We start from the raw sequence: 1,153,433 nt of genomic DNA, 5'->3' as shown, positions 1-1,153,433 counted from the left end.
GTTGTCAATTTAAAGGAAAGTAATTTAAGACATAGCAAATTGTTTGAACCCACACTTTAGAGACATCCCATAGGGATTTGTACTTAGTACAAGTATCAGTGGTTTTGAAATCCTGATACTTCTTAACAATCTCTTAATAAGTACATTTTGAATAACCATTAACTAAAACATGACCAGCAGTGATAGCAGAACAATAAACATTGATAGTTCTATAAGCTAGTCTTCTTGCAAACAATTCTGATAGATAGTTGGCTATTTCAACTACAGCAACTGAAATGGGATCAAAAATCCTTCTGACACACCAGCAAACCCATTTCTGCTGAGCCAATCTATATATTTTATGTTTTCCTGGTGCCAAAGATTCCTTGATGAGGTGTGATGCCTCTTCAGAAAATTTTGGTACTTCCCATAAATTCCTGAAATTTTCCAAGCCATCATTCTCAATTCCCCTTCTAGAACTAGTTCGGGCAGCTCTCCTGAAGAGCCTAGAATAATTTCCGGGAATACCGGTAGTAAGATTGGATAATCTACTAGCATTTCCAACAACATAGGGTACCATACTTGAGACTCCCAAAGGGGAGTCACAAGAACCAGTGAAACCTTCCAATTGTGAACCATTGCAGCTACCCGAGTAATCATTAAAAAGGGAGGAAAAGCATATCCTTTCAGAATCCTCCAATCTTGTCTGAAAGCATCCACCCCTGCAGATTCCGGATCCGGATGCCAACTGTAGAAAATCTTTAGTTGGGTATTGAGTCTGTCCGCAAACAGGTCTACCTGACATGGACCCCAAAATTCCATCAGACCTAGAAAGACTTCCCTGTTCAGACACCAATTGCTTGAGTCCCTGTGATTCCTTGAAAACCAATCTGCCTCCATATTGTTCAAGTCAGAGATGTGTTCCGCTTGAACCAAAATATTCTATTTCAGACAATAGTCCCAAAATACTTTCGCTAAATCTGCCAAAGCTTTCGATTTCAGACCTTCCAGCTTGTTGACATATCTTACTGCTGAAGCATTATAAATTCGCAAGAGAATTGAACATCTTGCAGTCCTTTGCAAAGCTTTTTCTTGCAAAGGTGCCTGCCAGAAGCTCTAAGCAATTTATATGTAAATTCCTTTCTTCTTCCTTCCAAAGACCACCAGTAGAAACTGAGCCACATTTGGCTCCCCATCTTGACAAACTCGCATCTGATTCTATGACTAGGTCCGGAAGAGACCCAACAATTGCTCTTCCATTCCATTCCATGATTCCATATTTTTTACCCACTAGTCTATTTCTTCCTTGCTTCCTGAGAGAGGGTTACTTCCTCTGAATAACTCAAGCTATCTCTTAGATGTTCACTCTTCTGATGCTGCAGCGCCAGATTACTCAAAGGACCAGGAAAAATGGCTTGGATTGTAGAGGATAGGAGGCCTATTACCCTCGCTAGATTTCAAAGAGATATCTTCCCCAAGGTTAGGATATTCCTTAACTCCTTTTTTATACATTTAAATTTTTCTCTTGGGAGTTTCAGTTGCCCTTCAACAGTGTCTATCATGAAACCTAGAAATTGAGTAAGCTAATTTGGAATTAGACAAGACTTCTGTCTGTTTACCACAAAACCTAGATCTTCTCAGAGGTTTTTTGCCAAAGTAGTGTGATCTTTCACTTTTGATTTCACTTGATCCATTAGGAATATGTCGTCTAGATAGATAATTAGACGTACCCCTCGTTCTCGTAGATAAGCTGCCACTGGCCTGAGGACCTTGGTGAAACACCAAGGGGCCAAAGAGAGACCAAAGGGTGGGCAGACGAACTCCTACATCTTTCCACCCCATCTGAAACGGAGGTATTTTTGGTGATGTTTGCAAATAGGGATTGTTAAATAAGCATCTTTTAGATCTAATCTTGTTAGCCAATCCCCCAGCTGAAAAACATCTCTTATTAGGTGTAGACTTTCCATTTTGAAGTGGTGGTACTCTACCCAATTTTTGGGACTCTTTAGATTCATAACGGGTCTCATACATTTCTCTTTTTTCTGCTCCAGAAAAATTAACCCTTTGTCGATTCTAGTGATTCCCTGATGGCGCCTTTCTCTAAAAGGTCTTGAACCTCTTTTTCTACTAGTTTTGATAACACTTTGTCGAATCTTTTGATTTCCGGGATATGGTCTTGAACAGGTTCCCCACAAAGTCTATCTAGTATCCCATAACAGTCTCCAATACCCAAGGGTCTTGTGTTATTGCTAAACAATTTTTTGCAAACTATGCCATTCTCCCACCTATTTTTATAGGGATAACAGAAGGGTCTTGACTTACCTGAGCCTCTTGAGTGACAATCACCTTGTGATCCTCTTCCTCTAAACCCTTTACCTGAGGGTAGAAACCTGTATAAGAATTCTGGGATTGGTAGAGGTTAGGTCTAAATCCTCTCTGACAGGAGGTCCTTGAATTTCCTTGCCCCAGGGCCGTTTCTAGGTGTTTTGCCAACCTAGGCGAGAATTGAAAAATGCCGCCCCCTCCCTTTTACTACCATCACTCTCTCCCCCTGTCATTCAGGTGTTGCAAAATAGAGGCCTTCTTTGGTGCCTCTCTATCTAGTCTGAACTGTCAAATCCGTATTAAAATAAGTCATCTGTGTCAATTGTTGCAGCTATATAAGTGTTATTGCCCTGTTCTGAGGGTATTAACTCAGTTATGCTATCATGGCCTTGAGGTGGGAGAACAGTAGGGCTACTGACCTCTTCCACCTCCAATCACACCCAACACAGGCAGATACCTAGGCATACGCAGAATCAAACCAACCCATAGAATGCTGCTTTATGGGGCGAGAAGGACTGGGCCGACCACAGAGGGATTCTAATAGAACCCTGCATGCCCAGGACGTGGCTCATTGACAGAGTTGCGTTCCTATGAGCTCGTCGCAGGTTGAGTTTTGGGAGAGGGATGCCCTATATCTTCGTTTCACAGTGGCTCCTTGATTTGCTGTGGCCAATAAAAATAAGTTTTCTGACCTATGGGACATGTGTAAGCCGCTACAGGTGGATGTGCGGGTGGCATTCCCAAAGTGTTTTTATCTTTTGTAAGCTGTACCCTAGGCTTGGCTTTTGTTTTGCTTTGTTCCATGCAAAATCTAATAAACAGTTGTTATAATAAAAACAGAGGGTTCTGAACACAAGCATCAGGCGAGTGTCTGAACTCCCAATGCCATTACTAAGGTTCACAGATATCGACAGCCCGTCAGAACCATGCTATTCTTAAAGATGTAGGCCACAGACACCAGAAGCAGGCGGAATCAGAGACTGCCATTACTACTGAGGGCTCCGAGCACAGGAATCAAGCTCCATGAAGTTAACAAATAAGTTCATCTAAGGGTTCCAGACACTGCCAGCATGCCAGAACCATGCTATTCTTAAAGCTGAGGGCCTCAGACACTGGCAGTAGGACAGAATCCCCCTGTCATTTAATCTGAAGATCCCAGACACAGGCAGGAGTCGAAAATCTCACTGCCATTAAAATTGAATATTACATGGGGGATCATCCCTAGCACTCGGCCTCTTGTCTCTATGTCCGCTTCCCTTCCCCATTAAGGTCTGCATCTCCCCTCATCCTACAACACCCTTCTCTCTCTCTCCCTGTCTCTCAGCGAGCTGCTCCTATCTCCCATTCATCTCTGTCCTCCACCGCCCCGTCAATTCAATATAATACGACCATTTCCCCGCTCCCTCCTCCTTTCCTGTTCAGCTCTTCCCCTCACACATACCCCCCCCTCCATCAAGCCTGTGCTTGCCGGAGCAAACTACAAGTCCCAGGATGCAAAACCAGGTTCCCCCACAGAAGGCGATGGACCGCACACCCCGCACCTGCTCGGTCCAGTTCCACACAGGCCACTTTGGATGCCTCTTAGTCCTGCAATGTACAAGGCCAAGCTCGACACAGGGCGACCCCTGATATTAAAGCACACTAACTGAGATCTGTGACTTTAGAGCTGTGCTGTGTGCAGAAGAGATGCAACTGTCAGGAGCTGTCTATAGATGAGATGGGCCAGACTGTCTAGTGTCGAGCTCTGCATGGAATTCTTCTAAGACTGTTTCTAGAGCTGTTTGCAGAAGAGATGTAGGATTCTTTAGAGCTGTGCATGCAACATTATGTGAATGTCTCTAGCAATATATATACAGATGATGTGACTGTCACGAACTGTCTCCTCTAGATGAGATCCAGACTGTCTAGAGCGAATAAGACTGTTTCTAGAGCTGAATGCGGATGAGAGATTCTTTAGAGCTGTACACGCAACATTCCGTGACTGCCTCTAGCAATGTATACAGATGTGACGTGACTGTCAGTAACTGTCTCTAGATGAGATGCCTCTGTCTAGAGCTCTGTGTGGAGTAAGACTGTTTCTAGAGCTGTATGGAGAGTGTTGGTAGATTGTTTAGAGCTGTCGAAGCAATTCTGCGCGACTGTCTTTACAGATGTATACAGAAAAGATATAAGATTGACTAGAGAGCTCTTAGTTAAAGATGTGTGAGAGTTTTTCTAGATCTGCATTCAGATTAGATGCAATAATTCTCTAGCACTGTCTATTCAGAGATTTCACTGTCTGGAGCTCTAAATGGAATAATTGTTGGACTGTTTCCAGTGCTGTTTACAGATGGTGTGAAAGCATAACAATTATGAAAAAAACGATGAGATGCTCTAAATGAGTTTTGCCGATAGTAACCCCGACATTTCACTGTCTCTCCGGTACGCTGTATTCTAACGAGCACAACACAAATAAAAGGGGTATATTTAGTTAACAAACGTTCACGCATGCATGTTTTTTGCCACCCTAACCCTTTTGCCGCCTTAGGCGGCCGCCTATTCTTGCCTAATGGTAGAAACAGCCCTGCCTTGCCTTCAGCCGGGGAATCGACCTCTTGATCGCCCCGCCCAACCAAAAACACGTCCGTCAAAGACCTTCTTAATCTCCCTTTGGGATTTTTGTAAGGAGCTAAGGGCTCCTACATACTTGGACATCTCCTTGATAAAGTCATCACTGAAAAGTAGCCCATTGTCTTTTGTCCTCCTTCATGATTGGCCAGTTCCACCAATTTGGAATTGGTTTTAAGAAGGATGCTCTTCCTTCTTTCAACGGATATGGCCTCATTGGCGTTGCCTAAGATGCATACTACCCTTTGAATCCACTGCCTTAGCTCTTCCACATTGAGGGCCTCATTATGATGGAGGATTTTCCACCTCCTCCGGGCCGGGGGAAGCCACCTCCGGCCCGGAGGAGGCGGAAAATCCTCTGCGGACTCACCAAAGACCCACCTCCGCATTACGATGGCTGGTGGGTCTTGGTTACTGTCCGCTGCTTTTCTGCCGCAGTCAGAATACAACCACGGCGGAAAAGCTCTCATTTGGCTGGCAGTGTCTATCAGACACCGCCAGCCAAATTAGGAAGCATTTGTAAACATGCTTTTCCGCGGCGGTTTTTCCGCCGTGGAAAAGCATGTGTACTTTTGATTTTGGGGGCCCGTTGCGGGCCCCCAGGGTGTTGGCGGGTGGGGGGTGCACATGGGGGGTACCTACGGTACCCCCCAGCATTTACTTGCACAAAGCGGCAGGCACCGCGCGGTGCCTGCCGCTTTGTGCATGTATATGTTAAACATGCACTTTTAACATTGCGGCGGGTGCTGCTTGAAGCAGCACCTGCCGCAATGTTAAATATCCAGGATGTGACCGCCAGGGTGGCGGTCACATCCTAATCGCACATGAGGGAACGCCGCAGCCCATGCGGACCCTCCCTCATCCTCTGGGGTCGCAGACGGACGCAAGTCCGTCCACGATCCTAATGAGGCCCTGAGTGTGCATTTGCCAACAATGGCCTCTTCCGTCTTGTCAGGGCCAGAAATGTCTAAAAGCCTGTCTTGGTACATACGTAATCCTTTATCTAGCCCTTTTCTGGGGTTTCAACCACCTTTACCAATGACGGCAATTATTTTTGGATCCAAATCAGGTGTATGAGTGACTTTATTAGCCAAGAGGGTTCTAGGGCATACTGATCTGAGGTGCAGTCTCACATCTTTAGCTATTTGCTTCCTTATCCAGAATTGCATGTAGTCTGCTACATGTGCAGCTAGGGACCATTCCGTTAAATCCCCTAAATCTTCTTCGTCAAACACTGTTTCATTGTTTGTCTTGGGTAAAAGAATCTCCGAACCCTCTAAGTCAAAATAAGATGAACAGCTGAGTTCAACTTCTGCGCTCCCCGAGGAGTCATCACAATGCACAACCTTATGTTTGCGAGCATTCATTTCTCTTGATTCAATAGATGGACCCTTTTCATGGTCCCCTTGTGTGTCCTCAACACTGCCAATTTTTCTAGGGGCAGACATTTTCTTTTAATCAGAGAATTTACCTTTTTTAAAGTTTGGTCCAGCTGGTTCGATATTCTCACGATTTCTAGAAGCCTTACCTCCTTTTATTGATAGGGGTTCCTCGTTAGCTGACCAAAATCTCTCATCATCTGAAGCTCTATTTTTATCAAGGCTAAAGGTTTCCAATTTTTTATCCATTTTTCTCTCCAAGTCTTGGGAGAATTTTTCCAGTAAAACTTTTAATTTGTTCTCCAGGCACTCTTTAGAGGTGCTAGGGATTCCTAGATTTCTAGGATCTTTGTTATTCATAGTGGGAGGATAGTCATGGGCTAAAACTGATAAATATGGCTAAAAACCAAGGTTAAAGGCAGTGTAAAATATAATGCTGTAGGTATTCACGAGTTATCAACTGAGAATCAGCTGTGACGGTGACAGGAGTAACTGTCAATGGGTAAAAATCATTACTACAGCGTACAATCTGTATGAGGCAATACGAATAATCCCAAATCTTTAAGATGGCCGCTGAGACCACGTAAAAAACAGAGTCTCGGCGACCGTCATAGTCCACTTTTTATTTCTATTTAGGCATGTCGGGCTGGAAGAGGAGAGGGCGTGGGCCGGAGGAGAATGCGTGCGAGTGCAGCTCACCTTGTGAGGCTGAGGCGTGAATCAAGCCAGGTGCGAAGCACAGCTGCAAGATCCTAGCCGCGTTCGGAGAGCTCCGGATGAGACCAGAGTGGGCGGGGTACAAGAGGAGCAGCGATGACTGGCCCACGTTCAGAGCATTATTACAGCTCCTAGCAACAGGGGTGAGCTGCGCTACCAGTAACCAGGGAGGTTACCATGGTGCGTGACTCGCCCTCTTCCGGGTAGACTGTAAGAATTTTATACTAAATCAAAGGGGTAAGGGAAAGAAAAAAAGCATGAGATAAAACCTGAAACAAACAAATTGTTAAACAAGTGAAGCAGAGACATTGCAAGTAATGTTATCGTATTAGAAGGATAGTACATTCATCAGCATAGCAGCTAAGAATTTAAAACAATTAAATGAAAAATAATATTAAATTATGTAATAAGAGAAGAAGCTACATACAATATACATACTTATCAGTGTAAAGCCAGTTAATAAGATCAAAGTAAGATCACAAAATAGTCATAAGGAGAGTAGGATGAAACAATACTTATCTTAATTGATGCAGCCAAAAAAAGAAGGAAATCTTATGTATGTTCTGACCTTTTATTTGGTTGACATTTTTTGTTTTACAACATTCTAAGTTCTTTAAAGTGGCTGTGGTTAGCTAAATAAATAAGATTGCAATAATATTAGCCTCTGTGTCTTTAATAAAATCCAGATTTTCTTACCATCAAGGATGGGGAAGATCTACATTTTTCACCGCCTGCTGGGCAGAAAATCTGGATTTTTTTAAGGACATGGAGGCTAATATTATGCAAATCTCCTTTATTGCCAAGGCTCAGCAGCAACAATTGAATAACATAGAACTTCAATGAACATTCCAATGTGTTATAAAGCCCCCCCATGACCAGCAATCTTCCTTCTTTCTTAGACTGCGAAGAGAAAGTTCAACGTGTAGAAATCATGAGTCCAATTGGAGACAGCTTTCCAACTTGTGGTCCAGAGGGAAAAGAGATTCCTATTCTGAACGAAAAAGAATAGAATTCCGTAATATCTTCCCAAAACATCAAAATTCATCAGAGAGGGTTTCAATTAAGAAGTGGTGGGATAATATTAGCCTCTGTGTCCCTAATAAAATCCAGATTTTCTGCCCAGCAGGCTATGAAAAATCAAAATTTTATGGCACGACTCGGAGGCCATATTATGCAAGTGCAAAGTGCATTGAGAACATTATCAATCACATTAGAGATTAGTCTAAAATAAAAATTCCTCAACATACTATCATTTGACTGCCACAAAAGTGATCCACGATTTCCGACGCACACTGTCAGCGGGTGCTCAGCGTAGGGGCCGGATCCAGGCCCTGCAAATTGGTGTGGAATCCTCTCATTTGACCAGTCTGCTGCCCTAAGTATTTCTCGCAGCCCCAAACCGAAAAAGTAGGCTTTAGAAGCCGATTCACCTCTGAGAGAGTGTGCTCCAGAAATAGAGGTGTCTACACCATTTTCATGCATGACTTCTCTCACCCCTCTAGCCAAGATTGGTGATGAAACTCCCTTATGACTTTGAGTTTTTCTCTTGTACTCTTTCAAACATTTAACCACACAGAGTCTTTCATTCTGAGGAAAGAAGGGGTAAAAGATAGAAGAGGACAAAGTTTTGGTTCTCTTTTTGAGATAACAATAAACACCCTCTGGTTAACAGGCCCTGCTGGAGATATCTAATGCTCTGACATCTGAAGTTCTTATGAACGACACTAGACATAACAAAACAGTAAGTTTAAATGAGATGTGTTTTAAAGAGAGAGTGGAGTTGTCGTCCGAGGAGGATAGAGTACGAAGTATAAAAGTAACGTCCCACAGGGTTGTATATTTAGCAATTGGAGGAGTAAGAACTCTCATACTTCTCATTATCTTTTTAGTTAGCAAATGTTGGCCGACAGAGGCGCCATTAACTAGGGAGTGACCCGCAGAAATAGCAGATCTATAGACATTTACGTTTCTTTAAGACAAGCCTGAAGTAAAGAGTTATGACAGATAGTTAATGACATGTACTAAATCAACTCAAACTGGATCGTAACCTCGTTGAAAACACCAGCAAACCCATTTGTTCCATGCCAGTCAAAATGATTTCCTTGTTCCGGATGCTCATGACTCAGAAATGAGTTTGAAAGCATCTGACGAAAGCCCTGGGTTTCGCCACTGTCTCCTGAAATCTTCCATGCCGTCAGGACTAGGAGACCCTGTTCTACGATAGGGTGAATGCCTCCTTCTGGACCCAGGAGTATTTCCCTGAACAAAGGAAGTAAAATTGGGAAGTCTACGCTCATTTCCAAATGATTGGAAACCATGCCTGAGATCCCCAGAGGGGAGATATCACAACTATGCTCTCTGTGTAATGTTGAGCGTGCAGGAGAAGACAAGGAAGCATTGCGAATGGTGGGAAAGCATAGGGAGCCATACCCCTCCAATCTTGGAGGAAGGCGTCTACCTTCTGAGCTTGAGGATCCGTCTCTAATTGAACAATGCTTTCAGTTGAGTGTTCAGCCGGTCTGCAAATAGGTCCATCCTGAAAGGACCCCATCTGGATTGTATAGTTAAGAACACTTGTCTGTCTAGTCTCTAGTTGCTGGAGTCCTTGAAATTCCTGGAGAACCAGTCTGCTACACAATTGCTCAAGCCAGGAATGTGTTCCACTATAACTGATATTCCTTTACTCAAACAATATTCCCAGAAACCCTTTGCTAGGTCCGTCAGGCCTTTGGAGTGGGGTCCGCCAAGTTTGTTGACATATCAGACTGCTGACACAGTGGCCATACATAACATTACACAGCATTTCACTGACTCCTGGGTGAAGCAGCAAATTGCAAATTAACCTGCCAGTAATTCTAAGCAGTTGATATGCAACTTCTTCTCATTAGTTGTCCAGCGTCCCCCTGTTGAAGAGCTCCCACATCTCACTCCCCATCTTTCCAAACTCACATCTGATTCTATTATTCCCCAAAAATGACTCTGCCATTCCATGCCTCCACATTTTTTAACCACCAACGGAGTTCGTTCCTTGATTCCTGGTCTAAGGAGATCATCTGGGAGTATGATTGAGTTGATCTTAAAGCCTCGACTTTTAGCCTTTGTAGTGCTCGATAGTGATGGGGTCCTGGAAAGATAGCTTGAATTGTGGAGGATAGAAGGCACAAGATCCTTGCTAGGATTCTTAGGGGGAAGGGCTTTTTGGCGAGTGTCTTCCTTAGTTCTTTCCTCACCTTCCTTACCTTCTACCCAGTAGTTTCATTTCTGCTTTCACAGTGTCTACCAGGAATCCCAAAAACTGTGTTTTTGACTTAGTATTGTACATGATTTTTTCTTGTTTATGACGAAGCCTAGGTGTTCTAGCAGTCGTATTGTGAGGTCTGTGTGAAGTGAAACAGTCTGTTTTGATTGTGCCATTATGAGGATATTGTTGAGATATATAGTTAGTCTCACTCCCCTCTCCCTGCGCCAAGCAGTGACGGGGCGGATTACCTTGGTGAAGCACCAAGGGGCAGAGGATAGACTGAAAAGGAGACTGCAAAATTGATACAGCTTTCCCTCCCATTTGAATTGGAGTAATTTCTGTGTGGTTTCCAGATTGGGATTGGCAGATATGCGTCTTTTAAGTCAAGTCTCGTCAGCCAGTCCCCTTTTTTAAAATGTCCCTTAAAAGGTGTATTCCCTCCATCTTGAAGTGATGGTAGACTACCCAGTTGTTTAAGTCTTTTAGGTTTATCACTGGTCTCTGTTCTTTGTTTTTCTTCTCTACCAGGAAGATGTTGCTGAGGAAACCTAAATATGTGCACTTGTTAATTGCCTTTTTTTAGTAAGTCTTTTACCTCTGAGAGACCAGATCTTTGACCTTGGATGAGAAAGTAATCTCTCATGGGCGTCTGGTTTGGAAGGGGATATCGGTGAAGTCTATCTTGTAGCCCTTCACCGTATTAAAGACCCAGGTGTCTTGAGTTACCAAATTTCCAATTTCCAGCAAATTGGTGTAATCTCCTTCCCAACTTTGGAGGGGTATCTGAAAGGTCTTTTGAAGTTCCTACCTGATGAAAAGGAACATTGTCTCCGCTCGCCTCTGAAGGGTCGTCTGTGGTTCCTCTGTCTCTGTGGGTAGAATTGCTGGGTGCCGTAGTTGTTGTTAAATCTGCTGCCATGGCCGATGAAGGGTCTTGAGGGTAGTAATTCACGGCCGGGGAAACAACCCCGCATTCTCCTGGCCCTGATAAAAACTCTATCCTGAAATACTTTTTTTATTTCTTTCTGTGACTTTTGTATGGAACTAAAAGCACCAACATATTTAGCCATTTCTTTAATGAAATCTTTAGAAAAAAACAGGCTTTGGGAGTTAGGACCTCCATCTTTTTTGGCTAATTCAATCAGCTTAGGGTCCATCGTTAATAGCACCCCTTTTCTTCTCTCCATGGCGATGGCAGTATTGGCATTGCCTATGAGGTATATTGCCCTCTGCACCCATTCTCTAAGTTCCTTAGGGTCTATTGGGTTATCCTCCAGGTAGGCTGACTTGGCCATCTCAAATATTTTGGTGAGTGGGCGACGTGTTGGGATAGGGTCCACTCCGGTGATAGTGGGTGTTTTATTAGTGGAGGATTGAACATTTCCTCACCAAAAGGGTCCAAGATCCCCATATCAGATCCCAAGCATTAGATGCCTCTTCTGAGCTCTCTGTTCCCCTTAGTTGTACTTCTTCCACATGTGTATTGATCCCAGAAGAGCAGGAGAGCTCCATCTCTGGTTCATAGCTGTCGTTGCTATCAATGTGGATAGGGAGCTCTGGGCCTTTATCTTGCCCATCCGGGGTGCCCGAGGCACCAGTCTTGTCACTGCCTTGAGAGCGTGATGAGGAGATGGAGGTTTTAGGTTTTTTGCGCCCTTTCCTTCATTTCCTCCTGAAGCCCTCTTTTTGGGAGTCTTAGCTGCTCCAGCATGTTTACTTGTAGAGGGGTGTGGTGCTACAAGAGAAAAGGAGTCTATTTTTTTATTCATGGTTTAGTCAATTGAGCCCAAAGCCTTCTCTGGAGCCTTATTAACTAGCTCCACTAATTTTTCCTCAATATTTAGTTGAGGCGGGGGCAGGAATTTTTAACCCCTTCGATGCTCATGACGAGCTCAGCTCGTCATGAGGTACAGTGGAGCTGTGCTCATGACGAGCTGAGCTCGTCATGACCACACCCGTTTCCAATGACCTTTAGCACAGGAGATGAAGATGTGCAGCATCCATGTGGTTAATGGAATTATAGTGAGAAGGGGGGTCCCTTGCAAAGGTATCTACCGAGAGAGTGGGTTAATTCTTACTACCGCCCCGTTTTTGAAAAAATGATATAACTTGTTTAAATGGTGCCTGACAGTAAAAACCTCTTTTTTTTTAAAGATGAAAAAACTGGTGTCTGGCTGTAAATCCGACCTAATTTTGACAGATTGTGTCGTGTGATCAACTGATCGGTCAGAAAAAAGGCAGTTACTACATCTACCAGTAATGTGTCATTTGAACAGTTGATGCTGATGTTAGGAAAGCCCGCATTTGCTTGAAAAAGGTTCCCAAGGTCCTAAAATGGCAGCCGGGCACGTCATATATGTGCGTGGCTTGCTGCCAAGGTATTTTCCTCAAATGCGCCCGTCCTTCTTCAGCGCGAATGATTGCGTCTGATTCAGCGGGAAACCAACCTGCAGACATCTATCACTATATGCTCATCTTGGCCCATTCACACTCTCACTCATACAAAGGTCAGTGGGGATCCAGTTTAAAGGGCTAAAAATGTAAGTTCATTTATTTATCAATTCTCCTATCTTTTACTGATCCAGAGCCATTTCATAACTAATGGATCGATTTTAGTTCATTAAGGTTTGGTGATTATGGCATAAGTCTCAATTACCTGATTTCTATTTGAATAACCACAGACTCAGGTACATTTTAAATGTTTATCTAAATTAATCATAAGAGTGGACAAATTACAGTGCTAACTCCATAATTTGGAAGAAGTAAGACCGGGTAATCACATTAGACTAAGATTCTGCAATAACGAGTACCTCAGGATAAAGAGGACAGAAAGAGAGAGCACATTGACACAATACACAGATTTTATATTTACCTAGGATAGAGCAAAAATTAGACCCCTCTGGCCAAGAGTTAACGAGTTCCCTTAGAAAGTTCAGGTGACAGGTACTTCAGGAAAGGATAGGACAAGATAGAGGACCTCTTCTGGATTCGACGCCTGCGTCTCACCCCTCTGTGATACTAACTTCCTCCGCGATTCTTCCATGATCTTCTTCGAATTCTATTACCTCCTCGATTCTTCTGCAATCTTCTTTTAATTTTATTTCTTGAAATTCTAAGTCTGCTTTTTCAGGTATTCGATCAGTATTCGGACAACATCTCGGTCTCTCAACATTCTGGATGTGACTGCGGATTCCTAATCTAACTAACTACTTCAATTATACCTTTCTAATGGCATGTACAATCCCTAAATGTTATAACTTTATGAAACTCTTATTTCTGATAGGACGAGGCTGAGGGGATGATCATCACACCATGCTAACTTGAATACTTTTCTTAAAGCTTATTGTTTTAAGTTACCGCCCATTAATTTGTTCTCCTGGAGAACTGGGCCTTATGGCCCTGGTGGCGCAGGCCACTCCTTAAATCCCCGAGATCATCTGCCTTGTCGAACAGAGACACAAGACACTCTGTTGGGCATAGAAAACCAGGTTTATTAGCTGCAGGCTAAGCACAGTTGTCCCAGAAGTACAGCGTACATTCTAAGGAGACTGCCACTTCAGTCCGTGGCGTACAATCTTTTATAGCACACATATTTACAACGTATACTCCCAGTATATACAAAACAAGCCAATAGGAAAAGTTGGAAAACAAGCTATCAAGTGTCCCAAATAGGCCCCTCTTTCAAACCCCGTGTGTCACTCCTCCCCACAAATTAATCAGTGATAGTACCAACAATCCAATTTGCAGGTGGCAGGGCGTATTTGTGTGCCTCAAAGGATAGTTGTGTAACAAGAGAATACAAGGAAAGAATAGCGAAGGCCAGTTGGATAAGATAATGTAAGGAAAGAATAGGAGAAGCCAAATAGTCAGTCGAGACAGGGATCAATCAACCCAGACATGGATTAATGAACTCGGCCAGACCCTGACATCGGTTTCGTAAACAAGGGCAGGGGGTTACTTTTTAACAGAAGAGACACGTAGCAGCTGGAAAAGGCAAAAACACTCCGTTCGCTGTGCTGCCTGAGTGAGGGCAACACAAAATGGCGACGGGACACAAAATGGCAGCTAAATACGGAAACCAAAGAACCTCAGACCCTCCATTTGCCATTACTCAGGCAAAACACAAAGGACTCGAGTTAATCTGAGCCGATGTTAATGGCCATGAGGTTGTCGAGTTGTTGCTGCAACATCATTTTAATGTTTTCTGTTTTCTGTGACACCGACCTTGGGACACACATGGTGGCACAAAGACCGCAGATGGCAGGGCCACACTGTAGACAAAGACAGCAAGAGAAAATGATGGCCAAAACCATTCCAAGGAAAGTTAATATCTTCCATCCCCAAGTGGACAGTAGTCCCCAAAACCATCCTATCACGGACCAATCTCATGTGTCCTGGTGTATAGACTCGGAAATTACATGCAATTTAGAGATGGCTTGGTATACCGTAGGGGCATTATCAGGAATATAAATGCAGCAACTAATTTAACTAATTTACAGACTCCTCCACGATCTGCAAGGACAATGTCTAGAACCATCCAGTTCTGCAAAGTCATAAGGCGATCTGCCTGAAGTTCGGCTGTCAGATTACTCAACGCTCCAGAAGTTACATTTATGGTAGCCTCAACTACGCAAACTTACTGTCTGATGTCTCTGCTGTTGGCCATTGGGCCCCATAAAGGAAGCAACCCTTTGATAAAATCACCTCCTTCTTGTCCTGCTGTGTCCTTAGCATCAATAACCCCTCTGCCTTGTCTTTTCTATGATGACCTGAAGGAGCAGTATATGTTGGAGGAAGAAGAAAAGCCACATAACAAGTTCCTGAAAAGTAGGTAGGAAGTCACGTATAGGCTCTGTCATGACAGACAAAATATGTGCCTTGTGATGGTACTAACGGTGAAGAAATCCGAGGTGAATAGATATATGTATGAGAACAAACACTCTTTTCCTGTTGGTTTTTAACATTTTGGCCATTTATCTGCAGACAGAAATTACCTTGATGCGCTACGGTCCAAATTGGTGGGGATCTCCTTCGTCTAGCCTTATCTGTAAGGCTAGTAGCATAACGAGTCACGTTCCAATCATCATATGCTTGTATCTCATCAACGGGAATCTTACTAATTTCAGCAATTCTAGCCATGGCCACTATTCCCTTTATCAAAGAATTATGACTAAAATCTGCTCCACCACCATATGGACTACCAGGAGGATATCGAAGTTGATTCTGATACACATTAGAAAACATGGCCAAATAGGCCCAAGCGGAGCCTTCGTAGGAAAATGGCATCCCTCTCTGTGTTATGGGGCATGAGCCCACAAACCCAACAGTCAGTAGTATTGCCTACCAGTTGATGCTGATGTAACAACTGGATAAATGAATTGTTGAAGTATTCTGTTCTTCTAATTTGGTCATGTTCCGGGAGTGTATGAAACTGATGTGGGGAGGCAGTAGTAGGAAAAGACAAGGAAACATAAGTTGGAACAGGTGCTTGCTGCATAGTGTGAACAACCCAACTCACACAAGCCAATAAAATACATGAACATATTAAAATACATAAGGTTATGCCACATAGACTAACCAACAATTTCTTATATTTATTTTTCATTTCTTGATTCTTTTCACTCTTTTCCACTTTACTATCCATTCTCTAAGGCGTTGCTCACGGCAATCTTCCTAGATCACTTAGCTGTGATTATTAGCCGTCCTATGACGCTGCACGTCCTGCAGACCTACTGTCACTACTCAGGTCACAGCCTAAGACGCCTACCGTGACCCTGCAACTTGATGGAAAGTGGAAAAAGACTTGTCTCTCAAAAAGTGTGATCAGAAAAAAAGAAAAAGGAAAAAGAAAGTTCAATTGTCTTTCATTAATCTGGATCTTAAGTTGTACTGAGTCTTATTAGATACCGTTTGTTCTCGAAACAAAGTCTCTGAATTTACTGTGTTCAATCGCAGATGTGATGGTACAGCTTCTTGCAGCACGTTGTTGCCTTCTTTCTCAGAGTCCGTTCGATCCAGGCGTGCACTACTGAAAGGTACAAACCGAGGGACCCTTTCGCCTTCACTGTCACTTATACCCTTACGGACCCACTGATCGAAAGGTAAAGGCAAAGGTACCCTCTTGCAGTGCACGCCATGGACCCAATTCTTCTTCCCGATGACCTTTACTGCTGTACATGTTGCTAGCAGAACTTGCCGAGGCGGGCCCCAACAAGGTTCCAGATTCTTTTTTCGCTGAAAATTCTTCAGGCAGACCCAGTCACCGAGTTGGATGGAGTGACCTGGATCTGCAGAGGCCTCCGGCAAAGTGTTTTGAAGCTGTTGGTGAAGAACACGCAATTTAGTGGTGAGGCCATGTAAATAGTCAATCAACATTGGATACGGGATGTCAGAGTACTTTTTAGGTCGAGGGACTCCCCAGACATTAGCTGGGCGCCCAAAAACTACCTCATATGGGCTGAGTCCTAAACGAGAATGTACAGTAGTTCTTGTGGATAAAAGTGCCAAAGGTAATGCGTCAGCCCAAGCAAGACCCATGCTGGCCTGAATCTTCGCCAATTTGAGCTTGAGAGTGTCATTATAGCACTCTACCAAACCTGCTGACTGAGGGTGGTTTGCCGCATGGAAGTTATGCCTAATACCAAGACCCGCACACACCTTCTGCATAATTTGGCCTACAAATTCACTTCCATTGTCACTCCAGACAATTTGCGGCAAACCAAACCTCGGGAAAAATTCCTTCAAAAGGACTTTGGCAGTAGACAAAGCAGTATTGTTCTTTAGGGGGTAGGCCTCTATCCATCTGGAAAAGGCACACACCACCACCAGAACATACTTGAGGTTATTACAATGTTCCATATGAATGTAATCAATGTGTAATACCTCAAAAGGGACATGGGGGAGCAAAATGACCTGCTGGAGTTGGGGTTCCCATTCCTGGATTATGCATTAAACAAACGATACAATGTTTCACCACATTCTCCGCACATTTAGGAATTCCTTCCTTCTGCCATACTGGAGCCAGAAGTTTTCATATTCCTTTTGCACTGATATGGGCTGGACCATGCGCCATAGTACATAGGCGTCTGGTAACAGCCAACGCTGATGTTCTGACAATTCCGTCCAACACTGTGTCGCGTCCAACATTCCCGTATTTTATCTCCACTTACTCAATTCCTTTTCAGTAGCCTCTTCTTGAATCATTCTCACACTTTCTATTGTGTCCTCACACATTCCTCCCTCTCTGACCCATCTTGCAGGGCCTGCAACACACATGCGACTCGTAGCATCTCTCGCTGTTTCTCTTGCTACCTCGTCTGCAAAAGCATTTGCGCAACCCACATCATCAATGATCTTCTTATGAGCACTACACTTCAATGTCACTATTTGGGTAAGCAAAGAAAGTGATTCGAGAAGGTCAGTTACCAACTGACCATGCTGTATCTTAATCCCATGGGAAGTAAAGAATCCTCTTTCCTTCCACAAACGACCAAAACTATGAGCCACGCCAAAGGCGTATTGGCTATCCGTGTAAACATTCACTCTCTTTCCCTTAGCCAACACACACGCTCTCGTTAGGGCAATCAGTTCAGATGCTTGGGCTGAATTCTGTGCAATGCGTGCTGTCTCCACTACCGTATACAAAGTGGTAACAGCATGGGCCACAGTCGTCTCACCATTAGGAAGTTTGAAACAAGACCCATCCACCCATAGGATCCCGTCCAGGTCCACAAGTGGTGTGTCTTTTAAGTCTATTCTGTCTTTCGTTTCCTCCTCTGTTCGGAGAAAACAATCATGCTGTTCTTGAGTGTATTTTTCTTTCGGAATGGGTAACAACGTTGCTGGATTCAAAGTATTACACCGCTTGATGTCTATATGACTAGCCAAAAGCATCAGCTCATATCCAGACAAGCGGGCACTCGAAAGATGTTGTGTTTTCGTTCTGTTCCAAAAGAGTATCCACTGCCTATGGGCCATAACAACAAGAGTGTTATCTAATACCAATCCAGTGGATTGATGAATGGAAATCGCTGCTGCTGCTGTAGCTCTGAGACAACTAGGCAATGCCTTGGCTACTGGATCCAATGTAGCCGAAAAATAGGCACATGGCCGTTGTTTGTCTCCAAATTGTTGTGTTAAAACTGACAAAGCGCAACCTTCTCTTTCATGAACGTAAAGTGTGAAAGGCTTATTGTAATCTGGAGTACCTAACACAGGGCTAAAACATAAGTCAGAAAAACTCATCTGACATTCGTCAGTCCAAGGAAGAGGTTGGGGTGTATCTTTCAGCGTAAGTGCCAACAAAGGTTTAGCCAACAAAGAACAATTTGGAATCCACTGTCTACAATAAGAGGTAATTCCCAGAAAGGCACGCACAGCCCTTTATGTGGATGGTACAGACATTTGCGCGATTGCTTGAATACGTTCTGGGGTCAATCGTCTTCCCTCTTTCGACAAGAGATGACCTAAGTAGGTAACCTCTTGGCGGCAACATTGCAACTTAGAGGGTGACACCTTGTGATGCAGGTCAGACAAATGACTCAACAATGAAACAGTCACATCCTTACACACATCCTCTGAATCAGCAGCAACTAACAAATCGTCCACATACTGAATAAGAGTGGCACCTGGGGGCAAAGTGAAAGCATCGAGCTGAGATTTCAAAGCCTGACTATAAATGGAGGGACTCTCACAATAGCCTTGAGGTGCACGTTTGAATCGGAAACTTCGGCCTCCGAGAGAGAAGCCAAACATATCTCTACTTTCTTCAGCAATAGGAATGCTGAAGAAAGCATTTTTGAGATCAATAACCTGAAGCGGGTATCATAGTGAGCAAGGCAGTGATATCTGGGACAACAGGAAACTAGGGGACAACAATTTTGTTGACCTCCCGAAGATCGATCACAAAGCGATATACAGGGGGCTGAGAAGGATCACTGCGTTTAAGTACAGGTAGAACAGGACTGTTGCAAACATTGCCTCTCGTTTCTTTGACCACACCCTTCTGAACCAGATCATAGATAATTGCCAACAAAGCTCGTTCACCATAATTGGAAATTTTATACTTAGGAATGCGTGGCAATTTAACATTAGGCTTAATAGTAACCACGTAAGGCGGAATCTGGAGCAGACCAACATCATTCGGACCCGTAGCCCAGAGCGTAGTAGGAAGAGAATGCAATTCAGGTGGGAATTGGTCCTTAGATAAATACATAGGAGAAACAAACTTCTCACCTAAGGTAAGATGTACATCAGAGTGGGAACAACACAATGTTGCATGAAGACGTTTCAACAAGTCCAAACCCAACAAATTCTCGCTGCAACCAGTCGTCATAATGAGCGGAGCCTCCAAGTTATAAGGACCAATCGAGATAGGCAAAGGACAAGAAACCGGGTTACTAACTGGGGCGCCAGAGAATCCTACAGAAACTTTAGTTAAGCCAGACAAAGGTGCCCCAGGGAGTTTGGAGTGAACGATAGAACTTTGCATTGCCCAGTATCCAAAAGGAATGGCTCTGAAACACCCAATGCAACAACTTCAACATAAGGCCCATTCTGCTCCACTGGAACTGATACGACTCCCTTACTTTGTCCATGGCTGTCCTAACTAGTGTGAAAATCCTGAGCCTCACTCTCAACACAATATTCGTCATTGTAATATTGCGCAGACTGAGTATTCTGCTGATCAAAATAATTCAGAGAATTCTGAGGGGGAAAGGAACGCTGTCTTTGGGACAACGTACCTCGCCCTCTACCTCTAGGTGTAGATTGAAAACCACCACGGCCTCGCGCCCCTGGGAATCCACCATTACACTGTAATAAAACCGGACAGCTATTCTTAAAATGACCTTCCTCTTTACAATAGGCACATTGATTAGGACCTAGCAATGGTCGCGGAACAAAAAGTTCAGGTTTTTGTAACAACCTCTGAAACTGGGGAGGCTGTTGAAACTGACGCTGAGCAGAACGAGGGGGATAAGCCTGTTGCAAAAGAACCTTCATTTTTAGTTCCTTAGTCTTCTTCTCGATCTTATCTTTTTCCTCCTTATCCCTATTCTCGTAATACTGAGCAGTAGCTAATATCTGTGCAGAGGAAGAAACAGCCCACAAACTTTCGTAGTCTTTCAACTTATGTGATAATTCTGGAAGTAAATTAAATGCAAATTTATCCACAAATAATCGCTGTCCACCTTCAGTACTCATATCTTGACCACTGTGGTCGATAAACGTCTCCTCAAAATGAGTAAAGATATCAGAGACACTCTCATCTTTCTTCTGTTTACACACAGCTAACTTATCCCAGTTAACACATAAGGCAGGCTTCATTGTTTTCATTAAAGTGATGATTCTACCAGGCAATTGTGTAATCAAATCATCTGGCTTAGCACCACCTACCTGTGCTGCAACTGCAGCAGTTATAGCAGCCCAATTACCACCTAAAGCTTGGTCATGGTCCTCCCTACGAATCCGAGCCCACAACGCTTGTGGAACTACATTCCCCATCGGCATATCAATATCGGCCAAATTCATAATACACGCATCAACAGTCTGGGACAGCTCTTTGTAATATCCAGCAGGATTTTTACGAGGGTCCGGTAAAGACTGTTTGAGCGCCAAAACTTCAGATCGTTTCCAAGGGACATGTACCCATACACGCTGGAAATGAGCAGGGACACGCGGAATATTGCCTGCCTGTGGAACCTCTTCTCTCCATACTGGAGGAACTTCCCTCATAGGATAATGTTTCATTTTCTGTCGAACTGCAGGATCAGGTTCAAGAATAGTCTGAGAAGAAAATAAAGCCCTGAAAGCGACAAGTGTCCTAACGGCATCTTCAACTTCAGAATCTACAATAAGACCGTTATCAAACTTAGCCTGCACGTCCAACAGGCCCTGAGGAGCTAGACCCAACTCTATGTACTCCCATCCTTTGACAAGATTGTCACACATAACATTAAAAACATATCTTTGTGTGGGTGCATTCCACTGGAGAAAGGTACTCAATATATCGGGCACAATATACTGTGGACCACTCATGATCCATTTGTGAGCAAGAGAGTCCAACGCAATTCGCTCGTCGGAACCTGGGATTTGACTACAGGACTGCCTTCGAGACAGAACAGGAGTCATGGAAAAAGACCCAAAGAATGGGGAGAGAAGGCCAGAAACAGTATCGACCAACCGTTTGCGAGCTGGGGGAGAATCTGACAGTAAAACTGTAGACAAGGTATTAAGCAAAGGAGGAGAAGGACTGATGGTTACAAGAGGAACCGAGGATAAAGGAGACTGAGGTACAGAAGTTGGTGGCAAAGGAGGCGGGGTGGCAATACAGGAAGGGGCAATTGTGGAAGAGCCGGATCAACTGGCTGAACAACAGGTTGCAACAATGGGGGTGCATGAGCACCAGGTACATAAGGCAGCGCCAATCTCAACAAATGGAACATTAAGGGATCTTCGTCAAGATCCTAACTCTGTGGAGAAGTAGGCAACACAGGGTAGCATCTATCTATTGCCATACGATGCTGTCTGTCTGAAACTTCAATCGCCTGATCAATCTCATTGTCTTTAAACTGCTGGGCAGCCTGTATAATCGTCTTATCTTTCGCCTTTCTATCTCTTTTTGCCTGCTTAATTTCTCTCTGCTTGGCTTCTTTACGCCAAAGGCGGAAAGAGTCAAACATTGCCGGCCGGGCTTTTCTTTTGAACAAGATTGCTTCTAAATTGTCCAATATATCAGGCTCAAAGCTACCATTTTGTGGCCACTGCAAAACACCATCTTTCTTCGTGTATCGGATCCATGCCTCGTTAAAGGCAATGGAGCCAACACCATGTATAGAATAGAGCTCATAAGTGGGAGTTCCAACCGGAGGAATCGGACAAGAGTCCTCGAGCCGGGAATCCCTATTTCAACCAAAACAACAAAACTTCCTAAATTTGCTAAAACCAGGCATCTTAAATTCACTGGTCCGTTTACCAACTTCAAGAGGTTTAAAGCAAATAACACAGCACAAACGTACTCACCCTTTAGCTTTGGCTATTGCAATGGTCGAATAACAAAACCCAAAAACAAAACAAAGAAGTGGGCGCTACCCATGTATACTTAACTAAGTGTTCTCTCACGCCAACAGAGGTCCGTCTAACGTCTGGCGATATCAGTCATCACCAAAGGGACCAAGGCAGGGCGGCAGTCAGGGCAGCAGTCGTCAGCAGACGTCAGAAAGGAGTAGCCGCGCTGCAAAAGACCTTCGGTCCACTTCGACATACAGGGGTCGCTTGATGTGGTTCGCGAATCCTCTGGACTTTTCTTGCGAGGCTTCTCATGACCCTCGGGCTGAACCGCTACCACTAAAGCCGCCCCACGTTGGGCGCCAGTTGGAGAACCGGGCCTTATGGGCCTGGCGGCGCAGGGCACGCCTTAAATCCCCGAGTTCACCTGCCTTGTCGAACAGAGACACAAGACACTCTGTTAGGCGTAGAGATCTGGGTTTATTAGCTGCAGGCTAAGCACAGTTGTCCCAGAAGTACAGCATATATTCTAAGGAGACTGCCACTTCAGTCTGTGGCGTACAATCTTTTATAGCATACATATTTACAACGTATACTCCCAGTATATACAAAACAAGCCAATGAGAAAAGTTGAAAAACAAGCTAACAAGTGTCCCAAATACGCCCCTCTTTCTAACCCCGTGTGCCACCCCTCCCCACAAATTAATCAGTGATAGTTCCGACAATCCAATTTGCAGGTGGCAGGACGTATTTGTGTGCCTCAAAGGATAGTTGTGTAACAAGAGAATACAAGGAAAGAATAGCAAAGGCCAGTCGGATAAGATAATGTAAGGAAAGAATAGGAGAAGCCAAATAGTCAGTCGAGACAGGGATCAATCAACCCATACATGGATTAGTGAACTCGGCCAGACCCTGACATCGGTTTCGTAAACAAGGGCAGGGGGTTACTTTTTAACAGAAGAGACACAGCAGCTCGAAAAGGCAAAAACACTCCGTTCGCCGTACTGCCTGAGTGAGGGCAACACAAAATGGCGAAGGGACACAAAATGGCGGCTAAATACGGTAACCGAAGAACCTCACTCCCAAACTTTATTTCCCACCCATAATTGCAAAAGTTATCAACAACAATGTATACAATTTTCACAGTTGTCCATTGAATCTCTGGGATGTTCAGCTGGTTCCCATTGTACGTTTAGTAAATGACCTTGGACAAGTCCCAAGACTTGAGCTCATTGCTCCGGAGTTGTTTCTGCCGCGCATGCGGAAACCTCACGTGGGTATCAGACCTTAGCGTTTCTAGGAGGCCCAAATACAAACTAATAGAGAGGTCAAAAAACAAAGTATTAGAATCAAAATCAAATGAATTCACTGTATACCACCTAACTCTACTCTAATCTCATCTAGGTATAACATCTTTTTATGCATTAACACTTAGTATATATCTTGTTTTAGTTTCAGCAAGGCAGATGCTTAGCGCGTGAGTTTCCAAACGCCCATGTTAATTGCTATTGCTCAATAGCAGAGTTTTCCCTCCAAGCATTGAGACCTCATGCAGCTGACGCATGCGCAGTACATTTTCTCATGTTAGCAACCAACTTTAATCACTCTCGGGTTACTTGTTAGTAAAACACATATGCAAGCTTCCTTCATCTAAAAATATACGTAATGTTGTGCAAAATTAGTATTACAAACATTAATACTTTGTTACAGGATTATGTGAGAGGATTACTTCCAAACAAGTCTCTTTTATATGAGTCCTTGCTCCATCATGTCGAGGGGGCCGGATTAGAATAGTTTGGGATGCGCGGGTCACTTCCCTGTGAGGAGTAGGGATCGCCGCAGTGGAGAGGATCGGCAAGCGGGAAGCGGTCGCTGTAAGAGGAGGTCGTGTTTGACTCATGGAAGCCGGTAGGAAGTTTAAATAATGCGAAACGACAGAGGTAAACTATTCCGGTTCAAAATGTAACCGGAGAGAATGGGAAGAGGGGGGTAGAGGAGAGGGATATTAACCCTTGGCCCCCTTAGTGCAATGTTGAACAGTGAGTTGATACAGAAGAGAAAAAATTGATGAAAAGGTTAAAGGCATGCATAGAGGATCAAGAATCATAGTAAATATATATCAGGTATCAAATATATTAGCCAAACAGCATACTAGGAAATCAAGAAATGTAAAGCGCTAAGCTTGCAGAAAGAGTACTTATTATAGAAGCAACAAAGAAGGAAGATGGCTGGTCATGGGGGGACTTTATAACACATTGGAATGTTCATTGAAGTTCTATGTTCTCCAATTGTTGCTGCTGAGGTGTGGCAATAAAGGAGATTTGCATAATATGGCCTCAGTGCTGTGCACATTTTAACTTAGGTAAGAGAACTTGTTCCTTAAAGTTTTTCCTGAGAAGTACCTCTTATCCTATTTTTAACTTCACACTTTTCACGCTTTAACACAGATCTATTCCTTAAGCAGGCCCAGACTGGCCATAGCGGGCACCGGGCAATCCCCCGGTGCGCCGCATGGGTGGGGGGGCAGTTTTGGGCCCCTGGGGGCCCTGTAACAAAATCGGCAGAAAACCGGCCCTGGCAAAGAGCTCGGCTACACCTCCAAAACCCCAGGTGGGGAGGGGGAGGCGGCTGAGCATTTTGCCAGGGCCGGTTGTGGTTCCCAGTCTGACGCTGTCCTTAAGCCCCCACACCTGCACTCCAAACGGCAGACAAGAAGATCTCTTTCAAAGAGCCCCCATTGAGGATGCCCGTTGGGCATTACAGCGCCGGCCCGAGAGGAGCAAATGCCCTATGATGGCACATGACACCTATCTAGGTGTGTAAGGGCATTTGATTCTTGCAGAGTCACTCCCCAAGCATTCCCTGCAGAACAGTCCTATTGACCTACATAGATATTCATACTTCATTTGGAACTGCATACTCTTTATACATTAATTCGGCAAATGCTCACATAAAATTCAAAACATCTAATTTATGGTATTTCCCACTATATAACACCAGTCACCACACTTTATATTGTGTTCAACCAGGAAAGGCATTTCCTTCTGATGACAATGATTGCTTACTCACCCAGAACAGTCATTCCTAAGTAGTCTTCATGATATGTTATCTGGCTCCTTGGTCTTCTAAACCATTTCCATCCAGTTAGGAAGACCAAATGGTATGTGTGAACTGTGACCTTTCATAAACTTTTTCCCACCTCTGAAACAAGATCAGCTTAATACTTCAAATGTAACTCGGCCTAGATTTACTATTCTTTGATGTGAGGCAACTCTGCTCCAAAGTTGCTGAGCTGCCTGCCTCAAATGGCATGGTGCATTTTTTTTCTCCCTTAGCTCTAGAAAACTTTTGTCAGCCATACACCAATGAACACACACTTGCGCCATTATGCAAATAGTTGCGGCCGGTGCAGGTAAGAGTGGTAGGGTGGGGTGAGGGGGAGTTGACAGACAATAATGATGAGGGAAAATAAAAAAATGTTTAAAAAAATAACCTTGCACTCACCGCATCACCAACTCAGTAAGTGGTTTTCTTTCTTATTTTTTCATTTCCCAGCCGCAACTGTGTGCAAGAGTGTGTGTGTTCTCTGGAGTATTGATTTCGTATTGAAAGGGATCCCTTCCAATACAATAAACATGCTTTAAAGCTTCTCCCACGTTAAATGTGTGTTGTATAGCACTTTTCTATCGTGACCTTTCACTTATCTTTTGGAAAGGCATGTAGAATTATTGATGCCCAGTGACAGGGGAGAGATGGGTTCCATTTTGCGGGGGACGTTAGATGTTGTACACTGCGCCAGTGATACACATCCACACATACGTTTTTATGTTATTTTCCTTGCTGTCCTTATCGGCGCCACCGTACTGAAACAGCAAACAGCTAGAAACAGCGGTTTAACATAATTCATCAGTTGAGGGGAATAAGGCCACTCCAGTCCTGGAGCCAACAGCGGTGTAGGAGGTAGCAAGAACATAGAGAATGCTTCCTTTTCTAAACAACAATGGCTTTCACTTACTCCCTCAGGACCTGTTTCGGGTACATGTCCTCATAATCTTGAAAATCCAACACAGCAGGGGATAGCAATCAAATGCAAGCACAACACAACCACAATAAATCGTTCTAACATTTAGGGCTTTTTATGTGGAATGATTGTTATGCAATGTCAAACAGTGAATTATTGCTTCCGTGATATTTCGTCCTGTCTGACCTTTTGCAATCCAGTTGTTTATATCTATGGGATTTTCAGTGGCTAAATAATTTCAAGAGAAAACACCAAAAGCCCAGAGGATGGCTAGAATTAGAAAAGAAGCATCATGTGCAGCATGACCATTTGAATACATATTTTAAAGGGACAGGCATACACAGTTGCACCGCTGCTGCGCAGTATTTTATCTGGCAAGGCGGCTTAATTAGCTATACACTTACCAGTGGTGTCTTTTAGTGCGTTTGTTAACGTGAAAAAGCAAACACTATGACACCATAAATTACATGACCAAACTGTCTCCTAAGTGTGATGCCACTAAAAACACGTGCCACGTATGCACTTCTACATTACCAAAACACGAGTGTAGTGATAAAGTAATGTGCTCACCAAAGTATGTACAATGTGTATATATTTTGGATCAATTTAGTTGTTTGAGTAATTAATTGCAGCATTGAAAGAGCCCCAGGTCTGCGTAGTGCGGAGGGGTGAAACGTGTGTTCATCCTAAACTGTCATCCCCATGAAGAAGGATGACATCTGCAGCAATTGCAATCAATGTCTATTATATTATACCGACGTGGAATGTATCAGTGAAAATGAGTGTGCCATTGACATTTTTTTATATACAATTGTAAAATTGAATGAATGCATTTAGGTGATTGTATTCCAATGTACAACATTGCAAGTTGCGTTCAAGATACAGTACCAGTGGTGCAACTAGAGCCAAATTTCGAAGGGGGGGGGGGGCTGAGAACATATTTCGGGGGGGGTTGAATTTTTAAGCAATAGTCAGAGTGGAGCTGCAGGGGCTCTTAGAAGGGGTGCAACAGCAACAATGCTTCATTAATATGCAAATGGTCTTTTAAAGATCTGTGAAGTGCTCGGGTGCGGCTGTGTGTGTGCCCGGGAAGCAGTCTCATCCCAAGCTGCCACACACGACGGGTGGGGGGGTTGTTGAAGCCCTTTGAGTCCAATGGGCGTTGTGCGCCTGTACAGTACCACAGCAAACTTTCTTCAATGCCAAGCCATTGCTCGATGCCCAGTTGCTGGAATAAAAGTATTTCTTATGTGGCATACTGCTGAAATATAGAAGATTATTGTGATTTGTTGTACTGTTTTCTTATTTAAACAGAATCTAAACTTTTTGGTCCAGATTTACTAATATTTCATGCAAAACAGCACAGCATCCAATTTTTGGTGCATTGCATGATGCAGGTGAGAAAAGACAGGAGAACAATATCTATTATGATTGTCCTGCTGCTGGCATCATCTCCTGTGCTGCTGCACAAAAAGGCTGCCTTAAGCGAAGCGCAGCATCGCACCATGATGCAAATGTGAGTGAGTGCGCAGGTTCTACCAGATGATTTGTACTGGACGCATACAATTCCAGTATATGGTCCCTTGTGTAGGGTATACAACCGTTACAACGCAACTTTTACAACGACCTACCATTACAACGCAACTTTTACAACGCAAACTATTACAACGCATTGCGCTGGGGGGCGCTCTAGGATAGGGAATAGGTTAATTTACTATCCAATAACCTTCCCTACTATCCACGGGGACTGGAGTTGGAATAGTAAATTAAACTATTCACTATCCAGCGCCTAAAAGCATTATGCGCTGTAATGGTATGCGTTGTAAAAACCGCGTTGTAAAGGTAGGCGTTGTAAAAGTATGCGTTGTAACGTCATACATCCCTTGTGTAGACAATTTCAGAAGGTTTCCACACATTGGATTTGTACTGTGCACTGCAGCACATATGAAATGAATCATTGTTTTAAAGAAAATGAACACATTTCCTTCCCCTTGTTTGTGCCTGCTTCAAGGAGGTGTTAGTTGTTGACGTAAACATGTTTTGCCTCTCTTGGTAAATAAGGCTTTGCTTCAAAACCTATGGGTGTCTGCATTGATTCACCCCAGTAAATCTTCCTTGCTGCAAAGTGGTACAAAACATTTTTTGTGCATTCGCCACTTCACATCATGCTAGCGCTGGCACACAGCCTCAGTAAATCTAGGACTTGGTTTAAAAAATTAGAGATTTGTATGTTTGCAGTCTCTAAAGGATGGGTGTGGTCTTAAATGGCCAAGAATCATTTCCCCATCTTCATGTAACAACATTCTCTTTGCAGCATTTGAGCCATCATTTCAGCCATCCAGTCACTTCCTACGTCATAGATTTTAAGATCTCAAATAGGAACATAAAGAGGCCTGTTATCCTTCCTTATATTTGGGTGACTTCTAGTCCCGCCTAGAAGTTATTTATTGGTTAAATGCATATTTTAAATAGCCCCTAACTATAAAGCAGAGTGGGATTTTATTTTGTTATATTTTTACTTTTGAACTATTTTGGTACTTTACACATTTTCTTAGATTAAGCCTGCCTGCCCTGTGCCATAGCTACCAGGGGTTGAGCTCAAGTTTAAATTGCTGAAACCTTTACTGGCCCTATCCAGAATAGTGCCATTATTATGTATGGTGCACTACCATCCACCCCAACTAATAATCCACTTTCTTACAGTCACCCACTTGCTTTTTGAAATTTTACAATTTTGTATCTTCATGTCTAGGTATGTATTGCTTTTCAGATCTTTTTTGTGAGTAACATACAACTAAACATAAATACAGATTGAACTTCTGCCGTGTGTATGTAAACCTTTTCAATTAAAACATTCTAATTTTAATTCATTTTGTACTATATTGTAAAATAAGTAGAGTTTACTTGATCGGACAGTGCATTTAATTCATGAACCAAATTATACTGCTCCATTGCTTGGTCACAAAATAGTAGACATACCACTGGGGAATTAAAATGAAACTCCAGTTCTCATATTAAATAACTCCCGGTTGTAAGCCAAAATAATTGGATTTAACATCCTTTCTCTCCAAATGTGTGTATTATATTGTAACCTTTGCAGTATTGTTTGCTGTGGCAGTTTTCACTGCGTAACTGTATAGTGCTCAGTACACAAAGCAAACATACAGTCTAATTTGTGGTTTCTTTGGCTGTTGCATATTAAGAATATTTATGTTGTGATGAATTAGTCAAGGAAAATAGTGCTCAAAATAAAGAACACCTTTAATTCACAGCCTCTCCAACATATGTGCTTTTGTAACAGGTCATACAAGTTTCAGTCTGAGCAACGTAACACCTACATTAAAGCACAATGAAAACTCTGATAAATTGCACAGTTAATTATGATTTTTATCACTTTTTCTTTGGTAAGGCAGCAACCTGAGACTTTGGAGTGGCTATTGATGGTGGACATGTTATGGGTTAGGCATGGTCCTGCATTTGTGGTGAAGAGGAGAATATCGTCGGCGTACGCATTCAGTTTGTGCAAGGCTGCAGAGAAAGGAATGCGTGGGATGAGTGGGTTCTCTCCATTGTAAGCAGGGGCTCTAGTGTTAGTAGAAATAGCATTGGAGAGAGAGGATATCCTTGCCTGGTGCCTTGCTTAAGGCTAAAAGTGTGGGTTAGCAGTCCATTAATATTTAGCCTAGCTTTAGGTTTGTTTAATAAAAGGAGAGGATCATTTTGGATGGGAAGGGGCCTAAATTGAAGGAGGTGAGCTTCACATGGAGGAAGGCCCACATATGGAAAGGGGCGACCAATCGGTCCCCCCGAACGTATGGTCGAGTACCACGATCCCCCCGGGAAGCCATCTTGGGCGGGAGGCGAGTCTCGGCTGGTATGCCCGAAGCGGCGTAGCCGGGGCGCGCCTTTTTCCCGCCCTAGAGTGGGCTGGCCTAGACACCAACACGGCCGGCCACGCCCTTGGAGGCAGGCGGGGGCAGGTTCACGCCCACCCTGAAGACGGATAAAAGGAGCGGAAGCCAACAAAGCATCCTCTTGTTCCTGTGCTCTGAAGCTGCACCTCCCCGCTGCACGTGAGCTCGAGACGGAACGAAGAGCAATTTTGACCCACCCACCAGCCCCTGAGGACAGCGATTCGTTGTAAATACAGTTGATATAGTATCTTTGGTTTTCTCTGCTTTCTTACAGGTTGTGATGATTGTCGTGATAGTTCTTAACAATGCAATAAAGATTGATTATTTTCAGTATGTATTGCTAATAAAGTAGTTTTGAACAAGGATTGATCAGTATTTACGCTTGATAATAAATGCTGTTTTGCTTTAGAGATCTTAGTAACTTAGGTAAAACTGTCGTATTTATTTTGGTCGGGCGGTAAGGTCATGATCGGTGAGCAGTAATTGGAAGATCCCTATGAGGGGGCGTCACCCATTACGGATGGGAGCGCGCGGGGGAGGTGGCCAATTGGCCCCTCAATGGGGAGGCGGTCCTGTCTAAGGAGAGGCCGCCGGAAGGAAAGGAAAGGTGGTCAAGGCCCCTTCCTGGATAGGAGGGGCTACGGCCCCTCCTGGGGAATTTCCCGGGGCCAGGACATCTGCGACGGCAGATGGGTAAGTTGTGTGGGGTGCGGGAGGGGGTTTACGCTACCTTTTAGACACCTCACACGAGTCCTCGAATGACCGTTAAATGGCGTCGAGTTTATTTGGGCCCCCGTCAAGTACAAAGGGAAATTGGTAAATGCACTTGAGGTACGCCTCTGTGCGGTCGCCCCTCTCACAAGTGAGGGGGTATTTCTGGTTTAGGGATCTGACACCGGTTACGACCTTGCCGTTGGCCCTTAACGTTAGGATGTACAATTTCAAGTCAAATGTTTTGTAGGATGTTAGTTCGGCTAGGAGAACCTTTGTATTAGAGATCTGTTAAGGTTAGCCAACATCGTAATGTGGAAATGAAATTGTACATTATATGAAACTGTTATTTTAATGTTTTCTTTTGTTTCATATTTTAATAAATACGGCCGGGAAGGGTGACTCCCTTCCCGCCTTCCAAAAGTTCAAGAACTGTTTCCGGTTTCCCAATTCTTGGGGATTGTGTTGAGAGGGGGTGGCGGGTATCTCAGCCATATGTATTTATTTATCATATTTATAGAGTGCACAGCTACTCAGAGGAGTGTCCTGGTGCTAGCGAAAACAGAGCGATAAAGAGGGAAGGCGTGTATAAGGGGAGGGGCCAGAGTTACTGCTGAAACAGCCATGTCTTCAATAATTTCCTAAAGTGCGGAATGGATGGCGCTTGTCTGATTGCTATCAGAAGTTCATTCCAAAGGTGAGCAACCTGGACTTGAAAGGAGCGCCCTCCTAAGCGGGCGCGATCGAATATAGGCAAACGCATCTGATGTTGGTGAGAGGATCTGAGGGCTCTACCAGGTGTGTAGTAACTCACTCTCCTCCTGATGTAGACAGCCCCGATACCATGTAAGGCCTTAAAGGCGATGGACAGGGCTTTGAACTGGATTCTGCGGCAAATGGGGAGCCAATGTAGATTCTTAAGATGGGGCGAGATTGAGTTCTCGGCCTCAACATCAGGATGGCTCTAACAGCCGAGTTCTGCACAACCTGAAGTTTACTGAGGAGACAATCTGGGAGACCTAGGTAGAGGACATTAGCATAGTCCAGCCTGGAGGTAATAAGGGCCTGAACCACAGTCCTTCTGTGGGAGAGGGACAAATGGGGGAGAAATTTCCGGAGCATTTTCAGGGTTTTGTAACAAGTACCGACCACTGATCGAACTTGGCTCTTCATGTTCAGAGAGTTGTCCAATTTAACCCCTAGGTTTTTGGCTACTCCCACAGAGGTCTGCGGGGGGAAGACATATTGGACGGCCACCACTCCCTCCGACACTCCGAACAGAATAAGTGGCAGGCCACTCGAACGCTAACCTCCAGAACCGGATGTGGGCGTATTCTCCCTCCTTACAAACGATGCTGTCGCGGTGGACCGGGGAGAATAGGCAACAGGTAGGCAAGAGCTTTATGTGCAAAATGCAAATAGTTTAAAAAACATCTCCTTGTTTAAAATAATTCAGTGCAGCATAAGTGTGGCAAAGCTATTAAAAATGCGCTTTCCGGTATCAAAATGCACTCTCCCCCGAGTGTCAGAATGCAATCTCACCCCCAGTCGCACGTCCGCAAGACTTTGTTGAAGGCCTTCTCTGACTCCAAGGCTATTGTGCAGGAAGGCTGGGTAAGGTTTTTTTTAATGATGTCACTAAGCAGTCTGATGTTGTCAGCACTGAATCTCCCCTTCATAAACCTGGATTGTGAAGGGTGTATGATATTTTTGAGGATAGGCTCAAGTACGAGAGCTAGAATTTTGGATACATTTTGCAGTCAATGTTTATAAGCAATATGGGGCTATCGTTTTTTGGATTGGTTGGGTCTTTCACTTCTTTGGGGATAACAGTTATAGTAGACTCAGCGGCAGAACCTCCAACAGTACATGTGGAAGAAAGGTGTTTAAAAGGTTTCTCTAGAGGAGTAATAGGGGGATGAACACCAAGTTTGAGAAAAGGAGGCTGGAAATCCATCCGACCTGAAGCCTGGCTCTCAACTACTTAATAGCATTTGTTGCGTGAGATCAGGTGTTCCAAGTATTGTTTAGCAGCTTCATTTAGTTTATAGTGTTTATTTTTTTTTAAGTATTCAAGGCATACTTCATAGGGAATGTTGTTACTTTTAGAGCATAGGGTGCAGTAGAATTGTTCAAACATGTATAGGATGTCTTTTTCGTTTGTTAAGGGGATGCCGCGTTTGTTAATTATAGAGGAAATTCTTGTTTTCTGACGGTTGGTTTTTAAGAAGGCCAGAATTCTGCTGGCTTTGTTTCATCCACAAAAGTTGATAGCTCGATATTTTTGGACTATAAGGTAGGCTTTATTGCTAATATTGTGTCATATTGGTATTTTAGTTTGGCAAGAATGTTTAATTGTGCTTTGTGCTTCGAGAGTTTAAGTCCTTATTCCAGTGTCTTTATTTTGAGTTCTAGTTGGTCAAGTTAATGTTTTTTTGCCATAGATTTAATCAAGTGACCTCATTTTGTGCCTTTCGTGGCATACCAAATGATTTGGGGATTGGGGCAGGTATACCTATTGAATTTGGTGTAGTTCTTGATTTCTTTTTTAACTGTTTCTGTAAAATCTGGGTCATCAGTAAGGAGATCATTTGTTCTCCATAGTTTGGTGTGTTTTGTTGCACAACAAATCTTTTAGGAGTGAAATACAAGCATGATCTAAGACAAGTTTTGGCTCTATAACAGGAGAAGAGAAGGCTGTGAAGTGTTGTTCGTCAACTAAGGTGTAATCTATTCAAGAGAAAGCATTGTGTGGATGTGAAAAGAATGTATAGTCTTTTCGGGTGGGTTAAAGAGTCTCTAGATGTCTTTTAATTTAAGAGACTTGCACATATTTAGCATCTGTTTATGAGATTTATTTGGTTTAAACTTACAAGCCGTGTCCCTGTCTATTATGACGTCCCTAGGTAAATTGAAGTCTCCTCCTAAGAGGAATCTATCCTGGGGCGACAGATGTAATTTTTTTACATTAATTGTCAGCCAGAATGTTGGAGCATCAATATCAGGGGCGTAGATATTCATTACTGTAATTTGAATATTGTCCTTCTGCATCTTATTGAGTAGCCATCTGCCTTCGAGGTAAGCCTCTGAGGAAGTTATTGTGAGGCAGGAGGATATGAAGATAAGGGTAATTAACCATTTTTTTTTGTCGGAGTTTGGTGCACAAGCGAACTCTCCAACCAATGCTTTCTTTAGAAGGTTAGTTTCCTTTTAGGCTACTTTAGTTTCCTTAAGAAGTACTACGTCCCCTTTAAGTTTGTGGGTGTAGTCAAGGATTTCTTGACGTTTAGTTGGGTGATTCTAACCTTTCACATTTAAGGATATTACTTTTACGTTGTACGTGTTGTAGATGTTATACCTGGTCTTGAAGAGTGGATCATAATGGGAGGGTTCATTGCTGGAGGTCTGTGTGTGTTAGGTGGAGGAAAAGGAGAGTATGTAGCCTTATGGGTAGAGCGGTCACCCTCGAAGCTGGGGAACTGGGTTCGAGTCTGGGCAGGGAAGCTCAACATCCTGTGATTGTGGGCAAATCACTTAATCTCCCCTTGCCTGACAAAAATGATTACGTTGATCTGTAATGAAAAGGATGCTCATGTAAAGCGCTCTGATCTGATACCGGATATCTTCAGGTTGAATTTGCGCTATATAAAACTGTTAAAAAAAAGAAGGGTTGGCTATTGGAGGGAGGTGGAATCTGGTATAGTAGGGAAGTGGTACAATTCGACCTGCAGGTAGTGATCCAGCTAAGCTTTCAAACAAACCCCCAAACCCGTCACACTTAACTCAGGAGAAAACTCATTTCTACTCATCGGTGGGGCCATTAACACCACGAGTCACACATTCACACACAACAATGCCCTTGAATCGGTGAAAAAGAAGGCGAGCTGCTGGATAGCAGGGTACCGACTTAGCCTAAAATGTATATTCTACACATCATATACATTTCACGAAATCATTTAAACTAGTTATAAGGAAAACAAACATCAAGCTACTCCGCTATTTTGGTTGATGGACCAACTAGTAGAAGTTAGTTGTTGGCGATTAAGACCAGCTCAATCACAGTATTCCCATAACTTTAACATTAAATTTTGTCATGACCTTTATTAAAATTAAAATAAAACAAACTCAAGTTTATATTTTCAATAGTTTATCTACTTTTCATTTAAGAAAGAAATTTGCATTTTTCTTTCAGACAAGCACAAACCTAAGCATTTATTTAGTACATGTTAAAAGTAATATTTAGAAAAGCATATTACCAATCGGTCATAGGCAAATGACAGAGCTGCATTAAACAGGTTCCCAAACTGTCTGACTCTCTAGTCTCCTCAATGCCTCCCTTCCAACATAAAATCTCTGCAATCGATCATCTTCTCTGCTTCATTAAAAATAAAGTCCGAAAATATTTCAAAGTCTCTAGCACCATAAAATTGTTCAAACCGACAGCATGTCGTGGTGCAAAATAAAATCCATGAAGCTTTTTCCTAACTATCTAACTCAAAATTTGAAACTTTTAGGGTCCATCGTCATTTCTGATTTGTCCAGCAGAGGGGTGGTGATGATCACCTCATGTACTCCTCGTTCAAACCAGTTCTATTCTGTAAATTCTGTGTTGTCACTCCCAAGGCTTTCTCATGATATCATTGCTTAATGTTTGTACTTGTTGCTCATTCCTTGTATCATTTGTTCATAATAATAATTGTTCTGCTTCCTTTCACAAGCTTTTAGATGCAGGCATCCTTTGGCACATTTCCGGTTTATAGGCAAGGCTGACCTTGACATCTCTTGCTCCGAGCATAGGCCATCCACTCACACTTCTCATATTCATCGCGCATGTGTATGGACCATCTTTCAAAGTTGTTTTTCTCATTTCACATAAACTGCCATTTTCAGACTAGGCCGCAGGGCTTAATGGGAACTAATGTGAAAATAAACACAACAGAAATTAGATTTAGAATGTTAACGCTTCTGCTTACCTCCCACTAGTCTCATTTTTTCCGGTTAGATGTTACCTTGCAAAAGGCACACAAATAAGCGTCAATTTACTGACCATCTGCTTTCTTTATTGCCACAAAAGAACATCTAATATAAGCACAAATATACACGTTTATTCAGTTAAATCTACAATTCCATAGCTCTTTATTAGAATGAATCGTTTGTTCATATCAGTATATTTATTTCTGCAAAACAGCAATTAGTTTTCCCATGTGTTGTGTCGACTTTACTTGCATTTTGTTGATTATTTTACATGCTTTACTCTATTAGTATTATTATGGCTATGAGAGATTAACTTTACAAGGGGTACACAAAAAATGTTGTCTCTCCCCTGCTCCATCAGCAGCAGAGATAATCCGGCAATAGTCTGCATTTGTTGCGCTCTATGCAGTAAATGCTGTCCCCAGGGAAAGGTTTTTATTATATTTGACACTGTCAAAAACTGTGAGCGGGCCTGGGGGTGAGGTGAAAGAATATATTCTGTTAACACCAGCCTCACTCTGCCAACAAGGGTCATCAAGCCAAAACCCCAAGTTATATTGGGGCTGGGTCCTGTGGGGGCATCAGACAGCTAAAGGCATTATTAAGGGGCCATCAACTCTGTTACCAGTGCTAACAACAAGAGGGGGCACCAAAAGAAAAGTAGCCAAGCCAGGAGGTGTTGGGAAAAGCCTGGTTAGACCAGAGACTTCCGGAAAGGAAATGGGCGGAGAAGTGGGAACACTGTTATCTTAAGGTTTTTGGTGGCACCGAGCAAAACATATTTGGGGGCCCATGTATGGAACAACTTTGAACTTTATTACCCATTTCCTGTTTATTGTAGCCCACATGATTCCAAAAAATTGTGTTATTCTTTAACAGTGTCACACAAAAACAGTTTCCCAGGACCTAAAAAACCACTGTGTAGACAGTCAGGTGTAGGAGCAGACATAGAGGGAGAGAGGTGTAGATAGAAAATAGAATAGACCGACGTCAACTAGAGAGAAGGTCACTTTCACTGGGCCCCCTGGAATATGGGGGTCCTGGGCGATTGCCCACTTTGCTCATGCCTTAAAATATCTTTGGAAAGCAGGTTGTGAATTGGTTTCCATGACAGACTCGATTTTTTTTTTAGGCAAGAATACATCGGAGCACACCCTCACTTATGTCTAGATACTCAGAAACAAAAATCACATTCTCTGCACAGAAAACAGGTAAGCAGGAAACCAATATCCCCTAAGAAGGGAATTATTACCCAAAAGATTGTTTGTAGATTTAGTTTGTTGGTGTAGAGACTTTATGAAAATGGTGGAAGCAACACATATGTCTTGCGTCATGCTCTGGGCTATCCTTGGTTTGAGTACCTCTAGGTATGAGAAAGATTGGTTGCAAATAGTTTTTATATTTCCAGCGTAAGACAGATTTTAGACAATATAGGAAACTGATGAGGTGGGATGCTATGTGCATTACAGAGCCAATATAGGAAGAGAGGGAAACAAAGGTGTGCCAATGTAGAGAGTCTAAATTGGCCCCAGATTTGGCAAATTACCTGGCTCCCATTACCACTACTATTGAAATTCTGCTTCGGAAACCAGATTTCAAAGGTTAACATACTCACTTTGTCAGACCAATCAACAGACTATTTCCTGAAGCCATGTCAAATAAATCTAATGCCTGCAGAGCATATCTCAATTGATCTAGAAGTGATGATTATATTTTTCTTAGACGAGATGTTGGTGACAGTACTTTTGCTTGCTAAGAAAGCAAGGTTGTGAAAAGGACTTACTAGATAGGTTCAAATTAATGACTTAGAATTATTTTTTTTGACCAATTCAGCGCACAATAGTTTACATGCTTCTAGTTGGTGGCCTTCAGGCAGGTGGGAAAACATCCAAGTTTTCACACATAATTACTCATAGGGTAAGCACAGTGCTAAAAAGAATATTTAATTTTGTTCAGCTTTAGCAGCAAGATATTATTGAGGACCAAAATTGCTATTGTCTTTGAGGACAATGAAGTTCACTCTATAATATTTGATACATTGTGAAACTTTGTTAAAGTTGAGATTGAATTGAATACAGTAAAAATTTCAGCTACTGTGACAATAATATATTGTTTCAGCTATCAACCTTTCAATGAATAAAATCATTGATTAAAAACATAGTTCGCAAATTTAAGACATATATGGTTCAATCAGACGAATAACATTATGGCTTATAGCACATAGGCAAATTCTTTCTGCTAAAAAGCTAATCATGATAGTCCATGTACAAAAAAGCATAAAATGAGCACAAAAAGCCCCATCGGCGCTGCACCAATATGAGCAATCAGTTAATAGGTCAGTGCGATCCGATGTCTTATTAAAGGACAATTGCAAAGAAGCATAATAACATAAAACATAATATCAGGTAAAGTGAAATCTAGCAACAGGTCAACAACCTTCAACACAGGGCAGTAATGCCTATGGGATCAATAACTACAAGTCAGCATCTTACTAAGGGCACGAGTACATAAAATCCATAAAAGAATGCAAAATATCAATCAGGTATTGCATCTATTTAATGCATACAGCGCAAATAGCACCCTGTTGAAAAAGCACATGTGCATGAGGGCATAAGCAGGTGCGGCTCCTCCTCTAAGACAGAGGAGCGTTGGACCATTGCTCTCAGAGTAGGAAAAAGGAAAAAGAAACTGATAATAACAGTGTTATTATCATTTTATTTTTTGAAGGTAAGGTGTCGGGTTAGGGCAGAGCGGGCTGGTGGCACAGGGATGGGGAGTGGTTTGTGCACACTAAGTGCATATGACGGCTAGGCTGGCCGTCTTGGGTTGGCCATACATTCATGCACACTCAGCATGTTCTCCATTGGGCTGTAATACCCTGCCTTGGTGGAGAACATGGACAGTCTCCCAGTGTCTGCCTGAGCGCCAAGCCACGGCGCTCAGACCAATCACAATCCTGCATTGCAGTGTTGTTTTTGGCTTAGCCTGTGTGCATCCTCCTTCTGGGTCGAAGCCACGATGGAGGAGACACGCCGGCTGACAGCTGTGAGGAGGTAAGTGGTGTTATTTTTTTATATTCTGCCCCCCCTCCCCACCACCACCATTCCCTACCAGCCACCACTGGACACAAAGAGGGATCCCAACAGCAGTGGACCCTCCGTTGTGCGTCATTCAGTTAATTCAATCATTAAAACAGCAGGCAACTCTTTCAAGCATGACTAAACAGCCATACAAATAAGCTGCAGAGATGAGAACATACTCATCCTCAGTTCTAAGGCAGAGTGACAGTGCAGACTTAAAACAATTAGCCTTATTTAGTTTAAAGCGGGGAGGAAGCCATCGCCTATGTGCGGAGTCATAGATAGTGCAAACGAGCTAAAAATGTTGAAGGTTATCCTTCCCTCCAAATTCACAATTGCAGTGATCGGAACCAACAGCAATCCTACAGCTTCTGACTAGCAAGTTACCCAGTCTGTATTTTATATACAATGGTCATTTAAGCTCAGTGTAAATCAGATACAGATAGAACATACAGGAAAGGCCATGGTCACTGCTGAAATAGTTACTCAATATGGACCCCAGCTTTAGCGCGATGTACTTCCTCATCTGCTTCAACTCATGATAGCGGGATTGAAAATCTGCCTTTCATTCTGAAAGATCTTTTGGAAATATGTGTAAAATCAACCTTTTAATTAGTGCACCACAGTTATACTATAAATATTTGTGAGGATAATGATAAAATGTACACTAACATTGTGAGTGCAGCTTTTTCCAAAATCTTATGTTTTCCCTCGAGGGTTTAAACATTTGCTCCACAGGCCCTAAATCTAGCATAGCAGCTACAAAGGAGAATCTAGTGACTTGTGCTGCAGACAGACCAACATTTGTTATTCCAAAGTTGCACACTCATCGCCCGGCTGCAGTACTGTTCTTTTTTTCTGAGATGAACAATCCACTGTTTACACCTTTCCTGTTTTTCCTGCATGTGGAAGATGCCCCTACCATTAAGAATCCTGGGGCATATTACCAACAACTAGCGATAATTTTTGTCTCTAACTTGTTTAGAGACAAAAATTATCGCCGCACATCGGCGATTTTTATCACAGATAAACCTTGCTATTAGCAAGGTTTATCGAAAATGCGATAAAAACGGCCGCAATGCATGAATATCGCTGAAAAGTCAGCGATATTCATGCATTATCGAGCAAATGCTCTTAGCCATGTTATCCACCTCCCATTGGATAACATGGCTAAGAACTGCTCAGGGCAGGTGTTAGCTTTTGGAGATATTCGCGCTTAGCGCGAATATCTCCAAAAGTTGGTAATAGGAGATAGCGATGTTAGGGACTGTTTCCAGTAGCTAACATCTTGGCACGCCTACTTTGCATGTCATTAGTGATAAATATCACTGAAATGCAAAGCGGGGCCCAAGATGGTCGCTATCTCCTATTAGCTGTCACTAACTGGTGTTAGCGACAGCTTGGTAATAGGGAGATAATTTTATCTCCGCTTTCTTGGCTTTTAAAGCCAAAAAAGCGGAGATAAACCCCCTTGATAATATGTCCCCCTGTTTGTTGTTCTCTGTCCTGCCACACTTTCTACTCTCCTGAATGTATTATGTCACTGCTTTCCTCCCCCACATTTGCCTTAGCTTTTGTCTTCAGCCAGCCATGACCCACTTATAATTTAAGTGATTCTGCAATCGCTGTACAAAATCTTGTCTTTAATTTCTTTATATTAGGCAACTTGTGACACACCCAATCACTTATTATAAAGAAATTATGTAGCCGCTCAACGGTAATACCTTATTACAGTTGTATTTTGACGTCACAAGGCCTGCCTGAGCCAACAGCTGAGGGGAACTTGTATTTTCTTCTGCTCTGATTTTCTAGCTGTACAAAGAGAAGGACAAACAAGATATTTATGGCAACATGTGCATTTGTTCCACTCCTTAGGTAATTGTATACAGGTTAAATTCGCCCTGCATGTTTCTACGCATTCCGAGCTACTTAAAAAAAAACCTCTGACCTAAGTTAAACTGATTGTGATTTCCTTTTGCAGCAATTATCTAACAGCTTTTTTGATGTGTTTAATTTAGCACTAGGGATTCTGGGGCATATTATCAAGCCTGTGCGCTAAAATTATCGCTGCTTTATCGGCCGAAAACGGCCGACAAAGCGGCGATTATGGGCTTGATAATATGCTATGTGGAATTCCAATCGAAGCCCATGTTAGATGTCTTCACATCTAACATGTGCTTCGATTGGAATTCCATAGAGCATATTATCAAGCCCATTATCGCCGCTTTATCGGCCGTTTTCGGCCGATAAAGCGGCGATAATTTTAGCGCACAGGCTTGATAATATGCCCTTCTATTTTTACTCTTTAGTTTTGCAAACATGCTCTCTCATTCATATGAAAGAGCAGCAAGGATTTAAGTGGTTTGTGGGAAAGATGATGGTATGAACACGTGTTATAGGGACCTGTACATGAGAAGACTTTTGCAAGTCACCATAGAGTTCCATAACCTTTTAAAATAACTCAGCCTTCAGCCTAGTTTCTCCATATGGACTTGTCACATCCTTATAATGTGTGACAGAGAGTACTTTATCTTATCTATAAAACATGGGATTCTGTAATCTCTGTTTAAAGATCTGTATCTAATTTCTTTACAATAAGCATCTTGTGATGCAGCCAGTCATCTATTATTGAAAAATGTTGTAGCTGTTCAACTGTTATAACGTATTACAGTTGATTTCTGACATCACAATGCAAGAGTCAGCAGCAGAGGGGAAAGGCAGGTCGTCATGGAGCATAATTAGGGCTCCCGGTTTTCCATTTTTATGGATTTTTACATATAAATACAGACCGAAAACAAGTTTTCCTTTATCTGTATTTATATATCAAAACCAGAAAATACTAGTACATTTTGCTGTGCTGCTGTATGGTGTCTCCCCCTTCAAAGAGGGTTAAGAGTTGTCAGCCCGGGCTGTGACAGCTTCCCGGGCACACACAGAGCTGCCAGCCGCACCCAAGCACTTCACAGGTCTTTGAAAGACCATTTACTTGTTAATGAGGCTTCACCTCTTTTAGAGCCCCTGCCAGAGTCAGATTAGGAGCCTCTATTCACACCATTGTTGTGTGAGTTGTAGCTCTTGCACCATGTTGTGAGCACGATTACAGCACGATTACAGCAATGGAGCATTTGGTGACAGGGTGGGACTTCGCTCCCTGATGGAATTAGCAGGTCTGGGAAGGAGCAGCTGCCTCTGGGGATGCAGAGCCGGTGCTTGACACGTGGATATAAAAAGTGCCCCCCTTTCTAGACAGCAAGCTATAACTGTTCTTCCCGTCTTGTGGTCCCTCTACAGCTGATCGCTTTTCCACTCGTGTGGGTACATCAGCTACCCTGTTCTGTGAAGTAATGTCCCTGAGAGCAGCAGTCACTGGTGTGTGGGTAATGTGACTGCAATCAATATGTGACTAGCTCTACTAGGACTCGTATTGTGAGGTGCACATTAGCAATGTAAATATTATGACGCCGGTACTACACTATAGAAAGTCTGATGTAGGCTTACCCTCTTGACCATCACTGTACAGTAGTTACATAAATTATTATTTACATTACCCTTGTATGAAAATATATTGGGGTAGGTTTTTGTTCTAAATTTTACAGGACGTTCTGTATGTGGAAAATCACTTTAAAAAATTGCGTTTTAGCAATTAACTATGTACGTCACACACCGTGCCATTTTATTTTCTAAACGCTTTCATAATATCTGAAAATGTTTGTTGCATTCCAACAGGCAGGCTGCATGAAGCGAAAATAAATGTTTCATTAAACAACACAGAGTGCATGTGCATTAAATAATTACAAATGATTTTTCCAGTGCGTCATTTCAGCACAATGCGTGCTGTCACTAACCAATCGGATGTCCACTGTAAGAATTCCGCCCAGGGAGAGGAAGGAACAAGGCCAGACTGCAGTATAATAATGACTGGTACCGCATTGCCCGCACAACCTGCTGAGTGGCAGGTGCTGGCTGTGCTGATGTCCATAGGGGACAAAGCTTAGCTAACGCAGCATCTGACATCTATACGTATGGATCTCTGTGGATTATTAACCTGATACAACTTGAAAACTGTCACTCTCTGTTATATCCGGATTTTGCAGTCAGCTGCAGCCACAGTACAACAGCAAAGCATTATTATTGTTAAGACACAAATAAACAATTCCCATACTAAAGGCTCATGCTGCTGCATCTATGCTTGATAGTTCCTGCGTCTGGTAATTGTTTTAGAAAAAATGTAATGGTGACCCTGTCCTGAAGTTGCCCTGAGGACACTGGATCAGCAGACTCTAGTATGTTTGTACATGCGCTCGAACGAAAATGCTTCTAAAGCGTGTCACGCATGACTTGCACTGTGTGCGTCAACCTGCAGTGCCAGGCGTGTTTTAAACAAAAACCGAATCATCACACTTAACACAGCTCTACACGTTTGTATCATGGCAATAGGCTTAAATCTTTTAAACAGAAACAAAGAGTGGTGGTTAAGTCCTACCCAACAGCAATCTTCCTTTCTCCCCAAGGAGGAATCTATTGACCCAACATGAGCTGTGTCCTGCCTGCCTCCGGGCCTTTGACAGAGATCACAAATTGGGGCTTATTTACAAGCTTCTTGCGCCGCTCGTACGTCACTCTTTGTTCATTTTCCAGGGTGGCATTAATCATTTCAGACATAGGGCACAATGCTGTTGTGTACTAGCCTGTCCCTTGACAGCTTGCTGGGGAGCAGTGCATCTTCTTACGTCACAGGGCATGGCAAACCTTTAGCAACAGACTTGTAATAGCCAAGACGCACCACATTTTCGATTCAAGTAGTGTTACAAGAAGCTTGTCAGTCTCCCTGGAACACGCTATGGGCAGACAAAGGAGTAATAAACAAGCATTTTCAATGCAATAAGTCTCATATTTACCCGAGTTTAAGCTATTGGCATTGTAAATGACAATGCCTTTTATTTATGTTTTGGTTTTTAAAACAGATAAATACAAGGCATTGCCATTTACAATGCCAATAGCTTAAACTAGCGTAAATGTGAAATTATTGCATTGCAAATGCTTGTTCTCTTCTGCACACACAGAACATGAATCCTCATAGTGATGGCCAGGGACAGCTTTAGCGCTGGTGGGGACAATTGGGTTGCAGCTGAAGACAGCGTGAGTTTCTCTCAGTGGGGCAGTATGGTGTTCAGTGAGGGGAGAGGATGTGGCATTCTGACGATGACAGAAACTGCAAGGCTCTGAGACAAATGGCTTGTTATAGCACTTTTAAGCACATTCGGGACATTTTGCAAATGGCAAAGTTTTCAGATGAATGTATAGTGTTGACCAATAACAACTGAGTGCATGTGTGCATTGCCAATTTAAATAAATGTGGAAAAATACTAGCTGTAGTGTCGTCTTTTGCTTGTGTCAAAAATAAATGTGGATAAATACAGAAAAAATGCCCGAAAAATAAATATGGAGAAATACAAACGGAAATGGCAAAAAAATTAATACCATAAAACCGGGAGCCCTAAGCATAATTAAACAGTTGTTTTGGCCTGTTCTGCAATTTGATATGTCTTTTTAACTCCTTTCCCTTTGGGTGCAGAGATCCTTTATTTCCTATCTGTTTTGTCAGACTGATCCCAGTTTCTCTAATATACATCTTATTTATTTAGTAGTTTTATGCAGCACTGACCTGTTAACACCAAATTGCCATGTTTCTGGCTTTTCTCCTCTTCTATAGCCTATTACCTGCATCTTGCTCAGGGTTTTATGCATTCACTCCTCCGGATGCCACCAGACTGAGAGTCATACCATCTGAATCAGAATTTCTACAGGCAGCTCTGCTTCTGATTAGCAAACATAAGAGGTAGATTCAAGCTGAGCCTGATTCATCCCTTGCAGAGACAGATGGCTGGTGCTGGCAGCAAGAGGAGATGGGCTTCAAATTGTGATCTAATTCCGCTGTGAGTGGGTTTTGCCTGAATACCAAAAAAATGCATCAGAATGTTTTCTTAACTTTGAACAGAAGTTTAGTGTACTTCCTATTTTCTTCTCTGTAGTTTGTGTTTTTAATATTACTGTATCAATTTCTTGAATATTCACATATTTGTTTTGCCAACATCAGATTTGTTTTAACAGTTTACTCATCATCCATTCTTAAAATACTACATATTATTCCATCTAGATTTTGCAAGATCTATTCTAATATGTGACGTAAGATGCAGCTAAATTAAGCACAGAAGATGGAAATGAAAAGAACATAGCCTAAGTGTGGAGGAGTAGGATAGGAATAATGCCCCATATGTCCATCTATATTGGATGTAGCACTGCTACTTAACAAGAGGTCTTTGTATTCTCTTCCGCAATGAAGAGGGAGAAGGGGTACTCTCAAAAATTCTTTGTGAAATGACCTAGTAAGCTTAAGGTGGCCATCTCAGTCCAGATCAATACTGTAGGAAATTGAGTTTGTTGCAAAGGATGTGAAGTCTTCACAAGTAATAAATCCACAAACGTCTTTTTACTGGGAACCAAATACCCCATTGTAGCATTTGTATCTTTCAGGGTAGTGAAGCAGAACAGATGAAGACCTACTCAGGAATATGGTACGGGCTAGTAACCCAAGCTCATTGCAGCCGCGGTCGGTAGTGGGAGTACCTGCCAGGTGGTGACGTGGGGAGGGGGAGGGGCAGAGTGGGGGGTAGTAAACTATGGATTACGGAGGTTTGCAGGTAAGTAAACATATAAATAAATAAAACAAATTTCATTGTGCGCACGGCACCAGATTTTGGCTCGTTGGTACACACAACAACACTCAGGAAATCATTGTCTGGTCAGTGATCATTTCCTTAAAAAGAAAAAGTACTTTAATTACACACACTACTCAATAAAATAAGCATTAATTTACAAATGTGAAAATCAGGTTGATGGAAATGCCTTTGGTGACACCTCATATCATGTTACGCCCTAGTGGGATCTGACCCTCATATATGCGCTGCCCCACACCTATAGTAGATGCAATATCACAATGAAAAAGGTGTCATTAGCAATAAAAACAGGACGACTGGCTTTGAAAGGGTGTCACCATATCAGTGAAAGCAGCCACATTTCACCATTCAGCATTGCACCACCATTAAAAGGACTAGAAACAACACAAATATTTAGAGCATTCAATGTAATTGTCAACTTTACCATTATTAATAAAGCTTTGAAATTAAAAATATGTCTGCAAGTATTTCTTTCACTTTTATCAAACTGCAACTACAATCACAAGGGACCCCTACAACACGTGAAGAATAAAAGTTCTAGCTCCAAGAGTGCTTGATATCAGGGCAAACCTTTCCTGGGTTCAGGAATTCAATCTCCTGGGAGAGGTAGGCAGAGTGCTTTTAGAAACAATCCTGAGCGGCTCCTGAAGCCCACCCAACACACCCAAAAGATATTGGTGGTGTACCTCTCCTTTTTGCTAATTTTAGCCTTTATAAGGGAGGTTTATGGGATTCTCCATAGGTCGATTTGTTAATATCTTATGAACAGCTCCAGAAATACCTTGACTGGATAAGTGGCCTTGCCCCGCATCCTTTTACTTTGTTTTATGTGCGCCTGTTCAAACCCAGGGCACTCACAAACATTCCTACCTCATTGAGGGATGGTTGGGAAGCACCAAGGCCCCCCCTAACCCTGGCTGGATCCCTCACGCCTGACTGTCAGCAACCAGCACCAGAGCCAGCCATTCCACTTCTGCCTGCCTGTGTGGAGTGCAGGTTGGGTGCTAGCCATGGCCACTCTCTGTCACCCAGACAAGGACATGGGGAGGGTCAAGGAGGCGCCCCAAGTCATTCCAGGAGCTCCTGCCTTTCCAGGAGTAGTGTTAGAAGTGTGGTGGCACTCAATTTGGATTATTTTGTTATGGGGGAATGCAGTCCCCTGGAGCACTGAAAATGATTTCAGACCAACGGGGCTGTGGTTCCTATGGCCAAAGCAGATCTCAGGTAGGGAGCTTCATGCACTGACCATCTCAAAGGCAATTGAACCAATCATGGTTGCATCAATCCCCGGGGCTAGGCTCTCCCTGGGGTAATCTTTCTCCATAGCTGCACTGTGCCATTCACTTCATTCTCTGCCTGGTTCCCTTGAGAATCAGGCTGCATCTTAGACCCATAGGGCATATTTACTGTTTTGGACTAATGTTGCTCCTGGTGGCCATCCTTGGCAACCAGGAGTGATTTCCTCAAGCCCTCAGGCCTGTAAAGGTGATTTTTGTGTAGAGCTTGGTTTTTAAGAATGACTGCGCAGCCCTGTCCTCTGCCTGCACTCCTAAGTTTATCTACTGCTATGGAGCATTTTTCACGGCCCCTCCTCAATACGCAAGCTGAACACCCTCAATTCCACATTCCCCAGGCCTCATGGTATTCTGGTCATCTTGCAGGGTGTCTGTATGTCAGCAGTAGAGTCAATGGCCCATATACAAAAGGTCCAGCAGAAAGTTCATCCCCTCAACTGTTCCTCTGGTGACATAAGTGGTCCGGCACCCCTGGCCCTGTTGAGACCCATCCTAGTTGTGGGGGCAGCTGAAGTCAAAGTCCTACAGTCCATTTTTTATGATTCAGTTGACTTCTATTTTCAGCTGGACATCCTTTCAGCATCATCGTTCCCAGCTCAAGTGTCTTCTCAACTGTCTCTTCCTTGTGCAGGGGTTTTTAAGTGGAGGTAGAACGTCCCAGAAGCCAGGCACCCTTCGCCAATCCTAAGGTGCCCCATCATCACTCCACTCCTGACCCAATCCTTCTGCACAGCATTCTGGTACAATCCAATATGGTAATTTCAAGTTTTCTGTGGAAAGTGCACCTCTGAAAACCTTAGCTCTGCCACTAACTGATACACTGCCTGATCCTTTAGCACCAACACTTCAAAGATGCGACTTTCTGTGTTGGCATCAGGCATTTGGCTTGAGTCCGACGCTCTTTAATGTTTACACAGCTCCCTTTATTAGGTTGATATCATCCTTTTAGATTGATTCAATCTCTTATGCAGACGATACGCAGCTTATTCTAGTCCTAGATAAAGACACTAAGGACTGGGAAGAAAAAGTTAAGAGCTGCCTATCAGCCACCTTTGAGTTCACATAGCCTATGGTACGCAAATCGGAACAGTAGTGTTTGGTTACTCACATATGTTAAATCAGTCGAAGCTATGAAAGTGCCATCTAGGTATAAATCACCCATCATTGTAATGCCCATCCTGCTTGGATAAATCCATAGCTCACTTTTCTTGTGTTACAGACAGCGCAGGGTGTTGAGCCAGAGGCATGTTTGGGGCGTAGATCAGAGTTTTGTCCGTGAGGTGACTTGTACGTTTCCATGCTAGGGATGTAGTGCGTATGGTGTTCATTTAATGTTTTGTCAAGTGAGTTCTGTGATGCGTCAGTATATATGCCAGTTCGATAGGATGGGGATGCCCATCTTCTACCGCGAGGTGTGGCATACAGCGGATCAGATGGTACCAATAGAACGCGTATTGCGCTAGAGCGCATAAATAATATAGGTATAAATCAGGAAGTGTAAACCCTCCTGAGGTGTATGGCAATTTCAGTGTGTGTGTAGATTTATTCTGGCTTGCTTCCATGACCATATTAAATTAACCAAATTTGTACAAAGGCATTTAAAAATAGGTGCTGGGGGTGTGATAGGTATGTTAGTAAAAAGGTAGAGTAGCTTAGGAAGGACTACCTTTTTCACAAGAGATATCCTATCTGCCAAAGACAGCGGGAGCGTGATCAAGCGGGCTACTTGTGTTTCTAATTTGTCAATTGCAGTGTCATAATTTGTTCGGAGTACTATTTCAGAATCGCAGTGAATCCAAATTCCAAGGTATTTGATGTGTTCATCCTGTCAGACTAGGGGGAAGTCCATGTGCATCTCCTTTGTATTTTCAGTGAGTGGTATGACTGCTGATTTGGACCAATTTATTTGAAGACCGGATTGCCTACTAAATTTTATATATTCCCTAAGTATTGGAGAGAGATTGATAGCAGGTTGTCTGACATACAATACCATATCGTCTGCATAGAGCTGAATGGCAATGGGACGTAATTTGAATTTTAAGGCCGTATGAGCATATTTCTGTCCAATTTTACAGGCTAACGGTTCCAAAGCAATAGAGAATAATAGGGGGGACAGTGGGCAACCCTGCCGTGTGCCGGGTTGTATTGAGATTGGATCTGATATATGTCTATTAAGTTAAGTCAAACCAGCTTTATTCGGTGTGAAATGTACAACCATAAAAGCATACTACAAACAAAGAAAATATCATATATATATACAAGAAAAGCAATTAATATATACACATTTTACAAAGTACCAATAGTTCACTAGAGGGAGCACACATAATTTATCACTAAGAATGTTAAAATGTCCTTCCCAAAAACACAGTTAAAATATATACACTTACTGAAAAAATATACAACTATATATACCATTTGAGATAATATTTCATGTATATTAAAATGTACTCATTCCACAAGGCTGTTTCTTAAATTAATTCAATGTTAAGCAGACCTAGTTACTCGCATCTGGTTTGTCATATAAGAATGCATCTAGATATGATAGTTCTCTTCTTTTCCTGACTGCTTTTACAATAAAGCGAATAACAGAATACACAGTTTTCATATTGTCCAGGCTACATAAAAATATAAAAGCCTGTTTGTAATCAATGAGCCTATTAGTTAGGAAAAGTGGTTTAAAGACAGCATTCATAATATCACGCTAGAGGGTACAAAATAATAAAAAGAACAACGTGGACTGTGGGGTGTTTCCATTGAACGGGCAGTTTGGTAAATTGTAGGACCACCTTTCTTTATCAGAGAATGCAATTAGGTAATGTAAAGTACCAAGTCTGAGCCTTATTAGGTAGTATCTGTGTTGGATGTTCCTTGCTAGGGTTAGATGTGTTTGTATACCCTCCACCAAGGGAATTTCACAGTAAGTGGTAGCACTTCGCTTCTGTCTTGTGTCATCATGTCAATCTTGTTCGCTGGCTAGAGTATTTCTCAGCTTCAGATCTTCCTTACTTATATCCAGAATAGACTCTGGATCTGTTTTGTTAAAGTTTATCATACAATATTTAAATAGATTAGAGATGTGCTCTAGCCAGGGAACTTTTTTACTGTGATCAAGGGCCAAACAGTCCTTTATAGATCCGTTGTAACTTTGGTCTTCTTTTTGGCCCATAACCCTCGCCAGAATGTAAAACCTGCGATATTTATAAATTCCCTAATATATGATACGGACAGTTCTTTATGTATTATGAAATTGGCTGTGGAATTCGGGATGGCAAATACTCTTTTTAAAAATGTATTCTCTTCTGTTTGTAGGGACGTAATATTTGCTCTCCCCCATATCGTTGACCCGTGGCATACACCCGTCACACATTTAGGGGCCGATTATGATTGCGGTTTTTCCGCATCCTCGGGGCCGGCGGAAGCCACCGCCGGCCCAGAGGATGCGGAAAAACCGCAGCGGACTGACCAAGGACCCACCGCCACATTAGGATGGCTGGTGGGTCCTGGTTTCCGTCCGCAGCTTTTCCGCCGCGGTCGGATTACAACCGCGGCGGGAAAGCTCTGATATGGGCTTTGAAAAGTGCTTTTCCGCTGCGGGTTTTCCGCCGTGGAAAAGCACACAGAGCTTCACTGCGGGGGCCCGTTGCGGGCCCCCTAGGTGAAGGGGGGGTGGGGGGTGCACATGGGGGGTACCTATGGTACCCCCCTGCATTTGTATGCAGAAAGCGGCAGGCACCGCGCAGTGCCTGCCTCTTTCTGCATGCAAATGCAAAGACTGCATTTTTAACATTGCCGCGGGTGCAGCTTGAAGCAGCACCCGCCGCAATGTTAAAAATAGAGGATGTGACCGCCAGGGTGGCGGTCACATCCTAATCGCACAGGAGGGGACTCCAAAGCCCATGCGGACGTCCCTTCCTCCTCAGTGATCGCGGACGGACGCAAGTCCGTCCGCGATCATAATCGGCCCCTTAGTTCTATATAGGTTGAGAATTTCCCTTATGGGTTTATTTCCCATTTTTGCTGCAAATCTGAAAATTCCTTCAATTATTCTTAGAAATTTCAGATTGCCTGAGTCGATATGTGGTTTCCATGAGTCCTTACTATTAAATAGAAGACCTAAATAAGAGAACATTAGAACTCTACCTATAACTACTACTCCAGCATGGTGTTTTTTTATGCTTCAACTTAGATTTCCCACATGTCATTACAAATGTTTTAGTAAGGTTTAACTTTAAGTCCTTATTTGACATGAATTCAGTGAACTTATCAATTAGATGTTGTAAGCCATTCGCTGTCCTTGATAAAAGGACAGCGTCATCAGCATAGAGTAAAACTGGAGTATTGAGTGTTCCAACTTTTGGGGTATCTGCATTTTCATTTTGTAAGTAGGTATCTATATTATTGATATATAAAGAAAAGAGAAGGGCACCAGTACACAGCCCTGGCGTATTCCCCTTGCAACTCTAAAATCCTCGGACATTCACCCTTTGTTCCATAACGTACTCTAGAGGTTAAAAATGTATACATTTGGGACAAATATATAATGATATCAGTGGGTACTCCTTGCTCATTTAGGGTTTGCCACGATTTGGTATGATTGATGAGGTCAAACGCACTTGTTAAATCTACAAAGCAAAGTTGAAGAGCACCCTCCTTAGCAAGGGTATATTTTCCTATAAGTAATTCCAAGTTTAAACACTGTTCTACAGTTCTAATTCCCCTTCTGAACCCATACTCATTCTCAGAAATAATATTATTCTCGTTGGCCCATTCTTCCAACCTCCCAAAAAGAATTTGTCCCATTAATTTCGAGGTTGAGTCCAGAAGGGATATGGGTCTGTAACAATTTGCCTTCCCTCTATCTCCTTTTTTAGAAATTGGTACAATAATGCTTTCTGCCCAAAATGCAGGCAGAAATCCCCTTATTGCGCTGTTAAAAACCTTTAATATGATCGGAGGCCAATAATCCATATTACATTTAAAAATATTGATGGGTACCCCATCTGGTTCAGCAGCTTTTCCGCGAGCAAATTTATGGAGGGCAGTTTTAATTTCTTCGGAAGTAATTGGTAAGATTTCTATGGGGTTGTCTGAGATAAAATTACTATTCTTTATTTTACACATTTTTAATGCTTCTGTATTAAAAATACTCTCAACGTGGGTGATCCAGTTTTCAGGGGGAACAGCTATTGCTATTCTCCCTGTTGCATTATCTTTAAAGAACGGGTGATCAATTGTTTTCCAGAATAGGGCTGCATTTCTTGTTTATGCGGCCTCTCCTAGGCTTGCCCAGGCATCCTCACGTATTTCACTTTTTCGTTGGTTTAAAGTTCCCCTATAATCCTTCCTTAGGGTACTAATTTTAACGTTATCCCTAGGTTTTAGTTTAAGGGCTCTTTTTCGAATCTCTATTTAATGTGGAGCATTCTCTATTAAACCATCCTGGGTTGCTATCACAAGCCTTATGCTTCTATTTAAGGGTTAAATCACCCGCTATCTCCATGGTGATATTACTAAAAGCGTTTACAGTTGCTACATCTGTTGAAGAGTTATTCATGCAGATATGATTCTCCTTTTGTATTTTCCCTTTTAGATTGTTTAAAAAGCTTGTTGGATCTACACTTGACCACTTAATGGATACTTCATTTTGTACTTGAGATTTTAGTTCTGGGTTTGAGGCTTTTCCCCTCAATTTTTGAGAAAGGTTAAGCCTCAACGTCAGTATTAGTGGATGATGGTCGCTATGCAATGTTACTGTAATTGAGCATTTTTCCATCTAACCCTTACATTTTATAGATATAATAAAATGATCAATACTTGATGCTGATCTACCTCTTACATACCTATGTTACAATACTTCTTCCTCTAGAATTTTGGTTTCTATAATCAATAGATTATATTTGGAAATGCTCTTATTTATTTCTTCCCCATAAGCATCATCTGGGAAGTGGGGTATTCGGTGTCCAAAGCAATTGCTGAATCCACATTGTTCACCTACCAAAATGGCAAAAGGTTCACAGTTAAAATCACCTGCCCAAATAAGTGTATACTCGCCTCCCAATTCTTTTATAAAAAGCTCTAGAACTTCCTCTAGGGCCATACTTACCATTGGTCTAGCAACATCAAAAATATTGTTATAAAAATGAATTAGCACTATTGTCTGTTTCCCTACTGAATAAAGTTGTATCAATTGATAATATTGTGACTTGGTATTAACTTCCTTTACTATTAGAGGCACAGTTACAGCTATTAATGTTGCTAAGCCTGCTTTTGCTCTCCCCCTTCTAGAGGGGCTAGCATTAGTACAAATTACTTTAAAACCATTAATAAAAAAAGGTTCAGTATTCCATGTTTCCTGGAACATAATTACTTCACATCCCTCTATCGTTTCAAGCCGGTCATCATTAGTTATCTTATTTTTAACTCCTGCTACATTTCAGGATATGATATTAGTAGCCTTGTGATTTTGTACAATTAGATGGTCTGAGGCAGCCCCCTCCATATCCCTAGAAGGGGTATCGTCCCTGCTAATAGGGGAAACATTTTGTACGGTAATGGGCATTTGTGGACATAAGCCACTACCTGGCTTGTTTACCATCGGACTGTGTAGTGGGGTTCAAACAACATCAATTTCTGTGTCCTTCCTATTTCAATCGATCTCACTTCAGGATTGTAGTAATTCCTAACTATTATAAGTGGGAACATTTTCCATGGATCTGTACACATTAAGGTTAAAAACATTTACTTTGTTGTTCTTATTAGTTATTCTATAAAAATGACCCAGCGGGACACTAGTTACATCTTCAACCATATTGGGATTCATCACTGCAACTTTATATGCAAGTATCTCCAACAAATCTCTTACCATTTCCCTGCTATGAAAGTTTATCACTATGCAAACTCCTGCACATTGTGTCTTGGATCTGCCCACCCATCTCACCCTTCTCAGCATTATAATGTTTCTTTGTAAGGCTTTCCTATCCATATTCGTATTTGCTGTAAACCAATATATCACTTTGTTTTTTAATGTCTCATAAGACTCATGCTTCTTATCCTCCAACCTAGTCACATTTTTGAGTATGATAACATATGGTGTCCCCTGCGGTCGAAGGTGTAAAGATGCTGTCTATTAACTTATATACGTGCAGTGGGTTTAGTGTAAAGGAGTTGAATCCAATTTAGCAGCATAGGGGTAGTTCAATACTCCTAGTCTAGTGAATAAATAGCTCCCTTCAATCGGATCAAAAGCCTTGGCTGCACTGAGTAGTACAGCCACAGCCTCCATCTCGGGATTGAGCTGATGTAAGAGGGCGAATATGGTGCGAAGATTATGTGCTGTTGACCTAGAGGGTATAAAACTAGATTGGACAGATAAGACAATAGCTGTCATAAGTGGTTGTAGTCTAGTTGCAATATTCTTGGCCAGTATCTTAGTGTCCATGTTTATTAAAGATAATAGCCGATATGAGTCTGCAGTTTCCGGGTTTTTATCAGGTTTTCGTAATATCACTATTAATACTTCACGCAGAGTGGGGGGGCATCTGACTGTGATATGCCTCGTCATACATTTCTAGCAAATATGGACTAAGTAAGTCGGAGAATGCTTTGCAGAACTCACCCGTATAGCCATCAGGCCCTGGTGTTTTGCCATTTGGAAGTGTTTTTATAGCAGCTTGTACTTCCTCAATAGTGATTGTCTGTGCAAGGAACTCACGCTGTCCGTCGGACAGCCATGCTAACACAATATCCTCAACATAGTCTAGTATCTCCTGCATGTGGGCCGTATTGCGTGTTTTTATATAAGTCACCATAGTTGTCCATAAATGTGCATAGAATGCTGCCAGTGTCATAATGTGTTATAATATTACCATCTACCATTTGTAGTTTCAGGCGTATATTATGTGCAAGTATGCGGTCCGGTCTGCCACCTCACCCATCTTACGTGCTGTGTGACGTGTTGTGATATATTTCAATTCATCGTCCACTAATTCGTTATATGTGTCTTCTTAATTTTGAATGCTTCCTAATATACCTGCACTTCGAGTGTTGTCGAATGCTGTTTTCAGCTTACGGATACGCGCCTCACATTGCTGCAACTGCGTGTGAATATCTTTAAGGATCCCTGCAGTTGTGCTAATGCAGATACCACGCAGGGTCGCTTTAAAGGCTTCCCAAAGAGTAGCTGCACAATCTACTGATTGTTTGTTGATAGTGAAAAAGTCCTCTATCGCTGTATGAATTGTTTCGGCATAGAGGGATTCCAAGAGAGAAGTGGCATTGAACCGCCATATAAATGGTGGTGGAATGTATGTCGGGACAAGCAGGGTTATTAGGACAGGTTTGTGGTCCAATAGTGTTTTAGGGAGGTGTCTAACATCCTGGGTCCATGTGCATGCTTGGTCTGTGAGCAACCAATAGTCTATCCTGGATCAACTATGATGTACAGAAGAGGAATGGGTACTTCTGTATGTCTGTGGGTTGTGCATGCACTATATGTGATGCATACAAAACTCTGCCAGTGTGCCTAATATCACAGCTGCAGCTTGTGGATGAGTCTCAGCCTTGGTGGTTGATCTATCACAAGTACTATCAAGTGCCACATTCATATCTCCGCCCCACAATAGCTGCAAAGGAGGGAGCTCTCATAACTTGGTGCATACATTCTCAAAGAAGTCAGGATCATCTTGTTTGGCCCATATGTATTAATGAGGCCCACTTTTGTACCTCGTAATATACTGGTAATTATGACGTATCACCCCTGTGTGTCTGTCAATGTTTGATCCAGCGAGAATTGCGTGCCTTTTCTGATCAGGGTCATCACACCTCGGACATATGCAGAGTAGGAGGATGATATTACTAAGTTAGCCCATCCCTTGCCAAAGCCCTCTGCTCTGCCCTAGATCAAATGTGTTTCTTGTAACAGGGCTATGTCTACATGGTGTCTGTCTAGGTATGCAAAGACTTGTCTGATTTTTCTTGGATTATTAAGACCCCGTACGTTCCAGGTGACAAGTTTCAAGGGTGTAGGGTTAGCTTTAGTGTGCATCAATGTATTTCTAGTTGACATTTTCGCATATGTCAGTGTGGTGCTTGGGTCGCCTATTTGTGGAGCTACATTGAACATAATTATACATTTCTCATGCACTCGTGCAGTAATAACAGCAGTTGAAAAACGTATAGTGGTGTGGTACAGTAAAATGCATAATTGTCGAGCCCTCCCAACTAACACCTCCACCCACTCCTCCCACCCCTCCCACTTCGTCATCCCAATTACAACGAAGACAAACCTCAAAAAACAGGAAAATACCCTACCCCCCACCCTTCCCTTGAGAAAATGTGAAGATAGTTGTGGGATACACAGGGTGATTAAGCACTTATCTGTAATGGTAAAGTGTCTCTGCCACTTAGTTAACTTGTGCATCTCAGTGGGCAGGCGGTAGGTTCATACATAATGATCTGCTACTCAATGCCCAATGCACCAGTTTGTTCCTCTTGTTCTCTCCTCTGATATTTCTGGCGTGAAAGTTGAGATCCCCTCAACTGCAGAAATTGGAGCACATCCTTCGGCTCATTGTAGATTGTGGTCTTTCCCCATCCGACACTTTCAACCTGGTTGGGTAGATCATTGCATATGGGATGTTCAGCTCTCGTAATTTCTTTTTAACAGACACAAATGGTTTCCGGGCCTCCTGGACAAGTGGTGTAAAGTCAGGCTAGATTGATATATCCATACCTTGATGCTTTAATTGTCCCAGTTCTCGAGCTTTGAGGAGTGCTGCATCCCGGTCCCGATAGTTTAGAATTTTTGCAATTATCGGACGTGGTCTGGCTCCCAGAGGCAGTGGCGGAGCACGGGATCTATGAGCTCTCTCAACGACGAAGACCTCAGTAAAACTATCTTTTCCTAAGAGAGTTATTAGCAGTTGTTCTATAATATAATGTTCCATGGGACTCGTGTTGGTCGTCTCAGCAAATTCCATAAGGCATATGTTACTCCGGCATGAGAGCGCCTCTAGATCTTCAGTCTTCGCCAACAGTGTTTCAAGGTGCTTGCTCATTTTCCCTTCTTTAGCATCCATTTGTTGTTGAGCATCCTCTGCTTCCGATATCCGGCACGCTGCCATATCCAGCCTTTCAGTGTGTTTGTCCAGGCGCTCGGACATTCGATCCACCCGGGTAGTAAGAGAGTCTATTTTTCCATCAATGGTATAAAGGGCAGCTTTTATCGAGGAAAACATGGCCTGCACATCCTCAGTAGCAATCCCACCAACCGTCTATGTCCCTTGTTGCGCAGCTGTGTGGTCATCAGGGTCAGTCTCAACCGTTTTTTTTGGTTCTTCAAAGTTAATTTTAGGTTGGCTTCTGTCTGGTTTGCCCATGATGCAATAATGCAGGAGGAGGCAGCCGGCACAGTACGTGGGTCAGGTGGTAGTGCGGGACTAGCAGAGCGCAGTTTTATAGTACCGCCTAGGTGGATGTCGCCCACTACCAACACTTTATGAATGTGATAGTAGGGGAAGCACAACAAGAAGCGGCCCTCCAGGGAACGGGATGTTGGTGATGGGGAAGTCCTCTGCGTCAGCGTCCCACCAAAATCACAGTTCCGAGCAGAGAGCCCTGCACCTCACACTGAGGCACGGTATGTGCAGGTCAGTGCCGTGGTCACACGACACCTCGATTTGAAGGATGATAGCCCCTGCCGGTATGTGCACTGTGAATGCTCTTTAGTTTGTGCCGCCCAGTATTCCCTCTTCCTGGGCTCCAGTAAGCAGACACCAGGCGCATGTAGTCCAACAGTGATGTTTGTTGTAGGGGGGGTCAAGGTGATTTATGGCCACCAGGGAAGAACAGAACTGTTCCAGAGGGGGTGCAACGTCCGCAGAATAGTCACCAGCAGTAGTGAGAAAGGCCAATCCAGTATGTGTCGCATGTGCAGCATTTGGTGCAGTGGTATTCGAAGTAGTGCTGGGCTCGGGAGAGGGCCCAGAGGCACCACATTGGGTGAGGAGCAAGGGAGCTGGCTGATATACATACTTGACGTCACCAGACCCCCCAGGCCGCTGGTGCATTGTTGCCTCGCAGAGAGCGCCGCTACCGGCGCCAGTCACAACAACACCCACAGAGGTCGCGTGTCGCATGGCCCTCTCCTCCGGCCACCATGGGCGAGCATCATCAGCAGACAAACGGCTCCAGCCCTCACAGCGGGCAGCAGCGAGCGCAGTTGACCACCCTTAGGATATTTTCTGTGGGATAGAGGTTCAGTGAGAGCGAGGCTCACACTCTCCGCATCTCGGCTCACCGCAGGCCAGGGCTCTCCACTCAGGTGGTATAGGCCACACTTCAGCCGATCTCTTCCAGGCTTTTTTCTGCACATTTTGGATGATCATTTGTTGTAAAAGTAGGACCATCGGATCAGAGTGATATTCAGATACTGCTTTCTTGTATTTCTGCCACAGTCGGGATTACGACGCAGGATAACTTCAGGATAGTTGAGCGCCCGAAGAAGCTCACTTAATCAGCGGCCATCTTCAGGCTTGGCTAGCTCTTCCCCTCCACCATTGTGTTGTTACCAGGATTGTTTTCGTCCAGGAAGGGGCACGTTTCTGTATAAAAACAATTTCTTGAGGCATTTTCCTCTACCTATGTGTGCTGCAAAATGCAGTACACAAAACAAGCATAAATAACGATATTTCTCCTCATTATGCCTCACCTGGGGATGCATAGCATTTTGGTGCATTCCCAGGTCTACCCGTGATGTTAAATCTGGGAATGTCCCAAAATCCATGGGTGTTGCATGGGAACACCCACACACCACCCATGGACTGCCTCCCTGGAGCAGAGTAACGCAGTGCAGCGACTTGCTCTACTTCAGATTTATCAAATCACTCAGGGCCCTTGCATGGCTTGAAAATCAAACTTTGTAGTTGAGTTGCACATGCACCCTGCTGCTTGGTGTAAGTGCAACACAACTACTTGATAAATATGGCCCTGCGTGTCCACACTGCCATGACAGCTGGACCAGTACAACGTTCAGATGTGGCAAACCTTTCCTGTTTCACTACAGATTTCAACACTTTAATTGCTTTCAGATGTCCTCATTTCCATGTGTCTGCTGTTTCAAATTATTATCAAAAGTGATATCTACATTTTAGGTTTACAGTTGCCCTGTCATTATCTATCTTGTGTTCTTACCAAAAGTTGTATGCAATTACCATGTAATATTATGTTTATCTAATTTTAGCAGGTTATAGAATTTCCCAAAAGTGTTTAATCTGTTATCAACCGTATGAAAAAGGATAGTTATTTTAATTTGATGATTGTACTTATGGATTGTTAACCCCTTCGATGCTCATGACCGAACGGTTCCGTCATGAGCATCGGTCGAGCTGTGCTCATGACGGAACCGTTCCGTCATGACCACGCCCGTTTTTATTAGGGCCCAGCACCGGGGGGAAATCTGCGCCGCACGGATGTGGTTAAAAAATAAACTCACAGAGTTCAAAAAACATTTTAATTCCAGTGTAAGCCTTAATCAGTATTTCCTAGGGGATGATGGAAGTTTAATTTTGTCTGTGATACTTATATGCTTATGTCAATAGCATGACATGGTTAAAGAGTTGCTCTTTGGCCCATGTGATCCACAGCATAAGTAGGTCAACAATTTAATACATGTGCCCTTATGACTTTGTTCTCAAGCCTCAGTCCATCTCCTGGATAAATGCATTTGGGATTAACATGCACATGCCACGCTGTGGATACTTTGTCTAAGCCAGTCCTACTTGAGAACAAAGACGCAAGTAAACCTGTCAATGGTGTATTTTTAGGGGATCCTTGAGGAGAGGGTTACCCTGAAACTTGTGTGGACAGGTCCTGTTGGGGGTACCATTGGAGGAGGCTTCCTGCTCAACCCACAGATACCCTGTGTCTTGGAGGCCATGGACGATGGGGAGTGTAGCTGGTTTGAGGGCCATTAGATGCTGCTGAGGAAGACCCAGGGAAAATAGGACTCATAGGATCCCAGAAAGAAAAGTATATCCTGGGTGCTGCCCAGCTTCCAGCTGCTGCAAAGAGGAAGATGGGTACTGGAGCTGCAATGATGCAATAAAAATGCGGCTCAGGAGTTAAGGGTTAGGAGTGCAGGCCATGAGCTCTCCACCATCAAAGTAATAGAAGTTAAGAAGTAAATACCAGAAACATTGCTAAAGTTTAGTGGCAAAGAGGCCTGAAACTAACACTAACGGTTGCTGTAGCTTGCCACCAGATGTACACTGCACAAAACCTCATCCATATCAGCCCAAAAGGCCTGAGATATCTATATTTGTTGCTTTTTTCATGGAAAAGCAGCCTGGAAAGTTCACAGTGCTGCTGACAAGAAAGGCAGTGCAAGCACTGAGTGATGTTTACAAATAACGAACCCTGGTGAGGATCAATGCTCCCCGATATAACTCCCATTGAACCTGGTTTGATCTGTTCCTGTTGCAGGAACAGGGCTGAGTCACATAAATTGGGTAGCACTTTTATAAAGAGAAGTGGGGGCACAATGGAAGCAATTTTCTGGATCCCTGCAGATTCCAGAGGTTTACGTCATAGAAATGCAAAGAAAATGTGTGATTTTTGGCAAAATTTGAAGATTGAAGGGTATTATGGATAAGAAAACATTTTGGGATCCACGTGGAGCTTGTAACACTAGACCTCTCTGGGTATCTAGTTTTCAGAAATGTCGGAGTCTAGTAGGTTACCAAAGGCCAAAGGTTCAGTCATACAGCATGGCAAATAGAGCAATCTTGGGATTTAGCTCCACTCTCCTGGACCATATGTAAAATAAACAAAGCAGAAGAATCAAATGTCCTCTCGGCTGCCATTGGGATGGGAATGTTTAGTCTTCAGGGGATCTCAGGATGGGTCAGACCCACTATACTATGTAATTAAAAAAATATTCCTGCCATTCAGCTGGCTTTATGCCCAAGGGGAAATTTGTGGGATAATAGGACTCACGTCTGAGCATACCCGTCCCACTCAAGGTGACAAATGCAAACACAACAGTTGATGGACAAACTGGAATGTCATAGTGAACAAAAAAATGATGGATTTAGGCCCAGATCTCTATACTGAGGTGAATGTATGACATTGTTCTGCATTCTGATAACCAACTGTTGTTTTTTCATTTGTCACCCCAAGTGGAACGGGTATGGTCAGACGTGAGTCCTGTGCTCTCCATGCCACTGGAATCAAGCTATCCTGGCTGATGAGGGCTGAAAGCCCGAAACCGGTCCTAGGATGCTTGTTTCCAGTCCAGGGAGGACCTGGCTTCACAGTTCCGGCTGGACTCTTCCCATGGGGAACAGGGTCAAGACTGATTTGCAAATGGGTGGGTTTAAACTGACTGGCATTGTGAGCAAAAAAATGATGGATTTAGGCTCAGATCTCAGTACTGGGGTGAATGTATGACATTGTTCTACAGTTTGTCCATCCACCAACTGTTGTTTTTGCTACTGTCATAGATAACATGATTCTTACATCTTGTAATGCTCATTGTCTTATGTAGAATTTTCTATTGACTGATTTAGAGATACTTGATTCTAATCTCTGTATAATCTGTGTGTGGTGTAAAGTGCTCCAAAACGCTACACTGGTATTGGTAGCACTATAGAACAAATGAAATGCATGTTCAAAACAACACGTTTCAGGATCTTGGGGGCGCCATCTTGAGCCTACCCGAGGGGCTGCTTATTGTGGGGGGCAATTTCAACTCGGTCTGCTCGGGGACCTTGGACAGACATCTGCCCAGAGATCTCCGAAGTTCGCAATCCTGGCTACCCGATTTCCTGGACACTATGGGGCTGATTGACTGCTGGAGGTTTATGCATCCTACCCAGAGTCAATACTCATTCCATTCCGGGGCACATGGTAGTCTTTCTAGAATTGACTATATCCTAGCTCTAGCGGCCCACGCGTCGGCAGTTTCTGAGGCCCGATTACTGGCGAGGGGCATCTCAGACCATTCCCCTGTCTGGGTGTCCTTCGACTTTGATATGGTGGTAACCGAACGGGTGGTCGCGGTCAATCCATGGTACTTCCGCAGCCCGAAGACGCGTGGACTCATGGCCAAGGCTATTGAGCTCTATTTTTCTGAGAACGCGGGTCGGTTGCGTCGGCCGTCACTTTGTGGGAGGCATTTAAGACGGTCTTGAGGGGTGAGGCGTTCTCCCTTATTGCCGACGTTCGGAGACGCAGAGATGCGGATGTGGTGCGTATCGAAGCTGAGATTTAAGATCCGGACTCCCAACTGGAAGTCGGCCCGTCACCGGAACTGCTCCATGTTCTCTCGCTTAAACAGTCAAAATATCGAGATACTGTCTCTGACGCTGCCAAGGTCATGGGTAGAGAGCAACAGGGTAGGATCTACGATGTCGGGGATAAGGCGGGCAAGCTCATCGCTTGGCTGGACAAAAAGGAAAGAGCTAACCGGGTGGTTCCAGAAGTGTTGGGGGAGGATGGCTTGACTGTCACCGATCCGAGTGCAATAGTCGAGACGTTCGCAGACTACTTTGAGGCCATTTACACCTCGGTCTCTGACCGGTCTTATACCGATTCCGGGGAGCTTTTGGCGGAGGTGGACCTCCCGTGTCTGTCGGAGACGGACCGGGATGACTTAGATAGGGACATTTCCGCAGACGAGATAGCCCTCGCCATTCGCTCCCTTAGATCTGGCAAGGCACCCGGCCCCAATGGTATACCAGTGGAACTTTATAAAATCAAACCCGATGTCGTCTCCCTGCCCCTGCGGAACATGTTTCTGGAGGCGCGGGAGAAGGGCATGCTTCCCCACGACCAGAGGCTGGCCACCATTGTGGTCATCCATAAGGAAGGGAAACCCAGAGACCTGTGCCGATCGTATCGTCCCATTTCTCTATTGAATGCTGAGCCTAAGATTCTGGCTAAATTGCTGGCCAACCGTTTGATTGGCGCGATTGGCGACTTAGCGCACCGGGACCAGTCGGGATTTATTCCACACCGCAACACTGCCCTTAACCTTCGGAGACTCCATGGAGCCCTCGCCAGGGCCCACACGCTCAGGGAGCCAGCCATCCTGGCATCATTGGATGCCACAATGGCGTTTGACTCCCTTGAATGGAACTACCTGTGGGCAGTGTTAGCGAAGTTCGGATTTGGTTCGGAATTTGTAGGGTGGGTCAAGCTTCTGTACGCCAGCCCGCTGGCCAACGTAACGGTCAATGGTCGTGTTTCCACGTCCTTTGCTCTCCACAGGGACACCAGGCAGGGTTGCCCCGTGTCGCCCCTGTTGTTTGCATTGGCACTTGAACCGTTGGCCGCATGGCTACGGCACCACCCAGATATACACGGAATACGTTGGTCCCCTGGATTCGAGGACCGAGTGTCGCTATATGCTGATGACATCTTGCTGTATCTCACCTCTCCTTATAAGTCACTTATTGTGGTGTGTGATGTGCTTCATCTCTTTGGCCGGCATTCTGGCTTGGTTATTAATTGGTCGAAGTCGCACCTGTACGTGCTGAGAGGGGGGACGCCTCGACTTCCAAGGGACTGTGGCATACAGGTCGCGAGACAGGGATTTAAATACTTGGGGATCTACATCTCAACAGACCCCAAGATACGCTACATGAACAATTTGCTTCCCCCCCTCGTCCATCTCCGACGTGACGTAGAGGGTTGGCGTAGACTCTCGCTCTCCCTTCTTGGGCGTGCGGCATTATTTAAAATGATGTCCCTGCCCAGGTTCCTGTATGCTCTACAAAATACCCAAGATCCGGTCCCAGCTAGTTACTTTAGGGAGATCGAGAGCTTGCAACGTGCCTTGCTCTGGGAGGGCAGGCCACGCATAGCTATTACGAAGCTTACGCTCCCGTGGTATGACCGGGGTATAGCATTGCCTGACATACGGAGATATTATTGGGCCTCCCAGTTGGACGCCCTTAATCACGGTCTCTCCGGTCCAGCAGAAAGCCCGGGCTATGCCATGGATCGGTGGCTACTGGATGACGGGAAATACCAAAGGGCGTTGTACTCAAGATCTCTGGATGGTCGAATGTCTGGGCCAACGAAGACAGCGGTGCACATATGGAGGACGAACACGAAGTCACAGGGGTGGAAGGATAGGCTTACAATGGCAACCCCTCTCTGAGATACTGGGTAAACTGTAGCACACTAAGGGATTCGACAAGTGGGACATGATAGGCATATCCAAGGTGGAAGATATGATAGTGAGAGGGGAGGTAAAATTTTTTGCTCTACTGCAGACGGAGTTCCAGCTGGGCGGAACGGAATATTTCCGGTACGCCCAACTGCGTCACGCACTTCTGGCAGTTATGCCTGAGGGCGAGAAAATCCCTGAATATTCCCCCTTGGAAGATAGGGTACTAGACGGCCATATGCCTGATAGCGCTATTTCCCTAATCTATAAAAAACTGATTAATGTCCGCACTGACCTCCTCCTGGGGGTGAGAGACCAGTGGGTGCGAGACGGGATAGAGCTCGATGACGAAGACTGGCAATGTGCGGTGTCCTCTCCCAAGGAAGTTGCTATTCCTGCCAGGCTGCGGCTGGTACAATTAAAAATTCTACACAGAGTTTATGTTACAGGTCCCAGATTAATACACATTGGGCATTCAGTGGATGGCCTCTGTAGGCGTGGCTGTGGCGCTCTGGCCACCTTTATGCACATGATCTGGGAGTGTAGTGCAATAGTCTCCTACTGGAGGCGGATACACATGGTTATGAGTGAGGTGACCGGGGTGGAAGTTCAGGCGGAGGCCCGGCGCTGCCTCTTGAATGTCTGGGGCCCAACTGATTACAATAATGCACAAACCCAATGGGTTACCCTGGGAAATATGGTCACAAAACGGGACATTGCATAGATGTGGGGTGCGACAACAGCCCCAAAGGTGGTACAGTGGAAGGCCAACATGGATTGGTGTATGTTCCGAGAGAAGACGGTGTATGTGCCCAGGGGTAAACCCAAAAAATGGCAGAAGATATGGGGGGCCTGGAATGAGTATAGGGGTGACATTTGCATACCACCTGATATCGCCCCACTGGAGGAACGTTTGACCCCATAACCCATAACTCCAACACGCGTTCTGGTTGCATAGCCATCCTGTCTTTCCCCTCCCCCTATGGTTCTACATATGAGTACTGTTTTTTACTGTAACTGTGGCTATTGAGCCTAGCCGACTCCAAGATCGGGCCCTGTTGCACAACTGTTTCAATTGCCTTACTTCTTAGCACTAGTTCTGGTGCTTTTCTTTTCTGTATCTGTTACTCGTTAAAAACAGAAAATTACAACCTTGGTACGTTCTAGTAACTTGCTCCTTGCACACTGGACTTCTGGTTAATGATATGCTGCCTAGCCTCCGGGATGTAAGGCTAAATAGCTGTGTGCACTGATTTGAAAATAAAGGTTTTAAAAATTAAAAAAAAAAAAATAGGAAGAGGTGCGAGGGTTGCTCACTATCTCCCCTACTGTAGTGAGGATAAGGGGTTAACTGCACACATTGCTTTGTTAGCATGAGTGAAAGATATGCTTAGATACCATTTTGCCGCTTTTGCACACAACACTACATGGCTCTGTTCTTGTAAATACACTGCTTGCGCTTCTTCACATGAGAACTGTCTGTTCTTCACATATCTAGGCATACACTGTGCTCTCTGTCTGCACAGCGTGTCCAAGGTCGAATAAAAATGTATGCTGTTAGTTCACGTTGATCAGTCCCACGCACATAGACATAACAGGAGGTGCAGCTTCCCAAACTAGAACTCGGGTGCTTTTAATATGGCATTGCATGCATGAAGAAGCACTTGGAGAAAACCTTTCAAACTACGAAGAGCTGTTTTTGTCCTGGGATGTGATTCACTGCATCTGATCTTGGAGGTATGGGGTCCCCCGTCAAAGCCTAGAGGTCTTCTTCTATTATTACTTAAAACTAGCTCCCAGGACGGGGAAGGTGGTAAAGGCGCTCTAGTCCTGTTTCCACCGTAATTATAATGTGATTGCCCCTTTTATGCTTTATGGAATTGTAACAATGCTGATTGTATTATTCTTTTGGATTTTTTTGTTAGTATTGGCGAGAGTACTGCATCTTAGAGCACGTTAGTTAAAATAAACATTTTAAACTATATCATGTCTCTGATTACTCACGTGGTGGACGAGTGTTAAAGCGAAAGAGTGTTCTTGATTCCCACTATTCCTGCGAGTTTACTAAGTCTCATGTTCTAGGTTGTCTAATCATTAGTAGCTTTGCTGTAGTACAGAGAGCTAATTTGACACTATAGCTAGCCAGGGTTCTAGGCACTGAGGTGTTTTTTTTGGTACACCACACTACACTGAGGGGCTGGTTTCCTGTGCATAGTTCTGTGCATGAGCCGAATCCCTGCAACATGGCACACCTAACATTTGGTCTGGTACTTATATTCAAGAGTAGTAGTGCTTATACTGGTCCACAATACCCTCGCTCCTGTTTCCGGAAAACAATTGTGATGGCATAACCTACCTATATAGATGAGTTGTAGGTTCATTCAAGCTTGAAATTTTAAAAGGTTCTTATTGTTATATTGAATTGCTAACCCTTTTTGTGCTGCCACACAAATAAGTAGTTATCCTTTTCTTTGCCATTATGGCTGTCGATATTGCTGCGCATAGTCTCGCACCACTCCGTCGTCATTTGACACAACATGGAGTGCCTGACGCAGGTGTTGCACTTATTTTTGTGGTTGATGCTAACCCAGCTTTCCAATTTGAGGTATTCTACTCTTGGGTTACCTTTGAGGCAGTGCCTCCCAGAGCAATAGCTGTAGCGTATCGGCCATATACGACACTTGAAGTTCCAATTTTGGCATGGCAGCATCGTATTTGGTTTAATGGTGCCCTCCCCCACACAGTGACTCTGGTCCGTTTAGGCCCTTTGTTGATCCCTGGGGCCACTTGGTCAGTTTTGGCTGGGTACACACCACATCCACGTTATCTAGCAGCTCCTGTAGATGAATTGCATTTTTTGCATACCTCCTTAATTGAGGTACATCGGGCTCTAGTTCAATAGGTTTCCTGCAATCTCCAGGTGGGGCACCTGAGGTTGCAGCGCAACCAGCTGGACCGGTCAGGATGTTGATTAGTCATGTCATGGGTAATTCGCTTATGGGCAAGCGTCCCCAGAATAAGGATGATTTACCTTACTGGCTTGCTGAGAAATGTGACCAGCTGGAAGCAGTGTTTCCTAATACTACGCCTGCGGAAAAACACAGGTTCCTTACAATTAGTTTGCAGAAAGACTTAATACCAGAGGTAACCAATTGTGAGAATTGGGGTAAAGTATTTGCAGCGGTGTATGCGAAGTGTTTCGGTGCACCTTCTATGACTGTGCTGCCCTCCGTGATTAAGCGTGTACAGGATGAGCACAGCCCGGAGCCAGCAGTTGAGTTGGGAATGAGGCTTGTCCGAGTGTTTGACATAGTTTCTGATCTCTTCCTTGCGAATGTTAAGGGAGATGCGGTTAACTTTCAGGTGTCTAATGCTTTTTGCCTTGTCCCGGAAGACACGAAACCCCGTGAGTTACCGAATATTATTGCTGAGGCTTATCAGACCATTGGTCGCAATAGTTTGGGTTTTAAGCCTTTTGCTAAAACACCAGCACAACAGCAAACTCTGACGGCGCAGTCTAATAAAGACAATCATACTGTTTTTCAAAAAAAGAATTGGAAAAATAAAAAACAGGGGAAGCAACAACAGAAACAAGGGTCACGTGAATGCGTCACTGATACCTGAGTCTTCTGAGCGCACTTACGATTTGCGCGACCGCACTAGAATTAGGTCTCCTGACAGGTTTCAGGTCCCTGATCAGTGTTCTCCTCGTTCTTTGCAGGAAATATCAGGTTCACAAGACGGTGGAAGAGATCGCCAGGATTGAGGCAGAGGTCAAGATGCCCTGCAAGGACGCGAGCAACCTCGTCAGACTGACGGTTAAGGAAAGCAGGACGATTTTCCTCGTCACCGCCCTCTTTTTCAGAAAAAAAAGTTGCTGAATTACCAGCAAGATATGAAACCCTGATGCGTACTCGTACGTTGATGATATTTATCTCACGGACGACAAATTATGGCCGCATCTTTGTCGCGTGGACCACATCATAGTGTTGTTTGCGGACAACAGTTACAAATTTAACTTTGCAAAATCACATATTGCAGAGTACACAGTGTTGTTCCTGGGCTATGAGCTCAACAAGGAAGGTAAAGGCTTGGCGCCTCACTTCTTGGAGAAATGTGCACGTTTGCATTCTCCTACAACTCTTAGCAGGGTCCCGCAGTTGCCTCTAAGGTGTACAAGGATGCCTTGAGGTCTTTGGGGGTGCAGGTCAAATTTTCATCTCCATACAGGCATGAGGGCAACTCAGTTGGGAAGCTAATGAACCGTTACTTAAAGCAATCCTTGACAGCTAGAGTTATAGGTACTGGCAGGAACTGGTTCCCCCATTTGTATAGTGTACAACGTGCACTAAATAATCTCCCTAGAAGATCTCTGGGAGGGCGGACCCCATTTGAAATGCTCTTTGGCATAAAAATGTTTGTCCTGGATCTTGATGGTCTAGACATGGCACAGAGGATTTATATCGTGCATGCCTTATCCCAAACCAAATCATGTTTTTAAACAGTTTGACTTATCAAACAGCCTGTTTTGGACTTGCCACTTCTAAACAAATAAATGCCCCTAAAACTCCTGATCTGTATGCTTATGAGACCTTGAATAATCATACAGATATGACCCTTGATGAGTTGCAGTCATTAATTGCAAATGCTTTATTTAATGTTTCTACTTTGGACACCCCTGGGTTGGTTGGTTTGGCAAACAAGTTCTGATTCTTGCCAACACCGTTTTCTGGGCAAGTTTCTTGGTTACACACAGGATAGACCTGATCCACGTTTTCCAAACTCCTATTTGGTTAAAACCTATTCAGTAGGAAAATTATGTCAAAATTGGTTGAAACACTTCACCCTAATGTCAGTTAAACACCATTGTCTTTTTTACAGATGTCATTGATTTGCAGTTTTTATAAAAGGGCCCGCAGGTCATAGATCGAAAAGATTTCTGAATGCTATTTAAAAGGAAATCTGGAAGCTGTCCGAACTTGAAGCAGCTTCGCGTCTAAGGGCAATAGACCAAGCAAATATAGAAAAAGTGCTTGCTGTCATTGATAATAGCATTAACACTCTGTTCTCCCACATTTACACACTAGACGATATTGTTTCATCTGTTGTGGATATGTTCATGATAAAGTGTCTGTTTTGTGCCATGGGCAAAATCAATTGCGTTCAATCATGCAGTTTGCTTGGACTTTGCAAACACTCTAGATGGGTAAGGTTCCTTGGGATCATATGACCACGTCATCATTATTTTGCCTTTTAACTTGACAGATAGACAACAGTTTATGTCCATGAAGGATGCAACATACACTCTATTACACAATGAAAAGTAAGATCCTTTTCCCTTTTCAGTACCTGAAACTGATTACGCAGTCTGGCTCATCCATGGGGTAATAACTTTACTATTTTCCTTGCTTAAATTTAGTTCATGCATGAAACATTACCCCCTGGGCCGATGAGAACCCCTTGGTACTGCATATCTTCACACAGTGTGGTCTTTGCCTTTCATATACAGATGCACACGGGATGACAAAGAGGTGTACTTGACTGGGTAATTGTGTGATTCCTCACCTGATCACTCTCTTGTGTGTAAGAATATACAATTGCACGGCGCTTGTAATTTAAAAGAACCAAATTTGGCTTGTGTTTTAAAGGATAATCCAGTACGAGCTATCACACCGACCTTCACACTGCTTGCAAACGGTATCTATTTGCTTTTAAATAGTGCAGATTGCTGCAGCATGTTAGCTTTCATCCCTTACACTGTAACCGTCTCACAACGTGTGGTTTGCTGTAAAAATGTGCTTTTTTCCACCGCTAAACAGGACACTCGACATCTCAAGTTGGCCTTCCATTCCGACCCTGAAAGCAGAGTTCAATAAATTGAGCAGAATAAGAGCACTATTGTCCCAAAAAGAAATTGCGCTCACATTTTCCCATGAAACATTTGTCCTTCACGTGGCCATCACCAGCGCAGAGGTGCAGGCACTTTTAACTACTGACCTCCCACTTCATTTCAGTGCCTTGATCCATACCATTTTCAACGCCTCTACTACTACAGGCTTGGCCCATTTTTTTAAACTTGTGGGTTCCAGCCTTGTGACTTCATTCCAAACTGTAAAACTGTATTTGGTGTGATACCTGCATTTTTTCATTCTATTTTTTCCAGCATCTTCGGCGCCTTTCCACTAAAACTTGTCTTGGCTGGGGTGCTGCTGTTAAAGTACTTGCTTCCAAATGGCTGCTCTCTCTGTGGTGCAAAACAGCAGAGACTGGCTGATGCAGCTTCGTAGTCGTATGCTTGAATGCTACGGTATTCTACACCTGGCCACTCCAAGCGTGGGTGTCTTTTATGTTCACCATAGCTCCGAGATATAGTGACTATTGTCAGTATATTTACACATGTTTTTTCATTATTGCCCACAGATTATGTTTGTGTACCTAGATACATTGTGATAAAGGAGCCCCTGATACCACTCTGTATAAATATAATTGAAAAACTTTGGATGGGATCTGACCACCACATGAATTGTACTTTGTGGGCCCTGCTGAAGGAACTGTTGTTCATAAAGTCCACTCCGAAACGCGCGTCTGAGCTTTCTGTTTGTTGTTGTATATTGATGGTTTGAAATATTTATTGTTTTGATTTTTGTAATTGATGGTTTTAAATATTTATTTTGTGATTTTCTGTAATCATGGTCTGTTGGATGTACTGTTCCTTTTTCTTTATTGAGGTATGTTTGGTGTGTCTGTGAGTTGTGGTATTGTTATGTATGTGATTATTTGGTATTATGTTATGGTGGGCTGCTCTAGGGGTTTTATGTATAGGAATGATTACATTTGTTATGATTGAATTTATATATATAACCCCCCAAAAAGTTATTTTTTGACAAAATAAATTAAGAAAATAATACTTTTTGTGAGACAATTATGTTATTCCAAGGATACTCTCGCCCTGGTCTGTCACGGCTGGTGCCGATTGTTCAGAGGGCGCTGCGAGTATTCCTCTGTGTCTTGGCCTCACTTCTGTCATCTTACTTCCGTTTTCGAGTGTGTAGTGCTGTTGGAGCGGTCTAAAGCTCCCAGCACACACACTACTTAACCAATGAGGAAACGAGTGCGCAGCGAACACCAGTTAGTCCTTGAAGCTGCTCCACTTGGTGTGTATGGCATCGCACTGCTCAAGGTTATTTTTATAGCTCATTGCATCGTAGTGTATCGCGCTGCTCACTGCTATTTTTAAACCCTTCTTTTAAACACCCCTCAACTGTATTCTGTACAGTTTTTAGCTTTTCATCAGTTTTAATGCTTGTGGTGGGTGGGGATTACTTACAGAAAGTGGGCGCTGCCTCTTGGTGCACCGAGGATACTCTCTCGCTGGTCCATCACGGCTGGTGCCGATTGTGCGGAGGGCGCTGCGAATATTCCTCAGTGCCTTGACGTCACTTCTGTCCTCTTACTTCCACTTGCAAGTGTGTGGTGCTGCAGGAGCGGGCTAGTGCTCCCAGCACACACACTACTCAACCAATGAGCAAACGGGCGCCAGGGGCTAGGACCCTGGATCTTTTGCTGAGCAGTCTGTTGTATATACTTCTGCGGAACTGTTAGACCTCAGAAGGGTTGCAGACTTGACTTGTCCCAATTCTATAGCAGTAGATGACTGCCTATGGAGTTGTAGAAGGGAAGTGGCAACCGTCTTGCACGCGGTAAACAAATTTATAAATTGTTGACAATTCAACTATGTTGGTACAAAAATAAACTATGCGTGCAGCGGGGAAATAGGCTCTGCAAGCCTATTGAGAATATAAGCAAAGAATACTAGATAAAAATCTGGTTGTTCCGGTGCACCTCTGCCAGTCACTCGAATTGAGTGTACTAAGTTAAACAGTAATATAAATCATATTACACAAACATTATCATCATCATTCCAATTTTAGCAAAGAAACAATTTCAAACAGTAAAGCAGAAATTGTCCTTTTAGTTTTGAATCAAAAGTCTTTATGTAAGTTCAAATAATTCAAATTTCAAATCCAGAGGATGAGATCCAAGAAAGTTCATGTTGAGTTTCAAATTATAAATCCCACTGCATTTCGGGCAAAAACAACACGCCCTTCGTCAGGGGAATCTGTACAAAATAACATGTACATGTCAGACAATCGTTTTTTTAAAGGCAACAGGCTGAGTAACATAGAGTCAATAGCCCCACATTAAAGAAAATACCTTGAGGTCATGAAGTGATAATAAGTTTAAAGGTTCAGAAATTAGGAGTAAAATGAAGGGACGTGATCATAGAAAAGAAAAAGTGGAAAGAGAGAGAAACGTCGAGGGTGCCGATTTTACTGTAGTGCGATAGTGAAACGAAACGTGCATAAAAGGTTCAAAGAGGCCAATGGATACCAGGTGTAATACAAGAAAGCAAACATGCGTGTTGAAATGACGTGAAATCAGAGGTGTGATGGAAATAGGTTAACAAATGTCAAGATTCTTACCGGGACACTCAACGTTACAAAAAAATCACTAGGCGAGCTTCTAGATCGATAGTAATCGTGAAGCTGTGAGAGAAACTATAGTTTAGAGAGCTGAATAGGGTTGCGTTATTGGGCTGTGAGCGGGTGCACAAAGTGAAACTGCTTACCAGATAAGTGACTTTAGTTTCAAACGGTGAAGGAGGGGTCAGGTCGATCTGCAGGAAAAAGATACGGCTCAAGTCTCCGGTAGTATGTGAGAGGACTGAGTAATAAGAGAGCCTGTAAATATAACTCACCACCAGAGTCAATAAGCGGTGCTCATAGTTTCCAAACGTCAAGAGCAACGTGTACCATGCGAGAAGTGCGAGGAGAGCTAGCGTTCATAGATTACAAGAGAAATAGAAAAAGGACTAGGTAAGCGTGAGAAAGGAAAAACTATGGCGGCCATCTTAGGTTAGTATAGTGAACTGTGTAAAGAAACAGAAGGAGTAAGCAGGGAGAGTTGATGCCACTAGAGGATGTTGCCAGCAATATTGTTGCTATATTGCGAATATTAAACATGCAAAATACAGTATAAATTCACAGTTAAGCAGTTTGCGCTTTCATCGTATTATGCAAAAATAGAAAACAACATTTGTGACTTAATACACATTGGTGAAAGAAAATTCCAAGAGGTTCAGTATAAATATCATAAATACAGTGAATGGTAAATACTACAGATGGTAAATTTGTTATTACTGAAAACAAGCCAGTTCAAATTTATCATTGAGACCATTTGGTGTAAGGGTTTGCATAAACCAGATCCAATTGCTTTCGCGTTGTGATAAAAATTTACTATTATCACGATCAGGACGCTGTTCAATAATCTCAAGAGCACCACATTTAAGTTGAGAAATATTGTGTCTGGATGTGCACCAATGTTGAGCTAAAGGAGAACTGATAGTATTAGTTCGAATGCGACTCTTGTGTTCAGTAATTCGAGTGCGTAGGGCTCTCTCGGTTTTGCCTACATAAAAAAGGTCACAGGGACATTTTATAAAATAGACAAGATGTTGACTGGTGCAAGTAGCATTAAAATTAAGGTGGATAGGTTTTCCAGATCTTGGGTGGTGTATCGTTTTACCTGTAATGATATTGTTACAGTTAGAGCAGTTCATGCAAGTCATCATGCCTCTGAAAGATTTGGTGGGTGAAGCCGATTTGGCTGGTGAGTTAAGAATCTCTTTTAGGTTACGTGCTCGTTTGTAAGCAAACATAGGTGGTTCAGCAAACATGTCTTTGAAATCAGGTTCAAGCTGTAAAAGCGACCATCTATTAAGTATGATAGTTTTTATTTTTTTGGAACAAGTAGAAAATGTCGATACATAAACCTCTCTTCTGGAGGAGGTTGGTTTGTTCTTCTTAATCATCAAGTCTGTGCGTTTGCAAACACTGGCTCTGTTCGCTGCTTCTTCGATGAGTGAGGTGGGTTAACCTCTTTCTTCGTATTTGTGTTCACACTGATCAAACATCTGCAGACCAGTTTGCTCATTAGAGTGGATGCGTTTGATACGTAAAAATTGTGAAAATGGTAGGTGACGCTTTAGTGAAAGCTCTGATACAGTAAAGCATTGTTGCGATCTGTTTTCTTAGTGTACAATGTGGTTTCAATCTGACCTTTTTTGAGCGTGACCATTACATCCAGAAATGGTATGTGATCGGATTCAATCTGATGGGTGAACTGAATGCGTGGGTTGATGTTGGTAAGTGTTTGGATAGAATCAACCAGAAGGTTTCGTGCACCTTGCCAGTTGATGAAAATATAATCTATGTATCGCTTGAATACTAAAAGATGTTCACACCAAGTCAAGATATTTTCAGTTTCAAATTTCATCATATATGTATTAGCGTAGCAGGGGGCTCCTGAAAAGCCCATGGAGGTACCATTGGACTACAGATAAAATCGGTCTTTCCATTGGAAGTAGCTATGAAATAGGCAATAGTGGAGAATTTCCAGCAAAAAAATCCGGTTGGCATTTATAGGATCATTGTTGAGTAGTGCCCATTTAATGGCTTCAATGCCCTCCATGTGGGGAATGGAAGTGTACAGCGACACAACGTCAACTGTGCAGAGCCATGTTTCGGTTTCAGTGGGTATTTGAATGCTGTCTAGGATGTTCAGAAAGTGAGTGGTATCCTGTATGTAGATTGGACTAGATTGTACAATTGGTTGCAAGAAAGTGTCTAGATATCGCCCAAGTGAATCGTGAAGAGAGCCACATCCAGATACTATTGGTCGCAATGGGGGGTTGCTGAGGGATTTATGAATTTTGGGTAGCATGTATAGTAGTGGTCTGCGAGGAAATTTGGTGAAAAAGAAGTCTTTCGTTTTCTGATTGATCCATTTCATATCCATAGCTTTAGTCAGTAAAGTGTCTAGAATTCTCAAAAATGTGTTGGTGGGGTCAGTCAGTAATGGAAGATAGGTGGGAGTATCTTCTAGCATTTCTTCTATTTTCAGGTCATATTGATGTTGGTCCATGATTACAAGAGCGCCACCTTTATCTGCTCAAGTAAAATGAAGAGTGGATTCATGTTGTAGAGACCAAAGAGCATCTTTCTCCCTTTTTGACAGATTTGAGTGGGGATGCAAGGAACAGGATGTCTTGTTGAGATCTTGTTTGACTAGGGTCTCGAAGAGATCAATGGTTTTGTGTGAAATAGGAGATACGAACGTGCTCTTGGCCCTGAATTCCTGATACTCACTCGTTACTGAAGTAGGTTGGGTGGTCTCAATGGTGGAAAAGAAGTGACGTAATCTAAGTTTTCTGGTAAACTTGAATAGTTCAATGTGAGGTTCAGGAGATCTAGTTGTGTTGGTGGGTACAAATGAACAACCTTTGTTGAGTACTTGTAATTGGGTAGGGGTCAGTTCACGAGAAGAGATATTCACGACTAATGTTTCTTTTTTCTGGTTGATTTTCCTGTATCTGTGACCTCGACGGGATTTTGCAGGATATTTCCTGAGGGTGGTTCGTTTGAGGCTGGACTGATGGATAAAAAAGCCTTGGACGGGTTATTTGAGTGTCTGTGACTGAGACTACTCTTTCTTCTGATGAGGCAGTTCCTGTTTTTCTCTGCCATGTTCTTTTTTGTGCGTAAACTTCAGCCCATGAGTAGACCTCGTCAAGTTTATAGTCGATCGTGTCACGACGGAATTTTCTAATTTTCCGTTCGTGAAGATCTTTGGCATAAGTAGCTTGTCGTGAATTGATATCTTCGAGAGTTGTTGACCATGATTCTGCTTCCATTCGTGAGGATATGGTTGCTTGTAACTCCTTGATCTCAGTCTCTAGACCAGTAAGTACTTGAGACAATTCTTCAACTATGAGGAAGATCAGATCGAGCGACACTTATTGAGGATGGAATACATTTGTATTGTAACAACAATTGTGTTGTTGGGCAGCAGTGCCACCGCCAGGGAACGACGGTTCCCTGGCGCAGCCCGCTGTCCACCACCGGCACAACTTTGTAAGTTGTGATACGGCAGACCGCCACTCTGTGCCACCATGACTGGTAATCAAGCCCCAACGGTTTAAATTTAAACTTCAGATCTGAATATAGATTTCAGATCTAAAGTTAGATTTTAGGTCTAAACTTAGGGCCTAATTTACGAATTTGACAGTCCATAGGACCACCAAACTCGTGGTGGGGGTGTGGCGGCCATCAGGGACCACCGCACCAGTGGTCTGACTTCAGTATTACCACTACAGTGGTCGGACCGCATTAGGACCACAAGGGATCCACGATCCCTGGCGTGGCGGTCTGAGGCCGCAATATGCTTGGCGGTGCTTCTGCACCGCCAAACCTATTAGGAGTTGACTGTCAGGTACCCCTTTCATTTCAATGAGACCACCATGTAAAGGGTGGTGAAGAGTTAACAAAGAGGGTCCTTTAGGCCCTTTGTTGCCTTAGGGCCTAGGGATGCATTTAGGGGGGCATACAGTGTGCCCCATATCTGCATGCACCCCCTGTTTCAACACAGCATGGACTTTACAGTCCATGCCTTGCTGGATCGCGCTGCGGCTGTCCCATGGCAAAGTCATCACCATCGGCAAGGCGCCACAGGATTCCTTGCCCGGATTACAACATGTAATCCAGCAGGCAGTCATCAGCGGAGTTTATTGCAGTGGAAGCTGGCACTGGCCTGGCGTGCCGCTCTGGTCCCACACCGCCAACCTCATAATCAGCAAGACTCTAGATCTAAACTTAAACTTCAGTCTTAAGTTAAACTTTAAATCTAAACTTAGACTTCAGTTCGAAAAAGTTTAACTTTAGGAATGAAGTTAGACTTCAGGTCTAAAATGAGACCTCAGATATAAAGTTAGTCTTTGGGTCTAAAGTTAGACTTCAGGCCTCAGTTTACTTTGTGAATCAGACCCTATGTTTTTTGTGATAATGTGATCCCCAAATATTAAAGAAGCATAGCTAATGTTATAGGAACAGGCCAGCTTAATGTCTGTGGGTGGGGAGACCTGGGGAAAACAGCACACGTTTTTGATGACTGCAGTTTATTGTTCATCATCAGACTTTGGCCCAGAGAATGAGTGAGAAAGGCAGAAAAAGGCAAGAAGAAGTAAGAAGCTAAAGACAGGAAAACAATAACAAACGGAAAAGTCAGGGATACATTTTTTTTACAAGAGTCAAAGTGAAAGGAAGTTGAGGGTGGTGGAAAAAAGAAGCATAATGTGAATTAAAACCTAGGTGTTCTGCAACCCCTGCATTTGGAATTGGGTAGTGCACCTAAGAAGAACTTTGGGCCATCTGCTTATTATATATTTATTCATAAAAAAATACGAATTAAGCACTGCATTTAGTCACAATTTTCTATTACACGGTAGTGCAGCATATATTCTTTATTCACATTAATTTACAGGTGCCGATTCAATTTATCCTGAAACCACCTTTTTGTGTTTTGTTTTTGACTTCGCCGCCATTATAGTAATCCATCTATCCATCATTCATTTCATCTTCAGTAATAAGAGTGGTTAATTTCCGGCCCTCAAGAGATTATCACCAGCTAGTACAGCTAAAATGCACCACGCACAATTACAGACATAAAAGGCTTAACACCCATTACTCAGAAAGAAGCTATAATTGCAGCGGCTTCGTAAAAAAAAGATGTGCCTACTGCTTAATAATTTGAGAAATGAAAACAGTTTTCAGCAAAGTGTCCTCAAAATTGAAAAGAACACATTAGTGCTGAAGATGTTCATATTTGTCAGAATACTTGCGAAAAAAGGCACAAACTTCTGCTAATTATGTTGAGTCAGCCAATTATCTTTGTTTTGTGTTTCTATGGCTACAGTCCAATGACGTAGGGAAAAGAATCTACATGTGGTACTATTCATCCACCTTCCTACTCAGCTTCTGTTAGGTTTTTGCATTTCCACAACACCAGCTGGTCCCTCATAGCTCAAATTATAATTTCGTAGGAACTGACAGACAGAGCAAGGACTTCTGAACTGCAACGGAGTCACTTAGGCATATGCGGAGTTCCATAGCTCCGTGGCTCGTAACAGTGCATACGTTTTTAAAAATATCAAGTAGCTAAATGTAGGGGGTAGTTATTCATTGTTTTAAAAAATGTTTTAGGTGGCATAGGGCAATAAGAGCGAATGGGGCTCATTGACATAATTATTGTCCCCTACTAAATGTCCTTCGACCAAACTGGCCTTCTTGGTGTCTCCACCAATTTAAAAAAAAAAAACAAGCCTTTGCACTGCAATTGGTCTCGCATTTGTTACAGTTAGAGCTGTTGGCGTTGAAAAGGGCAATGCATTTTACCATAGTTCCTTTATTTGCACTGGAGTGATTATACTTGCTTAGCACTATTGCTTTTGATATGACCTTGTGGCACTGGAGAACCCGAAAATAGGTAATAAAGGAGGGGAGACTAGAGTAATATGGTACCTGAAAAAATAAAGGCAACAACAACCTGGAAAATCAATCAATTATATCGTAAAATTGTATGGCTAGCCCATGTGATAACAGTTTGCTACTATTAATGACAAGTCACAATGACCTGTGATGTATTTACATTTCTGGAAAACAAAGCGGTCTCAGTTAACACGCTGCCGAAGAATACAACGAGAAGGTGAGAGATGGAGGGAGCTCTTGGGTGATAGCCACTGTTTTTAAAAGAAACATGTTCCTTAACAGTAGTTCTGTAGACTAGGGATCGTGTTTAGAGCGGTATGTTTTATAGACTTCTGAAAACTGGGGTGGACACCCTGGAGCTGCTGTAACATCCTTATATGAAGGCCACCCAGCACAGCTCTTAAATATCTTAGAATCTCCCATAATTGTCACTAAGCATGGGCGGAAAATCCGTTCCGCTCGCGGATTTCGCGGATTTTCGGTAAATTCGCAATCCGCGAGATTCGCGAATTTCCCGCAAAATCCGCGAACGGAAATCCGCGAACGGGGATAGGGTCAAAAGTTCAAGCTGACTTTGTTACTCTTTTAGAATGGCGCCAGCAAGCTGCCAGAGCCATTTTAAAATAGTTACAAAAGTCAGCTTCAACAGGTAGCTCTAATAGATAAAGTAAAGCAGGTGCTGCTCAAATTCAGTTACACAATCATTAATCACCCCCAAACTTGGGGTGATTAATGATTGTGTAACTTAATTTGACCTTCAACTGGAGCACCTGCTTTACTTTATCTATTAGTGCTTCCTGTTGAAGCTATTTCTAGCTATTTTAGAATGGCGCTGGCAGCTTGCCGGCGCCATTCTAAGTGGGGCTGAGGGCAGAAGGGCACAAAAGTGGGACAGAGGGCAGAAGGGGACAAAAAATGAGTGGGGCAGAGGGCAGAAGGGCACAGAAACAAGTGGTACAGAGGGCAGATGGGCATAGAAAACAAGAGGGTGGCAGTGATTAAGCAGGCAAGAAAAAAGCGTAGCGAAATTGCAAAGTGCCTCCCGAACACCCGCGAAAACCCGCGAACACGCAAAGCGCCTCGCGAACACCCACGAACACGCAAAAAAAAATCCGCAAATTCGTGCGAATTCGCAAATTTTGCGGATTACCAATTCGCAAATCCGCAAATTCGCGAATTGCCAATTCGCAAAATTCGCCCATGCTTAATTGTCACACCCCTCCTTCTGGAGCATCATAGAGCACTAAAACATTGACAACCATCATTAGTGTTGCAGAATATGTTTAACCATTGATGCCTTCAGATTTCTATGCCTCCTCTATTATTTTTTTTTTAAAGTTACCTCATGTAAAACGTTTAGCACCCCAGATCAAGAACCAAGAGAAAGGTACTGAGGCTTTCGTTAGACCTTGTACGTGGTAGGTGGACACACCTGAGTTTCCAGCGTAGATAAAGCTGGTCATCAATGCAAATTTTCAAGATTTTTCCTTGGTAAAACAAGAAAAAAACACCACATGAAGACGAAACTGACCAGTTGTTGGCAATGTTTTAGGTATAACACTATCCACCTAAATTCACCATCTTCTGGCATACACTTTCAATCGTAAAAGTTTTGTATGATACACAGATACCTTCCCAAGCCCTTAGTCTTGTCAACGTTATCATCATATGTAAAAACTATGGTATGTAACAAATGCTCTGCCAGCAGTGACTAAATATGAAGATCTATAGGCAACAAATTGATATAAAAATCAGAAAACATTACCCCAGATAGCCCTATATGCCCCAGGAAAACAATCCTATCTGAGAAAGGCATGCCAATAGGTTCAAATGTAAAAAAACAAGCGTTTGCAATGCAATCGGTTTCGCATTTACAAGCGTTGGAGCTATTGGCATTGTAAATGACAATGGCTTTTATTTATGAGTAGTTGTAAAAAAAGATAAATAAAAGGCATTGTCATTTACAATGCCAATAGCTTAAACTCTCGCAAATGCGAGACCTATTGTATTGCAAATGCATTCAACACCCGTGCAATAAATATATTTAAAAAAAAGGCAATATGAGAGAGCATGCCCTGCCTGCCACAGCAGGCAGGAGAAAGTTATTTGTGAAAATAGTGCCCGGAGTGCAAATTGCCATTGGTGTGCAGTGGAGAGAGGCCCTGGCTGAGGACTGCTGTGATGCAAGTTAAAGTCCACTCTCAACATCACTGATCCTAAACTCCCTAAATTGGACCCCAGAAGGGTGTCCCCATCCTTCAGAGCACAGTTGTGCTATTAAATTAGGTAACACTTGACTATTCTTAATAGTTCTCAAACTGCATGACTGCAGTACAAAGGGTTACACCAAAAACAATGGCACATTGTGTGCTCTAATGCATTCCACTCACATACACTTCGTAGGCCAGATACCAACCACCACCTTAGAGATTTCACTGTTTAGAAACGCAATGTGGCAACAGACAAGAACTGACAAACTGGACGGCATGAACGGGAGGGGGTGGGGGTAGTTGTGATACAAAAAATTACAGATTGCGGGAGGGAACGAGGAGAGACAGGGAAAGAAAACGGTTTTAGTAGTAAAGGGGCTGATAGCCTCGGAAGAGAAAAAAATATGCTATGGCAGTCAGGAGGCAGGACTAAGAATCCAAAATCCAATGAAAATGCAGGATTTTTCATTACAACCAATCAAATGTATGGCTGGAAAGTGGGCGGAGCTTCCCCCGCTATACTGTATACAGCATCGTTCACCAACACAGCGCATGCGCTGCCTAGGCGAAACCTAAAAAAAAAGTAGCGACCATGGGAACCACTTTTCATGAGAAGTAAACCCAAACAGTACATTCATGCATTCAACAGGTAGCGCTAGAGAGCTTTTAATTTTAATAAACCCCTATTAAGCTCGCTTGTGTTGGAAATAAGACTGCAAGGAAAACCATGACTTCTTTATAAGTGGCAACAAACCCGCCTAATAAGTATATGCCATTCACATCTGCCAAGTAAACTAAAGGATATAATATAAATGCTACAGTGGTTCAGATTCTCAATAAAATAAGAAGCATTAGTGATTTTAAACAATAGTCCAAATATATAAATAATAAAACAGTATCCTTCAGAAATGTGATCAAAAGATATTTTTTCTTTAGTAAGAAATAGTTTTGTGTAAATACACAACAGTACAAAAAGTGCTCCAGAGGTTACACAAACATATGTCACTAACAAAGACAAACTTTAGTGTAAACATAAATAATAATAGTGGCAAAAACAGGAACAATTATAAACAATAACAGTTTGCAGGATCAGAAAAACAAAAAAACACTCAATGTGTCCTCTGATTTTTTTGCCAGGGAATGCATCGACGGCGTTTCTACCATAGTCATTTAGCAAGTCATTATCAGGACAGAAACATTAACCCCTTCCATGCTGATGACGAACCCCAGCCGTCATGCACTACGGTGCTCGTGTGCTGATGACGGCTGGGGTTCGTCACAGCCCGCCCCTGTTCGTGTTGTTTACAGCACACCAGGGGAATCGCGGCCGCATGGAAGGGGTTAATGAAGCAACTGTCAGTCTCTCAAAAGAGCAGGAGAAGAAAACCCAGCCAACACGATAGCGCGATAGTCGGTAGTAAAACAATTAAAACAATCGCAAGGCAATCATCCTTGGCCAGAGAGAAACCGGGAGGCCGTTGAATACATAGATAATTTTGTACCTTCCTCAGTCCACTCTCACTACCTTCTGCTCTTAGATGCAAAAGCAAAAGCCCTTCATGTCTCCCCGCGTTCAGAATTACATAAGTAAACTAAAGGGCCATCTGCACTTCCAAGTTGTGAATATTCCAAAACATGGAGATGGAAAGAAGGGCAGAAGACCTTTTTATAAGACAGATGGAAATCTAGGGGCATATTACCAACAACTAGCGATAATTATCGCTATGTTGGTTTAGCGGCGATATTTTTATCGCCGAGCTGCAGCGATTTTTATCGCTTAGGAACCTTGCTATTATCAAGGTATATCTCCTAAGCGATAAAAATCAGCCGAAATGCATGAATATCGCTGAAAAGTCAGCGATATTCATGCATTACAGAGCTAATGCTCTTACCCTATCCACCTACCATTGGATAACATGTCTAAGAAGTGCTCAGGGGCAGGTGTTAGCTTTTGGAGATATTCGCGCTTAGCGCAAATATCTCCCAAAGTTGGTAATAGGAGATAGCGATGTTAACGACTGTTTCCAGTCGCTAACATCTTGGCAGGCCCACTTTGCATGTCATTAGTGATAAATAACACTGACATGCAAAGAGGGCCCCAAGATGGTCGCTATCTCCTACTAGCTGTCGCTAACTGATGTTAGCGACAGCTAGGTAATAGGGAGATAATTTTATCTCCACTTTCTTGGCTTTTAAAGCCAAAAAAGCAGATATAAACTCCCTTGATAATATGCCCCCTAATTCTATCCCAGTGATCATGAGATATGTGACCCTTAAAAAATGTTGTTCTTGTTAAATAATTTTTTTTAAAGCATAGGTTTCAAGATATTAGATCCGCACTGACCCGATTCTATTGTCAGGAATGACCACAACTAAAGAATAACCCTTACAGGACACCAAATAAAGGCCGCTGAATGCAGTGGGTTTGAATATTCTGAGACATCTCTCGGAACTCAGAATAGATGACCATAATGGCCTTGAGGGAAAGTAAAGTTGTTAAGAGTCATCAAAAATGACTCTTAATAACGGTTCCTATAGACCTTTCTAATCACTAAACAGGAGTTAAAAGAAAACACTAGGACGCCAAACTTAAGCAAAGACCGTAAGCAAAAGACACTGGTCTCCCTTAGAATATCAAGGGTACGGTGGGGCCAAAGGCGTCATAAAATAGCTCATTGACAACCAAACTAAGAGCAGAGATGAATGGGCGAAGCACCACCCTATAAGTTGGGGTGGTAGACATTTCCTTTGTGGGAAAATGATGTAACAGTTTAGTTTGAGATGGTCAGACTATCAAAACCATTTGGGCCAATGAAGGAATGTCTACCGCGTGGGCTCGAGACCAGTTACAAACCACCTCTTTTTAGTTGATGGGTTATGAAGAAAACTGCAATTTATTTAATTAGTGCCTTAAGATTTGATACACTCTGTGCTTTGCACCAGGAACATTAACCCGTTAGGCTATTTCGGAATGAGTCAAACCTATGACGGGACTGTAGAAATATCTCACCAGCAAATACATTCTACCCCAGATTTAGTTTTGAAAGTTCTGGATAGACAAAGCTCTCTGCAAGAGTTGTCTTAACCCTGCTTGTTACTTTAAAATGTAGTCGGTGTCCTATTAAGTAATCCAGACTCAGCTCCTCAAGACGCCTCCCCTCCTGACTCTGCACCACCCCCAATTCATTGGATCCCAGATTAAAATGTTTACTTTTAAAGCACACTATTAATGCCAGTGTGAAGGCTTATTTCACAAACCAATGCATAGAGGTACCAGTTCCGCACACCAAAAATAAAAAAAGTTTTAAAAAACAGGAGCATGAGACTTGTGTTCTGCATGATTTAATAGTACCGGTCAAAGAAAATATTCTCCAGGTAAGTGCACATCACCATAAAATCGCATCTTTTTTTTCTTTCATTTAGGTGAGCAGCCATTTTCCCCTCAATTGCACAGCGTCAGAGAAGGTACACATGCCATTTTGATTTTTCCATGTGTGCTGCACAAGGCAGCACACATGGAAAAAGCTAAAACGAGGAGAAATATTACATTTCTCCTTGTTTTGTCAACTTAAGACCAGGTTTTCCCTGGCCTTATTTTTGGCGCTGCCTCCTATGTACACCACCCTTGTACATATGGGGCAGCGTCAAAATCAATGGGTGTTGCGGTGAAATGACCACCGCAACACCCACTGCCCACCCCTTTTATGCTAACCATAGCTAACCATAGCATCAAAGGAAGACTTATTTACAAGGCAGCGTTAAGCCACGCTAAGTGGCCTAACACTGCCTTGTAAATAGGGCTAAGACCCTATCGCCATCACAGCATCGGTAGAAGTGACGATGTGGTGGCGAAAGGGGCTTGTACATATGCCCCACAGATTTTAACTGTGATCCCCAAACCAAATTATTCAACTGATACAATTATTTAAGCATTTATAAAGGCAGGAATCTGGGTATTACCATTAGAATTAACAAGCACAAATTATTGTCGTTTAAGGATTAGCCTACGGACATGAAAGAGAGAAAAGAAGGCAGGAACAACCCTGGGTAACAGCTAATCAGAAAGCACCTCACGAGAGCAGGAGTACACAGCTCAGTGTGCCTTTGCTATTCTCAAGTGTTTTTTACGAAAATTAACTTTGAAAAAAATATATATTGTGCTACATTGGGCTATATATATGTTAGAGCCCAAATTTAGCCCAAATGTAGCCCAATGTAGCCCAATGTAGCCCAAAGATGGCCACCAGAGACAAAAAAAAGCAAATGTATCCCAAATATCAGCTAGATGTAGCCCAACTGTATTAAGGTGTCGCTGAAAACACACATTACAGCTCCCCAAAAGGCAACTCTGCTCTTTAATATATATGCCCCACCTGGCACTAACCAAGATGCCCTATTTGAGGATATCATGGAAGCAATCTTTCAGATAATAGAAGATCGATCATACATGCCATACCTTATCATGGGAGATCTGAATGGAAAAATCTCAAACATTGAAATTGGAAAATGGGTAAACCTATATAAAGAAGAAACATTGGAAATGTCCATCCCAAAATTTCCTAAAGGTAAAAATTCAGCCAACAGAGGGAAATTGTTATTAGCATTATTGCCAAGACTAAATGGGACAATCTTGAATGGCAATGTGGAAGGAGATATACCGGCATCCTATACTAGACGGGGAAATGGAACTCTCTCAATTATCGATTATATAATCTGTGGAATGGATCTATTGGAGACAGTTACGCATTTGCATACAAACTTTATAGATGAGAGTGATCATGCACTTTTACATCTAACTACCCATTGGATGGCCATCCCTTCCCCACAAACCAGATAACATTTTATAATAGCACTATTGAAGTCAACACTAATCAGAGGCGGATTTTCTGGAATTCATCAACCTTGGTTAATATAACCGCACTGATTGCACACACTCAACTTCTAACTAATATACATTCAGACGATCCAATAACAAATTTTGAATGTATAGTTAATAAACTCAAGTGTGCTCTCTTAAAAAAGTTACGACAGGTCACATCTGGAAATAATAAGAACAACAATAAAAATAAAACCTGGAATTCATCGACTGCTAAAAATCTCAATAAACTCATTAGAGCACAATACTTGAATTTTTCAACAACAACTCAGGCAGAAATCAATAAACTAAAAAATCAATTACGAAGAGAGAAATACAATCATAAAAGAATGTTGCAGGACTATAACTGGGTCGATATTCAAATAGCTGCTAAAAAATATAACCAGCGAAAATATTGGTCTCTAATTGCTAAAATAACCGGAACAAAAAAGAAACTTCAAGCTATTCCAGTCTCACCTCAGGACTGGGAAATTTATCTGAGTGATTTATATAAGGCAAACCCAATCAAATCAGATGGAAAGGATGCCGATATTACTATGGAAAGGAACATTATCTCGATTACTAATACCTCAGCATTCTCCATTGCAAAGCATATTCGAAAAGCAAGAAGCACTGGCGCTTCAGGCCCTGACCAAATACCCATTAAGGTCCTTCAAGCTGACCCCAAGGAGTGGAGTCAGATGCTATCACCCCTCTTTAATTACATCTTCAAATCTGGGAAAATACCAAAGTCATGGCAGGGGAGTATCATTATTCCTATCTATAAAAAGGGGAACAAAAACACAGCTGGTAACTATCGCCAAATAGCGTTGATGGATGCTACAGGGAAAATCTTTGCTGCAGAAGTATTGGATCGACTAAAAGACTGGGCATTTTCACAGGGTCTAATACCCATGTTTCAAGCAGGTTTTAGACCCAACCATTCTGTCACCGATAACATTTCAATACTCCAGACCATTCTTGACAAATACACAGTACGGAAATCACAGTCAGTATATGCAGCATTTATTGATTATTCTACTGCTTTTGATCGTGTCGACAGACGACTTTATGGAACAAGTTAAGGAGGCTAGGTATTCCTGAACAACTGCTGCAGATTATTGTAAAACTCCATACCAAAACATGGTGTCAAGTCCAAATGGGATGTGAAAAAGGTTTGACTAAAACAATCCAAACGGCTAACGGGCTCAAACAAGGGTGCCTTTTAGCACCGATATTATTTTCATTATACCTTAGTGACCTGCCTAACCATCTACAACAAGGTTTAAGTTTGCCTCCAAAGATTGCTGCACAAAGCCTACACGCCCTGCTATATGCAGATGACATTGTGATGTTGGACCTTACGCCCTTTGGTTTGCAAAAGCTTCTAGACATTTTATATAAATATTCTAAGGACAACTTCTTAATCCCAAACTTAACTAAAACAAAAGTCGTTTCCTTTTCTGGCAGGAAACAAAGTGTTAAGTACTGCTGGAGGCTCGGCGGAGAAAAAGTTGAAGAGGTCGATGAATATACGTATCTCGGCAGGATCTTCTCAAAGAGTCTGAAAAATATAAAGCAGATAAACAATTTAAAAAGGAAATCAGAATTACATGCCGGGGCCCTTTCCAGACTGTATTCTGCTACAGGGAACAGGCATTTCTCTTCACTGCTAAAAGTATACAGAGTAAAGATTCCCACAGTTTTATCATATGCCACAGAATACATCCCAATCAAACAGTGGTCTTATATGGACCAAAAAGAAGGGAATATTTTGAAGAAAATCTTGAAGGTCTCTGAATCTACACCGGTGCAAGCTCTAAGACTTGAATTCTCAATTACAAGTTCCTATGCTACAGCTGTAGCTAATGTTATCAGGTGGGCTTACAATCTCCTTCATGCAAAAGATGGATCACTATGATACTTGCTAAAGATCGAGACTTTTGAACTAGATGCTTCAAAGCAAACATTCTTCAGGAATATGACCGCGGTATTCCAAATTGCTAAGATCAGTACGGATATTTTGCTTACCTGGTCAGCCTCGCAACTGAAACTTTTTTAAAATGTTTTACTCCTAAATTGAGTTTTGAACTCGATTTTGCACACTGTAGCAAATTATCTTTGTATAAACTTTACGTTGAGACATTGGAGTACAAGCATGTACAGACATACCTAGGGTTTTCCCTCACACATGGTGTAAGGAGGGCAATTACAATGCTGCGATTAGGTATTTTACCAGTGTTAACTTTCACATCAAGATGGACATCAGGTGGATCCCCATTATGTACTTTTTGTCAAGGGGGAGATCAGAACATCGAGCACCTTTTATTTGTATGCACAAACGCTAACGTAGTAACAGCAAGGTCAAGACATCTTGTTCCTATATACCGTAAATGTAGAATTTCATCAGTAAAAGAATTGTTATCTGTGTGCAAACAACCACCTAATGAATTTGTATGTTACAATTTCTATAAATTTTTAAAATCCTTTTTAACATTGTATTAATCTGTAATGAATCCCTTTCCCTGTAACCTGTTCTTTATATAATATTTGTGGTCCTCAGTTGAGTACCAAAACAAATAAAATTACTTTGACTTTGACACAGCTCAGTCAAGATATGCAGTGCTTGTCCTTGCAGTTCTTTGTAGAAGTGCCATGGTTCACTCATAGGCTGCCTCACCTCTTGAAGTGAAGATGGAAAACTTCTTGATGAACGCTCGAGGCATGGCAGGAAGGGATCAGTCTGCTCAGGAAGTCTACCCAAGTCTTGACTAGCAGATGTATAACTGAAAGTGATGCTTAACTAAGAGACTGATGAAGCACTCCCTGTTTAAAACACATTTAAAGGCGAACCGCACTGTACCCTGAGCTCCTGAACCACACATGCAGGAATGCAACTGCCTGCAGCACATAGTGTACGTGAGATGCAAGTAAAAGTTAAACGCAGCACCTGTTTCAGGAGCACCGGGTTCATGGCTGAAAGTATGTGTTAAGGAGCGCCGTGCACAACAAAATAAAGTCTTGGCCATCATATTTGAAAATACCACTCTGCATGCTACACTGCAATAATGTAAAAAAAATAGTGCTCCAAAAGAACAGATGATCAATTAAAGCGAAAGGAAACTGAATTTAGGGGCTGCTCAAAGTCAAAGTCAAAAGTTTATTTTGTTTCGGTACTCTTTCGAGGACCACAAAATCATTAAGAGGAAAAATACATAGTACATTTACATATAATTTACCTATAATTTAAAACATTTTCAAAGTTATTTTAAAAAATTTGTAAATCTTATTACAAACATATTCGTTAGGTGGAGAAGCACACATGGAGATGAAATCCCTTGCTTTCGTAATCCTACAGGACCGATATATTGGTTCTAGGCATGTTGCCCTAGCAGTAACAACGACTTTATTTGGACATACAAAGAGCATATGCTCTAAGTTCTGTTTACCCCCCGAACACAAGTTACATTGAGAAGAACTGTTTGGTTTCCAGGTGGAGGTAAAAGATAACAAAGGGAGAATACCCAGACGTAACATCATGATCGTACGCCTTACGCCATGGGTAAGAGTGTATTCCAGATATGGCAATATTAACTTATATTCTTGGGAGTCAGCATAAGGTTTGTACAAGGAAAGTTTAGTACAATGTAAATAATCTAACTCGTAACTTAATTTTGGTGAAAATGTTTTTAAAAATAGTTTGAGTTGGGCGGGAGTCCAAGAGGATAACATCTCTGCTTTTATTTTTGCTAAACTGAACGCCTCTCCCAGGTTTTTCACAAAAGTAGAGTTGATGGCATCCTCTCTGAAGATCTCGATTTTTAGCAGATGTCGTAGGGTACCCGCCTTAGCGTGCAGAAGGTTGTAGGCCCACCTTATGAGGCTTGCAATAGATATTGCAAATGCACTGGTGATCGTACATTCGAGTCTTAGGGCCTGTACAGGAGTTGAGTTGGAAACTTTCAATAGTTTTTTTAATGTTTTCCCTTCGTTTGTATCCATATAACTCCATTGTTTTAGGGGAATATGTTCTGAGGCGTAAGATAGAACCGGAGATATTTTGGCTCTGTATATTTTTATTAATGCTGAGAAGTGCCTACTTCCAGTCTTCCTATACAGGCGTGATATTGCGCCTGCGTGTAGGTCACATTTCCTTTTTAGATGGGTAATTTGCTTCCCGTTACTCAAGTTATGCGAGAAGATTCTTCCTAAATAAGTATATTCCTTAGTCTGTTCCAAGATCTCGCTTCCCAGTTTCCATTGGAACCTCACTCCTTTCTTCTTTTTTGTAAATGCAACTACTTTGGTTTTATTGATGTTTGGAGTTAGAAAATGATCTTTCGAGTATATGTATAAGGTGTCCAAAAGATTCTGGAGACCAAAGGGTGTCAGATCGAACAAAACAATATCGTCCGCATAAAGTAAACAATGTATTGGATGAGATGCCATTTTCGGTGGGGTGCTTTGCCCTTGTTGTAGATGCGACGGCAGGTCGCTCAGGTAGAGAGAGAATAAAATCGGGGCCAACAGACACCCTTGCTTTAGGCCGTTAGACGTATGTATTATTTTTGACATGCCCCTCTCGCCCCCCATTTGGACACGGCACCAGGTATTGCTATGTAGGTTCACAATTAGTTGCAGTAAAGGCTCTGGGATACCCATTTTTCTCAGTTTCGACCATAGCGTCGGTCTATCGACCTTGTCGAATGCTGTTGAATAGTCAATGAAGGCTGCATATATTGTTTGCGATTTCCCGGTTACGTATTTATCTAATAGAAATTGAAAGATAGCTATATTATCCGTAACCGAGTGGTGCGATCGGAACCCAGCTTGGAACATGGGGATTAGTCCATTTGAAAAAGCCCAAAGCTTTAACCGGTCAAGAATTTCAGCCGCAAAGATCTTTCCGCCAGAATCCATTAAGGCAATTTGTCTATAATTGCCAGCAATAGTCCTTTTTCCTTTTTTAAAAATAGGAATTATTGTGCTTCCTTTCCACGAGTTTGGAATGTTCCCTGAGTCGAATATGTAATTAAATAGTGGCGCTAGCATCTGGCCCCAAGCTTTGTAGTCGGCTTGATAAACCTTTATCGGGATCTGGTCGGGACCGGATGCACCCGTACTTCTTGCCTTTTTGATGTTCAAGGCAATTGACGCTGCCGAGGCCCTGGAGAGTTTTGTGTCATTGTCTTCCTTTTTCTGTTCAAATGCGTTTCTCGCCTTATCCTGCATGTTGGATTTATACAGGTCCTTTAGGAATGTAACCCAATCTTCTTCTGAGACGGGAATTGCTTCGAGCTTCTTTTTAGTTCCCGTCATCTTTGCAATCAAGGACCAGTATTTTCGTTGGTTACATTGCCTTGCTGCTATTTGGATATCCATCCAGTTGCGATCCTGTATCAGCCTTTCCTGTCTAGCACGTTGCCTCCGGATTTGGTTCTTTAATTTGTTTATTTCAGCTTTATATACTGGTGTTTTACACAGGTACTGAGCCCGAATCATCCTATTTAACATTTTAACCGTAGGCTGATTGCAGTTTTTGTGCTTGCTGACGCACTTTCTTAGTGCTGGTCTGACCTGTTTTAATTTGTGTTGTATTGCATTTTTGAGTTCATGTAGTACAATTTCATAGTTTTTGATAGGATCTTCAGAATAAATATTGGTTAACAGTTGGAATTGTGTAATTAATACTTTCAAATAGTCCAAGTTTTCTGCCTCCCAATAAATCCGACGCTGGACTGGATTAACTTCTATTATGGGCTTATTGAATATAGGGTCGGTCTGATAAGTGGTTGTAGGCGTCCAGAGTGTAGTTAAGCAGAGTGTGGCATGGTCACTTTCATCATTAAACTTGACAGACAAGTCGGAAATTTGTTCTCTTAGCTCATTCTCACATATAAAGTAGTCTAAGATGGAGGAAACTCCATTTCCTTGTCTTGTGAATGAAGCTGGCTTATCTCCATTTATATTTCCATTTAGGATTATCCCATTTATACTTGGGAGGAACGACAATAACAGGCTTCCTCTTTTGTCCGACTTCACTCCTTTCGGAAGTTGCGGGAGTGCTATTTCCAGTGATTCCTCCTTAAATAGCGATGACCATTTCTTTATTTCGCTATTTGAAATTTTGGCGTTTAGGTCACCCATCAAAATATACGGTAAATGATGTTGGTCTTCGAGGATGTTGGATATGGTTTCTAAGAGATGATCGAATAAGGAGTCATGTTTTTTACTTGGCGGTGCATAAATGTTGAAAAGTAATATTTTCTTATAAGTGTCAGTAGGCTGTAATCTGAGTTGAATTTTGATACATTGTAAATTGTGCGAATATGTTTCAATACTTTCTTGTGACCAGCTATAGTCTTCTTTCAGCAGGATTGCCATACCTCCTTTCGCGTGACCCCTTTTAGATTCTTTTGCTGGGTTGTCGTAGACATAATAACCTTTTTGCGAAAAGGAGGTGATTGACCAAGTTTCCTGCAGCGCTAATATATCTGGTTTATCTTTTGTTACATCTTTCATTTTATTGTGAGTTTTCCCGGCCATATTCCATAGGGATATTTTCAGACCTTTGTTAAACCTGATGTTGATGTAGATTGTCAATTTTATTGCCGTTTAATGCTTCTGGTAACCACGACCAAGTTTGTTGGTAATCTTCTTCTTCTTTTGGATTAATGTTCCTTGACCACACTGACCTAGCGCCTTGCCTTACTTGTATTTTTAATTTGTCTTTCCTCATATAGTTTAGTGTACATTCATCCCTTTCTATGTTAGGTATTTTATCAATAGGATGTTGTTTAGTTATTACGGTATTTTGCAAGTTGGTTTTGATGTCTGAGATTGAGATTACATCATATCCGTGTTTTTGTAGAATTTCTTTTTCTCTCATGATTAGACCCGGGAGAACTGGAGAGAAGAATGACACTTGTGTGAATTGAGTGTTTTCTATTTTTGGAAAGCTTACTAGGTCTATTTCTCTACTAGTCAGAGAAATCAAGGAGGGAATTTCTTGCAATAGCTGGACTATTCTTCCTCGATTGAGCGGGATATTATCTGTTGGAAAGAGTTCCTCGATAGTTAAGTGTTTAGATGTTGTTCTGTCCCACTGCCTTGTTATATGGTCTTGTAGATTTTTTAGGTTGACGATATTTAGCTCAAGTGGTTTTCTTACTATTGACTGGCAATATTCCTCTGCATTAGGATTCAAAGGCTTCGTCGGCGTAGTTGTTTTAGTCGGTGGAGTGATCTCCAAGTTAGCATAAGTATGTTTTTGAAATTTGAGTTTGTTCCCTTTTTTCTTATGAATTCTTCTCAGGGGGCGTCCTCGCTTTTTCTTGCCCACATTTTCTTTCACGTCAGTGATTTTTTCGATTTTTCCTGTCTGTTTGTTTTCATTGTCTTTGATATCATTCGGCAGATGTATATTGTTTTCGGTGGATATCTTACCATAACCAATTTCAGTTTCTTTATTGGAAAAGATGGGATAGTTTTTGAGACTTTTTTCTGAAATGTTTTCCTTTTCTTCACTGAAAAGCTTTTTTAGAGAGAAGATTATGGGTGGGTTTTCCTTAGACTGCAAATTCCTAAATTCACTCTCCTTTATTTTCGCATCTGATGTTTGCGTACTTACACTTTGCATTTTATGAGATCTTGAACTTTTTTTTTTTGCAACCCGCTTCAGATGGTACCCGGCTGACTGTTTCTATTTCCACAGAAGAGGCTATAGGTGACTCTTTTTTCTTTTTTTCTTCCACCAGATGTTTGAGAATGCCTATTTGAACGTCCAATGTGTCATCTGAGTTGGCTAAGATTTGGCCGAGATGTGTGAGAACTGATTCCAGAATATCTTGAAGGGAGAAGAGTACTTTGGACAGGGGTGGACAGGCAGCTGAGTGGGCCGCGTTAGGGAAATAAAGATTTGTAAGATTGGTTTGATTTGAGAACAGATTAGGTGATTTATCTGGGGAACTAGTGAATGGTTGATTTTTTCCTAGTGGAGACGTTAATTTCTGCTCTTCGGAGACCACATTAGCTGATTTGTTCTCCTGGTTTCTGATTGGTGTTATTTGCGACATTTCTAGAATCATTTGGGAGTACTCTTCCGAGGGCAGATTTCTTAGCTGATTTAACTCTGGATTAGGTGAATCTTGATTATTGATCCCTTGTTCAGCTAATAAATCTGACTGGCGTTCACTATCAATGGAAATAGAAATATGTTTATTTTCTTCTACCGATGTTCGAGGTGATGAGTGATTTTTCTCTGAAAGAGTAGAAAAGTATTTAGTTATGGCGGGTGTGTTGGTAATTTGGCCGGGTTTCAATGATTTATCCACAGATTTTCTAATGGCTGCATCTGTACCCATGCGTTTCATGTAAATTGTTCTTGAGCGCAATTTTTTCAGAGCCATCATTGAGGGGTATTGTGGACAAGTAAACAGGTGGGCTCAATCTCCTGAGGTCGATGTAAGAGGGGTGACCCGTCCCGTCCTCGGTCGTCCCCGGACGGCCACAGACGGCCCGCCCTTTGTCCGGGCTTGGTCCCGGGCTTGGTCCCGCGCGCGTCCCGCGTCGCGTGAGTCCACGCGGTGCTTTATGCGTGGAGCCGGTGGGCGTGTCCGTGGGCGTGTCGCCTGGGGGAAGAGGCTGCAGCTGCTCCAGGCAGGGGCAGCTGGTCCTCGCAGTCCCCCGGGCTAGCTGTAGTTCTTATTTACGCCCTTGCCTCAACCCTGGAGACTCAAGCTGGGAGCGACGGTCAGAGCAGCAGACAGCAGCTCTCGCTCGCACCAGCGAGTCCCTGGGGAGGCAGCAAAGCGGAACACGGAGATCTTGGCAATCCTTCTCTTCTGATAGCGCAGGCAGCAATACAGCAATTCCAATATCCTCTCAGTGAAGACAGCAGTCAAGTGAGTGGCGCCCGCGAAGCGGGGGTCACGAAGTAAAGTAGTGATTTCGCCGGTGGGCGTGTCCGTGGGCGTGTCGCCTGGGGGAAGAGGCTGCAGCTGCTCCAGGCAGGGGCAGCTGGTCCTCGCAGTCCCCCGGGCTAGCTGTAGTTCTTATTTACGCCCTTGCCTCAACCCTGGAGACTCAAGCTGGGAGCGACGGTCAGAGCAGCAGACAGCAGCTCTCGCTCGCACCAGCGAGTCCCTGGGGAGGCAGCAAAGCGGAACACGGAGATCTTGGCAATCCTTCTCTTCTGATAGCGCAGGCAGCAATACAGCAATTCCAATATCCTCTCAGTGAAGACAGCAGTCAAGTGAGTGGCGCCCGCGAAGCGGGGGTCACGAAGTAAAGTAGTGATTTCGCCGGTGGGCGTGTCCGTGGGCGTGTCGCCTGGGGGAAGAGGCTGCAGCTGCTCCAGGCAGGGGCAGCTGGTCCTCGCAGTCCCCCGGGCTAGCTGTAGTTCTTATTTACGCCCTTGCCTCAACCCTGGAGACTCAAGCTGGGAGCGACGGTCAGAGCAGCAGACAGCAGCTCTCGCTCGCACCAGCGAGTCCCTGGGGAGGCAGCAAAGCGGAACACGGAGATCTTGGCAAGCCTTCTCTTCTGATAGCGCAGGCAGCAATACAGCAATTCCAATATCCTCTCAGTGAAGACAGCAGTCAAGTGAGTGGCGCCCGCGAAGCGGGGGTCACGAAGTAAAGTAGTGATTTCGCCGGTGGGCGTGTCCGTGGGCGTGTCGCCTGGGGGAAGAGGCTGCAGCTGCTCCAGGCAGGGGCAGCTGGTCCTCGCAGTCCCCCGGGCTAGCTGTAGTTCTTATTTACGCCCTTGCCTCAACCCTGGAGACTCAAGCTGGGAGCGACGGTCAGAGCAGCAGACAGCAGCTCTCGCTCGCACCAGCGAGTCCCTGGGGAGGCAGCAAAGCGGAACACGGAGATCTTGGCAATCCTTCTCTTCTGATAGCGCAGGCAGCAATACAGCAATTCCAATATCCTCTCAGTGAAGACAGCAGTCAAGTGAGTGGCGCCCGCGAAGCGGGGGTCACGAAGTAAAGTAGTGATTTCGCCGGTGGGCGTGTCCGTGGGCGTGTCGCCTGGGGGAAGAGGCTGCAGCTGCTCCAGGCAGGGGCAGCTGGTCCTCGCAGTCCCCCGGGCTAGCTGTAGTTCTTATTTACGCCCTTGCCTCAACCCTGGAGACTCAAGCTGGGAGCGACGGTCAGAGCAGCAGACAGCAGCTCTCGCTCGCACCAGCGAGTCCCTGGGGAGGCAGCAAAGCGGAACACGGAGATCTTGGCAATCCTTCTCTTCTGATAGCGCAGGCAGCAATACAGCAATTCCAATATCCTCTCAGTGAAGACAGCAGTCAAGTGAGTGGCGCCCGCGAAGCGGGGGTCACGAAGTAAAGTAGTGATTTCGCCGGTGGGCGTGTCCGTGGGCGTGTCGCCTGGGGGAAGAGGCTGCAGCTGCTCCAGGCAGGGGCAGCTGGTCCTCGCAGTCCCCCGGGCTAGCTGTAGTTCTTATTTACGCCCTTGCCTCAACCCTGGAGACTCAAGCTGGGAGCGACGGTCAGAGCAGCAGACAGCAGCTCTCGCTCGCACCAGCGAGTCCCTGGGGAGGCAGCAAAGCGGAACACGGAGATCTTGGCAATCCTTCTCTTCTGATAGCGCAGGCAGCAATACAGCAATTCCAATATCCTCTCAGTGAAGACAGCAGTCAAGTGAGTGGCGCCCGCGAAGCGGGGGTCACGAAGTAAAGTAGTGATTTCGCCGGTGGGCGTGTCCGTGGGCGTGTCGCCTGGGGGAAGAGGCTGCAGCTGCTCCAGGCAGGGGCAGCTGGTCCTCGCAGTCCCCCGGGCTAGCTGTAGTTCTTATTTACGCCCTTGCCTCAACCCTGGAGACTCAAGCTGGGAGCGACGGTCAGAGCAGCAGACAGCAGCTCTCGCTCGCACCAGCGAGTCCCTGGGGAGGCAGCAAAGCGGAACACGGAGATCTTGGCAATCCTTCTCTTCTGATAGCGCAGGCAGCAATACAGCAATTCCAATATCCTCTCAGTGAAGACAGCAGTCAAGTGAGTGGCGCCCGCGAAGCGGGGGTCACGAAGTAAAGTAGTGATTTCGCCGGTGGGCGTGTCCGTGGGCGTGTCGCCTGGGGGAAGAGGCTGCAGCTGCTCCAGGCAGGGGCAGCTGGTCCTCGCAGTCCCCCGGGCTAGCTGTAGTTCTTATTTACGCCCTTGCCTCAACCCTGGAGACTCAAGCTGGGAGCGACGGTCAGAGCAGCAGACAGCAGCTCTCGCTCGCACCAGCGAGTCCCTGGGGAGGCAGCAAAGCGGAACACGGAGATCTTGGCAATCCTTCTCTTCTGATAGCGCAGGCAGCAATACAGCAATTCCAATATCCTCTCAGTGAAGACAGCAGTCAAGTGAGTGGCTGCTCTTCTGCCAAGAAACGGAAGTGACAAATTGCAGTGTTAACCACTTAGGAAGCAGTGACAGAAAGCGACACTGCACTGAACCAATGGCAAACAGTAGGTCGGAGCAGTTATTTTTTCGACTACAGTAAGTCTTCCAGACAGCGCATGCACGCTGCCTAAGGCTCAACCTAAAAAACTGCTGCAAAGTATGCACTTAATACCCTGGGGTTTGACCCTCCTCAACACTGATATGGTCACTCACACCTATCCCTCTCCCAGTGTTAGCTGGCATGTAGAGGGTGGTGGAGCATGTGGCACAAAAAATACATTAAGTAAAAAAAAACACTTACCTTTCTACAACGAGTGCAACATCCTCAATTGTCATCTATTCTCGATGCAAGCTCCCAAGTCAATCCCGTCCTGCTCTCATGCTGATTTCAGCACACTAATTGGAGGTAGTGGCCTGTCTCTGTATTCCACAGTGCAGTTAAGGCCTGCACTTACTCTGAACCCAGCTATCTTAAGACAGCTGGATTGAGAGGTTTAAAGTATGCATGTCTGGATGGCTGTTGCGAGACAGCTGGCCATAGAGACATGCACACTTTAAGCAAGTGCAAAGACAGCCCACCCTCCTCCCTGCTGCTATTCAGCAGCCTACGCCCCGTCCTGACACTCCGTTCGGGACAGGGTGACGAAAAATAAAATAACTTTAATTTTTCATCTTTCGGGGCATTTCAGTGGGACCACACCCCTGGCGACTCCACCTGCCCCTGACAACTGTGTGGTTGCCCTCCACAGCATGCTATGGGAGTAGCATAGCAAGATTCTCATGGGCCCTAATTCCAGCAAGGAAAGTGCCTACCGATTACATGCTAAAAGACACATATAATTTGTGTGACTTGGCCCCTAACAAACTTGAGATTTGGTGCCACTGCACCAGTTGCACTATTGAGAGCCACCCCTGCCTGCTGTGATTGATAGGCACCATTGCCTACTGCAGCCGGCCTCTTCTCATGTCTTACATCAGCATGTCCCAGCCAGGGGCATCTTATAGGAGGAAACAAAGGATTTTTCCACACATACATATAGGTGTAGGGACTGGGACATACATAGAGCACTACTTGCAGATGAAATTTGTTCCATTTTCACCAACTGCATATATAATGGCTAATCAAACCGTGCTTGAAGCGACTCTGCCTTTAGATTGCCACATTTTTTTTAAATAAGTCTTTTAAAAAGTGTACATATATAAACCAATGAAAATATTACTTCAAAAATTGTGCCTCTGGCATCACAACTATACAGCAAAGCTACATTAAAGTAGTTGTGATGTCCCATTTGCGGCCTGAGTTCTTTCATTGGGTACAGCACTCAAGGTACTTTCTTGGACCCAAAAGATACCAGGGCCATTATTATGTCTGTGGTGCGCAGTCCATATTGGCACACTGGTGCCCATGTAACTGGGTGTGTTTAATGCAGCCTGAGATAGTGTGCCCAATTATGCTAAATTTACTGTACCCAGTACAGCTGTGAACTCATGCCTGCACTGTGGAAAGTAAAATTGTGAAAGGAGTACTAGCTGTTTGAAGCAGCCGATCCACCTCATACTATGTGCGGATGGCATTTGAAAGGGAGGCACTGAACCCCTTGCAGGGGATGTCTGAGCAGTCCCTCATTGCTGTTGTCTCCTTCCAAAGGGTGCCCTCAGGGGTGCACCTACTCTGTGCCACTTGTACCTGACAAGCAATAAGTGAGCCTCCTGACTGACCCTTTGCCCACACTAGTCATACAGCATGGGTGCAGAGGCAAATTCTTTCCTCAATTGGATGGTGCCATACCCCCAATCAAATAAGGGAATACACACTTGTCATTGTGCAAAATGAACACTGGTGATATCTATAATATAGAAGGGACTCAAGCATCTGCAGTTCTATCTATAATACTGAAGTGCCTCCATGGCACAAACAGAAGATACACATGCTAAAGAAAGCACCTCACAAGAGCAGTACACAGCTCAGTCAAGATATGCAGTGCTTGTCCTCGCAGTTCTTTGTGGAAGTGACATGGTTCACTCATAGGCTGCCTCACCTCTTGAATTGAAGATGGAAAACTTCTTGATGAACGCTTGAGGCATGGCAGGAAGGGATCAGTCTGCTCAGGAAGTCTACCCAAGTCTTGACTAGCAGATGTTAAACTGAAAGTGATGCTTAACTAAGAGACTGATGAAGCACTCCCTGTTTAAAACACATTTAAAGGCGAACCGCACCGTACCCTGAGCTCCCGAACCACACATGCAGGAATGCAACTGCCTGCAGCACATAGTGTACGTGAGATGCAAGTAAAAGTTAAACACAGCACCTTTTTCAGGAGCACAGGGTTCATGGCTGAAAGCATGTTTTAAGGAGCGCCGTGCACAACAAAAGAAAGTCTTGGCCATCATATTTGAAAATAACACTCTGCATGCTACGCTGCAATAATAAAAAAAAAAATTGTGCTCCAAAAGAACAGATGATCAATTAAAGCGAAGGAAAACTGAATTTAGGGGGTGCTCTTCTGCCAAGAAACGGAAGTGACAAGTTCCAGTGTTAACCACTTAGGAAGCAGCAACAAAAAGCAACACTGCACTGAACCAATGGCAAACAGCATGTGAGAGCAGTTCTTTTATTGATTACAATAGGTCTTCCAGGCAGCGCATGCACGCTGCCTAAGGCTCAACCTAAAGAACTGCTGCAAAGTATGCACTTAACACCCTGGGGTTTGACCCTCCTCAACACTGACATGGTCACTCACACCTATCCCTCTCCCAGTGTTAGCTGGCATGTAGAGGGTGGTGGAGCATGTGGCACAAAAAAATACATTAAGTAAAAGAAAACACTTACCTTTCTACAACGAATGCGACATCCTAAATTGTCATATATCCTCGATGCAGGCTCCCAAGTCAATCCCGTCCTGCTCTCATGCTGTTAACCAGCATGAGAGCAGCACACTAATTGGAGGTAGTGGCCTGTCTCTGAATTCCACAGTGCAGTTAAGGCCTGTACTTACTCTGAACCCAGCTATCTTAAGACAGCTGGGTTGAGAGGTTTAAAGTGTGCATGTCTGGATGGCCTTCGCAAGACAGCTGGCCATAGAGACATGCACACTTTAAGCAAGTGCAAAGATAGCCCACCCTCCTCCCTTCTGCTATTCAGCAGGCCCCGCCCCGTCCTGACACTCCGTTGGGGACAGGGTGACGAAAAATAAAATAACTTTAATTTTTCATCTTTCGGGGAAATTCAGTGGGGCCATGCCCCTGCCGACTCCACCTGCCCCTGACAACTGTGTGGTTGCCCTCCACAGCATGCTATGGGAGTAGCATAGCAAGGTTCTCATGGGCCCTAATTCAAGCAAGGAAAGTGCCTACCGATTACATACTAAAAGACAGATATAATTTGTGTTACTTAGCCCCTAACAAACTTGAGATTTGGTGGCACTGCACCAGTTGCACTATTGAGAGCCACCCCTGCCTACTGTGATCGATAGACACCAGTGCCTACAGCAGCCAGCCTCTTTTCATGTCCTACATCACCATGTCCCAGCCAGGGGCATCTTATAGGAGAAATAAAGGATTTTTCCACACATACATATAGGTGTAGGGACTGGGACATACATAGAGCACTACTTGCAGATGAAATGTGTTCCATTTTCACCAACTGTGTATATAATGACTAATAAAACCGTGCTTGAAGCGACTCTGCCTTTAGATTGCCACATTTTTTTTAAAATAAGTCATTGAAAAAGTGTACATATATAAACCAATGAAAATATTACTTCAAAAATTGTGCCTTTGGCATCACAGCTATATAGCAAAGCTACATTAAAGTAGTTGTGATGTTTCATTTGCGGCCTGAGTTCTTTCATTGGGTACAGCACTCAAGGTACTTTCTTGGACCCAAAAGATAACAGGGCCATTATTATGTCTGTGGTGCGCAGTCCCTATTGGCACCCTGGTGCCCATGTAACTGGGTGTGTTTATTGCAGCCTGAGATAGTGTGCCCAATTATACTAAATTTGCTGCACCCAGTACAGCTGTGAACTCATGCCTGCACTGTGGAAAGTAAAATTGTGAAAGGAGTACTAGCTGTTTGAAGCAGCCGGTCCACCTCACACTGTGTGCGGATGGCATTTGAAAGGGAGGCACTGAACCCCTTGCAGGGGATGTCTGAGCAGTCCCTCATTGTCGTTGTCTCCTTCCAAAGGGTGCCCTCAGAGGTGTACTTACTCGGTGCCACTTGTACCTGAAAAGCAATAAGTGAGCCTCCTGACTGACCCTTCGCCCACAGCAGTCACACAGCATGGGTGCAGAGGCAAATTCTTTCCTCAATTGGACGGTGCCATACCCCCATTCAAATAAGGGAATACACACTTGTGATTGTGCAAAATGAACACTGGTGATATCTATAATATAGAAGGGACTCAAGCATCTGCATTTCCATCTATAATACTGAAGTGCTTCCATGGCACAAACAGCAGACACACGTGCCTGTTGTCCTGCAGGGCTTCTTACCGCAATATGGCCCTTGGTAAGCCTTATCTTTTTCATATAACATTGTTGTGCCCCAGCACATTTAACAATCACTCAACAACATCCCTACTATTTTTTGTTGCTTCTTACAAATTCCTGCTTCCTACTAGAAAATCTAAAGATTCTCTTTCCTAATTGGCCCAAAATACATTAAAAAAATTACCATCATACACCACTCTGCAAAATAATGATCGGAATTGGGGAACAATCAAGGTTCTACAGCAGCAAGGAGCCCTCTGTGATGGGCAAAAGTGTGGGAAGAGAAGGCAGGGCCACTCTGCAGAACACCCTTTATAATCTATCTTCACCTGTCATCGCCCAGAAGAGACTCGGCTGGGCCATCGCTCTAGGACATTTGAACCCCTCAACCATCAAGAAAGACCTATCACAGAGGAGGAAGATGAGCAGTGGTCAATTCCCCAACCTGCTCTTCGCCAAATAAAATGGTCTCCCTCTGTTCTTCAAGTTACCATGTTAACAGTACGGCCAATAGCCCTCTGATACTAGTGGTCAACAAACCAATAAAAAAACAACTGCTCCAGCAGAACTGATTACATACTCGCAGATGTGCATTTTGGAGTGATATTATTGATATGGAGGTTATAGAGAGAGGGATACCGCAATGCTTTGCATCCTATTTTAGAGCTTATCATTATAGTGGGTTAGCTCCAGATAGGCATTTACTAATGAAGGAATTACAAGCCACTAACAAAAAGTTATCTAATAAATGGGCAGAAGTGGAGCGCAACCCAGAAACTTTAGAATCTATCCATAGAGTTTTGTCTAGGGAGAGTAAAGAAATTATTGCCTTAACCACCAATGGCTGGAATACAAATGATCTGGCTAACTTCTACATTGCCTTATTTGACGTTTTAAGAGGGATATTTCAGAGAAGTATGAGACTAACCACAAACAAAACTAATGTAAGCTCAACAGGGAATGCAAAAAGGTTAAACTCAGCTTAATGCAGGCAATAAGGAGTAATGTCAGACATCAATAAAAGCCAGGAAGGCATGTAAAGCTACTGTAACAGTTGCCAGGAGAGAGTGGAAAAAAATAACTGACAGAACATAATTGAAAATCATATTTACAATGTGATTTTTTTAACCATTTTGCTGTGATATAAAAAGATAAGAGGCATATTTACAAAGATTTATTAAAGAATGTTATCCTGGGAGTGCACCTATTGCAAGCACTTGGGGGCACATGCATCAACCTAAAAACAGATCGCAAACGGGCTGATTGCGCACTTTTGCGACCGGTATTTAGGCAATTGGGATGCCTCAAGCCAAAACCCATTCCTATTGTAGGTAATCGCAATCTTTGCAATTGCCTAAATTGCGAATGCTTTTAGGGAATCGCAAATTACGATTCCCTATTGGGATGCATTAAAGCCTTTCCTAAATGCGACTTCACATTTAGGAAATGCTAATTACCATCAACTGCAAGTTGATGGTAATTTGTAAAAACTCTGAAAAATACACAAAATAGCATTTTCATATGGCGTACACAAATGCCCTTACGGCATTTGTGTGCAGCACTTGAGCATAGATGTCACATTTGGGGGTGCATCAGGGTGGCCTTTAAGGACCCCTAGCACCCTTCAAATTGCATTCGGATTTGGTACTCGCAAATTGCGAATGGCTTACCATTCATTCCTATGGCCTCCAGGCCCATAGGAATGAATGGGAAGGCATTCCTTAAATGCGAATCGCAATTTAGGATACACAATTAAGGAATGTGTAGGAATTGCAAATATTTTTGTACAACCTACATGCACATGCAATTGCGATTCCTTAATAGCGATTCCTTAATAATCGCTATTAAGGAATCGCAATTGCCTAGCTTGATGCATGTGCCCCTTGGTTCGGTGCATAAATAGCCCCTATCCATAAGCAAGGTGACCAAGGTATGACAACTATTTACAGACCAAACAGCCTGATCCACAGTCTGCCAAACGTCTTCTGTTACTTAATGCTTAATGCTTTATGTGCTTTATTAATGGATAGATGATGGTAACATCTCATCCAGTCTGCATGGTGGCTTTAGAGCAAACATAAGCACCATAGATCAGTTTTTTAGATTTTGCACCGTGTATTGGAAAACTGTAATCATACACTAGGGCAATCTGGATGTGGCCTTTATTGACCTCAAATCCGCTTTTAACTTGGTGCAACAAGGGAAACATTGGACTGTCTTAGAGTGGATGGGGGTCTCTAACAATATCCTGTCAATATAAATGCTCTTGCATAGTGAGAATTATGCACAGGTGTACTAGGGTGTACTAGGGAAATCAGGGTAAATTGACTGAATGTTACCCAGTTGAGAAAGGAGTGAGACAGGGATGTGACCTAGCCCTGATGGATTTTACTCTATATTTTAATTATGCAATTGCACAACTTTGTACTTGTGAAAATTATTCTCCAATTTTGGCTTGTGCATATTTAATGCCATGGATATAAAATCTGCCAGGTATTTTGGGATCATGTTCCATAGAACACCTGACACATCACACACTGACCAAATGTCCGAAGTGATCAGATATATGAAAATCCAAAATAGGAAAGTTGAAGTCAGAGAAGTGTTTCTGGGATTGTTCCCTTTAATGTGGAAAAAAGCTATTGACCTCTATTCTGATATTCTTAAAAATCTGGAAAGTGATGGACTCGACATTATGATGTGCGGCGCTCAAGGTTACGATAATGCTGCCACTATGGCTGGAATCCATGGGATTGTACAAGCTATTTTGAAAAGAAAGAACAGGAAAGCTATTTTTAATGGATGTGTGGACCATTCACTTATCTTGTGCGGCCAACACTCTTTTGCTGAAAATGCTTCGTGTGTGACTTTTTTTTGAACTCTTGAGACAATGTTTTCCTTATTTGCTTCTTCCACTCACCGATTGGATGTTTTAATGGACCACACTGGAGTCTCAGTGAAAAGACTATCAACAACATGCCGGAGTGTTCATCATGCTGCAGTAAAGGCAGTGAAAGAAAAATTTGATGAATGTGTGGCAGCAATTGAAGCTCTATGTGATCCAGATGAAAATGTAGACACAAGAGGTACAGCCCGAGGTCTTTTGCCTGCTTTCTGCAATTTCACGTTTCTGTGCTACCTCTACTTTTGGTGTGATGTACTTGAAGAAGTTAATCTTACACAGCTGTACCTTTAGACTAAGGGCTTAACTCTTGACAAGGTGGTGACAAAGCTAGAGATGCTAAGACTTGTTATGTACGAGCAGCGCAATTATCTAGTGGAGCAGGCAATTGAACAGGAGCTTTTAAAATCAGACCAACATGGAATTTCAGTAGAGAGCAGACCCAGGTTCAAGAAGAGGATGCTAGGTGAGAAGACAAGAGATGCTGGACTAACTCTGCAAGAAGAAAACTAGAGGGCGAAGCTTGAGTGAATTGATTGTTTCTATTCTGAACTCCACATCAGATCAAGAGCCATCAAGGAAGTAGCAGCCATGTTTGAGGCTGTTCAAGCCAAGAGTGTGATATCTGCCACTGAAGAAGAGTTACTGGTGTCCATTCCAAAATTGTCCACTTTCTATGACGAGTTATCCGAGGGAGAGCTTTTATTACAAAAAACAAGGCTGAAAAGGCACCTGAAGGCAGCAGAGATTGATCTCGAAGAAGCCAAAGACTGGTCAGTATTTGACGTTTTGTAATTTATAGCTGAAGGAGACTTCCTAGAATCTCTCCCATATCTCTCAGTGAGCTTTCTATTATTTCTTACGATCTGTGTGTCTGTGGCTTCATGTGAGAGGAGTTTTTCAAAGCTGAAGTTTATATAGAACTATTTGCGATCTACCATGGGACAGTCAAGGCTTTCTGATCTTGCAATATTATCAATTGAAAGTGATTTGGCGAAAGGAGTTGATTTCAATGACGTAATTAACAAGTTTGCAGCTTTAAATGCCAGGAAAGCAAAGTTCTGATTATTCGAGATTTAATTTGACATTGTAATTTGTACGGTTGCATACTATTCTGGCAGTTGCTAATTGTGCAAACCCAATACAGAAAGGTTACAAGCTTTTCGCCTGTAACAGTAAAATTTAAATTTCAATGTTAAAATAAAAATAAAAAAGGAAGTAACATATTTTCTATGTAGTTCTTAGTTCTTAACTTCTCACAATCTTTTACCTCCGACTTTGATTTCAATTTTTCTTCTATGGCCTTTGTAAATATAGCCAGGATCTAAATTTACAAATGTTACTAAGGATTCTGTATGGTCCCGTTATTTGGCACTGGCGGACTCGGAGGAGGTCCATGGGGTAAGTCGTGAGGGGGTGACACCAAGATTTATCGCAGGGGGTGATACCAACCCTAGTGATGCCGCTGCCACCTGCTGTATTTGTACTTGGGAATGAAATCGATATCTGAAAATGCCAACCTCAGAGTTATGTTGTACTGGCAGAGACGTTGATGCACACAAGAATTAGAGTTGTACCTTATAGCTCTGGAAGTGATTCTTGCCCTCAATAGGTAGTACAATGCTTTCATGGCTTGGTTATGTGAATTTACTGAGAAACAAATGGGATCAGCCTCTTTAACAAAAGAACACCTATAAGGAACAAATTGGAAGTACATGTCAGAGATTGGACTGTTTATCCTTAGCCTTCTTGGGCATTACATCTATATGATTGTATGAAAGCCACTTTGATTACATTACTTATTTACACTATTTATTTTTACTGATGGAAGAATTGAAATATGTAATAGCCCTAAGAATCTTGAAGATAGATATGCATGAATCTACTGTTTGCAGAGAGGCAAAGTTTTTACATAGTGCTTAGTGCAAACATGCTAAAGAGATGATTGTATAGAAGCACCTACTTATCACTTCGTAGCTAAGCAGTAGATTTCAGTCTTGCTTCTTGGCTGTGTCCTCTTATAAGTTAATTGTATGCTTTGAAGTTGTTATAAGTGACTTGTGCCTTTCATTACTCTGGTGGTGTCTTCCCTGTTGCTCAGCTAGTATGTGTGTTAGAATGCCTGATCACCTCATGGAATGTTTGGGTGCATAGCTTGAGTGAGAGTGGCAGTTGAGGGCAGGCAGGCTGAGCGACAGGGAGGTCGCTCCTGGTGGGGTTTACATTTCCATCTACTCATCTTCTCACCTTGAACTTGACCTGGAACTTAAGATTGAATAAAGCTATCCTGTTTTGTATACCTGGCTCCAGGACTTTCTATTTACAACACAAGTATTACCTTAAAGCATAGATGGAAATGAAACCACTGGTGATATCTTGGGACTCATGTTTTTATACTGCAGGATTTTATCCCAGTTGCACCAAATTTATCAAACTATTTCTCTTTTAAAGGTCATATTTTAAAACATTTTAGTGTGTTCTTATATCATGGTTGGTGGACCGGATTACATTTTTTATGCATGATCTTTTATGGTTTTAACTAACAAAAAAATTAATACTTTTTGATTCATCGATCATCAAGATTCACAGTAACTTAAACATAACTGCAGATTCCACAACAGGTCATTCTAAATACCTCCACAAAATAAATGAATTCTAACTCCTCAAAATGCAGACTACTATGGTTATAAAGCTATTATACAGAATAGTGTACACCCAAGAAAAATATTAAGGGCATGATTAAATGTTTGCCAATTTTTTCTGACCCCTGAACAAACCTCTGTAGGAAGGAGGGTTAGAATCCCAATTACAAGGTGCATTAAACACCTCAGCCTCTGCTAATGTTTTGCAGGTCTAACCTGGTAGCAGGATAAAAGAATTGAGTTTTCTTTGTCTGAATTTGGTGCAAAGCATAAACTCAGCTATATCTACTTGGTTGCACCAGAGGCTTAAAGCTTCAAGTATAACATCAATGACAGTCAACCATATGTTGCATCAGTATCGACATAGAGGAGTAAAATTGCAAACCATAAAGGTTTCTTGACATATTATTAAAGTTACAATCTCTGTCAACATCAGTTAGTCATACATCTATAATCAACAGAACATCATATGTGAAAATTATGCAGGCAATCAAAGGCAAATACAGAGCTGAGTTATTTTAGGATATTTAAAGATAAAAAAAGCAAAATATATTCTTTCTGTTCCCTTAAAGGGAACATTCCTATTGGTAGGATAAAGTTGTGGGCAAAGTCATCGAATTCATAAGGAGCAGATAGCAGCAAATATAATATCCCAAATAGAACCAAATATAGGTGCCAATCAGAGCAAAAAGAAATATGTTCCCTCAGAAAGCTATCTTTCTGAGAATGGTTAAGGAGAGCATGCAGTCTCAAAAGCAGGGAAATGGATGTCCTCCTCTGAAGGTGTGCAGAAGTAAGACTAACTGTCTAATACCAACAGCACGAAATTACAACAAAATATTTTTAGAGAGATACAGATCCTATAGTTCCCAAAAAGGCAAGAACTAATGCAAACTAATATTCATGATTTGCCTGATGTCGGACCACTTCTCATGGTTAAGACAATGCAGAATTTAATTTCTGCATCCTTCCTGGTTAACACAAATGACTATTCTCTCTTCTGTCACCCTTGCCTTACAGGTGCTAGAAACCACTCTTGTCTTGTTAAACCACAAAAATAATGACGTTTGCATAGAAATTTTACAAAAACAATACAGTTAGCAAGATCACAGCAGCTTGTGGTGCCTGGATTGAGAAAAAAATAATACGCAGTACACAACAATACAATATTTCGTTAAAATGAAGTAGGTCATCTGTGGCTAACAAAGACTGCTGCTAAATTATTGTGACAACACACTAACTATAGTTACCTAGTAATATTAAATCACTCAATATATTTGATCTAATTATACGATTTTAAGTGTAAATATGTAAACATAGATTACATGTGTTAGCATGTCATTTGAATGCAAAACAAAAAAAGGTGACACTGCACTACCAATTTCTGCCAAAACATTCTCCATTTTCCTTCAGGACAATTCGGAAACCAGATGTTAACCACTGTTGCTTACATCTAGATTTCTCCAAGTCCTTCAACTTATCAAATACACAACACTGCCTCAGTTCTATTTCCTCACATTTTCTATTCATCCTTCCCTCCTACTTTCTTGTCTGAATCTATTTTCCAGTTCATCAGCCTAAATCCCTTTGCCATAAAAATGAAGCAAATCACCCAAATGCCAATAATCAATTGGGGTTTAATTATAGCACCTTAAATCCCATTACCAATCCCACTAAGTCATTTGCCTACAGCACAAATATCCCTTCCTAATTGCCTCTCGTGTACCCGTCTCCATCAACACATTTAATCCTTTAGATAGCCGTGATATTCTCTACATACTTGTTGGTCTCCCTGCTGTACAGCATTGTTGGACGCGTAACATCTTACAAACTCCTCCTTCTTTTGCAAGCTGAATGCCCAAAGCAAGCCTATTATGCAAAACCATAGCTCTAATGGCAACCAATTCTGTATTCATAACTAAAAGGACACACGCCAAACTATTTGCACTCTATTCTAACTTGATAACTTTATATAATCTTAAGGTGATTCAAAATTACCCCTACAGAAGGAATTATAGCTCCAAAAATGTCTTCCACAACTTGAGAAGTGCTGCGCTTAGCTGTCCTCAGAAAACCAATTCCCTGATTACATCATTTACCTACATGATGCACCTTGGGGAACATTAAACCTAGGTAGCAGCTCTCAACCCAATTAGCAGGAAGCTTGAAATGCGCTTTCTTTCCACACACAGGAATGACAGGGTCATTTACAGCAAAAATCTGTTTTGTGTATCCTAAATCCTCGAATATATGTGGGCATTCACTCCAACTCATCATTTGGGGATTCCATACATTCTCCTTTCTTCTCTTGAGACATCATTTTTCAGGATGTTCCCAATCTAGATTCAGTGTTGGCTGTAGTCCAAGAGTTTCATATTTCTCCTCTTTCTTACCCCACAACCTTCACTTAATTCACTCTCTTCTTCAGATTTTAATCACTTTCTTCTATAATGTCTTCAAAACAATCATTAAAATCCTTTTCAACCTTACTCAACTTACAGGTCAATTGTTGTCTATTGGCTCAGGCAGTGTCAAGCTTAACTTGAGATCTGACAAAGTGCCACACAGTGTCTATATACTTAGCATTAAAGTGAGGATTCAAATGTTTATACATGGGCAGCTCAGAAAGGACCAAATCAGAGTTGAACAATAATATTTCAAAGGACTTTGATAATACAGGAGGCTCATCATTCTACAAGATATATCGTACGTGAGTGGAATATTGTTTAACACACAACTTGATTCTCATCTGGAATCACTGTTCTGAGGTTTATATTATATTCTTTCCTCTGCAGGAAAGGCTAACAATGTTGTCTAACACCGCATTGATCAATGCTTAACAAATAACCTGTATTTTCATCTGGAACCTGCCCCCTGAGCCTTTCATTATGTGTGTTCCTCTAGCAGGAAATGCTGTTACTGATTTTTCAACAACACAAGATTTATTTTGTAATCAGTGTTATCCAGCACTGCCTTGAACAATATATGTAAAGTGCTCTGATACCCGTGTGTCTTGCCAGCTCTATATAAAACTCCTTAAATAAATAAAATAAATAAATAAAATAAAATGGTAGGCCATGCCCCCGTCACAGGTACAGCAGATTGATGCAAACATAGCAATATTTTACATTCCTTAAATAAGAATACTCATGAAAAAAATAATTTAGAATCAAAACTAGGTTGTTCTTCTAAAATGTCATGGGTCGGTTCAGGTTTAGAAATGACTGTTACAGAACTCAAACTTATTAGTCAGCATATCATTAGAATTATAGAAATGATTGATACTATGACCACTATTGCTCCATACTGGTTTAGTGAAAGGATCAACGTGGTTTCTTGTAAATCAGACAGAATAAATGTAGGCCTAAAAAATAACAAGTTTTCAAGTTCAAGTTTCAAAGCTTTATTCGACAGCATTGTCATAAAAGCATTTTCTCCCTACTCTATACATAATAAATACTATATCTAATTGACAACAATTAAAATACACATTAAACATGAAGTGCTGTCGGAAGCAATTTCAAAACATACAACCTTTTAAAAAATAGAGAACAGATGCTAAAAAATAACATAAAACAAAAATGCTCTACGTATTGCTTCTACTTATGAAAATAATTATAACTGCAGACTAATTCACAATAAGTATCAAATTCAGTTGCTTCAAAGTCAATCCTTGATCCTATGTCAGTTTTTTTCAAAAGTGGCACTCCTACACTTCTACTGGGCATAGTCCCTAAGGTTCTTCAAAAAGTTCAATCTAAATGTGAGGTCATCCAGGAATGTCAGTTGACACCAAATTAGCGAAAATCAAAATATCAGAAAAAATCAAAGTGTGGCAGCTTTAGTTACAGAGATGCTTCAAAAAAAGGTTATTGATGTTAAGTCTCAGAGTTCTCAAATCAGCTTTGTTGTCAACAAAGTACGCCCAGTCACTTTTGAACAGGCACCCTCATTCCTCTTGATTGTCAGATTATTGAGTGTTCACTGTCGCTGTCACTTTGCTCACTTATCCCTGTCTCCTTGTAATGGTGTCTATAATGTGCCGCTCCTTGGCTACTTCTCAATTCTTGGCCCCCCTCTGATCACACTGCTTGTCCCTTCTTCAGGCTCAAAATTTGTACTTACAGCTTCTCAAATTCTGAACTCTGTGGCTACTCTTGGCATATTCACCACTGGCCTTCCATGTGTCTTGGGTTGACTTTGAGACACTTGTAAAAACTCTTTCTCTTCTCAATCTGAGCTCTCTGGTTGCACTAGGTTTGGCCCTTGCAAGTCAGTAATGACTGCCACCACTTCTTATCCAGCTTGTATCAGTATACAGGTGTGTGAGGAATCAATCCATTTCAGAATACGTCCATATTTAACAGCAGTGTTAATGACCAGGATGGCTTGATAGAGGCCATGCAATTGGGAATCCAAGCACAACTTCCTCATGTGTTCATTCAACAGTACCCAGTCTCCAGGACTGAGGTTATGGCACTATTCTTGCCTTGGAAGGGGAACCACCAACTCAACCTGGAAGAGACAAGATGCCCCACATCAGCCAGGCCTTTGCACCATATCATCAGTTATATATACAAGTGAATTTGCAGGCACAGTGGGAATTCTCATGGCTCTGCTCATGATAATTGTGTGAAAGGACAATCCTTTAGTCTGAACTTGGATAATTTCCAGACTCCTTCAGTCTGATCTTGGATACTTTCCAGATGCAACAGTACCAGTGGAAGTGGACCTGGTCAATTCATAGACATGGAGGCTCACAGTTTAGCAAGAAGAGACTTGAGTGTGCCATTTACCTGCTCCACTATGCCTGAAGCCTCATTTGTGTCACTACAGTGGAACCTCTGATCCACCTGCAAAACTGCACACAAAAGTTACCTCATAGTTTAACTAACTTCCACAATCTGATCCCAGATAAACTGAATGCCAAAATGAGAAATGTATTCTCTTGGCAATAATTTGGCTTCAGTAAGACTGGCATTACTCCTCGTAGGGTATGCTTCCACCATTCAAGAAGAGAATCAAATTATCATCAAGATATAATGAAGCCCATTGCATACATGGTACTTAGCATACCCGCATCTCGACAAAGTCAGGTTGCATGTGATTGAAGGGACCACCTGATCTCCAAACTTGGCTCATAAGGACTGTTGTACTCTTCCCTAAATGTGACTGTTGGCCTGTGACATACCTGTGACAGAATTCTACTGCAATGACTCAAAATCGGGGATTCAACCCTTAGGTTCTGAGATAAACCATTGAATCCCAAACTACAGCAGTTGCACCATGGAAATATATGGTGCAAGAGAGCTGTGTAATCGTGATTTATAACCGTTTATTGCACCAGTACCAGCGCCTAATGCCAGGAACTGACGAACCAGCATGATAGTGTATTAATTGCAATTGAACCAAAACTAGCACTAATGGGCTAAACGAGTAACATCACTGCTCCCTATTCTTCATTCTCCCTCTCCTTTTCTACAATCTACATCATCACTGGAAACTGCTCGGAAAATTGCTACCACTTGATGCAGTACCGTTAAAGAGATTCTGACAAAGCCGACAACCACCGGAGCAACCTTCAGAGAAAGTGAAACTGAGTGGCAGCGGCAATTAGACAGTTACCTACGGGCGGAAAGTTGTATATAGATATTTTGGTCTCCTTTCACGAACAGACGTCCACATTCATCCGTATTTCCCTTAGTATACCTTATATACTTTGTGCTCACTTATGTTCACGCTCCCGTCTAGCTCGTGATCGTCACCACAGACCACCGACCTATCAAACAGACCCCGAGCACCGGCTCCCTCAGCCACCTCAATCACCTCCATCGACCTCGATCTTTGATCTCGATCCCCCCGTTGGCCTGTCTACTCTTGCGCCGACATCTTTCCTTCACCCTCATACTCGATTCGATTTCACATCCCTTGCCGGTATCCCTCGCGGCCCCGCAACAGAATCGGTGCTCGATTCACGCGGATTCATGCAGATCATCATCGGCAGGGCAGAGCTCTTGTCAGGAAAATAAAAATAGAGGAAGAGAAAGAGGGAGAGAGCATCAGTGGTGTATAGCGGGGGTACAAACTAAAGTTTCTAATATATAGGAAAAGCCTAAACTCAACTCAGAGTTCCGATATGTGCACAGACAGAATTTAGGCAGAATTTAAGCCTGTGTTGCTGGAGTCTATGCTGGAGTATGTGTCGGTGTCTGGAATAAGAGCTGGTGAGCGTGCAGAGACAGCGCTGAGAGTTGAGCGCGTAAGGTCAGCATCAACATCGAGGTCGACAGGGGCGATCATAAAGGAAATACACGGATACCTCCAGGCAGCCTTAGCCTGGGGAGCCTGGAGAGCCTGGGGGGTGTAAAAAGGCCCCAAAGAAAGAAAAAAAGTCAAACTGAAAATATGTCTACTTAGCTACCAGGAGAGCAAGGGCATCCAAGATCCATATCCACATCAAAATTCATATCAAAATCGGGACCAAGACCAAGAACAAACAATACAAACAATAGAACCACGAGAAATCTCTATCACAGTCTCTATCCCTACGCTAGTAACCTTAAGCCTCCACGTTAAAGTAAAGTAAAATCAAGACAAATAATGGTTTTGGTGAAACAGACCCCAACATGCAGGCCTTTACACCAGGCTGGGCAACCCCCAGGTGAATCATTGGAGGCATCAGTTGCAACAGAAGGAGCGTCTGAATTCCAAGACGCACAAGACACACAAGATAATCATGAATCAGCAATCATCCAGAATACCCGGAGTTAAGAGGATTCTCTGAGGCCTAAGGAAGCCCAAAGAAGACCCGAAACCAGGGGGGCAAAAGCAAAAGAGAGCAGAAACCACGATAATCAAGGTAAAGAGACATATGGAGACAACCATAAGGATAAAGACAAGAACAAGGACAAGAACAAAGACAAGAAAGTCAAGAAAGATACACATCGTGAAAAAAATGATGAAAAGGAGTCTTCAAAGGAAAGAAAGCAAGGGAAAGAAAGAGGGAAGCGGAAAGGGAAGGATGCTGGGAAGGACCCAGGGAAAGATACATAAGGCAGCGATCATGACAATCATGACAATCAGGAATAAATGGCAAAAAAAGGCGAAACATTTAAAAGCAATTAAGAACTTGAAAGCTTCCGCCAAAACAACCGGTCAGTCTATAGAGCTTCAGCCAAAGATTTCAAATATCTTCGCCCCGCTCTCCAAAGAAGGGGTTGGTGAATCTCCTAAACCTACAACTCTTAGGCCTCCACCTGGGATCCTGGAGACCAACGGGCCAAACAGGAAGGACCTCATAGCCCCTGGAGCCACAGCTGGAGCAGATTCGAACTACGGGGCAAGACCAATGTCCGATCCTGGATCTTTGACATCAGATTATGATTTAGGAAACAAAAGGGTGAATAAAGCTAGAACTCAATCGAAAGGATCGGATAAGATCCCTAAGACCTCAAACACTAAACTAATTCCCAATCTCCCTTCTCCCCCAACAAAAGCTATCATACAATACTCTGAAACCCAAGCAGCTGATTCTGACTCAGATATTTACGAAACTGGGGTCTCGACGTCTAGTGAAATTAGTTACTCCAGCGACGATCTTAGCATTGATCCTTCAACCCCAGAACTCTCCGATCTATCAGACTTCACTGGCGCAAATAACAAGAAAGTGAACAAATCCGGTTCAGACAATACCCCAAGGAAAAAGCTGGGAAAAAGTAGAGACAGACAAAAAAGACACCACAAAGTGGTGCACGAAGAAACTACAGACCAAGGGAGTAACACTTAACAAACAAAATACATGGGAAAAAATCCAGCTCCAAAACATATATCAGATGCAGACCATCAATATATTGCCATAAATGAAACTATAGGAAGTGGTCATAACCAACAGGGACGCACAAGACCGAACAGAATACAAGTAGACCATGTCTAAGCGAAATACTCAGCTCAATTAAAAACTTACATGAAGAAGTAAAAACAAACAACAAGAAGAGTCAGACCTCCATACAAAAGCTACAAGGAGCGGTCAAAAAAGTAGGATTGAATTGCTCCGAGATATCAGAAAGGATGGTCGCTGTAGAAACACGTACTGAAAATTTAGAAATGGATGTTGCTAGCCTCCAAACGCAATGTAAGAGCAAGATTATATTATAAAAGAGTTGATGCTAAATGTTGAAGATCATGAAAACCGAGCTAGACGAAACAACCTCCGTTACCATGGAATAACTGAAGGAGTAGAAGGAAAAGAATTAAGGGCCCTTATGATCTCGCTCCTTAAAACCGCCTTCCCAGAACTTCAGTCATGGGAAATGGAGAGGGAGGTGCAGCGCGTGCATCGGTTTCCATTATTTCTCTCCAAGCAAACTTACAACCCTTCACAATACCCAAGAGCATTATTGATATACTTTGGGAACTTTCTGCTTCGTGAAGCCATATACAATCGCGCCGGGCCCAACACATAGGAAATACAAGGGGATCAAATGTTTTGCACAACCCGACTATGCTCATGCAACAGTGGAACGGAGGTGGAGGCTGCGTCAAATATTCACACCATTCGAGCAAACAGGAGCTACTGTTTTTTTGCAAGAACCATCCAGACTAAAAATCATTTTTAATGGCAAAACACGTAGTTTAACGAGCGAAATCCAGGCTCAGGCCTACCTCAAAGAAATTACTCTCTCAAGTAACTCCAAAAGAGAAAGACAGCAAAAACCAGCGGATAAGTAAGACCCAGAAAGTAAATGAAGTACTGTGCTCGGAACCTTGCTTAAGAGGAGGGACAAAATATGTGAAAAAGGGGAAAAAGGACAAAAACAGACAAAGGAAAATGGGAGACAAGGGGAAAAAAAGGGGGAGAGGGAAGGACGAGGGGAGAGGGGGGAAAGGGAAGAGGGAAGGAGGGGAGGGGAAGGAAGAAGAAAAAGGAAAAGGAAAAAAAAAAAACAATGACCAGAGCGAAAAGTGTGGGAAGAAAATGGGAGAAAAGAAACGATAAAAGGAGATAAACCAACAAAAAACTACTTGCAATACTAGAATGATTATATCAATATTCACTAAGAGACTGTGTAACTTTTTTTTTTTCTTTTCTTCTCCTCTCTTTTTTGTCACTCTAAAAAAATGTTTGTTATGTCTAAAAACACCAGGGTTTGGGAAGCAGGGTGGGCTGGGGCACACTGACCAGACTGACGTCCATACCTGGATCACCTCGGATTCAGGAAGCCTCAAGGGATGGGAACGAGGGGGGACGGGGAGAAGGTGGGTGGGAAGAACACAAAATAAATCAAATGAAGGGAAAAAATGACACATTCACGCTTAAAAACCACAACCAGAAATGAAAGAATTTAAGACAAAGACTAGTGCAGGGCTGTACCATAATTCTAAAAAAAAAATGGCCAAACTAAGGATCCTAACTATTAATATCTGTGGTCTCAATGATGTGAAAAAATGACAAAGGGTGGCTATTAGACTTAAGGCATTAGGTCCTAACTTCATATGCATGCAGGAAACACATGTGGAAGGGTCAAAGCAACAATTATTGAAAAATATGGGATATAGACTGATTATTTCTACAACGCAACCAAGTAAGACAAGGGGGGTAGCCATCCTTACAATCGGTGGGGGGCTACAGTTCAATAGGTTCACAGCTGATAAACTAGAGTGCTGGGCGATAACAGAATGCCTATTTGGTCAAGGGAAGAAAGTCACGATTTGCTCTATATATGGTACATTAACAGATGACCCTGAATTATGGATATTCATCTTAAATGACCTAGCTAACTGGCCACCGCCCTTCATCATATGTGGTGATTTTAATCTGAATCTTCCCCCAGACTGGCAATCAAAGCCAGATTTTCTATATAAAGGAAGGAAGCCAAAAGTTTTTAACACACTACAAGAAATATGTACCACACGTGGATTAGGGGACTGATGGCAAGCAAAACACCCCACAGATCTGGGTTACACATTTTTTTCACACCCCCATAAGAAACTAGCTAGGCTAGACTACATATTAACTTCCAATACAATCTCATCAGAATGCACAATAGAGAGACTTCCCCGAGTATTATCTGACCACAATGCACTGATACTTAGTATAGATACAGAAGGGCCTGCCAATAGTCAGAAACGATGGACTTTTGAGAGAGCTTTACTTCTGAATGAAGAGTATTGTCAATGTCTCAATAAATGGATCCCAGAGTTCCTAGAGTACGTTATGGGGACAGCTCCAATCAAAATAGTCTGGGACACCTCAAAGGTAGGAATAAGGGGAGTGACCTTAAGATTCTCCCTGAACCTTAACCGGGTAGCCAAAGAAGAAATGAAAACACTACAGGACAGACTAGTTAAATCAGAGGAAGATCTTATGAGGCCAGTACAAGAGGGCAATAAAATAGAAGAAACACTGGTTACAGTAGCTATCGCAAAAACAAAGTGGCTGATATCTTCACTAAAAAAGCAATAGAAAAAGCAATGGCAAACAAAGAACACATATACGAACTTAGTGAAAAAGTAGGACACTATCTTGCTGTACGAACAAGACAAGAAACTATGGCAAATACAATTAAAGAAATTAATGTTCCTAATAAAGGCCTTACACAAAATCAAACAGAGATAAGAAGCCCATTTCAAGATTACTATCAGGATTTGTATACTGAAACTGATAAAAATCAAAGTAAAATTGAACAATATCTAGAACAGTCTAATTCCTCAAAACTATCCATAGAAGACAGAGAAAGCTTGGCGAAAATTCCAGAATGGGTTGAAATTCTACTATCAATTAATAGCCTACCTCCCGGGAAAACTACTGGGTTAGACGGGATCCCTGTCAAATTTTATGTTAAATTTCACAAAACACTGAAGGAAATCATAACAACCTTAATGACGCATGTCTTCATGGTGGGGCAACCCGCAGGCTCTTGGGATCAGGCAAAAATTGCAGTTTTCCCAAAATAAAACAAGGACCCTACACAAATGGGATCCTATCGCCCTATAACATTAATCAACAGCAATTCTAAAATATACTCTAAATTGCTGGCAACCAGATTGGCGCAACACATACATAAAATCACTTCTCTGCGCCAACATGGCTTCATTCCGGGCCGATCAACTACTGATCCTGTTCAGAGGGTCATTACTCTCTTCGACATCACAGATGTGGTAGGCCCTAATACTATTAGATGCCGAGAAGGCCTTCGATAGGGTCTCCAGGACAGCACCTATGGACAGCAATGTCGAGGAGCGGTATTGGTAGCCGATTTATCAAAGCTACTCGTATGTTATACTCAAACCCCGAAACTGCTGTCTCAATAAACGGAGAGATGACCGGTATCGTCAGAGTTACCAAAGGGACAAGACAGGGATGTCCGTGCTCTCGGTTGCTGTTCACTATTTTTATTAATCCTTTCATCCTTAGATGAGAATATAACTTGGCGATATCACCAATCTAAACTATTAATGGCAATACTAAGACGCTAGCCTATGCGGATGACATAGCAATAGTTACCGGGGATCCCGGCATAGCTGTGAAAGCAATGGAAGAAGAAGCAAAACAATTCGGAGAAGTTTCAGGATATAAACTTAATCAGGGAAAAACCCTAATAGTAATTAATAATCATATTACATTTCATGATGATCGGGCAGTTACCAGTGCCATTTATCTCGGAGTGAACATAACATCAGACCTAGACAACCTGGTCAATATTAATTTGGAACCCCTTATAAACCAAACAAGCATAAATTTGAGAAGAATACATGATCTTCATTTGACCTTAGTGGGAAGATGTATCGCTATCAAAATGTTATACCTCCCAAAATTTTTATATTTCTTTCGGACCATTTGTTTAGATTTCACTCCACAATTATTACAGGACATAGAAACCTTATTTTCACAGTTCTTATGGAACTACAAAAAACCACGTAGGTCACTCAAATATATCACACTACCAAAAGAAAGAGGAGGGCTTGCGCTTCCGAATTTCAAAATATATTGGTGGGCCATGATCATACAGTATAGCCATATTCTTCTGACTTCGAATATTTCAGCAGAATGTGAGGGGACGATTCCGATACCGCAGGGTTTAATATTAGGTAACCCAACAAAAGCAGATCTCTGGCAACTAACCTACAATTGTTACTATAAAAAAGTACGATTTAAAACCCTAAGGGGTGTATATTCGGCCTGGAACAGTGTACGAAAGCTTTTGGGTATAGGGAGATTTTCCTACTACACTACATTAGTGAGGAATACCAACCTCCCAGAAACATTTAACGACGCATGCATGACAAGCTGGCAAAGGGCAGGGATCATTCAGTGTGGTAATCTCTATTCCAATATAGGATCTAAAACATATACTGAACTGAAATTAGAATTTGGATTAAACCAATCAGATTTCTTTAAATTTCTACAAATTAGAGATTTCTTAATGAAGAAAGGGGGAGGCCAGGCCAAATTTGGGAAAATCTATCTGATCTATACAATAATTCTTACCCCCACGATAAAAATTGGCTGTATATACAATGACTTCTTATCTGCCCTACCAGATGATATCGCAAAATTTATAACAAACTGGAAAGAAAAATTAGACGTGGTGGAGGATACTTGTGAGAAATCACTTAAGGCATCCCAACTATGCCTAACGACTGCCAACCTTCAATCCCAATACTATAAAACATTCTTCCAACTATATTATACCCCGAACAAAATTGCCAAATGGGGGTAAGGCAGAGGTACAGAATGCCCTCGATGTATTCATTATGAGGCAGATATTGTGCACATATTTGCAACTTGTGTCACACTGGGTACAATCCATAGGAAAATCTCCATTTTTTTATTCTAAAATCTTTAAAACACAAACTGAAATTACGACTGAACTAATACTTGGTCTAGATGGAGACAAGCAACCAAAGGAAATTCAAGGGCTTATATGTATTGCTACGTCTGTATTCAGATTGTGTTTGGCTACAGCATGGCTAGACCATAATCCTCCAGCTTTCGAACAATGGCAAGCCAGACTCCTGGCAACATATAATCTTGAAAAAGCTATATACGGAAAAAAGGTAGAAAGAGGCAAACTACAGGGTTGAAAATATGGGACCCACTAACACGTTGGATACAGAATCCGGTCTGATAATTCTTTTATTATATCATTTACTTTGTTTACAAATGTAGTGAGAACATTTATTTTATGTTCACTGTTATCATTTAGACACAAAAATGTCATTTATTATTTACCATGTTTTATTTTCTTTAATTACTGTTTTTCTTATGTATATCCTCAAGCTTAGGGGTGTGGGGGGTTGGTTGGGAATGTATATGCAATAGATTTTATTGCTTCATATGGATTTTTATTTGAAATCAGGGAGGGGAGAAAGTGGGGAAAAATGTATCAATAAAGATTTATTTAAAAAAAAATGGAAATATATGGCCATGGGGGGCATTGGGGCTCCATGGAGTCGGGCACACAGGTTGATCATCCACTGAAAAACACATCTTATTTTATTTTCTATGCACCCTGCTTTTATCCACCTCTCCCACTCACATTCTGTTGACTCATCCTTGAAACTCCTCATCACTTCCTACGCATCAGTAAGAGTCAACTAAAGGGTCATAGAAGTGTCATTACATTAATAAAATCCCATTTGCAGGTGCAAAACCCAGGAGCGCAATTTCTGGCAATTTCATCCATGACTATATAACCAGCAGTAACAAAATCATTCCCACTTTTGCCTGCTGCAAGCTTCACAACAGCTACTTCAGCAGGTACCTGCAATGATTCAAGGAGGCTCATAACATAATGTCCATTTCTTATTGGAGAACGAGACGAGTTCATGAAACACCTCCATGGGACACAATTGGTCTAAGTAGAGAACCACACCAAACCAGTACTGACTATCAGTGTAGACGATGGCTTAAATTGATATCTTCAAGGGGTCTGTTTGGCTAGATATTTCACAAATTTTAGAAAAATGAATAACAGGCCCAAATGAATGTTGGCCTAAGTTCAGCAGTAGCCAATACTAATAGTAGTCACGTCACTTTGAAAATTTACAGTGAAACAATCATCAAACAGTTATTTGAGCAAAATTGAATTAAGATTTACAAATAAAAATAAACTAATTATAAAAAACAAAGAAGCACAGAAACCGGTGTAAATAGAAAAATATATTCACTTTATATATTTGAGAGGGTACTAAGGAGTATATAAACAATGTAACAAGAAGGAACAGTATAGAATTGCAACACCTTCACTGTAACATTTTGTAACACTTTTCTTCTTTGTTAAAATTAAATACAAAACTGATAGAAGAAAAAGCGTGGGTCGACGTTTCGGTCTCATCTTTTCAATACTGAGACCATCTTCAGGACAGTACGTATATACAAGAGTTGACCCCTGATATCAAGTACAAGAAACCGTATTCAAATGTATACAGGTTGATTGCAATAATTTAATGTCGGATCTTTTTTATTATTTCTCGAAAGCACACCTTCTTTTCTTATTTGAATGATGCTTTCAACTCTCAACAGGATAGATTGAACAGGAAATCTTGGTGGATTGACAAGAGCGTTTATCTTTTTCGAGGTTTAGTTTTCTTATTCGCACATTCTGGAATCAGTCAAATTAATTTAACTGAAAACCTTAAGAAATGGCACAGTACTTCACAAACTCGACCGGCAGCAATTTGCACCGGTCGAGTTTGTGAAGACAAAAGGGTTACATATTCATATAGCCCAAGCTCTCAAGGGTATATTGGTTCTCCCACTTTGTGTATAATACTTAAATTGATATCGACACAAAGGCTCTGGTAAGAGGAATCAGTTCATCCACCTGTGCAGAGGTTACATTGAACAAACCTTGAACAAACAAGAGGCTTACACTTCACCTTTTAAAATGAAAATGGCAGAAGCTGCTTTAAAAATCATGCCTTGAACAAGAGCCGTTCACAAACAACATATAATCAGGCACTTCCATAAGTAGATCTTCAATATCGGGTCTTGGCTTGGTACACAAATCGGTCATATCGAGATAGTCATGATCAACTCTGTCATCATTTTAATCTGCAAAGGCAACTGCAACAAGGTGGTATAGTTGAGACAGAAGCACCTCTGGAGAGTGATGTTCTCTGCAGCGAGGATAACTTGCTCATAGTTTGTCGATCGGCTGCTGGTCTTGTGTTGTGTTCAAGTGTGGGTGAGAAGATTTTTGACAGAGCACAGAGCCATGACTATAAGAGGGTACCCATCACAATGTCATTACACTGCTAAATGCGGACACCAAATGCAGCCACTGCCTTTAGTCAAGTCAGCAGTACTGCAACTACTGTGTCTAAAGTGGCTGAAAATAGGCTAATGGATCTTTAGAATCTGTTGGATTTTGTGTTAGCACTGATAGGGAGCATCCTTCCCTCTCAGAGCAGTACAGTACAGATTCCTTTTAATAATCAGCCATTCCTAGAGCCAGGGTATGAGAGAGACTATGTCTTAACTCGAGGAAAGCATCCTCACACTCTTTATCCCATAGTAGCATATCAGACATCTCTTTGTGTGTTTACCTTTGTAGAGGCTTTTGCCACTAGAGAAAAGTTGGGAATTCACTTACAACAGTAGTCCACCATTCCTAGAAACATTCTGACTTGTCTCTGCATTTCAGAAGGGGTCATTTTTAATAATATTGTATAGGCTCTCTTTTGAGACACTATTCTTACTCATTTCTCAATATGATGCCTTAGAGTGAAGTCTCTTTTCTGACAGTACTGCAGTTGGGTTGGGAGCACCTTATGTTCGTATTCAGCCAAATGATTCAGTAAAGCAATCATTTCTTGTCTGTATGGTCCTCAAGTTGTTGACGTCACTATTAGATAGCTGATGTATTGGACCAGGACTGAGTTGCATGGCAACTGCAAGGTCTCCAGAATCTTTTTCAGAATCTGATTCAAGGACATTCTGTATACACCTGCGATACTTAGCACCATGCCAAAACTCTATTTTGGAACAGGAACACAAAAAGCAATTGACTGTGTTCATGCAATGGAATGGAAAAGAATGCTTGGCGCAGGCAGATGACTGTGAACAATTCAGCCCCGCAGAGTGTCTGAAACAATATTAGGGCAGGATTCTGTACCACAGGGCAACATGGGACAACCGCATTACTAATTTTTTGCCGGTCTTGCTTGACTCACCATTTCTTACTTGATTTCTGCATTCCCATGATTGCGGAGGTACGAGGGCATCTTAAAATCTCTTTTAAAATGCCCTGCTCAATCGATTCAATTACAGGGGATATTTTAAGTACAGCCTCTGGTGAGATGTTGTACTGAGGTATCAGAAGGAAGTCAGCATTTTGATTTATAATGAACATCAAAGGTTTGACACTGTTAATCAGACCAATGTCTTTGCTAGGGTAATCCCAGACTTCCTCTTTTATAGGGCTCCTTAAGTCAGGGGCCAAGTTTCCTTTTGCTGGGCAAAGCTGGATTTTGACTGCTTAACTTAACATTTGCATCCCTGTCGTGCGTTTGGAGTTCGACACCATCCGGTGTATAATAAATCACACTATGAATTTGCCACTAAAATAGAACAGGTAGCTTCAGTGTTGATTAAAAAGGACATGGGGTGGTCATTCACTTCTCTATCCACAAAAGGACAACTCTTTGATCTACCTCATAGGCTCTGGTAAACATGCAATCTTCTTCTCCTCTCATGCATCGCAATTGCAATTGGTCAGACCCTGAACCTCCGAAGCTCTTGTAGACTGGGTACTAAAAGAAACTGTCTAAATTCAGGAAAGGGTTCTATTAAGCTCTGTGGTTTGCATTTAGATTATACTGCATCAACTGGGCGTGTGGCAGGATAGGATTTGGAGGTCTTGGCATTTGTTCATTTGGGACTGGCCTGACATTCATATTAGGTACCCTTCTATCATATTGCAGTTGATTCAGAGTAGACCTACACTCCCCCTTCCAGTGACACAATGTGTTACAATAAAAACACAGCATTGTTTTTTTTTTAACATAGCTATATCCATACCTGCATTGAACCCCAACCGGCAGTCCTCATCCTTTAGCTTGTGGGACACTATTCCATCCATGCATCATCGGACCACCACCTTGATAGCCAAGTCACTGCATTCCAACACCAGAACCATTCTTCATCCTGACCGCATCTAGTGTTCTTAAAGGGATGTCAGTCTCTCATGACTATGACTCAGGAATGTCAGTTTCTACAATTGGCACGCTCTTAACAGGAGTCATTCCTGTTCAAACTCTTACTCCCATCTCTGCAAAGATATCAATTGTAGATAGGACAGTGGTCATTGTAACTACAGGCATGACGTGTTGCAGCAACAGTGGCATTATTTAGGGACATTGTCAAAGAGGCTAGACAGGGAGTTGTTGGCTTTAACTGGGAGCTGGAAGTGGAATTGATGGCATAATCTGTGGACCGGGATTGGAATAGGCACTAGTTGTGGATTAGGGAGTTGAACAGATGTTTACTGTAGAGGTGGATAGTACTAGGCACTCCCCATCCCCATCAAGGAGGCCCTGATGTACAGGTGCACTAGCACCTTCATCTGCAAATGGTGAGAGTCCCACAAATGGTAGATTTACCCCAGCTTGCTGAACTTAGGTGTGGGTGGAGTTAGCAGAGTTCATCAAAATGACAAAAAAAAATCCACTGTGCTATGCGGAGTTCGGCAGGTGTCAGAGTACGTTAGGTCAAAGCGTTCATGCTGATTTTTTGCACCAGGTGTTTGTCCTGCACTAAAAAATTAGCGTGAATAGCACCATGCACAGTGTAAGAGAGTGATGCTTCTTTCTCCCGCACAAGTAGATTTTGTACTCAAGTGGCAGCTTTTTTAAAGCGCATGGATGCTTCTCAACATGAGCGGAAACTACCATCCTCGACCACACGTGTTGAGAAATCTTGCTGAGAGGTGGTCTAGCATTGGATTTACCTCATTCACGCTCGCTAATTCCTTTATCATACATCAGAGTCCAATGCCCAGGCCTAGCTAAACTATGTTGTATAGGGGCAGTAGAGAGGCCAACTAGTCATTTAAGAAGTCACCACTGGAGTCAGTATCACTATTCTTACCTTTCTTTGTTTCAATTCCCCCACTATTGTGCGTTCCTTCTCCTCGTGTTTCCACTAAGCAATACAGGGTACATTCTAACTCCCTCAATCATATGTCTCCTTCACACCTTCTGTACTGCATTTCACTTAACTTCAATTCAACTAAAAACTCTCTTTTAGCCTTTGTCTAATATTGGTCTGGTCCCCTGGTCAGACCACTTTCTATCTGATTTCTCGTGGACTATCACTAATGCCGAACCCCTGGTCCGAGCTACTGTAAACCAGCATTTAGCAAAATTGATCCGCTTGCGTTTAATCAGGCCCTGGCTGCCTCTAGGCTGGCCCTCCCTGAGGATCTTGAGGGCAGCCTTGCAAGTATTTCAGACTGGGTAACTAGCGCTGTGGATACCTTAGCTTCTTCTCCTCCTCCCAGGCTTTCTAGAGAGTCACCCTCCAAACCCTGGTTCACCTCTGAACTTAAAGGGCTCATACCCGAATGCAAAGTGCTTGAGCGGAGGTGGCGCCGCAGCAATTTCTGTCTAGCGAATATACTGGAAATAAGGCAAAAACAACAAATCTACTACGAAGCCATAATTCTGGCCAAAAGGTGTTTCTACTCAGCTCATATTGACTCGGCCAACAACACTGCAAAGGAAATATTTGCTATTGTTCAGAACTTTACGTCCCCTACCGCCCAAGCAAATACATCCCCTACCACTGACTCCTGGTGCAACAATCTTTCCTGCTTCTTCAGAGATAAGATCTCTGCCATACAGGCATCATTCTCTTTTTACAACAATACCTTAGGGGCCACGTTGATGTAATCATTGGCTTCCCCTAATTACTCCTTTCAGTCCTTTGGCCCCGCCAACCTCTCTAACTCTCTTAAACTCCTAAAGAGCTGGAAGTCAGGCTCTACTTCGGACCCCTACTCTGCCAGACTGTTGGCCTCTGTTGCCGACACTATCAATGCCGAAGTAAGCAGTCTCATCAACTTATCCCTGCAGATGGCTCAAGTTCCGGATGCTTGGAAACAGGCCAAGATCCTTCCACTCCTACAAAAGCCTTTTTGGACCCTCTAAGCCAGGGGTCTCCAAACCGGTCCTGGAGGGCCGGATCCATGCTAGATTTTTGGGATATCTCCATTGAGATACATGTAGTAATTTTAAAAATCTGGCATGGATCCGGCCCTCCAGGACCGGTTTGGAGACCCCTGCTCTAAGCCCAGGGGATTACCGCCCCATCTCCCTCTTGCCAAGTTTAGCTAAGTTCTGGAAAAAGGTGGTGACTAAACAGCTCACCTAGTTTATTGAATGTGAGGGCCTCCTGCACCCAGCTCTGTCAGGGTTTAGGGCCTCCCACAGTACTGAATCTGCCCTGGTAGAGGTCTCAGAAGTCATTCGTGAGTGCTTAAACACTGGTGGGAGGGCTGCAATGATTTTGCTCAACCTGTCTGCGGCGTTTGGCACGGTCCAATACTCACGTCTTCTCATGCGACTTGCAGAGATGGGGGCCTCTGACACTGCTTGGAACTGGCTCAGGTCTTTTCTGGAGGGACGGGTCCAGCAGGTCTGGTTTCCACCACCTTCTTCCGTTCCCCAGTCAGTGACCACTGGGGGGATCTTCCCTTAGTCCCCTCCTTTTTAATGTTTATGTCACACCATTGGTGTACCTGGCAGAAGATCTGGGGGCAAAAATTATCGCCTACGCTGGCAATACACAGCTTCTTTTTACATGGGAGAAAAATACGGACTCAGTCGCTTCTGCAAAGCACTGTCTGTTGTCCGTTTTTAAATGGCTTGCCTCTGCACAGCTTAAATGCAACAAAGAAAAGACTGAGATCCTTCTCTTCAGGAATTTTCCTCCCAAGTTTAGGGACACTCTCTGGCCCCCTCTCTGGGGACACCCGACAATAATTTGGGGGTGTGGTTTGAAGAGAAACTTTCCTTCAACACCCAGATCAAGAAGCATGCCTGCACTTGCTTTGGCCTACTTAAAACACTAAGGAAGTTTCTCCCATTTCTGCCTAGAGCTGCGAAGGAGACTGTCATCCACGCCCTCTTTCTACCTAGGCTGCACTACGCCAACACTCTCTAAGTGGGCATGCCAGGCTACTTGCTGAAGAATCTTCAGGTGGTCCAGAATGCGGTGGCAAGGCTTCTCTTTGACTTGCCCTCGAGAAGCAGCGTTAGACACCACCTGCACTCATTACACTGGCTGCCTGTGGCCGCAGGGGTTAAGTTTAAATCAATGGTCATCGCCCATTGTGCTCTTACGGCGATGGCCCTTTGTGTCTGCAAAAACGCTTCTCTTTCTATGCACCAGTGAGACAACTGCACTCCTCTTCTCAACTTCTGGCTCTGGTCCGCCGTTTCAAATGCCAGAGGTTAGGTGGCAGCTCTCTTGCCCGGAATGCTTCCTTGGCATGGAGCACCCTTTCCTTTGCTCTACAGAACATCAAGGAACAATTGGCTTTCAAAAAGCGTTTGAAAACACATCCCTCTGTGTAGTTTCAGCTACCTCCCCTATTTTGGCTTTGCGCTGGGTCACTCCTGAGTATCTGCGCATGCTACAAAATTAAATAACATAAAAACAGCTGTAGAACCCACTTTTATGGCCCATGACTGGATGGGCACATCAGGCAAGGTAGGACTCACAGATGGCAGCAACCAGCAGCTGCAGAAGGGTTGTGGGAAGTCTTTGATTACTCTGAGACTTCAGAAACAGGAGGCCAGCCTGCAAGCCTTTGGTGTCACTCTGGGTTCAAGTGAGGTGGGTCCAGTCTTTGTCTTTAGCACAACAGAGATCAGCAGGCAGCAGGGCAGCTCATCAAAGCAGAAAGCAGTTACTTCAGGGCAGAAGTCAGACAAAGTGGCAATCTTTGTAGCACATCAGTGTTTACTCCTGGCAGTGTTCATAAGAGGCCCAGTAGTTTACTATCTTGCTAGGGTCAGATCCCCAGTACTTATACCCAAATGTGCCTTTGTAGTGGAGATGACTTCAAATCAAGCCCTTGAAGTGCACGTCTCCTTTCATCCATGACTGCAAGGCCATCCATGAGGGGCAGTCAGACATTTTGTGGGACATAGTACAATGCCTATTTGGATGTAAATGCCAGCTCCCCATCCCTCTCTCTGCCCAGGAAGAGCTATCAGAATGTAGATGAATGCAGAAGAATTCTCTGTCACACCCACCCTTCCTGTGTTTGTGGCTGTCTAGAAGGAATGCACAAAGTTCAGCTGTCACCCACCCCAGACGTGTATTGGAGACAGGCTGCAAGGCACACAGACAGTGAGAGCAGAGAAATGCCCACTTTCTAAAAAAGTGGCATGTCTAAAATAGTAATGTTCCATCCAACTTTAGCAATAAAAAGGATTTATCATTACCAATTAAAAATATAAAGCATGAGGAAGCTATTCCTTTCACATCAGGAACTACAGCTTAAAAGTGTTTTAAGGAATATCAAATGCTAGCCTAAGAGAGGAGTAAGCCTCACAGTAGTGAAACACACATTTTGCTGTTTGTCACTACCAGGACATGTAAAACTTTAAAGTACATGCCCTACCTTTTAGTTACACAGCACCTTGCCCTTAAACTACCCAGAGCCTACCCTAGTGGTAACCTATATGTAAAAAAAGGGAAGTATAAGGCTTGGCAAGTGGTTTTAAATTCCAATTCTTAGTGGCAGCAAATTGCACACTCTGGCCTTTCATTGGAAGGCCTGAGACAGGTTTGAAAAGCTACTTGTGTGAGTGCCACAATCACTGCTACAGGCTCACTAGTACCATTTAGATTGCAAGCCCTGGGTATGTGGTATACCAGTTAACAAGGAAATTATTAGTAAACTAAATATACCAATTATGCATACACCAATGTCACCATGTTTTAGGGGAGAAGCAGTCAAAACCTTTGGGGGAAGAACACCCTAAGGATTACAGATCTAACAGCTAAAATATGTAGGGAACTGCAATGACCATCTATTCGCAATGATCCTATTCCATTGTTCAAGCCTGATGCATGTGTGTAACCTGACACGGGTTGTCATAAATTTCACACGAGTGCCCTTGGTAGGTATTCTCACATAATTTCTAAGCAAGTCCCTTAAATCATATGCAACACCACTCAAAATGTAACAATTTCTATTGAAATAACCAGTGATTCTCAGCAAATCACAATTCAATCAATCAATCAGAGAATTTGTATAGCGCGCTACTCACCCTGAGGGTCTCAAGTCGCTTGGGGTGGGGGGGGTCCGCTACTGCTCGAACAGCCAGGTCTTGAGTTGCTTCCTGAAGGCGAGGTGGTCTTGGGTCAAGGGGAGGTGGGTGGGGAGGGAGTTCCACGTCTTGGCGGCCAGGTAGGAGAAAGATCTTCCTCCCGTTGTGGCTCTTCGGATGCGGGGGACGGCGGCGAGGGCATGGCTGGTCGATCGAAGCTGGCGGGTGGGAGTGTAGAAGTTCAGGCGATCATTGAGGTATCTTGGGCCTTGGTTGTGGAGAGCTTTGTGTGCGTGGGTGAGGAGTCGGAACGTGATTCTCTTGCTGACGGGGAGCTAGTGCAGGTGTCTCAGGTGTGCGGAGATGTGGCTGTGTCAGGGGATGTCCAGGATGAGTCGTGCTGAAGCGTTCTGTACAGTACAAAGGAGAGAACTGTTCACGAACAGTGGAGCATCCTCTGACGTAAAGACCAATCCCAGAGTGGAACACACTCCAATCAATCCAAAACAGAGTTGCAACTCGCAGCACCACACAGCAATTCTCTTACAACATTGAACTGCTTCAAACTAACAATTATTAAACAAAATTATACCTACTTGTCTGTTGCACTAAAAGAGAATCCAGGGTACACAAAAACTGTAGGGGGAACTAAGGAACAGCATCCCCCTGGTGCTACCACACACAGGAATTTAAATCTTATCCAGTGGTGAATCACTCTGACCAGTGCGGTGTGCTCCTTTGCACAAAATCATTAACCAAACACCACTCATAGTTAGTACACCCTATCAAAAAAGGTTAAAAGTCCCAAACTTTTGTCCCACTGATAGCGCTTCACAGTCCAACACCATAAATTTTAATAGACAAGCTACAAAATAATATACTAAATGATTATCCCAGGATCTTTATCTCTTTCAAAAAGTGTATTTTATTCCCTATACACATGCCAGACCCAAAAAGTAACACCTCAGAGTGGAGCCCTTCTGGACTCAAATTGGACACCACACCATGCAACACACTAACTCATCAAAAAATTTAAAAACGCAAAGCTTTAACACCACACAATTAAATGCATCACCCTTTTATGCTCACACTCCTAGGACATGGCAACCACTTCAGGAATGCTGGAACACTTCCAATTCTCAAAACCAGATCATGGAAATCTTTTGGACTGGGCTGGGACACTTTCTAACTGTCTCTGGGGAGACGTCTGACTCTCTGCACTTCAGTGACAATCATCCCCCGCTACCATCTTGATAACGTAATTATAGGATGATATTTGTACTGTGTGAATTTAACATGAAGTCCAAACTCAGTTACAGCTACTTGGATGGACCTTTTTGTTTAACTGAGGCTTAAAGGCTTAAAGCATCACGTAAAACAGCAAATCAATGAGTGATGTTGTATTCTTGAATTAAAACTCTTGATTCAGAGTGGCTGTGAGATGCAGGTTATGCAGGTTATTCGTTGTAGAAGATCCCATCCATCAACCAAGACCCACAGAATTAACTGACACTTCAACTTCAAGTATCAACAGATCTAACCACAAGTTAAACTATGACATAAGCACATTCTAATCACAGATTTAGACAAGAGCATACAAGTAGAAGACAAGTGATGATAGAACATTACCATAGAGAGGTGAACTACGGAATACCACACACCTCCCTTCCTTGACCATGTAGGTACATACTATACAAGAAATTAAATACATCAACAACTATGCATAATCATTGAGGTAACTGGGGCGTTTAATCACCCTGGATGATCATCAGATATTTTCCTTGCCATAAAGATTCTGAGGAAAATGACCAAGGAGAGAATAATCACTGCTTGATTTTGTATCACTCTTCTCATTCGTACCACACTTACCACTGAATTTCCCTTTTACCACCACAACCCTATTAAGGTTCCAAATGAAATGGTCCTGGGTTTTTATTGCATTTTTAAAGACTTTGATAACAATCATGGGCTTTAGGTATTTAGGAGAAGCACAAAAGAGACCAGGACGTTTAATTAGCCCCAATTTCCTACCTTTGCCTCGATTTTATTAGCAGATTTTTTTAGAATCAAAGTATTTTTTCATTTCCACCACCTTCCACTCCTCTCTCAATCGCACACCCTTGCCAAAAGTTGCCATCACAAACACTTTCTTTACCCCTGTATATGCCATATCTATTGACCCAAAAATGGTTCAAGTGTTAGGAAATCTACCACAAAAAAGTAGAAAAGGGGTTTTCCCAGTGGTGCCATGAGGAGTCATCCTATACTCTTCCACTTTCTTAAGAACTTCACCTTTCCATTCCAGAGATGAAGAGTATAGGATGACCCCTCATGGTACCCCTGGGAAACCCCCTTTTCCTCTTACAAAATATTATGGAATTGCTTGTTTTATTAGGCTTAGCGAAAGTGTTCAGTGCAATTGATCTAACCTCCGCATATCATCAGATAGAACTGGAGGAATCCTTCGGAGATTTCACGGCATTCATTACACCCTTTGGCACGTTTAGATTCATTAGAATACCTTTTGGTTTGGTGTCTGCCTCATCTGTATTTCAACGTGCCATGGAAAATATCTTAAAAGGTCTTGCAGGAGTGTGCATATACCAAGATGATATTCTTATATTTGGTAAAAATGTGAAGAACACGATGCCCGCTTAAAATCGGTTCTGAGGAAGTTGTGTGAATGTGATCTAACCATAAAAATGGAAAAGTGTAAGTTTCGGTCTGATTCTATAAATTATTTGAGTCATAATATAACGGTGATGGTGTCAAACCAATAAATAAGCTTGTGACCACTATCCAGAAAAAGAATTCTAATAAGGAGGAATTAATGACATTTTTGGGCATGGTTGAGTACTATGCTAAATTTGTTAAGAATTTTGCTGAATTAACCACAAACATGAGATCTCCTCTACGCAAGGGTGTGAGTTTCGAGTGGTCTGACCTGTGTGAAAGGCAATTTGCCTGTATTAATGATAGTTTAAGTGCTGCCCCTTCTCTTCAGAGTTTCGACACAAGGCTCAAACCCATTCGTATCAAGGATGCTAGTGAGAAAGGTTTGGGTGCAGTTCTGCAACAACATGGTCCCTCAGGGTAGAAAACCATTATGTTCTTATCGTGTAGCTTAAGGGATGTGGAGGCTTGTTATTCAGTTGTGGAGAGAGAATCTCTTGCTGTCTTCTGGGCTATAAAAAAATTAAAGACATTTCTGCTGGGTGTGGATTTTGAAGTTCGAACGGACCACAAACCTTTGGTGGAGATCTTCAACAAAAAAGGTCTAGATTTAATCTCTTATCGTATTACTAAATGGGTCATTGGGCTTCAAGAGTTTTGTTTTTTTCTAAAGTGCATCCCTGGGATTGAGAATGGAGTGGAGGATGGGCTGTCACGTCTTGTCTCTAAAGAAAGTCCTGAGGATGATAATGTGGATGCAAGCAATGAGTGGGTGTGTGTGTTGGACCATAGCTTCATATCAGAAGAGAGATAGCTTGAAGAAGTAGATGTAGATGCCACTCTCAATGAGGTGATGTCGTTGGTACAGAAAGTTTGGTCAAGTGTTAAAATCTGGTCCGATTTGACTAAACACTTTTGGTACATGCGGGATAAACTGTCTGTTGCAAATAAACTATTGTTTCATGGGACTTCATTGGTTCCACCCAGCAGCCTCAGAAAAGAATTGGTGGATTTAGCTCATGCTACCCATGCAGGTGTCACCAAAACTAAAGAAAGGTTGGGTATGTCATATTGGTGGCCCGGCATGGACAAGCTGGTTGAGAGGGTGATACGTGATTGTCTCCCTTGTACCTAAAGTGACATATCTAAATGTCCTCTGGTACAACCTATGGTGCTGAGGTGGTGTCCTTCACGTCTTTGGGAAGATATTGCTTTGGACATTTTAGGACCTGTTCACAGTAATGGCTCACAAGTATTTCTTTTAGTTATTTTGATATGTACTCTCGCTGGCCTGAAGTGTTTTTCATGTCAGTAATTGATTCAGCACATGTCATCAAGTGTTATAAGGAGTTGTTTTCCAGGGAAGGGGTGCCGGCGTCAATTTTAACAGATAATGGCGTTCAACTTATCTTAAAAGAGATGGAAGATTTTTTGTCCTTGAGTAACATAACCCATAAAAAAAATTCTCTTTATCGTCCCGAGGCCAACAGGATGGTAGAGAGGTGAAATAGAGTACTAAAAGAGACCATAGCCTTGGCTAAGTCTTCATCTCTTGAATGTAAATGTGAAGTTCTTAAGAAAGTGGAAGAGTATAGTATGACACCTCATGGCACCCATTGGAAAACCCATTTTCCTCTTTTTCATGGTAGATTGCCTAACACTTGTCTTGAGCCTTTTTGGGTAAATAGATAAGGCATATCCAAGGGTAAAGAAGGTGTGTGCATCACCGTGGAGAAACTAAATAGTAAATCTGTAAATTAAACTCAGTAAACTGTGTGCATCAGCGCTTAACAAAAAAAATGTACATAAGCATTGCATGAAACAGATGCTTGTCAAAAGCTGAGTGCATCAGCGAATGGAGGATAAGGTGTACACTCTTGAAGTGCAACCTTGAAGTTAATTGCATCCAACAAATGTTGGCATGTGTATCAACAGTTTATCACTTGGCTGTGCACAAATGTAAATGTTTAAAGTTCTTAATGACAGCTGTGCTCATCAGCGAATGAAAAATTAACAGTGAACTCAAGCTGAAATCAAAAACAAGCTGCAAATGCAAGCCACGTGATTCTGAGGCTCGACACACCCAATCACTTGACGATCCTATCAGAGACAAGCAGGAAGCAAATGCAGGATGAAGCAGAGCACATCCACTCACTGCGAAAACAGTGACAATGTCGAATCAGAGGAAAGCAGGAAGCAAACGAATGCGGGCCCCAGGGGAAGTAAGGTCGCAGACCAGTCTTCCCCTGGGGATTTCGCGCAGACCGGAAGGACAAGGTGTGGGGGTGGGGATTAGAAGGGCAAGGGGTGTGGATTTGGGAGGGCTTAAAAGGTGTTGGGAGAGGATGTTCAGCCTCTTCCGAACACCATTCAGAAAAGGGGGTGGTGATGAACAGAGTGTCTGCATTAAGCAGACCACTCTTAGCCAGTCCAAAGATCAGGGCTTGATCCATCACTGTTATTTAGCTCACTGCACCATCCCAGCTCAGAACCTGGCTATATGCAAATCAGTCTGTCCCTGGCCCAGTGCATCATGGGAACAGGGCAGACTAAACTACCAAGCCAATTCTTCACCAGAAAGGAGACAAGCTTCCGGGGAACGGTTTCTGGCATTTCAGCCGTCGTCGGCCCGGCTTGCTTAAATCCTGATGGTGCAGTGAGCAAGGGACTCATGTCTGAGTATACCCTACCACACCTATAGTGGCCAAAAACGATTCAGAAAAGGGGATGGTGATGAACAGAGTGTCTGAATTAAGCAGACCACTCTTACCCAGTCCAAAGATCAGGGCTTGATCCATTACCGTTATTTAGCTCACTGCACCATCCCAGCTCAGAACCTGGCTATATGCAATTCAGTCTGTCCCTGGGCCAGTGGATCATGGGAACAGGGCAGACTAAACTACCAAGCCAATTCTTCACCAGAAAGGAGACAAGTTTCCGGGGACCGGTTTCTGGCATTTCAGCCGTCGTCGGCCCGGCTTGCTTGAATCCTGATGGTGCAGTGAGCAAGGGACTCATGTCTGAGTATACCCTGCCACACCTATAGTGGCCAAAAACGATTCAGAAAAGGGGGTGGTGATGAACAGAGTGTCTGAATTAAGCAGACCACTCTTACCCAGTCCAAAGATCAGGGCTTGATCCATCACCGTTATTTAGCTCACTGCACCATCCCAGCTCAGAACCTGGCTATATGCAAATCAGTCTGTCCGTGGCCCAGTGCATCATGGGAACAGGGCAGACTAAACTACCAAGCCAATTCTTCACCAGAAAGGAGACAAGCTTCCGGGGACCGGTTTCTGGCATATCAGCCGTCGTCGGCCCGGCTTGCTTGAATCCTGATGGTGCAGTGAGCAAGGGACTCATGTCTGAGTATACCCTGCCACACCTATAGTGTCAAAAACGATTCAGAAAAGGGGGTGGTGATGAACAGAGTGTCTGAATTAAGCAGACCACTGTTACCCAGTCCAAAGATCAGGGCTTGATCTATCACCGTTATTTAGCTCACTGCACCATCCCAGCTCAGAACCTGGCTATATGCAAATCAGTCTGTCCCTGGCCCAGTGCATCATGGGAACAGGGAAGACTAAACTACCAAGCCAATTCTTCACCAGAAAGGAGACAAGCTTCCGGGCACCGGTTTCTGGCATTTCAGCCATCGTCGGCCCGGCTTGCTTGAATCCTGATGGTGCAGTGAGCAAGGGACTCATGTCTGAGTATACCCTGCTACACCTATAGTGGCCAAAAACGATTCAGAAAAGGGGGTGGTGATGAACAGAGTGTCTGAATTGAGCAGACCACTCTTACCCAGTCCATAGATCAGGGCTTGATCCATCATCATTATTTAGCTCACTGCACCATCCCAGCTCAGAACCTGCCTATATGCAAATCAGTCTGTCCCTGGCCCAGTGCATCATGGTCTGTTGACTGGGTATGAGTGTTCTGTTTAATTCAGATACTCTGTCCATCACCACCCCCTTTTCTGAATCGTTTTGTCCACCATAAGCGTGGAAGGGTATACTCAGATGTGAGTCCCTTGCTCATTGCACCATCAGGATTCAAGCAAGCCGGGCCGAAGACGGCTGTAATGCCAGAAACCGGACCCCGGAAGCTTGTTTCCTTCCCAGTATAAGGATTGGCTTGGTAGTTTGGTCTGCCCTGTTCCCATGATGCACTGGGCCAGGGACAGACTAATTTTCATGTAGCCAGGTTCTGATCTGGGATGGTGCAGTGAGCTAAAAAACGGTGATGGATCAAGCCCTGATCTGTTGACTGGGTATGAGTGTTCTGTTTAATTCAGATACTCTGTCCATCACCACCCCCTTTTCTGAATCGTTTTGTCCACCATAAGCGTGGAAGGGTATACTCAGATGTGAGTCCCTTGCTCATTGCACCATCAGGATTCAAGCAAGCCGGGCCGAAGACGGCTGTAATGCCAGAAACTGGTCCCCGGAAGCTTGTTTCCTTCCCAGTATAAGAATTGGCTTGGTAGTTTGGTCTGCCCTGTTCCCATGATGCACTGGGCCAGGGACAGACAAATTTGCATGTAGCCAGGTTCTGAGCTGGGATGGTGCAGTGAGCTAAAAAACGGTGATGGATCAAGCCCTGATCTGTTGACTGGGTATGAGTCTTCTGTTTAATTCAGATACTCTGTCCATCACCACCCCCTTTTCTGAATCGTTTTGTCCACCATAAGCGTGGAAGGGTATAATCAGATGTGAGTCCCTTGCTCATTGCACCATCAGGATTCAAGCAAGCCGGGCCGAAGACGGCTGTAATGCCAGAAACCGGTCCCCGGAAGCTTGTTTCCTTCCCAGTATAAGAATTGGCTTGGTAGTTTGGTCTGCCCTGTTCCCATGATGCACTGGGCCAGGGACAGACTAATTTGCATGTAGCCAGGTTCTGAGCTGGGATGGTGCAGTGAGCAAAAAAATGGTGATGTATCAAGCCCTGATCTGTTGACTGGGTATGAGTGTTCTGTTTAATTCAGATACTCTGTCCATCACCACCCCCTTTTCTGAATCGTTTTGTCCACCATAAGCGTGGAAGGGTATACTCAGATGTGAGTCCCTTGCTCATTGCACCATCAGGATTCAAGCAACCCGGGCCGAAGACGGCTGTAATGCCAGAAACCGGTCCCCGGAAGCTTGTTTCCTTCCCAGTATAAGAATTGGCTTGGTAGTTTGGTCTGCCCTGTTCCTATGGTGCACTGGGCCAGGGACAGACTAATTTGCATGTAGCCAGGTTCTGAGCTGTGATGGTGCAGTGAGCTAAAAAACGGTGATGGATCAAGCCCTGATCTGTTGACTGGGTATGAGTGTTCTGTTTAATTCAGATACTCTGTCCATCACCACCCCTTTTCTGAATCGTTTTGTCCACCATAAGCGTGGAAGGGTGTACTCAGATGTGAGTCCCTTGCTCATTGCACCATCAGGATACAAGCAAGCCGGGCCGAAGACGGCTGTAATGCCAGAAACCGGTTCCCGGAAGCTTGTTTCCTTCCCAGTATAAGAATTGGCTTGGTAGTTTGGTCTGCCCTGTTCCCATGATGCACCGGGCCAGGGACAGACTAATTTGCATGTAGCCAGGCTCTGAGCTGGGATGGTGCAGTGAGCTAAAAAACGGTGATGGAGCAAGCCCTGATCTGTTGACTGGGTATGAGTGTTCTGTTTAATTCAGATACTCTGTCCATCACCACCCCCTTTTCTGAATCGTTTTGTCCACCATAAGCGTGGAAGGGTATACTCAGATGTGAGTCCCTTGCTCATTGCACCATCAGGATTCAAGCAAGCCGGGCCGAAGACGGCTGTAATGCCAGAAACCGGTCCCCGGAAGCTTGTTTCCTTCCCAGTATAAGAATTGGCTTGGTAGTTTGGTCTGCCCTGTTCCCATGATGCACTGGGCCATGGACAGACTAATTTGCATGTAGCCAGGTTCTGAGCTGGGATGGTGCAGTGAGCTAAAAAACGGTGATGGATCAAGCCTTGTTTCCTTCCCAGTATAAGAATTGGCTTGGTAGTTTGGTCTGCCCTGTTCCCATGATGCACTGGGCCAGGGACAGACTAATTTGCATGTAGCCAGGTTCTGAGCTGGGATGGTGCAGTGAGCTCAAAAACGGTGATGGATCAAGCCCTGATCTGTTGACTGGGTATGAGTGTTCTGTTTAATTCAGATACTCTGTCCATCACCACCCCCTTTTCTGAATCGTTTCTTCCGAACACCAAGCACCACTGGGGGGACTTCAGAAGATTTTTGTGGTTGGTAGGTGGGTGGTGGGGGCAGAGGCTGATTTGTCGATCGGCGGGGAGAGGTTTTGTTTTGGCTGCGTGTTTCGAATTGTAGCGCAGGAACGTGTATGGGTGTTATGGGCTATGGTCCCCCTGCAAGGGTCAGCTGTTTGCGGTGCCGAGCGGGATGTGGGAGAGGCTGTGGGCGGCGTGCTAATCGGGCGGGTGAAGCGCCGGCCGGCAGGCATGTGAGGGGGCCGGTGTAGGGCCGCCGGGGCCCAGCGCACTTTGTATGTGGCTATGGCAAGTTGGGGTGGGCACCCTGTTGTGGAGTCCGGCGGGAGTTTGGGGCAGGGGGCGGCTCTGTGTACTTGTGCCGCTTACGCGTGGTGGCTTCCTGGCATGTGGGCGGTGTTACTTGCGTGGTCGGCGCTGTGCGGTTGGCGGCCCCCTTGTCGGGTGGGGCTCGCATTGTGGCGCAGGTGATTAGGATGGCCGTGGGGGGAAGGGGAGGGGAGGAGCGGGCGGGTTGAGGCATCTGCTGCGGGACCTGATACCTTCGCCCGGTATGCATTTTATTCCTTTGGTTTATGCAATTCTATGTAGTGTGGGCTCTACCCGACGGTCTCAGAGCGCTTCACAATAGGAACAGTAACAATGCAGGATGGGAAAGTCAAGTGAACAGAGTACAAGAACAAACGTTAAGTTACATGGATCAAAGGTGACAGGAGTGGGGGAACGTGGAGCAGGATCCAGCCATAATGTAATGTTAACGATGACATGAGGCTGCTGGACCCCCGGGGGCTCGGCGGAGGACGGGGCGTGCTGCTGCTGCGCATGTTTGGCGTAGATGGGCCTCCTATCACTGGCCTGCTCCCCTTTTGGGGGAGGAGCGGAGTAGCACGTGTCAGGAGTCGGTGCTGGGGAGGGCCTAGGGGGCTTAGAGGCAGGCTCTTTTCCTGCATGCAGTGGATTCGTGGATGTAGGGGTTGAGTTATTGCCAGTTAGGGTGCAGGACATCTCTGGGGTGTAGCTATGCTACGTACTGCAGGGGGTCTTGTTTTGGGTGTGCTGCGTGGGAGGCGGTTGGGGACAAAGAGGATGTTTGGGTCGCTGATTAAGGGTGAGGGACCGCCATGCACGGCGCGAGGCCCGGTGGTGCTCGGGCCTCACCTGGTTGGAGCGACCCGGTGGGGGGGTAACCAGTACTGGTATTGTTCCGGCAGATGGAGATGCCAGTGGGGCACACAACGGCCTCGAAACGCTGGCCAGAAGCAGTAGGGGGGGTCCACGGCGGCCTGCCCTCCAACGTGGGATCGCGCAGCTCGAACATTGCAGCCTTTCTGGAAAAAAAAATCAGTATTATGATCACAGTGTGTGACAGTTGACATGCGGCATGAAAGTCTGCTGATGAGTGAGGGGTTGCGGACATGGATGTGGGGGTATGCTGTGAGAATAGTGAGTGGGCTGGTGGAGTGCAACATGCGGTGCATATGAGGTGGTTGAGTGGGGTTGCTTGGGGGGGTCCAGTAATTAGTTTATTTTGTGTTGCTCCAGGAGACAGATACGGTTACAGGCGAGTATGGGGGATGACGACAGCGGGAATATCAGTGACTGAACAGGAGCAGGAGGTCTTGGATGGACTCTCAGGTATGGGTATATGGTTGAGGGCAAGGGGGAGCTGCGGGGGTCGTTGGCTGGGTTGCATTGGAAGGTGGTGGATACAAGGGGATGCAGGTGCTGCTACGGCAGGCTGCTGGGGTACTGTTTAGGGTCAAGTGACGGGTGGACATGGGACCGGACTGTGGTCCGACGTAGCACACATGTTGCTGGATTGGAACGTTAGGTTTGAGCGTGGTTGAAATTGTTTGCCAGGAGTGCCGGGAATACTCAGAACGAGAGGAGCACTTGGGGGCCTGAGGGGCCTGAGGGGCCGACTGCCCCACAAACAGTAATGGTAAGCGGTATCTGTTCTGAGTTTTCTGATTGGGTGCCATCAGGCTGGGGTTGACTTGCACAGGAGGATTTTAGACAATCCATTTGACAGGCAGGCGATCGAAGGGGCTGGGAAGCCCATCTCTGTGGTTCGAGGCTATGGGTCCATGGCGCTTAGTGTCATAGGGAGATGAGCCGGGAGTCCGGCGCAGAGGCCGGATTCTTCTGGAAAGGTGGGGGTTTTTTGCATAAGTGCGGGGACGCTGCAGCAGTGGTCTGTGGCTGCGATGGGGGCCCATCCGGGGGCCACGGACATGGATGGCTGACACAAATGCAGCGGATATGGAAGATTGGCATAAGAGTGGTAGGGCTTGAGGTTTGCGCTATTGGTGGGGCAGGCTTTGATTGATATACTGTCCCCATTCATTTAAGTACAGCATTATATAGCGGTGGCTGGACTCATGGTATCAGGGCTCTCTGCACGCAGGCTGTGACAAACTGGTGTGGATGGGGTGTGAGGCGAGTGGGGTTTTTGGGGGGCCTGGTGTGCAAGTGGCTTTATAGCATATCTGGTTGGTAGTGGTACACACGGGAGTGGGGGTTTGTAGGCTGGGTGTCTGGCCGGGGAATCTTTGCATGGGCGCGCAGAGTGCGAGACTTAATGTTGCATCTGGAGTGTACGGGACAGGGTAGGTAGGGATGGATTTTGGGATGTGTGGTGCGGGGAACCTGCGCGCGGGGCAGTGGCGGAAAGACTCTGGCGCTGTGCTATTCTCATGAGTTTCAGGGGTCCTGGAAGTGCATTAGTTTTCCCCTGGAGGCGGGTTTACAGTGGTCAATGTTGAGCAGCAGATGAATGGGTGACCGGCATTGTTGGCATGCCGTGGGGGTACATAATGGGGGCACCTGATTCTCAAGCTGGGTGACTTTGGTGCTTTGAGGCGCTTTTATGAGGATGGTTTGTCTGGATGTCTGGAATGGGGGTGGGTTTGGTGGTTACGGTTGGAGGGCAGTTTTCACGGGCAACGAGATTATTGTCTGAAGATTTAAGGCATAGGACTGGGGGTGTTGTTTTCCAAAGGAGGAAGGCGGGGTTTATTTCAGTTCCACAGGCCGTTATAGGCTTTCACATGAAGGGCTGCATACAGTGGCGCATGGTTTGGGTGTTATGGGACTGCTGCAGCATTGACAGACGGAGGGCCCTGCGGGGATAGAGAGGGAGCAGCTGCAGCATTCGGGGCTGTGGGTGTCCATCAAGGTGTTTCTGTGAGGACGGGGTGACTGGACACTTGTCGACCGGGGGCTAAGGGAATAAGGATACACTTCACGCAGGACTAATTATTCTTTTCTACTACAGGAGTTGGGAGTGGAGCAGGACCCCAGGCGGTCGCCTGGCGGGAGTGCCCCCCCCCCCTTGCTACTGGGCATGGACTGTCAGAAGAGGCGAACTAGCCAGTTGCACAAGGGCTGAAACATGATGAACAAATCTGGGGGATGTATGGCGTTTTTTTCTTTGGTCTGGATGTTTCACATTGTGTTATGTGGTAAGGAGTCGCCCCAATCCGAGGTTTCAGGTGGGAGACAGACGTATGCTGGGATTAGTGGGGCATGGTTCCCGCGATGATACATGAAGGCGGACATGGTGCAGGGAAGCAGATACTGGAGGCAATGAGGTCGCTGTGATGAATTGGGGCCTCGCAGCAGAATGAGTTGATGGGGGAGAGCTATTGACTGACAAAGGTACAGGTGAGGGGAGTGGGGATTGCGCTGGGAGGGGGGCCACCGGCATGGACCGGGTCGGCACCTTCCATAACAGTTACTGGTGCTTTTGGGTGCAGGCCCTGGTGGTGGATGGTCGTTCACCATGGGGGGGGGGGGTGGGGGGCTCTTGTCTTGAGCAAAGTTTTGGCCTAAATATTGCTGAGCGGTTTACGCGGGAGGAAGGCAGAAGGGTGGACTGGTCATGCAAAGAGAGGGGGGCAAGTGCCACAAACAAAATTTAGGTGCCATCGAATCTTATCTGTCTACAATGGTGGCGAGCAAGAGGGTGGATGGTCGTTCATCGTGAAGGGGACATTTGGCACTAATAAGGTTTGGGCCCCACATTCCTATCTATCTACATTGAAGGCAAGCAAAAGGGTGTGTGGTCGTTCCCCAATGAAGGGGCCCTCGTCAAAAAGCAAAGTTTGGGCCCTGAACCTACTGTTACATTGGTTGCATGCAAAAGGTGGATGGTCATTCACCGCGAAGGGGGCACTTGGCACTGGTTTGAGTTGGCCCAAGAATCCTGTCTGTCTACACAGGATGCAACCAAGAGGGTGGATGGCCGTTCACCAAGGAGGGGGTGCTTGTCGCAAGCAGAATTGGTCCCGAAATAATCTTCTGTTACGCTGAATACAAGCAAAGGGTGGATGGTCGTTCACCGCGAGGGGGGCACTTGTCACAAACGAAGTTTCGGTCACATTGAATTCTCTATGTTCACAGTGGAGGCGGGCAAAAAAGTGGATAGCCATTCACCTCGAAGGGGGTACTTGGCACTAACAAGGTTTTGGCCCGGGAACCCTTTGTCTATGCTGGACACCAGTAAAGGGTCGATGGTTGTTCTCCAGCCAAGGAGGCACTTGTTGCAAGCAAAGTTTGGCCCGATAATGGCTCTTATCGGTGTGCTCGGGATGCAGGCAGAGGTGGTGGATTGGTCGTTTACCACGGGGGGCACCTTTCACAGACGAGGGGTGGTTTGCAATATGTGATGTGGTCACGCGGTGGCGGGTCGTTCAACGCATTGGGGGGGGCACTGTCCCGGCCATGGTTTTGCACGATGCAATGTGCCCGGTAAATGGGAAACAGACACAGGTGGTGGATGGTCGTTCACCAGACAGGGGGGGGCTTGCTGTCACTGACATGGTTTGGCCCGGCAAAAGTTTGGTTACACAGGGTACATGCAAAGTGGCGTGGTCTTTCACGGAGAAGGGGGCACTCCAGACATGGGATTGCCTCGGATATGTTATTTGTTTGTGCAGGACGCATGGGGAAATGGTGGCTGGTCGGCCACTGGACGCCACAAGGTTGCGGACGCATTCGCTGCTCAGGAACTTTGGGTTCAAGTGATGCTGGGAATGTTGGCACCTTTCGCGATGGACGGTTGTGTATGTGTGTAAATGTATGTATGTTGTCCCATCAACAGTGAATTATATAGTACGTACATTTGGGTGGTGGATTGGTCTTCCACCGGGTGGCGCGGGGTCGGCGCACAGGAGGCGAAAGGTGCCTGGGGGTGGGGCAGTGAACTGCCCTACGGGGGTACCCTGGTTGGCGGTACTTTGGAGGGGTGGTGAGTCACATATGGGCGATCCACCCCTCGAGGGGGAGAACGGTACACGGGTGACTGATAGCGGGGCGCGGGAGGCAATGAAGGAAATTCAACAGAGGATGCTCGGAGTGCAAGTGAAGGTGAGAATGGGGAGAGGAAGGAGGTCACCGAGTGAATGGGGAAGAGTCAAACAGGTGAGATGGTTTTGAGAAGGAGGAATGGAGAATGAGTCGGCATGGGGTGGGGAAAGTACATTTATTGCATTTATGTACTATGTAATAAAGTCTAAAGGAGTGCAACCTTGTCCTAATAAAATGGCCTTTTACGCTTCAAGTAACAGCGTGGAGTGTGGTTCTTGCGCAAGAGCAGCAATCGGAGAAGATCTCGGTGAGGCCCACCGAAGAATGCAGTTGATCCGTGAAATACTAATGAACAGTGAAAATTCCAGGTACGGTATTTTCAATTTATTCAGCAAGCTGAGAATATGTACTGCACTCAGGCTGAACATGTAGCGCACGTCAGGAGAAATTTTATTTTTTACTCAGGCCGCGAATGGAACGCACGGCTGTCTCGAGAAAGTTTGAGTGCACATGTTTGACAAGTCCGTTGTGCTCACTATGTAAATGACGACATGTAAACTCCTCTAGCCAGCACTTTTATACTTCTACATGAAATATACTTTAAAACAGCTAAATGTGTTTAGGAAAGAACACACCAAGAGTCCTGCGCTCGCTATACGTAAGACGATGTGTAAATCAATCTTTTCGCAGTCATCTCAAAAGCGAGTTAGAGCGCGCAAAGTTATTATACGCTGGGTAGACTGATTATCGCTTTTGTATGGCATGCACACAAAGTCTGAAGCACATGTGCTATTTGTGCCCAAAAACAATAAAAGGATTATCTCTCACCGGATTTCCTCAAGTGAGGCTTGTCCTTGTGTTGAGATCTTCTTGAAGCTGCCGACTACGCCAGTGTTGTATTCTTGAATTAAAACGCTTGACTCAGAGTGGCTGTGAGAAGCAGGTTTATTCTTTGTAGAAGATCCCATCCAGCAACCAAGACCCACAGAATTAACTGACACTTCAACTTCGAGTATCAACAAGTCTAACCACTTGTTGAACTTTGACATAAGCACATTCTACTCACAGATCTAGACAAGAGCATACAAGTAGAAGACAAGTGATGATAGAACATTACCATAGAGAAGTGAACTACAGAATACCGCAAGAGAATCATATTTTGCCCCACAGTAATGACAGAGAGGCATAACATTGCAAACCATAAAGGTTTATTCACACATAAAAAAGGTTGCCATCTCAATCAAAAAACAGTTATTCGTAAATCAATAATCACCTGAATACAACATATGTGAATATAATGCAGGCAAGTCAAAAGGTAAATGCATTGACAATGCAGTGGATTCGTGGATGTAGGGGTTGAGTTATTGCCAGTTAGGGTGCAGGACATCTCTGGGGTGTAGCTATGCTACGTACTGCAGGGGGTCTTGTTTTGGGTGTGCTGCGTGGGAGGCGGTTGGGGACAAAGAGGATGTTTGGGTCGCTGATTAAGGGTGAGGGACCGCCATGCACGGCGCGAGGCCCGGTGGTGCTCGGGCCTCACCTGGTTGGAGCGACCCGGTGGGGGGGTAACCAGTACTGGTATTGTTCCGGCAGATGGAGATGCCAGTGGGGCACACAACGGCCTCGAAACGCTGGCCAGAAGCAGTAGGGGGGGTCCACGGCGGCCTGCCCTCCAACGTGGGATCGCGCAGCTCGAACATTGCAGCCTTTCTGGAAAAAAATTTCAGTATTATGATCACAGTGTGTGACAGTTGACATGCGGCATGAAAGTCTGCTGATGAGTGAGGGGTTGCGGACATGGATGTGGGGGTATGCTGTGAGAATAGTGAGTGGGCTGGTGGAGTGCAACATGCGGTGCATATGAGGTGGTTGAGTGGGGTTGCTTGGGGGGGTCCAGTAATTAGTTTATTTTGTGTTGCTCCAGGAGACAGATACGGTTACAGGCGAGTATGGGGGATGACGACAGCGGGAATATCAGTGACTGAACAGGAGCAGGAGGTCTTGGATGGACTCTCAGGTATGGGTATATGGTTGAGGGCAAGGGGGAGCTGCGGGGGTCGTTGGCTGGGTTGCATTGGAAGGTGGTGGATACAAGGGGATGCAGGTGCTGCTACGGCAGGCTGCTGGGGTACTGTTTAGGGTCAAGTGACGGGTGGACATGGGACCGGACTGTGGTCCGACGTAGCACACATGTTGCTGGATTGGAACGTTAGGTTTGAGCGTGGTTGAAATTGTTTGCCAGGAGTGCCGGGAATTCTCAGAACGAGAGGAGCACTTGGGGGCCTGAGGGGCCTGAGGGGCCGACTGCCCCACAAACAGTAATGGTAAGCGGTATCTGTTCTGAGTTTTCTGATTGGGTGCCATCAGGCTGGGGTTGACTTGCACAGGAGGATTTTAGACAATCCATTTGACAGGCAGGCGATCGAAGGGGCTGGGAAGCCCATCTCTGTGGTTCGAGGCTATGGGTCCATGGCGCTTAGTGTCATAGGGAGATGAGCCGGGAGTCCGGCGCAGAGGCAGGATTCTTCTGGAAAGGTGGGGGTTTTTTGCATAAGTGCGGGGACGCTGCAGCAGTGGTCTGTGGCTGCGATGGGGGCCCATCCGGGGGCCACGGACATGGATGGCTGACACAAATGCAGCGGATATGGAAGATTGGCATAAGAGTGGTAGGGCTTGAGGTTTGCGCTATTGGTGGGGCAGGCTTTGATTGATATACTGTCCCCATTCATTTAAGTACAGCGTTATATAGCGGTGGCTGGACTCATGGTATCAGGGCTCTCTGCACGCAGGCTGTGACAAACTGGTGTGGATGGGGTGTGAGGCGAGTGGGGTTTTTGGGGGGCCTGGTGTGCAAGTGGCTTTATAGCATATCTGGTTGGTAGTGGTACACACGGGAGGGGGGGTTTGTAGGCTGGGTGTCTGGCCGGGGAATCTTTGCATGGGCGCGCAGAGTGCGAGACTTAATGTTGCATCAGGAGTGTACGGGACAGGGTAGGTAGGGATGGTTTTTGGGATGTGTGGTGCGGGGAACCTGCGCGCGGGGCAGTGGCGGAAAGACTCTGGCGCTGTGCTATTCTCATGAGTTTCAGGGGTCCTGGAAGTGCATTAGTTTTCCCCTGGAGGCGGGTTTACAGTGGTCAATGTTGAGCAGCAGATGAATGGGTGACCGGCATTGTTGGCATGCCGTGGGGGTACATAATGGGGGCACCTGATTCTCAAGCTGGGTGACTTTGGTGCTTTGAGGCGCTTTTATGAGGATGGTTTGTCTGGATGTCTGGAATGGGGGTGGGTTTGGTGGTTACGGTTGGAGGGCAGTTTTCACGGGCAACGAGATTATTGTCTTAAGATTTAAGGCATAGGACTGGGGGTGTTGTTTTCCAAAGGAGGAAGGCGGGGTTTATTTCAGTTCCACAGGTCGTTATAGGCTTTCACATGAAGGGCTGCATACAGTGGCGCATGGTTTGGGTGTTATGGGACTGCTGCAGCATTGACAGACGGAGGGCCCTGCGGGGATAGAGAGGGAGCAGCTGCAGCATTCGGGGCTGCGGGTGTCCATCAAGGTGTTTCTGTGAGGACGGGGTGACTGGACACTTGTCGACCGGGGGCTAAGGGAATAAGGATACACTTCACGCAGGACTAATTATTCTTTTCTACTACAGGAGTTGGGAGTGGAGCAGGACCCCAGGCGGTCGCCTGGCGGGAGTGCCCCCCCCCCCTTGCTACTGGGCATGGACTGTCAGAAGAGGCGAACTAGCCAGTTGCACAAGGGCTGAAACATGATGAACAAATCTGGGGGATGTATGGCGTTTTTTTCTTTGGTCTGGATGTTTCACATTGTGTTATGTGGTAAGGAGTCGCCCCAATCCGAGGTTTCAGGTGGGAGACAGACGTATGCTGGGATTAGTGGGGCATGGTTCCCGCGATGATACATGAAGGCGGACATGGTGCAGGGAAGCAGATACTGGAGGCAATGAGGTCGCTGTGATGAATTGGGGCCTCGCAGCAGAATGAGTTGATGGGGGAGAGCTATTGACTGACAAAGGTACAGGTGAGGGGAGTGGGGATTGCGCTGGGAGGGGGGCCACCGGCATGGACCGGGTCGGCACCTTCCATAACAGTTACTGGAGCTTTTGGGTGCAGGCCCTGGTGGTGGATGGTCGTTCACCATGGGGGGGGGTGGGGGGCTCTTGTCTTGAGCAAAGTTTTGGCCTAAATATTGCTGAGCGGTTTACGCGGGAGGAAGGCAGAAGGGTGGACTGGTCATGCAAAGAGAGGGGGGCAAGTGCCACAAACAAAATTTAGGTGCCATCGAATCTTATCTGTCTACAATGGTGGCGAGCAAGAGGGTGGATGGTCGTTCATCGTGAAGGGGACATTTGGCACTAATAAGGTTTGGGCCCCACATTCCTATCTATCTACATTGAAGGCAAGCAAAAGGGTGTGTGGTCGTTCCCCAATGAAGGGGCCCTCGTCACAAAGCAAAGTTTGGGCCCTGAACCTACTGTTACATTGGTTGCATGCAAAAGGTGGATGGTCATTCACCGCGAAGGGGGCACTTGGCACTGGTTTGAGTTGGCCCAAGAATCCTGTCTGTCTACACAGGATGCAACCAAGAGGGTGGATGGTCGTTCACCAAGGAGGGGTTGCTTGTCGCAAGCAGAATTGGTCCCGAAATAATCTTCTGTTACGCTGAATACAAGCAAAGGGTGGATGGTCGTTCACCTGCAGGGGGACACTTGTCACAAACGAAGTTTCGGTCACATTGAATTCTCTATGCTCACAGTGGAGGCGGGCAAAAAGGTGGATAGCCATTCACCTCGAAGGGGGTACTTGGCACTAACAAGGTTTTGGCCCGGGAACCCTTTGTCTATGCTGGACACCAGTAAAGGGTCGATGGTTGTTCTCCAGCCAAGGAGGCACTTGTTGCAAGCAAAGTTTGGCCCGATAATGGCTCTTATCGGTGTGCTCGGGATGCAGGCAGAGGTGGTGGATTGGTCGTTTACCACGGGGGGCACCTTTCACAGACGAGGGGTGGTTTGCAATATGTGATGTGGTCACGCGGTGGCGGTCGTTCAACGCATTGGGGGGGGCACTGTCCCGGCCATGGTTTTGCACGATGCAATGTGCCCGGTAAATGGGAAACAGACACAGGTGGTGGATGGTCGTTCACCAGACAGGGGGGGGCTTGCTGTCACTGACATGGTTTGGCCCGGCAAAAGTTTGGTTACACAGGGTACATGCAAAGTGGCGTGGTCTTTCACGGAGAAGGGGGCACTCCAGACATGGGATTGCCTCGGATATGTTATTTGTTTGTGCAGGACGCATGGGGAAATGGTGGCTGGTCGGCCACTGGACGCCACAAGGTTGCGGACGCATTCGCTGCTCAGGAACTTTGGGTTCAAGTGATGCTGGGAATGTTGGCACCTTTCGCGATGGACGGTTGTGTATGTGTGTAAATGTATGTATGTTGTCCCATCAACAGTGAATTATATAGTACGTACATTTGGGTGGTGGATTGGTCGTCCACCGGGTGGCGCGGGGTCGGCGCACAGGAGGCGAAAGGTGCCTGGGGGTGGGGCAGTGAACTGCCCTACGGGGGTACCCTGGTTGGCGGTACTTTGGAGGGGTGGTGAGTCACATATGGGCGATCCACCCCTCGAGGGGGAGAACGGTACACGGGTGACTGATAGCGGGGCGCGGGAGGCAATGAAGGAAATTCAACAGAGGATGCTCGGAGTGCAAGTGAAGGTGAGAATGGGGAGAGGAAGGAGGTCACCGAGTGAATGGGGAAGAGTCAAACAGGTGAGATGGTTTTGAGAAGGAGGAATGGAGAATGAGTCGGCATGGGGTGGGGAAAGTACATTTATTGCATTTATGTACTATGTAATAAAGTCTAAAGGAGTGCAACCTTGTCCTAATAAAATGGCCTTTTACGCTTCAAGTAACAGCGTGGAGTGTGGTTCTTGCGCAAGAGCAGCAATCGGAGAAGATCTCGGTGAGGCCCTCCGAAGAATGCAGTTGATCCGTGAAATACTAATGAACAGGGAAAATTCCAGGTACGGTATTTTCAATTTATTCAGCAAGCTGAGAATATGTACTGCACTCAGGCTGAACATGTAGCGCACGTCAGGAGAAATTTTTTTTTTTACTCAGGCCGTGAATGGAACGCACGGCTGTCTCGAGAAAGTTTGAGTGCACATGTTTGACAAGTCCGTTGTGCTCACTATGTAAATGACGACATGTAAACTCCTCTAGCCAGCACTTTTATACTTCTACATGAAATATACTTTAAAACAGCTAAATGTGTTTAGGAAAGAACACACCAAGAGTCCTGCGCTCGCTATACGTAAGACGATGTGTAAATCAATCTTTTCGCAGTCATCTCAAAAGCGAGTTAGAGCGCGCAAAGTTATTATACGCTGGGTAGACTGATTATCGCTTTTGTATGGCATGCACACAAAGTCTGAAGCACATGTGCTATTTGTGCCCAAAAACAATAAAAGGATTATCTCTCACCGGATTTCCTCAAGTGAGGCTTGTCCTTGTGTTGAGATCTTCTTGAAGCTGCCGACTACGCCAGTGTTGTATTCTTGAATTAAAACACTTGACTCAGAGTGGCTGTGAGAAGCAGGTTTATTCTTTGTAGAAGATCCCATCCAGCAACCAAGACCCACAGAATTAACTGACACTTCAACTTCGAGTATCAACAAGTCTAACCACTTGTTGAACTTTGACATAAGAACATTCTACTCACAGATCTAGACAAGAGCATACAAGTAGAAGACAAGTGATGATAGAACATTACCATAGAGAAGTGAACTACAGAATACCACAAGAGAATCATATTTTGCCCCACAGTAATGACAGAGAGGCATAACATTGCAAACCATAAAGGTTTATTCACACATAAAAAAGGTTGCCATCTCAATCAAAAAACAGTTATTCGTAAATCAATAATCACCTGAATACAACATATGTGAATATAATGCAGGCAAGTCAAAAGGTAAATGCATTGACAAGTTATCTAAAAGGAATATAGGTAAAGCATACAGTTTCTGTTTACTTAAAGGGAAATTCCCTAATGCTAAGCTAAAGTTGCGGGCAAAGTCAGATAATTCATAAGGAGCAGGTGCCAGCAAATATAATATCTCAAATAGAACCAAATGAAGGTGCAAATCAGAATGAAAATATGTTCGCTCCAGAAGCTCTCTTTGTGAGCACAGTTAAAAGGAGCATGGAGTCTCAAGAGCAGGGAAAAGAAGGACTGGCTCTGTAAACAAATAGATGAAAGTCTGTCTAATACCAAAAGCCGAAAGCACTCAATTAAAATAAAAACATTTTGGGATACAACTCCTACAGATTTCACAGTGGCAGGAACCAATCAAAACTTACATTTCCAGTGTGCCTGTGGCCGGCCCACTTTCATGGCTCATGCTACACAGAATTACCCATCTCTGCTACCTTCATGGTTATCACACGAAAAAGTATTCTCACCCCTGCCTCCCTTCTCTCAAAGGTGTTCGGAATCACCATCCAGTTTGTTAAACTGCAACAATAATGACCTTCACATATAATTTGTAGAAAATACGAAGATCACTGCAGCTCTCAGTGCCTTAAACGAGAGAACTATTATACACAGCAGAATATAACATTTCGTTAAAATGGAGTCGGTCATCTGAGGCCTACAGCGACTCCTACTAAAGTACTGTGACCACACTCTAACTAGAGTTCACTAGTAATATAAAATCACTCAATATAATCGATTTAAATATAGAATGTTGAGTTTAGATATATAAGCAATGGTTATACATGTTAAACTATACCATGTTATTTGAACGTAAAAAGAACACTGCCCCACTAAACCTGGTATCATTTCACAGTAGGTATTTGCTGTAATATGCAGATTCTGGTGCAGTAAGCACCAAAATCTGCATGGTGTTCCCCAAGTACTCCAAATAGGTGCTCTTGATTGCAGCTGATAAATCCTGAACCCCGCGGAGTCGGTTTTTATTGGATGGGTAAATAGCACCTACTCGTTTGACAAAGGCATAATCAAAGCCTATGGGTATAGGTAAAGTCACCTTAGGGATTTAGACAAGCCCTGTGTTACTGTGCTTTGTCACACACAATGCTCCAAAATAAACTGTTAATATATTTACAATTCACATTAAGAGCACATTATTCAATGTATTCTGTGTTTTGGTGTGTTATCCTGCAAGCCAGAAATAGCTGCTAGGTTTTCAGTGCATGCAAACCCACAGTGTAATGCTGTATGCTATAATTATTGTCATGTTATATTTATATTTCCTGTTTGCTATATTATGCTGTTACAATACGGAATGTACTCCTGCAAATTCTAAGCAAACTTTATCATACTGTCAAAGCATTGATCAAAACGTGCAGATGTTATGAGCACTATAACATTAAAGCATGTGGAACAGTTTGTTCTTGCAAGTAATAAATTATCTCAGAAGGGCAGGATACGGCGCACTACCCACCCCCGATTCTACTATAAAATCACATGGGAAAGTATAACATATCTTGATTAAAAGAAAAAAAAAGCTTATGGCTTCCAATCATTCCTGGTAAACTGAACAACGCTGGACAGTATGCCATAAAATGAACTTTTCACAGAGAAATATTTCATGCTTCCACTAAAAACTAGCAAGGGTATGGTACAGGAATCATGAGTAGTAAATATCATTCTATAGGAATATCGATGACAAAATACGAAGGCCAAACCACTCACAAGCTAGATATATGTGTGTACTCCAAATACATGTATCTTACAAATAATTGAACAAAAATGGTAGGCTAGTATCAACGAGGTGTCACCTTTATAGTCCGACTTGGAGTTTGGGGGTGGAATTGTCTAATACAGGGGTCTCCAAACTTTTCTGTAGTGAGAGCTACTTCTGATCATTGAAAATCATCGGGAGCTACTAAAGGTCAAGCAACTCTTGTATTTGTACGAGAGACCACCCCATGCACAGCTTCATTGACTTTAAGCCTAATTTCTTGGGACCCCATACTGTGGTTTGAACAAAATGCCTAGAGTTCCATAGATGCACTGATAGGAATGACTTTGGATTTGTGTTGTCACCACACTAGTACTTTGAGGAGGCAACATGGCGGTTTAAGAGCTAAACAAATTACGCATGATATGATATTGGAATCTATCCAGGAGAGCGGCACTGAGGTGACTCTGTTACAGGCAGCATGGACTGCAGTTTACTGATTCCCCGTGGAGATCTAAATGAAAATATCAGATCAGCAATTAATGATTCTCACTTACAAAAGCGAAAATACTTTTCTTGTCTAACAAGTGGTTGTTTTCTTTTAATTACATATGACAAATTCTTCTCTGTTAGAAGATGTTGGCAGACAAAGAACGTGGACCTTTCCAAAAAACATAAAGGGTGGCAGAATGTGAAGCTAACCTAGGATGGCTGCATGAAAGCAGTGCTGCCTGCCACGCACATCTGAACAAACAGTTTGAACACACAGTAAGTGCACAGCAGATTCCTCGGAATAGAAGCTTGCTGCTGGTACTGCCTGGAGATGACGATCCGGTGAGTCGGCGTTAGCTGAGAAAGCTGCTCAGTGAGTGAGGGTGGTCTCAGAGTTTGGGGCTGTTGGTGAGCCTGGGGCTGTACATGTGTCTGGTGTGCCCTGTAGCCCAGCCCTGCTGCTGGCGCCCCAACGTCCCCTTAGCAACCGCAGATGAAAGTGTCTACCTGACACAGCATAAAGCACTGACAGTGTCTTTCAGCAGTGAGGCTTTTATAGATTTTCTAATTTCAGGTGGAATTACTACTTGCAGTATTCGTGTTCCCTTACATTCTCTGGTACAAAGGCACAACCAAACATACGAACTGCTCCTTCTTTAGAGAAGTGGGTAAATTAGGTCCCTTATTTCAAAAAAATAAAGAAGTGTGGAATACTTTCAGAGGTACAGTATTTTGAAACAGAGCCCTCCATTGAAGTGGGTGCTGTCGTGTTCGAATCCGCACACAAGGAGACATCAAAGTTTAAAAAGTATTTAGGTTTATGCTAATCCAATACTGAGCATGCAGCTGTGTATGTGTCATTCGGGTGAGCTGAGGGAAAATAGCTGCTCCGTTACCCATCATGTGTAGGACCGGGATCAAGCAACCGACACATAATTGCAAGGATCTCATATTTGCATGCCGGATGAAGCCTAGTGGACAATTAAAGGAGCATGACACCTAATATATTTTTTTATCACATACCACTGGAGTGACTTTGGATCACGCACCTCCCACTGTTCTTCCGTGCGACGAATCTTCTCGACAACTCCGGCCCACAGATGAGTAAACCGCAGCATGCACTGTACAGGAGCCCACTACTGCCAACTTGGAAATGAAAAAGAAGAGAATTAGATAAAGCAAAAAGAGAGTGGGAAAACAAACCGTGGTATAACATGTATACTGCTATGAAAAGAAAGGATACCGGAGCCTTTTGAAAAATCGCCTCAGACAGGGCCACTGATCCCAAAAGGGATATTTAATTTTTTATCCAATTCCAGGAATGGGTCTCTTAGTTTGGAAACATAAACTCATATGTGGATGTATCAGATAGGAGAAGAAGGCTCATTTGCTTAGTGCTGGGACAGAAAGTGTTAGTGACATGAAATTTGAGCTCAGTGAAACTGTGGCTGCTATAAAATGCCTCTAAAGCACCTGGGACAGATATGTTACCTAATGATTTATATCTGGCTGCCCCTCAAGTATGGGGCCCTCCTTCTTGGAAGTTGGCAGAGATTATTCCCAATTTTAACAAGCACTTACAATGCAATGGTCTAGGCTTTGCTAAAGTTTGAGCTATTGGCATTGCAAATGGCATTTTTTGTAATTTTTTTTAAACAGAAATAAATGGTATTGTCATTTACAATGGCAATAGGTGAGCATTAGAGAGTAGTAGAGAGTATTAGCGGACACAGAGCCACAGAGCCACACAAACACACACACACACAGCCACACACACGCACACACACACACAGAGCCACACACAGAGAGCCACACACACAGAGCCACACACACAGAACCACACACAGACAGAGCCACACACACACAGACAGAGCCACACACACACAGACAGAGCCACACACACACCCAGCTCTTTGCCCAGAAACGCCCCAGGTAACCGAGGCACGAAAAACCAGATCAAAAGCAGGTAACAGAGGCACAAAAACCCGGATCACAAGCAGGTAATAGAGACACAAGCAGGTAACAGAGGCACAAGCACGAAAAACCGGATCACAAGCAGGTAACAGAGGCACGTAAAACCGGATCACAAGAGGCACGAAAAACCGGATCACAAGCAGGTAACAGAGGCAGGTATCAGAGGCATGAAAAACCGGATCACAAGCAGGTAACAGAGGCACGAAAAACCGGATCACAAGCAGGTAACAGAGGCAGGTAACAGAGGCATGAAAAACCGGATCACAAGCAGGTAACAGAGGCACGAAAAACCGGATCACAAGCAGGTACCAGAGGCACGAAAAACCGGATCACAAGCAGGTAACAGAGGCACGAGCAGGTAACAGAGGCACAAAAAACGGGATCACAAGCAGGTAACAGAGGCACAAAACCCGTATCACAAGCAGGTAACAGAGGCACAAGTAAATAACAGAGGCACAAGCACGAAAACCGGATCACAAGCAGGTAACAGAGGCACAAGCACAAAAACCGGATCACAAACAGGGAACAGAAGCATGAAAACCGGATCAGAAGCAGGGAACAGAGGCACGAACACGGGATCAGAAGCAGGGAACAGAGGCACAAACACCGGATAAGAAGCAGGGAACAGAGTCACGAAAACCTGGATCACAAGCAGGGAACAGAGGCACAAAAACCGTATCACAAGTAAGGAACAGAGGCACGAAAACCGGATCACAAGCAGGGAACAGAGGCACAAAAACCAGATCACAATCAGGGAACAGAGGCACGAGCAGGGAACAGAGGCACAAACACGAAAACCGGTTCATAAGCAGGTAACAGAGGCACAAGCACGAAAACCGGATCACAAGCAGGGAACAGAGGCACGAAAACCGGATCACAAGCAGGGAACAGAGGCACGAAAACTGGATCACAAGCAGGAAACAGGGGCACAAAAACCGGATCATAAGCAGGGAACAGAGGCATGAGCAGGGAACAGAGGCAAGAGCAGGGAACCGAGGCACAAGCAGGGAACAGAGGCACAAACAGGGAACAGAGGCACAAGCAGGGAACAGAGGCACGAACAGGGAACAGAGGCACAAAGAGGGAGCAGAGGCACAAGCAGGGAAGAGAAGCACGAGCAGGGAACAGAGGCACGAACAGGGAACAGAGGCACAAGCAGGGAACAGAGGCACGAGCAGGGAACAGAGGCACAAGCAGGGAACAGAGGCACGAACAGTGAACATAGGCACGAGCAGGGAACCGAGGCACGAGCAGGGAACAGAGGCCCAAGCAGGGAACAGAGGCACAAGCAGGGAACAGAGGCAAAAGCAGGAAAAAGAGGCACAAGCAGGGAACAGAGGCACAAGCCCTGCCGAAGAGCGCCCTTGCTCACCTCCCGGCAGGGATATCCAGGGTCCGATTCCAACCTACTGGAGGCTAGGCAGGAGGAGCGCATCCTTGCAGTGTTGTTTAGGGAGAAGAGCTCCATGGACAGGCAGCCTTTATTGCTATTCATGGCTGGGTTTTAACATGCAGCCCTCCGCCTCACTTCAGTGCCTCATATGTCTTTACCCTACCCCCGGTCCCCGAGGGTCTTTGGTGGGGAGATCCAGGATGAAATCGCATGGGGGATGTTTTTGCAGCGTCTGAGCCTCGATCGCTGTCTTTATTTCAGTGAGCTGCGCTCTGGGCTGAAAAATAGTGCTTGCCCCTCCCCCCGTTGGCAGCCGTGTGCGACACAGGCCCAGTCCACCTGGGCAAAATCAACGGGAGGAGAGGGGGCCCAGAGCAGAGAATGAGCCTCCCCGCCAACACGAGGACTCAACTCCGGGGGAAGAGGGGTCACAGCAGACCCAAGCAGACAATCGGCAGGTTCGTCTTCACCCCCAAAGCATTAAAGACAAGTCAGCTGCAGTAGAACACAGGTCCTTGCAGAGGCCTTCCCAGGTATGGCCCAGCAACTCCGCACGCGGCTCGCAGGGCTGGCCCGCCTCAGGTGGGGAGCGAGTGATGCGCGGGGCTCTGCCACCGCCAATGAGGCCCCACAGGCCCTAACGCAATGCCCCTCACCAGGCCCAGCGAGGGGCAAGAATTTAGTACCTCACCCAGAGCCCGGTCAGATCCAAAGTGTGGGCTTCGCGGCAGCAGCGTTGCCGCCCTACACCGCCCCTCAACACCTCACGGCCTCACCAGCCCGTTTACCTAGGGGAAGAGTCAAGAGAGTCCCTCTGTCCACTGCCGACGCCTCACAACTTCCTCGCTCACACCGGCTGGTACGCAGGCCCCGCTCCGCTCTCGCAGCCGCAATCACCTGCCCTCCTTTCCCTCAGGATGTCTCATCCATGCAGGAGCAGGAGTTGGTGGTGTTTTGTCAGAAGACTCCTCAAGCGAGCTCCACCATGACACCACCACGTTTCTCAGAGGCGAGGCAGGAATGCCATGGAGAAACGTGCGACCATTTTGTGACTAGGGGGCATGTTTTTCTTTCTCTACTCTTCCCATTAGCTGGAATGCAAAATTCCAGCCAATGGGAAGAGGAGAGAAAGAACCTAAAAAACACCCCTCCGTATACGGGCTTGAACGGAGTGACGCCCCACTCCTCCAATGGCTGGCCTCCGTTTAGGAAGCCAGCCAATGGAGAAGAGGGGCGGGTTCAAGCCCCACTACTGAAAAACAAATTTTCTCGCCAGCAAGACTGCGCAAGCACAACCTTCACTAGGCCGAGACCTAAAAAGGGCCCACGCAAAGAACTAACTACACACCAATCAGTTTGATTGATGCACTTCAAGAAAGTTTCTGCAAACAGGTATTGGCTCATTTACAATCGTGGATACAAGACAATATATTATTGGATTTCCAGATGGGTTTCCGCAGCAATATCAGTACCATAGACCAGGTGTTTAGGTTTAAATATATATACTGGAACACTGCAGTGAGTGGATTTGCCTGCTACATTCAAACTTGCATCTATGGATACCTTACAGAGGGATCTCCAAAAAACTACCATACCTGAAAATCTTCTGGATATTCTTATTTGCCTTCATTTGGACAACAGTGCCAGAGTGAGACGGGGGAGAATGAGCTGCTGAAGGATTCCTTTAAAAGAGATTGAGGTGTCAGACAAGGTTGTGTTCATGCACAACCCTTTTCACTTTGTTTATAAATGGGGCAGTAGAACACCTGGTATGGGCAGGTTGCGACTCACCAAAGGTGGGAGGCAGAAGGGCTTCCGCCTTGCTCTTCACAGATGACACAGTCCCAGTATCGAAATCACCCCTGGGGGTTGCAGCAGTGGCTTAATGATTTTACGGCATTTGTATGTTGCTTTTATGATCCTAGAAATTGAAACAAAGCTTTTTCAATTGATGACTTAAAGGAGGATGACGCCTGATATATATTTTTTTGTCCAGGAACCACGGGGGTGACGTTGGATCATGCGCCCGACCATTCTTTAGTGCCGCAATCCTCAACAACTTTGGCCCACCGAGGAGAAATCCACAGGGTGCACTGTGCAGGAGCCCACGGCCAACTGGGAAAAGGCAGGTGGTGCAGGTTCTGCCAGGGTAGCTGTTCAATACTGCCTGCGCCACCCCATTTACACCCTACTAGTTCGGATGACAAATAACATTGTACTTTTCAACCCACCTTACCCTACCACATCTAAACTCACTTAAGAGGAGAAAGTTTGGGTGAGGGAGGGCAACGGCTATAAAAAAAGGCTGAAAAACCGTAAAAGATATTAAAGTGCTACAAAAATCTAAATACTGGCGAGGGCTATGCTCGGGACATTAGCGCGCTACAGGTTACTTGTGATCGACTGGTTGGACATAAATTCTGATTGCTTATAGGAGTGTTGGATGTGTGTCTAGAAATACAAAGTCTTGTGGGCTCGTGGCATGAGACATTGCCGAGTAGGTCACATTCACGATGTGCTTCTGCCAGAGCAGATAATCCAAACAAAATCCTACTGTTCCAAATTTGAAATGAAAGCCGCACAAATTACGCTGGAGAGTAGTGACATGCCGTTGATTGTTTAGCGGCTGTCCTCGTGAGGGAGTGTCTGCCTGCTGGGAAGACACACGCTTGGTGAAGAGTCTCTTCAGCCGGCGCTCAGCAAGATGGCAGCCCGTTCGGAGTGACTGCTGCTGGAGGACTGCCCTAAACGACTGCTGAGAGAGAGGAGCTGTGTCTGCCCATCTGGAGGAATGCAGCGATCCAGGAAATGACAGTATGGTGCCCTGCGCACCCGCATTTCCTTGCCAAAGATTGCCACAGCGGCAACCCGAGTGAGAGGGGCAGCATGACTGATTGCTTGCTGGAGGGTGCCGGTGAGCAGGGCCTAAGTGAAGTGGCGAGGCTGTGATCAAGGGAGGCACGTAAGTCGAATCACAGAGGTGGAGGCCCGTCAGCTGATCTGAGTGATAGGGCAGTGGGGCGCAGATCAGCCGCTGGCCCATTGTATGAAACATGGCCCTGGGGAAGAGGAGTCAGTGTCATGGGCCTGGCAGGCGAACGAATTGGCCAGCCCCACCGACCCTGGGGCCGGTGGGTCTTTGTTGCTCTGTTGATACTAGGGGACAGCAGTGGTGAATCGAGGATTGGGGACTCTTCCAGCCTCATCCTCACCCCTGCTATTTTCCACATGAAGGAGGTGGGTGCAGATGTCTTAGATGTCTGGCACATGGGCAGGAGGGGCTGTGCAGGAGGAACAGAGCCGCTCACTGGGTCAAGACCCAGAGCAGAGAGGGGTTTGTGGTGCTGCGGAGGTGCAACGGATTGTGACGATGAGAGTCACCTCTGTTCCTAACCAGTGATAAGGGCCTGAACTGCACCCTATCAAGCTTGACGGAGGTCAGGCAACATATACGACACCAGTCGCTGCTGTTGGCCATTAAGAATGTACCCTGGCCCAGCCTGAGGGTAGGGCCCACTTGGGGCCAAAGGAGGAGACTGGTCAGACCACCTCTGAGGGCCCGCCGGGGGAGTCACTAGGGAGAACAGGCTGCGCCTGCCAATCCAGTGGAGAGTGGGCTTCCTGGCTACCACATATGGAGAAATACCGAAGTCACACACAATCCTTGGACTGCCCTATACATGATGATCGCAAAAGGAACAAGTGATGGCCGAAATTCTAAACAATACAAACATTCAACCCCAGTCACAAAGTTCTGGGTATGCCCAGATGTGGGACCTGTGCTCACTGTGCCACTGGATTCAGCTAGCCTGGCTGGTGAGGGGTGAGTCCCCCAAACAGGTCCCAGGATGCTGGTTTCCGATCCAGGTAAGACCTGGCTTGGCAGTTCAGGCTGATTGTTCCCATGAGGAACAGGGTCAAGACTGATTTGCATATGGCTGGGTCCAAACTTGGGTGGAATGGTAAGCAAAAGAACCATGGATTAAACCCAGATCATTGTTACTGGGGGTGAATGTTTGCATTGCTCAGCAATCCATCCATTTTTGTTCCTTTTGCTATACATGATGCTGGCAAAAGATAAACACCCCAGCTGCCCCGCCAGGGAAAGCCAGGCCACTTCACAAAAGTCCAGAATCCACAGGCAGTGGCCACAGATGCAACACAACCCAAACCAAACACAGCAGTGCTGCTTCAAGCAATACAGTCCTGGAGAGATATGTTGGAAAATAAAATAGGAGAGGTATGCTCCGAGGTGGGACTTTTGTGAGATCTCCAGAAGGGAGTGACAGAACTCTGCACCGCTTACCTGGATGTATTATGGCATTAGAGCATGGAGAAACAACCTTCACTTTGTCAGATTTCTGGAGGGGGTGGAGGGAGCCAATATGCCATTGTTCCTAGCGACCTGGCTCAAGGACATCATTTCACCTAAACATTTCTCAGCATGCCTTGTCATTGAGCACGTGCACCTGGCACTAAGTGTAAGGCCGCCTGTCGGAGCACCTCCTAAACTGATAATAGGGAAGTTCCTCAACTCCCTGGATAGATATAGGATTCGGCGAGAGATGCGCCAAAAAGGAGAAGTCCGGCATGCAAATGCTAAAATAACGGTATTCCTGGACCACAGCTAGGAAGTCCAATGCATTGCCTAAGGTTCAATTTCGTTAAAGCCAAGGTCAGAGCCCTCCGAATACAGTACATGCTTCTTTTCCCTGCAAAACAAAAAGTTATTTACTCAGGAAAGACACAGTTCTTTCATACCTCAGAGGGCCTGGGTGGGGGAGAGGACGATTCTACACCCCAAAAGGCACCTAATTCGGCACGACAGCCAGCGTCACGCTCATTGTTCAGACTAAGGGTCCTAGGGCCGAGGAAATGCAGAACACCCTACAGCCTGAGAGGTGCTAGCCAGGGCAAAAAAACCATTGCTGGCATGAGAAACGTCCAGGACCAGGAGGTGACAGGGATCAAAGTTGAAAACACATCATTGGAAGCTCACTCAGACGCTGAAGAGGCCAGGCTGTCCTCAAGGTCTGAGAGCATGTACCCTTTGGCTGCTGAAATTAACGCCATGGAGCAGGATGCAGAGACTGGCCTACAAACACCACCAGACAAATTGCTAAATCTGGATGTGAAAAATTCTGAAATAGCCACTTAAATTCTGTCAGTAGGGGCTGACAACTGAATGTTTAATGCTCATGAACATTGTTACATGGGTTGAACGTTCTTAGGAACTACACTGTTGGACGATGAGTAGTTTCTTGAGGGGTGGATGACAGACCTCTCCATCTTCTCCGGCACACCTCTGTTTCTCCTGGATGAGGTGGTATGGTGCTTAGGAGAGGCTGATGGAGTTGGGAAGGGGGTTTTTTGGGGCATTATAAGTTATAATTGTGTTTTTGTTATTGTTTTTTGTTAGTCACGTTTGCCACTCAGGGGTGCAGACCACAAAGGGTACAGGAAGATGTCATGAGAGGGATCTCAGGTAAAGAACAATCTATATTATTTTTTCTCAGACAAATAAAAGGAAGATAATTTCAGATTTGTTCAAATGTGAACAAATCAGCATTCTCCCTCTACTTGCAAATAGCAGCAACTTTGGCATAGAGGTATGTTTTTACTTTCCTTGCTAAATACTCACTACACATTAGCTGATAAAAAGCCAATGGTAGGGAGCAATAGTAATTAGAAGATCAAACGTCTATGACTAAAGAACAGAAACATAATGAAGTTTAGGGGAAATCAATTAAAAGGTGAAGAGTAAATGGGAAAGAATAATCGAACTTGAGAGGAAAAAGTTTTTAACTAATTTTGAGTTTGAGGACTACACTCATTATTTTAAATACATTTGTGATAATTTCACCCCTCTCATAGCTGGAATTGGAAAAACCTGCTCTCTAGTTTCATGTACTATTTGTCTACATCACAACCTCCTGCTGATGCAGGCTCTTATGAAAAAGTTTGGGCTCCGAATTAGGAAGCAATGGACATGGCTTGGCTTGAGTTGATGTGACCTTACGGGGCCTAATTAACAAAGATAAATTTACACATTGAGGGCCTGACTTATATACTGCATATTGTAGTATTTAAAGTAGTAATACAGTAGTAATACTTACGTACTAACATCAATCAATCAATCAATCAATTCAATCAATTAATCAATCAGTAATCTTAAAAAGCGTCACTACTCACCAGTGAGGGTCTCAAGGAGCTCAGTGGGGGGTCGGCAGTTTAGTCGAAGATACCAGACACGAGAGAGAAAAGCAGCCAGGGAATTTAAAGCTGCACCGCCTGGACTAGTCACTTAAATCAATAAAAGAGGGATGTTGCCCACCTCAATGGTCAACTGCCCGTTGACCATCTGGTACAAAATAGTTTTACACAAGAATCTTTTGAGGCAACACATATATATAAGATAAATTATAATCAGTTGTACGTATTTCACATAGAGTTAAAGCACGTAGTTCTTCATTGTTGAAGTCAATCTTGACCATTATTGTGCATTTTTTAGAGTCGCAGCCAACGCGTTTCACCTAACAAGGCTTCATCAGGACAAGAAAGATATGATGTGCATCAAAGGAGCATTGTACGAAATGTACTTCTTCAAAGACAAAATGTATTGATCAGCAATTTCCTCATGTACTAATTAGTCTCACAAGTGGTACTTCCACTTCAGGTCAACCCTGGGCCCAGCAAAGAAAACATTTGGTCCTGGCACCGCTTTCACATAAATCCTAATGCCCCACACGTCTCCATCATCTACTACGTCCGATCCTCTCCTGATATTTCAAAGAGAGTGTCTGCCCACTACACCACGCTGTCCTGGGAGTGTTATCCCAGTACGGCATCTGTCATTCGTATTCAGTACTCCTGGCAAACAAGTAATTTTTTTGTTTTATTAGGGAAGAGGGCCACGTGCCCCCCTTTCCTGGGCCTACATTAATCCTGAGGACCCCATCCCCAATGGAAAGGCCTTATTATGGCCCCAGGGACCACAACCCCAGGTGCCTGGCCTTTTCCTTGTGTTTGGAAATATAGGCAGGCGGGGGCACAAGGCCCCCCTACCCGGTCTGACATTTCCCCCAAGGACTCAAATCCCCAGGGCCCAGACTTTTTGTTACATTCATTTGCTTACAGAGGGGATGTAGGAAAGTAGGATCTGCTTTCATGGTTACCCCCACTTTTTTGCTGGTTTCCTTGTGTCATTACGCGATAACTATCTCTAAACTGGCTGTTGCAAACTCTGTGTTTGGTATCGAACGTGTTGGAATCATAGCCCAATACATTAAACAGTGTTGGAGGTATGTTTTCATGCACTGTAATGCTCCTCCAGAAAGCCCTTAGTGCTCCCGGTACCAGCCTTCTAGACCTGAAGAGCAAACTATGGCTGCTGCCAACCAGAAACACGATTCTGCTCTTCTGCTGCTGAACCAAACTCAAGCAGGGAAAGGCAGAACAATGGGTTTCCTGTCACAGGTAGGTGTGACCACCTCCCATACAGGACTTAGTGTATTGGGCCAGGGTGGGGGCTCTTGCCAGCACCACTAGGTTGCTTTGAAGGGCACATTTGGTACCCTCCTTGCAATCTACAGTTAGAACCAGTTCAGGGAGGTATTGGCTCCCGCCCTGGCATGAAACTGGACAAAGAACATGGGGTCCAGACCCTCCTGTAGGATGGACCCCTGAATCCTCCCAACCCTTTCTTTCAGGTACTTAAGGGCTTACCTGTAAGTGGTTCCTTCGATTCATCGTGGGGCAAGATTCAGATCCGAAACCACTTCATCTTCAACCGTGTAGGCATTTTGGACTTCATTGGACTTCGCTTTGGGAACCGAGACTGCAACTGCGAAGGCTCCTATTGCTCCTGGTCTCGCGTCCTGCCAGTCTTCTGCATAATCTGTGCCTGTGCTCCCTATAGGTTTTTCTATAGGCATTTGGACATCCAAGACACCTGAAAGAATCTCCCTTGGAGTGAAGGAGTCACTCCCATGAATCTGCAGGTTGAAGGACCGGGTTTTTAGAACCCAGCGGCGTCAGGGAGAACGCCTGAAACCTTCGAGTTCCCCTGTCTTGGCAAACAGAGACACAGTATACTTCTTTATGACGTCAAAGACCAAAGTTTATTGGCTGCAACCAGGAACAGAGATCTACAAAGCACACATGGGTGGTTCGTCAGGTACTGCACAAATTCTATAAGCGGAGCATGGTCTTTTATGCTAAAAATCAAGCCACAGGCAACATTTCAAATTAGCATTCAGTGCATACAAACTGACCAATGACAGTGTAACATTTTGAAAGTAGCGAATGACGACAATCTCGGACTATCCCATTTTCCGTTGTCCAGCCCACCAGAAATGACCACTCACATTCCCAAGTTTCCTGTTTGATCAGGCCGGACAAACCCATCATAAAGCCTTCAACCCAAATCAATGATTATGTCGTAAAGGAAAGGCAGAAACAGATTAGAAAGGAGGGAGCAGTGTACCATAAACTCGGGCACGTCCTGCTCTTTGATCTCTATCAGACCAGCTGCTGAGCAAGGAACTGGCTCAGCGAGGTCGGCCTCGGGCAAGGAGTCAGTTCGGCCAGGTCACCCAGAAGTCAGCTAAGGCATACGTGTCTCAAGGACTCGTTCGGCCACAGTCATCGGGCCTATGTTAGGGCAACCACACAAAATGGCTGCCATATACAAAATGGAACCCGGAGGTTAAAACTATACCCTCAAATACAGAGTGTTCTCCTATATCGATTCATACGAAAACACTCAGACACGCTACTCTCGCCATTTGCGGTCTGCTGACACCAAAATCGTCCATTTCCGACAATCTTTAGTGAACGGGTTCGGAACCATCGAACCCAGTTCGCGAACCACGGAACCACAGACCCTCCTTTTGCCCTTACATAGGCAACAGACCCAAACCCATGTTAATCTGAATCCGGATCTATATTCATCAGATCATCGATATGTTGCTGTAACATCATCCTATTACTTAGTACCTCTCTCTGGACAGGGCTCCTTGCACACGAAGTAGCACAGAGGCCACAAATTACAGGAGCACACTGTACACAGAGACAGAACATGAAAAGGATTGCTAAGACCATCCCAATGACCATAAAATTCTTCCAACCCCAAGTGGATATCAATCCCATAACCATCCCATCAACAACCAATCTCCTTTGTCCAAATGGACAGAGTCGGAGATTTTATGTAATTTGGAAATGGCCTGGAAGACTGAAGGAGCGTTGTCTGGAATGAAAACGCAGCAGCTTGATTGAATCAGCGTACAAACTCCACCTCGATCTGCTAAATTAACATCAAGGGCAACTCTATTTTAAAGTGTCATGAGTCTATCCGACTGGAGCTCAGCAGTCAGGTTACCAAGGGCACAAGCAGTTTCGACTATGGTGGACTCAACCACTCTCGTCAACTGGCGAATATTCCTACTGTTAGCCATAGGTCCCCAGAACGGCAGAAAACCCTTAAAGAAATCTCCCAGTTCTTGTCCTGCAGTGTCTTCTTGACTAAAGACACCTCTAGCAACTCTCGTCTTATGGTAATCTGCCGCAGCTGTGAAAGTGGGAGGTAACAGAAAGGAAACAAAACATGTGCCCGAGAAGTCAGGGGGAAACCATGTATACGCTTTGTCGTAGCAAACAAAGTAGGTACCCTTGGCAGCTAAGAACGCTGGGGAAGACTGAGACGCAAATACATAAGTCTCAGCGCAAATACTCTTCCCTAACTGAGCCTTCGGATTCTTGCCATTGCCCTGCAGACAATAGTGGCCCTGATGGGGCACTATCCAAATCGGTGGAGAACTTTTCGCTCGCTGGTTAACACTCAGACTAACTCCATATCCAGTAACGTTCCAACCAATGTAGGCTAGTGTCTCATCTCTCGGAATAGTCTCATACGAGCTAATCCCTCTAATCATGTCGACAATGCCTTTAACTATAGCGCTATTCTTTGGGTTGTCTTTCAATGAATGTTGGGGGTAGACACTATGGGCGTAGATAAACATCGTTCGGTAAGCCCAAATCGAACCATGAAAGCTAAAGGGCAAAACTAAATAGGGAATACCCTTATCGGTTGTATGAGGCATCAAACCACAAATCCAGCAGTTTGTCGTATTCATCACTAACTGGTGTTGGTGTAAAAGTTGGATGAAGGAATTGTTAGCAAATTCCAATCGTCTAACTAGCTCATGCTCAGGCAAAGGATGGAAACAATGAGAAGAAATAGTAGGTGAAGGTGTAGGTTGCACAGTGGGATTAAACGTCATTTTAAAAGAAAATGTTACATAACCAGCTATAAATATCATAAAGCTGAATAGTAAAAATAAACAGGGTATCAAAAAACTTTTCTTCGATATTATTTAACATATTCTTTTTCTAAAAGTTAGTGTCTGTACAGGTCTCTCCAACTCAAAGAAATCCATCCTAAACTAAATGTGCTGCCCGTGGTGGTAGGTTGATTCTGCTCAGGAATGCCTCTGCTAACCCAGGAAGGCTGCCTTGGGCCAACAGAACCCTCGACCTAGTGTCTCAGGCTTGCACTCCCAAGACTGATGGCAACTGCGACCCTAGCAGCAAGAACCAGATGGCGGTTCAAGAAAAACAAAAATGAGTAGATCCTTGGTGGAGAGTTAACCTGCAAGCAGAAAAAAAATCGTCAAACTTTATTAGTCTTTATTTATTTGTCCGTAACTCTCGATCTCAAATTATAGCGGCTCTTTCCAGCTAATTCTTGATCAGCGAACAAAAGTTGAGGCTCTGTAGTGTCCAATCGGTCTGCAGGAGGTACTGATTCTTGCAAAATACTATCACTCTCTTTCTCTGAGTTTGTTCCAATCAGTCGAGCATCGCTGAACGGTATAAACCGTGGGACAACTTCCGTTTCAGAGTCTGCAAGTCCCTCCTGGACCCACTTATCTTATGGCAAGGGCAAAGGTGCCCTTTTAGTATGGGATCTGTGGATCCAGTTCCGCTTGCCTCGCACTCGGACCGCAGATCGTGTTGATAGGAGCACCTGGTAGGGCCCTGTCCAACAGGGCTGTTCGTTCTTGGTCCGCTGGAAGTTACGTACAAACACCCATGATCCGAGTTCAATAGAATGCCCTGGATCTTCTGCAGCTTGTGGAAGGCTGTCATGCACCTGTTGGCGTAAAACACTAATTTTAGTTGTCAGTTCACGTAAGTAGTCAAGCAACACAGGATACTCGAGGTCACTGAACCTCGTTGGTCTTGGTACGCCCCAAATATTTGCCGGGCGACCAAACACAACCTCATACGGACTCAAACCCATTCGCGAATGCACAGTCATTCTTGTGGACAAAAGTGCTAATGGCAAGGCATCTGGCCATTGTAAACCTGTGCTCTCTTGAATTTTGGCCAATTTTAACTTAAGATTGCCATTATAGCACTCGACTAAACCAGCTGATTTGGGGTGATTTGCAGCACGGAATTTCTGCCTAATTCCGAGACCCTCACACACTCTCTTCATAACTTGACCCACAAATTCACTCCCATTATCACTCCAGATAATTCTCGGCATTCCGAATCTCGGGAAAAACTCTTTTCTCAAAACTTTCGCTGTGGACAAGGCAGTATTGTCCTTAAAGGGGTAAGCTTCTACCCATCTAGAAAAGGAGCAAACAACTACTAACACATATTTCAAGTTGTTGCATCTCTCCATATGGATGAAATCTAGCTGCAAAGCCTCGAACGGATACGTAGGAGGAGCAAAATGACCAACTGGTGTTGGAGTTCCCTTACCAGGATTATGCATCAAACATACCATGCAGTTCTTGACCAAATTCTCTGCGCATTTGGGGATTCCCACATTCTGCCAAACAGGGGCCAACAGCTTGAAAATCCCTTTCACACTAATATTTGCCATTCCATGAGCCATTGTAACAAATGGAAGCACATACGCATTAGGCAACAACCATCTCTGATGCTCTGACAAATCAGTCCAACAACCATTCGAATCCAATCTACCCTTGCTTTCTCTCCACTCATTCAACTCTTTCTCTGTGGCTTCACCTTGAATGGATTTCACGCTCTCAATGGTATCTTCAAACATACTCTTCTCTGGAACCCATCTCGCTGGACCCGCAACACACATTCGACTGATCATATTTCTTGCTGTTTCTTTCGCAACTTCATCCGCAAACGCATTACCACGACCAACATCATCCGTAACCTTTTTATGGGCACTGCATTTCACAATCGCTACTTGCAATGATAACGTAAGAGATTCGAGAAGTTCATTCACCAATTGCCCATGCTGGATTTTCGTCCCATGCGATGTCAAAAATCCACGTTCACGCCACAAACGTCCAAAGCTATGAGCCACACCAACGCATACTGACTATCCATGTACACATCCACTTGTTTTCCTTTTGCCAACACACATGCTCTCGTAAGTGCAATCAATTCCGCTGCTTGTGCTGAGTTATATGGGACACGTGCAGCTTCAACAACCGTATGCAAAGTCATCACAGCATATGCTGCAGTCGTATCACCATTCGGCAACTTAAAGCACGAACCATCAACCCACAAGGCATCATCACAGTCAGGAAGAGGAGTATCCCCGAGGTCCACTCTCCCTTTCGTCTCTTCTTCGGTTCTTAAAAAACAATCATGCTGTTCTTCACTATCATCATCTGTCTCAAGCGAAATCAGCAACAATGTAGCTGGGTTTAAGGTATTACACCTTCTGATGTGCACATGACTCGCTAACAATGTAAGCTCTAACCCTGACAACCGAGCACCAGTTAAGTGCTGTGTCTTGGTACGATTCAACAAGGTATCCACTGCATGTGGAACCATAACCAAGAACGTGTTATCCACAACCAAACCAGCAGATTGTCGAATTGAAACAGCCGCTGCCGCTGTGGCTCTCAAGCAACTCGGCAACGCTCTAGCTACTGGATCTAAAGTCGACGAAAAGTACGCACATGGGCGTTGCTTATCGCCAAACTGCTGAGTCAAAACCGACAATGCACATCCCTCTCTCTCGTGGACATACAATGTGAAAGGCTTACTGTAGTCGGGAGTACCCAACACAGGAGCCGAACACAACGCATTGCGTAATTCAGAAAAGCTCTTCCGACATTCGTCAGTCCAAGGAATAGGATTTGGAGTATCCTTAACAGTAAGAGCTATCAATGGCTTCGCTAACAAAGAAAAATTGGGAATCCACTGTCTACAATAAGACGTGATACCCAAAAACGCACGTACTTCTCTCTGTGTCGTAGGAACACTCATTTTCGCAATAGCCTGAATTCTTTCTGGGGTCAGTTTCCTTCCCTCCTTCAATAAGAGGTGACCTAGGTAGGTAACTTCTTGTCGACAGAATTGCAGTTTGGAGAGAGAAACTTTGTGATGACAATCAGACAAATTACGTTATAATGACAAAGTGGCATCCTTACAAATCTCCTCAGTATCGGCGGCAACTAACAAATCATCAACATACTGAATAAGGGCTGCACCTTCAGGTAAAACCAACAAATCAAGCTGTGTCTTTAAAGCTTGACTGTAAATCGATGGACTCTCGCAATAGCCTTGAGGAGCGCGCTTAAAGCGGAAACTTCGTCCTCCTAAAGAGAATCCAAAGATATCCCTACTCTCCATGGCAATCGGGATGCTGAAGAAAGCATTCTTCAAGTCAATCACCGAAGTGTCACAACATATGGGGGAATATCTAACAGGCCCACGTCATTTGGGCTCGTAGCCCACAGTGAATCCGGTAACAAAGACAATTCCGATGGAAGACAATCTTTCGATACATACACCGGAGAGATCACATTCTCACCCAAAGTGAGATGTACTCCTGTCGGAGAACAATACAAAGTCGCATACAATCTCTTCAACAAGTCCAATCCCAACAAATTCTCATTAAAACCTGTAGTCAAAAGAAGGGGTGCTTCAAACCTACGAAGACCAACAGAAAGGGGCAATGGAGCGGAAATCAGATTCGTAACGGGGCGCCAAAAAAACCTACAGAAACAATATTAAAGCCAGACAAAGGTGCGCCAGGGAGTTTAGAATGCATAATAGAACTCTTCGTAGCACCAGTGTCTAGCAGAAAAGGCTCTGACACACCTGATGCAATCACTTCAACATAAGGTCCACTCTGATCTACTGGAACTGAAACAACTCCCTCTCTTTGTCCATGGCTGTCCTAACAATCGCTACCATTTGCTTCGTCACCTTCAACATAATAATCATCTACATAGTACTGTGCTGTCCTACCAGACGAATTCTGCTGCTGATCAAAACTATTCATCGAATTCTGCGGAGGCAAAGGACGCATATTCTGTCCGCGACCCCTACCTCTAGGCGCTTCTTGAGCACCTCTACCTCTCACACCAGGAGCACTATTCGCTCGTTGTAGCAAGACCGGACAACTATTCTTGTAATGACCCTCTTCTTTACAATATGCACACTGATTAGGGCCATACGGAAAACGCTGTTGAGAAGTCTCGTCTCTTTGCGAGTTTCTCGAATACTGTTAAGGTTGTTGATAATCACGCTGATTATTAACACGGGGTGGATAAGCTTGTTGTAGAAGAACTTTAGTCTTCAATTCCTTAGTCTTCTTATCCGCTTTCTCTAATTCATCCTTGCGTCTATTCTCATAGTACTGAGCCGTAGCTAAAATCTGCGCCGATGTAGAAACAGGCCAAGCACTCTCAGAATCCTTCAACTTAGTGCATAACTCGGGAAGAAGATTGTGCACAAATTTGTCGACAAACAATCTCTGGCCACCCTCAGTAGCCATATCCTGCCCACTATGATCGACAAAAGTTTCTTCGAACCGCGTGAAAAAATCTGACACAGTCTCATCTTTCTTCTGCTTACATGCAGACAACTTGTCCCAATTAACACGTGCTTCGGGCATCAAAGTCTTCATGAAAGTAATAATCCTACCAGGAAGTTCTGTAATAATATTTTCAGGCTTAGCACCTCCAACTTGTCTATCGTTTGCAGCAACAAGATTAAACCACAAATCACCCAATTCATTATCATGATCCGTATGTCGAATGACATTCCAGATGGGCTGTGGAACAACATTCCCAAACAACATATCTATGTCCGCCAAATTCATGACGCACAAACCCACAGTTTGCGTAAGCTCTTTATAATATCCAGCTGGATTTTTCCGCGGATCAGGCAAGGTCTGCTTAAGCGCTAGAACTTCAGCACGCTTCCAAGGAACATGTACCCACACTCTCTGAAAGTGCGCAACAACGGGTGGCTGAGCAGTTGCATCAGCAGGTCTTCAAACCGGAGGAACCTCTCGCATCGGATACTGACGCGCTTTTCTCCCAATTGACGAATCGGGCTCAAACAGCCGTTCAGAAGAAGCATTATTTCGAAATGACAATAACGACGACACCGCTCTCTCGATGTCGAGGAGACTCACAATCGTTCCCTTCGCACACTCAGAACGCAATCGAAACAACTCTTCAGGAGGTTTACCCACCTCGTCCATCCATTGGTCATGGAGGAACGCACACATGATCTCAAAAACATATTGTTGCTTAGGTGCTTCCCATTGCTGGAAAACATCCATGATACCCTCAAGATCGTACTGAGACGTGTACGTAACCCATCTATGTGCCATGTGATCCAAAACCACTCGTTCATCTGTATCAGGCAACTGACTACGCGACTGTCTACGCTCACTCACAGGAGACATACCCAATTGTCCCAACCAAGGAGTCAGGAAACCAGAAAAGGCAGCAGTCATCCGCTGTCTAGGAGAAGGAGTAGTCGGAAGAATAAGGGAAGACGAAACAGTATAGAAGAATCCAAAGTCGGAACTGAAGAAGTATTAGGGACAGGCATAGAAGTAGCAGTCGTAGAAAAGGGCAAAGTTGGCGGCCCTTGAGGAGGCTTCGCCAAAGGAACAGTAGCCAACGGAAGAGCTGGCTGTAGAGGAATCGCAGGAGGCAAAACAACCGGCAGTTGCACAGCCACCACTGGTGGCAGTGGTGCCGTAGCATACTGCGCATAGGGTGGAGGTGAATTTAACAGATGCGACATTAAAGGGTCTTTCGCAAGATCTTTCTCGTCTTTCTGCTCTTTAGGCGGCAAGACTGGGTAGCATCTATCTACCGCTAACTTCCTCACTCTAAGCATCTGTTCACTTTCTTGTTCTTCTTCATTATCTCTATACGCAATGGCAGCTTGCACCATTGACATACCTCGTTCTCGCTTATTCTTTTTCGCTAATTTAATTTCTTTCTGTTTGGCTTCTTTGGGCCATATGCGGAAAGAGTCAAACATCGCCGGCCAAGCTTTCTTCTTGAACAACTTCACCTCAAGGTTATCTAGAATTTCAGTTTCAAAACTACCGTAACGGGGCCACTGTAGGACACCGTCACTCTTCGTATATTTTACCCAGATCTTATTATAGCTAATAGGGCCCACACCATGTTTCACATACAAATCGTATGTAGGAGTTCCGATCGGAGGAACCAGACACGAATCCTCTAACCGGGAATCCCTCGATATACCACAACTAAACAAGTGTCTAAAACTGCTAAAACCAGGCATCTTGCTCACTAGTCTAGCTTCAAACAACAAGGGATATCTAGAAACGATAGGCTCGTGAATACACGAATCCCTTGGCTTTGGGGCCTGCAGGTACCAAATCAAAGCAATCCACTAAAGGGTACCAAACAAACTAAGGACTAGGAGACGCTCTGCTTACACTTCACTGAAATGTCGATGGCGTCACCAGAAAACCCGTCAATCGTCTCGCTCTACAAACGTCTAAGGCTCCAAAAAAGGGCGACAGTCAGGGCAGCAGTCCTTCGTAGCCGTCGGAAAGTGGGAACCTCGCAGCAAAGACTTTCGGACCACGACGACATACAGGGGTCGATGAAGTGGCTGACCTTCCTCCAGAATTTTCACATGAAGCTTCTCACGAACCTCTGGCCTGGACCGGTACCGCTGAAGTCGCCCCACGTTGGGCGCCAACTCACGGACCAGGTTTTTAGAACCCAGCGGCGTCAGGGAGAACTCCTGAAACCTTCGAGTTCCCCTGTCTTGGCAAACAGAGACACAGGATACTTCTTGATGACGTCAAAGACCAAAGTTTATTGGCTGCAACCAGGAACAGAGATCTACGAAGCACACACGGGTGGTTCGTCAAAGACTGCACAAATTCTATAAGCGGAGCATGGTCTTTTATGCCAAAAATCAAGCCTCAGGCAACATTTCAAATTAGCATTCGGTGCATACAAACTGACCAATGACAGTGTAACATTTTGAAAGTAGCGAATGACGACAATCTCGGACAATCCCATTTTCCGTTGTCCAGCCCACCAGAAATGACCACGCACATTCCCAAGTTTCCTGTTCGATCATGCCGGACAAACCCATCATAAAGCCTTCAACCCAAATCAATGATTATGTCGTAGAGGAAAGGCAGAAACAGATTAGAAAGGAGATACAAAGGTTGGAGCAGTGTACCATAAACTCGGGCACGTCCTGCTATTTGATCTTTATCAGACCAGCTGCTGAGCAAGGAACTGGCTCAGCGAGGTCGGCCTCGGGCAAGGAGTCAGTTCGGCCAGGTAACCCAGAAGTCAGCTAAGGCATACGTGTCTCAAGGACTCGTTCAGCCACAGTCATCGGGCCTATGTTAGGGCAACCACACAAAATGGCTGCCGTATACAAAATGGAACCCGGAGGTTCAAACTATATCCTCAAATACAGAGTGTTCTCCTATATCGATTCATACGAAAACACTCAGACACGCTACACTCGCCATTTGCAGTCTGCTGACACCATAATCGTCCATTTCCGACAATCTTTAGTGAACGGGTTCGGAACCATCGAACCCAGTTCGCGAACCACCGAACCACAGACCCTCCTTTTGCCCTTACATAGGCAACAGACCCAAACCCATGTTAATCTGAATCTGGATCTATATTCATCAGATCATCGATATGTTGCTGTAACATCATCCTATTACTTAGTACCTCTCTCCGGACAGGTCTCCTTGCACACGAAGTAGCACAGAGGCCACAAATTACTGGAGCACACTGTACACAGAGACAGAACATGAAAAGGATTGCTAAGACCATCCCAATGACCATCAAAATCTTCCAACCCCAAGTGGATATCAATCCCCATAACCATCCCATCAACGACCAATCTCCTTTGTCCAAATGGACAGAGTCGGAGATTTTATGTAATTTGGAAATGGCCTGGAAGACTGAAGGAGCGTTGTCTGGAATGAAAACGCAGCAGCTTGATTGAATCAGCTTACAAACTCCACCTCGATCTGCTAAAATAACATCAAGGGCAACTCTATTTTAAAGTGTCATGAGTCTATCCGACTGGAGCTCAGCAGTCAGGTTACCAAGGGCACAAGCAGTTTCGACTATGGTGGACTCAACCACTCTCGTCAACTGGTGAATATTCCTACTGTTAGCCATAGGTCCCCAGAACGGCAGAAAACCCATAAAGAAATCTCCCACTTCTTGTCCTGCAGTGTCTTCTTGACTAAAGACACCTCTAGAAACTCTCGTCTTATGGTAATCTGCCGCAGCTGTGAAAATGGGAGGTAACAGAAAGGAAACAAAACATGTGCCGGAGAAGTCAGGGGGCAACCATGTATACGCTTTGTCGTAGCAAACAAAGTAGGTACCCTTGGCAGCTAAGAACGCTGGGGAAGACTGAGACGCAAATACATAAGTCTCAGCGCAAACACTCTTCCCTAACTGAGCCTTCGGATTCTTGCCATTGCCCTGCAGACAATAGTGGCCCTGATGGAGCACTATCCAAATCGTTGGAGAACTTTTCGCTCGCTGGATAACACTCAGACTAACTCCATATCCAGTAACGTTCCAACCAATGTAGGCTAGTGTCTCATCTCTCGGAATAGTCTCATACGAGCTAATCCCTCTAATCATGTCGACAATGCCTTTAACTATAGCGCTATTCTTTGGGTTGTCTTTCAATGAACGTTGGGGGTAGACACTATGGGCGTAGATAAACATCGTTCTGTAAGCCCAAATCGAACCATTAAAGCTAAAGGGCAAAACTAAATAGGGAATACCCTTATCGGTTGTATGAGGCATCAAACCACAAATCCAGCAGTTTGTCGTATTCATCACTAACTGGTGTTGGTGTAAAAGTTGCATGAAGGAATTGTTAGCAAATTCCAATCGTCTAACTACCTCATGCTCAGGCAAAGGATGGAAAGAATGAGAAGAAATAGTAGGTGAAGGTGTAGGTTGCACAGTGGGATTAAACGTCATTTTAAAAGAAAATGTTACATAACCAGCTATAAATATCATAAAGCTCAATAGTAAAAATAAACATGCTATCAAAAAACTTTTCTTCGATATTATTTTACATATTCTTTTTCTAAAAGTCAGTGTCTGTACAGGTCTCTCCAACTCAAAGAAATCCATCCTAAACTAAATGTGCTGCCCGCGGTGGTAGGTTGATTCTGCTCAGGAATGCCTCTGCTAACCCAGGAAGGCTGCCTTGGGCCAACAGAACCCTCGACCTAGTGTCTCAGGCTTGCACTCCCAAGACTGATGGCAACTGCGACCCTAGCAGCAAGAACCGGATGGCGGTTCAAGAAAAACAAAAATGAGTAGATCCTTGGTGGAGAGTTAACCTGCAAACAGAAAAAAAATCGTCAATCTTTATTAGTCTTTATTTATTTGTCCGTAACTCTCGATCTCAAATTATAGCGGCTCTTTCCAGCTAATTCTTGATCAGCGAACAAAAGTTGAGGCTCTGTAGTGTCCAATCGGTCTGCAGGAGGTACTGATTCTTGCAAAATACTATCACTCTCTTTCTCTGAGTTTGTTCCAATCAGTCGAGCATCGCTGAACGGTATAAACCGTGGGACAACTTCCGTTTCAGAGTCTGCAAGTCCCTCCTGGACCCACTTATCGTATGGCAAGGGCAAAGGTGCCCTTTTAGTATGGGATCTGTGGATCCAGTTCCGCTTGCCTCGCACTCGGACCGCAGATCTTGTTGATAGGAGCACCTGGTAGGGCCCTGTCCAACGGGGCTGTTCGTCTTGGTCCGCTGGAAGTTACGTACAAACACCCATGATCCGGGTTCAATGGAATTTCCTGGATCTTCTGCAGCTTGTGGAAGGCTGTCATGCACCTGTTGGCGTAAAACACTCATTTTAGATGTCAATTCACGTAAGTAGTCAAGCAACACAGGATACTCGAGGTCACTGAACCTCGTTGGTCTTGGTACGCCCCAAATATTTGCCGGGCGACCAAACACAACCTCATACGGACTCAAACCCATTTGCGAATGCACAGTCATTTTTGTGGACAAATGTGCTAATGGCAAGGCGTCTGGCCATTGTAAACCAGTGCTCTCTTGAATTTTGGCCAATTTTAACTTAAGAGTGCCATTATAGCACTCGACTAAACCAGCTGATTGGGGGTGATTTGCAGCGTGGAATTTCTGCCTAATTCCGAGACCCTCACACACTCTCTTCATAACTTGACCCACAAATTCACTCCCATTATCACTCCAGATAATTCTCGGCATTCCGAATCTCGGGAAAAACTCTTTTATCAAAACCTTCGCTGTGGACAAGGCAGTATTGTCCTTAAGGGGGTAAGCTTCTACCCATCTAGAAAAGGAGCAAACAACTACTAACACATATTTCAAGTTGTTGCATCTCTCCATATGGATGAAATCTAGCTGCAAAGCCTCGAACGGATACGTAGGAGGAGCAAAATGACCAACTGGTGTTGGAGTTCCCTTACCAGGATTATGCATCAAACATACCATGAAGCATTGACCAAATTCTCTGCGCATTTGGGGATTCCCACATTCTGCCAAACAGGGGCCAACAGCTTGCAAATCGCTTTCACGCTAATATTTGCCATTCCATGAGCCATTGTAACAACTGGAAGCACATACGCATTAGGCAACAACCATCTTTGATGCTCTGACAAATCAGTCCAACAACCATTCGAATCCAATCTACCCTTGCTTTCTCTCCATTGATTCAACTCTTTCTCTGTGGCTTCACCTTGAATGGATTTCAAGCTCTCAATGGTATCTTCACACATACTTTTCTCTGGAACCCATCTCGCTGGACCCGCAACATAAATTCGACTCATCACATTTCTTGCAGTTTCTTTCGCAACTTCATCCGCAAACGCATTACCACGACCAACATCATCCGTAATCTTTTTATGGGCACTGCATTTCACAATCGCTACTTGCAATGGTAACGTAAGAGATTCGAGAAGTTCATTCACCAATTGCCCATGCTGGATTTTCGTCCCATGCGATGTCAAAAATCCACGTTCACGCCACAAACGTCCAAAGCTATGAGCCACACCAAACGCATACTGACTATCCGTGTACACATTCACTCGTTTTCCTTTTGCCAACACACATGCTCTCGTAAGTGCAATCAATTCCGCTGCTTGTGCTGAGTTATATGGGACACGTGCAGCTTCAACAATCGTATGCAAAGTCGTCACAGCATATGCTGCAGTCGTATCACCATTCGGCAACTTAAAGCACGAACCATCAACCCACAAGGCATCATCACAGTCAGGAAGAGGAGTATCCCGGAGGTCCACTCTCCCTTTCGTCTCTTCTTCGGTTCTTAGAAAACAATCATGCTGTTCTTCACTATCATCATCTGTCTCAAGCGAAATCGGCAACAATGTAGCTGGGTTTAAGGTATTACACCTTCTGATGTGCACATGACTCGCTAACAATGTAAGCTCATACCCTGACAACCGAGCACTAGTTAAGTGCTGTGTCTTGGTACGATTCAACAAGGTATCCACTGCATGTGGAACCATAAACACTAACGTGTTATCCATAACCAAACCAGCAGATTGTCGAACTGAAACAGCCGCTGCCACTGTGGCTCTCAAGCAACTCGGCAACGCTCTAGCTACTGGATCTAAAGTCGACGAAAAGTACGCACATGGGCGTTGCTTATCGCCAAACTGCTGAGTCAAAACCGACAATGCACATCCCTCTCTCTCGTGGACATACAATGTGAAAGGCTTACTGTAGTCGGGAGTACCCAACACAGGAGCCGAACACAACGCATTGCGTAATTCAGAAAAGCTCTTCCGACATTCGTCAGTCCAAGGAATAGGATTTGGAGTATCCTTAACAGTAAGAGCTATCAATGGCTTCTCTAACAAAGAAAAATTGGGAATCCACTGTCTACAATAAGACGTGATACCCAAAAACGCACGTACTTCTCTCTGTGTCGTAGGAACACTCATTTTCGCAATAGCCTGAATTCTTTCTGGGGTCAGTTTCCTTCCCTCCTTCGATAAGAGGTGACCTAGGTAGGTAACTTCTTGTCGACAGAATTGCAGTTTCGAGAGAGAAACTTTGTGATGACAATCAGATAAATTACGTAATAATGACAAAGTGGCATCCTTACAAATCTCCTCAGTATCGGCGGCAACTAACAAATCATCAACTTACTGAATAAGGGCTGCACCTTCAGGTAAAACCAACAAATCAAGCTGTGTCTTTAAAGCTTGACTGTAAATCGATGGACTCTCGCAATAGCCTTGAGGAGCGCGCTTAAAGCGGAAACTTCGTCCTCCTAAAGAGAATCCAAAGATATCCCTACTCTCCATGGCAATCGGGATGCTGAAGAAAGCATTCTTCAAGTCAATCACCGAAAACCAGGTGGCAGAAGCCGGTATCAAAGTCAATAATGCAGTAATGTCAGGCACAACAGGAAATTGTGGAACAACAATTTTGTTCACTTCACGAAGATTGATGGCAAATCTATATACAGGAGGCTGTGAAGGATCAGTTCTCTTCAAGACAGGCAAAACAGGACTATTGCACACATTACCTCGCGTTTCTTCAATAACACCCTTGTTGATCAAATCATAATTGATCGCCAAAAGTGCACGCTCACCATCACTTGAAATACGATATTGCGGATTCGCGGTAACTTAGCATTCGCCTTCAGTGTCACAACATATGGGGGAATATCTAACAGGCCACGTCATTTGTACCCGTAGCCCACAGTGAATCCGGTAACAAAGACAATTCCGATAGAAGACAATCTTTCGATACGTACATCGGAAAGATCACATTCTCACCCAAAGTGAGATTTACTCCTGTCGGAGAACAATACAAAGTCGCATACAATCTCTTCAACAAGTCCAATCCCAACAAATTCTCATTACAACCTGTAGTCAAAAGAAGGGGTGCTTCAAACCTACGAGGACCAACAGAAAGGGGCAATGGAGCGGAAATCGGATTCGTAACGGGGGCGCCAGAAAAACCTACAGAAACATTATTAAAGCCAGGCAAAGGTGCGCCAGGGAGTTTAGAATGCATAATAGAACTCTTCGTAGCACCAGTGTCTAGCAGAAAAGGCTCTGACACACCTGATGCAATCACTTCAACATAAGGTCCACTCTGATCTACTGGAACTGAAACAACTCCCTCTCTTTGTCCATGGCTGTCCTAACAATCGTTACCATTTGCTTCGTCACCTTCAACATAATAATCGTCTACATAGTACTGTGCTGTCCTACCAGACGAATTCTGCTGCTGATCAAAACTATTCATCGAATTCTGCGGAGGCAAAGGACGCATATTCTGTCCGCGACCCCTACCTCTAGGCGCTTGTTGAGCACCTCTACCTCTCACACCAGGAGCACTATTCGCTCGTTGTAGCAAGACCAGACAACTATTCTTGTAATGACCCTCTTCTTTACAATATGCACACTGATTAGGGCCATACGGAAAAAGCTGTTGAGAAGTCTCGTCTCTTTGAGAGTTTCTCGAATACTGTTAAGGTTGTTGATAATCACGCTGATTATTAACACGGGGTGGATAAGCTTGTTGTAGAAGAACTTTAGTCTTCAATTCCTTAGTCTTCTTATACGCTTTCTCTAATTCATCCTTGCGTCTATTCTCATAGTACTGAGCCGTAGCTAAAATCTGCGCCGATGTAGAAACAGGCCAAGCACTCTCAGAATCCTTCAACTTAGTGCATAACTCAGGAAGAAGATTGTGAACAAATTTGTCGACAAACAATCTCTGGCCACCCTCAGTAGCCATATCCTGCCCACTATGATTGACAAAAGTTTCTTCGAACCGCGTGAAAAAAGTCTGACACAGTCTCATCTTTCTTCTGCTTACATGAAGACAACTTGTCCCAATTAACACGTACTTCGGGCATCAAAGTCTTCATGAAAGTAATAATCCTACCAGGAAGTTCTGTAATAATATTTTAAGGCTTAGCACCTCCAACTTGTCTATCGTTTGCAGCAACAAGATTAACCCACAAATCACCCAATTCATTATCATGATCCGTATGTCGAATGACATTCCAGATGAGCTGTGGAACAACATTCCCAAACAACATATCTATGTCCGCCAAATTCATGACGCACAAACCCACAGTTTGTGTTAGCTCTTTATAATATCCAGATGGATTTTTCCGCGGATCAGGCAAGGTCTGCTTAAGCGCTAGAACTTCAGCACACTTCCAAGGAACATGTACCCACACTCTCTGAAAGTGCGCAACAACGGGTGGCTGAGCAGTTGCATCAGCAGGTCTCCAAACCGGAGGAACCTCTTGCATCGGATACTGATGCGCTTTTCTCCCAACTGACGAATCGGGCTCAAACAGCCATTCAGAAGAAGCATTATTTCGAAATGACAATAACGACGACACCTCTCTCTCGATGTCGAGGAGACTCACAATCGTTCCCTTCGCATACTCAGAACGCAATCGAAACAACTCTTCAGGAGGTTTACCCACCTCGTCCATCCATTGGTCATGGAGGAATGCACACATGATCTCAAAAACATATTGTTGCTTAGGTGCTTCCCATTGCTGGAAAACATCCATGATACCCTCAAGATCGTACTGAGACGTGTACGTAACCCATCTATGTGCCATGTGATCCAAAACCACTCGTTCATCTGTATCAGGCAACTGACTACGCGACTGTCTACGCTCACTCACAGGAGACATACCCAATTGTCCCAACCAAGGAGTCAGGAAACCAGAAAAGGCAGCAGTCATCCGCTGTCTAGGAGAAGGAGTAGTCGGAAGAATAAGGGAAGACGAAACAGTATAGAAGAATCCAAAGTCGGAACTGAAGAAGTATTAGGGACAGGCATAGAAGTAGCAGTCGTAGAAAAGGGCAAAGTTGGCGGCCCCTGAGGAGGCTGCGCCAAAGGAACAGTAGCCAACGGAAGAGCTGGCTGTAGAGGAATCGCAGGAGGCAAAACAACCAGCAGTTGCACAGCCACCAGTGGTGGCGGTGGTGCCGTAGCATTCTGCGCATAGGGTGGAGGTGAATTTAACAGATGCGACATTAAAGGGTCTTTCGCAAGATCTTTCTCGTCTTTCTGCTCTTTAGGCGGCAAGACTGGGTAGCATCTATCTACCGCTAACTTCCTCACTCTAAGCATCTGTTCACTTTCTTGTTCTTCTTCATTATCTCTATACGCAATGGCAGCTTGCACCATTGACATACCTCGTTCCCGCTTATTCTTTTTCGCTAATTTAATTTCTTTCTGTTTGGCTTCTTTGGGCCATATGCGGAAAGAGTCAAACATCGCCGGCCGGGCTTTCTTCTTGAACAACTTCACCTCAAGGTTATCTAGAATTTCAGTTTCAAAACTACCGTAACGGGGCCACTGTAGGACACCGTCACTCTTCGTATATTTTACCCAGATCTCATTATAGCTAATAGGGCCCACACCATGTTTCACATACAAATCGTATGGAGAAGTTCCGATCGGAGGAACCGGACACAAATCCTCTAACCGGGAATCCCTCGATATACCACAACTAAACAAGTGTCTAAAACTGCTAAAACCAGGCATCTTGCTCACTAGTCTAGCTTCAAACAACAAGGGATATATATAAACGATAAGCTCGTGAATACACGAATCCCTTGGCTTTGGGGCCTGCAGGTACCAAATCAAAGCGATCCACTAAAGGATACCAAACAAACTAAGGACTAGGAGACGCTCCGCTTATACTTAACTGAAATGTCTATGGCGTCACCAGAAGACCCGTCAATCGTCTCGCTCTACAAACGTCTAAGGCTCCAAAACAGGGCGACAGTCAGGGCAGCAGTCCTTCGTAGCCGTCGGAAAGCGGGAAACCTCGCAGCAAAGACTTTTGGACCACGACGACATACAGGGGTCGATGAAGTGGCTGGCCTTCCTCCAGAATTTTCACACAAAGCTTCTCACGAACCTCTGGCTTGGACCGGTACCGCTGAAGTCGCCCCACGTTGGGCGCCAACTGAAGGACCGGGTTTTTAAAACCAGCGGCGTCAGGGAGAACGCCTGAAACCTTCGAGTTCCCCTGTCTTGGCAAACAGAGACACGGGATACTTCTTGATGACGTCAAAGACCAAAGTTTATTGGCTGCTACCAGGAACAGAGATCTACGAACCACACACGGGTGGTTCGTCAGAGACTGCACAAATTCTATAAGCGGAGCATGGTCTTTTATGCAAAAAATCAAGCCTGAGGCAACATTTCAAATTAGCATTCGGTGCATACAAACTGACCAATGACAGTGTAACATTTTGAAAGTAGCGAATGACGACAATCTCGGACAATCCCATTTTCCGTTGTCCAGCCCACCAGAAATGACAATGCACATTTCCAAGTTTCGTGTTCGATCAGGCCGGACAAACCCATCATAAAGCCTTCAACCCAAATCAATGATTATGTCGTAAAGGAAAGGCAGAAACAGATTAGAAAGGAGATAGAAAGGTGGGAGCAGTGTACCATAAACTCGGGCACGTCCTGCTATTTGATCTTTATCAGACCAGCTGCTGAGCAAGGAACTGGCTCAGCGAGGTCAGCCTCGGGCAAGGAGTCAGTTCAGCCAGGTCACCCAGAAGTCAGCTAAGGCATACGTGTCTCAAGCACTCGTTCAGCGACAGTCATCGGGCCTATGTTAGGGCAACCACACCAAATGGCTGCCGTATACAAAATGGAACTCGGAGGTTCAAACTATATCCTCAAATACAGAGTGTTCTCCTATATCGATTCATACGAAAACACTCAGACACTGTCCATTTCCGACAATCTTTAGTGAACGGGTTCGGAACCATCGAACACAGTTCGCGAACAACGGAACCACAAGGTACTGCAACAAAGCTGACCTGTCTGCTGTTCCTGAGCTCCCACGGACTCCGAAAGGTTCAGCAACACAGGTGGTGGTTCTGCAACTGCCACAAGGCCTGCACTTTCCTCATAGCAAGTTTGAAGCCAGTGTGCCTTTTGGAACTGCTGGAGCAGTACCGCTGTGCACCGCATCAACATATGCACCGGGCTTCCCTGGTGTAGGTATCCTGGTTCCTGGGGTATCTCCAACCTTCCATCTTCCACTGGGTTACTTCAGGGTCCTCTGGGAAGGGTCCTTCTTAAAAACTGCAACCATGACTCACCCATTGACTTGTATTGAGCACCCAGTTGTGTCCCAACTTGGCACACGCCTCCGCGGGGTTCCTAGGTACTTACCTTGTGGGGTTCCTTGGTTCCTTGACTCTTCTACGTCTTCTGGGTCCAGTCTTGACTTAGGTTGTGGTTTGCATTCCAGTATGTTAGTGTATCGTTGGTCTCTCCCTGGAGACCAGTTTAATTGTGCTACTTATATGTTCTATTATCAAAGAATTGTGTGTATTGTGATTATATCTCTGGGTAGGAGATATTGCAAAGTGTTACTGAGTGTTTACAATATATATATTTGTATAACTACACTGTCTAGTTCTTTTACATGTAACCTACACTATATGATTAGTACTGCTAAACAAGCTGTTTTATGTTCCTTCTGGACAAAGCTTGAAGGCTGCTGTCCACAGCTACTACTTAGCGAGCTGGTTGTCTGAGAACACTAAAATCACCATAAGAGTTGTCTGGATTAGTACAGGGTGCTACACTTACAGATCTCCCAGTGCCCAGCCTCTTTATTCTGAGTGCCTTGGCCCTTCCAAGGACACCCAGTTACCTTTGTTGGGGACTGGGAGGGGAGTCTCAAGGCCTCCGAGATCCCTGTCGAACCCTGCCTCCTGTTGCAGCTGACATTCCTTTGACAGAGAGCGAGCGGCTAAACATGCAGCTTCTTGTGTGTCAAAGCAAATGTCCTCTGTTTCCTTGCTCAGATCTCCACATGCAGAGAAACAGATGACACCTCAGCTCTTTTTCTGCTTGCTGACAGCAGAGTGTTTGCTCTGACTTGGCAGGAGCTGTCAAAGCTATTACCTGGGGCTGGGTGCCCAGGTACATAGCAGGAGCGGTCTCTGGGAGGAGGTGGTGGTTGCCAAGGCCACTATTGGCTCCATGAGGTGGGCCCATGCGGCCCCCTTCCTTGCCAAGATTCTGCCCAGTAGAGATGGTGGTTGCTGGGGCATGGCCCCCCAACATCCATATTTTAAAGTGTTTTGGGGAGGTGGTTCCCCGGGGTGGCTCGTGGTCTTCCTGGCCTCTCACATTCAATGTTACAAGGCCCTGGGCTGCGGGGATCCTTGCGGCCACCTGCACTCAACTGAAAACAGCCCAGAGGAGGTGGTGGTCACCGGGGTTGCGGGTTGGCCAGACGGGCTCCCCTGCATTATAATTGTTTGCGTCAGGGAGGTGGTTGTCCCCGGGGCTGTGGGGGGGCCACACGGGGCTGCATAATTTTTAAATAATTTTTCCCACATATTTAAAAAACATTTATTAATTAAAAAAGGAAACGGCACTGTGCACCGCCGCCAGGCCAATCTCGGCCCCTGGAACCCAAACCCCCAGGCCAGGCCTCCACTCTGGGTCTGCTAGTCCCACCCAGGGCACCCACTCTTATCTGTTGGGTGTCGCAGGTGGCACCTCAAGGCCCCCACTATCTATGCCTGCTCCCCACGTCCTGCTGGAGCCGGCATGCAGCTTCTTCTGTCTAAAAGCAATTCTGCTCTGCTTTCAGCAAGAGAGAGCATTTTTCATGCTCTCGCTTTCTGAAACTGGAGCAGTGTTTGCTATGGCTTTCTCCTGCCATGCCATAACAAGCTGCAATATCCTGGGGGTGAGCACTCCGGGACATTGCTGGTGCTGGCTCTGTGGGGTGGCGGTCCCCAGGGCAATCTAGTGCTCCAGGAGGAGACTATGCGGCCCCCCTCCAATATTCAAATATGCCCCGGGGTGGTTCCCAGGACTGGGGGTTCGCAACGGACTCGCTCCATATACATAATTTGAGCTCAGGGGAGGTAGTGGTCCCCAAGGATGGCCCCTCGCATTTCAATTCATAATTGCTCCTGTAAGTGGAGGTCCCTGGGGCTGCAGGGAGACACGTGCCCCCGCCCCGAATTTCTAATTTTTAGCCCCAGGGAGGTGGTGGTCCACAGGGCTGTGGGATGGGCCAGAGCCCCCCCAGATTAAAATTTAATTTAGCCTTGGGGAGGTGGCACTCCCCCGGGGCTACGGGGAAGCTGGGTGCCCCCTGCATTTGTCACATCTAGCCCCAGGGAGGTGACAGTCCCCGGGGCTGTGGGGGAGGCCATAAGGTACTCCCCCGCATTAATCTTATGAAATAGCCCCGTGGGTGGGGGTCTCTGAGTCTGCTGGGGGCAGTGCATGCCCCCCTCATTGCTTTACAATTCTTTGCCCTGGGGAGGTGGCAGTCCCTGGTGCACATAGGGTGCCACATGGGCAGCCCCGCCATTACTATAAAAACTGCTCCCAGGACCTGGTCCACCCGGGGGCCTCTATTTTCTGAAGCGCTGGAGCCCAGGAGTAGTGGATCCAGTATTACCTCCACCATTTTTTATTAAATGCTTTTTTTTGCCCGGGGGGGCGGGTCCCTGTTGGATACCTCCATGAGGACTAGGGGGCCAGGGTTATTCTACCCTTCCCCCTTTTGTTTTTTAAAATCTTTTTTCTGTGACTCATTCAACTGAGTCACAAAATTGCTGCCAACACTTCCTGGTTTGAAGTGTTGGAAGCCAATCAGATCTCAGCACGAGATAGGGAGGGGTCATGGATGCACACCACTTCCCTATATATACAGCTGAAAAATTCTTAAAATTTCTCTGAAACTACTGAATGGATTTAACCCAGATCTATGGACTGGGGGTGAGTGTTTGATTTGCTCTGCATTCCGTCCATCATCTGTGTGTCTTTTGCTTTCTCACCCTCAGTGCGCCAGGTATGCCCAAACGTTGGTCCCGGGCTCACTGTGTCTCTGGATTCAAGCTAGACTGGCTGATATGAGGTGATGACCCGAAATATGGCCCAGGATGCTTGTTTCCGGTTCAGGGAGGACCTGGCTTGGCAGTTTGGTCTGGACTGTTCCCATGAGGCACAGGGTCGAGACTGATTTGCATATGGCTGAGTCTAAACTGGGGTGGCATGGTGAACAAAAGAACAATGGTTTTAAACCAGAACTGTTGACTGGGGGGTGAATATTTAATTTGCTCTGCATTCTGTCCATCATCTGTGTGTCTTTTACTACTCAACAGATTTACACCAAACCACAAAAGGGCACATCCTTGAACCAACATCTACCTTCCTGCAAAATGTGGTGCATTTTCATTCAGCAGTTCGGGCTGTAGCTATATCTCAAGGTCCTATAGGATTTAACTTCCATTGCAAGCCGCATTCACACACATACCTGCTTGAAAGTGTACCATATTTACAAAGCAGCGTTAAGCCACAAAAAGTGGCTTAGCGCCAATATTTTAAATATGGTGCAGGGCATTGTGCCACCGGACCATCAAACAAAGTGTTACTCCAGAGGTGCAATAGACTTGTAAATATGACTCTTAGAGACATATTCTCAAGGACTTATCATCAAGTTAGCGGCACTTTATCACAGCCAAAGTGGTGATAAATTTATCGCCCTATTCACAAGCTGGTGCTAACAGCCGATATCACCAATTTACCTGCGATAGCAGCCGCAAAAAACATCTCCAAAGATAAACACCGGCAACTAATGATATGCAGCGTGGGCGTTCCTGTGCAAAAATCCGCGACAACACCACTTGCAACATTCTCAACGACCAGCCAGATCGGCGATAAGATCACAAAACATGCAACAAGGTGCGTTAGCAGCAGGGATTTAACACCTGCTCTTACCTGGTGTAAAGTCGGACGACAACCTGCGCCATAAAAGGGAGCCCAGCCCAGAGCTACACCTGAAGAACAGCAGATGCCATGGAGCTACTAATCATGAAGCTTGGAGCCCCAAGAGGGCCACACACCCATCGTCAAAACATCCAAGCCAGCCCTATCATCACAACTGTCTGGGATGCCATCATCAGCTTGGTACTCCAGCACCTTTACTTTCCCCACACTGCGCAGGAACACGTGTTGGGGGAAATTGACTGCACACATGTCCTACTTGTGCCCCCTGCCAACACTGCACACAATTACCATAACAGAAAGCACAAGAATTCAATCAATGTGCAGGCAATAGTGGACCACCTAGGACTCTTCACCAATGTCGTCGCCAACTACCCAGGCAGTCTGTATGATTCCTACATCTTCCGACAGTCCATCATCAACCAGCGCTTTCAGGATGGCACCTACGGAAATGCACTTCTCACTGGTGAGTACCAAATGAACACACCACACACCTCAACTCCACAATCATGCAACTCACAACTCTGGGAATGCAGACGTTACAAATTCACATACAACATGCCAAATAACATGCCCACCTACCAGACATGACAGCACAACTTACTGTGGTAACCTGGGCTAGCCATGTACATAAGCCATCATCGGCATGGCACCTCAGCCACACAATAGCAAATTGTGGGTAGAGGTGGGAACCAGGCATGTGTGAAGGAGGCAAGTGACCCATTAATGAGAATGTACACAATGCCAAGTGTGGCGTGGATGTGCTGGCCAGACTGCAGTATGCAGACCACAGACATATCCATTTTGACCTAGGCTGCTGGTGTTTGGAGTGTAGTGGACATTGAACGCAACCATGTTACCTCAGCCAGTGTGGAAGATATCGGAAATGTAGCTTGTTATGTCCCCCTCGGTAAGTGTGAGCGGAGTGGGCTGGCCCGGCATATGCCTGGCTAGCGTAGGGCTGTGAATAAAAAGCACTTAGCTCTGGGCGTGGTTCTCTTCTGGAATGGTCAACATGTCTGCCAGTGCAGCACCTCTCACCCCCCATGAGGCCAATAACGCGAGCGGTGGTTCCTGCGATTCTGTACACCTGCTACTCCCCAGGCCGCTGGTCCCCAGCCCTGTCTTGCCCACCCCTGCGCACCAAGGCATCACTGCTCACCTGCCAACACCGGCGTGTGTCAAAGATGGCCCACCACATGCCGGTGCAAGCTCCAAGCCCGAGGCCCGCAACCGTGGCAGCCTCCTCAGACCATCACGGTCTCCACAACACAGGTCCCCAGCACTCTTTTCTCATTGACATACTCAACTGCTTCCTCCGGCCTACACTGCAGTCTAGTAGGTCACACATTTGTATCTGAGTCTTGATATCATGATGGCCCAGTTCGTATGTTCATAGGATGTTTGATTTCTCTGTACTCCCTCGATGTGGTGTCACCAGCTCTGTGTATAGCATTCCAACGACATGTGTCTGTGGTCCCTTGTCTGAATATTGCCTTCGGCCTACACTGTGGTCAAGTAGGTTACACATTTGGACCTGAGTCTTGATTCTTCAATGGCAGAGTACAAAGTACAAAGTAATTTATTGTGATGATTATTTAAAATCTTACAACATTACACATCTAAAAGAAACAATTTAAACATATATTCAAGGATTAAATTGCATAAAATGTCATTTCGTGACCTTTACAAACGATTAAATACTTGCAATAATTACGTCTCTGAGTTTCCTTTTAACTAACAGTATGAACTTTACAAAGGAAGCTTTTAAAACAATATCATTTGAGACCATACACTTAATCACGTCTGTAAGCCACGTGATTTGAGAGGAACCTTAAGCAATGTTTTTCTATCTTGAAGGAGTTCAGGGCAGATACACAGAAGATGTTGAATGTCTTCCTCGCCCGTATTACATAGTCTACATTTCGTTTGTGTTTCTTGAAATTCCCATGGGGGGAGATGACATAGCCCTGGCATGGATCCAAATCTCATTGTATCTCCTTCTTTTTATAGCCATTTAGCACCGTTCTGCCACGAAGGCCAGGAACCCCAAGAGTCGACGTAGGTCCCAACGCCCTCCGCCCAAAGGTTCACCCGAAAAATATCTCAAGGTAACCTCTGAAGCAGGGGGGAAAGGGGAAGTGGATAAAAAGAGAGAGACAGCCCGCAGTAGACAGCGGGTGACAATCTTCAGTAAACTGCTGTCGTCATCACCTTGGGTTCTTGCTGACGTATTAGTTAACGCCTGTAGGCAAACAGAGCATGTAACCACAATTACACTATTCTCTTATTACACACAATCTTAATTAAGAAACTCTTACCCTCAGAACATGGGCTAAGGCTTCTCTCTCGCAGTAGTTGCTTTGTTATGTTAATCTGCCTGAACCTGCATGACACAGTATCATTAACACACTACACAACAGTTTTATGACCTCAAATGACTACTTTGTATCTCTTGTTACCTTTTACTGGCAGGCGCTAACTGGAATGTTATTCAACTGTTTTAGAAACGAGATATCTTCTGTACTCCTGGACTCTGGGAATACCTAACTATGAGTAAACTAAAGAAAGCTAGAATGAACTCTAGATAGATCAGTCACTATTGAGTTCTGAAGGGAACAGTAATTTTCCTCTGAACGAGAAGTGCAAGGAGCACCCAAAAAGTCAAACAATATTTCTCAAAACCCGGTGTGTCTAGCAGCCGCTAAACAGGTTACACCGGGGTACCTTGTCTTTAATTGTCCCACGTTGCGCATGCAATTATTTCTTCACCGGCAAGCATTAGAACAGGAGTTTTCAGAAAGATTTGAGCTGTCTGGAGAAACGTGGCGAACACTGGAGCTAGACAGTTGAAGTGCGCAGTTCGGTAATTGAACGTGCGCTTTATTACGGTCACTGTCCGCGCGGCAAAAAAGACTAGACCGGCTTTTCGTCTTTAGCCGCGTCCATCTTTGACGGCCATTGTTCAATGTCAGGCCGCTCATTTCGGACAAACATCGTTTAACAAACAACGATGTAACTCGATGATTCCTCCACCACTGCGGATATTTCGACTTGATTTTGAAATGTCGATTCTTCTTGTTTCGCTTTCTGAATGAACTGACAATGGTGACGGAGGTCTTGACATGTCCAGGCATGTTTTCTCTTGATAAGGGTAGCCTTTTCCTTTAGAATGGATAGGTGGTCTGCGGTTTTATTAATGATTTTCTTAAATGATGACTTGGTTATATTTGTTTCCCATATAAACATGACCCCAAACTCATTAATTGCATCTCTAAGGTAAAGAGCTGCACTAGAGTTAGTGTCCTTCTTTATTTCTCTCCATAGGAGAAACGATATCTCATTTTGGTGGTCACTTTTTATCTGGTTCCATACTTTAATAAAATGGCCTTGCCTTGCGAACTGTTGATTTGTTAGGCCAAACTCCAACCTTACTTGCGCCGGGGAAGCGTTCACTGGGAGATGGAAAAGTGCTCGGTATACTCTGGTTATGATTTTATTCAAAGTATCACTGTCTTTACCCATTAGAGCTTCACTACCATATGTAATAGTTGGTAAGAGTTTTGCACCAACAATGCTCAGGAGAGGACCATAGGTCAGGCTGGGAAGAAACTTCTGCACAGTTCTAAATGCAGCAGGTAGTGTGTTCCCTTTTCTTTGAGCATCAGTTTTTTGTAGATGGTAATTGCCCTTTGCTTCGAATAATACGCCTAGGTATTTATAGACCTCAACTTGTTCAAGTTCAATTTTATCCATGAACCATTTGCTTTTATGTTTCATCTTAGCATTTTTGGCCACTACCGTAATCTTAGTTTTGGTCTTGTTTATAACCATTCCATTCTCTTTTGAGTAGGCATAGGTCCTTCTCATTAAGCGCTGGAGGCCCACTTTTGTGTGGCTTATAAGTATGACATCGTCCGCATACATCAAGCTTGTGAGCCACTTGTCAGCTAGTTTCGGCGGATGTGCGTTTTCTTTGTCCAATATTCCTGGTAGGTCAGCAAGAAACAAATTAAAAAGAAGAGGGGCTAAAACGCAACCCTGCTTCAAACCTTCATTTTCTGGAATCTCCCTGGATAGTGTGTGCCTATCACCGATTCTCACCCTCACCCATGTCTCTGAGTATAGAAGGCGAATTAGCTTAAGTAGGGGAACTGGAATTCAAATTTTTTCTAGCTTTTTCCAGAGTAGTTTTCGGTTGACGCAATCGAAAGCAGATTTAAAATCTATAAAACAAAGATACAAGGGTTGCTTTAATCTAAGCGATTTGTTCATAAGTAGGGCGAGATCCAGTGTATTAGTTGTAGTTCCTAATCCTCGTATAAAGCCTGTTTGATTTAAGGGCATTCTTTTTTCTTCCGTCACCCAGTCAGTTAGTTTAGTTAATATTATTCTGGCAAATAGCTTGGCATCAGAGTCTTGCAGTGTGTTCAACCTGTAGTTTTCTGGCAGTGCCCAATTTCCTTTTTTAAAGATTGAGGTTATTAGGGATCCGCGCCATGACTTGGGTACATATCATTGTATGCAAGGAGAGGAGTAAGAGGAAGACGCAGTTCAGTCCGGAAGAGAAAAGGATCCTCGTTACAGAGGTGAACGAACACTACCAACAACTGCTCTGGTGCCACTAACTCTGTGCATTGCTAGCTAATGACACGTGGTTATGGGCCCCTGCTGACAGTTGCCTCCGGCCTACACTGCGGACAAGTAGGTCACACATTTGAACTGAGTCTTGATTTATTTATGGCAGAGTTTATATCATTGTACTGGCCTCATCACAGACTGTATCCCCTTTCAGCACTGGGGCCACCAACTCTGTGCCCCGAAATTCATGGACACTCTCTGGTTTGAACTTTGGTGACGTCTGAGTCTATGACCTGGGGGTTGTCTTCATCCTCATGTAGCTGATACTGACTTGGTGGTAAAAATGAGTCTGTAGCATTTATCTCCTCCATATTGCCTGTTTCTGCTTGGTTCTGCCCTCTGCATCATGCCCTGGAAGAACACCATCCACTGCCCCCAAAACACTCTGCGACATTCTCCTTGGACATCGACGAGAACCCGCTTAGCTCTCGTAGCCTTACTTCAGTGCACTGCAAGTCACCATCCCGTGGTGGTGTGCCTGTGCCGGCTTCTGTGCATCCGGGGCCACTAACTCTGTGCAGCTCAAGTCATGGACCCTTGCTGTTTTAACTTTGAATTTCTGATTGTCTGTTGCAAGCACCAACCACCCCCTGAGGGGTGGCTAACACTCCCCCACACCCATCCAGCACAGGCATAACTGGACATGTGACCCTGGCAATAAAAGGGGCCGGGCGCACGTGCCCTTAGCCAGTCCCATAAACTTTCTAAGTGTGTCAGAGTGGTCATTATGTATGCATGAGGGTCCCGGGACTTACCACATTACATTGTGCTGTGTACAGCGGATGCAACCATGTCACCTCAGGCAGTGGGGTAGACCTGGGCCATGTAGCTGTGGCGTGTCCCCCTGTGAGCGTAAGCAGAGTGGACTAGCGTACGACAATCCAGCGAAGGGGTGTGGTTCATCAACCCAGGGCTCTGGGCATGGGTAAATTTTGGCCTTGCCAAGGAAGTAACTAATGCATGTGTCTGTTGTAGTGTCGGCACAACCTGTCCCACAATGTTGAAATGTAGCATGCCCCCGGAGTGCGGACTTGGCCAAAGGGTTAAATGAAGCAGCGCAAGCCTGCTCGGCGTCCGGGATCATACATGCCAACTGTTTTGTGTGTCGCTATTACCGCAGCATAAGCCAAAGGTCTACCCTCAACTGCATCACTGTTCAGCCAGCCATAAACTCTACATCTGTGTCAGCCCTGTACTTACCATAGGCCTACACACACGTGACCACCCACCTTCAAGGCACAACATCACAATGTCATTGTCAAGCTTGTGGACATGTGCAGACAAGCATGACAATGGTGTACTGTAGGAGTGCAAGTGATGCAACCGCGCTGAGTATACTAATAAAAAGGGTCGGGGAGGGAGGAGCAGCAGTGAGGCTACGTAATACACATTGATGCCTCTCCTTTGACATAAGCAATACATGTCAAACAGGAATCACTAAGTCACACATATCACTCACCAATGAACCAGTGAGCCTGCCAACACATCATGCACAACCAACTATTGACTCCTGTCTCGCTGCATTATCACAGGTGATCAAGGATTTGCACTCTGCCCTTGGATGATGACACCTCTCCGAGCCCTGAACACACAGGCCCAGAGGCTGTGCAATACAGCCCACAAATGCACCAGGGGCATCATGGAAAGCACATTTGGCGTGTTGAAATCACGTTTCAGGTGCCTAGACATCACAGGTGGAAGGCTCCTGTACAGCCCAGACATTGTGTGCAAGATGATCGTTGCATGTTGTGTGTTGCATAGCGTATGTGTACACACCAATGCCCCATGGATACAAGTGCCAGATGCACTGGACAATGATGAGTAAGATGAGGCAGGTGGACCACACCCCACTGCAGCTGCATCTTGAATAGCCTGTAGGAACACCATCATTGACAATTTCTTCACATGAGCACGTCGCATTGTCACAGTCCTAAGCAATCATGGGACACTAATGCCCACAGGCACAGCATGTGCAAATAAATTCATTACAACACATATTCCCTGAGTGCATGTCCCTCCTCTGTACAAGCACATCACTATGATAAGTGTAAGTGCAACATGTAGTGCTAACAATCTCATAATTTGAAAATAAATGGTGGGTGAGTCACCTCTGTTCAGAGAGGCTGTTTAGGCTGTCACGTATTCAAAATGCCATTTCTGTGTCACAGATAGTACGGAATCCCACTCATCAGCGTTTCAGATGTGTCCCAAATCATTTCATATAGGCTGTCATTTCAGACCTACAAGTGACAACAGGGCTTCTTTTGGGGTCAAATATGTACCATCATGATGCAGGGATGCACCTTGTGACTCAAGTCTCACAACATGAGCAATATGGACGTAAGGGGGAGTCACTGCCCCTACATTCATCCATGATTTCATACTTGATTGATCATAGACATGACACGTTTGTGTGTCTTAGAATGTATTATTCATGTTCAGTGGAGTGTTATGTTAGTACTGGGCTATGCAGACAACACTTTGCAATGTTGCCCTGTGGAGGCCAGTTAGAGTCCTTTAGGGATTGACAAGTTACTTGGAAGGGGATGAATCCAGTCCGCAGGCTGATTGCTGTGTTATTGTTGAGCTAACAAAATATGGCAGTCCATGTCGAGGTGCAAGGTCAGTGTTGTAGAGTGTATCGGGGGACGGTGGAAGGTGTTATTCCAGGGCATGATGCAGAGGGCAGAACCAAGCAGAAACAAGCCATATGGCGGAGATGAGTGCTACTGCTTCCTTCTTACCACTAGGGCAGATTCATCCTCATCTTCATCCTCTGACGTTTCATGTGCCTCACATGTGAATGGTGGTGTTTGGTCTGCAGCACTGTGTGACACTGACACATCAGGGGCCGGGGATGTGAAGTAGAAGTAGAAGTAGCAGCAGCATTCATCTGTGCAATGTCTTGTGGCATCACTCCCATGATGAGGGTCTGCAGGGCATGGAAGATCCCATCTACAGCTTTCTCGTGTGCAGCTGTGGTAGCCATTCTTTGCGCCTGCATCCGCTTCATGTTCTCCATGACCCTCCTTATGTTTCCCATATCACGTATGACATCGCTGTAGCCACTCTGACTAGACAGTTGCGTTGTTTCTGAGTTATGACTCCATTATGTGTCCGTTAGGGAGTGTAAGTTATGTTATGTTATCGATATTTGTTATGCGCACAGCTGCTCCAGCTAAGGAGCGTCCTGGCGCAGTGACAGGGTAGGACATACCATAACAGGAACTAAAACGGAAGGCCTTTAAGATGACTGACTAAAACAAGAAGGTTTTAATAGCTTTCCGAAAAAGCGTAAGGTCCTCCAGCAGGCGGATTTCAACCGGAAGAGAGTTCCAAATGGTTGCAGCTTTGACGCTGAAAGAGCGTCCTCCCGCACGGCAGAGCCTGAATCTAGGGACCACAGCAAGAGCCTGGCCTTGAGAACGAAGGGTGCGCGTGGGTACATAAAAGGACAGAAAGCTGGACATGATTTGGGGGCCTATACCTTTCAAAATTTTAAAGGTCAAACAAAGGACCTTGAAATGGATTCGCATCCTCACTGGAAGCCAGTGCGAGGAGCGAAGGACACTTGACACGGAACAAAATCTGGGCAGGCCAACAATCGCTCAGGCCGCAGCATTTTGTTCCCGTTGTAAGTCCAGGCAAGCAGAGGTGGGCATAATGCTGTAGCCGCAGCACAACTGTCCTAACAGTAAAACCACCAATAGCAGGAATTAGTGATGTGTACGGAGCCCTGGAGTGTTGTCTAACAGAAGGTGCATTAGCATGCGGCGGGTATGGCATAGGGTGTCCATGTACGAGAAAGGAGAAGTGACAAGCAACCTGAGGGGGAAGGTCTACGATGTCAGGCATCGCGTGGGGCCCGGGGAGTGGGTAAAAACACCACAGCTAGAGGACAAGAGGTCCCTGCGAGGATCGTTCAGAAAGGAAGTGTGTGTACATAAGTGGGGTCTATGGTCAGGTCTAGAATACGAGCCAGGGCACTAATCCATGACAGGGTGGTCCCCCGACGGACCTACGTCATCTGAGCGTGCGAGTAGATAGCGCACCAGTGGATCCCAGATGTCGCTGGGCCGACTCGAGACGGGCAATAGTTCAGCAAATGTTGTATGTTGATCTTGGCAGTAGGTTAAGTCCGCCAGCCAGTCCTTAAATTTGGGCGCTCTGCCTCTGCCCCACCGGCACGCCACACGCCTTTTGGCTAAGAGCAATGCGGTATCAATGAATTTCCGGCAAGCCCTAGGGAGCTGCAGCGTGTACCCAAGAAGTGTCACTAATGGATCCATGGGTACCGTCTCCCCCGCCATCTCCACGAGAGCATCTGTCACCTGCTGCCAGTAGCATGCCACCTGGGGACACTCCCATGCCAAATGTAGAAAGTCGGCTTGTTCGGCGCGACAGCGCTTGCAGCGGTCATCATCCGCCAAGCCAAATCTTCGTTTCCGCACCGGCGTGTAGTACACCCTTTGTAGGAATTTATAGTGGATGATTTTCAATCTGCTACTAGCAGAGATGCGGGAGGTGAGCGCACAGCAATGGTGCCATTGCTCGTCTGCTATGTCAGTGGCAAGCTCGGTAGACCAGCGCATACGAGCACTGGATTCCGGCATCGGAGCAGCTCCTCTGAGCTGGCGGTAAAGGCCGGAGACCAAATGGGCCCCGTCCTGCGAGCACAATAGGAAATGTAGTGGAGGCAGGACCTCAGGCTCGTCGGGAAACTCGGGTAAGATGTCTCTCATCCCTGCACGCAGTCGTATATAATAAAAAAGCTCGAGAGGGGTGCGGTCATGCGTCGCAAAGAAAAGGTCCGCCGATTTAAAACGACCGTCGGAGAACAGATCACCCCAACAGGTAATATGAACCTTAGCGCAAAGGTTACGGAAACCTTGTTCCCACAAAAGGGTGAGATTAGGGTGATAAGTAAGCGGCAACCTGGGTGAGTAAAGTAGGTGACAAGACAGGCTCTTGGTAATGCGGTGCCATGCATCTAAAGTACATGAAACCGAAGTATTCGGCGTGGTTATGGATGATTCAGAGCAGTGTAGCAACCCATTGAGCAGGAGAGGATGCACTATCCAGTCCTCCACCGCTATGTGTGGCATGAAAGGGGTAGGAGCCACCCAGTGGTAGGCGAAGTGTGCCTGCGCACGCTGGTAGTATGCCTCAAAATCAGGGACATCAAAACCTCCCCTGTCATAGGGGAGAGTTATCGTGGACCACTTGAGCCGGGGGCTCTTGCCTCCCCAGAAGAGCCTGCGCAACTCCACCCTTAGGGTCCTGAAAAAGAAAGCACCGGGGAAGTAAGGTATATTGAGAAAAAGATAGAGAAAGCGGGGAAGTATCACCATTTTTATGAGGGATGCTCTTCCGGCCATGGAAAGCGGCAGAGTGATCCAGCGATCCACGGAGGCGGTCAGCTTGGTAATTACCACTCCGTAATTGGACCACAATGTCTCGTCCTTGTCGCGAGAGATGCGAATCCCCAGGTATCGGAGGTCCGACCTACACCACTCCAGTGGGTAGTCAAGAGGAAAATCAGTCACCGCCTCCGTTAAGGGGAAGAATTGTGACTTGGACCAGTTGATGTGAACTCCCGACACCCCGCCAAACATAACAAATTCTCTGAGTAGGGGATTGAGGTGTGTCTCAGGGTGCTTAACATATAACGTGATGTCATCCGCATATAGGGACACATTAATTTGACGCTGTAGGCATTGCACCGCTCCGTCTCGATGTAGTTGACGCAAGCGACAGGCAAGAGGTTCAACCGCTATGGCAAACAACAGGGGAGAGAGTGGGCATCCCTGCCGTGTGCCTCTGGTGATTGCGATAGGCTGCGATAGGCGACCATTAATCAGTACCCTCGCCATGGGACGAGTGTAGAGTAGGCGGACCCAGGACATAAACAATTTAGGGAACCCCATACTGGCTAGAACTGAGAACAGGTAAGGCCATTCGACAGAGTCGAAAGCCTTAGTTGCATCGAGGAATACAACTGCTACAGGCGTATCAGGGTGAACTGTGCGGAGCAAAGAGAACAGGGTGCGCAGGTTGTGGGAAGTAGACCTGCCTGCCACAAAGCCAGATTGATCAGGTAGCACAAGTCAGGTCATCAGTAGGGACAGCCGGGTGGCCAGTACTTTAGCAAGTATTTTAACATCACAATGTAAGAGGGAGAGCGGGCGATAAGAATTGCAAGACTTGGGATCTTTATCTGGCTTTAGGAGTGAGGTGATCACCACCTCGCGCATAGAACAGGGAAGCACCCCGTCGCAAAGGGATTCCGAAAATACCTCGCGGAGCACGGGGGCCATGATGTCAATGTAGGTTTTGTAAAACTCGGCAGGTATGCCATCAAATCCCGGGGCCTTGCCATTCCTGAGGGACATGGTGGCCTCGCGGACCTCATCTAGCTCAAAAGGTGCTGCAAGGAATGCCCTGTCCCCATCGCTGAGCCAGCACAGCGCCACGTTGTTGAGGTATGCAGCATAGGACGCGCCGGGCCCCGTGGTGGGGTGTGTTACCGCTACAACGCATCTTTTACAACGTAATGCTGTTACAACGCAGCTATTACATCGCAAATACCATTACAATGCATGCCATTACAACGCATGGCATTACATAGCAGATGGTATTACAACGCATACCATTACATCGTAAGTATTGGTAAGTATTTAATTTTTTTTTTATTTTATTTAATATGTTATTATTGATTTAATTATTATTAATTATAAAAAAATGGGTTTTGGGGTACAGGGGTGTTTTTAGGTTTTAGGGTAGGGTTTGGGTTTTGGGGTACAGGGGTGTTTTTAGGTTTTAGGGCAGGGTTTGGGTTTTGGGGTACAGGGGTGTTTTTAGGTTTTAGGGCAGGGTTTGGGTTTTGGGGTACAGGGGTGTTTTTAGGTTTTAGGGCAGGGTTTGGGTTTTGGGGTACAGGGGTGTTTTTAGGTTTTAGGGCAGTGTTTGGGTTTTGGGGTACAGGGGTGTTTTTAGGTTTTAGGGCAGGGTTTGGGTTTTGGGGTACAGGGGTGTTTTTAGGTTTTAGGGTAGGGTTTGGGTTTTGGGGTACAGGGGTGTTTTTAGGTTTTAGGGTAGGGTTTGGGTTTTGGGGTACAGGGGTGTTTTTAGGTTTTAGGGCAGGGTTTGGGTTTTGGGGTACAGGGGTGTTTTTAGGTTTTAGGGCAGGGTTTGGGTTTTGGGGTACAGGGGTGTTTTTAGGTTTTAGGGCAGGGTTTGGGTTTTGGGGTACAGGGGTGTTTTTAGGTTTTAGGGCAGGGTTTGGGTTTTGGGGTACAGGGGTGTTTTTAGGTTTTAGGGCAGGGTTTGGGTTTTGGGGTACAGGGGTATTACGACTTTATATAAATTAAATTTATTAAATTAAATGTTTAATTAATTAAATTCTTTTAATTTTATTAAATATAATTATATTATGTATTATTTATAACTTAATTAAATTATAATTATATTTATTGTAATTAATTGCATTATATTATTTTCTATTTATAATTTTTTTATATATCATTAATTGTATTATTTAAAATATATTAAATTAATAAATTATTAATTTAATTATATTAATAAACGATTATAATTAAATTATATTATTTAAAAATGTTTAATTAATTAAATTCTTTTAATTGTATTAAATATAATTATATTATGTATTATTTATAATTAATTAAATTATAATTATATTTATTGTAATTAATTACATTATATTATTTTCTATTTATAAATTTTTTATATATCATTAATTATATTATTTTAAATTACTATAATTAAATTAATTACTGTTTTAAAAATGTTATATTATTTTTATTATTTTAAATTAATTTAATTAACTTTATTACATTTTTAAAAAAAAAGATATACTTACCTATACTTACGATGTAATGCCATGCGTTGTAAAAGTATCTGCTATGTAATGCCATGCGTTGTAATGGCATGCATTGTAATGGTATTTGCGATGTAAAAATCGCGTTGTAACGGAACGCGTTGTAATACATCGCGTTGTACTGACACCAATCCCCGTGGTGGAAGTGTAGAGCGAGTGGTAGTGTGTCGTAAATGTGTTAAGTATCTCATCCGAGTCCCTGACGGTAGTGCCGGAGGTGTTGGTGAGTTCCAGTATGATATTATGCGCTCGTGGAGACTGTGTGAGTGTGGCGAGCACTTTCCCGGGCCTGTCTCCCTCGCAGTATTTACGGGCTTGCCAGTGTTTACCACGGAATTTAGCTTCCCTGGCGGCTTCCTCCTCGTACCTCGATAGTGTCTCTCTGAAGGTAGCATGTGGTTCGGGTCCAGTCTCAGACACCATACGGAGTTCCAGAGCTCGCAGCTCCTTCTCCAGCGTGCTGATCGAATGAAGGATATCACGTAGCACACCATGGCTCTTGGAGATGCAATATCCCCTAATAGTGACCTTAAACGCCTCCCATATGTGTTCAACCGAGTCTACTGATCCCTTATTTCTAGTGAAGAAGTCTGCTATCTCCTCCCCCAGTTCAGTGCGAAACAGGTTGTCAAGAAGGATGTCAGGTCGGAGTCTCCACTGCGGTCTAAGGCTATCCCACCCAGGTGTACGGAAGTGTAGCAAGACAGGACTGTGATCAGAGTATGTTCTCGGCAGGTGAACCACCCCTACCAGTTCCGCAGCTATACCCCTGGTGACCAAAAAGTAATCTAAGCGTGCCCACGTTCCGGTGTGCGAAGTAAAGTGTGTTCCCTCCCTCCCATGAGGGTGCAAGTGTCTCCAGGCATCCAATAGTCCACCCTCCACGACAACCCCTTCCAGCGCCTCTCGTGTCCTAGGCTTATAGGAGCAGACTCCATCGGCCCTATCTAACTGAGGTAACAACGCCAGATTGAAATCCCCACCCCAAACAACGTGTCGTGACCCAGCAGACATAATCTTGCCCCACAGAGTAGTGAAGAATGCAGGCGTATCAATATTGGGTGCATACATGGCCACAAATGTGTATGTGTCGCGGCCCAGCCTGCCCCACAACAATGCAAAACGACCCTCCCTATCAATCAGCTCTCCAAATCTCTGAAATGGCACATTGCGGGCGACGAGAATGGCAACCCCCCTCGCATAGGTTGAATATGAGGAGAAAGTGCGGTTCCCAGCCCACCTGCTTGCGAAAGCGGTACTGCCCTGTGATGACAGATGGGTTTCTTGCAACATGGCAACTTGTACATGATGTCTATCAAGATAGGCAATGTTATTGCGACACTTTTTGGCATTGTTCAAACCTCGAACATTCCAGGACAAGCAACTCAATTGTGTGTTTGCATTCAGAGCGGCCATAGATAGATCAACAAGAAGCACAGTAGAGCCAACAAGGGCAGTGAGATAGAGCCACCCCCGCCCCACCAGCACCGGTGCACACACCAGAATAGAGTCCATGCACAAAGTCCAGTCGATGAATGTCTCTTGAAACACCGCCCCCCCACCCACCCCAGCATCCCAATCATGCCAGCAGCCAAGCATCCCCACCCAGCAGTCCTCCCCCCACCCTTTCCCCCCCAACAATTAGCAACAACAACAGCGAAAACATCAGCAATTCAAAGGGGATCACCCAGTAGGGGTAAGACATAGAGTACGCACAGCCACTCCCCGGTCCATAGCTCCATTACTGTGCCGCCCCCGGTGGAGACTAGGGCTAGGAGAGTGGTCCTTGGTTTACGTTACCACAGGGGTGTAGAGTCCGTGCAGGTCCATCATTCGCAGTTCCCCCAATGTCTGCGCTCTGATCAATAGAGAGAGTATAAAACAGTGCAGATAAGGCGCTCAGTGCAGCGAATGTTGGCAGTTAATCATCGTGTAGCGCCGGAGCTAGGTCTGCATCCTCTCGTTCCTCTGCGGCCTCGTGGTCCTCCCTGCGTGCCCTCCGGAGTGATTTTAGGAAGTCCTCCACTTTCTGCGGGTTGGTGAAAAACCGTTGCTTGCCCTGGTGTGTAACTCGCAGCTTCACAGGGTATAGGAGCGCTTAGTCTATCTGGGCCTCTCGCAACCTTTTTTTTACTGGGAGAAATTTGCGTCGCTCCTCCTGAACCATTGGCGTGAAGTCCGGGTAGATGGAGAAAGTGACGCCATTGTACTGTAGCAACCTTTGAGACCGGGCCGCCCGAAGCGCAGTGTCTCGGTCCCGGTAGTTCAATAGTCGAGCAATAATGGGCCGTGGTGGAAGTCCAGGCTCTGTCCCTCACCACCCCTTGTTGTAAATACAGGTTTGGGCACAGGCGCCAGGGAACGGTGGGCCCTTTCCACGATGAATTGAGGAGATAAGGCATCCTCCCCAATCGAGCCCTTGAGCAGTTTCTCAATATATAATTCCATCCTACCCGTGTCTGTGGATTCTGGTACATTGGTGACTCGTATGTTGTTTCGGCGGCTGCGGGCTTCCAAGTCCTCGTTTTTAGCCGCTATGACCCTTAGCAGATTGTCCATCCTGGTCAGTTGCGCTGTGTGAGTTGAGGCGTCATCCGAGTTGTCAGATATGCATTGCTCCGCAGACGTGATCCGCTCCTCGTGACGATCGACCTTGTGCACCAGCACGTCCAGCCGAACAGTGACTCCATCAGCCTTCTCAACAACGGTGGCAAACCCTTGTCTCATCTCCTGAATCAGGTTGTTCAGGTCAATGTCTTCAGCAGGAGATAAGGTAGCCTTCGGGGACGGCACGCTTGGCCCAGGATCCACCTGCGTCGATTTTGCGCCCTTTTTGGCGCCATCGAAACTGAGCTTTGTTTGGCGGTTCTCAGGCCGCACCATGGTGGCGACTGAACTCAGCACCCAAGTGCCGTAGAGCGTATCAGCACTTCGGGCTATCACAGGGAAAGGCAGCCGTACAGTCTTTGCAGGTAAGTAGTGTAACAACAAGCGCCGGACAGGGTAACGCACCCGCAGGTCAACAAACGGCCAACCAGGAGGGGCACAGGTTCCTGGCAGGTCCACGCGCTCTTCAGGCGCTCTGGTGGTGAGGGGGCGACAACGCCCAGATAAGAGTGGCACCATAGCTTCCCCACTCAGTGCCGGCAGGCCACAGGTGCAGCCAAGCTATTCAGTGGCAATGCGAAAGGTCCAGATGAGGAGGCTCAGGGGGGGGCAGATCTCCGCTCAAATAGGGCGTTGCGGGGGATCCCGCCCCGCAGAGGCACAATCCAGGGCCCCCTCACACAGCACATTAACAGGGGAAAGGGCCAGGCCAGGGCAGCCCGGGGGGCGACACGGCTACGCCGTCCGTGAATCCCGGTAGTGCAGCGGCAAGCAGGGGTGCCCTCGTTTCCAAGCGCAATGCAGGAGAGTGTCAACGGCAAAAGTCAAATGCAGCGGCGTCGTCAGCTGCGGGGGCTCAGGCACTACCCTCGACTTCACTCCGGGCACCCCGCAGGTCCGCGCTGCTCCGCCGAGAGCGCCAGCTGGATGGGGGCTCCTCTGATCGCCCGGGGGCCGTCCCGCCTCACGGCGCCCAATAATGCGCAGTAATCAGCTCGCCTGCAGCCCCAGCGACGAGGGTTAGTAGCAGCAGGGGGGGGCCCTCGCATGAGAGAGAGCGACAGCCGCTTACCCCCGCTCCGAGCCCCCACGCGATGTCTGCTCGAGGTCCTGGCAGCCGCGCTGATCTACGGCCTAAGTCCTCGTGGTCATCCCCGGTGTCCCGCAGGTAGCTGCAGCCGGCCGCCCCTGCTCGCCAGCTCCAGAGCGATCGCCGGTGAATGTTCAAGAGCCTGTATCTCCGGTCCCGAGCCTCGCAGCGCCACCAGACTTGGGTCGAGTGTGGGCGACGAAGTCCTGCGACAGATTAGGGAAAAATCAATCGATTTAGCACCCCGTGGCAAAGGATATATAAAGGATAATTAACCAAGGAGCGGGAGCTACGCGCCTAGGCAGCCATTCCGCTTGTGCGCCCTCTAGCGCCCCCCACCAGTTCTGTTTTTCCCGGATTTTGCTTAAGTTGGTTCTCGTCCATCCACTGACAGATATGGAGCAGGGTGTCTTGAAATTGATGGATCGAGTCGGAGGAATTATCAATAGTAAAGGTGAGTTGTAGGTCATCCGCATAGTTGAAAGTGGTGACTTTAAAGGATTGGAGGGAATGGAGCAGCGGAAGCATGTAAATGTTGAATAGCAAAGGTGACAATGACGAGCCCTGGGGGGCTCCGCAGGTGGTCTGAAGTTTGTGAGAGGAGAAAGGGGGTAGACCGACTGCCTGCGTGCGGTAACATAGGAAGGACTTAATCCAATCATAGGCCAGGCCGCAGATGCCAGCAGATCTGACACGGTTGTGGAAAATTAATACGGTTTGGTAAACATTATCTGCGCCATCTTGCCTTTTTCCCCCGATGCCACACTTTTTGTCATACACACCCGCCATTTTAGGTGCCTTGGTCAGAACCACACTCTGCACGCCGCTGACCCCTAGCACGGCTCTTCGCCCTCACAAGCACATCCCCCGCACGCTGACAGCCCCCGCTCTCACATGCCTTGGGTCATAAACCCCTCTTCCACGCAGCTCTGCCTCGGAACCCCATCCTGTTCTCAGCGCGACACTTCCCTCCATCCCTTTCATGGTCCCGGATCCCTTGATAACACCCCTCTTTCCTTTGTGCCCGTTTGTCTCACCCGTTCCCAAGCCACCACCTTGCCCTGCGGATACTGTCATTGCCCCTTCCTCCTGTACAGTAGGAAACACCCCCCCCCCATCAAAGGATCCTTGAGCTGATCAAAGCCCCCACCCCATGAGATCCGATCAACCTCACACATTCCGTGAATCGGCGGAATGTCCAGCTGCGCGATAATCATCATCTGTTGTGACCGGGGTGGGGACTTCAACTGTAAATGTGTGTGGGAACGGGCCTGAAGCGGGGATTCAGAGGATGTCTTTCCGTACATCAAAGGGTTGACAGAGATGTGTTTTATGCAATAAAGTAATAAACCTGAGTATAAGAGGCCAGGCCTCAGAGATGCAGTTAGAGCACCTCGTGACGATACTTGCTGTCCGAACTGATGTGTTCTCCTCCGGAGAGAATAAACCCTTGTTTCCAGCCTTCCAGTCTCCAGCGCCTGCCTCTTCATTGATTAATGTTTTGTGGGTTAAAGTGGCGACACCGCTGGGCAACACTTAAGGATCTTTGTTTTTTGGTTGCTTCCTACCTTTTTACACGGTCGAGATTAATGTTGTGGTCGACCGTGTCAAACACGGCCGACAAGTCAAGCAGGACCAGCGCCTGGGGGATGCCCAGATCTGCATTGAGATGCAGAGAGTCAAGGACCGCTACAATAACTGACTCGGTAGAGTGGGCTGGGTGGAAACCTGCCTGGGAAGGATGTAACACATCGGACTGTTCAACAAAATTAGAGAGGTGGGAGGTGACATGTGCTTCCAGTATTTTCGCCAGTTATGAGAACAGAGATATAGGCCTATAGTTTGAAAGGGTAGTGGGATCAGCACCCGTTTTTTTTAAAAGGGGCAGCAAGATTGCGTCCTTAAAGGATTTAGCACTGTCCCTTGGAGGAGAGATGTGTTAAGAAGTCTTAACACCGGAGTGGGGAAAGCGGCAAATACCGTCTTTAGTATGTAAGGGGGGCAGCAGTCACGAGGAGAGCCTGATTTTACTCTATTCAATAAAGATGCAATCTCAGCGCTGGGACGCTTCCGGGCAGCCATGCGCTATATAAAACCCAAATTCATTCATTCATGTAAAAACTGGGATGTCCAGAAGGGGGAAACAGTCCAGAGATGGGGCGTTAGCGGTATGGGCGGAGACAAGTAGAGAGGGGGTAGTGACAGGGATACTGGATTTAATAGTAGCAATTTTATCCAGAAAATATTGATTCAAAGTATCATAGAAGTCTTGGTTAGCAACAGGCTTAGACTCAGTTCTACTGGGATTCGAAAGCTTATTAACAATGGAAAAAATCTCCTTGGAGTTATTATTTGACTGCTCAATTAGATTGCAAAAGAACTTGGATTTAGCTGACAAAATAGCTTTCATGTAATCAGCACGTGCAGCCAGATAGTTGGTTCTATCAAGAGTGTTATAGGTTCTCCTCCAAGCTCGTTCCTTCTGCCGGGCAATCAGCTTTTTTTCTCTCAAGTCAGATGAAAACCATTTATGGGCATTAGAGTAACGAATATGTTTACTTTTTTTCAAAGGGGCATGGATGTCGCTGGCCGCCTTGAGCCAGGCAAAGATATCAGACTCAGCTAAGTTAAGATCAGTGTTAGAGGTTGGTTGAGAGTTGTTTAAGCTTTCCAGAAAAGCTGGGGTGTCCAGAGTACCCCATTTTCTGATGAGTCCCTGTTCAGTAATTGCATTGGTTTTGGGATCAGGAATAAGAATACTAAATTTGATCAGATAATGATCTGACCAAATGCACGGTGAAACAATAGGAAGGGATATGTCAACATTAGTGCTCCAAATCTGGTCCAACGTGTGCCCTTTGACGTGAGTGGCGGTGTTAATATGTGGCTGAAAATTAAGCCCAGCAAGAAGCTCTGTGAGTTCAAGTGCTGCAGAACCACCGCGCTCGTTGTTAAGCCAATAATTAAAATCTCCAATGAGCAAAATGTTGGTGTAATCTGTGACCAGCGGAGAAAGTTGATCACACAGGGAAAAAGGGAAAGATGGCATATTTTGAGGGGGTCTGTATAGTAATAGACATAAGAGAGGTCCAGAGCTGGAGTCAAGCTTAATGCCCAAATTGTCGACTGCGGCGAGGTCGAGGGATGTCATCTTTGTAAAGACAAGGTCTTTATTAATAATGGCAGCGACACCACCCCCAACTTTCAATGTAGCACGATCTGCCTGGAGAATGTAATAGCTAGGATATCAGGGGAAGAGTTGATGTTGAGCCACGTTTCCGTAAGGAAGAAAATATCTGGTTTATGGCTGGTGAGAAAAAGAAAAATGTCCAATTGATGTTTAACTAGTGACCTCGTATTGAGATAGAAAATATTTAAGTGCTGAGGTTTTGTGGGACTGGGCTTATGTGATGGAAATTGCTGACAGTGCTGGGGTAAAGGTGGCGAAGTAATGGCAGGGGAGGATAAGATGCCAAGTTGGCTCAAGCGCCCTAGGGTAGCAGGGTGAAGATAACTAGCTGACCTGCGAAGATTCAACAGACTGTCAGCGGAGTAAGTTTTAAAAAGGGCACAGACGGGCTTGCCTTTGGCGCGCCTTTGCTGCGCCATTGGCGCGCCCACTGCACGCGTCCACTGCGCGGTCGGGGTGGGGGACACATTATATGTCTCATAATATGAACCATTACTCATTGTCCACTAGCAAACTCACCATGGTACGGATAGCCAACCTGATAACAATCATAAAACTTTAAAAAACATCCTAATAAATATAAGATCTATGTCTAAACATAAGCACGAGTTAGAAGCCTTAATAACAGATAACTCTGCTGACCTCGCTTTCCTCACGGAAACCTGGGCGTCCGAAGCGTCAGGGCCTGATTGGAACACAGCTGTTCCTAATGACTACTCTATGGTACATGCCGACAGAACGGGCTCAATGGGAGGTGGAATTGCAATAATTCACGGCTCCTATCTTAAAATAAACATTCTCCCACAATTAGGTCTGGAGGCGGAAATTATGACCTTCAATGTTAAGGACAGAAATCAAACCATATTTTCAGGCTTACTGGTCTATAGACCACCGGGATCAAGAGCCCCCTTCATTAAAGCGCTCCATACCTTTTTGGAATCCACCCTTGATGCAGCCACTTTCACTGTCCTAGGTGATTTTAATTTTCACCTTGAGGAGAATAATAATACTGAAACGGCCACTCTAATTGACAATTTTCAGAGCTTTGAGATGGACCAGATAGTTTCTAAACCAATGCACACAGCTGGCCATACACTCAATGGTATCTTTATAAACAATGATAATATAAAGATAACATTGATTATGCCAGTCCCATAGTCTGACCATGAAGCGATTTTCTTTAACTTACAAACTAATCTCTCAATTACTCACCGTTGAGATTATTTTCTCCCAGTAAAAACATGCCCCTGGAAGAAGCTTCAAGCCAACTAACTCGCTAACTTTCTATCTAAAAAATCTCCATTACCTGGAACCTTTGACAGTAACCACGGTGCTAACCACTTCAACACATGGATTAGCCTAGCAATAGATGAGTTGGCCCCAGAGGAATCCAAGAAACCTAGAAGACGCTCAGTCACCTCACCATAGTACACACCTGACGTCAAATTAATTAAACTTAAATGTCGTCGCTATGAGCGGATTTGGCGATCTGACCATAGCCACCAAAACAGGAAAGAATACACTAGAGTCCTACTTGAATATAAGATAAAGATAGAACAGGCTGAATAGGCCTTTTTTACCAAAAAAAATCAAGAGGCCTCAAACTCCTCTAAATAATTATTCAAAACTGTTGTGCATCTAGATAAGAGTACCTGTGACACTATCTTTGTCCCAGATCAGAACTTTGTGGAAAACCTGGCACTGTTCTTCCATCAAAAGGTCCAGGCGGTCTATGACGACCTTCATATTTTAGTCTCAAGAACATCAATGACCCACAGAGTAGACACAGTACCAGACATAATTAAATTCTCACAGTTCACACACCCGGAGAATACACAGGTGGCTAGTCTGCTAACCCAGACTAAATCGGGATCCCCTTTGGACCCTGCCCTCCCTACATACTACATCTGATTCCCGAGACAATTAGCTCTGCTTTGACACCTTTGCTCAATCAGGTCATAAGTTCTAGTGTATTCCCTCTTAGTTGGAAGAAAGCATGTATTAGGCCCATTCTTAACAAAGAGGCCTTGGACCCTATGGAGCCCAAGCACTATCGGCCAATATCTTGTCTTCCCCTACAAGCTAAGATTCTGGAGAGAGCCATGAACCAGGAGCTCATGAAGTTCATAGACCACAACAATCTATTAGACTCCACACAGCATGGATTCAGGTCATGTCATTCCACGGAATCCGCCCTAATTATGGCAACAGCGGACATCCGGAGGACTATGGACGGAGGTGGAATAGCTGTTCTCATCCTATTGGACTTAACGGCGGCATTCAATACCATTAATCATGGGGTCCTAATGAACAGGCTTAGAACATTGGGCATCACAGACACAGCCTTATTTCTTCTTGAATCTTTTTTGGATGCCAGAGTACAGCAAATCCATTGGGGAGGTCTCCAATCTGAAGAGTTCACTCTCCCGTGTGGAGTGCCCCAGGGATCAGCGCTCTCGCCCACACTATTTAATCTGTATGTAACCCCTCTTGCGGCACTAATAAAATCACACGCTCTGCATTTAGTGTCTTACGCCGATGACACTCAATTAATAGTGTCATTTTCTCAGTCGGTGGAAGCCACAGCATAACGTTTCAAAAAACTGTCTTCTAGATGTCAAAAACTGGATGAGTGACACCTTCTTAAAACTCAATACTGAAAAAACGGAAGTGATTGAGTTTGGTCAAAAACCATCTATTTGGAGTCACCTTTGGTGGCCCCCAGAGGCGGGCACATGCCCAGTCCCAGCCAAAAAGGTCAGCAACCTTGGCTTCATAATTGACAAGGAACTTACCTGCACAGTGCAAATTAGTCAGGTTACATCGGCCTGTTTCTACACTATCAAGGTTCTCCGGCAAATCTTACCATACATCCCGTTCACTCTGAGTAAAACAGTGGTGGGAGCCTTAATTATGTCACGGGTAGATTACTGCAATGCACTTTATTTAGGCACGGGAGAAAAACAGCTTGCTAAGCTCCAGTCAATTTAAAATGCGGCAGCCAGAGTCTTACTTAATCTCCCGAAACACCACCCCACATCTCAAGCCATACGAGAACTTCATTGGCTCCCTGTTAGGCGCAGAGTCCAATTTAAGGCACTCTGTCTAGTCCACAAATCTCTCTATGGGAAAGGATCAGAAGATCTCACTAATCGTTTCCCTCGCTATGTGCCTCTGCGCACCTTAAGATCTGGCAGCCAAGATCTGATTCATTAGCCAAGAATAAAGAGAGCCCGATTGGGTGGCAAATCCTTTTCCTTCCAGGCATCCAAATTGTGGAACATCTTGCCCATAGCGCTACGCTCTGATAAGAACAGAACGAGTTTTAGGAAGGCGATAACAACCTAGCTCTTCTCTATGCCCTAATTGCTATCTGTATCTTCTTCTGTTCTACAGCGCCAAGACACCTCGGCATAAGCGCGCTTTAAAAATAATTCAGTCAGTCAGTCAGTCATGAGGTGTTGATTGTCCCCCTGCAATGTAAAGGGGAGATGCAGTTTCACAGTGCGTTCCATGTATGTTTACGCATTGGCAAAGTTTACATACACACTGCATGACAATGTACATTGTGACTGCTTGTGAGTAGATGCCTATTTGATGCGGGACAGTGGACATTTGTACTACATCATGGATGTGAGGTTGTACTCGTACATTGTCATCTCACAGTTTTCTTTTTCTGCTTTTATGGTGCATGTTCCCACAAGACGAATGGGAATTGCAGGCCTGTCACTGGTTATAGCTGATTTTAGTATTGCTGTATGGGACATCGCCGCTTTATTGGTGTTCGTGTTTCGCATTTTTTAGGCATCGCGTTACTTTTAACGCAGTCATTGGATGTGTTATCGTGAGACTATCTTATGATACCACGGTGTTGAATATACAACGTTAACACAGCATTATTTTCCCACGATAGACTGCGATGTGAAGAGTTGCGTTAAGCTAATTTCGCGATAATTATTACACGGTCTTGAGAATATCCCCCTTAGTCTCTTACTCCCCTTCTCTTCACTGGGTGCTTCAGTACAGCTAGAAATGTGCTGCAATAGAAAAGGAGAACCACTTTCAGTTCTCTTTAATGAGATAAAAGCGCTTTACACATAGGCCACACCATAAAACCACAACCCAACTAACAGAGTAGTGTTTGATACCATCCTATTGAGAATCACTTTGGGACTTCGTTACTGGTATGAGCTTTCATTCAAATAGTAGCTAATACAATATATAGGCTGTGACATCCTCAAATTAACTTTTTATGGGGATACAGGGTAGGCAGGCAGACAGATCGACGCTTATAAGAGAGAAGGATAGTTATATAGTAATAACAGTAATGACCTTCAGATCCAAAAAACACATTACAGAAGGACGGAAAAGAAAACTCGGTTTGAAAAAGCGTTTAGCAAAACCAGACTTCAGACGGACGAAAATAATTAATATAGCTCAAACTCTAAACGTGTTTACAAGTCACTGAATTATATTGTGAAAGTGAAATGAAAAGGCAGAAAACATACAGAATGACTCCTTATTACAATACGCGCCTGCCATCTGCTGGTTTGGTTCAAAGTAGCAACTAACCATAAAGTTCAAGTTTAGCCTGCTTCTAAATTTCTTTTTTTTTTCTTTCTAACAAAGAAAGCTTGTAAACATTGAACTGATCAAATAGATGTAAAGAGAAGAAACTTGATAGAATTAATCGCATACAGAAATCATTTACATTTGTTTTGTAAGAGACTCATGCATTTAAAAATAACACCTGGGCAGTTCTCAGAATTTACGAACAGCAGCTCCATTCCACATCCCATGAAGCTAATGTCCTTGTAAATGCTCAACAGTAATCTTCATTACTCCAAGTTGTAGTCTTGCTCAGCACAAACGTGACAGAGTGTTGTTTGCCTTTTCCGACAGACAGATTTTACACATTGCAGTCTTCAAGAAAGTCAGTTATTAGCTGATAAGTACGTAGGACTTTACAAGTAATAAGTCCAAAACGGAGAACCTACTGGGAACCTGGGGGCAGATTTACAATGAAAGTGATGCAGTGCATTCCACAAGCCATTTGCCTGCACCGTACTGAGTCACTTTCAAAGCAGGGAGATGCGACCTATTCACAACAATATGTTGCATCTCTCTGCATCCCCCTGCACTGGCCCACAAACTGCAGCCATGCGTCGACGCAGGCACCCTTTCCTGTGTCGTGGGCAGATTGTTTTTGTGCAGGAACGGGCACCTTCCAGCACAAAAACAATCACTACAGGCCTTTTCCTTTTTCAATGTGTGCTGTAGAATGCAGCACACATTGAAAGAGGAAAAAACGAGGAGAAATTAATACATTTCTCCTCGTTGCGCCTCTCAACGCCTCCCATGGGGAGGCGTAGCATTCACACACATTTCCAGATTTACGATTCCTCGTAAATCTGGAAATGTGTCTTGTCCCATGGCTGTTGGGTGGAAACAGCAACGCTCATGGAACGCCCCTTTCATGCAAAGCGCAGCGTGTAAAGGGGCCATATTTACAAGGACAGGAAAAGCCACACAGGGTGGCTTTCCTGTCCTTGTAAATATGGAGCAGTAAGATACACCGTAAAGCAACGACAGACTCGGCTGTTCCTATCGAATAGAGAGTTATAGGAGGTAAAGATACGGTCACAAGGGGAGAGAGAAGGTAGTGCTCAGTGGAGGGCTACCCTGGGTATCCAATATGTTGGTATTAATGGCCTCACACACCCTTGCGAGTGTCATGCTTCATCATTGGCGGTTGCTCCTCGTCGGGCAGGCGGTGCAATGCCCCACGGGCTCACCTCAAAGAGGGGCTCTTTAACGGAGATCTTTTTACCAACTGCCTTGGGTGAAGTGCGGGTGAGGGGCCAAAAAGGAGCGGATAGTGTAGGTATGTGAGTTAAAATATGACAAGAGGTACCTGAGATCAATTTATTCTGGTGGTCCCCTGTCACAGCTAAAAACAGTGGGTAGCCTTTGATCGCTGGAAATTAGGGTTCCATGTGTCGATCCAGGGCTACAGATTTATCGTGAGGCCAACATGTTTCTCGCTTTGCCCTCTGGCTGCGATTCTTCAGGACCTAGTGGTTTACATCTATCCTAAAACAAACATGACCTAGTTAAGTGTCAGTTCAAAAATGTTGTACTACCTGTATGGGACAGCTCTTGCCTAAGGAGACAAAAGAGATAATTATCATGGTTACGTTACAACAAACGCCTTGTGGTGACCGTGAACACGCAGTGCTGTGATAGGTGGAGTGACACACAGGTGGTGACATACCAGTGAACCAATCGTGACCAGTATGCAGTTGTCTATATATCACACATGGCTACCTAGCACCGCATTACTAACTGAAAACAATAGGAAAGGTTTAAAAACAGCAGCAAATGAAGAAAATCTTCAGTCTAAAACCTATGGACAGGGTAACATGTTTACTCACCTAATAGTCAAAGTGTCTAGGTGTCAACAGTACCCGGTAGGTTTGACTTCAAGGGGAAAGAACCATAGGGGTTTAAGGCTGGAAAGGGGGGGGGGAAGCACAACAACAATATGTATGAGACATTCCCAGTGGTCATCTTATAACACTGTCGCCTAATGGGGTCAAAGATGTGGGGAAAAAATTATTCAGTCAGCTGGTTCTGACCCCAGTACTCCTGCCGCCCATAATGACAATGATATAAGCTCTGGTTAGACTTGCTCAGGTTGTATATAGGTCTTGGCAACCCCATGTTAGAAAGAGTTCCTTGTACGACTTCCTCTGTCTGCCCATCGTGTTCGGCTGTCTTTGTGACCCTTTTAAACACTCAGTAGTGATCATCTTGACTAAAGTAACTTATAAAGAGGATTTTAGTCAGTTTAAATTCCTTCCTCGTTGTGCCCGTGTAGGAGTGTTGTCGATTCCTTTTATGGGGCTCGGGGGTTGTCCTCGTAATTTGTTAGTTGCGTATTGCCTGGCTATACGCTACCCCGTCAAAATTTCCACTAGGTCCTGAAGAATCGCAGCCAGAGGGCAAAGCGAGAAACATGTTGACTTCACGATAAATCTGTAGCCCTGGATCGACACATGGAACCCTAATTTCCAGCGATCAAAGGCTACCCACTGTTTTTAGCTGTGACAGGGGACCACCAGAATAAATTGATCTCAGGTACCTCTTGTCATATTTTAACTCACATACCTACACTATCCGCTCCTTTCTGGCCCCTCACCCGCACTTCACCCAAGGCAGTTGGTAAAAAGATCTCCGTTAAAGAGCCCCTCTTTGAGGTGAGCCCGTGGGGCATTGCACCGCCTGCCCGACGAGGAGCAACCGCCAATGATGAAGCATGACACTCGCAAGGGTGTGTGAGGCCATTAATACCAACATATTGGATACCCAGGGTAGCCCTCCACTGAGCACTACCTTCTCTCTCCCCTTGTGACCGTATCTTTACCTCCTATAACTCTCTATTCGATAGGAACAGCCGAGTCTGTCGTTGCTTTACATTGTCCCTTTGGGCTCCGACTGTAGCTGGACCTTCCATTCTGAGGTTCTTGAATGGTAAACTGAGCCCTAGGATCTTGACGTGATCCGCTCTTCCCCTCTCTTTTTTGATATACAGTAAGATACACCCCCAGTACTTCACAAAAAGTGATGTACTTGTGGCGCAGGGGGCTTGTAAATCTGCCCTCAAGTACTCTGTTATAGCACTTGACTCTTTCAGGGTAGCGAGGCATAGCAGTACAAGGCCTACTCAGGGAAGTTGGTATAGCCTTGTATCCCATTCCACAGAAACACAACAAAAACACTCAATAAATCATTGTCCTGTCAGTGCGTTTGCTCATAAAAGTGAAAAGTACTATGTTATGCACACACTACTGAATATTATGTATGCATTTTCAAATATACTTTGTGATGGCAGGTGAAAATATCTATGGCAACACCCTCATAACAGTTCACACCCTTAGCAGGCCCTGAACGTTAGGATCATGTTACCCAACACATACAAGACACAACACAAAGGGGACAGTTATCAAACAGCAGTCCTACCGGCTTTGTCAAGGTGTTTCTACATTTATTAAAACAGGAATATATCATACTAGATCAATGCAACACCATTAAACTGCTATGGATGGTACTATCTTACAATAAAGTTCATTAAGGCCTGTTATGACTCATTGTTAACCTTGTGATTGTCAATAAAGCATTTCAATGACCTCCATGAAACATGCAATGTTGACTGATAATGTTTTGTTTGTCAATGAAGCCTTTTGCATCAACCATACAGCACCTTTTGGTCAAAGCACCAGCTCGAGGAGGGCTTTGAAAATCAATCAACCTTCTCTCTTGGCTACCAATGTAACCTGCTGGGTAACTTAGAGATTTATTTCATTAATTTTATTTATTTATTCATTTATTTATTTAATGCAATTTTATATAGACCGAACATTATCCAAAGGTGTCAGAGCTCTTTAAAAAGAACTAGTTGCCATTACATAAGGACTGTGGATTACATGAGTTGCATAAGAGATATAAACAGGAAACAAATTGCAAATTTACAAGTGGAGCGAAAGGAGCAAATATTTGCAAATGTACAAGTTGTAAAGTCACTCAAGAAAGAGATATAAACAGATAATCTCTAAAATCACATAGGAATGGTAGTAAGTACAAAGGTCTACAACATATACTAGTGGTTAGAGTTATATATGCAAGTGGAGTGAAAGGAGGGAAAAATTGCAAATGTTCAAGTTGTAAAGTCACTCAAGGAAGAGATATAAAGAGATAAACTCTAAAATCACGTAGCAATGGTAGTAAGTACAAAGGTCTACTACATATACTAGTGGTTAGAGATATAAATATATACAAATTGCAGGATTACATAGAGATACTATAAGGAAACAGTTTTTAGGGGCTCCTGGCCACAGCACAAACACTCTGCTCTCTGTTAGTGGGACTCCTGGCCTGTCTGAGGCAACACAACAAAAATATGCACACTTCAAAGCCCAGTGTAATGTGAGCCATGCCTCATCTGATGCACCAGTGATGCACTCTTTGATGCAGTTTAGGTATTCCTTTTGATTTTATAAGCAATCCAGTGTGAGAAGATACTCAAATTCTAGCCAAACCTGGTCCCCTTGAGGGACAAAGCTCTTTTCTTGCTTTTTTGAATCCCCAGTAGGCCAGTATTGGCCGCAAAAGTTCTCGTTTTGCTTCTGGTGGCCACCTCTAGCCATCAGGTCTGCTGATTCATGAGTGTTAGGTACCCCACAAGATTCACCTGGGCTTGTGAGGCAATCCCGCAGAGACGACAGAAACCACCGCCCCTGATCTCAACAAACCCTCACGGGGAATAACGCCCGACAAGGATGAGATGGATCCAGGGATGGGGGCCAAAAGGAACCAAGGAAGTGGCTTTGGTGGTAGGGACGTTGGGACGGGTCTTGGCACAGCTGAGGGAACAAGAAACAGATTAGGGCAAGGTACTACGCGCTTGCTGGACAACACCCCACAAGACACATGCAGACAGGAGCCCCTGTTTCTGACACTCACCACTAATTATTGTTCGGGTTGTCTTAAAGAAGAGGTCAGTGCAGTGTCGTCCAGGAGCCTCACGTCCGTGGCTAGGGAAACGAAGAATGAGGCACTTCTGCGCCAGGACCACCAAGGAACCAATAGTACTTAAAGAAAAGCACTTCTGCACTGAAAAACAGGCAAGGACAAGAACTCCAGGGTAAGCGCTATAGCGCGGCCCAAATGAACAATGCTCCTACGCTTTCTGCGTGTAGGAGCCAAGCAGTAGCGCTCCTGCGCCACCACCAAGGCAAATGTCTGTCCAAAGGAAAAGAATGTTAAGCGCTCCTGCGCCTCGGGCAAAACAACAGAGGAGCCAGAAGGCAAAGTGCACCTGCACTTCGAACTACAAATAGGCAGTAATGCTCCTGCGCCACTGCCAGCAAAACGAACCAAGGCTGGGAAGTAGCAGCATGCCTTTGCAGCTGCTTCGTGAGAGTGTAATCAGCTGCGCTCCTGCATGGCTGACATCAAAGATACAGACTGAAGCAGTCACGTAACGCGTGAGGAAAGGCAGCGTTACCGTGACCTGAAGAAACCCTTGGTGTCTGCTGGGCTTCAGCGCGTCTGTCAGGTAGGATTAGAAGCACCGATCCGGCGGCTTCACGCACTTTTAAATGTGCTGGCCCGGAAGTGCTTAATGCGGTGAAGGACTGCAATGGGACACCACTTCCGGCCGGAAGCGGGTATCCCAATGTCTGTGGTGGAGGACTAGACCGGGACACCACTTCCGGCCGGAAGTGAGTGTCCCGATGTCTGCATGTATCCTGCGGCGCCCGGGACCACTGAAAGCCGCCACACGACAGTACCCCCTTCACAAAACAGAACCCCCCCCGGGAGTCAGAGAAAGGAAGCAGGGCGCGGGCTCAGAGGGTGGCTCATATGGAAAGCGCGGACCAGGACAGGGGCATGGCGAACATGGGAACAGGGTTCCCAGGACCGTTCCTCAGGACCGTAACCCTTCCAGTCAATGAGGTAGAACAACCGCCCCTTGGTACGATGGGAACCCAGAATGGCCCTGACCTCGTATTCCACATGGTCCTCCACTACCACCGAAGAAGGAGGAGAGGAGACGGTGCAGTCAGGATGGACCGCACGCAAAAGAGAGACATGGAAAACCGGGTGTATCTTCATGTGAGCCGGGAGCGCCAGTCTCATGGCCACTGGGTTGATCACCTTCTCGATTTCAAAAGGACCCACGAACCGAGGCAGCAACTTCTTGGGACCATGCACGTTGAGATGCCGAATGGAGAGCCACACCTTGTCGCCGGTGCGATACTCGGGTTCCAGCTGTCTGTGAGCGTCAGCGTGTGACTTGTAGGTGTCCTTTGCTTTGGCTAGCTCGAACCTGGCCTGTTGCCAGAGTTGACACAGTGTCTTGTGATAAGCCCGAACCGTGGGCAATGGACTCTCTGCTGGACCGTCCCACGCCGAGGTGCGGGGGTGTTTCCCTTGTAGGCAGAAAAAGGGGGACATCCCTATGGCAGAGTGTTTGCTGTTGTTGTAGGTGTACTCTGCCATCCATAGCACATCGGACCATTCCTTCTCGACAGTGAGCAACAAACAGCGCAGGTATTGATCCATGGTGTGGTTGGTTCGTTCCGCCTGCCCGTCTGTCTGGGGATGGTAAGCAGAAGACAGACGAACTTCCATCTTCATGAGTTTGCACACTGCCTTCCAAAAACGGGAGACGAACTGCGATCCCCGATCCGTTATCACCACCTCGGGAACGTCATGGAGGCAAACCACGTTGTTCACGAATACCAACGCCAGTTCCGTCGCCGTGGGGATCTTGGGCAGCGGTACAAAATGAGTCATCTTGGTGAGGTGGTCCACCACGGTCAGTACCGTGGTATGGCCGGTTTTGGTTAGTGGTAGCTCCACCACGAAATCCATAGAAATGATGTGCCAAGGATAGGGCGGCACAGGGATGGGACGGAGTTGGCCCACTGGGGGCTCTGATCTGTTCTTGCCCAGCAGGCATATGGTACAACGGGAGACATGGTTTCTTGTGTCGGTTTCTATTGTTGGCCACCAAAACTGTCGTTGTATCAGATCAAGCGTTTTGTGGTAGCCCGGATCGCCTGCGATGACTTGGTCATGACACAACCGGATCGCTCGTTGTTGACAGGGTTCCCTCGGTAGGTACAACTTGTTCCCTTTGACCAGGAATCCGTTTTCTCGAACCACGCCTTTGTGTCCCTGCACTAGAGCTGCTGGATCTTTTCCGTCTGTATCCTTCCGTAACTGGGTCATGAAGTCCGTGGAGGCCACTACTCCCTGGAAGTGGTCCTCCGAAATAACGGGAATAGGTTCAGTGTCTTCAGTGGCATCCTCGGACTCGTCCAACCTTGAGAGAGCATCTGCCTTGACGTTGTCCTTTTCGGGTCGGTAGGTGATGGTAAAGTTATATTCATTAAAGAACAGGGTCCATCGTAACTGTAGGGCGGTCAGGGCGCGTGCTGAGCGTAGGAACTGCAGGTTCCTGTGGTCCGTGTAGATGGTGACCGTATGTTTTGCGTCCTTCAGGTAATGACGCCATTCCTCGAATGCCGTCTTGATGGCCAGGAGCTCCCTGTCTGACACTGTGTAGTTCTTTTCTGCCGGCTGTAATTTCTTGGAATAAAAGGCCACCGGATGTAGCTGTCCGGTGTTGGCATCCCTTTGTGACAACACGCCTCCCAAGGCTTCTTTCGAGGTGTCTGCCTCTACCACGAATGGCTGTTCGGCGTCTGGATGTATCAGCACCGGTGCTGTAGTGAACCGCCTCTTCAGTTCTTGGAACGCGTCGTCTGCTTTCTGGTCCCAACAAAAACGCTGTCCTTTGCGCAACAAGCGCGAGATAGGCGCCACCTTCCCGGAGAATCCAGTGATGAAACGGCGGTAGTAGTTGGCAAACCCCAAGAACCGTTGCACCCCTTTCACGGAGTCCGGCGTGGGCCAAAGAAGAATGGCCTCCACTTTCTTGTTATCCATCTGGATACCGGCGGGGGTGATTACGTGACCCAGGAATTCCACGGAGGTAACCTGGAATGCGCTTTTCTCCAGTTTCACGTATAGTCTGTGTTTTCCTAGTTGTCGTAGGATCGAACGTACGTGTTGTGCGTGCTCGGTAATGGTCTGGGAGAAGATCAAGATATCGCCTATGTATACGATACAGAAGATGTCGAGGAACTCCCTCAATACCTCATCGATGAAGTACTGGAACGCGGCGGGGGTGTTGCAGAGTCCGAAAGGCATGACCTGGTACTCGAAGAGGCCGAACTTGGTCCGGAAGGCGGTTTTCCATTCGTCGCCCTTCCAAACCCTGACCAGATGGTAGGCACCCCGCAAATCCAGTTTTGTATATACTGAGGCGTTCTTGACTTGGTCCAGTAAGTTGGAGATCAGCGGAAGCGCGTATCGTTTTTTTTACCGTAATGGTGTTCATCGCCCTAAAGTCGATGCAGGTCCTCAGGTCCCCTTCCTTCTTCGAAATGAAGAAAAGGGGAGATGACACCGGGGACCTGGAGTGGCGGATGAACCCGTTTTCCAAGTACTCATCTAGATAGGAACGTAGATGGACGTTCTCCTTTTCGGTAAGGGAATAGATCCGGCTACAGGGCAATGTAGAGCCGGGTATCAGATCTATCCGACAATCGAAGGAACGATGCGGTGGTAAGGTATTGGCCCCTTTTTTATTGAACACTTCTGCCAGATCCTGATAGTCCACCGGTACGTCGGCCTGAGACACCATCCCCATGCCTGGTCCTGGTAACGACCGTGCTTGTATGGAACAGATACCATGCATGTTGTCCTCTTCGTAGCAGGTGCTACAGCAGTGTTCAGAAGCCAAAGTGATCACCCGAGTTACCCAGTCAATTCGGGGATTGTGGTTTACTAGCCATGGTAGTGCCAGGATGACCTTGAACTGGGGTGCGTCTATGACGTCAAAGCTGATGGTTTCGGCATGCTTGTTCGTGAAGCACATAGTCAAGGCTTCGGTCTGATGCCTGATGAGGCCGGAGGTCAGATCCGTACCATCGACAGCTTTTACGGTTTCTGGTTGTTTTTTAGACACCATGCTCATTCCCAGGGTTTGTGAATAGGCGGTGTCGATGAAGTTGCCGGTGGCTCCGGAATCAAGCATCGCGACGATATTCCAAGTGGAGCCTTTTTGGTTCTGCAAGGTTACGTCCATGCCTATGTGATGGTTGCCATCGAAGACTGCAGGGATCGCGGTGGTACAGGAAGAAAAACTCAGAGGACGGACCCCCATGTCTACTGGGTTGTCTCGTTTCCCGCCTTGTTTCCTTTGTCGATGGGCAAGGCGTAAGGCCGTTTGTTCCATGTGCGGTTGGGTTTCACCGGGCACTCCCTGACGAAGTGACCGCTCTTACCGCAATAGAGGCAGTGGTTCTGTTTCCTCCTTTTCTCTCTCTCTTGGCTGGTTAGGGCCCCTCTGATGCTGCCTATCTGCATCGGTTCATGGGTGTCGCTAGGCGAGGAGGCATCCTCCTTGCCTTTGTCCGAGGCCTTTTCTGTGATAGGGAGGAAACGGTTGTCGCTGTGTTTCCCTTTTTCGGTCTTCCTCTCTTGCAACCGGAAGTTCATCTTGACCACCATGTCGATGAACGGTCCTATCATGTCTGGTGGGTCGGGGTTTTGGGCGATAAGGTCCTTCAAGTCGTCCTGCAACCCTCGGTAAAACACTGACACCTTTTTGTCCTCAGGCCATTGTGCCTCGATAACCAGGCGACTGAAGGTCGTGATATAGTGCAGTAGGTCACTATTTCCTTGCTTTAACCCAAGCAATTGGTTGGCGGCGGCTTGTACAAACGTGTGACGAGCGAACATCCGTCGCATGGTCTCTTTAAACGTGGGCAAGTGTTTTAGCATGGGATCGTCGTTTTCAACCAGCGAGATGGACCATTGCGCTGCGTCCCCGCCCATGTAGGACAGTATGAATGCCACCTTTGATGCATCATCAGGGAAAGCAGCTGTTCTGGCCATGAAATGCAAATGGCATTGGTGGATAAAGACTCCATACTTGGTGCTGTCGCCATAGAAGCATTCGGGTGGGGCCAGTTGCACCGGGTGGGGCGTGATGACCTGGATAGCCGTATCCTGACCGGTGGCAGAGGAGGATCCACCAAAGGAGAACGTAGGCGGTCTAAGCAACCCTTCTGTTTGGGTTCTGGGACTAGGAGTTGTTCCCCATGGGTTGGTGACGCCTGCCGCCACTTGGCCCTGTAGGGCCGTCATATCTTGACGTAAGCTGAGGTTCTCTGCCTGCATGGCAGCCAGCAAGGCTGCTATGTCCTGTAGGGTTACCTCCGGTTCTATCATGTCGTCTGGGCAGGTTGTATGAACGTGGGCTTCTAATTCTGTCAGGTACCCCACAAGACTCACCTGGGCTTGTGAGGCAATCCCGCAGAGACGACAGAAACCACCGCCCCTGATCCCAACAAACCCTCACGGGGAATAACGCCCGACAAGGATGAGATGGATCCAGGGATGGGGGCCAAAAGGAACCAAGGAAGTGGCTTTGGTGGTAGGGACGTTGGGACGGGTCTTGGCACAGCTGAGGGAACAAGAAACAGATTAGGGCAAGGTACTACGCGCGTGCTGGACAACACCCCACAAGACACATGCAGACAGGAGCCCCTGTTTCTGACACTCACCACTAATTATTGTTCGGGTTGTCTTAAAGAAGAGGCCAGTGCAGTGTCGTCCAGGAGCCTCACGTCCGTGGCTAGGGAAACGAAGAATGAGGCACTTCTGCGCCAGGACCACCAAGGAACCAATAGTACTTAAAGAAAAGCGCTTCTGCACTGAAAAACAGGCAAGGACAAGAACTCCAGGGTAAGCGCTATAGCGCGGCCCAAATGAACAATGCTCCTACGCTTTCTGCGTGTAGGAGCCAAGCAGTAGCTCTCCTGCGCCACCACCAAGGCAAATGTCTGTCCAAAGGAAAAGAATGTTAAGCGCTCCTGTGCCTCGGGCAAAACAACAGAGGAACCAGAAGGCAAAGTGCACCTGCACTTCGAACTACAAACAGGCAGTAACGCTCCTGCGCCACTGCCAGCAAAACGAACCAAGGCTGGGAAGTAGCAGCGTGCCTTTGCAGCTGCTTCGTGAGAGTGTAATCAGCTGCGCTCCTGCGCGGCTGACATCAAAGATACAGACTGAAGCAGTCACGTAACGCGTGAGGAATGGCAGCGTTACCGTGACCTGAAGAAGCCCTCGGCGTCTGCTGGGCTTCAGCGCGTCTGTCAGGTAGGATTAGAAGCACCGATCCGGCGGCTTCACGCACTTTTAAATGTGCTGGCCCGGAAGTGCTTAATGCGGTGAAGGACTGCAACGGGACACCACTTCCGGCCGGAAGAGGGTATCCCAATGTCTGTGGTGGAGGACTAGACCGGGACACCACTTCCGGCCGGAAGTGAGTGTCCCGATGTCTGCATGTATCCTGCGGCGCCCGGGACCACTGAAAGCCGCCACACGACAATGAGCTCCTGACCTCAAATTTGTTTATCTTCTTAGAGTTTCATGTGTACTACATTCCTTACTTACATAAGACCTGTCTCCTCCGGGTACCTAACACTTCTCTTGGTCTCGGATATTTCCTCAACCGCTCCCCTGTAGGCCTCCAGGCAGAGTGCCCTCTGTGTTTGTACTTTTCAGGTCCCACAGCCTCCTGATTGTGTACTTGCAGTGCACCTGGTGTAGCCCGGGCCCTCCTCTTTCTGGAGGTCACTTTCCTTAGGAGCAGGTCCATCCATCTACTGTCAACTAGATAGTGTGACATGCAGAGACACTGTTTCAGGAGCAACAAATCTGAGGAGTAAGCTATCTTCTCTCTTTCAGCTTGGCATTCCCCAGCATTATATCCCCAAGTTCCGAACTGTTTTCCAAAGTCTCTTCCTTGTGCATCTTTTTTTTAAGCCAGAGTGGAAAGTTCCAGAAGGTAGACACCTCGGCTCAATCCTAGTGTGAAACATCATCATCACTCCACTCCAGCCCCAACTGTCTTGCACTGCATTTTTGAATATTTCAACATGGCGACTTGAAGTGATTTGTTCGAAGACCGATTTGACAGTGTGAAACCATGCCACAGCAAAACATCAAAGGGAGGTCTTCCTGTGTTTGCCCCAGAGGTCTGGCCTTCCTCATTTGTTTCTATGGGCTTGGGCCTTTCCAACCCAGGTGCAATGCTAGGGGTTAATTAACAGATGCAGATTTCCTCACCCTGCCTTCCTTTTCCAGGGACTGGGTTAAGCACTGTTACTGACTCTTTTTTGTGGCAAGGTAGTTGATCCTCTTGCAATCCAGCAAAGCAATTAACATGACCCAATTGGTGTGACGGGTAAAGGCTTGTAACTTGATTATTGGTGACCTTGGGAAATTTGAAAATTATTAAAGTGCCATAAAGAGTGTAGGTAAGTTATGGGTGACTGCTGATATAAACTTGGGATGCACGTTTACCCTAAGATTGATGTCTCCATGGTCCCTCTATACCATTGTGGGGCAGAACTGTACATTGGTGCAGATCTGTTCTATAATGTGAATTCTACAGACCTTCTGTATGAATCCCCACCCACAATGTATGGTCTATTCCAGGTCAGCACAAGCGCAAGATGATATTCTCTCACATACAGCCCTCTCACATGCACACACATGTGAGTGAAAATGCACTCACTAACAGTGCCTTGAATGTGGGCTACTATGTGCTGAGTAGGCCTGGCAGAAATGCAATTAATGCTGGCTTAATTTGTGTAATAAAAATACAGAGGGAGTTAGAGGATAAGAGCTGGGGCCGCCCTCCAAACACGGTTCATTGCATGGAAAAAAGGCACCCAACCCAATTCTTTGGGAAAGTTTAGTTTGTGCTCAGGCAAAAATAAAGTTTTCTGTGAAACCCTCACCCACCAGGGTTGCCCCTTGGTGGCCTGCTTCGTCATAGGGTCCTTCCTGTTTCGCTAAGAAACGGGGCATGCTGGGACCAAACGGACTACGCTGAAGCACTTTTTGTTGACTATGAGAGACAAAATGGTCTGTGAGGGAGGAGTGGGGAAAGGAAGGGAAACTTTAAAAATACCTGGCTAGTGGGTAATGACTATTTCATTCCGACCCCTAGTATGTATGGTTAAAAACCAGGGTAAATATTAGGATATAAGGAAATGATGTTCCTACCTCCTAATGGTTGACATGTTTCTAGCCTACCCCTCTTGCTACTCTTTAGAACCTAGCGTATTTGGTTGTGTAACGCCTAGTTCCACTCCTGCTGCTGTATGCGGCTCCCAAGTAGATGTGAGAAGCAAAGTGAAGTCTTGACAAGAGTGTGACTACAGACTTCACTTTTCGCAGGATGAACCATAAAGCAATGGCTCAAAATTATACATAATCGATAAAGTACAACCAAAATATAGGTGCTATTAAGTATGTATGCACCTGCCTAATGAGAATGCAGTTTGGCTATTGTTTGGGATTGGAGAAAGTGACTTTGGGGAGGCCGAGGTCCACCACAAGCAATAAAGATGCTATCTTGTTAAGTCTAGTAAAAGGTTTCAGTAATTTGAGTCTGAGCTTAAACTTCGGTAGCTATGGCAGGCTTAACTTAGAGAAAATGTGTAAAGTATTTAATAATGTCAAAATAGTTAAAAAAAGTCAAAAACACAACCAAATAAAAATCCCACTCCAATTTATAAAAAGAAAGAATCATTTAATTAGCTAAAAGACACCTAAATAACAAAATTCCAATTGGGGAACTGTAGACATGAATTTTTAAAGTTGTAAGTAAAATAGCTCACAAAAAGGGCACAGTACCAATGGTAGTCAATTGGTGAGGGGGCAAGATTTCAGGCAGACCGCAATGGAGCAAGGGTCGGATATGCCAACCAGCTTCAAAAAGGTTAGAGGTTTTACCTTTGGACTTTTCTGAAAGTCAAAATTCTTCAGCTGGGCAAGGCAGCAGGCTGTAGGAAATTGGATAGGTGTTGGATGAAGTACCAGTGTAGCTGGTGGCTTTGGCAAAAAAGTCCTCTAACTGGCCAGATACTTTTGGCAACTTTTCTTGGTTAATATTTCTACTTTCAAGCTTAGTCTCTTATTTGAAGCTCGAAATCCAGCTGCGGTGTGTATTTGAAAAGGGGTCTATGATGTGAGAAAAAGCTCCAAGTTGGGAAAACCTGTTTATTATGCCCAACTGCAATTCAACTTGAGCAGATTGGTTTTGCAGGTTTTTTCTTGGTCCACCAGAGGTCTTCAAGGATGTTCCTTGGGGTACACTTAGGCACAGCCATTGTTCCTATGACCTCAGAAACAGCAATGGGGTGTCAAGGCTCAGTCCAGTAGTGGCCACCAGCATGGTCCTAGTCAGGTCCAATTGGTACTGGTCAGCTGGGCTCTTCATGAGAAATGACCTTTGCATATCTTATCTAAATTGAATTAAGAAACCTGCCAGAAATTACTCAGATGTTTTTAAGAGTGTGCTAAACCCGTGTAATTTGCTTCTGCATAATTATGTGAAATTTTTGCAAAATTGAACAAAATTGTATGTAATTAGTCAAAATGCGAATTCATCATTTAATTTAATTCAATTTAATTTAATGAAAGCAGTACGAACAACAACCACTGGTGTCCTGTTGTTCGCATGCACTTGCAATATATTTTAGTTTGAAAGGTGCATAATTAGCAACATTTCTGGAATTTTGCATACCAAGCATAATGCATAATTTTTTTAATTACGTGAACTATGCCGGCGTAATTTTAATTGCACCCTGGCCTAGATTTGTCTTCCATGGAAAAAAACATATCCCTTTTGGAAATAATTAGAGTAGTTTCCCTTGTAAATAATGGAAAAGACCCTTGTCCAGGCGGCTTTTAAGTAGAGTTATATTCTCATGTTAATATGATTCTGCTTCCTTAATTTGTTTGAATTGAATAATGATTTCAAATATATTGGATCTACAAGTGGCTTCATTGAAGATGCTTTAATTTGTGTTTATCCTAAAGAAGTTGAATATCCCATTCAATGTAAAAAGTATAGACCTTCTCCTCTAGCGAATATTGACTTTAAGATTTTACTATTATATCTGGAACTTTTTTAATCCAAATGTATTGGTTTACAGCAATACCAATTTGTAAAAAGGAGATTGTCTTAGAATAATGCACATTTTTTTATTGTCTGAATTGAATCTATTAATTCTAAAGTCCCTTTGACAGCTGTCGCTATTGATGCATAAAAAGCATTTAATATATTCAAATGGAATTTTATTTCTAAACCCTTGAAATGGTACGGTTTTGTAACAGACTATTATATATGAGCTTTGCACTTTATAGTTCCCCCAAAGCATGTGTTTATGTTAATGGTTTAACTTCCAGATATTCTTATTCAAGTAGAGGAGTTCCTCAAGGATGCCCTTCATCCCCATTTTGAAATTAGAACCCTATTATCCAAGATGAGAGACAACTTTGTTATTTCTAGTTTTAAATGTGGGTCTAATCAATTAAAATTGGCAGCATATGATGATGATATTCTCCTTTTTTTCTAAACCCAAAACCTCTTGGACTGTTATATGTAAGGAAATCAGTCACTTCTTTGTTATTTCAGGATATCAAATTAATTCTGATTGAACTGAAATTTTCACTCCAAATACATTCTGCACCAAACAAATGTTTGACCACTAAGGTTTTTCCTGGTCTCCCTCTAAAATAAAATATTTAGGTGTACGATTGACCAACTCAATTAGAGAAACATCAATATTAACTTCAAGGAGCATCTTTCTAAAACTAGAGTCTCTTATTTCTAGAAGGAATCCTTTATATCTTTAATGGTGGGGAAGTTTAGATACCATCTTCCTTTGTACTATATACTATTTCTCCATGCTCCATATTTAAGAAAATGTATTACATTTTATAGAATAATAACAATCAAGATTATCTTCAGCTAAATTCAATATGAGGAAGCAGGTTAGAGGAGTAAAATATCTGGATTTCTGTTTATATCATAACTCTTTTTTTTTAATGCAGGTTTCCTATTGGTCACTAAAAGAAAACACTATTTTGGTTGATTAAAACAAAGTCTTATATCCATCTTTTCTATTTTAAACAAATGCCTTTCTATCTCAGCCAGACCAACGAATTCGACTTTCAAATATGCTTATAAACTTTTCTAACCTTATCTATTTACTGGGAATTTGCAAACAGATGTTTTTTTTACTTGCCGATTAGGCATAATAAATGTATTAAACGTAACAAGAAATCTATATGTTGATAGTGTTGGAAAGATAAATTCCAGTTTTTTGAGGATTCAATTTCTTTGGTATTCTCTGATTTTCAAATAACACATCAATGCCCTCGCTCCTTCAAAAATAAAATGTAATTTGATATAAAGGAAATTACAGATAACCTTCCAAACAATAACCTTTCAACTATATACTAAATCCTACCATCATAATCAGCTTTATTCGATTATTGTAAAAACAACCATAAAAGAAAAAAACTGATTAAAAACACATTTCATGATCATAAAACAACGAACATAAAAACATTTGAACAAGTTATCATCATTACTATGAAGACATATTTTTCCTTAATCATATTGCGGACCATAAAAAACTTGACATATTGCAGCCATTCGGTAAGGAGTACAACTGTCACAAAAATAATAGTGCTGGCTGACATTTTTTAAAGTTAAGGTCACCTAAGAGAGGAAAAATTGAATGTGTGTGAGGTACAGCTTAAAAAGGACAAAAAAATAATAAAGTGTATTGCCTAGAAGCACCATCGCAAGGGCAGTTGGTCAGAACCTCTGACCAGTCATTTCTGACAGGAACAGTGACTAAGTGATAAACAAATTCTTATTTAAAATGTGTTAAAATAAATCTATGCTGATAAGTAAGCATAACAGCTAGGCATGGCTCAATGCCATCCATGACCAGTGTCAACTGATTGTTGATGACACTCAATTTAGTGTTTCCCTGGAAAATCTTTGGGGCATATTACCAACAACTAGCGATAATTTTTGTCTCTAACTTGTTTAGAGACAAAAATTATCGCCGCACATCGGCGATTTTTATCGCAGATAAACCTTGCTATTAGCAAGGTTTATCGCAAATGCGATAAAAAACGGCCGCAATGCATGAATATCGCTGAAAAGTCAGCGATATTCATGCATTATCGAGCAAATGCTCTTAGCCATGTTATCCACCTCCCATTGGATAACATGGCTATGAACTGCTCAGGGCAGGTGTTAGCTTTTGGAGATATTCGCGCTTAGCGCGAATATCTCCAAAAGTTGGTAATAGGAGATAGCGATGTTAGGGACTGTTTCCAGTCGCTAACATCTTGGCACACCCACTTTGCATGTCATTAGTGATAAATATCACTGACATGCAAAGCGGGGCCCAAGATGGTCGCTATCTCCTTTTAGCTGTCACTAACTGGTGTTAGCGACAGCTTGGTAATAGGGAGATAATTTTATCTCCACTTTCTTGGCTTTAAAAGCCAAAAAAGCGGAGATAAACCCCCTTGATAATATGCCCCTTTGTTCTTTAACAGAGGACAGGCATTGATGCTTAAGTTCTTTTCTACTGACGCTATGTACAAGATCAGGAGAGTAAAAAATTTCGTCGTGACCCATCTTCACACAAAATTGTTTAACAAATTAAACCAGGAAAATGCTCCAGACCTTGTCAGTCTTTAAGAATCAACTGGTTTCAAATTGTAAAATTGGTGGTCCACACTTCGTGCTAAAGTAAGACTGGCTAAATATTAATCAAATCGGATAAAAACGGGGCGCCGAAATCTGCTTGACAAACAAATGTAGAACAACAGACTGGAACGAACAAAGTTTCCTTAGGAAAGTGTTATCCAGCATCTGGAGCTGGGTATTTTTGTTTAAGCCTTACACACCCGCTCCATATTTGGCCATCGATACACATTTTGAATTATAAATTATTAATATTTCACTAAGTGGGATATTACCTAACTTTGTAGTAAAGTTAAGCAGTGCTGAAATGGATTTATTAAGGTGATGCTTTCTAATACCAACAGCTGGGGATCATGAGCAAAGATCATCAAATAAAATGTCCAAATATCAAAAATTTGTGGTAAAACTTAGCCTAACATTATTGATTATGAAGTCATTGCACTTCCAAATTTGCCACCCACATTTCATTTCGGAGGTTTTACCTATATTGAGCATCAGACCAAGATCGGGCATGTAGCCGAAGAACACATTAAGGGGCTTATTAGGATAGCAGATTTTCCCCATCCTCTGGGCCGGCGGAAGCCACCGCCGGCCCGGAGGATGGGGAAAATCTGCTGCGGACCCACCAAAGACCGACCGCCACATTAGGATGGCTGGTGGGTCCTGGTTTCAGTCCGCTGCTTTTCCGCCGCGGTTGGCTTACAACCGCGGCGGAAAAGCTCTAATATGGTGGAGGTGTCTCTCAGACACCGCCAGCTATATTAGGATGGGTACCAAAACATGCTTTTCCGCGGCGGGTTTTCCGCCGTGGAAAAGCATGTGGAACTTCACTGCAGGGGCCCGTTGCGGGGCCCCTGGGTGAAGGGGGGTGGGGAGTGCACATAGGGGGTACCTATGGTACCCCCCTGCATTTGTATGCAGTAATCGGCAGGCACCGCACGGTGCCTGCCGCTTTCTGCATACAAATGCAATGTATGCATTTTTAACATTGCGGCGGGTGCAGCTTGGAGCCGCACCCGCCGCAATGTTAAATATAGAGGATGTGACCGCCATGGTGGCGGTCACATCCTAATTGCACAAGAGGGAACTCCGCAGTCCATGCGGAGGTTCCCTCCTACTCTGGCGTCCGTCCGCGATCCTAATGGGCCCCTAAATACCTACTGCAAGCCCAACGTGGTGCAGGGCATTAAAACAGTATTGTTGGCATATAGCAGACAGGATATAGGCCTATGGCCAATCTGGGGAGAATTGCTACAGGTACTGCTTAGTGCAGAGCCTAACTTATTGATATGCAAAGTAAATAAGAAGGGCTCACGAGGTCAAAGTGCTAGTGCATTCACCCGAGGCCAAAGTATACTGTGGCCTTTCCTGCAGAGTATATATCTCTGAGAAGGGCAACGATTGGTGGGTCCATCCCTATATCTGTTAAAATAGCACTTAATTTACTGTGGAGAACACCATCAAAGGCACTCAGTAAGTCGACAAATGCTAAAATTCTTCATAACTGTATTGTTAGTGATGAGTAGATTATGTATTAATCCCTGCTCGATGGTCTTCCGGCATTTACAGAAACCAAGCTGGAGGTGCGAAAGAATATCATTGATCTCTGCCCCCTCTTCCACACAAGTCGACAGAATTCTCCCTGTCACTTTAAAAAGAGAATCAAGGAGAGATATAGGGTGGAAACATGTAGGATTAGAAAGGTTGCCTTTCTTGCAAATAGGTGCATTTGTGGCCTTCAATGAGGTTTTAAGGGTACTGGAATTGCAACAAGCCCATAAGACCTTAAAATAGGGCCCCAAAAAGCGACCTTGTCCTTAAAGTAGTCAATGGGATTTACCACTAAATCCTTAAACACAAAGGGCCTTGATATGACTTATGCGGTCCATAGGACTGCTGTAGTTGCTGTGGCTGTCCAGCCACCGGCACACTGCAGCACTGTGCGCCACATTACGAGTGTGGTGGTCGGGCCACCACAGGACCATTGCTGACGCCCGGAATCGAGGATCCCACAGAGGTGGCACAGCGGTCACAGGCCAAAATATGCTGGCGGTGCCGCTGCGGACCTTCTGAGAATTGTAACTTATGTCCTTGATGTGGGGCATTGTGCCATGCAGAGGAGGTTCCAATGAGCGATGCAGGTTTTTGTGTTGGGTTGTGTCATGCTGCATCTGTTCCAAGAAGGAGCTGCAAGGCCTGAGTTGGGTTGCATCATGCTGAGTTGGTTCTGATGGGGCACCATAGCTTGGCTGGCAGAGCTTTTAGTCCCAATTCCAGGTGTCCAGGACTCACATCAAGGAGCAGAGCAGCAGAGGAGCACAGCAGTCCTTCTTTTGAGTCTTCCTCAGGTCCAGAAGTGATCTGAAGAATTGGCCTGAGGGTCCAATATTTATACCTGGTGCATCTTTAAAGTGGGAGAAGCACCTGGAGTTTGTCCCTATTGAGGTGTCTGACATGTCATGCCTCCCTGCCCTGATCCAGTCTGTCTGGGGGCACAATAGGCTAGTGTTAAGCACTTTGTTTGAGAGCCGAACCAGTGACTTTGAAGTGCAAGTGTGGTAGGTGACAGCCCCACCCCCCAATTAATTCAGAGATGGCTCATTCTGCCAACACCCAGATCCTCTATTGTGATGCTACCTGGGAGGAATACACAAAGGTCAAATGCCGACTACACCTAGTCATGTCACCTAGGGTCAGGCTACAGGCACCAAATGGTTAGGGCAGGAAAATGGCAACTTCTTAACTCATATGGACGAGTCTTGTACAAGAATCTCATCTTTCAAACAAAATCGACCTGATTAAAGAAACTTGATTCACTCAGTTAATTGTGCACCACATTGTAATGATGTTGAAACCCTGATTGGGGACACAGGAGTGCACATTGTGTCTAGACAACTGGTTCTAGAAATCTTCACATTTTAAAAGTGGAATTTTCAGGATTTTTATCTAAAATGCAACTTTATTATTAGCGAGGATTTAAAATTACAATTCCTCAGACACCAAAATTAATTTGCCTACTTGCTCCCAATCATGAGTTAGCACTTATTAAAACTAATAAGGAAACCCAATGTTATCCTATTGGGGATTTAGGCCTACCTTAGGGGTGACTTATTTGTATTAAAAATAAATGTTTAGGCTTGGAAAAGTGGTTATTTTTCCAAGTTGAATTAGCAGTTTGGAAATGCTGACAGGCATCAATGGCAGGCCAAAGACCAGTTTTAAAGGGACATTTAAGTGGGTGGCACAATACGTGCTGCAGATCCATTAGTCCAAAAAGACCAATTGATGGACAGAATGTAGAACAATGTCAAACATTCATGCCATTAGAGATATCTGGGCCTAACGCCATTGTTTTTTTGCTCCCCATGCCATTCCAGTTTAAACCCATCCATATGCAAATCAGTCTTGACCAATGGGAGCAGTCCAGCCTGAACTGCCAGGCCAGGTCCTCCCTGGACTGGAAACAAGCATTCTAGGAACGGTTTCGGGGTTTCACTCCTCATCAGGTAGCCTAGCTTGACTCAAGTGGCATCGAGAGCACTGCACCCACATGTGGGCATATTCGTCCCACTCGGGTGACAAATGCAAAAAGAACAATTGATGGACAGAATGTTGAACAATGTCATACATTCACCCCAAAGAGATCTGGGCCTAAATCCACTAGTAGCATTTAATTTACCAGCCCTGGGTAAATAGTTTACTACTTTACTAGGGACTCACAACTCAATTAAATATGACAATTAGGTGTGAGCCAATGTTACCATATTATAGAGAGTGAGCACAAGCACTTTAGCACGGATTAACAATGGTAAATTGCACAGAGGCCTGAGGCCAAATTCAATGGTTTTAGCAAAAATAGAAGACGTAAAAATAAAACATGTGGGAGAAGACTATCAAAGACTGATGTGTCTAACAAACATATAGTAAGAGTAAAACCTTTTCTGACCTAGGAGCCACTGAGATAAAGAATTTAATATGACACAAAGTGGGAACCCTTCACAGAGGAAGATTAGCAATAGAAAAAAATGCAGATTAAAAATGGACACAGACCCTTGTTATCTTAGACCAAGTGATCAAGCAAGAATAAGCCTCTGGTCCACAGAACAGATGATAAACAATTAATCAAGACCAAACCATTTTGAAATAATTAGGGATTACACAGACATGCAGGGGAGTTTGCAAATCTTAACCAGCCATAAGAAACTTTGCTACACAGAAAACAGGACTGTGGTCAGAGGCCTGATGCTAGAACAACTATCAAACATACACATTGTCCTGGCTGAAGAACTAAGGATCTCTGCTTTTCTTCTTTATCCCTTCCCACTATCAACAGTGCTGTTTAAAGTGCAAACTCAATATTCGTCACAATCGGGCATTAAACTGAATAAATACATCAGCGCCCAATTAACATTTGTGCATCATTTAATACATGGCCCAAGGCAAAAGCATCTCTTATTGACTTATACATCTCCAATAGTTACATGGCTTACCAGTAAATCTGATTAGGAGATTCAGATAGACTGTAAGGCACCATTTACAATAGTACAATCAATGCCAATTCATCCTATCATGTAATGTCTGTGATAAGAAAGGTGGGTACACAATCTCAAAGTGCATTGTCTGTACTGTCTATAGGTGGTTAAGCTTTTGCTGAAAATGGTGGGTCTTCTTTGCGATTTGTTTCCAATTTTCAGTGATGGAAAATTAAAGTTCTCCCAGCCCTACTACTGGTACTAAGGTCATCAACCTATATACACAAGACCATCCTATACACTGTTAATCTAAATATTTATACTCAAAATCTGGCATTGATTAAAGCATCATTGACAACTGATGGATACCCCTGTCTGAGAAGGAAATAGCCAATATAATAAGATATCCATTGAAAAAGTGTGAAAACAGAAAATCAGAATGAGGAACTTGATTATGACTATAGTATCCACATAAACATCAGTTTTATAGAACAATGAAAGGATGTTTGGCACTCCAGGAAAATATATATTCAAGAGCTACTTGGTAATCTCAAAAAGGTTATTTTTAAGCCCCATTTCATTTGTTCTAAATTATCATGATCTACAGGTCATACCCTCAGCCTCAAGAGACCATGACACTGGTACCATGTGAGTCTTTCTCCCTGTCTTGCTGTTGTGAGGAATATACACATTAAGCTTCAAGTCTGTGCTGCACTGACATTGATGAAAAGGGTAACATGAATCTTGAGATAAATCTTAAAGAGGAGGTGCTCTGGATTGTCTTAGACCAAAAAGGCATGTTACCAGATAAGGCTTCATCTGATGAATGGTGTCACAATGTGTCTCATAATTCAAGCAGACATGATAATTTAAGGAAACATCATAATTTGGTGGTCATTGTTAGTGGCGCAGGACCAAGTAAAAAAAAACATTTTTTTCTCTTTTCAGGCTGTCCAATTTAACACTCTCTAATAAAAATAGTTAATACACTACCTTCAAGAACTTTTGGAATCTTCAATATGATGAATATCAGGGTTTGAAAAAAAAGTGAGTGCTCAGGGACAGGTGACCCACCGACAAAAGTCCAGGAGGCCTGTCATCCTATAAGCACACACTGCCCTCTGTGGCACTGTGCCATATTTGTTGGTTTTTAGACCTAGCTACAGCTTCAATATTCTGGAAGAATTCATGGCATTAGAGGGCAGATGTACAAGCATCTGTTTTACGATTACCAAATTTGGATGTATGGACGGTGGCAGTAAAAAAATGAGTCACTTCCTTATTATGGAAATTTCATATATCAATTTTCAAAACTGCGAATGCTGTTGCAAATAGCGAACACATTTGCAAATGTGAGAATCTGCTTCGTGGTTCAAGGAGTTGACCCCTGAAACAGGAAGTGCAGGATACCTGAAGCTAGGAAAGGAGGCAACGAGAGGGTGGAGGGAGAGCTGCAGTGGTCAGACAGAGAGCTGAGGACCCCAAACAGCTATTTTTTAACACCAGGAGTTGCCAGCCAAGAGCCAAAGAAGGAGGCAGGGGGGAGAAATCAAAAATACATTGAAGTTCTCAGAAAAGGAGCTTGAGATACTGATCAATGAGTGCAGCATCAACGATGACCTCCTATTTGGCCGGTCATCTATGACTGTGCCTGAGACACAGAAGTGCAAGATATGGGAAAATAAATGTTCTAGGTGTGGCACAGCGCTCCGTAGAAGAGATACAGAAGAGGTAGTACAACCTCCGTTCTTGCACTGAAGAAACGGTTGCCACACACTTAGCTGAGTCCCATTCCAAAGTGTAAAACATTAGTGACTGTAACATAACATTTCTGAACATAAAACGGGTCTCCACATGCATATAAAATAAACTAAATCAGACATATCAGAATGGGATTATTCTATAACAAAAATAGCCCTTCTGGTGCACTATGAGACTTGTAGTCAAAATCATACAATGTAGTCAAATTAATTTGTACAACTAAAGAGAATTATGTTCCTACAATAACTAAATTAATAGTCTTTCCATTATCCAAATAGATCACCTGAGGAAGACATAGAATTCCCAATTGATGAGGGAGAAAAACAGGAACAAATGGTGGATAAAAAAGCAGTATTTTTGGAAAGTCAACCCACAACACCTCATGGCGACTCCAGCAGTTGGTCCTTCTTCCCACAGCCAACATCAGTTGAGGATGAGGATGCCATACAGTGGCCCATTCCAATCCTACAGCTAATCATCAGGTCTTGATAGCAACGCTCCACAGTGCATGCACATAGGTACAGAAACACTTCACAGGCTTCTAGGTCTCAGAAAACTGCAGAACAACAAGCAGTGTATTGTGGGCTTGAGACTTCAATGCTGCAAGTTCAGTTCCTGCAACACAAACAAATCAAAATGTCAATATGTAATTGCTGAATATGCAGCATTCCATTACTCTGGGTTTCAACACAGTGGCCAGTGAGTTGGCAGACAATCAGTCCAGGAGGGAATAAAATGGATACCTAACAGGTGCCCTTGTGAAACTGTGCACACAGATGTCAGAGGGCACTAGCTCCCAAAGGCACAGAGAGAGCAGCCGTGTCTGTGCATGGATGCCTTGACGAGGTCCATTGGAATGCTTGCACAAGCCACAACTGGGAAACAACCTTTGCAACACAACTTTTACAACGAACTACAATTACAACAAAACTTTTACAACGCAACATCCATTACAACGCATGCATTTACAACGCAACCATTACAACGCATGACACTACAACGCACACCACTACAACGCATGCCATTACAACGCAGTCATTACAACGCATAGCATTACAACACTTAGGGCCCGATTCACAGAACGAACTTAAGACTCAATCCTAAACTTACTACTATTTTGGTATTCGCAGAATGCACTTACTACTTTTGGCATTCACAGAATGAACTTACTACTTTTGGTATTCACAGAAGTTAGGATTTTGTCTTAAGTCTGTCTTAAGTCTGTCTTAAGTCTGTCTTAAGTCTGTCTTAAGACAGACTTAAGACAAAATCCTAACTTCTGTGAATACCAAAAGTAGTAAGTTCAATCTGTGAATGCCAAAAGTAGTAAGTGCATTCTGTGAATACTAAAATAGTAGTAAGTTTAGGATTGAGTCTTAAGTTCATTCTGTGAATCGGGCCCTTAGTACCCTTACACTATCCAACACTTACCCTACTGTTGCACCCCCTGGAGTTAGAATAGTAATTTTACCCCTACACTATCCAACACTAACCCTGCTGTTGCACCCCCTGGAGTTAGAATAGTAATTTTAACCCCTACACTGTCAAACACTTACCCCCCTGGAGTTAGAATAGTAATTTTTACCCCTACACTATCCAATACTTACCTTACATGCAATGTAATGTTATGCGTTGTAATGGTATGCGTTGTAAATGCAGTATGCGTTGTAGTGGAATGAGTTGTAAAGGTAGTTTCAAAGTATTCGTTGTAATGGTATGCGTTGTAATGATATGCGTTGTAATGGATGTTGCGGCGTAAAAAATGCGTTGTAAAGGTAGGCATTGTAAAAGTATGCGTTGTAACGTCATACATCCTCCACAACTACCTTATCAAAGAATACCGTGATGCCACAGGTTGAAATAGGCCACTTTAGTGCGAATGTAGGACTCCCACTACCGGCCGCTACTGCCACTGCACCTCAATAAGGTGGCAGATCCCTTTCTGGACGCAGTCAAAAAAAGGATTGAGGGGCACCAATCAAGGAGTACCTATATTTGTTTGTTCATTTGTTGTCTGTGCTGTAACGGATGTACATGATGACTTCATGTTGTGAACATTCATGTTAATGACAGCTTGTTTGTCAACTGATTTGTAAACCTGACATTAAAGGTACCTTTACTTTGAGTATTCACTAAAGTGTGGTGCCATTTTGTTAAATGTTTGTGGATTTGAAAATGATTCAATGAGCCCTTCTCTGCTAGAACCTTCACATCCCTTTTGGGGATAACAGAGAGCAATGTGAATTGAAATGAACATCATATAGCGTCATAGCATCATGGAGAACTTTCTGTGTATTTTGTGAACAGTGGACGTCTTCTCCTGTTTGTGGTCTTTCTCTTGCTTTTGTAAGTCTCGGGAAGACACAGGGGGCCTTACTATACAGGAGGGGCACAGGCCCTGTTTGTATTGAGGTGTACCTTCAACTGAGTGCACTTGGTGAAAACAGGGATAGCGCAACCTATTACAGATGATATGCTGCCCCAGGGCAGCTGCAAACTAGTTTCTGCCATGAAGTCAGTGTTTTAGTGAAAGGAGGTCTAGCACTTTGAAGCAGCTGTTCCACCTTTCATAGTGCAAGCGGAAGCAAGACTGCTTTTGAAAGGGGGTCAGAGATTTCCCTGCAGGCAGGAGTCGTGAGTGACTTCACCTGCCTGTACAGGAATGTCTCAGGATCAACAGGACCTTTCTTTCGCCATATGCAAGGGTTTCCCCAAGTGAGTACACTGTCAGTGCTTGCCCCCTGAGAATCACACTGTCTCTGAATGTGCACCCGCGTGATTTGTATTACAGAAGGCACAAGCATCTGCTTCCCATTGTGTAATACCCACTTGAGCTCTCTGCACAGAAAAAAAGCACACATGGCCATTGCTTCACTTACACATTAAGTAATAAGACCATGGGTGCTTGATTCTCTGAGAAAAGCCACTGACTCTCCTGTTGAAAACCATTAGCATCAAAACAGCAAGGAATCCATATTTTCAAGCCCACAGGATGGCAGAAATTGCGTTGAAACTATTCAATCCTGAAAATATTCAACTCTTATTGTTTTTATGCCTTGCTATTGGATTATTGTGGCTCTGTGCCTATAACAACTTCTTTAATCTACAAATAAATGTCTCTTGCTTGCTGTGCTTTTTATAGGCACTTTCTGTTTGAGACTGAAATGCCACAGTCAGAACAGGTGAATATAAGGGGCCTGATTCGCAAAGGTAACATGGAGTCTTGAGTAATTTACACTTTTGAGAAAGTTTACTACTTTTTGCTTATTTGCAAAATCTGAGTGTAAGTTTCTACTTGAAATAGCATTAGTAAGTCCAGCCACACAGATGGTCAACCACTGGTACTACAACATCCGTATATGGAAAATATGGGTGGCAGTGAATTAAAAACAAAACCTCATTGCAAATGATGTTATTGTGGTTAAAATATTTCACATTGGTACAAATATAAATACACATAATCTAATGTTAAAAATATGGGGGAAAAGTACATATTAATTACTTAATTACAAAAACCTTTAATATAGTTTTTGAATGAAAAAATTATTGTGACCATGTTTTTATTAAAATAAACTATATTAGTTTTAAATAATTCGGTCCAACACTCTTAATCATTTTAATAACTTGTTCTTCTTTAGACAGGAATATATTTTTTTATTTCAACTTCAGATTTTTTTTACATTTCATTTAATATAATTCATTAATTAAATATTTATTTCATAATTAAGTAAATAGATATGTAGTTTTTTTGTTCAACATTAAAATAATATATAACATTAATTTACATCAATATTTAATGTACACCTATTTATTTTATCTTCGAGTTGAATAAAAAAATTCAATTTTCCCTATACTTTATCATATGGAGACTCTGCAGTCAAATGCGATGAGGTGATGACAATCATCTGTTTCTACTTGTTACCACTGTGAAAAACCAAGGCGACGCTACTGCAGAACTCTGGGTTGCCCCAACCATGGTGTACCCAATGTTGCCTGCAAAGAGTCAATACTGAAAAAATGTTGTATATACATTTCTTTCAGTTGTTTATGGGCGATCTACTTTTCAATAAGATTCTTGACCAGAAAAATGTGTACGCTGAACAGTTTTTGAGGAGCAACAGTACAATACTTAAGCCCCACTCTAGTGCTTGATGGTGGATTCCCACAAATCTGGAGGAGGTGAAGAAGTTCTTGGGTTTAAATTTGTTGATGGGCTTGATAAAGAAGCTGTTGCTGTCTTCATATTGGTCTGCTAGTCTCTTGATGGCAACAGCTATATTTCCTATTTTCTGCAACCATGAGTTGTGATCAGCCTTTGCGTCTGCTTCTCAATGCTGCATTGTGTTGATAATCCTTCAGCTTTGCCACAAATCACCCTGATTGTAACTGTCTCATCAAAGGTTTGGCCTGTTCTTGATTATTTTGGGGATTGCTTTTCAGAGATCTTTGTTGCAGAGACGGAAATATCTGTCGATGAGTCTATGGTCTTGTTCAAGGGCGTTTGGTTTTTAGGCAATACATTCCTAGCAAGAGGGCAAGTTATGGAATTAAGATGTATATACTGTCTGGGGGTAGTACTGGATATGTCTATACTTTCAAGGGTACACTGCTGGGATTTTTCTTTTGACACCCCTGGTTGTCCATCCACTTTTGAAGTCTAAGAAAAAATTGTGTGGGAACTTGGTAGACTTTTTTTTTAACAAAGGTCACCATTTATCCATAGATAACTTCTAAACTGGTGTGCAGTTGTCCAAGGAATTGTTCAAAGTGGATGCTGTTGCATGTGTCACAATCCGCTCTATCCGTAAAAGTTACCCTTGTATGTAAAAAAACTTGAATGGGGACAGTGTAATCCCTGGCATAATGATGAACCTCTAGCAGTGGCATTTTCAGACAGGAGAGATGTCCACATGCTGGCAACCATTCATGGTGAAAGTACTTCATCTGTGACTGTTTGGGGTCGGGTTGCCTGAGTGCACAAACCTGTATGCATTTTAGACTACAATAAGCACATGTGTGTTGTAGATAGAGTAGATCAGAATGCGGAATCTTACAGTGCTGTTCATAAGTCATACATATAGTATATGAAGTGGCTGTCCATTTGTTTCATTTGGCAACCTTCAATTCTTTTGTTGTATTCAATGATTTTTCTCTAAATTCAAAGATGACTTTTGTTCAGGTTCAGTAGTTTGTAATAGGCAGTCTTGTTGTAGGAGAGCAGGCAAATGTTCCGAGAGTTGGAGTGGTGGAGGATGTGGCTAGATTGAAGGATCACCCCTATCCTGATTGCATTGCTCTCACACCCAAAAATAACTTTCCCTGTAGAAGATGTAGAGTCTGTTTCCAAAGAGGCAGGCGAAAGGAGAGTCAAATGTACTTGCCCGAGTGTCCTTCTAATCCTGTGATATGTGTGCCCACATGTTTTAAATCATACCAAATGAAACTCAAATATTGGGAGCAACTGTGAGAGTGAATGGAAACTGACTGGTCTGTATTGTTTTTAAAAAGAAATCAGTTTCATAGTAGGGGGTTGTTAGATGTATTTAGTCAGACCTTTTATCTTTGTAATTACAGTTGGGTTTTCAACTCCTTGTTTTGTGTTTTCTAATTTGCTAAAAAAAAATGTGATGGTGGTGTTTGTCGACTAGTGTTTGGCTGGAAGTGTGTGTAGACTGATGCTTGGCTAGTGGTGTGCTTGGACTATTGCTTAGCTGGCGGTGTGTGTAGAATGGCACTTGGCTGGCAGTGTGTGTAGACTGGTGCTTGGCTGGTGGTGTATCTGGACAAGCACCTGGCTGGTGGCATGTGTGGACTGTTGCTTGGCTGGTGGTATATGTGCAATGGCACTTGGCTCGAGGTGTGTGTGGCTCGTCGTATGTGTTGACTGGCATATGGCTGCCAGTGTGTGTGTTGTGACCAGCAGCACGTCACTACACACACACCACCACCAAAACTTCAGTCTACACATTCCATCAGCTTCCAGGTAGTGTGATTGTTGTTCCTGAGCTGGCATGTGGCTGGTGGTGTGTTTGGGCTGACGGTGTGTTGGTGGCTGGTAGCTAGTATGTGCATTGACTTGCTTAATGTATGTTTGTCTTTTGTCTGATGTTTGGTTGATTGGTGTGCTAGCCCTGTTGGCATATGTGAGTGATGGGCCCCTGAATGGTGCTGTTTGTAAATGTAAATGTGTGTATTGTGTTGGGCCTGCAGCTGGCAGATTGAATGGGTTTGTGTGTCTGACGCATAAAAGGCGTGTGAATGGACTGAAAAAAGCGGTTGATGCCTTGAAGTGACTTCACAGCTTACGAGCTGACAGTTAATAGTTCACTGCTCTGATGTTGACATTATTAACAATGACTTTTGCAGATTTTATTCTGTAAAGGAATGAGTGAATAATTTTTTTTCCTGAACTACTTACTTAGCCTGGTGCCACATCCAACAAGTATGCCTGCTTCTGAGTAGTGAATGGGTGAACAATAATGTTTGGTGTTATTTTGCTTTTTACTGTTTGTGCATACTCTCTCTGTAATGAACACCTTCTGCCCTCACATCTTTTTGGGAAATGTTCACTAAGGGACTAATATGTGGTAAGTTTTATGTGAATCCCACAAGGTTTACTTACCCAGAATTTCTTATAAATTTGATTATTGACATTTCTGTGTGGGAAAGTTGTGTGATGACTAGGCCAGCACAAAGGGGCATATTTACAACAGAATGGCGAAGTCTGGTATTCAGTAAAAATTGCTTATGCCACGCTTTGCAATTCTAAAAACGCAGGGATGCGCCTTATTCACAAGAATGCAGTGCACCCCTGTGTTTCCCCTAGAGCTGCCGCTAAATCTAGCTGCCTAGCTCCAACGCAGGCAGCCTTGCACCATAGTGCAAGTGTGCCTGTGTTGGGGGAATAATTGTGTATGTGCAGGAAGGTGTCCCTTCCTGCACAAAAACAATACAGAATGCCCATTTGAAACTCCTATGTACTGCATTGTGCAGCGCACATAGAAGTTGCAAATCATCATTATTATTTTTTACTGATTATAAATTGCCATGAATGATAGAGTCCCTACTTGCACAAACACAATCATTCATAGCGATTTGCTGTTTCTATGTGTGCTGTACAATGCAGCACACATAGAAAGAGCAAAAACAGTGCGAAAGTATCAATTTCTCCTTGTTTCGCCATACTAAGACCAGGTTTTCCCTGGTGTTAATTTTGGCGCGGCCTACTATTTATTGTCACCCTTGAAAATTGGGGTCAGAGTCAAAATCAATGGGTGTTGCGACAGACCTCCCACCACAACACCCATTGCCCACCCCTTTTATGCTAAGTGTAGTGACTTTTCGTGAGAATCTTTGTGGCGTTTTTGACTCGTTCGAATATGGACGAGTCTGGTATCTATGAACCGCAAATGACGAGTTTAGTGGTTGTACGCATTTTCGCTACGCTGGCCTGAATCGTTCGTTTTATTCATGGGTTTCTCCATCTGAAACCACTGGTTCCATTTTAGATACGGCATCCATTTTGTCTCTTGCCCTCAAGTAGCCAGCGAATGAACACTGTCCGCCTCGTGACCCTGGGATTCCCAAGCTCTGGCGGAAGACACGTGTTTCTTTGAGGATGTCTTTATGGCAAGGGGAAGGACACTGCAAAGGCAGATGGCCCCACTCGAGGCTCATCTTGCCGTGCCGGTCTATTGTTTCAGCCGTGCATGCATTAGGCACGAATCCTTTGATCTTGCAATCGTGCTTCCGATATTGCCCCCTACACCCTTTTCCAATCTGTTGTCTATCTTTGTCTACCTTGCACCTGTTTCTGTCTCTTTCCTTAACTCGTTTACAGCTAGAATGGAATGTACTTAATGGTGGGATAACGTACTTTTACAGTTGGGAACCGGCGATGCTACTGTAATTATGTTCCGGGCTCCTGAAGACATGAAAGCTACCATTTTGAAGTCTACTGTGGGAACTGAGTTGTAACCTTTTGTTCGCCATATTGTGCTATGACTAAAATATGTATAAAAGGAGCGACCCACTGTTGCAATTTGAAGCAGTCTCTCAGAACCTACACGTAGTGTACTTCTTGTTACTTCTGTATCCCTGCAGTAAATAAACGCAGATCTTTGACGCCGAAGGAAGTGTCCCGTGTCTCTGTAATTTGTACGCCGGAACAGGTAACCCACGAAGGTTTCAGGTGTTGTTCCCTGGCACCGCTGGGCCTTAGAATAGCCCAGTCCTTCAGTTGGTGCCCAACGTGGGGCGACATCAGCGGTACCGGTCCAAAGCCCGACGATCGCGAGGAACTTCGTGTGAAATCTCCGAGGGAAGGTGCACCCCGCTTCATCGATCCTGTTGTCGAAATAAGTGGTCCGAAGACTTTTCCCGCGAAGATTCCCGCCTCCTGACGGCTGCGACGGACTGATGCCTTGACTGTCGACCTGTTTTGGCGCCTGGCGTAGTCTTCGAGACGATAGATGGGCCTTCCTGGTGACGCCATTGCTCTTTCAGTTAAGTATTTGTGGATCGCTCCCAGAGTCCTTGGTTGTCGTTGAAACTTGGTTGTTTGCATGGTTCCATTGCATTTGTGATTCTTAGTTGTTGGTTCTTAGTTATTGGGTTTTATTTGACGATTGCAATTGCCAAAAACTGAGGGTCTTGCATTTTTGCGAGGACATCGTACTTCGATAACCCTTGAAGTTTGTAAACTTGGTTAGTGTGCACGATGCCTGGCCGTAATACTTTGTTTGGTTTCCTTAAATGTTGTGGTGCGGATTCCCGTTTGGAGGACTCATGTCCGATACCTCCAGTTGGAACTCCGATCTATGAGCTCTATAGTCGCCATGGAGTGGGTCCTATCGTATATAATGATTATTGGATCCGCTATAATAAAGATGACGGTGTCCTCAGTTGGCCACCTCATGGTAGTTTTGAAACTGCAATTTTGGATATTCTTGAGGCAAAATTGTTTAAAAAGAAAGCTAGGCCGGCCATGTTTGATTCCTTTCGGTTATGGCGAAAAGAAGCCAAGCAGAAAGAAATCAAACAGATTAAGAAGAATAAGACAGAAGGTATCATTACGGTGATGAGAAATGCAGAGCAGTTTCAGCGAGACAAAGAAGAGAAGGAAAAGGAAGTTTTTGCTAGACTGCAACATATGGCGGTGGATAAGTGCTATCCTGTTTTACCGTCGAGTTCTGATAAAAAGGGAGAAGAAGCGGTAGAGGACCCTTTGTTGTCTTATCTACTGAAATCACCACCTCCATATGCACAGGATACTACAGCCCCTGTGGTTCCTCCTGTTCCTCAACCTGTTGTTCCGGCAGCTGCGGGTCAGCCTGCCGTTGGTCCTGTCCTTCCGAATTCTCTTGTTCCTCAAGTTGTCCCTGCTCCTTTACCTGCCCTTTTTCCTACTGCTCCACTGCCTATACCTTCTCAGTCTATTGTTCCCGCTACTTCTGCTCTTTTGGCTACTCCTACTGCTCCTACTGCTCCTATGTTTAGCCCTCATGTTGTTGCCCCTGTACTTCTCTCCTCTTCTCCTTCTGTTCGTAGTCGCATACCTAATGCTGTTGCTACTCTTTACTCTCCATTTGGACCGATCCGTGGGTCCGATGTTTCTGATGTCTCTCAAAGACGAAGTCAAATTCCTGGTGGTAGGGAGAGTGAGACGTTAGTGAAAATGACGCGTAAATGGATTAGGCATCCTGCCAAATACACTCCGCGCATAGTTTTCGAGACGTTCTCTCAATTTAATGAGCCCACACAAAGATTTGTGTTTGAGGAAATGTGTAAATCCTTACGAGAGGAGTGGGATAATGATGAGGTAGATAATGTACCGCCCGAAATGACTGAACTCCAGAATCAGTTTTAGAACGGTATGATTGTGGGTAGTAATGTTCGACGTGCTCTAGAGCGTCTCCTATCCTTCCGATCTACAGTACAACCTCGAGCATTGTTTAATGACTCCACTGAGGAGTGGATGGCACAACCTGGTCAGTATCCTATGCGAGAAGTTCCCCCAGTGTGGATGGCAGGTAATCCCGCTGCTAACCCCGCAATTTTGCCACATTTACAGAGAGTTTGGATACACCTCCCATGGAAGCGGTCGGAAGTTTTGCAGGTGAAGCAAACTTTGCCTGACCCCCGCAAAAATCCGGCAGGTTATTATAAGGAATTATCCCAATTAGTGGATGCTACTATCATGAACCTTGCCGATATTGACATGTTGTTCGGTAATGTAGTACCTCAACCAATTTGGGCAAAAATCCGTCAAGAGAATCACGTAGCCGAGTTAGGCGGTGATTGGGCTGCTCTTGCGGCGGCCGACGGACGACAAATTGGCGGGGCTATGCCTGAACAGCTCATTACTGATCTGCCCCAGAGGATCATTACACTTATGAAGACACTTATGCTGGCAATGAGAGTTAATTGGGATAAACTGTCTGCGTGCAAGCAAAAGAAGGACAAGAGTGTCTCTGATTTCTTTACCAGATTTGAGGAGGCATTCATCGATCACAGTGGTCAGGATATGAGCACTGAGGAAGGTCAGCGTTTGTTTGTAGATACATTCGTATCGAATTTGTTGCCTGAACTAAGCAACAAATTGAAAAATTCCGAAAGTTCGTGGGCTGTTTCTACCTCTGCTCAAATATTAGCTCTGGCTCAATATTATGAAAACAGAGAAAAGGAAGAAAATAAGCGTGCAGATAAGAAATTGAAGGATCTTAAAACTAAGGTTCTGTTGCAGCAAGCGTATCCTCCGCGCTCGAATCAAAATGACTCACAGCAGCAAAATAGATCGCAATCACAGTCTTCTAGGACTCAGTCTCATACTGACTCCTCTACACTGAGATCTATGCTTGGGTATAATCAATGCGCATACTGTAGAGGTGAGGGCCATTTGAAGTTTAATTGTCCAGTTTTGCGTGACCGAAACAATGGTGTTTCGGCTCGAGGAGGTCAGCGTTTGTTTGTAGATACATTCGTATCGAATTTGTTGCCTGAACTAAGCAACAAATTGAAAAATTCCGAAAGTTCGTGGGCTGTTTCTACCTCTGCTCAAATATTAGCTACGGCTCAATATTATGAAAACAGAGAAAAGGAAGAAAATAAGCGTGCAGATAAGAAATTGAAGGATCTTAAAACTAAGGTTCTGTTGCAGCAAGCGTATCCTCCGCGCTCGAATCAAAATGACTCACAGCAGCAAAATAGATCGCAATCACAGTCTTCTAGGACTCAGTCTCATACTGACTCCTCTACACTGAGATCTATGCTTGGGTATAATCAATGCGCATACTGTAGAGGTGAGGGCCATTTGAAGTTTAATTGTCCAGTTTTGCGTGACCGAAACAATGGTGTTTCGGCTCGAGGAGGTCGTAGTGGTCCTCAACAGGCTTCACGTGGTAGAGGTCGCGGTGTTACTCAAAATCAGAATGAGCGTTCTACCACTTCATCAGACTCGAACAATTGCTTTGATCATCGCAATTCATCATCGGGTAGATCTGCGCAGTATCATGTAGACGACTATTACGTCGAGCATGATATCGATGCTGACGGTAATTACTAGGACAGCCACAGACAAAGAGAGGGAGTAGTATCAGTTCCGGTTTATCAGAGAGGGCCTTACGTCGCAGTTGCCACATCGGGCGTAGTTGAGCCTTTTCTGTTGGACACTGGTGCAGCGAAAAGTTCCATCATGCATTCGAAACTCCCTGGCGCACCTTTGTCTGGCTTAACGAATGTTTCCGTTGGATTCTCTGGCGCCCCCGTTAGCAATCCGGTCTCTAGCCCTTTGCCCCTTACAATTGGGCCTCGTGAGCTAGAAGCTCCCTTGATTTTAACTACTGGTTGTGGTGAGAATCTTTTGGGTCTGGACTTGTTGAAACGGTTGTATGCGACTCTGTACTGTTCTCCTGCGGGAGTGGAGCTTACATTGGGTCAGAGAGTGATCTCTCCTATGTATTTGTCAACTGATAAGCTTCCACCGGAATTGAGTTCTCTTCCTGAGTCTTTGTGGGCAACAGGTCCAAATGACGTGGGCCTGCTGGACATATCACCTTATGTTGTCCAATTGAAATCGAATGTGCGATTACCACGTATTCCCCAGTATCGTATCTCTCTTGACGGTGAACGAGCGCTGTTAGCGATGATTTATGACTTGATCAAGAAGGATGTTATCGAGGAAACTCGGGAAATGTGTGTAATAGTCCTGTGTTACCTATTTTGAAACAAACTGATCCATCCAAGCCTCCTGTGTATCGTTTTGTCATTGATTTAAGGGAGGTAAATAAAATTGTGATTCCACAATTTCCTGTGGTGCCTGACATTACGGCTTTACTGACTCTGATTCCGGCCTCTGCCTCTTGGTTCTCGGTAATCGATCTGAAGAATGCTTTCTTTAGCATTCCGATTGCTGAGGAAAGCAGAGATCTATTCGGTTTCTCATTAGGTGGTCGCAGCTTCAGGTTTAAACGCGCTCCTCAGGGCTACTGTGAGAGTCCATTGATCTACAGCCAAGCTCTGAAGAGTCAACTTGATGCGTTTGTGTTACCGGCTGGTGCGGCCTTGATTCAGTACGTTGATGACTTGTTAGGGGCTGCTGACACTAAAGAGATTTGCAAAGCTGCTACAGTATCGCTGTTACAGCATCTCTGTGACTTACATCACAAGGTGTCACCTTCTAAGCTGCAATATTGTTGTCAAGAAGTAACCTATCTAGGTCACTTATTGTCAAAGGAGGGAAGAAGGTTGACCCCAGAGAGAATTGCAGCGATCGCTCGAATGACTGTGCCAACAACTCAGAGAGATGTGCGTGCCTTTCTAGGTATCACGTCATACTGCAGGCAATGGATTCCAAATTTTTCATTGCTAGCGAAGCCATTGGTAGCCCTCACGTGCAAGGATGTTCCGACTCCGTTGCCATGGACTGAGGAGTGTCAGAAAAGTTTTTCTGAATTGCGTGATGCATTGTGTTCGGCCCCTGTGTTAGGTACTCCTGACTACAGCAAGCCGTTTACACTATACGTTCACGAGAGAGAGGGTTGTGCGTTGAGTGTTTTGACGCAACAATTTGGCGGTAAGCAGCGTCCATGTGCATATTCTTCCTCGACCTTGGACCCAGTAGCTAGAGCATTGCCGAGTTGTCTAAGAGCGACAGCGGCAGCTACGGTGTCCATCCGGCAATCTGCAGGACTGGTCATGGATAATATGCTTACGGTGATGGTTCCGCATGCAGTTGACACTCTCTTGAATCGTACAAAAACTCAACACTTGACGAGCGCAAGGTTGTCCGGTTACGAGTTGACGCTTTTGGCAAGTCATATACAAATAAAGCGTTGTAATGTACTGAACCCGGCGACGTTGTTGCCAACTAATATGGAATCAGATGATGTACCACCACATGATTGCTATTTACGAACTGAGGAAGAAACGAAGGGTCGTGTTCACCTAAAAAACACTCCATTAGCAGATCCTGATGGTACTTTGTACGATGATGGTTCGTGTTTCAAGTTGCCGAATGGTGATGTGACGACGGCGTATGCTGTGGTGACATTGAGTACGGTAGTGGAAACTGCGAGATTGAGCCAGAATTCCGCGCAAGCGGCAGAGTTGATTGCGTTGACGAGAGGGTGTGTTTTGTCTAAGGGAAAGCGAGTGAATGTGTTTACAGATAGTCAATATGCATTTGGCGTCGCACATAGCTTTGGCTGTCTGTGGAGAGAAAGAGGATTTATGACATCGCATGGCACGAAGATCCAACACGGACAGCTCGTGAACGATCTTTTGGACGCACTTACATTGCCTAAGCAGGTGGCAATCATTAAATGCAGCGCGCACCGAAAGGTTACGGATGATGTTGGTCGTGGTAACGCGTTTGCGGATGAGATTGCTAAGGAGACAGCTAAGAATCTTGCAACCCGAATGTACGTTACGAGTTCAGTGAGGTGGCCGGTATGACTGGTATGTGTGAGGACACTGTTGAGAGCGCGAAAGCGATTCAGAATGAGGCCACCGAAACTGAAAAGACTAAGTGGAAAGAAAGCACGGGAAAGTTAGATGCGCATGGATGTTGGGTTGATTTGTCGGAATGTCAGAGTGGATGTTACCGGATGCATATGTGCTAGCCGTTGTGACTATGGCTCACGGCTTGTCACATATTAGCGCGAAAGGTATATGTAAGCTGCTGTCCCCTGTATGGAAGAATGATGGTATCACTAAGTGTGCTGAGAGAGTGGTTAAGAATTGTATGGTATGTATGATGTATAATCCTGGCAAGGGCACCCCCACTCCACCTGGACATTTTGCTCCTCCTACATGTCCCTTTGAGGTTATCCAATTGGATTTCATCCATATGGAGAGATGCAATAACCTGAAGCACGTTTTAGTTGTGGTTTGTACGTTCTCCAGATGGATTGAGGCTTATCCTCTTAAAGATAATACTGCCCTGTCTACAGCGAAAGTCCTACTGAAGGAATACTTTCCTCGGTATGGAATGCCACGGATTGTATGGTCGGATAACGGAAGTGAGTTTGTGGGGAGTGTGATGAAGAGTGTGTGTAAGGGCCTTGGAATTCGACAAAAATTCCATAGCGCCAATCATCCCCAGTCAGCTGGTTTAGTTGAAGGGTACAATGGTACTCTGAAACTGAAACTTGCTAAGATTCAAGCGACGACTGGTTTGTCATGGCCTGATGCCTTGCCTCTAGCTCTCTTGTCGACCAGGGCGACTGTGCACTCTCGAGTAGGGCTTAGCCCATATGAGATTGTGTTCGGCCGTCGTGCGAACATTTGGGGAGTCCCGAGGTCTAAGGCATTTGATAGTCTCGAATACCCAATGTTGATTGATTATCTTCATGATCTGACTGCTAAACTGAGGTTAATTCATCAACAGGTTTTTGAAGCTCTACCGGCACAGACTGAGGGTCCTGGACATCGGCTCCAACCGGGTGACTGGGTGCTCACCCGCAACTTTGGAAGAAAGCGTAACTTGGAGCCGAGATTTGTGGGTCCTTTCCAAGCCCTGCTGGCTACAAGGACTGCAGTTCGGTTGGAAGGTAGAAAGAATTGGGTGCATGCCACCCACACCAAGAAAGTCCCGATCCCTTTGCCAGCAGATTCTTGGGTTAGGACTGGGATTGCCGCAACGGAGACAGAGACCCCAATACGTTTTGTGCCGTTTAGTGGTGCTCAACCTGTAAGAGACACTTCATTGCAGCCAGATACATTTGTTGAATCGTCAGCGTTGGAGAATTCGAGGCCTGAACTGTCACCTGATCAATTGAACACTGTTTCGCAATCTGATCAATTATTTGAAGAACAGACTCGCCCTGGAAGAAGCAGATATTTTCTTCGTTCTCGTGACAAAGACTAATAAAAAGTCCTTTTTGTTTTTCCTTTTGAATTCACATTACCCCTTACTGTTGCCACGAACATTATGAACAATTGCATCCTCTATTTATTTTTGAGTTCCTTTTTCACGTGTGTTCCTCTTTTTCCACAGCTAGGAGATTTGCATTAAAATTAAATGTTTTGATTAAAGAAAACCTTACATCCGGGTTGACCGTAGGGCCGTGCGGGTACTTCCTTCTGTTTAGCAGGTTTCTGACACTAGGTCGGTTACTTTTGTCGATTCCTGGGAACTCCTGGGAATTGATAATCGCTACTTGTGGATTCAATAACAGACGCTGAAGCGTCCAAATTGCGGGACATCACTACACTGCTGGGCCTCGCCCCTTTCATAGATAGTCCCACCCATGTCAAAGGCCACACGCTTGACTTAATTTTTTCTACGGTGCCTATCGAGGTGTCCCCGCCGCTCCCTGTTCTCTGGTCAGACCATTTTATAATAAATTTTGTTATAATACATGAGTCTAGGACCAGCCAAAGATCACAGAGGGAGAAGACTCGACAGTCTAGAGCTTTTCACTTAGTGACAGCTGACATGCTCTCTGATGCGCTATATCAACACCCGTGTCAACTGACAGGGCACCTAGAAGTTGATGTAACTTTGGTACAGAACTGGTTACAAACAAGATTTGAGAAGTTAGCCCCTTTGAAGGCAGCTAGAACAGCCCCTTGCCATGACTCCGCTCCTTGGTTTACCCCCACACTACGTACAATGCGCCAAGATTGCAAAAAGGCGGAAAGACTCTGGCGCCGTATGTACGATCCTGTGGAGAAGACCAAGTATCGTGATGTTATGAAACTGTATCACAAACAGATTGCCGTAGCCAAAAAGGACTACCTCGAACATAGAATAGACCAAGCTGATAACACGAGCAGGGAACTGTTCAGAATTGTGAAGGAGTTTGTAGATCCGGCTGCAGGCGCCCTCTCACACTCTCACACGGAAGATTGGATTAGGCAGCTTGCTGACTTTTTTGTCACAAAAATCATAAAGATTCAGGACTCTTTTCCCCCTGTGGCTCCTTCTGTGGTTGCCGCTGCCCCAGTTTCCAACTGGAGGTCGGCTTCTACCTCAGAGGTAGAGCCAGGGCCCACATTATCGGTTTTTCCCCAGTTGTCCTGTGAAACCTCACTTGAGCTACTATCCCGGCTTCAATCCGGTTCACCTTTGGATGCCTGTCCAGCTAAGTGTCTGGCCAAGGTGGCTTCGGCAGTGAACAGCTTGCTGAACCCCCTGCTCAATTTGTCACTGAGCTCCGGGGTGGTACCTCGAGAATGGAAACATGCACTCATTCTGCCGCTGATCAAAAAACCTTTGTTGGATCCCCTGCAGCTGGCTAACTATAGACCGATCTCCCTCCTCCCTGCTCTGGCGAAGGTGGTTGAGAAACATGTTCAACACTCTCTCACCACGTTTATCGAGAATAACAACATGCTCCACGATTCTCAATCTGGCTTCCGGGCTAATTACAGCACGGAGACAGCCCTCGTGGAGGTGACCGACGCCATCAGGGAGACGCTCGATCTGGGGGGAAAGGCTATGTTAGTCATGCTCGACCTGTCGGCGGCGTTCGACACCGTCCCCCACGCAGGCCTCCTTTTAAGACTCAGGGAGATAGGACTGAGGGGGACGGTGCTGGACTGGTTCCAATCCTTCCTAGCCGACCGTCGGCAGGTGATCTGGGCTCCACCGTTCTCCGCGGAAATGCCATCGCTAGAGGTGGGGGTGCCTCAAGGGTCCATTCTGAGCCCCACCATATTTAACATCTATATGGCCCCTCTGGCGAGGGTAGCGGAGGCTTATGGGGCCCGGGTCATCTCATACGCTGATGACACTCAGCTCCTGTTTACATGCAGGAAGGGAGAGGTGTTTGACGGCGACAGAGTTAAAGACTGTTTGAGTGCAGTTTTCAAGTGGTTTCAGCGGCACAGCCTGAAATGCAACTCAGATAAGTCTGAGCTGCTCTTTTTCGGCTGTGCCCCTGACCCTGGGTGGAAGTTGTGGTGGCCCCAGGATATGTTTCCTCCTGAGACGTCATCCTCCCAAGTGAAAAACCTTGGAGTTGTATTCGATGACGATCTCTCTTTTCGACCCCACATTTTGGGGCTATCGGGGAAATGCTTCGGCATCCTTAAGATGCTTAGGAAATTCCTTCCACTGCTTTCCCTACAATACCGTAAGACCGTAGTCCAGGCGCTTGTGGGATCTAGATTAGATTACGCTAATGCGCTCTTTGCAGGTCTGCCAAAGTACCTCTTGTCCAGACTGCAAATCGTCCAAAACTCGGCGGCTAGAGCCATATTTGGCCTGCCAAGGAGAGCCAGCGCCTCAGTGCTGCTTAAAAGGCTGCACTGGCTACCTATTTCGAGTAGAATTAGGTTCAAAATTCTCACGTTGGCATTTAAAGCCCTTCATTCTATTGGCCCCGGTTACATTAGGAAGCGCATTGCTCCCTATGTTCCGCGGAGGATGTTGCGGTCTGCCGATCTGGCAAAAATGGTAGTTCCTGCTGTGAAACGAGTCCGGATGGGAGGCCGGTCCTTCCAATACGTGGCGGCTCGTTTTTGGAATGAGCTCCCTCTCTCCCTCCGCAAAGCCAATAATCTTCTGGCTTTCAGGAAGGAGCTGAAGACCGTGCTTTTCTCTACATGATCTCTGTGACTGCTGCGTCTCTGCTTTGTTGTTTTCTGAGTTTTTCAGGCCTCTTTGCTAAAGCGCCGGGACACCCCTCGGGGTAGCCGTGCGCTCTAAAAGTACGGCTATAACATAACATAACATACTCAGAATGAAGTGCGTCAAGAACGTTACGGACGGTTTTTTAGAGGATGGAATTCTCAAAGTTGTCGGAAGTAGAGAGGATGTCGGCTCAAAGATTGAAACTCCATAGGGTTGTACGTACAAAATGCTTTCTGTTTCAGGTATTCCTGCTGTTTCTGACTGTTTCTATGCTATTGGTGGGTGGAGTGTATTTTGGAATGCAGTCGTTATTGCCTTCTGCTTCACCTACTTCTTCTTCTGAACCGAAATCTATTCCCACTATTTCTCCACATTCCTTTCATCCTCTGCCCCAACATGAACAGGTTAGACGTGCGGAATTCATGAACAACTCCTTTGTCCAGCTCCTACATCAGCATCAGTTAGTGGTGAATACTACTAACTGTTGGGTGTGCGGGTTAATGCCACATACCATGGATAGGGGTATTCCATATTTGGTTCTTCCTTACAGCTCCCAGGAGTCAGCTCGAGCATTCCAAACTATGTTCCGTAGCGCACTAGATTCTTACCCCCATCGAGAGCCACGCTCTGCAGACCTTGGTCCTGGCCTTTGGCAAGAGCGATTGTTGATTTAGATAGAAATATTTTTGATGCATCGCTTATTCCAGAGGAAGAGGTGCGAGCATACAAGGATCTGAGTGAGGTTGAGTATAGCATGTCAGTGGGTGATAGACAGCTTAAAAGCTCGTCTCCGATCTGGATCGTACCCCATCTCGGTAATTTCTGCTTGTAAGGCCTTGTCCGAAATCCGCGAGCTCAACTTGGGAAGAGTGCTTGCACTGAAACGTATGTTTTACCAATGCTCTCTTCCCCTGTTTTCCTGACTGCCAAGGGTACATACTTCGTATGTTACGATCCCGCATATACATGGTTGCCCCGTGACTTCTCGGGCACCTGTTATATTGCGAATCTGTTGCCACCGACTTTCACAGTTGCCTCGGACTATCACAAGACTAGAGTTGTGAGAGGCGTTATTAGCAAAGAGGACACTGCCGGTCAAGAAGCAGGAGACTTCATTAAGGGTTTCCTGCCGTTTTGGGGACCTATGGTTAATAGTAGGAACCTGAGACAGTTGACTCGTGTGGTCGAATCGACTGCTAACATAACTGCAAGTGCTCTTGGTAATCTGACAGCAGAGCTTCAGGCGGATAGGCTTATGACGTTGCAGAACCGTATGGTTTTAGACGTTGTTCTTGCAGATAGAGGTGGTGTGTGCAAGGTGATCCATTCGAGTTGCTGTATTTTCATCCCTGATAACGCTCCAACTGTATATCAAGCCATCTCGAAGTTGCATAGGATCTCCGAGTCCATACACGTGGACGTAGGTGATTGGACGCTACTAGGATGGTTTTGGGGCCTAATGTCGACATGGGGTTGGAAGATTCTGATGATCATTGGGGTTGTTGTAGCGTTTCTGTGCACGTGTTGTCTTTGTGTGCAGTGTGGTCCTGCCTTATGTGGCCTTTGTGCTACAACGTGTATAAGACGACCATCTGTTACCAAAGAGGCATTGATGGATAAAATAATGCTGCAGCAACATCTGAATGATTTGATGAATATCGAGATCGATTCTGATATCGACTAGTGCTTGCCTACATGAGGGCAAAAGGAGCGTCTGAGGTTTCGTGAGAATCTTCGTGACGTTTTTGACTCGTTCGAATATGGACGAGTCTGGTATCTATGAACCGCAAATGACGAGTTTAGTGGGTGTACGCGTTTTCGCTACGCTGGCCTGAATCGTTCGTTTTATTCGTGGGTTTCTCCATCTGAAACCACGGGTTCCATTTTAGATACAACATCCATTTTGTCTCTTGCCCTCAAGTAGCCAGCGAACGAACACTGTCCTCCTCGTGACCCTGGGATTCCCAAGCTCTGGCGGAAGACACATGTTTCTTTGAGGATGTCTTTATGGCAAGGGGAATGACACTGCAAAGGCAGATGGCCCCGCTCGAGGCTCATCTTGCCGTGCCGGTGTATTGTTTCAGCCGTGCATGCATTAGGCACGAATCCTTTGATCTTGCAATCGTGCTTCCGATATTGCCCCCTACACCCTTTTCCAATCTGTTGTCTATCTTTGTCTTCCTTGCACCTGTTTCTGTCTCTTTCCTTAACTCGTTTACAGCTAGAATGGAATGTACTTAATGGTGGGATAATGTACTTTTACAGTTGGGAACCGGCGATGCTACTGTAATTATGTTCCGGGCTCCTGAAGACATGAAAGCTACCCTTTTGAAGTCTACTGTGGGAACTGAGTTGTAACCTTTTGTTCGCCATATTGTGCTATGACTAAAATATGTATAAAAGGAGCGACCCACTGTTGCAATTTGAAGCAGTCTCTCAGAACCTACACGTAGTGTACTTCTTGTGACTTCTGTATCCCTGCAGTGAATAAACGCAGATCTTTGACGCCGAAGGAAGTGTCCCGTGTCTCTGTAATTTGTACGCCGGAACAGGTAACCCACGAAGGTTTCAGGTGTTGTTCCCTGGTACCGCAGGGCCTTAAAATAGCCCAGTCCTTCAGTAGCGTGGAAAGGGGCCAAATTTACAAGTCGGAGTTTAGCTACGTTAAGTGGCTTAATGCCACCTTGTAAATAAGATGAAGGTATTATCGCCAAAGAAACTTTGCACAAAGTGATGTTTCTGTGGTGATAGGAGCTTCTAAATATGCTCAAAAGTTCCTCCCACCCAGCATTCCTCCCAGTCTCTTGATAAAAGTACTACCCCGCTTGTGTGGATGTGCCAAGTCCCAAAAGGTATTGTGGAGACATCAACATTATCTATCGGAAAAATGACCTGATTTTGTAAGGATGGCACTTGCGTTTTTGGTCTGGGTTCAGCCGCCATCTTAGAAAACCTACCAAATCCAGACATTGCAGAAAATGAGACACATGGGGTGGTCCAGGGAGGTGTGGCTAGCATGGATCCCCAAATGTTTTCTTACCCCAATCCCCTACAACCATTATATTTAGGTAAAAACTTTCCTCAGGTTTCTGTGTGGGAAAGTTGTAGGATCCCTAGGCCTGTACAAATGTTATACCCCCAATGTTCCCCCCGGTCTCCGAATAAAAAGGGACACACACACTCACTTCGGTGGGTGGGCCAAGTGCCCATGACAGGGAAGGGCCTAAAAGGTATTGTAGAGACATCAAAATTATCTTACAAAGTGGCCTGGCTTTGCAAAGGGGGCACCTGCATTTTTGGTCCCGGGTTCGGCAGCCATCTAGGGAAACCTACCAAACCCCAACATTTCTGAAATCTAGATACCCAGGGGAGTCAAGGTAGGTGTTGGTTGCGTGGATTCCCTAATCTCTTCTTACCCAGAATTCCCTGTAAACCTCAAATGTAGCTAAAAAGTAAACTTTTCCTCAAATTTCTGTGTGGGAAAGTGGGGTGGAATCACTAGGTCGCAACAAATTTCCTACCGCCCAGTGTTCCTCCAGGTCTCATGATGAATCCTACCTCACTTGTGTGGGTGGGCCGAGCACTCGCAAAAGGGAAGGGCCCAAATAGTGTTGTGGAGACATCAAATTTATCTATTACACAACAACCTGGTTTAGCAAGTGGGCCGTCTGTGTTTTTGTCCCGAACACACTGGCAATCTAGGAAAACCTACCAAACGCAGACATTTCGAAAAACTAAGCACCAGGGAGGTGTGGCTTGAGTGGATCTCCCAATGTTTTCTTACTCAGAGTATCCTGCAAAGATATAATGTTGGATAAAAACACAATTTTTGCGTGCATTTCTGTGACATTAACTACAGGAATGTGCAGGGATCCACAAAATTCCTCCCAACCAGCGTTCCCCCACTTGTCCCGATAAAAATGCTACTTTACTGTAGTATCATGTAAATGAAGAATGACTGAACTCTTTTGGTGCCTGAGTGACTCCGTGGACCTGCGATGTAAGCGTTAGAGGGTAATAAAGTGAATTCAGGTTTAGAACGTTGAGTTATTGCTGATAAGCTGAAAAATAAAGACATGTATACCTACTTTCTGTGTGTGGCAGTGTCATTAGCGAGTACCCAGGCTGGGTAGGACTCTACAACTTGCAACAAGGAGTAGTATAAGAAACCCATAGATTGACAGGTCTCGCCCAGAGAGTTTGCTGTGGTCCAGCAAACAGCTTGTGTGTGCCACAGTTGATGCGGTCAATGCGCAGAATTGACCCTAACACCTGTGTAGTCTCTGCAAATCCAACCTGAATAAGGCTGTTATGATCAGAGAAAGCATCATTAAAAATCTACACACCAGTGGCCGAGAATCGAATAAGAAGGCCACAAATAGAGGTACCACTCTACTATGCAAATTAATGCTATAAATGTCATACTGAGTGATAATACTAAAGGTGGATTCAACCAGGTCTTGAAATCAGCGTATTGTGACAATCCAGTGTAAGTTAAACTGTAATCCGAGGTGTTATTAAACAGAGATCAGCAAGGTGGTTACAGAAAGACATTTAAGCGCAAAGCCAATTGACTTATCATACCGTTATCTGCTTATCAAATCATTTTAATACAAAAAGACATGCCTACTTACTGACACAGCTAAAGAAAGCCATCAGACCACCACCTGTTATGGAGTGGCCCCAGAGGAAGAGTCAGGGTTGTGAGTGTGGAGCTGCTTATAAACGAAGCGGCCCACCACCAACAGCTGCCAAGTGGGGGCTCAGAACAACTCCACAGATCTCCATCAAAATAAGGAGCTCCAATGGAGAACAAGGGAGAGGCCTAACTTCTGGGAACTGTAAGGGTTGGCCCTGAAGCCAGCACGTCACAAGATTTTAGAGATGGGTTGCATAAGCAAGTGTACCAAGAAGTGTTAGAGAGACCACAGTCGTCCACCAATGGTTTGTAGTGTGGGCTATGCCTGGTTTGCACACATGTTATGTTAGCATGGCTTATGAGAAGTTTATATGCCATTTTACCTAATGCTGCTTTTGCACATAACACTGCATATAGCTGTTTTTGTAAGTTAGGCTGCGAGAATGCCTTCACATGAGAAAAGCTTGTTTTCGACATCCGGAGCCTAACATCATGACCTTAGTCTGCACAGTGAGTGCTGAGACCGTCAAGATTATCATAACATGGTAGCCGTTGTTCGAACTGATCAGCTAACACTTTTTAGACACAATAAATGGCAGCTGCGAGCCAACTGAGATTCTGACACCTTTAATATTGAACAGATGCAATGATCTCACACACTTGGAAGAATTTCCGTTTCCAGGGATGCAGAGAGCTTTTGCTGATCCTTATGTGATTCACTCTTGCTGAGCTGAGAGGTAATGGGGTCCCCCGTACAAGCCTAAGAGATCTTCTTTAGTTTATAAACCATAGTTCCTAGATAGGGAGGGTGTTATAATCAGGGACTATAAGACCTGTTTTCACCATCATTGTAATAGGATTTCTCCCTTTACATTTTATGGAATTGAAACAATGCTGACCATATTATTTGTAATCATATGTCTGCTTATGTTGGCAAAGATACTGCACCTGAGAGCACGTTGATAAAATAAATATTTTAATCGTACCTGTGTCTCTTATTTACTCCTGGTATGAGAGTATAACTAAATAGTGTTCTCCCTTCCCACCATTCCTGAGTTTGTCGCATGTTCTAGGTTGTCTAATCATTGGTTACTTTGTTATAGGACAAAGAGCTAATGTGACACTGATGTTAGCTGGTTGGGGCTTTCTAGGTACTGAGGTGCGTTTCTGGTATACCACAATTCACTGATGTCCTGGGTCTCTGTGCACAGTTCTTTGAAGGAGCAGGATCCTTGCTTATAATACTGCTGCTTTCTCAAAACCACCATCATTATTTGATACTGCCAAAAAACACGATAAGTGGACTGCTTGGATGAAGACTTTTTAGGATTTCATAGACACAATCAAAGAAAGAGATGACAAAAAGATTATCAAGTATCTGAAGAACATGGCCGGTGAAGGTGTAAAAGAGGCCATAAAAGAGATACCACAGGATGGTGACATTGCTTACAATCACATCAAAGCAACTTTGAATGTCAGGTTCAATCCAGTGCCAACTGTTGATGAATTTGTTGAGAGACTGAATCTCCTCATAAAGCACCGTAAGTTCAATTAATTCAAGGATGAGGGAGCTACACGCCTTAGAGTGATAGATGGATGCCTGCCAGATTCTTTTCAACAACATATGCAAAGGAAACTCTAAGCTTAGAGCAAGTCCTCAAGCCTTCCCACACTAAAGAGCATTCTTATCAACACGTGGCTGACATGGAGGCTGGAGTTGCCAAAAGTGCGTCAGTCGTAAACATGAAGAGTAAGCCAAAGCATAAAGCTGAGGAATGCAAAGAGATATCTCCACAGAAAAAGAAAATGAGCTTCAAATGTGGATTGTCATTACCATATGACTGTAGACTTCCCGTCATTTGACAGATGAGCAATGACTATGGCAATGCAAACCATTTTGTGACATTTTAGAAGGCAAAGGGAAAAGTAAGGGCATCACAGTGTGGAGACAAAATGGTCAACTGAGAGTTGCATCAATGACGTTCGATGCGCTCCCACATGTCCAAGCAGTTACGCCAAATGAGGCAAATCGTCATGAAATGAAGTTGATTGTCATCAAAATTATCGGCACAGAGTTCCTCGGTATCAATTTCAAGTGATATTGAGAATAATAATTGTGCAATGTCGATGTTTACTTCAGAGAGATATGCACATGTGGGGCTAGATGAATGTGAGAAAAAACACAGAAGAAAGCAACATCAAGATGAAAAAGCACCAAAGGCCTCTAAACATTGTCTGAAAATTACTCTTAAGATAAATAGGTGTTTGATACCTTTTATTATTGATCGCTGTGCATCGGTCAACATTATTCCTTACGAGACATATTGTGAATTGTCTCCATTACCACAGATTAAGCAATTGAAAACTAAAGTATAATCATGGGCTGTGTCCACACCTTTAAAAAGTCAAGGTTCATTTGTAGCTATGATGAAACACAAGAAAACAATGGTGCAAGCGCCTATTTATGTACATCAAGCTAATAATTCAATTGCCTGTGTGCCCAGTTTCGACACTGCAGCTGATATGGGACTAATACCAGTGAACTACAATATGAATCCTAATCATGAAATAGTAAGTCAATATCACTCATTATTTTGGGGGTTAGGAAAGCTCAAGACTATGAAAGTACAGTTACATTTAAATGTGGATGTTGGCCCTATCGCTCAAAGACCGAGACAAATTGCATTTCACTTGCGAGAAGCTGTTGAAAGAGAACTTAACTTGTTGCCTAAACACAGTATAATTGAATGCTCCAATGGTCCAACGCTATAGGTTTCTCCCAAAGTGCTAGTGCCTAAAAGAGTCAGTGAAGGAGCTGTATGCATTTGCATTGACAAGTGTCAGGCAAACAAGGCAATTGATACAGAACAACATCCAAGACCCCACATTGTTGATATGATACCTCAATTGAATGGTGCCAAGTTTTTCTCCTACCTGGACTTAAACAAAGGATATCACCAGTTGGAGCTTGAAGACAATTGCAGTTACATTGCAACATTTTCGACACACATTGGTCTGTTCCGCTATAACCAACTGAGTTTTGATGTATTCTTTACTGCAGAACTTTTTCAAGATGTCATTTGAAGTATCACACATCCTGTTGTAAATGCCTCCAACTACAGTGATGACATACTAGTCTTTGGACCTATTCAGAGAGAGCATGACATAGCTCTCATGTATGTATGTAATTTACTAGATAATACTGGTTTGACTTTGAATGTTGACACATATGAATTCATAAGACAAAATCGAAATTTGTGGGCCATATATTTTCTGATGGGGGTCTGACACCTGATCAAGCCAATGTGCAAACGCTATCTACTGCTAATCCCCCACAAAACTATTCCTTGAGATGGTCAGTTACTGTTCTAGAAATATACAAGACTTTGTCACAGTCAAAGCACCATTACGAGAATGGATGAAAAAGAATGTGGTGTTTCAGTGGTCATGTGACTGTGAGGAAAGTTTCAAAAGAATCAAGCATGTCATTAAAAATATGACTTAAATGGCTACTTTGATCCTAAGCATCATACACAGGTTTTAGTTGATGCTATCCAAGTCAAGTTAGGCACAGTTCTTGCACAGCACAATGGACAGCCAAAGGTTCAAAAGCATATCGTAGCATACGCCAGTAAAAGGTTGTCACAAACTGAACATGCTCATTTACAACCTGAGAATGAGAGCTTGGCACTGGTATGGGCTTGTGGATATTTGCATTTATTATTATACGGAAAGTAGAGGACAATCATCCAGCACTATTGACAGGATTTGCCAACCTAAAGCCAAGATGCCTCCTTGTTTTGATCGTTGGGGTCTGAGATTACAAGAATATAACTACATAATTGTTCACCATCCAGGAAAAGACAAATATCCTGCTGATCACTTTTCAAGAGTGCCATTACAATGTCCTGGAACTCCATCCAAGACAGCTGAAGCCAACAAACAATTCATTGTAAAATGGCGCACACCAGCTGCCATGTCACTGCTACGAGCCAAGATGGTGACATGCTAAAATTGAAAGACATTATTGCTCACCAATCTTGGAACCAGCACTCTCAAGTACTCACTAGAGACAGTGAGTACTTACAATTCTGAAATGACATTTTATGAACGGTCTGTAACTCAGGAAGGCCTAATCTTGTGAGGTTCCCAAATTGTCATTCTGGGAAGTACAACAACAAGCAATTGAAATAGCCCACAAGGGACACCGAGGAATAGTTGCCAAAAAGAGAGCTCTTTGAGACAGAGTCTGATTTGCTCATCTCAACCATGGGATTGAAAGTGAGTGAAAGGCCTGTCACTTATGCAGCTGTCTTCCATTACATATTACTCAGCACCTGCTAAACATGTCAGAATCGCCTAACCATGCTTGGGGGAGAATTGCTGTTGTTGTTGATTTCTTTGGTCCTCTTGAGAATGGACATCATGTAATGGTCATTGTTTATGAATACTACCACTTTCCACTGGATCTGTCATTCATCACTCATGCGAACTTTATTGAAAGAAAAGACGGCAGCTTTGCAAAATGCGGTGTTCCTGTGATCTTGAAATCTGACAACGGCCCACCAAAACAGTGGAGAGTTCCAAGACTTTCTCAGTCATCTCCATATAAAGCATCAGAAAATTACTCCTCTTTGGCCCATGGCCAATGGTCTGGTAGAACGATTTATGAATACTGTAAAGAAAGCCTGACCTAAGGGCTGTTTTGAATACCTTCACTCAACTGCAGGGCAACTGCAGGGCAAAGCTCTGCAACCTCAATGTTTGGTAGAACCATGACACCCAAGTTATCTCAATAGACCAACCTCAGATCAAAGACTGAGAAAGACATTTGCACAGAAGATTCTGGTCGCAAACGGAAGATGATAATCTATGCTTACAAGTAATGTCACGTGAAACATATCACTTTCAAGAGAGGAGATCAAGTCCTAGTTCAACAGTCCAGAAAATGAAAATCTGGTGCTCCCTTTGAGGCTAAGCCCTTTACTGTCTCAGCCACCAAAGCACACATGATGACTGCCCAACAAACAAGAGATTTTTCTCACTTCAGACTTGTGTCTCATCACTCACAGAACATTGATGTCACCATAGAGACTGGGTCCAGACAGACAACTGCTGTTGTTCTACCTTACCTATGCAAATCTCTGACACTTTGACTACCAGCTCCAGGTTTCCGATGTCCCGATCAGGACGTGGGATTAAAGTGCCTTTGAAATTATTTACGTATTAATTCATTTCTTTATTTATTTATTGTAAAAAGGTGTAACTTTTTATTTAACAAAGGGGGAAATGTAGTGCCATGTAAATAAAGAACGACAGAACTCTTTTGGTTCCTTATGGACTCCTTAGACCAGCAACATAAGCATTGAAGGGTAATGAAGTGAATGCATTGAGTTCTTGTTTACACACTCAAGAATAAAGACATGTTTAGCTACTCTCCTTGTGTGGCGTAGTCATTGGTGAGTACCCAAGCCGGGTAGGAAGTTACAAGGATTACCGTTGACCCTCATGTGATCCATAACTGTCGAGGGCACTAGACCCAGGCACACAAGTGGGGTAGAGTTTTTATTGGGGTAAGAGAGGGAATGCTGGGTGGTAAGACGTTTGTGTATCCCTGCATAGTCCTGTAGTTTACGTCACAGAAATGCAAAGACATTTTGTGTTTTTATTCAATGTTTCACATATACAGGTTATTCTGGGTAAGAAAACCTTGGCAGATCCACACACGCAGCACCTCCCTGGACTTCACTGGATGTCTACTTTTTGAAAAATGACTGTGTTTGATCGCTGTCCCTACATGGTTGCCGATCCCAGGACTAATTAGTACACCTACCATAGTTAATGTTTATGCCGCAATACATTTTGGGCCCTTCCCTGTCGCAGGCATTTGGCCCACTCACACAAGAGAGGTAGCATTTTTATAAGGATACCTGGGGGAAGCTGGGTGGTAGGAAATGTGTGCCAGCCCTGTGATCACTCAACTTTCCCATAAAACAAATGTGAGAAAAATTTGACTTTTAGCTAAATATGAGGATTACATGGGATTCTGGCCCTGAAAATGTTGGTGATACACTCAAGCCACATCTTGCTGGACTCCCCTGGGTCTAGTTTTCAGAAGTATCTAGGTTTGGTAGGTTTCCCTTCATGTCCACCAAGCTCGGGTCCAAACAAGCAAATGACCCCGCTTGCAAAACTAGGTTGTTTTGTAATAGATAATTTTGATGTCTCGACACTACATTTTGGACCCTTACCTGTCACAGGCACTTGGGTTTGCACTGGAATCTGGGTAATACATTTTCTAAAATGTGCTGGTTTGGTAGGTTTCTACAGGTTCTGGCTGAGTTCTGGCACAAAATTCACAGCTACCCACATTGTTAAAAAATATTGATTTTCAGAGGGAAAATGTGATGTGACTATGTTGCATTTTGTGCCCTTCCTTGTCATGGCACTTGGCCTACACACACAAGTGAGGCACCGCTTTACTTGGAAAACTTGGGGGACCACTGGGTGGTAGGACATTTGTGGTTTCCTGCAAATGTCCAGTGTTTTCCTCACATTAATGCAGGGAAAATGTGTTTTCAGTCACAGTTCGAGATTTGCAAGGAGGTCTGGGTAAAAAATACCTGGTGAGAACTGTGCATGTCACCGGGAAACAACCATCACAATGCAGGAATAACAACACAATGCCATTAAAACAAAACTTTTACAATGCAAGATCCTTTACATTGCATGTTTTTACAATGCATGCCATTATAACACAGATGCTATTGCAACCCATGCCATTACCACGTAAGTATGGGTAAGTATCTTATTTAATTAAATTTAATTTTTTCAAATTCATTTTAATTTGACATTTTAAAATTATTACTCCTAAACTATCCAGCATTTACTCTACAGATGCACCCCCCTGGAGTTAGAATAGTAATTATTATTCCTACACTATCCAGCACTTACCCTATTGATGAACCCCCTGGAGTTACAATAGTAACTATCTCTCCTACACTATCCAGAACTTTCCCTACAGATGCACCCCCAGGAGTTAGAATAGTAATTATTACTCCTACACTCTCCAACACTTACCCTACAGATGCACCCCCCTGGAGTTATAAAAGTAATTATTACTCCTAAACTATCCAGCACTTACCCTACAGATGCACCCCACTGGAGTTACAATAGTAATTATTACTCCTACACTATCCAGCACTTACCCTACAGGTGCACCCCCCTGGAGATAGAATAGTATTTATTACTCCTACACTATCCAGCACTTACCTTCAAGATGCACCCCCCTGGAGTTAGAATAGTAATTATTACCCCTACACCATCATGCACTTACCCTAATTTTTTGTAGTTAAAAAAAATACATTTTAATTTATTTACAAAAAATATCTCTTTTTTTGTAAATAAAACAAATGTTTGAGGTATAAAAGCATTTCAAAATATAATTTTAAAAATATTACATTTATTTTATACAAAAATTATTTAAAAATTACCATGCTTTAAAAAACTTATTATTTTCCATAGAATTTGTTATAATATTTTTAACACTGATTGACTATTCTTTTTATAAACTATACTTTGAAGTTAATTATTCAAAAAAGGAATAAGGATACTTTTTCCCACGCTTTTACATTGAAGTGAATGGAAAAAATGGTCCTTCTTTTATTTTCTATAGTTCTTAAGGAGAATACCGCGTCTATGATATCCAAGATCATTTGGAGATGATCGCGAGAGTGAATGCAAGCCTGATGGAGCAGCTAAAAGGTAAGAAAATATAACTAATCATAATTACACAGCATATAAAGTAGAACTTATATTTTAATATAGTAGTAAAAAATGAGTAATAAAAAAGCGAGTGTTTAATTTTTTTAAATACTACTATTTTTATTTTTAAAAAATATTTCTTTTTTATATCTTTATAATGCATTCAAAATTTGGAAAATGTATACATTTCATAAAAATACACTATAATAATAATGCTATGTTAAACATTAGAAATAAATAAATTGGCCGTTTTCATTTTTTGTTTCTCCAGATGACGTTTACGGGTAAACGTGATACTTGAAGGCAGCCATTTTGAGGAGCATCGCCGAACAGAGCAGAAGCTTGGGAGATCTACGCTCAGGTAAGAAACTTTTAAAAACTTAAATACAATAGTGCATGAGTGACTTTTATTGCAAGGAGAGATGAGGGAGGTTTTTAGATGTGATTAATGTGTTTCATTAGATTTAACGTAAGATGTTACCAACCATGCTGATAGTGTTTGCCCAGGTCGGGTCACGTCTTTACCTTTTAAAAATGTTAGAGTTTAAATATTAGGATCAAGAAAGGATTAAAAATTGTAAATAATGTTATTTGTTTGAAAAAATCAAAAAAGTACTTAAATATATAAATGCGCGCAAAGAAAAAGATCGATTTTCGTCATATGGATTTATTTAGGGTTTCCGGATGGACATTGAGGTTTTTTCAAGGATGACTTCAATTCTTTTTGGGAATTTCATATTGTTTTTTTGGATTGCGGAATCCGAAGGTTTGTTTTTTTGAATAAACATGGGAGAAGGTTTTTTAATCTGGGAAGATTTGGATTAAAAACAAGTTGGAGCTGGAGAAGAATTACTTATGGATTGGCTCTTTTGAAATCGACCTTTTTCATTTCGTTGGATGTTATTTGCATGCTTTAATTTTGTTCATACAATTCCTGGAAAAGACCTGTAATTTTTGGAAATGTCTTCGTTGTATCGAGAAAAAAAAGGACATTATAGAAGATTTACCTAATGAAAAAAACAGTCTTTTTGAAAATGGGTTTTTAAAACAACATTTTTTTATGGGATTTTTGCAAGTGGATTTATTTTTTGAAAAAAGTCAATCATGGATTACATTATTCGGATTTGAAAAGTTAAAGACTTGAAAAAAGAAATCATCTAAGGTAAGGTGACCGACTTACAAATTTTATATATGTTTAAAAAAAAGCCCATTTTAACAAGATGTTCAATTTAGGGCAAAACAGGAAAGTAACAGTGTAGTGTGTATTAGTAATGTAGAATGTATGCAACATTATCCTGGTAGTCTGAAGCCACACACAACGAAAATTGTTGTAAAGTTGCCAATAGTCTTTCTGACATTTCTTTAGATTTTTTGCTAATTAGTGGGTTTAGACTACCTGTTAATGCTTGTGACATTCTCGTTTCTTGGAAACTTTGCTCCTTCCTCAAAGTTGCCAAAAAATGATAAAAGTTTGGTGGGTTTTGCCAATTGTATGTTTGAAGGAGTTGTGCCATCCCTCTATGGCATTGTTTTGTCTTTGCTCCTCCTTCTAAGCAGCTCGAGTAGCAGTTCCACCACTCCACATGGAAACGTGGCTTCCTCCTTCAACCCGAGCTTTTTAGATTCCCAATCTATATGTCTGCAAAATAATTCAGCTAGGGTGCCAATTTTTCTTCGTTTGTTGAAAAAAAGTCAGATTCTGTAATTGCAGTGTAGTACTCGTCTACACTATCAGGAGGAACAAAGCAAAGTGCAGTTAGTTTTTTTAGTTCGAATTGTAGTTTGCTATCCGATACGTAATCCACAACTAAGGATGTTTTTTGTATCTTACGCTAAAATGCCTGTGAACAGGGCCGGACTGGCTACCGGGCAGTTGTGTGTGCTGCCGAGCTGGGGGCTGATTTCGTTGATAGGGACCAGCGTGTGAAAAACGAAATTCGTTTTACTTTTTTTATTTCAATGCGCACGCAAGTCCCCATCAACGAAATAAGCCCCCATCACAGAGAAATTAACCCCCAGCTCAGAAGCACACACAACTGCCCGGTAGCCAGTCCGGCCCTGCCTGTGAAAAGTGGAAAAAACATCCTTGAATTTGGGTATCCTCGTACGTTTTGGAAATAACATTATTCATTGCAAATTTAAAATCAATAATAATTTTCCTAGGACTTTTTTGGATGTTTTGGATTTTATAACTGTTAAAAGTTCAGTGGTTTGTTTATCAGGTAGTAAACTGTATACTAAGGGGACTACTGTATTGTTAATTTTAGCATGAATGGTGTATATTTGGGTAAATGGATGGGGCATGCTTTTAAACGTCCCATCCATTATACAACCATCACTATTCTCCAACTTAACTAGATTTCGTGGAGTGCTAAAGCTGAGGATTCTTTTCAGAGGGTTTTGGTTGTCATGCATTAAAAAAGGTTCCTTAGAAATAGAAAGAGAGAGTTTAGGAGGAATAAGTATGTCAGAGAAAGTTTGTGGTGTAACTCTTTGTGGGTTTCTTGCCTGTTTTTTGCATTGTATAATAAGTCTCAGATTGGGTATAATGGGCATACTGATAGCAACATGAGTTGAGACATGTTGTGCAACCTCCCTCAAAATAGAACCACAGGAGTCATTGGAGGTGCTTGCAATTTCCTTCATTTAATTAGATGATTCTATAACCTCAATCTCCATTGCAGAGGCAGAGTGGTTATGGTCTGTGGTTTTTAAAACAGAGTCATAACGAGCTGGGCTCGTCATGAGCACCGCGGTGCTGCGCGCGGCCCCCCTAACCCCCCACACAGGAGGGGAATTACCCCTGCGGTTAAGGGGTTAAACAATGTGTACGCACAGCTAGTTGCAGCAGTGGAGTATGGGGGTTTGCAGATTGATGGGCATTGCAATTGGAAGAGAATCTTTGTTGTAGCTGTCACCTCTCACTTCCCCAATCAACTACCCATTATTTTTGCAGAAGAATTGGCTTTGCCCTATCTTGTTTATCTATGGCTTTCAGTGTGGACAACCCTCAGGCCTCTTTTAATCAAAGCACAATTAATGACATCGTTCAGTGTGATCAGTGCAATCAGGGCTTGAATATTGCCAGTCTTGAAAATGTTAGGCAGAAATTTGCTGCTCTTGGAAAATCATTCTTATTTGAAAACCTTATGTCTATTTGTTTAAATTACCAACTTTATGTGAAATGTTTATTCATGGATAGACATTGTGCACTAAGGGAAAGCCTTGATATAAGTAAACATCCAGTTATGAATTATATTGCTTTAACATCCAAACCGGGCTCAGAACTCTTTTTGTTTTATGTATGTTATAATTGGGAGAGAACTCTGTTTTTGAGACTCAGAGCTGGTACTATTTTCTATATGTTATTTTTTCCACGGGGATATTTTGGTACTCTGGAAGGGAAACATTTACCTGTGATAATATGTCTCCTCAATCTTTACTGCACTTTATGCTATTCTGTTAGTATTATCACATTTTTAGAAACAAATATTATTTTGCTCATTTTAGGATGTATAATTTTAAGCAATGCAGAATTTCCTTCCATTTTCTACAATTGTTAACCAGTGCTGATGTATGCTTTAGATTGAGGAGTTTTATTATTCATTGCTATTTTTATGTATTTTACAGGATTTGTTTTAGTTGTCCATGTTCCCTATGTTATCTTTAATGATTGTCTTTTGACATTCGAATAGAGAATTGACCTCACTTGACTTGACTGGATCCAGTATTCTGGAGTACACAGAATATTTTAATTGCTTTTTGCATTTGGTCTTTTTTTGTCCGTATGTAATTCCCCAGTTTCTTTGGTAGAAGCTCTCAATGTATTTCATCAGACCATCTTTTTTTCCTGTTGTGCAGATTCTACTGCAGGCAAATATAAATGGGGGTTGCCATAATTTCAGCAGTGTACTTTAGACTCTTGTCTTTAATATATATTTCTAGAAGAGATCAGCTTGCCTCCCAGTGCTTTACACACATTAAAAAGTTAACATATTGCTTGCTTAAACTTGATGCAGAATAAAAGGATTAAAAACTTCTCCATTTGAGATGTCATCAGTGATGTCACTGACCATGTCATAAATGATCTAATATGTGACATTATCAGCAGTGCATTGCGGGTGCACGACATATAGTTAGTACAAGTAACTATATAGGAGCAATTTCAATGGTTTTGTATGAGTGAAATGTCCAGCTAACTATAACACCCCTAAAACTTATAGTTTTTTGAGTGAATTTCAAAGGTTTTTTAAAAGCTAATTCCTAACTATATAAGGCCTGAGACCTATGGTTTTTTCAGTAAATTTTAAAGGTTTTTTAAATGCTAATTCCTAACTATATAAGGCCTGAAACCTATGGTTTTTTCAGTGAATTCTCAAGGTTTTTTAAATGCTAATTCTATTAGCGGATAACGTTTAAATATGTTAATATCCTTGTGGGACCACCTGAGCAGCCCTAGGGGGTCAGGTTGTTTCTACCCTGCCCCCTTATTGCATTCTACACGTTTGTTTTTCTGTGCCGTTCTTTAAAACCTGACTGTTCAGGTCTGACGGAACCTTTCGTTGTTTTCAGGGCGGTGCGAACTTATGCGGCCGGACCACCGCATTGAAATTATTCACCCAAAAATGACCATGCATTCAAGACGCGGTGGTCCAGGCGCATAAGTTCGCACCGCCCTGAAAACAACGAAAGGGTCCGTCAGACCTGAACAGTCAGGTTTTAAAGAACGGCGCAGTTTGGTTCCATGGAACGCAGGAACAAGTTTATAGCCCTGGAGCCCACCGGAGGGCTGAAAATGGTCTTTAATATCGAGTTGCACGACACAACCACTGGAGGTTTAAATTGGGCATAATTTTGACTACAGTTCCCAGCGTGCCTTGTGAGTGAGGAAAAATTCGGCACACCTGAAGCCCATAAATATGTAAGAAGCACGCAAGGGAAAGTGTAGAAGCCTGGAGCTGGTGTTTTGCAAACTCTGCCTCTGACGAAAGTGCATGAATGCACTGAAATGCGTAAGGCTGAAAGGACAAACAAAGCGGAGCTGTAACCCTGTTCCTTGGAAAAATAAAGGTTGTTACCTACCATCTGGAGGAGTGCGTCTTGAATGCATGGGCATTTTTGGGTGAATAATTTCAATACGGTGGTCCAGCCGCATAAGTTCGCACCGCCCTGAAAACAACGAAAGGGTCCGTCAGACCTGAACAGTCAGGTTTTAAAGAACGGCGCAGTTTGGTTCCATGGAACGCAGGAACAAGTTTACAGCCCTGGAGCCCACCGGAGGGCTGAAAATGGTCTTTAATATCGAGTTGCATGACACAACCACTGGAGGTTTAAATTGGGCATAATTTTGACTACAGTTCCCAGCGTGCCTTGTGAGTGAGTAAAAATTCGGCACACCTGAAGCCCATAAATATGTAAGAAGCACGCAAAGGAAAGTGTAGAAGCCTGGAGCTGGTGTTTTGCAAACTCTGCCTCTGACGAAAGTGCATGAATGCACTGAAACGCGTAAGGCTGAAAGGACAAACAAAGCGGAGCTGTAACCCTGTTCCTTGGAAAAATAAAGGTTGTTACCTACCATCTGGAGGAGTGCGTCTTGAATGCATGGGCATTTTTGGGTGAATAATTTCAATGCGGTGGTCCAGTCGCATAAGTTCGCACCGCCCTGAAAACAACGAAAGGGTCCGTCAGACCTGAACAGTCAGGTTTTAAAGAACGGCGCAATTTGGTTCCATGGAACGCAGGAACAAGTTTACAGCCCTGGAGCCCACGGAAGGGCTGAAAATGGTCTTTAATATCTAGTTGCACAACACAACCACTGAAGGTTTAAATTGGGAATAATTTTGACTACAGTTCCCAGCGTTCCTTGTGAGTGAGGAAAAATGCGTCACACCTGAAGCCCATAAATATGTAAGAAACACGCAAGGGAAAGTGTAGAAGCCTGGAGCTGGTGTTTTGCGAACTCTGCCTCTGACGAAAGTGCATGAATGCACTGAAACGCGTAAGGCTGAAAGGACAAACAAAGCGGAGCTGTAACCCTGTTCCTTGGAAAAATAAAGGTTGTTACCTACCATCTGGAGGAGTGCGTCTTGAATGCATGGGCATGTTTGGGTGAATAATTTCAATGCGGTGGTCCAGCCGCATAAGTTCGCACCGCCCTGAAAACAACGAAAGGGTCCGTCAGACCTGAAAAGTCAGGTTTTAAAGAATGGCGCAGTTTGGTTCCACGGAACGCAGGAACAAGTTTACAGCCCTGGAGCCCACCGGAGGGCTGAAAATGGTCTTTAATATCGAGTTGCACGACACACCCATTGGAGGTTTAAATTGGGCATAATTTTGACTACAGTTCCCAGCGTGCCTTGTGAGTGAGGAAAAATTCGGCACACCTGAAGCCCATAAATATGTAAGAAGCACGCAAGGGAAAGTGTAGAAGCCTGGAGCTGGTGTTTTGCGAACTCTGCCTCTGATGAAAGTGCATGAATGCACTGAAACGCGTAAGGCTGAAAGGACAAACAAAGAGGAGCTGTAAACCTGTTCCTTGGAAATATAAAGGTTGTTACCTACCATCTGGAGGAGTGCGTCTTGAATGCATGGGCATTTTTGGGTGAATATATATATATATATATATATATATGCAAGTTTCACAGTTGCCCCCAAGGCAAAGCGCACTCTCTGTTAGACATGCTCCCGGTTCAAAAAGCAAGGCACACTCGGCGTCAGCAGTGCCTGATGCGTTTCGGGTCTACCGCCCTTCATCATAGGCTCTCTGCTCCCAAATGACTGCCAGCATACAGACCTTCCAGTCTTCATCCCAAATTTATTAACATCTTAAACAATCACAGATGAGTACCTTTTATCCAGATGCATTATGGGGCTGGAAGTCCGCAAATAAAACCCCAGTGGGCTGATAGCCGAACATGAGGGAAAATATCAATGTCGCGGGTGTGCCCTTTGAGTCTTTCCGCAATAAACCATATGCCAAATTTTCCCGCTGAGCCGAACAGCAGTCCAGCAGCGGAGACGCTACAGTCAACGGCGGTGCGCTTCACGGCCGGGCCGGCCGTTAAATATGCAAGTTTCACAGTTGCCCCCAAGGCGAAGCGCACTCTCTGTTAGGCATGCTCCTGGTTCAAAAAGCAAGGCACACTCGGCTTCAGCAGTGCCTGACGCGTTTCGGGTCTACCACCCTTCATCATAGGCTCTCTGCTCCCAAATGACTGCCGGCATACAGACCTTCCAGGCTTCATCCCAAATGTATTAACATCTAAAACAATCACAGGTGAGTACCTTTTATACAGATGCATTATAGGGCTGGAAGTCCGCAAATAAAACCCCAGTGGGCTTATAGCAGAACATGAGGGAAAATATCAATGTCGCGGGTGTGCCCTTTGAGTCTTTCCGCAATACACCATATGCCAAATTGTCCCGCTGCGCCGAGCAGCAGTCCAGCAGCGAAGCCGCTACAGTCAACGGCGGTGCGCTTCACGGCCGGGCCGGCCGTTAAATATGCAAGTTTCACAGTTGCCCCCAAGGCGAAGCGCACTCTCTGTTAGGCATGCTCCCGGTTCAAAAAGCAAGGCACACTCGGCGTCAGCAGTGCCTGATGCGTTTCGGGTCTATCGCCCTTCATCATAGGCTCTCTGCTCCCAAATGACTGCCAGCATACAGACCTTCCAGTCTTCATCCCAAATTTAATAACATCTTAAACAATCACAGGTGAGTACCTTTTATCCAGATGCATTATGGGGCTGGAAGTCTGCAAATAAAACCCCAGTGGGCTGATAGCAGAACATGAGGGAAAATATCAATGTCGCGTGTGTGCCCTTTGAGTCTTTCCGCAATACACCATATGCCAAATTGTACCGCTGCACCGAACAGCAGTGCAGCAGCGGAGCCGCTACAGTCAACGGCGGTGCGCTTCACGGCCGGGCCGGCCATTAAATATGCAAGTTTCACAGTTGCCCCCAAGGCGAAGCGCACTCTCTGTTAGTCACAGCCAATGTCCCCTCAGAATGGAAAATAGCGGCAGTGAGACCCCTTCAAAAGAAACAGCTCCCTGACCCCTCCACATTATCCAATTTGCGTCCCATTTCTCTACTTCCTGCTCTTTGCAAAATCACTGAATCTATGGTCAATCAACAACTGACCAGATTCTTAGAAGAGAGTGAAGCATGGCATCCTAACCAGGCAGGTTTTAGAGCACAGCATTCAACGGAGTCTGCCCTTTTGTATACTGCAGATACCATCCGCACAGCCCTAGACCAAGGGAAGAAGGCCGTCCTGATTTTACTAGACCTATCGGCGGCCTTCGATACGGTCTCACATATCATTCTAATAGACCGTCTGAAATCCTTTGGCATCACTGGCGTGGCGCTTGAATGGCTCAAGAACTTCCTGAGTGGAAGGAGACAAGTAGTGACGTTAGGAGAATTTCAATCTAGGGAGAGAAGACTCACGACAGGAGTACCTCAGGGCTCTAGTCTTAGCCCGACATTGTTTAATGTCTACACCGCACCCCTAATTAGCTTGATTGCTTCGTTTGGCATAGAAGCCATAGCCTATGCCGACGACACGCAATTGATCTTGACCATGGACAAAGACAACCCAGACTGGGAAGAGAAGCTCAAAGGCTGCCTTACGGCGACCTTTGATTGGATGCGAACTAATCATTTGAAATGTAACACCGGGAAGACGGAGATAATACCGATGGGCTCAAACAACGAATTCATACCCAGACTGTGGTGGCCTGAGAAAGCAGAAATTCCACCTAATACTGCCACCACGGCCCGCAACCTGGGAGTGACTTTTGATAGTAATCTGTCCTTTAAACAGCAAGCACTGAAAGTGGCAGGTACATGCTTTGGTGTTATAAAGAGTCTGAGAAAGTTCTTCGATCTCCTTCCCTTGGAAGCCAGGAAAACAGTGGTGGTCGCACTGGTTACATCTCATCTAGATTACTGTAACGGACTATATGCAGGCACCAACAAGGAGGTCACCCACAGGCTCCAAATGGTCCAGAATTCGGCGGCTAAACTCATATTAAAGTGGCCCAGAAGATCATCAGCGACAGAAGCCCTTAAAACTCTACACTGGCTACCTATCATTAAAAGAATTCTATTCAAAATATTGCTCATCACCTTCAGAGCTTTTCATCAACGTGGACCACTGTATCTGCGGAAAAAATTCACCAGATATCACCCAACTCGAATTCTCCGCTCGTCCAATGCCAATCTTCTGGTAGTTCAACCATTCAGGCTTAAGACTCGTGGAGGCAAGTCCTTTGCGATATTAGGTGCAAAAGCATGGAACACCCTCCCTCCCTGCATAAGAGCGCTGGATAGAGAAACTGAATTCAGGAAGCAACTAAAAACCTGGATCTTCACTCTTCCAGACACTATTGCCAGATCCCTAGTGTAAGATTCCTATCTTATCAGCTACACAAGTGGGCGCCAAGATGCTCTTTGGAGCGATAGTTGCGCTGTACAAATAAATCCTTACATTACATTACATTACAGAGAGCCTATGATGAAGGGCGGTAGACCCGAAACGCGTCAGGCACTGCTGACGCCGAGTGTGCCTTGCTTTTTCCGACTATTGCTGCCCATCATGGGCTGAATTATTAGTGTAGTATCTATACGTTATTATTTGTGGGGGCATGTAACATTTGAGTATTTTACCCACAGTTACAAATGTTTTACTGGATATACGGTTAAATTTATATTGACATACACCATCTTAAGATGGCGGACCCTCCCGATAACAATTGTATAGTCCTTCTTTGTTCTCTATTTTCAATGTGGATGCATGACATCTTTTAAATGAGTCGAGCGCCTCCGCTCTTTGCATATCTTGACGAAGCCCTCTGGCGAAATGCGTCGTATGCTGTAAGTTCCTGAATAAAATCTTATCGTGGAACTACCCCCTGCGCGTGCTGCTTTCCTTACGGACAGATTGTCCGTGGATGTTTGGAGTCGTCATTTGTATAACGGGCACACCCCCGTTTTGCGTGCACCCGCTCACGCGTGCAACCGGCTGGTGTTTGGAGCTGAGGATTTGGATTACCGGCTGCACCGAGTTTGTCCGCTGTAACGTGCTGCATTGCCTGGACCCCGAGGACATTGCCGTGAGAAAGAATTGTTCTCACACGCATTCAGGCTTTGATTTTCACTCGGGTACGGCGCGGTGAGCGCAAAATTGACTTTTTTCATCTTTTGAGCGCTGACATTTACTCAGAGCGAAGGGGGAGACAGCTTGTTCAACATTGGTAGTTGCGGCTGCACTACCATTTAAGAATGTTTTGTGAGGCAGAGAGGAGAGAGGCCGAACAAGGGATGTTTAAAAACAAGAAAAAACCAGATGGAACACAAAAGGCAGGCACTAGTCAAGCTGGTGGGGGCAGCACCACTCTCAACACGAAACTAGCCACACTGGAACGGCTATATGAAAGAGAGATCAGAAAGTAGTGGGAGGCAACATCACTGCAGAACTACATCGATGTTGACCGCGTCCCTCGAGGATTGAGAATTTACACTATCCCAGCGTACGAGAACCCTGATCCTCAATTATTGGATGCATGGGCGGAACATACAGCGGCATCCTGTAAAGGGAGTTTAAAAATACTAGTTCGCTTTGCCTGGAGTGATAGAGATAAAGCTTTGACACAGATCAAGGAGCTGGAGGAAGAGCTACTAAAGGAAGAGGATCAGATTAATTTGGGAGAAAAACATGAACTAATTAAAAAACGTCTAAAAAAATATGAACAAAAAATCAAACAGCGCAAAGAAGAAAAATTTGAAAGGGATGAAAATGATTACCAAATGGGAAGAGTGTTAACTTTTGCCCAAAAATATGATCATACCAGGAAACAACTGAGAAAAAAAGGCAAGTGGTCCAGTCACTGTGGAACCTGCAACTTCCGAATCCGATGCCAACGCAGACGACGTGATTAGTGAAGATGGAAGCGAAGAAGCTTCTTCTTTTCACGTGGAATACAAAGTCATGTGCAACAACCAACTAGAAGGAGGCAGGGGCAAGCCCCCGGACAACCAAGGAGCAAGAGGAAGACGAGGCGGGGGGGCTGTGGGAAGGAATCCACTAGGTTCCCCACCCGTCACACGCAGCAGGAAGAACTTTTACAAGAAGAAGAACTAAGATCGGACCAGGAAAACACTGTAAATAAGGATAATCTGACCATCATCAATTTGACTAACAAAGTACTCACTGAAGAAGAGAATTCGATACTCAAATTGGGCCTATCCTTCTGCCCGCAGAGGAACTTTGAATTTGCGCAAACCAGAATTGATATTTTTAAGTTCACCAGAAAATTAAAACTCCACAAATTTTTCAAATTAAAACCGCATATTGAGAATGCCGGGTCTGGAAGTGATTGTGGAACCGAGGAACTGAGATGCCGTGATCTAGGGGGCCTCCGAGCTATGGAAGGCCTTAATCAAGAAATCAATATTGGTTATGATGGTGAAGTAACCAATACACAAACATTGGCCATTCTAGACGTCCAGCAAAAGGGTGGGTGCAGTGCATTAAACCGGCATCCACCTTTATGCCCATCATGGGTACTGACGCTATCGACACCTTTTCGGATGCTGTCTTGAGGGATCTTGGGCTCTTAACCGAAATCTGTGGAACCAGTATTTACACAATTTGGAAGTTTGGTGTTTTGTTACAAGCAAACATGTAACCGAGGCCTAGAATGTTCAGGTACCGAATTTGACTGAGATGAACCTGGCTGGTATATTCGACCTGCGCTACATCACGGTCAGCCTGAAATTGCGCCTCAGTCCCAGCTACCCCGATTATTGACTATCATTGCCATGTAGCTCTTTTTGTTGCTATTTTTACTTACAACTTTAAAAATCCATATCTCTGGTTCTCTGTAAGGAATTTCTGTCATTTGGCTCCATTTTGTTTATTACATTGTACTCCACTTTTCTAATTTGGTTTAAATTTTGTATTGTTTGGCATTTTCACTTTATTACTGTTTTGGTACTGCATAAATACTTTGTATATTGCCTTAAGTTAGGCCTGTCTGGTGTATGCCACAGCTACCAAGCTGAGCTCAGGTTAATTTAGTGACTTGGAGGGTTCACCCAGACATGAATGGTGATTATTCCTTGAAGTGAGCAGTTGCTATCTCCACATAATAATCCAAATTCTTACATTGATCTTTTCAAATATACATTTTCATTTAACACCAGTCACCAATTTGTGGTGGCTAATTTATTTTTTCCTAAATTGTTTTAGACATGCTTTTACAAAGCCAATAGTGGTAAAATGCTGGCATGGCCGTCTGATACTGATCTCGTAAATACCCTATTACATATGCATGACACTCATTATAGGTATTTTATATGCTTCATCTTGTAGGGTGCTATACTAAAGCACATGTTAAAGTTCGCCCAGATGAAAACCCATAATAATTTGGCATCTATGTCAAAATGTCGACATGATTAATGTTATAGACTGAAATTTGGTTAGGTTAATACAAAGAGCCTGAACACTAAAACTCTCATGCTCACTGTTTTAAATATAGTAGAAGCGAGCGCATCCTTTGTTCTTCTTTTTACTTTATTTTGATATTCATTCACACTTTGCATCTCGCACAAGCACTTTACCGGCACTCACTGGTCAAGTAACTATATAGGTGTTATACTGTTTCATGTGAAAGTTCTTGCAATGTTGGTCTTTCTACACAGCTGACCTCGACAATTACTGCTATGCAAAGAAGATACAACCATCAATAGGCCTTTATAGTAATTGTTTCTAAACAAAATAACCATTGTGCTAAATGAATTTAAATAGACCCGTATATACATAATTATCAAACAGCCCAGGTTCCTAGAAATATTGGGTAGTCCCCTAGCATACTCTACCTACCCTTCAGTAGCCCTCAACATATTAAATAATAAAGCCCAATTGGCTCTACTGAATACCTCTAATTGGTGATGCTCATCCTAAAATCACCAGACTTGGGCACTCTGGTTTTGGGAACCCTAAGACCTCTTTGATGAGTCCCCGTTTTTATTTCCAGTACACTAAGATGCAGGATACTCTACCCATATATGCACAAAGAGCCCACCCCGGGATGACACCTCAAACATGGATCTGGTGCAGATGGAAAGGTTTCATGTAGTCTCTGGCCTTCCAGGTACCATTGTTCATACATATTGCGCTATGATTCCTTGGACAGAATGCTCTTAAATGACCGAGGGAGATTCTTTTACAGCTCCTAAAGGTCTGGCCTTTCAACCAATTTCGCCCATGCTTCTTGCTCGCATCATTTTCTGTAATCTGCCTCACCACTAGCTGGACAGAAAGGCTTCACAATTTGTCAACAGTCTAGTGGCTGTCTTCTTACTGAACACGTATAGCCCCCCAATGACGTATCTGCAGGTGTGTCTGCCTCTACTGATGCATAATATGTATTTATTTATTTATTTTATTTTTAGAGTTTTCTATAGCGCGAACCAGACCCAAGATAGGGTATCAGAGCGCATGCCTCATTACATTCCCCAAAGGATCTGAACCTCTTTTGGATGAAGGAATCGTGCAGAGTTCTACGTTGCATCCTTTTTATTGGCCAATAGCAGGCACAAAGTCAGCCAATGGACACTTCAGTGACTAGAACCACAGAACCTCGCTTCCAGTCTAAGCTGGAAACACCCTTCAACCATGCCCAGTGGGTACTGTATGCAATACCAGCTAGACATGACAAGCACCAATGTCCAAAAGATGCGGAACTCAGGAAATTACGTTCAATAACATCCGATGTTCAGTACAAGGCCCCATTTACTGATGGACACAGCATTGGGTTATGTTTAGCAAGAGTGTGGTTTTCAGCCATGTCTTCTGGTCAACATCCCTGCTCCAGTATGTTGTATGGTGAGTGTTGCAGGGGTCAGTGCGTGTACATATGATCCGATGCCATCATTTCTCTAATAAAAAATACTGCAGGAACTTGGCTAGGAAGTGACCACGATAATAGTTATCTCCTTGAATGCCGGGTGCACATCTTACAGTCTCACTCGGTATAAAGCTGTCTCCATTCATTTCTCCATGGCTGATGATTGTCAACACAAGCGGATTCCAAATAAGCTGGTGAGTGCTTTGCAGAATCCAAGAATGCAAGGGCAGAAAGAAGAAATTAAGAGGAAGTACATACCCTAAGAGTGCTCCTTTGGCATCTGATAGTCCTGGCAGTTCTAAAGTCAGAGTGAGAGGTGTCTCACTTTCCTGGTTATTTTCCATTCCTGGAGATTGTCTCCAGCTCAAGGAAATCAGGAATTGAACCTTTTGTTACCGGTCAGTGCTTTGTGGACGTCTTCCTCTTTTATGATGGAACTTCTCCTGTAGTGCTGTTAGTTTTGTGTCCTGTCTTTAAACTTGTCAATAGGATCAGCTATCGGGTTCCAGACATAAGCCTGAGGATGTGGACAAGAATTAAAGGTCAGACATCCATTAACTGTTGTTTAAAGTGGGACTGTTTGCATCCAGAGCAGGAAAGGGTTGGAGTTAAATGTTTGCATTCATGTGCACTGCGGCATGGGAGGCCATGTTTCTGTCTCTATAATTAGGTATTGTCTCCTGCAATGGGTTATTTGGGTAAAATTAAGCTTATGTTCAGTGTCGTCTGATTTTTCTCACCCGAAGTAAAACTGTACGACCAGTGCAGTCTTTTTGCATGTCCCCTTGGCGCATGGGCGCATGTCACGATGCATGTCGAACTCTTGCATTTGACCTGCTCATCTCTATTGTATACTGCCAGCGAAATTGTTCCATTCTTCATGCGGAACCACCCTCCTGATTCAGAGACTTTGTGGGGAGAAATTCAATTGACTGATAACTGGCCCTTCAAACTGTCCTTCCATGTGGCATTGCTTTTCAGGTTGTGCTTCAGGTGTCTTTATGATTCTTTGTCAGCTACATTATTGACAGACCGTGTCCTCAAGTGATCCTGTTTACTAATTAGGCGGCTGATGAAGTCTGTCTTTCTAGTTTGGTTGTGATCAATTGTTTACTTCCAGTACCTTGAGGTTAGATGTTCGAAACTGAGCGGTCATTGGTGCAATTGGTAATTAGCAAAGTTTATTTTCTGTTAGCTTCATGGAAAGTGAATTAAAACAGAGTTTCCGTTCATTTATAAAGTTTGCTGTTCAAAAGAAAATAATGCAATTGTAGTCTTTCCTTTCCTGAAAAGAGGTCCTGCGGAATGGGGACTTGGGTGGGGCGGCCGACCAGCGGGAGGCCTGCCTCCCCCGGTGGTTTTTGGGGCAGTAGGGTGGAGGGGGGCACAAGCAAACAGCGGAAGGATTTGGGCTGGTTGGGCTGGGGGAGAGTTTTTGGGCTGTTTTTGGGTTGTTTGGGCTGGGGGTCTTCAAAGCCAGACATTTTGTGTCACTGTCCACCATTTTTGTGTGCAGTGACACAGCAGCCGACCAAGGGACGTTTGGGGGCACAAGCTTTTGCACGAGTCTTTTCGTTTCGTCGTAGCTTTGGTGCGGGGCTTTTGGCGGTTGTGGGGCCGCTGGGCGGTGCTCGGTACCTGGTGGTTCTGTGGATTGCTGGCTGGCACGGTGGTGACGTGGTACTTCAGGGACACAGTGGCTTGGCTGATCCCCGAGTCCAGGAGGCGTTGCGGCTGCTGGGGGAGGCGGGCCGCATGGACCTGGTGCGGCCCGACCTCCAGGTAAGACCGCCGCGGCGCGCTGCGAGCTGCGAGCTGCGTCGGTGATGGCTTGTGAGCCTCTGCGGTCTCGCTGCGGAATGCTCCTGGTGGATGGGCGGGGGAAGGAGGGCGGCGAGGCCGGGCTCCGAAGCGGCAGTGCGCATAAAGAGGGGCGAAGCAAGGGGCCGTGGGGACGCCCAATGTTGATGTTTGTGGGTGGGGCCAGGGGGCGGGAGGGGCCAGCAGGGGGAAGTCAGGAGGATATGGTATGGGGGCTGGGGGCACTGCAGGGGGCCTGGTGGGGGACTCGGGGGTGGGGGAGATGGCAGGGCTGCAGGGGACAGTAGGGGTCCGTGGAGGGAAACGGTGGTGACACGGGAGCAGGGAGGGGGGAGAGGAGAGCTGAGGGGGAGGGATGCTGGGGGGTGGGGTCTCCGCTTTTGGTGGAGGAGTCAGACCTGGAGGAAGGAGGGGATGGGGTGGGGATGGGGGACAAAGAGGGCAGGGAGAGCGAGCTGGACTGGGGGTCTTCTTCAGGGGAGGGGGCGAGTGTGGTGGGCCCGAGCAGGTCTCTGTCACCGGGGAGGGCGCAGGGGTTGTGGGAGGGGGTCGAGGCTCAAGGGGGGTGAGCTGGGCCCGGGTGCGGCGGGGGGGAGCCGTATGACGGTGGGGGATGGGGTGAGGTGGGGGGCTGGGGGGTGCTCGGTGGAGGGGTGGTGCCGGGTTGGGGAGACAGTGGGTGGGGGGGACTGGTGGGGCTGTAGTGGTTTGGTTGGGGGGTGGGGTTGAAAGGGGGAGCGGGCAGGGGCCTTGGGCGCCCGGCGCAGCAGTGGGACACTCCGCAGGGTGGGGTCGGGGCGCACCGTGAGGCTGGGGGGGCAGAGCATGGGGGGACGAGGGGTGTTTTTTCTCTGGCATGCTGGGTTCCACCTTTTGTCATTGGCAGGAACTGTTGGCGAGGCGCTCGGGTGAGCAGCAATCGGCTCCGGTCTACCGAGGGAATGGGCCAGATCTGCCTTGTACGGGCTGTAGCACTCCAATGCGGGACATGGCATGGGATGGCATTGGTCGGAGGCGGGACAGATCTCTGCCAGCCCCCCCTGCAGGGTCGCTGCGGCCGCCAGGGGTAGGGGGGTGCCTTTGGATGCAATTGACTCAGCTTTTGGTGCGAGTGCAGCGGTGAGGCGGGGGGAGGGTGTGGATCTGGTTGATTTAATGCAGGTGTGCAGGTAGAAGGCGGGGTTGAGCCGGCTGGAGTCGATAAGGGGCGGCCAGGAGTTGCAGGATGTTGGTGTGGGGGAGACGGAGGATGAAGGGGAGATACGGGAGGGGAGGGGGAATAAGTAAACTTGTTGACTGTGTGTTGCAGGTACAGTCACGGCAGGACGCGCCCAGAGTGACGGCCCCCTCAGCTCCACTGTTTAGGCGGTAGGATCCAGCGCGGATGCCGATCTTGACGCCAGGTAAGGTTGGAGACGGAGTGGGGAGTGGTGTGGGCAAGCGGCGCTGCGCTCAGGTGTTAGTGGGGACGTATACTGGAGGTGACGATTGGGGGTGGCTGGTGAGAGGCCGCTACGTAAAGGACACAGGCGTGGGCACGGAAGGTGGGGCGCCGGCGTCGGGTCGGGCGCTGGTGGGGAGACTGCGAAGGGGGCGCAAAGGCAGGGGAGAACGCAGCCGGGGGGAAGGAGAGTTGTGTGGTGCAGGTGCGCAAGCTCCTGTACATGGGGGTGACCAATCCGCTGGGGGCGCACCTGTCACTGGCTACCAAGAAGAAGATTTGGAAGGGGGAGTACCTAGAGACTTTGAAGCTGTTGCACAGGGAGCTGACTTCTCAGGAGGGGTCTAAGGAGGAGGAGCAGGAGTTAGCGAGGTGCCCCAAAGTGCCCCTGACGATTGACAATTGGTCGACGGCATTTCTAATATACGCAAGTGTATATTGTGAGAAGTTTCCAGATCAGTCCATCGTGCTGTTTAAGTACATGGACGTGGTGTGGAGGGCGCAGGTGACATACAGTGGGTATGCTTGGTCCCACTATGATGAGGAGTTCCGGGCGCGCATGGTGGCCGACCCGGACGTAAAATGGGGGGAGCTGGACTCTGACCTATACCAGCAGACGATGGGTGGGGCCAAGTTTGGGCGCACCGTCTATACGGCCAGCGGTCTGCCGCTCGTGCCGACCCCTTTTTCGGCCCACCCCACCTGCAGGAGGTGGGGTAGAGTTAGTCAGCCGGCCATAGCAAGGTCGGGGTTTGCTGGGATTTTAACAAGGGAGCGTGTGGCAGGCAAGTGTGCCGTTTTCCGCACGAGTGTTCAAAATGAGGTTGGCGTCACCCAGTGGTTCACTGCTGGGGTGTCGGGGGTCTGTCGGGGCAGCAGCCCACGCCGGGAGGAGCTCAGGGTGGGGGGACACAGAGTGGGACTCAGCAGGACACACCCTCGACCCCCTCTTCACTACAGGAAACTCCATCACCTTCAGCCACACCACCGAACTCCCATGGACCGACCATTGTTGCGTCCACTTCACCTTCAGAACACCCACCATCCACAGACACCAGCACCTGCTTCCACAAAGAAACTGGACCAAAATCACCGACGACCAGCTCATCTCCTCAATCAACAACTCCACCCCAACCATCACGGAAAAACGACAACCCCAACACCGCAGCCCGAACCCTGCATAGATGGATCTCGGACAGCACCAACACCATAACCCCCCTCAAGAAAAACAACAATACCCGTACCAAGAAAGCCAGATGGTTTACCACCGAACTTCGAGAGTCCAGGCGCACATGCCGCCGCCTCGAAAAGGCCTGGAGAAACACCAAATCCACAGAAGCCCGCAACAACTTCAGAGCCACCACCAACGCTCACCATCAACTCATCAGAGAAACGAGGAAAAAAGTGATTGAAGACAAAATCTCCACCCACGCACACAACAGCAAGGAACTCTTCAGCATCATCAAGGAGTTCTCCCAACCCACCAGCGAGTCTACCGACATCCCTCCCTCACAAGACCTCTGTGACAAACTCAGCACCTTTTTCCACCACAAAATCAAGAGCATCTACGACACGACGAAGACAACCAACACACTGAACCCTCACCAACCACCCCCGACACCCGGAAACCAGCGATTGATGACTGGACAGCCCTCACCACCAATGACACACTGAAGACAATGAAGTCAATCCACTCAGGGTCCCCCACGGACCCTTGCCCCCACCACATCTTCAACAGAGCCGCTAACACCATCGCACCCATGCTATGCCACACCATCAACCGCTCCCTGGCGACTGCCTCATTCCCCGATGACTGGAAACACGCAGAGGTCAACCCCCTCCTGAAGAAACCCTCAGCAGACCCCACCGACCTCAAAAACTAAAGACCCATCTCCCTACTCCCTTACCCAGTGAAAGTCATCGAGAAAGCCATCAACAGCCAACTCGCCACATTCATTGAAGAACACAACATCCTCGACTACTCCCAATCCGGCTTCAGAAAAAACACAGTACGGAAACCGCCCTCTTCACCGCAACAGATGACATCCGCACCCTACTGGACAAAGGAGAAACAGTAGCCCTCATCCTCCTAGACCTATCAGCCACGTTCAACACAGTCTCCCACCGCACCCTAATACGCAGACTCTACGACGCAGGAATCCAGGACAAGGCCCTCGACTGGATCTGCTCCTTCCTCTCTGGCAGGACGCAACGGGTCAGACTCCCCCCTTTCCTCTCAGACCCCACACCTACCACCTGCGGAGTCCCCCAGGGCTCCTCCCTCCGCCCGACGCTCTTCAACGTCTACATGGCTCCACTTGCCCCCATCGTCAGAACCTATGGACTCAACATCGTGTCATACGCAGACGACACCCAGCTCATCCTCTCCCTATCCAATGAGCCTAACAATGCCAGACACAACTTTCAGAAGGCATGGAAGCCGTCGCCAAATGGATGAAAAACAGCTGCCCACAACAACAAAACAGAAGTACTCATCATGGGCCCAAACCCCGACGCCTGGAGCGACACCTGGTGGCCCACCGCCCTCGGAAACCTGCCAACCCCCACCGACCACGCACGCAACCTGGGAATCATCCTGGACTCCGAGCTCAATATGGGCCACCAGATCAACTCTGTCTCATCTTCCTGCTTCCACACCCTCTGCCTCCTTCGTAAGACCTTCAGATGGATCTCCCTCGAACACCGAAAGACAGTCACTCACGCCCTGGTCACCAGCAGACTCGACTACGGCAACTCACTCTACGCCGGAATAAACAAAAACCTCATCCGCAGGCTACAGAACATCCAGAATGCCGCCGCAAGACTGGTCCTCAACCTGCCAAAACTCTACCACATCTCCCAGCACCTGCGCACACTCCACTGGCCCCCCGTCGAGGCAAGAATCACCTTTAAGATGCTCACCCACGCACACAAGGCCCTCCACGGCACCGGACCAGCATACCTGAACAGCCGGCTCAAATTCCACGCACCCTAAAGGACCCTACGATCAGCCCAGCTCTACTACGCCGAGGTCCCCCGCACCAGAAAGACCAGATCGGGAGGCCGCTCCTTCTCCTTCCTCGCGGCCAAAGCATGGAACGCCCTTCCGCTCCACCTCAGACAGACAACATCGCTCCCCATCTTCGCAAGAAACCTCAAAACCTGGCTCTTCGACAGACCCCCTCCTTGATGGAATGGAACCTACACCCCCCACCCCTAGCGCCTTGAGACCCTTACGGGTGAGTAGTTACGCTTTAACAAACTCCTGATTGATTGATTAAAACTCCTGAGTGGGGCGGGAGGAGGTTGGGGGGCTCGTACGCCGGTTAGACTGGAGCGGATGGAACCTTGGCTGGCGGCGTATCAGCGGGCCGTTTTGCGTCAAGGCTTCCATGAGGGATTTCTGTGGGGCTATGAGGGCCCGCGGATTGTGCGCTGGGCGGACAATCTGTAGTCAGTGAATGCCCACAAGGGGATTTTACCGGGAGAAGCTGTTCAAGGAAGTTAAGGAGGGTCGGATGGTGGGCCCCTTTGCAGAGCTGCCTCTGCCGGGTTTGATCAAAAAGGAACCAGGGTAATTCCGGCTGATACAGCACCTGTCATGGCCGGAAGGTGAGTCGGTGAACGATTTCATCTCGGCTGACCTCGGGTCGGTGTCCTACTCGTCTGTGGATGTGGCGCGGAAGCTCGTGGCGGCGGTCGGGACGGGCGCGATGATGGCGAAGTGTGACATTAAGTCGGCATTTTGCTTACTCCCGGTGCACCCGGAGGATCACCAGCTGCTGGGGATTCAGTTTGACGGTGGCATTTTTGTTGACAAGGCGCTGCCTATGTGGTGCTCTATCTCCTATGCGTTGTTTGAGCGGTTCAGTTCCTTTCTGCAGTGTTTTTTTTCCAGGTGCATAGGCTCTGTGACGGTGGCGCACTACCTGGATGACTTCTTTCTGGTGGGGCGGCCCGGTTCGACGGCCTGCGGGCAGCAGCTGGACAGTTGACAGAGATACTGGGTGAATTTGGGGTTCCCCTGGTGCAAGAGAAGACGTACGGTCCCAGTACGGTGTTGTCCTTTCTCGGCATAGAGCTTGACTCTGCGACCATGGAAGCACGCCTACCGGAGGACAAAAGGTCGGCAATGTTGGCTTTGGGTGACGGCATGCTGGAAAAACGGAAGGTAACGGTGTGGGAGGTTTAGGTCCTGTTGGGGCATCTCAACTTTGCGTGTCGCGGGGTGCGAGCGGGCCGTACTTTCTGCAGGAGGTTGGGTTTGGCCGTGTTGGGTTTGACTCTGCCCCATTATCATGTGCGCTTGTGGCTGGAACGAAGGAGGACTTGCGGATGTGGCGGGCGTTCCTGGGTGTTTCAATGGCGAGCCATGGTGCCGCCAGAGGACTGGGAGTGGGATGTCACGCTGTATTCGTATGCGGCGGGAGTTGGAGCTTTCGGGCTGTACTGGGCCGGGAGATGGTGCGCGGAACAATGGCCGACACATTGGCAGGCGGGGGGACGTAGCATTGCGTTCCTAGAGTTGTTCCCGTTGGTGGTGGTGGTCACGGTGTGGGCGCTCGAGCTGGCCCAGAAGAGGGTCTTGTTCCGGGTTGACAACATGTCAGTCGTACAGGTGGTAAACAGGCAGTCGGCTCGGGACCCGCAGGTGTTGAAGTTGATGAGAGTGTTTGTGCTGCGCTGCTTGGAGAATGACATATTGTTTCATGCTCGCCATGTCCCAGGGGTGGACAATGACTTTGCGGATGCTTTGTCTAGTTCACAGTGGCAGAGGTTCTATGGGCTAGCCACCGAGGCGGAGAAGGTCAAGACGTCGGTCCTGAGGGAACTTTGGTCGGTGGGAGACGCCGGGCCGTTCAGCTGGTGAGGGCGTCGGTGGCTTCATCCACCCGGAAGGTGTATGTGCAGGCTTGGGAGAAATTTCGATGGTCTGGTGTGGTAAGGGATGGGGATCGGTGGCAGCGGGAGGAGCAGGTGGTAAGGTTCATGTTGACTTTGATGGACAAGGGTTTGTCGCGGGTGACGATTGCGGGCAAGTTGTCGGCGGTGGCGTTCATGGGGATGCTGTGGTGGGGGTACCCTCTGTCAGCGGGTGAGTTGGGGGCTCGATTGCTGGAAGGGTGGGCGAGGGAGAGGGGAGCGAGGGTGAGTCAGCATCGGCCGATCACGGTGGGCTTACTGGGGGGTCTGCTTGGTGTGTTGCCGTCGGTGTGCCGGGATTGGGGTGTTTTCCACACTCATGTCAGGGCTTTTCTTTGGAGCGTTTCGGGTGTCGGAGTTGGTGGGCCCAAAAGGGGGGTTGGGGATCCTGTGGGAGGATGTCGAGATACGAGCCCGGGAAGTGGATGTGCGCCTGCGACGCTCCAAGACGGATCAACGGGGAGTAGGGACATGGGTGGCGTTGGGCCTGGGGGGATGAGAGGGGGTGTGTCCCGTGGCGTGGGGCCGGCAGTTGGCGGTGGGTCAGAGTGCATTGGATGAGGAGGTCTTTGGTCGACAGGACCGTGGCAGGGTGATGGCGGCTCAGGCTTTGTGGGCTCTGCGGCATGCCCTGCAGTATATGGGTGAGGACCCGAAGGTTTTTGGGACACATTCCTTTCGAATCGGGGCGGCGATGGAAGCGGCTCGGAGTGGGTGGGGGAAAGAGGAGATCAAGCAGTTGAGGCGGTGGAAGTCGGATTGCTACAGGACGGACGTCAGGATGCGGGGTGGAGGGGACGCATTGAGCTGTTTCTATTCGCCCTCTTACATGTGTGTCTTTACAGGTGCTGTGGAGGGGCCGGAGGCGGCAGTCTTGCAAATTTTCATTGTGGGACACTCCTTTGTCAAGCGAGCAGAGAGGGCCGAGTGGGACAGACATCAGAAACTCAACTTGGAACTGGATGACAGATTGTTTAGATGTCATTGGCGGGGAAAGGGGGGAATGCGTTGGCATGAGTTGATGCCCTTGTTGAATAATGTGGTGCGGGGGGTATGTGCCCAGATGTGGTGGTTATCCATTTGGGTGAAAATGACCTGGTGTTGTGTAAGGGCTTGGCGCTGGTCAAGCAGATGAAGAGGGACCTGTTGGAGATACGGAGGCAATGGTCAGGCTGTCATGTGATTTGGTCAGAGTTTATTCCTAGACGGTTTTGGTGGGGAGCTGAGCGCCCAGGGGCCATTGATAGGACGAGGCGGAAGATCAACAGGGAGTTGAGGGATTTCTGTGCCACTGAGGGTATAGGTAGGATGGAGCATCCTGAGCTTAGGTACGGGGTGGTGTACATCTTTAGGGAGGATGACGTTCACCTCTCTCTGTATGGGATGGAGCTGTACATCGTTCAGTTGAAGGAGGCACTGGATGTGGCTTTGGGGGTGCGCAGGTATCTACGGGGGCTGGAGTCCTATGGGGGGTCGAAAGTTGTTAGGCAGCTTTCGAGTGGCGGTTCTACTATTTAAGAAAGGGGGGTATTTGCAGAAGGACTGGGCTGTTCGGTAGGTGGTGGGGGACACTGAGGTCATTTACAGTTAGTTAGGTAGGGGGGTATGTTGCAGATGGGATATTGTGTTGATGTTGCAATTTTCGGGATCCATTTAGGGGTGGAAGTAGGGGGCTGTCAGGCATTCTCTTATTAGTGAGGTCTAGTGTTGTTCAGCACAGGCCAAGGTTGAGAATTCGCAGGGTGCACCTGATTCCAATAAAGCAGCCTTTGTCACACTATTCTGGTGTCTGTGGTCAGTGCTCCCCCCCCTACTAGTGGGCCCCAATAGGGACTTGCGGGGTGGCCGACCAGCAGGAGGCCTGCCTCCCCCGCGATTTTTTGGTGCAGTAGGGGGGAGGGGGCACAAGCAAACAGCGGAAGGATTTGGGCTGGGGGAGGGTTTTTGGGCTGTTTTTGGGCTGTTGGGGCTGGGGGTCTTCAAAGCCGAACATTTTGTGTCACTGCCCACCATTTTGGTGTGCAGTGACACAGCAGCCGGCCAAGGGACAGTTGTGGGCACAAGCTTTTTCCCACCCTCCCTCCCATATTTTAGTTTCATGTATGGTGTGCAGGATTTTTGTTGGTCAAAGGGGGTTTTCTTGGGAAATAGTGCACCGGAGGTTTGATGGTCATGGGGGGGGGCAGGAAGTTTTGCTGTGTCGCTGGAACATGTGCTGGTGTGCTGCGCTTGACTTGACGCTTTTCCTATTTAAGAAAGTGGGGTATGTGCAGGAGGCCTGGTCTGTTCGGTAGGTGGTGGGGACACTGAGGTCATTTACAGTTAGTTAGGTAGGGGGGTATGTTGCAGATGGGATGTTGTGTTGATGTTGCAATTTTGGGGATCCATTTAGGGGTGGTGGTGGGGGCTGTCAGGCATTCTCTTATTAGTGAGGCCTAGTTTTGTTCGGCACAGGCCAAGGTTGGGAATTTGCAGGGTGCCCCTGATTCCAATAAAGCAGCCTTTGTCACACTATTCTGGTGTCGTTGGTCAGTGCTCCCCCGCCCCACTGGTGGGCCCCAATCATGTCCATATCGTAAAAACCTATTTATTCAGTCAGCAGCATTGCTCTGCATTGCTTTCCAGCTTGCCTGGTTCCCCTGCATTTAGTCAGTGACGTGTGCCAATGGGAGTGCCGGGATGGCACTAGTACCTTCTTCCATCTTGTGTATGTGAGCGTGGTACCACATTGTGGAGTCGTCACTGTGCAGGCTGCAGTTAGCCATAGTACTTCGATCCAGTGCTTAATTTGTGCAGTGGCTGCAGGTGGAGCCCACTGGCACTCTTCTTGTGGACTGGGACTTATTTTAATCCTCAGAATTTGACCCAGAACAAGGGAGGAAAAATCTGCTAAAGAGGAAAGAAGGAGAAAGAGAAAGTAGGAAAAACAAAGGCTTTGGGAGAGGCCGCAGGGAGGATAGGAACCCATGAGAGTGTGATATGGGGCCGGGAGAGCGTATTGGTTGATGAAAGATGCATGAGGTGTGGAAGGGTGAGATTTTGATCAATACCTTATCACTATCGATCTAAAACCCCGATCTGGTCGACTGAACCTTTATTGCCTGTCTTTGAGGAAAGAAAGTGCATCTCTTACCAAGTTAGTTCTCCCAATAAAGGACTCTGCTCAAAGGATCACAAACAACTTCTAGCTTTCAAAGGTTTATTATAAAGTCAAGATAAGTTGCAAATACAAACATCTCAAAATGAGATTAACCAGATACACAGGCCCAACTACGTACATGTGTTCTCTGAAAGCCCTCAGACGAACAACGGAAATTACCAATACCAGTTCTAAAAACAATAGTGCTATTAGCATAGACACATATTGAAATCTGTCGGTCATTACAGGCGGAGGGAAAATACAGGTTAGGCTTTCCCTACCCTGATCTAGATGGTATCCCTACTTAACCAGGTCTCAACCTATCAAAAGGTGTCAGCAGTGAATGACTCCCGAGGGAAGTCACTCACTCTAAACTCTTGGTGAAAACCTAAAGTCCTCCAGTCATGGCCCCTCTCTGCCTACCCATCCGCTCTCTAAAGGGTCCTCAGGCTTCTGCTCTAACTCCCCCCAGGGGTGCTGTCCCTAATACAAAAATCCAATAACATTTAGGACGCCCCTCGTGAGACGCCCCTCACGTGGTGTAGCTTCTGGCTTTTTCCATGATGAGGCCTTGTGGTTAGCTTCGACCTTGCTTCTCAGACTCTTCTCCGGCCCGCTGATACCCCTTAAACATTCCGGAACCCTCCTCCATGTCTGGTCCATTTCACGAACAAGCTTCTATTCATTTATGAATAATTGAATACCCCCTTTTCTCTTCCAGACAGACATTTGGAGCCAAATCACAATTCTCATGGTTTTCCAACCGCGTTGCAACATTCCCCGGCCCAGACTAATATGTGTAAATCAACGTTTAAGGCTTTCCAGCTCTACAACAGTTTTATAATATTCAACTTCTTCTTAATTGTTAGCATGTTAATACTCTTATTCTACTGATTAAGTAAACACATCTATAAATCAAACCCTACTCATTATTACTAAACATTAGTGCCATCCACATTATGCAATTTAATCGCCTTCCCCCTCCCTCCTAGCTCTGGCCCTGAGGCCTACCACGTTCTACGTTTCCGTATGCCATCTTACATTTAACAGCTTGCACAACATAGATTCAAGAATATTCACGTTGAATAAAATCACATAGTATCACATTTTGTGAATTAATAAAAGAACTCACATCTATATAATATAGCTCTTCTGAATAATATAATGTAATCATAACATGAGTGCGGTCCAAGAAATGAAAGGTATACCAGTCTGATTCCTTCTGTCATGGCCATGCATGAGGCCTGTCTCTTTCTGTGCTCGCAGCACGCCATCTTCCTATTAGCAGCTACATTTAACATGAACCATGATTAATCACATCTAATAAAGTTATACATTGCACTCATGTCTTCATTAGTTCCACTTCTATATGCATTCTCTAAGTTAACTACATATTTCAGAATATAGATGTAGTTACTATCAGCACTCATGGCATTTCTCTTCATGATTTATGCTTACTACGTGTAAGTGTGGTGCACTTCTACATTTTGATCAGTTTGCGCTCTCTCAGTTCCCCCCTTTGATGACCTCTCGGGGTCATCACTAAATATTTAAACTGCGGTGATTGCTAGCATAACTCGCTTCTGTGTTTCCAGAGCCCTCAGACTCCGGTACTGACTATCTTGTATGGCAGCCAATCTCTGCAGCTGTTTTCTCTGAGCTCTCTCTGACCTTCTGGCTCTGTTCCATTTAAATACCCTCACCAAACCCCATAACACGATTCCACAGATCAATATTATGATGATAGGTTTTAGTATTTTCCACACAAAGCTTTTGCCTAAGGCGGTGAGCCAGCTTCCAGCTTCACTCATTCCTTGGCCCACCTTTTCCCAGACATTTTCTCTGCTCAGGTCTTCAATCTCCTTGTGAATATCAGTTATATTTCTAATAACTTTCTCAAGGGGCTTCGAATTGTATGGAATGTAAGTACAACATTCTTGGACCTTCAAAGCCTTACAGACTCCGCCCTCTTTTGCTAATAGGACATCTAACGCAAGGCGGTTTTGAAGAACCATAGCCCTTATCGATTGCATCTCTCCTTCTACTAGCATTAAGGACTGAGCAGTGCTGGCAGACAACCTGTCTACGACTGTTGCTAGCCGTCTAATTTTAACATCATTAAGAGCTAATCCCAGAAGTGGGAACACAGCTCCAAAGACATCTCCAACCATTTCTGCACTCACATCTCTCCTTCCTCTTGATGATGTCTTGCCCTCAATGATCTCTAAGTCTTGGGCATGATATATTTTAGGGAAGATAATTGCCAAGTAACATGAGCCATACCAATTATCAGGTAGCCTCACGTAGGCATTTCTCCCACATACAAAATATACGTTAGGAATCACTTGCATTCCCTTCAGGAAGTCTTTGGTGTAATACTCCAAATTGAAGGCATGTTCACAACTAACCTCTCCCACGTATACATTTTCATAATAAGTTTTGGCTCTATGAAGACATAACTTTCCTCTCTGCGTTCTATCTAAAGCTATTGGACCACTACTACCCTTTCTTTTGTGTGCCTTCTCTTCTTCGGTCCAATCTGTTTTCCATTGTCCTGATTTTTTCAAAATCTTTTGTCTCCTATTCCGATCATCCACCTGCCCTATAAACTTTTTCTCGACTTCTGACACCTTGCATGTCAGATTATTTCTGCGGGCATGTGAAGTATCTAAAGTAATCCAAGGAATGAAAAATTTTGCCAACCTGTCTTCACTCTTCCAGTAGTCCCATTTGTTCATCTGTTTATAATTTGGGACTTCTGGTAACACTGCATCATAATTGGAGAAATAATAGTCAAAACTATCTCTCCCATAAAATATACTAAGCAACAAGCTACAAGTAATGCCATATGTCAGCGGGAGGTGATGGTATCGAATGCCTTCATCTACAGACGCCGGCAACTGCATGCAGACGTAACAGTCCTTCACCTCCATGGCCTCCACATACTCATATAATAATTTAGCATAAGCATTTGACCTAAAGTCACCTTGGGACTCATCCACGTGTAACCTGCGGGCTTCTGCAGCCAATAACGCTTTCTCGTGTGTGTTTTCCCCCTTCTCACCAGCAATGGTGGGTGTAAGCGCTTCTACAGATGCCACATCAGTTACCTTTGCCTCCTCCTCACGTCCCTTTACATAAGAGACTGTTACCACTAAAGCTATTAGTACTATCACTCCTACTATTAGTGTACCTATTATACATTTCGCTCTGCGGTTCTGGGTACCGGCCTCCATTTCGTCAGATAGTGTGGTCCTCTCTTAACTCAGCACAAAGTTCCTTTCTTTTTCGTTCCTTTACTGTCTCTTTTACTCCTTTTGTCCTGAGAACCACGCAACTGGAAGCTGACAACCCTTTCCGCCAAAGTTCCTTTTAGTTCAAATACAGACAACCCTAGCCCTTCTCCATCATCTCAGGGAGTATCCCTAAGAATCTCTGCTTCCTAGGCGCTAGGTAATCTTCTTTTCTTCACGCTTATTTACAAAGTCTTTTAAGCATCCACTATCAGGCGCTCGCCTGCAGCTTCAACAGCAAAATTCAATATTTCCAGACGAAGATTGTGCTCTTCTGCTGCTGATATCTTTGTACCAAAATCGGGGAATTGCAATTCTGTGAGAAACATGTCCTTTATCTTGCTGAGGCGGGGAGGTCGGGGAAGCATAAATGTCAGTGACCCTTCTTGTTCAACCCCGGGTACTAACAGTCGTATCTCCACTGTTACGATGGGCTCAGAACTGGACACCACCACCGCTCGGATCCTCCCTGTCACTGGCTTCGAAGCCATCTGTCGCCAGGTATGTCCACTCAGGGGTGGAGTATCTTCTGTTAGGCACACGCACTCTTCTTGACCTCCTCAACTCCGGTGCTTCAGCGCCCTGAGCACCTTCTTCGGGGTCTGAGTCTTCTGATATCGGAGGAAGGGTTCTCTCCGGAGTTGACCTTAGGCTAGAGCTCCTTCTTTGCGGCCAATCAGCTTCTCCACGTACCCTTCTACTCCGTCTTCTTCTTGTTCTTTCCCGCTCTCTGTCAGACCTGTCAGCGTCTGACTCGTACTCCCAGCTACTTTCCCCTTCAGTAGCGTCGTCTGTCTCGCTGTTGTACTGACCGTCCTCAGCTTGGTCAGATTCGTTCCCTGCTTCCGCTGGCACCTCTACAGCTTGGCTAGCCCCCTCTATGGCTTCTCGGTCCGCAGCTGGACGTCTATCCGAGAGAGGAGCTGTTTCTTCCAGAGGTGCTGGAACTCTCCGCGTGTGCGACGCGTGGATCCAGTTGGGCAGGCTTCCCACCTTCACTGCCGTATTTGTGGTCAGGATGATCTGGAAAGGCCCACGCCAACGAACATCCAGGCAGCTGTTTCTCACGTGCTTTTTCACCAGGACCCAATCTCCAGGAAGCAAGTCGTGACAAGGGTCCTGGCACGATGGTACCTCGGCAGCCTGCACCTGAAGGGACACAGAATGAATGGCGTCAGACAGCCCCTTACAATAGTCCAGGATCATATCATCTGTGATGCTAATCAGTGCAGCAGTTGGGACAGAAGGTAACCTCATTGCTCTTCCCATTAACACCTCATGTGGTGACAGCCCCGTTCTTCTGTCTGGGGTACTGCGGAGGCTCATAAGAACCAATGGCAACGCATCAGGCCAACTCAAGGATGTTGATGAACACACCTTTGCAATTCTGGCCTTGATGGTGCCATTTATTTGCTCCACAATTCCTGAAGCTTCTGGTCGATAACTGCAATGTAGCTTTTGGTCTATATTTAAAGCGGCACAAATCATTTTTACAAGCGAGCTGTTGAAATGCGTTCCCCTATCTGATTCCAAAGAGGCCGGCACCCCGAAGCGCGGTATAAGCTCCCTAAGCAGTAACTTAGCCACTGTGAGGGTGTCGCACCTGCGTGTAGGATATGCCTCAACCCATCTGGAGAAAACGCAGACAACCACCAGGATATAACGGAGGCGGCTGCACCTTGGCATTTCGATAAAATCTATCTGCATTCTATTGAATGGACCTCCTGACCTCCCTATGTGGCTCAGTGTAACGGGTGTCTTCTTCCCTACATTCAACTGCTGGCACGTCACACAACGCTGGCACACTGCTTCGGCTGCTACTCTGAACTTGGGGTTGTACCAGGTCTGTCTAAACACTCTCAGCATACCATCTCTTCCTAAGTGGACAGGACCATGTATGTGTCGGGCCATTGGGCTCACCATCTCATTGGGCAACACTGCTCTGCCATCTGCTGAGACCCAGAAATGGGCCTCACCCACCACACATCCTGCCTTTTGCCATGTTTCCTTTTCACCGTCAGGAGCATTCTCTTGCATCTCCTTCAGTTCGTCCCAAGTATCAACAGTTTCCAATATCATAGCTAATTCAGTCCTTACATTTATTCCACCCACTTCCACCTCTGTGAAAGAGTATCCTGTCTCCGCGCAATACCGTGCGACTTCGTCGGCATATCTATTGCCTTGTGACACGAAGTCCATATTTCTGGTATGCGCGGTACACTTCACAACTGCAATACCTGCTGGACATTGCAATGCCTCCAACAGCAGGCGCACAAACTCGCCATTGCGAATGGGAGAGCCTGAAGAGGTCATGAACCCTCTTTGAGACCATAACTGCCCGTAATCATGAACTACCCCGTAACCATATTGACTATCAGTGTATATGGTGACTCGAATTTGATTGCTTGCCAGGCAGGCACGTGTCAGGGCAATAATCTCGGCTACCTGAGCGGAGTGTACTCCTTCCAGGCATCCAGCTTCCACTACTCCAGTAATTGTGCAAACAGCGTAAGCTGCTCTCAACTGCCCAACTTCGTCTCTTACACATGAGCCATCGACAAAGAAAATTTCATCTGGGTCGGTCAGTGGCTCATCTACGATGTCGGGTCTTGGTTTGGTGCATAGTTCAGTCACATCAAGGCAGTCATGGTCTGTACATTCATCATCATCTTCAATATCGTTTGGAAGTGGCATCAAGGTAGCAGGATTTAAAACAGAGCATCTCCTGAGGGTCACGTTCTCTGCAGCAAGAATGACTTGCTCATAGCGCGTGAGCCTGCTGTTTGTCAGATGCTGTGTTTTGGTCCTGGTCATCAACAGTTCAACAGAGTGGGGCACATGTACCTCTAACGGGTGCCCCATAACTATATTCTCACACCTCTCAATGCTGACACCTGTTGCGGCAACGGATTTGAGACATCCGGGCAACGCTGCGGCTACTGGGTCTAAAGTAGCCGAAAAATAAGCGACTGGTCTACGGGCATTCCCATGGATTTGGACTAACACAGACAGCGCACATCCCTCTCTCTCACAACAGTAGAGCAAGAATGGTTTATCGTAATCCGGCATTCCCAGAGCCGGAGCACGACACAAGTCCTCTCTCAGCTGCAGGAACGCCATCAAACAGTCTTTGTCCCATGGTACCGGATCGCTCACTTCCTTGTGCGTCAGTTTTTGCAAGGGCTTTGCTTTCAGTGAAAAGTTTGCAATCCACTGTCGGCAATATCCCACCATTCCTAGGAACATTCTGACTTCTCTCTGTGTTTTAGGCGCATTCATTTTCATGATGGCCTCTATCCTGTCTGGTGACACCTTTCGCTTACCTTTCTCAATTCTGTGTCCCAAGTACTGTACCTCTGTCAGGCAGTACTGCAATTTCCCCGGGGATACCTTATGCCCATTTTCAGCTAGGTGATTTAACAAAGCAATAGAGTCTTCCCTGCAAGCTTCTTCTGTTTCTGACGCCACAAGGAGGTCGTCTATGTACTGGACCAGAACTGACCTCTGGGGCAGCACTAGACTTTCAAGATTTTTCTTCAGGAGCTGGTTGAAGATCGATGGGCTCTCTGTATACCCCTGAGGAATACGACACCATGTTAGGACGCGACCTTCCAGCTTAAATGCGAAAAGAAAATGGCTTTCTTCGTCCAAAGGGATCGAAAAGAAAGCCTGGCAAAGATCAATCACAGTGAACCATTCTGCTTGGAACGGTATCTGAAACAGTATCACTGATGGATTCGGTACCACTGGACAACATGAAACGACTATGTTATTAATCTTTCTGAGGTCCTGCACTATCCGAAATTTCCCATTTGGTTTCTGCAAACCCATAATCGGGGAGTTACATGGACTACCCACGATTTCCTTCAGTATTCCCTGCTTAATCATGGACTCAATCACGGGTTTTATGCCTGCAATCGTTTCTGGAGTCAATTTATACTGAGGGGTTCTTGGAAACTCAGCATGAGGTTTCACTACAATTTTCACTGGGTCTACCCCTTTGACCAACCCAATCTCTTCCCCAGTGAAATCCCACACTTCTGGAGCGACTGTCTCCCTTAAGTCCCAGGGGAGCTCGTCTACTGTCAGAGTGGGATACAGTTCCACACATATTCTGGAATTCGCGACTTTAAAGTCTGCATCATCATCATTTGTCAGTACCTCCACTCCTTGCGGAGTACAGTATATAGTGCAGTTCAATTTGCACAAAAGGTCTCTTCCTAGCAGACATACAGGACTAGAATCGCAAACCACAAACTGGTGCTCCTCACTGTACTTCCCTATTTTCACCTGCACGGGCTCAGTCAAGGGACTGGTCATTCTCTTGTTAGCGACCCCCACCACTTGTATGGTCTCCCCCGACATGGGCAGGCCTGGGACTGCGGCTGATCTGATCGTGGATCGAGTGGCTCCTGTGTCCACTAGAAATGTCGTGGGGAACCCTGCCACTTCGGCCTCAACATAGGGTCCCCTTTGGTCTACTTCCAGAGCTGCCCCGAGGATGCAGTCATCTCTTTCCACTCTCTGTCCAGTTAGTGGGTCCACATAATAGCATTCCTCTCCTCCTACAAACAGGGGCATCTGTCTATATGTCTTACCCATAGTCCCTACTCTGGGTGCCTGCGGGAACTGGGCTCGGGGAGGAGGCCCCCCTTTGAGCACCTTTCCCTGGTATTGCGTTATCCCTCTTGTAGGCGCACTCTGAGTCTCTTCCTCTTCCACCTCTTGGTCTCCTATCTCAATATTATAGGGACACTCGCGTTTCCAATGCCCCAGCTCGTTACACTGGTGGCACCTAGTCGTTTTCTTTAAGGTAGCTATATCTATCCTAGGTCTAAAGGTGGAGTTCTCCTCATTGCCCTTGTTCTGGCTGTATTGTTTCCTTCCTCCAGTACCGGTTCCTGGTTGTTGTTGCTGCTGTCCCCCCTTTCCTGCTGCCTGCATCTGTACCACCATCAGTTTCTCCTTTAGTTTCTTAGCCTTAGAATCTATCTCATCACAGCAGTACCTGGCATACCTCAGTATTTCATCCAGGGGTTTATTTTGCCAACAAATCAAGTGTTGCTGGATCATTAAACTAATATCCGGTCTCAGGCCTAGGACAAACTTGGACACAAACTGCCCTATGTCCCTCGGATCCATGACATCCAGACCGCTATACTGTTTAAACGCCTTCAGCAATCTCTCATAGTATTCGTGTACTGTCTCTTTGGGTTCCTGTCTCGTTCGGTCAATTTTTACCCAATCTATGTCTTGCATTGGCACTTTCTCTTTCAGCCACGTCATTACTCTTTCGAATTTTGCCATCACACTCTCGGACGGCCCATTAGTCTTTGCATCTCTCTCTGGCTCTATGTTGGGCCACTCAGCGCTAACCTTGCATGCGGTCCACAAATCTCCTGGCACCACTATGTCAAACAGCGTATTCAAATCTATCCATAGGACCTTTGAGATTTTTACGAATCTCTCAACTTGCTTATACCACTCCACAGGGTTTTCCCGCAGTTTGGGGAAAGAGGTGGTAAAAGCAGCCAAATCCCCCCTACTCCAAGGGACGTGAACATAGGTCCCATTTGCGACTTCCCTCAAAGGGTACGTCTCTACTCCCTGCTGTCCTCCTGGTGTCATCCCAAGTGTACTTCTCCTAACGGTCCCTCTCTTGGACCACCTCTCCTCCCACTTATCTAGGGCCCTCCATGTCCTTATTCCAGTGATCAGTTCCCTTATGTGTGTTTTCAATCCGATGGTCCTCCTCTCATCTAGATCTCGGTCTGTGTAATGTAGCCTGTGGTTGCCCTGTAACGCTTTGGTTCTTGACAAGTCTACCATATATTTGCCTGCTAGTTCGACTAATTTCTCATGTGTTGCTCTCGCCTTTCGAGTTACGTCCTTTGCCATGAACAGAATTTCATCCTGCTCATACATGTCCATTCTTTCTAAGGGCAGGGTACCGTCTACCATGTCATCCAGATCTGACTTTAAGCTGGAGACATCGAGTCTTTTGGCTTTTATTTCTGCTCGCAATAATTCCTTCGAGGGAGGTTGACAGGTGTCTCTCCCATCCCAACTTCGGGCCCTACGTTTGGGTCCTGGAGAGTTGGGGAGTGCTCTCTCTTGTTCCCATCTCTCCAGATCCCATGCTCGGCCATCCGATCTTGGAAGGTGGTGGAACACGGGCCTGTTACCCCCCTTTTCATTTTGCCCATTCTCTTCTCTCTTCTCACAGTAAGTCTCTCTGCTACTCTCCTTTCGGTCTCCATTCTCCCTTGGCCTCGTATCACTCAGTATCTGATACGATCCCTCCTGGTTTCCCATATTCCCTGGGCTGCGCTCATGTCCGTCGTCACAAGGACTATGGTACGGCCTCTCGCAACTCCCACTCTGTTCCCTCCTGCTGGGCCCACAGTGGATACACTTAAAGCTATCCCTGTACTCCCGAGCCCTCCTGTCTTCTTCATTAGGTATCGGGCGAGACACCCCCCCGTTCTCTGGGCCCCCATTTTCCAGGTTTGATCTACCTCCACTCCGGGCCCAATGGGTGAATCCCCTACTGTCTTTCTCCCTTCCGTCCCACTCCGGACTGCTCTCTTCAGCCCCGCAGTGAGTCCGGGCTCTGCTGTCCTGACTTTCCCTTTCAGCTTCTGCCGCTATAATGTTCTTTTGAGCCTCGACTGCCTCATCCCATTTCTTCATGTACTCTCTGAACTCTTGAAAAGATTCCCGTCCTGGTCCCCTCATATCCTCCGGCCTTCTAATGTCCCCCAGATCTCCTGTGGTGTGTACTGGGGTGCTCCAATCCCTTGGTATCGGCAACTGATTTGGGGAGTTGATCGTATCTTTCCTTCTTGCCATCTCTGTTCTTTCTCTGTCCCTTCGTACCCGTTCTTCCCCTCTAGCCCTGTCTGGGTCATATACCGACACTATAGGACCTATGGTAACAGGTACCTGTAGTGCATCAGGTAATGCGTAGGATGTGGCACACGCCGTTTCTGGCGCCCTTTGCACCACAAACCTCCCGACCACCTGTTGCACTTGGCTAGGCTGGGACAGTTCTCTCTTTGCAGCGGGACTCCAATCGGAACTGGGAAGCGACCCATGCTCTCCTGCATTGCCCCCCCCTTTCTCGCCGTTCTCGGCATCTCCCCCTGCTCTGTTATACGGGGGTGGCCTGTCTGTCAATAATCTGTTTATCAGGCTGTCCTCTGTCTCGCTCTCGTCATCCTCTTCTAGGGGGCTTTTGTTCCCGGGCATCTCTAACACTGGATACAATTTATTTACTTCCATGTTATGCACCCTCCATCTTTTAGCATCCTCATCCCACTTGGCGTCCTGTACTGCCCTTACCGAACGTTTCACTCTTTCTTGCCGTTTGTTCATGTTCTTTTCATGCGCTGCCCTAATCCACGCATTAAGGGCTTCAAACTGAGTTGGTCTAGGCAAGGGTCTAGTTGCGGTCATAATTGCTTTTAATCTGTGCAACACCTCTAATCTGAACGTCCCGTACTTCGGGAACGTGAGTTCCTCATTTCCATCTGTCATCCTACTCCACTCTGAGATCCACAGAATCGTGTGCAACCCAACATTTGTCCCCATGAAATGCGCTGGCGTACCCTCTGGCGGGGCTTCTTCCCCTTCATACGATCCCCTGCGCTCTCTTTTAAACAGCGCTCTTAACCATTTAAAACACTTCATAATTATGCGCAAAATTTCCAGCTTGAATACTTTGTTTACTTCCTGATGACAATCCACCAATCCTAGCGCGGCTTTGCTAGCTGGCCTATCGCAGCGCGGTCTTTCACCGGCCGGCCAATCCCAGCGCGGCACTTCCTGACGTCACTAGTCTCCGCTTCGCAGCAGCACCCCTCCTTTCTCAGCTCTCTTCGCGGTCATGCATGCGTCCCATTTACCCACCGAAAAATGACTACTTCCGACCAAGCGGTCACTTCTCTCGACTGTACGTCCACAGTCTATCTGTAATTGTCAACACAACTGACGAGATGTCTATCGTCTCTCTGATAGGTTCTTTACACACACAGTAACTTCCGACCAGCGTCCGTTACTCACGCACTCACTCTTACGTTCCCCCTATCCGGTCCTTCGGGTGATCATTGGTACCTCATGACCCCCTTCACTCTAGTTAACAATTACTCTGGGCGTCCGATACCCCCGAACCACTTAAGCTCTCTTTGAACTTAAGATTTCCACCGGTTGCGCGCGCTCACAACCTGTTCCACAGTCTCTCTACAGTCATTCAACTCCGCCAGACATTACAACATAGATACAATACAAAACACCGCAATCTTAACACGCATGACCCTTTATACTCACTCTCGACCGATACTGCTGCTTTTCTGTCTCACGTCATCCGGTCCTTCTTCCGCGGGCGGTTCTTCCGATCATCGATCTCTAGGGGCCTGGGGGTAATCTAACCTGGCCTAGATCACCTTCCTCAAGAAGGCAACCATCCTCTGCTACCAACTGGAAGGGTGAGATTTTGATCAATACCTTATCACTATCGATCTAAAACCCCGATCTGGTCGACTGAACCTTTATTGCCTGTCTTTGAGGAAAGAAAGTGCATCTCTTACCAAGTTAGTTCTCCCAATAAAGGACTCTGCTCAAAGGATCACAAACAACTTCTAGCTTTCAAAGGTTTATTATAAAGTCAAGATAAGTTGCAAATACAAACATCTCAAAATGAGATTAACCAGATACACAGGCCCAACTACGTACATGTGTTCTCTGAAAGCCCTCAGACGAACAACGGAAATTACCAATACCAGTTCTAAAAACAATAGTGCTATTAGCATAGACACATATTGAAATCTGTCGGTCATTACAGGCGGAGGGAAAATACAGGTTAGGCTTTCCCTACCCTGATCTAGATGGTATCCCTACTTAACCAGGTCTCAACCTATCAAAAGGTGTCAGCAGTGAATGACTCCCGAGGGAAGTCACTCACTCTAAACTCTTGGTGAAAACCTAAAGTCCTCCAGTCATGGCCCCTCTCTGCCTACCCATCCGCTCTCTAAAGGGTCCTCAGGCTTCTGCTCTAACTCCCCCCAGGGGTGCTGTCCCTAATACAAAAATCCAATAACATTTAGGACGCCCCTCGTGAGACGCCCCTCACGTGGTGTAGCTTCTGGCTTTTTCCATGATGAGGCCTTGTGGTTAGCTTCGACCTTGCTTCTCAGACTCTTCTCCGGCCCGCTGATACCCCTTAAACATTCCGGAACCCTCCTCCATGTCTGGTCCATTTCACGAACAAGCTTCTATTCATTTATGAATAATTGAATACCCCCTTTTCTCTTCCAGACAGACATTTGGAGCCAAATCACAATTCTCATGGTTTTCCAACCGCGTTGCAACATTCCCCGGCCCAGACTAATATGTGTAAATCAACGTTTAAGGCTTTCCAGCTCTACAACAGTTTTATAATATTCAACTTCTTCTTAATTGTTAGCATGTTAATACTCTTATTCTACTGATTAAGTAAACACATCTATAAATCAAACCCTACTCATTATTACTAAACATTAGTGCCATCCACATTATGCAATTTAATCGCCTTCCCCCTCCCTCCTAGCTCTGGCCCTGAGGCCTACCACGTTCTACGTTTCCGTATGCCATCTTACATTTAACAGCTTGCACAACATAGATTCAAGAATATTCACGTTGAATAAAATCACATAGTATCACATTTTGTGAATTAATAAAATAACTCACATCTATATAATATAGCTCTTCTGAATAATATAATGTAATCATAACATGAGTGCGGTCCAAGAAATGAAAGGTATACCAGTCTGATTCCTTCTGTCATGGCCATGCATGAGGCCTGTCTCTTTCTGTGCTCGCAGCACGCCATCTTCCTATTAGCAGCTACATTTAACATGAACCATGATTAATCACATCTAATAAAGTTATACATTGCACTCATGTCTTCATTAGTTCCACTTCTATATGCATTCTCTAAGTTAACTACATATTTCAGAATATAGATGTAGTTACTATCAGCACTCATGGCATTTCTCTTCATGATTTATGCTTACTACGTGTAAGTGTGGTGCACTTCTACATTTTGATCAGTTTGCGCTCTCTCAGGTGAAATAAAGACTAAGCAGCCTTGGTATTCCGTACTCCCCCACCACCCACATTCATCAATAACAATTTGGGCTCTAGCAATTAGTATTTTACAAATTAAGCACTGCTTTGCTTCCATCATACAGAGCGTGAATGGTCAGTTTTATGGTTGTATTTGCTTGTTTATACATTTGAATCCTTATTTTACCAGTATGTCGCTGTTGCTCGTGCTCTCTTTTGTACTTTGGTTTTGTTGTGTGCCGACAGTACCTTGTCATTAGAGTGAAGTGTGTCCTATCTCTGCTGTCTGATCATTTTGAGGTTGCACGGAGTCCCGTCAATACGTGGTTTTGGTATGATTAGTTTTTATGCAGCTGTTAGTCAATTGGTGAGTTAGCTTTTTCCTGAGTGTTGTGTGTGTCAGCCTGTGGTGTGTCCCTGTTCAAGTCACCAATGTTCTAAAGGAAATATTGCAGTAGAGCCAGCTCGGGAGAAGAATGTAACCAAGTAACTGAGGCTTATAACATCCAGCTGTTAGTGGTGACTGTTGGCTGTGCACGTGTCGTCGTATTATCTTACTTGTGGCAACAATATCTGTTCTGCTTTGTCCCTGCCTAGATCCAGTTATCTCGACATGTATGCTGTCGATGTTACATATTACTCTCTGGGCGCTTGCTAATTAAGAATTCTTTATGGGATGTTCAATGAACATTTATCTGTTAGGATTCCTAATAATATCATCCCACCATGAGCAACATGCATGTACATTCCCAAAATCGAACTAAGCGGGCATATTTGGTTTTTGAAAAGTGTTATGGAGATCCGTGATTTACAGCCGATGTCATGGGAAATCTAAACATGTATTTTCTATGACTGCAACTAATTGAAGTATGTGCAATGTGCTGTATATCTAACTGTTGCATATTGTCCATGGACTGCTGCGGATTCCTTGGTTAATGACAGCCATTTTATCGGCAGGAAATGGGCATTTCCTGCCCTATAAGCACCAGTCCTTTCTCGGACTGGAGGGCATCCACACAGCCCGTGCCCCATTCTCCCAATCCGCCTCTGGTAAATGTTTGCAGCAGATAAATCTGCAGACTTCACGGTTTTCTGCTGACATCACGTGACATCAAAAAACATTTGATACAGAGAAGTGATCAGCAACCAAAGACAATTAGCTTCCCTTTCGGCAATGGAAACTCAGAATTTGAACAGTGTATCCCCTGATACTTTAGAAAAATACTACTGAAAGGCTTTACACCTCATTTGGAAAAACACACCGAGAAACGTGAGCTTTTAGACAGTACAGATTTGGGGTCGGTTAATGAATGAATCATGTTTTCCCATAGCTTATCCCAAATCTCCTTATAGGATTATAATGGGCAAAATATTTTGGAACTCCCCGGAATCTTTGCCTTCTCTTGACCAAACTGCAGCTACTTTCAATGATAGAACAAAAGCACATTTCATTTTTGGATTGATTTTTGCAGAGATGCGCGACATTTATATAGCCTGAGACCTTACAACTTTGCGAATATTTTTATTAACCTCTGCTAGCTTTGTAAGTCTCAAGGTCTGTGCACTTAAAAAATAAAACTGAGGTTGAGAAAAAGAGTAGAGGGAAAACTGTCTGCATTCCAACATCTGTCCAGAAAAGATGAGTGCAGGTGGTGGGGCAAGGGGAGGAAAGCGAAGACATCCCTTACTCATTATGGTTTGAGGGAGTTCTCCCCAGGTGCTCGCTGAATGGTTGGCTCACTGAAAGACTGATGTCCTCATATTAATCAATGGATGAAACTGCAGCTTTTAACACACTATAGTAATTAAAGGATGTCTCTATTTTCCTCCTCTTTCTCCCCATCCCCCAGCCCCCTTTACTCCCCATCAGGCCCTTCTCTACCAGGGCTGTCACCGTGACACAGCCAGAGCAGCATCCACTTGCATCCCTCCCTCTAACTCAGGGACTCATTTATGGCATTTTGGCATAGGGCAGTGCAGCCAGCAAGGCACCTTGCTGTGCTGCACTGCGCTAAAGTGAAAGGGCAGGAATGCACCGTATTTAAGCAAAACAGTGCATTCCTGTTCCTTCCCGCGTGCGCTGCCGCCATTTTGGCAGCCTAGCACCAATGTAGGAATCCTTGTACCATGGTGCAAGCATGCCTCCATTGCAGGCATGATGGTTTTTCTACAGGAAGGAGTATCTTCCTGTACAAAAACAATCCTACGAGGTGATTTCCTCTTTCTATATGTGCTGCAGAATGCAGCCCACATGGAAGGGGAAAAACGAGGAGAAATAAACATTTCTCCTTGTTACGCCTCATCTCACAGATTTGATGCTTCCCCAGGTTTCCATCACTTTGTAAATCTGGGGCAGTGTCAAATTCCATGGGTGTTCTGTGGGAAAACTCATCCCAATGCCCAAGGAATCCCTCCCAGGTACAGAGTACGGCAACACAGCGGTTTGTGTTGCACAGCCTTTCTCATGATTTATGAGGCCACTGAAAGCCTCGCTGGGTGGCTTCATAAATCTTTATGAGAATACCGCGTCACGCATGTACCACTTACTGTGGTGCAAAAGTGACTCGGGCTCTCATTCTACAGCACACATAGAAAGTGGTAAACACATCGTAGAATTGTTTTTGTGCAGGAAGGGGACCTTTCCTGCACAAAAAACAAACCTGCCGGCAACACAGGCACCCTTGCACCATGGTGCAAGGTTGCCAAAAGAGCACCAGTGCAGGCAGAAAGGACATGAACGCACCGTATTGCCTTAATATGGTGAATTCCTGTCCTTTAACTTTGGCGCAGGGCATCGCAGCAAGTTACCTTGTCAAAATGCCACAAATGAGGCCCTAAGATTTCCTCTTTTCTCCAGAACCAAACCGAAATGTGTATCTGCCCGGATGAATGAGTGGGACTGTGACAGTATCCACTAGCCTCACGTGGTGTCACAGTGAACAAAGCCATCACCTTGTAACGTGATGTCACGGTGAACAAAGTCATGACTTTTGCAATGTGGTGTCACAGTGAAAAAAAAGTCATGACCTTGTAATGGATGTCACGGTGAACAAAGTGAAGTTCTGCTAAGAATTAGAAGAGCTTTGTAGGTGTCTGCCTCGGTTGAGCTGTATGTTCGAATGCGCTGAGGAAATGTTTACAGTTCGATTCTGTACAATCTACTTCCATAGAAAGGGTTGAAAGCATTTCCAGCGCAGTTCAGAGCCCTAAATATGCCTGTGTGGTATCTAGTCATGGGTAGTGTTTAAGTTATAGATTCTATGGAACTTGGAACATATTGTTGTACTCGAACCAAATGTGGAAATGAGTGGATGTGTGATGCAGAAGGATAAGAGTCTGTTCTATGGGAAGAGTAGTTAGAATTTGTTTGAGAATCTCTCTAATCAGTACAGGAGAAAAAGCTTTCCTCAAAGTATTACTCCATAATATCTCACATATTATGTCAAATAAGTTTGACCTTTTGATTTATTCGTTTCTTGTTGTAAAATTTTAATGTGACATTTCTATAACTCTTTTGTTTCGTTTTTAAGAGTGGGGGTTTGATCAATGAATGTATAAAACATTTTTTTTATCATTTTGTGTTATAGAGAGGGGAGAAGTGTGGTATCTAGCCATGGGCAATGTTTAGGTAATACATTTTATGGAACTTGGAACATAGAATCTGTTTGATGTGAGGTGGTGGCAGGTTATGACGAGAAGTCGGCGGATGAGGTGTCCTAATAAATCCTCCTACTGCATCTTATCTTGGCGTGATATCTTCATTTCTGATGTCACAGCCTGCTTACCTGAATCACGCACATGTGACCCCCTTGCCAAGGCCTCTGCCCCCAACACATTCAGCATAGCAAAGCAGGGACAGCAGCTGTGACTCTTCTCTCACGCATGCCGTGGGTCACAGAGCTGCATACGCTGCCCATGCATACATACAGCAAGTGCCGCCTAGACAGCACCGGTGCTGTACCTTTCTGCACAGACATTCAGGTTACCACAGGCAGCAGAGCAGAGGTCTGGGCAGGAGTGGTACAACACTTCTCTCACACACAGCATGGGAAGAAGCTATGCAGTCTCCCTCCTTGCCTGCACAGTAGGCTAAGCACAGAAGCAATGCTGGGCCTCACAACACAGAACTGATAGGACCCCATGGTTGCAAGCTTCCTTCAGACACCGATTCATTGGCGGAGCAGTGCTAGCTTCCTCCACGGGGATAACAGCAGTGCAAGCAAACACAGAAAAAATGGATAACGCAGGCAATGGCAGCACAAAGCTACCCCCCCCCCCCACTCCCACCCCTCGCCCTCACCACCTGTAACAGTATAGTGTGCAGCACACTGTGCTTATCCACTCTCGTTGACATGTTAGCTACAGCAGGGGCCTCAGCAGTGGAAGCAGTACTCACAGGTAGCCCGCAGGCAGTAGCAGTGCAAGCTTAGGTGCACAGGACGTCCAGCATGGGTGGTTGTCCTAGTCCTAAAAACAGTTGCAGGACTAATTGCAATTTAAAATACGTTCTCAATTGTAGGTAGGGCTATCACGCAGAGATATCTGAAAGCAGCATATAAAAGTATTTTTTTTTACATATTACGCTCTACATACATCTTTTCGACTTACTTATAAAGCACACCATATTCGAGGATCGGGTGGAAAGCTTGTTTGGTATAATTTGAGAGACCTGTTCTTCAATCCTAAACACAATTGCAATAAGTTCAAGTGATGATGCCTTTGTGCTTATGCCCTGATAAGAGGGAAATGGGGTTCGCAACTGCAGTCTTGTACAAATATTCTACTTCCCATCAGCGTTTGTCCCCGTACATCACAGTGTAAGCCCATTATAGAATGCATGCACCTGGTATATATCACGCTGGAGATTAAATGGCGTATTTCTCGTGAATACGCTGCCGAGAGCCGTCTCCCTGGCGCACAGTACACCGACAGCTATGGGGACCTTGCCAGTAGGCAGGTTAGGCTACAACAAGCAATGTCAAAAGTCCGATTCTAACCTTTGACCTCTATCAGGAGTCATTACTGGGATTCGTACTTCACGAGCCCATATGTCTTTGGGGAACGGCACATTTATGGATTCACAGGCATCCCTTCATCACAACCAGCTATTTTGAATACGCAGAAAACAACTTAGTGTGCGAACAATAAAGTAATCTTAAAAAAAATAAGCAGGGTACGTCATTGATAATCTTAAAGAAAATAAGCAGGGAGCGTCAATGATACTTCATTACTGATGTCATCAGTGAATGTGGAAATGAGTAAGGAATATTTATATAACATGTATTTTCCAGTGTCTCTGTTTCAAAGTGCTAGTTAAAGTCCAGAAGGAAAAATAAAAATCAAAAAGCTAAAAACCATCACAATGGAGGTGCGGCAACAAATGATGGATGGAATGGTGAATAAATGAAACATTCACCCTCAGTCAAGATATCTGGGTTAAATCCATTGTTCTTTTGCTCACCACACCATCCAAGTTTGGAGTTGGACCCAGGCATATGCAAATCAGTCTTGACCCTGCTCCTCATGGAAACAGTCCAGCATGAATTGCCAAGCCGGGTCCTCTATGGACCGGAAACAAGAATCCTGGGACCAGTTTTGGGGTATCACCCCTCATCAGCCAGGCTAGCTCGGATCCAGTGGCACAGGGAGCAAGGGACCCAGGTCTGGGCCTACCATCCCACTTAGGGCGAAAAGTGCTGCAACAACAAATGATGGAAGGAATGCTGAATAAATCAAACATTCACCAACAGTCAAGAGATAGGGGTTAAATCCGTTGTTCTTAATCTCACTACGCCACCACAGTTTGGATCCAGCCATATGCATATCAGTCTTGACCTCGCTTCTCATAGGAACAGTCCAGCCCAAACCCCCAAGCTGGGTCCTCCCTGGACCGGAAACAAGCATTCTTGGACCGGTTTCAGTGTCTTATTCCTCATCAGCCAGGCTAGTTTGAATCCAGTGGCACAGCGAGCAAGGGATCCAGGATTGGGCATACCCATCCCACTTAGGGCCAAAAGGGCTGCAGCAAGAAATAATGATTGGCATGCTGAATAAACCAAACATTCACCGCCAATCAAGAAATCTTAGTTACATCCATCCTTCACTGCTCACTAATCCACCCCAGTTCGAACCCAGACATATGCAAATTAGTCTTGACCCTGCGTCTCATAGGAACAGACCAGCCCGAACTGTCAAGCAGGCTCCTCCTAGGACTGTAAATAAACATCCTGACACTGGTTTCAGGGTATCTTCCCTCATCAGCCAGGCTAGCTTGAATTAGTTGGCACAGGGAGCAAGGGACTCACATCTGGGCATACCCATCCCACTTAGTGCAGAATGTGCTGCGGCAACAAATAATGCATGGAATTCAAAATAAAACAAACATTCACACCCAATCAAGGGATCTCGGTTACATCACTCCTTCTTTTGCTCACTACCCCACCCCAGTTTGGACCCAGCCATATGCAAATCAGTCTTGACCTTGCTCCTCATGGGAACAGTCCAGCCCGAACAGCAAAATCCGTATACTCCCTGGACCGGAAACAAGCATATGAATCCAGTGGCACAGTGAGCAAGGGACCCATGTCAGGGTATACCCATCCCACTTATGGTGAAAAGTGCTGCAGCAAACAATGATGGACGGAATGCTGAATAAATCAAACATTCACCCCGTCAAGAGATCTAGGTTAACTTCATTGTGCCTTTGCTCACTGCACCACCCCAGTTTGGACCCAGCCATATTCAAATCAGTCACAATCCTGCTTGTCATGGGAATAGTCCAGCCCGAACTGCCAAATTGGGTTCTCCTTTGACCTGAAACAAGCATTCTGGGACTGGTTTCAGGGTATCACCCCTCATTAGCCAGGTTGGCTTGAATTAAGTGGCACAGCAAGCAACGGACCCTAGGCATATCCACCCCGACTTAGGGGGAAATGTACTGCAGCAACAAATAATGGACCAAACACTGAATAAATCAAACATTAACCCCCAGTCAAGAGATCAGGGTTAAATCCATTGTTCTTTTGCTCACCATGCCACCCCTGTCTGGACCCAGCCAAATGCAAATCCGTCTTGACCCTGTTCCTCATGGGAACAGTCCAGCCCGAACTGCCAAGCCAGGACCTCTCTGGACCGAAAACAAGCATCCTGGGACCAGTTTTGGGGCATTAATCCTCTTTAGCTTGAATCCAGTAACACAGTGAGCCCGGGACCCATGTCTGGGCATACCCGGCACACTTAGCGTGAGAAAGCAAATGATACACAGAAGATGGACAGAATGCAGAGCAAGTCAAACATTCACCCCCAGTTAGGAGGTCTGTGTTAAATACATCATTCCTTTGCTCACAATGCCATCCCAGTCTGGACCCACTCATATGCAAATCAATCTTGACCCTGTTCCTCATGGGAACAGTCCAGCCCGAACTGCCATGCCAGGTGTTCCCTGGACTGGAAACAAACATCCTGGGACCGGTTTTAGAGCATCACCCCTCATCAGCCAGGCTAGCTTGAATACAGTGACACAGTGATTAGCAGAATCCTAAGCACAGCAGGTCTTCTTCTTGGCAAGTTGGTTTGAGGTCCAGTAGTGCACTGAGTTGGTAGAGTCAAAGATCCAGTACTTATACCCAGCTGTGCCTTTTGGCGCAGATGAGGAAAATTAAAGCAATTATTTGGGAAGGTCACAGAATTGCCATATCCCAGGATTTTGCTAGAGATACGGTCATCAGACGGAAAAGCTTTCTCAATCTGCAACGAAGACTTCATGACATGAACATTCCGTTTTCTTTTGCTGGCCCTTCATGATTTCGAATAACATTAAGAGGTTGCACTCAGATTTTTTATGAGCCTTCTGATTTGTCTACCTTTTTGGACAATCAGACTGAATCCCAGATGGAATATACTGCTTCTCCTGGTCCCTCTTGATCCTGAGTATCTCTCTTGTGAGATGTCTGTAATTTTGCTCTTACTAGTCTTTATATCCTTGCGATAATGCTAGGGTATTTGTTACTATTTTTGAAGGAATGTTGGATGATACTTGCAAATTTTAGTATGTTCTAACCATTTTTTTGTAGGTTCAGCTCCTATGTTACTGGTTGTGATTTCTTCATATCTGTCTTGTTTGGGGCTTTAGTAACGGTGTTCTTTCCTACTATCTTCTTTGTTCTATTTTTCTGCTTTCTTTGATTTTTTTCTCTTAGAGCAGTATCTCTCCTTTATTGATGTTGGATGTTGCTGGGGAACTACTGTCATTGCTTGATCGAGGTTCCTTAGTATTTCTTAGTCTACAGTTTTTTTTAGGTAATTCTCTTTTGCTCCTTTTCCAATATGAGAGCCTATTATATATATTTATGTTGTCTTCAAATCTTGTCCGTTGTTTATGTCAATTTTTTCATCCTTTTGTTCCTGTCTGATGGTGTGCCTGTGGTCTGTTATGGTCGTTTATATCTTTTCTATGTTTGAGTATGTGAACATAGTGTATGGTGAATCCCTAATTATTTCACAGATCATTCATGTTCATAGTTCATATTTATTTTGTCTTTGTTGTTCTACTATTCTTATATGTGGTATTATAGTCCAATGCTCCCTTACCCTGTTCTAGATAACTTATTGATATTATGATCTGCTTCTTCCCTTGATAGTTGCCTTTTACCAATGTGCTATATGAATTGTTTATATGAATTCTCTTTTGATGCTGCAATTCTATATCCAATTAGATATGTTTCCGTTATTTATACTGTTATGATAGTCATATATATATTGTGATTTGATATGCTATGTTTAAGATGCACATTATATACGCTTTTCTTCTCAAATACTGTTCATATTGATTGATGGCTCTTTGTTAGATTAACTGTTCTTCATCAGTTTATATGTTATAATGCATTTATATATTTAATCTGACTTGCCTCTCTCTGTTGCCTCTGTTTCTTATTTTCTACTGCTTTCTGCCTGTGTGGCGATTGGGGTTATTTATTTATTTTCTTTTTTGTTGGCCTCCTTGGTTGCTCCTCGATGATCCTCCCTCGTATGCATTTTGTCTCTTATAGACTTCCCCTGGTGGGATCTTTTTTCACTTTTATTCTGTATCTTCTCTTCTTTTTTCTCTTTCCTTTTTCTCTTTTTCCAATCTTTACCTCTTCCTTCTTTTCTAGAGTCACCTGCTGGTCTCCATTGTTTGTGTCTTTATTGGGTCTGTTTTGTCATTGTTGTGCAGATGCTACTGTTATGTTTTTTTTTCTCTGGCACCAAGTAGTAGTTGGTTTTTTGATTTTTCGCTATTATGCCAGGTTTGAACATCTTATCCCTCAATGTGCATGGTTTGAATCATCCTGTGAAGAGGGCAAACATTTTGGATTATATTAAAAGCCTTTCTAGTGATTTAGTATTGTTACAGGAAACCAAAATATTGTATAAAGAATCTCTCTTGTTGCGGAAAGAGTGGGTTCTTGATGTTGGTTGTTCTGAGGCCTGTGGAAAAAAGAATGGAGTGGTGACTATGATTTCCAAAAATTCGGGTTTGACTTTTGTTACTGCAGAACATGATTCTGAGGGTAGGTGGTTGCTAACCCATTTATCCAATGGCTCTCTTGATTTTTATGTCATGAATATTTATGCACCGAATAGTGATGATCCATCTTTTTGGCGTTCTATTGCTAAAAAGTAACCCTGGGCGTAGTGGGCGTAGTGGGGCTTCGCGGAGCTACGTGAAGTGGGCGAGAAACTACGCCCACCTCCGCACTCCGCGTAGCCCCACTACGCACCACAGGCCTCCCTCCCGCCCTCCCTAAATACGTTAAATTAAAAGTGTAAAATAATTAAAAGGCACTTACCTTGCCCGCCGCTGCCCGCCGCGTCCCTGTGGCTCGCTATCTTCATTGCTGCCGTCTTGTTTACTAATGCGCATGCGCGGGCGGCCGCACATGCGCATTTTTTCGTGAGAAATGCGCATGCGCGGCCGCCCGCGCATGCACATTAGTACACAAGACGGCAGAATGAAGATAGCGAGCCCCGGGGACGCGGCGGGCAGCGGCGGGCAAGGTAAGTGCCTTTTAATTATTTTACACTTTTAATTTAAAGTATTTAGGGAGGGCGGGAGGGAGGCGGGTGGCGGCCAGCTACGCTCCGTCTGCGGAGCGTGCGTAGTGCCGCCTGGCTACGCCCGCTACGCACAATGTGGAGTAGACGGCACTACGCACACTCCGTGCACGGAGCGTAGCTGGCCGCCCACCCCTACTAAAAAGCTTTCAGATGTTCCTCATATCGGTAATTTGATTGTCGGAGGGGACTTTAATCTCCCAATGGATCCCCTTTTGGATAGACACTCTGTTTTTACATTTTGTCCTCCTAGGGCTCATAAACAGATGTCTAACACAAGTTCCTCCTCTAATCCTACTGATGAGTGGAGATTACATAATCACTCAGGTGGTGACCACTTTTTTCTCCTCTCCTCACTCTAGCTTTTCTCGTATTGATTATCTTCTAGTTCACTCAGCTCTTCTAAAATATTCTTCGACTCCTATCATTCATCCTATTCTTGTCTCTGATCATGCTGCGGTTTCCTTTACGCTCCTCAATCTTTCAGAAACTAAGGATCCCCGAGCTTGGTGTCTGAATTCAGAGATCTTGCATGATCGGATTCAAGTTGACTTACTCAACAAGGATATTGAAAAAATGTTCCTTAACAATGAGTCTTCAGTTAGTTCTCCTGTGGCTTTTTGGGACGCTTTTAAATGTACGATCAAGGGGCAGATTATTAGCAAAATGGCGAAATGGAACTCAGATATCAAGAAGGATCTTGCTGCTTTAGCGGATAACACTAAGCAGAAAGAATCCCTATATAGGAATTCTAAAGATAAGGCGCTCTTACAAGAAATCAAAAATCTAAAATATTCCTACAATTCTATTGTAACTAAGAGAGCTCACATTGGTGTCCAGGTGCAAAAGTCCAAACGGCTACTCCTAAAAAATCGAGCAGGGAAGGTTTTGGCGGCTAGGCTAAGATTCCAGGAGTCTAATATCAGATCAGCACAGATATCTTGTATAAAGGACAGTTCTCGAGCTCGGAAGTTTCAAAGGAGGTCTTTTGTGAGTATTATAGTAAATTGTACACTCCTCATAATCAATCTTCTCTTGATCAATGGCAACAATTTTTAAACGCGATTCCTATTCAGGTTGTTTCTGATGCTGATGGGGCAAAATTGGGGGGACCGATAGCATCCGAGGAAATTATTCATGCTATCAAATCCACCCGTTCAGGGAAAGTTCCGGGTCCGGATGGTTTTCGCATTCTTTTTTATAAAACCTTTCTTCATTCTTTTGTACCTCGTCTTAAAGATGTTTTCGATGACTTTATTTCGTCAGGTTTGGTTTCTGGATCTGCGGCAGAGGCTACTATTGTAGTAATCCCTAAGGAAGGTAAAGATCATTTGGATCCTAAGAATTTTCGCCCCATATCTCTCCTAAATATGGAAGCGAAAATGTTTGTTAAGATCCTGGCCAAACGTTTGGAACCATATATTCCTCTACTTATTCACCCATCGTAGACTGGCTTTGTTAAAGGCAGGTTGGCTTGTGATAATATCTAAATATTTTGCCATATCCTGGGGAAAGCAAAATTATCCAACCTGCCTGCGGCGGCCCTTGCCCTCGAGGCCAAAAAGGCTTTCGATAAGGTCTCATGGCCTTTTCTACATACAGTGCTTCGAACCCACAATCTTGGAGATTCCTTTGTTAATATGGTGATGTCTTTGTACGCACATCCTAAGGCAAATAATAGGGTTAACTGTGCTACCTCTTCCATTTTTTAATCTTTGTCAGGGTACTAGACAAGGTTCCCCATTATCACCTCTTCTGTTTTTATTATCTATTGATCCTCTTCTTCGTTTACTGAATCTTAATCAAGCTATTAAAGGATTTCAATTTGGTTCCACTTGTATCAAAACAGCTGCCTATGCAGATGATGGGCTCATTTTTTCCGATGATATAGCTACTGCAGTTCCTGCTATTTCCGAGACTATTAATCTATTTTCTAGTTTTTCAGGATATACTCTCAACAAAGATAAAACTGAGATGTTTCCCCTCAACGAGTATTGTTTTCCTGCACACATGGGGGATGCAGGCTTTAAATGGCAATCAAAACGTATTAAATATTTGGGGATTTGGTTTTGCAGTACTCTATCAGACACAGTCTTGTATAACGAAGCTCAAACTTTACTTAAGATTCGTCAACTTCTGGATACTTGGTCACCTAAATATATTTCGTGGTGGGGTCATCTTCAAACGTTAAAGATGATGATAACTCCCATTATTAAATTTGTATCCTCAATGCTTCCTGTTAAGTTGTCTTCGTCTTTCTTTCACAAAATTGATTATTGGGAGACTTTCTCTTCGTAATAAAATTGCCCCCTCTCTAATTCAGTCTAAATTTTTTTCTCTTAATCTGTTACATTGGACACCGGCACGCCTGCATTCTCTCAATCTTAAAGATAATGACCTTTGTTGGAGTTGCAAATTAGCCGCTGGTACCCACCAACATATGTTTTTTTGAATGGTCTTTACTCCAATCTTTTTGGGAATTGGTTTATAAACATATCATGCTAATCTTTCACATTCAGTTTCAGCTTTCGTTACCTTTAATTTTGGTGGGTCCATGGGCTACATGATTATCATTACCGTTGGATTGTTTAGATATGCAATTATTAGACTTGTTGTTGACAATTGGGGTGAAGATTATTCTTACGGAGTGGATATCGTTTAGGTCCATATCCTATCATACATGGTGGGCTTGGGTCTCTTTTCTCCGTGGGGCTCACACCTCTGTGGAGGAAACTCATCTTTCTCCCTCTATTTCTAGTGGGGTATGGAGATCATTGGATAGATATGTGGACTTAGCTTCAAAAGGTTTTGTAGAGCAATATCCCTTTGTGTCGTCTCCTTAATTTCTTTGTTCCATCTTTTTGTGGCAGTACTCTCTCTCTTCACTCTTCACTCTTCACTCTCCTCTCTTTTCTTTCTCTTTTTTTTTCTTTCCTTTCTTTCTCTTTTTTCTCCATCCTTTCCTTTCCTTTTCTTTCTTTTGAATAATTTTATCAAGTGATGCATCTGACTTTTTAATATGGTTTCTCTATGATCTTGTTCCTGGAACATGCTATTTACATTGTTATGAAGGAGCCATCTATGACAGTATTGACATTGAGTTTTGTATTGTTCTTTTGTCAGTGTATTGCTTTTTATTATATTTAACTATTTATATGTCCTTTCTAAATTAACAAAAATATTAGAACTAAAAAAGCCTTTTTAGGTGAGATTTTGCTCCAGAGTTGCCACAATGGCAAAATGAAGTTACTATAGTTCACGTCATTAGTTTAACACTGAAGGGCAGATTTACAAGCCCCCCTGCACCACCAGTACGTACCTTTTTGTGATGTACTGTTGTTGCATGTTACTGCTCCATATTTACAAGGACAGGAAAAGCCACCCTGCTGGGTTTTCCTGTCCTTGTAAATATGGCCCCTTTACATGCAGCACTTTACTTGAAAGGGGCGTTCCATGGGTGTTGCTGTGGGTGTTCCCACGCAAACACCCATGGAATAAGACATATTTCCAGATTTACTACGAAACGTAAATCTGGAAATGCGTCTGAATGCTACGCCACCCTAGGGGTGGCGTAGCGATGCGCAACGAGGAGAAATGTTTTCATTTCTCCTCATTTTTTCCTCTTTCAATGGGTGCTGAATTTTACTGCATGCATTGAAAGAGGAAAATGCCTGCAGTGATTTTTTTGTGCAGGAAGGTAGCCCTTCCTGCACAAAAACAATCTCCCCATGACGCAGGCATCCTTGCACCGTGGTGCAAGGGTGCCTGCACTGGCACATGGCAGCAGTTTGTGCGCCAGCGCAGCGGAGAGCACAGGAATGCAACTTATTATTGTATATATGTTGCATTCCTGTGCTTTGGAAGTGCTGCAGCGTCGCGCAGCCAAAGGGCTTGCGTTGCGGTGTTGCGGCACTTCCTTGTAAACCTGCCCCTGAGAGTCACAGGGTAGCCTCACATATGCGTGTTCAAACGTAGCACCGTGACCGTGCCACTGCATAGTGAAGGCTCTGTGAACACAAGCAGTGGGTGTTTTGCATGACTGCACATGAATGTGAATGTACCCTCCGTGCTCGGATTACTTCCTCAGCATTAGCTCTAGCAGGGAAGCAGCTCCAAGAGATCAAAGATAGTCTTGTTTTATTTATCATGCTTTGAATTTCTCGGCTTTTTTATCAAAATATAATATACAAATGACTCGGCAATGTATGCGACGCCGTCCTCTTGTGTCGTCACTCTCTGCCCCTTATATGTGACTGTCGAATTAGTAACCCGTAATTTCCATACCTCATGCTCCCAGAAGAGAATGAAAGGAGGTTTTGTTATCAGCTTCGCCGCCCCGTCATCTCTTCCATCCTGCGTTTCACGGATTCATTCAAGTTAATGACAGACAGACACCGTTTCCTAAGCGGACTTTGCACAACTTAACAATTAACAGTTGTGCACATGACAAACACGAGCTGATGGGGAGAGATTGATCTTAGTACAAGCAATTATTTCTGCCGCGCCTAGCAAATTTACTTTTCGTATCTCTTTTTTTTTCCTACAAAGTTTACGAAAGGTACAGAAGTGAGCAAGCAGCCCCTCAGTTTACTCCGAATCTTGCCTCTCTATCCTTCTCCTCCTGACAGAGCGGCGGTTTGCACTTTCGGCCTGGAGCATGACGTCCTCTGCAAACACACGAGGGGAGGAGGACGCTCTGGAGTTGGCGTGCATCTGCAACCCCGCGGCTTTTGAGGTAAACCTGCATTCGGCCGTCGGCTAACTCGGCTTGCTCGTAAATGTATGTTTGGAGTTTGAAAGAATGTTCAGAGCTGGTCTGGCGAATAAAAGCAGCCCTAGGAAATGTTTTCATACCAGTCCACTATTTGTGTTTTTACACCTTGAGTGCATGTCAGACCCGCTTTACCACAGTCATGTGTCTTTGATGGCCAAATCCTTTGCTTCATTATAAATTAGGACAACGTATTCATTAAATTGACAAATCGTTCAGATATATTGTAAGCAATATTTCTCTGATGCAGTCAATTATGTCTCCACGTGTACTTGTCAGGCTCCGAGGGCTGAATGGGGTGTCTTAGCCTATCAAACCCTATGTACACCCCATGTGTAAACCGTGCACTCAGTTCAATTCTGATGCTGTTATTCGGAAACTCAAATCCGCCATTTGATCAATGCAGTTGAATAAAACGAACTGACATGATAGAGTGAACATTATAACACAGCATCACTCCCTGAAAATAGGCCTTTGTCCCACATGTGTGATGTCTTCAAACTGTGCGATGGACGCAGGGGGGTTGAGGGGCCCTATTGCTCTGCCGCTTTCAATTCAAACAATGAGCCTTGTTTCCCAGGTTCAGGTATGAGGTTATTAATCAGGTTGGGTAAATGCTGAATGCAGTTTAAGTTCTTGATGACTTGACATGCCTAATTGATAGAAAGGTGTTGTACAAAGTACAACACCTTTCTATCAATTAGCATATGTCTTACACCTCCAAATTTCACTTTTGAGTTTTAAAAACATGAAAATGAACTGTCTTGAAACTGACTATTCTCTGAGTCCATAATCAGTAACTGGGTTTTCATCTCCTACCGGCAGAGCAGGGTGTGTGTATAAATAGTGTAAACTGTGCATGTTACCTCAAAAAGGGTCAGCAGAAGCCCACTTCCCTTGGTTGCATTAGAGCATGTTGCACCCCTGGCTAGCCACGCCTCTTCCAAACAGATAAAGATTTGGGTTTCAGCCGGGACATTATTGAGAACACTGTGATTGGTTGAATAAACTTACCAATCGGTCAAATATTCAGCTTGTGATGTTTGTTAAAACATTCATACATGGAATGATCATGCGTCTCTCAGTTCCATCTGTTTTAAAACCAATAGCAAATCTACAGAAATCAAACTGCTGCTGCTACAGAAACTGAATGCTACGATCCCAGGCGATGCACTGAAACCAGGGCTGTAGCCCTTTGCAGGGCATTGCGATTTCTGATTGGTTCTCAAATATTCTGCTGCCTCAATAATGGCCCTCCTGCATGTTTCGGATAAATCAATAACCTGATCCTAAACCTGCAGATCTCCCCTGGATTGTCTTAGAAGGGAGTGTTGACACAACCGGACACCTTAACATTGCCCTCTCTGCTGCCCTCTTTCAGAAAGGAAATGAAACCTCACATGTCCAAAAACCTCTTTAGCATCAACTTCTAAACCCTTTTAACCTCAGGGATCTTCGAAGCTGTAATAACTGTATCTTCTAACATTGAATTACATTTTCTTTACATATCTTGTCGAAGGCTTATAGGTGAAGGATGATTTTATTACTTCCTTTTCTTCGCCCAGCCATCTAGTCTGAGGCCTTTCTGAGAGACTTGAATAAATTCCAAATGTGGTGTTAAAAATAATTTAGACGCCTTTAGCTCGAGTATGGGATCGTCCCCTTTGTGAAAATGTTTTTCTTATCTCGCCATGTACCACACAATTTGTGTTCACTGTTCTTTTTTTTATTGTTTCTTCAATAAAAAGCTTTAACACATAATAATAATAATCTTTATTGCATAATTAATTAAAATCTTTGCAATTAGGCAGTAAAAACAAGAAAAAATAAAAGTACATGAATAAAGCCTTTAAAAAGCAAACATTTAGAAAAGTTAAAAAGTGAGAGAAAAACCCTGCAGGAAGTACAGTACTTTACGTTAGGAAAAAAGGTCTTTCACGATCAATTGTGACTTTGATTATCAAAGGAAAATAGTCTTGAGAGCAGAAGCCATTCACAATACGACAAATTTAATTACTAACTGCTGAGTTCAGGGCCGTGTTGACTGATTTCATAAAGCGCACTAGCCTGCATGCTAGTTGGATGTTTTCTCCCTTAAAGCTCATCAACAGAGCTTGTCTACGGGTTCGCACACGTCTCTGATTCCAAGGCCTTGTTAGTAAGCTCTTTCGGATACTCTCTAGAGCTTTGCAACTACACAGCAGATGCAGAACGTCGTCCTTAGCATTTTCGCAAAGCCTACACTTGGGGTTGCAGTCCACGCGCTTCCAGGGGGCAAGATGTGGCTGGGATGGTATTACCCCCATCCTCAACCGCAAAAAGTCTTCCTTCACCTTCCTTGAAAAGCCGGTGCTAAGGTATGGCTGTGGTGAGGCGCTGGTGTAGCCTTGAATCACAAACCACCCATGAGACCTCTTGGTTAGTGCTGTTTTGTCCTCCTCCAAGGAAATTATTTTCACACATTTATTGACCAGACGCTTAAAACACTTGTCTGTGCAACTCGAGTCCCAAAGATCTCTTAGCGCAAGGGAGTTTATGGCTGCTTGGAGGTAAACCATTGCAGGGGAGTCCTTGTTTGTTTCCAATTCTTTCCAAAGATGGGCATTCAGAGAGTCTGTTTCCGCATTCTTTACTTTGTGCCAGCATTTTGCAAATGCACCTTTACGTGCGATTTGCTGCTTCTGTAGGCCAAACTCGAGCCTTAGCTGTGCTGGCGAAGTGTATGGAGGAAGCGCAAATAATATTCGCAATGTTTTACTGACCACGTTGTCTAAGATGGTCTCATCCTTCCCTCTCATACATTCACTGCCATATGTAATTGACGGCAGTAATTTCGCATGAAATATGTCAAGCAAGGGGATTAAATTTGGGCCCGCTATTTTATTTTTGATGTTTTTTATGTTATGGCCAATGAGATCCCTCTGTTCCTTATTGATGTTAGTTGTTGCTTGAAGGATCCTTTTGAATCAAAATGTATGCCCAGATATTTGTATTCTTGAACTGTTTCCATTTTTTTGTCTTGGAGAGACCATTGGAGAACATGCCTTTTTGATTTTTGATTTAGTACCATCACCTTCGATTTATCATTGTTTACGCTTAACCCATTCTTTTCGGCAAATTTGGTTGTGGTGTTAATGAGGTGTTGCAGGCCGACTGGTGTTTGACTGATTAGTAGCAGATCGTCTGCATATAGTAGGTTGGGCAGCGTAAAACCCCCTAACTTTGGGGCATGGTGGTTACAGTTATCCAGATCTTTGGAGAGGTCGGACATAAAAAGGTTGAACAGGGTCGGTGCGAGAACGCACCCCTGTTTCAACCCTTTTGTAGTTGGTATTTTTTTTGACAGACAGTTGCCGGCCCCCAGTTTTACTTGGATCCAGGTATCTGTATGTAGTAACATCAGATGTTTCAGCAACTTGGGGTCGATTCCCCACCGTGAAAGTTTTGCCCACAATTTTTCTCTGTCAACGCTGTCAAATGCAGCAGAAAAGTCGATGAAACACACATATAGTTGTTTTTTGTGTTTGATTATAGCATCTGTCATCAGGGAAAGGGCTAAAATGTTTGTCGTGGTCCCCATATTTTTTTGAAAACCGGTTTGGTTAATGGGGATTAATTTTTTTCGTGATGCCCATGCAGTTAATTCTTCTAAGAGAAGCCCCGAAAAATATTTGGCGTCTATGTCTATAAGGGCTATGAGCCTGTAGTTCTTCGCCTCGTTCTTGTTGCCTTTTTTGTAAACTGGGGCAATTATTGAACCCCTCCAAGAGGATGGGAGTTGTTCGGCCCTCCAGATTTCTACAAAAAGGGGGAGCAATTGGTCGGCCCAATAAGTCGGATCTTGCTTGTAGAGGATGGGTGGAATTCCATTTGGGCAAGGAGCTCCCTCCTTCCGGCCTTTCACAATTCGGCCCTTCAGCTGGACTGTTGAACCTGGGAAGACGGACTCCAAAACTAAGGGTTTTGAAACCGTCTGTATCGCTTGACGAAATTCAGGGCTGTGTAGGTTTCTACCTGGACCATCATCGTTAAAGTGTCTAAATAGAAAATTTGCCCAGGTGTCCTCAGTAATATGAGAGTTCACACCATGAGCATTCAGATTCTCTATTTTATTGATGGTTTTCCAGAATCTTGCGCTGTTGTTGTTTTTTGAATCGTAGAGCAGTTTTGCCCAAATTTGTTCATTGGACTCCTGCTTGATTCGCCACAGGATTTTGTTCTTTTGACACTTTAATACTCTCAGTTTGGTAGTTAGGTCGTTATCACTTCCGGCTTTCCGCAGCTCGCGCAGTGTTCTGTTTATGGCCGTTTTTATTGCCCCTAAATCGAGAGATAAAAGAGTCTGGGGATGTTTTTTTGAAACACTGATGGGCCGGACGGGTGTTTTTTGGGCTATCTGTACATCACTTTCTTGAGGCAATTTGGACTTGGAATTCGAGAGGGCAAAAGATTTCAAGAAGGACTCCCAGGCAATGATGTTATCAGCATTCTGGTCTGCAGCACTTTCCCAGCGCTTCTTCGCATCTTCCGCTAGTCGCTCCGGGTCATTGATGTTGCACTTGATTCTTTTACATTTTGTAGTTGTCGATAACTTAGGGCCATTGGTGGGAAATGTCAAAGCTGTTCCTTGAGCCCATAGTGTCAGTTCTTGCGGGAGATGGTCGCTGCAGTCGAATGTGCCAATTCTGAAGGCTTGTACTAATGTGAACATTGAGAAAGATAGAAAGGTGTAGTCGATCGCCGAGCTGGCCACGGTGTTGTGGAAAGTTGCCGCCTGGGGTCTGTCCCCCAGGGACCGGCCATTTATCGAAATGAGGCCCAGGTTTGATAAATCTTCCATTAACCTTTTTGATAGGTTTGTCGAAGTGCCCCATGGACATGCTTCCAGTGAGGGAATCCCCCTGACAAGCAGGTGATCTTCCATTGGCAGATTCTCGCCAGATGACTTCGAAAGGAACAAGTTGAAGTCTCCTGAGACAATAAGGTTTGAGTTTTCCGCTTCCGTTATTAATTTAGTCAATTCTGTTACTAGGTATTTAGCCCCGCTTTTTTTGGCTTTTGGGTGCAAATAAGTGTTAACCAGGATTAATTCCTGCCTGATGGTTCTCAATGTTGATATTTCCAGCTGGACTGCAATGATCCCGTTTGCGATCCCCGAAGTATTTTTGTTAAGGAGTTCTTTTGCGTGATTTACTGTTTGTATCGAGGTGTATATAATTAAGCCGCCTTTCTCGTGACCAAATTTTGAGGTTCTTCTTGCTGGGAGGTGGAATGTTTTATAACCCTGAAGATGGAATGGTTCTGCTAACCAGGTTTCCTGCAACAAAATTAAGTCATATTGCTGAAAATATGATAGTAGGTCTTTGTTAAGAGACTTTGCTCCTAGTCCATTTATGTTCCAGGAACATAGTTTTAGTGGCGGCCTTATGTTTGGAATGGTGCTGTTTCTTTCATTAAGTTGTCATTGGTCGGGCTGTCTGGTGTTGATTGTTTTTGCAATCCAGTCCCATTCTTGATGTGGGCTTCTGTTTTTTTGCTGGGAGGATGCCCCGGCCTTTCTTTCGGCTGAGCTTCCACGTGTGCCTCTTAGTATAGATATTTTGAATGTCCCTGGCTGGGGTTTACTCAAGGTCGATATAATCTTTTCTTGAGAGTTACGGAGTAGAGGAACCGGGTAGCCGGGGATGAGGTATGTTTTGATTCGAATCCCCCATTCTTTCGGTTGTTTTTCTTCTTTTAAAATTTTCTTCCCCGTTTCTCCTGTATTCCAGGTTGTTTTAGTTATTTCCTGTTCGGATAGGTGTTTCATGGTAATAAATTCAATAGATTCCAAGTTTTTGCTGGTAAGTGCGCTTAAGGATATGATCGAGTTCAACACACGGAGGATGTTGCCTCGATTTAAAATATCATCATGGCCTTTGGATCTATAGTCAGGAATGAAGAGTATTGTTTTATACTCGTCGTCTGTGGTAGCCTCCTGTGGTAGTTCATGATTTGCTGCCCGTCCCATGCTTTGATGTATATCGTAGGCTTGTAAGCCCGGCACTCTCTGGGCTTGTAAACCTTGCTCTCTCTCGGTCAAGGGACACAAGTTGACTATAGGATCACAGGGGTCATGTTCGTTGTTCTCGGGCAATGGACCAGATTTAATCTCGGGTGCAGTATTTTCAGCTGGTCCAGAGACTTGGACTCTCCGGGTCCGAGAATCCATGTCAAGCTTTACATTAAGTTCTTTTTTACTGGCTGTTGAAAAGATACTGATGGCGGGATTCCAGGGATTAGTGTCTCCAGTCGGTTGGGCGACCGAGTTGTATACTGTAAGTGGGTCCGCCATCTGGGTTTTTTTTACACTTTTGTTTGTCGCCACCAGCTCGTCACATTTTAGCCCTTCTTCGTCTGTCCCCTTCGTGGGCTGTTCTTCTGTATGATTGATCTTGGGAAAAGTTGTCGCTAAACCCTTAAGATCGGGAGCAGGGAGGGTGTTCTCACCAGACCTGGGGCTTAATTCCTCCTTTGTACTCCCTTGATCCTCCTTTATTTCCGCCAGGGATTTTTTTACTTCTAGGAAATAAGTTTTGATGGAACCTGTCTTATTTCTCCCTTTTCTCTTCATTTTCCTTCTTTGTTTAGCAGTCAGTTGTCTATTGCCCGGTTGATCCTGGCTTTCGACAATTGTCTTGGCCTGCTGATGTTCTTCTGGCCGGTGATCAGATAAGCATCCTGCTTGTTGGAGTCTTGGTTCGTTCGAGTCTTTAGGGTGATCAATTAAGTTATTTTGGTCCGTGGTAGAGTTGGAGATGGTCATGACCTCAGTTATGTCACTTTTTTCCTTTACCGGATTGTTTCTCTCGTTACTTGCTGCTACCCACACCTCTCTTTGCAAGTTGTTTACGGACTTGAGGTCTGTTAAAAGATCGCTCATTGCATTTGGTAAGGTGGATAACTTGTCGATGATAGAGTAACATGTGCAGCTGGGTGGGCTGATTGTGGTTTGTGATTGAACTCTTTTAATCAGCTCATTCAAATCTAGTAACTTAGTGTCAATGTTAATGACATGAGTGGTTAGTCTGGTTAGCAAGTTTAATTGAATGTCCATTTTGTCTGAATGGTATTCCATTGCTTTTGTCACGAGGGTCATGGTATTTAGAAGTGACGCCCATAGACCACTTTCTTCTATCCTTTGATTCTTTGCTGGGTCGTCAGGTTTACTTTCTTTGTCTTGAGATAGCGTCACCCCTATTCCCTGGGAGTATGTGTCCACCATCTTCTCCCATTCTTCAGATGTCAGGGAGATTGAATTGGTTCCAACTGTCCCCAGGGATCAAGTCTGTTCTTTGATGAGGACATTATTCTGTGGAGTAGCAATTTTGGTTTGTTGCCAGTTTGCGGCCTGCTCAGTTAGAATTGTGCCAAGGAGGCTAGGTCGAGGTGGAGTTATTTTCTCCAGAGCTAGCTCGAGGGGCTCCGACTCTGGTTTTTTAACTGGTGTAGAGTGGTGCGATTGATTTTGTAATGGGGGTTGTTTTAGATGCTCATAGAAGGAAGACTCTATGCCTTGGTCGTCATGCTCACCTACTTCTAGGCCTCTTTTTGCGCTCACTTCCTTATTGGCTTCTGATCGTGTGGGTTGCCTTATGGGGCTTGCTCCATCTTTTTCAGTATGTTGATGAATGGTAGCTGCTGTAATTGAATTGAGCATAGACATAGACATAGATGAATTGGAGGTGGGGGCCCGGCCGGCCTGTAGAGGGCTTTCATTATCCGGGAGAGTTGCCAATGTCGTTGCCAGTGAGGAGCATCTCCCTGGCCCTATCCCTTCTGGTATTATCGTGACAGTTTTCTCCGAAAGCAGAGGGAAGGGAAGGTCCCTCTGCGTGAAGTTCAAGTAGTTTTGCCCTGCTCCAGCATCTTTTATAAAGGCAAATTTGGAATAGATTTTTGGTTGGGAAAGAGGTCTTTTTAGTTTTTGTTTGATGTGGGTTTGTGGATTAGATTGATCTGAGACTAATCCCACTAGTTCGGCGTCCCTGGCCAAAGTAACTAGGGTATCATCCTCAGGGCCAGATCTCGGTTGGCTTGATAGTTTCTCATTGTTGTCAGAGGACACCTTAAGAATCTTGTTTTTTTTCTTCCGGTTGTTCACTAGTGATGAAACGCTCCGTCTTTCTTTGCCCGATCTCATGGTGCCTGTTATTCTGAGAATGGGTTGCGACCCGGTACTCCAACTCCAAGTGCACACTTCTTTCACTTATAGGGCCACAATACCCCTCTGCAGAATCCCGCTACTCCTTTCTCGCTTTCCTGCTTCTCGCGATTCGCAATCGGGGATCTTATATGGTTCTTAAATGCTCCTTAATGGTATTGATGGTATTGTAGCACCAAAGCACAGATTCTCCGTGGTTACAGAGTCTTTTTTAGCATCTTTTCAGCATCAAAGCCGCAACAGAACGAATCGCCCACAGTTCTCTTGCAGGGTATATCTCCTTACGGGGATAGTCGTGCAAATTGTTGGCTTATTAGCCTGTGCAAATCACATGTGCTTGTGTTTAGTTAGTGCTTTGGCTGTTCTTCGCTAGCAGTTTGTTGTTCAAAAAAAAAAAAAAAGAAAGTTCCAAAGTGCAGTTCCAAAGTGCAGCACTGCGAATCGAAAGTTCAGGGGGCCTTGCTGCTGGTTTGAACACACTTGAGCACCCTGCACCAGCCCTGCACCACAAACTGAGGCTCCAACAGCACCAACTAAGACTCTCACTGTTCTTATTTCAACCGCTGTTATGCCCATGCTTTAACACATGAAATGACATTTCATTGTATGTGTTTGAAAAAATGTATGTTGCAGTGTATCCTTTGAGTTCATTTATCAAATACTTTTTAAGAGTTAAAGCCCTTTCGAGATGACAGCTATGGCAGTGTGAAATTGCAAAGGTTCACCTCTAAACTGTTTGGGAAGTTATTTCAAAACTTTGCAAATCTTTTGAGATCATGAAGGCTGCAAAGTTGCTCACAGCGCAGCAGGACACTGATGCCAGGAGAAATGGAAGGCAGGGATGAGGGGATCCTTGACGGGGACTAGCTTATTTATCCATAAAGGTGTCCTAAAATGACGAGGAGTTACAGGTCTGTGCTATACAGCATAGGGTCATCCCCATGTGGCTAATGTCCGCATTTGGAGGCCTATTAGGATGGCAGACGGACCTGCGTCCGTCCGCCACCCCCGAGGTGGAGGGACCGTCTGCAGGGGCAGCGGCGTTCCCTCCATAGGAATTAGGATGTGACCGCCACCCTGGTGGTCACATCCTGCATATTTAACATTGCGGCAGGTGCTGCTCAAAGCAGCACCCGCCGCAAAGTTAAAAATGCATGCTTTGCATGTGCATGCACAAAGTGGCAGGCACCTCTCGGTGCCTGCCGCTTTGTGCATGCACATGCAGGGGGGTACCATAGGTATCCTCCATGTGCACCCCCGACCCCATCAACATCCTGGGGGCCCACAAGGGGCCCCCAGAAGCAAAGGTCCACATGCTATTCCGCCGTGGAAAAGCATGTCTCCGAACCCATCATAATATGGCTGGCGGTGTCTTGCAGACACCGCCACCATATTGTGGTCTACATCCCGCGGATCAGCGGCGGACGGACCTGCCGTCCGCCGCTGATCCCACTGCCATCATAATCTGGCAGTGGGTGTTTTCCTGGACCCTGGCGGTGAATCCGCATCCTCCGGGCCGGCGGTGGCTTCCACCGGCCCGGAGGATGCGGATTCACCACCATCATAATCGACCCCATAGTTTGGTCCTCTCTAGTAGTGTAACAGTTCTGTGGGACATTAATCCCATACTTTGTGTTTCGACTGTGTGCACCCACATCACTGCTCTCTTTTTTCACAATTTAAGGTTTTATGCTGGTGGAAAATACATTCTGGGCACTTGAATTGTTTCTTGCTAAGCAATGGATAGCCCTCAGATGGATGTGATACACAAGTTTGGATTTTCTTGCATGGTTATGGTATCTTCTGTATTAGAACATTGGAATGTTGGGAGCTCCATTGCAGACAATGGAGTGCTCCCTGCTTCTACGGGCCGGTAAAGGCCCGCAGAGCAACCTTCCAATGTTCTCGAAGCTCAAGGGGATTTATATCCCCTCGAGCTTCGAGAACCCTTTGTTTAATTTGTTAGAACATTCTGCCCTCTAGTGGCAGAATGTTCTAATAGCCTTATAGCCCTTCGTAACAGGGCTATACCGGCAATTAAAGTCCCGCTGTCTCGTTAAAATCCCTCGCCTTCAGCTCGGGCCTTTAATGATTCAGTGGGCCTTTAGTAGCCGGTATAGCCCGCTACGGCGGGCTATAAGGCTATAATAAAGTATACAAAAAAGTGATGGATAGAATGCTTGACTTAATCTCAACTACTGGTGATAACTCTGGCTGCATACCATTACATCTTTATTTTGCACACCAAGCCACCTTGCTGGGACATCGCCTTCCTCCTAAATGCAGTGTGAAGCCCATGCACAGGCAAAGACCCCTTTCCAGATCCTTATTTCAGCTGATTTAAGGCTGGGACTAGATGTCTCTGCCATGATCAGACGAGCCATGACCAATACTTTGAAAAGAACTGGAGGACCGGCTGCCGTGCTGTTCACATCTAAAGGTAAGTTGGGATGAGGGCACAGATTTTGTCTGAGTTGTGTCTGTGTGACTGCATGTTCATGTCTTTGAGTCTCTGATTATATGCATTTTGTTTTTGCATACGTGTGAATGTATGCTATTCATGTCTGTGTGTGTTTGTGGGTGAAATCCTTATACACAAGGCCCAAATATTTTCTCACCAGAGAGTGTTCCTTCTTTAAGATTTTTGTGTCATCTTTATCAGCATTACTAGGTTAGAAGATGTTATAGTGATGAATGTTGTTGACAAAAGGGCATGAGCCAAAGTAATTCAAGGATCTAGTAGCTATGATTTTGTTAGGTTCTTTTGGTGGTGGAGTACTTTTGAAGAGGTTAAGTTTGATGTTAGTGAGGCGCCGATTCCTCCAGTTAGTGAGATTGTTTCCTGTAACTGAGATTAATCCTCTTGAGGTGAAGACAGCATAAAGAGTGAGACTTGCAGAGTGTGTGGGATTTAGGACGGATGATGGAAGTAGAATATTTCAGAGTTTGCAAAAGGGATGAGCATTTCCTAGTTCTGGTTGTCAAACAAGGTTTTGGGATCTGCTAAGGTATAGAGATACTAGTGGCCAATTGGAATATCTGATATTGAGTCCAACACTGCATCAGAGAAAGCTGCCTCAATTGGGTGTAGTCAACAGATAAGAAAGAAAGTTGGAGGAGAATGTTGAAGCAGTGAGAATCATACAAAGGATGATACACATTCCAGTATTTGATACTATTTAATGCTAGAAGCTGATAGTTTGTTTTTATATGTCACTGCTAGCCCTCCACTGTTCTTATCTGAGTGGTTTCTGAAGAGGATTAGGTATCCCTGAAGGCGTGTGTCAGTAGTGAAGCATCATCCTCCAGCTAGGTTTTAGTAATGAAAATAATTATTCAATTTGTGATCACCCAATAGGTCATAAATATCTATTCTGAATTTGCTCGAAGATCCTGCAACAATTAATATCCGGATATGTTGTTGATGGGTCAGCAGCTGGTAGAAAAGAAATTGGCAGCTTTGTTATATACTTTTGATTTTTGTATTTGCACTAGCGAGTGGCTAAAGGTGGAAGATATCCAGTTTGATGTAATGTTACTGTTGACCAATTTGGTGATTTACCAGGCTGGTAGACAAGAATTTATAAGTTTCTCTAGCCTGATAGGCAATAAATGATTCAGAAGTTATGTCACTCTTCTGGTGATTCTGGTGATTCCTTTAGTCGGGTGGATATAAAAATGTGATTGCTAGTTAGCCTTATCTGATAGCAATACTTTGCTACAGATGACTCGAATGCAATTAGTTGTCCAGAGGTCAGTCCACCTTGGTAGCAGGTGCTCTGGTGATAGTTCTACCAGGGATGGAAGTTGAGTTACGTTTGATGACCACCTCACTCTAGAGATAGAAAAGGATGATGAGCGAGTGATTGATTTAATCAAAATTACAGCTGAGATGTCTGTTATTGCTGGAGAGACAGAAAAGAAGATAATATAGATGGAGGTACACTGTCTCATACAAAATAGACCTATGTTTTGATAAGATACTGCTTCTGGATCTATTGATTACTGTGACTGTAGCTGTTGTGACTTCTCTCATTACTGCTCTTGTAATTGTTCTGGCTGGAGTGGTTTTAGTAGGTGAAAATAAGGAGCAGGTTCATATGGCTGCTTTTGGTTGATTAGGACTGATTAACTGAGTTATGCTGTTTAAGAGAGAAAATAGCTTGATGGAGATGTGTAGAAGATATAATATGAGGTAATCTCTGTGTTAGCAGCTGATGTTTAGTCGATAGGGAAAGATTTCAGTGAGATGGGGTCAAGGAAGGTGTGAAGAAGAAGATAGGACAGGGTGAAGGGTGGTGATATGGATGAGGATGAAAAAAGCATGCATGGCAGTGAGGCCATTCTTAATTTTTTATGATGAAATTCACAGCAAATGCCACAAGTTAGTCGGTGTCAGTGAAAATCCCAATGTATTAGTCAGTGTAATAAAGGATATAACTTTTATCAAGATTCTCGTATTTTTTCCTATCTAGTTTTGTGTGCTGTGGAACATTGTGCACCAGGCCAATTCAAAACAATAGCATGGAACCCCTGCTTATCTTTCTAAAATATGTATTTTTCATCATATTATTGTATCGGGCTAATTAAACTTTCTAGGAAGGCCATACAAAGTTATATGTGATAAGTTGACTGCAGCATGTACTTACATCACCAACAAACATTACCAAAATATATGACTGCCAAGAGAACCACTGTGCAAGTGCCTTGGCTGTCTAAGAAAATCTCTTTCTAAATATTCCGAAGCCACCCCTAAAGGGTGCCTTGTAAACACACGTGCAAGGGTGCCTAGTATATAGAAAAATGGCACACAGCATGTTTGCAATATGTGTCATCCTAAAATCTGTATTCACTTTGTAGGTCCAGATAGATGTTTGACAGGCCCGGGTGTGATTAAAATATTCATATTAAATCTTTGCATGAGAAAATTATAGAGATGTCAACAATAGTTTTCTTTAGCTTTTCAAAATCCTATTCAATGGTCAAATTGGATTTTCAAAATTTTTAGTGGAAAAGTAACTTTATTATGTCTGTTCTGCCATTCACTGCTGTACACATCTAGAGGCCAATGCACATTTCTGTCTGGAGTTTACGACTACCTGTCAGGGGGGTGTTGTTAAAAACTGCCCTCTTTACAGCTATCTGAAATGACACAGGAACATTTGGCAGACGAAAGGACAGTCTTAACAGTACCTCTTTTGATTTTGAGTTTCCAAATGGGGCAGCTCCTATTCATTCCTAGAGCCCTGTAACTCTTTACAGCCCCAGCAGGAGGAAGAACTAGTAATGACCAAAAGAAAGAGGCATAGAGGTCATTGAAATAAGTGTGGTGCTAGAGTTGCCAGCAATGCTTAATTTGTGCCGGTGCTTTCCGGTGCTTAGCACCAGCTCTTATTTCTCAGGGCCGGGTCTAACCTCCACATTGTCACGCCTATGCTTAGTGTCTGAGCTGTCACTGAAAGCACTTAGCAGTGACTAAAACTGAGAGTCTGTGGCAGCCCCGCCTGGCTGTGGCTTACACACGTTGCTACAGCAGGATTTAAGGCTCGCAGCTGAGCTAAGGCTTTAGCTCAGCTGCAACAATGTATCAACACTACAACTGCCGTGGTGCAGCAATTCCAGTCAACATGGCGTCATTGTGGGGGGACGTCACATCCTGCTACCTGGGCGCCAAGAGAGTTCATTATGGGTGTTAGAAGGCGGCTGGCTTGTTTGTAGGCAGCACGGCACATAATTGTGCACATAATCATGCCCGGAGGGAGCACTGCACTTAATCGCTGTTATTACTTTACCGCAGCAGACAGATTCAGTGGATCAGAGGCCGCCAGGACAGGCCCTCTGTCACTGGATCCCACCCCCCCACGGGGTGCACAAGCATGACTGCGGGCAGGCCAGGATGTCTATCACAGGAGGTGGCAAGGTGGCAAACTCTAATAGCAACGTCCGCCACAGTAGCTTGCGGCCTAGACCTGCCTTCAGCCAGCCTTGCAGATCAAAGTCGCGGCCCGCAAATATGGAGCGCCAAAAAAGTTCAACATTTGGTTAAGAGGGTTTAGGAGCTCGGCAACCAATCTGCTGCCTCTGAAGATGTCTAGGGCCGTCAGCGGGCACTTGACATGATGCATACCTGGAGGATGGTAAGAGAATTAATTCACTAGTAGTTAATATTGTGATGGGGATACTGAGCTATCTAACCTTGAGCTTTACGAGGAAAAGTGTTTTTCTTGAATAGGTCCCAAGTACAGTGACTGTTTTCTAAATTAATTTGAAGCAAGTTCTGAAATATATATTTTATTAGCTTTTCAGCTTTTTAATTCACAATCCCGAAGCACGATAGCACTTAAAATGCTAACCTGCATTAGTGTTGTTGAGTGATATAAATGAAAAGTAATTCTTGCTAGATAAATGTGGAAGAAAGCCTCTCTGGAATAAAAAAAGACTCCATATTACTGTTGGAAGAAGAGGACTCAAGAACTCCTGAATCCTGATGACACAGATGACTGGAACTCCTATTCAAGTGTCACATTTTCTCCTCCTGTCTACTTGCTTCAGGGACATAAAAAGCAGTAAGACCCCTGACAATAACAAATCCTAGTGAACAAAGAGGACTGGATCCGTCTTTCAGGAGGCCTGAGCGGAGAGATATCTAGTGCCCTTTGAGTATTCTGAAAGGAAGTGGGGGCTGTTGGAGTAAGTAAATCGATACATCGGTGCACGATACATCGGTTTTCAAATCGGTTGTTCGATTTGAAAACCGACCCGCTGAGCAGTGTATCCTGAATCACCACACCTCCGTGTATTTACCGATGTATCGTGCACACGGCTTGAAAAAAGTATATAAGATATCAACATATCCCTACGCCGTCGCCGAATACGTTTAGATTAAGCCACAAGGCGCCGTTGGACCGTTAAAGCATAACGCTACGCATCCTAGGTCAGGTCCATCTGAAATCTAAAATATCAAGATATTGCTGTGGCGCGCTTTACGGAACCGAAACCCATAGAAAAATAACGTCCCAAATTCAGGGCAGTCGTCGTCTAGTGGACCTTTAATGACTCCATGGTTTTTAAAAACAAAACTGAAATTTATAGACGAAATAAAGCTATCTAATTAAGATAACTGACTACTTGAAATTTTAAATCGGAATACCTAACTATATACCAGGTCATATTGTTTCGCTACATGACATCAGTAAGGTTTCAAACCATCTAGTTTGGAACGAGTACAAAATCAGCAGGGAAACTGAAAATTAAAATCGATTTTGAACTGAACTAAACAGCAACATGATGGTAAAAGTCCTGATAAAGGCATAGTCTTTATGTCGAAACGCGTCGACAGGAAACCATCTACTCTTTTAATAATAACTTCTTTTGTGAAAACATATGTATTAATACAATGTCATTTTATCAATTCTGATCAATCTATTGATTTTTATCATTTCTCTTTGTCGTATTAAAAATGTATATTTTTTAAATTGAACTAGTTGTTTGCCTAGTCTAGTGTGCCATTACTTTGTTTGTGTGCCTGGGAGTGTTACTTTGCATACATTGTTTACCCTGTCCCAGGATATTGATCCATATCAGGGGGTCCTTGTTGTTAACACAATTATACCTTTACAACGCATACTATTACAATGCATACCATTACATTGAATTTAAGGTAAGTGTTGGATAGTATGGGGTAATAATCACTATTCTAACTCCAGTGAGTGCAACAGGAAGGTAAGTGTCGGATAGTGTAAGGGTACTATGCGTTGTAATGACTTGCGATGTAATGCCTGCATTGTTGTGACAAGCATTGCAATGACATGCATTGTAGTGACATGCAATGTAATGGCTGCCTTGTAATGACATGATGTAAAGGATGTTGCGATGTAATGGCTGCTATGTAAAGGTAGTGCGATATAATGACTGCGTTGTAAAGGTTGTTTCCCATTTTTACATTTTCTTTCCCACCCACTCCACCTCACTTCACTACACATAGTCTAAGGGCAATCCTGATGAGTGAGGGTCTCTAGAAGAAAAAAATTATTTTTTTCTAGACAATTCCCTAAGGGCAGGTTTTATTTGAAATACTCAATTTTTGTCTTACTAAGCTACAATATCCCCCAAAGTATTTGATAAGCTAGCTATTCTTGACCTCCAAAATATCTCAAACAAAAGAGGAATTCATTATATCCGATAATGAAAATAATAATAAAAAAGAAATCACAGTTTTCAGCACATCTAACACTATACTAGCCCCAAAACAAACTCTATCTGGATAATGTATGGCACTGTTAAATTCTGTCCACCACCATTTATCAAGATATACGCTATCCAAGGAAAAAGCCAAAACACTAAGGGTCACATGCATCAACCTATTTAGGGAGTGCAAACGGTGCGAATCACAAAATTCGGCCGTTTGCGATTCCTAAATAGGTTTCTGGGATGCATCAAGCATTTTTGGTAAAATCGCTATTTTTAGCGAATTCCAAAAATGCGATTGCTTTTAAGGAATCGCAAATTTGTGATTCCTTAAAAGCAATGCATGATTACTTTTAAAATTGCGAATTCACAATTAGGGGGTGCAAATTACCACGAGGTTGAACCTCGTGGTAATTTGCGAAAATGTGTCAAAATGCCCAAAGATGCACTTTAAAACACTGACATGTTACAGACACACATGTCTTTAGGACATGTGTGTGTGAAACATGCACTTCAAAATACATTTCAGGGGTGCAGGGGGGTCCTTTGGACCCTTCCTGCACCCATGGAATGCATTAACATTTTGTGAATTCCAATTTGCGAATTGGCAATTCCCATTGATTCCTATGGGCCTTTTGGCCCATAGGAATCAATGGGAATTGCGAAATCGCAAATTGGAATTCGCATAATATTTGCGATTCGGTAAAAAATTTGCGATTTTTACCGAATCGCAAACTTTATGCAATTTCAATCATGCATCCCGTTTTGCGATTCCTAATTTGCAAATAAGAAATCGCAAAAACGGACTTTGATGCATGTGGCCATAACATTCTACTAATTTCAGTGCTCTTCACTCATAAACAAAGCACCACATAATACAAATTACTAATGCTTATTAAAGAAAAAAATTAATTATTGCGACCCCAAAATAACTGTTAGGGATTTTTAACAAACAACAATTCACACAGTCCTTAAAATATATCCTTACATAGCAATACATGGATGTTAATTCCATTTTGATCAAGATTTATGGAATTAACCGCGTTAAAAAGTTCCTTTGTTGAGTTGGCTGCATTTTCAATCTTTGCACTGATAAAGGTGGACCCTGGCCTTCCTTATAGCATAGTGATATTTTCTTATCATGCTCTTATATGCTTTTTACTAATAGTGTCATACTGTTTCCTCCAGCTTCTTTTTTTCTTTCTTTTTGCATTAATTTTCTGGATTATAAATTCTTCTGAGAACAATGAGGCAGGTACTTGAGTATGGCAGTTTTTCGGTACTCCTTTAGGAATTTACTGTTCTAGTGGTTTCTCAATCCCATTTTAAAATGTGGAGTACATTTCAGCTATCTCTCCTTTTATAACGGGGGCTGAGCTGGATAGGGTAGATTCCCATTTTTCAGCATCCAGGTTTGCCCAAGTTTGAGATGGCCTGGGCTGCAGAGTGTGTGAAAATGTTATTCCATCTATGTTGAGATGAAAAGGGATCACATAGTAGACTGACCAGCACACAGGTTGGGGAGGTACTCGTCTTAGCTCTGGTGTGTTTGAAAAATGGGATCGAGTAGATGCCTTTTTTTGTGGGTGGGCAACTGTCAGACCTGACACCATTGGCATGGGTCTCCCTTCCATTTTTGCTGTTGCCTCATGTATTTTTTGCTGGTGTTAGATGCTTTGGGCACTGTGCCACTGCTATCCAGTGCCACAGTGCAGGTGCTCCCTATGGTAAACTGATGTTTTAATCAGTGGTTCCATGTTTGGCTATTTGGTTTACTTGTCAGACCCGAGTCTAGTGCACTGAGTGTGCCCAGGGCGTGTAAATCCAAATGCTGCTAGTGGGCCTGCAGCACTGGTTGTGCCACCCACAGAAGCGGCCTTGTAAAATGTGTCTAAGGTCTGCCATTGCAGAACCTACGTGCAGTCTGGTACTGTCATGCTGACTGGGCAAGTGCCCCCACTTGCCAGTCCCTAAACCTTCCCTTTTCTTCATATCAGTCACCCCTATGGTAGGCCCAAGGGCAGGGTGCATTGTAAGTTTAAGGCAGGACAAGCCCTGATGTGTGTGGCATGTCCTCATAGTGAATTACCGCCACTTTCATTTTTTCACTATTGTAAGGCTATCTGTTCTCCATAGGCCAGAATGGGCTGTTAGATTATTACATGTTTATAATCCTAACTTCCTCTGAGAATATGGTAGAAATTCGAGTTTCGTATGCCTGAATGATAAAATGCATCTTTTAGTGAAGTTGGTTTTAACATTCTGTGTTTGCAAATATCACTTTTAGAAAGTAGGTATTTGCTTGCCTAACCTTTCAAGCCTGCCTCTGCTAGGTTGTGTATTCATTTGTCTGGTTTTGTGAGTGACAGGGCTGGGGGATTCCAAGAGACAGGGTGAGTCAGCCCAGTGGTGAATAGAGAGATCTGCATCTGGATGGGAGGGAGGAGCTGCACCTGGACCTTGAATAGGGCTGTGTCTGCCTTCCACAATGCTGGCTCCACCCCCTGGGGAGCGGCTGATGCCTTTGCCCTGCACACTAAAAGAAGAGAAAGAGTCCTGTAAACAAAGTGCTCCAGGACTGTACTTGCCTACCACAATGCTTGCTCCATCTCCTGTGGGGCGCCTGGTGTGCCTGCCCTGCACTGTCAAAGGAAAGGCGAAGTCTGGTAAACAGAGTGCTTCAGAACTGGTTTGGACTGGGCAAAGGCCCCTCTCCCCTCAATGAACAAATGATTTTGGGGTATAAATATTGGGACCCTGATCCCATGAAATTAGATCACTTTGTACTACGAGAAGAAACCTTTGCTGAGGAGAGGAACCTGAAGAAACTGAGGAGAGACTATCCCTAAGCTGAAGTGCTGCTTGGGGGATTGGCCTGTAGCGGTTGTCTGACTGCCAAAGAAAGGAGAAAGAATTTTGTGTGCTTTACTTTCAACTTGTGTAGGATCTCCAAGGGCTTGGAAAAGGCCTTGCCTCCTGCTTCACCCACCAGCTCCTCCAAAGTCTTCCTGAAGTGCCTGCAGCTGTGCTGGACTTTGTGGGGGATTTGCGCGTCGCAAGGAGCTGGAAGCGCCACTCATGATCGAGAAGCGTGTCGCAGAACCGCCGCTTCATAACACGAAGCGCCCTACATCATCGGAAGAAGAGAATCGACATCGCCGCAGATGCCGACGCATCACCAAGAGGCGTGACGCAAGAGGGAAGGACCAACGTCGCCGCAGACACCGCCGCATCTCTGAGAAGCGTGTCACAGGGCCTGTCACGGCTCAACGCTGGAGAAGAGGATCGACGTCGCCACAGACGCTGCCACATCACCAGGGAGAGTGTCGCAGGGCCTGTCGCGGCTGGCATCGTTGTGGAAGCAACTCACATCGCCAGTAGAGAAGATCGACGTCACTGCAGATGACTACGCTTTGCTGGGAAGCTTGTCAGAGGCCAGTCGCGGCTCGCATCTTGTAAAGTGTCTCGCATCGCCGGAGAAGAGGACCGCCGTCGCCACAGATGCTGCTGCATCATCGGAAGGTGTGTCGCATCAAGGACAGAGCATCATCTTTATTTCTTTGCACCTGAACTTCACCGCATTTCCATTGCTGCAACATTGCTTGTTGTGGAAGCTATAAGCATCGTAAGGTACATTGACGCAAAGTGTCGCATCTTAAGAACGGAACTGAACTAAGCTAAATCGACCATCTTAAAGTAACACTATTGTGTATTTTTGTCGTTTATGGTCTTGTGGTAACTCTGTATAAAGTATACTTATTTTTTATATAAAACCTGTGGGTTGTCCATTTGTAGTGTTGTCACTTGGTTGCTGGATGTGGTCACAAATGCTTAACACACCGCCTCTGAGATAAGCCTGTCTGCCTGTGCCAAGCCACCAAGGGGGTGAGCAGGGGTTATTTTAGGAGTGTAATCCCCTTATCCTGACTAGAGGCAAGGGTCCCTATTTGTTACAAGTACCTTCCTGTGCCAACTAGAGACCCCCAGATCTAACAGCAACATTACTCTTTGAGGGAGCTGAATAGCCTCAATATCCTGAATTAGACGATGTACAATGGTGGACGTCTTATTTTCGAAGCGTAGGTTTAAGTCTCCCCTTACTAAACAGTTAGCCTTTTTCATGCTTTGTTCTGCCAATAAATGTAGGAAATTGGAAGGTCTACCTGGTGAACAATGACTTAAATCCCCAGACAGGTAAATGTATGGGACACTTCAATAGTAAATGCAAGAGTTTGACATCCCGGGATGGGAATGGAAAAACATGTGTCATTTAGATCAATTTTAAAGATGATGGCCACCCTACCCCCTACTTGGTTTTGCCAGTCAGCATTTACTATTGTATAATCCTGTGGGAGAGTGACTACAATATCTGGTGTGGAGTCCTCTTTCAACCAGATTTCCATCAGAAATTGCAGTTTTGGCTTAGATTCCTCAAGAACAGTAAAAGTTCTATTTTATGTCTGGAGAGGGACCTACAATTGATTAAATAAGAGCTCCATTTTGGGTAGGTAACACCTTAGTGTTTGTTTTCTTTGAGCTAGCCAAATTTTTGTGTCAATTTTGCAAGTCAGATTGCCTGTTGATACAACTACATTGAGGGTTGTGCCGGCATTTGCAGCTCTTATCTAAGGGCAGTTGTAGCCTATATAAGTTTTCCCTTGACGAATCTGTTAGGGTGTGGGGTAAATGGGCAGGGGTTCTGGCCCCTGGTCCGATCTGGCCGCTGAGTGGTACAGACGGGCTTGCCTTTGGTGGACCTATGGCACATCCGCGTCATCAGAATTGTTAAATCTTGAGGCAGGAAGAACAACTAGAATGCTAACTTTATTGGTATCTAGTCAACTTCACCCTCGACCTGGTGCTCAACACAGCCAGCGCAAAATGCGAGTGTGTACTGAGTTAACAGCAGTTTAAAATCAAAGTTTAATCAGATATACTTTATCATTCAATTTTAAAATGCCCTTTTTAAAATGCCCCTCTTGGCAGTAAGTTTAAATCACCATATTGAATGCACCATCGTTTATAGAGTAACAACCGCCTACTTGCATAGGTATGAAAAGACAAAATTATCAGTGTAAGAGATCAGCTGGAGACCAAAAAACTCAGTGCGGACCAAAGTCAGAAGGAACCAATGCAACCAATGAGCCTTGTGATTCCTGGCTAATTTAGCTACACATTCCTCTACCTCAGTGATTCAAGAGTCAAACAGTTAAAAATGTATTGGATATCTTTCACACTAGGGCCTGGATTTTCCAATTAGTCATGTGAAGATCAGCTGCATCCTTCTTATACTCCTCATGGTGAGTGTACAAAAATTGAAGATCACTGCAAGTGATGATTCTACTAGTTGGTTGCCCGATCAGCTTGGCCCAGCAGATGAATCTTTGATAGTGACTTTAGATTTCTAGGATCCTGGCCAGAGTAAGGGTCATACTATTGTGGCCTTGGAGTAGGAGTAAGATGGTCTTTGCTACTACTGCTGCTTTTGCTTTCACCACTATCAGGGCCAGCTTTAGGGCAACTTGACCGGTGCAGCTGCACTCAGCGCTTACTGGGGGCGGGGGGGGGGGGGGGGGGGGTACTGTGTTTAAAAATAACATATTAGCTTCAAAAGCACATGAACTTCCTGGTGTGCCCAGCGTTTTTGAGACAACAATAAAAATGTCAAGGTACCTCTGGTGATTAATGTTCCTACTGGTGAGAGATTGGAATTTTGTCTAGGGGCAGTCTGATTCAACATAAAGTAGGAGAGAGGGTTAATAGGCCTGCTGCAAAGAATGTGCACTGTGGAGATTTCAGTAATGAGTGCGAGTGAACTATGAATAGCGCTATAAAAAGTGAAATGTATGTCAGAAAGGATATGCATAGTTGAGGTGCACTGTTGGAGAGTGAAAGCGTGGGAATTCGTGGAGAAGGTGGTCGTGGGGGGGGGCTTCAAAAAAGACTAATGCACTGTGCACCACCAGCACTAAAGCCACCCCTGATCACAAACATAGTCACTGCAACTGAACTTTCCCCATCGACTGGAGACTCATCCATGAGGTGCCCCCCATGATGTCCCTGGGTTGGCAAGGCATATATTTGTAGCTTTATCAATTTCCCTTTCAGGTTTATAATCTGCTTCAGATCTGAGATCAGAAACATCAGAAAAGCGAAAAAAAGGTCTCTTGAGGGTCCACCATCTGAGAATGCCGTACCACATATTGTGCAGGGTTGTCCTTTTCACCTGAAGCTGTTTCAGGTTTGTTGACAGTGATTTGTTTGATATCAAGACAATTCCTATGATAGGTTGACAAGGTTGTTTGACTTTGCAACAGCCTATAACTCAAGTCAGTGGATTTATCGAGAAGACTAGTACCAGGAAGATTCTGGGAAAAAAGAGACTGGGACTCTGCAATTGCTTAAGTTCTGGGTGTTGGAAGGAAATGCAGGGATAGAGTTGGATTGACCGTAACCTCTGAATTCTGTGCCTACATGACTGCTCTTGATTCTGGACCATGCTCTTCTGCTTTGAGAAGCAATCAACCACGGTTTTCCCCCTTGTTGTTCCTCTAACTGATCCTGTGTCTCACTCACATTGCTGACTCTGTCTTACCCAGCTGAGACACACCAGTTAGGGGCCATGATTGTCGCGTTTGCTTGAGTTTTTCTGCAGTCGGAGCATCCTGCTATGTTGGGCTTGTATGGCCAGCTATATCGACCAGAGAGGTTCCAGCCCCTTTGGGGAAAGAGATTCATTTAACTGTATTCTTACAAAAAGGCAAGGACCCATCTGTGGGTCATATTACCCATCTCATTAATAACTCGGACTCTAAAATATATACTAAAGTTATTTCCAATAGGATATCTCCATGAATTGAGCAGTGGGTAGACCCAGTGCAGCATGGCTTTGTACCCCAGAGGGATATTACACTTCATACTAATTAAGCGCCTTTCATTTTCGATATAGCCTCTGTTCAAAGCTGCCCATCTAGGATGATCATGCTCGGTGCCGAAATGGTATTTGGCAGGGTTACCTGGCCATTCTTATGGCATTTAATGGCTAATATCAGATTTGGTCCTAGGACGATTAGATGGATCCAAGTTTAGAGTTAAAATCTCACTTCAGACGTTATTTTCATAGGCACTGTCACAAAATTTCTACAGCATGAGAGTTCATGGTGCAGGACTCGTTCGAGGGCAAGGCGCTGAGGAAGGCTGTCATGGCCGAAATGCATTCGCTGCTGTTGAGATCGAGTGAATAAAGCATGCTGTGAGCCCTGTCATCCCCTCTGACCCCTGATTTCTTCTCCTAAGGAATGTTTCTCCATATATATATATATATATATATATATATATATATATATGTATATAGTGATCATTTTATTTAAGTTACAATAAAACATACATTGAAATTGAATTCAAACTAAAAATCTCCATAAGAGTTCCTTCCCTTAAACCTCCGTTCAACAGCTTCCCAAACCATGATTTCAGGAGGTTTTCCAGATGTGTCTCTGAACTGGTGACGAGACTGCAATCAAAGATTCCAGTCCAGGAGTCTTTTGACATTCTCCACCAGCAAAGTGGTGAGGCCTTTCTGTCCAGACTTCCTGGTCAACTGACTTGGTGAATCTTCCCCAAACATACATGAGGTTACAGACTTGTCTGGTTTGGCTTTGGTCTGGCTGTGGGGGATTTCATGACTAGTCAAACAAACGTTAAGGAACATCCCTTTGTTCTGCTGAATTTCAGGGCAGGCATGTGAAACTAGGTGTTCATGGACAGGGACATGTGAGACCAGAATACAAAAGAGCCTCCTACACCTAGCAAGTCCATACAACTCTAGAGCAGACATCTGGAGAAGACAAAAGCAGAAAATGGACAGGAGATGATCTATAATCTTCAAACTTCATTTCACAGGAGTCTGGTTCAATTCTAAAGATTTTACAAACGGTCTAGAGGATTCAAAGAGTTCATGCCACTATCTGGTAGTCTCCACTGTGTGTGCCATCCACCAACAGAAGATCCAAAAATGGATTCATGTCTCCCTTTAGTCCTATTTTGCAGAGCAAAATTCCCGGTCAAGAGAAGACTGGCTGACTATAGTTTAACATTTTATCTGCTCAGGACCTCAAACATATTTAAGAGCTACACACCAAGGATTTCACAGGCCTCCATCCCGCCCGCCCGCCATACTTAAAATTACATATGTAAATGAATTAAAATGCACTTACCTTGCCCGCCGCTGCCCGCCGCGTCCCCGGGGCTCGCTCTCTTCGTCGCTTCCGTCTTGGGTAATAATGCGCATGCGCGGGCGGCCGCGCATGCGCATTTCTATTAATATGTAATTTAAAGTATGGCGGGCGGGCGGGAGGGAGGCGGGTGGCGGCCAGCTACGCTCCATCTGCAGAGCGTGCGTAGTGCCGAATTCTACGCCTGCTACGCAAAATGCGTAGAAGCCGGCACTACGCACACTCCGTGCACGGAGCGTAGCCGCCCGCCCACCCTTACATAACAGTCCATTACAACATACACAAAAGGGATATTTGTACAGTTAATATTATGTACAGATGTATTTCAAGTTGCTCCCAAATGAAATCATGAAGGAATAGATGCATTGTGAAGTAATGTAATTGGCCTGGATTGCACAATTTGGTCAAGCTGGGAAGCTAATTTTGGACACATTCATTGAACTGCCCAACTTTGTTTCTTGGATGGGGATTAAGGTTTCCTAGGGATGCCCCAGACACTCCCTGCAAGTGGATGCAGCCACTCAATGCACCTGTCTGGGGGAAGGATCCATTGTCAAATTAGGACAGGTCTAAGATCAGTGAGACACAGTCCCATAACACCCTGGCTCTGTCTCTCACTACTGTGCTCTCCTCAGTGCATTCTGAGGCACAGCTACCCTTGAAGCTGCAGATGCATTTACACGAGGGCCCAGAGGCCTGAAGGGCCCTGAAGGGCCCATTAAACCCTGGCTGTTGGGACTGGGGGTCTTTAGTTGGGAATGGTATACACCTTTGACCAAATAGGGACCCTTGCTTTTAAGTCAGGGAAAGGGAATTACACTACTGGATAACCCCTGCTCACCCCCTTGGTAGCTTGGCACGAGCAGACAGGCTTATCTCAGATGCAGTGTGTTAAGTATTTATGAATACATACAGCAATACAGTGAAAACACTACAGATGGACACAGCACAGGTTTTATTAAAATAAGTATTCTTTATATAGATGTATCACAAGACCATAAGCGATAAAAATCCACAAAACTGTACTCAATAAGAATTCTTCAAGATGGTAGAAATAGTTCAAAAATAGGTTATTCACTTAAAAGCAGTCTTTAGCAACAGATAACCCCAACTGGAGGTTTCACAAAGTCAAGGTCAAAGAAATCCCAAAGTATGGCGCCGACCGGAAAGTGCGCGGCGTCGGGTACGGAGTAAAAAAAGACCCACAAAGAACAGTACCTTGGAAAAGCTAAAACAAAGACAGCGCACGGCTTCGAGAGATGTGGCATCGCCGGCGCGTTGCAGCGTTGGTTCCTGGCTTCGGGGGAGATGATGCGTCGGGACCTGGATGCTTGCGCCGGCAGGGGACGTGTCAGTTCCTGACCAGAGAGGAGATGACATCGCGATGGCGCCGACACCACGGTTCTGTACGATGTCTCTGTGTCTTGACCACCCACGTCGAGGATCAGCTCCGCGATGATGTCGGCTTCAGAGTCAATGCGACACAGCAGCAGGTGTCGGGCCGGCGTGGCAAATCAGAGCTGGACAGTAAATTGATAGGAAAACATTTTGCATCCATTTGCATCACTTTGTAACGCAAACATGGAGCAAAGTCTTAGAAAATATACTACTGCGTACCCTTTACCTTTTAAGGTGTAGTAGGTTACAGGGCACACTAAGAAAAGCTTAGACGCTTAACCACAGACAAACTTTAGTGATGGAGAACTGACACTGTCTGGAAACAGTATGCATTTCATATAGAACGTAAGCCCAAAACAAAAGGTGAATAGTTTGCAGTGGAAGAGTACTCTGTCTATGGTTTAATTTAAAATGGATGGAGCAGGAAGGAATGTTCCATAAAAACGCCAGTAAATGCAAAGAACCACTTTCAGACTCGAATATGGACAAAACAGAGAACGTACGAAATCAGTTAGTCACAAAAAACAACAGTTCGAACGGGTAAACGAAAGGAATTCCGTGTAGACAGTACGAGTTCTGTGCAGCAGTTTCCCCCTGAATCTCAATAATAACTAGCTGTAGTTTGTACTTCCGCCACTAGATGGCTCGCTTGACCATATGTAAACATTTGATGTTTTTTTTTTTACTACACATTTAGACTTCCTGCAAAAGTGAGCACATATTTAAAAAATATTCAAAAGTTCACAAATTAAATCCTTCCTTTCATTCAGCCAATTGCTCAACCAAAGTTCTGTTTGCTTAGCTTGAAAGTAGGTGCCTACAACCATGGGCGTCAGCGCATTTTAAAGTGCAATACACATCGTTGTACTTTTTACAGTGCTGTAAAATACACCTAGCCAAATAATTATTTACACAGGAGTTACAGGCATCGACGCCATTGATGTAAAGTACACAGTTGTAAAAACACTGTAATAGAGTCGCGATCCATTCCCGGAGCATAACATAATAAGACATTTATACCTATATGTTCACACCTACGCCTGCATTAAATTTCTGACTTTTTTTTGAAGTTCATAAAAATTTCGAGTCCTCGTGGGAAGCTGTGACTGTTACAGATTTCACGAGAGTACTCATGCACTTTTTGTATAAATTTCATTTGATTGTCTTTTTTCAAGGGCAAAAGGTTTTTTACTCATGAAGGTATGCCTTCGCCCCACACCATTCTATCTATGTTCATGGCAGTTCATTCATTTTGCCATCACGCATACAGATTTACTCCAACCCTTGACAGAAGAAAATCTCCAATATTTTGAAAGGTGGGAATATTCCTTGCAAAAGTTTGTAAGTATCCATAAACTCAAAAGTTTAGGCTCTGCTGCTTGGGACACCCTCTCTCTGTCTCCGGGAACAGAGGGGCATAGTTACAACAAAATCGGGCAAGCAATTTAGCAGCGTGGCGCCATTTAAAAAATGCAGGAATGCGCTGTATTCACAAGATCAACACCCATTACACACCCTTTTTCCGCAGAAGATTGCGGCAAGGAGGCCCATATTTACAAGGCGGCATGAAGCCATGCAAAGTGGCTTAGTGCCACCTTGTAAATACGCACCAGGTCATAGAACCACTTAGCATCGGGAAAAGGGATGCTCCAGTGCGCATTGCCCTTATAACTATGCCCTAGAATTTCTCTCACATAATATTAAACTATGCTAGTGTAATATTGTTAGAAATGGGGGTCTCTAATTGGCAGACGTATGCACCTTTGTCCAAGTAGGGACCCTTGCTTCTAGTCAGGGTAAGGGCGTTACATACTTTAGATAATCCCCGCTCACCCACTTGGTAACTTGGCATGAGTAGAAAGGCTTATCCCAAAGGCAATGTGTAAAGTATTTATACTCAAAATACACAGTAACACAGCAAAAACACAAAAAGTGGACACCACACCAGTTTAGAAAAATAAAGTATCTTTATCTGCCCCAAAGCACCATGACCACAGGGGGTGGAGACAGCATTGTGCATAGGCGCCTATTTAGGTGCAAGTGAAACTCCTCCCACCACTCTAAATACAGCCAATGTCAATTCAGCTCAGCTATGAGTCACCCAGGAAAGTCAGGACACACCTCAACCCCCCTCGTGGCTGTCTACAGTGAATGCACATCCCCTGCCGCTCCAAAACCAGACAGTCAATCAATACACAAAACAGTAGAGGCACACAGAATGGTTAAACAAGAAAATAGCTACTTTCTAAAAGTAGCATTTTCAAACACACAATTTAAAAACCATCTCCCTAAAATGATGAGTCATTAAATTCTGAGTTCGGAGAGCCTAAACTCCACTTCTTGATCTTGTTCCAATGGAATGTTATACTTGTAAGATATTATCAAGTAACTCCCATGTTAGCCTTTGGGACAGATAACCTTTCCATAGTGAAAAACAATTTGCACAGTATTTCATTATCAGGACATGTCACACACACCAGTACATGTCCTAACTTTCGCATACACTGTACCCTGCCCATGGGGGTACATTGGGCCTACCTGAGGGGTGTCTTACATGTAAGTAAAGGGAAGGTGGGGCATTGCAAGTGGGTGCTCTTGCAAGGTCGACATGGCAGTTTAAAACTGCGAACAGACACTGCAGTGGCAGGTCTGAGATAACTTTACAAGCCTACTTGTGAGGGTGGCACAATAATTGCGGTAGGCCTACTAGTAGCCTTTGAGTTACAGGCTGTGGCACACTCAGTGTACCCTACTGGGGATTTTACCAGTGAATCAAATAGGCCAACCAAGGGTAACCGTTTATAGTCATAATTTACACAGACAGCATATGCACTGTAGCACTGATCAGCAGTGGTAAAGTACCCAGAGTCCTAATGCCAACAAAAACAGATCAAGAAAAATAGGAGGAAGAAGCTAAAAGTGTGGGGATAACCCTGCAAAAAGGGTCCTTTTGAACAAAGAGTATATGGGAGTAAAACAATTTTCGAGTGTAAATTAAGGTTTGTCAATAGCAAACATGAATCCCCATTAGCAAATCATTACATGCTTTCATCCAAATTGAACATGTCTGCAAATGTTTACGTGGCTCAAGCCCACATAAATTGTAGCTATTCCTGTGAACACTTTTTGACAACTTTGGCATTCACAAACGACTTACAACCCATGAATAATTTATACATGGCTCACTCAAGAAGAATAACTGAATGATATTCAAAATATGCATTCTATGCCTTGTTTCTTAACTCAAGGTGTATATGATGTACGCATTGCACACAGTAATCACTTCTAAGGTTTGGGAAAAGAGCACATTCCAAATCTAGGGGCCTATTGTTTGCGGTGCAAACAGTACAAGAGCGACACAAACCGTACATGTGATTTATGAAGCAATGCAAGTGGCTCCATACATCTAGAGTAACACAATGCAGTGCAAATTGGTGTGTTGCTTTACTCGGCCCTCCGCCTCTACTAATATCCAAAATCACGGAGAAAACTTTTCTTTCATTACTTAAAGATCTGGCTAAGTACTAGAAATATGAAAAGCATGGTTTCAATTTCCAAATAGGTGAAGGAAACTTGGAGGCTGCCCCAACATTTTAAGAAGAGCATTAATAGAAAGTAATAGCTCATCACTTTACATTAACTGTGTCTCTCAGCATCAAATGCACATCAGGACCACCTGCATCTCCCTGTCAGAATTTTAGTCCTGGTCTGCCATAATTATTTCCTTATAACAAAACACTGCTTTACAATAATAATACTTTCTCTATATAGAGCGCTTCCTGCCACACCCGCCATTTCTAAGCACTGTGAGTATCTAGTGTTATTATTACACAATGTAATGGTATTCAGTTTGCAAAACTCTGCAGGGCGGATGGCTATGTCTGCCTTCCCAGAATTAACACTCAGGCCTTTCAGATCGTGTTTCAGCAACAAGCATTTAACTCAATTATGACCATTCTTCCTAATGAACCCTGCTACTCGAGATTGCATATTCAGGAAAGAGACAAGATCCCTTACAACTGCAAAAGTAGGCATATTTTTCAATCTTTTCATCCAATACATGAGTGATGAGTAGCCAATTTCCCATCTAGAAATCCCTCTTCCAGTCCAAGGTTTGCAACCAAGTACCGGGAAGTTGGCACAGTACATTCTTTGCATATATGTTCTCGAATAAAAAATGGCAAGGAGTTGTTATTGTCCCAAATTGGATGGACGTAACAAATAACCTGCTGTGTATGGTGAGAATGTGTCCCAGAAATACGAATATATTTGTGTTACATGAATAAGTGTGGTTTAGATGTTGCTAATGTGATGGGGCTGGATGGCAGGGGTGGTCAGCGAGGAGGCCCCCAAAACCCTGAGACTTACATTATTAATATAGGAAACGGAGTCCTGTTTTCAATCCTGTGATAAATGAGCTCCTATAACTTGGAAATAAAAAAGATGCAGTACTCCTGATCATAGAGTACATTGCTACAGAACAGTGCAGGCACCATCATATTACCAGCATTGCACCCCTGCTAAGAAGAACATGTATTTTCACTTTCAAATTAGAGAAGGAAGTTCTGGTACTCAATACCTGACTGGACACGATCATGTAATGCACTCAGTCATTCATGCTCAAGAACCGTTGGGCAGATTTACAAGCCCCTTGCGCCTCTTTTGCGCCGCCATTGCGTCACTTTTGTGATGCAGCGATGGCGCAAAAGATGCGCCATGGAGGTGGGTATTAACAACGTGACCCATCTGGGAGATGAGTCACGTTGTAAAGCCCTGCGCCATAAGGAGGCGTTCCTGCGCAGGGGTGCCGTTCATGCGCAGGAACGCCTCCTAAAAGTGGCTGAGTGAAATCTACAAGATTTCACCTAGTCACTTTTAGGTCAATGCTGGCTATAGGCTTGAGGTAGCATTGAAAGAATAGGCCCCCCCAGAGCATTGCTGGAGCTGCATCGCGCTTGCAACGCAACTCCAGCAATGGGCCGCCTTTACGGCACAGATGCGTCACGGCGGAGCTGCGACTCACAATTACTTGTGCATCCCTGCTTATTTGTAGGGATGCGCCAGTAATTGTAAATCTGCCCCTTAGTGTACAAACATAGGCCCAAGAGGACAGATTCCTCATTCTGGATAAACACTGGACATGCACATAACTTTCATCTCAGTTGATAGAATATAAATACATCTCATGCAGATATTTTAAAATTTTGTTTGGAGCCAGCCAATATGAAACAATTTTAAACATCCCTGAGTTGTGGGCATTCTCTTTAAAATTATGAATAATTCATCAAGCTATGGCAAATTGGTGGCTTAAAATTCCCTGACTTGCTAGCACACTATTCAATTCCAGGGGCTATTGGTTTCACATTAATTTGTGTAATTCTCATCATCGTTGTGCCACCATCACCACACAGTGGCCTCTGCCATAACCTAGTCGTTTAAGGCTAAGATGCTGCCCATACCGATGTTATTCGTATTGGGTGTTTCTGTATTTCTTCTCCCCCCGTTATTCTGTTGTTTTCTCTTTGGTATACACTCTTTTCACTCTTGTTATTCGCTATTTTCAGCACTGGCTGTTCGAAGCTGATCTAATGTCAGGTATAAAAATTCAACTTTTAATCTGTTTAACATCTATTAGTTTGCGCTCTTGCATTGTACCTTCCACTTGGCGATGTATTTAGAGCTAGGCTGTCTGGCAACGCTGGAGTTTTCGCTTTCTACTGCGAAAGGCATATTTCGATTTAATACTTGAAACCACATTGGGCAACTTGTGCGAGTGTTCTGTGTTTTTATATTTTTGTTATTGACACATAATGCAATAATAATTTTTAATTGTGAAATGCACATTGAAGTTATGCGGATAAATGATGCAATTTACAATGATGGATACAATGTTGCTTTTGTATGCATTCTTTTGTTTTACAGGTGACTGATTGCAATTTTTTCTCTATGTTCTCTTTGCAAACGATGCTGTTTCTTTTTTTAAGGGAATTTGGGCACTATGCACTTTGTTGTGTGGCTTTGACAAAGACTATCTAGTTGAAAAGAGACATGCCTTTCCTCTCCGTGGTACCTACTGAAATCAAAAGAAAAATCATTTACCACGAAAGAAACTCCATGACATGCCACTCTACTTCACTCTATCACATGCCACTTCACTCTATGACATACCAGTCAACTCAATTCCACTCCACTATATACTCTTCTACTCCTAGACACTCTACAACACATGACACACTACTCCTCTCTTCTCTGCATTACTCCATTCCACTCTACACCACTCCAATCTACAATGCTCTACTCCACGCAATGCCCCTCCACTTTATGCCACTCTACTCCACTGTATGACACTCCACTACACTCTATGATAGGCCACTCCACTCTATCACACGCCACTCCACTGTTTGACATACCACTCCACTTTATGACATGCCACTGCACTCTACAGCATGCCAGTCCACTCAATTCTACTCCACTCTCTACTCTTCTACTCTTAGACACTCTACGACACATGACACACCACTCCTCTCTTCTCTGCATTACTCCATTCCACTCTACACCACTCCAATCTACAATGCTCTACTCCACGCAATGCCCCTCCACTTTATGCCACTCTACTCCACTGTATGACACTCCACTACACTCTATGATAGGCCACTCCACTCTATCACACGCCACTCCACTGTTTGACATGCCACTCCACTTTATGACATGCCACTGCACTCTACAGCATGCCAGTCCACTCAATTCAACTCCACTCTACACTCTTCTACTCTAAGATACTCTAGGACACATGACACGCCATCTCACTTTTCTCTGCAACACGCCATTCCACTCTTCACCACTCTACTCTACAACACTGGACTCCACTCTATGTCCTTCCACTATATACCACTCTACTCCACTGTATGATGCTCTCCGACACACCACTCCGCTCTATCATACGCCACTGTACTCTATCACACGTCACTCAACTGTATGACACTCCACACCACTCTACAGCACTCCAACCACCCCACTGCACTGTATGACACGCCACTGTATGCTACGTCATAACACTCCACTCTACACTACTTCACTCCACTCTTAATGCCTCTACTCTAAGACACTTTATGAGAATCTGCGGTATGATGCTCCACTCCACTTTACTATACGACATGCCAATCCACTCTACGGCACACCACTCCATGATACGCCACTCTACTTTGCGACACTCCACTCCAATCTACAACAATCCACACATCAAAATGCATGGATTGATCAGTTGGAGACCTTGTAGTAAGAGCGGTAGGGTGGTGTGGCGGGGCAGGGTAGAAGGGGAAATCGACAGAAGACATTGAGGGAAATTAAAATGTAAAAAAAGGAAAAACACTTACCTAGAGTTCGCCACATCGCTGAGTCTGCGATACGACACGCGCAAGGTATGTGGTTTTCTTTTTTTTTCTAATTTTATTTTCCCTCGTCGTCATCTGTCGACATCCAAACCCCCTGCCCGCTCCACCCCTCTTACCTGCCACAGCCGCAACTGGGATTGATGCATAGGAATGTCCATGCTACACCCATGGAACACCTCCCCAATGCATAGTGCTGCCTTGCGTTACTTTATGTGAAAAACCCTACACAAAGCCACACAAATCTGATTTGTGTGACCTTGTACATCGCAAATTACATTATGCGCTGTGGCTGCACCAAAAAGGATGCATTCACGACCAAAATGTTAATAAATCTGGACCTCAGTATATGACAACTATAGAAGGGGCTAGCTCAAAACAGGGACAGAGAATGCAGTGTTCCGAATACAGTTGATTGCCACAGGTGATAAATGTGTGAGACACAATGTAATGAGTGTCCATGCCTGGGACGTGGTGGCATTGATTTCAAAATTGAGTAGGAGAAATGTAAATTGTATTTATTTAATCTAAAATCATTGGGGTACCAAATACCAAGACCGCACAGTGTAGATTCCACCTCATGCCTCTCTCATCCACTTCCAGACACTCTCTACCACTTTGTCACCCGTGCACTTCTGCTCAGGTACAAAGATTGTTGAGAAAAAATAAATACTGGCCCACATAAATGAGTTCCAGTGAACCCCTACAGCAACCACCAGTCGAAATTAAGCACTGACTGCAGAGTGCAGCTATTGCGTTTGCCTGCTGCCACTCTGTGATAAGACCAGCCCCGAATCAAAGTGGGGGGAAAATTCCCTGAAAAACAAAATTGCATTCATCTTTGGTGAAACGTTCACTTGCAGGGATTAGGAGTCAGGTGAGGCTAAACTTCACCTTGAGATAACTCGATAGAGTTTGTGAACTTTATTCATCTTCACGAAGGAGTGACGTATTCTAGTTCTAAGGACAAACTTTTAATTTTACTTAAGCAGTAGCAGCATTTAATTTTCACTCGACAGATGACGCAAACACGCAGGGGCACTCGTGCCATCTATGTACACCCGATATGATTACGATTTTGTCTTGTAGACACTAGTATGGTGTTCTTCTGTCTGCATACTGATACTGTTAGACATATTGGGCCTCATTTATGAGGTTTTGCCGTAGGAAAGCGCAGCAGGCCTTCCTGCTCCGCCTCCGTACGGCAAAAGAAAAGTGCAGGACAGCGTCGTATCTATAAGATACGGCGCATTCCTGTCCTTTTCCCCTTTGCCGGCGTACAATGGGCTGCATGCGCCAGCGCAGACACCTTTCTACAATGGTGTAAGGGTGCCGGCCTTGCAGGAATGATTATTTTTGTACAGGAAGGGAAACCTCTCTGTAAAAAAATAATCACAAGAGGCTTTTCCTCTTTCTATGTGTGCCACAGAATGTAGCACACATAGAAAGAGAAAAACAAGGAGAAATAAAGATATTTCTCCTCGTTGTGCCTCCCTTACGCCTTCCCTTTCTCGTAAATCTGGGGCAGTGTCAAAAGGCCATGGATGTTGCTGGGAACGCCCCCAGCAACACCCATTGCGTTAAAGGGACTGATATTTATCAGGCAGCAGTGCGCCAAAAAAAGTGGCTTTAGTGCTGCCTGATAAATATCACGCAGGCTTCTGCGCCATGAAACTTCACATAAAGTGGAGGGCCATATTATCAAGAAAGGGCGATACATTATCGCCGCTTTTATCCGCAGGAAACTGCCGCCAAAGCGGCTATAATGACCTTGATAATATGCCCTTGTGAATTCCCAAAGAAGCCCAGGTTAACACCAGAACCTGGGCTTCTATGGGAATTCACAAGGGCATATTATCAAGCCCATTATCGCCGCTTTAGCAGCAGTTTCCTGCTGATAAAAGCAGCGATAATGTATCGCCCTTTCTTGCTAATATGTCCCACAGTTCCGATAGCGCAAGAGGCCTCATAAATGAGACCCATTAAATACATATGTCTCAATCTGACTCAATTCAAGAACCATGATGCAGACCCCTTTTATTATCCCCTCTAGGAAAGTGAACATAGATGAAAGAAAACTGCGTTGTGCATCCGGTTTTTCAAAAAATATATGTCCCCCAAATGCATGACTTAGATTTAAAAATCTGAATCTCGTGCATGAAGTATGCTTAGCTACGGAATTCCAGGGATTTTACCAGAAAGCATGGGATGAAGTAATTTCGTATTATTATTAATTTATGATACATATAGAATGTATGAGAGAAATATGCTGGAACTCGGTCCGCCTTATTTGTTACAGTTTGAGGCGTGGTTTAAGGTTTGCATGGGATCTGCTCTGGCTGAAGAATCTGAGTTATTGCTTTTGAAAGCATCCCCAGGGAGCAGACTTTGATGGTGATGGGATATAATTTGCAGGCACTCTAGGAGGACGGTGTCCTACTGCAATCCCTTTTATTGTTCATTTTTCAATGGAGTGCACTGTAAATACATGTGATCTTAGAAAGCAGAGAATCCGAATGAGGAGGCCTTCCACAGCTGCCCCTCCCTCACTGTACGTTTACTTTTGAAGGGATTTGGACATCCATGAGCTGATGTTTGCGGAAGTTCACAAATATAACCTATGTTTTTATTAGGAGCTCTCAAACATGCATTCTTTGGACTCAGACTCACATTTTTGATGGGACATCATTGACTAAACCCCTTCATATAGATGACAGTAGAAATGTTGCAGGGTCTCACAGTGCCCCGTAATCGATTTAGCTGACTTTTTTCTATCTCCAAACAGGAAAAATTATCACTCCAGGGATCGTCTGGAAAAAAAGATTTCCTCTTGTTATTCCCCAAATTGGCAGCCCGAGGGATAAGTAGGGTTGAAAACAGATTCCAGCAATTTACAGGATTATTCCTATCTGACATGTTTTCTAACTCATCACGCACTGTGAATACAATGCTATCCTTTCTTTGAATCACTGACAAAATATTGACTACCACAATACTGAGGTACAAAAATATTGTGACAAAAATATCGAAGTCAAGAATAACGACATCCTATCTACATCATGGTAAGTAAAAAATATCAATGTCTAACATATCGTGGTTAAAAATATCTTTTTTTGTAAATGTTGAAAAAACATGTAAAAAAACTAATTAATACATTTAATTAAAAGAAACAGTTACAAATATTTAAAAACGTTTAAAAATCATAACTAATACAAATAATATTAAACTAAATTAAACTTATACATGTAAAATATAATATATATACTTACCTAATAGTATTTGTAAATAATTATTTTAATAACTTATAAATTGTTAAAAACATTTGATAAATTATAAATACATATATACACATACAACAATATTAAAAATAAACATTTATATAACAAATTAAAAAAACTATATTTGTAATCTTTTTAAAATAAATATTATACAACAATAACAAAAAGAATACAGAAAAATATTGGATAGCATAGGGGTAAAAATATCTATAAGAACACCAGAGTGTGCAACAGTAGGGAAAGTTTCTTTAACAACTGTAGGTTGCACCACCTAGTTTGGAAAGTCCCAACAAAATGTAAATATACGAATATCCATCCATTGTTGCAAAAAGTCAGAGTTCTTTATTCTTCTTTACAGTATTGACAATTATACACCAAACAGCCAACGCGTTTCGTTCTATGAGAAGAACTTCATCAAGGTAAATTAGTTAGATGTTTCCAAAATTCGACCCAAGATATACTTGTGTAGTCATCCAGTGTGTCCCACTGGTCAATCACCGCGACCTGCCATATCTGTTTCCAGTGGCCACAGGCAAAGACTAATTTAGTGTAATCCTGCCTGATTAAAGAGCTGCATCAGATCAATGACCCGCTCGAAAGAAAAATTAAAATGCTGGTATCCAGCTCAAAGAAAAACTAAAATGCTGATGTGCCTGAGGACTCCGTTTTCACGCCGCGTAACGAGTAGGTGATTTGGTATGCACACTTCGAGCTGCATACCAGCATTTTCATTTTTCTTTCAAACGGGTCATTGATCTGATGCAGCTCTTGACATAAATCTTAGGTTTGTTTTCTATATCATCTTCTTTTTCTTTTTAGTCTATTTTTAGTTTCTTCTTGCTAAGAAAGAGTCATGGTAGGTAGGTGGACACTAATATTTCTCTACAAAATTAAAATATTTAATAACCTCTTTTGAAAGCTAAAGTGGTATTTCTCGCTGTGGTTATGAAAGCAGAACAGGCAGCAGTCATGGGTCATCGGGTAGGCACTCAGGGGAAGCCAATTCAAGGTGTCACCAAAAATGGTACAGAGAAAAATAATTGGTTTAAATCAAAGGAAACATTAAGCCCCCAATAAAAATGATCTGGATTGAGATGCCAGGATACTGTCTAGACAGAAAGAGCGATTCCAGACAGTACATACAGACCAAGATCCTGCTGTTCTGAGTACTGGTACCGAGAATGTGAATTAACATGTGAACTGGAAATTTCCTGGTCCAAAACAGCATGTGGAGCCCCCTTCTGTGGATAAGTCTGCTTTGATTCACCACCAGCTATTAGGAGGTGAGAAATGGGTGCCGGACCAGGTCAGCCTTTGGAGGGGGGTAGCGCTTTGGGGGTATTAGAGGCAATGGGTTCTGATGTCATAGGAGGGGTCAAGTGGAGACCAGAGAATGGTTTTTATTCTTGGGACTGAATTCCAGGAGTAAGCCTGGAGTTTTCCTGGCTTATTAATGACATTTGGAAGTAAGCCAGGAGTACTGCAAGAATATATCATACCTACTCATAGCAAACCTTTTGTGAATCAGACTGTGTGTGAATTGAGCTCCATGAGCCAATTCACAAAAGATCTGCTAGGATCAGGTGAGACTTACACATAAAGCACTCCTATCTTACTTATGATTTGTAGACATGAGGTAGACTGTTCCTAGCTTGCTCCTGCCTCGCTCACAGAATTCAAGAGTAAAACAAGAGAACTACAAGATTGAGTCATAGCAAAACCTTTGGAGATTGTGGCCTGTATCTCCCCCTCTGCAATGTCATTACTCATAGAAAAGCTCTGCAAAAGGTAATCTTGCAGACACATTTTTCATCCTGGCTAGCTTTGTTGAAAGTGTAAAAATATATTGCTATGCATCACACTATGCAGAGACAACCTTTTTCTGTGATTGAAATGGTTAGCTTTGCAAGCTTCACAAAGGGAAAGAATTGGACAGTCTGTACATCTTTGCAAGTTAAAAGTAGCACCAATCTGCACTCTAACCTTTAAAACTGTTGTGCATCAAATGTCTTCTTTTGGCTGACACTATTATCCTAGTCATTCCTTTTTTTGTATGGTTTGTAAAATCAATATAATGCACTCAGAACTGAGACAAATTATTGGCATGAGTGTCCCAAATGTACTTGCAATTAATAGTAAGTAATTTAACTTAAAACAGGGTAAGTAAAATGTAAATGAAGGCCACAACCAACTACAAAAAAACAAAACTCTGCATGGTCAAGATTCCCCAAAGAGTACACACACTCTGTTTCAGAAATTTGTGTGCATATAATCCAGCCTGTTAGAAGATGTTTACATAATTTTGCAAGCAAAGGTGACCTGATCATTTCAAGCTGTTCACAGTGCCGTCAAAATGACCCCGATAAATGAAGGAGGATTACCCAGTCACTAAGGCAAACAACAGCACATAATACACATCTGGAAATGTCCATAGCAAGGTCCATGTTCGCCATTGGCGCCACCTAGATCAAGCCTGGATTTCCAGCCAATATTTCCCAAGGCAGTTGTTAAGCCTGAAAGGACAATCTCTGTGTGCAGGGTTAGTTAAGAGTTTAAAATTATTTTTATTCAACATTTAATAGTTTTTGTTTTCAGGGTGCGCAAGGTGCCATGCTGAGCTGCATACTGGATGGACATGATGCTTGCATGATGAATGAAGCACTACCAAGTGTAGCTCTATATTCCTGTGTAACACAATAAAAAGTGATCCCTATATTTATATGCAGTGTAGAAATATATACATTAACATTGTTAACTTTGTGGTGTTTTGTCTTTTTGTCAGTGCATTTTAAAAAAAATGCAAATCTATTCACTTACAATTTTCAAAGTACACGATTTGTACATATACTTTCCAGGCAGTAATATCTGCATTAGCATCAATTTTGAATTTCTGTCTATGTGACCATGGCGAAATGGAAATATTTTAATGAATAGAGAAAGGCTTTTTACCTGAGGAGGTGGAAGGAGACGTGACCTAACTTAGTTGCTCGCAGGCTGCTTCGGTAGCATCCATGGGGGCAGGCGCAGATGGCTGGTGCTGTTGCACACATGACCCGCCCACCCTGTAGACTGTTGCATGACGGTGTGCAGGCGATGCACCAAATGGCAATTTGTGGCACTGTGGCCGCGTGAGTCCAGCCTCTGTCTCTGAAGCAAGGGGCAAGTTTTAATAATGTCCTGCCGCCCGTGCACAGAGACAGCCTATGCAGTGCATGGGCAGCAGACCATTATCATTATTAAAACGCTCCTCTGCCTTGGAGATTGTGCCCAACCGAAGCATGCCATGACACTGACTGCGCATTAGTATGTAAGGTAATTGGTCCCAGAGTCAAGCCAGTCAAAATGGTGCTGATGGGGCCCACCCTGGCACTACAGGGGATATGGGGGCATATGTTACACCGCTGCCTTTCTTACATAATCTTTCCCTGGACCTTACGCGTTATGGGCCAGATGAACAAACCTAAATTGCATGCGCAAACGAGTTAACGACCCATTCGTGCATGCAAAAACTAATAGGGCCATGCACAATTCCTATTTAGTGAGTCTCAATTTATTTGTGACTGTCTAAATAGGAATTGCGACTCGCTATTAGGAAGGGGTGTTTCAAGGGCACCCCTTCCTAATAGCGACACTCTACCCTATATATGAATGTTTTGCAACCGCAATTGCGGTCGCACAACACACGCAATTTACTGCCCTCTTCAAGATGGAGGTAATGCACTCCCAAATAGGAAGGGGTCCCCAGTGGACCCATTCCCCTTTGCAAATTCAGGGGGAAATATTTTTTAGAGGCAGTAATGGTCCCAGGGACCACTACGTGCCCTTAAAAGATTATACAAAACGTTTTATTATTTTATTTTTAAATGCATCCCGTTTTCCTTTAAGGAAAACCGGCTGCATTTAAAAAAATAAAAAACTGCTTTATTTAAAAGCAGTCCCAGACTTGGAGGTCTGCTGAGCCCAGCAGACCACCATCCCTGGGAGGGCCAGCCATTCCCAATGGGGACGCAAATTGTGAGTGCCTCATAAGAATTCCTGAGGCATGCAAGTTGCGACCCCATTGGGAATCGCAAACAGTGTCTCAGACACTGTTGTACATGGCATTTTGCTCCTCACAATTTGCGACTCGTAATTGAGCGCAATTTGCGATTCCCATATTGTCATGGTCGTACATCTGGCCCTAAAAGTGATTTGGTCTTCCACTGATACGGATTATTGGCGCCTCCTGACCAAAGTAAGGAAGTCTCAGTATGGACCAGAACCAATAGAGGTCATCTATTTTGATTTTCAAATTCCCTGAAAAATTAATTGTGACAACCACGTGTTGGCTGTATTTCAAATGTTTTAATTTGACGGAGAACCTCTGTTGCTCATATCATTGTATAACACCTGAAGCACTTTTTGTCTGATGGTGAATATTACATTACTGTAATTAATGGTTTGTGTTGTCAAAGTATGTATCTCCAACATATTGTACACACTTACTGGACAGAACATGAATAGACATTTGTGTGACATACAACCTAACAAAACTCAACTCATATTACTTGTGCACTATTAATTAGCCAATATGCTTTATGTGCTCTAGACAAATAATATTATTCTTTGTAGTGATGTCACTGCCATCACACTGATTGCAGCATTTGTAGAATTAGCTCTGCTTGCTTCTCAGCAGTAACCTGAACTTCCTGCAGCCAACAAATGCCTACGGCAACCCAGGGAGGTGATGTTCATGGAGACCACTGCTACCATTGTAATTGTTTTTTGTTTTCCAATGCACTATATAATCAAAGATTAAGGGCCAATTACGATCTTGTTCACGAAGGCTCTGAATGGGATTCAGAATCTCAGAATCCGATTCGGAACCTATATTTCGGACCGATTTGTATACATTTCCAACTGACCGATTACAATGCCTGGAAACTGTTCAGGCTGCCCAATTCGGTTCCAAAAGGCATTCAGACAGCCCGAGTCTTTTGAAGCCGAATTGTACAGCTAAATGGACACGGTTTCCGAATGAGCCATTATGATGAAACATCTGTCGAAATCTGACTTTGGGGCCCCTTAGCAGCCCCCTCCACCCTGATGCCTTCAATTAGGGCTCGCGAGGGTACCCAAAGGGCCCTTCTTTCCAACCATGCACAATGTGGCAGGCACATTTTTTCAATGGGAGCCTGTGTTCTTGTTCGGAACCTAGTCTCCCATTGAAGTCAATGTAAGTCCGACCGAACGATGTTGGGTTAGCATCGTAATCAGTCGGTCGGACTCGCAGAGCCAGATTCAGTCAAAAAACAATTCCGGAACAGTTGCGCTCAGAAGATTTTCTGAATTAGATGTATAGGCATTTATATAGCGCACTACTTACCTGTAGGGTCCCAAGGCGCTTCGACCGCTGCGAAACCCTTCCTGGCTTCCCTGAGAGATGGTCTCTTAATGGGTATCTCCAGGGTGAGACCAGGCATCCCCGGCGGTCTGGTGGGGCCGTTAGTGAAGATGAGGCAAGCTAATGCCCAGAGTTGCCGAGTGTGATCGCTGATCAGAGTGGGCACCGAGGCGAGAGAATTATCGAGTCCGCTGACCCTGGTCCAGAAACCTGCCGTGCCGGTAATCGAACCCTGGTCCCGGGCCGTCCTCTGCTCTCGGGTCTGCCGCCTCTAACCAGTGAGCCACACTACTTCACATTACATTGTTATAGGCCCCTATGTTGGGTAAATCATCTTCTCATCTAAAGAGAAATACATTCTTAGGAGAGGTTTTTAAAATGTCCTCCTTTCACACCACAACGAATATGAATTTTCCTGGTGCTGATGCTTTCAATCAAGTCTTTGGCTCTCATTATGCATGTGTGAATCATCACATTTATTAATATACATTTAACAACTATGATAATCAATACCTAATCCTTATTCACCCAAGAAAAAATGAGATTTTGGGTCTTACCCCACCAAAATCCTTATGGCCCGGTATTTTCTGGCCATTTTTTCCCAGGAAAATATTAGTGGGTCAAACTGAAATTTACTTTGCGAAAATTCCAGAGGTCAGGTGTTTGCTGCAGAACTCAGAATCCCAGAACGTGCAGAAACAAACGTTACACACATCCCAGAATTTCACAAGTCACTTCTAATAAAGGTCTTAAAGACTATGAAAAAGTTAAAAATAAATTTCAAAGGATGAGGATGTGGTCTATTTGCTAAACAGGGGTGGCTCCTCCGCTAAGGCAAAGGAGCGTCGCCCCACTGCTTTTCTGCACTGCAAAAAAGGAAAAATAAAATGATAATAATTATCATTTTATTTTTCCATATTGAGACAGTTTTGCGGAGCTGGTCAGAGCTAGGGAGAGGAGTGGTGGAACTCTCTAAGTGTGCATGACTGTTTGGCCGGCCGGCTTGGTCCGACCAAACAGTCATGCACACTTTGCATGTTCTCCACCGACAGTATTGTACTGCCTGGCTGGAAAGCATGCCCAGACTCCTAGTCCCTGTCTCAGCGCTGAACCAGGGGCCTCAGACCAATCCCAACTGTGCATTGCAGTGTTGTAATTGGCTTAGGGGGCCTGGGTGCTTCCTGTTCACACAGAAGGGAGAGGACAGAAAGGACGGAGGAGAGGAAGGGTTGGCCAGCTGGGAGGTAAGAAATCTTTTTTTAGCCTCCCCTCCCTGTGCCATTACTGCTGCCTGAGAGCAGCCTCCTCTGTTGCGAAATTGTTCACATCGGAATTCAGCTTTAGGGGTATCATAGAGGGCACTTGCCCCAGGTGGTCTGATCACTGTGTCGTGTTTAGTAATCAATAAAGGAGTGCTATGATGACCTCCAGCGTCCACACTGGACGCTGGAGGTCATCATAGCACTCCTTTTTACATCCCCTTGCCTTTTTAAACTGCTAACAGAGGCCCAGTTTATTAAAAATTGTTAACCCTCGGGTGCTGGGACCTCGTGTATAGCATTTTAAACTTCACCTCTTTCACCTTTTCACTGCACACTCAGCAATATACCAGCTCCGCAGTCACCTGGCGTTGCAGCACACCCGGGGCACATTCGGTGCCACTGTGGTGGGCCCGATGATGAAGCATGCCACCGACTAGGTCGGTGGGTGAGGGCTTTATAAGGAAAACAGTGCTTTTTTCCTTAACATTGTTGTCTGACGTACCAGAGTCTCCTATACTCCTCCCAAACTAGCTAGTCCTTTTTGATCTATACAGAAATTAAAGCATGTCTGCATGAACATAAAGGTGCAACTTACACTTCTTTATTACTAGCCCATTGATTAATTTACATTGTATTATCTGGGTTTGATTTATGACCATTTTGTGACACCTCCCAGGCCCTTAATAAAATATATCTTTCCTAGTAGTACAACTAGAATTATCCGATTTCTGCCTTTTTTGTTCCAAAGGGATGTGGGTCTTTCAACATTTCGTAGGACATCAATTATATTTCTTGAATATACGATGTTACACCGTGATACCTTCACAACACAGGCATTACAATGCAAGTCGTTACAACGACTTGCGCTGGAGGGCGCTGGACTTAGGAAATATATGATTTACTATTCCAACTCCAGCCTGCGTTACAGTAGGGAAGGTGTTGGAATAGTAAATCATACTATTCCTTAGCTTAGAGCGCCATCCAGCATAAGTCATTGTAATGACTTGCGTTGTAATGCCCGCGTTGTAAAGGTATTGCAGTGTGAACACTGCGATGTAACCGATGTTTTCCATATTTCTTCAGACCCATATGTAGTCATATATTATCTACTCCTCAAAAGTCACAAATCTTCCATGATCCCTGAGCAGAAGTTGAGGTGTATGTAGCATACTGAGAAAGAAATCACTGATAGTTGTTTTGTGGTGGTGCAGAAAGGAGGTGGTTCCAGTTCATTATGGAACCTGTGGATTTGTTGACTGATTTTTTATCGGTGGGTGCGAACAAGTTGACAGAGGCTTTGTGGTGGTGTTTCCATAACTTCATCTACAATGTTTCTCCTTGTTCCTCAGTTACTGAACGATGACACGAAACAGGTTAACCAGGGCATTCCATTGGACAGCTACCCTTTTAAAAATATATTTTCTCATTCCAATGATGCTCTGTACAATCTTGAGCGGCATGTGGGAGCCTATCTATAAGAAATTATTTTTCATCACTTCCATGTAATTCTTGTATGAGGGAGCTAGAAGGGAAGGATGAGAGCAATAAAGTGACCATATATCCTTGTGGCATTGAGAAAGTGGCCACAGACTGTAGACAAAGATGGAATCCATCATGTTTTTGGCCTCAGTAGCAGCAGAAAAATCCTATGTGCACTGGGAAAAGTTCATATCTCCCACTCCTAGGGAAGATCTTTGCCAATTTCAGTTTGGTGTACACAGTAATGAAGAGCTCAAAGAGCCAGGGATTGAAATGTTTTGTTGCATATGATGTGAATTTGGGTTTAAGATTGTTATCTCCTCCCATAGCTCCACTGTTCATCTCATTTCTTCTCAGTGTTCTTCCCCTCTGCTTTTATCAATGTACTTAATACCTCTGCTTAATGCACTCTCTAATTCTAAGCATGCCTGTGAAACAATTATGAACCAGTAGGTAATTCGATGTTTGATTGAGAGTGGCGAAGACCATTTTCAAGCAACAACCACTATCACTGTCATGGTGAACTACAAAACCCACTAAATTAACCTGTCCCTACCCCCTGGTAGGTTGGCACAAAAGAAGTCAGGCTTAATTTATAGGCCATGACTTAATTAATTATGCAGCACTCAAACAGTAATAAAGTAAATACATACCACAGGAAAAATCTTACACCACATTGCAAAAATAGAATACATTTTCATAAATAATTTGACACCAGGATAACAAAAAGCCAATCAGTAAAACAGGAGTTATTAGTTGTTTATATTTTTAGTAAAAAAATCGAGCCTAAAATATCCAAGTGCCAACCGCAGTCATCTAGTGCCATGAGACTGTTGCAAAGTCAAAAGATATGGCTAACTGTGAAGTGGATTGGTGGTAGCTGGTCTCTGATTACCTTTGGACTTAGAATCATTTTGTAAGAAAAATGTCTGAGAAGACAAAGTTCAGTGGAGCAAGGCAGACAGCAGTGTCTGTGGAGGAGGTGTCATCACAAGAGAGTCGCTGGATGCAGTCACTGTGAAGATTCTTGCGTTTAGATTTAGCCTCTTTTTTGTAAGTCCGAAATCTCCAGTGGGATGATCCTCAGGCTTTAGCCGATGAGGGCTCCTGGAAGCCAGATACCCTTCTGAAGAGGAGCCACTGAACAGGATTTGCTTCTGGGGAGAAGAATGCAGAGGGAGCTACTGCAAAGTCATGCTGACTGGCGAGGCAATGCCCCTTGGGTGGATCAGCGAGCAGGTAGGTCCCGGTCTTCTGTCTGTTCCCAGATCACTTTTTGATGGAAAATGTTCTAAGTACTAAGTTTTGCTCTTTGGCTGTTTGGGCATATTTAGCACCACTTCCAAAGTTAGGTACCACTTGGCAGGCGGGAAGGACTAATTTCTGGATGGTTCACCTGCACGTTCAAGGTTGCTGGATATTTTTATCACCCTGCAGCTCAGAACAAGAGGCCTGTCAACTAGTCTTTGGAGTCACTCTGGAAGTCCTGGATTAAGCAGCAAGGCATGCCTCAATCAGTAGGGCAGTCCTCTGACGGTACAAGGCAGGCTTCAAGCAGCGGGGAAGTCCTCTGGTAGCAGCAGGGCAGTCCTCTGAAGGACAAATCAGGTCTCAAGCAGCAGGCAGTCCTCTAAAGTACAAGACAGTCCTTCTAGGAGTCCTCCACAGGTTCAGGAGGAGTGGGTCTGAGGATCCTATGCTTATATCTTGAGTGGACTTTGCAGTTGAAGAAACTTCCTCACTTTCTCCCTCACAAATGATTCTGGAATTTCCTTCCTCTCTGACCAGGCTTTAAGAGTTCTGAGGTGGCAAAATGCTAGTATGAAGTTCTCTGTGAGGGTGCTGGTAAAGCTTCTATGAAATATAAGACGGGCGTGAAACAGCTCTGCCCTACACATCCTGGCAGGATGACCAATACTGCAACCTAGACAAAAGACCCCTGCTCCACCTCCATCATGGACATGCTCCAGAAATACGATCCCCTTACTCCACAGAGGTGGGGGCCCTCCAACACCACTTTCGGCATTGGAGGAGGGCCTTGACTCCCAAGTACCAGTGACTAAAGAGGATATTCAGCTTCTGCTTGTTGAATTCTGTAAAGATATCGCAAGGATTTGGCAGGATTTCACCAGGGATATCACCAATCTATACCAGTCCCTTCAACAAATTGATTCCCGACTGTTGCTATATAATCAACAGTTGCAGACCAAACACTGGATAATGTAGTCCGTACACATACAACACTCATAGAGAAGCTGGAAAGGAATCAGCAAATGCTCCAAGACAAGATTGATGACCTCAAAAACGTCTCCAGGCATAATATCATACGTATTAGGCGCATCACAACAACGTTCTGCCAGGCGGACCTTGCGGCGCATGTCCAGGCCCTGTTCGCACACCTCCTGCAACTATGCGAAGACCAGCCATTACTCCTGGATCACACACATAGAATATTCTCAGCCCTCTAACAACAGAAGAACTTACTCTCAGATCCTCTTACCAGGGTACACCACTTCCACCGGAAAGAACAGCTTATGCAGGCCACTCAGCTGCAAGAACGGATCATGTTCTGGGGAGACAGCATCTCCATATATCAAGGCATCCCTGCCCACACAATGGCCCGCCGAAAGGAATTCCTGGATGTCACCCAGCATCTGCAGAACAGCCGCCACTTTAGATTCCACAACAAGAAAGTTGCAGCCTGCGTGCCAATGGAGGCCTGCAAGGTTCTGGGAATGTCCCCTCTCATAACTCAGAGGACCCTCACGGCTCGAGGGTTCTAGCACTGGTGGATAGAGAAGGAGGTTGACGCTTCCAGTCCACATACTCAACAAAAAATATAGCATGCAAACAGAGATGCCAAGCTGACAAGAACACAGAATAGCTTCATCAGTTGGTGATATTCCACCTTGAGCCTCTCCTAAAACTCAAGGACTGGGACCGAATTGTCACCCAAAAGCCCCTGACGATATATTGACTATCTCCTATTGAACATTGATTCACCCAATTGGAAAATGACTGTGAATAATTGGGGAAGGATGACCCTCAAGGTCTTTTGGGAGACTCCCCTACCCTATTGGACTACCTTGTTCCCTATGTTCCTTGATTTTTCCAAATCTTACAGGATGACCACTAAGCCTGCGCACAGCGGAGGCCGGGTGGGTGAATTGATTGTTGATTCACTTATTCATGTTTTATTTAATGGTGTTGTTTAGTTTGTTTCTTCTTCCACGGACACACATGCACGACAAGTCTCAGGGTGACAAGAAAGAGGCACACTATATTTCCCATATCTTGCACATGGGTGGGGATTACCCACAACCATACTCATCATCTCCCTTAATGTCCAGGGCCTAAATACCCCAATCAAATGCAGAGCACTAATGAACGGGCTGCACCAGAAGTAGGCGGATGTGGCACTACTCCAGGAAACACACCTCCTCCAGGTCGATACAAAGCACCTCTGCTCCCATTGGTACACAGTTCTATTCGGCCTAAAAGAACTGAAAAGATGATGGACCCTTACTAGGCTAAGCACCTGACTAACTATCCCCTAAATGGTATGTACACCCCTCAGTTCAAGCAAGGGGACTGTGTGCACACTGCATGGCACCCATCAACACTGTGCCTTTTCCCTAGGGAATTTTTTACAGTACAAACAACCGCAAAGGTGCACCACATAAGTTGTTACAGTTGTAATGGAAATGATATATCTTGGAGATGTAGTTGTTCTTCTTCAAATTCTTTATTTTCAAAAACATTCAGTCAAACATAAACAGCCGACGCGTTTCGTCCCAACCTGGGACTTCTTCAGGGCTGTCGGTAAAAAACATATATACATACGATCAGTATTGTGAGTACTGAAATACATATACAATTTTAAAAAACATTTTACACACTAGTTAAAAACGCGGTGAATACAACAGACGCGAAGCCTATGCATATATCTGATGTTTAAGCCAAAAACTAACTGTCCATCTGACAGCCAAGTGGTCATAGATGGAAAAACAGGCTGTGTACACATTTATATACAGTATTTACATCATTTACATGTTAAGTACTTATCTCTGAGCTCACTGTCCTTCTGACAGCCAAGTAGTCATAGATGGAGGTTAAGGCTGTATACACATTTATATACAGTATTTACGTCCTTTACATGTTAAGTACTTGTCTCTAAAAGAGCATAAGATTGGGTAGCACTCATGTGACATATATTATCAGGGGATAGGGTCTATATTTCCACAGTTCAATTGTACGAGGTTCGCAGAGAAGCACACTTTTGTCCTACAATCTCAAGAAATGGAACACTGAAGCTTGTTTGGCCATGGCACTAAGGTGAAGCTCTCAGGACTGGTACCATGTATTTAAATAAAGAATTGTTTTGTTTTTGTGAGTCTGACTATACCACATGTTAAACGGAGAAAGAAAGGGAGAAGATGTCAATGCTATCTCAGTTGGCACCAAAAAATTCATCTGCTGTGTTACCTTTAAGTTGTTCGGACGTCGCATGCGTGGGAGAAGTGCCGTGGCGTGGTCTTGGGCTCTCCTTGCCAGCTATAGTAAGTCTTATTGTGACGGTACTTCCCGCTGTTAGTGATTTTATCTGGGGCATAAAGGAAAGAAGGGATCAATGTGACTATATCAACTTTTAGTAGGTGTGTATTAATGACACAGTAAGAAACCGCCCCGAGTGGTGGAACGTGTTCACCATTATATGGAGCTTCTCTAGTAGTTATACTCAAAGTAGATCTGGGGCGCAGACTACTTACTCTCAGAATACTGGCGAGAAACAACAAGGCCGATATCTTAGTAAATTCTTCCAATAAATCCTGGATGGATACCAGCTTGCTATATGGATTGATTCAGTACGTATGCTAGAGGGAGTAAACAAAACAAAATAACGGGACTAAATGCCCTGTGTGTCAATAAATTGGAAAAATATATGAATGGCACATTGTAAGTAGCCAAACTGTCTGTCCCATGATGTTTTACCTGTATTGCGTGTATCAACGGTGTTGGACTGGAGGTTCTGAAATTCCTATGGAGTGGGGTCGTGGGCACTGTATCCCAGCAGGCCTGTGGAAAATAATGATAACCAAAGACCTATAAAATCCATTGGGGAAGCTAGTAACACTTTTGGACACAGAGGTCTGCCCTGCTTCAATACGACAGTACCCTGTATCAAAAAGGCTGTTGGTTTAAAAAATAAAAGTGCGTGTGTGTCAAAACACACTAAGCAAGTTCCATTGGTAAAGTATATAGTCCTCTATGTCATGTGGCATATTATATTAGAACACCCTTAATACAGTAAAGGGTAAATTAAATAGAAAGGAGGAGGTAACCTTAGAGAAACCCATCCCAAAAGATTACTTAGAAAGATAGTCCCCAAGGTCTAAGGGACAAAGTTACCTCTTCACTAAGGAGGGTACTATAGGCCTAGCCTAAGTGCATAGATGGGCCAGGGGTATCAAGCACCAGAGCCACTTACCGTTGCAATCAAAGACGGCCGGCGCCCATCCACAACCCTCTTCCTGACCTCCACCTGCAGCGACGTCGTGTGCTGAGGGTGTGTGTCCATCTTGCTCCCTTTATAGTAGTGGAGATTAGGCTGAATGAAATCACCTGGCCCCATTTCCCGCCTTCGTGCGAGGGAAAGGACCCATCACGATGACCGATCGTCGTAAAAGCGGCGGCCATCTTGTAGTGTTTGAAATGGTATGTGTTTATGTGCCCCTAAACAGGAAAAGCATGTATATAAGTCGGCAGTACAGACCACATTGCTTTTTTAATTATTATACAAAATTTCCTCTTTTAATATCGCCGTAAAGTTGCAAGTATCGGTTAAAAAACACGCGCCCCTGTAAAGTAAACAAGAGACGATCCCGAACCTGAAAAGATGAAGTAGGGGAAAGGCGGGCCCTTATGTCCATAGCTGGTGCAGCAAAAGGTGTAAGAAGTTGCTGCTTTAATGATCAGGCGGCTAACTCACTCGGATCGTCAGTCCGAGTAAGCCTGACAATGGCGGCCATCTTGGAGTGTCCAGGTCGAGAACGATTTACCAACACGGTAGCTAGGAATACAGCCCGCCTAAATATTTGGGACCTTGGAAGGGAGAGAGAAGAGCGTAATCTGATCGTTGGTGAATTACGGGAAAATATAAATCGGAAACCAAATGTGAAGTCGGAAACTTTGAGCCGAAATATCGTATATAATCCGAGACGAGGACTAAACCACTAGGATGTTAAAGGGTGATATTTGGTGCTAAAGCGGAGAAGGGTAACCGCAGGTGCAGCCTCGCTAATAGGGAAATTAAGTCTCTTGAATTCAAGGTCCCACCGAGCCTAACACAGCGGCCATGATGGAACATCTAAGTTGGAGCACAAGTCCCAGTGAGCTGGTTATGGTTGCAGCTAGTTCGAAAGTAAGGACCTAGGAGAGGAAAAAGATTCCGGGTTCAAGTAAAACTACCCCAAAAAAATGTAATCAGAGTATATTAGTTGGAATCTAGTAATGAATTGCGAGGTCGGATATAAGGTCTTTAATTGTAATTAAAGAATCTATTGTGCGATCGGTATACATGATATAGACGATGGGGTGTGTGTGACAGAGGTGGGTGTGTCTGGGGCGCCCGACCTGGAGTAAAGATACATTCCAGGCAAGCAATAGTGGGCGCCATTTTTCGACAGACCTCCTGCTCATGCAGGTTTAGTGGGAGGTACTGTCAGACAGGTTCAGAACGTGAATGTGCAAGAACCTATTGTTATTAACAAGTCTTGTTGTAGGGCATAAGAGGAAATAAATTACACGTTTTCATCTATGTGCAGGTGGAATGCCAAATGTGTGGTGCCTGGTGGCTCAATCATAGTGCGTGTGTTGTCATAGGGAAGGGAGGTGGTAAAAATTGTAGGGCAAAGTGTGCAAACAGACAATAAACCTGGAATGGAGAGTGACAATGACATGAAATACAGATACATGAGCCCTCTCCAGCAAGAAAAGAGGATTGAAAAAGTTGTTTCTCGCCAGTATTCTGAGAGTAAGTAGTCTGCGCCCCAGATCTACTTTGAGTATAACTACTAGAGAAGCTCCATATAATGGTGAACACGTTCCACCACTCGGGGCGGTTTCTTACTGTGTCAGTTCTATTCGGCCTATATATACAAAACCAGGGGAGTGGCACTACTCCTCTGACGGGACCTCCCCTTTAAGCTAGACAGCTCATTTGGAGACCGAGAGGGCCCACAGTTAGGAATACGGACCATGCTTGGCAGTAACCTGAAGAACAGTGCTTCTGCAAATGTGCCCAACAGGGAGAGAGAGGAATTCTACTCCGATTTCTTCCTCAGTATCTCCCTCTTTGCAAGAGGAGACATTGTAGTAGGCAGTGATCTCAATGTCTCCCTTGACTCAATGGATGTTGGATCTATTTTTGATGGATCCCTGGCATCACCACCATCCTCATGAATGCGACTACACGTTCTACTCCAATGTCCACGAAACCTATTCGCATCTCAATTACTTCTTGGTCTCTTGGTCTTGGCCAGCCGCGGTCGGTAGTGGAATGACCTGCAGGGCGGTGACGTTGGGAGGGGCAGGGTGGGGGGTGGTAATGTATGGATTACGGGGTTTTACAGGTAAGTAAACATATAAATACATAAAACGAATTTTGTTGCGTGCACTGCATCACCAAATGCGATGCAGTGCGGGCAGCGAAATTTGTTTTATTTATTTATATGTTTACTTACCTGTAAAACTCCATAATCCATACATTACAACCCCCCCCACCCTGCCCCTCCCCTTCCCCATGTCAACGCCCTGCAGGTACTCCCACTACCGACCGTGGCTGGTCTTGGATACTCCCCAGGCTGGTGGATACCAGGATAGATGTTAAGGTCTTGTCGTATCAAGCCCTAGTGTGGCTGGCAATGGGATTTATTGACCCTCAGCTACCTTATACAAAACCATGCGTAATGAGCGAGATAGCACTCCGTGACTCTACCCTCCGAGACCGGATCAAAGAAACAAACGCACACGAGTTTGTTGAGAATATCAATGGCGTAGTATCCCCAGCAACCTATGGGACGTGGCAAAAAGCGGTCTACAGGGGAGACCTACTCTCACACATGGCAGCATGTGATTGAGCAGCCAAACTCCACAAACAACAATTGGAAACCCAGATACAACAAGCAGAGAAAAGGCATAGCATGGGTGGATCGCGCAGGACCCTACAGGATCTCTGTCGCCTCTGAGGTGAACTCAAGCACATGTTAATGAATGGGGCAGCCAAGAAGCTGCTATATTTCTGTCAAACCTATTATGAATGGGGGGACACGGCCGACAGGCTCCTGACCTATAAAATACGATTACGGTCAACCCATAACCATATTAGGGAAATTAAGGATGGGGAAGACAGAATACAACAAGAGGCAGAGCACATAATAGCTGTCTTCCGTCAATACTATTCAGCCCTCTACGAAGCCCTATACATGGATGCACAACACCAAGATGACTTTCTTTAAGACTACGATCCCCCAGACAGGGAAGAAGAGTTAGACCTACAGAAAGAGGATATTTCCCCAGACGAGGTCAGTGCAGCAATCAGCAACCTCTCATCCCGCAAGGTGGGTTCTGGCCACATTTTACAAGTTGTAACTTTTTCTTGACATCAGGAGTAGATACAGACATAGGGGCCGATTATGATGGCGGACGGACCTGAGTCCGTCTGCCACCATAGAGAAGGAGGGACCGTCCGCAGGGGCAGCGGCGGTCCCTCCATGCAGATTAGGATGTGACCGCCAGGGTGGCAGTCACATCCTCTATTTTTAACATTGCGGCGGGTGCAGCTTCAAGCTGCACCCGCCGCAATGTTAAAAATGCATGTATTACATTTACATGCACAAAGAGGCAGGCATCGCGCGGTGCCTGCCGCTTTGTGCATGTAAATGTTGGGGGGTACCATAGGTACCCCCCATGTGCACCCCCCACCCCCGACACCCTGAGGGCCCGCAACGGGCCCCCAAAAGCCAAAGTCCACATGCTTTTCCACGGCGGAAAAGCCGCCGCGGAAAAGCATGTCTCCGTGCAAATCCTAATTTGGCTGACGGTGTCTTGCAGACACCGTCACCAAATAGCCCTCCCCACCCCGCGGATCAGTGGCGGACGGACCTGCAGTCTGATGCTGGTCCATCCGCAATCCCACCGCCATCCTAATCTGGGGGTGGGTGTTCTATGTGGCTGCAGCGGTGAATCCGCATACTCCGGGACGGCGGTGGCTTCCGCCGGCCCGGAGTATGCGGATTCACCGCAATCATAATGAGGCCCTTAATGTTAGAGTCTCATCTTACGCTACTCTTGAAGTACAACAAACTCTGCTTTTACTTACACAAACTAATCATGCTGCTGGAATGTGATGTGAAACTCTATGCGTCATTTCTCTTGGCCCGGCTTTAACATATCTGGTCAGCCCTTATTGCTTCCTAGCATTTAGGCTTCATTCGCAACAGGCAGGCCCAAGACAATACTCAACTAGAAGCCGCATTCATGAAGGTTGTGGAATGGCGGTGAAACATGATGGCTCTCCTTTCTCTCAACAACAAGAAGGTATTTGACATGGTGGACTGGGCATATCTGTTGACAGCACTGAATCAAACTTGCCTCAGCCCCAAGATAAATGCTTACATCAGGTAGAATTTTAAAAAATCCGCCAGACTCAAAATGAATACCTCCCTTTTGCCTGCCATTAAGCTTACCAGTGGCACATAATGGGGATGCTCCCTGTCCCCCCTTGTCTTTGCTTTGAGAATGGAGCTCTTTATAACCAAAATCCTGAGCAACCCTGCACTTTGCAGCATGAAGGTCAATGGCAGAGAGCATAAATGAGCCCTATTCGCTGAGATATATTGTGCTTCATCACCTACCCAAACTCGACCACTCATGCACTAATTAGGGAGTTAGACCAGGTTGCCCAAGCTTTAAGCTTCAAAATTAACTTCTCTAAATCATGGGGCATAGGGGTGTCAGACCCACAAGGCAGCCTCAGGGGGCCCACCCACAGGGCCAGCTTGCAATGGGTAACATCAACAATAATATATCCTAGGTTCCAACCCCCGACATGCATGAATGCCCTCTATGATAGCCATATTCCTTATTTCTCCCTTACTCACCTTCCACCTCAAACCTGTATAGGTGGCGCGAGCTAGGGCTCTTCTTGCTATGCCCACTCAAATGTCTTAAAATTACCTTTATGCCCCGACTACTATATGTCTGCCAAATCCTCCCCCTCACTCGACTGGAATCATGACCCTGACAGCAAGCATTGTGTACTTTTGGAACAAGCCTTCCATTGATCCCTCTGGGTGGTTTTCAGTGGCTTCCTACATAGCCCTGGGCATGTGCCCCCTCACCTCTACCATTGACATCCACACTCCAAGCCTACTGGCGAGAGGTATAGGGGAGATGTATGTTCCTGATATACATATTTTCTCTCACTCCCCTGGCTAACAACCCAGTCTTTCACCCGGGCACAACACACCCAGGTTCCTTTGGTTTGATTAAGCAATGATCTCCCACTCTGAAGGACTTCTACAAAAATGGTAACTTGGGAACGAATGGGAATCTAGTTGAGAAATACGCACTGACCAGGCTGGACACTTATAGGATCGAACAAGCACTACACTGTGCCAGAAGGCCAGCCACCCGCTTAGATATGCAAAGGGAGGAAAAGCCCATAAAAGCCCTATCCCTCTACAATGTTTACTGCAGAGGCATTCCATGACTGTATAGTTACATCCTCAAATTCACCCATCCCCTAAGAAACATGCCTATGTGACACAGTGGGAAAGGGAATTGGGTAATGACATTACAGATGAAACAAGGGGAAGTAATATTGAGGAGATTTGAAGTCATCTATTTGTCTCCGATATATAGAGAATTCTTACAAAATCCTAATACGCTGGTACCTCACACCCGCACAACTCCACAACATGTTTGGGGGTTCGGAGCTGTGTAAGAAGGGGTGCAGGGAATGGGGAACTTTACTACACACATAGTGGACATGCCCTACAATACAAACATTTTGAGACTAGGTCCTCCACATGATAGGTTCTATCAACAGCGTCTCGCTGCCACACAATTTACTTCTGGTCCTCTTAGGAGACCCAGAGGCAAATGTTCTCCCACCTCCTTCTGGCAGTGAGGTTAGGCATAGCCCAGATGTGAAAGCAATCACAAGCAACCTCACTAAAAATGTGGGGGAAGGAGATGTAGCCAATCTATGCTACAGAAACGCTTACCACAATTATAAGGAATAGAGTTGCATAATTCAACACAACGTGGCATTCATTCACCACTTACATACAGAGAAAACAAAGAACTGGAGGGCAGCTTTTGACAATGTCCAAGATGCTGAGGGCCTCGGAGATATGGGTGCTGCCCCCTCAGACAAAGAGGGCGACCCACTGTAAGCTACTCATCTGCATTAAATGACATTACCTATAGGGAGACACCAACTTTGCTGGTAATACCATGACAGATCCTGGCTGTAGATTGGACACTCTGCACTGTGTCCTTCCTACTATTGTATTCAACGATACTTAAGAAGAATGTGTAATGTGTGTCATGATCTTTATTTAAAAAAAATTCAAAATAAAGTCATAAAAAACACAGAGCAGTAAATGAGGGGGTTTTGAAACTTCCTGACAAAAAACCATGCATAACAAGGAAATGAAGTTCAGGTTTTATACAAGTTTTGCAGACCTCCATTTATTATATACCGGTCGCCCATTTTGATAGTACACGATTTATAAACCTCTAATGAGTAAAATCTGTCGAATAATCAAACACATGGCCTTTGTCTTTGACTGCATGCAGTGCTCCGCTGGCTTTTGGCTAGGTTTGCACTATAGGCGTACCACATAGTGCACACACGAATACACGGCCCATTCTATCGCATGGCTATACTACTTTTTGATTTTAATAATTTGCAGAGCACTGCCTTGTTAAATGTTGTTAATTCATAGTGCTGGATTTTTCATGGACAGGAGAGCTTCCTCCGATGGTGTAGGGGAGCCTTTAATACGCCATGACCTCTAGATACAGAGATTGTTAGTCCCAGGGAATCTGCGACTATGAGCTTGGATAGGCCACTTTGAATAGGCAGTTTTTCACTGTTCTTTTGTTTTCTTGAAGAATAATAGGTCGGGCTGGTATCTGAGTTCTGGGCTTAACGAGTTCAACAGGCACGCTCCGAAAGAGAATCTGTTTTCGATGATTAAGCTGACTTGTTTGATCTAAGGTGTTACATCGGGGAACAATTTTGTACGTATTTCAAGCCTGTTCCCTTCTAAGATTTGAAGACTATGCATAGGGTTGTGCGACCAAACAATGCCAGGTAATACATAAAATGCTAAACCAGGCATTTCTTACCCCAATTTTTTTTACAGCGCCATTACCAAGCAATGATGTAGATACATATGTATTTATTTATTTATATATATGTATGTATGTATATATATGTAACGTCAAATTAGGACTATCAACTTTTTCCAGTACTATACTTTGAAAATGTGCTAATTGAGAATATAGATTTGATACAATTGGTATGATCCTAAAATAATGAGAATACTAAGATATATATTTTTGCGAACATGTAGCGTATTCTAAAAATGCATAAAATGTAATATATCGTCATCAAATAGATCCCACAAGTGAATAAGAACACTGTCTAACAAAAGTGGATTCTTGTATGTAATCTAGAACTACATGTCCCAGAAGTCTATGGGAGTAGTAGAAACTAAAGAAAGTATAAACAGTTGCAGGAGAGTAATTGCTCTCTAAAAGCTCAAGGGCATTTTGTTGGACTACATAGTCCAACAAAATGCCTGTGAGCTTTTAGAGAGCACTTGATGAAGTCCTGACCATCCGGTCTGTCAGGCTCGCTGCTGCCGCCCGACTGCTTTACTAATTATCCTGCCATGCCTGACGCGTTTCGAGGCCGATACGTATATATATATATATATATATATATATATATATTTGGTGCAATGTGGTCTTGTAACAGGATCGTTCTTCAGCGGGTGCCGGCGTTGGGCCAGACCAATGGCCAGAAAACAATTTTTTTGTACAAAGGACGCCCCACACAGCAACTTCTGTTCACAGATTTATTTCAGTGCCCAGTCTAACACCAAAGCGTTTCAGCCTGACGGCCTTGCTCATGGTAAGTGCAATTACTCTCCGGCCGATACGCCTCTTAATTATGTGCTGTTGAACAGAAGCATTAGATGACTCACCGTTGAATTCAACATAACTTTATTACTTTTTTCGTTGTATTTCGCCGCCCTGAGTGGGCGTGGCTTACTCTGCTTTGAGAAGCATGATGGTGGTAGTAGTCCAAAAAGGTGAGTATTATAAATATCCTACAGTAGGTTCCATGCCTCTGTGTGTTGTTGAAACATTTGTAACCATCCTTAAGTAGGACGCAAACACAGTCATGCAAGCTTTCATTTCAGAAGGGCCTTGTGCTGCCTGGCAAGATTGTTTCCTATGTATTCCTATATATATATATATATATATAAGATCACCACAATCCTTTATCACCAAATCACCAGCTTAATCAAAGGTGCAGACCACGTCGTGGAGTTTCAAAAGAAAATATGCTTTATTGCATTAGTCTATGCATCAAAGGTAAATAGCAAGTGCCCAGCCTGACGTGTATCGATCACGAAATCAGTCTTGATCACATGACGCGCTGGGCCAATAGACTACTTTAAATAGTGACACAACCCATATCTTCTACTGTGAACACACCCACTAGTAATCAACATGGACAGCATACTATGAGGGTTTCCCTGTTCGTGATATAGCATTAAAATGAAACAAGTTTTCTTAGTTAAAAATATAAAAAAGAAAACATTAAGTTTATGCAGTGCAATAATATGGTCCCAAAATATATATATGGCATTTAAGAACAGTTCATCTAAATGACCATTTAGTAACATTCTAATATATATATAATGCCATGACCAAATATTAAACAAACATCTCTAAGTACATGTAAGTTGTCATTTAAATTCACAGTAAAGTGCTAGTGCAAAAAAACAAGGCATTTTCATATTTTCCGTTAGGTGTGCAAATATGAGCATTGATTTATGTGCATAATTACTGGCTGAATGTCCCAACACATTTTGAATAAAGTGCAAGTGCACAAATGAATTGCTAGTAGATATAACCTTGAGACCAATGTAACATAATATATAATATTTCTCGACTCACTCATAATTCTAGATAAAGTGCAAGTGCATACTAGACCAATAGCTGTTACATATTCAGGTAACACAGAATATTTAAACCTTTACTTAATATCGCTAAATGGGGCTGAAACCCTGAAATAAAACCCTCCTAAACTAAGTAAAATTAGGACAACCTTGTAAAACCCTGTAAAAACAGAGTTAAAAATCTAGTTAAAAGACAACATATACACCTACAGAATAAAGCTTCGGATCTGAGAGATTGTACCAAGAAAACCATGTTTATAAAAAATTGTGAAGATCTTCTCCTGTATTTAAACCATTTGGCATCTTGGTATCTGGCAGCATTATAAATTCAGATTCTTGCTGATTGATTTGGGTACTGATGCCACCACATAATAACTGAGATCATTGGTGTAATTGTTGTGTACAAATTTTAAATGGCGAGCTACCGGATAGTTGGGATCTGAATTCACAATTGCCCTTAAATGTTGGAGTATTCTGTTAAATACTTGCAGTTTAGTACTTCCAACATATAGCAGATGGCATGTGCATTGCAAAACATAGACTGCAATATCAGTCCTGCAAGTGTAACAACACTGAATTTTAGTGGGTTTGGAATCAAAGGCAGTGCAATATTCAGTGGTGTTGTTGCCAAATTTACAAGCTCTGGATGTGCTACATCTGAAAAATCTGTGCTGTTAACCAAGTTTTAGACCGAGACACCTCTGGGCGAGACTTAACTAGAAAATCTCTCATCGAAGGTGCTCGTCTAAAGGTTAAGTTTCGAAGATTAGGCAATATTTGTGACATGGGTAATGTCTGACAAAACAATTGGCCAGTTCTTGTACAAGATCTTGACTAGTTGTCTTTCCTGTTGACTATATGTAGTGATCAATCTCACTGCATTAAGCTGTTCACTATTCTGTATAGTGGTGGTATCTTGAGTCTGCGATGACTTAGTGGCTATAGTAGCCAAATAATCTTCTCTGTTCTTTTGGTCAGCTCACTTTAAGGCCGCTTTATGAGCTTTATTTTTCTAGCCCCTAGTGCTGAAACGTTGGAAGACTTCAGCCTGGCATTTAACTAGGTCTGCTTCTGCACTGCAAAGTTGCCGGATTCTTAGAAACTCCCCATAGGGGATACTCTGAATAAGATGTTTGGGGTGGGAGCTACTTGCGTGGAGTACCGAATTACCGGCAATTGATTTTCAATGGAGTTTACTTTGAATGGTATTGCCCTCTATATAACTCCACATCTAAAGACTGCACTCTCTCATTACTAAAGTTAGCTGTGAAGTTTAAATTTAAATTGTTGTGATTGATGGCATTGATGAATTGACTGTCCGTGTCTACCGATCCTCTCCATATTAAACAATCGTCATCAATAAACCTCCACCAATGGAGTTCATGTGCATCAAACATATCCTTATGGGTGGTTCTGAGGGCATGTTCCTCCCACCAGCCAACGTGCAAATACACATAGCTGGGAGAGAAGCATGCCCCCATTGCCATGCCATGCAACTGCTGGTAATTTTCCATGTTAAACAAGAAGTAGATACTATTAAGACATATCTCAATCAGTTTTAAGATCATCTTATTGTGCTCATAATAATAATTACTTTGTTTACTCAGATATTCTCCTACTGCTTTCATACCATCTGAATGATGAACACTAGTATATAATGAACCTATATCCATAACTATCAAGAGACAGTCATCTTCCCATTGCACTGGTTGTATTTTTTTATAAAAAATGACCTGTATCTCTGATAAACGAAGGGAGATCTTCCACATATTTAAGTAAAAAAAGTCCACATACTTAGACATGGGCTCTAAAAGACCTTTTTGTGCAGATATTATTGGTCTTCCTGGTATTGGTGTTTCTCTTTTATGGATCTTAGGTATGACATACATAGTAGAAGTCAGTGGAAATTCATTCTTTAAAAAACTGTATTCATTTCTCTTCCATCGAGCCAGTTCTTGGAACACTAGATCTTTGTTACACCTCAGTTCATTAAAATAAACTTTTCTGTACCAGTCCAAATCGTTAAGAGGACAAGAGACTTCTTCCATATACATAGTCTGAGGCCACAAGACTGTCGGACAGATTAATCAAAGTAAAATCGGCTCGCAAAGGGCCAGATTCTGAGAATCTGGCCCTTTGCGAGTGCTATTTTTGCATTTGGGATTCATCATCCTAAATGCAAAAATCGCTGTTACAGAACTCGCTAAATTGCGAAGAATTGCATTTAAGGAATCTCAATTAGAGATTCCTAAAAATGCTATTCATGAACCTTTTAAAAATTGCGAATTCGCAATATGGGGCCGTTATTTACCGCAAAGTGTAACTTCGTGGTAAATAGAGAAAACTTAGAAAAATGCACTTTAGTGCATTTTTCTAAGTTGTATGTTACACACACACATGTCCTTTGGACATGTGTGTGCGCAATACCTGTGTACATTTGCATTTCATGGGTGCTACAGGTTGTCCTTTGGACACCCTGGCACCCTTGAAATCGCATCCTTATTTGCGAATCGCTAATTGCTAATCGCAATTAAGGATTGACTCCCCATTCATTCCTATGGGCCTTTAGGCCCTTAGGAATGAATGGGAAATCGCATCCTTATTTGCGATTAGCAATTTGCGAATCGCAACTAAGGAAGCAGTAGAAATTGCAAAAAATATTGCGATTTCTACATGCATCCCATTTTGCGAGTCTGTACTAGCGATTCCTTAATAATCGCTAATACAGATTCGCAAAAGGGGACTTTGATGAATCTATATGTAAGTTGCCTCCTTTGACTGTCTTGTAGATAATCAACTCATCATTGGATTGCAATTTCCGAATAAGATTAGAGTACTACGTCTCCAAATGTTTCCTATGTCTAACTATTTGTGAAACATTTTTATTACGTTTTTTTAAATCTTCTATGACACAGTCACTAAAAATGTCAACAGCATCCTTTGGCAATAAAGGAATGAAGGTTGAAGGTGGACGAAATGGACTGCTAGAAGGATTGTTCCCTGTGATGCCCATTTGTCTAAGTTCATCTTGGGTGGAAATCGATGCATTATCATCGTTGTCAGCAAGCGATTGTAAGGACCTGAGCATGTTGACATCAGATGCTTGCAACAAGGATGACGGTCTCAGATTGTGGATAATATTGGATGCAGACTCAAATACCTTATTAGGTTGAGATGTCATCATTGATGTCACTTACCATGTCATGAATGATGTAATATGTGATGTCATCAGCAGTGCATTGCGGGGGCACAAATATAGTTAGCTGAACTAATTATAACTGCAGAATTTCTCTGGTTTTGTACGAGTGAAATGTCCTAAGTATAACGTCCCTGAAACCTATGTTTTTTTCAGTGAATTTCTAAGGTTTTTTAAATGCTAATTTCTAACCATAACATGCATGAAACCTATGTTTTTTTTCAGTGAATATATATACATATAAATCTATATATATATATATATACATACAAATGCCAAGACCCCACAATTGAAGATGCCACTCACGTTGTGCCTTCATTTATTTATTTGCATGGCAGCATTGACAAACAGCTCCGCTGACACAGGAAAATTAGGCCAGGCTTCCATACGCGTTTCGGGCGTCCTTCCGCCCTTGATCTCAGGAATGGCTCCCTTGGAAAGCAGCAGTAAAGGTAATTCTGCACTCACGGTGTGTTTATATGTCCCACCTCAGTGGGCGTAACAGTCCTGTGCATTCTGGTAAATCGAGTCTTTTTGAAAATGAGATCCTTAGTGGAAACTGCTGCTCGTTTTCCTTATTAGAGTTCAAATACCACAGTGAGTTTCTGTGCTTCAAGGTGCCTTTGTTCTGCTGTTTTGTACCCATACAAATTGACACAACGTTCCTTCCGATATATATATATATATATATATATATATATATATATATATATATATATATATATATATATATATATATATATATATATATATATATATATATATATATATATATATATATATATATATATCTACACAATATATTTGTAGGCGGTGTCCATACACCCACCTTACCTTCAATTCGTGGTAAAGGCATGAGTTGTAAAAACATACACGTGGTAAAAACATATGTGCTAGAAAATGCATGGTAAAGGCGCAACGTAGTTAAAACTTTGTTGTAAAGGCTGTATCCCCTCTAAAAGAAATACTTATGCTCTTGCAGGGAATTTCACGCTTGATAGAAAATAACATGCATGTTTAAGTTTGAATGTCAGAGAAGATTTGAAAAATTGTTCTACATGTAATAATTAAAGACAAATCCAGGCATGTTCTTCTGTGAATGCAGCTTCTGACTTGAGCTGAAAGACACACAGTGGTGGTATAATCGTGTGTGTATGTGACAGCTATAAGTAATAAATCGTCCTTATCTGTCAGTTCGAAGTAAGAACTAGTCACTACTGTTAAATGCGTGTGGATGAAGGAAATATCACATTACTAAAAACAACGCATAATGTTTGATAGAACTCTTTCAAAAAGAACAGTAGCAAATGCTATTTCCACTGTGGATATGGCAGTAGACAGCGTAAAGGGTGCTCAGGGACAATTTTTGTATTGAGGAAGGGAGGAAGGGAGGAAGGGAAGGAGGGAAAAGGAAGAAGGAAAGAAGGAAGGAAGGGAGGGAGGGAGGAAGGAAGGAAGGAAGGAAGGAAGGAAGGAAGGAAGGAAGGAAGGAAGGAAGGAAGGAAGGAAGGAAGGAAGGAAGGAAGGAAGGAAGGAAGGAAGGAGGGAGGGAGGGAGGGAGGGAGGGGAGGAGGAGGGAAGGAAGGAAGGATACTCATTCCAGGTCAACACCAACATCCTACAAACAGTAATTGGAAAAAAACAGTTAATCCTAGTAACCCACTGAAGTAGCCCTGTGCGTGTTTGAATGAACTGCAAAAATATTAGGCAACCTGCCGGCCCCAGGCTTATGCAAGTACTTGGGTTTATGACATCCTACACAAAATGACATTTGTGGCCTCTTTCCCTTGGAAAATGCTATTGTTGATCCTTCTAGGGACATTCTGGCACCTTGGTGGAATTGGTGCGCTATGGAGCAACCATCAAAGAAAATCTGGCCACAATCCTACCCCCCCAGCTACCAATCATGCAAATTACAAATGCCTTGCTCCAGCAAGGAAGTGAACAGCTGAACTAAACAAGGTGGCTACTACAGGAACAAAATTCAGACCCATCAGATTTATCAAACTACAAACCCATATTGAATCTTTATTTTGTTAGCAAAATCATGAATATAAAGATCACTACTCAGTTCCTAGATTTCATTGGTAATCTCGGACATCAGAGAATATCTCTTGCCCTCTCTTGATGCAAACAATTCTGAAATTCCTATCCTGCTCAAACTTTATATGAAATACTTCCACAAGACCTGCCCTACTGACTTCAAACCTGGGGAAGAAATAAATGAAAGATCACTTCAGTTGTACAACTCTTTCCTCACAAACCGTTGGGGGAATGCCGGATCCGGCCTCTGAGTGCATGGAGTTTGCGGGCTATTGATGGGGTCTTGTTCACCGCCTCAGGCGGGATACACAGAGTACATCGGTCCGGGTGCAGCCGATGGGAGATTTTGGTCCCTCTTCCATTCTCCAGGGTCCCCATCGTTTGACGTCACGCCGCTGGCAGGAGGTCTGGAGTATGACAGGACTCACATGGATAGCGCCTTGAGGCGCGGAGCACTTCCTCGTCTCCTGAGCACCTTTGCCAGCAGCGCCAAGAAGAAGTCAGGTAAGTGGTAAACAGGGCGCGAGTCGGGGTATCACGCGGGTGGACGACGTCCCTCCACTTATTTTACCAGGGGGATGCCGTCCCCCCCTGCCAAACAGCTGGACTTCCCTCTTTGGCCTCTCTGGCCTGGCCTGGCAATAAACTGTTGATCTTACGCCCTGGTGACATGGGTTCTAACTCTTGCTTCGTCACTTGTCCAAAAACGTGTGATTCTGGATCACTTCATCTCACAGGCCTTGAAACTACAAATCCGTTTAATGTGAAATGTGGGAAACCTGCAACAGAGTGCTCTATTACTGGTCAGACTTTCTATCTTGAATGTAGTCCTGAAATCTGGTCTCAGCTGAACTCCAAGCACCATGCTGGTCTATGTGCAGCTCTTCATGTGTGAGATGCTCCTGCTACAATAACATTTCTAACTAGGAAGTGATCTGTTGCTCCTTGAAATTAGGTCCATGCTGTGTTATATTCCATAAATGAATAAATAGGGTAGCGTGCAGACCTGCGTGACCATGCTTGCACCTGGATAGGGTTGCATTGTGCATTGTGACAAAATAAGACTCCTTGGTAAAAATGGCTTTGACCCAATCCATGCTTCAGATTTAAGGCAGCTCTGGCCGCTGCTGCTGCATCAGAACACAGACAGACACAGACATTCCGGTTCAGAAAATAGAGCCAATGAAATGACGTTACTCTACCCGACATATACAGCAAGAACAACGCATATGTTTGCGTGCTACGCTTAAAGTGGGGTTCAATGGCAAGCGTGGTTGGATGATAGAGGGATATCTTCTGCAGTTATAACGAAGGACCCGTGGCTGTGGTGAAGGGTTACTACGACAGATGGGTAAGTGGAGGGGAGAGCCAGGGCACAACCCTGCAGTAGAGTGCATCTCACGCACTGTGCAGATAAACTATTAGGGGGCTTTCAAAACTATTAAATGTCTGCCCTTACATTCACACTGCATCTCCCCTACAACATTTGCAATGATTAGTAGTGAATATTTGTAGGCCTATGGTAAAAAACAAAAGTCACCGCGCCAAACTCGTGTTACTGTCCATTTCTTTCTTGACTGCCAGAATGAAACAAAGGTAATTCCATATGTGGTCCATGTGGATTGCAGGAGAGGTTTGTCTAATTGGTCCAGAAAATACCTTAGAATTTGGATCGGTTCTGACTCATTCAGACATTCTTTATTAGCTCTCTGAGAAGAAACAACGTTGCTAGTCATGCAGTATTTTCTGGTATATGGTTGGAGAATTATCTCTTGGTGGAGGTGTTACTGTTAGTACAATTATGAGACATTTGCAAGTTTTGAGGAATTTGGAAAGCTAGAGGAATGCCAGTTTTCAGGAGTTCAAAGAATCAATGTTATTAATTTACTTACAAAGCAGTGGGAGAATGTTGAAGATAAATATAAAAAACTATTTCTGCATGTTGGCCATTTTGTTGATGTGTTTCTAGAGTTGATCTGTATTCTCATCTTTCTTCCGTTGTCTTTTTGTTGCTTGAGATGTGAATTTATCTTTATTCTTTTGAATACCAATTAATTTATTTGTTTAACATAATCTGCTATTTGTCTGTGTTTTCTTGCATCAATTATTTGTAGAGATATATACAGGCCCCCAATCTACTTTTTCTGTGGGCTTTGAAGCTTGGTGTTTTAGAACAGTTGTGAAGCAGGCAGGTTCATATGATTGATGTGCATTCGTTGTTGCTGTCTGTCTGGTCTATTATGCTTCCTTTTATTTAACTATTTTACTTTAAGCATACTTCAAGGTTCTTTAAAAAATATATATTTTATATATATATTCCAAGGATCTTCAATCTTATCCTCATTATCTAGTCTTAGGACGAATAGCTTATCCCTTTCCACTATAGTTTGGTAGGGGTCATTAAGTCCCTCTTAGTCCTATTAGTGGACCACCCTATTTCCCCAACACAGGAGCTTATTTATGAGAAACTAACACAGCGCTGTGCCACAAGTAAATTTGCTGTGTTCTTTTCAAGGAACAGAGATACAACATATTTACAGCAACATCTTGCATCCCTGTGCCTTTCCCTGCACAGTCGCACAAACTGCTGCCATGCGTTGGCGAAGGCACCCTTGCTCCATGGTGCAAGGATGCCTGCGTTGTGGGCAGATTGTTTTTCTGCAGGAAGGAGTACCTTCCTCCACACAAGCAATCACTTGAGGTGATTTCCTCTACCAATGTGTGCTGAAGAATGCAGCACACATTGAAAGAGGAAAAACAAGGAGAAATGAAAACAGTTCACCTCATTGCACCTCGCTACACCACCCCTAGGGTTAGCGTAGCATTCTGATGCATTTTCAGGTTTATGATTGCTCATAAATCGGGAAATGCATCAGTGTACTTTGGTGTTGCGTGGGCACACCCACAGCAACACCCATGTTATGCCCCTAACATGCAACGTGTTGCGTGAAATGGAGCGATATTTAAGAGCACACGTAAAGCCATGCGGGGTGGCTTTAAGTGTGCCTTTAAATTTCACGCAGCAGGTTGCACTGCCGGTGTGTCACGCAATGTGATGCACCAAGGGCACAAGGGGCTCATAAATAAGCCCCAGAGTATGTAATTCATGCCAGATTTCTATACCTGCTGCAGGACTGGCGTCCACCAACCTGGAACAGCAAAAGAAAAAGAAAAAATGACGATTGAGCTCCATGGCACATATGTGTGCATGCATGAACATGCATGCTTGCATATGCATCATCAAGTTTGGGCCACGTTACCAGTACAATACACATGTGCATATGCTGAAAGATGCATGCAAAAATATACATCATCATTTTGTGTTTGCCAATGACCTTCAGCTTCACAAATATTTTTGCAGTTTGTGAGTGCTTAAAACAGATGGAAAAAGCTTTGGATCCCAATGGGTAAAACATACTTTAAGAAGGCTTGTTTTCTCTACACATTCTTTGAGTGTGTTTCTTCCAGTTGGCCCCTCTGATTGAAGTCTGTTCTTTTTCTTTTTTTTGTAATTTTGATTCCTATGTCACACTCTGCTTGAGTAATTGTAGATAATCTTTCTAGGTATCAGTGAAATAATTAGGAAATGCTATGATACTCCACTGTTCTACCGAGTTTGTATTTCTTCCCTGTTCTTCAATTCTGGGTGCCATTTCAGCATAATTCTTCTTGCTGCTAGATTTGGCGAACTTTAGTATAATATTGAGTCATTTGTGAGTAAAAAGTGAGCAAATGTGTCTTTTTTTCCTCCAAATTAAGATTTTTTGTTTCTCTTGGGCTTTTCCTTTATATAATATTTTATTTTTTTTCAGTTAAAATATTGGGTTCAGAAGTGGGGACACCTTAATGTAGGAATGTATATAATTTCCTCTTTCACTGGTTGGAGATAGCATCATTATTTCCCAACTTGGACTGGAGTGCTTACCTTTAGAAATTCTGTGACCATAGGTTCTGAGTTATTTGTACAAAGAGACTAGCCTGGGAGGGTGACCAAATTCTTGTTTCTGACTTGAGGACTTGTTTGTCCGGGTCTGTCCATGTATTTGGTTTCTGCCTCATGGATGGCATTCACCCTAGAATATTTTGGTGTGCTTTCTGAGAGTTCTAATTCCCAATGTCTTACTTTGGGGAGAGACTATTGTGACAATAACACGGTCCCTTTTATGCTTAATTTGAGAATATGTTAATCATCAGGCCTGATAATTTACCCTTTACAATCTATCAGTAGTCCTCCTTGTACATCTGGTTTCTCCTTGAGTTTAGTAGGGTTGGGGTGGGGAGGATTCGGGTTTACTGGGTTTGAATTTATATAACTGTATATATAGATTATTGTTTTGGTTGTGCCACACACGTATTTGAGATTTCTTGATAAACAGGCACTTTTTGGTTCTAATATCTACTTGCATGCATTTTTGTTTATCTCCTTTCCACTTATTTTGGTGAGGGTTCTTTGGAATTTAAAATCCATCCAACTCTTTTGACAACAAGGTGGCAAGGAATTATTGGCCCTTTTAGGGTGAATGGGCTGGAGGAAGGCATCTGCATATGCCAATGACTAATGACTCAGAATCGAGAGGCTATTTCAGCCGGGTCGCTTGCAGACTTCTACTAAGGTACCGTCACCTCACAACAGCTTAACTGCAAAATGCCACATTCTAAAGCCCTTCAGTCAAATACTATCCAGCCAAAGAAGACAGTAAATTAGTAAAGAAAAGACTGGGAAGGTGAACCTTTGAGGAGAGCCTTGGGCTAGGCAGTGGAGTGATTCTGGAAAATGTGAAGTGCATGCCAAATAGCTAGCCAATAGCAGATATGGGAGTGGGGTTACAGCTATCCTTTTAGATGACTGTGACCCTGGTGCTGAGCTAATTTCAATGTGTTGTATGTTATACAATCAACAGTTAGTGATTACTGTAAGTCATGGTAGCTTGCAATAGGGATGACAATCCTTGACTAGTAAAGCACCAACAACTCATGAGCGCACCCATTCTGTGACAAATGTGTTGGGTACATTCACCTAAAGGAAGACTGTGGATGCGGGAGCGGAAGGTTGAGGTGTTGTTTTTGACTCGAGGTGAGTGAACCGCTTTGAATTTGTTCAGCTGGGTGTCTGGCATGAAGGCTCTGCATGATTTTGTACACTATGCCTCTGCCTCTCTGTCTGAGGCAACATGCAGGTCAAAGACTCAGAAAAGAATTGATATTTTGGATTACTGCATCACCTAAATCTCCACGGCTGGCAGAGACACCATCTTGCAGGACATTCTTAGCGGCCTCAGAATGATTTTTATTTATTTATTTTATTTAAAGAGTTTTATATAGCGCTGCCTAGAACCGGAGGTATCAGAGCGCTTTACATAAGGTTCCACATATTAGCAAACTTAGATCAGTTACATATTACCAATGATACCAACAAAAGCATTTAAGGAGCACAAGGAGAAGGAAAATGGAGTGGTAAGGGTAAGGGGGTAGGAGAGAAAGGGGTAGGGTAAAGCTGCAATGGAGAGACAAAGGAAAAGTCTGCCTAAGGTCCGCTGGAGTGAGAAGGGTAAGGGGTAGGGTATAGATACAACGGAGAGACAAAGGGAAAGTCTGCCCAAGGTCCGGCTGGGTAGGTGACTGCTGAGGAGGAATCCGCAGCCCATCTCATCCACAGCTATTAAGTAGCTCCACCGGGCATCGGTCAAATATCTAGGCCTCTACAGAAAAACATTATAGGGATGGAAGGCAAGAAGAAGGGAATGTAGAGGGGGAAGGGGGTAGGGTGAAGGGGTAGGAAGTATGAAATACGACAGACACAGGAACGTCTGCCCAATGTCCGGCTGGGTAGGTGATGGCCGAGGGGGGATCCACAGCCTGTCTCATCTACAGCTAGCAAGTAGATCCACTGGGCATCGGTCAAATGGCAGGGTCTCCACAGTCAAGGGAAGGTTCAAAGAGTACATGTCCCAACGTGATCACCAGCTCACTGAACTCCATGTCATCCTCATCTATGGGATACTCCACAGTGCTTTTTTATTTTTCACTAGAAGAAGGGGGCTCCCCCAGCTGTAGTGACTGCCTCACTGGCACAAAATCTTCTCTGTTAAACATCACTGCTTTCTTTGGTGAATTTAAAGTATAGGACGAGGGATCTATCATGGAGTCTGTGCTTGCACAAACAGGATTGATAATTTTGGGTTTATCCGTTGCCAACGCCTTGTTTCTAGGTCTTCCCGCATGTACTTTTGATCTGCTGCTAGTCATTCACACTCCTGCACCTCATTGCTCATTCCTTCCTATGATTCTCGAAGAGACCCAGAAGTCTGGGTCACATTATCATACGGCAGTCACCACTTACCCCACTACAGCTGCATGCTTCTTCAGAAGGGCTCATTGGTATGGCAGCATGTAGGGCACCATAATATTGTAACCAAAAGACCATCTGGCAGAAATATTGTGTCTTAAATCTCGCTTATAAAAATATATCCTTATTAGGGAAATTAATAGCAAATCCCCACCCAATGGGACAATATTTTTGTAAATGATATTTAAAGCACATGTTTCTGCCAAGAAATATTTTGCTAACAATATTCTGACATGCAGCCACAAGGCCTTGTAGAGTTCAGTTCGAAAATTAATATATTGGGGTCTGTATACAGGAGTTTATTCCCAAATACCTCTGATGGTTCAACTTGCTTATGTCCACCACTGATGTCAGTAAATCATCTTGACATATCTATCATACTATTTTAAAAGGTGGAAGAGATGATCATCTTTGCACAACATGATGTGAAGACCAACATTTGCTTCAGCATAATACACGTTTAACAGTGATTAATTAAAGTTATCAACTAAGCAAATACTGCTCGGTTAAAAAGGTGTGGCCGGGATAAAAAGTACATATAGCCCAAAAACATATTTCCTAGACAAAGGCTAAGGATAGGGCTTTGGTAGGCACAACATTGTATGAGTGTTTCACAGCATCACATATCGGATGATTAATTGATACAGAGGATGATGAGCGACGCCGGAGGGGGCACCCCCGCAGCCCCCGCGTTGAGGGGGAGCACCGGGCTCCAGAATTTCCCCTCCAGCGTCGGCAGTGACTGAGAGCTCCTGACTGGGTCTGGAGCGTGGGAGGCCCTTCCGTGTACTTTGCGGGGGTGGGCTCAAGTTTCGTTATGCCACTGTGAGTGATATGTTTTTGCTATATGTAAGTACACCTCAGACCATATCGTATTCTTGACAATAAATTCCATCATTTTAGTCTCAGTTTTTTTAATGTCGGTGGCTCCCCGCGGCTTGTATGCTCATACCAATGTTTGTGACATGAGCATCATTAGTGGGAATTAGTACTGTGTTGTCAGCGGTATTTTGACTGCCCATTCTGGAGTTCACCCACTCTGAAAAGGTTTAAATGCATATTGAAAGCACATCCTTCAGTAACACACATAATTCTTGCAGATATTTTATCTGACGAGGTTACATTCCTCATGAAGATTCTCAAGTTACATACTAAACAATTTAGCCCACGTCACGCAATAGACAGAAGGCTCTCAGTAGGAGGTATTCTATGTTACTTCTTGTCAAGTCCCTCCTGACAAGTATGCAAATGACTGCTCAACTGAGCGCAGGATCCATGGGAGATTTCCAAGCCAGGCTTATTTTACACAGGGGCACAGCATTTGTCTGGTCTAATACTTGCAAGCTCAGGCCTAGATTTACTAAGCCTTTGTGTCGCCCTTTCGTCACGCAAGGTGATGCAGGGCAATGCAAAGGTTTATTTGGAGATTACAAACTCAAGCAAGGCCTGACTTGTGTGGGCTTGCTTGGCTTTGTAGAGAAATGTAATACAATGAAGCTGCTTATGCTGTGCTTCGCAACATTTCAACTTGGGAGAAGTTGCATAGGTGGAGCATGGATGCTACCATGTATCCACCCATGGATCTTGCACCTATCCCAGATTTACTAAAGCTAGAAAACATGGGAATGCAACAAAATGCAATGCCTTCCCCAGTGAGGCATAACAAGAAGAAAACATGTATTTCTCCTTGTTATTTCCTATTTCCCTGTGTACTACATTCTACAGCACACATAGAGGAAACTGCCTCTAAGGATTGTTTGTGTGCAGGAAAGTGTCCTTTCCTGCACGCAAACAACCTTGCCTGTAAGGCAGGCACTCTTGCACTACGGTGCAAGGGTGCCTGCATTGGAGCTAGGCAGCACACAGTGTGCCAGTGCATGGAGAGAGCAGAAATGCTCCATATCTTTGAAAATATGTAGCATTTCTGCTCTCTCATATTCATGCAAAGCAGCACAGCAACTTTCCTTGATGCCCTGCGTTGTCTGAAAGGTTAGTAAACATGCCCGTCTGTCTCACCTGACAGGTGAGAAACCAGCCATTGGCATACACAGCTAAGTGATTTTCCTACAAAGGACTTAAGTTGTGAGTTATTGTCCTCCATGTGAAGGAAAACCTGTATCCTGGCTCCTTGTGCACCGGATGACTTTAGGGTCTTGTATGTACAGTACAGGGATGACTCTTTCTGCAGGGTCATCTCCAACCTTTTTTCCTTCACTCCTCCCATTTGTTTTCTGAATTTATTTTTGTTGGCCTTAGGATTCTGTGCACTTTATCACTGCTAACTAATGTTAAAGTGTATGTGCTCAGACAGAATCCTGATCCAAGGGGTGGAATGGGCAACATCATGTTGTTGGCCCTGGTGGTACTGTGGGCCTTCTGGGATGCATCTATGAGCAAGTTAAGCTTAGGTGTTTCGCAGATGGAGTCTTGAAGTGAAGAAAAGGGTTCCTCTTGGGTCAATTCAGTGGCTCAGGAGAGTATAGACAGAGGCATCGAACCATGTTCAGAGTTGCATAGAAATGACAAGTGCCCCTCCACAACAGGGTCTTCATCCATATTCTATTGCCTAACCAGGGAAGCACATCAAGGTTTTGATTAGACCACCCTGGCTTTTGGCTGGAGGGGCCTTGTGTTGGACTTGGTTATTTCTTCAGGGTCATCCCCAAACCTTATGCCTTCACTCCTCCCATTATCTTTCTGAAATCTTTTTTTGTTGGCCTGAGTACTCTGTGCACTTTACCATTGCTAATCAGTGCTACAGTGTTTGTGACCTTTCCCAAAAACATGTTAACATTGGCTTACACCCAATTGTCATACGTAATTTGCTTGTAAGTCCCTAGTGAAGTGGCACTACGTGTGCCTAGGGCCTGTAGAGTAAAAGCTACTAGCAGCACTGATTGTACCAACCACCAAAGTAGCACTTTGATCAGGTCTGAAACCTGCCATTGCAGACCCTGTGTGTGCAGTTCTAAACTGCAATGTCAACCTATAAATTGACCCTTTTACCAGGCATAAACCTTACTTTTTAATGCATACATGTCACTCCTATGGTAGGCCCTGGACAGCCCAAATGGTAGGGTAAAATGCATTTTAAAAGTTTGACATGTACTGTTCTGCATGTCCAGGTATTGGAAAACTCTACCTCTCCCATAGAATAACATTGAAGTTACCTTATTAGATTTTATAAGTTCACTTTCCAAATAGGAAGAAGGTATCCAGTTCATGTTTGGTGTTTCTGGAATTGGAATCCAAAATCCTAATTTATAGTGAAGTCGGATTTTAAGTTACAAATTTGAAAATGACACTTTTAGAAAGTTGCAATTCTTTTGTGTTAGCCATTTTGGTGCCTGCAGCCTGTATCTGGGTGACATGCCTGGGTGTAGTTGGCAGTTGGGCTTTGTGTATTCACACGAAATGGGGAGCTTGAGTATGATTGAATGGGCCATCACTGGCAGGATGGGAGGGAGTAGCTGGGCCCAGCACCACTTACACTTGGATAGAATGTCTTCTATCTCCACACAAAAGAGCTGCATACCCCCTGTAGGTAGTGTGGAGACAAGGCAGGGCATCTGTGCACTTCAAAGGCATGCCTCTAAAAGCTTCTTCCAACTTCAGAGGCACAACAGAGTATAAATACTGGACCTTGGACACCAAGTCTTCAGTACACTTCTAGCTGGACCTATTTATATTCTGCCAGGAAGAAAGACTGCTCTCCTGCTGAAAAGACTGCACATCTGATTGACTGCTACTGTCAAGGATCTGCTTCCCAGCTATGCTGTCCTGCTTTCCTCTTGTCTTGGGAGGAAGATTTGGACCTGCAACTTAATCTAGAACACAGGATACCAGAGTGCCTCCATGTGCTTGCCTGCTGGCCTCCTGATCTAAGCCTCAGGGACATAAAAGGCTCTCCAACAGCCTGCTCCAGCCTCTCAACCCAGCAGCAGCGAGTTCCTGACCTCCTAGTGGTGCTTCCTAAGTCCTGGACCCTTGGTGTAGCTCAAGGGTGCTCAAATCCAGCTTCTGGGCTCTTCGTGACAGCAAATGGGCCCGTTTTCACAGAGACCTCATCGATCCACAGCAAATCAATGCAAACCTCCAACAGCCTGACTCTTGGCACGGCAGAATCTACTTCTCGCAGGGACTACCACTGTAAAGCTCCAGCAACACCTTCCCATGACGATTGTGGTCTCCTTGTACTTCACTGACAGCCTCTCGCGATACTCTCCCCCGCTCCTTGCGGTCCTCTCCAACGCAAACGGGACTTTTGGCACAGACTTTGAGAAGATAAACTTCAGATGGCCCTGTCTGGTGACTTTATCTGACCTGCACTCCATTGCGGTCAGCCTGCAAGTGTGACTTTTGCCCGGTACAGCGTAACCAGATATCCCTATTTGGTGCTTTATGCTTTTGGTAGCTGTTTGTACCTAGAGTCTTTGAAAACTCATAACTCAGAGTTTTTGTCGTTTTGGTCTTGTTTTATTTATTCCATTTTGTTCAGCCGAGAAACAGCGCACTAGCAGTCTGGATTTGGTGGCTGCATATAAATATCTGGGACCCACTGGAGGGCTGTTAAATTTAGTAGAAAGCATCAATTAAACTGTGGCATATGCACGGACCCCACTGAGGGGGGTAAATGAACTGCAACTACCGGTATGCCTCACTAGAGAGAGCATACATAATGGAAAGTGACGGTTGCAGGTTTTTTCATCACATGCTGCCTGCCCCGAGAAGAAGAAGCATGTTGCTTTGAAACGCATTGGGATTTTAGAAAGAAACCAGCTTTAATGTACAGCTGCCTGAATAAAACGGCTTGTTAACCTCTCTAGTGCGGAGTGGCGTCCTTGTGATCAGAGGCACCTTTGATTTTATATATAAACACACACTGACGAAGGTAATCTACCGAAACACGTCTGTGTAATAAACCGCCACTACTGCAACTAACCCTGTGAGTGCTGCATATTTCTTTCCGGGATTTGGGAGAAAAACGAGCGTGCATATTGACGCGGCGCATCACCACGAGCGGCACCCGTCTGCAAAGTGCCCCGTCTTTTGATGCAACAAGGAGCGCGATATATATTTATATATATATATACACACACACATATATGACTTTAAAGTATGATGATATCAAGAATATAAAATCTATACTTACGTATATATTCGTTCATACCACTTTGTTGTCTATATTTTTGTTATGAGATTTTTGAAGTTCAATATTGTTGTGGTTGATATTCTGACTTATAGTCATCACCATGATGAAAAGGGGCAATATTTATTTATTTTATGCGATTTTTAAAGCACGCAAATACCCTTACGGGTGTCTTGGCGCTGGCGTTACAGAACTCTCGCTTGAGATAAAAGGTGAATTAAGATGAAAACAACCATGTTTTGAGAATCTTTCTGAAGTTTAGAAGAGTGGGGGCGGTTTTGATGTGGAATGGTAATGTGTTCCACAATTTGGCTGTTGCTATAGTAAAGCATCTATCTCCCCAGTTGGTCTTTCTTGTCCGTGGAACCTTCAGCAGATGGGCTGATGATGATCGTAAGGTTCTAGAATGTTCAAGCGGGCAGAGAGCTTTTTTTAGGAACTGTGGGCCAGGATTATTGATAGCTTTGTAGCTCAGTATCTTTAATGAAAAAATATGACCCTTTTTAATGCCTGGCCTTTGAGAACATCTTAGCAGCTATACCAGTACATTGTTGTTCCAAAAAATACATATATAATATATGCAAATGAAGGAGATTTTAGTCACTGGACTTCATCTGTCAATTATTTGTTCACTCTTGCTTTCACGCACCTTAGGATACGGCATGGGTCAGTGAGTCAATCCACTTCGCCCATTGGCTCCCTTCACTTTCAGTGACTGCACGAAACCTGTGTATATTTGTTCATATCTACTTAAAAATAGCTTTGTCCTTTAGAGGCCAAGCCGGTTAAATTTGTATTCAAATATCAGCTATTTATTTTGCCTGCACTTCGAGTGCTCTGTTGGATGGTGCTTTATTTTCCACCTCCTATTTAAATTAGCTGTCATGGAACATTATAACATAGCTGCCTGCGATCTAATTGATTTGTTAGCTGGTGATATATATATTCTTGTCTCCTTCACAAATAATGATATCAAATTGTCTGACAGCAGCGAAAAGTGTTTTATTTAATAACATAATTATTATATTGCCCACCCTAGTAAATGTTTTTTTTAATTGAATTTTGTATTTTTATTTTATTATCATTTTTGCGTCACATGCTTGCAATAATTCCTGTTCGCACTAGATTGGAAAGAGCAGCACTATTAGCTTTCCCAGTGCTTATTATAATTTTGTCCCGCTATGTGATGTGTTAGTCCAGTCTGTACTAAAACAAGTGCCTAGCCAGTTTCTACATGGCCTCAGTTTTTCTATACAAGGTCAATGGTGCATAGTAGGAAAAAAGTGATTTGTCATGTAGGGAAGCTGGGATTAGAAGTGATGTGTTTTCGTTCTTTGATGGACTATTTAACATTAGACACACATGTTGCCTTTTTTTTCCTGTTGGTCTTTTTGGCCATGTTTGTAGCACATTCTTATTAACATTTCAAAAGCATTTCACCACAACTCGTCACGTCAATTCCAGAGCAGCACATCTGCTGAAGTAAGGAAATGTATTTTAGTATCAATCCATAGCATGCAGCCGGGGATCAGCCTTTCTCAGTCGCTCGTCTCTGAAGCAGACAGCTGAACATGCGAACTGCATGAATCCATTCTGAAGCTTCATCCTTGGTAACCCGAGGCAGGGTGCTTCCCGCAAAGTGGTCAGCAGAACCGGAGCAGTGGTTTACCATTTAGGGACAGCTCTCTGATACCACATGTTATTCGACGGGTAAAATGACACTTTGTTTTAAACCCAGACGCTTGTTTTCGACTATTAAATGTAAGAACCCAGAAAGAAAATCTATCGAAACAATCAATTCCCAGTTTTGACCTACCAGGAAACTGGAGCCCTCTGACAAATAGGACGAGACTACAAACTGCTGCTCCTGTCGCAGAACAAGCATTAGACATAAAATACATTGTACAATCATGCAACTGTTACTGTTCAAAATAAATGTTTGTGAGGCCTACGGAAAGCGAGTTTTGATTTGATGACCCATAGACTCATAAATCTGAAATTGTGTCTCGTTCCATGCGTGTTGCGTGCGAACACCCACAGCAACACCCATGGGACACCCCTTTACATGCAAAGTGCTGCGTGTAAGGGGGCCATATTTACAACGACAGGAAAAGCCCTGCTGGGTGGCTTTTCCTGTCCTTGTAAATATTGGACAGGTAAATGTGCTGCTGGTGTGTCACAAAAAGTGATGTACTGGCAGCGCAAGGGGCTTGTAAATCTGTCCCAAAATTTGGAGTGGTATTCATTTTCTACGAGTGAGAGTGGATTGGTCTGCTTGATTCTACTCCTTCAAAACTTTTAAATAGAAATTGATATTATGGAACACTAAGTGAAAAGTGTGAGGTATGTATTTATATACACAGGTATTTGTCATTTCTTATTTGCTATTGGCCAGATTTGGGTGTTTCATATTGTGGCCTCAAAACAGGTCTAAGTTGGAGCATCCTTTTTATCTCACCTCTTGATTTCAGGCCATTCAAAATATGCAACTTGACATTTGAGTTAATCTAGGGATATATGTCATTCAAAGTACCTCAGATATCTAGCAGCAAATTATAAATATGACTGTCCAAACTCTTCCTCAGGAGGCTCTCTCCTAGTTCCTATGCTGGAGCCAAACACTTCCAACAGTGGTGCCATCCATTTTCACCACTGGTGCCCCTCACAAGTACTACTAGTGCAGTCTATTACCACCACTGGTGCCCCATACTGCTTGCATGGACGATGCCTAAATCAGGATTGCAGAGAACAAGAGAAATGAGCTAAGTCAACTTTCTCATAGGTGGTTTTGTGGTACGTACGTTTTGTGAAACGTTTGAAAAATGAGGTAAAATAGTACATGTGCAGTCCAATTTCACGAGTAGGAAAAGCTGCAGGGTGAAAGACAGCTGGAGGGAAAGTTTTAAAAGAGAGAAAGGAGAGTTACAGGATGAGAGATGATGAACAGTGGACACAGAGAGAATTTCAAGAGGAAGATGAGAGGGGAAAGAACAAGCAACATCCCTTGAAGTGACAGTAAATGAGAATGAAAAATTTCCTAGCTAACGTAACGGAAAGTTTCAATTCTATTAAGGACAAGGAGGCGAGGATTATGCAGTCCTTTCTTCTCTTTATTTCGACAGCACATTCAAAGTAGAACCAAAAACAAAAACTTCAAACTACAACTCCCATGAGCACATGGGGCACAGTGTCCATAGTAACAGCCGGCCAATGGATATGGTGTCCGCTGCATAACCGGTGCTGACGTCCCTTCCGCTTCCTCTTCTTCTCTGTGAGGAAAACTCCCGGAAACGCTCCTTAGTCCTTTTGATCTTGTCCTAAATCAATACAAAACAAACCGTTATCTCGTTCTTCTTCCCTACAAGGAAGCATCATGAGACGGTGTACAACAATTCCTAGCAAAGAGCAGTGTTGAAAAACATTTTACCAAGAGAAAACTGTGTATCTGTACCAAATCATTCTACAGACTATGAATACCACACAGCAGCAGAAAAGACCCATAAGTAAAAAAACAAAGGTGTTACTTACTGGATGTACGTAGATACGGGTGGGTGAGACCAGCAAGTCTCGGGTGGGATAATACTCGCCTCCTTGTCCTTAATAGAATTGAAACTTTCCGTTACGTTAGCTAGGAAATTTTTCATTCTATGTCAGGACGGAGGCGAGGATTATGCATGTTTAAAGCTTATCCACCACCAGTTCTGCTGCGCCATAGATGGGCTTGAAGTAATATTTTTTGAACGTGGACTCCGAGGACCAATCCGCTGCCGCCATGATGTCCTCCAGCCGACCGCCCACCTGCACCGCCTTAGAAGCCATTGCCCCTCTTGTGGAATGGGCTCCAAATCTGGTCACGTCCACACCCGCCTCGGTCATGATCCAACGGACCCACCTGGCGATGGTTGGAGAGGAAACCGGATTAAAGGGTTTCCGCAAGGCAATAAGGAGTTGACGCTCTCCAGGAGGGCGATACTCCAACGTCATGTCCTCATAAGTTTTGAGACATCGAACCACGCAGAGCTTGGGCTGGTCCGGGAAAAAGGGATACGACACAGATCTGATATTGGTCTTGGTCCTTCTTGTCACCGTAAACGTGACCCCTTCCGGAGTAAACATTCGAGTTGTGATATCCAGCGCCCTCACATCCGAGACGCGCTTGCACGAAACCAGACACAAAAGGATCGCCAGTTTGGCTGACAGTTCCTTCCTAGAAAGATACTGGTTATCCCCCCAGGAGGAGAGGAAACGCAGAACAATGTTAACATCCCAGAGACCTTCATACCTGGGTTCCGGGGGCTTGGAAAGTCTAACACCTCTCATCAGTTTGCAGACCCAGGGGTGCTCGCCCGCCGGTTTCCCATCAAAGTGGGCATGCCCCGCCGAAATGGCGGATCTGAAAGAGTTAATAGACCGGTAGGCCATACCCGACCGATGCAATTCAGCCAAGAAATTTAGGATGTGGCTAACGTCCGCCCCCACGGGATCGGCGTGTCTTCCCAGACACCAACGACGTCACCGCTGCCAAGCCGAGCGGTACCTCTTGACAGTTCCTGGAGCCCAGGCTCTAAGGATGAGGTCCTCAGCGTCCGCCGAAAGGCATCCGTCCTGCCAACGTCCCCTGAAATCCTCCATGCCATGAGATGTAGGGTTTCTTGAATCACCAGGGGGTGAGGCTCCCCCTGAGGGTCCGAGAGCAACGAAGGGAACAAGGGTAGTCGAATCGGACAGTCCCATGACAGTTCCAGTAGAGAGGGAAACCACGCCTGGGCTCGCCAGAAGGGAGTCACCAGGACCATGGAAGCCCGTTGCCTGCGGACTTGAGCTGCAACTCGTGGAATCATGAGAAAGGGGGGAAATGCATACGCCAGTTCCCGTGTGCAGTCCTGTAAGAAGGCATCGATCGCCGAGGCCTCCGGGTCCGGCCTCCAGCTCACGAACCTTGGGAGCTGTCGATTGAGTCGAGATGCGAACAGGTCTATCGAGCATGGACCCCACCTGGCCATTAAAGCCTGGAAGGTTGAACGTTCCAGCCGCCAGTCGCTGAAATCCTGGAAGTTCCTGGAGTGCCAGTCCGCAATCGAATTCTGAGTGCCCGGAAGGTATTCCGCTGACACCGATATCTGTCTCTCTAGGCAATAGTGCCAGAAGTCCTTCGCCAGATTTGCTAGCGCACGCGACCGAGGGCCGCCCAGGCGATTGATATACTGCACTGCTGACACATTGTCCATGCGTAACAGAATACAGCACGAAACTCGATGCTGAGTCAGGGACCTCACTGCAAACGAGCCCGCTAGTAGCTCCAAACAGTTGATGTGGAGTAGCAACTCCTCCTGCGTCCAACGACCCCCCATGGTAACGTCGCCACAGCGTGCGCCCCAACCCGACCTGCTGGCATCCAACTCGATGATCAGGTCCGGGCTGGATCCGAAAATCGTTCTCCCATTCCACGCACTCATGTGCTCGATCCACCACCGAATCTCCGTCCTTGTCTCCTCGGTGAGAGAGATGAGTTCGGAGTACGTCAGCCCCTTCCTGAGGTGCTGTGCTTTCAACCGCTGGAGGGCTCGGTAGTGCAGGGGACCCGGAAAGATCGCCTGGATCGATGAGGAGAGCAGTCCCACGATGCAGGCCAACTGTCGAAGGGATATCCTGTCCTTCTTCAGAACCTGGGAAAGTTCCTTGCGGATCTTGGACACCTTCTGTTGAGGAAGGCTGAGAGATGCCGTCTCCGAGTCTATCAGGAAACCTAGAAAAGTGATCTGTCTGGTCGGGAGGAATTCCGATTTCTGGGTGTTCAGCACGAAACCCAGGTCTTGCAAGAGAGCAATAGTCATGTTCAAGTTGGACTTGAGCCGGATCGGAGACTGGTCCAACAGCAGTATATCGTCCAGATATATGATCAGTCGGACTCCTCGTTCGCGGAGGGTCTCCACCACCGGCCGAAGGAGTTTCGTAAAGCACCAAGGGGCCGATGATAGGCCAAAAGGGAGAGCCCAAAACTCGAAGACCTCCCCGTCCCAAAGGAACTGAAGGAATCGTCGGTGTGGTGCAAAGATGGGGACCGTGAGATAAGCGTCCTTCAAATCCAGGCGCGCCATCCAGTCCCCTTGGAGGAGAAGATCTCGTAAGAGATGAATCCCCTCCATCTTGAAGTGACGGTAGACCAGCCACTCGTTGAATTCCCGCAAATTTATCACTGGGCGAAAACCCTTGTCCTTCTTCTGGACCAAGAAGATATTGCTTAGGAATCCTGCAGGATGAAGATGGGATCTGCAGATCGCCCCTTTCCTGAGGAGGTCCGCAACCTCGTCGGCGATCAGAAGTCTTTCCTCCTGTGAGAAAACTAGAGGGCGAGGGCGAACCCTTTGATGGGGAAAACCGTAGAACTCGATCTGAAAACCTTGCACTGTCTGTAAGACCCAAGGATCCGAAGTAATCCTGCGCCAGTTGCAAAGGTGCTCCCGAAGCCTCCCCCCCAGAACGTGTGGGGAAAAAAGGGTAACACTCACCGGATGGACCTCCTGGGGCGTTGACGCCCCCTCTGTAGCCTCTGCCGCGCCCCTTGCCTCTACTGGGGTAGAAGTTTCCTTGGCGACCGTCGTTCCAGCCGTTGTTTCGGCGCTGGTTCTTGTTATGGGGGCCTTGCTGGGGCTGATGACCGGAGGAGCGGCCCCGTCCTCGTCCGGCCCCGGCAAAAACCCGCCCCGGGAAAAAAATTTTGACCGTCGTCTGAGCTCTGTCCAGTGCCGAGAAAGTGGTGACAAATTTATTAAGTTCCTTAATGAAAGGTTCGCCAAAAAGCTTGCCTTGTGCAATGATCCCTGCTTCTGAGGTGGCCAAGTCTCCCAGCTTGGGATCTATTTTGATGAGGAGGGATCGTCTACGCTCAGCCGCTAACGCACAGTTCGCGTTCCCTAGGAAGCACAAGGCTCGCTGTGCCCAGCCCGCCACGACCTCCGTGGACATCGGAGTTCCCGACTCCTTGGCTCGCTCAGCCAGTTGAATAATCTGCGTCACGGGTCCTACCGCGTCCAGGAGTTTGTCCTGGCAGGCTCGCCAGGAGCAATCTATGCCTTTCTTCGGGTCCCTCATGAACTTTGCGAAGAACGCACAGAGCTTCTCGTCAATATCCGGCGTGGTGGCCACCCTGCCCTCTAATTTCGGACGAGGGCATTCACCTCGCATGCGGGTCCTAACATCCCTTTCCAGGGGTTGGCGCACTTTGCTTGCAGCGTAAGCCGCCACCTTGGGATCCGGTACCCACTCCGATGACCTAGGGTGGTAAATGCTCGTCGGGTCAAACATGTCCGAGGGAGTGTCTTCTCCCTCCAAGGATCCCGAGGAATGAGGCGTCGGGCGCCAAGGTCTACCCGAGTAGTCATCATCCTCATCCGAGGAACCCTCGTCCCCCGAGACACCCTCTCCCTCCAAGGGGAAACCATCCTCCTGGTCCGTGTCCTGTGCGACCTCGTCGCCATCATCTCCGGGCAAAAGCCCCTCCCGGCAGGGTATATGCTTCAGTGTCCGCGCACTTTTGCGGAAAGAGTCTCGCAAACGCTCGAACTCTTCCAAGTGCCCCGCAGGACGCTTAGCTGATTTTTTACCCCCCCCCCCCAGTGAGCTTTTGGGCCCACGGTCTGCAGGGCCTGCAGCGCCAAACACCCCGGGGATACTCTGGGCGAGAGCGTCCACTCTATCCCGCAGAGGCGCAAGCACCGAGTCCAGGGTCTGCGACAACGCGTGGCCCACCGCAGGAGGGAAGGGTTGGGCCAGGTGGAACTCCTCTGCCTCTTGGGTGATATTAGCATCCTGGTCTGAAGACTGCATTATGGAGGGTGTAGGCACCAAACACCTTAATTAATACCAAAGGTAGCCCCCTCGCCGGTGCCCAGACAGCAATCAGTCAGAAAAATAGAGGTGCAATACCTCAACTCGCCACTAGAGGGCGTTGCGCAACTAGCGCGTGAGGAATCACCGAGAGCCGGTGTCAGGGCGAGGGTTGGTGAGGGCAGAAGAATCTGCCTCAGTGCGCCATGTCAAACGGAGGTAGGCCGCCGAGCAGCGTCTCCGTGAGAAGCGGCGCCCCACAGAGCCGGGAAAGAGCGCGAAGCGCTCCTGACACGGTCCGCGATATGCGGGAGAACGCGCAGGCAGAGCCTGTCGCGTGTCAATTCGGCCGCGCGAAGAAGCGCGCGTACAGAGCAGGGAAAAGCACGGGCAAAACCAGGCTAACAATCAATAAGGCCACAATAACATATACACGTCAGAAAATAAATGTCACTTATCTGACGAGCAGAGAAGAAAGAGGAAGCGGAAGGGACGTCAGCACCGGGTATACAGCGGACACCACCTCCATTGGCCGGCTGTTACTATGGACACTGTGCCCCATGTGCTCATAGGAGTTGTAGTTTGAAGTTTTTGTTTTTGGTTCTACTTTGAATGTGCTGTCGAAATAAAGAGAAGAAAGGACTGCATAATCCTCGCCTCCGTCCTGACCTAGAATCCTGAAGCTGGGGAAGCAATGGGGCTAATCAAGGCATTCAGGTAAAGATGAGTTGTGGTTGCATTGTAGCAATGAGTGGGACTGAGGAACTCTGAAAAAAGGTTGAGAGAGAGAAGAGGGTACTGCAGATTGATAACAGTAAATATCAGAAATCAAAGACAACACAAAAGCGCCATTGGCCTCACCCAAACTCCTAAGTGCCACTACTTAGTCTTAAGTGATAAAACATGGTTCTGAACTGAAAGTAATTGTTTGCAAATTGAGACTACCTCTGAACAAAAACTTTTTTATTATTTTCCATTTTTTGTACCTTGTGCAAAACACTGTTATTTTGGTATCAGAGGTTTTAACAAACCTTTAGTGAGAGGGCTCAGGCAGAGCCTTTGTGATGTGCTAGTGTGGTAGGTGACAGCTCCTCCCCATTGTTAACTCAGAGTGACCTATCCTACCAATGGTAGGGAGACAAAATATCGAAATTTATATATCGATATACAATAATATCGATGTTTTAATTTCGATGGTATAGAATATCGATGTTCAGAATATCGACAGACAGAATATCGTTTTTATGGTATGTATGTTACTAATATCGAAATTTACTAATATCGAAATTATGTTTAGTGTTTTGTATTTTATTATGTTGTTTATATGTTTGTTGAATATGTTATTAAATGTATGTGTGAAAATTAGTAATTTTGTTTACATTTTGCGTTTTAGTATCAGAGCGGGTTGTGGGTTTATAGGGGAATAGGGTGGGAAGTAATTTAATAATAATTAATTAATTATTAACATTTTAAAAATATTTTTAAATAATAATTAATTAGTAATTAATTAATAATATTTAGTTAATTAAATTAATTTGAGTTAATGTGCTAATATATATACGTTTTATTGTTAATTAATAATTATTTGGTAATTAATTAATATTAATTAATTAATTACATTAATTAGAGTTAATGTGCAAATAAATAGTATTATTTGTTATTGGTAATTAATATTTAATTGGTAAATAATTAATATTAATTAGTTAATTACAATAATTCGAGTTAATGTGCTAATATATGTATTTTTTATTGTTAATTAATAATTAATTAGTAATTAAATAATATTAAATATTTAATTAAATTAATTAGAGTTGATGTGCTAATATATTTAAATTTTTGTTATTGTTAAATAATAATTAATTGGTAAATCATAATTATTAAGTGATTTACTAATCTGATTTATTTATGTGTAGTGGGTTGTGTGTTTATATGGTAATAGGGTGTCATATAATAAAATGTAATTAATTAAAGAGATTGTATTTATTTATTGGTATTTATTGTTAATTAATTGGTAATTAATATGTGTTAATTAGTTCAATTTAAATTAGATCAATTTAATATAGATAATTGTTATTAATTGATTATTTGATATTCATATTAATTGTGTTTTTTTGTATGTGTACTGTGTTGTGTGTTAAAGGGGGAGTAGTGTGTGAAGTAATTTTTACCCCCATGCTATCCAATGCTTTCCCTACTGTTGCACCCTCTGGAGTGGGAATAGTAATTTTTACCCCTACGCTATCCAACGCTTTCCCTATTGTTGCACTCTATGGAGTGGGAATAGTAATTTTTACCCCTACGCTATCCAACCTTTTCCCTACTGTTGCAGCCTCTGGAGTAGGAATAGTATTTTTTACCCCTACGCTATCCAACGCTTTCCCTACTGTTGCACCCTCTGGTGTGGGAATAGTAATTTTTACCCCTACGCTGTCCAACGCTTTCCCTACTGTTGCACCCTCTGGAGTGGGAATAGTAATTTTTACCCCTACGCTATCCAACCTTTTCCCTACTGTTGCACCCTCTGGAGTAGGAATAGTAATTTTTACCCCTACGCTATCCAACGCTTTCCCTACTGTTGCACCCTCTGGAGTGGGAATAGTAATTTAAACCCCTACGCTATCCAATGCTTTCCCTACTGTTGCACCCTGTGGAGTGGGAATAGTAATTTTTACCCCTACGCTATCCAACCTTTTCCCTACTGTTGCACCCTCTGGAGTAGGAATAGTAATTTTTACCCCTATGCTATCCAACGCTTTCCCTACTGTTGCACCCTCTGGTGTGGGAATAGTAATTTTTACCCCTACGCTATCCAACGCTTTCCCTACTGTTGCACCCTCTGGAGTGGGAATAGTAATTTAAACCCCTACGCTATCCAACGCTTTCCCTACTGTTGCACCCTCTGGAGTGGGAATAGTAATTTTTACCCCTACGCTATCCAACGCTTTCCCTACTTTTGCACCTTCTAGAGTGGGAATAGTAATTTTTACCCCTACGCTATCCAACTTTTTCCCTACTGTTGCACCCTCTGGAGTAGGAATAGTACTTTTTACTCCTACGCTATCCAATGCTTTCCCTACTGTTGCACCCTCTGGTGTGGGAATAGTAATTTTTACCCCTACGCTATCCAACGCTTTCCCTACTGTTGCACCCTCTGGAGTGGGAATAGTAATTTTTACCCCTACGCTATCCAACCTTTTCCCTACTGTTGCACCCTCTGGAGTAGGAATAGTAATTTTTACCCCTACGCTATCCAACGCTTTCCCTACTGTTGCACCCTGTGGTGTGGGAATAGTAATTTTTACCCCTACGCTATCCAACGCTTTACCTACAGTTGCACCCTCTGGAGTGGGAATAGTAATTTTTACCCCTACGCTATCCAACACTTTCCCTACTGGTGCACCCTCTGGAGTGGGAATAGTAATTTTTACCCCTATGCTATCCAACCTTTTCCCTACTGTTGCACCCTCTGGAGTAGGAATAGTAATTTTTACCCCTACGCTATCCAACGCTTTCCCTACTGTTGCACCCTCTGGAGTGGGAATAGTAATTTAAACGCCTACGCTATCCAACACTTTTACTACTGTTGCAATATGTGTAGTAAGTATATATATATTAATTTAGATGTACACTTTTTAATTTATTTTAAATGTATATGTATTCGTTTTTATTTTTTAAATATGTTTTAATGTTTTAATTTAATATTTGTAAAATTATATGTATTTTTAAATTATTTTTATATTATTATTAATACATTAAAAAAACGATAATTTTACTTTCGATATTTTTGTACTACGATATTTTATTTCCGATATTTTTTTACTTACCTTTATGAAGATATAACTCCGATATTTTTGCTGTCGATATTTTTGTGTCGATATTTTTGTATGTAGATATTCTGTCTGTCGATTTTATGTCAGACATTCCCTACCAACACCTATCTTCCCTTTGTCTCACTGCCTATACACAAATACACAAAGACCAGCTGCCAGCTACATATAGTCATGCATCCCAGGATCAGGCAGTAGGCACCAAAACAGCAAGACAAGAAAATGCCACATTTCTAAAAGTGATTCAGAAAAGGGGGTGGTGATGAACAGAGTGTCTGAATTAAGCAGACCACTCTTACCCAGTCCAAAGATCAGGGCTTGATCCATCACCGTTATTTATCTCACTGCACCATCCCAGCTCAGAACCTGGCTATATGCAAATCAGTCTGTCCCTGGCCCAGTGCATCATGGGAACAGAGCAGACTAAACTACCAAGCCAATTCTTAACCAGAAAGGAGACAAGCTTGTTTCCTTCCCAGTGTAAGAATTGGCTTGGTAGTTTGGTTTGCCCTGTTCCCATCATGCACTGGGACAGGAACAGACTAATTTGCATATAGCCAGGTTCTGAGCTGGGATGGTGCAGTGAGCTAAAAAACGGTGTTGGATCTAGCCCTAATCTCTTGACTGGGCGAGAGTATTCTGCTTAATTCAGAAACTCTGTCCATCACCACCCCTTGTTGTTAAATATTTTGTCCACCATAAGCGTGGAAGGGTATACTCAGATGTGAGTCCCTTGCTCTTTGCACCATCAGGATTCAAGCAAGCCGGGCCGAAGACGGCTGTAATGCCAGGAACCGGTCCCCGGAAGCTTGTTTCCTTCCCAGTGTAAGAATTGGCTTGGTAGTTTGGTTTGCCCTGTTCCCATCATGCACTGGGACAGGAACAGACTAATTTGCATATAGCCAGGTTCTGAGCTGGGATGGTGCAGTGAGCTAAAAAACGGTGTTGGATCTAGCCCTGATCTCTTGACTGGGCGAGAGTATTCTGCTTAATTCAGAAACTCTGTCCATCACCACCCCTTGTTGTTAAATATTTTGTCCACCATAAGCGTGGAAGGGTATACTCAGATGTGAGTCCCTTGCTCATTGCACCATCAGGATTCAAGCAAGCCGGGTCGAAGACGGCTGTAATGCCAGAAACCGGTCCCCGGAAGCTTGTTTCCTTCCCAGTGTAAGAATTGGCTTGGTAGTTTGGTTTGCCCTGTTCCCATCATGCACTGGGACAGGAACAGACTAATTTGCATATAGCCAGGTTCTGAGCTGGGATGGTGCAGTGAGCTAAAATATGGTGTTGGATCTAGCCCTGATCTCTTGACTGGGCGAGAGTATTCTGCTTAATTCAGAAACTCTGTCCATCACCACCCCTTGTTGTTAAACATTTCTAAAAGTGGCATTTTCAGAATTGTGATTAAAAATCCAACTTTACCACTAAAGAGGGCTTTTAACCCCTTGCATGCTGATGACGGAGCGGTTCCGTCATCAGCTACGGGTGAGCTGTGCTGATGACGGAACCGTTCCGTCATGACTCCGCCCGCGCAAGGCGGAGTCAGCATGGGCGGGGAATTCCCGCCGCACGCAAGGGGTTAATTGCAATTCTTTAGACACCAAACTCGACTTGTCCACCTGTTCCCAGTTGGAAGTTACAACTTATTAAATGCCATATGGTAACTCCAATGTTATCATGTGGAATGGGTAGGCCTGGCAGTAGTGAAAAATGACTTTAGTACTTTTTTACTACCGGGACATGAAAAACTTGACAGTACGTGCCCTAACTGTTGTATGCACTGCACCTTGCCCTATGGCTGTTCAAGGCCAACCATAGGGGTGGCTCATATTTATCATAAAGGAAGGTATAGGGCTGCAAAAGGTTCATTTTGCCATGTTGAAATTGCAGTTTGAAGCTGAATACACAGGCTGCAACAGCAGGACTGAGATGTGTTTAAAGGGTTCCTTAAGAGGATGGAACAATTGAAGGACTGGGTTCTGTAAGACCCAGCGGTGCCAGGGCACAACACCTGAAACCTTCGTGGGTAACCTGCTCCGGCGTACAAGTCACAGAGACACGGGACACTTCCTTCGGCGTCAAAGATTCAAGGTTTATTTGCTGCAGGGAACACAGAGATCACAACAAGTACACAGCGTGCAACTTGGGGAGACTGCTTCAAATTGGTTCTGTGAATCGCTCCTTTTATACAGTTTTTACCCATAGGATAACATGGTACACAAAAGTTTACAACCCGGTTCCCACAATTATCCCCCAGAGGCGTCGCTTTGGTCACTTTGAAACACATGAGGTCTGAAACATAAGTGCGGAAACATTTGGCGGTTCCCAACTGTAAAAACCATCTTCCCACCATTAGCAAATTCCAATCAGCAGTAAAACAGATTGAAATAGGAACAAAGACAGGTGCAAAGGAAGACGGAGACAGTGGGGAGATCGGAAAGGGTGTAAAAAGGGGAGGTATCGGGAAACACGAGATACAGGCATCAAAGGGACGTGCCTAATGAGATGCACGGCTGAGACAATAAGCCCGTGCGGCAAGATGAGCCTCGAGCGGCGCCATCTGCCTTACAGTAGCATCCCCCTCGTCATAAAGACACTTACAAAGAACATGTGTCTTCCACAAATATCTTGGGAGTCCCAGGGTCGCGAAGCGGACAGCGTCCGTTCGCTGGCTACTTGAGGGCAAGAGACAAAATGGATGCCGTATCTAAGATGGAACCCGTGGGTACAGATGAAAAACCCACGTAACAAATGAACGGTTTAAGCTAGCACAGCGAAACTGCGCACACTTGCTAAACTCGTCATTTGCGGTTCATAGATACCAGACTCGACCATATTCGTACGAGTCGAGAGCACCACTTATTATTGTCACGGAACCTCAGACGCTCCTTTTGCCCTCATGTAGGCAAGCACTAGTCGGAATCATACTCAATATTCATCAGACCATCGAGATGTTGCTGTAGCATAGCTCTGTCCAACCGAGTCCCTTTGGTAACAGATGGTTGTCTCATACACGTTGTAGCACAGAGGCCACATAAGGCAGGACCACACTGCACACAAAGGCAACACGTGAACAGGAACACTACCACAACTCCGATGATCATCAGAATCTTCCAACCCCAAGTCGACATCAGGCCCCAAAACCATCCTAGCAACGTCCAATCCCCTACATCCACGTGTATGGATTCGGAGATCTTATGCAACCTCGAGATGGCTTGATAGACAGTTGGAGCATTATCTGGAATAAAAATGCAGCAGCTCGAATGGATCACCTTACATACCCCACCTCGATCTGCTAAAATGACATCTAAAACCATTCGGTTTTGCAACGTCATAAGTCTCTCCGCCTGGAGTTCAGTGGTGATATTACCAAGGGCACTGGCAGTAATATTAGCTGTTGATTCTACCACTCGAGTCAACTGCCTCAGGTTCCTACTATTAACCATAGGTCCCCAAAACGGGAGGAAACCCTTGAAAAAGTCTCCTGCCTCTTGACCGGCGGTATCCTCTTCGCTAATTACGCCTCTCACAACTCTAGTCTTGTGATAATCGGCATCTACAGTGAACGTCGGAGGCAACAGATTTGCAATGAAGCATGAGCCCATGAAGTCTGCGGGCAACCATGCATATGCGCGATCGTAACAGATAAAGTATGTACCCTTGGCAGCCAGAAACACAGGGGACGAAGACATTGGCAGAATGTAATTTTCGGTGCAAGCACTTGCTCCAAGTCGGGCTTGCGATCTTCGGCCACGACCCATAAGACAAAAATTACCAGTGTGGGGTACGACCCATATTGGAGGCGAGCTTTTAAGCTGCTTTTCGCTAGTGAACACACTATATTCGCCTCTACTTAGGACCCTATAAGCTTGTACCTCTTCTTCAGGGATAAGCGAAGGATCATAGATATCGCTATCTAAATCCTCTATGGCTATCGACAAAGGCTTCTGATACGAGGTAGGACCAGAGTAGGGGGAACGTGGTTCTCGAATGGGGTGGAAACCCAGTGCGCTTCGAAACATTGTTTGGAATGCTCGAGCTGACCCTTGGGAACTATACGGTAACACCAGATATGGAATTCCCTTATCCGTAGTATGTGGCATCAACCCACACACCCAACAATTAGTAGTGTTAACCACTAACTGATGCTGATGGAGGAGCTGAATAAAGGAATTGTTGCGGAATTCTACACGTCTAGCCTGCTCGTGTTCCGGTAACATATGAAAGGAATGGGGAGAAGCAGTAGAAGTAAGATTAGGGTAAGGAGTAGGAGTAGGTGTAGCAGGTAAGAAGTAAGACATCGTATAGTACACCCCACCCGCCAATAATGCAGAAGCAGTCAAAAACAATACAAACAATTGAAATATAAAACATTTGGTACGACTGAGTTGCTGCAGCTTAAATCGATGAACCTGAGCTCCTTCCAAATCATTCAGCTTCGAGAATGCCATTCCCTACGACCGTCCGCAACGTTTCTTGACGCACTTCGTTCTGTGCAGCAATAGTCAATCCCCAGGAGTTCCTAGGAACCGACGGCCTTTAACCTAGCGTCAAGACCTACTATCCAGAAGGAAGTACGCGCGCGGCCCTACGGCCTTCAATACACAATATGTATGTACAAGCACAATGTCTCTCAGCTGTGGAAGTAAAAAGATACAAGGAGGAAGCTCAATATGTACAAAAATTTCAATGATACGAATATTCAAACTGATCACGGGAAATCGGGGATAATGCAGTTTTCAATTTCAGCAAAGCAAAAAGAATTTTATTTGTCCTTAGTGCGAGATCGCAGAGAATATCGGTGTTTCCCGGGACGTGTCTGCTCGTCGAACAAAGGATCCGTTGAAGAGACAGCGTCCTGCTGATCAGTCGATTGTTCTGGGCTTGAGTTTTCCTCTGACAATTGTTCAACAGTGTCTTTCCGCTGCGCTGAGGATTCTCCAACAAGCTGTGCGTCGCTAAAAGGCACAAACGCCGGCAATGTTTCTGTTTCTGTTGACGCAATGCCTTTCCTTACCCACGGGTCTGCCGGCAAAGGGATAGGGACTCGCTCGGTGTGCGTAGCATGCACCCAATTTTTACGGCCCTCAAGACGAACGGCAGTCCTCGTGGCCAGGAGCACCTGGTAAGGTCCGGTAAACCTGGGGTCCAGATTGTTCTTTCGTGAAAAGTTGCGTGTTACCACCCAGTCTCCGGGCTGGAGCTGGTGGCCTGGACCCTCCGTCTGCGTCGGCAATGCGTCGTAAACCTGTTGGTGAATTAACCTCAGTTTAGCAGTCAAGTCATGTAAATAGTCAATCAACATTGGATACTCAAGATCAGAAAATATTCCTGGCCTAGGAACCCCCCACACATTCGCAGGACGGCCGAACACTATCTCATAGGGACTAAGCCCTACTCGGGAGTGTACAGTCGCCCTAGTTGACAGTAATGCTAGAGATAAAGCGTCAGGCCACGAAAGACCAGTCGTAGCCTGAATCTTTGCTAACTTTAGCTTAAGGGTGCCATTGTACCCTTCAACTAATCCAGCTGACTGGGGATGATTGGCGCTGTGGAATTTTTGATTTATTCCAAGGCCCTTACACACACTCTTCATCACACTTCCAACAAACTCACTTCCGTTATCTGACCACACAACTCTAGGCATTCCATACCGAGGAAAATATTCCTTCAGTAGGATTTTCGCAGTAGACAAAGCAGTATTGTCTTTGAGGGGATAGGCCTCGATCCATCGGGAGAATGCGCAAACCACGACTAAAACGTATTTCAGGTTATTGCATCGCTCCATATGGATGAAGTCCAATTGAATCACCTCAAAGGGATACGAAGGAGGAGCAAAACTGCCAGGGGGAGTTGGGGTTCCTTTGCCAGGATTGTACATTAGACACACCATACAATTCTTCACCAAACGTTCAGCACATTTCGTAATGCCATCATTCTTCCACACAGGCGACAACAATTTACAAATACCTTTCGCGCTAATATGTGCTAACCCATGTGCCATTGTCACAACGGCCAGTACATATGCGTCAGGCAACAGCCATCTTTTCTGATCTGACAAATCAATCCAACAACCACTTGCATCCAACTTTCCCGTACTTTCTTTCCACTTCGCCTTTTCAGTCTCGGTGGCCTCATTCTGAATTGTTTTCACGCTGTCAATGGTGTCTTCACACATACTCGATTTCGTAGGCCACCTAACCGAACTCGTCACATACATTCGAGTGCTAAGGTTCCGGGCAGTCTCCTTAGCAATCTCATCTGCAAACGCGTTACCACGACCAACATCATCCGTGACTTTACGATGCGCACTACACTTAACAATCGCAACTTGCGTAGGCAAAGTCAATGCATCCAAAAGATCGTTCACAAGCTGGCCATGCTGTATCTTCGTACCGTGCGACGTCAGGAAACCTCTCTCTCGCCACAATCGTCCAAAACTATGCGCTACACCAAAAGCGTACTGGCTATCGGTGTACACATTCACACGTTTACCTTTTGCTAACACACATGCTCTAGTGAGAGCAATCAATTCCGCAGCTTGGGCAGAATTCTGATTCAATCTTGCAGTTTCAACAACGGTATTCAATGTTACAACAGCATAAGCAGTAGTCACATCGCCATTCGGCAACTTAAAACATGACCCATCCACATACAGAGTGCCATCCGGATCTTCCAATGGGGTGTTTTTAAGGTCCACTCGACCTTTCGTTTCTTCTTCAGTCCTCAAGTAGCAGTCATGTTCTGCTACTTCATCTGACTCTGTGCTAATTGGTAACAAAGTTGCCGGATTTAGGACATTACAACGTTTTATCTGAATATGGCTTGCCAAGAGCGTCAATTCATACCCAGACAACCTCGCACTCGTCAAGTGCTGAGTTTTCGTACGATTCAACAGAGTATCGACTGCATGCGGAACCATCACCGTAAGCATATTATCCATGACCAATCCTGCTGATTGTCGGATAGAGACCGCAGCTGCCGCTGTTGCTCGTAAACAACTCGGCAATGCTCTAGCTACTGGGTCCAAGGTCGAGGAAAAATATGCACATGGACGCTGCTTACCACCAAAAGGTTGCGTTAAGACACTCAAAGCACAACCTTCCTTCTCGTGAACATATAGCGTAAACGGCTTGCTATAGTCAGGGGTACCTAACACAGGAGCCGAACACAATGAATCACGCAGTTCAGAAAAACTTTTCTGACATTCTTCCGTCCATGGTAAAGGAGTTGAAACATCCTTGCACGTAAGAGCCACCAATGGTTTCGCTAGCAATGAAAAATTAGGAATCCACTGCCTGCAGTACGACGTGATACCTAAAAAGGCACGCACATCTCTTTGGGTGTTTGGCACAGCCATTCGCGCAATCGCTGCAATTCTCTCTGGGGTCAATCTCCTTCCCTCCTTTGACAATAAGTGACCTAGATAGGTTACTTCTTGACAACAATATTGGAGTTTAGAAGGTGACACCTTGTGATTTAACTCACAGAGATGTTGCAGCAACGACACTGTAGCAATCTTGCAAATGTCCTGAGTATCAGCGGCCACCAATAAGTCGTCGACGTATTGGATTAAAGCCGCACCAACCCGCAACCGAAATGCATCCAGTTGACCCTTCAAGGCTTGACTGTAAATCGATGGACTTTCACAGTAGCCCTGAGGAGCACGTTTGAACCGGAAGCTACGTCCACCGAGAGAGAAACCGAAAAGGTCCCTGCTCTCTTCGGCAATCGGGATGCTGAAAAACGCATTTTTCAAGTCAATCACCGAAAACCATGATGCAGTAGCTGGAATCAGAGTCAGTAGCGCCGTGATGTCAGGCACAACAGGAAATTGAGGAACCACAATTTTATTTACCTCCCGTAAATCGATAACAAAACGATAAACAGGTGGTTTTGTAGGATCGGTACGTTTAAGAATGGGCAGTACAGGGCTATTGCACACGTTTCCCCGAGTCTCTTCAATGACATCTTTCTCGATCAGATCATAAATGATCGCTAACAAAGCTCGTTCACCATCAAGGGAGATACGATACTGGGGAATACGTGGCAATCGCACATTAGATTTCAACTGAACAACATAGGGGGAGATATCAAGTAGGCCCACATCATTTGGACCCGTCGCCCACAAAGATGCAGGAAGAGAACTCAATTCCGGTGGAAGCTTATCGAGAGACAAATACATAGGAGAGACAACCCTCTCTCCTAACGTAAGCTTTACACCCGCAGGAGAACAATACAAAGTTGCATACAAACGTTTAAGCAAATCCAGGCCCAAAAGATTTTCACCACAACCAGTAGTCAAAATCAACGGAGCTTGAAGCTCACGTGGCCCAATTTGAAGGGGCAAAGGGCGCGAAACTGGATTGCTAACGGGGGCGCCAGAAAATCCAACGGAAACATTTGTTAAGCCAGACAAAGGTGCGCCAGGGAGTTTCGAATGCATAATAGAACTTTTCGCTGCACCAGTGTCCAACAGAAAAGGCTCAACGACGCCCGATGTAGCAACTGCGACGTAAGGCCCTCTCTGATCAACTGGAACTGATACCACTCCCTCTCCTCGTCTTTGGCTGTCCTAGTAATTACTGTCGTCAGTTCCCTGATCGACGTAATAATCGTCTACATTGTACTGCGCAGATCGCCCTTGCGACGATCCACGTTGATCAAAACAGTTATTAGAATTAGATGAGTTATCTGAACGATCGTTCTGAGCACCACGACCTCTACCACGTGATGCCTGCTGTGAACCACCACGGCCTCCTTTAGACGAATTACCACTAGTACGTTCATTTAGAACAGGGCAGTTAAATTTAATGTGTCCTTCCTGTCTACAATAAGCACATTGATTGTACCCTAACGATGATCTTTGGGAGGAGGAATCATTACGCGGCTGCGACCGATTCGATTGCGACTGCGATCTATTTTGTTGTGAATTATTCTGATTTGACCGCGGAGGATACGCTTGTTGCAGCAACACTTTAGTTTTAAGCTCTTTCGTCTTTTTGTCAGCACGGTCATTTTCTTCTTTCTCTCTATTCTCATAATATTGTGCCGTAGCCAATATCTGAGCTGAGGTAGAAACGGCCCATGCACTTTCCGAATTCTTTAATTTATTGCTCAAATCGGGCAATAAGTTCGATACAAATTTATCCACAAACAACCTTTGTCCACCCTCAGTACCCATATCCTGTCCACTATGATCAATGAATGCTTCCTCAAACCTCGTAAAGAAGTCGGAAACACTCTCGTCTTTCTTTTGTTTGCAAGCTGACAATTTATCCCAATTTACCCTCATAGCTGGCATAAGAGTCTTCATCAATGTTATTATACGCTGGGGAAGAGCAGTAATCAATTGGTCGGGTTTAGTAGCAGCCACTTGTCCAGCATCTGCCGCTGTAATGGCAGCCCAATCACCGCCTAATTCATTTGCGTGGTCTTGGTGACGAATCTTAGCCCATACCGGTTGCGGTACGACGTTGCCAAACAACATGTCGATATCGGCAAGATTCATCACCGTAGCATCCACGAGCTGCGATAATTCTTTATAATACCCTGTAGGATTTTTACGAGGATCGGGCAAAGATTGCTTCACCTGAAGCACTTCCGATCGTTTCCATGGGAGGTGTATCCACACTCTCTCAAAGTGCGCCACTACCGGAGGATTAGCATTAGCATCAGCTGGTATCCAAACCGGTGGAACTTCACGCATAGGATATTGGCCAGATTCATCTGGTTGATTTTCAATATCCTCAACAAACAACGCATGAGGTATGGGAGCAGGACGAAGAGACAATAACCGCTCAATAGCACGTCGAACATTGGTGTCTACTATTAGTCCAGTTGCGAACTGAAGCCGAAGCTCAGACAGGGCGGTCAGCACCTCGTCAGGTGCATTGGCCGCTATCTGATCATGTAGGAACTTGCACATTTCGTCAAACACATATCTCTGGGTTGGTATGTTGAATTGACAAAACGTTTCGAGAACAACACGAGGTGGATTTCTCTGCGGATTAACCATCCAACCCATCGCCATATTATACAGCGCAACACGTTCTCTGTTTCCAGGAAGCTGACTACGTCTCTGAGGACCATCGGAACCAGCGGACCCATGAACAGGTCCGAGCGACTGAAAGAAACTAGCCGCAAGGGGAGAATTGCGACTACGAGTAGAGGGAGAAGAATAGGACACAGGGCTAACAAGAGAAGGAGTAGAAACAGTAGCAGCAACAGGGGTTAACAAAACAGGAGCAGTAGCGGGAGCAGGAGTATGTGGAAGCGGAGGAGCAGTAGGGATAGAAGCAGGCAAAGGAGCAGGAACAGTCGGAAGAGCGGGTGCAGGTTGAGGGACAGGCGGAGGAACAATAGGTGGAAGAACAGGTACGGCAGGGACCACAGGAACTGCGGTACCCTGTACGTACGGAGGTGGCGACTTCATAAGATAGGACATTAAAGGATCCTCAACTGCCTCTTCCTTCTTATCCGACTCCGTAGGTAAAGCAGGATAACATTTATCTATGGTCATACGCTGTAGTCTCTCAAACACTTCCTTATCCTTATCCTCCTTATCACGCTGGAACTGCTCAGCTTTCTTCACTATGGTAGCAACATCATCTCGCTGACTACGTTTATTTTGTCTGATTTCTTTCTGTCGGGCTTCTTTGCGCCACAACCGAAAGGCATCAAACATGGCCGGCCTTGATTTACGTTCGAACAACTTCATTTCTAGATTATCTAAGATCGACGCCTCGAAGCTACCGTGAGGTGGCCAACGAAGGTCGCCGTCTTTCTTCGTATATTTAATCCAATAATCATTAAAGGTAATCGGGCCTAGCCCATGTTTGCTATATAGATCATAAGTAGGAGTTCCAACCGGAGGTATCGGACACGAGTCCTCCAGCAGGGAATCCGCACCACAAGGTCTGAAACAACTAAACAAAGTACTGCGACCAGGCATCTTGCACACTAGCCGAGTTTCACAAACTTCAAGGGTTACGGGATTTACCAAGTCCCAGCAAAGAACAAAACCCTCGGTCTTTGGCGGCTGCAGTCGTCAAACAACACAACAAAGTACGCCAGCAAAGTGTCACCGACAAAAACACTTACACAGCGTGTACAACAAAAACACTCGCTAAAGTGTCAACAACCAAGAGCTATGGGAGCGACCCACAAATACTTAACTCAAAAATCGATGGCGTCACCAGGAAGGCCCGTCAATCGTCTCGCTATACCAAGGTCTACGCCAGGCGCCAAAACAGGTCTACAGTCAGGGCAGCAGTCCGTCACAGCCGTCCGGAGGCGGGAATCTTCGCGGGAAAAGTCTTCGGGCCACTTATTTCGACAACAGGATCGATGAAGCGGAGTGCACCTTCCCTCGGAGATTTCACACGAAGTTCCTCACGATCGTCGGGCTTGGACCGGTACCACTGATGCAGCCCCACGTTGGGCGCCAACTGAAGGACTGGGTTCTGTAAGACCCAGCGGTGCCAGGGCACAACACCTGAAACCTTCGTGGGTAACCTGCTCCGGCGTACAAGTCACAGAGACACGGGACACTTCCTTCGGCGTCAAAGATTCAAGGTTTATTTGCTGCAGGGAACACAGAGATCACAACAAGTACACAGCGTGCAACTTGGGGAGACTGCTTCAAATTGGTTCTGTGAATCGCTCCTTTTATACAGTTTTTACCCATAGGATAACATGGTACACAAAAGTTTACAACCCGGTTCCCACAATTATCCCCCAGAGGCGTCGCTTTGGTCACTTTGAAACACATGAGGTCTGAAACATAAGTGCGGAAACATTTGGCGGTTCCCAACTGTAAAAACCATCTTCCCACCATTAGCAAATTCCAATCAGCAGTAAAACAGATTGAAATAGGAACAAAGACAGGTGCAAAGGAAGACGGAGACAGTGGGGAGATCGGAAAGGGTGTAAAAAGGGGAGGTATCGGGAAACACGAGATACAGGCATCAAAGGGACGTGCCTAATGAGATGCACGGCTGAGACAATAAGCCCGTGCGGCAAGATGAGCCTCGAGCGGCGCCATCTGCCTTACAGTAGCATCCCCCTCGTCATAAAGACACTTACAAAGAACATGTGTCTTCCACAAATATCTTGGGAGTCCCAGGGTCGCGAAGCGGACAGCGTCCGTTCGCTGGCTACTTGAGGGCAAGAGACAAAATGGATGCCGTATCTAAGATGGAACCCGTGGGTACAGATGAAAAACCCACGTAACAAATGAACGGTTTAAGCTAGCACAGCGAAACTGCGCACACTTGCTAAACTCGTCATTTGCGGTTCATAGATACCAGACTCGACCATATTCGTACGAGTCGAGAGCACCACTTATTATTGTCACGGAACCTCACAATCAGTGCTGAAGAACCATTAGTAGCATTTAATTTACAGGTCATATGTACAGATAGTACCATTTTACTAGGGACTTACATGTAAAATAAATGTGCCAATTGGGTGCAAGCCAATTCAACCATGTTTTAAGGAGAAAGCACAAGCATTTTAGCACTGGTTAGCAGTGGTAAAATGATCAGAGTGCTATAATCCAACAAAAAAGATTTTGAAAACAGGAGGGTGAAGGCAACAAATTTGGGGATGACCGTGCAGAAAGGGTCAAGTCCGAACAAAGACATACTACAAGGTGTGGTTATGCACTATGCACAGGTGCAAATGTGCCAATGAGTCACACCATTGTCATAATCATGTTATATAAACACAGCATATGACTCATGATTCAAACAAAAAGAGGTAATCATCCTCTGCTTCAATTTGAAATATGTGTACCCTTCCAGGAAAGGAAATTTAATTTATTTTCTCTGTTGTTGTAACTTGTCTAGTCATTCAGCAGGTAAGGCATGAAAAAATGTGTTTATAACCAGATTGCAGATATCAATTATGTTTGCTGGAGCTAATGAATGCTCTGGGCGATCAGAGCCCAAGTTGTGTTGCAATCGAGGAACTTCTGCATGCTTAAATGTGCCTTGTCTACCTTATTACCTTGCTGTTCCTTGCAGGCATCAGTTTTATGTAAGTATTATGGGCCAGCCCATGCTCTGAGAGAGGAGTTATTCTGCCTTAGATTTCTACTTCATGGATAATAATTTAAAGCTAACATAATTGTGATAATGTATACATCTCTGGGCATTCAGGGTAAATTTCTTCTCAGGACTACAAAAGGCGCATATGCTTTCTTTTTTCAGTCTTTCATAGTCTGCCATCTCTTTGTTTTCAGAGGATATCAGAATCGCCCAAATAGTAGTAGCAGCTACAAATAAACACACTACATTAGGAGAGTGTTAAGATTAGAAGAGAGACATAAGAAGCGGTGTTGATCTATATCTCTATTGGAGTTTGCTATTGTGAACTCGGGGCGAAGAGAAGGATGGAGGTGCTAGCGAATTAATTTGGGATTAGGAAATGTAATTGCTGGTGAGAAATCTAGAGCAACCTTTTACAAGAAAAGGCAAGAGGCATCTGGGTTGAAGCATCTATCAAAAGGGAACATAGCAGAGGATAAGTCAGGAGTAACCTGGGGAGGAAGGGGGGCAGCTGGTTGAGGTTTTCTCTGAAATCTGCTTCAGATGGTTTACTGGGAGTTGAGGTTATAGGTCGAATAATAGGTGGCCTTGTGTTAAATGAGGGACCAGAGCCCTCAACGTGAGTCTAAGAAGTATGAGTTATTCCATGTGTTTTGGTCAATTCAGCCACCAACTTGTTCCAGATGTGGGCTATAGGATGGTGACAAGCACCTCTAGCTTCCTCACTACGGAGGATTGTGGCTTCAGTTTTCACCATAGTTCCAGTGTGCAATGCCAGGACTAGCTGGAGGAGGGCATTGTTTTTTTCCCCAGTTTATGGTAATGGTTTTCTTTGCCAGCATTATTATTATTATATTATGTTGTCTTGTAGAAAAGGGTTACTCAGTGCTTTGGCAAAGAGGTAGGAACTAGTGGAAAAAGAAATGATTAGAATAACCAGTTTTTCTAATTTTTTCAAGAGGTGATCAGTGAGGGTCAGCTTCTCAGAGACTCAGGCAGGGTTTTCCAAAGTTTAGGGCCCAAATGTGAGAAGGAGCGACAACCCATTTGAGCCAATTTAACTCTGGGGGTCATAAAATGTTGAGGTTGTTTGACCGAAGGGAGCAAGTTTGCTGGTAAGGTGCCACCAGTTCTTGTGAGTAAAATGGACCATTAATTGACCTAGCTTTATGTGTATCATAGGGCTTTAAACTATATTTTTTTCTCCACCGTAAGCCAGTGAAGTTCACAAGCAAGACACAATACTGAGACATGTTTGGGGAATTGATATAAAAGCCTGGCAGCAGAGTTCCGAATGACTTGCAGGTGTCTAATCGTAGCCTTGCAAGCCCCTAAGTAGAATATGTTTACATAATCCAGTCTTGATATATTTGAGACCTGGATGGCCATCCTTTCGGCTGAAAAAGGAATTATGAAGATGATTTTTTTCAGCTATTTCAGGACTGTGAAGAAGGTTGAGGCTACCTTGGCAATTAAGTTTTCATCAACAGATGAAATCTAGCCAGAAACATAGGTTCTTAACTTTAGAGACTGGTTCCCAGAGAGATCTATGGTCTCAGGGCAGCGTTGGAGGCGCCATAGCAAGGGGTTCTTACCCATCACCATCACATCAGTCTTATTGCCAGTCAGCTTTGATGAACTGATGAACTGATGTTTACCCAGGAGGATATCTTATCCAGACAATAACTCAGGGAAACAGAAGTGTCAGACAACAAAGAAAAGAGGGTCTGAGTGTCATATGCATAGGAACACAGGGTAATGTTGCACCTTTCCATGAAATCTGTAAGAAGAGGAACATAGATGATGCTTAATGCTGACCCTTGAGGGACTTCAGAAGTAAGAGGGTGAAACTTTGACGTAAAGCAGGTAAACAAGTTTTGGAAGGTGCAAGCTTGCAAGAAAGAGGTCATCCAAGATAGAGTTGTCCCTTGGAGACCCAGATTCACCTGTCTTTCTAATAGAATGGTATGTGATGCAGTATGGAAGGCCACACTCAGGTCGAGTAGAATCAAAGCAGCCTTTCTGCCACCATCCAGAAGCCATCTCAGATGTTCAGTGACTCCCAGAAAGAGGGATTCAGTACTGAATCCCACTTTAAAGCCAGATTGTGAGGGATGAAGAAAGTTTTGGGAGTCCACAAAGGCAGATAATTGTGAGTTAACATGCTTCTCCAAATTTTGGCGAGATGGGATGCCTCAAAATTGGCCTGAAGTTAAACGAATTGGAGTGCTCCAAATTGGGCTTTTTAAAGAGGGGCAGGACCATGGTGGGCTTCGATGCCTGAGGACTGCGTCCCTCTTGTAAAGAGGAGTTGAGTTAATTATATAAGGACTGGAATCAGTATGCTAAGTTTGGCTAGAGAAGAGGTTCTCCAGGAGAGCCAGACTTTAAGGAATGTAAGAGAGCATGAAAGAGAGGGGTATCCAGTGGAGCCCAGTGGAGTGAGTGACTTGTGGAGCGCTGATGTTATACGCTTTGCAGATGGAACATTCTATCCGTGAGATGGTGCTAGAAATATTGCCACCCATCTGAGATTTGCTTGACAAAGCAGTTGTGTTGGATATCTGTCACCTTTTTTACAAAAAAGTGCGCTAGATTCTCACATTGCGACTGTGACAGCGATGTGGAAGGAAACACATGACTGGGATACGAAAGTTCTTTCTTACTTTAAAAACTGTTTTGGAACAGTTCTGTTCAGTGGTGAGTGTATTTTAGTAAAATGTCCCTGGGCAGCTCTACATAGTATGTGGTAATCGTTTAGTGCAGCTTTGTCATTACATTTTAAAGTCCTCTACAAGGGCAGAGTCAAAGCTGCAAGTGGGATCCTCTAGATGTATATTTAAATCCCCAAGCAGAGTAAAATTGGCAGATTTAAGAATGTAGGGAGAGAGCAGATCAGGAACGAGAGAGCACCAATTACCAGCCCAGCCAGGAGAGTGGTAAAACAGAGCACCAAATGCGGGGAGATTATGGGAAAGGAAGAGAGAGAAAAACATGAATTCACAGACAGGGATAGGTAGCTTCTGTATTTTACTTTGATATTTTTCTTTCAAAATAATGGCAATACCTCCTCCTATCTTATCATTGCGATTTTGTCTAAGTATGCAATATTTCAGTGGTAGGGTGGCAATAACGTCAGACAGTGAGGCCTCATGGAGCCATGTTTCAGGAAGAAACATGGTGTTGGGGGCCTTGTCCATTAAGAAGTTGTGTAAATGATGTTGATGTCTTAGCAAGGAGTGTCAGTTAATGCTGTAGAAGGAGAATTTATTACCTGAAGCATTGAAGAGCCTGTGGCCTCGTTCCTAGAATGCCCCATGAGAGTAAGCTTCATTACCTCCCGTCCCTCCCTCGCCTTCCTTCAGTACAATTGAGGCCCCGCCTCCCACCCAGACCCACCCCCAGCATAAAAACTCTGCCCGCCCCCACCTCCACCTGTTTTTTTCTGTCTCACTGGTGAGACTCACCCTTTCAGTTCCTCCCTGTGGCGGTGCCGGGGAGTCTTCGGTTTTGCTCTCTGCTGTGGCGGTGCCCTCTGCTGAGTTCTCCCGGCGGCGCCTCCTCTCCTCGTCTCCCTCGTGGTGTGGGGGCGGAGCGGTGGCTCAGGAATCCGCAGCGGTGCTTTGGCGGTCCTCCTGTGGCTGGGGCTGTGTTTCCGGGTCGGGCTGCGTGGCTGCCTCCTCCCGGTATGCTGTGTTCTCGGAGGCCAGGTAGGACGGGTTTTTGCCCGTTTTTTGTTTCTTTTCCATTCCGGTTGGCCTTGGACATACCCTTGGACATCCCCTTGGCCTTGTCCATGCTGGGCGACACGAGAGGGCTGGCTGCTGGACCTGTGGAACGCGGTTGTCCGCTCTCCTGGATGTCGATTGCAAAGGCGGTCGGGCTGTGTTGTTGTTATGGGACATGCCCGGCTGCACTTCCGCTTAGGCTTCTGGGGCGGATGCGACCCTACAGCCCTTCGTGTCCAGCAGTGTGCGTGCTCCTCGAGGACATGCTTGGGCGTTTCTCTTGCCCTGTGGTACTGGCCTTGGGGCTGTACTTAGGCGGCTGTTCTGGTGCCTTTGTTGGCGCTGTGTTCGCTGGCTGGGGTTCGTTTCCTGCCTGCGCTCCGTGATTCCTTGGTGATGGCCTTGGCGGTCGTCTTCCTCTGGGTCGCGTGGGGTTGTTGCTAGTGTCAGGGTCTCCGGTCCCCCTGGGGTGCCCTGGTGTCCTGGGCTCCGTGGGGGTTGTTCTGCCTCTCATGTCCGTGGATGGTGCTGGACTTGGTGGTGGCTGCTCTGTCCTATTCTCAGGGGTTCTGTTGCTGCCTTCTGCGTCCCCTCTTCGTCCTGCTGTTCCTGTGGATAGCTGGTTCCCTTCTGGCATCTTTGGGTGTCGTGGGTCCTCCTCCCGCCGCTGGTGCTGCCTGTGGCTCCGGGGTGGTGGGCGTTTGGGGACGTGGGTCGCTGGTCTCCTGTACTGGTTGGCAGAGTTTTCCTCTTTCCTGCTGGTCGGGGCCTGTGGGTTTCTTTCCATGGTGTCCCCGGCCCTCCTGGTTGGGCTTGCCCCTTTGTGCCAGGGTGGGGGTTGGTGCTGTGTGTGGCGTGCGTTGCTCATACTTGTTGTATGTGTGTGGTGCGTGTGGCTTTGTCCGCTGTGGTGCTGCCCTGCTTCCGGTTGTTTGGCGGTTTCCTGTGCGGCCTGCCGTTGGCGGTCTCTTCCCAGCCCTCCTTCTTCCTTCTGCACTGTGTTGGTCCTGATTGGTTTCAGGTTTCTCTGCGCGCTCGGTTTGCGCTGGGGCGTTTGCTTCTGGGCTGCGTGTCCCTGTCTTCCTCCTGTGGCTGTGCTTCTTGGTGGGGGTCGCCCCTTTCCTCCGGTTGTGCAGTTGTCCTCTGTCCTGGCCGCGCTGCTTGGTGGGCCTGTTGTTCTGCTTGGCTGCTGCCGTGGCACTGGCTGGCCTGTTCTCTGCTGCTTCTGTGCCCTCCTTGGTGCTGGGTTTCGTGGAGTTTGCGGTGGCGGTTCGGGGTGGCTGCATGTCGCCGCCTTGGGCCCTCTGCTTGCCTTGCCTTAGTTGGGGCGTCCTGCCTCTCACGTGCCTTGCACTGGGGCCTCTCCGTGGTCCCTGCTGTGGGTTTCTCCTCTGTCTTTCGGGTGGGCGCGGTTTTGACCGTTCCTTTTGCCCTGGCTGACTGCCTCTTGGTCGGAGTGCCTTGCCCTGTTGGGTTCCTGTCACTGCTGTATGTTCTTGGGTGCTGGGTCGGCTTGGTGCAGGTTCCTCCGGTTTGGTGAGGGTTTGGCTGTCTCCGGTGCCTGTCTACGGTTCCTGCTGGGTGGCTCTGCTGGACTGAGTGTCCTGTTTGCTTGCCATGTGTTCCGTCTGCTGGGTTTCTGTCGGTGGGGCTTGGGTCTTGGGCCCGCTCCTTTCTGGGGCTGGGGTGTCCGGCGGCTTTGTGCCTGTCCTGGTTCTCCTGGGGGTCTGCTCCTGGGTTTGGCTGGTGCCCTTCCGTGTGTTGGCCCTTCGGGCTGCCTTTCCGCGGGCCCTGCCTGGTGGTTTTTGGCATGCCCTGTATTTTGGGGTCGCTTCTCTCCACTTCCCGGTCACTGCTTCTTTTCTGCATTTCCTACGGTTCTATGTGGGGTATGCCCGTTTCTGCTTCCTTCCTCTTCAGCCTCGGGCCTTCGCCCTGGGTCTTCCCGCATGTCCGGGCGCTATTAGGTGGCTCTCGTTCAGTCTGTGCTCGGTCCCGTTCCTTTGTCCGGCGGTTGCCTGGCCTCTCTTCCTTCTTGGGTTCGGGCCTTGTGGCCCCGGGGGCTCCTCCGGCTTGTCCTGTGGCTGCTTGTGCCGGGGTGCCTGGCTTCTGCGGTGTTCCCTGGGCTTGTTTTCTTCTTCTCGGCCTGTCCCTCTGGCTCCTGTTGGGTTGGTCTTCGGGGTCTGTTGTCCCTGCTTCCCTTGTCGGTCGGTCCACGGGGGGGAGGGGCTCTCCTGGTGGCTCGGCCGCTGTTGCCTTCTGGCTCGGTGTTCGCTGGCTCCTCTGGCTCCACTTGTGGTGGCTTCGGTTGCCGGCCTGTTCGGGCTTGGCTGGGTTCGGGTTCCTGTTCTGGTTCCTGCTGCTCTCCCGGGGGTCCGCTTGCTGGTTGCTGTTGCGGCCTTTTTGGCCTTGCCCTGGTGCCCTTTCGGGGCTCTCTGCGGGTCTGTGCGTGTTGGCTCCGTCTGACGCTCCGGTGGCGTTGTCCTTTGCCGCATCCTGGGTGGGTCCAGGTTCTGGTCCTTGTTCCTTGGTTGCCTGCGTCCTGTTTCTGGGGACTCTGGTCTGGGTGCTGGGGCTGTCGGCTCTCTGCCTCTGTGGGTGTCCTGTGTGCTGGCAGTTCTGTTATGCTGGGTCCTTCCTTCCCTGTGTCTGTGCTGTTGGTGGGTCTTTGGGGCCTCCCTGTGGTGGTCCTGTTTGTGGCGCCGCGGTCGGCCTGGGTGGCCCGGTTGGGGTCTCTGGGCTGGGGTCCCGGGTCTTGGGGGGGCGTCTGGCCCTCTCCTGGGCCTCTGGCTCTTCGGTGTGCCTTTCCCTGCCCTGCCTTTTACGTTGCTTGGGCCTTTCTGGTGCGGGCGCTGTGGGTCTGTGCTCGGGGGTTGTTGGTTGCCCCCCGTTGGCCTTGGGCTCCTTGTTTTCCTCTCCTGTCCGGGTTGTGTGTCGCTCGGTGGAGGTTCCTTCTGGTGGCTTCGTGCCCTTTGGAGTTTTGTGTCCTTCCCCTGGGTTCTGTGCGGGGTTTGCCCTGCTGCCTGGCTGTTGTGCAGCTGGTCTTGGCTGTGTTGGGGGTTCCTGGTTCGTTGGCGGTGGCTTGCAGGCTTCCCCTCGGTCCTCCTCTTGGCTGTCCTCTGCTTGGTGTTTGCTGGCCTTTTTTGGTCCTGCTGTTCTGCTCTGGGTGTTGTTCCTGTGGTGCTGGCCTCCTTTTGGTGTGGAGGTTCCCTCCGGCTGGGGTCCTGCTGGGGTTGACAGTGGCCCCTCTGCGTGTGCAGTGTGTTGCTTTCCAGCTTCTTGGTGCTCCTGGCTTCCTTGCGTGTTGCCTGGGGTCTGTTGCCTGGTTCTTTTTTTCCGGGTCTGGGTGTTTGTTCCCTGGCCTGTCGGGTCCTTCCCTTCGGGGTCTTTGCTGCTGGTGTTGGATGTCCTGTCCGGTCCTCCCTTTGGGCCCCTTGGGGGTCTTGGGTTGCGGCTTTTGCCTTTGGGCCTTGTTTTTTGGTTGCCATCGCCCCTGCGGGGCGCTTGGGGTTGTTCTGGGCCCTGTTTTTGGATGTTTCCTTTCTGTCTGGGCTGTTCGACTCTGTTGCTTTTGGGTCCGGTTCCTTTCTTTGTCCCTTCCGGTGGCTCGGCGTTTTGGCTCCGTCGCAGGTTGCTTTTGCCTGTGTTCTGTCCTGCTCCTTTCTTGGCTGTGGAGTCTCGTTTGCTCGGTTTGGCTGTCCGGCGTCTTTTGCTGTGGGGCCTGCTGGTTGTGGAGTCCTTCCGGGTGGGGGTCTCTTTGTCTTTTCGCTGTGGTCCGACTCTGGTTGTGGGTTTCGGTCCGCGTTCTTGGTGACTCTTCCTCTTGTGGGGGTGGTTCCTCCTTTGGGGGTTCGGGCCTCAGGGTCTTGTCCTCTTTGCGAGGCCAGGGATGTTGTTCTGCTGTGTTTTGGGCACTGTTTTGTGTTCTTTGTCACTCAGTTGTCCGTCCCTGTTTTCTTCTGCTTGCTATGTCCTCAATTGTACTGAAGGAAGGCGAGGGAGGGACGGGAGGTAATGCTTCCATTTCTAACGATAATGGCATTACTCCTAGTCCTACTCCCTCGCCTTCCTTCAAGGACCCTCCCTCCCTCCCGGTGCGGTTCAACTGAGTGCTAGCTCGGCTTGTTTATGTACAGGTGGAGGTGGGGGCGGGCAGAGTTTTTATGCTGGGGGTGGGTCTGGGTGGGAGGCGGGGCCTCAATTGTACTGAAGGAAGGCGAGGGAGTAGGACTAGGAGTAATGCCATTATCGTTAGAAATGGAAGCATATTTGCGTGGACAGTTAAAGGAATTACAGTCTGAGATGAATGAAAAGTTGCAGTGAGTACAGCTCTTAGGACTTACAAGACGGTCCAAGGAGGCCAAGCAGAACTTTGGGCAGCTGGGTGAAGCGCCTTAAGCTGGTCTGCAGGGAAGACCATTCTATTTTAATGAATAGAAGCAGGGTTAATGGCTTCTTGGCCCCTTCATGCATGGACAGACACCAACTGACTTGCCTTTCGGGCACCTTCAGTGCGTCCGTGCCACGACCACTCTCAAATAGAGTCCATGCGCAGAAACTAGAGCGCTAACGCTGCATCAAAGCGAACCTGTCAAAATGGCAACTTTCCCTTAATGCAGTGTGGCTCAATGGTTAGAGCGGCAGACCCTGATGCAGAGGTCTAGCCTGGGACCTGGGTTCAATTCCCTGCCTCGGCGGGTCTTGGGCTCAAAATTCCACGGACCTGATAATTCTCGCCTCGGTGCCTATTCCAATCATGGAGTCCCACTCTGCAACTCAGGGCAATAGCTTGCTTAATCTCCACAATGGCCCCCACAACGCTAAGGATGCCTGGCCTTCACCCTGGGGGTGCTCAGGAGTGGACACCTCACAGGGAAAGCCAGGACGGGTTCCACAGCGGTATTCGTACAAGCGCCTTGAGACCCTTGCGGGTGAGTAGTGCGCTATACAAGTATCAATTTACAGAGAAGCGGTCACTTGAACACATGAACCACCCTATGATAAATGGGCCCTATTCACAAAGGTAAAATGAGACAAAAGTCTAACTTTACGACATTCGGTATTCACAAAGGGCATTTACTACTCGTAAGCTCGTAAATGCCCTTTGTGAATACCGAAAGACATAAAGTTCAACTTTTGATATTCACAAAGGGCATTTGCGAGTAGTAAATACCCTTTGTGAATACCAAAAATCATAAAGTTCAAAGTATGGCATTTACAAGTAGTAAATGCCCTTTATGAATACCAAAAGTCGTAAAGTTAGACTTTTGTCCCAGTTTACCTTTGAGAAATTGGGACCAATTTTTTTTAAATGACACTACTCAAAGTACTAAAAACAAAAAAGCCCAGTTCCGCCAACACTTTCCAATCACAAACAACAAAACAGGTATATTTTAATATAGAGAACGTAGCGGTGACACACACACCCTACCTGTGCCGATATGTCCATGCCATGGCCGCTCTTAAATAGAGGCCATGCGCAGAAACGGGAGAGCTAATTGTGGGGCAGAGCAGGCCTGTCAAAAAGGCCGCTTTGCCTTAATACAGAGCGGGCCACTTTAATACATGCACTACATTAAGATTAGCGTTTTGAAAATGCCACAACTAAAAGTACTAAGAATAAAATAGAATAAAAATGCTGGGTCCCCACCAACAATTTCAAATCACAAACAACTGAACAGGTTTATTGTAAAAAAATAGAGAGTTAACGTTGTAAACTCAACCCTACCTTTCCTAACTTTAGGGCTGAGTCAAGAAAGTATGTGGTGGTTTTGTATTTCTTCTGCTGTTCATAAACTACAAGGCTACCACCTCCCAGGTGTCAACCCTCATGCCAACCCTTAATGTCATTGCTTCCAACATTTGTCTCACCATGCCCAAAACAGGCGTAGTCGCAGGAAGTCCCAGAGTATGTGGTTAAGATCTACTGCTAAAGCATTACATCTCTCACACAAATTTGATTCATTGGGGAGAATTCGGTGCAATTGTATAAGGGAAAGGCAGGCTATATGCAATATTTAAGAATGGTGTTTACTTTAAACAAGCTTTACCAGAACTTTTCTGCGGATATTTCAGAGCCTTTTCCAATTCCTTCTCATGTAGGACCCAGTCACATTTGGCTTCAAATGTTTATCGGGTAGGTTGTAGCTGGTTTTGAGGTAATCAAAGATTTGCTTAACCAACTAATGAGTAAGCATCCATAGCCCATCATTTGTAAAGTATATATGAGCATATGAGTGGTGGGCTGTGTTTCTCCTATTGCTCTAGATTGTCAGAGAGTGCTACACAAGAGTTCACATATGAGGAACTGACCTCTTTAAAGGGTACATTTTGTCTCAAAGGATGGGTACGAGAGGAGCTGACCCTTCTGGAATAGGTCACCAAAGCAATGAGTCGTTATACAGGGTAGTCTGCTCAACTTTACAGTATGGGCCCGAAGCTGAATTGAGACAGGACACAAAAAATGACTTTCAAGGTGAAGGGTATGAAACACCTTCTCTCTATCTAATATTAAGGCTACAACTACAACCATTGGACATCTTGTCCTGGCAGCTTCCATGATTCTATAGAACTGTTGTATATTTAGATAAGTGTTCCTGCCTGGAACAAACCATTTTGTTCAGTTATTATCAGGCAAAGGAGCACCTGTTTGATGCAGTCAGCAAGAATCGTAATGAATATTTTACCGCCAGTATTTATAATTGCTACTGGGCAGTAACATGCTGGGTCAGAAGAATGCCACCTGGGTTTTAATATGAAGACTAGTGAGACCTCAAAAAGAGTAACAGGGAGTTGTCCTGTCTCTATCAGTGCCTCGTATAGTTTGAGTCTTGCATGAATGGGAGAAATCTGAACAGTGCCACATCTACTACGATTTTGAACTCTTTAGCTCTCTTATATTGCCGGAGATGCCATCCAGTCACCTGATGAACCACTTACTGCAGCTGCGAAGGTATTCCTCCAATACGCTGGACGTCACTATCCAAAACTCACTAATTTCATTAGTATTGGTATTTTACAATCCAAGGTAAGAGGGGTTTAGGAAGGGAGAGGTAGGTATTCAAGGTGGGAGGCACATTCCTACTTTAGGGTAATTTGAGGAGTCAGGGTCCTGTTTGTGTCAGTGTAAATGGTCCTCCTTCCTCTATAAGATAATGGATCTATTATCAGGGAAGGTTATAGGGATAGTGTCAGGGAACAAAAACAGAACCCATTAGCAATAATAGTGCTCTTCAGTAGGTACCCCCACAATACCTTTTCGATAACCCCTCCCAAATGTCATTAATGTCTAGGACTTACCCTAGTGGGGAAAACAGAGGCATGGTTATATACAGAACGGCCCGCTGTCTTAAATCCAGAGAAAGTTAAGAATTACTTTTGGGTACAGTCAAAGTGAGGATTGCCCCCTCACATAGGCTTCCTTATAATGAATGATGACCCAGGGCATAGTAATCCATATATCAATAGTCTCCAGACAACTATGATCCTCCTATAGTGAATACCTGACCACAGTGTATAGATATCACATATATCAGAGTCCTGAAAAACAAGTGGTTTAAAGTGGAAGATCCCAAAAATATATATCAACATTAAATAAATGGTACCGTGCACTGACCTAACATAAATTAGCAAGACTTCTTAGTCTCTGATGCGAAAAACATACCCATCCCTCTAGGCACCAGGGAATCCAAATGCAGCTATCAGGTAGTGAGGCAGAAGTAACAGCAGACAGAATTTTCAATGGAATGGTCAGTAAGGTAGACAATCCACACCGGTCTCAACCGACAAATAGGTACCAGGAAATAGTGGAGGGAGGCCAGAAGGTATGGGGAGGAACGAGAGTAATCAGGGTAAGGTAAAACAAGGCTGAGGAAAACTAAAACCCTATTATGGGAAAAATAGGAGGGGTAAAAACAAAGATCGAAACAGCGGTCTCTTCCCGAAAGGTGATGAAGCCAAGCAAGGTCTCAGAGCTAGGAGGCGGTAAATAAACACTGCGTCCCAGGATGGCTGCCACGCCCTTTGAGCATTCGAGGTCTCACAAGATTATTGATGCTTGATTCCAAACACATACAAATAAACTGAACAGATGACTGCCATACAAGGAAATGCAGTCTGCTGTAAACAGACAGGGAGGAGGCAACTTTGGGACCAACCTACAGGGACACATACCAATCCTGCCTACAATTGCTCTTACTGAGCAGGCCTTAACAGTAGTACCCCACTCCAAAGGTCACCTCACTGGCCTGGGTTTATCTGGATTACATAGATGGAAAAGCGAGAGTAAAGTGGGAGCATGAACATGACCTTCAAGCTCCCAGGTTCAGTTGGCCGGGGCATACCCCTTCCAATCTATGAATGAATGTAACCTAACTTGCATTTGCTTACAATCAATAATGGGATGCACTTCATATTTAGCATGGCCCTCCTCAGAAGCAGGCAGGGGAGGAGGATCAGGCTGAATAGTAAGCATGTATGGCTTCATCAGAGAGGCGTGGAACACTGGATGTATTTGAGAATCTTTGGGTAATGTAAGTTTCTTAGCAACAGGATTAATGACTTGTTCCACTACAAATGGGCCTATAAAGTGGGGTTGTAACTTCTGCAGCCCTTTTAACTAGAGATTTTTTGTGGCGAGCCAAACCTGATCCCCTACTTTATACAACAGGGTATATCAGCGATGCCGATCAGCTTGTTTCTTCTTTTCTTCCTTAGTTTTGTACTAATTGTTTCTTTAGTGTAGCCCAAAGTTGAACCATAGTCTGTGTATGAGTATCTACAGCTGGAATAATACTTCTGCTGGATATTAATTCTGGTAGAATTCCAGGATGTTGCCCTGTAATACAAAAGATGTGAAACGAACCTGTTGAGTAATGTATACTGTTATTATAGGCAAATTCTGCTAGTGGAAATACCTGTACCCAGTCACTGGTCAGTTAGGATAAGAAACACTGTAAATATTGTTTTAGGGTTTGGTTAGTTCTTTACATCTATCCATCTTTCTGTGGATGATAGGCCGAGAACAGACGATGGTTAATATCCAGCAAAGTCTTGTAGGTAACAAGGACCCCCTGATATGGATAAGACTCCTGGGTCAGGGACAACAATTTCTTGCAAGAGTAAACACCCAGGCAGGCTAGAAAAACAAAAGCTGGCTGACTATAGAACAATATAAAAATAGCACAATTCATATAAAAAATGATTTAAGCAATGAACTGAAATGATATCAAAAGGATATACTTTAATATAAATATATAAGATGAACGTATACATAAAAATAAATAAATTACACAATAGACATATTATATTATGAAGTTCTTTCGTTTGTTCTCAAACAGACTTCACAGAGTATAAAAAACAGAAGTTCTTTTTCTTTCACAGTATTCTCTGATTGTAGTGAATATGGCTGTGTGTCGCGTCAACGCGTTTCGACAAGCTTGGTTGTCTTCGTCAGGACAAGAAACGGATGTTCAGCCAATTTTTCTAAAATGATTAAAGACCGGAATGATACAAAGTAGTTGTAGGGAGTAAGGCACCTTTCCTTCGTAAAGTTCGGAATCGGTATGTGATAGCTGTTTAATCAGTGTTCACTGCCTCCATCTTACTTCTACCTATCACTACTCTTCGTTATTTCTTTTTTAGAAAAAACATGGGAGGGAAAACTCAAGCGTTCAGATCCATCGTCTCGTGTTTTGCACAAAAGGGTATTTATAGATGTGTCGTTCAACAAAAACAGGCGTGATCCTAGACAGCCACCGATAGTGGTTTAAAACGTGACTCAGGAATGAAAGCCGTCGTGTGTTTACAGATGCCCGTTTTCCTTGAGCAGCGCGCTTCTGTGGGTTATTTTGGTTGAAGAAAGGCCCCTGGATAATGGTTCTGTAGCGGTTCGATCTCCCTCCACTCCTAGATTCGGCAGAAAAAAAAAAAATAATAATATCCAGCAAAGTGCAGACCCCCTCTAGAACTTGTCTAAAAATAGGGGATCACGATCGAAGTTAATCACTGAAGGCAATCCATGTAGTCTAATGACATTATGAAAAAATATATCAAGCAGTTCTTGTGATGTGGGCAAATGGAATGAAATGCCCAATATTTACAAAAAGGTCAACTGCAACGTGAATATTGTGGTATCCTTGAATTCCTGGGAGATCTGCAATAAAGTCCATACTAAGGGAGTGCCATGGTTTGGGTGGTACAGGAAATGGACTCAACAGACCAGCAAGAAGAGTGTGTTGTGCTTTCTGGGCACAAACAGGGCAGGATTGTACAAAAACCTGCACATCTTGTGACAAAGAATCCCACCAAAACCATCTAGCACAAAGTTCTTTGGTCTTCATTATTCCAAGGTGTCCTGCTAGAGCTCAAAAATGGCACCAGTGTAGGATCCTCTGCTGTAAAGCAGATGTTGGTTAATACAGCAGTGAATCGTGATATAGACAACATCCTGCATGGTATTGGCTGATTTGGCTAACCAAGTGGTTTGATCCACAGCTTTGGTTGCATTCCCCGAGGGCATCCAAGAAGTGAGATACATTACAGATTACATGTATTCTTTCAGTCGCAATAATGGAGGCATTCCTTTGTTGGTCCAAAGTGAGAGATTTATTTTTGTGGAGCCTTGATAAGGCATTAGCCTTAGCTTGTTATACTCCTGGGCAGTAGGTAATAATGAAATTGTATTAATTAAAGAAAAAGAACCACCACATCTGTAACGTAGTGAGAGCCTTGACTGACTGAAAGGATGTAAGGTTTTTGTGATCTGAATATATAGTTGTAATATGCCCAGCACCCAGCAAATAGTGTCTCCACTCTTGAAAAGTCAATGTAATGGCTAGCAGTTCCCATTTAAATAGTGAAATGCACCTCTGTGTAGAATAATGTTTTTGAGAAGTAAATGATTGGATGCATGTGACCAGTGTTCTGGTCTCTTTGTGAGAGTACACCCTCCACTGCATACTGTGTGAGCATCAGCTTCCATGAAATAGAGTTGCGTAGTGTAATACAGGAGCAGTGATAAAGTCTAACTTTACACCTTTTGGTATTCACAAAGGACATTTACTACCCGTAAATGCCCTTTGTAAATATGACATTCCGTATTCACAAAGTGCAGAAATAAAAATGCCTTCTCCTGAAATATGTGTGTATTTAAATCATAGACAAGATTTAAACACAGGTATTTCAGTAGAAGGTGTTTTTATTTCTTCAGACTTTTTACTGACAGCCATGATCTTTGCCTATGAGGCACATTTCAAAACATCTACTTCACCCTCCCTTTGTGACAAGGAACAGGATCTCCAATCATCATGTGCTGATCATCCCCCACGGGCAGCAATAAAAGTGATAGGACTACAATTAAATAAACTTTATGGAGGAGTGTTCTGTTTCCACGAACTTCAAAGTAATTAAGTCTGTTGGAATAAATGGAGTAATTGTCTGCTTACCTATCGCTTTCCTTGATGCACACAATAATCACTATCAATGAAAAAATTTAAAAAGGAACTTTAAGCAGTCAACAGCCCCTGAAATTCAATAGGGTGCTACCTTTGGTTGCAAGGAATACTTGTTTAAATTAAATTGCATTTAAATAGCGCTTACTACTCCTAACGAGTCATCAAAAATACCTATATTTATATTATGTAATAAAACATAGTTATGTCCATCAAAAGAATGCCTTAATGGGCTGCAGGAGAACAGATGGTTCAAAGAGTGTACAGGAAAGATGAGTGGAAGAATATGGGAACTTTATAGCAAGTTGTTTGCATAAAGATAATATGCTACATGAAGGCTTCTTTAAACTGCTAAAAGGGAACAGAATCAAAGGTAGAGGAAACAGGGAAACATTCTGGCTTCTTCAAAAAGCTACATAGGGAACTGATAAGAGAGAGTGGAAGGTGAAGTGTAATCCTTTCTATGAAACAATATAACATCCTTATTTCCTCACCTATCTCTCACTCATGATCTCCATTGTTCCCTGGTTCTTTTCCCCGTTTTGCACTGTAAAGTATCTTGGGGCAGCATAACAAATAAACAAGCACCCAACGTGCTGTATTGTTCTCTTCTTCCACATACCCCAACTTCTCTCCCAATTAATTTCCCTTGTTTGCTTGGGAGCAGACATAAGTTGGCATATTTACTGCACAATCTTCCAGAATGCCCCAACAATTTCCTGTTCTTTCTCCTCATCTCCGCTCTCCAGTCACTTCTTTCCTATTTCTATGCTCATACAGAACTTGGAAGCAGTTTAAAGACTGCATATGGGCTATGCAGAATTCTAAAATGTTATGACATTCCTCTTTTCTCTTTCATCTACTTTGGAGACAAATATGTAAATATCAACTATTTACATTATGTTTAAAACTGACATTTAAACTCTTAGCAAGTGCTTACAATTTTGAAAGTTGGCTAATGGAGATATAAATATTAAATAGTCAAGCTTGTATGTAGTTTTCATTGGGTATTGTTATGCGCTCTTGCAATGGGAAAGCAGTTTTAGTTTGAGGTACAAAAGCCCCGTGTTTCCCCTTCATCTGTGATGGCACGTCTGCTGCAAAACATGCCTTCCAAAACCTAAAATACATATAACAGCGCACCTGAAACAGTGGGTAAATTACAATATCTAGTAGTTTGGTTGGAGCCTTTGTAGAAAAGGGGATGTGCTGACATTGTTTTGAGTCCAATAAATGTTTTAAATGTATATAGGCCAAAGTCCCTGGTAAGACAGACAATCATTGTGGCGAGCAAAAAACTACTATAATAGTTGTCAGGCAATTACCAATTGACATGCTTTCAGCTAATGTTGAGTAGATGTAACGTGAGTTTGTTGTCCACAACCCACCAAAAGTTGAGTAACTTCTTGTCTGAAAATTGCACCTAAGACTACTATTAATAAGATGTTTGTGGACGTTAAGAAATAAATTCTGTGTAATACAATGAATGTGTGGCACCTAAAGACGGAAGTGAAGGAGGAGATATCTTAGATCAGCTGTCCGGTATTTTGTGTGAATTCACAATTTTCAATAACAGAAGAACTGTAAAGTGATCCATTGCTGAAGTATCTTTAGCATCATGTTGGATGGGAAATTATTTATAATGAAATTGCAAGTGTCTCACTTGTGACTATCACATACAACTAAACTTAACAAAAATGTGCCGTTTTTCTTTGATTTTCAAATAAATCTTTGGAGGGAGAAACACCACTGATTTTAGTACCTCATGTGCTGCGCTCACTTGCATTGTAATATTACACGTCGTTGGTGCACATAGCCTAGGCTGAAGTACACATAGAGCCTTCATTGCTGCACACAAAGAAACATATTTAGAGGTAATATTAGTCATAACTGTCAGATTCCCAGTGAGTACTCTGCATGGATTTGAGGTCTGATCCAGGAGACCACTGGTACTTCTAGTGTCATGAAAGGTACTTGGATGAAGAACTGGAACCCGCCCTTTGGAGATACCATCTGCCTGGGTTCCCCAGGGGTCTGTTCTGCGTTTAGTCTTGTGTAACTTGGATCATAAATCCTTGTTTTCTTGTTTCAAGGTCTGCATCTCCATCTGTATACAAGTCAGAACTGCAACTAATTCCTCCACAGAGGCCCCAACTGTTCTACTGGTTCTGTCTGAGAACTACTAGTGTAGGATATGCCATGATCCATCTTCGCTCAGTCAGGTTCTTTTTCATGGGCTTGGCTTTCTGTTGCCATCCACTCACCTGATGAACCACCTCCTGTGGTAGCAAAGATATTCCCCCTAATCCCCTGGGAGTCACCCTTCAAAACTCACTAATTTCATGAGTATTGATAATTTCCAATCCAGGGGAAGACAGGATTAGGAAGAGGGAAGAAGGTATTCAATGAGAGGCACCTTCCTACTTCAGGGAGATTAGAGGTGTCAGGGCCTATTTGTGTCAAAGCAAATGGTCAGTGTGCCCTCTAAAAGGTAATGGATCAATTCTCTAGGAAGGTTATAGGGATCCACCTAAGTGTAAAGAAGCAAAAAGAACCCAATGATAGTGCTAGGCAATAGGCGACCCACAATAACCTTACCTATAACCTTACCTATAACCCCTATAAATGGTACTCTGCACTGACCTCACGTAATTTAGAAAGAATACTTAGGGGTCTATTATTATGTTGGGCGGATCACCACCGCCCGCATGGTCATGGGGATCCGCCCGACATCATCCCCCACCCGCCTCCCATTGCCCCGCCATATTATGATGGCGGTGGGTACTGCGGCGGATGGGAAAACGGTCCGCTGCTTTTACCACCAACCGACGAGTCGACCGGGCGGTAAAGTCTTGTATATGGTGGCGGTGTCTGCTAGACACTGCCGTCCATATTACAATGGGAGCAGGAAGGAGCCTTTCCCTGGCGGTGTTTGCGCCACGGAAAGGCATGCGGATTCCTACGTTGGGGTCCATTGCGGGCCCCCAGGATGTTGCAGGGGTGGTGTGGGCACATGGGGGGGTACCTATGGTACCCCCCTGCATTTGCATGGACCACGTGGCAGGCACCGCACGGTTCGTTATGGTGGATAGGAATACCCACCCAATCGCGTACTGTTCAATATTGTACATGACTCATATTAGCACCTAATTATTGTGAAAGTCGGCTTTTCGCCGAGAGTTGATTAAAGCCCATATTTTATCATAATAAGGTGCTAAGGCATTTTTCCGGTTGTTGATTCAGAAACTTATGGCACATTAACATAAGGTACGTTGCCCATTGAGTGGCTGGCTATTCAAAATAAGATCACAATAATTAGGTGCTAAGGCATTTCCCGTTTGTTGTTTCAGAAAATTTTGGCACAATAGCAGAAGGTACGTTGGTTATTAAGTGGCCGGTAATTCAAAATCAGTTTAACATATTAGACCTGGTTGATTAAAGAGTAGTTTGAATTTTGTTTTAACAGAAGCATTGTGTCCAAGTTGGAGCACAGCATTCATACGTCACATATCAGCAACATTAAGGTACGCTAGTAAATACATTTTAAACTAAGTGAACCCCCAAGAATTAAACAAGTCAACACACTTACACCATGTTTTTTACTTTTATTTTCTGCAGAATTGCCCCTGATGAAGGCACTCCAATAGTGCCGAAATGCATTGGGCTCAACCAAGGAATATTGATTATATGAGTCATGTACAATATTGAAAATGTTGAAAAATATTATGAAATGAAATATGCATTGAAATAATGTATTCTAAAGCAAATTGTTATGAAAATTGTGAATAACAAAACTATAGTTTACATGATGTGGTGAACATAAGCACAAATTAAAAACTAAAGTAAAAAATAAGACATACTGTTGGTTTAAATTGTGTTTAAAAACGTAAAAATAAAAAGGTGCGGCAGCACCAAGTGAACAGTGCGCGATTGGGTGGGTATTCCTATCCACCATAACGAATCATTGATCCAGGACCGACAATCCTTAACAATCGCAGCACCATTTGTGTAAAATTCTAAGATCCTGTTAACAACGGAGTGCTCCTTACAAACTCAATTATTCAGGCACCGCACGGTGCCTGCCATGTTGTGCATGCAACAGCACAAATGCCTTTTTTGTATTGCGACATGTGCTGCTGACAGCACCACGCGCCGCAATGCAAAAAATGCGGAGTGTGCCCGCCAGTGTGGCGGGCGCATCCTAATAGCACATGCGGGACCACCGCACACATAACAGGTGGTCCAATTTTATGTGGCGATGGCGGATGGACAAAGTTTGCCCACCATCATAATAGACCCCTTAGTCACTGATTTGAGGGGAAAAAAACAACCCTCCCCTGGGCGTAGAGGGATGCAAATGCAGGTATCAAGTAGTGAGGCAGAAGCAAGGGCAGGCAGAATCCTCAATGGAATGATCAGTAAGGTAAACAACTGGTCTCAAACCAGAAAATAAGCACCAGGAAATGGTTGGAGGGAGGACAAAAATGCTCGGGTAGGAATGAGGGTAATCAGGGTATGGGAAAACAAGGCTCAGGGAACTCAGGATGCCACACTGAGAAAAGTGGGAGGGGGACAACAAGGCTTGAAACAGCGCTCTCTTCCTCAAAGGCAATGAACAGCCGCAGTCGGTAGTGGGAGTACCTGCAGGGCGGTGACGTGGGAAGGGGGAGGGGCAAGTAGTTAGATTTAGCAAGAGCTCTAGAAAATTGGAGGAGAGATGTAGTGCTAATATTGTATCTGGGATAGAATAAACGTAATATCTAAGAGGGGTACGAGGTCAGGGACAAGTATCCTTCATAGGAAGGGCTCTCATGGTAAGTGTCTATACATGTATCTCAGACATGGGACCCTCTATTTGATCCAGGCAAAGGAGAACAACAGAGGTACCAATCTAGGATAGAGAGAATTATCAAGAATAAAAAAGTGCTTTATTCGAGTATTACTCATAAAAGCAAGACATACAAACATATAATAAAAAAGCAATTAAATTTACATAGTCAATCAGACAAAGCACATTACACAATTTAAACGATTAAAAACTATTACACAATTTGGGCAATTAAAAACAATGACACAACATATATACAGGTGCAAAAATCATTACTGTTAAAAAATACCAGAGGGATGATATTCATAATAGCAATATAGAAATCCTCAAGAATTCATTCCATTGAAAGTTCAAAGTTCAAGCTGATGACACATTAAATAAGCATAAACAGAGAATAGACAAAAGTCTAGAAGTCACTGGTCAGCTAAAAGATTTACAGAGAATAAACATTAGTTTAGCAGTCTCTGGCTATTACTAAGCAGTTACAGAGAATAGACAACTGTCTAGCAGTCTCTGATCAACTTGATGGCAAGTAGTTAACTTACCAACAGTCTCTGCCTTAAAACCCACGCCCACCCCAAGTACTTAGCAATTGCAATATTGATCCATTCTTCAGTAGTGGATTTTACAATACGCAGTGCCACCATGCTACTTTTCCTACACATAGGAGCCAACCAGGCTCGCCTTGGGGCAAAATATACTGGGCAACAAAACAAAAAGTGACCTAGAGTTTCTTTTCCTACCCCACAGGCTGGACAAAATGCTACCCCCCCCCAGATTTCCATTTAGCTGTTAAATTACGAAGGGGAGCGAGCCTACCCTCAATTGGAATAGCAATTTCCTGTCCAAGGGGTTCGTTATGTAATCCCAATACTTTTCATAGATGGGGTACATTTTAACTTCTAGGTAACTAGTGGCCATGGTCCCACTATTGGTATTGAGCATACTCCTATTGGCAACATATTCCCAAAAAATTTCTTTTAAAACAGACTTAGAGGGAAATAAAGCCCCAGCAGGATCGGTCCATAAAGCATGTAGTCCTAGGTTGAACAATGCAATCTTTAGTGTTTTAAACCATCTGATTTTATTATAATGGTCAGCTTTAATAACATCTATGAACCCTTCCGTGTAGTGGGAGAGCTCTGGCGTAGTCCAAAGTCTACGCCAAAATAGTATCGGACGTAGTTTAGCCTTTTCCGTAATTTCTCTTCTACCTAACTCGTAACGCAGGGGCAATAGCGGGCTGCTCTGTGGGGTACCTGTCAACGACCTCAAAAATTTGTTTTCAGATAGTTGGAGTTCATGGAGATTTTCATACCCCCATAACTCCGCACCATACAAAGCAGACCCAATTGCCTTTGCCTCATATATTATCAAGGGTGGTTTGATGGGTTTTGTCAGTGACTTCCTATGCTCCTTGATTATAGTGCCGGCTAGCTGCTTGTGCCTTAATGTAGTAATATTAAGATGTTGCTGCCACTTATTGTCATTGGAGATCAAGATCCCCAAATAAGTGAAGGATTTAACAACTTCCAGGATGCGACCACTCATGGTAATTTTTGATTTAAAATTTCTATGTGGGTTAAAAGCCATGAGTTTTGTCTTGGACGCATTCACCTCAAGTCCGTGATCAGCACAGAACTCGTCAAATATTGCCAATGCTTTTTGTAAACCACTAGGGGTTTTTGATAAAATTAAGGTGTCATCGGCGAACATTAAAATAGGGACTTTCTCACCAGCAAGAGAAGGGGCATCCACAGCCCGAGATTGCATGCGGGAAACAACACCATTAATAAAAAGAGTAAACAAAGTAGGGGCCATTGAACATCCCTGCCGAACCCCGCGCTCAACAGGAAATTCGGCAGTGTCATTCCCATATCCTCCCCATCGTATTTTGGCATAGTTGCCCTCATGCAATCGCATAATTAAAATCAACAGAACCCCAGATACCCCTAGTGTCTCAAGCACTTCCCACAGTTTTGCCCTAGGTACCAGGTCGAAGGCAGCCCGCAAATCAACAAATGCTGCATACAGGCTACCTCCGCCTAGCACCACGGTCTTCCACTGTATCAGTTGGAAACGGAAGACTTGATCCACAGTACTGGTTGCCCTGCGAAATCCAGCCTGGAAGCGGGATAAAATGTTGCATTCATCAGCCCAATCGAGCAGCCTATTAACAATTACTCGCCCCACTATTTTCTGAATGGTGTCTATTAAACTAATGGGGCGATAATTACCGGGCAGTGCTCGATCTCCTTTCTTATATATAGGGATGATTACAGCACCCCGCCAGGTTGCTGGGATATCTGCCCCTCTGGTGATCAAATTTATCAACAAATGAATATATTTGCACCATCTATCTGTGTCATTCAAAAAAACATCTGCCGGAACCCCGTCAATACCAGGGGCCCGTCCACTTCGAACAGTATTAAGGGCAGTAACTATTTCGTTCTTGGTGAAGATGTCATCCTCAGTTGGTAAAAAATGCAGACATCTTCTATCCACTGCCTGATCTCTGGAGGCATACTGTTCGCTAAAGAACTTAACCCATGCGTCCTGAGGGACATTATTAGTGCTAGCCTCTTCTAACCTGTCATGTCCCCATTTGACTATATGCCAAAATAACCTGGAGTCCTTTCGATCGCTTGCATTTTTTAAGTTGTTCCAGTGTGCCTCATCCCAATCTTTTTTCGCTTTTGCTATGCACTGTTTATATTGCTTCCTGGCAGATCTAATAGCCTCTAGATTTTTGTTTTTGATAGCATCACCCAAGGAGGTTCTTGCCAGCCTACACTCATGATTGTACCATCGTGCAGGTCTATAGGCACAGATCTTCTTTTTATTTACCGGTTTCAGGAAATGGCCTTTGATTTCATTAAAAAGAACTTCATGGACCTTGGTGGCAGTGTTTTTGCTAGGAAGGAGCCCAGCTTCACCCTCAAGGGCCATGATAGCCTTGTCAGTTGCCATACTTATTTTTTCCAGTACCAGCTGATCTGTTTTAACACTAGTCCACCTCAGCCTGCGTAAGTCATTTGTAGGCACAATCTGCGGGAGTAAGGGGTCAACAGAAGCACTAGGAGCAGTAACATCAGACAGCCACCATTTATGGAGAACACAAAGAGGGTTGTGGTCACTCTCGAGCCTTTCCTTAACCTCCATATCAATAATAGATGACCATAGGGACATACTGCATATAACATAGTCAATACGGCTCTTGGATCTTCCATTATTAAAAGTCATGGCTGATACTCTGTCTGACTTAGTACGACCATTCAAAGCCCTTAACCCATGTTCAAGGCACATAGCATTCAAACCTAAGATATCCTCGGTCCAGCGAGTTATTGGGGTAAGGTCAAGTGCAGGGATTTCCCAGATCTTATCTTCCTCCGCACCTAAAAAAGCCTCACCAGTATCAAGGGGTTCAAAAGTACGGTTTAGGTCTCCTGCCAATATAATATTGTTCCCAGAAGAGTGAATATCTAGGTAATTATACAGAGACGATAGGACCACTGATTTACCAGCACTTCCTCCTCTAGCATATAAATTATAAATATCAATAGAGGTGGATGAGTCCCTCGTAAGTCTAATGAGCTGAATATCTTTATGATTAAGCTCCAGATTTTTTACTAAGATCTTCAGGGACTGGCGGACCCATATAGTGAGTCCTCCCATCGGTCTCCCTTTGGGACCTTTAATGGCCGGTACATAATAATTCAAATACCCCAAGGCAAAAACAGGATCACAGGCCCATGTTTCTTGAAAAATGCAAACATCATACTTGCTGACAAATACAAACCATTCTCCACAGTCCATTTTGGAACAGAGCCCCGCTACATTCCAAGATAGTAAATTCCCGGAGGCATACTCCGCACTTATTTCAGAACTGTGATCAAACCCATTCAAATTTGCATCAACATTAACATTGTCATTTACAATTGGATAAGTTAGTCCTACTGAAGCATCAGGATTACATGACTCATTTGGTGTACCTATAGCTCGACTATTCCCCCCTGTTCTGCAAGCGGCTAAAGAATTTTGCAGCAGAGGCGTACAATTAGTTATTTGTCAATCACAAGCATCTAGATTGGAAAGAGCAGAAAATCTGTTTTCCAGTCCTAGACCCCACTCAACGGAACCAGAATTCTTACTGCCCCTTTTAGTTACGACGTTCCATTTTGTTCTTAAGGTGCTTGGATTGGGGCCTCTGCCTTTCCGGGGGTAAAAGAAGTCTAGAGTCAATGGAACAATAGAAGTAGATCGTCTCTGTGGAGGAAAAATGTTAGGCAAGATGTTTGGTAGAACCTCAGGGTCAGAGAGATTGAGCACAACGCAATCACCCTTGAACTTTTTTTCCCTGTTCCCAATCCACTCCACTCTTCTTGCGTTTACCAGTTCTTCAGCTAATTGCTGTTTGCCCCACGGAGATATGGCCATGTTATTAGTTAACCAAGATAAAGATTTATTTAGAAGTGATGATGTTGTTTCAACTTCACCAGAAGCCAGAGGGGGCACATTTGCTAGTACAAGAACTAGTGGCGAAGCTTCCACCACCAGCTCAAATGACCCTTTCGAGGTATTAGGTTCACCATTAGAATGGGCAGAGGGTACAGCGCCAAAGGTATTATCCGGTGGGTTAATCAGTGGAGCCACTGGGGGGTTTGGGGCAACAGTAGGAATCAGTCCGTTGGATTTAATCGATTGAATGTCATTAACCAAAGGTTGAATACTGGACGTAATGACTTCTGGGAGTTTCCCCACTTCACCCAGAGTTTTTCCAAGAAGACCTTCCAGTTTGGTTACCTCAGCGGCTAATTTATCGATTTTGCTTATCAAAGGTTTAACTATCCCTTTGATTTTTGTGTCTATCAAACTGCAAAATTTCTGGAATTGAATATTAGAGAAGGTCACATAGGTTTCCCCAGTCAGTTCATCCTCCTCCTCGTCAGTAATTTTCCTTGGTGGTGTTGCAATTTTATTTTTAGCTGACCTTAATCCCACCCGTTTTTGTATAGCTTTTCTTTTGGCCCCTGTAACCCTCGGTGCTGGAATAGGGACAGTAGAAGGGATGATGGGCTCACAGGTCGTAGGACTCACAGTCACTACTTCATCATCACTGTTATCTTCAGTGCTGGCTACTATGCCACTGGGCTGGATGGTAACAGTGTCCTGAGCGGAAGCATGTGCCACTCCAGAGAGGCTACTATTTAACAGATCAAAGGAGTCCTCTGTCTCTTTGTCTACTAATGGAGATTGTGTAGATGAATCCAAGCCCAAAGAAGACCTTCTATCACTATTTATTTTCGCCACTACCTGGACTAGGTAGTTCTCCATAGTGTTAGTGGCTGGTGTTAACTTTCTGCCAGGCATGTATGCAGGTGGCTTTGGCGCTAAAACAAGACTCAGAAGCTAAATAAGGGGTGAATGTTTTACCTGGAGGTCGATGGATCGGAAGAACTGTGATCGTCTGCAGGCCTGTAGAAGATTGGGCAGAGTCCCTGGCCCAACCCAATCTTGGCCGACCTCGGACGGCCTCAGACGGCCCGCCCTTTGCCCGGGCTTCGCCCCGGGCGTCCCGCTCGCGTCCCGCGACGCGGATCTCCTTCCCCTTTATGCAGCCTCTGAGCGCTCTGCTGGCGCATCTCTCGTCACTTCCGCGCGCCGCCGCGAGGCCTGCCGGGAGTTGTAGTCCCCCCGGAGCGGCGGCGCTGTTTCAATGGCCAGCTATGACTCTCGGCGGTGGCGGCTTAAGCGTCCGCTCTGGCGCGTGGTATTGGCCTGGAATGACTCTCGGCGGTGGCGGCTGACAGGTAAGTGCAGTCAAGTGCCTGGGTATGACTCTCGGCGGTGGCGGCAAGTAAGTATTCTCCCCCGCTCTGCCGGTCTCCTTCCCCTTTATGCAGCCTCTGAGCGCTCTGCTGGCGCGTCTCTCGTCAGAGAATTATCATAAATTGGAGAACATTTGCATTCCTCACCTCTTCCCTCCCTCCTGATGCAAAGAGACAAATAAATATTGTCATTTAAGTGATATAGGTGGAGACCAAAGATGTTCTCTCCGGAGAGTTACCCAAAATTCAAAAGTCCTAAAAGGTCATCAGCTGTTTGTGGTGTTACTTGAGGAGACCTAATGTCCTTCAAGAGGAGGCAAGTTTCAGGTGAAACCGCCAGTTTGTGCCTTACTTTGTGAAGGGATGTGAGAATTTGAAGGGATTCGGGTGTATGAGTCAATTGTTTTAATATCAGTGACTTACACTACCCAGTTTGAGCTGCAAAGACAGGCAGCTGCAGGCCTCCACCTTCCAACACGGAATTTAAGGTGCACTCTAGGGACATAGGCAATGACCATGAGCATTTGATATCCAACTAGCCATATTCCTCCGATTCAATTGCACATTGCATTCCTGCTGACATTGCTGGTTGAGGGTACCTTGGCAAATAGTCCCTTGGGTTTAGTGATCATGGTTGGCGTACTAGGGAACAGGAGCATCTTTGTAGTGGAAGAATCCACTTCTTTGGGGGGGGCGCTAGAGGGCGCACTAGCTAATGGCCGCACTCTAGTGAGGCTCTGGCTGCCTGGCCAGCACGATCCTGAAATTATCCTGAAATCCTGCGACTAGACGCCCAATAATTGCAGCATCGGCGACCCAACTCAAGATACTGCTCCGGTCCAATTTTGGGAGCGATCCGACCTCGTATGCCCGAGTTACGAGGCTGCACATCTTGACCGGTGGGTGCTGCTGCGGTGCACAGCCGAGGCGCCCGGACACCGGCCCACGCGAGGCCGCGGCTTTCCACGAGGCGGCTAGGCCTCGGGACTGAGAGGCCTGAAATCCTGGAGGAGGGTGCTGCAGGAGGCCATCTAGCGACAGCGGAGGTGAGTCTCTCCCCCTGCGGAGCCACTGCAGTGTGCGGAGGGGCTCAGGGCTTACCTGGTGGACCATAGAGGGTTCGGGAGACCAGCGCGGCGCACGCCTCTATCTGCCGAGCGAGGCGGACATCTTCCAGGCTTTGCCCCTCGCAACCCCGCACCTACCCCTGTCCACTGCAGCCGCCTGGGAGCTGCGACTTGAGACACAACAACGGACATACGGAGGGCATAGGAGTTACCCAGCCTACGGGTCCTGCCCCGCGCATTTGGCGCGCTGACCTCCCCCTGCGCCCGGCGGCCTACCACCATCCCACGCTGACTCTCCCTGTGCTCCGGACCGAGGGGACTGCCGAAACCCCCCACCACCTCACCCATAGCAGCTACTCCGGTGCGAGGGCTCTGGGGGCAGGAGACTGCCTGTGCCGCTTCGTGCCTCGGGTGGGGGGTACCGCCCTGGACGAGATTGCTGCTCGGGGGGCCATCTGGATACGCAGACTGGGCTGGGAGAAGTGGGCACGCACACTAGAGCCAATCGCAGTGCCCGTGGGGGTGCTCACAATCGCGGCACGATGGGCAAAAATGACAATAAACAGCCCAAGCTCTCTTTCGAACCGGCGGCTGTCAGAAAACCATTACGCAGCATGGCGGGGACCAGTGGAGCCCCAGGATCTTCGGGCACTGAGCCCCCCTCTGCCCCCCTGGCCCCGGAGCTCAGGCTGATGATGGAGGAGATGCGGCAGGGCTTCGCTACGATAGTTGACAAGGTCGACCGCTTATCATCCAGAATGGATGGGGTTGCGCAGAAACTGGAGGTCCACGAGGAGCGCCTGGGGGAGGCGGAGAGACGCATCTCTACCACTGAGGACACGACCGCTGCCCACGACACGCGCCTGACTAGAATGGATAATATCCTGAGAGTAATAGCGGCGAAGAACGAGGAGTTGGAGGCGAGGAGCAGACGCAACAACATACGCGTCACGGGGGTTCCGGAGTCCACCAACACTGGGCGCATGGAAGACTACGTGGAGCGCATCCTCCTCACGGCAGTGGGTAAGGAGGCCTTTTCCAGCCAATTTATTGTAGAGCGGGCGCATCGCTCCCTGGGCCCGATCCCCTAGCCAGGGATGCAGCCGCGACCCATCATTGCCCGGTTACTTAACTACCGGGACCGCGACACGGCTCTGCGTGCAGCCCGCACGAATCGGAATCTAGCTTGTGACGGGGTACAGTTCTCCCTGTATCCGGACTTTACACCGATGGTGCAGGACCAGCGGGTGAAATTCCTCGACGTGAAAAAAAAGCTGAGGGACATGCAAGTGGACTATGCGCTTCTGTACCCGGCGCGGCTCAGGGTAACCCACCAGGGCAAACAACACTTTTTTACAAATCCGCAGCAGGCCGAGGACTATGTCCGGAGGCTGCGTACCGCCAGAAGGGACAGGCGAAACGAGGATGAAGATGAGGCAGACGTAAACCCTGCCGAACACGTGGAACCCTAGCTGTGTCCTTATGAACATTTGATCGCTGACGCCAAATGACGGAATGGAGATTTGAGATGCCTGCTGCCGGTGAGGAGACCTCGAAATGCCTGTAGAAACTTTGCTGGTGGATTTGCTGCGTCGTTGGTCACAGGTGGGCGACAACTGCTTTTGTATATACCTGCCCCTCTGCTGGAGTTGATCTGAGACTGGGCGATCTGAGGGCAGCGTTGAGACTGGAATGAGCAGCGGTTGCTCCTGGGATGGTCCTCCTGAATTTTCTTTATTTGGTGTCCTTTCCGGCATGAGGGGGGGAGATGCGAGACACTGACTTGGTATGTGGGTACTAGCCTGCAGGGGTAACATATGCCAGGCATCACGCCACCTTCTCTGTTTTCTCCGTATGGCGCATGCGGGTCGAGGGGGAAGTGTTGGGGTGTTGGGGTGCATTCCTCTAGTGTCCTTAGAAGGGGATTCCCCAAACGGTTTTTCTAATGTTCTTGATTGTTGGGGTCGGGGAGGGGGGGGGATGTGATACTGGCAAGATTGGGTTGCTTCAGTGGGTGGGGGGGAGCTGGAGATCAGGGGCTGAACAGTTGTGCATGGGGGGAGGAATGGGACGTGGATGTTGGGATGCGAGTTGTTGTTGTAAGTAGAAATGTTGTTGCGTATGACATACATGACAAGTGTGCAGGTACTGGAATTCGTATGTGTGAACGTTTGGATGTTTGTATGAAGAGAATGTTCTGGACAGCGGAAAGATTTGCTTCAGGTACACTTCGATCGAGGGCTACAGCATTGGCCAACAGCTTCTTTCAGGGATACGATGTCGAACACAGGTGATGATACGTCGAATACTGTCTCCATAATGTCCTGGAATGTCCGTGGCCTTAATAACCCCCGCAAATGTAGGAATGTGATTGCTTATTTAGATCGGCACCATGTGCAGATAGCGATGCTCCAGGAAACCCACCTTAACCCGAATGGTGTCCCTAAGTTTGCGAGCAGGTGGGCGAATGTGAGAGTGTTTTCCTCCTACTCCACGTACTCTAGGGGGACTGTTATTCTAATCAACAAACAACTGCTGTTTCAAAAGCTGGGTGAACGAGTGGATAAGGAGGGGAGATACGTTATTCTTTGGGGGAGATTGGGCACTGATGTAATAGTACTTGTGAACAGCTATGCACCTAATGTTGACACTCCTGGATTCTTTTTGTCGCTTTGGGGCCATGTACTGGAAATTGAAGCCACTCACATTCTTTGGGGGGGGGACTTCAACCTATCGTTATGTCCTATGGCGGACAGATCGGACGGTAGTATACAATACAACACGCACGCCAGGGATACACTTCGGGGCATACTGACAGAGGCTGGACTAGTGGATAGCTGGAGGCACACAAACCCGACGGTTAGGGAAGGTACACACTTTACGGCACATGCACGCTCATGGGCGCGGATCGATTACTGCTTTATCTCGCGGGGCCTCGCTGGGGGAGTCGTTCGGGTGAAACATCTGCCTCGTACCTACTCGGACCATTGTCCTGTCTTGACAGTCCTGGAGATGCCGGGGTATGCTAGGGTGCGTCCGCCGTGGCGGCTCTTTCCCTCAGCCTTGCTGGACCCTGTCTTTAGACATGAACTGGGGGAGGAGATTGAAGCCTTTTTTCCAAGGAACAAGGGATCGGTCGACAAGGTCGAAACGATCTGGGAAGCCTTTAAGGTGACAGTAAGGGGGATCACGATCTCTAAAAGTTGCGGTATTCTGAGGGACATTGTGCGCACACTACATAAAATTGAAGCAGAGCTTAAGACGCTGGAGGCAAAGATGGCTGGTGACCCCTGCCCTGATCTCGCGGGGAAATTCAGGGCACTTCTGTCGACCTATGAGGAAGAAGCGGCCAGGGAAACGAAATTCCGGGGCAAATATTGGACGGCTAGGCGCTACTGTGAGGGGGATCGACCGGGAAAGGTACTGGCTGCTCTCACGAGGCACCAGCGCTTCGCCACCCATATCCTGGAAATCTCTGACGGGGAGGGTAGGACATGCCAGGATTCCCTAGGAATTCAAAACACCTTCCTACAGCACTACCGGCGTCTATATTCCACGCAGCAGGTAGGTGAGGTGGAGTTCGGCAATTTCCTGGACGACATTGCACTCTGTTGGCTCAGTGATAGCGACAGGGCGTTCTTGGGGTGCCCGTTCGAACTGGACGAGATCAGAGAGGCGATCATGTCCCTTAGCAATGGCAAAGCGGCGGGGCTGGGTGGTCTACCGGCCGCATTTTTTAAATGTTATATCGACATCATGGCGCCGGTACTGAAGGAGGTTTTCGAGGACTCGCTCGAGGTAGGGATACTGCCGTGCTCCATGAGAGAGGTGGCGATCACGTCCCTTTTGAAGCCGGGGAAGGATCCGAAGGACACAGATGCCTATCGCCCCCTGTCGCTACTAAACTGCGACGCGAAGATCCTTGCAAAAGTGCTGGCGACTAGGTTGTCCCTACTTATGAACACCTTGGTGCTGCCGGACCAATCTGGCTTTGTCCCGGGGAGAGCTACGTCCCATAACTTCTCCCTAATACCCACCATATCGCCTGACTTGCCGATCGCTGCTGTGTTTCTGGACGCCACCAAGGCGTTCGATTCGGTGGAGTGGGGTTACCTACTAGCTATACTGAACAGAATGGGGTTCCCCCGGATCTTTGTGGCCTGGGTGAAACTGCTCTACACCTTACCGGTCGCCAGGGTCGTCGTCAATGGGGCGCTTTCGACACAGATGCCGATCACGAGAGAAACTAGGCAGGGTTGCCCCCTGTCACCCCTGCTGTTCGCCCTGGCGATAGAACCGTTGGCTTGTAGAGTGCGACAGTTGCACAAGGCCAGTGCCTTTAACTGTCATCAGCGGCAGATAAGTATTTCGCTCTATGCGGATGACGTTACTTTGTACGTGCGTCACCAACAAGATCACCTTAATTCACTACTGAGGGAGTTTGTGGCGTTTGGCGGCATATCCGGGGTACATATAAACTGGAAGAAGTCGCAATTCTTCCCCCTCACGGCATCAGTAGCCAGGTTCCCGCTGGATTACCCCCTGGAATGGTGCAGCTCTGACTTACGGTACCTGGGCATAGAGGTGTCGCTCGATAAAGACGACACTATCCGGTCAAACTACGGGGTGGCTATCTCGCAGTTAACTGATAATGTGTCCCGCTGGCGGGCCCTGCCGATCTCAATGGCAGGAAGAGCTTCCCTGATCAAGATGGTCGTCCTCCCACGGTTCTTATATCTATTCCAAAACATTCCCTACTATCCGGGGGCCTACTTTTTTAAACGGCTCCGTTCTGAGCTTCTGCGCCTTCTGCGCCTTAGCTGGAGGGTCTTAACGCAGCCATACGATAGGGGAGGATTCGATGTGCCCGACATGGAATTATATTATCTTAGTGCTCAGGCTCAACACTCATATTACTGGGTTAACCCTGCTCCCTTCATGCCACAGGTCGCTGCTGAGGACTGGATCGTTCATCCGCTCCCGCTTAAAGGCATGCTGATGGGACTGATTGGGGATGTTGAGACGCCTGCTACCACTGTAACTTGTACTGTCGATGCCTGGCAGAGAGTGACTAAACTGCTGGACGCCCCCATGCTTTATTCCCCGGCACTGCCCCTTGCATACCACCCGAAACTTTCACTTCTATTGGACAACGGATTTCGATCCATGTGCAAACGCGTACACCTTAATACATGGGGTGACCTGTTTCAGGAAGGAACGTTCCGTACCAAGGAACAGATATTCCAGAATACTCCTCCGACACCCATGGAGGTGTTTTATTACATCAGACTCCGGCAGGGTATGCGGGACATACTCCCCAACTTCCCGGACGAACCCGGGACGCTGCTACCATTGCATGTCATGCTCATTTCAGATGGCAAGCATTTAGTGTCTAAACTGTATGCCGCTATACGTGGGCAACGCCCGATGATACTGCCGAAGGCTCGGGCTAGCTGGGACTCTGAGCTGCCCTCAGCGATCACAGATGAGCAGTGGAGCTATTGCTGCTCGGTCACGGCTAGGATCTCCTCCAGCTGCCGGCTGAAAATTATTCACTATAAGTTTGTGCAACGCTACTATTATACTCCAGTCAGGAAACTTCGGTTTCATCTCTCGGAGGATGATAGGTGTGCTAGATGCCGGGCGAGCGGCGCGGATTTCCTTCATCTGGCCTGGGAATGTGGAGCCATACAAACGTATTGGGAACAGGTACACGCCGCACTCCAAATAATGATTGGTGGCCCATTGCCCATGGAGCCAATAGTGATGCTGCTAGGTTATACCAAACATGTGCCCAAGGCGGACCGCAAATTTGCTGACATTGCGCTGCTCCTCGCTAAGCGGAGAATAGCTTGCAGGTGGGGGAGGGGGAGAGCGCCAAAATTTAAGGAATGGCTCGACAACCTCACATACTGCCAGGACCAACACAGCGTTTATGCGGAGCTTTTGCCTGCCCGTTGCACGCCTAGCGATTTTTGGCCTCCCTTGCAGGTGTACTGGCTGTCCCAGGCCACACTTAGCGACTCCTCTGGGGATGACGAACCGTTCTCGGGCCTATGAGCGTATAGATGATGTGTATTGCATTCACCATACTACTTCACACATGGTGGGAGGTCATTCCCACCGCCTAACATACGACGGGTGACCGCGACAGCTGGGAAAACTCTGATGGTGAGAGAACTGGGAACACCCGAAGGCCTTGTAACACTGTTTGAGGGGGGGACCTCTCTCACCCATCCATTACTTGGGATACAGGTGGTAAACACACACACTGATAGCCACACATGCTCATCGCTGCAGTCGACACTTGGGAGGGGGGGCCGTTATGCACGGCTTGGCTCTATGGTGTAACCCGAATGTCCCTACACTACAAATTAGTTGCGCGGCCTAGCATGGGTGCACACAATTGAGATACGTATGGGGCAATGCAGCACATGTTGACATAACCGGCTGACTGGACCGATCGCAGACGATTGGGGGTTGGTGGAATGGGCTGCTGCCGCCCCTGCTGGCCTGTCTTCATGCCTCAATACGGACGGGGGGGGAGAATTTTCATCCTCCTTGCCCCCTTGACTGTGGAGGGGGGGGGGTAGATCCTTGTATTCTGACATCCCATTGATGTACACATGAAACTATGCCTATATTGTAATGGACCATGCGAAGCTGATACCCCTCTCTTGATTGTACCATGAATATTGATTTACAGGATTGCAGATGCTGTTACTGTCATGTTATTTTGTGCTGAACGCAACTAATAAAAAGGTTTAAAAAAAAAAAAAAAAGAATCCACTTCTTTATATGAGGATGAGGATTTGAAGATGACTCATCGAGTAATAGGATCAGTGGTTTAGGATCTGTGGTGACTCAAACGGAATGTATGTTGAAGTACAGATGGCAGTGCAGCACCACCAATGAATCTGCCTCCTTCTTTTTGTGGGATTAGAAAAGCTCAGCTGGTGACAACGCTCAACTGCCATGCACCATAGGTGCTCAGTTGCCATATGATTGTGTTTGGGACTGCACAGTTCCTAAAACCCTACGGTTGGCATTCAGAGTCTTTTTTACAGATATTAGTGTTGGAGTGAGGATGGAGCCAAAAGGACATGCCTGCTGCTGATCCTCAAATCCAGGTAGATGTGTACTGTGTGAGTTCTGTCAGGGCGCTAACAAGATATGTTAGGTTCTTGATGAACATCCCACAATATGTGACAATGCAAAGAAACTCCTGAGCTGTGACACCGATGTAGTAATGAAGAGTTTATTTCCTCAACTTTAGATGGATCTGAGGCTACAATGAAGTACCGGAACATTTCAAACTATATATCAGAACAAAGGTGATACTCAAATACTATTCCACTTTAGGGTGGATCCATACATTTGAGCTGAACCTTTCAACTTTTTTTGAAGTTTATTAGGACCTAGAGAGTAGCAATGAGCTGAAACTAATGAGCTGAAACTAATGCCAAAAACAGATTTTAGACATATTCTGAATATATGACGTTACAACACAAACAATTACAGCGCATGCTTTTACAACCCGGTTTTTACATCGCAACTACCATCACATCGCATGATTTTACAACAAATTTTTAAAACTACCATTACAACACATTCCATTACAATGCATACCACTACAACGCATAATACTTTTAAGACAACAGTAGGGTAAGCGTTGGATAGTGTAGGGGTAAAAATTACTATTCCCACTCCAGTGAGTGCAACAGTAGGGTAAGTGTTGGATAGTGTAGGGGTAATAATGACTATTCCCACTCCAGTGAGTGCAACAGTAGGGAAGGTTTTGGATAGTGTAGGTGTAAAGATTACTATTCCCATGTACCCCAAAACCCATACCCACCCTAAAACTAAAAAATCTCCATTGCTTACCTTATAATGCGTTGTAATGGCATGCATTGTAATGGTATGCGTTGTAATGGCACGCGTTGTAGTGACATGCAGTGCAATGGCATGCAATGTAAAGGCAGTTGCGTTGTAACAGTTGCATTGTAAAGGTAGTGCGTTGTAATGACTGCAGTGTAATGAATGTTTCCCACTTATTCTATGGCTTGACACATATTGGCCTTCTGAGATTCTGAGATGGGCAATGTCCCCTCACCCGTGCCAACAGCAAATATTCTACGAGTAACCTTTGACAGCAGTTAATATATGATTATCCACATCTCCTCGGTTGTAGCCAACTTAACCTTTTATTTAAAGCTACTGAGAAAAATATTTCTGTTCCTTGACAGTAACATTAAAAGATCGGCAGTGACAGCTCTAATTGGATCTTGTTTATCCTTCTTGGCCATTGCTTACCTACTCCGGAGGCAATAGGTCATTCAAAATAATGCTACACTCCTAATGCTTGGAGCTTTTGGACTCTCCCAATCATGCCGTCTTCTTTGTCATATTCATAATCTCCCTCCCAGTAAAGAAGCAGGTACAATTTCAGATCTTATGCACTGTCTGCTGATCTGTTCACGGGCAGGTCCCTGCATTCATAAGCAGTAGACTTAAAGATAGTGGCCACCAAGAACTCTATCAGCTACAACAGCCAACCTGCATACTGTTCCCAGATTCAACCAAGTGAAATAGGGCGGGTCGTGTTTTTCAGCCTTCTCTCTGCTGCTCTCTGGAACTCCCGACCCAGCAAGGTTCATGCCATATCCATTCTTAGCGAGTTTAGGGCATGACTTTTCACTCAACCCTGTTAGATTTGTCACCACTGGTGATCGTGCGCTTTATAAGCATATATATATTGGGGAGAGGAGTTGACCTAAGGGCTAGGGCGGTCAACCTCGAATCTGGGGAACAGGGATCTAGTCTCGGCAATCACGCTGAACCTTCTGTGATTCTGGGCAAATCAAATGGGGGCAGATTTACAAGCCCCTTGCGCCTCTTTTACGCCGCCGTTGCCTCACTTTTGTGATGCAGTATGGGAAGGGGTCCCAGTAAGCATGAAATAATAACAAGGAATGTGTAAACAATCAAAAAGACAAATCTTAAAGACACATTGTTTTATTCACAATGTGCTAGTATCTTGCATATACTTCACTATTGAACATTCATTAATCAGTGACTATTTTACAGTGCCCCAAAAGTTGGGAAAAGGGGGGAGGGGGTGTGATACGTGTAGGTAATAGGTGAAGTAAAAGGGTTTGCAGTGACAGTAAAATCGGCGAATAAGACAAATTCAATGGAGTTACATGTTCATGTACCCAGAACCAGACCAATAGGTTCATATAAATTGTTTTACAAAAATCATACTCCAAATGTACAGCAAATGAGAGCAATGGGGTGTGGAGTTGACAGCAAAAAACAATGTGTTGTCGACGTTTCGACCCTCGTTCGCAGATATGCGTATTGATCTTGCCGTGGGGTCTTCCTCAGGACTGGGGAGATGGGGACACGTGACCTAGTTGATGTACAAATATACATGTATTATTTTAAAGGGACAGAAATTCACCGTATATTACTCGAGCGTAACATAGCACACCAACCATTTAATGATGATGGCTGACAGTTAACAGAGCGTTTCCCGCCGGGTGGGATAGACATAATGCAAACGGTGTGTCGCCAAAAGCGCGACTTACGCAACCAATTAATGTGTTATTAATCCTAAATCAAATTCGTTGTGGAGAAAAGGAGCAGTCTGTAGATAGGTCTCACCGCACAGGGGCAGCCCATCCACGAACACCTGAAGGCTACAAGTGAATTGGCCACAACTACTAATAAGTACGGGCTAATTGTACGGATCGACAGTACAAAAATCTCACATATCCCATCAGTGACTACCAAATACTAAGGTTAAATTGGGTCGGACTCGGAGAAGTTGAAACTTACCACAAAAGTGGTGTGCACCGGACCCGTTTGGTGGAGGGTTGATATAGAAAATAGATCTGTAATTAAAATATACAGTTCTTATTCTACTAACAGTGCTCAGTTTATAAAAAAAAAGCGGGAGTAGCAACATAGTAGAAGACTTACCGAGGTCTCACTCGGAAGCGCCGTGTGAATTAATGGTCAGGGGTCCGACAGGGCATCAAATAGGGCAGTGGCTCTAAATATATAAAGAGCAAGGGCAGACATTAAAAACTAATTACCAAGCCAGACGGGTTAGAACCAAGGGCGGAGAGCCAGGAATGGACTTACCCGACAGCCGTATTTCATCAACATTCGGCGTGGGGTAGCAAACACTCGAGCTGTGGCATCGAGTCAGTTGCAGGACTGAATCAAAAGAAGAAAAGATTACAGAGCGTTACAAGTCTGGTGGTGGGGCGCGGGCTCGAAGCATGCACTCGGAGGGGTGCTGATGCTTACCGGTATATGGAATGAATCCGAAGCCGTTCACTGCTCGCAAGGGGAATGGCGAAGCAGAGTTCCGCTTACTAGGGTGTTACCAAGGTAACATGTCACGTGATTCATTGACATGGTGGAAAGACTAACTCGGTCAATGGATAGCGCGGGGTCGGGCATTTAATGGAAACACACACGGAATATTGCAAATAATGCTCAATCTGTGAGTGCACATTATGATTGAAGCCATTAAGGGTGTCAGGAATGACGTTTTGTACAATAACGTAGCCAATACGGCAAATGGGTAAAATCAGATGCAGGGACATCTCCCAATGTAAAGGGATACTAGCACATTGTGAATAAAACAATGTGTCTTTAAGATTTGTCTTTTTGATTGTTTACACATTCCTTGTTATTATTTCATGCTTACTGGGACCCCTTCCCATACTTCATTTGATAACCCAGGTCCCCGTAACTTTATCTGGGTATAACCCCCCTACTTATAGCTCACTTTTGTGATGCAGCGGCGGCGCAAAAGATGCGCCATGGTGCGGGGTATCTACAACGTGACGCATCTGGGAGATGCGTCACGTTGTAAAGCCCTGCGCCAGAAGGAGGCGTTCCGGCGCAGTGGCTGAGTGAAATCTACAAGATTTCACTCAGTCACTTCTAGGCCAATGCTGCGTCAAACCCCAGCGCCTGCTTGAAGCAGGCGTAAGGCTTGACGCAGCATTGTAAGTATAGGACCCCCCAGAGCATTGCTGGAGCTGCGTCGTGCTTGCGGCTCCACTTTTACGGCACAGGTGCGTCACGCATCTGTGCCGTTTTTGCCCCATGATGCGCCGCATTGTAAATCCGAAGCCGTTCACTGCTCGCAAGGGGAATGGCGAAGCAGAGTTCCGCTTACTAGGGTGTTACCAAGGTAACATGTCACGTGATTCATTGACATGGTGGAAAGACTAACTCGGTCAATGGATAGCGCGGGGTCGGGCATTTAATGGAAACACACACGGAATATTGCAAATAATGCTCAATCTGTGAGTGCACATTATGATTGAAGCCATTAAGGGTGTCAGGAATGACGTTTTGTACAATAACGTAGCCAATACGGCAAATGGGTAAAATCAGATGCAGGGACATCTCCCAATGCGTCAAACCCCAGCGCCTGCTTGAAGCAGGCGTAAGGCTTGACGCAGCATTGTAAGTATAGGACCCCCCAGAGCATTGCTGGAGCTGCGTCGTGCTTGCGGCTCCACTTTTACGGCACAGGTGCGTCACGCATCTGTGCCGTTTTTGCCCCATGATGCGCCGCATTGTAAATGCAGCGCACCATGAATGGCGGAGCTGCGGCATACAATAACTGGCGCATCCCTGGGGATGCGCCAGTTATTGTAAATCTGCCCCTTAATCTCCCCGTGTGTAACAAAAATGAATGTGTCCTCATGTAACGCAACTGTTGCTATGCAAAGCGGTCTGATACTCGATTTTTCGGGTCAAGTTTGCGCTATTGCAAACTCCGTAAAAAAAAATATATATCTAAATATATATATAGATATATATGTATTATATATAATAATATATATATATAATATATATATATATATATATATATATATATATATATATATATATATATATATATATATATATATATATATATATATATATATATATATATATATTTATATATAGCATAACACAGCATTGATGTCCAATGGATAGCGTGAGGAGTGTTGCACATATACTACCACTTTTCTTCATAGTTTGAGGGAGAAAAAACAAATGACAGACAGGTTGCCTGCTAGTGGGATCCGCCTGAGTTATGCAGAGAGGGCCTGGTCCTTTTAGAAGCAATGTGGTCGTACAGATAGAAATCTATTCCGTTCCTCTCACTAAAGTGCTGGCACTCTGAGCCTGACAGCTCCAGCCCATTTAAACCACTGTTCAGTTTCCTGCAGGTTTACACATTCACCTCGAGGGCCAGCGGCGGCTATAAGAGATTCCGGGCTAGGCCAGCCACTTAGCTGTGCATCCAGGCAAGGCTTTGCTTGGAGCTGCGGAGGCGCTAGATACAAAACCTGGGCACTGTTTGCTTTAAATGTCACAGCAAAATGTAGGAGCTTATAAATTCACTGGCGGAGGCCTGATATTCCACTTCCACGCCGCCGAAGCTGATGCTAACAAGTGCAGATGTAAGCTGACTTCATGGGCCCAGTGCTTGGTACACTGCTGTTCATCTGGAGGTCTGGAGAACAAAGCCCTATAAATAACTGCAACAATGACAGGATTGTACACACTTCCTACTGACATATCCTGCCTCAGATCCTTTGTTATAGCAATGAAGGCATGCTTGAGAGCAGCAATGCAGTCCCCCTTTCTATCATATCAATGAGCCATTGTGGGTTAAAAGGAGAGGAAATGCTCTTCACAGAAGCCACGGCAAATTGATATTAACAGGCCATAAACATAATCTTCAAATCCCTGCACTCCGTCTTATAAAACACATTTATCAAAAACACTTCCTAAGTGGTTTGCACTCGTGAGACGGCTATGATTTTTTTTTACACAAACGGCATTTTTTTTGTTTGCTCTTTCTACCCGAGACATCTAAGTGCTTTTTGTTAGCCCATGCAACAAGCACAGCTAAATGCATTCTCAGGGAATTTCTCTAAAGGGAAACCATACATGAATGAAATGAAAATGTTTAAATTAGATATACCAAAGCTCCTTTGCAAGAGGTAATATCGGGCAGTAATCCCAAAATTAGGAGGTAATATTCTGTAGTGGTAATAATATTTTGAAATGAGCAAGTGGTTTGAGAGATAAAGGATTTCACTTTAAAACAATTCTTTGCCGTTTATGATGTTAATAGAAAACATTGCCAATATTATTGTGCTTTCTTGTCTAGAGGACAAAAATAGATAAATGTCAAGAATTCTGGAAAACAAAAAAAATGGTCATAAATTTGTTGTTTGGTCATACTTTCATCATACAACAAATCGGTGTAGGAATGGTTTCCGACCGAATCGGATTGACTTCATTTGGAGCCTGTGTTCCGTTCGACTGGACAGGCTCCCATTGAAAAAAGGGGTGGGTGGGGAAAATCATGCACCCTGTGGCAGGTACCCCATGGTGCATGCCACACTGTGCATGGTATTGGAGAGGGGTCCCACAGGTACCCCCATGGGCCCCATTCGGATGGGCCTGGGTGAAGGGGAGCCTGCTACGGCCCCCAAATTTGGATTCTGACAGCCGATTTGTGTCAGAACAACCGATTCGGAAAGGCTGTTTGAATCCGACATCGTAATACGTCGGTCGGAAACGCACTCCGTAGACCCGTATGATTCGGCTCCAAACGACTCAGGGGCATATTATCAAGGGGGTTTATCTCCGCTTTTTTGGCTTTAAAAGCCAAGAAGGCGGAGATAAAATGATCTCCCTATTACCTAGCTGTCGCTAACACCAGTTAGCGACAGCTAGTAGGAGATAGCGACCATCTTGGGCCCCGCTTTGCATGTCAGTGAAATTTATCACTAATGACATGCAAAGTGGGCGTGCCAAGATGTTAGCGACTGGAAACAGTCGCTAACATCGTTATCTCATCTCCTATTACCAACTTTTGGAGATATTCGCGCTAAGCGCGATTATCTCCAAAAGCTAACACCTGCCCCATAGCAGTTCTTAGCCATGTTATCCAATGGTAGGTGGATAACATGGCTAAGAGCATTAGCTCGGTAATGCATGAATATCGCTGACTTTTCAGCGCTATTCATGCATTTCGGCCGATTTTTATCGCTTAGGAGATAAACCTTGATAATAGCAAGATTCCTAAGCGATAAAAATCGACGCAGCTCGGCGATAAAAATATTGCCGCTAAGCCAACATAGCGATAATTATCGCTAGTTGTTGGTAATATGCCCCTCAGTTCCTCCGGATGCCAACTGGAACCGAGTCAGAAAGTCAGAATGCTTTCTGAACATCGTAATCGGTCTTTCCGAAAGTTTTCCAAAGCGGTCGGAAAGACGGGTTCCGAATTAGATTTGGCAGACCCAAATCCGATTAGAGCCTTTCCGAACGACATGGTAATCAACCCCTAAATGTTTTTCAGTGCAAAACTGCTTTATAATCTTACATGTTAGGTAAACATTTCATGGTTTGTTCTATATATGAGTCCTTCCGGTCTACTTGGTGGGCACTAAGGTAGAATTTGTTTTTATTCAATCAGTGGAACTGTGCACAACTACCAATTCCACACTCTTTGAAATTGCAATGTTTTCCTCTTTTGTTTATAGTGACAGCCTAGAATGCAAGGCTATTGAGGACATGGGCCTTAATTGGTTAAACTATTACTTGACTAACCAGGCTTAGCACATAAAAATTGGAAATTCCTTCTCCATTTCAGTTGCTTTGATGAATGGAGTGGCCTAAAGGCAAATCTATTTCAGGACCTATTCACAAAGGCACATTTCGGAGTACGTAAAACATACTCCTGAAGTTCTTTTTTATGTACCCTGAGATGTGTTTATGAATCAGCCCTGAAACGTCTAACTCTATATTAGCAGAAGTGGAAAGAGAGCACAGTCCTTTCTACTAGTACTGATTGCATACGAACATTCCCTGAATATTCCCAATATATTTCAATTTTTAATATTTTCGGGTTAATTAAAAATGGCATGTAAGAGAACATAAAAGAGTATGACAGGAATGTGTTTTGACATGCTCCAAATGCCTTTTGAGAATAAACCTGATGTCGTCCTACTCAAGAGCACAGGGATCATATATCACCATTAAGCAGAGGATATACACAGGTCTAGCTTAAGGCTTCCAAGGCTGTTCAGTTCTTTGCCAGTTCCTTGCAAAAGATGAAAGACTGGGGGCCATATGTAGGAGGCCAAATACCGGTCGGTAACGGCCGATTTCGGCCGTTACCAACCAGTATTTGGAGTTTCAGATGTAGAGGGCCAAAATATTACCGAATCTGTAAATTTACAGAATCGGTAAATTTACCGATTCTGTAAATTACCGAATCGGTAAATTTACAGATTCGGTAATATGGGATGTAGGTGGCACTGAAAACAGTGCCACAGGCCCTAAATAATACGTTATTTACCATCAAATTATATTTGATGGTAAATTACGAATTCCTGTGTACATGCACATCTGTGCATGATGTGTGTCACATGGCACACAAGCCTGAATCTGGGGTGCAACAGGGTGTGTAAAAGTGACACCCTGTCCCCCTTGTAAAATCGGTAATTTTACCGAATCGGTATTTACCGATTCGGTAATTACCGAATGTTACCGATTCAGTAAGTATTTCGGTAAAAATACCTACATAGCATTTACCGATTTGTAAATACCGAATCTGTAAAATTCGGTATTTACGAATCGGTAAATGCCATTTACCTACATATGGCCCGGGATGATTTCAAAACACTTGAAGCTCAACCCTTTAAAAACGTGCTTTCTCTTTATCTTGCCCTCGTAATCAATGTTCCAAGTTGTCTTCAATGTCGTTGAAGACAAATGAGGATCCGTTCACTTTACATGACCCATGCAGCCACTCGACATCATAAGTTAGCTTCTGTAATACCAACCCAACCCAACCGTTTTAAGTCCTTGTGAACCCTCCTCTTAATACCGGTGTAGCAGGTTGAATGTAAGACTGCTGATGCACTAAACCTCTTCTACAAGTTTTACTCCTAAAATGGTGGTGTCCCGCCTGGTCTAAAATGGCGTTGATCCCCAAAGTGTCGCCACACTCCAAAAAGGCTTACACTGCGACCTTACAATCGAGTTAGAAAAACTCCAATAAAGCAACTTTGAACTGAACAGCTTACACTGCGACCTTACAATAATCCCCTGATCTAATGTTTTCTCTCCACCCCTGTGACTGCCCCTCCATCAACAAGCCTTTAACCACGCCCTCTGTGACGCCTATGTTACTTGAGCCCTGATTGAATTGATCAACCTTCTCTTTTGCTGTTAATACTGACCTTGACCTAACTGGCCACAAAAATCTTATTCAATTTGATATCATACTTAAACTAAAGTGGTTTTGAATGATGCTTAATAATGCCCTCTTTATGTGTTGCTACACTTCCTTGCCACCGTTCTTCGCTCCCACTAGCCCTCCAGAGCCCTTTTAACTCATTACATAATGGCACTAGAGTTTTTCCCACCCTGAAACAGCACTCCACTGTACTGCGCACAGCAGCTGTGCACCCTACAGCCCTTCTGCTCTGTTCATTGACCAACCAGAACACTATTCTCCCAATGGGTGATCTACTAGGCCCTCGAATGCAATTTTTTATGTTCTATGCTTATGAATGCTTTTACGTTTTATTGTCTGGTACTGTAATTAATCTGCCCAGTCTCCTAATTGAAATGGTTTTTAGTGATGTTTATTAATGTCCTCTCTAAGTGGGTTCCCATCAACTCCATCAATCTACCACTGACTCGGATGCCTCCATGTCCTTGCTATTCCAGGCCTAACTAACATCTCCTAACATCTCCAACTAAACAGCTTTCTGCTACTCTACGTCCCACAGCCAAATATCCTTCAGCCCCTCTGTATATTAACAAACCATAACAGCTGCTCCCTGGTAGTGATCTACCAGGCCCTCCAATTCTATTCTTAATATAAGTTATGCCTTTTGTAATCTTTTGTCTGGTTACTGTAATTTACTGTTCCGCCTCCTAATTTGACTCACTTGACTTGTCCCCTCTCTCTCCCACCTAGCACTGACCTCCCTCTCCCTGTAATCCCCAGTGATTTTGCACTCCCTCCTTGGCAATTTCCGATTGCACTCACTTGTCTGCTCTCTAGCATTGACCCTGCTCTCTTACTGCTTTCCTTCCAGGATACTCCCCTACTTTAGTTGACTTGTTATGTTCTTTTCCTCCGTCCACCGACCCCCCTTTTTCTCCCTTCCCCTTGTTCCCCACCCCTTCTTTTCCTTACCGCTACATTGCCCACACCCTTTGATGTCTTCCAACTCTCTCTATCTCTTAATTGTCCTAACATGCCCCCCATTAACCATATCCCCAACCCACTGGACCCTACTCTCTCCAGACATGGCCCTTTCTCTTGGACCATTCTTTACCCCTCCAATCTCACCAACAACGCCAAGAAAAGTTTTAAACACAAATTACTCATACCTCAGCCTCACCTCCCCCATAAAAACAAACTAAATCTTCTATTCAAAGCGCCTTTCCAAATGGAAAAGCATCTTCCTACGACATCTCCCAATAACTAACTCCACTAAAATCCCTTATGGAGTCAAACTGACAACAACTCCTTCCTCAACTTTTCTAGGTGAAATTGACATCTCCATTTTCAAAACGGGAAAAATCCTCATACAAGCCAATGAATCCCACCTCACCATCTTTGAGCTCCATTTTAACTCCTTGTCACTCCAACTACTCAAAACAACCTCACAATGCTCTTTCAATCTCCCCCTTACCTCCGACCCCATCCTCCCCCTCCCCTAACATCTCAATAGCTAATCTCATCTCCCAAACAACTATACCTAAATATTCCCTCCCCCTAATGACCCTCCCACTTCTTGACATCCAATCTGCACACCCTCCTTCCTTAATCCACACGCAGTTATATGACTGGTCCCCTCCTTCCCCTAATTTTACTTACATCAATCCTCCCGCCGCCCAGCCCTTACTCCCTGAATCCCTACCCCCTAACCCTGAGTCCTATACTGTGCACCCCCTGACCTCATCATCTCCTACCCTGTACCCAGTACACACCCCACCCCTAAACCCTGATGCTGCCTTTCTCCATACTCTCAATGCCCTTTCAACTTCTCAAATCACACCTCCAGAGGCCACAAATACCCAGTCCCCATCCACTCCACTCCCCTCACTCAACAACCTGAGTACTCCTCATTCCCCCCTAATGGCCTCTTACTCCCCTCACTTACCCTACACAATAAACCTCCCTCCACGGTATACACAGAACTCTCTCTATCCTCTCGATCCTCCCGCACTGTGTTCCCCTGCACTCTAATAACCCAGACACTATTCACCATTAAACACAATCTCTCAACTCTGACGATGGAACTCACCAGACTTAGAGATGATTTTAATTCCCTCAGCTGCAAAACCCTACCCAAGAGTTCAAATTCCTCCTATACTGGCTTAGAAAAACACTCTTACGTCAAACAGTGGAGAACTACTCCTCTACGCAATAATATGCCTTGCCGCGTGCCAACTCTCCTCATCTGACATTACTGATCTATGCAACTCTTACCATCCTAGTTCCTCAATTAACGATCCTTCCATAGTCCTATTCTAACATCCCAGTTATTCTGGGGTATAGCAGAATCCCCTCTTCGCCCATCTCCCCCGGGCCCCCACCTCAACTCACACTATCTGTCCTGATCACCCCCTAAAAGCAAACCTAAACCCTTGGCCTGCATGCTTGTAAACTGCTGATCTGCTGTCCGACATTCAACTGTAATAGCGGAAACCATCATAAGTGAAACCATTGACATCGCCTTCCTCACGGAAACCTGACTCAATGACTACTCTATGAGCATACTTGACTTACTCTCCCCACCCGATTACTCACTCATCAGAAAAGACAGACCCGACAGAAAATGGGGGGTCTAGCCAAAATATTCAAAAATGAACTTCAACTCTCCCTTGTTAAAAACTCAGATCACTCCACCTTTGAATACCTCGAAGCTGAACTAAAAGTGCAGGGTTCCCACTCAATTTGTTTACATATTATTTACCACCCTCCAGGAGATCCTCTTCCTTTCGCCAAAGAGATATCTGACCTTCTGACACAATCCTCTATATCTAACTCCAATAATCTCTTCCTTAGAGATCTTAACCTTCACTGGAACGATATTAATGACCCTACAATCACCCTCCTCACCGACCTTCTTAAGAATAATGACCTTAAACAGCTGTGCCAGTCCCCAACTCACACCAAAGGAGCCATCCTTGACGCCATTATAACCAACAATGACTTGGCCTGCCTATCCAACATCATCCCCATTCACTGGTCTGACCACCACCTCATAATATTCACTATCGCTACCACACCCCCACCCACTAAAAACATTAAACCTAAGGAATTGACCAGAAATCTAAACCTTATCCCCCCCCCCCCCCCGGAGTATTAGAGTCTAAACTCCAAGCCCAACGTCTTCCCTCCCCATTCTCCCAAATGCTAATGAGCTCACTGAACATTTTAACAAAGTTGTTACCAAAGTTTTAGATCTAATGGCCCGCCTCAACTAAAAAATCAAAGAAGTATCCCATCCAAATCATGGTTTAACTTAGAACTCAACAATGAAAGATGCTCACTTAGACGGATGGAAGGAACATGGAGACAACATCCTTCTCCCTCACACCTAGCACACCTCAGATTGGCTAGATCTTCATACAAGAAACACATTTTTAACGAAAAGGCATCCTTTTTTCGTACACAACTTGACCGGGCCAAAAATAGACCTAGAGAACTGTTGAGGATTGTTCGTAACGAAACATCTTCTGCCCCCCCCCAAAACAGATGTCCTCGACTGCTAAATGCAAAGAAATTGCCAACTTCTTCTTGGAAAAAAGTGCTAAAATTGATCAATCGTTCCTGGTAACTCCAATCACTACCAACTCACAACATACTGCTGATATCGCATCAAGATCTCATACCTTATTTCCCTTATCCCCTGATTCTGACTCCCACATGCCCACTACTACACCTACCTGTATTTACTCCCTGCACTTACCTTCTACCATCCCTACACTTGACCACTCCCCGCACTGACCCACCAACACATCCCTTAAAACCAACCACTCTTAGACTCAACCTAAAAACATAGCCTCTTGGCATAATTTCCACCCTGTTACTGAGCTTGAAGTTCTTAATATTATTGCCAAACTAAAACCGTCGTCTCACACCAAAGACCCCCTCCCATCTAACTACGAGGAAGCTTTGCTAGACTAAGCTGGGGAACTGGTTGGGAATTGTTGGGAACGATTGTCTGCACTGAATTTTGAATTGTTTTTATGTTGACACCCAAAATTTCCTAAACTGCTCCTTTTTAAAAAATGTTATGAAGCCTACTTGCACCCTAATCTTCGCTTTCACTTCCTGCCTTTGACAGTGTTTGTGCGCTGATTGGTCAGTACTTAGCCAATCAGTGCGCAGCCCGGGTGGAGCCTGAGAGCCCCCGTGGCATTTAATGGACGTTGCTGCGAGGACGCGCGGCCAGAACAAGCTAGGGGAACTGGGTGGTAATTGTTGGTAACAATTGTATGCACTAGATTTTTAATTTTTTTATGTTGGCACCCACATTTGCTTAAACTGCTCCTTTTTAAAAAATGTGACGAACCCTACTTGCACCAGAATCGTTGCTTTCATTTCCTACCTCTGACATTGCTTGCTTGCTGATTGGTCAGCCAGAGACTCTGCCTCTCCCAGGGCACAAAAATTAGCTTACTCCGCAAAACATTACTTGCTTACAAAATGCTGGTGCTTGTGGGAACCACAGTTGGGCCCCAGATGACTGCCCTCCCCTTTGTGGACAATGCACCCTCAGGTTGAAACCTCCTAGGCACGCTATACCTTTAGGTTCCAGGACTCTGACACATTCCATCTTGAGCATTAACTGCCGATTACTGTCCAAGCATCATGCCGAGGTATTCAACCTCCTCCAGGACCAATCACCTGAGGTCCTTTTTCCAAAGGAGACTTGGCTTTCCGAGACTTCCGTGGCTATACCGGCACTTGCCCTCCGCACAGGCTATGCCATATGCAATCTTAATAGAACAGGGGGAAAAGGGGGCAGTATTGCGATCGTTTATAAAACCATCCACTCTTGCAGCTTCACGCCCCAAGATCTACCAGACTGTAAGTGCTCCCTTTTTAAATTGCAATGAGTGCAAATTTTACCTTCTCTGGTCTCCTAATCTATCGCCCACCTGGACCATCTAAAACATTTTGAGAAGCTCTGGAGAATACCATTTCAGTCCTAGCTCTCCAGTCCGCCAATTTTAATACCATTGGTGACTTGAATCTTCATCTAGAGATGATAGAATCCCCGGACATCTTTAGCTTTTTAGGGGACTTGGCAGCTTGCCAACTGACCTAACTGGTCTACGGCTCTATGTATAGCGCCGGGCATCTCCTCCATCATGCTTTCTCTAACCTTGGGTCACTGGAAGTTTTAACAGCTCTCCCCATGATCTGGACAGATCACTCTCTCTTCCTACTGCGGCTAACGCTGGCCGACTTTAAGTCCCGGTCTAACCAGCACCCCTCACTGAAACGGCCTTGGCATAAATTTGACCAGGAGGCTTTCCTCACAGCCCTGAGCATAAAACCACTAGATAGATCTATTAATATGGAAGAGCCGAATGCGCTCTTCCATAGGTGGGTATCCCATGCCCAAGATACCTGTATCCCTCTTAAACTCACTCACACTAAAGGTGCGCCGGCCAACGCCTGGTTTAACGAGGAGCTGACCCTCACCAGGAAGAACTGCAAAATTCTAGAAATAACATGGAGACATAGATATGACCTCCAGGCAAAATAGTATAGTAGTAGCTATCAAATCCTATCACAAACTAGTGCATAAAACTAGGCAGCCCACTACTCTATCATGATCACCACCAGCACTAATCGCAGCAAAACCGTATTTCTCTTTTAAAGGACCTGGTCAGCCCCCACCCCCTCTCAGCATCAGGCAGTATTATATCCTCTAGCCAACAATGCAAAGAGCTGGGGAACTTCTTCCTCAAGAAGGTGGAGGGCATCTTCCATAATTTTGATCACACTGGTACTCCAGGCACCACTGAGAGGAGCACGCACACCTGCCCTGAGACTGTTTCTCTTACATCACTACTTACCATCCTCCTCAAAGATCTGGAGTGACTAGTGACCATAATCAAATCAGGGTCTCCAGATGACCCCCTAAGACCAGACTCTTTTAGGAAAGTTCAACAGGGTCCCCTACCAGAGTGCCTGCATCTACTCAATCTATCCATCGCCTCGGTGGTAGCACCAAAATCCTGGAAACATGCAAAAGTGGTCCCTCTACTCATAAAACCTTCATTGGATACCTCCAGTCCAGAAAACTATCTCCCAATATCACTGCTCTCATTTTTATCTAAAATTCTGGACGCTTTTGTGAATTCGGCGCTAACTCATTTCTTGGAAGTCAATCATATACTTAACAGCTCCCAAAATGGTTTCCGACCACGCTATAGTACTGAGTCTGCACTGCTGATGGTGGTAGAGCAATTGAGTTCCACAGCGGATGGCGGCAGGACCTCAGCTTTGGTCCTGCTGGATCTGAGCGCGGCATTTGACATGGTCTCCAACAAAATCTTGCTCCACCGTCTGGAGGAGATAGGTATTAGTAATAAAACCTTTTTGTGGTTCTCCTCCTTCTTGGCCAATCAGACATTCCAAGTGATAGCCCCTCCTTTTGCCTCTCATGTCCATCCACTGTGCTGTGGGGTCCCTTATGGCTCGGCGTTGAGTCCCACGCTCTTTAATATATACATGAGCCCATTGGCATGGATGGCTCAAGCAAGGGGAATCACCTTGGTGTCGTACGCTGACAACACCCAATTGGTGATCACCCTGTCTAACAATCCTAGCCAGGACAGAGCAAAACTTGAAGATGACATCCCGGCCATTGCAGAGTGGATAACAGATAACTTCCTGCAGCTTAACTCCGCGAAAACTGAGATCCTTTTGATTGGTAAAGACTCATATCTTTGGAAGAATGAATGGTGGCCTCCAGCCCTTGGAGCCCCTCCGGTCCCCAAACCTGCAGTGAAAAATTTGGGATTTATGCTTGACAAAGACTTTACCTTTGAGACGCACGCCAAATCAGTGGCAGGGAAATGCTTTGGGCTGCTACGTGGCTTCAAACTGATACTTGGTCTATTCAACACTCAAATCGGCAGCTGATCATCCAAGTCTCCATATTGGCACGATTGAATTACTGTAATGTGCTTCTGCTTAGCTCCAATAAGTATGTGCTGAACCGACTGCAGCGGGTCCAGAACGCTGCAGTGCGCCTCATTTTTGCTCTTCCTAAATACAGCCATGTCTCTAATTCCCTTTTTCGTCTGCATTGGCTGCCCCTTGTACATCGATTACACTTTAAAGAGCTCTGTACCGTGCACAAGATTCTGACCGGCATCAGCCCAGATATTCTGAGTGACATGTGCACCCTCTACTCACCCCCACGCATGCTGCAGTCGGCTAATCTTATCCTTGCACGAATCCCACGCATCCAAGGTAACAGATCTGGAGGTCGTTCCTTCAGGTGACTGGCCCCTGTCCTATGGAACTCCCTACACATCTGTAGTATCTCTGATCACCAGGCCTTAAGACGGCTTGTGAAAACTTGGCTCTTTTCTCAACTTTAATCTCTTCTGTGACCCCTACTTTGTCTTGCCTCAGCGCTGGGACGCCTCACTGCAGAGGCAGCCTTGCGCTTTACAAGTATTCTAATCTAATCTAATCTAATCCAATCTAATCTAATCTAATCTAATCTAATCTAATCTAATATAATCTAATCTAATCTAATCTAACCTAATCCATGACCTTAAGCACATCATTGTACCTCCTTGGACCGCAATTATCAACACCTCCCCTGCCACAGGCTGTGTCCCTATCTCCCTCCAAGTCGGACAAATCACCCCCACTATTAAAAACCCTAACGCCGACCCTAATGACCTAAACACTCTACGCCCCATCTCTAACCTCCCCTTTTCTTTCCAAAACCCTCAAAAAATGTGCCCTGCTCCAATTAGACAAACATATTGAACATTTCACTTACTGGATTCTTTATAATCAGGCTTTAGATAAGGATGCAGTACAGAAACTGCCATTCAAAACATAATAGATGACATTCACCACTCCCTTGATAATGGTGAGACCTGCCTACTTATCCTCCTTGATCTTTCCGCAGCGTTCGATACAGTTAACCACTTTGCTCTGCTCAATGTGCTCAGATATAGTTTTGGCCCCAGTGGTTCTGTTCACAAATGGTTTGTCTCCTATCTCCAACACTATACACAGCAAATAAAACTCCAAGATTGCCTATCTAATCCCACACCGGTTTCTCTAGGGGTCCCTCAGGGATCTCCCTCTCTCTTCAATCTCTTTATGGAACCCCTCACCCTCTTTCTAAAACAAGCCGGAATCAAATACCACCTCTATGCCGACGACACCCAACTCTACTGTAAGATTAAATCCCACTCGGATGTCCTACACCTTAACAACAACCTGACAAAGGTCCAATCCTGGTTCCATTTTAATCATCTCAAACTCAACCATAACAAAACGGAAATCTTTCTCTTCTCCCCTAAAAATAACTTGCTTACCATCCAAACATGGATCTATGACCTCAATGCTCTTAATTGTTCACTGTCCTTATCTAACTCAGTAAAATCTCTAGGAATTCCCATTGATAAAAACCTAACTCTCAATGGCCACATTAAAAACTCGGCTAAAGGAGCCCTCTACGCTCTTCAACATCTCAAAAAAATTAAACCCTTCATTCCAAATGATGACTTTAAATTAGTAGTCCAATCACTGGTCCTTTCGCGAATTAATTACGGCAATGCTATCCTCACTGGTATTCCAAAGGTTCACCTAGCCCCACTCAAGTCTGTGCTCAACCTTGCCGCCAGGCTCGTCACCGACAGCAAGCGTTCCAACCACATCTCCCCAGTCCTTAAAACACTTAAATGGCTTCCCATTGAAGGTAGATCCTCCTACAAGACTGCTTGGATTAAACACAAAGCTCTCCATCAAAATACCCCCCTTTACCTCTCCAATAATGTCAGCAAAGCTGGCAGCTCACGGCTGATGAGAAGAACCAATGCTCTCCTCCTCATCCCTCCCCTGCTAAAAAAGAAAAGCACACAAGCTCGCTCCTTGTCCGGCTATGCCCCAAACATCTGGAATGCTCTCCCCAAAGACTTGCGATGTAACCCTTCCTACATCAGCTTAAAAAAAGACCTCAAATGCCATCTACTCAATAATTGCTGGGGGTCATAACAGTTGCCCTGCAATCCCTCCCTCTTCTTACCCCCATTTAGGCCCTCCCCCCAATTCTCTTACTGTCCCCTCTCTTTCCTTGATTTTCAACTGACACTGTTGTACTTGCCCCTTTGGTACCCTTCAGCTCCTCCCCTTCCACTCACACCCCCTTATCTTGCATCTTACTCCCCTTCTCCATCTGTCTTCCACCTCCTGCCCAATGTCTTACTTCGTTCTACCTGCAGCCATCTACTCCTACCTCCTCGCATATAGCATATCACCTAATGCGCCTTATGTTTATATGTAATTAGCTTTGATTGCTATTTTTGTTCTGTATAAACGTAAACAATGCCTCCTTTATTAACCTGTTTGAATGCCATTATTGATGTACCGTTACTGTCATCACTCTTATGTAAAGCACTCTGATACCCCTGGGTCTAGCCAGCATTATATAAAACCTCTAAAATAAATTAAATTAAAATAAATAAACATAAGGTAAACGGCTGTGAGATTCTGGATTGTAAACCTGCATTTAACAACAGTGCTCAACCCCTAAGCTTCCTCCTGTATAAAAGACTCGGGGACTGCTTTAGAGTTTGGCGGACCACCTTTGGTTGGTTACAAATTGCGGGGCATATTACCAACAACTAGCAATAATTATCGCTAGGTTGGCTTAGCGGCAATAATTTTTTCGCCGTGTAGCGACGATTTTTATCGCTTAGGAGCCTTGATATTATCAAGGTTTATCTCCTAAGCGATAAAAATCGGCCCAAATGCATGAATATCGCTGAAAAGTCAGCGATATTCATGCATTACCGAGCTAATGCTCTTAGCCATGTTATCCACTTCCCATTGGATAACATGGCTAAGAACTGCTCAGGGCAGGTGTTAGCTTTTGGAGATATTCGCGTTTAGCGCGAATATCTCCAAAAGTTGGTAATAGGAGATAGCGATGTTAGCGACTGTTTCCAGTCGCTAACATCTTGGCACGCCCACTTTGCTTGTCATTAGTGATAAATATCACTGACATGCAAAGTGGGGCCCAAGATGGTCGCTATCTCCTACTAGCTGTCGCTCACTGGTGTTAGCGACAGCTAGGTAATAGGGAGATAATTTTATCTATGCTTTTTTAGCTCTTAAAGCCAAAAAAGCGGAGATAAATCCCTTGATAATATGCCTCTGCATTCCTATGATACCGATGATACACGTGAGGATACAAGAAACTCTGCAAAATATAATTGATAATATGGAAATGCTTTCAATCCAACCCAACATGTTTTCCAAAGGCCAAAGTGGGCCTTTTAAGGGCATGCGTGTGTTGAATTATAAAATGGAGCTGCAGAGAAAAATAAGGCTAGAACAGTACTTTAAATGAATTCCTAAATTATATAAAACTGTCCAATAGCTTCTGGTAAGCTAACCCACCTACTCACATGAGACATGGAAAGCAAACACAGGACAAACAAATCAGTCGTGCTTTTCCAATGCATGTATTGATTTTGCCAATGCTTATGTAGTGCGAGCATTTGCAAAGCCAAGATTAATATATTATTGGGTGGCCACCTTGGAATTGAATGTTTTGAATTTTTATAGTAATGTTGTACTGTCCAATATCCCCACCACTTTACTTTGCTTTACACACTATTTCTTCTGGATGCAACACAAAGAAAAATAGTGACTATTCAAAACGAAATAGCTATTTTAAAGAATGCCAATGATTCAATTCTTAAATAACTTCTTATTTGCTTTACAAAACCAATTGACTTTTATAAAGACAATAAGGGGAGCAGCGGAGTGTTGGTAACCATGTTTATTTTGTCCTGACTGCAAGGAGGAGCCTGTTAATACGTCAATAAAACACGGTGAGCCAGAAATGTTCTTCTGGGTGAAAGGAATACAATATTAGGGAGGCAAGCCATTAAATGACAAGCAGAAAATTGAGATAAGCATTGAAGTAATCAGATCATGTGCAAAGGGAAGACCTAAATCCCTCCCTATGCTGTTTTTCATAACGTTGCCATTGCAGACTGCTAAAGCTGTCTGTAGTGAGACTCCAAAAATCAATGTCCTCCTAATCTTTTCTGCTTAAACTAAGGACTTTCATTGTACACATCCTGTGACATCTGAGGTCGACGTGATTAATATAAGGCAGGTGTCACATCAGATACAGGAGAGCATTTTCATGTACTACATGATATTTCATTGTTTATATGCTTAGTCTGGGCTCTTAAGCTGATTTTTTTTTGAGTGTCACTAGATGCTTATTATCTTACCTTCCCTAGTGAGGGTGGGTGTTCTCTTTGAACTACACTTGTGTGGGGTGTGAAAAGAGGGGAAGTGCTGTGATTAGGTGGTGTGGGTGATCTCAGCATGCTCTAGGGTCACATGTATACCCCTCTAGTCCCAGCATGCGGCACCCTCCCTAATGGTACCAGGTGTCTTGACTAAGCCCTTTTTCTAGAGGTCTCTTTCTAGGCTAGATTTTGGGCTTCTTTTTTGAGTATCTAGGGCATTTCCCTAGGTTCACATGATTTGGTTATTTTTATTGTGATGTACCAGAGGGGATACAAGAGCTGTCCCGAGGCTCCCATGTGTTTCTGATGTGGCAGTGTCAAAGACTGTGTGTGTATGGCCTTGTCCATTGTCAGCCTGATCATTAGGTGGGACACAGTGGTGAGCCTATTTCTGAGTACCTCATACAGAGCTGTGATGAATATGTGTGGACAATCCCCATCCCGGCACCCCCTTTTCCCTTCAACTAAGTCCCATCCAGGACTTTTTGGGCCTGCTGTCCCCGGTTGTGGCCAGGGACTTCCAACCGGTGTCATGCTACCTTAGTTGTTTTGGAGGAACATAACCAGATGAGCAGGCTTTTGGTATTTGGAAAACTTTGGGGGATAGGAGGAGGCAGAATGTAGCTGAATGGAGAGTCCAGTACAGGGCCAGAACTAGTCAAATTTCTCCCCATACGGGTAATGGACAGATTGTTCTGATGATCTCCCCTACTGGCTCAGCGCCATGTGGTAAGTTGTGATTTGTTAGAGCTGTATACATGCTTTGGATGTTACAGGGTCTATATCCTCTCAAGTGTGTGGGAAACCTGTCTCCTGACAGTTGAGCATTGCCTTATTTTGGAACGAGAAGAGGCATAGAGGCTGTTAGCTGACATTGGGACCACACTCCATGCAGGAATTTTGGTCCCGGGTCAGGGGCCTGTGAGAGGGTTCATTTGATCTGGTTATCAGAACCCGTCCCAATTAACCTAGGTGAGGGGACCTGGGTGCTTGCTTTTAAAGACTTGGATGGGAGCAGCTCTGTCCCTCAAGAGACTGCCTTCCCCCAAGTGTGGACAGCCAACCCGCCCCTAGGGATCAGCAGCAGAATGCGGTCTAAGCTCCTGCAGGTATACACACAACTGGTAGTCAGGGATATGTAGGGTGCTCAACCAAATTCATAGGGTAAGTCAATAAGCAAGCAGTATCAACAAATGCTACTAAGGGTGGAAAAAGGAGAGGCTACGAGGCTACTCCACAATCCCCAATCCCACAATCCCCAAAATGGGAATATAAACAATTAGAAAGAGTTCTTTCTCCCTGAGCAAAATAAATATCACAATTTTACAGGTCTTCATAAACTTATAAAACTCGAAAATAGTAAATTGTCAAACAAATTCAGTTGTAAATCACAATGATTTCAATTTCCGGTACTGTTCAAATTATGTTCTTCAAGTCCATTTTATTCAATACTTCTTTATTTTGTTCAATACTTCTTGATTCTTTTGATCCACATAAGTATCCATTAAACAGCCAGATGGATAGTATCCAACAAAAACAGCCACCACGTGTTTCGTCAAGCAAAAACTTTAGCAATGGACTTCCTCAGGGCTGTAGAAAACAAACAATTATATATCATAAGTAAACTAAGAAAAGTAATGTACTACTACCTATTACAATGTGAAAATCTATTGCAAATAGTTACAAATTGAGATATAAAGAAATTGTCTTATCCAGTTAAACAAGAAAGAACAACACCACAAAGAGTAAAAGAACAGATCAAAGGATACAGCAAGTCACCAGGGTATAGAAAACCACTAAAGTGCTCAACTCCACCTGGTAAAGGATCACCTATTAAAATAACAGCCAACACGTGTTTCATCAAGCAAACATTTTAGCAATTGACTTCCTCAGGGCTGTAGAAAACAAACAATTATATATCATAAGTAAACTAAGAAAAGTAATGTACTTCTACCTATTACAATGTGAACATTTATTGCAAATAGTTACAAATTGGGATATAAAGAAATTGTCTTATCCAGTTAAACAAGAAAGAACAACACCACAAAGTATAAAAGAACATATCAAAAGATACAGCAAAGCCCCAGGGTATAGAAAACCACTAAAGTGCACAACTCCACCAGGTAAAGGATCACCTATTAAAATAACATCATTCACCTTCAGTTATTAAAGCAATCTATGTCAAATATCCAAATCGATCCACGCGTTTAAAATAGGCTCTAAAATAAATAGTAATATTAACAACACGTAAATAGAGCACTATAAACTTTCTCTTGTGTTATGACCACCATAAAACAGCCAGCGGGGTAATTATCTATGAGAAAAAAACTCTCTAACTTTACGAACAATCATTAATTTTGTCTTACTTCTCATGGGAAGTAAAGTTCATTTGTCAAAGACACTGTTTTACATATCATCATAAATTACCATTTAATCTTTTTTTTTTATTGAGCGGAAAATAGCAGACATAATAATCATAGTACATAAGAAAGAAAACATTCATTATACCCAATCTCATAGTTCATTAAGCAATAAATAGCAGACATTCATATTCTATTTTACATAATATATAACAAGCATTCTATATATCAAAATATGGATTACCTAAAATACAGATTAAAAAAATACAAAAATATTACTACAAACTGGCATTAATCTATCGGATTAAACTTTATAGATTAAAATACCTCATATTTCATTACATAGAGGATAGCCTGCTTTGCACATTCTCGTTTGCATGTGTGACCACAACATAGCCCTCCCAAGTCGCCCTAAATCTACAAAGCGTCCCTACACTTTTTGTGCATGCCTCTTCAAAGTTGTAGGTCCGGTCCAATTTAGGAAGCCACTGTCCCATTGTAGGTACCCTCGGTGATCTACAGTTTTGTAGCACCAAGGATCTGGCTTCCGCTATAGCTATAAAAATAAAGTAGTGCCTATGATTTGGTAGCTGAAAAACCATATAAGGCCATTGACATTGAGGGTAGGATAACCAAAGACATACAACAGCTAATAAACCTAAACACTTCTTCCCAAAAGTGTTGCAGTCTACGGCATGTCAAAAATATATGTATCCAGTCTCCTCCCCCAGCCAAATTGCATCTAAACCATTCCTGCAAGATTGATGGGAGCCATTTATGTAGCATGGGGGGAGTATACTAGACCAACCATCTAGAAAGAAAAGACATTCTTTTGAAGATGGGTGCAACCAGAGCCTTGTTCCTGAACTCGCACACCCGACTCCATTCCTGAATGTTAAACTGACAATTGATTTCCTGAGCAATTTTAGGAAGTATTGACTTAACGAGTCTCTTATTCGTACCCTGGAGCAGTAGCCGATACCAATTTCCAACACCACACAGATTCAACTCAAAGGATGCTTTTAGAATTATTCTTTCCCTCTCATTATTAATTGCACAATTATTTATAAGAAAGCATATACTTTGACTAAAACTTAACCACAGATCTCGACTTTTGGGTCTGAATTGCAATACAAATGATTCCCATCCTATCAAATTGGTACCGTTATCGAAACCACCTAGCTTGCAAAAGCCTAGATTATTATAGGACTGCAGTCCCTTTTGTGAAAGTGGAGACCCCATAACTCACAGTCTTGAAGAGAGGTGTATGCATGGCATGATGGAACATTGCAAGTCATTTAAAACCGCTATGTATGGTTTGCAATTATATTCACAACCTGATATCTTGTTTTCTTAGGTAATTTCTTAGTGCCCAAAAATGCTGGTAGCTTAATTGCGCTTTCTGTTAACATAAGATTTAACAAACAATTATCACATTTCAAGGAAGGGGCTGCTAGCTGTGTTAGTTAATTAACTAACGCAGCTTAATAATATGTGGAAAAGAGAGGACGTGCAAACCCCCCGTCCCACTTCTCACTGTAAAATGGATAGTTTGACCCGAGGTTTTTTTCTTGCCTATAAAAACTCATGGATGACTTTATCCACTTCATTAAAATATGAAATTTGTATTCTTAAAGGAAGATTTAGAAACAGAAATATCAGCAAGGGAAGTATAGACATTTTTACTGGGGACACTCGGCCTACTACAAACAGAGGTAAAAGCGACCACCTTTCTAAAAGGTTTCTTACTTTATTAAGAGTATTTACATAATTTAGTTCAAACACTTGAGAAAATCGGCTGTACTGTATAAGCCCATATATCCAATAGGTTGTAATGGCAGAAACTTTAGCCCTTCAGGAAGATCAGCCTCCACCGAGTTAAACAAAAGGAACCCCATTTTGCCCTGATTAAACTTGTACTCCTCCCCCCCCCCCCCAGTACTGTAAAAGCCTGGATGGCCACTAGCCCAGACTGGATGTTTGCCTTATCTAGATTCTGATTTACAATCATATCATCAGCAAACTGTGTACTGTTTAGGTTTCGACTTTTGGCGAGGGGCGAAGCCCCTCCCAGTCGAAATCTTTTGTCTTCAGTAGTGAGGTTAGAACCGCCTCTGTTTCCAATTGGCTAGCTCCATAAATGGAGGCTAGCCATTGGAAGACAGAGGCTGTCTATCATGCTTTCTCAGAGAAAACGCGATTCGGGGGCGTTTCTCGGGCTTTTTTTAAGCCCCGCCCCTTTGTCCCGGGCCGCGCTGCGATTGGCTGCCGGCCCGGGACACCCCCGTGACGTCATTCCCGGGCCGCGCTGTGATTGGCTGCCGGCCCGGGACACCCCCGTGACGTCAGCCAATCACAGCGCGGCCCGGGACCTGACTTGTTTTGTACGTGACCACCTCAGCCAACTAATCGCTGTACGGGAGAGCGCCGTGAAATACAGTTCCTTGCGTGCTTGAACGCGACCCCAATAACCAATTTGAGCCGGTGCTTAGCACCGGCACTTTTTTCCCAGGGCCGGGTCTACACTCTTGCCTCTGATCAACATACAATATGGGTATACATTGGCTGCGAGCTGCTCACAAAACTCCGAGTAGGGTCCGAGCCTCCCCCGTGAAGAGCTGATATTGCCAGTGAATACGTGCTGGTAAAATCATTTCAAATTGGATGCAGCTGCTTTGCGCCTGCTTTTTTACATGCCACATATTACCGCCAGAAAATCAAACTTCCTGGGTCCCTGCATTGGCGTAGATCACTGTCACACCACATTTTGCAATCGCTCATGAGCTACCAATGAACGATTGCAAAATATATTAATAGCCCGCCCCATCCCTCCTTGACGAATCTTCAAGTGTGTGCCCACCCCACATTCGGACCAATAAGCATTGTTTTTTTTAACGCGGCCCGCCCTGAACTGCGCAGCTGCAGGGCTTCTCATCAGCCAACGACCGAAGAAAGCAGCGTGTTGCGCAGCATGTCTCCTCTAGGATTAATGAAGGCTGTCCGTCCTGGTAAGTGTCAGTGATTATTTTCACTTTGTATCGTGATTCTAATCATTATGGTCAATATTTATCTAAAACATTCACATGGCTCAATATGCTAAATAATATTTTATAGTGTGGGGCCCACGGCTGCAGCTCTTCCTCCGTAGCGACTGGCTTTTTACTTTTGCAGCAAAATAAATCTTTTTTAAAGTTAAAAGCCAGCAGCAGCGGAGGAAGAGCTGCAGCCGTGGGCCCCACACTATAAAATATTATTTATTTAGCATATTGAGCCATGTGAATGCTTTAGATAAATATAGCTCCGAGCACTGGTAAACGGCTGATGGCAGAGAAACAAGAATACCTGAATGTGCCACTCGAGGCAAAATTCACGTTCAGGTAGTCTTGTTTATTACTGCGCTAGGTAAATGTTTTTTTTTCTTAAAAATTAATTTACATTGACTGGCGTGTCAGGACAGCGTGTAATGTTTGTGAGCGCTCTTGGCGAGTGAGGTGATCTGTGCGCTCCAAAGGTGGGAGAGATGGTGATGGAAGCGCCGCCTCTTCGCTTGGTGTCAGGGTGAAGTCTGCTCTGGGTGTGGCATAGACGGACGAGGACAGTCTCGGGGGTGTTTCTGCCCTGAGCGTGGGTAGGATGTTAAGGACAGGGGGATACTCTGGAGGACCTCGGATAATCGCAGTTTGGTTTCTTCTGTGCTGCAGTTCTGCAGAAATGTTGTATTTGCTGGGGTTGCTGCTGTGTAGGAGATGTGTGAACTCACAGAGTGGGTGAGATGCCCAAGGGAGTACTTTTGTTTTTTGTCCATATCTGAGCGAGAAACGCGAGTTCTTGGGGAGTGGAGAGTGGAGAGTGCAGAGGGAGTGGAGAGTGCAGAGGGAGTGGAGAGTGCAGAGGGAGTGGAGAGTGCAGAGGGAGTGGAGAGTGCAGAGGGAGTGGAGAGTGCAGAGGGAGTGGAGAGTGGAGAGGAGAGTGGAGAGTGCAGAGGGAGTGGAGAGTGCAGAGGGAGTGGAGAGTGCAGAGGGAGTGGAGAGTGCAGAGGGAGTGGAGAGTGCAGAGGGAGTGGAGAGTGGAGAGTGCAGAGGGAGTGGAGAGTGCAGAGGGAGTGGAGAGTGGAGAGTGCAGAGGGAGTGGAGAGTGGAGAGTGCAGAGGGAGTGGAGAGTGGAGAGTGCAGAGGGAGTGGAGAGTGGAGAGTGCAGAGGGAGTGGAGAGTGGAGAGTGCAGAGGGAGTGGAGAGTGCAGAGGGAGTGGAGAGTGCAGAGGGAGTGGAGAGTGCAGAGGGAGTGGAGAGTGCAGAGGGAGTGGAGAGTGCAGAGGGAGTGGAGAGTGCAGAGGGAGTGGAGAGTGGAGAGTGCAGAGGGAGTGGAGAGTGGAGAGTGCAGAGGGAGTGGAGAGTGGAGAGTGCAGAGGGAGTGGAGAGTGCAGAGGGAGTGGAGAGTGCAGAGGGAGTGGAGAGTGGAGAGTGCAGAGGGAGTGGAGAGTGCAGAGGGAGTGGAGAGTGGAGAGTGCAGAGGGAGTGGAGAGTGCAGAGGGAGTGGAGAGTGCAGAGGGAGTGGAGAGTGCAGAGGGAGTGGAGAGTGCAGAGGGAGTGGAGAGTGCTTGAGAGTGCAGAGTGCTTGAGAGTGCAGAGTGAGTAGGGAGTGCTTGAGAGTGCAGAGTGAGTAGGGAGTGCTTGAGAGTGCAGAGTGAGTAGGGAGTGCTTGAGAGTGCAGAGTGAATAGGGAGTGCTTGAGAGTGCAGAGTGAGTAGGGAGTGCTTGAGAGTGCAGAGTGAGTAGGGAGTGCTTGAGAGTGCAGAGTGAGTAGGGAGTGCTTGAGAGTGCAGAGTGAGTAGGGAGTGCTTGAGAGTGCAGAGTGAGTAGGGAGTGCTAGGGAGTGCAGAGTGAGTAGGGAGTGCTAGGGAGTGCAGAGTGATTAGGGAGTTCTAGGGAGTGCTAGGGAGTGCAGAGTGATTAGGGAGTGCTAGAGAGTGCAGAGTGATTGCAGAGATTAAGCTAATGGCAATGTAAATGACAATGCCATTTATTTATCTGTTTTCAAAACCAACACAAATACAAATTTTGTCATTTACAATGCCAATAACTCTAACTTTTCCAAAGGCGAAACCATTGCATTGTAAATGCTTGTTTCCATTCCTGTTAGCGTAGGCAAAATCGATGTGCTTGTGTGGATCTTTATTGCTAGTGGCTCAATGAAGAGAGAAAATAGAAGAGGAGAGAGGGGCAGCCCTGCCTAGGGCCCCGCCTAATCACCACTTCACCTGCCTGATATGCATTTATAATTATTTTTCCAATCCCCCCTTTTTAAATTCCTCTTAATATTTCTATGAGGTGGGGTGGGGTGGAAAACTAAACTTTCCTAGAATAAAAAAAGGGCCTGTGAGAGATAAATATTACTATTCCCACTCCAGTGTGTGTAACAGTAGGGAAAGTGTTGGATAGAGGAGGGGTACAAATTACTTTTCCCACTCCAGTTAGTGCAACAGTAGGGAAAGTGTTGGATAGTGATGGGATAAAGTTAGTATTCTCACTCCAGTGAGTGCAACAGTAGGGAAAGTGTTGGATAGCGGAGGGGTACACATGGCTATTCCCACTCCAGTGAGTGCAACAAGGATAAGGACCAACAGTGAAATGGTGGTATAAGTTCAGCAGCAGAACCTCACAACTTGGTCAGTTTATAATGGGTCAATTAGAAGCACACACCTGTTTATGGTTGAATCAAGTATAAATCGGTTGCTCAGGCAAAGTGGAGGGATCCAAACATAATACGTTGATCGCACCAATCGAAGTCACTGACCAGAAGGTAGCTCTAAAACAGTGATTAGTCAAAATATCGAGTCCAAAATATCGATTGGACATAATATCGAGTTTTAAATATCGATTGGGCAAAATATCGAATGGACAGAATATAGATATCAAAAATATCGTTTTTAAAATAAGTAATGTAATATCGAATGTTAAAAATATAGAAAGTTAAAATATCGAAGTATATAATATAGATTGTTAAACATATCGATTTTTTAATAATATCTAATTTTTTTATAGTGTTTTATATGTTATAATATGTGTGAAAAGTGTGTATTTATGTTATAATTAATTTTTATTAATGAATTTTGTATTTTTCTTTTTTGTGTAATTTAATTCTGTAGCGGGTTGTGGGTTTATAGGGGAATAGGGTGGGAAGTAATTTATTTATAATTAATTAAATAAGTAAATTTAATAATTGGTATTATTTTTTAATAAATTGTTAATTAATTTATATTTGGTAAAAAATAAAATTTTATTTAGTAATTCATTTTAATTAATTGATTAATTGCTAATTATGTTAATATTACTATTTTGTTTTGTGTAGCGGGTTGTGGGTTTATAGGGGAATTGGGTGGGAAGTAATTTTATTATAATTAATTAAATATGTTAATGTATTTATTGGTATTAATTTATAACTAATAGTTAATTAATTTATATTTGGTAATTAATTATATTTTAATTGGTAATTCATTTTAATTAATTTATTAATTGCTAATTATGTTAATTTTACTAATTTATTTTCTGTAGGGGGTTGTTGGTTTATAGGGGAATAAGTAATTTTATTATAATTAATTAAATAATTAAATTAATTTAATAGTATTTAATTCTAATTGATTGTTAATTAATTTTTCATTATTAAATAATTAATAGTTATTTAGTAATTAATTTGTATTAATAGGTAACTAATTGTAATAATTAATGTTGATTAGTCATTTTAATTGATTAATTATTATATTATATTAAATTGGTAATTACTTTTAAATAATTTTTTTATAGATATTAATTTAAATTTTTTACAGTAATATACGAAGCATTTACTTTCCCTAATGTTGCATTCTCTGGAGTGGGAATAGTAAGTTTTAACCCCTACGCTATCCAATGCTTTCCCTACTGTTGCACTCTTTGGAGTGGGAATAGTAATTTTAACCCCTACGCTATCCAACGCTTTCCCTACTCTTGCACCCACTGGAGTGGGAATAGTACATTTTACCTCTACGCTATCCGACGCTTTCCCTACTGTTGCACCCACTGGAGTGGGAATAGTACATTTTACCTCTACGCTATCAAACGCTTTCCCTACTGTTGCACCCAGTGGAGTGGGAATAGTAATTTTAACCCCTACGCTATCCAACACTTTCCCTACTGTTGCACCCACTGGACTGGGAATAGTAAATTTTACTTCTACGCTATCCAACGCTTTCCCTACTGTTGCACCCACTGGAGTGGGAATAGTAATGTTAACCCCTACGCCATCCAACGCTTTCCCTACTGTTGCACTCTTTGGAGTGGGAATCGTAATTTTAACCCCTACGCTATCCAATGCTTTCCCTACTGTTGCACTCCTTGGAGTTGGAATGGTAATTTTTACCCCTACGCTATCCAACGCTTTCCCTACAGTTGCACTCCTTGGAGTTGGAATAGTAATTTTTACCCCAACACTATCCAACCTTTTCCCTACTGTTGCACCCACTGGAGTGGGAATAGAAATGTTTACCCCTACGCTATCCAACGCTTTCCCTACTGTTGCACTCCTTGGAGTTGGAATAGTAATTTTTACCCCTACACGATCCAACGCTTTCCCTACTGTTGCACCCACTGGAATGGGAATAGTAATTTTTACCCCTACGCTGTCCAACGCTTTCCCTAACTGTTGCACCCACTGGAGTGTGAATAGTAATTTTAACCCCTACGCTATCCAGCGTTTTCCCTAAGATTGCACTCTTTGGAGTGGGAATAGTAATTTTACACTTCTGCTATTGTACGGTAATATTATTGGATATTATTTAAATATTTTATGTTACTATATATATATGTTTTAAAAAATGTGATTTAAAAACTGTTTTTATAACTTTTAATAATATTTAATTATTATAAGTTAATTTAAGTATTTTAAGTATATTTTAGTAATTAATTTTTAATATTAATTTAATTTAACATTGTTTTTAATAAAGTCGATATTTTTATAAACTATATTTTAGTAAACGATATTTTATACTCGATATTTTTGTACTTACCTATTTGTAGATACAAACTCGATATTCTGTCTGTCGATATTTTTTACACGATATTTGTGATAGTCGATATTCTGTGCCTCGATATTATGTCAGTGATCCCTCTAAATCACAGTTGTGATGTTCTGCTGCTGAACCTATGCCTCCGTTTTACTGTTGGTCCATATCCTGTTTTTTGAATGGTGTGCATCACCAATGTTTGTCTTATCTTGTGTTCTAGGACCTTATAGGAATATATTATTTCTTGCAAACAGCCATTGGCCTCAGACTACATGCTTCACTGATTCTGGAAGTTTTTATTCTTCAATTTGCATCTTTACATGTGGACTTTGTTTGATGAGCTGTTTTGTTCTGCTCCACCCGGTATTGAATATACTGCCCCCTTTCTTTCTTTCTCTCTTTCTCCGCTTCCTTTTTCTTTTTCTTCTCCCTGTTCTTTTCTTTCTTCTCTTTGCACTTGTTCTCTCGCGTCTAGTATGGTGTACGATTTGTGAAAATATCACTGATTCTTTGCAAAATGTAATGTTGTGAATTGTCTGTTTGTCTGGGTTAAATATATGATATGCGTTTAACCTATGCCTGTTAGGACTTTGTATTCAAGTTATTATAATTGTGTGTCTCTCTCAGTATATTTGTATCAAAATAGCTTGTTCTTATGTGTGTCTTTAGTGACAAACCTTGTTATGTACTGTAGTCTTGTGCCGTTTTTGTTTTAGTCTCTATGTTATTTATATGTAACTTTGTGATCTATATTGGCCTATTGGACTTTTTTTGAGCTGTGCACCCCCATTTGGCATAAGAATCTCTGATCTGGAGCACAGTAACGCCAGTCAACGGCTGGCGTAGGGGTTGTGTGCACAACGTCTACATATATAGGAACTGGCACGAGGTGCGGCACAGAAGGTCCGCTGTTGTTGTTGTTTTAATGTTTTAAAAGTATCATGGACCATTCAATAACATGACAGCAGCCTGTCTAACGTTTCACAAGTTTTTGCTTATTTAAAAACAAAGTTCTAAAGTGGGATTTTGCTTTTAAAAACAAAATCTCAAAGTGGGATTTTGTAAAAAAAACAAAAAACTGATGACCCCCCACACCATAGAAGTTATCTCTTTTGCTGTGGGAGTTATTTTTCTTTTTTAATGTCCATCACCGCCAGATAAGAGCAGGAGAAAAATATATAACACCATCCACTCTAATTTGGAGAGACGATTTATATGTAAACCTACGACAACCTGTACTCTGCAGGGCTGTCAGAGAAGTATGCCAGTGAAGGAGGCAGAGCATAGTCCATCCCTGACATACTTATAGTCTGCCAACCTGTAAATCAGGCGGACCGACTGAGGGTTTGAGAGAGAGGTACTACTTTGCAGTTTCATCACAGTTGTGACAGAATAATCTTTTTGCCATATTATAAATGCGGCCCGATGCCACACTCAAGACTTACGTTTGGGGCATGAGGGAAGTGCAAGGATTAACACTCTACAAATAAATAACGTAAAATGAAGAACATAGGTCCTAAGTCATGATATTAAATACTAAAAAATCAACAACAAAAAGTCCACAACTAAATACCACAGGCATTCAGGAAAATAGGTACAATAAAAGCTGAGTAAACAGCTTCAGCCTTGTCAAAGCAAATCAGTGTGAAATTATTGTAAGTCTAAGGGAAGTCTGAGGGAGACATTGGGAATTGATTTAGATGTTTTTAAGAATGACAGTCCTCTCTAGTGGTTGTTGCCCAAAGGATACCTTAAAATAGTGCTAGATATTTAGTCAACCGCACATTGGATGCTGTCAGTTTTTGGCATAAATCTATGAAGTCAGAAAACTCAGATTGTAGTAAACTCTTATATAATCAACATAGCACTGACTGAAAGCATTATATACCACATGGCCCTACTTGGCAGCTAGGAGACTATCTTCATGAATTTAGAATTACTGGAACGGATATTATGATGACAAATCCAAAAGATCTGGAAATATTCAGAGTTTGTAGGGGCGCTCCAGCAGTAAAGTAAATGTATATTGTGGGTGGTTTTCATTGATTGGTTATGTGATTGTAATTTGTAAAGGGCCAGGAAGCCATTGTTAAGAATTCACCACAAGCTAAGAAGTGTTCCACCACTTCAGATCAAGCATTCAGGTTTCTGCCTGATAGAATGTTTGCAAAGTTGGTAATGGTCTGGCTGGGACATGGTCACAGTGATCGGAGGCAACGTTGTACTTCTCAACTGATTAGTCCACAGATTCCCCATACTAAGGCCCTGCAGAGCTGGAACTATCCCCCTTTTAGACAATCCAGACAGGGATTCCTACAATCTAGATGCTAATAAGCTCAAGGGGTAAACACAATTGGAATGTTCAGAAGATGGTCACTTTGAACCTGATTCACAAAGCTTTATAAAGTGAGGTTTGCAAATTACTGAGTATGTCAAAAGTATGTTATGATATGCCATCTATTCACAAAAGTAGTGTTTTTTTTGTGACTGAGGGGGTAATTTAGACCTTGGTGGAGTGGGATCACTACCAAAAGTAAGTGGTGCTCCTGCCCTTGTAAATTTGTGGTACCCCCTTGCTCTATCTAAAGTCAGGGAAGTGCTGGGCTTCCTACAATAAAACAGCAACCTCTTGCCTTTCGGTCTGCTCTGTCTGCCTTGGTTACTCACCAAAGAGACAAACGCTTCATGCTTCTTGGTTCTTAGGGCACCAGAAGCTGACACTCTATTCAACTGTGCCAAGAGATAAAGCAGTATGTTGGCTTTTCAGCTTTGGTAGGCACATTCTTCAGTCTAAGGTGCACAAAAGTGTAAGTGAGAACTCCTCATCTACTTCTTCTCCAAGCAAAATATTCTTCATAAATAGTGTTAGAATCATGGTCACAAACTAGATCCATTTTCACTGTAACAATCTTATGTCCTGCTTACCCCAAAGTAAGTTTTACTGGAATGTTGTAACTTAGCAAGGGCTTAGCAAGCAGCTGTTGCGCCTAATAAATGTTATTAACATAACATAACATAACATAACATTCAGGGGACCACCGTATAGGCAGGGGATATTGGTCCAGAGCCATGGAGGCTGGGGTCATTTCCTCTACTGTTCTGGGGTCCATCCTAGTATGGCTTTGTAGACTCCGGTAAACATTGTTTACCACAAATCCTTTTCCCCGCAGGGAATTACAACGCTGTTGTTACAATGGCAGCGTTGTAACAACGCATACCATTACTCTGTAAGTTGGAACAATGACTTGCGGAGGGGGCAGAAGATGTTGGATTTAAAATGCAACACCTTCCCTTCTGTAGCACGTACTGGAGTTGGAATAGTAAATTATACTATTCCAACATCCAGCGCCCCCCAAAGCAAGTAATTGTTACTATTGGCAGGGTAATGGTACGCGTTGTTACAACGCAGTCATTGTAATGACTGCATTGTAATTGCATGCGGGGAAAAAAGCATGCCGAATAAAGTGGCATATTTGTACAATACACCTAGTACAACTTTTCCAGTACTTGACGCTCTGTGGTAGTGATGGCAAGCAGACACATGTTTCTCTGAGAGGTTAGTGTGGTTGTACATAGGTTGACACTACACTCAGCAACCCAGTAATACCATTATCCAGTCCAGTGCTTCTCTTTTGAAACAGACAAGTGATTTAATTTACCAAAATGTATAATACTACACACTATAACAATGTGATTGATGTCTGATGCCAGGGTGTGAGTCACATGTGCATCAAGGTGAGACCCCTACTAGGTGCTCTATCATCCCGTCACCCTCTAAGCTATGGGTTTGGGGTTCTTGTGGCATAGTGTCCAGGTCAGGAGCAATGACCACCCCCTTAGCACACAGTCACTTCTTGGGGCCAGTATATTCTTCCTCTTCTGGCAGATTAGAGCTGAAATTGGTGCAGCGCAGGTGGGCAGGTTCCCTGGTGGCATGCAGTACCAAGCACACAGCATGTGGCAGTCCCGCTCAGGTTTGGTATCTTTAGGCAGTGCATTGGGTCTATGGAGCTTCTAGTGGTAGCCCTCTTCTCGGCTCTGGTGGTCTTTCAGCATAGACAGGCCTTGTGGGCTCAAAAGGCCCAAATCTTCCAGTAATGCCTCTGTTGTCAGGTGTTAATTCGGGAGCCTCTTTCTTCTGAGCAGCATAGACCAGTTAACACCCTTGGGGGTCAGTATTATGCTAGTAACTCACTGGAGGAGGAGGGGCTCCTGTGCTGGCACCGCAGATTTGCAATGATCACTTTTGGGGCATCTCGGACTGCACATCAGTCAGTCGTGCCACAGTCATGCCATCCAGGGTCACAGACAAACAAGTGCCATGAGGCACATGTCAGTCCCGGCATCTGTCAAACAACATTAGACACACTTCCACAAGTGGTTATGACGGTGAAGAGAGGTTTCACACAGCAGTTCATTTGGGTAAACTCTGGAAGTGCTGTAGTTCCTCCAAGGATCTGTGGGACTGGTGCGCAACTTTGATCACATCAGTCATGCATCTGCAATTTCTAGTGACTGGACATTCCCATCAGGGTCAATTGCTTCTACCCCTTTCAATGGCCAGCTCTTCCTGAAGGGAAGCCTGATTTTTCTCTTTTGCTTAGGCAGAACTTTTTGGGCTTCCAGGAGAAATCACGCAGCTTTTCCTCCAGAGCAGACTCCATTTGAGGTCCCTAAACTCTGGGAAGCTGGCTGTCAGGGAGACACCTGCCCTGGTTGCACAGTTGGCCTTTGGGTGGAACATGGAGTACCCCCTCCTTAGTCAGAGAGAACTCTGAATTGGAACTGGATAAAGTGGGTCACCATCTCCGCTGTTATACAGAGTTGACAGACAAGGGAGGTCTATTCCCTGTCTGTCTTTGCAGAACTGGTTGGCCCTTTTCACTTTCCATGTAACCTTCCCAGGCTGTCTTCCAGTCTCACCCTTTGTATACAATGATGCAATTCACAGTAGGGTTATCGCAATGTTGGAAAAGCAACAGAATAGGCATAAACAGATGTCTGCACCTGATTATCAACATCCATTCTTGATAGTGATCAGGAAGACAGACAAAGGGCTGCCCCCTTTTAAAAGACCATTAACGCCTGGCAACATAAACTTGAACCACTCATCCTGCCAACCACCAAATGGCAGTTTCAGGCATACTTATCAGCAAGCAGCCATCTGTATAAGAAAGGACATAATTGATATTTCAAGTTGAAACCTGTCTCCTCCTACCCCACTTGTGGGAAAGTGACCTCACCTTCATCTTGTGCACATGAACAGGCCAGGAGTTCCAAAATGGAACCCAAAGGCCTGTGTCACTAGGTTCACTCTGGCCCTCACACAATGCATTCCAAAGCATCACTACCATGCAGGAATATGTCCAGGTACAGAGGATCTTGGCACTAGGATTCTAGGTTCACCATCGGAAGTGAAACTTTAGGTGAATGGGACAGTAGGCTCCCATTCACATGGTACAGGCAAAAAGGCCTTGCCATACTTTAATCACTACTGAACATGGTATGTAGCCATCACTAGTATCCAGTGGCCTGTGCTTGTCCTCAAGAGAAATTGAGTAATTGATTCAGCTGTCTGGAAAATGTAGCACTTTGAGCTCTTCAGAAAACTGAGGTAACATTTGAATGTGTCTATTCAGCAACTTTTCCACCGAAACCAATGTGGACTCTTGGATACTAGGCCAAAGAAGTTGTTTTAAATATTTTTGAATCTTTTTTAAAGTATAATGGGGAAAAAAGGAATCAAGATTACACTGGGCAGTTCTTAAACAATAAATATTTGCGTTTGAAATTTGATAAAGATTTGCACTACTACCAAAAGGCTCCTAATAAAAACTCCTATTGTATGTCATAGGTTATAATAGACATTGGTATGTTACATTGATGTATTGATGGTCCAAGCAAATTGAGAGAAATATTTATTAGCATTTTTCTCCTGGTTCATTTGAAAGCTGCAGAGTTTCTAGGAGAGTCTTCTGTCTAAATTTTCAAGGCTCAATGTCTGAGGTGCTTTGTTAGATACATGTATATTGTTTGGTAGAAGGCATCTTCTTAGTTTCTGTCTTAGAATTGTCCTTTTTCAAGTGCAGCTAAACTGGAAAATCTTTTCCTGTACAGAAGTTCATAGTAAAAACATGCATGTTTCAGTCTTCAATTGGGACAGGCACGCACAAAACTGGGGATCTCTTTGGTTTCTTCACATCATCAATATCTCATAGTTTTATACTGAGATCAGTTCATACATCATGATTAAATAGTGTTGGACTTGGCCTTTTCTGCAGGGTTATCCCCAAACGTTTTGTCTTCTCTCCTCCATTTTTGTGAATTCCTTTTTGTTGGCCTTAGGATCTGTGCACTTTACCACTTCCAACCAGTGTACAGTTTACCACTTCTAACCAGGGTGCTAAAGTGCGTGTGTTTTCTCTTTAAACCGTGGCAGAGTTGGCTTATACCCAATTGGCATATTTAACTTACGTGTAAGTGCCTAGTAAAGTGGCACTACCTGTGCCCAGGGCCTGTACATTGAATTAGTAGACCTGCAGCACTGATTGTGCGACCCACTTAAGTAGGATTTCAATCATTTCTCAGGCCTGTTATTGCAGCCTATGTGTGCAGTTTTATAACTGCAATTTCGATCTGGCAAAATAAACCTTTTGCCAGGCTCAAACCTTCTTTTTTTATACAACGATGGTACCCCTTGAGAAGGCCCTGGACAGCCCAGAGGGCAGGGTGCAATTTATTTAAAAGTATGTCATGAATTTTTAAGTTTTGCATGTCCTGGTAGTGAAAAACTCCTTCAGTCATTTTCCACTATTGGGTGGCCTAAGTCTCCCATGGGATAACATTGGGGTAACCTTATTACATGTTATAAGTGTCATTTCCAAATGAATTATGAATTAATTTATTTTACAGTTAATAAAAACCTTAACAGACATACAAATTAAAAGCATTCAGCATGCAAAGTTAAAACATCCCCTAAGAACAAGCATGTCTGAGCTCGGCATAAAGATTAAGCTGAGCCAATGTTAAAATGGGAAAACAGGATTTGCAGCATATTTGATTACTAAAAGGCATTGTGCAAGATAGCAAATGGCAGCATATACAATACCAGGCCCATTTGAGGCACAAAAAAGATTACTTTACGCCATTGTTAAAATGAAAGCACAGGTTTCGCAGCATATTTGATTACTAAGAATCAATGTATAAGCTTGCAATAGCAACATAGGCTGAGCCAAGCCCGTTTAAAGCACTCAGTGCAGCCATGTGCAATGGAAGAGTATCATCTGTATCGAAACAATTTGCTAGCACAGACCAGAAGAAACAAGTTGAACGGGTGTTAGGATTTTGAAGAAAAAGAAAGGGTGCAGTGTGTATGACAAAATAGAAAGCGTGCTTAAACTGCAGTACGAATGCAATAAGAGTGTTAGCAGCACGGTTAGGATTAGCATCATCCGGTTTGTCCGCAGCTATCTGCAGAAACTTAACAGTTTAACATTTAAAAGGGAATTTACATTGTTCAGACTGGCTATTACTGCCAGTCACTGGGTGCAAACTCCTAAACTAATGAAGTCTGTGTGGAGAAGGATTTTCCTTTGCTGCAGCAAAAAAGGGCCAGTGCATAGGAAATGAATTAAGGTTTCTTTTCCATGACCACAAAGATGGCATCTTATATCATTGGGATCTGAGTGACACGGAAGTACAGCTCACAAGTTTCACTCACCCAATCTTAGTGCCACTAACTTTGCCTTAATCTACAGGGGATATGTGCAGGAAATGTCATTCTGCACATACTGGAGGAATAGGAGTTGATTACTGACCACGCGTGGGCACGCTTGCTCAGTTCAGCCAGATCCTTCAGTTAGGAGAGTTTTTTTGCTGTGAATGCTGTTTTTTGAAGACTTGATGGGAGAGATGCTTGCCCCAGGCCTCTGTATTTGAAAATTATTTTAGTTTGTCTTCAAGGTGGTCCCTGTAGGACGAGGTTGGACTGCTGACCTCCAGTTCATGCTAGATTAAGCAGTGCATGTAGTCTCGTGGTGTGGTCCTGAGCCTGTGGCAGAAGTCTAAAAAACATCTGCCACTAGCCCAGTGCTGTTTTTTTATGCTGAACTCAAATAGTTTCCAAATGGGAACAGGTCACCTGTTTATTTATGTATGATGTCTTTGGAATTGAGATGAAAAATACTAACATTTGGTGGTCGGATTTTAAATTAACATTTTGAAAATGCCACTTTAAGAAAGTTGTATCAACAATTACAGTGTCTAGGCGTCTAATACTATATACTAGATCAAACTTAAAGAACCAAACATTTAATTTTTGATGGCCCTTGTGATTTATCTCACTTTACTTCTGCGTTGCTCTCAAAGCTTATGGAACATTTCTTGCATGCCCTTTTGAATGTTAACCTTTTTTTTACAATTCATATATACATTTCACAACCCATTTTGACATCAAAACTAGTATAACCACATAGTATGACATGAATAACAAAACAATACAATTGTGTAGCAGACAAGTCCTTCATTCAAACAAAATAACACCTGGCGGGGCAATATTGTTTTGGTTAATAACACCATGGGTCTCCCTTCCACCCCCCTCCCTGCCTCACTGCATGGCGGGTACAAAACCACCCCCCCAAACTTGCAGAGTGCTTTTTGCCCACCCTAGAAAACGTATAGGAGCGTGTACCAACCCCAGTCCCATTAGCAGCGTTTTGTGGCAAACTGATTCCCTCAGCACTTGTCCCCAGAGACGAGGAATAGTTGCGAAACAGTACCAGTCAGTATGCACCCACAACACCCCACTTTATATGCATAGTAGGTGCAGAACACAGAATACAGTGTCCACAATGAGTTCTCCAGTATGGATCGCAGTTGAGAAAGTTATGGGGTCTCACCGCTTCTCTGTTTGACTCTGACCTAGTGAGGCATCTGCAACAACGTTATTGGGCTTTGTGAGTCTTTGACGATCTTCCAACCGTGGCTGACGGCCTGTCCCCTGGCGATCCTTGTTCCGCTTCTCGACCATGCGCCATCCCTCAAGCCAGTCCCATGCGTCCTGAGGGCTGGAGAAAAAACTATTTTTTCCTTCCGCTTCAAAACGTAACTTTGGGGGGAACAGCATTGCGTGCTTGATCTCTTGCCCGCGTAGAGCTCGTTTTACCTCTAGGAAACTTGTAGCGTTATTTCTGTACCTATAGTGTAAAGTCAGGAAAGAAGGGGATCGTGCTGTTATCGATCATCAGTGGTGGGCTTACTCTTGCCAAGTGTAATATGACATCACGATCTCTGAAGTTAAACAAACGCGCTAGGAGAGGACTGGGCGGAGCTCCATGTTTTGGTCTGCCACTTGGCACCCAGCGCACCCTTTCAATCGAGAAATAGTTGGAGAGTCCGTTAGGTTGGAGGTGCTGTAGCACAAGATTCTTACCTGCTCAGTAACACCCAAAATGCGCACGTTGTTGCGGCACATACGGCCCTCATGATCATCGAGCTGGTGCGTTAACAGTTCCTGGTTGGCCTGCAAATCCGCAACCTGGTGCTTAAGAAGATCCAAGTCCGTCACCAGATCCTTAGTCGTGGATTCCATCTCAGAGAGACGCTCATTTGTCTAGGGCATGTCCGCTCTGATCAGGGAGACCTCAGCTGCGACGTTGTCAATGCGGCTCTCTAGGGATGTGCGCACCGTGGTAATGGCTGCCAGAATATCCTGCAATGTGGGCTCTGGTGGGTCTTTGACTTCTGTTGGCGAAGTCTGAGCATCCCCATACCCCTTTTGCTAAGCATATTTTTCTAACTTTGTTTTGGAGCGTGTTACGGCCACCACGGCCACTCACCATTTTGTATTTGGTGCTTCAGTCACAGTCAGGCGAGTAAAAGGGGTCTAGCTGGCTGCTCACCACTGCCTGTGTGCGGTACCAGCTCGGAACCGGCTGTTGGGCTTCGCCAGCCAGCCCGCGCCGGGCGTCAATTACTGAGACTTGCCCTCGAGAGAGAGAGGGGGTGTAGGGCTGTAGGGCAACCCCAATGTCTCAATTGTTTGTATCAGTTGTGCCCTGGTTGCGCCCTGTGGTGCCGGTAGTGATGGTATCCCTTGTTAGTGGCGCAATGCTGCATTGCTGTGGCAAGCTGCAGGGGGTGAGCCCCAATGGTATGTCCCAACTGCTGGGCACATGGGCTGCAAGACGAGCTAGAGTCACAGTCTGCCCCTCATTGAGGCCAGGGAACAGCGATGGGTGTTGTGTACTCCAGGCATATGTGGAGGGAAAGCTCCCTCTCCCTTCTCTGGATCGTACCTGGCAGATGATGAGGGCGCCGCAAGTAGTAGTCAGTCACCCCACTGGTGCCCTGCCATGCCAAGATAAACAAGGAGTGGTCGGCCCGGAGTCCAATCTGCCCACTACCAACTACAAGTTGGTGGTAATTTGCGATTTCTTAACACAAATTCGCAATTTAAAAAAAGTTACATACATATCATTTAAGGAATCGCAAAATTTGCGATTCCTAAATGCTTAAGCAAAATAAGGAATCGCACATTATTGCGATTCCTTATTTTGCGATTTTTTGATGCATATGAAAAAATGCTAAAATGCCTTTTGCGAATTTCGGCCTTTGCGAGTCGCAAAAGGCTTGATACATCTGCCCCTTGGTGCCAGATATTTTTTTGTGTGGTGTTTTCCTTTTTTATTTTTTAAAACGTTGCACAAATACTTTACACATTGCCCAAAGTTGCTGAGCTACCAGATGGTTGAGCACAGTTTATTTATGATTTGCTTGTGCCTCACCCTAACCAGGATTGTGGTTGCTACTTGACCAGGGCTCACTCCCCAGTCAACCAACAACCCCATTTCTTCCAAATATTGAAAGGTTCTTAGCTTTGCAATTTAGCATTAGCTGTTTGGTGTACAGAAAATATTATTTAGGTCTGATGTTGAAACACATTAGAAATAGTTCTAACTCACATCTGGAAAAAAGTTTAACTTATGGTTGAGTCATTTATGCATGGTTTAACCACCCAAATTAAACACTTATAGTTTTTTGACTAGTTGTAGTTTGCAAGAGAATTGCAGTGGATTTGCAAGGGAAATCTTATGCACCTCTCACGAACATTCATTTTATGGGGTCTTCACAAACATATTTAAGTGGACTTCCTCAAGTCTTAGCATGTGTAAGTTACAAGAAGCAAGACACACAATCAGCTAAAACATTGATGTTTGGAATTATTTAATGAATTTCAGCCACTGGTAATAACTCTGGGCTACAATCCAAGCCAATACAATCCAATCAATGTTATAAACTCATTTGCGCCATGACATATAGCGACCAACCATATGCAAATCTGCCTTGGCCATGCTCTGAAAAGTAAGAGCCAGCTGGAATTGCTAGGACATGTCCCTTCTTGTTACAAATACAAGCAACATCGGACTGATTTTGGTCTTAGTGAGCCTTATTAGTGGAGTGCAGCATGAGTCTCATGGCACACCCAGCACTGTGTCGGACATCTGGAATTTCTTCTCTGATTATGGAAACTAACTGTGACACCACCAAATGTGGTGGTTGAAAACTGAATTAAAATCTGATTGGTATTAACTGTGGGAAGCAATCCAATCGATAGTTTTTAGCTTCTGTATTCTAAGAGAGACATTGATGACCAACCAGATGAAAATCAGTTGTGGTCTAATTCAAATACAACTGTTTATATCAAACTGCTAAACCGTGTCCCTTATGAGGGGCAATATAAGTCACAAAAGACTAGTTTCAGTCTTCATCAGCGAGGATGTAGCTTGAGAGCTTCAGCACAGCTAGCTGGGACACACGTCTGGGCATACCACTCTTAGTTACAAATACTCACATAAAGAATATTAAAAGTGATGGTCGAATGTTTGAATTAATGTTAACCATCGGTACATTGGTACTCTGTCTAGGCCGATCATTTATTAGATTGTCTGAGCCATGGTGGACAAGGTGTGCCGTATGAAAATCAGTCTGGACATATTCCCAGTATGACCCAAACTGAAAGGCCTTGGCCCTTCTGAATTGGATTGCAAGCAGTGTGAGACCTGATTAAATATTATGAACACCATCAATGAGGTGCAGTTTGAGTCCCATGGTATAGAAGGCTTGGGGGACAATGACAGCATATATCTCTTCTACTCACATAGATACAAATGATGGGATGAATGGTTGAAATAATATCAGCCACTATTAATCATTAATTTATATCTCATCTGTGGAATATCAGGAACGACCAACAATGTTCAAATTGCTCTTGGTGCTGCTCCAACATGGACATCCAACTAAAATGTTAAGTCTTTTCCCATTTAAGTGAAAATACAAACACTACAAGGCTGGTTTCAGTCTTCTTCGGCCTCATCAGTGAGGGTCAGATTTTGTTCTGTGCCACAACAAGCTTGGAACCCGCAATTGGGCATAGGTCTACCAATTAGGGGGGTGCAATTAGACAGCAAAACCTGAGATGGGTCCAGTGCTTGAATGAATTTCAACCACTGGTAATCAATCTGGTTTGCATTACAATGCATCATTTTCAGCGTGTACACCCCATGATAGACAGGGAGTAAATGAATGCAAATAAGTCTTGGCCTCTCTGCAAAAGAGAAAGCCAAACAAGAACTCTTAGGAAAGGCATTACAATCAGTATCAGACTAGTTTCAGCATCATTTTGCCTCTTCAGTGATTGGCCCCTTAAGTCTTTTGGCACTCCAGTCTCTGGGCCTCACATCTGGGCATACTCTTTCTACTTTGGAAGTCTCATTTGGAGAATGCTAAAATTATCTCAGCCACTGTTAATCACTCTGGGCCATAATACTGTCCATCAGTTATCTCTAATCTGTACCTTGACAGTGAGGGAAACACATATGCAAATAAATCTTGGCTCCACCACAAAAAAGATAGCCCAGCCTGAACTGTAAAAAACAACCCCTCTTAATGAAAACTGAAGCAACATCAGACCAGTGTGTTGATCTTCATCAGGGAGGTGCAGCTTGAGTCAAATGTCAGAGGAATCCCGGGACCCAAGCCTGAGCATATCCATCTTATTAGGAAGAGACACTTAGAAAGCCCAACATGTGATCGGTGGAACGCTTGAACTAGTCTCAGGCACTGGTAATTACTCTGAGCTACACTCCATTCTCCTGAGTTTGGCTCATCAATCATATATCCAACCATTCACAAATCAGTCTTAGCCTTGCCTAAAAAAGGACAGTTCAGTCTGAACTTCTGGGTCTTGTTCCACCTGAACAGGAATGGAAGCACAATCATATCAGTTTCAGCCTTATTGAGTGTCGTTTGTGAGGTACAGTGGGAATATTAGGAACATCAGACCAGTTTAAGCCTTATTCAGCCTCATCAGTGAGGTGCAGTTTGAGTCTTATGGCAGAGAAGCTCGGGCCCATGTATGAACAGTCCCCTTCTTCTGAGAGATACACACTAAGCACAAAAAGTAATGGGTGAAATGTTTGAATTAAACTCAGCCACTCATAATCACTCGGGTTGCATTTCATGCCATCGTTTTTAGGCTCATATGTGCCAGGACAAACAAGGACCCAGCATATAGGTCAGCCTTCACAGTGCTTCAATAAAGATAGTCCAAACAAAACTGCATGGACATGTCCACTCTAAATGGAAATACTAGCAACAATAGCCCCGTTTCAGCCTGATTTACCTAAGGGTGATGCACGTCTGAATTGATATAGTGGGCAAAAAAGCAATGGATTGGAAAGTAGCTCGTTGTAACTACCAGTGCTGAGATTAATTCAAGCATTGGTAAAAGCAAATGATCCATGTTTGTAACAGATTGGTAATGAAAAATAGTTTAAACTTAAAAGAAAACGAATGTCTAAAGTTACAATTAAAAGATTTGCTAATCCTAGGATGCAGAGCATGCAAAATTGGAGGAAGGAAAACAGGTTCAAATCAGCTTTTTAGATCAATATCTGTGACCGACACTTGGTAAATCTGCAAATCATGAATTGCAAATGAGTAAATTTAAAGTTTTTGTGAATAAGGCAGACAGATGTTCGTTGTAATTGTGAAGGGGTATAATCAGTGTGTATATGTTTGTTTTGTTATGTTTGTTTATTTACTTGTTTTTGGATATTGTACTATATATGCACGGAATATGTGAAAAGTGCATTTTAACTTGGGTTCTTTACCAATTTTAGGTTGCCCGATATTTCTAGCCCAGAAAAATATCTTTGTGTAGCTTTCATATTTAGGACAGATTTACTAATATTTTCTGCACGGTTTGAGTCACAAAAGTGACTCAAACTAGAACACAATTTTTATTTTGAATTTACTTTGCAGCGCAAAACATGTTTTGCACTGGGAAATTGTCTTTGCGGAGCTGTTCATTACTTGCGTCAAGGGGAGCATTGCGTAGATGGTACATAGGAGTTCCTATGCAACCACCAATGTGTTTTGACGTAAAGCCCTAGCTACAAACAATAGAAGTGAGGGTTTTGCACCCAAAATAAATACATCTTTCAGTCAGGAGTCAAAAAGAAGAAATCTTTTTATCAGGGCCAGCTTTAGCACTGTTTGCGCCCTGTGTGACAATCATTTTTGGCACCTCCCGCCCCCATGACCTCCTCTTTGGATTCCCTCATGAACACTGGACAAAAGTGCCCCTCATCTCTCCGTAGACACTCTCTCACATGCATTTAATTTGTTTTAAAACACTGGGAAACTCTCACTTTACTAATAGAAATGTATATCTACCCCCAAAAAAAAACCTTTTCAGCAATATTACGAATAGATTATGAAAGACTGAGGAGAAAAAACAGAACGTCCTTACCTATTTTATGCAGTTTGTATGGAGGTCTTTGTTGACAGTTCGTAACAGTCACTGGCCTATGATAGGGATGCATCTTTTTTTTTTTTTTTCTGTAATTTTTTTTTATTGTATATAAAAAAATATATATATTTACATGGAGCATACATGAGCGGCGGAGGAGAAAAGGAAAGAAGAAAAAGGGGGCGCCGGGGCGGGGGGGGGGGGTATAGTAATATTGTCCTGTAATAGTTCGTTCCTTGCCATGGTGTGTGGGGTCGGATAGTTCTATTAGTCCAAAAAACAAGAAGAAAGTCCTTTTTCCGAGTCTTGCTTGGCGTTGTCTCCTTCCCCCCCTTTGCGCTGCCTGGTGGGTATAGCACCCCGGACGATAGAGAAGATAGAGAGGGATAGAGGTAGGAATGGAGATAGGAGAGTGTTCTTCCTCGCAGGTTTCTTTTGTTAGGGTGTGGGTCCCTATATAGTGTGTCCCTTGATGGCTGTCCAGTGTCTAGTGTCTGCGCCTAGGGTGGTTTATGTGATGAAAGGTAGAGGTCTAGGGGCTTCCACATGTTTGATTGCCTGTGTGTTTTCGGTGAATGTTTCGCTGTAATGTTATCTGCCCCTCTTAGGAAAGTGACCCAGTTGAGCCACGCCTGCGGTGTAGCTTTTGTGGTATCTTTCCAGTTGCTTAGGATTATTTTGACTGCAGCCGTCAGCAGTAGGTCAATGAGGTCACGGTCTTCTGTTGTTTTGATGGACGGGGATGCAAAGCCCAGGACTAGACTTGGGAAATCTATGTGTATGGCTACTCCAGTGATGTCATTGATAAGCTTCCCCGTTCTTTCCCAGAAATCCTTGATCTGAGAACAGCTGAGTAGGAGATGCTCTAAATCCCCCCTTCCGCTGTCACAATTCCAGCATGTATCGCTCTCTCGGATCCCCAGGGTGGATAGACGGGCCGGTGTCCAGTATGCCTTGTGCACTAACCAGTATTTGGTCTGATTTAGTGAAGCAGTTATCTTTTTCCTAGTGGTCGATCTCCATAGTTCTGCCATTTCGGTCTCGCTTAGTTCCTTCCCTGCTAAAGTCCCCCAAAAGTTTGTGATCTTATCATTGAGTTTGGTGTTTTTGGGGCGTAGGGCTCTGTATAGGTGTGCTATTTGATGTCCTATTGTGTTGAGATTGGCTGCAAGCTGTATGAGTGAAGGTGTCTGGCTTGTAAGGTTTGCCTTCCTAATTGCTACTTTCATTTTCAGGAAGTTGTATAGTTCTATGTTTTGTAGGTTGTGCGCTTCCTTGAGTGTATCGAAAGTTGTGTTCTCGCTGTGTCTTTGGAGGTCATGGGCCGTGGATATGCCATGTTTGTACCATTCTGGCATGTCCAGAACCTTATCTTTGTATTTTAAAATGGGGTTGTGCCAGAGGGATTCAAATTGGCCTCCCCTAATGCTTGTTGTCAGTATTTTGTCAACGCTCAGAAGAGCTGTCTTTGTGTTCTTGAGGACGGGGTTATCCTTCACTGCTGGGTGTCGTGTGGCTGTCAGGAGGGTTATAGGGTTCATGCCTTTTAGTAGTCCGCGCTCAAATGCTAGCCATGCCGGGGTGTATTCCTGTCTTGGGTCTAGCCAGTGTAGTCCCTGTCTAGCTATGCATGCCGTCTGGAATCGCTTGAAATTCGTTATGTTCAGGCCGCCCTGTTCTTTTGATAGCCTTAGCTTGTGTAGGCTTATTCTGGGTTTTTTTCCCCTCCAGAGGAAGCTGTTCAGTATCTTGTCAAGTGTCTTGTGGAAGCTCTCTGTGTTAGTCAGAGGGAGCATGGTTAGCATATAGTTGACCATCGGTGTTAGCATCATTTTAATTGCTTCTATCCTACCCCACCATGTTGTGAACTTGGGGGACCACCCTTCTACTTTGTCCTTGATTTTCTGTATTGTTGCGTGTTCGTTGTGTTCCAATGTCATTCTTAGGTCTCTCTCGAAGAGGATACCCAGATATTTTATAGGTTTTGGTTGCCATGTTAGTCCTGATGTTCCTAGTACTGTCCTTGTTGCGTGGATGTTTAAAGGTTTGCATTCAGATTTGTCTCTGTTGAGTTTGTACCCCGAGACCTGGGCGTAGTTGTCAATGGTGTCAGTCAGTGCTTTTATGGATCTCTCTGGGTCTTCTGTGACTATTAGTACGTCATCCGCGTACGCCGCTAGCTTGAAAGTCTCTCCCCCTATTGGTATCCCTACAATGTCCGCATTGGTTCTGATCATCGTGAGGAGCGGTTCTATGGCTAGTAGGAATAGGGCTGGTGACAGGGGGCAGCCTTGTCTAGTTCCCCTTCCCAGGTTGAGTATGTTTGATGTGCCTCCGTTGACCACCACCCTTTCTTTGGGGTCTTCGTATAGGGCCATCACCATCTTCCTATAGTTTGGACCTAGCCCGAATTTCCCCATACATTGATCTAAGAAGGGCCATGAGACTCTATCAAAGGCTTTCTCAGCGTCTAAAGCTATCATGACTGCTGCGTTGTTGCTACGGGAGGGGTGGTTAATTACGTGGCATAGAAGTCTCGTGTTGTCGTGTGACATGCGGTTTTTAAGGTAGCCTACTTGCGAGTTGTGTATGAGTTTCGGAAGGTATGCGTTGAGTCTGTTGGCTAGTATTTTTGCGTAGATCTTGCAGTCTACATTAATGAGGGAGATCGGTCTAAAGTTCTTCGCCTCTGTTGTGTCTTTCCCTTCCTTGGGTATCACTATTATGTTTGCCTCAGCCATTGAGGGTGTCATGTGTCCGCTCTGGGCGCATGCTGTAAATACCTCCTTCATTGTGGGTTTGAGTATGTTCAGGTACTGCTTATAGAAGCCAGCTGTGAAACCGTCCGGTCCCGGTGCCTTGTTATCTTTGAGGCTTTGCGTGGCTTTCTCTATCTCATCCCCCGTTATGGTCATTTCCAGGATGTCTCGCTCTTGGCCCGACAGTGCGGGTGTGGGTATGTTCGCTAGTAACTCTTGTCCCCCATCATCATGCAGTGTGGCATCTTTGGTGTACAGTCCCTCGTAGAAGTCCCTGAAGACTTCTAGGATGTCTTTGTTCGAGGTCTGGGATATGCCGTGTTTGTCTTTGATGGCTCCTATTGTGTGGTGTTTCTGCTTCCCTCTCAGGTAGGATGCTAGGTTTTTGCCCGCTTTGTTTGCGGTACAAAGATTAATAGATTTATATTTATTGATCCAAGTGCCCGCCCTCTCGCTCAGTATTCTGTTCAGTTCACACTTCAATTTAGTCAGGTCTGTGAGTGTGTTCTTGTCCTCTATTCTGGCTATGTGGCTGTTCTCAAGTTTTTTAATTTCTTTCTCTAGGTCTGCAATTCTCTTATTCCTGTCTCTGTTCATCCCTCCCTTGACTGTCATGACTGTTCCCCGGATGGTGGCCTTCAGGGCGTCCCATAGGACTTCCCTGTTTGTGTTTGGTTTATCGTTCAATAGTAGGTATTCTTTTATCGCCTCCTCTATCTTGGCTTTCGCTGGAGCGTGTTGGAGCAGACTGTCATCGAATCGCCATCGGCGGGTCGGCTCGTCGTTGTGCTTGCCCGATAGTGTTAGGCTTATGTGTGAGTGGTCCGATACAGTTCTGGGTCCTATTTCTGTGTGGTCTATGAGGTGGGTGTGTGTTTCCGACATTAGGATGTAATCTATTCGGCTATATGAGTTGTGTGGGCTGGAGTAGAATGCGTACTCCCTAGCATCTGGGTTGCTTATGCGCCAAGGGTCTCTTAGACATAGTTTGGAGCAGAGGTTCTTAAGGATGCAGGGATTGCTTGCTGATTGGCTTGGTCTGTATGGATGTTTGTCAATTGCTGGGTCTAGGACTTGGTTCATATCCCCTGCGACGATCAGCAGATCTCCTAGCGGTAGTGAGTACAGTTGTGCACCCACCCCCTCCCAAAATGATCTGTCATCACTGTTGGTTCCATATATGTTAGCTACATGGAATGTCTCCCCCGCTCTTCTGAGTGTCGTTATAAGCATTCTCCCTTGCGTGTCTGCTTGAGAGTCTACAACTTCTATTTTGGAGTGTTTGCTTACAATTGTCACTACCCCATTCTTCTTATTCTGTGCTGGTGAGCCCTGCACCTCACCTATCCAATTTGCCCCTATGCGGCTGATGTCTTCTGCTTGTAATCTCGTTTCTTGGAGTACATATATGTCGCTCTTAAGTTTCCTACGGTGCTCGAGCACTTTCCTCCTTTTCACCGGGCTATTCAGACCCTTGACGTTTAGGGACACAATTTTAATATCAGACGCTATGCTACTCTGGTTGCTATTTGTCATTTAAACTGCTCTTTTTTCCGCATTTTGCAATGGCCTTTCTCGGTCTCTGGGTTGTGTGTGGGACCATCCCCTTCCTCCTGTGTGTACTGCTCCCCCATGTGAGTGTAAAGAGAAAGATAAAGTATAGAGAAGACAGATGATAGTAAGTCGGCCCATGTATGTGCTCCCCGCTCCCCCCCCGATTCCCTCGCTCCCTCTCCCCCGCCCGTCCCCTCCCTTACTTGCTGAGTGGGTGTGCGACGACAAAGTTCCTTCGCTCCGCGTCTTTTCCCTGAGGTAGAGTTGGTTTTCTTCCTTGGTGTAGCTTGATTTGAGGTGAAACTTGATTTGAGGTGAAAATGGGACCAAGGACAGAGCAAGGCATCGTACTCTGTTATCGCTTGATTGTCTCGGTCAGATAGTGCCCTTGTTGACCTTGGGTTTGTTGTACTCGCTACCGGCTGCTAGCTGCTGGGAGACTCTGACCCATAGTCCTGGATCTGCAGTCGGGTTCTTCGTTCTGATTATAGTACTTTTTATTCCCCCTCTTGGGTTTAATGAGGTAGATATGGTTCCTTGTGCCATTTGGTGGTTTTGTTCCTTTTCTTTCTCTTTGGCGTATACAGTGTTCCCTTATTCAGAGCGTGCGTTCTCATCCGGTGAGGCGCTTCTTTTCGCCGCTCCCGGGCTCCTGTTGTCCTCCATCTCTTCCACGGGTGGGCCATGTAGGTATCTCCTTAGTTCCTCCGGGCATTCAAAAATCATTGTTTTCCACTTATCTATTACTTTGAATCTGGCTGGGCCGACGAAGCTGAAGGTGGCGCCTCTTCTGCGCAGTGTATCTCTGAGGGCTAGGAATCCCTTTCTTGACTCTACTGTTGGTTTGGAGTAATCTTGGGTTAGTATAATCTTGCTTCCTTCCCAACTCAAGTTGTGGTTTTTCCTAGCAAAGGCAAAGATGGCGTCTGTTTGGCTTAGCCTGAGCGGGTTGCATATTATTGCCCTCGGCCCCTTGCCTGTTGATGGTTTTCCTGCCGGTATTCTGTATGCCTTCTGCACCTCGAACCTTCTGTCAAATGTGATACCGGTGAGTTTGGGGATCATCTCCTCTAGCATTGCCGCGCATGATCCCGCCTTGTCTTCTGTCCCTTCCGGTACCCCCAGGATCCTTACGTTGCCTCTTCTTGCCCTGTCATCCTTCTCCGCTAGTTGCTTTTGCATGGCTTTCGTGACTTTCTGCAGATCAGCTATGGCTTAGGTGTTTCCCCTTGTTTCGTCCTCCACAGCGCTTATTCTGCCTTCTGTCACCTCAATTCTTGTATTTGTTTTATGAAGGTCCGCTCTTATAGCTGCCATCTCGAGCTGCATGTTCTCCACCTTGAGTTTTGTATCTTTCCCCACTTCGATCCCTTCATTAACTCTCCGCAGGATTGTTTCTAGGGTGGCCGTCTCGCTCTTATTATTTTTCAGAGGCGATCCATGGTTGTCTATCTTGGGTTTTTTTTGCTGCTCTCCAGCTGCCTTCCCTTCGTTGCCTGCCATTGTTGCAATGCCCCTCCTTGATAGGATGTCGCCTAGCCGCCCTCCCGCTAGGGATGTCTTGGGTAGGTCTGTTGCCTTTGACGTTGGTGCCGAGATGCCCTGCAGTCTATATCTGCTAGGCTCTCGGATGTGCCTCGTTCTGGTCTTTGCCTTAAGACCTGCCAGCGTGTGCCTTGTCTCGTTCGCGTTCTGTTCAGTTTCTTTTGCTGCCCAATGCTCAGGTCCTCAGCCTAGCATCTGCCGCACTGGGGAGTAGGCTGGTGCATGCAGTTGTGTTTGTTGTCTGGATCTGCCTGGTACCTCCCCCGTCTCTTGCGCGCTTGCGGTGTGTGCCTTTAGGGCTCTTGATCCTGTCCTTGACCTTTGCCTTGTACTAGCCTCGTTGCTGGTACTCTTTTAGGGATCTTGCCCTTTTCTGGTTTGCTCTTTGGCGTCCTCTTGCCGTATTCTGAGTTGTCCCTCAGTCCCCCATCCGGCTCCACTTGTTGCCTTACTGACCTGACCTGCTGACCGTTGCAGGGCAGGCTGTTGCTGCGCAGTGCTTCGTTTGCCCTTGCCTTTTGGTTATATTTATATATTTTATCTCAATGTTTCCTGTGGGCACCCCCCCTCGCTTGGTGCTGTATTCGCGCTGTCCTCGCGCTGTGTCGTCTGTGTTTTATTGCGTTTTCCTCCCCCACTCCGTTGTTGCTCGCCACTGCTCTGCGTCGCCTCGCTGCTCTGCCGACAGTTGTCCCTCTGCCACCTGCGCCTCTTGTTCAGACGCCGTTCACACTCTTCTCCGCTTCTCCTCGCTGTGGCGAGGGCTGGCGCGCGACTCACCGATCACCAGGCAGCAGTATCTCTTCTCGATCAGGACCTTCCGGCGCTTGAAACCTGACGCGCATCCGCTTCCGGTCCGGAGCTTCCGCCCGGAGTCGGAGAAGACTTCCGGTAATGGCGCCTTCCCTCCCGTCGCTTCCGGTGCCGATCTCCCTGACCCCGCTTCGAATCACTTCGCTCCGCTCAACGGGGTCTGGCAGGCTTACCTCGCTTCGCCTGCCTTGTGTGTCCGCCTTCTCTTACGGAGGTGGGGGTGTCCGCCGTGGCGCCTCTCTGGTGAGTAATCTCAGCCGCACAGTGCTAGCTGTACCACCTCGTTTCTGCTTCTCCGTGTTGGTGGTGTTCCTTTTCTTTTCTTTTTTTTTTTTTTTTTTTGTTTTTCCCCTTCTCTCTGCGTGCTGAAAAGTTGCTCAGTTGCACAAATCGCTGGTCAAATCTTGTAACGGCAAACATAGGGCGCCATTTTGGGCTCTTGTTGTTGTGGCTCTTGGCAAAGTTTTAAGAGTTGATCTCTTGGTGCCGTTACCGTTTTCCCTGCTTCTGGTCAGCTTCCCTGCTTCCTGGATGTTTCCCCTGCTTGGTTCTCTGCTTGTTGTTGGATTTTGGTTCGTTTGGCGTGTTAGTTTTCCCTCAGGGATGCGGAGCTGACGGACCTAAACGGCCGTCCACATTGCCGTCCAAGCCATGCATCTTATAAAGTGCAGTGACAAATGAATATCTGTGCAAAAGCATTAATCCACTCAGCTGTCCACATACAAACAGATCTGTGATCTGCATGGCAAGACTTCTTTGCAGCAGGCATAGTAACCCTCTGGGCTACTTTATGGCAAGTAAAAACTGACATTAGACAAAACTCTGATCTCCTAGCAGGAACATTAATCACAAGAGTTATCTTGACATTTGTATTGCTGCCTGAAAACTGTACGCACAAGGACTCTACCGCAGGCATTTTCCAATCATAAGTTATTGCTAAACGCAGCACCCCCTCCGAGGTCAGCGCCCCCCTCCCCAGATCAGTGCACCGTGAGGCCGCACCAGTTGCACTGCCCTAAAGCCGGCCCTGGCTTTTATTTCTCCTAATATTTCTGACTTTGCGTGTGTCCTGCACTGAAAAGCACAAATCAGAAGAAGGAAACGTTTTACATTTTGTGTTGGCATAGTACTTTGCTCAGACACCTTTTCACTATAACACAAAGGTGTGTGAGTTGTGGTAGACAGTGTGGGCCCAATTCACAAAGGTAAGCATAGACGTTTGGTCTAAACTTTGACCAAATGGCTAAGTTTACGACTTTGGAGTTTACAAAGGCCGCCGAGTGCAGACATAAAGAAAGTACTCTTAAATGCCTTTTGTGGATTCCCAAAGTTGTAAACTTAGACTTTTGGTTTACATTTAGACCAAACGTATAAGTTTACCTATGTGATTTGGACCCAGTCTGATTATGTGCCAGTGCTAGGAAGAGTGCAAAAAGAACAATTGATGAACAGAAAGCAGAACAATGTCATACATTCACCCCAGTACAGAGATCTGGGCCACCATCCATTGTTCTTCTGCTCCCATGCAATTCCAGTTTGAACTCAGCCATGTGAAAATAAGTCTTGACCCTGCTCCCTCTGGGAACAGTCCGGCCCGAACTGCTAGGCCAGGTTCACCTTTTTTGCTGGACTGGAAATAAGCATCCTGGGGCCTGTTTTGGAGTTTCACCCCTCATCAGCCAGGTTAGCTTGACTCGACTGGGCATACCCATCCATCTCAGGGTGAAAAATGCTAACATTTGGACGTGGGTCCCTTGCTCACTTTGTCACTTTGTGGAAGAGAGCTAAAGAACGATGTTGGATTCAACCCAGATCTGTGACTGGGGGTGAGTGCTTGAAAAGTTTCAGCACTCTGTCCATCGTCTCCTTGTGTTTGCTTTGTTCACCCTAAGTTGGCATGATGTGGCCAGACATGGGTCCCTTGCTCACTTTGCCACTGGAGTCAAGCTAGCCTGGCTGATGAGGGGTGTTACCCCGAAACCAGTCCCAGGATGCTTGTTTCTGGTTGAAGGAAGACCTGGCTTGCTGGACTGTTCCCATGAGGCACAGGGTGAAGACTGATTTGCATATAGCTGGGTCTGAACCAGGGTGGCAAAGTGAGCTAAAGAACCATGATGGATTCAATCTAGATCTGTGACTAGGGTGTGTGCCTGAAAAGATTTTGAGCTCCGTCCATCATCTCCTCATGTTTGCTTAGTGCTAATAAGAGAGCAAGACAGTGCCATATGTTATAAGATATGGCGCTGCCCTGCCCTCTCTCTCTCACACAGCCCAGCAACTTTGGGTGCCACACTGTATGGCAGCTTTGTAAATCTGGGCCTAAGTGTAAGCATTCCGAATACAGACCCAAAGAAATCCTAGCCAGACGAAGGCTAATGTAGTAAGAAATGTTCTCCAGAATGTTCTCCAGGAAATGGTATAATTAAAATGGAAACCAAATTGCTTGAGATATACAAGAGACAAATTAACAACATTCCTCTTTGTTTTATTTACAGAATAACAACATTTTTGAGAAACAGAACGTGTGCAAATCAAACAAGTACTATGTATCACCAGTAATTGAAAGCACAAAGGAAAAGACAGCTGTAGGACCGGCCGCAGAACTCATTTACTCCATTAATGATACACCACCATGGTACCTCTGCATTCTACTGGGATTTCAGGTTGGTTTTCTCCTGTTTACATTAACACATTCTCGGCTTCTCTGTTTACATTTTGTTCCGTTAATTGTAATATTTTTTCTTGACAACCACATTCCAGAGTGTATCAAGATTTAGGCCCTGATTTAGACCCTGATTTTCCATCAGAAAGGCAGATTTCAGACCCTCTGACACCCTGACTGGTCTGCTGCCCACCAAACATATTACCACCAACCTTGCAGTGATCTCCGTGCCTTCACACACACCTAGCAGCTTCAGTGAAGGCACTGTAACTTTGGAGCATGGTTGCCATCTTTTAAGTAGCCAAGCCCTAAAACTATATTTTTTCACTAGTTAACTCCTAAAGTGGAAGATAGATTGTTTCTTAAAAAGAAAAACATAATGACCCTCTCACTCTCGGAGCCCCTCCCAGTGGGTCATTATTTTATTTTCTGATCACGACCACCAGGTTTTACCTGGCGGTGACAGATAGCAAAAAAGACGTTAGACCATTTACTCTAAATAGGGCAGGTGGTCTGGTCTGATGAACTTACTAATATGAACCCTACTCCATTGGGCTGTTGCACTAAATTCTCCAAAGGTGGAGCCAACCAGCTCACGGAAAACTGACTATTCACCCAACACATAATTGAGGGGGCAGGTCGAATGTTTGGCAGACAGGGTACTCAGTCACATTTACGACTGAGTACCCTGTCTGCCGAATTCTAGATCAAGCCGTAAGATTTTTTAATCACTATCTTTTTCTGTGAATTATTTTTGTGCTGAGTACTGTTACAAACAGCTCTTTTTGTTACAAAATGCGTTTCACTTTGTGAATTGCAGTGTATTTACTTGATCATCTTTTAAGAATGTATTTGTTTTAAGTATCAAGGCATTTTCTGTAAACAATTAATTTGTGCAAAATGGGGTAAACTTACAATTCACTACACATTTAATTTTGGGCAAAATACATCAAATTAACATTTACATAAACTGTTATATAAATACTATATTTTCATTCTCAGTTTTCCATTATGCTGCAGTTGTGATATAACTTTTGCACATTTGGTGTCAGCTGTGAATATATAAACGTAGATCTTTCTTTCTGGTTTTATATTACTTTATAAATATGAGGGAACAATCTGTTTCCTTAATGGTATGTGTGAGAAAGTGGGTTAATTGTAGAGGGGGGATGAAACCTTACTCAATCAGCAACTACTGTACTTATAAGGGTGAGGCACAAGCCGACCTAAAATTAACCTGTTTTCAAACCTCTGGTAGCTTGGCACAGAGCAATCAGGCTTAGGTTAGAAGCAATGTGTAAAGTATTGGTGCAACACTTCAAACAGTAACACAGTGAAAACACACCACAAAAGGATCCCTCACCAGATTCGAAAAATAGAGTACTTTTCAATAAATAAAACAAGACCAAAATGACAAAAAGACAATCAATAGCACTGGAGATAGTCACGTTTAATGACTTTAGTGAAAATAGAACCAAAATGCACTAAGTACCAACTGTGGATATCTTGTTGTGCTGGACGGGGACAAAGTCAAGAGTGCAGGCAAACCTTAATGGAGAGTGTGCTAACTACAGGGACCCACCTAGGTCTGCTGAACACAGTACCTTACATCCTAATGGGCAGTCTGCACTTTGTTGTTTTACGAGACTTTGCATTGTCCACCGTCAGTTCAGATGAAGCTGTCCAGCGAGTCTGTTCTGGCAAGCTGTGCCTCATAGCTTTCTCGTGCTCTGATTCACTTCAAGCAATAAAATGGAATAATAAATAAAGAATTATCTACTTAATACACACATAGAAGGGCTTAGGGTCAGATCTTAGCCATCAGCCATTAACTCTATTGTGCAGTCAGTTACAGCGTTTTGCCAGGGTACATCTGGTTAAAAGAAAATGCACTTCAGTGCCAAGGCTAATGTCTCAGTACTTTACTTTACAGAAGCCTTTTTCTTTCCATTTTTTTTTTTAAATCATCCCTGTGTTTTAAAGTATGTCTTTCGGTTGCAGTATTTCGAAGCCAATAATACATTTTCTTATTGCCATGGACGATTACCGATATCTGTTCTAATACACCTGCCTCTTCTTAAGCCCCAGGACTCCAATATTAATTCATAACAAATGGTTAACTTTTTTTATGAGTAAAACTTCAATTTCACAATATAGCTGCCATGCTTAGGAAACATTAGTAGCATATGCTAGCAAATAAAACAAAAATGAGACTTGCTTGCCAATGATAGACCTATTGGTTTTTACCAATGCCTGTTAACTCTGGCTTGCAATCGTTAAGCTAAACTATGTGTTAAAAGTAGGCAAATAAATAGGGATGCATTTTCCACGTAGAGATGAACAGCAAAATTCACTCTATTAAGAAATAACTCCTGCTTCAGTTTACCGAGTATTGCTCACTTACCACCTTGCTTATTCATACGGCCAACGCAAAATACAGCAAACGATATAACATGTTTTTGGTGAGGGAACAATGCAATCTGCACAGTAAACGCCAGTCTGAATAACTAATCTAATCACCTACCTGCTTACTAAACGTCCAGTGTTACAACAATTGAGAATTCTCACCAAAGAAGAAAAAAACTTGTTTTTTTTATTTAAAAGTATTCCAAAATAATAGATACCTTCTGAAAAAAAAGCAGCACAAATCCCATACAGTCACCAAACACGCTTGCTCACAAGGACAAGCTTTGACACAATGTGACAACAATGCCCAGTAACTTGAGTTTTCAAATTCGCTGCTCTTGAAACTATACATTCTCCCTTATCGGCCAGGAACAGGCTGCAATCACAAAACTTGAGCAATACATTTAGAACAGGCTCATGGCCATGTTTACAGTCCAAGACTCTGAGGCAGTTAGTTGTCTGGTGCTGTAATGTTATACAGAAACTATCTCAACTGAAAAAGGAGGATAAAACATGTCTTCAGAGAACTACGAAGCGGGTTTATGCCACATAATGCACCCAGAACAAACTAATGACACAAAAAGAAATTACATTTTATTATTGGAAGAAAATTATATATTTTTTTAAATTAGTTAAAATTTCCACCCACTAAATCAGAATTAAACAAGAACATTTTGGATGTGTGCAGCCAGGGGAAGATAAGTATTGGTAAAGAGTAAACACTGTGAAGACTTAACGTAAGAAAAATAAAACCACAACGGTTGGGCCTGGTGCCACTGCACCTGCTGCACCATTCTAGTTATGACCCTAGTGCCTGCAAGATAACTTCACTTGTGACTGCCTGTTTAGTTGTAAAATCTAGCAATAATCAGTGTATAGTGGGGTGCTAGACCTTTTGGTCCCGGTGCCACTGACCTTGCTGCACTATCGAAATCATGGCCTTGGTGCCTGCTAGATAACTGCACTTAAGACTGCATGTTTAGTAGTACATTTTAGCAATAATCTGTGTTTAGTGGGGTCCTATAGCTTTATGCCCTGGCACCAGTGCACCTGATGTACCTGCAATTGTGACTGCCTGTTTGGCTGTAAAATATAGCGATATTAGGTGTTTAGAGGAGATCTGATAACTTTTGAGACTGATGCCACAGCACTTGCTGCACCATTCAAAACATGACCCCATTGCCTGCAAGGTAACTGCCCTTGTGATTGCCTGTTTGTAGTAAAATATAGCAATATTTGGTGTATAGAGGGGTTCCTAGAGCTTTGGGATCCAGTGTAACTGCACCTGCTGCACTATTCAAATCATAACCCAAGTGCCCGCAAGATAATTGCATTTGCGGTTGCCTGTTTAGTAGTATAATTTAGCAATTTTAGGTGTTTAGTGGTTTGCCTAGAGCTGTTGGTCCTGGTGTGACTACACTTACTGCACCATTGTAATCATGACTGTAGTGCCTGCTAGGTAACTGCACTTGTGGCTGTCTGTTTACTAGTTAAATTTAGCAAGAATCTGTGCTTAGTGGGGTCCATAGAGCTTTACGACCTGGGGCTACTGCTCTTGATGTGCTCCTTAAATGAAGCCAATTTGAATTGCAAGGTAGCTTCTATTGTGACTGCCTGTTTAGTAGTAAAATATAGCAAAATTAGGTTTTTAGTGGTGTACGTAGAGCTTTTGGTCCCAGTGTCACTGCGCCTGCTGCAATCATGACCCCAGACCCTGCTAGATAACTGCGCTTGTGACTATCTGTTCAGTAATAACATTTAGCAATAATCTCTTTAGTGGGGTCCCATGAGCTTTTGACCACGGTGCCACTGCACCTGATGTACCATTCAAACTATGTCCCTATTAGCACAATGTAACTGCAATTGTGACTGCCCATTTAATAGTAAAATATAGCAATATTAGGTGTTTAGAGGAGTTCTGACACCTTTTGGGCCCAGTGCCACTGCACCTTGTGCACTATTCAAATCATGCCCCAAGTGTTTACAAGATAACTGCATTTGTGACTGTCTGTTTATTAGTAAAACATAGCACTATTTTGTCGTTAGAAGAGTTATTTTCAACTTTGGAACCCAATGCCACTGCACTTGCTGCACCATTTCGATCATGACCCTATTGTCTGCAAGGTAACTGAACCTGAGACTACCTATTTAGTAGTAGAATATAGCGATATTTGGTGCTTAGAGGGGTTCCTAGAGTTGTTGGCCCTCTTGTCACAGCACCTGGAACACCATTCAAATCATGACCCTAGTGCCTGCAAGATAACTGCATTTGTGACTGCCTGTTTAAAAGCAACCTATAGCAATTATTGGTGTTTAGAGGAGTTATGAAAACTTTTGGCTCCGGTGCCACTGCACCTGATGCAGCAGTTCAATCATTATCCTATTGCATGCAAGTTAGCTTCACTTGTGACTGCTTGTTTACTAGTAAAATCTAGCAATATTAGTTGTTCAGAGGGAAAGATAACAAAATGTAAACAGTAAATTGTATGCAGCATTAACTAAAAGAAAAAAAGTTTGAACCACCAACACGGATGGGAATGAGCAGTTAGGCCACAGTTCACTAATAAGAGGGCCACAGAAGGGAGAACAGACTACAACCAATTGAAACGGAGGAAAGCAATAATGGCATGCATATGGACCAATGAAAAGTGAAGGCATGATGTAAGTCCTTTTAAGATGTATTAAAAACATTAGATTTCACAAGCACAGCGCAAGTGCTGTGCAGGCCAAACCTAAAAAAATTTTAATGAGTCCTATCTAGATTTGGATTATATATATATATATATGCATTATAGACATAATATGCTAGTATGTTAATTATTATTCACGTGGGTACAATGGATAGTATCAAACATCATTTATCAGATTCTGACATAGAAAATGGAGTTACATACTACATACATATTGCGACTAAGGGAATTCATTTTAAAATTTAACTATTTTATGTAGAAGTATCTGTATTATCTGCCAACAAAAGTAGTCTCAATTATCTCCAACATATCCCCAATGGTGGCAAATCTCTCTTTGAAATAGTAGCAAGAAGAAGGTTACAAACCTACAGTACAATAGAAGACATAGAAAATATATTGATGATATTTTTCATCTGGTCAGGTTGAGAAAGAAAGAAGAGAGAACTATATACTATTTGCCCTCTCTTGACTCAAGGAACAAAATCACAAGTAACATACAGACAAATTAATTCACCTTTTTGGATGCAAACACTTTTTAGACTATAGATATTGGGCAATCAATATTTATTTCAAACCTACAGATTGGAGCACTATTTTTGGCTTCAGATTATCATCCAGTACCTTTGAAAGGTATGCTTCTGAAAGACAATAAGACACAAAAAATATATATTTAATAAGTTGGCTGAGCAAAAATGCAAGGAAAAGAGGAAGAACTGATGAGAAGCAAAGAGAAGAAACAATTAAATCATTGGAATGTGCTATGAGGTGTTCTCAACAATCATTATTATTTGGATCTACAAAATTGGAATTTACATTTTATGACAATAAACAAACAGCAATATAGTATGAAAAATGGTACATATCACAATTTAAACTGAGTGTACTGCCCCTAGAATATCAATGGGAATATTGTCAAACATCATTGTGTGTGGTTGAAAGCAATATTTTTTAAAACTAACTTCACCTGTAACAGTAGAATTTGCATTTTTGCTACTAAATTCCTATGGGGGATATTTAAGAGGGAATGATTGAATGCACTGTAAAATCATGGTGAAATAAATGAACATCATTCTAAAATTAGAATAGATATAGAATAGAATAAATCACCAGTGGCCCCACATTTCAAGTTCAGCAAAAGCAATCTCAAATGTAGCTTTCGATATTAATGGTGAAGAATTCCTTACTGCGAGGGGAGGTGAAGCACCAATTCTTTACTGCAGCACAGGGGAGGTGATGCGTTGATTCCTTACTGTGAGGGAAGGTGATGAGTCGATTCCTTACTGCAAAGGGTGGTGAAGCATCAATCTCCAGACGACCGGCCTTGGTTCCTTACTTCTGGGTTACCTCAATCATGAACGTGGTGCACAGGTGCGATGTGTGAAAATCCATATGCGCTGGGTCGATGCAGCAGTGGGGAACCAGGCGACTCATCAATTTTCCAGCCCCATGGCAGGTGATGTATTGATGTCTTCCAATGCACAACAGGGCCTGCGCCGGAGTCGTAATGGGTGCCCCAAATGTCAGAGACACAGTGCTCAGGACTCGGCTGTGGTGATCTTTGAGCCACATGGAATGCGCTGCATTGATTATTCGGCCACACCATGGCAATGCATTGGTATTTTCGCCTCACAGCAGGGCTGCTTAAAAAAAACAGGCCCTGAAGGTCGATGCTTGGATTTTCTCCGTACTTTGCAGCAAAACCACCTCCAAGGGTCCAGAACTGGAGTTGGCACCCCTTGCCAGGTGAAAACTCCGAGCAGAGCAGTATAGGGGCTGCAGATGAAGTCTTTGATGGCCCTGAAACATTTTGGCAGGTGGCAAGTACACACAAGCCCTTGGAGCACCTTGGCAAGAAGGATGTTGAAAGAAAAGTCCAGTCCTTTTGTTGTCCAAGACGGAGCCAGCAGGCAGCAGAAGTGTTCTGAAGTCATGGTGTCACACCTCCAGTATTTATACCAATTTCTGCCTTTGAAGTAGGCAAACATCAAAGGAAAGTCTTTGTAGTGCCCAAACCCTGCCTTTCTATGACCTGGCTTCAGACACACTACAGGGGTGGAGACAGCTTTGTGTGAGGACATGCACAGCCCTATTCAGCTGTCAGTGACAAGTCCTCCCACCACTCTAGCTCAGGAAGACCCACTAGCCTGGTGATGTCCCAATCAGGACATGCAGGGCATGCCTCAACTCCCTCTGTGTGGTTGTCTGGAGGGAATGTACAAACAGCCCAACTGTCAGGCTAAACCAGACGTGGATTCCACAGGCAGACGCACAGAATGGTAAAGCAAGAAAATGAGAATGCCTACTTTGAAAAAGTGGCATTTGCAAACATGCAGTTTAAAAACCAACTTCACTAAAAGATGTATTTCTATATTGTGAGTTCAGGGACACCAAACTCTAAATCTCCATCTCTTCGTAATTGTAAGTTACACTTGTAAGTGGTTACAAGGAAACTTCAATGATAACCTAGGGGAGAGATAGACATTGCAATAGTGAAAAAACGAAATTAGCAGTATTTCACTATCAGGAGACATAAAACACACCAGTCCATGTTCTACCTTTCAAATACACTGCATCCTGCCCATGGAGCTACCTTGGCCCTACCTTAGGGATGCCCTGCATGTAGTAAAAGTGAAGGTGTGAGCCTGGCAAGTTGGTGCACTTGCCAGGTCTTCATGGCAGTCTAAAACTGCCCTCGCAGACTCTGCAGTGGCATGCCTGGGACATGTTTGAAGGGCTACTCATGTGGGTGGCACAAACAGTGCTGCAGGCCCATTAGCAGCATTTTGCTAGGGTCTTCTTAGTATGCTGATCATAGTTACACTAATCACCATTACAATTTAGACAGATATCATATGCACTTTAGCACTGATTAGCAGTGGTAATGTACCCAGAGTTCTAGAACCAGCAAAAATAGGTCAGAATACCCATGTACAACCCATAGCAAGCTAGCTGAACGCTAAGTAATGCAAAGCAGCACTAGGTGTCGCTTTGTGTTACTTTCAGGCATCTTTGCAGCTAAACTGGAAAGTAAATGTCAAATAAACATTTTGCACAGATTTGTGTCATTTTTGGGATGACAACCCAGCACAAAATGTTGGTAAATATAGCCCTAGATGTGCGTTCTGGCTAGGGCTAGGCCAGACCTTCAAACTTGCTGACTCCAAGTTAGTTAGTGTTTCTAACGAACCTTCTTATTGAAACTCATAATTGGAATTGTATGATAAATCAAGCTTTGAAACCCTAAACAAGCCTGGCATGCGCCGTGTTTTCCTGCATGCCCTACTCTGGAGGAAGAGTCATACAATTTAAAAAGCCTACAGTCATCAGTTAGCCCCTCCTCTGTTGCAAATGGGTGGGCCAAGGAACAAGACCCAAAGAAGTCAGATGTTATGTTATGTTATGTTATGTTATTCGAACATATACCGCGCACAGCTGCCCCAGCAAAGGGGCGTCCTGGCGCTTAACAAGGTACACAAAACACAACTCCGTTAAAAGGCCAGAAAGAGGGAACAGCAGAAAACAATTTAATAAAAGCTAGACAAATAAAATTGTCTTAATGGCGCGTCTAAACTGCAAAAGGTCTTCAAGAGCCCGGGTGTGAGGGGGGAGAGAGTTCCACCACTTCGCCTGGCCATTCAACTAAATAGGACTGTATGTCGCCACACAGGTCAACCTCTAGCTGAAACCAGGTTTCAGACATTCTACGCTTATCAACCTGCACAAAGTAGCACAAAATTAATATGCAGCAGCAGCAGGTACACGTCCGGATCCTTAATGTGCACTGGATGGCTGGGTTTCCAGCACTAGGGTTTAAGGAGAGAGTACTCGCAGCAAGGGATATGTTCAGATCCCTTAAACAAATATTAGTTTTACACTCTTTGTCGTAGATCTTAGTGCATTAGTACTTTAAATCCAAAAGTGCGATTTCCATCAAATCATTTGGCTCAAGATATACTATACAAAAAGTTCTTTTTCAGCACACTTTAATCTTTTCGTTTTATTCTACATGTTAGCAATATAATAAACATGCGTTACACTAAAAACCTGCCCCTCTGCACACGAGCAAAGGTAAATCGCTCAATCTTTATAGAGAGGAAGCAGACAGGGTTGTTCTCTAGCACCATTTCAGGTAAACATAGCTTCTAACTTTTGGCAGCTGGAATAGATTGAAGTTTAAGCATTTATGGATTGTCCATGTAAGGAAACAGATGCAAAGAAATCATATTCGCTGACAAAACCCATGTCATCAATCACACAGTAGCAAGATCTAACAGGCATATTCAGCATTCTTTGGGCAGTGCTGACAAATTTATGAAAAAAAGACAATGTTCCCCTATTAAAGAAATACTACTGTTCTTCAATTAAGCTGATAAGCCTGCAAATCGTCCCTCGGGGCTGTAAACATTTGGGAATTTAATACAATAGGCCCAGCAGCCATTTTCCCACACCACTAACAATGCATTTAAGGTGGGTTTTAATTTTTGTAATGTTATCTATGTAACAAAATGAAGAACATTTACTCGTTATAATATGAAACACAACTGGAATTGTCAAAGATAATAGATCAAGGTTTTATGCTAACACACACAATCAAATGTGCAGAAACTCTTTTTCAAGTCTCTGCAAACCTGTCTCTTTTTTCCTTTCTCTGTCAAACCTGTCTCTTTTTTTCCTTTATCTGTCAAAACTGTTGCAGTGATGCATGCCATTAACGCTGCTTGTTTACGGAATGAAAAGAGCAGCATGCAAGCTTCAGTAATCAAACCTCTCATGTAAATCATACCTTCAGGTGGTCCATTCTTTTTGTGGGGAGTCAGTTTATGTGCTTTTGTTTTGGTGTAGCTGGACTGGATCAAGAGGTTAGTTGCAAAAAGCTGGATATATCAAGGGGTTATGGTGGCTACCCAGAGGGCTGTGAATTTGGTCCTTGATATAAGTTCGGTTTAATTCCAGGAGATATGTGTGTATGAGACTGTATACATGAGACAGTGGGGGAGAGTCTGCTGCTGATGTCACAGCCACAGAGATGGCAGGTATGGTATTAACAGTAATGTCCCAAGCCATAGAAGAAGCTTTTAGGGCCTGCAGGGGCTCAAACAATATGGTGAAGTTGTAAGGGGATGATCCCAAAGAATTGGATAATGAATTCTCATTTTCATGCTGGGTGATGTGTAGCTCGTATTTCTGAACTGAATAAGAGCTCTCTGTGTATTCTCTCTGAGCATAAGTATTTTTGATAATGCGGCCAAGGCCCTGTACAGCACGACACACCACCGCCTCTATGAGGTTGGAGATAGAGCAAGTAAGCTTCTAGCGTGGCTAGACAAACGAGAAGTGGTGTTGGGATGGGTGTTCGTAGTGAAGTCGGTGGATGGTACTCAAGTGCGTGACAGACAGGGAACAACGAGCACATTTGTGAAATGTTATGAGCGTCTATACGCCTAATCCTCCACAGCCATGATTGAGGAGGAGAGGGGGATGCTGGATGGCCTTTAGGTGCCAGGCCTTGCAGCTAAAGACAGAGACCTCCTTAAACAAGAACACATGGAAAGTGAGGTTGCCCAGGCCATTTGGGGACTGAAATCGGTAAAGGCTTGAGAGGCCCCAAAGGCCTGTCCATCGAACTATACCAACTTATGGCTGCGAAGGTAGAGTACCTTCTCCTAAAGATGTTCTCGGAGGGCTGTGAAGTGGGATGTGTGCTGAAAGACCAAAGGATAGCAAACATTGTAGTGATTCATGAGGAAGGGAAACCTCTGGAGGAGTACGCCTCTTATAGGACAACTTTGATACTAAATTCAGAAGTTAAAATACTGGCAAAGATGTTGGCGACCCGACTGACCCAAGTTATATAGTCACTGATCCACCCAGATGAATCTGGCTATATGCCGGGTAGGAGCACTACGCCCTTAACCTGAGATGTTTGCATGGGGTGTTGGACAGAGCTGCTGATATACGGGAGGATGCAGCAGTGCTATTGTTAGACACGTGGATGGTGTTTGATACAGTGGAGTGGCCATTCATGTTTGCATCCTATTTTGTATAACCCCTCATAACTCAAAGTACCAAAAAAAATAGCAACCACATTACAATAATAAGAGCAAATGAGTAGAACACAAATACAAAATCAATTAAATTGATATAGAAATTGTACAATTTATTACATATAATGCAATAATAAATACAAAATTACAGTGCCATACAAAAGGATTAAATATGTGTCAATTCAAGTTATCACAATAGGATTAAAAATATATCCAATCATTTCAAGAACAATAAAAAACAAATTGTCATTTAAAGAACAATAAAATACAAATTGCTGACGCAGCATTTCCGTTTGTGTATTAACACCTTCATCAGGACAGTGTTCTTATTAGTTAAAAAGGGGGAATGAATTCCATCTCTGTAATCAATCAGACGGTATTCTTCACCCAATCACTTTATAGTGCTTAGGTCCTTCTGGTATGGTCTAATAGTGATTTCGTATTTCAACACAGATTCCTTCAAATTGCCTGTGTTCTGTGGACTGTCCAAGGTCAAGGGAGCCACCGAATTTTATGATCAATTTGCCCTACGTCAGGGATTGTGGAGCCACGTGTGACTGGATCTTTTCAATAATTCCAGCAACGTCTTTATCTGCAATTCTGATGGTCTTTTTATAATATTGACCGGCTCTTTGTTAATCTTGTCGGCCTCCCTGCTCCGCTTGTCCCTCGTTTCCTCCCGATAAGTTATTTTCCTCTTAGGGAAGCTTTGGGACTTCTCCCTTATTGATCACACATCACTTCCTTCCCAGATTATAACTGCAAGGAGACCTCCCTTCTTTTTGATAATCATTCATGTTTGCAGTCATAAAAAACAGGGATTTGGACCTCGGTTTTTAACCTGTACGCCGTACCACTGGCCCAAGTGACAGCAAACAGGGGCATGTCAAAACTTTTTCTGCTACATCGAGGCACGGTTGCCCCCTCTCCCTACTGATTTTCAGACTGGTGGTTGAGCCATTAGCTGTATGGATATGGAGCAATCCACTGATAAGGGGGGCTACGGTGGTATATGGAGTGGGAAGACAGGATCTCCCTTTATGCAGATGACATTTTGTTGTACATTCCAAAAGCGAGAGCCATGCTACACAGACTGCTGCACACATTTGACTTGTATCGTAAATACTCTGGCTACACTTTAAATTGTTAGAAATTGTTAACATAGGTACTCTGGGGTGACCCCCATGCCTCCCCAGAGATTATGCAGTATGGGTAGTCTCAGAGGGATTTTGCTATCTGGGGATTTACATAGCTAAATACCCTTAATCTGTATATAATTGCAACTTAGAACCCCCACTGCTGCGCTTGAGAAACTATTGCTGTTGTCCCTTTTGGGAAGAGCATCATTTTTAAAAAAGATAGTCCTGCCTTGCTACCTCTATGTCCTCCATAACACCCCGCATCCGGTGCTGCATATGTACTTTCGGTCGGTGGACGTCGTGGTTTGTTAACTCCTATGGGAGGGGCGTCTCCTAGGATAATTATCCCAAAATTGACCAGAAGCTGGTACGATGGTGGAATAGCACTCCCAGCAATCCAGAAATACCACTGTGAGGCCCAGCCCAAAGTGGTCAATCACTGGGTCCACCTGCCCCAAGACGAGCTGGCGTACAAAATGGACTGCTGTAACAAGCAACCGTGAGGCGATATATGGAGGGGGTAGGCGCAGCTCATTCCATAACCTAACTTCGGTCACACAATAAAGTCTGGCAGGAGAAGCTGGCTGCCTTAGGCTGGCTGGATAAAATCACACTGTGCGACCCCACTGTGGGATACTGGGAAACTGGGACTATTAGCAAGGCAGCAGGGTTTCAACAAATAGCACTTGATTGGTCTCTCTAGGGTGGGGGACTTGTGGGTCGGAGGGAGGCTGCTTCCCTTTGCGGACCTACAGATGGGCTATCAACTAGCACTCTTGGACGCCTTCCGTTATCTCCAGGTCAGTCACGCATTGAAGGGAGCGCTGCCAAAAGGGATGGAGCTACCAGAAACTTCCCAACTGGAGGAAAGTTAGGTAGATGACTATATGTAGAAGAAGAGGATCTCCCTCATATACCGCAAACCCTTAATAATTCACCGGAACTGTTGTCCATCCTCCGGGGTCACTGAGAGGAAGACCTTCCTAGAGGAGGATGAATGGCAGGAGGCTATGGTTGCCTCTAAAGAGGTGGGCATACGATCTTGATTTCAACTAATACAGCTCAAAATTGTCCACAGAACATACTTCGCTTGCAGTACATTCATCAAAATGGGGAGGTCTGAGCCAGCGCAATGTCTTAGGGGGTGCGGGCATGAGGTCATATATCTGAATATGATTTGGGGATGCACAGCATTTCAGGAATATTGGGAAGAAATAATGTCCTGTATTTGGAATGTATGCAATATCGACATGACCAAATCGTCAAAGTGGTGTCTCTTGAATTTATGGGAAGAGACAGAACTCAATAGCAAAGAGCGTCTCTGTATGACATTATGGTTTATGGTCACCAAAAGAAACATAGCTCAAATGTGGAGAGCCACATTGGCCCCCACATTGACTGAGAGGAACAAGGATATGGACTGGTGCATGCTGGCAGAGATGGCAGTCTACGAGAGTTCGGCTGTCCAGATGAATGGACCAAGTTGTGGGGAAAGTGGAATGAAGAGAGAGGGATGATTTACATGCTGGTTGCACACAAGGGCAGATGGGGCATTCTGGGGTTGGAGTCCGATTGGTGATAGGGGACGGAGGGAGCTTAAGATACATGGCTTGTGTAACTGTTGACATTATTTGCCCAGGATCAGAATATGAATTCAATGTTATATCATGCAAATAAATGTCATTGCACTGCAATGTTTACTTTTCTCAAAAAAGATTTGTAAAAAAAAAGAAATATATTTCTGATAACGAGATAGTAAAGCCAGCATTATGAGGTTGGCAGATGCAGGTCATTGGCCAAAATGCCAAATACCATGTCCACAAAACATGACTCTAACTGTATTTAGCTGCGGGAGAACTACAAACGATTTGATGGAGGTGCCTAAGCTGGCTACATATTGGATACTTTTGAAAACCTTTAAAATGACAGCCCACCTGCTACTGTGCCGCACCCCCTAGGGAAATCTTTCAAAGGTGTTTTGTAACTTCTATGTGAGATGCTTAATGCAGGACACATGCAAAACATCATTTTAAAAAAAGATTGTTTATGTGCAGGAAGAGGCACCTTCCTGCACATAAATAATTTATGGCATTTTGCTGTTTCCATTTGTGCTTTACAATGCTACACACATGGAAACATCAAAAACAAGGAGAAATTAAGCATTTCTTCTCGTTGCGCCAGGGTAAGACCAGGTTTTCCCTGGTCTCAGTTGGTGCTGCCCCATATTTACGCTAACCTTGTAAATATGGAGCAGTGTCAAAATCAATGGGTGTTGCTGTGGAACGCCCTCCCCTTTCACACTAAGTATAACATGAAAGGGTGCCATATTTTCAAGGCTATGTTAAGTGACTTAAAGCTGCCTTGGAAATAAGGCAAAGCCCCATCACCACCACAACATCGCAAAAAGTGACGTGGTGGTGATAGGGGCTTGTAAATATATCCCTGTGTGTCTGGGTGAATGCGTCCTTAGGTACCAACTACCCCTCCTGTCACCTCCAGTAAGTCCCACACAGTGAGTTTGCAGAGAGGTGTTCAGTGAGCATGCCCCCTTTCACCACCACTCTGCAAATGGGCCTCCTGGCACACTACTAGTTTCGGGGATGAAGTCCCTTTGGCTCTTGAGGGTTTTGGGGGCCAACTACCCCTCCTGTTACCTCCAGTAAGATCCACACAGCTGGATTACTGAGAGGCCGTCAGAGACTATGCCCCCTTTCTCCACCTCTCTACAAACACACCTCCTGGTGCACTCGTGGTTGGAGGAAGAAGTCCACTTTAGTCCTGAAACCCTCAGGAGGAAAAGGGATGCCATCCCCTCACCAGCAGTGCACCGAGAGGCATATTTGCAGAGTGATGGAGTGCCGTGTAGCCCTCTTTCCTCTGCATAATTTAGCCCCGAGGACCCGATCCCCCGTGGCTAGGCATTTTCAGAATGGTGAAGGGAGTCACACGGCCCCTCCTCCCCAGGCCTATTATGTCCCCGGGAACCCACCCCCCTAAGCCTGTTGTTTCTTTTTTTTATTTCTGTTTTTTTTTTACTCAAAGGAAGGGGGGGGCATTTTTGGCCCAGTGGAGCCCATCCCTGGGGCCTGGTGACAACACTGGGTGCCCTGGTTGATAATATATGTCTGTGAATTTAAAAAAGTAGTGCAGCTGTTCTTAGGAATACTTTTATGGGCTCAGATTTTTTTTAATCAAATGTCCCCTCTGCAATTTTTGAATTCAATGTCACCTTCACACGCTGACAATTCGAAACAAAAGAGAGGGTCCAATAGACTTGATTCCTTTGGCTCTCAAAGAAAACATACTACAGAACACCAAATCCAAACTCTTGAAACAGAGGTGCTCATAAACCTCATAGTGAGGCAAAGATACAGTTGTTTAAAAATGTATAAAAATTTGAAGCATACTGAAGTACAACAAGACATTTTTTATATTGTTTAGAAATGTTCAAATTGTATATTAAATGATACTTCTTATTTGCATGTATAAAATGTTTCTCTTTTTACTTTTATAGCATTACATTCTAGCCTTTGGAGGCATCATAGCGATACCGCTGATTCTAGCTGAGCCTCTCTGTATAGGACATGACAATCATGTCAAAAGTCAACTCATCAGCACCATATTCTTTGTTTCGGGAATGTGCACTCTCCTACAAACGACAATAGGATCAAGGTAAAAGAGAGCAGTTTTTACGTTTATTGTAATTTACATTTTATGTTTATGAGGCGATATGTGAAGAAATAATTTAAGGTATACAGGGCAAACTTTCACTTACATGGATCAACTGCCATACGGTGTTGGTTAATACATCTCATGTCAGATTGGGAAATTACATTCAAATGTGAACTTTGCCAAGGCTTGACCCCCAGCTTTTTTCATATGGGTCTCCTGAGGATAGGAGTACCAGAGATGTATGGGTTTTTTATTGGTTTATATTTCCCATAGGCAATAGACTGGGTGCAGTTTATTTTTTTAATTTAGCAAGAAACTGCAAACAAAATGGTTGTTTAGATTTCCTCTTATATTGGCCTGATAACTCCCATGGGCTGTGGAAGAATACAGAAATAATGTATTGTAATTTCTACAAATTCGAAAATGTATTTTTCTAGATGTCAGAACTCCCTCACATTGATTTGCTGGCAGTGAGATTGCACTGAACATGACATTTGTCAGAGTTGTAGTTGTTTTTTAACAAAGCCTGGAAATTACCACTAGTCTCCCCCACACAGGAACCAACCTTGGTGAAGGAATGACTCCCAGCGTTGATGCTCTGCATCTACTAAGCATGGGAATATCAATTGTATATGTCTCGTTGTAATGAAAGAAGTCTAAGACTAATCTGCATTCTGCTAGATCTTCTGACTGGGATAGTAACACATTTGCAGGTTTTTCCATGGATGGGTTTTAGTGGGGACACACAGTAGTCACCAGTGAATGTTTCTGATGGGATACAATGGAGGATGCCTGCATTATTTGTGCCTGAAATCGTCTGGCACCTATGGAAGTGAACAAGCCCCAGACATTTCTGAAAACTATAGGTACAGGGAAATTTGCGCTGATGTGACTTGCATGAATCCCATCATGCTTAATTACCTAGAATAATCTATAAATATTAAAGAAGTAAAAAAAAAAACAATTCTAGAACTGTAGGAAAATGGCCATCCAATGTTCTCACACTTCACAAAATAAAAAGGTTATCCCACACATCATGTGTGGTCTATAACACGCACCAGGAATATGGTAAAAGGGGGACCATGTGCAGATCACATTGACTTTACACAGTCACTTATTTAGCCTGTACCCAATAGTTCTGATAGGACCTCCTACACAAGTAAGAGACTGTTTAATGGTAGAATTGTGGGAACACCAGATTGGGGGAGTTTTGCTGCTCCCCACAATTCAAGAAGCTTACATCACAGAAAGGTGATCATTTCTTTTTTTAAACTAATGTTTGACCTTTCCACACTATACTGAGAAAGGAAAAGTGGTGGCATCCATAGAATATACAATCCACACCACCCACCACTTTAGTTGTTAAGTGTTCATAAATGTCTGTTGGTAGGTATTCCTGGGTGTATACACAAATAACAACTGTGGGTCTACGGGAACTCAAAATTCTGTGTTTCAAACAATATCATGTCCACTACTTGATACGCTTAGGACTGTCACTCTCTGTACAGTATCCCATCAGTTACACAATCTGGACCGCCCTGGTAGTCATCATTTGGGTCAGTCTCAGCAAGTGGTGTGTCCACAGCATACAAAGAGTACACTCAAATCCAAGTAACTGATATGCAGTGCAAAAAGGAAAAATCAGTGAAACGTGAGTGATTAAAAATGGATAGTGGTTGCAGAAAAAACTTTAATAAAGAGCAAGACCACTTCCAAGATTAAAAGGATGTGAGAAATGCAAAATAACAGTAATTTGAGCAAATATCTACTGCCTATTAGGTAGAGGTCGACATGTTTCTGCAGCTAACGATACAATTAGTATCACCTGCTTCTTCAGGACCAAAAGGTTAAATTTTGCTACTCCTGAATAAAGTGAATGTGTGTGTAACATAAATCAAACGAACATACAAGATATCACCTGGTTAGGCCTTCACAGTGCTCCTGTTTAGTAGAAGCTAGAATATGAGAGGCCGGCGCCGCTCCTCACCTGGCCACAGCTCAGGAATAAAAGGGGCACCGCTCTGACCGTCGGTACCCCGGTCCGGCGTCTGCCCCGGGAACCAGAAGATTCGAAGTAACATATATATATATATATATATATATATATATATATATATATATATATATATATATATATATTCACTGAAAAAACCATAGGTTATAGACCATATATAGTTAGGAATTTGCATTTACAAAACCTTGAAAATTCACTGAAAAAACCATAGGTTATAGACCATATATAGTTAGGGATTAGCATTTGCAAAACCTTATTTTACTCGCACAAAACCATTGAAATTCCATATATAGTTAGTTGCACTAACTATATATCGCGCACCCGCAATCCACTGCTAATGATGTCACATATTACATCATTCATGACATGGTCAGTGACATCACTGATGACATCACTGATGACATCTCAATGACATGCAAATTCCTAACTATATATGGTCTATAACCTATGGTTTTTTTCAGTGAATTTCATTGGTTTTGTAAAAGCTAATATCTATAGCTGTAAAATATATTCTTTATTACGTGACGTATCACGTAGCCCGTGAGACGCCTCATGATGCATCGCATAACCGTGACGTATCGTCTCTGCAGTGCAAACAAAACCCGTAACGTAAGCGCGCCAGAGCACGCTTAAAGATATATATATATTTTTTTTTAACCTTAATTAGACAAAATCCACACGTGCACATATCACAAACGTTCCAAAAACACAATATGTCGGACTCCCGTTACGCTGCCGGTTAGCTGCCCGGTTAACGTACCTGGAAGCACCTCTACCGTGAAAAATCGCAATTTTTTTTCTTCTGCCCCGCGGGGAACTTTAATAGCCCCCTCATCAATCCTAGGGGTTCAGGAGGGGTCTACCTTAATCCTTTCCTTCATTTACACCTTTTTTTTTTCCACCTCTTGTCTCTCGATCCCACCGAGAGACAAGATGGCGGCCGCTCCAGACTGTTTACAATGTTAACAGCCAATCAGCTTCTCCTCAGACTCCCGTTACGCTGCCGGTTAGCTGCCCAGTTAGCTGCCCGGTTCGCGTACCGGGACGGGCCTCTACGGCGAAAAATCGCATTTTTTTTTTTTGCCCCGCGTGGCTCTATAATATCTCCCTCATCAATCCTAGGGGGTCAGAAGGGGTCTACCTTGCCCCCTTTCCTTCATTTACCCCTTTGTTTTGGCCTCCTCTTGTCTCTCGATCCTACCGAGAGACAAGATGGCGGCCGCTCCGGACTGTTTATAATGTTGACAGCCAATCAGCTACTCCTCAGACTCCCGTTACACTGCCGGTTAGCTGCCCGGTTCGCGTACCAAGACGCGGCTCTACGGCGAAAAAAATCGGATTTCTTTTTTTTTGCCCCGCGTGGCTCTATAATATCCCCCTCATCAATCCTAGAGGGTCAGAAGGGGTCTACCTTGCCCCCTTTCCTTCATTTCCCCCTTTGTTTTGGCCTCCTCTTGTCTCTCGATCCTACCGAGAGACAAGATGGCGGCCGCTCCGGACTGTTTAGAATGGTGACAGACACCGGAGAGCCAATCAGCTTCGCTTCGCAAAGTTCCGTTACGCTGTCACAGATATATATCTTATTTTGAATGTTAATTTCTCAAAATCCACTGGAGCACATATATTGAGACCTAGCAAAGGCACATCGGGCTAACAGTCCCTACAATTTTGCCAAGTTTCGTGCAAATCCATTCAGCCGTTCGAGCTAAAAGTGAGGCCAACCGCCCTATGGAAAAATGAATGGGAAAAACGCGTTTTGGGACCCCCCTTTTTTCTCGGCCCCCCCTCGACGAACCCCTACCAAATTTTCAGGGACTGCTCAGAAACAAAATGTGCCATTTTCCTGAACATTTCAGCCAATTCCGTCCACAAACGCCAAAGTTATTAGACATAGAATTTTCAAAAATCCCATAGAGAAAAAATCCTAACTATATATACCTACTGGCTATCGCCAGTAGGTAATATATATATATATATATATATGTGTTTCACTCTGCGGTTTCCACGAACGCTTTGCAGCGCACCTTTCCCTCCGCTATTTTCTTGAATTTCTCAAGACCGCTCCACAGCCATACTCACCTGGGAGCCACTGTTGCATCCTGGGACATGGAGTCCGCTGATCTACACGGACCCTGCATATTGAGGACTTTTGTGCTGAAGGGCGGAGCTAGGACACTGCACCTATCACTGTGGGGTTGGGTGCCTTATCAAGCTGCAGAACGCCAGGACTTCCGCATTTACTACCGCAGGCGCTGACGAGGCCACACCGGCCGAAATGCATACGCCATTTGTTTGAAATAAAGGTGCTGCCGCTTCTCATCCCCACTGAGGCTCCTGCTTCTTTCTTCTGAGAGGAGGTGTTGTTTATATTTCTGCGCGCTTTCCAGAGGCGCGGTTCAGGAGCTCCCTCATCTTTAAGTGGCCCGGAGACTCTGGAACCTGCTTCGGCATCTTTTCTTACTTCAAGTTATTGAATGTCTCCTGTCCCGCCGGCGGACCTCGCACCTGAAGCGCCATTGTGAGACATTTTTTCACCACTCGAGCTGGGTCTAATCTTCCCTGCTCACGCTACAATTGGGGCTTGGACCTATGGGTGATGAGGCGCTGGGGACTTGAGGCTGCACCCTGTGTTTCACTCTGCGGTTTCCACGAACGCTTTGCAGCGCACCTTTCCCTCCGCTATTTTCTTGAATTTCTCAAGACCGCTCCACAGCCATACTCACCTGGGAGCCACTGTTGCATCCTGGGACATGGAGTCCGCTGATCTACACGGACCCTGCATATTGAGGACTTTTGTGCTGAAGGGCGGAGCTAGGACAATGCACCTATCACTGTGGGGTTGGGTGCCTTATCAAGCTGCAGAACGCCAGGACTTCCGCATTTACTACCGCAGGCGCTGACGAGGCCACACCGGCCGAAATGCATACGCCATTTGTTTGAAATAAAGGTGCTGCCGCTTCTCATCCCCACTGAGGCTCCTGCTTCTTTCTTCTGAGAGGAGGTGTTATTTATATTTCTGCGCGCTTTCCAGAGGCGCGGTTCAGGATCTCCCTCATCTTTAAGTGGCCCGGAGACTCTGGAACCTGCTTCGGCATCTTTTCTTACTTCAAGTTATTGAATGTCTCCTGTCCCGCCGGCGGACCTCGCACCTGAAGCGCCATTGTGAGACATTTTTTCACCACTCGAGCTGGGTCTAATCTTCCCTGCTCACGCTACAATTGGGGCTTGGACCTATGGTTGATGAGGCGCTGGGGACTTGAGGCTGCACCCTGTGTTTCACTCTGCGGTTTCCACGAACGCTTTGCAGCGCACCTTTCCCTCCGCTATTTTCTTGAATTTCTCAAGACCGCTCCACAGCCATACTCACCTGGGAGCCACTGTTGCATCCTGGGACATGGAGTCCGCTGATCTACACGGACCCTGCATATTGAGGACTTTTGTGCTGAAGGGCGGAGCTAGGACACTGCACCTATCACTGTGGGGTTGGGTGCCTTAATAAACCTGCAGAACGCCAGGACGTCCGCATTTACTACCGCAGGCGCTGACGAGGCCACACCGGCCGAAATGCATACGCCATTTGTTTGAAATAAAGGTGCTGCCGCTTCTCATCCCCACTGAGGCTCCTGCTTCTTTCTTCTGAGAGGAGGTGTTGTTTATATTTCTGCGCGCTTTCCAGAGGCGCGGTTCAGGAGCTCCCTCATCTTTAAGTGGCCCGGAGACTCTGGAACCTGCTTCGGCATCTTTTCTTACTCCAAGTTATTGAATGTCTCCTGTCCCGCCGGCGGACCTCGCACCTGAAGCGCCATTGTGAGACATTTTTTCACCACTCGAGCTGGGTCTAATCTTCCCTGCTCACGCTACAATTGGGGCTTGAACCTATGGTTGATGAGGCGCTGGGGACTTGAGGCTGCACCCTGTGTTTCACTCTGCGGTTTCCACGAACGCTTTGCAGCGCACCTTTCCCTCCGCTATTTTCTTGAATTTCTCAAGACCGCTCCACAGCCATACTCACCTGGGAGCCACTGTTGCATCCTGGGACATGGAGTCCGCTGATCTACACGGACCCTGCATATTGAGGACTTTTGTGCTGAAGGGCGGAGCTAGGACACTGCACCTATCACTGTGGGGTTGGGTGCCTTATCAAGCTGCAGAACGCCAGGACTTCCGCATTTACTACCGCAGGCGCTGACGAGGCCACACCGGCCGAAATGCATACGCCATTTGTTTGAAATAAAGGTGCTGCCGCTTCTCATCCCCACTGAGGCTCCTGCTTCTTTCTTCTGAGAGGAGGTGTTGTTTATATTTCTGCGCGCTTTCCAGAGGCGCGGTTCAGGAGCTCCCTCATCTTTAAGTGGCCCGGAGACTCTGGAACCTGCTTCGGCATCTTTTCTTACTTCAAGTTATTGAATGTCTCCTGTCCCACCGGCGGACCTCGCACCTGAAGCGCCATTGTGAGACATTTTTTCACCACTCGAGCTGGGTCTAATCTTCCCTGCTCACGCTACAATTGGGGCTTGGACCTATGGTTGATGAGGCGCTGGGGACTTGAGGCTGCACCCTGTGTTTCACTCTGCGGTTTCCACGAACGCTTTGCAGCGCACCTTTCCCTCCGCTATTTTCTTGAATTTCTCAAGACCGCTCCACAGCCATACTCACCTGGGAGCCACTGTTGCATCCTGGGACATGGAGTCTGCTGATCTACACGGACCCTGCATATTGAGGACTTTTGTGCTGAAGGGCGGAGCTAGGACACTGCACCTATCACTGTGGGGTTGGGTGCCTTATCAAGCTGCAGAACGCCAGGACTTCCGCATTTACTACCGCAGGCGCTGACGAGGCCACACCGGCCGAAATGCATACGCCATTTGTTTGAAATAAAGGTGCTGCCGCTTCTCATCCCCACTGAGGCTCCTGCTTCTTTCTTCTGAGAGGAGGTGTTGTATATATATATATATATATATATACATACATATGTATATATTTATATATATATATATATGTATATGTGTATATATATATATGTATATGTGTGTATATATATATATATATATATATATATATATATATATATATATATTTCTGCAAACAATGTGGTTCCACTCAGTGTGAACAATAGTGGTTGCTACCGTAGGGCTGAACCAATTAACCCAATATTGAATTTGAAACCAAACATACGCCACATAAATCCAGGAAATTACTTGTTTATTCTGAATACCTCAGAACGTTTCCACTCCACCGACGTTTTTTGCCCTCACAGGGCCTCTCCCTGAGAGAGGCCCTGTGAGGCCGAAACTTGTTGGTGGAGTGGAAATGTTCTGAAGTAAACAAGTAATTACCTGGATTTACTGAGTGCAGCGAATCTTTGGTTTAAAAAATATTTATATATATTTATATATTTAGATATCTGCCTGGGAGGGGTTAGCCACAGGGCCTGGCCTGCACTTGACCAAGCATTTTACTACATTTGCAGAGGGGACACTGACCTTTACAATAGAAGGATTAACATCTCCTTGATTCCAAAAATTAGGTCACAATTGCAAGCTGTGTGCTTCTTATAAGCCCAGAGCACTGATTAAATTGGATGCCAAACTTACAAACATTCTCATGACCAGAGTGGATGTCCTTCTTAAAAACCTGATACACCTCAACCAATCCGTGTTATTCAAGTACAGGTAAACACATGATAATATCCACTGTTTGGCTCATCTGGTCAAAAAAGCCAAAAGAAAAATGATCCCTGCAGTGCTTGTTTCGCTAGATGCAGAGAAGGCATTCAACCAGGTGGACTGGCATTTTCTTGATAAAACACTTGTTAAGATTGGATTTCAGACTGCATTTCTATCTAAAGCAGTTTTTTTTATATACTTCAAGTGTTGCCTTAAACTGCAGATTGTCATGCCCTTTCACTCTGGGAAGGGGAACAAATCAGAGATACCACCTTCCACCAATTATTTTTGACTGCAGCATTGCATCTTTTGCAGCACACAACAGAGTGGATGGGGCAATTGAAGGTATTCAATTTGGCCTGACTATGCATAAAATAACATTTTTCACAGATGATGTCGTTCTAGCCTTAATATCACCGGACACACCTATCCCAGGATGGTCTTTGGCTTTAGGATTAATCTGACACTATCGGAGATCTTGAACTTGACGTTACCCACAGAAACTGTAAACATGCTAAAGTCCCAGACTACAGTCAGTTGGACATCTTGGTAAATCAAATATTAGTGTGTCAATATCGTTCCAAGTCTATCAAATGACTACAAGGACAATTATCTGCATATCCTTGAGATCTTTGTTCTACCTTTAGGAAACAGTTGCCCCTCTTTCTCTCATGGTTAGGTAAGATAAATACTATTAAAATGAACTGCCTCCCCAGGGTTTCATATCTCTCCCATACTCATGTCCTTCAAACCTTAATATCACCAGACACACCCATCACAGGACAGTCTTTGTCTAAAGGATTCATTTTTATGTTATTTCTTTTTTAGAGTTTTATATAGCGCAAACTCGAGCCAAAGATATCAGGTATCAGAGCACTTTACATGAGCACTAATTTCTTCACACAAGGACACTTTGGGGCATATTATCAAGCAGGGCGTTAAAAATTATCGCAGTTTTAGCGGCAGTAAACTGCCGCTAAAGCTGCGATAATGGGCTTGTGAATTCCAATAGAAACCCATGTCCTGGTGTGAACATGGGCTTCTACTGGAACTCTCCGGGCATATTATCAAACCCATTATCGCCGCTTTAGGTGCAGTTTTCTGTCGCTAACATGGCAGAAAACGGCGATAATTTTAACACCCTGCTTGATAATATGGCCCTTTATTTTTGTTAGGAGTGGGGAGATTAAGTGATTTGCCCAGAATCACAGGATGTTGAGCGTCCCTGCCGAGACTCAAACTCGGTTCCCCAGCTTCGAGGTCAACCGCTCTAGCCGTAAGGCTACTTCCTCTCCCCTAATTACTTAAACTATCATAATTGGAGATCTTGAACTTGACTTTACCACCAGAAAGAGTAAACATGTTTAAATACCTTTAGGAAATGGTCACCCTTCTTTCTCTCCTGGTTAGGCAAGATAAATATCATTAAAGAAAATGGTCTCCTTACAATTTCATATCTATTATGTACTCTGCCCATCTTGGTCCACTGAGAATTCTTCACTAAACAACAAAAATATATATATCTTGACATTCATTTGTCAAAGTGGTTGGACCAGTCTAGCTTATAAAATTTTGTGTCAACCCAAACTTGCCAAAGGGCTAGCACGACCACATTTCCCAACTTATTAATAAGAAGGACAATTATGGATATTTTTTAGCTGATCACTCAGGGAGACTGAAAAAATGTGTCTACAAATGGAATGGGCAGTATTGGACAAAACCCTTTACGACTGAGCAAGGAAACCTAAGTGGCACAGATCCCTTGGCATCCATGATAGCACCCTTACAAATAGCATAAGCTTGACTACCTTTTCTTCCGCAAACATCCCTATCCATTACCACGCTGGGCTGTAAAATGGCATTGATAGTAGGCCCTATCAGCAAATGGAGTTGGGAAAAGGTCTTCAAATGGCAAGATGCTGTCCTTTGAGATTTGTAAATGCATCTGCAAACTTGACGAGCAGGAACAATTCCACTATGCCCAGATAAGCTAGCTGAGACACCCTATTGTTAGTAAGTACCACCCACAATTTGATCCCATTTGAAAAAATTATAAAGCCAGCAATTGGCTCAAAAGATATAATATCAACGGTATACAATTTCCTCAATAGGGCTTTTGATCCCATTTGAGAAAATTGTAAAGTCAGCAATTAGCTCAAAAGGTTTAATATCAACAGAATACAACTTCCTCAACAGGACTTGATTAAAGCATTGCCTTATCCTCACAAACAATGATTCTGGGCAGGGAGGTGCAGAAAGCTCAAAGGAAACAGCTTTGGTGGGATGGGATATCACTCAAAACCCTGGATGCATCTTGGGTAGAGAGGTGCACTATAAGATAGTATTTAACTGGTATTACTGCCCAATGAAGCAGACCAAATTCTTCTTGCTCATGAGTGCGGTGTATTGGTGAGTCTGTGGCCTATTAGGTGATTTTAAACATATTTGGTGGACTCCCCAATTGCATACTGTTCAGGTCAGAGATCTTTGCATTTATGAAAAATATACTGAGAGCCTGCACTCTCTCAAATATAATATTTGTTCGCTCCCTCTTTTGGAACCTCAAACTAGAGCACATTGCATCCTTTTATGGAATTGTTTAGGGGTTGTAAAAACATATTTGGCTTTGAGCTGCAAAAAGAGAAATCCTCCTCCAATCTCTCACTTGCACCAAAGACTTTTGGAATATAATATGGTATCTATTAAGAGACACTCCAGACAATGACTGGTCAATATAACTTCTGAGTGATATGGGGTCTGCTGCCTTTCCTATCAACTGGGCTCTGGAATATATCATGTCCAACACAGTTGTGAACTCTAAACTTTTTTACTTCTAATGAATTGAGATGTGACAGTTTACATGGTCCCCTGAGTGAAATGTTAAGATAATATATATCCCCTGCTCATGATATTCTTATCAACACACATGGTTTTGATTACTTTCAAAGATGAAGATGTTATTGCTGCTCAGAATTGGTCCTGGAGTTGTTGTAGTTTTTGAGACCCCTGCCCACACCACATCTTCAACAGATCTGCCTCTACCATCGCACCCAAACTACGTTGAATGATCAACTGCTTCTTCGCGACTGCCACCTTCCCCAATGACTGGAAACACACCAAAATCAACCCCCTACTGAATCACCCTACGTGAACCCAACGGACCTCATGAACTTCATACCAATCTCCCTGATTCCTTTCGCAGCCAAGGTCATTGAAAAGGCCATCAACACTCAGCTAGCAACCTTCATCGAAGATTAACATCACCCTGAATATCGCCCAATCCGGATTCCAAAGCAACCACAGCACCAAGACCGCCCTAATTGCCGCCACTGATGACACCCAATCCCTCCACGAGCAGGGCGAAATGGTAGCACTCTCCTTCCTGGACCACTCGGCTGCATTTGACACCGTCTCACATGCACCCCAGCCTCCAGACTCCATGACGCCAGCATCCATGTCAAGGCCCTCTATTGGATACGCTCCTTCCTCACCGGCAGAACTCAGCAGATCAGACTCCCTCCCTACTTATCAAAACTGACAGAAACCAACTGTGTAGTGCCCCAGGACTCCTCCCTCAGCCCTACCCTATTCAATGTCTACATGGGCCCCCTTGCAAACATCGTCAGGAACCATGGGCTCAACATCGTCTCTTACACCAATGACACCCAGCTTATCCTCCCCCTCACTAACGAACCCAACATCACCAAACACAACTTACAAGAAGAGATGAAAGCCGTCGTCACCTGGATTAAGAACAACTGCCTGAAACTCAACTCAGAACAGACAGAAGTCCTCATTCTTAGCTCCACCCCTTCCACATGGAATACTCCTGGTGGCCTCAGATATCCCCCTCAGAAATACTCCCAAACTGACGGACTGTGCAAGAAACCTTAGCTTTATACTAGACTCATCGCTCACAATGAACCGCCAGATCAAAGCGGTATCCTCAATCTGCTTCAAGTCAACACTCACTGCATGCTTCGAAAGACTTACAGATGGATCCCAACCGAACCCAGAAAAACTGCCACACAAGCACTCATGGGCAGCAGCCTGGACTACGGCAACGCCCTCTAAACCGGAATCAACAAGAAACTCCTTCGCAAACTCCAGACTGTTCATAATGCCACAGTCAGACTAATCCTCGACATCCCCATCACAGTCACATCATCCATCACCTCCGCAATGTCCATCTGCTTCCAGTCAAAAGAAAAATTACCTTCAAACTCCTCACCAATGTATTTGAGGCTTCACAACACCAGACGTGCATCTCTGAACAGCCGCCTATCCTTCACATACCCAAACAACATCTATGATCAGTCAGCTCTCTTTGGCCACCATCCCATGCATCAACAGGACTAGAATGGGAGGAAAGTCCTTCTCCTACCTCGCAGCCAAAGCCTCAAGCACCCTCCCCCTCCTCCACTGGCAGTCTCCCACATTGCACCAGTTCAGGAAGGACCTCAAGACCTGGCTCTTCGGATGACCCCAGCACTCAACGGAGCCACCCCCATCCCACTAGTGCCTTGAGACCCTCACAGGTGAGTAGTTGCACTTTACCAACCCTGATTGATTGATTGATTGATTGAGGGAGTTTGGAAGAGGGAAACCTCTGTGGTAATTGTTTGCAGTATACTTCTATTCATTGTACATTGTATATTGGAAATCTAAGAAAAATGACATGTTTAAAATGAAATGGATGTTTCAGTTCACCTGTGTCAGGGCCCTTGAAGATGGAACTCCTCAGAACTGGAATGATGCACAAAGTGGTCCACCTCCTGACATCCCCAACTCTGTAGCAACAAATACTACACAGAGTAGTAACGTGGTCAAGCGAGGGATAAGGGTGTAAGGAAGGGAACTGCATGGATTTTGAACCTGTGGAATAAATAGTGAAGAAAATAACGAGAATACAAGATACAAGTCTGTAAATCTTGCTAATAATCCGTAAATATCTTATAGATATAGAAAGTTTAGCCTAATAGAAAGAATTTCTGTGCAAAAAACTTTCTGTAAAATTCTTCCTGCATGTACCTAACAGGACAAAAACAAAATAGAATCAAGATCATTTACTCCTCTCATTCACTCTCCTGAATTGTATATCCGAAAGAAACATCATACACCATACGTACAGCTAAAAAAAGCAAGAAAAAGAAAATAGTTAGGAGATCTGAGCAATACTGCTGGTAAGGCTTCTTAATTCAAAAGTCACGTGCATTAGGATGCCCCCTGCACAGACTATAGGCAACACGTCTATTATAGTCATAAACACTGTTTTTCCTTAATGATGATAGATATACGGCAGAAAGAAATGTATTGAGATTCCTTAATTAGGAAACTGGAAATCCACAGACTTTCATTAGCTCCTCTTTACGTTCACAATTAACGCTAATCCATACAAGGAAGTGAAGGTGGCCTCGGTGAGTGATAGGTTTCCATCCTTTTTAAAGGATTTTCCTTTTTAAAGATGTGTTTCCTTGCCTCTCACTAGGTATTATCTTCTGTGCACAGCACACTAGGCTCTCTGCATCTAAATAGGTTTTTATACCTTCTGCACTTTCAAGATGCATGGATTGTTTGTTTGTTTGATGAATGGAAAACCACCATCAAAACACATTATGGGATGTATGAATATTCTGTCATGCCATTCGGGTTGTGCGACGCCCCAGCGGCCTTTCAGTATTTCTTAAATGACGTGCTTAAAGAATATGTGGATACCTTTGTGGTAGCCGCCTTAAATACTTCTTACCTAGAAGTCAAGTGAATTTGTGTCTTTCTAGAACGATTTAGAACCTCTTCAAAGCAGCGGGATGCAAGCCTGTTTTCCCCTGCTAGAAAGTACGAAATGGAATACTGTTTCTGTATCCTCGAGACGCCGGCACTCAACCCGCCTAAGACTCCTCGTCCCACCGCATTTGGTGTTATCAAGCCCCGCTGCAAGAAGCCCTCCAGGAAAGAAGAGGCGCTCCTGCACCTCTCACCATCCCAGGAAAACCGAAGATCAGGATGGTAAAACACTCCCTATGGACGAGACGGGCGAGAGACACCACACAGCCGATACAAGCCTCCCGGTCAATTACAAAGTAGAGAATTACGTATGTTGATCGACGTTCGTGTTCATCTTTTATGCCACGATCCTTAGGGCTGCAGGCACCATGGGAATTGTCGTTTTTTACCTAGGAATTGTGCAGAGGTAGGCGCCTTTGCCTGCAAACGCTGATAAACTGCAAATTGTTTCTTTTTTTGCAGCGTAAAATTCCACATGCTTTCAATGCTGACAGCACACAACCAAGATTGCTTTAAATCTATGGGTTAAAACATTTACTATTTTTATTGTTATACCATCTAAATGCAGTCCGAAGTAAAATGTCTATGATGGCCATGACCTGGTGAAATAAAGCCTTTGCCAGGCCTTTACCTTCCTTTTTAAAGCACACATGTCACCTCTAAGGTAGGCCCTAATGATCCCATTGGGCAAGGTGATTTGTATTTAAAAATTAGGATATGTTTTTAAGTTTTATATATCCTGGTAGTGAAAAACATCTACATGTTTCTTTCAGTACTGTACAACCTAGCTCTGTCATTGAGTTTCCTTATTAGATTCATGACGTGCTAACATTTTATGAGGAACAGATAGGGATGTGAAGTTTGGACTCAAACAAATTGTAATTCCTTTAAAGGTACAGTCGGATTTCAAGATACAATTATGAAAATGCCACTTTTAAAATGTTGGCATTTTCTTGTCCAAACCAATTGGTGCATGCTGCCTGACTCCTGGGTCACAGGACTGTGAAAAGCTAGCAGTTGGAGCCTGTGTACCCTTCCCAGACAGTGAGACAAAGGGGGGCTGTTTTTTGGCAGTTTGGGCCATCCTGGAAGGATGGGTGTAGCAGATCTGTTCCTTGCCCCACTTACATTTAAAGGTTCTGCCTCCAGCATAAACACCAAGGAACCTGACACCAGTTTTTTGTCACTTGAGATGTCTTGGAACCGGAGCAGGGGCAGGGAAGAACTTTCCAGAACTAGATGTGGGGATAGCCAGGATGTCACCCCCACTTCAAAGGCTGGCACCAGGGATACATATTGGACCTCCTGAACCACCTCTTCACTACACTCCTGGACATGTGGACTTCAGGAGAAGGACTGCCTCGTTCCCCAGATGACTGCCCAGCTACTTGAGACCTGCCTTGCTCTTCAGTGGATGGCCCTGCTGCTACTGGGGCAGTGTCCTGCAACTTGACTCCAGTCCAGCTCTCCAGAGGACTACTCTGCTATTTAAGGCCTGCCCTGCTCCATGAGATGGAAGGCTACACCTGCTCCCTTCATCCTATGCTAACATAAGTGACTCTAAAGGTCAACAGGGGGACATCCTGTTGTGAGCTACAGGGACACAACAAGCTTCAGAGGCCTCGCTGCACCTGCCCAGCTGACCTGCTGCAACTGGACTTGCCTAGACTTGCAACTGGACCTGCTTGAGCCCTGTTGGCCTCTGTTTGAGTGAGTCCCTGGTCCCGTAGAGGTCTTGGACCCTTGGCTGTCATCAGAGTGCACATCTCTGTGAGAAAGGAGAAATCCTGATGTTTCAGGCTCTTCATGACCGCAAACAGGCCTGTTCTCACCAAGACTCTGCACCCATGATGACCGCCAATGCAAAGCTCCAGTGAACCCAGTTTAGCTTGCTACAGAGACCACCTACAATGGCTGGCAACACAAGATCTGCATCTGCCACAACAGCAACAACAGGCCCCAGTGAACACCAACTTGAAGCTCCCCCAAGACCCTCTGAGGCACCAAACCAGATCTTTGCGTTACAGCGATGACCATCTGTGATACTCTCCCTGCTCCTCGCGGGCTACTCCATCTCAAACTGGACTCTTTGTGCTGAACTTTTAGAAGGTAACTTTTTTCAGAAGGACTAACCTGGTCCCTTTATCCAGTCCATGCTCCATTGTGGCTGGCCTAAACTTGTGACTTGTCCCTGGTCTAACAGGACAAGATGACCATGAGTGGTGGTTTGTGCTTATGGGTGTTATACTTAACTATAACTTTGAAATTGCAACACTCTGGCTCTACTGATTGGATTTTTGACATTCTAGTTATTAAAATGTACTAGATTTTCTTAAATTGTTTTGTGATTTTTGTGTTTACACTTTATTACTGTTTGTTTGCTACATAAATACTTAACACAGTTTCTCTAAAATAAACCTGACTGCTTTTGTGCTACTGTACCAGAGGGATTTTAGCACAGGTTAATTTATTTACTTTTGTGGTTCAATCTGACAAGGATTGTAGTTGTTGCTGAGTGAGGCTTCCAACCCCCTCAACAAAAACCTGATTTCTTACACTCCTGTCTGTTGTTTCCCAGGTGTTGTTGCCGCAATGGTGTGTTTCGTGTTCAATTTTTACTGGGAATGGTGCATGATAACACACTGGGGGAGAATATTCAATGGAACATCTAATACAGCAAAAGGGATATCCATCACCTTTGTGATTGAGTATCCTATTTGCAAAACTCTAAATCTCTAAATCATACGCTTTGATTATTGCAGCTGGTTTTTACCGTTCCCCTCCAAACACTCCTGGGCAGCAACTGTTTCCAATATAGAGATGTCTTACCCCATCTGCCACTCACCTCTCAAATCCCTCTTTATCACTTTTGTGAACTCTAAACCTGTTTTCTGGACCAAATCTTTCTCTCCTAGGTGGATAAGGCCAGCCTGTTGCTGAAGCCATTTACTAATTAGCTCCCATAACATTTCTAATACCTGCCTCTAATTCATACTCAATTGGCCTTTCCACAGCACTGTACCTCATTAAAATCCAGTCCCAGTTGTTGGCAGTAGCTTTGCCTCTCCGTTTGTACACTTGCCCACTTCACAGTGGATTGTCTGCAGATCCAGATCTACCACACACAAAAGAGATGAGGAGGCAATTACCCCTGATAATATCCCAAGACCATCTCATATAGAGTTTTTAACCCTACCTAGGAGACCTAGAATAAATTAGTAGGGATACTTCTAAGGTAGTTTTATTGAGCCATTGCACAGTGTGTCGCATTAAGAGTTTTGAAAGTGAAAAAAAATCATTGCTCCAATCCTGGTGTTGGATATGCAAGGGATGTAGCACGCCCCATGATGGAGCATACCACTATCAGTATCACTTTTGTCCCATAGACGTGTCCCCAGAGAGGGCGTTAATATTTGATTTTTACCTCCTCATCTCTGTTGTGTGTTTTAGGTTTAGAGTTTGGGAGGATGGTTGAGGAGTTGTACCTCTTGCCCCTTCTTTTGTATGTACAGTGCAAATCCAGACCTTCTTATTTCTACATGCCGCTACTGCACATGGGGAGGATATTAGCATTGCCAAAGCACTGCCTAACCTCATCCTTCATGACCATAAATAATCCCACATATAATTACTCCTCCATCATTCAAGCCTTTTCAACTCCCTCTCCTTCAGGTATATTCAACCCTTCTGTGGCTGTGCCTTTCCATAAGAGTGTGTCCTAAACTGTTTGCCTTTTCAGCCTCTCTTGTTAAGGCATATTCTTGGCACCCCTAGCACCTCCCTCATCATTACTTTCATGCCACCTGCATGGAAACATTATGGCTCCCACCCTTTTCCTGGACCTCAACCATATGTGCATATGTGCATGCCCTCATTGGGCATATAGCCTGCACCCTTGATATCTTCAGATTCAGTGCACAGCTGGCCGCCCATTAATCTGTTTTTACTCTTTCTTACTTGTATCTGCTTCGCCCCTTCTTCCATCAGCACATCTTCTCCTAGTTTCTCCTCACAAACACTTCATAGTCCTTTGCCTCAATCAAGTCTGACACTAAATGCTCTATAGAAGATCAATATATATGTTGCTCTGAATGAATGTAACACCAAGGCAAGTGCAAACGCAACTCCCACCTGTGTCACCATGCTTTCTGGAATGGTCAACAAAATCGCCCCCCACACTTCGCTCCTCTTCCTCTTGTCCTTGTCCAAACTCACTGGAGAATATTTCCATGTCCATGCGATTGAATCATCATGTTACCACACTGTTACTACATTGTAGTCAATTAAAAATCTCTGCCACATCTCTAAGTCTTCCTTAATTCTGCTAGTCATTCTTATCCTATGATGGGGCTTAAAAATTCCCTCAACGAGATTGTCAGCTGTGTATAAATACTATCCCTGGGGCCACCCCTCTGCGTGCAAACTTCAAATGTCCAAGCACCTTCTGAAGAAACCTCAGCTAGCAATTTTCCTTTTAATTTCCAAAGCCATTAGCTGTCATAGTTTCCTCAATTTATTCATCAACAAATGTGACACCATCGCCTCCTATTGGATATATTTGCTCTCTTGTTCAACTCCTTTATTCTTGTCATGCTCTAAATTTGCTTCTACTGTTGCCTCAGCTGCTTTTGCTTTGTCACTTTCCACTTCCAAATCTACCTTGTTGACTCATTCTCTTGTTCAACTTCTGTCCTTTTGCTGTTCTCATGTCTTCTCTCCTTGGTCCCCCATCTCTTGCTCTACCTCCTGTGACAGTCTGTCCATCTCTGCTTTTCTTCTTGTCTAGAAAATACGTCTCCGAGGACTCAAAATATTCCATCTGACACTAACTGAAACCCCTTCTCTCTTCACTCTCCCTCCTGCCTCTCACACTTATTCTCTCGCTTTCATGCTCTGCTATCACCCATGCCCCCATCATCTATACTCACTCCCCCGTCTTCCTGCCACTCATCACCTACTCCATCACCTTCTTGGCCAAAACAATTGTCCAAATGCTCCATCAATTGAAGAACGATTGCACTATCCACCTCTGCCTTCTCTTCCAGCTGATAGGTGGTTGCCTTCTGCCAACCACTTGCTCATAGAGTATGCTTTCATCTGAGCCTCTGTCTCATCATTCTGGGATCCACAACTTCCTCCATGGTGTTGCCTCTCTCTCTCAGCCATCTTGCACAAATATGGGTCCTCCCTGTACCTTTTTCAGATCACTGCCGAGCTGCACTGCTCTGCGCCCATGCCTCCTCCCTAACTCTGCCTCATCATTCTTACTCTATTTAGAGGTCTTCCTGCATTGCCTTTCAACAGCTTGCAAGGGTGCGCCAGATTCCTTAGATCCTGCCCCTGTGTGCTCCTTGTTGCCATTCGTTCCATCCTTCTTGTGAGGGATGGCAGTGTGTGGATCCAGCACCAACCTCTGGGCCATTAGTCTTGAGGCCCCCTTTAGGAACTACCTGCCGCTCTTTCTGGGTCCACTGGGCAGCTATTCTGACACACGAGTTCTAGGATGTCACACAACCTAGTTTAGAGTCACTCTAGTGTCCTGACCACATGCAGTCCTTGGTAGCCCATGGTGTTGCCAATGCATCATAAGTTTAATCAAGGTAGGCCCTTGCACCTTCTTTTAGTGGTGCTCACACTCCCTCTCTGGCATAGAGCTCCTGGGGGTGTCAATGACTTCAGATACAAAAACACTGCACACCTTCTTCTCCTAGAGGAGGAGCCACATGCCAAGACTGCAGCCCTAATCCCCACTAACACTACCTATCTTGGCCTCTGTGGAGGCTCCACCTCTGGATGGGGCCCTGCACCCGACAGATAACCTTCTGCCAACCTCAGCACTGTGAGGACAGTGCTTCATTTGTAAAAAGATAAGTTCCATGGCTCTTGACAGGAGGCTACTGCAGCTTGCACCACACATTGCCCTGCCATACCGAAAATGATACTAACAACACAACTTGAAAGAATGCATCCATCTCTTACAAGTGTGACAATTCAAACGATTCCAGGCCTCCAAAGCTATAAAAATGGCTTGGACGGCATGTAATAGCCGTTTTTTCTTTTCAAATAACATTTTTTATTAAGAAGAAAAACAGAGCATATCAAGCAATAAATGGACAAAAGGATACAAAAGACTTAAAATACAATGTAGCCACATATATGTCGAAGCTGCAGGATCTTTAAAGAGCAGCATTCGCCCCAACTATCACCATGACAACAAAAGATATCAAACAATATATGAATACACAGACAGAGACAAAAAATTGAATACAATACAGACACATGTATGCCTAGTTCGAAAGATCTCTAAGGGGCAGATCTCGCCCTATCCATCGCCATGTCTGCAGTAGGAGAACTGCAGATCTCGCCTCTGTGCACATTCCATGGCCCCCACCTCGTGATAGCCATTTTAATTGCATATTGAATTAATAATTTGTTATCTCTAAGTGAGCTAGGCATCGCCACCTTGTGGCTGACTGTCACAAGCGCTGGTGTTGATAATTAAGTGCCGGTGCGAGCACCGAAACACTGGTTCAAATTAAGCACTGCGTGAGGGTAGTCTGGACCTCGACTTCGAATGGCACGCTATTCGCGGCCATCCTTCCATGAAGAGTGCTAGAAACAAAATGTTCCCTTGCCCTTTGGCTTGTGTGGTGACATGACACACAGTGCCCATATCTTGCTCCCCCAAAGTTCCCTGGGTATAGAAGGCGAATCCTTCCTGCCACCAAGAACTGCGTTGCATGACATGGTTTTTACATAATAATCCCTACTGATGTTTAAATAAAATATCTTGAAACATACACTATTAAATAGCATACCTCAACATCCAGTTTAAATATACAATGGTATGTCTTCACAGTCAAGACTAATCAATAGCACTTCCTGTGAACTAATTTGGGGTCACAAACAAGTGTAATGCCACCTCTGCGGCAAAATGCTTACAGTGATATGACGCTGCTTTAGAGTGGCAAATATTTTTCATGTGTCCTTTGTAGCCTCCAACCAACACTAGGTTCCAAAATCATTACTCCCAAAGCATTGTATTCTGAGTTTTTCTTGGTAATTTGCCTGTCACACTTGCATTAGAGATGTAAAGTAATTATATTAATTGAAAAGTAATTTATAGTCATAATCTGCATGGTCAAATTTGCGAGCCACTGTGAATGGCCTATAATCACAGGGATGGTGGCCATGTCTGTTTGCTTTTTAAATAAAACAATTTTTGTGGGGGAAATGCAGCCCATTTTCCTAAAGGAAATTGGGATGCATTTAAAAAAGAAAAAGGAAAAGTTAACTTTTCATTTTTTAAGTGTATTCAGTGTTCCATGGGACCACTGCCTGATCTTAAAAATGTTGGGGCCCACATTCACAATGTGAAAGGGGTTCTTTGGGGAACCCTTACCGTTTGCAAATGGGTTGCCACCTCTTTCACTGAGTTGGTAAACTATGAATGTTTTATGACTGCATTCCCGACGCAAAACATACATATATGCCCCTGTGACTCACTATTAGGAAAAGATGCCCTTGGTACGCCCCTTCCTAATATCAACTCACAAACCTTATTTTGCGAGACGTTAGTACATGATAAAAGCCATTTTAGTGGTCGCAAATGGCCTGATTCCCCATTTGCGACCGCTAAGAACGGTTTACATGTGGCCCGAGGCTTCCATTTTAAAATGCCAGTGTGTGAATACTGGACTTGATATTTTACGGATTTGCTCATGTTTCCTTTTTCCAAGTATTATTTCCATTTTTATACTTTCAGTTTCAAATGGCAAAGTAATTTGTTAAGTTATAGCAGCCACGCTGCCCTGCAGCACTCTAGTAGTGATGATATGATTTATTTTCTCTCTTTTTGACTGTATTACGCTACGTATGGCGAGAAAGTAGGCATCAAATGGACCATACGGCAATTTTAAATCTATTAGAGACAATTTCAATCTACTTAATGAATGTATTAGTAAAATATTCATTTCTACTAAAAATACTAACTAATAACTCGCAGGTGCAGTAGATTACAGACAATGGACTAGATCGGTCAGTCGTGATGGTGATTAATTCGATTCGATTCGATATGTCTTTATTTCGAATTAAAAATTCATAAAAGACAGGAATACAGTCATACACAATGTATAAAAAAAGACACTCCAGCAATATAATATTATACACACAATATTCCTAAAAATGAAAAGATTATTTAGACATATGTATATAAAAACAGATGGGACAATGATAATTTGTACAAGAATTAATACCACTAAAAACAATACAGGGTGCTATATACAAGTTAATAGAAGGACATTCAACATACAGGGATACCCAATTTCTTAGAACGGATCAGCCAGGCCCATCGTAAAAATTTTGCAACACCTACCACTACAGTTTCTGATCTGATAACACGAAGTTTGTGGAGTGCGTCTCGAAAGCCACCACTGTTCAGAGACAAGCAGATCGGCCTTAACCACTTGCTTCTTGGTGCACGGTAGGCAGGGCAACCAAAGAAGAAGTGGCCAACACTTTCCTCCTGGTCTGCACACCAGTGGCATTTGTTTCCTGTAGACATGTCCCATTTTGCTGTAAAAGAATTGATGGGCAAGGTGCCAATTCGGAACTGGTGGTATAGTTTGCGATCTGGTACACTTGTGATTAGGTCCCAATACTGTTCTAATGAGGGAACAGCCTTAAACACTAAAAAGGAGCCAGTTATGTTAGCATCCAGGGATTGGTTTACAAGGATAGATTTTCTCCAGGCCCAAAAGAGTGCCTTAAACTCAAGTTTAGAGGGAAAAGTTGCCCCCCCCGGGTTGGACCAAAGCTCTGGAAGACCCATCAATTTCAATACATTTTTAACTACACAAAACCATTGTATTTTGTTTGCCCCCCACATGAGTTTTACCTCCTCCAACTCTTGGATAAACAGGCCAAGCTCAGGAGTGGTCCAGATGCGGCGCCAAAAGGCCACCACCCGATACAGGGCCATCTCGTCGATTGGTCTGCAGCCAAGATCCAATAATAGAGGTTTAGTTGGGGTGGACTGAGGGAGACTAACCAGATTCCGTAGGAACCTGTTCTGCGCAGTTGACAAGCTGGAGAGATTCTTATGACCCCAAACTTCTGCTCCATAAAGGGTTGCGGGGATGACTTTCACCTCAAAAATTTTTAACACAGGGCTAACACACCTAGTAAGGGAGTTCTTCTGTTCATGAAGCAAACAGCCAGCCAACCTATTAAACTTAAGTTTGGACGTTTCCACTTGGGGGTTCCAGCTGAGTTGGTGGTCTAGAGTGACACCAAGATATGTCATAACCCTAACCTGCTCGATATAAACTCCGTTTAAAGAAACGGTACACTTAGGGGGAGTTTTCTTGCAAAAGACCATAAATTTTGTTTTTTCCACATTTATTTGCAAGTCGTTCTTGCTACAAAACTCAGAAAATCTGTTCAGGGCTACCTGAAGCCCGGCTCTAGTTTTAGAAAGCAGGAGGGTGTCGTCTGCAAAGATCAACATGGGGTACTTTCGACCACCCAGCATGGGAGCATCCGACTGTGTGTTGGTAAAGTATTGTGTGACCTGATTAATAAATAAAAGAAACAACGTGGGGGCCAGGACACAGCCTTGACGCACCCCACGTTGTACAGGGAATTGCTTGGTCACCTGCCCCTGGCTGCCCCACCTAACCTGGGCATAATTGTCTTCATGAAATCGCTGGACTAGGATCAAAAGCTCAGGCGGAAATCCCATGCGGTTAAGGGCCTCCCACAACTTCTTCCTTGGCACCAAGTCGAAAGCCGACTTGAGGTCAACGAAAGCAGCATATAACGTACCACCACCCAACAAAACCACCTTCCAAAAGAGTAATGTAAACCGGAAGACTTGGTCAACTGTGCTCGTCCCAAACCTGAAACCCGCCTGCATAGGGGAAAGTATGTTATTTGAATCGATCCAATCCAGAATTCTTGCTAGAATCATTCTTGACACAATTTTCTGGATTGAATCGATCAAACTAATGGGCCGATAGTTGTTGGGGAGGGAGCGGTCACCCTTCTTGTAAACTGGCAGAATTTCTGCACCCTTCCACGAGGGAGGAATCTCGGCCCCTGCAGCTATGTTATTTGCCAGTAAGGTTATATATGGGATCCAAAGGTCAGGTTTGAGTTTAAAAACGTCAGCAGGAATAGCATCGATGCCAGGAGCTTTGCCCGGCTGAACTGACTCGAGAGCGAGTGCAGTATCAGATTCCAAAAATAAAAGTCTGTCTCCAGTATGAGGGGGTTGGCACATCAGTGTAGTTTCCATCGAAGGAACTGCCGCTATGTTTGGGTCATTAAACTGTGCGGAGTAGAATTCCACCCACAGTTGGGCGGAGACATGATTTACTGGAACCTGGGCTGCAGGGTCCTTTCTCCGCCTTATAATAAACCAAAAATCCGTAAGATTAGGGGAGTCGCATGCACCTAGGAGATCGAGCCAATAAGAGTCATCCCATTCACGCTTAGCAGCCTGAATGGTACGCTTATAACATTGCCTTGTCGTCCTTATGGCATCGGAGTTCCGGGCCTTCACAGCAGCTAATAAGCTGCTGTGGGCATCTCTACACTTCTTATTGTACCATTTTTTGTAAACTCTAGTTTTGGCAGGCCTAAATGGTTTCGTGAGAAGGTTTTTAAGGGTCGAAAAACACTCCTCATGAAGGTTGGTGATTATGGGGTCCGCAATACCAGCAGAAGATAACAAAGCCATCCTACTCCACACGTCCCTTACCTCTTCCTCTATCTTTGAAGTAAGTACGGGGTCCTCCAGAATTCTAGACCATTGAACACGGCGCCTGTTGTGGCACAGAATAACATCAGATGTTAGGATATTAGTCCTCCTAGCTGGTGCCCCCATGCCTGGGACCAAAATCCCAAGTGAGAGGGGATTATGGTCGCTCTCCGGGCGGGGCTCTATCGCCATGTCTTGTACAATGGACCAGCATTCGATTTTAATCAAAATATAGTCGATACGGCTTGAGCACAAGCCGTTATCGAAGGTGTTGGACCCAAGGCAATCGGATCGTGTACGACCATTGGCCGCCCGTAGGCCCCATTCTAAACAAAAGCCCAGCCAGTGAATAGCTGCCTCAGTACCCTTAACACCCTTTGCAATAGTAAGCGGGGGGATTGCCCAAGCAGTGTCCTCCTCAGACCCCACATCCTCTGCCAAGGAGGAGATGGGCTCAATGGAGGTATTTAAGTCTCCCGCCACAATTACAATCTGGTCGGACCCGAAGTTCTTAAATAAAAGGTCAAGATCGTCCAAGACGTCTTGTTTTTTTCCCACCCTGACAGCCACGGGCATAGACATCAACTAAAATAATATCTGGGGTTTTGGGTTTACACAGGCTAATACATAGGAGATCTGCACACGCCACCGGTGTTTCCCTACCATGGAAACCCAAATTATTTTTTATCCAGATAGTAAGACCACCAGAGGCCCTACCCTTGGGGCTCTTAATTGCGGGTTTTGAAAAATTAAAATAACCCAATTTATACAATGGGACGGTTGACCAGGTTTCCTGGAAGATGACGATATCATATAAATCAATGAAGTTGGCCCAGTCGTCATTCTCCAGACGTCCCCTAAGCCCAGCAATATTCCAAGAGATGACTCTTAAAGGGCAATCTGTAGTTAGTACACATGGTAACTGTACCACGCTCTGTACTTCATCCATTGCCAAGACAGGAGTGTGTGCTGGATCTAAAACTGTGCCCGGATTGTTAGGCGACGAACGGCCGACAAGAGAAGGACTTGGGGATGGAGGACTTCGTCTGGGAGACGAAATCTTAGAGGGAGATCTGTCTCCAGACCACCCAAGTCAGTCCACCTCCTCCAAGCAGCCGAACCTATTAGAGGTTGAAAACCCTTGCCACCAGTTTGGTTGGTTCTGACCAACAAAACTATAAGTTGGGCGACTAACATTCCTAGCGGTGGTCCATAAACCCTCACTCACTGGTTGTTGTCTGGGAGGGTAGAAAAAAGTGAGGGGCCTCACTACTATTGCGGAATTGGCCTCAAAGGATGGCCATGCACATAGGTGCTGAGCTGTGTGGGGATCAGAAAAAGAAACCACCACACAGTCTCCGGCTATAGACTTGTGAGTGCGGCCGATCCAAGGAACTCTCCGAACCATAAGTACACTGCTTCTTTGCTGGTCGGGGAGCGGTTTGTTGGAATTCAGCCAGTAAATAACTTTATTTTTTAATGAAAGATCGTTTTCCTGGGATTGTTGATCCAACTCTGGGACACCGGCTAATATAACAACGTACGGCCCTGCTTCAGGCGGGAGGTCAATGAATCCTCCTCGAAAGTTGTTGCGACTGGCCTGGCGTGGTGGATTGCGCTTAGAGGGCGGCCTGAGGGGGTGGTTGACTGGCACCCTGGAGTCAGTGTTCGGCCTGTGTGCTGGTTTGTACGGAAGGGGGGGTTTAGGTGCTACAAGGCTAGGGGTAGGTACAATAGTTTTAGCAATGGTGGTACGAGGTTTTGGGATGGGTTTGGATATTGGCAAAGTCTCGGGAACGATTGGTACTGGTTGTAAAGGAGATTGAGCGGGTTCTGTAACTAAGGGCTGGGGAGTAGGTTCAGTTGCACTTAAAAGCTTAGCGTCCATTTCCTTGAGGCTCAAGCTAGCCAAGGTGACAATGGTCCTATCCATTTCAAGGAGGTTATTCTCTATACGAGAAAGCCTTAGTTCTAGGGGGGAGAGTAGCTGCTTAAGCGTGTCCCATACTAGGTGCAGGAATTCACTATCACCCTCCCTGTCAGACACCGGGCCAGTCACCCGACCCTCCGGAATATTTGTACTGTTCTGACTAGGAGAGATGATAAGAACATCATCTACCACCGAACTATGTGTTTCCATAGTAGCTTCCCCATTGAGAGCACTTGGAGACGGTTGGGGGGTAACATCCTTCACCCCAAGAGATCCCATAGCCCGCCTGTTATTAAAGAATTTTAATCTTGCTATTCTGGCTTTTTTCTTTGCGTGCAAAGTTCTCGCAAGGCATTTCTTTTTGTGTGCTGCCGCTTTCTTATCACTACAAAGACTTGCTACTTGGGATGCTTTAGGAAGAGGGAGGGAAGTTGCGATGCTAAAAAGGGGAGCAGGGCCAGTATTTAAATGAACTGGGTTGGGTTGGGAGATAGGAGGGGAATGTAAGGGAATGATGGGGGGAGCAGGATGCATCACTGCCGTTGCTAATAACGGCCGTGGAGCGATTGAACGGTCAGGGGTACGGGCAGATGCAATATTTCCCAGAGATGATTTTTTGGAGCTAGCAATATGCGCTGACAACCTACGTGCAGCATCAAGTTCTAAAGAGACCTTGTGCTGCATTTTACTGATTTCCTCGTCAATAGCCAAATTGGTTTTGACTAGGAAATCTTCTATGGACCTGTTGGAATTGCTAGCTGCCATGAGGGTCTTGCTCCGACTACCCCGTGAACACATATTACAGAGTACAGGACAATAAATTAATATACACACAACAATAAAACTATAAGATGTGCCACACAGAAGTAAACCCAGGAACAAATAAAAATTAAGGGAGGGTGGCCCAGCCCAGCCCTCTGAGACCTCGAACGGCCTCAAACGGCCCAGTCTTTGTCCTGTCTTCGTCCGGGCTGCGTCCCGCGCTGCGGGAGTGCTAAAGCTATAAATAGGGGGGCGTGGCAGCAGGGAGAGCGGACCGGAAGCTGTAGAATGGTCTCGCAGGGGCTCCTGGGCAATGGAGTCCCCTGCACGCTCGCAGCCCCGCTGACCGCACTCACCCAGAAGCCTGCAGCCCCTCAGCAAAGTCCCGATGTGCAGGTAGGCGAAGCGGCACCCGCGGAGCGGGTGCGGCGAGATGTGGCGCCTTGTCCTCTGTTAGCCGCTGGGTAGCGAGGTCGATCCCAAAAATGCCTCCAATAATCCTCTGTTGCCTGGAAAAGCGTCCCGCCAAAGGTAAGGGTGAGAAGGGTTTTAAAGTGCAGGGGGCGGGGGGCGGCAGCAGGGAGAGCGGACCGGAAGCTGTAGAATGGTCTCGCAGGGGCTCCTGGGCAATGGAGTCCCCTGCACGCTCGCAGCCCCGCTGACCGCACTCACCCAGAAGCCTGCAGCCCCTCAGCAAAGTCCCGATGTGCAGGTAGGCGAAGCGGCACCCGCGGAGCGGGTGCGGCGAGATGTGGCGCCTTGTCCTCTGTTAGCCGCTGGGTAGCGAGGTCGATCCCAAAAATGCCTCCAATAATCCTCTGTTGCCTGGAAAAGCGTCATTCAAAAGTATAAAGATGAGACATTTCAAAACATTTTAAAAACAAAAATGCTTATATTTATTTTCATTTCAAGATCAGTAATTTAGGCTCTAGATCACATATCCTCTGCATAAAGATGACTAAGAAGATTTATGAGTGTACTGTTACACATCTAAAGTTCTTTCAGGGTCTTTAACCAGATTTATGTGGCTACTTCCCCTTGAATGATTATATCAACTTTATTGGTCTGCATGCTTTGTGGAATGTGTGTGGCTTTTTACTTGGCATGTTATCGATGAAGTATCTATAAGTTTTCATCTTTTTAAAGTGCGTTATGATTGAATATTCTAAGTAACCGATTTTCATTAATAAAAATTATGTTTTCAGATTAACACTAATAGCAGTAAAATATAAATGACTATCATTTAGCAAGTTATCTACTGGGGGAAATCCTGATTCAAAACAAAAAATACCCAATTGTCTTACCTTGTAAGAGATCAAATGATCAATCCCTGTACATAGCTTTGTAATAACACTTGATAGTGCACTCTGTAAATGTAAAAAGATGATGCCTTAGGGTGTTGGTTTGTGATGGGGCAAAAATCTGAATGTGGCTGAAGATACGGGAGATGGTGAAGATTTTATTGCACAGCAGAGGTGAAGAGAGAATTGCATTTGGAGCACTATGTGGGACCAAGCAGTGAGACGGGTCTGTTACCAGATACACAACCAGGCCAACTAATATTCTGTGCTAATGAAAAACTCTGCAAGGGCTAACTATCAGTATTTTGAGCAATGGGTCCAACCCCCTGAAAGATAGTGAATGCAGGCTGTGGGTGTGGTAACAATGGTGGAAAACTGTATGAGTAAGCTTATAATGTGTTTTAACAGCACCTGCAACCTGTGTGGTCACTGGGTGATCAGGCACTGGTTGGTTATGCAGGCTGGATGGGAAGACAGACCAGTGAATGATCTCTCAGCTTAAGTGGTGCACCTCAGTACAAGCTTATCCTATACTAAATACTCGTCAGCAGTGTAGCAGCAGCCTGAGAGGAACACAGGCCTAAAAAGAAACATACTAGGAGCAGGTCCTCTCTCAAAAAATATCCCATCAGAAACCAGACAGAACCTAGTAAACGGTCTCCAATAATGCCTCCCTTTCTTTTAGATTCCATCAACCTCTGTACCTCCCAACTCTAAGGGCTGTAACTGCATGCCACCCACCTACACCACCTCTCTTAGCAATCCTAAGTTGGCTCAGCACCTGTCCTCTCTTCATAACCAGACCTAAGGCTCCCTCAAGTATTGAGCAAGAGGCTGAAGGGGCGTTCTAGTCAACCCACAAACCTACTCTAGCACTTTGTGCAGTTTATTCTCTCCCACAAGGCACTCATAGTTTGCCAAGTTCATGTTCTGTCCCTATGCAGTGTGGCCTGTGGAGTGGGGCCATACTGAAACATGGGGTGTACTGCCCTAATCACTGGTAATGCCCAGACTGGTAGGGTAAATTACTTGGTTCTCTAATTTGGCCCTCATATCCAAGCAGTAAATAGCTCTTCAGAGGGAGTGGGCATTCTCCCAAAACTATGGGGCACATTTACAAGAACTGACACATCGGCATCGATAAGTCCGATTTCTTGCGCCTACTGCAGATGCCTTAACAACACAATGGATGCACCGTATTTACAATACAATGCTCTACGCTGCAAGGATTCATAGATGCATCTGAAATTCTGACGCATCTTTTGGCAGTTTGCTGGAGGTGGTCGGAAGACTGACACAACTCCAGCAATGCGTCCGAACACAGAGGCGAGTCCAATGTTAAAAACCCTGCATCAATCTTAAAGCCTGGTTTGAGAAGGCATAGGGATTTTGATGCTGTCAAGTCATAGAGAGATGCAGTAAAAAGTTGTCAATTTCACTGCGTCAGGTCTATGTGGCTTTTAACATGGGGACACCTAACCTGCATACATTATACCTGGTGCAAGTATATTGTGACATAGTTTCTACAAACTGACGCATTGGGCCAAATGCTGCGGTAGCGCTATCTCCATATATATATTCCCCTTTGTGTCATACCAGACCTTTGTCTTGGTTGCAGTGGTGTGGCTGAATGCAATGGACCATAGCCTGCGCTGCTCTCTAGATCCCCACAACTTTTTTGATGTTTTGGTGGGTGCGTGTGGGTATTTGCCCTTCTAGGTTTTTATGTTTGTATGCCTTGACAGTGTCCTGGAGGCATGATGTCCTGTGCAGTTCCTGTGCATGGCATCCCCCAATTTGACAAAGGAAGCAGAAGGCTAGAGAAGGTGTTTGCTTTTCACCTCAGACTTCCAAGCAGGTGTATAAAATGTATGTAAGTCCATGTTGGGCCCTTCTCTAGCAGTTATTGGAGCAAGTGCACATCCCTCTGACAGCTGAGGAAGGAAGCAATATGGTCTGACATCACACCTGTCACTGCAAGAAGGATCAGGCCTGAAGCCGTTAAAGGGCTCAGTGTCAGGGGGCAAAGCTTATATCGCCAAACCAGTGAAGATATAAAAATGAGTTTTCCTCATACGCTCACAACAGATTAACCAAAAATACACGTGCACCTTATTCTTACAAAACGTGGCATGAAAAGAGATGCCAAGTGAAGCCCATACCTATAATCATTGTTTAATGCTTGATGCAACGTGACTTAAGATATCTGTTAACATTTATAGTGTAGGTTGGCAACCATGGTAGCCACCCCTCTAAGTTACTCTGCCCTTCTTGTTTATACCACCAAGCCCTCAGTGAAGGATGCACATCAGTTTCATAAGGCGATAGCCATGCTTATTGGCCGTTTTGGGCAATATTCACACTAGAATGCGACGCTGGAATGTACACAATAATGTATTGTTTCCAAGGTCCTCCTCTAAGGCGGAGCCTTCCATCTTCAGTTGCTCACTTCAAAGAAGTTTCTCTTTTGGCACATAGTGCCAGGATTGTGGCTCATCGGTCTCGGTAGGCTCGAGTTCAGTGAGTGTCCAATTGGTGGCTCCCTTCTGCCCATGGCTAAACAGTAGTGCTCTGTGATGAACTACTCGCTCTATGCTTGCATTTCCGCGGTTGTCTTGTGGTCTCTGTTTTGTTCATTGTCATTGATGGATGTTAGTAATTGACAAAGATGCCCTGGGTTTTCCCAGCATGACGGGGCACAGATAATGCAGATTCTGACATATGACGGTGAGAGAGCACAAATTTGAATAAAATTATGTATAGGCCATATTTACAAGCATATCATGAAACGTAGGAATGAAATGTATATCGTAACATGAAGTTGACGCTTATAGTATAAAAGTCAACGGAAAGTGACAACATGGTATAGGAAATGTATAACTGTATTCATATTAGAATGTATTAGATCTAGAAGGCCCCTATACGTAGTGGGCTAATGTAGAAATGCCTACGAACAGTAGAACGTGCAGAGTAGAATTCAAATACGTGTGTAATTTTAAATGCAGAAACGGCGAGAAATGTAACATGGAGAAATGTGCAAGGAGCATACACATAACGATGTAACCAATGAGAATATAAAGTTATGTTCCATGTATAGGCTTTATATTCTATGTATGAGATTATATTCTATGTGAACTTTATATTCTATGTAAAATTGTATTCGTTTAGAAGAAAGGTATACTAAAGGCGTTCACATATAAATGTATGTTAAAGGTTATACTGTGTAGAAGAAGTTTGTAGGAATGCTGGAAGAGTTAGGTCATTTGTGATTGTAACTTGAATGACCAAGAGTTCGCAGGAGCATAGTCCAATGTATGTAATTTAGTGGACTCGCAGGAGTCGTGAATAGTCTTCACTTGAAGGTGCGAGCCGAAGAGTCTAGCATTTGTTAGATTTAAGGTGACAAATGTCGAACGAAGTTTATTGCCTAAACATGAGAGGAGGCGATTGGAATTTGAGCTTTGTTTTGAATGACCATTCACAGGATCTAGTAAGGTCAAAGAAATAATTGTAAGTTAAAGTCTTGTTTAAGTTCATATGACTTTTGATCTGAAAGAGTCAAACTAAAGTCGCCAACGAGAAGATGAAGATGACATCTAAGGAGAAGGGTCAACCTAACGGACGATGCAAAGAGACGAAGCAATGGAAAGAGCCAGAAACTGACATCATCGGGGAAAGTCCATGGTGGGCGTCAAGGGGCGTTCCACCCACACTGTGATTGTGTATTTTAGGGACAGCACCCCGGGGAGGAGGTAGCAATGAGCAATTGGAGATTAGGAACAGCGAGGTGAATTGCTCAGAGCAAAAGGCAAGGGTAGATGCCTTGAGCAGATGCGCTGAGAGAGATCAGAGCGCAAGGGAGCAGTAGGCCGAGGACCCTTAGAAGAGCGGATGGGTAGGCAGAGAGGGTACTGCTTCTTAAACTTAAGTTTCCTTTAGAGGCTAAGAGAGTTTGAACTTCTTTGGAAGTCAAACTGCTGACACCTTTTTAGGGAAGAAACTTGCGAATTAGGGAAGTCACCTAGTATAGAGTAGGGACAGATTTAACTTGATTATTTTTCTCTTTCTGTAGATGACGCAAAGAAACCACTTTACATCGAAGCTTTAAATTGCTGAGTTTGGAATTGATTTTGTATTCTTTGTATACTTTGAGATTTATCCTGAGAGGATTGTAATTTGCGTTCAAATTCGATTTTTTATAAAACTTTTAAACTTTAACAGTTGTAAGTGGTTCTTCAGAGTGGCATCATTTAATGGGGCTGAACTAAACCTGTGTGGGGGTGGTCTTTTACTCAATGACAGATACTAGCGGTCCAAAATTAACGAATGAGATAAATTATTAAATTGATTATAAATTGATACCAAAATCTCATTCCCCGCAGTTGGTAGCAGAGTATGATGGTTATCTTCTTGAGGAAGACGACCTAGGCCAGGTTTAGTTTACCCCAAGGTCCCTAGTCATCGACGACCAGAAGAAGAATCCCTGCCGAAGAAGGTGCTGACGGTGCGTCGAGAGAAAAGCAGCAGAATCGGTCGAGAGTGAGTATAAGGGTCATGCGTTGTAAGATTGCGGTGTTTTATGTTGTTCCTGTGTTGTAATGTCAAGCGGAGTTGAATGCCTGTAGTGTGATTGAGGGAAGGTTGTGAGCGCGCGCAACCGGATAAAATCTTATGTCCAGAGGGCTTAAGTGGTTCGGGTGTATCGAACACCCAGAGTAATTTGTCTACCATTTAATGGGGGTCATGAGGTACCATTGATCGCCCACAGACCGATGATAGGGGGAGCGTTTGAGTGAGTGTATGAGTAAACGCATGCTGGTCGTACGTTTACTGTGTGTAAGTAACCTATCAGTTGAGGCAAGCGTCCGACCGTAAGAGGAAAGACGTCTCGCCAGTTGAGGTGACAATTACAGTTAGACTGTGGCCGTACAGTCAGAGAAAAGTGATCGCTTGGACGGAAGTAGTCATTTTTCGGCGTATGAATGAAACGCACGCAAGATCGCGAGACGAGTTGAGAAACGAAGGAAACTGCTGTAGAGGGAACAAGTGACGTCAGCGTAGAGTCGCGCTGAGATTGGTCGGTTAGCGTAGAACTGCACTGGGATAGGCTGACTAGCAAGAGTCGCACAGGGATTGGTGGTTGTCATCAGGACGAAAATAGGGAAGAGAATTAATAAGAGAAAAATCGTAGATCACCAAAAATGAAGTGCTTTAAGGGTTTAAGAAAGATCTTTAGGAAGAATAGAAGAAACTTATATGCCGGAGAAGAAGCTCCACCAGAAGGCACACCAGCTTATCATATGGCAGTAAATGTCGGCTTACACTCAATAATGTGGATCTCCGAGTGGAATAGGCTAACAGAAGGGGAAAAGGAACTGACGTTTCCGAGATTCGGAACGTTTAAGCTAGACGTGTTGAACCAACTGAAAGCGGTAATGCTTGCGACAAGACCTCTACCGAGGCCAACACAATTCGAAGCTCTTAGTGCATGGTTTAGAGCAGCGCACGAGAAGAGTTTAAAGAGACGCCAAGAAAGAGTGAGACGATCAGTAAAGGCAGTGCAGGATGCCAAATGGGATGAGGAAGCTAAGAAGTGGAGAGTGCAAAAGATAGAAGCAGACAAACTGTTCACCATGATAGAAGCCACGGGAGAAAGGAAACCTCTAGAGGAGGAAGATGAGGAAAGCGAGACGGAGGAGGATGTGATAGAGAGGCTGTTAACAGATAGACCACCTCCATATAGCGGTGAATCCGCAAGTCCCATATTACAGCAAGGGGACGGAGCTAGATGGGGAGAATATAAATCGATCCCAGTAACGGAGTGGGACTCCAACAAGAGTGAAGAAATACCCCAAGCTAGTTCCGAACAGAGAGTAGTGGGAAGATTCGTGGTCCAGAAGGTGCCAGAGACGCAATGTGCAAGGTCGTACCAAATGCCAGACGCTTTACAAGTACCTGTTACCATAGGCCCTATTGTGTCAATCTACAACCCAGAAGGGGTCCAGCAGGAGGAACAGGCACGATGGGACAGGGAAAGGGCAGAGATGGAGAATAGGAATAACACGATGAATCCTCAAAGACAGAGATTAGCACCAGTGAGTCGGAGTACCCCATTAGATTCCGCAACGGGTCCTTGGATAGAACAAGGGGGTCAAAGAGGATCGATGGATTTGAGGGGACCAAAACCGAAATCCTATAAGGAATTAAGGGAATATCTGAAAGAGTGGGATACTGCCGAAGAGGCTCGGAATAAAAGTTTAGAAACAGGAGCTGAATGGAGAGACCAGGATAACAAGATCCTCTCTCATTGTGGAGCTGGCGAAAGCAGCCCGGAGTGGGAGAGAGGGAGTCAAGGAAGCAGAAGAGATACGAGTCCTACCATTAGCGGCAATAGGCAAATGTGCGATGACAGGAGTGCAGGGTGTGGCGAAGTGCCCCGCGTCACTTTCAGTGAGGGAGAACGAAGGACGCAGGAGTACCGGAATACCTTTAGGTGCACACACCATGCTCCGGATGAAAATGTCCAACATTGGAATCACGGGAACATGGAGAGTCGCGAAGGGTCTCGCCATGCGTCCGGTGATCTAGGGCGAAGTCATGAGAATACAGGTAGTCGCGAAACATCTCGCCATACATCCGGTGATCACGAACGAGATCGCGGGAGCATGGAGAGCCATGAAGGTCCTTATCGTCTGTTAAGTGATACCAGACAGCAAGCGAGTTACAGTGGGTTAGAACAGCACGGAGGATCTTATCTTGTATCTGGAGAAACCGAATCGAGAAGACGGAATGTAGGGTTGAAGGATGGAGCATTGTTCCACCACACCCCAAGGGAAGACGGAAAGGCTTGGGATCTAGAGAGGTGGGAACAAAGAGATGGAAGAAAAATTCCTCATAACTCACCTGTGCTCAGGCGTAGGGCGCATAGTGGAGGAGAAAGGGATATGAGAGAACAACCTAGGACTGACGTATTGAAAGCTGAAATAAAAGCAAGACGCATAGATGTAATGAGTTTAAAATCAGACTTAGATGAAATAATTGACGGCACAGTGGCAATCGAGAGGTTAGAGCTGTACGCGCCAGATGAGATTCTGTTTTTGTCTAAAGATGTTACTCGGAAAGCGAGAGCAGCTCATGAAAAGTTATCCGAATTGGCAGAAAAGTACATGATAGACATATCGAGAACTAAGGCTTTGCAGGCCAACCATAGGCTGAATTGCACGGATCAAGATCTAGATGAGCGCAGAACGATTGGACTGAGAGTACACATAAGGGAATTGGTCATGTGTATTAGAATATGGAGAGATCTGGATAGATGGGAGGAAAGATGGTCCAAGAAGGGATCTGTCAGACGGAGTACACTTGTGAAGTCTCAGGATACAGACCTAATGCGAATGGAAGCTTTTCCTTTGCGAGAAATCGCGAACGGAAACTACGTGCATGTACCCTGGAGTAGGGGGGATTTAGCGGCATTCACTAATTCCTTCCCGAAACTTAGAGAAAATCCCGTTGAGTGGTACAAGCAAGTAGAGAGATTCGTGAAGATCTCTAAGGTACTGTGGATTGATTTGAACACATTGTTCGATATCGTAGTACCCGGAGACTTGTGGACGGCATGCAAACTTAGTATTGAATGGCCCACTTGTGAGCCTCAGAGAGATACACAGACAGGTGGTCCATCAGATAGAGTCATGGAAAAATACGAGAGAGTAATAACATGGCTAAAAGAGAAAGTGCCGGTGCAAGACATAGACTGGGTTAAGATAGATCGGACAACTCAGGAGCCTAAAGAGACAGTTCACGAGTTCTATGAGAGGTTATTGAAAGCATTTAAGCAGTACAGTGGACTAGACGTAATGGATCCTAAAGACATAGGACAGTTTGTGTCGAAGTTTGTTCTCGGATTGAGACCAGACATAAGCCTAATGATTCAACAGCACTTGATCTGTTGGCAGAACAAACCTTTAGATGAGATTCTGAGGTATGCAAGATACTGTAGCGATGAGATAGACTCAAAGGCAAAGAAGCTTAAGGAAAAGTTAATGCTGGTACAAATGCAAGCAGCTGGAAAGGGTGGACAGCGACAGCAGGGAACAGGAGCGCAGGCAAAGAAACAGAATAATCAGAGCAGAGAAGAGGAAGAAAGACCGAGACCGAGAATGGATATCGCGACACTGAAAAGGACAACCAGGTGTCATCAGTGTAACGAGGTGGGACATTGGAGACGCGAGTGTCCTTATAATATTGAGACAGGGGAATTAGAACAGGAGGAGGAAGAGGTACAGAATAACGTGGTTAAGGGAGCGACAGTCCCGAAGGGAAAGTTTATCAAAGGGGGGACTCAGACTCCTCGAGCCCCGTTTCCTCAACCACCTCGCATTGCGAATGGAGGGAAAACCTATAGACAAATGCCATTGTTCGTAGGAGGAGAAGAATGCTACTACGTTGATCCTCTTACAGGGCAACGAGTGAATAGGGAAGAAGATTGTACCTTAGGAGCAGCCCTGGAAGTAGATCAGAAAGGACCGTACGTAGAAGCTGAAGTAGCTGGATGTCCTACGACCTTTTTGATGGATACGGGAGCCACTCGATCCACTTTGAGATCAGCGGTAGTCCCAGGTCTGCCAATATCAGGAGAAATGATTCAGGTGGTAGGAGTCGCAAACAAGAGGATGACGAATCCTCTGACGGAACCAGTGTCAGTAAAGATAGGGAATTACAGTGACGAACATCAGTTTGTGATCTGTGATTCCAGCCCGGTGTGTTTGCTAGGGAGAGATCTGTTGTGTAAATTGAATTGCACAATACATTGCACACCTGAAGGAGTAGAAGTGCAGACCAACGATGAGGATGCAGATTTTAAAGTTGTAAACTCGCAGGAATGTGTGGAACTATATCCTACCCTGACAGTGGAGGAGCTTCCACAGGATTTGAGGGAGAAAGTGTCAGCTGAGGTGTGGGATTTTACTGGAGAAGAAATAGGTTTGATCAAAGGAGTAGAACCAGTAAAGATCTTGGTAAGACTCAATGCCGAGTATCCAAGAACACCACAGTACAAGTTGACACCAGAGACGATTGCAGGAATAAAGCCTGTGATCGAATCCATGATTAAACAGGGAATACTGAAGGAGATCGTGGGTAGTCCATGTAACTCACCGATTATGGGTTTGCAGAAACCTAGTGGAAAATACAGAATAGTGCAGGATCTTCGAAAGATTAATAATATTGTTGTCTCATGTTGTCCAGTGGTACCGAATCCATCAGTGATATTATTTCAGATACCGTTCCAAGCTGAATGGTTCACCGTGATAGATTTGTGCCAGGCTTTCTTTTCGATTCCTTTAGATGAAGAGAGCCAGTATCTTTTCGCTTTTAAGCTGGAAGATCGCGTTTTAACATGGTGTCGTATCCCTCAGGGGTATACAGAAAGCCCATCGATTTTTAACCAGCTTTTAAAGAGAAATCTTGAAAGTCTAGTGCTGCCCAAGAACTCAGTTCTAGTCCAGTACATAGACGACCTCCTAGTTGCGTCAGAGACAGAGGAAGCTTGCAGAGAAGACACCATCACCTTGTTAAATCACTTGGCCGAGAATGGACACAAGGTGTCACCAAGTAAATTGCAATATTGTAAGACCGAAGTGCAATACTTGGGCCACAGGATTGAAAAGGGGAAACGGAAGGTGTCTCCAGACAGAATAGAGGCGATTATGAAAATGAACGCGCCTACAACACAAAGAGAGGTCAGGATGTTTCTAGGCATGGTCGGTTATTGTCGACAGTGGATAGCTAACTTTTCGCTGAAGGCAAAACCGTTATTACAACTGACGCACAAAGGAGTGAGTGATCCGGTACCATGGGACAAAGACTGTTTGATGGCGTTTTTGCAGCTGAGGGAGGACTTATGTCGTGCCCCGGCTTTAGGAATGCCTGATTACACAAAACCATTTTTGCTTTACTGCTGCGAAAGAGAGGGATGCGCTTTAGCGGTTTTAGCTCAGATCCATGGAGATGCGCGTAGGCCAGTGGCGTATTTTTCGGCTACATTAGATCCAGTAGCCGCAGCGTTGCCCGGATGTCTCAAATCCGTAGCTGCAACGGGTGTCAGCATTGAAAGATCGGAAAGTGTGGTAATGGGACATCAGTTAGTGGTGTACGTACCGCATTCTGTGGAATTGTTAATGACCAGGACTAAGACTCAGCATCTGACTAATAGCAGGCTCACACGCTACGAGCAAGTCATACTGGCTGCCGAGAATGTGACCCTAAAAAGATGCTCTGTCTTGAATCCTGCTACGTTGATGCCACTTCCAAATGAGGTGGATGATGAAAATTGTACAGATCATGACTGCCTTGATGTGACTGAACTATGCACCAAACCGAGACCCGATATCGTGGATGAACCATTGACTGACCCTGATGAAATTTTCTTTGTTGATGGTTCATGCGTAAGAGACGATATTGGCCAGCTGAGAGCAGCTTATGCAGTTTGCACTATTACCCGAGTTATAGAAGCCGCTTGCCTGGAAGGAGTACACTCCGCTCAGGTAACTGAAATTGTTGCTTTGACTCGTGCTTGCTTAGCAGGCGACAAACTTCGAGTCACCATATACACCGATAGCCAGTATGGTTTCGGGGTAGTTCACGATTACGGGCAGTTATGGTCTCAAAGAGGTTACATGACCTCCTCGGGTTCTCCCATCAGGAATGGAGAATTCGTGAGACTATTGTTAGATGCATTGCAAGGACCGTCAGCTATTGCGGTTGTCAAATGTGCTGCGCACACGAAGAATGTAGACTTTGTGTCGCAGGGCAATCGTTATGCTGATGAAGTAGCGCGTTATTGTGCAGAGCAAGGTTATTCTCACACTGAAGTGAAAGTGGGGGGAGTACAGGAAAGAACTGAATTGACAATGTTGTTAGATACTGTAGATACGTGGGATGAGTTAAGGAGTGTTCAGGAGAATGCACCAGATGTTGAGAAAAAGGGCTGGGAAACAGCGGGTTGTGTGAAAGGCGAAATGAATTTTTGGGTCTCTGCCGATGGGAGAGCAGTTTTACCCAATGAACTTGTTAGTCCAATGGCAAGGAAATTGCATGGATCAGCACACATAGGAAGAGATGCCATGGTGAGAGTATTCAGACAAACGTGGTTTAATCCTAAGTTTAGAGTAGCGGCAGAAGCAGTATGTCAGCGATGTGCGATTTGTCAGCAACTAAACGTGGGAAAAAGAACACCAGTTACATTGAGTCACATTGGGAGGTCTGGGGGGCCTTTCAATAGAATGCAGCTTGATTTTATAGAAATGCCTCCATGTAACAGACTCAGATACGTTTTAGTGATTGTCTGCATATTTTCTAGATGGGTTGAGGCTTACCCTACACGTAGATGCGATACACTTACAGTAGCAAAACTGTTACTTAGAGAGTTAATACCGAGGTTTGGGGTGCCATCCTCTTTGGAATCAGACAGAGGAACTCATTTCAACAGCGAAATAGTGAAGATGTTGTGTTCAGCTTTGAATATTGATCAAAAGTTACACTGCAGCTATCGACCCGAAGCTTCAGGGATTGTAGAGCAAATCAACAGTACAATCAAGTCCAGACTGGCTAAAGTTTGTTCATCGACATCCCTGAGTTGGCCAGACGCACTTCCAGTGGTTCTTATGAGCATACGTAGCACACCTGATAGGAAAACAGGCCTCTCTCCACATGAAGTGCTAATGGGGAGAGCTATGAGATTGCCATCGGTTCCAACTGCAGCGCTATTGAACATCACAGACGACTTGATTTTGGACTACTGCAAGGGACTATCTGATGCCATTAATTCTGTGTCCCTCCAGGTCCAGGCTGCAGAGGTTCCATCAGCACAAGATTTGTGCCATGACCTGAGTCCGGGAGACTGGGTCCTGGTGAAGAAGCATGTCAGGAAGAACTGCTTAGATGTGCGCTGGAGAGGACCATTTCAAGTCATACTTGTCACGAACACTGCGGTGAAGTGTGGAGGCCTGCCAAACTGGATACATGCCTCACACACCCGAAGAGTGCCAACACCTCTAGAAGAAACAGCTCCTCTCTCGGATGAGAATCCGGCGGAAAACGGAGAAGCCATAGAGGGGGAAAGCCAAGCTGTGGAGGTGATCGAAGAGGCTGAAACTGTGTTGGAACAGGACGACGAAGGTCAAGACACTAGCGAGACCGAAGTCGCCTCAGGAGAAGAAAGTAACTGGGAGACTGAATCGGATACCGAACAAACTGAGAGTGACCAAGAGACTGGTCCAAGAACAAGGAGCAGAAGAACAAGGAGTGACGAAGCCAGTTGGCCGGAGAGAAAGAAAAGGCCAAGCTCGGAAGAAAAGCAAGAAAGGACTCTTGTCCCGATCGCTGAAGAATCGGATCAGGAGGAAGAAACGACAGACTCAGGAACTGAGAGTCCACGAAGATCGAGAAGGGTACGTGTGCCCTGTAGAAGGTACGCCACCCCAGAGTGGACTTATCTAGCAGATGTCTTGGGGACAGAAATCTGGGAGAGTGACGAGTGTGAAAGTAATCAATCTCGATCCATTTGTGGCAGTGGAGATATGGATGTTGACGCCTGGACTCGAGACTGAGGGGTTACTGACTTTCACACTTCCCATACCCCCATACTTGAGTCGGATTAAGGATTTAGTGTTGAACAGATTACAATTTCCAACATTTGGTCATCAAATATCAGAGGAAGAAGACAAAGTCATTCGTTTTGAATTATTGGAACTTGTTGCAAGAGCTGCAGGTACGAGAATAATTGTTGATGTATAAAGACTTTTGTATATAAGCTATAAAGAAGAAGATAACCTAGCGCCGAGTGGAAAGAAGAATAAAATTAGGGTTTACATTTAGAGGACGGAGAAGAGTTAGGGTTGTCTGTTGTTAAAAATAAAGAGACACTGTTGCGAAAAAGAGACTTTGTTGATAAAAGAGCACTTTACGAACTGAGAAGAAAACAAGGCAAACAAAGGACTGAACTGATAAACTTTTTCGCAAAAGAAAGAGTCACGCTGTTTTGACAACATGGAGAGCGGCAACCCAAACAGAAAAGCTAGATGTATAGTAGGTACACTTATAGCGATAGTGATATTTCTCATAATTACAGTAGTGACAATATCATACATAGTAGGACATGAAGCAGATAGAGAAATAGCAGATGTTAAACTTGTAACGACTTTAAAACCTGCTCTAGATGGAAAGAAGGAGGAGAGCAATGTTATACGTGAAAAGGCGTTACTAGCAGATGAAGTTCGTAGATTACATATAGATGAGTCACAGGGAAACTTTAGGTCAAACGCATATGCTAAACTGTTGTACGAATATATCGATGCCATGGAGGCCAAAGATTGCTACGTTTGTATGCAATTGCCGGCTTCTGTAGATGAGGGCATCCGATATCATCATCTCCCATTGACTTATGGGATAACATGTAGCTTACTGCTTAGTATATTTTATGGTAGAGAAGGGTTTGAGTACTACTTTTCAAATTATGATTCGGTACTGCCTGAAGTTCCGAATTATAAGCAAATGAATAAGTGGGACTATTACAAAAAGGAGGATAGACTAGCCAAATTCTTCCTTCCTTGGGATACACTAGATACTTCATATGCACGCAGAAATAATCTAACTTGCAAAGTGTCAGAGACTGAGAAAAAGTTTATAGCACAAGTCGATGACCGATACAGAAGGCAAAAGATTCTAAAAATGTCAGGACAGTGGAAAACTGATTGGACCGAAGAAGAGAAGGCACATAAAAAGAAAGGTAGCAATGGTCCAATAGCATTGGATAGAACGCAGAAAGGAAAGTTATGTTTAACTCGAAGCAAGACATATTATGAGAGTGAATTCGTAGGTGAAGTAAATTGTGAGCATGCTTTTAAGTTAGAGTATTATACGAAAGATTTTATGAAAGGGATGCAGGCTATTCCTAATGTATATTTTGTATGTGGGAGAAGTGCTTATGTAAAACTGCCTGACAATTGGTATGGTTCGTGTTACTTGGCAATTGTCTTCCCCAAAATATATCATGCAAAGGATTTAGCGGTCATAGAAAGAAAGGCTTCGACAAGAACGAAAAGAGAAGTAGGAGATGCAGAAGTAGTAGGAGACGTATTTGGAGCGATGTTTCCTATGTTGGGTTTAATACTTAACGATGTTAAGATCAGGAGACTAGCTACAGTCGTAGATAGATTATCTGCGAGTACTGCAAGGTCATTAATGCTAATAGAGGGTGAGATGCAATCGATCAGAGCAATGGTTCTACAGAATCGACTTGCTCTTGATGTAATATTAGCAAAAGAAGGCGGAGTTTGCAAGGCTTTGAAGGTTCAGGAATGTTGTACTTATATTCCTGATAATTCAAAACCACTAGAGAAGGTTATAAGAAACATTACACAGATTCATCAAGAAATCGAAGATTTGACAAAAATGAATGTTTGGGAGAAAGTAGGTAATGGAGTAGGAAAGGTTGGAAGTTGGTTTGCTAACCTTGGCAAAAGTATAGTGTGGTACATATTAAAACCTGTATTAATAGTATTAATTTGCATAATTACATTGTTAGGATTTGTGAAACTATATAAATGGTAAAGGACGAACCGGTTACAAAGATCTATGAGAGAGCAGGAAAGGAGATTAGCTGCTTTACAAGATCAACAGTATAAAAGCTTGAGAGCACTTGAAATGATGAAAAGAGGGAATGATATAACTAGTTCGGTTTAAAAAGGTGTTATTCAAATTGCTTTTAGTGATGACTCCTAAAAGTCATCAAAGGGGGGACTGAGAGAGCACAAATTTGAATAAAAATTATGTATAGGCCATATTTACAAGCATATCATGAAACGTAGGAATGAAATGTATATCGTAACATGAAGTTGACGCTTATAGTATAAAAGTCAACGGAAAGTGACAACATGGTATAGGAAATGTATAACTGTATTCATATTAGAATGTATTAGATCTAGAAGGCCCGTATACGTAGTGGGCTAATGTAGAAATGCCTACGAACAGTAGAACGTGCAGAGTAGAATTCAAATACGTGTGTAATTTTAAATGCAGAAACGGCGAGAAATGTAACATGGAGAAATGTGCAAGGAGCATACACATAACGATGTAACCAATGAGAATATAAAGTTATGTTCCATGTATAGGCTTTATATTCTATGTATGAGATTATATTCTATGTGAACTTTATATTCTATGTAAAATTGTATTCGTTTAGAAGAAAGGTATACTAAAGGCGTTCACATATAAATGTATGTTAAAGGTTATACTGTGTAGAAGAAGTTTGTAGGAATGCTGGAAGAGTTAGGTCATTTGTGATTGTAACTTGAATGACCAAGAGTTCGCAGGAGCATAGTCCAATGTATGTAATTTAGTGGACTCGCAGGAGTCGTGAATAGTCTTCACTTGAAGGTGCGAGCCGAAGAGTCTAGCATTTGTTAGATTTAAGGTGACAAATGTCGAACGAAGTTTATTGCCTAAACATGAGAGGAGGCGATTGGAATTTGAGCTTTGTTTTGAATGACCATTCACAGGATCTAGTAAGGTCAAAGAAATAATTGTAAGTTAAAGTCTTGTTTAAGTTCATATGACTTTTGATCTGAAAGAGTCAAACTAAAGTCGCCAACGAGAAGATGAAGATGACATCTAAGGAGAAGGGTCAACCTAACGGACGATGCAAAGAGACGAAGCAATGGAAAGAGCCAGAAACTGACATCATCGGGGAAAGTCCATGGTGGGCGTCAAGGGGCGTTCCACCCACACTGTGATTGTGTATTTTAGGGACAGCACCCCGGGGAGGAGGTAGCAATGAGCAATTGGAGATTAGGAACAGCGAGGTGAATTGCTCAGAGCAAAAGGCAAGGGTAGATGCCTTGAGCAGATGCGCTGAGAGAGATCAGAGCGCAAGGGAGCAGTAGGCCGAGGACCCTTAGAAGAGCGGATGGGTAGGCAGAGAGGGTACTGCTTCTTAAACTTAAGTTACCTTTAGAGGCTAAGAGAGTTTGAACTTCTTTGGAAGTCAAACTGCTGACACCTTTTTAGGGAAGAAACTTGCGAATTAGGGAAGTCACCTAGTATAGAGTAGGGACAGATTTAACTTGATTATTTTTCTCTTTCTGTAGATGACGCAAAGAAACCACTTTACATCGAAGCTTTAAATTGCTGAGTTTGGAATTGATTTTGTATTCTTTGTATACTTTGAGATTTATCCTGAGAGGATTGTAATTTGCGTTCAAATTCGATTTTTTATAAAACTTTTAAACTTTAACAGTTGTAAGTGGTTCTTCAGAGTGGCATCATTTAATGGGGCTGAACTAAACCTGTGTGGGGGTGGTCTTTTACTCAATGACAGATACTAGCGGTCCAAAATTAACGAATGAGATAAATTATTAAATTGATTATAAATTGATACCAAAATCTCATTCCCCGCAACGGTGTATTAAGAAGCATTCAATTTCAGACGCAGCCTAAGATATAGGCACACACTGCCCATGTTACACCCTTCTTGTATGTCTTGAATTCTGCATGTTACCTTGCAAATGGAAGGCGCTGTTGTGGACATGATTGGTGTGTTGGGAGTTCGTCATTCTCTGCTTCTGAACTAGCAACTTTGCTTCCTCCTCTCTTCCTTTCACTGATCGTTCTTTAATAAGAAACTTTCGTAGAAGGATGCTCTTTGGTGGCAGCCTACCATGCTTCCAAACCTGCGTCCGACTGCAAGCCTAGGCCTGGGTATTGTTTCCGCATACTCCTCTACTTTTGCTGCCTAGATTTAGAATATGATGTCTTTGCGTGCTCACCTATGTTCATTGATGATGAAAAATGTTGAAGGTGCTCGGGTTTAGCCAATGCAGGCCTGTCCTTTCCATTAAAATGTAATTAAAAATATGCAGCTGTGTTGAGTCCCTCATTATTTTTTGCCATTACACATCTGCCAAGAAGGTAATCACAAAGTGCATGGTTTCGACATTTTTTTTTAATTATTGTGGATTTTTTATAGTTGAGAAATAAAACCCTTTCATGACACGTGTCAACCTACCTCTGAAAGTCAGTACTTTATGGCACTGTTGCACCAACATTTCAGAACATTCGAATGTGTAAAGCCCTTTGCCGAGTGTGCCAACCATAGCTAATTCCACAACCCACAATTATAGTCCTGAGATGCATGCAAGAGTGCATAAGGAGAGAAGGGCAATTGAAAGGTGGTTAACGCCCGAAAAAACGTGGGCAAAGTGCTATTAGCCTCCATACAAAGTCGATTCCTTAGGGACAGACAAACAATTCCCAGTTCTCCTGTCTGAATCAAGTTCACGATCAGACTTTGAAAGAACTTAGAGGATTCAGCACAGGCAAACATCTATAGTTAATTACCGTATTCGAAGTAATCTGATTGGCTGAGCCAATATTAACATTCTACAATTGCGGGTGTGCTGCTTCAAAAATGAATGTTCGTAGAACTAATCCCTGACTTTTGAGGTTTTTTTCTTGCAAAACTAAATCATTGCTTCATTTTCCTAATGGAATGGAAAACGTATCTTGATGTTGGGTTTTACTCGTGCAAGGAAATCTTATTATTTATCCAGAAAGAAAGTCAGTCTGCAAGAAGCCCTATCTGCATTGACCGGTGGCCGATATGTCACATTTAATAATACTCCAGGAGAGATTTCCATCTCTGCTCTTTTATGTACGTGGAGAGTATTCCAAATAGTTAATCACAGACAGAGCAACTTCGGGACTGAAGTGGAATGTTCTGTGTAAAATGAAAGCACACAAAGAGAAGCCCTCTAGCTAAAATTCATGAGATACATATATCTGAAAGCAGACAGCATCTTACTGCGTCTAGACAAGGGTAATAGTTTTGCAAAGAGAACAATGTATAGATCACATAAGTTGCAATTGTGTACCATTCTTGAGCCCATAAATGAATAAATATAAGGAGATGAGTGCAATATATGATCAAATGTACTGTAGCGAGAGCATCTTATATGGAAATGTACAGGAATTATGTGTAATTAATAACTGTTGAAATGGATGCACTGGCACTTTCAATTCTGAAGCTTCTAGAAATGTGATTTGGGATAAGTGGAATAGATGATGGAGCCATCTCTGTAATAACATTTTTATATGTGGTTTTTATACATTAGCTAATGGTACTGTAGGATCCAATGTATAAGTCGTTTTGAGAGCGGAAATATTGGAATATAAGATGCTCCTGGAACGACAGCACTTTATAAGCACATTGGTGCAAGAATGACATGCACTTTACAGTTATTTAGTATGAAAATCATACATAGTGCTAGGTGTCGAATATGGGACTTCGTGCAATATATATTTGATATGCACTTTCTTTGATGATACCTCATGTAAATTCGTGAATGCACTTGTTGATCAACGGCATTAGCACTTTTAAATATATGGTTTTATCTAAGATAAGATAATCAAGAATCACAGATGAATTCCCCTATTTGTCAGAGTCATGATCATGCCAATATTATAATGTTCTCATAAAGATCGACAAGCTTGTATAAAATGAATTTGCAAAAAGATTAAACAGTACTTTATTGTTATTTGTTTAGAGATTAGGATAATGAGCTGGTAGATCTGAAAAACCAAAGATGAGCATATATATCTATTCAATGTATAATGGAAGTATGAACTAGACTCCCTTTAGCAGCATCATGAACGCTCTATGGGGCAGATTAACGAGGAAGTGTCGCAGCCCGGCAACGCAAGCCCTTTAGCTCCGCCACGCTGCAGCACTTCCAAAGCACAGGAATGTGACATATTTACAATAATATCTCGCATTCCTCTCCTTTTCCCTTCTGGCGCAAGAACAGCTGCCAATCGCAGCCTCAGGCACCCTTCCACCATGGTGCAAGGATGCCTGCGTCATGGGGAGATTATTTTGTGGAGGAAGGGGCACCTTCCTGCACAAAAACAATCACTACAGGCATTTTCCTCTTCCAATGAGCATGCATTGAAAGAGGAAAAAACGAGTAGAAATGAAAAAATGTCTCCTCGTTGCGTCTCCCTACGCCTCCCCTGGGGAGGCATAGCATTCAGTTGCATTTCCAGATTCACGATTCCTCGTAAATCTGGAAATGTGTCTGGTTCCGTGGGAACACCCACGGAACGCCCCTTTCATGCAAAGTGCTGCATGCAAAGGGGCCACATTCATGGAGCAGTAAAATACGCCAACAGTACATCACAAAAAGTGACGTACTTGTGGTGCAGGGGGCTTGTGAATCTGCCCCTAGGTATTTTTAATGATGGAAAGTGGTGGTGGACAAACAGGACAATGTAATTTGAAAAAGACTGGTTATACTTGTGGACTCTATGGTCCAGATGAAGGCTAAAAGCTGAAACACGTCAGCTGTCTTTTAATTTACTTTGTGATATTGTTCGCTACAAGAACTATGTTGAAAAGTGTATTGAAATAAAAGTTTTTTTTCATTTTTGCTAAATGAGCTACTCTCTTTCTCTTTCAGGCTACCGATTCTCCAAGGTGGCACCTTCAGCTTCATCACACCGACCCTGGCCATTCTGTCTTTGCCTCAGTGGAAGTGCCCAGAGCAAAATCCTCTTTCATCAAATGGCACATACACAAATGTATTCAATAACGTAGGCAATAACGTGGAGCCATGGCAGTCACGCATCAGAGAGGTGAGCCTTGCATTGGTATTTCATTCAACATTTGTTCAGGACTTAGAGTGTATCATTTGGATATGGCTTTTCATAACCCTTTGGAATATTCTTTTTATCATGTTTTCCACGATTTGTGGGGTAGGGATTTCTACTGGTAGCTCAGCCATTTTTCGCATCGGCAGAAGTCATAATTGCTTTTCTTCTACTTGGCTGAACGTATAGTGTCAATTTCTAATTCAAAACCTTGCAATGGCCCACGTTTTCTTCAAAGAAGGCTCTGTCAAGGAATGTGACATATTCTGTGTGCTCATTTGGAACCTACATATGTACATTAGACTATACAGTAAAAGTAAGAGGTTTTACAAATCTGAGGCAGCGTCAAAATCCATGGGTGTTGCGTGAGCACACCCACTGCAATGCCTATGGAACGCCTACTTGACATAGTGTAAGGCTACGCAGCAACTTGCGCTGCTTTGTCTTACTCCATAGCTATGAGGCCATGCAAGCCACGCAGGGTGACTTTGCGTCGCCTCATAGATATGATTGAGACGCTTGTGCTGCCAAAGCTTTAGAAAAAGTGACAGTCCGGCAGCGCAAGCCTCTTATAAATCAGCCCAAACATATTTTGTTCGATTTTTAGGTCTTTCCCCATCAGGTAGCTACACATAAAATAATGGGTAGCTTAAATGAAAAATAAATTTACTCAATGGAAAAGGCACTGTAGTACACTTTGAAACCTCTATTATTTAATGCACTGCAGAGGTCTGTGTGTAACCGGATAGACACAGAATTAAATTTGGTTTGCGCAGTGGAGAATAGTGACGTGTATTTTTAGTGCTATGAGGTCACAGCCTGTGACAGAAAGCACAGTGAATGTGTAAGTTGTGATTTTACACTTGCATTACAAACATACCAATTTAGACTGCTACAAACGGTGCAAATAGTTTTAAAATAACATGGGGCATCCAAAATGTATATTTGAGTAATATAAGACCATAGGTATTTTTCTTTTTTTGCATACCTTTCCCTTCAGCACTTTCCCAAGGGTACTAGGCACTGTGTAAATGCAGTTATGGTTAAAAGCATGCGCTTCACAGCCCAGTTGTTAACTCTTTGCACCACAATGCAAAAAAAAAACACTTCTTTGTCATTACAATGCTTGGAGTGATTCAGGCAATTAAAGCCAGAACCACTCCCAAGCAACCTTTTCCGTTGCAAGACAACTCATTGTGCACATTTGCATGTCATTCAGGCAAGCAGGCACCCTGGCATGAACACTTAATTGAAGGATTGTTTTACCAGGCCTCTTCATTTTACAGCACATGAGTCAATTAACTTCAGAAAAAGCATTTTAACGATCGGAATGAAGGGTCCAGGCCTTTGTCCAAAAGGAAAAGCACAATTTTCATTCCAGGCAGACGTTAAGCCGGGAAATAATAATAATATTAATAATCATTATTAAGCATATAACATATGTTCATAAAATATACAATTTCAGCAGCACATCAATATTAAAGTTCATAAAGAAGCGTTACCACCACAACAATTTAAAAAAAAGGTAACACATGATAAAAACAGTGCTCAGAAGCTATAAAACAACCGTACAAAGAAATATTTCCCTTTCAAGTGCCCCTGGTAAGTCTTAGCTTTTAAGCAGTTCTTTCGAAATTGGAGACAGAGAAGAGGGTGGCAACGTCTAAAGACAGTTTTAAAAACAGCAGAGCCACACGGGCCTGCTTAAATCTGCGTTCCCTAAGAAGCCCCTTCAGAAATCTTCTCCTCGGGTGCTAGTAATATGGACATACGCGGCCCCCTTCCCAGTTTCCACAGCCGCCCTGGAGGTTGCACCCCACAGATTGAAGACTGCTGCTCTAGAGTATGAGGCTGTAGCCTTCAACGGCTTCAACCTGTAGGAAAGTAGGATCTGTTTTCAATGTTACCCCTACTTTTGCCTGGTGTCAGTGTGTTTTGACCTAGTCTGCTGTGATCCTGCTAATCAGGACCTCAGCAACTATGCTCTCTCCCCTAAACTGGTTCTGATAAGTACTTTGGTACCCCCACAATTGGCCACTGGTGTACCCTTATAAGTCCCAAGTATATGGTACTAAGGTATCCAGGGCATAGGTACACCAGGAGTCTCCCATGGGCTGCAGTACATATTGTGTCGACAATGGGAGTCCACTTGAAATGTGACTGCAAGCCTGCCATTGCAGCCTGTGTCAGTTGATGCTTGCACCTCTCATGACAGATATAAGTTTCCTTATATCTGAATCACTGCACTTAAAACATATAAGTCACCTCTATGGCAGGCTCTTCAGTCCTGAGGACAAGGAGCTCGATTTTAAGTGTGAGGTGCCCCTGCTTGAGCAGGACACCCCTACAAACCCCAGAGTGGATTCTCCGGGCTTTGTAAATGCAGTCAGTAATTTTTAGACATATAGGGACTCATTACTTTGTCAGTAAGTGAGCCTCCGACCACTCGTAGGAAGCTCACTGATGAACTTCTTAGATTTAAAGTCCGACTGCCTAAGTACAATGTAGGTGATCGTAGTTTAAACCAGGCGGTTGGAAGCAACACATAATCCCCTATGGAAGGCATTTCTGCGGTGGGGATTATGATGTCGGTTTCTGACAGGCTCTTCAAGACGGGCTTTCCGACATTAAAAGCCTTCGGAAAGTGACTTTGGGTCCCCCTAGCAAGGCCCCCACGCAGTGCTGGGATTAACAGAAACTCCCATTTCTCCATAGGAGCTTGTGCTGTGGCGGTTTCCAACTACAGGACAAGCTTGCCACCGCACCATTTGTTGTTGCATTGTAATTGCGGTGTCGGGACTGCCACTGGAGGTCGGTCATTCCAGAGACTGTTATGGTGTTGTGCAGACGTGAGTCCGCCCGACATCGTAATGATGCAAAGTGGACATAAGTCATTACGAGATGACTAACTATATAATGGCTGCACCAAACTGGTCATGTTTGGTATCAAACATGTTGGAATCATACCCCAACATCGATTCCAGTGTTGGAAAATTATCACCTGTACTGGAGGCCCCTTAGGGGACCCCTCTGTTCCCCAGATAACAGCCTTTCAGGGTCTGCCAGAAAGCTAGTGCTGCTGCCGACCACGGACACAATTCTGCCTTCCTGCTGCTAAGCCAAGCTTGATCAGGGAAAGGTAGAATAATAGTCTTAATAGTCTTTCTATATGTGTAAGTGTGGGTGTGAAAGTGACTGTATGTCAGAGGGTATGACAGTGTCTCTATGAGAGTTCGAGTGGGTGCAAAAGTAATTACATATATATATATATCTACAGTAAACATGCTTGCCTTTCATTATAAACATGCACAAGGGTACAGGAAACAATTAGAATTTGTGCTTTTTAGATTTGTTCTTTTTTATGTGTTCTAGCCTACAGCAATTGTAACTTTAACTTTGATTGAAACTTTAAGTTCTATCAAACTCTTAGTGTTTCCTATTTTTAAATAAATATATTGAAACTTGTTTTATGTGGAACTTAATATAGCACATTTTGTCATTGTGTAGCACTGCAAGAAACGAGTGTTCCAATTACGCGAATAAGTGATACCTATTTTATCACTGTCTGAAGGATGAAATCCTGAAACATCCATGCAGGGAATCAAAGCAGTGCCCTGGCGGTTAAACATAGATCCACACAAAAAGCAGTATTCTATCAGATATAACTATATACATACACATTAATGCCATGTGAAATAAATAGAATGATGCGTATAATCTTTTTTCTTTACCCCAATGTTATGAAACACTAGTTTTGATAGATTGTTCGTTTAATTTATTTTCACAAAGGGCCACAATTCATGAATGGCCTTACAGCAGGAAGAATTTAAAAAGAAAACACTACTAAGACATATATCCCAATTCTATGCACATTTCAACATACTTTTCTTGGGAAGACACACTCCTTTCCAGAGTGTTTCAGCCATATGACTGTTTTAGACTCTGAAGTATCTTGTGACCTGAGCTTGCAGTGTCCCGTATAGAAATGTCACAAGCTACCACACTCTTCATTTGTGTATGACAACATCAGCTTTCATCCCTGCTAACTTCGCGCTTGTCCTGGTGCCCTAATTCTTTTTCTTAATCTTAAAACCTAAATAATTAGGCAGAGGAAGGGGGCTGCCGCAGACCCCTATGTAGCATTAAGAATGAAACAAACAAACACTGGTTTTCCTGTTACGAAAGGATCTTGGTTGCATTAGAGGGAAGAAATGGAGGTGCATGACACCCTGCATCCCCTCTAGACTCAGTGTCACATTGTTTGCTGCCCCAAAAAAGCCTGTAACACCATTACTGCTGCATGCCCCATTGCCTCTTCTTTTGTGTTCAGCCTATGTTGCACTTTGTGACCCTGTTCTTCCTGCACCATTAACTGAGACTTAGAAAAAAAATTACACATCTCCCATTGAGAGTATGTGTGAAGAAAAATAAGTAAAAGAATAAACGAAATATGTGGATATAGAAAACCCAACAGGAAGAACCCATTTTCAAGATTAATACACACGTTTATAAAAGCCTGTGTTGGACCTGATATCCTTGGTGTGGTTGACCCCTACTTTCTTTCTTCCATCCTCCTGTTTTGCTTACTTTGGTTTTGCAGCCTTTATGACTCTGCACACTTTATCACTGCTAACCAGTGCTAAGGTAATTGTGCTCTGTCCTTTAAACATAGTGAAACTAGCGTATACCCAATTGGCACATTTACTTTACTTGCAACTTCCTAGTAAAGTGTCACTACTTGCAGCAGCATTTATTGTGCCACCCACTTAAGTACCCTTTTAAATTGTGTCTCAGACCTGGCATTGTAGCCTGTGTCTGCAGTTTTAAACTGACATTTCGATTTGGCAAAATAAGCCTCTAACCAGGCTGAAGCTTTTCTTTGTAATGTATATATGTCACTCCTATGGTAGGCCCTAACAGCCCAAAAGGCAGGGTATAATACATTTAAAAAGTTGGACATCTAACTTAAATATGTCCTGGTAGTAAAAAAAAAACGTACATTTGTGTTTCTGTACTTCAAGGCCTACCACTCCCATAGGATAACATTGAGTTCCCTGATTATATTTATTAAGTGCTGACTTTCAATTGGGAACAGGTGGAATCTCAAATTTGTTGTCTTTGAAAACTCTCTTAATGGTCAGTTTTTAATTACACTTTTATAAAGTCTCACATCAGTTAACAAACACAATATGTTATTAACCTGTGATCAAGGAATTTAATTAACAGAACCACATTGTTTTCATAGAGTATATTCAACCTTTTTTTAACACGTATTTAACACATCAACACACATACTTTGAAAAAACCACACCTATAGTTAAAATCTAATTAATTTGAAAAACTCACCATTTACACAAAGACAAGAATTATGAGCAACAGATTGTGAATTTTACAGTTTGTGAAATGTTTTAACAAATATTTAACAGTTTGTGGCAAATTAAAATATTCCAGTTCTCACTTTTTCACATAACGAGCGTCCTATTTGTCACTATTGTCCATACTCCCACATTGAAGCTGCACAGGGGGTGTAGTACCTTATTTCTGTAGACCAAAAATATACACCTCTATTCACTAACAGGTTCCCTGATTTCAGTGATCACTTCAGCAACTCCCTAGTGATCGATTGTGGATGCATTTCAAACCCTGTGATTTATGGTTCTGCTCGGGACCAAGAACTGGAATCAACTGTGAAAAATAGAGAACATAATAACAATAACGTACTATGTACAATTAACACAAGTACTGTATTTAAACTTACTTATACTTCCCTCTCTCCCAATTACAATGTACCACGTTCGAATTGCTCATTCCATCAATATCCAGTTACTCCACTGCTCTAGAGAAACCAAAGCACACTCATAATTACATTCAACAATATGTGGTATCATTAATTGTATAAGTACCATTTCTCTCTTCATGATGTTGCAACTTACATGTTTGTTATATAGTGTGGAGCCTCAAATCCTTTAGAGTTACTCAGGGGTACATATAATCTCAATTCCCCCCTATTTTTCGAGGTTTTTTCATTAGGCTTCTAATTTATGACTGGAGTCGCGGTCATCTCCTTCCCAATCTTTGTTTCATTTAAAAGGCTCACAATTAGTTTCAGTTCACCCAAAACCCAAAGAAGTGCTTACTTTAACTCCTCTAAACTCCTGAATATCATGCTGCAGGCTCTTGTCAAACTTTAATTTCAGCGATGTCGTCTTCCAAATATTTTTACAAGCTGGAAGAAAATGAAAACAAATGTCCTTACCTCACTTGGTTCACTTCTACTGCTACTAAAATCCTGTCTCGGCTTGCGACAAGAAGGTAGTGGTAGCTCATTAACCTTTTTATAAAACATATAATTGATAAACTTCAGCACAGATGGCCGTGAACGGCTCTGTAAATTATTTCACAGTCAAGCCTTTCTGCTCACTCATTAGAAAGGTGTTAGCATTCATTCCATTCCACAATTTGAAAACAGTGGCATCTAGTAAAATAAACCCCACATCTTTGTTAGCATTACCTTAACCACGATGCATCAATTGAAGGCTGACAACAGCCACACTGCTATTTCTCATTACTACCATTCCATCATGAGTGCAAAAGCTCCACCACGAGTGCACAGCCTCGGCCACAGCTGCAGATTCTCTTTGTGAATCGGACCTAGGTGTAGCTGGCCGTTGGTCTTTGTGTATTGGTCTCAGACAGTTAGACAAAGGGGAATTGGTGTTGGCAGGGTGGGCTATCTTTGACTTGATGAAGGGGGGAGATGTCACTTACCACACTTGCACAGGGTTTTGACACTAGTCTTTTGTCACCCCAGACAACCAGAGGCCAGAGCGTGGAGGCAGGAAATTCAAAGCACCTCTGGGGGTGAAAGCTTCTAGAAACTACTCCTACTTAATAAGTGACCACCCCAAGTAAATAATGGACCCTCTCTTGAGTACACCTCTGGACCTGTGAAAGTCTCAGAAGGACAAGTGTGCCACTCTGGAAGAAGGATTTCTACCCTGTTGCTTGCCCTGTTGCCGTGCTACTCTGCTGCTGACTGAAAAGGACTGAACCTGCATCTGGAACCCAGGAGCACTAGACAGAATGACAACAAGGGCTAGTTGGCTGGCTTTCAAAGCAGAGCCTCAGAGACAGAAATGGTCCCAACCATCTTGATCTCAAGACCTGGACTCTGTCTGCCGTGTGTCCTACCCCCCAAGCGGTGTCACTCCAGCCCTGGATCCTTGGAAGTGGGCTTGAAAGTGCTCTGCCAGTCCAGCTGTAGTCTTTTGAGCAGGACCAACATAGTGCAATGCTTCTCCTCGCGGGTGCATCAGAACCACCACTGCTCTCTTCATAACTGATGCAGGAGCTCACATAGCAGCCTGCAGCTTCCTCAGAACTGCTGCTGCATGATGCACTATTGATTCAGAACCTTCGCATCACAAGTCCCTCATTAACAGCATCCTCGAAGGAGATGCAGGACTTTTCATTGCAGCCCGCAGCGTCCCTGGAACCCCCACTTTGCAACAAATCCTTGACACATGACTTTTCATAGCAAGCCCATCATTCACAGCATCCTCAACGATGACGCAGGAGTCCACATTGTAGCCAAGCAGCATCCTAAGAACCACTGCTGTGCAACACATCCTCAAAACAGGGCCTTGCAAGCCTCCACAACCAGGATTTAAGGTACTTTGTTTAGCAGGCCTAACTTGGTCCCTGTAGCGCGCCCATGCTCTATTGTGATCAACCTGAACTTGTGACTTTGCCCAGGTCCAGCATGACCAGATAAACACAGTTGGAGCATTGTGCTTTTAGGCACTATTTTCACTTAAATATTTATAATTACATAACTTCGGTTCTACTGATTGAATTTTTGTTGTTTTGGTCTCAAGTACTGTATTAGATGTTACTATATTTTTCTAAATTTGTAAGGGATTTTTCTTGTGTTGTACTCTCACTCTAATACTGTTTGAAGTGCTGCATAAATACTTTACACATTGCCGCTAAGCCAAGCCAGACTGCTCTGTGCGCTGTGGTTAATATGGGGTTTGCATGTATTTTACCCTGACAAAAGTTGTGGTTACCATTTTTTTTTAAACATAGTTGTATTGATTTTAATAATATATTCACTACAATCAAGCCTGACAGTAATATAAGTTACAAGAGTCTTGAGCAAAGTACATAGTAGGGTTTTCAATCTTACATCCAGTGGCATATAACATTGCTGTTGCACTTACTGAAGTCAAACATTTATGTATGTTCAATTAAGACCATTTGCATAAGTTTTGTGTCCCTACATCTGCTTGATGACTCTTTAGTAGAAGAACCAAGTCTAACACGTAATAAACGTCCCAACGCCCACTACCTCACCCCCTTCCCTCCCCATGGCTCACTCCTGCAATTAACAACCCAGGGTTCCGTTGTTTGTTTCCGTTTGGGTCATCGTGACTAAACAAGTTTATTTAGTGTTGAAATCCTTATTGGAGAATGTTGCAGAGGGGGACTGCACTACACCACATGGACTAAGTGATTCGGGATTGGTGGGACAGTGCTCAGTAGGGCCCCAAAGGATCTACCAGATCTTTAACCTTCAGCGTTTCCAACATCTAATCACAGTCCATGGAAATAGGAGTTTTGTGCACCTCAAGTAGTTTTTCTCTTCTAAGGATGGCACTTTCCACCCCACCCCATCTAACAATTTCTGTGTGCCATGTGTGTAGTAGGGGGAATGAGCCGACTTCCACCTCATTGTAATAGTGAGCCGACTTACACCTCATTGTAATAGCTCGTTTCGCAAGGAGAATAGCCATATCTGCAAATTTATATTGTGTTTTCGGGTGAGGGAGTAAACCTACATACAGCTATCTGCAGTGTCCCAGACAGAGGTGCCAGTGGTGTCTTGAATTACATCCCCCACCGTTGACCAGAATGTGTAGGATATCCGCGTCCATCAATTTACATCTAGGACAACTGGTTCCCGCATTTGGGTATATGCAGTTGAGACGGTGCTGGGTAAGATATGCCCTAAGAAGAATCATATATTGAATATACTTAAATTTGGCATTCTGGACATCGTTTTGGGGAACTCCAGCACAGACGCTCATTCTTTATCAGTCATTTCTTTATTGAGGTCTCTCACCCATGTTTCCCGTAATGGCACCAAGGAGGTCCCAGCATGCATTCTAACACCCCTATATAACCAGCGGGTTAGGTGTTGTCCCTCTCCAATCAGGTAGAGTACGTGCCTCAAGCCATGTGTGGGGGGCTCATCCCCATTAGGGGACCAGCATTTCTTTACATAATGAACAGTGGTGGTGTGTATCATAAATAATGTGTGGGAAACTCCCTGAGCATGTGCGATGTTGTGGTTGATTAATGTGCCATCTATGTACAAGGCACCCACCGTTGTCACCCCCTCTAGCATCCATTGTGCAATCCTTCATTTCATTAGGAGTCCCACTGGTGTGGGTACCCCAAGTATTGGAACGTTAGGCGACTATGGGATAATTTGTTTTTGTGTATTCAATGCACGTTTCCAAAACTGGATGGCTCTTTTAAGCAATGAGGGAGATTCAGGTGGTATTTTAGAATCAGGCAAAAGCAGTGTGTGCAGAGTTCCCAGTCCAAGTTTTTGTGCTGTATAATAAATTTCATTTAAGTTGCTGCCTGATAGCCAGTATGATAGCCATTGCAGTTGGCTAGCCATACAGTATGCCCGAAAGTCGAGGGCTCCCAGTCCCCCTTCCTCCGGTCTCGGTTGTAATTTTAGGAGGTTCACCCTCCAGCGCCCCCTGCCCCATATCAGGTCCATGAGGAGAGTATCTAGTGTACGACAGACACTTGCCGGTATCAAAATCGTTATGTTAGTGAAATAATACAATAGTCTTGGGAGTAATACCATCTTGGAGATGGCTATTCTCCCCATAACTGAAAGGGGCAGTGAGGTCCAGAAGGATATCTGGGCCCATTGTGATCTAATTGCTTTCATGAGATTCCCTTCTAGGAGGTCCTGAGGTGTTCTACATATTTGAATTCCCAAATATGTGAACGTTTGTGGTTCAACCAACAAATCGAGCGCACCTTTGTGGACAAGTCCTGGATCCTCCCTCTCTTGCAAAATGTATGCTTGTGACTTTGTAGCGTTAATCGCCAGACCCGAGACGCAGTGAAATTGCTGAAATATAGTAGGAATTGGCTCTAGGTCATCGGTTAGGTCTTTAATATACAGTATAGGCGTACACTATGAGTGTTGTAGCTCCTAGTATAATCCCCTTGCTTGCAGCATCCCTCCGGAGTCTAATGAGTGCTGGTTCTTTGCCAAGAAAAATAATATCAGTGATAGAGGACAGCCCTTTCTTATTCCACTTGCCACCGGGTAGGGGTGATATATGACCCGGGCAGTGGGTACAGTGTTTAGCAGTTTTACCCACTTTATATAACCAGGGGGTATGCCGAATCTGTCCAGAAGTGCAATCATATATTCCCAATTTAGTGTATTGAATGCCTGTTGGAGGTCAAGAGAGATACAGCCAGTCTCACAAGAGATCTTGGCAGCGGCCTCCATAACATAGTGTAGGCGCCTTATATTCAGGGAGGTGATGCGACCAGGGATAAAACCACATTGGTCCTCATGTATGTGTTGGTGAAGGTGCGGGAGAAGCCGGTGGGCCAGGATCTTACTAAGTATCTTGTATGCATTGGATAGTAAGGAAAGGGAGCAATAACCTGACATGCCTTGCGGGTCTCTATTGGCTTAGGTAGGGATATAACTAGGGCCTACATGGTAGTTGGTAGAAAGAACTGTGCCTCCTGGGCTGCATTGTATAGACAGGGAAGGTGTGGGGTGAGAGTGTCAGCAAAAGTAGAATAAAATTCCGCTGGTAAGCCGTTGAGACCGGGGGTCTTATTACGAGGGAGTTCCTTGATGACCGCCTTAATTTTGGCCCTAGTGATCAGGGTGTCCAAGTCCTCCTGGGTGCGATCTGACAGTTTAGGGTAAGTCAATCCTTCTAGGAATGTGTCTATCTGTTCCAGCAGTGCATGCTCTGGGGTGCTGAATAAATGCTCATAATAATCACACTATGGTGCCATCCAGCAATGCCACTTATGTGATTGATATAGGGGGGGGCGTGTCGCACAGTAGTCGGGCCAGTAGGGTGCCCGATTTATCTGCTTCGGCATGTGCATGTTGGGTGTAAGCTCTGTAGTCAATGAGGTGTAAATCCTCAAGGAGTTCAGCATGTCAAATTCTTCCTTCCTCTAGGTGTTTGTGAGTGGAGGGATTGGGGGTAGCATTCCTCTCCAGTTCTTGTAGGGAATCTTCAAGTTCTGTAAGACTTTTGTTATTTTCTTGTTGGGCGCCTACTGTGGCACCTATACAAACGCCTCATAGAGCAGTCTTAAATGCATCACATTCTATTGAACGAGATGAAGCCTATTCGTGTTTTCAGTAAAGTAATTGGTAATCGTTGTGTTTAATTTATCTCGGAATCCGCATCTTCCAACATCTGTAGCCATAATCTCCAGGTCGGGACTGAAGAGGGTAGTTTCCCCCATTCTAGTTGGATTTCAAGTGGATTGTGGTCAGATAAGGTTTTACCCAAGTACTTAGTTTGGGATATTTGAGCTGTGATAGATAAAGAACAGAATACTCTGTCCAGTCTAGTGTGCAGTTGGTGTGTTGTGGAATAGAAAAAACATTCTTGGCTGGTAGGGTTTTGGAGATGCCACATGTCTTTCATTGCCCATCCCTCTGGTCAAGTCCTAAGGAGCTCTGCATTTTTTATGGAAACGGCTCACTGAACCGGCGGATGAGAGCAGTCTAGGTTTATGTCTAGAGTGGAATTATAGTCCCCTCCCAGAACCAACGGGATACCTGCCCAGTCCAGCTAGGACTGTGCTCAGGTTAGTAAGGAGTTTATCCTGGTCATAATTTGGAGCATATACACTTCCTATTATGATGTGTATCCCGTCTAGTGTCCCATGGAGCAGTGTGTATCTCCCTTGTGGATCTGTTTGCTTCTCTAGTTTCACAAACGGCACCCGGTGTCTGATCCATATGAGTGCACCTCTCGCAAGTTCAGTGAATATCTGCTCTCTCCATTTTTTACGTAGTTTTCAGTCTGTTTATTTGGGCATGGATCCGGTGCCGTTTGTGTACTGAGCCCATACCCCTGACGTTACAAGTTAACACTTTATATTTGCCCAACAATGCCATGTAGGCATCCAATCATAAGTACTGTTGTAGCCCGGATATACTCAACATACATTATATGTTGCAAAGCTGGGAGTGAGCCATACCCCCAAAAAATAAAATGCAACTAAAAATCCCAATACTAGGACTAACGTTAGCACTTCGCTGGTCCAAACATTAAACAAAATAATCTGAAAGTCCAATCGGCTAGCTAATACAGAAACTGCAGGGGAGGTGGTTCCTTTACAGAGCATAGTTCCATTGTTCTTGACAGAGCTCCACACTTACCAGGGCCCATGTTGCAGGCAAGAAGATATGGGGTACCTAGAGGAAGGAAAACATTACAAGGTACATTGGCAAAAACATACTTCACTCCAACACGGACTCTTGTCAGGATGAGGTATAAATCATTGTCTTGGATCTCCTATTTTCAGCCAAACAGTGTCTGCACTATTTGTGGGGTGATCGACGGAAAGAATGGGTCATTACTATCAGAGTCCGGATGTACCATTTGTGTATTGGTCTCAGACAGTTAGACAAAGGGGAATTGGTGTTGGCAGGGTGGGCTATCTTTGACTTGATGAAGGGGGGAGATGTCACTTACCACACTTGCACAGGGTTTTGACACTAGTCTTTTGTCACCCCAGACAACCAGAGGCCAGAGCATGGAGGCAGGAAATTCAAAGCACCTCTGGGGGTGAAAGCCTCTAGAAACTACTCCTACTTAATAAGTGACCACCCCAAGTAAATAATGGACCCTCTCTTGAGTACACCTCTGGACCTGTGAAAGTCTCAGAAGGACAAGTGTGCCACTCTGGAAGAAGGATTTCTACCCTGTTGCCCTGTTGCCGTGCTACTCTGCTGCTGACTGAAAAGGACTGAACCTGCATCTGGAACCCAGGAGCACAAGACAGAATGACAACAAGGGCTAGTTGGCTGGCTTTCAAAGCAGAGCCTCAGAGACAGAAATGGTCCCAACCATCTTGATCTCAAGACCTGGACTCTGTCTGCCGTGTGTCCTACCCCCCAAGAGGTGCCACTCCATCCCTGGATCCTTGGAAGTGGGCTTGAAAGTGCTCTGCAAGTCCAGCTGTAGTCTTTTGAGCAGGACCAACATAGTGCAATGCTTCTCCTCGCGGGTGCATCAGAACCACCACTGCTCTCTTCATAACTGATGCAGGAGCTCACATAGCAGCCTGCAGCTTCCTCAGAACTGCTGCTGCATGATGCACTATTGATTCAGAACCTTCGCATCACAAGTCCCTCATTGACAGCATCCTCGAAGGAGATGCAGGACTTTTCATTGCAGCCCGCAGCGTCCCTGGAACCCCCACTTTGCAACAAATCCTTGACACATGACTTTTCATAGCAAGCCCATCATTCACAGCATCCTCAACGATGACGCAGGAGTCCACATTGTAGCCAAGCAGCATCCTAAGAACCACTGCTGTGCAACACATCCTCAAAACAGGGCCTTGCAAACCTCCACAACCAGGATTTAAGGTACTTTGTTTAGCAGGCCTAACTTGGTCCCTGTAGCGCGCCCATGCTCTATTGTGATCAACCTGAACTTGTGACTTTGCCCAGGTCCAGCATGACCAGATAAACACAGTTGGAGCATTGTGCTTTTAGGCACTATTTTCACTTAAATATTTAGAATTACATAACTTCGGTTCTACTGATTGAATTTTTGTTGTTTTGGTCTCAAGTACTGTATTAGATGTTACTATATTTTTCTAAATTTGTAAGGGATTTTTCTTGTGTTGTACTCTCACTCTAATACTGTTTGAAGTGCTGCATAAATACTTTACACATTGCCGCTAAGCCAAGCCAGACTGCTCTGTGCGCTGTGGTTAATATGGGGTTTGCATGTATTTTACCCTGACAAAAGTTGTGGTTACCATTTTTTTTTAAACATAGTTGTATTGATTTTAATAATATATTCACTACAATCAAGCCTGACAGTAATATAAGTTACAAGAGTCTTGAGCAAAGTACATAGTAGGGTTTTCAATCTTACATCCAGTGGCATATAACATTGCTGTTGCACTTACTGAAGTCAAACATTTATGTATGTTCAATTAAGACCATTTGCATAAGTTTTGTGTCCCTACATCTGCTTGATGACTCTTTAGTAGAAGAACCAAGTCTAACACGTAATAAACGTCCCAACGCCCACTACCTCACCCCCTTCCCTCCCCATGGCTCACTCCTGCAATTAACAACCCAGGGTTCCGTTGTTTGTTTCCGTTTGGGTCATCGTGACTAAACAAGTTTATTTAGTGTTGAAATCCTTATTGGAGAATGTTGCAGAGGGGGACTGCACTACACCACATGGACTAAGTGATTCGGGATTGGTGGGACAGTGCTCAGTAGGGCCCCAAAGGATCTACCAGATCTTTAACCTTCAGCGTTTCCAACATCTAATCACAGTCCATGGAAATAGGAGTTTTGTGCACCTCAAGTAGTTTTTCTCTTCTAAGGATGGCACTTTCCACCCCACCCCATCTAACAATTTCTGTGTGCCATGTGTGTAGTAGGGGGAATGAGCCGACTTCCACCTCATTGTAATAGTGAGCCGACTTACACCTCATTGTAATAGCTCGTTTCGCAAGGAGAATAGCCATATCTGCAAATTTATATTGTGTTTTCGGGTGAGGGAGTAAACCTACATACAGCTATCTGCAGTGTCCCAGACAGAGGTGCCAGTGGTGTCTTGAATTACATCCCCCACCGTTGACCAGAATGTGTAGGATATCCGCGTCCATCAATTTACATCTAGGACAACTGGTTCCCGCATTTGGGTATATGCAGTTGAGACGGTGCTGGGTAAGATATGCCCTAAGAAGAATCATATATTGAATATACTTAAATTTGGCATTCTGGACATCGTTTTGGGGAACTCCAGCACAGACGCTCATTCTTTATCAGTCATATCTTTATTGAGGTCTCTCACCCATGTTTCCCGTAATGGCACCAAGGAGGTCCCAGCATGCATTCTAACACCCCTATATAACCAGCGGGTTAGGTGTTGTCCCTCTCCAATCAGGTAGAGTACGTGCCTCAAGCCATGTGTGGGGGGCTCATCCCCATTAGGGGACCAGCATTTCTTTACATAATGAACAGTGGTGGTGTGTATCATAAATAATGTGTGGGAAACTCCCTGAGCATGTGCGATGTTGTGGTTGATTAATGTGCCATCTATGTACAAGGCACCCACCGTTGTCACCCCCTCTAGCATCCATTGTGCAATCCTTCATTTCATTAGGAGTCCCACTGGTGTGGGTACCCCAAGTATTGGAACGTTAGGCGAGTTTGGGATAATTTGTTTGGTGTATTCAATGCACGTTTCCAAAACTGGATGGCTAATTTAAGCAATGAGGGAGATTCAGGTGGTATTTTAGAATCAGGCAAAAGCAGTGTGTGCAGAGTTCCCAGTCCTAGTTTTTGTGCTGTATAATAAATTTCATTTAAGTTGCTGCCTGATAGCCAGTATGATAGCCATTGCAGTTGGCTAGCCATACAGTATGCCCGAAAGTCGAGGGCTCCCAGTCCCCCTTTCTCCGGTCTCGGTTGTAATTTTAGGAGGCTCACCCTCCAGCGCCCCCTGCCCCATATCAGGTCCATGAGGAGAGTATCTAGTGTACGACAGACACTTGCCGGTATCAAAATCGTTATGTTAGTGAAATAATACAATAGTCTTGGGAGTATTACCATCTTGGAGATGGCTATTCTCCCCATAACTGAAAGGGGCAGTGAGGTCCAGAAGGATATCTGGGCCCATTGTGATCTAATTGCTTTCATGAGATTCCCTTCTAGGAGGTCCTGAGGTGTTCTACATATTTGAATTCCCAAATATGTGAACGTTTGTGGTGCAACCAACAAATCGAGCGCACCTTTGTGGACAAGTCCTGGATCCTCCCTCTCTTGCAAAATGAATGCTTGTGACTTTGTAGCGTTAATCGCCAGACCCGAGACGCAGTGAAATTGCTGAAATATAGTAGGAATTGGCTCTAGGTCATCGGTTAGGTCTTTAATATACAGTATAGGCGTACACTATGAGTGTTGTAGCTCCTAGTATAATCCCCTTGCTTGCAGCATCCCTCCGGAGTCTAATGAGTGGGGGTTCTTTGCCAAGAAAAATAATATCAGTGATAGAGGACAGCCCTTTCTTATTCCACTTGCCACCGGGTAGGGGTGATATATGACCCGGGCAGTGGGTACAGTGTTTAGCAGTTTTATCCACTTTATATAACCAGGGGGTATGCCGAATCTGTCCAGAAGTGCAAACATATATTCCCAATTTAGTGTATTGAATGCCTGTTGGAGGTCAAGAGAGATACAGCCAGTCTCACAAGAGATCTTGGCAGCGGCCTCCATAACATAGTGTAGGTGCCTTATATTCAGGGAGGTGATGCGACCAGGGATAAAACCACATTGGTCCTCATGTATGTGTTGGTGAAGGTGCGGGAGAAGCCGGTGGGCCAGGATCTTACTAAGTATCTTGTATGCATTGGATAGTAAGGAAAGGGAGCAATAACCTGACATGCCTTGCGGGTCTCTATTGGCTTAGGTAGGGATATAACTAGGGCCTACATGGTAGTTGGTAGAAAGAACTGTGCCTCCTGGGCTGCATTGTATAGACAGGGAAGGTGTGGGGTGAGAGTGTCAGCAAAAGTAGAATAAAATTCCGCTGGTAAGCCGTCGAGACCGGGGGTCTTATTACGAGGGAGTTCCTTGATGACCGCCTTAATTTTGGCCCTAGTGATCAGGGTGTCCAAGTCCTCCTGGGTGCGATCTGACAGTTTAGGGTAAGTCAATCCTTCTAGGAATGTGTCTATCTGTTCCAGCAGTGCATGCTCTGGGGTGCTGAATAAATGCTCATAATAATCACACTATGGTGCCATCCTGCAATGCCACTTATGTGATTGATATAGGGGGGGCGTGTCGCACAGTAGTCGGGCCAGTAGGGTGCCCGATTTATCTGCTTCGGCATGTGCATGTTGGGTGTAAGCTCGGTAGTCAATGAGGTGTAAATCCTCAAGGAGTTCAGCATGTCAAATTCTTCCTTCCTGTAGGTGTTTGTGAGTGGAGGGATTGGGGGTAGCATTCCTCTCCAGTTCTTGTAGGGAATCTTCAAGTTCTGTAAGACTTTTGTTATTTTCTTGTTGGGCGCCTACTGTGGCACCTATACATACGCCTCGTAGAGCAGTCTTAAATGCATCACATTCTATTGAACGAGATGAAGCCTATTCGTGTTTTCAGTAAAGTAATTGGTAATCGTTGTGTTTAATTTATCTCGGAATCCGCATCTTCCAACATCTGTAGCCATAATCTCCAGGTCGGGACTGAAGAGGGTAGTTTCCCCCATTCTAGTTGGATTTCAAGTGGATTGTGGTCAGATAAGGTTTTACCCAAGTACTTAGTTTGGGATATTTGAGCTGTGATAGATAAAGAACAGAATACTCTGTCCAGTCTAGTGTGCAGTTGGTGTGTTGTGGAATAGAAAAAACATTCTTGGCTGGTAGGGTTTTGGAGATGCCACATGTCTTTCATTGCCCATCCCTCTGGTCAAGTCCTAAGGAGCTCTGCATTTTTTATGGAAACGGCTCACTGAACCGGCGGATGAGAGCAGTCTAGGTTTATGTCTAGAGTGGAATTATAGTCCCCTCCCAGAACCAACGGGATACCTGCCCAGTCCAGCTAGGACTGTGCTCAGGTTAGTAAGGAGTTTATCCTGGTCATAATTTGGAGCATATACACTTCCTATTATGATGTGTATCCCGTCTAGTGTCCCATGGAGCAGTGTGTATCTCCCTTGTGGATCTGTTTGCTTCTCTAGTTTCACAAACGGCACCCGGTGTCTGATCCATATGAGTGCACCTCTCGCAAGTTCAGTGAATATCTGCTCTCTCCATTTTTTACGTAGTTTTCAGTCTGTTTATTTGGGCATGGATCCGGTGTCGTTTGTGTACTGAGCCCATACCCCTGACGTTACAAGTTAACACTTTATATTTGCCCAACAATGCCATGTAGGCATCCAATCATAAGTACTGTTGTAGCCCGGATATACTCAACATACATTATATGTTGCAAAGCTGGGAGTGAGCCATACCCCCAAAAAATAAAATGCAACTAAAAATCCCAATACTAGGACTAACGTTAGCACTTCGCTGGTCCAAACATTAGACAAAATAATCTGAAAGTCCAATCGGCTAGCTAATACAGAAACTGCAGGGGAGGTGGTTCCTTTACAGAGCATAGTTCCATTGTTCTTGACAGAGCTCCACACTTACCAGGGCCCATGTTGCAGGCAAGAAGATATGGGGTACCTAGAGGAAGGAAAACATTACAAGGTACATTGGCAAAAACATACTTCACTCCAACACGGACTCTTGTCAGGATGAGGTATAAATCATTGTCTTGGATCTCCTATTTTCAGCCAAACAGTGTCTGCACTATTTGTGGGGTGATCGACGGAAAGAATGGGTCATTACTATCAGAGTCCGGATGTACCATTTGTGTATTGGTCTCAGACAGTTAGACAAAGGGGAATTGGTGTTGGCAGGGTGGGCTATCTTTGACTTGATGAAGGGGGGAGATGTCACTTACCACACTTGCACAGGGTTTTGACACTAGTCTTTTGTCACCCCAGACAACCAGAGGCCAGAGCATGGAGGCAGGAAATTCAAAGCACCTCTGGGGGTGAAAGCCTCTAGAAACTACTCCTACTTAATAAGTGACCACCCCAAGTAAATAATGGACCCTCTCTTGAGTACACCTCTGGACCTGTGAAAGTCTCAGAAGGACAAGTGTGCCACTCTGGAAGAAGGATTTCTACCCTGTTGCCCTGTTGCCGTGCTACTCTGCTGCTGACTGAAAAGGACTGAACCTGCATCTGGAACCCAGGAGCACAAGACAGAATGACAACAAGGGCTAGTTGGCTGGCTTTCAAAGCAGAGCCTCAGAGACAGAAATGGTCCCAACCATCTTGATCTCAAGACCTGGACTCTGTCTGCCGTGTGTCCTACCCCCCAAGAGGTGCCACTCCATCCCTGGATCCTTGGAAGTGGGCTTGAAAGTGCTCTGCAAGTCCAGCTGTAGTCTTTTGAGCAGGACCAACATAGTGCAATGCTTCTCCTCGCGGGTGCATCAGAACCACCACTGCTCTCTTCATAACTGATGCAGGAGCTCACATAGCAGCCTGCAGCTTCCTCAGAACTGCTGCTGCATGATGCACTATTGATTCAGAACTTTCGCATCACAAGTCCCTCATTGACAGCATCCTCGAAGGAGATGCAGGACTTTTCATTGCAGCCCGCAGCGTCCCTGGAACCCCCACTTTGCAACAAATCCTTGACACATGACTTTTCATAGCAAGCCCATCATTCACAGCATCCTCAACGATGACGCAGGAGTCCACATTGTAGCCAAGCAGCATCCTAAGAACCACTGCTGTGCAACACATCCTCAAAACAGGGCCTTGCAAACCTCCACAACCAGGATTTAAGGTACTTTGTTTAGCAGGCCTAACTTGGTCCCTGTAGCGCGCCCATGCTCTATTGTGATCAACCTGAACTTGTGACTTTGCCCAGGTCCAGCATGACCAGATAAACACAGTTGGAGCATTGTGCTTTTAGGCACTATTTTCACTTAAATATTTAGAATTACATAACTTCGGTTCTACTGATTGAATTTTTGTTGTTTTGGTCTCAAGTACTGTATTAGATGTTACTATATTTTTCTAAATTTGTAAGGGATTTTTCTTGTGTTGTACTCTCACTCTAATACTGTTTGAAGTGCTGCATAAATACTTTACACATTGCCGCTAAGCCAAGCCAGACTGCTCTGTGCGCTGTGGTTAATATGGGGTTTGCATGTATTTTACCCTGACAAAAGTTGTGGTTACCATTTTTTTTTTAAACATAGTTGTATTGATTTTAATAATATATTCACTACAATCAAGCCTGACAGTAATATAAGTTACAAGAGTCTTGAGCAAAGTACATAGTAGGGTTTTCAATCTTACATCCAGTGGCATATAACATTGCTGTTGCACTTACTGAAGTCAAACATTTATGTATGTTCAATTAAGACCATTTGCATAAGTTTTGTGTCCCTACATCTGCTTGATGACTCTTTAGTAGAAGAACCAAGTCTAACACGTAATAAACGCACCAACGCCCACTACCTCACCCCCTTCCCTCCCCATGGCTCACTCCTGCAATTAACAACCCAGGGTTCCGTTGTTTGTTTCCGTTTGGGTCATCGTGACTAAACAAGTTTATTTAGTGTTGGAATCCTTATTGGAGAATGTTGCAGAGGGGGACTGCACTACACCACATGGACTAAGTGATTCAGGATTGGTGGGGCAGTGCTCAGTAGGGCCCCAAAGGATCTACCAGATCTTTAACCTTCAGCGTTTCCAACATCTAATCACAGTCCATGGAAATAGGAGTTTTGTGCACCTCAAGTAGTTTTTCTCTTTTAAGGATGGCGCTTTCCACCCCACCCCATCTAACAATTTCTGTGTGCCATGTGTCTAGTAGGGGGAATGAGCCGACTTCCACCTCATTGTAATAGTGAGCCGACTTACACCTCATTGTAATAGCTCGTTTCGCAAGGAGAATAGCCATATCTGCAAATTTATATTGTGTTTTCGGGTGAGGGAGTAAACCTACATACAGCTATCTGCAGTGTCCCAGACAGAGGTGCCAGTGGTGTCTTGAATTACATCCCCCACCGTTGACCAGAATGTGTAGGATATCCGCGTCCATCAATTTACATCTAGGACAACTGGTTCCCGCATTTGGGTATATGCAGTTGAGACAGTGCTGGGTAAGATATGCCCTAGGAAGAATCATATATTGAATATACTTAAATTTGGCATTCTGGACATCTTTTTGGGGAACTCCAGCACAGACGCTCATTCTTTATCAGTCATTTCTTTATTGAGGTCTCTCACCCATGTTTCCCGTAATGGCACCAAGGAGGTCCCAGCATGCATTCTAACACCCCTATATAACCAGCGGGTTAGGTGTTGTCCCTCTCCAATCAGGTAGAGTACGTGCCTCAAGCCATGTGTGGGGGGCTCATCCCCATTAGGGGACCAGCATTTCTTTACATAATGAACAGTGGTGGTGTGTATCATAAATAATGTGTGGGAAACTCCCTGAGCATGTGCGATGTTGTGGTTGATTAATGTTCCATCTATGTACAAGGCACCCACCGTTGTCACCCCCTCTAGCATCCATTGTGCAATCCTTCATTTCATTAGGAGTCCCACTGGTGTGGGTACCCCAAGTATTGGAACGTTAGGCGAGTATGGGATAATTTGTTTGGTGTATTCAATGCACGTTTCCAAAACTGGATGGCTCTTTTAAGCAATGAGGGAGATTCAGGCGGTATTTTAGAATCAGGCAAAAGCAGTGTGTGCAGAGTTCCCAGTCCTAGTTTTTGTGCTGTATAATAAATTTCATTTAAGTTGCTGCCTGATAGCCAGTATGATAGCCATTGCAGTTGGCTAGCCATACAGTATGCCCGAAAGTCGAGGGCTCCCAGTCCCCCTTCCTCCGGTCTCGGTTGTAATTTTAGGAGGCTCACCCTCCAGCGCCCCCTGCCCCATATCAGGTCCATGAGGAGAGTATCTAGTGTACGACAGACACTTGCCGGTATCAAAATCGTTATGTTAGTGAAATAATACAATAGTCTTGGGAGTAATACCATCTTGGAGATGGCTATTCTCCCCATAACTGAAAGGGGCAGTGAGGTCCAGAAGGATATCTGGGCCCATTGTGATCTAATTGCTTTCATGAGATTCCCTTCTAGGAGGTCCTGAGGTGTTCTACATATTTGAATTCCCAAATATGTGAACGTTTGTGGTGCAACCAACAAATCGAGCGCACCTTTGTGGACAAGTCCTGGATCCTCCCTCTGTTGCAAAATGAATGCTTGTGACTTTGTAGCGTTAATCGCCAGACCCGAGACGCAGTGAAATTGCTGAAATATAGTAGGAATTGGCTCTAGGTCATCGGTTAGGTCTTTAATATACAGTATAGGCGTACACTATGAGTGTTGTAGCTCCTAGTATAATCCCCTTGCTTGCAGCATCCCTCCGGAGTCTAATGAGTGGGGGTTCTTTGCCAAGAAAAATAATATCAGTGATAGAGGACAGCCCTTTCTTATTCCACTTGCCACCGGGTAGGGGTGATATATGACCCGGGCAGTGGGTACAGTGTTTAGCAGTTTTACCCACTTCATATAACCAGGGGGTATGCCGAATCGGTCCAGAAGTGCAAACATATATTCCCAATTTAGTGTATTGAATGCCTGTTGGAGGTCAAGAGAGATACAGCCAGTCTCACAAGAGATCTTGGCAGCGGCCTCCATAACATAGTGTAGGCGCCTTATATTCAGGGAGGTGATGCGACCAGGGATAAAACCACATTGGTCCTCATGTATGTGTTGGTGAAGGTGCGGGAGAAGCCGGTGGGCCAGGATCTTACTAAGTATCTTGTAAGCATTGGATAGTAAGGAAAAGGAGCAATAACCTGACATGCCTTGCGGGTCTCTATTGGCTTAGGTAGGGATATAACTAGGGCCTACATGGTAGTTGGTAGAAAGAACTGTGCCTCCTGGGCTGCATTGTATAGACAGGGAAGGTGTGGGGTGAGAGTGTCAGCAAAAGTAGAATAAAATTCCGCTGGTAAGCTGTCGAGACCGGGGGTCTTATTACGAGGGAGTTCCTTGATGACCGCCTTAATTTTGTCCCTAGTGATCAGGGTGTCCAAGTCCTCCTGGGTGCGATCTGACAGTTTAGGGTAAGTCAAGCCTTCTAGGAATGTGTCTATCTGTTCCAGCAGTGCATGCTCTGGGGTGCTGAATAAATGCTCATAATAATCACACTATGGTGCCATCCTGCAATGCCACTTATGTGATTGATATAGGGGGGGGCGTGTCGCACAGTAGTCGGGCCAGTAGGGTGCCCGATTTATCTGCTTCGGCATGTGCATGTTGGGTGTAAGCTCGGTAGTCAATGAGGTGTATATCCTCAAGGAGTTCAGCATGTGAAATTCTTCCTTCCTGTAGGTGTTTGTGAGTGGAGGGATTGGGGGTAGCATTCCTCTCCAGTTCTTGTAGGGAATCTTCAAGTTCTGTAAGACTTTTGTTATTTTCTTGTTGGGCGCCTACTGTGGCACCTATACATACCCCTCGTAGAGCAGTCTTAAATGCATCACATTCTATTGAACGAGATGAAGCCTATTCGTGTTTTCAGTAAAGTAATTGGTAATCGTTGTGTTTAATTTATCTCGGAATCCACATCTTCCAACATCTGTAGCCATAATCTCCAGGTCGGGACTGAAGAGGTTTTGGAGATGCCACATGTCTTTCATTGCCAATCCCTCTGGTCAAGTCCTAAGGAGCTCTGCATTTTTTTTGGAAACGGCTCACTGAACCGGCGGATGAGAGCAGTCTAGGTTTATGTCTAGAGTGGAATTATAGTCCCCTCCCAGAACCAACGGGATACCTGCCCAGTCCTGCTAGGACTGTGTTCAGGTTAGTAAGGAGTTTATCCTGGTCATAATTTGGAGCATATACACTTCCTATTATGATGTGTATCCCGTCTAGTGTCCCATGTAGCAGTGTGCATCTCCCTTGTGGATCTGTTTGCTTCTCTAGTTTCACAAACGGCACCCGGTGTCTGATCCATATGAGTGCACCTCTCGCAAGTTCAGTGAATATCTGCTCTCTCCATTTTTTACGTAGTTTTCAGTCTGTTTATTTGGGCATGGATCCGGTGTCGTTTGTGTACTGAGCCCATACCCCTGACGTTACAAGTTAACACTATATATTTGCCCAACAATGCCATGTAGGCATCCAATCATAAGTACTGTCGTAGCCCGGATATACTCAACATATATTATATGTTGCAAAGCTGGGAGTGAGCCATACCCCCAAAAAATAAAATGCAACTAAAAATCCCAATTTTAGGACTAACGTTAGCACTTCGCTGGTCCAAACATTAAACAAAATAATCTGAAAGTCCAATCGGCTAGCTAATACAGAAACTGCAGGGGAGGTGGTTCCTTTACAGAGCAAAGTTCCATTGTTCTTGACAGAGTTCCACACTTACCAGGGCCCATGTTGCAGGCAAGAAGATATGGGGTACCTAGAGGAAGGAAAACATTACAAGGTACATTGGCAAAAACATACTTCACTCCAACACGGACTCTTGTCAGGATGAGGTATAAATCATTGTCTTGGATCTCCTATTTTCAGCCAAACAGTGTCTGCACTATTTGTGGGGTGATCGACGGAAAGAATGGGTCATTACTATCAGAGTCCGGATGTACCATATTATCAACCGAGTGTTCAGAAGAGGATGGCGGGTTAGGGTCATGCATGGCGGCCGCCGCGGCCAGTGCCGATTCTTGACCCAGCAGAGCTTGCTCCGGTGATGGGTTCGTCGCTGCAATTCTACAATAGGATCTGGTCCGTCGTGTTCTTTAACCCGATGGCCGTTGTTGAGCCTACCATTTCCCCTGGTCTATATTGCAAAAACAACAGTTGATTGACAGAATGCAGAACAATGTTATACATTCACCCCAGTACAGAGATCTGGGCCTAAATCCATAATTTTTTTGCTCACCATGCCATTCCAGTTTGAACCTAGCCATATGCATACCAGTCTTGACCCTGTGCCCCTTGGTAACAGTCCAGCCCGAACTGCCAAGCCAGGTCCTCCCTGGACTGGAAACAAGCATCCTAGGACCGGTTCAGGGCTTTCAGCCCTCATCAGCCAGGATAGCTTGATTCCAGTGGCATGGAGAGTACGGGACTCACGTCTGAGCATACCCATCCCTATCGGGGTGACAAATGCAAAAACAACAGCTGATTGACAGAATGCAGAACAATGTCATACATTCACCCCAGTACAGAGATCTGGGCCTAAAACCATCATTTTTTTGCTCACCATGCCATTCCAGTTTGAACCTAGCCATATGCAAATCAGTCTTGACCCTGTGCCCCATGGGAACAGTCCAGCCCGAACTGCCAAGCCAGGTCCTCCCTGAACTGGAAACAAGCATCCGAAGACCGGTTTTGGGCTTTCAGCCCTCATCAGCCAGGATAGCTTGATTCCAGGGGGATTCCCTTTGGTATCCCTCTGGTCTATTTTGCCACAACTTGGGGGGAAAGGGTAACTTCCAGCCGTCATTTGCCGCCTCTAGGCTGTCAGAAAAATAGGACTTTTGGTTGGGCAGGATTTTCAGACGAGCAGGGAATAGTAGTGCGTATTTAAGATTCAGAGCTTGAAGCCTCTTTTCAAAGGGAGATAAGAAGCACGCTGCTTTTGAACCAATACTGTGTAATCGGGATATAGTAAAATCCAGTGGTTTTCATATGGAATGGGCGCTCGTTCCTTGGCCCTCTGGAGGAGAAGATCGCGATCCTTGTAGTTCAGTATAAGGGCAATCATTGTTCTCAGCTGTGCTCCAGTAAACGGACACCCTGTGTGCCTGTTCCACACAGAAGAGAGGTGACAGTCCTTCTGGCGCTATCTGTTCTCTCAGCCACTGCTCCAAGACTTGTGTTGCGTTCGGGCCCTCTGATTGCTCCGGCAAACCCAGCACGCGGATATTGTTGTGGCGAGCCCTGCCCTCAGTGTCCTCCACCCTGTCCTGTAGGTCGGCTAATTGTTTCTATATTTGGGTAATATGCTCAGAGTGCTCTTTGTGCATCGGTAAGAGTTCCGTCAGAGACTGTACATTACTTTTGACCATAGTAGATAGCTTCTTGTGGTTCGCCTTCATGAGAGTAAACCCAGTGGACAGGGTGCATATTTGTTGTTCAATAGATTTGTGAGAGTTCCGTATTTCCTGTAAAATTAAGTCCAGTTTGTCTGGGGGGGTGTCTTCATTAGTCGGTTGGACACAACTGATTGAGGATGATTGTGAAGTCATGTCTGTTCACCCTGCGACTGTTGGTCGACAGGTGGCATCTTCCATGTCTACCCTTTTGTTCGCCCCATATTGAAGTAGCTAGGGAACAGTTAGGATACTGTTTGTGGTGCAGTTCTGTGATACTGCGCTTTGGTTTGTCAAACAAAGTCAGGTGTAGGAATAGTAGTCACAGTTGGGTTCAGGCACCCAGCCGCAGTCCAGGACTGCTGGTTACGTTGAGGATTTGGTCGACAGCATGGACCCGCCGCAGTCAGTCGTGGAGTGGAGACAGGCCCAGGGTCCACTTTCCACAGCTAGAACCCAAGAGGCAGCATCGTAGCTTGGCAGCCCCACATCACAGTTATAACCAGAGCATTTTGTGCATGAACTCCAGGACCCAGTTGCCAGTGACCACAAGGCAACTTGTGTGCCTTCTTTGAAGTTTTCTACAGGAAGGGAAAGGGGACCCAATGGCCGCTCTACTGGCACTTCAAACAAAGCCCATTGGAGCGGCACCCATTTGTATATGCTGACCAGCGGTGCTGTGGGAAGGGCAGTAGTCACACCTCCAGCCAAGCGTTCAAGGGAGTAGCAGACATGGGGCGATCGAGGTACCATGTGGCAGATTCGCTGAATACGGCTGGAGGGGCACTCGTCTATACTCACTATGCACCACCGGATTTAGGCCTTTCTCATTGGAAATGTGCACAGGATCCGCATTGCAAGGGCGGCTCCACCAAGGCAGCAGCCCCCAGTCGCCTTATCAGTACCACCAACGGGAGGAGCTCCTGCGCTGATCCACTGTAGAGTCTCTGCCACCCAGGTGGGCGGCGGTACAGTCTCGGTTCCAGTCCTCACCCCAGACCCCCAGTTCACAAGCTTAGAGTGGCCGGGGCTGCCTATCTCAAGGCGCGGGTCTCACAGGCACACTCCAGTGTTCGGGAGCTGGGGCCCACAGTGTTTCATGGGTGTCTCGGATAGGGCCCCGGCCATCCTCAAGAGCCCCGCCGGCAGCAAGCACGGCCCAGCCCCGTACACAGCGCTCGTCACTGGGCCAGCGGGGAGCAACCAATCCACTCCACAGGTCGGCCCGCCTCGGCAACAGAATCGGGGGTCTCTGCTCGGGTCCTCACGGCGATGAGTGAATCAGGGTGAGCCACCACTTTGTGCTGGGGTCTGCAGCGTAGCAAGCCACGGTATCCGACACTCACAGTAGCCTCCATCCGGAATTGCAGTGCAGGGCTCCGCGTTAATCTGTGTTTCTCCACTTCAGAGGCAGTCTCCACACGCTGCTCGGCACAGCATGTCTTTGCTTAGTTTCTGCACCTTTAGCAAGGAGAATCGCATTCAGATGGCCCCCTGCGCCGGTAATGAAGGCAGGATGAGTGGGCCCTGCTCCGAAGCTCCGATACATTGCTTGGCGGTTGGCCACGCCCACCGTTGTGGTTACCACTTGAATACGGTTTCAACCCCTATCAACCATTAACCAAATTTACTAAATTCATGTTCAGAAGTGAGGATTAGGACTCGTGTTTTTGTAGTGCCATACAGTGATATTGTGTTACACTGAAAATCCCAGATAAATTGTGAAATCTGCAATTGAAAAAAAAATACATTTGTGCACAGAATATTAAAGTTGATTCGAAATACTCTCTCATATTGGCTCTATGAAAGTATGGGGGGGGCAAGACTAGTACAACAGTATAAGAGTTGGAGAGTAATAAAGTAAGGACCTCATTGCATGTTTGTCAGAACAGGGTGGATTATTTAGCACACCAGTATCCCAGGGTGAAGCATTTACCACATGTGGTAAATACCTCGTATTCTGAGTGCTCAATGGGAATACGAGGTATACCATGTGAAATCGGGATTAAACGCACCGAATTCGACATGTATTGGCTTTTTTGGGGGGCCTTTTCCTCAGATAAACTTTAGCAGGTTTGGCCTATCGGAATTTATCAGGAGAAAACTGTGAGGGTGTGATAGTTATCACACAACTTGTAATTCTTATCCCTATTCTTTACTTCAATATAGTGTGTGCCAGCAAGAGGCTGTGGTGTAGCAAGGGTGCAATGCACACTATCACAAGCAAATAAATTATGCCCCCATCCACCAAAACGTACGCTAACTTGTGGCAAATTGGTCCTCTTGCACTTCTGGGTCCAAGTGTGATTGCACCTGCTGCGTTATTAAAAGCTATGCCCCAGGCCACGGCCAGCTTAGGGCACTCCATGTGTAAGGGCAGCTTTTTTGTTGGTTTGAGAACAGCACAGTCAGCTTCCCTACAATGTAAAGTGTTCTGCTTTATTTTTTTTTGCTAACTAAGGATTTTGTGGACTTTGGTTTATTTATTATTATTTATTTATTAATACAATTTGTAGAGCTCAAACGATTGCCCGTAGGCGTCTTGGCGCTATGAATACAAAGCAGGATTTCTGAGGGGGCAGTATCTAGACATAGAACTCATTACTGGTGAAACAGCCAAGTCTTCACCAGTTTCCGGAATTGGAGGAGCGATTGAGCTGCTCAGATTGTCAGTGGGAGCGAGTTCCAGAGTCTGGCTGCAGAGACCGTGAAACGCCTATCTCCCCATGTGACCGTCCTGGTGCGTGGTACCACTAGTTGGTGCAGTGACATCGATCTCAATGGTCTAGATGGACAGTAGGTGGAGAGATGTGTTTGCAGAAATCTAGGGCCCTGGTTGTGAATGGCTTTAAACACTAAGCAGAGTGATTTGAATTTAATGCGATTTTTGATTGATAGCCAATGATAGCTTTTTATTATATTAGTAGTCAGGGTGGCAGTAACAGCTCAAATCTATTCAGGCTACCAATTACTCTTACAAATAAATAATCTATTTCTGAGTGCTATGGACTTACCACTCTGACTGAAGGTCTACTTTCAGAGTATTTACTAAACAAATGTACTATACATTATTTACTACGTATTATGGACTACACTACATACTATACAGGTGTATTTCCACATCATGCACTGTTGTCGTGCACATCTTCAAAGCCTAACCCGTTTACTGAATGATCCACAATGAAGTTTCCCGAGAGAGCCAAAAAGCTGTCATTCTGCATTATAATTAAAGACATACCAGAATTCAGTTATTTGATAATCAGAGGAAACTGCTCTAACTACCCTGACATTTGGTTGCAACTTGTCATCCTTAGCTTTTTTGCCCAGGGGTATCTCTATTTCAAAATGTTAGCTTGGCATCTGTTAGAGAAAGGAATATAACAGGAGCCCTGATCAGCCACTTCCAACCAAAATCAAGCGCTTGTTAGCAGCTCATTCATAAAGAGCCTCACATTGGAAGGAGAATTTTCTTAAGGTTATTTTAATTGGAATACACACACTGCTGAAATAATTAAAACGTGCTGCTGCGCTCTGTTGCTGGTTCCTGCATAATGATTTCAGAAGTGCACTGCCAGATTTTCTCATGGCAACATGGAGAAGGAATTCCTGAGTAAGGATGCTGTTCTTTGTAGCCCTCATCCAGATGACTAAAGTAGCATGCGATCCTAAGCCCTTGGGGCTTTACTAAATGAGAAAAATGCAAAACCAGTCCCTAAAGCGATCAAACAACTATGCAATATATTCATTTTTCTATTGCTTGAAGCTTTGAGGTTTTTGGTTTCTAAACCCCTTGTTGTCCTAAACAAGTTAATGACTGATCTTAGCACAACTTGAAATAAAGGCTGAGCCTGAATGCGAAGTCTATCCATAGCAAGGATATCTCATCTCCTGTCGCCAGACTGGTCTGTGAACATCTCGAAGCAGAGGTAAATAGTTTAAATTTGTCGAAATTAAAGGCGAACTGTACGTGAGGAAACTTACAGGAGAGTTTGTACTGCCTGCTAGGAGCCAATTAGGCCTAATGAGGACATATGATTTAAGGTTCTAATGCATTTTTCTAAAAAAACGTTCCATTGCTGTTGTTTCTGAAAAAAAATAATTCAGAAAGGTCCAACATGACTATTATTGTCCACTCCTTATGGTAAACTTGGGGCAGATGACACACCACCTCCCTTCTGCTCATAATTTTATCACACCATTACGGCAACCCAGAACATGCAGCAACAGATATACAAGCTCCTTGCATCATTTTTGCGCTCCCGTTGCAACAGTTTTTGTGACGCAGTGGCGGCGTAAAAATGAAGCCTATGTACAACGTGACGCATCTAGGGAGGTGTGTTACTTTGTAAAGCCCTGCGTCACATTATATCTACTTCGAGTATAATGTATGCAGGGTGTGCGTTCCCATGCAAAAAAGCTTCCTAGAAGTGGCGCAGTGAAATCTACAAGATTTTACTGCGCCACTTCTAAGACTCCACAGCGTCAAAACCTTACGCCTATTTGGAGCAGGCTTAAGGAGTGATGCAGCACAATGCGGATAGGACTCTCCATGCATTACTGAAGTTGCGTTGTGCTTGCGACAGGACTCCAGCAATGCGTGACTTTTGTGCCAGCAGATGCGTCAGAATTTCTGACGCATCTGTCAATCCTTGCACCATGGTGCGCAATATTGTAAATATGGCGCATCCATGGTGGCGCAAGGGTTTTTTAGGGTGGCGCAGGGAAAGTGACACATCTCTACAAATGTGTCACTTTCTCGCAAATCTGCCCCTTCATTTGAAGCAATTTGAGTACGGCCACTAGCCCTTTGTAAACCTGCTACAACTACAATGTTGTTGAATTGCCACAACTTATATCAGTCCTTTCCTATGGGGGAGGGGAAAGGACGGTTTCACTGATGCCTTTTAAAATTCCCTGCTTCACAGTGTCTGATGTTTGTAATAGAAACTGCTGTGCGTCTCTGCTGGAATTTTAAAATCAAATGAACATCAAAGGCTGATAATAAGATAGTTCTATGTAGGATGTCTTCTAAACATGAATGTCCGGCTCATAGGTGACAGCCAAGTGCTAATTTTCAAGTGCATTTTATGCATGGCAGCATGGCTTCAGAACACTCAACATGGCACGAGGGTGCACTGTCTTAGGTTTCATATGCCGCTCAGCTTCTGACTGGTATTAGATAGTTGGCTAGGACTGCAGCAACAGTATTTCAGCGAGGATTAAAAGAGAAACAGAAGTGCACTCACCGACCGCAGCTGTTATACAGGAACGGGCTCTGCAAATGGAAGCATAGACATTCAGTCGCCTGCATTCCATAGGCTGCAAAAGTGAAATCACTGCCAGTGATGTCCAGTGACATCACAGGATTCAAACCCTTGTGCAATCCTTATACCCTCAGGATTCCTATATTTGCTCCTGAGTGCCTCCGTGATGAGCAGAGTCGAATCTACAGAAAATGAACGCGGGTCTTAGATCTCCATTTGCTTTCACTTCTTGCTGCTACATTTAAGATTAGTAGTGTACAAAGTTAAAAAAGTCAAGTGACTGACAACTTAATTTTTGCCTTTTTTTGCAAGCTGTGAAACGTGGAAAGCTCACAAGACTTTTCTCAAAGTGAGGCATCGCAACAGTGGCAAAAAGTTCCCTTCACCATGAGCGGTAGCAGGTGTTCCAGCACCTCTTGGTAGCTATCCCTGAGCAAACCCCTTTGTGTGCGGGGGAACTCCTAAATGTTTACATCCTAAAATACTACCTCAGCAGTTTGCCCAAAGGCGGATGAATTGGAGACGGTGTTAAACCTCAATTTCAAGAGGCAATTTGTCCTGGATGTATGGCACCTTACACATTGTAAAAAAAAACAGTCAATTAAGTAAGAACAGATTAAATAATTAAGATCTAGAGCTGAAATTTAAATGTTAAAGCTTTATGAAAAATACTCAAAATGTATTGTACAGAAATCTTACATGCAAATGAATAAAAACATTGCATGAAGCCTCTCTGAAAATAGCATGAGACAGAATAAAGTGCAAACATGTAAAAAATTCTAACTCCAAAGCGAGCATTAAAATCAATATGAAAACAGACAACATACTTAATAGCATCGGAAAGTATCTGCATCATTCACAAAATCTGGGGTTTATATTCAGTTTTTTTGTATAGGAAATCATCAGTTTCTGCAAAATCATCATGGTGTGAGCCAAAGAATTATACTCTCAGCAAATCACATCATGGTTCCATGAAACATCAAATTGCCTTAGCATTTAAGTACTATCCCAGTATATGAATAATGAATCTGCCCACTCTCTGCTAGTCATCCAAAGATTGCAGGACACACTAGTTACAAGAACAACTGCTAGAACAATGTCAATGGAAATAAAAAAAAAACATGACTCTGCTTGACTGTATGCTGCAGAAATGATTAACAGCGGATATGGAAGAGAAGGTATTAATTCTGAACAAGATGGTATTGTGACCTAAATTGAGGGCTAGTTAACATAAGCCAGGACAACAGACTTTAACAAGACATAGCACATTTGTTTAAAATATAATAGCACTATGTCAATGAATACGTATACATTCAAGAGCAATCCCATGTTTTATATGCTGTTAATAATGCACAAAAATATAAAATGCACCAAACCTTTGGTACCCCTTACATGTATTTTGCTCCACACCCTCACCCTTCCTTGCCATGTAAGCCCCCCTTCCCGGTCTAATTGAACTGCTCTTCATCAAAGCACAAAGCACTCTACGCTTCAGCCCCCATCGACTAACCCACCTCCAACTCCTTGAATTGTCACCCTAATTAGAAGCCTTTTTCCAGCCTCAGGATATCCTGGGACAGGGACATCATGCTGCTAGGAAATAAATAACTCATGCAGGCAACAGGGTGCAAATCGTTGCATGTTTGAAGGCACAGAAAGTTGAAAAATCTTACCTCTCTTCACATATGCTATGCTTCATATATTTGCCTCCAAATTCAGACACTTACTCATTACCATGGAGAAAAGGGATGCCAAGGGTGGTGCCAGAGTATCAAAGGGAAAGCCAGGTGTAGGAACTGCTACTCCTCACTTTCATTAATTGACCTCCATGGATGGTAAAGTTTTTAACAATAAAATGACCTGTTAAATCTAGAGAGCTATCTTTAGAGACAGAGCATATTTTTTATTTTAAGAAAATCATCAACTGAGACTGGAAAGAGGATCATTAATTCTGGCCCAATATCTGGCATCATTCTGGGTATGGAAAACATTCTGCGATAGAATGCCCAAGATCATGAAGCTAACTAAATCAACATAAGGAGGTATAACACAAGAGCCCATACCATATATTTTGTCAACAACCAATGCTGCCTTGTCCACTTGGAAATTATGCAGATCATCTTCTGAAACACACAGTTCCCAATAATGTTAGAAGTAAAGAAGTGTATTTGCAATACTCTATTTGGTCTGTTAATCTGTTGAAGTCACTGCCATCACAGAGGATAAAATATAATGAACACATAAATATTCAATATTTTGGAGTTAGTAATAGACCATCCCTTATTCTAGGATCCACTGCTCTGTGAGAACCAATTGTGACATATAATATGGCATGGAAAAATATCCCACAGAATGACACGAAAAGAAAGCTCTTGCTACCACCCGTGTGCATCAGTTGGTACAAGCTCCCTAGAAACATCTAAATAGCCAGAGCTTTATTCTTAGCTGGTACTAGAACACTCAAAACATAGTCCAGAGAATAGAATTCTCTGACTCACTGGAAGCTGAGAAAGCTCTGCATTGAAGCCTGGTATCCTGAAAGTTCTGAAAGGCACAACGCAGTGTTGTAGCGCCACTGGGACGATTTACTTTTTCTCACCTTGTCTCCTAACACTACGTTTCAGGTTTCATTTACTTCGTTCTCTGATGGATCTGGAATTGTGCTGAGAGTGGTCGGATATAGGGGATCCAATACAGTTATTCAATAAGGAATTGGGTATCTGATCTACAAGCTAGTAATTAGATTCATATATATATAACCCTCAACACTAAGCTATACAGATACAGAATTATCACAGTTAGACCAAATCTCCTGAAAAAATCAGGAGAACTAAAATCACACAAACCAATAACTCAGTTAGAGCTATGCAGACAATTAATATTCGATTCCGCTGTCCCTCAATAATACTCAGTTGGAATGCACAATAAATAATTGAAGATGAGACACAGAGAGACAGAAACAGTATTTGAGGATGTTTTAGTTTTAGCAGTAAATTTAAGAGTAAATATATCAATATTAGGCATTTGTTTGTAGTCTTTTGTGAGCCATCAACTAATATAGTCCTAGTAAAGTTCAAGAAAGTGCATGAACCATCGCAGCTCACATGTATTCTCCCATGAGAAAAAGAAGCCTGGGAATAGAGCACACAGCGTATGCATAAGCCAATAAAGTCAACGAGTCTGCAAAAGACCTCAAACAGAGAAGGAAAGGGTCTCCAAAGGACACACACAAACTTGCTTCATCACACAGTGTGTATTAATCCACAAATTCTGGGGTGACACCTCCTGGGTCACCTCATCCGGTCAGACCACTCAGTCCATTGATCAGTTCGTGTACGGTGATTGTCATGCAGCATATAGAAGACACTTATTATAGCAAAAAGGTGGTGACCATCACATAAGCCATTGAACCATCCAGTGTATATTATTCCTTTTGCAGAAGCCTATGAGTGAGTTCAAGAGGTCAGTTTCTCACAGCAGATATTCCCAAATAACCAAAACATTGCAAGTAGTCCTAGTATGCGCATAGGAACTCTCTCTAAGAAACATAGTTTCAGTCTACATTGTAAGTGTGCAAGGTTTTTTCCTTGAAAACCAAATGCAAGCAAGTAAGGAAAATGCAGGCCTAAATTGAATTTGGTTCATGAAATATAAAACATAAAATCATGAAACTACATTTCATTCTTGAGTCTTGAGATTCTAATATATGTCTTTAAACTCATTTGCACTCATGAAGTAATTTAGTTTCATTGAAATTTTCACATTTAACTATGGCATATTACTACATTTTTAAAGTATCAACACATAAAAATATTTCAAAACTTAGAATGTTAATGTCGTTTCTAGCAATTCTCATTAGATAAAGATTAGACTCTGAAAGTTTCAAGACATTTAATCTTATTATAAACGTGCAGCATCCTTTTCTCTTTCACCACTTGGTGCACATTTTCACATATACAAAACATGGAGTTTTAAAATGAAACTCCTAAAATACACACATGATGCCATCTAAATGTATATTAGTTTAATTATTTCTTCACACACATTGTTATTTAATGAAGATGATTTATGAATCTCTTATAATATGTGAGTCATAATATTTCACTTTTCTACTACTTGTTCAATATACCAACACAATTTCACAAATATCGAACCTATTTTATTTTATTGAATGGTTTTATCTAACCTACACTTTTCTGCGTGCCTTTACAATGCAGTAAGTCATTTCATAACCTGTTTTTCATAATTCTATAACTTATTTTAGCACAATTTGTGCATGTTTGTCATTTTTCTCTCAAAGGTGTCAAAATCTATTTTATATGTCAGCTAGAAGGATTCAGGGCCAGATGTATCAAGATTCCGTTTTGCGAATCCTAAATAGCGATTTTTTGCGAATCGCTATTTAGAATTCGCAAAATGGAATGTATGTACAAAATCGCTATTTTTTAGCGATTCCTTATTATTCTTTATTTGTGAATTCGCATTTTGCGAATTCGCAAATAAAGAATAATTTCCAATGCATTCCTATGGGCCAGGAGGCCCATAGGAATGATAGTGCAATAATTCTCAAATTGCGAATTCGCAATTTGCGAATCGCAATTTGAGAATTATTTCAAGGGTGCAGGGGTGTCTCAAAGACACCCTGCTGCACCCCTGAAATTTACATGTGTGTGCATGTGGCACACATACATGCCCTATGGGCATGTATGTGTGTCACATGCCACCCTCACAAATGCCAAATAGGGCATTTTTAAAAGAAATCGCAAATGACCATCAACTACAAGTTGGTGGTAATTTGCGAATCCTTAACACAAAATCGCAATTTCAAAATGATTCATACATATCATTTAAGGAATGGCAAAATTTGCGATTCCTTAAATGCTATGGCCAAAGAAGGAATCGCAAATTATTGTGATTCCTTAAATTGCGATTTTGTCATACATATGGAAAAATGCAAAAAGGCCGTTTGTGAGTCGCAAAGTCCGAAATTCGCCTTTGTGAGTCGCAAAAGCCTTGATACATCTGGCCCTCAGCAATTTATCTGCTTCATAAGTAGTGTGCAGTTCACAATATAGGCACTCTAATAACAAACACGCGTATGCTGAGCAACGGAATACACATATTTCTGTGTTCCATCTTTGTCTGCCAATTGGTAAAACTTGTCATGGAAGCCCAGAAATACTGCAAAAGGTTGACAAGACTTTTTAGACTCAGGTACCATGTGTGAGTTCAGCTACCTCTGAAGAGTCATAGCAACGGCCCTAGAGAAAGCAAGGAAAATGGGACCCTAACTGCTGGATGGATGATAAATTACATCAATAATCAGCGTTCAGTGAACCCCTCAAGGAACAATAAAAGGTTTTACAAGATACACTGTAGAGACTAATACCGAGCACTTAACAGAGCAACCAAAAAACCTTACTTCACCGAATGTATCAAAAAACACCAAACCAAGCAAAGGAAATCTTGAGCATTTACCATGAATGAGCAAGCCCTGACACCCTAAAAAGCAATCCCATGAATCCAAACAATACTGTAAAACTTACTTTTGTTCTTCAAATTTATTATTGCCAAAATATCCTTATTCAAACCCCTGGAGACCGTACTGCCTATAAATATAAAAAGCATCTAACATGGCCATGGAATCGGGCTCAGCTGCCTCTTTCAAGCAATTCATTCTTTCTCTCACAACAAACACAACTAACATGGTACTTGCTATCTTTTTGGGGCATTGTACAGACCTCTGAAGCACACTCTTATCACAACTTCTTAAAAAATACACCCACTGACCTAGTATCTTTTCAAACTACCACTCAAAAGTTCAACTCCATCTTCCGGGCAACACTATGGAAATAGAGATGGCTCTAAAAGTACACTGAGCAAACTCTGTTTCTCTGTGACCATTAGGAGCACTGAATCCGCCCTAGCCAACGTAAGAAGTTTTCTTCTTTCCATGGGGAAAAACAACAAATATGCACCTCAACCTCTCTTTATCTGCAAGACTGTCAACCACAAAATAATTTTGGAAACCCTGGTAACGTCTGTGGGCACATTTAGATTTATCATCTATTGGATTAAATGTTTTCTTTCAAACTGCAGTCAAAAAGTCAGTATTAGTTAAGTTGTTTAAGGCGCTTTGGCTTGGTTCATGCACCATGGATCATCTGTTTCTTTCAACTTTACCTATGTTGCCTCACCTAGCTACTCGACCATCCCCATGGCAACTTCCTAATCTATGCAGATAATAGGAAATTCACAGCAGGCTAGATACCCATTCAGATAATCTCACCAACATCACCCCACTTTTGGACCATGTACTACACTTAATGAAGAACAGTTTCCTTTGTATGAACTGCGGCAAAACTGAGGTCTTTGTCATATGATGCACTCAGGCCAACCTAATTCATTTGTTTGATGTAGAAAATTAGATAATGACCAAAACGTGTGTTGACCATTATTATTTGGAGATCCCAAATGAGGACGCAATAATGGAAGTCTAAACAAAAAGAGGTCTCCTTGTTGGGATACTGAAACACTTTTCCTAAGGGCCTTGGGGAAAAATGCATGTGTTTGGAGTGTATATGAGTGCGGTTGGGAATGAGTGATCATGTTTCTAGTGGGGTGGTGATTTTTAATTTTTGTATGGTACTGATTTAAATATGTGTGCTGTATTGTTAGCGAATTAATGAATATGTTGTTACAATCATGAAGAGAATAAGAATAAATAAACTATTAAGGAAATGTTTATGAAGGAATAAAAAATGATACAAAAACAAATTATACAAATTGACAATGTATGAATAATTAAATATAATATTTGAGGAATACGCTGGGTAGGGCCCTGTTGGACAAGGATTGAGCCCCGGTTGCTCACCTCTAAACAGTAGGTGCCCCGCAACACTTGTTTTATGGTTTTTCAATTAAATATGTGTTAGAGACTGACCTGACTCCGAAGAGACTGACATCTATTTATGGATGTCCGCCTCGGTGCTGCCTGTGTTGAGCGTTTGAGAACGCAGATTTCTGTCACATGAGTTGGTCCAGCACCACTGTGCAGGTGTTCTGGACAGCAGTATGACAGAAGTTGAATGGGATATTGCTCTGAAATTTACCCTTTACGTTGGCTAATTCCATGTACTAATGTAGATAGGCTGAGCAGGAATGTTTATTTCATGTTTGATGTTTTGTATCCCCCATGTTCCCGAACCTAAAATAACATATTAGGGGTGCCCTTTTTGTGAGGACATTATCAACAAGCACCTACCTTCTTCTGATATATTGGATGGGCTCATCAACGCCATGTGTCTGTGGCCCTTCACTGTCTGCTGCTTCAGGCCTACACTGTGGCCCAGTAGGACACAGATGTGGAACTGTGTCTTAGGTAAGATGTGGAGGAGTCCACACCATTGGACACGCCTTATCACAGCCGGCATTCCCAACAGCACTGGTGCCACTAAATCTGTGTGCAATGAGTCATGGGCACTTTGTGGTTGTACCTTGGTGGCATCTGAGTCCATGGCCTGGTGGTTTTCTGCATCATCCACAAGCTGGACCTGACATGGTGACCGACATGTGTCTGTTCCATACATCTCCACCATTGTGACTGTTGCAGCGTGGTCCTGGACTCTGCATCATGCCCTGGGGGTACTGCTTCCACTGTCCACCGAGACACTCCAAGCAAGCTCTTTTCACATCTATGAGTACCTGCTCTGCACGTGACCCTGCCCCATTGCCCCACAAGTGAGCATCCTGTGGCGGTAGGCACATGTAGGCCGCTTTGCATCCCGGGTCAGTAACTCTGTGCAGCAGAAGTCATGGGGCCTTTATGGTTGAATGGTTGTGTCCTGTGCGATGTACACTGTTGTCGATTTGTGACTACACCAGACAGCCCTTGCCTGCTGGTGTACACACACCCCACACACATCTAACACAGGTGTTACTCAGTATGTTTGCCTGCTAATAAATGTGGCCATGCGCACGTGCACGTAGCTATTCACACCATCTGAGCAAGTTGTCTGTGTGGTCATTGTGTCAGCATGATGGGCACAGGCCTGCAACATCGCAGTGTGCTGTCTTCAGCGGACATTACCATGTCACTTCAGCGATGGCAGTGACCCTGGACATGTAGCTTTGAACGCACCACCCTGCATGCACAAGCGGCGTGTACTGGTCCGGCGTACGTCAGGTCAGCGCAGGGGTGTGCAGAATCAGCAGGAGGAGCAGGGTGTGGCTCAGACCTGGCCTTGGGCAAGAAGTTCTGTAAGTGTGTCTCTGTGTTGGGGTGTAGTCGCCACCAGGGCCACAGTAGTCGATGTTGCAATGTAGCATGCACCATGAGGGCTTGTCCGCACGTACGGGGACATGTAGGAGTGCTAAATTGCACAGGGCCCTTGTACACACATGCCAAGTGTCTGGTGTATCGGCCCTGTGGATGCATGAGTCATTTGCATGGGCTCAGTTGCAGCGTGATCCCAGCCAGCCATGGGCTGTACACCTGTGTCTGCCCTGTCCGGTCCATTGGCCTACGCTCACGTGGCCCAACACCTTCAAAGGCCAGCGTCACGGTGTTCCCAGGGTCGCAGACATCCCACCACACTCGCCAGGCTCTGTGCATCGCCTGTATGCATGCAGATGGTGAAGTAACTGTACGGATGAAAGGTCCTTTGTGTGAACAATCAGGCGGTAGCACATCTGCAGCTTCGAGCAGGAACTGGAATGTGGCCAGCACCCCCTGACAGACACAGTGGCATTTGCTTGCGACTCCCAGACTACGCACTGCCCGAAGTGAGACTAACATGTGCACATCCCACATGAAGGAGGCCTTGGTCGTAGTATGTCCTTCACATGTACTCCCACCCCACCCCAGGCTTGCACCCGTTGCACACAGACACTGTTCTTTGCACTGGGCTGTGTCATTAAATTCACAGGACTGGCTCAGGGCAAGCCAGTGCCACTTCTAGCAGAGCCACTGACGCCATCGCAGACCATCCCAAACACATGCCTGGATCTAGTCACGTGGACCTGTACCGTGCACGTCTGCTGCATGTACTGGGGGCACTGCCATTGGCCGTCTTGCAGACCAGTTACCCGCTGAGCTTCTGCCTAGAGGACGTCACCTGCGTTCAACCTGTGCTGCATTGTCGCTCATGCATATTCGAGTGGTCCATGGATGTCTGCCTCTCCAACGTAACGGTAGCTGACCTGGATTACGACGTGTGTGTGCCCCCTGTTGGTCCACGACTAGGAGTGTCACAATGATGCCCGTTGGGGAATGCATGGATGTTTGGCATGCACGCTGGACACTGGACCTGGGAGATTGCATGAGTCCTTGTGTGCAGTGAGCACACTGAGCCACTACCCAATTGGGCTTTGGTGCACTTTGGGTCCAGTGGTTGTAGTCAGCACATCTGTCTGGTTCAGCTGATGGATTCCGTCGTTGATATGTCGGATGTGGTGGACGGCGAGCGCTCATTGGAGATGTTGGTTTACGCAGTTGCAGTCGCGTTCATGGACGAGTGACAAGGTACCTGCAGCCACAACTGGATGTGACCCATTGCATGTGTCCCGACACCTGGTTGCATGTTGGGAATCTGGTCGCATGTCCCGAGACGACAGTGGACATGGCTGCTTTTGCCTGGACTGTTATATCTTATGTTCATTTATTATTTATGTTCATTATATTTCATTTATGTACCTGTAACTATGTTATGTTGTTAATGCATCTTTTAATTGGATGTGCTTAGTAGTTTAGAATGTTGGGCTTCTACTAGCCAGTATGAGCTGGAGCTGATGGAAGAAAGACTCTGTTTGGATCTGAGTGCTGCACTTGTATAAGAATAAACCTTATTCTTATTTATAAATACCTTCTCATCTCTTCATTGGATACAACATGGACTCATGATCCATCCGGACAACTGATGCAGGTTGGCACGTACTTGTGTTGGTGATGGATTGCCCCAAAGTGGACCTGGGTGCTGTCCTACATTCCTCATTCAGACATGCTGCTGCCATGGTCGGCATATCGTGGCACTTCTCTTGGCTGTACTGGCACACACTTGTTAATAAAGTTTTCACTCTTTAACTTGTCTCCAACTGTGTTGTGTCTTGATTTGTATGCCAATGTGTTTGTCACAAACCCTCTGGCTCCCTGTCATACATGCATTGCTACCCCAACAGGACTGTGAGTTTGTACTTAAGCATTGTCATGTCTGTGTATCGTGCATAGCCAGATGCATGAGGCCATTTACCGGCCACAGGCAGGTACACTTGGGTCCTGTGTTCGGTTGTGCAAATGTTGGTGTTTGTGCCACATTGGGCTCGAGGTTGTGTTGCTCTGCTTCCTATGTGCATGTGCTGCATTTTGTGTGAGATGTCCCTTCAGCTCTGATTTGGCTCACCCTTCTCCCCTTCAGGCAGTTTGGTTTCCACTTCTGTGCTTGTTCTGTGGTGTGATATTGCCGGGTTGTGTGCTCTTGGTTGGTGTTGTCCCTTTTGGGCATGGTCTGTCTGCAGTGATGCTGGTCTTAATTGTGCATGTGTGCCATTCTGCCCATCTCCCCAGGTCCCTGCTGGTTCCTCTCTCTGTTGCTGTTGTGTCTGATTTTGGCAGTTTCTGGTCCCCGGTCCTGCCACCATCTCCAGACTGATGTGGTCGACACCATACCATGTCATCCAGCTCCTCGTGTGGTGCTGGCCTCCCACCTCTGGTGTGCATTGCTAACTTGTTGTTTTCGGCATGTTTCTGATTGTTTATGCGTTTCACATCATTCCGGATGTTCTGGTTTTCTTCCATTGTCCACCTCCAGTCTCAGGCTGCATCCACCTTGTCCGAGATGGCCTGCCATGTACAATGTTTTGTTGCCAATAAGGCTTGTGAGGTTGTATGCTTGCTCGGGTTGCCTCCATTCTGCTTGGCTGTTGTTTTCTGTTTGGATTGTTGCTTTTTTCAGGTTTTTGTTGTGCTTATTCCCACCTGCCATGTGTATCGCGGGCCTGACAGTGCTTATCTCTGCTTTCCTCATCACAAATGGGTTCTTCGCACGCTTTTCTGTGCTGTGGTTTGTGTTTTTATCTCCGTCGAGGTGAATGTATCGCGGACATTGGCCGCGGTTTTGGCCGACTATTGCATGATACCGCTTTGTTGTGAATTCCACGTTGACACGGGGTTATTTTCCTGCAATCGACTGCGATGTGTAAAGGTGAGTTAGCATTTTTGGTGATGTTTAGCACACGTTCTTGTGAATATACCCCTAAGAGAGATAGGTTGTTGTTGCTGCGCCTTCTCTCCTAGAGGTAAGGATGGGGACAATGCACTGTTAGGCTTCGCCTGAAACAAAGGCATTTCCGCAGAGCTCGTTATTCAATAGCTCAGTTATAGAAGGCTAAAGAATGAAACTCCTGATGCAGCACATGGTAGTTTTTGGTTACTGAAGAGGTTACAGTTTGTGGAACACAAATAAGGACTGGTCATGTTGGGGAATGGTGTCATAAACAAGTTTACTATTTAATGTAGTATTTATTAGTGATTCGTAATAAAAGAAATGTGAGGTGATCCTAGACCTTATAAATATTAACATATCATATTAGGCTTTTGAAAGCCACATTCCTAGTGGATGCCTAAAGAATAGGGAGTAACGGAGATGGAGACTAAGGCAATTAATCAAACCTTTTCAGGACAAAAGAGTTCAGGTTTACCTTATCAATCCTGCCCAGCTAAAGATCATCCACCTGGGCAAGACCATGTATTTCTCCTCGGAAATCAAGGCTCAGGAGTTCTTAGACTCTATTTAGCATATGTCGTTACTGAATGAAGCCTTAGGCTTAGTTTAGCTCAAGGCTCAGCTTGAATATCACATAGTAAAGTATGTCACGTTAGGGAGATTTCTGGGGCGATTTGTGGGAGATTTGTAGGAAAATTTCGGGTGCACATAAGCCGAGGCTGAAAAATGGACCTACTGATTGCACTGTGTCCATTGCCGCACCCATCGCACGCACAGACACCGTCTGCGCGCCTCACCGGGTGGTGAGTTGTGGTCAGGGAGGGGGGGGCTTCTTGTGGGAGGGGGGGAAGGGGGGGGGAGGGGGAAGGGGGAAGAAAAAGAAGTAAAAAGAAAGTTCATGCATTAAATAAGTTTGTTGATACATTCGAGATGTTGAAAGTGGTTATACTTGATATCGCTAGATATAGGATAAAATGGGATTGGTCAGTTCGTTGGCTGGTCTCTTTCCAGGGCTATGTCAAGGATTAAGATAATTATCCTCAATATAGGAGGATTGAACGACTGGAAAAAAAGGGAAAAGTTCGAGGAATATGTTAAATTAATAAGACCCGATATTGTCTGCCTACAAGAGACTCATCTGCCATGGAAAAAGAAACATTGGTTAAAGATAAGGGGGTATGAAATATTCTCTTGTTCCTCGCAGACTTCGACGCTAAGGGGGGTAGCCATCATTGGTCGGCCTGGGTTGGGGGGGGTCAAAAAATCAAAAGCCGACCCGATGGGAAGATGGGCTATATGTTAACTGGGGTTAGGCATCACCCTCTGTTCAGTGTATGGGTCCAATCTGGACGATCCAGGTGTGATGGATTATATTGAAAGGGAGCTCACCAACTGGCCATCACCTGTAGTATTTTGTGGTGACCTTAATATCTCGGCAGACTTCACGGCAATACCCAATATAAAGGACGAAAACCCCGGGTATTTAGGGCGGTTTCTTCAATAATCCACTCTTACGGCCTGAAGGACGTCTGGGGTAATCTAAAGAAAGATGATCCTGGCTTCACATACTTTTCGCACCCATTTAACAAATACACAAAATTGGATTATTTTTTAGTATCAGCCACTCATCTCAGCACTGTAGAAATTTCAATGCTTCCAAAGATAATCTCGGATCACAATCCTCTTGTCTTGAATTTGTCTATTACCAAACCAAAGGAAAAAATGAGACCGTGGTCCTTTGATAGAAAACTTCTATTAGACAAAAACTATATCAAACATATAAAGGGCTGGTCCCAATCGTTTTTTGATGCCAATAGATACAGCGCTTCTCGTGGTATGGTTTGGGACAGCTTCAAGGCTGGTTTAAGAGGAGAAACTATTAGCTTTTCTGCACGGCTGTGGAGGAATATAAAGGAAGACAGGGAGGGTCTTCTGAATAGGTTGGCAAAGGCCGAGGAACAACATAGGGGAGATGTATACAGCGGGATTCAGGGGTCTCAGAGTCTAGATAGCTTAAACACTATAAAAGCAGATATTCATCGGCAACTAGCTAAGAATGCTGCTGCGGAATATCAGACTCGCAGATTGGGAATGTATGAAACAGGTGAGAACGCAGGCAGGGCCTTAGCACTAAGGATTAGACAAGCCACCTCAAAAAATATTATCACTGAAATTAAAGAGGGGGAGCATACCTATAAAAAACCAACAGAAATCCTAGAGGTCTTTAGGCGCTTTTATCAGGTTCTCTATAAGGAGGATGCAAACACAACCTATCCAAGTAAGGATTGGCAGGATACAGAAAATAATTTGTCGCCCAATGAGAGGGAAATCTTAGAACAGGACATCACTATGGAGGAGCTCAGGCAGGCACTGAAAGATTTATCAGCAGGAAAGGCAGCAGGGCCTGACCTCATACCCTTGGAAGTTTATAAATGCCTGAGTGAAGAGACGGCTCCCCTCTTATTAGATCTATTTAACGGGGTTATTAATACAGGTATTATACCAGAATCATGGACTAAAACTAATATAGTCGTCTTCCATAAAAAAGGCAAACCCAAGGAGAGCCCAGGTTCTTATCCGCCTATATCATTAATTAATAGCGACAACAAACTCTACGCTAAAATTCTGGCCACACGAATGGGGGGGATCATTGCGGGCCTCGTCTCTCCCTGGCAGCATGGATTTATTCCCGGAAGGGGTACTACCGATCATATAAAAAGAGCGATAACTCTGTTTGATATGCATGCCGGGGAGGGGGAGGGGATCGCAATGATTCTCCTCGATGCCGAGAAGGCGTTTGATCGGGTTAGGTGGAGTTTTTTATGGAAAGTGATGGAGGGCAGAGGATTAGGCCCCGGATTCCTCCAGGCAATTAAGGCCATGTATCACACTCCAACAGCTAGTATCCAGCTAATGGGTGAGGGTTCTAATCCGATCCATATTTCGAGAGGGACAAGACAGGGGTGCCCGTGTTCGCCTATCCTATTTGCTCTGTATATCGATCCCCTGATCTGCCACATTATGGGTAATATCAATATAAAACCAATTATCACTAACGGATTTGCAACCAAAATCCTTGCATACGCGGATGATATAGCCGTTACCACATTGGATCCCGCTAGTGCTATGAGGGAACTAATTAATATCACCTCCGATTTTGGTAGGGCATCCGGATATAGATTAAATGTGGCAAAAACACAGGTTCTATGCTCCAGTAAGACAGCCAAATTGGATGACAGATATGTGGACTCTGTTGTCTATTTGGGAATCACAATCAATGCCCAGACACAGGAAATTATCAAGGACAATTTCTCACCATTATTGTTGAAAATGAAACAGGATCTAAAGCGGATCGACACCCTTCATTTATCAATTATAGGTAGGGCTAATGTCATTAAAATGACAATGTTTCCAAAAATTTTATATAAATTTAGATCTATCCCTTTTAAAATTGATGATATTTTGATCAGGGAAATGGAGGCAATCTTTATGAATTTTGTTTGGCAATACGGCAAGGTGAGGAGATCAATTAAATTTATGTTCCTACCTCAGGAAAAGGGCGGTTTGGGTATACCAAATCTAAAATTTTACCACTGGTCTTGTCTCCTTACAGATATGGCTATACTTTTCTTCCCTGCTAACACGATAAACAGTCAAAGCGGTATTCCGTCCATATATAAGTTACTATTAGGGAATGAAGCTCATGGTGTACTACTAAGGAACTGTGATAAACGCTTCTTTAAGTCCCAAGGGTATAAAATATTGGAAGATATCCGTACGATATGGGTGGCGATACAGAAGAACCAGAGCATCCCGAAGTTTAATAAGCACACTCCACTCTGGAACTCAGGGCTATTTCCTCACTTGAGCACAGATGGGTCCTGGAGACATTGGGAAAGAAAAGGAATTACCTCATTGGGTCAAGTGATGGTAAAGGATGTTCTGAGACCCCTTCATCTTCTGGTCTCACGGTATGCACTGCAAGGTTCTCAAGAATTTAAATACATACAACTGACTAACACAATTAAATCCAAGAGACCTATCATAGATGTATCTAAAGATTGTGCTCTTTTAGATTATATGAAGGGAGGAGGCCGCCGTATAAGGAAATTGTATGTATTATTCTTGGGTACACTGTCGGATGATATGCTTAAGACAGAAACTACGTGGGTTGGGAAACTGAATGACCCCGATATTGATTTAGATAGAGCCATCCTAATGGATAAAAGGTTTTTAAGATCTTCAAACCTAAGTGCGCAACATTTTAAAACGCTATTCAACTTATACCACACACCGTCAAAATTGTTTGACTGGGGCAAGAGAGTGGATAACAACTGTCCTAGATGTGATAAAGGTCCTGCCGATCTGCTTCACATGTTTTGTGGCTGCGAGAAATTAGGACCAATTAAAAACGAAATTGTAAAGTTTTTAGAGGGGCTGCTAGACGTCAGGATTGATCTATCCCCAACACTTTTAATATTCGGGGTTGATGCCAAAATGGATTTGAGTGTAGAGATGGAGGCACTCGTTTTCATAGCAACAGCAGTCTTTAGAATATTAATTGCTGCTGCATGGAAGGACACTGAGGCCCCAACATTTCAGATGTGGATGTGTAGGTTACTAGGGATCCATAACGTTGAGTCAGAGTTGTACGCACTGAAGGGAGTGAAATCCAGGGATATGGGACTAAGGCTCTGGGCCCCCGTGGTATCATGGAGGCGGTTAAAAACTCTGGGCCTGTAGCTTTTTAACATCCATAGCTTTACTCCCCGTACGATCTTAACAGATCATCTGTATTTGTATCTCATGTTATATTAATGGTTTTAATCAGCTTGAACATCTTTATTAGAAGTGGAAAATCTGTCAGTCTTATTTATATCTTAGTATGTATAACTATCTGATATTGACATATTAATGTGTGTTTTTTCCTATGTATCTGCTATGATATTGTCATGAACTTTCAAAAAAAATAAATAAAAAAAAATAAAAATAAAGAATAGGGAGTAAATTGACACCTATCATACAGAGAAACCATGATGGGGGTGTTAATTATCACAGGTATCTAAAGGCGCTTGCCAAATAGCTTAAGGTTTACACAGACGAAAAGCAGTTAAATGCAGTGCCACAGGTGAGGGACAATTACCCCTAAACCCTCAGTTTTGGACACTAGGGTCTGATTGAATACAACAACAGGTCCTATGAACACGCATGTGAATATAAAGACAGTGCAAACCAGTTTCAGTTGATTAACGATGAAGACACTGGTATCCTTTCTTTGTCATTTTCACTTTTAATGGTGTGTTGCTGAATGATCCAACCAACACGTGTTTCGTCAGTGGGGTGTAGACCCTTGACTTCTTCAGGGCTGGAAAAAATGTGGAGAACAACTTGTGTTACAATATATTTTCTGAAAATATGAATAGTATAAGCAAACACCTTCAATAATATTCACAGTCAAAGGTGTACCAGGAAAGATTCCTGTCTATGAGGGAACCATTATCAAAAATGGGGTGACCCAAAAACGGTCCTGGACCTGGGTACTGTATGGTATCAAAAACAATGGTACTAAACATAGATTAAAGGCGATTGAAACGCAATCCTACAATCCTTGCTTTATGAAAACCTTTTGGAGCCTCAACAATTTGCTCACCGTATTAATACATTCATTTTAGAAAAGTGTGCAACAACCAAGAAATTATTTGAAGTAAGGGGTTTTTATTTTCACCATATTTGAAATGCAGCAATAGAATCTTAACTAAACAATTAAAGGTACATTAAGGAGGTTACTCCTAGAGACGTGCAAGGGGTGATGGAGGGGTGAAGAGAAGTTTCCAAGAGTAGTGGTAGAAGCGAAGGTTTAACAGTTCCAGCTAGACTGATCATGCACTTTCAGTCCTTTCTGCAACCTGGCCACATTTAATGTCATTCCATAAACATTTGTTTCTTATATAATTCACAATTGAATTCTTGTGTAGCACGTTCTTTGAAGGGGGACGTGGTCCAGGTAGGTTATGGATTTGCGGCGAGGATTCGACCCGACTTAAGGGCTCAGGGGTGAGTGGGGGCCTCAGCCTGCGGGTCTTCTTCAGGGCGGGGTGAGCAGCCTGGGTACCAGGGTGGTTGACAAAGTCCCATGCCTAAGGGTTTAAATGTAGAGGGTCAAGATTGTGCACAATTTAAAGGTACATGCAAGACTGTAAGGTCTTTGCATAAGTGATAGCTTACCCGTGGGCTCTTATGGGTAATTCTGGCTAAGACCGTGAGTCCTTATCAAGGGTTCAAGGAACTTCTGATAGGGCTCCTGCGTATCGTCAGGAACCTCACATCTGATTGAAGCAGGGAAGAGAGGGTCCTCATCTGTGAGTGAGAGGAGCTTGTTTAGTGCCCCTTCTACATTTGTAGTTTGCCTTTATCATTAAATGCGGGCTGGCAGACCGTTTGGGCAAAGGGTCAAGAAAATGCCACTGTCATGCGCATCCCCTAGACAAAAGCGCGAGTGAATGAGCCACCCAAAGGTGACAGGTAATGCGTAGTCTAGCCTTAGGTGGTGCTTGATGCAGTTGCTGAATAAGGAGAGAATGCCGTGGTTAAAAACTAGCCTGGCAATAATATGGGGATGGTAACGGAGGACCTGGCTCTTGTCTTACCTCGGTAGAGTGACAGACGGCGTCCTCAGTCTGCACAGGAAAATGGCAGATTGACTGCTGGGGCGCGAGCACGTTAAATAGCGTCCCACTAGAGTGTCATTCACGCCGGTGGGGGCTATATTTTAACCAGGGGTGAAGAAAGACTCACTACCGCTACCACCGGGGGTGGTGAAAGTGTCTTGGGCGTGACTACATGTTTACACTTTATACAATTTACATTAACCATAGTGAATTTACAGCCCACATTAATCATGAAGTTTCCAGACCAAATAATCGTAGTCTAATGTACATGACAACGTTAAGTATGGATACTGCACAAAAGTGTATTGTGCGAGGACACGCTTTCATATTCACAATACATATAATTACCAAAACAAGGACATGGTGTATTTACAATTCGCACGATTGCCAACAAATTAAAATATAGAGAAATTACACAGTTGGTGCTTGCACACATTTTCATTGTCCATTGATTGAATAGCCATATGTGTACACTATTCCTTAGCCTGGTGAGGTGCATTAGGCAAGGTGCTGCGTGCGTCCAAACGGTGATGACAGCACACAGGCGGTTGTGCGAGGACACTTTATCATATTCACATACATATAATTAAAACAGGAACAAGGTGTATTTACAATTTGCACGATGAAAAACAAAAATAGAGAGAAATTGCACAGCTGGTGCTAGCACACACATTCATTGACCATTGATTGACTAGCCTTAGATGTAAACTAACGCCTTGGCATGTTGAGGTGCATTAGGCAAGGCGCTCCATGCGTCCAAATGGTTAAGGAGGGCAGTGGAGGAGGGGGTTTGGGTCCTGGAGGGGGAAGGAAGAGCGGTTATGGTAGGGGGAAAAAAGGGAGGAAGAGGAGGGGAAGGTTAAAAGTCATTTCAGTCATTATGCATTGAAATTCTGGGTGCATAAGGCCTACTGGATAGTACAGCCTAGCCAAGGTGAATTCAGCCAATTAGGGTGAACTTATGTACTGCATAGTGACCGTGCAGCATATGGGAGGCACAACTGGTCTAGATCCATGAACAGTGTTGGAGGTCTTCCTAGTCAATCGTGGGTCCTCAACCGTTGTTCAACACCAAGACCTGTTTACTTATCTCCTCATACTCATTCAGGCCAAGTTTGATGGTATCAAACAGATGTATGAATCTGCATTCACGAATACTGAGGATATTGTTAAAGTCTCCACCCCTTGGGTATGGTTTCACTTTTTCTATGACCCACCATTTCAGGCTATCTGGTTTATGTCCGAAAATGGTGAAGTGGTCCACCAGGGGTGCCCCCAGTGTTTTACATCTAATGCGACTGCAGTTCTGTAAGATTCGGCACTTTCTGGATGGTTTGTCCTATATACATGAAGTTACAAGGGCAAATGATAGCGTAGATGACCCCAGAGGTGTGAAAGTTACTGTTTTCCTGCAGAGTGCATGTCTGGTTGTTATGTGTGAATTGTTTGGTGTCTTTTACCATCGGGCATGCTTTGCATTGCCCACATTTTACGTGGCCTTTAACCGGAGGGATACCCCAGAGGGCCGTTTGGCTGATGTTGCTCGCTGATGGTAGCAGAGACTTAACAACATGATCTCTCATGTTTTTAGCTTTTTTAACGGGTGAAGGGGTGGGGGTGTGTTGCCCAGCTCGTCTGCGATCAGGTGCCAGTGCTGATTAATGATCTTCATGACAGCATTACTCTGCCATGCGGGTTTGCGTGCCTGTTTAAGCAGTCTAATGGGGTATCCTCTTTCAATGAGGCGTGATAAGAGGCCCACCGACTCATTGAAGTAGTCTTCCTTTTTAGAGCAGTTCCGTCGTAACCTCAGGAATTGGTCAAATGGGAGGTTATCCCTGAGGTTACGCGGGTGGTGACTAAAGTAGCGTAGTAATGTGTTACATTCGCTGCTTTTCCTGTAGAGGCTGGTGTACAATGTTTCTGATTCCACCTTTATTGTGATGTCTAGGAAATGGATTCTAGATCTATCGTAGTCTAGGGTGAACTGGATGTCTGTGGAGCATGTGTTCAACCACGTGTGGAAGGCTTTGAGCTGTTCCTCATTCCCTTTCCATAAGATGAGCACGTCGTCTATGTAACAACACCACAGTTCTATGCAGTCAACATATGGATTAGAGTTGTTCAGAACATGTTCCCGTTCTAACACGTCCATGAAAATGATCGCTAGGTTGGGGGCAAAGATGGCCCCCATAGCCACGCCCTTAGTCTGTACATAGTGTTGGCCCTGGAAGCAGAGGTAGTTTTTGGTCATTGCAATTGTCAAAAGTTCAATAATGAACTTAGTTGGTATGTAGTGTGGTGCTGGACGTTGGTTCAATGCTGATTCCATGCAACTCAATGCGGCACCCTCGGGGATGTTGGTGTACAATGCTGTGATATCCATTGTAGCCAACAGGTGAGTGGAATGATTATGAGGACGTTAGTCCACTAGTTGTATGGTTTGCATTGTATCCCTGAGGTACGTTGCAGTGTTCTCGGAGAAAGACATCAATATATGTGCATGGTGGTTCGAGTAGAGAACCAAAACCTGAGATTTTTGGCCTCCCCGGTGGGTACTTCATTTTTTTGTGTACTTTTGGGAGGGTGTATATGGTAGGCATCCTGGGGTGCTTATTGTTCAGGTATTAAAATTCATTTTTGCTAATGAAGCCACTTTCCAGGCCCTTGCGGCTGACAGTATTCATCATCCTACTGAGTTCCTTTGTCGGGTCTGCCCTCAGTTTCTCATAGTTGCCCGCAATGCCTAGTTGGGAGAGGATTTCCCCTTTATAGTTGTCATGCTTCTGGACAACAATTGCTCCCCACTTGTCAGCAGGTTTTATGACTACTGAGGTGTTATTTTTGAGGGTTCCTAGGGCTTGGCGTTCAGCCTTAGTGATATTATATTTCACATATTGCCTCTCTGAGAGGGTTTTTATCACATCATGCAATACCACTTTCTCCTAGGCCAAGATTTTTGAGGGCATGAGGTGTGTGGGGGGGTTGAATTTGGAGGGCGGTCTTAGTCTGCTCCCTGCGTAAGATGGGTGGTGAGGAACCTTCAGAAAGTAATGTTTTCGTCTTATTTTACGGAAAAAGTGGTGTAGTTCCATCTTCAAATTGAAATTGTTCGGCATTGAGGTAGGTACAAACAAGAGGCCTTTTTTCTAGAAATTCTCTGTTCATCGGGGTTCAGGGTGTAATCTGATAAGTTAATCACAGGGTTCTCAGGTGAGTATACTACCATCTGTAATGCTGCTGCCTGGTCTCTATATCTCCGTGTGTTTCCTGTTGAAACTGTGCTTGTCTTCTGGCTCTCCCTCTGCCCCTGTTCCATGTTAGTACCCTCGGGCCCCCATGGTCTCGCCCAGGGACGACCCCTCCCTCGTTGATCCCACCATTGGTCTTCCCCTAAAAAAGGCTGCTGGTCTGTGTAGGTGTACTCAGTGTTTGGGACGGCTGTGGACGGGAAAAAACAAGATAACTCCCAGGTTGTGGAGGGGATCATTACTTTTTTTTTGTTTTTCACAAGCAAACTCCCACTTTGGGAGTTTGTTTCTGAAAAACAAAATCATATCAAAAGTTTAATTGACAGTCTTCAAAACAGATGACAGCCACTTACCAAACTTTTAGAACATTGAAGGGAACCATCAAGACAGGTATTCCCTTCAATGTACAGGGATAGTCGCTGGGCCATCTCTAAATTTGGTGGGCGGAGTACTGTCAAGATGGCGGACATAATGCCCTCCACTGTCCGAATAAATATTACTCCATGTGTGAAACACAAAATCAGTGTCTTACCCCCACATGCATCATTGTTTCATTTTGCACTTCCTAATTTGCGATTTTTAGGGAATCGCAAATTAGGAAATGCAAAATGGGATGCATGTACATTTTTGCAAAATATTTGAGAATCGGTAAAAATCGCAATTTTTACCGATTCTCAAATATTATGCGAATTCCAAAGTGCGAATTCGCACTTCCCATTGTTTCCTATGGGCCAAAAGGCCCATAGGGATCAATGGGAAGGCTTTAACAAATTGCGATTTTCATTTTGAAAATCGCAATTTGTTAATGCATTTCATGGGTGCAGGGGGGGGTCCAAAGGACCCCCCCTGCACCCCTGAAATTTATTTTTCGCATCATGTTACACACACACATGTCCTAAGGACATGTGTGTCCGTAACATGACTGCTTAAAAAAAGCATTTTTAAGCATTTTTACACCTTTTTCCAAATTTACCGAGTGGTTCAACCACTCGGTAAATTTAACCCCCTAATTGCGAATTCGCAATTTGAAAAATATTCATGCATTGCTTTTAAGAAATCGCATATTTGCGATTTCTTAAAAGCAAATGCAATTTTAGAAATCGCAAAAATTATGCAAATTCTAAAATTGAATGATGCATTCCAAAAAGCTATTTTGGAATCGCAAACAGCCGATTTTAAGGAATCGCACCGTTTGCGATTCCAAAATACTTTGATGCATGTGGGGGTTAGACTCTTATTTCTAATGAATGTTTGGATGCATCCTTCCACCTCCATGGGAATTTAAGAGGGCCTATTTTACATCTCAAATATACACTCGGTCATCACGCATTTATTTTTCATCCCCATCGTGATTTGCATACACAAATCAATCCGCTTTTGTTTTGAACTACAGAACGCATTTTTTTTGTCACACGCATGTGTGAATTCATTTAAGTTTGCTTATGCTTGTTGTTTTTAGTGCCAACACACCAGAAAATTAGTAGAGCATAACAGGCACGTAACTATAAATTAAATTCTGCAGTTATGCTGATGGTACCAAACATAGACAAAATAAACACTAGTATAGTTCAGAGCGAGTTACTAAAATAAGCAATGGAATCAATGTTCAGTAAAGTACACAGAACATTATGTGGGAAATGTTCCTAACAGCTTGTTTTTCAATCAAATTCGAAGATCGGAAAACCACATTAAAAGATAAATACAAAAACAATGTTTTTGTTCAAGGTGTACACATTGTAAGGCGGTACTTTTACTAGATGTGTTTTACAGTTACGTTAAGATCAGACGTAATATGAAGGCAGACCTACAATAACAAGAGCTAGTGATATAGTTTTCTATTACAATAGCAGTAGAAAGGGAAATGAGTGTTGGAGGGAGGGGCTTCCCAGTTTCCTTGGCTGATGTGCTGTTCTTCTCACAGATGGGAAATGAGTCAGGGTTAGTATTTAATGATGCGAGAAGAAAGGCTTTTATACTCCACCTTGCTTCCTGTCTCTTCCGGCCTTTTTGCTTGCATCGAAAATACACACACAAAGATCTACATACCACCTGTTAAGGCACACTCTCTAAATGTCGGAAACATATACTCTTATATAACGCACGATTCATGGTTGCATTACATCTTAAAATGCATATTTATCACAAAGACCACACTAATATTGAAAGCGAAATCCGAAAATAATATTAAAATCCTTTTGTTGTGGATCTTGTTTGTCGTTAATATAAGAACCATGTGCGTCACTTTTACGCCGCTGGTGTGTCACTTTTTGTGACGCACCAGTGGCATAAAAAATGTGCCATGTTGCGCCATATATACATAGTGACGCATCTAGGTAGATGTGTCACTTTGTAAACCCCTGTGCCAGGTATAATGTATGCAAGGGGGGGTGTATTGACGCAAGAAAGGGTCGTAGAAGTAACACAGTGAAATCTATGAGACTTCACTGCGCCACTTCTAGCACACAAATGCGACAATTTCTTACGCCTGCCTCACAGCAGGCGTAAGACTGACGCAGGCCCTGTCACATGGGGTTGCCCCATGTGAAAGGATACATTACTGGAGTTGCGTCATTTTTGTGAAACACTCCAGCAATGCGTCACTTTTGCGCCTACAGATACGCCAGAAATACTGACGTATCTGTTACTCCTTGCGCAATGATGCGTCATACTGTAGATATGACGCATCATTGGTGTCGCAAAGAGGGCGCAGTGAAAAGTGACGCATCGCTGTTTTCACACAGCGATGCGTCACTTTTCATAAATGAGGCCCCATAAATGCTATAAACTTTCATTTGACTGTGGATGATGAAAAGATGTTGGTAGAGTGACTAGTTTAAAGGACAGATTCACTAGTCTTTTCTATACATTTTAAACCGATTACATAGATTTAAGGAGGAGCAAGTACTGGGTCAGTTTGGCAACGTAATGCGCACCAATCTGTTCATTAGTGAAATTGGCAAGGACGAACTTAATCAAATAGTACTTGTTAGTAGGTGCAAATAACTGTTTTGAGCAAACTGGCTCGTGCAACACACAGCAGAGCAATTTACTAATCTATGATCTGAAGAGGAATAAGCACCCAGAAATAATTTCAAAGCTATTGAATTTAATAAACTATCCACAAGTTACCCAACAACTTGCCAATTAATTTCCATGAATTTGCACTTTTTCTTACACACTTTGTGATATTAATGTATACAAATATGCACAAGGGGCGGATCCATCTTAGAGTTTTCTGCTTTTGTTCCCTAAGAGAGGTGTAGACCGAGGGTCAGTTTCAGAAGAAGGTACTCCAAATCTTCGAGGATACATGAAATAGTTCTCTTGTAAAGAGTGCACCACTCTCATTTCGAGGAGGTTTGTGGTTCATTGTGGTTACACAACTCTAGACCCCTCCAAATTGGCTCCACATTACAACTGCAACAAGCACAAAATGTCAAAGTGCATCACTCTTATTTTGCTTATTTTTGTCATGTGTAGGCTAGTCATGAAGCGCAGATATTGTCACAAAGATCTAGGAAGCACTGTACACAGCAAGGAGAATTACATGAGACATATGAACACTTTTTATTTAAAATTCACATATATATTGCCGACCTCACATTTTTCCATATGATGTGGTTAATTTTGAATACATTGTTTCACATTACATTAGAAATTAGCATGTAAGAAAGGTAGATTTGCTGTTATCTCGGGCAGGTATGCATCACTGCAGATAATAGGCTTAAGAAAGAATAACAGGTAATGTTGATAATGGTATGGAGCCATGGACATTAGGTCTGGTAGGAGTCATAAGGATATGTATAGTTGGGGTTTTATCTTTTTTTAAATGATGATAGAAGAGGAGAGTTTTGGGGACATGGAGAATCTAGTCATTTGAAGAATGACTATGCGGTGTGGTTAATTCCGTGACCATTCTCTGTATCAGATTTTCTGCAATGGTGTCTTGAGCAAATTTCAGGCTAGACTTTACAGCTTCAGAGATTAAAAGTGCCAAATTCTGATGATAGCACAGCTCAGACACTTAGTTATCTGGAACCTACAAAAATATATGTGCTCTAAAACCATAAGGCCCTCACCCTAACACCTTATAAAAAGCCATAGTCAAGAGTTACTTACAGAATATGGATCTGTACTTGCTCAAACTCATTCTCTCCTCCATGCAATACGGATTCATCTCATATATGACAGTTGACCTGGTCATACACTTCAGAAGCTGCTTAAGATACATTTTAAATAACAGAGAATAATTGGTTGCAATTGAAAATTCTAACTCAATCCCTGCACCTATACATTTTGTGGCCTTACCTGGGCCCTTCAGTGCTTATTTCTAGTGAACTGGGGGTGATGGCACATCAATCACCTCAATCTCTTAGTAACATCATCAAATATATTTTCTTGGTAGTCATATGTACCATTTGACTTGAAATATTGTAGGTGTGTTAACATCAGATATACATTTCCAGTTTGTGAAGAGTATGTGACTCCACAATGAAAACCAAAAACCTGTCAATTCAGTTGCATGGGACCATTTCAGGACATCAATCCATCCTGCTATTAGGTGAAATATAAATAAATTAGGAGGTACATTAATTTAGTTTAAAATCTAAAATGTGCCAGTAAATTAAATCGTAATAAAATTAAATACAAAATGGTATCTGCCACAATGCAACGAACCCCAATTGTTGCAATCAGCTGTCCCTTGAAGAAACATCCCTTTTCTAATCTAAACATAGGTTGAGGCCATATTATCTAAGGGCATTTCTAGATAGGAGCATTGAAGGTGTTGGCAGAAAACAAAACTTCTGTGGAAGATTAGGGAAATGAGAGAAGTGTTCAGTATGAAGCTTTACACTTAGGGAAAACTCAGCAAAGATATCTATTCCCTCTCAGAGTCAAGGTAAAATCTGCCCAACTAACCGTCTGTGGAAACACCAATTAACTATAACCTGTAGCTTCAAAAACATCCATATCTCTCTCCCACCACCAAGAGCCAATCAAATCATTGTGTGTGAAGGGAGGCAACATACTCGCTCCCCAAGTTTACATCTCTACAGAAATAGATTTGCAGCTGGTAGCCTTGGACATCTCATCCTCCTGGTACTGCATTGTCCTTCTGGCATAAATAACAAGAATGTAGACTAGCTATCCAGGAGGCCAGTAATAGTCCAGCTACTCTCAAGCGCTTGTAAAATTGACTATGTTAATCTGTTAATCCCTTCCTTCCCGTCATACATTCACTTCCTGTTGAAGCTCCGTGCATTTTAAAAATGGTTTGCCACACATATTAAGCAGATTACTAGAACTCCTTATGGTTAATATCTGATACACTCAGCGGGCCCTATGTGCTTATGAATTACTGAATATAAAGGTGATTTTGTAAATAATGATTTTGTATAAAAGCCATGGCTGAAACAGTCTAAGGGCCTGATTTATAGTTTGACGGATAGGTTACACCACCACAAATGTGACAGATATTCTGTCTGCCATATCACAAATGCCCTTGGATATAATGCACTTGTAATATAGCATTTGTGAAGGGGTAACCCATCCGCTGATCTCTAAATTAGGCTGTAAGTCTTGTTTTCATGTTTGTTGTTCACTTGTGTGAAGTTAGACTTTGATGACAGCCACTTTGGTTGAAACACGTTGCCACAAATACATTCACCTTAAAGCAGAACATGGAGTCCGTCATGTTTTCCCAACACTCAGGAAAAGGCAACCTGCAGATTAATGAAATAGCTGCGCTTGGAGCAGCTGACTCGAACTGTGGGTCATATGACCGGTCAGTGCTGCAAGGCATGAGAGGAACATATATATATATATATATATATATATATATATATATATATATATATATATATATAGATGGCTTATCAAAAAGCTTCTAAAGGGGGAATGTATAGAACGAGATTATGATTATTGAGTGCAAAAGAAAAAATAAGCACATTAATAATATGATGTAATATTTTAAAGGACAAAACTGTGAAAAGTCTAATAATGAATACGGTATTGTTGCCACGGCATGATAATCAATGAAAAGATAGTCACTACCAGATAATGATATAATTTAGATGCATTTCCTTGACCTTTTTCACTGTTTATACACTGTTGGTAAATATGGTGATTGGTGAAATGGTCAGCGTTGTGACCAAGGTGCAGGGAAGCACTTAAACGTGTTGATGTAACTGATTTCCGCCTTGTTTCAGGCAAATACACTTGGAGTACTAACTTGTACTGGAGTGCTGTTGAATCCTTTTAAGGAGGAAAGTCATTTTCACATATATATATTTTCAGCAACAACGGTGAAACAAAGGCTTCAGAGCAGGGGGCTGGTGACTTGAAAGATCCTTATAATGTATAGCAGCGGATACTTTATGCCTTACCTAATGACACTTCTGAAAAGTAAGCTACTTTCTGAGTATAATAGTTCCTGAAACTCTGAGGGCCTCATTTATGAGGCAGTGCGTCACTTTTACGCCGCTGGAACGTCACTTTTCGTGACGCACCCGTGGCGTAAAAAATGTGCCTTGTTGCGCCATATTTACAAAGTGACGAATCTATGTAGATGCGTTACTTTGTAAACCCCTGTGGCACATTATACCTGCGCCAGGTATAATGTATGCAAGGGGGCGTATTAACGCAAGGAAGGGTCGTAGAAGTGACGCAGTGAAATCTATGAAATTTCACTGCGTCACTTTTAGGACGCCGTTGCGTCAAAATCTTGCGCCTGCCTCACAGCAGGCGTAAGACTGACGCAGGCCCTTTCACATGGGGCTTGCCCCATGTGAAAGGATGCATTGCTGGAGTTGCGTCACTTTTGTGACACACTCCAGCAATGCGTCACTTTTGCGCTTACAGATACGTCAGAAATACTGCCGTATCTGTAACTCCTTGCGACATGATGCGTCGTACATTAAATATGACGCATCAGGAATGTCGCAAGGAGTGCGCACTGAGAAGTGACGCATCACTGCTTTCACGGAGCGATGCGTCATTTCTCATAAATGAGGCCCAGCATCTCTGGAGGCTCAAAGGTACTCTTCAGTAAAGCCAAGATCTGCCTAGATATTCAGGGCCTCATTTATGAGAAATGACGCATCGCTGCGTGAAAGCAGCGATGCGTCACTTCTCAGTGCTCACTCCTTGCGACATTCCTAATGCGTCATATTTGATGTATGACGCATCATGTCGCAAGGAGTTACAGATACGTCAGTATTTCTGACGTATCTGTAAGCGCAAAAGTGACGCATTGCTGGAGTGTGTCACAAAAGTGAGGCAACTCCAGCAATGCCTCCTTTGACATGGGGCAAGTCCCATGCGAAAGGGCCTGCGTCAGTCCTTCGCCTGCTGTGAGGCAGGCGCAAGTTTTGACGCAACGGCGTCCTAAAAGTGACGGAGTGAAATCTCAAAGATTTCAATGCGTCACTTCTACGACCCTTCCTTGCGTCAATACGCCCCCTTGCATACATTATACCTGGCGCAGGTATAATGTGGCACAGGGGTTTACAAAGTAACGCATCTACCTAGATGCGTCACTTTGTAAATATGGCGCAACTAGGCACATTTTTTACGCCACGGGTGCGTCACGAAAAGTGACGCACCGGCGGCGTAAAACTGACGCACTGCCTCATAAATGAGGCCCTCAGAGTTTCAGGAACTATTATACTCAGAAAGTAGCTTACTTTTCAGAAGTGTCATTAGGTAAGGCATAAAGTATCCGCTGCTATACATTATAAGGATCTTTCAAGTCACCAGCCCGCTGCTCTGAAGCCTTTGTTTCACCGTTGTTGCTGAAAATATATATATATGTGAAAATGACTCTTCTCCTTAAAAGGATTCAACAGCACTCCAGTACAAGTTAGTACTCCAAGTGTATTTGCCTGCAACAAGGCGGAAATCAGTTACATCAACACGTTTAAGTGCTTCCCTGCACCTTGGTCACAACGCTGACCATTTCACCAATCACCATATTTACCAACAGTGTATAAACAGTGAAAAAGGTCAAGGAAATGCATCTAAATTATATCACTATCTGGTAGTGACTATCTTTTCATTGATTATCATGCCGTGGCAACAATACCGTATTCATTATTAGACTGTCCTTTAAAATATTACATCATATTATTAATGTGCTTATATTTTCTTTTGCACTCAATAATCATAATCTCGTTCTATACATTCCCTCTTTAGAAGCTTTTTAATAAGCTATATATATATATATATATATATATATATATATATATATATATATATATATATATATATATATATATATATATATATATATATATATATATATGTTCCTCTCATGCCTTGCAGCACTGACCGGTCATTTGACCCACAGTGCGTGTCAGCTGCTCCAAGCGCAGCTATTTTATTAATCTGCAGGTAGCCTTTTCCTGAGTGTTGGGAAAACATGACGGACTCCATGTTCTGCTTTAAGGTGAATGCATTTGTGGCAATGTGTTTCAACCAAAGTGGTTGTCATCAAAGTCTAACTTCACACAAGTGAACAACAAACATGAAAACAAGACTTACAGCCTAATTTAGAGATCAGCGGATGAGTTACCCCTTCACAAATGCTATATTACAAGTGCATTATATCCAAGGGCATTTGTGATATGGCAGACAGAATATCTGTCACATTTGTGATGGTGTAACCTATCCGTCAAACTATAAATCAGGCCCTTAGACTGTTTCAGCCATGGCTTTTATATAAAATCATTATTTACAAAATCACCTTTATATTCAGTAATTCATAAGCACATAGGGCCAGATGTAGGTAGACATTTACCGACAGGTAACGGCCGATTCGGCCGTTACCGACCGGTAAATGGGTATTCTAGATGTAGGTGGCCTATTTTACCGAATCGGTAAATTTACCAAATCGGTAAAATACTGAATCGGTATTTTTACCGATTCGGTAATTTTGAAATGTAGGTGGGACTCTTTTGAGTCCCACAGGCCTTACCAAATCGGTATTTTACCACCCAATCCAATTCGGTGGTAAAATACCGAATCCAGGTGTGCATGCACATGTGTGCATGCACACCTATGGCATGTGACAGACGGACATGCCCTTGGGGCATGTCTGTGTGCCACATGTCACACATGCCTTAAATCGGGGTGCTAGAGGGTGTCAAAGTGACACCCCCTGCACCCTTGCAAAATTCGGTATTTACCGAATCGGTAAATACCGATTCGGTAATGCCCATTGATTCCTATGGGCTTCAATGCCCATAGGAATCAATGGGCATTACCGAATCGGTATTTGCCGATTCGGTAAATACCGATTCTTACAGAATCGGTAATTCAATTACCGATTCTTTCTACATCTCCCCCCTTCTATTTTACCGATTAATAAATACCGAATCGGTAAAATTCGGTATTTATGAATCGGTAAAATATACTTACCTACATCTGGCCCATAGTGTTATATTCTTGAATCCATTTTACATGATTAATTAGCAGCTCAAAATCGTGCACTTTCATATAATAGGTAGACATAAATGCAATAGTTTATATGTACTTAAATGTCTTAATATATAACGATAAGGGTATACCATTATAAAAGTTGTTCGGGAAGTTTTATATATGTCATAACTTCTTCATCTTCTGTATAGTACAATTATCATATTTCATGTTATCCACATTTACCCCATTACATTTGAAAAAAACAAGCTAAATGCACCTCTGATTGTTTTTATTGCAAGAGACCATCTGTCCAGGATGTGGAAATATTAGCCCAGTGGTCATGTCATCACAGGTGGGTAGTTTCAAGTACCGTCCATATAGTTTCCCTACATGCATCAACTACTGGAAACATACGTGTGTGTGTGTAAGTAGCATATTAATAAAGTGTTTCAGCATGTATAAATTCATGTAATTTCAGTCTCAGTGTACCTGTACAAGAGGAAATGATTGCATCTACCGAAATCTAATTAGAAAAAACTTGACATGTACAGATCAACCAATGTGTACATACTTACTATTAGTATTGAAACTCTTGGACTGCTTTGTTTCCAAGGTCTGAATATTCTGAGATTGAATCTTTCTCAACTTGTTCTTTCTGCCCTCATCTCTTGCTAAGAAGTCAATCCAGTCAATGCCAAAGAATGACAGCAAATCATGGTTTAGATCTTGTTTCTCTTGCGGTGTCTAGCAAATGGAAGAGTGTGGCCTGAATTTATGATGGTCCTAAGATGTTCAAGGACCCTCTCCTTAATAGGAAAGGTAGTTCTAATTATGCTCCACATGCCTGGAGGACATTCAATTATATATAATGGCAGGGGTCTGTGTTGAAGTCATTAATTTTCTTTTTATGCTGTTACGGACAGTGGGATTCCTGTTTGTTCTTCTTTTGAAGCTTAATTTACAAGCCTTGCATTTATTGCACTGAAAAAACTCTTTTTTCATCAAGCCAGCTGTTGTTACTTTGCGCACTGAACTGGCTATGTACTTGATTGTTTTTTAATGTTCTTAGCTTCCAAAAAGGAATCAAAAGATGTTGCTAACCAGTTCACCTATCACAGTATCCATTTTGACTATATGCCAATGGTTTGTCATTATGATTTTACTCATTGCTGATTCATCATTATAGGTAATGATCATTCTGGCTTGTTGCACCTGCTTGGGTTCATCCTTTTCGATCAGTAAATTCTCCCACTGCAAATTGTCAGCTTTAATGCTGGCTATCTTTAATACTTTTTTAGGATATCCTCTCTCCTCAAATCATTTCATCATTGCAGTCCTTTCTCTCTCAAATCTTGATTCTGTGCTACAAGTAGATTAGGATCTTAAGATTTCAATACATGGTATTCTCCACTTGATGTTAGTCAGGTTGTGTCTACATGTGTGAAGTACACGATTCCCTGCAGTGGCCTTGTGATGTAAGCTTGTCTGGAGAGTATTGTCTATTGTTTTGACAGAAATGACTAGGAAGTCTATTTCTGTTTAAAGGATGGTATATGTGAATGTGAGGTCTAAGTTGTTGTCAGAACTAGTGTCCATGAATTTTTGTAGTGTGTCTCTAGTTCCATGCCAAATTACATATAAATGAACTTTATAATGTGTTCATAGGATTATGTGTTTTGACAAATGTCCATTCTCAGGTGACCACACGTGTTGTGCTTCCACCACCCCATGAAGGTGTTTTTGTAACTCTGTGCAAAGCAACTACCCATATCAGTACGTGACAGTTGCTTGAACCATTGATTATTAAAGAGGAAGATGTTGATCCCTAAGCAGAATTTGAGAATATGTAATAATATTATGAAGTGGTTGTAGAAGTAAATGAGTTTATCTCTCAAACAATATCTCCAGGCTTGTACTCCAACGTGGTAATGCAGGTTAATAGGGAGGTAACATAAATTATTACTAGGGAATAGTTGGTGCCCCTTGATATGTATTGGATTTCAGGAAATCAGTGCTGTCCCTGCAATACGATGGTAGGTTTAGTACATATTAGGTCTAAATATACGATGGTTGGAAAAAATTGGAGTATTTGTTGAGGGGGTAGGAATCCATCTCAATTCATACTCACAATCCTTCCTAATAGTAATTATATGTAATTTGGCATGGAACTAGAGACACATCACAAAAATCATGGACACTAGTTCTGACAACAACTTAGACCTCACGTTCACATATACCATCCTTCAAACAGAAATTGACTTCCTAGTAGCAAGAATTCATAAAGAATAGTTTCAAAGCAGGGAAAAGTCCAGGGACAAAAGGGAATTGAGCATTAATCAGAATTTCTAAGCCTAGACTCTCACCAGACAGCTACAAATAGCCCAGCAGATAAGTTCATTAGCCTAAGGGTAATGATAAATACAAGATAATTTGGCAGGCAGGCATGAGTAAAGGGAAGCAATAGAACAGCAGCACCAGCCACAGTTTGTAAAGCATCGCCAAAGAGTCCTCAGAAAAGATCTCCAAAATGTCATATAAGAAGAGGGTGGCCCACTCCTCCTGAGTCCAAAGGCCTTTACAGTGCAAATTTGTCACCATGACATCATAGTCAGTCCACAATGGTCTGACCATCATGTGATTGTTCTTCCATTTACCAGGTACAAATTGATCCTCCAGCATATTTTTCCATGCGTCTCATGAGAAAAAACTGTACATTAAATCCTCACAAGTTTGTACGACAGAAAGCTTTAACAATGTTGCTGTACATAGATACGGTCCAAAGGTCAGGTTCTCACGAAGTCCACACAAAGAAGAATTAGGAAAAAGTGTCTGGTATGTTTTCAAGGGGTGTGTCATGATCAGAACAAATAAGCAACATTTGGAATCGTGTTAGAGTTCATTGCACACATTAATGAAATAATGCAGCCTAAAGAGAAAAGTTAACTCAAACGTCTTTTGAAAGATTATATTTTTAATTAGTGCAAAACTCCCAAATTTACATTAAAAAGCATTATGAAATCACTCAAATATATCATATTTAAGCATTCTGTGATGTTAGTCAGTGATTAAGAAATAAACTTTTGCAACTGTGGTCATGGCCTACTGCTATAATCTCAAACGTTGCAATGCACAAAATATTTTTTAAATGTATTAAACTAAAATCGTTTACATAAATCTAGAATCTATAGCACATTAGGCATTTATGTTGAAAATGTCAGACAGCTAACATGTCCGACCACATGCATCAAGGTAGGATTTTGCGAGGCCTTAATTGCGATTATTAAGGAATTGCAGTTAAGGACTCGCAAAAGCCTATGCATGTAGGGATCGCTATAAAAATAGCGATTCCTAAGCATTCCTTAATTGCGACTCTCAATTTGTGAGTCACAATTAAGGAATGGCTCCCCATTCATTCCTATGAGCCTACAGGCCCATAGGAATGAATGGGAGATTGCATGCGCAATTTGCGAGTACCAATAGGTATTCGCAAATTGCGCATACAATTACAAGGGTGCAAGGGTGTCAAAAGGACACCCAGTTGCACCCCTGAAATCGTGATGTGCACCCATGTTGCGCACACACATACTCCAAGGGCATGTTTGTGCGCAACATGAAACTTTGAAAATTGCACTTTAGTGCATTTTTTAAAGATTTGCAAATTACTGACCCGTTTAATTGCTCGGTAATGTGTGGCCCCAAATAGTGAAATCGCTATTTAAAAGTGGTTCTTGCATTGCATTTAAGGAATCACATATTGCGATTCCTTAAATGCAATCGCAATTTAAGAAATCGCAATAAATTGCGATTTCTTAAATTGCGAGTGCCTTACACCTTGATGCATCGCAAAAGCCCTTTTTGCGGACGCAAACGGCCGATAGTTGCAAATCTCACCGTTTGTACTCGCAAAAAAGGTTGATGCACATGCCAGGTAATGTATAAGAATGCACCATCATAAAGTTGTCACTCTGCAAGAGATGCTTTGTTTTCATCTTTCATTTTCAGAACATCTTTGTTAGAAATATAAGATAATCTATACTAATATAATAAAGAGAGAGCCAAAACCTTTGAGGCGGGTAATCTCAGGAACCACAGCACCAATCACAACACCCAATACAGCATTGGAAAGGGAAGTTGCAGCAGAAGGACATAGGCTATGCAGACTCCCACCATATACATTTAAAAGGTAAAAGAACTGTGCCAGCAAAGTAGTCCCTTGTGGGCGTGTCTGCGTTGTGCTGTGGTCGTGTGCTGGAGGCGTGACAAACGCTGGGGGCGTGTGGTACGTTCTGCCCTTCATGCCATGTCTCATATTGTGTGCTAATCCCACCCTGCTCCCTTTAAATACCCCTGCACCCCATAATCATAGCCCACCCTTGCTCCTTAAAATACCCCAACACCCTTAAACACTAACCCATCTTAACCCTATAAATATACCCTGTACCCCAAAACCCAAACCTATCCCTGAACCCTAAAAATACCCCTGTAACCCAAACCTAGCACTGAAACCTATAAATACCCCCGTACCTCAAAACCCAGACCTACCCCTGAAACCTAAAAAACCCCTGTACCCCAAAACCCAAACCTAGCCCTGAACCCTAAAAATACCACTGTACCCCAAAACCCAAACCTAGCCCTGAACCCTAAAAATACCCCTGTACCCCAAAACCCAAACCTAGCCCTGAACCCTTAAAATACCCCTGTACCCCAAAACCCAAATCTACCCCTGAACCCTAAAAATACCCCTGTACCCCAAAACCCAAATCTACCCCTGAACCCTAAAAATAACCCTGTACCCCAAAACCCAAACCTACCCCTGAACCCAAAAAATACCCATGTACCCCAAAACCCAAACCTAGCCCTGAACCCTAAAAATATCCCTGTACCCCAAAACCCAAACCTAGCCCTGAACCCTTAAAATACCCCTGTATCCCAAAACCCAAACCTACCCCTGAACCCTAAAAATACCCCTATACCCCAAAACCCAAACCTAGCCCAGAACCCTAAAAATACCCCTGAATCCCAAAACCCATACCTATCCCTAAACCCTAAAACTACCCCTGTACCCCATAACCCAAAACTATATCTGAACCCTTAAAATACCCAAACACCCCAAAACATATACCCCTATGCCCATACTTACCTTATCCAAACATAAAAAAAACATGCTTTTACCATTCATGCATTTACAACGAATGATATTGGCATTACGGAGTCATGGTACTTTCGTAATGAAAGTATGCCGAGTGATGGTATGCGAAAAGAAAGTTGCGGAATAATGGGTGTTTACCCTCCCCCGGTAAGTACATTGGTGGCACGGCGGCCCACATCTCCAGCAACATACTCATATTTTTTCACCACCCATTTGAAAAATGCACAGGTCTCTCTCATTGATGGCCAGCACCGACATACACTTTTAGACACACCTCCCACCACAAGTTCTAGAATTGCGAACTTTAAGGTGGGGAGCTACGTTCGAAACTCGGCATCAGCTCAACATCCTGTGATTCCAAGCAAATCGCTTTGTCTCCCCGTGCCTACCACAAAGGAATGTGTTCTTCTGTAATGTAGATTGTGCTCATGCCATGTTGTCGAGTTTGCGCTATATAATATTACAAGGAAAAATAAAGTAGGGAAACTCGAGTTCACACACTACTGAACGCGCACTCTTAAGTGCATCAGCAGTGCACTGTGAATCGGAGCGTTTCACAGGCCTGTCACAGATAAGAAATGCTATCAAAACGAAATCCTGCAAAACAATATACTACTGGCCGGCAGCACTTCATACCCGGACAACGTCGGGACGGGCTTCTAGTTAGTTATAAAAATCATCTTCAAAATTGCTATGTTATTATTTCTACCATTCTCTAACTAACCAAGAACACTCATATGGTGCTGATATTTAATCTTCTCACATGTGCACTTTTAAACATTGCTGTCTTTTTCGGTCATTTGTCTTAATCAGAATGATCAATATTTTCTCTCTAACGCACATTTCCAACACAGGTATTCTCTAAAAGACTTCTGCTAGATAACACAATTGGTGCGCCAATTGGATTTAGACTATCTTGCTGTATTTTGGGTAGAAGATACAAAACAAGAGGCTACAGGTTTGCTAGTGTAGAAAAAATTGACTCATATAAACCAATTAAACCCTTGTCTCTCCAATGATACAATAAGATATGAACATTATAGATTTTTTGTTTGTATCTAACTCAGGATACCAACTTGTAACAATCTGACTGCTCAAGTTGGTAGTATACCTCTTTCAAATGTTTGTTCACATTCCACAGGAGAACATTTTCTTATCGGAAAGTTGTATATTCTTAGGGGCTTATTATGAGTTTGGTGGTGCATGAATGGACAGCCACACTGGCAGCCTGCTCCCACACTGCCAACACGTGGTTGCTCTACCCATTAGCGTTCAACGTACCGGCTGTGAGCCCGTCGCGAACCTGTCTGGATGGTTGTCTCCACGGTTTGATCTTGCGCCCAAGCATCAAGTCTACTTGAATGTGCCTTCAACTATGATATATTCCATCAAGAATTGTGGTCCTTGTCATGCCATCAACCCTATGAAGACTTTGCTACTTCGTTACTAATATGAATATTTTCTTCCTTTTGGACTCATATTGGAGCCATTCCTGCATCATTCTGTCTTTGTCTGCCCTCCATTGTCCAGGGCTATTTCCTGGCTATCTGGACCAGGCGCATCTCATTCTATTTGCTCGCATACAAACTTTTCACCCTGAAGAAGGTGTGACCCACAGTTGGGTCTGACACTGAAACGTGCGCCAGCAATGGAGCCCCTGTACCTTCTTTGTTTGCTTCTTTTCCCTGGAGAAGAAACTGGATTATGGACTGCATTAGTGATTGAAAATATGACCAACTGATCTTGGATTTCCCATACTATTTAAAATTGCCTGATTTCTTTTATTGATGGGAACTACATTAGTATTATGTTACTATGTTCAGCACTATCTAATGCATTGCTATCTGATGGAATGTATGAGTAAGTCTGAGTCAGTGTTTGTCTGCCTGACTGAAAGATTGTTTGTGTGCGACCTAGGATGTGTGTAGAGTTTATTGCTATTCATTGTCTTTTATGTTTTTCCTACTATGTTGACTAAAGAATATAAATAAATATGATATCCTTAACTCACAAGTTTTTTGTATTATAAATGAGAGGAGTACCATGTTAGGATTGGTCTCTTATATCAGTGACGTAGAACACTTTATAAAGAAATATTTAGGCAGAGTTGTCTTCTCTGATTGTCTTTTGCACTACCCACCAGATTACCAGTTGCCTCTGAAAATGAGCACCACAATGGGAATGACAAAAACAGTTCCTGCACGGCATGGACTGTAAAGTCCATGCCGTGCAGGAACTGTGGGTGCATGAATATAGGGAGCACATGCTGTGTCCCCCTGCATACATCCCCATGCAAATGGGCATCCTTTGTTTTAGGACTGCCAGCCTTTTTATAGAGGAAAGACCTCCATGACACCACTGGCAGTTCTGAAATTCATAATATGCATGGTGGTGCTGCAGAAGTACCACCAGCATTTTACTGAGGCCCTGACCTCCATGCAGTGAAGGTCCGACTGCCCAACTTATAATCGGGCAATCAAACCCCTGGTCTGGTGGTGGCTGGACTGCCCCGACGCTTACCCGCAAGGATGGTGATCCTCGGACACTCTGCACTCTGTTGTGTACGGAAGTTCATTTGAGAGGTCAGCTTGAATTTTCTTCTTAAGTGTAAATTTTGTATGCTCTCATTTAAAAGATCCTTTATTTTTTTTATTTACTCCAAGATGGCATAAACATATTGGTTAGGAGACCAGGTTTTATAGATGCTTTGGGCTGCTCCTCTTACCTTTTAACCCTTTAAAACTCTGATTACTCTCTTGTTTGCATCCGTGAAGGTTATGTCTATTAGTGAAGTTAGTAGTTAGAAGTTGTTCCATCTCCATGGCCTCAGATCTAATGATACCAATGTTTATAATCATTTCTATAATTGTCCTCTTTGGCCACTTAACAAACAGGACCAAAAGTAGCCTTTAGTACAGTGGCAGTTGCTGGCACAGTCAGATTAGGAGATGGCTCAACAGTCTAGGCTAGTTTATTTGGCAGTCCACAAAAGTTAACTGTGCAACCTGGCTTTTTATCCCCTCCTCCAATCACATCTCTTGCCTGTTCTCTTCTAGGATAGTTTTACCCTCCTTTTACTACATTATTTTCCATAATGTTTGTCCCTCTCCAACATTCAGACGTGTGCTCCTGGGTTTCTGTGCCTCAATGCCAACCCAGAACTTAATTCTACTTGTCTTTTTTTTCTCCTCTGCTTACAGTTGTTAGGACTCAAAGAATCACACACTGTGCTCACAACATTAAAATACTCTGACTTAATTCACAATACTCCCAAAAACAGAGAATGCTGTGTGGGATTTTCTTACTTTGGGCATTGATTACTCCTGCCTTGGCCACAGCCATAGGTGTGTGCATGTGAAAAACTGGGTTGTTGGTTGACCTGGGTGTAAGCCCTGGTCAATTAACAACCACAAACTGTGTCATGGTGAGGCACAACCCAACCCTAAATTAACCTGTGCTCTACCCTCTTGCAGCTTGGCACAGAGCAGTCAGGCTTAACTTAGAGCTAAGGTGCAAAGTATTTGCGCAACATTTCAAGCAATAATAAAGTAAAAAGTGCCAATAAAATAGGATCCCACACCAAGTTAGAAAAATAGAATAAACCGTAAATATATAAAACAAGACTAAAATGACAAAAATGTAATCAGTAGAATGGGAGTTATGAATTTTAAAACATGTTAGTGAAAATAGCCTCAAAAAGAACAAAGTGCCAACTAGATATATCTGGTCAAGCTGGAACTGGTCAAAGTCACACTTTGAAGTCAACAGTGAAGGAGTGCAGGTCGGCTACAGGGACCAGGTTATGCCCACTGAAGTTTACCTTCTCAAATCTGTGCCAAGACTCCCATTCGTGATGGATGGGGCCGTAAAGAGAAGCAAGAGTGTCAGGGGAGGCTGCCGGAATAGCACTAAAAGCAGACCAAGTGTCATGGGCGGGTGTTGCTGGAGCTTGGGGTTGATGGTCCCACGCTAGCGGAAGATGCTGTAGCGTGAAGATGCAGCTGCCAACAGCCAACAGGCCCGTTGACCATCATGAGGAGCCCAAATACCTAAATACGGTTCCCTGAGCCACACCAAGGGTCCAGGACCTGACTGGCCCCACTTGGGGATTGGGAACTTACATCATCTGGATCCATGGGCTGGTGCAGGATGTTGAGAATCCTTTTATGTCCCTGAGGCTCAGATCAGGAGGCCAGCAGACTAGCCCTTGGAGTCAGTCTGGTGTCCTGAGTTCAAGGGTGAAGTTGCAGAACCAGTTCTCTTCTCACCTAGGCAAGAGGGCAGCAGACAGCAGATCAACAGGGCAGCCATTCCTTCAGAGCAGCCATCCAGCAGAGTGCAAGTCCTTTCAGCAGCAAAGCAGTCCTTATTCCAGGCAGAGTATTCACTGGTCTAGCGGTTACTGAAAAAGTGGTGTCTGAAGCCCAGTATTTATACCCAGTTGTGGCTTTGAAGTGGGGAGAAGCTTCTAGTGGTTTGCCTTTGAAGTGCACAAGTGCCCTGCCTTCCTGGCCCTGGCTCCAGACTACCTACAGGGGGTATGCAGCCTTTTGTGTGAAGACAAGACACATCCTATTCGAGTGTAGGAGGGTTAGGCTCAGCTCCTCCTGGTCCATTGAGTCACACCTAAGCTCCCCATTATGTCTGGCTGTTTAGGGGGAATGCACAAATCTCAGCTGTACCCAGTCATGTGACTCAGGAATAGGCTGCAGGTGCCAAATGGCTGAGGCAAGAAAAAGAACATTTTCTAAAACTGACATTTTCAAAATTTTTATTTAAAATCTGACTTCATCATATGGTAGGATTTTTCTTTACAATTCCAGAGATACCAAACATGAAGGGGTTACATGTTCCAGTTTGTAAATTACACTTGTAAAATGTAATAAGGTTCCTCCAATGTTATTCTATAGTAGAGATGGGCCTTGCATTAGTAAAAAACAAATTTAAGATTCTTTCACTCCCAGGACATATAAAACTTAACAGTACATGTCCTCCATTTTAAATACATTGCACCCTGCCCTCTGGGCTATCCAGGCCCTAAACTAAAAGTGACTTTTATGTATTAAAAAGGAAGTTTTGGGTCTGGTAAAAGGTTTACTTTGCCAGGTCGAAATGGCAGTTCAAAACTGCACACACCCAGGCTGCAATGGCAGACCTAAGACATGCTTAATGGGCTACTTTAGTGGAGGATACAATCAGTGCTGCAGGCCCACTGCTAGTATTTAATTTCAGGCCCTGGACACAGGTAGTGCCACTTTACTAGGGACTTACAAGTAAATAAAAAATGTCAAGTGGGTATAAGCCATTTCTACCATGTTTTCAGAAGAGAGCACAAGCACTTTAGCACTGGTTAGCAGTGGTAAAGTGCACAGAGTCCTGAGGCCAACAAAAAATGAATTTAGCAAATATAGGAGGAGTGAAGGCAAACCATTTAGGGATGGTCCTGCAGAAAGGGCCAAATACAGAAGTGCAGTTTGTGGCTTGTGCTTGATTAGTAATACATTTTTCCAGGCTAATTTACCTCTTGCACCACTTTATTGACCACTGAAGCAGTTGAGAGACTCAGATGCAGGACACCCAACTACAGAGCTACTCAAAACTGTTGATGAATTTGAAGCCACAATTGCACCTAAATGAGCATATAACTCTCGCAAGAACTTACTGATGCCTTAGAAAAACACTTCTTCAAGAATACCAATAACCTTGACAAGTAAAAAAAACCTTCCTATTCCAAGCACTCCAAAGGTGACTACACCATACATCTTAAACTGTATTTAATTAATCTGCAAGTAGAAAAAGAAACCAATGATGTAATCTAAGGTATGCATGTGATAGGCTCCTCAGCAGTCCCTTGCAGTCCAAATATCTTTAAATCCACCTTCCTAATGTCTGCTGTTGCCCTTCCGATGAGAGAAATCATTCACTCATTCCACCAAAAGGTGTGTTGCTAAGTGGCCTGAAAGTGTCTTAGATGAAATCGATTTTACAAAAGCAGGTACTGGGCCAGGCTGACCCTGCAAACTAGAGATCACATGACCTATTCCTGGGTATATCAATCAAAAACTAAGCACTCTCTTATATCTCATGTATCATCAAACAAACAAATCCACATCAAAGAGATCAGAAGGATATAAATCTTGAAGGGCACTGAATCAGTACTGTTAGAAATGGGGGTCTCTAGTTGGCAGAGTTGATACCTTTGTCCAAATAGGGACCCTTGCTTCCAGTCAGGGCAAGATGGTACCCCCTTTAGATAACCCCTGCTCACCACCTGGGTACCTTGACACGAGTAGACAGACTTATCCCAAAGGCAATGTGTAAGGTATTTGTACTCAAAATACACAGTAATACAGTGATAACACCACAAATGGGCACCATGCTAGTTTAGAAAAATAAAGTATCTTTATCTAAACTCAACAAGACCAAAACGACAAAAATCCAACATACATGAAATAAGAAGATGACATTAAAAAGGTTTCTAACAACTTGGTACATAGAAAACTATGTATGCGTGAGTTCTCATAAAGTCCCTCTAGTTGCATCAAAATTCACAAGGCCAAGCAGCCACAGAGAGGGGAAGTGTTGAGAAAAAGAGATGTGTCAGTTTATGAGACCTTGGGGAGGTGATGCGGCAGTTCTGCTGCACGCAGGAGAAGTGATGTGTCCAATCCGGTCTGTAGGGGTAAGGGATGCATCGACTCCAAGACGGCTCAGGTCCGTGGGTGATGCATCAGGAAAACTTGCCGCACAGGTACGATGTGTGGAAATCTGGTATGCGTCATTGATCGATGCGGCGGTGACAAGTGGAGCTGCATCAGTTTCTTCAGCTGCGACCCCATGATGCGTCAGTTCTTGCAGCCATGACAGGTGCTACATCGGTTCGGCAGTGGTGCAGAGATGCATGGAGATTCTTCTCACATGACGGTGCTGCATCAGGAAAAACAGCTGCAAGAAGAGCAATGCGTCAATTTCTTCAGGGTTCTTACTACTCCCAACAGCAGGAGCAACCTCCAGAGTCTCAGAACTGAAACAGGCATCTCATGGCAGGTCAGAACTCTGAAGGTGAAGTCTTTGTGTCCCTGAGATTTCAGAACAGGGAGTCAGCACATACAGAGCCCTTGGAGATCTTCTTCAAGCAGCTTCACAGCAAAGTTACAGCTCGTATCCTTGGCAAAGGTTCCTCTTGATTCCAGAAGTAATTTAAAGTTCTGGGGTCTAAGATCTATTATTTTGCTCCATTTTGTCTTTTTTACCTTTGTGCAAGGGTCTCTGAGCCCAGTCAAATCCAGATAGGCCCTATTCAGGTGCAAGGAAAACTCCTCCCACTACTCTACATTCAGCCAAGGTCAATTCAGCTCTGATGTGAGTCATCTAGGAAGGGCCGGTCACTTCTCAAACCCCCAAATGACTGTCTACAGTAAATGCACATCTCTAGCCCCGTAACTCCAAACCCAGACTGCCATTCCAGAAACAGGCATCAGCACACAGAATGGTTAAACAAGTAAATGCCTACTTTCCAAAAGTGGCATTTTCAACCACATAATCTAAAAGCCATCTTTACTAAATGATGTGTTATTAAATTCTGAGATCAGAGTGCCTAAACTTTATTGCTCCATCTTATCCCAATGGGAAGTTATACTTGTAAGATGTTACAAAGTACCTCCCATTCTTTCCTATGGGACAGATAGCCTTTCAATAGTGCAAAACTAAATTGGCAGTATTTCACTATCAGGACATGTCACACACACCAGCCCATGACCTACCTTTCACATACACTGCACCCTGCCTACGGGGGAATCTTGGAGCCTACCACTGGGGTGTCCTACAAGTAAGATAAAGGAAGGTTAGGGCCTAGCAAGTGGGTGCACTTGCCAGGTCGACATGGAAGTTTAAAGCTGTGCAGTGGCTGGTCTTAGATACCTTTTCAGGGCTACTCGTGTGGGTGGCACAATCAGTGCTACAGGCCAACTAGTAGCATTTGATTTGCAGGCCCTGGCACACTTAGTGTACTTTACTAGGGATTACCAGTAAATCTAATATGCCAATCAGGGAGAACCAATTGTGATAACCATTCACACAGGGAGCACTTGCACTTTGACACTCCTGACACTCCTAAAGTCTAACTTTACTCCTGCTAAAATTAGACATTTGGTCTAAGTTAGACTTTTGGTCGAAACTTAGACCTAAAGTCTAAGTTTAGTAGTAGTAATGTGAGACTTTGGTCTAAACTTAGACCAAAGGTCAACCTTTACTATTCTAAATGCCCTTTGTAAATATCGAAAGTCGTAAAGCTAGACTTTTGTCCCAGATTACTTATATGAATCGGGCCACCTGTGTTTTGATAACAGCAGGTTGGACAACCAGCATCTAATAACTAATGCCTTAATTACTCTCAAACTCCATCAAATTGTATTGGGATCTATCCATTTTGCTGGACACACTCTAGATGTCATGTTCTCCCCTCCTGGATATGTTGTGGTAACTAGCAACTCCCTAGTAATATGGAGTGACCATCATCTCATTATATTCAAGATCAATCTTCTGGCCTGTAGAACAAACTCAAAAACAACTCATGACACAAAAGCATATATAGACTGTAAAAGAAACTGGACCTGCATACAATGAAAGCCCTTGTGACAAAATTAACAACAAACCCGAAAACACAGGATGCTAATTTTATCTTCAACTGGCCTTTTGCAAGTAAAGACAAACAAAAATACCACTGGAGAACTCAAATGAGACCAACCTCAAGAAAGGTGCAGTATGGAACAATGACAAGATCTACGTAACCCCCTTACCAGACCTGACACACTAGAGTAATGTGGATGGCACACAAGCCATCCAAAAAATGGACGATCTAGAAGACCTCCATTCAACAAGACTTCATGACTGCCTCTGCACCTCAAATAATGAGCAAACACATACAACTCAAAATGGAAAAGGCTGAGATCATGACGTGCAGTGATACAATCACCTACCTAAAACCATGTGGTCAAAAGTACTTGATGTCTTGCCAGCATCATCAAGAGAAGAGAGGATCTGGAGATAATCATGGACACATAACTAATTGTGATCCCACCTGCCAACAGAATTACTAAGAAAACCTTAAAGTCTATGAAAACACTGAGGCACATTACCTCTTACTTGGGGTACTTACAAAACTTATAAGCTACCTCAAGTAAGGGTAGACTCTGCTATATAAATATTGCGATACAATACTTCACAATCCTTGATTAGTTACACGTCTTAGGTCAGCTAGTGTTACTGTGCTATATAAATAAATAGAATCAAAGACAATTACTGTGTATGTGATTATGCTAATTCTAAATTTGATTGACAATTTTGAGATCACTTGGTCATCTTTGTGACTAATGGAAATTCAGTGTAGATAAATGCAAAGCTTGCCCTAAATGATTTTGTAGTTTCCCCTTTTCTTTCAATTCTTTAATGCTTAATGAAGCACCTTACCAGAATGTTTACATCTTTGATCTTTGTCTTTGATTCCAGATTCAAGGTGCTATTATCGTTTCCTCCTTGGTGCAGATCGTGCTTGGATTTTCAGGTTTGATTGGTTTCCTGCTGAAGTTTATCGGGCCACTTGCCATTGCACCTACAATTACACTGGTCGGTCTGTCTCTGTTTATCGAAGCTGGAAAAAAATCTGGAGTCCACTGGGGTGTCACTGCTATGTAAGTCTAACCAAACTTTGAATCCTGTATGCATTTTAAAACAAAAAAATTATGATGAGAATGTGCTCATTTAGATCTAACAAAGAGATAGCGTTTGCTGCCTCACCAGCCTCATCTAATCAAAACTTTTCCTACATATCTCTACTTATGTAGATATGGTGATCTGTTTAGAGGTCTTCCACATATTGCTTCCACCAACCACAGCATGCGGCAATGGGTCATCCTCCTTCAGCCATTGGCAATCCTACTTTGAGGGTCTCCTTAAAAGAAGCCCACTTCATTGCCATGGCTCAAGAAACAATAATTTTCTTTGCAATGTGTTCTATGCGTGACTCTGTTGTATTTTTTCAATCATCGCTGTGTGTTTAAACTCTTTCCTAAAGGTACTGTAATTCAAATCCAATACCCTTTCTTTGTGCTAATGAGAATTATAATTCCTAGTGTTTTGCAATAGAACGTTATAAGGTTCCTATACCTCTTCTAAATACACGTGTCTACTAACAAGCATGTAAACTGTTCCATTTACGTTCTATGCAATGATTAATTTAATTTCGAGTCGTTTTTTTTCCTACTGTATTAAATAGCTGCCACAACATTCTGTGCTTTCTTCTTATGCCGGGCTTATTGACTTTGCTAATACTTGTCAATAAAATTGTCACTAATATTCGAGCATGCTCGAATAGTGCGAGCATTGACATATTTGAAAGTATATTGTATCATTCACTCAGGCATATTTTGAATTGGTACTCCTTGGATTTTCTGTGGCTGAAAGTATGATTGAATGATCTACTTCCATTGGTATTTGCTACTCCGATAGCGGATGCAACATGGACATTACCTTTCCATGGAAACAACCATTATCCTGATGTTTCATCAGTCGCGGCCGGTGCAGGTAAGAGCGGTGGAGCGGGGTGGGGGGTGGGGGGTTTAGTCAACCTCCGACAGAATTAGGAAATTAAAATAAATAATTAAACCACATGCTCACTGCTTCGCGACTTGGTGATTTGGCAAGCACAAGGCAAGTGGTTTCATTTATATTTTGTATGTTATTTTTCCTCTGCCATCTTCTGTCGACTTACCCCCTCCAGCCCCACCTCTCTTACCAGCACTGGCTGTGACTGTCTTCCATACATGCAACTTTAGCAGATGTAATATTCTAACTCCAGGCCCAATAATACAGCAATGCTATTCATATCTACATTAAAAAATCCTGATAGTTCATGAGTTAATGCTCGTTGGACTCCTGCAGTTATCTTAAATTGAAAACCTAGTGAGCCAGACTCAGCCTTCCATCTTTCTCTGGTCTGTAAATTTAGAGTCATGCTTTGGGTGTAATAATAACACCCGTTATTTACTGTGCTTAGACATGGAAGAAATGTAGTATGAAGATGAAAAAAAACTTGCTATGTAGTATGTATTATGAATAGTTACTGTTCCTGCTATTATTTTCTAAGTATAAGAGGGAATGCACTTTGGCAATAGGCTAATGCTGCTGTTCTATATGAGGACATAACTGTTTAGGAATTGCTCACTTGACATGTGTAAGACCTGACAGCCTTAGGGTAGTGTTCCCCCAATATTTGGCCTACCTCCTCCACATTTCTATGACTTAAAAAAAAAGGTAGTAGTGTTCCCTTAAAAGGAAGCATCCGCACATTCACTGAACAGGCAGTAATATAGACATTATTGAGCGTGAAAAATATGAGTATCCTACTATGTAACTATACACGGGTGCTCAGTTCGCCCCAAACACCTACTACCTAAAGGTGTTGTAGGCACAACTAAATGTGCAACTAATTTGAACACAAAAATTAGGGCTTTTGCAGCACACCACTCGTCCTTATTTAGCACCTTGTGCTGACCGCCGTGGCGCTCCCACGCTGGGATAATTACCCCGCTGTGCTGAGCATTCTATACAAACGGGCCTGGTCATGACGAGCTCAGCTCGTCATGAGCACATCGCTACCATGCTGCGTGACGAGCCGAGCTCATCACGAGCACCACGGCGCCGTGCGTGGCCCCCCTCCCCCGCGGGGGATTAAGCTCGTGGCAAAGGGGTTAGTCTTAATTACATTTATGACTCCTCTGGGTATGAATAACCCTCCACTAAAAATAGAGACAACTCAACAATAGTAATCAAAACAGAAATCCAGATAGGTCAGTCTTCTTGCTGTTCAGCAGTCTTTTACTCATATATAGAAAAAAGTAAAAACTCCCAGCACACGATTTGCCGACACGTGTTTCGTCTTTTTATAAGACTTTTTCAAGGCTGGAATGTCAAACAATAATACAATAAATAGGCTTTATACAATACATACATTTACATAAGACAACATATACACTCTGTACAAATCACTAACGTGTATAAAAAACTACATTAACAAACATATACTAATATATACATGTGCTTATATTGCACACAATGTTAAACCACATAAAAACACATATATAGTACATGTATTCCTATTATAAACTTATCAAGATAGCATGAATACATAAGATGTAAATGTTAACCACATACATCCCAAGTGAGTACAGAAATAGACAACAGACCCAAATCACCAGAATAGAATTGAAGAGCAAGTTAAAGGACATGCACAAATGAAGTCTATAATTGCCAATAAGAAAGTGGCAGGTTATGGAGATGTAATAAACCCGATAACACATCAAAACACGGTGAGCGTGCCATAAACCCATGCATAAATCTACTAAGTAGCAAAAAAAGAGAGAGAACCCACCATGAAAATTAAATTCAAAAGCCAGGATAAGAAATGGACCAAAATTCGTCTTGCGAAATAACGTAAAAATGTAGAGGAAATTCAAGGCCATCACATTTAATTATGCGGATGACCTGCAGCTTATCTTCACTGTTGATGGCTCTCCTGATTCTATCAGGGAATTTCAAGAGACCATGCTACATATCTGTCGCTGGATGGACTCGAATCATTTAAAACTGAATCCGGGCTAGACGGAAATTATCCTAAAAGGTAAAAGCCAAATATATTGGGGCCCACATTATTGGCCCCTTGAACTAGGTCTTCCACCCACTCCCTCCGCATCAGTCAAGAGCCTGGGAGTAATCATCGACAGTGAGTTGTCATTGAAGGCCCAGGTGGGCTCGGTGGTATCCTCCTGCTTTTATCAACTCTGCAGAATAAGGAAAATCAGTTGGATGCTGACTCAACCGGCCCTGATCCAGGTGGTGATAGAACTTGTGCTGTCCCACCTGGATTATGCCAATGCCATCAATCTGGGCCTCCCTCTTTATCTGGGCAAACGTCTTCAACTGGTTCAGAACCAGGCAGCCAGACTGATTTTCCGGCAGCCCTGTTGGCAGTCAGCTACGCCCCAACTAAAACAACTCCACTGGCTTCCTCTTACTCAACTAGTACAATTCAAAATAGCCTGTATGGTCTTTAAATCCCTCCATGTCCATAGCCCTCAGTTCAACAACATTCTCCTTCCCAGGTATATTCCTCTCGCAACCTTCGGTCCGCCAATCTTCATCTTTTGGTCACACCAACTTTCAAACTGCAACGCCAGGGCGGACGCGGTTCCGCCACTCTTGCATCTGGACTCTGGAACTCCCTCCCCCTGGGGATGCGTTCCTGCACCGATCTCCTGGCATTTAGGAAACAGCTTAAAACCTGGCTCTTTTCATTGGTTTAGGCACTCTCCTTTTCTGCAAAGATTTTCTGTCAGTTAGCGCCATGAAGCCCTTGGGTGTACGTGCGCTTTACAAGAAACTGTTAACATAACATTAGCCTGAAAAATTGCAATAAGTATGTAAAGCATGCTTCCAACCATGTCTCGCTTAAGCCACAGTTAAGACTTCATTGGTTGACCCTAGTTCACTCACCACTAAATTCATTCATCTCCTACATGAGAAATAATCATATGGACAGGTCCTGCAAAGTATGAGCAGATCCTAGTAGGCGCACCTATTGAACGTCCTTAGCAACCGTAAACGGACCCTTGTTATCGTACCTGCTCCCTTAGGATAACATTTGGGAATACCTAATAACATTTTACAAGTGTAATATACAATTGTGAAGAGATAAGATCCCAAGTATGGTGTCTCTCTAATCCTAATTTAAAATCCCAAATCATGGCAAAATCGGATTTAACATTACTATTCCGAAAATGCCACTTTTAGAAAGTTGACATTTTCATACTTTAGCCTGATCTGTGCTAAGTTACCAGAGCATGAGCACAGGTTACTTTAAGATTACCCTGCCTCTTACCTGCGCCGGAATTGTGGTTCCTGCTTGTACAGGATGACTACCTCTGCTAACCAGAAACCCAATTTCCAAGAATATAGATATAGAAATGCATCTGCATATATGATGAGGTGTAGTCATTTTTCATGCTTCTCAAGTGAAATATGTTTCATAATAGGTTAGGTCAAAAAGTGAACATCAAATACATGGTATGTGCGAGTTCATGACAGTACTTATGTTTTCTTCCTGTGTTTCTTATTTTAGGACTATTGCACTTATTCTTCTGTTCTCGCAGTACCTAAGGGCTATTGAATTTCCACTTATGTCCTATACCAAAGGGAAATGGAAAACATTCAAGTATCCAGTATTTAAACTATTTCCAGTAAGTAGATTATATTTTAGCTGAACAAAATATGTTTTTAAGAGTGCTTTACTTATAATGTATAAAATGAAAGATGAAAAAGTAAATTTTGGTAACTAAAAATGTACATAAATTTATAAAAAAGTGAGACATATATTCCATCATTGGTATCATTGAGAATGCAACATTTCAATGGCAATGGGTGACTTATCATATAATACATATTTATGGCTGCTAATAAATGAGAAAAGGTTATGACTGACCATCAAAGCTCAACAATGACCATATGCAGTGCTCTGCTTCCTTACAGCTAGGGCATGCTATACAAATGCCACACACATACATACATAATATCTTTTTTACCCCTAATTCTTCCCAAAAAGTTGATACTATTGATAAAGAGAAGGAATTTCAGGAGCTTTTGTGGGGCTGGGTAAATAAACACTTTAGCTACCTCATTATTGGAAAGGATAGTTTTGCTTTTGCTAAGAGTAAATGTTTACCACATGAGGGCAGAGCCCTCAAAAAGCGTGATGCCTGGAGAACAGTGATCCCTCTACTCACCGTCGACTTCTGGTGGGCATGAAAACAACGGATAATACTAATCACCCCATCTCTGCTCTATGGATGTGTATAAAAGTCTTCATGGCAGGAAGTTGTTATCTTTCTTAATGTGTAACAACAAATATGAGTGGCTTGTGGAAAAGTTCATTAAAAGAAACAACACTGGAAGCAAATATTAGTAACAGAGTTGCTGAATGTTAAGGTCTTAGGGCCTGATTACGAGTTTGGCGGTCTTTCAGAGGGCCATCATGCCATCACCCCACTGCAAGACAGCCAAACCCGTAGTCAGACCACCCACCGGATTCTGAGTTAGTCTTGTTTGGGAAGTCCTGCTGCAGTAGTCCCATGGCAGTGCGTATAACTGCCATGAGACCGCTGCAGCCCTTTTCTGCACTGAAAGAAATCCACAATGTAGTGCATTGCTTTCTGTGAAGGAACATGGATGCAAAAATAGAGGGGGGCACAACATGTGCCCCTCTGCATGCACCCGCATGCACAGAGGCAACAGGGGGCCTATTAGGGCCCCCTGAGTTTCTTCACTACCACCATTGTCAAGGTATGCTCAGCGCAATGAAAAGGAGGGCAGTGAAGAAACTCTTAATATGCTTGGCAGGGCTGCTGCGGCACCACCAGCATATTTCAGCCTCAGACCACTGTGTCACCGCTGCGGAGTCCATTATTCCTGGAGGTTGTGTCACCCCTGCGATGGTAACACTACTGCACTTGTAATACGGCGGTAGGACCACCAGCATGGTGGTGCTCTGGCCAACACCGCTGCTATGGCAGTCCGATGTACCACCAAAGTCGTAATCAGCTCCTTAATTCTTCAGTCTTCTATGAATTGCTCTCTTCAGTCAGGAATAGCCAGAGCAAGAGTATACACATGCAGAGACGATGCCTCTTTTGAAAGACATTTTTGTGATTATCAGGATCTGAACTTCTTCCAAGGTTTTGCCCAATTTACCCTATCCCTCCATCCTGCTATTATGAAGCATTACTATCCAAAGTAGATCATTCTGTACCTAAGCCGTGACAGATTTCCAGGCAGTTCACATAATTATTTATCTAAATGCCAACCAATGCTTGTATTGGAAATCTTGACAGATCCAGCACCTCTTGTACCTCTATGGTATTGCAGTGTGACATTTGAAAGGTCCACAATTTTCTGAAGGCCACCATCATCTTGTGGATCTTTCTGAACTGTGAAGAGAGCCAAGTCTGGCTTCACTGTGTTACTGGAAACTGGTGAAAAGTGGCAGATAATTACTGTCATCTAACTAATGATGTTCACCTGATTTGTTTTTTTAGCAACCTCAAATCTTTCATGTCTGACAGAACCCAAACAATACGTATTTTCCCTTTTTAAGTCATATCCAGCAATCACCTATGAGTCACTCAATGATCTATACACTCATGCATTGTGTATGATCTTTACTTGGGGCCATTTTTCATTCTGCTTTCATCATATGCTGATGAAACTCACTCTATGTGTGTCTTGATATGGGAGAAGCATCATTAGTAGCTGAACAGAAGGACTATTTTGAGACTTTTAGTCTGTGAATGCATATATCCTATTAACTGTTCTAGTGTGGGGGACTACCAGGTTATGTCTTCCACACCACTTTTGCTGTGCAAAGGACGGCAACTGATCATCATCCTCCGTGCTTGAAAAAATGTTTGTGGTGAAAACACCAGAAACAATTTCTTTTCAAATATCAAAGTCAAGACATTAGGACACAGGGCCTGACATTACAGCAAAACAAAATGAAAGCAGACCACACCAATGGCGAGGTCTTCATTCCCTTGAGTTTGGTGCTGAAGGCATTACTCCGCCAGAGTACCAATCAACACAAAAAGGCAGAGTTGGAAAGAGGACAATGTCCCTTTTGCAGTGCTGTCTCTTCATAGTGGATCCCTACTTGGGGATCACACTTGGCATGTGATCCTACCGCTAATCTCCAGGGTAATTTCCTTCCAGCGGGAGCAACCCCTTGAGCTTGGACCTCTGCTCCCCCATCGCAGGCAAATCAGTAGTTCTGCCCCCTTGCGTGGCAAATAGGAGATGTTTCTCCCAATATGTCCAACAGGGAGCAGAAAGCCCACTACGCCACCAGGGAATTCCTTTGATTTACTTTTTGAGGGAAGCAACCTTTTGGGCATGGACCTGAGCTTCCCTTTGACCGCTAAGCACAAGACACTTTCTTCCCCCCTCCCTGGAGGGAGGATGGGGTGTGTTTACCTCAATATACACCGCAAGGGACTAAAAGGTGCGCTAAACTACTAGGGAATATTGTTGAATTACATTTGAAATGGCACTTCACTTGTGTAACTTTTCATCTTCTTGTATTATGGGGAAATGCCAGAGCTGTTTAAAGATGTAGGGAACATGTTTAATGGCAAGGCACTCTTTTCAAGGCATCATGAAACTGAATAATGAGTTTCTATGTGTGGGGTGACACTACCTTTGACCACTCAGGGTTTAGCCTTATTGAAACACACATTTGCTTGAATGTTCTTGAGGGTCCACGCTGCAAAATATCAGGAGCCTTCAAGTACCTGTTCTAGACACAGGGAGACAGCAAAAAGATCTCAGTTCATGATTTCTTAAACTTTTTACCAAGGAAGATCCTATCTGCTCTGCTACTGATACTTTAGCCTGTGGTAAATACTAATGTACAGTGCGCATTTATGGTCCAATTGATCATTAAACATTGTGACCATGACTTTCGCCCTATCATTCTTAGGTGTGTAGATGACACTGGAGGAGGGCGGGGTACTGGAGACATTTCAGTGTGTAGTGTTACTCCAAGCAGGGGATCAGATTATGAAAAATATTCAAACAAAATAATACCTACACCGGTTAAAAGAGTATCACTTAACTCAATTAAAATAATTAGACAATGCTCTGAGTGGTAGCAGCTACAATACTGCATATGTGGAAGCAAAGATGAAAGAGTCCTCTCTGACACAATCTAGTTTAAGAACAGTGCAGAACGTTATCACATTCCGGATTTCACAATTTCATAAATTTTCAATTTAATTCTAAAATGTACTGCTTAATAGATCTTCTCTCTCGAGCACTGAAACCTCAAATAGAGTTTGAGGACAACACAGTCCTGAATTTTGAACAAGAGTATATTCGGTCTTCCTACTCAGTCTGTGTATATGTTGTCTCTTCACATTTTTGCGAAAAGGCTGACCAGGATTGAAATTGCCATTTGCAAAGTTTGCATTAGATTTATTGAATTTATACTTCATTTTTGTTGCCATATTCAATTTTTGTCTTATTTAATTGCATTAGCACTTACAAAAAACGTAGGACCTGATTCACAAAGGTAACTTACACTTTTTAAGCTTTGCAGTAAATTCAATACTTTCGGTTTACTCTTTTCGGTCTAAGTATAAACTTCTCACAAAAGTGTAGGTTGGTGTTCTCCATCACCTGAGTATATTAATTGGTTTGCTCTTATGTGGGTGGTTGATGTCCCTTACAAAACTGCTTCCTCACGCGCCCTAAACCCCTCTTACTCTTCATAATCGCCTTCCCTTTTGCAATAAATCTGCCCCATCTTTCAGCCCCTCCCACATTTACTACTAAAACCTACCTACATGTGCAGAGACTCTGCAGTCGGGGTGGAGAACTTCGCATACATAAGTACAAGTAATGTGGAGGCAGAAAACTCCACGAGTAGTTTGTAAATTTCAATTAGTAGTGAGTTTTGTAGTACTGCAAAATGTATTACTATCTGCGGTTTGTCAATCAGGCCATTAATGTACAAGCCGCATATTGAAACCTGTATGTCATGTAAAATTCTATTTGAAAAGCGCAATTGCCTAGTAAAATCAATAATGAAAATTCGGAATAGAGAAAATACCTATACACACTGCACTTTATGATCAATTTTAGCGTTATAAGAAAGCATTAGATTTCGAAACTGCTGATCTATAATACTATATTTTTTAGAGCTGCATTAATACTCAATGATCTAATGTATTTTTCTACCCCTTGACAAGGTGTTGCTGGGTATGTGTGTCTCGTGGCTAATCTGCTATCTCCTTACGCACTTTAATGCCTTCCCCGGCAACCCTGCGGAATATGGATATGCTGCGCGGACCGATATTAACCTTGACGCAATATCAAATGCCCCCTGGTTTCATATTCCATATCCTGGTAAGCTGAATTATTTATATGCACATCTATACTTGCACTACGGTGCCATAATGCAGATTATAATGTTTCAAGACAGCCTCTTCATGAATGAGCAGTGTTGTATGAAATTTGAAGAAAAATGGATGTACCGTATTCAATTATTTTTTGTTAGATGAATTTATCTCAATTTCAGAATTACATTGCACACCAAATCCTTCTATCTTCTGCATGCACGCGGCCTTTAAGTGCAACAAACGCATTATTTAAACATGTACATTTATAGTAACAAGTCGATGTTTTTAAACATATCTTAAAATTAGTGAGCACAGCAAAAGAATATCGTTTGCACCCACCAACCCCCTACCATATTTATTTTTTTGCCTTCTTTCAGTATTTTTCAAAGCCCAATATTATTCTTAGCTATCTCGTTTGAAGTGGTCTCTTTGTTAAGTCAAGGGGAGCCAGTAGCATCAATATAAAAATAAAGGTCCTGGGGTAGATTTATTAATATTTGACGCTGCACAGCAAGACAACTTACTTTGCTCTGTCAAATGGAGAGGGCAGGAATGTGCCATATTTACCAAGGTCTGACACATTCCATGCTCTCTTCCTGCACTGGTGCACTATGTGCTGCTTAGCGCCAATGCAGGTACCCTTATGCCTTAGTGCAAGGGTGAGTGTGTTGATGGCAGGATTGTTTTTGGGCAGGATGGTTTCCTTTTCTTATAGGCATTTTCCTCTTTCTATGTAATGTAATGTATTATTTGTAAAGCACACTGTTGCCAGCCAGCGTCCTGGCGCTGTATACCGCTGGGGAACCCGGGTTGTCCTGGCTTTTCCTGTGGGATGGTCTCTACTGGGAGTCCCCAAGGTGGAGCCAGGCATCCCCGGCGTTGATGGGGCCGTTGTAGAGATTAGGCAAGCTAATGCCCAGAGTTGCCGAGTGGGATCTCTGGTTAGAGTAGGCACCGAGGCAAGAATTATCGAGTCCGCTGACCTTGGTCCACGACCCTGCCGCATCGGGAATTGAACCCTGGTCCCGGGCCAACTTCTGCTTCTGGGTCTGCTGCCTCTAACCAGTGAGCCACACCACTCCACAAGTGTCCTAAATAATGCAGAATAGAAAAGGTAAACAACGAGGACAAATAAAAATCTTTCTCCTTGTTGCGCCTCTATCAGGAAGGCGTACAATATTGATACATTCCAAGTTTTTATTAATCAACGTAAATCTGGGAATGGACCACAAAGCTTGGGTCGGTGTAGGAATACTCATTCTCCACTCATGTAACATTATCCCAGCACAGGTAACACAAGATAGCGACTTGCAGATTTACCAAGATTTACAGATTTACCAAGCCTTGCAGGGCCATGCTAGGTGGCTTTGCAAGGATTGGTAAATTTGTCTTCAGGACTGAATTGCCCTTGAGTCACCTTGTGTAACGTAAGGGCAAAGCAAACCTTTGATACATCTGGGCCCCAGATGCTTTGCACTGAGTATGCATTACCTTCATAACATAAACATGACACAAGTATCTATGCTGAATTTACTATTCAACGTAAATCAGGATTTGTGTTGGATAGCTTCTCTGAGTAATGCAACAGGTAATCCGAAGTTGCAGTATGTGCTGGTTGCTGGTTTGTTTTACTTTGCACCAAAGTGGGCATTGTATGCACAGTACATGGGCGATCCATGCAACAACCCATGAGTTTTGATGAAAATCTCTATCCGGGCCGGCTTTAGAGCAGTGTGACCAGTGAGGCCGCACTAGGAGCTGACCTGCAGAGGGCACCGACCTCAGGGAGCACTATGCTTAGCAATAACGTACGATTTAAAAGCACCTGCTGCAGAGTTTCTTGTGCTTCCAGCTTTCAGACAGCGATAAAAGTGTCAAGATAACTCTTGCGATTAATGTTCCTACTGGGGAGAGAGACACGTGTTTTCTAGTGGCAGTTTGGACTCGCCATGAAGTAGCGCAGAGAGTTATTGTGCTGGTGCAAACAACAGATCTGTATTTTATGTGGATAGCTGAATGGATTTGTTAATCCAGCCTTACCCAGCTCTTTAAAATAAATGAAATGTATGTGAAAGAGGGACTATGGAGAGACGAGGGGCACTTTTTCTAGGTGGTAGTGAGGCAATCATAGGAGGAGGTTGTGGGCAGCGCCAAAATAGATTGTTGCATCAGGCGCCACCAGCACTAAAGCCAGCCCTGTCTCTATCTATAGACATCCGTAGACCGGTTTTGTGCTAAAATGTCATACCGCTTTAAGGCAGTCATAACGAGGAGAAAGTATTAGTTTCTCCTTGTTTTTATTGAACAAAGAGTAGTGATTTACCTCTTTAAAGAGTGAACCAGAATGCAATGATCTTTAGTGCATTTCATAAGAGAGAAAGAGATATACATCTTGCAGCTGAATTGCGCAATGTGCAACCAGAAGCCTAGGATCAACCTTGGTTCCCTTGCTTCACTGAACTGGGTAATCCTATGAATTACTTGACCTCGTTGTGCTAATTTGTCCTTGATGGCGACTTTTGGGTGCGCCTTGAACTACATCACTTCATGATGTGCACTATAACAGCACCTGTCTTGTGTATGGGTTACTAGACTATGCTGTTGCTGCCTCTAGCAAAAATAATATATATCATATATAGGGGGCATATGACAAATGACTTGTATCTTGGTTCATTAATGCCATTGTTGTCAGGGCAGAGGTGCAGGGCAATTCTTCAACATCTCTGAGACCAGGTTTTGAATTGTGTATGTCAAGGTAACATTTAGATAATATCATCTGTCACAAATAATATATCATTAAAAATCATCCCATTTGATACAGATTTTCTATCATTAACTCCACTGGAGCGATATTTTTGCGAATGATATTTAGGACATGCTATTTATGTCAGATGCTGTTCTGACTATCTCACTTTGGTACTACAACATGTATAATGTATCATTTCTAACAGGTACCACTCACTGGACCGATATAATTTAATGTAGTAAAGTGAAATGTTTCCACAAGTTAAAGATGTACACTTTTTTAATTTGGAACAGTATAAGTCACATTTTTTCAATTTCAACAAGACATTTTTTGCACACTTTTTATGTAAAAAATGTTGAGGTCTCATCTCATGCTTTGACTTTGGAGCTCTGTTAATTTGCTGGCCTGCCCACAAACGTAGCTGATCGAACACTGTGGTGGGCATATTTCGCTGATGACTGCACAATGGGAAACAAACTTTAGCATGCAGCCTTTACCATGAGAGGCCTTTGCCCCGCAGTTTTTAACACACGTGTCTTCACTACAAAAGCCTTTACCACACATGCCTTTACCATTCATGCCTTTACCATACATATTGGTCAATATTGGTAAGTTTGTGCAAGTAGTTGTAGAAACTTTAGAAATACTTAATTAGATTTATTTTAAAGATATTTAATATTTAATAAAAGTTGAGTTGAAGGTTTTTGTGATGGGATGTAAGGGATTCTGAGATTTGAAGTGGTTAATGGAATTAATCCTTAGTTTTCTGCTTAAAAAAGTGTTGGATATTAATTTGCAATTCAATAAAATATAAATATTTTTTAAACTAAAAAAGAATATTTTTTATTTTAAGAGTAATACATTTTTGGAATGGGATTTAGAGGTTGCAGAGGTATTGGGTGGGGAAGTGTACTAATACTCGGACATCAATTATTAATACTTGAGCATTAAACCTTGATTGTAAAAAATAATAAAATTCTCGTTAAATGAACTCAAGGATTAGAATAATAGGTTTTAGGGATGGGATGCAAGGGATATAGGGGCATTGAGTGGGGAAGTGCTTTGATACTCAGGTATTAATTTGCATTACTTGGGTATTATTTTTTCTTCTAAAGCAATATTTAAATAATAATAATCATATAATACACTTAATTTCAAAATATCTAAAAGTTGCAATATTAAAAAGTATAATTATAAACACAAAATAAGGTGCACCAAATAGTGTCTATAAGCAAACAATTAAAATCTAAAAGGAAGGGTTTTAATTTTCTGTACAAATCTTCTTTTTATTCTGTGCACTGTTTCAAAGGTTCTTATGAATGTGACACTCAAACAGTCAATGTGTTTCGTCCAACATACAGGACTTCTTCAGGGCAAGGTGTGAAGTGAACAATGTCACAACTTGTGGTATCGGTCTATATATCCGTCCCCAGTTCCAAACAGGTTTCAGATCTGAAGAGTCACATCAAACGTGTCCTATGAATAACTTACTTGCAAAGTAGAACAGAGTGTAAGATTTATAGTACTACTATATCAGCCAATCACCTATTGCATATATTTATAAGTTGAAGAAAAAAGGGGTTATTGATTAGAACCCAAAAGAGGCACCAGAATAACTACCTGAGGTGCCAGCGTAACGGTTGAATACCTGCCAAAGATCGGCAAGAATGATCGTGCTTGCCAATATTTGGCAAGTAATCAACCGTTACACCGAATGCCTCAGGTACTTATTCAGGTGCCTCTTTTGAACAATCATTCTGGCAAGTATTCAACCATTACCCCAGCACCTGGGGTAAATATTCTGGTAGCAGTTAAGATAAGTTGATTTTTCATCATGGAGGGTTTTGTTATGTCAGCGGTCAGTATTAAATTCTCTAGGTGCATAATGCATTCCTTTTTCAATGTTGTTCTGCTAATGACTTTGAGGGATTCAGGGTGTACACATTTTTTGGGGTGCCCCAAGTCATGACAAAAACGCTGGATGTACATCTGCCACGACATACGTGTTAATAGTCTTGATTTAAGACACTCCCCAATGATCAAACGATTTAAAACAGTATGTTCAGATGACTAGACTTTGTTGTGCCACAGTAATATTGGTTGATCATTAGTTGGCTTGTTAAAAGCAAGACTCCCAACTCAGCGTGACAGACATACGTGGTGCCACCCTTGAGAAAAGCAGGAAAATACCTCAAAAACTCATTTTCTACCATTTGTAAAGCTGTGCATCTGGTATGGCCCCAGACCCCTTCCTCATACCGTGCCACGCTAATACATTTGACCTTGTAAATCATGATCATCTCTGAGGGGGAATTCCTGCTCAACTCTCTAGTAATGTTTTGTAGAGCCATGCATGCTTTTTTGAAAAACAAAGTCCTGGGAGAGATAGCACGATTCCATGTACCATTTCATTCACACATGATACCTAGGTATGAAAAACTATTTGTAAAAATAATGTTGGTATTCTTGATTCTTAAGTCCCTGCAAGTGGCTCTTCTCCTGCCGCCCTTCATTACACATGTTTTTGATTGATTAACTTACAAGTGATGACCATGCATGAACTCGACAAACATTTTGATTAGATCGGTAGACAGAGGGAGTGCGGGCCATAAGAATGGCATCATCAGCGTAGATGCGGGCCGGAACATGGCGGTGTCCCACTTGTGGAAGGTCTTTAGAACGTGAGGTCCTCACCGCCCCACCATTGTTCATGTAAGATTAAAAGAGGAATAGTGCCAGGACACAGCCCTGCCTTACCCTTCTCACCACATTGAATGGCTGTGTGCATTCTCCCCGGATCCCATATCTAACCCTGGCTTTAGAACCCCAATACACTTCTCTCAGGAATTTGCTAATCGAGGTCTTCCCTCATATGAGACATGATTCTCCATAGCGTAAAGTGTTTGACGCAGTCAAAAGCCAAGGACAGGTTGACAAATGCCAGAAATATGCTCCCTTCCTTGATCTTAGTGTATTTTACCAACTAGCAAACTTAAATTAAAACCCAGCTCTCTAGTCCCGATCCCAGTGCGAAATCCATACTGTAAGCCTGTCAGGATGTCATTGTTTCCTGCCCACTCTTGTAGCTTCTTCAATATAATTCTACCCACTATCTCCACTAGGGAGTCGAGCATGGATATCGGCCTATACCAAAAAGGGTTGTGCCATTCTCCCTTTTTGTAAATCAGAAAAATAATTGATTCCACACATGTAGAAAGAAAGCCTGTAGTACAACAGGCCCTAAATCCCATAGTTAATAAAGACCCACACAAAGTAGTGTTGGTTTTGTACAGGCAGGAATAGCATCAGTATTGGGTGCTTTTCCACCTTTGCTTGCAGCTATTGCTGTGTTAAACTTCCTCCAAACTGAAAGGAATGATTAAGGAGGTTTGGATTGGGGCTTCTGTTTCATTGTGAATATGCACCTGGTCTCCTTCAGACACCGAAAGGAGTAAAATGTTTATCCAGTCATCTTCCAGTATTAAAATCTCAATTCCAGGGCTGGGTGGCCAGGGCACTCTTCAGGGTTCCAAAACATTCATTCATCACTAAATGCCAGGGTTATCTCAGTGGGGAGTTTTATGAAAGATCTGCATGAAGACTAAACATTCAGGATTATATGAAAATGAAGAAAACAGCAAGCTGTGCCACAGCCATTAGGTCTGTCATTAGGTGCCAGCCTATTAGCTAAGTCAGTGCTTGTTTTGCTTACTCATGGATTTTGCAAAATAATTATTGTTGGATGAGTTGACCTGATCTCATAAAAAAAAATTGGCTAAAAGAAAAACGATATTTTAGGTTTTTTAACTGCACACACAGCCTTAATATTACCTCGAACTGAAAGGAAGTACATTGGGGCGGATTCCGATCTCGCTGCGAGAAGGCTCCGTTCGACTCGGATTTGGATGGCTTTCTGACCGACTCATGCTCCAGGGCTCCGGGCGCCCGAGGACGATACCAGCAAGTGCTGACGGACACAGGTTGCTCGTAGCCCCATTGAAGTCAATGGTAGCCTGTTGTACGACGCGTACATAGGCTCCCATCGACGAAAAAGGTACGGTGCACACAATGGCCCCCCTGTAATGGGGATGCTTCTGTGCCAACAGCACCGGACATGCATGTGTAGGGGGGACCCTTGGCTCCCCCCCTGTGATCGACTCGTACGACTATGGGTGTTGGGGAGTCCGGCACGGACTCCGAAGTCCGCTTCCCGGAGCTTTTACATGTCAGAGGCTCCGACTCGATCCGGCTGTCCGAATCGTGTATCGTACCAGCTCAGTCTAAAGTGCCTCCATTGAATGGCTCGGTTTGCTTACGGACGAGACGTATGGCGCAGTTCAGATCCGGAAACGATTCCGTCAGCGATTTCGCGTTTCTCGCATCGTACTTGCTCGCTCTTACAGCTGTACGAGTCAATTAGAAAACACGCGTCCAGCTCGTAATTTTTTTGTCTGGATCGCGTTCTGAGCCCCTCCGAGCGAGATCAGAATTGGCCCCTTTGTCTGCAGATGTGCTCCTTGGGAAAGAGTAGAATGTTGTCACTCACATGGGTGGCTGATATAGGCTGGCTCATTGCCTCGTGCTGTATGCTGTAATGGGAGGAAGAAAAATGTGAATGATACAACAACAGATCAATAGATGAAAAGGGCTCCTGAAGCACTATTAAGTGTAATATGCAATGAATATCATTTTTGGAAAATCAAATTGTCTTCCATAACTAAAACTGAAGAAAACTAAAAACACATAAGAAAATTTGTTATGGCAGAATTATATTTCGATCAATCAAAAATAAAATTAATTGAACAGTAGAACTATTTTTCAGCAATTATTGTTAAGCATTATAAAACAGAATGAGATTTGGGGCAGAGTTCGTATTTTTTAAAGGATAGTGTGAAAAGATATTTATGTTACAGTAAAGGATGATGTTAGGGGTTAAGCTTTGGTTGTGGATAATGTTATGTCTGAGCGTTGGAATAGGTGGTGGCTTGTGGTAAGTCATGGTTGTGTTTGATTGTTTTCAGTGAATTTACTACTGTAGGTATTTGTTATTAGAGTTTTCAGAATTGACAATGCAATGCAGATCATTTTCATAACATTTTCTAAATTACTTCTTGGTAAGTATAGACCCTCTATAATTAGGCATTATTGCATAATCTATATATCTACATGAATAGAAAACCAAAATGTGTGACCTGGTTTAAATTGGCAATGATTAAGTAGCTCATGGTGTACTCTCATAGCACATCCACAAATTACATTTTACTGGAAAATGTCATCTAGCTTACTTACAGAGTATATAAATACACTAGATTGCTACATTTAGTCCCTGTTAATATAATTTATTAATCATATCGGCATGCCCTTGACGGATAAATACTTCTTGGCAATCATTATTAGATGCTCATTCCTGACATGTTTGTGAAAATGTCCATGTGCTGTTAATTTACTTGTCCGTAGCCTAAGCTGGACATACTTTTGCAGTACAATGTGGTTTCCCTTCTGCTCCCTTTGCTGCCCCCGTGTCTCTCTGCCAGGATTTTCCTTCTGCTCCCATCATGGCCCCGTGACTATCTGCCGGTTTTTGCCTTCTGTTGCTTAGCTGCCCCTGCATTTCTGTGACCTTTCTGCCTTCTGTGCCACTCATTTCCCCCCGTTTTTTGTGACATTTCTGCCCTTTCTTGTGACCTTTTGCCCTCTGTGCCACTCATTTCCCCCCTTTTTCTGTGACCTTTTTGCCCTTCTTCTGACCTTTTTGCCTTCTGTGCCACTCGTTTCCCCCTATATTCTTGTGACCTTTTGCCTTCTGTTTCCTTCGTCGCCCCTCACCGACCCCGCAACTATGTCCCCTGCGGCTCCGCCCACCTAACTGCCCATTCGCTGCCCCCGCCTCCCGTCTCACAGTTGCTCCTCACTCCCACCTCCCCATATATACCAGCCGCTGAGCGGTCGCACCGCTGGCACGCGGCAAGCCTGTCGGTGCCCGCCCGCGCCTGGACCGCGCCGAGCTCCAGAACCCCTGGCCCCCACACCCGCAACCACTACGACACCAGCACTCTGCACGCTTTCAACCCCGGATGAACCCACAACTGCTTCAAGGCCACCACGAAACGCACACACGGTCCCTTCATCTGCCAGAACTGCAGCTACACCAGCCACAGAACCGACAAACCACCCGCCAAGAAAGACCTCAACCACCTCCGATGTATACTACTGAACACCCGCTCCGCACCCAAACACGCCGTCGAGCTCTGGGATTTGCTCAACACAACCTCCCCAGACGTCACCTTCCTGACAGAGACCTGGTTGAACAACTCCTCTGCACCCGGCATCACCATAGCCATCCCAGACGCCTACAAGATCACCTGCAGAGACCGCACCAACGGATTTGGAGAAGGAATCGCCATCGTCCACAAGAACAGCATCAGGGTCTTGACTAGCACCGACCATGCGCTCAGGACTGCCGAACACATGCATTTCCAGATCCACAGAGACACCAACTCCACCCTCAGAGGCACCCTCGTCTACCGACCCCCCGGACCCCGCCCCGAGTTCAACGACTCCATCGCCGACTTTGTCAGCACGCACGCCCTGATCTCCACCATCTACATCCTCCTCGGAGACCTGAACTTTCACCTTGAGAACAACAATGACAACAACTCCACAACCCTGCCCAAACGCCCCACAGTGATGGTCCCTCTCTTATATGCTTTCTATCTGTGCTTTTCATTGAAGTTTTCTCAACAGGTGATTGCTGTTGTGCACTGTACATTTTACTTTGGTGGTAGTTTTCTTATTAAAAAAACACCCATCACTGAGAGATTTTGAAAACATTTCACAAAGACAATAAATCGTCTGGTCATTGTGCTTTATATAACACCAAGACCACCATGAGGTCATCTTTATCTTCCTCTGTCGGAGGAGTCAATTATTAGCAACACACAATTCATTAACTGTCCACCAAAAGTCAGGTAACGCATGTAAAGAAGGCATCTTCTATCAACCTGGTCAAATAAACCTTTTGCAAGACCTAACCCTTCCTTTTTAATACATATGAGCCCCTCATAAGGTAGGCCCTAAGTGCCTATGCAGAAGGCTGCACTATATTTAAAAAGTACGACATGGGTACTTACATTTCAAGTGTCCTGGCAGTGAAAAATCTCCAAAGGTTTTTTCTACTGTGGCAAGGGTAATTCATCATAGAAAAGCATAGGGGTACATTATAACACCTTATAATGCATAATTTCAGTTTGGGAATAGCTAGGCCAATGGTTCAAGGACTCAAATTAATTGGAATAAAAAATGTAATCTAATGGTAAAGGCAGATTTTAAACTACACTTTGAAAATGCCATTTTTAGAAAGTTGTCATTTTACTGCTCATAAGCCTCTAATAGCCCTTACTGACAGAATCCCCAACTGTCCTAGCCCTCCAAGTGGTGGCCATAAAGTCCTGGGGCCTTATTTATGAAGGTCTTGCACCACTTTTGCGTCACTTTTAAAATGGGAAAAAGTGACGCACCGGTGGCGCAAGGCCTTCATAAACGAGGCCCCTGGACCCTTGGCTGGTGTGAGAGGGCCCTCGTTCCACCTCAAAAACTGCAAACAATTGACACTTAGAAACTTTTGCCAAACTTTCGCAAAAAGAACCAGAGGTTACCACCAGATCGCCAATGAGCTGCAGCCTCCGACGTCAAGCTTCCAGTCATACTCAACTTGCTGGTTGTCCCGCTGAAAGGATATTTTCTAAGTCTAGATGTAGAGGATTTCATCAGGACCTACCCCAAGTAGCTCTACTTTGTCAACGTCTTCCTGGACTCAAATATTAGACTTCACCCACTTGGAATTCTTTCTCTTTGATGCAGAGAGCCTCGAACTTCCCACTGAAGCTGAGACTCCCACTGAGGTCCTGCATTTCAGTGCCCTTAATCCACCCATGGCCTCTTCTAGGAGGATTTTGTCCAAGAAAAAGACTGGGTCAGAAGGTAAACTTGATACTAGACATACCCTAGTCCCGGTATCCAATCTGCACTCCATTGCTGACAGCATTACCTTTTGACTTTGACCCAGTCTATCACGACCAGATACCCGCAATTGGTGGTTTTCTCTTTTTGAAGCTAGAGTTACTTCCTAAAGTTTGCACAATTATATCTCTGGTTCCCTACATCTGACTTTGATTTGTTTGGTGTCAATCTTTCGATTAAAATTAATATTTTATATAAATAATATGAATTGGAGTGGGATTGTTATTGTGCTGTATTTTCTGTTTTTATTGTTTTGGTAGTGATAAAGGCCTTATACATTTTCCCTAAATTGAACCTGTTTGCACAGTGCTGCAGCTACTAATGGTAGAGCTCAGGTTTAAATTGTTGAGACCTAACTGGTCCCGGTCCAGAATTGTGACATTATTACTTTGTGGGGACTCACATTTCCTCCAACTAAAATCCTCTTTCTGACAGAAGCCCTGTGGTTATCTATGATGGGTATCTACAACTCCAAACTCCATATAATAATTTAGGAGACCTTGCATCAGCTACAAATTATAGTTTTGCAGCTGTTTGTGAAAATCTCAAAGTCACGCTTTAGGGGTCGGAGCTTGGCCACCGACACTGATGGCTACATGAAGCCGGAGCTCCTCGGTCCCTGGCCTGCTGGGGAGAGACCCTGGTGCCATCCTTGGGGATATCCAAGTTCTGAGCTGCTGTGTGCCTGCCGTTCCAACCCCTGGGGGGCTCCAACATTGTGGATACCCTGATTGGGGTGCTGTGAACCTAAAGGGGAAGCAGATGCAGGAGAATGCGGCCCATGCGAGGAAGCCAAGCCTGTGAGTCAGACTGAACACGGCTGCCCGGACTTGATGGCAGGGACCCTGCACACCCTCTCTATGGCGATACTGGCTGTGATATCCGTATGGCTATGATCTCTGACAGGAGGTGCCCCACACTGTGGTAGCATCGCAGTGCGCCCTCTGCAGTTGCAACACTCCTGGCAGCCTATGTGGGCTACACAGCACAGTAGGCCCTGGTCTTGGCCCCATTACATGCCAGATCGGCCTACGCTTAGTGCTCTGACTGCCAAGTAGGCCCAGGGCGCCGCTCATCCTGGAAGCCCAGATTCTGCATTACTGCCACCTATGATGGCCTTTCCTTTTGCATGGCAGGGAATAGCCCAAGTGCCGTGGGTCTCGTCCCCTCATTGACGGGCAACAGAAGTAGGGAGATCCAGCCTTGGAGGCCATACTGGGGCTGCTTGTTCTTCTCCCCTCCTCTATCATGAATCTCCCCCCCTTGCTTATTGCCCCCTTCTGGACTCGGGGGCTTAGTGGAGACACTGGCCATCATTGACTGCCTTGACGACCACTACCTATGACCTGGACCCATCTCTCCCCTCCCCACTGGTGCTTCCCTCACCTACATGGAGCAGAGCATTTTGTAGGGCTGCTTGGGGGCACACCTCCTGGCATTTGTGGTGCCCCTCACCTCTCTTTGCTCTTCTGGACCCCCATAGAGGACCTTGAGAGGCCTACCGTTATCCCTCATCAGGCTGCTCTGGACCTGTCTGACCATAAACCCACCCGAACATCAATCATGTGACCTACTCCCTGTTTCTCCCACCTCACCTTCTTTGTGTTGGCTATGGGAGTATCTACCAAGTGACCCTCAGAGACTGATATGCTGCGTGTTGGAAGAAGGGGTGCCTGCCTCTAACTGCTTACTGGGTCCAGTGCTGGGCTCCTGGCCCTCCCTGGGGTCCATGCTCGCCCTGTGATCACTGGGTTTCCCTCTGGGACCATTGACTTGTTGCTGGTGTGAATACCAATCCTCTTCCTCTCCTGCAACTAGCTGCCTCTCCTGCATCTGCCTGCCTGCCATCATGGCCTCTGAGAAGATGTCCAGACAGCTGCTCCTTTCTGAGCAGTGGCCCTCCAAAAGCCCTCTACACTGGCCCCACCAGACCGCCTGGACGACCCGATGGCTCACATCCTGTAAGGAATCACAGCAGTGTGTTGTAAACTGGAATCAATGAATGCCAAGATCATGTACTTTATCTCCTACACAAAGTTAATACGAGCGGAGTTTGGGGTGTTTTATGAAGCACGGGTGGTCAATACCACTGACCAGGATGATGAACTTTGATGCTTCTCCTGCAAAATGATAGACATAGAGGAAAGGAGCCGGAGAGATAACATCCACTTCTTCAGATTCCTGGAGCTGGTGGAGAAGGATAATGTTGGGTACTTCCTCTGTAACATACTACCAAACCTCCTGGGGATACCCTTCCAGAGGAGGTCAAACATACCCACTGGGTCCAGGCCTGTCGCTCAATGCCTGCTGACATGCCTCACCTGCTCATTCCTTGTTTCCTGCGCCATGTCCAGCAGATCCTGCCTTCATCACGCGCAACCATGGCCCTTATGACTATGAGGTTCTTAAGATTTTCATCACGGGGACTTCTCGAGGTAAACCATCAACAAACTCTGGCCTTCCTGCCTCTGCACCCAGCCCTGCACAGATGGGACATCAAGTACAGTCTGTTGGAAACGGCGCGTATGAGGATTACAATGGATTCCCGCTCCAAGTATTTCCTTGACCCAGGTGACCTCAAGTCATTCCTTGACTCCTTACAGGACCTTAAATTGGATATTGCCCCACCTGCCTCTCTTCTGTCCACTGATGGGGACCCAGCCCGCACCAAGCCATCGAGTCAGCAGTGCAGGCTGGGCAGCTTGCAGGAGCAGCATTTCCCCACACCTTCCAACAACTGGAAGGTCAATGCCATGAGGGCTGTGATGAAAATTACACAGATGCCTGGCATGGACAAATTCCGTACCCCGCTGAAGGCCACCAAGGCACTCAACCCTCAGGAGGATGGCAGGGAGTCCTCACATCCGACTGCAATGCTGACTAGCTGAGTACTGGGATTGCATTTGTTTTTTTTGTCTCTGCTGTTGGGGTCAACCCTGCTATTGACTCCATCCTGCATAAGGGCCCGACTTCCACACCTTTCTGGCCTACTACCTCCCCCTGGGACTGGTTTTTGGGGGAAGGCTACACGAGGGCACTCATTGGCTCACTGTTTTTTGTTTTCTCCATTGGGAATTGTGCTGATTTTGATGATGCGTTTGCCTTTGTTTGCTCTGTCTCATTCTCATTGCTTCATGGCAGGGGTGTTGCATGGTGCCTATTGCATGTTGTTCCCTATTGTTGCCTAATACTATGCTTTACAGCTTGTATTACCACGTTGCCTGCTGCGCTGCAGGGTCCCATATTGTGGTCTCTAGCTCCATGCTCAATAGGGGTTTATTCCCTGAATTCCCTGCTTCTCACCACTGTTGGGATTGCCTTTGGTACTGTCCTGCCCCATGTGATAATTTCCTCTGTGTCTCTCACTGACTAATTTCCCTCCTTGGTATGAGTCTCTCTCTCTCGGGGGGGTTGGGGAGGTTTCTTGGTTGTCCAACTTCTCACTGCCCTCCCCTCTGGAACTTGGGTGCTATTGTGATCCTTGTTTCTTCTACCTCATTCTACTCCCCAAGATTGTATGTGGAGTCTCTATGTTATATCATAAGAGTCATCTTCTGGGGCCTTCCACTACCCCATTTCCAGCTCTGCCCCTCGTGCCAAAGTTACCCTTCTCACTCCCGCCCCCGTATCACTCACTGTCCTCCCCTCCTTATCTGTCTCTCTGGCTTGGCCTGTCTATGAGGCCCCCAGAGAGTGGGCTTGTTTTTGGCTTCACAGCTCAAAGTATTTCTCCCCTTCACATCCCTCATGCATAGAGTACCCTGTCCCTCTATGTTCTTCCTCTCTCCTCCCCCATCCTTTACCATTTCCTTTCCCACCCCATTTTTTACTTTCCTTCTTTTCAACTTCCTATCCCCTCCTACTTCTTTTTCCCCTTCCTTTCTCTCCCACCTCTTCTGCCATTCATTTCCTCTCTCTGAACCGTGTCCCCCCACTAGCTTCCTTCTCCCTCTCTTTGCCTCCTCCCTGCCCCCACTCCTCTCAGCCCATCATCCCTCCATCTCTTTTTCCCTATCCCCCTGTTCCCATGGTCTTTTGTCTAATACTTTATGACTTTGTCACCCTCCAATGGCCCTGTCTAGGATTCAAGTGAAAAAAGGTCCTAGCCTTTCTGAAAATGAAGAAGGCCAATATTGGCCTTCTTCAATTTCAAGAGGAATTAAAGGGAAAAAAGGTCCTAGCCTTTCTGAAATTGAAGAAGGCCGCTATTTGCCTCCTGTCAGAGACACACCTCCGAAAGGTCCAAGACCGACAAACTTTGGTGGGAATGGGTGGCAACGGTGCTCCATAGCAATCATGCCTTTCTGCGGCTGCCAAGGGATGTACCTATACATCTCAAGTGTGGGGTGGCAATCCTCTTGCAGAGGGCAAACCCCTACTCTGTCCTTAAGACGTGGTTGAACCCTAAGAGGAGATGTGTCTTTACTCACCTAATGATCCTAGACAGGGTCGTATGTGTGGGCTCCAACTATGCCCCAGTGGGCATCAAGATGGCTTTCCCTCTCTGCCTCAACCGTGGACTCACAGGACTGGACTCCACTCCCCTGAATCAGAGGGGACTGGAATATGGCCTTAGATCCAGTCCTAGACTGCACAGGTCCCTTTGACAGGGTGGTCATCTGGGACTGGGTCCTCATGCATGATTTTCAGGACGATCATGGTCTACTGGACACATGGCGCCTACTCCATTCTGGTGACAAGTCTTGCACGCACCTGTTGCTGGTGCATGGAACTCAATCGCTGCTGGACTATTTCTTGCTATCACACATTCTACAACCCATGGTGGTGGATGCCCGCATCTTGGAGAGCTTGCTCTTGGAACATTCCCTGATGTGCCTCGTGTTGACCTCGGCTTGGCTCATACAGTCCCAAAACCCTGGAGTTCTAATACCTCCTTCTATTGTTCGACTGACTGGAAAAGACTTCTGCAGTTCCCCCTTGCTATATATCTGGTAACAACAAAGGCTCAGTTGAGTCCTCACTGACATTCCGGGCTGTGGTGAAGGCTACTCTTAGGTCAGTTCATGAGGGATGCGGAGCTTCACAATAGGTGATGGGCAGAGTTACATATCTCCCTGGTAGCATTCATTTGAAATGTTACCTAAAAACTCAATGAGTGGTGAAATTCCCATCCGTCACACTGCTTTCACTGATTTTTACCACTGGGAACTTGTCCTGCATGAATGGCACCACATGGCATGCCAGAGGACCCTACTTCTTTCTGCTACTCAAGCAGATTTTGTACTTGAAAGGCAGCTTTCGCAACATGAGCAGCCACTTTTTCAATGCAAGTGGTAGCAACCTGCTGCTATCACCTGCATTGAGAAATCTCACCAGGAGTTGGACTAACGTTCATTGTTATTTGCTCGCATCAGCCAGCGTTGGTGAGTCACGCACAAGAAAACTCCACCATTTGGTGCTTGGTAGAGTATTTGTCAAACTCTGCGCTCCATGAACTCCACCAGAGGAGCGGAGTTTACTGCCCACCCCTACTTGAAACCTGACCCGATGCTAAACAGACAACCCCACAGATTCACCAAGTAGGCACCTGGAGAAGGCATGCCTGGGCCTCAACTGCCTCTTCACCACTTAGGCTTAACATACCCTCCACAAGCTCTGCTCCTACAATTATGAGCAGGGCAAAATAGCTGGCCAGTTACTTGCAGCTCAACTCCTCCAGTGGAAGGTGGCTCCCCGGTCTCGGCCATTAGAAACCCATTGGGTCTCCTAGTCAAAGCCCCCTCCAGGAGATCATGGACACCTTTGCAGCTTTTTTAGCCACCTCTACACCTCAATGGCAGTGACTGATGGGGTGCGATCCACCTCTTTCTAGATGTGGTCACTGTCCCCTGGCCGAACCACAATGGCAGGGCTCTGCACTCTGGTCCTGTCACCAAGTAAGAGATTGGACAGATTATCTCTGCTGCTCTCTATAGCAAGGCATCCAGGGAGGATGGCTTCCGATTAGAATTTTATAAGGGGTCATATAATGATGCAGCTGAGTCACTCGCTGCAGCTTATGTCAAGGCAGGGCAATTGGGGATGCTCTCCAACAAAGTCCTTATCACTGTGCTTCCCAGACCGTGCCAAGACCCCCTTCATGTGACAGATTTCAGCCTATCTCACTTCTGAATCGGAATGTTAAGATCCTGGTGAGTGTAATGACCGCCCAGTGCAAGAAGGTCCTCCCTACCCTAGTCCACCACAGTGTGGTTGGATTTGTTCAGGACTGTTCTCCCTTAACCACTTACGCACCCTGGCTCACATCCTCGGACCAGGCAAGAGACCTCCCATGGGAGCCTGGCTCTCTCAATGGATTAAGAGAAGACATTCAACGGCATAGAGTGGAGATACCTCTTTTCGGTGCTGTGCTGGTTCAACCTTGGGATGATTTCATATCCAAGGTTCAGTTGCTATATATTTAATTGTGGGGGCTTCCTCTCAATTCCCCTTCTGATATGACGTGGTCCCCTTCCTTCTTTCCCTTGAGCTGCTGGCCTCAGTTGTGCACCAATCACCGGAGATAGTGGGTTTCCAGACCTCGGGCCATCCCTCCTCTGTTCTTTTTTATTCAGACAGCATTCTGCTTATGCTTGTGAATCTTGACTGCTCACTCCCTGCCCTATCCGCTCTTTTAAATGATTTCACACTGATAGTGGGTTACAAGGTCAATTGGAGGAAGAGCGCATCACTTACCTTCTGCCCCTCAATGACAATGGTGGCGATACGGGGTAACCAGTTCTGCTGGTCATAGACCTGCCGAAAGTACTTGGGGATCCTGGTGAACAGAGGACTGGAACATACGATGAAGCCCCTGATGGAACGTGGAAAAGTGGACTTTGAAAAATGGATGCACGTCAATTTTCCCCTCTGGGGTCGAGTACAGGTGGTTAAGAGGGCCACTCTGCCCAGATTCACATATGTGCTACAAATATTGCCTTTCCAGGTTCAGCCCCCCTCCTCTGATCATGGATCAGCCCATCAAGGGCGTCATGTGTGGCTCTAAGCGCCCGCATTTGGACATTTTCAAACTGATTGCACAGCACATAGAAAGCATGGTGGGGTGTGTCTCAATAGAACACTATACCACAGCATTTCATCTGGCAAAGCTTTGCTTTCTGGATTGTGGTGTGGTGGACCCCTTCCTGTGGGTTCTGATAGAATGCATTCTCTCTGCAAGTTCATCCAGGTTTTGCCCGTTCTATGTATAGGTCGCTATCAGGGCGTGCTCTACCAACTTTATGATACGGGTGATGGTGTTGCCTGCAAAAAGGGTGACAGTCTGCTTTCGATGGACCACTGTTTACAAGCCGAGGTGCCACTATGGCATAATGCTGGTATCCAGATCGGGGACTTTCTACCAGACTTGCCAGAATGTATGCGATTGTGCATTGAAACAATCTCACACTGGATCGGAGGTGGACATCTTAAGCCATTCCAGGCCCTCCAGAAGAAGTTTTGTCTGCCCCAGCATCAGTATTGGCAGTTTCTGCAGCTCCGCCACTGCCTCTGCAGCCACATGGAGCACCACTGTGGAACTTGGGGTCCACCCCCGTTGTAGCCTATTTTCGGGTATGGAGTAGTTACAGCAGCATGATTTCAAGCCTCTAAAACCTACTGATTCTTCACAAATACTCTCTGCCCTAATCAGCCCACCTACATGCATCATGGCATGCACTACTTTAGGTGAAGTATGACAAGGAGGACTGGGCCGAGATCCTTGAGGGTCTTGCTTGTGGGGTATGGGAGGCCTGGATGAAGCTCTTTCTCTTTAAATTAGTGAACAATTGGGAGAGGACACCAGCAAATCAAGTACGTGCGGGCCTCCTCCACCACTCACTCTGTTGGCGCTGTGCCCTCCTCAGTTACAACATCTTGCATGTCCTGGTCAATTGCCCTAGACTCTGAGAGTTCTAGGCAGAGGTTCAAGGCCTCTTAGTCTCTTCCCTCACCTCTCCCTGCCCAACCGTGCTCTTTCATGATGTGACTGCTGCACTGCATGGGCCCTGGTTTATGGTCACATCTCTGACTTTGGCTAAACTGTGTGTCCTTCAGTGCTGGCGCTTCCCGCATATACCCTTGCATGTAAAATGGCAGGTGGAAATGTTTAAGTGGTGTCCAACGAATGGCTCATACACTACCTCAATGACAAACTGAATGTCTAACTTCAGGTATGGGCTCTATTCTTTGAGGACGAGCTGGTCGGAGATGGGGCTTTGATGTTGGAGCAGGCTGAATGTTTAATGTTTCATGCTTGGGCAAAGTGCCCTGAGGCGATTGTCGCCACCCAACCTGCCCTAATTTGTGGCTGTCTGGAGGGAATGCACAAACTATATATAACTATATATATCACCCACCCCAGACGTGTATTGGAGGCAGGCGGCTGGCACACAGAACTAAGGTAAGAGCAGAGAAATGCCCACTTTCTAAGAGTGGAATTTCTAAAATAATAACCTCAAATTAAAATGTACCACTAAAGAGGATTCATCATTAGCATTCCAAAGATATGAAAGATGATTTAGCTACTCTATACTGATCAGAAAATATAGCTTACATGTGTTTAAAGGAATTCCCAATGCTAGCCTATGAGAGAAGTAGGCCTCACAGTAGTGAAAAAGAGTTTAGCTTTTATTCACTATCAGCACATAAAACATAAAGGTACATGTCTACCATTTAGTTACACAGCACCCTGCCCATAAAGCTACCTAGGGCCTACCTTATAGGTGACCTATGTGTAATAAAAGGGAACGTTAAAGCTTGGCAAGTGGTTTTAAATACCAAGTTAAAGTTGCAGTAAACTTCACACAGAGGCTTTACAATGGCAGGCCTGAGACAGGGTTGAAAGGCTACTTGTGTGGGTGGCGAAATCAGGGCTGCAGGCCCACTAGTAGCATTTGGATTACATGCCCTGGGTACAAGGTATACAACTTAACAAGGAACTTATAAGTAAACTAACTATGCCAATCAGGCAAACACCAATGTCACCATGTTTAGGGGAGAAGGAGATGCACTCTAGCATCGGTTAGCAGTAATAAAATGATCAGAGTCTTATGGCCAACAAAAATATACAGCAAAAAGTGGAGGTAAGCTGGTGAAAAGTTGGGGGAAGGCCAACCTATAGATGACAGGTCTAACAATTATAATGTAGATGCAAATGTTTAAGAAAATCAAAACATCTTGGCTGACGCTAGACCGAAAAATGACCTCTTCCTCGTGACACCCAAGCCCTGCTTAGTGCACATTGCTCTGTGAAACGTGCGCAGGACATATGACTTTATATTTCACCATGACATACATTTGTTAATCATTACTGAATCCTTTCTAAGAAAAGAGTCTATTCATACTATGCTGTCCTTTGGTTCCACCAGTCTTCTAAATCTTTAAAAAACTGCGAGCACTTCTATGAGGATACATATCGTTTACTTTCAATGAGGGGCTGCTTTAGAATGAGGTGTTTACTTGCTTATTGTGATTCTAATCCTCAATTTTCCAAATGAGTCTGTAGAAAATACAATGGCAGCTTTGTATTTATTTTGCAGGAAGGTTTGGTACGTAAATATGTATTCTTCTACTATGATCAATGTGTTTATGATTTTTTTTACATATGTGTAGATTTAAAAGCACAAATCTAAATCTAATTTTTATACCATTGTACTAAAACAATATTATAGATGTATTAAGTCTCTAGGAAACAGCAATATATCCAAACAGTTGTTACCGCTTTGAATCATTGATTACCACTTAAATGTCTATATTGTAGCATTTTCTTAGCTTTTAAAGGTTTGCTGTACCTGTTTGTTACACACACACTGCAACAGTATTTTAGTAATGGAAAATGTCTGCAAAAAAAATGTGCTTCAGTGTGGCGTTCATAATTATGATAACAAGGTGCATTCATCGGCCAGGGATCTATACACCAGTATTTTTCCACATTTTAAAAATCTGCAATGAAATATAAAATAAGGCCATCCAGCTGCTAGGGAGGCTCAACTAGTTTTTCAAACCCAGAAGGTCTCCTAGTTCAATGTTACACACTCAGCACTTCCTTTTAATCTTCATGACACATACCTTGCTCATACTCAATTATCTGCTTATTTTAAATCTCTGCATCAACAATAACACACAACCAGTTTACGGTCATGAGTAATTTTGACCTCTGGTCAGACGTGTCGTGGGCCAACAAGTGCACAAAATCTATTGTACAGCCTAGAAGGCCCACCTACAATCCAGAAGATTTCAAGAACCACCCACAAAGTAGATCATGTGGAAATGTTTCTCATGAGAACCCATAACCATGCATTTATTTTTATAAGAATGTTGAACAAACATTTTGACAATCACAAGCGCATAAAACCAGACCCAGGCAATATCAGTTGATAAATGATGATAGAGATCATCGTCATTTGATAAAAGTACAAGGAGAAAAGCCTCTGACACCCTGTGCATCCGGCACCCCACCTGCCCCAGTAATTTTTCTTTTGTTCCTGATGTTTGCCCTGTTATTTTTGGTTTTGGCAACAGTCTGAGTTAGGATACCCTTGTGGGGCCTCTGGGGCCGGGCTAGGACTACAGCGCAGCGTCGCTTGCAATGAGGGGACACACACACACTGTTGCTGCTCTGGTGTGGACCGGAAGTGCCGTGCCACTTCGGTCCGTTTATTTAAAGCCTTCTGGCCACGCCTGGCCAGAAAGTGATACATAGTGCGGAGTGCTTCCGGGGCTCAACCTGAGACCCTCGGAGCACTAGAGCGCTACATCCCTTCCCAACTTGGATTTTTCAAAATAACTATAATAGTCCGTTCAACATGCAAAGTCTGCCAGTTTGTGATTGGGCCGTGGATTGGATCTCAGGTTATATTGCCACTTGCCTCTCGGAGGGATCTGGTCTCGAGGAGGTCCCGGTGAGGACAGAGATGGGTGTTCTGCACTGTCCGGGGGCACACCCGAATTGTCTCTTGTGGCTGCATGTTCTCCCTCTTCACTTGCTACCGGTGCGGCATCATTTGAGTTCTGTCCTTTCGGAGCGGGTATTGGTTTGAACCACGATACATTGCGAGTCACCTCTTCTCCGTCTCGGCTGACTGTGACTGCTGTTCCGTGGGTTTCCTTGATGACCCAGGGCTCCGGTTCGAATGGGGTCTTGAATTTTCCTCCGGGCCTCCTTGTTCGGATTAGCACCGTCTCTCCTGGATTCAGGGTCTTTGTTTGGGCTCTCCTTTTACAACTCGCTTTCTCGTTTGTCCTCCTTCTCCTTTCTTGGGTGCTTGTCGGTGAGTACGGTGCGGGAGCCCAACTGTCAGCCATTGGTAGTAGGTCTCTCCGAGGGCCGGCCAGCATCAATGCCCATGGTGATTGCATGGTGGTGCTGTGCGGTGTGCTGCGATACTCCCTTAAGAACGCTTGTAGTGCTTCTTCCGGGTCACTCCCTTCCGCTGACGATATTCTCAGTACTTTGTTTATTGTCCTCATAAAGCGTTCTACCTCACCGTTGGCTTGCGGCCATTGCGGGGTAATTCGGTGATGCTTTATGCCACGGTTGTCCAGAAACTCCTTAAATTCACTCCCCTGGAACGGGGGCCCATTGTCTGTCTTGATGACCATTGGGATGCCGAACAAAGCAAAGGTTTTGGTGAGGATGGGGCGAATGTTCGCGAAGCTGGTTGATGCTGCCGTTTCCACTATGGGGTATTTGGTGTAGTTGTCTACTAGTACTACTGTGACTCTTCCGTCTGGGAAGCTGCCAAAGTCCAGGCTTAACCATGCCCATGGTCATGGGGCGTGTTCCTCCGTGATTATTGGGGCTGGTACTTCGGGGCTGCTTGTGATTTGGCATGCTCGACATTCTCGCACGCAGGCTTCAATGTTCTCCTCCATGTTGGGGAACCATATCTTCTCCCGCATCCTTGCTTTCATTCTGCGGGTGCCTTGGTGTCCTTCGTGTGCCAGGGTGGTTGCTCTCTCTTGCAGCGCTTTGGGAATGATCACGCGAGTCCCTCTTAGTAGGAGGCCATTGTCTGCGCAGCTGAGGTCATCGTGAACCTTCCAGTACTGTTGCAGGCGTGTTCTGTCTGCTTCGTTCCACCCGTTGGTGTCCTTCAGGAAGTTTGCCCACGTTCCGGATTGTATAGCTTCCTTTACCCTTCCGATGACTGCATCGTTTTCATAGTGGGAGATGATGACGTTGGCGGTCAGCGCGCAGGGGCATGCGCCCGTTGCTAGCATGTTGATGAATTCTTCGGTCTGGGCTTCTGGGTCTGCATTGCCAGACTCTTCTGCGGGGGGATGGCGCGACAGGAAGTCCGCCGGGTTCTTCGCCCCTGGTCGGTACACTAGGTCCATTTGGTACTGTTGAACCTGGATTGCCCAGCGTTCGATCCTTGGCGGTGGATGTGGAGCGGTCCCACGGAATAAGGGGATTAGCGGCTGGTGGTCTGTCACCATTCTGAAGGGGTGACCGGATATGTAGAGGTGAAAGTGGGCGCACGCCCATTTTACTGCCAGTGCCTCCCTCTCAATTTGCGAGTACCGTGACTCTGTCGCAGTCAGGGCTTTGCTTCCGAACGCCAACGGGGCCCATACCCCTGGTTCAGATTCTTGTGACAGGAGAGCTCCCAGGCCCACTGGGCTGGCGTCCACTAGTACTTCGGTGGGTCTTGCCGTGTTGAAGTACGCCATTGTTGTGCTGTCTAACAGGGCTTCTTTGATCCGGTTGAATGCTTTGTCTTCTGTTTCCGTCCATTTCCATGAGCTGTCTTTCTTCGTCAGGTCTCTCAGGGGCTCCGCGATCGTGGCCAGATTGGGTATGAACCTGGCGCAGTACTGCGCCATTCCTAAGAAACTCCTTACTTCGGAAGCGGTTGGCGGTGCTGGAGCGTTCTTGATGGCGTGCGATTTGCGGGGGTCTACCTTTACTCCGTCTGAGTCGAATACATATCCGAAGAACTCTATTGATTTCCTGAAGAACTGGCATTTGTCTTTGTGTAAAGTGACGCCATACTGCGCGAGTCTTTGTAGGGTGGCCTTCAGTCTTTGGTGGTGTTCTTCACTGGTTTTGGCGTGAACCAAGATATCGTCGCTGACGTTCAGCACTCCGTCAAGTCCTGTTAGGATTTCTTTTATTGTGTTTTGGAAAATTTCGGCTGCGGATGAGATGCCAAAGTTTAGTCGCTTGTATCGTCTCAGCCCTAGGTGCGTTGAGAATGTTGTAATGTAGCGGCTCTCCTCCGCTAGCCTGAGCTGGTGATATCCTGCATTAAGGTCCAACTTAGAGAACCATTGGGCCCCATTCAGATCCGTCAGGATGTCATCTACTGTTGGGGTGAGGTGTCGCTCCCGTCGAATGGCTTTGTTGGGGACCCTCATGTCTATGCAGATGCGGATTTTGCCTGGCTGGCGCGGCTTCTCGGCTATCACCATTGGGGATACCCATGGCGTCGGCCCCGATACTTTCTCAATTACCCCTTGTTCTTCAAGTTGGTTGAGTTCCTTTTCCACGGCTGCGCGCAGGTGGAAAGGTATCCTTCTGTGCCTTAGGGCTATTGGCTGGATGGCGGGGTCGATGTGTAGTTTGATCGGTGGTCGCTTGATCGTGCTGAGACCCTCGAATAGTGTGGGGAACATTTCCAGGATGTCTTCTGTTTGTAGCGCTTTGACGGCGTTTGCAAACGCAATGAGGCGTAGGTCTTCTGCTGTGTTGCTGCCTACAAGCAGGTCTGCTTCCTTGTCTATCACGTGGAACGTTGTCGTCACCTCGTTGTCTTCTGCTTTTACTTGGACCGTCATCTTCCCTCGTAGTGGGAGGGGTTCCTGGCTGCCGTACGTTAGTATGCGCGCCTTCGAAGGGGCTAGCTTGGGTCTTGGCTTCTGTGCTTTATAGTGCTGGATTCCCATGACGTTCACGGTGGCTCCCGTATCGATGACGCCACACGCAGGGGACCCGTCGATGAGTATTTGGCACTTGGGCTGTGGTCTCCGTCGCTTCTTTAGTTAACTTACGAATGACACGTAGTAGCATTCATCTTCATCCTCTGAGGGGGAATCGTCGAACTGGGGATGCCTCGGCGATCTGTGAGATTGAGATGATGTTGCGTCGTCTAGCGACAGCTGTTTCACTGCTCCCGTGATTGGTTTTCTTCCGGACGCCCCTCTTCTGCGGGAGCCACCCCTGCACACGCTTGCGAAATGGTTAGGTATTCCGCATTTTGAGCATGTCTTGCCACGTGCTGGGCAGCCATCTTGGTTGTGCTCGTCTCGGCCACAGTATCCACATGACGCTCGGCGTGGCGTCCTGGTCGGCCATCTTCCTCTGTTTCCCCGGTTGGTGTTGCGGACTGCATCCACGCTTTCTGTCTTCACCACGGTTCCTGCTTCTGCTCGCGGGTTCAAGGCTGCTTCCATCGCTGTTGCGCGTGCATCCGATAGTTCGTGGGATCTGGCCAGGATCAATATTTCTTCAAGTGTGATTCGCGGTTGCCTTAGAATGAGTGTTCTTAGGTGTTTGTTGCGGCAACCTTGAATGAGCTGTGCGGTCACTTCTTTCTTTTCGTCATCGTCCGTGCACGTGCTTATGAGGTCCCTCAGTCGTGCATGGAATGCATCCATGGTTTCTCCTTCCCTTTGTCTGGTTCGCGAAACTTGAACCTCTCGTAGTGCGGGTTTAACTGGGGGTCGAAATGTGCGTTCAGCGCATTGACTGCAGCGTCATAGTCATCGTCATCTCCTGTGTCCGGGAGATGTTTGAATAATTTGTACAGCTCTGTGCCCCCAAAGTGTAACAGCAGGGACCTCTTCACTTCGTTATCCTTTTCCCTGGTGGCAGTGAAGTAGTTGTTGAGTTGTCCTAGCCACACAGCCCATCTGGGGGCCCCTGTCCCGGGGTCTATCAGTTCACTGAAAGGCGGTAGTGCCTGGATTTGTGAGTGTGCTGATGGCGTCGGTGGTACCGCTGGTGCTGGTGGCGCTGCTTGTTGAACCTGGGCGGCTCCCCCAGACGCTCCTCCTGGGTTGGTGGTCATTATGAGGCTGGGTGGCGGCTGGGCGCTTGCCTTTTGGGCGTCTTTTATGGTGTTCTTGGTTGCCTTTGCTCGTGCTTGTTGGCGTCTGTGAGCGACACTGGTTGTCAGGCTATGAGTTACATTTGCTTGTGTTTGTTTGTTTTAGCTTGGTCTGGTGTGCACCAGGTGGTTACTTGATTTTGCCTGTGCTTGTTGTGGGGTTTGCTTTGGCCAATGCTTGATGTGGGCGCTGCCTGCGCGTATCTGGTCTGTGTGTGCCTCGTGGTGTGGTTGGCCTTGCTGGGTCTTCCCTGTGTCTGCGGGGCCTCGCGCTCGATTTTCTCGAGGCGCCCTTCCGGCCTCGCTCTCTCCCAAGCTTTTCCTTCAGGCGGTGACGTTTTCCTTTCCGCGCATGCGCGCACCGCTGGGCCTGCCGCCGGGTCGCTTCTTTCAGCACGCGTCTCTGTGCTGGGCCTTCCTGCCGCCGCAGCCGCCGGTGCCGCACGCAGCCCCTTGCTTACGCTGCTTACCGGTGTGCGTGGCTTCTGCTTTCGGCTGGCCGCCGTCACGGACGTTCTTCTCCGGTGCTCGGCTGTGGTGATCGAGTCGGCTGGCATTCAGGCAGGTAACGCTGTGGGTTTTTCGCTGGTCAGCTTATGGGCATCCCACCCTCGTCGCCAGTGTGGGGCCTCTGGGGCCGGGCTAGGCCTACAGCGCAGCGTCGCTTGCAATGAGGGGACACACACACACTGTTGCTGCTCTGGTGTGGACCGGAAGTGCCGTGCCACTTCGGTCCGTTTATTTAAAGCCTTCTGGCCACGCCTGGCCAGAAAGTGATACATAGTGCGGAGTGCTTCCGGGGCTCAACCTGAGACCCTCGGAGCACTAGAGCGCTACAACCCTTATCTCAACGAATGCTCTCTAACTGTAGATTGGTGCTTCGTAGTACCACTCCTTGGGACATGCTAAGTATGGGACACCCGGTTGGTCTACTGACTGAGCCTGTTACTGTTTACTCATGTAAATTCAAGTCCAGAGGCTGGGCCAATGGGTCCACTTTGTGTTTATTTACAAGCAATATTCACAAATATACAATGTTCACAAACATTACCCGTTGGCATTGCAGGTGCAAACATTCACGAAATTAGTAAAATTAGTTCTTTCTGCTCATCTTTTGTGTATGGCTATAGAGAAGATATACTCAGGTTGCAACCACAGGACCCTCCAGAGGGTTGTCAAGAGCCCCTACATAAAAGAGAAGGTTGCTGCTTCCCCAGACTCCTCTTTTAGGAGGCAAACAAATCATAGAATCAGTATATGAAGCTATATAATCTTCATTTAAATACAAAAGCTTACTCTGTTGCACATTTCTTCACCTGAGTACTAATTGTGATTATCTAAAACATTGTTTGATTAATCAAAATTTGGTCTCACTGTGAATTGTGGGCACAGAACACGGGTCCGCCAAGCTATGTAAACCTTATTGTGCTGGTACGAGTCCTGCAAAATAATGGGACAGCACATATACAACTTAAAAAATACAAGCTGAACGATTTTGCAACATAATCTATAATATCTCTTATATATAACAGACCCTTTCCATGCTGATTCAATGTCAAGCACAGGTAGTTGACTAAACCTGAACATCATCAGTGTTCTCCTTGTTTCTTAGGAACCTCAACTATCCTTGAAGCAAGCAGCATTTAAAGAGGGTTTAATTATCCTCAATGTATCCACATTATTCATGACCACATTTAACCTGAGGTATGGTTGTATGATAGTAGGTTATTTAAACTCATAAATTCTTTTATAAAGAAATTCTAACAGTGTGCATAACATCATTATGCCTTCTGCATTTGCATCACAAATACACTGGCCTGTTTCGTCGATCACATTACTGCCTCTGCCTTAACATTCACTGCTCCCATTCTCATTTGCTGAACTTCCTAAGCTATACTGTTTAGTAGGACACTACTCGTATAACTGCATGATACAGTTTTGCAAGATCAGAAAGCTTCTTGAAGGTTTTTTTTCAGTTTGTAAGATTGCATAGCATGAGGTTGTAAAGAAAGCACTGCACCATTTAAATTCGTCCTCTCAGAAATGTTCACTATCTGTGAAAATCAATTTATAGTATGTCTTAACCTAAATCCCATAATCCTTTAATGGATTTCTGTAGTAATACCCTTCCATATGTAGCCATTGAATCATCTGGATTGTAGAAGAGTTGGATAATTTAAGGATTGGCTTTCAATGCTTCCCATTACATTGAGAACACAAGGATATGGAGGCAAGATGTGCGCTGACCAGCCACAGGGAGCAGTCGCATCCTTCCCCTCTCCCTAAAATCTCAGAGGATGCTGTAGTATGCTGTGCGCTCCTTTCTGGTTGCGGCACTTATTGAATTGGCCATCGGAGGTGGAAACCCAACAGCTTCCTCAGCGAGTTACCTCTCTGGTGACTAATGCGGTGAAAGCCTATTTCTTCTTGAATTCACACTTCTTGATACCCAGAATGGCGGGGAGAGGGCCAAAGGCTCAGAAGGAGCCCTCAAACACTAACAACTCTGTGGTACCGACTCCTGTATCTGCTCTTAACCTGCGAGCGGCGGCACAGGCACGGAGGCAGGCCACTAAGAATGCGGGAGTTCCTGATGACCCACACGATTATGCTGTCGGAGACAAGGACAAGGACAAGGAGATCGCTGTCAAAAGAGGTGCCAAGATTCGGCAGAACGTAGGCACTACAGCTAAGGAAACCAGTCTTCGTCAACCTACCTTGTATGAATCCTTTCCCGCAATGCCAGTGAGCCTCGAGGCACCCATTGCTGGAAGCACTCTCTTTCTGGACGAGACACAGACCCATGCGATCCCGGGAATGTAGGAAGAGAGAAAGCGAGCCGAGTAATGAGCACGCGGAGGATGGGCCTAAGGAGCAGCTCCCGCAGGCACCTAGAAGCAAGCTAGAGCAAGCACAAGGGAACCGCGCGGACTCCGAGAGCAAAAGAGCTGCCCAGCTCGCGATTCAGCCCGAGATTCAGACGGAGTCTGGAACGGAACCACACGTATCATAGGTACTGGGTCGAGCAGCAGAATCAAATGTGGGGTTCGAGCCGCAGCCGCGAGCAGTAGCGGATGCAGACTTAATCGCTAATGACGGCTCACGCGGCGACGAGGTCCCACTTCAAGACACTGACTTGAGCAGTGAGCCGGGCACTTTGGCCATTACGGTAAAAGCAAAAAAGAAATGTTAAAGACACGGTCATTGATCCCATTCTTGAGGCCCCAGGAGACGGGCATCTACCTGCAGGGTCGCAAGTAGCTCCATCGACGTTGCTTACTGCCACCGGGCAGGCTGCCCCTAAGCAGAGAATGGCTCCCCCCGACTCAGTCCCAGGTTCTCCCAATGATGTTTGCTTCTTTTCCCTGAATGATGATTCAAAGTCATCGTTATCAAGTGGGGAAAGTCATACTGGGCACTCTGACTCTGATCTCTCTGCAATAGAAAGCACTTCAGTCCAGAGGGCTTCAGCTATTCAGAGGGCAAAACACCAGAAAGATAGGCCCCGCTCCAAAGCGAAGGTGGCAGGGAGCCCATCACAGTCAGAGGTGGTTAAGAAACTGGATTGGGACTACTCCGCTACTTCTCAGCTGTACCACGAGGATGGGGGTACGAATGTACAGCAGCAACACCACTCTTCTAGCCCTCCACAGACCCCTACCATGGACTTGTTGTACACCACCTTGAAACAGATGCAGGGGAAGCCATGTCCGAGAGCTGAAGGGCCAAGCAGGCAAATAGAAAAATACAGGGGCCATAAAGGAAAATGAATAAGCTTTACGCAGATATAACAGGCAGAGTTACCCAGGTGGAGGAAAGGATGGGGAAACTGGAGGATTAAGTTTCTAAGTGGCAAGAATTCAAGGAGGCACAAGAGAAAATCGCAGAGGATGTACAATGGAGGCTCGAAGATTTCAAGAACCGTCAAAGACTAAATAAAATTAGACTGCTAGGTGTTGCGTAGGGGGCAGAGGGGCAGGATGTCCGGGCATATGTCATCGCCTTACTCCGGGGGGCTTTTCCCAACTTAACAACATGGAACTGAGAGAACGAAGTGCAGGGTGCTCACTGGTTCCCTTTGACTCAGAGGAAAGGATATGCGGCATCCCAGGCTGATAGACCCAGGGAATACTTGTCTATGTGGGGAATTATCTTCTCAGACAGGAGGTTACGGACAGCGCGAAACCAGAGGCCAGGCGATCCTACAATGGTACGACATTCTTTGCCCTTCCAGACTTTTATCACGCCACAGTGAAGAGGAGATGGCGGCTAAGACAATTGATATTTGCCTTTCAGAAACAGAGGTGTGAGGCCTTCCTGTTATTCCCATCTTGTCTTAAGGTGTTGGTAAACGGTCAAGTCAGGATGTTTTTCTCGGAAATAAAAGCCCAAGCATATTTGACAGAGCTAAAAGAAAAAAGGGAGCAAAGGGGCACCAGTGTTGCATTGAGATAAATCTATGTAATTAAGCTTGCAGCCACATTGATGTAGTAATACATTCATCATCGAGAGCACTGCAATAGCACAAGTTTATTAGGTTAGGACACACAGGGCACACGACTTCCTATGGGCTTGTCACCCTCCGGGCAACTCCTCATAATTCGGGGTTCAGCTTTCCGAGTTGATTGCCCACTGTGCACTAGGAAACTCTAACAACATAATTCTGGGCGACCTCAATCTTAAATAACCTACTTCTAGCTAACAATCTGATTCAACACTGCGTAGAAGAAACTCACTACAGAGGAGCTATCCTTGACGCCATGATAGCCGAAAGCAAGGATATCTCCATCGATCACATCCTTCCCGTCGATTGGTCTGACCATCACATAATCCTTTTTCACATCACCCATCCGATCCAGACCAACACAATTCCCAAATGAGACCCTCCCAAATGGGTCGGGAACACAGCCCAAATTCCACGAGCGGACCTAGAAGAAAGAATCAGCTTGCTGCTCCCCATCTCCACTGAACACCTCCCAACCAACGATCTCACTTCTCTTTACAACTCCAATATGACGCTTACCCTGGATCAAATTGCTCTCTTGAAGCTAAAGAAAGCTAGGCACATTCCCTCTAGAGCATGGTTCACCACTGACATCAACAATGAAAGAAGACTTTTAAGAGCCGCAGAAAGAATCTGGAGGAACAATCCCTCAACCCTCCATCAACTCCAAGCAGCCCGCAGGTCATACAAAAATCACATTAAGAACAAAAAGCCAGCTTTCTTCTGCTCGACATTAGACAATGCTAAAAACCGGCCCAAAGAACTTTTCAATATCATAAGGAATCAAACCTCCAAACCCATACCTCCCTTAACTCAGGCATCCAAAGCTCGGTGCGACAGCTTTGCAACCTTTTTCAACGACAAAATCACCAAGATCGACCTCACATTGGGCTTAAATCCCTCCTCTCTCAAAGAGATCAAATTGTCCAAAAACCTTGGCAACGCTTCCGTGAAATCTCCAAAACAATGGTCTTCTTTCATCCCCATCCAGGAGGCAGAAATAGTCAATCTAATCTCCAACGCCAAGCCCTCAGCCCACGCCCTGGACCAGCTTCCCCCTCTCATGACCAAAGACCTGAAGCTAGTCCTAGCTCCAATTTGGTGCAAGATCATTAACAGCTCACTGAGCTCTGGAATCATACCAGACTGCCTCATGGTAGGACAAGTCACATCACTATTAAAGAAATCAAGTCTAGACACTAATTTCAGACCGGATTCTGACCTTTCTTATTTGGCCAAAATCTTGGAAAGATATGCACTCCCCAGCTAACCCAGCACCTAGAAGACATCAAACTACTAGATCCCCACCAATCGGGCTTCAGAAAGGGATGCAGCACTGAATCTGCAATCCTAAATGTCATAGACGATCTACTCAAGTCACTAGACTCGGATCAATGCTGCCTTCTTATCCTCCTAGACTTATCGGCTGCATTCGATACAGTCAACCACAATCTACTCCTAAGGGTTCTGCAAGAAAGAGCTGGTTTACAAGAGACGGTCCTTCACTGGTTCTCGTCCTTTCTTCACAACAGATCTCAGAAAATAAAAATAAAAAAGTTCGAATCGGACCTCCACCCTGCCATCAGAGGTGTCCCACAAGGTTCTGTACTCTCCCCACAGCTCTTCAACATCTACATCGAACCCCTCACCTCTCTACTCAGAAAATCTTACATCCCCTTTCATTTATACGCTGATGACTCGCAGCTCTATCTGGAATCCTCCTCAATCGATGACATCCAGAGACTAAACAACATGCTCAAGGAGGTCCAAGACTGGCTCACAAACAACCACTTGAAACTAAACCAAGAAAAAACAGAAATACTACTCATTTCCAACAAAGATTATAACCCTCAAATCGAAGAATGGCTCAAAGCCATAGATGCCCACAATGGTAACCTCTCCCTGGCAGACTCGGTGAAATCTCTGGGGATCACCCTAGACCCAAAATTAGACATGAAGAAACAAATCTCAAGATCTGCTAAAAGTGTCTTTCTCAACCTAAAATTGCTATACAAAATAAAACCCTTCCTCCCACCCAAGGACCTTCAACTAGCCACCCAAGCTTTAGTACTCTCTAGAATAGACATTGGGATCACAACCTTGACGGGGACAGCAAAAACCCACCTTGCCCCCCTGAAGACTACACTAAACGCAGCAGCAAGAATGGTCTCTGGAATTAAGAAATTCAAGCACATCTCTCTAGCTCTCAGAAAACTCAGATGGCTCCCAGTAGAGTTGCGAGCCAGCTTTAGAACAGCAAGCCTCACACACAAAGCCCTGCATACAGGTAAACCAGAATACCTGGCTGCCAAACTCAATAGGGCAGGCCAGTCCAGAAATCTTAGGAACTCCAGCTCTCTACTACTCATCCCTCCAAAAACTCTCAAGCAAAGAACCAGAGCCAAATCTTTAGCTGGAAAAGCACCTAAAATCTGAAACTCTATTCCTCCCAACATCAGAACTATCCCCTCATTTTTAAAATTCAATAGCCTTCTCAAAGACCTCTTCCTCAACTGCATTTGAGGGAACTGACAGAACTTGGACAGTCCTATAATTTCCACCACATCTTTACTAAACTTCAAGTCAGACAACACGGTCGCAGCTCAAGAAACCCTATATCCACAAACATTTTGTTGATTGATATTGTTTGGCTCTTTATCAGACCCTTTCCTCTGCAGCAGCTCAAGAATTCGTTCTATGTTTAATCTCTGTGATTCTCGACTATGTATGGCTGAATATCAGATATCCCATGCCTGCCCTAACCCACATGTTCCCCTACCCCCCTTGATCCCCTGGTTCTCTTGTTTCCGCATTAATGTATGTGATATATATGTTGTGAAGTGCTATGATACCCTTTGGTCCAGCCAGCGCTATACAATACCTCTAAAATAAAATAAAATAAAAATAAACATAGGTCAGGATTGACCTATTTGCCTGTCGGGGGAGGGGTTAACTGAGTGAGGGGGTTTGGGGGGGAGTGGGGCGGGGTACAGGCACAGGGCACAACATATATCGGCACTGTTTTGAATATATGTACTGCACATGTTGGAGTATGCAATATAAATTGATTGTGGAACTGGATCTTGGTGGATTAGAAGATGCTAAAGGGAAGCTGACCATTTTGCTGCTGGTTAATTGGCTAGGACAGGCACCAGATGTATTTTAATGTCTACACGTATAGTTACGGTTAATGTGTGCGGCCTGAATGATCGCCTTAGGATGCAACGAGTATCTGCAGTATTGAGAATTACGCGAGCAGACTTTGTGTGTCTGCAGGAAACGCACATTGAGGGAACCAAAGGATTTTTACTAGAACAGTTAGGGTTTCACTTGCTTGCCCACTCAAAACAGGGGGTTAAAACTAGAGGGGTGGCCATATTGTCTAGACTTAAAGATGTGGTGGTGAGGAAAAAACTTGAGGATCAGTGGGGCATATGGGTTTTAATAGAATGTATGATTAATGGGGACTGGGTTACCTTGGGGTCAATATAAGTCTCAACTGAGGACGACCCGGAGTTGTTTGCCTTTTTAGATTTAGAGTTAGCTACATGGGCACCACGTGTCATTCTCTGGTGGGACTTTAATATTAACGGGGTAGGAGGTTTGGGTTTGGACTCTTTCGGGAGGTATCACAGCCGGAAGAAGAGAGTGTGTCGTGCAATCCTTAGTCTGGCAAAGAATAATGCATTAGTGGATGTATGGGCAAAGTTAAAGCCTAGAGACTTTGGGATTACCTAATACTCGGCTCCCCATAAGGTCTGTGTGAGATTAGACTATTTCTTTGTCTCTAATTGTTTGTTATCAAATTCGCAGATTGAAAAATTGCCTCGAACCATTTCTGACCACAACCCTCTGTTTTTTTCTTTAGATGCACCAAGGAAAGTCAGGCAGGAGCGTTTGCGGACTTTTGAGCGGGGGTTATTAAAGGATGATAATTACGTTTGGCACATGAAAGAGTGTATTAAAGGCTTCTGCGAAATTAATAGGGGTAGTACTGCCTCAGGAATTGCTTGGGATGCCTTTAAGGCAGTGGTTTGGGGGGAGAAACTAAGTTTTAGCTTGTTTAGAAAGAAGCAGGAGCGGTTAAGGATTGCAGAGTTAACCAGGGCGCTTGTAGATGCTGAAAAGGATTTGGTCCTTTGCACAGCCACAGTAGGCCGCTCGAGCAGGCACTCATCAAGCTTGCCTGGACGTAAGCTGAGGCAGAGGAGAATATATCTAGTAAGGCAGCTGCCACATATTTAGCAAAAAGTGAGCAGTGTTATGAACTCAGCGAACGTGTGGGTCATACTTTAGCAGTTCACGCTAGTCAGAAAGCAGCTATAGGCGAAGTAAAAGAGATCACGGATAGTTCCGGGTGACTCCTTATAGATTGTGAGGGGATTCACAAAGTCTTCAGACAGTTTTGTGCTACACTTTATGCTGAGCGGTACAAAAGGGGGTGGTGATGGATGGAGCATCTGAACCAATCAAACACTCACACCAAGTCAACAGATCTGGGTTTAATCCATCACCGTTCTTTAGCCTACTCTGCCACCACAGTTCAGACATGGCCATATACAAATCAGTCGGACCCTGTGCCTCATGGGAATAGTACAGCCAGAACTGCCAAGCCATGCCTTCCGTGGACCGGAAACAAGCTTCCTAGGACCGGTTTCTGGCATTCCAGCCGTCTTCAGCCAGGCTTGCTTGAATCCAGTGGCAAAGTGAGCAAGGGACTCACGCCTGAGCATACCCTGCCAACTTATGGTGAACAAAGAAGTAAAAAAAGGGGGTGGTGATGGACGGAGCATCTGAACCAATCAAACACTCCCACCCAGTCAACAGATCTGGGTTTAATCCATCACCGTTCTTTAGCCCACTCTGCCACCCCAGTTCAGACATGGCCATATGCAAATCAGTCTGACCCTGTGCCTCATGGGAACAGTCCAGCCTGAACTGCCAAGCAATGCCTTCCCTGGATCGGAAACAAGCTTCCTCGGACCGGTTTCTGGCATTCCAGCCGTCTTCAGCCAGGCTTGCTTGAATCCAGTGGCCAAGTGAGCAATGGACTTACATCTGAGCATTCCCTGTCAACTTATGGCGAACAAAGCGGCACAAAAGGGGATGGTGATGGACGGAGCATCTGAACCAATCAAACACTCACACCCAGTCAACAGATCTGGGTTTAATCCATCACCGTTATTTAGCCCACTCTGCCACCCCAGTTCAGACATGGCCATATGCAAATCAGGCTGACCCTGTGCCTCATGGGACCAGTCCAGCCCGAACTACCAAGCCATGCCTTACCTGGACCGGAAACAAGCTTCCTAGGACCGGTTTTTGGCTTCCAGCCGTCTTCAGCCAGGCTTGCTTGAATCCAGTGGCAAAGTGAGCAAGGGACTCACGTCTGAGCATACCCTGCCAACTTATGGCGAACAAAGCGGTACAAAAGGAGGTGGTGATCATGGGCGTCCGCAGAATTTTTTCCAGGGGGGAGGCAAAATGTTAACGTCATTACCATCTTCCGACATGATGTTTGTCAGGTGGGGCACAAGAAAAACTGGGGCGCAGGAGGAGCAGGAGCAGGCCGCTTATGATCTCATACACCATAATGACAGAAAAACGTTCAACAGCACACTCTAAAACCAATGAATAAATAAATCAGTCAGTCCTGAATTAAAACTTGCGACATGAATACTTATGCACTCATGAGTCATATATTCTGCCTTGTGGTGTGTTACTTTTTCAAATCCCCTTCTGCTCCAGGGAACCCATGCAGGTTTCTTCTATTTCTCGCCTGTGGTTTCCACACCCTTTCGATTCCGAGAAAAGAAAAATCGAAATATTTTCTCGCTAATTACAATGTTTTTCGAGTCTCTTTCTAATACCAAGACGCGTTACTAAAGGTGATTTTCATCGGAATAAGCGGCAATGAGGGTGAAGGAAGCGTCGCGCGTTGCACGTTTCCCACCCAGCGCACGCGAGAGCGTGCGACTGCTGCTGACGCCTTTTCACCTCTAACAATAACGATAATGAAGCGAACACCAACGTGCCTTCCTGTTGTGTTTATTCACTCCACACACACTGCATATTCACAAAAGCTCGCCCCAGAGTGAAAACATTCCTGTAATTTACTCCGGGGTATCTGTTGCTATTCATTAACGTCGCACTCCCGAGGTTTGCGCAAGCAGTGGGGCGTCTCAAGAGGAATACGGTCCGGGCGCGCCTATTATCCATCTACCACACGCAAGGTGTATTTCCATTACAGAAAACACGTTTTTTTTGTTCGACTACGTATACATAATGGTTATTCAGTCCCCCATTGCTGGTGTCTTGTGGAATTCCCGAAGGATTTTTTTAATTCCACTAGGGCGCTACCAGCTGGTAAACTCCCAGCAAGGATATTGTGAATAACATCGGATCTTGCTTAACCGCACTCTCCATTTGTGTCTTGAGTGCACGGTGGAATGCCTTCGGGTACATACAAAGACCCAATGAGGAAGATACGCGCTTTCTGTTCTTAACTAAGTCATTCTTAACATGTGTATTTAAAAGGCGCAATACGTTGTAACAATTTCAAGTTTTTACATCATCTAGACTGTCTCCCATTCACCCATGAGTAACCAGATAATCGATTGCCAAAGTGCAAAATAGTGAAGTATAGAGAACTGTGATCTGGGGTACGAAAGTGTGGGGGGGGCAGTAACACTGGGGGCTGGGCGAGTGAGGCATGCACTTGATACAGTGGCTATCGATGCATTACTATAACTTCATACGTGGTTCCTGTTACGTCCCGGTTACAGACTGATATCCACAGCAAGTGGAGTAACATACAGAGCTGAGCAATCTTTCTCAAGTAATAAGCAGAACTTTCCGGCAGGTGCATTAACCCACCCACTCACTGTACTATCTCCAGAAGGTTATAAACAGATCTGTGCTGCAGGTACATCAGTCTACTGAGCTACCTTGGAACATGCATATGAGGGCGTGGATAGCTCCACGCGGCTTGCACAAGGATATCTCTTGTGCAGTTTAGGACATGCTTTGACTCACTTACTTTCAACTTCAAGCTGTGGGTGGGAGCAGGCAAGCCCGGGCCTTCAATCACGCTGTAATCTTGCAGGCCGTTTTCCTGAATTCCTACTCCTACGGTGTCACGGCCCTGGCCTGTAAACAAACACCACTGACTGCACTCCATTGTGGGGATGGGGGCTGTGACATTACGCGCAGGCATGGGTGCGCAGTACTTTGCAGCATAAGATAAGTGGCGCTTTGTGCAGCACTCTCCGTCTGCCGCCATGATGTCATAGGGATTTCCATGGTGCTGCTGCCTGCTGGCCTAAAATTATACAAAAAAGAGGCCTGCCTGCTCACAAAATGAAAAGTTCCGATCTCCGATCATCATCCATTCTAATATATACCAAACAATGCATGGAAATTAAAATGGAAAATAAAAATGCCACTGACTCAGCACCAGACATTGTAGGCCGGGTGATCATCCAGGGAGGGGCAAGTGCCCCCCCTTGCCCATCCCTGCGGACGCCCATGGTGGTGATGGACGGAGCATCTGAACCAATCAAACACTCACACCCAGTCAACAGATCTGGGACATGTCTGAACTGGGGTGACAGAGTGGGCTAAAGAACGGTGATGGATTAAACCCAGATCTGTTGACTGGGTGTGAGTGTTTGATTGGTTCAGATGCTCTGTCCATCACCACCCCCTTTTGTACCGCTTTATGATGAGGCACAGCCAAAAGACCCCTGTGAAATCCAATCTTATCTTAGTGACATCCCCCTCACTTGTCTTTCTCACGAGAACAAAGAAATCCTAGATGCACCCTTGGAGGTGGAAGAGATTATGGCCGCCTTATCAAGCCTGTCGTCTGGTAAGGCAGCAGGGCCAGATCAGATCCCTATTGAATTCTTTAAAGTTTTCCGGGATGTAATCAGTTTGGATCAGATTTCCACAATACAACAGGCTCAGCTAGGGATATCTGTTCCGGGCACCTGGGCAGGAGCGGATATTATGATTATTTTAAAGAAAGGGAAGCCACCTACATAACCAGGGCCTATAGGCCAATAACACTGATGAATTCAGATGCAAAGGTTTTTCTAAGGCGTTGGAAGTAAGGTTATCAATGGTAATAAATACACTGGTCAGCACAAATCAACATGGCTTCGTCCCAGGAAGAGGTACGACGTAGCATACTCGTAAGGTAATTACTTTATTCGATGCCATTGAGGTTCCCGGAGACCCGATAGCAGTTATGTTACTGGATGCTGAGAAAGCATTTGATCAGGTCTCCTGGGAATTTCTTTGGTTAACTTTAAGACGATCTGGCTTTGGAGAGATCTTTATTAAAAAGGTTCAGGCGTTATATATAGCTCCTACAGCTCGAGTTTGTGTGAAAGCTGGAAACACGTTGCCCCTTCAGATTAAACGAGGTACAAGACAGGGCTGTTCTTGTTCACCACTCCTCTTTGCTTTGTATATAGATCCTTTAATTCATAAATGAAGGTGAACAATAGGATCCCTCCTATAGAGACCCAAAGTGGACAATGTAAGATTCTGGCGTATGCCGATGATGTGGCGGTTATCACCCCAGCACCCGCAGAGGTTATAAGAGAGGTGGAGTTGTAAGCGGCGCGTTATGGTCAGGTTTCTGGATATGCCCTGAATAGGTCCAAGACGCAGATAATCAAGAATGAGAAGGCAGAATGTTTGGAACCTCGGGTGGTGCAATCTGGAGTTTACTTGGGCGTTAATACCTCTGCAGACTTGGATAGGTTGGTAGAGATGAATATAGAGCCGATAATTAATAAAGCTAAGAAAGATTTGGACAGGCTACATAATCTTTATTTGTCTATAGTAGGGCATACTAATATTGTCAAAATGATTCTCCTGCCAAAGTTTCTCTATCTTTTCAGGGCAATCCCGCTTATGTTTGAGGCAAAATGGTTTACTATATTAGAACAGATGATAAATAGATTCATTTGGGTGCACAGCAAGACCAGAAGGGCTCATCAGTATATGTTACTCCCTAGGGAAAAAGGAGGGTGGGCCCTACCTGACTTGAAAATATACTACTGGGCAGGAGCCCTGCAGTACATGGCTGTGTTGTTAGGGGTTGGAGAGACTGAATCAGAGGATGCTCTAGGTTCTATAGCTATATACGCTTTGGTGCTTGATGGGGATGCAGAGAATGGCTTTTTGAAATACACAGACCCCAGTTATTTCAAAAGAGCGTAGTTTAAAACAGTGTTTGCAGCACACAATATTTGAACAGCATTTAGGAAAAAAATTGGCTTGGAGAGGTTTAATGCATATACCCGACTATTTGGGAATCACACCCTCACAGGGGAAACATTTGCAGATTCTGTTTTTTCAGATTGGGGGCGGAGGGGGGTAACGAAGGTGGGGGACTTGGTGGGGGCAGATGGAATGTGTCAATTTTCTGATATTCAGTTAATGTATGGAGTTGAAACAAGGACTTTCTTCAAGTATTTATGGTCAGGAGCTTTCTAGTAACTAAAAAAGGAGGACCGACAGGGTTTGGGAAGAATGCAATTATGGAAGTGATACAAGGTAGAGCCGGTTTTGGGATCAAAAGATTTTATGCCGAGTTCATTGCGAGTAAAGAAGATGCCCTTGGGAAATATGAAACCAAATGGGCTGATAAGTTTGGGATAGGGCAGGATAGTTCTCGCCTGTCATTAGAGTATGGCCGAAACATTCTCTGCTCAGCGGCCCTTCAGGCCCAGCACTATAAAACAATTTATTCGCTATATTATATGCCTGCTAGGATTGTGCAATGGCGAGGAACAGTCGGAATTAACTGCCCTCGCTGTGATAGCTTAGACGCCAACTTAGTACATATCCTTGCCACATGCCCACACTTACAACCACTTCATAGAGCTATAGAATCATTCTTATTGAGATCATTGGGAGTAGAGACAACTTTAACACCATCAAGAATTTTGCTTGGGGTAAATGGTGTAGGCATAGAGGTTCCAGCTGGTTACTTTATATTCTTAGCTATAGCAATGTTATGAATCTGTATAACCTCTGCATGGCTTGCTCGAATACCACCTACCTTACACCAATGGTTGGCTAGACTGCTCTCTGTTTATAACCTTAAGAAGGGGATATATGCAAGGAAGGGTAAAAGGGGAAGAAGACTAGGGCTACAAATATGGGAGCCTATAAATAACTGGGAGGAAAGGCAAGAACCGACTACTTAGCTACCACTTTCTTTACCCTTCTTGAATGGTTTTCCTTATATTACTTACACTGTAATGTTTATTTATTTAGGTATCTTGGATCTTCTGCCTGCTCCTACAAGTGGAAAAAAAACCATTCTCTTTTTCTTTTGGGGCGTATATATATGCGGTTATGATTCTGATTATAACATGTGCTTCAGTTTATGTGTTTGTTTTTGTACATATTGGTTTTGCTTTCCATGACTAATGTGCCCTGTAATAAAGAGAACATGGTTAAAAAGAAATAAAAAATGTAAAAAGGAGAACACAAGGAGATGATGGACGTAGTGTTGAAACTTTTCAGACACTCATCTCAGTCACAGATCTGGGTTGAACCATCATCGTTTTTTAGCTCTCTACAGTTCAGACCCAGCTATATGAAAATCAGTCTTGCCCCTATGCCTCATGATAACAGTCCAGCTTGAACTGCCAAGACAGGTCTTTCATGGACCGGAAACAAGCATCCTGGGAACAGTTTCGGGGTGACGCCCATTATCAGCCAGGCTAGCTTTAATCCAGTGACAAAGTGAGCAAGGGACCCATGTCTGGACATACCCTGCCAACTTAGGGCAAACAAAGCAAACATAAGGAGATCATGGATGCAGCACTTGGAGTTCTGGACCGAATTAAGGTCCAGAGGTGTTAGGGACAACACCCGAAGACCCCTGAGTTCTACCTGTCTCGGTGCACAAATAAACAGAAACACGGGCTTCTCGATGGTGGCGTCAGAGACCAAAGGTTTATTACTGCAGGGATACAGAAGTCACAGAAACTACACACGGGCAGATTCTAGGAGCCTGTTCGATTTGAACTAAGTGAGTTGCTCCTTAAATACAGAGTTTTTGGCTGCAGGCAACATTCTTCACGTGCTAGTACATTTCTTTAAGCTTTGTATCCTAAACAATAAATATTTGGCGTCAAACAGGAATTGTCAACAAATTTCTGATGTTCAAACATTACGAATGAGAGGTTCTCACTGTTCGATCATAATCCCATGTCATCTTCTCATTCAAGAGCCGGACCGCCTCATCGTAAATTTCGTTACCTCCCCCTAATAAAGGCCCAGAAGGAAAGGAGCAGAGCCAGGTGTAGAAGATAGAAAAACAGGATAAGAGATGTTTGTGGGTCGTAAATGGGCAAGGCTACCGACTTCGGCCACCTAATCATGATCAGGCCAACGTACACAAGAACCAGTATAGCAGGACTGGCCTCGGGCAGAGGAGGCAGCTTCTGCCGAGTCATGCGGCCACAGCGTTTCTGACTTAAGGTGTACGTGTCATCGACAAGGTGAATCGCCGGCTAAAGCCTACGTGTCCTTTGAGTGTAATGAATTGATCAGAGGTCACTGTATGTTCATTGACTATGTGAGGGCAAGAAAACAAGATGGATGCCATAATCTAAAATGGATACCATCGGTGTACCAGAAATGTGCTCATAACAGGAGTGCTCTTGCTCGCAGCATAGCGAAAACACCAGGATATACTATATGGATCATTTACGGTTCACTGGTACCGAAATTATGGGTTTACGACGATGTCGAAAACACAGGTTCGAATCGTCATGGAACCTCACACTGAATCTTTTCAGACACTCAACCCCAGTCACTGATCTGGGTTGAATCCATCATCGTTTTTTAGCTCACTTAGCCACCCCAGTTCTGACCCAGCGATCTGCAAATCAGTCTTGACCCTGTGCCTTATGGAAACAGTCCAGCCCGAATTGCCAAGCCAGGCCTTCCCTGGACCGGAAACAAGCATCCTGGGACCGGTTTCTGGGTAACACTAACTTCCCATTAAATTGTAGCATCCATCACATTTCTTACCCATGCAATATACTGTTCCCCCATAGAGGGCAATCAGAATAATTTTGCACATGTGTGCCTGTGTCTGACGTCTATATGTTTTATCAAACCTCCTGAAAAAGAACAAAGATTTTACTGGCTTATTGTTTTGAATAGCACGATCTACTTCATACACCAAAATCGAAGTCAACACCACTCCCAGGTATGTGTAGTTGTATGTTATCTGAACAATGAACCATAATCAATTAAAAGTTACACACCAAGAGAAAATTCTCCCTGTATGAACCAGATTTGCAGCAGGCAAATGAAGCTCTGCTGTGCCCAGGAATGTCACCTAGAAACGCAACACCACTTGAGAAAATCAGACTGAAATTCACTTATTTAGCCCCTCATTATGAGTGGCCCATATCATTCTGGTTTATGCAGTAACTACATTCCAGATTTATGAGTTTGACAGCTAAAAATATATTTGACAGCTAACACCACACATTCACATTTTTCCCCAGATAAATTAGAACCTGCCAAAATTACCTGTTAAGTAATTTGTAGGACGTGTGGATTTTGATGTAGTAAGCATCATATTTTGCATCATTTCGGATGATATTTATGGCGCCCTATCAATTTCACCTCTTGCAGTGTTGGATTTCATTTAGCACAGACATTGCAGTCCAAAACCAAGGAACTCATACATTAATGAGGGCCTTACTCACTTTTTATCGTATGATGCACACAATTGATGTTGCTACATTTGAAGACCTTTGTGAAGGTTGGTCATTTATACTATGAAACAATCTAAAGATATTTAACTCAAGTGGCTGTGAATGGACTAATGCGGGGGAATTTAACATGCATTTTAACAAACTCTTATGAAGAGAATGAAACAATGGGCATAAATTTTACTATTGCTCTGTACCAGTCGGAAACACCCTTAATGACAAGAGGAGAGACACCTTTTTGTACCACGCATCCTTCTTTTCTTATATGATGTTAGACCTGGCATCCTTCACCTCTATTTTTACCTTTACCTCCTGTATTTTTACTGTGTGTTGGACGTTGTATTTGCTGGTCTAGTGGGTTTGGGCACTTTGCCACTGCTGTTCAGTGTCAAAGTGCAAGTGATCCCTCTATAAATTTTGTTTATGGATTGATGATTTAATTTTGGCATGTTTGATTTACTGGTAAATCCCTAGTGCATTGCACTGTGTATGCCCAGAGGCCTGTAAATCAAAAGCTTATAGTGGGCCTGCAGTACTGACTGTGCCATCCACATGAGCAGCCTGTAAATGTAACTCAGACCTGCTACTGCAGTGTCTGTGTGCAGTCTAGTACTGCCATGTCGACCTGGCAAGTGCACCCGCTTGCCAGGTACTAACCTTTCCTTTTCTTACATGCGAGTCACCACTCAGGTAAGCCCAATGTACCCTTGTGGGCAGGGTGCAGTGTATGTGAAGGTAGGAAATGTCCTGATGTGTGTTACTTGTCTTGATAGTGAAATACTGCCAATTTTGTTTTTTACAATTGAAAAGCTATCTGTCCTATAGGATAGAATGGGTGTTCATCTTATACATTTAACTTCCAATTGGGACAAGATAGGAAGGTAAAGTTTAGTATGCCTGAACTCAGAATATAAAGATGCATACTTTAGTGGGGCTGATTTTTACATTCTATGTTTTAAAATACAACTTTGAGAAAGTAGGTATTTTCTTGCTTAGCCCTCCTGTGTGCCTCTGCTAGGTTTTTGTATTGACTATCTGGCTTTTGAGTGACAGGGGCTAAGTATGTGCATTCTGTTCAGACAGCCACTTGAGGGGGGGGGGGGGTGAGGAGTGTCCTTCCTTTCCCCTACGCAGCAGTAAGGGACCGAGGCATCACTTGCCCCAAGCAAGGAAATAACGCATCGCCTTCCCTGTGTGTAAGGAACCGACCTTCACCTGCAACCGTTTTTGCTTGTCTTTTGCACTCCTCCAAGGTAATTTGTGTTGAAAGTGTTGCATCTATAGTTTGCTATGAACAGAACTATTTCTAACTTTTTAAAAGTCATATTTTGATAACTGTATTGTGGATTATGGTCGTTTTGGTCTTGTTTAGTTTAGATAAAGATTACTTCTTTTTCTAAACTGGTGTGGTGTCCATTTGGAGTGTTTTCACTGTATTACTCCCTGTGAGATAAGCCTGTCTCCTCGAACCAATCTAACAAGGGGGTGAGCAGGGGGTATTTTAGAAGTATATCCCCCTTACCCTGACTAGGAAGAAGGGCCCCTACATGGACAAAAGTGCAAACCATTCCCAACTAAAGACCCCCATTTCTAACATATCATATATGCTATCACTGTGCCGAAGCACTGAGTCGAATATCCATATTTCCCTGTAATAGACCTTTTGAGATGCCTGAGAAATAAAGAAGAGTTAACATCATCCAAGAGACCAGTTGGCTACACAGTGAGTACCTTAAGTCAGTATAGTCAGTATAGGGTTGAAATGTAGGTTTATTACAAATGTAAAGCCAAATTAATGTATACAAAACCCTTGCGATTTGCATACTTACCAAATTCCAAGTGATAAGGAAGATTTAAAATCATTTATTCATGCATAAAATCAAATGTCAAGTGCCCTACTGTGCAACTTATTGTTCCTGGTCTCAGGGTGAGAATCAAGCAGCTCATAGTGCCACGTGCTGGTCCTAGAAGTATGGTATGCTTGCAGTGTGATTTTGTACAGTTTTCCAAATAAATGCTTTCCGCTTGTTTAAATATCTGGGAAGCAGGCTATTTGCTCAAAGTGCCACGTACTTGATCATGGAATACACACATATCAATAAAATGCGACGTGCCCTATGAATACAAATATCCTATGAGTGCAGTAAGCTATTCACTGAAGGTGCCACATGCTAAACAAAAAGTGCTAAAGGACAGAATACCAAATAAAATGCGATGTGCCCTGTGTTGATAACATAACATAATGTAACCAAGTGCATCAGTTCAGAGCTGTCATTAATATTCACTCTAAGTTGCTGTTCCAAAGTCCTACTCCTCAGTTGATGAGCGGTGCAAAGGGATCTTCCAGCTTCAGAAAAGAGCTTGCCAATCCGTAATATTTCCATTGGGTCTGTAGTTGTATAAATATATCTCAGTGCCTCTTTACAGGTCCTTATCCCATTCTGCAAGAATGTTGTTCTTAGGAGCACTTGACTCTGGTGTTTCAGTGCAGGGATACAGCAAACAATGTGTGCAGCCGATTCAGAGTGGTATTAACACAGGCAAAACTGCTCATGGTAGATGAGAATGATTTTCAAATGTTGCCTGTATTTCATTATAGGAGAGCTAGAAGTTTGGTCCACAGTATTTTCTGCAGGGCTTTTCTTCTCAAAGCCACTTTCAATTATGGTTGGCACAAATGCCCCCATGTGATTTGGCAAGGCCCTCCATGCCCAGGGCGTTTCTAATTTGTTCTATATCCTGTTCCCTAGATATGCACAGCCTTGCACATTTGCCAGCCTCTTTAGTCTGTCCATTGTTATCAATGGATCTGTTGTGCACTCTAGGGCAAGGTTAATTCATTTCCGGCACTGCTCAAAAACTTTGCCACACTGCTTTACGTTTCCCAAAATATCCCATTCAGTGCTCCTCTCATTGTATCAGGATCCGCACTGGACACACTAAAGTAATACTTAATCAAATGTTTTTTTTACATTTGATGTCGATATTCAGAAGATTAAATTCTATCCAGATCAATGAGTGCCGGCTTGATTTTGGGATACTGAGTATTTTCCAATATGCAGTTGTGTGGCATCACTCTACTGACTGGGAGAGCATGTCGGAAAAAGTCATGTGACGTAAGTTATTGTTGGTAGCAGTTTCGCCCACAGGACTTGTCAAATTACCTCTGCTTAATGGCTTTGCAGCTAGTGATGTAATTAGCATCATTTATACGATGTCTTAGCAGCTTTATCCACTAGTGCCTTAGCCTACAAGGTCGATTTACCTGTGTCTGAGAGCCAAACACCTGGATAGTTGTATTTACTGGGTGTACTTATCCTTAACGGGCCCAAATGCCATTCCAGGTGATGTTTCTTAAATTTGTGGCCAAATATCAAGGCTTTAGTTTGTGTGACATTTACAAGCTGACAGTTGCTGGTGTTAAACAGATGTTGTAGTATGTCCAACGCACTCTTTATGGCAATTATGGTTGATCCAATAACACCAGATTGTCCACATTCTTCATGGGAGATTTGTTTCGTTTGTTTGTTTGCACTGGACCCCTCCTGAGGCGACTAGCCGGGAGGTAGACTGCTTCTGTATTGCTTCTCTATGTTTGTTTTAATTGCTGAAATACGAGCATTTTAAAACGGCGAAATTTTAAATACTTTATTTCTTCTCTGCACTTACCAAAATACTGTCACCACTAGATTTAGACCCAGCATATTGACGGTTCTGCCGATTTGCGGGCTGAACACCGATTTTATTGGTTTTAGAATCGAAAACGGCGGACATGTTAGGTGGGAGGCGTGAGCTTTAACAGCGCTCTAGCCATCCCTACTTAAGGAGCCCTCTGCAGTTCATCGCGAGATTTGTTTCGTTTGTTTGTTTGCACTGGACCCCTCCTGAGGCGACTAGCCGGGAGGTAGACTGCTTCTGTATTGCTTCTCTATGTTTGTTTTAATTGCTGAAATACGAGCATTTTAAAACGGCGAAATTTTAAATACTTTATTTCTTTTCTGCACTTACCAAAATACTGTCACCACTAGATTTAGACCCAGCATATTGACGGTTCTGCCGATTTGCGGGCTGAACACCGATTTTATTGGTTTTAGAATCGAAAACGGCGGACATGTTAGGTGGGAGGCGTGAGCTTTAACAGCGCTCTAGCCATCCCTACTTAAGGAGCCCTCTGCAGTTCATCGCGAGATTTGTTTCGTTTGTTTGTTTGCACTGGACCCCTCCTGAGGCGACTAGCCGGGAGGTAGACTGCTTCTGTATTGCTTCTCTATGTTTGTTTTAATTGCTGAAATACGAGCATTTTAAAACGGCGAAATTTTAAATACTTTATTTCTTTTCTGCACTTACCAAAATACTGTCACCACTAGATTTAGACCCAGCATATTGACGGTTCTGCCGATTTGCGGGCTGAACACCGATTTTATTGGTTTTAGAATCGAAAACGGCAGACATGTTAGGTGGGAGGCGTGAGGCGTGAGCTTTAACAGCGCTCTAGCCATCCCTACTTAAGGAGCCCTCTGCAGTTCATCGCGAGATTTGTTTCGTTTGTTTGTTTGCACTGGACCCCTCCTGAGGCGACTAGCCGGGAGGTAGACTGCTTCTGTATTGCTTCTCCATGTTTGTTTTAATTGCTGAAATACGAGCATTTTAAAACGGCGAAATTTTAAATACTTTATTTCTTTTCTGCACTTACCAAAATACTGTCACCACTAGATTTAGACCCAGCATATTGACGGTTCTGCCGATTTGCGGGCTGAACACCGATTTTATTGGTTTTAGAATCGAAAACGGCGGACATGTTAGGTGGGAGGCGTGAGCTTTAACAGCGCTCTAGCCATCCCTACTTAAGGAGCCCTCTGCAGTTCATCGCGAGATTTGTTTCGTTTGTTTGTTTGCACTGGACCCCTCCAGAGGCGAGTAGCCGGGAGGTAGACTGCTTCTGTATTGCTTCTCTATGTTTGTTTTAATTGCTGAAATACGAGCATTTTAAAACGGCGAAATTTTAAATACTTTATTTCTTTTCTGCACTTACCAAAATACTGTCACCACTAGATTTAGACCCAGCATATTGACGGTTCTGCCGATTTGCGGGCTGAACACCGATTTTATTGGTTTTAGAATCGAAAACGGCGGACATGTTAGGTGGGAGGCGTGAGCTTTAACAGCGCTCTAGCCATCCATACTTAAGGAGCCCTCTGCAGTTCATCGCGAGATTTGTTTCGTTTGTTTGTTTGCACTGGACCCCTCCTGAGGCGACTAGCCGGGAGGTAGACTGCTTCTGTATTGCTTCTCTATGTTTGTTTTAATTGCTGAAATACGAGCATTTTAAAACGGCGAAATTTTAAATACTTTATTTCTTTTCTGCACTTACCAAAATACTGTCACCACTAGATTTAGACCCAGCATATTGACGGTTCTGCCGATTTGCGGGCTGAACACCGATTTTATTGGTTTTAGAATCGAAAACGGCGGACATGTTAGGTGGGAGGCGTGAGCTTTAACAGCGCTCTAGCCATCCCTACTTAAGGAAACAGTGACATTCCGCGATAGCGGACGCGAATTGTGGACGCGCCTGCATCAGCGCCGGAGTCACGCCTGAGTCAGCCCGTCTGCGCCCGTCCGCGCTAAGGCTGCGCTAGGGCAGGACCCTCCGGTCATTATTTAATATGCCTTCTGTGAGTTATCTACATGGCTTAAGGAATAGGACAGGTATGTGTGCTCACAGTGAGCTCGATCCTTTGTGCGGCCCTTATCAGTGCCCTGACTGCCTGTTTGTGCTTCCAGCACCCTCTTTGGTCAATGCCCTCAGAACTATGGGTAGAACTCCTGGGAAAGCGACCCATTTGGCTGCTACTTTAGGTCTGAATACTTTAAAAATCTTTCACCTTAATGTTAGATCATTAGTATGTCACTATCTGGATGTTTTCTCCATACTTACGGATGAAAAGCCGGATGTTTTTTTTCTAACTGAAACGTGGCTGCATGCCGATGCTACGGCAGCAATCAATCTTGCGCTACCTATGGAATACACTATGTATACTCTTCATCGTGATTCGAGGGGTGGCGGGATTGCGGCCGTGGTTAAGGCATGCTACCCATGCTCCTGGAAGGCTACGGATATAGTGGGTTGTGAAAGCGCTCATTTCGCAATCTCTATAAACTCTCAGTTTACCATCTCGGGTCTTCTTATCTATAGACCCCCCGGCCCTGGCGCTGCTTTCCGCACCGCCCTACCGGAAGCAGCTTCTTCCTTGGCCCTTAAATCTGCGAATTTCTGCATAGTGGGGGATCTTAATCTTCATCTGGACTCCCCTCTATCTGCTGTGTCGAGTAGCTTTCTCGCAGACTTTGAGGCTTTACAACTGTACCAGCATGTCACTCACCCGACTCATGTAGGCGGACACTTATTGGATCCTTTCCTGACTAATCTCCCCGGGGTTGTCTCCTGTCCATCTAAACCCATGGCCTGGACCGACCACTATCTGATTGAAATACAGATTTCTTCGATTAGGGCCCCTTTCAAAAGTACGATCCCTACAGTCTTTAAACGTCCTTGGAGGAAACTGAGGCTGGCTGACTTTCATCAGCTTCTGGCGCAACATCCACCTGATCCTCCTACTGACGTTTCTTCGGGGTATGATTACTTCTGTGACTGGTTGACTCAGGCATTGGATACTCTGATTCCAGCTGGATGGAGTAAAATTCGCACTGGTCCACCTAGTCCATGGTATGACGACTCTCTGAGGCTTCTCAAAACGGCATGTAAGAGGGCTGAAAGAGCCTGGCGCAGGACATATGACTCTGTCCTCAAGCAGAGTTACCAGGCCAGCATCAAGCGCTACCATCATGCAATCTGCAAGGCCCGGGCCTCCTTCTATGCCTCAGAATTCAAAAATAATCCCAATCCTACTAAACTTATCTTTAAAGTCATTAAAGATCTGACTAGTAGGAAACAAGTAGGCATGGAACAATGCTCTCAATCTCACTGTGAAGAACTAGCAGCCTTCTTTGTGGAGAAAGTGGCGGCCATTTACCGGTCCTTTCCTTCCTCAACCAGCCCAAATAGTGACTCATGCCCCACACACCTGACTATTAGGCCGCTCGCATCAATACCTGAGCCATCTCAAGAAGAGTTTAAATCTTTAGTTCTGAAAGTTAAGTCAGGGTCACCTGCGGACCCTTTGAGACCTGCACAACTTAATGAATTTGCTGAAGTCTGCCTTCCTCCTTTGCTTGACCTTATTAGACTATCTTTTTCCTCTGGGACTGTACCTGTCAAATGGAAGCAGGCCACGGTTATCCCGATCTTAAAGAAGCCTACTCTAGACCCAACTAAACCAGAACATTATAGGCCTATCTCTCTTTTCCCCTCGGTCTCTAAGCTGGCCGAGGCTCATGCTAATAAAATTCTATCATGTCATCTACAAAATCTGGGTGTCTTAGATCCTTCTCAGAATCGCTTCCGCGCCGGCCATAGTACAGAGACAGCTCTGTTAGCTATGGTAGAACATCTGCGGAAGCTGTTAGACTTAGGGCAGATGGCGGCACTGATCCTTTTGGATCTCAGTGCCGCTTTCGACACTGTTTCCCACACTATCCTTGTCCAACGTTTAAAAGAGGCTGGTGTGGAGAGCACAGCTCTCGAATGGTTTCACTCTTTTTTGACTGAGCGTACCTTTAAGGTTTCTACCCCCCCATTTGAATCCGTTTCCTGCTATATCCCTCAAGGGGTTCCGCAGGGCTCGGCATTGAGCCCGACCCTATTTAATTTATATGTGCAGCCGCTGGCTGCGGTTGCAAAAAAATGGGGTCTAACCATAGTGTCTTACGCTGATGACACTCAGCTTGCGGTGGCACTAAATGGGGACACCATGATTGAAGCCTCTAAGTTCCAGGCGGCCCTTAAGGACGTGGCTAGTTGGATGACAGATAACTGTCTCCAACTCAATGCTTCTAAAACCGAAGTCTTAATCCTGGGCAAACAGGCTCAATTATGGGGCGACTGTTGGTGGCCAGAGGAATTGGGCCGAGCACCCACTCCGGTGACAGAGGTAAGGAATTTGGGTATCTGGCTGGACTCAAATTTATCATTTACCCCCCACACGAAAAGAGTTGCGGGACCTGTTTTGGGGCTCTTCGGAGCCTTAGACCTATTTTTAAGTTTTTCGATGCCTCTACTAGGCAACTTATTCTCCAAGCTGTGATTTTGTCCAGATTGGACTATGCCAGCTCCCTTCTCCTAGGTGTCAACCAAGCTGAACTAACTCGGTTACAACGTGTGCAGAACGCGGCAGCCAGTATGTTGATCGGTTTGCCTTAATTTTGCTCTGCCAGGCGTACCATCTCCGATCTACATTGGCTGCCCGTTGGGCAGAGGATCAAGTTTAAAGCCTTATGCCTGGTGTTTAAGATCCTAAAGGCTGCCTCGCCCCCCATTCTTGCTCAAGCTATCGTCTACTACACCCCGGCCAGAACATTACGCTCTACTGGACAATTTCTGGCTAAGATGCCTCGCTTTAAAAAAGCCAGAATTGGCGGCCGTTCTTTTGGTGTTCTGGCAGCAGAACTATGGAACTCACTTCCTGTTAACATTCGTTCCATTCCTGACCTGCTGCCTTTTAGGAAAGCCGTGAAGACATTTCTTTTCACCTCGGTTAAATAGTCTTTGTTTCTGGTTTGGTCCTTCATTGTGTTGTGTTGTACTGTCCATCATAGCGCTGGGACGCCACTTGGCTGTGGCAGCTACGCGCTTTATAAATAAAATAACATAACATAACATAACATAACATGATAGGGAGTCTGTGATGCCCAGCTTAGTCTGGAAGATATTTCCTCTGTGTATAAATTGAACAAGGTGGGAGTGATGACACATCCCTGCTTTAAACCTTTATTGGTATAAGTCTTTTCAGTAGCATGATTCTGGGAGATCTTAGTCCGGACCCATATACAGGTATACAGCTCTGTAATGGCTGCACAAAGCTCCCTCTTTATTCCCCATTTTGTCAGTTTCGACCTAAGGATGTTACAGTCAATGCCATCAAAAGCAGAGCTGTAATCAACAAAACAGGCATACAGAGGCATAATGTCGTTTCTCCAGCCTTAGCTGCCAATTAGGAAAGGGTGATAGTGTTATCCATATTGGGAAAATTTGGTCTAACCCCATCTGGCATTGAAGTATAATGTTATTCTTACTGATCCAAACCTCCATCTCATTCAATCAGAATCACTTTCAGGAAAGCCTTACCTTTAACTTCCAGTAGGGTAATCCACCTGTCATTTTCCAGAAGGGAATTTTCTCCCCTTTTATGTATAGGATGCAAAATGGAGCCTTTCCATGAGGCTGGTATGACTGATGTTGAAATACATGCTGTGCACATGTCCAGTAATCCCGGTCTTTGTTAAAGATGTTACCCGGTAGGCCATTTGGTCTAGGGGCCCGATCTTTATGAATGCTCTTCAAAATACTTTTTGTCTCCTTTTCAGTTACTGTCATCAGGGACTCCTCCAAGACTTCTAGATTATTTTCAAGTGTCTTTTGACAAAATCCCTGGTTTTCATCAGGGTCAATGCAGAGTTTTGTTACCTAGGCCACCCATTCGTTCACCAAAACAGCGTTCTCCTTATGGGTTCTGCTTGTGAGGTTGTTTATGTATGCCCAAAAATTCCCTGGCTCTGCAGTATATGTGCTTCCTTTCCTTCACTATTTGTTCATGTTTTAAGATCCAGGCAGTAATTGTGTGCAATTTCCTTGCCTCTTTCAGCATGCTTTCCATTTGGGAGCTCTTCTCTCTTCTATTTCGGTGCTCAGCCCAACGTCACTCACTTCTTTCTTTGAATTCTTTATTGTGCAGATGTGGCAAGGGCCTACTTCTTGTTTTCACTCTTTGAGAGTTTCAACACTTATGTACGGTCAAGGCTTCATATAGCTTTCCCTTTATTGCTGTCCAATATTTTACAATGCCCATGGTCTGAAAAACACAAGCTAGTTTCCACCTTGAGTATCTGGCCAGGCATGCAGAGCCCCATTTAATTATATTTATAGATGGACCAACATTGAAGGGAAGTATTTGGCCTGCAGGATTGTATGCCTCATGCATCATCCCACTAACATTAACAACAATGGATATTGGATGACGGTTGGTTTCAGTTCTTTCTTGGACCTGTATGCTTACGCACCTGCTTAGGAGCTTCATACTTAGGAAGATGTAGTCCAATGTCGAGATGTTTTTAAAAGTGGGCTTTGTTTTACCCTCCACAAAGCCTGATTTATCAGCGGAACCCAACTCAAATTCACTAATGATGGCTTCCAGAATGTTTCGTCCATGATTCCCTCTGCTTTTCTCAGGATGACACATAGCTCAAGCGTTTTAAATCTCCAGCCTCAAGGCACTCATGCCCTGTATGGTCATAGAGGAACTCTGGTGTGCAGACAGAATATCGAATAAAAAATATCGAGTTGCACATATATTAAGTAATAAATATTGTGGCTCCGAAATATTGACAGCAAGAATATTGTGGTCAAGAATATCGACTTAAGGTAAGTAATATCGATTTTATAAATATCAAAGTGTTTAATATCATTTGCAAAAATATAGTTGTTAAAAATATTTTTGCTACATGTAATTAATATTTTAATATGTTTTCTTGGTATATATTTAATATATTTATTTTTTTCATTTTTTAAATATTGTTTATATATATTTTAACTGTTTGAGTGTGAACAGTAATTTGTGACTTTACGCTATCCAACACTTTCCCTAATTTTTAAATCACTGGAGTGGGAATAGTAATTTTTACCTCTCCGCCATCCAGCAGTTTCCCTACTGTTGCACTCACTGGAGTGGGAATAGTAATTTTTACCCCTCCACTATCCAGCACTTTCCATACTGTTGCACTCGCTGGAGTGGGAATAGTAATTTTTACCCCTCTGCTATCAAGCACTCTGTACTATTGCACTCAATGGAGTGGGAATAGTTAATTTTACCCCTCCGCTATCCAACACTTTCCCTACTGTTGCACTCACTGGAGTAGGAATAGTAATTTTGACCCCTCCGCTTTCCAACACTTTCCCTAACATTGCACTCATTGGAGTGGGAATAGTAATTTTAACCCCTTTGCTATCCAACACGTCCCCTACTGTTGCACTCACCGGAGTGGAAATAAAAAATGTTACCCCTCTGATATCCGCAAAAAACACAGTTGATGGACAGAATGCAGAACAATGTCTTACATTCACCCCAGTACAAAGATCTGGGCCTAAATCCATCGCTTTTTTGCACTCCACACCACCCTATGTCAGACAATGGCTATATGCAAATCAGCCTTGACCCTGTGCCTCATGGGAACAGTCCAGCCCGAACTACCAAGCCATGTCTTTCCTAGACCGGAATCAAGCATCCAAGGACCGGTTTCTGGCTATCAGCCTTCTTCAGCCTGGATAGCTTGACTCCAGTGATGTGGAGAGCCTGGGACTCACGTCTGAGCATACCAAGCCCACTCGGGGTGAAAATTGCAAAAAACACAGTTGATGGACAGAATGCAGAGCAATGTCTTACATTCACCCCAGTACAAAGATCTGGGCCTAAATCCATCGTTTTTGTGCACTCCACACCACCCTAGGTCAGACAATGGCTATATGCAAATCAGCCTTGACCCTGTGCCTCATGGGAACAGTCCAGCCCGAACTACCAAGCCATGTCTTTCCTAGACCGGAATCAACCATCCAAGGACCGGTTTCTGGCTATCAGCCTTCTTCAGCCTGGATAGCTTGACTCCAGTGATGTGGAGAGCCTCTGATATCCAACACTTATCCTACTGTTGCATTCAGTGGAGTGGGAATAGTAATTTTTCCCCCTTTGCTATCCAACAATTTCTTTACTGATGCCCTCTTTGGAGTGGGAATAGTAATTTGTGCCTATCCGCTATCAAACGCTTTCCCTACTGTTACTCTCACTGGAGTGGGAATAGTAAATTTTACCCCTCTGCTATCCAACACTTTCCCTACTGTTGCTCTCACTGGAGTGAGAATAGGAATTTTTACTTCTTACGCTATCCAACACTTTCCCTACTGTTGCACTCACTGGAGTTGGAATAGTAAATTTAATTCCTCCGCTACCCAACACTTACCCTACTGTAGCACTCACTGGAGTGGGAATAGTTATTTTTAAACCTTTTCTACCCAACACTTTCCCTACTGTTGCACTGATTGTTTTGTGACATTTAAGTTTAAATATTTTTTAATTATTCAATGTTTTACTGTATTATAATTTTTTTTATATTTAAATCATGAATATATATTTTTATTTTTTATATTATTTTAAACTTTTAACATGAATTAAAAATAAGAGTTTATTAATTGTTTTAAAGTAAATGTAAAGGTATACATTATTATGTTTGCGTGTTTATTTTTTTAATTAAGTTTATTCGTGATATTTTTTTGATGTATAGTAAATGTTTTTTATTTTGTTAAAATTATATTTAATGTTTAATATATTTATTATATTATTCTATTTTATATTTATATAAAAGTCGATATTTTATGCATCTATATGTTTTACATCAATATTTTTTAGTCAACATTTTTGTACCTACCTGTTTAAGTATAGGAGTCGATATTTTTGTTGTGTATATTTTGTACTCAATATTTTTAACATCAATATTTTTTACATCGATGTTGAGTCAGTGAACCAGGAACTCTTATATCATATGAGTGATCTTCATGGCATTTGCTTCCTTCTCATCCCTACATGGATTAACATTGAGATTTACCACTATGATTGCGGTGGAGATGCTGTTAACTGTTATGACATTTATGTTGAGAATCTGCTCCAGTATTTTATTTATATCCGCAGATCTACTTTCACATACACGGAGAGGCCTCCGATTGGTCTTCCAAATAGATTTTTCTTATAAGCCACACTGAGAATTGCCTGGAAACCAGGAATGGTCCTGAGCATAGCCAACCACATTTCCTACAGGCATAGGATGTTGCCAGTTTGTAAAAATTCCCTGGAATTTTTATTAGCCATTACTGAGTTAGGGCCTGCCACGTTCCAACTTATTGTACTAATCATGGAACTTTAGGCCTTCTCCCTAGGCATTCCTCAACCCCTTTGATTGTAGGACTACTGGTAACTAGGCCCAATCAGATTGTTCTCCATGTGTGAGGGCTGATGCTTATGTGGTGCAGAGCCCCTTGTCAGCTGTACTGTGTTCTTTCTTTCCCCGGGCTGGAGAATGATTTTTGTAGAGCCTCTCAGAATGTTTATTGAAAACGTTTTTGAACTGGATGAAGGAATCTCGGTGTTAAGATGTGGGGATATTTTTCTGTTACAGAGTTGCTCATGAGTATGCCTCAGTCTGTAAATTGGTATTTTTCTGCAAAGATGTTTCGGATGTCAGCTATGTCTGTCCATTCAGTCAGTGTACACTCTCTTTGGCTTACCCAGGGATAGTTCTTAAATTGTACTGTAGGAAAGGGAGGATATGCTCTTTAGGAGGAGTAGCATGTTGGACCGATTCTAAGTATCACAAGGCCCTCCTGTTTCAAAGTCAGGGGTGAAAATCACTAGAGCAGCTGAGGATATCATCAAATTGTCTTCCTTTTCTCCATGTTCATGTTCTTGTGGATGGAGTCCATCCATGCTTTTGTGTCGCAAGTATTTAAGTGTTGCATATCTGGTCGATCAAGTGGAGATTTCTCCCTCACATAAGGTGTCTGTTGGGTGTCAGAGACATATCTCTTGTGATGTTCCTCAATGGGTACCATTTTGTTGATTCTATCCCCCTGTTCTGATTACCCAGTTGCATGTCCACTGAAATTCCATTGGGTTTAGTTATGTTTTCCTGAGCAGCGGTTCCCCTAACTGCCTCATATGGGACGGTGTTCTGCTCAGCTATATATGATATTGCTTGCCCGACAGAGGTGTATTTGGCACCAGAGTTCACGACCAGCGAGTAAGTTATTTCTAAAGGGTTATGTGCTATGTGAAGCAATGTCTGGGTGGATTTCCTTTTTCTGCTTGTATCAAGCCAGTAGGGTTGTTTCCTTTCAAGCATTCTTGATTTTTTGCTTCAGTTGGCTGTTTGGAGGTTCTTTGTCTTCTTTGAAAAATAGGATAGTTTTCTTTTATGCTCCTCTCATTCCTAAACGCTATCCTATTGTCTGGAGTCTTTACTGTTGGCGATGTGGTCTCTGTCTTATTTTGCATTGTATACATCAGCTAATTTTCTTTTACAGCTTTTCAGTGATTTCCTTCATTTTTTCTTTTGTTGTCTGGAGCACTATCTCTATACCCTCACTGTCTATTCTTTTAGCTCTCTTTCCTGGATAGATAACACATCTTTGGTAATTTTTGCAGGTGTGGAGTTGTTATTGCTGAGAATATTACACCCCCCCCCAGTGTTCTGATGCTTGTTCGTACAACAGGCCTTTTGATTCCGATGTTACATTGTCCCCCTTGTGTCTGGATCAACCAAGTTAGGCTTTTTTCTGCATTGTATGTTGCTTGCCCGTGTTTCTGTGCAATGGTTTATCAAGGTCGATAATAATTCAGGCACTGTGGTTAATTTTCCAATAATGGCATCGCTTGGGTTACTGGGCTACCTTGGACTGGAACATGTCCAGCTTCTTACTGATCGTTAGCACACTCTGTGCAAGCATATGTATTAGCTCCACTTGAATTTTAATTTGTGAGATTGCCATGTGAGTGCCTTAACCACTGCTAACAAAGAGGAATTGATGGTGTTTATGATATAGGGCCATATGTATGAAAACTTTTTCCCATAGACACAGAATGGGTAAAAGTAACCCTTTGATACATATGCCCCAAAATGAGGACAATCTCCCCTGGAGGTGTGGCTCTTCTTGCCCCCTTGAGATCCGATCCATCTTTGGCTTCCTTGAGGCATTAAGCTGTATGTCTGCTGAAGGGGTTGAAGGTGTTCACTGGGCTGTTGCCATAACACCTTCCTAGTTTTATCCATTGGGGTAGAGCAGTTCTGTTTGAACCTTGCGTCTTCTGCATTTTTAGGGTCATATAGGGCATTCAGGGCATTCAATTGCTGGTTGTTTGGCGGATGTACAAGTGCCTCTGTTATGTCCTTCTGCCTTCTTTGAGTTGTTTCCAGATTGCCTTAATTTGGAGCAATAGACTCATTTAATCCTTGCCCCTGCATTATCTGTGCCAAATAATGTGTCATTTGTTTACCTCTTGTGTCGCCTGCATTCATTATAGAGGAGATTTCTATAACTTCTACCTGCTCCACAGGCATGCTTTGGTTAAGGAGATTATGGGAGTTGTTTTGAGAGTTACTATTTTCCACCGCAGTTTCTGACAACCTCATCATCTCTACAATTATGGATTATTTGAGACTTGGGCAAGTTATGCAGTCTGCAGTGTGAGCATGTGTATCACGCTGCTTTGTCCCTTCCGGCCCCACCTGGCCCTGATCCTCCCATGAATTCCGACAATGCTCCTGGTTTCCCCATGGGCTTCCCTAATGGTTCTCCCATGTCCACTTTCATTCTTGTGTACTATTTGTATATAACGTTATTAGTTGATGCCAAGACCACAGATTTGGGCCAGTGAGCCCCTGGAGAGATGCTGTACTGCTCCCCCATCCTTATCTTGGATCAGACTCCTCTCTGGGATGCAAAGGGGCTGGAACTGGGACTTGGGCTCAAGCATCCCTCCCCACCACCCTTACTGCTTCCACCCTTTTGCTCTAAAGCCCAGATCTACCGGATCTGATTTTCTCTGAGCCCTTCCTGTGTTGTTATTTTTTCTGCAGGCCTTTAAACTCTATGAGATAGTTTCCAGTTAGCGCAAAAAGCAGAGACCTCCTGCCGAGGCTTGCGTATCTGAGCTGTGGGCCTAACTTGCACTGACAAGGGCACCCAAGAGCATGCAGTCACTCTACCCATTTCAGCTGACATGTACACCTTGCTCATGATATTCCTTGCACTGGCTTAATGAGCTTATGGTGCTTTAGTTTACTGTTGGATAACTTAGATTACTTTTAGGTTCCTTTTAGATTGCTTTTTTGTCATTTTAGTCCCCTTTCGGTCCCTTCTTGGTCCTTCTATGGCAGCTCACTTGGAAATGAAGGTGCATTTTGGGCAGTAGGCAAGGAGAGCACACATGGCCTCTATATCTTGGCGTAAGCTACACCAGCCTATTACTGGCCACTTCCGCACCACAACAAGGGGTCACAGCCTAATGCTTTGTGCCCTACACTCGTCCTGCACGCCATCCTGCCCACTCTGTTCCTGTCTCCCCGTCAGGAGCCTTCAGAGGGCTTACTCCTTTCCTCCTTGCTGCCTCCCCACGACTGGCTGCACCTGGGTTGCCTCGCATGGGACTCCTCACAGGGAGGGGGGAGGGGGTGGTGCTGGCGTTGGAGTCCAGGAGAGGCCTGGGGCTGAGGGAGATAGAGGTAAAGATCCATGGTCCGCCATCAGTACGCAGAAGTCTGCGTCTGCATCCAGTACGAGCAGGATAGGCGGGTTGCAGCAGTTAAGATGTGGGAAGCGGAATTTACCGAGACACGCAGCGTGTTCCGCAGTGACTTAGGGTTTACCCTTACTCCTAGTCACTCCCGGTCACCACACTAAGCACAATCAGCAATACAACAACCTCCAAGCATTCACGGATCCGCGTAGCCCAAACGCGGCTCTCTGCTCCTCTGCCGCCTTGCTCATTGCGCCTCCCAGCTGATGCGATAAGCACTAAGCGAAGGAAAAAATATCAAACAGAAATGAATTATTGTGTAAACATTATTGCATTTATATAGAGCTTACTACACCTGACGAGGCGTAAATGTTAAAGATCAAGAGATATACTAAATTAAGATAGACACAAGGTTTGCTTTCCTAGGGGGGGCTTTAAAGATTGTGTTGCCCATGCGTTAAAATGTCTCTGAATTCATCATGTAAGCAGAAGAATTGATGTGCCAATTCTAATGGTAATGCACCCTACTAATACTGAGACTCTAAATGTGAATGTGTAACCATCAGCCTCACCATCAGGTGACTCATCAGAAGAACGGGGATAAGAATAACCCTGTTTCAACGGAGCTGAATGAGTTTAAATCATGAAATTCCATTGTAGTTGTTATAAAAAATATATTCTGCCAGCCCACCTAAAAAACGAATAGCACATCTTCCTGTTTTTTGCATGAGGTTCACCATGATAGTTGTTATTCTTTATGACATAGATTATTCTATCGCAAAAAATCCTCGGAAGCTTGTTTCAGGTCCAGGAAGGCATGGCTTGGCAGTACGGGCTGGACTGTTCCCATGAGGCACAGGGTCAGACTGATTTGCATATGGCCATGTCTGAACTGGGGTGGTGTGAAGTGCAAAAAAACGATGGATTTAAGCCCAGATCTCTGTGCTGGGGTGAATGTATGACATTGTTCTGCATTCTGTCCATCAACTGTGGTTTTTTCATTTGTCACCCCAAGTGGGATTGGTATGCTCAGACGTGAGTCCCATGCTCTCCACACCACTGGATTCAAGCAAGCCGGGCTGAAGACGGCTGGAATGCCAGAAACCAGTCCTCGGAAGCTTGTTTCCGGTCCAGGGAAGGCATGGCTTGGCAGTTCGGGCTGGACTGTTCCCATGAGGCACAGGGTCAGACTGATTTGCATATGGCCATGTCTGAACTGGGGTTGTGTGGAGTGCAAAAAAACGATGGATTTAGGCCCAGGTCTCTGTACTTGGGTAAATGTATGACATTCTTCTGCATTCTGTCCATCACCTGTGGTTTTTGCATTTGTCACCCCGAGTGGGATGGGTATGCTCAGATGTGAGTCCCATGCACTCCACACCACTGGATTCAAGCAAGCGGGGCTGAAGACGGCTGGAATGCCAGAAACCGGTCCTCGGAAGCTTGTTTCCGGTCCAGGGAGGGCATGGCTTGCAAGTTCGGGCTGGACTGTTCCCATGAGGCACAGGGTCAGACTGATTTGCATATGGCCATGTCTGAACTGGGGTGGTGTGGAGTGCAAATAAACGATGGATTTAGGCCTAGATCTCTGTACTGGGGTGAATGTATGACATTGTTCTGCATTCTGTACATCAACTGTGATTTTTGCATAGATTATTCTATCATCACGTACATGAGACTGACAGAGTCTTTTATTGTTTTCCTGTAGAGACTCTGAAATTGCATGGCCTACACGTCCCATACTTCATACCACTCAAGCTGAGTTTTCTAGAATGGTTTATCGTTGCCAGACATATATGGGCACTTATGCCTTTTGCTTGTTTCTAGTCCAGGGAGGACCTGGCCTGCAGTTTGGACTGACTGTTACCACTGGGTGCAGGGTCAAGACTGATTTGTATATGGCTGGGTCCAAACTGGCATGGCATGGTGAACAAAAAAATGATTGGTTTAGGCCCAGATCTCTGTACTGGGGTGAATATATGACATTGTTCTGCATTCTGTCTATCAATTGTTCTTTTTGCATTTGTCACCCTGAGTGGGACGGGTATGCCCAGACGTGGGTCCCGTGTTCTCCCTGCTACTGGAGTCAAGCTATCCTGGCTGATGAGGGTTGAAATCCCGAAACCGTTCCTAGGATGCTTGTTTCCAGTCCAGGGAGGACCTGGTCTGGCAGTTCGGGCTGGACTGTTCCCACTGAGTGCAGGGTCAAGACTGATTTGTATATGGTTGGGTCCAAACTGGAATGGCATAGTGAGCAAAAAAACAATGGATTTAGGCCCAGATCTCTGTACTGGGGTGAATGTATGACATTGTTCTGCATTCTGTCCATCAACTGTGGTTTTTGCATAGATTATTCTATCATCACGTACATGAGACTGACAGAGTCTTTTATTGTTTTCCTGTAGAGACTCTGAAATTGCATGGCCTACACGTCCCATACTTCATACCACTTAAGCTGAGTTTTCTAGAATCGTTTATCGTTGCCAGACATATATGGGCACTTATGCCTTTTGCTTGTTTCTAGTCCAGGGAGGACCTGGCCGGCAGTTTGGACTGACTGTTACCACTGGGTGCAGGGTCAAGACTGATTTGTATATGGCTGGGTCCAAACTGGCATGGCGAACAAAAAAATGATTGGTTTAGGCCCAGATCTCTGTACTGGGGTGAATATATGACATTGTTCTGCATTCTGTCTATCAATTATTCTTTTTGCATTTGTCACCCTGAGTGAGACGGGTATGCCCAGACGTGGGTCCCGTGTTCTCCCTGCTACTGGAGTCAAGCTATCCTGGCTGATGAGGGTTGAAATCCCGAAACCGTTCCTAGGATGCTTGTTTCCAGTCCAGGAAGGCGCTGGTCTGGCAGTTCGGGCTGGACTGTTCCCACTGAGTGCAGGGTCAAGACTGATTTGTATATGGTTGGGTCCAAACTGGAATGGCGAGCAAAAAAACAATGGATTTAGGCCCAGATCTCTGTACTGGGGTGAATGTATGACATTGTTCTGCATTCTGTCCATCAACTGTGGTTTTTGCATAGATTATTCTATCATCACGTACATGAGACTGACAGAGTCTTTTATTGTTTTCCTGTAGAGGCTCTGAAATTGCATGGCCTACACGTCCCATACTTCATACCACTCAAGCTGAGTTTTCTAGAATGGTTTATCGTTGCCAGACATATTATGTTCAAGACTCTGTGCATTAGTCAATGTACAATTATAACCAAGAACCATCTTTTCTCATCAACAGAGCACAGCATTATATCCGAGACTGATCTCCCAGATCCTTTTCTTTACTCCACATTTATCAGACACTGCAAAACAACAACAGTATACTGAGCCTTTTCAGCACTGGCGCCACCCCTGAGGAATGCACTTTGTATACACATAGGGGTAACTGAGGTTCACCTAAAGATGAGAAATTCTATTGAAACGAGTCTTTCTCCATAAATTAGCACATTAAGCAGTGGCTTGTTTTATCTATAATTAGAACATTGGAATGTTGGAGCTCCATTGAAGACAAAGGAGTGGTCCCTGCTTCTACGGGCCGGTAAAGGCCCGCAGAGCAACATTCCAATGTTTTCCAATGTTTTACAAAGGCTACTTGGAGCTCGAGGGGATTTAAATCCCCTCGAGCTTCGAGAAGCCTTTGTTTTATTTGTTAGAACATTCTGCCCTCTAGTGGCAGAATGTGTTCGAACAGCCTTATATCCCTTCGAAGTGCGGCTATACTGGCTATTAAAGTCCCATCCCTAGTTAAAGTCCCTCTACTTCAGCTCGGGCCTTTAATGCAGGAGCGGGCCTTTAATAGCCATAGCCCGCTACAGCGGGTAATAAGGCTATATTATTATCCTGTTTTGTTACCAAAATATCATACAAATTACGACAGACGCAAAAAGTTAGATATGATAAGATCTTGTTAGGAGTCAATGGCCAGGCTGAATTAGAAAGTATTTCCAATTGAGACATTTTTTGAGGGATGAAAATAGGGGCAGAGCCAAGGATCAGAGAATCTCAAGGGATCCACAGCATATTAAGCTAGAGGAAGGGACGTGTAATATAGTATAATCATACACTGGAACCTGCAATCCCATTATTAAAGTCTGCCTTTAATTTGCTTATAACAGTTGAGTTGTGACTTCTCTAGTTGTGTGTAATAATGGAATGATGTAGCTGCTCAAATGTAATGTTCTTCCAGTTGAGTTCTGACATCATAACGCCTACTGCCAGAGCCAGCAACCCGCTTTTTCTTCTGTAATGTTTTTCCAAAAAGAGTACGTGATCTTAAGCAAGGAGATATTTATGGCATCATGTTTATTATTTTCCATGCTTTGGGTATTTAGCAGAAAATAGAATGTCTCCATACAATTTGAGCCACATCATTTTTTATCTAATTCAAATACTGACTGCTTTTTGGTGTGTTTAATTTCAGAGTACAGATTCTGCCATACATTTAAAGGTAATTACAATTCACCTAAAATGTCCATGACCTTTTAAAGGAACTTGACCTTTGGCCTCATTCCCCTACATGGAACTTCGTAGTGACTTGCAATATCCTTATAATACATGGCAGAGGGGGCTTCATCTCATATATAACTAATTGCCAAAGCCTGATCGTTAAAGGCATTCTAACCGAATAATAGGCCTGGACAGCAGGTAAGTGCCTAGAACGAGGGGGAGACCTATAATGACTGGCTTGGCTCGAGGAAGAAGGCCTATTTAAAGATTTACACACAGTTCATCCACTACAGGGAGAATACTTTAAATTAAACGGGGCCACATATTACTACAAACATTTTATTTTGGAGGAAAATATTGATACCAGTTGTCATTTGCCTTCTGTCGTTGTCATCAATGACGTTTACCGGATCACAATGTTTTGATTTGCATTATACCAAAGATTGCCACTCCTAAAACGAGTGCTTTAAACTGTAACTCATTTGCTTGCAAAGCTACCTCTGGGATACAAAAGCTTATGTGTGATGTTTTACCTTTACTAATTGACAGTTTTCAGCTGAAAAAGGGAAGTGAAGAAACATGTTCAAAATAAATGCCACTCAACCACTAAGCCTATTGAGGATAACGTTACTAGCTTGAGGGCAGTGTGAAAGACAATATTTCACAGTAGGTATTCCTGACTCCTGTGTTGCTATCATTGGTCTGCACATGACATTTTCATATCAGGACGAATCTGATAGTCAAATATTTGTAGTCCAAGAATTTCAATGTTTTTTTAATGCTCCTTAATAAGTACTCAGCAGGCCTGAAGCTGTTCTAAGCAAGTCTACAATCTGATATTCTCTTTGCCAATGATTATCCACAAATATTTTTCTAAATTCTAAAATAAGGGAAATATTCTTCAGGCTCATGAGAACATTTTCGTCACATATATTATTAAGCTTATTTGTTGCAATAAAAGCGCAATAAAGCCATAACTAAATACATTTTTAACGATAATCTGCAAAGAAAATGATTAGGAAATAGGCATTTGATTCACAAAGTGTAAACAGTCCCCAGAGAACACATTCCTATTTTTTGAATCAGTTGCCACCCCACCTTGGTGGTCGTAGCTCATCAAAGTTTTGCGAGTGCAGCTGCAGTCACGAACCATTGATGCCCCTTTCACGCTCCCCTTCCTATTTGTGGTTCGCAAAGGATCGCAAAAGCCCTTTAACGAGTTGGAATTAATTTCCCAACTTGTAAAAAAGGCTTTTGTATGTTAAAAAATCTATTTTGTGGTTACAAGCCCTCTAACTTTGCGGATTGCAGGGTTTGCAACCACAAAACCACTGTGTACATTAGGCCCTACCTCGGTTGTAACACAGCTGGTTCCCGAATTTGATACTACAAATGTAACTAGTCTGCTTTTATAATTTAGAAACTGAATTACGAAGGTAAACTTACAGTTGGTAGTACGGCTACCACTTTATCAGAATTCACAAACCACGTACTGAGGGGCATATTATCAAGACAGGCGATAAAATTATCGCTGTTTTAGCGGCAGAAAACTGCTGTTACAACAGCGATAATGGGCTTGATAATATGCTCTATGGTATTCCAATTGAAGCCCATGTTAGATGTCCTTCACATTTAATATGGTTGTCAATTGGAATTCCATAGAGCATATTATCAAGCCCATTATCGCTGTTTTAGCAGCAGTTTTCTGCCGCTAAAACTGTGATAATTTTATCGCCTGTCTTGATAATATGCCCCTGAGTTTTATGACTCCACACACCCTATACTTGCTTGTGCTGAGTTCTCCACACCCGGAGACTCTGCAGTTGGGGCGGAGAACTCTGTGAACAATAATTATAGGGAGTGCAGAGTTGTAAAACTCTGCACATAGTTTGTGAATTACATTTTTTACTGTGTTTGTAGTACTACAAAAAGTACTGTAAATAGCAGATTGTGCATAAGGCCCTTACTCCAGCCAGCAATGAATGGGTCGAGGCCTGACGATCCCTTTGCTTTTTTCGGTTATTTTAAAATCTGTCTTCTGCATCACAAAGCCACCTGAACACCCTTTTTGAGCATTCATGTTTGCCTTAGATCCAATATACTCTGCACTCTTTCCTGCTTCTGTAGTCTATACCTCTTTTTTGCACATTGCCGTGCCCATGCTACGTCTTGTGTTCTCTGTCATTATTGGCTTTCTTCCTGTTTGCATTTTCTCTCATGTCACTGGCATCTGTGTCCGTTGTGGTAGTTAAGATTATCTAGTATTATACCCGGCTGCAGTTTCTTTCAATGGGAGCAGAGGCTGCGCCCACTGTATTACTGGGCAGGCAGTGGCAGTTCGCATTTCTATTTAAAATGCTAAGTAACATCAGTAGGAATGTTACTTAGCATTTTAAAACAAATGTGGAAGCCTTGTGCCAGCCCTGGTGGTGCTGCCTGTCTGTCTGATAGATGACGCTCCAAGTCAGACACGGTTGTCAGACAGGACAGGCAGGAAGTCAGGCAGGTTTCTTGTGACACATGTGCTTGAAGTTATTAAACTGAGCTGATATGATGGCAGCCCTGTAGTCCCTGTTTGGAGGCTTTTAAAATGGCCCACAAATGACTAAGTGTGGGCGGAAAATTCGTTCAGCTCGCGGAATTTGCGGATTTTCTGCAATTTCGCGATCCGCGAATCTCGCGAAATTGCAAAAAAATCCACAAATCCACGAGCGGGACGGATTTTCCAAAACTAAAGTACATGAAGCACTTACAGGGTTACAGCAAGTGTCCAAGTTGAAGCTAATTTCTTTGTAACCATTTTGTAACCCTGTAAGTTCTTCCTGAGCGGTGCCTCCAGAGAGTTTGTTGCCTACTTGCAACTATTCTCTGACCCTGCTCTGACCGTCGAAGCAAGGGCAGAGAATAGTTACAAGTATGGTACAATGCTGCTGTCACAAAAATTAAACCTCAACAGGAAGTACTTACAGATATAAATAAAGCAGGTGCCCGAGTTGAAGCTCAAATTCAGTACCGTTTTAATCAGCCCAAAACATTATTGAGCACGGTCGAGGCTGGGCAAGTGTGCTTTAACCCCGTCTCTGCCATCGAAAATTAGCTTTAATACTTCGGGGAGGTCTTTGCATCCATGCATTTCTCGAGCGTGACCCCCTTGTAGTTCCTGTGACCAGGAGGCTGCTTTCTCCTCACCTGCTGCCCTGCTCGCTCTCTGACCCTTTACACAAGAGGCATGTGAACACGCATAGAAGCCCTGCCCGTTTGGCCCCACACTACACACTAGCGTTATCAAAAGTCTTCCCGCCCTTTCCCAACTATGATGGACAACTCACTCAAGGAACCTCGACGCCTTTTGGCGCGGTGGCAAAGTTACAGGCACACGTGGTCAGTGGAAAAAAATCATCTGGCCCTTTACGCAGTTGCAGTGTAGGAACAGCACTATACATTTTCCCAACGAGGTAGCACTTACTGATAAGCCAGTAAAAGTACTCCAGTTGAGTAGAGGTATTGCACAAAACAGTGGCATCTTCGTGGATAACTATGCAGGGCAGGGTTCATTATGGCACAAGCTCCTGTCACAAAGATTAAACCTCAACAGGAAGTACTTACAGATATAGCAGGTGCCCGAGTTGAAGCTCAAATTCAGTAACATTTTAATCAGCCCAAAACATTAGTGAGCATGGTCGAGGCAGGGCAAGTGTGCTTTAACCCCATATCTGCCGTCGAAAATTAGCTGTAATACTCGAGGAAGGTCTTTGCATCCATGAGTTTCTCGAGCGCGATCCCCTTGTAGTTCCTGTGACCAGTAGGCTGCTTTCTCCTCACCTGCTGCCCTGCTCGCTCTCTGACCCTTTATACACAAGAGGCATCTTGACAGGCATAGAAGACCCGCACGTTTGCCTCGCGCTACACACTAGCGGTATCAAACGTCTTCCCGCCCTTTCCCAACCTTGATAGACAGCTCACTCAAGGGACCTCGGTGCCTTTAGGCAGGGTGGCAAAGTCACAGGCACACATGGTCAGTGGAGACACATCTTCTGGCCCTTTACGCAGCTGCAGTGTAGGAAAAGCACTATAGATTTACCCAACGAGGTAGTACTTACTGGATTAGCCAGTAGAAAGTACTCCAGTGCAAATCGCAAAAAAATCCACGATTTCACAGGAAAATCCGCGAATCCGCAGATTTTTTGCGATTTTGAGCGAATTTGCAGACCGCAAATCAGCAAGAGTAATTTTTACACGCAGCCCCGGGCAGGTGCAGTATAAGCCCTGTCCCTCCCGAGGCTTCAATGTCTTAAGCTCTGCATGATTCTTTTCTTTTAATTTTTTTTATTTTTAAAAGACTTTTATTGTTCAAAGAAACAAAGAAAACACAATTGTACATGTCACATAGCCTGCCATCCGAACATTCAAATGAAAAACTGGTTAGGCAACACAGCCAATTAGATGGCAACCCTGGGGTCCGGCGGCGTAGCTCAGAAAGAACACGGAGACATTATTTAGTACACAGTACGGTAACAATTAGGTCTGTAGTTTTTGTAATTTTTGTCGGTTTAAACACATAATTGCATTTCTAGCATCTGCACTATATGAGCTGTAGTCCAAGTCCACATTGCAAACTAAAGACGGCAGCAACTATCAGGTAATGTGTGGACTAGGAATAAAGGTACCGAAGATCTTGTGCCTGTGATGCCACCATGCTGTGTGCTGGCGTATAGTGGTATAGCTCACTAATGCAAAGTGTTAGTCACATATAGTCGACGACGCCAGGTTACGGCCGCCACAGCGGAATCTCAGGCATTTGTTGTCTCAGTGTAAACTGAACCCTCCGACGTCTGCGATATATGTATGGTTGCCAGAGGCGGAGGCCCGCGTGTGGGCTCGTTCGGCCGGTGTCACAGAGCAATTATCTCAGGTATGGCTCGCGTCCCGTGCATGTGGTGTGTTGTGGCATGTCATGGCAACAGAGATGCAATGTATCCATAGGTGCGTGTCATTCCACTACATTGTCACAGCGTGTAGGATGTCTTCGTCAGTAATAATAAAGGGCTTGGTCAGGGAACGTGACCATTAAATAAACTATTACCGGAACCAACACAATGGTGAAAGAACTAGGGAAGGGAGGGTGAGGAATCAGTCGCGTCCATCGGCGCGTTATGGGGGGTAGCTGCAGCCTTGGTGAGGGGTCTTTGGTTCTGGGGCGGGGTGTGGCGGGACGGCGTGAGGGGGCTGAGTGAAGGCGCACGCTTGATTACTCCAGAGTGCAGATATCGAAGGGATCCTTGTCCGAAGGGTATGGTCAGGATCCGTCGTGTAGGGGACGCCATTTGACGCATCAGACACACCGGACCGCTATCTATGGCAGGGCGCGCGCAGTAAGCGGGTAGGAGTAAGCGTATGAGTGCGGGCTCGGCGCTGCGTAAGCATGGATCATGTGGAAAAGGGGGTGGAAGCGCCAGCAACCGTTGGGGCAGCGTGTCGACAAGGGGGTGGAAAAGGGGGAGCATGTGTGGTAGTTGTCCGCAATTCTCCTCATTGTCGCGGCGGAGTAGGGACACGCTAGCTCAAGCTATCCCCTGTTCCTGACAGGCTTGCTGAAAGGACGTAAGAAGATCACCCCAGAGCTGCGCAATGGGGAATTTCCGGAGTCCTGCTGTTTCCTCTCGGAGGAGCACCGTACCCTCTGCCCGTGCCCAATTGATGAAGGATGTGTGCCAATGTCGGGTGTGGGGGGGGTATTGGCCTTCCAATGCTTGGTAAGTAAGCGCTTAGCTGTGATTAGGCCCATATCCCAGAATCTTGCTTGTACTTTGTTGAGTTTTGTGCGCTTATAAAGCCCCAAAATACAGGCTTCTCACGTCTGCGGCACATGTTCGTCCGTGCACTGCGTGAGTAATGTCGTGATATCGTCCCAGTATGTTTGTATGGCAGGGCAGTGCCAAAGCATGTGCAGAAGATCCGCCCCTATCAAAGAACATCGTTGGCAGGCAGTGTCAGTGACCGAGAAGTATCTGTTTATCTTGTCGGGTGTGAGGTAGGCTCGGTGCAAAATATAGAATTGGATAAGTTTGAAACGAGGGTTGCGTGGGATATTAGTCGGCCCAACTAGTATCATTGCCCACTCCTTGTCAGTCCATTCCCTCCCTCTGTCGATCACCCACTTTTCTCTGAGTGGCAGTGTGGAAGGCTGCGTGTGTATCAGTAGGGCCTGTGCTAGCCAATGTATAATATGCAAGCCGTTATCCATGACATGCAGATACAGCATAAAATAGTGCATCAGCAGTTCCTCTGATATATCGCCCCAGGAGGTGGTTAGTGTGTGGATAAGGGATGCGTGTAATAGAAATTGTCCAGCAGGGAGGTCCGTGCTAGCGGCGAGATCCGCAAAAGAGAGCAGCGCGCCATCTGCATAGAGGTCGCCTAAAGTTTCCACCCCAGCACGCGTCCAGCTGGCCAAAAGAGCTTCCGACAGCGCTCCTGCCATTCCGGGAGTGCCCAGGAGAGGGAGTATCGGGGCATACGGCTTTGTGGCATGGGTAAGCCGTAGACATCGCAGAAAGCATCTGCGTGCAACCGCCAGTTCTAATTGTGGGGGACAGGGGGAGCAAGTCATAGGATGGAACAGTGTGCATACTTGCGTCTGGGTCCAAACAGTAGTAACCGAAGCAGTGTCCCCCAGGTTCTTGCCGCAGAGCCATCCCGACACCCATTGCAGCTGCGCCGCTAGGTAGTATAGCTCCATGTTGGGAACCGCCAAGCCTCCCGATTCAGTGGTCATGTACAGTTTAGTCAGCGCCACTCGGGGTCGACCCGTATTCCAGACAAGGTCACGAAGTAGGACCTCCAGTTCCCGAAACACTTTGTTGGGTACGTACGTCGGGATGTTGGCGAAGTAGTATAGACGCCTTGGCAAGACTATCATCTTGGTCAGTGCCACTCGACTAGGCACATTTAGGGGCAGGGTCTTCCAGAAGTCAATTTGGGCACGGATGGAGGCAATCGCCCGTAGTGGCTTCCCTTCCAGGACGTCTGCCGGGCCAGGTAGATATGGATTCCCAGATAGCGGAACGTGGTGGGGTACCATTGCAGCCTCTCTCCGCCAATGCGGATGTCACTTTCAGGCATGTCCGGGCTGAAGGAATAGGCTCCCGACTTGGACCAGTTGACCCGCAGTCCTGACATGTCTTCGAAGGTCCGGAAAATATCCGTGAGAGACTCCTGGACACTGGTCAGATCTTTGACATATAACAGTAAGTCGTCTGCGTATAGGGAGACCACATGGAGTCCATCTGCCATTGGGATTCCCCACTCCTGTCCCTGGGTCCTGAGGATCGTGGCAAGGGGCTCCATGGCCAATGAGAACAGCAGTGGTGACAGGGGACAGCCCTGCCTGGTGCCTCTCCGTACGCGAATGGTTAAGCTCTGCAGGATGACCATTTCCTTTCACAAGTCGTCACTGGATGGGGAGGGGCCATCAAGCATAACTGACCCCCACCCATCTCTGTGACGAGTCAGGAAAGGTAGGGTTTTTTTTTATACTGCCTCGCTCAACAACCCATATTGTTTTTTTATTCACAGCTTTTATATAGTACACAGGTCAGTTCAAGTCAGTTCAATCATGTGCTGGTGTCACGCAGGGTCTCAAAAGGAGCTGACATTTTCTCGAGGGAAGCACCTGGTGGAATAATGCTAATTGGAGCATTGGACGTTTAAGGTGGAATTTGGGTGGTAGTGCGAGGGGCGGAAGATGAGAGAGAGATCGCAATTAGGGAACTTCTTTACTGGGAGGTGTGATAGTAATTACCTAACAAGGGATGTGGACCAGGCTAATTGTAAATGGGGACACAGTGATTATTACAGACGGGCCGGGGATCACTGCAAACAAGGGCTTTGAGATGACTGCAGACAGTGTCGCATGTGCCTCACTTAGTGGTCGTAGTGTGTGGTTTCTAAGGGGAATGTTGTGGCCATACTGTTATAAAATTTAAGAAAAATAGCTGCCCTACTTTCTCTGAAAAGAGAATCATCCCAGGACAGTTAGTTGTGACAGCTAAAATGCTTCTGTTGAAGCATAAGGCATGGAGTCTCCTGTGCTGGGAATCTGAGGGAGGTGCTAAAAAGGTAAAAAAGCCTTCTTAGCAGGTTGCCTGCTTCCCTGAAAGAAATAACAATCCGCGCAACTGGTCAATCTGAAATTATAATGGATGCTTGGAAGCTGATCATGGCTTTAATTGATTGAATGACTTGAAGCTTCCTGATGACATGATGTGTTTTTCTAAAAAATCAATTATCATTGTTTTGTTTTCATTTAAATCCCTGTGGGCCTCTGTCCACTGACCTGATCTTTCTTTATTGATGACTTGCTCTGCACAACATTTATATCTTGGTCAGCTCTTCAGCAGCTGAGGCCCAAATCTGTCACCGCCCAGGAGTGTCACAGTATACTTACTCACAAATTCAGCAGGAAAGACCTCTTGAAATACCTCAGATGATTAAACTGGAGTTCTATCTGCATAATTCAAAGGAAAGCGGTCACAAGTTATACATGACGAACAGTAATCACTGCTCTTTCCATCAACATTGATCGTTAATTGGTGTTCACTTTGTCAGAATATAGGCATATTCATGTCAGCACACTTATAGAGTAAAGTTGTGTTTAGCCGATTAAAAAAACATGGCGTATCTGAGGACATAAATTGTGAGTTGCAGACTTCAGCTTCCCATGCAATCTCTTTCCTCTTGTACTGTGCATGCTTTTAACTGAGTCACCCTCAGATGTTTATAACGATCCACCATTGAGAGCTCATCGACCAATGGCTGAAGGCAGGGCAAATTTCGCACAGTGCCTGTCAGTGAGTCAAAAAGTTTTCAGAATAATTGATCATCCAATTTTCGGACCCTGAGCTGAACAAACAGTAAAGGTCAATTACTCTAGTTGCAATTGTGATTCTGTGCAACAGAGTGTGAAGGAAGTACACAGTTGCCAACATTTTGAGAAGGCAAAAGTAAATGAAACTACTGTGCTCACAGGTGAGTCAGTGCGTTGTATGCTTTGGAGTTGTAAAGGGAAGGAGATGCAACGAAGTGCATTTAGGAAGCTTCTTAAGATAAGATATCCATATGGACAAGATGTGAAGAGAAAAGGTGCCCGGGTCTAACATTGAATGAGCATAACAGGCATGATTGAGACAATCTGAGAACTACTACCCCTTCAACAGGATGTTTAATTCATAGTTTCACAATTTCAGGACTGAACATTTTTATTAATTTGATTAACCATCTTGCTTTCCCAAATTTGCTTGAAAATGCACAATTTGCCAGCTTTTTAAAAAAGTTTTCTAGGGGAAGAACCTCCCCCAAAGCCCCCTTACTACAGTCAACCTCACTCACTACGCTCACTCGCCACAGGGTCCACTTGAACGTTTACGGCTCACCACTTTCAAATGTCACTAGCCACCACTGATTATACCATTATGATAATCATGACTAGGGACTTATCCATACTGAGGCCATGAAACACATACTATGTGGTGGCAATGGTGAATATGAGTGGGCTTTATGCACATTTAATTGGTGACATCATAGTCACTGATTGCCGATGGTCAGAGTTTGTTACTTGAAACTGTTTATTGGAGGCATGTGGCTCTTGTGTACTGATTGTTATACAAGACTACATTTGGCTTCAGATGAAGCTTTCACAGAGTTGTAGATGTTGCAGATCATTTTGTCACTACTGTACAATAACCTGTCTCACACTGATTTTAAACATAGGTAATTTGTGAGGAAACAACGTTTACATCGCGTCTCATGTATCCATCCACACCCATTCATCAGTAGCGGCTGCCGGGCGGTGATGTGGGGAGGGGCTGGGTGGGGGTAGTACTCTATGGATTACGGAGGATTACAGGTAAGTAAACATATAAATAAATTTTAAAAAAATTTGCTGCGTGCACTGCATCGCATTTGGGCATGCAGTGCGCGCAACAAACTTTGTTTTATTTATTTATATGTTTACTTACCTGTAATCCTCCTTAATCCATAGATTACTACCCCACACCCTGCCCCTCCCCACGTCCCCGCCAGGCAGCTACTCCCACCACCGACCGCTACTGCCATTCATTCATTTACCTTTTCACACCTGTGCTTTCATCTAGTCCGAAGCAATACCAAAGGGGATGACGGACGGAGCGTTTGAGCAAATCAAACACTCACAACCAGTCAACTGATCTGGGTTTAATCCATCATCATTCTTTAGCTCACTCCACCACCCCAGTTCAGACATGGCCATATGCAAATCAGTCTGACCCTGTGCCTCATGGGAACAGTCCAGCCCGAACTGCCAAGCCATGTCTTCATCTGTTAGTCAACCCTTAATGGGGCATTCTTGATCCACCCGACTATTACCCTTAATTGACCCACCCATCCATTCAATTGTGCCCATGCATGCACACAGTCTTCCAATAATATAGACACACACTCAACTGCACACTCATTCTTCTTTCCTCATATGTGCAACCATTTATCCACCCACACACATGAATTCATTCATCCTTGAAGCCAGTGACATACGTCCAATCCATGCACCAAATGATCTACCCAGCCACTAGCTATGAATCCATAAACATCTGCACATAAACAAACACACCCATCGATACTTCTGCCCATTCACATTCTCATCCTTCTATGTGCGCATATTAACAACCATCCTCGCACAAATACCAGTACACTCAGTGGCAACCGCCACATACAAAAAGTGGTGGGGAAAGGGGTAGGTAGTGGGGGTAGCATGTGAGGGGGCATGGGGAAGGGGGGGTGAGGGACTGTCTAAAATAATAACAAAACTAAAAAAAGTTAAACGTACCTGCTTCCGTCCGTCTTCCCCGTTGCTCCTCAGCTCTGGGACTTCTTTGTCCCTGCAGACACTGTGAATACATCACAGACTCACTGTCCAATCGATTGGCCCGAGCAGGCTGGAAAGTCTGGTGAGTCTGTGTGGTTTCTCTAACCTCGCTGTTCAATACACAGGGGTTAGAGAAACCTAAGTGCGAATGTCTGTTTTGGTCAGCCTGAGACAGCCGGCCAAAACACATATGAACACTTAGGGAGTGCAAGTAGCACTCCTCCTCCCCCCTTCCATGCTTCAGCCCGCCGCTCCCTGCACACAATGGCACAGCCAGCAGCTTAATGTGAAATAATAAAAAGATATATGCTTTTATTTTTTTGCTGCTGGCTCTGAGCCAGTGGGGCGATGCTCCTCCGCCCTTGAGAAGGAGCCGCCCCTGAGTACAACCCTAAATCCAATCTCATGCATTCATTCATTAATCTGCACTCATACATCTGTTCATCCACCCTGGCGCATCATTCCATACATCTATAGCAAATCACAGATCCTAAATATTATGTACTTACTTTCAAACTCAATTTTTAAACACATTTATCACCATATTACCCATTCACTCACTAAAACGTACCTACCCACATCCATTCATTTATCCATCCTATACCCATGATTGCAACATCCACCCACACACTTAATATCATTTTCCAACCACCATATATTTATCAATCCACTAAAATCCCTGCATCCAGTCCCCAAATTCATAGCTTTGTCCATTGACCCATACTAGTGCATTCATCCTCCATCCTTGCATTATTTAACATCTATTCTATGTCCATCCGCCAAACCTTTATCCATCTGTTGGAGCTGGAATTTTCTGCAGGGTTGCCCCAGATTTTTGCCTTCTATTGACTTACTGTCCTGAACCTGTTTTTTGGTCTTTAGTGCTCTTTCCATTGACTCCTGCTAATCAGTGGTAAAGTGCTTGTGCTCTCCGTTGAAAACATGGTAAAATTGGCCTAACCCTGATTGGTACATTTAATGTACTTGTAAGTCACTAGTATATGGTACTACATGTAAGCAAAGCCTGTAAATTAAATGCTACTTGTGGGCTGAAGCTCTCATTGTGGCACCAGCTAAAGTAGCATTTTAATACATGTCTATTGTCTGTCACTGCAGCCAGTAGTGCAGTTTTAAACTGGCATTTTTGCCCGCCAAATTAAAACTTTTGTCAGACCTAAGCCTTCCTTTTGAATAATTATACGTCACCCTTAAGGTAGACCCCAAGGCTCAGTATGACAGGGAGCATGGTATTTAAAATGCAGGACATGTGGGTCCAAGGTTTACATGCCCTGGGAGTGAAAAACTCCTAAAATAGTTTTCATTGATCTAAGGCTATCTCTCACATACACCAGCACTAGATTACCTTATTTTTACTAGTAACTTCGGGTTGGGATCAGACAGAGATATGCTGTTTAAACTCAAATGAATTGCAATTGGAAGAGGCAAGATTTAAAATGAGTATTCTGGAAATGCCACTTTTAGAACGTTGTCATGTTTCTGCCTAAAACAAATGTACTTTTCTGCCAGTGTTTCAGGGTCACATTTTGTGAGCGGCTCTTCTATGGTGTTTTGTGAATTTCTTCAAGACATGGAGACAAAAGGGCCATGGTTGTGGGGTAAGGTGTTGCTTTCCTCAGCAGGTTGTCTTGGGGGGGGGGGGGGGTTGTACTCAGCCTTCCTGACTTCTAAGAGCAACTACTGCTCCAATGCGGTAGACCTGAACTTTCCCGTCCGCCACAATCAAATAACAATGGTTGGTGTTTTGTGCTTTTTTACACTATTTTCACTAGAAACTTTAAATCTTCAGTTCTACTTAATCTTTGCATTGAAATGTAGGAAATGGGGTTACTAGTTGTGTGGCCTGTACAAGTAACAGGTTTGCAATCTGCTTACTGGGAACCGGGCACCCCGCTGTAGCGCTTGATTCTCTTAGGATAGTGAGGTAGAGCACTCCACAGCTTACTCAGGTGAAGTGGTGCGCATGAGTAATCACTGCTCCCTGGCATGCAATAAAAGCACTCAATAAATATTTGCCTAGGCAGTATGTTTTCTTTGCAAAAAAAGAGTAGTACATTTATTACACACACACCACTAAATACTACACAATAATTCACAAATATGTACATTGGCAGATGAAAAATACCATATATGACTTTATATAATTCCATTGACCCTCTAAAGGGTGAGTCTATTGGTTTTCTCAAGGTTCAAGAGTAACAACCTACTTGTTAAAATCATCATTATGTACTTAAATGCAAGCATGAAAAATAATATTCTTCAGTAAATGCAATTATTAATGTTAATATAGTGTTTTCATGTTGAGCCTAATCATTGACATCATCAAATTAATAAAGCATTTAACATGAGCAAAATATGTGTTTGTGTATATTTTATATATTTTTTCACCATTAAAATGCAATTATAAAAGCAGTCCTTAGAGAATGCCACAATGAATTGACATTGCATTGCAACCATAAACCTGGCTCCTAGAGGGTGCTTCAAAGTGTGTTACTTCTTTAACAATGTTCAGGCCATGGTGGGGAGCCATCAAGTCCTATTTGGGGGAAGGCTGCCCACCTCATGTTGTTGTTGGTGGTGACCCCACCATCCTCTGGCCACCACAAGGGAGAAACATTCACAATCTGGACCAAAACAGGCAACAATGATCCAGCCCCATAGGTCATTGTGGGGCAGTGCATATTTTATTGGTGGCTCTCCTGCTGTGTCTAGAGAGAGACGCATTTGTGTTTTTTCTTCATTCTCTTTTTTAAGGGGTGACCCATCACATCGGTGAAGGAATCTGCATGTGGTCCATGTTGGAGAGCTGCCAGGGAGCCCACCCTTAGCTGCCCCCACCGGCTCCTCACCTGATCAGGGGTGCTTGAATCTATCTAAAACGGTTTCCTTGAATTACTAACCAGTTGCGCTACAAAGTAATCTTTGTTTTTTCACGTTCCTGTGCAGTCATGGCACAAGCCGTGGACATCCTCCAGCATAGTCACATTGCGGTGCGTGATCATTTGCGGACTTATGATGTACCTTTGGAGGGCTTGGCTGTGGTTCTGGTGGTGAGTGTGGAACATGCTTACCCATACGAACTGTTTTATTCGTGGGTGACATTTCCGGCAGTGGACGCAAATTCTGGTGTGTTCCACTCGTACACTGCGTCACCTGTACCTGCTGAATATGCTCCGTACAGAGCACAGGAAGTACCTATTGATGTTTGGCAGCATGGAGTTTGGTTTGGTGGCGCCCTACCCCACTCTTTAACCGCTCCGAGGTTAGGTCCGTTGTCCATTCCGGGCACAAATTGGCCCGCTTTGGCTGGATTTACTCCTCACCCTAATCACGCCACTTGTAACTTAGCTGACCTTAGGCGACTTCATGTAGTCGCCATTGCCGTGATTAGAGCCCTTGTGCATTACACGAGTCGTAATGTTCACGGGGTGCCCCCAGAGGTGCGGCCCTTCTGGCAGGGCAGGCTGGTTTGAAAATCAGTCCTGTCATGGTGAATTCCGTTATGGGCAAGAAGCCTCTTGATAAGGATGATTTTCCTTTTTGGCTTGCCGAGAAATTTGACCAGCTGGAGGCGGTGTTTCCTAATACGACTCCTGGTGAAAAACACCGGATTCTTACGCTAAGTTTGCCGAAGGATTTGGCCCCTGAACTTGTTGACTGTGAGACCTGGGGTAAGACTTTTGCGGCTGTCTATTCAAGGTGCTTTGGCTCCCCGTCTGTGTCCAATCTGTCTACGGTCCTTACACGTGTTCAAGATGATCACGGGCCGGAATCGGCTGTTGAGTTGGGTATGCGCCTGTGTGCCTCCTTTGAAGTGGTTTGCGATCTGATCCTTGCGAATGTCAAGGGGGATGCTGTGAACTTTCAGGTGGCTAACGCTTTGGCGCTGGTGCCCAATGCCCAGAAACCCCGACAGTTAGCAAGGATTATTGTGGCGGCTTATAAAACAGTGGGCCGCAATAGTAAGGGTAATAAGCCTTTTCCTACTAAGGAGAAGAAGCAGCCCCAGGAACAGGCTTCGGAAACTGACGTTCAACCAAAGTCCAAGAAACAAAATTGGCCTAAAAGACAGAATCAGGGTAAGCAACAGCAACAACAACAAACACTGGTTTCGCGTCCTGCGTCTCCGTTGCCTGCGCAGTCGGAACGAGTTTATGATTTGCGCGATCGCGCGATGATTGAATCACCTGAACGTTTTCAGGCTTCTGACCAACGCTCTCCTCGTTCCTTTTAGGACTCATCGGCTCCGTCAACCGGTGGTGGAGGGGGCGGCAGAGGCCGGGGTGGCCAGCAAGGACGTGGTCAGCCCCGCCCGCGCAACGGTGCAGACAAGCAGGAGGGCTCAACGCCTCAGAGACTGCAGTTTGCCAAGAAGAAAGTTGCAGCCTTAACGGCGCATCGATATGCCCCAGGTTGTGAGAACGCGGCTTCGGAATATGACTTGGGCTCTGACCTTGCTGGACAGCGCGGCGGAGTTTACCATAGTGAGAGAGGCCCTCCGTCCACTACTGAAGGTGACAGCGACTGACACTTATGTTGTGATTGAAACAGCTGATACAAGAGTTGCTCCCCCTGATAGACTTTTTGAAATTGTCCTGTTAATTGAAGGTGACATACAGCGTACCATAAAAGGGGTATTTTGGGAAAATCTTTCGTCTACGTATGACATTTTGCTTTCGGAGGCTGACTGGCCCCCACCTTTTGTGCTCGCAGCTCCGAGAGGGGAGGAGGTGATCCTCCCCAGTTTCGTGAACACTGTTTCGAGAGTGGAAGTGCTGCACTTTGCAGAAGAGTGGGCTCTGGCGCTTGCACCGGCTGTGTACCGCAATCAGTGTGCCTGGGATAAATTGTCCCCAAACCACGAGATTCCTTTACGGTCTCAGCCGCAGCCTCAACCTCAATATCCCATAAGACATGAAGCCAAAGCTTCAGTCGCAGCGATCCTTGAACAATTGGAGTATCAAGGTGTAATTGAAACATGTGTGTCACCGATGAATAACCCCCTTTTTACTGTAAACAAGCCGGACGGCTCCTATCGTTTGGTTTTGGATTACCGGCATTTAAACTCGCATTGCCGTAACTGTGCAGTACAAAATACTCACGGCTCGGCCCTTGTAAATAGTCTTGTGCGTAAGCGGTTCAAAACCACGCTTGACATTTCCGATGGTTTTAATGCCCATTCATTGGACAGTCTAAGTTCCCAATGGACTTCTTTCACATGCGGCAGTGTCCAAAAAATGTTTCGGCGTCTCCCTATGGGCTATAAGAATAGTCCTGGAGTATTTTCCGCCCGCATAGTCTCTCTGTTGGAGAGGGTTGACCCAGATGCTTGTTCCTATGTGGATGATATCCATCTCACAGACGACGAACTTTGGGAGCATCTGTGTCGAGTGAACAGTATTATTTGTATCTTTGCAGACATGGGTTACAAGTTTAATTTTGCAAAATCGCACATTGCAGAGTACACAGTGTTGTTTCTAGGCTATGAATTAACCAATGAAGGAAAAGGCTTGGCTCCTCACTTCCTGGAGAAATGCGCACAGTTGCGCTCTCCGACAACACTGAAAAAATTACAGTCTTTACTGGGCTTTTTAAATTTCGGAAGAACATACATTCCGGAGTATGCCCAGCGTTTCAAGCCTTTGTATGCTTTGATACAACCATCTTTTTCCAAATCATGCTGGCTGCCTGAGCATTCAGCTATTCTGCAGTCTTTGCAAGCTGATTTGCTCGCTTCTGAATACTTACAAACTCGTGATAACCAAACCAACCTGGTGATAAGAATTGTCCCGGGGACGGTAGTTTTCACGTACCTAACTTTTAATGAGGGAGATACAGTACCTATGGCTTACAAGTCACACTTGTACACTTCGGCTGAAATGCGCTTTTCCACTGTGGAGAAAGTTTTGACGGCTGTGCAGATGGCAATTCTCAAGGAACGTGCCCTGTCACAGGGAAAACGCATGTTGGTTGTTACCCCATGTCCTGCCTTAGAGGCAGTTACGAAAGCCAGTGTACCAAATTCTTAAGCTTTGCACCCTCAGTGGATTCAATGGGCTGCTTCCTTGTCATCCCAGGATGTCACGTTTATTTTTGACGCCACTTTACGGTCGCAGGAGTACTTACAGCATGAATTTGTTCATCCTTCTCCTTTAGCAATGCGGCCGTTGGAGGGTTTCCATTGCATCATTTACACTGATGGTTCGGCGCAGGTTGCGCATGGCTCTAAACATGCCTACGTTTCCGCTTGCGCCATTGTGGTCGGTGCCATGGTAAACGATGAGTTCAAGTCCAGTGTCGTGCACACGCAGACGCTTGGGGACTGCACCGCAAAATTGGCAGAGCTTCGTGCTCTGATGCTTGCATTGGAGTACGCGGATCCTAGTGTGACGACTTTGATCGTAAGTGACTCTTACTTCTGTGTTCAGACTTACAATGAGAACTTGTTCTTTTGGATTCAGAATGAATTTCGTGATTCCAAAGGTAGCACAATAAAACATAAAATGATCTGGGTCCGAGTGGCGGAACTCAAAGAAAAGTTGACACTCGTGTTTGTAATTCATACTCTTGGCCATCAGCACGTGGGAGTCCACACTGTCGGTAATTCGCTTGCTGATGAAGCAGCGAAGTCAGCAGTATCTAAATACTTAGTTGCAGCAGTCACGAGGACCAAAAGTAAGATAGATGATGACATCTTGGCGGCTGTTGCTGCCACTGAGAAGGGAGGTAAATATCTTGCGGGGTTCCCTTCGAAGTACACATACCACTTAAGTCCCTATAAGGTTCCTTATGTGAAAATTCCTGATGTTGGCGAACGTTTAATTCCCAACTCGGATCGCAGAGCTTCTTTGATTACAGCGGCTCATGAAGGTGTGGCGTTTGCGCATGCGGACGTCTCAGCCACTGTAACTCAGCTACAACAGATGTTCTGGTGGCGGGGACTGTACAAACAGACGCGCGATTATGTCCTTCAATGTGACATTTGCCAGTAGATTAAGCCTTCAACTGCTGCGCGTCCGCCTCAGACACAGTTGTACATTTCTAATAAACCACTGGGGTGCGTTTATTTAGATCACTGCGGTCCTTTTTCTTCTGATACTGCATGTAAGTACATCTTAGTAGCAGTTGATTCATGCACACGCTTTGTGTGGGTCTGTCCCCATCGGAGCGCTGATTCACGGACTGTCATTAAGGATTTGCGAGTCTTTGTAGGGATTTTTGCCTGTGGTACCTTCCATTCGGATCAGGGTCCGGCTTTCGCCTCTAAGGCGTATAAGGATGCTATGGTTTCGTTGGGGGTCCAAGTCAAGTTTTCGTCTCCGTACAGACCCGAGGGAAATAGTGTAGTGGAACGAATGAACCGTGACTTAAAGCAATCTTTGACAGCTCGAGTTATAGGCACTGGCAGAAACTGGTTAGCCCACCTCAATGGCGTGCAGCGTGCGCTTAATAACCTCCCTAGAAGGTCTCTGGGTGGGCGGACCCCATACGAAATGCTCTTTGGTATCAAGATGTACATCCCTGACCTCGACGGTCTAGACTGCAAAAGGCCCAGGCCGCGGCCTTTGAGGTAGATGAACATTTCAATGTTTTACAGGATCTACAAAAGACCAGAGACAGGATAGCAAAGGAACATTTGCCCTCCACATCGGATGATGCGTTGCAGATCCCGGTAGTTGGCTGGGTACCCCAAGTTGGAGAACTGGTTCGAGAGAAGATCGATAACAAGAAAGAGTTTGGTCCCTCATATCGTGCACCGGTTCGAGTTCTTGGAGTGAGGGGCACGAGAACAGTCATATTACCACCACTTCCAGGTCGTAAGGAAAACAGATTTATCTCTATTGACAATGTCAAGACACACAGGGTGGCCGATTCTTCATAGCATGACACCGGCTGTATCCTGTCCTTCCATGGTGAGGCATTCTGTGCTGGCTATTACTTCTGGTGCAGAACAGGAGGTGTCCCTCGAGATGCCTACTATATCCAGTCCTTTATTAAATACTATTCCTGTTACTAACATTGATGAGCTGAACTACACCTATCCTGCTGATTTATCCATGCCAGGTTTGCAGACTCGTTTGGCCGACCAGTCCAGATTCTCTTTTGACTCTGTTTCGGAACTTTCAAAGAAACCCTCAACTCTTGCAAAATATGCCACTTTATTTAAAAAACATTTTTTAATTCCCCCTTGGACATACATTTGGTTGATTTTATTTTCATTTTACCTTTTTATGTCGATTGGTTTTGTGTTTTATTTTTTCCGCCTGATCGATGGCCACTATGTCAAAGAAAGAACAGGAGTTCGGTACCTTAATGGAACATTGACCCCTCTTTCCTCTTCACATTCAGCACACAGACTGAAACGAGACTTGAATACAGTCAATATTACTGCTTGGCCTGTCCTTGATGGGATTGTGTGGGATGCGGTTAGATTTCAGATACATGGGCCCACTGAAGTGATTAATGTTCCGAATGTGCTTAGAGTAAACATGGGGGATGTGATTAAACAAAATATACGTTCTGATGATTGGGATATTCAGGCCGTAGAAGCTTTATTCTCTGATTTAAAATATTATGCAGCTTTTGATGCTGAGGATTTATATTTAGATTCTATTAATTATGGTGATTAGTTTTGCTTCCAACATTATGGTAATCATTTTCTGCATAAGACGAATTCCAGGAGGGTTGCTGTAAATTACACACAGTGGGAACACTGCCCAGCTCCAATAGGAGGCAGCTCCAGTACATTTCTGAAAAAATATACTTATTTTACAGACTTTAATCAATCAAATCCTGAGTCATTTTATTTCAAAATGACACAAAAGCTCATGTCCAAAGTTAGACTTACCGATACAAAATTGCTGTATTCGAAGTCCTTTCTAGACAGATTAGCTGTAGATGGCTACGAGTTCTGGAAAGGAACAATTGACCCTAAATCGGTTTGGGGTACTAAAGATTGGCAGGTACAAGGCACTGAGGCTTTGCACCGTGCATGTCTCATCCCGAATCACATGTTGTTTCTAAATTCTACTATTTCCCAAACAACATGCTTTGGATTGGCTACTTCTAAAAAATTAAATGCACCAATTATCCCAGAATTGGAAGAATATTCAGGTTGGGGTCATTTTACTGAATTGTCTATTCGTGAGTTACAAACTCTATTACACAATTCATCCTTTAATGTATCCAGTTTGGATCCGAAGGGTTGGCTGATGTGGCAAAGAAGTGCTGATTCTTGCCAACGTCGTTTTCTGGGTTTGGCTGAAGGGTTCACACAAGTCAGACCTGATCCCCGTTTTGAGACTGATTATACTGTCACCATTTACTCTGTGGGGAAACTGTGTCAGAGTTGGTTACAACATTCCACTTTAGCTGCAGTTAAACTACATCTGTCTCAGTTGACTGATAATGTGGATTTGAATGATTTTATAAAAGGCCCGGCTAAGGGTAGGTCTAAACGGTGGATTTATGCAGTTTACAATGAAATTTGGAAATTTTCGCAAATTGAGGCTGCTAAACGCCTAAGGGCGATTGACCAAGCAAATTTGGAAAAAGTGCTTGCAGTTGTCGATAACAGTATTAACATGCTTTCTTCCCGAATTTACACGTTGAACAATATTGTCTCTTCTGTAGTTGACATTGTGAATGATGAGGTGTCTGTATTGTACCATGGACAAAATCAATTGCGTTCTGTGATGCAGTTTGCATGGACACTACAAACTCTTAAGGCGGGTCGCGTGCCCTGGAGTTACATGAGCGTGTCATCCCTATTTGCCCCATTTAATTTAACTGACAAGCAGCGCATGCTTTCCATGCGAGATGCATCATTTTCTATGTTACACATTGAAAAGTTAGAATCTTTGCCCTTTTCTGTAGCTGAGGCTGCTGCTGCTACATGGCTTATCCATTGTGTTATTACGTTGCCATTTGCTTTGTACAAATTTACCAATTGTATGCAGTATATTGCAATAGGGCGATATGAACCACTAGGCAGTGCTTTCCTCCATGAGGCATTGTCTTTACCATACACGTACAGATGCCTGAAGGATGGAAAGGAAGTGAATCTGAATGGTGAAGAATGCACACAGTCGCCTGACCGTTCACTGATATGCAGACACATCCAGTTGCATGGTTCTTGTAATCAGGACCGGCCTAATTTAGCCTGTGTTTTAAAAGGCACACCAGTTCCTGCAATAGTTCCCACATTCACTTTATTGACAAACGGTAGTTATTTGCTTTTGAATAACGAGGAGTGTTGTGGGTTAATGGTCGGTATCGCCTATGTGGTTACTGTATCAAGACGTGTGGTGTGTTGCAAGAACGTGTTATATCCACCCACGCATGGGAATTCAGATGTTTCCATCTGGCCGCGCATCCCAACCTTGAATGCGGAGTTCAATGGTATGAGCAGAATAAGGGCTCTTTTGTCTCAAAAGGAAGTGGCTCTGAGCTCGGCCCGTGAAACTTATGTCCTTCACATAGCTAACACACGCACAGAGGTGCAGGCACTTTTAAATACTGACTTGCCGTTTCATTTCTGCGAATTAGTTCATCAAATCTTTAATGCCTCCTCCACGTCTGGCTTAGCTCATTTTTTTAAATTGGTTAGCAGTGGTCTTGTGACTACATTTGAAAAAATCTTTGGTGTCATCCCCGCTTTCTTCCATTCAATATTTTCGAGTTTGTTTGGCGGATTCCCTGTTTTGCTGGCTTTAGCTGCAGGCGTTTTGATTTTATTCTGCTTCCTAAAACATGGATGCCCATCCTGCGCAAGAAGCCGCTCAGCCCCTTCTGACACTGTTTCGCAACCGGATGCTTGATTATTATGGCACCCTGCCGTTTGCGACCTTAAGCACGGCATTTGGATTATCGTTTCGATTTTCCTATTTCACATGTGTCCAGCCTGTGTTTCATTGCCTGAGCTGCGATTTTGACTGGGCCATTGATTTGTGTCTCTGCTTGCCGTTATCTCCTGAAGTCGATTTTAATCACCTGATGGGCCCCGTAGTTGCTCATGAGTTGGTTTGTTCTGGCGAAAGGATTATGGCCTTTGTAGCGATGCATGGACTAATGGGTCAGTAGGACATCCCCGCAGCTGCGCAAGAGTTTCTGGCACATAGCGTTCTTGAGAACCCACCGAGTTGTCCTCTGATGTTGCTAGAGGGTCCGTGCTGGAGGAGCATGTATGTTCTTTCCCATTGCTTAATTGGATGGCTGAACTGTTTTCGGATGATGACAGTGATTTCATGTTGGAAGCTGTGGCTACCTATTTTGCATATTCTATCCACCCATGAGTGGTTTTGGAGACTTTCACTATACTGGCACGTGACTTTTTAGTAATTCTGAATGGTGCCTTTTTTCTTACGGACATTCGACTTTATATGTTCTAGGCCTATGATTTTATATTTGGCCTCAAGTTCGAGACTTTATTACATTTTGTTTGGCCACTATAGGCATTCATACATATTTTTGTATTGTTATTTTTTATATACATCTACATACATTTAGCTTGGCTCAATATTGTTGAACTCTGCTTTCATGTTATGCCTTTATTATATTATTGGCTTGTTTTTGACCGTCCTCGGATCATTGGGGGGGTGTCATATAGTTACTGCTTTTCTATATATTGTGTTAAGTTAGCATGAGTTTATTAAATGTTTAAACAACATATTTTCCTTCGGCTTCAGTTTGCACACGACACATAATTGTTATTGTAGCTTTCAACCTAGACGAAAGATGTGATTTATTTGAGAATAATCTGTTATTGCTCTGATATCAGTTGTTCTTGGTACACTTGGTACACTGTCTGCAGACTGAGAGCTGAACCCTCTAAGAATAACCTAACACAAGGTTGCTGAGAGGCCTGATCCTCGCACCACATTAGACATAACACAAATAAAGTTGCTGCCAACATTGGGCTCTACGCGGGTTTAAGATAGAGTTACTGAGAATGCATAACACACTTGATGGTGCTTCGCATGCAGAGAGCTGGTAGCTGATGATGTGATCTTCTCCTACTGACATTTAGAGGTATGGGCCCGCCCTGCTAAAGCCCAAATGAGACCTTCTTAGATATAATATAGTATGCTAAATAGGGTGCGCGAAAATATCGGTGATATAGATTTCTATTGATTTTGCATTATAATATGCTATCACCGTTCGCTTACTATGGATTAGTGACTATGCTGATAACTCTGATTTTTATAATATGTATTCTGGTATTATATAAAATACTGCGTTTGAGAACCTTGCATTGAAAATAAATATTTCAAACTTGCACGTGTCTTCTTATACTCCCCGTTCTGGTTTGAAATGATTATAGAGCGAAAGAGTGTTCATGAGTTCCACGATACCTGAGGTAACCCAAGTTCATGTTCTGGTTTGTCTAAGTCATTGGGAGTTTGTTATGACCAATGAGACACTGTAGCTAGTTCGGTAAGGGGATTTTGGAAACTAAGGTGGGTTTTGGGTCACCCTAATTCACAGAGGTTCTAGATCTCTGTGCACAGTTCTGTGGGAGAACGGAAACCCTGCTACAACATCTGATGTGAGTTGTAAATCAAATTCTATCAGGCCACCTCCTCCTTTGATCCTTTCAATGTTGATAAAATGATAAACATTAAACTGTACTACAGTCACATCTATAGTTTTCAGTGATTAGAGTTGAGCGGCCTGAAATATAAAGAAGCACTTAAAAGTAAGTTAATAATATTAGAACTGATATAATACTTTACTAACTTCTCACAGGCAATGCCTAAATATATTTTTGAATATTTGCAAAAGGAAAGTGGTAAAGAATTCACAATCAACATTTCACAAGAAACAGGTCTCTGGTTGCATTCGACACTGTGCCTCAAGCCATGCTTCTCAACCGCCTGTCAGAAATAGGCATCTCGGGCGCGGCCTGGCCATGGATTAGATCCTTTTTGGAAGGTCTGCGACAACAGATCTGGCTCCCTCCGAGTGCCTCCGCGTCTTTGCCTGTGCCCACTGGGGTACCGCAGGGGTCTTCACTTAGCCCTCTCCTTTTCAACATCTATGTGACTCCTCTGGTGTATCTTGCGGAGTCACTGGGGGATAAGGTGATGGCATACGCGGATGACACCCAGTTGTTGTTCATTTGGATCAAGGAGGACAACTTGCTTGAGTGAGCTCAGCATTGCCTGTCCTCAGTCTTCCATTGGCTGGCAGAGGCACAGCTGAAATGTAATGAAGGGAAGTCTGAGGTGTTGTTGTACAGCTCCTTCCCGGTGGTTTTTAGGGAGAGGCTTTGGCCTCCTGGCTTCCCTCGCCCTCTAGAGAGGAAAGGTGCCGCCAAAAATCTGGGCGTCTGGTTTGATGAAGATCTGAACTTTGCGACGCATGTCAAGAAATTGGCTGGCACTTGTTTCGGCATGCTGAAAAGCCTGAAGAAGTTTTTTCCCTTTTTGCCTAGCAGGTTTAGTGAAACTGAGGTCCGTGCTTTGATCTTGTCCCGATTGGATTATGCCAATGCCCTCTTGTTCAGCTGTACGGGTTTCCTTGTGAGGAAATTGCAGGTGGTGCAAAACTCAGCGGCCAGACTTTTAGTGGGTCTGTCATCTAGGCATTCCGTTCGGGCTCACTTGCGTTCGTTGTACTGGCTTCCAGTTGATTCTCGTTTGAAATTTAATATGCTGACAATTGCTCATCGAGCTCTTTATGGTTTAGGTCCCATCTATTTGCAAAAGAGATTCGCCTTCTATACCCCAGGGAGACAGCTGTGCCCTTCTGCTCAGTTGTTGATGCAGACTCCGAGGTTTAAGAGTCAGTGTCTAGGTGGAAATTCTTTTCTGCGCAGAGCAGGCTTGGCTTGGAACATGCTACCCTTGGCCCTGCGGAGTATTCAAGATGCACTGTTGTTTAAAAAGAAACTAAAAACGTTGCCCTTTTAATTTGGATTAGTGTGCCTCTCTTTCTTTTCGGAAGTTAGCGCTGAGATACTCTCGAGTAGCTGTGCACTCTATAAATTAAATGTAGCATAACATAACATTAAATGTAAATCACCACAGCATAGTAATAAAAAATTAACGTTCTGGAAAGCATATGAAGGAGACGTTTTCATTTGGCTTCCAATTTTCCTAACCATTACTGCTGAGTATCTAAGTATTTTAGTAAGAATACAACCAATATTTCCTTAAAAATTTACATCAGAAAAGTAACTGTAACTTGCGCCCCCACTATGCAATGTTGTCACAATTATGTAATGTCAGATATTGTAGTGATGGTATCAATGATTTTATAGTACATCATGAGTGATGTATTATGTGAGGTATGTCACAGAGCACTTACTATAACCTGCGGTCCGGCCGTCACCATTTGCAGTGTTTTCATCAGCGAAGTCATTTCAGATATTGTAGTGATGTTATCAATGATTCCTAACTATACCGTCACTTTAACCATTGTTTTTTTCAGTGAATTTCTGTGTTTAAAAAAAATGTAAAATAAGATGGCTATCGCTGCTGCACATGGCCTTCAGCTGTGCAGAGTGAGGTTGGGCACTGGGCCAGACTTGTTGCCAGTCCCTGCAACCACCCACCCAAGGGTGCCCAAAACCTTGCCTTGCCTTTGACTGTGTGCATCATGGGGTTGAGTGTAGGGCCCGGCCTCCAGACGGACCCTGTGACCAACCCTTCTCTGGCTTCCCATGTGGCGGGTCACATGGCCTGGTGCTCTCAAAGGCACCTTACCATCTACAGCACACATGTTTGGGGTTAGGCGCAGGGCTGACCTACACCTACACCCTGCGCCAAACACCTGCAGACATGTATGGCTGACAATATGATGTAACAATAGAAAGGGTGTCATTTTATTTAAGGCAGAAATACTGACTATGTGAATGGGGCAGAAGACCTAAATATAAAAATCTGGCATAATGGTCTTTGTGAGGGGGTCAGCACATTGGCACATATAAAGCTGACCTATTGACTTTGATAACAAAGTCACCAATACCCATCATAAATTGTAGAGTTATCAAATTCACACATTACAGTGTTAAATAATAGTGATAACATATATTCAATAAAACATTTTAAAGAAAATATTAACACATCTTTGAATTTTTGTTAACATTTTTCAGACCACAAAGTGCAGCCATAATTACAACCTCTATTGGTCCATGCACTGTAGCTGAAGAGTGTACAGCTGCAGCTCGGAGTGCTTTAAAAAATGATGGTAACCTCTCTTGAGGTCATGGATACAATGATCCAGGAGATGTTTGGTCTTTTTTAATGTTGTTGGGGGGGCTGCTGCACTCCCTACAGCTAACCACACCATTGAGGTGCCCGTAAAAGAATCAGTGTTTCAGGGAGGGGTCCTATCCTATCCTCCACTCATTGTAATTGTCTTCATCAGGAATGAGGTCCCTGTGAATTCTAGGTGAATGCATGAGGGAGCACACTCACCCCCTCGCCTTAAAATAAATTATCGGCCACAGAGGATGGGGTCTCCAGGGCCTGTCCAAATCTTGTGCACGGAGCTGTGTTCCTCCCTCCCCTTAAAATAAACTAGTGGTCCACAGAAATGGAGTCCCTGGTGCCTCACAAAGGCTCTTGGAGGGGCACAGCAGGCCCTCTCCCCAAAAGATTTCAAGGCGCTTACCTCCTGGGCCCTGTCCTACACTGAGGCATTTATAAAAAAACACCTTTTTTTCACCAGTGCCTCCACAGATCCGCAACATCAATTTAAAAGATTTAATTGTTGGATCCTCAGGGATCCCAGTCCCACCAGGCCCAGGGGTGCCAGGGTGTCAGGGTATTTCCTTTTTAATTTTTTACTTTTTCCTAAGAGAGGGCAGTGAGGCTTGAGTCCTAAAATGGCTACTGCCACATCTTTATTAATGTTGTGATAGCCAATCTTATCTTATCTCATGATCTGTTGGCTTCATGGATCCTCCACAGAATGATAAATACATACATTTTGAGACTTAGGGGTCTATTATGATGGCGGGTGGGCCGCGGGAAATGGGACCGCCCACTTAGGGTGCGGCAGTCCCGCATGGGTAATTAGGATGCGCCCGCCACACTAGCATTACTCGCAATACAAAAGGGCATGTTTGCATTTGCATGCACAACGTGGCAGGCACCGCGAATTGCCTGCCACGTCGTCCATGCAAATGCAGGGGGGTAACAAGTGTACCCCCCATGAGCCTCCCATCCCCCAACATCCTGGGGGCCTGCAACCGTCCTGAAACTGAGGAAACTGCATGCTTTTCCGTGGCTGCCTCCCGCTGCCATCATAATATGGATGGCGTTGTCTAGCAGACACCACAACCATATTCAACCCTTTTCCGCCCGGTCGACTCGTTGCCCGGGCGGAAAAGCAGTTGACTGTCTTCCCATCCGCCATGGTCCTCCCCAGCATCATATTATGGCGGGGGAAATGGGAGGTGGCAGGTGATGATGAAGATTATAGAAGAAGAATCTTAAAATCTTAATTTAGGAAGGCTCATGGTGAGGGGTGTGTAGTTAGTAATTAGTGTAAGGCCTCACTAATAGTCACATTCTGTTTGGATGACTGACCGTTGTCGGGCTGTCCTGGGCTTGGGGAGTTGTTCATGATGTGGGTTTCTTAGTTATAGTTTTCCCTTTTTTGTTTGTTAGGGTGCTTCCAGGGGATGGCGGTGGCACATACACTGGGGCATTGGCGGGGGGCTCCCTCATGACACCCCTGGAAGAGTTCCTGTATAAAAGATGGATACACATAACACTGTGAGGTTGCTCACGTGGATCATCCGCGGAATGGAAACGATAGACAAGCGTCATAACATATACTCCTACCTCCGACGTGGGGATGTGCACACCACCTTTCTCCCAGAGACACATCTCAATGCAAAGGAGGCTGGTAGGGTGCGGAAGAGGTGGCGGGCAGATTTTTGCGACCACCTTCTCGGCCTTTGCCAGAGGGGCTTTAATTTGGGTGATACCTGGGGTCCATTTCCTACCTGAATGTACATGGCTTGATCCGGAGGGAAGGTACGATTGGCGGGGCCGGAGGTGACCCTAGGCAATATTTATGCCCCTAACCAAGATCAGATCGGTTTCCTGGAGACCTTCTCTGCCTCACTGGCCCAATATCTGACAGGTTCCATCATATTGGGGTGAGTTTTTAATTGTGTGGCGGATATTTTTATAGATTGCTCGCATCCTCCCCTGCCGGGGACCCAACCACATCGTACTGCATCAGACTTCCGGGTTTGAAAGTCCCGTTGGGGGTTGGAGGACACCTGGAGATTACAACACACAAACGATAGGGAGTGCTCTTTCTTTTCCCCAGTACACCAAGTTCAAACAAGGCTTGATATGTTCCTTTGCTCTCCGGCATTTAGTGGTTCAGTGTCTCATACAGAGTGTTTGGGGCATACGCTATCGGACCATAGCCCATTACTTATGCTATACCAATCGCTGGGTTGGCACCCCGATTCCAACTTGGAAACTGAACCTGCTCCTACATGATGATGCCCCCTTCCAGCCTCACTGGCTGTGGTGGTATAATTATAAGGACTACTTAGACAAGGTGCAAAGGGAGGAAGGAAGGGTGGGCTGACTGTTAGCAAGTTTAGTCAGCCTGAGATGGGGGCGTCCTTGTCACGCGGCTTGGCTTAGATGCAGGAAATACAGCGCATGACCCTGATGTTATTAATGAAACTTTTTTGCGATACTATGAGTGTCTGTATGAAGCCCCACCAGTGGCCCCTTTGCCCGATATTCGTGACATTCTGGCCCCTCTGCAACTCTGCATGTTTGAAGAGGGCGATCAGGAGGAACTGGGGGTGGGGGGGTTGTCATGGTGCAAGACGTTAGGGCCGCTTTAGCTGATTAGGGCACTGTGACCTGACGGCCTCCCAGCCGGATTTTACGAGTGGTTTGTTGATGTCTTAGTGCTGCATTTTGGTTATGCTGTATGCAGAAGCTTACGAGGGCGGGGTGTTGCCTGAATCCACCCAGACAGCGTTAGTGATCCAGCTCCCCAAGTCCAAAGAACCCAATGCAGGAGTAAGAGTCTATTGGCCACTCTCCATGTTGAACTTAAACTCCAAGATTCTTAGTAAAGTGTCAGCGGGCAGGCGCTCCCGCATATGAAATCCCTGATTCACCGAGACCAAAACGGGTTTATCCCCACACATAGCACCTCCTATAATCTCCGTAGGCTTAACTCCGTGCTCTATCTCTTGGATACCCAGGCTCTGCAGCAAGCAACGGTTTTATCGGTAGATCTAGATAAAGCACTTCACAAGAAGAGTTGAAATACTTATTTGAGGTGATGCGTTATATTGGCTTGGGTGATGACTGGGTGCAGTTGGTACAGCTTCTCTATGTCTCGCCCACTGCGAGGGTCAAGACGGGACAAGCCATATCTAGGCCCTACAGGACCTTTTGTGTCTCCCGACAGGGTACCAAATTTCGAATTTTTTATGCTGGCCACCCAGGTAAAATGGTTGGTGTAATGGGTGGAGGTTGTGAACGAGGAGGGAACATGCTTAGTGGATCCTGCCTCTAGTCATGGACTAGTGATGGCAAAGCAGTTACTGCCAGCCACATCTGTCCCCTCCTGCTCTCTGTTGCAGTGTAAAGCCTTCCAGATGTGGAAACGATGCTGTAGCAGGCAGCAGCACCTGGTACGGTACTCCGCCTTGATTCCCATAGTGGGACTTCCACACAGGGACCCTCAATCTGTATTTACGGACACCCAACTGGAAAGATGGTCGGATGTTTGACAGGAAACGGTAGGGAATTGTTATTTCAACAAAGCTCTAATACCTTTTGTGGACCTAATGAAAGATAGTGGACTTCCTCCGGGCCAGTTCCTGCGCTATGAAGCATTGACACGCACCTTTGTGCAGCTTTGGGGCCCTGGAAGGGAAGCGCCGGATACGCACCCTATCCTACATGTGATACTCACCCTTGGCATGGCGGGATACCTTACCCCGCCCTGGTGGTGGCCTCAACTGACCCGCTGGACAGAGTACGAACACTTTGGGACACATTGAGAGGTAGAGTCCTTATGGATCCAGAGTGGTGTAAAGTTTTTAGATATTCTGGGAAAGTCTCCCGGAACACAAAAACTGAAATATACACAATTTAATTATAGGCACATGACCTATATGACACTGCATCGGCTCAATGTGACGTACAGAGGGGAACTGAGACTCTGCCCCAGGTGTGCACATCTAGATGATGACTTTGTACATTAGACTTGGGATTACCAGGAGCTACGCCCCTACTGGGAGGCAGTGCTGGTTAAGATTAAGATCAAGAATGTGCTCGGGAGAGAGTTGGCCTTAACACTTCAGACATGCCTGCTGGGCCTATTCCCAAGACCCCCTAAACATAAAGTTGGGAACTGCCTGATTCATCTCGCCCAGGGCTTGGCTAAACATAGGATTGCGATGGATTGGAAATCTGTGAGGGCCCCATTGATTTTGGTTCGGAATCGGGATGTCATTGCGTGAGAGGGAGCGGAGGGCAGAGCCTTGGAGTGGGAGGAGGCCAAAGGAATGAGGAAGCTTCCGATGGCTCAACAATGGCAGGAAGTATTAGCAGCATGGAAGTGGTCAGCTGGGTCGGGCAGTGATGAGGGAGAGTCGGATCGTTTGTCGTGAACAAATAGAGAGCACCAGGCAATTGGGCCGAAGTCACCAAGGGCCTCTAATGCCTAAGGCCAGATTTAGGAAAAGAGATTGGATGGATTTGGCCCACATCCTGCCACGGACAAGACCACCAAGCTAGTACAGATTAGATGCTGGGGGTGGTCCCCTTCTCTAGGGTTGGGATTATTCCTGACCCCACTAGATATTAGCATGTCCAAATGCTTACACCACTCCTCTGCACTGGTTATTCATTACTTGTTCACAATTATTTTTTTATTTTTCCGTTTTCTCTTGTTATTGGTTGCATTTCTACAACAATATTGGCATATTAAGACTCACCTTATGAACAGGCAAGCACATGCTGAACTGGCTCTCTAAATACATTGTTGGTATGGTAATCTTGTATGGATGGAGCTAAAGCCATTGATTGTGGACGATAATAGCAGACATGGTATGCTTTGTCTCCCTTTTCTTTTGTTTTTTGTTTTATGTGTCAGATTTTTTTCCTGGTTGTATTCAAATACCTGAAGTTTGCGAAATGCCAATAAAAAATATTTTTTTTTTAAAAGGAAGGCTAATGGTTGAGTATATGTCCCTCGGACCTACAAAGAAATAAATATATGAATATAGCTGTTAAGATACATGTAATACAGAAAACCTATTATGGTAAAATCTTTGTTTGGGAAAAAAGCAGCATCTACTTAATTCGACAAGTCTTCATAAGTTTCTACACACTACACAAAGAGCAGTGGGGATGCATACCCATCGATATTATCACTGAGTACCTATGTGCACTTTGAGCTCTTACTCATTATTTAACCCATGAGGTAACAACATTTCCCAGGCGTCCTGCGCTACGCCTCCTACCTTCTCCTTACCTGGACATTGACACTGTGGCGCAATCCTCTGCACTTTCTCCAAATCTGTGAGTCAGCCAGCAGGAGCCACAGGTAGGAGGGATTTCACAAGTCTGGGTACAGCAGTCGCCGGCAAGTCCGCTGGTGAACCTCCCAATGCAGTTGATGCAGCAAGGCCCCCTTTAGGCGGAAGTTTCAGCGCTCCCGCCACACAAGTGGGGCGCAGCTCTGAGGCCTCACCCTCCACAGCATCCTGCCAGCCCAACATCATCTGGCCTGTGATGCAGAGAGGCGGCACCCACCATTGAAATCTCCTCCATGTACCTCGGTGTAGTGGTGGATCGTAGTTTGCGATGCAGACCTCCCTACGTTGGGGCGCAGGAGCGCCTCTACTATTAACAGCTTCAAGATGCACAAGGCGGTCTTCTCACACAGGTCAGCAACGTGTCTCCATGCGACCTGCCAGACTTCACCACCAGGTACGGGCGATCATCGCGCCTCAATGTCTACCGGCACAGCTCATCGACTCCATAGCTCCTCCGCATCCCTCTCCAGGCTCCAGACGCAGGTCCAGCAAATCATACAGGCTCCAGGCTCAGGTCCAGCGAGGCATCCAGGCTCCAGACACATGTCCAGCTAGGCATCCAGGCTCCAGGCACAGGTCCAGCGAGGAATGCAGGCTCCAGACACAGGTCCAGCGAGGCATCCAGGCTCCAGACGCAAGTCCAGCGAGGCATCCAGACTCCAGACACAGGTCCAGCAAAGCATCCAGGCGTAGGTCCAGCGAGGCATGCAGGCTCCAGACGCAGGTCCAGCAAGGCATCCAGGCTCCAGACGCAGGTCAAGCGAGGCATCCAGGCTCCAGACGCAGGTCCCGCGAGGCATCCAGGCTCCAGACACAGGTCCAGTGAGGCATCCAGGCTCCAGGCGCAGGTCCAGCGAGGCATCAAGGCTCTCATCCTGGTCATGCTGGATGTTGGCTGGCTTGGTGAGTTGTTAATGTGTGCTGCACTTGGCGCTGGCTGCTCCATTCTGCCTTTTATTGTTTTTTATGCCTATTTTATATTGGAGGTTAAAAAGAAACCTCATGTTGGGCTGAATAGCATGAGTTTTTTTGCCACTAATGGGCCTATCGGTAGTTATCACCTGCTAATGCCTGATTTACTATCGCCATTGTGCGGATGTTAGCCGCAGTTTTCACCGCCGTCCCCTGATACAATCACCATGTAGCGGCAGCTGGGTAATACACCGCTAACATGGCGATACTTTTCAGGGTTAGGGGGCGAAAAAATAACTGCCTCTAACTGTCGTTTGCGATAGGTATCGCCTGTCCTTGAGAATATCCCCCTTAGTATTCTACTTAGTGAAAACAGCCCACATTACTAAAACCCTTTTTATGCAGGCATAAATAAATCATTAGTAACTTTAAATTACTCCTAAAAAGTGCTTGTGAGTGAGCAGCTAAAAAAGAGGAGGATCTTAAACTACTAATTGGAAGATGTATGAGTGAGGTTTTCAAGAAAGAAAGGTTCTTTTAACTATTGCTTTTCTAGATGGTATTGCTAGTGTAGTTTTGCTGCTAAGTTGTTCATATAAAGATAATTTATAGCGTGGACCTTTGCTCTGGCCATTCATGGTTTACCTATCAAACCGTATAGAATGACTAGGTGCTTGTAAATTGTGGATTTAAGACTGGACTGTTCCTTCGTCCCTGATTATCACTGGATAATTTTTATACACAGGTAGTATGAAAACCCCAAAAAGTTCTCACTGTATTTATATAAAATGTATGATATACTTCGATTGTTCTATTGCTAGTTTACATTTTTTAACACTGCTTGCATACAATTGCAAATGTTAAAATTATTTCCACCTACCGAGTAACCACATTGATTCTAAGATTATTCTGAAATCACATTTTACTCCAACTGCAGCAACACCTTTATGTGATTAAAATCCTTACAGGCGATCAGATGGCACTACAAACTTGCTTTGGGACTAAGCAAAGAATAGGTGTCTCCGGACACTATTTAATGATCTTTGATAAGAGAGATTTGAGATTGTGCTACAGGTAGCGTGGTTGATTGCTCAACATGGGATGTGTCATTTCTCAGCACAGTGAGAAAAAAACCTTCTACCATCATTGTCTATAGGTCCCGAGGGGCCAGATCCATGACAGATTCTCAGGATATCCACATAAAATAAATGTACCTAAGTCACTCATTTAAATAGGTAGTACTTTTTCTGAAAATGTGGTATAGATTCTTCTCCCTGGGACCAACACTGGGTACTTGTTACATACATAGAGTAGTGCTGAATATTGCCCATACGTAGGCGACAAATATTAAGGCTTAGAAAATATAGTTATAGGATTTGAGATATGGACACACGCCATATGCTGTCGAGTGAGTACATATTTATTTATTTGTGGGTTTCTAACGCACTAGAATCGACTCCCGAAGGAGTATTTCTGCGCTATAGACCGCTGGGGAACCCGTCCTGGCATTCCCTGTGAGATGGTCCCTACTGGGTATCTCTAAGGTGAAACCAGGCATCCCCGGCGTATGTGGGGGCCGTTGTAGAGATGAGGCAAGCTAACGCCCAGAGTTGCCGAGTGTGATCCCTGGTTAGAGTAGGCACCGAGGTGAGAATTATGTGTCCTTATCGAGTCCGCTGACCCTGGTCCACAACCCTGTCGCATCAGGAATTGAACCCTGGTCCCAGGCCATCCTCTGCTCCTGGGTCTACCGCCTCTAACCAGTGAGCCACACCACTCCACATAGGACCTATTTATGCAAAGTAGATAAAATACTCTTAAAATGGTGTAGCAGCAGTAGGTAAGCACGGAAGTATTTGGGAAATAAATGTGACTTTATGGTTCAATTGCGTTTTTACAGTATTTTATTAGAAAATATAATTCATGTTTTATGTTGCATTGCCTTAATTAGTGTTCTGTTTTTGTGTTTCTGTTTAAACAGGACAATGGGGTGTCCCTACTGTGAGTTTGTCGTCTGTTCTTGGCATGATTTCAGGAGTCCTTGCATCAACAGTAGAGTCCATTGGTGATTACTACGCTTGCGCCAGACTCTCAGGAGCGCCTCCTCCACCGATCCATGCCTTAAACCGAGGGATAGGGATGGAGGGTATTGGATGCGTCCTCGCTGGCCTTTGGGGCACAGGAAACGGGACCACGTCCTACAGCCAAAATGTTGCTGCTCTGGGCATTACTAAGGTATGGAGATCGAGTGTAAACATACACATGAATAACAAGTGAGTAAATCCTGTGGTGAGTGATATAATGGTGCCTAAAAGTACAGAGCTACGTTTATGTTAGCCAAAGAATATATACAAACGACAGCCACATAGATAACTTGCAAGGAAGGGCAATGGAGGTCGAACAGGTCCGCGATGGATGACAGCGAACAGTGTAAGTCTGGGGGAGGGGAGGTCTAAGAGACAGAGAAATCATAAAAAGACCTGAACAAAGACTTTAGAAGAACAATTGCCTTAGAGCATAGAAAACGGCAAAAACAGAACTTGCCTAATACGTAAATAAGTTTACACTTGAGTCATGCCTCTCTGGCTCTTGTCTAAAAAACACTGTGATGACATTGGAGTCTGCTCTTTTGCCTGAAAGCGGATAGGCCTGAGGATGCTCACTTTACTAAGTAACCTTAGAGACCGAGACCTGGACTCAATCTCCCCTTCATGCTCCATACATGATTATTAGATGCACAATCATTAAAAAATGCAAGTACAATAAAGAATGATTGATATGGACATCATAATACACAAGATTGGATTGTCACATTTGTGCATCCTAGCAATGGACACTAAAAAATTATTATAATGTTTGGACATATATGTGATAATTGCTACAACTGAGCTACTCACTATTTGTGAAGTATTGAACTCCGCATCGTTAGCTAATGACATTATTTTACATATACACCTGTATGAAAGTCTTTCTTCTGATGGATTAATTCTTCATTTATTGTAATATGAAGGCACGATTTTCACCCTTTTATGATGGTTTTGCTCAAATGCTTTTATTTAATTGTGTTAAAGTAATTTCCTTGGTTGCCCGAAGTCTTTTCTAATACATGTATATCCATATACAAATTCAGCTATTCAACAACATGCATGGGCAAAATGGCATTAGCAAGTGTGCATTTTTTTCCAAACATGAGTTTGTAAGCCTGGCACACCAGCCCTAGAACTAAAGTGCACTTCCTTTCTGGTGGCTGTGCGAACGCCACCTGGCAAAATACCATCACTCACAGCACAATACAGCCAATTGATAAAGTGGATTAACTCATTGCCCCATGTGGTATGCTGTGGCCGATGAAAATAAAAATGTATTGCCATTTGAACAGTTGATGAAGAAAGCTGACTGTAAGCAGATCTCTTTATGTATATGTCTACATATGATATTAGGATTTTTGTGTGAAAACATGAGCCAGTGACACAGCTAAATTGTCTCTGGGCCAGACTTAAAAATGAATTAAAGCCACATATTATTTTGCTTTTTAATTTGTTTGTACAGTGTCATTAGAAAATGTAATTGGATATCATTACATCATTTCAGCATTCTTCAATATACAATTATGCAATAGTTTTCGCATTGCTAGCTCCATGGCAAAGGTGCAAACGAACTGATAAAATGAAATTCAAATACAAACCATTCACATTTATCGTCCATGGCTAACGTGAGGACAGTCGTTACTAGTAAATCAGATTTTTTTTTTTAATTTACTAAGGGTTAAATGTAGGCTGAACACAATGCTTGTGCACAGCAACATTAAAATCAGAGATGTGAGACCATGGCGACTTATTTAAATTGAAGACATGTTTTTTAAGTTTAAGCGCAACCTTTGACTCAGTACAATGTGCCGACAACACTTAAATTTAACTCTTAAACATTTGGGAAGTTTACAAACCTTGCAGGTTGGGTAAGCTTCGCAACTTTCAAAATCTTCAGAAACCAAACATCCAGACATAAACAAAGAAGAACTTTTTTGCTGAGAATTCACCCACTAACGTGGTCTTCGATGGGAATTCTGTTCCGCAAGAATGACTATTTGCAGGAATCTTTTATTAAATTTGCAAAAATTGCAACCATAACCAATGGTGCAAAACTTACAATGTTCTAGGGGGGGGGGGCATTTGTGTTATCCAACATCTGCAACTCAGCAGTCAGCACACTACTACTCAATACAAAGTAGAGATGTAATTATTTGAATCAGGGTTGCTCCTGAATAATTTATTCTAATGACTTCCCCAAAGGCGGTAATACGAAGGTGAGCCATTTTAAGGGGTGATAATCTATTGTATCTTAAACACCACGCCTAAGATGTGCTCTGTGCTGGCTGTGCATATCGAATTTAATATTTTAAGTCGGGATTCTAATTAACAATAGGACTTCCAAGAACACAAACTGTTCAGCACATTGAGGACTCTTTCAGGACAGGGAAGGAAACCTTCCGTACTGAACCTCCCCCGACTATGTCCTTGCAGTTGCTTTTATGATGGCCGCAGGGGTTCTCGACGTGGGCCCATCTGCGCGCATATTTGAAATACAAATAGAGGCCACGATTGAACAGCCTTGTGTAGTGTAGGAGGATATTTCACAGATGTGTGAGCTCTCTCGCAGCAGACACCCAAATCACTGCCTTTGTTGTGTGTTTATTTGGGCTTTGCCCAGAATAAATTAAATAGTATGGGGTATGATAAAAGGGAAAGAAAGACTTATATTTTATGAGACTATTCATTTTGCTGTTGAGCATGTCATAAACAAAAAAGAGAAAAGTAAAAATAAAAAAAATCTTCTCATGTCTACCAGGATGATATGTGTTTTATACTGGAAAGTGAGAAATAACAATCATTCAGCAAGATGGCTGCTTGACTCCAAAACTCTACTGCCCCCACCAATGTCTATTTCTGGGGGTAATTTGAAGCTAATAAGCTTTCTCAGGGATGTCAAAAAAGAGAACAGCAGCAAATCGAAAATCATGCAGGATTCTATACCCTCGCAATCAGGGCCTGCTTTAGGGTGGTTTAACGGGTGCAGTGGCACCTGATGCTGAGGTCAGGGGGGAGGGGTGAGAGGGTTGGCGGAGGACGCTGTGTTTAGCAATATCATATAGGGTGACAGCACCTGCTGCACAGTTCCTTGTGTGTCCAGCTGTTTTCAGGCAACAATAAAAATGGCAAGATAAATCTGGTGATTAATGTTCCTGCTGGAGAGAGAAATGAGTTTTGTCTAGTGTCAGGTTTGACTGATTTTTGAGGAGCACAGTAGGCTAATATGCCTTCTGCAAAGACCATGTACCCTGCGGACCACAGATCTGTATTTTATGTGGATGGCACAGTGCATTGCTGCTTTTTGTCACACAAATCCTTTTGTTACTTGTTGTTCATTAGTTACAATCCTAAAATAGCACAGTGATCTATGAACTGTCATCAAAGAGCTGCATGCAAACTGCATTGTATAGGTTTGAACATTATGTTTCCCAGTATTTTTCATTATCCTAATGTTGCTAAAAACAGTTCATATGGGTAGAAATACATTCTTATTATTAAAGCCAAGCCCAAACACTGTGGTACGTTTAAAATCCAGAGTTTGTGCTTCTCCAGACGAAACAGGCTTCAAATATACTGCCTACGAGTATGGATGACATGATTCCTACACTTTGTAATCCTCATTGTCCTATGTAACATTTCCTATAGACAGATTTACAATTGTTCGACTCATTATCTCTGTATAATGAATGTGTGATCGAAAGTGCTCTGGCACCCATATGGGTATTAGAAGCCATGCAAAAACAAATGAAATGCAAGTTTGAGAAAGGCTATGGAGAGATGAGGGGGCACTGTTGGAGGGTATTAGTGAGGAAATCTCTGGAGAAGGAGATTACTAGAGGTTGGGGAGTGACAAAATGATTGCCACACTGGATGCCACTGGCGCTAAAGCTGGGTCACAGTTCATTACTGGCATCAGGGCCAGACTGGCAATGGGCGTTTTCCCTGTGGGACAGAAGGGTGGAGGCCGGTTTTTGACCCGTGGGGACCGGTTTTGTTACTAGGGTCCGGTTTTCCTTGTAAATACACAGAACAATGCGATGGAATAAATCCTAGAATAATTAAATGGATAGGAAAATATCAATTAATCCTCCCACTGAGACAAATTCTCAAAATGATTTAATATGAATGAATGTCACCAACACAAATTGCAGTTCTCAAACAAATATTTTTTTATATTTGGATATATTGTATCAAAGTATTTTTTGACATACAAATACTCATACACACCAATTACATAAATATATACCAAATATACAACACAATAATAATGAATCTATATATACCCAGTAGCGGTCGGTGGTAGGAGTGCTGCCGGGTGGTGACGAGGGGGAGGGGGAGGGGCAGGGTTGGGGTAGAAAACTATGGAATATGGACAAATACAGGTAAGTAACATAAAAATAAATAAAACAAATTTTGTTGTGCGCACTGCATCGCCAAATGCAATGCAGTGCTCGCAATGAAATCCATTTTATTTATTTTTAGGTTTACTTACCTGTATGTGTCCATATTCAGTACTTTACTAACCCCACCCTGCCCTTCCCCCTCCCCACATCACCGCAAGGCAGCACTCCTACCACCGACCGCTACTGTATACACCTCAAAGTATCCTGTACCCTAATGATTAATACAGATGCTGAACCTATGTATTGTAAGCATTCTGTTTCTAGAGATCGCCCTCTATATTTAAAGGAAAGTACATCATTCTTTTCAAATGGTCCGGAGTCTTTCCAGAAAAATGTACCATTTGGCAGTCATTGTAGATGTCTATGCCACTGATTCGCTCATAGGTATTTTTCAAATGCTACTGTAAGCGCTGTGGTGCAATGAATATTTTTTAGCCTTCTTATTTCTTTTCCAAAATATTTCAAATGGCGGGCAGTTTATCCGGCACGGCTGAGGAAATAACAATTCCTCCAAGTTCCTGTTCCATCACTAGAAACCCCGGTTTTGCGCAGTGCAGCAATATCGGCCCCCTTCAACAAAAGTAGCAGCAGTGCTTAACACTAGCAACCCCTCTTCTGCCTCCCCAGGCCAGTCGAGTGAAATTGCCAGGGCTGGTTTCTGTTCCCAAACTGGCACAGTGCAGTACCCAGCAATTATTGTGCATTGAAATCAGCAATTGAATTCCTATATCATATAAATTCTTACTTGTCCTAAATCCTTCCTAACAAACCAGCTAGGCAGAAATGCCCTATCAAGTGGAGCTTTCAAGCATTACCAAGACTTAATGTGTAAGTGTCTAATTTTAGTAAGGGCTGTGCTCTTCTTAGACGCAAGAAGCTTTGCAGTAAACATGCACCAAAAGAAAAAGTCTCTCATTTAGAGTTTGGTAGGGGAGAAGCACCATAGTAAACCAGAGGCGTGCCTACCCAAACAAACCTAGGTTCCCCTGTTATTTTTAAAGTTCTGGAGGTGCTATGTTTACATTGGTGAAGGTTCTGGTAACTCTTCCAGAGTAACCTGTGATCTGATAGCCCATCTGCCACAGGGATGTCAGGACGAATTGACAGTCGTCTTGCCCTATTTAAGGCAGAGCGACCAGTCTCAGTTTCTCCACAGGCATCCAACATTCAAGGCAAGAGGCTCTGGGTGGGGAAAATGCATAATAGCCCCATTGTTTATTTTTTGTCTTAAAAAACAAACTCCCAGTCTCATATTTTGATTCTTGAAAACTAAAAGCTTTGCTGAGCTGGTTCATCAAATATGGCTCTAGCTTGGCAAGGCTTCAGTCCTTACAATGGAGCAACCCAGCAGTGGCTCTGTGAAGGCACATGGATACCTGCCTGTCTGGATGTCATCTCAAAATCCAGCATTTCATCAAGGAAACTGGGGCTACAGCCTGGTGGGCTGGGCAACCAGAGGTGTGTAAATAACACCCAAAGTAACTAATGATCTTGAAAACAAACTCAACTCCCAACTATACTTTTGCAGTTATGTTGATATGCACATAGATTTCCATAGCCAAATGTTTTTTTGTTGACTCCTCTGCCTCTTGGGCAATCTCTACTTGTCCCTTAGGGTCTAGGAAATATGGATCACTTACTAAATATCGAGGGACAAAATATAGACTACCCAAAATATAGATTCCAAAATATCGACAGACAAAATATCGAATTCCTATCTACAAACAGGTGAGTACAAAAATATCGACCCCATAATATTGTTTATATATATACATGATAAAAATATCAAATTTCTTAAAATTAATGTAAAATTAAAAAAATATTAAAAATAAATACCTAAAATATACTTAAAAATACTTAAATTACCTTAAAATTAATAAAGAACTAATTTAACTTATAAAAAAATACAATCATATCTGTTAAAACATATATATATTAACATAATATTAATAACACATACACAATATTATTACCGTAGGATAACGGAGGTGTAAAACTTAGTATTCACACTCCTGGAAGTGCAACAGTAGGGAAAGTGTTGGATAGTGTAGGGGTAAAAATTACTATTCCCAGTATTCCCAGTCCGAAGAGTGCAACAGTAGGGAAAGCGTTGGATAGCGTAGGGGTTAAAATTACTATTCCCACTCCAAAGAGTGCAACAGTAGGGAAAACGTTGGATAGCGCAGGGGTAAAAATTACTATTGCCACACCAGAGAGTGCAACTGTAGGGAAAGCATTGGATAGCGTAGGGGTAAAAATTACTATTCCCACTCCAGAGAGTGCAACAGTAGGGAAAACGTTGGATAGCGTAGGGGTGAAAATTACTATTCCCACCCCAGAGAGTGCAACAGTAGGGAAATCGTTGGATAGCGTAGAGGTAAAAATTACTATTCCCACTCCAGAGAGTGCAACAGTAGGGAAAGCGTTGGATAGCGTAGGGGTAAAAATTACTATTCCCAATCCAGAGAGTGCAACAGTAAGGAAAGCGTTGGATAGCGTAGGGGTAAAAATTACTTTTCCCACTCCAGAGAGTGCAACAGTAGGGAAAGCATTGGATAGCGTAGGGGTAAAAATTACTATTCCCACTCCAGAGGGGGAAACAGTAGGGAAAGCGTTGGATAGCGTAGGGGTAACATTTATTATTCCCACTCCAGAGAGTGCAACAGTAGGGAAAGCGTTGGATAGCGTAGAGGTAAAAATTACTATTCCACTCCAAAGAGTGCAACAGTAGGGAAAGCGTTGATAGCGTAGGGGTAAAAATTACAATTCCTACTCCAGAGAGTGCAACAGTAGGAAAAGCGTTGGATAGAATAAGGGTAAATTTTACTATTCTCACTCCATTGAAAATAAATTAATATAATTCACATAATTATCAATGAATCAATTAATAAACATTAATTCTCAATTAAGAATTAATTAATTATCAATTAAAAAGTAATTAACAATTTGTTCAAAATAAATACCAATAAATTAATTAACATATTTAATTAATTATAATTAAATTACTTCCCACCCTATTCCCCTATAAACCCACAACCCGCTACAGAAAATAAATTAATATAATTCACATAATTATCAATTAATCAATTAATAAAAAATAATTATCAATTAAGAATGAATTAATTGCCAATTAAAAATTAATTAACAATTTAATCAAAATAAATACCAATTAATTAATTAACATATTTAATTAATTATAATTAAATTACTTCCCACCCTATTTCCCTATAAACCCACAACCCGCTACAGAATTAAATTACACAATAATTAAATAACATAAAATTAATTACTTAAAATAAATTACAAAAATATATACACTTTTCACACATATACTAACATAAAAAACACTTTAAAAAATTCGATATTATTAAAAATTCGATATTTTTAATAAACTATATTATGTATTTCAATATTTTGACTGTCTATATTTTTAAAATCGATATTACATTACTTACTTTCAAAACGATATTTTTGATGTCTATATTCTGTCCATTCGATATTTTGTCTATTCTATATTTTGGACTCGATATTTTGGTTTGTCTATATTTTGGAATCGATATTTTGCCCATTTACCGTCCAATATAAGTCAAGGGAGTCCGAATCTATGGCAGAGTTCAAGATATCTACAGAAGATACATTGCATGCAATGCATTCCCATATAACTAATTTACATAGATAATTGCCATCCCCTAAATCAGTCATGGTTTTGAATGGTACTCATGAGCCTGTTTTGAACAGTCCCTGGGGTTAATTCTCTCTTGTCAATACCATTCTTGGAATGCAAGTGAATTTGAAGCCTCCAGTTTCTGATCAAATGTTGTTTCTCATAGGTTTACTGCAAAATCATTATCCACTCAACAGCCTATTGATTTATTCAAAGTGTGAGGCAATACAGGAATTAAGAATCTTGCTGCCCAGGTGACATACAGGAATTATAAACGTCAGGCATGATTGTACAGATTTCCTAAAGAATTAAATATTTCTGCACTACAATCCATGGTGTTAAGGTGTGGTAGCCTTGGTTGAGTTTTGGCCATCCTATTTTGCATCTCTGTTTTAGTGAAAATATCTCATATGCTGCTTGGTTCACTGATCGACTCCCACAATATCCCCATACAAAAATATTGAGTTATAAATATCGGTGTAAAAAATATCGACATCCTGTATTTATAATGGTAAGTACCAAAACATCAGGGGAAAAATATCGATGTCAAAAATATTGTTGTACAAAATATCGTTTTTAATATATATATCGAAAGTCATATTAAAGATATTTAATAATAAAATTAACTTAAAAAATAAATTAGATGTAATATATATTTTAATAAATATCACATATAAATGTAATATATATGGATATACATACACCAATAACATATAATCTAATAAAAAACATTAGATTATATATTAAAAACTTGCACTATTTAAAAGTATTTAAAAGTCTTTAAACTAAAATTTTCCACTCCAGTGAGTGCAACAGTAGGGAAAGTGTTGCATAACGGAGGGGTAAAAATTACTATTTGCACTCCAGTAAGTGCAACAGTAGGGAAAGTGTTGATAGTGTAAAAAATATTAAAAATAAATACCTCTCCAGTTAGTGCAACAGTAAGGAGAATGATGGATAGCGCAGTAGTAAAAATTACTATTCCCACTCCAGTGAGTGCAATAGTAGGGAAAGTGTCCCCAACCAGCAATGTGCCAAGACGAGCGTTTGCAGAAGTGTGTAAAAAAGGCGCGTGGTCGTTGACCACCTCTCAGCAATCCCACTGTGTGGGGCTTTCTTGAGGTGCCTAGTGGGCTAGTTGGCTCCTAAGGACCCTCAGCAGCAACAGGGACTTCATTCCCCAACCAAGGTGACACCAGGAGGCGCGTTTACAGAGGAGTGGAGAAATTGTGCGGGGCCTTCGGCAAGTTGCTAGTTCGTGTACCTTTTTTATAATTTAGGAAAGGGGGCTGTGTGGCCCCCTTCCCTTAGCACTTTTGGGCCCCGTAGACCTCATCCCCCAGGGTTAGGCTTATGTTTTAATTATAATTGGTGCGGCCCCCCTCCCCAGGCCGATTTCGGACACAGTGACACAGTCCCCCAAGGCCTGACTAATTTGTTTAAATGTCTTTATTTTAAGGGAGTGGGGCCGAGCAGATTCCCTCCTCCAGGCTTATATCTGCCCCTGGAACCACATCCCCTGGGGCCAGGCCATTTAAAGGCCTCTCGATGGGGAGCACAGGGGGAGTATAAAAAGACCACTGCAGTCCTTGACAGCTCCACGCCTCCTTTGGGAGCGACATTGCTTTTGGATAGAGGGAGCTGCTCCCTCTGTCCAAAAGCATTTCTGCTCCACTTCATGGAAGCAAGCATTTCTCATGCTCTCTCTTTCATGAGGCGGACCAGAGTTTGCTACAGCATGTTGGGAGCAGTGCTTCCACCATGCCATAGCAAACTGCAATGTCCTGGGGTGGGCACCCCAGGACATTGCTGGAGCTGGTGCTGGGGGTTGGTGGTCCCCAGGCCCATGGAGGACTCCTGGAGCGGAGCCGCACAGCCCCCCTTCCATCTTCTCTATAGTCTTGGGTTGTGGTTGTACCCAGGGCGGCCAGTGGCCCACAACAGACCTCCGCATTTACTTAATTTGTGCCCCGGGATGGTGGTGGTACCCGGTGCTGTGTGGGAGGAGGCTCGAGCCTCCCCACACAGTACTTTTAAAAATAGCCCTGCTGATGGCTGTGGGGCTGCAGGGGGCACGTCCCCCCCACATTAAAGATAATTATCCCTGGGAAGGTGGTGGTCCCATGGGCTGCGTACCCCCCCCCCCACATTGAAGATAATGTGCTCTGGGGAGGTGGCGGTCCCCGAGGCTGCAGGGGCCCTTGTATCCCCCCATTCAATTTAAGCCCTGGAGAGGTGGCAGTCCCCCACATTTCATTTGTCATTGCTCCTGGAAACTAGCTCATCCCAGACCGCGCTCAGTTTTTCAGACTTTTTCAGTGGGATTCGCGGACACAATGCGATTCCAGATGACTTCTCTTTTAAAAAAATCTTTTTTTGGCCTTGAGCAGGCCTAGGGGTCAGGGTGTTCCTACCCTGCCCCCTATTCTTGATTTGTAACCTTTTTTCACCTGTTTTCGTGTAACACTTCCTGGATGGAACTGTTGAAAGCCAATCAGATTGCAGGCTCGAAATCAGGAGGGTTTGTGAATGCTTTGCGTCGATTTATGTATATGCTCAGGAACTACAGAACGTATTTACACCATTTAACAAAAGATGCGCTTTCTGAACCAAGATCTACTGTTTTGCCAAATTTTGTGTCATTCCGTTCAGCAGTTCGGGCTGTAGCCGTGTCCAAAGTTTCCTATGAGAAATTAACATGGAGAAAACACGTTTTGGGACCTCTCCCCCTTTTTCTCAGCCCGGCTTGATGAATCTCCCCAAAACTTTCATCACAACAGCTAAAGTGAGTTGGCCATCAGTTTGGAAAATTTCTCAAAGATTCGTCAAACAGCACTAAAGATATTGCAAAAGAAAAAACACTTTTTAAATAGAAACAGGGTCCTTACTATAACTACCTATTGCTGATATATAAATGAACATTTAAGTTCAGCTAAAACCTTGGCCTTCAGTAATGCTTTCGACCTTACTTACGAAATGTAGAAGCCCCAAAACACATCAAATGCACCAAAAGCGGCCCCGCCGGAAAGGCACCATTGTTGTCTCGGTACCAAACGCCGAACTACCCAATGCTTTGGAATTACAAATACTTTCCGAAGTATCCTTTTCCACAACCCCACACCAAAAAACAAACTATGTTGCAACAAATATTACATTTTAGAAATGTTTCTGCTCTCCATCTGCATAACATAGGACATATAAAAATAGTAACCAAAAGACGACACAGAAATATGCCATTGTGGGTTTTCGTACAGACAAAGGCCAAGGCACTTTTTCATGACTTCTACACTTGTAATATGAATTTTCTCTGAAACAGTGTGTTGCTCAGCTTTTTGTAAATGTCTGCTAATTAAATATATGTGAAGAGGGCAGGGGAACCAGTATCAACCCTCTACTGCACTAAACAAGCATAGCGAACGAGTTTGACCGACTCTATGAATAGGCATGGAGTGCTTGCCATAGGTAAATTCTTTAAAAGTGACCCATGATTCTGCTACAGAATCAAGGCATATTGTTTCGCATCAGAAGCAGCACTTTCTTTTATTCTAGCAACCCACTGAGCAGTTAAATCAAATCCAATCAAAACAAGCTTTATTCGATTTTAGGCATTAAAATCATAAAAGCAGGCAGTGAAAACATCATCTCACATCTAAGAATTACATTAAAACACATTGGATAAAGACAAATTCATAAAAAGAAAAATTAATTTAACAATAACTATTTCTTTTACATCCGGGAATTTTTTTTTTTATGCTGTGCTTAGTATATACCTGTATATACCTTCTCATGACTATGTTTCTCTCATATGTTTTGAAAACGGCATTCAAATATTTAGGGACTTTCTCACTCTATGTACACTTTTTTAAAAACCCACCATAGATCCGATACAATAACAATTTCCCAACATTCCCACTGAGCAGTCACCTTTCTTGTGCCTTAGTACCGTTCTCATGGTTTAACCCACTAGGATACAATACTGTGATTGGCTGCTCACACACACTACCACCGATAGATCAAAGTCAGTGAAAGAAAAGATGTACTTCTGATAACCTATGTTTCTTTTCCTAAGGTGGGGAGTCGAGTGGTGCTGCAAACTGCTGGTCTACTTCTAATAATGCTGGGCGTCTTTGGAAAGTTTGGATCCATTTTTATCACCATCCCAGAGCCAGTTATTGGAGGAATGTTCATGGTGATGTTTGGAATGGTAGCTGCAGTAGGGATTTCAAATTTACAGGTAATCTCTCATTTCCTTTTGCGTTGATTTGTGGTTTAAATCTGTTTAATACTATACTAGTAAATAAAGCAAAGAGGGTTGTGTATACATAGCTTCCATGATGGAATTATCCTCGGAGGTAGCGGAGACCCCATTTAACTGTAATAGCAAACTACTGCAACAACATGCCTCACAGACACTTTTCTAGGATACATAAGGGTCGAACAGGAGGAGGGAAGGGGATAGCAGTGAGACAAGCGATAGAAAGCAACTCAAAACTTGCATCATAAGAAAAAGCTATAACTCTCAGCTAACTCTTTGAGAAAACAACTGCTCCATCACCATGAGCCAAACTTTATGCTGCAGCACGCATAGAATGAGGAAATCACCTCTTGTGATTGTTTTTTGCCGAAAGGTGTCCCTACCTGCACAAAAAAAAATCTCCCAGCAATGCAGGCACCCTTGCACCATGGTGCAAGGGTGTCTGCATCGGCGCATGGCAGACAATGGTGCGCCAGTGCAGGTGGGAGCAGAGTGATCTGTCATATCGTTGTAGATATGATGCATCCCTGTGCTTTGTAAGTAACTCATTGCGGTTTGCAGGACCGCACCTAGTCAATTTGTTATAAATAAGGCTCATATTTTTCCTACCGTTTGACAATTAAATTAACATGGGGAGCATATAAAAGGACCAGGTGCCATTTAAATTTGGTGGCTTATTTACAAGTCGCTTGTGCCAATAGTGCATCACTTGTTCACATGTTTAAAGGACGAACCTGCGGCGCAAGGGACTTGTAAATAAGTCCCTCAGTTCTTTTTTAGTTGCTAGTGTGTCTTTCGTCCTGGTCAGGAACTCCTGACAAAGATTTTGGAACAATAGAATGTAGTTAGTATCAAGCAACACGTTTTTGCAAGTTCAGTGGTATTAACTCCAACTCGAAACCAACTCCAGTGTCGAGATCTACCCTACTGTAGTCCCACCGAGGCATGTCCTAAGATGGAAAACTTCAGGCTTTGAGCACTTTCACATGCTCTATTGCGCTTCCTCAGACCCTAGTAGCTTCTGAAACGTTGCTTATGTCGCTGCTAAGAAAAGTCTTCAATAGACAGGAGGATGTCCATCCCCCTAGGCTGCCCATCTGCACGCAGATTGTTCAGCAGCTCACATCCACTCTACTCTTCCACAAGGCTTCCCACTGCACAATTCTCAAAAGTCTCCTTTTCCTGTAGGCCAGCTCCTCTCACACTGCAAGAAGGGCAGCTGGGAAAGGAAGCAGGTATGGCCAGGGCGTTCTCCAGGTTGGGATCCTGAATGCTGTTCCTCATTAAGTGCTCTTGGAGCTGCCGGGTGCTCGACACCCCGGGGAGGGGTCTCTGGACGCGTCTGGGGCATTGTTAACATTTTATCCTTTCTCCTCGCACTCAGAATTACACACATACCGTCAATCGTAAGAAGGCAAGCTCAAAAGTCTGACACCGTGCCTTTGTAGGTAAGTACTGTGATCGGGGTGGGGGCAGAGCAGCTTGAGGCATTGGAGTCATTGAGGCAACCCAGACACGGGGAAACAGTGTGCTTTCTGACATGAATATTTGTCTCCGTAGATTGAGGGAACCGTGGGATTGTTAGTCCAGCATGGATGGCCAGGGCTCTCCCCTCTTTTCTCGCAGACGTCCCAAGTGGAGGACTCGTTGCCGGATGCCTCCCAAGATGCACAGTGGGCAGCATTTATACAGATGGCCAAGACAAAAGGACTGGCTTGGCCACAGGGATTTAAAAAAACGGCAATCCGGAGTACTCGGGTGTCGTATGCACAAGGAGGCTGGGTCCCAGCTGGGTTCCTCTCAGCTTATGAGGTTGTGACCCCTCCTGACATTCTATCGGCTGCAGCTACATACTCAACTCGTGAAGACCTGGGTAAGCTCACAGACACACTGCAGGACTTTATGGCAGAGCTCAGGGCCGATCATTCGAGCGCCTGCCCCAAGCAGTTGGGCACAGTGTCTCCCACGGGTGAGGGAGGGGCGCTGATGGCTGCGGGTGTGTAGCCAGGCCAGGGGAGAGAGCAGCAGGCACATCAAGGGGCATCCACTGTTGCCGCCCCAGGGGGGCAAAGGAGTGTGCGGTCACACCAGGGTCTAGCAAGGTGCCCTGCACCTCGGGGGGTTGCACTGCCAGCGAACCCCAACATTTCCCCCTTGTCATCGACTTGTAGCCTGGGGACATTGGGGGGCGCGGCAGACATGACAGGGGCTGTGTCGCTCAACAGGCATGACAGGCGATGTGTCGCTGTGCAAGCCCTTTGAGTACTTGTTCCCCAGCCAGCGAGGTGGTCCCCCCGTCATGAACTCCCTAGCCTGGCAAGTTCCCCAGGCAGCCAAGGAAGCAATTTGGAGACGGGAACTGATAGATATATTCTCACTGCTCTTGCTGGGACAGGATGGCTTAGACGCCAAAAAAGCGGGAATGAAGGAGGACAAGAAAGTGAAGTTTCAGACAGAAAGGAGCATTGAGAATTGGCTAGATGCTTTTTCCATTTTGTCCACAGTCATCCTGGAAAAACAACTGGAACTGGCTCAAGGGCTTGTACAATACAATATGGCAGGCTAATTCATAAGGAGGCTGTGAAGTGGGGTGGGCAGGGCTGCTTGAATTATGACCGGGAGTTCAGGAAGAAAATGTCCATGTGTCCAGAGATGATGTGGAACCAGAAGGAGGTCCAGCTGTGGTTAGACCATATGGGATCACGCACACTACAAAGGCACAGTGATGTATCCTAAAGTTCAGACAGGAGGGGCACCAGCCAAGGGTTCCTTCCACACAGACACTCGCTGGGCTAGGCAGTCTTTTCGGGGAGAGAACAGAGGGGGGCGGGAGCCAGAGGGGGATTCAGAAAGTCTTGCACGGGGACCTGCCGCCTTTTCAACTCTGGGTCGTGCTCATGGGGCAAAACGTGCAAATTCCTGCATGCATACAACAGATGTGGGGGGCCTCACCAAACGGTCTCTTGCCACAGTCAGCAAGGGGGTGCCGCCAAAGGAAATCAGGTTAACTGAAGTTGGGTGGTGACAGCTGGACCACCCAACACCCCTTTCCTCTCCACAGGCGCAGCAAATTCTTTGTCCCCACAAGTGCACCAGGCATCACCTCTTCCACCCTCCCCGCCATGGACCATGTCCCCAACCACTTGCGCACAGTTAAGGGCCCCTTGCCAGTCAGCCTTACCAACCTATTGCCTCTCCTTAGACAATACCCAAACAATCAAGACAGCCGGTTGCTGCTAGCAGGATTTAGTGAAGTCTTCAAGATCCCTTATGTGGGACCCCAAGGGTGTAGGGAGGCCAATAACCTGAAGTCAGCTAGGGACCTGCAGGCGATAGTCAGGACCAAGGTGGAAAAAGAGAGGGCCCTAGGCAGGGTGGCGGGGCTTTACCTGCGGCCTCCATTGGACAACTTTGTGACCTCCCCTCTGGGGGCCGTTCCCAAGAAGGAGCCAGGGTTTTTTTGGTTAATTCACCACCTGTCTTACCCTGAGGGTGGGTCAGTCAACCATGGACTGGAGGCGGGATCCTGCTCTGTGTCGTATTGTACCCTGGACGTAGCATTGGACTTAGTCAGGAGGGCGGACAAGGGGGCCTGGTTAGCCAAAGCGGACATCAAATCCGCTTTTCGCTTACTGCTAGTTCACCCAAGCAATCAACACCTGCTTGGTTTCAAGCTGCAAGACAGGTACTTTTACGACAGGTGCATGCCCATGGGTTGTGCGATGTCCTGTGCCTACTTCGAGGCTTTCAGCAGTTTCCTCCAGTGGGCCATACAAGCAAGTTATGGGGTTGTAGGGGTTACGCACTACCTGGACGACTTCCTCTTAATCGGGGGGAGAGCACACAGGACTGCGGGAACGCACTTGGGGATTTTGAGAGGCTGGCCAGTCATTTGGGGGTTCCTCTCGCGCCTGGAAAGACGGAAGGTCCGGCGCAGGTGTTAACATTCTTGGGGATAGAACTTGACACTATAGCTGGGGAATCCAGGCTGCCAGCTGACAAAGTCCAGGATCTCACACTTCAGATCCAGACAGCCTTAAGCCATGACAAGGCCACCCTGGGTTTCTTACAGAGCTTCCTAGGAAAGTTAAATTTTGCAGCCAGAGTAATACCAGCAGGGAGGGTGTTTGCGCGGAGGATAGCCAGGGCAACGGCAAAGGTCAAGAACAAGAATCACCTTGTGAGGTTGAGCAAGGGGATGAAGGAAGACCTGGTTAGCGCTCTAGTTGGAGGCAGAGATGGGCTATTTAGGCTGAGTGTTCCTGCGGCCACGCTGCGGTAGGGAGGACGGTGGCAGTGTCTCTCCCGTTCCGGTTTTGCGGTACGGCCGTCTAAGGCAGCATTCTTTTGTCTCTCTTTGCTGAGTTGTTTTAACATTGAATTTGCCATTTTTAATCTGGGAATTTACAAGGGGGGCTGCTGTCACTCACTTAGTGTGGAATCCTGTGCTCAGTTTCTGCTCCTGCATGTCCCGGTCCGATGCGGTGGCTAGTACATTTGCGCGGAGGCCGGGGCAGGGAGAGCCAGGTACTTCTGCATCGGAGCGATTAGAGCTCTAGTTGGATGCAGAGAGGGGCTATTTGGCCCTCATGCCTCAGCGATCGCGCAGCGGGAGCACCATCGACGCACCGAAGACGCACCAAAGACAAGCCCGTCTGCGCCTGTCCGCAGCCTGCTGGGGCCTGGGGCCAGAACCCCTGTTGGGTGGGCCCCAGGTCTGCAGTATAGCTCTCAACAACTGTATGCCTTGTGCCCTGAGATGGGTGTGGAGTGTAAACATAGTATAAAGGCAGCTGATAGTAACAGGAAGTGTAGTCACCTGTGCTTATAGCGTAAGTCCGCAGTTGATATCTAGGGAGGTCGGCCTGAGTTTGAACCTCTCCCTTATTAATTGCCGTTCCATTAGAAGGCACAAACTGGACATTCATGACTTGCTATTAGAGGGCCAGTTAGATGTCCTGTTCCTCACTGTGACGTATTGCAAAACAAATCACCTATAGATCTGTACTTACCCCAGCTCGTCTAATGTGTCATCGATTAAATAATCAGTCAGTTGGCAGCGAAGAAAGTTCAATCGTTTAATAAACAGAATGCTCTATATAGAGGAGCCTCTCACGACCTCATCCCTCGAGGTGCGCAGAGAAGACTGCTGGCTTACAGTCAAAACAGATCATATAGACTTTTTGAATACACGTGCAATCACCCTAAATAGAAAATTACAGGAGGCTTCTAGTGGCCTCAAGGAAAGACCATATTAGACACACAGAATTGGCTCAGAATAACTCTATTCATTATAGTAAGGTCAAAGGGGTTGACTCCCCTCGCCCCAGCACACGGGAGTACAGGCACAGCGCCTTCAGGAATGTGCTTTTCGCATTCAAACCCAGATGTAACCTTGGGCCTTCAGACAGAGGGAGAGACAGTCCACCTTCAACTGCTACTCTATAACTCAAAGAGAAAAGGGTCCTGTCAGTAGCAAAGGGAACATGTGACTTTGCCTCAACACAGAACAGGGCTAACAAAATGGCGTCTGCACGGATCCTAGGCCTAATGTACTAACACACTAAAATACTCGTGTTTGTATAGAAAGCATATAGAATGATACACGTATATGACATATACCGGAAAATATATAGGTACATCATGCTAACAACTATATAATTAGGTCTAATACCGATAACAGAGAAAGAAATCGAGTTTTATCCTTAAAATCCACCCTTTTAGTATGATGTAGCTAACTAACTGTAACTCAGTCCCTAAAAATACCTTCATCAATCTTCATTAGGTCATTTATGTCTTGCTGAACCATCTGTTTATTTACCGCATAATAAGAAGGAACTATGGCAGACGAAAGTCTAGTGGCACAATAGGAACAGAAAGCTGGCCCACAGTGTATGCAAAGACAACAAATAAATATAACCCCAATTATCCCTACAGGAATCATTAATAGCTTCCAACCCCAGGTGGACAGTAATCCCCAGAACCACCCAGAGAGAGACCAGGTGCCATTTTTTTGGTGAATTTCTGAAGCTAAGCAAAGCAATTTCTGGATAGCCAAATGAACAGTAGGGGCCGAATCAGGAATATATATATACAGCAGGAGCTGCCGATCATGTGACAGGCTCCTCCTCGATCAGCCAAGATAACATCTAATACCATTCGATTTTGAAGCAAGACGAGTCTCGTCTCCTGAAGCTCCACTGTCATGTTAGTGAAGATATCCGTTGTGATATTAATGACTCGCTCAACTACTCTAGACAACTGTCGTACTTCTCTGCTCGTTAATATTGGCCCGCATATAGGAAATATTCCCTTTGCAATATCAGAGAACTCTTGCAGGGGGGTATATGTTTGATCTACATCAGAAGTATCTATCTGTCTCCTATTTCTAATGATTGACAGGCTTGGATCATCTAAACGATGATCTTTATGATAATTGGAGGGAGCTATATAGACGGGGGTACAAAAAGGACAAATAACATCGTCCTGACCATCCACATGGAAGCCACGTGTACGCATTTCCCCCGCACACAAAATATACATTCAGGGGAGTCAAGAGCAGGGGGCTACTAAATGTTTTCAGACGATAAGTGTAATTACACCTACTTTCTTCTACTGGGACATGTCCTGCTCCTTGCACGCAAAACGCTGAGGGGATATTCAAAATAGGTATAGGCAGTGTTTTATCATCAGCAACATTTCTTTCAATAAATTGCTGAAAATACTGAGTATGGTTGAACTCAACAAAATCAAGAATTTAATTCTGGAGCCAAGTAGCATTCTCGTAGGTAGTATACAGATTCATGCAAGCATTAGGGTCTAGTGATCCTTCTCCCTCCCCACCTTCTGGGTCAAAGCCTTGATGTACTTCTATATATGCTAAAATCATGGTATAATCTTTTTCAGAATATCGTTTGGGGTCTACGGTATAATGCATGTACATGGCAGACAATAACTTGAACCAGGCCTCGCAACTCCCTATATAATATAAAGGCAATGATATGAATAAATCATGCTTATGCATTACTCATGGTAAGAGACTACATACCCAACAATTTGTCGTATTGGTTGCTCTATGAGTTTGGTGAAGCATTTCAACAAATAAGTTCTTTGCATAGGTTTGAGGATGTCGTTCCTTGTGAGGGGCAAAAGTGAAAAACATATGTTCTGGCGGTGAGGCAGTAGTTCCTAATACAGTATGCATTGGGTGGCGTAATTCTAAATACACAAAAACACTCATGATTATTATAAACAAAATCATAATAGTAATCACAAAAGCAAATTTTACACGGGTGGTCCAACTAGAGAAAACTGGTATATAAGCTGGGTAATGACGGGGTACAAAAGGTCATTCCTCTTCAGGGACAAATCGGGCAAAGGGATACATACTTGCTAAAAGTCCAAAACTAAACTCGGGCAATGCAGTCCAACCTTCCAGAGGGTGCTTCTTTCCTGTGTCCGTCTAGAGCCTAACAGGCACGCTCCTATCGTTCATCTCAAAGCGATCCAAACAGATCCTCTCGTTGGGGTTATGCCCATCCACAACCCTTGAAGAAAAAATACAACCTGGGCCGCTTAACTGCTTCTGAGTCTTTCTTTCTGAACAGAGCAATACCAATGTTCCCAGCTCTCAACTAGTTCAGTCCAGTGTCTCGCTCAGTACTCCAGAGCGGGTTCTAACAGACTCTGTTACTCAAGTTTTTCCCTATCTCCTACCAGCTCCATCTGGTGTACCGTGTCGTTTTCTGGGCAGCAGGTTGTAACGAACATGGCCAGGTGTTTCCTGATCAGCAAACAAAACAGGAGAAGATGCATCTGCCACCTCTGGAATATCAAGAGCTAGCTGACCAGTTGCAGAAACTACAGATCTCGGGGCAATTGCCGAGGCTTTTGGCAATACCCTGTCTACTTCTGGAACTCCTCTTTCTAGCCCTCCTTCAACTTCCTGGGCGTCGGAAAAAGGAACAAAGCAGGTGGCTCGCTCACTCCCCTGGGTCAAGATTCCTTCTGGGGGCTGCTGATCACCAGGAAGCGGCAGTGGTATCCTTTTCACGTGGGAGACATGATCCAATGCCTCTTACCATCCACCTTTACTGCTGTCCGTGTGGCCAGAAGAACCTGGTGCGGCTTAAACCATCTGGGAGCCAAGCTGGAGTCTCGCTGATAATTCTTGACCGTACCCACTGGCCAGGTTCCAAGTGATGTCCCGGCCCTCCGGCAGGGGCTGCAGTACTGCTGATACCTGCTGATGAATGGAACGAAGATCTTTAGTCAATGCATACAAATAATTGCCAACATAGGATACTCAATGCCTCTAAATTACCTAGGTCTTGGCACCCCCCAGACATTTGCAGGACGTCCAAAGACAACCTCATAAGGTGACAGTCCTGATCGGGAATAAGGGGTAACTCTTACTGACATCAGAGCTAAGGGCAAAGTGTCGGGCCACTTTAGTTTCATTGTTTCCTGTATTTTAGCCATTTTCAATTTCAGTATTCCATTGTACTTTTCCACTAACCCTGCAAATTGTGGATGTTGAGCTGCATGGAATTTCTGTTTAATCTGCAGCACATTATAGACATGGTTTACGAGTTCTGCATTAAAATGCCCCCCCCTTTATCTGTCCAGATCACCCGAAGCAATCCATAACGGAGGAAAATCTCTTTGAGTAGAGCCTTTGCTGTGGCCAGAGCAGTGTTCTCCTTGGTCGGATAGGCTTCCACCCATTTACTAAAAGCACATACTACAACCAAACCATACTTCAAATTATTAGCACGCTCCATATGTATGTAATCGATCTGGAGAACTTCAAAAGGGAGGGTAGGTGGTGCAAAATTACCACTAAGAACAGGTTCCCTGCCTCCCGGATTATGCTGTAAACAGATCATGCAATATTGGACCAAATGTGCAGCTGTCTTTGCTATATTCGGGTTATTCCACACGGGATCCAGTAATGCACAGATCCCTTTTGCACCAATGTGCGCTGGGCCATGGGCCATAGTCACTACAGCATTCACTAATGCATTGGGTAATAACCATCTTTGCTTGTCAGTCAAATCAACCCAACAGTTATTCTCATCCAACCTTCCCACTTCCTTTTCCCAATAGGCCATCTCAGCAGGGGTAGCTTCTTTCTGTATTTCCCAGACACTTTCCATAGTGTTATCAAACATTTCTGAATCCGCCACCCACCTAGCCGATGTAGTCACAAACATCGGGGTCATTTTGGTCTGGCCTGTTTCTTTCGCTATCTGATCTGAAAAGGCGTTGCCCTCACCGACTTCATCTACCACCGCTTTATGAGTACTACACTTCACCACTGCCACCATCTTAGGTAATGTTAAGGCGGTCAGCAATCGCAAGATCAAAGGGCCATGTTGTATTTGTTGCCCATGGGAAGTAAGGAAACCTCTTTCTGCCCATAGCCTCCCAAAACTATGGGCCACGCCAAAGGGGTATTGGCTGTCCGTGTAAATGTTTACTCTCAATTCTTGACTCAATTCACAGGCCCGTAATAGTGCCACTAACTCAGCAGCCTGGGCTGATTGATTGGGCACTCGAGAAGTCTGAACTACTGTACGAAGGGTTGCAATGGCGTATGCAGCTGTCGTGGTACCATCTGCTAACTTGAAACAAGAACCATCCACATACAATTCCCCTTGGGGGTCAGATAGAGGAATGTCTGTGAGGTCCACCCATCCCTTCCTCTCTTCTTCAGTCCGAAATATGCAATCATGCACGTCATTATTTTCTTTGTAAGAAGGGAGGGGTAGTAACGTGGCAGGGTTCAGAGCAGCACAACGTTCAATTATAATATGGGGAGCAAACAAAGTCAATTCGTATCCAGTAAGACGTGCACTCGTAAGGTGCTGGGTCTTCGTCTTATTCAATAACACTTCCACAGCGTGTGGTACCATCACTGTGAGGTTAGAATTTAGAACCAGCCTTTCCGATTGGCGGATGGCCACCGCTACTGCAGCCGTGGCCCTCAGACAGCTAGGAAGTGCTTTTGCGACATTATCCAATACTGCTGAAAAATAAGCACAAGGTCTCTGCTTACCTCCAAATCATTGTGTTAACACAGACAGTGAACAACCGTCCACCTCGTGTACATAAAGCACAAAAGGCTTTCTGTAGTCAGGAGTACCCAAGACGGGTGCAGAACAAAGTGCAGATTTCAAAGAATCGAAAACTTGCTGACATTCATCAGTCCAAGGGAGGGGTTCATGCACATCTTTAGTAGTTAAATGTAACAGAGGTTTAGCAAGAAGAGAGTAATTAGGAATCCATTGGTAACAGTAAGAGGTTTTGCCAAGAAGAGCACGGACATCACATTGAGTACGAGGTACAGACATGTTAGAAATGGTAGTAACGCGCTCAGGGGTTAATCTCCTCCCCGTTTTCGACAGTAGATGACCAAGATATGTCACCTCCTGTCGACAATATTGGAATTTGGAGAGGGATACTTTATTGCCATTGGCTGCCAAATGGCACATTAGTTTTTCGGTTGCTTCCTTGCAACCTTCCTCAGTGTCGGAAGCCACCAATAGGTCATCGACATATTGCAGGAGCACATTTCCTGGGGGCAATGTCAATTCATCTAATACATCTTTAAGGGCTTGACTGTATATGCTAGGACTCTGTGTATCCTTGAGGGGCGCAGCAAAATCGGAAGCTTCGACCAGATAATGAGAAGCCAAATATTTGTCTGCTATGTGGATGAATAGGAATACTGAAGAAAGCATTCTTTAAATCAATTACTGTGAAATATTTCGCAGTTGGAGGAATCATTGTGAGTATAGTAGTAATATCTGATACGACAGGGTACTGGGACACTACAATCTTGTTGACCTTCCGCAGGTCAATCACAAAACGATATTTATCTATATCTTCAGAATCACTTACAGCAGGAGCCTTTTTTTAAATCGGTAAAATGGGGCTATTACAAACATTGGCAGCAGTTTCTTCTACTACACCCTTGTCAATCAAATCTTGTATTATAGAAAGTAAGGCTTGTTCACCAGCCGGTGATATTTTATACTGTGGTATCCGGGGCAACTTTGCATGTGGTTTCAAGGTAATGGAAACAGGTGGAATATTCAAAAGACCACATCCGCATCCCCCGTTGCCCATAACGTGGAAGGAACAGTGGCCAACTCTGGAGGGAGTGGTTAGTTTTCAGCAAAACACTGTCTGTCAGGAGAGTGTAGAGTTAAATAGACACCATCAGGAGAGCAATGGATCTTAGCATTCAATCTTTTCAACAGGTCCAGTCCTAATAAATTCTCACCGCACTGCGAGGTTAGCAGACACGGAGAGTCCACTGTGATTGGACCTATGGTAAACGGGATAGGTTTCGAAATGGGGCTCACCACTGGGACTCCAGAGAATACTACTGAAACAATATTTTGCCCGGACAGAGCAGCCCCTGGGACCAGTGAATGAGCAATGGAACTATTCATTGCACCCGTATCAATCAAGAAGTTCCCAGAAGTTCCCTTCAAATGCCCCTTCACATAAGGTCCTTGCTGATCGACGGGTACAGACACTTGGTCCCCACTCTGTCCATGGCTGTCCTATGCATAGGTATACCCATCTGTTCCCCCAAACATACAGTCTTCGTTGTAATATTGCCTACCTTTTTGGTTCTCAAAACAATTTTTCACAGAATTACTAAGGCCCACTTCTTCCCTTCGCATGTCGCTCCGATCTGTTCCACCTCGACCTCTTCCCCTCCCTCTTACTGCCCCATTCTGAGTCAATAACAGTGGACACTGAGCCCGCCAATGTTCTTCCTGTTTACAATAAGCGCATTGGTTTATTCCTAAAGTAACAGCCGGACCTTCGTCTCGTCCACTTCCCACCCCCCTTGGGGTGAATCCTCTACCACCTCTCTCTCCCCCTTGTCCTCTAACGACTTGCTGCATCAGTACTCTAGTTTTTAGATCTTTAGCTTTATTCTCTATTTTGTCTTTACTCTCATTCTCCCTATGCTCGTAATACTGAGCCATGCTCAGTATGACCGAAGGCGTGGAGGTAGTCCAAGTGCTTTCGGCAGCCTGCAATCGGGCCGAGACCTCAGGCAACAAGTTAGTCACGAACCGATTGACAAACAATCGAATGCCACCTTCTGTTGATAGATCCTGACCACTGAAGTCGATAAATACACCTTCAAATCTAGTAAAAAAATCGGAAACACTCTCTTCCTTTTTCTGCTTACATGCCGTCAACTTATCCCAATCTACCTTCGGAGGTGGAATCAGAGAATGCATGTAAGTAATTATTTTAGTCGGCAGATCTGTTATTTCAGCTCGGGGTTTATCACCCGGTTTTCGGTCCTTGTCCCAATCCTTGAACTGGTCCCAAGTCCCTCCCAACTCAGCAGCATGATCCTGGTCATGCACTTGACGCCACACATCTATCGGTACCAAAAGTCCAAAAAACAATTCTATATCGGCTAAGGTCATGACGGCTGAAGAAGCAGCCTCCGTCAGTTCTTTATAATAAGACGTAGGATTTTTCAGCGGATCGGGAAGCTGTGAAATGGGATGTACTTCCTGCATTGGATGCTGGGAATCCCAATTTGGACATTTCAAAAACATTCGCCCTCGATATTTCCCTAAAGTCTCAACATTCCTATACACATCCTCCGGGCTTAGTTCAAACTTATGAGCCTGATCTAAAATATCATATATCACCCGAGGGGCTTGTCCATCCAGGAAACATTGTTCTCACATAGAGAAATGAGTCGATTAGACATATGTTCTAATGCATATTGCTGCATCACAGGCTCGTAGTCTCTCATAGTACTCCATATATCAATAACCATATATATATATCGTTCCGCATCCACTGGGACGCCTGATTCACAACTATTTCTTTCTCTCCATACCCCACTGATGCCCGTGTATATAATTTCCAGGCACCAAGATCCCCTGGAGCTTGTAGAGGAGTCAAGTCTGTCAAAGCAGGCGTTGTACTTTCAGATTGGGAAGTGAGAACCGAGGTTGGAGGGGATAAGATAAGAGAGGACCTGATAGGTGGGGATAATGCATCAGGAATCAGAGAAGCCGGTTCCCCCGCTGAGGTAAATGGGACGAAAGAAGTTCCTGTAGGGGCGGAGGGAAGGGTTACTGCAGAAACTTGGTCCAACGGAACTGCGTCTGAAATTAAAGGGACAGCAGGATACACGTGCTGAGGGGCATACGGGGGAGGGGGCCTAGTGTCCAGCAAATCTTCTACTTCATCCTCCGGCTCTTTCAGAGTAACGTAACTTTTGTATACTTGTAGCCTAAACAGCCTGTTTAAGCAATCCTTATTCTGTTCGATCTGACTTTTATCATATGCAATAGCTTTCTGCGTAATAGTTTGTCCTGCTTTGGCCTTACATAATTTTTCTTCCCAAATGCGTCTACGCTGTGCTTCCTTCTGCCAAATGTTTAGGGTATCGAACATCGCCTGACAGCTACGTTTAGAAAACAATCGATCCTGTAAATACTGTATCTTTTTCTCATCGAAAGACCCTGTTTGGGGCCATTGTAATTCCACATTATCTTTTGTATACCTATGCCACAATGTATTAAACTAAAGGGGTGTAATACCATGCTTACAATATATATCATGACTCGGACTTCCCTCCGGAGGTGCAGGCTGACTTTCATCCAATCGCGTGCCTTTTCGGCAACCAAATCCAAAGCACAATTTACTGAAACACAGCATTTTGTCGTACTCACTCACCATCAAATTTCATTCTGGAAAAACGATCACTCAAACATGGCCATGTTCATACTTTCGGTCCAATTCATTCAAAGGTACAAGCAAGACAATACAAGGCATTACAAACGACAAAAACATATAACAAAATATTTTCAAATTGACATGTCTTTTCCAAACCAAAAGAACGGAGCCCGTCAACTCCCGTTCATGGAGCCCTTAAATCAATTCCGATTTCCAGACCAACAGATACTAAACTCAGGCAGTCCAAAGACTACCAAGAGATTGCCGCACAGGATTTAACCACAGACCGACCTACGGACAATCCTGCAGCCCCCCTGGTTCACCCCTTGGACTATTCTGGCTATATTCTGACTAAGCCCGCTGCCTTAGCGTTGCTCCAGATGTGTCCAGGGACTACCCAGGTGTGACTACAGGCATTTCCGAGAGCAGCCCGGCCGAGTGCGTAACACGCAGGCCACACCAAGGCGTCCGGTCGATATCTCTATTGTTCACCAAACAAGTCCAGGGAGTGTCCTCCCGTGTAGCCGCAATGCTGCCCCGTCAGACATCCGAAAGTTCTCTGTGGTCCACCGACCACCAAATCCAAAAATAGTTAACTGTTCCGACAAATACTGATCCGACCAAAAACAAGCCGATTCACTCACCTGGCGCGCTCAGGTGTGATTGCGGTTTCTCCACTACCAACTTCTGCCGACCAACATGGTCAGCTTCCTGGGTTATGCACGTAGGACTCGGGCGAGGGGCCACTAGCAGAAGAAGCTCTCTGATCGCGAGAGAGTAACTCCAAATCTCTGGTCAGTCCACCCCTCGAGCAAAGACACCCTTTTTTCGTTGTTCTCTGTTCCCCGGTTACGGGAGGACGACCCCAACTCGGAGTCCTACCAGAGTCGCCAACTGACATATTGCAAAACAATCACCTATAGAGCTGTACTTACCCCAGTTCGTCTAATCTATCATCGATTAAATAATCAGTCAGTTGGCATTATAGAAAGTTCAATCGTTTAATAAACAGAATGCTCTATATAGAAGAGCCTCTCACGACCTAATCCCTCGAGGTGCGCAGAGAAGACTACTGGCTTACAGTCAAAACAGATCATAAATACTTTTTGAATACACATGCAATCACTCTAAATGGAAAATTACAGGAGGCTTCTACTGGCCTCAAGAAAAGACCATATTAGGCACACAGAATTGGCTCAGAATAACTCTATTCATTATAGTAAGGTCAAAGAGGTTGACTCCCCTCGCCCCAGCACACGGGAGTTTAGGCACAGCGCCTTCAGGAATCTGCTTTATCTCATTCAAACCCAGATGTAACCTTGGGCCTTCAGACAGAGGGAGAGACAGTCCACCCTCAGCTGCTACTCTATAACTCAGAGAGAAAAGGGCCCTGTCGGTAGCAAAGGGAACACGTGACTTTGGCTCAACACAGAACAGGGCCAACAAAATGGCGTCTGCACGGATCCTAGGCCTAATGTACTAACACACTAAAATACTTGTGTTTTTATAGAAAGCATATAGAACGATACACGTATCTGACATATACCGGAAAATATATAGGTACATCATGCTAACAACTATATAATTAGGTCTAGTACCGATAACAGAGAAAGAAATCAAGTTTTTTCCTTCAACGGAAACATGGCTCAATGAGGACTCAGCCCCTGATATTCTGGAGGCCCTCCCTAACGGTTATATTATCAGTAGGGTTGACAGAACCACAGGGAGAGGTGGAGGGATTGCGATGATTTTTAAACACTCTATACAGTGCACCTATGAACCCACTAAAATCGTGGGCAGTGAAGCGGGCTTCTTCTCAATAACTTTCTCTAAAAGCTATGTGATAAAAGGGATTCTGGTTTATAGACCTCCAGGTTCCTTTACACAGTTTGTATCTAAACTGAGTAAATATCTAATCCACCCGGCACACCGGTATGAGAAACTACTGGTGTTGGGAGATTTGAATCTGCACTTTGATGATGCCTCTGACTCGGGAGAGCAGGGGATCTGCCAGGAACTGAAAGTACTCCAGGTGATACTTAAGTCGGATCACCCTACGCATAGACAGGGTCATCTACTTGACCCAATCTTCGCTAATTGGGATGCTCTTGAAATTGAGAAACCTTTGCCGGTTCCTTGTTCGGATCACTATGTGATCCCTTTCAAGATGTGGATACTGGCTCAAAAGACTCAAGTGAGGGTTGAACAAAAAAAGAAATACAGGAGGTGGGCGACCTTCTCGCAAGACAACTTTAGTACGGCCCTTCTTCAGGGGTGACCTCCAGGTGGTAAGGGAAATTGACACAAGTGTGAGGCCCTAGACAGGCGCATTTTAGAAGCCTTCGACATTTGCATACCCTAGGCAGCTAAGGCTTCCAAAAGACAAGCTAAATCCGCCCCCTGGTTCAGAGACGAACTGAGACGGGCGAAAGCGTCCTGTAAACGCCTTGAAAGAGAAGAGATTCTGGATACTTTTAGCATCCCTAATCCTGAGATCCTAATGAGTATAGCCAGTAACATCAAGTCGGGTTCTCCGAGTGACCCTGCTAGGGCCTAGGGTGCTGAAAGGTAGTATGGAACTTCTTGAACCAGGTATTAGGCATCTGTTAGAGCTCTCTTTTAGCTCAGGCATGGTACCTAAAAGATGGAAGGAAGCGTTGGTCCTCCCATTGAGGAAGAAGCTGAATGTCAACATGGACCAGTTAGACTTACGCCCCATCTCGCTACTCCCCTATTTTGGGAAAATTGCAGAGAAGGTGGGGAACATCCAGCTAACATCTCATATTGGTAAACATGATCTTCTCCATCCCAGTCAGACTGGTTATCGCGCACTGTATTCAACGGAATCTGCTCTGCTCCTCTCCACTAAGATCATTCAGAAGTACGTTGATGAGGGTCAGACGGCGGCCTTAATTTTACTAGATCTGAGTGCCGCCTTTGACACTGTTGCTCACTGTACGTTGCTCCAGTGTCTCAGGAAGGGAGGGGTGGGTGGGAAGGCATTGGCATGGATGGAATCCTTTCTGCAGGATTGCAGCTTTCGGGTGGCACAGGGACTGTATCGGTCAAAGTGTATCATGCTTAATCAGGGGGTGCCTCAGGGGTCCACCCTCAGCCCGATCCTATTTAATCTTTATGTTGAACCAGTGGCAGACATTACTGGAAGGTACGGGGTCAAAGCAGTGTCGTACACTGATGACACACAGCTGGTGGTGGCCTTAACACAATCGGATGAGAACGCGGCCTCCAACTTTAACTCCTGCATGCAAGAACTGGCGGTATGGATGGGTGAGAACTGCCTTAAACTGAATGGGTGTAAGACAGAGGTTTTGATTGTTGGTAAAGCACCCTCTGTGTGGACATCGGCATGGTGGCCTCAGACCCTGGGTCCCGCCCGGCTCATAGTGAGCAAGTTAAGAACTTAGGGGTGTGGTTGGACCCCAAGCTCTTGTTTGAGCTTCAGACGAGGGGAGTGGCAGGAACTTGTTTTGGTATCTAGTGTAGCTTGCGCTAGACTTTGGACATCCTGCCTACTGGAACTAGGAAGACCATGGTCCATGCCTTAGTAACTTCAAGGCTGGACTACGGGAATGTGCTCTACCTGGGGGCCAATGTTAGCTGTCTACAAAGGCTTCAGCATATACAGAACTCAGCAGCCGCCTGGTTCTGGCGCTGCCCAGGAGATCATCTTCAAGGAAGGCGTTAGTCGCTCTACATTGGCTCCCGATTAAGGAGCGAATCCAGTTCAAAGCTCTCGGTGTGTGCCATCGAATCCTGCAAAGGAAGGGGCCCGCATACCTTTATAATCTTCTGAGTCCGTATGTCCCCTCCCGCCAATTAAGTTCTAGTGGGGTGGGACAGGTTACTGTCCCTAGAGTCAGGACGGTAAGGATGGGCGGGCGCTCCTTCAGGTTTGTAGCAGTTCCGCAATGGAATAGATTCCCGTGGGGGCTTCGGATGGAGACATCGTAGGCGACCATCCGTAAAAAGCTGAAAACTTTCCTTTTTCCAAATGAGTAGCTTTCTGATGTTGCTCTCCGATGGGAAGGTGACCTGAGAATGACATCATCATCATCAGAACTAGGGTAGAGCTGAGGGAAATGTTGCGGCACCACATGCCGGTGGCTTGCAGTGGAGTGTAATGAAGTATATTCTGTTTAGATGTGTATGAGTGTTCAATTTTAAATAAAACAAGTTTGCAAACCTTCACCTCTTCATTTACCAGTAATGAAGGTCTGGGTGATGGGCCATTCTGGAGTCCTGAGGGTGGCACTGTGGGGCAGAAAGCAGGAAATGGAGGCACAGCTTTATTGCCACAGAGATTATTTGGCTGGGATCACCAGACATGCGATGGAATCACTTGATGAAGAAACTTCAACAGAAACTGGGAGGGGGGACTCTCGGCCCGATGTGTTGGTGATTCACCTGTGAGGCAATGATCTGGTTTCCCTGGGTAGAAGGGCCCTGCTTCAAGATATGAGGGCCGCAATGTGTGAATTGAGCAACAAACTAGGTAAATGTGAATTATGATGGTCTGAAATCAAATAACCCCCGCCAGGTGTGGCAAGGGGCGCATTCAGGGGAAGCCATGGAGACCTTGCGCAGGAGGGTGAACTGTGACATGCGTAAATTCACAGAGCAGAGGGGTTTTGGTTTTATCCGGCATGGGTTACTGCATGCCAAGTCCACAGGGTGTTTCGATGCAGATGGGATACACCTGTCCAAAGTGGGAATGGACCTATTCTTGCTTGATCTGGGGGAGGCCTTGGAATCAGCAGGGTGTGGGTAACTAAGTATATAATGGTGGGGGACCCTGGGGTGACGGTGGCCACACCCAGTGCTGTGGTGGAGTTACAGGGCGATCCAGATGCTGTAAGGTACAGAAGGGTACCCTCTGTAGGAGCACAGTAAGGGTGCTAGAGACAAATATCCCCAGGGAGGTCCTCGTGTTGGACCCTGGAGGAGCGACAGCGCCCCGTTAGTCCTACGGGCGGTTGTGGACCTGAGCAACCGGGGGTTGCCTGCAACTCTCCGTGCTCCCCTTAGCTGGGAGGGGCATGAGTATGGGGTTGGACTGGCGGTCCGCTGGTGGAAGGGGCTATCCCCTCCCCCAAATCGACAAACACCGATTGGCTAGGGCTAGGTGTATTTTGGCTCATCAGGCGGGCAGGCTGCGAGGGGCTGCCTGCCCTGGAATCGCTCGTAAGATAACCCACCATGTTCGCATATTTGTTATGCAAATAAACCTGCAGCAATTTTCTTCACTAAAAAAGGTGTTGTGTCTTTTTATTTCTCAAACATATTGATGTGGGAAGGATGGGGAGTGTTGCCGATATTGGCACTAAGGTCTGACCCTACGCTTTCTGCAATGCAACCAACTCAGTCATGGTTTGAGATCATGCCATACAATGGTCCTGTTCTGAGAAATGTAGTCACCGATTGTTGTTCCATTTACAATCCAGCAGCTAGCGCTTTCATCTTTTCATCCACAGAGCAAACCTCAGTTGAACGCCTTGCAGTAGGTGTCAGCTAGGAATGTAACAATATTTTCTGCCGCGGTTAAGTGTCTCTGCTTCAGAGGTGATTCAGAAAAGGGGGTGGTGATGAACAGAGTGTCTGAATTAAGCAGACCACTCTTACCCAGTCCACAGATCAGGGCTTGATCCATCACCGTTTTTTAGCTCACTGCACCATCCCAGCTCAGAACCTGGCTATATGCAAATTAGTCTGTCCCTGGCCCAGTGCATCATGGGAACAGGGCAGACCAGACTACCAAGCCAATTCTTATACTGGGAAGGAACCAAGCTTCCGGGGACCGGTTTCTGGCATTTCAGCCGTCTTCGGCCCGGCTTGCTTGAATCCTGATGGTGCAATGAGCAAGGGACTCACATCTGAGTATACCCTTCCACGCTTATGGTGGACAAAATGATTCAGAAAAGGGGGTGGTGATGAACAGAGTGTCTGAATTAAGCAGACCACTCTTACCCAGTCCAAAGATCAGGGCTTGATCCATCACCGTTTTTTAGCTCACTGCACCATCCCAGCTCAGAACGTGGCTATATGCTTATTAGTCTGTCCCTGGCCGAGTGCATCATGGGAACAGGGCAGACCAGACTATCAAGCCAATTCGTATACTGGGAAGGAAACAAGCTTCCGGGGACCGGTTTCTGGCATTTCAGCCGTCTTCGGACGTTTTTGGCCACTATAGGTGTGGCAGGGTATACTCAGACATGAGTTCCTTTCTCACTGCACCATCAGGATTCAAGCAAGCCGGGCCGAACACGGCTTAAATGCCAGAAACCGGTCCCCGGTAGCATGTCTCCTTTCTGGTGAAGAATTGGCTTGGTACTTTAGTCTGCCCTGTTCCCATGATGCACTGGGCCAGGGACAGACTGATTTGCATATAGCCTGGTTCTGAGCTGGGATGGTGCAGTGAGATAAATAACGGTGATGGATCAAGCCCTGATCTTTGGACTGGGTAAGAGTAGTCTGCTTAATTCAGACACTCTGTTCATCACCAACCCCTTTTCTGAATCGTTTTTGGCCACTATAGGTGTGGCAGGGTATACTCAGACATGAGTCCCTTTCTCACTGCACCATCAGGATTCAAGCAAGCCGGGCCGAAGACGGCTGAAATGCGAGAAAACGGTCCCCGGTAGCTTGTCTCCTTTCTGGTGAAGAATTGGCTTGGTAGTTTAGTCTGCCCTGTTCCCATGATGCACTGGGCCAGGGACAGACTGATTTGCATATAGCCAGGTTCTGAGCTGGGATGGTGCAGTGAGATAAATAACGGTGATGGATCAAGCCCTGATCTTTGGACTGGGTAAGAGTAGTCTGCTTAATTCAGACACTCGGTTCATCACCACCCCCTTTTCTGAATCGTTTTTGGCCACTATAGGTGTGGCAGGGTATACTTAGACATGAGTCCCTTTCTCACTGCACCATCAGGATTCAAGCAAGCCGGGCCGAAGACGGCTGAAATGCCAGAAACCGGTCCCCGGTAGCTTGTCTCCTTTCTGGTGAAGAATTGGCTTGGTAGTTTAGTCTGTCCTGTTCCCATGATGCACTGGGCCAGGGACAGACTGATTTGCATATAGCCAGGTTCTGAGCTGGGATGGTGCAGTGAGATAAATAACGGTGATGGATCAAGCCCTGATCTTTGGACTGGGTAAGAGTAGTCTGCTTAATTCAGACACTCTGTTCATCACCACCCCCTTTTCGGAATCGTTTTTGGCCACTATAGGTGTGGCAGGGTATACTCAGACATGAGTCCCTTTCTCACTGCACCATCAGGAATCAAGCAAGCCGGGCCGAAGACGGCTGAAATGCCAGAAACCGGTCCCCGGTAGCTTGTCTCCCTTCTGGTGAAGAAGTGGCTTGGTAGTTTAGTCTGCCCTGTTCCCATGATGCACTGGGCCAGGGACAGACTGATTTGCATATAGCCAGGTTCTGAGCTGGGATGGTGCAGTGAGATAAATAACGGTGATGGATCAAGCCCTGATCTTTGGACTGGGTAAGAGTAGTCTGCTTAATTCAGACACTCTGTTCATCACCACCCCTGAAGGACTGGGTTCTGTAGGACCCAGCGGTGCCAGGGCACAACACCTGAAACCTTCGTGGGTAACCTGCTCCGGCGTACGAATCACAGAGACACGGGACACTTCCTTCGGCGTCAAAGATTCAAGGTTTATTTTACTGCAGGGAATACAGTAGTCACGACAAGCAACACACGTGCAACTTGGGGAGACTGCTTCAAATTGGTTCTGTGGATCGCTCCTTTTATACAGTTTTTACCCATAAGACAACATGGCACACAAAAGTTCACAACCCGGTTCCCACCATCATCCCCCAGAGGGGTCGCTTTGGTCACTTTAAAACACACAAGGTCCGGATCATAAGTGCGGAAACATTTGGCGGTTCCCAACTGTAAAAACCCATCTTCCCAACATTAGTGCATTCCAATCGGTAGTAAAACAGATCGAAATAGGAACAAAGACAGGTGCAGAGGAAGACGGAGACAGTGGGGAGATCGGAAAGGGTGTAAAAGGGGAGGTATCGGGAAACACGAGATACAGGCATCAAAGGGACGTGCCTAATGAGATGCACGGCTGAGACAATAAGTCCGTGCAGCAAGATGAGCCTTGAGCGGCGCCATCTGCCTTACAGTAACATCCCCCTCGTCATAAAGACACTTACAAAGGACATGTGTCTTCCGCAAATATCTTGGGAGCCCCAGGGTCGCGAAGCGGACAGCGTCCGTTCGCTGGCTACTTGAGGGCAAGAGACAAAATGGATGCCGTATCTAAGATGGAACCCGTGGGTACAGATGAAAAACCCACATAACAAACGAACGGTTCAAGTTAGCACAGCGAAACTGCGCACACTTACTAAACTCGTCATTTGCGGTTCTTAGATACCAGACTCGACCATATTCGTACGAATCGAATGCACCACTTACAATTGTCGAGGAACCTCAGACGCTCCTTTTGCCCTCATGTAGGCAAGCACTAGTCGGAATCATAATCGATATTCATCAGACCATCGAGATGTTGCTGTAGCATAGCTCTGTCCAACCGAGTCCCATTGGTAACAGGCGGCTGTCTCATACACGTTGTAGCACAGAGGCCACATAAGGCAGGACCGCACTGCACACAGAGGCAACACGTGAACAGGAACACCACAACGACCCCGATGATCATCAGAATCTTCCAACCCCAAGTCGACATCAGGCCCCAAAACCATCCAAGTAACGTCCAATCCCCTACATCCACGTGTATGGATTCGGAGATCTTATGTAACCTCGAGATGGCTTGATAGACAGTCGGAGCGTTATCCGGAATGAAAATGCAGCAGCTCGAATGGATCACCTTACATACCCCACCTCGATCTGCTAGGATGACATCTAAAACCATACGGTTTTGTAACGTCATAAGTCTCTCCGCCTGAAGTTCAGTGGTGATAATACCAAGGGCACTGGCAGTAATATTAGCTGTCGATTCTACCACTCGAGTCAACTGTCTCAGGTTCCTACTATTAACCATAGGTCCCCAAAACGGGAGGAAACCCTTGAAAAAGTCTCCTGCCTCTTGACCGGCAGTATCCTCTTCGCTAATTACGCCTCTCACAACTCTAGTCTTGTGATAATCGGCATCTACAGTGAACGTCGGAGGCAACAGATTTGCAATGAAGCATGAGCCCATGAAGTCAGCGGGCAACCATGCGTATGCACGATCATAGCAGATAAAGTATGTACCCTTGGCAGCCAGAAACACAGGGGACGAGAACATTGGCAGAATGTAATTTTCAGTGCAAGCACTTGCTCCAAGTCGGGCTTGTGATCTTCGGCCACGACCCATAAGACAAAAACTACCAGTGTGGGGTACGACCCATATTGGAGGCGAGCTTTTAAGCTGCTTTTCGCTAGTGAACGCACTATATTCACCTCTACTTAGGACCCTATAGGCTTGTACCTCTTCTTCGGGAATAAGCGAGGGATCATAGATATCGCTATCTAAATCCTCTATTGCTATTGACAAAGGTTTTTGATACGAGGTAGGACCAGAGTAGGGGGAACGTGGTTCTCGAATGGGGTGGAAACCCAGTGCGCTTCGAAACATTGTTTGAAATGCTCGAGCAGACCCTTGGGAACTATATGGTAACATCAGATATGGAATTCCCTTATCCGTAGTATGTGGCATCAACCCACACACCCAACAATTAGTAGTGTTAACCACTAACTGATGTTGATGAAGGAGCTGAATAAAGGAATTGTTGCGGAATTCTACACGTCTAGCCTGCTCATGTTCCGGTAACATATGAAAGGAATGAGGAGAAACAGTAGAGGTAAGGTTAGGGTCAGAAGTAGGAGTAGGTGTAGCAGAAAGTAAAAAGGAGGACATCGTGTAATACACCCCACCTGCCAAAAGTGCAGAAGCGGTCAAAAACAATACAAACAGTTGGAATATAAAACATTTGGTACGACTGAGTTGTTGCAGCTTGAATCTATGAGCTTGTGCTCCTTCCAAATCGTTCAGCTTTGAGAATGCCATACCCTATGACCGTCCGCAACGTTTCTTGACGCACTTCGTTCTGTGTAGCAATAGTCAATCCCTAGGAGTTCCCAGGAACCGACGGCCCTTAACCTAGCGTCAAGACCTACTATCCAGAAGGAAGTACGCGCGCGGCCCTACGGCCTTTAATGCACAATATGTATATATATATGCAAAAACAAAGTCTCTTCAGCTGTGGAAGCAAAAAGTATAAGGAATGAAGCTTAATATATATATATAGGAATAATTACAGTAATATAAATGTTCAAAACTGATCACGGAAAACGGGATAATGCAGTTGTCAATACAACAAAGCAGGATCTTTTATTAGTTCTTAGTACGAGATCGCAGAAAGTATCGGGTTTTCCCAAGACGTGTCTGCTCGTCGAACAAAGGATCCGTTGAAGAGGCAGCGTCCTGCTGATCAGTTGGGTGTTCTGGTCTTGAGTCTTTCGATGATAATTGTTCAACAGAGTCTTTCTGCTGCGCTGAGGATTCTCCAACAGGCTGCGCGTCGCTGAAAGGTACAAACGCTGGCAATGCTTCGGTTTCAGTTGATGCAATGCCTTTCCTTACCCACGGGTCTGCCGGCGAAGGGATAGGGACCTTTTTGGTGTGGGTGGCATGCACCCAATTCTTACGTCCCTCAAGACGAACGGCAGTCCTCGTGGCCAGGAGCACCTGATAGGGTCCAGTAAACCTCCGGTCCAGGTTATTCTTACGTGAAAAATTTCTCGTCACCACCCAATCTCCGGGCTGGAGCTGGTGGCCTGGACCCTCCGTCGACGTCGGCAATGCGTCGTAAACCTGTTGGTGAATTAACCTCAGTTTAGCAGTCAAGTCATGTAGATAATCGATCAACATTGGATACTCAAGATCAGAAAACATTCCTGGCCTAGGAACCCCCCACACATTCGCAGGACGGCCGAACACTATTTCATAGGGACTAAGCCCTACTCGGGAGTGTACAGTCGCCCTAGTTGACAGTAATGATAAAGGTAAAGCGTCAGGCCATGAAAGACCAGTCGTAGCCTGAATCTTCGCTAGCTTTAGTTTAAGGGTGCCGTTGTACCCTTCAACCAAACCAGCTGACTGGGGATGATTGGCGCTATGGAATTTCTGATTAATTCCAAGGCCCTTACACACACTCTTCATCACACTACCCACAAACTCACTTCCGTTATCTGACCACACGACTCTAGGCATTCCGTACCGAGGAAAGTATTCCTTCAGTAGGATTTTCGCAGTAGACAAAGCAGTATTGTCTTTGAGAGGATAAGCCTCGATCCATCGGGAGAATGCGCAAACCACAACTAAAACGTATTTCAGGTTATTGCATCGCTCCATATGGATGAAGTCCAATTGGATCACCTCAAAGGGACATGAAGGGGGAGCAAAACTGCCAGGAGGAGTTGGGGTTCCTTTGCCAGGATTGTACATCATACACACCATACAATTCTTCACCAGACGTTCAGCACATTTCGTGATACCATCATTCTTCCATACAGGAGACAGCAACTTACAAATACCTTTCGCGCTAATATGCGCTAAACCATGCACCATTGTCACAACGGCCAGCACATACGCATCGGGCAACAACCATCTTTTCTGATCCGACAAATCAATCCAACAACCATTCGTATCCAACTTTCCCGTGCTTTCTTTCCACTTCATCTTTTCAGTCTCGGTGGCCTCATTCTGAATTTCTTTCACACTTTCGATAGTATCCTCACACATGGTCGATTCTGTAGGCCACCTAACCGAACTCGTCACATACATCCGAGTGCTAAGGTTCCGGGCAGTCTCCTTAGCAATCTCGTCTGCAAACGCATTACCACGACCAACATCGTCCGTCACCTTACGATGCGCACCACATTTAACAATCGCTACTTGCTCAGGCAACGTCAGTGCATCCAAAAGATCATTCACAAGCTGGCCATGCTGAATCTTCGTACCATGCGACGTCAAGAAACCTCTCTCTCTCCACAATCGTCCAAAACTGTGTGCGACGCCAAATGCGTATTGGCTGTCGGTAAACACATTCACACGTTTCCCTTTTGCTAACACACATGCTCTAGTGAGAGCAATCAATTCTGCAGCTTGGGCAGAATTCTGATTCAACCTTGCAGTCTCAACAACAGTATTCAACGTTACAACAGCATAAGCAGTAGTCACATCACCATTTGGCAACTTAAAACATGACCCATCCACATACAATGTACCATCCGGATCTTCCAATGGGGTGTTTTTAAGGTCCACTCGACCTTTTGTTTCTTCCTCTGTCCTCAAGTAGCAGTCATGCTCTGCTATTTCATCTGACTCTGTGCTAATTGGTAACAAAGTTGCCGGGTTCAGAACATTACAACGTTTTATCTGAATGTGGCTTGCCAACAACGTCAACTCGTACCCAGACAACCTCGCACTCGTCAAATGCTGAGTTTTCGTACGATTCAAAAGAGTATCGACTGCATGCGGAACCATCACCGTAAGCATATTATCCATGACCAATCCTGCTGATTGTCGGATGGACACCGCAGCTGCCGCAGTTGCTCTCAAACAACTCGGCAATGCTCTAGCTACTGGGTCCAAGGTCGAGGAAAAATATGCACATGGACGTTGCTTACCACCAAAAGGTTGCGTCAAGACACTCAAAGCACAGCCTTCTCTCTCGTGAACATATAATGTAAACGGCTTACTGTAGTCGGGAGTACCCAACACAGGAGCCGAACACAATGAATCACGCAGTTCAGAAAAACTTTTCTGACATTCTTCCGTCCATGGTAAAGGAGTTGAAACATCCTTGCACGTAAGAGCCACCAATGGTTTCGCTAGCAATGAAAAATTAGGAATCCATTGCCTGCAGTACGACGTGATACCTAGAAAGGCACGCACATCTCTTTGGGTTTTTGGCACAGCCATTCGCGCAATCGCTGCAATTCTCTCTGGGGTCAACCTCCTTCCCTCCTTTGACAATAAGTGACCTAGATAGGTTACTTCTTGACAACAATATTGGAGTTTAGTAGGTGACACCTTGTGATTCAACTCACAGAGATGTTGCAGCAACGACACCGTAGCAATTTTGCAAATGTCCTGAGTATCGGCCGCCACCAATAAGTCGTCGACGTATTGGATTAAGGCCGCACCAACCGGCAACCTAAACGCATCCAGTTGACCCTTCAAGGCCTGACTGTAAATCGATGGACTCTCACAGTAGCCCTGAGGAGCGCGCTTGAACCGGAAGCTGCGTCCACCGAGAGAGAAACCGAAAAGGTCCCTGCTCTCCTCGGCAATCGGGATGCTGAAAAACGCATTTTTCAAGTCAATCACCGAAAACCACGATGCAGAAGCTGGAATCAGAGTCAGTAATGCCGTGATGTCAGGCACAACAGGGAATTGAGGAACCACATTTTTATTCACTTCCCGTAAATCGATAACAAAACGATAAACAGGCGGTTTGGAAGGATCCGTACGTTTAAGAATGGGCAGCACAGGGCTGTTGCACACGTTTCCCCGAGTCTCTTCAATAACATCTTTCTCGATCAAATCATAAATGATCGCTAACAACGCTCGTTCACCATCAAGAGAGATACGATACTGGGGAATACGTGGCAAACGCACATTAGATTTCAACTGAACAACATAGGGCGAGATATCAAGTAGGCCCACGTCATTCGGACCCGTTGCCCACAAAGACGCAGGAAGAGAACTCAATTCCGGTGGGAGCTTGTCGAGAGACAAGTACATGGGAGAGACAACCCTTTCTCCTAACGTAAGCTTTACACCCGCCGGAGAACAATACAGAGTTGCATACAAACGTTTAAGCAAATCCAGGCCCAAAAGGTTTTCACCACAACCAGTAGTCAAAATCAACGGAGCTTGAAGCTCACGTGGCCCAATTGTAAGGGGCAAAGGGCACGAAACTGGATTGCTAACGGGGGCGCCAGAGAATCCAACGGAAACATTTGTTAAGCCAGACAAAGGTGCGCCAGGGAGTTTCGAATGCTGAATGGAACTTTTAGCTGCACCAGTGTCCAACAGAAAAGGCTCAACGACGCCCGATGTAGCTACTGCGACGTAAGGCCCTCTCTGATCAACCGGAACTGATACCACTCCCTCTCCTTGTCTTCGGCTGTCCTAGTAATTACTGTCGTCAGTTCCCTGATCGACGTAATAGTCGTCTACATTGTACTGCGCAGATCGTCCTTGCGATGATCCACGTTGATCGAAACAATTATTATTATTAGAGGAGTTATCAGAACGGTCATTCTGAGCACCACGACCTCTACCACGTGATGCCTGCTGCGAACCACCACGACCTCCTCTAGATGAGTTACCACTATTACGTTCATTCAAAACAGGGCAATTGAATTTAATGTGTCCCTCCTGTCTGCAATAAGCACATTGATTGTACCCTAACGACGATCTTTGGGAGGAGGAATCATTACGTGTTTGTGATCGATTCGATTGCAACTGCGACCTATTCTGTTGGGATGCATTCTGATTTGAACGCGGATATGCTTGTTGAAGCAATACTTTAGTTTTTAGTTCTTTCGTCTTTTTATCAGCACGGTCGTTCTCCTCTTTCTCTCTATTCTCATAATATTGTGCTGTAGCCAATATCTGAGCTGAGGTAGAAACGGCCCATGTACTTTCCGAATTCTTTAATTTATTGCTCAAATCGGGCAATAAGTTTGAAACAAATTTATCCACAAACAATCGCTGACCACCCTCGGTACCCATATCCTGTCCACTATGGTCAATGAATGCTTCCTCGAACCTCGTAAAGAAGTCGGAAACACTCTCGTCCTTCTTTTGCTTACAAGCTGACAATTTATCCCAATTTACCCTCATGGCTGGCATAAGAGTTTTCATTAACGTTATTATTCGCTGAGGAAGAGCAGTAATCATCTGCTCAGGTTTAGCCCCACCAGTTTGTAACCCATCCGCCGCCACAATGGCAGCCCAATCACCACCTAATTCATTCGGATGATTTTCCTGCCGAATCTTAGCCCAAACAGGTTGCGGTACGACATTGCCGAACAACATATCAATATCGGCAAGATTCATTATCGTAGCGTTTACAAGCTGCGATAATTCCTTGTAATACCCTGTAGGATTTTTGCGAGGGTCAGGCAAAGATTGCTTCACCTGCAGCACTTCTGAGCGTTTCCATGGGAGATGTATCCACACTCTCTGGAAATGCGGGGGAATAACAGGATTAGCTGTAGCATCACCTGGCATCCACACCGGTGGCACTTCACGCATGGGAAACTGACCAGACTCATCTGGCAGTCTTTCAATATCCTCGATAAACAATGCATGAGGGATCGGAGCGGGGCGAAAAGATAGCAACCGCTCAACAGCACGTCGAACATTAGTATCCACTATCAGTCCCTTTGAGAACTGAAGCTGAAGATCAGACAAAGCGGCCAGCACCTCGTCAGGCGCATCAGCCGATATCTGATCGCGAAGGAACTTACACATTTCATCAAACACGTATCTTTGGGTTGGTATATTGAATTGACAAAATGTTTCGAGTACAACACGAGGCGGATTTCTAAGAGGGTTCACCATCCAACCCATCGCCATATTATATAGCGCAACGCGTTCTCTGTTTCCAGGAAGCTGACTACGTCTCTGAGGACCATCGGAGCTAGCGGACCCATGAACAGGCCCGAGCGAATGAAAGAAACTAGCCGCAAGAGGAGTAGTACGAGAACGAGTCGAGGGAGAATTATAGGACACAGGACTAACAAGTGAAGGAGTAGAAACAGTAGCAACAGCAGGAGTTAACAAAACAGGAGCAGTAGCGGGAGCAGGAGTATGTGGAAGCGGAGGAGCAGTAGGGATAGAAACAGGCAAAGGAGCAGGAACAGTCGGAAGAGCGGGTGCAGGCTGAGGAACAGGCGGAAGAATAGGTACGGCAGGAACCACAGGAGCTGCAGCTGCGGTACCCTGTACGTACGGAGGTGGCGACTTCATGAGATAAGACATTAAAGGATCCTCAACTGGCTCTTCCTTCTTTTCCGGCTCCGTAGGCAAAGCGGGATAACATTTATCTACGGTCATACGCTGTAGTCTATCAAACACTTCCTTATCCTTATCCTCCTTATTACGCTGAAACTGCTCTGCTTTCTTCACTATGGTAGCAACATTATCTCGCTGATTACGTTTATTCTGTCTGATTTCCTTCTGTCGGGCTTCTTTGCGCCACAACCGAAAGGCATCAAACATGGCCGGCCTTGATTTTCTTTCGAACAGTTTGATCTCTAAATTATCTAAGATCGGGGCCTCGAAGCTACCATGAGGTGGCCAACGAAGGTCACCGTCCTTCTTCGTGTATTTAATCCAATAATCATTAAAGGTAATCGGACCTAGTCCATGTTTACTATATAGTTCATAAGTGGGAGTTCCAACCGGAGGTATCGGACACGAGTCCTCCAGTCGGGAATCCGTACCACAAGGTCTGAAACAAATAAACAAAGTACTGCGACCAGGCATCTTGCACACTAGCCGAGTTTCACAAACCTCAAGGGTTACGGGATTTACCAAGTCCCAGCAAAGAACAAAAACCCTCGGTTTTTGGCGGCTGCAGTCGTCAAACAACACAACAAAGTACGCTAGCAAAGTGTCACCGACAAAAACACTCACACAGCGTTAACAACAAAAACACTCGCTAAAGTGTCAACAACCAAGAACTCTGGGAGCGACCCACAAATACTTAACTCAAAGATCAATGGCGTCACCAGGAAGGCCCGTCTATCATCTCGCTATACCAAGGTCTATGCCAGGCGCCAAAACAGGTCTACAGTCAGGGCAGCAGTCCGTCGCAGCCGTCAGGAGGCGGGAATCTTCGCGGGAAAAGTCTTCGGGCCACTTATTTCGACAACAGGATCGATGAAGCGGGGTGCACCTTCCCTCGGAGATTTCACACGAAGTTCCTCACGATCGTCGGGCTTGGACCGGTACCACTGATGCAGCCCCACGTTGGGCGCCAACTGAAGGACTGGGTTCTGTAGGACCCAGCGGTGCCAGGGCACAACACCTGAAACCTTCGTGGGTAACCTGCTCCGGCGTACGAATCACAGAGACACGGGACACTTCCTTCGGCGTCAAAGATTCAAGGTTTATTTTACTGCAGGGAATACAGTAGTCACGACAAGCAACACACGTGCAACTTGGGGAGACTGCTTCAAATTGGTTCTGTGGATCGCTCCTTTTATACAGTTTTTACCCATAAGACAACATGGCACACAAAAGTTTACAACCCGGTTCCCACCATCATCCCCCAGAGGGGTCGCTTTGGTCACTTTAAAACACACAAGGTCCGGATCATAAGTGCGGAAACATTTGGCGGTTCCCAACTGTAAAAACCCATCTTCCCAACATTAGTGCATTCCAATCGGTAGTAAAACAGATCGAAATAGGAACAAAGACAGGTGCAGAGGAAGACGGAGACAGTGGGGAGATCGGAAAGGGTGTAAAAGGGGAGGTATCGGGAAACACGAGATACAGGCATCAAAGGGACGTGCCTAATGAGATGCACGGCTGAGACAATAAGTCCGTGCAGCAAGATGAGCCTTGAGCGGCGCCATCTGCCTTACAGTAACATCCCCCTCGTCATAAAGACACTTACAAAGGACATGTGTCTTCCGCAAATATCTTGGGAGCCCCAGGGTCGCGAAGCGGACAGCGTCCGTTCGCTGGCTACTTGAGGGCAAGAGACAAAATGGATGCCGTATCTAAGATGGAACCCGTGGGTACAGATGAAAAACCCACATAACAAACGAACGGTTCAAGTTAGCACAGCGAAACTGCGCACACTTACTAAACTCGTCATTTGCGGTTCTTAGATACCAGACTCGACCATATTCGTACGAATCGAATGCACCACTTACAATTGTCGAGGAACCTCACCCCCTTTTCTGAATCGTTTTTGGCCACTATTGGTGTGGCAGGGTATACTCAGACATGAGTCCCTTTCTCACTGCACCATCAGGATTCAAGCAAGCCGGGCCGAAGACGGCTGAAATGTCAGAAACCGGTCCCCGGGAGCTTGTCTCCTTTCTGGTGAAGAATTGGCTTGGTAGTTTAGTCTGCCATGTTCCCATGATGCACTGGGCCAGGGACAGACTGATTTGCATATAGCCAGGTTCTGAGCTGGGATGGTGCAGTGAGATAAATAACGGTGATGGATCAAGCCCTGATCTTTGGACTGGGTAAGAGTATTCTGCTTACTTCAGACACTCAGTTCATCACCACCCCCTTTTCTGAATCGTTTTGGCCACTATAGGTGTGGCAGGGTATACTCAGACATGAGTCCCTTTCTCACTGCACCATCAGGATTCAAGCAAGCCGGGCTGAAGACGGCTGAAATGCCAGAAACCGGTCCCCGGTAGCTTGTCTCCTTTCTGGTGAAGAATTGGCTTGGTAGTTTAGTCTGCCCTGTTCCCATGATGCACTGGGCCAGGGACAGACTGATTTGCATATAGCCAGGTCCTGAGCTGGGATGGTACAGTGGGATAAATAACAGTGATGGATCAAGCCCTGATCTTTGGACTGGGTAAGAGTAGTCTGCTTAATTCAGACACTCTGTTCATCACCACCCCCTTTTCTGAATCGTTTTTGGCCACTATAGGTGTGGCAGGGTATACTCAGACATGAGTCCCTTTCTCACGGCACCATCAGGATTCAAGCAAGCAGGGCCGAAGACGGCTGAAATGCCAGAAACCGGTCCCCGGTAGCTTGTCTCCTTTCTGGTGAAGAATTGGCTTGGTAGTTTAGTCTGCCCTGTTCCCATGATGCACTGGGCCAGGGACAGACTGATTTGCATATAGCCAGGTTCTGAGCTGGGATGGTGCAGTGAGATAAATAACGGTGATGGATCAAGCCCTGATCTTTGGACTGGGTAAGAGTAGTCTGCTTAATTCAGACACTCTGTTCATCACCACCCCCTTTTCTGAATCGTTTTTGGCTACTATAGGTGTGGCAGGGTATACTCAGACATGAGTCCCTTTCTCACTGCACCATCAGGATTCAAGCAAGCCGGGCCGAAGACGACTGATGCCAGAAACCGGTCCCCAGTAGCTTGTCTCCTTTCTGGTGAAGAATTGGCTTGGTAGTTTAGTCTGCCCTGTTCCCATAATGCACTGGGCCAGGGACAGACTGATTTGCATATAGCCAGGTTCTGAGCTGGGATGGTGCAGTGAGATAAATAAAGGTGATGGATCAAGCCCTGATCTTTGGACTGGGTAAGAGTAGTCTGCTTAATTCAGACACTCTGTTCATCACCACCCCCTTTTCTGAATCGTTTTTGGCCACTGTAGGTGTGGCAGGGTATACTCAGCTATGAGTCCCTTTATCACTGCACCATCAGGATTCAAGCAAGCCGGGCCGAAGACGGCGAAATGCCAGAAACCGGTCCCCGGTAGCTAGTCTCCTTTCTGGTGAAGAATTGGCTTGGTAGTTTAGTCTGCCCTGTTCCCATGATGCACTGGGCCAGGGACAGACTGATTTGCATATAGCCAGGTTCTGAGCTGGGATGGTGCAGTGAGATAAATAACGGTGATGGATCAAGCCCTGATCTTTGGACTGGGTAAGAGTAGTCTGCTTAATTCAGACACTCGGTTCATCACCACCCCCTTTTCTGAATCGTTTTTGGCCACTATAGGTGTGGCAGGGTATACTCAGACATGAGTCCCTTTCTCACTGCACCATCAGGATTCAAGCAAGCCGGGCTGAAGACGGCTGAAATGCCAGAAACCGGTCCCCGGTAGCTTGTCTCCTTTCTGGTGAAGAATTGGCTTGGTAGTTTAGTCTGTCCTGTTCCCATGATGCACTGGGCCAGGGACAGACTGATTTGCATATAGCCAGGTTCTGAGCTGGGATGGTGCAGTGAGATAAATAACGGTGATGGATCAAGACCTGATCTTTGGACTGGGTAAGAGTAGTCTGCTTAATTCAGACACTCTGTTCATCACCACCCCCTTTTCTGAATCGTTTTTGGCCACTATAGGTGTGGCAGGGTATACTCAGACATGAGTCCCTTTCTCACGGCACCATCAGGATTCAAGCAAGCAGGGCCGAAGACGGCTGAAATGCCAGAAACCGGTCCCCGGTAGCTTGTCTCCTTTCTGGTGAAGAATTGGCTTGGTAGTTTAGTCTGCCCTGTTCCCATGATGCACTGGGCCAGGGACAGACTGATTTGCATATAGCCAGGTTCTGAGCTGGGATGGTGCAGTGAGATAAATAACGGTGATGGATCAAGCCCTGATCTTTGGACTGGGTAAGAGTAGTCTGCTTAATTCAGACACTCTGTTCATCACCACCCCCTTTTCTGAATCGTTTTTGGCTACTATAGGTGTGGCAGGGTATACTCAGACATGAGTCCCTTTCTCACTGCACCATCAGGATTCAAGCAAGCCGGGCCGAAGACGACTGATGCCAGAAACCGGTCCCCAGTAGCTTGTCTCCTTTCTGGTGAAGAATTGGCTTGGTAGTTTAGTCTGCCCTGTTCCCATAATGCACTGGGCCAGGGACAGACTGATTTGCATATAGCCAGGTTCTGAGCTGGGATGGTGCAGTGAGATAAATAAAGGTGATGGATCAAGCCCTGATCTTTGGACTGGGTAAGAGTAGTCTGCTTAATTCAGACACTCTGTTCATCACCACCCCCTTTTCTGAATCGTTTTTGGCCACTGTAGGTGTGGCAGGGTATACTCAGCTATGAGTCCCTTTATCACTGCACCATCAGGATTCAAGCAAGCCGGGCCGAAGACGGCGAAATGCCAGAAACCGGTCCCCGGTAGCTAGTCTCCTTTCTGGTGAAGAATTGGCTTGGTAGTTTAGTCTGCCCTGTTCCCATGATGCACTGGGCCAGGGACAGACTGATTTGCATATAGCCAGGTTCTGAGCTGGGATGGTGCAGTGAGATAAATAACGGTGATGGATCAAGCCCTGATCTTTGGACTGGGTAAGAGTAGTCTGCTTAATTCAGACACTCGGTTCATCACCACCCCCTTTTCTGAATCGTTTTTGGCCACTATAGGTGTGGCAGGGTATACTCAGACATGAGTCCCTTTCTCACTGCACCATCAGGATTCAAGCAAGCCGGGCTGAAGACGGCTGAAATGCCAGAAACCGGTCCCCGGTAGCTTGTCTCCTTTCTGGTGAAGAATTGGCTTGGTAGTTTAGTCTATCCTGTTCCCATGATGCACTGGGCCAGGGACAGACTGATTTGCATATAGCCAGGTTCTGAGCTGGGATGGTGCAGTGAGATAAATAACGGTGATGGATCAAGACCTGATCTTTGGACTGGGTAAGAGTAGTCTGCTTAATTCAGACACTCTGTTCATCACCACCCCCTTTTCTGAATCGTTTTTGGCCACTATAGGTGTGGCTGGGTATACTCAGACATGAGTCCCTTTCTCACTGCACCATCAGGATTCAAGCAAGAATGGCCGAAGACGGCTGAAATGCCAGAAACCGGTCCCCGGTAGCTTGTCTCCTTTCTGGTGAAGAATTGGCTTGGTAGTTTAGTCTGTCCTGTTCCCTTGATGCACTGGGCCAGGGACAGACTGATTTGCATATAGCCAGGTTCTGAGCTGGGATGGTGCAGTGAGATAAATAACGGTGATGGATCAAATTTTGATCTTTGGACTGGGTAAGAGTAGTCTGCTTAATTCAGACACTCTGTTCATCACCACCCCCTTTTCTGAATCGTTTTTGGCCACTATAGGTGTGGCAGGGTATACTCAGACATGAGTCCCTTTCTCACTGCACCATCAGGATTGAAGCAAGCCGGGCCGAAGACGGCTGAAATGCCAGAAACCGGTCCCCGGGAGCTTGTCTCCTTTCTGGTGAAGAATTGGCTTGGTAGTTTAGCCTGCCCTGTTCCCATGATGCACTGGGCCAGGGACAGACTGATTTGCATATAGCCAGGTTCTGAGCTGGGATGGTGCAGTGAGATAAATAACGGTGATGGACCAAGCCCTGATCTTTGGACTGGGTAAAAGTAGTCTGCTTAATTCAGACACTCTGTTCATCACCACCCCCTTTTCTGAATCGTTTTTGGCCACTATAGGTGTGGCAGGGTATACTCAGACATGAGTCCCTTTCTCACGGCACCATCAGGATTCAAGCAAGCAGGGCCGAAGACGGCTGAAATGCCAGAAACCGGTCCCCGGTAGCTTGTCTCCTTTCTGGTGAAGAATTGGCTTGGTAGTTTAGTCTGCCCTGTTCCCATGATGCACTGGGCCAGGGACAGACTGATTTGCATATAGCCAGGTTCTGAGCTGGGATGGTGCAGTGAGATAAATAACGGTGATGGATCAAGCCCTGATCTTTGGACTGGGTAAGAGTAGTCTGCTTAATTCAGACACTCTGTTCATCACCACCCCCTTTTCTGAATTATTTTTGGCCACTATAGGTGTGGCAGGGTATACTCAGACATGAGTCCCTTTCTCACTGCACCATCAGGATTCAAGCAAGCCGGGCTGAAGACGGCTGAAATGCCAGAAACCGGTCCCCGGTAGCTTGTCTCCTTTCTGGTGAAGAATTGGCTTGGTAGTTTAGTCTGTCCTGTTCCCATGATGCACTGGGCCAGGGACAGACTGATTTGCATATAGCCAGGTTCTGAGCTGGGATGGTACAGTGAGATAAATAACGGTGATGGATCAAGACCTGATCTTTGGACTGGGTAAGAGTAGTCTGCTTAATTCAGACACTCTGTTCATCACCACCCCCTTTTCTGAATCGTTTTTGGCCACTATAGGTGTGGCTGGGTATACTCAGACATGAGTCCCTTTCTCACTGCACCATCAGGATTCAAGCAAGAATGGCCGAAGACGGCTGAAATGCCAGAAACCGGTCCCCGGTAGCTTGTCTCCTTTCTGGTGAAGAATTGGCTTGGTAGTTTAGTCTGTGTTGTTCCCTTGATGCACTGGGCCAGGGACAGACTGATTTGCATATAGCCAGGTTCTGAGCTGGGATGGTGCAGTGAGATAAATAACGGTGATGGATCAAATTTTGATCTTTGGACTGGGTAAGAGTAGTCTGCTTAATTCAGACACTCTGTTCATCACCACCCCCTTTTCTGAATCGTTTTTGGCCACTATAGGTGTGGCAGGGTATACTCAGACATGAGTCCCTTTCTCACTGCACCATCAGGATTGAAGCAAGCCGGGCCGAAGACGGCTGAAATGCCAGAAACCGGTCCCCGGGAGCTTGTCTCCTTTCTGGTGAAGAATTGGCTTGGTAGTTTAGCCTGCCCTGTTCCCATGATGCACTGGGCCAGGGACAGACTGATTTGCATATAGCCAGGTTCTGAGCTGGGATGGTGCAGTGAGATAAATAACGGTGATGGACCAAGCCCTGATCTTTGGACTGGGTAAAAGTAGTCTGCTTAATTCAGACACTCTGTTCATCACCACCCCCTTTTCTGAATCGTTTTTGGCCACCATAGGTGTGGCAGGGTATACTCAGACATGAGTCCCTTTCTCACTGCACCATCAGGATTCAAGCAAGCCGGGCTGAAGACAGCTGAAATGCCAGAAACCGGTCCCCGGTAGCTTGTCTCCTTTCTGGTGAAGAATTGGCTTTGTAGTTTAGTCTGCCCTGTTCCCATGATGCACTGGGCCAGGGACAGACTGATTTGCAAATAGCCAGGTTCTGAGCTGGGATGGTGCAGTGAGATAAATAACGGTGATGGATCAAGACCTGATCTTTGGACTGGGTAAGAGTATTCTGCTTAATTCAGACACTCTGTTCAGCACCACCCCCTTTTCTGAATCGTTTTTTGGCCACTATAGGTGTGGCTGGGTATACTCAGACATGAGTCCCTTTCTCACTGCACCATCAGGATTCAAGCAAGAATGGCCGAAGACGGCTGAAATGCCAGAAACCGGTCCCCGGTAGCTTGTCTCCTTTCTGGTGAAGAATTGGCTTGGTAGTTTAGTCTGTCCTGTTCCCATGATGCACTGGGCCAGGGACAGACTGATTTGCATATAGCCAGGTTCTGAGCTGGGATGGTGCAGTGAGATAAATAACGGTGATGGATCAAGCCCTGATCTTTGGACTGGGTAAGAGTAGTCTGCTTAATTCAGACACTCTGTTCATCACCACCCCCTTTTTTGAATCGTTTTTGGCCACTATAGGTGTGGCAGGGTATACTCAGACATGAGTCCCTTTCTCACTGCACCATCAGGATTCAAGCAAGCCGGGCCGAAGACGGCTGAAATGCTAGAAACCGGTCCCCGGTAGCTTGTCTCCTTTCTGGTGAAGAATTGGCTTGGTAGTTTAGTCTGCCCTGTTCCCATAATGCACTGGGCCAGGGACAGACTGATTTGCATATAGCCAGGTTCTGAGCTGGGATGGTGCAGTGAGATAAATAACGGTGATGGATCAAGCCCTGATCTTTGGACTGGGTAAGAGTAGTCTGCTTAATTCAGACACTCTGTTCATCACCACCCCCTTTTCTGAATCGTTTTTGGCCACTATAGGTGTGGCAGGGTATACTCAGACATGAGTCCCTTTCTCACTGCACCATCAGGATTCAAGCAAGCCTGGCCGAAGACGGCTGAAATGCCAGAAACCGGTCCCCGGTAGCTTGTCTCCTTTCTGGTGAAGAATTGGCTTGGTAGTTTAGTCTGCCCTGTTCCCATGATGCACTGGGCCAGGGACAGACTGATTTGCATATAGCCAGGTTCTGAGCTGGGATGGTGCAGTGAGATAAATAACGGTGATGGATCAAGACCTGATCTTTGGACTGGGTAAGAGTAGTCTGCTTAATTCAGACACTCTGTTCAGCACCACCCCCTTTTCTGAATCATTTATGGCCACTATAGGTGTGGCAGGGTATACTCAGACATGAGTCCCTTTCTCACTGCACCATCAGGATTCAAGCAAGCCGGGCCGAAGACGGCTGAAATGCCAGAAACCGGTCCCCGGTAGCTTGTCTCCTTTCTGGTGAAGAATTGGCTTGGTAGTTTAGTCTGCCCTGTTCCCATGATGGACTGGGCCAGGGACAGACTGATTTGCATATAGCCAGGTTCTGAGCTGGGATGGTGCAGTGAGATAAATAACGGTGATTGATCAAGCCCTGATCTTTGGACTGGGTAAGAGTAGTCTGCTTAATTCAGACACTCTGTTCATCACCACCCCCTTTTCTGAATCGTTTTTGGCCACTATAGGTGTGGCAGGGTATACTCAGACATGAGTCCCTTTCTCACTGCACCATCAGGATTCAAGCAAGCCGGGCCGAAGACGGCTGAAATGCCAGAAACCTGTTCCCAGAGCTTGTCTCCTTTCTGGTGAAGAATTGGCTTGGTAGTTTAGTCTGCCCTGTTCCCATGATGCACTGGGCAAGGGACAGACTGATTTGAAATATAGCCAGGTTCTGAGCTGGGATGGTGCAGTGAGATAAATAACGGTGATGGATCAAGCCCTGATCTTTGGACTGGGTAAGAGTAGTCTGCTTAATTCAGACACTCTGTTCATCACCACCCCCTTTTCTGAATCGTTTTTGGCCACTATAGGTGTGGCAGTGTATACTCAGACATGAGTCCCTTTCTCACTGCACCATCAGGATTCAAGCAAGCCGGGCCGAAGACGGCTGAAATGCCAGAAACCGGTCCCCGGTAGCTTGTCTCCTTTCTGGTGAAGAATTGGCTTGGTAGTTTAGTCTGCCCTGTTCCCATGATGCACTGGGCCAGGGACAGACTGATTTGCATATAGCCAGGTTCTGAGCTGGGATGGTGCAGTGAGATAAATAACGGTGATGGATCAAGCCCTGATCATTGGACTGGGTAAGAGTAGTCTGCTTAATTCAGACACTCTGTTCATCACCACCCCCTTTTCTGAATCGTTTTTGGCCACTATAGGTGTGGCAGGGTATACTCAGACATGAGTCCCTTTCTCACTGCACCATCAGGATTCAAGCAAGCCTGGCCGAAGACGGCTGAAATGCCAGAAACCGGTCCCCGGTAGCTTGTCTCCTTTCTGGTGAAGAATTGGCTTGGTAGTTTAGTCTGCCCTGTTCCCATGATGCACTGGGCCAGGGACAGACTGATTTGCATATAGCCAGGTTCTGAGCTGGGATGGTGCAGTGAGATAAATAACGGTGATGGATCAAGCCCTGATCTTTGGACTGGGTAAGAGTATTTTGCTTAATTCAGACACTCTGTTCAGCACCACCCCCTTTTCTGAATCGTTTTTGGCCACTATAGGTGTGGCAGGGTATACTCAGACATGAGTCCCTTTCTCACTGCACCATCAGGATTCAAGCAAGCCGGACCGAAGACGGCTGAAATGCCAGAAACCGGTCCCCGGTAGCTTGTCTCCTTTCTGGTGAAGAATTGGCTTGGTAGTTTAGTCTGCTCTGTTCCCATGATGGACTGGGCCAGGGACAGACTGATTTGCATATAGCCAGGTTCTGAGCTGGGATGGTGCAGTGAGATAAATAACGGTGATTCATCAAGCCCTGATCTTTGGACTGGGTAAGAGTAGTCTGCTTAATTCAGACACTCTGTTCATCACCACCCCCTTTTCTGAATCGTTTTTGGCCACTATAGGTGTGGCAGGGCATACTCAGACATGAGTCCCTTTCTCACTGCACCATCAGGATTCAAGCAAGCCGGGCCGAAGACGGCTGAAATGCCAGAAACCGGTCCCCGGAGCTTGTCTCCTTTCTGGTGAAGAATTGGCTTGGTAGTTTAGTCTGCCCTGTTCCCATGATGCACTGGGCCAGGGACAGACTGATTTGCACATAGCCAGGTTCTGATCTGGGATGGTGCAGTGAGATAAATAACGGCGATGAATCAAGCCCTGATCTTTGGACTGGGTAAGAGTAGTCTGCTTAATTCAGACACTCTGTTCATCAGCACCCCCTTTTCTGAATCGTTTTTGGCCACTATAGGTGTGGCAGGGTATACTCAGACATGAGTCCCTTTCTCACTGCACCATCAGGATTCAAGCAAGCCGGGCCGAAGACGGCTGAAATGCCAGAAACCGGTCCCCGGAGCTTGTCTCCTTTCTGGTGAAGAATTGGCTTGGTAGTTTAGTCTGCCCTGTTCCCATGATGCACTGGGCCAGGGACAGACTGATTTGCACATAGCCAGGTTCTGATCTGGGATGGTGCAGTGAGATAAATAACGGCGATGAATCAAGCCCTGATCTTTGGACTGGGTAAGAGTAGTCTGCTTAATTCAGACACTCTGTTCATCAGCACCCCCTTTTCTGAATCGTTTTTGGCCACTATAGGTGTGGCAGGGTATACTCAGACATGAGTCCCTTTCTCACTGCACCATCAGGATTCAAGCAAGCCGGGCCGAAGACGGCTGAAATGCCAGAAACCGGTCCCTGGTAGCTTGTCTTCTTTCTGGTGAAGAATTGGCTTGGTAGTTTAGTCTGCCCTGTTCCCATGATGCACTGGGGCAGGGACAGACTGATTTGCATATAGCCAGGTTCTGATCTGGGATGGTGCAGTGAGATAAATAACGGTGATGGATCAAGCCCTGATCTTTGGACTGGGTAAGAGTAGTCTGCTTAATTCAGACACTCTGCTCATCAGCACCCCCTTTTCTGAATCGTTTTTGGCCACTATAGGTGTGGCAGGGTATACTCAGACATGAGTCCCTTTCTCACTGCACCATCAGGATTCAAGCAAGCCGGGCCGAAGACGGCTGAAATGCCAGAAACCGGTCCCCAGTAGCTTGTCTCCTTTCTGGTGAAGAATTGGCTTGGTAGTTTAGTCTGCCCTGTTCCCATGATGCACTGGGCCAGGGACAGACTGATTTGCATATAGCCAGGTTCTGAGCTGGGATGGTGCAGTGAGATAAATAACGGTGATGGATCAAGCCCTGATCTTTGGACTGGGTAAGAGTAGTCTGCTTAATTCAGACACTCTGTTCATCACCACCCCCTTTTCTGAATCTGCTTCAGAGGAGCTTTTTGTTCACATTCGGTGACTCTCTGAGTTTTACGAGGTTTAAAGAAGATGTCCGTTTTCGTCCTCTTTTTCTCCATATCAGCTGCAGTTACACACATGGTTGCAACATGTTCGTGTCGCCGCACTCGAACAAAAGCCTCTCCTATGAGATGTAATGGAGGACACAGTATATTGTCTCCCACATAAGCCAGGGCAATTCACCACCCGGAACTGCACTGAGGATGAGGAAACAAGCCCCATACAAAGCAGGGGTGGGTTCTAGATGGCAAGGGGTCGGGGTACCCACCACTGCCCTCAGCCACCACCCTACAGGCCATGCTCCTGCCCCCGCTCCTATTACTGCAACACCAGCAGTCCTGTCTGTCTAGATTTACCACAGGTATCATTGCTGCTTTTGATTACTGTTGCATCCTATAGTCCTAAAGACTGTTCACGCCCTACCACAACCGAAAGTCCAATGCCCATCATGAGTGGGTGTCCTTAAATTCTACACCACTTCTTGCAGCTTCTCAGCAGCACCCTTCGGGTGCATGGGACCCTGTGTCACATGCATTCCATGGGCTCGAGCCAACTCAGCAGCACCCTTGGGGTGCATGGGACCCTGTGTCGCATGCATTCCGTGGGCTCGAGCCACCTCAGCAGCACCCTTGGGGCGCATGGGACCCTGCGTCGCATGCATTCTGAGGGCTCAAGTCACCTCAGCAGCACCCTTGGGGTGCATGGGACCCTGTGTCGCATGCATTCCGTGGGCTCGAGCCACCTCAGCAGCACCCTTGGGGCGCATGGGACCCTGCGTTGCATGCATTCCGAGGGCTCGAGTCACCTCAGCAGCACCCTTGGGGCGCATGGGACCTTGCCTCACATGCATTCCGTGGGCTCGAGCCACCTCAGCAGCACCCTTGGGGCGCATGGGACCCTGCGTCACATGCATTCCGTGGGCTCGCGCCACCTCAGCAGCACCCTTGGTGCACATGGGACTCTGCATCACATATTTTCTTTGGGCTTGAGCCACCTCAGCAGCACCCTTGTGGTGCATGGGATTCTGTGTAAGCATGAGCGGGAAATCCGTTAAACTCGCGGATTTTGCGGATTTTTGGGAAATCCGCAATCCGCGAATTTTGCGGATTTCCCACAAAATCCGCAAAAAAAATCCGCGAACGTAACGGGTTCAAAAGTTGAACCCCCACTCATGCAACTATTTTACAATGGCGCCAGAAAGCTGCCAGCACCGTTGTAAAATAGTTACAAAGTTAGCTTGCACAGGAACCACTAGATAAAACGAAGCAGGTGCTTCCTGTGCAAGCTAACTTTGTAACTATTTTACAACGGCGCTGGCAGCTTGCTGGCGCCATTGTAAAATAGTTACAGCCTTACACAGGTCACTCAAGGGACCCCTGCGCCCTTTAGGGCGATTGCATAGTAACACACACATGGTCACTCGAACTAGTTGATGCTCAAAATCAGTGACTCATTCATTAGCCCAAAAACAATCATGAGCGTCTTCGAGGCTGGACAGGTGTGCCTCTTCCCAAATCTACTGTGGAAAATCAGCTGTGATCATGGGTAGAGGCCTTTGCATCCTTGACTTTCATGAGCGCAATCCCCATGCTGTTCCTGTGACCAGGAGCTTCTTTCTCTTTTTTTTTTATGTTCGCACGGGTTGCTGCAAGTTCGCACGCGTTTTGTACAATTTCGCAATTTGCGAAATTGTACAAAACCCTCGCGAACTTGCAGAAACCCGTGCGAACATAAAAAAAAAATCTGTGCGGATTTTGCGGATTTTGGCAATCCGCAAATTCGCAAATCCGCAAATTCGCGGATTGCCAATCCGCAAAATCCGCTCATGCTTAATTCTGTGTCACATCACATGCATTCCGTGGGCTCGAGCCACCTCAGTAGCACCCTTGGGGCGCATGGGACCCTGTGTCGCATTCATTCCGTGGGCTCGAACCACCTCAGCAGCACCCATAGGGCACATGGGACCCTGCGTCGCATGCATTTCATGGGCTCGAGCCACCTCAGCAGCACCCTAGGGGCGCATGGGACCCGGTGTCACATGCATTCCGTGGGCTCGAGCCACCTCAGCAGCACCCTTGGTGCACATGGAATTCTGCGTCAAATGCATTCCATGGGCTCAAGTCACCTCACCAGCACCTTTGGGACGCATGGGATTCTGTGTCACATCACATGCGTTCCGTGGGCTCGAGCCACCTCAGCAGCATCCTTGGGGTGTATGGGACCCTGTGTCGCATGCTTTCCTTGGGCTTGAGCCACCTCAGCAGCACCCTTGGGGCGCATGGGACCCTGCGTCGCATGCATTCCGAGGGCTCGAGTCACCTCAGCAGCACCCTTGGGGCGCATGGGACCTTGCGCCACATGCATTCCATGGGCTCGAGCCACCTCAGCAGCACCCTTGGGGCGCCTGGAACCCTGCGTCACATGCATTCCGTGGGCTCGAGCCACCTCAGCAGCACCCTTGGTGTACATGGGATTCTGCGTCACATGCATTCTGTGGGCTCGAGCCTCCTCAGCAGCACCCTTGGGGCGCATGGGATTCTGTGTCACATCACATGCATTCCGTGGGCTCGAGCCACCTCAGCAGCACCCTTAGGGCACATGGGACCCTGCGTCGCATGCATTTTGTGGGCTCGAGCCACCTCAGCAGCACCCTTGGGGCGCATGGGACCGGCGTCACATGCATTCCGTGGGCTCGAGCCACCTCAGCAGCACACTTGGTGCACATTGAATTCTGCGTCACATGCATTCTGTGTGCTTAAGCCACCTCACCAGCACCTTTGGGGCACATGGGATTCTGTGTCACATCACATGCGTTCCGTGGGCTCGAGCCACCTCAGCAGCATCCTTGGGGTGTATGGGACCCTGTGTCGCATGCTTTCCTTGGGCTTGAGCCACCTCAGCAGCACCCTTGGGGCGCATGGGACCCTGCGTTGCATGCATTCTGAGGGCTCAAGTCACCTCAGCAGCACCCTTGGGGCGCATGGGACCTTGCGCCACATGCATTCCGTGGGCTCGAGCCACCACAGAAGCACCCTTGGGGCGCATGGAACCCTGCGTCACATGCATTCCGTGGGCTCGAGCCACCTCAGCAGCACCCTTGGTGCACATGGGATTCTGCGTCACATGCATTCTGTGGGCTCGAGCCTCCTCAGCAGCACCCTTGGGGCGCATGGGATTCTGTGTCACATCACATGCATTCCGTGGGCTCGAGCCACCTCAGCAGCACCCTTAGGGCACATGGGACCCTGCGTCGCATGCATTTTGTGGGCTCGAGCCACCTCAGCAGCACCCTTGGGGCGCATGGGACCGGCGTCACATGCATTCCGTGGGCTCGAGCCACCTCAGCAGCACACTTGGTGCATATTGAATTCTGCGTCACATGCATTCTGTGTGCTCAAGCCACCTCACCAGCACCTTTGGGGCACATGGGATTCTGTGTCACATCACATGCGTTCCGTGGGCTCGAGCCACCTCAGCAGCATCCTTGGGGTGTATGGGACCCTGTGTCGCATGCTTTCCTTGGGCTTGAGCCACCTCAGCAGCACCCTTGGGGCGCATGGGACCCTGCGTCGCATGCATTCTGAGGGCTCAAGTCACCTCAGCAGCACCCTTGGGGCGCATGGGACCTTGCGCCACAGCATTCCGTGGGCTCGAGCCACCTCAGAAGCCCCCTTGGGGCGCATGGAACCCTGCGTCACATGCATTCCGTGGGCTCGAGCCACCTCAGCAGCACCCTTGGTGCACATGGGATTCTGCGTCACATGCATTCTGTGGGCTCGAGCCTCCTCAGCAGCACCCTTGGGGCGCATGGGATTCTGTGTCACATCAGATGCATTCCGTGGGCTCGAGCCACCCCAGCAGCACCCTTGGGGCGCATGGGAATTTGTGTCACATGCATTCTGTGGACTTGAGCCACCTCAGTAGCACCCTTGGGGCGCATGGGACCCTGTGTCGCATGCATTCCGTGGGCTCGAGCCACCTCAGCAGCACCCTTAGGGCACATGGGACCCTGCGTCGCATGCATTTTGTGGGCTCGAGCCACCTCAGCAGCACCCTTGGGGCGCATGGGACCGGCGTCACATGCATTCTGTGGGCCCGAGCCACCTCAGCAGCACACTTGGTGCACATGGAATTCTGCGTCACATGCATTCTGTGTGCTCAAGCCACCTCACCAGCACCTTTGGGGCGCATGGGATTCTTTGTCATATCACATGCGTTCCGTGGGCTCGAGCCACCTAAGCAGCACTCTTGGGGTGCATGGGAATCTGTGTCACATGCATTCTGTGGACTCAAGCCACCTCAGCAGCACCCTTGGGGTGCAAGGGACCCTATGTCACATGCATTCCATTGGCTCAAGCCACCTCAGCAGCACCCTTGGGGCGCATGGGACCGCCAATCAGAGCAGCTAAAACCAATGCCACCTCGCTTTAACTACAAAAGGCCAAGTGTTTCTTGCTGCCTGCCACTCCTGGTTCATCTGGACAATCGAACGAGGGGGATTAAGCTTGTGAGAAGTGCATCCATTATTGCTCTCTGCTTTTTTCATGTTGATTTGCACACTACAACAATGTATCTCGTATGTAGACATTACATTCCTATCTCATTGCAGCAAACTGTAGCTTCAACAAGTAAATATCAGAAACACACTCGAACTACATGGCGTGTTTCAAACACCTGGGACGTGAACTTGTAAAGAAATTAATCCCTGTTTTAGCATTGAACTCGACAGCTCTGTGCAGCTATTCTTTAAAGAGGAGGTTGTTTAATCTAACACATATTTAAAGTGATGTTAGAATTCTGTTGTCGTGTTAGGCTATGGAAAGTTCTACTATGTCTGTCTCCCCACTGCCTGCTCCACTGTACCGGTTTTGTTCCAGTTGGTATAATTTCGATTTTGAAAAATGAATATTAAGATATTTTAAAGGTATTGATCCCATTTGCATGTATCTTATCTGAGCACTTTCTTGACAGTGTGGCTTCTTGGGACACCCACTTCTCTCTTAAAAGGTAAAATTAAAATTTACAGAATATCTACGAGTTACAAGTTTAGCATGCATTACCTTCATATACATATATACATACTAGATATGTACTCACAGAGGCAGCCCCCAAAGGGGGTCTAGAGGGCCAGAGCAATGACCGAGCCCCGGACGTAACCGGTTTTTCACGCCAAGGAGACGGAAAGCTCCCGCACTAATCCACCCCCCCCCCCTCCCGCTGCGGCCGTCAGAGAGGTGCTGTGCCGCCCCCCCCCCGCCCCCGGCCAATGGGGGCCCAAGCGCGGTACAATTCCCCCTAATAAGGGGAAACCAGGTACAGGGCGGGAAAGTGCTGGGGGGATATAAGCGCTGCTCCCCCAGGTAAGCTCCTATCTTCTGGAGCAGGGAAGCACCATCGGCGAGGAAGTTTTTTCATAGACGAGGCGAAGCTCTGTCGGCGAACGGGGCAAATGGAAGCAAAAGGACGACCGGGTGCCCACCCCGGTTCCCCTGATTACAGACAAGCCTCGTTGCTGCAACAAGGACAAAGGATGTCCGGGTGCTGGCTTAAACCACCCCCTCTCCAGCTCTCGAGATCACCCTTTGTTCGGGAGGGTAATTCGCAGCGGAGCAGCGACAGTAAAGAAGACCTTTTTTCAATATGCGTCTTGCAGGTGTGCATGCATTAGGACTTTTTCCAGGGGCAAGCCAGGCTTGTGCCTTGTAATAACTTTGCAAACGGGCCTCCAGCCAGTTCCAGAAGGACCCAGTATAGTTGTAACAAACATCCTTTATAGAGATGGCAACCTTCGGCTGTCTAACCCTAGGAAGAAATGTTCTGTTGCTCATCCAAGGAGATTATTATTCCTGAATTAATTTTTCATTTTATTTTTGCAGGAGTTGCATGTGTCTGTGGCCTTGTTAATGTCCAGATGAGGTGTGATTGACATTAGGATGGGAAGGACCATGATGGCTATGGCTTCTGTCTCAAGGTTGAATGTGTCCCTGAACCACATTTTCTCTTTCTTGAGTTGTACGAATGTTTTGGTAGGGAAAATGGAATCTTCATGTGATCAGCCCAGTCAAATGGGATGGGGTCATATGTCTTTATGTTGGGGGAGCTGGAAATTATCAGATCTAGAACAGAGCTTTTGCAGTGTGTGGGTGTTTGGCAGTGTTGTTGAAGTTCATTGGCATTGAGAAAGGAGGTAAGAGTGTCCATGTAATTATTACCAACGTCTCCCCAGTGCATGTTGAAGTCACCAAGGAAGATATTGTTGTCTGAGCTGATAAGTTGCGAATTGAAGAAACCTATGCAATCCTTGATAAAGGTGTTGATTTGAACCGGTGGGTGGTAAATCACATTCAGTCTGAAGTTGGAGGTAGTGGATGTGGACAGTTCCACCGATATGATTTTGAAGAACTGCAAATGAGCCGCTGGGAGCGTTCAGCATCTTAGGGAGTTTCTGTGAATGAGTGTGAGCCAACCACCATGTCCATATTTCTGGTTAAGATGCAATATGGAGTACTTGGGAGGAAGAAGAAGGTCTAGAGCATGGTTAGATGAGGCATTGGGCCACGTTTCTGTACCCACGGTCAGAGATAATGAATTGCGGAGGTTAGAGGGAAATGGTGCGTGGATAGTCTGTAGCGGGCTGTTTATGGTCTCATGTTAGCGTTGAGCTACTGGTTGTAAGAGGCCTCATGGATTGTTGGAGTGTTGAAGGGTGCTTTCTGGGTGGAATTACACTGGAGGAGAGTGGGTGAGGGGTTTAATGGGTAGACTGAGAAGGGGAGTGTGAGAAGTTGGCCTAATATGTGATGTCCACTGTTCTAGTGGGCACCCTGTATCAGTCCACACAACCCTTATGGTGATGGTTGTAAATTCAACCTTATAGACCAGCTATCCTAGTGGGAGCATGGACAAAGCAGTCTTAGGCTAAACTCAAGAGGGCATGTGAAGCCAGCTGTTTTACCATATGTAACCCCTTTAATACCAAATGAAATGACACCACACAGGTTATATATAAAATATATATGTATTTATTTACTAACACAACCCCTCTGAACTCTTTATGAGGTCAGAGGCACAAGCACATAACAAAATACTTAATTATCATACAATAAGTTGCACAATATACAGTAGAGCCCTAGGGGCACTAAAACCATATACTAAAATAGTGGTATACGAACCACGTCACTAACAAGGAATAGGCCTAGGGCCTAGGGAATCTCTGGGGCTACGCTGTACTACCAAAGGTTAGGAAGCAGGAGGCCCACGGGAGGCGTGTGCAGTGTCTTAACACACACGCGAGTTACCATAGAGTTATAATGGGAACAAAAGAAATGGAAACTAGTTCTTTTAGGACACTTCCGGATGGACTAGGAGACAGCTACTGAAAACTAGGACACTAGGATAGTTAATACCCACAGGAACACCGGAGTACTCACGTTACCTCACCCACAGGAAGCTGGTGCATAGGTGTCAAAGTGTGTCGGGTTTCGTTGCTGAATCCTATGGAGCCTTGGAGAAAGATGCTGCAGGCGACCAGGAGAGAAGTGTCCGGTTGCATCCAAGGGCAGATCAAGGATGAAGAATACCTGAAAGCAGAGGAGACAGAGTCTGGGTCACTAGCCAGTGACCAGGAAGGAACCAGGCAATGTCGTGAAGCAATCAGGTGATGTTGTGAAGCTTGTCTCTGCAGCCACATAGACCAGGAGGTGTCGACGACAACCAGGGGCTGAGCAAGGATTGTCCCACAAAGGGTCTCGCTGTGGGCGGTGTTGGCTTCCGGATTGGAGTCAACAAGCCATGTCAAAGGCAACCAAAGCAGGAATCAAAGATGGCTTCTGGTGCAGACCAGCAAGGTCTGCAGGGCTTCTCCTTTTCAGGGAAGCAACGGCCAGCCTGGAGCAACCAGGCCAGTGGTGTAGATTTGAAGGTTCGTCATCACAGAGTACACTAGCCAACGGGCAAGTGACCGGACAGACGCATCAAGAACGAAAACACCAGCAGGCCCCACGCGGCACTCGTGGAGTGTGGAGGGCTGCGCGTCGGTGTAAAAGGAGCTCGGGCTTGGGCTTCTCAATTATCAATGCATAGCTTCGAGGGTGCCTCTGAAGCTGCTCATGTAGCAAGGTGCAGGTTTTTCAAGATGGTCGGTCCCACGTCTCTCATCGCCTCCAAGGGTCTCAGCTTTGCAAAAAATCTGGGGTAACCATAGTCAGGTATCCACCTACCTACAGGGAGCATGGAGGGTCATTGGTGGGCCAGAGAGTGAGATATATTAAGTTGATTTTGTTCAGGATGGCGTCATTGGCTTGGAACGTGATCATCCCAAAATGGCTATAGAAAGGCTACCTGAGAGGCCAAAGGGTGAAGACATTTGAGTTTGCGTCCAAAGGGGATGTTAGAGAGAGGTGAGGAAGGGAGAGTATTGCATAGGGACCTGATCCATAGGTCAGTCTTGTGTGTGAAGAGGAGGAGGTTAGTTTTTATTAAGCCTTTGCACTGGCAATGGTATTGGTCTGCGAAGATGGTTTCGGGAAAGTCCTCAAGGTTCTTTGTTTCAGGTTATTCATTGTGTGTTTAGAAAGATAAGGGGGTATTTGATCGTGAAAGCATTGGCGCCAGATCTGGAAAGGGACGATGGGGGGAGCTGGTGGCAATGGAGTCATCACCATGTTGGTGGCTGATACCAGTTGAAGGTTATAAGTATGACCTAGACAACCAATTACTAGGGTAAAGATGGTCATCCACAGCATTGTGAAGCGCACTGTGTTCTCCGGGTTTAAAGGGGTCCTCATTTAATAGACTTAGGTAGAGAGGAAGATGGAACTGGGATTGGGATCCTGGAGTCGTCTATATGATGAGCTGGTGGGATAGGACAGCTATTTGAGGTAGGTTAGACTAGTTTTGTAGGAGTTCTGGTTCCAGAAATGTGCCAACTTTGCAGGAACTTCAATGAAGTCTAGAAGGCTTTAATATGGCAGGGTGGTTGCAGAGTTACAAGGGTCAAGCAAAGGAACACCACTCAAAGAAGGCTGCCCCCTTGTGCATGTTCAAGCTGTTGAAGGTCCTCTTTCTATCCTCATTGGTTTGGGTGTAATCAATTTTGTTAGATAGGGTGTAGGAGGCTGGCTTGGTATGTGGTGCACCCTTATTCAAGTATAGCACCCTGCACAACTCCAGACAACCTTTATGGTATTTGTAGTGCTTTAGACAACCATAGAAAGCTCTCTAAGTGGTAGCTGTCAGAGCAGCCTTCAGGCTTAGTCTAGGAGGAGTATGAAGTTAATGTCGTCCAGTACACTTGACCTCTCCTTGTATGAACGTGGCTTTTATCCTTTTCTGACTGCTGCTTTGCAAATTATAATGTTTGAGAAATTCTTTTTTAATAATCTATTTTAATCGCTAACTACACTATATGGTCACTCTGTCGATAGCTTGCCCCCACTCACCTGTGCTTTCGAGCTATTCTTCAATCTTGTGGACTTCCTGCTTACCCTGTCCGCCACAAGCACCTCTGCTTAATTGTTGTGGAAGGAAGCAGGCCCCTGAGGCACTTGTGGTCTCAGAGAGGGGAGGGAGAATCAGGCAGTTAGCAGTCTGGTGTTTACACTAGACTCTCCACTATAAGGCCCATGTGTACGCGGACGTGCAGCGGATGTGCACAGCGGGTGCACCGCTGGCGCACCGAAGGCAAGCCCTCTGCACCCGTCCGCGTCAGGACTGCTCCTCAAACCCTGGTTTTAGCAACTGAGAACAGGTAACTAGACAATTATTATGGAGATACATTTCTATAGACCAGAGAGAATGGGATTAAAAAGAGTGGGAAGTCCCCCTCCTGTATCATCTTCCCCTTTGGAAATCTATATCAGCAGCATCAATGTACATGTGCCTCTTGTGGCTATTGTGTGTCCTTATGCCAAATCCTTACTAGGCCCACATGGTTATGAAACCCATTATTAACTCTGGAAACTCCAACCCCTGTGATGGAGAGGGATATAGTGGTCTTCTTTTAAATGATCGCTCCCTCATAAAACACAAGTTGGAGTTTGCCTTCTTTTTAGCAGACTTTGAACCTGATTGGGTCCTTATCACTGAAACCTGGGCCAAAAATGCTTTAGGACCCGATCTAGTAAACATAATCCCAACTGACAACTTTATCCAGAGGGTAGAAAGGATGGGACCGACGGGTGGAGGTCTGGCTACTGTAATCAAATTTATTATCCAAAGGGAGGGACTGAGAGCTGGGTTATGAGGTCCTGCACACAGGCTCCCAAATGAGACTAGTGTTTAAGAGGGTATGCAGTTCCTATGTGAAAAGAGTGGGGGGGGGGTTGGGGAGGAAAAAGGAGTGAAGGGGAAAGACAGGTCTATCTTTGTGATGCCCTCACACACCCCGGGAGGTGTCATGCTTCATCATAGGGTAGGTGTCCCTCGTCAGGCCAGCGCTGCAATACCTGATGGGTCCCTGAAACCGGGGCTCTTTGTCAAGGATCTTCTGAAGAGAATTGTATTCAAATCTCATTTTAGATGTTTGATGGAATCAGGCTATAATCTACAAACCTGTGAAGCCCTCCACTTTAAACTCACTACCTCAGCCACCTGCTCGTTTGGGGGGTCTGCTGATTTATAGACCCCCAGGTCCTACACCACCTTTTCTCAGGGAACTTAAACTGCTTCCAGAACCTTTTGTAGCTGGGAACTGGATGAGCATCTTCGGTGACTTTAACTTTAACCCAGAGGAGACGGACAACCAAGATTCAAGCTCCATTTTAGAGGCTCTCCCTAATTTTGGATTGTCACAACTGGTATCCTCCCCCACCCACAAGGCGGGCCATACTCTGGATGGGATTTTTACTAATGATACCAGACAGATTTGCCAAAAACCCATCCCTATCAGCTTGTCTGATCATAGCGCAGTCGCCTTTGATCTTTTACCCCTTCCGGCATCCAGAAACAATAGAACTACTCGCCTCTCTGATAAATCTAGAAATTGGAAAGGGATCTTGGCCAAGGATCTAGGCGAAATTCTAAATAGTATACCCTGAGTAATGCAAGATGACTTTGATAGCGGGGCAGAGACCTTTGCTACATTTCTGGAGAGTGCAACCAATAAATTGGCCCCTCTGGAGGCAATCGCACATAAAAGGCACTCTCTATTAGCTCCCTGGTACAATGATAGGCTGAGGATGCTTCAACAAGCATGCCTTAATAAATAGCGGGCATTGAGGAAAACCTAAGACGAATAAGAAAAAACTCATTTAAATTGAGTATTAAAGCATGTAAGCTTGCGGTAACTGAAGAAAAGGTATTGCACCCATTAAATTTAAGAATGCCCCCTCAGCTAAAAAACGTTTTAAGCTAGTACAACTGCTTTCGGCCTTGCAACCCAGAGCGGAGCCAGGGGGCTCTCAAATGTTCTGTAAGCAACCTTCTTCCACTCCAAGATTAAGGATATTCATGCAGGTTTTGGCCCAACCCCCATTCTGCCCTCCGACACCCAAAGAGATGTCATCATGTTCAAGTCAAGAGCCGAAAGGTCTCTCCGTGTTACCTATACTTGCTCCCAAGTTGGTAGAATAATACCTTCTGAAAACCTATTCAGGATTATCTCTAGAAGCCTGCCCACCAGCTGTTCTCCATATGGTGGCCAGGCTACCCACTCCACAAATTAAAGAACATTGTGATTCTATTCAGATCTTCCCTCAGAGCTGGGAGAAGGCTATCAATAGGCCTCTCCTAAAAAAAAAAAACCTGGATATCACGGACTGTAAGAACTATCACCCGCTTTCCCTGCTTCTTGTTCCAGCAAAGATTCTGGAGATGCACCTTAATATCCATTTGATGGAACCTGCAGAACAGCAGCACTGTTTTGCATGACTCCCAGTTTGGCTTTAGGAAACATCATGGGACAGAAACTGCATTAATCTCTGTTACAAACTGTATAAGGCATCTAGTGGATGAAGGACAAGGGGTGGCGTTGATACTCTTTGATCTATCCACAGCATTTGATAACATCTCACCTGCACTGCTGCTGGATAGACTCCAAGGTCTTGCCATTTCTCGTCAAGCTTTAGCCCTCTTGTCCTCTTTCCTTAGGGAAAGATCCCAATTGATGAGGTTACAGCACTTTTACTCAGAGGCCTTTTCTCTGCCCTGTGGAGTGCTGCAGGGCTCATCATTGAGCCCTACGCTTTTAAATCTCTATGTGGTACCATTAGTGGCTATAATCCATTCGTTTGGAATGGAGGTAGTGTTGTATGCAGACAACACTCAGATTATGGTATCAACCCCCAAAGCTCTTGCCCGGTTGCAGAGAACGTCTCACATTGCATGACCAAAGTGGCAGAATGCATGGCATTTATCTTTCTAAAACCCAATGGGCAAAAGACGGAAGTGAGGATTTCTGGCCCAGAGGCATCCAGCTGATACAGCTGCTGTTGGCCTCACTCCTTAGGGACCTGTCCTACTCCGGGAAGAAAGACCAAGAACCTTGGAGTGCTGATGGACACTGTTAGATTTGGGTGTCTCTAGTTGGCACAGGTAGGTATTTTTGACAAATAGAGACCCTTGCGTCTAGTCAGGGTAAGAGGGGAAAATAACCCCTGCTCACCCCCTTGTAGCTTGGCACAAGCAGACAGGCTTATCTCAGAGGCAGTGTGTAAAGCATTTGTGAACACATACAGTAATCAAGTGACAACACTACAGATGGACACCACACAAGTTGTATATTAAAAATAAGTATCTTTTATTTAGATTTAAGACCACAAACGACAAAAATCCACAATACTGTACTTAAAATGGTAGAATTCGCTTAGTTTTCTCTTGGATGTAAAATGCGACACTTTGAGTCAATGTACCTTAAAATGCGTAGCGCAATACAACAAAAGTGTTGCAGGGAAGGTGATGAGTCAATTCCTTACACGCAACAATGATGATGCGTCGGTTATCTACTGCTGCGTAGGGGACGGTGATGCGTCCGTTCTTCTCTGCGAGGGTAGGTGATGTGTCAGTTTCTTACTGCACATCCGTGGCGATGCGGCGAGCAACACCGTGATACGATGAATATTTGGTGCACAGAAATTAAGATGTCTTCTTATTGGTGCGATATGATGCTGACCGTGACAGGCCCTGCGACACGCTTCCCGGTGATGCGGTGGCATCTGATGCGATGTCAATCCTCTTCTCTGGCGATGTGGGGTGCTTCGACTACAATGCAAGCCGCAACAGGCCCTTCAACACACTACCCGGTGAGGCGGCGGCGTCTGCTGTGATGTCAATCCTCTTCTCTGGCAATGCAAGGTGCTTCTGTGGCCCTGTGATGACTCAGCGGTTCTTGTCAGCCGCGTCAGGCCCTGCGACACGCTTCCCGGTGATGTGACAGCGTCTGCTGCGACGTTGATCCTCTTCTTTGGAGATGTGAGGCGCTCTCGTGTTGTGAAGCGACAGCGGCAGTTCGGCGTCACGCTCGTGAGTCACGCTTCCAGCTCCTTGAGATACGCAGTTCCTCAAAAAGTCCAGCACAACTGCAGGCACTTCCAAAAGAACTCTTGGGGAGCTGGTGGGTGAAGTCTGTTGTCCCTGAGACTTCAGCAGGAGGTAAGCTCTTTTCTCAAGCCCTTGGAGATCCTTACAAGTTGATGCAAGTCCACACATAGTTCCTCTCTCCTTTCTTTGGCAGTCAGGAAACCACTGCAGGCCAATCCCCCAAGCAGCACTTTAGTTTATGGATAGTCTCTCCTCAGTCTCTCTGGTTCCACTCCTCAGCAAAGGTTTCTTCTTGTTGTCCAAAAGTGATCTAAAGTGCTGGGGTTTGGACCCCTCTTTTATATACAGTTTCTCTTTGTTCTCTGAAGACAGAGAGGCCTTTGCCTAGACCAAACCAGTTCTGGTCAGTCCTGGAGCACTCTGTTTACATGACTCCTTCTTTCCTTTCACAGTGCAGGGCAGAGACATCAGACACACCACAATAGGTAGAGCCAGCATTGTTGAGGAAAGGCACAGCTGTATTCAGGTCCCAGGTGCAACTCCTCCCTCCCATCTAGATTCAGATCTCTCTATTCAGCACTGGGCTGACTCACCCTGTCTCCTGGAATCCCCCAGCCCCTCTCACTCAGACTCCAGACAAGGAATACACAACCTAGCAGAGGCATACTTGGATAGTTAGACAACAAAATACTTACTTTCTAAAAGTGGTATTTTCAAACACAGAATGTTAAAACCAACGTCACTAAAAGATGTATTTTATCATTCTGAGTTCAGGCATAGTAAACTCGAATTTCTACCTAGTTCCCTGAGTCAGTTAGGATTATAAGATGTAATAATAAAACTGTCCATTCTGGCCTATGGGGAATAGGTAACCTTGCAATAGTGAAAAACGAGAATGGCTGTAATTCACTATTAGGACCAGACACAAATATCATGGCTTGTCCTACCTTATACTTACAATGCACCCGGCCCTTGGGCCTACCATAAGGTTGTCTGACATGAAGAAAAGGGAAGGTTTAGGTACTGGCAAGTGGGTGCACTTGCTCAGTCAGCATGGCAGTACCAGACTGCACATTGGCTCTGCAATGGCAGACCTGAGACACACTTTTACAGGCTGCTTCTGTGGGTGGCACAATCAGTGCTGCAAGCCCACTAGCAGCATTTGGTTTACAAGCCCTGGGCCCACTCAGTGCACTGTGATAGGGTATGACAAGTAAACCAAATCAGCAAATCATGGAATCACTCATCCATTCATCCGTTTACAATAGGTAGAGCATATGCACTTTAGCACTGATCAGCAGTGGTAAAGTGCCCAGAGTCATAAAACCAACAAAAACAGGTCAGACAAAAATACAGGAAGAAGGCAAAAAGTTCAGAGATGACCCTGCAAAAAGGGCCAAGTCCAATAGACACTGAACTCAACTTTAATGCCCAAGTGAATCGCACAATAGCAACATGCACCCGGTTCATAAGGATCCTTAAGAAACTTTTTCCATTCATCTAGCAGTCTGCTCGTAAGCAGGCTGCTCTTGCCCTAGTAATGTCTGGACTGGATAACTGAAACTCATTGTACCTGGACTCAAACAAAAACACGCAGCATAGACTCCAGGTGATGCAGAATGCACTGGCTCGACTTGTTCTGGATATTCTCAGGGAACAGTCGGCTGCAAAGGAATTGGAGACTCTTCACTGGCTTACAATTCATAAGCGCATCAGCTTTAAATCTCTCTCCATGGTACACAAGAGTCTTTATCTCCCATATCCAACACGATTAAAAGCCATGTTTGGCTGGTACATCCCAGGCAGCCACCTTTGTTCATCTCTTCAACTCCAGCTCACGGTGACAACAACTAAAAGAAAGAAATGGGGTGACAGAGCATTCTCCTTGTCCGCGAGCCTACTCTGGAACACCCTTTCACGAAATATGGAGGCCATCCCCCAGCTCTTGCCCTACAGGAATGCTCTTAAGGCCTGTTTTTTTTCCATGTAGACATTTTTTAAATCTGGAGTGCTAGTGAACTTTTCCGGATGGTGATCTATAGGACCTTGATGCCTTCAGGTGATTGCTGTAAATTTAAATCAAATTAAATCAAATTAAAGCAGCTTGTTTCACTAGTATCTAATCTTATAGTGCAGATTAAGTGAAAAAGAACAACACAGTGTAGTTATAAAAATAGTTATTTATTACAGACAATCATTAACCCAAAACAATATCTCCTACCCGGAGATATAATTACAAAACACACAGTACTTTGATAATACCACAGGTAGCACGATAATACAGTGGGCTCCCTGGGAAGACCAAATTATATACAAAAATAGTGGAATGTGACTAATGACACAGAAGACTTAGAAGTGCTGGGGAACCAAGGAACCACCCGAGGTAAGGACCCAGGAACCCCACGGAGGCTGTATGCTAAGTGAATACACGACTGCGTGCGCAAGGAAAGTCACTGGGGAAATCGCAGTTGGAATTCTTAGAAAAAAGGATCCTTCCCAGAGAACTTGGAATACACTTGTGGATACCCAGGAGACAAGGTTACCTGCACCAGGGAAGCAGTGTGCATAGTTATGAAGTGACATCTGAAATTGCTGTGGAGACCAACTTTAAGCAAGATGCTGCGAGCGAATAAGCTGGAAGAGTCTGATGGAATCCGATGGTGGATTAAAAAAAAAGTGTACATGCAAGCATAGCGGACAGAGTCTATGTCACTCAGGAGTGAACAGGAGGCAGGGGAGTAGAGGGCCCACCAATGTCGGCTGTTGCAGGAGAGTTGACGGTGCCCTTGTCTCTGCAGGTACACGGACCAGGTGATGCTGAGGATAGCCAGGGATGGTGCATGAGCTGTCCCACATCAGATGCCGATATCCAGAGGGGGTCGGTGTCTGGTAGGAGCACCAACAAGCCTTGGCAATGGCAATACATGGAAGAAGACAAAAAGGTACAGTGCCGGGACCAATAAGGTCCAATAGACTCACCACGTTCAAGTAAGTCAGGGTAGGCCCGAGCAAGCAGGAGAGCCCACTGGAATCCAAGAAGACCCTCAATAGGGCACGAAGATCTCTGTAACCGAGAGTTGCCCAGCCTTAGCAACGGCCAGCCAATGTAGTACACAGGCACTCAATTCCCGCGCTGTCAACGAGGGATCCTGGCCTCAGACTCGGTCTGTAGACAGTGCAGGCCTCGAAGAAGCTTCAGAACTGCCTCCTATGTTACCAAACCTGTTGAAGTCTGTAGGAGTCCAGGATCAGCAAATTGGTCAGTTATGTTGTGGTGCCTGCGAATGCAGGGGAGTGACTCCTTCAATCGATCAATCATTTGTAAAGTGCACTACATACCCACGAGGGTCTTAAGGTGCAGTTGGGGGTGCTACTGATCGAACAGTCAGGTCTTGAGTATCCTCCTGAAGGTCAGCAGGTCTTGGGTCTGTTGTAGGCTCAGTGGGAGGGTGTTCCATGTCTTGGCAGCGAGGTGGGAGAAGGATCTCCCACTAGCGGTTGTTCTTCAGATGCGCGGGACGGTGGCGAGTCAGAGGTCGGCGGAGCGTAGTTGGCGGTTGGGGATGTAGAGGGAGAGCCATCTGTTGAGGTAGGATGGGCCGGTCTTGTGGATTGCCTTGTATGCGTGGGTGAGGAGCTTGAAGGATATCCTCTTGTTGATGGGGAGCCAGTACAGGTTTCTCAGGTGGGGGGTGATATGTCCGTGGCATGGTGCATCGAGGATCAGCCATGCCAAAGCGTTTTGGATGCGTTGTAGTCGTCTGATCAGCTTGGTCGGGGCTCCCCCGTAGAGGATGTTTCTGTAGTCGAATCTGCTGCTGACAAGGGCCTGGATGGCTGTCTTTCTTGTATCTGTCGGGATCCATCTGTAGATCTTGCGGAGCATGCAGAGGGTGTTGAAGGAGGAGGAGGAGATGGGTTGACTTGCTTGGTCATTGAGAGCGTTGAGTCGAGGATGATTCCCAGGTTGCGTGCGTGGTTGGTGGGTGTTGGGGCTGCCCCCAGTGCCGTCGGCCACCAGGAGTCGTCCCAGGCTGAAGGGTTGGAGCCGAGGATGAAGACCTCCGTCTTGTCCGATTTCAGCTTCAGACGGCTGGTCTTCATCCAGTTGGTGACGGCCTTCATTCCTTTGTGGAGGTTGGCTTTGGCGGTGATGGGGTCCTTGGTGAGGGAGAGGATCAGCTGAGTGTCGTCGTCGTAGGAGATTATGTTGAGGTTGTGCTGTAGGGCTACGTGTGTGAGCGGGCCATGTAAATGTTGAACAGCGTCGGGCTGATTCTTAAGGGTGTCTTTGGATGTCCGCAGGCCCCGGATAGAACCTGTATGGAGCATGGACACTAACTGTGCAGCCGGCTTGCAGAACAAAGAGATCAGGAGCAGACAGAGTCTTCCTAGTTGCATTCTTGTTTTCCAAAGTGAAGTCCAATGCGGTCTGTGTGGCACAGTCAGAATGTCCAGACGGTTGAAGAGAATGCAGAGTTGGATCTAAATCGAATCCCACGATGAATCTAGGGACCCACCCTCAGGTAAGCATTTTAGTACCCTAAGCAAAGGGTTGGTATAATTCATGGGTCCCACCCAGAGGACAAGCTGGACAGTGGAGAGGATACTCCCATGCCCTTTATCCAGTTTCGTGCCAGAGCAGGAGCCAACTGCTCCCCAAACTGGTTTGAGCTGGAGTTTGAAAGGAGGGCACCAAATGTGCCCCTCAAGCAATCTGAGTGGCACTGGCGCGTGTCCCCCCTCCTTTCCCAAAATACTAAACCCTGTCTGGGAGGTGGTCACAACTTTTTCCTATTTTTCTGCCTTCCCCTGCACAAACTTGGCTCTCATGTCGGCAGCCGCCCTCGCTTGCCGTTTGGTTCTGGAAGACTGGTACTTGGAGCACTGAGGGCTTCCTGAAGGAGATTTACAGTGCATGGAATCATACCTCTCACATCGTTTACGGTGTGGGCGGTATGATTCCAACATGTTTGATACCAAATATGACAGGGTTCATTACAGCCAGTTTAGAGACGGTATTTGCGTAATGACGCATTGCCACTCTATATATCGTAGTGGCTGATGCACTGACAACCCAGGAAAATGGACTCTGAAGGTTGCAATGGTGTCCTGCACATGCAGAGCACCCTAACACTTAGAACCGAGCACCCTACCTTTGGGACTGAAAGTCCAACTAGAGGGGTGACTTAGAGGTTTTAAGTGCAGTGATGTTAGATATAAGGAAACATATCTTTTGTGAGAGATGAAAGCACCAACTCATACTGGCTGCAATGGCATACCTGTAGTCAGAGTTTGGAGGGTTCCTTATGGGTGGCATAATACATGCTTCAGCCCATATGGGACCCCTGGTGTACCTAGGCACTAGGTACTTTAGTACCATATACTACGGACGTACTAGGGTACACCAGCAGCCAATCAGGAAAGTGCCAAGGTACTCACTATAGCCAATTTAGGGAGGAAGCATAGTGACTGGGTACTTGTTTAGCAGGATCCCAGTCAGACTGTCAGAAAAACAGCATGACACCAGCAAACAGTGGAGGTAACCATGAAATCAGATCCTACTTTCCTACACAGGGTATAATGGAGAGGCCTGCCAAGCATTTATGAGAGGGCTTTACAGTAGAGCAGTAGGAGGTATTGGCCACTTGCTGAAATAACCCAGTTGGTGCACGGGGCTAGTTAAAGATGCCCAATCTTTCTTCTGCCCTTACTCGCAGGTGAAGGAAGCTTCTCACTAAGAAGAGCATCTCACACAGGCCGGGGGGCTGCCAAGCCAGGGTCAGTCAGGGGTACGTACGGTGTCAGGGTTCATGGTGCAGCACACTAGGTTTTTGATTTGGGTATGGGTTCCCACTGCCTTCCCCCCAGGGGATTGCTACTGTCACATTCCCTCGTGGGGCCATCTAGACCCCTTTGGGCAACTTGGTGCTGTAGTGCAGGACCACAGTCAATCCAGTCCTATGTCACCGCACTCGCCGATGGTTTCCAAGGGTTCTCGACAGTCCCCCTTCCCACAGTTGGCTGCTAATGTATTGCCCTTCCCTGCGGGGTTTGGGAGCTTCTCACTTTCTAGTTCTTCTTTCGTGGGCCGGGTGGGCCACCATTTTGGGATCAGGCAGAGCTCTTGGTGAAAGTAGATTTCCCAGCACCACACTTGAGGTTGTTAATTCAAGAAGGTGGTCCCAGCTGTCATTCATGTCGTCCTCCTTCTGCAACTTGCTTCAGTTACGCTCACACACGTGCTCCTTCAGTTCCCCTTGGGGGATTTGAAGCTACAGTGCAGGATCACGGTCACTCCAGTCCTATGGCACTGCATTTGCCAGAGGCTTCCAAGGATTCCTATGGGATCAGAGCCACAGCGCAGATTTTGACAAAGTCAGGGAACCGCACGCCGCCCTCCCCACAGCTCCAGCAGCTTCCAGGACTCCACTGCATCCCCTGAGACTCTCTAGCACCATGAAGCTCGAGCTTCAAGCAGCGGCGATGTAAGCGTCTAGCATGAGTTGAAGCAGCCCATTGCTAGTCATGTCTAAACACCATCATTTATGATTTACAATTTGTCCAGTCCAACATTCTTTTTTAAAGTTAGAGGGCCTGAGTGTGTGGAGAGGAGGGAGTGTGTATTTATATGTAGCAACTTAACCCGGTTGAGAAGGCATGTTCCTGCAAAGCTGTCGGGCTCCTGCAGGGCAATGTATCAAATGTTCCTCTTTTTCATTCTTTATAGTTGAAGCCAAGCACAGCAAGTGGTGTCCACTTTATTTTCACTAAGAAAGAACCATCTACTGCTTTGCAGCAGAGATTATTGCATTTACTTGGTTCTTAGTACTCTGAGCCAAATTAAAACTACCGCCTGCTACCAAGCCACACTTTGTAAAAAAAAAAAGCTATTTCCTGAAAATAAAACAGTGCTTTCCATGTATGTGGTTTCTAAGATCTGCTGGTGCTGGTAGTATCTTTATTATTGAAGTTAAAATACTTCCATCAGCTCCTACTCAAGTACAGAAGCATAGAGCAGTCTATTTACTTTGCTCTGAGCCTGGTAACAAAATGTCTACCATCTGCCACATAGTTCGTGGCCATTAAACAATGTGCATATTAAACAGATTACAATTTACTATTATATCTGATAAGCAACATATGGTGGCTTTTTATGTTACAGTAATAATAACAAGCATTTGCAATGCAATAGGTCTAGATTTTGAGCTATTGGCATTGTAAATGACAATGCCTTTAATTTACATGTTTAAAAAAAACCCGCAATAATGAACGGCATTGTCATTTACAACACCAATAGGTCAAAGTTTCGAAAATGCGATGAAAAGGTATTTTGCAATGTGGTAAAATAATGACCTGGTGAGGTGCAGAGGGAATGGGAGAAAGGAAGAACTAGGCGCAGGGGGCTGATAGTTAAGTTTGCAGGAAGGAGCGAGAAAACAAGAGCAAGAAATACAGAAGGAAAGACAAAAAGAAAGAGAGAGGGGCGATAAAGGGAGAGGACAAGAGAGCACCAGTGGCTCATGCAGATGAGCAAACGAAAGAGAGCGATGGCAGAAGAAAAAAAGGAGGCAGAGAGGAGGGACAGTGAGGAAGCAAAGCGAAAGTAGAGGCAGAAAGAACAAGCATCATATGGACTGATATTACCTGCCTGAGCTACTGATAAAAATGACTCCAAGACTTGCAGTATAAAAGGGTTGTTCAATCTGTTTTCTTTTAGTTTTTTCTTTTTATTTCTTTACTCCCAAGCTGATCATGAGTAGGAGAATGCTCGAACACAGGAGTGAACAACGCTGGTATAATAGGGTAGAATGGACGCAAGATTTACAGGCAATCCAAATGGGAAAATGTGCATACAATTAGTCTGAACGGGAATTATCGACATAGTCAGTATTTATCCTGAAAATCCGGCAAGGATGCAGCCTTCCTGTACACATATTGGGCCCCCTGGAGTTATCCACGGTTTAATCCAAAAAAGTGAAAGTGCAGGTTGGTAACAACTGCTTACTACCATCTAGTCACATCTGCATAGTTAAGAAGTTTGACTTCTAGTAAACTCATATAATCCACCTGATTACTGCATAATACCAGCCCTTTGTGGGGATGGGCTAGTTCTCAAGAGGAGTCCCTGAATTAGATCTTCGTGTAGAGCATCCATCATATGAGCACTTAGGACAGCCTTGGACAAATCAGAATGACCTCAAACATTGCTCTCTCTTTGAACTATGGATGTCTGGGCGCACATGTGGCGCAGGCAATTCCCACCAGACACCCAACCCTGTAATAGACATCAGTTGCTTCATGAAAGCATTTTATGAAATATGTGGACTTTTGTGCTGCATGAACGAAAATGGACCTTTTAAGACATTAATGTGATAATGATGACTTTGTGCTAAATGTTTTCAATAACCTCTCCTTGAAGGTCTTTGATCTGTTACCGCCATGCTGACTTAAAAAGAACAAGCAGAGGGAGTAATGCATACCATACTGAAACACGGTCAACAAACAATACAAATTCAAACTCTGAGAACAAAACAATACAACACAAACCCAGCTGAGTAAACAACACCACAATGAAACACCCAAAAATAGATATCAGAAAAACACTGAAAGAGGGTGAACAATGTCCTAAGAAACAGAGGGGCACACAAAACTACCTCAAACAAATAGACTGATTCAAGAAAAAGTAGGAAAGGTTACGGCACAGATAGATGTCTCCATCTCAGCAAATTGTTCCCACCAATTGTCTAGGCACAAAACATTCCACAGAGGCACTCCTGGAAGGCAGTGCCAGGTGCAGATTTCCGGGTGTATTCATGTTAAGGTAATGGGGCTTTCTAAGCAGCTCCAATTCCCACCATACAAGAGTTCTCTATGGTGGAAAACTAAGCATAGTGGGAATAGGGCTTCGTGTGCAAGTGCATTTTTCCATATATAGGGACAAAACTATTTCCCGTGAAGAAAGCCCTCCCCCCACAACCTGCTATTGCTCCGGCTAAATTTGGGGGGGGTTTTGATCAGTTTTGTGCTGGAGTAATTTGGCCATGCTTTCTAGAGTGCAAAGGAGATGGTGAAGATTACAGGTCACTGACAATCGTTCACCTGGGGTGTTCCCGAACTTCCAATGCAATCCACACTTTTTAAAATCGGATTTAGGCTATGGAAAGCAGGCAGAGTGCATGACTTCGTTCTAGAGGTGTGCCAGCCGGCACAAGCAGGTTCACATACTAATTACCGACAGAAAGCAAGTGTAAAAAATATGTATGTTGAGGCAGAGAAAGAATGAACACGGAAGTGCTCGCCCCAGAGCAGGAGGGTGAATGAATGCTCAGTTTAACAAGCAATGCTGCATGAGTTATGTCAAGCTGCTTGTTTTCCCTTTCAAGATAAAGACCAAACCTAAAATAGGTTTCTAAAGAAGGGTTAAAAACAAGTTAACCACGAGCAGGCAAACAGCTTGCGCGCAGGGAGGAAGCAAGCGGCTGTGCCGTAATTAATCAAGCATGCGGTGGGAGATGCCATGCGCATGCACATTGCCTGTCCGGCGACGAGCGCGCACATGGTTTGTCTCCCTTCGCGAATGAAAGCGACAATAATAGAGTCTCGTCAAGGCGATGCAGCGCATGCACTGCGTTCGCTAGGCGAGAGCTAAAAAGGTTAGCTGCAGTATGGAGTCTGTAATTAGGGAAATACTAAATCTTGTTTTTAAAAACTTATTTTTGAAAAAGTTACTCTGGCGAGCCTATCTACCAATACATAGAATAAAATTTGACAAAACGAGGGTCAGATTTAGTGAGTACTTGGTTTGCCCTTGCCCGAAGTAAGACTTTGCAAGGCAACAGAAATCCTTAAAGAAGATTTACAGAGCCCTACACGCGGCTATTTTAACTGCTTATGTGACTTAGTAAAGAAATCCACTGCTTTGCATTACATTTTGTTGGGGCAGATGTTTCATGGGTGGAGCATGGACATTCCCATGCATCCACTCATAAAATCTTATAGAATAAAAGATTCAATAAAGGCAGTAAACCTGTGATTGAATTAAAATGGTGCATCTAAAACAGAGAGGCGTAACAAGGAGAAACAGCTTTATTTCTTCTCATTACTTTCTCTTTGTGGGGCTGTTGCATTCTGCATCACACACAGACAGGGGAACTTGCCTCTTATGATTGTTACTGTGCAAGAAGATATACCTTCCTGCACAAAAACAATTCTGCTTGTAACACAGGCAATCTTGCAGCACGGCACAAGGGTGCCTGCATCAGTAGTAGGTACCACACAGTGTGCCAGGGCTAGGAGAGAGCAGAAGTGTGGGCATATCCTAGTGGATTAGACTCATTTCTGCTCCCTCTCTTTCACGCAATGCAGCAAGTAGCCTCGCTATGTTGCATGAAATATTAGTAACTCTACCCCTCAGTGAGGACTCCAAAATCCCACCACACGTTTATGGCAAGAATCTGGGGTCCTTGGAATATTCACAGGTTACCTACATTATTATGGGGAGACTCATGAATATTCACAGTTCAGTTTTAGGTGAGGATGATCAGACCTAATAACTTCTTGCTTGAGTAGGTGTTTGCTTTGTTAAATGTTTATGACCCTCGATGTTCATCTCTGAGACTTAAAGAACCTGGAAGAGTGGATGGATTACATCATTGAGGAAGAGGGATATATATAGTTTTGATATTATGATCAGTTCAGTGTGTGTATTTGAAACAATTATTTGCAATCCTGTTTACACTTCATGTAATCTTTGCGGGATGTGGGAGGACTGATAGTGTAAACATTTATATTCCCATAGATGTTGGACTTTGCTTTAAGGGTTTTGTGTCTGCTATCGGGAGCCAACATTAGGGATGTGTAGTTGTACCACTCTGGTTCCAGCTACCCAAATACCTTGGTAGCTAAAAATCATGTAAACCCCCCAATGTATTACAGGCAAGTAAACAGATAAACAACTATTTTATTAGATGTTTAAGTAAGAGTGCACATAATTTCTCCAACATTTATATTTGTCTTGATTTGTAGTTTGTGGACCTTAATTCATCTAGAAACCTATTCGTGTTTGGATTTTCAACTTTCAGTGGCCTTGTTATTCCAACGTGGCTGAAATACAACCCAGGTATCATCAACACAGGTACGCTACGAAAAGTGTGAAAATGATTATACCTCACATCCTTTTCACTTTTGTAGTACATTTCTAGTGCTTCACCATCTGGCAATCCTTCCCTTTGGTTTCTAAAGTGTCCATATGCAAGTGAAATACACTATTTCATCTGTTATGTCATTTATCAATTATATCTGCCTTTTATTTTACAAATCAGTTTCCCGCGAATTGTTATAAAGGATCGACTTACGCCTAGTTATTGCTGTTGTGGAAATAGTCATTTATGGAAAGAATCACTATTATCATTTTCAACAGATTGATTATCATTGATGATTCATTTGTTTATGCCCTCATGCACAGCTATGTCCAGTTTATTGGTGCAATTCACCACAAGGTTCTTCATACGCTGAGCTACAGTGGAAATATACTTGGTAACAAAAATCCCCCTCGAAAATGTATGAATTAAGCTTATTCCAAAGCCAAAATTTTGACTTCAATTAATTATTTACTGTACTTAGTGCAAATAATTTCTCATCGGCCTCCCACGAAACCCCAGTTTGGCTTGCCGTATTTACACCACAACTCAGTATCACTGCTTCAGCAGACGAGCACAGGCAGCTGGGGGACTCCTGTAAAAGGAAAGCAGAATTTATTACCCTATTTCATGGTTTGCAAATGCACTGTTTTGCTTGGCATCCACTCCTAAATCTTCAACAGTCAAATATAACATCTTTTAGTTCCTTCTATAAAAATCTGTCTGAGACCCCAGGGAGCAGACTCCAGACAGCAGGCTCCCCTTTAGCACAAGTCCTTGCTAATGTACGGAAAAATATAATTGTCATGGTTTATTTTTTATTAGGGTCAGCACAGCGTCCTTTCCCTTCAAAGACTTGACTGTTCTATTACTTTGATTTACTGGTTACATTTTATAACTCTAATACATGGCTTTTCCTGATTTGTGATCTTGTTTTAGGTGCCTTTTTCATTGTATTGCTTCTCATTCACATCATACATTCTTGCAAGTGAAGGTGTATCTCAATTGTAATATAATGACTTTTCCATTTTGGGGACACTTTTAATGCTATATAAAATTAATACATAGTGACCCGCAGGAGTTTCATCTTTCTATTTTAGCCCTAAAACTGGTGCTCTTTTGTATGTTTCTTTGTGTGTCTTTCGTATTAAATTCAGTCATACGCTTTATATCTACCCTGCTATGCTCCTGTACTGTTGAAACTGTTTTTTTTCACACTGTGATCTGTCACATTCCTGAATCCCTTTCTTGGACTACCAGCCCTGTACAAACACCATATGCGCACTACCCTTCGACTACGACATGCTGAACCAAACGCTGTGCAGCAACCCTTACTTTCTCACCATCACCACCATCCCTCATTTATTATTTACATTTCAGGGTACTGTATTGGGCTTAACAGGTCAAGTATGCCGATATCAGAGCCGCATTATCCAGAGGACCATGGGAAGCTCAGCCTGCCCTTATGTAGTGTACTTGAATTTGTTCTTCACCCCCACCTACTTCCAGGGTTGGGCTGGTGGCGGGATTTCGAGCCTGAGCAACTCTGCTTCCAATTAGGTTTACACACTTACATTATTTCTGGGTAATGGGTTCATGGGTGACTTCACAGTCCCTGCTCCAGCAATTTTAAAAATATATATTTATTTCTTTTGGGGTATTTACATAGCATGGACCATACTGTGCAGACAGCAAAGCATCTTGAAGAAAACTGAGAATCAGGCAATGCTACTTCCAATTTGTAGGCTCATGGGTGGATGTTCACAAAAGTCGGGGAGAAACAGAACACCTCACAGTTACAGTTAGACGTACTGTATAACGATGAATACTTTACAAAGTTAACACAGTTTACATGATATACTTTGCGAGGTCTGTGAGGGAAGATGCAGTGAGAAGAGATAGTCTTTGAGCTCTGATAGGAAGGAGTGATGAGCATTAACATGTTTATTTGACAGTAGCAAAAAATACCTTATAATCTCCTATACTGCTGACATATTAATAAATATGATTTTGATATGAATGAGTGCTGTTCAGATGTACTGAGGAAATGTATGTAAAATTAAAATGCAATTAAAGAAAATAAATTGCCATCCAAATGAGATGGCATAAAGAAAACTCCAACACAAACTTCTGAAGAAAAGGAATGTACATCAGAACTAGTGGCAATGGGGAAATTAATTTGCATGTACCCAAACTAATAGGGAGAGGTTTCCAATTAGATTATCCGGCTAATTCTGGAAGAAGAAGACCCGGGTGCTATGTTTCTTCCGGAAACTTGGATCACCAGTTCACTAGACCCGGTAGTGGTCCAGGCTCTTCCACCGGGTCATTTGATCCAAAGACTAGATCGGACTTAGAGTAGAGGAAGGGGCCTGGCCATTATTTATAAAGACTCCTTTAACTGCCGGTTCACAGCGGGATTGATTTCTGGCTGTGAAAGTGCCTTGTTTGCCATTAGTTTTTCTCACACCTGTATTTTCTCTGAGGTCTTAATTTATCGACGCCCAGGAGCTGCTGGGCATTTTAACAGTGACCTACCTGAAACAATAGCCAGTTCAGTGAGCTCCCTGCCCAATTTCTTGGTACTGGGGGAACTTAATGTTCACTTTGATGATATTTTCTCTCCTAATGCGGAGGAATTGACCGATAGCCTGGGTACCCTCTCACTTAACTTGAAAGTGACCTGTCCCACTCACCTAAAAGATCATTAACTTCTATCTTCACCCACATTATTAACTTAATGGTGGAGAATCCTACTCCATTACCTTGGACTGATCACTATCTGATATCCTTCTCATGGGCCTCCCTGATTAGTGATCTGCCACTGGAGCATGTAATGAAACTCAGCCGTAATTGGTCTAAGCTTCCCATTGAGGCCTGGGCACTTACTCTTAACAATACCCGCTTGGCATTGGAAGCCGATCCAGAATCTGTCAATAATAAGTTTAATCAATAGATCGAAGCCTCTCTAGACTTGGTGGCCCCGAAGAAATGGACAAACAATTAGAAGGGCTCTACAAGGATCGCATGGTACACCCCCAAGCTTAGAGAGCTGAAACTAAAATGTAAACAATCGTTTAAAGGCAGTGGAGGAAAGAGTTCTCTGATGAGAGGAAGTGCGTCTACAGGGAGGCTACAAAAATGTATAAGCTAGAAATTAGAAAAGCCCAATCCCTGTACCATGCAACTAGAATAACCTCGACCTCGAATTCATCGCGTGAAATTTTTAGAATTGCTAAATCTCTTATTTGCCCCCGTCTCCAGCTTTACCCGCTGCTGATACCCTAGGACGCTGCAAAAACTTAGCAGAATTCTTTTTTTTTTATTCAATTAATTTATTCAGCATTTCTGCCAGTCACAACCCCTTTAAAGGACCTCCAATTGGATAATAGGTCTAAAGCACCTTTCACTCGATTGGAGGTCCTCCCTCCCCTGGACATGAAATCCCTAAGAATCTACTTTAATAAATTAAAATCAAGTTCCCTCAGAGACATGGCCCCACCCACCGGTCTGAACCAAGTCTTTGAAACATTTGCTCCCATTATCCTAGAACAGATGTATGTTAGTACATCGCATTCCATTACAACGCGTGCTTTTACCATGCGTGTAATACTTCGCAAACACCGTTACACCGGCCATTTTCACAACGCACGGCGTTGCAACGCAAATGCAGTGTTCCCTATGGCCAAGTACATTACATCGCACACACTCAAAGCGCACGTCATTACAATGCATATCACGCATATTAAACTGTCAGAAGCGACATGCAACGTTTTGGGCTCCAGAGGACCTCTCCCATGAAACAAACAAAATCTAAGAGGAGCCCAGCTCTCCAGCACAGTGAGGCTTTACTTTAGTTCTGTCTTCCTTGGAGTTTGACAGAAGCAAGAAAGAAAACTGCTTATCTGCCTTTCCCTGAATGCAGCTTGTTGCATTTCGTCTACATAGTCTAAGCACTTACACCTTGCTAGCTTCCCTGCTGCGGGTGGAGCGCTTCTCGTTTGCCTCAATGTTTGCGAGGACATGCCTGCCTTGCTTTAATTTGCTCGAACAAAGACCACCCGCTGACAGGAATGGGAAGAAATAGAATATTAACAGTTCCGCACAAAGATGATGGGCAGTTCCACCTTCGAGGAGCTGGAGAGTGAAGGGTACGAATGCAGCGACGACGTGGAAATCCTGGTCTATGTCGGGGGGATGCAGCACCTTTATCTATGGAGACATCCTGAACTGAAAGAATACAGTTTAAGTCCCTATGTATTGTAGACAACATTCTTTCCTCCAAGGGCCCACCTATCTTACATTCCATAATTTCTCCTTACTGTCCCAGTACAGCCTTTTGCTTGGGAAAAAACCGTATGGCAGTAGTCCCTAGAATATATAGGTCTAGAAGTGGGGGAAGACGATTCTCCTACATCGCCTCCAAGAACTGGAATTCTCTTCCTAACTACATTCGTCTTGTCGACGACTATATGTCCTTCCATAGACAGCTTAAAACATTCTTGTTCCCGGTCACCTAAAGCTGGTCATTTGTGTAGGTTCTGTTCCTCAGCGCTGGGAGGCCTTCTGGTAGCCATGCGCTCTACAAATGCCAATTCATGTATTCATTCATTCAACTGTTGAGCCATACAAAATTAAATTAGAAAATTGTACTTTTAACATGATACTTTGTCAAAAACAGTTAACCACAAACCAAATTTTGTATAAAAGATTACTAAACTATATTTAAGGAAATTCCTCATGACGTATCAACCCACGTACGTAAAAGTCAGTGATTATGTGAATGAACAATGTGAAGGGTGGGACTCCTAAATGGGCCTGGCCTATGTAATTAGGATCCTGACATAAACATGTCAACTACATTTCTGTGATTCCCACAGATTGACACCTGGCTGGCATTTTGATTCTTCTATGAGATTTCTGTTATTGCATCAAGATATATAAATGTCAATTTACACACCTAACACCGGCCAGGACTATTGGCTTTGTCAATTGGTGTTAGCTGTTTAAGGTAAATGAGAACCAATAATGATTTTAAGTAAATAATTACCATTGGAAATATTTTTATGCAAAAATTGTCTGACTGTGAATTAAACATTACTGAGGCCTGTGGAAGAGGCAGTGGTCTTCAGAGTGTTCCAAACACTCCTGATATGTTCTCTCTATGTTAGACATGTTCGCCCTTTTTCCCTCCAAATGTCATCCATCTGCATATCTTACACCTCAATTCTTTCCTCACCAGCACCCTCTTTTCACTCTCTACTGAATGCACTTCCTCTCATCTCCTTCACTTCACCACCCCAAAGACACAACGCACCCTCTCACCTGTAAGCACTGCATTTTCTTTTACTTTTGTCTTGATAAAATTTTGATGACTGTGTACCTCCTTTACATACATTTCCTCAGCATCACCATTAACGCTGTATGCATTGCCATTGCTATCTGTGCTCGACAAAGAGGCCAAGGATTGGATGAGCATATATTCTGAAAACCGTTTTTGACCCACTGATAGGCACTGTTAGTGGCATCCACTGTCTTCAGCCTCAACTCCAGTGTTCTCAATGATGGCCCATTATAAACATCTGGAAGGAACTCAATTCATAGTACGCACTATACAACAGTAATATGGTGAATGAAAAAAACGTACAAAAACACAAAATCCTGAAAATAGCTAAAATTCTTAAAGAATACACGATTAAATAAAACATGTGAAATATAAATAGACACTAAATCTCTGACATACAGTACATTAACATTTTAGTTTTTCGGAAATCGACCAGTGTTTTTACCACTAAAATTAAGGACATGAATATTGGGCGCAACATGCACCCATTTCAATGTCCGTTTTTAATTACTATTACTAATTACTATTACTACTGGGTCTAAGACCCAGAGGGACCCTCCCACTGAAAGCCCTTCCAGAATCATTGGACATGAAAAAATAACTTGAAGAACAGGCAGTGGTTCAATGGTCTCATGTAATCCATTCTTTGCTCATTGAATTTCGAATTGCACATAGATTCTGCACACATTGTTAAGAAACTGGCAATGTGTTATCATGCCACACATCTATCTGTGCAAAGAATGAAAGAGAGAGAGAGAAAGAGAGAGAGAGAGAGAGAGAGATAGAGAGAGAGAACTAATGAGAACGCTTGACTGCTTTAGATTAGATTACGTGACATCTACATTGCGGACTAAAGCTGAATCAACCAATTCCAGAGCTCTCATTGTGAGGGGGAGCATGATGCGCACCCATTGTGTTTCCACAAAAACCCATTAACCTAACATTAGAGCAAAGCTGTCTTTACTCACAACTGTCTGCTGTTGTAACTGTGACATTAACAATAGGCCTTCCCGCGCCATACGATACTACAGAGCGCACATGTTTTTAATATAGAAGTCGGACATATGGGACCGGGGTACAGGAAAAACAATCTCTGTCTTCCTCCACTGCTTTCCTTGACCTTCTATTACTGTCCAATAATCATGAATTGGCAGTTACATAAAAGGATTACTTGACATCAAAGAATGCTTCTCCTGTAGTTGACTCATAGTCACATCAATCCACCCCCTCCCTTGATTACCCAAATGGCCACCGTTCCTTAGTTTCCCGGAAAGGTGAAACTGAGTATTAGCCTCTGCTCTTGGCTGTAACCCTCCAACCTACCATGATCGCTGATTCAATTGGGTCAACCACCTTCCCACTGAACAGCTCTTCCCATTTTGTGTAACTTATGGTTGACCCCCAAATCATTCATTAAGTTACCTCCATGATGTTACCCCTTGGTGAGAAATATCCCTACCCCTTTCATGACTACCAATCACACCTCAAAAACCCCTGGGCGAACAGAAGTCATGAAGTCAGGGGCTACTTTCATCACAGGACAGTTCTTTTGCTTCTGGAATCCTGCCCCCCCTACTAGAGTTGGAACCTACTAGGTATTGCTAGACAATAAAGCCAGGGGACTGTCTGGTTTTTGTTCAAGGAAAACCTCCATCCATGTTTCACTCCAAATATTTTAAGCACCTCTTCTCATTGGAATGTGAAGGAGGATTGGCAGTGACGTAACCAGTCACATACCTGGCCAGAGAGGCAGGATATTTGGATTAAGGGATTGTTTGATTTAGCTTGAGGGAGAGTGTTACAGCATTGTTCAGTGCCAAACGGACTAAACTTCTGCGAGTCCCCGTGCATTCCTTATTACCCTGATCGAGTAGGTTACAAAGTGCATGCTATTGCCATGTCATCGTGATAGGCCACTAACACATCCAACAAAGCCAAGTTAGAATAAGATATAAAATATATAACATACAAAACGTATTAAAACTAGCTGTAATGATGTTCTCACAAGAAATGTGTGTTGAATCTCTCGCTTTTGTGAGAAAATGCACCCACAGCTTCTGATCAAGGCACCCTGTTACTAAGAACATATTATTAATGTGATGAATTAATCTTGTTGGGTAGTTCCTCAGCTCCTTCTGACCAGGTACAGAAGTAGCTTTTCAAGTCAAAGTAAAAAACCCGTTTATTTAGGATATAAAATCAATAAAACCACAACATTCAGCAAACATATGGGATAGGATAAATAAACATACCAAATTAGAATGACAATACATAAAGAGTAATGAATAAAGTGCCATCAATGGCATACAAAGTGCCAGTGCTGATGCTTTTAAGGAGAGAAAGAGACGCAATCACTGTGACGTTCCAGAGCAATAAAACGATCTATGCAGACACTGCCAGACTGCAGACATTGACAGACTGATTCTTAAAAATCATAACATCTTAAAAAGTACCAGCAATATGACAACAACAATTAAGTGAAAAGAATAAAGTGCAAATGCTCGCTCAAAGATCTCTCGTATCGATATCTTAACAGGTGATATAACCAAGTCTGTGAGACACAACAAAAATAATCATGTCCCCACAGTGAAAATCTTATAGGGAAATACTGCCTAGACCTGTTGAGGAATCCATCGTCTACACTAGGATAAAAATAATTCACATACAATACCGAAAGACTATGGGGGATTTTCACAAGGAAATGGTGGAGAGAGGCGTCAGCCTTCTTGGTTTAACACCTCTCTCCGCCTCTTCGGAAAAGCAAGGCTGCACCATATTCACAAGGATATGGTGCAGCCTTGTGTTTTGCCCTGCAATGGCGCTAAGTTTCACAACTTAGCGCCAACACATGGAAGTTTGTTTATGTACAGGAAGGTGTACCTTAAAATACACAATACAGGAAACAAAATACAGGAATATTATTGAGGTCTAGAAACACATCTGTCAAGCTACCTGCCTTAATTCACTTCAGTTCTCACAACCACAAATACTCCTTTAAAAACGTCTTGACGAAGGAGCGAGAAACTAACTTCACTGTATCCGGAATGTCCCACAGGGAGGGCAACCCAATCTCATAAAAGATGGATTTGATATATGCAAACCAAAGGATTCTCTCACAACCAAAGGATCTTAGGTGCAACTTTATAGTTAGTGATTCTATTTAATCTGTGGTCCAGAGTCTGTGCCATTACATAATGGGTCGAAACGTCAAACTAACTTAATCAGATAGATACCAATGTCCATAAATTGGGGGGAGGCGGGCGAGGAGAATTCGTAAGGAGATTAGGAAGACTCCTAAAAAACATTTTCTGCCTTTGAAACATTGTCAACCTTCACATGACACCAAGCTGTGCTCCGTACATGACTGAACTATTTGCTTTTAATCGCATCGCTGCGGCGGTTATTTTTCCGCGGGGCGGCTTTTTTCAAAAAGCCGCGTTAGATGACGAGCTCAGCTCGTCATCCGCACACGACCACCGTGGCTGATGACGAGCTCAGCAGCGAAGGGGTTATTGTGTGTCAGTTTCGCGCCGCCGGTGCGTCACTTTTTGTGATGCACCAGCGGTGTAAAAAATGCGCCTTGTTGCGCCATATTTAAAAAGTGACGCATCTAGGTAGATGCGTCACTTTTTAAACCCCTGCGCCACATTATACCTGCGTCAGGTATAATGTATGCAGAGGGGGCGTTCCCCCGCAAAAAGCCTCGTAATAGTGACGCAGTGAAATCTATGAGATTTCACTGCGTCACTTTTAGGACGCTGTTGCGTCAAAATCTTGCGCCTGCCACACAGCAGGCGTAAGACTGACGCAAGCCCTTTCACATGGGGCTTTCCCCATGTGAAAGGACGCATTGCTGGATTTGCGTCACCTATGTGACACACTCCAGCAATGCGTCACTTTTGCGCTTACAGATACGTCAGAAATACTGACGTATCTGTAACTCCTTGCGACATGATGCGTCATACATTAAATATGACCCATCAGGAATGTCGTAAGGAGTGCGCAGTGAAAAGTGACGCATCGCTGTTTTCACGCAGCGATGCGTCACTTTTCATAAATGAGGCCCCTGGGCTTTCTAAGGCACTTTAATCACTGTGCCCGATTCCAGCTAGAGTTTAAGGGGGCTCTTACCAATGTGTGCAGACCGATTCATCTTATGCCTCAAATAAGCTCCTGAATTTGGTCCAGGGTAATCCTTTACCCTGGACCAGAATTTTCACCTTTCCTGTTTTGTAGGGGTTAAATATCATAAGAAGTAGCTTTTACCAGCACACATTTATTGGCCACCTGTCATACAACAATAAGTCTTTCTCAAAGATGTGTATCGATTATCAATTTTCATTGTTTCTCATGTCATAAAACTCTGACTTCAAATACTTGTAAAAAAGTTACATTAACTCTCATTCATGGGTCTGGTTCTCATTAGTACAGGATGTACCATGGCACCAATGTCCAGGGGATTAAGTGAGCTATTACACTCCAACTATTACTGTCTTGTATGACCCATCAGGGAGCAGATGTTCCCATTTTCTTGCTGCCATTAGCACCCAAAGCAACCTTGCTAAGTCACTGCTCACATGTCCTACTTGAGACCATTTTATCAAAAACATATACATCACACCAAAGCCATAAACTGGGCACCTTTGGTTTTGCAATGAGAGGTACTTTAACTATACTCAATGACCAATCTTCCCTTGCACCGACCAAAAGCTGAACATATCTTCTGTGTCACTTCATACATCATGTGTGTAAGAAAAGGGGTTGTTGGTTGGCTGGGGTGTGAACCCTGGAAAGCAGCAATTACAATCCTTCTCAGTGTGGTCATGAGCAAATTCTAAATTAACCTGTGCTCAACCCTCGGGTAGATTGGCACAGAGCATTCAGTATTAACTCAGAGGCAGTCTGTAAAGTATTTGTGCAACACCGGAAATGGTGACACAGTGAAAACACACCACAAAAGGATCCCATGCCAGATTAGAATAATCTAGTAATTTATAATACATAATACAAGAACAAAATGACAAAAATCCAATCAGTAGGACTGGAGATATTCAATATTAAATATTTAAGTGTAAAATAGCACCATAAAACACAAAGCACAACCACGGCTATCTGGTCATGTGAGATCAGGAGTAAATCACAAGTTCAGGCTGACTGCAACAGAGCGTGGGACAGATACAGGGACCAGGTTAGTCCTGTTGAAAAGTTTCCTTATTAGTCCAACACAGAGTCCTGTTCACTGTGGAAAGGGCAGCGAGGAGCAGGGAAGCATCGCTGACAGCCATCGATGTAGTGCGGAGAGCAGGCTGAGTGTTGTGGGAGATTGTCTCTGTAGTGCGCAGATCCTATTGTTGTCACAAACAGACAGGCAGAAGCTTCGCGGTGTCACTCGGTGAGCAGCCAATGCAGTAACCCAAAGGGTTAGACTGACAGAATTTTGCATTTCCAGGCTGTGCGAGTGACAAGGATTCAAGGCCAAGGGACCTGTTTGTGACCAAAAACTTCGATTCAATGGTGTGGCATCTCTGAAGCCACACCAAGCGTCCAGGATTTGAAGGGCATCACCTAGGGTCAGGGCCTTGGTCCAGCTGGATCCTGGTGCAGGTGGTTGGGAGCCTGTTATGTTCCTGTGGCTGGGAAAAGGAGGCCAGCAGGCTAGCCCTTGAAATCACTCTGGGAGTCCTGGGTTCAGGTCCAAATCCCTCTGACTCAGGCAGGAGGTCAGCAGGTCAGCAGGTAACAGGCAACAATACAGCAAAGCAGCAGATCAGCAAGGCAGTAATCCAGCAGGGCAGCAGTATAGCAGAGTAGCAGTCCTGTCACCCGCACGGCAGTCCTTCTTCCTGACAGGGTAAATTAAATATGCCAAATGTGTATGAGCCAGTGTTACTATGTTTTTAAGGAGTGAGCACATGCCCTTTAGCACTGGTTAGTAGTGGTAAAATGCACAGAGTCGTAAGGGCAGCAAACACAAGAACAGCTGAAAATGGAGGAGAAATCAAAACTTTTAGGGGGGAACACCACCGTAAGGCTGACAGGTCTAACAATGTGCCTACTGCATGACATGAAATTAATAACATTCGACAACCATCACAAACCTTGCTTGTAATAAAAGCTCCATAGGATATTCGCAGGTGGTCTCCAAAACCAAACTCTTATGCCACACTCTCACTTCTGAGTAGATTGCTTAGTTGATAAATTAGTCATAACAGCCATCAGCAATGAATACCTGCGGAAACTGTCCTGGCAGTAACTCTAAAAGCAACTTTTTATAAAAAATGTTCAAAACAGCCAAATCGCCTGCCTATGACGAAGAACAGGTAAGCTTGCGATCACACACTCCGTTCAGATCTCAACTACAGCATGGATACCTGCGATTTATTGCAGCCATACTCGGGTACCACTTTTGCTGATTAGGAATTAAACTTGCAGTAGAAAGCTTTTAAGATAGATATTGGCAGCAGATTGTTGCTCACTATCTTTTTGCAATTAATGGAGTGTCTGAGTTACTTAGCGTTAGTTCACTCAGGCGCGAATATCACTGTAAATAACTCGATTATGTTATTGAACCAAATAGTATGTCTCTTTGATTTTCCTGAAATGTCAATAATCAACAGAAGCTTTTTTTTTTACTGTTGCTGTTATCCCCTATAGAAGCCAGTAAAGTCTTTTGTATTTGACACAAGTGGACTCTCAATGCCACCTTTGGAATGGTTAGATTTAGAATGCTTCATTAATTCAATCATTGTTTTATCTTACCTCCACATGCATTGTTATATTGTGTGAGTGCTTTCAACACTGGCTCGCTTATACCCATGGAGAAGAGGAGGCGGTGTGTGTTACATCTTTTAGGAGTGGGTTTATTGACTGTGCTTCGGGTTAGTTGAGTTTGGTACATGGCTGTCAAAACCTTTACATTTTTGATGAAGTGCATTGTAATGGCAGTGGAGATATCTTGTAAATCATCATTCATAATATATTTTGGAGACCGCTTGTGAGAGAAACGGTACTAGCCCGGAGATAATCTATGCAGTTTCTCGACACCATTACTGGGCAATTGTGGGCTATTGACTAGAAAATGGGGAGCAACACGTAGGATGTGAAATTTAAGCATGTGTCTCCTCATGCTGAGCTACTACCGGGCATGGGTTCGGATCCTTTTGCTTTTGTCAGGTATTTTAACTATGCATGAGTTTCGGTAACTGTAGGTAGAATACTTTGGGACAGGATGTGGCGTAACAGGCAGAGTTGACAATTTTGTATTTGGGGAACCAGGGGGCATATTACCAAGCAATAGCGATAATTATCGCTATTACTTGGTTAGCGGGAAAAAATATCGCCGAGCACCGAGGATTTTTACCGCTAAGATACCTTGATATTATCAAGGTTTATCTCAAAAGCGGTAAAAATCCTGCAAAATGCATGAATATCGCTGAAAAATCAGCGATATTCATGCATTATCGTGACAATGCTCTTAGCCATGTTATCCACCTTCCATTGGATAACATGGCTAAGAACTGCTTTTAGCAGGCGTTAGCTTTTGGAGATATTCGCGCTTAGGGCGAATATTTCCAAAAGTTGTTAATAGGAGTAAGAGATGTTAGCGACTGTTTTCAGTCGCTAACATCTTGGCACGCCCACTTTGCATGTCATTAGCGATAATTATCGCTGACATGCAAAGTGGGCCCCTAAATGCCCGCTATCGCCTACAAGCTGTCGCTAACTGGTGTTAGCGACAGCTTGGTAATAGGGCGATAAAATTATCGCCGCATTAGCAGAAAAAAGTCCCGCTAATGCGGCGATAATGCCCTTGGTAATATGCCCCCAGGTTCGAGTCTCAGCACCGGCTTGACATACTGTTATTTGGGGAAAATCACGCAGGGGCAGATTTACAAGCCCCTTGTGCCTCTTTTACGCTGCAGTTGCGTCACTTTTGTGACGCAGCGGCGGCACAAAAGATGAAACATGCTGCGTGGTATTTACAACGTGACACATCTGGGAGATGCGTCACGTTGGAAAGCCCTGCACCAGAAGTAGGCGTTCCTGCTCAGGGAGGGGCGTTCCGGTGCAGGAACGCCTTCCAAAAGTGGGTGAGTGAAATCTACAAGATTTCACTCAGTCACTTTTGAGCCCATGCTGCGTCAAAACCCTGCGCCTGCTTGAAGCAGGCGTAAGGTTTGACACAGCATTGTAAAGATAGGGGCCCCCAGAGCATTGCTGGAGCTGCGTCGCGCTTGCGATGCAACTCCAGCAATGCGCCGCATTTACGGCCCACGTATTGCCCCACGGTGCGCTGCATTTACAATGCGGCGCATTCATGGTGGCTGAGCCGTGGTGCACAATAACTGGTGCATTCCTGCTGATATGCAGGGATGCGCCAGTTATTGTACATCTGCCCCCAATCTTCGCGCGCCTATCAACAATAAATGTGCCCATGTGTAATGTAACTGGTGCTCATGTAAAGCGCTCCAGTGGCGAGTTCGGACTATATAAAACTGCACACAAAAAATGACTCCCTAGAAACGTGTAATTTCATTTCGACCAGAACCTGGAGTTTCTATTGGAACAGGATTGCTTTTTCACTTGGGATCGAGGGCTGTGGTGCAGGAAATGGATATTAAACATCACTGGAAAAGTTTCTGAGGAAGCACAAAGTGAGAATTTTGTGGGTGCTCAAAGGCATTCCGAATATTTAAACTGCAAAGCTTTCCTTGGACGCACACCTGCTACCACCAGTACCCCTCAACATATGAGTGGGGAAAGTTTGGCATGGTTGTAAAAGCTTCATGGCTTCAAATTCGACCTACGTGTATGATCGTGATTGCACAACACATCTAGTGCATCATGGGCATAGTTGCTATCTCACAATTTCAATAGGTTCAAAATGAGAAGAAATAGAGTGCAAACCCCGTTTTGAGAAGCATTATGCTGAAAGCAACATCTTGCAACTCAAAGAGTCTTTAACACAATGGTGTAAGACATATCTCCACGGTCGAAGTGGTTGTCTCACATTCATTGTGCATCAACCAAGGCTACAGGGCAGCTTTGCACAGTATATTTTAGGTCACGGCTACAGAGAACTTTAATTATTTGCTGTCAAAGAACTACTTTCTACAATACAAATACATAGAGTGGGCTTGCGGTCAGACCCTTGTGTGTGGGTGGATAGTTTTCTTGTATATCTCAATATTCCATTGCGTATTTGATGGGGTTCACTCCAATTCTTATGTTAGACCCACCATTAGAGCTTTGCTGCTTTACATTCAATAGGAGTATGTCTTTTTTTTACCTCTCTCCTCATTCACTTATTGTCCCTTTGCATCCACGGCCACGGCTCTTTCTTTCTGCTTTCAACCAGAGCTTCAATTCTCCAAAGTCCAGCTCTCTGCCCCCTGCCCCTTTTTATGTCACTTTACATTTGTAATAGTTTCTTTTATTTTTATTTCCAGGTGCCCGGCATGTAAGATCAGCCATTGGGCTACTCACTTCTCTATTCGTACTAACTAATCCACACGTTATTTTTTACGTTTTACATTACCACTCTAAAATGCAAGGTTAGATTGCTACAGTAAAAAAGCCAAAATGGTGTGACGATGCATGCCAAGATGCCTGCCGCGTGCGTGCGTCAGTGCACATTTGTCATGACCCACCAGAGGTCATTTTGGGGCATATTTGCGAGCCCCTTGCGCCGCTGGAGCGTCACTTTTTGTGACACGCCTGTAGTGCAAATCTCAAACCTTATCTATGAGGCCACGCAAAGACACCATGCGTGGCTTTGAATGGTCTCATTGATATGGAGTAAAGAAAGTAGTGCTTCTTTTGTAAGATTAGAAGTGCAGGTGCTGAAATGTTTTTGTAGGAGGCCACCACCCCCTTTCCTTGAACCACCCCCATCCTCCATTGGCTCCATTCACTTACACTATTCGCTCCAATGATATGTAACCCATGATGTGGCCTAGATGATGGCTGATGGAGCAAATTAGGCTAAAAAGGCTAATAAGTCAAAGGCAAGACTGATTTTTGTGCATCGCACATCCTGAACTCCTGTTTTTTGAAGGCGCTCTGAAAGTGAAAATGAACAAAACGGCTATTCGCTCAGTTAAATAAAGTATTTGCCAATAATCACACCGTTTGATCAAGCGTGAAAGCCAAGATTGACCCCAGATTCTCCACTTTCACAGTCGGCAATTTACAAACTTTAAAACTTTGTCTTTAATCCATGGGGCATAAGATTAGTGCTGGGGTATGGAGCAGAATCCATATTTTTTTGTTGCTGTTTTACATGGTGCAAACTCTGACGTGGGCAGACAGAGGAGCGAGCACAAAAGAAATACAGACTATGTTGCACTTTTTTTCCTGGCACATCCAAATTTGCCGGAATTCAAAGGGTGTTACTGAGCCCTGGGATTTGAACCTGCTTCCCTATGTCTCTCCCTTGCCTTTGCCTCCCGTGCAAGCTCCTCAGACTTTCAGCAGCTCACTCACCTCCATCATAACAACACACACACACACATACCCAAAAAATAAGCAGCAAGGGCCAAGCACCGACAATGGTCTCTATATTTGCCTAAGATCACAAAATTTGGTTTAGCAGGATAGCTGGGATTCATGCCCAGGATAATTCCCTTTTTTTGCACTGTACAATTCAGTCATAATGATTAAATGGGCATACCTTTCTGACTTAAAGGGTTAGTGCTATGTCCTTAATTCATGGGGGATGAGATTTGACATTTAAAAGTATTTGAGGGGTGCCATGTTGGAAATCCTGAATTGATGAGCTGATGACCTCTATTTAAAAATAATTTGTGCCTGTAGAGATTTATTGCGTATAGTAATTCACACAGACCTCAGCTCTTACCCTGGTGGCACGCTACTAATGATCATTCTATACATTAGCAGCAGCAGCACAAAATTGCCATATAAGGAGACACTGGAGCAGAAAAGTGATTTTAACGATAATACTGACCTAAATATGCTATACAGACTGTGGCATATCATATAACAATTTCGTATACAGTGCGCAAACTTATCTTACATCAGGGGGGTAATCATCTCATTTCCGGAATCATTTTATAAAGTTCTTCAAGTTCAAATAACTTTATGTTCATTTTGAAAGTCTGCACTCTATATGGGACTTAGACGCTCACACTTCACATAAAAAAAGCATGATGAAGAGAGCAATGGCCCGATGCAAGAATTAATAGATACCAGTTTAAGTAATTAGAGTAATTAATCCGTTAGAGGAAGAGAAGAAAGTTTGAAGACAACCTAACCCACCGCAAACACCTACATAGACATGGGTATGGGCAACTCTTTAGCAACCTCGACTTAATCTACTAATTGAATGTGACTTGAATTCAATTACTATTTCAGTCACAGATACAGACCCAGATGAAGGCTTAGACTCACTTTCAGAGGACACAGGCATATACGATTCTAGCCTGACACAGCCCTGCCATCAAAACTACAGTACTATTACTAAACGTTGTGGGGAATTATAGACAGTGAGGCTAACAAAAGTTGCATATGTGCTTTGAGCTTGCTTTTCATTTGCCGAGCAGGCCTTACTGAAAACGCCATATTTGCGCCTGCGTTGTCCCAGCATGCCACAGCGTAGTTCATGGCTTCATGATAGGATGCCGTGCTGACATCACAAACGTGATGATGCATCGTGATGATCGTGCCTGGGCCTCGGTGGGCCAATTTGTGAAAACAGATCAGGAGCCACCCAAAGGACAGGTACATTTATTTTTTAAATAATTATCAGGTCCACTGCACAGGAAGAAAAATGGTTTATCTCCGGCCCTGTCAAATAAGTGCCGGTGCTGAGCACCAGAAAGCACCGGCACAAATTAAGCACTGAAAGCAATGCTGCGCAAATTGCTGCAGTGCCTTACACTGAGCTTGGGAGGCATTCCATGGAAGTTGCGGTGGGTTTCGCATGAAACACCCTGGGGAAGTGCCAAAACCTTATGCCTCCTGAGGTGAGGCATAAAAAGGAGAAATACATTTGTTTCTCCTCACTTTTTCCTCTTTCTATGTGTGCTGCCTTCTGCAGCACATATAGAAAGAGTAACATGCTTCTTAGAATTATTTCTGTTCGGGGAAGGTTTACCCGAATAGCAGGTGGCAACTTACGCAGCTCTCTCTGCGTATAGAGCAGTCTGTGTGGCAACACAGCCCTCATCAACCATCTCTCTACCAGATAGGACAGGTCATTGCCAATCCAATACCACGAGTCGTCCAAGACCAAGAGGTGGGAAGCTGCGTGATATTATTGGATATTAAGGGTCTCTATACGTCCACAGTAGGTTGATTGAAAGCATTTTCTAAGTGGCACTCTAGACCTGATCCTGCCACAGAAAGCTGCTCAACCTGGAGTTAAGCTGTTGGAACCAGGAGATTGCTATCTGAAAGAGGTGGTTCTGCAGTTGGTATAGAAGGCGAGGGAGAGACACCATTTTGAATATTGCCGACTTACCCAGTATGGAAAGAGGCATATGCATTCAAGACTCCATCTCTGTCTGAGCACGCATCCAGATGGGAGCAATGTTCTTCTTCCATGACACCGATTGAGTTTCTGAGATGTACACCCCGAGATATTTCAGTTCGGTTGTGGCCAGTGTTACTTCTGCTGTTCAGGTGCCCATGTCCGAGCCATCACGAATAGGCCACAAAATATATTTCTTAGAGTTCATACGTAGGCCAGTATACTGGCAGAAAATCTGCATGATGCAGAGAATATTCGGTCTTGTCCGACGTGGATCCATAAGGAAAAACAGGACATCATCCTCATGAAGAGTGATCCGATCCGAAAACCCGTGCGGCCATTCGAAGCCCCTTACCTGTGTGTCAATTCAGACCCATAAGGCTAGCGGTTCCATAGCTAAGACAAATAGATATAGGGAGAGCGGGCACCTTTGCAGGGTGCCACGTCCTATAGAGAAGGAATCAGATAACGCACCGGCTACTCTAACCGAAGTCGAGAGGTCGGTATAAAAGTCTAATATATGACATGAGGCATGGGCCTATGTTCAAGTGCTGTAAAAGAAAAAACAGTTAGGTCTATCCCAATTAGTCAAATGCTCTGCCTATGTCGGATAATAGCAGAGCTGCCGGGCCCCCCAGGTGATCAATTGCCACAACTGCATTGTGCACTTGTCAGATGTTATGATGGGTAGCTCGATGGGGCATAAAGCCAGCCTATCAAGTTCCTTTTAACTGCAGTTGTGACTGCCTGTTTAGTAGTAAAATTTTGCAATTATAGGTGTTTCGTGGAGTGTCTAGAGCTGTTGGTCCTGTGTCACTGCACCTGCTGCACTATTTAATTCATTACCCTGTTGTCTGCAAGGTAACTTTACTTGTTACAGCCTGTTTAGTTTTATATTTTAGCAATATTCTGAGCTTAGTGGGGTCCTTAAGTTTTTGACCACGGTGCAGCTGCACCATTCAAATCAAGTCCCTATAACTGCAAGGTAACTGACATTGTGACTGCCCGTTTACTTGTAAAATATAGCAAAATATGTGTTTAGAGGAGTTCTGAGAACTTTTGGGCCCCGTGCTACTTCGCCTGCTGCACTATTCAAATCATGACCCTGTTGTCTGCAGGGTGTTCACTTGTGGCTGCCTGTTTAGTTGTAAAATATAGCATAGCTCTTGTATATTAACTTTATTTTTAACATGCAATGTTTATTGCAACATTTTAAATTCAGTCATAAAGACTAAATAGGTTACGTCCGATAATGACTACAAAGGGCACAGAAATGTACTGAGGCACGAATAGGAAATGCCACAAACATTGTAAGGTTAAAACATCTGCATTACACAACTAACTAAAAAAAAGCAAGCATTCCAGCATAATGTTAGAATCTGTCTGCCTTTTCCATGGGAAGAGATCTTATCTTGACAGTGAATGGGTCTTAAACAGTGTGAGCAGCTTCAGTAGAAGTACCATAAATGCTTGCAGCCAGTGGAAGTTAACAAAAAAAAGTTACACACAAAAGCGAATGAACACAGTGATTTGGTCTGGGGAACTGATAAGAGCCCACTTTTAAGATATGTTAACCACATTAGATTTCAGAAGCACAGCGCAAAAAACGAAGGTAAGGAAACATAAGACCTTAATGAGAGGAGACTCAACTGTAACATTTATACATAAATGCATTCCAAAATATTTTGTACTATGAACTGTGAGTACATTTTTCGCAAGTATTAAAAAGTGATTCTGCTATCATTTTACTATAAATAGCGGTTGAAATACTTTTTAAAACCATGTATTTATTTTTTTCTACCAACCTAAGAAACAAACTTAACAAAACTTGAAATTTGAACTTATAACTAATAAAGAATGTTGGACTCTACCTAGAACTAAGACATAACTGCATAGTCACCACACACACATATATTTATATTTATAAGCGTTACAGTGAACTGTTCATTGTCTTGCAGTTCCTCTTTGCTGGACCTTCACTTACTATATTCTTCCGTGCTTAGTGTTTTAGTCTTTCTTCAGATTTCCTTGAATTAACACACCAGATATCAATGACCTGGACATTACAATTGAATATCAGGGTACTAGAGTGTTCCAGCATCCCAAAATATAGGTACATGGTTTGGAATGGCCATGTCCCTTGCATGGTGTACAGTCATGTCCCCAGCCCTAAGTGCAGAACTGTGAGTATCTGGTATCCTGTTCTTTGGAGATTTGGCCCCAAACTTACACTAATCTAGCAAGTGTGCAAAAGCCTAGGCCTGTTCCTTGATGTGAGCATGGTTCCTAAAAATGTCCTGGTGCTGGAGGGGCACATCAAGTGCTCTCTGTTGTGATAGGGGACTTCTGCCCCTGTCACAGGCTCTCGCATGTGGCGAGGTAGTGGCAGAATACTGTGCCTTTAGTAATACTTATGTGACCAGATCTTTTTTCTGTGTCACTGGAGTGGTGACATATTGGCCTACTCGTGTAAAGTTCCACTGCTACAGGTGAACCCTGATCCTTACAGTAATATCCAAGGAGTATGTTTGCATGTATATATATTTGTGTGTTCTGCATGATGCACACCTCAAATGTCTGGGTGAACCAGAGTGAAGAAGGTCAGTAGGTTTCATTGTGGAAGTCCCTGGCCTGTTCAAGTGCAAAAGGTTGAGATGAGGTTTCTTTCCCAGTCCTGAGCCTAGAGGGAAGTTACCTACACCTTCCCTTCTTACCTATACTGAAGTGGGGATAGAGGAGATAGGCTCCCTTTAGAAATTCAATGAGTTTCTCTTGCTGCAGAGGGCTGATGAGTAGTCTCCGTGAGCACTATCATTTGGTGGATGGTGGGGGTGAAATTGGGTGAAAGAGTTTCTTTTGTCGGAGTGTAAAGGTTTCTTTAGAAAAGGGTCAGCCTTTTGTGTATCTACCTGATCGCTGTTCGGTGTGGCTGTGATAGACAGGTGCAGAATGCTCACACTTCTTTGTGCCTCTGTTGCCAGTAATCCAACCAGGAAATGACCCTGGTTTGAGGAGCATCACTAGTCTAGTCTAAGGCTGACTATGAACGACAGCCTGAGGAGGACACATCAGAGAAGAAATGACCCAGATTGGTCCTGGGATTCCATAAAGAGTACATACATTTCCTGTTTTCTATACTTGTATAAAAGTGGGAGCTTTGAACCCACTAGTTATTCTGATATTAGGTTCTCAATGATTTAGGTGCTTCAAAAGGTACAGAGAAAGCTACTGTGCATCAATAGCTGGTGTGTGCCTGACAGCCTGCTTCCCAGAGGTGAGGGGACATTACCGGGGAAAACTGTTTCCCTGGCCTGGAATGCCTGGAAATTGGTGCCTAGCAGAAGAGGGAAGGATCAAGAAACCCTACAGGAGGAGCTGACTACTGGTATGGGCAAGAGCAGTTGAACGCAGTGCTATGTGCTCAAGTAGCTCCTAGGATATGGAGCAGCTTCCTAATGCATCTTTGGCTGGCACATTTTCCCACCAAGTGAGAGGACCAAGAGTGAACAGCAAGAGACCGGAGAGAGGCCTACCATGTACACAAACTATTAGTGTAATATCCACTGGCAGACTGCTTGCTTTCTATTGCCTACCAGAAGACAAGTGGCATGGGAGTGTGACAAATGTGCCTAGACCCAAAGGGAGGTGGTGGAATAAGAAGAGGGGGCATTTGCTATTAGAAGGAATAGCCCCAATCCAGAGAATCTAATTACTTGATACCTTTTGTAAAGTACATTGAGTTTTGTTGTGTATTAAAGTTTGTCTCTTTTACAAATATATGCACCCAAATGAATACAATTTTGAATGTCTGTTGAGTATTGAGCTTGTTGTACCACCACATTTACTTCCTTGAGAATCCTGTAACTGCTCGTCATTGCAAACACTGAAAGTCAAATACTGAAAGGTGTTGTACTTGGCCGAGTTTGCAGAGCCGCAGTAGGACAGAATACAGGACATCAGAGGCAAATGACCACAGAACCCACAGCAGTGGCCCCTTTCTGCTTGCCCCATGAACCCCTGGAACAGGGTCTGAGAGCATGTATGTGTCTTTACAGGATATTCCTAGAAGATTACCAGGCTAACGCTGTACACCGCTTTAACTATACCACAAGGTTGCAATACATATGTGTCTCTTAGATCTTCAGCACATCTCTCACCTCTCCTTGAACAAATAGTCCATCTTGTTGGTCCATCACTATGGACAATGCCTCATGGTAAGGTTTCCATGTGACTTGATGTCACAGGGACACAACTTTTCTTCAATTTCCTTTTACAAGTCTGTTTTGGGTGTATTTATCACATTGATTCCCTAGAAGCAACCAAGACAATAGCTCTCATAAAGCCTTAATTTGTCAAATGAAAGTCTCACAGTAGAGATGAGGTATTTCAGTGACATGGTGTGATGTGATGTTGTTTGCTTGTGGTCAATCAGTTGCCTGGCGATGACCAAGCTACATCATTACTGTTCCTCAAACGAGCATACTTGTGATCATGTATAATACAGAAATGTGTGGTTTTCAGTGTCAGCTGTCTCTCGTCAGCATGACACTCTATTTACAGGCCTGAGCTTTCCATTAGCAAATCATTACTTTCAAATAAGTTAGTTTAATTGGTTCAATTGAAGTGTGCATGTACTGCAACACCCAGAATGCACCAAAATCTAAATAATTATCCAGAACTGGACAACTGGCATCTCACTGAGTGCTAACAAGAAGGGATCATGCAAACCAAATATATTGTATAATTATCATTCGTGGTCAATTCAGATCTCATTTTGAGAACAGGAAATTTTAAATAAAAAAAGATATACTACTATTTGCGCGTCTATTGTTGAATATCCCAAAACATAAATCGGCCTCCACTGCGCTTAACAAGCTTCACTGGTTGCCAGTGAAAAGGCGGATAGAGTTTAAGGCTCTCTGCATCATGTTCAAAGCCACTCATGATACAGAGCCAGCATTTTTTAAACAGAACCTGCAGCCTTATGTTCATGCCCACCAGCTTCGTTCAGCACGCTATCATAACTTTGTAGGTCCCAGGTTTAAAAAGTGCTCCTGGGGTGGCACGAGTTTCCTGGTCAGTACGACCGGACTTTGGAATACATTTCAGGTGCAGCTTAAGGAAGTAACTCACCTGTTTTATTTAGGAAGGCAATAAAGATGTGGCTTTTTCATCTCTGAGGCTGCCTTTACTGGTCCGGTATGTCCTGTGTAGAGCTAGCACCATGATACCCTCGGGTGAATGTCTTGCGCTTTATAAATTTAATTTAATTTAATTTCATTTCAAATTATGCTATCTGAACAATTGGAAACGTGAAGACATGGAAGACATCCTATCTCATCGATAGTCCTCATTACAGGGGATGTATGTCAGAACAACTCATTCGGTTGTAATGCATGCCATTACAACTCAGCTGTTACAGTGCGAATGCCTTTACCACGCATAACCTTTACCACACATATGTTTACAATGATTATGCCTTTACCATGCATGCCTTCACAACAAATTGTTTTAAAAGCATGAATGTTAAAGGCATATGTGTGGTAAAGGTGTTCCTTAATCCTAGTCCTGGGCCCTAAAACTGGCCCCTGGCCCTCGAACCCCCCAAAAAATCTAACCCCTGCCCTGAGCCCTAAACTGGACCTCGGCGCAACCCTCCTCTGGTCCCCAGTCCTGTAAATAAATGCCCGGTACCAGCACTGAGCCCTAAAACGTGACCCCGGCACAACCCCTTCTAGCACCCAACCCTTGAAAAAAACAGGCCTCAGCCCTGAACCCTAAATCCAGCCCCCAAGTGCAACCCCCGCCTCCCAGACCTAAAAAGAAACACCCCCAGCGCAGAGGCCTAAACGCGGACCCGCCGCAGCATCACCCCAGAAATCCCCCCTCCTTACGCCCTCTTGTGCAATCCCCCTTACCTCTGTGGGGAAGTGCCTTTTCTTCAAGGCAGACATGCAGGTTGTTTTAATTTTTTTTCCTTAAGCAGAAACCGGGTCTCTTCTTTTCCAACAATACCAATGGCCTGTACAATGATGGTGCCCTTACCACCATTACTGTGCATATGTCCTTACCACCAGTGCCACTCATATGTCCTTACTATTCATACCTTTACAATGTAATTCGTTGTAAAGGCACTTGTGGTAAAGGCATATGTGTTGTAAAATCACGTGTAGTAAGGGCTATGCATGGTAATGGTACACGCATTGTAACAACCGGATGGTAAAGACTATGGGCCTCAATATGATGGAGGATTTTCCGCCTCCTCCGGGCCGGGGGAAGCCACCTCCGGCCCGGAGGAGGCGGAAAATCCTCTGTGGACTCACCAAAGACCCACCACCGCATTACGATGGCTGGTGGGTCTTGGTTACTGTCCGCTGCTTTTCCGCCGCGGTCAGATTACAACCGCGGCGGAAAAGCTCTCATTTGGCTGGCAGTGTCTATCAGACACCGCCAGCCAAATTAGGAAGCATATGTAAACATGCTTTTCCGCGGCGGTTTTTCTGCCGTGGAAAAGCATGTGTACTTTTGATTTTGGGGGCCCGTTGCGGGCACCAGGGTGTTGGCGGGTGGGGGGTGCACATGAGGGGTACCTATGGTACCCCCAGCATTTACTTGCACAAAGCGGCAGGCACCGCGCAGTGCCTGCCGCTTTGTGCATGTAAATGTTAAACATGCACTTTTAACATTGCGGCGGGTGCCGCAAGGTTAAATATCCAGGATGTGACCGCCAGGGTGGCGGTCACATCCTAATCACACATGATGGAACGCCGCAGCCCATGCGGACGTTCCCTCATCCTCTGGGGTCGCGATCGGACGCAAGTCCGTCAGGGATCCTAATGAGGCCCTATGTGTGGTAACAGCCACGTTGTAATGGCCTTTCCACGTTACGGGCAGCGTCTGTCCTACAATATGTTTTCTTTGTAGATGTCCACATTACTCATGGGCGCGAACAACTTTTGATATTCTAGAATTGTTACTCTTGGCCAAGCACCAAGTTCTTAAAAATGAAGTTATTGCCAAATAAGGCTTGTCAAGTGCTGGCTTGATTTCCAAGCCAGTACAGGATGAATGGGTCCCTGTGGGGTTTAATCAGAGTAGGCTTTTTGTACAGCATTAAAAAAAACACAAATGTGATTTGAAGATAAAATCAGATGGACACACACGCAGTTTCCAGTTTCGCACGTCCAGAGTTGACAATGACACCTCTCTCAACAAAAGAAGACTTGAGAGGTGTAGAAAGATATAGAAGCAGAACTCTTTTATAAAGATGTGCAAGCTTTAAAAGTCTAAAGGCCTGATATATAGTTTAGACTTTGATGAATGCCATACTCCATATTAATTGTGGCAGATGTCCTATCCACCATATTACAAGTGCATTGAAGCCTATGACACTGTAATCCACCACTTGGATGGAAAATCCTGCCCCTCAAACTCTAAATAAGGCCCTAGAAATTGTTCTTAAAGATGCACTTATCTTTCTTTCACCATGACAGCTACCATGGGCTGGTATTTAGTTCTGTATATTTTGCAAGATACATAAATGGTTCTTTAGAAGGAATTGCATTTTACTCAGAAAACTAGAACAGTGTCATGCTATGAAGAACATGGGCATTCTAGTTTTACAAAAGCATCTTTGTTCACTTAGATAAGTGCCATTGTATTTCTTTGTCTTAATATGTATATTTCACTTTCCATACCCCTTCTGATGCCTAAAGTGATCTGCGCAGTCCAGATGCATTATGCATATAGTGCTTCATATCCCTGCTGAGCTTCTAAAGCACGCTGAATTGCATCCTGTCTATGGGCACCCTCGCAAGTGCCTGGGTCACAGGTTATTTGTGATTTGCCCGTTATCCAACATGTTGGTGAGCTGTGACAATATGGTGATTGTGCATGTTTGTTACGTCATTCTTTCCATATGGATGTACCTCAAGAGGTCTTGTTGCCTAGCTCCTCAACAGCGAATTCTGTTGCTTGAAGCCTTGGGTTAGTTCAAAGGAACCCGGTGGTCTATCCCTCCTTAAAGCAATGCGTTTTAAACGACAGTTCAGAAGTGGAAGAGACGAGCCATCCGACATGAAGTCATATGTTAAACCAAGTTAACATTAGCTGTATTTATTGTGATCGCTCTCAAAATAGGTTGAATTAGTTCAGTGTTTTTCTCTGCCGTTTGCTCCTGACCAGTGGTATGTATCGCTGTGTCAGGTGCCAGCATCAGCCAGGGCAGAGAACTAGGCATTCCTTAATGAAAGGTAAGGTGTGTGTGTGTTTGTGCGTGTGCGTGTGTGTGTGTGTGTAAGTGTGTGTGTGTAAGTGTGTGTGGGTGGGTGTGTGTGTGTGTGTGTGTGTGTGGTTTTTATGGAGGAGGTTAGAGGGTGTTGTAAAGATGGTCGATTTCATTAAAGTGCATGTTGAGTAGGTGGGCTAATGTAATTTGGTGGGGGTATGTGGTTGAGTGAAATTGAGTAACTGGGTGAATATGAAATGATGGATGCTTGTACGTGGGAATTGTTAATGTGAGAGAGTGAATGTGAAAGGGTAGGTAGGTGAGGCTAGCCGGGATAGTTACATATAAATAACAACATGCAAATTGAACCCTTGCCAGCAGTTTCCACTAAGGCTTAAACACTTAAGAAGATTTAATAGCCTTCTCCTTCAACAGTGCATTCTTTCAGGGTATGTATTTATTTTGTTTATTTATTTATTTTCAGGCATTTATTTATTTGACAGTGTTGTTTCCTCCTCTTCATAGCGCACTTGAGTGTTTTATCTCATCTCGTATGCTGAGAAACAGAACAATTGAGCCAGAACCCCTTTGGATAAATGCTTTGTTGGTTTTCCAGCTCCAGACCCTTGGAATCACTAAGGGTGGGATCAAGCAAGGGGGTGGAGGCAGTGTGTACATTTGCTTTGTGACCGGCTGTAAATAAGGCCATAGCCAGCATTTCCGCCAGGAATTGGCATGACACGAAGCATGCAAAAGCACTTGTCGTCATATTGTCAGACCAGAGGGCAAGAAGACAGTAAGCGGTCAACGGAGTAAGTTCTGGGTTCAGTACATTGGGTTCTCCATGAATTAAAATGACAAATTCAAGGGCCAAGACAAACTCATCCAGTGTGGGAATGGAAATCATTCAAAGGTTCCACATAAAAAATGCCAGTAAATAATTTGTCAAGACTGGTAGAAAAAATCTTCTATCATTGATTTCCTTAAAAAGTCACTGTAACGGACCATTCTCTAAATGCTGACCTGTTAATGCAATGTCGTGAAATAACTAATCTCGAATCTTACTTTAGCGGTCCAATAGTGTCCCCCACAATGATCAATTGGTACTCTTGCAAAAGAGGTGGCGTAAATTGTGTAATTCCATGTAGTGTATTCACGCAAAATAGCTTAAAAATTCAGTAAGAATAAGTGGAATTATGCAAGAATAGTAAAACCTTGCAGCAGCGCGGATTCTGTTTGTGGCAAAGACCGAGGAAACGGACTGGGATTAAAACGCTACCCGACCGGAGGATTTCTGCACTTGTGACTGTGCCTTTACTTCTCACGTTTCCCGCTTCGCGGGAAACGCTCGCAGGAGCAAACATCAGGGCGAGAACGTGTGGAAAGGACTACGGGTCCCAGGAGGCTCAGCGGAGCAGGGACAACCACCCGCCACGCCCACCATTGATCACCAGGTGATTTAAATCACCACTGGACCCGCGCATCGCGGGAAACCTTGCAGCAGCGCGGATTCTGTTTGTGGCAAAGACCGAGGAAACGGACTGGGGTTAAAACGCTACCCGACCGGAGGATTTCTGCATTTGTGACTGTGCCTTTACTTCTCGCGTTTCCCGCTTCGCGGGAAACGCTCGCAGGAGCAAACATCAGGGCGAGAACGTGTGGAAAGGACTACAGGTCCCAGGAGGCTCAGCGGAGCAGGGACAACCACCCGCCACGCCCACCATTGATCACCAGGTGATTTAAATCACCACTGGACCCGCGCATCGCGGGAAACCTTGCAGCAGCGCGGATTCTGTTTGTGGCAAAGACCGAGGAAACGGACTGGGGTTAAAACGCTACCCGACCGGAGGATTTCTGCACTTGTGACTGTGCCTTTACTTCTCGCGTTTCCCGCTTCGCGGGAAACGCTCGCAGGAGCAAACATCAGGGCGAGAACGTGTGGAAAGGACTACAGGTCCCAGGAGGCTCAGCGGAGCAGGGACAACCACCCGCCACGCCCACCATTGATCACCAGGTGATTTAAATCACCACTGGACCCTCGCATCGCGGGACGCGCGGGGGCGGCCGCCGGGCTAAGCCCGGGCAAAGGGCGGGCCGTCTGTGGCCGTCAGGGGCTGTCAAGGCTGGGCTGGGCCACGTTCCTTTCCTTCCCATCAGCAGTGAGTACATACAGCCTGTGTGAGACCCCGTGCTGTTCCCTGCAATCATGTCTACCCGCTCTGGAAAACTCCTTAGGAGTGATGGTGAAAGGGGGTCCATTGCCGGGAGCCCTGTTATAGGAACTATGGACCGCTTCATCACCAGGGTGGCGGCGGTGATTGAAAAGGAGATTGCCATGTCTGAGAGGCGTCTATCCGAGGTTTACCTCCCTTCAAGACGTTCATCCTTGGGGGTTGCTGCCCAGTCGCTTACACCGGCCAGTGAGTGGGTTAACCTTCTCCTCCACCTGGTGTGTCTGGCTACTCTATAGACCCCCCCGAGTTTGATGAAATAGGGCAAAATATAGATAGGCTGGAAAATCTGGCCGCACTTCTCCCTATTGCCACTGTGGAAGATGGTGGTCTTAGTAAACTGTCTTCGCCAGCATCACCTAAACCCCTTAACGAAGCCACCAGTGATCCTCTGCCTCCAAAACTGCCCACCCCCACCATAGTTATACCAGATGGGGAGATAGATAGGGAGTCCCTAAACATCCAAACTCCCGAAACCAGGCAGGAGGATAGGCTCTTAAATAAAAAGGCAAGAAAACGCAAAAAGGGCAGGCTAGTGAGACAGGCCGCTCTTTATCAAAGAGTAAGAAAGCACTCTGGACCTGGTATGAGAAACATAAGGGGTCGGTCTATAGAGAATGAAGTCGACATAGGAGGGGATGTTGTGATCTCTCCCAGGGGGCCACACTCAGATGTTAACACCGCCAAGGCTTCTGAGCCCACTGACTCTGTAACAATTGAAAACATCTTTGAGAAGCTAGATAGTCTCTTGAGGCCTCTACTAATTCAGGTTAAGGGTCTAGGGGTGAGGATAGATAAATTAGAGCAATCAACCCTTGACAGGTTCTACTCACTCAAAACTACATTTAAACAATTAACCAGAGTGAGTGAAAATCAGGACACGGGCGCAAAGGGGAATGAACAACCACCCCAGAGAGACTCTAAGCCCCCAACCTGTCTAAATAAGGTTGACTCTAATAGTGCATTAACCCCAGCTCCCAAATCTCCTCCCCGTCCCAAAGCAGGGCCAAAACACAAGGGGCCACCAACACATTTAGAGCCTGCTATAAATAAGACCAAGCCTCTCCCACAAAAGCAGCCACAGACAGCTAGTGGCAAAACGAAAGACACCCAAACATCAGGCACACGCAACAAATCGCATGGATTAGTGACAGGGAAAGCCCCTAGATCTGTACCCCAACCTATAGCCTCAGCTACCACTTTATCGGTCCCTAGTAACCCAGTACGCCGGATCCCTCCAGTAAACCTCCCGCCAGATTGTCAACCCTTTGTTGCTGTTATGGTTAACGTTCCCCCCCTAAAGGAAGGCCAGATGGAAAACCATCAATCACTCAAGAATAAGTGCATCCATTGGCTGAAGGCAAACAAGCCAATTCCGTTGGGTGTGGATGGTATTATCCTAAGTGTCCGTAGAGTAGGGTGGGTAGGCCAGGGGAAAAAAACTCAGGAGGGGGATTGCATAATTATAAATTTTCAAGACCCTAGAGTAGTGCCCTCGATCTGTACTCCTATTAAAAACATGGGGGCTCCAGGGGTTAAAGTGGTAGATCTTTCTTATTTCTACCCCAGGCAAATTGTTAGCTCAACTGGAGGAAGTTTAAGCTCCCCTGATTTCAGTCAAAACTGGGAGACACACTGGGCAGGGCCTACGGGGGGCACAAGGGTGAATCATTTGTGGGCACCAGGGCCCTACTGACTGGAAATTGGGAGTAGAGTAGATCCAATTGGAGCATCACCCACCCAAACTAACCTTGAAAGCGGGATAGTAGCCCCTAAAGCCACCCCCCAAGACCCCTGCTCCCCTCAGACACCCTTGAGAAGGACCACAGACAGGGACATTCTCGCGCCCAGCGACACTCCAGCTGTGACGGACCTAGTATTTAAGGTTTTCAGCTGGAATGTCGCAGGGATTGCAAGAAAACTGGCTCTACCAGACTTTACTGCTTGGGTTGATGAGCACTCCCTGTGTATTTTCCAAGAGACATGGAGCCTGGTGTCGGTTCATAGGGTGGGATTTTCTTCCTATTCCGCCCCTGCACAAGTGTCGGAAACAGGGAGAGGGCGACCTTCGGGTGGCCTTCTCATTTGGGTCGCAGCCTCTCTAGACTGTAGAGTAGAGGAGTTTCCCACAGGCTGCCCGGACATACAAAATATCACCCTAATAGATCAAAGGGGAAGACTGGTCCTAAATGTCTATAATGTTTATGCCCGGGGGACCAAGGGTGGGAGAAAGTCTCCTGTAATATCTCTCCTCGAGACTTTGCTAAAGAATACCCCATATAAGACGCGCACATTGGTTGCGGGCGACATGAACTGCACGTTCGAGCCTTTGGGCTCGGACGTTGCCTTCGACCAAGACGAGGAGGATACCAGGCTGGGGATCCCCGTACTGGAAATCCCACCGATCAGGAGGTGGACAGAAGTGGCGCTCCAGTTATATTCCCTGAGCCTTGAATTTAACTTAAGGGCAGCAAATGGGAGGACAACTTCGGATAGGGGGGGTGCCCACACGTACAACAGGCCAGGACACACCTCTAGGATAGATTATTTGCTAATAGATGTATACCTATGGTCATATGTAAGGGACATGCAGGTGGTCCCTACGACTGAAAGCGACCACAACCCAGTCTCTTTAAGCATGGACCAGTGGTGGCGTCCCGCAAGGAAGGACAATACTAATCGGGTAGCTGCACCCCCGGATGAGTCTGAAGTCTCCCCATGTGGTAGACGAATAAAATGGGCGAAACTGGTCCTCTCTGAGGCAAAGGTAGGGGAAATTTTAACCCTCTTAAATCACGCGCTGACAACCCTCGGGTCCTTTCCAGAAGGGGTGGGTAGAGTGAGTGGGCTTTTTGTCTCCTTAGTGGAAGCCTTGACAAATGTGTTTACCTCACACCCTAGCAAGTCGGGTAACAAAGAATTTAAAAAACTAGACGACGGTTGGTATACCCAAACATGTAGGGTACTCATGGCAAACCTAGTTGAGGCAGTAAAGCACAAACCCCGAAGTGTGATACAGGAAGCAAGGAAGGCCTATAATGAATCCCTCAAAACTGCTAGGAGGGAGTGGGAGGACAAATTCTGGGAAGACCTGCTCCAAGCCAGTAAAAGTAAGGATTCAAGGGCCTTCTGGAATCTCATAGCCACACGGAATAAACCCGATGCAGCTATGAGACCCTGCAACATCCCGCCTCAAAACTGGGTAAAACATTTTGGGGCTTTATACCTCCCTCCAGATGGGGAACTGAATGTTGGGTTGAACCTTACACTAGTAATTGAACCTCACGCCTATGATCTCTTCACTCCCCTAGAGATTGAAAAGGTTATAGGGTGGGTAGCGCCTCGTAAGGCAGCGGGCCCAGACGGCCTCCCGGGGAATCTCATGAGGGCATACCCAGTGGAATGGGGAAGGGTTATTGCTGCTCTCCTAAACGACATCATGATGGGAGGGGCAGTGCCAGAATCCTGGAAAGGGGCGGTGGTTGTCCCGATTTATAAAAAAGGATGTAGGGAAACCCCGGGGAACTACCGCCCCATAAGTCTGATAGACTCCACCCAAAAGATAGCTGGTAAAGCTATCCTTGGAAGGATCCTCCATTGGGTGGAGGAGAATAAAATCCTATCGGACTTTCAGGCCGGTTTTCGGGCTGGAATGGGGACAATAGAGCAGGTGTTTAGGTTGGCACTACTGGGGTGGAAGGTGGTGGAACTAGGCAAGGGTAGTCTTTACTTGGCCTTTATAGACCTGAAGACTGCCTTTGACCTAGTCCCCCGGGAAGAGCTTTGGAGGGTGCTTTATGAGTTGGGATTACCCCCTTACATCTTGTCCCTCCTCATTAGCCTCCATGCCCATACCTTTGCACAGGTCCGTTGGGGTAAAAACGGAGAACTCACTGAGAAGATACCAGTGTCCAGGGGCGTAAGACAGGGCTGCATCTTGGCGCCCACCCTATTTTCACTCTATGTGAATGGGGTGGTAGAACATCTCCAACAAGAACCAGCTGACGCCCCCTGTCTCGGAGGAGTTCGGATCCCCACCCTCCTTTTTGCGGACGACACGCTTTTGATCTCGAAGACTCCCCAAGGCCTCCAGAAATTGCTAACGCGCTTCCAGGAGTTTTGTGCCGCAAAAGGGTTAATAATTAACGTGAACAAAACAAAATATCTAGTCCTAAATCCACCAAGGAAACTGGGCCGCCCACCTACGCTTAACTCTGTTGCCTTAGAGAAAGTGTCCGAATTCGATTACCTCGGTATTCGGATAACGGACAGGATGTCTTGGGCAAATCACATCGACAAAATGGTCCTTAACCACAGGAGAGTAGGAGGAGCTCTCATGAGGGAGTTCCGGGCCTCACCTAGGAGATCACTCACCCCGGTAATCGATATCTACAAGGCCAAGGTAGTGACATCAGCCTTGTATGGGGCAGAACTGTGGGGCCACTGCCGACTGGACACCTTGGCGACAGCGGAGAGCAAGCTACTAAAATCCCTCATTTCTATCCCACTGAGCACACCATCCGTACCAGTGTTGTTGGATACAGGCTGTAAAAACATCAAAGATCAAGCCCAGCTTCGCCCTCTCCTTCTATGGACACGAATCTGGAGGGGTGAAGCTAAAAGCTAAAATCCTACGCTGATGGCCTGGGGGAAATAATGAGTTTGGGGGGTTGGGCTAAAATAAGATGGTTAAGAGAAACTAAAAAGCTTCTGGAGAAGATCGGACTGGGGGACTCTTGGTCAACACGTTCAGCCCCTCCGAAAGAAGTTGTTAAAGCCCTTTTCTGGAAATGGACTGCGGAGCAATTAATTACAAACTCAAACCACTGCAAGTCTACTGCCGCCTTCTTATTAGTCAAAGAAATTGTGGCTTTTGAACCCTACCTGGACCTGATTACCCTCCCCTTTGATCGAGCCCTCTATTTTAAATTTAGAGTTGGATCCCTCCCGTTTGGTGCTGTGACATCAAATTGGAAATCAGCGGCCCGTACGTCCCCCAATTGTGCTTGTTGCCCGAGTAGGGTAGAGTCCATTGCGCATGTTCTATTTGAATGCCCGGACTATGCAAGGCCTAGGAGTTTTTGGTTGAAACCTCTTTGCCGAAATATGGGTACACGTAGCCACTTAGTAGCCTTGCGCATCCTAACTATGGACACATCCCCCCCTATTGTATGTGGAACAGCAACATTTTTAAAACAGTTTTGGCTTATTCGATGTAAGAGATTGTCAGTAGCGGTTTAATCCTTTTTTTAGCTAAATTATTATCGGGCACCTCATGTCCTTTTATCCTTTTTAAATGAGTTCTTATACTGACTTCTTAAAGTGATGCTTTTTGTACATTGTAATGATTGTATTGTAAATGTGCTTATAAGATATCTTGCATATCGAATAAAAGCTTTATAAAAAAAAAAAAAAAAGAATAGTAATTCTGCATTTAGAGCTGTTTTCTGATTGCAAAAATGCCCCCTGGTGTCCAAAATATGGGCACGGATGCCTTTTGCTTGTTTCCAGTCCAGGGAGGACCTGGCCTGGCAGTTTGGATTGGACTGTTAACACTGGGTGCAGGGTCAAGACTGATTTGTATATGGCTGGGTCCAAACTAGCATTGGAATGGTGAACACAAAATAATTGGTTTAGGCCCAGATCTCTGTACTGGGGTGAATATATGACATTGTTCTGCATTCTGTCTATCAATTGTTCTTTTTGCATTTGTCACCCTGAGTGGGACGGGTATGCCCAGACGTGGGTCTCGTGTTCTCCCTGCCACTGGGGTCAAGCTATCCTAGCTGATGAGGGTTGAAATCCCGAAACCTTTTCTAGGATGCTTGTTTCCAGTCCAGGGAGGAGCTGGCCTGGCAGTTCGGGCTGGACTGTTCCCACTGAGTGCAGGGTCAAGACTGATTTGTATATGGTTGGGTCCTAACTGGAATGGCATGGTGAGCAAAAAAACGATGGATTTAGGCCCAGATCTTTGTATTGGGGTGAATGTATGACATTGTTCTGCATTCTGTCCATCAATTGTTCTTTTTGCATTTGTTACCCCGAGTTGAACAGGTATGCCCAGACGTGGGTCCCGTGCTCTCCATGCCACTGGAGTCAAACTATCATGGCTGATGAGGGCTGAACGCCTGAAACCGGTCCTAGGATGCTTGTTTCCGGTCTAGGGAGGACCTCATCTGGCAGTTCGGGCTGGACTGTTCCCACTGCGTGCAGGGTCAAGACTGATTTGCATATGGCTGGGTCCAAACTGTAATGGCATGGTGAACAAAAAAAACATGGATTTTGGCCCAGATCTCTGTACTGAGGTGAATGTATGACATTGTTCTGCATTTTGTCCATCAATTGTTCTTTTTGCACTTGTCACCATGAGTGGGACAGGTATGCCCCGACGTGGGTCCTGTGCTCTCCATGCCACTGGAGTCAAGCTATCCTGACTGATGAGGGCTGAAAGCACAAAACTGGTCCTAGTATGCTAGTTTCCAGTTCAGGGAGGACCTGGCAGTTTGGGCTGGACTGTTACCACTGTGTACAGGGTCAAGACTGATTTGTATATGGCTGGGTCCAAACTGGAATGACATAGTGAGCAAAAAACGATGGATTTAGGCTCAGATCTCTGTACTGGGGTGAATGTATGACATTGTTCTGCATTCTGTCCATCAATAGTTTTTTTTGCAAGTAAAAAAATGGTAACATATGCCAACATTTAAATGGTCCCCTCTTTCGTAAAGTGAGCAGCCCCCATATTGCGAAATGCTTGGGATTTGGGCATGATACTGAACTGACAGCTTGCATTGGAGAGTGTTTTTTAAAAAGTGTAAGGCTAGAGGCATAGCAGGGTTGCCACAGACCCCAATGTTGGCTAGGAAAATGCCTCCTCCTTCTCTTGGTTTGAAAGTAATTTCAGCTTTAGTGGGGCTCTTAGACCACTGCACCCTTACACCACTGCATCTGCTGCACTATTGAAAGCTATTCCTCCAAGAACAGAAGCCATGGTGTGTTTTGGTCTTTGGATATTTTAGGATACAGTCTATAGGCCTTAGCCTAGCACATGGCTTGATTGTATATTTTACACTGAGGCTTCTTATTCTCTTTTTTATGTAGAAGCCTACTAGACTGTGCAGCACAGCAGTCTGGTTTGCTAACAGCTCCTTGTTGGCATTCCTAAAGCTTCCCTTGGAATGTATCCACCCATTGCTGACCATTTGCTCAGCGGTTTGTAACTCACATTTACTTGCTTTTTATTAGCGGGCTTCATTTGTTTTAGGTTCTCCAGCTCGATAGTGCCCGTCCGGTGGAGCATTGCTTGTTTACTGTATTCATCTGAATGCTCGTTTTCTGTAAACATGCCTATACATCCTGTTATTTTTGCTGTGCATTCAAAGACAGAGGTCAAATTTCAGGTTCTATCTTCAAGGGAGCTCAGTGTTTACTTTTCTTTCTCTGATTTCAAAGTGAGATAATTTATGTAACAATCTTGTTGTGAAACAAAGGGCTTTTTTCTAGCACATGGCAAATATGAACAGTGTTGATATTTCAGAATGTATCAGAATTAGGAAAACACAAATTACTTTTTTTTGCTATTCTGAAGTATGGTGGAAACAAATATTTGAATGCAATCAAAACAGATCAATTCACTAGATGATGACACTTCCATACATTATCTTTTTTGCGCATTAAACTGTGTCTGTGCAAATGTAATGGTCATTTCAATTTAAAATGTGTTGTTTGTAATTGCTGAGCGCTAACCCACTATGCATACTCCTCACTACACCACTCCACTCAACACCTCTGTACTGCACTTTGCACCTGCACTCTGAGCCATGCCACTCAATTCTGTGACACTGCTCTCCACTCTACGGCATACCACTCCATTCCACGACACTCCACATCAGTCCACTTCATTCCATGAAACTCCACTCAATGACATGCCACTCCACTTTATGTCCCTCCACTTTAAAAGCCCGATTATGGGAGGAGGAGTTACGCTACGGTCCAAGATGGCCGCATAAGCTCCCGGCTCCGCCGACCTCCACCGGCAGCTCGTGTATCCTGCCTTTCATCCTTCAAGCACGCCGGACTCCCACACGCATGAAGTGCTCTTGACTCCTGCGGTGCAAATTCGGACCGTCCAATTTACCGGGTGACGAAGTTACATCGAATTTACTTCTCGGCCTATTCCAGAGCTTCCTCCGGGACCTCGATTTCTGGCCCATCCGGGTTGGGAGTGATCAACACCGGCTGTGGGACCAGGGTTGCTTCCGGTCTCCCGACCTCGGTCCAATCCTTCTAATTCCAGTTGGCAACTGAGTAACCGGCTTAATCCAAGGACACGGCACAGTGACGCATGTGATATCGGTGACCACGGTCGGGGGTCCTATGGCCAGTGACCCTCTGGGGAGCCCGGGTTGTCGGGCTGGCCCCCGCGAGTGGCGAAATACCGATCCTGTCTGTTGTGCGAGCGCTCGCTGTTGTCATAAGCCCCGTGTGTGCCTGGTTCCTGGACAGTGTTTCAGGGGTCCAAATCCTGCCTCGTCTCATGCCGGAGGAGATGGGGGATATTGACGGCACACCATCGCTGAGGTCCGTAATGGCCGCCATTGGGGCGCTCCGCTCTCACTGTGCCGTCCTATGCCAACGGATGTCTGTAAAGCTGGATAACGTACACTTGGAACCAGAAGTGGATAATCCGACATGTTGTCAACATGCCTTGGACCCCGTGGATTATTCTCCGCACCATTTAGAGACCCCCGGACGGAAGCCTGTTTTAGCCTATTTTGATGACTCTGGCCTTATGGAGGGTGCTCCTGAGATCGTCGTTGACTTTCCCTGCTTCATTCCTGTTCGACGGAACATTGTTTCTACAGGTTTCTACCGCCAAAGACAGTTCTCTAGTGACTTTCGGAGAGGTTCGTCTTCCTTCTTCATCCTCTATTGTCGAATTTTCGGATGCCGCCATTTTGTTTCCTCTCCTCGATCCGTCGCCATTGTTTTGAACTGTCTTGGACGCTTCGCTTTCTTCGTGATTGCTGTGGCTTGGACAACATGGGCTTTCGTGAAGAATCGAACTGGCCAGGGTTGACTTTGACATTCGGGGTTAGCTTACCTATGTGCTTTATGCCGGATATGCACCGTGTATACTACTGGGAGACGGGAGGTTTTTGTTGGAGTTCTCCCCATGTATGTGTTCAGTACTTGCTTTAATAGTTGACATTGAATTTGGGGAGGCTGCTGCTGGTGGGGGGTAGTGAGGACCGGGAGTGTGTCTATTGATCTACTCCTCCGCTTTCTTTCCTTTCTTTAGGGCAGTTCTGGGGCGACAGGCACGCTGTTAGTGGGGTTGGCCGTAGCCATTACAGGGGTGCAGGGTGGTGGGTGTTGGGGGGTTTATTATTTTAGTTTGTTTTGTTCTATGGTCTCTTTCTTTTCCTCTTTCTCTTAGGTGGGGTTTCCCTTCCTCTTCAGTAGATTGGCTGTCTCTATCTTACTTCTTTCTCTATCTGGCGTCTATTCTTGCCTATTACTCACTGTCTCTGGAGGGTGGGCTTTCGGGATGATGTTCTAGCTAAATCGTTCGCTATTGTACTGATTTTTGCTCCTTGTCTGCCTTGGCCGGCGTAGTATGTTTAAGGCTGTAATGTCCATCACCTTCTGATTGCAATGCGGGGTACGTCCCCCCCCCATCTCTTCTTAATTCTATTCTATGGTGTGACGCCATCGATAGTGCAGCCGCTACTGCTTCTACATAACCAAAAAATGAAACCTTTCATATCCTTCACTTAATGGCACATACAATCATATGCTATGCTTGTCTCGTTGATATTACGCGGTTGGATACATTTGCATGCCACCTGAATATATACCCTGAGTTTGCGGCCGGCCCCTGTGGTTGTAGGCCTGCGCTTGTAATGCTTTGATAATTCAATAAAGGTTTTAAAAAAAAAATACAATAAATAAAAGCCCGATTATGACTTTTGGCAGGGCAGTGGCGGGGTGGTGCTAAACGTTGGGCCACCGCTCTGCCAAAGGTCGCCACCACACACCCATCAGATTACGACTTTTCAGTAGTCCGGCAGGCCGGCGGCATGACGATCCCATGTCTTCAGGCCACCAGACTCGGTCCTTAAGACATTCTATGACTTGCCATGCCACTCCACTCTATGCCACTCCACTCTACTCTAACCATATCTACCCACACCACTAGAATCTACTCAAATCTACCCAATCCACTGGAGTGGAGTAGATTGGGGTAAATTGGTCTGCAACTTGTGGGGTGCACCCCCTGAGGGTCCGTGGACGTGTTCCAAGTGGGACACAAATGAGTCTGCAATTACATGTACATTTGGATAGCCTGGAAGCCTGAAAGGTGCGTTTCCAGTTAGTCTGCATTTAAATACAGCAGTTCAAGTCCATTAAAAAAAAAGTGGTAGGATGGTACTACTTAGGGTCATGGGGCAGGGTCAATGAGTGTGGAGATGGAGTCAAAGGCATAGCTAAAAAGAAGAAACAAATCTGTATTTTATTGGATTTTCTTCACCCTCAGTCAAGTGCATGTAAAAAACATGCCCACACCAAAAATAAAAAATAAATGCAAGATAAACTAATCGAAGGGGAAACATACTCATGTATCTTATGAAACCTTTGTTGGCTAAAATTATCACTGCAGAATGAATTCCTGATTGGTGAAGTGAGAAATAGTAACTTATTTATTTATAGTCCTACGCGGTCCGAGTCTGTGACGGAAAGCACTGTGAGTGTCATTATTTTAAATTGTATTACACAGTATAAAACATGCTGCTGCAAAATACTGTTTACGATAAAATAAGAGCTTCAAAAATATACATTTTAGTGGTAAGCATTCAGACTATATCTAGTGTAAATATTTTTATATGTGTCTGTTAAAATTGTGCACTCCTTTTAAGGGGCACATCTATTACCTCTCAAAAAGAATAAATATTTGTCACAATGGAGCTTCAAGTGATTCCATTAATTAAAACCTACACTGGGCATCTAGCCTAGAAGTGATGACAATGTTCAGTTACCAGAGTAGACAGCCTGCTTTGCACATCTGTAGATATTATCGGTGCAGCAGCTGCATTAGATTCCCAGGACATACTTGCTCTGCCAGTGCTTCTTTGTGGTTTGGAGCAATGTCACATGGAAGGGGAAAAATGAAGCAGAGGGGAAACTTGATTTGGGCATCAGATAAATGAGGGGGAGAAGGAAGATGTGAGATGGGAGCCCATGATTAGAACAATGGTCAGATGTGACTGCATGAAAGCAGATATCATTAGTGAAGCAGGTGCAGTGACACTTTTGCCCAGGGGCCCTTTACATCACAATTATGAATGTTTTACACTAAAAAGTGTGCATGGGAGGGGTCCATTTTTCTTGCTAGCATTAGGGCAGGTGGTGTTTTTGGAGCAAAAAAATGTGGGGCAACATACAGTAGCTCATTTGTTCAGAAAGAGACCAAGCTTGTTTCAAGATTGCAGTAATGGTAAGACATGGTGGGGAAGGAGCGAATGAAGAAGAGATAGCCTGCTTCTCAGTGCTACAGCCATCCTTAGTAAAGCAGATGGAGTTGCATTGGGGCCCACAACACCCCAATTATGAAGAATAGTGTTTATGGTCAATTTTGTTTTTGTATGATGCTGTTTAGTGTGAATTACGAGCTACAGAAAAGCACCCCTGAAATTATCTCATGATCCCCACCCCCTGCGATCATCCCTTCCAATCCCACTCCCCAAATTCTTGCCATATAGTTTTGGAGGGGGGCCCAACTTCAAAACATCTCAGCAAAAAAGTTTGAAGACCTCTGCGTTAATGTGCTTTGACCTTCTTTCTCCAAATTCACTATAGACAAAGTCATCATTGAGGCTTATGCACACACAGCTGGGCGCCCGAAGGTGAGTAGCAGCTGACTGGATGATCAGGCCCATGCAATCCCACAAGGCTGTGCCATCCCTGCTCCTCAAGTATTGCACCAGGGCACTCGTGGTCTTCCTGTAGTCCATCTCCAGTGGGTATTTAGGTGCTGTCAAGGTAGTTGCGCTCATTATGTTGCGAGATGACACAGATTAGTGACGGATAACAGGCCGGTGCAGCAGGGCTCCCCACTTAGGCACCTACTATTGTTCCTCATCAGGCCATTTCCTCATGTCTAAACAGATAGATGTCTCTTGTCCCTATGCTAAAAATATCATGACCTCTGTCTCTGTGAACATATGAGATACTCTCCTGAAAGACGTTACTACTAAACACTGTGCCACAGATTTATTGAGCTTTGAAGGAAATTAGATACATACCCATTATGTGTCATATTGACAGTTTTGTGTCTCAACATCATCTACTACACCCACCTTTCCATCACTGCCCTCACTGAGATGTCTTAAATTATTTTAATCCCCAGCAAAACTGGTCCAAATGAGGAATAGGATAATTTTTCTATCCTACCCTGTCTCAAAAAGAAACAACAAAATATGAGTGAACACCCTATTCATCATCCATCCTGATGCCTCCTTAAGATACATTGCCTTTTCCATTTCCTTGTACCTTTTTTGATTCTATGAGTTATGTCCACTGTTCTCGGGCACCATACCATGTGCCCTAATCTGAATGAAAAAGTCCACCATTCTCCCCTCCTTCAACCTTTCTTTCAGGCTCATCAAGACGAAGGACCATAATCCCATAAAGGAGAAGCACACTTGTATCATATTCTGTTTTTTTCCTGCATTCATGCAGACTGCATCACAGACCTGATGGGGTCAGGGAAATCTACCTCACCCCACTTAAGTCTACCCCAATATACTTCACTGCACCCCACTCCCATCTACCTCACACCACTCCATTCTACCCCACTCCAGTCTACCCCAATGTACACCACTCCATTCTACCCCAATCCACTCTATCCTAATGTGCTCCACTCCAATCTACTCCACTCCAATCTATCCCACTCCACTTTACCCAAATTTTCCCCACTCTGCTCCAACCTTCACGAGTCCACTCTGCCCCATCTACAACCCCCATTCCAATTCACTCAATCTACCACAATGTACCCCAATCTACTTCACTTCAAGTTACCACACTCCACCCCAATCTACCCCATTCCAATTTGCCTAAATCCACCCCAATCTACACCAATCCACATAAATCTTCCTCTCTCCACCCCTCTCAAATTTACCCCAGACTACCCACTCCAATCTTCCCCACCTCACTCCAACCTACTCCACTTTAATCTCTCCCAAATCTACCACACTCTTCTCTACTCCAATCCACTCTAATCTTCCCCAGTCTACCCCATTCTGTTCCAAACTACCTCAATCCACTCCACTCCGATCCAATCACCCTAGTCTACTCCCCTGCAATCTATCCCAATTTTCCACCACTCCAATATCTACCCCACTACACTCCACCCCAATCCACACCAAGACCCCAATCTGCACCAATCCTCCCCACTCCACTCCTTCACACTCTAATCTAGCCCATTTTGCCCCACTCCTTCCTACACCAGCCCACTTCAATCTACCGCACTCCACTCTTCCACAATATACCCCACACCACTCTACTCTGCCCCACTCCAGTCTACCCAACTTCAATCTACCAAACTCTACCTACTCCACTCCAATCTACCCAACTCTACTCCAATCCAACTCAACCCACTCCAAACTATCTCAATATATCCCACCCACCCAATCTACCTCAATCCAATCTACCCCATCCCACTCCAATCTAGCCCACTCCAACCCAATCTACTCAGTCCACTGACTCCACTCCACTCCAATCTACCCCATTCTAACTCACTCCACTTCAATGTATCCCTCTCTACTCCACTCCACTCCAGTCTATCCCACTCCATTCCAACCTACACCACACCACTCCACTTCCCTCTAGTCAACCACACTATAACCTACCACAATCAACCCCACTCTATTCCACCACATTCTACCCCACTCCAATCTACCCCAATAAATCTACCCCACTCCAACCTACCCCACTCCAATCTACCCACTCCAATCTATCCGATTCCAATCTACTCTACTTCAAACTACCTCATCCCACTTCACCTCACTCCACTCGACTCTATCCCACGCAACTTCAATCTACCCCACGCTTCTCCACTCTAATCTACTCCACAGTGCACCACTTCAATCTACCACACTCTATCCCACAACAATTTACTCCACTCTACCCCAAACATCACCAGCGTTTAGCCACGCTGAACAGCAGCCACACTGGTTTACACATTGCCAAAGCCAATAGCACTCACCAATGCAAGACCTATTGGATTTGTCACTGCTTGTTTAATGACTCCAGGTGAGATTACCTGTAAACTCGTCGTGCATGTCTGGCTTGTACTCCAATAGTTCTTAAATAATCTGAGTACCAGACATCCTTGTCAGGCCTGGTAGAAGCTAATCGCGCATGAAATCAGGAAAGTTCGGAGTCCTGCAGGACGGGGTGAAGCAATAACAATCGCAGAAAAATGACCAAAATATTACCAATGTCAAATAAATAAAATGTGTGTGAACGGCAGACTATGCGTCTTAAAATGAGGTTGTCCCACAGTACATGTAAATAGATGTGCAACCAGCCACCTACAGGTCTGAATCAAACTGGCCTCATATTGTGAACGTGGCTTTCAACCAGGACAGTTTGTTAGCCGACAATACTGCACATACAGGGGTGTGCATTTCACTGCTCCCAATTTAAGCAGATGACTGCAAGTCCAAGCATACCTATCGTTGTTAGCTGAGAAATCAGGAATGGTGATAAGTCTTCCTGACAGCATGGGCTAGTGACAGCTATGAGCTCGCGCGGGTCAAATTCCGCCACAGATCTGTGTGGATGCCACAAACAAAGCTGTCAATTGGCTCAATGCCAATTCTGGAGAAAAGTGTTACATTCCAGTAAGATATCTCATTCGGTAAATGCACCTTCTTCCTACAGGTGTGCTTAACTTATATCTTATTGTATGTCACAGACGGCTACTAGTTGCCCAAGGTTTTGTGAAACACCTTTATCTAGTCTTCGCTACGCTGAACCAGCACCTTCCATTTTTGGAAAAAAGTCACACATACAACAAGGGGCCACTTTGCAGCTATGTACAAGTGGCAACTATGTAGCAAGGGTGCCAGTGGGCCTAAAACAAGCAAGGAAAATGTACCACACCGTGTTTAGTGGTGAAATATGTAAACGATGGGGTGCAAAGGTTCCCTAATAAGTTGGGGCCACATTACAAATACCCCTGTTGCATTATTGCCAGCTATGCCCGTGACAGGTGCCTATTTTCGTAAGATATCTAAGCGGGTACCTGTAGAAACTGCAGAGTGGGGTGTAGCTGAAGCTTTTTATTATGTTCACTCAGATGCAGTTTCCCTTTTTAAAATGTATAAAGTGTCTAAAATAACTCACTACTGGGACCATAGGTTATTTTTGATTTTTTTCCTTTTCTTAACATCTTCCTTCTTCACTTTTTATTAAATAAACTTGTCAAATGAAGAAATATCTGAGCCATGTTGGCTATTTAGAAATGACTCCTCTTTGTCTACTTTTTAATTCGTTACTAATAACCCCTCTTTTTACAGTGGATATAAAACAGACAAGTCAGAAGTGCTGCACAAAGTGCTTTACCAAAATAACTTATTTTATTACACATGGAGTTAATGCAGAGGCCTTCAAACTATGGGGCGCACGTTCATTCCTGATTGGTGAAGTGAGGAATAGTGTCTTGTTTATTTATAGTGCTACGAGGTCTCAGTCTGTGACAGAAAGCATTGTGTTTCATTGCTTTTAAAATGTAATACACAGTATAACACAGGCTGCTGCAAAATACTGTTTAAAATATAACAAGTGCTTCAAAAATATAAATTTTAGTGATAAGCATTCAGATTATATCTAGTGTAAATATTTTTATATGTGTCCATTAAAAGCGTGCACTCCTTATAATGGACACATATATTACCTCTCAAAAAGAATAAATATTTGTCAGAATGGAGCTTCAAATGATTCCATTAATTAAAACCTATACTGGGCATCTAGCCTAGAACTGATGACCCACTTGAGTGGACAGAGTAGACAGACAGCTTTGCACAGCTGTAGGTATTATTGGAGCTTCAGCTGCATTAGATTCCCAGGACATACTTGCTGTGCCAGTGCTTCTTTGAGGCTTGAGCAAAGGCACAAGGGAGGGGAAAAGGGAAGCAGAGGAGAAATCTTGATTTGAGCATCAGAGAAATGCAAGGGAGAGAGAAGGTCTGAGTTGGGAGCCCATGCTGAGAACACATGCTGAGAAGCTATAATTAATGAGGCAGGTGCAGTGAACTTTTGTCCAGAGGCCATTTACATCCCAATTATGAATGGGGACTGGATGGGCTCATTTTCCTTGCTAACATTAGGGCACATTCCCTTGGTGCAAGAAAGGGCCAACCTGCAATAGACATGGTGTGGAAGGAGTTAAAGAAGAGGAGATGGCCTGCTTCTCAGGGCCACAGCCATCCTTATTGCAGCAGGTGGAGTTGCAGTGGGGCCTACAGCACCCCAGTTATGAGGAATAGTGTAGATTACGAGCTGCAGAAAAGCACCCCTTAAATAATCTCATAATCCCTGCCCCATGCGATCAACCCTTCCCCTCTAACTCACCAATTCTTACCATATATGTTTGGGGGGGGGGGGGGGCACACATTCAAAACATTTTGTTTAAAGGGGCTGTAGGCAGAATAGTTTGAAGACCTCTGTGCTAATGTGTTTTGACCTTCTTTCTCCAATTTGAAAAGAGACAAAGTCATCATTAAGGCTTATGTATACACAGCTGGGCGCCAGAAGGTGAGTAGTAACTGACTGGCTGATCAGGCCCATGTCGTCCCACAATGCCGTGCCATCCCTGCTCCTCAAGGATTGCACCAGGGCACTCGTGGTCTTCCTGTTGTCCATCTCCAGTGGGTTTTTAGGTGCTGTAAAGGTAGTGGTGCCTGCTATGTTGTGAGACCACACAGATTAACAAAGAATAAGATGCTGGTGCAGCAGAGCTCCTCATTCAGGGGTCTGCTATCTTGGCTCATCAGGCCACTCCCTCATGTTTAAACAGAAAGAAATATATTGTCCCTTTGGTAACAATATCATGACCTGTGTCTCTGAGCAAAGGAGATACTCTCCGGACAAAGGATATTACTAAAAGCTGTGCCACACATTTATTGAGCTTTAAAGGAAATTAAATATTTACCCATCACCTCCTCATAAGTCTTCCTTGCCACATGACTAACGTAGTGAGCTTCAGCTCAACACCAGAACCCTCCAAAGCAATAAAGTTAGCCTCCCATGCCTCCCATCGCCTCCCAACATGGCCGACCCATTACACCCTTGACCTCTATAAGAGGCGGGGCGGCCCAACCCTTCAGCCTATTTTGTTTTGTTCTGCGCTGACTCTCCAGGTAAGCTGTTCAGGGGAGTTTGTTCCTACTTTATCTTGTATTTGGGTCCCTGGGTGGAGGCCCTACTCTAGCGGGCCTGTGTGCTTGGGGTTCCTCACCCTTCCTTCCCCCGTTTCCTCCCTGTCTGGGGCGGTTAGGCTCTGCTATAGCGAGATAAGAGTTAATAGGGGGGTAGCCGCGGGGTCTGGGACTCTGCCTGTCAGCCCCTTTTGCCCCCGCGGCCATGTTGGCATTCAGTTTGGTGCCTTGCCTGTGGGCTCCCAGTTGTCTTTTCCCGCTCCTGGGTACTCCCAGTACTGGCGGAGTGTTGGCCTCCGCTGCGGCGTCCGGCGTGCCTTTTCTCTGCCCTGTTGGTCAGCTTCCGGGGTGCCCTTCCCGCTTTTTATCCTAGTGGCAGTGGGCCTCGCGGGCAGATCGCAGCAGTCTGCGCGCTTCTGGGTCCCGTTTTCCTTTTGGGCCTGGCTCCCAGTACAGTGGTGGTCTGAGTCGCGGAGGGAGCATTCACTGGGTCCTGCCCTTGGTACTGGGTATTTTTGGCTCCTTGGTTTGGGACCGTTGTGCCGCATTTCGGGTTGCGGGACGCTCGCGTACGTGTCTCCTTCCCTGTGTTTATTCTCTGGCGGCTCCTGTTGGTACAAGGCCCGGGGTGGATTGACTAGAGCCATGTTATGGGCGCTGCAGTCTCCCTAGCCCCCTCTGGCCACCCACCTCAGCCACATGGTGTGGGTCTCTCCTGTCCAGGGACTCTTGGAGGATACGATGGGCGTCCTCAGGCTCCCGCCCCTCCCCCACGTCTTGTGGCATTCTGCACTGCCTTTGCAGGCTCTGGGGTTTGGGGTTTTCTCCTGTTGCGGCCCTGTGCAGGCGAGCTCGGCTGGGGGGGTCTTACAATGCTTCCCCGGTTGGGGTTGTGGGTCTCTGCCGTTGCCTCTGGTTGTCCCTGTCCTGGATGTTGCTGCATGCTCTCCCTTCCCTCTGGCTGAAGGCATACGGCTTGTGTGTCCCCGTTTGTTGTTGGGCCACTTCTGTGGTGGAATTCGTTCCGCTTCTTGTCCCTAGGGTGTGCATTTTTCTACTGTCGCCTTACGGCTTGTAGCAGCCACTGTTTCAGTTTTGGTGGCCTAGCTCACTCATGCACCCGCATGGTTCTCCCGCAGCGTCCCGGTCTCCTGTGCTGTGCTACGGGCGCGCCATTCTCTGGGTGTGGGTTGGCCTGTTCCTGGTGGTTTGTCACTTGGTTTTGTCTGTATTTGCCTGGCTGCTTTCTGGAAGATTTGTGTTTGTTTTTTTCCCACCCTTGGTGCATTGGTTTCCCCCTTTGTGCATGGTGTCTCGGGCCTGCTTCTTTGCATGCCGTCTCTATGGCCTGGTGGTTACGGCCTTCTGACTCTGTTTCTATGGTTATGTGTTCATTTCCTATTGTTTTTGTGGAATTATCAGTCAGGCCTGGGGGCGGTGCTGCTTCCTTTAGTGGCTGTGCATGTGCGGGAAGGTGTGAGGGGATGTGACCTTCTGGCTGGTGCGATCGTCCCCGAATAGAGGTAGCCGGTTCGTGTCTCGAGGGTGTCGGTCACCATCCTGTGATTCTGGCCTTTCTCTTTCTGATTGGGTCCACTGCATTCTGCATTTCTTGCATGCTTTCTTTCTTTTTTGCCTGCTGGTCAGTGCTGGATATGTTTGCGGTGCGGTGTAGTAATTTATTTGCTGCTGCATCCAAGGGCCTTGGGTGTACTGTTGCGTGCACTGCTTGTCGCAGCTTTTTGCCCCTCCGGGTGTTTTCTGCCCCGGGGCTGTGGCTCGCTGGTGACTTGTGTGTCTCGGGTGCACAGACTCCCACAGTACTGGGGTAGATGTCTACCTGCAGCCATACCACCCTGAAAGCCCCTGGTTTGTCTGGTCTCGGACGTTGTGCTGGGTCAGGCCTGGTTCATTCCTGGATGCGTTGTTTCCCGCTTGGGTTGCTGTTCATACATTCCTTTGCGGTTGTGTGTTCCTGTCATTTTGCTGGGGCATTTGGGATGTTTCATGGTCCATGGCTTCTTTTGCTGGCTGTGTCTGTCCCTGGCTCCTTCTTCCCTTCTGGGCTCTGGGCCTCTGGTCCTTCCATCCTGTGGATTTCTGTTCCCGCCTCCTCTCCTTGGGGTATGGGCTGGCCTGGTTGGTCCGTGGTTGTGCGTCCTCCTGGTGGTTCCGGGGTTTGTTTGCGGCTGCAGTTCTCCTGGGGGCAGGCTGCTTCTGCCTCCTGTCCACCCTTCTCTGGGCTGCTTCTGTGGTCTCTGTGTGGGCTTTTTGCTTCTCCTTCTGCTCCTTTGGACTTTCCCTCTCCTGTCCGGGACCGCTGCCATGGCGCTCTCCCATTTTCTCGGCCGGATTCATGGTTCTGTGTGCAGCGGCTCTGCCCCTTGTCCGTGTCTGGCTTCTCCTTGGCTCCTGGCCGTTGGGACTCTGTGGGGGGCCATTTATGGCCTCTCCTTGCATCTTGGATGGCCTCTGTGGCGGTTTGTGGGTCCCCGCCTGCTGCCGCGCCTCTCTGTTGTCAGTCTTCCTGGTTCCCCTCTGGGCGGGGGGTGGGCCTGTTCAGGTAGGGTCTTGGGGCTCATCCTGTTCCTGGCAGTCCTCCTTGTTTTTTCCTCTGGCCCTCTGACTTTGGGTTGGGGCCAGGGGTCTCCCTCGGTGTGTGTGTGTCAGGTGTCCTTATGCCTTGTTGGTGGGTGGTGCTTTGCATGCCCTCCGGGGTACTCGCGTGCTGCTGGTCTGTCCTGGGGGTCTTCACCTGTTCCTACGGGGGTTTTCCCTTGTCCTAGTTCGAGTTCTGTTCTGCTAGTGGTTGTGTCTCTACGGTTTCAGTCTGATCTGGGTGGTGGTGTTCGTTCTCTTCCCCTTCCTTTTGGTCTCGAGTCGGGCGCCTACCTCCCTTTTCCGCTCGGTCTGTGGGTGTTGCCTGCGGTCTTCCTTTTCTGGTTTTCCCCCGGTCGGGTGGTTGCTGCCTTTCTGGCCTGGGGGTGTCCTTGGGTTTCCTGTTGGTGCCGGGTTGACTGGTCCCCCTGCTGGCGGGTGTCTCATATGGTTTCTGTTGGCCGTTCCTTGGCTTCTCTTGGGTTTACCCCTGCCCTGCGGGGGCTTCTTGTCTCTGTTCTGGACATTAATTTGTTTTCCCACCCCTTCCTTGTTCTCCGGGGCTGTGATGGGTTGGCCCCTTTGGCTTTTGGCAGGGTTTCTCTGTCCTTGGCTGGGTCTCTTTTGCCCCGGTTTCGGTTCGTGTCCCCGGTGGTGGTTCTTTCTTCCTTCTCGTCAGTGCTCCCGGTTTTACGCTTTCCTCTGGCCCTCTGCTTACGAAGGTCTGGGCTTGTCTGGCCTGAGCGGGGCATTTGTCCTGTTGGTGGCACTCTCCTGGATGCTTCTCTTTAGTTTTCTGCTACTACGAGTGTTGGGCCATGGGGCTGTGGCTCATTGGTGGGTTTGTGCTTCTGGGTGCACAGGCCTGAGCTGGGCGAGAGTTTGTCTCCTGCACCTACTTTGGTTTTCTCCCTCGTTGGTGCTTTTCATTCTTCGGGTTGTTGGGTTTTCCTGGTTCTCCTTCCCCGGTCGGGGCATGCGGTTCCTTTGTAGTTCTTGCTTCCCTTGCTTCTTTGTCCCTGGTTTTGGGGTACTGGGGACTGCTTGCTCGGGTAGGCCCCCGGGGTGTTGGTGTTGCTCAGGCTTATTTTGCCCGGCTTCCACCCTTCTTGCCTTTGGTGTGTTTCTGACTGTGGCCTTGCCTCCTTGTCCGCTCCTATTCCTGTTGGCTCTTCGTTGTTCGGCTTTGGCGGGCCTGGTTGTTGTCTGGCTGTGCGGCCTCCTGGGTGCTCGCTTTGGCGGCTCTTTTGCTACTTGTGGAGCGTTACTGGGGCATTTTGCTTCCCCCTTGGCGGGGCGGTCTCGCTCCTCTTTGTTGAGTTTCCCTCCCTGCCGGGTTCTGTTTGCTTGGTGGCCCCTGGTGGGCATTGGCTTCCTTACTGGTGGCTTAGCCTTGGGCCTGGTTCCTTCCGCTCTTCGGGCTCCATGGGCATCATTTTAGGCTTTCTGCTTTTTGCTGTTGGGTGGTTGGGTTCCTTTGGGGGCCGGCTGTTCCTGCGGCTTACTAGGTCTGTATTGCCTTGTGCCTGTCTGGGTTCTCTCTTTGGTGTCCCGCTCCCTTTTGGGGAATCCTTTATGCGACTGGGGTACATGTCCCACCTATTTCTTCTTGCTGGTGGGTTTTGGTGGCCTTCGCTTTTGTGCTCGTTCGGTTGCCGTGCCTGGTTCTTTTCTGCGCCTCTTTCCATTTTGGTGGCTCCTGCCAGTCTGTGTTGTTTTGTCTGGTTCCACTGCTTCGGTTCGAACGTCGGGGCCTGCTCCCCTCTCGCTTTTGGCTGTACTTTGGGCGGGCTTGGTGTGTTTGGGCCAGCTTGCTGCCTTCTGCTCTGGGTTTCTTGCTTTTGGCCTATTTCGGCCTGGTTCCGTGCCTTCTCTGTCCTCCTTCGGTTGTTTGGTTGGGTGGTTTTTCTGGCGTCCCTGCTGGTCCCAGGGGTCCGGGTTCTCCGACCTTTCGGTGTCTCTCTGCCCCGTGCTGGTTCTTCCTGCTAGTGGTTGCCTCTCTCTCGGGTGGTCCTTCCACTCGTTTGGGCTTTTGGGTTTGCCTGCTTCCTAGGCATCCCCTTCTGGTCCGTTGGTTTCTTGTGAGTTTCCATGAAGTCGCTTGGCTTTGGTATGTGCTCACAACATTAGTCATGTGGCGAGGAAGACTTACGAGGAGGTAATGCCCCAGTTACTTACCGGTAATCTTCATTACTCCGAGTACAGTCTTCCTCGCCACATGAGTTCCCATCCCTCCCGCCCTGTCTGACTATCGGCTTCATGTTTATGCTTGGTAGTTTCAGGCTGAAAGGTTGGGCCGGCCCGCCTCTTATAGAGGTCAAGGATGTAATGGGTCCGCCATGTTGGGAGGGGATGGGCGACATGGGAGACTGACTTTATTGCTTCGGAGGGTTCTGGTGCAGAGCTGAAGCTCACTACTTTAGTCATGTGGCGGGGGCGACTACTCGGAGTAATGAAGATTACCGGTAAGTAATGGGGGCATTACATGTCATACTGACAGTTTTGTGTCTCAACACCCTGTAGAGCATCCACATTTCCTTAATTGCAGTCACCAGGATGTCCTAAATAGATTTAATCCACATGTAAAACTGAGCCAAATGAGGAACAGGGCCCTTTTTATATCCTAACCTGTCTCAAAATGAAACAACACAATATGAATGAACACCCTGTTCACCCCCTAGATGCCTCTTTACGATACATTGCCTTTTCCACCATCTCATTGATTATGTTTTTACTGTATGAGTTAAGTCCACTGTGCTAAGGCACCAGGTGCCTTATCCAAAATGAAAAGACCACCATACACTCCTCCTACATCTGTTCCTTCAGGCTCATATCACAAAGGACCATAAAGCCATAAAGGACACTTACACCATATGCTGTTTTTTCCTGCATTCCTGCAGACTGCATTACAGACATGATGGGGTGAGGATGAATTTTTATAGTGAAGTTGGACTCAGCCCTACTTCGGTGTGTCAGGAAATAGGGCTTCCTCATACTGGAGCCGTGATTTATTCCACTTTGATGACTGCTTTCACCTGTTTTCTGCTTTTGGGTGCATGTGGGAGGTCCATCGCTATTATGGCAGGGTCTTTTCCATCAGCCTTTGACTGTTCTAAGTCCTGGGATTAGTGGCAGTCAATGGTGCCTTTCTTTCTATTTGATGGTAAACTGAGCTCAGTGGATTGGTAAGGTGTGAAGACCCCTTCCTTTGGGATAGGCTAATCTCTGTCCTTTAGAATCTTTTCTTATTCCTGTCTTAGTGGGCTGCTCTGGGGTTGTATGCTTTAGCCTTTTTGGTTTCACTGGTTCTTCGGTTGGGTTCTGTATGATGGTCATCACTGGTGTCATCTGGTGGCTTTCATCTTCTTAACCTCTTCGCTTCTTTGGTGGGCTTTCAGGCCCTAGGCTTTGGTGGAATATGGAGGTGTTTCTTTTTTTGCCTTCATATGAGGCAGAGGGGCTGGGAGGTTTATAGGAGCCTGTCTCTTGCGGCTGGGTGCCTCTTTGATATTACCTTGTTGACACTCTGTGCTGGGTCTGTATCTGGGTTTAAGGTTCCTGGTGTGTTTCTACATTGAGGTCACTGTGTTTCTTCCTTGTGAATCTTGTGGTATCTGTTCTTTGGTTTGTGACTGGCACTGGATTTGCTATATTGTGTTTGCTTGCATATGGGTTCTGTGATTTGGCTCTTTCTCCTTTCTTTGTGCTAGCTCTGGTCGGAGCTGTCATGGCTTGGCCTTCCCGTCTTCAACCTGCTTCTTGTAGAGTTGGTTTGGCTTCACTTGTGGACTAGGGGTAGTCACACGGTTGGTTTACCTCTGTCCTCACAGTTGCTGCTTGTCTGGTGGTGATGACTCTGCCCATAGTCCTTAGTCTAGTGCTGGGAGCTGCTCTCTCACCGTCTACTCGGTGAGCTCTTTAATAGAATTCAGCTTTTGAGTCTGTGGCATCTTGGCTGTTTTGTGTGCTTCTTATTGTTATACTGCATGCTAGGTTTCCCTTCCTCTGCGGTGTTGGGGTCTTGGACTAGAACAGTCTGTTGGCATATTTTGTAATGGCTGTTCCACCTTAGCTGGCATCAGTGTCTGCCTTTTAAAGTGGTTCCTTTCACTCATCTTCTTGTTTGGTATGTTATTTGCCTCTGTCTTGGACCATTTTATGTACCTCTTGTAATGTCGATTTCTGAGGTGGCAATGGGGTGTTTGTCCTTGGGGTGTTCTTCTTTGTACCCTAGTTTGTGCTTGTGGGCTGAATTGATTTGCTTGTTGTCTCTTGGAGTCCCGTCCCTGTGGGTCATCTTGACTTAGGACACTTTTCAGAGTCTGGGCCTAAATTTCTTGAGTTATGACCGTGCCATGTTTTTGTTGCCTTGATTTTCCCTACCTGTTACCCGGTTGGGTTGGTCTATTTGTGCTCTGCATGTCTTTGGGGGAGGACTAGGTGAAACCTTTGGCAAAAGTGGATGTTCTCCTTGGCAGCTCCCTGGGTATTCAGCAGTTCCTGACCTTTTCGGTAGGCATGTTTGCAGCAGTTCTGCCCTGCTGTTTTGACTCCTGCGTAGCAATTCCCCTTTTCTGGGGGTGCCTTACATTGCTTTGGGTGTTTCATATGCCCGACTATTAGGTGTTGGGCTTGCTGCTCTAACATATCCTTCTATAGTGATGCCTCGCATGATGAAACCAGTTAAGGTAATTGATCTAATCACTAACTGGTAAGCTTCATTTCTCTGATTACCTTTCATCATCGCAGGATTTATGCCCAATCCTCCATCCCCTTTCTTTCAAAATTGATACTGAGGGCCAGATTTATCAATGTATGCCCTTTCGTCATGCATGGTGTCACTGGGTCAAACCAATACTTAAGTCAGACTTACCAAGTAAAGCAAGGCCACCTTGCGTACCCCTGCATTGCTTGGTTAATCTGGAGTAACCCAAGGCAGCACAAGTCGCTGTCATGTGTTTCTCTTTCCTGGGAAGGCATTCTATGAGTGAAGTGTATGGGTGGAGTGTGGGTTTTAGCGTGGGTGTTCCTAACCATTCACGCATTGATTTCGGCGCATTCCCACTGATTAACCTGGGAATGCATCCAAATGCTGCACCTTCCCAGGGGAGGCAAAATGAGGAGAAATATCTATATTTGTCTTTGTTGTTTCCTCTTTCCAAGTGTGCTGCATTCTGCAACACACATTCAGAAAGTGGCTTGCTCTTCCATCTCTGCCTGGGCGCCTGTGGTCTCTCTCCCCTGACCCTCCTCTGGTCTTCGGATTGATCTCCTCTGCCCCAGCTCCTCTTGAACGATGAGGCTGCGACTTTGCTACGGACTGCCGTTCTCCCCCTGGACCTGCTGGCTATGCCAGCCCTCTTCCTGAACTTTCGGACTTGGACCTTCGTGCTCCCCGCCATTTTCTCTGTATGACTTGCCTCTTCTTCTAACTTTCTCTTCCGCCATTTTAGTGATCTCCCACTGACCTTTCGACTTTCCTATTGTCTCTTCTGTTGCCTCTGACACACTCCTCACTGTCCTTTTCACCACTCTCTGCTTCCCTCTCTCGTTTATCTCACGTGCCTGCCTTTTCTGTGACTCTTAGAGTATATCCAGTCCTTTCCCTTCCCTATGTATATAGAGATAGCTCTAATCACTAGTATATGCTGTAGAACGTTGTGCTCTCCACCATTCCTATGTGACTCTTAGAGTATATCCAGTCATATCCCTTCCCTATGTATATAGAGATAACTCCAACGACTAGTCTCCCATGTGATTGTTAGAGTATATCCATGTGTATCCCTTCCCTATGTATATAGATAACTCTAACGACTAGTCCCCTAAGTGACTTTTAGAATATATCCATGTGTATCCCCTCCCTATGTTGATAGAGATATTACTAGTATAGGCCTAGAGTATATCCATTTGTATACCTTTTTGTAACGCTTGTAATCCTAAGTCCGTATGCTTTTAACTGGTTCTTTTGTAATGCAAAAATTTGCAATCATTTTACGCATGTAACCGTCAGTCCTTATGTTTTCCACTGGATCCTATGTAAAGCGCTCTGACACCTTCGGGTAAAGTTCGTTATCTCACGTGCCTGCCCTCTCTTAGAGTATTTCCAGTCCTTTCCCTTCCCTATGTATATAGAGATAGCTCTAATCACTAGTATATGCTGTAGACCGTTGTGCTCTCCACCATTCCTATGTGACTCTTAGAGTATATCCAGTCATATCCCTTCCCTATGTATATAGAGATAACTCTAACAACTAGTCCCCTATGTGACTGTTAGAGTATATCCATGTGTATCCCCTCCCTATGTTAATAGAGATATTACTAGTATAGGCCTAGAATATATCCATTTGTGTATCTTCTTTGTGTGATCCTATCTCTTGTACATTTGCAATTTTTTTTTCTGTTTGTACCTTTTTGTAACGCATATAATCCTAAGTTTTTTTATAACGCATGTAATCCTAAATCCGTATGTTTTCAACTGGTTCTTATGTAAGTCAAAAATTTGCAAATCTGTTTTTCCGATTGTAACCATCAGTCCTTATGGTTGAAACTGGGTCCTATGTAAAGCGCTCTGACACCTTCGGGTAAAGTTCGCGCTATATAAAATCGCATAAATAAATAAATAAAATAAATAAAGGAATGTTTTTGTGCAGGAAGACGTCCCTTCCTGCACAAAAACAATCCTGTTTTCAACGCAGGCACATTTCCACCATGGTTCAAGGGTGCCTGCATTGGCACTAGGCAGCACATTGTATCCAGCTCAGGCAGAGAGCAGGAATGCAGCGGATGTCGGTAAATGTGGCACTCTCCGTCCCTCTCCCTTGTCCTCTTGCGTGTTGCATCGCGTGAAACAATGATGTTCAGGCTGCGATGCAGATGTTCTTCCACTTCTTGGTCCCTTGTGACGGAGAAGGATGTGAACGGAAGAACAGAGAAGACCAGAGAGGTCTTTCTTATTTTTGCTGGTTGTGGGAGGGGGCACACCTCAAGAAGCAGTGATTGAGATGACTAAGGGTAGTACAAGTAATGAAGATTACATGTAAGAGATCAGTACATTTCTCTATACACAGTATTCTTCTTGGTCCTCATTCACATTCCCACGCTAGGAGTCTGCCCAACCCTAATTCTTTTAAAGCCTGCTTTCCGCAAGAAATTGCCATGGGATAGATTCATTTCTCACAAGCAGAAAAAAAAATGTTTGGCCCTGGCTGCAGTCAGGCAGTTCTGAGCCTCACCAGCAAGATAAAAGAAGGAACTTCTTGCGATTTCACAACATGCATATTTTGCTATTGTGCAATATTTTATAACACTGGCCAGAGTGTTTCTCCGTGGGCTTTCCTTTTGCTCGGACAGGCTTTTTCAATAACTTTTCGGGTTGTATAGTTTTTAAATTAAGGGTTTAGTAATAGAGAAATGATCTCTAAAAAGTATGCTTTGGAGACTGACAAGCATATTTACTTCTCAGTTGTTGAGTTTTCCAAGGGCATATAGGGGTCGACAGTATTGTACCCAATCCATCAATCCTCCCCGACTTTGACAAATACAAAAACCATATGTTTTTATAGACCCATCGGGGCAAGTTAACAGCCTTATTTGCTTAGACAGAGGGAGGAATGTAGAAGGGAGAATTAACTGACTACTTGCACGTAACTGGAATTAAATGGTAGACTTAGGTAATAAAATGGAACTTGCTGGAATTGCTGCTCATCAATGACAGACATTTGCTGAAAAACAAAGGGACTCAAATGTGTGAAGTTGCAGACATAAATCTTAAAAATAAGTTGCAAATACTGTTTCCCGAGTGACGAATGTGTTTTGGAAGTAACAGCTAGATTCATGAAAGGAAATTGCGCTCGCAAAGGGCCAGATTCTGAAAATCTGGCCCTATGCGAGCGCAATGTTTGCATTTGGGATTCATCATCCCAAATGCAAAAATCGCTATTTGCGAAATCGCATATTAGCGAGGAATTGCATTTAAGGAATCTCTATTAGAGATTCCTTAAATGCAATTCATTAACCAATTTTAAATTGCGAATTCGCAATATTTGGCCGCTATTTACCACGAAGTCTGACTTTGTGGTAAATAGCGAAAAAATAGAAAAATGCACTTTAGTGCATTTTTCTCTGTTGCATGTTACACACACACATGTCCTTTGGACATGTGTGTGCGCAACACCTGTGTAAATTTGCATTTCAGGGGTGCTACAGGGTGTCCTTTGGACACACCTGGCACCCTTGAAATCGCTATCTTATTTGCGATTAGCAAATTGCTAATCGCAAATAAGGAATGTGTAGGAATCGCAATTTATTTAGCGATTCCTACATGAATCCCGTTTTGCAAGTCCTTAATAGCGATTCCTTAATAATCGCTATCAAGAACTCGCAAAACGGCTCTTTGATGAATCTAGCTGTAAGTGTCTTCTGATTACAAGAGACGTACCAAGAGATACATTAAAATTACAAAATATTTTGGCATGGTTGTCTTTGTCGGCTAAAGTTGCTCTGTGTGAATTTAAAGAACAACATCAGCTCAGTAACTTCTCGTGACTCATAAGATCCACTTTAAAACATTCTGTCGCGAAGTCGGGTGAAATGGTCGATTCAGGCATTTGCTGTGATCTGCAGTTCAAGTGTCATTCCTGGCATGGCCAACTCAACTTTTCACCATTACTAACATCATTTAAGTGTGGAATAGAGCGCTGTATATGAAACAAGTTATTATTAATACAAGTAACACTCGCTGTGGTAGCACCAGAGTCCAGGGGTGTGACGGGCCCACTGCACTCCGATCTTAGCAGTCCTTTCTTAGATAACCTGAAGTCAGGGATTCAATTTTCCTTGTTTGCATTATGGCCCATGCCACACTTGCTCTGGTAGAATGTGTTGGCTTCAGTCCCCGACTAGATCAAGGACAAAGTCAACACTGGGACATTTGCTTGACAGTGACTGCTAATAAAATGCTGAGGGCCTCGATGGGAAGCAGCTTTGTGGACCAGCAGATAGAGTCCGTAGGGTCATCATCGGAGAACCCACCTGTGTGCATGTTCAAACAATCTTAGTGAAAATAATTCTACCCCACCTGAGGTCCTGAGGGAGAATGAGAGAGTCATGAGTCCACCTGTCAAGAGCCTAGTGCTATGAGTCAATGGTGGGTGATTACATGTGCTGGGCTGACACGTGGGCAGAAGGTGAGAGAAGCATCGTGGGCAAGTGGCAGCCAATGCCTTGACATCAGGGCTTTGCACACTTGTAGCTCTTTTTGACCATTATTAATTGGGTTTATGTAAACCACACCTCTGCTTCCCCTGTCATCTCGACCTTGGGTCAATCCTTGGTTTTCAGCTTGCACTGCCATTTCCTTCTGCCTAGATTCTCGAACTGATTCTAGCTTACTTAAATATGGTGAGTTAGCAGTAGGGCTAAACAATGTAATTCACTTTAATCTTGGCATCAATGTTCCTTGTTTTATTTCCAGTTCCGGAAATCGTTAGTGACCAGAATTTCTTAGAGCTTACTTTTTCCTGTCATAGACCTGGAGAGTGACAATTTCTTCCTTTGTTATAATGTACAAACAATGATTTCCTTCTCTGTCTTGCACGTGAGCTATCATAGCAATGCCCTGGCATGAATAGAAGTGGCTATCTGTATGCAAGGCCCACGCTGAACATGAAACGACTACCTATACATTGGAGGCAATAAGAAAATAATGCCACCAAAGGCTACAAGGTAGGAGGGTTAATCAGACCACAACACCTGACCACATGCACACAAATATCAAGGCCCAAAGCAGTTCACTGCCGTGCTGCACACAGGTCAAAGTTGTGGATGCTACATGTGAATTCTCACTGTGCCTTCCCTTGTGCGGTGAAAGCACCCGGGGTGTCATTCATAAATGACCAGTCCTTATTGCAGAGGCACAGACAGAGTCTGTAGGGTACAGCGAGGATAGTATATGATGCTACCTTTTTAAGCCACTTCATATGGAATGCCACACAGGGCACCACTGCTTCGACTTAACCAATATGTACAAGTGAGTAAGGAGAGGAGGAGATGAGGGGATCAGAATGGTAAATATAAGCATCCTGAGATGTGCAGGACAATGTGCAACCACTGGATCCCACAAAGACGCGCTGGCTGAAGAGTGTGCAATGTGCAGCCACAGATTCAATGGAGAGTGTGAACTGTGGACAAGGCACAGTGTGTGTGTTCCTTTGAATGATACACCCTATTTCTTCCTAGGTAGCCCTATGCCTCCTTTTCCATGTACCACAGATATTGATGGGTGCCAATTTGTCTAAGTTGTGTGTTTTCAGAGACACTGGAGTGCATGTTTAAGAAAAATATGCATTCTTGCAGCATGATAGGTGTCAAGGAATCCTGAGACAGTTTCGCGTGTTCCATATCGTTAGTGAGGGAGTGCATGTGGGTGGTTGATGACGGCTGGCTTGTATCATACTGGTATGTGTTTTCAGATTAAGAGTGACGAGGAAGGAATGTGGGTTTGCAATGGGGGATATGAACGTGACCCACAGTAACCCTGAAGCTGTCATGCACTAACAGAGTGCAACACCATTGACTGTTGTGGCAATGGTTCAAGATCCACCCATTAATTAGTACAACAATATGACCTTACAAAGCCGACCAATGTAGGAATTGGATGCAGATAAATACCAAAATGTGTACAAGTCAATGCTGCACTGGTGGCAAACATGACATGGAAATGCGGTATCTCGCACTCCACTCAAGCATTTTTCATGTGCATATTTTATATATTGTTCTGTTCCAGGTGGACGTCAGAGCGCTTTATAAGGATGATGGAACAGATTATCGAGCAATCCAAATTGAAAATAATTGGTTAAACAGTGCCCATAAATGGATCAAAGGCTGAAGTTAAAAGACTCACGTCGAGAATAATATGAACATGCATCGAAACGATTCAGTTTTCCGGTGGTCTTCCTGGGAGGGAGGGCCAGTTCACGTGAGAAAAGTTAAGAACAAGGAAACTGGTTAATTAAGGTGCTGTCAGGAATGCCAGACACGTTTGTGGGGCTCAGGGCAAAACATTTTGAGGCTCCTCTCTCTGGTTTGTAATCCAAGGGAAACAAATTGCTACGGAAAGGGAATAAATAGTAATTGATGCCAACTGGTGGTGTGGTCAGGTTAGCTGCGTCGAGGACAAGCAGGTCAGGCCTGCTTTCTTTCCTATTATTTAAATGCATTTTTGAGAGGTGTGTGGGGCACCACAATACACAGTCAGGGACAAAGAGCTCGGGTTGTCTCCCGTTGTGACGTCCCTGAAAACTATGAGGAGTGCTAGATTGTTAGCAGATGAGAAGCAGAACAGGATGCAGCGGCAGTCCCTGCACGTAAACGTGATGGGGCGGGGTGGGGGGATGTCGACTGATGGCGGAATTGGGGGGCATATTACCAAGCAATAGCGATAATTATCGCTATTGCTTGGTTAGCGGGAACAATTTACAGCTGAGCTGCGGCGATTTTTACCGCAAATAAACCTTGGTATTACCAAGGTTTATCGCAAATGCGATAAAAATCGCCGCAATGCATGAATATCGCTGAAAAGTCAGCGATATTCATGCATTACCGAGCTAATGCTCTTAGCCATGTTATCCACCTCCCATTGGATAACATGGCTAAGAACTGCTCAGGGCTTAGCGCGAATATCTCCAAAAGTTGGTAATAGTAGATAGCGATGTTAGCGACTGTTTCCAGTCGCTAACATCTTGGCACGCCCACTTTGCATGTCATTAGTGATAAATATCACTGACATGCAAAGTGGGGCCCAAGATGGTCGTTATCTCCTACTAGCTGTCGCTAACTGGTGTTAGCGACAGCTAGGTAATAGGGAGATAATTTTATCTCCGCTTTCTTGGCTTTTAAAGCCAAGAAAGCGGAGATAAACCCCCTTGATAATATGCCCCTGGATTTATTTATTTATTACATTTTCCCTATTCCGTCGTCCGTCGAATAAAAAGCTCTCCCGCCCTGCCCCACCTCACCACGCTTGCCACACACAGGCCACCACTAACAGGATGTCAGAAAGCAGGGAGCGAGGGGTAGAGGTACAGGAATGAAAGTGGGAAAGAGGAGACGAGTATGAGGTTAGAGTAAAGGAGGACGTCATTTGACAAATGTCACACTTCTTAAACACTAAGGGGCTTATTTACAAGCCCCTTGTGCCACCCGTCCGTCACTTTTCCCATGTTAAAAAGGATGCAAACGTGATGCAATAGGCCTGAAAAAATAAGCCCAAAAGAGCAACACCCTGGAAGGACTGCTGAATCTGAAATTAAGTCTTCAAACAACTTTTTTGTATCTGATGGCCGTTGGGTGGGCATTGAATCACAAACTGTAAATACAACGCAGCAGAAAGATCAGTGGACGTTGTGTCCAAGGAATGCATTGGCTTGGTGTGCAGCTGATTCTTGTATTTCGGATAATCCTATAGTTGTCCCTATTAGCGGAGCAAGTGGCAACTCTAGTGTTATTTAACAACAAGGGGTGGTGATGGACAGAGTTTCTGAATTAAGCAGAATACTCTCACTCAGTCAAGAGATCAGGGCTAGATCCAACACCGTTTTTTAGCTACTGCACCGTCCCACTTCAGAACCTGGCTATATGCAAATTAGTCTGTTTCTGTCCCAGTGCATGATGGGAACAGGGCAAACCAAACTACCAAGCCAATTCTTACACTGGGAAAGAAACAAGCTTCCGGGGACCGGTTTCTGGCATTTCGGCCGTCGTCGGCCCGGCTTGCTTGAATCCTGATGGTGCAATGAGCAAGGGACTCACATTTGAGTATACCCTTCCACGCTTAGGGTGGACAAAATATTTAACAACAAGGGGTGGTGATGGACAGAGTTTCTGAATTAAGCAGAATACTCTCACCCAGTCAAGAGATCAGGGCTAGATCCAACACCGTTTTTTAGCTCACTGCACCATCCCATTTCAGAGCCTGGCTATATGCAAATTTGTCTGTTCCTGTCCCAGTGCATGATGGGAACAGGGCAAACCAAACTACCAAGCCAATTCTTACACTGGGAAGGAAACAAGCTTCCGGGGACCGGTTTCTGGCATTTCAGCCGTCGTCGGCCCGGCTTGCTTGAATCCTGATGGTGCAATGAGCAAGGGACTCACATCTGAGTATACCCTTCCACGCTTAGGGTGGACAAAATATTTAACAACAAGGGGTGGTGATGGACAGAGTTTCTGAATTAAGCAGAATACTCTCACCAGTCAAGAGATCAGGGCTAGATCTAACACCGTTTTTTAGCTCACTGCACCATCCCAGTTCAGAACCTAGCTATATGCAAATTAGTCTGTTCCTGTCCCAGTGCATGATGGGAACAGGGCAAACAAAACTACCAAGCCAATTCCTACACTGGGAAGGAAACAAGCTTCTGGGGACCTACTGTAGTGTTAGTCAGAAAGTGTTCATAGGTCCACAGTGGCTGTTTGTGCCTAATCGGAGTTCACATACATGGGCAGAACTATTTATATGGAGGTTACTTTATTCCCTTCAATAATTGGCAAAGGGGAGACAAATGACTGTGGCATAATACATTTAATGGATGGCTTTCTACCATTTATCAGTCTTGCCAGCAAGTGACCACCACTCATGCCCCAGTCTGAAGGGGATTAAGAGGCTTGCCAGAAATAACTACCCTTGCAGTCTCGGTCAAAAGGTGCAATTATTGTTTCTGCATTTCTCAACATTCACAGCCAATTAAACATAGTATCAATATTTTTGTTAACTGTAGACTGGGGAAAGAAGAGTGGGAAAAGAGAGAAATGGAGACACTGGATTCTCACTCTGACCCGGCACTCTGCTGCGCACTGACATCTCTGTAGAGGAAATCTAAAGACAAGATGAAAATGGTTAGTACGTATGCATAAACAAAAAAAGGAGGGAGAAGGAGGTTAAACCAGACCAGGTCGGCCTCCAGTCAGTGTATGCAATACAGGAACCCTATGTCAAGGGTCCAGAGACCTGGTAGGTGTTGTATGGTCACTGCTTACTAAGTCAGTGTGTACCAAGAATATGTAAGAAAGAAAAATTTCTTTCTAGAGTCCCCTCACTCACCGGGGTTGCCCCACGGTGACATGCTTCATCATTGGGGCCATCCCAGTTCTCTACGAAAAGGGACGTGCTGCGACAAGGCGACTACACTGGAGCACTGGTTTTGTGAGATGACTATGTGTGGTGCAAGTGTGGTGATGGTGGAGTGGGTGTGGAATTAAAAATACCGTGCTAGTGGGCCTCAACAATTTATTTTGCTCCTAGTGTGGTATAAAAATTAAAAAGGGGTAACACTGTATTCCAACTTTTACTGAGCTAGATCAGTGTTAAAGTCAACATGTTTCAAGCTCCCCCAAGCTTTTCTTCAGGACCATACAGGGTCCAGCCCTGTATTGCCACTCCTGTTTTCAAATGAAAAAGTGTTGCTAAAAACTACTTATTTACAATGAACGCTGTTGTTAATAAAACATGCGTGTTGTTGTACATACGTTTTGTATTTCACTTCGAATTCTGTAAAAGAGAATAACAGTTGTTAAATGATGGACAACCCCTTCCAAGAAGGGGAACAACTCACATGCATCTCACTCCATCTAGGGCGTGGGTGTGCCCTTGGCATCATAATGATGCGTGCTGGTTTTCAAACCGGTGTAGAAAAATAAATCACTGTGAATAAAGTGGTTTAGTGGTTTCACACACAAAACATATAGACTTAATGTGACTATTGACAAGACACACAACACATACACATGAAATAATAACATGGCAGATGGTTATATTTACATAAAAGAGTGTTTGATTACACCCCATGGTCTTAGGCAAGGGCAGGAACGCCTCGTGGAAACATTGCTGAAAAAGGAGTTTCAAGGTTAGAGTTAGAAGGCTCCTTTCCTGTTTGCCCATTTAAAATTGCCGGTATCTTTGCAATCTAGCGTCGTTCATACACTTACTTCCTATCGGCAAACCCGCTCGGTACTACCTGGTGCTTCCTCACGTACGCACAATATTGAATCATCTATCTCTTGCCATGGCAATCATATACCATCAGAATATCTCTGTGTTTCAGACTCTAAGGGGGATATGTACAGTGAAGTGGCAGAGCGTGTCGTTAGCTTCATGGGCTTAACAATACGCTTCGCCACTTCGGAAATGCAAGGCTGCATCATATTTACAAGAATGTGGTGCAGCATTGCATTTTCCACTGCGATGGCGCTAAGTTTAACAACTTAGCGCCAACACAGGCACCGTCGCACCGGAGTGCAAGGGTGTCTGCATGCAGGGGAGGATTGGTTATGTGTAGGAAGGTGTCCCTTCCTGCACATAAACAATCTTTTAATGCCATTTTGTAAATTTCATGTTTGCTGCTTCAGGCAACACACATGAAAGTTACAAAATGGTATTTCCTGTACATACACAAATCAAGGCATTTTGCTTTTTCCATGTGTGCTGCACAAGGCAGCACACATGGAAAAAGCAAAAACGAGGAGAAATAATACATTTCTCCTCATTTTGCCAACATAAGACCAGGATTTTCCTGGTCTTAATTTAGTCCCTGCCTCCTATGTACGCTACCCGTGTACATAGGGGGCAGCGTAAAATACAATGAGTGTTGCAGTGGAATGCCCATTTCTCAACATTCACAGCCAACTACACATAGTATCTCTATTTTTGTTAACTGTAGACTGGGGGACAGAAGAGAGAGAAAAGAGAGAAATTGAGACACTGGATTCTCACTCTGACCCGGCACTCGCTGCGCACTGACATCTCTGTAGAGGAAATCTAAAGACAAGATTAAAATGGTTAGTACGTATCTACAATATTGAATCATCTATCTCTTGCTATGGCAATCATATACCATCAGAATATCTCTGTGTCTCAGACTCTAAGGGGGATATGTACATTGAAGTGGCAGATCATGTTGTTAGTCTTCTGGGCTTTACGACACACTCCGCCCCTTTGGAAACGCAAGGCTGCACTATATTTACAAGAATGTGGTGCAGCCTTGCGTTTCCCCTTGCGATGGTGCTACGTTTAACAACTTAGCGCCAACACAGGCACCGTTGCACCAGAGTGCAAGGGTGTCTACATGCAGGGGAGGATTGGTTATGTGTAGGAAGGTGTCCCTTCCTGCACATAAACAATCTTTAAATGCCATTTTCAAATTTTCATGTGTGCTGCTTCATGCAGCACACATGAAAGTTACAAAATGGTATTTTTAAAAAGGTTTATTTATGTAGAGGAAGGGACACCTTCCTGTACATAAACAAACCATGGCATTTTGCTTTTTCCATGTGTGCTGCTTTGTGCAAAAATGAGGAGAAATATTGCATTTCTCCTGGTTTTGCCAACTTAAGAACATGATTTTCCTAATCTTCATTTTGGCACTGCCTCCTATGTACGCCACCCTTTAGCATAGGGAGCAGCATCAATTACAATGAGTGTTGCAGTGATATACCCACCACAACACCCATTGCACGCCCCTTTCACGCTAAACATAGCGTGAAAGGGTGCCTTATGTGCAAGGCAGCATTAAGCCACGTTAAGTGGCTTAACGCTGCCTTGTACATAAGGCAAGGACCCTATCACAAAAAGTGAAGTTTCCGTAGTGATGGGGCTTGTACATATGCCCCTAAGGGCCATATGTACAAGGTCTGGCGAGAACTACAGCTAACGCTAGTTAGCAGCAGTTTTCTTATCACTGTGTACCACTGAAAACTATGGCCTTGTTAGCGATGTATGTACAAGATGTCGCTACATGGCGATAGCTTCAAGAATCAGCGGTGAAAACTGGCGCTAACATTACGTGATGGCGATAGGAATTCTGGGGTTAGCGGGCCAAACCCAATGAAAGGCCCATTAGCGACAAAAAAAATGCACATTAGTCAACCCAATGTGAGTTTTTTTGCTTCTATTGGAAAAATAGTCGACCTCCAAGAGAAAATAGGCAAAAAAAACAATGAAATGCAGAATGGAGCAGCCAGAGCCAAGTGCAGCACACATCAACAACCCCCTCAAGCCACCCAACATCCATGATGACCAGAATGAGAGCCTAGATGCCTTACTGGACCTGTGCCTGGAGCTTGAATGCCTTGCTGGACCTGCGCCTGGATCCTGGATGCCTCACTGGGCCTGCGTCTGGAACCTGGATGCCCCACCGGGCCTACGCTTGGAGCCTGGATGCCTCGCTGGACCTGTGCCTGGAGTGGGATGCGGAGGAGCTGTGGAGTCTGTGAGCCATGGCGGCAGACATTGAGGCGCCGCGATCGCCTGTACTTGGTGGTGAAGTCTGGCTGGTCGCATGGAGATGCGTTGCTGACCTGTGTGAGAAGACCACCTTGTCCCCCTTGGAGCTGTGAAAGGTAGAGGCGCTCCTGCGCACCAAAGTTTGGAGGTCTGCATCGCATACTACGATCCACCACTACGCCGGGGTGCACGTAGGAGATTACCAAATGTGGGCGGCACCTCTCTGCATCACAGGCCGGATGATGTTGTGCTGGTCGGACACTGTGGAGGGGGAGGCCCATGAGCTGTGCAGAACTTGTGTGGCAGGAGTGCTGCAACTTCACGCCTAAGGGGGCCCTGCTGCATAAACTGATTCAGGAGGTTCACCAGCGGACTTGGCAGCGATTGGATTACCCCAGCTTGTGAAATCCCACCCGGCTGAGGCTCCTGCTGGCTGAGTCACAGATCTGGAGAGAGTGCAGGAGATTGTGCCAATGTCCAGGTAAGGAGAAGGTGAGATGCGTAGCCGAGGAGGCCCGAGGGTCGAGTCGCCCAGGCCTAGCACATGTAGATTATGCACCCCCAGTGGCGGCTTATGCGCTATGGCTGAAGAGCATCACCCCACTGCTTTCAAGCAGTGCAAGAAGAGGAACAATAATCACATGATGACAACTTCCTGATGTAATCATACCATGTTTCCTTTGTGGGCAGGAGGGTAGGTAGGGCTGCTCCACTCATGGAGAAGGGCAGGGGCAGAGTGGCATGCCTACTCAAGTGCGCAGTGACTGTTTGGTCTTCCCGCTCAGGTCGCCCAAAGCAGTCATGCGCACTGGCCTGTTTGCAATGCAGGCTGCATTACAGCCTGCATGGAGAACATGCCAACCCCTCCAGCCCCTGACTGAACGCCTCGTCCCGGCACCAATGACCAATCACAACGCTGAATTGCAGCATTGTATTTGGATTGGTGAGGGAGCCTGGCTGCCTACTTCTTTTTCATGGAAGCAGACTCAGGTGAGTAGGAGCAACGAAGACATGGGACTCGACCTCGAGGTAAGATTTCTCTCAGTTAAATATTTACAACACCCGCTCACACACACACACACACTCAATCATGGCCTCTGTGTGGCCATACTCAGCGGGTGTACTGTTGGTGTGCCAAAGGTATATATGGAGTTATGACGCATACCATTGCATGGCATTCCCTTGCAATGCATACTAATACTAGATATATTGCAACAGTAGGGACGGTGTTGGATTGCAGTGATGTAAACATTACAAATCCCACTTCAGTGAGTGCATCCCTATGACTAACCCTTGCTCCCCAAAGCAAACCCTCAACCCTAAAATTAATCTTTGAGCCACCAAAAACCCACCCTAAAAATCATATTTGACCCAAATGCTCACCCCAATTTTCATGATTGATCTCAAAACACACCGCAATTTTCAAATGTTACCCCATAAGACACCCCAAATTTCATCTCCGACACCCGCAACCAATACCCACTCTAAAACTTAAAAATACCCTATTACTGACCTCACAATGCGTTGTAATGGAATGCAATGTAAAGGCACCTGCATTGTTGGAGTTGCGCTGTAAAGGCATTACGATGTATTGCCATTGTTGTAATGGACGTCTCCTGTGCCGAAGGTAAACTATAGGCAAGCCTGTCTGTGTCCGTCTGCCCCTAAACAGTGCTCAGCACCAAGGACCCTTTCTCTTGTACACTCCACCACTATGGTGCCAGCACCCTCCTAGCCACCCTGGAGGCCACATTGCCTATCAGGACCAACATCTGCTCCAGTTTGCAGATCACCATCGCCTTTACTGACGGCTACTAAATCACCCATAAGACCACCTCAATCGTCCAGAAGGAGGCATTGCCATCACCTACACAAGCACAGACCGACTGAGCACGCACTCTAATGACCCAACGGTGACCATGGAACACCTCAACTTCCAGATACAGACCAACCCCAAGCCCACCCTCTTCAGCACACTCATCTGCAGGCCCCCCGGCCCATGGACTCCCATTCTCCGATACCATTGTAGACTTCATTACTCAATAGGCTCTCCCATCCACGACAACATCCTACTAGGCGAACTCGAGTTCCACCTGGACAACCCCATTGACCAGAATACCAGTCCCTCCTGGGGAAGCTCCCCAATATCAGACTCAAGCAGCTAGTTACCGCAGCAAGTCATATAGCAGGACACATGGTCGACAACGTCTCCTCCGCCAGCGGGAACTTCAGCTACAGCTACACCACTGGAATTTCCTGGACCAACCATCATTGAATACATCCCATCTTCACCATGCCCACTGTACACCACCCCCATCATTGCCCCCCCTCGCAGCCAGATCAAGGCTACTGAGGAACGTCTCGGCAACCCCCTCAGCACCACCACTCCACCAACGCTTACAGATGATAACATCACAGTGCACAACCGCCACAGATGGACCTCCAACTGCCCTGACACCCTGGCCCCCCAAAAAGAATGGACCAGGCAAAACTAGCAACACATTGCACCATATTTGCATAGTGACTCATGTAGGCATATGCGTGACCTTGTTAAGCCCTGTGCCACATCAGACCTGCATCTGGTATGATGTACCCAGAGTGTGCATCCCACGCGACATGGCCTCATAGGAGTGGCACAGTGAAATCCCTCAGATTTCACTGCGACAATTGTAGGGTGGCACTGAGTCAGTACTTTACGCCTGCCTGAAGGCAGGCGTAAGGGTGAAGCAGTGCCACAGGTATAGGCTGGCTGGACCCATGCATTGCTGGAGTTGCATCATGATTGTGACATGACTGCAGCAAAGCGTGACTTTAGCACAGACTGATACGTCAGGATTCCAGATGTATCTGTCATTACTTGCATCATGGAGCGCTGTTCAGTGAATACAGCGCATCAGTGGTGTCGCAAGAAGGGCACAGTGAAAAGAGTTGCAAAGCTGTGTTGTCACAGCGCTGCAACACTTTTCATGACTGAGGCCCAGCAATGCGCACTATCTTATTGATGGTGCGCATTCCTGCCCAGTAGTTTTGTCACAGGGCAGCGCTGCAACATTGCTTGCAGCGCTGTCCAGCGCCAATACCTGCTGGAAAGAGGCCCCAAGTGTTATCTCCATTTTTAAGACCAGCGATTTTCTGGTCTTGAAAAACTGCCTCTAACTGCAGTTAGAGGCAGTATTTTTAGTCCTCCAAACTTCAGGAATCCCCTTGTAAATATCGCGAAGTGGAGTTAGCGGTCGTTTTTGCACGGGAACGCCTCCCCTGCATGTCATTATCGCAAACCATTAGAATGGATGTTTTCGCCGGAAAACTGCTGCTACCAGAAGTTAGCGACAACTTGTACTGCTCGTAATTGACGTCCTGTGATCATAGCCGACAAATAAATGTGAACGCCTTGGAACAGTGATACAAATTGGATAAACTACCAGAACCTGTTCATTGCAATACTGCTGTATGCATAAGTGCTTGCTACTCAAAACTGACTTTGCACATTGCCCGCCTCAAAAGAAATAAGCGGATGCCGTCACTTAGTCTAAAAGTGTCGTGATTCTGAATTAAAAAAAAGGGTCAACAATTGTATATATTATCACTTCGTCCTGATGATGGTCTTGTAAATGATCAAGATAAGACCGAAACGTCGACTTACCTAGTCCAATTCTGCACAGTATGATTTGTATCAACTTTTGATTTTCTCCTGATTAATAGTGGAAATCAATTTATCATCTTTTCCTAGCAGTCTGGACTGTTTTCTTGGATATATTATAGGAAAAGCAACCAATACCTTAAATATCCATAGTATATCTATGTATGTACCCTGTCCTATGTTAATGTTCATTTTTTGTACAGAAATATCTTTTGTCTTGAATTCAAAATAATAACTTTTCAGACAAACAAATTATCCTGGTTTCATGTTTTATTATTCATTTATTGTACCTATGATGTTAGTGTGGTAACATCTTCTGTTTCTTATTGTTAGAACCTTTTGATTTTTAATTCAATTGAACAGCCGCTGATTGAATTCAGGTTTAGGTACTTTGATTGCCCCTTAACAAGTCCTAACTAGTGCTGAAACTTCATATAAATAAAACCCCTTGCTGGCCACTTCATATTACACTAAACTCTCCCCGAGCCCGCAAGGGTATATTGGGTTACTCACCTTCCTATACAAACTTGTACATACGGCAATATTATCTTGCAGCAAAACCATCGGAAAAGTGGAGCTAAGGCATCGTTAGTCCCTTGTACATATGCCCCTAAGTGTTTAGTGGAGACACTGAAATTCCTGAAACTAAAACACAAATGATTATATTTTAAACTAATGTTTTTCAAACCTTAAACATAGCTTTCACTCTTCTTGCTTTATGAACACACACATACACAAAGTAATGCTATATATTCAAGTTTGTCTTTTCATACATTTTAACTTATCAACTATTCATCAGAAGTATATGGCTCAAGTTCAGATACCCCCTCCTCCCCCACCCGCCCCTCGTTCCCACATCTTTCTCACCTGCTGCAGTTCTCTCTTTTCTCTTTATCTTTTTGTGACATGCTACATTTCCATGCGGTTATCAGTGCATTCATCCCTTGTAGGAGATCATATTATTTATCTGTTACTTTTATCTCCAACACACCTGTACTCATTCGTTTCTGATTTATAGCCTTTCCAATGTGTAAAAGGACTTTACGCCACACAACCAATGCTCTTCAATCCATCCTTGACATTTTGAGGTCATCCTTATCTGACCTGTAGCATGCAAGTATTTTTTATGGTAACAACCTCAATAAAATTGGTTGAAAAAAAAGAATTATATAGCTCTTACCAATACCACTTAATCTCTTCTCTAACACCCATCAGTACCTTTTCTATGGTATCTGTTTTGTGAATGTAAGACATCTTTGAAGGTGAAAACGATCATGTCTGTTTTCTTCTGCAGTTTACATTTTAAAATGTTCAACCAAAAATATAGTTATTAACCCCTTGCACGCTGATGACGGAACCGCTCCGTCATCAGCTGCGGGTGCGCTGTGCTGATGACGGATCGGTTCCGTCATGGCCCGCTCGCCGCTCATGCGCGGCGCGAATTTCGCGCCTGCGCTGAACGTTCTATTGAGCGGGGCGGGCCATGACGGAACCGCTCCGTCATCAGCACAGCTCAACCGAGGCTGGTGACGGAGCGGTTCCGTCACCAGTATGCGGCCGCCCCGCCCCCTTAGCGCTGCGGCGGAATAGCCGCCGCAGCGAAGGGGTTAAAACTACTTTAAATGAAAAAGAAAACAGAATCCAAGACTTCTCAAAACTCTGGTAACAAGATTCTCACTGCAGTACCAAAGTACCTCAATTGTTTAGAATTTCTAGAAATCAGAGAGTTCAGCAGACTCATGAGAAATGTAGTTGGCAACCAGGTGCCCAAATTATTTTTAAAAAGCAAACACAGTTTAAAAAATAAAAGAAGTATATGGATCTTAAAAAATATATGTATATTTGAATTAAAAGCACTCAAAACATCCAATCCTAAAACATTAAACAAAAAACTCTCCAAATATACTAGCGTAGGTACAATCATATAAACATTGGGAAAAGTACTTGCTTTTTGAGGGGGAAGCAATGAAATGTAGTTTCTAACTCGAATGTAGCATACGTTGAAGACAATTCCTACATTAAGGATTCAAATACAATATTCTGACTCCAGTCTGAAAACACTCCGGAAATGCATGCTATGGTGAGTTATCAATCTCCAGTCTCATGTACATTGGGGCGAATATGCATATATTTTGCTATTCTATCTCCAATCTGTCAAACACTGAGGAAAGTGCATACTTTTTAGAGGGGGGTCAGATCTACTATTCAAACTCCAGACTAACAAACGTTTGGAAGGCGCATACTTTGTTGGTGGGTTGGACAGATATACTTCTCTAACCCCACACTAACAAACAATGGTAAAGTTCACATATGGGGAACCGGGGAACAGATTTACTATTCTTACTCCAGCCTACCAAACATTGGGTACAATGTATCCATGGGTGAGGGAGGTGATATTTACTATTCTAAATCTTGTTTAAAATACGTTGGGAAAAATGCATATATACGGTCAGGACAAGGTTCTGATTTACTCTTCTAACTCGAATCTAACAAATGTCAAGGAAAGTACATACATTGAGGTGGGTTCACATTTACTATTTTAATTCCAGTCTAACAAATATTGGGAAAAGTGCATACATGTGGCGCTAGCTCAGATTAAGTATTCTAACTTCAGTCTCACAATTATCAATGAAAGGTCACATGTATGAGATTTGTTCAAATTTACTAAACAAACTCTAATATAACAAAGATTGAGGAACGTGACTTCACCGAAGAATTCAGCATTATTATTCAAACTCCACTCTAACAAACATTGGGGAAAGTTCTTACATTGGTTGGGGTCAGATATATTATTCTAACCTCAACATAACAATTTGTGAGGAAAGAGCATGTATATTCGGTCACAGTCACCACACTCAAATTATATAATTTCCTAATAGATATTTTAAAAAACATTAAAACATATTATGTTTTATCAAATATAATTCTCTTTTTAATTAGATAAGTCAAAAGTAAATGTAAAACTAATAAAAAACATTTAAATGTAAAGAGGATAGGTCAAATCTACCAATAAACTCCACAAATATTTGAAAACTCCATATTGTAAATAGTTATTTACCAAACCGTTTTTTGTTAAATGTAACAAATATAAATGTTAACTTAATTACAAAATAGATTTAAATAAAACCACAAAATAACACACTAATTAAAAAGTAAAAATGTATTCTAAAACTATTTTTCAATAAAATTACTTCAAAATACAAGTAATTACTTGTCAAATCGAAAATGTACATAGTTATTACATTATTCAATCAATCTGTTCTTAATTTAAAATGTACCAACTCATTCCCCCAAACTGGATCAATTAACATGAATGAATTTAGATTGAAAAAATACACACTGAATTCCACAATGAACATACGATCTGCACTTAAAATTTAGTACAGAAAAAAAACGTGCCAGTGAAAAACAAAAAAACTTAAATAAGCAAAATATATCTAGTTTCGCTAATTAAAATTAACTAACATATAAATAATAAATTCTACAAACCCAATCGTTCAATAAACCTAACAACCTGAAATAAAAATGTTACACATAATTAAAGAACATATTTGAACTTTTAACCTAAAAAACAATAAAAAGATAAAACACGATTAATATAATTAACTCAAATTAGTGAATAATTTACAGAACACAACTTCGCCAAAATCTTTAAGAAATCAATAAATAATATTATTTTTAAAAAACAAAAATGTATATATATTCTAAAATAAAAACTTAAATAATACAATAAAGCCCCATAATGAACAACACTTTTAATCTTTGATAGAATATTAAAAGAGTTAACTATATACTCACCTTCGATATTTTGGTTGATGATATTTTTATAGTTGCAATATTTTGACCACAATAATATGTCAGACAATATTGAGGTGAATCACCCATACCAATTCTCATTTTTCGGTGGACTAGATAAGTACTTTTATCCTTACTGGTTGCTTATTTGGGTAAGTCTTTGTTCTCTCCAAAAACATGAGGGGTGTGACTGTACAGTGATTGGCTGACCTTGTATGGTTTCTTTTAAAATATCTTCCCTTGATTGTATTTTTATTTTTCAAAACATTTTTCTCTGCTTGTTTGATCTGCTATCCTGAATTGTGATAAAGTTTGCAGCCTTGAAGGTAAATTCTGTATCTAAAAAATATTATATTAAAATGTATGCAACTTCTTTTATAATTCCTGAGTGAAATTGTGTGAACCTTTCAGATGCTGGAAAGACACTATTTCATATCACATAGTAAGTTACACATTTCAGACGGCAGTACATGCTTCTATTTATTTGCACTAAACACAAAGACTCAGATTTACAAACACTTTGAGTCGGGTTTGTGCAACTTTTTTTTTAGCAGACCAGACACAAAGTCTTGGGTTAGTATTTAAAATCCAAAGTAAATCACAAATTGCATTGGATTGCAACCCAAAATAATGCAAGGCAGCACAGTTTCAAGGAGGGGATCCATGGGTGGTGTATGGGCATTCCATGCATCTACCCATAGATTTTGATCGCCGTCCATATCTACAAAGACACATTTTGCCTCTTTGCATACATTCTACCTCCTGCAGCACACATACAGAGAAGAAATTGCCTTTCAGCATAGTTTTCATGCAGGAAGCCGCCTCTTCCTGCATGAATTATATGCTGACCACAATGCAGTAGGCGTGGGCGGAAAATCCGTTCCGCTCGCGGATTTTGCGGATTTTCGGGAAATCCGCAATCCGCGAGATTTGCGAATTTCCCGCAAAATCCGCAAATCCGCGAGCAGCGGATTTTGCTCGCACTGCTCGCACTGTTCGCGTGAGTTCGCGCCCCGCGAATAAGTGCAAAATTGCAGAAATACGATCTTGGCAAAACTGAAAGTAACTACTTACCAGGTTCAAAAGTTCAGGCACATCATTAGTAGCCATTTCCTGTAGTGCTTCCTGAGGGGCCCCTCCAGAGTTCAGTTGCCAGTTGAAACTATTATGTGACCCTGCTCTGAACCTCAGAATAGTTACACATATGCCACAAAGGTCCTGAATTACAGCTAAGGGAGACAAGCAGGAGCCAGGCTGGAAGTTAAAATCCATTAATCAGCCCCTAATTCATTATTGTCAGTTGGGGCAGGGCAGGTGTTGTAACTAATTTTGCAACAATGAAAGCACTTAGCAAGTGCAAAAGATCACTAATCAGGGCGCACTAAGGAAGCAGGTGCCAGCTAAAAAAATATTCTGTGACACATTAATCAGCCCCAAATTAATTCAGGTCACTTGAGGCAGGGAAGGTGTGCTTTGCTTTGCCGAAAATAATGTACACTGGACAACCAGAGGGTGTAGTGATGAAACAGAGGGTGGCATGGGTGGGCCAGAGGGTGGCATGAGTAGTCAGAGAGTGGCAGTGGTGACAGAGAGTGGCAGTGATGAAGAAGAGTGTCCCAAACAGGCTGGACACGTAGAAACAACAAGTTCGCAAAACTTGCGACCCGACAGGTAAGTTCGCAAATTGCGAAATTGTAAAAACCCTCGCGAACTGGCAGAAACACGGGCGAACACAAAAAAAAAAAAAATCCGCAAATTCGCGGGAATTCGCGGATTTTGCGGATTGCGAATCCGCAAATCCGCAAAATTCGCGGATTGCCAATCCGCAAAATCCGCTCATGCTTACAATGCAGACACATTTGCAAAATGGTGCAAGGGTGTCTGCACTGTTGTGCGCAAGGCAACATAAAGTAAGGAGGTGCAGGGAGAGAGCAGACCATCGCACTTTTTTATGAGGTGTGGTATTGTTCCCCTCTCTCCCGTCCACGCGGCGCTGCAAATCACTTTCTGCACTGCACTGCTTTGAGTGATTTATTTGTAAACCTATGCCCTAAATTTTTAAATTACAAATGCAACTCATCTTCTTGCTAAATTGTTTCTATTGATGCCTACAAAAATAAAGTAGTTAAAGCTTGTTCCGGAGAAATAAGAATGTTTAGTGAGATCATTCACTGGTATCTACAATGACTGTGATTCGTTTCTTCTGAATCAATTCCTTCCATTTGTACATCTTTTGTTTGCTGCAAAGATATGTAGCCCTAGGTATTCGGTGTCTTGCAGACGGCTTGCATTGTAATTTAACACCTAGTAATTTTGTAGATGGCCGTCAGATGTGCCAAGAGTCGAGTGCGGGGATGGATACCAGTGCTGTCTGGTGGGGAGTTACACCTATGTGACAGCTGGAGCGTATTTCAGCTTGCCTGGGCAGTAATGTGAGCGGTACTGCTCAGCCAGGCTTCAACAGGCGATGGCAGGCTCTGCTGTTCATTTGCTGCTGTGCGAGCCAACAGTAATGGATGTCTTTAAGACACCTACAAAGTGCCATGGTACTCCAGTGTGGCCTAGAGAAACAAGGAAACCAGTGAGCCGCCCTATGCACTTTAGAAGGTGGAATGCCTGACTGACGTGTGTGTGATGGTGTCCTTGACTTGAGGTTGGGCCTTCAGCACTGTTCCTCTGTACTAGTTAAGAAGCATCCTTCATTCATCACCCATATGTGCAGTGATTGATCACCTTAGCATGGGTGCAGTGGTGTGGCAAGCAAAAGCCATGCATGCTTGAGTGACCACAGGAGTCAAATGGTCTCACGTATATTACCCAGCGCTGGTGTCACTCTGGGTCTCTTCCACCCTCCCCTTGGTTTCCTCCGTTTCTATGCGCTTCTTACAGTTCTTGTTGTTCGAAATGTTTTTTTAATAGTATATGTGTCAACACTATCGTATATTGTGACGTCCTATGTACATATAAACTGACAAGTTCACCCAGAGCGCCCACAACTTATGAAACACAAGGGTCTCAAACAATGCGACCCCAAATGAAAGTTCAGAGTCTTTCCCATCGCCCAGGACTCTATTACTCTCTGCCTTCTCCCGCCTTTTTCAGCCTAATAAGGGTTTAGGTGTTGTACTGCCTGCCCCTTCGTTGCTACATAAATCCTTTTCCAATATTTCAAAACATTCATAATTTCTCTTTTTTTTAATTCTATTATTATTTCAAGTTCGACATTTTCCAAACATGATAATCGCATCATTCAACAAGACAGAACAAAAAAAGAACAAAGGGTAGAAAGAGAAAAAAAACATAATTATAAGAAATAAGAAATATAGTCTAGAACTGGAAAGAAATATAACCCACGTTCTTATGTCAAATCACATGGAAAAGAGAGACAGAGAATCAGTCTTCGTTGTAGCTTAAAAATCCCAGCTGAAGTTTATCCAAATATTAACAGACATTTCCAACAAGGATCAACTAAAACATTCATCATTTCTACAGAGGTAGGACAGCCGTTGATAGACATGTAGAGAATTTTATGAATATGGGATCGAAATATCTTTTTGACCTCTCAATTTTATTTTCCAGTGCTTTTAATCTTGCAGCTTTCAGAGTCCTAAATTTACACACAAAATCCACTATGGTCAGAATCTTTATGGACGCCCCATTGCTGTTCGCTTTTAAACACTTCCCGTTTGTATTAAAAATATCTAGAGGTATAAAGTATATTTACTTAATAATACATATGGCACATAGGCACACAGACAATTAGGATAGTGGTATGGAGGAATCACACAGATTCCTTGAGAGAAGATGGTGAACTAGGTCCGAGTCTCTGAATCGACTCAACATCCTGTGATTCTGAGAAAATAACTTAGGGCCTAATTATTAGACCTGGGCGGTGAACTCCGCTCCGCTTGCAGAGTTTTCTGCACTCCGCCTTACGAGAAGATCGCAGAGTTCCCCAAAACTCCGCTTGGCGCAGTGGAGCAGAGTTTTTTCCTTGCTCCCGTTCACCAACGGCAAGTTGGCGTGCGCAAGCGAGGAAAATCAACTTCCCGGCGAGATTTTTCCTTGTTTGCGATCGTCAACATCAAGTTGGCGAGCGCAAGCGTGGAAATGAAAGCTCCTGGCGAGATTTCTCAATGTGGGGGGTGAGGTTTCTCATTGCGAGTGGTCGCGTATGCTCACTGCCTCTCGCGTTGAGAAACTGCCCATTTGCGTTGAGAAAGCTGTAGCTCAAGTAAAAATCTAGTTGAGCGGCAGAAAAGGAAAGCCTGCGCAGTGCATACCGTTCACGATGATCACATAGTGTGGACAAGCATCCAGCACTGTGCAATCACCGCAAACAGCATTTTTCCATCAAACTCCTCGCTCGCGGAGATCCATGTAGTGCGGGGGAGTTATTTTCCACTTCGCGGAGTATCGCGCTCCGCCCAGGGTTACTAATTGTCTTTGGCAGTCTTGGAACAGGGCAGCCACGTTGCCGCCTCGGTCCAAGACCGCCAAAGCCGCACTGACACTGCCTGCCAGATTACAACTTTTTAAGTATCTGGAGCGCGGTTCCTTGGCGGTCCTATGGTGGTGCCTATGAAAAAAGCACCGCAATGGGAGCACCAAAGGCAGTTTCTGCACGGCATGGACTGGTGCAGTCCATGCCGTGCAGGAACTGGGGTGCAGGCATATGTGGGGCACAACATGTGCCCCCCTACATGCACCCCATGTCCCTGAGGCAACAGGGGCCATTTCCTCTCTGCCAAGTTTTCTTGGTGGGCTCACTGCCAGGAAAACTGTGCCAGAGAGGATACTTGTAATAAACTTTGCTGTGCTGCAGCGGTACCACCCAGCATATTGCAGCCTCAAACTGCCGCAAAACCACCAGGGATCTAGGATCCCTGGCAGTTGTGGCGATCCCATGGCAGTCGACTACCCATCTTGTAATAGGGTGGTCAGACTGCTGGTTCCTGCACTACTACTGTCATAATTAGGCCCTTAATCTCCCCGTGCCAATAAAACGTCCTTGTGTAAATGGTGGTCATGTAAATCACTCCAGTATCTTCGGGTCGAGTTTGCGTGATATAAAAATCCAAACAGAGTGCTGTATCAAAAATCTCTTGGACCTGCCCAATTGCAATGATTCAAACTGTAATGATGGAAATCAAGTTGAAATCATCGAACTGTATCGCAAAAAACCTTTGTCACTTTTGGCAAGAGCAATTAATTACTCCAGAACTAAAGTTCCAATAGCCTCAGAGCCCTCCTTAGGGGGCTCTACTGGACATTAAAGGCCCGCTCCCTTATTAAAGTTCATCGCCTTCAGCTTGGGCCTTTAACTCTGGAGAGAGCCTTTAATTTCCTGTAAAGCCCACTACTGCAGGCTATAAGGTGTATTAGAACCATAAGAAAAATCATCTCTTCCTCATGTGATGTTATACATTGGCTCCCAGTTGACAGGCTGTTTTGAATAATGTTCTCAGCATGGCTTTAATTGGTGCTCAACATGCAATTTACCATGTTCAATCCCTACTGCCTAGGGCATTGTCATTTCTGGACTTCTGGCATAAGCAGATGTCTCTAATCCATTGCTCTACCCTAAAAGGTCCTAATTGTCTGGCTTGACAGCATAGCAGTCATTAGACAATTATATGAGCATCACTAGAAGAGGGTATTTGGCTACACCCACATTTTGGGATTCAGGAGTACATGTTTTGATTGGGCAGAGGTTGTGTGCTTCCAAAAAAGAGCTGCCCTCCACACAGTTGTGATTATTTTGTTTCGTGATCCAGCTGCCTGAGCTTGAACTTTCAAAGAGCTCACACATGACATTGCAATGCTATTAAAGTGTCTTAGATTACTAGATAATTTACATTGTTTTTCTCTGGCGGCAGCACAGATGAGAGGAGGACAGTCATTAACCTACATGGACTTTTAGTTCCGGCTGGACAGTCCAACTGTCACCAAAAAGGATCTTCCATAGCCATGGTGGGAGAGAGGTGGAAGTTCCATCTATATGTTGGCCTCGCAGAGTACAGAATTTGATGGAGTTGGATGTTTGTGCTTCCACTAAAAAGATTGCATGTGTTGCACTTTTTGGCTTGTGGCAAGGTTTATACTCAATGCAGCAGAACTGAGGTGGCTGTGGTGTGAAGCCAGTGATCATGGCTACAGACCTGATCTGTTTAGTATGAAATATTTTGATAAAAGCACTCGACCTGATGTATTTATTGTGAAAAGCATACTTTAAGGTTGTTAGGGACTAATGTATGAATTGTTATTACTTTATATTAAAGCCTACAGATAGGTATTTTGTTGCATTGAGTCTCACAAGGGTTTGACTTTGGCCACCCTTTCTGACAAACACTGAGAGGTTTACTTGTTAAGTCCTTATGAGAGGGGTTGTATGTTGTTTTTGTAGATGAATTTTTCTACATATTTGTATTTTTATAAATGAATCCATGATGGTTGCCAATTTAGGTGCACAAAAATGGGGCGGTGTTGGGTAAAGTGTAAAACCAATGCTAATGGGTAAAGACATCACCGGTTCATTGGGAAAAGCATGTTGAATTTCATAGGTTTCATCTATTATGAAATGCTATGATAAAGCCAGTAGGCCTGCATTTCTTATTTTGAAAATAAAGCATTAACAAAATCAGGCTTTTATGGATGGATTGTTATTACACTGTACTAAAGCCTTTATGTACACCTTTCGTTGCATGGAGTCTTGCACATTACAGTGGTAGGCAAGTGTGACCCATCTGAACAAACCATGGAGATATATTTGCACTGTGGTATTTCCTATTAGGCTCTGTTTAACGTGGCCTTTTCTACAGGGTGATCTCGAAATGTTTTGTCTTTACCTTGCTGTTTTCTGCACCTGTTGTTGTTTGCTTTTAGGACTCTGTGCCCTTTACCACTGTTAACGGTGCTAAACAGTGATTGTGCTTTCTCCATAAACATGACGAAATTGGCTTACACCCAATCAGCATATTGGATTGAGTTGTGAGTCCCTAGTAAAGTGGTACTACATGTACACAGGGAGGGCATATTAAATGCTACTAGTAGGCCTGTAGTATCATGCAACAATGTCTTAATGGGAGTCATTCGAAGGGCATGATTTAAAGAGCAACAAAAACATGCAGTCCCAACTTTTTTAATAAATGCAGTTATATTATCAACAGAGGCATAGAATTATGCTTCTCTGGTTATAGTGCAGCATCAACCATGCTTTTAGAATGTGTACCATGTGCAAAGTGAACACATTTTGAGGCATATTATCAAGGGCTGGCAATAAACTTATCGCCGCTTTAGCGTCCGTTTTCGGGCGAAAAGCGGCGATAACTTTAATGCTTTATCAACAAGGACACGCTAGCGCGTGTTTTGCTGACTTAGCGCCGATTTCCAGCCTGCCTAACTTTGCACTGCTAATGAGATGCAAAGTAGGCGTGGCAGTGAAAACAACCAGGGAAAATATCGCGAAGGAAGTTTCGCGATATTATCAACCAGGGGTACAGATATTTTACATTGTGTTAGCTACGTCTTAACACAAGAATTTAACGTCTGTTAAATTCCTGACTAAGGCATAATTAACATGGGAGGTGGATTGTAGGGATAAGGCCACAGGGCCTTATTATCAAGCTATCGCCGTTTTGCATGGAACTTCGCTGGAAAATCAGAGATATTCCATGGAAACCTCACTATCGCTGGAATATTTATCCCCATAGCTCTAAGCGTCGATAATACAACGCTAGCTTGGCAATATATTCCAGTGATAGCTGGCGATAATTAAAAGCGCGCTCAGCGATAATTATCTCTGGGGCTTGATAATATGCCCCTTTGTCTCCATGAGCAAATATTTAAACTGTGCAAGTTAAACACATGAAAATAAAGTAAAACAGCATATTTTAAATTTTGGGGGAAATTATTATGCATGAGTTACTTCAATACAATAAAAATATTGCAAAATCTAGTCATAATTAGAGTTAAAACTTTAGCTGGTACAAGTCGACGGCGTTTCGACCTTCATGACTAGATGTCGTCTTCGGGACAAGGGTGACTCAAAGTCGATAATTGCTGCCTAATAAGAGGATGAAAAGGAGGTTTTAACCCTGGTACTGAATGAAACTGGGCCAATGCATGATAGTGTAAGGGACACGTGGGTGATACCTGAAAGGTATCCAAGGCACCTGTAAAGGAAGCAAGAAGAAGGGCTAATGTTAGACACAACGAGCATTACTCAGATAAAGAAACCCGGGACGGAAGAAAGGATCTACTATAGGCCGTCTAGGAATTGTGAGCCATCTTTAATGTGGGGTGTATCAAGCCTGAGATGTGTACCAAATTTGTAGCTGTAAAGGGAAAGCAAGAAGCCTCCTGGTCAGCGCTCAGTAATTTATGCTTTTGAAAATCACTGTCCGCAATAGTCGGGCAAAAACTCACCTACAAGGTGAGTATAACCTCCAAACAGGAGGTCTGTCGGTTTTGTAGGCAGAAATGAGGTATGCTCATTATCCTTGTGGGAGCCACCTTTGCAAAAATCGAGTAGATCTAAAATTAAAAATGAAGAGTCAAAATAAATGCACAAGTGCATCTTCCTAAAGGGTAGCCACAAATCTGATAGTAACCTGTTTAATTATAGGTGTCACCTGCCGGTAAAAAGAGTGGTATGAAAACAGTCTTCTTCAAGCAGCCGGTAAATTGCAGGCAGCTATCATCAGGAATCAGCAAGGCATATGACTTAGCAGCAAGCTGTTAGTGTCCTGAACAAACCAGGTGCTGCACGGCGGAAAGAAAGTGAAAGAGGTTATAGGCTGGGAATAGATCTGTTCACTAGACCGAGAGCAGAGTGCAAGGCGGTAGTAATGATTGCATTGTGGGGAGCAGTACTTACAAAAAACCCCCACCATATGTTTTTTGGAATCTAAAACATGGAGTTCGAAGATTTGTTCTATTGCTTAGACTGAATTTACTCCCTTTAAGAATCATAACAGGAACCTGGAGGGGCATTGCTAGACAGGAAAGACATTGTCACCTATGTAACTCCTGTATACAAGACTTAAATCATGTTCTATTTGTTTGCCCGACATTGCAACTAATACGTCGCAGATACCTAAGGAATTGTTTTCTAAAGTATAATATTATCACAGCAGAAGTGGCACGGAACTGTCTGCTGGCACCCCCATCTGAACTTTAAATATATATTAGAACAGTATTGACTGATTTACTATATATGTTTCTGGGCACCTGTGCTTTTGAAAACCTACTTGCTGCCAGCTAACGAGTACTGTATTCTGATTTCCTATGTATGTATCTAAGCACTTGCATTGTTTCAACCTTTTTTTACCGCTAACTATCGAGTACCCTACGCTGAAAAGGCACCGGTACTTTTTCAAACCTTCTTGCTGCTACCTAACGAATACTGTACGCTGTGGCTATTTTGTACTGTACAATGAATGGACAAATTCCCGCCGCGACTACATGGTTATGCTGCTGGTTATTCTGTACTGTATTACAAATTCACTGATCCCTGCATTTTATTATATGGTTTTAATTTTGAAAGTTTTTATGGTAGTTTATTAGTATATTTGGGCTCAAGAATTCAGACTGTGCCAGGGGATATTGTCGTTCAACCCCTGTAGGTGGATGGACAGGTAGAAAATCCAACGTTGTTCTTTTTTTAGCAAGAATTTGCTGTGGTTAGTATTATGACACTCAATATGTTGAACTACTGTCCAGGACTTATTAGTGGTATGGAGGTAATGGTCCGTTAGTTTGCTAATGTATTTTTTGCACCTGATAGTACTATGGTGCTCCACAATTCTTGTTTTGACTTTGCACATAGTCATACCAATGTAGCGTAGTGCACATGGACATTCAAAAAAGTAGACTACATGGGATGAGTTGCAATTCGTATGTTTTATTTGTCGCCATATTTTTGCGGGTTCCAAATCAAGTGTCTTTGTGGGGCGTGGCAAGTGGCAGATGCTACAATTGCCACATAGGTAGTGCCCGACCACATCAGGGAGGCCCCAGGCATTGAGTACCGACTTTGTAGTGATTGTTTTGGTCACTTTGGGTCTCGTGGAGACTAGTCCGTCTTTGAGGCTGCTGTCTCTTTTGTAGGCAAAAAGCGATTGGTCCCAGTTCCTTTTCCCAAGGTTTAGGATTCGCCAGTTCTTTCTGATTATTTTAGACTCCATGTTCGATGCCTCATTATAAGTGGTGAGACATGTCAAGGGGGCGGTGGTTTCCTACTGTGTGTTATCTTCCAGGAGAGCATCTCTATTCTGATTGCGGGCCAGTTTTTTGGTGTTTTGAACTATTTTGTTGGGGTATACCGGCTCATGTCATTTTGTGGCCAACCGTGTTGATTGCTTTTGGTAGTCTGATACATTGCTACAATTTCTACGTGTACGTAGAAATTGGACGAAGGAGAGGTTCTCCCTGAGGGCCCGTGAATGGAAACTCTCGAATTGTAGCAGTGAATTTCTGGCCGTGGGTTTGTAGTATGTTGTAGTTTTAGCCTACCTGCCTCTGCCTCAATGTTGAGGTCCAGAAAAGCAATGTTCCTGGGGCTGGCTGTGCTGGTAAATCCTAAGTATGGATCAAGGTCATTGAGCCAGGTGAGAAAGGAGGCTAAAGTGTCTTGTGACCCGCAACAGATTTTGAGAATGTTGTCGATATATCGACAACACAGCTTGATGTTGTGAGAGTGAGGGTTGACAGTTGTTAGTATGTGGGGTTGCTCAAAATGGTGGACGTACAGGCCTGCTACACTGGGGGCGAAGACGCTGCCCATTGACGTACCATTGGTCTGAAGGTAAAATTCAACCTCAAACTCAAAATAGTTATCTTTTAGCGCCAATGTGGCACATTGGAGGATAAAGGCCCTTGGGGTGGTATACTCCCACTGGGTCTCCATCAGGAAGTCATGGAGCACTTGTAAGGTGGCATCTTGTGGGAGACTAGTATAAAGGTTCTCTATATCTAGCCCACTCAGAGTTGTGAAGTGGGGTCAAACTCCTGATCTTTTATAATCTTGAGAAGATGTTTGGTATCTCTTATATATGTGGATGCTTCTTTTCCCAGTGGATTTAAGAAGAAATCGCAGTACCGGGAGAGGGGCTCAAGGAGGGAACCAATCCTAGAGAAGATAGGCCTACCGGGTGGTGGTCTGTTCTCTTTGTGTATTTTAGGGATGGTGTAGAAGTATGGTACCTTGGCGTGGCCAATGCAAAATTAGTCTGCCTCCTGTTTGGAGATGTGTTGATTTTCTTCTGTATTTTCAACTAGAGATTTAAAAGTCGATTGTGGGTCATTTGTGGGATCATCTCTCAGGCGTCTGTAATTGCGAGAGTTACTAAGTAACCTTTTGCACTCCTCAGTGTAGTCCTTCTTGTTCTGAATTACAATTCTGCCCCTTTTGTCGGCTGGTTTTATGGTTACGTTTGGGTTGTCTTTTAGCTTGCGAACTATTTCCCTTTCTTCCTTCGAAAGGTTATTGTAGGTCTTCGGTTGTTCCATCCTCTCGACTTCATTGTAGACTGCTTGTTCAAGTGTGGTAATTTCCACTGGAATGCTAGTTGCTGGTGGTAAGAGCGTCTATTTAGGTTTCATGCCTGTTTCTTATTGTTGGTGTTAATGGTAGGCTCTGTGGCTGATTGTTTTTCAAAGAATGCTCTCAATTTGAGTTTGCGGGAGAATTATTCAGCCAGTTCGGTGTGTAGTTGAAAGTTGAACTTGTCTAGCCATGTGGTAGGTACAAAGGACAGTCCTTTATTGAGCAAGTATCCTTCTTTCTGTGTCAGGGGAATCAAGGATAAATTGAATACCAGGGATGTGGGTTTCGGATCATGCGTTCTTAGCGATGTCCGCTCGCCCCTTGTTGTGGTTCTCCTGTCTTGTTCCTGGTGTTGGTACTCACTGGTCCTTCTTCCTCTGCCCAATGGACCTGTTGTTGGTTCCTTCATCGTCCTCTTGGTCCCTGGCCAAGTCCTAAAAAAGGCAGCCTTTGGTTATTTTGAAAGAAGGGTTGGGGTCCGAAGTGATACATGGGGGGACCACCCAAAGTATGGATTTTGGGGTGGGTGGGCAAACGGCGGAGGTCCATAGTTAGGACCTTGAAAATCTGGCATTCTTCATGGCTTTTGACACCGTTGTTGTCGTCCCTTCCCTCTAGATTTGTGAGAGTCTGCGCTGGAATAACTTGAGATCGAGCTGTTATCCCCCGAAGTGTCCCTGGATCTGTCTTGCTTTTGGGGAGCAGTGTAGTTATCCTCTGTGTAGGGATACATTTTTGTACTCTTTTATTCCGCCATTTCTTTATTTGATTCGTCAAGTTTTTTCTTGAAAGATGTTATTGTTGTTTTGAAATGGCTATCTGTGGGCATTGGTCACCTTTAGGCCTCGAGGCGTGGTGTTGGTGCGAATGTATTTGGTGAGAATTTCACCATGTAGGATTGTGCGGATGTGGATGCGGTTGCGCTTTTTCTCAGAGTGTGTCCCAATCAGTAGTCTGTGCTATGGTTTGTGATATGTTGAAGTCTGTTAGAAAGGAGGGATCTGCTAGGATTTCACTGACTTCAGTTGCCAGGTCGACATCGCAGTCCCAGGCTGTACACAGGCTCTGCGATGGCAGGCCTGAGCCACATTTTACAAGCTGCATCTGTGGATGGCACAATCAGTGCTGCAAGCCCACCAGCAGCATTTGATTTACAGGCCCTTGGCCTACATGTTGCACTGTACTAGGGTCTGACAAGTAAATCAAATAACCAATCATGGAATCACTAGTTCATTACATCACTTTGCAATAGGGAGCACTTGCACTTTGGCACTGAACAGCAGTGGCAAAGTGCCCAAAGCATCTAGACCCACAAAACACAGATGAGGCAACACCAAAAAGTGGAAGGGAGACTCACAATGCTGCCAAGTCTAACACTCAGCAATTGGGCCAACGAGAAAGGGAATTTCTCAGACCTGCAATTCGGTATCAGACTGGTTTGTGGCACAGTTGAACAAAATCTAAATCTGTACTTTCTGACCCATAAGTACACAAGGGCTAAAGGAGGCTCTGCCCATTTAACCTTCAAGGATCTCAGCTCAGCCTTTGACAGTGACAGGGAGACAGGCTATGGGCTGAGCTTGGGGTGAACCCTACTCTTATCCAATTCATGAGAGACTTACACAGAAATCTCTCAGGGCTAGTTAGATTTGGCCAAGATGGGGAATATAGTCATCCATTTAAAATAAATAAAGGTATCATCAGGGCTGTATTCTTGCCCCCTCCTATTTATTATGTATATTAATCACCTAGAGAGGGGTTTTAATTGAAATTGAATCTGAGGTCCCTAATCCAGGGGGTAGAGCTATACCAGTTTTATTATACACCGATGATGTTGTTTTAATTGCTTGTATAGGAAGTAACCTGCAATGTTTACTAGAAGCATTTGTTGATTTTTTTGCGTAGCTTGGATTTATCCACAAATTTCAAAATTCAGTGGTGAGTCCTAGAAATGTGATGAGTCCTAGGAATGTCAAATTTCGTACCCACTCAGTTAAAGATCAGGTGTTATCCAGGGTAGAACATTTCTCCTGAATTTGCTCCTCCGTTCGGGCCTCAGATGGAAACCTGTCTTATCTAAAAATAGAGGGGCCCTCCAACGTGCAATTCCGGGTCCAAGATTTTACAAGGTGCGTTGGGAATAATTCCCTGAAACTATTACTTTATGTTCATAAGGCCAAATGTGTTCCGATATCCACCTTCTGCAGTGAAATTTGGGGGCATACCAACACTGATTGTTTTTAGGTGATAGAGAACAACTTCCTGAGAAATGTACTAGCCATTGGTCAAGGAATCACTACTGAAATTGCACACGAAAGGTTAGGTGCGCCATATATTGTATATTTAATTTAGGTTCGTACTCTCTTAATGTGGTATTCGGTTTGGTATAAAGAGCATCTGCATTTTAACAGGATTATAGTTCATGATTGTTTGCTTTTAGACAATGTACCTCATATCCGTTGGTTACAATACTTTAAAAAATTGTTCACGGAGTTAGAAAGCTATGGCTTATACTCTAACCATGAAGGGATAACAACAAAGGTCTTTGTATAGCTTTAACAGACTTTTTTCCAAAGAATGGCAACTGAAATGAAAAATTCTGCCTTGACAAAACAGACCATTTGGAAGTACGCCCTGTTTAAATCTGTAAGCGAATTAGATCCCTATCTCCTCCTGAATATGTCTAACAGGCAAAGACGTCTTTTAATATTTTTAAGGTTCGATATCTTTTACCAGCTATTGGGGGCCTGGTATAAATTACCTGATCTGTGTATTTGTAGTTGCAATAATATCTCAATTTGTGACTCCATGCATATTGTTCTTGTTTGTCCAATCTTTTACCACTTACGTCACGAGCATATCAAGCTTCTGTTGCTCCTGGCACATTTTAGGAAAATCAGACTGGCATATCTTTATTTACAGCTGCTAGTGTCACCAAAAGTATGTTTCTTTGTTTCTTGTTTTCTTTCTGGTGTCATTTTGATTATCCAAGTAGACTGCAATGCAGGGATCTAGTGACAGCTGGGACGATGTGGGCCCTTTTAGCTCTATTAATTTTAACTGTTTTTAAATTGTTTAGATCAATTTAAACATGATGTAACTCATTTGAGGTTTTATTTTGTATTGTTGCTGCCATACATGGAGCTGTTTATTGTTGTTGTATGAGCTGTACACTTTTATGATTTTACCATAACATCGAATGCAGTTTAATGAACTACACTGAATTGATTTCAGATAAAATTTGTAATGAAACACTATGCTTGTTTATTCTAAATAGTTCACAGTCTTTTTCCTTTTTATCGTTTGTTAATTCCATTAGGATTCAAGAAATTAGTTTTAATTTAATGATCCTCTCCTGAGGTTCCTTTTCACTAAAGGATGCTGTGCTCCTGTGAAAAGAGCAAGTGCTGGAGGCAAATTCTTTCCTTATTGGACATGCTCCTTGTGGAATGGACTGCTGAAGCATCTAAGAGCTACACACTCACATATGCCATTTGAAGGGAGCAGGAAAGCCTACTTTTTCCAATGATGTTGAGACTCAGAAGAATGCTATGGTTGTGCTGCACACAGATACCTTGTTTAGTGGAGCTTCATAAGCAAATTATTCATGAGAATATGCAACTGCACCTAATTGGTAATTACCAAATCATGCAGTTCATTCTATGTAGTTATGTAAATACAGAGTATGTAATCCATGGCCCTGATGTAGGAACAAAAAGACTCAGGAAGGCAACAAAAAAGTGATATATTGCACTGACAAACTACATTTTAGTTTAGATAATAATTTATCAACATTTAACCAGAAGACACAGAAGAACTCTATATAAGCAATGTCCAAATCGAATCATCCACATCTAGTGTCTCTTTGTCTATATACGAGCTACAAATGTATGTACTTTATAATACATGGGATTTTGTAATCCCTGTATAAATGCCGGTCTCTAATGTCTTTATAATTGAAGACATGTGACACATTCAGCTGCTGATTATAAAGAAAAGCACCACTGAACAAATATAAGTTATTACAGTCAAGTTCTGACATCACAAAGCCTGCTGCCAGAGCCAGCTGCTGAGGTGAAAGGCAGGTCAGGACACAGAGCATAATGGAAGCAGGTGTTTAAAGCAATAAAAAACGGAATGTTGCTCTTCTTTCTTCTGCTACATTTTTTTGCATACAATGACAAGCAAGAGAATATGTTTATATTTTGCACTCATTTGATAGTTAGAGAAAAGCTAGACTTTTTCTGCAAGTTTCTACACATTCTAATCTACTACAGTTTATATTTATTTTTTTCAAGATGGACTTATCTAAAACTGTTTTAATATCTGTTTGCAACAAATACACAACAGGTTTTTGATGTGTTTAATTTCACACTAAAGGTTTTATTTTTATTGTTCATGTTTGCAAACATGCTCGCTTTTTCATGTGAAAGCGCAATACACCAAGGTTTTAAGTGGCTTCTGGTAAAGGTGACTGTGTGACCATGTATTATATGGGATAAAGTACCCCCTGGAGTAAATGATAAGGTATTGCAAGTCACCTCAGAGTTCCATAATTTTATGAAGGAACTCAGCCTCCGGCCTTTTTCTTCTATATTCATTCATTCATCTTTATTTCGGCACAATTTATGCCAGAAAAGATACATAAATCAACAATACATTTTTTAAATTTCGTAGCATAAACCATTTTCAGTACAAGTGTGGTCAAAAGATACAGTGTCAGTAATGAATGGACTTTTGGGCAGAGAACAAAGAGATACATAAAACCGTGACGAAACAATAAAAACTGCCTATCAGACTTTCGACAAATACATACAAAAAAAGAGGGTAAAGTTATCTAATAGTGGGCAGACGACCAAGTCAGGTTACAATATGGGATAATTCACTTATTGATATTACTTACAGTTTTAGCCCTTTCTTATGACGCACGTAGTAGATGGAAAGCAGAAATCTACTGACACTAAATACTATCGTTCTTTTCGTATCAGAATTTATGATTCTCAATGCCTCCTTACATGATCTTATGCCCAGGAGATTGCATAAGGGCTTAATCCACTTTCTTCTAGCCGTTGCATAAGCCGGACAGAAGAAGAGAATATGCTGATCATTCTCCTTGAGATTTCCATGGCACATGGTACGCAAATCACTGGCAGTTTTACCCTCCTTAGACCAACAGGCCAAAGTTGAATTGGTCATAAGATTGCCATACCTAAATTTCATAAATAGGCTTTTAGCAAGGGGTGGTTCTCTTTCATCAAGGAAGTTCTCAAAACTAGGCTCGTCCCTAAAGATCAAGAAGTTATTTGATAATGTTCCACCTCTATGTTCATCAATCGTAGAGCTATCAACAAAACCCCAGAAAATGGTCTTCACCAGTTTCTTAGAGTTATGGGGTAGGTTTTCTGGGTTGTCCCAAAACTGTGGTAAGCCAATCTTAGAAAACCATAGCCGAACATGCTTTAGCCATGGATTGGATTTTAGTACATCAAGACCCATTACCTCTTTTAACCCATTCTTGTAGTCTAACAATTCTGGCGTCAGCCAGAGTCTCACCCAGAACATTAAGGGACACAGGATGGTATAGCGGTCTGTTCTTTTAACATTTAGATCCAACATTAATGGAACTAAGGGGGTACCATTTGGAACCTTTACACGGTTTCTCAAAAATGTATTTTCACTAATTGAAAAGACATTTTTGGACATTGGCCCCCAAATTTCCGCCCCATACAATGCTGCAGACTGGGCCTTGGACTTAAATATATCTAACACTGGTGATACAGCTTTGCTAGTGCTAGCACCATGTTTTCTTCAGAATGGGTATGGTATTCTGCAGAAATATCAATTTGCTTTTCTCTATTTTCGGTTTCCATGTAAATTTGGCGTCAAGGGAAACCCCCTAATAAGAGAAATACTGGACCGATTCTAATTTCTGTCCGTTTAATACTAGACAGCCCTTTTGTGATTTGTGGGAATTTAGGGCCATGCATTTGGTTTTCTTTGCATTGATTTCCAATCCCTTTTTATTGCAAAAATCGTGAAATGAATGAAGAAGTGCTTGTAAGCCTCCAGAGGTTTGAGAGAATAGTATAGAATCATCTGCGAATAGTAACGCGGGTATCCTCTCACCATTCAGTTTGGGGGAATCGTTTTTGCAGCCAGCCAAGTGTGTGGGAATATCATTCACAAAGAGAGAAAATAGAGTGGGGGCCATCACACAGCCCTGGCGGACCCCGCGCTCAATTAGTATGTTCTGTGATAATTCCCTGTTTGGACACCATCTCACTTTAGCAAAGTTCTTTGCATGTAGCCCTATTATCTGGTCCAACAAACAAACAGGTAATCCCAGCAGATAGAGGGATTTCCATAACAGATCTCGTGGTACTAGGTCGAACGCCGCTCTAAGATCTACGAATGCGACGTAAAGATATCCTTTCCAAATGTGGACATATTTCCAGTACAGACAACAAAATCTGAAGACTTGGTCGACGGTGCTTACTCTGTTTCTAAAACCAGCTTGGAACTTTGTAAGGACCGAATTGTCTTCCATCCAGGAGATAACCCGGGCTAAGATGTGCCTTGAATACATTTTTTGAAGAATGTCCATTAGGCTAATTGGGCGATAGTTCGATGGATCAAACCGATCACCCTTTTTGAATATTAAAACAATCTCTGCTCCCCGACAGCTATCTGGAAAATCAACATCTGACGCCAATACGTTACATAAATAGTTAATATAGGGTACCCAGATGCTTAGCTCGTGTTTGTAGAGGTCAACAGGGACTTTGTCTAAGCGCGGTGCTTTGCCATTTTTAATGGCATTGATAGCCGTTTCGGTTTCCTCTACACTAAATTCCAATTTGGTACTGCAAGGAATAAGCCATGGGGCATCCTCACAAACAACATTAGTTGTTTCGTATTTTTTTATATAAGGTGGTGAAATGATTAACCCACATGAGTTCGTGAAGATAGACATCTTTGACTACTCTTCCTGCATGGTTCCAATTTGCCACTAGTCTCCAGAACCCTACGTTATCCTTCGCCTTAGCTGCTGCCAGCAGGTCAGTCCAGCTATCTTCCTCCCATACCTTTTTCGCCACTGCCTGAGTTTGCTTATACTCTCTCCTCGCCAACCTAATTTCATCAGGGGATTTAGTTTTTATTGCCAGAAGCAGACTTGCTTTTGACTGCCGACAGATCTTGCCGTACCATGGCTTGCTATGTGACAAATTGTTTAGTTTTTGATGTTTTTTTGGGGCATTTTAGTAACCAATAGTTTTAAAGTTTTAAAATCTCATTATGTAATTGAATAATATTATCTGGATTAACAGCCTCCTCTGCTATGTTTGCAAAGTCAGAAAATGTCTTTGCAAATAATGAGTAAATTTCTGCCAGTATCTCACCACGCTCCAATAAGTGGGACCATTTTAAGGTACGCCTGTTATTACTAACCAAAATTTCTTCACAGAAACCACTTTGGGCATCAACTGTAATAGGACTCCCAACCCCATTAACCAGGGCAAGGAGAAAGGTTTGGGTCCTGTATCTGAACTGGCTTGGACCACTCAAATATACTCAACAAACAAAGTAGCCAGACAGATTCGTTTTTTAGATTTTTTATCCCACCCAGACGATCAGTTCTGGAGGGTCATCTATTTTATTTTAGTATTTTTATATTTTTAGAAAAACATTTAACCATTTATTTTGTATATGTCATCAAACAGACAGTCAGCGAACAGTGAAAAAATACATACAGACAAGTAAAATGTGCATAAATGTACAAGTGCTATACAAGTGCTCAAAATCTATATAATCAATACTGTCAGTTCATACATCCAACACCATAAACAATTAATCAATTACCTAAATATAAATTCACTTTAGGAACCAGTCCTTTAGATTAGGTACAAGAAGACAGGTGGACAAACAGTTCATAAGCACTGCCTGCCTGTCTTACTAAGCCAGGGATAGGGAAGTGAATTGTAGGGTTGCAAAACTAGGGATGACACTGTAAAAATTTAAACGGCCCTAGTGGCACCCTTCTTCTTTTTCCAGGCTTAGGGTCAACGCGTTTCGAACCACAATGTTAGTATGGGTTCTCCTCAGGACACGGACTGGATGGAGCCGGAACTGAAAATGATAATAATGATGGAAGATGGTGTAAAGATTGTATACAAATATTAAAAATGTATTAAAAGGCTCAGACTCGAGACTCAGAGGATAATGTCAGAAAGTACCTGGGCATGACAGATGAATGTCACTCATATAACGTTGCAGTGAAGTGGATGACCTCAAGCGTAACGGGGTTTTGTAACCGGACAGAAATGGTAATCAAAACCTCTACATGCGACAGATGCTACAGCATTTTAATAGGTAAGTTGAGCATGGACCGAAGCATACCTTTTTAACAGGGTGCATCGTTTATGCATGTAATTGAAGATATAGCCATGAATTCGTAGTTCGATGGCGGATTCCAGCAAGAGCCTGCCTGAGAGAAAGTGGGAGGTGTGTTTGAGTATACCCACTTATTCTAACTACACAGATAATGAAGAAGATAAAGAAAGGGGTGCCGCTCTCACCAGCAATTACACTCACTTAGTTTGGGGCGACCTGCGCCGTGGCTTGGGAATCTTCAATGCACTATCAAGTGCTTCTTAGTTCGTAGGCAATATTCGGCACGAACTTGCCTGAAAAATAACGTAATCTAAGTTTTAGGTATACCGGTTTGTTATAACCGCATAAATAGACATGCACCGACACTGTCACCAGCACTTGTATAGCACTTGTACATTTATGCACATTTTACTTGTCTGTATGTATTTTTTCACTGTTCGCTGACTGTCTGTTTGATGACACATACAAATAAAATGGTTAAATGTTTTTCTAAAAATACTAAAATACTAAAATAAAATAGATGACCCTCCAGAACTGATCGGCTGGGTGGGATCAAAAATCTAAAAAACAAACCCCATTAACTAAGCACCGATCAAATTGTAGGTCCAATGGGCGGTGGTCGCTCTCAAATCTATCCTTAACCTCTAAATCTGTCATGTGCTGCCAAATATCTAAAGAAACAATTATAAAATCTAAGTTACTTTTTGATATGTTTCTTACAAAAGTAGGTCTTTTGGACATGTCCAATGGAAGACGGCCATTGCAGGCCCTCAGGCCGTATTCGGCAGACAACTTCCTTATTTGGACAGCCAAAACTGAACAATGGACAGGGTCGATATTGTCCCACAAAGGAATGTTGTTTGCTCGGTCTTCCTCGTCAAAAACATCACCCAAACCTATAATAGGCTCATAGCTGCAATTTAGATCTCCAGCTAGTATTAAAGAGTGTTTACCAGCCATTCTATTTAGAAAAGAATCCAATTTAGCAAGGGTCACTGATTCTTTTGATAATGGAGAGGGTCTGTTATAAACGTTGATTTGGTATAACACCTTCCCTTCACACATCGTGACTTTTAATGCCAAAATATCCATTGAGTCTGTGTCCACTACTTCTACCTGAATTTTCAGATTTACTTTGACCCAGGTAATAAGACCACCAGAGGGCCTGCCTCTTGCTGATGGTATTGCATTTATCCAAAAAGACTTATAACCTACTCTATGGGGTGTGCTAAGTTTCCATGTTTCCTGGAGTAGACAAAAAGCACTTGTATCGATGTAGTTGGACCAGTCAGAATCTCTCAAATTTTTTGTTAATCCAGCTATATTCCAGGATATTAATTTCAGGTTCATGACAGAACTGTTAATAGTGGCCTTTTGCTCCCGGGTCAAAGGGACTTCCTTTAGACAAGTAATTTCTTTGCATAGCACACCGATGGGGCTCCCACCATCTAATGTGATGGAACACTCACCTATTTTGGAATCATAATTCACAGGTACTGGATAATTTAAAGAACCCCTCAACGGCATCTGTCTACCTAGGTTCTGATTAGTGCCTAATAATAATTCACCCCCCTCGTCATAGCCAACCCCCAGCTTCCCTTCACCAGATATAATACTGGATACAGACAAGACACAGGCATTGGGATTAGCTTCAGCATGAGCGCACCCACCTACTTCAACCATTCCTATTTTTGGATCATATATAAACGTGGGACTTAACGAACATATCCCCCCTTTAGTGCTTGATATACTCTCCAGACTCAGCTGCAGTCAATCTACTTCTTCCGAACAGCTAAATCTATTGAATATGGGCGCCCCTCAACATCTGTTGTAATATCTCGGACCTATATATTCAATCCCCCCTAGACCAGTTTCCTCCACCATCAAATCGCATGTTAGGGGGGTAAAAGAATGAAAGTCGTCTAGTTTCTATCGCAGTCATGCCCTCTTGGGGACTCCATGAGCAAATAAAATCCACTGTTCGCGGGTCTTCGAAATTTACAACCACACAATCCCCAGATTATGTTTTCGTATTTTGTCCTACCCAGGGCACCCTCCGCACCATTAAAATTCTGCTCTTTATGTGGGGTGGTAGGGGTCGATTGACATTCAGCCAGTGGGATACTTTATTTTTAAGTGCCCAGAATGATTCCTCAGTTGAATTACCTAACACTGGGACCCCCCTTAAAACCTCTACATATGTACTGACTTCTGGAGGTAAGTCGATGAAGCCACCCTTTGGTATCCTCCCTGTCCAACGCTCATTTAGAATTGGCGAGGTGGACTTAGTGCCCGTTGAAACTTGTTTAGGGGAATCTATAGTTGCTATGTGTTTTCCTATGGGTTTCATCACGGGTACATTAGTGGGAATCAGACTTGATCTTTGTATCGGGGCTGTGGTTTCTTTGAAGTTAGACCTGTTGGCACAATACCATGGGTTGTTTACATATCATTTTGTCCACGCTAAGACTTGACAAGGTTATTATGCTCTTTTCCACTTCAAGGAGTTGGTTTTCAATGTGGGATAATCTGGTTTCCAAGGGTGATAAAAGATTTTTTAACATATCCCCCAGATTTTTCAACAGAGAGGCAGCGACCTCATCCGATGTACCTGCATTAATAATGACAGCTTCGTCTACAATTCTAGAATCTTGAGTCCTATTTAATGAATCTATTTCTATATCAATTTGTAAGGTTTCCTGCCCAATCTGTGCTCCCTGTGTAGCTAGCCCCTGTTCATCCCCTTGCTTGCTGGGTGTGTCACTAGTGGGCTGTATTTTAGCTACCATAGCTTTTTTCCCAACCGGGACAAAGGAGATGGGCCGCTTCCTTTTGGATACCGCGCCCTCCCTCTTTCCACGCAGTTGCCTGGTATTAACTTCTTCCATGGCCTCAACCACTATGGTTTCTGCTATGGTTTCTGCTAGTGTTTTCAATCCCAAGAGAGACATGGGATCATTTGGAGATTGTGTTGGTACTTGTGGTGATGTATTAATTGTGCTATGCACGACCACTTGAGTCTCAATGAGATTGGTTCTACCAGCATGCTCAGGAGTTCGGGCAGATGCAATATGGCCCATAGATGATCTTTTGGCCATTGCAAGGTCCTGGGACACTCTACGTTCCATTAGGCTGATACCTTGATCTATGGCCGAATTTGCCCTTATTATCAAATTATCTAGGGTTCCAGTTAGCTAAGACCCTCCTAACATGGCCTTACTGCTACTTTCACGTGTTGCCATTCTTTGGGGATACACAAGACAGTTAACAGTTAACAGTTTTAAAAACAGAAATATTTAAACAATGTACATACAATTGCAGTCCAATGGGGAAGTAGGATAAAAAGGGATGGCCCGGTCCGGTCTTAAACGGCCTTGAACGGGCTTAAACGGGTCCGCCCTTGTCCCGCGCTTTGCCTGGCGCACACCCGCGCGCGTCCCGCGTCGCGGTGGAATGACGTCAGCAGGGGGCGTGGGCCCTGAGGGAAGAGGGTGCAGCTGCGATTGGAAAGGCCTGCTGGTCCTCGCAGTCCCTCAGTACTGCCCAGTAGTCAAAAGGCAAAGTTCACAGCCCAGTGAGCGGCACCCGCGGAGCGGGTGTCGCAAAAAGTAAAACCACGGATTCCTTCAAAGTCCTCCGTATCCGGTCGCAGCAAGGGCAGGACAATCTTCACTGTGAGCGGCACCCGCAGAGCGAGGGCCGTGATGGGTTCAAGTAGGCATCCAGGTGAGCAGGCAATGGGCGTGGGCGCTGAGGGAAGAGGCTGCAGCTGCGATTGGAAAGGCCTGCTGGTCCTCGCAGTCCCTCAGTACAGCCCAGTAGTCAAAAGGCAAAGTTCACAGCCCAGTGAGCGGCACCAGCGGAGCGCGTGTCGCGAAAAGTAAAACCAAGGATTCCTTCAAAGTCCTCCGAATCCGGTCGCAGCAAGGGCAAGACAATCTACACTGTGAGCTTTTATATGGCTATGGAACTCCTTGGTGACTTGCAATATCCATACAATGTACAGCTAGGGGGTACTTTATCCCAGATATTTTAAGCTTGTTAAAATATTGCATGTATAGTAGTCGAGAGTAATTAAAACCAGTACCAGGAGCAAAGTCAAACATCACCATGTCTCTGAAATGGACATCATCAGTCATAGAATCGCAGGAAGCCATGTTCTCATGTAATAATATCCACTTTCTTGCCTGACCCTGAACACATTTGTGTAATACTTTATATTTGCATAGGTCACTGTGTATGTTTGTGCCTGTCTCCGTATCAATTTCTGGGACCATTTCCTTTAAATGACTCCTGGTAACATTGAACATTCATGAAACATGGTAGATATTTTTTGCATTAATCAAATTAACCGGAGTCATAAGAGCTCTATAGAGTAAGCATTTTCAAACAGTCATTTATGATAAACTGTACTTGTTGGACTTGGCCCTTCTGGCAGGTTCACCCCTAATCTTTTTGCTTTTAATCTATGATCTGTGTTAATGATTTTCTGGTTTCTGCGCACTTTTTCTCTGTGTCCCAGAGTAAAGTGCGTGCATGTAGTTAGGCTGGCCTGCTCTCCCATAGGGATGCATGGGGAATGTCTGTGTCCCTGGTAGTTCCTGATGCGTGGGGAGTGCAGACTCGAATTTGGTATGTGCGAGCTCGTGAGAATTAATGCTTCGCAATGATGTATGTGGCATGAGTGTGTCATGTGTAGAAATGCCACTTCTAGGAGTTGGCATATTAATGTAAAATATGCCTGGCGTGTGATTGGCTGGAGCTGGCTGGTGAGCCTGGCTCCAGGAAAGCTGGATGGGTCTGCCCGGTGGTGAGTGTGAGATTAGCATGTTGATGGCTGGGGAGGAGTGCACCTGGACCCTGATGGGGCTGGACTTCCCCACACAATGCTGGCTCCACCCCCTGTGGTGCGACTGATGACCCTAGCCCTGCCAGTGAATGAAATGGGTGGTTGAGCTATCAAGGGTACTTCAAAACCAGCTGCGACTGGTTTCCCCCCTCCCTGCTCCTACAGATAAAGGAATTTACAGTATAAGAAGGGGCTGTGTCCCCATACAGCTTGTTCTCTTCCAGGATCCTGCCAGGGGGGGCTGCTGCTGCTGTTGCTGGGGCCAGGAGGACCACCACTTGGATTGTCTCCCTGCCTGGAGACCCAGTGAGCTGGCTCTGGGCCCAGCCTTGCCCCCCAGCCTGCCTCCAGACCCTTGCTGGAGCTATACTTTGCTTATAGCGCCTGGGAACGCTGTACTCTGCTTCTAGTGCCTGGAAGCGCCCTGGTTGCTGTCCTAGCACTGGAGAGCGCTTTATTTTTACTTTCACGGCTGCCCACGCCGCATTTTGCCGTGTGCTTTGTCCCTACGCGCTTGGGAGCGTTTTTGTGCAGCCTTTGCCCACCCGGTATTTGCCCGCTTTAATTGTCGATTTTTGGCAGAGCGAGTGCCCACCTCGCTTTATATTTTAATTGGAAGCGGGTGCCCACCCGGCATTGCCCCGTGTTATTTAATTATTTAAAAGCCGGTGCCCACCCGGCATTGCCCCGACATCACCGCCGCAGCCCAGGAGTGTGTGAAACCCCCGCCGGGCCGCTGCGCTGCCTACCACGACCCGGAAGTGCTGGGTCGGCCGGCCAATCGCTGGGCGGCCCGGGAGAGGCGAACCGGAAGTCCCGCCCCCACAGCCGAGCAGCGAGGAGAGAAGCAGCCGGCCGTGTCCGAGGCTCCCCGAGTAAAGAGGAGCCCCGCGCTGCCCAGAGGAGGAGCCGTCCCACCAGCGAGACAGCCGGTGAGTGGGGCCCAGTGTGCAGGATCGTAGAGGAGGGCTTCGGGGCTCATTGCCGGTGCCCGCCCCTCCCCGTCAGTGTGAAGAGCCGGTTGAGGCTCTTGGGGGCATCTATCTTAGTTCCTGAGTCCCCCGTGAGGAACTCCAACGAAGCCCGCCTTTGAGATTGGAGCCCCGAGGCTCCTGGGGGCAATCTGTTCATCGAGCCTGAGAGGCTCAGGGCATTCCCGTTTTCGAGCCCCTGCGAGGCTCATCGCCCTCATTGTTCTTCGAGCCCTGAGAGGCTTTGTGGGCCCCAGTTGTACTTTAGAGCCTGCGAGGCTCCCAGACCATATTTGTTTTGCGAGCCAGAGAGGCTCTAGGGGGACACAGGCAGTTAGTTGGTCAGTGCCCCGTGGCTCCCACGCTGTGTTCCCTCACCATTGTTCTTGAGCCCACAAGGCTCCAACGTGTGCCCAGCATTATTTACAACTGTCCAGCACTTAGTGGACAGTTGCTACATTTAGGTTTGTGCTCTGTGCTGCCTGCGCAGCCTTCCCTGACAATTTGGACTCAGGGCATTTCAGCCCTTGCGAGGCCAGTTGGCCTGAGGGACAATTCTAGTGTTGTGCTATGTACACCCTGTGCATTGTGATTTACTGCTTATTTGATTCCTGCGCAAATGTTCTACCTGCACCTCTGAATGTGTTTTAATGCCTCATGTGCAATGTGTTTTATGTTTTATCCCCTTTGCTAAAAGTGACCTGCTGAGAGGATTGTTTATGTTCCTTTACCTTTGCTAAAAGTGACCTGCTTAGGTATTTTATGTTTTATCCCCTTTGCTAAAAGTGACCTGCTTAGAGGATTGTTTATGTTCCTTTACCTTTGCTAAAAGTGACCTGCTTAGGTATTTTATGTTGTATCCCCTTTTCTAAAAGTGACCTGCTTAAAGGATTGTTTATGTTATTACCTTTGCTAAATGTGACCTGCTTAGGTCATTGTTTAGGTTTCCTTCCCTTTGCAAAAAGTGACCTGCTTAGGTGATCGTTTTCCTTCTATAGGTCCTGATGATAAGGTCCTAGTTCCCTGCGTGATTTTCCTACAGTGTTTAGGGTTGCGTAGGAGGTATTTACTCTTTACCAGTGATTACCGGTTGTGTGCTGCATTTAATATTTTAGTGCTACAGTCATTATATGTTTATGTGCTAAGTGTTATACCTACAAGTATTATTTTTAACAAGTGCCTACCCCTGACAGTGGTCCACGTGGCCCTGTCCTGTACATAATCCCTTGTAAATTCTGCCCGTGCCTGTTGGCACATTGTAAAGTTTGTGTGTTATCTAATGTGATTTTTTCTATAATACAAAGGCTATTTTTTTATATAACCTTGCGTGGAGTTTCCTTTGTGGTGGGCCTTGGGTGTTGTTGCTGGGTGCGCGCGCAAACGCTTTACACATCGCCTCCAAGATTAGCCTTGCTGCTCGCGTCACGTTACCTAGAGGGTGAGCAGGGGTTATCTTGGTGTGTAACTACCTTGCCCTGACTTAGACTTGGTGATCCCTGACTGACTTTGGCGTGAGCCTTCGCCAGCCCGGGGTCCCAGGTCGAACAGTACTCTATTAGAGCATTTGAATATTGAGAGCTCAACTGAAAACAATGGACAGCTAAACATTGCTGCTCCAATATTCCAATGCATGTCTTTTTTTAATTCCTGTGGTTTTAAAAAATAAATTCTAACCTCAGAGGGTGGAATGTTCTAGTGCTAATCTAGTACTTCTGCCTCAGGCTATAATGGCTGGTAAATGGACTTTTACTCGTTATGTTTAGTTATGTTGGTGCTTGTTAGAAATGGGATTTCTGGTTGGCTAAGGTTTGTGCCAAAGCCAGGCAGAAACCACCACTCTAGTCAGGTCAAGGGAGTTACACAACAAGAATAACCCCTACTCACCCCCTTGGCAATGTGACACGTGCAGTAAGGCTTATCCCGGAGGCAATGTGTAAAGCGTTTGCCCAACACACACACACAGCAGCAGCACACTAGGTACACCACAAAAAGGGACTCCACACAAGGTTATATATAAAAATAGCCTTTGTATTACCTTAAACACATTAGATCATAATCACACAGATACACTGTGCCAACTGGCACTGGGCAGTATTTACAGGGGATTATTTACACATGGCCGGGCCACTTGGGCCACTGTCAGAATCGGCATTTAGTAGAAACAGTAGATGTAGAACATAGGATAACTGTAGCATAAAATAACAATTGTAAACCACAACCAGTAACCACTGGTAAAAGGTGAGAACACACTCTGCAATACTAATCACCATAGGCATAGGTCACGCAGTGAAACATAAACTGACTAGCATAAACTATACTAGGCAAGACAACCTCCTAATCATAAAACACAGTTAGAGGTATAAAACAGGCATAAAGGTATTACGCATAAAATCATATTAGGCCTCATGTAATTACCATCATAAGTACAGTATGCAATCACCTGGCGCAAGAATCCCAAAGGTACGGACCTCAAGCCAACTGGCCTTCCACAGGGGCTCAAATGCCCGATGTCCAGAATGTCCGGGCTGGCTGCGCATGCAGCAAAAGAAGAGTGTGCAAGAGTTTAGGGTCTAAACGTGGCAGCTGCCCACTACTTGCTGGGCAGCTGGGCAATGAGTGGGGTGAAGGAGTGCATCTCACTCCTGAGTCCAAAGAACATGTCCCCTAAAAATGAAGAACCTAAACGGTGCAGCTGCCCACTACTTGCTGGGCAGCTGTGAGGCAGAATTGGGGCAGGGTCCCTCACTTGCCCTTAGGACAAATTGCGCCCAAGGTTGGAGCCACACCGGCTCTACAAATGACTCAGCAAACCGTTGGAGCCATCTGGGCTCTAAAAATAATGGGGCAAGAAGCATGGAAGTCACACGTGGCTTTGAAAAGCATTACACAATGATGACCCCTGGTGGAGCCACACGAGGGCTCTGAAATCAATAGTGTGCCCCTGGGAGCCGTCTAGTCTCTGAAAATAATTGGGGCTCTGTTGCAGCCCTCAGGCTCTAAAAACAATGATGCCCAGAAAGTGGGAGCGGACTGGCGCCCAGGAACTAACTCTGTCCACCGTTGGAGCGGCCCGCTGCAAGACGGGGCTGCTCTGAGGGGCAAATTAACTTGTGCCTCGATCAGGCACACCACTTGATCTCGCAGCACCCCCCCAGCCCTGCCTCACTCACCGGTGCTGTCTGGTGCGGGGCGAAGTCTCCGCTGGGCTCTCTCTGGTTTTTGGCAGCTGCATGTGGGGCTCTCTTCTCTACCCGGGAGCCCCGCCAGCCACTGCAGTACTCATTTGTGATTCCCTCTGCACCATGGGGCTCTCTCTCGCTCTTGGGGGCCCCGGTGCTAACACCGCCCTTCTTTACTCTTCAGGAGCGCGGGGAAGGCTCCAGTTGCTTCCTGGCTCTTGGAGTGCTCCTCCAATCCGAGCGCGGCCCTCGCGACGAGCATCCAGGCTCAGGGGCGCTTGGGCCAATCAGAGCACGGCCCATGCGACAAGCCTCCAGGCTCAGGGGCGCTTGGGCCAATCACAGTGCGGCCGGCGGCGGTGATTCCTTCAGGCCCAGGCTTCTGCCAGCACAACAGTGGGGCAAAACAAGGGGTAGGCACCCTCGAGGTTAACAATATGCAGCGGGGTGGGCACCCGCTGTAATTTAGGGCAAAGTCGCAGGGTAGGCAATTTAAAACACGGGCAAAAGTTGTGGGGTGGGCACCTGCACGGATTAGAACAAAGATGCAGGAAAAATGCAGGGTGGGCACCTGCCCAGCCACAACAAAAATAACAACAAAAATAAGCAGGTTGGACACCCGCCAAGGTCGGTAGTACGGGGGAATCCCTACGCTGGGGATTACCTCTCTCTCCCCAAGCAGTGCAACAAAGCAAATCAAGGTAGAGCTCTCCCCAGGAAAGGGAGATCCAGCGCCTCTTTAGGAAGGTGAATAAAGCGCTTCCAAGGCGCTTAGATGCAAAAGTCCAGCAGGCTCTTTCAAGGTAGGGGGCAAAGGCTGGGCCCAGGGGCCAGCTCTCAGCGCCCTCCAGCAGGGAGGGAGTCTCCAGTGGCGGTTCCTCCTGGCGCCCAGCAGCTGCAGGACCCCCTCAAGTCAGGATCCAGAGAGCATTTTAAATGGGGTCACAGACCCTTTGTATACACATTTTCCTTTGTCTGCTAGCACAGGGTTAAGGGAAAACCAGATGCAACTGGTTTGGGAGCACTTGAGCACTTTGTTTTGCTCAGATCCTCTTCTTCCATTCACAGGATAGGCTAGGGACATCGGACGTACCTAAGGGGGCGGATCCAGCATTGTAGAGGGAAGGCACAGCCCTATTCAGGTCCCAGGTGCAACTCCTCCTTTCCATCTACATGCAGATCTCCTCATTCGCCACCGGGCAGACCCATCCTGACTCCTGGAGCCAGGCACACCAGCCAGCCCATGTCACTCACAAGCGAGACAGGCCATCCACATTCACTGCACACAGACATGCCAACTTTTAGAAGAGGCACTTCCACACTAGTCACATTAAATCTGTGCACACCGTCGCGCAGCCTTTAATCTCACGAGTTCGTACATACCAAACTCGCCCCTGCACTCCTCTCACATCAAGAACTACCATGGACACACTTATGCCTCATGAATTCCTATGGGAGGGCAGGCCAATCTCACCACACGCACTCAGACTGCGCAAGCACTTTACACTGGGACACAGTGTTAAAGTGCGCAGAAGCCTAAAACAACTAACACCAGGTCACATTTAAAAGCAAAACGTTTAGGGGTGAACCTGCCAAAAGGGCCAAGTCCAATAGTGCTGGTTCACCGAAGTTTTTAAATGCTGTTGTGCATGTAATATATACAAAAAGAACAATTGATGGACAGAATGCAGAACAATGTCATACATTCACCCCAGTACAGAGATCTGGGCCTAAATATATCGGTTTTTTTGCTCACCATGCCATTACAGTTTGGACCCAGTAATATGCAAATCAGTCTAGAACCTGCACCCAATGGAAACAGTCCAGCCAGAACTGCCAGGCCAAGTCCTTCCTGGACTGGAAACAAGCTTCCTAGGACCGGTTTCGGGCCTTCAGCCCTCATCAGCCTGGATAGCTTGACTCCAGTGGCATGGGGAGCACGGGACCCTCGTCTGGGCATACCCGTCCCACTCGGGGTGACAAATGCAAAAAGAACGATTGATGGAGAGAATACATTCACCCCAGTACAGAGATGGCAAAGTGAGCTGAAGAATGATGATGGATTCAACCCAGATCTTTGACTGGGGGTGAGTGTTTGAAAAGTTTCAGTACTCCGTCCATCATCTTCTTGTGTTTGCTTTGTTTGCCCTAAGTTGGCAGGGTATGCCCAGATGTGGATCCTTTGCTCAGTTTGCCACTGGATTCAAGCTAGCCTGGCTGCAGAGGGCTGTTAGCCTGAAACCGGTCCCCCGATGCTATTTCCAGTCCAGGGAAGACATGGCTTAGCAGTTCGGGCTGGTCTGTTCCCATGAGGCACAGGGTCAAGACTAATTTGCATATAGCTGTGTCTGAACTGTGGTAGCAAAGTGAGCTGAAGAATGATGATGGATTCAACTCAGATCTGTGATGGGGTGAGTGTTTTAAAAGTTTCAGCACTCCGTCCATCATCTCCTTGAGTTTGCTTTGTTTCCCCTAAGTTGTCAGGGTATGCCTAGACGTGGGTCCCTTGCTCACTCTTCCACTAGATTCAAGCTAGCCTGGCTGAAGAGGGCTGTTAGCCCAAAACCGGTCCAAGGATGATTGTTTCCGGTCCAGGGAAGACATGGCTTGGCGGTTCAGGCTGGACTGTTCCCATGAGGCACAGGGTCAAGACTAATTTGCATATAGCCGCGTCTGAACTGGGGTGGCAAAGTGAGCTGAAGAATGATGATGGATTCAATCCAGATCTGTGACTGGGTTGAGTTTTTGAAAAGTTTCAGCACTCTGTCCATCATCTCCTTGTGTTTGCTTTGTTTTCCCTAAATTGGCAGGGTATGCCCAGACGTGTGTCCCTTGCCCACTTTGCCACTGGATTCAAGCTAGCCTGGCTGAAGAGGGCTGTTAGCCCAAAACCGGTCCCAGGATGCTTGTTTTCGGGCCCAGGAAGACATGGCTTGGCAGTTCGGGCTGGACTGCTCCCATGAGGCACAGGGTCAAGACTGACTTGCATACCTGTGTCTGAACTGTGGTGGCACAGTGAGCTGTAGAATGATGATAGATTCTACCCAGATCTGTGACTGGGATGAGTGTTTGAAAAGTTTCAGCACTCCATCCATTATCTCCTTGTGTTTGCTTTGTTCGCCCTAAGTTGGCAGGGTATGCCCAGACGTGGGTACCTTGTTCACTTTGCCACTGGATTCAAGCTAGCCTGGCAGAAGAGGGCTGTTAGCCCAAAACCAGTCCTAGGATGATTGATTCCGGTCTAGGGAAGACATGGCTTGGTATTTCGGGCTGGACTGTTTCCATGAGGCACAGGGTCAAGACTGATTTGCACATAGCTGTGTCTGAACTGGGGTGGCAAAGTGAGCTGAAGAATGATGATGGATTCAACCCAGATTTGTGACTGGGGGTGAGTGTTTGAAGTTTCAGCACTCCGTCCATCATCTCCTTGTGTTTGCTTTGTACATGTAATATAGCCTGCTGCCAAGGGCTATGCCAGTTTTTAAGGGCCATGAGCCCAAGTTATTGGCTTGAGCCACAGGCAAGGGCCAATAACGAGAAAGAGGGCCTTTAACAACCAGTTTAGCCAGAGGCACAATGGCTATAAGCTAATAAAACATTCCACCCCCTAAGGGTAGAATATTCTAAATTAAAAAGAGAGAATCATAAAGGCAAACATTGAAATGTTGAGGCAGAAGGCTTATAGTAACCAGCATAAGCCCAGAGTCACTCCATTGTTTTCGAAGGAGCTCTCAACATTCCATTGTTCTAATATAGGTTAGTAGTCCGCCATAGCGGGCTACACTGGCTATTACAACATTGGAATTTTGAGCGCTACATTGAAAACAATAGAGCGTTCATGGGTTCAAATGGCCAGTAAAAATCAGGAGCATCCACATTCCAATGTTTAACAAAGGCCTCACAGAGCCCAAGGGGGATTTCAATCTCCTCGGGCTCCATGAGGCCTTATTTTACAAATTCGAACACTCTGCCCTCTGGGGAGGATATGCAGCCTATGGGTTAAATTAGAAAACTAAGTCAGTTGTGTGTTAAGAAATAGAACAGTGATTAATTGTTCCAATGAAGTAAGGCTTCCCAAAATGCAGATTCTCTAATGTGTTTGCGAAGGGCATCTGAATCAGGTAGTGGTCCATATATATCAGCCAGTGATAGCCTAAGAGGTTGATAATATTCATTTAGTCACTCACATTGTAATTAGTTAGAGGGTTAAGCTGAGGAGAGAGTGTCTGGGTTTAGACAAACCTCAAATTATTTCTTTACAGATTTCTTTGCGTGTCAGACTTCCACCGCTCAGTTAGAGTCTGTGAATGTGGCCAGTTGATCGTTTTACTGTAAGACATTAAGAGGAGGGGACCGTAAATCACTGAGATTCAAGGGCATTTTTGACGCGAAGACGCGTATCTAGAAGTGTTCTCTATTCTATTCTTACCAGGATCTGGCAGCACGTTTCCATCCGGCTCTCATTCAGTGGGAAGAGTGAGGCCAGGGGACCGAGGCTGATAATTAGTAGCCTTCCAGGCGTGCATAGGAAGTGCACGCTGGCCCGGGTCAATCATGATTGTGCTACATGTCATAGGGAAACATGCATGCAAGTTCCTGCAGCTACGTATGGCTGCCCGTAGGTCAGTTGTTAGAGGTATGCTAAAAAATATTTACACAAAGAAGATTGCAAGGCATTGACATTCGGACATATTCACGTTCCGATATGGTTAAGTTACAATATGTCTCCGTTATATGCCTTCGTGCAAGTAGTGCTTAACACGTCTGTACATAAAGAAGATTTTATGCAAGATATTTACATTCGAACAAAGTCAGATCATGTCTACATTATATGCCTTTACGCAAATAGTGCTTGAAACGTGTGTACATAAAAAAAGATTACACATTTATGTGCAAGGCATTGCTCTTCAGAGCAGTCATGTTCCGATATAGTTCAATTATAATATGTCTGACCTCGCTATTAGAACATTCTGCCACATGAGGGCAGACTATTCGAATTAAAAAAACATAAAGACCTCTTGATGCCCGAGGTAGCTGAAATCCCCCTCAGGCTCCAGAGCCTCTGTTTCACAGCTCTTTCCATGAATTTTCTTGCTGCAAAGTCATTCTGTGCCCTGGGCAACCCCCACCTTTTTTTACTGACTAATACTGGTGGTAACTAACTCTGACTGACCCTGGGCTCTGCCTAACCAGGCCCAGTGCTATGCTGAAGGAGCCACTTAAATGCTGTGAAACCACCAACATTCACTAGGGTACACTAGTCTCACCTTCGCCACGCTTGTGCAGGTGAGACTCGTCTCAGTCGTCACTGATTCGCTCACACCACAGGGTCACTAATGGGCCCCGGGTAGGAGGGCAGGAGCTCACTTTACCTGCCTCGGTGCGCTCTACACGAGCAGGGGGGCTGGGGCTGGGGCAAGGAAGAATGCACCTGCGGGAGCTGAAAGGGTCCTGTTTAAATTTAAATCTGCTTGCTGTGACCTGCGGCCAACTGGAGAGGGCTTTCTCCTTTTCTGAGCAGCAAATACGCCATTAACCCCTGAGGCAAAATGTGAACTGCCGGTGCCTGACCCCAAAATGGCGCCCGCGGTGGACGACATGCCTCGGGCTGAATTTGGGATCTTGTGCCAGGGAACTTCTCCACACTAAATGCGGGGCACATCCTACCAGCTTCCGTGGGCAATTAATGGTAGCACTCAGTAACTCACAACCCTAGCAAGTTCAAGGCATTCCAGACAGCAATCTGCCCACATTGACCACATAGGCGGTGAGCCCGTCCATCTCCTGCCGCACGCTGCCCAGCTCGTTGACGATGTCCTTGAAGCGCTGACGGGCGCCGGCCCGCGGTTACCTGGGGAAAAGGAGAGGCACAACCCCGGGTTCTGAGAGTGAATATGTGCGTAGGGCAAAGTCCCAGACCTGCAGGATCACCATGCAGCCCCTGCCGAGAAAGGTGAGCCCTGGCCGCGCTCCCTGGCAGCCCCATGTCTGGAACAGCCCCCGCAATTCTGGGCCAGCAGAGAGGGCCCGTGCGGAGCGGCCCTTGGGGCACACACCCCCCTCCCCAAAACAAAGCAGAGGGCCGTGAAAACACCAGATGCAGGCAGCAGCCCTGCCATCATATTCAAATGATAGAAACTATGCCACGGACTCTCCTGGACTTCTTTACTTTTTCTTTTGTCTTGGCAACCTTTTTGCTGCTGCTCTCGTCCGCTTTTCTCTGGACCCTGACCTGCCACCTTGTCCATTCCCTCGTCCTTTAACCCTTTCCCCTGATTTCCCCCTTGACGGTCCTCAAATGTTTCTTCCCTTTTCTGTTATGCCTTTTCTCCATACCCTTGTATCCCTCCCACCCTCCCTTGGTGCTGTGACGGCATCCCCCCTCCAACCCCACTTAATGGAACTCTGCTTTTCTGTTTGTTTGGGGGGGTCTTGACCTGGGAAAATCAACTATCCATCCATACTAATATAATAAAGAGAGAGCCCAAACCTTTGAGGCGGGTAATCTCAGAAACCACAGCACCAATCACAACACTAAATACAGCATTGGAAAGGGCAGTTGCAGCAGAAGGACATAGGCTATGCAGACGCCCACATATACATTTAAAAGGTAAAAGAACCGTCCCAGCAAAGTAGTCCCTTGTGGGCGTGTCTGTGTTGTGCTGTGGGCGTGTGCTGGGGGGGCGTGACAAACGCTGGGGGCGTGTGGTACGTTCCGCCCTTCATGCCATGTCTCATATCGTGTGCCAATGCCACCCTGCTCCCTTTAAATACCCCTGCACCCCATAATCAAAACCCACCCTTACTCCTTAAAATACCCCAACACCCTTAGACATTAACCCATCTTAACCCTGTAAATATACCCTGTACCCCAAAACCCAAACCTATCCCTAAACCCTAAAAATACCCCTGTACCCCAAAACCCAAACCTAGCCCTGAACCCTATAAATACCCCTGAACCTCAAAACCCAAACCTACCCCTGAACCCTAAAAATACCCCTGTACCCCAAAACCCAAACCTAGCCCTGAACCCTAAAAATACCACTTTGCCCCAAAACCCAAACCTACCCCTGAACCCTAAAATACCCCTGTACCCCAAAACCCAAACTTAGCCCTGAACCCTTAAAACACTGCTGTACCCCAAAACCCAAACGTACCCTTGAACCCTAAAAATACCCCTGTGCCCCAAAACCCAAACCGAGCCCTGAACCCTAAAAATAACCCTGTACCCCAAAACCCAAACCTACCCCTGAACCCAAAAATACCCTTGTACCCCAAAACCCAAACCAAGCCCTGAACCCTAAAAATACCCCTGTACCCCAAACCCCAAACCTAGCCCTGAATCCTTAAAATACCCCTGTACCCCAAAACCCAAACCTACCCCTGAACCCTAAACATACCCTGATACCCCAAAACCCAAACCTAGCCCTGAACCCTAAAAATACCCATGTACCCCGAAACCCATACCTATCCCTAAACCCTAAAACTACCCCTGTACCCCATAACCCAAAAATATATCTGAACCCTTTAAATACCCAAACACCCCAAAACATATACCTCAGTACCCCAAAACATATACCCCTATACCCATACTTATCTTATCCAAACATTTTAAAAAAACATGCTTTTACCATTCATGCATTTACAACGAATTTCGTTGTAAATGTATGCGTGGTAAAAGCATATAAAATGTAATGCCATGCGTTATATTGGCATTGCAGAGTCATGGTACTTTCGTAATGAAAGTATGCGGAATAATGGGTGTTTACCCTCCCCAGTAAGTACATTGGTGGCACGGCGGCCCACATCTCCAGCAACATACTCATATTTTTTCACCACCCATTTGAAAAATGCACAGGTCTCTCTCCTTGATGGCCAGCACGACATACACTTTTAGACACACCTCCTGCCACAAGTTCTAGAGTTGCAAACTTTAGAACTGGGGAGCTATGTTTGAATCTCGGCATCAGCTCAACATCCTGTGCTTCCAGGCAAATTGCTTTGTCTCCCCGTGCCTACCACAAATGAATGTGTTCTTCTGTATTGTAAATTCATACCCGGACAACGTCTGGACGGGCTGCTAGTGTGTTTATATGTATATAGAGATAACTCTAATCACTAGTATATGCAGTAGACCTTTGTACTCTCTACCATTCCCATGTGATTCTTAGAGTTTATCCATTCGTATCCCTTCCTTATGTATACAGAGATAACTCTAATCACTAGTATATGCAGTAGGCCTCTGTACTCTCTACCATTCCTATGTGACTCTTAGAGTATATCCATTTGTATCCCATCCTTGTGTATATAGAGATAACTCTAATCACTAGTACATGCAGTAGACCTTTGTACTCTACCATTCCTATGTGACTCTTAGAGTATATCCATTTGTATCTCTTCCTTGAGTAACTTTACTATTTGTACATTTGCAATTTTTCTTTCTGTTTGTATCTCTTCCTTGTGTGACTTTACATCTTGTACATTTGCAATTGTTTCTGTTTGTATCTTTTATGTGACGCATGTAATCCTAAGTCCTTATGTGTTTCAACTGGTTCTTATGTAAAGCGCTCTGACACCTTCGGGTAAAGTTTGCGCTCTATAAAATCGCATTAAATAAATAAATACAAATAAAATTTAAAAAATGGATTAAGGTACCCCAAGGATTTGCATGGCCTCCCCGATAAGGCCTTAGTACATAAAAGGGCAGGGGGATTGAAACTACCTTTAAGTCCCTAGTATATAATAGGGCATGGCAGTTTAGAGGCTAGCAGCCCTTTTCACACTTGCATGTGTGTACTGCTGATGCCTGAGGTCAGTTTAAAACCAACCCTGTGTTGCAGGACGGCTTTTAAAATGCAATTTGTGCCCTAGCTCAACTTTGGTGTTAATAAACTACAATGCTTGGACATTTTAGGTACCCCCAGGATCCCCCCTAGGTATCCCAAGAGGGGGGGGGGGTTCAGGTATTTATAAGGAGGATCATTATAAAATGAGTTTTATATGCCCTGGGTTTAGTGAAATTGCACAATTCACTACCTACATTCTGATAAAGTGCATCACAAAATCGACTTTGTGCTAGGAGTACTAGTACTGTGGAGTAAGGATCTGCAATATGTTTACATATTCAGAACCCCTAATGTCTGCACTAGGGGTTCCAGGGGTGGGGGTCCTGTAGTATTAGGCAGGGGCCTTATAAAATATGTTTTTATAAGCCCTAATGTTGGAAAAAAAGCCCAAGTAATTTTTCCCATTGCAAATCCCCTGACACACACGTTAACATGGCAAGAAGTTATTAACTAATAATTCCCACTAAGAGAATCATAAAAATGCCATTCAAGGACTTCATAGAATCGTATTGATAAATCCAACAATGTGGTATTGTGGTATTGTTGACTTTCTCCTAAAGATTACAGACAAGACGTGGTAAGACTTTATTTTCTGTAAGCCAAAATACAACCGTCCGGTGATCTGTCCTGATTGGACAGAGTTAAGTGGATTAGCCAGGCTCCTTTAATGATGTGACAAATAACCTCTGGGGTTAGGAAGCTCTTCTGGGAGGGCAGGGTTCACCTACATAGGATTGCCAGAGCAGGGTGCAGGGGTCACACACAATATTCTTCAATGAAAAGAGGAGACTGGCAGAAGAAGCTAGTTTCAGATAGTAGGATTAAGGAAGGAATGAGCAGATGCAAGGGGAAGAGATTATGGAGATTAACCACCCTGGGGGTGTGTTTAGCCAGCTCTTCTCTCTCTCCTGGAAAATCAGCCATGATGGATTTTGGAGAAATTGTGCTCTCTGTAAGAAAATAGTGCCAGAATTTAAAGATGGGTCATGCCCTGGGGTGTTGCCCTGCACCTTAATGGACAAGAGTGCCCTCTTGCCTGACCCATAAAACTTAGAATAAGTACTGAGGGGGGCAGAGCCTCTCAGATCTGCTGCTTGAAACTTAAGAAAGAAGAAGGGTTTGTGCTGAGAAGTTTGATTTCCACCAACAAGGCCCTGCAATCTGAAGACTGCGCCTGCTGCACAATCTAGAATGACAGCCCTATGGACTGCCTTGTTGCACAAGGACTTAAGAGCGGACTCCCTGCAAGCTACAAGTTAACAGAGCTCACCTGGAACATCACCACCAAGAGACTTCACCTGGAGTACTACCAGTGGATGCGTATTGTTTTATTCAAGTGGATTGTGGGAACTGTGGTTCCACACTTTCAATGATCATCTTGGAGCTTCCAGACCCTTGCAGTAAATTTTGGACACTATGGGACCCATTGTGGAACTTTAGGAAGACGTTCCAGAAGTTTGGAGACGTTTGGAGCAACTTTGGGAAAAAGCACCATAAGTGGACCGAGTCTACCTGGCCAGCCAAGCCAGCAAACCCTCACAAAATTTGGCATGGTGAAGAGCAGTCAGGGGCCCCTGAAGTCTGAATGTAGAAAAGGTGACCAGGACCAACCACACGAGCCAAGCTGCCCACCTTCAACTGTGAGTTTGCCTGGATTCCTGGTTCATCCCGCTGGAAATCACGGAGGTCGGACTTCCACAAGTTTGACCAGGAACTGTTTTCAATGCAAGCTGGCAAACCATTGCCTAATCTGGACTGGCTAAGAGCTTCTAGGGACCACGGGAAGAAAAGCTCTAGAAAAGTTTCAAAGTCAGAAGATAAAAACTTTGACCAAGACCTATGGCGAGGGGCGGCCATGCAGGGCTCCATTGCGGTCAGCCTAAAAGTTTGACTTTGTCTCAGTCTAGCATGGCCAGATGTCCCAATAGGCGCTATAGGTTTCTCTGTGCTATACCGTGATTATATCTTTAAAAATTAATATCTCTGGTTCTCTACATTGGATTTTTTTTGTTTTGGAGTCATGTTAATGATAGAAATATTTCTATTTTGTAATGCTTTACATACCTGTCTTTGAAGTTAAGCCTGCCTGCTTGCAGTCAAGCTACCAAGGCTTGAGCATGGGAATAATTTTATAAGACCTGTACTGATCCCTATATTGTGTTAGTAACTTTATTGCCAGTGGTAGATATACATTTACCCCTACTAATATCCCGCTTTCCAACAGTTCTTCAGCTAAAAGCGCAAGCAGGGCCACAGCTGTTAGCTGTTGAACTTTAACAGTGTTGCAGCAGTAACTTTATTTTTCTTTTCTCTTTAGTTACCTTGGGCCCAAAATCATAAATAATTTCTGGTCATTCTCTCTTTATCTATTTATGATATCTACCCACACCCACATAGGCTTTGGTCCTCTGATGGACCTTGCTCATCGCAGTGAGGGGTGAGGAACTAAGGTGTCTCCCGTTGGCTACCAAATGAGGACACACTAATTGGTAAACAACTCAAAGATTGGAAATCAAATTCAAGAATATTACTCTCAAGATCATGCTGTAAATGTAGAGGATGACAACGGGAAGCCCAAACCTCCTAAAGAAGTTCAGTCAGACCAAAATCATGCAAACCAATAGTTCTGCTGCAGCAGTGCAGAATAATAACAAAAGAATCTGGTGTAATGAGAAAATCCATGACTGTATCCGTTATGCATTAGAAACTGAGCCATTGTAAGCACGGTCTCTGTGGAAAGACCATTTAAAAAGTGTGATTAAAGAAGACTCAAGCAATAAAGATCACGTTTTGTTATTGTATTAAACAAATTTAGAATTCAAAGCAAAAATCAACATTTTAGGCAATAAGTCACGTATCTCGATCAGCAATTACAAAATTAAATATGAAACCACACATTAGCAAAGTCAAAAGTCAACCTGACAAGAAAATACCTAATATTTAGCCACAGAGTCCACAAATTTCGCTAAGTAAGGGGAATTTCTACCACCAATGAAGACAGGAGGACAGTTCAGGAAAGTTCTCTTAGGATAAGCATAAATTTAGGTCAGAGTTAGGATGAGGGAAAGGAGTCAAAGACTGGTGAACCAGTAGTGTGAGCGAGCCTCACTTTCATGAATTCCAAAGGAAGCAATGGAGAAGAAAGCCAGCATTAACAGCCTCAGCATCAGGAAAACACGAACTGACAAGAAAAAGATGTCTCAGTTCAAGACTCTGAGAGCATGTCTGTCTGTGAGACCGCATTTGCAAGTGTCCGATTGCCCCCACGAGAGAATGTCCGAGCATCTCTGTCAGCTCTGCATGCACCATTCTAAGAGTCTCCTCAATAATGTATTACTTGCTGTATCCATGGGTGACCTCAACTGTCACCCCACAATGGCCTGCTGTCTGCAAGAGCTGTCAAAAGGGGCTGAAGTCAGCCCCTGTGTTGAAAGTGAGCCCATAATTCTATCGATGCCCAGGCTGCTGGCGCAAACCGCCTCTTAGTTTCCATTCCGAATAATTTACCAAATAAAGAGACGGGCGCTGGGAGCAGGAATCATGAACAGAGTTTATTTCTCATGAGGAGAGCCAGTCATTTCGGACACGAAACACAGTGTCTTTCGGGAGGTGCTCTAACAAGTGAGCGTGAGACTCCGGCTTTTATACATTTGCAGAACATTTGATGATACAATCAGGTCAGTGTGTCGCAAAAGGAAAACATTCCTATAATCCTCGTGATGATCCTACTCCAAATACGTTCACAATGGGGACCCTTGACCTGCTGATAAGAGGGAAGGGCGATCGTGCAACTGAGTGTGTCGTAGGATGTGTGCGCCTGATCATGGCCCAGGGGGTGGGGTGGCTAGGCATACAATAAGAGCAGTAAATGGTATCTCCTGGCTTAGGCGATGGCCTCGGACATGTGTGGTCAGCCGAACTCGGGGGAAGGGGTCATCAAAGGAGTGGTATTCATGCCTGCGTGGACAATCGAGCGCGGAGGGAGGGCTCGTCAATAGAGGGGCATTCATGGAAGGGAAGGAGGTGCTGGTCAGGCGCGGCCGTGACTCTCAAGGACAGGGCTTTGCGAAAGAAGAGGGTTTATGACTTGCTCATATGAGGAGAAGGAGGGGGGGTCAGGGTGCATGCAGGGCCAGAGTCGCGCAGAGAGAGAGAGAGAGAGAGAGAGAGAGATCTTATGACCTGTATATGAGAGAACAGGGGCAGTCAGATACAACTGGGGGGGGCTATGTCAGCTGAGGCGAAGGATGCCTCTTCAAGAGGGAAATAGGGGGGGGGGTGCCTGGGTCAAGCAGGAGGGTTGCCTTTCATAGCAGGGTCGCGCAGAGTGCTGGGTTTCATGGTCTATGTATGTGAGAGTGGGAGAGGGGGGGGGTGCTCAAATGCGCGCAGGAGGGAAGCCAGTGATCCTAATGAGTGGGCAAGAGGCCAAGGTGCCTAAAATGGCTGTCATGTACGCATGGGTACAGGCCTTTGCGAGCTGAGGGATGCAGTCAATGCTTTACAATATTCATGGTGCGTGCAGGGAGGGGAGTGGGAAGAGGGAAATGAACGTTGCCTATGTACATCAATACTTCTTATTTTCTACACCTGGATCTCCCCGGCTTGGTTGAACTGCTTTTTGTAGTTCAGCCAAGCCAGGGAGACCCAGGAGCAGAGCAGTACTCACCCCTCTCTCCTTCTAAAGCCCTAGTGACACTGAGCTACAGGAGGAGGGAAGAGTGAAGGCTGCATATGTCCGCCTTTCGCTTTCTTCTGCCTAAATAATATATTTTAGAAAGGCAGGGTGAAAAGAAAGGCAGATGCTGTGTATTAGGACATTGAAATATTAAGAGCAGCGGGCTTATAGCTGTAGATATAGGCTGCTGCATCTCCATTGTCTTCAAGGGAACTTTCAATATTTCAATGTTGTAATTAATGAAATAATACTAAAATGACAGACATTTTATGGGAACAGTTCAAACGAAAAGTCTTTTAATATTTGCGAAAACTCAGTAGCGAGGGGATGGAATGGAGAAAGACCTGAAGTTTGCTCCATTCCCTTGCCACTGCTGCTGAAAGCACTCTACCCTCAAATGTTACTGTTCAGGTTTTGGGTGTTGTCCAATATGAACTGGCCACAAGTGTGCAGGGATCAATTCGAAATATTAAGATGGAATTTGGAAGCTATAACGTAGAAAGCTGTGCCGCAGATCATCAGATGTATGATTGCTGGAGGTTTGAAGAGAACCATCTTCCAGATAAGTAGCGATTGGAGACATTCAAGGACAGGTGACATGTGTCCCCATTATGGGGTGCCTGAAATGAGTCTTGCTTCTGCATTCTGCACCAGCTGAAGCCATTTTGTGAGGTTATCGGGATGTCCCAGATAGCAAGACCTACCATAATCGAGATGGAACTGTACCAAGGCAATAACAACTGGAATGTAATCATTAGTACCAGTAAAGAGCACATGTTTATCGAGGAGGTGAACAGTCACCTGCAACGCTAGACATCTGGCGTTCCAAAGGAAGCTTTGAGCATTGAACAATTCTTAGATTACAGAGCTCTTTGCAGGCACAGAAGGGGGATCCATTACTTCCAGCCACCAGATGGAAGTCAATTTGTTAGTGTCTGTCTTAGTGCCATTCTTTTCATCTGCCGCTGGGGTCTGTAACTTTGAAAGCAGGCTATAGTGCTGTCATAATACCCTGTTATGTGGTGTTATTAACTTTCCTCCCACCAAATCAGTGAATAATCATCAAAGATAACCCTTCCAACACCCATACTCAACTAGTTTAGATAATCGCAGAAAAGCATGGGTTTATAGTAAATAGAACCTTGGTGAAAGTATGTCTTTTAAATGACAAACTGCTTGACGTCCGATCTAAATACCAACATATGCAAACACTTTTTAAAAAAAGAAGTCAATCTTCATACTCTTTAAATGATGCAGGGCATCGCTCAGCACTTCATTTCAAAACAGAGCATCAAGTTTCATAATCACGTTGAACATATCAACCACAAGCCCAGGCTGAAATTTTATCTCAAAGCAAATGGTTCACATTCCTTTATTTTTTCTACTAAGAATAAGCATCTCTGAGGGTGGGTGGCACTGGCATCGTGGAGCTAGCGAAAGCATGAGAATCTTAAGACAAATGTTTTGACTCATTTATGTGCATCGGCTGCAGGTATAGATGAATTTGATGAAACCTACAGATGATATGGCGGTGCCTTACCTATGGATTGACTTTTTTTTATTACACCTTTCTCACTGGACTGCATGCACATACATTACCATCCTTTTATTATGTGTTCTGCTGCCTTCAGTCTTTAGATGGTCCAGTTGTTCACCTGTGTAGTGTTCCAAGCCATACAGCACCAATCCCAATCTCCTACCTACACAGTGATGTCAGCTGAGCATGGTACTCCCTCAGACCCATAGTCCATTCTGTTGGGGGCAGGTATGCAAGTGTCTTCCTGTGTGCATGAGAGTCTTTGTTTGTGTAGGGTTTAAAATATATACACATTTAATACAAGGGCTCCCATCCTTTGTTAGCTTAATTTCAATTGGTCGCTTTTATATATTTCAACACACTCATCCACGGATATTTTTTGTTATATTATGTATGCTATGCTATGCTATGTTATGCTATGATATACTATGTTATGTTGTTTCGTGGAGCACATGGTTATCAAGCATGGTAACTTGGCACTTAGACATGAGTAAAGAAAGAATGACTGCCAAAAGGAGTTGCTTATCTAATGTTGCAAAGTTTTCAGCAGCTTGCTAAAAGGTAGAAGATGGGTTTGAGCGTGTTGTGGGATGGGAAACACTTCCGGGGAAAGGCTGCAGGTATGGAAAAAGCACGGCCCCCAAATCTAACACGACGAAACATTGGCACAGATAACAGTATAGTCAAAGAGGATCTCAAAGTTCTTGTCGGATTGTAGGTGACAACTTTTCTACAAAGATATTTATGGGGCTGTGAAGGTCTTTAGAGACCATGCAGAATGTTTTATACCAGATCTTTGCTGGGAAGCCAGTTAAGGAAATGTAAGGCTTTGGTAGCTGATGAGTATTATGGAGGGGAAAGTACCACTCTAGAAGCTGCATTTTGAAGTAATTGTAGTTAAGAGAGTGCTTATTCCCGAACACCAAGGTAAAACAAGTTGCAGTAGTCTAGTCTACTGAGGAGAGTGGACTGGACTACTACCGTTTGAGAGGCATGTCGGAGGTAAGGATGAATTCTTCTGAATAGTTTGCAGAGAAGATAGCAGGACGAAGCCAAAATGTTCACCTGAGAGGTGAGAGAAAGTTTAGGATCTAGCATGAATCCTAAGTTACACACTTAGGTGTTACGGGTGGGAGCGGGAATGGGTGGAAGTGTGAATGTGGAAAGGATGCAAGAGGATGAGCCTGTAAGGTTTTAAGGTTCTCTGGTGTGGAGCAGTGTTAGAAACGGGGTCTCTAGTAGGCATCCTGACTAAGTAGGGGGCCACACTCCTATTCAGGGTAAATCACACCACAATCCTAACTTAGCCTGTGCTCACCCTTGGCACCTCGCTTAGAGCAGGCAGGCTTAACTTAAAAGGCAATGTGTAAAGTATTTGTGCAGTAACTCATACAACAACACAGTAAATACACCAAAAAATGACTCCACAGCAGTTAGAAAAATAGAGAGTATTTATCTGAGTAAAACAAATCCAAAAAGATCAAAACCCGTCAAGTAGAAGTCGAGTTATTAAATGTTGAAGAAATAAATGCAATGTAGTGCTTAGAAACAGGTAATGCAAAAAAGGTTACTTCAGGTCGCGAGGGACTAGTGCAAATCCAAAATTGCAAAGGAGTGCAGGCTGGCTACATTAATCCACTTGGGACCACTGGGCCCCCTAAACACATTACCTTCGATCCTGGGGCGCAGTCTATGCAGTAAAGCTTTGCACATTCCAGCGTAGGTTCAGAGAGACTGTACGGTGAGGCTTTGCAAGGTTTCAAGTCGTCTGGCATCAGTTCCTAGAGCTGTGCGTCGAGGCTTTGAGGGGCTTTGTGCTGCTTGGCATTAGATTTGACAGAAACTCAACTGCAGAATCCACTTCTGAGACCCAAACTTGGAGTAGGCACCTCAGGCAAAGCTAGCACTCACAGAAGGCAGAGTCCGCAGCACCAGCAGAACCCTGTTCCCTGAGACTTCAGAAACAAAAGGCAATCTAACAAGCCCATGGAGATTACTTTGGAGGGAAAGCAGAGTCCAGCTTTCCTTTCAGCAGAGTCAGAGAGCAGTAGACCCCAGGGCAGCAAGCAGAAACTCAGTCCTTCCAGAAAAGCAGTTCAATTGAGTCCTTTGCGCAGCACTGCAGTTCTTCTGACAGAGATTTGTGTAGGTCCAGCAGTGTCGGATTTGATGGGGCCAGAGACCCAGTACTTATACTAAAATGGGACTTTGATGTGAGGGAAACTTCAAAGAGGGGTTTTGAAGTGCACAAGTACCCCCTTTAAATCTGAGCTTTCACTCCAGACTACAGGGTGGAGGTTTATCGGTCCTTTGTATGGGGTAATGCCACTGCCCTTTAAAGGGTAAGGGTGAATCCCTTCCTCCCATCTGTCCAGGACACCCATTGGAATGCATATGGGTGCTAAATCACACCCAGTCATTTCCTGTATCTTTGGATGTCTAGAAGGAATGCACAAAGGAATCTGTCACGTAGCCCAGCTGTGTATTAGAGACAAGGCACACAGAACAGTATGAGCAGAGAAATGCCCATTTTCTAAAACTTGCATTTCTAAGATAGAAATGTTAAATCCGACCTCACCAGTAAAGAGGATTTATCATCACCAATCAAAAGGTAGGAAACATGAAAAAGCTACTCTTTCTGATCAGGAATTACAGCTTAAAGGTGTTTTAAGGAACTTTAACTCCTTCGCCGCTAGGCCTCCCCTCCCTGTGCTAAGCATTTTTTTTTACTATTTGGGGGAGTTCGCACTTAGGCTACTGTAACGTTTTTACCACAAAAGGTATCCACGCCAAATTTGGATCCTTTTCTTCTAAAATCCTGGGGATTCTGAAGGTACCCAGGGTTTGTGGATTTCCCTGGAGGGAACCCAGATATTAGCCAAAATACAGCTAAATTTAGTTTTTTGAGTAAAAATGGGAAAAAGTGCTGCAATGAAAACATCTGGGTTTTCCCCAAAAATGGTATCAAAAAAGGGTTTGTGAGCTGAACTCTCCATTTTCCCAGGTTTTAGAGAATGACAGACTTTTGTCAGAAAACCAACATTCTTTACACAGTTTGTGCATTTTCTGAGACAAAGCCTATTTGTGCTATTTTTTGTGCTTTCATCTTCATTCCAGTTAATGGTAGACATGGGTATGAAAGCAATAATGGATCCTGGAAAGCTATGCATTTTTATTAAGTAGAAAAAATTCTAAATTTAGCAAGGGGTCATTTGTGTAGATCCTTCAAGGTTTCTTTATAGAAACTAACAGTTAAACATAGGAAACATTGAAAATTAGTTGAAAAAAGCAGCCTTTTGTGTTGTTTTCACCTGCAACTTCTTCTAGTTATGACAACTGTTTGAAAGCAATATACCATTACATCTGCTGGACCTTACTAGTTGTGGGGATATATAGGGCTTGTAGGTTCACCAAAAACCCGACGAACCCAGAGCCAAAAACTGAGCAGCATTTTGCAATGGTTTTTAATTATGTACCGGGTATATAGCAATTATTCTGGGAAAATGTATACATGGAAAAATTGGTATGAAAGACACCTATGTATTTCTGAAATGGGAACAAAATATAGAGTTTTGAAACAGTAGATATTGGCACATTTCCAAAATTGGGAATACCCATACTAGCATGAGAATTATCAATCATTTTTCAAAATTACTTCCTTTTTACACATTGTCTTTCATTTGGAAGGCAGAAATGCATCGAAAGTCAATAGGTAATAACAGTTGCTTTACAAATCTAAATTTCTCTAAGTCTCCTGATAAAAATGGTACCTCGCTTGTGTGGGTAGGCATAGTGTCCACAACAGGAAACGGCTCAAAACACAAGGTGAACACACCACATTTTCACAATGCAAAATTTCCCTTTTTTTGCAAAGTGCCTAGCTATAGTTTTTTAACCCTAGCTCTGCCGGCACCTAGGGAAACCTAGCAAATGAATACACTTTTTAAGAATAGACACCCAGGGGAATCCAGGATGGGGTGACTTGACTGGCTCCCATCAGGTTCTGTTACCCAGAATCCCTTGCAAACCCTTACTAAAGTATAATAAATACACACTTTCCTCACATTTCTGTGGTGGAAAGTTCTGGAATCTGTGTGGATCCACAAATTTTCACCCACCCCGCTTTTCACAAAGTCTTCCAAGAAAAATGGTACCTCACTTGTGTGGGTAGGCCTAGTGCCCGCAACAGGAAATGGCGCAAAACACAACGTGGACACACTTCAGTTTCACAGTGAAATATTACCCTTTTTTGACAAAGTGCCTAGCTGTAGTTTTCGAACCTTAGCTCCACCTGCACCTAGGGAAACCTAGCAAGTCTATACATTTTTGGAAACTAGACACCCGGGGAAATCCAGGATGGGGTGACTTGTCTAACTCTCCCCAGATTCTGTTACCCAAAATCCCTTGCAAACCTCAAATTTAGCTGAAAAAACACATTTTCCTCACATTTCTGAGGTGGAAAGTTCTGGAATCTGCGTGGATCCACAAATTTCCACCCACCCGCCTTTCCCAAAGTCTTCTGAGAAAAAAGGTAACTCACTTGTGTAGGCAGGCCTAGTGCCGGTGACAAAAAAGGGTGTAAAAGGCAACGTAGACACACCACAATTTCACTGTGAAAAATGACCCTTTTTTGGCAAAGTGCCTAGCTGTGTTTTTTTTTTTAACCCTAGCTCCACCGGCACCTAGGGCAACCTAGCAAACCTATAACTTTTTGGAAACTAGTCACCCGGAGAAATCCAGGATGGGGTGACTTGTCTGGCTCTCACCAGGTTCTGTTACCCAGAATCCCTTGCAAACCAAAAATATTGTAAAAAACTAATTTTCCTCAGATTTCTGTGGTGGAAAGTTCTGGAATCTCGGTGGATCCACAAATTTTCCCCCACCCCACGTTTCCCAAAGTCTTACGAGAAAAAAGGTACCTCACTTGCGTGGGTAGGCCTAGTGCCGGTGACAAAAAACGGCGTAAAATGCAACGTGGACACACCACAATTTCACAGTTAAAAATGACCCTTTTTTGGCAAAGTGCCTAGCTGTAGTTTTTTAACCCTAGCTCTGCCGGCACCTAGGGAATCCTAGCAAACCTATACATTTTTGAAAAACTAGACACCCAAGCAAATCCAGGATGGGGTGACTCGACTGCCTCTCACCAGGTTATGTTACCCAAAATCCCTTGCAAACCTAAAAAATTATCCAAAACCCCCCATTTTCCTCACATTTCTGTGGTGGAAAGTTCTGGAACCTGCGTGGTTCCAAAACTTTCCACCCACCCCGCGTTCCCCACAATCTTCAGAGAAAAATGGTACCTCACTTCTGTGGGTAGGCCTAGCGCCTGTGACAGGAAATGGTGCAAAACGCAACATGGACACACCACAACTTCACAGTGTCCCTTTTTTGGCAAAGTGACTAGCTGTAGTTTTTTAACCCTAGCTCTGCCCGCACCTAGGGAAACCTAGCACATCTATACATTTATGAATACTAGACACCCAGGGGATTCCATGGAGGTATGGCTTGCATGGATCCCCCAACGTTTCCTTACCCAGAATTCCCTGTAAACCTCAAATTAAGCTGAAAAAAGACATTTTCCTCACATTTCTGTGGTGGAAAGTTCTGGAATCTGCGTGGATCCACAAATTTCCACCCACCCCGCATTCCTCAAAGTTTACCGAAAAAAGTAGTACCTCACTCGTGTGGGAGGCCCAAGTACACCAGTAGCGGTCGGCAGTAGGTGTTTCTATAGGGCGGTGACGTGGGCAGGAGGAGGGGCAGGGTGGGGGGAAATAATGTATGGATTACGGAGTTTTACAGGTAAGTAAACATTTAAATACATAAAACGAATTTCGTTGCGCACACTGCATCACCAAATGTGATGCAGAGCGCGCAACGAAATTCGTTTTATGTATTTAAATGTTTACTTACCTGTAAAACTCCGTAATCCATACATTATTTCCCCCCACCCTGCCCCTCCTCCTGCCCACGTCACCGCCCTATAGAAACACCTACAGCCGACCGCTACTGAAGTACACGCAGCAGCCAAGAGCCCAAAACGTATTGAGGCAACATCAAAATTGCCTATCTCAAAATGACCTGGTTTCACAAAGGGGGTCACCTGGGTTTTTGGCCCTGTGCTCGGCGGCCATCTAGGCAAACCCACACATTTATGAAAACTAGACACCTGGGTGTTTCCAGGGAGGTATAGCTTGCCTGGATCCCCCAACGTTTCCTTATCAGAATCCTCTGCAAACCTCAAATTTAGCTGAAAATATCACTTTTTCAACACATTTTTGTGTGGGAAAATTGTAGCATTAACGGGCTGACATAAATTTCCTACCACCCACCGTTCCCCCGGGTCTCCAAATAAAAATGGTGCCTCACTCATGTGGGAGGCCCAAGTTCACGAGGCATACAAGGGCCCAAAACTTATCGAGGCAACATCAAAATTGCCTATCTCAAAACGACCTGGTTTCGTAAGGGGGTAACCTGGATTTTTGGCCCCATGCTCGGCGGCCATCTTAGGAAACCTACCAAACCCACACATTTCTGAAAACTAAACACGTATCTGTAAGCGCAAAAGTGACGCATTGCTGGAGTGTTTCACAAAAGTGACGCAACTCCAGCAATGCGTCCTTTCACATGGAGCAATCCCCATGTGAAAGGGCCTGCGTCAGTCTTACACCTGCTGTGAGGCAGGCGCAGGATTTTGACGCAAAGGTGTCCTAAAAGTGACGCAGTGAAATCTCATAGATTTCACTGCGTCACTTCTACGACCCTTCCTTGCGTCAATACGCCCCCCTTGCATACATTATACCTGGCGCAGGTATAATGTGGCATAGGGGTTTACAAAGTGACGCATCTACCTAGATGCGTCACTTTGTAAATATGACGCAACAAGGCGCATTTTTTACGCCACTGGTGCATCACAAAAAGTGACGAACCGGCGGCGTAAAAGTGACGCAAGGGCTCATAAATGAGGCCCTAAGTGTCCACAAACCCAACAGTTTTAACTGCCCACCCCCTTGGTTCATACTTATAAAAAGTGCCTAATTTGAGCCAGTGGTGGAGGTGGCACTCATTTCTGGGGACCTCAACAAACTTTGATGAAAACAAAGAGACAGAAAAGCACAAAAAAGGAGAGAGAAGGAGGAAGAGAAAGGTGGAAAAACAGTAACAAAGGGAAAAAGCAGACACAATAAAGTATTTGCAGGATTTAGATGAAGAGTCAGGGGCTCCTGTATTGTCTTAAAGAGGCATGAGGTGGAATAAAGACTAGGGGCCTCATTTATGAGCCCTTGCGTCACTTTTACTCCGCCGGTGCGTCACTTTTTGTGACGCACCAGTGGCATAAAAAATGCGCCATATTTACAAAGTGACGCATCTAGGTAGATGCGTCACTTTGTAAACCCCTGCGCCACATTATACCTGCTCCAGGTATAATGTATGCAAGGGGGGCTAATTGACGCAAGAAAGGGTCGTAGAAGTGAGCAGTGAAATCTATGAGAGTTCACTGCGTCACTTCTAGGACGCAGTTGCGTCAAAATCTTGCGCCTGCCTCACAGCAGGCGTAAGACTGATGCAGGCCCTTTCACATGGGGCTTGCCCCATGTGAAAGGACGCTTTGCTGGAGTTGCGTCACTTTTGTGACACACTCCAGCAATGCGTCACTTTTGAGCTTACAGATACGTCAGAAATACTGACGTATCTGTAACTCCTTGCACAATGATGCGTCATAATATAAATATGGCGCATCGTTGGTGTCGCAAGGAGGGCGCAATGAAAAGTGACGCATCGCTGTTTTCACACAGCGATGCGTCACTTTTCATAAATGAGGCATTAGCAGCCTTGGTACTGGGCACCAACTATTTGATAGCTCTGGCCTCAGACTACTCAGCGAAACGTTGAGCCCTGGCACATGTTCTTTTACAAACTAAGCACTGCCTAAAAACAAGTATTTTTATGTATAACATATATCCATCAACGATTTGTCGAAAATCCGCAGTTAATGACGGTCAAAACTGACTTGGAAAATTACGCACACAGGTAAAATGTAAATAAAGAATAAGGAAATTCATTTTTAGATCTTTTCGTAAGTGATACGTATAAAAAAAGAGCATACGTAAGTAAATTACAGCAACTTGAAGCAACTCACAGATGTGTTGAAGTGTACATTGTCAAGTCATTTTATTCAGAAGTGGCAAAGAGTAAAATCTTACTCTTGTTAGAATAACAATTCAAATATTAATGTTACTCGTCCGCACACATTATTGTAATTGCCGTAATAAGTCAAATTTCACATTAAAATGCGTTGCGCATTAAATAAAGGATAAGCAATGAAGTGCATCAGAGTTTGAGGGGGATTTAATCTTAAGTAAAACATTAAAAATGTACATATTATTCCCGTACTGTAGCATGCACGAGAAATGTCTTCTCAGCATTCCGTGCTTTTAGAGAGCGCCAGCGCATTTCTGCTGATACAATCGCTTTATTGTTCAGAGAGAAGGTCAGGCAACATTGACATCGAATAATCAATACTTAGAGCTATTTTATGTCTGTTGCAAGCTTAGGTGATTTATTTTTTACACCCATACCTACCTCCAAATAAACTCTCACAGTGGCATGCCTATACATTGTCTGTATTTAAATGCTCAATGAAAGTAAACCTTGACAGTGTCATGTTGAGTTGTGTTATGAACCCTACGGAAAACTATGTCCTCCGGAAAAGAGGGATTTTTATTTATTCTAAAAATCTAACTTTGTGTGAACGAGAATTAGAAATCCATGCCTTTGAACGATTTTTTAAGCACAAATTAGCGTATTTCGTTCACTTCATCCTTTTTTTTATTTTAACTTGATAGCTGTGTGTTTTTTTGCCGAAATGCTTCCACGGGATTGCCTGTCCACCTAATTAATACATTGTTTTATTTCAGTCTATTAGGAATAATCTGCCAAATTGTCGAGCGGTCCAGCTTCCTGCTTCATTTGTTGGACACGTTGTTACTGCCAAAACTTCCGGCACGTGCCTCATGCTGAGATAGCGGGAAAGGGTCCACAGCCTTTCCATCAGAGGCGCGCGCTTGTCCTTGAGTCCTAACCTTGAACCTGGAAGCCGTATTATATACAGGCCAATCGAGACAAGGAGGAACAGGAAGTCAGGTTGACTCCCTTGCTATCAGCAGTACTCCCTTATTTCTTTACAAATAATTGCTTTCTGCTGTAGAAGGTCAGAAGCAAATGTGTCTGCTTTTTCTCCACACTATCTTCGACCACACAGAAAGGGGCTACTTTTTAACATGATTTGACTGGTTAATCGGGACGGTCTATCATGTTTATACTGAAGGCACATTAAACTTTTAATTCTTGCAGCAATTAATACTAAGGCCTTCGTCTTTGATCTGACAGCAAGTCTACCTCGATGCCCGCAGGTCATTCGTGTATCAAAATAAGTGCCTACATTTTCTCCATTTCTGGCATTTTCACTTCTCCTTTATTTATACTTGAAAAAATGATGGTTATAGGAAAGAACACTTAAGGACACAGGTCCTCATTTATGAAGGCCTTGCGTCACAGGTGCGTCACTTTTTCCCATTTTAAAAGTGACGCACCGGTGGCGCAAGGCCTTCATAAATAAGGCCCACAGTTGCGCTATGCTCTACTGAGATCTGATTGAGATGTCATAAGCATGATTTCTGGTTTTATCTTATACATACATATGTGCATGGAATATGACTTTTAATCTCTATTCTTGAGTGTATGGAGGAGCCATGAGCCACAAGAGACGAAGCGAGGAGTGATGCCTTTCCTTCAGCAAAGAGAATAAACAGGACAATCTGCACATATGGTTTATATGTAACATGCTATGTTTCTCAAGAATCGGCCAAACTGTGTTCATATGTGTAGCTCAATAACACCCTTTTGAAAAGATCGAGGGGCATATTATCAAGGGGGTTTATCTCCGCTTTTTTGGCTTTAAAAGCCAAGAAAGCGGAGATAAAATTATCTCCCTATTACCTAGCTGTCGCTAACACCAGTTAGCGACAGCTAGAAGGAGATAGCTACCATCTTGGGCCCCACTTTGCATGTCAGTGATATTTATCACTAATGACATGCAAAGTGGGCGTGCCAAGATGTTAGCAACTGGAAACAGTCGCTAACATCGCTATCTCCTATTACCAACTTTTGGAGATATTCGCGCTAAGCGCGAATATCTCCAAAAGCTAACACCTGCCCTGAGCAGTTCTTAGCCATGTTATCCAATGGGAGGTGGATAACATGGCTAAGAGCATTAGCTCGGTAATGCATGCATATCGCTGGCTTTTCAGCGATATTCATGCATTGCGGCCGATTTTTATCGCATTTGCGATAAACCTTGGTAATACCAAGGTTTATCAGCGAAAAAATCGCCGCAGCTCGGCGATAAAAATATCCCCGCTAAACCAACATAGCGATAATTATCACTAGTTGTTAGTAATATGCCCCCTTGTGAGCATCCGACTAGCTGTTTTCGTGCCCCATGGACTGTGATGTATTAAGTAGTTATCACACCCTGACTGATGACCTCACTGATGACACCTCAATTGGCATGATCGATGACATCACTGATAAAACTTTGTGAACAAATCCAGGAACTTTGACGTTAATACTGAATCCCCTGAGAAGTAATAGAATCATCAGGCAGGTTTCTTGTTGTCATGTAGTGCAGGTTCAGGCACAATCTGTGGGGCTGGTCTTCTCAACGTGGCCACAACCTGTTAAGGTGTTTTTTTGGGGAGACGTTCCTAAAAATGATATTTTAGAATCCGGCTATGCAATATCTAGTGAAATCTGAGCTCCACTTTGTGACTTAGTTTTAGTGATGAAAAGCGAGGTTATTGGCTGCTCAGTTTAATTTGAGGAAAGGAGAGTAGATTAAAGTATAAAGTCATAGGGTCCGATTCACAAAGGTAAAGTTAGACGAAAGTCGAACTTTACGACTTTCGGTATTCACAAAAGGCATTTACTATTCGTAAATTCCTTTTGTGGATACTGAAAGTAGTAAAGTTCGAACATCGGTATTCACAAAGGGCATTTACGAGTAGTTAATGTCCTTTGTGAATACCGAAAGTCGTAAAGTTAGACTTTAGTCCAACTTTACCTTTGTGAATCGGGCCCATAATATTCACGTGCAGACAGTATACATGCATTCATGTTCACTGCAGAGCAAAGAAACCTCTTTAATCTCGTTTCTGTACTATTTTTTGTACATAAGTCTTCATTCGGTTTCAGAAATTCAAAGAGAAAAATGAAAAGTATTAAGCACATCTCAACTCTGGATACTGATATGAAATCATCTACATATAAGAATCAGTTGAGTAATAAAAACTACAAAAGATATCAGGATATTACAACAAACTAGTGGTGGGTGGACAATGCAGAATGCAGGTGTGCGAGTATTTCAGGGGTAACAGTGTAAACAATCCAGAGATGGCGATCAAACATGCATATTCAATGACCTCATATTTAATAGTGTTGCAGGATAGGTCCAGACTAACCTTGCAAATTTGGATGGCCTATCATATGATTTTGTGGTCCAATCTAATAGCAATTAATCACAGTTCATAATGCTGCTACATTAGAGGCACAAGGGGGTCGCTGCTTAGCAACAACAATGCTGATTGACCAATGGCACTCTCTGGAATTCTCAATCTTCAAGTGAGGCATCAGACCAATAAGGACTATCCGCGGAGCACATAGGTTGGACCTACTAGTCAGCTGCAATACCATTTTATTCCCAAAATGTTTACACTTGCGGACTTGACCATATTATATTAAAATTGCAGCCGGGTCAGTGTCGTGCCTGAAGTACATATGCAGGACTATATGATATATGTTATGCAACTGTTTTGGTGGCGGGTAGGTCTGTTGCAAAAGGTTGAACAGAAATGGCTTGCATTTTGAATTTCTTGAGGCTATGGCGGTACGATTCAGATTTGGCCAACAATTTCTGCTCTGATAGTTCTATCTTTAAATCTAGGGCCCGATGTAGGTCGGTCGGTAACGGCCGAAAATCGGTATTTTCGGCCGTTACTGACCGGTATTCAAGGATTGGCATGTAGGGGCACAATTTTACAGAATCGGTAAATTTACTGATTCGGTAAATTTACCGATTCTGTAAAATACCGAATCGGTATTTTTACCGATTCGGTAAATCTCAGATGTAGGTGGGACTCTTCTGAGTCCCAAAGGCCCTACAAAATTGGTATTTTACCAAACAATCCCATTGTGTGGTAAAATACCGAATTCAGGTGTGCATGCACATGTGTGCATGCACACCTAGCCATGTGACAGACAGACATGCCCTTAGGGCATGTCTGTGTGCCACATGGCGCACATGCCTATTTGTGGGGTGCCAGAGGGTGTCAAAGTGACACCCCCTGCACCCTTGCAAAATTCGGTATTTACCAATTCTGTAAATACAGAATCGGTATTTCCCATTGATTCCTATGGGCTTCAAAGCCCATAGGAATCAATGGAATATTACCGATTCTGTATTTACAGAATCGGTAAATACCGATTGTTACAGATTCGGTATTTCCACATCTGGAAATACCTATATATCCACCGTTTAGATTTACCGATTTTTAATTACCGAATCGGTAAAATTCGGTAATTAAAAATCGGTAAATCTAATTTACCTACATCTGGCCCCTAGTTCCCTCTTCACTTTTAATTAGTTTAAGCCTTTCTTAATAGCCCTCCTATGACACAATAAATTAATGCACGTAGGTTTCTGGCTCCTCCCAATGTGAACAATAAATGCAACAGCTCCTTCACCACACATTCAATCATTTAATTTCCCTCTTAAACGTAGCTACCTGTGTATGAGAAACTGCACCTTTTGAGGTATTGTGTTCTCTTCTGAGACTGCCAAAGCTCCGTAGCATCCCCAAACTGTAGTGGTCATCTACCCATGTATTCCCACAACTGTCCAAAGTGAAACACCTTCCTTTCCAGTTTCCAATTCGCAGGCACAATAACGATAACTCAGAATGAATGCCTTAGCTAGCCCTATTTCAGTTGGGTATTTGTTTCAACATATTGTAGCTGCTTGTAGTAAGACTCGGTGGGAGGGGGCATGTCCACATTGCCCAAATAGAGTGTCCACCAACGATTCAGAAGTCATGGCGTTGTGAACATATCAGGCTTCAGCATTACCCTGGTGTAACAGCCATCCGATTACCCATGGGAGTTGCGCTGCCTTGTAGTAGGACTCAAAATCTGATGCTCCTCGGCCACTGTCATTAATAGGTAACTGTAGTTTGCACAACAAAGCTGTGCATTGTCTGTGGCTCAGAACAAATTCACAAGTATCTTGTTTAGTTTTTAAAGTATTTTTGTATTGGGGTAGCACGAGTATGTACAAAGTATTAAAGTAGGTTGCGAAGCAGCACTATTTTGGATAGGGCACTTATGCCCACTACAGACATAAGTAAGTGTCTTGATAGAAATTAAGGAACACATTGACATGAGGGCCTCAGTAATGTTGCCAGCTAAGACATCGTCCATCTAACGGTAAATGGTTTTTGAACGTTTGGGATTCCCATCCTAATAGTAGGTTGGCCACTGAAATCTGGAGTCTCTCAGAGTTCAGGGACAATGGACTTGAGTTACTCATATGCACAATGCACTATTGAGTTACCCCTATGCAAGTAAAGGCTTCCAAATGACGTAGCATTAGTTCCAGAGGTTATATACTGTATGTACAGTAGGATATTGTTCACATATAAAAAGCTTGAGTGTGGTACATCATCTATTACAATAACAAGGGAGCGTCCTATGTTTATTACATGGTTTGACGAGGGCTTTTTTCCAGAGCAAGTAACAATGGGAACCAGAGGCAAACCTGTCCCTCTGTACTAGCCATGATGTGAAGATAATCCCTCCATGGCCGTTGATTCACCAAAACAGTAGTGGTAGCGGAATTGACATCATTTGTGCAACACATGGCAGGAAGTGACATCAAATGACTTTTGGCCCTGAGGACCTCATGTTAAAAAAAGCGTCATGGTATGTGACATTATTGATGTAAAAATAAAACATACAGGATTAATAAAAACACAAAAACACACCTAAAGCAGGTTACTATTTTTGTTGCAAACCACATATTAAGTAGTGTACTGCCATGCTATGCTAGGAGTGCAGACTTGATATGCCAATCTGCAGCTATCATTGACACAGGTACACACATCATATAGACAATTAGAAGCAAAAATGCACAAGCGTGCCCCAAATGTCCATATGATCCTTAACTCTTTAATTACTGTCGTCGGCCATTGGCCGACGGCAACGCTACCTCCCCAGTGCTGCCGTCGGCCAATGACCGACGCGGCCCCACCCGCGCACGGAAACGCCCGCACCGCGGCGGTAATTCGGGTTAAAAAGCCAAGCATAACCATCATATCTATATGCACACCCAACACATTCTGTGTTATGGCCTCATAATGCCTGGTTTAGAGCATATGCTACATGAAGCCTGTATTATGACCACTCTACTCCAGGTCATTATATGAACACTTTCTCCAGCCCTGAACTTTTTACTTTATTGCTTTAACATGTGCTAGTCTATTTAGTTAAATGAAAGCAAAGTAAAACTACAACACTCAGAATGCATTAGGTGATCGCAAGAAAGTTTCCGGACTGGAATCAACGTCCATTATGATATGGAAGGCGGTAGGCTCCCTAGCAGCTTCATAGACACATTAGGAGCAACAATACTAGTACATAATCCCTCCCTTCACAGGCTCATTATGGTTAGGTACAGTCTCAAATGTCTTGAACATTCTTACCGTGAATAAATGTGCACTCAACTGCTGAGAGCATCCTCTCCATGTGCAGATATAGCCTAAATCATACAATATACCCTACTCATGTTAAGGTGTAGCCTTCAAAGCTCATTGTAGCTTTTCTGTGCAACATTACAGCTTCTAATGGCCCCTGCAGTATCTTCATGCACAATGTTGGGCTCTAATGCTCAGAGCAATCTCACCAGAAGCAAAATCTGGGGAATTGAGTGGTAATTAGCAGGACGTCACAACAACACTTTTCCAGTCCTGGCTTTTCTTTTCAAAATCATTGGGTGTGCTGATGCAATTGACTCATTAAAGCATGCCAAGACTACAACTATAAGAATGCAATCAGTTAGATGAATGTCCAGGACTGGAAAAGAGGTGTCCACAACCATCATGGAATGCTGGCAAGTCCTAGACTTGTTTTTAATTTTGAGGAATACCAGGTAATAAAGTCCAAAAGAAGTACCCAATTGTCAAAGTTGATAAAAGGCAAATTAATGGAAACTACCATATTATGGCTACAACAATGCAATGAGGGCCTATTTTCAAACTATGTTTAGGAACAGGAGGCATGCTAAGAATTAGTCACCCCTGCTTTCTATGTAGTACAGATAACAACATCTTTGTGCTTTACCTGCTGCTCCCCTTTCCCCCCTTAACCTTTATCACAGTGTTGCTGAGGGGAACACTAAAAGGTTCAGCATCATTACAATAAATCCACATAGTAATCCACATTCCACTGGGTGTGGATTATTCAAAAAGTCAAGACTCTTCTTCTGTAGTTACTTTTCACATCAGACTTTCTATGCAGCCTTAATCTGAGCTCTGTGTACTGTTGCAATACTAGGTGTTATGCCATCTGCAGACCAATATTGGGCTATGCAAAATCATCTCTAAATTTGGCTGTGCCAAATCAGTAGACCCCATTCTTTTCTGTGCATACATAACCTGCACAGAAAAGACTGCAAACTATACGCAAGTCTCTTGTGCCAGCACCAGATCTGTAGCCCCAATAGCAGTAACGGCGCCTGGAGGGAGTGCTGCCGGACAAGGATGCAGGGCGGCGGAGGGGCAGGGTGGGGGGTAGTAGACTCCAGATTATGGCCAAAGGGAGGTAAATATACAAATAAAATGAATTTCGCAGCGTGTGCTGCATCGCCAAATGCAATGCAGCACACGCAGTGAAATTCGTTTTTTAAATTAATTTATTTGCATACTGTAAATGTAAATGTATTGGCATTTATATAGCGCACTACTTACCCGTAGGGTCCCAAGGCGCTTCGACCGCTGCGAAACCCTTCCTGGCTTCCCTGAGAGATGGTCCCTTAATGGGTATCTCCAGGGTGAGACCAGGCATCCCCGGCGGTCTGGTGGGGCCGTTAGTGAAGATGAGGCAAGCTGATGCCCAGAGTTGCCGAGTGTGATCGCTGATCAGAGTGGGCACCGAGGCGAGAGAATTATCGAGTCCGCTGACCCTGGTCCAGAAACCTGCCGCGCCGGGAATCGAACCCTGGTCCCGGGCCGTCCTCTGCTCTCGGGTCTGCCGCCTCTAACCAGTGAGCCACACTACTTCACTACATACTTACCTCCGTTCGGCCGTAATCCGGAGTTTGCTACCCCCATCTTGCCCCTCCCCCACCCTGCGTCACTGCCCAGCAGCACTTCCTCCAAGAGCAAATACTGCTCAATAGTACTGCCCCAGCCCTACCTCAAACATAGGTGAACAGCTAAAGAAGTGGCAGCCACTACAACTCACCTCACCTCATCTCTTTACCCATGTCTTTAGTGAGTTACAAGTAGCTGCAGGTGGCAGCAGCAGATATTTCTCCATCCCCATAGAAGACCTCAAACTGTATTAGAATTTTGATCATTTCTGTTCAAAGAAATTCAAGTGAGTCCATCCTTTAGCCACAACATTGTACTGTTTGGTTATCCATCCCCAGATGCTGTGCACTGGGACAACTTCAACTTGGAAGTGAAATATGGCTATAGTCAGTTTCACATGGTCTTCTACTGGGAAGTGAATTACTGCAATTAAAAATCATATATCATGTAGTCAATTAGTAGAATAAAGATAAAGGGCAGCACATGCCCACACCTATGCTCTAAAATCTGGATGTGGAACACTGTGTCAAAAGTTGCACAAAATAACCACTCTAACAGTTCAATGAAAGCAATGTATGATTGTGTTTGGGGCCTGAGGGGGCTATTAATGTGGACTGCTAGGTGATCTGCTAAATTGTTGCAGTTTTCAACTGCATGTATTTATGTTGTATCCTGCCCAGCCACTGGCAGCTTCCTGTTATGGAACCATTCATTTTATTGTAGCGATCCAAGGGATCAGGGGCGGCTCTAGGGTCATGGTGGCCCTGGGCAGGGAGCATAGGTAGGGGGCCCGGAAGAGGGGGTCCGGGTGGGGCAGAGCACAGAGGCCAGTAAAGAGGGGGGGGGGGTCAGGGTGTTTAGAAGTGGAACTGAGCCGGAGGCCGCCTAATCCCTGCCAGGGGCCGCCACACAAATATGTATCCATCCTCAGAGGATAAATATATTAAGGATATATAATGGTGTGGTGGCCCCTGGGGTTTGGTGGCCCTGTGCAGGTGCACAGCTTGCACATGCCTAAGGCCGGCCCTGAAGGCATTATTAACACAGCTGAGTGCCTACAAACAATGGCCGGAATTCTATAGCTAAAAGGGGGTTTCTACACAGGTGTACGCCTACAACCCTGAGGCTGGCAGCGATGTTTGTATAATTTTATACAAAAGCAAAACAGTACATATCTAGGAGAACATAGGGGTAAAACTCAAGACCCCCCAACCCACTCTCCCACCCCGATCCCGCACCAGTCACCTATCTATCTCGGCCCTTTAGAACAAAGAGGGCTAGGTAGAGCTCATGTTACTGCGCATTAACCTCCTGACAAGATGATGTGGGTTATGCTCTGCCATCCGGGAGTAATCACAATATTTGCAAGTATTTGGGACATGTGATCTCACATAGTTCTGTGGAGAGGATCTGCAGGAAAGGGGCCCATAATACAGCATATGTCTCTCCCTTGTGATCTGCTACTAAGGACATGAGTTCCATTGCAAGTGTTAGTCAAAGTCTATGAAGACATGCGGTTTGGTTCTGGGATATTCTGAGTGCCCCATCGAGTCTGGACCACTTGTTGCCCTGCTAATAGTGGCAAAGCGATCTGTCCATTAGGGAGCGCAAGGGAAAAGTCACCCAAAATGGTGTATACAGGGAAGCGTGGAAGTGTGGTATCAAAAACTTTATCTATATCATCTAAGGCTAGCTCCAAGAAGCAAGTCAGTCTGGGACACTGTCAAAGAAAATGCTCAAGTTAGCCTGTCAAGCTGCACTACCTCCAACAACTCTCAGAGCGATCTTTATCGTAGCTATGTATACAGGCGGGTGTTAGATACAAATACATTAACACTTGATAGGCCGATTTCGTCCCTGGTGTATTGTGCGCTGTGTGATGTGCCATGTAATGTATGTCTGTCCATTCTTTACCAAAAGTGTCCTCCCCAGCTCTTCCTCCCATTGGAGCTGCCCCTTGGTTCGTCTCACCTCTGTCCACATGGAGAGCATGGAATATAGCTCAAAGATAAGACGTTTATCATCTGTTTTGCATACTAGCCATTTTTCAAAGACCGTGAAGGGTTGTGAAGCCGCTATCTGGTATTTCGGGGTGGTGACCCAGTGATGTACCTGACAGTTGGGGAACGCATCTGGTTATGGGAGGTCATATTCCTGTCGTAGTTGCTCAAACAGAATTATTCCACTGGGGGCAAACGGAGAGCCGACCCGTTTACATCCTTGTTCCCTCCATCTTTGAGACATTTCTGAGTTGCAACCAGGGGGGAAGATAGGGTTATCTACTATTAGGGATATTGATGAAGGTAAAGTAGTCAAACCTTTTTGCAGGCTATCGCTTCCCAGTCTTTTAGTGTTTATGAGGTTACTGGGGAGGAATATAGCCCCAAGCCTTATATTTGCATGGGAGCCAAGCTTCCCACCAAATATTCACCCCTGCCATGGTTTGATCCATTAAGGACCAGTGTTTCCCAGAGAGGGTGGTTTCATTCAACAATATAGCGAAGATGCGCTGCTTGGAAGTATCTATAAACCAAAGGGAGCCCTACTCCGCCTTCCCACTTGGATTGTGTTAGTTGCGCAAGCGATAGCCGTAGTTACCCCCACCAGACAAACTTATTGATTGCCAATTGTAGCTTGCGTAGGGCCTTCAGTAGTGGGGCCATAGGTAATGTTTGAAAGATTGATAAGATATGCAGTAACATTGTCATCCTAACAGCCGCTATCCACCCAAACCATGCCAACCTTAGAAGTGTCCATCCTTCCAGCATTTTAGTCGTCTGATCTAGGATAGCAGCATAGTTCATTGCAATAGTTTTTGGTATTATTGGAGCAAGCAGGATGCCAGGTAAGGTATGGATCGAACCTCCCAGTAAAGCGGAAATTGGCTTTGAAGGCTCAATACATGTGCCTGGGGCATAGAGAGATTAAAAATTTGAGATTTGTTTAGGTTGACCTTAAAGCCCGAGACTTCACCGAAGCTCTTCAACTCGGGTGTTAAGGGCGGTAACGAGGTCATTGGGCTTGTCAATGATAGTATTGCATCATCTGCATAGAGGCTTCTTTTTTTAGTTTCTTTACCGATACAAATGACTTCAATCCATGGGTCATCCCGGATTCTTTGTGCTATTGGCTCCATGTATAGTGTGAACAGGAGAGAGGACAGTGGACTTACCTGCTTTATGCTGCGAGCAATCAGGAACATACCAGACAACATCCCGTTTATGTGGACAAATGCTCTTGTGGCCTGATAGATACCACTGACCCATTTTATGAAGTGGGTGCCAAACCCGAAAAGTCGTAGTGTGTTAAAAATGTACACCCATCGCACCCTGTCAAAAGCTTTTTTAGCATCAATTGACAGGAGCAATGCTTCTTTGCGTGATCTGTGGATGCTCATGAGATGGAAAAGTCTTTTGGTATTGTCCCCTTCCTGTTGAGGAAGGATAAAGCCCTCTTGGTCTGGGTCTACCAGCCCTGCCATCAATGGGTTTAGTCTGGCTGCCAGAATGCTGGCGAAGAGTTTCGCGTTAGTATTGAGTAGTGATATCGGTCCATAAAATTCACAATCACTGGGATCGTTTGAGGGCTTGAGGATTACTAGGATCAAAGCTTCTGCCATAAAATCAGTTAAAGAGCCTGTTTCGGGGAAGGAATTGAACAAACGGGTCAGAAGCAGTGCCAGTAAGTGGCAAAAGGCTTTGTAAAACTATGCCAGAAAGCCATCTTGGGCAAAATATACCTTCTGGTGGGTGGTCGCTGAGGCCATCTCTTCAATACGAATTGGTTGGTCTAGCTGATGTTCAATTGTTTCTGGGAGACGAGTAACCTGGCAATTGTCGAGATAAGTATGGGCCTCTGTCTGTGGATGATCTGGATCGGGTTATAGGGTCTAGTAGAAGATTTTAAAGGTTTAGACGATTTGTGAGTTTGCATGTACTACTTCCCCCGTGGGTCGCCTAATCGAAGCCATCGCTGCTGCCATTATTTTGGCTCTAAGCCCCTGTGCGAGAATCCGCCTGCATCTGTTGCTACTCAAATTTATGTTGAGGCCTGAGGAGAGCATATTCAGCCCGGTCCAGGTCCAAGCATTTCAGGAGGAGCCTTCTTCCCTCCCGCTTTGTTCTCCATATTCTTGGACCCCATTTGCTTATGGATGGATTCCATCTCAGTCACCTCACGCTCCAAAGTCTGGTGCTTCTCCTGGCACATCCTATTCTCTGCTAATTTGAGTGTTTCTCATCCTGCGGACAGAGAGGTGCTTCCTTTATAATTTGTCTGGAGGTATTCCATCTACCTTGTATGCATATCCGCTATGACCGATGGGACCTGCAGGAGACTTTCCCGCATTCGCCATCTGGCAGGGTTTGCTTGACCCGTATCCGCCTGAATTGTGACTGTGATCATTGCGTGGTCTGAAAAGGATCTAGGTTTAAGGCAGCTTCATTTTAAAGGAGCTGAACGGAAAACAATAGAGTCACAAGGGCAGAGACAGGGGTAGCAAGGGACAAGCCAGGGGTCGCATCTGTGACCCCTGGTGATCCCTAAATGACATACATGAATCCTCCCAGTTTGAAAATACACTCAGGAGACTGAGTAGAGGAATTTGACCCATGGCATAAATCCTTCACCAACGCCCACTAATTGCAAGACATGAAAAAGATGATCGTACCATAGTGTATCATAGGCCTTTTCCATGTCTCTCGATACCACCACCAAGTCCTGCGCTATTTTAAGCAAACTGTAAAAAGTGAAAAAGCCTACATAGTTTAGTTTAGGTGCTCCTTCCCAGGATGAATCTGCTTGAATTGTACGAAATACCTCAGGCAGAATTCATAATATTTGCATGGCTAGAATCTTTCCAATACACTTGCAAACATGATAACGCATCAATAGGGGTCAATAAGAGGATTTTAGAGTGAAATCACAATCAGGTTTGGGTACAACCACAAACATGGCTTTCTTGGCATGTGCGACAGAATGCCCCACTCCCTGGCTGCCAGAAACAGGTCATGCAAGTGTGACACCCATCATTTTTGGTTTGTAGCATACATTTTGTTGGTAGACCTTCAGTGGATTGAGTTTTTGTAGAAGATAGCTGTTATATTGCAATTTCTTTTCTGAGAAAATGAGGATACTATCCAGTGATGGCCTTTGCTCATGAGAGATCACCTAAAGTTAGCAATCTATACAAAGTCATTAAGTTGTGTTCTAACATTTATAACATCGAATGAGTTTACTATAGGATAATTTTCTGCAAATATGGTATAAACATCAGCTTGTGTGAGAGTTTAACTCCTCTTACATTTTAGCTACAGCTAGTATCGTTGAGTAGTGCTCATTAGGTTTATTTAGCAAGTCTAGGAAGGAGAATACCTGCTTTAAAAGTGCTGTTATCTGTGCTTTTTGTGGTATTTACACACGCTTAACTTGCCAATTAATATATATATATATATATATATATATATATATATATATATATATATATATATATATTACCTACTGGCGGTCGCCAGTAGGTAGTTATAGTTAGGACCTAGTTTCCATAAGAAATCCTCAACATTCTATTTGGAATAACTTTGGCCCTGGTTGAAGAATCTTACCGAATTTCTCAAAGAAGATGGCTCGGTCCGCTGCGCTCCTTCCCTAAAAGTTTGGGGGGGATTGGTCAAGTGGGGGCTGAGATAAAAGGGGGGTCCCAAAACGTGTTTTCTCCATGTTATTTTCCATAGGACCTTTAGACTCGGCTACAGGTCGAACGGGTGAATGGATTTATAAGAAATTTGGCAAAACTGTACAGTCCGGCTCGCAGATTACGCTTTTTTTGGAATGGTGTAAATCCGTTCAGTAGTTGCTGAGGAAATTAAAGTTAAAGTCAATTATATATCTATACACACGCACACGTGCGCGCACCCAAACGGCTGCGCGCGCGAGCGGAATTTTGCTGCGTGACGTCTGTTAACGTTCGATTCGAAGGAAATCAGGAAGTGTTGACCGCCATTTTGTCATTGCGAGTAAATATATTGTTGATTTCAAAGCGTTGGAACATGGAAAGGGGAGAAGGTAGAGATTGTTTTGCTGCGTAGGTTTTCTCAGGGTGTGCAGTAAGGCCCTTAAAGGCGAAAATATATATATATATATATTTTTTTTAAGTTGCGTGGTGCGCGCACTCGGTCGCGCACACCTTTTTACAAGAGTGTGAAAATGGAGATAAATCAGAAGTTTGAGTGCTTAGATATAAGGTGGCTCTGAAAAGAGCCATTGTGTTAATTGAGTGTTCTCTGCATTTATAAGTAAGTACCGATGCAGAGCCTGATGTTGCAGAGGAAGATTCTGTTTCCCTCATTCGTGAAATGAACACCGTCTCTCCTATAGACGTCTTGCATGTGGTATCGCAAGTTGTTGTGGTAAATAGAACCCATGCTATAATCTCTGAGGAACGCAGAAACAGATTTATTTACATGTCTCCTTGCTTTCTCAAATTGTGCACAATGGTGATTGGACCAATTCCATTTCTGTCTTTGGCATATATTGGAATATACCAAGGCAGATCGAGGAAAAAGTGTCATCAATTGTCGAAAGGTGTCTTTTAGAAGCATTTCCAGACCTACCCCAGTGATTGTGCCTAGATCGTTTCCACCACAGTGCACAATTATAAGGTCTGGTTCTGGGAGATGCATAAAAGTTTTTACCAATGGAATCAATTGGTGACATTTCAATCCTCTTTTGGAAATCCATGTTATGTGTACATTTGGTAAGCTGAGGTTGCAAATTCGTCTGCTTACTGCATATTTTTCACTCCAGTGAATATAACTGTGTCCTATTAGCCAGACCTTCATTTTCAAGGGATTTGTAGTCGTCCTCCGATCGGTTCTGGAAGTGGAATGGTAGTTAGAAGTTGAAATTCTAAATAAAGAAAAAGGAAGAGGCTGGGTGTGGTTTAAAAAATAAAAATGATTGGTTGATTGTAAGAAGTGGAGATTGAACAGTACGTTGCATGTTAATGATTATGTTAAACGAAAAGTACTATTGGGTGTGAAAAAAAAAGATATGTAACAGAGCTGTGGATTGGCAGGTGTTTCTGGAGGGAAAACAGTGTTGTTACTTTGCTGTAGAACGTTGAGATATGAACTTTTGACCTGTGCCTTCAGCCAGGTGCAGAATGAGGTGTTACCATGGAAACAGCCAGAGATGGCAGTGGGTGATGGGTGACTTTTATGTGACATTGAAAATATTGTGAGGGAGAACCAACTGAAATGTAAATGCTTACGTTACGCGCTCCGCATTGCTTCCGGGAAGCTGCGCTTCGCGCCTCGCGCACCGGAGCACTTCCGGGTGCTCTAACGCGGCGCGTCATATGACGGATTACGCAAGAACGCGATACGTCGTTGGGGCTCCACCGGAACTGATCAAATTGGTAGTCTACAGTGTTTCTGGATGTTTCAGACTGAAGCTGGCGTCAGCATGAGAGCACCCCGTGGCTACGTCGTGGCCATTCCGTGAGCAATCATGGCAGTCGCTCCCCACCGGAAGTCTGCAGGAGTCGGGGGCCTCGGTGACTCTTGTAGAATCTTCAAGGCTGAGGGGACGCTTTTGGGAATGGGGCTCATGCCCTAGCAGTCAAGCGTCCGAGTTCCAGGGTTGCCCAGAGCCATCCTTGCAGGCCAGGCCCAAGTCTGTGGAGCCGATCGCCATTTCCTGAGCTCCGTGGCAGCCGCCTGTCGCTGTATCGGAAGAGTGGGTGCAATTCAGCCGGATGGCGGGTGAGACGGTGTAAATGTGATGGTCGGACCAGGGCACCGCAGGACGTGTCTTCAGGTCAAACGGATTGTGGGACAAGGTCCAGAATGGAAGAGGCATCAAAAGGCAAGAAGTTCCGCCTGACCCCGGGAGCCGGCCACCTATGTCGGGGGCGATCTCAGGCCATACCAGGGGAACAAGACTTGGGGAGGGGGCAGGAGCCAAGCGCCCCCTCCGAGTCCGCGTTTCTTGGACCCTGAAGTATGGCACTCAACATTCAGAACTTATGACATTTGTGCAAGGCAGGGACATCGAAGCCTCTCAGGGACCAAGTATATCCAGAGTCCTTCCTACAGAAGGTGGTGGGGGTGGCGGCATTAGCAAGGCATCCCCCCACACAACTTGTCGGACCCTGAAGTATGGCTCTCAACATCCAGAACTTATGACATTTGTGCAAGGCAGGGACATCGAAGCTTCTCAGGGACCAAGGATATCCAGAGTCCTTCCTACAGAAGGTGGTGGGGTGGCGGCATTAGCAAGGCATCCCCCCACACAACTTGTCGGACATGACCTCTGGATGTACTGGGTGTTCAATTTCAGAATTGAAACTACTAAGAAGCAATTAGAAGTGTTGTTTTTTGATGTTGCAGTAGGCTGCCATGTAAATAGTTATTTCATAAAACGTTTTATCCTGTTACTTTGCTGGTGTGTTGTATATATTTATAATATTTCCATAGTGTTTGTCGTTATTTTGGGCGGGGTGGGTGGCGGAGCCGAGCTGTCTTGCAGCCATCATGGCGTCGAGCTCGGTTCGTCTCTCTAGTTTCATGTTTTTTCTAACGATTTATATGTTATAGTTTGCTAGCACGATACAGCGGATAGTCTGCATTTTATATATATGTCCTTTTTATTAGGGGGGTCCTCCGGTGGAGTCGGACGATCTACCTCTAATAAACGGTCCGGGTTGAACCAACTACCAACAAACGGGGCAGAGATAGGCATGACGGGTTACAAAGGGGACAAAAGTGTGCACTACCTATCCTTCACTATCTGCAAAAACTAAATAGAGTATTGCGACTTTATGCTTATTTGTGAACAGAGAATGACCCAAAGAGAACCAATTTCGAACAATCATAGGCTATTGGCAGTGGGCAGAGAGGCCATGACACAGAAAATGGCTGTTACTTACGTGCATGATGGGGCCTAAAAGGGACTAGATGGCGTGGCCACTGTTTCGCGACTTTCACTTTACTTTTAAAAATGGCTGTGGTGAACATAAATGAACGCCGCTTATGTATACCTAATTTTAGTCATTTTCCACAAAAAAGCTTTTGATATTTGCTATTAAAAAACCAAAGAAAATCACTGAAAAAACCATAGGTTATAGACTATATATAGTTAAATATCTGAAGTCCATCTCTGCACTCCATGGAGATACAGGTCGTCGATCAGAAGATGTGCTGGCCACCTCTAATGGTAATAGCGTGGCCAGGGCTCTTGTCGTTGCCTATGCAAATTGCAGAGGGTGCACTTGTTTGACATGCCGCACCAAGGTATGTATGGAAAAGGAATATTTTTTTGCTGGATTTCTTCTTGAGAGAACCAAGTCACATATCGTGCAGGTTACTTTATATATATGTCCTTTTTATTAGGGGTGTCTTCCGGTGGAGTTGGACGATCTATCTCTAATAAACGGTCCGGGTTGAACCAACTACCATCATGATTTTGTATATCTTCTGAGCTGGATTTAAGCACACAATTGTTAAAGTATGAAACGTTTTATATTTCTAAAAAAAATACCAAGGTGTGTACAAACGGTAACGCACGAAAGTTTAAAAAGACATTCGGCTCCATTTACTGAAAAGTTTCATAAGAATAAAAAAGAAGTCTAGGTACAGTCTCTTTGACGTACTATAAGTTCTTTGAGGGGTGTATGAAGAAATTCAATAAGTTCAAATTGCAAGGTTTTTACGAAATATATAGGCCTGTGCGCGCACTCGGTCGCGCACGAAAGCCTGGAAATGCGATATCCATTTTATTGACAACTGTTGCCGAGAGTGCGCACACCGGGTCGCGCACGAAAGTTTAGTAAGGCTATTTTTATTTACAGACAAATTTTAATGTGTTTAAAAAAAGGCAAGGTACAGACTTTCGAATTCTGTATTGCTTTACAAGTAGTCTCTATGCAACTTCAACAGTGAAGAAAACGGCTTGTTTTCGAAAAAAAATATTGCCAGAACTTTATTGCCAAAAGTATAGGTTGCATACACGACATTTTTCTGAATTAGCATTTTAAAAACCAATGAAATTCACAGAAAAAACCATAGGTTTTACACACGTTATAGTTAGGAAGTAGCATTTAAAAAACCTATGAAATTCACTGAAAAAACCATAGGTTTGACACATGTTATAGTTAGCTGGAAATTTTACTGACATAAAACCAATGAAATTCCACATTATAGTTAGTTGGACTCACTATAACTTGCGCGTGCAATGCACTGCTGATGACGTCACATATTACATCACTCATGACATGGTCAGTGACATCACTCATGACATCACTGATGACACCACCCAGTGAATATGTGTCTTTCTGAAAAATAAATATTAGTGAGTAATGTTTAAATATTTAAATATATATATTAGTGTTTCACTTTGTGTATAAATGGCTACATGTGTTGGTAAGTAGCTACATGCGTATGTATATGGGTTATTAGATGTTTCTCTTAGTATCAGTATGAGTGTCTATATGGTTTGGTGGGGGTATTACTTAGCACATAGATGCATGAGTGACTGACTCTCTGTTTGTATGTGTTTTGAAGACAGCATATGTGCAGGACTGTATGGGTGGATGAGTGTGTATATGTGTTTGTTAGTGAGTGAATGACTGTCTCACTAGTGTCTTTATCAGTAACGACATATGTTTTAATCTAGTATATGTGAATATTGATGTATATAAGTGAGTATATGTGAGAGTAAGAGATTGAAAGAGTTCCTGTTTAAATAAGTATGTGTTTCTATAAGTGATTGTTTAAGAGAATAAATATGTGTAATTTTCAATAGAAGTAAGGTGGAAGTGTGTGTATAACTCTATATTCAAATAAATGGATGTTCAATAGTTTATTTGCACGTGTGAGTATGTCTGTGAGTAACTTTTCGATGATTGTCGGTGTGTAACAGGATGTATAGGTGTATCATTTCATATGATGAGTGAGTATATGTATGAGTGGATGTGTATATAGATGGTGGAATTACTGAATTACTTGTAACTGATATGGGTATCTGCATTTTTTTTTAAATTTCAGTTTCTATTTTTGAATATGTGTTTCAAGAGTTACATTACAGTGAAAGGAGGTCTGTCACTCTGTCACAAGGATGGTGTCATCAGTGATGTCATGAGTGATGTCACTGGCCATGTCATGAGTGATGTAATATGTGACGTCATCAGCAGTGCATTGCACGCGCAAGTTATAGTGAGTCCAACTAATTATAACGTGGAATTTCATTGGTTTTATGTCAGTAAAATTTCCAGCTAACTATAACATGTGTCAAACCTATGGTTTTTTCAGTGAATATATATATATATATATGGTAGAAGACAAGAAAAGGGGGGCAGGGTGGAAACACCCTGACCCCCTGGGCCTGGTCAGGGGGTCCGAGAAGGACCCGCAGGCTCCCCCCCCCAAAAATAATCAGCGCAATTCATGCTTGGGCCGCGGGATCTCGTGTTTTATTTTAATGAGACCCTGGGGTGGGTAGGTCCTGGGGGCATTTCTTAAAAAATAATAGCGGGGACTCACTAGGGCCCCCTTCCTGGAGCTCTCCATCTGCATATAACTTTGGCGTCGTTTAAGGATTCTTTACAAAATTTTCCAAAAAGTTTCTCTTTTTGATCCGCTTGAAGTTTTATGGGTGATTGGTCAAGGGGGGGCTGAGAAAAAAGGGCGGGGTGCAAACGTGTTATCTCAATGGATTTTCCATGGGGAACTTTAGACAAGACTACAGGTCAAACTGCTGAACCGAATTACGCCAAATTTGGCAGGGAGAAAGTTCTTAGTCCAGAAAGTGCAGTTTTATAGAAATAGTGTAAATCCGTTCACTATCTGGTCGGTGCCTTACTCCTGAGCATGAGCTTGCCTCTGATTGGCTGCTAACTCTTCAATGCAGGAAGTGTCCTCTGATTGGCTGCTAACACTTCAAACTAGGAACTGTTAGCAGCCATCTTGTGCCTCGCATCAAGTGAAAATATAAAAGAAAGGTTCTAGGGGCAATTTATTATAGCGGGGCTCTGTGTAATGATGATTTGGATGCAGTGAAGGTTTAAGATTTATTAACAATAAAGGAGAAACAGGTGAGCGCCAGGCAGCACGACTTCCACTCCAGGACACTAGTAGTAAGATAACCCTTCCACGCTCTTTGTGCCCAACATCACCACTTCACAGGTATGCCTTTAGAAGCCAGTCTGTCGGCTCGCAGCTGTGCCTGTGCCTATGCGAGCTACTTCGCTGCAGTTCCTCATGGAGCGGACAGCTCGTTGTTCTGCCTCTGTGAGTCGAGCAGACGGGCCACAGTTGTCCATTTGCGAGCCTGGGTACGAACTGTTCATAAGTCACACTATGTGAGCATTGAAAAGCCATTTTGTGATTCAGTCCTTCAGCTGGCATCTGTCTGAGGCATTTCTGAAAACATACATTCTGTGAGAGATATCCCTTTCACGCTGGGTTTCCCCACATTAGCAGGTAACGCACCCCCTTCCCACATCACCAGCATACCCCCAACGACCTTCTTGGGCCCGGAAGTGTCCCTCTACGAACTATTAATAAAAAGATGCTTGTGAGGTTGGAGAAATAAGAATCTTAGTCATGTATAAATTAACATATAAAACATTTTCTTAAAACAAAACAACAACAAATAAAACTATTTACAGCCATGGCGTGTTATCGCTGGTCCATTTTCGAATCACAGCCTGCAAGACAAAAAGAAAGATAAGATGGTGTGTCATGCGTCCAGCAAAGGAGAAAGAGAAAAGAAAGATAGAGTGAGAGAGAGAGGAAGACAGAAAAAGAGAAAAAGAGAGAAAGAGTAAGATACAAGGAAGAGAGAGAGAATCAGTTTGAGAGAGAGGAAGAGAGAGAGATAAAGAGAGAAACTGTGTGAGAGGAGGCAAGAGAGAGTAAGAGAGAGAGAGAAAGTGAGAGAGGGAGATAAAGAGTGAGAAAGAGAGGAAGAGAAAAAGAAAGGAGAAAGAGACGAAGAGACAAAGAAAGAGAGAAAGTGTGAGAGAGAGAAAAGAAGAGATGGAGAGGGAGTGTTGATACTGGAGCAAATCTTCGCAGCTCACCTTTGTGTCTCCGATGTGTCTCCAACCACTTGCCGGGACATAGTGCACCGTCAACTTTAGATATCTGAAAGATAGTATAGATTTAGTTATTGCAGAGTATATTGAACAGCACATGCATAATTCTCTGTTTCAAGGAAGAGAAAAAGAGAGAAACAGTGTGAGAGAGAGGAAGAGAGAGAGAGAAAGAGTGAGAGTGAGGAAGAGAGAGAGAGACAAAAGTGATAGAGGAAGAGATAGAGTGAGAGAGAAGAAGATAGACAAGGAGAGAAAGAGTGAGAGAGAGAATGAGTAAGATACAAGGATGATAGAAAGAGAGACAGTGTGAGAGAGAGGAAGAAAGAGAGATAGAGTGAGAGAGAGAAAGAGTGAGAGAGAGGGAGAAAGAGTGAGAGAGGAAGTGAGAAAGAAAGAATGAGAGAGAGTGAGAGACAGAGAAAGAAAGAAAGTGTGAGTGAGAGAAAGAAAGAGATGGAGAGGGAGTGTTGACACAGGAGAAAATCTTTGCAGCTCACCTTTGTGCCACTGGTGTGTTTCCAACCACGTGCCAGGAGATAGTGCAGCCCTCAACTTTAGTGATCTGAAAGATAGTATAGAATTAGTAATTGCAGAGTACATACAACTGTACACTGAGTCGCTAATGCGCAATGAGGCTTGTGCACCCCATCCACTCCCACTGCTCGGAGGTGTCTGTGCGCTCTTGTGCACCCAGACTGCTGCATACTATCCACTTCCACCACCCTGAGGTGACTGCCCGCTGCTGCGGAAAGGAGTCTCTCTGCTCACCTTCTTCCACCGGCGTGTGTGCAAGAGGGTCTACCAAGTGCCGAAACAACTTTGTCGTGTGTTCAGGGTGGCCACGCATCATCACAGATTTTTCGCGCATTCAGCTTTGGTGGTGTTGGTGGGGTGAACGTTGGTTCGTGATTCACAGCCTGTTAGACAAAGAGCAAGATAAGATTGTGGGTCATGCATCCTTCAAAGAAGAGAGGAAGAGAAAGAGAAAGAAAGAAAGAGTGAGCAGAAGACATGGAGAAACAGTGAGAGAAAGAGAGGGAGAAAAAGAAAGAAAGTGAGAAGAAGACAGAGAGAAAAAGTGAGAAAGACGAAGAGAGAGAGAGAGATAAAGAGTGAGAGAGGAAGATAGAGAAAGAGTGTGAGAAAGAGGAATAGAGAAACAGAGGAAGAGTGAGAGAGAAACAGAGAGAGAAGAAGAGAGAGAGAGAAAGAGACAAACAGTGTAAGAGGAAGAGGAAGATTGAAAGAGTGTGAGGGAGAGAAATGAAGAGATGAGGAGGGACACTGAGTGGCCACACCGTGTACAAAACCGTCACAGCTCACCTTTATGCCACTGCTCTGTCTCCAACCATGAGCCACGACGCAGTGGAACTTGTAAGCTCCCACATCTGAAAGATAGTATAGAATTAGTAATGCAAGAGCAGGGTTGGATTAGGATTCAAAATCGGCCCGTGAACGCTAAAAAAAAAGTTGCCCACATTTGCATATTGCCTTTGCTCAAAACACTGCTTAGGCAAAATTTTATTTAAAAAGGGGGGGGGGTAGGGGAGATACAAAACAAATGCACAGATTTGTTTACACTGGTGCCTTAAAAACAAGTGAGGCCAGTTCTGCTCAGGCCCCCTGCCCTGCTAGGTATGCATACATTAATTAGCGGCCTTGCGAGAGAAAGAAAGTGATACCTCTGCCTGTTGATAAACGTGAGGTTATGACGCCCATATGCCTCCTGAGAGGCCATTCAGACACCCACTGGGCCGCTGGCTGTATCCAAACAGCAGCGACACCGCCCAAATCTGCCCCCAGACTGTTCCATAAAGCAGCCAACAGTTGAAACTCAGCACCGGCCCCTCGGCATTGCACCAGTGCTCGCGTTACCAATCCGATGCTGTTTCAGAGTATATATGAGTGCTTATGCCTAAATCGCTCTGCAGTCTTTCTGCATTCAGGCTGCTGTACCACATACACTCCCGCCGCCCAGAGTTATCTGCCAGACGCTGTGCACCAAGGCCTCACTGCTCACTTTTTTGCGTTCACGGCACCCTCCACATCATGCAGCTCTGTTATGCAAGGTAATAGGTCTCACATGTGGTACTGAGACTTGATATCACCATGGCAGAGGACGTACTAGTGCACCTATCATCATCGCAGGTTGTACACCCGCTCAGTGCTTGCGGTGCTACTAGCTCTGTGAGAAGTGAGGTCACATACTCTAAACTCTAAAATGGCGTAGAGCATGTGCGCCTGGTCTTTTATATTAGCAAGGTCACGTGTCCTGTGACGCCTGTGCTGGATGGGTGTGGTGTGGGTGTATACCAGCCGCGAGAGAGTGGCTGTGGCATCAGTGTTGCCAGATTGGGCTAGATCACGCACATCCTGTTGTGTGGTAAAATTTTGGTTTGTGCTAGTTGACAGATTATATATACAGCGCTCTAGCAAAGTAGTATGTTAAAGCGCTTTATTAGACAAATATTTACTTGGCATACTGCTGCAACATCAATTTCAATGCATTCACCGCCTGGGTGATGCTGTCCATGCCCCTCCTTCCCTAAAGTAGAAATATTGGGCTAGCTTGGGATACTTTTTGGTTGGCTTTGGGCTATAGAAAGCTTAAAAAATCTGACAACACTGGATGCGGGTGTCCATGTTGGAGTGCTACCTTCACCCGTGTTGCAAAAGCCAAAGTGTCACTCTGTGAGCCAAGTCCCACAATATGGCCAACATGGAAGGTACAGGGAATTACTGACCCTATATTCATCCATAGTTCCACACAAAAAAGATGGTGGACATGAGATATCTGTGAAGATATGAATGTTTAATGCACATTCAGTGGAGTGTTGCAGCTGTAGCAATACAGGGCCATGGAAAGTTGAAGTTTCAGTTTTTGGCACATGGAGGGCAGCCAATTATAGACAAGGTCATTGTCGGAGTTAGGCTGCGCCAACACATGTACTTATACAATCACTCCGACGATCCTCACACACTTATAAATTCACTATACACTCTCCTTGCAATACTTCAATGATGCAGTCCCTACGTACGTGCTTGTACAACGACCGAGACAAAGTTACATAACTAAAGTTTTCCCCCACTGTCAAAGGTAAGATGGTTGCATATGCTGTCCAGAGAACTATGTATTGTGGTAGGGCCTAGGGGCATCATTTTGCATACAAAATGAACACACAGATAGATAGTGGACTGGGTACGGGCATGTGTGCTCGATTCCTTTTTATTACAGGGTCGCATGTCCAGTGACGTCTGTGGTGGATGCGTGTGGGGTGTTTGTAAACCAAACCTCCATGAATGGTTTGTGGTGGCAACAAGTACAACAGTAATCATTGGATCAGACACAGAGAATCAATCATAAAGGGTCAATGATTTGGCTGCGCTAAGGTACGCGTACCAGATATGAAATCATACAGAAAAGATTTTATAGTAAAGGGTTCATGACTTGTGATACACTGAGGTAGGACAGCAGATGTGAAATTATACACAGAATATTGTATCTGAAAGGGTGCATGAGTTGTGCTGCACTGAGGTAGGGGCATCAGAAGCATTCAGCATGTGCACAGTCAGCAATGGTGCGTGATGAGGGGGGACAGCCCTGGGAGCAATGTCCCTTGCCTATTGGACTGCGCCATCTCCTATTGCGACTCAATGTGAATTGTGAGCCCTGCTGCCCGCAGTGTAGGTGGATGGAACAAACAATGATACATTTATGAAATACAATGTCAAAATCTGTAGGTTGCAGGGACATTATAGTTCAAATTGTGAGCTCTGCTGTCCATAGTGTAGACTGCCATTCAATGTTCGTTTGGACTTGCAAGATGAATCTGGTCAGTGTAGAAAAGCTATAACTGATATAAAACAGGTTCTTGAAGCAAGGATACTGACAGGATATTGTATAGATTTGAGGGACGTTTTACTTAGTTGGGATTTTCACCAGAAACTGCTTTAAACTTTGTTATTTCTTTTTGAATCTTCACGTCACTATTATCTTCCATCTCTTATTAAACTGTTATTTTCTATACACTTCTCTTGACTAGCAAAGAAATGTAACTCTATATCATCACAAACTTGTTTTATATCATTTATAATAAAACTCAATTTTGTGCCGCAGCAAGACCTAGACTTATCCAGATGATTCCTCTTGACTTTGAATATAAACTTGAAGATATCTATCAATCCGAACATTCGTAGGATGTAAGTTCTCGATGTGAAAGCTTCTTCAAGCTGAAGCTGTACAATTTTTTGCTAAATGTCTTCTCTTATGAAATTTCTTCCCACATGTCTTTCAATTCTGTCTTTGCAAACTTGGTAATATATGACGTGACATAGCGAGAAACAGCAATTGAGTTATCTGCAACCTATTGTATGTCCATATTTGCATTCCACATATTCAAAATTACCGGATTTTAATCATTAATGTACTTCGATTGTTCTGTTCTTTTTATATTATAAGTATTTTTGGGTGATTTCGAGTGATAGTATGCCTCAATGCTGACATAAAACGGTTCACTCTTCCTTGCAATGACTTATGGTGCACTGAGTTAGTAGTACCTTTGGCGCTCAGTGTGAACGTACCCTGCGATTATGCGTGGTTTGGAGGGGCCGCACTAGGAGGAATGCCTTTTGTCTATGGAATTCTGCCTTAATAAGGCCACGTGGTGATGACTTATGGTGCACTGAATTTTTAGTACCTTTGGCACTCAGTGTGTACGTACCCTGCGATGATGCGTGGTCCGGGGAGGGCCGCACTCGGACGAATGTCTTTTGCCTATTGAATTCTGCCTCCATGAGAATATGTTGCGATGACTTATCGTGCACTGAGTTCGTAGTACCTTTGGCACTGAGCGTTCACTCTTCCTTGCAATGACTTATGGTGCACTGTGTTAGTAGTGCCTTTGGCGCTCAGTGTGTACGTACCCTGCGATTATGCGTGGTTCGGAGGGGCCGCACTCAGAGGAATGTCTATTGTCTATTGAATTCTGCCTTAAAAAGGCCATGTGGTGATGACTTATGGTGCACTGAGTTTGTAATGTTTTTGGCGCTTAGCGTGTACGTACCCTGTGATGATGCGTGGTACGGGGGGGCGCCCTCGGAGCTATGTTTTGTCTTTTAAATTGTGCCTCATTACGGCCACTTGGCAATTACTTATGGAGCACTGAGTTAGTAGTACCTTTGGCACTCAGTGTGTACGTACCCTGCGATGATGCGTGGTCCGGGAGGGGCCGCACTTGGACCAATGTCTTTTGTCTATTGAATTATGCCGCCATAAGGCCATGTGGTGATGACTTATCGTGCACTGAGTTAGGAGTACCTTTGGCACTGAGCGTGTACATAACCTGCGATGATGCATGGTCTGGGGAGGCCCCACTCGGAGCAATACCTTTTGCCTATTGAATGCTGCCTTAATAGGGCCACGTGACGATAAGTTATGGTGCACTGAGTTAGTAGTACCTTTGGCGCTCAGCGTGTACGTATCCTGCGATGATGCGTGGTCCAGGAGGCCGCATTCGGACCAATGTCTTTTGAATTCTGCCTTAATAAGGCCACATGGTGATGACTTGTGGTGCACTGAGTTAGTGGCACCTGAAGTGCTCAGCGTGTGCGCACCCTGTGAAGATGCGTGGTCCGAGAGGGCCGCACTGGGAGCAATGTATCTTGCTTACTGCACTGCGTCATCTGCAATCGCTACTCCATCTGAATTATGAGACCTGCTGTCCGCAGTGTATATCGAAGGCAGTAGTCTGTACAGACATAAGTCTGTGGTGGTGTGCCGCTGGGTTCGCAGGGGGCCTGTGTCGAGGAGACCCGCGGTCATGGCGGCAGCCATGTGGCAGGGTGAGGCCCGCTGCTCTGGCAGACTCATTGGCCTTCACAGTTCACAAGTGAACCACGCCCAGAGCCCTGGCTTATTTATTCATACTTCTACACTGGAGTGGCGTGCGTTAGACGAGCCCACTGCGCTTCCGCTTCCAGGGGAGGACAACACAGCTACATGTCAGAGATCTTCCCCACTGCCTGAGATAACATGGTTGCGTCTATTGTGCACAACAGTACAAGCACCAGCAGTATATATACCGATGGATAGGTTTATGATCTGTATAGTGAGGTCTGTTCAGCACATCACCGCTACACTTGGTATTGTGTGCATTATTATTATTGATGGATGAGTTGCGTCCTTCACACATACTTGCTTGCCATATCTGGCAACATTCAAGTATTGTTTGGCTGAGGGACCATGCAGTTTTTGGAAGGTCCGCTGTCCTGTTCTGCGCTGCCTCAGTGATAGTAGGGAGGGGGGGTCCAGGGGGATGTCCTGAGGCTGGTTGCAGTGCATGTTATGGCCTTCATGGGTATCGGTAACTCGTGATCAGTAACTCTATGACATATGTTGCACTTCAGATGTGATTCTGGGCTACGATCCCTTTCACATTGTAGGTAGTCCTGGTTTACACCAGTAAAATGCAGATGTTAGATTCCTACTGCAAACGTGGCATATTACCTGTTTTTGAATCGCACCCCAGATTTGGCTGCTCGTTGAAGATATCGGGAACTGCTGCTTTTGTGTTAATGTTTGCACGGGGACGTATACTCTGTATATTATTACCGTTAGTTCTTGTTCTCATTTGTGACAAAAAAAATTTGTGGAAACTAATGCTGGAAAACAGGAGATATTGGCTGTTTTAACTAGGCTGATAATAAAGTGATAATTTAAAATCACTGAAAAAACAATAGGTTTGAAGAAGAAAATAATTAGAAATTAAAATTTAAAAAACCTTTTCAAATTCACAGAAAAAACATAGGTTTCAGGGACGTTATAGTTAGTTGGACATTTCACTCATACAAAACCATAGCAATTCCGCCGTTATAGTTAGCTGAGCTAACTATAATTTGAGCCCCCGATGACGTCACATATTACATCATTCATGACATGGTTAGTGACAACACTGATGACATCACTGATGACATCACCTACGTGACAATCTGATGCACCTGCTTACACCCTAATATAGCTTTTGATACACCCCCTGTAAAATACAGACTACCATTTTCAAAATCATGGACACACCAATACCAGTTCCTACAAACGCACTCACTAATTCCTAGGTCTACAGACACATGCACTCATCCATCCATACAGCCATTAATACATGTAGTCACTGATCAATATAACACCGTCATATGCACTCATACACCTATACAGACACTCACACATCACTACTCATCCTAGTCAGCCATGCACTCATCCTAGTCAGTCATGCAAAGAATCAATCACAGTTCTATTTAATCACCTACAGAGTTATACACACACCACCTCATGCATTCATACAGATACTAATGCATACTTACTCTCTTATATAATCACTAATACAAGTATATACTCATCCATACAGCCATTCCCACAATCACTGACTCTCACATATTTATGTATTTATATACTCCAAGTATCACATACACTGCCTTTTACTTTTGTAGTTACTTGAACATCTACCACTGAGACATCCATTCACTCACCAACACATCCATACACACACACACTCAGTCAGCCATAGAACAGTTTCCAAATGCACTCTTAAAGTCATACACCTAGTCAATCAACCACTCACACATCTATGCACAGTCACACACCCCCCACCCAACCACACACACACTCAGTCGCCTATACAATTACTTAGGCAACTATTCAATAATCCATATAGACAACCGTGGAGCTACTGACCAACTGATACATCAAGTTATACAACAACAGACAGACTGATACAGACATTCATTCAGTTTAGTCACTAAACCATGTATACTGTACGATATAGTTAATCACTCACTTAAACAGTTAGTCACACATCTACTAAATCCTCCATCCAGACACTTATACATCCACTCATTCTTTAATACAGCTTGTTATTTATATAATACATATTTAAATTTGAAAGAAAAAAACATTCACTGGATGATGTCATCAGTGATGTCATCAGTGATGTCACTGACCATGTCATGAATAAAGTAATATGCGACATCATCAACAGCGGAATTTCTATGGTTTTCTATGAGTGAAATGTCCAACTAACTATAACGTCCCTGAAACCTATGTATTTTTCAGTGAATGTGGGCACAAAAGGCGTCATGGCGGTGCACGGTGCACGGCACACTTATGGAATACATTTTAGTAAATTTACTTGATTGGGTCAGTTTCGTCTTTCCTGTATGCTGTACACTTCACGAAACCCCCCCATACTTTCAGAGAACGCTCAGAAACAAAATGTGCCATTTTCCTGAAAATTTCAGCCAATTCCGTCCACAAACGCCAAAGTTATTCCACATAGAAGTTTCAGAAATCCCATAGGAAAAAAATCCTAACTATATATACCTACTGGCGACCGCCAGTAGGTAATAAATATATATATATATATATATATATATATATATATATATATATATATATATATATATATACGTGTATCTAAAGGCTCTTGCAAAGAAAAAGCACTCACAGTAGGTAGGAAGTTTCCTATTTTAATGCGAAGTGGGGGCCGAGAAAAAAGGGGGGTCCCAAAACGTGTTTTTAACATTGGGTTTTCCATAGGGCGGTTGGACTCACTTTTAGCTCGAACGGCTGAATGGATTTACACAAAACTTGGTAAAATTGTAGATATGGTTTGCCCGACGTGCCTTTGCTTTGTCTCAATATATGTGCTCCAGTGGATTTTGAGAAATTAACGTTTTAAAAAACAGATATATCTGTGACAGCGCTCCGGTTAGCGCCCCGGTTCGCGTACCTGATGCGTAACGGAACTTCGCGAAGTGAAGCTGATTGGCTCTCCGGTGTCTGTCAACATTCTAAACAGTCCGGACCGGCCGCCATCTTGTCTCTCGGTAGGATCGAGAGACAAGAGGAGGAGAAAAACGAAGGGGGAATTTAATGAAAGGGGGCAAGATAGACCCCTCTTGACCCCCTTGGAATGATGTTGGGGTTATTAAAGGGTCCCGTGGGGCAAAAAAAAAATATATATTATCGTTTTTTTTTCGGGGGGAGCATTCGGTACGCGCACCGGGAAGCGGTCCGGGAAGCGGAATATTGGGGAAATGGGATGAAAGAATGTTCAAATATTGTATGTTTATTGATTGTTCTTTTTATTTTTTGTTTTTATTTAAGTACCAAGATGTAGGTACCAATGCAGAGTCTAAAAATAAAAATACACCTTTATCTTTGTAAATATGTTGCATGTTGTTTATGAAGTTATTGTGGTATATGGAATTCATACCATAGTCTGTCAGGAAAGCAGAAACACCATGGAGGCAGGAGATGATAAAGAGATGTTAAATACACTTTGGAGATAATATAGTGGAAGAAAGGAAGTAAATATGAGCAAAGTTACTATGTAACACAAAAAAGTTGCACAGTATATTTAAAGTCTGATTTTACATTATAATCAACTTGCTACTAGTTTACAAAATACATATAAAAATGAATAATGTCTCAAACAATTTTTGAATTATTAAATAAACATTTATTTTTCTGATTCTTTTTCAAAATTAAAAAGAACTTCTAATAATTCATTGTCAGTTTTTTTTTCATTTTCAAGTAGGAAATCTACAGATTCCACACATTGCAGAAGTTCAAAGTCCTGTGAATCATCATAGAATTCAGAGTCTATTTCTGTATCTGTGTTGCTTCCTGCAACAATTTCCAAGTTAGTTTTGTTCTCTCCTTCCATTTTTGTGCTGTAAAACGAATTTTTAAAAAATATATCAGTACAGGTAGGGAACTGTTGGGTTTAAGTACAGACAGGTAGTTTTTTTTTTAAACAGTGATTTTATCTTTGGGCAGTGTATGGTATCAGACTGGAAGTAGAAATATAAAAAAATGTATGTGATAAAGCCTAAGTTAATTCTTAATTATACAATACAAGCCTAGGTCCATCCATAACTAAAACAGAGAAGTCTATCTTATTCTATAACTATTACAGAGGGATAGTATATAACTATCAGAAAATGTTTTCCTAATTAACTTAAAGTGCAGAACATACTTCAGTTTTTAAAATATCATCTTACCAATCAAAAAGAAGTTTAAGTTCTCAGTTGAAATGCACTTGATATGTACTTCAGGAAGTAGTAGTCAAAATAGCTGTGTTTCTCTCTCTTTCTTTATATATAGTCAGGTACATAACCAATCAAATGTCATGAAATAATAGAAGATATTGAAAGTAGCATTTTGATTGGTTGTCAATTCTAACACTTCATAAATGTTTTTGTAAGGTAATTTACCTCAGGATATTTAGTCAGACTTACAGCATAATTTTTGCAATGGAATTCCATCAAATTTGGGTAAATGGTAGGGACTGCTATGTAGTAGGCCCTATTCTATATTTCATGAAAGTGTCTGTAGTAGTTTTTCTGTAAATTACTTTCCCACCTTTTTTTATCGAGCGCTTACCGGTGCGCTCCCCGGTACGCGAACCGGCAACGTTACGGGAGTCCTTCATTTTGTGTATCGGTAGAATTGATACGTAAGATGGAGGACAAACAATGTACGGAAGGGGTAGAACGGGGCACGGTAGACACTTTGTGACCCTCTAGGTTTTCTGAGGGGGGATTAGGACGCTGATATATGGAAAAATACAAAAATTAAACTTTTAAAAATTTCGCGGGGGGAGCGCCCAGTACGCGCACCGGTAAGCGAACCGGGGAGCGTACTTTGGTGAAGAAAAAAAAATAGAAAAAGATAAACGTTTTGAATGATCAGAGGTAGGGTAGCTCTGAAAAGAGCTATTGTGTTCTGTGGCTAATTTAGGTACCTACAAGTAGGTTCCAATGCACACTTTTAAATAAAGGACGAATATTCGATTCCCTTCATCGGAGAAGTGCACACCATCTCTTCTGTAGATGTGTTGAATGTTGGAACTCAAGTTATTGTTGTATATTAAACCCATTCCATAGTCTCTCATGTAAGCAGAAACAGATTTATTCACATGTTTCTGTGCTTTCTCAATTGGTGGAAAAAATTGATTGGACCACTCACATTTTTGTCTTTCACATATATTGGAATATACCAAGGCAGTTTGGGGAAAAAGTGTCATTTAAAAGAAGAATACATTTTACAGCTTTTGATATTTGCTATTAAAAAACCATTGAAATTCACTGAAAAAACCATAGGTTATAGACCATATATAGTTAGGAATTAGCATTTACAAAACCTTGAAAATTCACAGAAAAAACCATAGGTTATAGACCATATATAGTTAGGGAATAGCATTTAGAAAACCTTATTTTACTCGCACAAGACCATTGAAATTTGCATATATAGTTTGTTGCACTAACTATATATCGCGCACCCGCAATCCACTGCTGATGATGTCCCCAAACTGCCTTGGTATATTCCAATATATGTGAAAGACAAAAATTTAAGTGGTCCTATGGTTTTTTCTGTGAATTTTCAAGGTTTTGTAAATGCTAATTCCTAACTATATATGGTCTATAACCTATGGGTTTTTCAGTGAATATATATATATATATATATATATATATATATAGATATATAGATAGATAGATAGATAGATAGATAGATAGATAGATAGATAGATAGATAGATAGATATTTGTGTTTTCCCTGAAATAACAGAGAGCCCGATTCACAAAGGTAAACTTAAACCCGAAGTCTAAGAAGTCTAATGCTAGACCTGAAGTCTAAGTTTAGACCTGAAGTCTAAAGGCCCAGTTCAGAAAGGTAAATTAAGTTTAGAAATGAAGTATAAAGGCTCAGTTCACTAATGTAAACTTAGACTTTAGATCTAAATTTACTTTTGTGAACTGGGCTCTCAGATTTCAGGTCTAAACTTAGACTTCAGATTTAAGTTTACCTTTGTGAATTGGGGCCTGTGTATTGCATCTATAATAGTACCTCTGTAAGTGCAGCCAGTTGTAGTTGTCAACTTAATATGCAGGTAAGTAGTCTGCCCCACTGCAGTCTCATCAGGAATGAGTTGAGGGGAGAGATAGCTCGGTGTCAGACATTCACACTGTGGTGAGAAAAGAAACATGTCAATTCTTGTGTGTAATCTATGAATGGGAAAAATGTAAGACCATTATCTGCCCTGTGGAAATGCTGCTTTCCATTTGTCATCCATATGTCAACCCTCTGTCCAAGTCACCAATTGTTGGGACAAAATGCTATCTTGCATCTGCAGTGGTGGATGTGACACATTTAAAAACATATCCATGATATAGATAAAGTCACCATCAGGATGAAACTGTGTGGGGTGACAGAAAAATGGTGAGAAAAGGTTGTTAAGAGACTGGTGCATATACACTCAGTATGAGGGGTGGAGTCCTGTCAAGGAGGGCCTCGATTAAGATGTTTCACCAATCATTGTTGATGTGTTCTTCCTGGACTGCTAATGGGACTCCGAGTTAACCCACATTGATGCTCCTTTGGTATATGACAGTAGTGTAAACTAACTGCCCCTTTTAGCAACACCTTGTTTGTTCTCCCTTTTGTTTTGTCAGGTGTGTTTCTTCTGAAAGAGCAAAGTGCACTTTGCGCCTCTACAGAAAAAAAAGTATATCATTTGGACTTAGCTAATTGTGCAACTTTGATAAGTGCTCAGTTATAATTTGAAATCGTTTAAATTGCATTTACTCTTGAATACATCCTTTGTAAATCCACTGTAAAGGAAATCTATACCAACGGCAACTACCCGAGGTGAACTTTAGAGTTTAGAAACTTACATAAATTGATAGTGGTATAAACGATATTGCAATCTATTTAAAATGGTGTTTTACAACCCCTTATCTTTTTCTTGTATCTTGTAGGTGTAAAAGAAGTTGATCAAGTACTCACAGTTCTCCTTACCACATACATGTTTATAGGAGGTTTCTTTGGATGTCTTTTGGACAATACAATTCCAGGTAAGCTGAAAAATGCCTTTAAAATGCAAATCAGCTGCTGTAGACAAATGATCTTCGCAGGCCTCACATGTAAGTGGGTTTCATGAAAGTGATCCTACTAACATGCTAGGAGCACATACAATGACATTATATGCTACAAGGCACCATCATAAAGTGTGGGGTTTGTTTCTTTGTGTCAGGAATGCACAGTAGCAATACACTTGTTGTTCAGGGAGTTTTCTTTCTGTTCAATATACCCTTCTTTTTTTTTTCATACCCTGGTCCTCCATGTCTCACATTCCTAGAAAATGGAACATGGACAATCTGCTTCTGAAGCTAATATTACATGGAGTAAACCTACTGGCATGTTCAAGTTAGTGACTTGTCTTGGGTGGGCCGCTGGCTGAAGGATGTCGGCTTCTGACAAGCCATAAATAATCTCCTTATTTTGCTCAGGGGAGAATCGAATAAATGATTTAACCTACAAACTCTAAACCTTAAAAACATAGATAATGCCCTATATTTATCATTGTTTCAAGCATTGTAACTCAGCAAACCACTTTTCTGATTAGCATTCCAAGAAGGCGAAAAGGCAGGAATTCTCCATATTTAACATCATACAGCTCATTCCTCTCCTTTCCTAGGGCTGACACAGTTTTGGCTGCCTGGTGCCAATCCATGCACCCTTGTGTCTTGGTGCAAGGACGCCTGCATTGTAGGCAGGATTGTGTTTATGCAGGAAGGTGTCCCCTCAGAAGCATTTTCAAACCTCAAAACAAGGAGAAATAAATATATTTATCTTCCTTATGCCACACCATGGGGAAGCGTTGCATTTTGACGCATACCCAGATCTACCACTAATGGTGAATCTGGGAATGTGTAAAAATCCATGGGTGGGTGGGTGCATGGGAACACCCATCCGCTACCCATCGAATGCCTCCTTGGGGCAGAGTAATGCAAGGCGGCAGTTTGCACTGGCTTGTTTACCTCGGATTCATGAAGCCATATAGGGCCACACAGGGTGGCCTTGCTTGGCTTGATAAGTCTCAATTAGGATTTGTGTCACCCTTGCACCTGCTTGAGTGGCGCAAGGGAGACACAAAACATTGATAAATCGGGCCCTCTATATTTATCAAACATTGGCAACATCAATGGATCTAGCTTATAAGTTCTTCTTCAGTCATTGATGGGGGTAGTAAGTGATCATACATGTGTCTGTTTTTCATCCTTGCACTTATGCAGCCATTCAGCCATCAACTAAATCGTTCTTGCACTCAGACACTCGCACAACCACAATAAAACAAACAACATCTCATCGACATGCGCAAGACCATCGCCCTGTTACTAATTTATGCATTTTTATGCATTTTTATATAGCGCGGACTTTACCCGAAGGTGTCAGAGCGCTTCACAAAAGGAACAGAAATGAAACATATTGAGAAACATTACAAAAGAACAGATTACAAAAGCATACGTTACGTTACATAAGGTAATAGTGACATTTGTGAGCAAACGAAATACATGAGGTAGTAAAAATTGTGAGCAACCAAAAATACATGAGGTAGTAAAGGTAATAGTGACAATTGTCAGCAAACAAAGTACATGAGGTAGTAAAAATTGTGAGCAACCAAAAATACATGAGGTAGTAAAAAGTGCACAAGAGGAAAAAGTGACAAGTGTGCAGTTACAAGAGAAAACAAAGTATAATTTGAGGTATAATACTGCAATAAGTGCTAGACACTCAGGCACAAGAACAAGCGTTATGTAGGCAAAGGTGGCACTTGTGCAAGTATCAAAGGTAAAAACATGTGAGAGGTAGCAAACCGTGTGTTACAAGGGCAAAGTGGTGTGTGCATGTTACAAAAGGGCACCAAACACAAGTACATGGAAAATACTGCAAATGGGAAGACACTCCAACCCCAGGAATACACTGGGAAGGCACTTCCATGGTCATGGAAAGTAGAAATTATCAGTAGTGGCAAGTCTTCCTCCAAATAACAAGAGGACGTGAATTACTTTTGGAGGTGTCTCTGGAGGAGGAGAACTTTAAGGGTCCCTTTTGAAGGCCTGGGAGGAGGCAGTGGTCCGGAGCTGAGGCGGAAAGTAGTTCCAGATTCTCACTGCGTTGCCTGAAAAGGATTGGTCCATTGTTCTCTCCTTCTTGAAAGTGGGTGGTTCAAGTAGTAGATTCTCTGCATTGCGTGAAGGTCTAGAGCCTCCAGAGAGTTTCAGTTTATTCGCCAGGTAGCGGGGAGAGGAGGAGTGCAAGGCTTTGTTGGTGATACAAGCGGTCTTGTAGATAGCTCTAGCCTCGAAGTGAAGCCAGCGGAGGGTGGATAACATCGGTGTGATGTGATCGCTTCTTTTGGCCCCATAAATGAAGCGAGCTGCTGAATGGAAAACAGACTTAAGTGGGGACAGGTGAGATTTGGGGAGGCCAGTAAGAAGAGAATTGCAGTAGTCTAGTCTGGAGAAGACCAGCGATTGCACCAGGGTTATAAGGTCCTGCTTCGGGAAGAAGCGTTGGATTCCCCAAAGAAGGCGCAGTTGGTAACAAGCAGATTTTGCAATAGAATTGATGTGGGGAGTTAGATTGAGTTTTTGGTCTAGAATGACTCCAAGGGATTTTGCGCTGTCGACAATGATGGGTTTATTGTTTAGTAGATTCATCTGATCCATCCATGTTTGAACCGGGGGAGGAGAGAGTGAGGAGGAGAAGAGGAGGAATTCAGTTTTGGAGGGATTCAGAATCAGTTTATGAGTTGACATCCAGTTTTGGATGGAGTCCAGAGTGGAGCTTAGGATGGAAAGATCATGAGTGGAGGCAACCTTGAGGTAGAGTTGAGTGTCGTCTGCATAGAGATGATAGTGAATCCCGGATTTGCTTAGGAGGTTTCCCAGTGGTTCTAAGTAGGGATTGAACAATGTGGGTGCAAGTATAGAGCCTTGAGGAACACCCTGACCTACCGCCAAAGGAGAAGAAAGACTGTTTGCTATTTTGATCATTTGGGATCTGTCAGAGAGGAAGGATGCAAACCATTTAAGCACAGTGCCCTCCATGCCCATTCTCTGTTGAAGGATATTGAGGAGGGTGTTGTGATTGACAGTGTCAAAGGCTGCAGAAAGGTCAAGGAGAATTAGAAGACAGGACCCCCCCGAATCGAGTATCCTCAGCGCGTCCTCAACCACTTGCAGTAGGGCTGTTTCAGTGCTGCAGTTTTGGATGAAGCCGGACTGACAATTGTCAAGAAGATCATTGTCCTTGATATGACGAGAGAGTTGTTTTGCTACACATCTTTCTGTGATCTTCGCAAGGAAGGGAAGGTTAGTGATGGGGCGGAAGTTGTTGAGGTCCTTCGCATCAGCAGTGGGCTTTTTAAGCAGAGGGGTGACCTGCCCAGTTTTGAAGGAGACAGGAAGGGAGCCTTGCCAGAGGGAGAGGTTGATCAGAGTGGTCCAATAGGAAAGGGAATGGGTATAAAAGTCAAAGGCAATGGCACTGGGGATAGGGTCAAGATAATGGTTGGAGGGCTTTGTTTCGTGTATGCACTTCAGAAGGGCATCTTCAGATATGGGGTCAAAGCTCTGCCAAATGCGCATTTACATTCAGGGGGATGTGCACATGGTCAGATAAATGTTGTTACTTGAAGGGTAAAAGAGCCATTGGTTGTAGAGAGCTGAACCACTGGCCTATGCTGTTTGCTCTTATGGCTGAAATGGTATTCATAAAGACAAATGGATGGCATAAGAGAGCTGACCAATAGATTATATATATATAGTTACAATTTTAATTCACAGTTTTTTCACCGGCTGCACTTTGTTGCACACCATTGATTTGACACATAGGACTATCATGTAATGAATTATACCTACAGCTACCACCTTAGGCTTAACAGGGTAATCTTTGGCCATCGGCCACAACATTATATTTATCAAGGGCCAATTGATTTCTCATTTTGCTTTTGTAATTTGGTTAAACTTGAATGTGCAATAATGTATTTTACAGCTATTATGTCGCTATGTTGGAAATATGCAATTTGAAACTCTGGCACATGAGATGGGGAGAGTTATTCAACTCGTATTTATATTTATTTTTATTCCTATGTGCAAGTCTCGCGTATACAACAGTGTCTATTTTGAGCATCTTGAATTCAAATATGCAATTTGTGATGCGCAAGCAATACAGTGTTTTGAGTTTACAACTCTTTTACAAATCAAGCACTTGTTAAACAGAGCAGTAAGGGAACAGCAGTGGCTGGTATCCCCTTCTCTTTAGCGGGTATTTGCACAATAGTATTTTGCACATTTTCCAAAATGAATTGATTCAGTCATATTTTCCCCATAGCGCTTTTTAATTTTAACAAAAAAATATTGCACTGTTTTTACCATAGGCTGTATTAGACTGTATTACCCTGCCTTGTAAAGTCCCCTTTCCATTATGATTGTTTCGTGGTTGGGTCAACCAATGGATTGCAATTTTATATCAGCACTTGCACTTTAAAAGCAGACTGCTCCCTACGTGGCGTCATGTGATCAAGGCCTCTGGGCAGGCCGAAACGTCATGCTGGCAGGGCGCTCTTTTTAAATAAAGACATTACTGCTCACCTGCACATCGTGGTTGACTCCGTGTTCCTGATTCTCGTGTGGCCTCTGGGAGAGGGGGTGCGGAATTTTGGAGTGAGCAGCACGCGCATATATATATATATATATATATATATATATATATATATATATATATATATATATATATATATATATATATATATATATATATATAGTTAGGACTTTGTTTCCATAGGAAGAGTGTTTTTTGCTTTGCCAATAACTTTGCTGCCATTTGATGAATTCTCGCAAAAATGTGAAAATTAGAACAAAGCTCAATACAGCTGCTGTCTTGAAAGTTTTGGGGTAATATATCAAGCAAAGGCCGAGAAAAAGGGAGTGTCCCAAAATGAATTATCCCGTACAAATTCCCATAGAGATTTTAGACAGAACTACAGTCCGAACTGCGGAACGGAGTTACACCAAATTTGGCAGAAAGGTTGCTGTTGGTTCAGAAAGCAACCTTTTTGTGAATTGCTGTAAATCTGTTCAGTCGTATTTGAGAAACTAAAAGAAATCAAAATTTAAATATATAGGGAGGCCGATCCTCCAAGGATCCAACAGTTCCCATGCTCAAATCAGATTGCCGGCCAACATTTCAACCAGGAAGTGTTGGCAGCCAGCTTGGGAATCGGCTTCAGCTGAGTCCCACAAAAATATTTAACAAAAACTAAAAGGGGCAGGGTAGGAATACCCAGACCCCTCAACTGTGGCACTGGTGTGCCCCCATGACCCTGACAGTGCAAAAGAACACTTTATAAAAACACATTTTTCCACGGGAACGTGACAGAGCTGTGAATCCATGGCAAATATTTGTTCATTCTATTTTTAGATTAAAGCCCCCGAGTGGGCCAGGTCCCAGGAGTATTTTTGTAAAATGGACGGGTGTGCACGGGCTCTCATATGAGGCCTTTAAAAGCCTTGGGGACCACCACCACCTGGGGCACACATAACATTGATGGGGGAGCCACACAGACCCCCATGAGACCTGGGGCCCACCACCTTCCCGTGACTTTATTTAAATATGAAGCAAGGGGATGCAGACCTTCTTCCCATGCCCCAGGGACTACCGTCTCCCTGGGACTTTCTTTTTACTCAGCCCCGGAGACCACCGCCTCTCTGTTGAAGTGCATACTAACAAAAGGATGGGTCGAGTGACCCCCATCCTGGAGCCAAACATTGCACTGTGGACTACCACCCCTAAGGGTTGGCTCCTGCTATGTCCTGGGGTGCCCAACCGTGGGACATAGCTGTTTGTTTTAGCTTGATAGGAGCTGTGACAGCTCCAGTCAAGCCAAAGCAAACACTCTGGTTCAGGGAGCGGGAGCTGTGAAAGTGCTCCCATTCTTCAGTTCCCTCCATGCAACAGCAATGCTGTCTGGGACCGGTCTGGGACCGCGGGGGCCTTGAAGATCTGTCCGAGATCCCAGGGAAAAGAAAGAGGCAAAATAAAGGTCAGAAATGAGCAGAAAGTGGTAGAATAAAGGTCAGTAACAAGCATAAAGAGGCTAGATAATAGTCAGAAACTAGCAGAAAGAGGCAGAATAAATGTCAGAAGGGAGCAGCGAGAGACAGAATAAAGGTCCGAAATTAGCAGAAAGAGGCAGAATGCAGAAAAAGCAGAAAAAGGCAAAATAGAGGTCAGAAGCTAGGAGGAAGGTGCAAAATAACAAACAGAATGAGGAGAAAGAGGCAAAATAGGGGTCAGAATCGAGTAGCAAGAGGCAGAATAAAGGTAAGCAACGAGCAGAAAGAGGCAGATAAAGAACAGAAGTGAGCAGAAAGAGGCAGATTAAAGGTCAGAAACAAGCAGAAAGGGGCAAAATAAAGGTTAGGAGTGAGAAGAAAGAGGTAAAATGACAGCCAGAATGAGCAGAAAAATACAACATAGAGGGCAGGAGCAAGCAGAGAAGAGACAGAAAAGCGAGGAGAAAACAAACAGAGAAGGCTCAAAAACTGATGGCATCAGAGAGTTGCGGACTGCAGGTGAATTGGACTGGACATGAGAACTGTCACAGGGGGAGCTGGCATGAGGACCTGCTCCCATGTGACCCTTGCTTTTTTTTACTGAACACCCACTGGCAGACCCACTCTTACACTCACGCACCCCCTCACAGACCCACTCAAACACTCACAGACACACTCACAAACCCACTCAGAGACTCACTCACTCACTGATAGACGCATTCAGACACTCATGCACAGATCCACTCAAGCACTCATTCCCCCACTCACAGACCCACTGAGAGACTCACAAATGTATTCACAGCCTCACTCAGAGACTCACACAACCACTCACAAATTCATGCACTCACTCACAGACCCACTCAGAGACTCACACACCCACTCACACTCATGCACCCACCCACAGACCTACTCAGTCACTCACATACCCACTCACAGATCCACTCATGTACTCACTCACATCCCACTCAGAGACTCTCATATGCTCTCAAAGACCCACTCAGACTAATGCACCCACTCACAGATCCACTCAGAGACTCATGCATCCACTCCCAGACCACTCACACGCTTACAGACCCACACACTCTGATACGCAACTACTCACAGAGCCACTCAGACACTCATGCACACACTCACTCACCCACTCACAGACTCACACACCCACACACCCACTCACCCACTCACCTACCTATACAGCCACTCACACTCTGTCAAAGATTACAAGTTACAGTTAGGATATACAATTTAAAAAAACTTTTAAATGCACTTCAAAAACCAAAGATTACAGGGACGTTATACTCAGGAACTAGAATTTTTAAAAATTATAGAAATTCCCTGAAAAAAAACAAAGACCACTGAGCTGTTATAGTTGGGCTCAGATTTACCTTGTACAAACCGACATTCAGCAGTTATAGCTATCTGAGCTAACTATAACTTACGTCCCCACAATGCTCTGCTTATGACCTCACATATTACATCACTCATGACACGGTCGGTGACATCACTCATGACATCACAGATGACATATTAAATGATATCACTGATAACATCACTAATGGCATCCGCCACAGAACCACTCACATACCTACTCAAACCCCCATACCAACTTTCATATGCCCACTCACACTCCCACACAGCCAAATCATATACCCATTCACAGACCCATGCCAGTACTCACACAACTACTCCCTCCTCCTTGAAGTCACTCACACACCCATACACTCACACATGCAGCCACTCATACAATCATTCACTCACCCATACAATCACTCATACAATCATTCACTCACCCACACAGCCACTCACACAGCCAAACACTCACCACAAAGCACTATACAGCTGCTCACACACGCACACAGCCTACTAACACAGCCACTCACTCACCCATAGAAGCACTCACATGCTCACTCATATACCCACACACCACTTTTCCTACCCTGCCCCTTCTCTTGTTTTTCATTTTTTGTGGGACCCGTCTCAAGCCAAGTCCCGAAATGGCTGACAACACTTTCTGGTTTAAAGCGGTGGCAGCCAATCAGGTTTGAGTACGGGGACTGTCAAATCCTCCGAGGAGCCGCTTTCCTATATAAACAAATTTGGATTTTCCTTAATATTTCAAAAACTACTGAAAGGAATAATGGCAATTTATAAAAAGTTCACTTTCTGGACCAACAGCTAGCTACCTTTCTGCCTAATTTGGTGTAATCTGTTCAGTAGATCGGGCTGTAGTCATGTCTAAAATCTCTCTATGGGAATCAACATGGGGAAAATGCATTTTGGGACCCCTTTATTTTCTCTGTCTTCGCTTGATGGATCATCATGAATCCTTCAAGACAGCAGCTGGAGTGAGCATCATACTAGTTTTTAAATTTTTACGAGAATTCGTCAAACGATGCCAAAGTTATTGCCAAATGAAAAAACGCTCTTCCTATGGAAACTGCATCCTAACTATAATTATATACTGGTGATCACCAGTATGTTGTATATAATCAGTTGTTTGTGCCTCTCCCGTCAGACCGGTGTTTTGGAGGAGTACTGGAGTGCTATTGGGGGAGCCCACATTTGGTTGATCAGGAAGAGGAATGGGGATGCCTGCAGTAGAAGATGCGGGTCTCATAACGGGCGTTTTTTCATGACTGCCAGCATGGAATCTGTGTTTGTACCAACAAGAAATGCTTTGCCCGGAAGACTGACACCAGCTGGTAATTGGGCACCGCAGACGCCAATGCTGATGTGGTGAGGTGGTTCTGGCATAAACAATTTTGCTGATGGGTCCCCCTGAACCCCGAGGTTGTGCCATTTTGGAAATTATTTTAATGCTGGCTGCTAAAGCTTTTTGAAAGACATGTGCCTTTGCCCTGGTGAGAGACACCTTTGACTTTGACCCTGCAGTTACAACTTTTTAGGATCATTGTCTGCTTGGGAGGGACCTTTTTAGCAGCATTGTGGGATCTGTAGTCCTGAGGGGGTTAGAGCACAGGCTTGATTGATTTTGACTTTAGATTTCAAGTTCACTCATAGTCCAGATATACAACCCCGAGACGATATACACTCTCCAATAAATAACGATCTAAAAAAAACAGGAAAAATAGTACAGGTAATAAAATGGGGAATGGAACACAAGGGAAATGAAGTGTAAGCCTAATACAAGAGGTCCAAAGGTAGAGGGATGTACAACCAATTATGAGTCCACAAGTACAAAGAAGAGTATTACTGTGGAAAAGGAACACCCATATGAAGAAGTAGACAGGTGTGTACCACAATGATTCACGGAGGCACACCCAGTGAATATCACAGTATATCGATGAGCCTTAATCCAACCACAAAACAAGGAAAGTCTTAGTCTTACTTTAGGGTATAACTTGCGTAGCTGGATCGTCGACGAACCTGAGAGTGCACAAAGGCCTGTTGAGGAGAGGCCGATGCACTGGCAGAAAACATGCAACTTAGCTCTTAGAGAACGCCGGACCAACTGATTGCTGAGGACCGGCTGTAGTGTAGCTGGTGAGCCGGCATGCAGTTCCCTGACAGAATCGAGGAACGAAACTGACGAGGCTGAGGGCTGGCTGTAGAGTAGCTGGTGCGCCGGCAATCCGTTCCTGACAGGACCCCTGGGGCAGGAAGATGAATGAACGTCACTCCAACAGTGCTATTGGAATGATGACTGAACAGGGCCAGCGAACAGCAGACTGGCACAGAAACCGCTGAAGAGCACTTGGAAGGCGACTGGAATCAGCTGAGGCCTCGGAACGCCACCGCTGAAGAGGCTCATTGATGCCGAATCGAGCAGAGCCGGCGAACAGCTGTTAGGCAAGAAGACCGCTGAGGCAAAGCTGAGGAGGTGGAGGGAATTAGCTGAGGCAGCGGAGCGGTCAGCTGAAGAGATTTTTGAAGATTACACCCACTCAGACAGCTCAGGCAATACGCTCTGCCTGCTGCCTCCCTACACCACGAAACAGGCTGTGGGTTAGGTTAGCGGGGCTCAGGAGACACTCCAACACTGGTCAGCAAAGGCAGAAGGCAGCAACTCCAAAAGGAGATGCAACGAGGCACTGAAAGTCCACCACCATGAGCAACTGCAAAATGGCATGCAGCAGGCTTGATAGCACAGGCAGCCGACTTCACGTTGGTCCAAAAGGCAAAGACACCGCCAGAACAGCGCCCCACAGGAATGAAGAAACCGATGAAACCACTCTCTGGTGAGATGAAACAGGAACTCAGATGACAACAGGCTGGAGAGCCCACTCTCCTATCCAGTTCTCGATACTAAGAAGGCACACAGTCCCAGTAAGGCATAGGAGCAGACCTCCAAGGAACCCCACAGAAAACCAAGTGAAGCTTGTAAATCAAGGAACATAGGTGTAGTAATTAGTCCAAGGAAGCAGAAGAAAGTTGGAAGTAGTTTATTCTGAGAGGACAGCTTAACAACCACCTCCAGCATAACACCAGTAGTAACTGACCAGCTAGTACAGATAGAATGTTAAGCTAGGAATGTACAATAACAATTCTGAGAAGGAATGGTGCACTAACATAGGATAACATGGGATACTACACACCTTCCCCCCTAAAAAAAATAAAAAACAACAAAAAAAAAAAATTCAACATAAGTAAAGAAATTCAACATAAGTAATCATGTAGCTTTACAGGTAATTGCTTGACGCGAGAACTTTTCCTTTGCACTGTGAAAGGAACAACACTGTGTTTGGGAGAAGCACTTAGGGAATCAGGAACACTTTCCAGAGCATTGGAATTATTGACAACACAATCATCAGAGGACGAGGAGGATTGAGGAAGAGAAACATATGCAGGAACACTGGGAACCGGACTTTCCGGTGCAAAGGTGTCAACCATGGCAGAATAAGAGGTGTCATCTTCAACAGTGGGATGACTAGGTACAGAGATGGGAGGAGACAGACTGTTATCTTCCAAGCTGGGGTTCTTGCAAAGAGACACTCTCCTGAAATTCCATACCTTCCCCCCTTCAACACGAATAGCTTTTGAGAAAATTTCAGTCACCCTACAAGGATCAGACCATTTGTTCCATTTGTTCCCAACGGACCTACCCAACTTGACTCGTACAAAATCGCCAACTTTGATTTTAGTACTTTGGCTATTTAAAGATAAAAAACTGTTTTTCATCTTCTCTTGATATTTCAAAACCCTGTCTTTGACTTCATTACAATCAAAAGAAGATTCAAATGGTAGTTTGGATTTTAACCACCAAGGGAGCAGTTTGGAACCAGGTTTCCTGCCCCTGAGCATTTCAAAGGGTGATAGGCCTGTGACGGAATTGGGAGAGGTACGGTAAGACAAAAGCATAGCACGTAAGGATTTCTTCCAATCAAGATTACTCTTAATGGCCAATTGGATAGATTCCTTGACGACCTTATTAAAGCGTTCTGTTTGACCATTGGCCTGAGGGTTATAATTGGACACCCTCTTATGCACAATGCCCACAATGCCCACCCTCTTATGCACAATGCCCACATGTAACCCTCCATGTCAATCTTCTTACCAGTATACCCACCTGGATTTACGTCAGGTGGTAGTAACTTAGTAGAAGGCCAGTGGCGGTCAAAAACATTTTTGCCAATTAAAGTGTACCAAGCACAGGAATCTATTAGCATAGAAATATCCTTACCATTAATATTGATGATATCAGAGGGAAACCCTTCACATTTTGTGTCACTTACACACAACAACGTGTTAATTTCAGAAGGTTGTTCGACATCTTCACAATCTTCATAGGACAAAAAGTTAACTTTCTGAGGAGACTTACACATTTTACTGAAGTGTCCGGATTTTTTACACTTGACACAAATTTTGTTCCACGCAGGGCAACCTCTATAATTGCCTACGTGGTCATTTGCCCCACATCTATAACAAATAATTTGACTTTTCCTAATAGGAAATCTATTCTCCCTTCCTGCAAAATCTTTTCTGAAAGGGACGGGAGTTTTCTTAAAATTATTGACGTTTTTGACCAAAGAAACTTCAGGAATGACTACTTTACTTTTGACCTCCTGGTTTCTAATTTCGTTTACAAATAGTTCAGACTGTTCGATCCCCTTTGCAATGTTCCAAACTGCACTGAGAGAAGAATCCGTCCCCATCCAGAGACGTTCTTGAATTTTTTTACTTTTAGTGCGCATCATAATTTGATCTCTAAGGACCTGGTCAAAATTTATAGTTTCAAAGGCACAGGATCCAGCTAAAGTGCGTAAAGCAGCTACGTAATTTTCTATGGATTCATCATCCTTTTGTATACGAGAGTAAAATTTGAATCTCTCCATAACAATGTTGATCCTTCTTCCAAATCTAGTGCTAAGCTGTTTTATGACTATGTCAAATACATTTACATCACCAGAACCAACATTTTCAATGGGAGGTAAGTTTTCCAATTCTTTAAGTCCTGCACCGCCTAAACAGTTTTTTAATAATGCTAGCTTCCTTTTCGGGGAACAGCCATCTTCTTCAATAACATCCACATAAGCAAGGAAAGTGGGATACCAAAGATCCCATTCTACCTTTGGATCTCCGGCCGTAGGTAAGAAGTGTGCAGGAGAGATAATGTTATTAGACATATTAAGCTAAAAGTTACTTAAATAAGGTAAAAGACAAAATAAGGTTAGTAGAAATGTGCCAAAACAAAAAAAAGTAGTCACCGTTGTCTTGTAGTGAAGAATAAGAGAAAGAAAAATATCCACGGTGGAGTCTTCAAGCTTTGTTCTTCTATTTTTTTTTTTAAAAAATGAGAAAAGTTAATTAAATGTTAATAGTGTGGTCCTTGTGAAGAGCGGAGGTTAAAAGCAGTGAAAACGAGCAAAAACGGTGAAGTAATCATGAAGAAATACTTTGAAAACGAGATCGTGGTTCTGTAGCCATGGAAACGGGGAGTTGATTACAAACAAAATGGCCGCTGAAACGCACACGTAGTAACGTGATGCGTGGTGACGTCGGAATGACGTGTGAAGTGTTCCTTCCTTCGTTCGGTGAAGACACGGGACAGTGCGAGGCAGGCGCGCGTTGGTGAGTTTATCCTTGTAGTTTTTTGAAAGATGCTGTGCAGCGACAACAACAGTATGAGTAGCGCGCGCTGGGGAAAATTAGCGAGGCCACTTCGACAAGAAAGTCAAATGTTATAAAAACACACAGATCGAAGTGATGCGAAGGAACAGCAAATGAAGCGCACTCCACCAAACGCGCTCAATAGCCAAAACAAACGACGAAAATCTCCAAACAAAACGTATTCAAAGATAGCGGTGCAGGGAAAAATCAGAACAAAACTCCCGCTGGTGCAATCAAGGCACTTAACATAGTAGGCAGCCGCTGGTGCAATCTTACACACATGAGCATATATATAAAAAAAAATACCTGGTAACTTTTAGCTGTAAAGGCGAACGCTGTCCGTTTTTCAGAATTTTTCCAAATGTCTTAAAAGATGGAAATTCTTCTCTTGAAGCAGGGTAGAGGCAGGGTAGTGAATCCCGTTCGTCGCCAAATTTATGTAGTAATTAGTCCAAGGAAGCAGAAGAAAGTTGGAAGTAGTTTATTCTGAGAGGACAGCTTAACAACCACCTCCAGCATAACACCAGTAGTAACTGACCAGCTAGTACAGATAGAATGTTAAGCTAGGAATGTACAATAACAATTCTGAGAAGGAATGGTGCACTAACATAGGATAACATGGGATACTACAATAGGCACCTTCCAGAAAACCTCCACAGCAGGCTAGGATTACAGAAAAGGACCATGGAGTACTTATTCCTTCGATAAGATGAAGATCAATCATGCGGCACACAGGAAGGAGAGAGCACATAAAGGGGAGGTGACAGATGTGGCCCCCTTCGCCAATTCGTCACCAGTGTTGAAAAGATGAAAGACTCAGGCAGGGTAAGTAAGAACGTCTTTATTCTGTCACCCACTCTCCGCAGATGATGACAAAGCCAACATTCTACTGTGAACTCCCATGGAAAATTCCAATAGGCAGGATAATGCGGGGAGGGGGGAAGGTACCAAGTGGAGAGGGGAGAAGGAAAAAGTATAGGAAAAAGAGAAAGGAGATTACAACAATTTTATTTTTCAGTAGTATGGGCGACCACCCCACCGTAAAGGTAGTGCACTGGACATCGCCATGTTGTCTTCTGCCTTAAAGCAGTTAACATCCACCAATTCCATGCAGCCTGATGTCCTGTCCAACAAGAAAAGACAAGGTGCAGTGATATGTTGGACACATTACACTATCTTATTTGTTCCATGGTCATAGAGGACTTGTTCAGTTCCAGAAAGCCCTTAGGATGTAGGCTTCTGTGACTGGAGAACAGTGAAAAGCACAGCAGGCATAGAAAGGTGGCAGCTACTGCCCATGGTCATGTGCAGCAGAGAGAACGTTTCAGTTGCCGTACATGATCTATAAAGAAGAGAACTAGGAGAGAAGAAAATATATTGAGAAGTACAGAACAGATAGAGAGAAGAGGTTCCAGAAAAGGAAAAAAGTAGAAGAGAAAGAAAGGAGAGCACATTGAAAATGCAAGAGAGAGCAGGAGAGACAAGAAGGGGAAGATAGACTGAAGCTGTGGCAAATAGAAAGGGTTATTGGGGAAACGGGTGATGGAGGCAGTGTGGACAAATATCAGGAGATGAGGAGAGAAGAGAAAAAGAAAGACTAAAGCCTCAAAGAGCAAAATGAGAGATAGATACACATGGAGAAAAGGTGATTGGAGATTTAAGTGGAATTATTGCTTATCATGTGTTTCCCAATACAGCTGGCCCAAAGTGAATACAATGCAAACGTTTGCACTCATTTTCTAAAAAGATTTTAGTGTAAGATCCAAAATCACCTTGCAAAGAAGTCTTTGAACTACTTTAAAGGTCTAACCATTGATACTTGATCCACTTTGCTTTTTACAAAATTCTTAACAATGGTGTTCTCCTGGAATTTGTTACCACATGCTCTTGGTGAGAAGTATTGATGCCTTTCCTTTTAATGCTTATCTGTCATGGCTACATTTTCTGGTATAGTCGCTGGAAAGTACAACCTACTTGCTCATAAATCCAAATTCATTAATGGAGGTGATTGGGCTTTTTAGTGTCCATTTAAATATGGAAGTCTCTTAACTGTTTCATAACATAAAGCTTGACTTTTGTATCCACTTGTAATAACACTAAACAATCAATCAGCCTGTAAATATTTTTCCATTTCTAGTACTCAAGGCAAGCGTCCATGCTTACTAAATTTATCACTCAGAAAAGAGTACACTTGTCTAAGCAATGTTAAGCACATAGAGGGTGCCACCTTTAGGATTCTACACAAGGAGTCTACAGCATGTGAAAGAGAAGAGAAAGTCCATAATTCTTGAGGTGGAGAACTCTCTGGCATCCTAATGGGAGGTAACATGCAAGTAGTATCAAAGAGAGAGATTATCACAGAGCAGGATCCTAGATGAAAACCATGAAACCATGGCCGGTCCTAGGATTTGTGGGGCCCCGGGCGGAATAAGAACATACGAGGCCCCTATAATTTGCATAAGATTTAACCTGACAGGAAGTGACCTCATAGGAGGTAATATCAATTGGACATTAATTATATGGCATTGTTTCAAGCTGCTTTGCAAGAAGCAACTTACCTAGTTTTGATATAATTAAAATGGTTAGAAATAGCTTTAAAAATCCTAATAAAATACATACATACATTTTAAATCTCTAATAAGTGGATATACATTAAATTAATGTAACCTAGTTATTGTTCTCTTAAATGGGATGAATGAAAATGATATGCAAATCTGGCATTCTGGCACTAAGAGTGCTCCAAAGGAGAGGTGCAGACTTTACTAATGTGGAGAAAGGACAGTTTTAAGTGTTTCAGAAGCCGGCACATTGTTAATGAGTAAATTATGTTTTATAAAAGAGATTTGGAAGTTGACTTATTTCTAGGATTTAAATTTCTCTTGCTGTTTCTGACCCTTCAAACTTCCACCTCTCCCCTCCTGTCTCATCCCGCACAACCTCTGACATCTTTCAGTGGTCCTGCTTTCTTTCATCCATTTCTCAGCAATACTTTTCTCTCCACTCTGCTTATGTTCCCTTGCTGGTTCTGTCTCTCTACCACACATCTTATCCATACACTCCCCTTCAACTCTAATCTCTCCCCTAGCCTCATTACTTCTTTCCTTGTTCTGCTTCATTTACACCCACCTCTCCCCTTCCATCCTCCTGGAGCATCTTAGCGTTTCTTGTTGATGATGACTCTTTTAAATTCACCTTCGCCTCAATGTTCTACTCTTTTTCCCATCTTTCCCTCAGCTTTCTGTGATTGAATCAAGAAATATAAGACAACAGCTGACTTAAATTTAAAAACAGCCAAGGGTCTTGTTTTTTTGTCAATGGCTGTTTAAGATAAATGAGTAACAACAATACATTATTTTACGTTCACCCTGTCACTGTTTTGAACAATGAGTACCTCCTTCACACACATTTGCACAGAATACCAACTGCAACTGGAATACAGAACCGTTGCTCAGTGTGCTCTTCAGAGAGGCCATGTATTGAACGACTATGTATTCTGGACACCTTTTTGACCCACAGACAGGCACAGTGTGAAAGTTGTACTGCCTGCATCCTCAAATCCAAAGCACTCAACTGTAGCCGGTTATAAACACCTGGAGGAGACTCACTACGATGTGTGCTCCATACAAGAGTTAAATACTGTGAAATGAAATACAGAAACACACATCCTGAACATAGCTAACACTCTTGGGGAATGCAAGATTAAGTAAAGCATGTGAAATATAAACAGGAACAAAATCGCTGCCATGGATTACTCTATCATGCAGTGTGAGAGTGGGTCAGGAAATAGGCCTGGCACTAAAATAAAAGTGGCCCCCATTAGTGAATTAGTTAGCGAGAAAAGTGTCCCATGTTTCAAAATGAGGGCAGTTTTTAACTTGCAAAAACATGCTGTTTAGGTATGGTAGACTGCATAAATGTGATTTTGCTGCAGACAATGTTTGTTTTAATATCATGAAAATCAACATTAAAAATTCGCTCATCTGACCATAAAGCAGGCAATCAAACTTCCCGAAAAAACAGGTCACATACTAACCTTACAGATTAGACCATCACACACTGCCTGATTGCCCTAATGATATTCCAACCCGGCCACTGTATTATACAATTATTGTGCATACACAGGATCATTGCTTTTGACGGATAAAGTAAAGGACATGAATATAGGGTCCGATAGGGGCCTGTTTCAATGTTCATTTTTATTAACCACCAGGTAAAGAAGAGGCATCCAGCACACTTTAAGCCCTAGTCCAGCCAATTTTACATTCGGATTGTGCTCCTCTTTGTGCACCAGTGGCTGCTGTACTCACACCTATCTGCTCCCCAGCCCCCTCTCACTTTATTCCGTTTTTCGTACCCCTTTCATTCACCTCTGTGCTCCTTTTCTTCATCCTGGGTGAGCTGAGTGGTTTTCATTGTGAGGCGCAGTCATTCTACCTTTTGTTCTGCGCCCTGCATGTTATCCTGCTTTTCATTCAAACAGGGGCACGGCGCACTTCACAGGTGAGGGCTCTTTAATTACGTGTCTGATCGATGCTATCCTCATGCAGAGGCAGCGATTAAAAGAGAGACGGACCAGCCCGCAGCTATTGATCAAAATCCCCTGGGCCTCCAAACTCTGAAGTTTATGAAAGCGCGAGGCCCCCTGGCTGCGAGCCGGCATGGGGCCCTGGGCAGCTGCCCACGCTGCCCATGCCTAGCGCCGGCCCTGCATGAAACCACCTCTCACAGAATTAGAGGCACTACTAGTGCCTGCCCAACTACATCTCTTCTAAATGGTGATGGAACTAGTGTCATCAGCTAGAACACAGGACTCAAATGGACCAATCCAAGGCTTACACAATCACCTATCCTTCACAATACCTACCTGTCTTGCTGGTCGCTATTTGACGAAGACCTCCATTTGTACTGCAACTTTTGTATAACCTGCCTGTAACCATGAGAGGTGTATGCCAATGTCGAAGCCTGCTTCAAGTTCATGTAATTTTGACTGGTGCTTTTGATCAAATGTAATTGAACTATCTATCTTGTGCCCATATAGTGAAATTCATTGTGGGACCTACCCAACTTCCCATGTAAAATGACATATGAATTCCATTTAGTTTTCACCATAGTTGCTGCCCTAAAATGTTTAAAACACACTGTTCACCACTAATTTACCAGAATGTCCCTGATGGATATTCTCCAAGCTCTCTGTAAAATTATTGAACATGAATGGAGAGTTAAGTTAAAACTTAACTTACGGAAGTTGGGCAGAACTAGGAAGTGCTACACTTTATGAACCAGACCACGACCTTTGGTAGTCAGGGGATCCTCCGCTAGGGCAAGAAAGTATTTTACTAGATCTTCACAGCAGAGGTACTGACTGCAAAATAAATAAATAAATGCCCATCAGGCAGAAGGACATTTAAAGCAGTGACAAGAACCACCATAATGGTGGTTCTGTCGATATATTATAACTTTACCATACAGCTCCCTCAAAAATGACAATTACAATTTAATTTTTTTTAAAAGAAGAACTTAAAGAGAAATTTTACTTTTGAAATAAAAAGTACAAGTTATGTCCCATGGTGAGGGGGCATTGTAGGAAGGTCATACTTTATGCCCTGATCACCTACATTTTTTATTTTGCCGGATACTGGTAGTTAACGACTCTGAATGTGCCCTGGGCTCTGCTAACCAGGGCCAGTGCTCTGTTTAAACAGTATCTGGTAATTGGCATAATTAAAATTGGTTCAGACAACTTGCCTAAAGTCCCTGGTATGTGTTATGGCATGTAGGTGTATGGACCCCTGTGGATGTAATGCACATAAGTGTGCACTGCTGTGCTGTGGTGTTTGATGTCATTTTAAAGACAGCTCTGCCTTCCAGGCTGGTTTTAAAATAAAACTGTCCAAATTCGACTTTGGAAAGAAAAAGTACTTCCAAAGTCTAAAACTACCATTTTGTATATGTGTCATCCCTAAGATCTGCCCTAGGTGACCCAGGGGTAGGCTGTCTTGTTATGAAAAGCAGAGACATTAGAAAATATGCCCTGATGAAGGAAAAACAGCCAAAGACATTTTTCCCATTATAGAGCTGCTAGCACCATAGGCTGACATAGGAAGGATTTATTTAACTTTAATAAAGTCTAACATTTGTCAGGAATAAGCTAGCAATGTCATTCAAAGTATCAAACTAGTAGTTACAACAAATACAATAACTGGCGAAGGTTGAATTTGCTATAACTATTACGGGAAACGAGTTATAGAACTTACTTTCCTGAAGTTACCTAAAGTAGCCCTGTAGCAGCAGGCTCTCACTCTTGCCTTCTCTTGCTACGAAAGAAGAGGTAAATACAATTTTCTGACAAGTATTTATCCCTCAACTGCAGGTCGCTAAATAAGCATAAGCATGATGTTTATGATTTTCTTGAAGAGCATTGGCCAGAAGCAGTCTTTTTGACTGAGATCTGGCTCACTGAGAACTTTTCCCCGTACTTAATACAAGTTGTCCCCCAGGGTTTCGACATTGTGAGACTTGCCGGGCAAACCCAGAGAGGAGGAGGGATTGGCATTATTTTCAATCAGACACTATACTGCACCTTCTCTTAGCATTCTATTAATGGGCGTGAAGCAGCTCTTCTTTCTCTAGCCCTCACTAACACTTTTATGGTACCAGGGGCTCTGATGTAATGTCCACCTAGTCCCATTTCTAACTTTATTACTTCTCTAGCTGTTCTGTCTCCACAAGTTCTTTGCTACTCTAATATCTTAGTAGTAGAGAATCTCAGCTTGCACTCTAATGACACCACCTGCTCAGTGGCTACTGCTCTGCTATTGGAGGACTTACAGTTCTCTCAATAAATTTCTACTCCCACACACAGACTTTGGTACATCCTCGATAACATTTTTTAAATCTTGCCCTTTTAGTGACTGGCCCTCCCCTCCTACTCATCTGGTCAGATAATTTTGCCATCCCTTTTTTTGTTCCCCACAATAAGTCACCCATCAGTCACGTTTCCGTTCATGTTCTAAGGGCATGTCAGTGGGCCAAAGTTACCCCCTCTAAATTTAGCGAAGCATTAATCACCACTCGACCCACTTTGGAAAGTTGTGTTGATATGGCTAACTGACAACTGGATCAGTGGCACATTGGATCAAATAGCCCCCTTAGTTAATCAGACTTTTCACAGACAAAACCATTGGCTGACTGGTTTAACAATTAACTTTTAGTATTAAAAAAGAACTGTAAGCGCCTTGAGTGCCTCTGGCAAAGAGTAGTCTATGATCCAACGTGCAAAGCTTACAATATGGCAGCACTTGAATTTTACCACTGTCATATCAAGCGGTCTCATTGTGTCTTCTATACTTGTAAAATCCAATCTGCCCCAAACTCTTCCAGCCAAATTTTCATTATTGATAAGTCACTCTCCTCACCGTCTCTAGTTTCAGCCTCTCCTTCGCCATCGAAGGAGGGCTGGAATGCCTTACTTCAATTGTTTTCTAAAGAGATAGAAAATATTTATGACTCCTTTCCTGCGAAGGCCAGATACACTCCTAGTTTAAGCACCTGGTTCGATCCCTCTGATGACAGCTCTAAGCTGCTGAACTATAAGTCCATCAAACCTGATAAGGTGACCCTCTTCCATGCTTTGGTTAAGTCTGACTCCCCACTTGACCCAGCATACCCCACCATTTTGGAACAGGGCCTTGAGGTTGTCTACCCACTACTACATGAGCTACTTAACAGCGCTATGGCCTCGGGCCGGGATCCTCAGTGGTGGAAGCATGCCATGGTGGTCCCACTCCTTAAAAAGCCTTTGTTGGTCCCCACCAAGCCTGAAAACTATTGTCCTATCTCACTGCTTCCACTTTTCCCTAAAATCACCAAGAAGCATGTCAAAAAGCAGCTTTCCAGTTTCATTGAGGCCCCTTACCTGTGTCACAAGTCTCATTCAGGTTTTCGTCCTTCTTATAGTGCTGCGCCAGCTTTGCAGTTTTCTACAGAATTAATCCGTCAAATTCTGGAAGGTGGTGATTCTGCACCATAGCTAATGATGGATCTCATTTTCAACACTGTGTTTCTTAACATCCTGATTGAAAGACTTTGGCACTGTGGTGTTGGCCATGAAGCTTGTAGGTGGGCCACCTCTTCCCTGCAGGAGGGCACCTTTCAGGTGTCTCAAAAACCCTTTCAGTCAAGGGTGCTCCCTTTGTAGGAAGGAGTGCTGCATGCTCTTCCCTGAGCCCATCCCTCTTTAGTATTTATGTGCGCCTCTTGACACAAGTCATCAAATGTTTACCATCATCTCATATGCGGATGACACTCGGCTTATCATCACTCTTTCACAGAACTCCACCAATATGGCCTCCTCTCTATGCCTATGCTTTGCAGAGGTCGCCATGTGTATGTATAATGTATGTATAAACCATTTTATAGCGCGCTCTGTTACTTGTGAGTATCCTGGCGCGGGAACAGGAGAGGCAGACAGCAGAACAAAAAGAAGGCATCTTAGCTTACACTCTTAAACAAATGAGTTTTCAGATGTTTTTTGAATTCGGACACTGAAGGTATAGAACGCAGATGTAAAGGGAGAGCGTTCCAGGCCCGTGCCCCGATCACAGAGATCGATTGACCACCTAGTCTTGCTCGTTTGAAACGGGGAAGGTGCAATTTGAACAGAGTGGAAGATCTGAGGGTGCGTGCAGGGACATATCTGGTGAATCTCTTTCTCAGATACAGGGGGCCTTGATCGTGAGTAGCACGAAACGCAAGCACCAGGGATTTGAACAAAATGCGTTGAGCAACCGGAAGCCAGTGGAGCGTGCGTATCTCTGCACGTACGCTCTTCCATCTAGGGATGTTAAATAATAGACGGACAGCCGCATTCTGGATAATTTGCAGGCGCTTCACCAGATAGGCCGGAATGCCACTGAACAGTGCATTTGCATAGTCCAGCCTTGCCAGAATAAGTGCCCGAGCAACCATCTCCTTAGCATCCCTTGGGAGCAAGGGGAAAAACTTGCGGAGCATTCTCAGAGTGGCAAAGCAGGTGCCTGTGAGTTTTTTTATGTGATCCTCGAATCTGAGGTCCTCAGAGAACCAGATACCAAGGTTTTTGGCAGGTCTCCCCATCTCTTTTGGACTAGGAATATTAAGAGGCCACAGAGTGTTTTTGAATGAGGGGGGGAAGGAACCATAGAAAAGCACTTCAGATTTTTCTTCGTTGCATTTCAGCTGGGCCTGTGTTAGCCAGCGGAATACAGAGGACAAACACAGATGAACTGCCGACGTATCCAAGTTGTCGTCTGGCCAGGTGAACAGCAGTTGGGTATCATCTGCATACCCTATGATCTTAGCCCCAAACTGTTCTGCCAAATAAACCAGGGGGGTTATATATACATTAAACAGTAAGGGGCTGAGAGTAGACCCCTGAGGGACCCCTGTAAGCAGTGGTTTGGGCTCAGAGGCGTGAGGAGGCATCCAGACCTGCTGGGTCCTGTCAGAAAGAAAAGAGGACAGCCAGTCTAAAACAACCCCACCCATGCCAATGGCCGACAGCCGGCGGAGGAGAAGCTCATAAGGGACGGTATCGAATGCGGCAGAGAGGTCCAATAAAATTAGGACCGCTCTGCCGCCTCCGTCTAAGCAGTCTCGAATTGCCTCGGTCATCTCCACCAGCGCCGTCTCAGTGCTGTATGCAGCCCTGAATCCTGATTGGGCAGGGTGGAGGGCATTGGAGGCTTCGACAAAGCTCTCCAGTTGTTGAAGAACTACCTTCTCACAGATTTTCGTGAGTGCCGGTAAAAGGGAAATAGGCCGGTAGTTTCCGGGAACCGACGCATCCAGTCCTGGTTTTTTCAGAAGCGGCAGCAGTTTAGCTTGCTTCCAAACTGAGGGCACCTCCCCAGCGGCCAGGGAGAGATTAACTATCTGCGTGATCTCAGCGCAGACTGTTTCCGCCACTTCCGAAAGCACCCGAGCCAGGCACGGATCAGCTGGAGAGCCCGACTTCAAAGACTGAAGGAGAGGGAGAACAGTGCATTCCGCAATTTGCGCGAAGTTCGTAAGCTGCTGTCCCGGACATGGACCTAAAAAGGGACCCAGGTCAGCTGCAAGGCAGTCGGCGGGCAGAGCCGCTAGGAGGTCCTGCTGAATCCTCGCAATTTTAGTGATAAAAAAGGAGGACAACTCCTCGCACCATTGCCCAGAGGACGGGAGGGAAACAGCATCAGCAACAGGGGACACAAAGCTTTTAACAATAGCAAAGATCTCTCTGCTATTGTTATCCGCCTTGGCGATGCGCCAAGCATAGTAGTTCCCCTTAGCTGCTTTAATGGCTGCATAATATTCCTTCTGGGCGAGCCGTAGAGCGGATTTAGCCTCAGGATTATATCCACATCTCCACGCTCGTTCTAATTTTTTGCACCCCAGTTTCATCTCTCTCAGTTCAGGGGAGAACCAGGGTTGAGAGGGTGTGTGCCTGAATCTAGTCAGCGTGGTTTGCTTAGTGGAGGCAGTAGCTGCCAGCCGAACCCATTCATTAAACTCGTGGGTCGCAGCGTCCAGAAGCATCTTAAGTTTTGGGCGAGTTCTGGACAAAGCCTGCCTAAACGCGGGCACATTAATCTTTTGAGGATGACAGATGGAAGGTGGGAGGCTTGGTTCTGCCATTTCCCACGTAAACCTGACCAGATCGTGGTCAGACCAGGTTGTTTTTTCCACAGTCACGGACTGAATGGGAAAGTTGGAGCAAACCAGATCGAGCAGATGACCACCCGCATGGGTCGGGGCAGTCACCCATTGTTTGAGCTGAGCAAGCTCAAGGATTTCACCGAGTCTGTGGGCTTCAGGGGAATCAGGAACATCCATATGAATATTTAGGTCGCCGACCAACAAGAACTTGGGGAAGCCTAAGGCCCGTGGCACTATATATTCTTCTAGGGAGTCCAGAAAGTGATTCACCTGGCCTGGGGGCCTATAAATCAAAGAACCACCTAAGGTGAAATGGGGGGAAGTTTTTATAGAGAAGTGAAGGACCTCACCCCCTACATCCACAATCGGAGGCTCAGAAGCGAAGCTCCACCCTTCTCTAAAAACAACTGCTAATCCCCCCCTCTGCCCAGGGGTCGGTCTACCCTAGCTATCTTAAAACCCCTGGGAACAGCAAGTTCCACACTGGGAGCTGAAGTACTGGTCATCCACGTCTCCGTGAGGAACATTACCCCCAACTGGCCGTCTACCAGTAGTTCATAAATATCAGCGGCATGCCTTACCGCAGATCTAGCATTGATCAGTCCCGCCCTAATGTTGGAAACAGTGGCGTTATTGACTGAAGGTGGGGGGAGGGAAGGTTGGGGGTGAAAACCACAGTTGGGGCATTTGGCCAAAACACCATCTGGAACCGTACGTGGGCAAGGTAGATCCTTTACGGGGGGAGCAAGTCTCCAAAGATCGTTGCGAGAGTACTTGCGTTTCTCTAACCAGGCCATCCCCAAAGGTCGCTGAGCAGCGTGGCTGGCCCCGGGCCCGTCCGGGGCACGGACGGGCACAGATGGGCCCTCCTTTGGCGCTCCTTCGGCGCGCAGACGGCGCGCCCGCTGCGCGCGACCGCTGCGCGCCCAGTAGGGGACCATTATTTAACACCCAAGCCCCTCCCCGAGCTGGACCGCTACCTCCCGACCAGCCAGGGACCGGGCCTCACTCAAGATGGCGCCGCCCGACCTGGCCCTCCACTACAATCGGCACAGAGCAGCCGCGGTGGAACAGGGCACAGGGGAACCGGGAACTCAGTGCAGGAATTAAAAACGGGTGCAATTTGTTTTAAAAATACATACAACACAATTATTCAATTCAATTGAGTGTAAAAGAGCAAATAGTATTTTTTTAAAAAGCGCTACAGCAACAGTGCAGAAAAGCGAGTGGGCAGAAGAGACAATCTCGCAGTCTGCCCGTCTTTCTCCAGCAGCGTTTCAAAGTGCTGCCACCACAATGATCAGCCACGAGGGTCTGGAGAGCCAAGGATCTATTTAACACCCAAGCCCCTCCCCGAGCTGGACCGCTACCTCCCGACCAGCCAGGGACCGGGCCTCACTCAAGATGGCGCCACCCGACCTGGCCCTCCACTACAATCGGCACAGAGCAGCCGTGGTGGAACAGGGCACAGGGGAACCGGGAACTCAGTGCAGGAATTAAAAACAGGTGCAATTTGTTTTAAAAATACATACAACACAATTATTCAATTCAATTGAGTGTAAAAGAGCAAATAGTATTTTTTTAAAAAGCGCTACAGCAACAGTGCAGAAAAGCGAGTGGGCAGAAGAGACAATCTCGCAGTCTGCCCGTCTTTCTCCAGCAGCGTTTCAAAGTGCTGCCACCACAATGATCAGCCACGAGGGTCAGGAGAGCCAAGGATCTATTTAACACCCAAGCCCCTCCCCGAGCTGGACCGCTACCTCCCGACCAGCCAGGGACCGGGCCTCACTCAAGATGGCGCCGTCCGACCTGGCCCTCCACTACAATCGGCACAGAGCAGCCGCGGTGGAACAGGGCACAGGGGAACCGGGAACTCAGTGCAGGAATTAAAAACGGGTGCAATTTGTTTTAAAAATACATACAACACAATTATTCAATTCAATTGAGTGTAAAAGAGCAAATAGTATTTTTTTTAAAAGCGCTACAGCAACAGTGCAGAAAAGCGAGTGGGCAGAAGAGACAATCTCGCAGTCTGCCCGTCTTTCTCCAGCAGCGTTTCAAAGTGCTGCCACCACAATGATCAGCACTTTGTGGATGGACTTGAACTGTCTCAAGCAAAATGCTGGGAAGCCTGACGTATTGACCTTAAACATTCAACATGACATCTGTTCTTCTGCTTGGTGGTTCAACAACCTGGGCCCATTACCCCTGGGCATTTGGTTTGACAGGAAGTTTTCTTTTTAGAACCAAATTACCACATTTGCAGATAAATGTGTTGTGCTGCTGAAGACGCTAAAGAAACTCTTTTGCTTCCTGCCAGAGTCGGTAAAAAAACGTAGTCCAAGCCTTGATTATATCCAGGCTGGACAACAAGCGATTCAATGCCTCGTCATGGGTTGTAAGCACTTTATAAATGCAATTAAAATACAATACTGTAATGTTTTGTACCGTGGGTGTCACAGTTCCGTGTGAATAGACTCCAGCAAGTGCAGAACGCTATGGCATGCCTTCTGTTTAATCTCCCAAAGCGTGCCTCTACCTGGACCCGGCTCGAGAAGCTGCACTGGCTCCCTCTGAAGCAGAGATCTTCTTTTACTGCTATAAGGCATTTGCCAACAAAGGCCCATGGTACCGCCAATCCTTTATCAAACCTTATGTATCATCTACGAATCTGGGATCCGCAGGTGGCCTACTGACTAGTATTCCCAAAGTGAAGAGAGCTCAAATTGGTTGCAGCTCTTTCAGCTACTTAATGCCCAAACTATGGAACTCTCTTCCCCTCTCAGTCCGTCAGGCCCCATCAAAATCTCTCTTTAAAAAAAGAAAATAACTTGGCTAGCTGACCCTGAGATAACTGCTGCATTCTTGGATTGTGGGATGCTGGACCTTAGCACTAGGACTCATTTGAATTAACTACACGCTTTATAAACTCCATTATTAATATTATTATTAGCCTCTTCTGATTGGTTAGCCTTTGACAGTCAGAACCAAGCTTCTCCCTGATTAGATGTGAACAGACCTGGGGTGAAACAATACAGACATTTGATGGGGTGAGATTTGGTTCCTGGATAATCCAGGGACAGAAAGAGGGCTGGAGAAATAAACTGGTCTTCAAAGGGAGAAGCCCAGATCTCATAGGACCCAGACCACTCCCACTTGAAGGGGAGTGTAGGGAAAAGGTACCCACACTTGTGGGTTGGATTAGCAAAACCTGAACTTCAAGGAGAGATTTTTTCCATTTAAATTTTTGCTGAGATGTACCTTCTCGGACAAAAATATACCACTCTTCCCAGAAAGTTGTCATTGCAGACCATAGCAACTTGAATCCCATTGTTTGGGGTATCCCTCTTGCCATCTCAGTTTGGGAAATATATATGCCAGAGCAGGAAGAGCACCTCAGATCCCTTCCTGAAAACATCTGGAGAAGGACTGTCCTGCTGGACCCCTGGACTGCACCTGCTGCACTCCAAAGGCACACAACAGAAGGTCTTGGCATGTCTTGAAAGATAAGGAGTGGACTCCCTGAGCAACAACAGGTATAAAAGTACTGGAAGAAGTTACCTGCAGCATCCACTTTAAGGACAACTCCAGCTAACCAGCTTCATCTGGATTTTGATGACCGGGTTATTGTGGGAATTTCAGTCTCAGGACCCAGGAGGCGAAACTGAGCTTCTGAACCCTTGTCTGGTGCTGTTGAACCCTTTCCTGCGCCAAGAAACCTTCAGAGAAGAATTTATACAAGTTTGGAACTTTTGATAAACTTTTGCGAAAAAGCTCCATCAGAAGACTGGCATTGATGATGAGAGTCAAACCAGCGACGTCGAACCACGATTCATACGGACCATGCAGGTTTACCCTCTGAAAGCTCCAGAGCTCCTCGCCGTCTCTGACGAAGACAACAATCTCCAGGCCTCATCAAGCAATTTTGCTGCAGCAGGCCAGTGTTGTCGAATCGAAATCGGGAGCCAAGTACCCTGTTCGCTTAATGTTCAGAGAAAAAGCTCCAAAAAAAGTGACAAAGTCAGAAGGCAAGGACCTGACGCGGCCCAACCATACATCGTATCCAACCTGTGCTCCTTCATGTTCAGCCTGAAATTTTGAATGTATCCCTATTGAGCGCGACCATGATAGCTGCGCTTGGTGTTTTAGACTTTTAGGAGCTAGAAAGCACTTTTTTAATTCATATCTTCAGATCCCTACATTGGTTTTTGTTGTTTTGGTGTCATTCTCAAGATAAAAATATTTTCTATTTTCATAAATTGGTATTGAATTTTTATTGTGTTGTGTCTTTTATTTATGTATTGTTTTGGAGATATAAATGCTTTTCGCACCTGTCCCCTAAGTTTAGACTGAGTGCTCGTCAGCCAAGCTACGATGCATTGAGCAATATTTAATTTATTGAAACTTGACTGTACTTATTTGTGATCGTGGTCTTATTACTAGCTGTAGGTGCCTACCTGCACCTGCTAATAAACCACCAACAGACATTTTGCCGTTTTTATGTCCCCTTACTTACCACCAGTGTTTTCCTGGCTGTGACAGGCAGTGAAAACTGGCCCTCATGTCCACCAATCTTAGGCCCTCATTAGGATTGCGGAGAATCTGCATCCTCCGGGCAGGCGGCAGCCACCGCCGGCCCGGAGGATGCGGATTCTCCGCAGCGGAGCCTTCAATGTCCCCTTGCCAGATTAGGATGGCTGTGGGGACGAGGCGTCCGTCCGCCGCTTTTCCGCCGCGGTCGCCTTCCGACCGCGGCGGAAAAGCTCTAATATGGTGGTGGTGTCTATTAGACACCGCCAGCCATATTAGGATGGTGGGAAAAACATGCTTTTCTGCGGCGGCTTTCTTGCTGTGGAAAAGCATACGGACTGTCACTTCGGGGACCCGTTGCGGGCCCCCTGGGTGAAGGGGGGGTGGGGGGTGCACATGGGGGGTACCTATGGTACCCCCCTGCATTTGCGTGCACAAAGCAGCAGGCACCGCGTGGTGCCTGCCGCTTTGTGCATGCAAATGCGATGCATGCATTTTTCCCCTTCGGCAGGTGCAGCTTGAAGCTGCACCCGCCACAATGTTAAAGATAGTGGATGTGACCGCCACCCTGGCGGTCACATCCTAATCTGCTTGGAGGGAACGCCCCAGCCCCTGCGGACGTTCCCTCCTCCTCAGGGGTCGCGGACGGACTCAAGTCCATCCGCGATCCTAATCGGGCCCTAAATTAGATGGACGGGCTTACAGGTCAACCTCTGATGGCCCTTACTACATTGGGCTGTCAGAGTGGTCTAACCATGGTGGAGATGGAGTAGTTTCCGCTGACGTTGCACCACAGCGGATGTACCATTATTTTGATGGGAAGGGTACTCTGTCACCTTTATAATGGAGTATCCTTTCCACCAACATAAAAATCAGGCCCTAAGTTTACTAACTTTACTTGAGGTAAGGATTACCTCTTCCGGATATGATGAATGTCCCAGCTAGGATGTCCTCCAGCAAAAAAATGTTGATTGTGAAGTCTGGAGATGGGGGGGTGGAAATGAGCCGAGGCCATCTTGTTTAAAAAAATTGTTTCTTAAGCTTTTCCTTTTACAATGCTTGAGCTGGTTAGAAAATAAACCAAGCTGCAAGTCAGGTGCTTTTACAACTTGAAATCCTATCAATTAAATGGGATTTAAATTGGAGGGTTGTAAAGTTGTATTGAAGAAAGTTGATTGAGCATGCTTTAATTTGTACCTTAAAAAATCCATGAATTACTATATAGAATTACATGGTGTGTATCCAAAATATATAAATGGCATAGAATATAGAGGACAGAAAATCAAATGCAAAATATCAACAGTGAATAGGTACAGTTTTTGTATGCCATACTTCACATATATGTACCTTTGCAATGTATATAAACTTCAAAGCACATAGATGTGAAGTTAGTAATAGCTTCATCTATACTTCCCTACAGACACTTATCTTTTGAGATACTGTCTTCTATACTCTTATACCACAGTATTCTTTGGGTCGATATTTAGCAGTACAACCAGTAACGCCAATAATAAAAAACACTAAAAACACTATTTGCTTTAAAACCTTGCATACTGTACCTTTGTTTCCTACAAGTATTTGGGAAAGAATGCATCGATTGTGCACAGCTTTAATGTATGATTATAGCTGAAAGCCACAACCCCCTAAAAATGTCCTTTTGGCTACAGAACACAATGATTGTGTGATGACATTAGTAAAGTCATCAAGAATGTTATTTGAGATGTTATCCGTGGTGCTAAAGCAATATTTTTTACAATAATATAACGTCCAAGTATAATATCACTTTAACCAGTGAATTTCTCGTTTTAAAAAAAATATTAATAAATCAAAATGTGTGCCCCTGTGAAACACTGCGTATGACCTTACATAGGGCATCACTTGCCATATGTTAACACCTTGGCTGCTTGAGATATTCCCCTGCTGTGCTGCACCATAATAGAAATGGGTGTGGTCATGAGCACTGAGCTCTTCATGAGCACAGAAGGGGTTAAATGTCATCATCCCTGATGTCACCAATGCTATCATCTAACATGTCATCAGTGATGTAATCAATTATGTTATTCAACATGTCATAAATGATGTTGTAAGTTCCTAACCAGAGCATGACGGGGGAGAAACTATTTGAGGTGTCATCTACCCTAAATGTACCACTACTCTGAATTTTTGGAACTAAATTATTTGCAATGTTGTGATACTCTACTTCATCTGAACATTATCAGAGCCATTCCACATGCTCCTTGGCTGGGACAACCTATTTTCCCAACCCTTTTCAAATGTTTGATAATAGAAAACCTACCAAACTTGCAGCGTTTGCAATGTCAAAGATATTAGACATGCAGAGATGGATTCCCCCCTACTTGGTACTTATCATCTGTAAGAGCCATCAATTTTAACTGACAAGGTCACGTTTAAGGTGAGATTGCCTTCAAATGAGACACATAGAGATCAAATGTGTTGTAAGTCTTTTTATTTGTAAGTGTGTAATTTCATTTTACATGTTTTATATGTGGTGATTTTTATTGTCTTTTATGTGATTTTTCAGCCCTGATGAAGTTCCCAGGCATCCAGGAACGAAACACATTGGCTGATTTAAAAAAAAAAAAAAGAATTGTGCAATATTTTGTGATAATAAAGGACAATGGGTAAACAGACATAATATCGATTCAAAAATATAGACTGGACATAATATCGAGGAAAAAATATACACTAGACAAAATATCGACCAGACATAATATAGACTACAAAAATATCGAGTTATATCGATATTAATAGCCAAAATATCGAATCAAAAATATAGACTAGACATAATATCGACTAGATAGAATATAGACAAAAAAAATCAAAAATAAGGTAAGTGTTTACTAATTTGTAATAATTGTGTAATATAAATCAGTAGCGGGTAGTGGGTTTATAGGGGAATAGGGTGGGAAGTAATTTAAATATAATTAATTAATTAATTATGTAAATTAATATTAATTGTAAATTAATTAATAATTGGTAATTAAATAAAATATAATTGGTAATTAATAATAATTGATTAATTGATAAATAATTAATTTATAGTAAAAAAGTTTCAGTAGTGGGTTGTGGGTTTATAGGGATATAGGGTGGGAAGTAATTTAAATAAAAATAATTAATTAAGTAAATTAATAATAATATTTTAATTATTTTTAATTGGTAATTAAATAAAATGTAAATGGTAATTATTATAAATATTGAATTGATAAATAATTAATATTTTGTAAATTATTTTCAGTAGTGGGTTGTGAGTTTAAAGGGGGATAGGGTGGGAATTAATTTAATAATAATTAATTAATTATGTAAAATAATTAAATCATTTAATTAATTAATAATTGTCCATGAAATAATAATTAAGTGGTAAATAAAAGTTATTGGTATAGGAAAATACATTTACTTGGTACTAATATTTCTATAAATTATAATTATTTATGAAGTTTTTCATTTTTATACTGTTGCACTCACTGGAGAGGGAATGGTAATTTTAACCCCTAGGCTATCCAACGATTTCCCTACTGTAGCACCCACTGGAGTGGGAATAGTAATTTTAACCCCTACGCTATCCAAAGCGTTCCCTACTGTTGCACCCACTGGAGTGGAATAGTAATTTTAACACCTACGCTATCCAACGCTTTCCCTACTGTAGCACCCACTGGAGTGGGAATAGTAATTTTAACCCCTACGCTATCCAACGCTTTCCCTACTGTTGCACCCACTGGAGTGGGAATAGTAATCTTTACCCCTACGCTATCTAGCGCTTTCCCTAATGTTGCACCCACTGGAGTGGGAATAGTAATTTTTACCCCTACGCTAGCCAGCCCTTTCCCTACTGTTGCACCCAGTGAAGTGAGAATAGTAATTTTTACCCCTATGCTATCCAGCGCTTTCCCTACTGTTGCACCCACTGGAGTGGGAATAGTAATTTTTACCCCTATGCTATCCAACGCTTTCCCTACTGTAGCACCCACTGGAGTGGGAGTAGTAATTTTAACCCCTACGCTATCCAACGCTTTCCCTACTGTTGCACCCACTGGAGTGGAAATAGTAATTTTTACCCCTACGCTATCCAGCGCTTTCCCTACTGTTGCACCCACTGGAGTGGGAATAGTAATTTTTACCCCTACGCTATCCAACTCTTTCCCTACTGTTGCACCCACTGGAGTGGGAATAGTAATTTTTACCCCTACGCTATCCAACGCTTTCCCTACTGTTGCACCCACTGGAGTGGGAATAGTAAATTTTACCCCTACGCTATCCAACGCTTTTGCTACTGTTGAATTCACTAGAGTTGTTACAATAAATTTTAACCATTTTGCTATGCTACTGTAAAAATATTATATATGTTTATTTAATAATATGTTTTTATATATATATATATATGTATTATTTTTGTTATATTTTTTTAATGTATAATAATTATTTATTAATATAACATTTATTTAATAATTTTAAGTAAGCTTATATTAAATATATTTATTATTACATTAGTTTTAACTTAATTTAAAGACATTTAAAAAAACGATATTTTGACAGTCTATATTTTTGTAACTCGATATTTTAGAGTCGATATTTTAGTACTTACCTGTTTGAAGATAGCCAGTCGATATTTTGTCCATCGATATTTTATCCCTGATATTTTTGCATCTCGATATTTATGTTGTCGATATAATTTCAGTGATCCAGGACAATGATGTACTCTATATTGCGAAATTGAAACATTTTTTCTGGTGCATCTTCCTTTAGAAGAATTGCCTTCAAATTCTGCATCCATTTTTAGCAGCTGGCTGAAATAACTTATTCAAAAAAGTGCATATTTCTCACTGATCATGTGCATGGAAATAACGACTCGTCTTTGCAGGGGTGGTATTGTCTGTGCATTATCTCTTTCCTGCTTCATATTGCCATGGATGTAGCACCCCATGTTTGTACTTGCACAGTCATTGAGATTGTTTATTCCTGGCCACCTTTTGAGCTTTATTGCTTCAAAATCATGTGCATTGCACCAAACTAACATTTCCCCCAAAAATTTGAAATAAAACTAAACTGAATTTCAACTTAGCTGGCAAACTCACATTTAAATTAGCATTACCTTTAGCGTGTAATATTGTTCTATTCCCTTGCTTGGCGCACTGCTGGTGGGGCGATGAGGTCCGCTTGTGTGCTGAGGACCTCAGGACACAAGTGGACTTCATTCCCCGAGCAGCAGTGCACCAGGGGGCGCCTTCGTAGAGTGGTGTAAAAAGGGGGCGAGGCCTCGGACCACTCTCAGCAATCGAGATGTGTAAGGCTTACTGGAGGTACATGGTGGGCTAGCTAGCCCGCAGGGACCCTCAGGAGGCAAGAGGACTTCATCCCCCAACCAAGAGCGTGTCAGGAGGCGCGTATTGCAGAGTGGAGGACAAAGGGGGCGTGGCTTGTGTCCATGTAAATGTAAATGTACATGTATTTATATAGCGCAAATCACCGACCCGGTATCTAAGCGCTTGCTTAGGGAACCCGTCCTGGTATTCCCCTGTGAGATAACCCCGGCAGGGTATCCACAAGGTGAAAGCCAGGCATCCCACCACGAGGGGCCGTTGTGGAGATTAAGCAAACTATTGCCCAGAGTCGCAGAGTGTGAACCCGTGAATCGAGTAGGCACCGGAGCGAGAATTGTCGAGTCCGTGGACATTTTAGGACTCAAGACCCGCCGAGCCGGGAATTGAACCCTGGTCCCGGGCTGACCTCTGCTTCCAGGTCTGCCTCCTCTAACCAGTTAGCCACACTTCTCCACAATCAGCAGTCCCACTATCTGGGGCATAATAGAGGTATCAGGTAAGTTAGTTGGCCCCTAAGGACCCCCAGCAGTAATTGGGAATTTAATCCCTATGCAAGAGCATGCCTCGGAGTGCATTTGCAGAGTGGTGGGGAAGGGAAAGGGGGCGTGGCCTTCTATGACAACTTAGCAATTCAGCTGTGTGGCTTGGGGGCCAACTACCTCTCCTATTACCTCCACTAAGTCCCACAGAGTGGGCTCGCTAAGAGGTCTTCATGGGCCACGCTTCTCCTTTTTCCACCACTCTCCAAACACGCCTCCTGGCACAGTACTGGTTGGAGGATGAAGTTCACTTTACTCCTGAGGGACTTTGGGGTCCAAGAAGCCCTCCTGGTACCTCCTGTAAGTCCTACGTAGCAGAATTCCTAAGCGGTGGTCAGAGCCCCAGCCCCCTATCTACACCACTCTGCAAATGCGACTACCAGTTAAAGAAGCATTTGTAATGTAATTGGTCTCGCATTTGCGAGAGTTAGAGCTATTGGTGTTGTAAATGTAAAAGATTTTTACTAATGTTTTTTGGTGTAGAGTGGATGTACGTTGTGTGTAGTGGAATTATGTGGTATGTTGTGCAGTACAATTATGTGAATAGAAAGTAAGGGATATTTAGTGTAAAGAAATTATGTGGAGCAGGATTATGTGTTTTGGAGAGTAATTATGTGGTATTGTAGTCTGTGTTGTGGAGTGGTAACCTCAGGTTTAGTCTTCCTCCTTTCAGTAGAAGCTAAACTATAAACTCAATGAGACACAAAAAAAGAAGGAACCACTGAGGAGCACTTCTGGACCTAGTCAGAAGTATGAGCAGAGCCACTGGAATTATGTGACTGTTCGGATGCAGCAATTTTCACATCATTAAAATCTTTCTGCATTTGCCAAATATTCCATCATCTGCTGCCTAATTTGCAGATTTGAGCAAAAAAACCTTGTTTCTACCCGAAACGGCTCAAATGTTACTAAAAATACAGCGACACGTGTTACAGCGTGGTGGAAGGCCCTTTGCAAAGCTGGAGTGGTCATGTGTTACTTATTGCAAAATGTGGATGTTAAACTAGTACCTTATTTGCTTTTTTCTGCAGTGTTCTTGCCTCTTACTTTAGCTCTCTAGCCCTCTTGCTTCTTTCTGCACCACTGTTGGTTCTTTCTGCAATGCTCTTGTTTCATTTTGCACGTCTCTTATACATTTCTGCATCCCTCTTTCCTCTTTCTGTAATCCTCTTCACTCTTTCTACACATCTCTTGCATCTGCACACCTGTTCCCTCTTACTGCACCTTTTTTGCCTGTTTCTTCTGCAACTCTCTTGCCTCTTTCTACAGTTCTATTGCCTCCTTCTGCACCTCACTTGCCCTTTTCTGCACTTCTCTTGCTTCTTCCTGCACCCTTCTTCCTTTTTTCGTACATTTTTTGCCTCTTTTTTCACCTCTCTTGCCTCATTCTGCACTTCACTTGCCTTGTTCTGCACTTCTCTTGCTTCTTTCGACACCTCTGTTGCCTCTTTCAGCAATTCTCTTGCCTCTTTCTGTACTTCTCTTGCCTGTTTCTGCACCTCTCTTGACTCTTTCAGCACCTCTGCTGCCTCTTTCTCCACCTCACTTGCTTCTTTCTACACATCTCTTGCCTCTTTCAGCAACCCTCTCTTCTCTTTCTGTACCTCTCTTGCCTCTTTTTGCATCCCTGTTCCCTCTTTCTGCACCTTTATTGCCTGGTTCTGCACCCCTCTTGGCTCTTTCTCTACCTCCGTTGCTTCTTTCTGCACTTCTCTTGCTCTTTCTGTACCCTTCGCGCCTCTTTCAGCACCTCTGTTGCTTCTTGCTGCACTTATCTTCCTTCTTTCTGCACCTCTTCTGCCTCTTTCTCTACCTCTCTTGCCTCTTTGTGCTCCCCTCCTACATTTCTCGGCACCCCCCTGTTCCTCTTTTTGCACCTCTGTTGGTTCTTTCTGCACTGCTCTTGCATCTTTCTGCGCATCACTTCCCCTTTCTGCACTTCTCTTGCTTCTTTCTACACCTCTGTTGCTTCTTTCAGCAATTCCCTTGCCTCTTTCTACACTTCTCTTCCCTCTTTCTGTACCCCTTGCCTCTTTTTGCATCTCTATTGGTTCTTTTTGCACTGCTCTTGCTTCTTTCTGCAACTCACTTGCCTCTTTCTACACTTCTCTTGCTTCTTTCTACACCTCTGTTGCTTCTTTCAGCAATTCTCTTGCCTCTTTCTGCATCTCTAACTTAGAGGTGGTTTTAATCCCCCTGCCCCATTATGTACTAGAGCCTTACTGGGGAGGTCATGCTAATCGCAGGGGTACCTCAACCTACGGTGTATTCTAGGTGTTTTCATTGTATTCTAAGTGTCTTTCAGCTAGCCCTGGGAGGTGAACTCTGCTCCTCTCGCAGAGTTTGCAGATTTTTCCACACTGTACATTATGCGGAGTTTGCAGAGTTCTGAAAAACTCCGCTTTGCGGAGCGAAGCTTTTTCCTCATTCAATGTCAAGTTGGCGAGCGCAGAATATCCACCTCCCAGCAAGAATTTTTGTTCTTGTTCGCGACCGTCAACATCAAGTAGGCGAGGGTGAGCGTGGCAAATAAACTTCCTGGCAAAATTTCTCAACCCGGGTGGGTCAGGATTCTCATTGCGAGTGGTCACATATACTCAAGACTGCTCCCATTGAGAACCTGCCCGTTCATGTTCATATTGAGAAAGCTGCCGCTCGAGTAAACATCTTCTCAAGCGGCATAAAGGAAAGCAGGACTCGCTTGTGCTGTGCATGTTGCAGTTTGCGATGATTGCACAGTGCGGACAAGCATCCGGCACTGAAAATCACAGCAAACAGCAATTTTCTACTGCACTATGCCACTTGCAGAGCTTCGTGTAGCGTGACAGAATTTTTTTACCACTTAACAGAGTTTAGCCTAGCGCAACTCTGCGAACTCCGCCGACGGTTACTTTCAGAACAGCACTGGCTCCGGGCCTGGTTAGTCAGAGCCAGTTACCACCAGTACCAGTCGGCAAAAAGTTAGGGGCACAGGATGACTTTGCAACAAGGCCTCTTTCTGCACCTCTGTTGGTTCTTTCTGCATATCTCTTGGTTCTTTCTGCACCTTTCTTTCTTTCTGAACTTCTGTTGCCTCTTTCTGCATTCCTCTTGCTTCTTTCTGTGCTGTTCTTCCTCTTTCTGCACATGTCCTACCTCTGTACGCATAGTTAGAAATTAGCATTTAAAAAAACCTTTGAAATTCACTGAAACAAATAGGTTTCAGGGACGTTATAGTTGGATATTAGCATTTAAAAATCTTTTGATAGTCACTGACAAAAACAGCGGTTTCAGGGACGTTATTGTTAGAAATTAGCATTTAAAAAACCTTTGAAATTCACTCACAAAGCCATAGGTTTCAGTGACGTTATAGTTAGGAATAAGCATTTAAAAAACCTTAGAAATTCCCTGAAAAAACTATGGGTTTCAGGGATGTTTTAGTTAGATATTAGCATTTAAAAATCTTTTGATATTTACTGACAAAAACACAGTTTTCAGGGACATTATTGTTAGAAATTAGCATTTAAAAAACCTTTAAATTTCATTAAAAAACCACAGGTTTCAGGGACGTTATAGTTAGTTGGACATTTCACTCGTGCAAAACCAGAGAAATTCGGCTGTTATAGATAGTTGAGCTAACTATAACTCGCGTCCCCGCAATGCACTGCTGATGAAGTCATATATTACCTCATTCATGACATGGTCAGTGACATCACTGATGACATCACTGATGGCATCTCAAATGACATCACTGATGACATCATCTCCCTGGGGCATTGGTTTTTATGAATACAGGGGGCCCAAGCGGCCCACGGGGACTTCCACTTCTTGGGGACAAATCATAATAAAATAATGGGGGGGCCCACATGATCCCCCCAGCCCCGGCACCACAACCTCACTGATGTAGTTAAAAAATGTATGCAGACTAGCCCACTGGGCCCGTCCACTCCCCGGGTACCACCACCTCCCAGGGGAAAATTATATTTAAAAAAAAATGTGGTAGGCCTGCATTTCAATTTATTCCAAATAAGGTGGGACTGCACACACCTCCCCCAGCCCTGGGGACTGCCACCTTCCAGAGCTGAAATAATGAATGTAGGGAGTCTGTAGTGGACAAATTGAATGATGGATGGGGGCCATGTGACCCCCTTTGTGGAGCCATGGATGGCCCTGAGGACCGCCACATGAGGGACCGCTCCTCCTACTTCCTGAGGTGCCCACCCTTGGGAGGTAGCTGTTTGACTTTGCTTGGTGGGAGCTAACAGCTCCCACCAAGCAAAAATTAACATAACTCTGCTTTCTGCAAACCGGAGCTGTTATTTTCTGAAAGCCAGAACTGTCAGACCGCTGTGGCTTGCAGAAAGTGGAGTTTTCATCTGTTTCCCTGCATGCAAATATGCATGCAGGGAAACAGACAAATACATTTGCTCTGACAAACAGGAAGCTGCCTTTCAGCAGCCCCCTGTCTGTCGGAGCAATGCCAGCTCACGCAGGAGGCTGGAAGCCGGCTGGGACTACGGGGGCCATGAGGCTCCCCCCACAGTCCCATTGCACACTGGGTGCCCTGGGGAGACTTAGGTGACATGGCCCTCTGGGATGGTGTCCGTGAGGATAAAATTAGATCGGTGAGAGGGGCTGCAAGCTTCCCCAATTAGTGAAAATAAAATGACAACGCAAAATATTTATTCCTGACTTGGAACAACTTTTTGTCTATTTTAATGGACAATCTGTGTCTGGCATTTGAAGAAATATAACAGGAAACAATGTTTGGCATCCATTTATTGTGCACTGTATGTCTCATGAGAACCACAATAGAGCTTGTAACACAATGTTTGGAGTTACACTGTTTCTCACATCTCCAGATGCAGAGTTACTCAACCGAGATGGCGCATTTTAATTGGATCGCAAAAAATATCTTTAAGGCTGAAAAATCTATATATAAATCTATGTTATATGCGCACACGATTTAGCAATTTGAGGTAAATTGCCTTGGCAGCAAAGTAAAATAAATCTGGATGTCTGTACTGGCTGAAGTTAACAGATGGAGAGACAGGGCAGGCAGTCCAGAGGACCAGTAAACATTTGGCTGCGGAGGAGGCTTTCAGAATTAGAATTAGAATTAGAGCAACATTCTCTTCAGTGGTGAATAGATCTAACCAAGACTCACCCCACTGTTGCAAAAAACCTTGCACCACCTCCAAATGAAGACTCGATTTGTGATCCATCATGCTGACTTTGTCTGCCCAGGCATTCAGGGAACCACCAGGGATATGCCCTGATGTTCTAGCCATGTCCAGAGGCGGAGGGCCTCCTGACATGGGGTCCATGACCCCACCACTCCCTGTTTGTTGCAGTACCACAGGGCAGTGGTGTTGTCAGTGAACACCTGCGCCACTCCTCCCCGAACAGAGGGAAGGAATGCCTTGAGTGCAAGAGGAATTGCATGAAGCTCCAGAAGTTTGGCCTCTGATCTCCGCCTCTCCCATGTGGCTGCCCCATCCCAGAAGGGATGCGTCAATCACCACTGTGTGCTCTGGTTGGGGAAGAGAGAAAGATCTGCCTTCCATCCAATCCTGGTTCATGAGCCACCACTGCAACTGTCGCGCAGTGCCCTCAGAGATCTGGACACAATCAGACAGATTCCCCTTATGCCGCTCCCACTGGAACTTCAGATCCCACTGCAGAGCCCACATAGGCCACCTTGCATGATCAACCAGCAGGATGCAGGAGGACACAAGGCCCAGCAGCCTCAAGGTCATCCGGATCGAAACCCAGGATAGAGGCTGAAAGATAAGAATTATAGCCCAAATATCCCAGACTCGCTGTTCAGGAGGATAAACCGGAAACCGCGTTGTGTCTGGAGTCGCTCCGATGAAGAGGAGCTTCTGAGAGGAAATCAGGTGCAACTTCGGCACATTGATCGAGGACCCCTGCGAATGCAGGATGTCAGCCGTATTCTGGAGGTGAGAGACGTCTGCCTAGGGCAAGCCCGCCTTCAACAGCCATCCGTCGAGATAGGGGAAGACGTAAACTCCTGATCTGAAGAGATGAGCTGTGACCACCGCCATCACTTTTTTGAACACCAGATGGGCGCTGGTAAGGCCAAAGGGGAGCACGGTAAACTGAAAATGCTCATGGCCTACCACGAACCGCAGGTAACGCCGGTGGATAGGACGCAGGCCCTTGTCCTTCTTGGGCACCAGAAAGTTGTGGGAATAGCAACTACAACCTCCTTCTGGGGCAGGAACACGCCTGATGGCTCCCTTTGCCAAGACAGCCAAATCTTCCTGTTGGAGAAGTGCCAGGTATCATGCAGTGGTATTGAGGTGGTATGGCTAGAGGGGTAGCCTCGAAGAGGAAGGAGTAGCCCTTTCGGACTATTTGCGAAACCCACCTGTCCGACAGGATGGTGCACCAGTGGGGGAGGTGATGGCGAATCCTGCGGCCCACTGGCGTTTGAAAGGCCTTAAAGGTCAGACTAGGAGGGTTTGGAGGCTGCCACAGAGGGGGGGTTAGTGAACTGCCCCCCTCTGACCCCTGGACCACGGCGTTGGTTCCCATGTCCCCGGCCGTGCAAAGGTTGGGAAACTTGCTGCGGCCTGTGGGTGTGGGTGGGACGTAGTGAGGCACCCCTTCTGTAGCCATGAAAGGGGCAAAAAGCAGTCTGCGCTGGGTGGCTGGAGAGGCCCAAGGACTTGGCTGTAGCCTGTGAATCCTTGAAATGCTCTAGAGTGTTGTCCGCTTTGTTGCCAAAAAGGCGACTGCCATCAAAGGGCATGTTCATCTTTAAAGGGAACCATGAATCAGCCTGTCAGGCTTCAATATCCCTGCATGATAAATGTACTGCTCATGGTGCGGGGTTCTAGTGCTTCCTCTCAAGTGGGAAATGCTGCATTTGGGAATGGACAAGGATGGAAAGGCAGGTGTGTACACAAGCCCGTTTGAACAGATCACACATTGTTTAATGAGAGCACCCCTGCTGGTGAGACACAGATGCATGACTATTTGGCAAACCAGGCACTAGGATTGCAGCATGGACCTATGGAGCCTGCCTCACATTAACAGCTGCATGGATAGTAGTGTTCATATTTGTTTATTTACATAAAGCGCTAAAAGTAATCACAAGGGATTTGTAGCAGAATTCCTAAGCGGTGGTCGGAGCCCCAGCCCCCTATCTACACCACTCTGCAAATGCGACTACCAGTTAAAGAAGCATTTGTAATGTAATTCGTCTCGCATTTGCGAGAGTTAGAGCTATTGGTGTTGTAAATGTAAAAGATTTTTACTAATGTTTTTTGGTGTAGAGTGGATGTACGTTGTGTGTAGTGGAATTATGTGGTATGTTGTGCAGTACAATTATGTGAATAGAAAGTATGGGATATTTAGTGTAAAGAAATTATGTGGAGCAGGATTATGTGTTTTGGAGAGTAATTATGTGGTATTGTAGTCTGTGTTGTGGAGTGGTAACCTCAGGTTTAGTCTTCCTCCTTTCAGTAGAAGCTAAACTATAAACTCAATGAGACACAAAAAAAGAAGGAGCCACTGAGGAGCACTTCTGGACCTAGTCAGAAGTATGAGCAGAGCCACTGGAATTATGTGACTGTTCGGCTGCAGCAATTTTCACATCATTAAAATCTTTCTGCATTTGCCAAATATTCCATCATCTGCTGCCTAATTTGCAGATTTGAGCAAAAAAACCTTGTTTCTACCCGAAACAGCTCAAATGTTACTAAAAATACAGCGACACGTGTTGCAGCGTGGTGGAAGGCCCTTTGCAAAGCTGGAGTGGTCATGTGTTACTTATTGCAAAATGTGGATGTTAAACTAGTACCATATTTGCTTTTTTCTGCAGTGTTCTTGCCTCTTACTTTAGCTCTCTAGCCCTCTTGCTTCTTTCTGCCCCACTGTTGGTTCTTTCTGCAATGCTCTTGTTTCATTTTGCACCTCTCTTATACATTTCTGCATCCCTCTTTCCTCTTTCTGTAATCCTCTTCAATCTTTCGACACCTCTCTTGCATCTGCACACCTGTTCCCTCTTACTGCACCTTTTTTGCCTGTTTCTGCAACTCTCTTGCCTCTTTCTACAGTTCTGTTGCCTCCTTCTGCAGCTCACTTGCCCTTTTCTGCACTTCTCTTGCTTCTTCCTGCACCCTTCTTCCTTTTTTCGTACATTTCTTGCCTCTTTTTTCACCTCTCTTGCCTCATTCTGCACTTCACTTGCCTTGTTCTGCACTTCTCTTGCTTCTTTCGACACCTCTGTTGCCTCTTTCAGCAATTCTCTTGCCTCTTTCTGTACTTCTCTTGCCTGTTTCTGCACCTCTCTTGCCTCTTTCAGCAACCCTCTCTTCTCTTTCTGTACCTCTCTTGCCTCTTTTTGCATCCCTGTTCCCTCTTTCTGCACCTTTATTGCCTGGTTCTGCACCCCTCTTGGCTCTTTCTGTACCTCTGTGGCGTCTTTCTGCACTTCTCTTGCTCTTTCGGTACCCTTCGCGCCTCTTTCAGCACCTCTGTTGCTTCTTGCTGCACTTATCTTCCTTCTTTCTGCACCTCTTCTGCCTCTTTCTCTACCTCTCTTGCCTCTTTGTGCTCCCCTCCTACATTTCTCGGCACCCCCCTTTCCTCTTTTTGCACCTCTGTTGGTTCTTTCTGCACTGCTCTTGCATCTTTCTGCGCATCACTTCCCCTTTCTGCACTTCTCTTGCTTCTTTCTACACCTCTGTTGCTTCTTTCAGCAATTCCCTTGCCTCCTTCTACACTTCCCTTCCCTCTTTCTGTACTCCTTGCCTCTTTTTGCATCTCTATTGGTTCTTTTTGCACTGCTCTTGCTTCTTTCTGCAACTCACTTGCCTCTATCTACACTTCTCTTGCTTCTTTCTACACCTCTGTTGCTTCTTTCAGCAATTCTCTTGCCTCTTTCTGCATCTCTAACTTAGAGGTAGTTTTAATTCCCCTGCCCCATTATGTACTAGAGCCTTACTGGGGAGGTCATGCTAATCGCAGGGGTACCTCAACCTATAGTGTATCCTAGGTGTTTTCATTGTATTCTAAGTGTCTTTCAGCTAGCCCTGGGAGGTGAACTCTGCTCCTCTCGCAGAGTTTGCAGATTTTTCCACACTGTACATTATGCGGAGTTTGCAGAGTTCTGAAAAACTCCGCTTTGCGGAGCGAAGCTTTTTCCTCATTCAATGTCAAGTTGGCGAGCGCTGAATATCCACCTCCCAGCAAGATTTTTTTTTCTTGTTTGCGACCGTCAACATCAAGTTGGCGAGGGTGAGCGTGGCAAATAAACTTCCTGGCAAAATTTCTCAACCCGGGTGGGTCAGGATTCTCATTGCGAGTGGTCACATATACTCAAGACTGCTCCCATTGAGAAACTGCCCGTTCATGTTCATATTGAGAAAGCTGCCGCTCGAGTAAACATCTTCTCAAGCGGCATAAAGGAAAGCAGGACTCGCTTGTGCTGTGCATGGTGCCGTTTGCGATGATTGCACAGTGCGGACAAGCATCCGGCACTGAAAATCACAGCAAACAGCAATTTTCTACTGCACTATGCCACTTGCAGAGCTTCGTGTAGCGTGACAGAATTTTTTTACCACTTAACAGAGTTTAGCCTAGCGCAACTCTGCGAACTCCGCCGACGGTTACTTTCAGCACAGCACTGGCTCCGGGCCTGGTTAGTCAGAGCCAGTTACCACCAGTACCAGTCGGCAAAAAGTTAGGGGCACAGGATGACTTTGCAACAAGGCCTCTTTCTGCACCTCTGTTGGTTCTTTCTGCATATCTCTTGCTTCTTTCTGCACCTTTCTTTCTTTCTGAACTTCTGTTGCCTCTTTCTGCATTCCTCTTGCTTCTTTCTGTGCTGTTCTTCCTCTTTCTGCACATGTCCTACCTCTGTAGGCATAGTTAGAAATTAGCATTTAAAAAACCTTTGAAATTCACTGAAAAAAATAGGTTTCAGGGACGTTATAGTTGGATATTATCATTTAAAAATCCTTTGATAGTCACTGACAAAAACAGCGGTTTCAGGGACGTTATTGTTAGAAATTAGCATTTAAAAAACCTTTGAAATTCACTCACAAAGCCATAGGTTTCAGTGACGTTATAGTTAGGAATAAGCATTTAAAAAACCTTAGAAATTCCCTGAAAAAACTATGGGTTTCAGGGATGTTTTAGTTAGATATTAGCATTTAAAAATCTTTTGATATTTACTGACAAAAACACAGTTTTCAGGGACATTATTGTTAGAAATTAACATTTAAAAAACCTTTCAATTTCATTAAAAAACCACAGGTTTCAGGGACGTTATAGTTAGTTGGACATTTCACTCGTGCAAAACCAGAGAAATTCGGCTGTTATAGATAGTTGAGCTAACTATAACTCGCGTCCCCGCAATGCACTGCTGATGAAGTCATATATTTCCTCATTCATGACATGGTCAGTGACATCACTGATGACATCACTGATGGCATCTCAAATGACATCACTGATGACATCATCTCCCTGGGGCATTGGTTTTTATGAATGCAGGGGGCCCAAGCGGCCCACGGGGACTTCCACTTCTTGGGGACAAATCATAATAAAATAATGGGGGGGCCCACATGATCCCCCCAGCCCCGGCACCACAACCTCACTGATGTAGTTAAAAAATGTATGCAGACTAGCCCACTGGGCCCGTCCACTCCCCGGGTACCACCACCTCCCAGGGGAAAATTATATTTAAAAAAAAATGTGGTAGGCCTGCATTTCAATTTATTCCAAATAAGGTGGGACTGCACACACCTCCCCCAGCCCTGGGGACTGCCACCTTTCAGAGCTGAAATAATGAATGTAGGGAGTCTGTAGTGGACAAATTGAATGATGGATGGGGGCCATGTGACCCCCTTTGTGGAGCCATGGATGGCCCTGAGGACCGCCACATGAGGGACTGCTCCTCCTACTTCCTGAGGTGCCCACCCTTGGGAGGTAGCTGTTTGCCTTTGCTTGGTGGGAGCTAACAGCTCCCACCAAGCAAAAATTAACATAACTCTGCTTTCTGCAAACCGGAGCTGTTATTTTCTGAAAGCCAGAACTGTCAGACCGCTGTGGCTTGCATAAAGTGGAGTTTTCATCTGTTTCCCTGCATGCAAATATGCATGCAGGGAAACAGACAAATACATTTGCTCTGACAAACAGGAAGCTGCCTTTCAGCAGCCCCCTGTCTGTCGGAGCAATGCCAGCTCACGCAGGAGGCTGGAAGCCGGCTGGGACTACGGGGGCCATGAGGCTCCCCCCACAGTCCCATTGCACACTGGGTGCCCTGGGGAGACTTAGGTGACATGGCCCTCTGGGATGGTGTCCGTGGGGATAAAATTAGATCGGTGAGAGGGGCTGCAAGCTTCCCCAATTAGTGAAAATAAAATGACAACGCAAAATATTTATTCCTGACTTGGAACAACTTTTTGTCTATTTTAATGGACAATCTGTGTCTGCATTTGAAGAAATATAACAGGAAACACTTTTTGGCATCCATTTAATGTGCACTGTATGTCTCATGAGAACCACAATAGAGCTTGTAACACAATGTTTGGAGTTACACTGTTTCTCACATCTCCAGATGCAGAGTTACTCAACCGAGATGGCGCATTTTAATTGGATCGCAAAAAATATCTTTAAGGCTGAAAAATCTATATATAAATCTATGTTATATGCGCACACGATTTAGCAATTTGAGGTAAATTGCCTTGGCAGCAAAGTAAAATAAATCTGGATGTCTGTACTGGCTGAAGTTAACAGATGGAGAGACAGGGCAGGCAGTCCAGAGGACCAGTAAACATTTGGCTGCGGAGGAGGCTTTCAGAATTAGAATTAGAATTAGAGCAACATTCTCTTCAGTGGTGAATAGATCTAACCAAGACTCACCCCACTGTGGCAAAAAACCTTGCACCACCTCCAAATGAAGACTCCATTTGTGATCCATCATGCTGACTTTGTCTGCCCAGGCATTCAGGGAACCACCAGGGATATGCCCTGATGTTCTAGCCATGTCCAGAGGCGGAGGGCCTCCTGACATGGGGTCCATGACCCCACCACTCCCTGATTGTTGCAGTACCACAGGGCAGTGGTGTTGTCAGTGAACACCTGCGCCACTCCTCCCCGAACAGAGGGAAGGAATGCCTTGAGTGCAAGAGGAATTGCATGAAGCTCCAGAAGTTTGGCCTCTGATCTCCGCCTCTCCCATGTGGCTGCCCCATCCCAGAAGGGATGCGTCAATCACCACTGTGTGCTCTGGTTGGGAAGAGAGAAAGATCTGCCTTCCATCCAATCCTGGTTCATGAGCCACCACTGCAACTGTCGAGCAGTGCCCTCAGAGATCTGGACACAATCAGACAGATTCCCCTTATGCCGCTCCCACTGGAACTTCAGATCCCACTGCAGAGCCCACATAGGCCACCTTGCACTATCGACCAGCAGGATGCAGGAGGACACAAGGCCCAGCAGCCTCAAGGTCATCCGGATCGAAACCCAGGATAGAGGCTGAAAGATAAGAATTATAGCCCAAATATCCCAGACTCGCTGTTCAGGAGGATAAACCGGAAACCGCGTTGTGTCTGGAGTCGCTCCGATGAAGAGGAGCTTCTGAGAGGAAATCAGGTGCAACTTCGGCACATTGATCGAGGACCCCTGCGAATGCAGGATGTCAGCCGTATTCTGGAGGTGAGAGACGTCTGCCTATGGCAAGCCCGCCCTCAAACAGCCATCCGTCGAGATAGGGGAAGACGTAAACTCCTGATCTGAAGAGATGAGCTGTGACCATCGCCATCACTTTTTTGAACACCAGATGGGCGCTGGTAAGGCCAAAGGGGAGCACGGTAAACTGAAAATGCTCATGGCCTACCACGAACCGCAGGTAACGCCGGTGGATAGGAGGCAGGCCCTTGTCCTTCTTGGGCACCAGAAAGTTGTGGGAATAGCAACTACAACCTCCTTCTGGGGCAGGAACACGCTTGATGGCTCCCTTTGCCAAGACAGCCAAATCTTCCTGTTGGAGAAGTGCCAGGTATCATGCGGTGGTATTGAGGTGGTATGGCTAGAGGGGTAGCCTCGAAGAGGAAGGAGTAGCCCTTTCGGACTATTTGCGAAACCCACCTGTCCGACAGGATGGTGCACCAGTGGGGGAGGTGATGGCGGATCCTGCGGCCCACTGGCGTTTGAAAGGCCTTAAAGGTCAGACTAGGAGGGTTTGGAGGCTGCCACAGAGGGGGGTTAGTGGACTGCCCTCCTCTGACACCTGGACCACGGCGTTGGTTCCCATGTCCCCGGCCGTGCAAAGGTTGGGAAACTTGCTGCGGCTCGTGGGTGTGGGTGGGACGTAGTGAGGCACCCCTTCTGTAGCCATGAAAGGGGCAAAAAGCAGTCTGCGCTGGGTGGATAGAGAGGCCCAAGGACTTGGCTGTAGCCTGTGAATCCTTGAAATGCTCTAGAGTGTTGTCCGCTTTGTTGCCAAAAAGGCGACTGCCATCAAAGGGCATGTTCATCTTTAAAGGGAACCATGAATCAGCCTGTCAGGCTTCAATATCCCTGCATGATAAATGTACAGCTCATGGTGCGGGGTTCTAGTGCTTCCTCTCAAGTGGGAAATGCTGCATTTGGGAATGGACAAGGATGGAAAGGCAGGTGTGTACACAAGCCCGTTTGAACAGATCACACATTGTTTAATGAGAGCATCCCTGCTGGTGAGACACAGATGCATGACTATTTGGCAAACCAGGCACTAGGATTGCAGCATGGACCTATGGAGCCTGCCTCACATTAACAGCTGCATGGATAGTAGTGTTCATATTTGTTTATTTACATAAAGCGCTAAAAGTAATCACAAGGGATTTGTCCAAGGTCACACAAGTGATCAAATAAGAAAAATATGGCAGACATTCTCCGGTACAGCAAGAGTAATATACAAAATACTCTCTATTTACTAGGGGGTCCAGTAATAGACCATTTTTTGAGTCTGCAAAAGAAGTACAAGAATAAGTGCAAATTACAACTCTCTTTCATTCAGGTGAGAATAAAGAGAATGCTCTTTGCAGGCATACAAATGAATTTAATGATCTAAGTATCTCTCAATTAAGTTTGATGACAAAGGTATGCCAACAGCAATGTAGGCACATAGTGCCAGTAGTGGTCTCTATTTCCATAGACTAGTGGGTTATTTGCAGGAAGGAGAGTGTAATACCGTAGGTGTATTCATTTGGTACACAGTGGGCTATTGTGGAGTGTTTTTGGGACTCAGAAACTGTACACAAATGTGGGGTAGCTTCAGAAGTGCTATAGTAAAAACTGTCTCCCTTCTTTCTGTTCTTGAAGGTTGCAAGCAGGAGTAATGTGAGGCTTAGAAGTGATAAGCTTTAAATATCCTTAAGAAATGTTGAAATGCAGTATAGATAATTGGAAAAAGATATTTGATGTAAATGGCATGAGCATATCGTATAAGGAGATTAAATTGAGTCGTAGTACATGTGAGCATATATATAATGAATTATGGAATCATGTGTTGTGTTAGTAGAATGTCACTATACATTTTGTGCATAATAGAATCACTTTAAGGTTTTAAATATATATTTGTACATACTTGTTTATACAGGGTATAACAATCAAATATACCACAAAGAAAAGTGAATGTAATCACTGTCTTGATAAAGATGGAATAATCAGATACCCATCGAAATGCATCGACGCATTTCTGTACAATATTTCGAGGACAAGTTGGACCTGTAGATACAAAATAGAATATATGTATCCAGGCTAATCTTGCTAAAATTATTCCTAGGGAACTGTCGAGCTAAAAGACAAAGTATATTGTTTATCATTGTTTGTTTCCCTATTTTTTTAGGGTTCTCTGTAGAAAAAGTGTTATAAGATGTTATGTTGTGTCTTGACTTGATGAATTTTATTGTTTTTAATTATGATGAACTGATGCATTGTGTTTTATTATAAGTATTTTATTATATAAATTGTGTTTTAATATTATTCACATGTACTAACAAAATAAATTGACCTTTTTGCACTGTATGTTATAGTGGGATCATTGTTTGAGTGTTTCAGGGATTTTTAATGATTTTTTTTCATCTTTATCTATGTGCTGTATAGGAATTAAGAAATCCACTATTGATAGGGTGTTCTTGCTGATTGAGTGAATCAAGGGACAATTTGTTTTTTTAGTCTAATAGTAGATACAGCATGTCTCGGTTCGAGATAGCACACGCGCGCTGTCTAGAACTGAAACCTATAAATGCCCTGCTACGCTAAAGTACAAATCATCCAAGTGTGTTTTCTCTGCGGTTCCACCTAGTAAAGTTATCTGTTGAAGGCGCTCAAGCTATAATGACATTAGCAAAGTGGCAGACGCACAAGGTCACTGGAGACATTTCCTCTCTGTCCTTTACGCAGCTGTAGTGTAAAAGATGCTCTATACATTTTCCCAACGAGGTAGCACATACTAATTAGCCAGTAGAAGGTATTCCAATTGGGTAGAAGTGTTGCACAAAATGGTGGCATCTTGAATAAATATGCAGGGCAGGATTCATTCTGGCACACTGCTCATTTAACAGAAATGAAACCTCAACAGGAAGCACTTACAGATATAAACAAAGCAGGTGTCTAAGTTGAGGTCCAACTTCTGTAAAGTACTAATAATCCTAACATCATGGGCATGGCCAAGGCAAAGCAAGTGTGTTTTCTCTGCATTTCACTGTAAAAATGTATCCGTAATCCTTGATGGAGGTGTTTCCATCCTTGCTTTTCTGGTGCGCAAAATGTCAAATAGTGTCTGTGATAAGGGGGATATTTCCTGACATCTGCTAGTGGGACCAGAGATCAGGTTCTAATCTTTTTTAAAGTACAAGTATGCAAACTTGCCTACAAACCCACCCCATATACATTAGCAGTATGCAAAGTCTTCACACCCTTTTCCGAGTATGACGGACATCTTACTAAAAGAATCCCCCAATGCATTTCCCACCCATTTTGGAGATGCGTTCCTCATGCCTAGTAATATGATCGCATCTCCAAACAAAGAAGCACTTACTTCCACAGAGAACAAAAGTGTGTTTTCTCTGCAGTTCCACAATTGTAAATATATCCGGTGAAGATGCTGGTGGAGCAATCACATTGGTAAAGTTACAGACACAAAAAGTCACTGGAGACATTTTCTCAGGGTCTTTTACGCAGTTTTAGTGTAACAGATGCAATATACATTTACCCAATGAGGTAGCACTTACTAATTAGCCAGTAGAAAGTACTCCAGTTGGGTAAAGGTATTGCAAAAAACTGTGGACTGTTGGATAAATATGCGGGCAGGATTTATTCTGGCACAATGCTCATCCATAAAGCCACTCACAAATGAACTGACCCATGTAGGCACTAACACAACCACTAACTCATATATACAGCTACTCATGCACCTACTCACTGGCCAATACAATCACTCACACAGCCACTCACTCACCCATAAAGTTACTCATACACCAACTTACTTACTAATACATATACTGACACATGTACTCACTCACCTATACAGTCACTGAGACAAACGCATACTCTCCCATACAACCTCTCTCACACTCACTTACTCACTGATACAGTAACTCACATACCCATTTACTCACCCATAGAGCCACTCACACACATGCTCACTCAGACATATACTTACTTTCACACCCATTCATGCACCCATGGAGCCACTCATATACCCTGTCATTCACCCCCACAGACACGTAAGCACCTGCCAAGTCATCCATACAGCCATACATTTTCCCTCTCATTCGCCATTTATAGCCATCTGCACATTCAACCATACAGCCACTCATTCACCCTCACAGACTCTTGCATACTCACCTATGCAAATACTTACACAGCCACTAACTTTCTCATACACCCACTGACACACCCATTCGCTCAACCATAAAAAAACTCACACACCCACTCACTTATGTATACAGTCTCTCACATACCCACTCACTCTTCTGTACACCACTGACAGTCCCACTCACTTACCCATACAATCATTCCCACTGCCACTTTCCTTAGTATATATGTCTAGAACTCAGTAATGTTTAGAAAATGCTCACAATCCCTGGATGATGTCATCAGTGATGACATCAGGGATGTAATTTGAAATACCATCAGGGATGTCACTGACCATGTCATGAGTGATTTATTATGTGAAGGCATTAGCAGTGCATTGTGGGGGCATACGTTATAGTTAGCTCAGCTAACTATAACTACTGAATTTCTCTTGGTTTGTACAAGTGAAATGTGTGCCTAACTATAACGTCCTTGTCACCAGACTCGTGGTGGCGTGGCAGTGGAAGAACCAGCCACCACAACACCAGGTGGTCCAACTACCAGATTACAAATTGGGCAGTCAGAAAGGCAGCTCCGCCAGTGAACCAACGTTCCCTGGCATAGAAGTGGTGATCAGAGACTGAAATATGCTTGGCAGACTGGGGCTAAGCATATTAAAAGATTCCACTCAGCTAGGCTACTCATGGTGATTCCACTGCCATGAAAATCCTGGCTGAGGACAACATGTGCCTCAAACATATGTGGATGCACACAGGGGGGCAAAATGTGTGCTCCCCTGTTTTCATGCACACAGGTTCCTGCACTGCATGGACTTTCGAGTCCATGCCATGCAGGAACCTTGCTGTGCCTTTTTTAATGGCACCGCTGTCTTCAAAAGAGGCACTGCCATGAGACAGCCACGCTGCCCGCCTACCAGACTACTAAAAAGTAGTAATCTAGCGGGTAGGTGGTGTGACCTTTGGCGGAGCGGTGGCCCATTGGTTTGCACCACCGTGCAGTTACTTCCCCATTTGGCACCCTGAGTGACATCACTTCCCTTCTGACCCGCTCTGGGGATCGGGAGTCACATGAATAAAAAGGCACGCTTAAGGCAAGACCGTCTGCGCCTGTGTGCGCCCGACCGGGCACAGGGGCCAGGAACCCTGGTCTGCTGCTGACTTACTCCATGGAAGCCCTCCACAATTTTAAAAATACATTGCACAAGACAGTTCTCCCAGATTCCTTAACTGAGAAACTCATGCTGGACAACCTGCTGGTGGTCAATGGGGAACCTCAGACGGGCGACACGCAGGTGCAAAGGAGCAGAGTGGTGGGCCCGAATGAGCCACCTGGTCTAAAGGTCACTTTGTTAAACACCCGGCCCTCCAAAAACATAATTTAGAAATCTTTACGCTGCTCCAAGAGGAAAAACCTGACATTCTTGCATTAACGGAATCATGGTTAGATGATGCTTCCGACCCTGACACTGTGGCCACTTTTCCCCAGGAGTATGACGTTTTGACCTACAACCGACAGGGGAACAAGAGAGGGGGTGGGATTACAGTGGTTTTTTGAAGGACATTGACCACTGAGAAGGTAGTGGAGGAGCGCCTCGATGGGGCAGAGGTCCTAGGGATCAAGCTCGGGCTGAATTCATTGTGCCTGATAATAGTGGTGGTATACCGTCCTCCGAGGTCTACACCGCTGTTTAATGGCTTTTTCAATGAAGTAGTCAGTCATCTTCGTAAAAGATACCAACAGATACTTGTTTTAGGGGATTTCAATTATTATTAGAATTCAATACCAAGAGTTCGCGTGGCTAGTGAGTTTGGGGACAATAAGAACATGATAAGTTTGAAACAAATTGTGGACACCCCTACAGACTAGAAAGGCCTTACTTTGGACCTCATTGGAGTACTTCCTCTTCTACGATACCAACAGAGTGTAGACCATGTAGCTGGTCAGACCACCACCTGTTTAGCCTTGAACTGCCGCCTTGCTGCCGACCAGAGCATCCCTCTCCAGTGTGGCAACTGGTACAGAATGGCATAAGATAGAGGATGATAGTCTGAGGGTAGCATTAAACGAGACTACTCACCGAGAGACACAGTCCGGTGTTCCCGACCTAGTGTATGAAGAATTTACTCATCGGTTGTGGCCCCCGCCCGACTGGAAAGGATAATGGATAGAACAAAGGGTGCCGCTTGGTATACTGCAGTACTTAGAAGTGAAAAACAGGCCCTTCGCCAGTGTGAAAGGCATTGGCAGAAATCATATGCGCTATTAGTGCGGGAAAACTATCAAACAAAATTAGCTCTCTACAAAGCCTAATTGATGGCTACAAAATCTGCATATTATGATTTGAAGAGTAGGGAAACCACTGACACTCAAAAGGAGACATTTAATGTACTCAGGGAGCTGTGCAAAAAAAGGAATTGAGGCGGTCGTTATGCAGGTAGATTGTGACAAGATACAGGACTTCTTTCTTACCAAGGTCGGAGATATTATTGGAGAAATAGGCACTACTATTATATTAGTCAGTGTCCCTTTCCAGTGCTTGATCCACCAGACTATCAGGGAGGCATACTCTCTGTCTTCCCTGCACTTGATTTTAACGGCCTGGCTGATAGCATGGCCAAAGTGAAGTCTGGGTCACCGGAAGACCCCTGCCCTCCTAGGTTGTTTAAAGTGGGTCTCCCAGTGGTAGGGCCAGAGACACTATCCCTCCTGAACCTGTCCCTAGCAACAGCGAAGGTCCCACGCAAATTTAGGGAAGCCATGGTAATATCACTGCTAAAAAAGCAGACTTCCATACCTGGCCACGGTGCTTGAGCAACATGTGCTTAGAGGGGTTTCATCCTTCTTGGAAGAGCATCAGCCGCTACATGCTAAGCAAGCTGGATTTAGAGCTCACAAAAGCACTGAGTTGGTGATGCCCTCAGTACTGGATGAGCTAAGGCTAACAGCGGATAAGAAGTTCCCCCCAGTGTTGATCTTATTGGAACTCTCAGCCTCATTTGACACGGTGAACAATGTACAATTGGTGGCCGGTGTCAGTCGGCTGGGAGTTACTAGGACAGTCCTCCAATGGATTGTTCCTTCCTGGAGGATCAGTCCCAAAAAGTCCAAATAGGGAAATGTACATCTAGACGCAGCGCCTTGCAATGTGGGGTTCCGCAAGGATCTGCATTGTCCCCCCTGCTTTTTAACATCTATCTCCAGCCTCTGATAGAAGCATTGGCCAAACTGGACTGTCAGGTATACAATTATGCTGATGACACCTAGCTAATCATTTGCATTGATAATTCCTCCCAGGTACAGCTTAAGGTACAGAACATCCTTCGGTTTACCATAAACTGGATGACTTTGAATTCACTCAAAGTAAACCCGGACAAGACAAAGGTCCTTGCTATCGCCTCCGGGGCTAACCCCTGGTCCAGCCTCTTTTGGCCACAAGAGCTTGGCAGGACTCCGATACCGGTGCCAGCTGTGAAGAGACTGGGTATTAGGTTAGATTCCATGCTAGTATTGGACAAACAGGTAGCTGTGGTAGTGGGAAGTTGCATGGGATTGATGAGGCAATTGCAGAAACTTGTACCCTTTCTGTCATTTGCGACTATGCGTACTGTGGTGTTGGCTCTAATCCTGTCACGCCTGGACTACAGCAATGCAGTATATATAGGACTCCCGATAAACTTTTAGGGCAACTCTAGGTGGTCCTAAACGACGCAGCACGACTGATTCTTAAAGTGTCGAGAAGAACTCACGCCACTCCCTTGTTACAGCAGCTACACTGGCTCCCTATTAAGCAGAGGATCAGATTCAAAGGCCTGGGCATCGCACATGAAGCTAAGTACGGAGCGGCGCCCAGCTACATTAAAGACTAGGAGAAGTGTGGAGAAGTGTGGCTCAATGATTAGAGCGGCAGACCCTGATGCAGAGGTCTAGCCCGGGACCAGGGTTCAATTCCCCGCCTCGGCGGATCTTGGGCTCCAAAATTCCACGGACCTGATAATTCTTGCCTCAGGGCCTATTCCAATCATGGAGTCCCACTCTGCAACAGTGGGCAATAGCTTGCCTAATCTCCACAACGGCCCCCACAACGCTAAGGATGCCTGGCTTCCACCTTGGGGGTGCCCAGGAGTGGACGCCTCACAGGGAAAGCCAGGATGGGTTCCACAGCGGTATTCGTACAAGCGCCTTGAGACCCTTGCGGGTGAGTAGTGCGCTATACAAGTATCAATTTACATTTTACATTTACAATTACATGCCTTATGTGCCTGGTTGATCTCTCCGTTCATCAGAAGCACACCTATTGGCTTGTCCACGTTGTAACATACCAACCTTAGGGGGACGTGCCTTCTCGGTTGTGGTTCCCCAGCTTTGGAATAAGCTCCCAGAGAGTCTGCGTGGTGAGGCGACTCTCCTCCCATTCAGGAAGAAACTTAAGACTATTTTGTTTACTGAGGCGTTTGGATGAGCTCGCCCCAAGCTTTACTCTGTTTGCAAGCACTATGGCACTCATCGGTTTAGTAGCGCTTAGAGACCGTTGGTGATTTGGCGCTTTACAAATATAAACTAACATAACTGTGGGGAGAGAGTTGGGCTTTGGAATGGTAAAATGTACTATTCCCACTCAAGTCCCTGAAACAGTAGGGAAAGCGTTTTAATTTCAGAGAATTTACTATTCCCACTCCAAACAGTGCAACATTAGGGAAAGTGTTGAACTACTAAGAGGTTAATCTTACTATTCCAACTGCAGTCTAAAGAAAGGTATTGGAAGGTACTTCACTTTAAACACATTACATTTATAAGTAACACCATGGATGTTGAAAAAATACTAAACTCTTATTATATAAATCATTCATTGAAATTAAATATATATATTTAAAAAAATAAAATATAACAATGACCATAATTACTTTTCAATAAAATAATTAACAATTTATAAATAATGTTTATTCATTTATTAATTAATTAACCTCCCACTCTATCCACCTACAAACCTAGCAGTCTGCACCTAAAATATAATTAAAAAAATAATACCATCGTTTACATATTTAGAATCAATTAAATATTTAATCGCAGTTAATGACTAATAGTCATTTATGTATTACTTAATTCTCTTCCCAACCTATACCACTACAAACCTAGCAGCCTGCAACAAAAACATTATTAAAATAAATATGTTTTCCATAATTTACATATTTAAAATTCAATTAAATAATCAATTTGTCAATGGTACATGATGTGACCAAGCAACATGACTGTTGGGACGTGAACTCCGAAGCTCTCATCCAGCCTGGGGACATTCCCCCATGTATCCTGCATAATCCTGCTTTTAATGGCAATCCTTGGCATCCTATAGCCTTATCAACTTATGCAAAGGAGAAACCTGTACCTGATTTCCGATTTCACCCGGCGTTGAAGAGACCTTTGTAACTAGGGCCTAACAGGGCCTAGGATGCCAGCTGATTAGTGACTGTTCTGCGGTGTGTTGCTGCCTGGTAGTGGGACCCGGGATGGATCTGTGACAAGGAGGCAACATGACCCTGGGGTGCAGGCTTTGCTTCAGCAGGGGACTACTGGGTTCATGCCCCATGACCACCTAACTGGCTTGGGAGCTGTAACCAAGTGAGAGGGGTCCCAGATCAGATCCTGCTGCGGGGATCTCTCAGAGCTGAGATGCGGGACAGGGAGCCCCAGTGATGCCCAGACCAGAGGTGAGAGAGAGCTGGCTGCCCAATAAGCATCACACCGGGCAAACGAGGCGAGAGGCTGGAGACCCAACAGAGTGATGTTCTTTGTTTACAGGAGGGAGAGGGCCTCGCCTGAAGACCTGGAGCGGTCCCTGCTGGGACATCGCAGCCTGGCTGCTTAGCGCTCCCCTGGGTGGTTTTGTAGGGATCTCCAGTAGCATTGATGATGGACATCACCCCGGGGCGGGTGAGTCTTTTCTCCAGCCGGTTGGGCCGGGACATCCTCTTCCCGTTCTTTGCCTGCTGCTGTGGAGAGAGGGTCCAATGCAAAAACCACAGTTGATGGACAGAATGCAGAACAATGTCATACATTCACCCCAGTACAGAGATCTGGGCCTAAATCCATCGTTTTTTTGCACTCCACACCACCCCAGTTCAGACATTGCCATATGCAAATCAGTCTGACCCTGTGCCTCATGGGAACAGTCCAGCCCGAACTGCCAAGCCATGCCTTCCCTGGACCGGAAACAAGCTTCCGAGGACCGGTTTCTGGCATTCCAGCCGTCTTCAGCCCGGCTTGCTTGAATCCAGTGGTGTGGAATGCATGGGACTCACGTCTGAGCATACCCATCCCACTTCGGGTGACGAATGCAAAAACCACAATTGGTGGACAGAATGTAGAACAATGTCATACATTCACCCCAGTACAGTGATCTGGGCCTAAATCCATCGTTTTTTTGCACTCCACACCACCCCAGTTCAGACATGGCCATATGCAAATCAGTCTGACCCTGTGCCTCATGGGAACAGTCCAGCCCGAACTGCCAAGCCATGCTTTCCCTGCACCGGAAACGAGCTTCCAAGGAACAGTTTCTGGCATTCCAGCCATCTTCAGCCCGGCTTGCTTGAATCCAGTGGTGTGGAGTGCATGGGACTCACGTCTGAGCATACCCATCCCACTCGGGTGACAAATGCAAAAACCACAGTTGATGGACAGAATGCAGAACAATGTCATACATTCACCCCAGTACAGAGATCTGGGCATAAATCCATCGTTTTTTTGCACTCCACACCACCCCAGTTCAGACATGGCCATATGCAAATCAGTCTGACCCTGTGCCTCATGAGAACAGTCCAGCCCGAACTGCCAAGCCATGCTTTACCTGCACCGGAAACGAGCTTCCGAGGACCGGTTTCTGGCATTCCAGCCGTCTTCAGCCCGGCTTGCTTGAATCCAGTGGTGTGGAGTGCATGGGACTCACGTCTGAGCATACCCATCCCACTCGGGGTGACAAATGCAAAAACCACAGTTGATGGACAGAATGCAGAAGAATGTCATACATTCACCCAAGTACAGAGATCTGGGCCTAAATCCATCATTTGTTTGCACTCCACACCACCCCAGTTCAGACATGGCCATATGCAAATCAGTCTGACCCTGTGCCTCATGGGAACAGTCCAGCCCGAACTGCCAAGCCATGCCTTCCCTGGACCGGAAACAAGCTTCCGAGGACCGGTTTCTGGCATTCCAGCCGTCTTCAGCCCGGCTTGCTTGAATCCAGTGGTGTGGAGTGCATGGGACTCACATCTGAGCATACCCATCCCACTCGGGTGACAAATGCAAAAACCACAGTTGATGGACAGAATGCAGAACAATGTCCTACATTCACCCCAGTACAGAGATCTGGGCCTAAATCCATCGTTTTTTTGCACTCCACACCACCCCAGTTCAGACACGGCCATATGCAAATCAGTCTGACCCTGTGCCTCAAGGGAACAGTCCAGCCCGAACTGCCAAGCCATACCTCCCTGGACCGGAAACAAGCTTCAGAGGACCGGTTTCTGGCATTCCAGCCGTCTTCAGCCCAGCTTGCTTGAATCCAGTGGTGTGGAGTGCATGGGACTCACATCTGAGCATACCCATCCCACTCGGGTGACAAATGCAAAAACCACAGTTGATGGACAGAATGCAGAACAATGTCATACATTAACCCCAGTACAGAGATCTGGGCCTAAATCCATCGTTTTTTTGCACTCCAAACCACCCCAGTTCAGACATGGCCATATGCAAATCAGTCTGACCCTGTGCCTCATGGGAACAGTCCAGCCCGAACTGCCAAGCCATGCTTTCCCTGCACCGGAAACGAGCTTCCGAGGACCGGTTTCTGGCATTCCAGCCGTCTTCAGCCCGGCTTGCTTGAATCCAGTGGTGTGGAGTGCATGGGACTCACGTCTGAGCATACCCATCCCACTCGGGGTGACAAATGCAAAAACCACAGTTGATGGACAGAATGCAGAACAATGTCATACATTCACCCCAGTACAGAGATCTGGGCATAAATCCATCGTTTTTTTGCACTCCACACCACCCCAGTTCAGACATGGCCATATGCAAATCAGTCTGACCCTGTGCCTCATGGGAACAGTGTAGCCCGAACTGCCAAGCCATGCCTTCCCTTGACCGAAAACAAGCTTCCGAGGACCAGTTTCTGGCATTCCAGCCGTCTTCAGCCCGGCTTGCTTGAATCCAGTGGTGTGGAGTGCATGGGACTCACGTCTGAGCATACCCATCCCACTCGGGGTGACAAATGCAAAAACCACAGTTGATGGACAGAATGCAGAAGAATGTCATACATTCACCCAAGTACAGAGATCTGGGCCTAAATCCATCATTTGTTTGCACTCCACACCACCCCAGTTCAGACATGGCCATATGCAAATCAGTCTGACCCTGTGCCTCATGGGAACAGTCCAGCCCGAACTGCCAAGCCATGCCTTCCCTGGACCGGAAACAAGCTTCCGAGGACCGGTTTCTGGCATTCCAGCCGTCTTCAGCCCGGCTTGCTTGAATCCAGTGGTGTGGAGTGCATGGGACTCACATCTGAGCATACCCATCCCACTTGGGTGACAAATGCAAAAACCACAGTTGATGGACAGAATGCAGAACAATGTCCTATATTCACCCCAGTACAGAGATCTGGGCCTAAATCCATCGTTTTTTTGCACTCCACACCACCCCAGTTCAGACATGGCCATATGCAAATCAGTCTGACCCTGTGCCTCAAGGGAACAGTCCAGCCCGAACTGCCAAGCCATACCTTCCCTGGACCGGAAACAAGCTTCAGAGGACCGGTTTCTGGCATTCCAGCCGTCTTCAGCCCGGCTTGCTTGAATCCAGTGGTGTTGAGTGAATGGGACTCACGTCTGAGCATACCCGTCCCACTCCGGGTTACAAATGCAAAAACCACAGTTGATGGACAGAATGTACAACAATGTCATACATTCACCCCAGTACAGAGATCTGGGCCTAAATCCATCGTTTTTTTGCACTTCACACCACCCCAGTTCAGACATGGCCACATGCAAATCAGTCTGACCCTGTGAGTCATGGGAACAGTCCAACCCGAACGGCCAAGCCATGCCTTCCCTCGACCGGAAACAAGCTTCCGAGGATCGGTTTCTGGCATTCCAGCTGTCTTCATCCCGGCTTGCTTGAATCCAGTGGTGTGGAGTGCATGGGACTCACGACTGAGCATGCCCATCCCACTCGGGGTGACAAATGCAAAAACCACAGTTGATGGACAGAATGCAGAACAATGTCATACATTCACCCCAGTACAGAGATCTGGGCCTAAATCCATTGTTTTTTTTGCACTCCACACCACCCCAGTCCAGACATGGCCATATGCAAATCAGTCTGACCCTGTGCCTCATGGGAACAGTCCAGCCCGAACTACCAAGCCATGCCTTCCCTGGACCGGAAACAAGCTTCAGAGGACCGGTTTCTGGCATTCCAGCCGTCTTCAGCCCGGCTTGCTTGAATCCAGAGGTGTTGAGTGAATGGGACTCACGTCTGAGCATACCCGTCCCACTCCGGGTTACAAATGCAAAAACCACAGTTGATGGACAGAATGTAGAACAATGTCATACATTCACCCCAGTACAGAGATCTGGGCCTAAATCCATCGTTTTTTTGCACTTCACACCACCCCAGTTCAGACATGGCCATATGCAAATCAGCCTGACCCTGTGCCTCATGCGAACAGTCCAGCCCGAACGGCCAAGCCATGCCTTCCTTGGACCGGAAACAAGCTTCCGAGGACCGGTTTCTGACATTCCAGCTGTCTTCATCCCGGCTTGCTTGAATCTAGTGGTGTGGAGTGCATGGGACTCACGTCTGAGCATGCCCATCCTACTCGGGGTGACAAATGCAAAAACCACAGTTGATGGACAGAATGCAGAACAATGTCATACATTCACCCCAGTACAAAGATCTGGGCCTAAATCCATCGTTTTTTTTTGCACTCCACACCACCCCAGTTCAGACATGGCCATATGCAAATCAGTCTGACCCTGTGCCTCATGGGAACAGTCCAGCCCGAACTGCCAAGCCATGCCTTCCCTGGCCCGGAAACAAGCTTCCGAAGACCGGTTTCTGGCATTCCAGCCGTCTTCAGCCCAGCTTGCTTGAATCCAGTGGTGTGGAGTGCATGGGACTCACGTCTGAGCATACCCATCCCACTCAGGGTGACAAATGCAAAAACCACAGTTGATGGACAGAATGCAGAACAATGTCATACATTCACCCCAGTACAGAGATCTGGGCATAAATCCATCGTTTTTTTGCACTGCACACCACCCCTTTCAGACATGGCCATATGCAAATCAGGCTGACCCTGTGCCTCATGGGAACAGTCCAGCCCGAACTGCCAAGCCATGCCTTCCCTGGACCGCAAGCTTCCGAGGACCCGTTTCTAGCATTTCAGCCGTCTTCAGATAGAGAGGATCCAGCAAGCAGTCTCACAGGCCCATGCCTTTATGTTGCCTGTCATTGTGCCTTCAACAGGGAGGGCCCTGGAACTACTCCTTTGTTGACTGGAGGGCCAGAGCACGTGCCACATGGCCACCTGTGACCCCATTGGGCAGTCTATGAGGCAGCCGTCGGTGGGAGTGAATACCAGCCACTGGGGGATTTAACTCTGGAGGTCCCTCTGTACTCACTGATCCAGTAGCATTCCAAATGAAGTGAGCTGCCTGCCATTGTTGATACTCAAGGTCCGCACTGCATACCTTCTGGGTTCTACACACACAGAGACTGCGACTTTGGATCCTCTTTATTTCTGCTGGGTGGGGGTCTGCTCGGGGCTGCCATGCTGGTCTGCCTCTCTTTGCCAGACGCTCCTGAGGCCTGTGGTCACACACTAATGGATACTAAAGGGAATTGACTAATAGCTTGGCAGAGGAATATATGCAGCAAGGGCAGCCTGGTGTGTCTGGACCACCGTTTTACACTTCGCTCCTTTACCTTGGCTCCCTTAGTTAAGACATAAGCTTGACACAGGAATTTGTGAACTGATGTGCAACACAAACAACACCCTAATGATAACCATGGGCAAAGATCATTTTTCATGTTCCCAAGCGAGGAATACCATCAGACAATACACCTCACCAGGACAGCTCCTCCATAAGATAACAAGGCAATTGGGTGGTATAGAAGTGGGGGAATCGAGTTAACAGCCCTCTGAACCATCGAGATTAGACCTCCTTGTAGCTATTCTGAGGAAATATAAATTTTGTGATCGATTGTGTCCCCTATCTTAGACCCCACCGACTCCGTGTACACGCTACAAGTACATGTATGTTCCCTCCCCTTCAAGCTATGAAGACGCAAATACATTTGCGTCCAACGTTAACATGTCCTCTTTCAGATCCACCATGAATGGGTCAAATAGTCCGTTCCTAAATATGCCATGCCAACGTCTTTATGTAGTGTACTTTACACGTTTTCCAGCTCTGGCGAAGTAGGCCCTGAAATCTGCCATCGAGCCTTTTCCTGCCTTCTGACTTTGAATCTCAAACCTGGGCTTGCATCTGTACCCGTGACCTCTGCCTTACTTCCAGCGCGGCCCACCGCGTTTGGCTCAGCCTGTTGCCTGCCAAGACTGTATTCAACCTTCGAATTATCTGCTCCACTCCTCGAAAATACATTCCTGTCTAGTAGTTTCATGTCAACATCCTTCCAGCTGCAGAGCAAAGGGCTTGGCCTCACTGTCTCTATGCAAGTAATTCATGGCTCTGTTTCCATGGTAGGCCCATGCCCTCCCTGGCACCCCTCGCATCTCATGCAGACACGTAGACGCTCATACACGCACTCACAGTCAGTATAGAATAGCCTCTTGTCCGAGAGACCTTTCCCTTCCAGATAATACAGTTCCTTAAACATGAGATATTAGATACGATTTGGGATTAGGTTGATCTGACATCCAGACATCTGTCTCCACATGTAGGGCTAAATGTCAAGTCCCCCTTCACCCCTCATGTTACACGTACATTACACGTCATACTGCTGCGCACGCATCTCTGCCATATGTTTTTGCTGACACTGCCGGATTCACTCCTGGATCCGCCTACTTGTGACATCATGATAAATGACGTTCTTGTTCACGCCTTCATGCACGCCTATTGTAACGCCTTTTTGTATTACGTACATGCATTCTTATCTCTCCTCTCAGCTGTTACGCCTCCTGCATATGCCTTTACTGTAATGCATTGACTATATATATGAATGCCTGTCAATAATGTATTGTCGCATACTTGCATACTCGCATATTACCATTGACTCTGTCAGTCTGTCCCTTCCCGAACCTGCGTGGTGACGGAACGGTATGCCACCTAGGTGTGGGCGGAAAATCCGTTCCGCTCGCGGATTTTGCGGATTTTCGGGAAATCCGCAATCCGCGAGATTTGCGAATTTCCCGCAAAATCCGCAAATCCGCGAGCAGCGGATTTTGCTCGCGCTGCTCGCACTGTTAGCGTGAGTTCGCGCCCCGCGAATAAGTGCGAAATTGCAGAAATACGATCTTGGCAAAACTGAAAGTAACTACTTACCAGGTTCAAAAGTTCAGGCACATCATTAGTAGCCATTTCCTGTAGGGCTTCCTGAGGGGCCCCTCCAGAGTTCAGTTGCCAGTTGAAACTATTATGTGACCCTGCTCTGAACCTCAGAATAGTTACACATATGCCACAAAGGTCCTGAATTACAGCTAAGGGAGACAAGCAGGAGCCAGGCTGGAAGTTAAAATCCATTAATCAGCCCCTAATTCATTATTGTCAGTTGGGGCAGGGCAGGTGTTGTAACTAATTTTGCAACAATGAAAGCACTTAGCAAGTGCAAAAGATCACTAATCAGGGCGCACTAAGGAAGCAGGTGCCAGCTAAAAAAATATTCTGTGACACATTAATCAGCCCCAAATTAATTCAGGTCACTTGAGGCAGGGAAGGTGTGCTTTGCTTTGCCGAAAATAATGTACACTGGACAACCAGAGGGTGTAGTGATGAAACAGAGGGTGGCATGGGTGGGCCAGAGGGTGGCATGAGTAGTCAGAGAGTGGCAGTGGTGACAGAGAGTGGCAGTGATGAAGAAGAGTGTCCCAAACAGGCTGGACACGTAGAAACAACAAGTTCGCAAAACTTGCGACCCGACAGGTAAGTTCGCAAATTGCGAAATTGTAAAAACCCTCGCGAACTGGCAGAAACACGGGCGAACACAAAAAAAAAAAAAATCCGCAAATTCGCGGGAATTCGCGGATTTTGCGGATTGCGAATCCGCAAATCCGCAAAATTCGCGGATTGCCAATCCGCAAAATCCGCTCATGCTTAATGCCACCTTGGCTCGAGCCAATATGCTAATCACCCAATTCCTTTTATAGGAATAAAACCCTTTTTGAGAAACCTCAAATATCACGGATTTTGCCTCTTATTTATTATGAGTTATTCTTATTGACTTTACCGCATAGAAATTCAGTACCAGTTAATTAATTTTACCACATAATTGGCGCCCGAACAGGGACCCCTCCCCCCTCTCACCCGCCGGAGGTGCTTTGCAGGCTTAGCCCCCTGCCACAGCCGGACGGAAACTACGCGTACCCGCAGGATTTCCTGTATCTCCCTCAGGCCAACGGAGGTGACTGAGGCCGCGATCGACACCCAGACGAGGCGGTGAGAAGTGCGGAGGATCCCGACCAGAGCCTAGCTGAGAGAGCAAGATCCGAGGTATATGGAGGCCCACCAGGTTCCGAAGTTCCGAAATATCTGCGTCACGAGTCGAGTCCGAATCCAGTCCGAATCCAGTCGAGTCCAGTCCAGGATTTCCGAGGCCTTCTGTTTCCGTGCTTCCCGGTGAGTACCGTTGCTGGGGACGCATCTAGACGTGCGCATTAGTTTGTGCCGGTCAAGACAGGTTTGGGTACACAGACCTGGTCTGCACTGTTTTAGACAGTGTATCTGTACTGTTTAGCAGTATATCCAGTCTGCACTGTTGAGCAGTGTATCTAGTATTATGCAGTTAGCTAGTTACATTCTAATTGTTATCATTCATGTCAAAATGTTTTAATGTGTCTCGAAATGTCGTGGTATGAGTGATTGTTCGATCGTCATTATTGTGATTATTGTGTTCATTGTGTTCATATCTGAGTAAGCACTAAGTAGCCAGATTTTTTAAGATGCCGTTGTTCTCCAAATTAAGACAGATAAAGACTAGAAAAGGGGTACTCGAGGAAGCTGTTCCCATCCCACCTAGGGACACTCCAGGGTACTTTATGTACCACAAGCACGGCCTAGATGCCGTTTTATTTCTCGATTTATGGGTGGACTACACTAAAGATCTAGCAGAGAATCAGAGATGGCCCGCTGCAGGGACATGGGATTCAGAGTGCATCATAAGAGTAGAAGAAGCATTACGAAAGAAGAAAGCCAGACAGTCACAGAAAGATGCCATCGAATTATGGCGTAAAGAATCGCATAGGCGTACAGAAAAAGCACTTAGAAAAGAAGAGAAAGGGAAAGAGGATTCAGACAAGGCCCAAGAAAACGTATTAGTTGAGGAAGGTATCCGAGTAAAGATAGAACAAGTAGACAGACAACTAAACACCCTTAGGAATGGTATGTATCCTCTCCTGGCCGAAGGTTTACCTAAGGCCACTCCGGAAGTACCAAAAGATCTACCACCTCCCATGCTCCCGACTAAAATGCATCCCAAGACCGCGAAGGACATTTTCCTTTCTTCCTATCTAGATGATGTAGCGCCCGCATATGCTAATGCCGCACCGCCGCGTACACCTCCTCCTGGCGGCGCTCGACCCCGAGACAATCAGCTCCTACCCCCGCGACAAGCTACTCCTCCACCTCTTCCTCCCGTTCCGACTGTCCCTCCTGGTCTTCCTCCCGTTCTTCCAACTCTTCCCGCACCCATTCCTCCCACTTTACATCCGAACAACCCCTTCGGAGGCAGTGCCTCAGGAGGCGCGTCCGGAGGAGCGATAGGTTTCCAGACACCTCCACAAGTACATAGAATGACTTACAGGGATCTAGCACAACAACGTACACCTCGATCAGCCGATTTCGATATAATAAAAGACCGTCTCGGGGATTGTAGATATGATCCAGTACCCGGTAGAAATGATGAAAGATTAATACTAGCATCAGTACGACTAAGGCAGGTCACCAACTTTTTGTTGACCCTACCCGGAATGGTTGAACATCTAGACAGAATATATCGTTTTGTCCAAACAGGGCAGGGACCTGAAAGTATTAAGGAAGCCATGGCTCACCAGAAAGTTGACATTCAAGCCAAGATATTACGGTTTTTTATAAACTGCTTAATAAGAGAACAAGATAGGCCGGGGATGGACCCGGAGGAAATGAAAGCACTTCATAGATGGGGTCAGAATATAGCAGTCGGGAGCCATGATAAACAGAATTGTATAAAAAACATGTATCAAAGAATCAGAAGCGTAGTAATAAAGATACATGAAACAAGACAGATAGAACCAGAAAATGAATCAGACAAGTTTGAGTCCTCAGAAGAGGAGCAACCAGAAGAAGCTACAGGACAAACACAATTACCAGTTAGAGAAACGATAGCATACGTAGGTAAAGGAAGACCCTTTAATAATTCAATGCGCCCAGTGCGTCCAGAAAGTAAAAGAATTTTTCAAGAAGCCATGTGTAACCCAAGAACTCCTGAACACTTATTTCAAGCTACTGATAACAGACTTCGAGAACGAATGGGGTACCATGTACTAGATTCTATGGATGAACAAGAATTAGCGAGGTCAGCAGTACAATGGGCTGACAGTCCCGAGAAATATAGTGATGATGCGTTAGCACACACATTTTTGAATATGACACCAAGTGAACAGCGTTTAGCTGGTACATACATGATACAACACCTAATTCTATTATATAGAAGCCAACATTCCGATCCAGGCCCCCTGCCTGATATATTAGCAGAACTACTCCTGAATAAATGGAGAGGTCTAGGTACCGATCTAATTAAAATAATTCTAGAACAACGGCACAGATATAGTGCCTTCCTATGTCCACAATCTGATTCAGCACACTCCATGGAAAGAAAAATGTATTACCTGGATAGACAGAATCCGTTACGAGAAGTGCACCCAGTTCAGAATGCCGATAATACACTTAGACGTGTGTTTGTGTTCACACCCATAACCAAAATAGAATTATTGGAAATGAAGAAACTAGTACCTAGCCATGATAAAGATCCTGCAGGTTTTCACCGTGAAATAAAAGACATGTTACTCATGGGTGACTATACTTACCCCGACCTTATGAAGATATTGAAAGTACTACTGCCTCCTGGTATTTATGAGAAACTTAAGGAAAAAGAATGGGAAGTGGGAAATGCAAAGATTGATTGGACTGCATTAGAAAACGAGGAAAATACTAGAATTCCAGGCCAAGGGCTCGGGGATAAGGTTAAAGCATTACCAGGATTGTTAGTACAAGTGTTGCCACGTTTATTAAGTACGAAAAAGGAAGATTGGGGTGCAATCTCAGCCTGTAAACAGAAACCCGATGAAGACACTAGTGATTTTTATACTCGATTTGAGAAATGTTTTGGTATTAATAGCGGCCTGAAACCAAGTAGCGAGTCCTATCCACACCTTTTTGTAACAAAATTAGTTGAGAATTCACTGCCCCAGGTTAAGAACAGAGTACTGAAAGTCGAAAGCACCTGGCAAGCTAACACCCCTTCACAAATGTTACAAATGTTACAGTACCACCAGAATAGAATTAGAGAAGAACAAGAACATGAACAAAGACGTATGAAAGACACGAAAATGAAAATGTTAGTTGCCCAGTCAGTTCCTGCTGATGGTCACAAAAAGGGTGCGACCCAGCCTAGTAACACGACGGCTCCTGTTAAAGAGACATGTAACTATTGTAAACAGCCAGGTCATTATGTAAACGATTGTGCAGTTCTGAAACACAATATCTCCACGGGTAAGACCAAGGAGGGACCGCGTGTACCCAGACAAGATCAAGCCCAGCAACAAGTACCACAGAATATACAACATATTCCGCCTATGCCAGCTTCATCACAAACTGTAGCAGTACCACAGCAACAGCCTATTACTGCAACACAGAACACAACACAAAAGATGTACCAGTACGCACAGAATGACTACCCTGATTATCAGCGGTACACATGAAACAGCCTAGAGAGGGAGTTTGGCTTGCCCCTTATTGAAGTTCCTGTAGATCAAGAGGGTCCTTATGTACACAGTCAAGTGTTAGGAAAAGACAGAAAGTTTTTAATTGACACAGGGGCAAGCAGGACCACAATCAGTCACAATGAGGTTCCAGGGGCACCCCTCTCAGGCTCACAGAATGTTTCCCTTGGATTTTCAGGAAAGCCTATTATTAATTAAGTATCACAGCCACTTCCCCTCGCAGTCGGTCCTTTGACACGGACTACAGATTTGTTACTTACAAAATCATGTCCAGAAAACCTATTAGGTATAAAGACACTGAAAGCTCTAGGAGCTATAATATGCTGTTCTCCGGAAGGAGTACGATTATTCTTGCGAGACTTTAAAGGCCATTATGTATTAAGAGACATGGATCCCCGGTTACAGAGTGTACCTGCACACTTGTGGGCGAAAGGCCCCACTGATGTAGGTTGTATGCACATTACACCATATCGAGTCACACTCAAAGCAGGAGTGGTATTACCACGAATTCGACAATACAAGTTACCTCCAGATGCTGTAGTGGCTTTACTGAGAATAATTGACGAGCTCATTGCACAAGGAGTGGTTGTGGAAACCGACTCCAATGTATGTAATTCTCCTATCATCCCAGTTCTTAAACGTACTGATCCAAAAGCACCACCTGTTTATCGACTAGTTATTGATCTGCGCGAATTGAATAAATGCATTGTACCACAGTATCCTGTGGTTCCAGATATCTCTTCATTACTAACAGCTATTGATTCAGAAGCGACGTTCTTTACTGTAATTGACCTCAAGAACGCCTTCTTTAGCGTCCCAATTGATCCAGAAAGCCAATACTTGTTCGGATTCAGTTTAAATGGACGAAGTTTCAAATTTTCACGCGCACCTCAAGGATTCACAGAAAGCCCCAGCATCTATAGCCAAGCACTGAAAAGACAACTTGACAGTATCCATATGCCTGTTAACACCGCCCTACTCCAGTATGTCGATGATCTGCTGATCACCGCACGAAGCGAACCCGAATGTGAAAAAGCATCACTGACGGTTTTAAATTTCCTGGCTGACAAGGGGCACAAGGTTTCCCCTTCAAAGCTGCAATTCTGTGTTCAGCAAGTTGTGTACCTGGGTCACTTGCTGTCCAAAGTGGGGAGACAGCTCACTCCAGATCGCATCCAGCTAATTGTAAACATGTCACCACCGAAAACACAAAAGGAGGTACGGGCTTTCATAGGCCTCACCTCGTACTGCAGACAATGGATTCCACAATATGCATTTCTAGCAAAGCCACTCATTCAGTTGACAACTCAGGAGGCAGCGACATCGACTGTCCTCCCTTGGACTCAGGAACATACACAAGCTTTTGAAGACTTAAAGAAAGCCTTATGTCAAGCACCAGTTTTAGCAACACCATGTTACAGTAAGCCCTTTACACTTTTTGTTACAGAACGTGAAGGTACTGCCTTGTCAGTCCTCACTCAGGAACAAGCAGGTTCACACAAACCATGTGCTTACTTTTCTAGCACATTAGATCCAGTAGCCCAAGCGTTACCTGCATGTCTGAAATCAGTCGCAGCGACAGCTCTAGCAATCAGACAGAGCGATTCCATAGTATTAGGACATCAATTGACAGTACAAGTTCCACATTCCGTGGAAGTTATTCTAAATCGTACACAGACCCAACACTTGACCATAGCAAGACTGACAGGTTATGAATTGACATTGTTTCAACCACACATAGAAATCAGACGCTGCAGCACATTGAATCCTGCCACACTTTTGCCATTAAGCGGTGTAGACCCACTGAAGCATGATTGTATCGAAGTCATCACTATTACGACGAAACCCAGACAAGACTTGACCGATGTCCCATTACCAGACCCAGACCTGACACTTTACGTGGATGGTTCATGTATGAGAACAGGTACAGGAGAATTAGTGGCAGCTTACGCAGTCACAACAGACACCGAAGTTATAGAAACAAATTGTATCGACACCCTGTCAGCTCAAGCAGCAGAGCTCATCGCTCTGACACAAGCCTGTATTCAAGCCAAAAATAAGAGAGTTAACATATACACTGATTCACGTTATGCATTCGGAGTCGTTCACGATTTCGGAGTCCTTTGGCGAGAGAGAGGTTACTTAACTTCTCACGGTGCCAACATTCAACACGGTCCCCTCATTCAAGCCTTGTTAGATGCAATACATCTACCTACTGCGATATCTATTATGAAGTGTAAGGCACATACAAAGGTTACCGATACGATCTCCCAGGGTAACGACCTGGCAGACCGAACAGCTAAGCAAACTGCCCAGAATCGAATGCATGCAACTGACTTGACAAAGACAATAGTTCCGACGCAATCACACTGCATGACAGTCAAGGATCCCGCACATGATGTAATTGACATACAGACACATGCCACACCAGATGAAATAAAGAAGTGGACTGAACTAGGAGGGATCCAAACAGATCAGGGATGGATGACGAAGGGAAAATCTACATGGTTTCTCCCCGATTCTATGGTTCAAGTCATCATTAACACTATACATAGCCCAGCACACCTAGGAGAAAAGGCAATGCTAGATAGCATTCAACACATATGGTACAATAAGAACTTACGAGCAGCAGCGAAACAAAAAGTGCGTACTTGCATGATTTGTTGTCAGTTCAATCCAGGTAAAAGCATTCCTGTAGAGAAAGGTGGATTTCAGCCTCCCGATCACCCTTTTGAAGTCCTCCAGATGGATTATATCCAGATGGAACGTTGTCGAGGATTTAAGTATGTCCTCGTAGTCGTATGTGCACTTTCCCGATGGACAGAAGCATATCCAGTCCCAGATTACACTGCTCCGACCACAGCCAAGCAACTGGTTCGCGAGTTCTTCCCATGGTATGGTTTGCCCCGTATCGTGTACTCATATAACGGTCAGCCATTCTCATCCGAGCTTGTGAAACACATAACACTCCTGTTAGGGTATCAGTGGAAGTTCCACTGTGTCCGGCATCCCGAGGCAGCAGGTCTCGTGGAGCGCCATAATCAGACTCTAAAGATCCGACTTTCAAAAATATGTAGAGAGAAAGGCGTTGACTGGATAGTAGCCTTGCCAGTTGCCCTTTTCTATATGAGGATGGTTGCACACTCTCGAACCGGGCTATCCCCGTATGAAGTGGTCTTCGGCAGGCCACCAAATATGTGGGGGACGCCTATACCTCGTAAAATTACAGATGTTGATTGCGTTATGCTGACAGATTACCTTGCCTCCTTGATGTCTGCACTACAATCTTGTCGTTCACAGGTAGCTGCAGCCTTTCCCGACAACACCGAGGTGAAGCCCCATGAAGTGGTCCCTGGTGATTTTGTCTTCGTGCGGAATTTTGACCGGAGAAGCCCACTGGAACCCCGCTGGCAGACCCCGAAGTTGGTTCTACTGACGACAAGGACGGCTGTTAAATTGGAGAGCAGAAAAGGATGGCTGCACTCGAGCCACATCAAGAAATTTCACGGACTTCCTTCAGACTTGGACTCTAAGCCCTGCCCTCCTCCACAAACTGACTCAAAACTCCCCCTGGTTGAGAAAACAGCCTCCGAAGAATATAGACTAAAGCTACGGTCTAGCAAGTCAGACAGTTTAATTGTTTAAGTCCTCCCCTAGGTGAATCGGTTAAATTAGTTTCTGACATGTATCCCCTAGACCGAGATAGAGAGAGAGATAGACAGAGACAACTCAAGAAACGTGCATATTGTAAATCACTTCGTAGTCACTGTATAGTGACATTATTAATTATGTTTTTCCTAAGCCTTCTTGTTATTGCTGCAAGTATATTATTGCACATGTACTACCCTATTTTCAAGCGTGCACAATCTGCTTACAATGTCACTGCCGAACATTCTTTTAGCGAATTACCTCCCCATGAATTATCTTACAGACTCGCGCTGCGCAACAATACATTCATTAGTATGTTACATCACTCCCATCAGACTAACAATGCTACAAACTGTTGGATATGTGGCCGACTCCCTCCCTACCAGAAATACAAGGGAGTTCTGCCCCTCTTTCCGTACCCGTTCACTCACAATGGCTCCTGTGGGGCATGGTTTAGATTGATTAATTCCTTAGATTCTGACATTGCTGTTTACAATGGGAATTGGGTTTGGGGAAACCTGAACTCAGTTCTACTTAAAGTCTGTTACCCTGACAAGAAGGGACTTCCCACTAGAACAGGAACTGATCTAGAAAATGAAGTATATGGATTAGGTAATTACACAATTAACCTCATGATTCTTACTGTTGAATCCGAAGCTGCACCAGTATTACCTGCTATGTCAGTGTTACCAGTCAAAGGTGAATTATGTATCAGAAAGAATGGCTCCATACACTTAGGTCATAGTAAATGTACTACTGTGATCGAATTCAGTGATCAAGGCAAATCCACGTTTAGAGCTACACGTCATTCCTACTTTGTCTGTGGCCATATCGCATACATACGTTTGCCTCCAGATTGGGATGGTACCTGTTACATTGCATTCCTTCTGCCACCTGTTTTCCTAGCTCCTCCTGATTATCACAGAAATACCAATCTAGTAAACAATAGACTCCGAAGAGATCTCCCGATTGTCGACTACACTGAAACGGCATGGGAGCAATACACAGACTTCAATAAAGGTTTCTTCCCCTACTTAGGTGCTGTTTTCAATAGTAAACTAATACGCAAATTAACTAGAACCCTTGAAGCAGTAGTGAATGAAACTACCTCCGCTTTAGGCAACTTAACAGAGGAGCAGTCCGCCATGCGGGTTGTTGTTCTTCAAAATCGTCTCGCCATTGACGTCATCCTAGCTGATAGGGGTGGAGCTTGTAAGGTCATCGGGTCAAGTTGCTGTGTTTTCATTCCAGAAAACGCGCCAACGGTATATAAAGCTATAACACGTCTCCATAAAATTGCAAGTCTGATACATCAGAATCCAGGCACCTGGACTTGGTCCGGTTGGTTCTGGACTACGTTGACCGCTTGGGGATGGAAGATCCTATCCTTCCTGGGCATTGGCCTTCTCATAGTATTCAGTTGCTGCCTATGTTTACAATGTGGACCGGCGATTTGCGGCTTGTGCGCCACATCATGTATTCCGCATCCAAATTCAAAACGTCAAAAGAAGAAAGAAGAGCAAATGATGTTACATGAACAGATTGATCGATTCATGCAGATCGATATATCATGAAGGGTCCGTAGGGGACAAGGAGGGAATGAGGAAATATAAATTTTGTGATCGATTGTGTCCCCTATCTTAGACCCCACCGACTCCGTGTACACGCTACAAGTACATGTATGTTCCCTCCCCTTCAAGCTATGAAGACGCAAATACATTTGCGTCCAACGTTAACATGTCCTCTTTCAGATCCACCATGAATGGGTCAAATAGTCCGTTCCTAAATATGCCATGCCAACGTCTTTATGTAGTGTACTTTACACGTTTTCCAGCTCTGGCGAAGTAGGCCCTGAAATCTGCCATCGAGCCTTTTCCTGCCTTCTGACTTTGAATCTCAAACCTGGGCTTGCATCTGTACCCGTGACCTCTGCCTTACTTCCAGCGCGGCCCACCGCGTTTGGCTCAGCCTGTTGCCTGCCAAGACTGTATTCAACCTTCGAATTATCTGCTCCACTCCTCGAAAATACATTCCTGTCTAGTAGTTTCATGTCAACATCCTTCCAGCTGCAGAGCAAAGGGCTTGGCCTCACTGTCTCTATGCAAGTAATTCATGGCTGTGTTTCCATGGTAGGCCCATGCCCTCCCTCGCACCCCTCGCATCTCATGCAGACACGTAGACGCTCATACACGCACTCACAGTCAGTATAGAATAGCCTCTTGTCCGAGAGACCTTTCCCTTCCAGATAATACAGTTCCTTAAACATGAGATATTAGATACGATTTGGGATTAGGTTGATCTGACATCCAGACATCTGTCTCCACATGTAGGGCTAAATGTCAAGTCCCCCTTCACCCCTCATGTTACACGTACATTACACGTCATACTGCTGCGCACGCATCTCTGCCATATGTTTTTGCTGACACTGCCGGATTCACTCCTGGATCCGCCTACTTGTGACATCATGATAAATGACGTTCTTGTTCACGCCTTCATGCACGCCTATTGTAACGCCTTTTTGTATTACGTACATGCATTCTTATCTCTCCTCTCAGCTGTTACGCCTCCTGCATATGCCTTTACTGTAATGCATTGACTATATATATGAATGCCTGTCAATAATGTATTGTCGCATACTTGCATACTCGCATATTACCATTGACTCTGTCAGTCTGTCCCTTCCCGAACCTGCGTGGTGACGGAACGGTATGCCACCTTGGCTCGAGCCAATATGCTAATCACCCAATTCCATTTATAGGAATAAAACCCTTTTTGAGAAACCTCAAATATCACGGATTTTGCCTCTTATTTATTATGAGTTATTCTTATTGACTTTACCGCATAGAAATTCAGTACCAGGTAATTAATTTTACCACAATTCAAGGAATGTGCATGGTACTAGAGCAAAGATAGAGTCTGTATCGATTGATGTCAATTTGATAAAAGTTGATCTATGAAAGGTTTTGGATAAGGTGTGCAATGTGGAGACCAACATTGAAGCCCTGCAGGCAGTGGTGGTGCACTTGAAGAGGCAGCTGTCCACAATGAGTACCACAGTTGAGTATTTGGGTAGGAGAGCGGGGGATGCGGATGGCCTCTTCCACCACAGCAATATTTGTGTATTAGGCTTCCCTGAGAGGGCAGAGTGATCATCTACTGAACGGTACTTGGAGGACTAGATTAGATCATCCTGGAAACCAAAAGGACTGTCAGACTTTTTTGTCATTGAGCGGGCTCACAGGACTCTGGTTCCCCCGCCTTGGTCTGGTGCCCCTGCTAGAGTCATCATTGCTAAGATCCTCTATTACCGGGACAGGGATTTTACCTTGGGGACAGCTAGGGAACAGGAGGTTCCTCATTTTGAGCACTGTATCATAGTTATGTTACCAGATTATACCAAGCTATTTCAGGAACAACGCAAGTCTTTCATAGCTGCCAAGCAAAACCTCAGAGCAATGGAGTTGGTATACATGTTGCTATAACCGGCTAGATTGGAAGTCAAACACATTGCTAAAACCCTCTTCTTTGATAAACCTGAAGATGTCTGGGAAGAGGTAGAGGTTAGAACCACCAATCTGACTTCAAGTGGTCCCACAAGCCCGCGTCAAAATTGAGTCACACCCTCTAGAGGTCCATGCATGAACAGATGGTGGCACTCACAATCCAAATTTGTCTCCCTTAGCCACTGACAGGGTAAGCAAAGGTGAAGATTGGATGATGCAATTGACATCCCCAGCTTCCCCTATGGGAGAGAAACTGTCTCCTGAGAGGGCCTCATCTACGGACATTTTCTCAGAGGCTCCTAGCCAGCTGATAGAGATGGTACCAGACACCGCTCTTCTTGCGGATGGGGAGGAGCAAGTCTTGAGTAAATTGCATTGCAGACCTAGACTTGGCTGCTTCCCTGGGAGGATTGCTTGGTTGCTCGGCCTGGACTTTTCATCACTGGGCAATGAAGCTTCCCGAATCTTGTTGCTGTGAATGATGTTTTATCCTAACTATTGCTTTATTAGTACAGGTAATTTATGGCTCTTGATTAACCATGGATGGAGCTGGCAGAGCGGGACTACGAGTAGGTCCATTAAAAAGACATTAAAGGTAAAGGAATAAAGACTTACCTTGACTGCAGAGTCCTCAGGCTGCCATCCTCCTCTTCCTCGCCATCTCAGGGTGATCTGCACATGCATGTGTGCCCGCACATGCGCATTCCTTGAAATGCACGTGCGCGTGCGCATGCGCAGATCACCCTGAGACGGCGAGGAAGAGTAAGATGGCAGCCCAGGGATGCCGCAATCAAGGTACGTTTTTGTTTTATTTTACCTCTAATGTATTTTTTAATAATTGTTAATGGGGGGTGAAGGCGAGGGAGGGTCACCTCCGCTCCACTGTGGAGTGTGCGGAGATTTGCCTACTCCGCGTTCTCCTCCCGCACCTACTCCTGATAGTGCTTACATGTGTGGACTCCCAGCATATAGAACGATGTATGAAACCATGTAAAGCTATTTATGCCTAGTGTACATTTAATTGGGATACTTTTGGTGCCTCCTGGCTGAGAGGGTGGTATGGGGTTTTTATACATTGTTTCACTTTAGTTATTAGGTCCTTGTTGGGCCACCTGGGTAGTTGTACTTGTCCTGACACAAAAGTGGGTGGTCTCCAATAGTCAAATGTTAGTACTATTATTGTCCTTGGGAAGGCTGGAGTGGGGTAGTTTGTTTTTTATGTTTTGCTTTTTATTTGTGAGTGACAACTGGGTTCATCAAAGCCATGTCACACATGGGGTTCAGTGATATTTGGGGGGACACTCATCCCGGCAGAAGCGAATACACCTGCCACTCGCCCACACATGGCACCTTCAGCAGATTAGACTGCATACTTGTAAGACAGCAGACGGCCCACAGATGGCAGGGAGTAGTCCACCTCACATGTTACTTATCTGATCACATACCAGTTGCAGGATCACGTAGGTAGGGACACCATAGCAGAATCCTTGACAGGCTATATGGACGACAACTGGACAACTACTCAGAGCAAAGCTACTGAATGGGCGGCACTGAATGCAGTCTTGAGAGGTACATGTTTCGGTCTTTCCTGCAGAGTGCAGCATGCCCTAAACACAGAGCTCCTCCATAAAGAGGAAGAGTTGGCGGCAGTTCAAAGACGTTCACAAGGATAGACTTGCTCGGGAAATGGAGCTTCTGAGGCAATTGACAGAGAAACAAAACAGGCTGGAGGGATTCACACTAAAATCATCCAGATAACTACTTCACCGGGAGGGAGATAGTGAAGGCAAGCTATTGGCCTGGATTCTGCGGCAGGAAACTCCTTGAGACACTGTGCTTCATCTTACAGACCCCCACGGTGGTGACACATGATCCCAGTATGGAATTTTAGAAGTCTTTCGGAAGTATTTTGAGGGGGCCTATGCCAATTCAGGTGACCCGGATAGTGCTCGCCTTTAGGGATACCTGGTGAAAATCCAAATCCCACAGATATAGAAATTGTTGAGACAGGAGCTTGATGGCGATCTCACCCTGGAGGAGGTCCAAATAGCTCTTGGATCGCTACCAACAGGAAAACCACTGGGATATGATGGCTTTATGCCTGAATTTGATCCAACTTTCACTTCAGGGTTGGCATCCCGCTTGCTTGAGGTTTACACAGAAGCTCAAATTAAGAAAACACCCCCTCTCCACGTGAGAGGGCTCTATTGTAATGATTTTAAATCCTGATGAAGAGTCATCTGCCCGATAACCATGATAAATATAGATATGAAAATATTATGTAAAGTGCTGGCACCCCGTTTTAGCCCGAAAATTGATGAGCTGGTCCATCCAGATCAGTACAGGTTCATGAATGGATGAAAACCACTATGAATATTAGCAGGTTAGTGCATGTTAGACATGAAGTAGAGGATAGGGAGGAAGATTTGGCCTTTGTCTCTATTGATCTCACCAAGGCATTTGGCACAGTGAACTGCAGGTACATGATGGCGGTCCTGGCGGCGATGTGAATTGGGCCCAGATTTAGACAATGGGTGAGTCTTCTATACACTGAGCTTACAACTAGGGTTTGGTTGGGTAGTTTATGCTCTGACCCTCTGGGGATTGGTATGGGCAAGCAACAGGGTTGCCATTTATCCCCCTGTTCTTTGCTCTGGTATTGGAACCACTAGCTCTTAGACTTAGGAAAGATATGGAGAGATGGGAAGAAAGTTGGGGGGAACCAAACATTTACTCTTGCTTTATGCGGATGACAGGCTCTTTTATCTGGCAGCCGCAGCTGAGTTGCTCCTCATGCTAATAAATCACTTGGAAAATTTTGGGGACTTTTGTGATCTACGTAATAATATGAGTAAGTCTTTGATATTCCCCTAGACCGGCTAGTGAGACAGGACCCCAGCGAGTTACCTGCACTCTTATTGCACTGGGAAACTGACCGTTACGGCCACCTGGAGATTCTTGTGGCACAAAAGCAGAATCAATAGAATATTAACTGAGTGATAGAGGGCTTAACTATGTCAGTATCTTTTTGAACACACTTCCCATATCCCTCATGGGACGTGTGGTTGTGGCGAAGATGATGTTCTTACCGTGTTGCCTGTACATTTTACAGCATTCACTAGATAAAGTGCCTAGGGCAATCTTTAAGAAATTGCATTCTCTTCTAACGAGGCTGGTATGGGGGGAGGTCGAAGCAAGGTCACTCGTGAGATTCTACACCTGCCCTTGGAAGTGCAAATTTATTATTTGGCATCGCAATTACAGCATGCAGCCTATTGGTTAAATTGTTATTGTTATTGTGTAGTTTTATAGAGTGCACAGCTGCCCCAGCAAAGGGGCGTCCCGGCGCTAGCAGCAAAAGTCAGACGCAGCAGGACTATTACAAGGGAAATAGAAGAGTTTTAATGGCCTCAAGGAAGGGAAGAAGGTCATCCAGGCGGCGGGTCAATGCAGGAAGGGAGTTCCACAACTTGGCGGCCAGATAGCAAAAAGACCTTCCCCCGGCTCTAGCACGTTTCACAAGGGGGACAACTGGGAAAAGGATCTACTTATGTATGAAAGGAGGGAGGCAATGCTTCCACAGTCGCTATATGGGGGAGGTAGGGCTTTTGCCCTGCTGCCATACCTAATTAAACACAAATCAGCATTGTGGGAGCGTGCAGTCAAAATGGTGCTTCGAAGCGCCTCATTTGCATGAGAGCTTGTTTTCTGGGATCTGACAACATTTCGTCAGTTGACTGCAGCAGTGGACACCAATGCTTGGAGAAATGGAAGCTGTTTGCCACTAGGCGAACTTTATCCCAATGACACTTTTATTACCTTTGAGACAGCCCGGGAGACTTTTGGTCTCATTGAGGGTCAGTCCTTCTTATATGCAAGCATAGTGGCCATAATACAAGAAATCTAAGCCACATACCCTGAGGTCCCAGCCTTGTCTGAATTGTTTAGGAGGCTCCTAGAATTTGGCTGTGGCAGGCATTTTGTTTCTCACCTATACAAGATAATGATTGTAGATCAATGTAAAATAAAAATGTGGGCAAAGGCGGAGTGTGAGGTGGACCTAGATGCACCCCTGGAGGATACACAATGGAAAGGTATTGGTGCACTAGTTAAAGAAGGGACGTGTGAAGCACAATTCAAATTTGTACATTTTAATTATGTCCATCACCCATATGTCACACCGATGTTCCTCCATCCAGGCTAGATCAGAAAGATGTCACCACTGTCAGAGTAGTCCTGCAGACTTCCTCCAATTGGCATGGTATTGTCCCCTGGTAAATGTTTTTTAGATTGCAGTGGTACCAAGGTTTGTGTGTATTGGAGGAGTCACTGTAGCCCTGAGTCCGGACATTTGCCTTCTGGGGTCCATAAGGAAATGAGGGTAGGGAAAATGGAATGGAGGTTTGTACAGTTGGCACTAGTGTTAGTAAAAAGACGAGTGGCCACCTCATGGATGAGTTCCCTATGACCTGGGGAGCAAGCATTTATTAAAGATGTCATGGAATGGGCGATAGCTGAAGAAGCCAGGCTCTGGCAATGCAGGAGGGATGAGAAAGCATGGAGGACCTAGAAAAATGGAACAGGCTCTCAGCTACGTTTGGAAAGGAGGGAGGAGGCTCTGGGACAGACTGATTCTGAAGCCTAATAACTGAAGCCTAATAAATATATACATAGCCATGGGAGGAGGGGAGGAAGTTCAGGGGAGTAGGTATGACTGGCCATTACTTCTACTATAAATCTACTATAGATCTATAAATCTTAGATGCTGTTTCACTCCCCCGGATTATTATTGGTACAATGTTTATAATGTACTACTAGAAATGAATAAAGCAAATCTTTAAACAAATTAAATAATCAATTTACAAATAATAATCAATAGCTGTTTGACTATTACTTCATTAGCTTCACACCATATACCCCTACACACATAGCATCTAGCAAATAAAATATAAGTAAAATAAATATGTAGTCTATATTTTGCATAGGTAAAAAAATATATTGATTTAATTAACAATTTATAAATAATTGTTACATAATTATTACTTAATCAATTTCCCACCATATACCCCTAAAACCCTAACAGGCCACAAATAGCATATTGCAAAAATAAATGAGGATTACCTATTTTACATAATAAATATCAGTCATATAATTCAACAAAAGTTATAACCTAATTAACTTCCCTACCTATCCCCATAATTCCAAGAACCTGCTAAAATACTTTAAATTACTTAAAAGAATTTAATACAAATTCTAAATCACTTAAAATTAGAAACTATATTTTACATTTTTTACATGTATATAAATACTAGAAACTGACAAAATTAATATAGAAACTAAAACACTTTCAAGTAAATAAAATAAAAAAATGTAACCACTATATTATTGAAAACCAAACTAAAAGCAATGATATTATTTAAAACAAAATTACTTACCTAAAAAAACGATATTCTTGTCAACTATATTTGTGCATCATGTATGATATTTATGCCTCCCGATATTTTTAAGTTGAGAGTTTGCCCAAACACCGGGCAGGCCAGGCAAACCTATTTAGCATCTATTGAAAAATTAAAAAAGAATATTTTTCTATGCACAGCGTTATTTTACAGCAGACGTGTGACTGTCCACATCTTTATGCACAGAGCCCCTTAGAAGGCTGGGTCCTAGGGCAATTACTCACTTTGCCCATCTCAGTTAATTGAAATTACTTTTCTGGGTCAGTCCTTATAGATAGTTGCAGGCAAAAAATATAGCTTTTGCCAGTAAAAAATCTAAATCGATCACTACAGTTACCTTAACTACAACTGTCTTTTCAGCTTTGAATGTTTTTGGAGAGATTTATTGATTACACAAGCAGAAAGTCTAAGGGCCTCATTAGGATGGCGGGTGGACTTTGCCCGCCCACCCGCCATCCTCGTGGTAAATGGGACCGCCCGCCATAAGGGCGGGAGGCCCGTGGGGGGTATTAGGATGTGCCCGCCACAGTGGCGGGCACATCCTGTATTTTTAGTATTGTGGCGGGCTGTGCTCTCTGCACCGCCCGCCACAATACTAAAAATGCTTTGCAGCATTTACATAAACAAAGCGGCAGGCACTGCGCGGTGCCTGCCGCTCTGTTTATGTAAATGTGGGAGGGTACCACAAGTACCCCCGTGTGCATGTCCCCACTCTGCTTCACTCTGGGGACCCGCAGGCGGCCCACAGAGTGAACATCGCCTGCCTTCCCGTGGCGGCATTGCCGCCGCGGAAAAGAATGACACGCAGCCCATGTTAATATGGCTGGCGGTGTCTAATAGACACCGCCACCATATTAATCATTTTCCGCCCCGGCCGCCTGTTTTCTCATGCTGCGGTCCCCCCCGCCATTGTAATATGGCGGGGGGAATTCAGGGAAGGATGTCTGGTGAATTGCCTCCGCCAGGCTGGCGGTGGCCACCGCCAGCCTGACGGAGGCAATCCGCCAGGCATCCTAATGACCCCCTAAGTGTAGAAACAGTAAGACTGTAAACGTGCTACCATTGGGTACTATATATTGATTGCTATGTGCTCTGAGTAAAAATTAAACGAATTACTGCAGTGCACTGTTGTGTGATTTTTTTGTTTCATCAGTTGTAATCATCATGAGCAATGTAGAACAAAGAATTGTGCAAAATATTTTGGTGCTTTTAGTGATGTGATTTGCAATGGGTAGTTTTGCCATTTGAGCGATGTCTAATAAGTAGGCCGTTATCTCACAGACAACTTTTAAAATCAGGGCTAGCAAAAGGGCTTTCATAACAACGATCATCTATGTAGAATAATAAAAGGAGTTTTAGTCAAAACAAGAGAACTTGAAAATATGGGCGATCCACACCAAAAAGCAAGCACGTACTTATCAGGAAATCAGAACTGCGTCTTTGCAAAGTATAAGGGCTCATTTAGGCAGAAGTAGTTTAGAATGTAATGATGCTTTGCTGAACAGATCACATCACTTTGAATAAGCACTGAGTTAAAAAACAGAGTGTTGAGTTAAATTACAGTCTTGGTCGTTCATGCCTCAGGGTGGGGGTGAAAACATCCCTTTCAAAAGATGGAAGGGATGTATTTGATTTTCTAAATTGTGATCTTTCAGTAGCCAAAGAAGACATTTGCATTCCGTTGACGAACAACGTTTTCTTTTGAAACATACAGTCCAAATTCATAATTTCAAAAAAGCCAGATCCCTGGATCGAAACTTTCTTTTCGTGATTTGGGGGGATTTTCAACTTTTGAGAGTTTGACCAAAATCTCCATGAGTAATCCTGGGCATTTCTGCAACTTTTTCTTGCATACTCTATCCTTGCCAATCCCACCTTCAGTTGGAAATACTTTGCCATTTCCTTTGTTTACCACCGGAAAAATATTTGTCCAGGTGAAGAAACCTATGGGCATGTCACAGAAAATATCCCGCCCTGAACAGGTAACTGCTCTTGTTGAAACGGTTATGACCTCTACATGACGATCTAGCATGTCCATTCCTGAGAGCCCAATTGCATGAGTATCTGGTATCCTGATTTTTATTTTGGCCCTCGCATCACATTTAACCTAGTAGGTGCACCGAGGCCTGCCTACGCCTGTCCTAGAGGGGGGCATAACGCGTGCATTATAAAAGACAGAGGACTACTGTCTCTTTCCTGGGTTTAGCACATAAAGCAGTAGTGGCAGCACACCATGGTTTGTGAGGACCAACGGGATACTAGACCTTTCTATCTGTGTCAGTCAGCATGATTCCTAATAACCCCTCTCATTAAGTCACTGTGCAAACAAAGCCAATCAAGGTCATTGACTGGGGCATGGCCTTTTATGCTAAGCAGCGAAAGGATGGTCACCTCCCAATCACTGGGTTTATGCTGAGACATGTGCGGCCGCACCCACTGGCAGACTCGCAGAGCCAACACAAGCGTGCCTCAAAGTAACAATGTTTTTGCTAATGGGACCACCGGTGCTACTGTTGCTAAAAAGAGAACGTACTGCTTAACAGGCACGGCCCGTGTCGGGCGTTATACTGGGCGTCATACGCTGCATCGCAAATGTGATGCAGCGTGGGCAACAAAATTAGTTTTATTTATTTTTATCGGTACTTACCTCTAATGGTCCATATCCCCCATTTTACAACCCCCCACCCTGACCCTCCCCTGCCTGACGTCACCGCCCCAGTATAACGCCCTGCTGCTTAATGCACTCAAAAAATGTGACTGAAAAGCCGGGGTGCCCTGGGGCCTTTAATATGTGTTTAGTCACAAACCAGTCCATAACACCTCAAGATACCAGCCACTACATAAACACTAGACAACATTTGTGTGGGGCGGGGGCACAACAGCTAGATGGTTGATCCACACCCTCTGCGGGTTTTGACAAATGATGCAAGGCACTCAATAAATCAATCAGGTATTTGTGAAGCGTGCTAATCACCCGTGAGGGTCTGAAGGCACTGGGGGAAAGTGGGGGGTTTCGTGCAGCTTCGTATCATCCAAAGAGCCAGGTCTTGAGGCTCTTCCTGAATGTTTGCAGAGTGGGGGATTGTCTGATGGGGAGTTCGTTCCAGGTCTAAGACCCTAGTTGTCTCTGCATGTTATTTTTGGGTACCGCTGGTGGTTGTGTTTAGATTTTACCTACATACAGCGTTTAGCTGCCTTTTGTTGAAGATCTGTTGTGAACAGTACTAATACTTACTCTGACTTTTGTTCAGCCCTTTGCACACCAAAACCCACCATTGGTTGGCTTTCTTGTAAATCTAATTTCCTTGCTTCCTTTTGCATCTTCCTCTCCTCTTTTTGTGTTTGTCCTTCCCCTGGAGCATAGCTCATTTACTAACATTTTGAGCGGATGAGTTGAAGTCATCCACTTTTTCATTCAGCGAACTATTTTCTTTATTTTTCGTTCATTCCGCCACAGAATTTTTTTTTTTGCTCCATCCCTTGTGTGCTCTATGCATGCAAGCCCCTTTCCTTAGCATGTCTTTTCACTCCTCATCCCTCCCTTTGTGGCTCATTTTTAATTAATATTTAAGTTCTTCACCATCTCCATTACCTTCTGTTTCAATAGTTTTTGGAGGTCCAGAGGCTACATTTGCTGCTGACCCTCCTTTATATAAAACGATTAATAATAAAATAGCACTTTGACACACTTTTTATTTCTGTTTAATGCACTACTCCGAGATGCCATTTTCGAACAGTAAATAGAAAATAAAAACAAAATGGGCAGTATAGAATGATGTATGCAAGTGTATTCATGGTGATGTATGCACGTGTATATGTCATCTGGCTAGGTCAATCATAACTAGATGATAAATATGTGCTCATTCATCACCACACACTTATGCTAGGGGTGGGGTTAACTTGTGTAATACTGTGTTGCTGAATCACACAGAATTACCCAAAAGTTCAGGGAGATTACGCTGAATTAGGCAAGAAGAGTAATTTTACATTTAGCACTATTTTCTTAGCTCAAAAATGCCCCCTCTCATCCAAAATAAGTGCAAGGATCCATTTTGCTCTCGGAAATATAGCTAAATGGAGCAGATTATGAATAGCAAGCAGCCATTCATTCATTCATTCGTTCGTTCAATTATTAATCTGAAACAAGGGTTTTACACTCTGTCCTCTCATGTTTAATTGAGGAACCTCCTGGTGTGCTAATAGGTGACTCATAGTGGACCACTTTTCAAAAGTGTAAACCGTCCCATGATGCAGTGGTCATGATAACAAAAAAAAAGGAGATTTCGGATTTTTCTTTGAGACTTGCAGGCTCACTAGAGGAGCAACAAGTACGCTCGTATCTAGGAACTTTGAGTATACAGGGTTTTTATTGTCCTGATGAATCTACGCAGAATTTGTTCATAGGAGATAAACATATTGATTGTCATAACTTGGCTTATACCTGCATATTGATATAAAGACTTTATTGCTTGATTAGATAAAATCCCTTGCAACATGAGTAAAACGACAATATATCCAAAATTACACATTACATAAAAGTCTGCATTTTATAAAATACATGCATAAAGTAGATAATGAATAGAATCCTTACAAACTGAAAATATGGCATTGTATCCAAGATTACATAGTTCAAATAAAATGGTGATTCTTTATAATATGCATGCATAAGGGGAGAAAGGGAAAACAAGACAGCACCATTGAACAAAGAAGGGCATAATCGTATTATAAAGTGCGTTGGGTTCAGCTAAAAGAGGTTGAGATGGCCTTGTTTTATAGATCTTTAAAAGCAGGGGTGAGTAAAGGGACTATGGCTAAGACTGGTTTGAAGTATGGCCTTTGTCACTGCGACAGGAGTTTGTGCTCTGTATAGATGCCAGCGCTCCCTAGCCAGGTGGTATCGTCTGGGGCATAATTAGCAGCGACAGGAAGTGGGGGTGCCTTTAAGAGAGTACGTTCAGACAATATTGGGTTAAGGCACGTTGGTAACTGAGTCACCTTTCAGCCCTTCACCTGCGTGATCCAGGGCCTCTACCTTTCTTAAAAAACGATTAATACATTTGACCAGAGCAGAGTTTAAAATGGCATTGGATGAGTCAAAGCAGGCCAGCACTGCTTCCCTGCAGGATACTGTGCCTTTGGCGATCCACCCTCTTCGTAACAGGGCCCTCCTATCCTGTAGAAGGGAGGGGCACAGGCACAGTGCATGTGTTATGTCCTCTTTGTGCTGTTTGCAGAGCCGACAACTTGCCTGATCCTCACCCCTTTCTCAGGCTGAAAAATGACTTAGGATGGGGATTACCCCCATCCTTAGCTTCATAAAATGTGCCTTTATCCATTCGTTGTAAGGTTAGTGTAGGTAGCACTCTGGTTTCAAGTATTTGTAGGTGCCCAATAAAGTCATTTTCAATCAATCAATCAATCAAGCATTTGTAAAGCACACTACTCACCCGTGAGGGTCTCAAGGCACTAAGGGGAGGGGGAGTGCAGCTACTGTTCGAAAAGCCAGGTCTCGAGGAGTCTTCTGAAGGTCAGTAGATCCTGGGTCTGTCGTAGGCGGATGAGGAGGTTGTTCCATGTCTTGGCGGCAAGGTGGGAGAATGATCTGCTGCCGTCGGTCACTCTTCGGATGCGGGGAACAGTGGCGAGGGCATGGTCGGCAGAGTGGAGCTAGCGGGTGGGGGTGTCGTAGCTGAATCAGCTGTTGAAGTACTCTGGTCCAGTGTTGTGGAGTGCTTTGTGTGCATTGGTGAGGAGCTTGAAGGTTATCCTTTTGTTGACGGGGAGCCAGTGCAGGTCTCGCAGGTGGGGTGTGATGTGGCTGCGGTGAGGGATGTCGAGGCTCAGGTGTGCAGAGGCGTTCTGGATGCGTTGGAACCGTTTCAGGAGTTTGGCCGAGGCTCCTGCGTAGAGGGTGTTTCTGTATTCCAGTCTGCTGCTGAAGAGGGCCTGGGTGACCGTCCTTCTTGTTTCGGTGGGAATCCACTTGTAGATCCTGCGGAGCATGCGGAGGGTGTTGAAGCAGGAGGAAGAGACGGCGTTGACTTGCTTCGTCAGGAAGAGGGTGGAGTCGAGGATGACCCCTAGGTTGCGTGCGTGGTCGATGGGCGTTGGAGCTGTTCCTAGTGCAGTTGGCCACCAGGAGTCGTCCCAGGCCGAGGGGGTGGATCGGAGGATGAGGACCTCCATCTTGTCTGAGTTCAGCTTCAGTCGGCTGTTTGTCATCCAGTCAGCACCGGCCTTTATTCCCTCGTGGAGATTGGTTTTGGCGGTGTGGGGGTCTTTGGTGAGGGAGAGGATCAGATGGTTGTCATCGGGGTAATAGATGATGAGGTTGTGCAGTCGTGCGACGTGGGCGAGCGGGGCCATGTAGATGTTGAAATTCTGACGCATAAAAATTAGATTTCCCGTGCGTAAGGGGTATTGGACCTATGTTATGTTAGCATGATGTATCTATATGTATACTTTCTGCTTGATATATATATTTATATAGATCTTGTGAGGAGACCAGATTAATTATTGGATACAGTAACCAACATAAAAGCATCCATAAATTCATCAAGGACAATTGGTCCTTAATATCTAGTGACCCTGTCATTGGCCCTGTAATGCCCAAATATCCTAGCATTACCTATCGTAAAGCCCGGTCTATGCAAGACAGCTTGGTTTCGAGTAGCCCAGAGGTGATCACTGGATCATGGTTAGGTGATAGCAAGGGATTTTTGAAATGCTTTACCTGCAAAGCCTGTAAGCACGGTATCAGCAAGTCGGAGGTTAGTACACCACTTTCCCCTTTCCCAATTAAAATCAAGCAAAAACTAAACTGCAAATCTGAATTTGCAGTTTATGTTTTAGAATGCCCGTGTGGGCTTAGATATGTGGGCAGTACCAGGCCACAAGTCCACAAGCGAATCCTACAACATCTGCGTGCTATCACCAATGCAGATACGGCATATCCAGTAGCCAGGCATTTTGAGAAAATCCATGGGAAAGATGCCTCTGTTTGAAATCCTATGTGATAGATTGTGTTCCTCCCCAGAGGAGGGGAGGAGATAGAGAGTCCCTACTTCGTAAATTAGAGACTCAATACATCATATCACTCGATACCAAGGCACCGCAAGGGCTTAATATTGGGGAGGACTGCCACACCTATCTATAGTATCCTGTCAGCTTTGCTATATGCACATTGCACTTTTTTCCTCAGTACTGTGATTATCTTGTAAATATGAATTTGAACTAGAGATAAGATATTTCAACATGCATCCTGGACCCTCCTTGACCTTTTTGTAAAAGATCTTTTAAAAGATCAATGATTTAACATTTTTTGCACTCTTTCTTGGTAGCACTTTACAGCCATTTGACATGTTTTGCACTAATTATGCGTAATTGCACATATAAATTTGTACTTTTTACCTCAGTGCTAGTGTACAGCCCACTAGGGCATCATACCTTCTGAACTCATTTGAATCCATGACAACAGGGATTTTCTGTTATTTTCTTGCACTTTCCATACATCTGTTTGTTTCAACTTGCACATGGAATAGTGTTTTGATGGAATTTTAATGGCAATATAATTATTTATAATTATTTATTAGGCTTTTAACTTTTATACTCATTTTAGAAGTTTTTTTAACCGTTGCCATGAATTCGTATAATTACGCTTGATTACTGAGGTTTTACAAGTTGTGCGTGTTAAATGTATTTTACCGCAATTTTGTAACATAGGTTATCAACTTGTATACTTTATGCGCAATACTTGCATTTATGCTGCAACATAATGTTTGTAACACTTTGGAAACTAAAGTATTTTTTCGCTTTCCATAACATGTGATGGCACTCTTGCACTTTAAATGGGTGGTCAGCCCTCATGACGTTGTCATGTGATCAAGGCTATCTTTAGCCGAAACGCGTCATGGCGGACTGGTGCTGGGCTAAAAATTAAATAAAAGAAAACTTGCACCTTCCTGGGTCTCGCTGGTTCCTGTTTGTTTGTGTGGCCATATGCGCATATATATATATATATGTCTTTTGCTAGGAGGAAACCCTCTTTTCCTTCTTTGTAAATCTGCTGCTAGAAGAGAATGCCAAGAACCATACAGACATTATTTTCTGTACATGTGCTCGAGCACAGGATGCAATCACGTGCTGTTTTCAAGCTCCCTGTGCATCTAGGTTATTGGTAGCAGCTGAAGGTAACCTGCTTACTTTACTGTTTTAGACTCAAGGCCGCATTTGGCTTTGGGAGTGATTAGAGCATCCCTGAAGCCGCTGCCTCTTCTTTCCTAAGCCCCGAGAAGAAAGGGAGTCACCCTGCCTGACCGCCCCAGTAATAGATAGCTATGCCTTTGTTCCTATCCAAGCTGTGCCATATATGGTCCCTTCCTGGAGCTAGGGGGCCAAGTGGTGTTTTTCCTTTTACAGTGACTTCATGTGTTGATCTGAAAGTATATATGTTCTGTTTTGTGCAGTCTTCTCCACGCACCTCATGGGTGAGGATTGGAGAGGCTCCTCTATAGAGTGTTGTGCTTAATAAATGATTGAACTTTTTTCACTGCCAACTGACTGATTATTTGTAAATTGGATTGGGCTGTTGGTAGGTATAGCACTATATGTTTTTTTTGTAGTACTTCACAGCGTTGGGCTGAGGGATGAGCCCTGGGGTACGCCGCAGATGATCTCAGTGGCTTCGGAGCAGAAGGGGGAGGCGGACACTCTGTATTCTGCCGGAGAGGAAGGAGGTGGTCCAGTCCAGGGACTCCTCTTGGATTCCGGCGTCGTGGAGGCGTGTTCATAGTGTGCGGTGGCAGACCGTGTCAAAGGCGGCTGACAGGTCCAGGAGGAGCATTTTGTGGTAAGGTTTGCCACACTTTGGTATTCCTGATGGCTAATAGTTAGGGCCCAGGTATTTGTTAAGCCAAGCATGCTCAGGGATTGAATCAGATAGTATTTTCCTGCTGACCTTTGTTTTGTGTCCAGTACAGTCCATAGGTGGTGGCCCAGAGTGCCTTCCTTTGTGTCCCTGAGTTTGTGACAGCTTATTGAAAAGTATACTTTGCTTGCCAAGACCTGCCTGTTTCTGCCAAATTCCAGTCTTATTTGAGCTGCTGATGTGTGAGACCTGCATATAAAAATAGGTGCTATAACAAACCCAGAGCCACAAAGGAAGGCCCTCTGGGCTACCACGTATGGACTGAAATGGACACAAAACAAAGGGCAGCGGGGAAACGCCGTCTGATTCATGCCCTGAGCATGCTTAGCTTAACAAATACCTGGGACCTAACTATTAGCCATCAGGAATTCCAAAGGGCGGCAAAAAATAGCACAAAGATTTTAGCGTGGACAGACACCACCTCATAACTTTTTGCTCCCTCTCTTCTGACTTCCCACTGGCATTCGCCTAATTCCCTGGGTCATCGTTGATGGGGCATGTCACTGTTCCATTATGAAATTGTTTATAGTATAGTGTAGTTTTAAGGACAGTTTTCCTCACTCCCTCCTCAATTGTCACCATCTACGATACACCAATGAGAGAAGTCCCAGGGGTGTCTCATAGTTTATGTTTTGCCCCTGATTGGTGTTCAGGTGAGCTGATTCCCTTGTCCCATGGAGTTTAGCTGAGGATACTTTAGGAATTATACAATTAGGAATATTCCTGTGTGTCCCTACTGTCAAAGTTAGTTGTAGACACTTACACTTACATTATAATGTACAGGGCTGCATCTCCCAGGTTTTTGGTTTCTTGAGTGCGGTGCTTAATTTGACCCGTGGTTGCCGATGAGACCCGCTTATCACACATTTTGGGGGACAAGCACTTATTTTTCCTCATTGGACATTTCCCGAGAGCAAGAGATGGAAAGCATAAAGGGGAAAGAAAAAGAAGGACAGAAAACTGTCACAAAGAGAGGAAGCAGGAGCTGGGTTTGTCTGGTAGTCGATTGAAGAGGCATGAAGTGGATTCCATACTATACAACCTTGGTATTCGGCGTGCTGACATGTAATAGTGCCGGCTGCTAGTTTCTTCACACTCTGGGCAAGAGGTACTCATTCTTTTGCAAATTAAGCACTACTTCGGCCCCTTAGCTCTGAGGTAGTTTGAGTTCTATCAGTTCATACACATGAACTCAAGACACAGGCTCTTGAAAGCCATTCTCAGGTGCACCGGAAGCAGTCAAATGAACAAAGGGCCATTGAGTCCTCCCAGGATTCTATTTTCTTGATAGATTTGACTGAGAATACTCCTGTGTTTGTGTTCTCACTCTCCTTTCTTTATGATGAGCTGAGATTCCCCGGCAAAGTATCCTTCATACAGACACCTACTGGCCATTCTTGTAATTTAAGGCTTTACTGTGGAATGCTTACCACAGGAGATTAGGTTTTCTTCTAATCTTCAACCTTCAGCAAAACGTTGAAGTATCGTTTCTCTGTTTAGGCGGTGTTTGGACCAGCACCAAGAGACCCTGTCTCCTGGTGATCGCTCTATAAATGCGGTCACTCGCGCCTCTGATCATTGCTGGCAATGCTCACGCGAACTCTATCGTGTGCCGCTAAATATGTTCTGAAATAAGTTGAAATATGTTTTGAAATGTGGGAATGTTGTGCTTGGCCTTTTCGGATCGGAGAAGTATTATCTCCGCGGCTGTTGCCAAAGCAAAAAAACCCAGACATAATGAAAAACAGCGTCTTCTTGAGCTAACTCTAACGTAACTTCCAAGCCTCAGAAATCAGATACATGAGATAATTACATTTTTATGAACGCGCAAAGTGTGTAATTAAAGGTCTGCAAAATAGCATTTAATTGTGGCGAACTTGTGTTAAGCAGTTAGAAACTAACTATGCAGGAGAGATTTTTCCATCCACAGCGTTGAAGCAGTTGCACTGTTGACTAATCTATGCTTTTGAGGGCTGAGGATGAGTACCAAAAAATGGCGACCTTGTTAGAAGCATGTATGTTTGTGGGTGCTGGCAAGGTTCCTCCTGCAGCTGGTATGTTCTGAAAAGATACTGCTATGCTGTTGCTACTGGCATGCTGCAGCTGTCACGTTAGGTGTACTTGCTGCAGCTGCATGGACAGCAGAGAGGCAGCATTATTGCTGTTGTCCTGAGGTATAGAGCAGCTATGCTGTTAGATGCAGACATTGCTCAGTTTTGCTGTTGAGTACGGAAACTGCTGTTCGGGGCACTGATGGTGAAGCTGTAGTTGTGAATGCAGAGATGGTGCATTTTTGTTAACGTCACATGATGCAGCAGTGTTGTTGGGCAATGATATGTTCGGCTGTGCTGTTACGTGGGTGATTTGTTGTTTGGTGCATAGATGGTGCAACTGCATTTAAAAGCACAGATGGTGCGGCTCTGCTGTTGGGTTGACATGATGCATGAGAGCTTTTGGATGCAGCAGTGGTGCAGTTTCCATTGGTCTGGTGTTGGGTGCACACGTTTCAGCTGCAGCGGAGCGATCCGAAGTGGGGTAGATGTGCTGTTTGGTGCAGTTATGCTATATCTCTGTGGTTAGTTGAAGGGATGGGATGGCTATCATTTTGATTTCAATGTTGACCTGATGGTACTGCTTTACTCAGGGTTTGTATATTGTTGCTACTTAATGCTCTATGGTGCCCACTATGCTTGAATGTGCAGGGATTGTGCAGCTATTGTTTTTCTTGGTGAGGTGCAGCAGTGTTACAGGGTGCACAGATGTTGTAGTTATGCTAATGGATGCAGAGATTGTGCATCTTATTTGAAGAACTCTGAAATGGTACAGCTGTGCCCTTGAATGTATATACGTCCCAGCTGTGCTGTTGAGAAGATTTGCTGTTTGGTTTCTGAATTACTACATGAACAACTAAAAGACACATTTATGGTTGCATGATTATGTAAGCTAATAAACAAATACAATAGATAAAAATAAAGAAATCATATTAAATCTGATCGCCATTCTGTAGTTATAGGTAGTATTCCCAAAGATAGGAATTTCTCAGGTATTAGCTCACTAATAACTTTTCAACTGTTTGAGGAATCACCAGAAACCTTTCCAGACCTATAGAATTTGTTACGTTTTGAGATGATGTACATTTTTGTGGTGAATTTTTAAGGGGCTTAAGAATTGCATAATCACAATGAGGCAGGTAACGTATTCCATAAAGTGTGGCCTAAGTAAGCAAAAACTCGGCTACCTTGTCTAACCATTTAAATCTAGGAATAGAGGCTAAATTAAAGTTTCCAGAGCATAGTGCTCACCTAGGTACATATGGTTGTATGAGATGGCATATATATGTAGGGCCCATTCGGTGCCATGCTTTGTAAACATAGCAGAGAGTCTTGAACTTGATGTGTTGAGCAATTGGGAGTCAATGTAGATTGAAAGATGTTTTTAAACTGATTAATTGTGCCGGGAATGACATGGAAGACGAGCTGCAGCATTCTGCACAATTTGTAATAATTTTGCAGAGACTGATTAACCCACAAATGTAAATCATTGCCATAGTCTAAGCTATGCACTACGATTTGTTGCACATTAGGAGGTAGATATCAAAGGATATTTCTCAAGGATCTTAAAAGTCCAAAACAACATGCAGCTATCTTCGTACACTGTTGCTCCATAGTAAGTTTGCTATCAAGCCAGAAACAAAGGTCGTTAATTGACTCATTGGCAGTGGGACAAATGCCCAACATTTCTGGCCAGCAGAGTAGACCCCATAGCTGAGCTGCCTAAAATGAGTACCTCAGTTTTGTTTTCATTCAGTTTCAAACAGAAATGTTGCATCCACTCTGCTACTTCTTGAAGATAGGTAGTCAGATTAGATGAGGTTTTGTTATCAGTTGCAGCTAAAGACTACAAGTGTAAGGATATATCAAATGTTTACACTATATTAGCAAGGGGTTGAACATAAATATTAGAAAGAGTGGGACTTAGCGCCAATCCTTGCGACAAGCCAGGAGGCAGATTGTACGTAGCTGATTACAAGGTTTAGCAATAACCTGGAACATTCCACCTGGTAGAAAAGATTCCAGCCAGAGTAAAGCTAAACCTTGTACCCCTACCATTGTCAGACTCTTGAGAAGCACATGGTGTGAGACAGTATCAAAAGTGGCACTGAGGTCCAATAAAATAAGAGCTGTGGTGCCTCCTCCATCCAATTCTTGTCTCAAGACTTTAGTAACACCTAACTGTGCAGATTCAGTGCTGTGTTCGGTTCAGAACCAAAATTGCCATGGATGTAGTATTTCACTGGGTATCCAAGATTGTAGATAACTGACACTTAATATGCTTTTCAAGAATCTTTGAGTAAAATGGTAGGAGCGAAATAGGCAATAAATAGTCCAATCAGAGTTCTCCAGGTTTGCATTTTCAGCAGAGGAAGCACCATAGCATGCTTCCATGACTTAGATACCTCTCCATGACCAAATAACTATTTGCAGATCAGTGAGGGTAGGAGAAGGAACATCACTCACAGAACCAAACTCATCAGGTGGGAGAAGATCAGAAGAGGAATCAAATTTAATGCTTTTGGCTAAAGCAACAAATGTTTCAGACTCAATAGGGTGAAAATGGGGCACCGTCTCAGTGGAATTTTCCAGAAGCAAGTTACATATTGTACTGTAGCTTTATTAATGAAGGTGGAATGAATAGTAGATACCTTATGTAGGAGTCTGGCTTAGTATACAGTGCACACTTATTTAAGTGAAGAACCTTGCACTAAACTAGACAACCCTTATGGTGATTTTTGTGGTCTCATACAACCATAGAATGCTCTCTATGTGGCAGCTGTGGAGAGCAGCCTCCAGGCTTTGTCCAGAAGGAGTGTTAAGCAGCTTGTTTTACCAGAACAAAACATGTAGTGTAGGTTAAACGCAAAAGAACCAGACAGTGTAATTATAGAAATAGTAATATTTATTATACAAACTCACTAACATATTGGTATATCTCCTACCTGGAGATATCAACACAATACACACAATATTTAAACGGTAGAAAGGTAAGTAGCACAAATACACAACAGTGTCCAGGGGGAGACCAAACCATCTACTAAAAAAGTGGAATGCGAATAGCGATCGAAGTTGAGACTTGGACTAGAAGACTCCAAAGAGCTAGGGACACAATGAACCACCCAAGGTAAGTACCCAGGAACCCCACAGAGGTTGCGGGCTGAGAAGAAACACATATGCGTACTCAATGCAAGTCAATGGCGAAGTCGCGATCCCAGTTTTCAAGAGGAAGGACCTAGAGGACCCTGAAGAAACTTTGTGGAAGATAGATGGTTGGAGAGTCACCCTACCCATGGATACCCCAGGAACTAGGATACCTACACCAGGGAAGCTGGGTGCATAGGTGCGAAATGACGTCAGAAACTGCCATAGATCCCAATGGAGGACTTCAAAAAAGATGCCACTGGCGAAGAAGATTAATGGGTCTGGTGGAATCTAAGGATGGATTGTTTTAAGAGAATCATCTGCAAGCAGAGGAGTCAGAGTCTATGCTACTCGGGAGCGACCAAGAGGAACGGAAGACCAATGACCACCGATGACTGAAGATGCAGGAGAGTGGACAGTGACCTTGTTGCTGCAGCTGTGCGGACCAGGCGATGCTGTGGAAGACCAGGAGCTGTTTACAAGCTGTCCCATGTCAGAAGTCACGAAACAGAGGGTCGGTGTTCGGTGGGGGCGCCAAGCAACTTTGGCGGCAGATGTGGTAAACGACAAAGGCGTAACATTGGTACCAGCAAGGTCCAAGGGACTCACCAAGTCTAGGAGAGTCAGAGCAGGCCCTGAGAAAACAGCGGAGCCCATTGAAACTAAAGAAAACCCTTGAGAGGACCCACAGGCCTGTGGCACAGGAGTTCCAAGTGGGCCTACTTCAGCTCACCAAAGATGCAGGCCCACGGTGCAGAGGATGCGGTGAGGACAAAGACCTTGGTAGGAAGAGATGCTGGTGCTTATTGTAACCCAAAGACCTCTGGAGGACAGAGTCAACAAGCCTCGATAATGGCAAGTCGAGGTGGTGCACAGGAGTTCTGTTCCAGAGGTTCCAACGAGGATACTGGCCTCAAACTTGCTGAGTAGACAGTGCAGGCAATTGAGGGAGTTGCAGAAACACCACCAGTGTTGCTGAGCCTTTCAAAATCCATGGGGCGTCAGGAGCAGCAGACCGGTCAGCTTAGTTGCAGTGTCTGCAGATGCAGGGGAGGGTCTTTGATGCCCACAGACTTGGAAAAGTATCTGGATGAAGCACAGATACAAATGACACAGAAGACTGAAAGGACAATGAAACCAGGCGCAGCAGGAGTCTTCTTTGGTGCAGTCTCAGTTCCTAGGTGAAGTCCAATGAAGTCCAAAGTGCCCAGCCAGTCGAAGTGGTTTCAGATCTGAATCTTGTCCCACAACCAATCTGAGGAGCCACCCACAAGTAAGCCCTTAAGTACCCTAGGCACAGGGTTGGGACATTTCAGGGATAACTCCCAGAGAAGGGGCTGGAGAGGGGAGGATACTCCCATGTCCTTTGTGCAGATTCACATTAATAGCTCCATGAACTAGTTCCAACTGAAGTATGCAAGGAGGGCACCAAATGTGACCATCAAAACAGTCTGGTGGTGCTGGCAAGTGCCTCCACCCTAGCCCAATACACTAAGTCCTGTCTGGGAGATGATTACACCTCCCTGCGACAGGAAACGTATTGTTCCACCTTCCCCTGCTCAAGCTCAGCTCAGCAGCAGGAGGGCTAAATCGTGCCTGTGATCAGCAGCAGCACTAGCTTGCTGTTAGATCCTGAAAGAATGGTATTTGGGAATACAGGGGGGCTCCCTTGGGGAGCCCCCAGTACATGGGATCCTACACCCAACACTGGAATCAGTGTTGGGGTAGGATTCCAACATGTCTGATACCAAACATGACTAGGTTTGGTGCAGCAAATATATAGCTAGACATCTTGTAATTGGCTTGATGTCCACTAAATGTATTAAATGGCTGACCGCACTTACAAAGCCAGGATAATCGACTCCGGAGTTTGTAGGTTGCGTGCTGCTCATGCAGGGCACCCTCACACCTATAACCTAGCACTCTGCCTTCGGGATTGAAAGGCCTGCCTTACGGGTGACATAGGTTTTAAGTGCAGTGACCTCAGATATAAGAAAATGCATATCTGTTGTAAGTGGTGCTATCACAAGCGTAGACAGACTGCAATGGCAGGCCTGTAGTCACAGTGTAAGTGGTCTCTCATGGATGACATGATACATGCTGCAGTCCATGTGAGACCCCTGGTGTACCTATGACCTGGGTACCTCAGTGCCATATAGTAGGGACTTTGAAGGGTACACCAGTAGTGAATTGGGATGGTACCAAAGTCCTTCCCACAGTCCAATTTAGGGAGAAAGCACAATGACTGGGATCCTGATTAGCACGATCGCAGTTATACTAATCAAAAACACACTGACACCAGACAAAACATGAGGGTAACCATGTTAGAAGGATCCTACCTCCCTACACCTTATTATAAACATATTCTGCTAGTTCAGTGCAGCCTTTTTGAGAGAGTGAAATGCACAGTGATTCCTGGGGGATGGGGAGGGGGGTAGCTGGTATAGATTTAACTATTTGGCAATCCTCTTTGACGAGCTGCTAGATGACTCAATTGTATTGGCATAGTAGGCTGCTCGAGTGGCTATACAAGCTCTATGATAAGTCCTGAATGCCTCTTTGAGTTTTAATTTATCGTTTAGCGCATGATGTTTCCACCAAATATGATCCAATCATTTACAGTCCTTCTTTAACATTAGTTCTACTGCAGTATATCACGGAGCAGGCGAGTGAGGGATACCTTTCCATCAGCTCTCTATCTGGAGAGCTGTTTCCAGGTTCAAACGGGTCCAAGTATTTACCATCTCAACACGTTCATCCATAGTTCCCCCCAACTTAGGAGCAGTATTATGAGAGTGTCTGCTAAATTCAAATGGGCTGAACTTTGCCATATCCTTAGACAGGGTCAGTAGATTGCCTTGTTTCTGAGACATAGCCTAAAATCTGGAAGGAAATCAAAACATTGTCTGACCAGTTCAGGGGAAGTGGGTGCTCCATATGAATATGGTTAAATTAGTAAAAACAGGGTCCAAAAGGCACCCTGCAATATGAGTGTGGCTCTTTACTATCAAGTCACATCCCAGAGCTTTAAGAACGGTCAAGATAGAAGTGGCTGTCTGGCAAATAGTATCGTCAAAGTGAATATTAAAATCTCATAAAGCAGTAAAATTAGTGTATTTAAAATGTAAGGTAATAGCGCTTCTGCTAAGCTAGAGCTCTATAAGCCAACTGGACCTGAAGCGTGATAAATTTTGAACCAGATAGAGTAAAATTCTTGGAAAGATCAAAATAGAAAAGAGCACGTTCACAGTCTGGAATGGGTAAACAAGTCATGCAACAAAAAACGTCAGATTTACAAATTATAGCTAAGCGTCCCCCTCTTTTCCAGTCCGGTTTTGTCTTACCATATAATATCCTAGCGGGAAGGCAGCAAAGATATCAGGGGAGGAGTGTTCATGAAGCCATGTTTCGTGAGGAAGACTACATCTGGCTTGTACTCTATTAAAATATCAAATATTTCAGCCGAGTACTGCACCAAAACGCGGCAGTTAAAGCTAAATACATGATATAACCCCTGCTTCTGTTTCATCATATCACCTATGCTAATGGAACCAGCAAGATTTACTTGCTCTAGAACAGAATAACCACAGTGAGGGCAGCTCCACGAATCATTTAGTGGGTCTAAGCAGGATCTACATTTTGGGGTGAATTACGATGTCAGAGACACCATCTCGGACCAGGGACTGACCGACCTCTGGTCGGTGGGCCCGACCGCCTCAGTATGATGCAACTGAACGCTGCTCGGACGCATTTCTGCATTTCCCTATCAGAGCATGCATTACAGGCATAAACAGGCTGAAATACATGCTCTCATAGAGAAATGGGAGGTGCTGTTCATCCCTGCACACCGTGGCAGGGGCCTCAAGGTGCCTGCCATGGGGTGCAGGCATCAACAGGCGGGGCGCACTAGTTGCCTCTTCGGCCCCGAACCAGAGGCCACGCACCCAAGAGGGCCCTGCTGTGGGCCCTAAACATGCTTTCCAACATGATTTCTATGTCGGACAGGCCGCCATGGAAACCATGCCGGAAACCATGCATTGTAATCCCAAGGGCGGAAAGACCCGCCCTTTGGGATTACGAGACAATTCTGAGTGGCCGACGAGCTCTTTGAGCCCATTGGAAGCCAGCCAGAATAACCGGCCGGTTTACTTTCTGACCGCCAGCATTGTAATGTGGAGTTTGGATAGTGAACAGAGTGGCCAATTACGATGCGGCCCGGATGGCTCCGTTTATGGGCTGCATCATAATCGGCCCCTTAATCTCAGTTTCTGGTCTTAATTTCAGCAATCATGGATGAGCAATTCTTAGGTGTGGTTTAGGGTTTTAAGGGTTTAGTGGTGAATACTTTTTAAAACTGGGAAGTTGTTGTTAGGTTTCAGGGATGGGTGATGTTACGTGTATTAAGTGTTTCAGTGGGTGCAGGGATGGGTGGTGTCCAGCAGTAGTACAGAATATTTAACTATACAATTGAACACATACAAGTTACATTATAAATGGGCAAAAATAATACTTGCCAATTGACCTGCTATGCAGAGGCTCTACAGATGTAAAGTAATGCAATATGTAATACTCCTATGTCATATACCACAAAGTGCTGAACTGCAAAGTAACAACTGATATTCATTTTCACTGCTGCTTCCAAAGCTGGAAAAAACTAAATCTACTGGCTTTGTGAATATTTATTTGAAAATTTGGCATATATTAATCCCATGCCTGAGTTTTGGGAGTAACTGCCGAAAAACAGCATACTGATTCATGTCAAGACACTTCGTGGACCCTGTCTGCGCGTCCTCCTTCACGACACCAGTATCTACTCTCGGTGTCTTAGAAGCTTTGGAGTCCTTGGTAAGTATAATAATTTGATCAAGGAATTCAAAGTGAGCAAGCAACCTTTCATTCTCAAGTGTCCCTTTCATATCATTCAAGCTGGATGGTATGTAAAAGTTGAAAATGGACATGCACGAGACACCTTCAACAAAATAATTTGAGGGCTTTAGAGGGCGCAGTGTCAGACAAAGGCCCGCACTCTTTGGCACCAGTCTCAGAATAGCTGTAATATTCTTCCTGTTAATGACTGTAGGCTGACCACACATTTATTTCAGGAACAGGGTCTGACCTCAGATTTAGAGGGTTTTCTTCATTGGTGCTCACAGTAACCCACCCATCCATCCATCTTTGCAACCACCCGCTACACATTTATTTATTCATGTATTGTCTCAGCCATCTACCCACGCCAACCAATCTTTCCCTCATTCCTCCATTAATTTCCTACCACCCCTTACAGCCCCATGTACAAATTTGATGATCAGTAAAATGCTTTCATTACAAAAAAAGAAAGCACCAGACATTCTGAGGGACAATGATTCATTTGAAACTTCTTTACTCGATTTCAAAGAAAATCTGATAATATTAAAAAACAATCTCTCGTCAGAATACAGTCCCATACCAATCCATAACACTTCATTTAAAGTTGTCATCTTTAAGTGCCATGTTAGAAGCCATGCTCAGAGTTTGGCATGCTGACTTTGCTAATGCCTATTTTCTTAATGTTTGTATGCTCCTTAAAAGGCTAATACATTTGTGGGAAACATTGCGTGCAACAAATATCATAATCGTTTTAACAGTATAAAAATATTATCCACTAACCTCCATAAAATGAGTTTCACATGTTATCCCCCCTTTAACACGTAATCCTAGAAGAATAACTATGTGCCAACAGAAATGTGCTTTCAGCTAAGATGCTGTCAAATTGACTCAGTCATAAATGGGGAAAACAAGTCAGGAATCTATAATATTTATTTTCCAGTGTGAGAAAACACCAGACTTGTTAGCCTTGATTTTTTTCTCTGTCTCTCATGCTCTCTCACACACACACACACACGCACACGCACACACACGCATGCATGCACGCATGCACAGACACACTCTCCCTGTCTTTCTCCCTCATTATCTGTTGCAATTGGATTCCACCCATTCAGTACATCTGGATTTTTTTCTTTTTGGATTAACGGGTTTTAGACTTTTGATTGTGGGTGAGTCTCACTACATGTGTCTCACCCACGGTAATCACATGGCAAAGGGCCTGCACGTGTTCACTGCCAGTGTCTGCCTTTTTACAATAAGACAAGAGTAAGGGGCACTTGGCTGGTTACATGTGCACACATACGCACACATGGGCACATGTGTACACATTTGAGTGAGCTGCAAGTGGGAGACTGTTGTGCACAGCCCGGTAACGGCACACAGGTAGCCAGGCACAGAGGGGTCTCCTCAGGATTAGATATTGGCCTAGGGTAGGTCTTATAAGGTTAGTGTACACTCATTGGGAAAGTCAATGTGATTTACTGCTTTGTCTGTAGTCACACTTTATTATACACATAGGGAGGAAACTGCCTTAGAGTGCCTTTTTTGCTTCCCTTTGAGCTATAGAGGCCAGTGACGTTTTGAAATGGGGTGTAACCTATGTGAGAACATCAAATCTTCAAGCTCCAAAAAGATATCTTTACAACTTAGGGGTCATCCAGAATTTTCATTTTTCTCTGGCTTAGCTCAGGAACAGAGCCCAGGTCTTTGTCTCACTGCTGTGCCCAGTTAATTACATTTCTATCCAGCAGCAGGAAGAAAGCCCTCCCCACACAAAGGAAGCTTCATGTAGCTCCTGAGTAGGAATGGGGTGGGGCTGAATGGCCTCCACCAATCAATCAGCTGTAATGCTATACCAGTGATTGGCCTGCCCAAGCCCACTGAACTAAGGAGGGAACCCGCCCTCTCGAGCCAACACAGGAGAGGGCTCCTCTTTGAAGATTTAGGGAGGAAGACCCTGAAAGTGATGTCAGCGAGGGTTGGGGCCGAGGCCCCCATAGAAGATGTGACTAGTGATCTCCTGATCACTCCTTTTCAAACTGTCCCAACATGATGTGCGTGAGGGTTGGAACGGGGTGTAAGAGGGTTGAGACGGGGTGGAGAGGTGTTGTGTCATCCTAGAATTGGCCTGGGGTGCCTGACGTTTGGAACTTTGTACTCTCCTTTGGAAACTCATGCAAAAGGGGCAGAATCTCTTCTTGGCGGTGTTTTTCTGTACTTCTACGTTGGACCTTTGAACCTTGTAATGCCTTGTGATGCCCACAAATGACTAAGAACTATGTCCAGTTGACCCCAAGACCCATGTGTCACCCTAAGTGCCAGTGAGGTTGGTCACCTTACATCCCCTGGAGATGGGTTGGGGGAAAGCCCTGGACTCTACGCCCAGAGACAGATACCAGGAGGAAGGCTGGCACAGGGAGCCAGGAGAACCAGCTCCCTGTGGACTACACCACTTTGGAGGTGAGGATCTCTGTTGCAATTACTGCAATTGCTTCTGGTAGTTAGAGCTCAACACCAGGAGTAAGATGAGACCAGTATTATCATAATCGGTCCAACGAGGTCCGAGTTCTGGCATGTTTATGACTGGCAACCTTTGACCTTTTCTGAAGAATATCAGAGCAAGGGGGCCCCACACTTTTCTGAACTTACCCCTGGGGTGGGCTGGGCCTAGGTTTGGTGTAGGATTTGGACTTCATTTTCCCCAGGAAGGGGTATGCATGGGCCCTGTTGCGCCTTTCCTGGGTTGGAGGGCCCGCCTTGCTCCCCATGCCAGTGTCTGGCAGGAATAGACAGTCACCACGAGAAAGAGGATCTGCCCCAGGAAGAGACAGAGAACTGCCAGCTCCAGTGGCAGCACAAAGGAGTGCTGTCCCCTCTGGAAGCCTGCTGGAGCTGTATGGGGTTAGGTCCCTGAGTTGCCACTAACAAAGGAGGCGTTCAGGGTCGCTCGGGTGAGGCCGAGCAACCTCCAAAAGCAAAAGGAAGAGCATGCCGTGTGGCACAAGGCGGCATGGCTTAACCAAAAGCAAAAATTATGCATGCTCCCCGAGAAAAACTGCAGGAGGCCCAAAGGATTTTAATTAAAGTAATGACCCTAGGGTTGTGGGTCATAGAATTCAGGACCCCACCAGGGTTTTCTGATGTTTTAAAGCACTCCCAAGGCTAGAGCATTTGCTCTGCAGCTGGGAGTGCAGCGTCCTCTGGGGGCTTAGTTTACAGTTGCATCTATTGTGGCCTGACAATGTTTAAAAAAAGTACATCTTGCACAACTCCCTATAGGTGCTAAGTCTATGGTTGTCTGTTATGTAATCAAAACCTGATGCTCTCTAGAGGATGCTTATATAATTGCTTTTTCATGGTTGGAAATTTTAAAAAGAATACACAGTGATATGTTTTGCTAATTTTAAATGCTTTATTGAGAAAGTAATGTTGCAAATGATTATTGATTGTTTACAAATAAGTATTATTATTGCTGATACGTTCACGTACAAAATGAAGTCTTTAACATGGGGCTTGTTGCTCTTGAACCTTTGACAAAGCCAGTAGACTTACCTATAAGTTTACATGACCTTTTTAGGGGGTCAGAGGAGATTATGTAATGTCATCTATGGTATTTTCCGTTCTGCCTATGTACATATTTATAGATTACTGCATAGTATTTAGCAGTGTGTGTGTCATCAATGTACTTTTCCTTTTACTAAAGAAAAAGCACATCTTTTATTGATTGTTGTTATTAAGTGCCAGTATACGATGATTATTAGCCCACCCCACCTGCCCTGAGTTAGGCCTTGGACTGCTCTGCTTCTCTACCCTGTGAGAGTAAAGCATTACAACGGGTGCTTGGTCCCATTTATGAGAATTGTGGACCTATTACTTGTGTACGCCAGACAAATAATAACCCAATTTCCTAACTATCCCAGACAATTTTTGATTTACTTAGACATTATCAGTGAAATGTGATTGAATAAATAGAGTCTATGCATTGCCAGTCCGATTTCAGTGTGTATTTTAATTATTATATCTATCCCTTTCGCTGCGGCGGCTATTCCGCCGCAGCGCTAACAGGGCGGGGCGGCGGCCGCATGCTGGTGACAGACAAGCTCCGTCACCAGCCGCGGTTGAGCTGTGCTCGTGACGGAGCGGTTCCGTCATGGCCCGCCCCGCTCAATAGAACGCGCTGCGCAGGCGCGAAATCAGTGCCGCGCAGGCGCGGCGGCCGGGCCATGACGGAACCGCTCCGTCATCAGCACAGGCCAACCGCAGCTGATGACGGAGCGGTTCCGACATCAGCATCGAATGTGTTAAAGAGTAAAGGCCTATTTCTAAGGTCTTCGAGCCACCTTTACACTGGTCTTTTTTATACTAACCAACTGATGTCTGTTGCACAGAACTGACTTGAATTGAATTATAATTTTAGTTAATTCATGATCTGGTGGCCTGGTGCACAATGCTCTGTACAGAATTACATGTTACTGTCACTACTGAATATCCACAACTACTCTTGAAGTTGATTGCTACAGTAGTTATATATTGATGCGGCCGGAAATCTCAACCTCTGTCTCTCATACCTTTTATGTACTGAGATCTCTGCACCAATGGAGGACACAAGTAAGTATAAGACTTAGTATGAAAAGTGGAAGGACATGGCAGAGTGCTGGGAAAATGGGCAACAATTGCTACAAATGGTTGGGCATAAGGGAAATTTTAGGAGGGGTTTTAGAAGGGACATGATGCTAAAAACTACATAGGAGTAGGATAATTGTCCATCACAAACACGCTTATATTTCTACTACAGCACAATGGTGACAATAAAGTGACAAAAATGCTTAAATAAACTGCAGCACAGCATTGGAATAAGTCAAGCACCACACACAGCTGGCCAGTGGTACTGAAACACACTCCTAAAGAATGAATGAATTAATAACTTTGGGATTTATAGAGCGCCTGGTTACTCCAAAGAAGTGCCCCGTGCTAAGCATCATCAAGGTCAGAAAAGTCCAAAACAGGCAGAACCTGAGCTCCTTCTAGCTCTGCCGAAAGAGCAAGGTCTACAGATTTTTTGGAACCTTGCCTCAGACAGTTCAAGTCTTAGATTGAGTGGCATTGCGTTTCCATAGCTTTGCTGCAAGGAGGCCAAAAGAGCAACCTCCCAGTCATGCTCGACGCACTCTGGGAATCACTGCCAGAGCTGCATCTCCAGATCCAAGTGCTCTAGAGGGGGTGTGAGCACTGATCAAAGGGAAGAGATAAATGGCCCCCCTCTGATACAGTATCTTGTGAATGAGACACAGAGCTTTAAAGGAGAATCTGTGTTTTACAGGGTGCCAGTCAAGTTCAGCCAAACTTGGGTTAATTGTGGCCCATTTCGGAATTCTTAATAGCAGCCCTGCAGCTGCATTTTGTACTCTTTGTAGCATTGCCAGTCTGCCTTTAGAAATCCCCAAGTAGAGCACATTGCAGTAATCAAGCCAGGACACCAGCAAGGCTGTATTACTGTTTTATGTGCAGAGTCTGGAAATTGCCTCAAAAGCTTCCTTAACATTCTTAGTACCCCGAAACAGGTGTCCGCAGTGGCCCTGATTTGACTTTCAAAAGATAACTGAGCGTCAAAGAAAATGCCTACTTTCACTTTGAATTTAGGAATAGTGGTGGGCCCAGGTCAGCAGGTCACCACGCCCAGGACCAGATTGAGGGCTGTTTCCCCACCACCAGCACCTCTGTTTTATCTGCATTTATCTTCAGGCAGCTAGCCTGCATCCATGTCGCTAGATCAGAGAGACAGGAGTCTAAGAGAAATTAATTAAAAGCATACCTTATAGCCAAGTTTGCTACAAAATAAATAAAAATGTAAAGGTGGATTATTTTAATTGTAAAGGGCTGTTCAAACAATTATATTTAAAAAAAGAATGAATTTATCTAAAATAATATACAAACCAATATAAAATTAGTTGTATCTTTTTTTAAGTAGAAGGGTATTACATTTTCCTTTATTTTCCTATAGAAAGATCTCGACCATAGTGGCTGACATCTCCACAACTAAGTGGAAGTCTCCACCCCCTCATTTGAAGAAGTGGAGACTCTTACATTTACTTCTTCTTTTTTGTTCAAAATATGTTATTCTTTTTAATCTGAGGGCAAACAGATAAGCATATAACACTGCAATACAAATACAAAGAGGATTTTTTGAGATAATCACATCAATCATATATCATACAAATTACATATCAAGTGTAGTATGTACTTATATAAGAGACGATTTCAGTCAAATAGGTTAGAGCAATAACAAATGTAATACCATTATGACAGAAGTATAGTTGTAGATAAACTCAATTGCTTAGCCTTTTAGGCCAAAACGTAAAAATGATGGTATCCATCTGATGGTTTGTGTATGCAGAGAAACTCCCAAACGTATAGTACACAGGGCCGGCCTGGCCACAGAGTGCACCGGGCAATCCTCCGGTGCGCCTCACGGGTGGAGGCCGGGTTTGGGCCGTTTTGTTACAGGACTGCTTTTGCAATATAGCTGCACGTTCGGCCCTGTACCAAAATCGGCCTAAAACCGGCCCCTGCAAAGAGCTCGGTGGCACCTCCAACCCCCCCCCCCCCCTCCTCGAGTGGGCGGGGGAGGGGGGGTTGGAGGTCCGAGCACTTTGCCAGGGCCGGTAGTGGTTCCCAGTCCGGCCCTGTCTTCACTTAGAGACTAACTTGAATTTATTTCCATTTAACCGGAGCTACTGTGCTCCGAAGACGGACTGCTATTGTTTGCATTGATTAATGTGATAGGAACGATTGTTTTTAAAAACGATTAAACGTGAATTAATGTTCAAATACATCAGTCAATTGAGGCTGTCAAATGTGGAATATATTGTAAAGAAAATGTATACAAAATAGGAAATTCAGTTGTGTTTATGCTAACGTTTTCCAGCATGCTCCTTCTGACATGTGCTACAAATGTTTTTCTGCTCACCGACAGGTACAGATGAAGAGAGAGGAACCTCTGCGTGGCAAAAGCAAATCCACGGAGACGGAGCAAATGCCGGCGCGGGGGACTCCTGCTATGACCTGCCCTTTGTAACTCAGTGCCTTAAAAAGCTTCCGTGGACTCGATATATTCCGTTTCTACCAACGTTTCAGATGTCCAAGGATTAGCGAACATTACACCTTTGTTATCAACAATGCTACTGGTTTACTGGGTGTTACAACCATGGAACTACCTCCTCACTTCGATCCAAAATGTCGGGCGGCTAAACATTTACATTAATGTGATTCTTTCTCATTATGGAACCTAATTTGTTAACGAACATGCATCCCTTTATGCATGGGTGTCATTTAGGGGTCCCAGCTGCAACCCCTAGCTTCACTGAGACCCCTGATAATGCATTTGCACCCCTAGCCTCAGAGGTGGCAAAATCAGTGCCAATAAGTCAAGGGCGGCTTCGCCTTCTTGTTTTCAGCTCATTTTTGAATTATGCTAACAGCGAATAAATTGTACATTATTTAATTGACCTCGAATCTGGGGAACCGGGATCGAGTCTCGGCAATGACGCTGGATATCCTGTGATTCTGGGCAAACCACTTAGGGGCAGATTTATGAAGGGCTTGCGCCACGTTTACGCCGCTGTTGCGTGACGCAACGGCGCAGAAACGTGGCGCATCCCTGCGCCCTATTTACAACGTGACGCATCTAGGAGATGCGTCACGTTGTACAGCACTGCGCCATGAGGAGGCGTTCCTGCGCAGGGGGGGCGTTTCTGCGCAGGAACGCCTCTTGAAAGTGGCTGAGTGAAATCTATGAGATTTCACTCAGTCACTTTCAGGGCAATGCTGCGTCAAAACCCTGCGCCTGCTTGAAGCAGGCGTAAGGCTTGAGGCAGCATTGAAAGAATAGGCCCCCCGAGAGCATTGCTGGAGCTGCGTCGCGCTGGCAACGCAACTCCAGCAATGCGCCACATTTCCGGCACAGATGCGTCACGCATCTGTGCCGTTTTTGCCCCATGGTGCGCCGCATCATAAATGCGGCGCACCATGGGTGGCGTAGCTGTGGCGCACTGTGGCGCATGTTAACTGGCGCATCCCTCGGGATGCGCCAGTTAACATAAATCTGCCCCTAAATCTCCCCGTGCCTAAGAAAAAATGAATGTATCCTCCTCTAACGTAACTGGTGCTATGTAAAGCGCTCTGATACCCGATACCGGGCCAAGTTCGCGCTATATAAAACTCCGTAAAAAAATGTTAAAAAAAGATGAGTATCAGGTAATTAAAAACTGTTTTTAAGCATATGTTGTGTGCGTGCTTGCAGATGACAGTGTGTTTGTGTGAGAGAGGGAGTGTTTATGTGCAAGCGGTTGTGAATGTGAGCATATGTGTGTGAATGAAAGTGGCAGTCAGTGATAGGAGTGGCAATAAATGAGATTAAATGTCGATAAGTGAGCATGAGTAAGTCAGGGTGAGTAGAAAATGAGAGAAGAGTGAGTGCAAGGCAGCGTGAGTGAGTAGCTGTGAGGTAATTAGCATAAGAATGAGTGACAATGTGTGAATGAATGTAAGATTGAGTGCAAGAGAGTGAGGCTAAATGGGTCCAAATGAGTGAGAATGGTTGAGTAGTTCTGAGCAGGTGATAACATGTATGAGTTAGGGAAAGTATATTAGCAGGTAAGAGAATGTGGTATGTTTGTAAGTCTGAATTTTGCTCTTTCAAAATACTTGTGTTGGCATACCAGAGACAATTATTAACAGACAGGGACCTGGCATACTAGTGAAAATACTTGATATATAGGAAATCCATGACTAAAGGTTGGTGCAGGTCAACTGGAGGTAAATATTGGTATGGGGCATTCATGGCAAAATGTTTGTGCTAGCACACTGAATGTGATTCTTGGCATTAAAGATGACATTTGTGGCATATAGGAGAGGGACAAACATGACAAAATACTGGCCACATCATTCTAGAGGTACATTTTGAGACAGGGGTCACCCATGGTACGTGGATTACATTAATAGCAAAGGTCCATGACTGGCAAATTATATGTAATCGTTGTCATAAGGTTTATTCTGGCCCTGACACAGTAGAGGATATTTTTTGCATATGGGGGTACCTATAGCAAATTGTGAAAAAGGAGGCCAACTCGAGTGTTGAGTCAGGTTTCATTGGCTTGGGACACCATGAAAAGACATATATTTTTTAAAGAGTGCCCTTTCATAGCCCATTTTTTTTAGAAGATTTATATGAAACTATTGCTTTGAAATGCACTGTTTGACCAATTATTTTTCAAAGTTTTCTTTTGAAGATAATCCCTTACACCGAACCCAATCTAAAGAGCTCTGCTTCGTTTGCTTTGCACAATACAATTTAGGGCAAGTATTGTATTACATGCACCCCATCACTTTCAATGGTTATGGCAGCACCCTAATAAAAGTGGATCCAAAGGAGACATTTGTGTTGTATTTTTATATTAATCACACATATTGCAACTTCAATTATGTCAATTATTATGATGTCATTCAGGCTATGCTCAAGGCACATCACTTCCTGGGAAGATTCAGTGTCAAAGGTCATATGATGTCACTTCCTTTGATATCAATAAGCTAGAAGTGTGTGTGTGATGTAGCTTCCACTCTCCCAGGCATTTTGAAGAATTATTGACATCCTTGCCTTTATGACATTAATCAGTTTAAACACACAAAGCGTATCTCAGGCATAGTGTTTAACAAGTCTCAAAAATGATCCGATGTTGTAGCCTAAGAAAAAAGGTTTCATAAACACAAACCACAACTCCATTAACTATCAAGAGAGATGCGCACAACCACCAGGAGCATTAAAACTAGGCTCAGGTGAAATTTCCTATGCATTGGCCTAGTCATGGCTAATTTTAGTAATTTCACATTATGCTTTTTAAGCAAAATTATGCTATTACACCACCTCAGGTATTTTCGCATTTGCAGCAAAATGTGAGCGCAGGGGATCCACATCAACGACAAAAAGTCAAGCAGCGGCTATTTGTGTTTCTTGTCTTTTTGTGTAATTTTTTAGCACAAAAATGGAGCAACGAATCATTTTATGCTAAAATACAGCGCCAAATGCTGGTTCTGCATTTTGCCTAAATGCGCATAATTTCACCATTTTTTTCCAAAATTTTGCATAATTACTCAAAAGCAAATCATGCAAAGTTCACACACCCCTAGTTAAATGTTGAATTGGAGTGGCAGTCAGCCTTTCCTGAGGGAAGCTTAGCACTAATACACCGCTAGTTTTGATATTGGAAGCAAGGTGGAAATGGCTTAAAACTGAGACACCTCATAACAAAACTAGCAGTTGCGTTACTGCATTTTATTTATCCATAGCTTTATACCAAGGTGTAGTTGTCTAAGCACATTTAGGTAGGCACTGTACCTATTACCCAATAACATTTGAATGCATTTTACTGACCTCTGAAGGATGAAAGTCTGAGCGAATCTCAGTCTGGCATGAAACTCTACTTTTACTTTAAGGGCCTAGGCTTCCCTCATCCCCCCTCATACAGCAAATCACCCCTCCCAACCTGCAGGACTGAAGAAGGAAAGAAAGGGTGGTGTCCTTGGCTCCCAGGTGTCACTACGCAATCTATGCTTCTCCGACTATATTGAACCAATAGACCTGTCTCGTTGTGAAGGAGAAACCGTATCTCACTTTTCAAATTAGGGAATGGCACAGGGCTGGTAGATACAAGATAGGCCAGAACCTATTAAGATAACCGTATAAAAAAAGGTGTCAAACATAGGTCTACTACAGGCGAGTTACCTGCCAGATTTTCAGTATAACCACTGACTATGTCAGTGCTTCCCATCTAGATTAGGTGTTATCTCACGCGATATGCTGAATGTCTAGCATGAATCCAGCCCTAGGGGGCTGAAGGTGGATATCTCTGAAGTGAGAGAATATTTAAACAACAAAAATAAAGAATACTTTTTACAGTAAATATAGTGCATGTGTGCTGAAAATGTTTATGGATTAGACTGGTGAATTAGTGCATTTACCACTGATTTTCATGTTGGTCAGAATGATTCACAATGTCTTACTCTCTAGATCGATTACAAATCAATCCAAATCTTTCTGCAATGTAATACCGCCTGGCACCTCGCTTGATCGCTGTAATGTGATTACTAATGCCTGCCTGTATGGGTATGGGGTCCTGCAGCAATGCAGAGATGGAATGCACCACGCAGCAGCATTAACCTATCATTCTACAAAGCTCGCCAGAGGAGTGTAAAGGTTGTCGGTTGAGCAGGCTTGTCTTGCCCCTTTTTACTATGAAATTGTAATTAATTTTGCCTAGTTGCAAACTAACTGCAAAGAAAATTAAAACATAAATATGAAAATTGTCTAGTCTTCAAAATGTATCTGTCTCATTAGCACCAAGATGAGAGTTACACAACAGGATGATATAGGAATGTTCTCTCTCCCTGGAAAAATACTCTGTCAAACGGGTTTTGCATTAGCCAATAACACATTGAATGATCAACCTCCTAAAATGTAACCCCGCATTATTCTAAAAAGCCATATATTATTATATGAAGGCTTAATTTCTTGCAATGGCTGCTTTGCGGTAAGCGAGGCTCGCAGTAAGCAGGTTTGCCTCTGACTTGAGTTACACATCAGGACTTGGGTGGGTGCCGATGCCTTGTAGCTAGCAAGACAGAAACATGAATTATATTATATTCTAATTGCATTTGTATAGTGTTTACAACCCCTGATGAGGCGTTGAAGTGCTTTTTCGGTGAGTAGCACACTACCCCAGAACCCATAAAGGATTAGTGGTGAATTAATATATTGAAATATAAAAGTAATTTGAGTGGAGGATATATTAGTTAGTTGTTTGGATTGAGAAAGATAGTGGAGGGATAGAAAAGGAAAAAGGTTTGAATTTATATAGCGCTTGCTACCCCTGATGAGGTGCTGAAGCGCTTTTTCAGCGAGTAGCACTTAACCCAAAAAGGATTAGTGGTAAATTAGATTAGTGAAATATGAAGTAATTTGATCGGTTGGTATGTTAGTCTGTTATATGGATTGAGAAGGATAGTGGAGGGATAGGAGAAGGAAAAGGTTTGCATTTATATAGTGCTTGCTACCCCTGATGTGGTGTTGAAATGCTTTTCAGTGAATAGCACGGCACTCCTGCGCCCAAACAGGATTAGTGGGAATTTGTATAGGGGAATATGTAATTAATTTGAGTGGGCGGTATGTTAGTCTGTTATTTTGATTGAAAAGTAATAAAGGAGGGATGGAAGAGGGAAGGGTCTAGCATTTTGTTTTTGTGGGGGGAGTTCATAGCAGTAGGAGGGGGTTTATGATGAGTAAAGGGGAGGGGAACGGGAAGAGTCAGAGGGGAGGGTTTAGAAAGGCTTGTTTGGGAGATTTGAATAGTAAAAGAGGTATGAGATTGTGCAAGGAGGTAAAGAGTATAGAAAGGGTTATTTTGGGGATCATAGTGGTGGAATAGGGTTTGGGATACATGAGCGAGTGGAGGTAGAGGACATATTGATAGATTTATAGGGTGAGAAATAGGGTAGTGCATTGGATATGCTGAATTTGAAGAAAAGTAATAAATCTAGAGACACGGGTACATGAAAAGTATTTTTTCATATATATATGCGTGGAAATCCCAGATGGGGAAAGATTTGTCACAGAGTTTTTATAGTAACAAAGCTTGATCTTGCTAGTTTCTCAACTTGTCCATGGTCATACGGAGGTTTCTTACTTCCTTCGATACTTTAGGCGGTGTTCCCAGAACATCCGGCCAAGCGGCAAGTGGGTCATAATTTTCCCAATCGCCACACATGAATATTTCCATTTTGGAAGCATTCAATTTGAGATGGATTCATGTCATTCATTGATCAGCGGCTCTGAGACATATGAAAATTGATGAATTTCTAATTTCTTTTGGACATTCCCATTGAAGGAGTATTTGTGTGTCATCTGCATAGTTATAACAGGGTGGGGTGACTGCGAACCCCAAGCCAATCGCACTGCTAAGGCAACTTTGCCACATTATTTGAAAATTATTCCTTATTTTTAACTCCGTTTAAACCATATATTCCTTTTGTATTCATTTCTTCTGACTCCACTGTCATGTCTTTCATCACATTTAAAGCTCCACACGCGGGATAATTCGCAATTTCCCAAGCTTCTCGTGCTCAAGTTGTGCCTCTCCAGGCCTCCTTCAAGAACACGACAAATGCAAGAGGTTCGTCGAAGCAGTGTTTATTAAAAGATCCAATGCATTTCAGGCTAGAAAAGCCCTTCATCAGGGGGAACTGTAAACAATAATAACTTACAATAAGACTATGAACATTTACAACATCTCCATGTTGATACATATTGCTTAATCTTAAATCACTATATCATGTTAAAAGAACCCCATACTGCACAAGTTCGCTTGTGTTAGCACATTTCAAGAACTACCACGAGTAATTCATATCCTAAACCCTTTAGCTTGTGATTAACCATTCCCACTATTTCCCAACCATTCCCACTATATGAGTACTTTCACTGTTTGTCAAACACCTGATGCCCCATGCTTATAGCCAAACCATTCCCACTATTTCAACAAACATCCTCTCTCTTCACTCTGTGCTGTCCCGTTTTTTTCAAATCACACCCAATAGGGTCTCCCTTTAAATAAAAATACATCACCATCTCACCCATAATATAATTTGCACACTCTACACACCATTCATCCTTCCTTGCACTCTCCCACATTCAACCACAATTCCACCTTCCCAACATCATTCACAATTGCCTTCACTCTCCCGCATTCACCCATAAATCACAAATCCGCCTCCCTAGTATCCCATGTCTTTCCTCATCCATACGTTATCCAACCACACTCACAAAAACATACTCATTTATCCATCTCCCCCACGCATTCCCTATTACTTTTTTACTACCTTCCTTTTACAAACAATTCACAGCACTATATTTCTCGTACCTCACTGCATAGTTATAGCATGTGAGGTGGAATTGATAAATCAGTGCCGCTAATGACTTCATGTAGATGTTGAAAAGCATGGGTGAGATTATAGAGCCTTGAGGGCCCCCTGCTTTTGTGAAGTATGGGTTGGACGATAAAGGGAGCATATGGATGACATTGGTTCTGTTGTGAAGGTAGGATGTGATCCGGTCTAGAGCAGTCCCCTCCATGCCTGCTTCATAGAGACTTTGTATCAGAGTGTCATGGTTAACCATGTCAAAGGCAGCTGAGAGGTCCAAGAGAAGTAGTGTAGTTAACTGAATAGCGATGGGAATGTATCTTCTTCTTCAGTGAGACAGTAGGTGTTTACTGTAGTTCCACTTTGGCACCAGCGAAATTTCAGCTATACCAGCATACTATTGCATCATTTTGCAATTTTCACATAAAGCTTCTTATACAAAATGTCCAAAATTATGCTTATGTGGTGTAATTCTGCTGCATGTGTGGAAAAAGTTTAGCGTGTAATCACGAGAACAACATGAACTATCAGCGTCTGTACCATGGTGGTCTTTTAAGGTGCACCACAGAGCTGAGCGTTTATTTTAGGATCCCTCATGGTGTAAAGTGAATTAATTTAACCCAATATTTCTGTGAGTGAGTGCTTACTTTTCAGACAACACAGCTCAAAACAAAAAGAGCCAAATCTTGCTAGTCTTTCCAAGCTACAGTATCTGAAATAAAGCATTAACTCAACTCAAAGAAATGCTGGGTTAAAGGAATTCACATTATGCCTGGCAGACACAAACATCCACTCTGCTCTGCACTACACTAGAAAAGCCCATCATGATACGGACCCAGAACATGTGAAGGAAGTGGCCCATTTAGGGTCACCCGGGTCACTAATGACCACCTCTCAGCCTTCCAAACCAAATGAAGAGTGAGTCAGACTGTCGTAATTGGCCCGATCGGATTAGCGATTAGCTGAACCTACACGTTTCGCTTCTTAACTTGGCTATATACGATAAACGCCATTTCGAATGTTGCAGCGGCCATCTTAGACCATGAGCGGCCTCGTGGCCGACGTGCCCTTTAGTCCTTCGTCCGTTCCACTGACCACTCTCATCTGCCCAGCAACAGGCTATTTTTAGTACTGGTCAAGCCACACATGCGCAGTTCTCACTGACCCGTACACCTTCAGGAATGTGCTACTAACTGACCAGCGGGTTTGAAACTCTCCAATGAGCTGGCAGTATTCCAAAACATGACCATATATGTCTCTAAACTGTGTCTTAGCTTGTGCCGCCTAAACTTTTATTGCCCCAAAATTGTATATAAACGGGGTCACACCGGTGTTCGGTGTGATACCTCTTGCATTACCGAAGGGTGCTGTTTGAGTGTACCACCACCCCATGGGGTCCTAATAAACTTGTTCTTTGCATTTTACAGTTTCCGTGCCAACAGTTCTTGTGTAAGTGGGTAATCTCTGGAGCGTGTAGGCCTTGGGAACCCCGAAATACTTCAATTGGCGACCACGAAGGGACTCATCGGCGACTCGGATGCCCGAAGGAGAGGTCGTGACGAAGGCTTGGAAATCCGCCATGGGCGCGCGCTGCCACGAGTGACCCGAGTCTTGGCTGCCACGGTGTTTTTTCCTTTCCTTCCGATCTGACCTTCCAGGTGGCGCCGGTCTCCGACTGAGTTTTCGAAGTGTCCGCATCACTGAGAGAGTGCCGTTTGGCTGATTTGGCTTACAAGACCTTGGCAGTTGGAACCTGGACAGTTGAGTATTTGGTAAGCTTTGTGTTCGGTAAGGTAGTCTTCGGACGCTTACTGAAGTTCTACGAATTGTGTTCGGTAAGGTAGTCTTCGGACGCTTACTGAAGTCCTACGAATTGTGTTCGGTAAGGTAGTCTTCGGACGCTTACTGAAAAATCTGTGCTTTGTGATCGGTGAGGACGCTTGCCGAATTCTATGAACTTTGATTTGAGTTAGCTAACATTGTGAATTTGTGATCTTTGAACTTATATGTGTAGTGCACTTCACATAGGCAGGCATGTAGAGATGTTTCTCTAACTTTGTTTTTTTCCTTTGAGCGGCACGATCGTGTGGAGGACTGTAAGTGCCATTTTGTCTGGTGTCGCGCTTTCGTGATACTTTTTGAACATGCCTGTTTTTAGCACACTCCGAGGAATGTGTTGTTTAGGAGAAGGTGCCTCAATCAGGTTAGCGGAATCGCAGCCGGCTCCCCCAGAGGGGACTCCAAATAGGGAAATGTATATCAAGTTCGGCCTCCCCCCTATTATGTACAGTAAATTGTGGCATAAGTACACTAAGGCCGATCCCGAATTGCAATGGCCTCTACACGGATCATACGATTTGAGTAAAATCCAATTTGTGGAGCAATGTATGTTTCAGCGCAGGTCTAGACAAAACATGTTTGATTGTGTGCGACTGTGGGAGAAAGCGGCGCGTGAACGAATGAAGCGTGAGGTTGCCTTGGCGGACAAAGAGCAGCGCAAGGCTGCTCGGGATAAGGCTTTACAGCTTGAGGAAAAGGAGGCTCAGGAGAAGAAAGAAAGGGAGGAACGGGAACGTAATTTGCAAACTGCTGGTCAGTTTCCTATTCGCCGACCACTTTATTCTGTCCTTAATAATGAAGTTGATGATTTTTCTTTGTTAGATCGGTCACCGCCTCCGTATGTTACGCCGACGGCCCCAGCTGTGGACTTTGACGATGACGGACGGGATAAGTCGGGCAAGAAGGGGGTATCGGCTCTCAGGTTTACTGCGGAGAGGTCCGCTCATTTACGTAGTTGGGCTCGCAAAGTGAATAAGCATAGTGTTACTCAGGATCAATTGATATCAGAGAAAGCAGGGTGGACGGATCTTGAAGTGATGTATTTTTTGTCTTCCTTGGCTGATGAGGTTGTAAGCGCATATCGAGATCTTTCGGATACGTTAGAGCCAAAAGTGTTGTCGGTGTACCGTGAAAATTTAGCTAAAGGTGACTTTGATCTTTCAGATGTTGACGACCTGTTCAAGCAATTGATCAAGCTGCGAGACGAGACAACCCATTTGAGGCAGGAACGGAAACGGAGGCAAAAAGAGTCCGAGCCGGGAAATGACGGGGCGGTTAAGGAGTGTTCTCTCCGTGGTTCAGATAAGAGCTCTGCGTTGCATGTTATGCCTATGCGTGAAGCCGCGCCTTTGTATGTTCCACCAAAAGGGGAAGGTACGGATGATGATAAGTTGTCGAAGGATGCGAAGGGGTATTTTGTGTATAATTGGGTATATACGCCATGGAATAGGGCAGATGTCATGGCACTGAAAAATTCTCTACCTGATCTCCGAAAGAACCCAGCGGCATTTTATGAGGGGGTGGAAGGGGCTATATCGTCTTGTGTGATGACTCTTGTAGATATAGATTTGTTTTTTGGGCTAATTTTACCACCTGATATGTGGAGGCAAATTCGTAAGACTAATGATGAAACGATCTTGGGGGGAACCTGGAAAGAAATAAACGCTGCAGATTTAGATAGGGAACCGGCATGTAAGCCTTGTCCGCTAATTTTAGATCTTCCGGCAGCTATTTTGCATAAATTGAAAACGCTTGTTCCCGCCAAAAAGATTGATTGGACCATGTTAACGTCGTGCAAGCAGAAACCCGATGAAACGGTCTCTGATTTCTTTACACGCTTCGAGGAGGCCTTTCATGATTACAGTGGTCAATCCTTAACAGACGATACGGGTCGGCATCTGTTTGTAGATAAGTATGTAGCTAATCTCCTACCAGAGATTGCTAAGCGACTGAAATCGAGTGAAAGTTCCTGGGCCACGGCGACCCCTGCGTCCTTGTTAACTATGGCTCAGTATTATGAGCGGCAGGAGGTGGAAGCTAAAGAAAGTGTAGAGAAAAAGACGAAGGAATTGAAAACGAAGGTGATGTTGGCACAGGTTCGGGGAACACAGGGTAGAGGGAATGATAGAGGTAGACGCGGTGGGGGAAATGCATCGTATGGTCGTACGGACATTGCGGAGGATCAGTGTGCTTATTGTAAGGAGTTTGGACATTGGGCAGAAGATTGTCCGGTACTTCGCGAACAGCGTAGTCAGCGTGGTCGAGGTAGTGGAAGGTCAAGGGGAGGTTATACTGGAACGAGAGGTGGCGGAGGTGATCGTAGACAGGTTGAGGAGAGGGGCCGTGGCCAGGACGAACGAAATACGTTTGATAGACGGAATCAATATCAGATTTCGGAAGGAGAGAATGTGGAACATCAGGACTACGTGCATGCATAGGATTGCGTAGGATGGGGTAAGGAATCAGTTGAAGTGCCAGTAGATCAGCAAGGTCCATATGTAACAGCGGGTATTTTGGGTTCTACTGATCAGTTTCTAGTCGACACAGGAGCTACTCGTAGCGCTCTGTCGAAAAACTTGGTTCCGAGGGCTCCCCTGTCTGGCGAAATGATTACGTGTGTAGGGTTTGATGGCACACCCTCCCCCAGCCCATTGTCCAAGCCCCTTGCACTATGCATTGACAAATACTTTAGCTTTGGCCAATTTTTGTTATCGCCCCATACCCCAGATAATATCTTGGGCATTGATTTGCTTAAATATTTTCGAGCAACAATACGCTGCGCCCCAGAGGGAGTGCGGGTCATTCTGAATGACAACTACCCTGACCCTGATGATTGCCCTGACCCTGACAGATTTTGTGTCATTTTAGATATTCCCGCTCTGGCCTCTCTGCCGCACACGTTGTGGGCGACATCAGATACGGATGTGGGAGAGATGCGCATTCCACCAATACACATTACTGTTAAGGAAGGGGCCCCCCTACCACGAGTGCCACAGTATAAGATCTCGAAGGAAGGTGAAATTGCACTGACGCATATTGTTCAGGATTTGATTTCCGCAGGGGTGGTGGAGGAGGTCCCTTATAATGTTTGTAATAGCCCTACTCTACCGATTCTTAAAAGAGATTCAGATGGCAAGATCTATCGATTTATTATTGATTTGCGTGAAATAAATAAAATTGTCATTCCCCAATACCCAGTGGTGTCTGATATCACGACTTTGCTTACTTTGGTTCCACCGACAGCCACCACTTTTAGCGTTATTGACCTAAAGAATGCATTCTTTTCTATTCCTGTTCACCCGGATAGTAGATATCTGTTTGGTTTTACGCTCCATAATAAATCGTATAGATTTTGTCGCGTTCCCCAAGGTTATACTGAGAGCCCTAGCATCTACAGCCAGGCTTTGAAACGTCAACTAGATTCCTTTACATTACAGTCTGGCGTGGCACTCATCCAGTATGTGGATGACCTTCTGCTCGCCGCCGACTCCTATGCACAATGTGAACAGAGTACGCTTGCGTTGCTTTCCTTTTTGGCACAAAACAATCATAAGGTTTCCAAGAAAAAGCTTCAATACTGTAGACCCCAGGTGACCTACCTCGGTCATCTGTTGTCTAAGGAGGGGCGGGCATTAACATCAGATCGAATTCAAGCAATTTTAGACACACCAGTCCCCCGCACGCAGAGAGATGTGCGTGCTTTCATAGGGCTGACATCCTTTTGTAGGCAATGGATCATGGGTTTTTCACATATCATAAAACCATTGCTAGCATTACTGTCCAAAACTACACCGATGCCTCTTGAGTGGACAGAAGAATGTCAGAAAGCTTTTGAACAGTTGAGACAGGCCCTTTGCTCTGCACCCGTGTTAGGAACACCAGATTACACGAAACTTTTCACACTGTACGTGCATGAGAATGATGGGTGTGCATTGTCAGTGTTAGTGCAGTTACACGGGGATAAGCAGAGACCATGTGCATACTTCTCTGCCATTTTGGATCCTGTAGCACGAGGGTTGCCTGGGTGTTTTCGGGCGGTAGCGGCAACAGCAGTAGCCATACGACAGAGTGAGGGCATAGTGTTATCACACAAACTATTGGTGTTAGTTCCCCACGCAGTAGATGCCCTGTTAAACCAAACAAAGACCCAATATCTTACGAGCGCACGACTTACAGGATATGAGCTGACGCTTTTAGCGCCTCACATAACATTGAAAAGATGCGCTACTTTGAACCCCGCGACTTTATTGCCCTATCCGGCCGAGGAAAGTCAGGAAGGAAAACATCATGACTGTGTTTTCCTGACTGAGGAACAGACAAAGGGTCGTGTTGACTTACAGGATGTGCCACTTCCTGATGTGGATGGGGAACTGTGGGTTGATGGATCGTGTTTGAGGCTGCCAGATGGTACGACTTCTGCAGCATATGCGATCACGACTCTTAAGACGGTGGTTGAAACAGCTAGAATACCACAAAAATCGGCTCAGGCAGCAGAGCTGATAGCCTTGACAAGAGCCTGCGAATTGAGTGCTGGCCTATGTGTGAACATATACACGGACAGCCGGTACGCCTTCGGAGTGGCCCATGACTTCGGGCTCCTCTGGAGGGAGCGTGGGTTTCTGACATCACACGGGGAGCACATTATGCACGGAGAGTTAGTGCGTGATCTCCTAAATGCGTTGCTTTGCCCTAAGAAAGTAGCGATAGTGAAGTGTAGTGCCCATAAAAAGATCACGGATAAAGTGGGTCAAGGAAATGCCTTTGCAGACAGCATAGCAAGGCAGACGGCTATGTCCCGAACTAGCTCCCCTATGTATGTGGTACAATCACAGGCTGAGAGATGGAGTGATGCCAGAGCAGAGATACGAGACATCCAAAAATCAGCTACAGAATCTGAACTTGCGGCTTGGGCAGTAGATGGGGTACTAGATGACGAGGGTTGTTGGAGAAGTAAAGACATGGAGAAGTGGAAATTGCCTGCGGCTTACTTACAGGCGATGGTCCAGATGACTCATGGACTGGCCCACGTCGGAGCTCTTGCAATAACTCGGCTTTTACAACGAGTTTGGGAGCATTCCTAGATTGCGAACACTGCGAAGAGAGTAGTGGAGACCTGCCTGGTATGCTTGCAACACAATCCTGGAAAGGGGATCCATACTCCGAAAGGAGGGTTCGTTCCACCTTCTGCACCATTTGAAGTGCGTCAAATGGACTACATTCAACTCGAGCGTTGCAACAACCTGAAGTATGTCCTAGTGGTGGTGTGTGCTTTTAGTAAATGGGTTGAGGCCTACCCCACGAAAGACAATACGGCTTTGACAACAGCTAAGGTGTTGCTTAAGGAATTCTTTCCTCGCTTTGGAGTTTGCAAATTTTTGTGGAGTGATAATGGGCCCCATTTTGTTGGAAGGATTGTGGAATATGTACTGAAGGGGTTGGGGATTCAGCAAAAGTTCCACGCTGTATTCCACCCTCAGTCAGCAGGTTTGGTCGAGCGGTATAATGCAACGTTGAAACTTAAGCTGGCCAAGATTGTGGCGTCCACATCATTGAAGTGGCCAGATGCGTTGCCGTTAGCACTGCTCTCCCTTAGATCAGTACCCCACTCACGAACCGGCCTTACGCCCTATGAGGTGGTGTTTGGCCGGCCTATGAATATCTGGGGGGTGCCCAAGCCGCGATTATTACATGATGTGCCTTGTGTTATGATGAACGATTATTTGGCACGATTAACAAATGATTTGCTCTCTATTCATCAACAGGTTCGAGAAGCGCTCCCTGATAACTCCACTGGAGAAGGCCACGATCTTCGTCCTGGGGATCATGTGATGATCCGCTCGTTTGAGAGAGCAAGCAGTTTGGAGCCCAGGTGGAAAGGCCCCGAGCAGGTCCTCTTGGCGACCCGCACTGCAGTACGAGTGACAAACAGAAAGCGGTGGGTGCATTCGACCCATTGTCGCCGTGTCTCTCCGGACCTGGTGACTCCTGCTGTGCTGACTGATTACAAAGAGATCTTGGAGAAAGAAAAGAGCCCAGCTGTGACGTCGGCCGAAGTGGAGGGAGTCTTCCCGGACCAATCTGCTACTGGGAGAGAGCGCTACAATCTACGACCGCGATAAAGAAGATTTTTTGTTCCTTTTTAGACTGGTTGGTAACCGCTCCAGGTTTGTGAAACGGAAACCGGGAATTCCAAGGGGGGGGGATCAGTTCTGCCAGAGTAGCGACACCCGTCTTGGCCCGGAGAAGAAAACAACGGCTACCTCGGAGTTCAGCACCGCATTTTTCTTTTTTTTTAGGGTATACACGTACGTGTATCAAAAGACTATTTGTGAAAAACTGTGAACAATTTGTGTCGTTTGAGACTTTGCACAGACTCCCTTGAAACTATGGCATCAACGGCATCGCGTGATAAGAAAATACTGGGTGCCTTTCTTTTTGTTTTTACGATTGTGGTGATAGCTGTTATTGCTTGGGTAGTTGAACTTGTGGTGCCTGTACGAGAACATTTGCTGCCGACTACCCCGGCACCGTCTGAACATTTCCATTTTACATTGCCATTCCATGAAGAACGCCATCGCCAAACGTACTTAAATAACAGCTTCATTCAGATTCTTCACCACACGCATAATATGACCAATACCTCTAACTGCTGGGTGTGTGGAATGTTGCCTGGGCACCAGAAGAGAGGGGGTACCCCACTTATTCCACTTCCGTTTTCGCACAATGGGTCATGCAATGCTTGGTACACCCTCCTCTTTACTTTGAGATGGCCAACAAAAGGGGGGGTGCTTTTCCGTTTGAATAAAGTATGCTCCCATGACAAGGATGGGTTTCCCCGGGCTGAGGGTACACGTTTTGAATGGGAAGAGTACAGGCCTGATAATGTATCTGCTCCACGAAAATATAGCAATCAGCGAAATGTGAATGTATCTAGTGTTCATGTCATAAATGTCATTGCCACAAAAGCCGATTTAAGTATTAGAAACAAAGGCACGATTGCAGTGGGAAAAAGCGAATGTAATATCACTCTTATGTTTGACAGCCCGAATGGCATTTCGTTTGTTGCATCTCGAAACACCTACTTCATTTGTGGAACGAAGGGGTACCATCAGCTTCCAGTAGGGTGGTTGGGCACGTGCTACGTATCGTTTGTGCTACCTCCTGTGTTTATTGCCCCTCCAATGTACCACAACGACTATACTCTGTACCACGATTTTGTTTTGAACAGAGTTAAACGAACTGTTGCCCTAGAGGACATTGATCAAACGGACACTGCATTACAACAGTATGTGGATTTCAATCTGGGACTATTCTCCTTTGTGGGGGCTGCATTGAACAGCCGGAAAATTAGACGGCTGACTCGCGTTGTTGAGGCTGTTGCGAATGACACTGCCATTGCCCTAGGGAATATTACCGAAGAACTGCAGATTTCTAGAATTGTCACCCTCCAAAACAGGATGGTGCTGGACGTTGTTTTGGCTGACCGTGGGGGGGCATGTAGAATCATCGGAAGCAGCTGTTGTGTCTATGTCCCTGATAATTCTCCATCTGTGTATGATGCGATTTCCAAGCTGCATAAAATCGCTGCCGAAATACACCCGGACAATGGGACTTGGACACTTTCTGGATGGTTCTGGTCCATGATTGCAACTTGGGGCTGGAAACTGTTGACAATTCTTTGCATACTTGTGGGAGCAATGTTCTTTATATGCTTGTGTATTCAATGTGGCCCTGCCTTATGCTCAACGTGTCTATCAGCTTGTTTACCATCGAGACGAGCTCTTACTCAGGATAAAATGATGCTACACAAAGAGGTGACAAAAATTATGTTAATAGACATCGAGGACGAACATCCAGACTATGTTCATTATGAGGTAGGTTCAGCTAAACGCTAAAAGGGTCGTCTGTCGTAATTGGCCCGATCGGATTAGCGATTAGCTGAACCTACACGTTTCGCTTCTTAACTTGGCTATATACGATAAACGCCATTTCGAATGTTGCAGCGGCCATCTTAGACCATGAGCGGCCTCGTGGCCGACGTGCCCTTTAGTCCTTCGTCCGTTCCACTGACCACTCTCATCTGCCCAGCAACAGGCTATTTTTAGTACTGGTCAAGCCACACATGCGCAGTTCTCACTGACCCGTACACCTTCAGGAATGTGCTACTAACTGACCAGCGGGTTTGAAACTCTCCAATGAGCTGGCAGTATTCCAAAACATGACCATATATGTCTCTAAACTGTGTCTTAGCTTGTGCCGCCTACACTTTTATTGCCCCAAAATTGTATATAAACGGGGTCACACCGGTGTTCGGTGTGATACCTCTTGCATTACCGAAGGGTGCTGTTTGAGTGTACCACCACCCCATGGGGTCCTAATAAACTTGTTCTTTGCATTTTACAGTTTCCGTGCCAACAGTTCTTGTGTAAGTGGGTAATCTCTGGAGCGTGTAGGCCTTGGGAACCCCGAAATACTTCAAGACAGTAGAGAATACAGACCAATAACTGTTTAATAATATACACTCAGAGCGGAGCCCGGTCTGCCCAGTTGCTAGGAGTGCTGCAGAGAGGACTGATATTGACAAGCAAAAGATACAATATGTATGTTTCATGACTGGGCGAAGGCATGCCCTCACTCGAATTTTCCAAGAAAATGCAGCTGGAAAGTGGAATACAAAAAAAAAAGTTTTGGTTCCCATATCTCACACCACCTAATACAACCCAAGGTCGTTTCATCCTGAATCCACCACCAGAGAAGTGGGAGAGGGTGTCTATCTAGTGAGAAAGGAATGCACTAATATTAACAGCTTATTCATTAGTGAAGCAAAACAATATCACAATCATGTAAATCACATTTTCAAGAATCCAGCCCCAACTACTGAAAAGAGACCAACTCCAATTTCCACTTTCCATTCCCTTGACGTTCTCAAGAATATCGAGAATGTACTTGGTAATATTCTTTTCCATATCCACCATTCTTGGCTAAGATAAAATGACCCGAGTATCTAGTCTGTTTGGAATATATTTGCATACTTTCCAACTGAGTGGTGATGTTGTGTAAAGCTGCCATGGTAGTATTAGATATGATTTGTAACTTGCATCCAATATATTCTCTAGCTTTCTCACCCCAGGCCATAGAAATACCACCTAAAGTAAAAATGGATGAAAGGATGTATCCAAAAGTAATCTCATTACTATAATTATTGACCTCTATATCGTCACTCCCTCACAGAATTCTTGGGTCAAAGCCCTTTTAACCTAATGAACAATAGGCTTAGAGTATTTACAAGGTACTCCTAAGGGCAACACCATCCCAAGAGCTACAACGTCTCTACCATTGTGAACGTTAGATTAGGTACCGTTAGACAAAAAGTAAAACACTGGGTGAGCATAAATCGGTCCTTCATAATGTACTGCAGCATATCTGCTCTTCATTCCAAAAGTCCTCGGATCTTTGTCATTCACCAAGGAGATTGTCTTTTTGTACAACACCATTCCACAACAATTGATGTACAAAGAAGTGTCCATACTATTCACGATAGGACAACAAGCAAGATAATAACCGGCGTCCCAAATGACTGTCAATTCCTTGTAATGGCAACCCACCAGTGTGACATTCTGTTCTTCCATATACAAGTTGTCGCACTACGTCTTGTTATCACACCCTGGATAACCCATCCCCAGTGTTCTATCTATGATATAAACAAGGACCTGGATAGCCAAAACCAAAAACTACCCTTACTTCTGTGAATTGCAGTGGACAAGTATATGTATAGTTTACAAGTTACAATGGGTATGCAGTCAATCAACTAGTGACAGATTCAGTAGGGTAACAAACTGTCCTTCTCCAAACAATCTCTTGTGTGTGTCTAGAAACACATTACTTAGGGCTGTCCTTTTCTTTCTTGTCAGAGGAATGACCTTACCCTTATTACGTAAAGGTACGTCCTGATCATTTTCCAAATCCCATAACACCCCACACAATATTATAAGCAACAAAACCACAAGTGCAACACATGTTATTTTCTGCTTGCGAGTCCACACCATAATATGCTGGGCAACAAGAACCACTGGTTGCTCTTCCTCAACAATTAGTCTACCAAAGGGATGCATAACGGATGATAAAAAGGGGTCTAAATCCAAAGGAAATATACAAGTTCCCAGTGTCTGTCAGAGCCTAACTGGTACAAGCTCCTACTGTCCATCAATATGTTGGCGCTCTTAAGCACCGGCGGTTTAGCTTGCTCTGTCCTAAGCTTGTTAATAGTTGAAGTTGAAGTTGAAGTTGAAATGGTTTGTAAAGCGCTCGGCCACCAAGCGGTTTCTTGGCGCTATGGGTTGACAAAACGGGGGGGAGCACCGGGAAGTTACTGCAATGGGTAGGCTTGAGTGAAGAGATGAGTTTTTAGGGCTTTACGAAAGTCTAGGTAAACCATCATGGACCTGATAAAAGGAGGAAGGGTGTTCCAAAAGCGAGGGGCAAGGATGGAGAACCTCATGTCACCCAGCTTAGACCTCCGAAAGCGAGGGCCATTCAGAAGAGCCTGAGTAGAGGAACGAAGGGTGCGGTTTTGAACGTAGGGGGAAATCATGGAGTTAATGAAAACTGGGGCAGAGCCAGCAAGAGCCATGAAAATCAGGCAACCCATCTTAAATAGAGATCTCTGCAGGATGGGAAGCCAATGAAGAGACTTTAGCAGGGCAGTGGTACGATGAAACTTGAGAAGTTGGTAAATGAGGCGTGCGGCTTGGTTCTGTATTGATTGTAGGCGCCGAAGTTCATAGGCCAGGATGCCTACATACAGACCATTTCCATAATCCAAGCTAGAAGTGATCATGGCCTGGATGATGAGGTTAAGGCCTTCATGGGAAAAGAAGCGGGAGATCTTTTGTATGACTCGGAGGGACAGGAAACAGGTTGAGACGACGGAGCTGATCTGGGGGCGCATGGAAAGGTCTTGACTGATTTTAATGCCCAGGGCTTTAACAGAGGCAGACGGCGCCGGTGTGGGACCAAGGGTAGGTGGCCAAAAGGGGGGGGTCCAAGGGCTAGAGGAGCCGCAAGTTAGGACCAGCTCCGTCTTGTCAGGATTAAGTTGTAGATGGTTATAGTTCATCCAGTCATAGATAAAGACAAGAGTGGTCTGAAATTTGAGAATAGAGTCAGGGGACGAGGAAAGATTAAAGACAAGTCGGAGGTCATCAGCGTAGTTGAAGACGGAGACCTCCATGTTTTGCAAAGAGAATATGAGGGGATAGATATAAAGATTAAAAAGAAGAGGAGAAAGGGAAGAGCCCTGGGGACCCCACAGGAAACCGGACAAGTGGGGGCAGTAAAGCCTTCCAATTGGACCACCTTCGTCTGGCCCTGAAGGAAAGAGGCGAGCCAGACCAGTGCAGTCCCCCGGATGCCCGCTGTTCCAAGACGGTCGAGAAGAATGGAATGGTCGACCGTGTCAAAAGCAGCAGACAAATCGAAGAGGACCAAGGCCTGGGGGAGCATTGGTGTTGGCACTTCTCCTGAGCTCATCTAGGACAGAAAGGACCACAGATTCCGTTGAGTGGGCTGGACGAAAGCCGGCTTGGTGGGAGGCCTGAAGGTGGTTGTACTTGATGAAAGCAGAAAGACAGGTAGTGACATGACTCTCAAGGAGCTTACCCAAGAAAGGGAGCAAGGGGATAGGCCTGAAGTTAGCCAGAATAGTGGGCTCAGCCCCTTGTTTTTTTTAAATGGGGATGACTGTGGCTAATTTAAGGGAAGCTGGAACCATTCCGTGGATGATAGAAGTATTCAGAAGGGTTAAGGGAGGGTCGGGACAGCTGGAGAACACTTCCCTCAGAATGTGAGCCGGACGGCAGTCGGAGGGGGAGCCTGACTTAAGCTTCCTTAGCAGAGTAAGAAAGGCCTCTTTGGAGATCAGGGGAAGTTGATCAAGAAAGAGGGACGTAGGGGGCAGAGAGGGAAAAGAGGAGAGGGATGGCAGGGGAATATTGCGCTTGATGGTGGCAATCTTCTCAATGAAATAGCCATTGAGGGAATTGCAGAGAGATTGAGAGGGAGCAGGTTTAGAATTGACTCTATCAGACGCAGCTAGGTTGTGTACAATGGAGAAGATCTCCTTGGGCTTGTTTGCCGCAAGGAGAATCTTCAGGGAGAAATATTTAGTTTTGACTGACAAAATGGCTTTTTTGTAGTCACGAAGAAGGGCCGAGTATTGAGCCTTCAGAATAGGGCAGTAACTCCGCCTCCAGCGCCGTTCGGCCTGTCTAAGTGTCAATTTAAGGACTTTTAGGTCGTTGGTGAACCATCTATTGGCCTCATGAGAGCGGCACGTCCTAACCAGTTTAAGGGGAGCAACAAAATCACAGGAGGCGAAGAGCCAGCTGTTGATGGTGGCCACCTGGAGGTCAAGAGGGAAATCGACCATACAGGGGGGCGAGGCTGCCAGGGAAGAACAGAGTGCGCCCAGGTCTACACGAGTCCAATTCCGAGCCCAAACGTTCTTGGACGGGGGGGGGCTTGTTTGTAGCCCCAAGGTCAAGGGAGAAAGAAACCAAGGAATGATCGGACTATGAACAAGGGAGAACTGTGGGGGAAAGAATAAGTAAATTGGCTGACCAGATCTGGTCCAGAATCTGACCATGCGTATGAGTGTGGAGGTGGATGTGAGAGGTAAAGTTAAGGCATTGAAGAAGAGTTTCAGAGAAGTCTTTAGAAGTCTGATCCTCCCTAGGATCACTGGGCCAATAATTGAAATCGCCCAAAAGCAGGACGGAGGAGTTGTTAACCACCAGAGTGGCCAATAGTTCCTGTAGAGATGGGATAAAGTGAGGCATGCCTTGGGGTGGACGATAAAATAAGTTGATCAAGATGGTATACCTTTAGGGTATACTTCGGTCTTCCCTAACTGACTGTGCAAACAACTAGAATAAAGTAAACAAAAATCCTTCACAAATTTCAGCTAATTCCATTGGTACTATACCTCAGTGCAACCAATCTTATGCAGTCCATCCTTAATCTCTTTCCTCCTTGGACTCAATTTCCCTCAGCCAAGGGTGCAAATTGTACCTGGTATCACTTTGTTTTACATGTGATCAGTAAACAAAGGCTCTTGGATAGCTCGTATTTCTGGAAGAACAGCCTCGCTCAACACATTCTCATTTTCTTTATCAGTTTGCGTCGATATTAGTTGGGCATTACTGAAAGGGTCGAGCTTGGGCACCTGTTTGCACTCTGAGTCCCCAACACCACCTTTGACCCACTGGTCATAAGGCAATGGCAAAGGGATCCTGCGACAGTGGATCACATGAACCCAGTTCTTACGGCCAGCAACCTTCACAGCAGTACACGTCACCAATAGAACCTGTTCAGGACCCTTCCAACGCGGCTCCAAACATTTCTTCCTCTGGAAATTATGCAGAAGGATGAAGTCACCAGGCTGGATATCATGGCTAGGCCCTTCTGGTGGGAAAGGTAGGGACTCCTGCACCTGTTGGTGAATAGAACGCAAACTCTCTGTTAACTGGCCAAGGTAATCAAGCAATACAGTGTACTCAATATCACAGAACCTACGAGGACGCAGGACGTCCTAGATGTTTGCAGGGCACCCAAACATGACCTTGTAAGAAGACAACCCTGTCCTAGAATGTGCTGTCGTTCTTGTTGACAAAAGTAAAGCATCTGGCCACTTTAACGATGTAGTCTCCTGTATTTTTGCCAATTTCAGTTTTAGAGAATACCATTGAACTTCTCAACCAAATCCGCTAACTGTGGATGATTGGCAGAATGGAAATTTTGCTTCACATGGAGACCCTCACAAATCAATTAAATCACTTTAGCATTAAAATTACTTTCGTTGTCACTCCAGATAACTCAGGGCAAGCCAAAATGAGGAAAGAACTCCTTCAGGAGTACCTTTGCAGTCGTAATGGCTGTATTATCTTTAGTGGGGTATGCCTCAACCCATTTACTGAATGCACATACAACCACCAAAACATACTTAAGATTATTGCATCCTTCTTATTCAATATTGTCAATTTGAAGGATTTCAAAAGGAAAAGTGGGTGGTGCAAAATTACCGTGTGGTGTAGGGGTACCCTTCCTTGGATTATGCATCATGCAATCCATTCAATATTTCACCAAATGCGCGGCTGTCTTAGGGATATTGTCATTCTGCCATACAGGGTCTAACAGCTCACAAATGCCTTTTGCACTAATTCGAGATGGACCATGTGCCAAGGTAACCATGGGGAGAACATAGGCATTCGGTAACATCAATCTCTGCTTCCATGATTTATCAATCTATCATCCTGCCTCATTTAACTGTGCTGTACTTTCCTGCCATTCTGCTAATTCTTCCATTGTGTCTTCACTTTGTATCTCCTTTACACTTTCAAGGGTATTTTCCAACATGACAACTTGAGGGACCCACCTAGCTTGACCTGCTACAAACATACGTTTCATCATTGTCCGAGCCGTTTCCGTAGCTGTCTGATCTGCAAAAGCATTTCCTCTACCTACGTCATCAGTAATCTTCCTGTGGGCACCACATTTAATTATGGCTAATTTCTTGGGGAGCGTTAAAGTGAACAAAAGCCTCAATATGACGTGCCCATGCTGAATCTTGGTGCCATGAGAAGTAAGGAACCCCCTCTCTGCCCACAGTCACCCAAAATTATGCACGACCCAGAAGGCATACTGGCTGTCAGTATAGATGTTGACAACCAGTCCCTCGCTCAATTCACAAGCTCAAATAAGAGCAGCAAGCTCAGCAGCTTGAGCTGAGTGAAAGGGGACCCGTAATGTCTCTACCACCATGCACAATGTAGTGACAGCATAGGCTGCTGTTGAGGTGCCATCTGGTAGCTGAAAACAAGAGCCATCGACATACAGTTCTCCTTGGGTGTCCGATAAGGGAACATCAGTCAGCTCTAAACGTCCCTTTATCTCTTCTTCTATCTGGTAGATACAATCATGCTTACCGACTGCATCGTTCTCAAAAGGAAGGGTTAATAACGTGGCTGGATTCAGAGTGGCACATCTCTTGATCGTAATGTGTTTAGCAAACAATGTCAATTCATAGCCACGTGCACTGGTGAGGTGCTGTGTCTTTTTCTTATTCAAAAGTGTATCCACAGCATGGTGTACCATAACTGTGAGGTCAGTATCAAGTACAAGTTTAGTCAAGTCAAAGATAGCTTTATTCGATTTTACATTTTAAAATCATAAAAGCAGATACAAAGGACAGTAAAAACACATTACATTCAATTCCACGACAATTTTCCATAAAAAAGTACATATCAATACTAATAAATAAATAAGTATTATTTAAATTGGGGGTCAGTTCATTGAATTCCTGAATCTAATAACATTTTTTTTTTTAAATTTGACACACAATACATAGTCAATTCATCTTCCAGCATCTGAAGTGTTAGAAGCGCTGGTCTGCACTGTCTCAATCCCCACTTTTTCAATAGCAGGATTAAATATTTATTTCGTGCAAGGGAGTAAAATTTACAGAACAACACAGAATGTATTGTAGATTGTTGTGAGATGTCATTGCATGGGCATGGTGGTAAGACTTTTGACCATGAGTTAATTTCTGGTAAGGTTACCAGTCTATAGAAACTGTCCCCTCTAAATCGTGTTAGCAGCATTCTAGAAAAGCTGCTCTGTACCAGAATTAAATATTTTTGTAATCCACTCCAATGCAACATTAGTTGATTCTGTTTTACAGATCCCTTTGTCCCTTCCATCTGCCACCGTTTTAACTCTAATAGTTCCATGCACAACTCTTTCAACTTTTTTCTAGAAATAGATCTTAGACTATTTGGCGATGAAAAATATTCAGGGTGACCAAGCTCTTCTAAAAATGACTTTACGTACGAAAACCATTTAATTTTTTGCCCCTCCTGAAGATCCAAACAGTCCTGTATAATCTCTCTATTTAGGCTAGTTTCTTCTGAGTTCCACACTTTGTGCCAAAGTAGAACCGGGCTTATTTTAATTAGGTCGGTCACATAAGTCAAACCCAGTTCTTTATGACATAAAGAACTTGATGCTGATTGTGGGAGTGCAAATAGAAATCGAAGAAAGGCGTTTTCACAGATTTGAATATCTCTGGTGTTAATAATCCCCCATATCCCGCACCGTAGACTACGGTGGAAACGCATTTAGACTTATAGATTTCAACGAGGATATGTACTGGACGGGCCCCCAATTTATTGGCAAATTTCTTTATGGCTCCGATAGCGATTCGGCTGCCGAGGCCCATGTTCCCCTTTTATTAGAAACTATTCCTAAATAGGAAAATGTGTCTGTTGACTCTGTCTTAGACTTTTCTAAAAAAAGTGTTGCATGAAGCATTTCTCTTAGATGTAAAACACATATTAAAAGTTTTAGCACTATTTATTTTTAGCCCTCTCTCTCCCATATAGTCAGCAAAGGTAGAAAGTGCCCTCTGGAGACCCACCTGAGTTCTTGACATAATTACCGCGTCATCGGCATATAATAAAAGTGGAACTGGGTTACCTTTACTTTGGGGGAAATCTAATTTAGCCGTTAGTAATTGGGTGGCCACGCTATTAATATACAAATTAAATAAAAAGGGTGCAAGAATGCAGCCCTGCCGCACTCCTTTCCTTATGGGAAAGACAGATGTGCATTCGCCCCTATTCCCGAAGCGTACTCTGGCCCCAGCCCCCCTATATAATTCTTTAATATAATTCAGCAAGGTAGTTTCAATTCCAAGTTGTGCCAGAGTGTCCCATAAGATCTCATGACTGAGGCAGTCAAATGCCGAACTCAAGTCGACAAATGACAAAAAAAGGTTACTCTTTTTTGGCACTACATATTTCCCTACCAGAATAGCCAAATTTAAACCTTGCTCGACGGTTCCTAAGCCCGCATTAAAACCATAATGAAATTTGGAGAGGATTTCTGCCTCTTCGGCCCATACTTGCAGCCTATCTAGTATCGCTCGCCCTGCCACTTTCATAAGAGAGTCTAAAAGCAAAATTGGGCGAGATAGCATTTTGGGTCATTTCGATCCCCCTTTTTGAAGATTGGGACCACTACCGCCTCTTGCCATGTATCAATAAAACCTGTGTTGTTACTACTATTAAGGATGTTTGTCAAGAGTGGTGTGTCATGTTTATAGATATCTACGGGCACCCCATCTGGCCCAGCTGCTTTACCTGCACCCCATCTGGCCCAGCTGCTTTACCTGCAGCGCTTTCCGCGATAGCTAACTCAATTTCAGATAAAGTGAAATTAATGCTCGAGGGGAACAGACTTTGTACCCTGACCACTTCCCTCTCCTGATGTTCATTATAAATAATTTCCACTCTCTCATCTTTCTTATATAGATCTGTAAAATGATCTACCCATGTAGCTTCATTAATGGCCACTTCCATGGTGTCTGTATTTCTGTCAATAAAGAAGGAGGCATTCACCGCCTTCCAAAAACCCACTGTGTCCCTTAGGATACATGCTTGATGTAATGACCTCCAGGCCTCCTGTTTTAATTCATTCTTCCTCATTGTAATTGCTGAATAATACCTTGTTCTTGCCTGTCTAATTTCGGCAGTATTTGTTGGGTCTTTCTTAAGGGTAGATTTTAAGGTTGCTTGGGCTTTACTACAGGCTATATCAAACCATCCCTCCCCCTCTTTTTTAGGGCCCTTCTTAAGTGGTTTCGTTAGTATCTTATGAATTGCTCCAGAGATCTTCTGGAAGGCTGCCACTATTTGTCCGCTTTTAGTAGTCTCTGAGAGGCAAGTCATAATGTCATCATGGTGTTCTTTTAATAGAGATGCCATAAAATTCATACGATCGACTTTATTCCATTTTATGTTGTACCCATTTTGCCTAGCTAATGTTATCCCTTATTTGTAGAGGGTTTCCTTTTTTTGCTTTTTTTTTTAAGTTTTATTGTTTTATTACAGGGAAATACAGCAATACAAATGAGCCAGCAGCAAAAGAAAGAATGATTTTTTTTGGATGTTTACAGAACATAAGAAAATCATAAAAAGTCCAGAGGTTGATTAAATCCAATCAGCAATTGGGGCCCACATTTTCTCCCCCAGAATTCTTCTTTTGATACCTTTTAACTTATATATGGCAGACTCAATATTATACATAAACAATAATTTTTCACTCTAAGTAAAAAAAGAAAAGGGATCTGGATTGATCCACTCCGTAGTAATACATGCTCTAGCCACTGCCATACAAATAAATAAAAATTAAGTTACAGATCTTGATCTAGAAATAGAAGAGTCCATTCCTAACAACACCATCTCGATGTTTACTGAAATATCACAATTAAGAACAACTACAAGAAAACTTTCAATTTGTTGAAAGAAACTCCTAAGTTTAGGACATTGAAAAAACATATGCAAATCATTAGCTGCATACAACCCGCAGCGACTACAGGTCTTTCCAGTGGTAGAGCTCCACTTGACAACCTTGCTGGGGGTATAGTAAAGATCGTGTATGCACATAAAATGCTGAGATTTCATCATCCCTGTGATTAAACACAATGAAGCACATTTAACTGAAGGAAAAACATCAATACCAGGGAGACCTAATTTAGTAGCCCATTTAAGCTGGCATTGTTCCATATCGTCCCCACATTCTTGAATCAAGCTTGTATAAAGAGGGCCTATAGGCGTTTTTTTATAAAGAAGCTCCAATAAAGAAATTTTTGTAATTCTCGCTGAAGTGATAAATGTATGGCTCTGTAGGTAACTGCGGATCTGAAGGAATTTGAAAAAATCATTTCTTGCCAGCGAAAATTTAGTCTGTAGTTCTTGAAAAGATGCAATTTGGCCATTGTTAAACAAATCACCTAGATATAATAGTCCTTTCTGTTCCCACCTGTAGACCGTGAGATCACAGAAAATATTTGGCAGAAGCCTGGGAGACACTAAGGGGGTGTAAGGATTTAGTTTAGATATGGACAAAAGCTTACGTACTTTCTGCCAAGCTCCAAAGGCTGACTTCAATGTCTTATACTTTGTCTTTTTATGGTAGCTCGGCTCTACAACCTTGAGAAAACTGCCTTTCACTTCTTCACCCATAATCAATTCATAAATAGATGGAGTTTGACATAAGGTAATTTCTGCTCTATCACCAATTATGAGAGGTCCAATAAATTGAAGCGTTGCAGCTAAATAATAAAAGAAGAAATAAGGAACATTCCATCCTCCACACTCCTTACTCAGCACCATTTTTTTTAAAGCTTTCCGATGATGCTTGTAGCCCCATAAGAACCTAGATGTGGTCCTTTCTAAGCTTTTGAAACAAGAAGGGGAAAATTCCAGCGGTATCGTACGGTACAAGTATAACACTTTTGGCAGAATCAACATTTTTAAAATGTTGAGTCTACCATGCAGTGACAGGTGTAGATTATCTAGACATTGTAGCAAGCTATTAATTTGAGATATCACAGGACTTATATTAAGTTCAGGTATTTTCTCTATGGGCAAAGTTAATCTGATTCCTAAATATGTGACCTCTGAAGCAGTAGGAATGTTTAGAAGTACATTGTCTCCTGTACATAAAATCTGTGTCTTTTCTATATTTAGTTTGTACCCTGAGAATGCCCCAAATTGTTTAGCGAGTTCGTTAATTGCGGGAACAGCAGTCTGCACGTTGGTGGTTGTTACAACGATGTCATCAGCATAAGCCAGTGCTCGATAATTCACATTCGCTAAACAAATGGGGCTAATCCTTAGTAATCAAGTTCCATCAATTTCTTATTTATATCCTTCCAAGAAAAATTGTTGTACAAATTAATCAAAATGATATTTTGTTTTCCACCCAGGGATAAAACCAGTATTTGATAGTAGTCTGATCCTAAGAGGCTCTTTTTAACCGTAATGTTTGCAGTATTGGCTATATAAATACATAAGCCCCCCGCATTTCTACCCCTTCATGAAAGCTTGGCAGGTAAAAAAAGGTACGAAAGCCATTTAAATGAGACTCCTCTCTATCCCAATATTCCTGGAAGCAAATAATAGTAAATTTTTCTATGTAGGGCACACATCCTAGTATCTTTAATTTACTCGATAAACCTGCTATATTCCATGACAGAAAATTAATGGAGTCGTTTTCATCTTTCAACATAGTGAAGGCAACTCGATTATTTAAAACTGGGGAAATAGCTAATACAAGCGTTTCAATTTCCCTAAGATCTGCCGGGCTCCTGTCTTTCTGTGCATCAGATTTTGGGCTAGGCAGGGAATTTATATGGGCCCTCCGTAAGCAAACTCCTCTCTGACATATACTTCCATCAATCAATGACACATTCTCTCTCATCAATTCTATTTCTGTGCTATGGTTTAGGAGACATGATCTGTTTGATGGATTTAAATAGTTATCCTTAGTGTTACCCCTTTTAGGTCCTATGGGTTTTGTTTTAAAGCTCTGACGTCAGTCCACCATTTCTAGACAGCTAAAACGGTTATCTAAGTGCACACCTCTCCATAAGGCCTCCTGTCTGTAATCCTGGGTTGGCGCTCTGCCCCTAATGTGCCGGGTAACACTTGTCCATTCATCCTCATACCTTAATGGAATGTTACGTGGATAAAAGTATGCTAAAGGTCGAACTTGTATGAGTGACTGCTCGTCAAGGTAGCTCCCGCAGCTCCAATTACAAATATGCTCTACCGTGCGTGTGTCGCTAAAAGTAACCAATACACAGTCTCCCGGGGTTGTTTTAGTAGTTGTACCCACCCAGGGTGCTCCACTCACCATTAATATTCTGCTAGTGATATGGGGCGGCAGAGGCCGATTGGTATTTAACCAATACGACACTTTATTTTTCAGAGTCACGTAGGATTCATCTTTAGGAGTTCTTAACTCTGGTCCTCCTGTTAGTATAACCACGTAGGGGCTTGCTTCAGGGGGTAAATTTACTGTGTGTTTTCGCAGCGGTACACCCAACGTTAAATTCCCTCTAAGTACACTATCTGGATTATTCCCAGTTTTTTTTATTTTTTGAACCCCGCTGTGTTTTCACCTCCAGCAGGCGCTTTAACCAAGGGGGTCGGTACTACTGAGTTTGTGACAATATGAATTATTGTTTGGATAGGAGTCGATGTATTACTAGGCTTTTGTAACACCGAATTAGTTGTTTTCGTTGTTACACATTGTGATACCTTATTTCCTTTCATCGCCTCCGTCCAACCCTTGGAGGTTACTTCTAAACAGTTTAGTTTTTGTTCAATCCTTTTAAGTCTATTTTCCAACGGGGCAAGGGAAGCTTTAATCAAAGCCCTAATTTTTAGCAACAGTGTATCAGCGTTCTCATCACCTGTTTCTGTGCTTTCTATCCTCACAGAAGGTGCAGGATCTTCAATCTGTATGACCGGTGGGTGAGGAATATTCAGTACTACAGTGTCCTTTTGCTGTTGGGGTGTGACCCTGCTACTCATGCCCTTAACTACTTTTGCTTTCTTCCCTCTCCTATAGTTGTATTTGCCCTTTTTCTTTTGGGTTTAGCTCCCTCCTTTCTCTCACGTAGTTGCATTTTTACTATTTCTTGGTCATCCCTCCCATTAACATCTATATTGTCCTCTGTTATTTGGGACAGGTTTAGATCAGTAATCAATTGTGTGTCAGACTGATCTCTTGGAGTAGGGGAGCTATGTACCTGTACCTGGATTTCTATGGTGTTACCTCTGTGGGGGTTTTCAGGGGTGTGGGCATTCGCTAGGTGACCTAACCAAGATCTTTTTGCCATGGCCAAATCTTGTGAGACCCTGCGTTCCATCAGTGTAATTCCCTGGTCTATTACAGAGTTGGCCCTCGTTATAAAGTTATCGAGTGTTCCAGTTAAAAGGGAGCCCCCTGCCACATTTTTATTCCTACCACCACGTATAGACATAACAAACAATCTCTAGCAACCAAGACTTACTAAATAAGTGATAAATGATGGATGCAGCAAGTTCAAGTTTAGTCAATTGTCTGATTGAAATGGCCACAGCCGCCACCACTCTCAGACAGCTCAGAAGGGCTCTTGCAACTTGGTCAAGCACAGCAGAAAAATAAGCACAAGGCCTCTGTTTATCCCCAAACTTTTGTGTTAGGACAGAAAGCACACAACCAGCTATCGCGTGGAGGTAGAGCACAAACGGTTTTCTATAGTTAGGTGTGCCTAGCACTGGAGCCAAACAAAGTGCAGTTTTTAATTGCTCAAATACTGCTGACATTCATGCATCCAAGGCAAAGGCTCATGCACTTCTTTTGTTGTTAAGGCAAGCAAAGGTTTGATTAGTAGTGAATAGTTAGGTATCGACTGGCAACAGTAGGAAGTAATACTTATAAAATGCGCGCACATATTTTTGAGTTTGCGGAACGGGCATTTTAACAATGGTACTGATCCGCTCAGGGGTCAAACTATACTCCTTCAACAGTAGGTTCCTAAATAGGTGACCTCCTCTCAACAATACTGAAACTTAGAAAGAGAAGCCTTGTTTCCATGATGGGCTAAATGCAACAACAATTTGACTGTACTAGCTTTACAACCCTGTTCCGTATCAGAAGCTATGAGTAGATCATCAACATACTGCTGCTGAAAACAACAAGAGAGGTAAGGAAGTAATATAAAGGAGCACTCTCAGTCCCCCAGGGTAAGTATAATCATAACGAAAGAGTGTGCCTTTTTTTTATGGAAGTTGAGCACAACATTACAATCCAACTAGGTTCTTTCATAAAGCCCTCACTCCCCAACCTAGTTGGTGACATGCTTCATCATCGGGCCCCACCAGGAGAGGCCGAATGCCACCCTGGGGTGCTTCAACACCAGAATTACTGCGTAGAAGGTAGTTCGTGATCAGTGAATAGTGAAAGTGAATATTAAAAATGCCTTGATTGTGGTAAAAAAAAATGCATTAGGAGCCAATCAGACATGGATTAAAACTAAGTGTAGGACATCAGGGCTGAATAAATTGTTCAGCAGAGTCCATTAGGGTGTGGTCAACATGTTTCTGCCTATGTGTTGTAATTAAACAGGCATTCGTCAGGACCGTAAGGAAAGTGTAAGCCTTGGCGGTGTGGGCACGCTAAGGCCCACCCTAACCAGAGGTTATGAGTGTGAAAAATCTAAAATATAGATCTCGTATCCCTCATGTTGAGAGGAACTGAGTTTATTCTGGATGAAAATGACATACACAGACAAACATATAAAAAACATATAAAAAGAGACAAACATATAATAATTAGACGTGGTTGTATAGGTTTGTCGTAGTTGGATGTACAAATACTGGTGCGCTACGCGGTGCACTTAGACGGTAACACTCGTCAAACGTGCTACTGTGAGGAAATACGTGCACTTAACACAATAATTCTGTCTCTATCGAGTGCAAATGACTAACTAATACATAAATATGTAGTATGCCAATAGGATTGGGGAACGCTCTGTGCCCAATCAAATCCAGGGTACTAGCAGAGGGATCGTTGTCAAGGAGACTGACAACAATCGAGAGAGCGGATCGGTACGCAATGAAAAATCATCAGTGCTGTGGATAAGGGCGCTCGTATTACGTCCAACAGAAGACAGAGTTGCTTGTGCTTTGAAAGTTAATGCATCATGTTGGGACCACTGTTCCAAATAAGACTACTTGTATTTTTGTATAGGGTCTAAATCTCACCTTTAAACCCCTTTATTGGCCCTATCTGGCACCCCCCGGGCCTTTATCCATGTCACATAATGTGTCTGTGTATCCTGTTTCCTCCTCCAATAGTATACATTGATGCAGGAGCTGATCGGTCTTCCCCTAATGTAGGCCATGCCTTTTTTCTATTTTTTCTATTTAAACTTTGTCCTATTTTACTTTATTTACAACAGCACTTTGATTCATGCAGTGCTGTGTCCTGTTATTTGTGTTCAAAGCGCGAGTGGGCTATGTGCCTGGCTGCTGCTGCTCCTGATAAGAGCGCCCCAATCTGCTGCGCACACTTAAAAAAAAAATGTTCTATCTAACTTTAATTTTTTCTATCTAACTTTATTTACAACAGCACTTCTACTCCTGGCATCAACTTTCAAAGCGCAAGAGAGTCTGCCTTCTGTTGCACATAATATGAGCGCCCTAATCCACAGCGCTGATGATTTTTTATCGTGTGCCCATTTGTTCTCTCAATTGTTGTCAGTCTATTTGACAACAATCACTGTGGTAGTACCCTGGATATTATTGGGCACAGTGTTGTAACTTAGAGCGTTCCCCAAATCAATTGGATTTAAGCATGTAACAGCATCGGCGTCTACTTGACCACGCCCACAGTGACGTCTCGTCTTCCACATGCACTGAAGTTTTTTCCCCTCATTAAAAACAAGCCTGTTTCCCCGCTTCCCTACCATCGGGGTCCGGTCATTGAGGGAGGTTGCAGGTACCAAGCGGGTGCCTAGCAGAGCAGGCGTGAGTCCAACGGTCGCAAAACAAGATTAGTAACGGGGTACTTTTGTCCTGCTGATGTAACTGACTACTTTCTCCTTCTCAATCCCTAGGGTGTGCCATTGTTGCTACCACCCCTCTCCCAAGACCCATGGTGTAGTTCATGATTACACCACATGTGAGATACCTCTTTCTACACCAGCTAAAGTTTTTCCGCATAGTGCTTTATTGCACAGGTTCTAGCTTATGGATAGAGACTGTGATGGGCATACTACATATTTATGTATTAGTTAGTTGTTTGCACTTGATAGAGACATAATTATCGTGTTAAGTGCGCATATTTCCTCACAGTAGCACGTTTGACCAGTGTTACCGTCTAAGTGCACCGCGTAGAGCACCAGTATCTCTACGCCCAACTACGACAAACCTATACAACCACGCCTAATTATTATACTTTTGTCTCTTTTTCAATGTTTTTTCTATGTTTGTCTATGTATGCCATTTTCATCCAGAAAAAACTTGGTTCCTCTCAACACGAGGGATACCAGATCTATATTTAAAATTTTTCACACTCATAACATCTGATTAGGGTGGGCCTTAGCGCGCCCACACCACCGAGGTTTACACTTTCCTTACAGTCCTGAGGAATGCCTGTTTAATTACAACACATAGGCAGAAACATTTTGACCACACTCTAATGGACTCTGCTGAACAATTTATTCAGCCTTGATGTCCTACACTTTGTCTTTATCCATGTCTGATTGGGTCCTCTTAAAATTTATTTTGTTGACACAATCAAGGCATTTTTAATATTCACTTTCACTATTCACTGAACAAGAACTACCAGCTCTGCAGTAATTCTGGCGTTGAAGTACACCTGGGTGGCATTCGGCCTCTCCTGGTTGGGCCCGATGATGAAGCATGTCACCAACAGGTTAAGTAGTGAGGGCTTTATGAAAGAAGGCACACTCTTTTGTTGTTATCATTCCATCAACATACTGCACCAATACATTACCTGAGGGAAGCAATAAGGAATCCAACTGACCTTTTAATGCTTGACTATAAATACTAGAAGTCTCAATATCGCCCTGAGGAGCATGACAGAATCTAAAACTCCTACCAGCTACTGTGAACCCAAACAAATATCTACTGTCTGGATGGATAGGAATGCTAAAGAAAGCGTGTTTTAAATCAATAACAGAGAAAAATTTTGCAGTAGAAGGAATCATTGTCAAAAGCGCAGTAATATTAGGAACCCCAGGGAACTGTGGAACCACTATTTTATTAACCTGGCGCAGATCACTCACAAAACTATAAGCATCATCAGCGTCCTCAGAGGAGCCTGAGAGTGCCTGTTAAGAATTGGAAAAATAGGACTATTACAAATATTGCCAGACATTTCCTCAACTACTCCCTTTTGTATCAAATCCTGGAGAATCTGCCTGTGGTATCTTACACTGAGGAATACGATGCAAAACAAAATTTTCTTTAACTTGTATGGAAACTGGTGGTATATGCAACCGTTCTACTTTCATGTCACCTTTAGCCCAGAGGGAAGGTGAGATATCAGCAAATTCATCTGGAAGGGTGCATCCTGGGACAAAAACTGTTCAGTACTCGCATCCGGTACCATAGTAATATAGACACCCACAGGAGAGCAGTAGATCAGAGCATACAACTTCTTCAATAAATCCAAACCCATCAGATTCTCACCTCAGTTGGATGTCAACAAAAACGGCGATTAACCAGTAAAAAGAACAACAGTCAATGCAAGGGTGCGTAAAATGAGGCTTACAACCGGTACACTTGAAAAACCTACTGAAACATTATTGCGGCCAGACAGGGCTGCCCCAGGGACCATATGTCAAGAAGAAGAACTCTTTGTCGCACCTGTGTCCACCAAAAATTCCTTTGTCGAACCTTGCAAATCTGCTGCGACATTAGGACCATGCTGATCTACAGTTATCTGAACTGGTCCCTCTCCCTGTCCCTGGCTGTCCAAGCTATAAGACATACCTGTCACCTCATCCATATCATAATTATCATGATAATTCTGGCCACAAGCCATCAATTTGTCCCAGCTAACCTTCTTAGGCGTAATAAGGGAATGCATATATGTTCTAATGAGACCTGGCAAAGCAAGTATCTCGACTCAGAGTTTATCACCTGGTTTCCTTTCCTGATCCCATCCCTTAATCACATCCCATGTACCACCCAGCTCTGCGACATGTTCTTGAGTATGAACCTGCCTCCAAACATCAACCGGAATGAGGAGACCAAAAAATATTTCAATATTAGCGGGAGTCATTACAATAGAAGAGGCTGCCTCTGTTAATTCTTCGTAATAAGCTACAGGATTCTTCCTAGCATCAGGTAAATGAGCCTTAAGGGCTAGTACCCCACTCCTTTTCCATGGAATATAAATCCATTGTTCCTGAAAACAGGTTGCTACAGCCGGTCTAGTAACATTACTGCGCTGATCCGTTATCTCAGGTATTTCTGGGTGATATATTGGAGGGACATCCCGCATCGGAAACTGAGTTAAATGAGTAGGGCTCCTCTCATGTAGTCTACCCCTGTAGGCAACTAAAGTTGTAACATTCCCAAATACTTGGCCTGGCTCCAAGTCAGTAGCATACACACAGTCTCTAATATCAAATATAATTTGAGGCACTTCTGTCCCAATGTGTTTTTGCCAAAGACTAATCAATGTAGCAGACATATTCTTAAGGGTATATTGCTGTATAACGAGTTCAACATTTCGCATGACGTCCTACCCGTCCTCCACACAAAAGATCACATTACAAGCCCACCACACCGCCTGGTCAGCTATTACTTGTTTCTCTTCATCCCCTACCCCAGATCGCACTAACTGGCCTTTTCGCTCCTTGAAAATCATCCAATCTCTATACTCAAATCCATGTACTGGTGTTTCAATATTCAAAGGGATCGGAGGATAAAAGACCATGGAAAGAGAAACAACAGAAGTGACAGGTGCAATCATTGCTAGTGCATGCACAGGTAGGAGAAAGAACAGAGGATACAGGAGTCAAGACAGTTGATGTGCTGAGAATCACTGTTGCCAAAGATGGCGAGGACAAAGAAGGAGCGGGAGGTGCCGTAGCCAAAGCCATCGAAATACCAGCTGTAGATTTTGGAACAGCTGAAGCAGGCATAACAGGTTGCTGGCACTGTAAGGAAATGGTGGGATATATCCTCTGCAGGGCATAAGGTGGCGGGGTCGAGTATCTAGCAACTCCTCCACAAAGGTATCATCTTCTTCTTTAGTCTAATGAGAGTTATCAATATGTAATCGAAATCTCCTATCTTAACATTCAATTCCAGACTCTTGCTTCTCTCTATCATAAGCCACAGCTTTCTGTGTCAATTTTTACATTTTCCGTTTCCGTGCATCTCTTTCCATTTTTAACCGTCTCAGTCTAGCCTCCTTCTGCCAAGTTCTGAGGGAATCAAACATGAACTGTCTACTTCTTTTCTTAAATAATTGCTTCTGTAAAAAAAAGATTTGTTGTTCATTAAAAGTGCCCGTCTACGACCACTGCAACTCAGCATTGTCCCTCATATATATACCATAATGTACTAAACATTATAGGGCCAAGACCATGCTTCACATACATGTGAAAAATTAGGGCTGCCTCCGGGAGGTGCCAGCTGAGCTTCTTCCAATCGAGCATCTGCAGAACAACAACAACAACACAAATACAAGATTTTATTAAAACTAGGCATTTTAAAAGGCTAACAAATTTGTTATTTTTTACTTCGCAAAGTAATTGCAAACACTTTTATCAAAAACGGTCCTCAGACTGTACAAAATTCAAACCACAATTGTACCATATCTGCAAAGAACCAAAACAAACTCACCTGATATCAGTAACACTAACACACCAGTTCTTCACTGACAACTCTTCAGACCAACTGTTTAGATACCAGGGTTTCGCTGCTCAGGACTCCAGTCAGGATGACCACTGGGCGAGGCACCATCCGGCGGAACAGAGGGGCAGCTGCGAGTAACAGAAACTCTTCATGCAGGGATCCCTAAACCGTCAGTCCGACCCAACGATGTCCTTGGCCTCCCCCTGTTTGCTGAAAGGGGATGGATCAATCATCTGAAGGAGTCCCTATTCAGACACCAACTGCAGGAAGTGGCCCATTTAGGGTCACCTGGGTCACTAATGACCACCTCTCTTCCTTCCATACCAAATGATAGTCGGTCAGACAATAGAGAATACAAATCAATAACTGTTTCTTCATGTACACTCAGAGTGTAGCCTGGTCTGCCCAGTCACTAGGAGTGCTGCAAAGAGGACTGAAATTGACAAGCAAAAGATACATTATGTGGATTTTATGACCGGGCAAAGGTACGCCCACAGTGGAATTTTCCAAGTAGATGCAGCTGGACAGTGGAATACAAATCAAATCAGTTTATGTTCTCATATCTCACACCACCTGAGACAACCCAAGGTCATTGCACCCTGTACCCACCAACAGACAAGTGGGAGAGGGCCTATATCTAGTGGGAAAGGTATGCACTAATATGAACAGTCTAGTGGGAAAGGTATGCACTATTATGAACAATCTATTCATTAGTGAAGCAAAACTTAACATTGCTGAAACGAAACGTAACAGAGGCTTTTTCTCAGAAACAGCAAAGGATTAGTTTCGATCATAATTCAAAATGGCGGCTGAATAGAAAATGGTACAGCGAATGCTAGCTCACAGAGAGCAATATGCAAACATGAACATTTCTTTTCTAACACATGATCAGTTAATGTTGGCGGTCCTTGTGGTTACTTCTCTGTTTGTTTTTAGTTTTAATGCAACCTTGCTTCCAAAATTGGCTCAATGATGCATTTTAGCTAAAATATACCACTAAATGCAGGTTTAGCATTTTGCATCATTAAGCATACTTTTTGCAGAATTTTGCATTATTACACAAAAGCAAATTACGTGAATTTCACACAGCATTCACCCATGAATGCAATTCCATCTATCACTTGTAGGTGATGGTTGGCAGGGTCTTTCAATAGAGCTGGGTTACTGATGTCTGGGAAATGGGGCCTCTGTTGACAGAGCAGTCTTTCAGGCTGCCTGCCAAATGTTAAAAGAACCAGAAAATGTCTCCTGCATTTGTTATTCACTTGACATCCTAACCCTCACATCCTAATATTTGTAGGGCCATGTTCGCAATGCGATATCGCCTGGGTTGAGAAAGATGAGTTATCTGGCGCTGATGTGCCAATCCACAGCTATCGCCTGCAAACGCAGGAATAACTATTGCCATTGCTATGTTGTTGTGGCCTGTTTTCCCTGCCGGTGACTGTAATTATCGCCATGTAGTGCGGGCTTGTGAATACCACGCTATCACGGCGAAAAAAAAACGAGATTAGGCAGTTCTATCTTTTCTGCCGATAAATTACTTTGGCAATAGTTATCGCACGTTCTTGTGAATATGCCCCTGAGTGTGATTCGTTACCCTTCCCATCCTGGAAGAAGGATTGCTCCACCCCAATGCTTCAGTACATCTTTAACCATTTCCAGGGTGGAAAGAGAACCGAGAGGAGGCATTTCGAAACATCCAAGGAAAACAGACCTTGGGACACTAACGTCCTCCTCCTTGAGGGGGTTTACAAGTGCTAAGAACTCCGTTTGGCATTAATACTGTTATTCCTGCTTGGAACCTGTTTCGTAATTTCTGCAGGGAATATAAGGGTAAAAAGGGTCGTTAACATCAGACCGAATTCACCTTTGTGAACCACAGCATTTGTAGTCACGTTTTTAAAGTTCAGCAAAGGTCGCAATCATTCATTTGAAATTGAAGCAATGGGCATTTATTTAGCGATTACCTCCGGTGCAAACCTTTACTCATTTTCAGAGGGCACGGGCAAGTGGTGGGCAGCACAGCTCCTTGTCTATTTTTGCCGATCTTAACTTACACTGATGTCGAAGATCACAAGCATAGCAAAAGGCAGCAACAAGACCATTTTACATTATGGATATTTTGTAACAATCGACAAAGAAACAAAACATGAGCCATAAATGATACATTACACTAGCAAATGGGACAAATTCAATTGAGTAGTTGCTTCTCCTCCTATCAACCTTCGATGCATTTCAAGGGCAAATCTCCAATTCTCAAAATGAAGAAAAACATTGCAAGGGATGTTCTTGCAAAGAGAATAGACTCCACTGTTTTCTTTAGAGACCTGCATATTAAGTTTTTATTGTGCATGGTTTAAGATTTGTGAAATGCACGACGGTGTAATAATACTAGATTTGCTACTGTATTCTTGATTTCAAGTCTCATCTGGGTGACAATATTCTAATTTATCATGTTTAAATAAGTGATGATAATAGGTGATATTTAGCTCCTCCAACGTTTAAGTCTAACTCAGGAGGATATTCTCAAGAATGTGTGATAACTACAGCGCTGTGTCAACAGCGTATTCATAACACAGCTATACCATGCAATAGGCCCATGATAACACACCAAATGTCAGCATTAAAACCAATGCGACGCCGAAAAAACATGAAACACCAAAGCGAAAATAGTAGCGATGAGGCCAATCGAGATACAAACATCAGCGATAACCAGCGACAGGCCTGCGATTCCCACGCCTCATTGGGGAAAATGCTCCTCAAAAGCAGAGTAAAAAAACTGTGAGATGACAACGTACGAGCACAACCCCACAGCTGTGACGTAGAACAAATGACCATTGACCCGCATCAGATAGCCATCACCTCACAAACAGCCGCAATGTACATTGACATGCATACTTTATGTAAACTATGCCAATGTGGAAACACACATGGAACACCCTGTGAAACCACATCTCCTCTACACATTGCAGAGGGACAATCAACACCCCCGCACACAGACGTGCCATGTGCATGACCAAACAATCATGAAAGCATGGACTTGTGTAGGGGCAGTGACTCCCCCTTACGTACATGTTTCCCATGTCGTGGGACTTGAGTCACAGGGTGCATCCCTGCATCATGGTTCACATATCAGAGCCCAAAATAAGCCCTGGTGTCACTTGTAGGCCACAAATGACAGCCAAAGTGGAATGAATTGGGACACATGTGAAACGCTGAAGATTGGGATACAGTACCAACTGTGACACACAGAACTGGCAGTCCAAATACGTGACGCCCTAAACAGCCTCACTGCACAGAGGTGACACACCCACCATCCATTAACAAATACCAAAATTGCCAGCACTATATGTCCCACCAACACCTGTCTGAGTGAAGTGCCTGTACAGATGAGTGACATGCACGCAGGGAATGTAGCTTGGAATTCATTTATTTGCACATGCTGTGCCGGAGGTCATCCATCGTACTGTCCCATGATTGCTAAGGACCGCCACAATGTGACGTCAACATGAGAAGAAAATCTCAATGATAGTGTCACTACGGGCTATTCCTGCTGCCGCTGCAGTAGGGTGTGGTCCACCTGCCTCATCTTCATCATCATCGCTGGTGCAACGGGCACTCGCATCCATGGGGCATTGCTGTGTACACATATGTTGTGCAACACACAACATGCAACGATCATCTTGCACACGATGTCTGGGCTGTACAGGAGCCATCCATATGTGACGTCCAGGCACCTGAAACGTGACTTCAACACGCCAAATGTGAGTTCCACGATGCCCCTGATGCGTTTGTGGGCCAAATTGTACTGCCTCTGGGCCTGTGTGTTCGGGCTACGAGGGGTGTCATCATTCAAGAGCAGAGTGCATATCCTTGGTCACCTGTGACAGTGCAGAGAGACATGCGTCAAGACTACGTACTGCATGATGTGTTGGCAGGCTCACTGGTTCATTGGTGTGTGATATGTGTGACTTAATGATTCCTGTATGAAATGAATGGATTGGTGCAAATGAGCGCCATCAATGTGTATTACGTACCCTCACTGCTGCTCCTTCCTCTCCCCCGAGCATAAGCACTAGTGTGTGCACCGCGGTTGCATCATTTGCACCCCTACGGCACACCATCGTCATGCCTGTCTGCGCATGTCCACAAGCGTGACTGCGACACGGTGAAGATGCGCGTTGAAGTTGGCCGTCCACATGTGCGTAGGCCCATCGTAAGGACAGGGCTGACACAGATGTAGAGCACATGCCTGGCTGAACTCGTCATGCGGTTGAGGGTAGACATTTGGTGCATGCGGCGCTCATAGCAACACACACAACAGTTGTCATGTGTGATCCCTGACCCCGAGCGGGCATGCCCTCCCTCATGTACCCCTTCGGCCGAGCCCGCACTCCTTGGGCATGCCACATAGTAACATTATCCATTGCAGGACGGGTGGCGCAGACACTACAACAGGGCCTGTAGTGGGCAATGACATACTCTGGTGTTAAGTCTGTGAGGCAGGTGCGTTTTCTGAAGGTCTGCTGTCTGTGACTGAGCTGCCTCTGTGGTGGTCCAGGGAGGCAGTCCGTGGTAGGTGGCAAGCCTGGGGGTGGTGGTGGTGGGTGTTGTGGCCTTGTTGGGGCTTCGAGCTGCATTATCAGTAGCTTCATGGCTTGTGTTTGTCTTCAGGTGTTGCTCTGGGCTGGGACCCCTTTTCTGGTGCAGGCTGTCGTCCGACTTTACACCAGGTCAGAGCAGGTGTAAAATCCCTGCTACTAACATGCCTTATTGCGTGTTTTGTGATCTTATCGCCGATCTTGCTATTCATTGAGGATGTGGCGAAGTGGTGTTGTCGCTGATTTTTGCACGGGAACGCCTACTCTGCATCTCATTAGCTATAGTTTCCGGTGTCATCTGTGGCAATGTTTTTTGTGGCTGCTATCGCAGGTATACTGGTGATATGGGCTGTTAACACCAGCTGGTGAATAGGGCAATACATTTATTGCCACTTTGGCTGCGATAAAGTACTGTTAACTCGGCGATGAATCCTTGAGAATATGCACCTCAGTCTGTTAAGAAATCAGTGGTAGAACTGTACATTGGAAAGGCCCTATGGGAGTTTGCTCCAAAAACCATAAGCAGTGCTTAATTTGTAAAAGAAAGAGTGTAAAAGTAATGTGTGCTCAGAAGCCCACAGGCGCTATCAAAGGTTGGTGTGATGAATGGTTGCATACTCTTGATTCCATGTGATGCCTCTTTCATCTACCACCAGACACGCCCTGCAGCTTTTATTGCTTTCTTGTAGGCTCCTTTTCATCCCAGCTTTTACCCTCTGTCACTGCTTTCCATTATTCTCTTCCTCCTTCTTCCCTTTTTTGTTGTACTCAAAGTGTGTTGAAGAAAAATGAGTGCCAGTCCCCAAATAATGTAGGGGGGCTTCACCTTCAACCACCTTCTCAGGTTAAGCACTGGCCTTATGATAAACACTTACTAGAACAGCTTCGACATATCGCTCGTGCACAGGAAAGCTTTTACCCTAAAGTCATCAGTCTTTTAGGAAAGTTTCTTCGTTTTATTTAAAATAATTAATAAACTCAACCGTACAAAGTGTTGGAGGAAGCTTTGTCAAATTCATTTTAAAACAGATGCCAAAAATGTCTCTTTCCCATTGCACTATACATTCTTTGTATAATCCCTCCGGGGGTATAACTCTGAGGCAGTCTGCTGCAGAAGATGAAATATTGCTGAACTAGTGCTTAGTAGGAACCTGACCAAAATAGCAATAGCTCTCTTTTTTAATTATATAATCTGCAATTACATTGTACCGGTTTTTGTTATGTAAAGAAGACTGCATCCTTCATTTTAGCAGTGATAACATTAAAAACGTGGCTTTGTATATTGAATTCCACCCGGCAAACGCCAAGCTGGACACCAACGGGTGCTAGATTGAAAATAATCAGACCATCAGTTGGAGCATGGATACTCAAAGTACGGACCGCGCGCCGCATGCGGTCCCTCTGACCTTTACATGCGGCCCTCCTGATCAACAGGCGCACTGGTCTCCTAGTTACCCCACTGGGCACAAACAATAACAAGCATTTGCAATGCAATTGGTCTGGTATGTGCAAGTGTGTAAGCTATTGGCATTGTGAATAGCAATGCCTTTTATTTATCTGTTTTGAAAAACAACACATAAATAAAAGGCGTTGTGATATACAATAGCAATAGCTCAAACCGTCGGAAATGTGATACCTATTGCATTGCAAATGCTGTAGCAGCTCAGTTTCTTTAGATGAGCCGCATCAAATGAAAGGTGTGCGGCAGCCATTAAAGTGAAAAAAACGGGACGAGACGGCTGGTTGAAGCGTCCTGCCTACTTGGAGTGGGAAAATCACTCCTCCATTGTTCTGTGAGCAGCGCAGCCCCGTCCCAGCTGAGCAAGAAAGTAAAAATAAAATGATAATAACAAATTATTATCGTTTTATTTCTTCCTTTTTGACTTTCTAAATGGGGCGAAGCAACTCCACCTTAGCGGAGGAGTCGCCACTGCCTACACCTAGCTTGCTGCCAATCCTCGCCAACCTTGTCCCCCGACCACACCAATGGGGCCATCAATGTCACATCACAAAGCAAACTTTTTGGCCCCTTGTTAAAATGTTTGAGAGTACATATGCGTTAGAGGAACGTATGAAACTGTTGACTGTGCAAGTTGGTGGGAACTTGCTGGAGCTGATAAGCATCTGAAGAAAATCAGAACTGTACAAAGAAAACAAGGTGTCCCTGCTTTAGCCTGGCTTTGGTAACACACAAAAGCAAACCTTTTTCAGTTTTGTCTCCACATTACTGTTGATGTTTTCCCAATGTTGCTTTTGAACGTCAGTGTGATTTTGCAACTAAATGCTGCATCTAAAAGTGTTTTTGCACATAAAAGATTCTATAAATGTTTTAAGAATCCGGTTTATGTTGTATCACTGGTGAATTCGTACCTAAACATGAGTTAGTACATAAAAAGGGATTGTAAAAAGTGATCTGGCACCTAAATGTGTTCTGGTATCCAAATGTGATTTTTGTTAATACACGTTTTTTTCCTCATCTGTTGATTTTCCACCAAGGTTGATGTTGAATCTAATGTGATTGTGCACCTGATGCATGTTCGCTTTTAAATGTGGCTTGACCATCTAAAGGTGTTTCAGCATTCCTCCTGCTGTTGCTCCAAAGTTGATTTTGCATATCAATTTAAAGTACAAGAGATCATCCATGGTTGCATATTGCTTATTTGCCATACTGGACCTTTTTTGCAAAATCCAGAATCAAGATATTTTTGTGTGATCATTTTAAGATCACCAGGAATCAAGCAGAGATTAATATCAGATAAGACTCCAGGATGTAAAAAAAGACAGATCAAATATCCTGTTCACACCAGGTCTTTCAAAAACTTCCCTAGAATAATCTAGACATCAAGCCCAAACACCTTAATAAGTGACATTGTTCACTAAAACTGGCCTACTATTTTTTACTAAGGAAGGACCAGTAGGGAGTGATACTCTATGCTTTTTCTTCTGAATCTCAAACAACACAAAATTCCTTTATGGAGAAAACATAATTTGTCATGTTAGCATAAGCACAAATGTGTGCTACTCACTGCCTGTCTGAAAATGGGGAGGTCATGATCTTGTATCAACCTCCACATCGTCACCAAATTGTGTGTTTCTATAAAGGTTTCAACCTTGGCTAGTTACATTAATTTCAGGTCTTTCATCTCTACTGATCTCCACATTATCACCAACACAACCCTTGCAGTAGAAGGTAGTAGAGGAGAAAAAGACAGAAAAAGAATGGAAAGAACCACGCAAGGGCGAAGCTAGGAATATGGCTAGGTCTAAAAGCCTAAACACAAGCTGTACCTGAAATATAGTTGTCAAGCTGTGACAGGTTAAAGGGAATGGTGTGGAGTGCAAAGCACAGGTTGGAGGCAAAGGAGAGTGAACCATAGCTGGATAAGTATGTGTTGTGACAGATTGGTGCCCATGACATGCCAATATTGCATGCGGTCACAGTCTGCCAGATGACTTTGCTGACTTTTCCGTGTTGGAAAGTGGGTTATTAGTTGGGGTACAAATGCACCTACCCCCAGTAAAAACTCCACTAATACAGTACAGGTTCCAGTAAAGGTCTTAATAAATGAACCGCTTGCTCAACCCTTAGTAGCTGTAACCAAGCAGTCAGACCTAACTTAGGAGACAGGTATGTAAAGTATTGAAAAACACAAATAAGTTAAATAAGTAAGACACAACCCAAAATAAAAATTCCATACAATTTAAAAACATAGTAAATATTTTCATGAACAAATAGACACCAAAATGACAAAAATCTAATGTAGGGAACCGGAGATATGAATTATTAAACAATTACAACGGTTTAGTGCCTAAAAGCCTATAGCGCCTTGGTCAAACTTTTAACTTCTGCAGCTTTTTCTTCCAAACCCCTCACTGCGCATCACCAGGCTGGATTCAGAAAGGGTTCACCGCCTTTAGTTTCCACGAGGCCGCGGTCAAATCCTGGAAGTTGAAGCTCTGGAGCTTTTCAGCGGGATGAGCCTACAGACCAGGCTGGGTGGCTAGCTATATCAGACAAATCGGTCCTCCTATAAAACCTTTTTTCAAAAGCTCTCCAAAGTTCAGGAGGTGTTTCCTGAAGGTCTCCTTCTGGGTCCATAGTGTTCAAAACACAAATACAAGGGTCTGAAATCTCCTGGATGGTTCTTGGAACATTAGGACCACAATTCCCACAATGCACCTGGCCACATTCTTAAAAGTACACTGGATGCACTCCAGGCTGGGGACTTTTGGTAGAGATGATGCAGTTGGGCTCTGTTAACATGTAGCTGCAGGGAGTACACTCCTAAATCCTTCTTGAAGCATGGCAAAGTTCCCAAGGTTGTAATACGAAAGTGTGCAGCAGGCACAGTCCGTCAGAGTGCAAGGCCTGTGGGCCTTCAGATTCCAGCTGGACAATCCTTCTTTTCCTTGTAATTTCAGGCTATTCAGCTCACAGATACTTATTCTCAGCTTCTGGGCATCAAGAGGGGGCCATCCCTGACCAATGGGATGCAGGATGCCACCCAGGCGCATGACCACTTCCTTCAAAGTGCGGCATAATCTTGTCCCAGAAAGCACAATTCTTCCAAAATCCAGGATGGGTGAAATCTTTGTAGAGCAGCAAGAGCTAACTAAATCAACTCTGAGTGTGGCTCATTTCCATAGCTCTCCTCACCTTAACATCTGCTAATTTCTTCCTTAAGCCTGCCATCTTGCTGGGGTACAGGGGACCGGGTTAGGTAGAGTTGCCTGTCCTTCTTTGAAGCTCATGCTGTATGACCCCTCCCCTTTGCCCTGGCATTGCTGCTGCGTAGCTGCACAGCTCTCTCCAGCAGGTAGACTCTCCCCTGGACAGCCACTTATAAACTAACCAAGGCATCCTGGCTAAGCCTGTTAGCACTCTCCAATCAAGGGAGACTGCAGGAAGTCTGGATTTTGGCTTATAACTTATTTTCTGCACAAGTTATGATAAATTCAACAATAGCAATCTGGATGTATCAATAACATTCTGTGAAGTCATTTAAATTACAATTATACCCTTCCTAGCAATAATTATGCTGCCATAACATAGTGCAGTGTTAGCATATGGGGCAGCTATCTATAATGGGGGAAAAAGTAAAGTGAGCAAATTTTCCTCACCACATTTATAATACATATTTTATAAGGCCCCAGCTTACAGTTACTGACCCCCACCCCTGGGAAACCCAAGGGAACCCTAGGGTTACCTAATATGTAGAAATAAGGTAGATTATCACTTTTGAAGTGCCCATGCCACTAAAGTCGAGTTTGGTTCAATTTACATTTAAAAGCTGCAGAGGTGTGTACTTCTGAGTGCTTTTAGGCACTCAGCAGGACACACAAGCAAGGCAAACAAAGGCTGCTGGCCTCTAAACTCCCATGCTCTATCATGTACTACGGTCTTCTACGTTATTTAATTCCCCTGCCCTATTATCTACTAGGGTCTTATGGAGACGGGCATGCCAATTGTAAGAATTTAGGCGCATATTAGCAAGAACCAAGTTAACATTATTGCTGTTTTAGCGGCAGGAAACTGCTGCTAAAACAGTGATAATGGGCTTTGTAATATGCATTATAGAACTCCAATAGAAGCCCAGGTTAGATTTCCTGTACATCTAACCTGGACTTCTATTGGAATTCTATAACGCATATTAGCCGATCATTTTAATGAGGTTCTTGCTAATATGCCCCTTAGTTTAAAAGGCAGTCTGCAAGAGAAGGCTGCATTTAAAATGACAGCCAGCCACTCAGCAGTGCACACAAGCTAAGTGCATAAAATCTGCTGGGCTTCTAAATCTCCATGCCCTATTATCTACTAGGGGCTTATAGGCAGACTACCTCCCTGGCCCTAATACCTACTAGGGCTTATAGGGTCTCTCAGTCCAATGGTAAGTGTGCCCTAAAAAATATTGTACCCTATACATATATTGTGATGTAACATAGTACTGGCTTGGGCCTGCTAGCAGAACCCAGGGCACAGTCAGAGTCAGTTACCACTAGTATTACTGAGCACAAAAAGGGGGTTCACAGGGAAAACGGGTGACTTTCTAACATGCTCCAAATCTAATTAGATTGTACATCAGTCTGTCACAGTCTCCCACTTCTTCAATTGTATTTCTTGCTCCTTTGCTCTTTCTCTTCTCTTTCAATTCTGGTCATTGCCCATTACAAATTCCCCTCCTTTCTTTTTCACATGTTCTTCACAAGGTTGATACTTTATTGTATCTCTCTGCCCTGTCTCTTCCTATACACTGTCCCACTTCCTATGCCATATTTCATTTCATATCTTCTGTTTTCCACTCTGACATGTATCTCCCTTCTCTCACACCATGTACTGGTGCCGTCAGGGGTACACATTGCAAAGGAAATATTGTCTCTTCCAATCCATTGTCTCTTTTCTCCTCCCATTTCTCGCTTCCTCTATTCCATCTTTTCCTCTCCAGTGTCATTCCCCTCTCACTCACACCATGTGCTGGTAAAGTCATGTGAATGCTTTTTCAAAGGGAGCACTCGTAAGCTGCAACAACACTGGTGAAGCAGAGTTGCTAAAATAATTATATGCAGCCTCCTTGGTTTGGATCATTTTTGGCTCAAGAGTCAGAGATAAGCTCTTTCTCGACATAGCCGTTTCTCTGGCTCAAGTCAGGTTCCCGATTGCCAGGGCTCATCCACCTCTTGAAATCAGTCAGCATAATACCAGCATAAAACTAGGAAGTCTGGACCACAATCTGTAACAAAGCTACTCCTACACTGGCATAGACCAAACTATTGTCAAATACCAAACTTAGCTCTGCTGATAGGTGGAAATAACCCTTGAGACAGTCTCCCTCAGTCAACCAACCTCCTCGCCAAGTTCAGCTACACCAAAACAACTGCACACAAACAGATACTATACAGAAGGGCTCAACTACGCACGGTCATGATTGTCATGAGAGGTGTGACGACTAACCTGATAACTACTAAGGGGTATATTATCAAGTGTAGTATCGCCGCTTTAGCTGCACTTTTGCCGCTAAAGCGAGATATTTCTATCGCCTTATTAACAAGGCAGCGCTAACATGCATTAGCGCAAGTTAGCAGCCATTCTCAAAATGCCTCACCTCACTAATGAGATGCAAAGTAGACGTGTCTCTTCTAAACAACATGGAAAATATTGCTAACTGCACTACTCTGTATTAACGAGCTGGCCCAGGACAACCATAGCGATATAAAAAGCTGAGCTAACCGCGGTTATCGCCGTAATCTAACATCTGCAAACTTTCAGATTTAGCTATATTTCTAAAGGGGGGTGGATTCTAAGGCTAAGTACACATCTCCCTATTACCAAGGATTCCCTTATCGCTGTAGTTGTATCGCTGGATTTCCAGCGATGTTCCCTCATTTCGCTGCTATCGCCGGATTTTTTATCACAGTGGAGATAAGCGTTGATACTAACTCGTTATCTTGGTGATTAAATCCAGCGATAGCCGGCGTTAAACAAATTCGCACCAAGCGTGCTCTGCGATATTTATCGCAGTTTGTTGATAATATGCCCCTAAGTTCCAGAGAACAAATTTCTTTGAAAAGCCTCAAAATTAACACCATGACCTCAAACTGAAGTTGGATAACCTACATGAGATAATTCAACGTCTGAGAGTGAGAAAGAAACAGAGTGAAGGAGAGAGAGAAAGGCAAAACACTGTAATTACATCAGAAAGCAGCTGATAAAACAATATAAAAAAGATATCTACAATTATACACATAAATGTGATCATGTCAAAATTAGCAGGTTAAAAAAATCATAGGAAGTAATTTCATTATACAGAACCTTAATCGTATGCCATGATTGGGAGAAATCAAATAATTCTTTAAAAACATATAAAAACAGCACGAAAATAATAATATAACGCACAATGCAAGTCTTCACACAAGAAGTTTGACACTGGGCCTTGATTACTCTTACAGCTAGACAAACTTATTGCTAACCTGCGTTCAGATGCAATGTAATAAATTACACAGTTTACATTAGCTTAACCATATTGTAAAATGCTGGTGTAGCTCTGTATTTTGACTCACAAAGAATAAACAACTATTAAGAGAACTAGCCCTATTTTACTTTTTCCATGTCTGATGCATTTATGTAACGATTGCATATTTGACTGGTAACAAATTACTTGATAAACACATCTGCATGCAATCAGCATAATTCCTAATGTAAAAACAATTCAAGCTTGGAAAAAGCCTTTTCTCTCTTATCCCATAATATAGTAGGAAACAATCAAATACAATTAGCCATATCCCTGATACAAAAACCAGATTCCCAGATGTGAAAAATTGCTGAGCTTTAACTGGTCACTTAATCTATGCAATTATGTGAGATATTTCAAACTTAAGAACATTTCCTGCTTGAATCTCAGTTGTTTGAGTTCCATTTCAGGGAGGACTTGGTCTGGTAGATTGGGCAGAACTGTTCCCACTAGAGCAGGGTCACGGCTGATTTGCATATGCCTAGGTCTAAATTGAGGTGGGAAGGTGTTAGAAGTGGGGTCTCTAGTTACAGAGGTTTGCACTGTCCAAGTAGTGACCACCACCCTAGTCAGGGTAAGTCAGATACACACCCTAAATTAACCTGTGCTCACCATCTGGTAGCTTAGCACAGAGCAGTCAGGCGTAGCTTAAGAGTGTAAGAAATTGCCCTCTTTTTGCATGGTTGCCCCCACTGTTTATTGATGTACAAACAGGTACCCACGGCCTATGTTCTATCCCTAAACTGCATTGAAGACAAAATCCAATTGGCACTCTTTGGCCACGGGGCAGTCTCTTGTTAATGGTACCACAGGTACCAAGGGCACGGTGGCCAGGGAAGGACTCTAAGGGATGCAGCACTTATTGTGCCACCCTTAGAGTCCCTTTACTTTTACACACACACACACTGCCTTTGCAGGCTGAGTGTTTTGGTGCGGAACAAAGTGAAGGGTCAACATGGCACACATCCCTGTGTGCAAAAACAACAGTTGATTGGCAGAATGCAGAACAATGTCATACATTCACCCCAGTACAGAGATCTGGGCCTAAATCCATCGTTTTTTTTGCACTCCACACCACCCCAGTTCAGACATGGCCATATGCAAATCAGCCGTGACCCTGTGCCTCATGGAAACAATCCAGCCCGAAATGCCAAGCCATGTCTTTCCTGGACCGGAATCAAGCATCCTAGGACCGGTTTCTGGCCATCAGCCGTCTTCAGCCAGGTTAGCATGACTCCAGTGGTGTGGAGAGCATGGGACTCATGTCTGAGCATACCCATCCCACTCGGGGTGACAAATGCAAAAATCACAGTTGATGGACAGAATGCAGAACAATGTCATACATTCACCCCAGTGCAGAGATCTAGGCCTAAATCCATCGTTTTTCTGCTCACCACACCACCCTAGTTCAGACATGGCCATATGCAAATCAGCCTTGACCCTGTGCCTCATGGGAACAGTCCAGCCCGAACTGCCAAACCATGTCTTTCCTGGACCAGAATTAAGCATCCTAGGACCAGTTTCTGGCTATCAGCTGTCTTCAGCCAGGATAGCTTGACTCCAGTGGTGTGGAGAGCATGGGACTCACGTCTGAGCATACCCATCCCACTCGGGGTGACAAATGCAAAAACCACAGTTGATGGACAGAATGCAGAACAATGTCATACATTCACCCCAGTACAGAGATCTGGCATAAATCCATCGTTTTTTTGCACTCCACACCACCCCAGTTCAGACATGGCCATATGCAAATCAGCCTTGACCCTGTGCCTTAT

The 1,153,433-nt window shown here is 44.6% G+C and overlaps 1 protein-coding gene across 1 annotated transcript; it reads left to right on the top strand.

Annotated features, from left to right (window-relative positions):
- Window positions 1-318,820: 318,820 nt before the first annotated feature.
- LOC147750799 (solute carrier family 23 member 1-like) lies at window positions 318,821-1,102,676 on the top strand. Its single transcript, XM_086936963.1, has 12 exons — window positions 318,821-319,101; window positions 508,549-508,716; window positions 524,509-524,666; window positions 572,397-572,571; window positions 649,045-649,226; window positions 653,711-653,828; window positions 658,386-658,542; window positions 756,882-757,135; window positions 769,124-769,288; window positions 835,562-835,670; window positions 995,044-995,139; window positions 1,101,929-1,102,676. Exons 1-12 carry the CDS (start codon window positions 319,024-319,026, stop codon window positions 1,102,102-1,102,104), a joined length of 1,836 nt encoding a protein of 611 aa, XP_086793089.1. The 5' UTR covers window positions 318,821-319,023; the 3' UTR covers window positions 1,102,105-1,102,676.
- The last annotated feature ends 50,757 nt before the right edge of the window (window positions 1,102,677-1,153,433 follow it).

This window comes from Lissotriton vulgaris, chromosome 1_1 (genome assembly GCF_964263255.1).
Source record: "Lissotriton vulgaris chromosome 1_1, aLisVul1.2, whole genome shotgun sequence".
Classification (NCBI taxonomy): Eukaryota; Metazoa; Chordata; class Amphibia; order Caudata; family Salamandridae; genus Lissotriton; species Lissotriton vulgaris.
Note: the sequence above shows the minus strand (reverse complement) of the source record. Positions and strands in the feature narration are given on the sequence as shown.

Excerpts from the sequence above, each read along its gene's own strand:
- LOC147750799 (XM_086936963.1), top strand. The coding sequence starts at position 319,024 with ATGACGTCCTCTGCAAACACACGAGGGGAGGAGGACGCTCTGGAGTTG. Across the intron at positions 319,102-508,548 it reads GCAACCCCGCGGCTTTTGAG|AATAACAACATTTTTGAGAA; the intron begins GTAAACCTGCAT and ends TTTTATTTACAG. Across the intron at positions 649,227-653,710 it reads CACTGGGGTGTCACTGCTAT|GACTATTGCACTTATTCTTC; the intron begins GTAAGTCTAACC and ends TTCTTATTTTAG.